Raw genomic sequence first — 1,153,433 nt, forward strand, 5'->3', positions numbered from 1 at the left:
GCCGCTGAAGTGTTGACACAGACATTCTGAAAAAGCATTGCACTTTTAATCCGAAGATGTGTTTCATGACCCCCTGACTGCAATAATTTCCACTCCGCTTTAATTACTGGACCCTGATTTTTCTTCAGAACCACACAGTGTTTCCGTGAACACTCCCAAGACGTTCTCTGCCCTACTCTGCCACGGCTCAGCTCCCACTCCCTGGTTCTCTGGAGAATTTCCACACCAGCTGCAGAATTACTCCCTCCTCTCTTTAAATTTCTCCTGTGACAAGATGCGTATCGCTTTGCATCAGGTTGCATCATATGATGTCAGAAAGCTGAAAGAAAACAAACTTTTCCCTAAGGCACAGGGCACTGACAACAACAAAAGGAGACTGTGGGAGGGAGCCACTGTGAGTTTCGATTACAGAACATCTACCTCTGGCTTTAAATAATCATTCTTTAGATCTACCTTCTGTGTTGTATTTTTTTCACGCACATTAAAAACACATCCTTTTTTCTTAGGTGTTTTGTGAGGCTTAAAATTCATTTTGTTTGTATCATAATGTTCAAGGTTCAACACCCTACTTGATTTTGTGTTCATCTTATTCCAAGGATGGCTGATTAAAATATCATCAACAATATAGGAGCACCTTGTCGAAAACTTCACCCCAGAATTAATATAATATTGATGACTGTCCTGATTTGCTAAAAACTCACTTAGTGTGCAAAACTTTCTTCGAATCTGATGTTTGAAATAAAAATTTATATGTAAAAAATGTATGTGTTGTTGTGCTTAAAATAGGCAACAATTTGACTTGGATTTTACTTATTTTTATCATGATTTCTTCAGCTGGTGCTGTTTGATAAAATTTCAGAAAAAAGCCTTTATCTCCTATGGATGCTTTTGCTCTAGTGAGATGCTGGTCCACAGGAAGCTGCACAGCCACCTCAGAATGGTCCTATCCCGTTTGACTAGAAGGTGCTGAATTGTTTTTCAGGGACCAGGACCGCAGGTCATGCAGCCGAAGTATGAGCAGAGGAGAGAACTTTGGCCTCCAGCTGCACCCAGAACCAAAGTCTCGCCCCACCCCCCAACCAAAGGACCAGGACAGAGCCAGGACTTGAACACAGGAACCCTTTTAGAAGCTAAGGGTTCGTTGTCCAGGAAGATTTGGTGCTGACACCCCTTTACCATAAATGACCAAGTTCCAAAGTCCTCCAGTGAAAACTTGCCCCCCAGCACTCCTGCATACTTATTCCCGCTAGCCCCTTAAAAACCCTTAACCTAGTCCACCAAGGAAGATGGATTTGAGGCACCTTTAGGTCTCCCATCTTCTCAGTGGGCGCCTTCTCGATCAATAAACCTTTCCATACTCCAAACTCTGACGTTTTGGCTTTTCAAAGCATCAAGTACATGGACTTTGGTTTGGTCACACACATAACCAAGATAAAATTTTTGAGGGTACCAGGCCCTGTGGGGAACTGGCTGAGATCCTTTCTCAGAGGATGAGGTTCAGCTATGCAGGCCTTTGGAGTGGTTATGGACCTGCCCCACTGCACATGTGGAGTCTGCGCAGGAAGGCTTTAATGTGCTAAACTTTTCTGACACCAGGAACGCACACGCGGATATGTGGGAAACTAACTCACATGCCATGATCTGTCCCTGTAACTCACAGTTCTAGGATAAGGGTAAATAAGATAAAATCAGTCCATGTCCTTCCCAGCCCATAATTATTCCGATGGGGAAACCAGACCATCATCAAACCTTTGCGACTATTGTCACCTGCGTGACTTTCACTCCCCTTCCATAGGCCAACCTACTTTGAGGGGCATCCCCGAGACAGAAGACCTGAAAAAGTAGGGTCAGGGATTCTATCTTACGCTCTGTTCTTCTAAGATAATCTAGACCTTTCAATTTTGTTTGAGGACATTTTCTCAACTACATTTCAGACGAAGGGCAACTGGTTCCAATGTTGGTGGGAAAATATGGAGGTCAAAGGAAAATAATAGTGTATAGCTAATGACTGTTGTTTTGCTTACTTTGGTTCTGAGCACGTCTGGGATTGTTGAATTCCCCACCTGGGAGTAATTCTATGTAGACTAATAGGGGTTTAGGACAAGGAGCCCTTCAAATGATTCAGTCTCACAGTTCTTGACTTCTTCAGTCTGTGGACTATTAGTAAATCCACTAAAGGTCATAGAACAAAACTTGACAGGAATCAGATTTTGTAATTTTATGTGCTCTGTGCCAGGGCAGCAGCCAGACTCTCTCCACCATCTGCCCACTTCGTCTTTTCTCTCTCCATTCCTATCTGCATGTGGAAACCTGATTCCTGCCCTGCTCAATGTTGTGGCTGCGCGTTGCATGGCATCTTCTTGCCCAGCCTTTTCTTATTCCATGCCTGATGCCTCTTGTTCTTCCCCTCTGTTCTCCAGCCACATGGATTGTCTTCACTTACTTGAGTACACCGTGCTCCTGCAGCCTCTGGCCTTTTGCAGCTGCCACTCCCTTTGCAGGAAGCACTCTTCACTTCCTCTTGGACCAGTAATTCCTGTGGCTCCTTCAAGCTCACCTCAAACATTATTTCCTTAAGGGACGTTTTTATTTTTCTTCGTTCCCTCTCAGATTAGGCAGATTCCCTTGTTTTATGTCAACTCAGAGCTATGTATTTCTTCAATTTCTTACAAAACAGTGTAAATATTCTTGAGGTACACTGATGTAATTTTATGTTTTGCATTTCATGGTGTATAGCTTTCTCCTTTCTCAGCCTGGGCAACCACCTGTCCTGGAGGGAAGAGGGTGATCAGCAATAATGTAACAAAACGGGTTATTTGAGTGCACAGAGACACACAAGGCCTGAAGGCTAAACTTTATGCAGAGAGAAAAAGGTTTCCCAAGTTTGGGGATCTCCCTTTTTGATATATGCAAAACTAGGCAAAGCAGATTTGACCATGGAGTTTTGTATAAGGAAGGTGGTAATGAAACAGAGAAAAAAAGGGGACAGCCTGTCTGTTCCCAGCAGAGAAAATAAAGCAAATCGAGATAAAGTTAGTTGAGTACATATCAGAGTACATGTCCATCCCCAACTTTGGGCCTGCTCTTCAAGATTGACAGGGCACAATGTTGGGGGGTGTGGATGGGAGTCCCATGCAAAAATCCAGAAAGATCCAGGGTAATCTGTCCAGAGTAGAGGGCTTTCGTCACGTCTCTTATAGAGGATTTTGGGAGAAGAGAGCCATATAACTGCCCTGCTCCAATACCTGAGGTGACAGTGACTGCACAGCACAAAGAGGTAGAGTGAGTTTAGTGTCTTAGTGGCCAGTGGCATGGAAGGCATCAAGATGTTCCCACAGATCTGTGGTGGGAATAGACAGTAGCTGAGAACATTCCAGAGCATTTCTGTGGTGAAGGCTGTCTGGACCTAGACCCCAACAGAAGTCATGGACAATTTCAGGAAGCACATAGGGCCAAAGGAGAGTGAGACCCAGAGAGAAGGGAATGGCTGGTGCTTTCCAGAAGAATTATTAAGTTAAAAGAGACTAGTTGTTGACCAGCCACACACTTCATCTAGGAACGGCAGGAAAGCATTAGAATGGGTCATTTGGGACAACTATAACCCAGGGTTCACACAATCTGGGAAGATTGTGTGAAGCCTGGAGCCTGCACATATTAGTGGTCAGCACATTCAGAGTCACTGGCTTTGCAGTCAGGTCTGTATTTGAGTCTTGCATCCACCACACACAAAGTTATTTGAACTCTGCAAGTCTCAGTTTTTCATTGACAAAATCTTATTTTGTTGCTGTGAAAATGCAGTGAGTTTAACCAAGTAGAGAAGTGAGAATAGTGCCCCCTGGGCAGAGAGCGCAGTGATGTTCACCATTGTTCTGTTAATATGTTTTATTAAGATTTCATTTTTTAGAGCAGTATTAGGTCCACAGCGAAACTGAGGTGAAGGTACAAGAGTTCCCATACTCCCTCTTATTTCACACACACACACACCAGCTTCCTCCATTATCAATCTCCCCCCAACCCCCAAAGTGAGACGTTTGTTACAATTCATGAACCACATTATCTCCCATTGTCTATACATGAGGATTTGCTCTTGCTGTTGTATATTCTGTGGGTTGGGACAAATGTGTAATGACGTGTATCCATCCTCATAGTATCACATAGAGTATTTTCACTGCCCTGAAATTCCCCTGTTAATATTTTCAGAAGGTAAGCTTCAACTGTTGAACATAAAAAGCAAATGGCTTCAGCTCTTCTCAATTCCACTTGTATGCTCTGTGTCCTTTTAAATGTTCATCTATCTATCATCTATCTATCTATCTATCTATCTATCTATCTATCTATCTGTCATCTATCTATCACCTATTTATCTCTGTCTAATTTATATGTGCACATGTGTGTATTTAGCTTCTATAGGATAAGATTATTCATTTGTTCTGCAACTTGTTTCTTTATGACATTATGGATGTCCTTCCGTGTCAGTGCATAGTATTTTAATTATGCAAATTTTATTTCCTTCACAACAAGGTGTGTGATTGAACAGGTAGCAAAGGAAATGTAATCCCAGGGCATTCATTCCCATTCATTCCTACCACTTGAAGAAGAATGATCCAAGGCCACACTTTTAGATTCTTTAAAAATTCATTGGAGTTTTCTTAGCTTCCTTGGTATAGTTGCCCCAGGCTCATTTGCATCATATTGTCCTCTGTCTTTTGTTGCGGGAGCTTTTAGAATTTTCTTTTTCTTTTTGGTGTTCTTAAATTTTATCAGGACCTACCTGGGTGTGGATGCATTTTTTTCTTCATCCTGTTCTGTCCTTGGTGGACCCTTATATAAGAAACTTCAGCTCTGGAGAAGATGATTCAATTATTTGTCTTATTGTTTCTTTCCACTAACATTTCTGTTGTCTATTTTTACAAATCTCTATTAGACAGTTTAACCCTCCTGGATATATCTGACAAAACTTTTAAGTTTCCATTTACTCATCTGCTTTTTCTTTTTTTTTTTTTCCCTTTGCTTTTAGATCTGGGAGATTTATTTGACTCTATCTGCTGATAGTCTGGTCTCCACAGTGACAGAGAGCCCTCATGTAGATAAGCAGATTGGTATTTCAATCAAATTTTTGTTTTGTCAATCCTATTTTAATTACCAGTACCTCTTCCATTTCTGGAAGTGCTGTTTTCTTCTCCTTCCCTTCCCCCCTGCTTCTTCTTCTAATTGCAGTCAATTCTAATTTTATGGGGGCAATTTCCTCTCTAATATCTCAGGATCAAATTGAATTATTATTATTATCATTATTATTATTATTCCTATTTTCTCCCAGGTGAGCTATTTCATTTGGTCATTATTATCATTATCTTACACGTTGGTATTTTCCTTCTGTCTGGGGTGGCCCTTGGTTTGGTTCATTTTTATGAATGAAGGCCTGGGTTGATTTACGTAGGCGGTGATTGTGGGTTTCCTCTGTAGTATGCACATCTGTTTCCTGGACAGGCCTCTTCCTTGAATGGCTAACTACAGGCCCCATATAAGTGGGTGAGGCATCAACAGCAGGAAGAATAAGCAGCGGACATCCTGAGGACCTCCTCCTTCCCCACGCCCCTCCTGGGCCAAGTGCCAAAACGGGGCAGTTGTTCCTTGAGAGTTGATAACACAGCAAAGTGATTTTCTAGCTTTTTTGGTTCATGGCTCCTTCATTGTTTAACTGATTTTTCATAGCACCCTTGAGCCAAAAGAACTTCCTAACAGTCCTCTTTATAAGTATTAGGTCTACGCAACTTATTAACTATTTATGTCCTAACAACTTAGTAGCCGTTTGAAAACTAAAACACACAAATTAAAAGAGAAAACAATGTTTTCCTTTCATGCTTAAGTAGCCCCCATTAATTAGTCGTGAGCAGTATGTACCCATTGGGAACTGCACAATGTCTCAGACCCTGAGATCAGATTAGATATCTCTTCCCACACTTTCTGTTCCACCTTGATTTTTCTAGTGGTACTTGCTTTTTATCATAGCAGCTGCTGGAAATCTTGCTTCTCTAAGATATAAATGATATCATGGAAAAGAATGTAATGCAATCTAAAGTTGAAGCTGTGAACTGCCTAACACAAACATTTCTCCTGGAGTTCGTTATCTTTCCAGAAGGGCTGTTTACTCCCCAAATGCAAACCACCACAGTGACCCTATGGGTGCACATGGCATCCTGGGGCCCGTTTGTTTCTACTTTGGATCAGCTTTAGTAATTTCCCTTCTGGTGGCCTTGCTGTCTTTTCTTCCTCATACTCAAATGGAGGTCTGGGGTTATTTCAGCCATGATCTGCTTCTTTTATGTCCCCCAAACCTCACATCTGTTCCAACCACTAGGCATTTTGCTTGCCAGTGCCAGACTTACCATAAATGAGCTGTGTTTTCTCAAACAAACCAACTAGTATCCTTAGGCCTCAGCTTCTTTAGCTGTGAAATGAGGATTGGACTGGGTCACTATATAGATCTCCATTGGTTGTAAGGCCTACGACTTCATGGTTCTCTGAACAGCTCAGTGGCCCATCCATGCAATCATGAGATAACAAACCATACTCACAATGTTTTAGGGTGGACATCCTTGACTCCTCTCTTCTGTCCTCCTCTAGCTTTTGGGATTTTTCTTTCTCCTGGTTCTTCTCTTATCTTTGGCCATACATGCTCAGGTTTCTTTCTTCTCTATTCTTTTTGGATATTGTGATCCCTCTAACTGCATTCCCAAAGTGCTTGCTTTCCCCCTGACCCTCTATACATTCATCAGAGACAACTTCATCCATACATATGACTTGCACTATTAAATTGTTACTATGATGGTCTCAAACCTCTTTCCAGAGCTTCAGACGCAGATATTCAACCCCCTATACGAGTAGACATCTTTGCTTCAATGCCCCATAAATGTTTCTAACTCCGTATGTTCAGAGCTGAATTCATTATCCCTTGTCCTTAATTGATCTCTCTTGCAATAGAATACTAATTGATTTCTTTTTCTTCAATGTAACTCTCTCCAATCTATCTTCCATACTGTCAACAGAATGATCCTACTAAAACCAAAATCTAATAATCTTTCTCTCATGATTAAAAATCTTTAGTTTTCCCATCACTCAAAACTCATTTACGAACTCTGTGCAGCTCTTCATAGCCCTGTCTTCACCTACTTCTCAAGTCTTTGTTCTTTACCACTTAAACATTGCAACCACACATTAAAGTTGACATTTTTCTTTCGGTGTGCAGTTCTATCAATTTTGACACATGTATATATTCCTGTGACCATTACCACAGTCAGGATACAAAACAGTTCCATCACCCCAAAAAACTTCCTCTGACTATCCCTTTCTAGTGACACCCTCCCCCACCCCCAGCCCCTGTCAATCAAATCTATTCTTCACCACTATGAGTTTGTCTCTTCAGAACATTCAAATGTAATTATACAGTGTATAACCTTTTGAGATTGGCTTCATTCACTCACCATACACCTTTAAGATTCACTCAAGTCATTGTGTGTATCAAGTTTATTCCATTTTATTGCTGAGATGTATTCCATTGTACCAGGGTTTGTTTATTCATTCACCTGTTGAGGGACATTACGGTTGGTTCCAGTTTAGGGCAATTACGAAAAGAACTGGTGTAAACATTCATATACAAGTTTTTGTGTGAACACATATTTTTATTTCTCTAGGGTAAACACACAGGAGTAGAATTGTTGAGTCATATGATAAGGTTATGTTTAACTTTATAAGAACATACAAAACTGTTTTCCAGAGTGGATGACTATATTTTCAAAAACCGGATTCATAGTTGATGCTGATATAGTCTTAGTCTGTACAGGCTACTATAACAAAATGCCATAGATTGGGTGGTTTATAAACAACACACATTTATTTCTCACATTTCTGGAGGCTGGGCTTTCCAAGAGCAGTGTGCTGGCAGATTTGGTGACTGGTGAGGCTCCACTTCCTTGTTCATAGACTGTCTTCTCACTGTCTCCTCACCTGGTGTAAAGGATGTGGGAGCTCTCTTGGGTACTAGTCCCATGCATGGGAGCTGCACCCTCATAACCTAATCACCTCCCAAGGGCTCATCTTTTAACACCATCACTTTGGGGGTTACATTTCAACGTACAAATTTTGTGTGGATGCAAACATTCATTCTAAATACACAACCAGTTTGTGTATAAACCATGACCTTGTATCATTATTTACATGTTCGTCTCCTTCATCAACTATAAATGGCTTGAAGACAGAAACTATGTGTGTTTATGTTTGTAATTTCTGTATCCCCATAAACCTAGCTGAGTGCAGCACATACTTGATTATAGCTGCATAAATAAAAGAGGCTGTAGTCGTCCATGGGGGTGATAAATGGGGTGCCAGCGGGCTTGTTTCCCCGTGGTGGTACATCCAGAATATTTGATAAAAACTACAAGGTAGTTTTTAACACACCCCTCCTCCATGTAGCAAAATTATTTTTAGTGATGGTCATGTAATAATCAGTAATAATGATTTTTTTCTTTGTTCCTTACTTATAAAACAAATAGTTAAAATAGTACATTTCTATTTAAAAATATTTTCCAACTTCGGTAAAATATTTTATGAACTAAAATTTGCACTTAACAAATAAAAATATTCCATCTTGCAGCCCCCTCTGCGTCACTGCTTTAGATTTTAAGCATAAATAAAAGCTCAGAATGCTCAATTTGAAAGACATTTTGAAATAACTCGAGTTGTGTTTCTTTGTCTTTATGTCACTGTACTATTATTTTTTACTTAGAATTTAAGTTTTTAAAAATATTTTTTCTAAAAATATAGTTAGCATACAATATTATATTAGTTTAGGTGAATACAATAGTTATCCAACATTTATATAACTAAAGAAGTGATCACCATGCTAAGTCCAGCAACCATCTGACACTGTACCATGCTATCACAATATTATTGACTATATTCCCTAAACTGTGCATTACATCCTCACGACTTATTTGTTTTATACCTGGAAATTGGACCACTTGTTGCCCTTAACCTTTCCCTCCTTTTTTCATTTTTCAGTTACAGTTGACATTCAATATTATTTTATATTAATTTCAGGTGTACAGCATATGGCTAGGCATTTATATAATTTAAGAAGTGATTCCCCTGACTACTCTAGTACCCACCAGTCATTATTTTTTCAACTAGGTTCTCAATCCATTGCTTTCGCTCTTCTCCTTCTGGTAACTTAATGATGCAAATGTTTTTACGCTTTATGTTGTTCCAGAGGTCTTTGAAACTATCCTCATTTTTTTGGATTCTTTTTTCTTTTTGCTGTTCTGATTGGGTGTTTTCTGCTACCTTAGTTTCCAAATCACTGAGTTGATCCTCTGCTTCATCTAGTCTGTTGGTTATTCCTCCTAGTGCATGCTTCATTTCAGTTATTGTATTCTTCACTTCTGATTGTTTTTTTTTTATGGTTTCTGTGTCATTTTTTATGCTTGCTATCTCTCTGTCAAAGTTCTCCCTGAGATCATTGAGCATCCTTATAACCACTGTTTTGAACTCTGTCTCTGGTAGGTTGCTTGCCTCCATTTCATTTAGTTCTTTTACTCGAGTTTTCTCCTGTTCTTTCATTTGACACGTATTTGTTTCCTCATTTTGGCTGCATCTCTGTGTTTGTTTCTGTGTATTAGGTAGGGTTCCTATGTCTCCCAGTCCTAGCCAGGTGACCTTATGTAGTAGGTGCCCTATGGGGCCTAGTGGCACGTCTCGCTGGTCAACTGAGCCAGGTGCTCTAGGAGTGTCCCTTGTGTGGGTTGTGAGTGCCCTCCTGTTTCTACTTGAGCCTTTGATTGCTGTTGGCATGTCAGTGGGTGGTATTGACCCTCAGGCTGACTGGCTGTGGGGTTTGGCCACATCCACACTTTATGGGCTGCAGTGTGGGGGTCTGACCCCATGAAGCAGGATGCACCCCAGTGGGCTCTGGTGCCTGTTGAAACAACCCTTTGTGTATGCTGCTTATGGGGCTAATTGTATGGTGGGTGCTCTGCTCTGGTCTGAAGCCACCCTCCAAGTATGTTGGTTCTGGGGCCTTTTGGGAGAGGTTTTGGTGCAGGCCCAGGTCAGCCACTGCCTGTGACCAGCTGGGATGTACCTGGTAGGAGCTACAAAGCAATCCACATTTGGTTGTGTTAAATCTGGAGGGAGGCACGTGGGAGAGGCCACACTGCAAACCAAGGATGGTGTGGGGACAGAGTCCCAGAGAGCAGTTTCCAGGCTCTCGGCCTCATGTGGAAAGGTGCCGGCTCGGGTAGTGGATGGCCATCAACTGTGACTAGTGGACCAACAGCTGTAACCAGTTAGCCAATTAGCCACTGATATAACTGCCGTGGCTATGCTAGGGGGTGCGTTGCTTGGCAGAGAAACGGATGGAGGATCACAGATTGTGTTGATCCTACTTCCTGTGTCTCACCCAGCTGCCAGTGAGATGGGGGTGCAGGAAGACCCCTTGTTGGGGTACTGGCGGATGTTTGCATTTGTGTCTCCAACCCAGCCGCCAGTGAGAATATAGTGGTGTGACTCCTCTATCTATGGCTCCGTTGGTGTTCCTTGTTGGCCTCACCATATCCTGCATTCTGGTGTGGGGAGCGGGAGCAGAGACCCTACATTACACATGGCTGCCACCAGTACTGGGTCTGGGGTAGCCCTGCAAAAAGCCAGGACACTACGAAGACTAATGCCACCTGCCAGCATCCATAAGGTTCAGCCGCTGATAAATCCTCCTGCGGTAAGCAAATTGGGTGAGGCAGGTTCTCAGTGAGTCGGCAGGGTGGAGCAGTGAAGCTCACCAGGCCAATCAGGTACAGATTTGGCCTGTGGGGGCGGGCTCAACACAAGAAAGATGGCGCCTGCCTGCCGGCTGCACAGGAGTAGGATGCTACACAGGGAAAAGGGTGACTGTTCTCCATGCCTATCCTGAAGCAACACACCTCAGTCTGCCACCCATATGCCTCTGACGACCCCCGCCCCTGCAGTCACCGTCCCTCCGCTGGAGCCTAAGGTGAGTGCCTGTGAGGGAGTGAGTCTGTGCGTGGGCCGTTTAAGAGGATACCTGGGTTTCCTGCAGCCTGTGTCTCACCTGGACTGTTGGAATCCCCACTGTTTTTCACAGCCAAATATTGTGGCGGCTTCGCTTCTCGGCACCAGTACTCCAGGCTGGGGAGGCCAGTGTAGGGCTGGGGTCCCTCGCGCCTCTGGGGGGAACCTCCATGGTAGAGATATTCCTCCTGATTCTCAGCCACCACACACAGGTGTGGGGCCTGTTCCGTGTCTCCACCCCTCCTACCAGACTCAGTATGACTTCTTTATATCCTTAGTCATAAAACTTCTGTTCAGTTAGACTTCAGATGGTTCTCCAGGTTGATTTTGCTATAATTTAGTTGTAATTTTGATATGTTCATGGGATGAGGCAAGCACAATCTTTATCTACTCTACCATCTTGGATCTCTAGAAACTAAGTTTTAATGCAAGAATGCATATTACCACAGGGGTTAGAGAAGCACCTAGAACAAGTTTGAACTGGTCTATGCTGTTAAGCTCCTCCCCTCCAAATGAAGGCAGGTAGCTGAGTTCTTCTGTGCAGGGGCCCGCTGTATAACCTGGAGTTTTCATGTGGAATACGATGTTTATGAAGTGACATAAACCACAAATGCATTAATTAAAGTTTGCATGTCTGTATTAGTTTTCTATGGCTGCAGTAACAAATTACCACAGACTGGGTGGCTTAAAACAACAGAATTTGATTCTGTCATAGTTCAGGAGTCCATAAGCCTGAAATCAAGGTATAGGCAGGATTGGTTCCATCTGAAGACTTTGAAGGACAATCTGGTCCAGGCCTCTCTGCCAGCTCTGGTGGTGGCTGGCAATCCTTGATGTTGCTTGGCTTGTAGGTGCATGGCTCCAATCTCTGCCTCCGTCTTCACTGGCCTTCTCCCCGGTGTGTGTCTGTTTCTCTTCTCTTTTTATAAGGGCACCAGTCGTATTGGATTAAGGGCTTACCATACTTCAATATGACCTCATCTTAACTTGATTACATCTGCAAAGACTCTCTTTCCAAATAAAGTCACATTTACAGGTACCAGGGGTTAGGACTTGAACATAAGTTTTTGATGGACACAATTCAACACATACAAAAAAGTCAACTGTGACTGCAATAATTGTTTAGAACTTAGACCAACAAATGCTTTTATGTGTGTGGAGGAGTATTATATCATTGTATTTACACTGATTAGCTTATGGTGACAATAAAAGCAATCAATTTTAGTTGATTTTGTTATTGTATTTAAATTCTTTAAATTTAAAGATGCACCCTCAGCTGGAACCCTCAGCCCAGCCTGTGGGAGCAGCTGACTCAAACATGTCAGTAGGTTTGTGATAGTGCTTGAAATTCCTGGTATTGTTCCTTTTGCCTTACGGCCATGCTTTCACACAGATGTAGAACACCATGAAGGGCATTAATAGCTTATTGTTACCCCAGTTCATTGAACCTCTGGAATACGCACCACTTTTCTTCCTGGACCATGTATTTTACTTGATGGTAGGCAACTTAAATATTGACATAAACACAGTATAAAGTAGGTTGTGAATGTTACATGTACTTGAAACATTAAAAGAAACCATAATTCCAGGCACCTGAACTTACTTTCCTGTGTCATTGTGTTAAACAAATGAAGAGTGGAACCAAACCAAGAAAACATGCAGCATTTCTAAGTATGACTTCATCACTTATTTGCTCTAACTCATAAATGGACATAGGAATCATACCATCTTCTTGTTATCTCCTTAAACAGTTTGTAAACAGTAAACAGTAAAATGGTTTGTGTAAACGGTATCTGTCATAAGGGGGGAAAGTGCCTGAGTTCTCAGAGGCATGTTGTTTCCCAAGTTCTTGGAGGTATCTCAGAGCAGGGTGGATGATCTTTTCCCGCAAAGAGCCAGGTAGTAAATATTTTAGGTTCTGTGAGTCAGGCTTCTCTGTCCTAACTGGTCAACTCTGCCATTGTAGCCTGAAAACATCCACAAACAACACACAAACAAATGAGTGTGGCTGTGTTCCAATGTGATTTTATGAAAACAGGCGTAGGCCAGATTTGGCTCATGGGCTGCAGTTTGCCAACCTTTGACTTAGAGGAAAAAATAATTGGGAGAACAGAGTATGCACTGATAGAACAGAGGGGACGGAGCTAAATTTTTCTCTATTAATTTTCTGTCTTGATGGAAAATTTGAGATTTTTATGCTTTCATAAAACAAAGAAAACTGTGACTTAGAGTTCACAATTTATGTCATTGATTTCAGCAGCTTTGGTACTTGAAGCATTTGCTATCAGTCTCCTGAGATATTGGGGCATTACATGGAGACGAGGGATGCAGGAGGAATTGGGAGGAGAGGAATGGGGAAAAGGACCCCTCTTTGCTCTCACCACACCTTATTTCTATGATAACCCACAGAGACCCTTAACTGATGGTTTTCGAGCTGCGGGGGTCCTGACTATTTGCAGGTCACTAAATCAATTTAATGTGGTTCATGATCTGCATTTAAAAAATACATCTGATTTGACTACATTAGCTTTGCATGAAAAATAACAAGGTGCATCATTTATAATATGCAGTATTTGTGGCTTTTTGTTGTACACTTGAACACATATATGTCTGTTAGGATGCCATACTTAACCATAAAGAACTATCAGTAGGAAAAGAAAGTTATTCCTGTGAAGTTAAAGTTTTGGAAAGAATATAGTCAAGTCACTAGTTTTTTGTTTTTTGTTTTCTGTTAAGTTGTATGTATATGTGGCAATTATGAAAAATAAGGAAGCAAACAAATCTAGAGGGATTTAGCATTTAGATTGTCTCCCAAGGGCTTCTTAAATTCTTTTAAAAAGTTCCAACTAGAATTTGGGAACAGGCACTAAGGGTGTTATTTATGTAGAAAGAAAAAAGGAAAGAAAAGAAAAGGAAGGTGCTAAACTCCGATTACTAATCCATATTTAAGAAATACTTTTATCTCTAAGCAAAATATTGGTGCGTGAGTATACAGTGTTTGGACAGATCATTTTTATGATTGCCTGCATGTGCCCAGCTTTTCTTTGAACAGACAGGCTCACAGTCCCAGTTCCTATCTGTTAAGACACTGCTTGCTGAGGATAGCAGATACTCTCTCCTACCTGTGAGCTGAGGTAAAAGTGAGAATGACTTCAGGAGATGTGAGAAACAGCAATTTCCCTTCCTCACCATCTTGGTATGGTTGATTTTGATCTCATTATTCCACTGTCTCCTCCTCACCCACTAATACAGATGGGCAACCCTGGGCACAGAGGACTTGAGGGGTGCAAGATGGAGTGTAGCAAGGCAGCCAGACAAGCTAAGCCGCCTCCCTAAGGCTTCCTTTCCACCACAGAGCATCTCCCCCTCCTAGCTCTTGGTGGAGCGTGCACCTTGCATAACCTATGCATTTGCCTCGTCTGACCTGAATGAGGGTCGGGACTCCATAACCATCAAACGACCTCCTGGTACTAAGTGGACTCCAGAGAAGCCAGCAGAGGGTTAATCTAAACAGCAGGCCAGCAGCCACAGGTAGTCAGTGCTAAAGGCAGGGATAAATAAGCATTGAGAAATACACTTCACAACCCCAAGAACTCAAACACAATTTGTAATGTTGAGGCTAGCGACGATTTGTAAAGAACGCACCACTGGATAGAAAAAAAATCTCCTGCTTTTGCAGTCCAATGAATTCTCCTTAGGAGGGTCTCTTGGGAGTTGGGGTGGGGTGGGGGTGGGGGAGGGGTTCATACTAAAAACAACAGAAAGCAGGAAACATTCGCGTCCAATGCTCGTCACCTACCTCCTGCCTTCACAGCTCAGCCCTGGCACTGACGTCTGCAACCTGGCCCGGAGCCTCAGCCCATGAGTGCCAGGCCAAAGCGCTACTCTTGGCTGCTGGGCTGGGGACTGCGTCCGGCTGGTGGCAAAACCTACCATTCCAAGTCTGTGTCCACTGCAACGGGTGATTCTCAGCCCTGGGGAAGAAATGTTTTGTCCCAAGCAAGGTGGCATTATATGGAAGTTTAAATGACATTCTCTTATAATATCATCAATTAGCTACAAATAGACCCCAGGGAGTAAAGTGGTATCTCCTCTGCTTTTCAGGACCCTGTGGGGAGAGGAGGGAGGGATCTAAATATTAACTGCAAATGCTATCAATGAAAAATATACAGGTCTATTTAGCACAATAAATTGAGGCTCAAAACATCCAGTGGTGTTTTTATTAATATATTTGATTATTACATATTAGTTACTATTTATTATATATTCATTATGAAATATCTATATATTTTATTAAAATATGTACATATGTAAAGATAGACTAATGTAATGAACACTCATGTCCTCACCACCCAGCTTTTGTGTATATTATTATTAGCATTTTGCCACATTTGCTTTGGATGATTGTTAAAGAAGTAATACATTAGATTCTAGAGACGCCCATCCTACTTCTTAACATCCCTTCTGAAATATTTTAAAGGATCCTTTTTGTAAAGCGGCAAGTTAAACAGCTGATGCTGTTGCCTGATGGTTTCTTTCTGAGCTTGAAATGCAGAAGTCGCACTGCAGGAGAACATGAGCTGCAGAATACACTGAATTTCAAACTAATGTCCTTTCTGCGTCAGTCTTAGTTTTGGTTTTGTGATGGAAAAGATATATTTGCTACTGTGAGGATACGTTCTTCCCTGATAACTCATTCTATCCCTGGATTGCCAGGAGGCCTGGAATAAAATACATTTCTATCTGGTCCAGTGGGACAACTCAAGCTCTGTCAGACCTCCAGCACCCACCTTACTAGAAAGATTGGTGTACCTCACTTGGTTATGGATATCTTTGCTGCATTTCTGTGAAAAGGTAACTTTCTAGTAATGGCCACTGAGCTATTTCTGATTGTATGGGAGAAGGAAGTCCCCCATTTTGATTGCAGAGGTTTACGCCCTGCTATTAGTAAAACTTCCATGGGCATGCCAGCCCTGTGCTCCCATTGCCATATTCACAGCAGAAGAAAAATGGAGACTGACGCTTCTCGAGAGACAGGGTGAGATTTCTCTTTGTAATCTGCAGTGAGAGATGAAATGCGTTCTGGACAGGTTATTCTTAAAAGCCATCAGGTGGAACCAGCATGCCAATGGCATAGTGTCAATTGACGTCGATCATTGTGAAACGAACTGCTGCAGCATTTGGGTTGTTCCTGTGCTGGTTGCACTGCGAAGTTGCAGGGGGTTTTGACCCAGGACCATGGAAACCCTGGCCTTCTGTGGAGAACCACGCGGCTCTGTGCTCTGAGGATGGCTGCTGTTCACACACCAAGTGCAAGTAGAACTGGGACCCTGCTCCCGTTTGCTCACTTGTTTTCCTGGCTGTCGATTTCAAAGAAATCTGGGTCAAATGAGGAAGCTCTCCGAGAATTTTCAGGAAAATATGGAGCTGAGCTTTGGCAGGAACCAGGTGCCTTCTCAAAGCAGACTAGTTGCCTGCAGTCTCAGTGAGTTTTCTCACTGAGGATGATTGCCAGAGCTCATCCTTCTTGCCCCCCTTCCTACCTCTCCCCACCCTCCCCGTGCAGTGAAAGTAAATTAGTAGAAATCATAAAAAGAATGCTTTGAAAACTTGCATCTGAGGTTGCGGATACGGGAGAGTCTAGTGGAAGTAATATGGGGATTTTGAATAGACAATGAAGTTCAAGCCTAAGGACTTTGCCTTTTGCAGTTATCTTATAAAAGAAGTCACTTGGAGGCTATTCAAATGTGTGAAGCTACAAAGGCTTTAGGGACACATTGGTTCTAGAAGGGTTAAAGAGCAAACCCTGCCCAGAGCCAGACACCTGCCATCCTCTTCCTGGAATGCTCCTGTCCCAGATAGCTGCATGCCTTGCCCTGCATTTTTATTTAGTTTCCTGTTTAAATGTCACCTTATCTATGGGGCCTTCCCTGACCACCCTAAGTAAAACCTCCTATAGCCTGCTTATTTTTAATCATAGCCCTTCCTACCACCTGCCACGTTGTATTACTAAGTGTGATTTAATTGTTTGTCTCCTGTTTACCCCTTCCAGAATGTCAGTTCCATGGGAACAGGTACTTGATATATTTTATCTACTGCTTTATTACCAGCTCTGGAATTGTGTCTAGCATAGATAGAACAAGCTCCCGTTAATTGTTTGCTGAATGAATGAAAGATTGAATAAATGACTAATTTAAAACTCTAAATTTCTAGATTTCAAAGTTTATTTTGGGGGGTAGGGTCAATGTTTGTTCTTGTTTCTGTATCTAAATAACTCACTTATATCTTTTTCAAAAGGATGTATATTGTCTCGAAAAATGTGTGGGGAATAAGATAAAAATAGTCAGTGAGGTCAGAGCCAACTGAAACATAAGTGTGGTTTCAATCTTGTAGGCAGAAAACACGTGTTCTAGAAAATACATTCTAATATATTGTAAGACAGAACACAGGCAGTGAAAGACATCTTTGGACAATGGATCTCCAACTATATTCCAGTGGAAAACCGTGTGTTCTACAGGCCGAACCAAGGGTTCTACCACTAAAATAAAACAAGGACCTTTTCCTTCCACTCCACACACAACGTTGAGAGAATGGATAGAATTTTCTCAGTTTAGAAAGTTTCCCAATAACTTTTTCTTAAATCTTTGGCACATTCTACTGGTTATCTGCCCAAAAGCACTTAAACTGATAAGAAAAAGAATGAACAACTACCAAACCCTTAGCAGAATACCTTGGAAACAGCTAATTGACATAGTTTGACAGCTGGATTTTCATGGAGAGCTATGTACATAGCTGTGAATTTGTATCACATGCTTTCAATATTGACGTAATTTTAAGCACTAAAAACAAAAATCCTAGATTTGGAAAATAGAGTTAAATATCAATATTTTATTATGTTTCATAACTTACTGATGTTTCACTCCCAAAATAATTTTAAGAACCCATGTTTAGACATAATGGCTCTACTGGATAGTCAAAAACATGAACTGAGGCATTTTTCCTAGATAATTTATGCCCAGAAATATATTATTGAAAATAAGGAGGGATCGGTTTTACTCAAGTTTTTATTTGTTTTTGTTTGTTTTTTTTTTGTGTGTGTGTAGATTAGCTTTCCATTGATCAAATTTCCCCAAATAATTGTTCAACACTTCAGTTGATGTTGGCTATTTTGTCACATCCTAAAATGTCAACCAGAACATTACCCTTTAAACACGAAAGTCCAGGTTTGCCCCAGTGACTTTGGTCCAACAACTTTTATATTTGTCTTTAAAAGGCTCAATTTGCTCCAAGAGATTTATAATGAACTGGTTGCAATATTCAGCAAATGGCAAATTTCAGGAGCATAAATAAATGGATGGAGAAATCGCAATGGTCCCCTATATAATAACATGGATTTGTGTAAATTTATACAGCCACTCCTCCTTCCTTCCCTGCTCTCATCCCTCCCTCCCACTGAGGTTCTGAGACACTGCCCTGAGTATTCATTCTGTGTGGTTTTCAGCATGTCGAACCAACACACAGAGAAAATCCAACGTGTGCTGAACTTCTTCTCAAAGGCAGGCTTGGGCCGCCTTCCTCAGTCCACTTTCTCAACCCTTCCCTTCATTTTCGCCTGTTGACATAGGCTTTCTGGGCTCCAGATCTCAATCTCTTTTCAGATGGTTGCCTAAGTTTCCCCTTTAGCCTAAACGTAACAGAGCTGCCTTGGCTAGGGTCGATGGCAGTGACACTGCGTCATTTGCTGCAGTTCCAGCTCTTTTGCTGCAGAAACCTCCACATTTCCCGAGCCCTGCAGTAAACATCACCTTTTCCCCAGTGGACCTGCTGGTGTGCTAAAAACACACCCACCCCTTCCTGCTCGTATTACAAACTTAGACTTGACCATGGGCCAAGTTCCTTTTCACACAGGAGCAATATCTCTGCCTCACACTTGGTTTTCCATGAGCAGCCAGGACTGAGGACGACTTCAACAATACCTAAGTCTTTTTATTCTCTGGGCCTCAGAGAGCCACATAACATTTATTTTGATTAAGTGAAATTTAATGTGCAGAAAGCAACTGGAAGGCCATTTCTCATGAGTCCCATTTTCAAAAATTTGTTGGTTCCCTATCCAACCACATGTCTCTCTTTTCAAGCAGATCGTTCGAGTTCTGAGTTAAATTTACTCAATCCCTCACTTGCTTTGGGGGTGCCAATATATCCTGTGAAGGTTCTACATCTGGAGCTCTTGCAGGTTTGTCCTGGGGCAGGCTTTATTATATAGATGGATTAGGCTGGTTCTTGGAAATGTTAGAAAAATCCAGTGCTACTAGGTGAGTTAGGCCATGAAACACGTTAAGAAATATGTTAGGAAATTCACATACCATAAAAGCAAATCAAAGAACTGGAAGCTCCTGAGTTAGATGTAAGTGTTCTGGGAATGGGGTCAAATTATCTTACAGATTTGTCCAACTTTATGTAGTTTAAGAGAAGGGCTCTTCTTGGCTTTATGAAGCAAAACTTGCCAACTGCATTATGCTGCTGGTGCTAACCTGCCCCCACACATACATCACTAGAGCCCAGGCCGGGATCATATTCTGGTGCTGCCAACCCGTTGTGCTTCGCTTGCTTTTGGGAGCACCTGCTGGCTTATGAGCTTATTCTCAGCAGCAATCCCATCCCTGCACCTCTGTTCTTCCCCTCTGCACCTGAGCGTTGTCAGAGGTCTTCCCTAGAAAATCACACAACTACGTCAAATGATGCCACTGCGACTGATGGTGTGCAAACAGCTGGGTGTTGGTGCTGCTGTGGGGGGCGATGAGGGGAGAGGTCCTCTTTCAGCTTCTGGAAAGCTGCCTTTCCTGTGCTTCTCAGGGGTCATTTTAAACTTTCAGTTTCCTCTAACTCCCCACCCTATCCCTTAGCCGCCTGCCCCCAACCCACACCGAGCAACTAACCGTGACTTTGACTTTTCGAAGAAAACAGAACAAATGCCTCAACTTGCAGATCACTCCCCCACCAACTTACTTCTATCTGTTCACGTATCTTTTTTAAGCTCGTATCCGTGGAGAAGTTATTTCTCTGTTATTAACTGAATATTTGCATGCTCCCAAATCCATATGCTGAAGCCTAATCCCCAGTGTGATGGTGTTAGGAGTTGGGGCCTGTGGGACATAATTAGAGTTCGATTAGGATGTGACGGCAGAGCCCTCACATGTAATGGAATTAGTGTCTTTAGGAAAGGGATGCGACACCAGAGCTCTCCACAATGTGAGCACACAGCAAGGAAGTGTCCATCTGCAAGCCAGAAAGAGGGCCCTCCCTAGAACCTAAGCATGCGGGCACCCTGATATCAGACTGCCAGCCTCCAGGAGTGTGAGAAATAAATACATGTTGGTTAAGCCGCCCAGTCTGTAGCATTTTGTTATAGCAGCCTAAGCTGACTAAGATGCTCTGTCACTCTTCAAGAAAGCACTAAATACTGCCTTTTTCTTCATCAACGAATCTGTCACCTTCCCCCTCTTGTGTCTCTTCCGTCTCTTTTGTTACTACCTTAAAAAGATAAGAGCAAACCTTCTATATACCTTCAACGTTAAATATTTTCGTCAGCCTCCATCTGTTTTCTCTACATTTCTCTGCACGTCTCTTCGGCTAGATATCTCACGTTCTCGAAGCCTGTTTTTCTATACTCAGTACCGCATTATCATTATCATGCTGATGCTTACCATTTCACACTCATTCAACAAATTTATCAGTATGTACCTTACATCAAAAACTAGGTTGGATCTTGGAGGATAAAAACCAAAAACCAAAAACTACAGCTGTAGTGTACCCATAATTTTCAGAAATTGTGTTGCTGATTTATGTAATTGCTTATTTATAAGCATCAAAATTCCAGAGCTTGTGCCTTCTCTGCTGTATGCCCAGTGAGTGGCTGGTATATAACAGGGTTGAAAAAATAGCTTTTGAATGAATAACCAAAATTTTCTCCAGGAGGTTATAGTGCAGGAGACAAAAGTAACAGATCTTAGCACAGCTGTGCATGTGATGTGGTCTAAAAAATGTCTTCAAGGTGTGCTGTGGCAGAAAGTGCTCCCATCTCTGGCTGGTGGGGAAGTTTTTTTTTTTTTTTTTTAAGCTGTGTCTTCAAGATGAAAAGAAATGGGTCAAGTGAAGGAGAAGAGAGGGAGTGGGGCCCTTCTAGGCAAACAGACAAGAAGAAAGCTCAATGGTGAGGGGCTGAGAATCAGATTGATGTGTTCAGGGAGACTCTTAGCAGGAGAGATTTTCAGAGGACAAGATGGAGCAGGTGTGGACTCGAGGGGGAGGCCTTTGCAAAGATGAGCTCAAGCTTTGTAGCTTCTGACTATGGAGAGCCATTGACAGAGGATGTTCTAGTTGGCGTTTATAAAGATTTTGTTGATTGCAATGCAGAGTTTATTAGGATGGGACAAGATTGCAGCAGGAAGACCTTTCTGGTGACTCAGGTAAGGAATAAGGAGGGCTGACTACTGGCAGTGATGATGGGATTGGATGGACGAGCACAGGTTCCCTGGGCCTTGAGGCGGGCGACATGAAATCCTCACGGAGTGGGGCAGGGGGAGACATCTGTGAAGTTCTCCTTGGTTTGGGAACAGGTTTAACTTTACAAACAATTGATTCTATGTTATTTATCCCTCTAATTTCCTCAAAAAAAACAGCTGCTGTGCTATTGAAGGGCAGATGACTTGTTTTTCTATGCAACGAGGAGCTTGTGTGAGGGCAGGGAGTGAGAGGTGGAGGAGCGAGGGGGCCTCCCCTTTGTCCAGGCTGCCTGTGTTCTGGTTTCCAGGCCCTCGGCTCACACTGGCTGTGGACTGTTTCTCAATTGGCTTCTATTGTCCTTCTCCATAGCTGGCTTGTCTCCCAGATTTTGGCAGTGGGTTGATAGGCAGTCTTGGTTTTCTCTGTTGTGTTTTATCCTTTTCTGTGTTTTCATAGGTATTCTAGTAAGAAATAGAAAGTGTCTGAGTCAGGCACTATTTGAAAGATATCATTTTAATCCTGAAGCACCTCTGTTTGAAATAACTGTTTTGGGGAGAAAAAGTAACTTGTCGGAAGACAAAAAGAGTAACAAAAGTGAACTACTTGGTGTTCAGAACTTTCCAGGCAGTGCGTGTGCTTGTGTATGTGTATGTGTGCATACATGTGTATACTAAGAGTGGCGAGGTGCAAAAACAATGTGGTGTTCTGGAAAAAGCATAGAATTGAGAAATATGCAATCTGAGTTTTGTCAGCTGTGTGACCTTAGTCATTCTTTAACCACTGCGGACTTCCTTTCATCACCTGGAAAATAAGATTAATAAACTATCAGTCCTGCATTTCTGTGAGGAAAAATGAGATTATTATATAGGAAGCATGTAGTTTGAGTTGAAAATGAAAGCAGTGCATACTTAAAATCCATTTATTCAATAAAAAAATATTTATGGTGCACGAACTATGTAGGTAAATCAATGTATGCCACACCCCATTTATACCACCCAACTCTCCCCAAACATCCCTGCCCTCATAAAGCTAATTTTCCAAGAGGGGAAGGCAGACAATGAACTATATACATAAGAAATATGTCACAATATAGTATGCTAGTATATGGTATATGGCTGTAAAGCCAAGACAAAAGTAAAGCCAAATGAGGGGGTAGGGAAGTTGCTAGGGGGTGGGGAGACTGCAGTTTTAAATATGGTGGTCAGAGTGAGCCTTATTGAGACAACCTAATGTGAGAGAGAGAGAGAGAGAGAGAGAGAGATTAGCCAAGTTTGCATTTAATGTTACAATTGTTCAGAGGTATATGGAAAGGAATTTCTATTTGGAATGTAATCTATAAATAAGGCTTGTTGGGTTTTGAACATAATTTAACTGTATTTTTTTCTGTAGCCGTACATTATAACTCTCCTAGAGGTAATGAAAAAATTAATTGAATAATGTAGTAGAGTTTTTATTATAAAGGGAGATTTATAAATCCTACAGTAAATGGCATTGATTCTATCTTAATTTTCAAGCTAGGATCCAACTATCTAATATTTATCGAATATATGTACCTGGATGAATTCTCTTTTTTAAGTTTCTCATCTGTTATCTCACCCATCTGGATGTATTTTTTCTATTCAAATTTCACTAATTTTCTCTTTGACTTATCCTCCCAATGGTTTTTTGTCTTTGTGATAAGTAATTCATGTGTTAGGAAATAATATTTATGAGTATATTGATTGCATTGCATGTCACCACAGCTCTGTAGTTAGAGTTATACAAAGCTGAGTTTCAAAACAAATAAATTAAGATATATATAAAGCTATGACTCAAGATCAGTATTTTTTATTGAAATTTTTATTCAGATAATTGTAGAGTCACATGCAATTATACAGAATAATATAGAGAGACCACGTGTGCCCTTTACCTACATTTCTCCAATGGTGACGTTTTGCAAAATGATGACATTTTGCAACATTATGTCAACCAGAATGTTGACATTGACACAATCCACCAATCCTGTTCAGATTCCCTCAGTTTTACTTGTACTCCTTTGTACAGCACACACGTATATTACTTTCCAAATATCTGTAGGCAATCTCATGACCAATACTAAACTATAAACTCTACATCATTGAATTTATGGTAGCTTTGGTTACATGTTTTCTCAAAGTTTTTTTTTCAAACAGCAAGATCCCTTCCTCACTTCACATATACACTCACACACACTTAAACACATACCACATATACACTCAGACATACAAACTCACACAGTTACAGACATTCACACATAGCACACATGCACTCACAAAACACCACACAAACACACACAATTACACACACCGCTCACACTCACACACACATGCACACACACACGACACACAGGTGCTCACATACACCACACATACACACACACACATACTAACACACATACACACAAGTTACCCAGCCCTAAGAAGCAAACTCATTAGGCCCAGGGTGCGGCGTGGTCATCTGCATTTCTGAGGTTCCTGGGTACTGCTGATGTTGCTGGTCTGGGGACCACACTCTGAGAGCCCCTGTAGATGGGAAACCATAGATTCATGTACTATTTCTTACCACCTACTCATCCCACTCCTTGAATAACTGAATTCCTCTCCTGAGTGTCACCAGGGACCTCATTATTGCCCACTTTCATGGCCTTCCGTTAGCCCTGTTGTCCTCTTCCATCTTGGCAGTGTCTGACCCAAATGACCCTTCTAGGAAGGCCCTCATCCACAGCCTCCTGTTATCCTGTACTCAGCTGCTATTATTCCTCCTCTTTTACTTCCACTGGCTCTCCTCTTCTTCCCAACTCTTAGATATAGTTGTTCTCCCGGGTTCCTTTCTTGAAGCCTCGTCTCTCAAACTCTTCTCACCGATTCATCACACCCATTTCTAAGATTTCAACCTTCCTTACTAGGCAAGTGATTCCCTAGTCTCTGGTATAATCCATCTGACTGCTGAACCCCAGTCCCTCACTCTTAGCTGCAAAGCATCCCTCTCCCCCTGAACACCTGCTCTTACCTTTGACATGAATCATTCAAAACATTTGAGTCCAATCTTGCTTTCCAATTAGCTCCCCTTGTTCCCTGTTTCTGACAGAAGCCCCGTTACCAGCACTGCCCAGTTTCATATCTGAGTCATCCTGGAAGCCTCTTCATTCTGATCCTCCCAACCCCTCTACAGAGCCTTTCTCCTCTTTTCTCTCTCTTTTCTTGTTTACTGTCACCAATATCACTCGCCTTGGGCCTCATTGATTCTCAGATGGATTGTGCCTCTCACTCCCAATCAGTTTTTTTCTAACTTCGGGTGTTTGTTTTTCCAATCCATTACTGCCAGGTCCAATTTCCTGAATGCAACTCAGATCTTGATGCTCTCTAGCCAAAACCTCGGCTTCAAGTCCAAACTTCTCACCCTCTCATTCGAGGTCTCTTACTCTGGATCTGGCAATATTTTACGTGCCTTGTGCTCTAGTCATGTCAATGTATGCAACCGCCTTTTCTCAGCTTGCTGCTTTTGCCATGCTCGTCCTTCCTCTCGTCCAAAATTACAATGATCATTTATTGTTAATTAATAAACACCTTTAGGAGCCTTTTTTATATGCCAGACACTCCCCTAAGCATATAACAAGTGCTAATTCATTTACTCTTCACAGACACCAATATAAATGCCAATATTATCCCCATGTTATGGAGAAGATAACTTTGCCGAGGTCACCCAGTTCCTAAGTGGCAGAGCTAAGGTTGGAACAAGAGCCTGTGCTGCTACCCACTACAGTAATGTAGGTTAGGTTTGGCGTCTACTCTGTTTAACACATTAAAAGCTCAATATACTTAAACGCATAAGACAATAAACCTTCCCCTGAGTTGCCATCCCTCACAGCTGTCTGGGATTATCGGAGCAGTGGTTAAATTGGGGGTGGTGGTGCTAGAACCAGAATGCCCGAGTTAAATTCCAATCCTGAAACTTGCCGGCTCGGTGTACATGTTTCATCACCTGTCAATCAGGGGTGATAACAGTGGCCACCTCGATGGGGGTGAGGGAGCTTCAGCGAGGTAATACTGGTCAGGCAGCAACACCAGTACTTGACATGCGTAGGCACTTCTAGTTATCATTGTATGGTATTCAGTAACATGAACAGACTCACTCTGCAAATTTTGTTTTGAAAAAGAACTTAACAAGATTTGCTTCTAATTTTACGAGAGTATTTGAAGTTATTAGTCCCACTGTGAACAAAATATGTTCATCCGGTATACTTGTAGTGTGTGCTAATATTACAAAACATTTTCTTCTTTACTCTTAATCTTGTAATAGGGGTCCATGGAATTGGATTGTTAATAGTCTTTACAAAAAAATATCATGAGCCTTCAGGAAATAATCTGGAGATTTCTGAGAGTCCCAGGTACAGAACTATAGTCAGATTATAAATGCTGCGATTCTTATTAACTCTATTTTTACACTGGAATGGCAAGGAGACATGACTTCACTTTGCCCTGGCAGACAATCTTAAAACAGTTTTACCAAATAAATATGTTATTTTAAACATGAGATGACTAATCATGACAGCTCTGACTCTGACTATACTCTTCTTCAAATGATACTGGAAGCTCAGCTCACTTGAGCAGCTATTCATTGTGTACCTACTATGTGCCAGGTATGCCATATACGAATAAGACTCGGCTTTATTGGGAGAAGCTTGATTCATAAACAGGTGATTGCTATGGAGTGTGGAAAACACACATGACCCTCCCCGCAGGAAGAGCTCACCCCACTGTCCCTTCACGTGCATTTCAACTTTGCACAGCCTCTCATGGAATCCCTCGTCAGTTTCTGCCTTCACTTGTCTGCCCACCTCTATCTGATCTTGTACCTTAGAGACCAAGAACCTGAGCTTTAGAGAGGTAGAGTCCCTGCTGAGGCACATAGCCCATCGGTGGCAGCCAGGATTCAAGCCCAGATTTCCCGACTCCCAGCTATCAGCACACCATCATGGTGGAAACCTCGGGATTGGAAATCACAGTTCTTAGCATGTAAGGAGCTCTGCACTGTGCTCCTCCTTTCAAGTGTTACCACATTGGGTAATTTCCCTGATTGTGATCAGCAGGATATGGAAGAAATTCATTTGTTTATTTCCCTTGGTGAACAAGAGTTGTTGAGGATTAGCCTCTCCAGGAGGCACTTTAAAAGTCAACAGGGCAATGCTTGGGGTGAGTCACAGTCAGCTCGCTGCTCTGTGCAGGGTGAGAAGCTGGGGAAGAGAGGGCAGAAAAAAAGAGGAGCATATGTATGGATCATAAGGGCAAGAATGTGTGGACGTTTGTGTACGAACAATGTGAAAAACCAGGAAACTGGGTGAGTTCTGACAGAGTTGTGGCCTTGGGAACTGTATTTTTATCTTTTACCTGTCACTATAGAGTGGGGTCCACGAGAAAGCATATTCCCACTGAAATGCCTGAGGATTGGGGACTGAAGTCTCTGTCGTCTATTCATATTCTTATTGCCTTTAGATCCACTTCATGTCTTCTGTGGTTATAAGGACACCATGCCATTTCCCCCGTTTATCTGTCCTTGGTGTCCAAGCAATTAAGAAATATAATTTCTTACTCAACATTTACTGATGTGGAAATTGGGGATCTCAGCCAGGGATCTCTGTTGCCATCAGCGCACGGGAAGTGTGCATAATGGAACACAAAGGCAGCATACCTAGGTTGGGAAATCAGCTTGCCTACAAATCCAGCTCAAGTTGGCAAGGAAGCCATCTCCTATAGATAGCAAAAAGAAAATCCCCTGACACTAGTTAACTGAAAACACATTTCATTGAGTTGGGGATTTGTTATGAAATACACAAACGTGCGTGGTTTCCAGGCCAAAGTTATTCAAACAACTAAGGTCTTGGCTAAGTTTGCAGTTCCTTCTAGATGTCTCTTAGTTTCACTGCAGGTTTATTAAAACTAAAACTCAAAAGGGACATGTGAGTTAGCCAGAAAACTGAGTAAATCAGGTCCTCTAGAAAGTTTCATTGTATAATAACATTGGGTACTTGTCCAAATCCCAGTGACCTTTGCTTCAAAAGAGATTATTGCATAAAAGTGGTGCAATGTTCAGGCCTGGTGCGAAGGTGTAATGGATAAGGAAAGTCTTTCCCGCCATTGTCCCTCATTTATTCTATTTTATTCCTTTTGAGATATGATTCAGATATCAAGTATCCACCCGTTTAAAGTATACAGGACAATTGATTTTAGCATGTCCACTAAATTGTGCAACCGTCACCACTACCCAATTCCAGAATATTTACATCAGCACCAAAAAGAAGCTCCATATCCATTTGTAACTCCCCATTTCTCTCTAACCCCAACCCCTGGAAACTCCTAATCTACTTTCTGTCTCTATTAATTTGGGCATTCTGGATGTTTCAAATAAATGGGATCATACACTATGTGGCCTTTGTTTCTGGCTTCTTTCACTTAGCATAATGTTTCCAAGTTCATCCATGTTGTAGCAGGTATCAATACTTCATTCCTTTTTTATGATTGAGTAATGTTCCATTGTACAATATATTACATTTTGTTCTGTCTGTTTTATAAGATTTCTTTTTAATACACCAATGCAGTACGCTATTTTTTTATTTTTATTTTTTTATGTACTAATCCTAACACAGTAACGTCTGAGACGTCGCCCATCAATGCTCCTGTGTTTCTTTGGCGATTGGTTTACTTCCTCAATAATGTTACATTACTATTTCTATCCTGCCTGGGTTCTATTTTGTTGGCTTGAAAGTGGCTTTGACAGCACCCTTATGGTAGGTGACTGCTGCTGGTCTGAAGTTGTGATTTTCAGGTTTTCCCTGAGATGCACTCTCTGGGCTGCGGAAACACAGGATTTTCTGAACTTACTGAGGAGAAATGCATTTGCTAGCTCCAATACTTGTGCAGCACATACTTTTCCCGGAGTTGAGAGCCAGCCATGATGTGTATGGAGGGGTATGGAAGAGAATCAGTCTTTTGTTTCTGATAGCCTTTCAAGACAGGGAGCAGACTCCCCAGAGAGAAGTTGGTGGTCCTGAAGATTTTGTTTTCTCCTTTCCATTCTCTGATCCTCATGAGTTCATTGTAATGAGCTGTTCTGAGGCTGAGTACCTGGTGGGGTCCAAGCATTTAATAACTGTGTAGGGGCGAGGGGCTCTCACCTTGACATGACGAGGGACTCAACAGGACTGACTCGATGCAACATCACAGCAGATGTGGGTGTTGGGCCGAGTGGGGGGAGAGGAGGGGTAGTGTTGGGTAAGAAGAGACAGTTGAGCTAAAGCCACTGCATGTGCTCCAGCTGACTCCATAGGTCACATCAGCCACCTGGGAGGATGCGTCATCGCAGACTGTAAGGCCAGGATCCTGCATGGGTTTAGAGGAATAAACGTCCTCCCACCTTCCGCTCCCAGAGCGATGCTGCATTTGGCTACGCTGCTCTCGTGGATGCAGCCCAGAGCAGGGATGATGAGAGAAGGGAGAAGGCTCTTTTAGTGCAGGCTTGTGTGTCGTTCAGCTTTTCATCCTTCATCCCCACTCGGCCCACCATGCAGCACATGGCCAGCAAGAGGTTGTGAGTCATTTTTGAAGTCAGCTACGAAGGTTTCTGGCTCTGAATGTAGTGTTCCCTCCTTTCCAGAGCTGTGTTTTTGTTTTTTCTGTATGAACAGAATTAGTAACTAAGCATGTCTCTGAGGATGCCTGAACAAAGAAATCCAGGAGATCTATTGTGGAATTATCTTATTTCAATTGGCTTAGAACAGAGAATGTAGAGTTGGGCCCATGGTTGTTACTTAGGTCTAAATATTTGTTGGATTGAGGTTTACAAGATTGGCTAAGTCCTAGTTTAGAACAACATTGGAAGGAAAAGTTGTCATTGTTAAGGGGACCATGGATTTGGACTGGGTGGAGACTGACCCTACTGAGTCAATTACGAAACTGCCAACTAGTGTTTGGCCTTGGATGGCCTTTCGAAGGCTCTCTCTGGTACATTTTAGGATGTGGACTTCTCCCTTAATTTTTGGATTTATTTGGTGATAATTGGCTCAGGAAATGTCAGCAGAGGTTGAGTCTGACCTGACTGAGTTTCCAGCTGACGCCAGATGGACACTGTGGGGGTTAGAGCTCATCCCAGATCTTCTTTTCAGGAGAGCAAAGGAGGGTTGAAAGTCCAACCAAGCTACTCTCCAATCCTTCAACAGATCCTAGATTGTAGGAGTGCAAGCTCCTGCCCACCAGTGGGGCCCAGCAAGTGGGCTTTGAGCCAAGGTTGGCTCACCTGCTCTGTGGGCTTTCACCTGGGCGCTGGGGAAGGATGCCACTGAGCACATCTAGAGCATCTGTTTAAGATCTGTCCTCACAAAGTGATAACCCCCCTCCCCCAATCTACTACCCTACTGATGAACTAGTACATTGTTTTGCACACCTGAAACTAATAATAATGATAAAAAAAGATCTGTCCTTAGGAGAGAACTTTCTCAAAATTTTTGATTAAAGACAGCATGGCTTGGACAAATGGACACACTAGAGAAACACTAAAATTCCTCGGACCGTCAGTGACAGCAGCACAGCTTGGACCCGTGTCTGTGTGAACCTCTGAACTGGATGCTTTCTGTCTACTCTCTCTCCTGTGGGGCAACTGGGACAGCAAACCTCCAGGCTCCTAGGCCCCAGCAGGTGCTGCCCAGGGGACAGCAGGCCACAAAGCCCAGGAGGACACTCATTCCATAAATGTTAATTGTGCTCTTTCTATGCGAAGACTTTGCTCACCATGTCTTTTTGCTATGGAAAGTGCTGCAGTTCCAGAGGACACAGGAAAGCACATTCCTAAAAAGGTTCTCATATCCTAGGAAGGGGTAGAGAGGAGAGACCCATCCTACCTGATTCCTCTACCCCTGCCCGTTCTGCCTGCGTTGTGATGCAAAGGAGTATACAAGGGGAGCATATAGGCTCAGCAGAGGTGGAGGTGCCCAGGTCCTCAGAGTAACGGAGACAAAGCGGTCTCCCATAATTCACTGCAGATCTTGGGTATAATTAAAATTTGAATTACAACCTTTCATGAAAACGCACTAGAAAACCGGATCCAAATACTTCATCTCATACCAGCGGGGCCTAATTTTACCTGACAGTTTTAAGCCTTTTGGAAAAATATCAAAAGGAAAAAAAAAAGGCAGGGTTATGTTTCTAACATGGGAAAAGCTCAAGTAACGAAGCTTCTCTCTTAAATGTACACATATCTTTATAAATGAGTGTATCCCACCTTCCTGGCTACCTGTAACTATGTGTTTTCAAAGAAGCATTCATTTAAACACACACACACACACACACACACACACACACACACACACACACAAATGACTTGTCCTGGTTCTTTCAAAGCAAGTATCTGTAGGGACGTTTATCACATAATTGTATCTCTGGTTGAAAACAATTATATTTTTGACTTGATAGATTTTTTTAACTGTTCAAAGCTGCTCTTTTATTCCCCAATGTAAAATTTTAGCTTCAAAGTAAATACCTAGCCAATCAACACCAAACAAGGGGGGGGGGGGAAATGAAAGAAAGAAAGGGAAAAAAAACACACACACAAAACCCCAACAACCTCACAAAGCCATAGATTGTAGGGACTTCTAATCAGGTTTCAGAAATTCCAGTCCAAACAGGCATTCCTAACATATTCCAGGCAGCTCTGACCTCCAGGCACTTAGCAACGCGCAGTCTTTTGAATTTGCTTAAAACTATTAAGAAGTAATTAAGTAGTTAAAGGGTCTTTTTCAGCCTGGCTGAGGTTTGGGAGGTGGGTTAAGTGAAAGAGAACAGCACAATCGCCCAGCCTTGCCTTCCTTTTAGCTGACCTTGCACGCTAATAAATTCATCCTGTATTTTTCTGCTCCTGCCAATTTATGGCCTACAGGAAACTAATCTTGTACAATAACTACCTTCCTGTACTTAGTTCCTAAATAGAGCCAAATGGATTTGGTGGCGGAAGAGCTTCTCCGCGGTTCATGTGAAACAATGCTGAGCCCGCAAGAGCGGCGAGCCCTGGGTGCTCACAGACCCCAGCGTGGCATTAAGTTCTTGTTTTGGCTGCCACACACTTAAGAACAGAAAATAAAGAGCAATCTTCTGTGCAATCCCTACGACAATGATCTCAACTTCAAGCTGGAGGGGAAGATGTGTATTTGAAACATGCTAGATAGACCGGGGCAAGCTTAGGGAGTGAGACGCACACAGGCAATCACCGCGGCACTGACGTCTTTGATAAGAAATACAAATCTGCTCAGAGATTTAAAAAAAAATAATCACAGCGGAGTGGAGTTTTTAGTGAGCTAATGAAAGAATTGTGTTCTCATTTCAAAGTCAAATGCCTTATTTAGGATAAGGGGAGGAGGACAGAGAGAGGAAGAGAAAGAGAGAGGGAGAGGGACAGAGAGAGGTGGGGAGGGCGGGAGGACGAGGGAGAGAGACTGAATTCAAATTTAGCAACATTAATTCAGTAGTTTACAACCAGGTTGAGAAAGGCATCGAATAAAACAAGGGAATATTGCCAAAAGGCAGGATAAGCTGTGTGATATCTTTTTAGAGCCACCAATAACTGGGGGGCGGGGAGGGAGGGTACTGAGTTTGTCCTTTAGTGAAACCAAAAGCACTTAGGCTTTGCTAAGCGCAGGGCTCCTCAGTGTCGCCCCTTCTCTACTTCTGTCCCCACCGGTCTGATGACTTCATGTTCACACCGATCGGTGCCGTGTGGACAGAGTCCACTTCCTGTGTTAATTTAGAGTGTTGTTCTAGAAGTGTAATGAAGCCACTAATGCAAAGGGAAGTGGAGCCTTCTGTAAAGGCCTGAAAATATCACCCTGACCAAGATGAAAGGAGGGCATAACTAATCGCAGCTGGCTCAGAGGACACTAATCTGTGGAGCTTTTAAACTCCAAGAGGTCAGACCCATTTAGACATACTGGATTGGGACCCCTGGGGCCACACCCCGGGTGGGTGTTTCCCAAAAGGTCCACAGGGACAGACTGGGTTAGCGCCAGGGGTTGAGAAGGACTGCTCTTGGCCATTAAATATCTCAGATGTAGTAAGACACCTATGGCCTCTGTTGATGATGTATTCTTTCTTGTGAGGATTAGGGATTATGAATAAAAAGTAACAAAAATGCTGTCTATGTTGGGTGATACCATCAATGGTTTTCAAAATCTCTATTACGTTAACTAGCCAGTATTATCATCATTGTTATTAATATCAATAGGAGTCTTGTATGATTCAAGCGGTGCTTTTGAACTGTGGTCCTTCTATGTGGGATTGGATCACAGGAACTGAAGGTTCCAGAGTGGGTTAGAATGAACCACATAAGGATTATTGGAAGTGGCTAATAAAGAGATCAAAGAAGTAACTTTGTTCCTAATTCATTTAATAGTCATTCCACCTCAGGGTCCTAAAAGTAACTAGGATCATAATATTTATGCCTTATGTTCTTACGCACTTTATAGCTTGGCTATTCCTTTTATGTCCCTTGTCTACTTGAAACATTTAAGTTGAAACATGAAGCAGGAAAGAAGTGAATGTGGAAGAACACTTTCCACATCCCAGAGGTGCCAGAATAGTTCCAGATTGTTATCAAAAAAGAGAAAAAAACATCAAGATTTGGCCCTCCTCCCTCAAGAGGGCTTGACACTACAAAGGAACAGGGAAAACCTGAGGAAAACAGGGCTCAAGAACAGAGATGTACTCAACTCTGACTCACAGCTAGTTGTGGAGGCTGCATATTTGAGATCCATCCCTTCTAATTTCAGCCTTTCATTTCCTGCCTTAAGACATGCGTTGAAACCATGTTTTTAATCGGCTTAAAGGGCATCTTGTGTAGGGAAGCTCCTTGCAGAGTTACTCCATGTTGGCTGCTGGGAATATTGGAGTTTTCTGCCTCCTTCTTTTTGCAGCACAGGGAAGATCCTCAGTGTATGTTGGGGTCAACTGGGTAAGAGAATAGATGAAAGAACACTGTGGGACTGTCCCCAGAACCAGAGCTCTCCCCAGGTTCTCCCTTGCCTCAGATCTTAGCCTTCCACTGCTGCCAGGTGCAGTAGCTCAGCCCTCACTCAGACAGACAACAGGGGGACATCATTGGTCACAGGGAGGGAGGGGCAACATGATAATTACACCCAAGTGAAAAAGAGATGACCTGGTTGGTTAGCAGCAAGGTTAACTCCAGGTTGGCCATGGAGCTCTGGTTGCTGCCATGTACCTCTCCTGTATCCATGGGCGTGTCCCCCATCTACCATCTTCAGTCATGGGGATGGCCCTAATGGGTACAATGACTATGTTTAGACCTGAACATTGGCGTTATTTATATATTTCAAAGAAAAGGCTCAACAAGAGCAAGGATGTCTATTGCCGAGTCCCCCAACCTGGGAACCCCTTATCCTGAGCATATTGGGTGCAAGTTCGAGTTGCAAGATATCACTTTACTTGCTTGGATGTGACAAATCTAAAGAGTCGACTGAAAGCATAGAAAGGACATTGGGGAGATTGGGAAATAGGAAGGAATGCTGTCTGCTTCCAGCACAAGTGGAAAGAACTGAGCAGAAGGCCACTGCCAGCCAGGAGTGGAGGTTGAACCTAAGAAATGCTGTTCCCTGACTCCAGGTTGCTTAAAAAGTAACTTGCATTGAAATGTGCTCACATGGCTTTTGCTTCAGAGTTCTACCTTGACAAGGACTGTATCAGTGAATGCAAGCCCTGGAAATAAGGGGTTTCAGGGGGACACAGGGCTCAGAGAGCAGGTCGTGAATGAGAAAGCCCACCGATTGTGTGGCCACAGGCAAACCACCAAGCACTGCTCTTCTTTGTCTCACGTTCCTCATCTATGAGAGAGAACAATTGTGCCCCTTTGTGGGATTACAGTGATGATTAAATAGCAGAGTGAGCTTAACCAGGTAATTTATTTATATATTAATTTCTTTATTGAAGTATAATCAGCATAATACCATTACACGAATATTAGTTTCGGGTGTACAACATAATGATTCGATATTTGTATATATTGCAAAATGGTTACCACCATAAGTCTAGTTAACATCCACCACCATATGCCAGGTTATTTGACCTTTCTGAGCCTCAGGTTTCACATCTCCCATGAGGGTACTAATTATACTCACTTCGAAGGGTGGTTGCGATGGTCACATGAGATAGTGTGAGGACAGGATTTAGCACAGAGTGTAAATGGTCACTCTGGTTATTTTTAGTGTTGCCATTAGCCCCGGTCCTCAGATTCTCTAATCTCTTCTCATTGGATGTTCATTTGACTGGATTCCAGGGGCAGACATTCCTTGACCTGCTCTGGTAGAGCCAGTCAGCCTTTCTGATCCTCTTGGATTGGCAGCCAATGGACATCATCTGTTGGTCTCACTGTCCTTTATTTAGGATGCTGGCAGAGTGCAGCAGTTTTCATCACCATGCACGGCAGCGGCATTCTGGAGCATGCCTGTGTCATTAGAGCTAACACTCCTGTGACCTGGGAACCACTCCAGGTCAGTGCTAGAGAGAGTGGAGACGAGAATACCCCAGGTGGGTGCAGAGGCTGTGAGGAGTCCCAAGGACATATTTTTATCAGAAATTGTTATCCTCCCTTCATGCTTAAAGGTACCACCCATAAGAAGTCTAAATGAGTGTTAAAACAAGCATAAACTATTGACAGAAAAATTGCAAGGCTAGTACAAATAATATTTTTTCTGAAATTTTTGAGAATAATTTGCCTACATGATATCCCATAATCCCTGGTATTTTGGTGTGTTTTCTAAACACAGTAATATCCTCCCACATAACCACGATAGAGTCAACAAAGTTAAAAAATTAACAGTGATACATTACTACCACCTAATCCTCACACCACACTCACATTTGCCCTTAAAATGGCCCTTAAAATAGAAGGATCCACTTCAGAACCACCTGTTGGATTTAGTTGCTGTATTTCTTTGTTCTCCACCATCCTAGAAAAGTTCCTCAGTCTTTCTTTGACTTTCATGACCTTGGCAGTGTGACAATTACAAGCTGGGTATTTTGGGGAATTTCTCTTCATTTGGGTCTGCCTGATGCTTCCTCATGACTAGAGTCAGGTCATGAGTCTGGCAGGAGGGACACAGGAGTGATTTGTCTCGTTACTAAGGATGTTCATTGACTGCTTGATGGGGGTGGTGTCTGCTGGCTCTTCACTCCTTTTCTCCATTGTAACTAATCCGTATTGGGTGGGAGGCTACCTTAATACTATGTAAATATCCTGCTCCTCCAACATTTAATTTATTCATTTCTGTATTTATCTCAAGCAGTATGGACGTGTTTCCATCTCATTCAGTGGATTATAATCTTATTATCATCACTTATCTTCATGCTCAAATGTTCTCAGATATGGGGGAGTCTGAGAATGGAGATCCTTCAAGCTGGCCTATGTGTCATCATTTTTTAAGCCCTTCTTCACCATCTGGCTTGATGATAGGCTTCACCTCATCTTGGCTCTTCTCTGCCCTGGACCATAACTCAGCCAGTTATCCGGGGAGCACTTGTTCCTCTCAGATGAAAATGGGATTTAGAAACCAAGATCTGGGGCCTAGATGTATTGATCTCAGTGGGATTTGACACCATGGCTACACCACATCCCCGTGGGTGCCCACCCATCCAGCTTGGGCTCCAGTGAGCCTCACCAGATGCCATCCTCATCCTCCATGCTCCTCTGTGGCTCCTTCCAACCAACGCAGACATCCACCTTGCTCAGACCCACATAGTAGTTGTAGGATAGCATTGTTTGGGAAGGGAAATGTATCAAAGAGAAGAGAAAGACCTGAGGAAATGTTGTAATACTTTTGAGAACAGTGTTAATAAAAATTCACTCTAAATACTCATCCTATTATGCCCTAAGGATTAGAAGGCATGAAGATTGGTATGGAAAAGGCATTTTCTCACCTAGATCTGCATGTTGATCAGCAGTGCCTCTGGTGTAACTGGAGATGAGTGGGGGGCACCTTGTGTATTTGCTTGACCCAGTTTTTGATAGAAGTACAATGGTAGTGACTTAGTCAGGAGCCTCCATTTAAATATCTACAGTTGGACGTGCTCTACTGTCCCAAGCTATTGGATGGATGAGACCCTCTGGCTTCTTTCTTACCCCTCCTGTTGACCCATTAGGTGATTCTGGAAGTCCACCTGGGCAGCTGATGGCAGCATGTCAGCTCTTACGCAGTGTGGTCAAGGGCCCAGGGAAAGGCTCTCAAGATTCTTCCCGTGGTCTTGAGAAACAACTTGTATCTAGAGGCTGTACGCACTGTGCCGGGTTTGTTTGGTCTGGCCCAGATTTTACATTTGCTAAACACTTCAATATGCAGTAACTTGTTTGGTAAGCTGCAGTTGGGATTAATGTTTACTCAGGAAATGCCAAAGAGCCAGCAAAAGGAATCCTGAGCTCAGTCCTATTAGCAAAGGTGAGTTGTGTAGACAAGGAGAGGAAGCAACCGTGGGAAAGGGGTGGCTCACCAGAGAGATTTGTTCTCTATCTTCTCAAGTCATACAGGTGTTGAACTCTTCCCACCTCATCTGTAGGTATTGACAATCTTTAAGGGCATTTTTAGGGAGAACTGCCTATAGATAAAGAATTTATTATGTGATAAAGTAGGCATTTTAAAATTAAGTGGAAAATGACAGTTTTCTTTAATAAACAATGCTAGGATATCAGGTAATATTTGTAAAAACAAAACAAAGCAACAAACAAACAAAAACTTAGATTCTTACTTTGAAGAAAATACTAAAAGAAATCCAGGTGGATTAGAGAGTCATAAATAAATAAATAAATAAATAAACTATAGTGTAGGTAGAAATATAGCTAACATTGGGAGGATGTTTTCTAAGTATAAATCAGTTGCAGAAACTACAAAGGGAATAGTCATAGTTTTGACTATGTAAAAATGAAATACAAAAAGTTTAAATGAACAAAAAAACAAAAGCAGGAACAAAATTAAAAGGCAAATACAGATAACGTAAATATTGACAACATTTTTGACAAGTGGTTAATGGCCTTAATTTATGTAGATCTCTTGCCAATCAGTATAAAAAGGATGATGACTCCAAAAGAGAAAATTTCCAAGGATAAGAACAACGGAAATACAATTGGAAATGGCCTAAAGGAACTTTGGTTAAGTATAGAACTAGAGAAGGATATTCCAAATTGATATGTCAGTGCTGATGTAAAGACAGTCTCGATTTGACATAGATTGTTGTGAAATATTCTGGTATTACTCACAAAGGAGAGTGAGAAAACATTGTAAGAAAAATTCTTATGTCTTACATAAGAGCTTTGCCAACCCCCTAGCAGGCAGAGTGTGGTAACACAGAACCCCACTAACTAATCTGAATTATATATGCTTTCATGATGACACACAGCTTATTTCATGATGACACACAGTTTATTATTGTATAAAGTGTGTCATACATTTTTCCAATTAGTTTTCCACTATGGGTATTGACTCCCTATCAAATAATTGATCTGATAAAAACAAAAAAAATAATAAAAGTGATACTAGCTAACCTCTGTATTAACATTGTATACAATCACCACAATAAGCCTGTGAGCTGGTGTTATTATTATTATCTTCATTTTATGGGTGAGGAAATGAAGAGTTAGTGCCTGCCCCACGTGCATGTGTCAGTTAGTGTCAAAGACAGAATTCAAACCCAAGTCCCAGAGTTTAGCTTAGTGGTCGAACATCACACCTTGATGTTGGATACTTGTCACCATCATTATCATTCCTGCTTTCTAATTCTTTAACTGGTGTTAGTTATGAGCATTTCTCGAAAGCATCACCTTGGAAGGAATAAACTGCCAACACACAATTTCTTTTGCTTTAAAAGGAAAGATGGTAATTGTGGAACGAAATACTATACTATAACTTAAGAAAAAAATTCAGAAGTTTCTAAAATGCTTCCCTGCTTCCCATTTATTTTCTTTTTTTCTGGTTTGATTATTAGGAGTGTAGATTCAAGACAGGCTTTTCTGAAAGCCAGACACTCTCCAGGCAGCTGATTTAGGCTTGAGTTTTCCTTTCCTGAAACTTATAACCAGAGCTACCAGCTCTGATGTATGGTTCCCAACCTAGATTTTACCAGATTTAAGCCCCATGCAGGCAAAAGCCGAATCTGCTTGCTTATAGCTGTGTACCCAGTGCCTCACCCAAGGCCTCACAAGAGTCATTGTGTAATAAGATTTGCTGAATTCCCATCATGCACATTAGGCTATGAGAATATGTGCATTTATCTTAGAGATAATACTTAAAATAAATGAGCAATTTCTACAAATTAGGTACCTTTCAAAGAAAAGTCATTGAGATGATTTGATAGTTTCTCCAACTTTCAGTTTTATTAAAACCTTTGCCTTCTAATTTCTAGAACCAGCTGGCCTCACAAGAATCAGCTTGGTAAGTTAAGTGCATTGAGGGGTCCCCATTGAACCAGAAGAAAGGCCGAGTTCCTAGTTCGGCACTGACTGTCCCCCATGATCTGGTCTGTGCAGCCTTGTTTCCAACTGGCCTTTCCCAGGCTCCTGTGCCCTGTATACCCCAATGCTACAATATTCTTCCAGTCCATCAACCACACAGGCTGTTAAACAGTCCTGGGCCCAGTTGATACTGCTCCTGTGCCCCAAATACCTGCCACCCCATGACCTTTGACACCTCCCCCAACTTTGGCTGTGGAAAGATATTTTTCTCTCAAGGTGCATATCAAATGTCTCGTCTCTACATCTTTCTGTGGTTCCACATCCTCAACTCCAGGTGAACTGATCTCTCCCTATAGGCCCTTGTATCTGTTCTCTAGGGCTGCTTAACGAAGTATCACAAACTGGGCGGCTCAGAGCAACAGAACTATATTCTCCCATCGTTCTGGAGGCCAGAAGTCCAGAAATAAGGTGTTGGGAGGGTTGGCTTCTTCTGGAGGACTCATAGGGAGAGTTTCGGTCCCATGCCTCTCCCCAGCTTCTGCTGACAATCCTTAATGTTCCTTGGCTTGTAGACTCATCACTCCAGTCTTTGCCTCCCATGCCATTCTCCCTGTGTCTCTGTTTTTTCTTCTTATAAGAACCCTGGTCATTGGATGGGACCCACCCTAATCCAATATAACCTCATCTTAAAGTTATATCTTCAAAGTCCCCTTTTCCAAATAAGGTCACATTTTGAGGTTCTGGGTAGACATGAATTTTGGGGGAACTCTATGCAACCCAGCACAAGACCCACTCAAACATGGGACTTCCATTATACCAGAACATCGTCCTACCCTGGTTCCAAATACCAACCATTGGAGACTTTAGGATTGATAGAACGGTAGTATAACTAATAGATCAAAATAGCTTTTCTAACTACCCTTTCTTGCAAGGGCTCTTTTTTATTATGGGATTATGTCCTTCCTGTTTCTTTTTCTCATTAAAAATTATTTTTTAAATGAAATGATGGTAGTAGTTGACAGGAAGTATTATATGGAATTATCTTCATTTTGAAAGTTGTCTTTAATGGCAACTCTAAATTTGTCTGTCATTTTTGTTTTCTTTTAAAAATTTTTTTATTAAATTTATTGGGGTGACATTGGTCATTCTATAATACATCATCTATCTAATGCATTGTGTGTTCACCATCCAGAGTCAGTTCTCCTTCCATCACTGTATATTTGGCCCCTTTCATCCTTTCTACTTCCCCTCCTCCCCCCTTACCCTCCGGTAACCACTAAACTGTTGTCTGTGTCTGTGAGTTTTTGTTGCTTGTTTGTCACTTTCAGTTTTATATACCACATATGAATGAAATCATATGGTTCTCAACTTTTTCTGTCTGACTTATTTTGCTTAGTATGATAATCAAGATCCATCCATGTTGTTGCAAATAGAAGTATTTCATCTTTTCTTATGGCTGAGTAATATTCCACCATGTATATATACCACATCTTCTTTATCCAGTCATCTATGGTAGGACACTTTGGTTGTTCCTATGACTTGACCACCATGAATAATGCTGGAATGAACATCAGGATACATATATCTTTACGAATAAATATTTTCCAATTTTTGGGGTAGATACCCAGAAGAGGGATTGCTGGGTCATATAGTAATTCTATTCTTAATTTTTTGAGGAACCTCCATACTGTTGTCCATAGTAGCTGTACAAATTTACATTCCCATCAGCAGCGTGTGAGGGTTCCTTTATCTCCATAGCCTCTCCAACACTTGTTATTATTTGTCTTTTTTTCTTTTACTGTCCACATCTACTCCTCACCCCATTTTAATTCACTGATCTATTAAGCCCATGTCTGAAGACCACAGATTTATGGTGATTATTTATTTGTACATCTGTTACCCTCTACCTGATGAAATTATTTATTTGTACATCTGTTACCCTCTCCTTGAAAGTAGAAATGGAATATTTTTTACTTTTATTTCTTCACCGGTAATCCTCTGTCTAGCCTGTCATACTCACTGAAGGAAGAAATAGGTGATGAGTGGGCACAGGAAGTGGTGATGCTCTTCAGGCTGTGGCTACATGGCTACATTTAAGAGAGAGGACACTTTTGAGCAAGACCAGATGATAAGGCCAGCAGAGTTCTGGTCATGAACAAGAAAGAGTGCAACGTGTTAATTATATCAAACTGCTCCATAGGGAGCAGCCTGTATCTGGTTAGCCATGACTGGCTTTCCGGTGGGAACATTCGTTTAGTAAAGGTACTCAGGTAACTCAAGTATAAGCACCTAAACATTCATTGCCTGTTTACTCCTCCTCCCAATTGGGTCATGACAGGGCCTTTAGCAAAAACAAACCCATGACTACTGTGTTGGTTATTTGTGCCCCAAATGATGTTTCCTAAACAAGTTGACAGGCTGTTTTAAAAAAATAGGTGCCTTTTCTCTGAAGAACTCATTGGTTGTACAATAACTTTCATATGGTCCTGGTAGCTTTTAGAATGAATGTTTTGCTTTCCTGACACTGAAGAGGAAGAAGGATAAGAGAATGTGTGAAGGGCTGAATTAACCTGCCTGAAAGGATGGGTGTACTTGGGAAGCTGAAGGTTCTAATTGTAAATAACAGAGGTCTGGGAGAGCACAGGTTTGGGGCTCAGGGGTGTCTACCTGGAGGAGAGGAAATCCCTTTATGTTGGTATACCTTTCCTGAGGAATCCTTTCAGAAGAGAAAGATTTTCCTGTTTTCAACTTCTTTAACTTTTGCAACTTACCTCTGTTTTCAGAGGCTCACTGCAAAATCTCAAGCTACCATCCCCATAACAAGCTGCCTCCTGCCCAGTTTTCACCCTGAAGGCATGCTACTGCATTCTCTAAAACTCGACCATTCTTCTTACAAAAAAAGCCGCTTACATTCAAAATAGATAAAGAGCAAAATATGGATAACCGAAAAGAAGGAAAAACAACCCATAACTCCCTGGTCCAGAGATAATAACAGTTAGAATTCTGGTGATTATTATTCCAGAAATCTTCTATACATTTTGCTTATGTTTACAAAAAGACAATCATACTTGGCATACTAGCTTGTAACCTGATTTTCTTCTCTCCACTTAACACTATTTGAGGAACATTTTTTCCTGTCATCAAGTAACTATGTCCAATACTATTTTGGTAACTCAGCAATATTGAATTGTAGAATATGTCCTCATTTATTTCAGTAATTCCCTATGATTATATAAGCTATTTGAATTAACTCTCTAAGAGCCCTCATTTAAATCCTTGGTAAATTCTTGACATTCATCTTTGGAATGTATACATATTTAATTTAAAATAAATTAATTTTTAATTAATTGAAAAATTATAGCTTAGACCTGCTTGGGTGTCCAGTCCTATAAAACACTGCAAGTTATGGGTATGTAGAAACCATGGAATGAACACACTTCCTATATCTGAATCAAATAACTTGGTTACATACTTGAATTGGATGAATTCTGGGGCACCTGCTCCTTCCAGTACCACAATATACTATGCAAACTATAGCTACAACCAATAGGCTCAAAAATTCTTGTGCTCATTTTGGAACAAATGAAGTTATTTGATAGCTAAAATGGACTTATTTGCTGACAGAAAAAGTTACATTTATTAGATTTCGCTCCATTTTCTGTGGAATTTGACTCATTAAATATGCCTTTAGTGAAAAGGTTAAACACTAAGTATGCTTCGGTGATCTATCTCCTGAGACAAGTGAGTGATGCTTCTGAGCTGTGGCCATCATTGTTTTAAAGCAGTGATGAGAAATTATATGAGCTAGTCATCGAAAGAAGATATGTTGATCTGCACCAGCATTCATCAGGGACAAATACCAGATCCACTTGCAATTTTTTCCTACTGTTGGCAAGGCATTACCAAAATAAAAATTGGGCTGGTGTGAGTGAGTTTGGAGATATATATATATATATATATATATATATATATATATATATATATATATATTTGTTTTAAAGCGATGTTCTAAAATTATAGCTGAAGTGTATGGGCTCTGGTCCCAGAGTACCGCATTCCCTTCCATGACAGCACTGCTAGAGAGAAAATGTATTTACACTAGTAAGATTTGCTTTTAGGATTTCTGAATTTGTAGCTTGCTAGAACCCATCCAGAAAGATGAACAGTTTTTAATCCAGTCTATTCCAGGAAGCAAATATATATCATTACGTGTGAAGCATATTGATATCACCCACTTAGATAGAGGCACATAAATATATATATGAAAGCTTTTGTTTACATTCTTTGATTTAGGGTTTAAGATAAGAGCGATTAAAAAAAATGTGCCAAGTTCTGCCCACTTCCCTCTGAGTCTCTCGAGACTCTTTCCTCTGTCAAATTAAATAATTTCATCTTTAGCACAAATGTTTTCATACGACTTAATTCTTTTTAAAATAAAAACTAAAGCGTCACATTGCAAATCTGAGACTCGAGACCCTGCAAAAATGCGGCATTTGGATTCTGACTGCGTGGCAGCATCAAGCATGGGCCATGGTCCTGAAGCTCATTCAACGATTAGATGGTTGACTCCATGGCCATCTGCTGACACAGTCAGTGACAATTGCTGTGCTTGTTCATTCTGGTTGTCACCAGTAAAAACGGACAGCCATTTTCTCTTGTGTGCATTTCGTACAAAGATTGGATAGTGCAATGGAGAGAGTAGGGACAGAATAAGAAAGATGTCAAGTAGGAATTGCGGAGGGGTAAGAAAACTAAACAATCTGGCCAGGTGAAACTGTGACATGGAAGGGAGGGCTTTGCAAGATAAAAGGCAACTTAACTTCCAGCAAACACATTCAACAACATTCTGAGCTTCCTCCAAATTGTAGTTTATACTTGGGGAAGGTTTTTCAGATCAAAACTAGACAAGACACGAGCCACTGGCAAAGGGAGTTTCACCACTTTCAATATCATCATAAACCAACTTTTTATTCCTGGTGTCTGGATTAGCAGAAGCCTCTTCAGATGTACGTTAGCCCCCACATTTTAAAAGAAAATGCAGAAGAGAAATTCTGTGCACGTAGGAAGCAACCATCTCATATGTCTTGTCTTAGGCATTTTAGAGAAGTCCAGTGAACTCTGGGTTACTGTGAAGGCCTCCATGGCAAACTACCACTTCTTACTTCCTGGTTTGGTTCCTCTTCCCGACCTCCCCCACAGAGCATACTTCTCCTCTAGCATCCACTTGGCTGTCCTCCCTGAAAACGACTTGCAAAGCCTCTAGCTGATCAAACTTCCCAGCCACGGATTCCTTCTGAGAGGTTCAGATGGAATGCATGGCCATATAAAGCCACTTGTTAATATTCATAAGTGCGAAGCCCTGCTCTAAGCTTTTTTCATGTAATTTCTTATGCGTTCCTCTCAAAAGCTGCTATATTCACCCTCCGCCCCTTTTTATAAATGAGGAAAGTCCTAGAGGGGTCAAAATTTACCCAGCTCTGATGTAGGAGCAGGCAAGATACAAAGCAAGGTGTTTAACTTCATACTTTTCAGTCTTAACCAAGCAGGCGGCTGTGAGTAGGTCTCCTGACTTACTGTGAGGCGGTCCCATAAACCCAGCCTGGCCTCCCCAGAGCACCCCTCACAGAACTCTAACTGGGCTGAGAGGAATGGACAGCTAATCATCTATGTGATACTTTTGACTCTTACACTATCTCCGATACTCTCGAGTGATGTAGGATCCAGGGGGCTTCTATTGTGAGCCAGGAAGGAATTCTGCGAGTGGGCCCGTACAGAAAGTTCTCAGAAGGCTTGTATGGCTAAGAGTTGTGATGCCTTAGATTAATCCGCTCTGTATCGACACTTTGTGATTGGTTCTCACCTGTTCTACATGTGATAGGTTTTTTCTTGTTGTCCATCACTGTTTTGGGAGAATCCATTGAGAAATCCCTCACTTGTTATTCGACTGCATGTTATTTTTAAATTCAAGAGGAGAAGGACAAAAACTGGAAATGAAGACATTCTTTGTTTAGAATTTAACTCTTCTCCCGAAATTGGAAATAAGTGTGTCATTTATGTTGAAATTTCGGCCTGGCTTAGCTCACAAAACACCATCTAACAAAATTCCTAGCTTGCAGAGTCACGCTGCCAGACTCAATTAGAGAGTTAATTCTGCCCTAACTGGAAACAGAGGTTTTGGTTCATTTCCTCTCCAAAATCTCTGGGGATGCCTTTGATACAATTCTAGTATGTCCAAGTTCAAGCCAGTTCAGTGTGAATCAATGGGCGCTTTCTAGCTCATCTTTTATGAATATAAACACACACACACACACACTCACACCCACACCCACTGACACACCCTACAGCCACACACATACACACATGCACTCAACACACATGAATGCACACCCTCACACACATGTGTGTGCACACAAGCGCACGTACACACACACGCACACACACACAGAGTCTGAGGGTCCCTTCTGGCATTTGGTCAGCATATTTTAAATGGTACATTCGTATTTTCTTCAATATTTGCAAGCCATATATGTTTACTTCTTTGCGTTTTTTCCTCACAATTTGTGTTTTTAGAGTGCTGCTTTCGTTCTCTTCCTCATTGCAAACGTTACATTTAGATGAACAGGAACTGACAAGAACAGAACACTGTGTCTTAAGTGAACTCACCACAGTCTGTATTACAACATTGCTATCATCAGATCACTTCCTGAGGCTGAAAGAATTCTTGCCAGTTCTGATATGCAATCGAATTATGGCTTTAATTCCTCCTGCTAAGAATAACGTGGGCAGTCTGATGTAGCACACATCGTTCATTATATATCTGTTCTGATGCATGTAGAAAAATATATTTGCATAAATATATAACATGGAACTCCAATACATACTATTCTTCTCCTTCATTAGCTTCAAGATAATATTTGCAGTTTTCTGCTTTTTGTTCAACCAGATGTATTAGGTAAAACTGCACAAAATATTATTTCATAGGTGACAGTGACCGAATATGATGACTTTTATATGTCTTACTAAAGTTAAGCTTACATGGTTAAAAATTTCAGATATAAGAGGAGTCTGATTTTTGACATTATTGTAAGATGTGACAGGTAGCTCAAAACAAAGCATAAAACTTTAAAATGTATTAATGAATGAATTAAAGTATGGTAATTTTCAAAAACAAGACTACATAAATACCTGAACTTTCTAAACAAAGACACTTATGTTTAACAACAAGCTGTTGCATAAGGCATAAGTAAGCATGTACTTCAGTAGCAAAATACAAAAGTACATGATATGATCTGAGCAGATATTCACATTTTGTGAAATGATAGTATATTTAATTTTATTTATTCTCAAGATATTAATAAAAATCATACTGTGGTCATACAAAGCAAAATACACTCCTGAATAGGAAAAGCACTTTGTAAATTATATATAGCTAGTATTACCATAGGAGAACCTGAAAGGTAGATTAAATTAAAAATAAAAATAAAAAAACACAGAAAGAGCAGATTCATAAAACTATAATTTAATGGAAAAACAGTAGTTTTGCCTTTCTTTTGTGAAGATGAACCATTTTGATTTTAAATGTAGCTCTATTACCAAATTTCATGTTAGTTTTTCTTATAACTGGGGATTTTTATAACATTTTTTAATGCTAGTGTTTGAATAGCCAGTTGCTAATAAGGTCAAGTCTGAGGAAACATTCAATGTTCAGAAGTGGTTCTTCTGAAATGGGTCAGTTAGCTAATGGACATACTATGGGGATTCCAAAGGGCAGAAGAAACCCAGGCCTCAGCCTTGTAGGACCGTGGTCAATAAACCTCAGATCCACGTTAGTCCGAATTTCATTTGGGAGGAGGAATGTAACATTGTTATTTAGCTGGGTACGTTCCTTTCTGACACTAATTCTGGACATTTAAATCCCATGTCTTTGGGTTCCAGGTGAGGGGTTAGTGGTCAAGAATGTTGACCTTGGTGTCCAACTTCTTGAGTTTGAGGTCCTCCTTAGTTGTATGACCTGGGGAGAGTTATTGAACTTGAGAGTCATGTTCCTCCTGTGTAAAGTTGGGGTAACAACAATCTCTTCTTCATAGAATTGATGCAGGAGTTAAGTTAGAAAATCATATAAAGCTTCCAGCACTGTGCCTGTCACATGTTGAATTCTTGGTCATTGTTTTCTGAATTACTTTATGTGTTGGGACTTTTAACCCTATATCTCAGGCCTTTGGCAATAAGGAAACACTTCATTTCCGACTTGGGAGCAAGAACCATGACTCCAACTTTATGACAGGAAATACAATCCAAACAATACCATTTTCCCCCTAGGCTTAAAATCCTTCTGAGAACTCCACCATTGCCTTTGCTTGAATCTCAGCTGGCTATTACAATAGCGGTTTCCAAAGGCTAGATTTGTAAGAGAGTCCTGTGCATTTCAGGACATGGAATATTTATGTTTTGCATGTCAGAATTATCTTGCCCAAATGATCTGAGTGGGAGCTCTAACTCTCCACTCTGTCACTTTTCCTACAGAGGAGAAATTTCTCCTTTTTCCTAAGAGGAGAAATTCCTAATGGGATCAAAGGAAGCATTTGGATGCCGGAACTCATTGGTTTCGCCATAGTGTCATAAATCTCAGAGTTGAAGGGAATGTTCAATATTATTATTCTAATCCCTTCAATTTGCAGGTGATGAAACTGAGACTGAGAAAGGAGAAGGCAGATGTGTGCAGTTATTTCCTTGTAACTTTGCAGAATTTAAATATTATAGTCTACTAAATCTTAAAGAAACAGGACATGGTAATAAGCTCTTCTTAACAGTTACTCATTGTAAGTCTTACCTCTTTGCCCTGTGAGCAGCGCACCTGACTATTGACCTGACGCGGCCAAACTGTGAATGTGGACATTCATTAGAAGAAAATTGTAGGGGATTTTCCTTCTTGTGCAATTGATAAAAAATAAAATCCCAGCACTTTTTAGAATTTCCATATGCATGTACTGCTTGCCATTTTGTGCATTTCCCCTTGGCGTTTGCCTGACCAGCTGGAGGGCCGGTTGGAGCTCCACTGTTCAGTTAGTTCCCTGTGCATATTTTCTTTCCCACTTTTGCCTTTTGAAGTGTCTGGCTTCCAGTCATCCAGAACACTGTCTGATTGTAGCATGATCTTTCTGTCAGGGGTATAAACAATTTCTCTCTGATCTACTGTCACAAAGCAGCGTAAACTCAGACTGGTCCCTGAGCCTCTGTAATTTGGATTTACTCGAGGTTAATGCCTTCATGGAGCTCAGATCTGGAAGGTATCCAAGAGCACAGACATACAACCCATGCAAAGAGCAGACAAAGATTTTTTTATTTTTTTTTTTTAATTCTCCTCTCATAAATAGTTTAAGGAAGTATTCACTTCATACTTCTTTTCTTTTTAAATTTACTCTGGGAATGTTTAAAAAGTGAAAAGCATAATTATTGTTCAACCTCTGAATTAGTTGATACCTGCACATCTAGACCTCCATTTACCTGTTTACAATGCACTTGTCGTCTTCCATTCTTCTTCATTTATTTTTTATATCATTATCTGTGTCAGAAGCATTTTTATTGTTTCCAACATTTAGCTTGGATAAAATTACCAAAATTAGGGGAGCAAGCTGATGTTCATCATATTCTGTAAATCTAAAATATTTACTATCTGTAAACAGATAGTAAATACAGATAGTAAATATTTCAGGCTTTGTGTCCCTATATTTTCTGTTGTAGTTGCCATTGTTGCACAAAAGCAGCCACTACAATAAGTAAACAATTGGCCTACCATTGGTTCCATAAAACTTTATTTGCAAAAACGTGTGGTGGACCATGAGCTGTGGTTCACCATCAAAGCTGGTGTAATAATTACTAAAATCTACCTTCTGTCATTGTTACCAAACAATTTAGGGTTTTTGTATGCCCTGGAGTGAGTGGGCTCTGTGCTGAAGGCTTTCTCTCCTGTTGTCTAGACTAGAGGTGGCAAAATTATCTTGACTGTAGATTTGTTCATGTACCTTTATCTATATCCAGAAATCGTCATGTATAATACTAGTAAAATAATCATCACAGAAATTTAAATCGCCAAGTTATAATTATCATGCAATAAGTGTGTGAGTTAACATATGCCGTGGGGGGCACTTTTAAATAACCTGTCTGGTAAATCTAGTTAATCAATTCCACTTAACTGAAATTTGTTTCTGTAAGATTCATTTGCCTTTCATGTAGTTGCATTCAGAGGTTACTTCTTTGAGAAGTGTATTGTTCATTCTGAGATGTTACTTTTTAAAAGAAAATATAGATTTTATTTTTTTAGAGCAGTTTTAGGTTAACAGAAAAATTGAGCAGAAAGTATAAAGTGTTTCCATATAATCCTGTCCGCATAAATGCATAGACTCACCCAATGTGATAGCTAATTTTATATGTCAACTTGACTGGGCCATGGGATGCTCAGATATTGGGTCAAACATTATTCTGGGTATTTCTATGTGGGTGGTTTTGGATGAGATTAACAAATAAAACAGTAGACTGAGTAAAGCAGATTGCCCTCCATATGTGGGTGAGCCTCATCCAATCAACTGAAGGCTTGAGTACAACACAGACTGACACTCCCCTGAGTAAGAGAGAATTCCTTTTGCCAGACTGCTTTTAAACTGGGACATTAATACTGGCTCTGCCTTAAAAGTCTACTGGCCTTGGGACTAGAACTTATACCATCTGCTCTCCTGGGTCTCTAACATGCTGATTGGAGATCTTGGGATGTGTCAGCTTCCATAATCATGTGAACCAATTCCTTAAAATAAATCTCTTTCTATATGTACATTCTACTGGTCTTGTTTCTTTGGAGAAGCTTAACTAATACATCTATCGTCAACATTCCCCACCAGAGTGATACATGTATTACATTTGATGAACTTTCATTGAGACATCATAATTACCCAAAGTCCATACTTTAATTCACATGAGGGTTTACTCTGGGTGTTGTTTGTACATTCTATGGGTTTGGACAAATGTATAATGATCTATAGCCATCATTATAGTATCAGAATAGTTTCACAGTCCTAAAAGTTCTCTGCTCCATCTATTCATCACTCTGTCTCCCTCCCCTCCACACCCTGACAACCAATGACCGTTTTTACTGTCTCTATAGTTTTGCCTTTCTCCAGAATGTCATAATTAGAATCCCATAGTATGTAGCTTTTTCAGATTGGATTCTTTTGCTTAGTAATATTCATTTAGGTCTCCTCCATGTCTTTTTGTACTTTAATAGTAAAATTATTTTTAAAGCTGAGTAATACTCCATTGTCTGGATGGACCACAGTATATTTATCCACTCACCTACTGAAGGGCATCTTGGTTACTTCCAAGTTTTGGCAGTTATGAATGAAGCTGCTATAAAAGTCTGTGTACAGGTTTTTGTGTAGACATGCTTTTAACTCATTTGGGTGAATAACGAGTAGTATAATTGCTGGATCATATGTTAAGAGAATGCTTAGTTTTGTAAAAAACTGAAAAGATGTCTTCCAAAGTGGCTGTGCTATTTTGCATTTCCACAAACAATGAGTGAAAGTTTCTATTGCTCCACCTCCTCACCAGCATTTGGTGCTATCAATATTCTGGATTTTGCCCATTCTGATAGGTGTGTAGTGATATCTTTTTGTTGTTTTAATTTGCAATTCCCTAATGACATATGAGGTTGAATATTTTTTCCTATGCTTATTCACCATCTCTATATCTGAGATGGTGAAGTGTCTATTGAGATCCTTTGTCCATTTTTGTTGTTGTTGTTTGTTGTTGTTGTTAAGTTGGGTTGTTCATTTTCTTATTGTTGAGTTTTAAGAGTTTTTTTGTATATTTTGGTTAACAGTCCTTTGTCAGATATGTCATTTACAAATCTTTTCTCACAATCTCCTGTGGCTTGTCTTCTCATTTTCTCAACGGTGTCTTTTCCAGAGGAGAAGTTTTTAATTTCAATGAAGTCCAGCTTATGCATTATTTTCTTCATGATCATGCTTTTAAAGTTCTATCTAAAAAGTCATCAGCAAATCCAAAATTATCTAGCTTTGCTCATCTGTTATCTTCTAGAAATTTTATAGTTTTATATTTTTCATTTAGTTCTATGACCTATTTTGAGTTAATTTTTTTGAAGGGTGTAAGGTCTGTGTTTAAATTCAGTTTTTTCCTGTGGATGTCCAGTTGTTCCAGTACCATTTGTTGAAAAGATTAGCCTTTTCTCATTGATTTGCCTTTGCTTTTTGTCAGAGATCACTTGGCTATATTTGTGTGAGTCTATTTCTGGGCTATCTATTCTGTTTCATTGATCTATTTTGTCTATTCTTTTGCCAATAACATACTGTTTTAATTACTATAGCTCTATAGTAAGTCTTGAAGTTAGATAGTATCAGTCTTCCAACTATTTTCTTCTTCAATATTTCGTTGGCTAGTCTGGGTTTGATAATCTTTTTAAATTTTATAAGATTTTATAAGATTTTGAGGCATGGATTCTTCACTCTTATCTCTTTTTTGTTACAAATCAAAATACATATGGATTTTAGTATATATCTCATATATATTAATATCAAGATACTATATATATGATATATATGTATTATAATATATTCCTTGAAAGTTCTTCCTTGTAGGCTCCAAGTCTTCCCTCTATTTTGAACCCCTTGGCATTCTTGTAGTACTTGATTTTGTTTTATTTTTCCTGTTGAGATAATCACGTGTATAATGATGGTTTTTGTTATATTAAAAATTTTCTATAAAGTTTTAATGCCCCGCTTATCATCTGTAGAAGCTACAGTTTGAAGATTAGAGACTCCTTTACATGGCTGAGAAAAGTGAATTTCCCAGTGTTACATGGTGTGGATTTTGGCATGTTCAGTAAAAAAAAACACACAAAAAAACCACAATAGTAAAAAGGAATTTCTAAGAACATTCCCTTACCTATGAGTACTCTTGTTTTATTTCCTGTTTGACCTGTCTAAAAGAAATTGATCCTCCTGGGAGTACCCCTTGGTTTCATGAGACCCTGAGGGAATTGTAGTTTATGGACAGAGCTAAAAGGAGTTGATAAGCATTGATATTATGGAAGAGGTAATTGACAGCTTTACTTTGTGACTAAAGATTGCTTGCTTTCACCTTCTCCTGCCTAATCTGTGAGGTTTTTTGGGGGGATCCAGAAATGTGATTGAGGAAATCAAGTAGACTAGAAAATGTCATTACTAGTGGTTTAACACATGCCTGTCTGGATATGAGTTTGATAGAGCGACTGGTATAATTGTTACTTGAAAGGAAATTGGAAATTGTCCATTTTGAGATTAATGTTCATTTTTAAAGCAGTGGTTTTCAGTCTTTTCTATCTTTCTTTCTTTTTTTTTTTACACTTTGGGAAGTTCTTAGCAGTTATAGATTGGGTTCCTAGAAAAATACAGTTACACAAAATTTTGCTTATAATTTTAAAGGGATTAACTCACAATGAGAACCCATGTTTTAAAATCCTACTTTAGAATTTACATTTTGAAGGGCATATATCACATATACTATATAAATTCTTCTAAGTCATATTTTATGGGTAAATACTTTGTTTACCATGACAGTTTTGTTTTAATGCCAGGAGTGAACAAACTGAGGCCCAGTGGCCTGATATGGCCGGCCACCTGTTTTTGTAAATATTGTACCACGGCCACAACCATTTGTTTATGTGTTGTCTATGACTGCTTTCATGCTACAAAAGCAAAGTGAATAGTTGGGAGAGAGACTGTATGGCCTGCAAAATTGAAAATATTTACTATCTGGACCTTTTAAGAAAATGTTGGCCAACTCTTTCTACTATAAAGAATGAGATTTGGGACAATGAAATTTATAGCTTTATATTTAACACATCAATAATTAACTATTTTTGAGACATTCTCCTAATCACATGGCCTTAACATTTATGTAGGAGGATGCTCAGTGGGACTTTTCCTGTTGTCCCAGAATTTGTTCCAAGTCTCCAAGCTGAAGACAAAGATTGCTCAGGGTGAATGCAAGGCCCTCCCAGGCCCAACCCGCCTCCCTCGCCTCATCCCTGATCCAACCTGCAGCTGCTGCACTCAACCTTGCCTGTTTGATTTGTCCCTATATCCCCTGCCCTTGAGCATAATGTCCAGTAAATAAATGGGTAAAACTCCAAAAGTCACCATTTTATATTAGTGGAGTATAATGTTTACTTACCTTCCTCACGCTACTGCTATGAGAATCCAGTAAGAGTATGCATCTTAACCCCTAGCCCTCCCTCTGAACCAATGTTCCTACTTCTAGTAAAAAAAGTAGAAACAATCAGTCCTGAACTTACTAGGGATAATGTAGGGTGGTTTGGGAGTTTCATTCATTCATTTCTTCAGCAAGCATTTATTGGGCAGCTTCCACATGTGAAGCTCTGTACATGATACCGAAATAGAAAGCCAAATCAGGCATTGATGAAGGTCATGCAGCTGGTGGCAGAGTCTGGACTCCAATGCCTGCCAGTGAGCTGTCATTCTAGGGCTCTGTCTTCTTTCTTCTGACCAGCATCAGAAAGGAGGCTGCCCTGTAGGCTGGGTTTGCTCCAGTCAGTGACTGAAAGGAAGTCCAATCTTACAAATGTCTTATGCATTAAGATTTGTTCATCTTTGTCAGAATCAATTCACAAGAGTGTAAATACATCCCAGTGAGTGGGCCAACTCTGCCATCTTGGTCAGTTTGCATCTTCTTGGTAGAAGAGGATCTGAAATGCAAAAACTGTTGGAGGTGAGAATGTGTTGTGATGAGCCAGCCCAGATGGTTTCTGGCTGCCTTGCACCCTTGAGAGCCACCCGACTGGAATGTATCTGCGGGAGGGTTCACCCTGCAGGAGCCATGGGTCTGCCCCTCAGGGAGCAATGCTGGTTGCCAACAGCTGGGGAACCCCATCTGCAGCTGGTGGGCATCTGCTGGGAAGAGTGGTCTGGAGGAGATGCCATTGAGAGCCTGTTCTTCCAACTGGCTTTGCAGGGGAAACAAAGCCACAGCTGAAGAGCTGTTTTGCTCTGATCTTCGCAGTGCTGAGCTAGTACTGGGCGTGGGTTGAGATGGCACGTTCTCTCACCCTTCACAGGAGGATGAACTGTAAGAGCCACATCTGCAACCCACAAAAGATGGCCGGTTTTGATTAATGCTCAAAGGCAGTGCGCATACCTGTTACTGGACATATGCTTATCATTACGGCCATCTGCTGGACTGGCATGTGGCCCGCGCTCAAACACTGGTGCCAAACACAGGCTGTGGAGGCATCAACTGAAGGTAGGCTGTGTATCAGTAGGGAAAATATGCTGTGCCTGGGGGGCTGATGTCTTCACAGAAACAAAGTAAGTGGGGACTGTTTCTTTCTGCAAAAGGTTACAAAGGTTCCCATATTGAGGGGTATTGAGACATCATAGGTCTTTTGTTTGTGTAAAAGTTAATATGTATTTTATTTGCTACTCATAACAACTGAGATATTTAAATATTTTTTATCAACCTATTAAATAGTGAATTTCTTTTCCTACATATGATATGAAATGCCTGACAATACTTGTCACTTGGCACCCCTCCAGCATCACATTTCTTGCGCTCTTACTACCTTCACTCAATCCTCAACCAACATCAAAGGGAAGATGTAGTCAGCCAGCATCACATTTCAAAAACCTTTAGACGTCCATGGGAAGAAGTTGACATTTCTAGACATGGGGAAATATACAGTAATTTCATAAAGTTTTAAGATAAGAAGGATCATTTATTAAGAATCACTCATTTGGAAATAAGAAAAGAAACAATTCAAAGCTATAATCGATCTCCATGCACCTCTTTTTATAAATGAAATGGAGAAATCATTGATTTAGTATAACATCCGTTCTTAACAGGGCAATATTGTTCCCAGCAAGCAAAATTTGATTCCTAATGGGCAAAAAACCCTTAGATATCACAATAGTTTGGGGGCCTTCAAATGACCACAGTACACAAAGATATAGTAAATGTGTGACATTAAAATTTAATAGGAAGAGGTTAGGAAAATAATGTCAAAAAGGCTCCTTAAGGGGACAATAGTGAAAACATTTTAGAAACACCAATGTAAAGAAATAGCACACATTGGTGTGCAGTCACTATGGAAAACAGTATGGAGGTTCCTTGAAAAATTAAAAATCGAACTAGCTTATAACCCAGCAATTCCATGCCTGGGTCTTTATCCAAAGAAATCCGAAATATTAATTCCAAAAGATCTATATACCCCTATGTTTACTGTAGTGCTATTCACAATAGACAAAATATAGAGTATTACGGTGCCATAAAAAAGAATAAAATCTTACCATTTGCCACAACATGGATGGACCTAGAGGGTATTATGCTAAGTGAAATAAATCGTACTGAGAAAGACAAATACCACATGATCTCACTTATATGTAGAATCTAAAGAACGGAATAAACAAACAAAACAAAAATAGACTTATAGATACAGAGAACAAACTGATGGTTTCTAGATGGGAGGGGTGTTGGGGGGATGAGTGAGAAAGGTGAAGGGATTATGAAGTACAAATTGGTAGTTACAAAATAGTCACAAGGATATGAAATGCAGTACAGGGAATATAGTCAATAATAATGTAAAAAATATGTATAGTGTCAGATGGGTACTAGACTTACTGGGGAGATCACTTCATAAATTATATAAATGCCTAACCATTATGTTATACACCTAAAACTAATACAAAATAATATTGAATGTCAACTATAATTAAAAAATATATAGTCAAGGATGTAAAGTAGAGCATAGGGAATATAGTCAATGATCTTTTAACAGCTATGTACAGTGTCAGATGGGTAGTAGACTTGTTGGGGTTATCCCTTTGTGAGGTATGTAAATGTCTAATTACTGTGTTATTTTGTACAACTGAAACTAATAGTAAAAAAATAGAAGAAGAAATAGCACACAGAGACTACTGAAGCATGCATGTGTGGCTAACGTAAAGTCTGTACAAATGTTGCAGCATTCCCTTTCTTTGGTCCAAGAATGGGTTGACCAGAAGACAGATATTTAGTAGTTTATATGACCATCCTGGGGGATCCTCACCCACTGGCACTGAACCTAGTAGAAAAGATAGACAAGAGTTTACCTCCAAGGAGATTGCATTCCAATGGGGAAAAGGAGAAAAAATATCAATTTTGAAAACAGAAGGACCTGCTTGAATAGGTGACTGGAAAATCTTTTCTGAAGAAGTGCCACTTATGTTGAAACCTGAGCAATGAGAAGAAGCCTGCCATGCGGGGTCTGCAGGCCTATCCAGAGGAGGCAATGAGCACAGAGGGAAATTAGAGGAGCCCAGGGCATGAGGGAAACTTCAAGGAAAGTTCAAATGTGACTCAGATTTGGGAGTTATGCTGGTTTGAACAATGTCCCCAGAAATTCATGTCCACCCAGAACCTGTGAATGTGGCCTTGTTTGGAAGTAGTCTTTGCTGAGCTAAAGATGTTAAGACACACACAGTGGATTAGCATGGCCCCTAATCTATTGCCTGGCGTCCTTATATGAAGAGAGGAATTTGGACACAAACACACAAAAGGGAAGATGACCATGTGAAGATAGAGGCAGAGATTGGAATGATGCTGACACAAGCCAAGAAATGCCAAGGATGGCTGGCAACCATTAGAAGCAGGAAGAAGCAAGGACAGATTCTTCCATACAGGTTTCAGAGAGAGTGTGGGCCTGCCCACACCTTGATTTTGGACTTCTTTCAGGGCTGTGAAAGAATACATTTCTGTTCTCTAAGCCACTTAGTTTGCGGTACTTTGTATGACAGTCCACTGGAAACTAGGATAATGGCTGAGCAGCAACAGCTCAGTCAGGGCCATGGGAAAGATCTTTAATTAGTGTGGTCATATGATCCTATTTCCATTTATAAAGATCTTCCCCTGTTGGGTAGTGAGGAGCTATGAGAACAGTAAGCGGAACCCAGGAGATGGTAGCAGGCTACTGCAATGTCCAGGTGACAGGAGTCGGGGCTCTATCCAGGTGGTGGCAGTGGGACATGTGCCATAGAGCTTGCACATAGGTCCAAGTACACTTGTTATCAGACACCACATTGTGGAGGGACAAGCTTGAAGCTAGGTTGCAGGAGGGAGGTTGTCAAAGTCATTCAGGGAGAGATGGCGGAGGGCAATTATAGTAGAAATGGAGAGAAGGGGATGGTGGTGATGGGCTTGGAGGGGTGAACAGAGGGAGTGCAATTCCTGGGTTTCTGGTTTTAGACACTGCGTAGATGGAGGTGCCATTTACTGAGATGGGAAAGATTTGGGTGAAACCAGGGTGGAGGAAGAAGATAAAGTGTTCTGCTCTGGAATTGTCAATTTACAGACATCTGTGGTAGTCTGAGTGGAGATGTTACCATTTCTATCCCATTTGCCTATCCATTGCACTTTTTTTTTTTTTTTTTTTCAAGGCTGGGGAACATTTTTCTCTCATTCTCAACCCTGGGAAGACAAACATTTAATGATATTCACAGTGACATAATGTTGGATTTAGAACATGTAGGTTTGGAAGAGGCAGAGCGTATCTACTCACAAGCTCCCCCTGGGGTAAGTCGGCCAGTCCCTCATTGAAATGGCCTAGCTGCAGCCATAGTGCTGATCTTGGGACCCGGGGACAGATAGTCCTGGGTACTCCTGGTGCCATGGAAGGGCAGCTTCCCCCCATCTCCACCAGGGCAGGGCCCCATCACTCCTAGTGGCCCTGTCTACGTACTCATGCTCAGGGACATTTCTGTGGACCACTGGACCACTTGAGGCTGCTCGGTTCCAGGTGGATAAGGGACATTATCCCACCAGCATCTGAATTCCTGAGCAGCTTTCCAAAAAGGATGTACTGGCTTATTCCTTTCCTCACTGTGCCTTTTTAGTGTAACACATTGTTTTTAATTCAATTTAATTTTTCAGTGTCTTACAGTTCTCTGTCCCAAGGAACTTTGGAAAAATTTACCTGAAGCTTGTTTGGGGAGATATTTATAGGGTCCCACTTGCTGTGCCCCAACACCTGCTTTCCCAAGATGTCAACCCAGCCACAGTACAAGCCCTTTCTTGGGGAACCTCCCTTGCTCCAGCAGGGTGGACCTTCAGAGGGTGCAAATAAACTGTGTTGCCTTCTATTTCAAAAGGCTTAACTCCAACTGATAACCTGCCTGAGCAACAAAGATCTGTTTGCCATCTCATGCTTGTACACCCCTGTGTCGCTGGACAGTCCAACACCTGGCCACTCTCCTTGCAAGTCAGGACTTCAGTAGAGCATCTAATCACCAGGAGGAACCTTCCAGAACCCTCTTGATGCCTACAAATATGTTTCAACTCTCTTGTCACAATCAATATTCCTCTACGTAGAAGCAAGAAGGAAAATTTATAGTTCCTAATGAATTGATTTTCTCCAGAAATTTATCACATAAAATTAAGTTGAACAAGACATGATGCATTTTGTAATTATTTGTAATGTCTTTGTGGAATCTTCCTTTTAAAAAATAGGAATGTTTTAGTGCTCAAGCACTCTGCAAGTTGCCAGGCACCAGTTCACGTTTTGGTGTGACATAGTGCAGAAGTTTGACAGGGCAATTGTCCTCCTGAGGCAATCATTTTCCATGTAGAACAAAATGTCGGGAAATGTCAGAGAATTAGGGGTCTTCTCATTTTCTGACCCAGAAGGGCTGATCCAGACTCATTTGTAGAGACTTGAGCTGCATCAGCTATTGTGTAGAGTAAATGGAGCATTCTGAAGTGTTTAGCCTGTTGGCAATTACATAATCGAAACCACTGGATCAAAACAAACAAATAAAAACAATGTTTTGGTGTTTGTGGGAACCTACTGCACAATTTGAATTCATGGCACTGACTGTATAATTAGTTATGAAGGCCCCTGACATAAAGATACCTGAGTGAGGTGGAGGGAGCATGAACAAAACTGCAAAATTCTTATTTTTGCATAACCTAACTTGGCCTCATTTCTCCCGAAGCGTAAGTCATCCATTTGTGCAAATGATGCCCCCAATTTACAAAATCTAAGAGTTTGTAGATGCAATGAAACTAACAAAAATGAAAAAATGAAACGATTGGTGGGGAAAGAGAGAAAAATCTAAATCAATTCAACAATATAAAGAGGTGAGGAAAAGCAGGTGGTTGTCAGTGTAAAACATAAAATAATGACATGGAAGTAAAACATGGGACTCCAGCTCTCTCCTCAACCATGGTCAGACTGTGCCTCCTTTTTTAATGTGACACGAGCCCTGGAAATATGAAAATGAAATATGGCAAATTGGTACCCTGGGTTTTTTGTGCTTTTGAACAGCACAGACTTTTTGCTTATGATGAAAATCAGTATATGAAAAGAAATCGATCTATCAATAGGTTCTTGTTTTTCTCCACCAGCAAGAAGCTCAGCTTATTTTGAAAAGCCGAAAGGAACACGGGCTGCTTCTTATAATTAACTTCCCCCAGGAAGCTTAGCCTTTGGAAGTCACACTTTCTTGAGGGACAATCAGAGCTACTTAGCTTGTCTGACCTTGTAATGGTGGTGAAAGCAAGACTGTGTTGATGAGATGCACTTCCTCTGTGCCTCGGAAGCTGCGCTGCTGCCCACTGTGGAGAGCGGGTCATGCAGGGCAATCCACAGGGGCTCATGTGGTTGAGAAGAACATAAACTTCTGCACAATAAGAGATCTCGGGGATGCAGGCCGACAGAGATCAGGGCACCTTCTTAAGCTCTCTTTCAAGGAGCTCTGTGATTGACACCTGGCTTAGCTAGAGAAATACACTATTTGACAATTACCAAGTGCCCTGAGAGTTTGGGAAGCAGAGGCCAGACAGGGTACTCTAACTCCCATGAAGTGGTTTATTAAGAAAAATAATGTAGCCTTAATCTGTCTTCTGTCTACAACTCCCTCTCCCCCTGTGCCCCATACCACCTTGGCCTCCTCATCTTAAAGGAAAGAAAAAAGAGAATTTATATCAAGCTCTAGGGTATTCTTGCTAGACCTACTAGATTCAATTGTTCATAGCTCTTGGATTTGTGTAAACAAACAACTGTGAAAGCCCTAAAACCTCGAGTAATTTGAAATACACAGTAAATGAGTGACAATATTTATCTTTTGGAAAAGACCTTTAAATAAAGACTCAGAGGAAAAACAAAAGAAAAATAATCATTTGGTGTGTTTCCCCAACATATTGGCTTTTTAATTGTCAGTGTATGCATTTTAGCTTCCACCAAGAAATCTGCATCCTGCTTATTACTAAAGATTGAACATCACCAGGAATGTCTGTTACTATGGCAAATGCTTTTATCGGGAGAGGAATGTAAATGAGAGGAACTCTCATGAAATGTACTGCTAAAACATGAACACAGGAAAAAATTCATCATTCTTGGGTTTCAGCATTTTAATGGATATGGTGACAATTAAATCAGCTATAAATATTTTAGCAATAAATTATTATGTAAACAACCCTATTTTAAGAGCTGTGGAAGATACAAAAGCAAACAATGAGATCTGCTTCCTGGTCTCAAGGACCTTCCATTCTAATTGGAGAACGCAGATGTAATCACATGATAAGTTAAAGATAAGCTCAAAATAACAGGCAGATGATTACCTTAATGTAATACATACATGATCAACTGAGAAATAAATTATTTAGACATTAGTTGCTATAGGAATCCAGATGAGGAAGATATAATAGCAATGTTTGATTAAGAAAGGCCTCATTAAAAAAGGGGTTTAAATATTGATTTCTTTTTTTTTTTAACATTGATTTTTAATGGTGGATGGTATTGGGACCAGTCAGGGAGAGAGTAAGGATTATGGAAAAGTTAAAACATATTTGAGGGTTTAGGGAATTGGCTAAAATAGGGAATCTATGAAGAGAAAAGTTGGAATTCCAGATTAAAAAGATAAGTCTACATTCCAGGGGTTTCCTTTGGAAATGCTAAGGGATTTAGATATTATTCTGTAGGAAAGGAGTAAATGCAAAAGATTATTTTTGTTGGTTTCCCACTTTTTTCTAAATAATGACAACAGTCTAACGATGACAGTCGGGTCAGCCTTGCCCAGCATGGTCTCAGACAGGGGGAATGGAGGTCGTCCTAATTCAGTAGTTCATTTGCTCACCATCCAGTCTTGCTCTAGTTCCCATTCCAAGGCTGGCAAACACATCCGTGAAGTGTATTATACTTTGTGTTTCCATACTACCTCTCACATAGCTCAACCTCTCCAGAGTTTAGGCTTTCTGCCAACAAGCCCCAATCTGCCCATAAATCAACTTTCAGTGTCTGCTGTGGTATCTTCCCAAAGCTCAGTGCCCACCTGCTTGAACCTGCTGGTTTCCAGGGCTACAGATGCAGCCAGCTCCTGCTTCACCATGCTGACTGTGATGGGTAGTTGTGGGCTTTTGTATGGATGGCACACTCCAACACCCTTGACCAACCTCCAGACAGTCTTCTGGTTACCACTCAACTCTTGAGACTCACATTTTCAAGTGTCTGTTTCTAGAAAAGTCAAATTTTGATCATGCTTTCATAGCTGGATGCTTAGACCTAATGAATATTCTGACTCCACCTGGAATCTTGGCTCAGCTCTTCCTCGCCTAATCCATCTCATAGCTAAGTAGTTAAGGGAAAGCAATATGATAAATAAAGCAATGCATTAAGAGTATTAAATATGCTATTCTGTAAAATAAGAAGAATAAAAAAATGGTAGCAAGGAGACTACCATTAAGAGGATTTAAATGTACCACGAAGTAAAAAGATCTGGGCTATGATAGTGGTACTGGAATTGAAAAAAAGGTGATGGTTTATCCCGTGAATACAGGATAAATGTATAATTTGGGAGTAAGAAATTTACTGATGGTCATTGGTGCAATTTCTCTCTAGTGGGTGGAGACAGAAGCCAGACTAAGCTAGCCAGCAAGTCTATAATTAGAAATAATGCTGGAAGTTTGCACCTAGATGTGGGTATGAATAGTAGTAATCACTGAGAAATTTGACAGTGAGTAAATGAAGAATTCTGCTCTGTGTGTGTAGGCAAAGAGAAACAAGCCCCTGCAGTTGTAAATACTGGAGAGACATAGGTAGAGAAAATAGTTACTTAGAAAGGGAGAAGCAGGTGGAGTATAGTTCTCATGCCTCTTGACCTGTTTTGTAAACAAACTGGAAGTCAAATCATTTATTTAGAAGGACTATGGAGGATTGGGAACTTGAAGAAAGGGAAAATGGCAGGGATAGTCAGTATAGATTATGTATTGGGGGAAAACACAGGCACAGAACCTTAAGAAAATCATAGTGACACATCAGTGAGGGACAATTCAAAGTAGAGAACACAGTGAGTTCAAGCAGCTTTATGAGAACACGGACGTGGGGCCCAACAGCTGGGTAGGAAGCAAACAGTGAAGATGACCCAAAGGTAGACCTTTTCCCAGTACACCTGGCTGAAGTTTAGAGGTGAAGGACGTCCGTATTAGTAAGAGCCCAAGCAGCCGACCTTTCAGTCCAATCTGGACAATGTTTGAAGTTCACGGTTATCAACAGGGGACTAGAGAGCGATAGGAGTTTGCCAAGAAGGCACAGAGGTACAGATCTGTTTGGGGGTAGAAGGGAAGGAACAAGAAGTAAGTGGAAGATGAGTTGGCTGAGAGGGAGGGTGCCCTGTTTCTTGGCTGGTGCGGAGTATTCAGCAGGGTCTGTGACATCATGAAGTGAGGAAGCAAGTAGGTGGAGGCACTTAGCAATCCCATTAAATCTCATTTTAAATATGGACCTTTTAGACAGAATTTCTCAACTTTGGCATTGTGACACTCTCTGCTGTCCTGTGTGTTACAGGATGATGCTTAGCGACATCCCTGGTCTCTGTACACGAGATGTAGTGGTGCGCCCTGTCAAGACAACAAAAATTTCTCCAGACGTTGCCCTCTGGGGGGAAGGTCTGTGTGCAAAATCTCCTCAGAATTGAGAAACTCTGGGATGAATGACATTAATTTCAGGAAACAAGAAAAAAGTAACCAGCAAAGAAGTTGTCTAAGTAAGAGAAAGGAGTTGACAAAATGCAAGTGAATTGCTGAATGGATAACAAAATGTGGTGTACGCATATGATGGAATATTATTCAGCTTTCAAAAAGGAGGTATTTCTGATACATGTTACAACATGAATGAACCTTACAGACATTAGGTGGAGTGAAATAAGCCAGACACACAGAACCAAATATCGAATAGTTCATTTATATGAGGTACCTAGAGTAGCAAATTCATGGAGACAGAAAGTACAATGGCAGTTACCATGGGCTGTGGGGAGGGGAGAATGGCAAGTTATTGTTTAATGGGAACAGAATTTCAGTTTCGGATGATGAAAAACGTCTGGAGGTGGATGGTGGTGATGGTTGCACGACGTCAATGTACTTAGTGCCACAGAACTGTGCATTAAAAATAGTTAAAATGGTAAATGTTATGTATATTTTACCTTAATAAAAAGTTATTTTCATGCATTGGTCATGCATGATGCTACACTTGTTTTGGTCTCTGATTTAATGGTTCCAGAAGGGCAATTAACAACCATAGTGGTGATTTGAACACAGTGGAACAGAGTGGTAAGCATGGGTTTGAGGAGTCAGTGCTTCTATATTAGTCAGCTTGGGCTGCCACAACAAAGTACCACAGGCTGGTATGATGGCTTAAACAACAGAAACTGATCTCAGAGTTTTGGAGGCTAAATGTCCAAGACCAATGGGCCAGCACAGTCAGTTTCCAGTGAGGCTACTTTTCTGGTCTCTTTGCAGATGGCCACCTTCTCACTGATCCTCACCCAGCCTTTGCATTGTGTACACACACTTCTGGTGTCGCTTTCTCTTCTTATCAGGATACCAGTGCTGTCAGATGAGGTCTCACACTTATGACGTCCTTTATCCTTGGTTACCTCCTTCGAGCCTATCTCCAAATACAGTCCCATGGAGTGTTAAGGCTTCAATGTATGACCTTAAGGGGGATGCAATTCAGTCCATATCTGCTTTCTACTCTTCTCCTGTGTTGACTGGGCAATGAATGGGCAGAGGCAAATTTGAGAGGACACTGGTGGTCGTAGCTTCAGTGTGTTCCTGAGTGAGGCACAGGTTTTGCTTTAGGTAAGGAGATGATGAAAAGAGATGATGTAGAGAGTGGACAGAGCAAGAAAAGCAGCAATTATTCAAGGGAACAGAAACAGCAGTCTTGACGGGAGTGATAATGAGAACTAAATGTCACTAGTAAAATGCATACATGGTTTATAACCTCAGGAATAAATGACAACCAAGGCATTTGTTTACATAGCAGAGAGCAGCGTAAAACCCATAAATATTTGCAGCACTCTAAATGTATCATTCCTCCAAGGAGAGTGAATTAACCCACTCTTTTTCAGCACTATTAAATATTAATAACAAAGTGATGGCCTTCTCTTTAAAAGCACTTGGGGAGATTTGTGCCTTGCAGGTGACAGACTTGAGTTAATCCCTGACCAGCGAGACCAAGAACATTTAAAATAACAATCTTTACGGGTCCAGTGTTTTGGGTTTCTTTCCCCCCATTTATTCTAAAGGCCTAATCTTCCTATGCTTATATTCTCATGCAGCTGTGTTGAAATAAGTGCCATTTAGCTGTTCAACATGATGAAACGCTAAATATGGTTTATGCCAGATTTAATTGCCACTACAAATGACATCAAGACTCTGTCCCTTGGCATAAAATTGTACTGCAGCTTGACTGATCTTGTCATTTTGGTCATTTCTGTGACTGATGCAAATCACTGCAAGATTCATTTGACTAACATTGATTGTAAAGAGAGCGCACGTGAACAGTTGGGCTGGACCAAAGTCTAGTTCAGATATTCAGTTGAGATATAGCCATAATCTAAATGCACATTTACAAACACAAATTAAAGAGTGAGGAAATGTTCAAGGTGGATCAATAAATGCTTGTTCCATGAATGAAGGAAGAAACAAAGGAACAAGAATTCCTGATCATATTTGTATTTCAAAAAGAGAACTGCAGACTGGGAAATTGATTGGAGGAGGCAGGAGTGAATTTAGGCAGACCAGGCAAAAAGCAGCTGCACTGCAACAAGACAGTAGATGATGATGGCTGGGTCCAGCGTGGGACAGTGATGCTGACTAAAGGAGTACGGCAGACTTGTGTTACAGTGCCCTGTGTCCCGCTGAGGTCACAACCCTGAATTTCCAGAGGTACCAATGCACCTGGGTGTGTGATATGCTCTGACAACATTCAATATTTTCAGCATAGGTTCAGAGAAGATGGACATTTTGATTCATTTCCTCCCTCTCATTTTCTAGGCAGATGAACGGAAACTGGGGCAAGGACTTTAGTCTGTTGTGAAGAGAGCGACTGAAGTTATGGACAAGCAAATATAAGCTGGAAAAATGGGAAAGTGAAGAGGAAGAGAGATGATGGTGAAGGGAGAAGAGGAAGAGTTGCTGGGCCAGAAGGATGAATGAGGTTGAAGGAAGTTGTGCTCAAAGAGTAAAATGTCTAATTTTAGGGGTAGAGCAATTTTAGGTGGTAAGAAGTAGAAATGGAAATCATTAGAGATGAGTAAAGAAACTGAGTAGTCAAAATATACTGATGGTTGTCTGCACAGACAGTGAAACCTATGGGCTGCTGCAAGATTTGGTGGTGAGGAAGACTGACCCAGTGAGTAAAACCTTCAGTAAAACCCTTCAGGAGGTCAAGAGAACTGCAGGAATCAAGCTTCATCATTTGGGAATGTTCCCATGACAACTATGTGCCAAGCAGCATTCCAAGAGCTTTAGGTGTACTCAAAACAAAGTAGGCTTTGTCCTACTTTCATGGAGCTTTCTTTGTTGTGGGGAAAGATGGACAATACTCAACACGCAAATAAAGGACAACGAGGGACAACCATTTGGTTAAACTATATGAAACTGCTGATATTTCTTAGAACTGTCAGTCAATGCATCTGCTTACAACTCGTTGGCCAGAACTTAATCATGACCACACTTGCAAAATGTAATGCAGCCACTGGCCCAGATAAAATTAGGGATTCCACTTCTATTAAAGACACACACACACACACACACACACACCCTGGCAGTTCTCGGAAACTTACCAAAAGATAAGTTGTGCATACTCTTTGCTATTTCTTCATAGTTCTTCCTCCATCCTGTGCCTGGAATGCACTTATGATTGCTGGAGCTCTAGCAACACTTTTGGAACATGAGGATAAGGAATATATCCTAGAGATTATAGAGAAGTGAGCTAGAAATAGAGTGAATCCCTAAAGTCTTTGGTGGCAAAGCCACTATATCAGTCCTGCACAAATAGAGAATTTTTAATTTATTAAGCCAATGTTATTTGCAGTGACACCTACTCCTAACTGATACATAATGAATTTGAATTATTTCTTTATATGTTTGCATTCTCACTAGACTGAGTTCCTCAAGGGCAGGGGTTATGTTTTTATTTAATTAAAAAAAATTTTGTTCTATTTTACTTTTATTTTCAATTATTATTGACATACAATATTATATTAGTTTCAGGTGTACAACATAGTAATTCAACATTTATATAAGTGTGCCTTATGAAATGATCACAATAGGTCTAGCAACCATCTGTCACCATACAAAGTTATTATAATATTATTGACTATATTTCTTATGCTGTACATTGCATCCCATGATTTATTTTATAACTGGAAGTTTGTACTTTTTAATCCCCTTCTCCTTTCTGGTCCATCCCCCCTCCCCCTCCCTTTTGGCAACTATCAGAAACAAACTCATAGATATAAAAGAATTATACTTTAAATCTTTGCACCCTCAAGCATTCAGTAGAAAGCACTGGGCATCACATACACTCAGTAATGTTTGTAGAGTAAACTGCTTTGTTGTTTTGAACACAATGATTCAATAATAGCTTATGTGAATAAAAGACAACATTTAAATATTATCAAAGTTAAAGACAAACAGACTCTCTGAAAGAATACCAATAAATGAATAGGAAAATAGATGAAATTATAATTCACAGACATTTTTCACATGAGACAATGTCAATATATATCAAAGTATGACAATAGATATTTGATTTTGGTGAGCAAAACTCACGTAAAGCACTTCACTCACTCTGACATTCAATGAATTGAAGCCAATAAATAGTAAACAAAGGAAATGGTCAATAGACACTTTTGGAGAAAAATGGAGGAAAAAAATGATAGTTGGCGATACGTGTAAGTTTCTCCAATAATTGACTTTGATGGGACTGAAACCTGAGTAAATCCACAGACGTAGCCTCAACGGGAGTCCATGATGTCTAAGTTCAAATGACGCCAGCAACCATCTTTTTTCAAAACTGAAAAAGTTAGAAATTCTAAATCTTCTTTCCATAAATTATGGTTTTGTGTTCTAATGGCCAGGAACAACATGAGCTCTGCACATAGTAGACTATAAAATTCTTATATATCAGAAATCAGGCACATGGCTTCTCAATGACTATATATGATTGTATATTGCAGTCTACACCCAGTTCAATTCAGCCTATAAATCATGAGCTTCATAATTAGATGATAGCAACCCAATTTTCACTCGATGTGAAGAGTTTCATAGTGCAATTAAAACTATCAAAATAATCAATTTCAAAATCTAAACAAACCATTAGGATGAAGGAGCCCTCGTAGATATCAGGGTCAATGTCTAAATCAATAATATTGTACCAGTCAGATATATAGCAAAGGATCAGTTTTGCTGCTGCAAATGAAATCACTAGCATTCAAATATAATTTAGTATCACAAAAGACATGTGGCAGGTATAATAGATCTAATTTCCTCCTCTGATCAAGGAAGAAACAGCTCAATTATTGTTTCATTCACCGGAAAACAACTTGCTAAAGAAAAAAAAATGTTTTCACTATGTAAAAGACAGGCAGGCAAAGGTAACAGTGGCAGTGTAACATTACAGAAATGGAAAGGGATGAAGGTGAGAGAATCTGAGATTCTAATTTGATCCATTCTTCTTCCTAGCTAGCTGAACTTGGATAAGCCATTTCACTTCTCCTGGGTTCAGCAACTTATATAAAATAGGGAATAATGGTTTTGGAGGAGGGAGAGTTCAATGAGCTGTGAAATGTTTTGGGAGGCAGTACAACTCACCTGGCCAATTTGGAATCATGGAGAGAGGGGAGAGGTGGCTTTAGGCAGAGCCCACAGCACAAGCAATATGAGAGGTGGAAATAGGCATCTGCTTTTAGAGAATAGGAAACGAACCAAACTGGCCTAGTAGCAGGTTGGACCAGTTCATCAGACCCCTCTTGTGCACCATCGTGAATTTCTCCCCTTTCTTCTTACTCCATCAGCAACCTTCTCTGCCCAATCTTCAGGCAGCTTTGTGAGGCTGCCAGCGTACAGCCCCCAACGTACCCCATGTCTACCAGTTTCCTAAGGCTACTGAGCAGCTCAAAACAACAGAAATTTATTGTTTCACAGTATTGGAGGATGGAAGTCCAAAATCAAATTCTCAGCAGGGTCATGGCTTTCTGAAGGCACTAGGGGAGGATGGAATCCTTTGCTGCCACAACCTAACTTCTGGCGTCTCCTGGCGATCCTCGGTGGTCCAGGCATGTAGAGCTATCAGGTGCCTCTACCTTCGCCTCATCTTCCCTCTGTGTGTTTCTCAGTGTCCTCTCCTCTGTTAATGAGGACGTTTGGACTTAGGTCCCATCCTACTCCAGTAGGACCTCATCTTAATTTACCTAAGTCTATCTGCGAAGACCCTATTTCCAAATAAGTTCAAATTCTCAGGTTCTGGATGACAAAATTTTGGGAGGACGTCATTCAACCCACAATACCATGTATTTCTCATCTGCCCAAGGTTTCTCTGTAACATCCCACGGATGCCCTCAGGAAGTGACGTAGTCAGTCACATGTGTCTAAACTACAAGTGACCTATGAGATGCTAAACATTTGAAGCCCCTAGTTTCTGCTTGTTCCTTTGGCCTTGGCAGAGCTGGCAGATTATAAAAACCATCAGAATGAAGCAGTGGGTAGAACCCAGCTTCCTTCAATGCCCTTCCTTCTTTCAGGAATTTACATCCTCAGGTTCTGGCTGACTTGGTTGCTCTTGAATGCCTTTACACATTGTGTGTATGTGTGTGTGTGTGTGTGTATGTGTGTGTGTGTGTGTGTGTGTGTGAGCGTGCACTTTATTCAATTGTTATAGTTGTTCTTGGAAGGGTGGCCTTCTACCAGCCCTTGTCATAGCTGGGGGCAGAAGTGTGCTGCCTTCCTTATCTTTGCAATCTGTCTGCTTGTCACCTGTTCACCTTTTAGTAAGAGAGAAAGAAGTACTTTATTGAATTTACATATACTCCAACTCCCTCAAATACCATAATCTCAGGACTGTTTTTAATCTACTAAATCTGGTAAAGTAGCACTGGTAATTTAAAATGGTTCTTTCATATATACCATTCTGACAACCAACTCTGTGAAGGCATTAATGTAGATATTATATCCCAATCTTGAATATAAATAATGATGCAGAGAGTTAAATGACTGAACTAGGGCCTATAGCTAGTAAATTGAACAAATCTACACATCCTTGCTTTCTAACTCCAAACACAGTGCTGTGGGAAGGGATTATCAGGTGACAAAATAAGGAGAAGACATTATAGACAGATCATAATACTGATTTTATGTGAAATAAATTTGTCACATTTTTATCCTGTATATTTCCATTTTGTTTAGAAAACATATAACTAATTAAATATTATTAGTCCATTTGGCTAACTTTCAGAAGGTGGGCTTCCACTGGGAAAAATGATTTATTCCTTTCCATAGTTAAATTGATTTTTGAGCGTTTTTTTGTCATTTATGGTCTAGGTAACCCGATCTATTCTAGGCTAATGGTTCCATCTTGAGCCTACATTTCATGTGATATTTGTGATGGTAACTCATGGTAAATTGCAAGTTAGTCATTTAACCTTTCTGCTTCAGTTATTCAATTTGCAAAATAGTGATAATTTAAGCCCTTATTAGGAAAGAAGAAAGAAAGAGAGGGAGGGAGGAAAGGAAATAAACTGAATATGCAACTTTATCAGAATATGAGGAAAGTGGCATGTTCAATATATTAAAACACTGTTTATGTATGCATAATGTTACTATGTGAAAACATTTATATGAACTAAGACTATGTTAAAAATGGTACGTACTTACTGTACAGCTGAATTTTAAAGATAGGAAAAAAGGTATTTGATATTTAATGACACTTTTTCTATTATGATCAGAAAAGAGTAGTGATATTCAAAAGCACATACTAGACGGCCCTTGCAGTTTATGAATAGTGTACATAAGTATCACCTCACTCAATACGCTCCATGGGAATAACACTGGAAAAGGAGGAAGGTGGAGAGGAAATGGAAGTTTCATTTTAGCAAACATCAATTTGTCTCTTTTGATGATTACCTTAACCATTCTCTTGTGAGTGTAGAAATGATCCTTCTCTGTAGCGTTTCCCCACATGCCACACTGACAATGTGTAGCTTGCCAGATGATTTTAGGTGCTTTTGGCTTATCGGTTATGTTTTCATTTATGTAGCTGCCTTCTATTGATGGTGCATGATAATGCCATAGGATATAGCAATGAGTATAGAGACTCAGTGTAAATCAACCTTAACTAAAACATAAAAAATATGAAGTAAATAATAGGCCAGGTACTGTATGGATATGGCAAAAATCACGGGGAGCTCCTCCAATGACCCAGTTGGGGAAGACATTGTTTTACCACATTCCTGAGTCATGATAAGGAGGAGTCGCCAAGTCATGGCAAATTGGTTTTAAAAAGAAAACTAAAGATATTTCAATCTGAAGTCTCTTACAGTCTGATGAGGGATTCCTTGTGTTTTTCTTAGTCGAACATTATCCATCAGTAATGTGGGATACCCTTCCACTGCTAGAGAATTTTCCATCCACTGTGTTAAGGGTGCCAGAATCTGGAAATTCAGGGAGACATCTAGAACTAGTTCTGATGTTTTAGAAGAGAGTATTTATCCGCAAGGGAAGAACTGCATGTATGTCATCCAATCATATTGTAAAGATTCTACCACTGACTTTTATTTTAAAGACTTATTTTAGAGCAGTTCAGGTTTACAGCAAAATTGAGGTGAAGGTATAAGGATTTTCCATATAACCCTGCCTTCACACACTCACAACCTCTCTCTTACAAACATCCCCCCACCAGAGTGGGACAGTTGTTACAATCAATGAACCTACACTGACACGTCATCACTCCATAGTTTAAATTATGGTTCACTCTTACTGTTCTACATTGCACATTTGGCTTTGGGCAAATGTACAATGACATGTATCTACCATTACAGTACCACACAGAATATTATCACTGCCCTAAAAATCTTCTGTGATCCCCTTATTCATCATCCGTCTCCCCCAAAAACCTTGGGCAACCTCTGATCTTTGTACTGTCTATATAGTTGTACACTTTCCAAAATGTCATATGATTGGAATCGTACAGTATGGAGCTTTCTCTGATTGGCCTTTTTCACTTAATAATAGGCATTTAAGTTCTTCCGTGTGCTGTCATGGCTTTTAGTGCTCATAATATTCCATTGTCTGGATGTACCCACTGACTTTTAACAGACTTTTAAAAAAATGATAATACATACAAAAATGAAATTCAGGGCAAGTGACACAATTTGAAGTGATTTAAACATTTTTTTTCTCAGAAAATCACATCTTTTGCCTATATCTCAGGCCAGCTTACTTTCAGCTCTTTGATTTGTGTGCTGTACTTTATATTCTGTGCCATCATGTTCCTTGTAATTTGACAGTAGACAGGCAATGAGAGAAAGATTAAAATGGTGGGGAATTTTAGACATGAGGTTTCATCTGGTCAGACTGGATAAGTGCTAGAGATTGGTGTTGGGGAGTTGTGTCGAGTTTGGTAATGTTGGGGGTGGTTAGTGGGGATAACACAAACAGGAAGGTGATGGATATGGTACAGTGAGCCAAACATGAAAGTAAGAACTCCAACATCTTATTTATTCAACCTCAGGCTCATAGAGAGACTCTAGTGTCCAATCTTTTTCCCGGATACAGGTTAGGTGGTCCAAACATACAGAATGAATAAAATCATTAAAGTACATGATCAGATAACTTGCATCCAAATCACAATCCATTTGGTTGTAACAGTCTTTTGAAAAATGGACTGGGATCTTGAGTTACATATTTACTTAGGTGTTTGTTAGTCACCTACTGTATAAAAAACACCATGGCCTTTCCTCTCTGTTTTTTTCTGTGATTTTTTTTGTGTGATGCCTTTGTTGATCAAATTTCCTTACCAGTAGATTACTCTTTCTGTTACTACCTTTCTGCCAAGCTCCCTGATAACCCAAATGAAAACTTGATAATATTTTATTTACATTTTTGGTTTTTTTTAAAAAGTATCTGTTTAATTTTGCTGAAGGTACATAATATTTTGTGGTATATTTCTTCTTTAAACTTTATTTTTGCTGTTTGTCTTGCTGCAGTGGAGAGCCTAATGTGTTGGCATTCTTTCAGATTTTTTCCTTAAGAGTGCTGTCTCCTCACTAATACCCAATGAGCCAGGTTCGCCCCCTGTTTTATCATTTTGTATATTGAATTATGGAGTATGCTAGTAACTGAAATATAAAATAAATTAAAAACATAAAATACATGAAAACAATGAAAAAGTTTGTGCTTTTGATAAACAAACTGGTTTTGGATAAACATGCAAATAGTAAGGAAGGAAAATTTTAAATTGTCATTTAATTTAATACCAAATTGTGAGGTGAGATTTGAGGGCTGTAGAGATTGAGAGAAAAAAATTAAGGATTTCTATGTTTTATTAGATAGGAATGTCTTATGCGGTAGAAACAAATGAAACTGGTACTTACATGAAAGCGTTTGATTTGGCAGGTGTTGTAAAGGATGGAAATAAGAATGTGACAGATTTTGAGCAGCAAATGTCTTTAAGAAGGACCAGGAAGTTTGGGCATGACAATACTTGTTTTAAAGTTCTTTGTTTGCAAATTGTTAGAGGAAACCTGTTAGAAAGAGATATAATCAAGTGGGGTCCCTGACTGCCAGAGTGAGGTGTTAGATTTGCCTAGTTACCAACAGACAGTGAAACTTTATTATTATATCAATATTTTCTCATAGGTAATGCCTATTTTATTGCAGAGAATTTGGAAAACACATGAAAGCGTGAGGAGTTAAATATAAGTCACTTGTAATCTTACCACCAGAAGGAAGCACTAGAATCATTTTAGTATTTATTTGTCCTGGCCTTTTTTGGGGGGGACTGTGGGGAGAGACTGTATATAGGTACATATTTTCTTAGTTGAAAATGGAATTCTTCTCCATAGATTGTTAATATCCTGCTTTTTAAAATTAATATTATCCTATAGTTATTTTAAAGTCATTATTCTTTGAAATATGTTAAATGCTACTCATATGTTCTCTAATACTAAACTATTCTTGTATTCTTGGAATAAGTTTTTCTTGATGATTATGTATTACTCATGGAATATGCTGCTGGATTAAATTTGCTAATTAAAGAAAACTCTCTATTCATAAAGAAAATTGTCCTGTGGTTCCTCCTTCCTTGTGAGTACAATTGAAAAGAAATGCATCAGGCTTATATAAGTGTTGCTGAATTAATTAAGAAGCTTTTCATATTTGCCATGCTCTGAGAAAATTTAAATACAACTTGGACAAACACTGCCTGTATTGGGACTTCTGGTTCCAGCAACGAGTTTGACAAAATTAACATAGAACACTCCTATTACAATAGCCAAGTTTGAGAGAGACAGTAGGTGAGGCTTGATCTCAATGTCAGTACAGGGATTTGAGATTAGAGGAAGCATCACTACAGTTGGGGTTTGAAATTGTTTTCCTCTTTTAGCGCTGGGCTTGGCAGTATCAATGCCCTTGTGAAAAGGGCAGCATGTGAATAACATCCTCTGGATTTCAGACTCAATTTATATATTCAAAGGAATGATAGAAACAATTATTTCTGTTATATCAACAGCAATAATATTAGGAGACAGAAAACACAATATCTTCAATATCCTGAAAAAAATAAATGCTGCTGGCTTACCGTGTTTCCCTGAAAATAAGACCAGGTTTTATATTAAATTTTGCTCCAAAAGACGCATTAGGGGTTATGTTCAGGGAATGTCATCCTGAAAAATCATGGTAGGGCTTATTTTCCAGTTAGGTCTTATTTTCGGGGAAGCACAATATATTTCTGATCCAGCAAAATATCTTAAAATAATAAAGACAAACTTTATTTAATTTTAGAAAACAAATGCTGAAAGACTTTGACTCCAGGGCACTAATTAAGGGAAATTTTCAAAGATATACTTTAAGCAGAAAGAAAGGGAATCCAGATGGAACAACTAAGATAAAATAAAGGATAAAGAGCAGAAAGTAGTAAAAGTACAGGTTAATCTAAACAAATATTGAGTATGTAAAACAATAATTATGGTTTCTTATGGGACTAAACATATAGAAATAAGTTGCATAATCAATAATAACATTCTCATTATGAAGCGTAATAGGCTTTAAGTATTTTAAAGTTTGTATATAATCTAAGATGGTAAATGTCTTGGTTAACTTTAGATTGAATAAATGAATGATGAATAATATAATTTTTAGGGTATCACTAAAAGAATAAAGGGAGTGCATAACTTTCAACAAATAGAGAAAAAAGTGTGAAAAATACTTATTTTTTAAAAGAAGAAGTGTACAAATTTGGGACAAATAGAAAACATAATATTAAATAATAAATACAAATAAAAACAACAACACAGCAGCAATTTCATTAACTATAAAGGGATTAAGTACCCCAGTCAAACCATGATGATTTCAGACAGAATGAAAAAAGTAAACCTAACATGTAACAGATAAGCAAGCATTCCAAAAGATTTAATGTTAAGGGGATATTTTGTGAAATTGGACCAAAGAAAATTATGTGACAATATTAATATAAGATAAAATAAAATTTAAAACAAAAAGCACTAATAGACATAGAGGTTACACTATAATGATAAGAGGTTTAATATACTAGCCTCCTCCACCCTTCCAAAAAAACCCCAGCAAGAATTTGTATGTGCTAAAATCTATAGGGCAAAAATTGACAGAAGAAATAGATAATCACAGTGGGTAACTTAACACATGTCTCTCTGTAACTGTGATAGAACAAATAAACATAAATAATTGCTATAGAAATGTTAGACAACACAGTGAAAAAATATACTCAGTAGTCATATATAGGACACGGCATCCCTTAGCTGTAGAATGCATATGAGACATTGACAAAAAGTTGATCATATTCCAGATGATTTAGCCAATTTCAATACATTTCAAAGGACAGAAATTGCACAAGGTATTTTCTCTGAATATAATGCAATTAAACTAGAAACCGGTAACCGAAAGATAACTAGAAAGTTCAAGCAAGTTTGGAAGTCATGAAATACATTACCAAAGAACCCATGAGTAAAAAAATATTGTAATGGATAATAGAAAATATAATACTCTGAACCTAATGAAAATACTACATAGCAAAACTTGTGGGATGGAAGTAAACAACAACTTAATGGTAAATGAAAGTATCACTTTAAGGGCATTAAGAAAGAAATGGTAAAAATTAATGAGCTAATGTTATCTCAAAAGTTATATGAAGACTACCAAATAATTCCAATGAAATAAGATAAAAAATAAATATAAGCGAAGAAATTAATGAAATATGAACATATAAGAGGGTGTATCAAAAAAGTTATACAACTGACAAAACACTGGTGAAATTAACCAAGAAAAATAAAATAAAGACACAGATACAACTCTCAGGAATGCAATGACGGAATATTACCATAGTTGCTGCTCACATTAGAAAGATAATAAAACAATGAGAGAATACTGTGAGAAATTTCATGAAAATAAATTTGAACATTTATTTTAAAAGGAAAAAAATCTTAAAAATATATTACTTTCAATTTCATATGTCACATATCAGTGAAATCATATGGTTTTCGACTTTTTCTGTGTGACTTATTTTGCCTAGCATAATAATCTCAAGATCCATCCATTTTGTTGCAAATGGCACTATTTCATCTTTTCTTATGGCAGAGTAGTATTCCATTGTGTATATATACCACATCTTCTTTATCCAATCATGTATCAAAGGACACTTTGGTTGTTTCCATGTCTTGGACACCATCAGATATAAAACTGAAAGCAAAAAAGGGACAAAACAAACAAATAAAGAAACAAAAACTCATAGACACAGACAGTACTTTAGTGGTTACCAGAGGGTAAGGTGGGAGGGGGGATGGTAGATGAGGGTAAAAGGGATCAAATACATGTTAATGGAAGGAGAACTGACTCTGGGTGGTAAAACACAATGTGATATACAGATGATGTAATACAGAATTGTACACTTGAAACCTATGCAATTTTACTTACCATTGTCACCCCAATAAATTTTAATTAAAACACACACACACACACACACACTCACACACACACACACATTTATTACTTACCTAAATTGACTAAAGAGGAAATAGAAAATTTGAATATTCCTACAACTGTTACAGAGGTTGAAACAGTAGTTAAAATATTTTCCCAAACAGAAAATTGTAGCCTAAATGGCTAAACCAGAATATTCTATCAAACATTCAAATAGCAAATATTTCTAATCTTACACAAATTTTTCCAGGTAGTAGAACATGAAGATATGCTGCTCCCTTATTTATTTTATGAGAGTAGCCAGGGAACAATCTAGGTTTTGTGGAGCCTCAAGCAAAACAATTTTGAGACTTTTTAAATGAGAAAGTAATATAAAATTATGAATATAAAATTATGTAATGGGCATTTGGTGGAGCTCTATGCAAGTAAGAATCCCTGAAGCTCAAACTTTATTAGTATCATAGTAAATCTACCTCTGAGGCTAATAAAGCTTGAGATTGATAGGAAGACCTGACAAGGATAATGTGATAAAGAAAATGACAAGCCAATCTAATTCATGAAAATAGAATATAAATAAAAAATTTAACCAATCATACCCAACGATATCTTAAGTGAGATAATATATCATGATAAAGTTGGGTTTATTTCCAGAGCGCAAAAATTGACAAAAATTAGTTAATATCATTTACGTTATATATTGATATAATTTACATTACAAGATTAGGGAAAGACATCTGATTATCTCAATAGATGTAGAAAAATATGTGATAAAATGTTACTATCCATTTGTATTACTATTCATTCATATATATTTTAAAAAACATCTTTTAGCCAACTGGAAATAAAATGGAACTTCTATTGCTTCATGAGAAGCATAAAAAAATAACCTTCAGCAAATAAATACAATGTTTAGTGAAATAACTGAAAAAACCTTTTAAGATTGAGACCTAGGCACGAATGCCTGCATTACTACTTCAATCAATAGCATATAGTAGGTTTTACCTAGTATAGTAAGGCCAGAAAAATAAAAGACATAATAATTGGAAAGGAAGAAATGAAAAGTGTCACATGATTATGTAAATAGAATATCGACAGTCTCTAGCAATAAATTATGAGAATTAATGAAAAGTTTAGTTCGTTGATGGACACTAAGTAGAATTGCATTTCTATGTATGGACAACAAATTAGAAAATGCAATAAAAACATGTCAGTTAAAAGAACATAAAATACAAAACACTTTTATACAAAATTTGTACAAGTATAATCTATGTAGAAAATAATGAAATTTTACCAAGAAACATCAAAGATAATGGAAGTATCTAACATTTGCCTTGTTAGAGCACTTATTAAAATATTATCTCATAACTGATCTATATATTTAGTAAAGTCACAATAAAAATTCTATCACTATTTTTTTCTTTATTTTGTGCAGCTTCAAGCTTCCACATGTAATGTGTGTTGAAGCACAAAAATTTACAATAGGAAAACATTCAAACAAAATAAGGTAAGACCTATTAAAAAGGTTTAATATTTAAGAGAGTATAGTATGAGATAGAAATATAGAACAATATAAGAGGACAGAGAGCTAACAAACAAACGTATGCCTAAATGAACTTTTGATATACGCACATGACATAAATTCTATTGCAAATAAATGCAGGAAAGGCTTGACTTTTCAACTAATAGTTTTGGTATAACTGAGCACCCATTTGGTAAAAAGGAAAAGAAAAAGGGATACAAAGGAAATATGAGTCCTACCCTACATCATCAAACTCAAGCTTCATTTCCAAGTCATTAAAGACCTATAGGGAAAAATTACAAAATGTTTAGCAGATAATATAGAAGCCTTTATGACCTCATAGTGAGAGAGGATTTCTTAAGCATGAAAAATACTAACTATGAAAGTATAAATAGATTTGACAATATTAAAATTATGAATTTCTGTTCGTCAAAGACTCGTAAGAAAATGAAAAGATAAGTGATACTCTAATGAAGGTATTTGTAACATAGATGATCAAGAAAAGACTAGTACCCAGGATATATAAATCACTAAGGAAAGAACAAATGAACAGGTGACACAATAGACAAATAAACAAAAATCTGAATAAGGACTTCACACACACACACACACACACTCACACACACACACACACAAATTGCCAGCAAATATATTAAAATAGATGTAATCTTATAATTAATCAGAAAGATGTAAATTAAAACCAAAATGAAATACCATTACTCACTGACCAAATAGGTGGAAAAAAAAAAACACAACAAAGAAAAGTCAGACAATATTGTTAGTGTGGATGTAGGGCAAAGTGACCTCATATGCAATGTTTTGGGGAATGTTAATTAAATCTACTTTGGAAACCAGATTGATATTATCTAGTACATTTGTAGATATCCATACTTTTTGACTCAATAGTTCCACTCCTAAATACATATCTAGAAAAACTATTGCCTTTGTGCATGAGGATAAACATTGAAAAAATGTACAAAGCAGCACTTTTTATAAAAGCAACACTTGGAAAGAATTACGATGTCCAACAGCTGTAAGTGGATATAGTAAAATTGTTTAAATATGTACAATAGAATTCAACATGGCAATGAAAATTAACAAAATCACATCTGTTTCCAAAAAGATGGATGAATTCTACAAATACAAAGTTAGGATAGGGAAGTTCAGAAAAGAATATGTTATGGACTAAATTGTTCCCCTCCGTGCCCCACCAAATTCATATGTTGAAGTCATAACCCCCAATGTCAGTGTATTCAGAGACGGGGCCTTTAGGAAGTAATTAAGGTTAAGTGAAGTCATAAGGGTGGGTCCTAATTCAATAAGATTGGTGTCCTTATAGGAAGAGCAAGACACACCCAGGATGTATGGTCATAGAACAAAACAAAACAAAACAAAAACCATGTAAGGATACACAGAAAGTGGCCATCTGCAACCTCAGGAGAAATCAAATCTGCAAATACCTTGATTTTAAACCTCCAGCCTCCAGAACTCTGAGAGAAGAAATTCTATTGTTTAAGCTGTCCAGTCTGTGGTATTTTGTTATGATAACCCTACTACACTAATACAGGATGCATACTTGAGATAAATGATTTCATTTAAGTTTCAAGAACAGACAACATGAAATTTTATTGCTTAAGAATATATAGGAAGGTGGTAAGACTATACAGAAAAGCAAGAAAATGATTTTCATGAAAAGTCTAGATAATGGTTTTCTGTAGGAGGAGGGAGCTGAATATGATGGGAGAAGATTCCAGAGAGTTCTTCTGAGGGCTGGCAATGATCACGTTCTTTACCTGGATGGTGATTGTACCGGTTTCTCTGTGTAATTCCTTATTCTGTACATATATTTTATGTACAGATAACTTTCCATAACAATGATATAAATGATAACTTTCACAATTGAAAGAAAAATACTGCGTATTGCTATATAGATAATTTAAGGTGGTGCTTCATTCTGTGGGAGGAGCCAGGAATGAGATGGGGAAGGCAGAATGGGGAATGCTCTTTTTCTCAACCTGATAAGCGGTGGAAATAAGGGTGTTTATTCCATCACTGTTAATTTATGATACAGATAGAGTTTATATTCACCTTGTATCTACTCAGTATTTTAGAAAAGCAATTGTTTTTACAAAAAGGAAAAAAAGAGGAATGGCATTTAACCACCTCAGAAATTCAATTACTATTCCACTTACAAAGGTGCCTAACAAGATTGCTAGAAAAAATACAGGATACCCAGTTAAAATTGGAATTTAAATAAACAATTAAAAAATAGTGTGATTTGTCCCAAATATTGCATGGAATATACTCATACTAAAATTTTTTTTACTGTTTATAGGGAATCAGATTTACCTAGCTGTCCTCTACTTTTATTTACAGAATCTGACAACCTTACTTAATATCAGTGCCTAAACAATTCCACGGCAATACTCCCTCCCACACTTTAAGTGCTGAGATTTATTTCCTTTTTTTCATATCATCAATTCTTCTCTCTTTTACTAGCAAAGAGCTGTTGCACAAATTTCTTCATTTCTTGGACATCTCCACCTAACAGTGTCTACGAACAAGCTCATTATCTTGTCTCTAAAACAAGATAATGGCTCACCCCTGAAGTTCCCTATTTATGTCAAGAGTGCTGTTTTAGGATTCTTTGTTGTAAGTGACAGAAACTCAATTCGACCAAATGTAATCAAATGACAGTTTATGGCCTCATGTGGTTGACCTGCTTAAGAGGCGGGAAGCAGTAAAGTTTCAGGGACGATGGAAACTTGAACTTGAAATACTTCCGCACTGCTTTTCGTCCCCGCTCTGTCTGGTGGGTAGCTTCATTCTTACTCAGCTCTCAAGGCTCCTAATGGATAACCTGGGCTTAATTCTGTTTCTGCCACTTTATAGTATGGATGTTGCACAAGTTTGTGAACCTTTCTGTGCCTCAATTTTTTCATCTCTAAACTCCCTTCTAAGTCTGGTTCCCTAGAAGCAGATCCTGGGGTGGGGAATTGGACACATTTGGTTTACTGAAGAAATCCTCTAAGGAGAAAAGGAGGGAGGGAATCAAAATAGGCCCATGGAAGAATGTGGACTCAGCTAGTGTCATATGTTCCCTCTGATTCCACAGGAGCTCTGCAGAATGAATTGCAGTACAAAATTGGTCTCAGTTTGAGGCAAGGAACTGGCCTTTAAACCCCTGTGTTACTTGGCTGCAGCCTGCCTCTTTGGGAGGCAGAGGCGGGTAGGAATAACTTCCCAGGAACAGTGTTTCCCATTTGGTCAAGGGCAGTTAAGGAGAAGGGAACATCCCAGAGGCATTAGCAGCCATGACACCCAGTAAGAAAGGGAGCCAAGGTAGAGCACCAAAATTTCCTAAGCTAGAGATGAGACTAGGACCTCCCTCATGGTGTCATGTGTGAATGAATGGATACATGTGAAGTGCTTCAATCATTACCTGGCATACAATAGGCACTCCATAAATGTTACATTATGATTATAATTACTTTTGTTACTAGTAGTATTATTTCTAGGAAAACAAAAAATAGGAAAAAAAATACAGATACCAATATTTTCCTGGGAATCTAGGGTTCAAAGTCGGAAGATATCATTAGTTCCACCTTCTTTCTCTATCATAATCATCTAATCCTAAGGCTGAATCTAAACTTTTCAATCTGTGCGACCCTGTGATATGTCCAGGCCCACACTACTGAAACTGTCCACAGATTTTCCTCTCAACAGCGCCATCACACACACACGCACACACACACACACACACACACACACACCCTCAGCCACGTGATGTTTTCTTCCTCTCTTTCTATTATTGTCTTTCACAGGTAGGGCTTGATGTCTGTTGTAAATATTTATTTTTACCCAAATAATGCATGCATGTTTAAACAAAAGCGAATAGCAGTCAAGTTGTATAACAAAATCCAGTAACTCTCTGCCCCACCCCTCAATCCCACTCCCCAGTGCTGACCACTTGAGCCCTTGTAGAGATTTCTCTGTTTATCTACCTTCTTCATATGTTTGGAATCATTCAGCATTTATTAATTTTAGGTATGATCCATTTTCTTTCCGATATGATGGATGAGCTCCCATAAACAATTCCTCTCCTCTATTTATCACATTCTCATAATGACATTATATCATAATGTCTGGGTAGCTCAGGAAGCTCTGTCTACATTTGTACATTTTCATTATTCTTTTGCAGAGCCAGGTAGTATACTATGATTACATTTCCTTTCTCATACAATCCTTTAAACTGGAGATACATGTTTTATGTTTTCTACATTTGCATTGAATTCTATCCCAAGGCCCTTGCATGTCTCAAAATGTCATTCATCTTCCCTTGCATTTAGTATTTTGAGTGATTCTAGAATTCTAAACTGAAGATTATTTTCTCACAGAATTTTAAATATCTTGCTCCATTTTCTGTAGTACTCAACACTGCTGTTGGGAAGTCGTGCGTCTTCTGATTTCTATTTCTTAGCATGTTATCTGTTTTGTTTAGTTTTGTGCTGAGACTTCAGCTGCATAATCAAATTATAAAGTGTTGCAGGTATGAGGGATCACTGAAGATGCCTTTCCCTCACTTCACTCACTGAAACTTGGACCTGTTGATAACTTACTCACACTAAGGTTTTTCTCTTCCATCCCCTTTCTATTCTGAAGTTCTCTGTTGTTGTTTTTCCCCCATGTTCTTCTTAGCATACATTATATTTCACCGTGAGTCACTCTTTAGCGAATGCCTCCAGCACACCAATTAGACTGTCCTCATTCAGAGCTCAAAGAACACACCCTATGCTTCTTCAGATCACCAGAACTCGACACAACTTTTGGGTTTTGCTCAAGAAATGTGGTCGGTAACCCACAGTCTTCCCAATTTTTTGCACAATTTCTCAAATTCCAGATATTCCACAAAGTCAACATCTATGACAATCTTTCAACTTTTGAAACACATTTTTCAACTCCAAATCACAGGTCGTTTTTGTTATTGTTGTAAGTCAGGCTTTAAAGTGTGGATCAAGGAGATAGTACTATCTGTTCCTATTCATTCATTGGCAGTCTCTCTTTTGCTTTCTGATCTAATGATAGTCCCAAGATACACAAATATATTTTGCAAGTGGGATTATGTGCAATACTGTATCAAATGTCTTAAAATTGTCATTCTAGACATATTACATCAACTCCATTGCTTTCATCTGTAAGTCTTGTAATTCCATCAGAAAAAGCAATCAAGTTGTCTATGGAATGATTTGTTCCGCACAAATACCTGGTGATTATAGCTCCTGGTTCCATTATCCTATGGATGCCTTCAGATTTTCACCTTTCCTTCATTCGTTATTTACTGGAGATTCAAGGTGCGCACAGATAATTCAAATTTACCGTGCATCACTGATCATTTTCTAATGCCATTAAATAGGAAGAAGTTAAAACAAAGGTATGTGTGAATTGAAGTCCAGTGATCCAACTGTAATTTTCTTTGAAACGGAAAATTCGGTTTGGACAGAGACCACTTTGCTCATCATTTTCTTAGTGAAGTTATTTTAGTGAAGTTATAGGTAACCACATGTATCTGCCTACATAAAACCAAAGCCTTATCAGTGTGGTTCTTCTCAATATATTTAATTTGTAGTGACAATTTTTAATACTTTCTCCATTTTGCACAATTTGGGAACACATCAAAATATTGTAATTCATACACTCATTAAGCCAGAATGTATCAATGTGCATGGAATAGGTGTGGCCCTCAGTCCAAACTGCAACACTGATCAAGCTGTAGGACAAAGAAGATGGTTCCAGGTGGCCAGCTCCGCTGCCTTCGCCCGGGGCAGAGCGCTCAGAGGCTGTGGGTATCCACTCTTTTCTTGACAGATGATTAGTTGTACTGGGCTTAGGGAAAGAAAATAAGAGGAAGAAGTGGAGGAAAGACGTGATGGAATTTGTTTCTGGCTTGAATGGAAAGTGGTAAGCAGGATATGCACACAGCATTTGCTGTCTTCATGTTAGGAACCTGGAATGCCTTTCATGTAAACTAGCTCTTTTCTGCCAGAGGGCACAAGAAATTGATGTGGACGTTTAGGAGTAGAGAGGGTTAAGCTGTACTAGTCAATGAGGTTTTGAAATATCAAGTTTAGAGGCTAAAGATCAAATTTCAGTCAGAGCAATTCTGGAAAACTATTGGCACAATTGCTTTCCAACATTGTATTTTGTTGAAAGATGAAGGAGAGTGAGGTGGCTATTTGTAGACCCTGCAGAGATTCCTAAGATACTGGGGGACTGGGGGATGTTAGTTCTATTCACTGGCAAAGGCAGCTTCATCTCATCAGACAATGGGATCTGAGAGAGGGAAGCCTGGGCAGCTTGCCTGCTGGGCTCAGGTCTTACAAAGAGAACAGGTTTCTTCAGTGTCTGAAGAGAGGGTAGAGCATATTCAGGACTTACTGTTCATTGCCAAGTAGAAATGAGTAAGGATGCTTAGTCACATTGTTTTTACATTTGGTGACTGTCTGTGGTTGCAAGGCAAACATTTGAGGGAATCACAAAGTAGGTTTATAACTGGAATTTACATGTATGCATTTGATCTCGTTTGTTTTTCTTCTTGTAGAATGATGGCATTCAATTTATGTCATCTACACACTAGTTGCCAAACACACATGCAACTCATGAAATGAAGACAGAGAAGAATTTCCAAAGCATTGGATTAAAGAGATACCATGAATAGATATTTTGTATGTGAATACCAGTGTGCTTGTATCACAAAACTCTACCGTCTCTTGGATTTTATTGGCACTGTAATGGAAACTGATGGGTTACATAAACACTTTAGATATTTATGAGAGAAATGCTCTGGACCAAATATGCTACATTTACTGTGGGGTCAATATTTCCAGCTGTATTCACTCCACCGCTTGTACTTTGCACATAATTTAAGCCATGTGCTTTTTAATATGTATAAAGTGTAACATACTTATTCTCAAAAACAAGTAAGACTTGCTCCTATTTACTACAATTCATCCAACTGCAAGTTAAAGGTTGTGAAACTGGATGTTCCAGACTCACCCTTTCCCATCCATAAAAGCAATAGCCCTGTGGAGATGGAAGCCATCTTCTGGGGGAGAAAGGCTGTGGGCTGAGTATAGGCACCTTCTGTGACTGTGGGAAGCTGGCAAGCGTAGGAGACAGTCCAAAGCTTGCAAAGGGGTCTGTCTTCTGCTCTTAAGACGAAAGCAATGGGTGTCATTGGCAACAGAACTCCCATCACTGGGAGTGGGCAGGCTGGTTTGTTTTGTTCTATGTCCATCCTCAGGGTAGCACAGATTGTAGTGGATTGTGAAACCCTTGGGGAAGGATGTGAAATGAAATGTTATCTTCTTTGCTATACTCTAGTTTGTGGAAACCATTCTCCATGTATTTCCTGAGCCCTGCTCCTCCATGAATTAACAGTCAAGTGAAAACAGTACAATTTTGATGTTAAACAGATGTGAGTTTGAATTCCAGCTTTGCCTCTGTGTGACTTTAGGCCTCTGTTAATCTGTGTGAATCCTCTGTTTCTTTCTGTGGATGATGGTTGTCCTGATAACTGCCTTGCTAGATCTTCAAGCGCTTCATCTGTGATGTATATGCAGCAGTTGGCCGAGGAGGATCATCTTTGAAATTGCAGTAATTTTTCCTCCCTTTATTATAACAGGTAAATAAATGAGGAAGCATGTTATAATGTTCTGGATCATTTTGCTTTCATTTAATCTTCAGCAGTAGTTGCAAATTATCCAGAAAAAAGAAGAAATGGAAATAGCTTTGAAAAACTGAATAATTTTGTATTTCTTGTAAAACCATCTAATCAAGAGTCTATCGATTAGCTCTGATGACAGGTGACTTCTGACTCCCGAATGACCGTATTCTGCCTATAAGAGGTCATTGTTTCCTCAAGAGTTCAATTCTTTGGCCAAGGTCAAGCATGAAAGACAAGAGATATTTCTTTAGTGAAAAGTGATGGGGAAACGTTTAAATAAATAAATACTTAAAAACAATAGAATTTATTCCAAATAAATACAGGTGACTAGAAATTCCAGAGCGTAGGAATACAGTTATTTAGTCATTAGTCAGGATCTAAAACCTTATCTGTTAAATTTTTCTTTTGTTTTATTGGTGCTAAGGATGAGAATAACTTATTATCTGATAGATATTTGTATTTTATCTATGACTCAATTTGTAGATCTTATTAGGAGGTGTTTACTAGTAATACTAGTAATACTGGGTAGTTTTAGTCTATAGAAATGTGTATGAAAGGAACAGAGAAGTGCTGATGCTTGCCTGAGTACATGTTTGCTTAAGGTTAGATATAGGGGGATCTCACAGCAATGAGTCCAGGAAGCACAGCCAGAGTACAGGGAAACAAGAGAGTGAGAAACAAGAAGTTTCTCTCCCCTTGCCTTCGCAGCTTCTCATCTCAGCACATCTGGGAGCATCTACGCTCTTAAGGCCACGTTCCCTTGCTTCCACGTGGCCTGACCAGAAACCAATCACCCTCATGTCCAGTTCATCGTAGGTTCTCATTCATAGTAGTTATATTCTACAAAGTCACCACAAACGCCGAATTAGTGAATACTAGCCCATTGCTTTTAGGGAACATGGAGGATTATGTTTCTGTGAGCCTCTAGTTGTGACATTTTTATCAACTAATCAATACGTAACCCTGTTTTATGTGTGATTCTGTTTAAAGACAGCATATTGACTACATACTGTTGCTTCATTAACATTGAACTCAAGGCCTTCAGTGCTATCACTCAGGCCTGCAGGAAGCTCATCTAACACATGTGTTTTCTCCATGAGGCACCTCACAGCCTGAGCTTAGGAACGCCAGACAGCACATCAGCATGATGCTTAGGGGCCAATTTAAACAGGGAACTCCCCAACAAAAGTGCACAAAATATGGCACTGAGTAGACTGAGACAAGGCACTTATTTACAGTATAAGGGATGAGATGAGAAGGCAGAGCCTGGCCTTGCTTGAACTTACTTGGGCACATGTGGGTCAGGTGACTCAAAAATGTGCTGCTCTGCACAAGTCCACGAACAACCGCAAAAAACCCTGTTAGTACTATTTTGGGGTTATACATGTATTTTCATGAGTAGGAAGCTTTGCAAATATGTACTCTGTGAATAACGAGGGTGGACTGTCTATGACTCTGTAGTTCTCCTGGCCTCAGCCTCTGTATTTTGACACCAAGACATGTGGGAGAGAGACTCTGATTTGCTCTTCTGGGATCAAGCTACACCCTGCTCCAATCAGCTCGCTGGCTGCAGAGCCCCGTGGAGGCCAGGGGACTTTGGGGTTTTGGATCTCTTTCTTCCAGGGCTGCTGCAGCCAGAGTTGGGCTTTAGCAGAGAGTGCTAAGGAGGAAGAGGAGGAGACTGGTACATCTGGTACTTAGGTTCCTAGCAGAGTCCTTCACGTCCTCTGCATTGCTGCAAAGAGTGACTTAGCACCCCAAATACTGAGTGTTAGAGGCCAGAAGTGCAAGGCTGCATTTTGCAATTGGACCTCTCATTTTCCTTGCCCCATAAGTTGTCATGGGAGCCCAGAGAAAGGAGGACTGACCCTACTTAGTGTTTGCTTCTGTAGCGCACATGCAGAATGGTTGTAAACACTTTGCTCAACCTGTTGAAGCCCTAAGCCCGATGTCTGAAAGACAATGGTGCTGTCACCTCTCAGGATTACTGTGGCAATCAACCGAGAGCCTTAGACTCGAGTATATACAAAAATATACAAAAATAAGACGTGTCAGTTTGGAGTCTTGGGTTTGTGGCCCCAGGACTGCCAGTGTTTGCCTATAACTGTGGCACCAATAAACAAAGGTGCTGAGGAAGCTTCCACCCTGAGACTCTCAGGACTATACATGGACAAGAGAATGTCTATGGCGATGCTCTCTGACCCTGTCCTCTTTCTCTGGGGTGTGACTGACACCCTCTGTAGGATATACCTCAAACCCAGAGGGTAGGGTGATGAATAGGTCACTTTTTAACTACAACTACAAGCCTTTAAGTGGAGGCAGACATCTGAGAAGTATCCCCATCTCTCACATATGTCTTTTTCTGCCCTATATAACTAAAGAGGCTTTGGAGTTTTCAAAATCTTTCTCCTCCTGGACTATGAAGGTAGGGGAACAGAATGGATGGCCTTTCTGGGCATCCTCCAAGCCCTTGATTCTGATTTAAACAGAGTCACTAAATAAACACAAAAAGACTGCTGAAGTCAAGCTCTGTGGCAGTCAACCCGCTCATGGAAAGGAGGATGGTCTGAGACAAGAGACCCTGAGAGGGACCCACCTGCTCACTGAGATTCTGGCTTGGCAGCAGAATTTACAATGGAATTTTGTCCCAGCACTAATAGCCAATCCCCAGAAGAAGTCATAAATGGGAGGAATACACGCTGAACTAGACACACAATTCAGAAGGACTCTGAAGTTTTGTTTTTTGAGTCAAATCCTGCTCTCACCAAAATCTCAGGTAGGAAGACAAAGAGAATCAAATAATTCAATTCTAATAGCTGTTCAAAATCTTGAAGGTGGTGGCACCAATAACTATTCCACTATTAGTGTTTGAGACAGCCCTCTAATTCATATGAGATGTATTGTCCAAAAATTGTGCTTCACAATTGCTTGTCCAAATGTTGAACAATAGACCAAAATGACACAAATGGCAAGAGGGCCCATTTTACCTATTATAATTTCTTTCTCCCAGGTCTAGGCAGCCCCACTGCCATATCACTGGGAGGTTCAGATTCCTTGTTTCCTCTTCCCCCAGCAGTATCCTTCTTTCCCTCTCTTGGGAGACCAGTCTGCACCTGTATTTTCCAGGTATTTCTGCTTCTCCCCCAGATTTTATGAATATTAGGAAGAAAGTGGTTTAGCCTCTAAGTTGTAAACCTTCCTTCCAAAATTATTATGTACCTAGAGCGAGAGGAAAAAAAAATTGTCTCTCAAGGTTCAAAACTCATCCTTGTGTTCCGATAATCCCATTGGGCATCTCTCCGGGCTGCCAGCTCACAGCACCTAGCACATTAGCATGAGTGAAGACAGTCAGCACAGCTGGGTATAGAAAGGTTCTGTGGCTTGATAAAGCACTGCCCTCCTTGTTCAGGAGGCCCAAAGAGCAAACAAGTTCCAGTCCTCTGGGGTGGATACAAAGATGGATGAGATTACCAACACCAATCACCTATTCTGAGAGGGGTTACATAGTTGGCTTTTGTTTGACTGAATGCTTATGACGGCCTATTCCTGATATGCCCAGTTAAGAAGCTAAAAAAGAGAGAGGGAAATAAATGCTGATGAGGTCCAGAGAAACAACAACAAACTGTCTTATCATTTGAGACAAGTCATTGCCCCCAAACATATTGTGACCCTCACTTCCACTGTCTCAGTCTTCCTCTCCTTTCAGAGTTCCCCCAAAATGACAATCCAGTGAGTAAGGGATTAACAGAGATTTAGCTAAGACCTGCATCCTTCTCATTGGTCTGATTCTATGGCATGCCAGTTAACTATTTTGAATATCACCCTGGTCTGCTGCACAATATTGCCTTAGAAAGAGGAGGTATTTGTTTCATATAACACATCATAGAAAGAGAATTATCTACAGCCAAATGAAGATAAAGTTAGAAACAAAGAGGATATTAGGGCACATCGTGGGGATAAGAGCGTAGCATTGCTTTAATTGAGATGCCATCTTATTTCCCTCCCAGCGTCCGACTTAGAAGACTGTCACCCTGATGGTGACAGCCAAATGGGAAATAGCACTGAGGTACCACAAGCAGTTGGCAAGAAGGATGGCACAGGGAGCAGGGGATGATTTATAAATGCTTCTTAGAGCAGACAGCCATCTTCCTATCAGTTTTATAGCTGATTCCTCCAGCTCTCCTCTCACAGACAGACCTGTGATATCTGCATTATTACAGCTTCCTGCATTCATCCCTCGCACTTTTATAATGTAGAAAATAGAGAGATTAATTGTATGGTGAAACTCTTCAACAATTTGCTGAAGCTCTGCATTCCTGACATTAATCTTTCCCCAAGTGCCCTATCATTAACTTGAAAAATCAACCGGGCAAAACCTTAGAGTAGGTTCATGCAAATGGAAACACATAAATAGTGTGCAGGATGGAGATGGGGAAGGCTGTTTGGCTGCCTGAGAATCTGTATCAAGATGATATATTAAGCTTTTTTCCAGAATGCTTCATCCATGGAGCATGTCATTTATCCATAACCCTGTAGTATTGAGTTAGAATAGTTTATTTTGGGCCTGGGCCTGGTAAGAGCATGGAAAACATTTCCATTTTCAAGTTGTTTTCAGATTATGCAAATGAAAATATCACTTCTCTTCCTGGTTTTGAAAAGAAAATGTCTTTTTCCTCTTCATTTATGGAATTCACAACCAGCTGTCTTTACCTAGATCATCTTCAATGTGAAAAGTAAAGAAGCAAAAGGCATTTATTTGGAGATTTTCCCATATAATAAATGTTTTTATATTGCCAAATTTGATTAGTCTTATCATACATAAAATTGGCTAGAGCCCTCAATTTATGTATTAATTTTGCAAGTTTTGAATCTGCTTTTTCTGAAAAGACTCTTCTACTCATGAATTTGTTCTTATATAAATAGAGCTCTCTATTTGTACTCCAAGAGTAATGACGATAAGACAGATGGAAAAATAGAGTTTCTACTGAGGAGAAAGTGGCCCTCGAATGAAGGTTGGTGGGTATGGATTTCACCCCAGAGGTAGCCCCTGGGGTGACCGGTGCAGGCTGTGTGGCTTTGCATAGGTCACTTCTCTGTTTGTTCTCTCTTTCTGCCGCAAACTGTGATTTAAGTCTTTCATTACAGAATTGGATATTAAAAGTTGGTAGTTTTAGAATGAAAAGTAAATATGCACCATTGGTTTACCAACTACTTTTGAACTTGATTGTTTATATCTGCACTGAGTTGAATCTCCTCAACATGGAGCAAACGCTCCCGCATTCACCTTCACCTGTCACCTGAAGTAGGCAAAGTGAAGAATACATAATTTAAATAAAACTAGGTTAAACGAACAGATATAACAAGAGATTCGTAAAAAAGGAAATTTAGGCATATGCTCAGACTGTTTTCTAGGTTTGCTTCAAAGTTAAATACATAAATCATACCCAATCTGTAATGTTTGTGGTTGAAATAAAAATGAAAGTGGAATTTAAGATTGAAAAGTAACTCATCATTGATTATATACCTTTTTCTTGGTAAATGGTAAGTGATTATATGATCAAGAAAGTTAAAACTGAGCAAAAGCCTGGATTTAAGTAAAAAGGCACGTAGGCTTATTTTCAATTATTCATTCAATTAATGTTTATCAAGAGTCTCTCGGGTATGCATCTCAGTATTGAATAAGGCAAACGGTCAAGAATCTTATAATTTAGACAGCCCAAGACAAATAGCTGGATAATAGTTAACGTAATCACATGTAAACAAGTAATATGCAAAGTCTCCTGGAGCCAACCCTCTTCTGTCTCCCTTGCTAGTGTCTATAGCTGAGAAGAACCAAAGAATAATTAGAGGCTTCATGATCAAGGATTGTTTGGACTTTGACCACTAACTAAATTAATACATTAGTTTTATAAGCTAGATATTCAACTTAAAGTCATTTGAGTTTATGTGCAAGGTAAATATGTTTGTATTTCCACACTTTTCTGTTTTTCTTTTTTTTTTTGTATCATATCAGGGAGTCAGATTGGACTAAAATATGGCGGAAATATCATTTACCTACACAGATCATTTTCTTAAGCTAAAAGTAATAATTCATACTTACATAACACTTACCAAATGCTAGGCACTGCTCTAAGATACACAAACACACACACATAATCCATTCATTCCTCTAAAGTAACCTTATGAAGAAACAATCATCATCTACATAAAACAGATAAAAGATGGCAGAATGTGTCACCTGAAAATATGCCACTTTGGCATAAGGACTATTTTGAGTTAAAGCCACTTGAAAAATAGTAGTTGCAAGGATACTCTGTTCCCCCCTTGTCTTCCTGAAAGCAGGAGATAAAACTCCCATGTGAAAGGTGCCCTCCCTGTACCAGGAGGAAAGAAACAGTCTGATCAACAGAGGTGGGAGTGGAGGCAGAGAGAAACCTGTACAAACAGACCTTGTGAAAATAATTCTTATCTTCCTTTGGCCTGCCCCTATTTTTTAGTTACTTTTCCACAATTTACTGTCTTTGTTCAACCCAGTATATGGGCACTTAGATTTTTGCCACTCCTTTGGATCTTCCTTTTTCTGTGGGGACTCCCATGTACATGGAAATATCTACATGTTTTTCAACTGTTAACCTGTCCTATGTCAATTTAAATCTCAGGTCCAGCTGGAGCCCCTACGAGGGTAGAGATAAAGTTTCACCTCCTCTACATAAATTTGTGCAGCTCAATGGCAGTATTAATAGAATTCTTTCTTTTTCAAGGGACTTAGGGAATGATGGAGATCAGTCACACATTTTTCAAATACCTACCGTATGGCAAACACGAGATAAAAGATGGTCAAGACCTGATTCTTACCCCATGACATGCCAGCAGATGAGTGCAGAGGGTGGTGGGGGCACTGTGATGGAGATCCCTAAGGATGGAGTGAGACATGCAGTTTCCCTAGTCTTTACAGAGTATCTGACACATTGAACTCCTGGGTTGTTCTTTTTTCTATAAGGTGGCCTGGACAAGTTGAAGTCACGTCTAAAGATTCTCAAAATTATAACCATGTACTTGAGGCAATATGGTGGTTGTAGCTCTAATCTTTTACCAAACAGAGCAGTGATCTAGGTTAATCTCCTGAGCAAGTAAGAAAGTGTGTTGCTAGGTTTGTTACCTAATATAAAGATCTTGGTCAGCACCAGGAGGCAGAGAATGGAGACAATGTCCATCAGTTAAAAGTAGACGAAACTAGAGGTCTCTGTACAAACAGAACTTGTTAAAATAACTCTTACTTCTTTTAGTCTCCCCCTATTTTTGCCCCATTCCATTCATGAGAAAATCCATCAACAACAGTGCCTGACATTGACGCAATATCCAGAGTAATAAGAATATAAAATGCAACAACAAAGGGAAATGAATACTTTTGAGAATCATATAATCTAATGATTTTAGTAGTACTTGAAATTATTCAGTAAACAGTTTTGAAAGAGGAAACATGCCAGGGCTTACAAAGGACTTCATGAGAGCAGCGTATTGGAGTAAGATCGTATGGATGGTGTTGCCCAGTAGCTTGTATGTGCATGCTTTTGTGTGTGTGTGTATGTGTGTGTGTGATTTAACAGTCTCAAATAGTGACATGTGATGTATACATCCCAACATAATTTACCTAAGACGCTTTACCTAATCCTGTAAGATCAGGCTCCCTTGCACATACACACTCATATCTAACTAAAATCATGCACATTCTATAGTTGTTTACTTATGCTAGCTCCACAGTGGATAAGGTTGAACTCCTGCCCTGAGCACACTATAAATTTTCACATGATAGCATTTTAATAGAGTTTCAAATATTTGTAGGTCACTAGCAATCTGTCCTAACTTTTAAAAGGTGAGTAAATCGAACACGTTATTCAAACCATGAATTCCTGAAGACTCACTGAGTTGGTTATTCCTGGCTATCATCTTGGAGCACGCTGTGCATCTTAATTTTTGCCTAAAGAATGTGCCTGAGGGAAATATTTGCCTATTTGCTCTATAAAAACTTTATCAGATGACTGGGCACTGGTTTCATAAAAGATACACAGTAATCATAAGAAAAGTCAAAGTTCCAATTAGAATATATAAATAACCTCTATGAAATGGGAGGCAAATCATGAGTTCCTCAGCCTTCCAGCCCGAAACAACATGTGTCACTTGATTTCTCTCAGCTTGCACGCTGTATTCTTTGTCTGCATTAGGGAGACGCACTGAAGGCCCCAAGGCAATGATCCTTCCTGCTCCAGGCGAAGTTTGAAAGAATGGCTGTGCCACACGAAGAGTATACAATGCCTGCAAGGAATTCCCTTTCCAGAATTCTGGAATCCTGGCATGCCAGGTGGCACAGGGATTTGAGAAGCTGTCAGCATAAAAAAAGGGTACCATTTCTCACCACCCCTAAAAATATTATTATAGTGTGTTTCATCATATTCTTTGATATGAATTCTGAGAAATTAAGGCACATTATTCACATGCAAGTACAAAAACCTTTCTGAAACAAGTGCTGGTGTGGATGTGTAGAAATTAGAACTCTCATCCATTGCTTGTGGAAATGTAAAATGGTGCAGCCATTTTGGAGAACACTTTGGCAGTGTCTCAAAATGTTAAACATAGAATTACTGTATGACCCAGAAATTCTGCCGCTAGGTATATATTCAAGAGAATTGAAAACTTATGTCTATGCAAAAACCTGTACACAAATGTTCTCATCAGCATTTTTCATAATAACCAAATTGGAAATAACCCAAATATTCATCAACAGATGGACAGATAAACAAAATGTGGTATATTTGCACAATGGAATATTTGATATTTTATAAAAATAATGAAGTTCTGATACATGCTACAACATGGATGGACCTTGAAAACATTATGCTAAGTGAAAGAAGCAATAATAACAGGCCACATATTGTGTGATTCCATTTATGTGAAATGTCCGGGTTAGGCAAATCCATAAGCTACAGAAAATAGATAAGTGGCAATTACACAGTGAAATGGTTTCACAACTCTCTGAATATATAAAAAACCACAGAAATGTACACTTTAAAATACTGAATTTTATCGTTTGTGAATTTTATTTCAATGAAGTTATTATATTAAAAAAATCTGCTGCTTCAGATAGTCTAAGCCTATAAATTGTAAATCCCTCTAAATTCCTGTAAATAATCAAAATTTAACTAGTTATTTTGAGATGTATTATAACTTGAAGATGAAATAAAACATTTTTTTTAAGATAAGCAAAGACAACAAAGCAATAACAAGTTATTCTTTCACATGTGTTGGAATTTCATGTTTTCAAATACCTGAAGGGAATCATCTATAAAATGAATCAGGATGATAATAGATATGTTTTTGCAATGCTGTCACAGATGGTCTTATTCAAACACATTCCAGGTAATGACAAATACAGAAACGTATACAGTTACATGCTATGAGATTCTGGATTGAAGATGAGACTAGACAGCAAGTTCTCTGAGGGAGCGTTTCTTATTTGTCTTTGCATTTTCCAGGGCATGGAGTATGTGATAGGTGAAGGAAGGATTAAATGAGTCATTGCTTTATAGTTGTCTATTTCTGAGGGGTTTCCCTCAACCAGCAATAAAATAAATATCCCTTTATCTCTGAGATAATGCAATTTTAAAGAATAACCCATTCTGGAATGTGGTATACACTTGAGAAATGTTTCACGAAAAAATGTAGGAAGTAATAAATATGTGAATGTATCAATGGAATCAGAGCAGAACCCCCCGCCGTACTTCGTTGTATCCAACGTAAGCGTTGGAATTCTGAAGCATTTTTAAGAAAGGAAATGAAATTCCTTAGACACGTTGGGTCACTTGCCATTTTTTAAAGTATTTTTTTTAGCAAAAATCAGCAGTCTTCCTTCATGTTATTGCATTGGCATAGCTTATAGTTACTAGATTCTGATAATTTGTTGATCTAAAGAACATGAAGGTCCTTAGTGAACTTTCTCTAAAATAATCAACAAACAATGAGTCGATTCACACTTGCCATTGCCTCCATCAACATCTGTTTATGAGGTCAGAGCTCACAACCCATGAGAGAAAAAAATGACAGGTCAAATCAATTGATTTTTAAACATTTTGAGAATTCCTTACTGATTTATTTACATGTATTTGCACCTTCTGAGATCAGATAAGAAGTACATCAGATTCTTCATGGAGAAATTGTTAAGTTAAAGAAAATGGTATGAAAATATTACAATATTTGCCAACATCACTGTGTTTTACATGTAGAAAAATATTATACAGTCTGTTCTCTTACTTCCAGAGTATAAACAGTTATTCTAGTTTTGTCTGATAATGTGGCACCTTCTTCCCATCCTTTGACAGCTCATCGAAACTAATAATAAAATAAGAATTCTTCATCGCCTTCATTCTCAATCACATCTCAAACTAGTCCTGTTCATACACACTCCTGTCTAGTCAAACTCTCTGAATTCTTGGCCCTCTAATTTTATCGCCTCTATTTCCTTTTCTGGCATTTTTTTCCTATCAAAATCTTACTCAGCATTCCTTAACTCCAAATTTGTGTATGCTGTAAAATGGTCTCTGTATGAAAGATTACATGTATATAATCCTACTCCTCACTCTTAACAATTATTATCTGTATCAGACATGTGGCACGCACATTTACAACTTTGTTTTGAAGTGAAATGTAGGCATATTCATGCCCAGAGCAAGCTCATAAATTCCTGGAATTCACGGACCACCCTGATTGATTTTTGCAAGGTACTTCACACAGGGCAGCCTTGCAACGAATGTCTGTTGACTGCGTGAGTGAAGGAGAAGAGATGAAAACTGAGGCAGTTACTCATCTAAGAGGTGTCTAAACGGTGACTGATTAAACAAACGCAGTAACACATAGTGTTCTCCCTTCTGACCTGTGCTGTTGTTTTGGAAGCCCAGATCCTTTAGTCACTAAGTAATCAGATGTATGGATATACTCCTTTGAGGTGTACTTGCAAAGGACTTTGATCATCACACACAGAGCAACAATGAGGGCAGATCTGGTGCCAGCCTGCTCTTGTTTTTTGCAAAGGGGCCTTCTTCATGTAACACCCTTTGGCCACAAAATGGCCATCCATTGATCAAAACAGTGTTTAAAATTTCGCTTCAGAATGCTTACAAGTAACCCAAGAATGACTAGATGGATTTTGGGATGACAATAAGTTTGATTCTGTAACTGAAATTGTAATTTTGGTCTCTCTTATGTAGCAGGGTGGTATAGCAACAGAGCTGCATGATTTCAATAAGTACCATAAGGACCTTCAACCAGGTATATTGTTTTCAAAAGTTTCCAACACAGACCACGCGGTACAAAGGGTCAAATGCAGTCCAAACAAATGCTTGACAATAACAGGTACAAAGGGCTGTGTCCTTGGTGAATGATTAATCATAAGCTATCATAAACAAAAGTGTTCTATACATTTGATAAACAGGTTCATAAAAGGGCACAGGAAATATAGAGGCAAGTCACATCTTTCAGAATTAAATGTCAGTCATAAGACAGCTGGGTGATACTTTGAGCATTTATGTATTTGAGGGGCTTTTGTTTAACACTTTGAGTCAGGCTAGGGTGCCTATGTCTGCACCCTTACATTGGTAACATATATTGCAGCCATAATTAAAATGTACCCTTAGCATTCTTACGGATTTCTTTCATTCCTTTCTCCATTCAGTAGATTATGTTATGCACACTGACTCCCAGAAGCCGATGTAAAGGGACACCACTTTTCTTCTCTTATATTTTCTCTTCTGCTGGGAACTGAGGGAGCAGTAGCCACGACAACCAGTAGGACAGAAAGGCTGATAAACCCACTTTGCCAAAATAAAAGCAAAACACCTTGTTGTATCTTCAGAGCAGCCTAAAAATAAAAATGGGACTATAAAAAAAAGAATAAGTTTTTTTTTTTTTTTTTTTCCTACAAATGCGCTGGAATGATATAGCCAACCGCATGTGACCATCCCAAGTGCCCTCCCTGGAAAATTACACAAACATTTTCCAGTTTTCTAATAATTTTGCGGTAGTTCAGGACAATTTTAAAGCTTAACTCTTAAGAATTTTATTGAGCACCACTTTGTAAGTCACATAAAAATACAACTTTCCTAGGTAAGAGTCAAACGTAGCATGGGCAGAGTTATTAGCACCTTTCTTGGTGTAAAAGAGGTGAACTAACTAAGCCCATTATGCAGGGAGAGAAATGATTGCAATAAAGGGCCAACCGTAAGTTAGGCAGGCCTCAATGATTTATGGAAATTATCATGAAAATGCAAAGGAAATGGACCCTAGTGATGACAGTGCTTTCAAGGGGTCACATGTCAATGGAAATGCTTTAGAAATGGTTTCTTAGCCTAGTCACTGGGGAAACGGAGCCTCCTCTCCCTCTTCTTCCACCACATTTCCCACTTCTTCAATACCAAGGTCCGTGCATCATGTTTCTATAGACAATAAAAGCAAACAACAACGAAAACAACAAAACATGAATTCCAGCACATTTTGGTCATGAAGGATAAGCTGTCTGGTTGAAGCATGGGAAAAAAAGGAAATAAACAAATGGGAAGGCACAAAATGTAGACCCACGAGTCCTCTAAAGTACATTCTTTCTCTTATTTGGATGATCTTTTTTTTCTTTATAAAATTCTAGAACCTGTATTCTCTTCATCCTCCTCCTCTCAAGAATACAAGGTCTGAAGGATCCATGAATGGAGTTTTCCACAGGAAGCACTTTTTCTCTACTTTTTATGGTGGTCCCTCCCATAGCAAAAATCCCCTGAGTGGATGTGTAGCCCCAGGCAGGATGGTCCTGTGAGTTTCCTCTTCTGCCCTAGCCTCCCAGTGCGCTCCCAGTATTTAAACTCCTCTTCTAGTCAAGACTCTTGCTTTCCTTCTGCCCTGCCCGTGCTGGATCCTGGAGGCCAAAGCTCATGGGTTTTGAATGAATACGTATTACAGTTTCTGTGATTTTGTTAGCATTTTATGCTGGAATTCTCCTTACAACATTTCTTTGAGAGGTCCTGCAATCACCTGGGACTCTTTCCCTCTGAGAGAAATCTCAACCCCCGCAAAGTGATACAACCATTAAAGGAGACAATGCATGTAACTCATGTAGTGCAGGGCTGGGGTACAGGGGGAGCTCATCTGGTGAATTATTCCTCCTTCAGAAAGCTCGGTTGATTCTTCTGTGTCTACTGTTCCCCACGTCACACAGTCTTATTTTTAGCTGTTTCTCACAAGATGTGATTGTTCTCCTATCAGGTTCCAGTTTATTTTTACCTGTCAGACAAATATTAAAAAGTATCATTTTGATGGATATGTTAATGTATATGTGCATCATTCATCAAATTGTAAATCTTAAACAGATACAAGTTTTAATTGTCAACTACACCTCGATAAAGCTAGGAAATATAATACAATATATTATATATTTATAATATTTATATGTACATATATCATATATATATCATATTGTTATACTATTTTGTAGTTTATTTTTTTAACCTGTGCTTCCCTTTCTAAAATGTTTTCAAACCATGCTTAAAATTACTTTAATTAATAATGGTGGTAAGAGTGAATATGTAATGACCACATGTAGACCACATACTGTATCAAACATATTTCATTCATGTCAATACTCTGAAGTAGGTATTCTTATCATCAGCACCTTACAGATAAAAACCACAATCAAACTACAGTGTATACAGTTCAAAAGCTACCCAAGCTCACTTGGGAAGAGATGGACAAAACCAAGATTCAAAGCCAAATATGACCAATTCCAGAGCCCACACTCTTCTCTGCATTCTGTTGTACCATTCTGGTTCTCCTTTTTATTTTGACTATGGCTAAAAGGTCCCTTTTGTTCCCTGTAAACATTGTGTAACTTCAACTCTTTGGAACTTTAGCTTAGTGATAGTATTTTCAGAGGTCCATGTTTCTCTCCTGTACTTATCTTTGTTCATATGTCTATCTTTCAAAATTATGTACATTAACCGCAAAGAATCTGAGCCTGTAGATTATGTATCTGACACCAGTCAACCTCGTGTTTTCAGGCATGTTCCCTTTCTTCATTTGAATCAGAATTGCCTTTCAAGATTCGTTTCATGGGATCTATTTATATTTCCTCAGAAACTATAACTATTGAACTGTATTGCTGATGCCATGGTTATATGTATGACTTTGGAAAGCTTTTGTCTCTGCCTCCTAGGATATCTATTTCTTCCTTTTTATCAACGAGTTTTTTTTGTTATTTTGTTTGTTTTCAATTTTTGACTTGCAGGTTATATGGTCTCTGTCCCAAATGGTCAAATCTGCTGTTGTAGTGTAAAAGTAGCCAGAAGCAATATGTAAAGAATGAGCAAGCTGTGTTCTAATAAAAGTTTATTCCTAAAAGCATTTGGCAAGCTGGATTTGCCTGTGGGCTATTGTTTGCCTCCCCCTGACTTAGATTATAAAATTTCCTTTGGAAAATCAAAGTTGTTATCCAATATAAAATTATTGTGAATTGATGATTAAGTTCAACATAGTAAAAACCAAACTTCTTTTTCCACTAAAATTAAGTCCATCCCCACATTTCCCTATTTTTGTCAGTGATGGGAATATTTTCTAACTCATACACATTTAAAAATGTGGAGTTGAATATTTGATTCCTCTTTTTTGCCAACTGCCATATATCTCACATCTGTGTATTTCCATTTTCATAGCTGTCATTATTTTATCACTTCACATCTGTATTTATATTCTTGGCTGAACTAACTCATTTGTCTACAGGTTTCCACTCAACTCATTCTTAGCATGGTTTTTGGTTTAATAATCACTAAAATGTTACTTTTATTGTTTACTCTCCAATCTTTAAAATCTACCAAATTCTGATCTCAATCTGTCTTTCTCCTTCTCTTACTCTCTGCATATGCCCACTAATGCTCTTTCCTTTCCTTTCCTTTCCTTTCCTTTCCTTTCCTTTCCTTTCCTTTCCTTTCCTTTCCTTTCCTTCCCTTCCCTTCCCTTCCCTTCCCTTCCCTTCCCTTCCCTTCCCTTCCCTTCCCTTCCCTTCCCTTCCCTTCCCTTCCCTTCCCTTCCCTTCCCTTCCCTTCCCTTCCCTTCCCTTCCCTTTCCTCCACTGTATTAATGTATTCTTGACATGGTGAGAAGCTGTGCATATTTAACGTGTACAACTTGATGAATCTGGGATAAGCATGCACCATGAAATTATCACCATGATCAAGGCCATAGACACATCCATCACCTCCCAAAGTTTCCTCCTGCCCCTATTATTATTATTATTATTATTATTATTATTATTAGCGTGTGTGTGTTAAGAATGCTTAATATAAGATCTACCTTCTTAGCGAATTTTAAGTATATAATACAGTATTACTAGCTATACATACTATAGTGCATCTCCAGAAATTATTTATCTTGCATAACCGAAACTATGTACCCTCTGACCTTCACTTCCCCATTTCTCCCTCCCTTTAGCCCCTGGCAATCACTATTATGCTCTCTATTCTATAAATTTGACTATCAGATTCCACATACTCATATAAGTGACCTCATATAGTATTAGTCTTTTGGTATCTGGTTTATTTCACTTTATACAATGTCCTCCAAGCCCATCCATGTTATTGCAAATGGCAGGATTCTTCTTTTAAAAAATATTCCATTGTGTGTGTGTGTGTGTGTGTGTGTGTGTGTGTGTGTGTGTGTGTGTGTATCCATTCAGCTTTAGGTATTGATAGATTTTTAGGTTGTTTCCATATCTTGTCTATTGTGAATAATGCTGTAATAAACATGGGAGTGCAGGTATCTCTTCAAGATTTTGATGTTACAACAAAATTGAAAGGCAATCTATGGAATTGGAGAAAATATTTACAAAACATGTATCTGATAAGGGATTAGGTTCCAAATTATAAAAGGACCTTCTATAATTCAGTAGCAAAAGAACAAATGCTGCTTTCCTCTGACAAGGACATCTGCCTTCTTATGTTCTACCTGTGTCCTTCTGCTCACACGATTTCCTCAGTGCAGAATACCATTCTAGCCACAAAACACCTACTTACTTTGCATCCATTTTCAAACGCAAAGCTCAGTTCTTACCTTCTCCATAAAGCTTTCTTTGTCTACTCTGTCCCATAATGATGTCCCCTGCCTGTGTACTCTTGCAGTACGAGTTGTCTTTAAGACTCATTTGTCACCTAATTCTATACTACTTGCATCGTTTTCTAATGTTTCAGAAGTGTTTGCCTTATTCCCTAATTAGAGCAACATTTGTCAAGGTCAACAGCATATCTTACAATGACAGGTCATGCTATGGTTTTATAGAAGTCAGTCAACATTTTTGGTGAATGAATGGATATGTGAATGAATGGATGAATACTGATGATCTTTCTTACCCACACATCGCCCTGTTCTAGCTCCTTATCAGCTATTGGATTACAATAGGATGTAGCTTGTAAAAAAAGTTAACTGAATTACTTTATGGGCAATCCCCAATTTTCAAATTAGCTATGTTTTAGATGTTCATTTGTAAGTTAAATGCTGAAATTCAAACTACTATTCCCATAGAAATGCTATTAGAAGTTATAATAGGATCCCAAATCACTCCATCCAAGGCTATTGTTCCAATAAGTGGTTTGAAATCCAAGCAGATGGATAGCCACACAAAAGAAAAAATGCCATGCAAGGCCCATAATTAAAACAAAAATAAAGTGTTTCTCTCTCTATGGGGTGGGGGGGATACTTGTGCTTAAGATAAAGCAAATTTTATTATAAGAAAATAAAATGATAGGCAATTTTGTGGATTTACTGAAGGGGATTTTTATGTATCTTTAAAGATATTAGATGTTGATTTTTAAAAAGTGTTTTTTTTCCTAAATATCCAATTTTCCTTCAAAATTAGTGGCTTTCATTTTCTTTTAGACATAGGATTATCATTGCTAGTGCTTTTATATGTATCAGCTTTAATTGAAATCCTTTTGTTCTGGATCAAAAATGGAAAGAAAACATTCATGAAGCATAGCCTGCTTAAATGAACCATCATCTATTTCTCACAGCCTGCAAATTAAGAATGACTTTTACATTTTTAATGTAAAATACTCTGAAAAAATTAAACAAAGAATGATATTACATACCATGTGAAAATTATATGGAATTTGAATTTCAGCATCCATAAATAAAGTTTTATTAGAACATAACCAGGACCACATGTTTATGTATTTTCTGCAGTTGCTTTTGGGCTGCAATGTCAGAGTTGAGTCAGACAGAGACTTATAAGGCCCTGAAAGTGAAAATATTTACTGTCTGGCTCTTTACTGAAAATGCTTGCTGACCCCTGCTATGCAGTAATAAAATTAGCAAACAAGAAGGAGCACTTATACAAACACATGGAGTGAAAAAAGCTAGACTTGAGAGTATACGCTATATAGTGCAGCAATGTTAATCCATGGTGAGCTAAATCAGGAGAATGGTGATTTCCACTTGGGGTGAGTAGGTGTCCTGTGTGAGGAAGGTTTCTGGATGCTGATGTTACCATAGGCAGAAAGAATAGGGCCTCGAGGAGAGAGGGGGAGAAAGGGAGGGAGGGAGTGAGGGGAGACAAAGGAGGGAGAAGATGAGATCATCCTTAAGAAAAAGTGCATTTCTCTAATGATTAGTGATGTTGAGCATTTTTTCATGTCTGTTTGCCATCTGTATGTCCTCTTTAGAAAAATGTCTCTTCGGGTCCTCTGCCCATTTTTTAATTGGGTAGTTTGTTTTTTTGGTGTTGAGTTGAATGAGTTTTTTATAAATTTCGGATATTTTAACACCTTATCAGATGTATCATTGACAAATATCTTCTCCCATTCAGTGGGATGCCTTCTTGTTTTATTGATGGTTTCCTTTGCTGTGAAAAACTTTTTAGTTTGATATAGTCCCACATGTTTATTTTTTCTCTTACATCCGCTGCTGGAGGGGATATATCAGTAAAAATATTACTAAGGGTAATGTCTGCAAATTTTCTTCAAGGGGTATAAATATCTAACAATTACATTGTTTTGTACACCTGAAACTAGTAATAATAATAATAATAGTAATAATAATAATAAAAAGAAAAAGTGCAGCTGCCAACCAGCCAGAACTAGATCTTGGTGGCTGAGAGCAGATTTAAGATGCTATCTTGCCACTCTAGGTGAACTTTAGCTAATTATAATGGATTATAATGTTATTAGCATTGCAGTTTAGGAAAATCTACACCCCCCACTCCTGTCACCATGACAGTTTCCATAGAACCAAATACGACGAATATCCCTCCGCCCAACAGGAAGGAGTGGTCAGTGAGGCCCCGGCTAGAAATGCCTATAACAGCCACCCCTAAGTCTTCATTTCGCGCCTTTATTTTAAGTATAATAAATGCCGGAGCCTTCTTTTCTTTGGGGCAGCGGCTGTTCTCTGAGCCAGCCCCCTCTCACCGTCTTGAGAGTGAACTGTTCTTTAATAAATGTACTGCTTCCACGGCTTACTTGGTGTGTCCTTGAATTCTTTCCCGTGGGGAACACCAAGAACACTTTTCGGCAACCCTGGCAATGATCTACTTCTTGACCAAGGTTCTGGATAATTGGTGTGTTCCCTCAAATTCAATGGATGGTTAAGATTTGTGCTCTTTTCTGCATTCTTGTCATACGTTAATCTTAAAAGTTGACTTTAAAAGAAAATGGAGGCTAAGAAGACTTTTTAAAAATGATGAAAAGGAGAAATAACAATAGAGGAGAGACAATGTATGCTGAGGAATAGATGTGCCTGGGCCTTGGTTGGAATGAAATGGCTGGAAGAGAGCTTGAGACCCTTTGCACACGCTATTAGGTTGGTGCAAAAGTTATTGCGGTTTTTGCAATTATTTTTAACCTTTTAAACCGCAATTACTTTTGCACCAACCTAATAGTTTAATTGTATGTATCACCAGTGCCGGGTAAATAATATCATCTTTGTTGTATAGAAAGGGAAACCGAAGCTGATAAAAATCCAGCATCCTGTCCCATGACTCCCAAGTTATTTGAAGGGAATGTATTGTAATCTAAAAGGAAACCGGCTTGTTCGTCCTCTGAAAGAGAGATAGACGGCTGGAAGAAATGACCAAGATACCCTCAGTGACTGCCAGGAATGGCCCAAATCTTAGAATGGCTGTATCACACCTTGGCGTGGGTAGGCTCGGGTCCTAGGGACATTTTAATAAGAGCTTTGGAAGACAGAGACCCTGTCTGCATCTGAATGTTTATATCACTATTTGGCATTCTTAACTCAAGAGGCTCTTGCTTATTTACAGTTTTTAATTTCTTCCACGTATGGTGCAGAATTTTTCCCGTCTCAAGGTAGATGGTTTATTCATATGTGATATCCATATGTAAACTATAAAACCATTTTAAGGGAGTATAATGTAAAGATTAGTTTTCAATAAAATAAAATATATTGTTAAAAATTATTGGCTTGCATATAACTTTGAAGTATTCTTGACTATAAAGAGAAAACAGGAAAACATGTTCTCTTTTGAAATGACATACAATTTCCAAGGTTCCTTTTCAGGATCACATCTATATGGGCCTGAATGAATGCGGATTCTGATTTAGCTTAGAGGAAAATTCAAATCGTTGAATTAGATTCAGTATAATAAAAACAAAATGAACAAATAAACGTCAAAGTACGTTATTTCAGTTTGTGGGTAAGCCTAAAGTTAATGTTTGTGTTTATTTGTTGTTCTTTACACATATGTGTTCTGTTTCTGTGTGAGACTTGGGATTCTGTTTGGTAGAACAGAATCTGTACATTAAGAAAGTAGGTTCAAAAGGACAGTTATAGAAGCATTTGGACATTCAAGCACTTCTATAAATTATGCATACACCTCACTGGTAATGAGTACCAGCCAGTTTCCAGCCTAAAGTAGACTGGCTCAGATACTGGCTTTAAGTTCCTTGACTTATTAAAAACCACCACCAGCAGCAACAACAACAAAAACCAAACCCCCTCACATTTCAAAAATTAGTCCTCTCCTCTTCCTTCTGCTTATTTCTCTTCTAAGCAATTGAATATGGTGTCCTGTCACCACATGTTAAGATTCAGAGATATCACAAGAGTTATAACTCCCAAATTTTTTTTTCCAAGTCAAGTTGTTGTCCCTTCAATCTTAGTTGTGGAAGATGCCATTCAGCTTCAAATTTTTGTCCTTTCAGTCTCAGTTGTGGAGGGCGCAGCTCAGCTCCAGGTCCAGTTGCCATTGCTAGTTGCAGGGGGCACAGCCCACCATCCCTTGCGGGAGTCGAACTGGCAACCTTGTGGTTGAGAGGACACACTCTAACCAACTGAGCTATTCGGGAGCTCAGCAGCAGCTCAGCTCCAGGTGCTGTTTTCAATCTTAGTTGCAGGGGACGCTGCCCACCATCCCTTGCAGGACTCGAGGAATCGAACTGGCAACCTTGTGGTTGAGAGCCCGTGCTCCAACCAACTGAGCCATCCAGGAGGCAGCTCAGCTCAAGATGCCATGTTCAATCTTAGTTGCAGGGGGTGGAGGCCACCATCCCTTGTGGGACTGGAGGAATTGAACTGGCAACCTTGTGGTTGAGAGCCCACTGGCCCATGTGGGAATTGAACCTCAGCCTTCGGAGTTAGGAGCATGGAGCTCTAACTGCCTGAGCCACCGGGCCAGCCCATAACTCCCAATTTTAATCTACTTACCTTTTTTCTATTGACAAACAACCCCCAAGTCCATTTGTTTGTTGTAATACCGTCATGATTCTTCATTCTCTTCTCTAAAAATGTGAAACTAGGAGGAACACCACTCAACTTACTTTGTTTAAATACAAAACTACAACTTTCCATCACTTTTCCTATGTGATTGATAAAACAAAATGTTATTTCTTTCTGGAAAAAATTTCTATAATGATATATTTATAGAAGAACACATTTCCAGTCACCTCTCAAGACAGACCTAAGCCCTAGGCTAGGAAATGGCATTAGGCTTACTGGGACCGGTTCATCTAGAGACAGAGAATATCTTGTCTGTGCTGCTTACAATGTGGACACTTGCCACCTCCTATGTTGGCCATTTGGGAAAGACTAGTAAAGGTGTTTATCTATTATTGTTGAAGGGAATCCATTTATTGAATGTAAAAGGAAATACCTTTTCTTTGATCCCAAGTGGGTCATTACAGCAATCCAAACTCTGGTGATGAGTGAATAGCAAATTACTGTTTCCAGACGTGATTATCCAGGAAGTGACCTCTGAAAGGAGCCAGAACCATCCAATATCAATAAATTGATGCCCGAAATGTCACACATTTTTATTTATGTTTCATGTATGAATGATAAAAGTACTATGCTAGTAAGAGACATCTGTAGATGTTGTACATTTGGACTCACACACCAACTTATTTTAGTTTTGAAAAATGACACTATGAACACAGGTACAGGTGTGGCTGTACCTACCATGTGAGGCACCTGACAGCTCAAATGTACTACAGGTGCGTAATGAGTGTCCTTTGGGTAGCGATCACAGCCGTTGTTTGCAGATCTTGGGTTGTCACAGTGGCTCTGACTCTTACATTTTGACAGCAAATTGACTCCCTCCGCCCCCCTTACCCCTTAGTTGATTTGGTTATAGAGTGAGGTGTAGCATATTAATGACTGATATTCCTGTCAGGAGATTCAATTGAATGCACTGTAATCCAAATTAGCTATTAAGATGTAGACATAGGAACATTAAAAAAGAGAAAGAAGTCACAGAGTGTTAAACTGACGGCTCATCTCAATCAGCACTCCCTCTTCTACAGTAACAGAATAGTTGATTTATGATCTACCCCCACCCCCAAGCATTATCTCCATCTCCAGTATGTTACCTGTCAAGTTGCTCTGTTCTTCATTGTGTATTTTTCTATATGCTTTCTTTGTAGCTTTACTCCATCCTTGAACAAAAATATGTTTTTATAAATAAGAGATAATTTATTCATATTGAAGATAAGCTTTATTTGTTCAGAAGATCTTGAAAGTCTTTGGGTGATCATTAGGATCCTTGCCAGGGTGCCCAATCGGGGACTATCAGGAAGGATGCTCAGACAAAGAATGGGGAAATGCAAGACCCTCTCCAAACCCTTGAAACACTGATACTCCAGATATGTGTGTACAAATGGTCTTTGTATATAGCTTTGATTTATTATTGAGCATGAAACAAAAAAGAATCGGAGAGAGGTGACCTTTCTTTGGCATCTTTCTAACGTTCCTTAAGACCCCTACCTTCTAATTATGGTATCCTGTTTTTTCTCCTCTCTTATATTGCTGCTCCTTTGACAGGTGGTAGGAGAGACATGAGAACAGAAATATGCCAAGCTTGTGGTTATGGACAAATGGTGATGTGTGGTACTTAATAAGCAGCATATTATCTCATGATATTATCAAAATAATTCCATGGTTTAGCTTGTTCCCATTTTAGAGGTAAGGAAACAGAAATATGGAAGTGCTACATAGTCATGCAAACTGTATCGTCCTTCTAGCCCCTTACCTCCTGTATTAGTCAGTGTTCTCCAAGAAACAGAACCAATAAGATGTTTTGATTCCTTGTTTGTTTGTTTATTATGAGTAATTAAGTCACATGGTTATGGAGGCTGGGAAGAGCCAGGGTGGGCAAGCTGGAGACCCAGAAGAGCCTATGGTCCAGTTTCAGTCTGATTCCAAAGGCTTGAGGAAATCCAGGAGAGATGATTGTTTAAGTTCCAGTCCAAAAGCCAGTGGGCTGGAGATCCAACAAGAGTCCATGTTTCAGCCTGAGTCCGAAGGCCAGAAAAGCCAATGTTCCAGCTCAATAGTCAGGCAAGAGTTCCTTCTTACCCAGCCCTTTTGTTCTGTGGGTCTTTAATTGCTTGAGGCCCACTGACATTAGGGGGACAATCCACTTTACTCAGTCTACTGATTCATATGATAATCTCATGCAGAAACATCCTCACAGATACACCCAAAATAATGTTTGGTCAAATGTCTGGGCATCCTGCGGTACCAGTCAAGTTGACACATAAAGTTAACTATCGTGCCTCCCAACCCACATTACTAGCTCCTTTAAAGATATTTTAATAGTAAGAAAGAAGGTTACATCTTCCTCTCATGCCTCTCTTGGAGAACATTAGATATACTAGAAAATGGATGATAACCACTGGCAGTCTAAGAGAGTGAACTCTGGGTAATACTGTCTGTGAGATTAATGAGATATGTGATATAAACAAGCAAGTTTACAATAGGCTTTTACAGTATTTTACACACTAAATAACTGCAAGTACATCAACTATAATTTGCTTTTCCAAATAAACTGGCACTCGTACATCTCCATGCAACCTGAATGCACAGATTTCTCCCTGAAGCCGCCTTAGGCATATTCTAAAATCTCAGTGAGCCAAGTGTTGTTGAAATTATTCTTCATATCGTTTTTCCCTTTCTGGAAGTAAACATGAGAGGGGAAGACAATTTACATGCTGTTTAAATGTCTGCCCAGTTTCATAAGATAACCCCTCAATATTCCAAAAGAAGGATGGGTCTAGTATTAGAAGGGTACATGCTTCAACTCTCCTACTGCTGGAGGTCATAGGCCTGTATTTAAGTACGATTTTCATGGAGAAACACACACGTACACACACACAGCACACACACATACACACATGCACACATATGCACACACATGCACACACACACATGCAGGCACATAGGACAACTAAAAATTGAGAAGAGAAAGGAAAGATACCAGTTAAAAAGCGATGTACCTCCGGGACTTCTGCTTTTCTTAGGCAATTTTCATGTCAGTGGGAAAATAGAAAATGTGAGTAAGAGCTTGTTTTTCAAACCTGAGGGAAGATTCTATCTTTACCCCCCAAACTCTAGTGTATTCTGTGAGAGCTGTCAATTAGGTAGGCTTTTTAAGTGAGGTGCCTAACTCACCTTTCCTTTAGATGGGGAATGGCTTACTGTCACATACATAATAGAATCTCTCCTCCTTCCCCTATATCTTGACTATTACAGAAATCTATAGCTTTGCTATTTTAAAGTTAGAACTGTTACCAAAACTCAAACCTTTCTCTTTAGGTAAAATAACTCCTTAGTCCCATTTTGACAATTTCCTTTCTCATCACTGTAGCTGATTAGAAGTATCCCATGGGATTGTACTAATTTAAATTAATTCTTTTGTACAGAGATGATATTGGCTAGGTTATTCCTTTCCATCGTTTCAATAGTTTCTAAATTTTACTTTTCTGTAAACCTCTATTGGCTACCAGACAGATTTAAGGCATTGATTTCTATCCATTCCCAAACTTCTAAAAACAGCCACCTCAGGCCTTCTCAAGAGGACCTGTGTCTCTCAAGATGCCTTCATTAATTTGCTTTAAACTAAAAGTAAAATGTAACAGAAGTGTACATTTTGTTTTATAATCTGGGATTACCAGCTGAGTATTTTTATGGGGGTCTGTTTCTACGTGTACCTTTGTTGCTTGTTCCCAAAGTGTTTGTCTTAGCTGGGAGGCTCCAAGGGTAGATCTTGACTATTCATTTTGAATAATGGATATCAGGGCTCCTTCAATAGTTCAGATAAATATTGTTGATTATAATAAAGTGGAATTCTGGAAGAAAACCTCAGTTTAACAGACCTCGGCCAGGCTTCAAAACAGTATTTTAATATCATATACAACTACAAAATCATTTGTAACGTGAGTTAATTATTATCATGATTTATTGACCTGATTCCTCTCAATGTCAGGCAATGGTTCCAATGACATCACAGTATACATATTGCTTTTTGCTTACCATGGTAATAGTTCTCCATGGGGTGCACTATTCCACCGGGGGGTCCAGGTGTATGAAACTGGGGTACTGTGCGGAAAGATAATTCTGGGCTCCATTCCTCCTCATTAAGATCTCAGCAGCCTGAGGATTTATCCACTAGGTCTGTGTAAGAAATCACTCTACTTGACAACGAATTTGTTTCCCTTCTTTTCCCAGCAACCCCATACAGATTCTATATATATTGTGAACTTGGTGGTACTCCAGGGGTGGAGGTGGGGTTGAGGGTGGGGGTTGGACAGAGGAAGATGCTATTTCATTGCTACCTATTGGAAAAAGGATCAACATTGTCACTAAGTAAAATGTATAACAACTACAGTGTAATACTGTAGCCCCATTAAGAGAATTACTTTGGGAAGTTACAAAATTCTCCCTGAGAATGTTGCTATCACTGAAACATATCTTGATTCACAGACATTTTTCCAGGATTTCCAAGGCAAATCCCTTTATTTATAATTACACTTCCTTTAACACTATTAACAATGTTATTTAGCTTCAGAACTGATCCCATTTACTTAACTAGCATTGAGATATTTGCTTGTTTCCCAAAATCAAACCCTCTCTCAAAGTTGGATGATTTCATTCACTCAGGGATATTCAAAAGAGTGCTTTGCCCTTTGAAGGGAATCTTTAAAAGATGAGTTCCAAGAGTGTTTAGAACAAAGGAAGGACAATTGAATTAAAAGCACTGTCTACCAGGTGATCCCATTGCCCCCGATGAACTAGCTTGAAAGTATGCGAGTTCCTATGCTAATATTTTTAAAAAGGCCCCCTGCTCTGTACAATCAAATACTTAGGTGTGTGAAGAGAAACACATTGGTGGCCAACACCTAGAGATGAGCCATCCACACATTCCCTATTCTAGTTTGGATTTTGAAGAGCTCAGTTGTGACTGAACACATGTGACTTTCTCCAACCTGCCCCAGTCATGGACCATTATAGAAAGATTCAGGTTCTGAATCTGAATGTCTGGATCCTCCCAACTGTCTGAAAAAAAGAAAAAAAAAATAGAACCCTTCCTACCAGGTCCAAAGGAAAATGTCCAGTAGCCCTCTGGGTAGCCTACCTCTGGCTCAAGCTTTCTTAGGGTATGAATGAAGTCAGTTTGGCTTCAATAGGAACAAGTGCAGTGAACCTTGAGAAATCGTATATCCTCTTCCTCTTTTGCTTTTCCTCTTGGCAGGTTTTCATGGGAATCTATGTTTATTTGTTGAGGGCAGACCTTTGCGTTCCATTCGTAGTTAATTGAAAAGGATAAGTAGGCGGAAGAGGTAGTCAAATGGGCAGGAAAGGCTTCATTGACAAATGTGGGTGTGTCTAAAACAAATTTTGATTTTTTTTTTGAGGACTTAATAACCTTTCAAAATAATTTTTAATCTCATCAGGTTTTTAAAATCTAATAATAATAATAAGATAATGACGATGGGGCTGGTAATCATGGCAGATAATGTTAGAGAATCATTTTAAAAGCAGGCTACTAATTCATGGTTTTTTATTTCTTTCCTTGCATTTTCTAACTTTTGCACAGTCAGGGAACAGAATCTTATTTTAAACACAGAGCAATTCTAAGGAGAAGGTGGGAGACCTATCAGTATTCCTCAACTGTAGAGTACAATTGAGACTCACAAAAATCTCTAGGATTTGCCCACGATCTCAAGGCTGATGGCATACAACTGACTATAGGACAGAACAGGGTCATTTCATTTCAAAGCACATGATCTCTGTTCTCTCAAAGTAGAGGTTATCTAGCATGCTATGTCAAGTGGAATTTTCTAAGTGATTCTGGTCTGCACACAGATGGACTATGTCAAGTCAATGACGTGTCTCTCTTTTAATACAAAACAATTTCCCTCACAGTTGTCCCCTTGTGCGTAGATGGTGGCAAATTATTGTTTGCCAACCCTTCTATCTCCTCCCTTTCTGTATTCCATTGAGATCATGGAAATGCAAAGTAAATAACCATGGAGTAAAATATCTCAGAGAGTATTTATTTAAGAGTATTGTTCCAGGATATGCGCAAAGATAAAGACTGTGTAATGAATGAGTGACTCCAGAGACCAAATACCAAGACGTTGTATTTTGTCCCCAGTGTGCTCTGGCCAGGGTGAGGTTACTACAGGCTCCCTCGGGACATGCCCTTAAAAAAGAGTCATCTTGCCAGGGTAAAAGCCAGTCTTTCAAATCCACAGGGTCAGGAAGAAGCTCAAGGAAGAGGAATACAGGAAAAACTGTGGGCCGTTGTCAGTTTTTCAAAATTGCGAGGTGGAAAGGAGGCAAACTCGAACTGGTTCAAGAGGGAGGGACAGGTCCACTGCAGCAGCCAACATGTGGGGTGTCAGACATCAGAGAAAGGCCATCTTGGAAGGGAAGGCCTGGGGCAGCCTGGGCACAGTTGTGGAACTGGAAATACTGACAACAGGGAGCTTTCTTTTTCCTTGGTTCTTCAAGGGCCAAAGAAGAAATAGCAGTTTTTGCTTTGGTGTCATGTAATCTCCGTATGAAAGGCAAGAAAACCATTGTTATTTGGTAATCCAGTATAATAGGTTTCAATGTCACCCCATTCCCTATAGATACAGCAAACAAACAAACAAACAAACAAAACACTGATTGCCTAATTTGGAATAAAACACAAAGGGAAAGCACACAAATGTCTGCATGTTTAATGATTATTGACTTTTTAAATTGGTTTTAAAATAAAAGCTTTCTGGATGAAATGCAGATTTGAGAGGATTACTAGAAAGTGCAGCTTGGGCACCCCACTTATTTTACATTAATTCCTTGCCTTTGTGCATTAAGCTCTACCATTCCTCTAATTTCCCATAAATGTATATCTGCAGTAAAAATTGCTTTACCATGGAAAATGCCATCGATGCAATCTAATGGTGTAATGAACAGATTTTCTTTTTCTTCTTCTTTTTTTTTTTTTTTTTATAAACAGACCTTTTATTCACCAATTGCATACGAAGTAGGCTGTAAGGGGCTCGTAAAGAAAAACACAATTGGACAAGACAGATGCTGTCTTCTTCAGGGAGTGGGGCTGATTGTTTTACATAATAAGAACATAAAGAATTGTGCTTTCTTGATATGGGAACACATTTTATTGCTTTCTCTGATTTAACGTATTTACCCAATGTAGTGGATTAGACTCTCCATTTCATTAAAATGAGATTACTGGCCCTGTTTCATTATCACTGTTCTGATTCTTCCAATGGGGGAAGGAGGGTGGGAATCTTCCACATAGCTTTTTGTTACTTAATTATTACAGTGGGTTGTGATTGTAAAATTTTTATGGAACTCTCATTGTAGAAAATCACAGAAAGCATGGTCTTTATGTATGGGGCATAGAGAAAGCAAAAGATTTTCTTTTTTTTTTTTTTTTTTTACTAGGTAGCCATAGTGGAAGAAACCCTTACAGCTCACATGTGATTCCAGAGATTTTCTATTAATCATATACTATATGATTGTTCATCACTGGTGTACACTGACTGTCAGGTCAGTTGGATTCCAAAGAAATATCTATTTCATAGATGCAAATACAGAGAAAGTCTGTGTCAGTAACGCTCCCAGGAAGAGAAAATATGCCAATGGAAAAGCCAAGAGGAGAATTTGAGATGCTCCTAACTTCTCATCGACAACTTAACCCAACACAGTTGAAAAATGGCATTGGGTCACAACCAAAGTGTTTGCTAATTGATATGAAATACAACCTTTTCAGTGTCTCCTCTCTTGTCATGGACCCAAGAAAACCCTTTGTTTGTCTCTCTCCCAAATGTTCTGTTCCCCTTGGACGCTTGCCTGCTTCCAACAGACGATCCCTCACCTGCAGCCGCTGGCCCTGCAGCTGCCAGCAAACGCAAGCCAGTTCAGGCCGCCCACAGATCCACAGGCCCTGCTGCCAGGGAACCAGAGGGCATGGCTCCCTTTGACACACCTTGTCCCGTTTTCTGTCTACACTGGGAACGGAAACACTTACCCAGCAGCCATTACTTGTGGGAGATGCTTACAAAAAGCACAGAATTGACCTCACAGGGCTGCTGAGGATGGAAAAAAAGGCATCATGTGTACAATGCTAGAACAGTCCCTTCTACCTGAAGAGGACACAGCTTATACCAGCTATGATTTCCGTTATTCCTAATAGAATATTGATACTAATACCATTATCTCCTTTAATGTCCCATCCATGGGTTCTCAAGCATAAAGTCCCCCGGGAAGCTGCAAAAACACTGAACCTGAAAGTGCTACCACACATTGTGGTTCAGCTGGGGTGGCCCCAACCTGGCTGTAAACCTCCCAGATGGTTGTGATAAGCTGCCATCATTGAAAACCCACTGCTCCAATCCCTGAGGTGGAAATGACTGTCCCCTAATTTACAGAGAATACAGAGGCCCAAAGAGATTTAGTCATTTGTTCAAAGTCCCACAGCTATGATTAGTGGGAGCATGATTATAACCCTAGGTTTTCTGAGCCCAAAGCCAATACCCTTCAGACAATAGCTCCCAACTCTGGCTGAGTATTAGAATCATCCAGGAAGATTTTATAAGGACCTCAACGTCAGATCCCACAGCAGGTATTCTTATTTTCAAAGTTCCCAGAAGAATCCAATGTGAAGACTGGATTTGAAAACAATTTCATTAACCTAAAAATGAACCACCTGCATCAAAATTTCCTGGGATGCATGTTAACAATATCTATTTCAGGAAAACTACAGCAAATCTACCAAATCACAATATCTGTGGTACGGGCCAAGGGTCTGGATTTAAAATATAGATAACGCTTTCCTGGTAATTTTTTGTTTTACGCACAGAATTTTGTGAACTAGTGTCTTCCATTATGCCCCAGTGTTTACATTTAAGTAGATTTCTCTCTGCCTCTCTCTCCTCTTCTTCTCACTGTTTCCCCTCTCACTTTTCTTTTCCCCACTGCATCTTCTTTCAATTCTTATTGTAATAATACTAACGATAATTTCTAAATTATATTTTATTTGACCTCTGTGACCTGCAAGTATTTTATTAGTCAACAGCAGTACACAGAAAAAGATTTGGCGCGCGCGCGCGCGCACACACACACACACACACACACACACTCACATACGCACACACACACATCGTTAGTAGTTTGTGTATGAAAAATAATGAATCCAGCTTCTTAGGATAAACTTATTTTTAGACTGACAACTTTTAGCAGAAAATTATACATGATTCTCGTCTAGTAGTGAAGTTATCTAAGAAGTACAGTCTTGCCTTTCATTGCTTAGCAAGCAGAGTTGTGTATATCTTTGAAATTTGTTTCATTTCTAATTTAGATTAATTTGGTTCTGTCGTTCCTTTTCTTGACAGTTAGGGTAAAGTGGTAAGGTATTCTTTTATAAACACTTCCTGAAACCACTGACACAGAGAACAGAGGAAGGGAGAACACAAAATGGGGACAAAAGGAAGAAAAGAAGACGAAACTGTGGAAGATAAAAGGACAAACTGAAGGTAACAAAGCAATTACTGAAAGGGATAGAGTAGAAGAGAGTCAGAAAGGAAGGGAGATGGAAGAAAATGGGAAGCTGGAGAAAGGTGTAGAAGAAAGAGAATAAGAAAAGGAGAGGGAGAACCACGCAGACTTTTTGTTTTTGAGAGTTTCACCAAGTCCTTTCTTATTGGACCCTCAAACAATCCTGTAAGGGAAACAGATCATGTGTCAACAAACTCATGTAGCCCATGAGAACTTTAAGGATCAAAGAAGTCAAGGACCTTTTCTATGGTTATCTTGCCAGGAGGTGGTGGTGAGAAACCCAAATCCTCTCTTTCTGATTGCTCTTTCAGTTTTGCTTTCTGTTCAACCAATTTTATGAAAAGCACACATGAACATTGTTTTCCTTCCAGGCAGTGGGTGCTGGAAGAAATAGATGGAGGGTGTGAAACAAGTAGAGAGCGAGGGCCCAGGTCTTTACCTTTAGCTTTGGCTTGCTGGTCTGCACCTGAATTGTCACGTCAGGGAAATCCTAACTCAGAGCACAAGTCAAATATGCTTTTAGATTTTTAGTTTTCTTTTTCTTGCTTAACTGGGGCCAAAGCTCAAGTTTCAATCCAATGTGAAGGCTTAGTTTCAAGGCGACTGGAATTTCCTTCCTGGTGGTTAGGAGAACCCAGAAGGCCAAAACCTGTGGGTGCCCTGACCTCTATGGCAATAACTAAATTTGCATAGTTGTGGGGCAATGCCATCGCTCCCCACAATGCCAGCTCACATGAGTCCACACTGAGCCGACTGACACAAAAGGACATTGGTGTGTTATACGTTATAACTTGCCAGCGTATCTGCCTTTTCTTTTTCATGCTTTAAGGAAGAGGTGTTTTAAATTTCCTGTCTCTTATATCTCCTCCACGGCTTAGAAATACACAGAGGGAGCCTGCTGCCTCCAGCTGATTTTCATGACATGCTCTCTATGGTTGTTTTTTCTCTCTACATTTAGAAATGTAGGAAGTAGTTCTTTTGTAATTGAACGTAAACACGTAATAACCACCTGCATCCAGAGCTCAGAGTAGGTGGAGGTCTGGGAGATAAGATAGATATTCATTTTTTTTGTTTAACTGTTGTTGATGATTTTTTTAAAAAATTAAAGTATAACTGACATACAGTTTATATTAGTTTTAGATATATGGCATAGTGATTCAGCATGTATATACCTTATAATATGATCACCACTATGTATCCAGTCACAATACAAAGTTGTTAATGATATTATTGACTATGTTCCCTGTGGTATACATTACATCCCCGTGACTTATTCATTTTATAACTGGAGGTTTATACCGCTATTCCCCTTTACTTTTTTCACCCATTCCTCCACCCTCCCTCCCACCCCCCCGGCAACCATTAGTTTGTTCTCTGTATCTGTAAGTCTGTTTCTAGTTTGTTTGTTTTTATTTTTTTAATTCCACATACAAGTGAAATAATATGGTATTTGTCTTTGTCTGTCTGACTTATTTCACTTAGTATAATATCCTCTAGATTTATCCATGTTGTCACAAATGGCAAGGTTTCATTTTTTTCTATTTATGAATAATATTCATAATAATAGTAATGTCATATATTATCTATGTATCTATATATCTCTATATACAGATATCTATATCTATATCTGTATCTATCTATATATAGATACAGATATATATATATATATATATATAGATAGATACAGATATATATATATATATATATATATATATATATATATATATATCACATCTTTTTTTATCCATTCTTCTGTCTATGGATACCTCAGTTGTTTCCATATCTTGGCACTGTAAAAATGTGGACATTAATTTTAACCAGATGGAGCAGAAGGAAAAGATTCCCACTAGAGAACCAGCATGGACTAAGGAATTGAATTAAATCAGTGGAAAAAGTATAAGGCTCATAGGAATTAGGGGAAAATAGGAAAAGTATACAAACAGTCTGGATAAATTTACCAAAATCTGATGCATTACTAGGTCTAGGCGCGTGAGATACACAGGGAAGAAGCATCTCTCATTGCCCCCTGCCCCGCCCCCCCCAGGTTGGGTAACTTAAAAAGCTTCTGTTTATTGTCACTGGATTATTTCATATGCCTGCACTTGTCCTGTGCTAAGGATGGCACATCAGTGGAAAAAACCGTCACAAGATTATCGTGTTTTCCTCCACTTATCACTAATGTATGTTTTATGAGCCAAAAGTTGTGTCATCTGAGCAACACAGGAGTAAAAACAGGGGCACAAAGATCCTGCTGTGTGTGCAAGTCTCAGAAATCTGTTTTCCTGAACAAACAAGTTAGTTAAAAGAACAAAGTCTGAAAGTGAATCATAAACTCTTGTTTTGTTAGAGCAGAAACTGTTTTTGAAAACATCTCTGTTGGATTTGAGGACACAGATGGGCAATGGAAGACCAGAAATTAACTATAAACTTCCAAGGAGAAGCTAGACCAGCTGACAAGTCTGTTCTCTTTTCTTTTCTTTTTCATTTTCAATAATTCAAAGACAAGAGAACACAAATTTTTCAACACATTGAAAACACTGTATACTGTTTAAGGCTTCAAGTAAACAGCTTTTGTTAACGCTCACATAAATGCATTTAATAAATGGAAAAACATCCTTAATATAAAAAGCTTTGTCAGAAGCCCAAAATGAATTTTGAATTTGGCTTCTCTGGAATTAATGTAAGTAATCTGGTGATGACTTATTTTTTTAAATAAATCCTAAGGCATTATGAATTATTTAAAGTTATGTAGCTGAAAGAAATCCTCTAAATTGTATTACTTTCACTACTGGAAGTTGTTATTACTCTTTTGAATGGGAAAGCAAACTACATTAAATTAAAAAGTCCAAATACTTGACTTTCAGATAATACATTCAAATACTTTTTTCTCAGAACATTAACATATCTATTGGGAAAGCTTTGGACATCTGAATGAAATGTAGATGGCTACTTAGAATGTAGACATACTTGCTTAGACTACTTAAACACTATTTAAAATTTATCTTTAACATTATGATATGGGGATTAAGCCTAAAGAGGCCAGGTTTCTATTTGCATACACACGGTGCTTCTGTGATATTTGTCTATTTGTAAAAATTGGCTGACTTTGAAAATGTCCAAGAGGACTTGATCAAGCAAAAATACAATCTGAACTTAAGCTTTAGGCAAATTATTTCAAAACAAAAACGAGGAGTTTTTCCTGAGTTGTAAAATAAGTATGTTTATAAAAGTTCTCCACTTTCGCATAATACATAAAAACCATAATAACTTTAATTTCGGGGGGGAATCCCCGAATCAAGCTCTGTGTCCAATTCCCTTTGCCTCCAGCAGAGAAACTGACCAATATTTGATTAAACCAAATGACTAGAAATATACAAAAGAATGAATTCTCTTCTTTGACTATCTGTCCTAACTTTATTTTTTTTTTCTGGCTTACAAAATATGTGATCTATGTTGCCTCCCATTCCCTTTCATGGCCATATCTAAAGGTTCAGGACATGAAAATATAATTTTAGTTCTGTACAGGCTGAGTTTTCAAACAAAGGTATTTGACTAGTTTCTTACTTTGTCGTGATCTATGAGTGTGAGCACAGGCCAGTCATTACTTTTGCTTCATACGACTGAGGACCCCAAATGTGCTAGAGAGCGGGTGGTCCCTAGTGAACATTTACTGAATGCCCGTGCCCTGCACCGGGCAGTGCCGCCTCTCAGGCACAGAGTGCCTTTGAACGTGCCGTTTAGGTGCGGCACGGACGTGATTTTGTTTACAGGGCAATGGTCCTCCTGGTTACAGCCTGACAGGAATCCAAGCTCTTTTCCCAGAAATAATGCTTTTCCAAAGAGTAGATAAATATCCCCTCCCATTATATGGAGAGTTAATAAGATAACCCGAGAACTGCAGGCACACACCCAAGGGCAGTGTTGAGTGTAAATGCTGGAAGCATGAACCTGTCACGAGGAAGACTGAGGGCATGCAGGGCACCAGATAGGTGGCGGGACAAAGCAGCCCATAGCCCTGGGTGCCAGCCAAGAGGGGGCTGCTGCAGAGCTGCAGAATCAGAAAGAGCAAGGAAGCACCTAAGTTATACAGAAGAGAGTGCAATAGAAAAACTGAGACAAGGATCTATCTGTAAGTGGTGGGAGATAGGTTAAAAAAATAAATAACCCTTATACATTCAGTTATCAGTGTACATGGTGAGCGTAATAACAAAGACTAGAGAAAGAGTAGTTAATAAAATAATGTCTGTTTCCTCAGAACACAGCCCAGAGGAACCAAAACACATGAGGCAAACAATTGCACCTCAATGTCGGTACGAGCTGAGAACTGGGCCAGAACAAAGGGAAGAGCTAACTGTCCTGGGACTGTGGGAAATCTCTGCTGAGGAAAATGATTTGAATTCTGTCATAGAGAATGAGATATAATTCTCTAGATGTAAACTTGAAAGTTAAGTATATTCTTGGCATAAATCAATGACAGGAAAATGCACACCTAAAGCATCATAAGAATTTCGGGGTGACTGGAGCAAAGGTGGTACGTGGGGAAAGAACGGGGGCTGGAATGGGAAGGGATAGGATATATGGGAGAGACGAGGTTCACAGAGAAGTTTGGGGCAAGACTATAAAGGACAAAATGAATTCCTGTGGCATTTAGATCGGCTTCCGTGGAGCATGGGAGGTGTGTGTGTTGTGTGTGTGTGTGTGTGTGTGTGTATACGTGCACACCCATGCATGTATGTGATTGTATCGATGCTTATTTCATTAACTGAGAATGAGAATAGAGATGGAGGAGCAGACTCTGAGGGAAAGATAATGATTTCAATCTTGGCCATCTTCCACTTGAAATGCTGTGAGACCTCCATGTAAAGATGCCCAGAATGCAGATCAAATTGCAAGTATAAGGAAATATTAAACAAAATGATACCTAGCTCCCTCCAGGTTGGCCCAGGCAACCTGCATCCATGTAAGAAGTGCAGCTGGAGGCAGAACTGATTCGCCTTCCCCTCAGAGAGAAGCACAGCGTGCCACTTCTCCCTTCAACACAGTCGCACCTATGTCGTTATTTCTCATTTTCCACATCACTCTCTCGCACCACAAAAAAGAGCTTGGACTATCTAAACAGACATAACCCAAGGTGAATAAAGGACTTGCCAGAGGATATTTCTGAGAGATTTCCATTAAAAATAATCTGTTTCACAAACACTGTATAAAATGAATATGCTGGCAGTTCTAAGCACATATTAATGTACATTTTGGCATCTCTGAGGTTGCTATGCTCCTGCTAAGCACCGAGGGCCCGGCAGTCTTTGCGCTCATTACGTGTAACCTTCGCTATTGCTCCTATGGCTTGATGGAGGACAGTGAGAAACCTTCAATATTTCAGCCAATGTAACACTTAAAGAATAAAAAGCTCATTTGACAATGATAAAGGGAACAATTCATCAAAAGCGCATAACAATCCTAAAGGTTTATGTTCATAATAGAGCCTGTAAGTACATAAAGCAAGAACTGATAGAGATGCAAGGAGAAATAGAGAAATCTAGTCAGAGACTTCAATATCTATCTCTCAATAATTGATAGAATAAAAATAGAAAGTTGATAGAACAGAAGATTTGAACACTATCAACCAAGTTGATCTAATTGACATTTATATCCCAGTACATACCGATACACAGAATTTTCCAATGCACACAGAGCATTTACCAAGATAGACTATATTTATGGCCGTACAATTTAAAAAGTGTATTTTCATACAAGGATATGTGCAAATGAAAAGATTCTGTGCCTGGAAGTTTGGGTTGGGAGCCATGAGTTTAGAAAGGCAATTGAAACATAAAGAAAGGATAAATCCATCAACTCAGGGAGGAAGAGATTAAAAGAGAGACAAGATCAGAATTTTAAGGACAAATGAAATTCCTGCAAAAGGAGCCTTCTAGATCCCTTCACTAGATACAAAGTTCTGATAGAAGAGAGTGAAGAGAAGACAATGGATAGAAATAGGGCAAGTAGGAAAACAGCCTTGTCTTTGTTGGACCATCCCTACATGCTAAGGGATGCATGGTCCAAACTGCAGTACATGCATGCAGAACAATTGCAATTACTAGGAATAACTATGTTACCTGTATGAGGTGTTACATTAATAACTAATAACAAGACAACACTACATAATTTTGCCCTTTAGTATAACACTTCAACTTTTAAGAAATGCACCTTTCTTCTCTCCAAAAGGAAGTTTTGCAAACAAAACTAACAAACCAAACCACCAAATGAAACTTTCAACGCAATGGAAACAAAGGATAAAGGAGCTAATTGCAAAGAGTCAACACCAAACTTGAAGCTTTGTGGCAGCCACAAGGCAGCAGAAAGCATAGCACTGTACAGCCCGTATCACCTGAAAAATGGAAGCACAGAGCAACTCCTGAGGAGAGATTCCTTTCCTCATCTCCTGCTCCCAGCCTAGAAGATTCAGAAGCTACATTGGACAATCCCATCACAACAATTTCACAACAAATACATTAATAGTACTCATCTACATATAACTAGAGGCAACTTTTAATACAAATCAGACATAATATTGAGGAATAATTTCATCTAGTCATTAATTGGGTCCAAAGATAGAGCTTAGAACACCTTGATTAGAATATCCCTTTGATTATTTCCTCAGTGCTATTTCACTGAAAGCAGGCTTGGATAGCAGCTGGGTGGCAGGAGATAACAATGGCAGTCGTTAGCATGGAACACAGACCATTTTAATTGCTGACTGGGACAAATACATGAACTTTGGCAGCCAGATAAGCAGGGGTAGAGTGAATTCTTCCCTTAAAAAATTAGGGAACACAACAGGAAGCCTACCCCACTATGCACAGATGTGAAATGTAGGGGCAGCTGACTGCAAAATTGTAATTTTTCTCAGAAAGCAGTTTGGGGTCTGTCCCAGATGTGAGCCTATGTTCTGTTGAGTTCTCTGCGACAGAGCAGTGATTCTCTTCATGTTGCCCTCCCACCTGTCCCTCAGGCTTTCTCTACCCCTGTTACCTGAAGTCCTTGTAAGGAATGCAGACTCCTGGACCTTATTCCAAACCTGTTGAATAGGAATATTAACAGTGGGAAAGCTAAAAGATTCATGGGTCTGTGGTTTAACATGCTCCCCAGTTATTTATAGACTCTCTGAAATTTGATAATTATTGTCCCAAATTGTTATAGCTTGAAAAACTCTTAGAGCTGGTGTTGTCATTTAGGTGGGGGAGGAAGTACCCCCTCTTCCTTCCATCCTTTGTTTCTATTTTTATTTCTTCCCTTTATTTCTTCCTTTCTCTCTTCTTTCCTCATATATTTATTGAGTAAACAACTATATTCAAGACCCTGCATAAAATGCTTAGGCCACAGAAATGAATGAAATATCATCCAATATGACTGACAGGAAGAATTAACTACAAAAGAAACCCCATGGAGTGAAATAACCTGATCTATGGGAGTTTTATTTTTTTTTATTTTATTTTTTTTAATTTATTGGGGTGACAATTGTTAGCAAAATTACATAGATTTCAGGTGTACAATTCTGTATTACATCATCTATAAATCCCATTGTGTGTTCACCACCCAGAGTCAGTTCTTCCATCACCATATATTTGATCCCCCTTACACTCATCTCCCACCCCCCACCCCCTTTACCCTCTGGTAACCACTAAACTATTGTCTGTGTCTATGAGTTTCTGTTTCTCATTTGTTTGTCTTGTTCTTTTGTTATTTTTGGTTTATATACCACGTATCAGTGAAATCACATGGTTCTCTGCTTTTTCTGTCTGACTTATTTCGCTCAGCGTTACACTCTCAAGATCCATCCATGTTGTCACAAATGTTCCTATATCATCTTTTCTTACCGCCGAATAGTATTCCATTGTGTATATATACCACAACTTCTTTATCCATTCATCTATCGAAGGACATTTTGGTTGTTTCCATGTCTTGGCCACCGTAAACAAAGCTGCAATGAACATTGGAGCACATGTGTCTTTATCTATAGATGTTTTCAGATTTTTTGGGTAGATACCCAGGAGAGGGATTGTTAGGTCATATGGCAATTCTATTCGTAATTTTTTGAGGAACCTCCACACTGCCTTCCATAACGGCTGCACCAGTCTGTATTCCCACCAACAGTGTATGAGGGTTCCTTTTTCTCCACAGCCTCTCCAACACTTGTTACTATTTGTCTTGTTGATGATAGCCATTCTGACTGGGGTGAGGTGATATCTCATTGTGGTTTTGATTTGCATTTCTCTGATGATTAATGATGTTGAGCATTTTTTCATATGTCTATTTGCCATTTGTATGTCCTCTTTGGAGAAATGTCTCTTCAAGTCCTCTGCCCATTTTTCAATTGGGTTGTTTGTTTTTTTGTTGTTGAGTTGCATGAGTTCCTTGTATATTCTGGATATTAGCCCCTTGTTGGAGGCACTATTTGCAAAAATCTTCTCTATGGGAGTTTTTTTGATGTTTAAAACTTAAATATTGGGCAATATCCACCACAAATATCTTTGTTTTGACATGAAGAATGTTTAGCTGATTTTGGGGGGAGAATAGATAGAAACTACAATCATTTATTTGTCTCATAACAATTTCTGGTTCATGATAATAAAACTCTGAGCTGTTTGTGCTTCAAATTCCAGCTTAAAGACCCTAATATAATATCAAAAAATTCAAAACGTAGGTGCCCCCCGCCTAGGCTATGTTATAGAACCAGTGTCTGGGAGAGGTGAACCTCACTGAATGAGTCCCTCTGAAACTTTGCCTGTTTGGTATAAAAAGATGAAGAGGGGATTACACATTAATTAAGCCCTAGGACACCTGGGCATCGTGAGAATTTAACTTTGAATTCTTATAACATGCAATGTATAAACTGCAGAGATTTAGCCAACAGCAAACATTTCTTGCATACCCGCTGTTTTCTAGGCATCATACAAACTTCTGGGAATTTAAAGATAAATAACATTTAGTCCCTTTGCTTATGGAGCTGAGGGCCTGGCACTGGAGAGAAGTAAGTGCATCCAGAACAGATACATGCATGGCTCCTCTGAAATCTGTCTTGATTATGATCAAATCTTATTTTTTATTGATTGATTAATTCTTGAGCTTATTTTTCCTTCTGTTCTCTGCCTCCACCTCTCACCCCATCCAGAGTAAGGGTGTAAGTGCAGAGGCCCCAGCTGTTTTTGGAGCCCAGGGCAGTTTCAGGCAGGAAGCAATTGTCTTGTGTGGAGCAGTCCCCACTAGTGTGCTAGTTTCCTGTTTTTAGCTGGGTGTGGAAATACCAAAAGGACAGCTTCACTTTCTGGCTGTATTCTGGTATTTCTCTTTGGGATTGCAAAAGAAGTATTGAGGTTTCAGAAGCAAAGCCTCAAATTGTTAACCAAACACTTTAAGGTTGACAGTCGTTATATCCGGACAAGACACATGTTGCAATAGGAACCCTGACCTGCTCAAGATGCTATCACTCCATATGAAAAAAATGCCCAATGATCAGGGCCAGAGAGGGAAGCACTCCTTCCTTGACAGGGTTAGTGCCTCTTCCTCTTCACTTATACGCTCTTCTGATGTACACCCCAAACTACCACGTCATTGTTGATGTGCCTGTCTGTCTTCATGGCAAATATGGCACCCTGTTTTCTTTATTTATTCTTTCATTCATCTATTTAATACATAGGGCTTTCCATGTGCTAGGCAAATGTGGTGTTCAGCTGGCATAGCATGGTATGGCCATCCAGTTGTAAAATAGCTCTTGCCTTAGTTTTTCAGGTGTCCATATATCCTGCTTAGCTACCTCGGAGGTTGCGTAGTCCCAGTGTGACAAAGAACCCTAAATATTTCATCACATAACATGGTGCACATCCCAAGGAATCCCTTCTTTACATCCACTGCTACATCCTTGACATACAAGGTGACCTGATGCACAAAGGTTTGCATGGTGCTGCCCTCAGCACTCAAGGTAGACGCTGCTTCTCAGTGGAGACGGGATTCGAGGCACAAAGGCTGACGTCAAAGAAAAGACAAATTAATTAGCTTGTCAAATCCTTCTTCTTAGATAGCACAAATGCAATAGATTCTTGCATAATGAAGTATCATTTCCCAGTAATGTGTAGCTTCCATTACCCTGCTTCTCTTCAGACACTAATTTCTGTTCCAAAGGTATTTGTGAATTGGCACAGATTTCACAATAGTTGTATAAGACAGGTCAAGGAACATTTTGCAACATTAAATATGTCAAATTACTCTAAAATCTATGTAGGTCTAGATGTTACAAGGTTGAAACATGACACCGTTTTCTTACATAGGAACTTAATGGATATCAAACAAAATTGTGAATTATTTTTAGTAAAAGTAGTTAAGAGTTTTATTAAACTTTCAAAAGCACATTTCAGCTTGTTTGAATATTTTGATGTAAAATTTTGTTATTCATTAATTTATGTTTTTATTTTGAAGGACTATCACGGGGAAGATTCTTGTGCAAATAATCCTGAGATGAATTTCTAAGGAGGCTGTTCTAACTAACCATAAGCAACATAATTTTACTGTTGGTTTCATTTAAAATTTTCCTGCATTGAAAAATTTGAAAGGACCAAAGAAGTACTTTGTGTATCTAGCTACTGACTTAAGTTAAAATTGCATTGTAAATAATAGTCATTTATAGGATAAAATTAAAATATTTTTGTATTTTCTTCAATAGCAATGACTCATCCCCTCCAACCTACACGTTCAAATGCGATATGTCGAACAGGTAGAACTCGTAGTTTATTTTCAAATCTATTAACTGTTTTAAGAATTTTATTTATAATTTCAGTTTCTGTTGTTCAGCAGTGTGATGTTTCTTCAAATTGAAATAACGAAAACTTCCTACAAAAATCTCAAAACTACAAGGATCCAAGGAAGTTTGCTTAATGTTATTACTGTCAGTAGAACACACATTATGTAAAAAAAAATATTTATTGTAGCACCGTGATTAGTACATTTTTTAAAATAAAGGCAAGAAAAATTATATGAAATAAGTATATAATTTACTAATTTTGTATGTAACTATTTTATTACTTATCCAAATATGTCCAGTCCATTAAAAGAACATCTAAAGCTATGCACATTTAATTTATTTTGTAATTATAAAGATATACTTGTCAAGGTAGAGGATAGATGGCATTTTATTTAGCAATTTGTTAGTGCTTTAGTCCATTTGGGCTGCTATCACAAAATACCACAGACTGAGTATCTTATAAACAGCAGAAATTTCTTGCTTATAGTTCTGGAGGCTATAAATCTGAGATCAGGGAGCCAGCATGGTTGGTGAGGGTCTCTTCATAGACTTTTCATTATATCCTTACATTGTCAGAAGGAGCAAGGCAGCTCTGTGGGGTCCCTTTTCTAAGGGCACTAATCCGATTTATGAGGGCTCTACCCTCCTGACCTAATCAACCCCCAAAGATCCCACTTCCTGTTACCATCACATTGGGTGTTAGGATGCCAATGTGAATTTTGGGAGAACACAAACACTCAGACCACAGTAATTTGATTTGTACCTTTTAAGTGTTGAGACATGGTATGCAGGCCTTGATTTTTACTCTGACACTGGTCTCTCTGATGTCAGGGGTGAGCCTGGATGAGGGAGAGCACAGCCTTCCACCAGAACTGATGGTGTCAGAATCTTTGGCTTGTTTTGGGGGAATTATTGGGGAGGGTATTTGAAGAATCCATTGTCTGTTGAACTTTTCAATAAAGGATTTAATTCTGTTGTTGCAGACTCCCACAATTTTTACTGTAGCTTCTTGTGTCAATGGTCAAGTAAGTTTACAGGTGTTTGAGTATACAGGTGAACCAGGATAGCATTAATCTAGACAATTATAATCCATGAAGGAATTGTGCTAAAGTACTGAACATCCCATTTTATTTCCCTATCTTCATAGAAAGAATCGAGGTTGTCAAAGCCAAAGTACACTGAGTAATTAAGCCCTAAAAACTTGACATTGGAATATAAAGTGTAAGGAGAAATAAATTTCCCCAACCTTCACAGAGGCACTCTAAGGATATCAGTAGTATCACAGAGCACAGTTCCTGGCACATAGTACATGTTCAATGATCAAACAAAGGAATCAATGAAACATACTCGTATATGTATATAACCTCATAGAATAACTAAATTCTAAAAAGAGCTTAAAATTAGCTTGATGTTAAAGGTGAAGTGAGAACCTATGTACATAGTGCAATCTGACATCTGTCAAAGTAACTGTGACAAGTGGTTTATTTGGACCAATGTCGAAATATCTAACATTTTCTTCCAAATAGTTCTTGCTTCTGGAAGGCCCCTGAACTCCTAAAGTAGGGGAGGAAGTAGATTAGGCATCAGAAGAAAAAAAAACCAGAAAAGATTTTTTCTTTTTTTTTTGTATCTTAGAGTATTTAGTTATTATGACTATGTAATGGTGACTTTTAAATATTGCCTTAATTCTATAAGTATACTTCCAGAGTTCAAAGGCAAAAAAGAGGGATCTCTATTTTCCTATTTGATCCTCGTCAGTCTAAAGCAGTGAAAAAATTGCCTAGATTTTCCAACGACTGAGGTGTTTCTGGGTTTGAGGAACGCCTCCTAAGATAGGTTTCGGATCACAGTGACTCCACTTAGCATACTGGCTTGGAAGTTGCATGTAATTTATAAATGAACTTTGCTAACTTACACACCAGCAGTGGTCTGGGAACAAGGAGAATTCAAATTTTGGTTTTTAAAAACATTGAAATGGGCATGCCTATTAAATGGGCACTCATTAAAATTAAGAGTAACTTGTTAAACTTTAAAAAGGCAAAGATCAATGGAGCATCCTGGGACTGTCAACATAATTGTAGCCCAGCATCTTTAAAATGAAAAGCAACACTGGTATTACTCGAATTCCCTGAATCATCATCTCTTCCAGTTTTACCATATGCACGTGGCATTTCACTGTCCTGAAATCTATTTTCCTTAAACTGGTTCCTTTGTCCAGTATTTTTATTGCCTCCTTAGAAAGATCTAAAACAATTTTGACAAGTCCCTCTAATTAAGAAAGGGATTCATAGTGTGGCATTTCCATATTATATGAAAAAAATGCCAGAGTAAGAAATTAAGAAATAAGATGAGTGGAAATCCAGGAAGTCTCGTGTAAGTACCAGTGACCAGATTCGGCTTGCTTTTGTGAGCTAACAGTAGTCTTGCGTCATTTCAAATGAGCCTCATTTACTATCGAATTTTTCCTAGTTCTTTGAAATAAAACTATTATATGGGATCTCAAGCCATAATGAATATTTACTAATAAGCTTATATCCCAAAAAGTAGATTTAAAATTTTAATCTGGACTGACTTTTAAATGTAATATAAGCCCAATACGAATCTCTATTAAGAAAGAAAAATCTGAAGCATTATATAGCTTTGGCATAGGCAGAAAAAGTGCTGATCCTACGCAATTATGAGCTCCCATCCCCCTCCCCTCGTTTGGAGAATTAACATATTATGTAAATTATTTTACAAATATGGTGCAGATGTCATTAATAAAACATGAAAGTGGGATCTGTGTCCCCAATTAGCATTTTCATTGTATTTCCAGTCCAGTCCTAGTTCACAGCTTTCTCTACCTTATGAAAAACTGTGTTGCCATCATAGAAAACTCTATTCAATAGTTACAGCATAAAAAGTGTCTGTGCTGAAGAGTTGGTTGGGAAGGTCTGATAGAAGATGAGGAAGGGGACAAGAGGAAGAAAGTCTGGGTAGAGTTAGCATCACCCCAACCTATCCTGGTACCTCAGCCTATCCTGGAAAAGCCAGGAATCCATTCCACTTGTTTCCCAGGTGATGACATTATGGGCTTGTTTATGGACGCTCACTAAGCAGAAGGTCGAATTTAGATACGGTAGAGTTTACTTTTTTCTAATAGGTTGAGATATTGTTTGGTGGCTGGATTCAGGTTGTCAGCACAGTGTGGTTTGACCTTCAGCCATTTGTTCTCAGGTGTTTGTTTTTGAACAGGAGATGCAAGTTTTCTATTTCAAGGGTGAGGTTTCTGGTAGGCCATGGTAGAACAAGCATTCGTTTTTTCTTATTGTGGATATTTAAAACCAAAGATGCTTACTTCAAAGCAACCCACATCTCTCTGTCAATATGCACATACTATTTCAGAGGAAAATAAGGTTTTCTTTTTTTTTTTTTAAACACCGGTAGTGTAGCAATTGTCGTGAATCTTAACAAGACATCACATAGAACGAGGTGAGGCTGCTAAACTGCATAGAAACCATTGGAGGAAAATTACTCTGGAAGTTATATCCCAAGCACATATTCTGAAATTAATTTCTCAGGTGAGTGAAAACAGGGCTGCTGATAATTAAAAGTTATGTGTTATCAGAGGGCCAAATAAGAGAAGAATTTATGTCTCTTAGCTCAGATCTACTCAGATGAAATTATGTAGACTATTCAGCAAGAAAGGGACCCTGCTGTTGCCTCAATTAACCAGTGGTAAACTGAGGAGAATGATAAAACCAGGCAGGGTCTCCTAACCCTGCCAGGCTGCCATGCTGACCACAGTCAAGGACTGCTACCTTTCCCTTTCTCTCTGAGCTGGGCGGGCTTAGCTACAGATCAAATGTGTAACTCCTTTCATGTTTCGGAATTCCCATTTTGTTCTCATTCACAAGTGACCCTTTGTGACGTTGTCAGCAGCTCATAGGTGAGGATGCACACATGAAAACCTGAACTATCCAACAGGTAAGATCCACGCAAAGAAAATACCTGATCCACAAATGCCAACGTCTTTGCTCACCACAGCTTCCAAAATGTTAGCAGGAGACAGTGACACTGAAGCATGTCACCCACGTACCCTCTCTGAGAGACTCAAGCTGCATTGAGTTTTCAAATATTTAACTTTAACCTGTTTAATATTTAGTAAGGCTAAAGGAATAAAGATGAATTATTGAAGAGATTAATGTTTTTAAATCCCCCCCCCCAAAAAAAGTCACAGCCATGCAGCTTTGTATCAAAAACTCATTTCACAGGCATTAATTTTTTAATAAAATACTGATTGTGCGATGAAGTACATACAGTGTTTCTAATAAGCTCCAATATTCAGTGGGAAGGGTGTTCTTATTTTCTTGTGCTAAATGCAATGTGAGCTGAATTCTTTCTTATGTGGGCTCCAGAAACTTGGGGGAAAAAAAAAATCAGGAGGAATAGACCCTTCAGTTTTCTTTGAATTTGTAACCTGAGTGAACAATTTGAAACCCCATGACACTGGAAACCTCCCTCAGGAAGGGGAGAACATGCCTTTTCAGACCATAACTCAGCAGACAAAGGGATCACCATTAGGAATTGTACTTTCTGGGGGCAAAAGGAGAGGGAAGGGAGCCAGGGTGGTGAACTCAAGCAGAATCAATAGGTGGGGCTTTGTTAATGGAGAGATCGAGCAGGAGCCAGCACAGATGGCGGGTGGGGGAGGGGCGGGCATCTAGGAGGGGCCAGAGAAAGGATGGTGGCTATTTTCTCCCCTCCACCTTTTTTTTTTTTTTTGCCATAGATGTAATTTGCAATATCATCTTGTATTTCTGTTTTACATCTGCAGTTGAGAAAAGATATGATCCCTCCATCAACTATTGTAACTCAGAGAAGCTCCTTAGTAGTGCTTCCCAGGGAGCAGATATTTTCAGTGGTCTATGGATGTAGTAATGCTAGAGAACTCTCCATTGCATATTGTTTTTAAGTGTAGATAGAGGCATAAAAAGAATGTAGATGAACAAACTGCAACTTGGGGAACAATGACAGGGTTGAGATTAAAAGACCTTGTCACCGGGAGAAATTTTCGAGGTCACAAAATCAAATTGGAAAAGAAGGAGAGAGAATCTGGGATTCAGAAAAAGGTTAAATTGTTTTAATTGGAAAGGAAGAAGAGAGTCTGTCCTCCCGGCAAGCGCTGTGAAATTTACTTTTTGCCTAGCGGCAGTTGGTGGGGGTTTAGGCCGGCCCCACTGCAAGGGTGCATTTGTAACTGCATATTTATAAGTCTTCCTGAAGCTCAGCAGCAAAGCAGGGTGACATGTGAGGGCTCTGTTCCGGAAGTGACTGACTCCTCTGCCCCTGGGCTAAGAAAGGCTCCAATTATCATGAACTAGGGACCCTCTGTGCTCTTGGGGGAGACCAAGTCCTGCGCTGCTCTAGACATCTTTCAGAAGCTCCAAGAGCCGTGCGTGCGTGTGTGTGTGTGTGTGTGTGTGTGTGTGTGTGTGTGTGATTACAAGTGTGTGTTATTACAAAGACAGTACTGGTGGTGAACATTGCTTTGGTGAGCAAGAGGAGAAAAAGACAGGCTAGCTCTAAAATAAATGGGAAGGGACTTTCTAGAGATTCTATTTCAACAAACTGGAGACATTCCTTTTGTGTTTATTCTTTTGAAGGAACAGAAATTAGCTCCCTAGGTGAAAGACAGTTGTGGTTGCACAAGGAAACACATAGTCCTGTATTTAACTTTCACTGGAGAAAATGCAAGACAGTGAAAACTCCTTTTCACAAACATCAATACCTTCTATTTATAGAGCTTGTGACAATGATTTGAAGTCAAAAGCAATAAGAGCCAATGCTTTAAAACTCTACACATGCAAAATAAAGTTACAAAGATCTTTTAAAAAATTATGTCAAAGGTCCAGAAATGTACATCTGAGTCTACATAAAGGTGGGTATTTAAAATGACCCCAGAAAACAGTTTTTATGGCAACTCTTGCAATCTGATCTGACCTAACTCACATGTTTGCTTAAGAAAGATTTCTAGAAATTTGTGGGATGATTTTTTTTTAGTAGGTTGTGTGTTTTATTTTTACTGAGGTACAACTCACATATTTTAGAGAAAGAAAAAAATCTCAGTTTATGGATTATAATTATGAGAAATTGTTCATTGCAAACGTTTGTGACTGAATAGTTTTAGAATCACACGAAGATTTTCAAAAGCACTATTTTACTTGAACATGATCGATCAAGGCTTTCAATCAAATAAACTTTTTCCATTTGTGGGGGTGGACGGTGGGAATATGAGGTAATTTCTCTTACAAAGCCCTTATTACGATACACACACATACATCCTTGGTTTTATAAAATAGTTTATTTAGAAAAATATTTGGGACGCCTTAAGGCGCCGATGGGGATGGTTTTATCTGCATATGAATTTGCTTCCTACACCTACAGAATCAAGAACTGATTCTTATCAGGCAGAGCTCTGAGCATCTTGTGACACAGAGACCACACCAAATGTTTCCTGTTCTTCAGGCTGTCCACCTAAATCCCGATAACTCTGAACAGATGGCCTCCTTTTCAAATTTGCTGAGATAAACATACCAGGTTATTTACTATTCTCTATTCTTCTGCATTGATTTTCATCTTTCTTACTTGCACCCTCTTCACAATTTTTTTTCCTTGTCCAGCTAGGAATACGTTTTTCTCCAACAGTGGTCAGCTCTGTCCCATTGCCCACATTGTCCCTGACTTTTCTTTCAAGGCCCCCTGCATGCAAAAGCATGCTGCCTCCTTTTCTTGACCACCTCTCAATCCTTGACTGCATGCAATTTGACTTCTAACCCCGCTGCTTGATAAAAACTGCTTGTGAAAATCACTGATATACCTAAAATCCTCCAGTGCAGGTTTTCCTTCCTCCCTCTGGGACCTCTGTCTTCCTTCTGGCCCCTCCCACACCACCGCTGTCCAACTTCCACCCCATCACTGTTCTGAAAATTCTCATGGACCCAGATCCAAAGGACGCTTCTGGAATCCTGGTGAGTGAGGGTTACCTAACCCATGTGAAACAATTCCCCCCAGGCTGAGACATCTTGTCCCTCTGCTTCCAGGAGCCCAGATAGGCCTTTCTCCATATCTATCTCTGAGATAATCATCTCTTGTTTAGCTTAGTTTGCTCATCCCATCTGAACAACAATTCTGAGTGCTCCCGAGGGTTCCCTCTTCATTCCTCTCCCTGCAGGTTCTCATCCAGCCCATCTATTTAGAATCACGGGTGGAGGCATTTCTTGTTGCGTACAAAAGACAGAGAAGAGCACAGTCTCCCAGGATCTGCAGGTAGCTCAGTGTGCGTGGAGCAAGAGTGAAAGGTGACGACTGTACAAGGAAGGAGATGGGGGCAGACAGGATTTTGTTGCCTTTTACAAACCTTTGTAAAGAGCTGGTACTTTAGCCTGGGTCACTGAAAGGCTTTTAATCAAAGGAGTAAAATAATCATATTTGCATTTTAGAAGGTGGACTCTGACAACTCTGTAGAACACTAACTGGATGGGTTTCAGTGACAAAGCAGGGAAGACTATTAAGAAGCAAACGGAAAACTTGCAGTAATGTAGGCAGCAGATAAGGCTTGTGTGAATTAGCATCATGGTGGCTGAGATGGATAGACAGAGAGATTATTGGCAGACAGGAGACTCACTCCTAATTTTAAACTCACTACTAGCTTAGCAACTAATGCTGGCAAAATTGGACCATCTTTACTGATAGCTTTGGTAGATAAATTCTAGGGTGGATTCTGAGTTGCCTGCCTTCGGTCCTGTGGCAGGGTTATACACAGCCTGCCTTACAGCTGAGGCAGGCTAGGGAGTAACATCAGCTATGATTCTACCACATGAAAAGCGCCCCTATAAGAAGAGTTCTTGTGTTATGAGACAAAGGGGAAAATAATGCAAAAGAGTCTAAAGCAAAGTAAGTCTGTGACACATTTTTTTTAATTAAAAGCACTTTCTCCTGTGTTTCTGGAAGGCTACATGAGGAAGTAAATATAAATAAAGGCATCTGTCAAAAAACATAAAATTATAACCTGCTCGGTGAGATTCTGACAACACAGTTTTTCCACAAAGTTTCTGATGCAGATATAAGTGTATCTACATCACACCACACAGTTCAGTGACACTGTGCACAGCTGTGTCTCGGAATTGGAAAAGTGAGATAGATGCCTTTGTGGTTCACAGTCCAACTTTTCTAGCGTCTCAGCGCTTCCTAGAAACAAAGGCTCCTTTTGCTCAGGCTCTCTTCCATTTCTAGAAGAGAGCGTTATCATCGTCGGTACTTATCAATCCTTTTATGTTTTGTGCTTTGCTTTACAAATTCCCAAGCTTATACATAAGGTAGCAGCAGAAAGAAGAAGTGGGAGGAAGAGAAGAAATCTTCAATAACAAAAGTTGTCAGAGAGTGCAAGCTTATATAATATAGTGGGAGGATTGGGAAGCTTCAGTTTGTACTTTCATTCTACCAATAACATTTGAGCGTCTCGTATTCCAGTGCTTTCTAGGGCTACAGATACAGAAACTAGTCAAAGATCATCTACTTTGAAATTCATATCTAGAGAGACAAATCGATGTGCTCTTAATTATAGTGCAATACATTAAGTGCTTTGAAAAAGACCAAGCGGAAAAAAAAAAAGTCTATGAAAAATACTTGTAAGTCCCAATTCAGGAGGGAAGCTTTATTATAAACATCATCTGTGTTGTGGAATAAAAATAATAGAAGTTATACAAAATAAAAATAATGGTAACAAAAGTATATGTTCCACGATGTATCAGTTATTTTAAAATTGAACTATCTCGTTTGGGTATGCATGTCTGAGAAAGCACAGCTTTGGTGCCTGTCATTGCTTCATTAACCTACTTCCCATATTTCCAACGTTGAAACAGATGTTGGGATTATGGAAATGCATCAGTCATGATTCCTACCTTTAGAGAACTCACAGCCCAGAGAGAGAGAGAGGGAGAGAGAGAGAGAGAGCGAGAGAAAGAGAGAGAGAGAGAGAGGAGAGAGAGAGAGACACCAACCAGGTAAAACATGGGATAAGTTACCTAAGTCAGAATACAATATGACATGTGTGATAACAAATGTGGAAATCCCTAGTCCATGAAGGGGCGAGCTCCTGCCTTTGCTTACACTCACAGAGATGATAGTTTATTGACCTGGAAAATCAGTCAGTGTTGACCAAACATGCTGCATCTCCTGAAGCAAGAAGAACGCAGTACTACCACTAGAAAACGCCAAGACTCACTTTTCGGGAGACTCAATGGGTGGGAAATCTTCAGGTATCAATGACTGCTTCCAAACACATTGAGAAAGTGCTTTTGTTCTGATATTTGTAATTTTAAAACAGATCTTCATTTTAACCATATTTATTAAGTAGAAATTTCCAGCAATTTGGGGGTGGGCTTTGGAAGCAGAATTCTTCCTTGCTCTTCTTCAGTTAGAGGGTTCCTGCTGGGGTTGCCATACTCACAAAGGTCTACATCCAAAAGTGAAACAAAACACTATTTTACAAATAGCTGGGCAAGCCCATGATTCTCCCTGATAGCTGGTGAATGCTAAATTTGACAATTTAGGTTAATGATTAAGCAACGTGAGGAGACCTAAGCAAGGCCTTTTGCTTCCTACTATTTCTTCCCCGAAACCAGACTTCATGCAGCCATCCACCACATAGGGTACCGTGCTAAGCTGTCCCTCAGAGGCCAAGCTCAGTTGTTTCACTGCAGGTCTTCTCATCCACAGATGCCAAGTGATCAGGCCGCCTACCAAATCGACTTCATGGCAAAGAGAGAGTAAGAAGTCTGACGATGGCTCTGTGCTGCTAGGAAGGGGAAGTGCTTACTAGTAGAGTCAAGCTTGAGTCTAACCCACCAGGTAGAGTTTTGTCCAATTGTGGCATGTGGCAGGGTGGCTCAGAAGTGTGTGTGCATGTGAGTGTGCATGTGTGTGATACATAGTGGTAGAGAGAAAGAGAGACCTCGGAGCCACAGTTCTCTCCTCCTTTCCGCAGACTGGAGGAAGAGCCCTGCCTCAGAGCAACTACAGTCGAGGAAGAAAGGGATGAAGAAAAGAAACATGGGAACCATATTTCTCTAAATACGTTATTCTGCCTTCAGGGAGCTTAGACTCTAGACAGGAGCAGCCTTTATTAAACAAAACTGATCATTAATAATACAAATTAGCCTCATAGAGGAGTTGGAGAGAGCAAGAACACTGAGCTGGTGTCATTAGGAAAGATATGGTACTGGAGGCAGGGCTTTAATTAAAATTTGAATGATGAATTCCATTTCAATAAACAGAGTGAGAATGCCATTTTGATGGGTGAGCCTAAAGCAATATTAAATGTTCAATTTCTTACCTGGTTATTCAATAAATCCTTTGATTTTGGTGTTACTAAGTTGTAGCAATGACCAGGTAGCCTGATAATTTCACATAAAACATTTCTTTCTGTTTTACAGAAAAAAAAATGTAGTTTTTACAGAAGTAACCAAAAAAAACCCCAGGATTTTATCAAATGCTACTCCTTCTCCACTTAATATCTATATTTTAGAATCCACGGTAATTGTATTAGCTGTTGCACAAATAATGAATAGTTTTCTTGTCTTCAACCACTTTAGTTTCTGAAAGTAAAGCTAGAATTAGAAATGTTAAAATAAAAATTCCCCAAATATTGGAGAAATCATGCTTGGATGGGGGGCATGTTTGTCATTTGAAGTTGTGTCTCCTTGCCCTATTTTCAGATAAGGCAGCTATTGACGCATTCGAGTTTGGGTGCATTGAGTCCTGTCATACAGTCATCCAAAGCATTACTACGGCCGCACCACATGGGGAAGAAGTATGGTCTGTTGTGCAGATTCCAGCCATGGTTTTGGGGATTGTCCTAACCTCAGATCAAAGTGTGTGAGATTGAGGAAATTGGCCTTCATCACTGTCCTCCAGTATTCTACATCTCGGTTGCTGTCAGCATTTTTACTTGACAGGCGAAAAGAAACCCCAGGCTTCTTGGAAATTCACCCAGCTAGTAACTGAGCATGATTTTTTAAAAAGTCCATCTCTTTTTATCTCCAAGATAAAAAGCACCTAGAAGCAGAATTGATCCCATTTAACACCCACTCCTCATAAGCTTCTTCTACTCCATGACCCAGATATTTTATTAAAGATACTTACATCTTTCGCAGAATCCAGTTACTGATTAACTGGTCTTCCATAAATCATTACACTTTTCTCAGCCTCAGTTTCTCCATCTGTATGCATCAGGAATGATAACACTTACCCCACATAGCATTATAATTATGTGCAGGTAATTTTACTATATAGATTGTTTAAATTCATATTTTAAAATGCATTTATTTATAAATCAAACCTTATTCATTGAGTGTCTAGCATGGGCCAGGAATAATGGTAGCTAAGGTGTAAGAATGAACACAACAGATTCTCTTACCCTCTTGTGGAGCTTACAGTTAAATAGAGGAGGCACAGACCATACATCTGAATAGATACAGAAACAAGCCTGGTGTGAGTAGGACACATTGAAGAAGATCAGCACTGGTGTCCAATTTGTCAGTATCAGCGCAGTCCCCTTTGAGAAATTTACCTTTAAACTGAGATCAAATGGTGGTTTGGATTAATCCATGCAAAGGGAGGGAGATGGCACATTCCAGAGAGATGGAAACAGCATGTGTTGAAACAAAGTGAGCAGCGCCTGTGGGTGTGGTGCATATTCTAAAGGGCCACGTGGAGAATATGGGTTGTGCTTTAAAAGTGAGGGGAGCCACTTAATGATCTTGTTATAGCATAACGTGTCTCTCCTTCTCTATTGTAAACTCCGTGAGTCTAGAAACCAAAACGAACATGTTGTTGCCTCTCTTACAGCATCAGATACCATGATTTGTTAACCAAATATTTTTTAACTAGCATGCCCTAAAGTTACAGAGATAGCAGAAGTACTTTCTGAGGTATTTTTCTCAAGCTTCACTGCAACGTGACTAGCCATGAAGCTGCATGAAGAAGAGAATGTTAACTTGGTTCTATCAAACCTTAAAATTAGAGGCAAATACTTCACCCAATATAGACCATGTGTATATTTGAGTAATGACGAATAACTCCGCATATTACATTTCCTTCCTTTTGAAGTGATTCAGATTTGTTTTTTCTTGTTCCCTTTGGGTTTTTCAGGATATTACAATGATGCTGGTGAATGTTTCACGTGGCTCTTGGCTGTCACTTCACAGAAGGAAAAACAAATAGAAAGACCTTAGGGTAATTGTCTCTATGTTCTGGACAGATATCAGTAGCCATTCCATAAACTCGTGCTCCTTGTGTAGCAGACACCAGATCCAGTAGTGGATGTTTCATTTCATTGCTTACAGTGTGAAGGACCAGCGGGGGTGTCCTTTCCGTAATAATAGTTCTGCTATCCTGCTATCCTTACTTCTGCTACTTTTATTTATGGCTTTTTACACCGCAGAATGAACACTTGATATCTCCTTCCAGAAAAGGTTCTGTAAAAATTGAGAAGCTCAAATTCTCATTATGCTTTATATGTGGTTTCTCAAAGTGTTTCTTGATAAATGCACCCTTTTGTAAATTCATCATTATAATAATTAGGTATACAAACAGATTTGATACAAAATTCTCTCAATTCTCTCAGTTGTATCTATTTCTCTATATGTTGGGTAAAAAATGCTGAGGAATTTGTTTTACTTTCATTCAAGCCATTACCTCAATGTGAAAAATGCCTTATTATGAGAATATTTTTTAGTGTTATCATTGGGGAAGGTGAGTTTTCTGAGGGGCAGTAGTGTGCTACAGGAGGAGAAAACTGAACTTTTTATAGTACTAGGAATTCAGTTGATGCCTGGAGCCTTTTGTATTAGGAAAATCATAGTGGAAAATATTCATTTGATAAATATGAATTGAACGGCAATGAAGACACAGAAGTGAACAAAACCCAATCACTTCCTAAAGGAGGTCGCCTCTGCTGGGTAGACGCTGGGATGAAGGCACTTTGGCTGTTCACACGTGTCAGGCTGTGCAGCTTTCAGTGACCAGAAGCAGGAAGAACTGTGGGCTTCCTCCCCAGTGATTGTTACCACCAGTGATATGACAGCGGGAAAGCAACTCACAGGCCAAATTCCACATGTCCAAACTTTTATTATCAAGTAGGCACTGAAGCAGTGATACAACCTTTTCTGTATGTTTGATGAGTCTCCAGTCTATGTTTTTTTTGTTTTGTTTTGTTTTTCCATGCAGTCCAATGAGTATTTTATGTGAAAGGACAAATACAATAACATTCTGATGACAGGATCACTTAACCTAGTGATCTTCAAAGATTTCTGTTCCTGTGCCCTCTAAAAATTTTGGAATAGCTATGTACTTCTTCACACATTTGAATTGAAAATGAGAATTTTACGACAAGTGTAACACTTGCAGGGATACACTATAATGTGTACTGTGGCATATTTGTACTAAACATCATTTTATAAAACCATGGAGTTGAAGACTTTTCCCATTACATTTATGTAAAATGTTTGTCAGGTAATCTAACAGAATGAGCCAATCCTTATGGTCAAACCAATTAACTAAGGCAGACTTATTTTCTGACAGAAAAAGTCTGACTTTGTTTTCTACTTCAACTAAACAGGCCCCTGTGACAACCATGTCAGTTCTGAGTTCCATCCTAAAGGGGGTTGGTAGGTAGGTACGTAGGCACTGGACTTTGCTGTAAACATAAATTTGTCACCTAAATGAAATAACATGTTCCTCCTTAGTATATCTTTCCTAAGCTTTCTTTGTTTATTGCCAAAGGACTCTGAATGTCATATTCTCGCTTTGTTCAATGTCTGGAGTCTCACCCCCGACCCCAGTCCAGTCAGCATGGGTGTGTATGACTCTCTTTGTTAAAGAGGGAGGTGAGATGGACAAATGTGAATAGGGGTTTATGGGGGTGGGTGTCATTTCAGGGTAAAGGGAAGAACATCTATATAAAGTAAGGGTCTGAATAATGATTCCATTATAATTATTTCTCCCCAAATACTACCTAAAAATCTCATACCACCAGTATACATGCCCTCCCAGATTGAAGACTGCTTGCCAGGATGTCTCTGTTGTAGATAATAGTAAGACACCTTCATAAATGACAAGATATGACAAATGTACTGGAGAGGGAAAAACGTCTAGAAAAATAATAAAAGATGAATTTGATTTTTGATGTGATTTTGATATGTAACTTTTGACGATGGTGTGAAGATGTTCTTAAGCTCATTGGAGTTGGACTCTGGTCCCACCTGGTCCTCCTTCCTACTTGCCTTCATGGACGACCCACTTACTCCTCTCTGAGACAATCCTTCACCTTTGGACTCAATCCCATTCACATTTTGGAAACTAAAAGACTTGGGAATCAATACAACTCAGTTATCAGTCACTGCCTGTGATTGTTCAGGGACTACTTCCTGGGAGCTACAAAGCACTCTGTGGTTGTTTGCTGCCTGTGCTAAAGCTGGAGGCACATGGGAGAGACCATACTATGAACCAAGGACATCTACCGCAAGTACCGGACCTGGGGTAGCTGTGCAGAAAGCCAGGACACCCCAACAACTGCTGCTACCTACCAGTTCCCTTAAGGTTCAGCCGCTGATGGAGCCTTGTATGGTTTGCAAGTTGGGTGAGTCAGGGTGTCATGGAGTCACTAAAGTGGGAAGAGTTGTGGTCACCAGGTTAATGTAAATTCTGCTTGAGTCCAGTGCTGAGCTTGGAGCTACTCAGCAAAAGTCTCAGAGCACACTGAGGCCAATCACTGCCCGCCAGAAGCCTACCAGACTCCCATAGTTCTCCAAGAAAGTGCAATGCCGGCGGGGCTGGCTGCTTGAGGAGAAAGTTGGAAGTTGGGTGGGGTGAGGTCCCAGTGAGTCAGCATTGTAGAGCAGTATGGCTCACCAGGCCAATCAGATTCAGATTTGGCCATTGGGGGCGGGCTCAACACAGGAAAGATGGCTCCCGCCTGCTGGCTGCATGGGAGAAGGGCCTCACACAGGGAAAATGCTGACAGTCTTCCAGTCCTCCCCACCTCCCCCGGAAGCTACACACCCCAGTCTGTCCCTGGTATGTCTCCCATGCCTTCGGATCATTGTCCCTCTTCTGGAGCCCAAGGTGAGTGTCTGCAAGCGGGTGAGTCTGTGCGCAAGTCGTTTAAGAGGTAGTCTGGGTTTCCCGCAACCTTCTGTCCCATCCGGATGATAGGAATCTCCACTGTTTTTCATAGCCAGATGTTGTGGGTGCTCCTCTTTCTGGCACTAGTACTCCAGGCTGGGGGTGGGGTTGGTCCCTTGCTCTCTGGGGGCAAGATCCAGGATATATCTCTCCTGATTCTCTACCACCACATGGAGGTTTGTGCCCTGTTCCACATCTCTGCCTCTCTTACCAGTCTTGGTGGCTTCTTTATATTTTTAGTCATAGGACTTCTCTTTGGCTAGATTTCAGATAGTTCTCCAAGTTGATTGTTCTATAATTTAGTTGTAATTTTAATGTGTTCATGCAAGGACACAGAAACAGTGTTTATCTACTGCAGTATCTCGAATCTCCTCCCAAGTCTTATCTTCTCAATGACACCTATCCTGATAACCCTGCTTAAAAATTATGCCTTGCTGTCATTACTTCTGGTATCTTTTATCTTGCTCTACATATTTCTCTGTTGTATTACTTAACACTTTATAACATGCTCTATCATTTCATTATCTATTATGTTTCGTATTTATTGTTTGCTTTCCTTTGGATAAAATGTCAACTCTATGAGGGCTGGGAGCTACATCTATTTTGTTCAGTAGTATTTATTTCAAGAACCTAGAATAGTGCCTGGCACATGGTAAAATAAACCAGTCATTAGCATTAGAATGAACACTGAAAGTAGGGAATAAAAGAAGAAAAAAATAGATGCTTAAATTCAAAACAGAGGACTGCTACATACAGTAGATGGAGAAAGAGGCACAGTGATAAACAATTGAGAAAAAACTATTCTCCAGCGGTGCCAGATAATGAAGGTCTTGGAAGGAGTTTCTGGAGCTCAGTAATACCAAGTTTAGGAGAGAAACTGAGGAATTAAGAACTGAGACTTGACAAGTGGCCCCTGGGAGGGAAGAAGGCACTGTCACTCTTAGAGTTTAAGTGAAGAGCCAAATTGGAGTTCCAGACACAGGCAGGATCCCTAAGACTAGCACACATTTTGGAAACTAAAAGACTTGGGAATCAATACAATTCGGTTATCAGTTTCTCAGAAAGTGAATTTGTCCTTCTCTACCTCATTTTCCCAATTTGCCAAATGGGAATGATTTTGGTTTCTTACAGTTTCCAGAGGATATCAAGTTTAAAAGAGAGTGACAGAGAACTCTGGGTGTTCCCGCAGGTATAGAGCGCTATAAACACAGGTTTTGTTATGGTGATTCAGCCAGTCTGTGGGAAGCACAGCTGGCCATACCTGCATTGCTGGCCTGGTTTCCTTTTGACCTATCAAAAAAGAGTGACTGTCAGCAAAACATTCTCCGTTGCCCTGCATTTGCTGATTTGCATCTTATAATGTTCACTGCCCCCTTTTACAATGAGACTGCCTAGTGATTAAAAAGATTAATATGGAAAAATGACTAATGTGGTCAAGGCCTGGCTTTTGTTCAAAATGTTCTTAAGTTTTTATTAAGTTAAGAATCTTGAAGGTGAAACTCAAAGTATTTTTCTTCCTATAAGGAAAAAGAGGTCAGATATTTCCCTAGCATTTTAATATTAATGCCTCAGAAACATTTTAAATGACATAAAATGCTACCCTATTGAAAAGAATTGTACATTTGTAAATACTGAAATACTGTAACTTTTGAATTTTTAATAAGTTTTGTTACCATCTGAGTGTCAATAGGCTTCTACTGAATTTCCACTCTTTACCCTGTAATTGGAGATTCTCTTCAGCATTAGAGTTTATATATTATTAGAGCGACATGGACTTTCCCCTCAATATTTGTCTCATGCATTAATTCAACAATTTGTTGCTATCAGAAAACCTACTTAGTGCAAGTTGTTTTTTCAATGCTCTGGGAACTTAAGGAAGTGCAAGTCATTGTTGCTGCCTTGGGGAATTTTAATGCAATTGCTGAAAGAACACAGAGGAGAAATTAGGGAACAGAGCTTAGGCTACCAGACAAATCAAAGAAAGCTTTGTGGATAAAAAGAGACAGTTATTGAGTAACATATCTGAAAGGTGTCAACCCAAACCTGTCATTTCAAATATGAAGAAACAGAAGCTAAGGGATTCACCCAAAATGAAGGTAATCAAAGTAGAGTAAATAACATGGATCAGTAGAAAAATTGTTAGTGTTTTTTTGTTGTTGTTTGTTTGTTTATTTGTTTGTTTGTTTTTTGATACTGGAAACTATATATTGAGAAGAATATTGAAAGGAACAAAAAAGGATAGGAAAGGTAATCATCAGTAAACTGCCTGAGTTAAGATACAAAAGACCAAATGGGTAGGTCAGGCACCATTTTGCTCTCTAGTCAAAGGGCTGGAAGAAGGTCTCACAGAGCAGAGGACTGTAGATCTTATGCCATAGCCATAGGCTGGTGCTCTCACTTTCAGCAAAGAGAGCAAGACAGAACCTACTCATCCTTCTCTTTCTTTCTCGTTGCCGGTCACTTCCTTGCCCTTGGAATTTTCCCTTCATACCCTTGTTATTCACACCCTGTTCTTGATAATTTCACTGCTGTCTCCTTAGTCTGGGTTCTCTTCACCTTTTCAGCTCCTAACTAGTCCCTTGGTTCTTCCTCTGGCTGAATGTAGTCACCCTCCTTGCACAAGTGTTGGCAAATGTTGATGTGGTTATTTAGTTTTATCTTTTGCTCTTTCTGGGGACTTTTCCTCTCTCTGATTTAAATTGTCTGACAAGTCCTCCTTTTTAATGTCCAGTGTTCTCACCTTTATCAAATTATTATTACCAAAGATGGTTTTAATTATGACATTCTCCAGCTCAAAAAACAAACCAACAAACTCAAAAGAGTTATAATGTCAGTGATAAATTTCAGCCTCCTTTGCTAGCCATTCAAGAACTCCTGCAATTTAGTCTCAAATTCTGTTACCATCTTATCTAATTGACTACATGATTTTTACTCAGTGTGGGGTGAATAAATGACTCCGCGGATTATCTTAGGTTACCTGCTATTTGTATTTTTCTCCAACCATTTTGCCTACCTGGATTACCTTTCCTGTTCTCATCTATTTCTGTCAAAATTTTACCATGCTTTCAACCATAACACAAGCTCCAACCTCCTCAATAGAATCGCACTGAATCCCTCCCTAACCTTCTTTTGAACCATTATCGATAACACTTGTACCTATATTGCTTTTAAGTCACTCCCTAGAATCTTCCTGTTTGGGAATCACTTCTGTGCTTCTGTAGGTAAGCTCCTGTGTATGAATAAGGCCAAAGCATGAAACCTTATATACAAAACGTAGGCCACAAATTAAGAAGCTTTTGAAAGTCTGACTGATGAAATAATGTGAAAATTATCCCTCCTATATTCCCTGGAATAGTTCCCAGTACATAGTTAAATGAGACTTCTGCTGGGACACGATCATCTAAGGGGGATTCGGGGGTTGTTCGATCTTGTTGTATTGCCATGCATTTAGTTGTATATTTATTGAGGAGTAGATTTCAATAATATTGCAATGGGTCATAATTTTTTCTGGACACTGACTTACAATGGAAGCTTTCTTTCTATTTATTTATTTATTTACTTTAAAAAATATATTTCAAAATAGAAACGAAGACTTTTAGCTGATTTTTTAAAGGTTTGTTTGTTTTTTAACTTTGTCAAACGTTCAAATGACATTGGAGAAAAGGCATTAAAAGAACTTATGGTAACCCAAGTTAGCACCCCCAAGTTTTAGGGCCACTATTTAAAAGCAGATTTTTGCAATTGGCTTTGCTCCTACCACTTGATAGTGAGTAACACTGAAGTTTATTTAGTCAAAAATATACTGAAAAGAAACTAAATGTTCAGTCACTGGAAATCATCTTTTCCATGAAGAAATAAAATGAAAGCTTAAGGGTAAATTTATTCCTCATCTCAGGAACTAGAAAGCCAGCTGCAAATATATACAGTAGTTTCAAGCTCTACTGAGCCGGAGTTGTCCCATTAAGTATGGATGACATTATGTTTTAAACAAATAAAAATTGTTTTGCACTCACCTTTAGAACCTCCTGAAGGAAATGTTTGATTCCCAGTGAGAATCATTTTGCAAAGCTCAGGTCTTGAATTACTAGAAAAGCTACAGTAATATTATGCCATCCAAAAATATAATCTTATTTTGTTGATACCTGATTTCCATTTTATTGTGTCCTGTTATTTAGTGGGAGGGTGGAGAGGAGGGAAGAACATGATTTTCTCTCCAGTTGCTGAAGAAGATTCAGTAAACAGGATGATGAGGGAAAGCTTCCTCTCCAGACCAAGGATTGTACCTATGCATTCTGACATTTTCTTCTATTCTGGGCTCATGGCAGATACCACTGATAAGTGAAAGCTTTTCCTCTCATCCCAAATGCAACTTAAGACTTTGTTAATGCCACTGCTGGGACTTCGCATAGCTACACTGACTATTGGAAAAACAAAACAAAACAAAACAAAACAAAACAAACAAGCAAACAGAAACGGAATTTGTTAAGACGTAGTACTCAGGTTAGCCACTAGCAATTGATGGAAGAGGTTGACCCAGTATCTCAGTTACATCTTATCAAAGTTAATAAATCTGTCTTCTGGGTTACTATGAGCATGGATGGGTTGGTCTGGTCTATTCTACTCTATTCTGGAGGTTCAAAGTATTTTGAAACCTTTTCAGAGCTCCCTTCTGGACTGCTGTGTGGTATGGATAGAGACTATGATGTCTACACTTTGTACAACCCCGTGTCTGTTTTCCCATGTGCTAATTGCCCAGTTTTCTTACTTTTGGGAGGAGCCCCATGGGAGGGAAGGTACTTTCTCTGTTATTTTCACCATTGTTCACATGAGAAGTCACACATTGGAAGCTCAGTCTATGGATGCTGGGTGAGGCTTAGTGTGGGGTCTGCTAAAATGGTTTCTTGGGGTCACACCTTGTCATTCACCTTCAAGGCTTCTCTACTTGGCTCAGAAATCTCTCTTGACAATCTCTAGGCTGCAAATATGATTTAATGAAGAAGGATACTGGATCTGGAATCAAAAGTCTTAGATTCAAATCCAGTGTTTTATTTATCTTACAAACAAATATCTACTGAGAGCTTATTATATTTTATATACTGAACCTTAACTTTTTAACTTCATTATCTCATTTAACTTCACAACACCCCTCAAGCAGATTTACTGATTATCTATATTTACTGTGACGAAAATGGAGGAAGAAAGGCTAGGCAGAATGTCACATGGAGACAATGTAGAAGCTATGATTTGAACCCAATTTTAGCTATTATTGGAGATAATGCTCTCAATCAAGATACTAAATTGTCCCTTGCCAAGTCTGTGACCTTGGACAAATTAAGCAATATCTCAGACCCACTATCTTCCCATCTGAATTTCAATTTTCCCATGTGGAAAGGTGAATGTAATAATAATCTCAGGGCATCATCATGTTGGTGAAAGGGATGTGAAAACTTGTTATAAGCATTCCTGGCCTATAAGAAGGTTGTTATTTTTATAAAGAAGAAGGAGAACACAGTTTAGAAGTGGGGAGTTCATGAGAAAGAATGAAGCAAAGACTTCTTTATGCCTATCCTGAGAGTGTCCTTACTTTCTGATCTATAAGTAGCAGGAAAAGCTTAAATTTCTCTTCACCCCTGGACTTTATGCATATGGAATGATCTGGTAGAGCAGCGATGACAGGAGCTCAGCTTCAAAATACATAAACTTGAGTCAATAATACAGTCAATAAAATTTTAATAATATTATGGTATAACAATAATGTTGTATAGTGTCAAATGGGTACTAGATTTATTGGGAAGAGCATTTCATAAGGTATATAAATAGCTAATCACTATGTTGCACACCTGAAACTAATATTATATGTCAACTGTAATTGAAAATAAATTTAAAAAAATTTTAAAAAGTAAAGAGACTCCACTTCCTCCCCAAAATAAATAAATAAAATATAATACATAAAATTGATATTAGAATAGAGACGTTTATACCACGTACAGATGAATGCATAAAACAGAAAGAAAGGAAGAAAGAGAGAAGGATGGAAGGAAGGTAAAAAGGAAGGAAGGAGGAAGAAGAAAAAGTCTACAGTTTCATTAAGTAATAGATTATAATCATAATGGTAATAGATGATGAGAATGTCAAGAAGAAAAAATTTTTTTTATGGAGATATGTTTTTTAAAATATTTTTTTACTGGGGAATATTGAGGAACAGTGTGTTTCTCCAGGGCCCATCAGCTCCAAGTCATTGTCTTTCAATCTAGTTGTGGAGGGCGCAGCTCAGCTCCAAGTCCAGTCGCCGTTTTCAATCTTTAGTAACAGGGGGTGCAGCCCACCATCCCATGTGGGACTTGAACCAGCAACCTTGTTGTTGAGAGCTCGCACTCTAACCAACTGAGCCATCCGGCTGCCCCAAGAAAATTTTATCAGTTCCTTATTGGTGATGATGATGGGGAGAAGCCTATTCACAGAGAATCTAGGCTTCAAAAATTCATCCCTTTTTCAAAGAAAGGTTTATAAAAATACTGATAACATGAACATGATAAAATTAATACTAAGGTGAACAGGGCAAAGAGAAGAAAATAAAGCAAAGTAAGGCTAGGACATGAAAATGCAAATCTTATGGCCTATACAGGTGAGAGGCAGGTAGCACACTTTATTCTGGGCCTCCTAGCAGCCAAGTGAAAGTGTGATAAAATTAAACAGACAACAAATAAATAGCCAGGCAGGTGGAACACATCTTCTAATATTTATATACAAGCAGCATTTCTCCTATGGCTCCTCAGAAATGGTATATATAAAATTATGGGGACCTATACATTAAATAGCTTTAATAATGACTGTTAGGAAGGTGGTTTTTAAAATGTCCATCAATGTCGTTCCATGAAAAATCACAGCAATGTGTCCCTCTGATTGTATGCCTTGATTCAAGTGGAGAAATAAAGCTGTAGATTTCCCAACATCTCAAGGAAGTGGGTGTAGGGGGTCATTGTCTGTTCCTCTTCACCTGGTGGATGAGAAGTTGGCAGAACCCTGACTGCCAAACTCAGAGCCAGAACACACAGGGCTTGGAGACTCTGACATAGCTCAGAGCCTGACCCACAGCTTCACAGATGATCTACTACTGAAGTTTGCAGGACTACACTTCACAGAGGCCACTTGGCGACGGGCATGGAGATTGACCTTGAGCTGATTTCAGGTATAAAAGGAAGTCACAGATAAACAAAGATAAATCTCCTGCAGTAGAGGCTGCCACTCCTTCCTATAATCTCCCGTAATCTCTTGGCTAGTTGGGTTTCCTGGCTTATTAACTATTCATTGAACTGTTCCATAAACATTTATTGAATCCACTTTGTCCCAGGAACCATGCTGAGCTTTTGGCTATAAGATTATTCCTAACTTACAGGGGCTTATACTGTCTCAAAGAAACTTGACATCATGTGTAATCGTCTCAGATCAGGAAGCACAGGAGGCCAGGAAACAGGGCTAAGGAAGGTCTCCCAGGGCAAAATGATTAAGTTGAGCCTCCAGTGAAGGCAATAACGATAGATGTTGGAGGAGAGTGTGTCAGGCAGGAGGCAAGGAGGAATATGTACTATTGTGGGAGTGAAAGAATTCTACTATGCCTGGAAGATGCAGGGGTGGGAAGCATAATGGATAGCATGAAGAAATTCAGGAATGGAAAAGACAAAAGAAAAATATAAGAAAGGAGACAGAAAGTGAGATAATTGATATGTTGGTGCTATTTTATAAAAATTAATGGGAATGGTTTAAAGTACCTTATTAAAAATTAAAAATGCTCGGATTTCATATATACAAAAAAGTAAATTCCAACCATACATCACAAAGTCTAAAAATGGATAAATGGAAAACACATACCTGGGAAAATGCAAAGAGGAAGGAAAGATGGCAGAAAGGGAGAAAGAAAGAGAGGAAGGAAGAAAAAGAAAATTAGTAGACATAAATATGATTCAGTCAAGGTATAATTCAAGGTACACATAAAAAAATAAAATATAAATTTGAAAAATTATAAGTATAACCTGGAAATAAAATATCACAGACATTCCAAATATCAGGAACTCTGGTGTCTTTCCTCTAGTCCTGCCAGGTGAAGCAGTGGTCAGTTCATAGCAACTGATTTGCTGTTCTGATTTTCTCTAGTTACGGCCGTCACAGCTTGGGATATTTCTGTGCCATACATGTCAATTTTCACACAGAGCAGATAGTTTAAGGAGGATATGAGTAAAGATGCTGTTAAAGAGTATAATGGAGTCAAAAGGCTTCCTATGCTTATTTCAGACACAGGAGCTAAAACTGTTTTGGGGACTCAACTGGAGAGCAATGCAAGTTGATTTGAGGGGTACCATACCCTTTCCTAAGGAATCTTTCGGGGAAATTTTGATCACTACAGATGTATTCAACTAACTGGTAGCCAATGAAACAACCTTGAAATCACATGGGTGAGGGATGGAAAGTTTGTATTTGAAAGGCAGCTGCTTGACTCAAGCTGAGATGATTCACAGAGGGAGAACACAGATGACGCTGTGGTGGGGGAACTATGACAGTGACTCAGTAGTAAAAGGTGAAAAAGTAGGCACGGAGTGGGTGGTATAGATCTGTCACCCACATTCCAGTTCATGGTGTTCCAGTTGGCACATTTGCACACACAACTCCAAAAGGATGACTCCTACCTTGTTGAGAGGGAGAAGAGCTAAGGATGGGCAACATATTGTGATGGTTTTCCCTACATGAAGAGGTTTTCTTATGGAATAGATAGTAAACAACCAGGTTGAGCAATTAAATTAAGGCAGATAAACTTCATTCCACTGGGTCATAAACCTGGAATGCAGTATGGTGATAGGAAGAAAAAACAGTGAAGATACCTGAACCCTTGGCTTTGTATCTAGAATCTGGTACTAGTATCTGTGTGACCCTGGTCTCAGTTTCTATATGTGTCCGTGGGGTATAATAGATGGACTGGCTTTCATTTTCTGCTATACTGTAGTTATAGATGCAGAGCAAGATGTCTGTTGTAGTCCTGTTGTAAGTAAGCTCAGGAATTATGTTACTGCTGTCAAGTGTTGGTTATATACCATGTATGGATTTCTGACCTGGAGATGGAAGGAGGAAAATGCCAGATGGGAGTGCATTGACAGAGGGTTCAGGAAGAAGACACACAAAGGTGCCCCCAGCCATGCACAGAAATGTGGGTCAACCCTTCCCACCCAAGAGAGGCAGCTCCAAAAGGATGCAGACAGCTGTCTCTTTTCATGCCCCACCTTGAAGCTCTTCCATGGCTTCCCAATTACCTTCAAATTAATGAGGTGAACAGGACAGATTTCACAGAATCAACGTGAGGACCAACTTAATGAACTAAGATGACCCCCGCCCTCTGTGATTTGCTGCGTGTCCAGGTGACTGAGGCCCAGCTACAGGTCTACAAGACACTAACAGGATTAACCCTCTTGGTCTCTTCTAATCCCACAGTTTCTTAACTTCTTCTCTGGACATGCAGTGCTAAGTCACTGGTTTTTGATGATCCCTCCTGTCTTAGGGACCCACCAGACTCTATTCCCTCCCACCTCAGATGATTTCACCATTTCCTGCACTCCCAATTTTTGTGAACTATATTCCCCTTTTAAGACAACAGAAGTGTCTCCAATTTGAGGAGAACGTCCTTGACCTGTCTCCCCTGAATTGAGTGGTCAGTGGTAATAACTGAGTTATATACAAACATGTGTGATTATGTGTTTGTCTCTCTCACTAGGCTGGAATCACCATGAGGTAGATACTGATTTTGTTCCCAGCTGAATTCCTAATACTAGTCTAGTCCTGTATATAATACGTGTTAAATAAATGAACATACACAATATATCTGTCACTGCACTTTGAAGACTTTCTAGCCTCCTGTTGTGAGTTGAATTATGTCCCCCAAAAAAGATATGTTGAAGTTCTCAGTCCCAGTACCAGCGGATTTTCACAGATGTAATCAAGTTAAGACGAAGTCATTAGGGTGGGCTCTAATCCAATATGACTGGTGTAGTTATAAGAAGAGGAAATTCCATGTGAAGACAGACCTACAGGGAGAAGGTCATGGGAAGATGGAGGCAGAGACTGGAGTGGTGTGTTTATAATCCAAGGACTGCTGAAGATGAACAGCTACCACCAGAAGCTGGAAGAAGCAAAGAAGGATTCTACCCAAAGTCTCAGAACACAGTCCTACTGATACCTGGATTTGGGACTTCTGGCCTCTAGAACTGAGAGACAATACATTTCATTGTTTTAAACCACCCCAGTGTGTGGTTCTTTGCTACAGTAGCCCTAGGGGAAGAAAAACAAACAAACAAACAAATGAACAAAAACTAATGCATCTGCCAATGTATATAAGGAAAACCTTTTGACGTGGAGTCTTATGAAAGATTTCTCTGAATGAAAGAGAAATTCATGTAAACAACGAATGCTGAAGTGACATTAATTTTCTTATAATGTTTGAAAATCCTTACAGAGATTTAATCTGTAAAGAATACCAAGACGTCAAGATGCAAATATTTCAAGTTTCTTTAACATGTTCCTGTTGGTGAGAAAAAAAGGACATTATCACAGCCTAAAAATTTCCAGGAAGTTTCCATTTCTAAATGTCATCCAGTTTTTGAGCATGCAAAGATGGAGGACATTTAAGTGTTAACGTATGTTCTGAAATCGGTCACTTATTAATAAGAATGCCCTTGAAAATTTTTTCTTTTTTTTTTTTTTTTGCCCTTGAAAATTTTAAACATCCCTGTGCTTCCATTTCATCGCATGTAAGTGGAAATAACCAATGCTATTTATAGTGTATTAGCATCAAATAAGATAAGATAAGGTAAGATAAGAAAAATTCTTAGAATAGTCCCAACATATATTAAACACACACTGTTATTTTATCATTACTTACATTACTAAATATTCTATTCCAGAATCTAGTTCGAAATAGTTTTCTCTCCTGTTTTGCTCTTTGATGTCTTCATCCCTTATCTGATGCTCTCACAAGAATCCCACCTGGATTTTTGAAGTGACCATTAACATTTGTGTTACTATTGGTACTCCTTTGCATTCTGTTTAATCAAGGACTTTCAACATCTATCTGCTTTCCCCAAAGGAAGGCAATTTATATAAATATATAATATTTCTAACTAGAAAAATTTGAAGAAAAAACTTTCCTGGCTCTTTCTGGACCAGGAAGAATAGTATTAAAGGAGGTACCTCAGGGACAGAGAGCCTGAGACAACTGTGACAATAAACAGAGACTCAGATGTCTCTGACCCCCAATGCCCCAAGGAAAGGAGCCGGGAGAGCACCAGCAAGTGGCTGCTCAGTACACATCCTACTGCAGCTGTTTTCTGGGATGCCACACAAGCCTTGGAAGAATCCACATCTCCCAGGTGGGACCCAGATCATCCCTCACAGCCTTATGGCTCCAGCTCTCTAAGGAATCTGGCAGCGCCAGCCCAGCCCAGGCTGTGGGCTTTCTGAGGTGCGTGCATGTTCTGGTCGGGGTTCTTCTGTTGGCGGGACAAGTTTCCCACAAGCTCAGACTCAGGCTGAAACAACAAAAGAGGAAAAAGCAAAGGAATTTTGAGCTTGACTGGGGCATAAAGCGCTTGGCAGTGTAAAACAATGATTTTTTTCAGTTCAGTTCCAGCCCACCACTTGTGCAGTTCCTTCTTGAGTATAATAACCCCCTGAATATTCATATGTAACCTTTCTAGTGCTGTGTTTAGTGCTTTAGCTTATTCACACTCTCACTGTGGGTGCTGATGACTCACGGTGCCTGTTCCGGGGAACTAATGTTCTTCTCCAAGTCCCCATCCATGCTTATCCTTCCATTCATTCTCCATGGAAAGTTTGTATTGGTATTTATTTAGGACTTTGAAAAGACATGTGCCCCTCAGTGGACTAGGTCATCTGAGCCTTCCATGCCCTCCATCCCCTGCCCTGCTTGTCAGGATTTGCTGACCTCATCTCCGAGGAGAAGAAAGGCACCACTGCTTCCCAGTGGACCAAGCCATTGTTACAGCTTCCTGCCTGTGCCTGTGCATTAACTATGGTAGGCAGGACGATGTCTTTTCCTTCTCCTAAAAAACCCATGTCCTAATTCCCAGAAACCATGCCTATGTGACATTACATGGCAAAAGGGACTTTGCAGGTGTGAATAGTTTAGGGTCTTCAGTTGGGGAGGTGATCCTGGATTCTCTGGGTGGACCCAATATGAGCAAAAGAGGGAGACAAGAGATTCAGTGTCTCAGTGATACCATGTGAAAAACATTGGACTAACCATTGCCGGCTTTGAAGAAGGAGCCACGAGCCAAGGAACACAGCAATCTCTAGAGGCCAGAAAAGGCAAGGAAATGACTTTTCCCAGAAAGAAGCAGCCCTGCAAACAGCGTGAATTTAGTCCAGTGAGAACCATTTTGGATTTCCAAGCTTTTTACAAGTATATAAGCTAATGCATTTTTGTTGTTTTAAACTGCTAAGTTTGTGGCAATTTACTACAGCAGCAACAGGAGACAAACACAACACTTTGTCATCTTTAAATGCTGCATTTCCAGTGGTGTTTTCTTTCCAGCTTGTAAAGTATATAGTGTGGTGATATAATTGATCATGCAAACCAGGACACTTTCTTGGGAGTGAAAGAAGGTGGCGTTAATAATTATATGGAAACAATGGGCATGGCTGAGAATATCCAGCTCAAACTGTGATGTCTGTTGCCCTATGAATACATGAGAGAAACATTCCCGTGTATCATTTGAGTCAACTTTGACTGTTTGGTTATTGTTTATGTGGAACATTGTGAGATGAAAGAAACAAGTAGATAATCAGAAAAGGTGGGTGGTAGCCTTTTCTTACTGCTCAGTCATCTCACTTCAATACAATGACTAGGGCTGTTTCTGCTTCAGTCTTTTTTCCTCAGCTACCATCTTCTGGATACCTTTGCTCAGATGTCCAAAGAGACCACATAAACCCTGGTAGAAAAGAAGGAAGAATGAAGCTGAGAATGTGCGTTGAAGACTTGCCCAGGGAGGAAATGATAACATTGAAGGGGGTAATGTTTTTCCACAGTTCCAGCTCTACACGATTTCATTCCTCGTCATCTTCTAGATCCATTACTCTAGAATTTCACTTTCCATCTTTCCTCCTCTCTTTTCTATCAGTAATTTAAACATATAAATAAAGCAACAATAGACCCCTTAGAATCAAAGAAGGGTAATGAACTTGGGATGCTGGTGCTGTCTCTGAACTCACCCCAGGCTATAGCACAGAAGTCGGAGAGTCGGTGGGATTCTGAATGTAGTAGCAGTGAGAATTCCCTGGGGACCCAGGAGCTGATTCAGCACCCATTGAATATGTGTACACAAAAAAAATATTACTAGGCATTTGACCAGTACCACTCAATAAGAGAAAGAACACAGACTGAATAACTTGTTGCAGGGAGAATAGAATTAACGGACAATACAGAAGGTAATTTAAAATAATATGTGTCAAGAATTGGAAAGAGTAAATGAGGTAAAGTTTTCCTACTTTACCTCATTTACTCTTTTCAGTAGCTCCATGATATTGGTAATTATCTCTATTTTACAGGTGGAGGAAATGAGAGCCAAGAAGAGTTAAACATCTTGTTGAAAATCACACAGCTAGTAAGAGCCAGAGCCTCAGTTCACACCAGGAAATCTAGGCCCAGAGCCCACAGACTTAAAGTCAGAAAGGTAAGGGATCATAGCGGAAACATGAGATGGGAGCAAGCCATCACCACATAAAACAAATGGAAATATTTTGTACAGAGAATATAATAATTGAAATAAAGAGTATAGAAGAAGGCGATATAACAGAATGGTTATAGTCAAAGTATGCAGAAGTGAGACAGAAAACTGAGAAAATTTCAAAGCACTTCTGATAGGGTAAAGAGATGGAAGCATTCAACAATGAAGTTAAGAGAAATGGAGCAAAGAAGTTGAAGTATCAAAACCCCTAATACAGGTGAATAAGTACTGTGTTTCCCCAAAAGTAAGTCCTCGCCAGACCATCAGCTCTAATGCGTCTTTTGGAGCAAAAATTAATATAAGACCTGGTATTTTATATTATATTATATTAATTATATTATATTATAACCTGGCCTTACATTATATTAAAATAAGATTGGGTCTTATATTAATTTTTGCTCCAAAAGATGCATTAGAGCTGGTAGTCCAGCGAGGTCTTATTTTCGGGGAAACACGGTAGGAGAAAAATAACAAACAGAGGAGATGAACTATTCTATTAACAATGACAGAGAACCTCCCAGTATTAAAGAAAGATGTATGACCTATGATTGAAAGGGCTCACAGCGTGTCAACCAGAACAGATAAGAGAAAATCCACACCTAGATAGGTTAGAGGGCATTTTAGAATGGAAAGAGAAAAAAAAAAGCACTGTAACATGTTCCAGAGAGAATAAACACATCGCCTTACAGAAGAAACAGTCAGGTTGGTATGAGACGAGCCAATGGCAAACTGAATGCAGGAAGACGAGTAAGTCACATTTCCAAGTGTTGGAGGAAGGAACCCTCATGTACAAATCTGTGTCTATATAAATACTATTTAACATGAGGATGAAATAAATGTATTCTCTGGCATAAAGGCCCACAGAAGTGTACCACACAAGTTTCCCTTTGAAAACATACTTGGAAGACATGCACCTACAAGGAGAGAAATAAACGTATGAGCTCACTGTATATAAGGGAGCAAGAGTTAGTGAAGGCATTAGAACATTTCCTTGTGTTCTCAGTAAGGAGCGACCAAAACTGAAACAACACCAGCAACAATAGTAACAACAACAGCAGAAAAGAGAAGGAATCTGAAACCCTGACTCTGGATGACAGCAACATTATTGGGAGGTGGGGAGTCCAATGGCAAGACAAGCAAAAGAACAGCTCAAAGATCATTGGGAAAAGACCATGCTCAGTAGGTAAATACTATCTTATTCTAAGGAGAGATAGAGAAAGTGATTGACTCACTAAATTAGTAGGACAATTTAAATTATAGGTCTTATTAAAGTAAAGAGAAATATAAGTAGATTAAAGATAGAACAAATTAATTTTTAAGCCACTAGAAGAAAAGAAATAATTAGAAATAACAAGGATAAAAGAAATAAAAATGAAGTTTAGTAAGTAAAACAAAATAGAAAGTATTAGCTGTATGACAGATATTCTCAGATTTGGTGGATGACAAAAAAAATCAAACAAAAAACAGAATCAGCAATTAGTTGTCATGAAGAGACACATTGAAAACAAATATATACTGCATTTTCTAAAATAAAGGGATAGAAGAAAGATATGCTATCAAATAGAAACCATAAGAAACTTGAGATGGTGGTTTTGTCACTAGACAAAACGAAATTTAAGCCAAAACAGTTGTGAAGGATACAAAGGAGACAGTTCTGATAATATGGCCATTTGACAAAATAGACAACAGTGATACTAGGTGTACACATAACCCAGAATGTACACATTGTCAAGGACACGTGATGCAGTCATGGGACTACATCCTGCCTTCGACTACAAAGAAAACCTCAGTTAATTCTAAACTTTCTCTGGACATGATTCTCTGTCCATAATCCAATAAAATTGTAACCCCATAACAAAATAATACTTTCAAAACCCCACATAGGAAGAAACAAACAAAAATATATTAAATAACTTTTGTTTAAAAAAAAGAAATAAAGAGTGAACCCAATTCAATACAGATGTTTGCCTCAGCTCACGAATCCCTTCCCCAAGTCACTGATTGTGTCCTTTCTAATTCTAGTTGTCTATTGTCATTTGTCTCTTACGTGGCCCTCCAAATGTATTTGAAAAAGCACATTCCTCCCCCTTCCTTGAAACATTTTTTCTTGTTTTCCAGGATGGCATTCTCCATTGGTTCTCCTTCTATCTCATTGGTTTCTCCTATTTATGTCCTATGCTAATCCCTCCCTTTGTTCCCACCATCATCTTACTTCTCAAATCTGGTTCTCATGCTCATTGTTTCCATCTCTGGAATTGATGACAATTCCAGGTACTCAGTTCAGTTACTCTGAGTTTCTTTAACTCCCCTCTTTCTTTCACATCCCATATTGATTCTACTCAGAAGTCTTGGGATCTAGTTTTAAAATACATCCATAATCTATTTTCTCCTCACTCTCACTGCTATCACTTGGTCCAAACACGGTCCATTTTCTTTCAACTAGTTATGAAATAGTAAATGGTCCCCCTCATTCCTGGTAGGGTAAGAAAACAGGTTCATTCATCCTGGAGAGCATTCTGTGGCATTTATTAAAGACAAGCATGCATACACTCTATGAATCAGAGAAGCTCACACAGGTCCACATGGGGATATGTTCAGTGTTGTTTGTGGTGGGAAGAGTTGGAAGAAACCTAGGTGTCCATCCCTAGGTGAACAGATAAGTATATTTGATGAAAACATATGGTTGCATTTTATGTGACAGTGAGAAGCAAAATTTAGCAACATGGAAAGATCTTGAAAACACATCATTGACTGAAAAAAACAAAACAGGATCTGTAGCAGAAAATCATTTGTGTGGTTTAAGTTCACATTTATACTGTCTTTCAAGGATACACTTGTATCCAAAGACATTTAATAAACACATTTGATTTGGTGCCTTGGTATGGACAAGATTGCGTCCATGATGACCAGTGACAAGGAAAATAATGACATAAAATAAAGCAAGAGGGCCCTTGGATAGACCAGTAATTAGTGTGTGCTGTGACTCATGCAACTCTCTTCACTGGCAAGAAAGAGAGGAAATTAAAGCAAACAGAAGTTTAAGCAATTATTTGAACCCAGTCTCTGCTTTTAACACATACTATCATATCCAGCACTAACTGAGCTTCCTTCAGTCATTCCACAGAAGATCAATTAAAAACTATAGGATCCAACTGTGAAAACTGCTCTTTTACGAGAAGCGCTGAGTTTTGCAAAAAGATTTGCTGATGGAAGAGGAGTAGACCAGGTTTGCTAAAATGTCCTCATACTGAGTAACTCACAAAAAAAAAAAAAAAAAGAGAGAGAGAAAGAAAGAAAGAAAATAAACCTGTTGCTCACCACACACACACACACACACACACACACACACACACACACACACGCACGCGCGCATGCATGCATGAACACATACATCCCAGAACTCTTTAAGGGCTAGAAAAAAACATGACTGAAGTGAAACCAGAGCTGGGTGAAGGCAATCATAGAAGCCAATGTAACACAGTTTGGGGACAAATGTCAATACTGGAAACCTAATTCTGGGGATTGATGTGGCCACTTAGGGGAATGAGAGATTGGGCTTTGAATATGCTTGCAAAGTCACATAGTTGAATTCACGTAGTGAATTCACATGGGTGAAGAAAACTTGACCACCTGAAGGGAAAAAGAACATCTCTAATTCTGTCCTTTTCCAAAAGGAAAAATAGTCTCCTCTGAGAATATGTGATTACAAGTTTAGTTCCGTGAGGATCTGGGTTTAACTGTAAACTACCCGATGCTCAAAGAACCCCCAGGCTAAGGCATCATGTGAAAATTTTCCAGGCAGGTGGCATCCAATATATTTTAAGCAAATCCCCTCTGGAGAAAATTACCCTCAATTCTGGTCCCTAGGAATTTCCACATATTACATTTGGCCAGATATTAGCTCACAATAAAAACAAATTACCACACCATAAGGAAATACGTCTTTATGAGGGAGAATAAGCAGAAGCCATAAATGGCTTATTTCAATTCTCAAAGACTTCACAAAGTATAAGGATCAGACTTAGAATATAAAATGGCCAAGAAAACAGAATGTGAGGGAAAAAGAAGAGTTAAAAACTGAGAATTTTTCAGAACTGCTTAAAATAAGTGAAACCAAATACACATACCAAAACAGAGCAGTGTGCTATCTTTAAAGGAATGGGAAGAATAAATTTTGGTCTAAATTTCTGTATATGACAAAATGATCTCTCTAGATCAAAAGTGAACTAATAACACTTTTTTGAAAAACAAAAACTGAAAAAATTTACAACCCCACATCCTTCCTAAAAGAATTTCTAAAGGCTCAACTTCAGAAAGAATGAAAATTATCCCAGAGGAAAGTGTGGGGAACAAGTTACCTGGGAGCATGTGTGAAAGTCTAAGTTACATTGGGATGGGATGATAAATGAAATGTCTGCTTTAATGGGGTAAAGTTAGTACTATAAGATCATATGAACAACAATAGCCCATAAGCAAGAAGAAGGATGATAAGAGAGCATCCTAAGGTCTCTGTCTTTCATGAGAAGAGTAGATACGTTGAATTAACTTTAGACTTATTATTTTAAGTGGAGATATACATATGTTAAATATATTTTATATATCAATCTGTAAAATAAAAGAAAAAGGAAAAAGAAAAAAATGATACATAAAACAGAAGGACAAATAGAAAGCACAATATGAGGTGGTGGAAATAAATCCAAATATTAATAATCACAAGGAATAAACTTTCTAGGTGAAAAACAGATTTCCAGATAGGATTTTAAAAATCAAGGTATACGTTCTTTGCAAGAAATACGCCTAAAGCATGAGAACATAGAAATGCTCAGGTAATTAATTGAAAAAATTGTGTGCCAGGCAAATAACCAAAAAAAATAAAATAAAATAAAATAAATCTGGCATAGTAATATGAGTATCAGGAAAAAAGGCTAAAAAGCAAAAAACATTATTACAGACGAAGAGGGTCATTAAATCTTGATTTAAGTTTAAATTGCCCAGAAGGGTATAAAAATTCCAAATATTTATGGATGTAATAAAATAGCTACAAAATATTTTTAAAAATTATAGAAGTACAGGGAGACATGGGCAGATGCACTAACAGGTTTAGATATATTCATATAACTTGGTTGAGGATTGATAGGTCAGGCGGAAAGTATTTTGTATAGATAAAAAGATTTAAACAACACAATTAACAAATTGAATTTAATGGGCATATAATAAAAACTCTGCTCAACAATTTGAGAATACCATTATTTTTATTACTGCAAGGAGCATTTACATAAATATCATGTACTGTGCCACAAAATAAGTCTGAATAAAATTTGAAAAATTAAAATAAAGTTGGCCACATTCTGTGTTCATAATGTAATCAAGTTGTAAATCAAACAAAGGAAAATGACTTTTGAAAACTGCATATATTGAGAAAAAATTTCAAACTTGTAATTCATATGACAAATATCAAAGAAAAATCCAAATGCAAATAAAGAATTCAACTAAACAATAAAATACCACATATCAAAATATGTGGGGGATAATTCAAGTAAGGCTTCAGGGAAATTCAGAACATGATATGAGAAAATAAAATTAATGAAATATTAATAAGTTAAGTTTCCTGTTTGAAAATTAGGAAAAACAAAGCAATAGAAGCCTAGAAATTGGAAAGAAAGAGATGATAAAGGTAAGAGCAGAAATAAAAATGAAATAGCAAACAAAGATAAAGTAGAGGGTCAAAAATATCCAAAATTTGTTCTCGGAAAAGATGGGAAAATAAACCTCTGACAATATTGATCAAGAGAATTGTGCGGGGGTGCACAATTACTGAATATTCAATGGCTTTAAAGAGGGAATGGCACAACAAAATTATTATTATTTCATGTTCCTCCTTTCAGCAAACAGTCCACCTATGCCTGTCATTCTCATCTCTTAGGAATCCCTACAAGGGCTGCCCTTTGAGAGTCATGATGACCTCTATGGATAAACCAAGGTGGGCCAGAATTGAGTCTACACTCTAAAGGGACAAAGAAGGAAGAGATAAAAACGAAGATACACACTATTTTGTAATTTAGATTTTTTTTTTTCCTTTCCACAAATCTTTGAGACTTCAGGCCAAATGACAGCTGAGAGAAATGAAAAAGAAAAAAAAAAGGGGCAAGTATGTTCAAATTTCTATATTTAAATTGTTCATAATTTGATTATTTTTGCTGGTTCTACTAATCTTCAGAAGAGTAGCCAAATGCAAATGTAGGCATTTTAAGGCATTACAAGTTATGCAGAAAAATCTGAGTAAAATTCCAAGAATATGTATGTATATGCAACATATACATTATAATTTAAAGGGCCTTTCCAAGAACATTTGCTTAATAAACAGGAACAAGAATGGAAATTTTTGCATTGCTAATTATTATACTACTTTCTCTCTTCAAATCTTACAAGATGCTAACAGATATGTTACAGGTATTCATTTGGAAGAGAAATGATCTTTAAGACCTATTTCATGAGAAGAATGAAAGATTAAAGAAAACCAAAGTATGTAGTTCAGAAAGGGTATTCCAGAATATTGTACATATTAATCATTGTTTGTGTAGTGATCGAAAGAAAACATATTTACTCAAAGATAACAAAGAGCTTCACAATCTTAGTCCAGGAAATGGGTTGGAATAAGTTCATGCATCATTTCAAAAATAGAATATGGAGAAGCATGATTCCGACCATGATTGCTTAAAGTACTCTTTCATTAAGGAAGAGGGTATTGTTATAATAGAAGCCCTTACCTCTAAAGTATTTGCACTACCAGATCACAAGAGTTCTCAAGCGATATCCTCGCACTAACTGGCCTCAGGTAGGTTCCGCAGAATGGAGAAGTCAGGCAAGAATTCAGGAATGTGAGTGAGATCACATTTCTTCCACCTCTGGATGATCTGTACCAATTTCAGTGCTCCTTCAGTTACTGTTCTGAATCCTTTTCGTTTTATTTTTTTCTCCAGGTAGAGGCAGATTTCAGCCAGTCCCACTGTAGCCAGTTCAGAAACTTAGAAACAATCACTAATGGTTCAGGATGAGTTATAAAAAAACAATCTATTGAAAAATGCTGGATGTTGCCCAGGAAAGTGAAAGAAAGTCTCTCCTTGATTAAAATATTTGTCCCAGATCTGTGCCTGTTTGTTGTTGCAATTCTTTCATGCTGGACACATAGATGTGCCCCATAATTCTGACTCCTTGGAATATGAGCCATAAAAAAACATCAAAACATAAACATAACGTTGCGGTTTGGCAACCATGTTCTCTGCCCCTAAAAGCCTGTATAGATAGATGGTGGAAAGCACTGGCTCCTCCACTGACTGTTGGGCAGTGATATGCCTAGCAACTGAATTCCTTATGTGAGCCCATACTGAGAACCAATTATCACTCCAGAGAGCCCTGGGATCCTGGCTGCAGCAGAACAGGAAACCCCTTGCATAAAGCTTGTAAAAAGTTCAACTGTGTGGAACAAAGGTATTGTAAACACAAGCAAATCATTACTTCAATCTTGTAAGTCTCATTTTTCCCTTTAAAGGTGGTAGACTATGCCAAGCTTTGTTAATACTGAGAACTGAAATTAAAAGAGATTAGCTAGGCAAGAAACCCATTTTCCACAGCCAAGCCAAAGAGCTACCATTTAGGGCCTAGCTGGAAGTGTCCTTAAACTTTGTGGTCAGTTTTGGAGACACCTTCATAATCATGCAGGTGTTTTATTGAGGGAATGAGGAAAGTGTGGCTCAAGCTTTACCTTAAATATCTAAGATGAGGATAAAATTAGTTCAAATTCTCTCAAAGATGGTATGTTTCTTATTGTTTGAAACTCTGAGATATGAATGGAACTATAAATTGAGTGGAGATGTGCATTCCTTGGTGCCATTAAAGTGGCTTAAATTGATATTAAATCAAAAAGTAGTTCACTTATTTATTATTTTGTTTATTTTTCTTATGTTTTGCTTTTTCTTCCCTCCCTCCCTTCTTCCCTCCCTTCTTCCCTCCCTCCCTCCCTCCCTCCCTCCCTCCCTCCCTCCCTCCCTCCCTCCCTCCCTCCCTCCCTCCTTCCTTCTTTCCCTCCCTCCTATATACCTTCCTTTCTTCCTTCCTCTCTTTCCTTCCCGTTTTCCTTTCCTACATCTTTTCCTCCTTGTTTCTCTCCTTCCTTCTTTCTTTCCTCCTTGTTTTCTTTTACCTCATGTTCCTAATGTTTTCACCTATCCCCACATTCTCCCATTTACTCCTGCTGCTGTCGCTATCAAACATTGGAGAGGTAGAAAGAGAACCAAACTTCTGTCACCTCAACATGCTTCCCAGTAAGGGTTAAAGTATATTCTGGTTTCCCCACTCCTCTGCCTCCCATCTTTGGAGTATGATGGGGGGTTTTGCATCATCTTCACAAGGGCAACTTGGGAGACAGAACTGGTGACTTTTATCAGGCAGCTGAGTTTCTGAGATTCCAAGCAACGAGACAGATGTCTTTGATTTTACACTTTTTTTATGTTATCAATTTTGATTTCTAAATAAAATGATGGAATTACTTATTGGCTTTATTATACATTGCATAATAATTCTTTTAGAAAATAGCACTATTATTACTAATAATATGATTCTGAAATAGCTTCGGGTTTTATGCTTTGTATGTTTTTTTAGTTCTTTTTGTCCTTGCATTCTATGTCCCTGAGAAACCACAGTGAAATTACTGTTTTATAAGTCACTTGAAATAACTCTTTGTGTAATTATGCCACCATCTTAATCTGCAGTTAGGTTCATTTATCCCATTTTCTTTTCATTTTTAGGTACTTATTTATAAAATTATGTAAATTATATAAAACATTTACATAGTTCCAAAATTACATCTACAAAATATAGTATACACAAAGAAGCTTAGCTCCACTACTCTTATTCCCTTTTCTCTCTTTTGAATTATAGATGGCCTTTTTTATAGATATTGGCTTAATTTCCCATTTTTACATATATATGTGTACACATATAGTTAATATATTCTGTTTTGGTTATTTGTTGGTTTATAAAATCTGTCAGAAAACTAAATGACTTGAAAAAAACAATAATCATTTTAGTATCTCTCTCAGAGTCTGTGGTTCAAAAATTCTGTGGATCAGCTGAAGGGCTCAGGTGGACAATTTGAGTAGAGGGTCTCCCAGGCTTATAGTCGGATATTACCTGAAGTTGGAGCAGAAAATGGAGTTGCTGGGGGCAGCTGGGCATTTCTTGTTGTAAGTCTCAGGACTTCTCCAAATAGTGTCACTAAATGGGAGAGTTTAGTCTTCCTCATAGCATGGCAGCTATCAAAGATTACTGGAGTGATGTAGAAAAACTTAGGAGTCTACTTGAAGTAATCCCCACTGGCCAATGGATACTACGAGCATTACTAATAATAACTGCATCAAAATGCATCAAATATGTTTAAATCTATTTGTTCATAGCTATTATTACTATTATTATTTAATCTCATTGTCCTTACTTGTTTGGAAGATACTAGAGAAACGACTACTTGGAAAACTGGCAAATAAAAGGAAAAACTCAAACATTTATCTTGTATTTCCTAAAAGAATACAGTAATCAGAGAGTTGATGAGGGAGAGTTTTATTTTATAAAATTTTCTGGCTTATGAATGAAAAAACAACAAAAAACAACTAATAGCAGAATTAGAACATCACCATTTTACTATCCACAGGAGGAGTTAAATGTTCTCATATTAGAGTTGGCCTTTACACCAACTCTATCAAATTCTCTCCGCATCTGAACAGTATATATTAAATAAAGTGTCTTTAAACAGAAACACACAAAAAACAAGTTTATGTATCTATTGGTTGATAAAAAATATTGTGACCAGAGGCTAGCAGGAGCCTAACCCTATATTTCCCCTAGGAGCAATGGTTCCGTATTTGCTACATTCATTGTTCTTGGTGACTTTATAAAACATAACTACCATTACCTACAAAAATTGACTCCTTGGAGGTACATGAGGTAAAAGAAAGCAAGGAGGAGAGAAGGAAGGAGAGAAGCAAGGAGTGCAAATGCGAACTCCAAGGAGTCCATCCTGACGATGCGGAGGAACAGAAAGCCATTTGGTGAAGCTTATTCTCAAAGCTCATGAGTGACACAAGCTGTGCAAAGGGAGAGTTGCAACTAATATTACACTGTTTTGTCTTCTGCCTAGTTCTGCCCACTCTGATTATGTCTCACGTATTGATTCATGCATTGGCTGTTTGGGCTGGAGACACCTTTCCCTGCACCGGAGAGGAATGGAAGCTCCAGGAGATCCTGACTTTTTACTAAATTCCCGCCTCTGCCTAAAGGTTGGCACATGACAGATGCCCCATAAATATATGTTGAATGAATGATCATCAAAAGCAAACAATGTCAGGAAGTACTGGAAAGAAGGCCCATTTCAACACCTACATTGGAAGAGAAAATGAAGTCCATCTTGCCCATCAACTTGCTGTTGAGCTGCCGTCAGTTAAATAATTTCAGCCTCAGATGGTCTGGGTGTAAAGCAAGTCATTTAAGCATTTAGTCCTATATACCTTAAAAGACAAGTGTGAAAAAATTTTAATTGATCTGGAAAGTTACCTCTGGAAACCTCTGTTCATTTATTGTAATGTCTGATGTGAGGAAGTCTGGAAAATTGGTGATGATTTTAGATCAATTCTCCTATGATTAATTTAAACCCACCTTTAGGTATTACTTGTATAAAAAAAAGAAAAATATCATCTTTTTTCTTATCACATAATAACCTCATGAAGAAACATGAGGAAAAATCAATTAACTATAATCTGTAAGATTTGTAGGTAGAAGAATGAATGCGAAGCAATGACTTTTGTAGAAGGAAGAACACTGTTTTGTCTATTCTGTTCTTTGTTATAGCCATGATTAGATACTCTTTTAAATTAAAGCATATATATTAAATCACTTCATAAGAGCCTATCACTAAAAGAGGAGCATTTATTACATTCAAACATAGGTAATAGTATTCTAATTTGTAATGTATCATACAGTATTTGCCTCCTATCCCCATACAGCATGAGTAAAGATAAGTGGAAGAACTGAGATTAAGTAACATAACAGATACTGTACTTTATCCATCACCCCACAGGACAAATCTAGTTCTTATAATGAAGCTTTCCCTTGTAAGATAATGTAGCTTCTTTTTTGAGAAGGTGAGTAAACATTGTTAATGCACTAATACTCCCTGGACAATACGTTAGCTTTATGCTAGCTTTTAATGTTTGTGGCTAAAATCAAGTTGATATTTCTTCACAAACACAGCACTTTATGTCATCAGCTTTATGAGGTAACTGATGTCAATCTGCAGCTGATTAATAGCCAGTGGTTAAAAATAGATTGTTCTTGAATAGTGTGCCATTATAATAACATCTACAACACACCCAGAAATGATAAACCGGGGCAGCCAGTGCCAGTGCCTGTCTGTGTTTGTGACGAGGCATTCTTTTGTCACTCTTCCTGATCTGTAAAGCTTTCTAGAAAACAATTTCTGTGAAATCTAGGTTGTCAGCATGAAAAGAAAGTTGTTAGAACACAGGGTTTTGTTGCTAAGCAATCCTTGGCAAATGTGATATGTGTACATTATGGCATTTGATGACACCTTCAGGAGAGGAGAGATTCCAACTGGATGGAAAAACACAATTTCCAAGAGATGGGTGAAAGACACAAGAGCTGAGCGTGGGGAGTCCGTCCTGCCTGCCTGAGAACCCCAAGCCTGAGGTCACTTCAATTGGGAAATAAAATTAAGTTCTACTTAATATTTAGCATAAGTACTTTCTGCCTGTGTCTCCTCTTACCTAACTTTTGTAAAGGAGAGCGTGATGTTTCCATGTATCACTATGTCAAAAGGGAAATTTAGTAATAGCCCTATGCGTAGGTGAACAACAGCTTATAGGGCTTCTTCAGGGCAATAGAGAAGAAAAAGAAAATTGTTTACCATTACTACATGTGCCATTGGGAAAGCATCTAGTAAAATGCCAGAGGTCTTGTGATTTGTAGCACCAAGTTCCACTCAATTAGACTGGAAGAGGTTCTGAGATCAGCTGGTCCAATATCCTATTTTCCATATAAGATCGAGATGCAAAGGGGTTAATGGATGGCCCACTCTCGGTCACAGGGATAACTGATGACCTGCTGGACCTGAGTCTACCCTCAGTACGTGGGAATGTCTCTGCAAATAAAACGCCAGGTAAAATACACATGCTGATCTTTGAAAATCACAGAACCTTAATTTATTATCCCTTTAATTCCAGTGAGAGTTACCCTTAATGGTTCAGCAAAGACATGTTCCAAATTAGAGAAACATGAATGAAAGATTTGATTACGGTATCGCCAGGTTGCTTAGTGGAGTTTCCACAAACACACACATGAGCTCTGTTTTCTCAGTTGGTTTGGCTGTGGATATGTCCCCCTTGATTTTAACTAAATAAATCATATTTATTTTCAATGAGAATTGACACCTTCATCCAGATTTTCTCAACACTTCAACATGACAGATGTACCCATGATAACCATGCAGCCCTTCCTGTATCTTTTGTGTATTAACATTATAGTCTTCATTCTATCTGCTTCCATATAACTGTTGCATATGGAAGATGGTCACCAGAGTGATCAGCAATAAGGAAACTTGACAAGCGTAATCTGAAATTTGTAACACTGGCGGGGAAAAACATTTTGGAACAGGATGTTATTCAGGAATGAGGACATTCTTTAGTGAAACAACATGGACTTGACAGTTAAAAATTGCTTGATTTAGGTGTATGTTCAACATCCATCTCATTTCGATGGAGACTACTTTACCAGATGTAGAAGAACAGCATAACTGAAAGCTTCTTATATTCCTTAATCCTCCACAATTGACACTCTTATAGTTTTGTTGTTAACAAATGGGAAAATTCCCAATGCAAGGATTTTTGAAGGCTGTGTCAGAGTTTAATCCAGGGGCCTTGAGACTTACAAACTTATTCTCTGGATGCATTTAGATATAACAGGGTGAGAAGTCTTGCTGTTACCCACTAGCTGCAAAACTGGATACGTCACAGTCTCTAATTTTCTGTAAAACCTCACCTGTAAATTGCGGAAAATAAAACGACCTACCTTTTAGTTGTTACAAGAATTAAATGACTTAATATGTGTAAAGTGCGTAGTACAATAAATATTTGTCATTATTTCTTTTTTCAAGATTTTTATTAAAAATATAGTTAGCATACAATATTATATTAGTTTCAGGTATACACACTAGTTATTCAACATGTATATACCTAAAGAAGTGATCACCCTAATAAGTCCAGCAACCATCTGACACCGTAACATGCTATCACAATATTATTGACTATATTCCTTATGCTGTACATCACATCCCTCTGACTTATTTGTTATATACCTGGAAATTTGGGCAACTTATTGCCCTTCTCCTTTCTCGCTTTTTAATTTTTTCAATTGAAGTTGACATTCAACATTACATTAATTTTAGATGTACAACATATGGTAAGACATTTATACAATTTAAGAAGTGATCCCCCTGTCTAGTTTAGTACCCACCTGGCACTAGTCATAGTTACTACCATGTTGTTGACTATATTCCCTATGCTTTACTTTACATCCCCATGATTATTTTGTAACTACCAATCTGTACTTCTTAATCCCTTCACCCTTTTCACCCTGCCTCCCACCCCATCCTATCTATCACCCCAACAAATCTATGACCCATCTGACACCATCTATAGTTATCACAATATTATTGACTATATTCCTTACGCTATATCCTACATCCCCCAAAATACTATGTAACAACCAATTTATACTTCTTAATCCCTTCCCCTTTTTCACCCACCACTCCAATCCCCCTCCCATCTGGAAATCACCAAAGTGTTCTCTGTATCTATGAGTCTGTTTCTGTTTTGTTTGTTTATTTTGTTCTTTATATTCCACATATAAGCAAAATCACATTTCATCTGTTTTTCACTGCCTGACATACTCCACTCAGCACAACACTCTCCAGGTCCATCCATGCCGCCACTGATGGCAAGAACCCATCCCCTTCCCTGGCCAAGCAATTTTCCACTGTATATACTCGTATGTACCACCTCTTCTTTATCCATTCTTCTATCCACACCCAGGCTGCCTCCACATCTTGGCCACTGTAACAATGATGCAATGAACATATGAATGCATACATTCCCTCAAAGTAGCATCTCGGGTTTCTTCGGATAAATACCAGGAAGTGGGATTACTGGGTTCTTCTTTGTCTCTTGTTATAACTTTTGTTTTAAATTCTATTTTTTCTGGTATAAATACTGCTACCCCAGCTTTTTTTGAAAATTTTTATTTACATTTTCATGAAATAACTTTTTTCATCCCTTTACTTTCAATCTGTGTGTGTCTTTCAATCTGAAGTGAGTCTCTTGTAGGTAGCATATGTAAAGGTTTTGTTTTCTTACCCATTTGGCCACCTTATGTTTTTGATTGGAGCATTTAATCCACTTACATTGAAATCAATTGTTGATAGATATGTAGTTATTATCATTTTATTATTCATATTTTTTATTTCTCTCTCTCTCTCACTCTCTCTTTCTTTCGATCTTAAAGAAGTCCCTCTAAATTCCTTGTAATACTGATTTGGTGGTGATGAACTCCTTTAGCTTTTTTTGTCTGGGAAGCTCTTTATCTGTCCCTTGATTTTAAATGATAGCCTTGCTGGGTAGAGTACTTTTGGTTGTAGATCCTTGTTTTTCATCAGTTTGAATATTTTGTGCCAGTCCCTTCTGGCTTGTAAATTTTCTGTTGAGAAATCAGCTGACAGTTTTATGGGCGCTCCCTTGTAGGTAACTAACTGCTTTTCTCTTGCTGCTTTTAGGATTCTATATTTTTGTTTTATCCTTTGCCATTTTAATTATAATGTGTCTTAGTGTGGGCCTGTTTGGGTTCATCTTTTTTGGGACTCTGCATTTCCTGGGCTTGTATGTCTATTTCCTTCACCAGGTTAGAAAAGTTTTCAGTCATTATTTCTTCAAGTAGATTCTCAATCCCTTGCTTTCCCTCTTCTCCTTCTGGTACTCCTATGATGCTCATGTTGTTATTCTTCGTGTTATCCCAGAGGTCTCTTAAACTACCCTCACTTTTTTGGATTGTGTTTTCTGTTCTGATTGAGTGTTTTCTGCCACCTTATCTTCCAAATTTCTGATTCAATCCTCTACTCATCCAGTCAGCTGGTGATTCCTGTTAGTGCATTCTTCATTTCAGTTATTATAGTCTTCACGTCTGACCCGTTCTTTTGTATGGTTTCTATGTTGTTTTTTATGCTTGCTATCTCTTTGTTAAAGTTCTCACTAAGTTCCCTGAGCATCCTTACAACCATTGTTTTGAACTCTGGTAAGTTACTTGCCTCCATTTTGTTTAGTTCTTTTTCTGGGGTTTTTTTCCTGTTCTTTCATTTGGGATGCATTTCTTTGTTTCCTCATTTTGGCTGCCTCTCTGTTTGTTTCTATGTATTAGGTAGGGCCTCTATGTCTCCCAGTCTTGGCCCGGTGACCTTATGTAGTAGGTGTGCAGTGGGGCCCAGTGTCACAATCTCTTTGGTCACCTGAGCCAGGTGCTCTAGGAGTGTCCCTTGTCTGTGTTGTGCATGCCCCCCATTATAGCTGAGCTTTGATTGCTGTTGGCACGTCAGTGAGTGGGATTGACCCTCAGGCTGATTGGCTATGGGTTTGTCCACATCCACAGCTTATGGGCTGCTGTGGAGGGGGGCTTACCCCACAGAGTGGAATTTGCCCCAGTGCTCTCTGGTGCCTGTTGAGACCCTTTTGTGGGGCTAATTGGGTGGTGCTCTGCTGTGACTCCAACCTCCAAGCATGTTGGTTTTGGGTCCTCTTGGGAAGGACTCCAATGCAGGCCCCAGTCACCCACTGCCTGTGACTGCCCAGAGAGTAACTGGTAGGAGCTACAAAGCCATCCACAGTTGGTTGTTGCCTGTGCTGTATCTAGAGGCACATGGGAGACTCCACACTGTGAACTGAGGATGCCTGCCACCAGTACCAGGTCTGGGGTAACTCTGCAAAAAGCCAGGACACTCCAAGGCCTGCTGCCACCTGCTGGCTCCCGTAGGTTCAGCTGCGGATAAAGCCTCCTGCGGTATGCAAGTTGGGTGAGACAGAGTCTCGGTGAGTCAGCAGGGTGGAGCAGTGAAGCTCACCAGGCCAATCAGATTCAGATTTGACCTGTGGGGGCGGGATTAACACAGGAAAGATGGCGCCTGCCTGCCGGCTGCGTGAGAGGAGCTCCTCACACAGGGAAAATTGGGACCGTCTGTCCAGTTCTCACCCTGAAGTTACACAACTCAGTCTCTCCCCATATATCTCTGACACTCCCAGAGTCAGCGTCCCTCCACTGGAGCCCAAGGTGAGTGCCTGGGTTTCCTGCCTCCTTCTGTCTCACCCAGATGGTCAGAATCCTCACTGTTTTTTGTAGCCAGAAGTTCTGGAGGCTCTTCTTCCCGGCACCAGTACTTTTGGCTGGGGAGGCTGGTGTGGGGCTGGGTTCCTTTGCTCCTCTGGGGGGAACCTCTGTGGCCGAGATATCCCTTGTAATTTTCATCCACCACATGGAGGTTTGTGGCTGGCTTGTTTTGCGTCTCCATCCTTCCTACCAGTCTTGATGTGGCTTCTTCTTTATATCCTTAGTTATAAAAATTCTGTTCAGCTAGACTTCAGATGGTTCTCCAAGTTGGTTGTTCTGTAATTTAGTTGTAATTCTGATGTGTTCACGGGATGAGGCAAGCACAGTGTTTATATCTACTCTGCTATTTTGGATCTCAGGTTGTCATTATTTCTTCATCTGTATAATTACGATAATAAAAAATAGCTACCTCATAGGGGTGTTGTGAGAATTAAATAAAATAAGTAAAGTACTGTAGGGACAGAGCCAGGAGTGCAGTTTCCAGGCTCTCGGACTCACGTGGAAAGGTGCTGGCTCGGGTAGTAAATGTCCATAAACTGTGATTGGATGGCCATCAGCTGTGGCTAGTTGGACATCAGCTGAAACCAGTGAGCCATTGGCCACTAATATAACTGCCATGGCTACACTAGCAGTGGATGGTGGCTGGCAAGTGTGGATTGCAGTTAGCAAGTGAGGTTGGTTGACAGAGAAGCAGATGGCAGGTTGCAGATCATGTGGCTCCCACTTCCTCTGTCTCCAGCCCAGCCGCCAGGGAGAATATAGTGGTATGACTCCCCTATCTATGGCTCCGTGGGTGTTCCTTTTTGGCCTCACCATATCCTGCGTTCTTATGCGGAGAGCGGGAGCTGAGACCCTGCATGACACCCTGCATGACAAGTACCTAGAATATGCTCAATAAGTATAGCTAAAATAGTATTGATAATGAACCTCCATTTTAGCGAATTAAGAAGATTATGGAGTCCATACCAGTATAAGTCCTCAATCATTCCACCCTATCACTAGGTTTCTGTTGATCTAGATGTCATGCAGGGCGGCCTGCGGAGCCTCTGGTCCTGCTCCCCACATGAGAACACAGGATATGGTGAGGCCAAAAAGGAACACCCACGGAGGCATAGATGGGGAGTCATACCACTATATTCTCACTGGCGGCATCTGCCTCTCTGCAATCCGCTCTTGCTAGCTCAGCTACCACCTTCTTGCTAGCCCCCATTTTCTGCTAGCGTAGCCACGGCAGTTATATTAGTGGCCAATGGCTCACTGGTTACAGCTGACAGCCAATTAGCCACAGCTGACGGCTATCTACTACCCTTGCCAGCACCTTTCCACGTGAGGCCGAGAGCCTGGAAACTGCTCTCTGGGACTCTGTCCCCACATAAATTACCTTTTTTGGGTAAGAAGTCTTACCCAGGAGATTTCTGGAAGAAGAGTGTGCCTAACTTGAAAATACATATTTAGCAGTATCCAACTTAGGGGGCTTCATTCTTAACTCCCTGAGATCTGTTTCCACATTACTCATACCTGACATAAATCTATGTGACCATGTAATACAAACTATACATTTCATATCAACAAAAAGGTGTGTAGTATCTTAAGAGCAATTTCTTTTTCCCATGGGCAAGTCAATAGAAATTATGATACAATATAATATCCAAGTAAAATAGTTTACCTTAGCAAAAGAAAACTGTAATGAAACCAATTAGTTTCATTACAATTCACATGTGATGTGCATTATCAAAATTTACAAAGATTATTTAGCTGTATTCAAAATCACCAAATGAAAGAAAACAGGTTCTGTCATCACAAAAATCATTGGTTTGGTGCTTTTACACACAAGAAAATGATTGCAAGTTTAAGGCCCAATTATCACTGCTAATTTAAAATTTCACAACCAGATTTTAAAGGAGTTGTTAGTATTTAGTAAATAATAATTATTATTTTTTTGTATTTTGTGCAAACACTTCAAAGAAGGAATTACTCTGTTTTAAAGTGCTATTGGTCTGGGGTTAAAAATCATTTAAATGTTTACTCATAAGGAGTGAGGAGGGGAGAAGAGAAAGTTAGAGAAAGGGAGATGTGTGCTAAGGAAAGATGTTCCCATTTATTCATAATTTAAAAAACAAACAAACTGGAGATTCTATTATGGGAGACTGTATACTGTTTCCCAGAGTTTTCTCAACAGTTTAATTAACGGGAAAATAAAGGGATGAGGTAATATAACTTAAAAGAAACTTAAAATATAAATCATTTTTTAAAATGGGAAAGCCTAATATGCACACTTGGTGAATAATTCACAAAGAAATATAAGGGAGTGATTACCATGAAAGTTAGGATATAGAGAGGGTTTTTGAGGGGGACAGGCTTCATGGAAGTGTTCTAACAAATGTCTATTCTGTACCTGAATGGTGGGTAGTTTACTAAGCTACACCTTTGTCCTGGGTGCTATTCTGAATATAGGCTTTATTTTACAATGAAAGGGATGTAAAAAATCTATAATACAAAAATAAAAGTTACTATGAAATATAACATACATTCATTCTTATATTTATTCAGCAAATATATAAAGAACACTTCAGATGTGCTAGGCACTGGCTCTACACTGAATATTGTCCCTGAGAGAATGCCAAAAAGAGCCAGAGGTGAAGAATTAGATTAAAGCCTCGGAAACTTCAGAAACTTGGGATCACAGCCAGTTAACTGGTTTTCTGAATCTTGATCAGTATTCCAACCAATTTGAAAATAGAGGTAAAACACTCAAAGATGTTTACCCCTGAAGGAAAGACCTAAAATTAAGCATTGCCATTTGCAGGCATAATGAAACCAGTTCTGAACACTCACCTGTAGGTCTGGAATGTGAGAGGCATGCTATTATAATCCTACGTCCTATAGATTTTTGACTAGTCAAATCTCAGCTTAAAATGCAGCAGAACACACACACACACACACACACACACACACACACACACACACACACACCTGCACACGCTCCAACAGTTCCACCAGAACATTTTCTAACAGCATTGGCAAAGAAGAAAACTTTATAGAAGATCCTTGAATATAATCTAGATGCCTTAAGCTTGTGTTATAAATTATGAAGCAAAGTGGATGGAAGTGCTTCTAAGACAAACAGCAAAAGTAAAATATCTATGTAGGTTCCAGCTTGTGTCCACAGTATAAAACAAAAGATTGTCTTTGAGGACAGATATTAAAGGACATGTCACCTTTGGCAAAGGATTTGGTTATTGGGAAGATATCTTTATTTAGCAACACTTGATCCCTTTGTTAGAAGCTATTTTATGTTGCATTTGTATGTGAGAAAGGAAAGTTTCTAAGCAACCATATTGTATGCTGACTATCTTAATCCCAGTAAAATCAGAGTGGTTTTTTTTCCTTGAAAAAGGTGATGTGTCTATTTCTTATAAACTGAATCCTTCGAGCATATGTTGCTTGGTTTTCAGAACTGTTTGGAAATTGATAATATTTTTTACATCAAAGTTTCCAGGTGAGAGAAAAGAGAAAGCAAAAGGGATAACAGACAGAGCCTAGATTGTTTTCCTCTGCCCACAAATAAGATACCTACAGCTTATTCCCATTTAATCCCTATCCTTGCTGACAAATAGAAAAATCAAATGAGTTTTCTTTTTCCGCCCAACAAACCCATTGATGGATATGACGATAAACTGATGAAGCATCTGTTGCCCAATGAGTTTAACTGGTTTGGACTTATGCAAACAGTGTTTCACCAGGAGAGTCGTCTGTCAAAAAGGGCGGTATGGCCAATTTCTGTCACTTCCCCTACATTTGTTAATGAACAAAGCAATTTTTCTAAGTCTTCCAATGAAGTTAGTTTTATCCAGTAGCTTGGGGAGTTAATTTAGATGATTGCCTTTTCATTTTCATATGCTCTCTTCCTGATAGATAGTATCTGCTTGTTTTTGATATAACAATGTTCAATTCATTATATTCTACTTACAAAGCAACACTATAAGACAATAATTATGGGACCAATAGTAAACAGTGGTTCTTTTCTTAGCTCCTTGGAGTTGGGTGTTAAATGCTGAGAAGCTATGTTTCTGTAGATACGCATGCAGACTGGCCAGACGAACTAGGTTCCCTTCCTGGATCTGCCACGCATTACCTGTACTTTTGGACATGTTAGTCTCTGTGTCCCTCTATTTCTTCTTTAAAAAATGGACCTAATAGCTTCTCTCTTATATTGTGCTACAAATGCTCAACAGATGTTACCTATTAGGTGAGATTCTGTGCTCAGCATCACAATTTCTCCACAAATCAATATTTATATCAAAGTAATAATGTGTGAAGGGTTTTATTTTCTAGAATTTCTCTCTCTCTCTCTCTGTTTCTCTCTGCAAGAGATGGCATATTTGAGCATGTTTGACCTCTATTTGGGAATCAATCTTTGATCTTATTGAAGTGTTCTTTGAACTATACATTTGAGAAAAATTTAGAAAGTGAAAAATCCTGGGCCTTACTTCTGACCTCGAGAGGATAGGATGTAGCTGACTCATTTGTGATTTCTGTGGTCAGCAGGCCTGCCAAATGGTTTTGTATTTAGTACGAACAGAAAATATCTCTCCTTGCACGTGCCCATGTTGGAGGAGACCGGTTTGGTTCTGAGCAAGACCATGAAGTGATGTGTCATTTTTTGTTTGTCAACATCCTTTATCCACTGCCCCTGTTTCACTGTCCTTCTCTCTCTGTGGAACCTTCTCCACCATAAACACAGTAACCAAGGAGAGACCATGATAGAATACTAAATAGAAAACAGCCAAAGGATTCAACCCTGGGTTCACTGCCAGGTCATCTGGAAGCAGAAAGGAAAAAAGAAGCCAGGAGAATAATGAAGCTGGAAAGTGTGCAACTTGGAACATGGACAGTCCTAAGTGGACAAGTGCCAGTGAATGCCTGAGCATGCACTGTGCATGCATGTGCCCCAGGAGGGACGAAGAGAGAGACCTCAGTTATCTGGTGTCCCCTGCAGAGCACAGCTGAAGGCGCTCCTGGGATGCTCTACTTTACCTCCATGTACGTTAGTTTTTGAACTTTGACAGCACAAGATATAGCCTCAGGGAGATTACAGAAATGCCCCTTGAATATCTAGTATGCACAGTGTGCACGTCGCTCACCTTCTGCTAGGATACAGCACGACTTGGGTAAAGGGGTGGGAGTGTGCAGGAAGCTGGCAGCCTCTGGACCAAAGAGAGTGGATGGAGAAGCTCCTCGGTGTCAGCACATGCCCGCCTTTCCTGTGCCTCTGTCAAGTCCTAGGAGATTCATGGCCTTTCCAACTTTTGACTGTGGCACCAAGGAAAAGCGCACAGTAATAAAATCAATGGCAAGTTTGTAAGAGCAGAATGAAGGTAGGAGAGGGTAAGGAAATGAGAGAAAGCACGTCTCTCTTGCTCCTCCATAGTTCCACAACCTCTGGTGCTCCGGGCACCCTGTCTTCTCCACCTGCACCCTCTGCTACAATCAGTCCATCCTTGGGTAATTGCACCCTTGAGAGAAGGCCTGGTTCCTTGGCTTCAGCGAATGCCTGTAGATTAAAGTGAAGGCCCCCTGCAGGGAAGAGAACCGTGGGGTTGGCGATCCCTAGTCACCATTTTCTCTCAGCTGCAGCATTGGGCTGGAATCCCATGTAGAGGCCAGCTCCTCTCCCTGACCTAGCCCCCCACTTCCCTCTCCATCTTCCCCTTGTCTTCCCCTCACTGAAACCTGCAGTTCATACAACAGAAGCTACTCCCCTGGGCCCTCAGGGCTCCCAAGTCTCCTGCTCCCTGAGGACCAATGTTCTCACACCCCAGCTCTGTAGCGCCCCTCAGGAATGCTGGCAGAGAGCTCACTGAAGCTGGTGTTGACATGTGCTGCTGGCCCTCTTTCTCCTGCTCTGGGCACCCACATCTGTTTCTCAAATACTGGTAGCAACCCAGTCAATGATGACAGAATTATTCTAGTTGGTCATGACCACTATGATTTTAGTGAAATAGAATAGAAACAAAAGTCAGCATTTGTCACATTTGATAAAGACAGATATTACTTAAAGAAACTTTTCATTCCAGTGGGTTGTGTATGTATGGGTGGATGCACACCCATAGATGAGGTTTTGCAATGTGTAAAATGCATTATCGTGGGTCATGGTCTGGGAAATCAGAGTTAGAGCAGAGCTCCATGAGGCCAGGATTGATGTGTAGTACCTGCCCACCCTACCTGGCACCAGTTCACACCTGATGTGAACAGATGGGGGGTTGAACTTCCAGATACTACAATTGAACTTGGCCCACAACTCTCTTCAAATCACTCTAAAAAGTCACTGACGTAGCAGATAGGTGGCCTATTTTCAATTTTCGCTTTATTTCATTTGATACTTGATGAATTCCTTATTCCTGATTGTACTTCCTTGATTTCTATGCTTTGTGTTTTCTCATTTCCTTCGGTCTCTTCTTCTGCCTGTCCCATAAAATGGCTGTCTACTGGGGCATGGCCCTTGGTGCTCTCCTTATCTCTTAACAATCATGACTGTGCTTAATATGTTCAAACTAATGTTCAAACTAAAGGTGTTTAAAATGCTACATTTGATTCTGTTATAGTCTTCTCTGATTTAGCATGGTCTTCTTCTCATGAAATTAATATAATAGGTAGACACGTTACATGTGGTTACAGTTTCCATAATTATGAAATTCATAATTTCAAAATGTATTTTATATGTATATATATAAACTAGAAAGAAAGAGAGACAGGCTTCTTGATATTCTCTTGTTAGAAATGAACGCTTGTAAAAAAATGCTTCGCACAGCACACACATGTGCCAGTGTGCTACTTGTAATGACGTATAACAAGAATGCGATTGCAACAATAATAGTTGGGCCCTTCAGTGTAGAGCCCCACCTCCAGTGAGGAAAAGCTTTCCAGAAAGTGATATTTTCTAGAATTGATGGTTGGCCGGCCTAAGGCTCTGACCTAATAACCTGACACTCTTTGCGGGGCAGTTTTTAATGCTTCAGCATGCATTGGTTGTCCATAATGGCCACACAGGACAATTAAAACATTTCCATGCTGCATGTTGTGCTTTCAAAATCATTTACACCATCCACAATTCTTTTCCAAGTCAGCCTTTTCCTGTAGGTTCCACTGTGTAATTTTCTATGCAGCTCTTTGTTCCTAATTCTATGGCTAAATTGGTCTTGAGCACCACATTCAGAAAAGGAAATGAAGCTTTTGAAACTTGCTACTGATTCAGAGAGCTTCTCTCATGGCGTTATCTATGGTCTCAGCAATTATATATTGTTTTCATCGAAGACATTTTTATGTGAATAAAATAATCTCAGTTTCTTAAATGAGACAATTGAACTTTATTTTACCTTGTTTCCCCTGGGCTGTGAGTTCCTTAAACTAAGAGAACAACTTTGTTCAAGTCCCTGATAAGAGCACAGCTTTTATTCTCTTTATTGACTGACATCTATGTTCGGAATATTGCACAGCTGCATTACATGGACAAGACAGGGTGGAGTTGAGCATTACCCTGTGGATGCCGGTCTGAATAACTTAGACCCACATGATAACTGTCAACACAGGAACTGAGTGTCCTGCTGTCTTGTTTATATCGTCTTTGGGTCTGTAGCTCTTTCTCACCAACCTATGTCCTGATAGGAGCAACGAGTTAGATACTCCACTGCCAATTCTTGCAATTCCATATGCACTAGCATTTTTCTTCTATGTTTAGGGCCTTGTAATTTGCAACTCTACTATCTCTGGGAGAACGTAAGGCCAAGTACTCAAAGTCACATGTAAAGACTGTTGCAATGGGGAAAGTCCTTACCTCCTGAGGTAGATTTCATTTTTTATTGTTCAAATATTCATTTTTCTTTCCTGGGGACATGATACTTCTTTGCCAATGGCTGTCAGGCTTGGCCATGAAACAGTAAATGTTTCTTCTGATAGGATAATTTGGAGAATTCCATAAGCCCAGCACCGACCTTGCTGAGTGGCATGTCACTTGTGTGAACAATGTAATGTGAAAGGAATGACATACATTGTCTTTGGGCAGAAGCCTCAAAAGTTAGCTCATGGTTCCCCTTATCTCTCTTTTCCTTCTACATCAAGACTGACAGCATCCCAGAGAATGGCTCCATCAGACTAGGTCCCAGATTGAAGATAACACTGAACAGAGCCAAAGTGGAGTCTAGCTAGACATAGAACATGAGCAAGAAATAAAACTGTGGTGTCATAACCCCTAAGAGGTGAGGGGTATTCGTTAATTAGCAGTGAAACTTAGACTGTCCTGACTGATACACTTTCTAATCTGTGGCTATTTCCTATAGAGTTACCATAACTTTGAATCTGGAGCTACTATGAATCATTCTTTTTTCCCCCCTCAAATCATAGGATTTGAGTTCTATTTATCCTCCTCAGTAAATATTGTGCTATACACATTTTTTTTTATGTGTGTTACTAAATTATACAATGACTCTTAAAAAAAGATCTCCAATGCAGGAATGTCAACCCTGGTGATGAAAGACACGTGACCAAAGAGAGTTCCTGGGATGACTTGGAGAAGGGTCTGTACCCACAGTGCAGAAAACATGTGATTGATAAGGGATTTGCCTGTCTTGGCTGGAGGTTGCTACAGCTGCTCTTACACTTGCTGGGTGAGCTCAGACTTCTTTTGCAGGATATGTGGAGCCTTTCAAACACAAAATTCATAAACATTTTGTCCCTCTGCATTCCATCACAAGTTTACATTCCATCTGCTATAATGGCCTGCACAAATTTACATCAAAGCTCAAGAGATAGGAAATGGTAAATGAAATCCACCAATACCATTGAACTGGTATCATATGACTTCCACACATCAGATTTAAGTGCCAGACTGTTAAAAAAAACAGACTGGGTGAATCTTGTTCACTTAAAAAACATGTCTAATTGAACTATTATATAAAATTTGTGGATATATAATGTTTATCTGTCTATATATATGTAGAGAAGTATACTGATTTTGACAGGTGCATTGGGCACAAAGAGCTCACAAAATTCATGGAAAAGAGGAAACTTTTTGTTGCTCTCTAAAATGTTAGAATATTTTAGAAACAAAGATTAAAGTTTTTGGATGACAATCTTCAGAGAGTTAGAGAAAAGTGTGCCTGCAGGGGTGGAGGCAGTAAAGTAATATATGATTTCATAATGATGTATAGCTATTTCCCTAGACTGTGCTGGCCTTGGAAAAAAGCAAGAGTGTGATTAATAATTATGATAATACTGGATATCTAACAAAGTCAATATATGTCTATATTTACCTTTTTCCCTTAAGGTCTTAGTTGCTACTATTATTCTGACTTTTTAGCGTTTTCTTTCTTTCTTTCTTTCTTTCTTTCTTTCTTTCTTTCTTTCTTTCTTTCTTTCTTTCTTTCTTTCTTTCTTTCTTTCTTTCTTTTGTTTTTTGCACTACTAGAATACAGACTCTAAAGTTAGATGAACTAGGTTCAATGTCTTGGGAAATTTACCTAATTTCTCTATCTTTGTTTTTGCGTCCATAAAATGAGAGTTTTGAAAAGTACCTATCTCAAAAGATTGCTTGGAATATTAAGTTAGATAATTCATATAAGTACGTAGAATAGAGATTGTCACTCTGATAGCTGTGAATATATATTATAATGTTCTCTGTGCTATTTTATTTAATTTTGTCATTATTTGATACAGTTTTTTAAAATAATTCTCTTCTCCATCTATCTTCTCCTTGCACTTACCTTTTTATAAATTTAGAAAAATAGGTATTGATTATTTTGATTATTCTTCTAACCAAGATGAAGTTACAGAGACTAGATTTCTATTCTACTCAAAACAATAGAAGAAACAGTCAAAAATATGAAACAAGGTTTTCTGGTATTGGGTATCATCTAGAGCAGGACAGCGGTTCTTAGAGAAAGGAAACAAACAGAATGCAGCTTGTAATTGCTACCACTTACTATCAGGAGAGTCTTCAGATTCAGTGTAAGAAAATGATTCCCCAGGAGAAACCTGACTATTTCGCTGAATTGAGGAGATGGAACTGAGAATTCAGAGGTGAAAGTGGATGGAGTAGCTCCTATAGGTACCTGGGAGAGAGAGAGAGAGAGAGAGAGAGAGAGAGAGAGAGAGAGAGAGAGAGAGAGAATGCATTCTGAAAATCTGTAGAGGGGTCCCCTGAAATCTTCAGCTGAGGGTCATTGCTCATAAGGAAACTACTCTCATCTGGGAAAAGCACTACCTGAAAGAATCAAGGAAACAGTCCCTGGAGTTTGCACAAGGAATAGCATGTGTTCCCACCATCCAGAGAAAAAAATACTTTTAATTCATGGGGTATCAGTAGGGTACTGAGTGAGATTTTGCCTGAGGAGTGGGCATGCATATCCCTGGAATAAAGTCTTCTTTGGTCCCACTGAAAGAAAGACCTGAAAAGTCCAAACTGTTCCCAAGTAACATAACTGTGTCCTAGAACAAAGACCAAGGATTTGTATAGGAATAGAAATATCCATCACGGACAAGATACACAATGTCTATCATTCAATAAAAAAATTTATCAGTTGTAAAGAAGCAGACAAATTGAAAGAGACCCAAAACAGATCTGAAAATGACACAAGCAATACAATTATTAATAAAGACACGAAAACATTTGTTATAACAGTATTCTACATGTCCAAGAAACTACAGGAAAAACGGAGCGTGTTTTTGAACATTGAACAAAAATTGAGGCAGAGACTCAGAAGATGTAAAAATGAGTCAAATCAAACTTCTAGTGATGAAAACCACAATATCTGAGTAGAAAAATTATACTAGATGAGATTAGTAACAGACTCGTCATTGCAGAGGAAAAGATTGGTGAATTTCAAAACACAGCGAAAGAAACTATCCAAAATGAAGCAGAGAAAAAAGACTGACAAAAAAATGAAGAGTGTCATTGATCTGTAGGTCAATTTTAAGCAGTCATATATATGTATAATTGGAGTCCCCAAAGGAGAGAACAGAGGAGGAACAGAAAAACTATTTGAAAAAAATAATGTGAAAAAGTTTCCCAAATTTGGTGAAAACTATAAAATCAGTTCTCCAAGTAATTCAACCAACACAAAAAAGCCTAAAGAAAACAACACAAAGGCATACCATAATGAAATTACATGAAGAGCTCTCTTAGCCAAATTTTCAAAGGTTTGGTATGACAGTGAATAAATATTTTAATTTTTTCCCCAAAGGCTACTTGTTCTTTTTTGTTTATTTAAGTCCATTGAGATGAACATATCCCAGGACTTGATCTGGAGGGTCATTCATTGTCCTCAGTGCTCTTTGGCCTGAACAGAAACTTTGACCGTAGACATGTCCCCTCGTACCTCAAGTCTTTTCCCACTAGCTTCCTTTGGGAGTTCTGGGATGACCTACAGCATCCCTCCATTTCTTTTGTCTTTCCTGCCTCTGCCTGGGGCACCTTCGATCTATTCTGTGTTTTTATATCTACTATAAACAGAATTCCTGATGGCCTGTTCTGATACTCCTGCAAATCCAAGGTGGGCAATTGGATTTGCTAACACTTCCTATCTACACCAATAGAAATTTAAATCACCTTTGTTATTTTCACTTTATTGCTTCAGGCTACTGATAGACTTTGAGAGATCAAAAGTCAACCTGTAGTCACCTTAGCTATAATCGATGTTAGGCCTTTTGAGAACATCATTTTTTTTTCTCCTTGGACATGACAGATTTTATTTCATAAGCACATTTTTATTTGCTTTTTCCTTCTCTTGGGAACATTCCCCTCTGCATTTCACAGGACTGTGATCTTTTCATTTACATCCCAGCTTAAATGGCCTCCTTGCCTCAAGTGGATTCCATTGTTATTCTCCATCACAGCACCCTATCTTTCCTTCACAAACCTTATCACACCTTGTAGTCAGGCCGATTTTGATGCAATGGTCTCTTTCTCTTTCTCTCTGATACATGAAAAGGGGTAGGAAGGACCAAAGAGTTAGGGGAGACACTATTATAGTCAGGAACCCAGAATGCTGCGTTTCAGTGCATGAATTCATACCACCAACCAGCTGATATTAACCCCGTCAGCCCTGGGAGGGAAAGCCAAGAGAACTGCCTTCCTTGCACCTTCCGAAGCATCAGATGGAAACCTCTCACTGATTACATAGATCACTGTCACACCATGACACCGTATTTTACCCTAGACACAACCCCGGTTAATATTGCATGAGGTGCTCATTAGCATGCACAGAGATAATAGCTGGGCAGAGGGCTGTGGTGCCACTTGTGCCCTTTGGAGGGTTTTATAAGTAAATAAAATTGCTTTAAAAACAAAAAGGCAGGGATGGGGCTTGCCATTCCAGGAATTATTCCCAGGACACACTGTATAACAGGATGAACGTGTTTGAGCATTAAATGGAAGAGCCATGAAATTCTTGAATTAAAAATGTATTTTGGCCTAAGAAAGGGGAAAATATTATTTTCATGGTGCTATAAAGGAATAAAGTTTTGGCATAGCTCATGAAAATAAGTGGTAAGCTAATAGAACACACAGACAAATATGTATTATCAGTAAACTCTAGAAAATACTGTCAGTGAAAGGAATTTTCATATACTCGTGATTTTAACATGCAATAAAGAATAAGTCTTTTACGAGGCACAGGTAATTTGGTAATGATAGAATGTGCTAGGTAGGTGGTTTATTTTGCATTAATTAGAAGTTAGGGATTATTAAAAAACACATTATTATAAACAAGGTATTACTGTAAAAATTGCTCACTCATATAATTCATTACTTAACTACATTTAAGCAACTATTTTCATTACATTTATGTGCTCCTGTACACAGATAGTAGATATGTTTATGGCTTTATGAATTTTATTAGAATGTTTTATTTATCAATCCTGTTTTACTATCTTCAACATAGACAAATACATTGAACTATCTTTTTTATATTTGTTATTAGGCCTCTCATCTGTTATAAGGAGTATTTAAGTATGTTTCTCTCTCTCTCTCTCTCTCTCTCTCTCTCTCTCTCTCTCTCTCTCTCTCTCTCTTTCTCTGGCTCTCTCTCTCCCTATACCCAGCAAATTTGCCCTCCTCTGTATTGAAATTATGTAAAACACTTAGAAACCACAAAAACACTTTATTTTGGGAGTGGACATGTGAAGGCAGGCCTTCTCTATACCGAGGAATTCTTTGAAATGGAAAGGAAAATCCCAAGAGTGAAATTTAACAGTAAATTTAATCAAGAATAAAGATCAATAGTGTAAATGTAACAAAGGACAGATCATTTATTGCTTATAATTTACAAAACTACAACAGATGAAGCATATTAATAAGACTCCTAATAAAATAATAACAGAGAAACCATGAAAGAGATTTTCAAATCCTTTGAAATCCCTAACTGGTTAATCCTTGAGAGTTTAGGGGTATTTTTCCAAGTTATATAGATGAGGAAATTGAAGGAGGCTATGGCTCAAGGCCATGAAACGAACAAATAAAAGGGTAAAACTTGTAACCAACAGCTCTGTACTCAGACCACAAAGAGAGACAGCATTTCCAGCTTACAAAAAAACAAAACAAAACAAATCCATTGCTGTTTGCTGAATGACGGGTACAGCTGACATACGTATTTGCAACTGACAGAACCTGCTTTTGCTCTCTCTACTTTCTTTTACACAAAGCACAGTGCTTGGCACAATAAGCATTCGTTAAAGAAACAAATGAAAAGAACAAACAGGTAAACAAATAGGTTTCTGAGAGAATATCCTTGTGTAAACTCGGTTACCAAATGTTTGACCACAATGTTCTCAAAGAGAATCTGATCACGTAGGCAAAATCAGAAAAACTAGGAAATTATTTATTTGACAAATTAACTCTGTGGCCCATTCAAATGATCATTTTTGATACTAAGCCAGAAACAGCTGGTGGTTATATTGGAAAGACAGCATGTCAGTGAACGTTGTGCTGGATCTGGGCATCTTAGGCTTCCTTACTCTATTTACCAAAAATCATTTTATTCTGTGTTTATGGACTGAGAATAATACTATTTAATAGCTAAGAATTCCGTTTTTGTTGTTGTTACTGTTATTTCTGTTGTTGTTTCTTCTTCTCAACTCCTTAAAATGACCCCGGCAACAGTGAGATCAGTACATTTCTTCACTTAGAACTATAGGTTTTGTAACTGAAGTTGTGACATGTGCAAATTTATGTACACAGCAATGGTTTAATCATTGAATGTCCTGTTTTCTTTCCCTGACCTTCCTTTCTATTGCTTAGCATAGCCAAGTATACCAAATACCAGCATTTCATGCAACATTATTTTATCAATTTAGTAATGAATTCACAAGAGACATTACCCACACCCCCAAATGTCTGTTTATAAATGTACACTGACCTGGTCATCTTCCTCTTGCTGTGTTCCCTTCTTCAGATAAGATTAGCTGCTAGACTCGAATTGAATACAGTCAGATGAAATGGGAGTATATGGATATGTGCCAGTTATGGGAGCTGGTACCACAATTAAGCTTCAGAGAGGTGAGATCAAGTAAATGCTTGAAGGGTACCCCTTCTCAACATCTCAGGGTGAAACACTTGGAAAGAGAAGATCTTTTTGTTGGTTGCAAGTTAAAAAATATATGTTGAGTTCAACAGAAAAGCCAGTAGTGGGCCATAGGAATTATGAAAAAACATCAGAATCTGCCAAAAATGAATTTCCTTTGGTATAGATCTCTTACTTCCTTTATCAAGTGTGAGAGTTACTTTGACTAATAAGATCAAGAAGACAGCCTTCAGGTCCAGGCTCGTTTGTCTTCAGGAAAGACAGACAAAGACAGATAAACTTCAGTCAAGATAATGCTTTTCTGGACTGAGAAGGCACACAGTTACTGACGGGCGTTTCATTTTAATTAAAAAAATTTCAGATGAGAGGACAAAAATTTTAGCCAATCAGCATAAATTGTTCTATTTATTCACAGTGGCATTAAATTGGAACATTCGTGACTTCCATTCTTGCTTTGCAATAGCACAATACATTTCTAACTATATTTATTATAAACATGTCAGTCTATTATCACTAAAATGTATTTTAATGCACTTTAAGTTTAAAAAGTGTATTCAAATTTACTGGTGAAAGAGGTTTGTGCAGGGGATGTGTGGTGTTGGAAAATCAAACAATGAGGTTGTACAATCCCTGAAGTCTTGAGAATCCCAGTGGGAATCATTCTCCTAAAATTTTCTCCAGTCCTTCTCCTCATCCATTGGCCCCTGACCTCAGATATATACCATCATCAGTGACTTCAGAACAGCTTAAAAACACTTTTCCAAACTTCCAACATCCCTCCCACATATTTCAGGATTTCTTGCTTGTGTTCCCTTGTGCTTATTTGGTGAACTGGACCCTTTTGAGCACAGCACAACATCAGTTCAGGGCCTAGTCAACATCAGTTCTCACTCCCGTGTGGTAAGATGGAAACTAAGCTTTTATTTCATGGAATCACGTTTCGGCAGATCTGGCTTTGAATGTTAACTCTCTCAGTTCTTTCTTGGACTTAGCCAATTTCCATTAATCACCAACAATCACTGAGAACATACAAGGCTGTTCTCTTCAGGTCCAGAGACAATGACTGCATATTAGTTTTTACCCTACAAAAAATGGGGTTGGAAAGTAATTTTTTACTTTTATTTTATTGGGGAATCTTGTGTTTCTCCAGGGCCCATCAGCTCCAAGTCATTGTCCCTCAATCTAGTCATGCAGGGCACAGCTCAGCTCCAAATCCAGTCTCTGTTTTCAACCTTTAGTTGCAGAGGGCGCAGCCCACCATCCCATGCAGGAATTGAACTGGCAACCTTGTTGTTGAGAACTCGCGCTCTAACCACCTGAGCCTTCTGGGAGCCCCTGGAAAGTAATCTTTTGTTATCTCACATCTGGGGCTGAAGTGCCATGCAGAGACCCATCAGAAAGCCTGTCACTCCTCCAGGCAAAGCGTTTGTCCAAGGCTTCTGTCTTTCTGATTCTCTGGAGCCCTGTGGCACTGTTTTTGTTCCTGAGCACTCACTTGCTGCCTACCCTCACCCCATCCTTGTCAGACCTGCTGCCAAGGGCTAAGCCCTATTTCTAACTGTGCTCCTCGTGTTGGACTCATGGACACAAGGTGGTGAATCTGATAAGGCCACCATCCGGCCACCTCCTTTTTTTTCTTTCTGTCTTCTCATAATCTGCGCCTGAAGTTGGATCCCAGTTTGAACCCCTCCCTTGTGTTCCTGTGTTAGAGATTTACAGCCCTCCCTGGGTCCATGGGGAGAGAAAGGCTCCCACTCCCACTCCCACTCATGATTCTTTAGGTCAGCTCTTCTTATTTCTGATCTTGCCCTTGTGGAAATTCTTAATGACCCTAATTACACGGGTTTTGGACAAAGTATATATATTTAAAAAAACAAACAACTATTCCCAGTGGGGGCGGTAGTAGGAATTAAACTTGGAAACATACGTGAATGGGTCTAGCACAGGCCTGGTAAGTGCCTGGTAATGGTTTTCTTTCTCTTCTGAGTACAAAATACTTAATCTCTAAAATACTTAAATGTTAGATATGACAACATTTGATTTGGTGTAGATACTGGATTATCAAAGATTATTTAAAAGAAAGAATGGTGGCTTGAGCCCAAATCATGACTTGAAAGTCCAACAGCCAAATACGAGTTCTCTGTTTTATAGAAACATGGAGGTAAGCATCAGCCACAGGGGCATTAGCTTAGCTTCACTTTAAGCACTGCAACATCTTCTGGGAACAGCCTTGATCTCTTAGACATTTTATTAACACTGTTTAAATTTTACGCACTATTAAAATTCTCCCCAAAATGGCTGGGAGGAAGGATAATAAGAGACATACTTGGACACTGTGAGTACATTGGATGGGTGTATATGGCAGATCCCATCTGCTGAGTATCCAGAGCTCAGACACAGGGGAAGGGATTTCTGTCTGTTTTGTTTAGTGCTATAATGCCAAAACCTATTATGGCAATTGGCATAATTAATAAAGACTTGTTGAATGAATGATATACATGTTATGAGGGGGCAAGCAAAACTTGGGGGACACTTTTACAAAGCAGGATTCAATATTGCCTGAGTCTGACTTTTAGGTAACAATGTATTAGTTACTAAAAAATATTCTCCTTGATCTTAAAAGATAAGCAAACGACAATTGATATATATTTTTTCTTTTTACAGTTTCTATTTTTATGTGCAAGTTTGGCATTTTGTAACACTATCTGAATGAAATCACTGTCACATATAAAGGACAAGGTCAGTTGAACTGAGAAAGCAGCACAACAATCATTATACAGAAGGGAATGGCAATATTCATATCCATAAAGTAAATTGTGACCCAATAACCAGAAAGGGAGGTAGAAATACAACTATATGGTGGCGAATGGAGAATTCCTATCTCCATTCTTTGCTGAAAACATGCATTCATCATTTTTTTCTCTCAACAATGAAAGCAATAAAACAAATAAGAAACCTAATCTTTATTTCAAATAAATGAAAAAAATGGGCTGGGATCTGCTCAGTTCCCTGAGAGAAATAATAAAAATGAGGTTTATTATGAGGCTTTTGGAAACCAATGATCAGAAGTTAGATATAGGAATGCGCTCTTTGACAACATATGGTTAATCAGTGCTGCTAAGTTTCAACTTGGTCTAAAAGGGTGTACTTTTGCTGCACAGACTTGAAGATGCTATACATTGACTAAGAATGTGTGGAATTTCAGCTATAGGTAACCTTGCCCTATCCCACTCCCATCTGTTTTTAATGTACCACTTTACAAACATCTCTGAGCCACCATTTTGATTCAGTTGGATCAGATGCTCTGAATGAGGGTGGACATTCCTTTGGGCCAGCCTTGTGCACTTACATAAGCACAGATTTTCGCTCAGATACCATTCACCTTCTTTAAAATGCCTGCATGTCCTCACAAAGCTGTGTATGCAAGTCTAGAAAGTATCAGCAGGTATAAAAAATTAACGAATAAAAATATATGACTTAAGATTGTCAGACTAATATCGTCATCTTTGACTTCCATCTGAAATCCATCTTTGTGTTTATAACTTCCTTTCCCACTTGCTTCCCCTCTACACTTACCCAACTAGGACATTATCTATCAATGGCTGTGGACAAATCTTGTTAATGAGCAGGTTCCTCATTATACATTATTTATTAAGATGACCATCTTGTTTACAAGGAAAAGCTCCCCCAAATCAATGTGTCATTTACATAAACCCCATACTACACTTTATGCTGTTCTACAGAACACTTTTGACTTAAAAACTTTATGTAGTCTCCCACAAAAAAGTACTATTGAACTCCATAAACGTTCATACACATATCAAAATCCACAGGATGGGTGTGTACTTGCCTTCCTAGATTTCTTCCCAGAGACTTGTCTCATTATGCTCCCCTCATCCTCATGGTATTTGCACACACAACAGCATCTCAGTACTTTGCATGTGTTACAATAGTTATGAAATAGAAGAAGCTGGACTAAAGTTCATCTGTAACTAGCTATATTTCAAAGTTATTATGTAGCCAAAGAAAATGGAAAGAAAATTATTTAAATCCACATTTCATATTAAATGTCAAAATAAACTTTGAATAAGAGCTTAAAAAATAACCAAGAATTTATGGAAAAACCACGAAAAATATTTTTTTAATTTCTCACAAATTTGAAAAATGTATGCCAGACAAGAAATGAAATTATGAAAGAAATGGTTAACAGACTCTTTACTATAAAAACGTTAATCATACAAAAGATAAAATGCAATAGAAATTAAAGAAAACAATATTTGAGAATAACTGTCATGTCCAGTTTGCATCAAATAAACCAGATAAAAGGTTAATATTTATAATAAATAAACTGTTCACAAATATAATAATGACAAAGACCACAATAAATGAAAAAGCTCAGGATATGAATGGAATATAAATAGTAAGAAGGAAATGTCTATCTCCCTAGCTATCAAAGAAATGCAAATTAAAGCAAAACCTGCAACCATTTTATCCCTGTTAATTTTTTTAAAGGCTAGCATTTAACACTATTGGGCCTGTTGGAATATTGTCATAAATAATAGGTGGGAGTATAAGCTGACACAGTTCTTTCTTGGTGAAAGTAATTGGATAATATTTCAATGCCCCAATTTTTCAGTCAATCTCTCATTCATTCAAGATATATTTGTTGAGCATCTACCATGAGCCAGTAATTCCGCCATATGTTGGGAATTCAATGACAGACACGATAGACATATTGTCTTCATAGTTCTTACAATTTGTCTAAGAAAACAGGTACTAAAAAAATAACATAATACATATTTTCAATAGTTGAGGTAATTCTGATAAAGCACAAGCACAGTGTGTAATTAAAGTGGATTATAGGTTGGGAGACCAGATGCCTTAAATCAGCAAATGAAAGGGGGCTGTAACCAGACGACGGGTAAAAAACCTGAACTGCCTCCATAAACCAGGACAAACAGTGACCTTTGTTACAGAAGATTTAACTTCTCTGGGATCTGGAAAAGTTTCCCTAGAAAGCAAAGTTTCAGTTGAAGACCTGCAATTTGAGTAGAGCCCAGCAGGTAAATAGGGAAGGAGAAAAGAACATTCCAGAAGGTGAGCAGTGAGAGGGAAGCACTAAGGTAGGAGGGAGGGAGCTGCACGTTCATGGGGGCTCCTCCATGGTGAGTGCAGGGGAGACTGCAGGGTCCAGGAAGATCTGAGTCGTGCAAGGCCAGTAGATGATGCTGAGAATTCGCTTCTTTATCCCAAGAACCATGAGAAACCATCTGGAAGGGATTAGCAGAGACAAGGCATGACTTCAATTTATAAAATATCCATCTGGCTGCAATAACCATAACGCTGGGGGCAAGGAAGTGGGGATGAAAGTGTATAGCAGGATTCCAGAATGGATGATGTTGAGATATTCTAGGTGAGAACAGATGATGATAAGTGGTCTCTAAATTGAAGTAGGTATAAGTACCCTTAGAGATACACAAAAATTTTCCATGTGGTTTGGAGCAAATAGGTAGCATTAAAAAAAATCAGTTTCAAGATCCTCAAATTCTTTATGCAATCCTTCCGAAAACTCATCAAGCTGAAAACAGGACTGCAGTTTTTAGAGAACAAAATCTAGCTTTCCTTTCTAACCTCCCCTTCAGCCAAGACCATTTATCAGAGAGGAGCTTGGCTGGAAACTCTTCAGGCAGCTGCGGGAATGAGTACCCCTGCCCTGGAAGGAGGCCTGGGAGGTACTCCTACAGCATCCACTTGATCTGATCTTCTACAGCAAGCACTTGATCTGCTCTCCTAGCCTCATCCGTTTACCCCACTGGGAACAGCTCTTCCAAGGTTCTGGTTGGGTTTTTCTTGGGAACCTTATCAAGAGTCAGACTACTGTTACAAAGTATAGATCACATTGCTATAGATGGTCATAGGCCTTCCACTGATACTAATTGCCTTCCTCCTTTACTACTCACTCTAGATTTTCTTTCATCTTGACCATCTTCTCTTTTGGTCCATGCAGCTTACCTGTGGACCCGACCATCATACCTAAGGAGATGCAGCCCGAGGTCACCACTCCTTCCTCAGGCTGTGGTTGCTGTATTTGACAGTTACCATCAAAACTGAGCAGGGACTTAAGAGATGCTCCAGTGGATCACCTGGGGACTAAATATATTTTTTACCTGCCACCATTTGTGGTAGGATCCATAGTTCCTCTTGATGACCACAGTCAATTACCTTTGTGTAGACTGTGGCTCTTTTCCTTGTCTGCTGGTCTCTTGGCACAAGGAGCTTGAAGTGACTGGGTAAGATGCATAGCTGAAAGTTTAATGGGACTCTTTCTGTGTATTATGATGGAAGTGATCCACCGCTAAACCCACAATATCTAGAGTTCCATGGACAAGAAAAACAAATTCTCTAAGCAAGCCACTGGGAACACGAGAAAATGGGGCTACTCCAATTTCCACACCTTGGTTCTTGGAAGCATGCATCCTACCTACTGGGGACCCAACATCTTACAGTGGTATTTGATTTGGGGTGTGTGATATGTAATGGAGAATGGTGTCCCATTATCAAATGGTATCACCTCCAAACTTACACCTCAGCTCTGCCTTCAAGAAGTTGCCCCATTGCCCTATCAGATCAACAGTCTTGTGGGTGGTATGGTACCTGAGAGGGCCACTGTGGCACATGTTCACTCTTCATCAACTTTACTGTAATATGGCTTCTTGGTCCAACACGATGTAGTCAAACGATTAAATTTCTACAAATCCTTGAAAAGTGGTATTGGTTGAGGTCCTACAAGGTAGAAAAGGCAACCCATAGCCAGAATATATGTCAATGTCAGGCAAGATAAATTGTTGTCCAATCCAGAGGAATCAACTTGCTACCAAGAGGCTCATTGGCCTCCTCAAGGGTTGGTGCCATACTGCGGGGGAGGGGACTCATCATTGGTCTCTGTTATTATCAGGTTGAATACTCTGCAACAACAGTAGTAAATTAGCCATAAAGAAGGGAAGACTTTGATGTTGGGCCAACATAGCCTCAATTCCTGACATGCTGGCACTCCACTCACGTGCTCATTGTGCCAGAGCTAGGGTAACCAAAGATAGCCACTAGCTTACATCACCTAGCCAAGTCTTTCTGTCTACATGGCTGTTCAGTATTTCTTCCACAGTGGATAGTCTCTGGTAGAAATTAATCCATATGGCTCTGGTGGGCATTAATGTGCAATATGAAGATTTGCTTACTTTGCTTACTTATAGATATATCTTCTTGCATTTTCCTGTACTGTTTTATACACAATATTTATTTCAATGTTTTTCTCCCACATCCCTGACCAAGTAGCCAAGCTATTTGCCACTGCCAATGAGTCGCTATAAATTCTTGCCTTGCCCACTTCTCTTTCTACACAGTCTGGATAACCAGGTGAAACACCTGAAACTCTGCCCATTGAGAGGATTTCCCCTCACCATTGACTTCCAGTGTCATCCCAATGGGATTGTAGTTCAATACCAGTTCTTTGTCAGCTAGGACCCATGTACTGAACTGATCTATTTTTCCTCCAAAACAAGTTATAGAACATTTACAAGTTCACAATATCTAGTTATTAAAGGAACTTTGTTGGCCAATTCCTTGTTAGCTTTGTGCATTTATTGGACTATGATAAAATTTTACTTCTTAAACATTCAATAATTCATGTGTTGAACATATTTTAGTCTTTATTATTCAACAGAGACTTCACATTCTGTTCAAGTATGGTGCCTTTTGATGAACTTATGGGAAGCAAGGTGAATTTGTTCAGATCTATCTAGATAGACTCCAAGACAAGATTTGAGAGATTGCTTGGAGTGGGTGCAGGATATGGTGAGGAGATCATGTAGACCATGAAACAGGTCTGACACCTGTGAAAGGAGAAAAGAAAGGAATAGGGACTGGGTACAAAGAGTCTAGGACCACAGTGCAGTTCTAAGAGAAGGTCGGCAAGGACAGTGGGGAGTATTGATCTAAAGTTCCCCAGTAGAGGAGTCTTGCATAATTAGTGTTTAGTCATTTGTGAAAAGCCTGTGGGAAGTGATGGTGGTGGCTGATCCAGAAAGGCAGCAGCTGGGAACATCAGTCATTTACGCTCCCTGCAGCAGGAGATCTGAGTATTGTATTTTCATGGCAACCACATCAACTCTGGTGTGGCTGGACCCATTTTCCATGGCCTGCTTGTGGATTGCCATTAGGAGAAATAGCTATGCTGAAGTCAGGCATCAAAATCAAACATGTCAAAGCTTCTCAGATTGCAGTGATACTTTCTTATTTTTACCAAAAAATTACATGTGAGGGAAGGGTCATAACATTTTATTTCAATGAACGTAAGATTTCAGGGAACATTTTTCCAGAATCATGTGATGCAGAACCAAGGACCATACTTTCCTGGTGATTATAGACAATATCAGCACAAAGCATTTATTGAATTTCTGGAATATTTCTAGCTTTTCATGAGTTATTCATGTAAACCCACATCTGCTCTGCGTGACTATAAGAACGTTGCTATGTCTCACACCAGATTCTCTTCCTGAGAGCTGATTAAAGCATTCTATGATTGGAGAAAGTCGTTGGCCTGTGTTTTGTTGACTTCACAAGGGTAAGGTTGTACTCTAATCACTGTGGTGTCTGTTAAAGATTCATTGTACGTAAACACTCAACGAATGTACCTTGGCATGTGAGTTGCTATTTTTAGCCTAAACTGTGTTTCTTTCTTTCTCTTTCTTCCTTTCTTTCTTTCTTTCTTTCTTTCTTTCTTTCTTTCTTTCTTTCTTTCTTTCTTTCTTTCTTTCTTTCTTTCTTTCTTTCTTTCTTTCTTTCTTTCTTTCTTTCTTCCTCTCTCTTTCTCTCTCTCTCTCTCTCTCTCCCTCCCTCCCTCCCTGCCTCCCTCCCTCCCTCCCTCCCTCCCTCCCTCCCTCCTTCCTTCCTTCCTTTCCAATAGAAACTTCACTCTGCTACTCTTATCTTAAGCACTGAAAAACTATTTTTGTGATTGATTATTAAGAAAAAGACAGGAATTTCTCATGGAATTACTGGGGGGAAAGTTGAAGCTTCATCTCTTGCTTGAGGGCATTTGCATTGTGCTTATCAAGTCTATTGCTTGGCTTACAATCTTCCAGTTGATGGTAATGGAAAGGCTTCCTATGTTTTAAGTGGAGACTAAGTGCTTCCTCTGAATAGATAATCAGAGTATAGATCAGAAAGAAGAATTATGCCCATAATAAAACACTAATATGCCTCAGGAACTATTTGCCATTGCCTTTTCAAATTGAAATTGCCTTTTTACATCAAATACCTAGTGACAAGGGTACATTTTTAAGCTTGAATTAAAAATAATAAAGAACTACAGAGTTTTATAAACATATTTAGAAAAGTCAGCATAAATCCAAAAATAAGCCGAAGAGAAAAATAAATAAATAAGCTAGCCCCATACTAAGGTTTCTTTATTTGAAGTTTTAGCTTGAAATAGTACATTTAGTGGATGCTGAAAAAATTAGAGTAGAAAGAAGGTACTGGTACTTTTCTAACTCTTCTTATGAATTGCAACTAAGGCTTGCAATATTGTGAAATTTTGTTGGCTGTTGTGAGATCCAAATAGGAAGGAGATGATCTTTAAATTATCTAGAAAGAAAGGTTGGTGTGCTAAAAGGATCAGTTCCCCTTATTCAAAACAGACTTAGAATACTCTTCCAGTTGTAGGTTCCTTGACTGTATCATATCTCACACTTCTTGAATTCCAAGAAGGCAGAAACTGTGGGTTACTTGCCCCCGACCCATGGCCAATTTGCCTTCCTAAAAAAGATTACAGTCTCTTTAAAGAGGCTGTGAATTCAGGTCAGGGTGAGTACAACTGCCATTCCTGGGGTGGCTTTTGCTTAACTCAAGCCAACCCTAGAGGCAGATTCTTCTTTTTAGAACTGAGTTTACACAACGGCATGTGGTCTAATTGTAGCCAATGATGTTAAGAACAGATTTGCTGGGGTATTTGTGGAATATTTCTTTGCTCTAAAAAAAAAAAAGAAAAAGAAAAAGAAAAAAAAGAAAGAAAAAAAGACCTCAGGGAAATAAAGGACAATTATAATCATGCTTGTGATGCTTGGATGCATGGCAACTACCTTATAACTATGAGAGATATTAGGCTGAGATGTCCATGTCCCAATTCCTGAAACCTGTGGATAGGTTACCTCTGTGGTAAAGAGACTTTGCAGATGTGATGAAATTAAGGACCTTAAAATGAGGAGATTGTTCTGGACTATCAAATTGAGCCCAGTATAATCACAAGGGGCCCAATCAAAGGGAGAGGGAGGCAGGAGTGGGAAGGAGATTTGAGGATGGAAGAGAGCAGAGTGATGTAATATAAGAGGGATTCAACCCCCCATTGCTGACATTGAAAATGGAGGAACCGGACCATGGGCCAAAGAATGTGGGTGCCTGAAAACAGATTCTCCCCTTGAGCCTCCCAAAAGAATGCAGCCCTTCCAAACCTTGATTTTAGCCCAGTGAGAGTGTGTCAGACTTCAGACTTACAGAACTGTTAGATAATAAATTTGTGTTCTTTTATGCCACAGAGTTTGGTAGTACTTTGCTATAGTAGCCATAGAAAACTAATATAGTGTTCAAAAAATACTTATTGAAAGTGAACCAAAGAACTTACAAATATATAATATATGATACATTAAATATACATAGAGAGAAAAGAATTTTAATGCTAGAAGTTCCAGTTATTAAGTTCCCGATCTTCATGCTTCAGGGTATGAGAATAAAGATAGGACTTGATTTAAGATTCAGAAAGGAGAAAATTTCCTTATTGTGAGACATTGCAACCAAGTTGAAGAAACATTATGCACAAACTTCTTTGAAGCGTCTCCTGGAATAGTGTTCAAAAAATAAAAAAATATTAGACAAGACATGGAAATTACTGCATTTCCATTGCTTTTATATATATTTTTTGAACTTGCATTTCTGCAGCACATTAAAAAGTGATTTAAAGCCCAGTTAGTGGCTTTTCTTTTGTAATATATTCCTTAGAAATCCTCATTCCCCTTTTCTGGTTCATGACTCCTCTGATTAGGTAAGGTTTTGCTTTCAAGAGCTCTGCATGAGAAATAATGGTTTTCGTTAATACAGTATTGTGCAAACTAGCAGACATTTCTGTCCTCCCAAGTTATGTGTCTGATGAGATAATTGAGGGACATTACATCTTTTTTGTTCCTAGATAATTTTTATAAATCTTATTCTGATACGTAGTCGTAGTAACTCAACACTGAAATCTGCATTACTATAAATGCTTCCTTAAACCCCTAAGAATAGTATATTACTAAAAATCTTTAATTTTTCCTTGTAGCCGTATAGATCTACTGCTCTATAACTAGATTTGAGAATATAGTACAATTCTTCCTGAAAAAAAACTTATTTTCCTTTTTTATCCTTTAGTTTCTAAAAATAGGCTGGAATTAAATGTCATGTACCTTTGGAATTCATTTTATAAATACACATGGTAACTAGGAAACTCACATTGTCATTATTTATAATCTAGGAATTCTTTCCATGGTAACTGTTATAAGGTCACAATTATGGAGCCACCATGGAGGCTAAGAGGCTATTTAAGAATTCACCAAAAAAAGTCTATTCACAGGAGGTGGTAACGTCTGATGTCCTGATCACCCAGATTTATGAGGTGCAGGCTTATGGATTTAAGTGAGTGGCCACACCTACAGTTCAGCTCTGTCTTCTCTGCCATAGATGTATTTTTGGCCAAGAAATGTTGCCAGCAGTGCCAACCCTTTCATTTTACAGTCCTTGGAGACTCTGTGTGCCATTTATAGTGTTTTCTCCTTCTTGTGACATCATGTGTAAGTTAATTATATTGGCACACAATAGGGCCGCCGGAGCCCAAGATTTAGGGGAGAAGTGGGAGGCAGCCTCCATCTGAGGCTCTGTCTACACAAGTTCAAGTACAGTTTTCACCATATCCCAGAACCTTGCATGGTATCTCCTGAGGGAACTTGGGAACAGGCTCCCAGAGACAAGTCTCTGTAGTCCAATCCCACAATAAGTAGAAATGAGCTCTTAAATAGTCACACAAATGACACTTGCTCTGAGATGCCTTCATAATAAGGAGGAACACAATCCTCCTATGAGTGAGCTGACAATCCTTACAGAGCTGACATCTACCCTAACCCTCCCAGACATGGAAAGCAAGTTGAATTAGAACTGTAAGGTGATGACAGACAGCAGTCAAAGAGGATCCAGGTGTCTAAAAAGGATCAAAGAGTTTTGCTTTCCTTACAACTAGAGTTGTTAAGAAGGACTTAATCCACCACCCCCTTTTTTTATATAACAGTAAGGAGAGATATTGGTGTAATCAAACACATAAAGAAAAATGATGTAAATTAAGAACAGACAGAATGAAATTCATTAAAATAAGGATCTCATAAATGCCAGAAAAACAAGTTAAAAAAGAAATATCTTAAGGTAAATCACATGGCTCATGAGATTTGTTCACATAGTTCCATAAAATTAGCAGTAACTACCTGATACAGCGTGGTCTCACTGAAGTTTGTTATTCAAGGGACTTGATATTTAAATATCAATATGAAGAAAGGAAATAAGTACCACCTTACTCATAATTAAATAATAACAAATAGAAATGAGTTTTTTTAACCTAGCAGATTGGCAAAGACTGAAAAGTCATATTTAACAGTATACAGAGGATGTGGGTCAACAGATGCTCTCATCTGCAATTGGTGGGAGTGAAATTTGGTAGAATCTCTTTGGAGAGCGTTTTGGTAATATCAAACAAAATAAAACGCATATTTATTTTGACCTACCAATTTTACTTTACCTTAGAGTTATACGTATTTTCATATCTACATGAAGGCCTGCACAAAATTTTCCTTGTAGCAGTGTTTCAAATACTAAAAGTGGAAACACTATAAATGTCCATCAATAGGACATTGATTAATTAAATTATGGTACATCTAGAAAGTAGAGCTATTTTTTTAAAATGAGATAGCTAAATCTGTACAAATATGGAAATTTATTCAAGATACATTGTTAATGTTTAAAAAAGTTACACAATAATACAAATAATATATTCCCATCAGTATCATAAAACAAAGGAAAAAATATACATAGGTGTTTATAGACCTAGAAAATTCTGAAAGATACGTAAGGAACTGGTAATGTTAGTTTATTTTAAAGATGATGAATATAGATTCTTGAGAAATATTTCTATTTTATTATAGTTCTACTTGACTCTGTGGTGGGGGGGAAGAGTGTACAATACGCATGAGTTTCTTTTAATTGTAAAATTAATTAATTAAAATTGCCCATTTATTAAAGAAGCATGCCAGGGTGTAGCTAAAATGAGTAGCACAATTAGGGGACAAATTTCATAAGGTATGTATCTTGACTCAATGTTATTACTTTTAAGAAGCAGCCTAAGAAAATTATTTGGGGTATCTGTATAGACAGAGCTAAATATGTGTCCACTGAAGATTTATTTATAACAGCAGAACAATTTTACAAATAAAACAAGACAATTATTTTAGGTCATGATAAAGTAACTGGGACCAGAATAGCCCCCCTGGCTTAAGTAAGTACAAAACTGCATGATATAGAAAAGGCAACCATTTTCAGTTATCAGAAAACAGGAAGTATAAGGCTATGTTCCTACAGAGAAGAGAAACACACAAGTGAGGCCCAGATCAGCTCAGTTGTCTGCCTAGAGGCCCTCTGTGGACCAAAGGCAGGGAAGCGGAGCCCAAGCAAAGCAGGCTTGGGGCTTGCAAGTAGCTGGCATTTGTGGGCGAGGCATGAGACAGAAGGAAGCTGTGCAGTGAAAGAGCTCCAGAAAAATGCCTTGGGTCCTCCCAAGTCTTTGGGCAAATAGAAGATGTACTTGTTGTGTAGGATGGGACTGCCTGGAGCCTGAGGAAGGAGAGGTCTGGGAAGCTGTGAGCTTCAGGAGATGCTGGCATCATAGCCTGCCTGAAGACAGAAGTGCCATCCAGCCAGAGAGAAGATGCCTCGCAGAATATCCAGGGCATTCAATCACAAGCCAAGAAAGAGCACTTCTTAGGAGAGGACTATGCAAGTCGTATCCTAACAAATTTTAAATAAACCTTGAAAGGATCAAGATGGCAGAAAATATGATTATGCTGGGCTAATTATGGTTATCTATACAATGTACTCCTATAAAGCTGTGAATATGATGTTGAAAAAGAATATTTAATAACGTAAAAAGATATTGTCTTAGTCAGTTTAGAACTCTATAACACAGTTCCATAGATTGGTATGTTTAAACAACAACAACAAAAAAACACATTTATTTCTCATGGTTCTAGAAGCTGGATGTTTTAGATCAGGGTGCCAGCACAGTTGGGTTCTTGGTAAAGACACTCTTCCTGGTTTTGTCCTCACAGGGTCTTTCCTTGGTATCTTATATCTCATCCTCTTTTTATAATGGCATTAATCTCCTCATTGGACCCCAAGCTCATGACCTCAGCTAAATCTAATAACCTCCTAAAGGCCCCATCTCCAAATACTATTACATGGGAAGTTAGAGTTTCAACATATTAATTTCGAGGACAAAGTCAGTCCATAGCAGATATTCACCATATTATATTAAATAAAGAATGTGTGTGTGTATGTGTGTGTGTGTGTGTATGTGCGTGTGTGTGTGTGTGTGAGAGAGAGAGAGAGAGAGAGAGAGAGAGAGAGAGAGAGAGAGAGAGAGATCTGAAAATATATAATTTAAAATGTTAAATGCTAATAATGTTTACGTCTGTATTTTCTATAAGATCATGTATAATAATTTTCCAAAAAGCACTTCTGTTCTGCTTTAGGGTCTTCACAATTGTTATTTCTTCTCCTTGGAATACCATGTCCTTTTTAGTCATTAGAAAATGCACATTTAAACCACAATAAGACCACCTCACAACTATTAGAGTAGCCAGTTTAAAAGTCTGTGAACAATTAATTGTGATGATGTTAATTCATTGAAACTCTCATACATTGCTGGCAGGAGCATAAAATGATTCAACCACTGTGGAAATAATTTGGTAGTTGAACATACACCTACCTTATAACCCAACAATTCCACTCCCAAAAGAAAGGAAACAAATGCTCACCATAAGATTTATAAAAAAATGTTTGTAGAAGCTTTATTCATAATAGCCCAAACCTGAAAGCAGGACAAAAATACCCATCAACAGGAGAATGGACAACAAATTGTAGTGTACTCATGTGATAGAACACTACTTAGCATTAAACAAAAATAAATTACTAAAATAAATAGACAACATAGATGAATCTCAAAACAAAACATTATGTTGAGGACAGGAAGCCAGACACAAAAACGTACATATTATATGTTTCCGTTGGAAGTTCTAGAACAGGCAAAACTAATCTGTGGTAAAATAAATCGGAATAGAGGCCTTTCTGGGGCTAGGATGGCTTTTGGGAAATGACTAGAAATTTTCTGGGATGGTGGAAATGGTCTGTGTCTTAATAGGAGTATGAGGTATATAGGGATATGCAAAACTCAGTGAGCAACACTTATGCTCTGAGTATTTCACTGTATCTAAATTATAACTAAATAAAAATATTAAAAGGCAAACTTAAGGAGCACCTTAAATATTCAATAATAAAAGTTTAGCTAATAAATTATGGTGCAGCCATGGAATGCTCTTCCCTTTAAAAACAATTGATAAACCTGTACATGCTGATATAGAAATATCATCAGCATATGTCATTAAATGAAAATAACAAATACAGATTGGTATCTAAAATATTACCCTATTTGTATAAAAAAAAAGAATATACACACTCAAACACACTCAGATGCATACATTTGAATACACATGGGAAATTTCCGGAGAAACACCAGAAACAGTTAACTGTGATCCGAGAACAGTTAACTGCTTCCGAGAAAGAGACTCTGGGCCATTGAGGACTGGGGTGCGAAAGGTGGAGGTGATAGTGAAACTTGTTATTATTTGGCTTTTTACTATTAGAATTGTTTACCATGAGCATGCATTTAACTGAAAGTATTCAACTAAATATGAATTGTCAACAGTGATGAAGCATGCCAGGGTTCAGCCAATTTCAGACTCTCTTTGAATCAGCAAACTTATTTCTAGAAATTTACCTTAAAGATAATAAGAACGTCCTTGAGAGAGCAATTTATAACAGCATAAAATTAGAGGCAATTTAATATCCAAAAGTAAGGGTTTGGTTGTATCAACCACCGCATATCCATACAAGTATTACCGTGTAACCTTTTAACTAATGTTGAAGAAAACATTCAACAATCCAAAAAATAACATTCACCACATAGGATTTCAGAGAAGATGTGCATACACGTTTGAGGTATGGAAGTTATGCCATGAAACGCTAATAATGACTATGTCTTTATTTTCTCTAAGAACTTGTCTGAATTTTCCAAAAAGCCTGTCTGTTTTTGCCTGAGAGAGTTCTTGGAAAGCTGTGTCCTGATGACAATTCACAGGACTGGCTTCTCCTCAAACTTCAAGTCCCAGCTTCCGTTACTCTGCCGCCAAGCCTATTCTGGAATGGTCCCCAGCCCTGCACTGCCCCAGCAGTATGCTTAGTCACAGCTCTGTTCTTTGCTCTCATACTGCTGTTTGTCTCCATTTCCAATTCTGCAATGATTTATTCACTGTCTGATTCCCTCCCACTCTCTTTAGATTGTGTGTAGGGACCATGTCTATTTTGGTCACTAGTGTGTACCCAGTACGTAGCTTCATGCCTGGCACACAATAAGCACACAGCATAGATTTGTTCAGAGAGTAAATGAAGAGACAAGAGAACAAAGCTATGTACAGAAGGGTCTGGGGTGGGGTGGTCACAATGTCATCTACACTGAAACCTACATACTCATATGTCAAAAAAATAAAAAGCAACTTCTGTATTTTATCTGTAGCAAATGTCTTTCTCACAAATGCTTCCCATTTTGGATAGAAAAGGGGATGAATGTAATCAAATTTGTTGCACTCTCAGTATGATCTAAAAACGTGACCAGCCTCTGTGGTCACCCAGAGCCCATAGAATCGTGCTTGGCAAATCTTTGGTGTTCAGTAGATGTTTGTTGAAGAACTGAAATTAGCCTGTTTTGAGCAATTGCTCAGTTTTTCAGATTTTCACCTCTTCCCTTGGTTGAATTCCCAGATGATGGTGGGGTGCTTATGCAACTTGCCTTTTTTGGTCCCTTGCTAGACCTACAGGCTCCTCAAGGATTGGAAGCACGTGCATGGAGCCCTAAACTGGAGATCTGGTGTGTAGCTCCCAGTTGCAGGTTTATTTCACCTCGTGGCAGGCTCCTCAGGCCAACACAACCTTCTCTACATTGCCCAGGAGTACATAGGAGTTTCTGGCCCCTTTCTTTCTTGGAAGTGCCAGGCCAGTCCCTGTCTCTAAGTATGAAGCCCCACAGAATCTGTGCATGGGTGCCTAGCAGCAGAATCTTCTTGATGAATCCTGTGGTGGGCCCACCCAATGGTCATTTCCCCAGTCCCTGAATGTATAATCGGATTGACTTATTTGGTATTTTGCAAAATTCCATATCAGGTCCTCATCCTGTAGGATAAAGACTATCTTAGTGGGAATGGTCTTTTGGAAGCTTCAGAAAGTGCATCTCTGGCCAACAATATTACCTCCTGGGGTGAGGATAGGACAAATGAATGATACCCTAAAGGATCCATTGTACCCCATTTAATTTACCATGTTGGTTCCCCCAAATCCTGCATGGGTCCTGGAGGATGTCAGTAGACTGTCAGTAGACAAACTCAACTACATATTATCCATAAGCTGCAGCTGTGATTTCATATGTAGTCACTTGCTCTGCAGATCAACGTGGCCTCAGCCAGCACATTAGTGCTTGATGTGCCAGCAGAGATTTCCACACAATATCACATCAGATGAGGGGTCCCACTTTAGGGAAGGGGGTGTGATAGTAAGACTGCACACCACATAATGCCCCACCCAGAAAATCCAGCCAGCCAAATGGAGGAGTGGAATGAACCGCGTAAGGTACCGTGGGGTACCAGTTTTGAGGAGGTGCTTCTTTGAGAATGAAGTGCCATCTTCCAGGATACACTGTATACATTTAATCAAAGACCTTTTGATGGTGCCCTGTCTCCTACAGGAAGACTATCTGGGGCTGAGAAGGAAACATTGGAAGTGGACTGGCCTCAATTGTCATCCTTCTGAATGGCCACCTGAGTGAGTTACAGTTCCTATTCCCCCAATCCTGGGTATAGCAGGTTAAGGTCCTGGTCCCAAGAGGAGAGTCCTGTTGGTCAGGGGACACAGCAGCAAGCATCCTAGTTCTATTAGACTGCAAACTATGGCTGCTGCTGGAACACCTTGGATTTTTTTTGTGTCCAAGGACCAGCACATCAGAAAAGAACTCACCATCTTAGCAGCAGGAGTTACACCTGACCATGGGTGGGAGGGTGGGGTAGGGAAAAATATGCATGGCACCCAACCAACAACTGAGTTGCTGCAATTGGGTTGCAAAACTCTTGCCTAGTTTTGATAGTCACTGGGGATGTGAAACTACCCTCTCTGAAGAAGGGAAGAATGACCAAGGATTCAGAACCTTCTGGCATAACGTTGTTGGTCATGCCCCCAAGCAAGCCACTGAGACCAGTACATGTGGTAGCTGAGGTGAGGAGAATCTAGAATGGATCGTGGACGAGGAGCATGAAAGTATCAGTGTGGCCTTGTTGTGGCAAGACCTATAGTTCTTCCAACTTTCTAATTTCTCCAAAGAAGAGAGATTCATCAGGTACGTGGCATGGCTCGTTAACAAATGTACGGGAAGAAGCAGATCCCAGGGGCACGGGAATGGACAGCCGTGGGCAGGAAGCTGTATCATCTAGAACGCCTTTCAAGGAAAATACTTGTTGACATGGCAACTGGCAGAGAGGCCCCAGCTGTCAGCTCAGAGCTGCCTCACCCAAGAGCCCACCTCTCCTAAGACAACTAACATCTACCAAGTGATCTTGGCAGGTGAATAACAACCCAGCTACTTCAGCTCAATATGGGAAGACTGACATGTCATGTACCTTTGAGTTCTTCATGAAGGTGGCTGAGGCTTTGCTGGAGTGCTTTGGAATTGAACATCTCACTCCTGCAAACTCCCATTCCTCCCCCTCTCTTCATAGTTGTTAATTCCTAATAAATTCCTTGTATCCTAAACTTCATCTCAGCATCTGCTTCCCCAAAATGCAACTTATCAATCCTAGTCAGGAATCAGGGTAAATAGCCTGCTTTCAACAGCTTTTGTCCTCTCTCCTGAAGATTGAGACTTTAGGGAGTTCAGGACACACATGTCTCATCACCTACTTTCCTTATCTGTTGACTCATTTCTTTCTTCAACCCCTGAGACGCTAGAAAAGATGGCTTCCCTCCTTCTACTTGTCCTACTGACACTTCCTCATGTTACATCTTCCTACTTACTGAGGTAGCAGCAGCCACTTTCTGCCTTCTCTGATGTTATTATGGTAGACGTATTGCCAGGAAAAAATATTTATAAAGAAGATCTCTTTACTAAGTATTTTGAAAATGTAATCCCTGCTATACAAAAGACGAGGAGGTAAAGGAAGAATGCCCCTACCAGGAGATAATTCCCAATGGTTTCTCATGTTTCTCTGTATCAGATGAGCAGAGCCACTGAGAGCTCAGTTCTTGACTCTGTCTGGAAGGATGTTTGTGTAGCAAGTAGCCTTGGAAGATAGAGGTAGTACCTCCTTCCAGAGCAAAGGGTATGTTTGCTAACAGCCATGGAAGACAAAGATAATGTCTCTCTCCAAAGCAATGTGAAGATTGGCTTATTGTCTGGTATAATGATTTGGGTTCCTCTCCTTTAAGGGCACCTGCTGTGTGTACCCAACTGTAGTGACCTTTCAGGACATGGGGGCAAAGGAAGCTGATGCAAATAGATGCATGCTCATGCAGCTTGCTGTGCTATGAATAATGAAGTCTTTTGCCTCTGACCCAGGAGTCTTGTATCTTTTGCCAGCATCCATGAAGCTGTGCCAATCTACCTCGATGGCTTATAAATAAGGTAGAATCTTAGGCCCTTCATGGTTCTTGACAGCTCTGACAGAGCCCAGAGGCTGGCATTTTTGGATATAGACACTGAGCCACGTGTTTCATCAAATGTGGACACACGATTCTTCTCAACTTTCTTTGATCTTGAGCATTACTTTATTATGGCTCAACTTGAGTTTGGGTGGTAATTTACAGCTTTTGACCTTGGATGCTGGTCTCTGTGCTCCTCTCTGAGCTCAGCGAGTCTTCTTGTTAGGGCAGACCCCTCCTATTCTAGGAACCACCTTGCTGGTGCGTGACTCTTGCAGGCAGCTCCACCTGAGGGCTTCCTCCAAATAGTAACAATTTAGCGGAGGATTACAACAGATGGGGGAGATGGCAGCCCTAAGTCAGCTCTTTCATCCAACAATAAATCAAATCAGTTTTTAGGACACTGCCAGGGTTGGTCAAAAGAAGTGTATCTCAAAGGGATCTAGTTTAGGAGCATTTCTCTGAGTCTCACAAATAGGACATGCTCCATAAGAATTTATTGAACTAATGAACAAACTAAAGCCAATTATTGGTCTTTAGATATGAAACAATTATAGTATTTCAGCAATTTTACAGAGAAAAACAACGGCAACCTGAAGGAACATTAAACTTTAGTCTAAAAGATAGAGTGCAAGTTGACAAATGATCAAGGAACTGCTTGGGTAACTATAAGGGGAAAAGGATACGGCTGATCTGTAGTCTCCAATAGAATACCGACAAGTTACAATAACACAAGTGTTGCATTTATCTCTTTGATCATGTTGAAAATGGTATCATTTTTCTTTACACTAATGTTAACTTTCAGTAACTAGTAATTTGACTTTAAAATAACATCCTTTAAATAATCAAAGTCAATCATAAAAAATTATATGGATGTGTCTCTGAATATTTTTGCAGTGAGAATGTTTTATTAAGTTGTGGTGTCCGGTTGGCTAGTGGAAAAATTGTGACTAGAAATCAGCTTCTAGAAAAATAACAAATACAATGAAAGAAGAATGTAAAGGGTTATTGTCTTTTTCTTGAAAAATGAGCTATAATAGTACATAAACTTCGTAATATAAAATTTATTAAATTATTGTTACAATTGTGACCTAATTATGTTTATGGATGTCTGTAAACCTATCCTGCTTAAATTTTGTCTGTTTACCTGTCTGGGAATAGATACAGGATATGCTATTTCAATGCCTCGGTTGCAGTGTATAGCATTTTAGAGAATAAAATCCTTACAGTGAGCCATATTCCATCTAGAAAGGAGAATAGATGCATTATGGTGGAGAAACAGAACTTACATGTGCAGTATAAATTCCAATGGTATAAAAACTATGGTGGGATCATGGACAAAGTCTTTTTCTTAAGGCTTAATTACCTTTGGATCAAATAATGGAAAGAAAGCCAAACTGAACTCACCATCTTCCTGTGCATGCCTGTGTGGATGCTGTGGTATGGTAGAGACTGCCCCACAGTCTGGAACCAGATCGGAAGACTTTTAGATGTTCACTTTTTAAAGCATTCCTCTATGAAGGCCAAGGTTATGAAGGGATACATCTAAAAACACCTAAACATAAAATACCAAACAGCAGAAAATGAAAGAAATTCAGTAAGTAAGATACTAGCCCCTCTACACACACACACACAAAGTCAAAAAAATTTCCTTTAGTATGCATCTCACAAATAAACCCCAATCTCTAATTAAATTTAGAGATTTAACTTATAATAGGTGAAACTACTTCAGAAATTAAATAGATGTAGTGTTGCCATTCACAGGCGCCTGACTGCTTTATTTAATCAACTTATCTCATGAAACTGAAGAACTCGTGGAATACAGAGGTAATAGATACCCTGGTGGTCAGCCAAGTAAGGAGACCTTCCCATGTGCCCTTGGGCATGAAGCCCAGCTCCCTCCGACACAGTCCAATCGGCCTTATTTCCTGTGCCACCTCTGTTTGCTGGGATGGATAAGTCAGACAGGGAGGATGTGTGCTCAAGGCCAAAACAAAAATAAGAATGACAGTGTTTCTTTTGTTGTCTCTTCTGGATTTTCACTGGTAACATCTCTCTCTCTCTCTCTCTGTCTCTCTCTCTTCCCCTCTCTCTCAATATATACACATGCACATATATTATACACACATGTATATGCATACATATATATGCAGTATATATTATATATAGCTATTGTGTTTCTGTGTTTTACAATTCCAAAATATCTTCACATCTGTTACTTATTTTATATTTATATCCAAATAGTTGATTTGGAAGATAAGACAGATATCAGTTTATTTGTTATTTACAACTCATCTAATAATTAAAGCAAAAACACCAAGAACATATTACACAACATGAAAAAACTTAGCAATAAGACTGAAAGTCATAAGACAGAATGAAAGAAAAATTAAAAATTGTATCACATAAACAAGATTGAGGATGTCAAAAGGATTGAGTATAATACTTAACAGCCAGGAATTTTAAGGCTTTTAAATTCTCACTGCCTAATAAAAAGAAACCATAGGAAATATTAATTTTGTTTTCCAGACAGTAAACTGAGACACAGGGTGATTTAGAGATATTTTAAGGTCACATGACCAGCTGGCATCTGACTCTCAGTTCAAACCTGGATTTCTAGATTACAATGTTTGTGTTCTTTTGACCAGACCCTGTAGTAAGACAGGCTTACTCAGTGCTGAACAGCGAGTTACAATTTCAGGTGATTCTACTCTGCTTAAAAGAGCCACTAGCTGAGTCTTTATAACTTTAGCACTGTCTTTCCGATACTTTAGAATCTCTTTCAGCTCAACAACAATTTTTATACAATTGAGTTGGCCAGCGTGTAATGGGTATTGATTGTGACAATGGCCCAAACAGTGATTGAGTTGGGAGAGCTACATTCTGGTTCATGGTTGATAAATAGACAGACTCTCACTCTGTCTACACTGAGGAAAAAGCAAATGTTTTAATGGGAAGCAATGCTTATGCTTTCTGGGTGTCATTAATGCCCAGATGGCTATGAAACATTCAGTAGTAGGAAGTCAGCAGACTGACCTAATAGATAGATGATTGCCTACCTGACACATTGCTAAACATGGCTTTACATAGGATAACCGTCCTACTAACTGTCCTACACTTGAGTACAGAACAAATCCAACTGGTGTATGTAAATTCATTATGCAGAAACTGGTATGGGTGATCGGAAGCTGTGGCGTGCACCAATCCAAGATGTTTGTTTGGACATGCCTGACATGCTTTGGTCTGGAAAACCAAAGCACAGAAAACTGAACTCACTTGCCCAAAGGCTGAACACCTTCAGACTGGGATGAATGCAACAACAGAAAGGCAGCTTCAGGCTCGTTCTCCTCTAATCCCAGTGCTCCACAAACCACACACTCTCAGCAGCTGGGGATGGTTTTCCATCAGGAGAGATTTATCATTGACAACACTCACATTCTGTTGTCAAAGTACTTCCCTAAGCTTAGAGCAGGCAAGCAACCCTCTTATTAGCAGTTCTAATTCAACTATCTTTCTATGTCTCTCCATATCTTTCAATTAACTCCAACCGAATTCCTCCCAGAGGATATGACTTAAACTGAAGCATGGCAGAGCCATTCTTTCCCTGAAAATACCTTTTCATTCTCAGCTCACTAGAAGTGAATTCTTATTTGGTTTGTTATTTTGTTCAACACAGATCAGGAGTCCTTGCATGCGTGAAACCAATTTCCACTGGACATGGAAACGGTCCTCTTTAAGAGACCAGTTACCAATAAGCGTTTCAGCAACCATCATTATCACCCTGGAAAAAAGTACAGTTTTGTTTTTAAAATCTCTGCTTTCATCTTTTAAGAATTACATTATTTTTATCATCTACAGAAATACTTTGACTCTTTTACACTGTGCATTTCTCTCCTTTATGTCATTTATAGCATTGAAAACTAAATTCTATTCCTCTTTTACCAAAAATTGTAATTTATTTTGTAGTATTTCAAAATACTTAAAAATGTTTATTTTAATTTATTAAAATTTATTTAAATGTGTTGATATAATTTTAAATAACAAGAGTTTCTACAATAATGTGGGGTTCATTTTATAAAGAAAATAAAAAAAAAACTTTATTGTTAAAATATTTATATGAATTTATCCAGTAATTCTTGTACCCAGTGATACCATGGTACATTATAGCAGGATACATGAAGAAGGCAGTAAAATGGGATCACACTCTGAAAATAAAATCTGAGAAAAAAAATGTAGAGGGAAATGATCCAAAATTTAACCTGAGTTGTGCTGAATGAATAGTGACTTGTTTTCTTTTCTCACTTCTCATTTCTCAGTAAAACGAAAACCTCATTAAAACTTATGCTTCATTTGTCACCAATGAAAGCATGTCAGTAGATGCTGGACAGTGTAAAACTAACTTAATATAATACATTGTTTGAAAACCCCTTCAATAATGTAGTTATAATTATTCATGCTATTTTGCATATGGGTTATGTGCTCAGATGTTTTAGGTGTACAAAGCAATGCACAGTTAGACATTTACACCCCTCACAAAGTGATAACCTTCCCAATCTACTACCCCTCTGACATCATATATAGCTGTTACAATTCCATTGACTGTATTCCCTACTCTGTGCTTTACATTTTGTGACTATATATATATATATATATATATATATATATGAAGTGATCTCCCTGCTAAGTTCAGTGCCCATCCGGCACCCTACATATTCTTTACAACGTTATTGATTATATTCCTCACACTGTATTTCATATCCTCATGACTATACTGTGACTACCAATTTGTACTTTCTAATCCCTTCACCTTCTCCCCATCCCCCTCCCATCTAACAACCACCATTTTTTCTCTATATCTCTGAGCCTATTTCTGTTTTGTTTGCTCATTTATTCTGTTCTTTAGATTCCACATGTAAATGAGATCATATGGTATTTGTCTTTCTCAGCTGACTTATTTTACTTTTTTAAAGAAATTATGCTTCATTTGTCACCAATAAGAGCATGTCAGTAGATGCTGGACAGTGTAAAACTGACATAATACATTTTTTGAAAGCCCTTTCAATAATGTAGTTATAATTATTCATGCTATTTTGCATATGGGTTATGAGCTCAAATATTTATGCTCTTTGGTCTCCATGGCCAACGTGCCTGTAAGTCAGACACACTAGCTCAGAAATCGCTGTCCACTGTCCCAAGTCACCATTGGCTAATGCTTGCACACTGGCAGTGAAAGGAGTGCCCTCTCAGAGTCTTGCAACCAGAAATTTCTTTGCTGTCCTGAACATTGTAAGGTATAAAAATGTTGAATCACTATATTGTACACTTGATACTAATATAACCAATACAAGGTTGTATACCAACTATACTTGAATTTGAAAAATATATATTGTTTAAAAAAAAAATCTCTCCCTGTTTTCATTTTATCTATGTGGCCATAGAAAACAAACCTAAACCTCTTCTAGTTCACAATGGCTCACATACCTGTAGATAATGCTAAACCATTTTTGAATCTCAAGGTCTCCAATTCCTTTCTCCCTGTGTATGGATGATTCTAAATTTCCCCACTGACTTTAGTCTCTAATCTGAATATGTATCAATAGAAACTTAAAATGCATGGAAACTCCCTTTTCTACTTCCATTGTAGGTAGGCAAAGACGTGCTATTTAATCTCCGCCAACCAGAAGTAGCTGCCTGGGATTTGACTTGGGAGCAGATGATGGGAGAAGCAAGAATGGCAGGTCAAGCTCTCTCGATATTTCTGTCTCCCTCTCTCCCTCTCCCCCTCCCTCTCCCTCTCCCTCTCCCTCTCCCTCTCCCTCTCCTCCTCCCTCTTCTCTTCTCTGTCGCTACAGAGCCAGTATTGAATTTCCAGCAAAGAAAAAGCACTGTTGCAACTGCTCTCCTGACCAATACTAGCAGGTGTAGTTTTAGGAATTGTTTCTGGAAGCTTTGGCCCCAAGCCTGGGTCTAAAACTATTCCAGTGATTCTATAAACTCCACTATAAACTCCTCTATAAACTCCATTGAAAGTATACTCTCAATAAATTCATTTATTTTACTGAAATCAGCAGAGATCAGTTTCTATTGTTTACAAATAATGACTCTATCCAGTAATTCTCTCTCTAAGAAAGCGCTTCCCAAATTTTCTCTATTCACGGCACCCTAAATGCCTTAGTACTTTTTTCATAGCATGCCTAGACCACAAGAAATATCTAACAGTACATATTTATTAAATACTTATTTATAACTAACATTTTTAAGCAGTTGGGTCCAAACATCTTAGTATTTTTACCCGAACAACTTAGTTGTCATTTGAAAAAAAAATGCATATGTTGAAAAAATATTTATTTCACTCTTAAATAATCACAATTGCTTGCTAAAGAATGTGTATGTCTGTTGGGCACTTACAATTCACTCAGATTAAATAAAACATCATCCTTTCCTGTTCACATTGATGTTCATGTAGAACTTACTTTTTATCATAGCAATAGCCAAAATTCCAGCTTTACCAAGATACGACGTCATCAAATGAAGTGTAACTTGATTTAATGTTGAAACTGAATTACTTTGAGCTGGTAGATCATGAGATGTCCAACACATGTGGAATGTGGCTATATTTTCCTCAAATGTGCAAAATATGTGTTTGCTGTGCTCCCTGAGGACACCTCAGTATACTGTTTGAGAATTTTATCTCTAGGGTAATACAACTTTTCATCAAAATGCACGATACAGGATAATACGCAAAGTAAGAGTCGTTCATGTATTCAACAAGTGTTTACTCAGTGCTGCTCTATGCCCAGTGCTCTATTAGCAGCCCAAGATGTTAAGATACATAGTTCCTGCATTCAAGGACCTTGGAGGCCATTGAGAAAACAAACATCTGCAGAATCTATAATACAGTTAAGTTTTTATTTTTATGGAAGCATGTGAGAACTGTATTGGGAACACAGAAAGAAGAGAACTAAACTCTACATGAGAATCAGAAAGGGATTTATCAAAAAGTCAACACAAGGTGAGACATGAAGGATGGGAAGAATATGTGCCTGTTGGAAAGATGGACTGAAGGCATTTCAGGCCAGAGGAAAGAAGCACAAAAGCCAGAAGTGGTAGAAAACTGGTCTGACGTGTTCTGGGATCACAGTTTGAGTTGAAAGGGAGAGAGGCATCAGCTGAGGCTCAATGCAACAGGTTTGAGACCATAATCTGTGATGACAGTGCAGTGAGAAACTGTGGACAGGACAATGCTATCTCATTCTCATGATTCAGTGATGAATAGAGGCGTTTTTGGCATTTGGGAATTACATCGGGAAATAAGGGGGAGATGGGAAGCTGATAGCAAAGCTAAGAGACTATAAAGGAGGTATAACGTTGATAAATCATCAAAATAGAGACACAAATTGGATGTAAGATTTTAATGGGGGAGGAGAGATAGATTCTAAACAAATCAGAGAGGTAAAATATATCAGGCAGTGATAAGAGCTAGGGAGAAAAATGAAGGAGGTAAATGATATCACGATGCCTGGTGGGAGTATAGAATGGGTGCAGGATGGGGTGCAGTTTTAAAATGATGGCTAGGTGTGGCCTCACCAACAATAAGCCATTTGAGCAACTATCTGAGGTGAACACAACATGTATGAATCTTGGGAAGAGCATCGCAGTAGTTCTTAACTGGGCATAATTATGCCTCCAAGGGGACATTTACCTGTGTCTGCAGACTTTTCTGGTTGTCACAACTCGGATGGGGGTGGCTGCAGATAACTAGTGTGTAGATTCCAGGGATACACTAAACATACTACAACACACAGAACACCACCACCAACCCACCCTCCACAGGGATCCTGCCACAACAAAGAATTATGCAGCCCAAATTGTCAATAGTGCTGAGATTGAGAAACCCTAGATGGAGGGAGAAACTAGAATCAAGCCCTGAGTCATTTCAATAGCTCAGAGAAGATGAATGTTTGAAATGAAAATGTGACAGTGGAGATAAAAAGCAGTGGTTGTATTCACAAAATGTTTAAGGGGTAGATCCATAGAATTCGGGATTGATTGGATATGAGCTATAGGAAGAAGGCTGGGTTCAGCATGGCACTCAGGTTTCTGAGAAAAGCGACCCAGCACGTGGGAATACTGCTCATCACAGCAGGGAGCATGCAGGGAATGGTCTAGGATGGGGCATTAATGAATTTTACCCTTCGGTAATTTCTTGACCTAGTAGGAGTTCAATATCTGTTGAATGACTGAAAATTGATTTTGAAGGTGTTTGAAAGTCCCAGGTAGAGATATTGAGTGGCTCTGCCCTAGGAATCTATCACATCACAACATTTTCTTTTCTTCGTGCTAGTGATTTAAGAAGGTTTTCTTGTCATACATTTGTTCCCTTGTTTATTGTTTCTCTTCCTTCTAGAATGTAAGTAGATGTGGGAATTTTGTCTACCTTCTCGGTTGCCATGTCCCCAAATCCTAGAACTGTGATTGTCATGCTTTTTAAGAGGGTGCTCAACGTGTAATAGTAGAATGAATGAATGAATGAATGAATGAATGAATGAATGAATGAACGCATATATACATATGTGCATATATAAAAGAAACACATGTATGAAACTTAGCAAAGTCCAAGGATGGAAATAGAAATGGTGGAGTAGATGTTGCCTATGCTTTTGACATTGTGATGATAATCTTGGGAAAAGAACAGCCAGACGGTGAGGAAGGCACTTTAGGAAGAACATATCCCAAAAGGAGAGCACACACTGTAATGACGCCACGAAACAATACAGTTCAATAAGGAATTGGGGCAGCCTGTCTAACCTGCCGAGGGGAGGCCACTGGTCACTTGAGAAAAGGTGCTCTATGCCTGTGACCCCTTGTGTGAGCAGCTCCCTATTTATGAGCGTAACCCTGACCAGACCCTCCCTGACTGCAGCCCAGTCTCCCCACTGCAGTCTGGGCCTCTTTCTCCTTCTTCCCTGCCCCCACCCAAGGCCCCATTGTATAGAATTTTTGCTTCCTCTGTCAAGGGTCTTGCCCCTTTGCCTAATGGATCCATTTATCACTTCTAGCGATAACTTCTCAGAGGTTCCTGACACCCTATTGCAGTTTCTCATATTCCAATAGCAACTGGCATGCAGTAGGCATGCAATAAGTAATTGTTAAACTAAATAATTTTGTGGTGTGGAGATAACTCAGATCATGATGGGTTATAGAACTGAAGGCGAGGGAAGGAATTAGAAAAAGCAAAAGTGAACCATTGTTCCTGGAAGCATGACTTTTTAAGAAAATAAGAAGTGTGAATATACTGATTCTCCCAAATGTATCATCATACTGTCCACATTCCTTTATCTTGTCCTCAGAGATAAGCGTCAATAAATCTTATAAAAATGTCTTGCCCAATCCCAGATATTTTTATAAGAGCAGCAATTAAGCCAATATTGTTTGGGTACTTCCCATGTGCCAGGCAATAAGCTCCATAACACGACATAATTTATTCCTTACCGCAGCCCTGACATGGCCATATCCTTGTATTTATGAAAAGAAGACACCGTTCTCACCGTCATATTTGTGTACTGTTGTATTCTCAGCACCCAGTAGAGGGTCTGGCCCTCAGAGATGCTTAGTAAGCATTTGTTGAAAGGAAAAATAAATAACTTTACAAATGAAGAAACTGTGACTCTAGAAAGATTAACTTGCTAAAGGTCTCACAGCTAGCCAGTAAAAGAGCAGGCATCTACACCCTAACTCTAAATGCTGCTAGGACAACCCCTTTGATTTCCTTACCCCCTTGGTTGCTAATGGTCTGACATGAGGCGTTCTAAACTTCCGGGGATTACTGCTTCCTGTGCAAGAGCTTACTACCCACCTTTTCATAACATATTTTAGGATTTCACCTATAATCGCGCCCCCACCCGCCAACTCCTGTTATTGCAGAAGATACATGCTCTCTCTGTAGATGACATTTGGGCAACTGAACAAGAACCAAAGGCTTTACTAGACCTGATGAGTCAGGTGTTGCCATCTTTAGGAGGAGAAACTAGATCCACTCCTTCCCCAGGAAGCCTCTTTGGTTCCTTCTAAAGAATTCTGGGATCAATAATTCAAGGAAGTCATCTTTGATCCATCGTTGGTTTTCACCTTCTCACAAATAAGGGATTGTTCCCTGGGACTATTGATTTCAGGATTCTTGGAAAAACAGCAAGTGTCTTCCTGTGTGTGTGTGTGGTAGTGGAGGAGGGGGGGCAATTGTCGTGAAGTGACTGTTATATGCATGTAGGGAAAGTTTCAAGTGTACTTGAAAATATAAACATTCACATCACCCTGTTATTCATGTGTGCCTTGCAAGCACTAACTCCGTATTAAAATTTCAGTGCTCAAACTGTTAAGATCAAAGATTCCTTGTTATTTAATCACAGTAAAGTGCCTGTCCACATAGTTAATGAAAGCGCATCATCCTATAAGGCTGTTAAAAATGATATAGACGAAGTATAGAAAATGCTCAGCAGGGAACAGTCTCATGCTGATCCCTTTAGGGATGATTGAGATGGACTAATAGTTCTCTTTCATGTCTAATTTATATGATTCTAATTATAGAGTCATTTTCATTCCTGTGGTTATTCTCATCTGCCAACATAAATGTGCTATGCTTGTGACCCAGCTGGCCCTTCCTCCTCTCGGTAACTCTCTCTTGGGTCTTTTCTCAAACTTTGATATCAGTCCTTTTAAGAGACATTTTATAAATTGCAGACTTTCTCAAAGCAGCAGTGTACATTTAATAGGGAAGGGAGAAATCCAAGACAGAACTCTTTTTCTGTGACGAGCATAAAAATGCTTCTTATGGGTAAACAGAGGGAAATGATAGACAGAACCTCAGGTTAAAGGAACATGTTGATCTCTCCACGGAATCTATGATCCTGTTCACCGGTTGTGACTGGATATGATGTATCACATTCACATTCAGCATTTATGCAAACACCTACTATAATTGCAGAGAGGATGGAGTATGTTCTGGATCTAAGACTTTGGAAGTTTTTGCCTCTACTAAAATTCAGCAGATTTCAAAATGGCTGAGAAGGAGCTCCAGGAAGTGCCATGCAAGCCACAAAATTCTCCAGCTTGTGCTTAGGTTGGGGCAAGCACAGGGGGGAATGCCTGAGCAAATTCAGGATGCTCTTAGGGCGGAAATGCTTAGCCCAGGATACATACCCCGAAAAGAACTTCTGAAGCCTGGATAGTTCACTCTTCTCTCTAATAAAACTGCGGAGGAGGGAACTGGGCAGACAAATGGAAGAGCTCAGAGAAGGTCACAGACCCCTGAGATGGCTTTAGCCCAGGTGCTGGCTCTGGAATGTGCTTCTCTATGTCCTGCAGGGCCATGTGTGCAGGAGGGGAAAAAGAACAAGCTGAATAAGGCAGTGGGCATTTCTTCAATTGGTTTCCCTGGTCTTTGTCCCATTTTTAATGCAGTAGAGTTATGAAATCCATTGCTCCAGTGACCACATGTATATTTTACCTGCATTATCAGTTTTTATCATTCCATAGGGCTATTTCCTTTTACTCTGCAAAGGCTACACCATGTTTCACTGTGTTCGATTTTCTCAAAAGATTTAAGTGGCAGTGGTGGTGATGGTGGGCTGGCAGACATAAATATTCAGCCTTGAAAATCCACACTAATCAAACAATTTCCCTATGTCATTTGCATATTTTGGTTAATAACAGATGAAATTAACTCACCAGGCAATCTTTACATACACTCTTTCTTCATTGGAGAATTCTAACATAGTGTCCTGTATGATATATATTTTGTTACATAAGGACACTACATCCAGATGGGTATCCTGACCTACTGAAAAGTGTACTCTGACCTATTGAAAAGGGAAATAAAGCAAAACACTCCACTAAATAATTTTAAGTGTGTTTAAAGTGTGACGTTGTTCCTTGGGTCCATTAAAGCAGTCTGTCTGAACAACAAAAGATGGAATCAACACAGGACAGGATTGGAATTATGCATGTCATTTATAATGAACCTCATTATACAAGGGGGCCTCATTCTATTATGAAAGCACTGCAGTTTACAATCTTATTGCTATTCAGCTTTGAACAATGACAAAGGAAAAAAAAAAAAACCTACCCTGTGTCAGAGCTAATCTTTTTTAATGCTCACAATTTTGTATTGTTTGTATATTTCCCTCAAAGAGAATTCTCCTGCCATGTTCGTTCCACTCAGCAGCATGCATCCTTCCTTGCCTATATTTGGCATCTCACTTTCGCATTTCTTAAGAACAGAGAAAGAATTCCATGCACCATTTTGCTTCTGAGAAGTCATGACACAATGGCCACCCCCACAGACTAATCTGGCATTATATTTATAAACAATAAGGTCCATTTACCATTCCATATAAGCCTCTGATTCTATCAGGTGTTTATGTGCCTTTCCTTGACAGAATTACAGCTCAGTGCACATTATTTGGCCCAATACTATGTTGTAGCTGTTTGCATGGCTCCTAGGTTTTATAAGACTATTCACCATCAAACCCTTTTTACACATTTTTATTACTCTACAATAAATACAGAGGGGAGATTCTGTTTGGTGCACGCATATTTTGAGGCATTTTGGGGCCATTATTTTTAAGCACCAACTCATAAATTCCAGAATATTGTTTTAAATTCCTGAGCATTTCATCCTGGTGTGGCTCTCATTTCTAACATAACACCCTGGAGCCTACATATGTCCACTCGGAACTGTTCACCTGGGGTATTTGTCAACATCTTTTATTTATCTGCACCGAGAAGAGTGTCATGTTAGGGCCTGTGAGGAGATTGAAAAGAAATAGAAAAAGTAACCTTGTTCTAGCAGAGGTATTTGTCTGTTGTATATTTAAGGAAGTGGAGGAACTACCTGTAAATAGAACACAAGGGCATTTAAAATGCCATGAACAATTAACTGAAAATGAATAAAGGGAAGTGTGAAACTAGATTTTTCCTTCTTTTTTCTCCTGCTCTTCCTTCTTTCCTCCCCTCTCCTTTCTATTCTTCCTTAGGTAGAGAGTCTGTGACACTCAAGTTTGGATTCTAGCTCCATTATTTGCTAGCTGACTTTAGGCAAAGTATTTAATATCACTAAGCCTCATTTTCCTCAGTTGTAGAATAAAGGTAATAATAATTCTTACTTCATATGTATGTTGTTAAAATTTCATTCACGTGAGATATGTGTCTAAAGCACAGTGTGAGGTTCATAATAACCACTCAGTAAATGTTAACTATTATTTACATTACAGCTTTTCTTTTAAACTTATATCCATGTCAATGAAATAAATGAGAGCATTAGATTGAAACTTGTGTTTTTTGGTAAGCAAGGCAAAAAGGAAAACAATTTGTTGTGGGGTTCTTATTATCTGAATCATTATTGCAACAGTGATCAGAGACAAATTAGAGCTCAATTTGGAGACTAGTCAGCAATAACTGACCTGCTGTATCCGCCTCAATCACCTCCCTGCTGAAACATTTATGAAAACACAGGAGGATATTAGGTCATCAAAAGGAATGAAGTACCAATATACGCTACAACATGGATGAACCTTGAAAACATTATGCTAAGTGAAAGAAACCAGTCACAAAAGACCACATATTGCATGGTCCCATTTATATGAAATGTCCAGAGCCGGCAAATCCATCGAGAGAAAGTGGATTAGTGGTTGCCAGAAGCTGAAGAGAGGGGGCCTCAGGAGTGAGTGCTAATGTGTATGGGATTTCTTTTTATAGTGATGAAAATTAGATAACTGTGATGGTTACTCAACTCTGTGACTAAGAACCACAAATTGTACACTTAAAAAGGGTGGATTTTATCGTATGTGAATTATATCTCAATAAACCTGTTATAGACAATGTATATTGAACAGAGCATGGGCCAAGTTCAGAATTTTGAGGCTCTTACTAGAGATCGTGTTGTGGTTTCATAAGTAATGAATTATTTAATGGGTTTTTTAATGGGATTTATTCAACAGAAATAAATCCACATAGCATCCAGCACACACACACACACACACACATGTATGTACACACAGGAGATGTGAGGTTGCAGTATTTCTGAAAATACAGAAAGTCCCTGCTAATCCAAATGTAATATGTCTCTGGATAGAAATATAAGCTAAATATGAGAGTTGAAGATGATTCCTGCCTTTCTTCTCCCGGAAACTACCCTTCACCCTTATTTGCTAGCAAAAAGTTTCCAGTAAAAGAAGATACCTAAATAAGGAAAATTAAGATAACGGCATGAATCATTTTGCTACTATAAAGTGTTTGAATAGTGTAAACTCCTGAAAAATTTTACCAAAAGAAGATTGATAAAGACAATGAAAAGGTTTAGAATGAGCCACCAGAATTTTCAGCACTATTTATTGGTTGGTGCAAAAGTAATTGAGGTTTTTGCAATTATTTTTAACCTTTCAAACCACAATTACTTTTGCACCAACCTAATAGTAGTTAGAAATTATTGAGTATTTTAGACACTAAACATTACATAGAACTTTATAAAGATTAATAGCGATAAGAATGCTTCATTGAAAATTAGAGTTGTAAGCCCTGTTATCACAAAGCTTTTATCTACTCAAATAAGATAGTAACTTCTTGAAAAAATGTAAAAAATCAAGGCAGTAAAATTTCAATCGTTATTGAGAATAGGGGATTCATATAAAACTGTTTTAATAATTTCATGTGAAATTTAATATATTTGAACTTATTAATGTTTTCTGGTGATCGTGGGGAGATGCAAGGAATGTCATCTATAAAAACTCAAACCTTATTCTTCATACATGGGAAAATATTTTAAAGAGAAAGATTTACAATAAAATTGTATGGAATTTTGTAAAGATGTTAGCAAGGTAAATCTATGGAGAAAATCTGACATTTCAGCCAAAATTTAGAAACAATTTTACACATTAAAATTTGGCAACATCAAAGCTATTATAGCTACATCTGGATATGCTATCAAAATATAAATTAAATCAGTCACTTTACCACTAGTCCAGGTCAATCTCACATTTACACTATGTGCCAAATAGACAAATAAAAGAACATTAAATAACATATCTAAAGAGGTAGGGATTCAAATAAGGAAAACTGGAAGAATATTTGGATGTCAACAGTAATACAGTAGTGCTAGAGTTGCAAAAACTGTTTGAAAATTATATTACAATTTGTCCATTCACTTTAATAGCAATTGAATGTGGAAACAGTTAAACATTAGAAAATAATTATTTTTGAAATTTGACTTTAATAAAAATTCTGAAAAAGTCGTTACTCTCTTTGGCTTAACAGTAGAGACCTGTTTTCCGTTATTAAGGCTGATCTATTCCTGCAAATCTCTTTGGGTTAAAAGTGATTTAATTAATAAAATTAAGTCAACAAATGGCTAGAGCATGCCAATAAATGATGTTTGTGCCTTTGATAACAGAAGTATTTAATATATATAAAACTCAGTCTATATGACTGAGACTAGAAAATACTTTGAGTATAATTGCTGTTTGTGTGAAAAAATACTGAGTGTTCGACAACAGTACCAGTGACATGGATGATCATAGAAATTCTCTGCTTCATCAGGCTACAAGTTACCTACTGACTATCAAGTCAGTAGTTTTCTTTGGAAGCCTGATGCAGTTGCCTATGTCAAATTCTAATGTAGACCAGGTCATCATTTACCTAGTGATAGTAGATTACAGAAACAATTCCTAAACTACCAAAAAATAATTTGGAAATCAGTATGATGATTTTAGTGAAATGTATGATAAACATTTCATGTGGTAAACACATTTTAAAAATATGTGTAGTTTAATTCAATTAGTTGATGGACAAAGGAGGATTTTTTAAAACTTTTGGTTCATATATTTATTCATATATATATATTAAAATTTTAACAACTGTTAGGATCATGTAATCATATATATATGTATGATGATATGTATTATGTTACATATATGATTATATATTATATGCATGTATGGTTATATATGTATGATATATGATTATATGATCCTAACAGTTGTTAAAATTTTTAATATCACAAAAAACCTACCATTTTCCACAAAGGGATATAAAACAACTTAAACAAATAAGAGCTAAAATTCAGAAAACTGAATAAAATACTTTTTTCTTCTCAAAATTAGCTTATGATATAGGTTTAGTACAATTCCAGTCAAAATCCCCATGGGAAATTTTTAGGAATGGAGGTTATTGGCAAAGTGATTCTGAAGTTTATCTGGAAGATCAACCATATGGAATTAAAGAGTTAAAATTTGAGAAGTTAGGGTAATGAGGGGCATTTTTGTCAGACATAAAGCTTTGGTAGAGAAATCACTTTGGTCCTGGTCAATGCATCAATGGGTTAAATAGATGAATTAGCAGCACACTGACATATTGCAAAAACAGTAAATAATAAAAACAACATCATGAAGTTATGAAAACTAGAAGAATTATATATTACATTTTTCTGAAACAATGTATTATCCTTTGAGAAAAACAAAAAAAACAAAAACAAATCAGAATCTATCATCACATATGGTGGAAAATGCAGGGGAAATGGTTCTCTGTTTTAAAGATGATGAAGAATTTTATCATCACAAAGTGATAGAAGAGAACATGATGCAAACAATCAATACAGTCAACTACATAAAGAGCTTCTCTATTTCATAAATCAGCATAAATATTATTAAAAGGCAAACAGCACCTAGGAAGAACTGCAACAAATAGGGCAAACAATAAATTATTGTCCTTCATGCATAAAAGCAGGGTATAAATCAATAATGGAGACAATACATTTGGGAGAAAAGATTGCAAAGAACATGAATGGGCAGTTTATTAAAGGAAATGCATATAACAAGTATAATATGCTAAATATATTACCTTTACTTTCAAATTAAACAACTGTATCTATCGTGTTAATGACATTTCCCCCCTGAGGATGCTTATAAAAATATGTTGTGTTTGCCATGTTTTCCCACAGTAAAGTTACTATTTTTCCCTTTGTAATTAATAAGTATTACATAGAGAAAGAATTTGAGATTATGTAAATACCTTGTTTCTCATCATGGTTTGGGTACTTCTTTTAGCATCCAGTGATGATTTTTGCTTGAAATAATATTTACTGTGGTGTTTGCCAAATGGGGATTTTCTATGTTCATCATCCTTTCTATATTTATTAATTATAATTCTACTGAAAGGTCAGATTTAGCCATTGGTGAAGAAACCTGGCAGACACCACCACCTATGGTGTCTACCAAATGGTGATTTTCTATTTCTATCTTTCCTGCTACAGTTGATAATTGGGATTCTACTGTGAAGACAGATTTCTCTGTCACTGGAGAAAGCAGGCAGAAGCCACATTAACCAAATGATCAAAGTTAACATCATCAGTGATGGGGTAAATTGACGTGTGTCCCTAGGTGTGATGAACCAAGAACCTAACATGTCATGTCAAGAACACAAAATGAGAAATATTAGAGCAAAATGGAGGGACATTATATAAAGTAAATGGCCAGTAATTCTCCCCAGTGTCACAGACTGATGGGCTATCCCAATTAAAAGAGATAAACAAAACAGGGCAACTGAATGCAAACAACATGTGATCTTGAATTATATCCTGTACCAGAAAGTGGATATTAATGAAACAAGTGATGAAATTTGAATGAAATGTGTAGGTTAGGTCACAGTATTGCACCCAGTGTTTCTTTAATTTTTTTCTAATTTTTATATCTGGACTGTGGATACCCAAGATGTTATGGAAGGAATTGGAGTGAAGGATACACAGAAATTCTTTGTTTAATATTTGCAACTTTTAAAGTCAGCAATTATTTCCAAATGAGAAAAAATATGTAAGGTGGAAAAGAATGCATACTGTGGTGTGGTGGGACTCTATAATTATATGGCCTTTTTGAAAATATTCTAGTATCTATTTCAAGACACTTAACAGTGTTTCATGATTCCTCTACTTCATACTTCTGGATAACTATCCAAAAGAAATCATCAGAGTTACAGGCAAAAAAAAAAAAAAATTATATATATATTCCTACCAGGATTTTAATTTTCATATAAGTGTAGCATATTTGTATAAAGGTGCCATAGAAGCAACAAAATTTGTATTTAAGTATTGTTTTATGACATGATATTTGGGAGTTTAGTGGGGGTTTTATACATAGGAAAATCCTACACCAGACCAAGAGCCTCAAAAGAAGATTCATCCAAAGATAAAAATGAGTTGAAAGTGTTCAGGTACAGTTCATTATTAAATAGGTCTACTGTTATGTTGATGTGTTCAGATGAGTCTTGTTACTTTAAAAAATCATACATGTGGAAGAGAGAAAAGACAGCTGCTCAGACCCCATGGTGGCTATTTGGGACTTTCAGAGCTTCTTGGGCTCCTGTAAATGTTCTAAAGATGAGAAACAGAAACTCATAGACACAGACAATAGTTTAGTGGTTACCAGAGGGTAAAGGGGGTGGGGGGGTGGGAGATGAGAGTAAGGGGGATCAAATATATGGTGATAGAAGAACTGACTCTGGGTGGTGAACACACAATGGGATTTATAGATGATGTAATACAGAATTGTACACCTGAAATCTATGTAATTTTACTAACAATTGTCAGCCCAATAAATTTAAAAACAAAACAAAACAAAAACAAACAAACAAAACAGCAACAACAACAAAAAGATTGATGTTTAAAACAAAAATAAAACAAAAACAAGACAAAAAAATCCCTCTGTACTCACAGCCTCTAAGCAAAGTAACTGCTCATCATGACTATGGTGTCCAAGATATTGCACCACCTCACAGCCGTTACACATGGAAAAGGTTTACGATACCAATGTAGGTTATGATATACACTGCACTTAAACATTCTGTGTGGACGTACAGACAGAAGGATAAATGGAAAGATAGAGGCTAGATCATCAAAGATAGGCAAATGAATATCTCGTAGCTAGAGGCAGCCACACCACACTACAGTGGGGGTTGGGGATCCAGGAAGGCTTGGGAGTGAAAACTAACTCCTATAGTCTTTTGAGCCCAATTCTTTGACTTTTTATCGAGGTCATGCTGACTGTGGGTCCTCTGCACACAGGTCTTTTCCAAGAAGTTCATTCAGGGAGGTGAACAAAGATCTGTCTACTTGTCTACCCCATTTCCGCATTACGTTGCCCCCTGTGAAGAGTTCTCATTTTTTTTAGGTAAAATTAGGACCCAACTGTCTGCTCTGTGTAGATCAAGATCTTCCCCAGGAAACAATTGGCTTACTCAAATAGCAAAACTGAGAGGAGTTTAATATAGTGACTATTCTCAAATTTGGAGTTTGAAACACATTGGTTTGGAGGACCTACCAAAGGATGAGAAGTCAGTGTGTGGCTAGCAACACAGAAAATCTTTATGGTTTCCTGGATTGACAGGCTAAGAGGAGAGTGTCCAATGTCTGAGAAAGTACCTCGATGAAGCACTTGCACTGGAGGGAGGCCCCAACTCTCAGAGACCGGCAGGTAGGACTCCTGGGAACAAAGACTCCCTCCTCACTCTCCACCCACTCTCTCATTTCCCACTTCTCATTGGCTGACCAAGTGGACCAGGAAGACCTCTGATGCCCTCCGTCTAGGGTAACCTATGGGTAGTGTGTGGTGGGGGAAGGCAGCGAGGTGGTGTCCAGCTCAAGGCTATACCTACTTCTGAACATTTTGATTTTTCCACTCTCAACTCCCAGGCAGAAAAGATAGACTCCCAGCTTTTCTTTCTTGATTACCTGGAGCTTTCTCTGGTGTGAACCTGTACTCTAATTACTCTAATCCACCCAACCTGGCATGTGACGTGTTAAAGGAGGTGGTGGAAGTTAGTAAACCCTTTCTCTGGGCAGAACAATTATGAAAATGTCCCTGAACCATGAAGTGTGAATCACTGACCCCTCTGAGCCTGAGATGAAGACAAACAAAATACTTGTCTTTCTCAGCAGTGTCTTATGGGGGAGAAAGTGCCATTTTGAATGCCAGGAGCTGAATCTTACTTTGGGTATCTCTGATATAAAATCTCCTCAAGGAAGCTCTGTATTTGGGACAGGACAGAGACTATTTTATAAATGAAAATGAAAGAAACCCAATACTTTCATATTCATATGTTTTCTAATTTATTCTTCTATTTCTCTAGCATAGGTGAAAAAATAACTAGAAATAAAAAATGACAAATTAATATTGGTTCTATCCAAGAGATGGTATTGTGAGAAATTCTTACTTTCTTCTTTCTCATGCATCTCATTTTTCCAGAATTTTCACAATGAATATTATTTGGTCTTATAATAAAGGGAAAAAAACCACTTTTTTTCTCCCCCGCCCCCCCTCCCCCGCCAAGTGACCAAGGTTATAGGTTGATAGAACATTGGAATTAAAGAGGTTATATTTGGGGAGAATGAAGTAAGTCTAAGTAAAAGACACGTTACCCATCATTTCTCTGGGTACTCAAATTCTTTTCTTTGATAAATTTTGATCTTTATAGGCACACATAATTATATTGTATAAGCTTTTGGCAGAATCACGTTTTCCAAATTCTGTTATAGCCTTACCTTTTACTCAATGTTACTGCTCTTTAACAATTTATAAGACTTTACATGCTTATGTTAAAAGATATCTTATAAAATAAAATTGCTCTTTTCTTTGTAACATCTGTCTTCCTTATGTGGCAGTTAAAGGGCAATTTCCTGGAAAATTTATTATTAAAACAGGGGAAAGAAAAAAAATCTCAGGATAAACTATGGAAATTACGGTGTGTAAGTCATGATTAAGAGATAATATGCTCTCTAACACTGGAATTCTGAAAAAGGCTTTTTTTTTTCTTTTTCTTTTTCTGTTTAAATTTTCTTGCTTTAATGTGAATAATTTGAGCTCACTTTTTGCCTCAGTTTCTAGGGTGTGAGATTAGTTTGAATATATGTTCAAAGACAGTTGGCACAAGCTAATATTTGGAAATATAAAAGCACTATATCCACTTTCTTTCAAAAACTGTCAGTTAAATTGATATTTTCTTCAAGACACCATAACAGGTGCCAAATTAAAAGGCAGTTTCTGCAACAAATGTCTCTGTAGCGTAGAGTTTTTATTTTATTAAACAGGAATTATAGCAACTGCCCAAGAATTTGCCACTCGGAGGAATGGTGTGACCTGGCTAGTAATTGTTAAATATTCTCCCTCCCATCTCTCTCTCTCTCTCTCTCTCTCTCTCTCTCTCTCTCTCTCTCTCTCTCTCTCTTGCTCACTCTCGCTCTCTCCCTCTCCTCCTCTTCTCCCCCCCATAAACACACAACACAATTTAATGTCAGCAAACTGCAAGGCACTATAAACTTCAAGGCACTATCCAGGATAAGAATTATATTTTAAAATTCTTATATATTACAATTTTTCATATATGCCTATTATTCATATTTGATAGAAACAAGAATGCATAAGTTGTAAGGTCTGAACAATAAAGTTAATTTTTTCTTATTCATACTAACATGCTACATATCTTGAGTACTAGCCACATACTTCTCTGCTTTTTAAAAATTATTATTATTATTATTATTATTATTATTATTATTAGGAAGGAAGCCCCGAAAAATGAATTCACTCTAGAGTCTGCAAAAATCAAATATTTAATAAAAGTAGACTATTTGTTCAAACCTATAGTGACACACTTACTTATGTGAAGGGGACAAGCTGGAAAGATGAGGTTGAGACACTGCCTAAGATACGCTATGGAATTCAGCCAGGGTCCTGAAGACATTCACTACTTCACTCAAAACACAGAATTTTAAAATATAAGACTGTAGATCATCAGAAGGCACATTTCCTAGGACTGAGGGGCAGGTAAGGGTGCTGAAACTTATCCCTATGGACCACTAGCAAAACCAGTCTGAATTTTCAAAATTAATTTTGCAAATGTAGATAAGGAATTGTAATAGATTAGATTGGGCCACACGTTTTATACTTTCCTGACATACTGGAATATAGGTGGCTCTTTCTTTAATGCATATATATAATGCATAAGTTGTAAGGTCTGAACAATATATATATATATATATATAATATATATATATATATATATATATATATATATATATAATCTTTATATAATATATATATATAATCTTTAAAATTCATCTCCTGAAAAAATACATGAGTTCTATGTAATAGGGTTTATTTTTCAATTCACTATGACCTATAGTAAAACTTCTTATGTAAAATATCTCTTTAAATTGTACCTTTTTAAAAATATTAGGCCATTCTCTGAAACGAGAATTTATGATTAGTTCAAAGTGAATAAGCTATAGTTCTTTTTTCCTGCGTGATCCTTTAAAAAGTAGGAGAAACGGAGTTCTGTATTTTTGTCTAAGTACAATGAAAAAGAAAAGAAAAGTTCTTTCACTATGTACAATCAAAAAATGCAAGTTATTTGTCCCATGGTGTCTGATCTGGAAAATCTGTTAGCCACGGGGCATTTTAGTGCTTTGAAGATTTCATTATAACAAGTAGAATAACACATAATATAAAGAATGCACATCCAATATGGAGAACATGCAGCATATAAACTTTTATTGAGTTAATTCCTTCATTAAATAGGAGAAGTTACTTTGAACTGCTGGGTTAACACCTGCGGAGTAATAAGCTTCACATGGATTATAATACTTCTATTTGATGTTTAATGTTTCTTGGAATCACTGTGCACATCTAAGGTTTTGACTTTTGAGGTTGGAGCTAGTGCATTTACAGCGAGCCCTAATTGGGAACTGTGAACCACCGAGCTCTTTTAAAGCAACAGTGTTTTAAACCCTGGCTCTCTATCTTTCTGAACAGTCAGGCTCACTCTCCTTCTCAACAAGGAAAATTGGGTTCATCATTTGCAAGCAAATGCCCTTTCACAGATAACTGCAGTGGCTGCAAGAGCTTTTCCTTGCAGGCAGCCACTCACTATTGGAGAGGGCCAACTGCTCTGCAGAATTAAGGGACAGATGCAGTGCCCTTGAATCGCAGTGTGACCCTTGCAGCGTTTCTGCGACAAGCACTTTTGGAATGTAATGTTTTTAAAGGAAGCCTCAGCGAAGGGCCGTAGGAGCCTGCTTTTGGTGTTGAGAATAACAACCAAAACATACGGCCTCTCCCTGTCTAGACAGAATGGTACTGTCCCAGACAGAAAGGTCTCCACAGGCCAGACAGTCCATGTAGCATGCAGTGCTGAGAGTGCCACGATGCCCTGGTGTGAGGGGGCAAAACACAAAAACAACCATCGTGTCCCAGGGATAACGAGCAGGACCAGCTCAGCAGACAGCCTGTGCTGTGTGAGTGTGTGAGTGTGAGTGTGTGTGTGTGTGTGTGTGTGTGTGCGCACGTGCATGTGTAGTTCACTGCATGAGGTACATGTTCTTGTACAAAAATTTAAACACAAGCCTGATGCAGTAACAATCCCTGTGGAGTTTTAAATGAGATAAGGTGCAAGAGTAAATAATTTTGAGACTAAGATTGCTTATAATGAAAAACAAACTGCCGTTTTAAGAATTTATGTTAAAATCAGTTTCCAAATGCAGCATTCAAAAACTTAGAATTCAAAGAATTATAAGCAACACCTAAGTTTCCTTGGATTTTGTATTCAAAAGAAACATGGTTCAAAATAAGTGTCATAGGGAGGCTGTATATTTTTAAATCTTGACCTGGAAAATTTCACACTTAAAAAATAATTCTCCTCATTTTGACAGCTGGTTCACAGCTACAAAAGACAGTGACCACCTGGCTGTCCTGTCGGGGTGCCCTGTCTCTCAACTAACTTCTACATCCATTTGTCATTCCAAGTAGCTGTTGGGTGTCAGTGGACCCAAGACAAAGCCTGTGTAGGTTTGGGGTACATTTAATTCTTAAGGGTCTTACTTTGCTCTTCCACAGCCCTTATTGAGTGTCACAGAGAAGAGCAATTTAGTCCCTTTTATGATATTTTTCTGCTCTAGGAAAACAGCAAAATGTACCTGGCTTTAAACAACTTGTACTATGTGCTAATTTGGACATGGAGTAAATAGTCACTGTGTATCTCAGGGTTTATTCTGATCGGTGCCTATTAAATGATGAAAATTGCATGCTCTGCTTATGGACTAGTGCGATTAATTGCTTTGTCTAGAAATGACAGAGATGTGAGAAACAGTGCCTAAGATAACGACATTGAATTCAGCCAGAGTCCCAAAGATGCTCACTGCTTTACTCAAGACATTATAGAATTTTAAATATAAGAACGTAGATATCTCTGCCACTGTTATTTCAAGGTGTAACTTTTAGACTTAATGGGTAGGTGAATTTTCTGAAAGATACTTCATAAGAAAATGTTCAGAACTTGTCCTTGTTTAAAGGAATTATTCTGTTAGCAGAAGAAGGTGTGACCAGGAGCACAGCAGTCATTGTGCCTGCTGCTGCTCTGCGCTTTGTGTCCACGGACAGGACATAGACTAGAGTGGGCTTTGGGTGGGACTGTTGTCTCCTCCCAACCACCAGTCCTCATGTCAGTACGTGCGTTCATCTTCAGGCAAGCATAGGTTATGCAATGCTAGACATGGAGTCACTGAAGTTTGAGAGTCAAGTGGGATCCTAGACGTCATTCCCCCAATAAGATGGCCTCTCGAGGTTCTGGAGGATGTGGTCAGTGAGAAGGTGAGCGCAGATGCCACGTCACATGCCTAGAAAGATGCCTCAGCTGTACCTTTGTCCTGAGGAAAATTATTCTTCTCCTGTCCTTCCATTAGTGTTCCTCAACTCCTGCCCCACATGGCATCTGTTTCCTGTGCATTATGGCTGGTAGCCTGCCAGTCAGGTTATATTTGTCCCTTTCCACCTATCCTTAGAGTCCAGCCAAGGATAAGCTGAGCATTTGCTTGCACACAGCCAAACACACTAAAGCTTCCCCAAGCTGCAGATGGCCACAAACTGCTAAGAGTCTATTTTTGTCTATTTTGTAGAGTCTGGACATGTGGGCCAGCACTTAATTTTATGCCTAATATATAATCTAAAACTGTTCTTGAAAAAATGCTTAGAGATTGGTTATCAGAATGGGGAAAATGTATAAACAAAATGATAACAGTGCAAGACCCCAGATAATAGCTGCCTTACACAAGTCACAAGGAGAAGCTATTGTACTGAAATTGGTCCTCCAAATACTGCTTGAAAGGTACAGAAAGGTTACAGCTGAAAAATTGGTTTCTTTGAATTTTGGTCTACAAAATTTTAAATTATATTTTTGATATTTACATATGTAAGACTATTTAAAATATTTTAATAGAAAAATGTCCACTGTAAAAATAATTTATCAATTCTCTATATTTAACAATCACAATAATAAGTGCATTTTCGTAAAAAGTGTACTATATCATTATATTTCAAAGTACAGAAGTCAACTGCAAGAAAAAAACTAAAAAGCAAATTCTTATATCTTTTAGTATTTTTTTTTTTCAAGGAATCACTAGTTTAAATGAGGCATCTAATTGAAAGATGTGGAAAAGTGTAAAAATTGGTTATTCTGGAAGGATGAGATTATGGGGAAATTATATTTTTTTATGTAAAAGGTTTTATATGTTACAAGTTTTAAATAATAAACGGTGTTAATTTTTAAATCATAAGAATGCTCATTTCAAGTAAACAAAGAGAGATTATGCATTTCTGGGCAGGAGAGAACGTTGCTCCTTTTCAAATTCCTTCTGAGATTCCACTTTTTCTGTAGCCCAAGTGTTTATTGTTCACTGGGTCCATCGTTTGGGCTCTCCATTTTATGCCCTCAGTCCTAGCACATGGCTATCACACTTGACTTACCATGTATATTCTTATCACCTCCACAAGGAATTATTAGCCCAGCTGCCCACATATCCCAATCCCCTCTGTGGAATCCCTAAGGCATGTCAAAAACACCTGAAACCCAACTTTCTGAATTCATCTGCTTCACCCAAACTTCTTTCTATCCTATATTCCCAGTCTTCACTCATTGAAGTCTCCATCCAACGGGGACTTCAACAAGAAGCCTAAGTCTTTCTTTGATTGTCCCGCTACAGCTGCCCTCTGTAATGTCATCAATTTCTGCCACTTTCAAACTACGAAATGCGTGTATAGTGCGCTCCCTCCTCACCATTGCCAAGAGCCTCGTAATTGGTTTTAGTAGACTTTATTCTCACCCTCATTCCTTACCAATTTATCTTCTTTCAAGGCTGCCGAGCTGATTTTTATTTTTAAACCAAATCTGAGCATGCCATTCCTCTGCGTCTGATCTTTCAGTGGCTCCACATGGCCCTGAGATGAATTCAAACTTCATAGCCCTGCCAGAAAATTCCATGATTTGCAACCTCATCTACTGAGATGCAACTAGCTCTCCTGAGCTGGCTGGCTACAAAAATATTTGCTATTTTTTAAATGAGCCCCATTTTTTTAAGCTTCCCCGACAATGAACATGCAGCCCTTGCTTCTCAAAATGCCTTGCTTTTATTGTCCACTGAACAAAACTTCCACCTTTTATTTCAAAACTTAGATCTATTGTCATCTCCATCAGACTGTACATAATTTCCTTCAGCCATTCTCTTCTGCTCTAGATTTTGAACTCTGTAGAGGCAGGCATGTTTTTCATTCATCACGGAATTCCCAGTGTTCTGCACAGTAGCTGGCATATAGTAGGTGCTCAATAAATATGTTGAGTGGATGAATGGATAGAGGCTGTCTCAATAGATATTTATGACTATATGTAAATAGATTTTGGTACCATTATGATGCCAATTATGATTCATCATTGTGAACTTCAGGATACGCCATAGTTTTTAATGTTTTATTTTACAGTTTCTTATTTGATACATCTCAGGCATGAAATTATAAATAATATGGAAATGTAAATGAATTTTAGATAGTGTTGTTAGATAGGAAAGCCTCCTACTGAAGGTGAAAAGCATAGATCTTGCAAGTAACATACGACTGGGCTCATATACCATGTTTTCCCTAAAATAAGACCTAGCCAGACAATCAGCTCTAATGTGCCTTTTGGAGCAAAAAATAATATAAGACCCAGTCTTATTTTAATATAATACAAGGCCAGTATAATACAATACAATACAATAAAATACAGTACAGTACAGTACAGTACAGTACAATACAATACAATACAATACCAGGTCTTATATTAATTTTTGCTCCAAAAGATGCATTAGAGCTGATTGTCCAGCTAGGTCTTATTTTCGGGGAAACAGGGTAGCAGCCCTGGCTTACTAGATGACTTTTAGGCAGATCATCCAGCCTCTTTGAGCCTCCATTTATTCATCTATAGAGCATGTCTGTAAAGTTTATGTATGAAATACCTACACTATATGGCCATCTCTTTGGGTGAGGGTGAGGAGTGCTTTAAAGAAACCGAGATCCAATTGTAGCCATTTTCAACTTAAGAATTTCTCATTCTCAACAAATAGTTCATTTTTTTTTTTCAATTCTCAGCTTCACTGAATGTATTTTATTAGGTGTTATTCTCCAAATAGCTTGGCATCTTTGTGTCTCTCTTACTTTTTGTCTAAATCTGGCCTAGTTTTAGGTTGTTATAATAAGTATTTTATTTTACTTCACTTAATATTAGTTATCTTTGATGCCTAGATACACAGTTTGAAACTAAATCAATATTTAGAAACAGTAATCAATTATATTGAACTAGTGTATATCTCTTAAAGATTCATTAAAACAGTCACCAACACATATGAAAAGTCTCAATCTAAGATTTTAACATTTCTTTTCCTTTGAGACTGATCTACTATATACTTAATTGCCAATAATTGCCCACCAGGTATAATATTATAAGATGTAAATATCAATAATTAGTAATTGTGTAAGGCAGTTTAATTTTTTTCTTTGGAGAGATTTATTTCTAACTGTTTCTCTAGTGTGTTGCAGTTGAAATATTAGATAATGGATTTGTATTGATTTTAGCAGAACATTGAAGATGTACAAAATACATTTCTATAACTTTGATGGTCATGAGTTTCAGAGTGTATTGATTGGATTGATGTAATACATTTGTTTGTTTAGAATATTAACGTCATAAGAAGAGAAAATGCATTCCAGCAGATTGATGTGACATAGGCCGTTCGAGGAGGAGGAGAAATATTTGAGTTTAATGCCAGGGATCAGGCTGATTTATGGTGTGGTTCAAAGGCCCACTCATCTCATATATACTGCTGCATGCTTCTGTTACAGAAGCACATCATGCAAATGCTGACTGGCTTTAGCCTTCCTCCCTTTTAAATGAGTGAGACCATAAAGTAGCAACTGCCTTTTAATATGTTTGGGGAAAGAGGGCTTAGGAAAACACAAGCTACACTCTCTGTCTTTCACAACAATTAGGCAAGTGATGGTTTTTCATCAGGGTCGCTTTGAGAGGAATGATTCTTCAAAGTGACGGTAGGAAAGGAGTCCCAGAGGCTGAGTTATGTATGGGATCTTTTTTCCTTCCTTAGAGAGATCTGAAAAGTTCATTCAAATGTAAATGGCATTCGTGACAAATGCTATGTTAATTTATCAGAGACCATTTGGGTTAGATAATTAGTCCTAGGGACGGTCTTTACATCTGAAATAACTGGACCACAGCAGAGTCAATCCAGTTACTGTAGCCATCTCAGAAAATAAATCAAATTGAATATATAATCAATCCAATCATTTCCCCGCCTGTGGATCTGGAAAGTTGGAAACACAAAACGGATGGTGCACAGCCCGTAGGACTGCATTCCCTAGCCTTGGTGGAAGTAGATTTTCCACTAATTGCTAGTGAGTAATTGCTACCTGTTTCCCTTTGTGCAATAGCGAAAAAGCAAGTGTTCTGAAGTCAGAAAAGCTGTAAATTTGAATCCTGCCTCTTCCGTTTAGTAAATAAATGATAGTGGACAAATTGGTTTATTTCTCATATTATCATCATCTATAAAGTGGGAATTAAAAGACCTAGCTCATAGGTTTGCTATAAGGAGCAGTATGCCAAGTGTATATGATTGCTGTTCAACATCTGATGGTTTCCACCTTCCTCTTCCCTAATTGGGGGCTCTTCTCAGCTTACTGTTGTTTTGTCAGAGAGAATAGTTGGTTTGGGGGGAAGGGAGGTGTGAAAGGTGAAATAATACACTTTTTAGAATAAAACATAAGAGAACATCTTTATGACCTTGACTAGGAAAACACATCTTAAATAGGAGTTCCAAAACACTAATCCTTGAAAAGTGATTAATTTTACCACATTAAAATTAATAAATTCTGTTCACAAAAGAGACCATTAAGAGACTGAAAAATGTCAGCTACAGAGTTGCAAAAGGTATTTGAAATTTCATATAAAAAACACTTGTATTTGGAAGATGTAAACAACACCGACAAATGATCAATAATACAGACACAAATAATCCAGGAGAAAAATTAATTTAAAAAAACTCCTAGAGTCACATCAGGAGAGAGAATATCCAAATGGCTGTTTAACATATGAAAAGGTGCGCCACTTCATGATTCAGGAGGGAACTGCAAACAGAAGCTGCAGTACAGTAGTACTCTTCCACACTCCCCAGAATGACCAAGTGTCAGTGAGAGTGTGGCACAACCAGCACATGGGTACATGGTTCGTGAGAGTGTAAAAGGCATAATCACTTAGGAAGACTCGTGAAACGCCTACAAAGGTAGAGTATGTGTATCAACTATGGCCCAGCAATTCCACTCCTAGAGATGTGCTCAAAGAAATGTACGTGTAAGTTTACCAAAAGTACATATAAGAATGTTTATAGCAACACTGTTCTCATTAACTCAAAAATGGAAACAATCCCAATGTAGCATATTGATAATATGGACATGATGTAGCAAAGAGAGTGAAAAATCATTGTTACATGCAAGAGCATAGATGAATTCTCATAAGCATAGGGTTGATCTAAATAAGTCACACACAAGAGTAAATACTGCACTGCCCTCCATTTATTAAAAAAATTCAAATTCTGTGGTGTTAGAATTTATCTTTGAAGGGAAGTAATGATTGGAGGGGGCATGAGAGAGGCTTCTGGACATACTGGTAATGTTTTCTTTCTTGATCTGGATTCTGCTTACATAGAGGTGTCTACTTGAGGAATTTGTCTGGCTGTACAGTTATGATTTGCACAATTTTATTAGTGTATACTGTAATTAAAAGGCGGGGGGGGCTGTAAATTTCTGGTGACAACTTCTTGAAGAAAAAAATTCCTGAACATGAACACAATGAATGTTCATTATCAAGAATTTAGACCATATAGGGCAGGATGTTAAAATCACCTACAAATCTGCTGCTCTATTTGTTTTGACATATTCTCTTCCAGTGTTTTTCCTTCTATTCACACATTGTGTGTGTATGCAAAACATAATATACAGCATATCAATTTTTCAACCTGCTTTCTTCACTTAATGGTATGTCCAGAGCACTCTCTCTTGCCATTAAATACTCTTCAGGACACTTCAAAAGCCTACTTCTCCAGACGTGGCCCACTGCTGCATTTAGCCCATGGCTTTGACCATATGTACTTTCATCTCAGCATTGCTTAAACTACACATCTGCTGGAGCCTGAAGGTAAAACCGGGTCATTAAAAAACAAATCAATTGAGACCTAACAGGATCTTACCAACAGTCTTTGGCAGTGGGTGGCCCTGAACCCAATATTACTTAATATTGTCATTGTTGACCTGGGTTAGGAAGCCCTTGCAACATCATCCCCCGCAAGGAGCAGCACTGATTGCGTGCAAATTACGTCCCACACCCACGTCTAGTCACTTGCTCCTAATGCAGCAGTTGGCAAGATTGTGCAACAGGAAGACGCCAGGGTTAGGGAGACTTGGCTCAGGGCTCCAAGGGAACCTGCTGGGCAACTACCAGCAGTGTGACTCTGGGCAAGTGACCTGAGAGTCAGGGCCCAGTTTTTCAGCAGGAAAATGAGGATAATAACTCCTACCTATAGCACAATGTATGTATTTACACCGAGTGGCATAGGTACATAATAAATTATAGAGACATTTAAGTAAGTAACGATCTCAGCACTTCCTTGCTTACAACCCTTAGAGTCAGCTCCTTAGCATGGCAGTGGAAGCTTCATGCTCCTGTGCAGCCTTTTCTCCCAGCGATCTGCAACATCAGGCCCTGTGTACCAACCACTCAGGGTGATTTGCAGCTTTCTGAATACAAAATGGTTTGCACAGTTTTTCCTATCTGGAACCTACTTTTCCTTAATTCCCCACCTGCCTGCCACCAATTCTCACTCGTATGATTACTGATTTATACTCACCTGTATGTTTTTATCCGGATTTGCTATCTCACCATAGAAATGGTCTCTGATGCCTCCCTCCCTCAGGCCTGGTTCGAGTCCCCTCCCGTGAGTTCCTATTCCCACCTCCCACACCCCTGGACTTAACCACATCACAGGAATTATCACAATGTATTGAAGTGGCCTATTTACCCTGAGACCCAGTGTAAAGTTTCATCCTTATATCCCCTGGCAAATAGCTACTGGCACATTAAATCTTTGTTAATTGAACAACTGTATGTTGCATCTTAATTTCAATGAGAACTAACTTCACAAGGTCCAGGACAGTGAAAGTCAGAACAATCAAGTTTTTCCTCCCCCGAAAACCAACATGAAAAACCAAATCACATCAGAGGGAGAACAGAGTTTTCTAACACCTAGAAAAGTCAGAAGACTCTGGTATCTAGTACCTCTGGCTGAGGGTTTTTCAGGCACCTATCCTACTGCAGAGACAGGATACTTTTCATTATTCCTTTTTCTGATATTTCATTGTTAGTGTAGAGAAATACAACTGATTTCTGTGTGTAGATTTTATATCCTGCAACTTTACTGATTAGTTCCAGCAATCTGTGGGTTGAATTTTTAGAATTTTCTCTATATAAGCTGATAAGGGGGTGGGGGTGGGAGATGAGGGTAACGGGGATCAAATATATGGTGATGGAAGGAGAACTGACTCTGGGTGGTGAACACATGATGGGATTTATAGATGATGTATTACAGAATTGTACACCTGAAATCTATGTAATTTTACTAACAATTGTCACCCCAATAAATTAAAAAAAAATCATATCATCTACAAATAACAACAGTTTTACTTCTTACTTTCCCATTTGGGTTCCTTTTCTTTCTTTGTCTTGCATAATTGTTCTGGCTAGGACTCCAAGTACTATGTTGAATAGGAGAGGTGAGTGGGCACTCCTATCCCTGATCTCAGAGGAAACGTTTTTCATCTTTTACTGTTGAGTATGATGTTAGCTGTAGGTTGTTGTACTGTGTTTCCCTGAAAATAAGACCTGACCGAAAAATAAGGCCTAGCATGATTTTTCAGGATGACATCCCCTGAACATAAGCTCTAATGTGTCTTATGGAGCAAAAATTAATATAAGACCCAGTCTTATTTTCAGGGAAAAACAGTATATGGCCTTTATTATGTATAGGTATGTTTCTTTTTCACCCAATTTGATGACAGCGTTTATCATGAAAGGATGGTGTATTTTGACAAATGCTTTTTATGCATCTATTGAGAGGATCGCGATTTTTGTATTCCATTCTATCGATGTGATGCATCTATTATTGAATTGTATATGTTGAACCACCCTTGTATCCCAGGGTTAAATCTCACTTGATAGTGGTGTATGAATTTGGTTTGCTAATATTTTGTTAAGAGTTTTTGCACTCATCAAGGATACTGGTCTCTAGTTTTCTTCTCTTGCAATGTCCTATCTATCTTTGGTATCAGGGTAATGCTGGCCTCAAAAAATGAGTTTGGAAGTGTTCCCTGCTCTTTAGTTTTTTAGAAGAACTTGAGGAGGATTGACATTAATTCTTCGTTATATGAGATGGTTTTGTTCATGGGGAAAAGAATGCTTTGAAGTATTTGAATAAAGCTCTGACTCCTTAAACAATAGATAAGCAATGCCTACTGTTGTGTCAGCTACTGTAATTTTGTCTATGTGTTCATAGCCCCATCCCTCCCCAGCCATTCTCCTAACAGTGGTTTTCTTTAGTCATACAAATATTTCCACTACATTAAAACTAAGTTTTGTAGGCCTGAGAGCTGGTCGTTTTTTTTTTCTTTAGGTTGATTTTCTATCTTTGCTATAATATGTGCTTATTTCATAGCTGGACTCTCTAAAATAAATCTTAACTTTAATATTCACGTTATTGAGATGCACCTTCCTGAGAAGCACCCATTATAGACTACAGCTTATCACTGATTTTATAATATGAATATATAATAATTATTATAATTACAATATATTATGTTTATAATATAAATTATATGATACGGTTATAATATACAATATGGTCCTCAATCTGAAGAACTTGCAATCTGATTAGGGCCTGAACACATGAATTAAAAAAAAATAGTGGTAATTTATCATAAGAATAGTCTCAAAGCAAAGAATTATTACAAGGCTTTGTCACAGTGTTAATTATTTTAGTAAAAATATAGAAATAGCCAAATAATTGAAAATTTAAATCATAATGGATTCTTTTGGTGCTGCTGGAATTATACTTTAAAAAATACCGAACAATGTTTCTAAAGCTAATTCACTTAGAGAAGAAAAATAAAGAGCAAAAATTCAAAATAGAAAGCCGTTATCTTCTATTGTTATTGGAGGAAAATGATATGGATATTGGAAAAGAAGGTGTGCTTAAGCCAACAAAGTTGCATTTTAAAAAGTTAATCACAGGTATATTCTACTTTTATTTACTGTTCAATAAAGATTTATATCTTTAATACTGGTGAGATTTATTTTTTTGGTAATTAAAATTTCTTGGGGTGACTATTATTAGTAAAGTTACATAGGTTTCAGGTGTACAATTCTGTAATATGTCAGCTATATATTACACTGTGTGTTCACCACCCAGAGTCAGTCCTCTTTCCATCACCAGCTATTGGATCCCTTTTACCCTCGAGATTTTTCCTAGCCTCTTATTTTTAGTTCTGAGTTCTCTGGCAATGTCAAAAATTTGGAACCCTCTCAGAGAAGGGCCAGCGTGTGGGTGGGAGAGAAGGTTGTAGTGTAGATGCCCATTTTCTACAGTTCTTGAAAATACGACTATATATTTGGTCTCTCTCTGTCCTGGTCTTAGGTTTGATCCTGTGTCAGTATATGAAGATTGCAGGCTCATGCATGATCTGTTTTTAAATCACTCCTAGGAAAAAAAGTGCTTTCTAGGTAACTGTCAGAGGGCACTAAGCAACATGGATTTTAGTTTTGCAAAGACCCTTGATAGTTCTAGGTCAACCTCTTTCTTTACGAATGGGGAAACTAAGGTGCAGAGAGTCTAGGGGACTTGCTCAGTACCTCATGGCAAAACTGTTTACCCTGAGTTTCATAGTCTACTTGCTTTATATTTGGCAGATAAACCTGCAAGGCTATTTGGGCTAAGGCTCTGCCATTGTCTGCATTCTTACTGAGCAGTGCTGGAAGACCCAGGAGAAAGCAAGAGCTGATGAGTGTAAAGGGGTGTAGCTAATTTACGGTGGCATCAAGCATGGTGAGCCTTCCAGAGCACATTCCTAGGCGAGGATTTAGGAAGCAATAGAGAAAACTTCATGGCAGTGTATGCTATCCTTAAAGCACCAGGTTTACTAGCTCTGATATACCTACGTTTTGATGACATATTTATTTTCTCAGAATTATCTGTATTAACTTGAAAGCCTTTAGGAGATAATATCATAGGGATGGAAATAATTTAAGAAACTAAAGTGACCTGATATTATCACGTTTTAATCATATCGGAGGAACATTCCCGAGAAATTCAGTTCAGAATTAAATTTGGGAAATAAAAATAGTACTCTAAACATTTTTGGTTGACCAGGGAATATAATGGAACTGTTAAGGCAATTATTCTAAAGAAAGGCTATTGCTGCTTTGCATTCAATACCTTACAGCTGATATTTCTCTTTAAGATTCTCTAGATCATGGTGCACATCATAAAGCAGGCAGAATAATACTCTCCCACTTTCTTGTATTCTTCTCTCACCATTAAGAAAATAAAACACACAGCCAATTCTTTGACCTTCAAAGACCAGGTGAGGATACTGGGTGAAACTGAATGTCATGTTACCCGTGGGGTATTTTCTTAAAGAAAACTTGGGAAGGGCCTCTGTCATGTGCTGGCCTGACCCAGCTGGTGGCAGCAAAGCCACCGGTGTTTTCCCTGGACTTCACCTGCAGGATACTGCCCAGGCACCTTTCACTAGATCCACTGTTGCATATTTCCCTTTCTTTCTCCAGAAAACCCATTTTTGAGGAGTTCAAATGACCGCTATTTCCCAAGGAACAAAGAGAGCAATGCAGGTATAATTTTACCTTTGTTACTTCATTAAAGGGTCACATGCTCACCTGTACATCAAGTAGAAGGGTCCCTAATGGATTTCGCTCAAACCAAATATATATGTTTTAAATCTGCTGGAGTCCTTCCCTTCACCTTTCTGCAGTTTTCATGTTTAAGGAGTGGAAAAATCAATAGAGCTGAGGGCGGCAGGACAAAATTATAACTCATCTACCCTCCTTTGCTATATGCAAGATGTAATATGACCTCTATATTTGCTCTGCAATTTCCTAACGTTAACCATCAATTCCTTGTTTATGTGCTTCCCCTCCCCTCTGACTGTGATCCATATTTTGGTAAGTTGTCTTGTTTTATATGTCAGTTGATTTAAGTGAATAATCAAAAAAGAAATTGATGCCTAATATTGTCACAAGATGAACTGAGGATTAATGTCTGGAGAGAATGGTCCATGGTGTGGCTGGGATATCTCCCGCCCTGTTGTTTGTATAAATATGTAAGTCCTTCACGCTGAGATGATGCTCAGGGTTGTTTGAATAAATTACTCTGAACCTGTTATCCTTTCTACAACCATAATGCGTGCAATTTTTTTTGTTTGTTTTTCTGCTCTGTGGTTGCAGCAGTGCCCTGTTTATAGAGATGTTTGCTGTTCCCGATGATAACCCACACTGGTCTTGTTTATGTTTTTACTCCATCTTTTTTCTGTGTTTTGGTCTGCTACAGACTAATATGTTTGTCCACTAGCTGTTTCACTGTAACATTATTTCAAGATGTTTAACTATATTCTGTCTTTCTTTTCTCCTCTCATATTGTTTCTAATTTCTCTACCAGAACTTTCCATGGTACCCAAGACTGTCCTGGTTTCCCACCTGTTGTCCTGTTATTATTAGCAATAGTTCCCCTTTTCACGCTGAAAAGTGAAGGCATTGATATAAAAGTTATTTCTTTACCCACACAGTCATTACTTCTTTCAGGTATTATATCTGCCTCTTGAGAATCTTTATTCCAGGGAAAGACTGATTTGGTTGGTATTTAATTTACAGCCACCTTCTCCTGTCATGTATGAAACACAGCATGGCCAGAGCCAGCACCTGACACCATGACAAGTAGGTCCTAATGGGATGAATCTCAATAACAGGCAGGATGGGGAAAACATTGAAAAGTCCACTAATATCCTCTGGTCATTGCTGTTTACTCAGAAATTGTGTATGATTCTGTACTTGTCAGCAACGATTACTCTACTCCTTATTTTCTTCCTTTCCCCAATGGATATTTACTACGTCAGATAGATTTCCTACTGTCGTGGTGTTTATTCCAGAGGATAGTAAAGTCACAAAACTAAAAGTTAAATAATTAACCAAAGAGTAAGATAATGTTGAGTGTTGTTAAAAACAAAAATTAAGAAGTGAAGCAATAGGAAGTGGAAGTTGTCTCTGAGAGTAACTTAAAATGGGAGATGCAGAAAGTGTCCTCAAAGGAGAAGGAATTAACAAAAGAACTAAATGGTAAGTTGATGCCAGTCATGGGAGGATGTATAGAAAACACATTCCAGCCTGAAGAAACCATGAAAGCAAATGTCCTACGGAAGAGGGAGCTTGGCGTCGTTGAGGAAGAGAAAGAAGACCAGTAAGGCTGGATGTCACAAGACAGAGGAAGAATGTAAGGGGTAAGGCCAGAGAGACACAGGGACTAGGTCATTAGGGGTAGGCCAATGCAAAGAGCCTGAATGGACATCTAGGTAGGTATGGTTCACATGGCATTGACAAACCTTGAAGTACATTAAATAATACTCTGGCTGTTATGTGCAGAACAGAGTGAGAAAGGCAATTAAAGAAGCAGAGAGGCCAATTGGATGGCTCCTATGCACTCCCAGGTGAAAAACGATACAGGCTTTGGCTGGGGTGGAAATAGTGGACATAGGAAGAGGGGAACTTATTTGGTATATTTAGGAGGTAGACTTATCATGACTGGCTGAAAAATGGGATAGAGGAGGTGAGGAAAGATGATAACTCAAGGATGCATTCTAAGAACTGTCTGGAGCAACTGCATAGGGAGTGGGCATCTAGCAGGGCACATAATGGTAGGGAGAAAAATTAAGAGTTTTGTGTTGTCATGTTCAGTTTTGAAGCCCATTAGATTTCCAAGTAGAGATGTCAAAGGGAAAGTTAGCCGTTTGATCCACAAGTCTGGTATGACGGCAGAAGTCAACCCCGAAGATATAAATGTGAGAGTCATTAGCATATAGATTATGTTCCACGTCATTGGACAGAATTGGATAATCTAGAAAGGAAGAATAGTGAAGGAATCTCATCCAGACTCAGCATTTAAAGTTTGAGCAAAGGAGACTGCGGCATAAGAAAAATATGAGAGTGGGTATCATGGAAGCTGAGGGAAGACATGTTTTAAGAGGTAAAGTATATTCATCCATGCTGAGAGGCCTGGAGAGCAGAGAAGGGAGATGAGACCTCTGGGTCTGGCAGCAGCAGCAGCAGTAGTTATCTGGGGAAGAGAGCTACTGGGGAGAGTTCAGAATATGGAAGAGAATGCAGGACAGATGAGGCCTAAGGAAGCAGAAACATTGGCTCCAGATTCTTTCAGGAAGATTTGTTGTCTAGGGGAGTGAAGAAATAGGGTTTTTATTAGATTAAAATTGGAAATCAAAAGAGATTTTTTGTTTTTCAATAAAAGAAGCCAGGACACATCTGCATGCAGAAAGGAGTGATCCAGTAGAGAGAAAGTGATGATGTAAAAGAGAGAGGTGACAAACGCATTAGGAGGACAGGGGACGGAGTAGAGCAGAAATGGATGGTTGGCCTTTGATGGGAAAAAGAGCAATTATCTACTGAAACCAGAGATGGGAGAGATAGGAGAACGCAGAGAGATAGGAAAACTCCACGCTGTTAGGCTAGGAGACGGTGGCAGTAAGATGAGGGATTTCCTCTCCATTTACATCTGTTTTCTTAATGAAGTATGAAGCAAGACTGACAGATGCGTGGTTTAGGACAATGTCGCACAGTGGAGATTCAGTAGGGACTATTTTGACCTGACTGTACCTTGTACATCGTAAGATGACTTTCTGCCTGTACTTCGAGACTGGTTGGAAAGGTGCCCTTTGTGCTGTGCTCACACCATGAATGTCCTTACCAGTCACTGAGCTTAGTGGTGCTTTGCTCAGATGTCTGTGCTTACTAAATAATGCTCTGCAGTCTTGGCCCATCTACATTTTTTCCAATATTTTCTCACATTTCTCTACTTCACCATGTCTTTCTTACTGTTCTCCATTCTTCTCTTGAGACTTACTTCTTCTTGACCCTTGTTCCCATCATTTTCCTAGCTGGAATATTCATATACTACATTTGCAAGGGAAATGGGCCAATTCTTTTTATCCCAGTTCACATCTTCCAGATGACACCTCCCTGATAACCAACCCGCTCTCCCTCCTTCAATCTGAAATGAGTGAGTTCTATCTCTGGAGCCCACAGAACTTTTATTCATTATTCATTCATCCATCCATCCATCCACTCATTCAGCAACATTTATGGATCATTTACAATGCACTGGAAGTATGTCAGTTAGGCTCCAGGAATACAGTGATGAACAAATTGACGTGGTCCTTGTCTGTATGCAGCTTACAATCTAGAAAAGGGCTATGGTGGAGAAGATACCCTCAGCAACTTTATCCCCTTCATCTCCTTATTTTTAGCTGATGACTGGCCATCCATTGCAAACTGCATTTTTTTTTTTTTTTCATATTTCCTTGCATCTAAGTGTGGCATGTGAATAACTTCTAGACAATAGATTGCAAATTGTAGTGTCATGTCCAATTCATGGGATATAGTCTTAAAGTGAGAGGCATGCCTCTATTTTTTTTCCTATTTCCTTATCCTGTTGCTTGGAATGTAATTTTGATTCCTGGAGCTTTGTTAAGCATCATGGACAATATGGTGAAGGCCAAATATTCAGTTTGATTAGAGGAAGATTCTAGAAAGACCCTGAGTTCCTGGCAACTTCAGAGTTCCATTTGGTTCTGTTCAACTGTGCACTTTTTAAATAAGATGGTATAGCCTTGTTGTTTTATTTCAAGTTTTCTGTCACACACAGTTGTGTCTAATTAAAATAAAGGCTGAGGTCCAAAAAATACAGGATGCTCTAAGAATGTGTAATATAATCCAGTCTGGTGACTCAGAGGAGTATTTCCAGGGTTGTAGACTTGGCGCTGAGATGAGAGGAAGATCTGGAGTTTAATACAGCCGTGGAAGGACAGTATTCAGGTGTATGTGGAGGGGAAAGTCTCGTGCAGATTCTAAAACAGGAGCGATCATGCAAAGATCCAAAAACTGTGGCTTTATCAGAGTAAAAGAGGAAATGAGTGGTTCAGCGTGAACCTGGAGAGGTCGGCAGAGGCCAGGTTACCCGGGACGTTGTAGGCTACGGTGAAAATTTTGGTCTTTATTCTAAAAAGAAACAGGAAGCTATTTAAGAGTTTTATGTGGGTATTTCAATGATCAGATGTGGGCTTTTAAAATCCCATGCCGATGGCTGTATAGAGAACTTCTCTGCGTGAGCAAGGGTGGGCATAGGAAGAACATCTAGGAGGTTAGTTAGCATGGTGCTATTTTTCCATAGAGGAGGAGGAAATGTCCAGAAATAGAGCACGCATTGAGTAGAACAGGGAGCATCAGGGAGAGGTGGGCTTTCTGACTTCACCTGGATTTCCCTTAGACGGGAATGACTTCTCCTATATTTTTTAGATTAACTACATAATTTGCCTCCTCTACTACATTACAAACTCTATTTTATGCATCTTTGTGTCTTCTCTCCCACCCAGCAGAGTGCCTGCTCACAGTAGGTTCTCAATACATATTTATTGATTTAGTTAACGGATGGATGAATAAACAATAGTTGTATAATTCTTCCCAAAGGAATCCAATGATGCTAGCAGAACTTGCTAGAAAGCTCCTTTGAGACTTGTTTATTTGCTGACTTTGTTGATATTTGTAGCTAAGGCAGCATAATCTAGAAGACTAGGTCTGATTTTGCAAATTCATTTGCCTATGAAAACAGCCCGTCGTATGGAGCTACCAGTATAAGCAATAGGAATGGTGCATTCTATGTTCTCCGGCAAATATAGTTTCTGAGGGAAAAAAAAAATACAACTTTAACCCACTTGCTCTTCTGCAATCATGTAGCAATAACTGTAGGAGGCTAGTGGCTTTTTCTCCTTTATAATAATGTAGGTTTGAGTTGCAAGTTTTGAATAACAAATGATTTCACTACATCTGGTTAATTATTGTGGGTGGTTTATCAATTGATTTAATGCTCTTTACAAGTATCAGGAAATGAACAGAGAAACAGAAAACCAACTTCATCACATATTCTGGGAATTGATAGTGACTAAAAGAATCAAATGTTCTGTGCTTAGCGATATCATTCCTGAGCTGTGCTCTCATTTCAGGATGAAACATTCCATGGCGGTTAGGAAGCCCAGGGTAAGACAGAGCCACATTCAGAAAAGCACACGGCTCCGATGTCAACGAGACCGTATGACAAATGGGAACAAGAATGCTCGCAGACCACCACACAGGGGCTGCTGAAAACAATGCTCTTTAAAAGAATTCAGTTTACTCCTGATTTTAAGAGCCCATTCAGCATTTTGAATGGTGGTGTTCTCACCACCACGTTCTTACTTAAAGGAGTGACAGAAGTCAGTGAACCTACTAATGGTCTACAGTAACCACAAAATGGGGCACAAGTTGTAGCACTTCAAGGAAAGAGTTTTAGATTAGGAGGAGTTTAAAGATACACCAGGTCTCCTGAGAGCTGTGGAGGGATGGTGTTTTTTCCAGCAGCAAGTCACCATATTCTCCGCTTACATAAAATTGTTGACTGCCCCCCATGAATCACTTTGTCTTAAAAACTTCCCTGTAATATGGTATAATTCACGATTTGAAAAAAACAAACAGAAAACTGCATGAATGTATGCATATTTTTCATCTCCCTCACATACTTTCTCTCTCTCTCTCTCTCTCTCTCTCTCTCTCTCTCTCACACACACACGCATACACACACACACTCCCTATAAATAAATTTTGGAAAGTCACAACTCTCTTGATTGTTAAGCTCCCAGTTATTAATCAACAAATTTAAATAACTCAATAATTATCAAATAATTAAGTCATCCAATAAAACTAAAAACAACTACTGAAAAAATAGATTTAGGTAAATTTGGAGGCTATATTATGGGGTTTTTGGCTGCATTATTGCTTAGTTCTCCATCTCATTTTATGACTATCAGAATTAGCCCTGCCATTTAAAAAAAAAAAAATAGTTACTATGCAGGTGGTTTCCCTCCTTTCTGTAAATAATTTTGTTTTAATTAGGAATGCATTCTACATTCACTGCAGAAAATTTAGAAAATACATAAGGATATAAAGAACAAAATGACCTGAAATCCTATTTTGAAGATTTTGTTTCATATTCTGGAGTTTTTCAAATGTCCAGATGTATATTATTTGAGATAATAACGAGCATTGATTGCACACAGTATACCAGGCATTGTGGGATATACTGTTCTGACATCAGCTGATTTATTCAGTCAATTCTGCATGGATTTTACATTTTCTGTTGTGACGTTTTAGCACTCTACTGTATTTCCTTCTCCATGTCATTAGACATTCTTGGTAAACATGGCTCTTTAATGTCTGAACATTTTATAGTATAGATGTACCATAGCAGTTTTACGTAACTCAAATAATTAGATGTTTCCAAATTTTTATTAGTGTAAGGAGTATAAATATTTTCACTTACTGCAATTGTATTACACATATTATTATAATGAAATTATAAATTACATCTTTGATATTAATCCTGATACGTGTTTCTGATTTCAGAGCTAAGATATGTTCCCAGAAGTGAAATGCTGGGCTGAAGACTTGGAACATTTTCTATGCATAGTATTTTTTAAAGGGGAATTTTCACAGTAAGAGATATTTTACTTTGATTAGCTGTACCTCGTTGAAATGCAACTCGAGGGCTGAAATCAGTTAATTAATCATACATCTCTCCAAACAGGCAACTTGAGTGATTGAAGCCCTTAGTTGAGTATTTGCCTCTAATCCTGTTCTGGTTTTATTCAGATTCCCCATGGCAAGTGGGAAATATCACAAACAGTTCTCCCCTTTCTGACTATCTTCAAGGACCGAGGTATATGAATGCTATGAGCCAAGTCTGCCTGTTTATCAGTTTGAATGGTGACAATGGAAGAAGGACGTTTGTCAGGAGATCCCGGCAGAGAGGGAGCCACCCTGCATGAGCCAAGGATGTGATGTCTGCAAGCCAATGTTGGGGTATCTAGTGCTAATAATGCTCTGCCTTCACTCCCTATGCAAGAGGACAGTTTTGTCAGGTCTGTTCTCATCAGAGCAAGTGAATGCCAACATCCTTTGTTCAGTACCCAGAGAGTATCTCTCTGACTCACCTGCCCTTTCAAATCCCAAGAGTGCCTTCCATGTAGAGAGAGCCAGTTTGGGGGCCACATGTAAAGGCCTGGCTTAGTAAATCTCTGAGGACATCATCTTCTTTCTCTTTCTCTCTTTCTTGAAAGTAAGGACTGCAGTGCTTAATACAGAAATGAACTTGGTATAGACGCAGCATAACTGAATAAGACTCCATTTGGGAAACCAAAAGGCAGGAAATTAGATAGATGTTCATAAGGAAAAATCATTGTGATCATTTTATCCCACTTCATGCTTAGAAAAATGTACCCGAGATAGTGGAGTAAAATTGAGACAGTATCACTGAAACATGAATTAAGCATATGAAATGACAATGAAGAAGAAAATGGTGGAGTGATTTATAAAACATGATAGGTTATAATTTACTCAGGAAAATTTACTCTGATTTGATAATTAAGTGATAGGAGAAATGTTGACAAGATTTTAGATTTGGTAAAAGATTTTGCATATTTGGTGAAATATTCAAGCAGAACATAACAAAACGCAACTCATTCTATGAGATTAAAAATGTAGATTTAATTTGAACAACTTTGTTGAAGTATGATTAACAACGAAAAATGCACATATTTAAAGTGTACAACTCGGTAAGATTTGGCACATGTATACACCCATAACTCATCCCCACATTTAAGGTGATGAACACATCCATTATCCCCAAAGCTTCCTCGTGCTCCTTTGTAACCCCCCCTCAACTCCTTCCCCAGGCAACTACTATTCAGCTTTCTGTCACTATTGATTAGTTTGCCAGAATGTTCTAGAAAAGACAAAACACAACCATTCATTCACTGATTTAAGAGTAAATAATACTACAAGCAGCATTTCTTTAAATGATAAGAAACAGCAATGCTATAGAAAAATTCATCGTCTTGGTTGAGGCAGGGAAGCTCATAGTTACGTGGATCATAGTTTTTTCATTTTCATCTTTCTGCCTCCATCTCTCCTATTTTGCTGGGCCAGGGTATAAGACTTGGTATTATGTTATGCTATGTTATGTTATGTTATTTTATGTATGTCATACCCAGTCTTATATTATAGTAAAATAAGAGCAGGTCTTATATTGTGTCTTGCTCCAAAAGACACAATAGAGCTGATTGTCTGGCTAGGTCTTATTTTCGGGGAAACACGGTGTGTAACAACGTAGTGAGATGTTCACGCACTCTCACTGCAGGCAATGCAGGTGCAAATTCCTCTCGCCACAGTAAATAATATTAGCAGCAATAGCAACTTCAAAGATGGAGCAATGTTTATGCCTAGAAAATCGTAAGATAATAAGACTAGGTGATTATTAAATACTATGTGTCTGGTACTATGCTATATACTTGATGTGCAATAGCTTTTTTTCCCACTCATTTCCCGAAATCTCTCTCTATAATTTTTTATTCACATTATGGTTATTTCCTTAATATTATGTTGTATGCATTTTCAGTATCATTAACACTGTAAGTAAACATCTAAGAAACTCTATTACAGAGACAATACTTATACCTAGAAATAAACAATTGATAGCATTGTTATAAAATCCCCAGTAACATTATTATGGCTCCAATTAAAGTAAAAGCAAAGAAACAATTTTGGGAAAATATGGCTCAGAGAATATGCGCTAAGGAAAGGAGATTGGGCCACACACGTAAGAATAACATGCAGGTGATAGCTCAGTTAAATGGCAAGAAGAAATCTGTTAATGGGCAGTGGGAAGAAATTAGAATACACCCGGGAGTGTGGGGTCAGGCCACTCTGGGCCTTGACCAATGAGCTGTGTGCTAATCTGCACATTTAGAACATCCTTTGGGTCCAAAGAGAGTGCAGGAGTGGTGGGCCACCTTTATAGTCTGCCACCTTCACAGTCTGCATGGTTCTTTGGGCCATAGGAACTCCACCAATTTGTAGCACTAACGCCATAAATAACACCCTGAAAGAGGGTTGTGAAGAACATGTTCAAGGTTCTGAGTAATTTAGACTAGATTTGATTTGGGGTCTCGGGTCACCTGTATCAGGAAGATCATTCAATCTTCCTATATTTCCATCATCTAACACTCCCAGGAGCTGAAAAATGTTATTGATTTGAATGATCTGTTCTATGTGGGAGGTTTAAGACTTACTACAAGCCCAAGCAGAGTCTTCTGAGAAGTTGATTTTGTAAGGAGAGAAACAAGAAATGATTTTTTATTCTGCCTTTGAGAACAGGCCTGGTGCCAGTGCCGCAAAAACATAACAGATAAAGAATCACATGGCCTTACTTAAGAAGATGGATGGATGGGAATGGATCAGGAGTAAGCAATGTGCTTACAAGGAAACGCAGGTCAGGCATGGATCTTGGTAAGAAGGGAACCAAAAACTCTCAGGTCTACTGTACACAAATACCAGCTCCAAGGAAGTAATACTCGCAGCAGTATCCGATGTTTAGATTACCTCTACCTTTTCCTTGCTAATTATTCAAAATGCTTATCTTAACCCCTGAGTCATGAACTCACCAACTCCGAGAGCAGACCTTCCCACATTTAAACATCTGAGCATGCCCTGAGGTTCTTGTTGCCTTTGCGCTTGTTTGTTTTTGTTTTGTTTATCTCCAGTTGGAATCTCTCTGCCCAGAGTTTCCACCCCCCTGTCTAAATTTTGTACCTTAGAGCTGTATAGAGTGTGTGCAGTCTCATTTCCTATCCTATTATTAGGCTGACCATTCTGAGTTTCTTTTCACTTGTCTCTGGTTTGTTTCCCTTCACTGTACGAGTCATTTCTCCCTTCCACCTCTTCCAGTTTCCATGGTAGTCTTCTGGATGTGATGTCCCGCACGCAGCACCCCAGCATGTGATTTGGACCCCAGGGATGTTCTAAATGTGCAGATTAGCACACAGCAGAGTGAGTGATTCCTCCTCACCCTCAGTTACTGTGCAGGTAGAGGCAGAGCAGCTCAGGGCCTGCACTCAGGTGCTGTTAGCCTAGATGGCACCTTGTGGCCAGGCCACATCCGCCATGTGCTAAGAGCCAAAGAGTAATCCCAGGCCTTCCTGCTCTGGACTTGGACTTCACACTCCTTGGGAAATGGCAGGCAGTTTTTTTTGTAGGGCTCAGTGCTGCCGTGTGTTCAGAACTTTTTGGGGGTTCTCACTCTGCCATCCATTGTATTCGCTGTCCCTTGTACTTTGGGGACTTGCAGATTTGATGAAATATTTTCCATCCTTGCATCAAAACATTGATAAAAATGCCAAACAGAACACAAACTGAAGACTGCACACTTTCCTCCATACCAACACTGATTCATTAATCAGTAACCTTTGATTTTGGTTATGTAATATGTACCGACTCTCTTCTCTTAGCTAAAGCTGCAGTCACCATGGAGTGACAGCCACCTTTTTTCATCTTTGTACCCCTAGTACTAAGCAGAGTGCCAGGCACATGGCAGCTGCTTACAAATAGATATTGGTTGGATAAGATGCTTGTCAACATGTTTTGTTTTAATATCTGATCTAGTCTGTAAGGATATTACAAGAGACCCTGTTATACCTGACTGAAGTCCATAAACACATTTCTATGAAATCTGCATGGACTAATCAGTCCTACCAAGGAAAGAAATGCTGTTTCATGGCTCATTCTTCTTGACTCTTACTGGATCTTAGTTAGCATGATTTTCTCTTTAAATGTTCTCTGACTCATTTTAATAACCTGTTCTGGATTCTTTCTAGGGATCTACTGTGAATTCATCAATCTATATTTTGCCTTGAGCGAAACTTCTTTTGTGTTGTGATTATTGAGTCCCATTTAGTCACTTATGTCTTCTGCAGTCATTCCTTCCTCTCTCTGTTTTTCAAAGCTCACAAAGATGTTTCAGCCACCACATTTGGGAGTTCTCTGGCTCCTGCAATTGTGTTTAAGATGCTCACAGACTGTCTGTTTGCTTTACTCACATTGGGTTTCCCATCTACTAACATTTACCTGAAACTGACCTCCCGTTTGTATCAGCGCATATTTATTTTCAAGATTACCCTCATGATGAAAGAGAGAGAGAGAGAGAGACAGAGAGACAGAGACAGAGAGACAGAGAGAGACAGAGAGAGAGAGAAATAGAGAGAGAAGGAAAAAGGAAGAAGGAAGGAAGGAAAGAAGAAAGGAAGGAAGGAAGGAAGGGAGGGAGGGAGAGAGGGAGGGAGGGAGGGAAGGAGGGAGGGAGGGAGGGAGGGAGGGAGGGAGGGAGGGAGGGAGGGAGGGAGGGAGGGAGGAAGAAAAGAAAGATGGATGGGAGGGAGGGAAGGAGAGAGGGAGGAAGCCCTTTTGTCCCAGCATTATCTTGTCCCTGAAAAATAGAGCTTTGGATTTGAGTTAGTTTGGCTCAAAGTGTGGGGGGCTTCAGAGAGTGAGGGAGCGGAGTCAAGTGTTATGAGCATTTGGGCACAGAAGAAAGGATATTATGTCGCTAGTGCTGAGCTCCTTTTCCAAGGGACAGGGAATAGGTTTCAATTTACAGAGGGAAACATTTAACAAAGCCTGTATTCTTCTTGTGGCATCGGCATTCTTTAAAACCCACATGTATTTCTTACCACAGCCACCCAAGCAATCTGGGATCCCACACAAACGTGCAGTGCCTTCTGGAGAGGAAGTTTTTATGAATATTTTAGAAACAACAACAACAAAAACAAGAACAAAAACAAAACCACCTGGCAAAGTCTGAATCTCAAAAATCTGAAAATTCTTATGCATTTTTTTGAGACTTTCGAAAACAATATGCACATTCTCCTTGGTAAGTCAATAAGAAAAGTCACTCTTAGGAACAATAATGTTCTGTTTTACTCAAGTTGGGGAACTGAAATGATGGAGAAAGTTTCTGCTCTTAATTTCTCTAACTAGATGAAATCTAAAAAAGCATGAGGCTGGAGTCATCACTGGGTAAACAGAAACAGGACTGTGGAACACACATGAATCTCCAACTAGCTGGGCACTCACACATTTTCCTTCATTCCCTGAAGAATTGCTAAAACCAGCAATTAGGAACAGTAAATACCAATACTTTGCCTTGAGGGGAATTGGGGGTTGAAGCTAAAATATCTAAGAGGGTTGAAATCTGTAATTAAATACAGTCTTGGTCTTAAATGTCCATAAGCCTCTCTTTGTCTTTGACTTTCTGCAGTGACTTCTCTCTGAATGGCTCTACCTCAGTTTACCAATTTAGCTTTCTTTCGTAATAATCTCCATAAACAACCACCTGAACAACTGGTCTTCATTCCTGTATTGTTTGTCCAGTCATCTTAATTGGAATAAATGAACATAGGACTTGAATTTAACCTATCTTTTCTTGTGCTTAAAACAAAGGGTATAATGTTATTGATATATGTTTGCACTTGTTTATTTTCAGTCCCAAGGACCTCACCAATGTGAAGTAAGTGGTTAAGCAAAATGGGGAAAAAAAAAAGTTATTCTTACCCTTTGCTGTATCCTAAGTCAATGGTGCGACAAAAATAAAAATGGAGTAATGATATTTTGGATAGTATGTTCTTTGCTGAAAAGCTAACTGTAGTTGTATTTTGGACAAAAGGAGCTTGCTAAAAATATTCTGTTGAAATATTTTCGTGGTATAGTTGATTCTCATTATTAGCAGTAGTCATGTTCCAAAAAGTCACTATGAATACGCAATTATCAGATACTGAACCTCACTCCTAGGGGAAATACAAGGTCGGGTTTCTGTGAGCCTCTGGTTACATTTTCACCAACTAATCAATTCAAGCCTTTGTTTTCTATGTGTTTCTGGTTAAAAAGACCTTATTTAATGTATGTTGTTGATTCATTAACATTGAACTCACGGCCAATGGCACTGTAACTCATTCCTGGCTGACGCTTATCTAATACATATTTTCTCCATAAGGCACATCACAACCTTCTTGTACTTGGGAACACTAGACGGCAGTTCAACACTGCACTTGGGGGCCATTTTAAACAGCAAAATCACCAACAAAAATCACAAACACGTGAAAAACATGGAACTAAATATCACAGAAAGGGCGCTGGGTTATAGAGAGCTGAGACAGGAAGGCAGAGTGTCACCTTGCTGGACCTCAGCTGGGAACATGCACATTGGATGACTCAAATTTTGGCCACTCTGTGCATGTCTGTGAATGACCTTGTGTATTGATTTTGGGGTTACAAATAAATTTTAATGAGTAGGTGAATTGTGTAAATACAGTCTGTGAATAATGAGTATTGACTGTACTTCTGAAAGAATCATTTAAAGTGTTTATATTCGGTACTAATATATAATTTTGCCAATACTGACACTGTCACTTCTGAATAATCCCAAACATTCTCCTCTTAGAAAATCCTTTTGAATTAAAAAAAAAAAAAAATTCCCCTGGTATTACTCTTCACACCCACCCTCCAATTTACTAAGGATTACATTTTTGGTTATTAGTTGTTAACATGTAAATTCAGTGATGGGAAAGGGGGTTGCAGTGGATGCAGTGCCCCCTCCCACATGCCCTCAGCCCAACCCAAATACAACTTGCAGACATGCTCCTGTCTTTCTTTGTCTTTTTGTCTGAGACATTGTCTATCCAAAAGAATATGACTGACCCACAGAGGGCAGACTAGAAGTGAGGCAGACAATACCTCAGGAGAATCCAATATGCCACCTTCTTACCCCTCAGGGAAACAATTCCGGGTCACCTTCCACATTGTCTCTAAGAGGGTCCTGGCAGGATTGTGCCCTGTCACCCACAACACTCACCTGAACTGTTGCCCGTCCCACCTTTCCTGTCTCAACACCCCACTCTCTGGTTTCCCTCTCACATTAACTACTTTTATTCAAATCATTGAATCAGGTTCCGCTTTTATGGTAACTCACACTAAGGTAGAAATACTTTTCTCTGAGAAACCTGATTGGACAATGTGCATTTCTGAAGAATTGTTTGAGCTTAGAAACACAACAGGGCCTACTGGAACAGAGTTGTATCAGACACCAGCCTGGGTTCTGCCACTGACTGTTTCCTTGGTGCCCATGTTAGTATCCTAGAGATGCTGTAACAGATTACTGCAAACTGAGTCACTTAAATCAACAGGAAGGTAGTCTTTCACCGTTCTGGAGGCCAGAAGTCTGAAATTCAGGTATCAGTAGAGCCATGTGCTTTCTGCAGGATCTAAAGGAAAACCTGTTCCAGGTCTTTCTCTTAGCAGCCTCCTGTATTGCCAACCGTCTTCGTTGTTCCTTGGCTTATAGATGCATCACATCAAACTTTGTCTCCACCATTATATATGTGAATGTACGTGTGCATGTGTCTATATCTTTTACCCTCTTCTTATAAGGACACCAATCATTGAATTAAGGCCTATTCTATGACCTCATCTTAACTGCATTGTATCTGCGAGGGCCCCGTTTCTAAATAAGGTTACATACAAAGGTTAGGATTTGAATATAATCATTTTGGGGACACAATTCAATCCTCAACAGTGCCAGACATCCCTCGTTTACAAAATTCAAGCATTTCATGAAGAAGATGATTTCTGCGGCCCCTTTTAGCACTATAGTTCTGTAATTTAGACTTCAGAGATGAGTGTTACTTTGTTTCTATGATTCTTTTTCTCTTTACTCTCTTATCTCACCATTATCATCACAGCATACATCCAACTATGATTCCTTTAAAAAGAAGTACACATATTAACGCCTGTTAAATTATAGAGAAAACAAAGCATATATCAAATTGATGTCTCTTAAAATAATTATATTCTCCACCCTAAGCATTTAACGTTCTATTTCAACCTAAGATACTCATTGAACATTTGTCAAATATTTTGAAATCACTGGGTAAAAGGAACAATTATTAATGTCATGAATTTCCTCAAAGACTGTTATGTTGCTCAAGCTGTGTTTCTCAGGTACAATCAGATAAAAAAAAAATTAATGTCAGAATTCTACCTGGCCAGGACTAGATGTGAGTTTGCAAAGTTCAGGGTGCTTTCCACACCGTTGAATCTCTCCTGCCAGGGCATTTGTACAAATAAGGCCAAGCGTATTTTATTTTTCTCTAAGTTATAATGTATTCTGTACAACTACGCTACTGTTGACTGGAAATGAAAACAACAGGTATAAATCATATCATTTACCCTGAGGAGCAAAGCTTTAGAAAGACTGCTTCTCCTTGAAGGTTGTTTTCCTTCTGATTGCTTATTTTGTAAGATTTTTACTTTTTTTAAATGTTCTGTTTATGCTACGGCAGCCAATGGAAATGAAAACCAATTACCCTTGGAAGGAGGTACACAAGTTGTTTACAGCACTGTGCAACAGAGCCCCAGGCACATCCGCTGAAAGGCGAGAAGAGGCCTGGCTGCCAAGGTGCTGATGGGAGCAGAGCTGGACCCACTGAGCCCAGCCCCAGCAAAGTCTGTTGGGCTTTAGCGACAGGAAGTCACATGTGGTGTCATTTTCAGCTGCTGAGAGAGACAGATGCACCCAGATCAATATCACTGTCCAGTATCAAAGACTTATTGTTATCTCACTGGGCATTTTAACCAAGGAGAACAACACAACTCTTATTCCATTGGAATGAGCAGGAGCCTCCAGGGTCTTTCCCCTTCTCCTGGTCACAGGGGGGAATAAAGTCTTCGCAGGTGATTGGGATTCTTATTTTTGGAAACCTCCTTCAGCTAAAAGATATTACAGTCATTTTGCTCTAATTATATTGCTTGTTGGTGTCGTAGAGTCTGTAAGTGAGCTAATGATGGTAATAACCCTTCTGACCTTTGATGACTTTAAAGGAGACAGAAATGTTTTTTGTCTGCAGAATAAGCTTGTCACCATCACACCTGTAGCATTTGTGTTCCATTTCAAAATGTTCATGAACTTTTTTCTCAAGATGGACAATTAAATATTACTATTCTCAATGTTGGGGAGAAGGGGAGTGAAAAATGAGAATTTTTTTCAGAAGTTACTCAAAGCAAAGTCAGGTAGAGAATTAAGGTGAGACAGAAAAAGAGAGATTGGTTTTGTTTTTCTTTTTCTATTAACGGGATCATTGGCCTAATTTTCCACTTCACACTGTGGGTAACCATGAAGTTAGATGCTTCTGACAGGTAGCTTTTCCATGGCTTTCGTATTTGTCTTCAGGTGCCATCTACCGTCAGACCATGTGGTATTTAGCAGGCGCATGCAACAGGTGTGGGGCGTTGTAAGAGACCTTCAGAGTCCCTCCAAGGTCATTTTCTACAGGTATTTCCATAGGTGGTGGAAAGAGGTTATATTACCACATGCCTGGAAAGTGCGAAAGTAGCAAACATTTTTATATGCATTTTAAGAGATGGAGATGAAATGACATCACTGAGGTCATTCCAGGGCAGAAACAGTGAAGAATATTTGTGAGGCCCAAGTCCTAGTTCGCTCTACTGCCCACACTGAACCAAAAGGCAGCGGTCATAACACAACTAGATTCAGGAAGAAGGACGCTAGCTGACCCCTGAAATAAGAAATAGACATACTTTTCTTATGCAACTGGAAACTTTTAGTCACTCACATTATAGCCCTTACTATGTATCTTTTCATTACCTACTTACACTGTTGACTTGTTTGGGTGAGAACCAATTCAGAAGGGTGAAACTATGCAGAAAACATTATGAGGGTGAGACTCCATATACTGTGATAATGGCTTTTAATGCCGTTCTCCCGGTATCATCACAGAACATAGCATGCTCATTATCATAATGTTTCCATTTTCTTATGAGAAGAATTTTTGGTGAAAGAAATAGCCCAACAGTTTATTTAATGGGTAATAAAAATACATTCTTAAGGACTGACTTGGAATAGTCCAAGGTTTCCAACCTGAACTGGAAAACGGGCTGCCATCCAGCACCTGTTAATAATGTCCCCAAAGCCGAAGGCTCCAGTGAACAGATAGGCTCGACATACATTTGGGTGCCCATTAAAATATTTTAAATTCCCCAAATCTGGTGTTTAATCATTTACATATTCTCATATCACATTGTCTGCCCAGTGATTTCTTCTTCAGAGAGCCTTTAAATGTTACTTAATTAGATAATGTGCTCTTGCTGTACCTTTAAGTCCAATTCACAATTGCATCTGGCATATGGTGCCAAAGGAATCTGTCCCAAGACACCACTGACATGCACAGAGCAGCGTGGAGGAGACCTTCCCATGTGGCCCCGTTCCCTGCAGTGAATTAACAGAAGCACAGAGAGCGCTGTCTAGAAAGAAAAGAAGTCAGATGCCACTAAACTCAGGAGAGACTTTACCAAAGGATCAAACATGGTTTTCATCCTGCATCATTAGAAATATGTTGTTTTATTTTGCTTGGAAAAAAACACACGCTGTTAATGGGTTCATTCACTTATTCATGAAACAAACATTAATTGAGTTGAACAAGGGCCAGAGACCATGCTGGAGGCTGAGGGCTCAAGGTGAGGAAGCACACCCCGCCTTCCACAGTCAGAGGCTCCGAGAAAGACAGCTGAGGAGTCCTCTGAATAGAAGCCATGTTATTTTGACAGAGCTGATGTAATTAGATGTACAGGTGATGGGTGCCATGGAGAGCTGCCCAGGTTGCCCTTGCAGGACAGGGCACTCCTTTTCCTGTGTGCTGGGAGTCCCTCAGCTGGAGGGAGCTGATTTGGCCAGATTTCAGCCCTTCCCTACGGCACTGTCTGTCTTATTTCATTCTGACTATAACAAAAATACAGTAGACTGGGGGTATACACAACAAACTTACTTCTCATACTTCTGAAAGTCTGAGATCAGGGTGCCAGCATGGGGAAGGGGAGGGTTCTCACGAGAACCCTCTTTTGGATTGGAGACTGCTGCATTCTCACTGTATTTTCACTGCTTACATGGCAGAAAGAAGATGGGGGAGGTCTCTGGTGTCCCATTTATAAGGGCACCAATCTTATTCATGAAGACTCCACCCTTATGACCTAATTATCTTCCCAAGGCCCCAGCTCCTAATACCGCCATACTGACGGATAGGATTTCAACATATGAATTTGGGAGGAACACAAATATTTGATCTATTGCATCTCTGTCCAGTGACTGGCCAATGCAGGCATACCGAAACTCTGCCCATTTGTCTTAATTCTCGGCAACTATCAAGGACCATCCCAGCTCCAAAACTCTCTGTAAGATCAGTGAAGTGTAGGTTGCAGCTGCGTTGCACTTCAGTTTCTCCTGCACGATCCTGCTTTCTGGCTCCCTCGTGGGTGCCATTCCCAACTACTCTCCCCAGTATGCTTTCTATATGCAAATATGTGTCTGCAAGTCAGCTTCCTGGGAACTTGACCTGTAAGAATTGGGGCCAAGGGCAGCCAGAGAAAGCCGGAGGACAACTAGCTATGACAGCTGTCACTCATGGTACACAGAGCACAGACAGCCTCTGGCATGCAGTAGGGCTGCAACTGCAAAAACTTCCACTGCAGGTAATCTGGGTTGGGGTTGTGGTGAAAGGGAATTCACAGGCAGGTGCATTACCTTAGGTGGTTTAGAAGTTCCAGGGAGTCGTAATTCTAAGGACTATGAAATCCAATGTTTCTTGCTGAGGGATATTGATTCGTTAGTGCGATGGTTCTCATCAAGGACGTATTTTGCACGCAGGGGGTATTTGACAATGTAAGGAGACTTTTTGCTTGTCACAGCTGAGGAGGCAGCGTTGCTACTGACTGACATTTGGTGAGTGGAGTCCAGGTATGTTGCTAAACACCTACAGTATACAGGAAAGTCCCTCAAAGCAAAGAATGATCAGGCCTCAAATGTCAATAAGTGCCAAAATGGAGAAACCCCGAATTAGAGAAAAACAATGAAGGGCTACGAGTGATTAATTCAAGGCAAGTGTGGAAGTCAGAGGGCCTCTGCTGTGGTCTGACTGTTTGTGTTCCCGCTACCCACCCCCATCAGATTCATCTATTGAAGCCCTAACTCCCAATGTGATAGTATTGGGGGATAATTAGGTTTAGATGAGACACTCAGAGTGGAGCAGTGTTGGGATTAATGCCTTTATAAGAAAGGAAGAGACACCAGAGCTCTCTTTCTGCCATGTGGGGACATAGGGAGAAGGTGACCATCTACAAACCAGGAAGCATGTTCTCACCAGGAACTGAATCTGCTAGCACCTTGATCTTGGACTTCCAGCCTCCAGCACTGTGAGAAATAAATGTTTGGTGTGTAAGCCACCCTGTCTATGATATTTTGTTATAGCAAATTGAGCTCACTAAAGCCTTTTTAGCAAAATAGAAAGAGATTACCCTCTCTTTCGCTGGCGGGTAGAAGCAGCTGAGAATTAAGAATCAGACAGCACTTTGTTCTTAGCAGGGTTGTGGGCCTCAGAGGAGACTGAATTTTCAACTGCAATACATTTGTAATACCATGCTCAGGACTCTGATTTCAAAACAGTGGGGCCCTGAAAATTAGGGCAATGAACTTGAAAATCTTGACTCTCAAGACACCTATCAACCCTCGGTGACTGCACAAATGGCTCATGCGTCCCTGATCCCTGGGAAAGGCTGGCACTCTCGTCCTGCTTGACGGTTGTTTGGTGCTCTCTGCCTTGCAGGCACACCCACCAAGTACACTCAGAATCTGCACTCACCTCTCCAAATCGTAGCATAGCCCAGCTAAGGAAGGGCAGCGTCTGCTAAGGTAGGAAACAGACTTTGTAGTGAGGGCACTACAGGATCTGGCCGACATTTTCAGCAGAAGCCAGGAGACGACATGTGGGGATAGATATTGAAGGTGCTAAGTCATGGTGGTGGCAGAACACTGAAGAGGAGAAAGAAAAATGTACTGATATGGAGGCGCCTAATACATACAAGATTTAACACCCTATCAAGGACATGGGGGAAAATGCTATGGTTTTGATGCTTGGATGTTTAGAAAAAGTGATGGGTGGCACTAAGTCAACTTAAAATGCTAGAAGTTCCGTGGTAGATGAAGGGAGTAGGGGAAAGTTTCAGAGAATTGGCTATATTGTTTGGGAGCCAAGTGTCAGAAGTAGGGGTGACCAGCTTACCACCGTCCCCAGTGGCTCCCTGGAAGTTGTGTATTCCGTACCCGTGAGCTCACTCCGTGAGTTTGGACATCCTTGACCTCAGAGGGGGTATTTCCATTTAAAAGAGTCTCATGCAATTTTAATCCATGACTGCTGCCCAGTCCCACCCAGAGGGTCCCCATGCCAAGATGCCAGGGGAAAGGAATCACTGTCCTGGTATGGGTAACAAGCCCTGGTTTCAGTTACAAACATAATAGATTTATACAGTAGGAGCACAGAGGAGAAAGGGGTTACTACAACCAGAACACTCTGTGGAGTCTTGGGGTGGGGTGGCCAAATAGATAAGGCCACATGTGTGCAAAATCATTGAGTCATCTAAAAAAAGCAGGTCTTTAATATATATATTTTAAATGCCTCCATACATACCTGGGGTGGGGATAGAGACTGATTACAGTAGTTCTCCCTTTTCCATGGTTTCACTTTCCACAGTTTCAGTTACCCATGGTCAACCCAGGTCTGAAAATATTAAATGGAAAATTCTAGAAATAAACAATTCATAAGTTTTAAATTACATGTTGTTCTGTGATGAAATCTCACACCATCTCGAAACATCCTGCCTGGGATGTGAATGGTCTCTCTGTCCTGTGTGTATCCATTCTGTATATACTACTTGACCCTGAGTCACTTAGTAGCTGTCTAGGCTATCAGATTGTCTGTTGAGGTATCAAAGTGCCGGTGTTCAAGTAACCCTTATTTTACTCAATAATGGCCCCAAAGTGCAAGCGTAGTGATACTGGTGACTCAGATACGCCAAAGAGAAGCCATAAAATGCTTCCTTTCAGTGAAAAGATATGTATATATAGAAAAAAAACATAGTTATATAGGGTTCAGTGTTATCCACGGTTTCCGGCATCCACTGGGGGATCTTAGAATGTATCCCCTATGGATGAGGGGGACTACTGAACATATAAAGTGAAAAATACTACAGGTAAGCAAACAGCTGAGAAGATATTCAAGTTCAAGTGTTGAATCAATAAAAATAAACAATAAAGGACTATTTTTTTTTCATTTCTCAAATAGCAAAATTTTAAAAATTCTAATATTCAGAGCAGAGTTAACAGTTCTGTAAAATAGACTTTTCATCCACTCATGGGAGTATGATTGGTTCAATCTTTTAGGGAGCAATTTAGTAACTATATCCTTTGAATCAATAATTATTTTTCTGGGAATGTACCTAAGGTAATACATCTAAATTTGAAGAAAAAAGTTTGACAAAGAAATATGTTTAATGGAGAGGTTTACAAGATAAAAAAAAATAGTAGCAAAACGATTAAAACCATATTCAGTAGAAAACTGAACTGGCTGTGTAATGATTATGGAAACTTTATAATAATATGGAAATATAGATAGAATAATATTGAAATAATATGGTAAGTGCTTTTAACGCAATACCAAATATAAAAAGTAATACAATATAAAAAATTAAAAGTATATAAAATATTTGCTTTGAAATGGAAAACTTATCAAAATAGATACTTTTTCTGTTATATTAGAAAGTCAGAACTCTTTTATATGCAGAATGGTTTAATATTTCCCTGCACACAATTGACCCAAATAAAACACTATTTCTGAAATATTTTTCTTAATAAAATATGAGTATAAATTAATAAGCACACTAACCCCTGCCATACATAAAATTTATATAGTTACATGCCCTGCTCAAAGGCCTCCAGCCTGAGGTGCTTTGGGGGCTGATATCCAGCCCAGAGTTGGGTACCTGGGTCTATTTCCTCCTGCCTAGTGGGGGGAATTTTCTAGAGGGCTTTGCAAAGGAATTCCATGGGTAAAGTGATTTGATCCATAGAGGACTTCAGCGTTACACAGATCGGCCTCTCCTGGATATGGGGCTTGAGTAACTTACCTTCTGTAAAATGGGGATGTGTAAATGAACTAGTATATGGCTAGCTTTTCCAGGTGGTTCTCTTTCTCTTCTTCTCCAGCTCTCCAGTGAAGATCCTGCTTTCCTGGACCAGTTCTTGGGCTTCGGTGAACAAGCCAGGGCGTACAAATACTGGAGGCAGGTGCTGGGAAGCTGGTGGTGTGGATCTTCACCAGTGCCATGACTCGTGAATGTGGGGGCAGGAAGATGAAAAGGGAGGAAACAGGATGCTGTGGGGTTAACACTATGTATCTGCTGGCTGCCTTGGAGAAAGAAGGAGAGTAACTAATGAACATAATTACCTTTAATGAGCACTGACTACCCTTGAGCACCTTTGGAGACACAGCTTGATGACACAATAATAGGACATTGACCTCATGGAGCCCTGATGATAGATGCCTGGCACCTAATAGGTGTTCCACATATGTGAGATTCCTGCTCCATTGCCTTTCCTCTGAGACGGAAAGGAAATAGGAAAACAAGAGTGGGCTATCAATGACAGCCAGTATGGATCGAAGCGGTTTTCACTTGCCCAATTCCCATTATCTGGGAGGTAATTTGAGGGGCAGGGTGAGGACGCCAAAGGAAGGTGGAAGTTGCAGTGGCAGCCCCAGGAACTGGGAAAAGGTGCTGACCGAGGTCAAGGGAAGTGATGACAAGTGAAATGGCAATGAGCTGAGTTCTGAGTACATTGGGTGATGCATTCCCCCTTTGTTGTGCGACCGGGAACACCGTGTTGGTTTGTGTCTGGGCAGTGCTTTTGTGACTGCTTCTCCATAACAGTACAGGAGGTTTCTTCTTAGTGAGATGACAAAGGGTGTCCTGAGCCAGCCTCTGATTTGCAGCAATGGAGTGGACAGCAGTCAGTGAGCAGGATCAAGTGCTCTTCACGCCCTTGATGTCAAGTGGCGGCAGAGAGAGCATAGGAAAATGAGAGCTTTTACCTCAGGGTTTGGAAAGGAACGGGAAGCTCCAGGAAGCCCTTTTATGGGATAGCAGGCGACGTGTTTCGGAAGGTTCTGTCCTGGGTTCAGGTGCCTAGAAGATACAGCCTGCTGAGGCAGCCGCAGCCAGTGATGCCGCTCGCTCGGATTCCCTGGGTGAGGTTACAGAATAAACAAGCAGCAGAAATAACGAATGAGAGTTCATCAGAAAGGCTGCAAAGCCAGGACTGGCAGAGGCAGCCCTACCTCCCCCATTCACTGCAGGGAGGCCATGGGGCTGTGCCTGAATCCCTGCTTTCAGCCGACTCCAACTGGGGAATTCTGAAACTGGTGACCCACATGCTTTGAATGGATTTTTCTATTTTTGCCACTGCCTCTGCTGCCACTGACAGATTCCAGCACTTTCTATTCTTTTTACATCTCTTGCTGCCTAGATGGAGACAAAAACATAATACATTGGGCCCGGGCTCTTCAAAATCAGGACGCCAGAGGAATTAGAACAAGAAAGAAACATATTTTTATGGTGTGTTATCTTTTCTCTGCCAGCCTATAGCACTTGGGTATGTCACTGGGGTGGAGGGGACAGGGGGCTTATTTACTATACATTAGCATTCTGGTGACTTATTGCTGTTTCGGTGATCTTTAAAAAGTAAGCCTGCCTCTTGCCCTGAAATATCAGCTGTAGAGATTTTCTATACAGGACAAATATACAAGAACACACACACACACACACACACACACACACACACACACACACTCACAGAAGTTTTTCATTCAAACAGCAATTTTTAATATGTACTACAATTAATTTAAAGAGAAATAGTAACCCTTTATAATGAAGCTTAGAACAGACACAGGGGCTGGAATACTGAGACATTATCTGGTTAATTTAACCAAAGCAAATAATGGTCGAGAAATTTTTCAGTAGGACCAGCACTTGTTTGGGTCAGAATACCCAAAACATTACATCAGGGCTCCTCTTCCTCCAGCTGACACAGGTCAACCCCTGGGTTGGAGCAACTGGGGCCAGAAGGAATCATGACAACTTTTTGGTGGTGGCCCAGGGGAGCTGCTCTGCATCGGAAGACATCTAGAAATTAAATGATTAAAGAGATAAAAACATAATCAGAAGTACTTAACTTAGCATTTATCCTGTTTTTCCTACCCTTAATATTACCTAGCATGATATCTGGCCAAAAATATGTGCTGAAAATATGCTTGTCCAGTGAGTGAATAAATAGCTAAACACATTTCTTTGTGTTTTCTTGTCTTTTCTTTCTTGTTCTTTAGGCCTGTTTGTCTGTTACAGATGCAAACATCTGCACAAGGTTTTCTTCTTTCACTTGATCTTTCTGTCACTTAGGGCATAGCCAGAAAGACCTACTATTGTTATAAATCTCTTCATCTGAGGTTCTCCTAACACTCAATGTTGATGTTATTTAATATGTTCAGAGTCTAAGTAAAAAGCTGACGGTAATACTACACAAGTGAGCAGGTCATGAAAAGGGCTCATTTGGAGGCTAAATCCTGAGAGATTTACTCCTCTTAGTTCTGGGAATGAAACCACATAGGGAAATGGGAGTTCACCCTGGGGTTTGGCACATGGGGTCTTTGAGGTTTGAACAGGGGAAGGAGGAGTCAGAGTGTTAAAGAGATTGTCCCAAAATAAATTTGGCCCTCGATTCCAGAGCTTTGGTTATCGGCTAATAAGTAGAGGTGCTGTGATAGTTTCCTAGGGTGGCAGTAACAAAGTAACACAAAGCGGGTGGCTTAAACAACAGAAACTGATTGCCTCCCCACTCTGGGGAGACCAGAAGTCTGAGATCATGGTGTCTCAGGTTATTCCTTCTGAGGCTGTCAGGGAGTGTCTGGTCCTCCTAGGCTCTGGTGGTTTGCTGGTCATCCTCAGCGTTCCTTGGTTTACACGTGCGTCTCTCTCATCTCTGCTTCCATTGTCACGTGGTGTTCTCCTGTGTATGCATCTAAACCCAAATTTCCCCTTTTCATAAGGACACCAGTCATATTGGATTAGAGCCCTCATCTTAATTTATTATGTTTGCAAAGACTATCTACAAATAAGATCACTTTGTGAGGTTTTGGGAGCTAAGACTTTCTTTCTTTCTTTCTTTCTTTCTTTCTTTCTTTCTTTCTTTCTTTCTTTCTTTCTTTCTTTCTTTCTTTCTTTCTTTCCTTCCTCCCTCCCTCCCTCCCTCCCTCCCTCCCTCCCTCCCTCCCTCCCTCCCTCCCTCCCTCCCTTCTTTCTTTCTTTCTTTCCTTATGGGGGACACAATCAATCCATAACAAGTACCAATGAAAACTCTGCTCTGCCAACTCATGCTCTGCCCTAGTGACATGTTCTATGTCACTTGTTTACTGTGAAGGAGCTTCTAAGTCCCCTAGATAGAGCTTACTGTCTAATCAGAAAGAGCTTAAAAACAGTATTAAAATTAAATATTTATCCTGATCTTTCATAACCCTACTTCCAGGAGGGACAGTTAGTGTCATGCTAATTAGTTTTACCAACATACAGTTCTTGGCAATAAAAGGCTTTGTACATAATCAGTGTGTATTGAAAACAACCCTGGCAAATACTAAATATTTGATAACTCAAAATAACTACGTTGTACTTGACCATAGAATGCACAATTCTGGATTCAGAGTGTGCTGATGGGATAAAGGATTCATACAGGAAATGTGTCTGTAGCTTTAAATCTTACCTGGAGCAAGCTGACCTCTGACCCTTTGCAGTTCAGCTGAGTTAAAGCCCCTGGTTCCCCTAAGCGGCTCCTCCCTAGTAGCTGCCTTAGAGCCTGCTACCTGTAGCCTGTCCACATGCAAGACAAAATGAGAAACGGAGCTAGCGCTCTTTCCACCAGACGGCAGGTGTGAATGTCATGTGTAGAAGTCTTATCACGATTTTCAGTTTCACTCAGGGATCTTGAGATTGAGACAGTGTGTTCTGCCAAAAGTTCAATTTCTTAGAAACAGTCTTTAAGAAAGTACTTTGTGCACTTTAAACTATGACACAAATGGAACTATTGTGCTATCGTTATTGTCATCATCATTTGATTACTTCTTCCAACACTGCGAGTGTGACCTTCTGTGTCTGTGTGTAGCCCTGTTCCCAGGCTTGGACCGACAGACAGCTGTGTAGGCAGCATTTTCACATGCGTCCCAACGACCCCCACTCCCTGAATGCATAGTCCCCTCCCCTGGCTGTGGCTAGACTTAGTCACATCTCCTAATGAACAGTACGTACAGCAGAAGTGCTGCATGCCATTTCTGAAGTCAGATTTAAAGGTATGACTCCTGTTGTCCTGCTCTCCTCTCCTCTCCTCTCCTCTCCTCTCCTCTCCTCTCCTCTCCTCTCCTCTCCTCTCCTCTCCTCTCCTCTCCTCTCCTCTCCTCCCCTCCCCTCCCCTCCCCTCCCCTCCCCTCCCCTCCCCTCCCCTCCCCTCCCCTCCCCTCCCCTCCCCTCCCCTCCCCTTCTTCTCTCTCTCCAAATGCTTGCTGTGATGAATCTAGAAAAGCCCACAGGACAAGAAATGAGGGCCGCCTCTGACCAATTGCCAGTGAGGAAGTGAGGCCCTCAAACCCACACCCTCACCAGTGAGCTTAAGACGACGTGAGTGACCTTAGAAGAGATCCTTCTCAGCAGTCTGAGATGACTGCAAACCTGGATGACATTTTGATTGTAGCCTGAGAGAGACCTTGAGCCAGAAGTCCCAGCTACGCCGTGCCCAGGTTCCTGATTCATGGGAATTGTGAATAATAAATACTTTAAGTTGTGCTAGGGACTGAATTATGCCTCCCCCCTATTCATATATTGAAACCCTAACCCCCAGTGTGACTATATTTGGAGATAGGGCCTTTAAGGAGGTAATTAAGGTTAAAAAGGAAGTCATAAGGGTGGGGCCCTGATCTGATATGACTGGTGTTCTTATCAGAAGCAAGAGACCCCAGGATACACACACAGAGAAAGACCATGTGACGACACAGTGAGAAGATGGCAATCTATAAGCCAAGGAGAAAGATCTCAGGAGAAAGCAAACCTTCTGACACCTTGACCTTAGACTTCTGTTTTGCAGAACTGTGAGATAATAAAATCCTGTTGTTTAAGCCACCCAGTCTGTGGTACTCTGTTATGGAAACCCCAGCAAACTAATACAAGCTGCTAAGTTTGGGGGTAATATGTTACAAAGGGACAGGTAAATAATACAATACTTAATAGACTTTGGACTCCTATTCCCTCTGGGCTGGGAACAAGATAGAACAAGACAAAACCTCTGGTTCTTAAGAATCTCAGAGTGTGCACAGGGAGACCAACAAGTAAGGTAAAGTGAAAGAGCTCAAAAACAACAACAAAACAACCATGTTATTGGAAAGATGGGCAAAGTGTAATTGGCGATTTGGGTCGGGGCACTTTACTCTGCCATGAAGTCGGGGGAAGGAACTTCACCTCTCTGAGGGAGGAGTGGTGGCTGAGGAGACACGTAAAGGATGAGTTCCACAAGCTGACCAGGAGGGGACAGTGTGTGAAGAAGGCAGTGCTTTGCGAAGGTATGGACACAAGACAGAACATCACATGTCTTCCCTGCTTGCTCTGCACTCTGTGACTCCCTCAGCAGTACACAGGCTTTGCCTCCTGTGGTCCTCGTAGTGACCCCCTGAAGTCGGTTCTGAAATTATCTTCATTTTGTAATTGAAAACATGGAGGCTGAACAAGGTTAAGTCAGTTGCCTACGGTCATATAGGTCATTGTATGGTTGCCAAGATTCACACCCTGGTCTGCAAGGTGAGAAGAATAAGAGATATTTGGAAGATACCAACTTCTAAGAGGTCAAAGAAAACAACATAGGAGACAAATTGAGAAAGCAGTATAAGCAATGAAAGATTAATATTGTTCCAGAATCCAAAGAGAGTTTTTCTAGGTTAAGACAGTGTTTGCTGCCAAAGATAGTAGAGCCATCAGGTAAATGGGCTTTTTGGAAAGTCTTTGGTGACAAGTTTCAATGGTTTAATAAGAACAAAAACAAGATTTCTGTCAAATGAGTGGGAGGTGGGAAAGTAGAGACCATAACTCTTCCTTCAAGAAATTTGATTGTAAAGTGAAGGGGAAAAGTAGGCAATGGCTGAATTATCTTGTGGTAAATTCTGGTGTGGGATCCTTCCTTACTTTATATCGTCTCCATCGGATGTAAGAAATTTCTGAAGTCAGTAGGGTGTTGAATATCCAGACATCTGCATACTGCTCTCTTTGAACATTTTCTTCCTCTATAATTGATTCAGAATATCTCTAGTAATTATGCCATCTGACTTTAACCAGCCTGTGCCTGAGAAAAGTGCTGAAGTTCAACATGAGGCAACAAGAGATCTAATTATAGTCTATTTGTCCATAGAGAACATACCTCAGAGCAAGTTCCCTGCAGCAAGGTCCTCCCAGCATCACCCATCCTGTAAGTATGGGGCAATCGAATTCTTGTGCCAAAGAGAGGGTTGAATTGGAAAAGATAGACTTCAGAATTTCTTGAGATTTTGATTTTTTAAAAATCCTGTGAAGACTCTCTGAGCCAGTCTTGGCCCAAAAAGTTACTAATTCCCATACCGTGGCGAGGACCTATGAAAACAATACACTTTCCTATGATTTTTCAAGCTAATACTATCTTTGCTTTTCATTTGTTTTACCTTGATATCCCAGAGGGTCATGTTTATAAGGGACAATGAACGCTGGAAAGTTGAAATGTGTCCGCACACAAATATATTTGATTGCACGGTGAGAGATTGAATCTATGAGTGGAGTGATCATGGAAGCAAGGTTTTAGAAGGGAGTAAGAAAGCTAAGAATTAGAGCAGGGGGGTGCTTAGGGCTGGATAGGAAGCAGGAGAACAGAGACATCGTGAGAGGAGGAACAATGGATGCAGAGATGTCTGCAGTGGGTGTGGGATGTAGTTGGGGTCCTGCTTCATCTCCATTCTGTAAAAAGACATGCAGATTTAGGTGATGCTGGATTCAGTTGGTCATTTCTAAATCCTACTGTGGGATTCCACAATGATCCGGGGCCCGATTCCATACGTTCTCCAATAGAACATGTCACGGTAGGACTGCATCAATAATCCAGCACAACCCTGGGTGGACGTGGTTGTCTGTGGAGACGTAGAGCCCACGATAATATCATATTGAAGTCGTTGTTGGAATTTTGTAACTGTCAGAACCGTCTAAAGAGACATGAAGTCTTCTAGTTATACACTGTGACAATGTAAAACTAGCAAATTGACCTAGAAAACCTAGGTTTCTGAAGAGAGCTTGTGTGTGCCATCTGATGGCGAGACCAGCAATGACCACAAGTGAGCTACGCCCAGACGGCCCGCACCAAGGTAGCCCCTACGCTTGCCCGATCTCATGAGGCTGCTTGCTATTTCTCTACCTAGTGCTTATTATGAAGCAACATTTGCCTGTTAATTCATATTTCATTTATTATCTGATGGATTGGCTGTTTATTTTGTTGGTCTCCATCCCCAAGAAGATGTAATCTATACGACATTAGGGCCATTGTCCCTCTCATTCACTGTCGTCTCTCCACTCCCAGAACTCTGCCTGAACTGTTAGGCACTGCGGTAAAAGGCATGAATGTACCCTCCATCTCTTCCCACCTTCCTATTTCCAACTATCTTTCCTGCTGTGCCTGTGGAAAGGCTGCAGGGATAACAACATAAGAGAGTCAAACCTCTAGTCACAATTATGTCCTTAATTTGCTTGATTATTTTAGGTAAATGCTATGGGTTAGAAATTTGTGTCCTAACCCCCAGTATCTGAGAATGTGACCTTATTTGGAAATGGCGTCATTGCAGATATAATTAGTTAAATGAGGTCATACTGGAGTAGGTGAGCCCCTAACTCAATGCGTCCTTATCAGAAGATGACCGTGTGACATGCAAACAGGCATGGAGACAAAGGTAGATATTGGGGTGAGACAGCTGCAAGCAAAGGAAGGTCTGTGGCTTCTAGACACTGGAAGAGGCAAAAGATTCTCCTCCAGTTTTTACTGACACCTTGAGTTTGAACTTCTAGTCTCCAGACACGTGAGAAAATAAATTTCTGATGTTCTCAGCCACCCCGTTTATGGGACTTTGTTACAGCAATCCTAGGACACACATACAACAAGTATTGCGTCTTCTCTAAACCTCACATTCCTCACCTCAAAAAATGAGAATAACTGTTACTTAAAGAAAACAATTAACGAAAATTAAAAGAAGACTTTTATTAAATTAATAAACATACATTGCACTTGTTTTTCATCATTAAAGTTCAGGCAGTTTGCCTTGAAAAACATCAATAGATTGATCCTTGCAACAATTTTGCCACTAACTTGCACCCAGTTTTCTCATCTTTAAAACTAGTGCTGGGGTAATGACTCTACTCCTCTTCATTCACCCTCACAAAAATGCAACAGTTCTTACACATTTAATTTATTTTTTATTGCTATCTCATCTACTTCCACCATGGATTTGAGGCAGCTTCCCATCAAAACATGGATACCAGTTTTATTCATTCCAAGCATGGTAACACGGGTAAGACAAGACAGTAAAATGCGTGATAATATATGGTTATGTGCTATACTACATGTTGAAAGGGTGATAAATTTTTGTGACTCATGTATGAAGATGTATCTTTCTAATACTGTGTGACTCGGGTTATTTCATTTATTTATTTCATCAATTTTGTTCTTTTGTTTTCCTAGCGATTTCTAGGAATGACAAACTGATCATGGTTTAATACAAACTGTGAATCTTGTAGTCCCCTGTGTGTGACTTATACGGTAATGAATGGCGGCGGTGGGATGCATTTTGAAGACACTCTCAGTTTTCTCTGTCTTTAGGCAGTATTCTGCTTGATTGATAGGTTGCAGGTCACACATCAATTTCTGTTTGGTAATGCAGGCTGCATGTATAGTTTTGTGTCTACGGGTGTACTCTCCAGCACTGCTCTGTTAAGCAAGACAGGGGAAGGCTGACAATTGAGACTTCTGGCTGGAAGAGGTAAGGACATTCCCCACTTTATTCCCTCTTTTCCTACTAACTCGTTCAAGGCCAAGGTCAAATCAATTGTCACTTACCATTTCACATAATCTTTTGCTTCACTTTTTAACTAATTAACCAAATGTGACTTTATATTAGCATAATGATTTATGGTTAATAAATTATTTTCATTTTAAAGTAATTATCGTGTGTGTGTGTGTGTGTGTGTGTGTGTGTGTGTGTGTCTGATCATTTCAGCAACAAGGAGACACCTGACTTGTCCCAGGCCACTCTTTAAGGAAGTAGAAAAGCTGATCCTGTTGTCTACTCTTTCCAGGACACCTGGACTTGCAGGCAGAGATTCTGAATTCTCCTTAGGACTTATCATAACATGCAATACAACAAACACTCCGTACACATGTGTCCTAATGATCAGGATTGGGAATGGTTTGGGGGCACGGATACAAAGCAGAAATCCCGTATATGCTCATTACCTTCAGAAGACAACCCTGATGAGTGTTCATTAAGTGGAAAATTCACTTCCGTGAACTACCTTTCCATCAGTAAGGTGTTTAGAAACATGTCAAATGCTTTCAGATTAAGAAGAACCCAGATGGAAACCTGAGGAAGCAGCATGTTTGTCTGTTATGGAGAAAGAATGTTGAATTATGGACTAAGGTGGCAAAAAGGGGGGACAATAGCTTTTCCCGGAGAACAGAAGAGCGAGGCAGTGTAGGCCACCACCTCCAGAGTTCTTCCCTTGGATGGAAGTTGCAAGACACGTGAGTTGATTCTTCCCCTCTTTTTCTCCCAAATCAACAGATTTTGTAGACTGTTATCAATTGACTTTACTAAATGTTATGCACAGATTAAAAATTAAAAAAGGCAGGGGAAGACTGTTATCTGCCTTCGTGTGGAATCCTGTTTGATTTCTGCTTTCTATCTTGAACTCCTTTACCTTCCAGTGTTAATGGGTCATCTCAAGTATACCTTTCTTTAGTCTCTTGAGGGAACTACCAGACATGTTTTCCCATTAGAGACTATGAGTGGGATTGATTAATCTTGCTACCATTGTCCTTGGATCTAGTGTGCTTGGGGTAAACATGGATGCCAGCCTGCCTTTGTAGCATCAGTTTTATTTTTACCACTTTGTGTGAAATATTGACTTAATGGGTCCATGCAGAAATAGGAAAGCAGGGCCAGGTGAGTGAAAAATTGAAACATGGGATAAGGAAAAGGCCAGAGGAGAACTACACTTAATAAGTATCTGATAGTATAGGAAATATTTTATGACTGACGTGAAACTTCAATTCCATCTGTCATTACAGGATGTCAAAATTGTTTTTTCTTCTGTGAATGTGTCTACATGTCATGTGGAGGAGACTATGTCTTTATGTCCTGAATGATTAGGAGAACTGAATATCAACTCTCATATTTACTTTTCATATGTACATCTAACTAGTTCATTTCAACTGGTAAGTACCAGGCACCCGGGACGTGAAGGTATGAACACCATGGAGTTTGTAACTGAAGTAATATTTTGCCTAGTGGGCACGGCTATAGGTATTTCTCACAGTAGTTCGTGTTAGAGCTACAAATAAATGGAAATATTCTGATGGATCTGGGTCATGTTAACTATGTAGAAAGCAAGATTTAAAGTATCTACGGAAAGAATATTAAAATTTTGTAACTAGATAAGTAGTTTGTGTTGGAGTATATGGCGAGACAGTCTATAAGAAAAAATGAATTAAAGAACCAGTGGTCTCTTACAATGATGAAGAATTGTGTAAAGTAGAACTGTAAGAAAGATTATGGAAGTAATTGAATTTCTCTTTTTAGTTTTCTTGACACTTCTGTGTTACGTGGTCATCGCACTCTTCCTCATTTATCTACCTCTGAGTAGACAGAGGGGTCTGGATACACCTAAATACCGTAGTGATAGAGATATATTAACAATTTATCCATAGCCAGCTAGTGAGCAAGTCATATTTCATAGCTCTAATGTAATCAGAGGCTACAAAATTTAATCAAGGGCTACAATATTTCATGTTTGTGAGGCCATTACTTTGAAATATTGTGGGGCACAAGAAAAGACCAGTACTTACAATGAATTTTAAACCAATACTATAAAATATTTAAAAGAACTTAGATGAATCTTGTACTATTTAGCTCACATGATTGGAAAACTTAATTTTAAACCTGAAAAGATTTTCCAATGGGCAGAGAAAGAGCAAAGTTATCAATTGTTTATTTTTCTCTGATTCCTCAATGAGGAGATGACTAACGGATGGCAAATGCATAGTGCCAAGTCAAAAGGGAGACCGATATTTCAGTTATAATTATTGCCTTAAAATAATTTTTTTTCTGGATCATTTTTAAAGCCAAAATATCAAAGAGTGATACTAAACTTAATGTAAAGTACTGAAGCATGATTAAACTGCCCAACAACCTATGTCATGTTTTTTTGCAGCAGAGTTTTCCAATTCAGGGCCTACAGAACTCATAGTTAGAAGGGAGAGTATATAAAAAGGTTCAATGATCAAGTAAATTATGGAAATATTACATATATGTCTTATTTGCCTTTTGAAAAGTCACTAGATATATTTGCAAGTTAAAGACTAGTGATTCCTACAGCAAAGAGACGTTAAAAATCATTGCAATTAGGCAACCATCATACAAAAAGCAAAGGTACCTATATGCATCTTTTTGTTCTGAAACTTGAGTGGGTAAGCAGATTATTCAACAGCACTGTAGAAGGAAACATTACCTGACACATTTTCAGAAGATGATACCTATGTTTTCATTTAATTTATAGGTATGGAAACAACTTCATCACCATCTGTCATATAGAAGACCTAAAATTGCTTTTAAAACAATCTCTTTGGCTTCTAATACAATCCAGAATTTCTAGGTATCATGTTCCACGGTGCGTGATTTGGTACTCTTCAAAATTGGATCAATTTTCCCTGTCGTGATATTACTTCAGATGAAAAGCAACGGCATTGAACCACAGGTTACAGTAATGCAGGACGATGGGCTTCCCTTTTCTCACTACCTTATCAGGGACTCCAGTGATCACAGGGAGAAAGTGGGTTAGGCCTGGTGCTTCAAGTGAGGCTGACAGCTCATCTAGATAACATTCTAAAAGGGAGTGAAGAAGGAAGGAAGTGTGGAAGAAGATACATAACACTCACAGTTTAGGTTCTTTGATTTCATGAATAGTAATAGTGTTGTAAGTTGAATTATATTCCCCCAAAAGATATGTTCACATCCTAACTGTTGGTACCTGTGAATGTGGCCTTATTTGGAAATAGGTCTTTGCAGATGCAGTCAAGATGAGGTCATTAGAGTAGGCCTTTATCCAATGACGGGTGTCGTTAAAGAAAAAGAAAATGCCACGTGAAGATAGACACACAGAAGGAGTACACCATGTGAGGAGATTGCAGTGAGGTGGCGGCAAGCCAGGAAACAACAGAGATTTCTGGCAAGAACCAGAAGTTAGGAAAGGAACAGTGCCCTGAAGATACCTTAATCTTGGACTTCTGGACTCCAGAACTTGTGAGAGAACAATAAATTTCTGTCTTTTTAAGCCACTCAGTTTGTCGGTACTTTGTTATGGCAACCCCAGGATGCGAACACAAATACATAGCGTTTTTTTCCCCCCCAACTATTTTAGGCACGGTGCTAAGCCATTTACATATTTTATTCCTTGCAACGGCTCTGGCAGGAGGTCTGTTATCTCCCACTGTACAGATAACAGAATGTTTTGATGTCTTGGAACAGCAGTATTAGCATCACCTGGGAAATTGCCAGGAATTCAAGCTCTCAGGCCCACCCCAACCTAGCAAATCAGAAACTCTGGGGGTGGGCCCAGCAATTCAAGTTTAACAAGATCTCTAGATAATACCGATGCATGATTAAGTGTGGACACCGCTGATCTCAATATCCCAATAGCAGTGAAACAGAGATTTGGATTCAAATGTCTCTAGCTCAAAAGCCCATGTTTCATTTGACAAACTGGGTACACATACACACTCACACACAACCGCTGTGGGGACAGAGTCCCAGAGAGCAGTTTCCAGGTGCTCGGCCTCACGTGGAAAGGTGCCGGCTCGGGTAGGAGATGGCCATCAGCTGTAACCAGTTAGCCATTGGCTGATATAACTACCATGGCTGAGCTAGCATACGCAGATTGCAGTTAGGAAGGGGTTGGTTGGTTGGCAAAGTGGATGGCAGGTTGTAGATCGTGTGGCTCCTGCTTCCTGTGTCTCTAACCCAGCCACCAGCAAGAATATAGTGGTATGACTCCCCTATCTACTGCTCCGTGGGTGTTCCTTTTTGGCCTCACTATAACCTGCGTTCTTGTGCGGGGAGCGGGGCTAGAGACCCTGCATGACAACCACTCACTCACACATAAACACAAATTCACACACAACCCCTCCCACACACAAACACAAATTCACATGTAAACACATCTGAACATGCAGTTTAAAAAAAGAAAAGACAAAGAAAGAAAGGAAACACTTGGAGACAGAGAAGAACGGGTAGTATTGGAGGACTGTTCCTTTTATCCCAAACAGCAGAAAGCCCGGGGGGCACTTCCATAGTTTCTATTATGTCTTGTAGGGTCAGGCTCTCTTATTGCTTCAAGTCTGTAATAATAGCTATTGTTTCTACTCTGATATATGTCAAGGGCAAAGGCTAAATGACAAAAGCCAAGCAGCCTCTTCATCCGGGAAGAATGAATTAATTCATTTAAAATAATTTGTTTGCCTTGCTGCTCTCTTTTCAAGGATCTTTGTTTTTTTAACATAACAGTTTCATTTTGCCGAATACAAGCTTTTGGTAGAATCTTTTCACCTGCTTCTATATGAAATAGTTAGCCATCCTGACTCCAACCTGTGAAGTTTAAAGCATTTGCAAAACAAGCAGTTTTCATTTTTTAACGCCTTGGCACTGAGGCCAAACAGGCATTTCAGTTGCTGACTTGGGAACTGAAGTGTAGGGCGAGCCCTGTTTGTGACTCAAGCTCTTTATTCTTCTGCCATGGGCATTAGCTAACAGTCTGCAGCTAATACACTAGACTGTGATATAACATCATATTGGTCATATGATAATTATACCAGAAAAGCCAATTCTCTTTCTTGTGAAAACAGCCTGAGTATAATGGCTCAGGGGTTTTCCTACCATCAGATGTGTGGGAGCTTCCAGAGACCCCGGATAACCCCAAGTTTATCTGATTTACAGGTCACCTCTGTTTAGATGTATCTGTAGTTCATAAGTAAGCATTTAAAAATCTTGGGCCAGCCTGGTGGCTCAGGTGGTTAGAGCTCCATGCTCCTAACTCCGAAGGCTGCCGGTTTGATTCCCACATGGGCCAGTGGCCTCTCAATCACAAGGTTGCCAGTTCAATTCCTCGAGTCCCACAAGGGATGGTGGGCAGCGCCCCCTGCAACTAAGATTGAACACGGCACCTTGAGCTGAGCTGCCGCTGAGCTCCCAGATGGCTCAGTTGGTTGGAGCGCATCCTCTCAACCACAAGGTTGCCGGTTCGACTCCCGCAAGGGATGGTGGGCTGTGCCCCCTGCAACTAGAAATGGCAACTGGACCTGGAGCTGAGCTGCGCCCTCCACAACTAAGACTGAAAGGACAACAACGTGACTTGAAAAAAAGTCCTGGAAGTGCACACTGTTCCCCAATAAAGTCCTGTTCCCCTTCCCCAATAAAATAAAAATAAAATTTAAAAAAATCTCATTGGCTGGATGCTTTCTAAGGTTTCTTCTGGTCCTTGATGCTTTACAATCCTGTCTGCCTAATCAGGGGACTTTGAAGAACTGAGAGTTCTGTTTTGCAAGCTTTTGGCTTTGCCACTATCTTCCCTAGCCAACCTCCGTCTAAGAATTTAGTGTTAGGAAGGATTTAGGTGGAAGTACTAGGAGAAAGACATGTTTTTGCAGAGCTTGTCTTTGACAATACATGCACCCAAAGCATAAAAATTCATTTGACTCTGAAATTGAATCAAAACTGTGCCTCTTTCCCTCCCACCTCAGGACTGTCTTCAGAAAGTTCAACATGCTTTCCAGTGGTAGGTCCCTGGAAGTGCAGAGAATAACTGTCTTTAAATAGCTGCTGACCTTCATATCATTAATTTCCTGCTCCGAAAACTGAAATGCCTTGTAATTATCCAGCTGTAGGAACACATAAGACAGTACTAAATTTTGCTTAAGTACAGCCTATTGCGAAAACGGAAGCCAAAATATATAATTAGGTTGGCATTACCATTCGATAGCTGTGTGATCTCGGAGTGGCACAATGGCTGGGACACTTGTGAAGGGCAGGCTGTCTGGGTAATGTAGCAGAAACACTTATCTAATAGCATGCCCTCCCGTGCCCCTGTCACAGTGCCAGAATATTAGTACTATTCCCAGTCTGCGAATACAGTAGGATTCCACTTTGCAGCCCCTGCCAAAAGAAACAGCCTTCCCTGTCTTAGGAGAGAATGTCTGCACACATAAATGAAAGTGAAAAGTAATTAGATTATGGTGTTTCAGGCTGAACTTGGTGCAAGAAAATAGTCCATCTTGCCCATTTACATGAATAAACATCCCACTATTCTTCCCAGACGATGTTCACAGGGCAAGGGTCATGGTTCTCCATAATGAATTCCAAGAGAACTGTTTAGACAAGGAAATAAAAATGGTTGCTCTGACCTATCACCTGCCTATAATCGTAATTAAAAGTCACTGGTGATTTTGTGACAAGTATATTGTTTCCATTTCCAGTCATGATTTTTAAAAATCTGCCAGGTGGCTATGTCAGGCCAATTTAGACATGCGGGCAAGAAGTAAATAAACATTTTCTGCTTAGAAGTTGCTTACAGCTTAAGACGTATTCTTAAGAAACAAAATGATGTTGTCAGTTTGTTAGAGGGCTGTCTAGTATTTAAACTCTTTTGACCTATAAAAGGGAGGGTATTAGCCATGGTAGCTTGGGGGAAAAATCCTAATTACTATTAATGAAATTTATTATAATATAGTGTCTCCCAGCAATGAATTTTAAACATCCCTAGTTGTTTTTTTTATCAACATGGCACAGAAGAAAACACCTGCCCCAGAGTGCTTACGGAGTTGCATTCTTATTAGCTGATATGGATAATCTATTTATTGTTGTACTTGTCATGTTGGTAAATGAGAGATAAATCCTTCCCTCAAATCAATTTTTCCACTGAAAGCTAAAAGCTAGGGTGTTTGTGTGGTATGTTTTTAAAATCATATATTAAAAGTAATTGAAAGGAATTAAACTCTAATTCCCTTTTTTCTTCTTTTCTCTGTTTTTTCCTATTTAGACTAATACAAATTACCCTCATTGTTTCTTGTTATCAGGGGGAACTCCATGCTAATACATTTCAGAAAAATCAAGTCTTTAGTGAAAAACATAATTCTCACTCTTTATTGGAGGCTTAATAAAATCTTCCTAGAATTTTACTGTCTTGAAAAGTGATGTCCAATAGAAATGTAAGCCACATGGGCAAGTTACAATTTTCTGGTAGCCACATTGTCAAAATTGAAAGCTATATGGGCAATTAGCTTTAATAATGTTTTATTTAAGCCAATAGATCTGAAATCTTATGTCAACATATAATTAGCATAAAATTGTAAATGACCTATTTTGCTCTCTTTTTGTATCCTTCACTTCACTGTACTGTTTGAAATTGTTTAATTTCCATATGCAATATAAATAGTGATAAATCATTTGTCTCTACATGTGGAAGATATAAATTGCTTTATACCTTGTGGGAACAGAGACCCAGAGAGCAGTTTCCAGGCTCTCGGCCTGACGTGGAAAGGTGCTGGCTCGGTTATTAGATGGCCATCAGCTATAATGAGACGACCATCCACTGTGGCTGGGTGGCCATCAGCTGTTACCGGTTAGCCATTAGCCACTAATATAACTGCCGTGGCTATGCTGCCAAGGGGGTTGGTTGGCAGAGAAGCGGATGTGGATGGTGGATCGTGTGGTTCCTGCTTCATGTGTCTCCAACCCAACTGCCAGTGAGAGTATAGTAGACTCCCCTATCTATGGCTCCTTAGTATTCCTTTTTTGGCCTCACCATGTCCTGCGTTCTTATGCGTGGAGCGGGAGCTGAGTCCCCGCATGACACACCTACTGAAAGTTTTGGCCAGATGTAGATATTTCTAAAGAGCTGAAACCATTTGACTAATGAAAGCCATCCATGCCTAAGGCATTTACTTAAGTCTTAGCCTTTAAAAAGTGTTTGTATTTTAGCAATGACAGATTATTCAAACTTTAAAAAGTAAGGCTTAAGAGCTGTAAGATGTTTATCCTATTCTAGGGAAACATAATTGCGAACAACATTTTATCTAAAGAAGTATAATTGCAAACAATTTTTTTTAATCATCCATTCCAGTTTCTCAAGTGAGAATTAGAGAAAAGCATTTCCTCAGAACCAGCTCTGTCCGTTGTGGAAGCTGCTAGCCACATCAGTCTGTCAAGTTCTCGAAATGGGGTAGTGAAGGGCTAGAAGCGCTCCCAGGGACACGGACCAATATTTGTTGTACTAAGATTCCCAATAGTTAATAGCTTCCTTGCGCTTGTCTGCGCCAGTGGGTCAACTCATGAGAACACAAGCTGAAAAAAAGATACTAGTTCAGATCATTAAAGCAAAGCTTCCGAGTTGGATCACACATCATCACCCACCACGTGCCACAGCCCCACACAGAGGTCCTGTCTCTAGATTCTGGTCTGTTATTCTTGAATCAGATACAGATGTCCAGTGTCCTGCAGTCCAAGGGTAGTGCCTACTCTCAAACTTCTAAGGCTGAGCCTACTATGCTCTTTCTTATTCTTATTCCAAATCAAGTATTTCATAGAAATGTATAAAACCTTTTTGTTTTAATTTTCATTGGGGAACAGAGTGTTTTTCCAGGACCCATCAGTCATTGTCCTTCAATCTAGTTGTGGAGGGCGCAGCTCACTGGCCCAGGTGGGAATCAAACCAGCAACCCTGTGGTTCAGAGCTTGCGCTCTAACCAACTGAGCCATCGGCTGCCCCCTGTATAGAATTTTCTTATGTCAGTTCTCATACGATTTAATTATGGAGATACTAGGGAAAATCAGGAATATCTTGGAATTTTTCAGGCATGTCAGACATTATCCGCAGTCCCTGGTTATACTTTGTAAGGAAGAGCATCCACGCAGTCCCTTCAATTTGAGGACATAGAGAACCACTACCGGTCACTTTATGGTTTATTTTCTAGAAGGGGACCAGTCAACATTTGACTCCAGGTCTTCTAACTCTTAGTCAAGAGCACTTTCTACTCCATACTCTCTGACTATGATCTAGTAGTAACTGTTAATGAACAAACTTGTATTGACTTTTAATTCTTTGTAGTAATTTTTAAAACTTTGTCATAATCATTCCTTTGTAGGCCTTTAAACATTCTCTTGTTTGATGTTAAACTCTATTTTTCCATTAGAAATGGCAGAACTACTCAGTTTTGCCAATATTTGGGTGGTTACTCCTACTTGCAAAGGTCTTTAGAGAAACAATAACTATGTGCTTTTAGCATTTAAGCAACTTTAACAAGTTGAAAATCATTATTATTTATTTCTACAGAAAACCCTGTGACCTACGGAGAATGTGAAAACACTGACTTTTATCTGGTTGTGCCCAGGTATCAGTGGCAGGGTTGGGACTCGATCATAATTCAAGGGAATACTGTTTACTGCATAATCCCTTCCCATTCTGGATGCAATATTGACCATTCAGTGTTTCATGTGTACTCTTAAATACTAATATATGTGTCCTGACTTTAGCTGGTTGCTCCAAACCTTGAAATTTCTGCCCTTTATTGAGGGAAGCCCTAATATGTCATATGGGCTTGATTGAAATAAACTTTTGTACCAAATACGGTATTCTAATTTTTCCTGGATGATTTGTAGGTTCTATCCTTGCTGCACGTTACTTCCAGGCTCTATGCTACATCAATTCTAAACAGTTTCAGTTTGTAGAACAGCCTGAACCACCACTACTTCTGGTCTTTGCATGTTCTCATTGCCTAAGCGACGCTCTCCAGACCGTTTGTCCATGCAGAATATTCTGATCATCCCTCCAGACAGAGCTCAACACAATTTCCTCATCTCCTCTTTTCTGAAAGCCTCACTTCTCCCCCAGGGACTATTATCCTGCATTTTTTTGTGCTACACTAGTATGGTAGATATTTATGTTATTTTTTCCTGTTATGTAATGTCCCTGAATTTTGTGTTTGTTTTCTTAGTCATTGTTACTAAAGAGAGATCTTTGTTTGAAAAGATCATAAGATACATACAACTGGAAGTGATAAATGGAGTGACACCTTAACATGTTTGGCACGAATCTAAAAGGACATGCTTTACCATTTCTTAGGTAAATTGAAGAGATTCACTTTTGTAACATACACTTTTATAGTTGAACATTTTCATGTAGTTTCTGGATACTTCTCTCTTTTTCATTCCCTTAGTTTCTTTCATGGTTCATTTTCACATTAGAAGTTTAATTTTTAAGGGCTCTGAAACAAATGCATGCTTGTACAACTGGAATGCTATAATTCAAAGCACATAAATTATTAATTTAACAGGAATTTATCTAATGATCTGTTGTGCACTTGGCACTGGGCCTTTACATCTAGTAGGGAATTAGAATCTCATTAATAATAATTCTAAAGTATTTTTTCAAATCAATGAAACTACAACAGCAATGAAAAAGTTAAAAGCATTAAGAAGAGTGACTGCACCTCAAATGTGTTATTAAACATCTTTGGGAGTTAGAATATGATATAGTATATTTGTCATTCATTTCCATTTAGTTATTTGGAAGTGACGCATTTTATATATCTACATATCTTTATCCTTATCTATTGATCTATTATCTATCTATCTAATTTGTTTTAATCAAAAGATGAGTTGTGATCTTTTGAAGTATTCAGGATTTTCACTGTTAAAAGTGGTAATTATCTGTGTATGTAAACTCAACTTCTTTGGAAAACATCCTATCTATTTTTTTTCTTATATAGTGTAGAGTTGATTCAAATGACAGTTAACACTTTAAAAACTTTGATAGTAGAATTAATAAATGCCAACAATTGATAGTTCTATTCAGCCTTTTTCTTCCCACATGTATTTTGATGTCCACTTGAGGTCTCATCTTTATTGCTCCTAAGGATACAGCATCATAACTGTCATAGAGATATTCAAGCTACAACAGCAGGAAAAAATCCCACCCACAGATGTTCAGGTAGATCAATACTCCAAAATTAATGCAACTCTAAGAAATATTAATAGGTAACAAATCTTTTCCTTTTCTACAAGTTTAAAGTAATTATTGATTAGGCTCAGTATCCTCCCAAGTTTAAACTTAGTTGAGAACGAATAGGTAAAGCATGTAGAAGAGTGGCCTTGTTAATTTTCTCATTTTTGCATATTTAGTGCTGATATGTGAGACAAATTTTAACAGGACATATTTGATCACAATCTTTGCTGATTTTTTTTATTTGGCGTTTCCATTTCTTGATTACTGATTTGGAAGAGGTTTCAATATGTTAAAGAGTCTTTAGCAAGCTGCTATCATTATCAAACTAATGTCTTAGAAATACTTACCTTTCAGCAAAGGGCAGATCTGGTATCAGGGAAACTGACATGAAACATGTTGAACTAAGAAAAAGGAGAAATGTCAGGGAATAGTGTAAGATAGTAATAAGAGAAATGAAGAGGAAGTAGAGTCAGTAAATTTATGGAGGTGAAATCAGAAATCGATAGATCTACTGGATACACAGAGGAAAAGAAAATAATGGTTGTCTTGATCAATGCTTTGCCCTGTCCTGCTATAAGGGAATTCCATGAAGGGCAGGCTTGGGAAAGGCCAGAAGAAGAGGAAAACATGATGAGATGGATATGATTCATGGTCAGAGACTATTAAACAATCAACCATTTAAGACAGATTAGTAATTCTTTTTAAAAATTCCTATTATATCACCAGCGAATTTGGTGAGGAAAAAAATTTTTGAGGCTGATAATAAAATTATGTCTCTAAAGAGTTTAGATTTTAAAGTCATGTACAAAAAGTAAAAGGAGGGACACATAATCAAAAACTGTTTTAAAAATGTGGCAACCAGCATTTACTATCAAGAAGGGAAAGCTAATGTCAGTGAGCTCACCCATTAAAATGCCATGGATAATAATGGTGACAATGAGATAATTAATATTGATTCATTTAATATTGATTCATCAATTAATATTCATGCATTTACTAGGTGCCAGGTACTGTTCTAAGTATGTGAAATGAATAATCTCTGTTCTTGAAGAGGCCTATCAGGTAGTGCTGTGATTATCCCAATTTTAACAGGATGAAATTGAGTGGATAGAGGCGAAATTATTGGCTAAAGGACTCTCAGCCAGAGGAACTTTGTAAGAATGCTCAGAACAAGTGCTATCGAGAACTGCACAATCCCACAGTTCTGGGTCAATGTTAATAGATGTCAGAAGGCAAAACTGCTCCTCAGCTACTTTTTTCCCAAAACCTTCTCTGTTAAGGAGAACAAACAAGGAATGATGGGAGGTGGAGTCCCAGACAGCTGAGGAGATGATAAGAGAGCTGGCTCCTTGACAGGGCTTCAGTCTCTAGGTCCAGATAAATTTTATCCCAAGATGTGCAGAACTTGTATGTGTGATTAGAAAACCAATTTCAGCTATCTTTGAAGAATCACAAAGAGTGAAAGAGTAAAGCCACAAGTGCCAGAAATGTCAAACAGACATACTTGATAACATTTCCATGTAAAATTGTAGAGTGGAATTACTAAACGATAGATTTATAAGCCCTTTAGAAAAAGAAGTGATGATTTCTAGGAGTCAGCATGGGTTCACTGCCAACAAGTCATACTTCATTTGCTTTCTGACGCTTTTACTAGACGGGCAGCTCATGGGATGACACGGACATGGTATATCTGGGTCTCATCAAAGCATGTGACAGAGCCTCTTCTAATGTGTTCATGGAAATACAACAGGATGACGTGCACTGACTGATAGTAAAATTGGATAAAATGTAAAAAGGGAATAACTGTACAAAAAAAAAGTAGTGATTAATGTACTGATATCAACCTGAAAGGAAGTTATTAGCTGTAAGCCAAAAGGTTCTGATATAATTAAATCCAGTCAAACACTTTTATCATTCACTTACTTGAAGGCCTAGAAAACATGCTTTTCATGTTAGTGTGTGATCTAATAATTGAGGGGTGGGGTGAGGAATCTACTACAGTGGATTAGTGCATCGAGATTCAAATAATCCAGGTTGCCAGTGTGAAGCTGAAAAGGAGATGTCAGAAACTTCCATAGAAATCTTTCAAAGCAAGGTAGGTACTCATTAGTTCAAATTTGGTAAGGATTTCTATTTTTACCATGGTGAAGTGAAACTGGCATTATTCTCCGTCCTCTAAGAAATAACTCCAAAATAAGAAGCAAAATAGAAAAAAATAAAACTCACTTTTGATGACACAAAGAAGGTGGAAAGGAGGAGGAGGAGGAGAAGAAGATGATGAAGAAGGAGAAAAAGGAGAAGAAGAAGAAGAAGAAACAAAATAGGAGGACAGTTTATCAAAAGCAATTGGATGTCAAATATGGTAAATATGGAGGGTGTACACTTGTGGTTTTAGATCCCAAAAGTCAATGAAGTCCACTTCTTTAAAGTAAATGACAACTCAGAAGGCCAGGTCCAACCTCATCTTCACAAGATAGAAATAAGTTGCTTGAGTTGGCCCTAGGAGTTACCTCAGAATGAGTCTGGTTCTGAGGAATAGTGTCTGAGAGAGGGACCACACAAACACAACTTGGTAAGTTAGATCTAATTAATAAATAGCAAACACATTAAAACTATAATGAGATTCTGTTTTTGGCAAACTCCAAATTGGCAAAGTTCACTACATTTTGTAACATACTGCGTCAGCAAGAGTGTCATGGAACAGTTGCTTTCATGCTTTACTGGGGGAAGTATAAAGGTGAATAGTATTTAAGGAGGGTAATTTATCAAAATTCAAAGTGTATATAATCTTTGACTCAACAATTCTATTTCTAAACATGTATTTTACTTATATATTTACATGTTGGCAAATGATGTGAAAAACATAATATGTAAAGTATTATTAGATTACTACCCAAACATAAAATAAATATTCATGCTCCATACTGATTTTTAAAAAATGATAATATAAACTAATGAGAAATAAAAACACAAATAAATCTCCAATGCAGAAAAATTAGAAATAAATTATGTAGATTCTTCACTCTCAAGGGGGGGGCATTGCTCCCCACTTTACAATGGAAAAACCTGGCTGACACTATACCTGAACCAGGTGATCAAGGTCAACATCAACAGTGATAAACCATGTTGATAGTATGTTCCAGGATATAATGTGATGAAAATGGCACTTTATCTCTGGGATAGTCCTCCTAAAAACCCATAACCCCAGTTTAATAATGAGAAAAACGTCAGACAAATTTCGTGCTGAGACATTCTACAAAATGCCTGATCTGCAGTCCTCAAAATTGTCAGAGTGGTCAAATAGAAGTGAAGTGTGGGAAACTGTCAGTCAAGAGAAGCCTAAGGAGATGTAGCATCTAAATGTAAATCCTGATGTGAGATCCTGGATATGATCGCAAAACAGAAAAAGTCATTAGATAAAACTAAGGAAATCTGAATAAACTATGGACTTAGTTAATAACAAAGAATCAATATTGGTTCATTAATTGTAACAAGTACACCATACTATCACAGATGTTAATAACAAGGGAAGTTGCATGTGCTGGTATATGGCAACTCTCTCTTCTTAATTTTTCTATATTTCTAAAACTGTTATAAATACAAATTTATTAAAATTAAGGGAATGGTAAAAATGGAAATCACAGCATACCAAAACCTGTGAGATGCAGCTAAAGCAATGTTTAGAATGACATTCATAGCTTTAACAGATTGCATAAGAAGGGGAGAAAGTTTCAAAATCAGTTATCTAAACTTCTACCTTAAGAAGATAGAAAGAAGATCAAATCAAAACCAAAATATTAGAATTAGGAAAAAAAGAAAAAATGGAAATCAACAAAATACAAAAATAACAAACCATAGAGAAGATCATCATTGAAACAAAAGCTGGCTTTTTACAAAAGTAAATATAATTGGCAAACTTCTAACGAGGTTTAAAAAGAGAAAGAGAGAAAGACAAAAACAGAGACAGACAACTTTTCATCTTTTTCATATTTCTTTGTCATATTTTGCTCACGGTCTCTCAATTTTAAAGAGATTTTTACATATTAGATATATCAGCTGTTTGAGTTGTTTGTTTAGAATATTTTCTCCCAGTTTTTAACTGCCTTTGCTTATGGTGAATTATTGACATAATTTTTTGTATATTTTATGTAGTCAAATTTATCAGTCTTTTAATGAATCTAAAATGTGAAAGTTAGAAATCTTTACACCAAGTTCAAAGAGAATTTCCATTTTTCATCGAGTGTGTGTATTTCTTTCATTATATTTAGTTCCCTAATCCATTTTGAGTATAATCTTAAGTATAGTGTGAGATATGAATCTAATTTTATTCTTTTCCCAATGGCTACTCATTTGTCCCAACTCTATTTATTAAGTCCATCTTTTGTCCAATAAATTGAGAAGGTATCTTTGTTATATACTAAATTTCCATATGTACTTGGGTCTAATTCTATACTTTATATTTTCCACTGATCTATTTGCCTATTCCCATGCCAGCACCATATTATTTTAATTATAGGAGATATATTGTATGCTTAAATATATGATAGAGCAACCCCCCCTTAATTTTTTTCAGTATTTCCATAGGTATATTTTCATATTAGTTTTTCCGTATAAATTTTATCAAGTTGTCTAACACTATAAAATACCTTGTTAGTATTTTCATTGATCTTACATTTATTTTATAAATCAACCTAGAGAGAGCATACATCTTTAAAATGTTAAGTCTTCCTAACAAAAAACAGAACTAACTTTCCATTTGGTCAAGTCGACTTTTTCAACTTCCATAAACCAATTTCAAATGTTCCTCATATAGGCTTTGCACTTTCCTTACTACATTTATTTCTAAGTATTAAATTTTTTATTGCTATTGTAAATGGAACTTTCTCTAACTGTTTATTGTTTGTATGTATGACGGCTATTGATGTTTGTGTGTTAATTTTATATCCTATTATATCACTGAATTCTGTTATTGTTTGAGTTAATTTTATCATTGATTCTCTGAGGTTTAACAAGTATACTATCATATCATTCGTAAAAAGAAAAAAAGTTTTACATTTTTTTTACCCATTCTCATATCTATAATTGATTTATTTTGCATGATTGCATTGGTTAATACCTCTCCTACAATTCTGAGCTGTAGTGAAAACAATGGGCATCCTTGCTTTGTTCCTAATCCTCGGGGAAATGCCTCTAAATATCTCCATAATTCTTAGAATCCCCCCCTTTAAATAACATGGTAGATTTAGGACTATATCTATATCTATCTATGTGTGTGTGCATGTGTATGGAATGCATGTTCTCATTTTATTTTTAATCCTTTTTTCTTGAGAATTTTCATCAAAAAGGGGTGTTGAATTTTGCTAAAGGCTTTTCTACCATCTATGGAGATTGAGAAGAAATATAAGTTTAAATTAAACTAATTTTTTTAACTGAAGACATCTCAGATCTTTTAATTAATAATCATTCAAAATCATCACGAAAATACAATAAACAGTATTTCTTAATTTAAGAAACAAAATCTTTTTTTCAAAAGTGATCTTTCCAAACTGTGTATCAATGAACATACTTTGGAAAACAACAACCGTGTTGATCCCATCCTATCTCCTTTATTTTATGTATGGGTAATGGTGGTCCTGCAAAGAGTAACACAAGCATTAATCAGTGTTAACAGTCAGAATGGAAGCCTGCACCTCAGCACCCTTATTCTCATGGTAGCCTACCTTTCAAAGCCATTTTCAGGAATTTTGTTACAAGATTTCAGCAGAGCTCTCACATAACAAGCCCAGCCAATTGGTATGGTTATCTTCAAAACCAGGCTATTTGGAGAAGGCAGCACATCATTATGGAGAAAACTGAGCATGGGGTAAGTGCTCACAGGAAAGAAAAACTTTCGGCGGTAAAGACTACTGACATCTTGACAAATTATTTTGCATGTGTTTTTTCTTTCTTTTCTTTTTTATTATTCCTTGTGAATTACCAAGGTTTCTACAAGTTAGAATATATGAGAAAATGGATTGTTTGGTTTGTTTCTTCTTTATTTTTCTTCTTTCTAGTGGTGAAAGAGGCAGGACATAGGATAAAACTCCATGGTCAAGACTGTAACTGTTTCTGAGTTGAATTCTAAGAATAGAATCACTGCAACTGGAATTGGAAAAGAGGAGAGACAGAAAGAAAAGGGGTGCACCTTTAGCAAGCAAGTGTTTCACATCACTCTCTTTGGCTGGGCTTTTAGCCCAATGAGTTGGCTTGTCTTTAGGGCCAACTCTGCATAGCCTTAAGTTCCAACAGGTGTGTTAAAGCTACACGCATCATGATTTGCTTTTTCCTGGAGGATGGATTACATTGTCCACCATCCAAATGGGCACAGACATTTTTACTGTCAAAACTGAAAACCCAGTTTTGCTTATCATCTGGTAATATCCCCCAGCTTTTATCAGTTGTCTCAGGAAATGTGACTAAAAAGTGCCAGATGAGATATGTAGTAATGAACAACCGCAAATGAAGGCAAAGCCACCACAGATGTGACATTTTTGCTCTTTGCCATGTGTTAATTGACCTTGTATTTTCATGCACACAGAAATAAATGAAATCCAAATTTGATCTTCATCTATTCCTCAGAGCTCCAGGATTTTAACAACGACTATAAACCAGCATGCACAGAGGGCATGATTTGCAGATGTATAAAGATAACCTATTTATCTCATTATGGCACAGACATTGTCATTTTATGTTGTGGGCTTGGTTACATTTTTTCTTGTAGCAGAATTAATCATTTTGTTAGGTGTCCGTTTCCGGTCTTCCCGGTTTGCTCTCATCACCAGTTCTCTGCAGGGACTCCTGCTTGTAGTCATGGAACGTTTTGCAAGTTGAGTCAAGATCCCAGTTTCCCCTGAAGTCTTGGACCTTGGGCTCCAATGCAGTCTCTGCAGTCCTGACATGATTTTCTTTCAAATCCCTTTGGGCTATGTTTGTATTCACTGTCTGCTGGCAGATTTATTCTGAACCTTGAGGCTTAAATGCATTTTCTCAGGAAAAGTCAGCCATAATGTTGCATTAATGAAACATATTCATTTAGGTTATGCAGCATTCTTTTCTTCCATTGATGTGCTTATTTAGATCCCATTAGTGGTGAATTATGTGGACGTATTGACATAAGACTAGATCTCTTGGGCTCTATGTGTAGAGTACATTTGTTAATTGGGAAGTACTTAAAAAATACATCCCACAAATCAGTAAAAATAATAATAATAATAATAAAATTACTTGGAAAGAAAGAAAAAAAAATCTTCTGCTGACTTGGGAAGGTTCTGGTTTGAGAGGATGCCAAGCTATAGTTTCTAAGTATTGTGGAATGTTTCTCCCAGTATGAGGTATCCAGAAAGAATTGCACCATTAGTTCGTCCCAGATCCTCATTTTTCCCTCAGTTCTTTCTTGCCATAGTCTCCTTGGGTAAAAACCATTCTCTTTGTAGCTATACTGCTTCTGATAGAAAAAGGGGGATCCCCTGCACCCACCATAGTACGTCCCTTTGTGGACACAAATGTACATTAGTTGTGAGCTTATCTCAATAGAGCTTCTGCTCAGAGGACTTTCTCTTATGACCTTTGTCTTACAGAGACTGTTCCCAGGATGCCGGCTAATTTAAGATGCCTTCTCTGGTGTTTCCTAAAATCTGTTAGTTCTCAGAAGATGGCCAATCCTCCAGACTCCCTTTGGACAACTTGTTTGCCTGTCCCGAGCTGTCTCATGGTGATTATGGTGAATTTGTGAGTGATAATTTTATAGCGCACCATACACATACTATGGAATCAGTTTTTTGACCAGAGCACATTCTGAGTCATCCTGTTCCTTGAATGGCACATTACGTCACATAGCAATTTACTTGCATTTCGTGGACTCTTTGGTTCAACTAACACAAATGAATAATTTTCATCACAAGGTGCAAAAGACTCAGGTCTGCTCTGAAAAAGTGCTCTGTTTCACCGAGGCTTCCTCAGGATTAGACAACCTGACCTGGTGTGACAACCTGCACAGATGGTGTTGGCAGCTGTGAGAACCAGGTGCAGATTTGGACTGGCTTCAGGAGGTTGACCGTATTGTCATGACGATGTACATACTCTCCAGAGAGCAGCACAGAAGAAAAAAGAGTGGGCAGGAATGCCAGCTGTCCCTCTGGTTGGCCTGGGTTGGCACACCCCTTATGTGACCTTCATGTCACCTGTATAGAAAGCCCGGCTCTCACATCATCTGTATAAAAGCCTGGCTCTGTCACTGTCTCTCCAAGCCATGAGATGTCACAGAAGCCACAGTGGGGAGATACAGAAAGTTACCTTTTCTTCCATTGTTAGGTGTCCATTTCCGGTCTTCCCAGTTTGCTCCTCATCACCAATATAAAATTAATATTATATAAGAGCCGGTCTTATATTACAGTAAAATAAGACTGGGTCTTATATTAATTTTTGTTCCAAAAGACGCATTAGAGCTGATTGTCTGACTAGGTCTTATTTTCGGGGAAACACAGTAAATACTCATCAGAAGCACAGGAAATAGTAAACAAAGGCTTTTCTCTCCCCTCAACTGCCCCCATTTCAATTGGAGATGTAAATATATTCAAATACTCTGCCTGATACACCCTAGGGTGGTGCTGGGAATTTGCTGCCCTAGGCAAGATGGGGAAAAATCCACCTACCCCTTCACAGCTTACAGACCCTCCCATAATAGACTCACTAAAACATTTCACTGCCCTAGGCTACCACCTGCTCTTCCTGTAAAATCCATCCCTGGCACAACTTAATTCTTCTCTGCCCAGTGGATCCTTATCGCAGGTAGACAATCTAAGGTCAGGGCAGGACAACAATTCAAATGCATTCTGATATAAAATTGAACCTTTACCGCCCACCCCAAACTAGACTGCCTTTCTGTTCTACTTGTGAAACCATGGATATTCAGTTCCCTACATTACTGTCATATTTTCTGTGAGATGACAAATGCTAGACAACTAATTAGGAAGAAGGAAAGAAGGATGCTTGAATGAGATCTTTCTCAGAAACAAATTTTAGCTCTTTCCCCTCCCTTCTAACCTCTTTCCTAATTTTCTTATTATTGTTTCTACCGCATATCCATTCCAATGTTACTAGGTCAATCAATCACTATATAATTTTTAAAAATCCTTTTGAGGGGCGGACGGGTGGCTCAGTTGGTTAGAGCACGACCTCTGGGCAATGGGGCTGTCGGTTCGATTCCCACATGGGCCAGCGAGCTGCACCCTCCGCAACTAGAATGAAGTCAATGAGCTGCAGCTCAGCTCCCAGGTGGCCAGATGGCTCAGTTTGTTGGAGCGTGGGCTCTCAAGTGCAAGGTTGCTGGTTTGACTCCTCTACTCCAGCAAAGGATGGTGGGCTGCGCCCCCTGCAACTAACAACGGCAACTGAACCTGGAGCTGAGCTGTGCCTTCTACAACTAAGATTAAAAGGACAACAACTTGACATGGAAAAGTCCCGGAAGTGCACACTGTTCCCCAATAAAATCTTAAAAAAAAAAAAAAAATCTTTTGAAAAAGGACAGAAATAAACAAATCAAAGTGATTCCACATAGAATAGTCTCTTGGTGTTAATGTACATGCTATGCATCTGTGTGATGCATATACTGTGTGGAATTCTGCCACTGACATTGGGGGAGCCAACTCTACAATGTAAATGGAGACTTTGCACCATTCTCATAGATATTATACAATTATAAATCAAACCCATAAACAGCTAAATAAGACTATTCTGTCTACCTACCTCGACATACATATAGAAATAATGATGTAAAAGGCTGGGTTTGAATTTGAGCTAGAACAAAGAGGACCAGGAATCAAGGACCAGGTCCCTTTGTCTCCCTTTCTACACTTGGCCTTGTGTGTGTCCAGCAGGGCACCCAGCTGACAAGTCCAGCTTCTATGCTCTACCCACAACCCCCCCCCACCCGGGGCCATGAGTACCCCTCAGGAAGATGGATGGGAATGTGCTCACAGGCCTCGGCCGTGAACTGAAGACTGTTTCCTCTGGATTTCCAGGCTCCTGGCCATGCAGCACATAGACTAGAAAAGAAAGCAAGTCCCCTTGGCCCATTCAGCATCTTGCTCCTTTAGAAGGCCAAGGCCAGTGGAGGAACAGAGGAGAAACTGTAAAGGCTGAGACCGACAACAGGCGCTCCCTTGTCCAGGCCTAAGAGTGACACTGAAATGGCTGGTTGTCTTGTGTTGATCTTGTAAGCTTGACTCTAAGAACAGCACTGGCCAGGAGTCTGCATTCTGACCACACATTTCATATTCATGATCTCATTTAATCCTTACAATTCCTGCAAGGTGGGTATTGTTCCAACAAGGAAGGTGACCTTGGAGGCTTAAGGTATCCTGTTCCTATAACTAGTAAATACAGAACAAGAAACTATACTCTGGCAGAGCCTGGGAGGGGCTTGCTTGCCTTCCTACTCTCTACCTCATCCCCTGTGTTAGTTAATGTGAGCAAATGTAAACAAAGATGGGAGGGACATAATTGGAAGCAGTTGATTCTGATAATGGGCTAGGAAGGAAGAAAAAGGATCTGAGAGTGAGGAACAAAAAAGACAAAGGAAGGAGAGGTGGGGGCTTGTAAATGAAGACAGAAGAATAAAAAGTTACCTGTGGGCATCCCCTTAGAACAGTAAAGCTGCCTGGCCAGAGTTAAGAAGATACCTAGGCTTCATGTGTACCTAAGTACAGCTCTGTCACACCACCAAGCTGTTCTTAAAGGGGCCCGTGCATTAATGTGAACATGATTCAGCTTGACCTTTCATCTATTCTCCGTTCCCAATCTCCTCTGGCCTGTGCTTTCAAGAGGTTTTGGAAGCTGAGGTCAGACACCTGTTTTACAAATTATGACTGCTAGAGAAAGTGGTCTTTATGACCCCTGCAATGAGCTGCTGTACACAGGAGGCCTCTAAGTCCTATCTGGAAACTTAACACCCACGAAGCTCCACTCCTTTCTGAAACGCCGATGCCTTGTATTCTGATATGTCTGTTTAGAATCATGTTCCAAACCCTGAAAGTCAGGGGTTGCAATGACAACATTTCCCAGTCCACAAGCCTCCTTCATCACGTAGGTTTGGGTAGCGTTGCTATAGTAACCTCTAGCCTGTTTTGTGATACGCTGATGGTCACAGAGCACATGACAATGGAGAAAAGATCAGGTTACAAGGCCAGCCGCCTCCATCAAACATCCTGTGTGATGAACACCTAATTTCCCAGCACAGAGTGGTTTCCTCCACTGGGGAAGGAGGAGAGACGCACAACGTCACAATACAACTCGGGTTTGCAAATATTGATTGCAAACATCATCCAACAATTGTGTTTGAATTGTACTTTTGTCTTCCTGAGGCATTGAGTCGGTTCCTATTCTTCACAACTATTATCCCAAACTGTAAGTGTCGAAAAGAAGAAATACGATCTGTGAAATTATTCTTTTGTGTTTAGATGGAGAAATAGACATAGTGACTGAAAAACACCACCTTCATTTTCCATCTGCCTTTTTGCACGGCAGTCTTTAGTGTGCGGTGGGAAGCAGCTAAACGCACCCATTGGTCAACTGCCAGCAGAAGGCTGAGAATTCCAGGGAGGTGGGGGCAGGGAAGTAAAGAGCACTGAGACGTGCTGAGTGACGCAGTGGCCTGCACAGAGCGGTTTAATGACCACAGCCAATATTTGGTAAAAAGAAAAAGTTAGGCAGTATTTCTTGTCAAATTAAACTGACTCAGAAAAATTAAGAACATTACACTTACAGTTGAATCATCTGGTTCAGAAACAGATCCATTCTTTGATTTTAAAAGACCACAAACACTCTGTACTGGAAACATAATATTTATGCCATTATTATTGACGTGTACAACACAAACAGGAAAGAATGCTGATTAAATTTAATGTGGAAATGATGACCTGTTTGTCTGTTGCTTACATCACTATTACATCAACAGCTTGTCATCGTGCAGGATGAACAATTTGGTATATTAAAAAAAAATCTAGGCTCATTGAGAAAGCAAAGTGATTGTTAATTAAGGGTTGAAGCAATAACAGAGATGCCTGCTTATGACTCATCCAGGTCAAAAGCAGATTATGAATCTTGAAACTCCGCACTGATAATACAGCACACATTGTTTCCTAAATGCTACGTGGATGGTTCCCTGTGCTTGCAGAGGGGCTAACTAGCTGTGAGCTCTAGGGCTGCTCGGCCCTCAGGGCCGCCTCTTGTGTATCAATAGAACGAGGGATTGGGCACTGGTGATTTTCAGTCTCCACTGCATTTAGAATCATCTCAGTAGCATTTTTCAAAACCATGATGTTGGAGTCCCACCTCAGACAAATTGAATTTAAATCTCTGGGAGTGAGACCCAGGCATATGTGTTGTTTTATAAGCGCTCCAGATATTTCCAATTGCACCCAGGATGTAGGACTACTATACTAGATACATTCTTAAAATCTCTCTTGCTCCTAAAATAATGTGTTTTAGGGCAGTGCTTCTCACGTTTGAGTGCATCAGAATCAAGTGGAGAGCTTGTTATACCATAGATGGCTCAGCCCGCACCTCTGAGTTTCTGATTCAGTAGGCTTGGGTGGAGCCTGGTCATTTGCCTTTCTAACAAGTTCCTCAGTCATGATGCTATTGCTTAGGGAGCAGACTTAGAGAGAGAATCTCTGCACTAGAGCACATTTACACAAAAATACCCATCTTAATGTAAAACACAAAACAATTTTACAATTTAATGATATGTGTGCTAGTTTGGTGTGATTTTGCAACCCAGTGACTTTGCATTACAGAATCCCCAAATCAAATGATTGCATTTCTGTCGTTGGTTAATGGTGACACAGCCCAGCTGGTAGGAGATTGTGAAGTTTCCTGAGGACAGACACACTTTTCTGGAGTTGTCTGGAGTGTAGTTCTTAAGTGTCATAGCCTTCGATTTCTGATCAAGTCTGGAACATGCCCAGGGAGTGACAACGCCTGGAGTAGTTTGAGCCATACTGAGGTGATTTGGATGCTCTGAGTATACCATGCTTAGCACTGTTTTGTTCTTATGACATTCGTCCAGAACTGGTATGTCTCTAATACATTCATGGCACTGGGATCGTTTTTTGTTCCCCAGTGCTAATCAGGTAGGAGGAACCAATCATTTGCAATCGTAGAATCTGTGGATCTTTCCCAGGATGCCCATGACCTGTCCATACACTGAGGCTTTGCATTATTATTGCTCAAGTCTTAACCCAAAACTGGCAGAGACATTTGGTTTTCCTGCCGTGATCTTTGCTCTTCCTCCACTTCACTCATTGGCCTACAGCTCTGGCTTTGAGGCTAGCATAGACATAATAAAGAAAGAGGGTGCAGCCTCATTTGTGCTGTTTGCCCTATCTTCCTAGTCCCCCCACTTCTTGGTACTTAGAAGCATCACACTTTCTGGCCCCTGTTGGGGAGGTAGCACCGTGTGATGGTAAATTGTGAGCTATGTGCCCTTGTCCTTAGCAGGTTGAGCATTCAATCGCTATTATGAAATACCCATAAGAACATACCTTTCCTTCTGCCACCTTCACAAGCTCTGTTTCTATTCTCTTGGCCTTAGTTGCCGAATGAGGACTGTGCTGATATCAGAGGAGAGTCCCAGGATGGTGGGCAATGGACATACAGAGTAAGAAATAAATCCTGCTGTTGTTAGGCCTCAGAGACTCCCAGGTTGTTTGTTACTTCAGCAGAACTGAGCATATCCTAACATAGACCCTGTGAGGTCATATTGCCTTTGTATAGACTCATGCCAACAATGAACTATTCCAGTTCTATGGAAGTCTAGTGCACTATTAATATCTCTGCTTTCATCTCTTCTTTTGGTATACATTACTGCCTTTTTGGAAGAGGACTTTGATATTGCTACTTTAAAAATATGAATACAACTAGAGATCTTTAAAAGTACTTGATGTCAACAAGAGAATATACAACTCCAGCTCTGGTTTTTTAGCTTTCACAGTTAATTTTTCTTCAAGACAGTGTCACATGATACCAGATGCAGAAGAGACCTTAACAAGACTGGTGGCCTTTGATTTCAATGGTCTGTAAGAATTCCAGTGAACTGTCACTTTCCAAATTGACCCGTGCCCCTGACTGTACATTTCATATTTTCCAGTATGTGCTGAAAAATCCTCTCATGGTGGTAAGTATTCACCTGGTATCCTCCCCTCTGCAGCTTCTTTCTATAAGCCTGCTTCACTTACTACAGCTGGTTCTCTGAAGAACTAGTTTGGAGGAAAAATTAAGTGTTTTTATTTTGATGCATCAATGATAAAATTGTACATTTAAAATGGGGTTCATCCAAATGTACTGATGTGTCATTTCCTATGTTCTAGAAACTCAATTAAGAGCTTCACATGAATCATTGAACCTTCACAACACACTGTGAGACAGAAGTAAGTATTGACTACCATTTTACAGATGAGGAAACTGAGCCTCAGAAAGAGCAGGCATGCTGTCCAAGGTTATATAACTGGTAAATAGCAGGGGTAAGTTTGGAATCCAAGTCCATTTGAACACAATCAGTGACCCTTCTAATTGATTGACTAATGTGGTGATGTAATACTTTATAGATGTGGGAAACAGAGAGAGCCTCACCTGGAGACATAACCACTAGGAGAATTTCTATAGTTAGCCAACCCTAACTACTAGTATCATTTCTTTCCAGGAAACTTAATTCAAAGATAATGGTGGAGAAGGATGTGACTGGGTAGGAAGAAGAAAAGTATATTAAAATGCTTTTATATTTAAAATGGTTTATTATAAACAATGGGGAGAGAAATATGCCAAATTGATTAACTGCTCTAAGAGGCAGACAGAGTTGATTCCTTTTCAACATACAAATATTGAACAAAACCTACATTATCTAATTCTATTTCTGAATTTGAAAGTGCACATATATGGCTAACATTCAAGCCACATTCTTATTTCTTTTCATTTCATAAAGAGTGTTGAGTTTTTCCCATAAATTTTCAAATAAATGAAGAATTTTTAATAAACTGTAAAATCCAATTTCTGCAAGAGGCTTTAAAAGTGCAAAGTATGGTGCTGGGTATGGGAATTTAATGTTGTTTCCAAAGGCTGGAATGAATGGAGACTCACCCCAAGCAGTTCTCAAACATAATAGCTCATATAACTATTCTTGTTAGTGACTACCAGTGGCATATTATTTTCTCTGAAGTCATTCTGTCTAATTCACTTTAGGTATCAGTAATAGGCACTTTCAAACTGTAGGCTGAATGGAAATGATCCACTCAGCCGTCCCATAGTGGGAGCAAGACAGAGCAGCCTGGATAAAGTACAATTATCTTAATACACTCCCCATCTAAGTCTAATTTGCAGGGGCATATGTCTATTTTCATTTTCTCTCGAGATAATCCCATAAGACAAAGCTTCTACACTGGAGAACATTCTACAATGGAGGATGAAGGGGCCAAGCTGTGCACTGAGGATTTACCTACAGAGTATCAAGCTCTATGCCTGGGCTCAGCTCGCCTATGCCCCACATCCCGTGAAGGAGAGGATGAAGCCCAACCACTCTTGATCTAGCTCCCTCTCAAAGTAGAAGACATCTAGCAAATCATCAGCTTCCATTTGACTAATTCATCAGAGAAACAAAATTAATACTTGTGAAATTTGGGAGGCAGCTTTGTTTCCCTCTAAAAGGATTTGCCCATCAAAACTTAATTTCTGCAGAGTCTAAATAAACACAGATTAACTGAAGACCTTCAATTTTTTTATTTTTTATTTTTTTGAGTTGGAGAAAGAAGAAATCAATTCCTTTGCACGGAACCAAAATGGAAAATAAAAATTTTTTAAGTTTCCATCTCTGAATAGTTGAGTTTCACGTAACAGTTTTGATTTATTTGGAGAAGGGAATCACTTTTGAAGCTTCTGCTATGTTTTGGAAGTGAAGGAAATAGCCAAAAGTGAGGGAACGACATTCATTTTTGTGAATGATAACAATTGGCATTCAATTCTCTAAAAAAGGTAAAAATAATCTCCTTACTGAGTCTAAAGTTGACTAATCAGGGGTGAGATAGAGACTACTCGTATACCATATTTTTCCCACTAATATATGTTATAATTTAGAATTATGTTTAGTGATGTGTAAGTGCAACCCAAATAAATACGAGCCAGGCAGCTTATGGGAGAAAACATCATGGCTGCACACATTTCTCGAGGCTGTTCTGCAGATGGCTGTACCTGCGCTGTGTCTGCCAAATGCTGTGTTCCTTTTGACTGACTGCTTAATGCAAGCAGATCCACAGAAACTAAGCATCCGTTACACCAGGTTCAGCAAGGCTTTGATGTTTATGGGATAATCATTTAGGTCAGTTCAGCTATCTGTATAGCCTAGAACCAACTTCCACCCAACACATTTTGCTCTATTATTTAAAGAGATAATAATTTCAAATGTATAGGGAGTTGCATTCTTTACCTTCTGGTAACAGAATATGCAGCGCAGATGTACCCCAATTTTAGCTACACACACGCTGACAAATTAGGGAATGACTTAAGTATATTACAATTTCTTTTTGCTTTTCAAATAGTTCAAATTCAGTACAGTATGTTATTTTTTTCTATTTCAATATAACCAAAGGATAAAACACTCATCTACCATTAACAACTTTTCATTATTGCCTTGCCTCTCACTAGAACTCATATGCAACTATTCCAGGGGTAATATCCAAATCTGGGTACAGGATAGAGTTTGAAACCATTTTAGGTAATTCTGATATTCCACCCACCTCAGCCATAGATAATATTCCATTGTGTAAGAATTAATGTTTTAAGTGAGTATTTGTTCAATACATTGGAAAAGAACCTAATAAACTAATGAATACAATACATGCCTCCCTTCCTCCTCCCCACCTTTTCCTTACCTCTTTTTTTTTTTTTAGTAATGAATGAAGCATGGCTGGCTACAAGGCAACACAGGAGGCTAATCTTACATGACAAAACACGCATTTTTGGTACTTCTATTGAGACAAACCATGGTGTTCTGCCATCGAGTGCATTTGTACCTTTTATTTTCCACCTGAAATTCCACCTTGGTTTCAGAACATTGGCTTCTATCAAATACAAGAGTTTGGTTTTTTTCTGTGTTTTTTTTTTCCTTCCCATTCTATTTTATTAGCCATTAGTGGAATAGCACACAGGATAGCTTATTTTTATCATCTTGATTGCCTCTGTCTAGTCACCTCAAGTGCCTTTCTCAATGATTGGTCTGAAGAACATCTAAAGACTCTGTTTATTTCTCTAATAGCTAAAATAAAGAAAAACTACCAAATGAAAAATTTCCTCACTAGGATGGCCTCTTGATTCTACATGACTCTAAATAACTTATTTGATCTATTATGTCCCCAAATGTATTAGATTCCTTCTTGAATTAGCCAAAAGTTTTTATATTCCACAGAGACAACCTATTCACCATACTACCAAGGAATTAATATCTATCAATATGCTCCCTTGCTATTCAAGAAGCATCCCAACTGTTACTATTGATTATGAACCTAAAAAATAAATAAATAAATAACAAAATAGGCATGGCCAGTTGGCTCAGTTGGTTAGAGCACAGGGCTATAACACCAAGGTTGCCAGTTCGATTCCCACATGAGCCAGTGAGCTGCGTCCTCCACAACTAGACTGAAAACAATGACTTAACTTGGAGCTGATGAGTGCTGGAAAAGCACACTGTTCCCCAATATTCCCCAATAAAGAAATAAATAATAACCATTTGACTTACTTAGAGACAAGCGTGGGGAGGATTTATTTTAAGGAATTAGCTCACAAAATTGTAGAGGAGCTTGTCCAGGATCCACAGGGTGGAGTGACAGTCTGGAGTCCCAGGGAAAGATTGCATATGTGGTTAGCTCTGATTCTAGCATCATCTCCTAACGTGACGCTCCAAATATCATCTCCTAATATGAGGCTCAGATCATAAGCATGCCTTGCATGACGCCCCAGATGCTGAGGGTTCTCTCTGAGGATGTACACACCATCAGTCCCAGCCATGCTGGGAAGGGCCACTTGAGAAGCTCCTACGACGCAGGCTTCCCTGTGTTGGGATCCAAAGGGTGATTTTCAGCGTACAGTTCTCAGCAAGAGCCTCCGCTGATCATGATTCATCTGGTGGGGTGATCTGAACATTTATTCCTACAGGGTCTGGGACATAGCAGTCCTACTTGTATAGGATGGTTGTAGTTTTTCATTAACTTGCACCGCAGGACGTGGGAGAATTAAGAAATATCCCAGACACACACTTCCCTGCCCTCACTGTGTAAAAGCAACCCAATTTTCCCTTAATAATCAAGATTGATTACCCTAGCCAGTAGAGTAACACACTCATTTGACTACTGGTTCACTGGTATGAGAAGCAAAAATGGCCAAGAGGAAGTCTGACCTTCCATTTAATGGAACCATTGTGGCCCCTGGTGGAGGCATTTCTCCCTTGGCAACTAAGATCTATAAATCATCAAAGTCCAAAATTGCAAGGACAAGAAGGAATAATTTTATCAGCAGGGTTTTAGTGAGGGGAAGGGGATTTGGGGATCAATCCCAACTTGATTCCCAGACCTGAATCCTGGCTAACAGAGAAACATCACCATATCTTGGTTGCGGATTCAGAGAGCCTATACCACATCCTGTAAGACATGAACCCAGCACCACACTATGTGGCTACTGACACACACATAACTAACTCTTCGATAAGCCATTTAATTGTTTTCTCAGGTCAACTGCTTCAAGGTGATGAGGTATATGATAAGACAAATGAATTCCATGAGCAAGAGGAAATTGCTCTACTTTGTGGCAATATGAGTTTCCTAATCAGAAGCCATGCCGCGAGGTGAACTAAGACTCTGCTGACCGGAATATGATGTAATCCTAAAGTATGACAGAGTAGGTAGACAGCTGGCCCTACCAGCTGAAAGCAGACAACTTCTAATGGTCCTTATCTACAGATCTAGGGAAAAAAGAAATGCATCTGTCATATCAATAACTACATACTGGGTGCCCAGGGTGAGGAATGGAGCTGCATTTGGAGGAGTAATATGGTTGAAGTCACCATTTGACAAAGTTTATGATATTCTGCTGTCATTTTCCAAGATATGCACAGGACAAAGAGGTGAATTGAATAAGGTTCTGGTAGGAATTGACACTCCTGCATCCTTCAAGCCCTTGATCATGGTACTAATCTTTGCAACTATGACAGAAATAGAATACTGCATTGTTTTCCTACTTTTATTTAATAGCGGAAGAGACCATAATCATCATATTAAAATTAGTCTTCCAAAGTTTAAATATAGCTACCTGAAAGATATGTCCATTTTTAGAAACATTTATTTTCTTTATAAAGTGTATCTTTCTTGACACTTTTTAGTTTTTTCAATATGCAGATTTATCTTTCTTCAAGTCTGCAAAACTTTTCTATTATTATCCCTTCAAGTATTTCCTTATCTCCATATTTCTCTTCATTTCCATTTGTAATTTATGCTGTAGTTTTTTAATCTATCTGCAATGATTTTAGCAAAAAAATCTGTGATGTGTTCTAGGTGAAATTTTCAATTCTAGTACCCAATTTACCAATTCTCTTTTCAGCAGGGTCAACCCTACTATTTATCTCCTCTACTGGAAATTTTGTATCAATGACTATATTTCATTTTCAAGACTTCCATTCAGTTATTTTTTTCATGTATCTGTTTTAATTAACAAATTCCTCTTCTTGTTTTAGTAATATTATTCCCTCCCATATCTCTTGTAGCATTTATATATTTATTTTAAATTTCTTTTTTAAAAGTTGATTCATTATTTCTCTTTTCTTTGGTGTGAACTCTCCCAGTTATTAAGTCTGATGACTGACTTTCATGACAATGGGCTTCCTTTTGCTCTTTGTAAATGTTGTTTGCGAGTTCCTTTCACAAAAAAGATGTTCATGTTCATGTTTGTTTCGCCTCAGCTTACCCCTCCCCACATTGTACACCCTGAATCATATCTCATTTTAGGAATTCTCAGCCAAATTGCAGATTTCCACCCCTATAGGCAAGGCTACCTCGTTTCCATTCTTCCACAGTTGTCTCTTATTTTTCCATGAGACATGAGTTTCTAACTGCAATATTTCATAGAGAAGCAGAGCTATTTCATCCCCAATTCACTCTCAGAGAGCTTATATCCCACCACTTGGCTTCACACAGAGAGCTTGATTCTGCTGTTTGAAAATGTTTATCATTGATTCTTGCGTGGCATTGAGGACCCAGTCCCCAGTGTTCATATCTAGGCCTTTCTCCCATAAATAACATGCCTTTAGGTCCTACTCACTTCTCTCCATTCCTGGATCCATGGGGATTTTGCTCTTGTTTGCAGACATAGGTATAATTGCAAATTTATGATGATTTATGATGATTTTTTACATTTGGAGAGGAACTGGGAAAATGACCCTAAAAATGTCATTTCCTCTTCAGTTTTCATTTATTTTGAATTAAGGAAACATTGTATCAACTAAAGTGAGTTAGTAGGTGACTGACTCTAGGAGGTAAATTAAAGTCAATTAATCAATTTATTTATATACAATATTTTTCAGCACCCATAATGTGCCAGACAGTTATTAGTCCTTGGGTAACAAAGGTTAAACAGACTGTAATCAATAAACACAACTCAAAGTGACTTAAGCAAAAAAGGAAATATTCCATTTATACCACTAAAGTCTTCTGGATCTAGGAACTCAATTAAATACCTCAAGTCTCATTTGCACATTGGCTTCATTCTTATATGTTTGATTTTCTTGGCATAGCAGGAAAAATGTCCTGGGAATTCCAGAATTACATGCCTTTATCTCTCAGAAAGAGAGTTACCCCTCTCCCACAGCAATCACTGTGTTCAAGGGTGTGCAATACTCAATTGCCCAGCTTAGAGGAAGTCCTGGGGGGGAATCAGCCCTCCTGTAAGAAGGTGTTTCCAAGTAATGACTCTTCATTATTTTGCTCCCTCCATCTCATATTCCTCTTTGTTCTACTGATCAAATACCCTTTCTCTGAAAATGCATTTCTACACCTCCTTTCAGATATATACCTTACCTAGTTTATTGTCTATGCTTATCTTCAAGAAGTATATTTGAACTTCTTTTCAAATATGTATTTTATTTTGTTTACATTTTCCCTATGTCTCAAAATATACATGCAAATGAATATTATCAGCCTTTGCTTACTTTTGAATATAATGAATTTTCTGCCCTATGATCCCTCAGTGCTTCCTATAAGGATAGTGGGGGAGAGGGGCACAGTGAGGTCTTAAGCTGTATTGAAGTGTAAAGAGAACTTGAAAACCTGATGAGTTCAGAACTGAGGAACTGAGATGTGAGAATCCCCTTTTTGTGGCTGGGGGGGTCAGTCCTTCTCAATTCTTCCTGCATGCAGTAAGTAAACACAAAAGCCATGATTCCAAATTTCTGAGCATGGGGTTTTATTTTAACAATAATGGGGCTGTATGATATATAAATCTAGTTAGTATATAAGGGGCAATTCTTGAAAGAGAATCTCTAAGCAGACTCGAGAAATAGCATCTGACCCTAAAACCTGGAGTTTCAATTACAAATCATTGCAGTGCAGGGTGGAAGTGCCATGACAGACACATTCAGTGCTAGGAAAATGAGAGGCCATAAGATGCCAGGAGCGGAGTCCAACTCCAGTTCTGCAATGTCAGGGGAGGCTTCTTAGAGGAGGAAGCACATGGCCCCTTGGGGTTTCCATATTTGTGACTGTTGTTATTATAGATACAAGTGAAAAGTAAGACACTTGTCTACAGCACAGCCCTGGCACCTCCCAAATCCTCTATTAATGGTTGTAGTTATATTAATTAATTTAAAGCACTGGTAATATTTTTGGTACTGGTGTGGGAGAATTTCTCACACTTTATCCCAAAGATGAGCCACAACTTTTCTTTAATATAGAATCTGATCTCATTTGTACTTGTTTGCTTCTCAACAGGCCCTTGTGGTTGGGAAGGGGAGGTTTGTTTAATTAGAGAGATGTGTGCAATTTTGGCTCGTGGTTAAACATGGCCTACAGTGGTGCGAACTCCAAAGTTAACAATTATCTCAACACAATATTTACCTTATTAGGGGGAGTTGCGCTGTTTGCCTGTTCCTTCAGTGAGATCTCCTACTGAGCCCCGCTCAAAACAGTCAAGACAAATGTTAGCTCTTCGGAGAACAGTGCTATGGAGCTGGGAAATGATGAGAATCAACATGGTCTCGTGTGACATTCAGATCTTTACAGTGATGCCACCTCACTGTGGCACTTTAGGTGCGTGTCAGATTGATCTCTTCCAGTATGTTGTGTCTACATCTACACATCTTTCTTCCAATGTGTGCCAGGCAACATGGTGAAGCCCTGATCATTTTCTTCTGCTAAAAACAAGTAAAATTTTCTGAAAACATTACCAAGAGGTGACTGTATTGACTATTTTTATTGATTATACTCTCCAAGTGTTTGCCCAAACTCCCTTTAACTTACTGCCATGTAAACAGTCCTAGGATGTGGGGCACATGGCAAATCATAACTGAGGTCCGTTTGAAGCTACCAGAGAGAGCAATTGACAAAACCATAGCCCCAGCTATGTCTTTATACTGACCCTATAAGCAGGTTTTTATACCTATTGTACAAAAGCAGCTAAGATCTCTGACTTTTCACCTACATTCTGAATTATTTTAAAATGGAGGCTGACTATCAAATTACTGTCCTCTTTTCTTAAGATGTTGAGATGCCTCATTTGACTATGGTATACTGATTACAGATCTGAAAGGTGAACATAAAATCTTACATAGATCTGCAACCTGTCAGCCTCTAAATTGACCTCTGGAAGGAAGAGCCTCTCCCTCTCTCAGTGAGGGCCCAGCTGTGGAGGATACAAGAAAATATGACAGTATCATACTTCTCTGAAAGAACTTAAAACCTGGATGAAAAGATTAATGGTCAAGAAGTAATTAAAGAATAATACAATTTAGTAGATAGTAAAGCACTTAGCAGACTATAAGTATGACCACATTTATGAGAAGAGGTGTTTAATGAGTGCTGAGAGTAATAGCTTTTTTGAAAGAAGGCGAAAATTGAGTTAGATTTGAAATATTTTTATTCCACATATATAATATATATGTAGCTTTGCCAAAACTTATTTATGCACAAAATGCAACAAATTTAACACACACAACACTGCTGTTTGAAGTGGTTTGTTACACACACACGCACACACACACCCACAGTACTATTTGCTCCAACAATACTAAACTATTTTAGTCCTCAAAGAAGTGGCATGATGCTTCATTGTTTTGTTGTACTAATCCTCTGCCTTGACAACACAGATAAATCACTGGGGAGATTTAATAATTAGCAGTGTCTGAAATACAGTAGTCCCCCTATCTGCGGGGGATACATTCAAGACCCCCCCATGGATGTCTGAAACTATAGTGAATACAGAACCCTATAAATTATGTTTCTTCCTATACATACAGACCTATGATAGAGTTTAATTTATAAAATAGGCACAGTAAAAAATTAATAATAATAACTAAAAATAAAGCAAGTGTAACAACAGACTGTAATCAAAGTTACGTAAATATGGTCTCTTTCTCTCTCTCTCAGAATATCTCATTGTACTGTACTCATCCTTCTTCTTGTAATGATGTGAGATGATGTGTGCCTACACGATGTGATGAAGTGAGATGGATACAGGCGAGGTGGATATGTGGACAAAGGGATAATTCACTTCTTATACAGGATGGAGCAGGATAGGGCAAGAGTTCATCATGCTACTCAGAATGGTATGCAATTTAAAACTTATGAATTGCTTATTTCTGGAATTTTCCATTTAATATTTTCAGATTGTGGTTGACTTCTGGTAACTGAAACTGCAGAAAGTGAAACTTGCGATAAGGGGAGACAACTGTAATCAAATCCCAGAATTTGCTGGTGGGGTCCAGGACCTGCATTTGGAGGGCTCCCTGGGTGATTCTAAGGGGCAGCCAGGGTTTAAACACATTGTTGTGGACAAACACACTATGTCTTCTCTCAAATTCCCTCTGTTAATTTTTTGTCTTTTAGGTGAACCCCTCTTGACCCTTCAAATCCCATCACAGGGTTAATCTTTACAATAAAATCTCTGCTCTCTCCACCTCCCAAGCTGATAATGAAAAGAGTCATCATTTTCCTTCCATTTTTTCTTGAACTGTTTTCAATCGGCTCTTACCCCACGACCCCACCAAAACCACACATGAAGCGTGCTGATGGCTTCCATGCTGTTGCTCACGCGTTCATCTTTTTAGCTTCCAGCAATGTTTGACACACTTGATGACTCCATCTGTGAAAAAAGACATTCTGGGTTTTCTCTACTTCCCAGGTGATTCCTTCTCAGTCTTTTGTTGCTGGTTCTTCCACATCACTCCAACTTCCTAACATTGGAGAGTTCCAGGACTCTGTTCGTGGTCCTCTTCTCTTTATATGAACTGGTGACTTCAACCAGGTTCATGCCTTTAAATACCCCCCACCTCCCAAGAACTTCCAGTCCAGACGTCTTCCCTAAACCTCAGCACTTGGATGGCTCAGAGGCATCTTGGATTGAGCACATCCAAAACCACAGAATCACTGCTGCCCAACACACACACACACACACACACACACACACACACACACACACACACACACATACACCTTTCCCTTCCTTTGGTCTTCCGCCTCTCAGAACACCATCCTTCTGGTTTTTCATCTTTGACTTTTTCTTTTTTTCACAGTCCACATCTAATTCATCATGAAATCAATGGCTCTCCCTTCAAAATATACCCAGAACCTGACCTCATCATCTCTGCCATGACTGCCCTGATCTAAGCCTCTATCATGCCACATTAAGGCTTTGGAAGTCGCCTCCCAACTTGGCTTTCAGTGTTCATTCTTTCCCTCCTACAGCACATTTTCAGCACACTGATCAGAACATTTATCATTCCTCTGCTCAGAACCACCCAATGATCTCCATTTCTCTCTGAAACCAAAGTGCCTGCAGTGGTCAACAAAGGCTTCCATGATCTGACCCCTGTATTTCTCCAAACCTCACCAGCTGCCTTGCTTTCTTCAAACCTAGCAATAGGCTCCATCCAAAGCTTTTGCACTCGCTTCTCTCTGCTCAGAACTTCTCCCAAATACTACAGTGAGGTTTTCCACACTATTTAAAGTTGCAATTCCTTGCCCCTTTAGACTGTCACTATCACTCCCCCTATTTTAGTTTTCGCCCTGGCATTTTCACCACCTGACAAATTGTACAAAAGTTCTCTGCACTTCTCAGTTCTATTTAATTCCCAAGTTTTGGGTGCTGAGTTTGAATAGCAGGAGATAATGCATTATCTGAATTTACTTGGTGCCTGAATTTCAGATAGCAAGTAACAAGAATTTGGATAAGAGATGTATCCCAATATTTACCTGTATATGTGCAGTTCCTGAGTTTGGATAGTCAGGGATACTTATTAAGTTTACTTATTTATTTTATTTCTCTCCCCAAATATGAATATAAACACAATGGATTTTGCCTGTTCACTGCAGTGTCCTCTAAAACAACACCTGGCACAAAGCAGACATTCAATAGATATTTGTTGACGGATGGAAGGAAGGAAGGAAGGAAGGAAGGAAGGAAGGAAGGAAGGAAGGAGAGAAAAAATAAAAGACATAAACTGAACATAGATTGAGGTGGGGGTTGGGGTGGAGAGTGAATATATTCACAATAGATTTACCTCTTCCAACCCTAAAATACTGGCATTCAATGTTTCTAGCCTTATTATTTCTAAAAACAAATGGCAATTCTGGTCCCAAGATCACAAGTCATCTCTGCACAATTCCATACATTTCCATGGATTTCCATATCAAGAACCGTACCTTCTGAAAGTAGACATTTTTCTTCTGCAGCCACCGTTGACGCAGTGGTGCCTATGTATGCCGTGGTCCTCTATACGATCTATCTGTCCAAGACATTGATTGTAAAGCTTTCAAAGGGAACAAAAAGCCCTTGCATGATCCTTCTTTCTCTGGGTGATGATAGAGGCTGGACCCCTGGCACCAAATACGCTTGGTTCTAAGGGCAGCAACAGGAGTGGAGTTTTTGCATCAGGCCATTTCTGTGATGTGTTTTGCAGCAGTTATGGGAAGCTTAGCATTACCCTCTTAAAGTAGCCTTCAAGACAATTTTTTGAACTACCTAATTTTCTTTAATACACTTCTTAAGATAGCCAGAAGGGGTTTTGATTTTTTCACAGGTTAGTACCAGATCTTGGAGAAGTTTTAGTTTCTGTGATACTTCCTATTGTCTCTGGTGGAAAAGGAGGGGAAATGAAGTTCCTGGTAGTTAAGGCTTTTAATTCTGCTTTGAAACTCTCAAGGTTGAAATGCTTGAATTCCTTTGTAAATTATTTAACTGCAAAACAGGTAATATAGGCCAAGGTTTCTCAACCTTGGCACTACTGACACTTGGGGCTGGACCATTCTCTGTCGTGGGGCTGTCCTGTGCACTGGAGGATATCTCAAATCATCTCTGGTTTCGACCCACGAAAGGCCAGTAGCATCCCTCCTCCATCTGTGACAACCAAAAAATGGCTTCAGATGTTGTGCAATGTCATCTCAGGGGCAAAATCACCCCCAGTTGAGAACCACTAATGTAGAGGCAGTTGAACGTATTCTACTGTGTATTTCCTTGTCATGTTAGAAATCCCTAGTACAGAGACCAAACCAAGTACTTTGTTCCTTGGATATGAAATTCAGAAAAAATAGTTTTAGTCCAATACATTCTTTTTGCTGTATTAAAAATAAAACAAAATACTTGCTATGAATCATAAATATCCTAAACTGTTTCATTGCTTAAATATGTATGACTCAGTCACCTCTTTGTAAGAAATGCCATACTTTAATATAAGACACAATTTCTTGAAATGACTCAGTAAGCTGTCTAAAGCTAAAAGAGTAGTGACACTTTTGGAAAAGTATATAACTGGGGCTAAGCGGTGATAGTTTATGTTTTTTTCCCCCAAATCAAACTTTGTTTTCTGTCAACCTATTCTCATTTAGACCACGAAGCTCTGTTATTTTCACATTTATGCTGTGCTTTGCATTATCAGTCACTCCCCATTTTACATTTTGCTAGAAGTTTTTTTAAAGCTATTTCTTGTAATAATAAAGTAGATGAGATATTTACGGCAGTCTCAATTTTGAAAATACTATAAAAACCTACTACAAATCTAACAGACCATAACTAGAATTTTGATTTGTGGAAATTCTGTCATGATCATGAAGAATTATTCATTTTCTAGCATAGCTGCTGAGACTGCTATGGCTACCAACAAATTTTAAAGGTTTTAAAAAAACAAACGAAACTATTGTTCATATTATGAATAATTGATTATCATTTATTTATTACAAATAGTTACCTTTAAGCAATTATCACAGTCAACAAGTGATTGCTTTGGGATTATTGCTTAATTATTATTAAATAACAAAGTACATATGGCATACAAAATTCATTGTTTATTATTATTTTTGCAAGCACAGATGGCTTAGTACAATCAGGAAGACAAATGGAGAGTAATCTTATTTAATGTAATTACCACATGATTATATCAAATGACTTTTTTTGTTTTGTTTTGCTAACATTATTATGTTATTTTAATTAAGAAGCTAAGGACAGTAATTTTTCCCACCTCACTAGAAAGAGAAGGAAAAGATATACTCATATTTTTAAAGCTTTATTATTAAAAATCTATATTTCATAAATATTAATCCCCTTGGTACATCTATATCTTGCTTTCATCTCAGCTGAAAAATATTGCATTTAAAAAATCTATGACTCAGTGATAGTTCAGTATATCATAGGACTCTGTATCAAAATAACAAAATATATATTGTGGATGTATGTGTAGTTTGGGAAGGAATGGTGATGATAAAGGAAGACGGTAACTGTGACAACTGCCGGGGCAGAAGATAAGTCAGATTTCTGCAGGTCTTTATGAGGCCAGTATGGCTATTCATAAAGACAACATATGACTCCACATCATTTTTGTGTATCTGGAGCTGATAATACAGATATATAGTTGTAGGATGTGCAGATGACTTTTTAATTGAGGGCTTGCCTTACCACCAATATCTCCCTTCGAGGCTCTGAATCCCACCTTGCGTTCCCCGTGATTGAGGCTGACATGTGCTTTGTCCAGATCCAATCAAAACCAAATGGGGGCAGAAAATAAACCCATGAGGGTGTGGGGGCCTGGGATTCTCAGGAGGATCAGGGTTTCCCAGAAGAGCTGATTCACAAGTTTCTTCCTGACACCTAGGGGACTAAAGGACTTAGCTAAAGTGTCAAAGCAGATCCATGCTATCTTTGGCAAAAAAGGGCAAATGGTCAACTGACTTCCTGTAGGTTGTAGGAGGATTCATTTTGTCAAAACTGAATAGCTGGCTAGAAGTCTGGATCTCGTGTCTGGTCAGAATTATTGCTTTTGGCCACAGATGGTTGCAAGATGGTGGCACATATGGTTATTTCCGACACTGGCACCATCAGTATTGTCATCTCCTAATATGAGGCTCAGATCACAAACAACATTGCATAACTCCTCAGGCAGATGCTGAGGGTTCTCCCTGAGGATGCAGACACCATTGATCCCAGCCACGCAAGGAGAAGCGCCTCAGGCCCAGGACCCAGCTGTGTTGGGATCCAAAGCCTGGTTTCTAGTGTACAGTGGTGACCTTGTCCAGATTTTGTGCAGTTTTTCTTTCCAGTGGACATATCACTTCCTTCTACTAAAGCAATTCCCAATTGTCAAAAACATGTATTTTCTGAAGGAACCTCTCCTTCCCACTCAGAGGCAAAGCACATATGTTACTTTCAGAAAATGGGAGGACTTGGGGCTGTGCGACTCTAGTAGCCTATCCCCAGTGTGTTGCCACTGTCCTCCCCTTTACCAGCACATCCCGCTCATGAGCTACTAGCCCTCCACTAGTCACCGTGTAAGAGGAAGGACGACACATTTACAAGGATCACCTCCCTCTCACCTGAGCTGAGACTAGCAAGGTCCAGCTTCTGGGACAAGTTGGAGCTCATTTCTTTTCATCATTTGTAGCTTTCTTTGTCCAAAGATTTATTTAAAGTCTTTCATAATTCTAGTTCAGGCCCTTATCAAAAACTATAGGCAAATCACTAGAATTTATTGGCTTTTGTTCTTTCCTCCACACTACCATGAGAATACATTTTCAAAAGTACATCTTGAAAGCCATCATGATCCTGCTCGCAGATCTTCAAGGGATCTTCATGCTACTCAACAGTGATTCCCAACAGTGATTCCCAACATTAGAGTCATCTGGGTTTTTTTTTTGTTTGTTTTTTTTTAACTACCTAAACCCAGGTCATATGCACATTCTCACATCCTTAAGGAGAGAATGGTTTTCATTCTGTCTAACATTAAGCCTTACCATTTATTAAGAAAGTCTCATTAAATAAATAAAATGGTTTTAAACCTATAAATTGTTAATCAAGAAATGATGAAGAACTAGGCAGAATAACCAAGGTTCTTTCCTGATTCAAGAAATAAATAGGAAAGGAGAGGAGAGGAAAGTGAAGCGAAGGGAAGGGGAGGGAGAAAGAAAGAAAGAAAGAGAGAGAGAGAGAGAGAGAGAGAGAGAGAGAGAGAGAGAGAGGGAGGGAGGAAGGGAGGAAGAAAGGAAGAAAGGAAGGAAGAGAAAGAAAGATTACCCATACGAAGGTCTGACAGTTAAGTTCGTGAACTTGTTGCAATGATGTTGCTAACATTTTTTTGATATCAGGATTATTCCCTATGTATTTGTACCAACTGGATGAACAGTTAACCAAGTTTACTATTTGGAAGTGCTGAAAAGGCTGCGTGAAACAGTTAGACGACCTGAACTTTTCGCCAACAATTCATGGCTCTTGCATCACAACAATGCACCAGCTCACATGGCACTGTCTGTGAGGGAGTTTTGAGCCAGTAAACAAATAGCTGTATTGGAACACCCTCCCTACTCACCTGACCCCCCAATGACTTCTTTCTTTACCTGAAGATAAAGGAAATATTGAAAGGAAGACATTTTGATGTCATTCAGGGCATCAAGGGTAATACGACGACAGCTCTGATGGCCATTTCAGAAAAAGAGTTCCAACATTGCTTTGCAGGGTGGACTAGGTACTGGTGTCGGTGCATAGCCTCTCAAGGGGAGTACTTCGAAGGTGACCGTAGTGATATTCAGCAACGAGGTATGTAGCACTTTTTCTAGGATGAGTTCGCGAACTTAATAGTCCCACTTCATATAACACTTATTTAGGCTGTTCTGCCAAGAATAATTATCATATTCTAAAGAAAATGATGAATTGTTAATTTCAATAATGCAAAAAGGCCTTCAAATACACTGTTTTTGATTGAGAAGAATAAATGATAAATCACATATACCAGACCTCACCAGGCTTTGACTACATGTGTGTATTCTACACACTTCAAAACATTTCCCAGTTATTTTTGCAAGGTTTTTGAGAACTTGTAATCCAGAAGCAGTCCCCTCTTCCTGGCTTCTTCTCTTGTCACCCTGTCACTGTGGTGGCTGATAACTCTCTGAGATTACTGATCTGCTGTGCACGGCTGCATGGTCAGGATATGTGTGGTCCCACAGGACCTCAAAAGGTGTATCCTACTGCTCCTGGTGACAGACGTTCATCCTTACTGCCATATAGATTGTAAGAATTCATTCACAACTCAGGTGCACCCAACCTAAGCTTGAAGTCTCTGCCACAGTTGTCTTGGAAACTGGCTCTCATGGATACTTCCTCAATGCCCCCTTCACCGAGCTGCCTTTGGAAGTCCAAAGGAGTGCCCACAGTATCAGCACTGACCTGGATTTAGAACTCACCCCTAGTCGGAGCCCACAAGGTCAGCACAAAGTACCCCATCGCAGGAACTACTCTAGGCTGCCTCTTGTGGTAGAGTCGCGGCTGAAATCGTAAGTCTCACAGAGAAGAATTTCCATCCTTTCTGATCTAACAGGCTCCCCCATCTCTTACTGAAAAATTATCCAACACCTAAAACCATTGAGCAAATCCCTTGACCCCTTTTCTTTTCTCTTGTCTTCTCTTTTCTTTTCCCTTCCCTTCCCTCCCCTCCCCTCCCCTCCCTTCCCTTCCCTTCCCTTCCCTTCCCTTCCCTTCCCGTCCTGTCCTGTCTTTTCTTTTCGTTCTCTTTTCCTTTCCTTTTCTCTCTCTCTCTCTCTCTCTCTCTCTCTCTCTCTCTCTCTCTCTCTCTCCCCCTCCGTCCCTCCCGCTCACCTTCCCTCCCTCCTTTTCTTTCTTCCTTCCTTTCTCTCTAAACAATTATAAAATATTGTTAGATTATATATTTTTCAAAGTGTAGTCAACACTATCCAATACAACTTTCTGTGAGAGTGGAACCCTCCTGTATTTGCACCATCTAATATGCTAACAACCAACCACATGTGAACATTGAGCACTTGAACTATGGCTAATGTGACTCAGGAACAATTTTTAATTTAATTTAATTTATTTAAAATTAAATAGCCTTAATAGCTAGTGGCTACTGTATAGACAGCATAAGTCTACACTAGTCAGTGGTCACTCTGTTATAGATAGGTTATTTGTCATGTTTAAAATTAGGATTATCAAATCAAACCCATCATCCAAACATACGCTGAAAGTGTTTTTCTAAACCATCGGACTATCTTAATAGTTTGCCTCAAATTCTGCATTGGGGAATGCAGAAATTCTATGAAATCCAAACTTCTTAGGAAAGCATCCAGTCTCCATAGGCTGGACCCAATCCCATCTCATCTGTGTCACTTCCCAAGATTCACTATGTAACACTATTGGTTATACTGGTTAGCATACAGCAACATGACCCTAAATTAAATTGTTTGTTGAATGAGTTGATCCTGAAATAATAAAAATACTGTAATCTTTCACCCATCCCTTTATTGATAGCAACATAATAATTAATTATTGCATTATTATTATTTTTTTTGCCAAGCACTATGTTAAGTGATTTCCTATGTTTTTTCTTATAATCCTCATAGTAACTCTACAAATTGTCTATGCATAGGCCACTCTTACTACTAAGGAAACCGATCTTCAGAGAAGTAGCTTTCCCCTAGTTTTCACTATCAACTGATGGGACCAGTAGAATGTAAGGTCTTTGAGAGTGAAGGGTCCTACCTCATTCACTCTGCCATCCTCGTTACCTGGACTAGTACGTGACACAGTGAGGACATTCTATCAATGTTTGTTGAATGAATACATGAACCAGGTTTTAAATCCAGGTCTATCTACCTCCCATGTACATATGTATTTTTGACCGCAACTATACTGCCCCACAATCAATCATTTCAAATAATTTGGAATTTAAGTCTCTCTAGGGCAGGGGTTGGCAATGTTTTTCTCTCAAGGGCCAGCTACTGAACATTTTAGGCTTTGCAATTTATAAGATCTCTGTTAGAACTACTCAGCTAGACCACTGTAGTGCAAAAGCGGGCAGAGACCTAATGGATAAATAAGTGAGTAGAGCTGCATTTCAACAAAACTGTACTTGCAAAAACAGACATAGCTGGATCTGACCCAGACCATAGCATGCTGACCACTGCTTACTAGCAAGTGGAAAAGTTCCATATGCTTTGCAAAGCCATATCCAATAATCGGGCCAGGCATCTTCAGCCTGAAACTTCTCTTTGTCATCCAAATGTCAGTCAGGTATTTTGTATTAGTTCTCTGTCACTTAGATTATTAGAAGAAGGATGTTTGATTCCCCTGCACAATTCCCTTGCAATCCCATTAGTGATAAATACCCTAGAGGCTGGGCTCAAATTCACACCCACTAATAAGGGTAATCCTGTCTAATAGGAGCTCTGATGCATTTCCCAGATGCCAGCACACAAATGGAATTTTTGCTTACTCCAGATCTCAGACACTTGTACTCAGTAGCTGGGTTGTTTTTGTCATAAGAGGAATAAGTGATATTTGGACTTTAGAAATACAGACTCCAAGGATGACTTTAGAGTTCATCGGACATGAATAAAAAACAAAACACAGGATGCAGGAAGCAATCAAGGAGCCTGTTTCTAAGTGTTTGATGTGAGATCATATCAGTTAAATCTTGCAGTAACGCTTCAGTGCAAGCATTTTATGTTTTCATCTTTTTTTCCCCCTGTTTTATTTTGCTCATGTTGTTGGAATTCACCTGAAATGATGGGAACTAAGTTCAGGTTTCAAAAATAAATTTGGTTGTTAACCTGCTTTTGTTTCAGCTTGATGAACTCTACTGGGATCCATCCACACCTCTAAGTATTTGTGCAGACTTTGTCTATATATGTGAATCATAAACTCCTAGGAATCACAGAATTCCAGCTAGAAGGACCCCAGGCATGAAGACCACTCTCCTGCCCGCTTGTTCCTCATCAAAAGCCATCATTTGTGACTGTTAGTTTGAATGCCCCTGGCCAGACAGGGGGTGAAAGTGTAGACCTGGCCTCTGATGAACAATGAAGGCAGAATGGTGGTGAGGAGCAGCTGGAATGAGGAGCTGTGGAGTCAGTGCTCGACAAATGGCAGACATAAAGTCAGATAAAGGACTGGAACATAGCCCCTGCCAATTGTTGCATTGAGGAAATGCCCTGGGTTTCAAATCTAAGTTTTGAGTATTGGTGTGAAAATTCCTGATTTGGAAAATATCAGTAACTTCTTGTTTTTCTCTCCATGAGGAAAAGGCCAAACTTCCTCTAAATGCCAGTTGCATCTGATCTGATGGTTAACTGCTACTGATCTCTGCTTTAGCTGTTTAAGACTGTTTTAAGTTTTAAAAATCTTCTCTCAAATATAAAGAAAATAACCTTGGGAGTGGTAATAAAATCATTATCAATAGATTTTGTGTTCCAGAAAATCATTAACCACAAAAGACCACCCTGTTCTCACTTGTTCTAAGATAAGACCCACCTTCACCTTTCCTCAGTGACCAGATAAGACTTCTCTCCAACCTTCACCCAACTCCCATTACCCAGGCACGACCCTTGTCTACTTGCCCTGTCCACCCGCCTCTGAAATCCCAGGACCCTTCTTTTCTTTGAGATATTACTGATCAATGGTCTCCCTGTTACAATAGACTGAATAACACAATTTCCTTAATTGTTTGGTACACTATGTCTTTCTCACCTGTGTGTGAGTATGTTTCCACATAAATGAAAAAGAAATACTGCAACTACTACTAGTAATAGCCTCTTTATATGGTGATAGTTGTGAGTTTTAAATGCACTTAGCATTTAAGTGCTTAGCAAGATACTTATACACAACAAGTGCTTAATAATTGTTAGCTATTTTTACCAGTAACAATACATTTGTATAGTAGTTTATGCTTTACAAAATAATGTCAAAATTGCTTTTATTTAATCATTGACAATTGCTCTCAAGACAGATAGTATTTGCTCCCATTTTATAGATTAGAAAACTGAGAAAGATCCTGCAGCTCACTCATATTAGCTACCTAAGGGGCAAAGCTGAAATTCAAACCTATAGTATTTTTAACCATAGTGTAGTTTAGAGTTAGAGCTAAGTTTTCAAGGCTAGCTTTGAGGAAAAAGTAGAATCTCATATTGATTTCCCATTTTCCCTCTTTCAAGGCATTTTAATACGTGCTGTCGCCTCAGGAGGGTGTGATGTGAGTAGGCCATTCCACCTCTGACAACACACTGATCTTAATGTTGCAAAACAACTAAATAGTGCCATCGTCTCTTCTAGGCCGCAGGAACAAGACCTGCAAACGTCCTCATAATTGATTTGCCTGCAGTGCATCTGTTCGGAACAGGAAGCCTGCCTGCCTCCTGCAAAAAACAGCCTGCTTTTAGTGTGCTGACTGCCATGGCTTGGGCCTTTGAAACGTGCCCGGAGTTTAGAAGATTTAGTGACAAGAATAATTAACTATCAAAATAGATTTGAAAACTTCCTTTTTATAAAATCAATTCATTTAAAGTACTTATTTATGAATATGTCTACACTAGTATCTTTTTTTTCACTACAATATCAGTTTTAGTCTATTGTTAATCTAATGAGCCCTAAAAAACATATTCAATGCAGCAGACATTTACTGATTGCTTTGCTCTCTGCCAGGCACGCTGCTTGTGCTGCATAGAACACCAGGATGCATTTGAACAACATAGTGTGAGAGACACAGGAAGTGTAATTGGATAAGTGAACGCATTCCTATTTTCTTCCTCCCTCACTCCCTCCCTCTCTTCTTCCTTCCTTTCTTCTTTCCTTCAACTATTTGTTTAGTATCAACTGTGAAACAAACACTGAGTATATATTGGTGAATCTATTAGACATAGTCTCTGTCTTATATAGCTTGCAATCTGGTGGAGGAGACAAATAATAAATAAGTAAACAAGATTGTAAAGTGCCCTTTTAGGCTATGATACACAAGGAGAATATTGAATGCCAGCAGAATGGTGCTGTTCTGCGTGGCAGATGCTAATTGCACAGGAGCTAAAAGTCATGTTGTGTCCCCTTCACCTTTGTCAGATGGCCTCAGATCATGCTTGTGCTGAAGCATGGCCCATCACAATGGCTTATTGGTGTGGTTTAGTTGGCACTTTCTCTTACACATTTTGTTGCTTCAAACAGAAGCACTACTATCTTTCTCACCCTTTTCAAAGGAAAGGTTTTTGTTTTGTTTTTTTTCCATCTGACCCTCCAAAGCATTCTATTCTGTGCAGATGTTGGTGGCAGGATGTTAGAGAGTTCCCTGGCAGAGGGACAAGTCTGTCTTTCTAACAAAAACAAACAAACAGCCAAATGTGTAGGACAGGCAGGCTTGGAAATAGCTTAAGAAATTAGGCTATCTGGCTTTTATTAGAAATCTAGCCTTCCTCTCAGGGTGGAGTTGTCATTACTGCATGTTGAAATACAGTTAGAAAGTGGGTTCTTCTCTTTTGGATGAACAGTTTTCTCTGGGACTCAAGGGTCCTCCGTGGCCGATCAGCCGTGTGAGACAGAAAAAGGCAGAATCTGAGAAACAAATCCTATGTTTTAGATCCTACAAGCGTTTTCTCTTTGTACATTTTTTTTTTTTTTCTCCGAGTGATAACCTCAGAAGCCACACAAGTACAGAAACTGATTTGGAAGAGATTTTGCAAACAATGTGAAAAAGTCTACCAGAAATCAATTACCCCCTTCCACTTGAATAAGAAACAGTCACAGACAGTCTGGCTATATTGAAATGACAGTAACGAATATGACCCTAAGTTGTGGGCAGAACGACCCAGGTCTTCAGTTATATGAATTGAGAGAGCCGTCTGTCTATCGCCTCTAATCATAAGAAACACAACAGCAATCTCTGGCATTTATCAACCACGGTATGTTTTTCAGTGTTTTCATGTAGACATTTCATAGTACACTTTGATGTGAATCTGCACATGTACTGTCAGTCACATATATCAACAATTTGAATTCAAATAGTGTGAAAGACAACCTGGGCTGAATCTTACTAGAAGACAGGTATCTTGCTTGCCCACTTTCTCTTCCCTCTTTTCCATTACTCTTCTGCATCTCCACCCCCCGCCCCCACCACCCACCCCTGCCTTTACCTTTTAAATTATGACAACATTGCCTTCCTTTAGGACACACACGTACCAAAGAGTAGGATGACCAGGGTCGGGGAGACAACACAGGGGAGCCACTGCTTTGGGAGCTGAGGCCAACAAGACCTCACTGGACTGCAAAAAAGCTGAAGTGATAACTTAAGAACAAAGAAGGCACAGTAAGGCTAAACCTTAGTTTTCCAAGATCAAAAGAGCTTATGTTGTTATAAAAGTAAAAACGTAACCATTGTTAAAAACAAACAAACACAAACAAAACAAAAAACGTAGACAATACTACAAATTTTGAAGAAGGAAAAATCATAAGTAAATCTCTTCGGGAAAACCACTGCTAATATTTGATATTGGTTTCCAGAATTTTGTCTATGTTTGCATGTTAGGATGTATACTTTTTAAAAGGTTGTTAATTTTTCTAAAATCTGCCTTTTATTTTTTTCCCATGCCAATAAATATAGATGTGTTTCATCATTCTTAATGGACATATATTGCACATACCTACAATAATTTATTTAATAATGCCCTTATTAATAATCAATAAGGTTTCTGACGTCACTTATTTAAAAGCAAGGTTGTGAACATTCTCCCACCTTTGTATACTTTTCTTCTTATCTCTTTGGATCAATTTCTGCCAGGGGAATTGCTGTGTCAAAAGTTGCTGACCTTCAAATTGTGATTCTTATGGCCAGATGGCCATCAAAGACGTTGACAAACTTAGAGTTCCACAAGAGGAGCATGCCCTATGCTCATCCCAGGCAGATGGAAGGAGAGAGTATTTAAAATGAAAGATGAGCAGGAGTGTTGATTGCCCAACGTCTCTGCTGACTCAGTGGCCTTCCTCTGTGCTCTCAGAAACATTTAAAGGACCAGCTTCATCCAGAGTTGTTACCCCCAAAATATGTCCTCTTTACTCTCTCTAACTTTCCACAGGTTTCATAATTATCAAGAAAAGACTACTGAGAAATAAAGAGGAGGTGGAGAGGCATAAATGATTTTCAAGTACTAACTGTGTGAGCCAGGAGAAGGGGACAGGGCCAGAGGGGTGATTGGGCTAAAACAGGAAGCTGTGAGGGAAGTCAGGACAGGGATTGTGGGGATGAGAAGCTGGACAATTCTGCCAAGCTGGTCAGGTGATACTTAGTCCCATTTTTGTGTCACAAATTACTCATTTCATCTCAAGCACTTTCTTAAACAATCACTATTTTATTCGGCTCACACTCTTTGCATCGACAAGAGTCTGGAAAGATCCACATTAAACTTAATGATTCTCTTCCAGAGAATGGGATTGGAGGGACAAGGATGAACTTTTTAAAATTTTGTATTTTAAAAAGTGCTATTGGGAGTATTTTAAATTTTATTTTGAATTTTATGATTCTTATATATGAAACTAAGTATTTGTTGATTGAATAGCTGGAATTTTAGAAGGTGGAATTGTTCTAGGTCTACCATAGGGAAACCTCGTGTTGTAAAGAATACAAACAAAAGGAATCTCTTGCTGAAAAAATCAGGGATAAAAATAAGTCACACAGGTAGGAGTGAACATGCTCTTCTCATTTTTCCTTCACATATTCCACACTAAACAAATATATAATAAGCCCAGATAGTCCAGGTATCATGCTAAGAACTAAGGACATAGGGGAACAGATAGACATAGTTCTTACATGGTCTACTGAGGAAGGTCAGCTATTGTTCAGTTCATTGCATATGCCCAAGTATTACAAAACGCAATGATTATAGCTAACATTTATCGAGCAATAACTGTGTGCCAGACACTGCTGCTTTAAGTGCTTTATGGGTGTCATTTTAAAATTATCACAACTACCCTAAGATTCGGGTATTGCCACACTGTACAGACAAAAGAACTTAGGCAGTGAAAGGTAAGTCATTTGCCTAAAGTCACATGATTCAGTAAATAAAATCTGAGGTGTTATCAATATTGTAAGATATACCACGATTTTATGTACTATTATAAAGAAGTGCTGCTTATTAACAATATAAAATGCATGGATCGAAAGACTGATTTCAAAGATATTAACATGTGAAATAATGTGCGTCTTTTGTTCAAGGAAATATGGGAGTTTGCAAGTGTTTAGAGCTGTAATTTGAACAGGGAGGTCTTCCCTCCCCCAACTTACACACTTCTGAAACTGCGCCGTTTGATTATTGACTACTACTCAACATTGAGCAAATGATGCTGGCTGCTGTAGGAGTGCCTCATAATATTACTGTACAGAAGCCCACACTGAAGGCTGAGGCTGGAAGTGATGGCAGAGTAAGTTAAGGAAATACTATTACAAGGATTCGTCATCAATCTCAAACCCAAATAGTGCCTAAAAATTAGCCAAGGAGAAAATTTAACAATGTTCTCCTTATAAACAGGAACATTGTGCTTTACAAGAAACAGAAACAACCTAGAGAGGTGAAAGCTGAGAAATGCGGTGGGGGATGTGTGAGTATGAGAATGGGGAGGTTGGGAAAGATGCCATGGGCGGATTCTGGGAGAAGACTGGAGAGGAAATTAGGGGTCAAACCTGCAAAACTCAGTGGAACAAGGTTAGGGTTATAGTCATACCCTGAGATAATGGGAAGGTGTTTAAAACCTTGAGATGGCATAACCAGATTTGTGTTTGAAGAGAAGAGTCATTTTCACTAATTAGTGAAGAAGAAATTTGGGGAGGGAGAGGGTAGGGACATCTGGAATGGTTAGAAGCAGAACAGTGAGGAAACTGTTGTGTTCTTAGAAGTGTGAAAATAAAGCCTCACCCAAGAAATGGTGTTGTGATTCCATCTTCAGGACTGGGAAGTATGCCTTGCCAAATGGTGGAGATAAGATAAAAAATGAGCAAAAGGGGGCTGCCAGGTGGCTCAGGTGGTTGGAGCTCAGTGCTCCTAACCGAGACCGTCGGTTCGATTCTCACATGGGCCAGTGAGCTGCACCCTCTACAGCTAAGATTGTAACAACAGCTCTCCCTGGATCTGGGCTGCCATGAGCAGCTGGAGGTTGAGGTTGGCATAAGCTGCCGTTGGCTGCTGTGTGCTGCCGTGGGCTGCTGTGTGCTGCTGTGGGCTATCATGAGTGGCTGGCAGCCGGCAAGAGCTTCTGTGAGCGGACAATCGACAACTGGCAACCGACTGCCTCAGCCAGGGGGAGCGCAAGGCTCATAATACCAGCATGGGCCAGAGAGTTGTGTCCTACACAACTAGACTGAAAAACGACTTGAACCAGAGTGGGGGAGGGGGGAGAGGCGGAAGAAAGGGGAAAAAAAAAAGAAAATTATCAAAAGAATGAAGACAAATATGGAGGACTTTAAAATCCAAGTTGAGGAGTGTACACATTGTTCATTCACTCCACAGCTACAAGAGTCATCCTAAAACCATGAAAGGAGCACCAAGAATACTGAAGACATCTCAGCTCAGGTCCCTCTGAGCCTCCATGCCATTGTCAGTAACTGCCCATCTCTAAACTTCTTCCCTTTTTGGTGAAGATACTGAGGCTGTGTTACTGTGGCATGAACCCTGCAGGTTGGCTTGCAGAACTGGATGGAAGCTAGTGCCATTCATGGAAAGAGGGAACACTAGCAAATGTACCAGGTTGGTCTGGTGAAGAAGGGAAGCATGCAAAAGAGACAGAGAAGGAACAACCAGAGAAATGAAAGAGATCCCTGAAGAGTGTCATGTCATGGAAGACACGGGAAGTGACTATTTCAAGAAGATGGGAGAAGGTCAACTGCTTCCTGGGCTTCTAAGAAGTCAAGTTAGAGGGCATTTGAATTCACCAGTTTTTGAAGAGTAGAGGATCCTGACAACTGCAGAACATATGTCTATCCAATATTTATTCTTTCCATCTTTTCTAACAGAACCTACTTTGATTTGGGTAGGCATTGTGTTTCCCTTACAGCAGTGATGGCCACATGGTGGGGCCTGGTAACAGAGTCTCCCTGGCTGCACAGTCTTTAAGATATTTTAAAGGCCACACTCAACTTTGCCTTTCTTCCTACCTAGAAGTCAGATGTATGGCTGACAATGGAATAACAATCTTACACTTATCAGATAGTCACGAAGATAAAAGTAACATGCTAAGAATGGTATCATGGCAAGCTAGTCAGCTGGGATCTTGAGGACACCGTGCAGTCACCACGTCAGCCCTTCGCTTCTTGTTACATAAAAATAAATCCCCTAACAAATAATTTAAGGCCAGTATTTACTCTGGTTTTCGCTATGATAAGCCCTACATCATTCTAAGTGATGCAGTCATCTTAGGGAGTACTGTTTTATTGTGATGGGATGAAGTCTAACTGGTAGATTAAAGAGTAAATTAAGAGAGATTACATGTTCAAGAGATGGATAATCTAAGAGAAGTAGCCTGGGGGATTGAGGGAACCAAGGGAGTGTTGTGAGGATTTTTATTTTTTGATGAGAAAGACTTGGGAATGTTTAAGTGAAATTGAAAAGGGCCTAGGAGTGAGGAAGAGGATGAATACAGAAGATAGAACTGGTAATCATATTCTGATTACTAAATAGGTGAGATAAAATGGGATCCAAAGCACAGGGGGAAAATGTGGCTTTAAATTCAGTAAAAATGGTTCTTCTGTGTAACAAGGGAGAAGGAGAAGAGTTGGTGTGATGCTTACAATGGTCTTTATGAATAAATAATAAATCATGAATATCTTTGATGGAAGAAATGGCATGAACAACCCCTGTAGCATTCTGCATACGGAGGAAAAGCTGGAGTTTTGGAGATTGACTGGGAGATCATGCAATTACTGCCGGTAGTAGGTGATAAGAGCCTGAACGAAGGTTTTCATGTTGCAACCAGAGAGGGAGACAGATAGAATTTCAAGGAAATTTCCAGTTTCTCCCTATCTTTTTCATTGCTCACTAAAAATCAACAAAAAGATAATAGTCATTGCTTCCTGCTTCCACTCTCACTTCTGAGCACCAACCCAACCCCCTATTTGCGGGGTTCCAAGTCATCCAAGTCTCACCTCACATGCTGCCTCGCTTCTCTGCTTCGGTCACTTGATGGTGAGCATGTCCACCTCAGAGACCACTTACCTTATCAGTAAGAATTTGTTTTACATTACCTTTCTTGTGTTCCTATCATTTTTTAAATCTTGAATTATAATGACATATGTTCCAGTTTCATCTCCTCCATGAGATTATAAAAAGATTACCTCCTATCATCTTTGTTTTTTCATTCTTGTGTCCCCCTCCCCTTATCACAGCACAATGTGGTACTACTAAGCTAACATTTGTTTAACCAATTAGACACATGCATTTCAAACGACACGTTGAGTGCCTGGTTTGGATGTGAGAAGAAGAAGGAAAGAGATTATAAAAAATGATTCTTAGGTTTTGAAACTGGGAGACCAGAAGACAGAGAGTCATCACTGACAAGAGGCGGATAATTGAGAATGATCATTTATTGGGGGAATGTAATGAATTTGTTTTGGCAGTTGAGTTTGGGAAGACTTTGAGGCTAAGCCAGCACCTGAATTTCTGACATTGCGTTAGATGACTACAGACCAGGAGACATACCTGAGACCCCGCCAGACAGCTTACCTGCAGGTCCAGGTGTGGTCAGGCTAATCTCTCATCCGCTCCCAGTCTTATCTCCCGGTAGTACCCTTCCAATAAGGATAATGGAGAAAAAAATACTCTATCTCACAGGCAGTAATGATGAGGAAATAAAAAGAGTGTTGTGAAAATACTTTTTAAAGCTTTATAGGACTTTTTGTGTGTCAGTTGTTATTATTATGAAATGTCCCCCAACATTATTTCCTGTGTGAGAAATAGAGCGAGCTCTGAAGCCAGATGCCATCTGCAGTGCTTACTTCATCGGGTTGTTGTTAGGGTTAAATAAATTAATATATGTAAATTCCTTACAACAGTATCTGGCACATGATAAATGCTCAAATAAGAATAAAACACTTCCTACCAAGCGCATTGTTATTGTTACATGAATCTGTGAATGGAATGAGTATAGAGTGGGGAATGCATTGTAGGAAGGCTTACTGATTAAATAAGATAAGAAACAAGATCTGACTGGGGAAATTTCCTCAAGTGGGTTATTTGGAAGCAGTAGATCTCACCCAAATGACATGTTTTCTTAAGAGCCAGTTTAATTAGAGTTCAAAATCACCCATTTCTCTCACATAGCTCAGGGAAATGTGGTCCTGTTGTCTCTTTCTGGAAGCTCAGGAAAACGTTTTTCTCAATATTCAAAGAAGGCAAATAAAACAGAACCTGAGGTGTGGCAGAAGTACTGCCTGCTAACTGTTCACATGGGAAAGGTCTTTACTTTGTAGTTTCTGATTCTATCCTCCAGAATCAATTTATTTTGCAATAGGAAGATTCCTAGGAAACCATGCAAGAGCTGTGAGCCAACTGGTTGTAGGCGGAAGACTGGAGAGGAGACGAAGCTGCAGGAAACTGAATGCCAGGTACTCAGGACCAGCCCCTTCCTCCTTAGTCAACCATCTCAAAGTGACATGTCATGTGTGCAAAGAGTCTCCTATGCACACTGAAAGTTTCCCCAGATTTTGAATCTTCAAAATAATAATTGAGGAGTTTTCATCATGCTGTCTCTTGCAGTGAAACAGTAAATGAAGATCAACTTACAGGCTGTCCTTGTGAGCTCTCACCTTCAAAGAAGGGAGTTGGCCCAGAGTTGGTGTTCTAAATGCAGCCTTCCAAAGGGAGGCCAACCAAGTTCCTGTGTGGCCAAATGAGTAAGCATTGGCTATAATGACTTGTTTTGTCTGTAGTGATCTGAAGAGACTCCAAGTTGATTGGCTTCAGAAAGATCTGCCCTTTCAAATTTGTTATTTCTCTCACAGCCATTCTGTTGTGAGTGAGAGATAAAATAAATAGTAACCTCCACTTGCTTTCATCCAAGGATCAATTGTTGAAAAAAAAAAAGGAAGAAAGAAAGAAAGGAAAGGAAAAGGAAAATACAAAGCAAAACAAATATCTCTAGGCAACCATTACTTTACAAAATAAAAATCCCTATTAACAAGGCGTATGTCCAGAACACTTTTGATTGTTGCAGTATATATGTTTGCTGTTTTGCTTTACAAATGAACATATACTTCTGGTATGAGATTCCTATGAATGTACTGTTAATTGCTTCAAATTCACCGGTTTTTCAAATACAATGCCCCAGCCAGCTGCCTCCCCTAATGTGATACGGTAATCCTCCTAATCTGTAGGGGATACATTCCAAGACTCCCCGCCATGAATGCCTGAAACCATGGATAGTACTAAAACCCTATGTATGGTGTTTTGGTTTTTTTCCTATACACATATATCTTTTCACTTAAAGGAAAGACTTTACAGCTTCTCTTTGTCATATCCGAATTGCCAGCATCACTTCTCTTACACTTTGGGCCCATTATTAAGTAAAATCAGGGCTACTTGAACACAAGCACTGCTATACCGAGATAGTCTATTGGATAACTAAGACAGCTACTAAGTGACTAACGGGTAAGAAACATATACAGCATGGAGACTCTGTGCAAATGGAGTGTTCATGTCCTGGGTGGGACAGAGTGGGACAGCTAGAGATTTCATCATGCTACACAAAAAGGCATGCAATTTAACACTTAGGAATTATTTATTTCTGGAGTTTTCCATTTAATATTTTCAAACCTCAATTGACCAAAGGTAACTTAAACCATGGAAAGTGAAATACCATAGGTAAGGGTAGGGGAACTCTTGTAGTTAATTTTACGTGTCATCTTAGCTGGGGTACAATGCCCAGATGTTTGGTCAAACATATTCTATATGTTTCTGTGAAGGTATTTTCTAAATGAGATTAGCATGTAAATCAGTAGACTGAGTAAAGCAGATTATTTTCCATAATGTTGGTGAACCTCATCTAATCAGTTGAACGTTTTAATAGAAAAAAGGCTGAACTCTCCAGAGGAGAAGGGAATGCTATCAGCAGACAGCTATTGGACTCTAATTGCAACATCAACAATTCTCTGGGCTCTAGCTTGCCATTCCGCTCTACAGATTTTTGGATATACAGAGGGTGCCAAAAAATGCATATATATTTTAAGAAAGGAAAAAACTGTATTAAATAGATGGAAACACATGCCATGTTCATGGATAGGAAGAATTAGTATAGTTAAAATGTCCATACTGCCTAAGGCAATATACAGATTCAATGCAATTCCTATCAAACTACCAAGAACAGTTTTCACAGAAATAAAACATATAATCCTAAAATTTATATGGAACCATAAAAGGCTCCAGATAGTTATGGCAATCTTGAGAAATAAGAACAAAGTGGGAGGTATCACATCAAATTATACTACAAGGCTATAGTAATCAAAACAGCATGGTACCAGCATAAAAACAGACACATAGATCAATGGAAAAGAATAGAGAGCCCAGAAATAAATCCATGCCTATATGGTCATTTAATCTATGACAATGGAAGCAAGAATTTATGTTGGGGTAAAGGTAGTCTATTCAATAAATGGTGCTGGGAAACCTGGAAAAATACATGCAAAAAAAATGAAGCTGGATCACCTCCTTACACCATATACAAGGGTAAATTCAAAATGGATTAAAGACTTAAATGTAAGATCTGAAACCATAAAACTCCTAGAAGAAAATTTAGGAAGAAAGTTTGTAGACATCACCGTTAGTAATATTTTTACTGATATATCCCCTTGGGCAAGGGAAGTAAGAGAAAAAATAAACATATGGGATTACATCAAACTAAAAAGTTTTTTTACAGCAAAGGAAACCATCAATAAGACAAAAAAGATATCCTACTGAATGGGAGAAGATATTTGTCAATGATATACCTAATAAGGGGTTAATATTCAAAATTTATTAAAAAACACATTCAACTCAACACCAAAAAAATAAACAACCCAATTAAAAAATGGGCAGAGGACCTGAAGAGACATTTTTCTAAAGAAGACATACAGACATATGGCAAACAGACATATGAAGAAATGTTCAACCTCACTAATCATTAGAGAAATGCAAATAAAAAGCACAATGAGATACCACCTCATCCCAGTCAAAATGGCTGTCATCAATAAATCAATAAATAACAAGTGCTCGCAAGGATGTGGAAAAAAGGGAACGCTTGTGCACTGTTGGTGGGATTGCAGATTGGTGCAGCCACTATGGAAATCAGTATGGAGGTATCCCAAAAAACTGGAAATGGAATTATCTTAGGACCCAGCAATTCCACTCCTAGGTATCTATCCAGAGAAATCCAAAACACTAATCTGAAAAAAATTCATGCACCCCTATGTTTATTTCAACACTATTCACAATAGCCAAGACGTGGAAACAACTGAAATGCCCATCAGTAGACGACTAGATTAAGAAATAGTGGTACATTTATACAATGGAGTATTACTCAGCCATAAAGAAGAATGAAATCTTACAATATGCAACGATATGGATGGACCTAGAGAACACAATGCTAAGTGAAATAAGTCAGACAGAGAAAGACAAATACCATATGATGTCACTTATATGTGGAATCTAAAGAATACAATAAATGAACAAACTAATCAGAAACAGTCTCAGAGATACAGAAGAAAAACTGAGGGTTGCTAGATGGGAGGGGGTGGGGATGAGGGAGAAGGTGAAGGAATTAGACAGCACAATCGGTAACCACGAGATTGCCTTGGGGATATGAAAGACAGTTTGGGGAATGTAATCATTAATGTTGTAAAGATTTCGTAGGGTATCCGATGGACACTTGTCTTATTAGGGAAACCACTTCAGGGATGGTGTAGATACTTGACCACTGCAGTGTACACCTGAAGCTGAAGCTGAACAATAATAAATGTCAACTATAATTATATATATGTGTGTGTGTGGAAAAAAAATAATAAAAATAAATAAATATATATATATATATATATATATATATATATATATATATATATGGTCACAGGAAGTGGAGTACAGCATAAGGAATAGAGACAGTGGAAATGTAAATGTCTATTACATTGTTTTGTATACTGAAACTAATAATAAATAGAAGAAAGAAAAAAATGTATTAAAATTGTAATACTCAATATATACCGAGAACGAAAGATGAATAGAAGTCATGTGTATACATTTTTGGCACTCCCGGCATGCCCTATTGAATGTTCTTTAAGGAAAGTAAGATGGGGTGAGTGCAAGTCGGAGCAGCCTGCAGTCACTGCGTCAAGTAGAAGGATGTTCCTCCAGGAGCCCCAAGCTTCCATTTTGAGAGAAATATGGAAAAGGTGAGGTCAGGGAGGATGTAACTCACACAAGTCACATTTCATATGACCGGTGGCAGGTGTAGGGGAGAAAAATGTTTTCCTCAATCTTCTTAGAGTCCCTGGAAGGGTCTGAAAATTAAAGTGATAAACACAGAACAGGAGAAACGCATACAAATTCATTTAAGGTTTCCTTGACGTGGGGACCTTCATAAGGAAGTGATGACACAAAGGAAAAGACCTAATTATTTTAATGCTAGGTTTGATGAAGAGCAGACAGTCATAGAGGACGATGATAGGTCGAGGAGTATGAGGGGAGCGTAGCCTGTGTGTTAGGCTTCTTCCTGGCATCTCTTTGTCTTCTGAGCTAAGGATGCTTTTTCCTCAGAAATAGGAAGGGTACTTCTCAGGTGAGGGTCTTATGACCTGCCTCGGAGAAGAGAGGCGGTCACAGTGACCTTCCTGTTTCTGCCATTTTCTCAAACTCCTTCAACTTAAAATATTCAATATGCCAATGTGCCATATTTTGGGGTAACGTGTCCTGAACCTCATGAAGGGCTTGGTGCTGACTTGGGCGTGGGGGAATCTGTTTCCTTTTTTCCATTGTCATTGATCAGCAACAGGACAGTGACAAATGAGAAGACAGAAACTAGAGGATGTGGGAGATAAGTGAGCAAAGAACAGAAGAGGGGAGAGGGAAAGAACATAGAAAGGAGTTCAGGGGAGGAAGAGAAGAGAGAACAGGGTGGTGGTGGTCCCAGAGACATTTTACAGTATAGATGATTCCTGTGCTTGCATTTGTACCATTGACACGCATCCATTTACCCCAATCACCTTCCTTCTTTAGACATTTATTACTTTAAAAATATTTTTTATTTAAATTTAAACCAGAGAATAATTTGGTCTCTATGAGCTGAAAGAAGGGAGGGGCACTTAAATGTGGTTCTGAAGCCTCCCTTGGAAAGTCAAGAGTACCTCAGAAATCTCTCCCCAGGGGACTTCAGGTCCTAAGACAAAAAAGCCTCCTTCAAAGCTGCTCAGCAAGGGAGGCCTCATTTACTCTAAACAGGCAGGTGTGGCCTGCTCCCCATTCCCAGGGTCTGGCAGCCCAAGACACAGAAATTCCAAGACCACAGCGCAAACAAAGTAATCCTCAACTCTGTGTTCGGATTGCCAGTGGTAGTAATCCTGAGAAAAGTTTTTTCCCTCCAGAGAGCCCTCAGTGTAGACTCAGAATATTCCCTTGATGAGAAACGTGTCAGGCTTAGAGTCTGTTCCATCATGAGATCAGTGGGAGTCTTTCTACTGTAAAGAGGACACGGAATAATGCACACTCGAGAAGAATGCTACTGTTCTGTAATCAGATCTGAACACTACGATAAGTATTCAAATACTTTGAAAAGAACTATGAATCCTTTGTAGAAGCCAGGGAAAAGTATAGAAAAAGTCATGCTTTTCTTCTTCTGGAAGGGGCTTCTTCCTGCTTCATTTCTTAGTCCTGCTTTTTTTTTTTTTTTTTTTGCCTTTCTCTCACCCTCTTTTCCTCCTTCCTAAGAAGGGGATTCTCTGGGCAAACTAGAAATGCAGCACTCCTTCAAGGTGTGAATGGTCACTAAGATATTATGCTTTTCACCTTCATTGTCTGCTATATTGAGTTCTACTCAAACAGGCTGGTGGGAGCTGGTTAGAGGAGTCTGGATTTTAAGTACCTGATCGAAGTCACACTTTGCGTTAAAGCAGAGGAGGGTAGGAAGAGCCAGCCCAGGGAACTATGTATACTTTGGATATTTATCAATATCCCTCCCTTCCTCTTATAAAACTCACAAAATTTGCCCTCAAGATACCTACCTTTAGTAAAAAGGGAAACGTCGCATTTCTGTCCATAACTTTCCCAATTGGTTTGTGGTCATTGAACCTCTGTTGCAAAGCTGAGCTGTGCATTGAAAATTCCAGGTGATCTACTTCATTCCACCCTGTGTACTAAACATTTGTTCCTTCTGTGATAGGCTGAAGACTCCTCTGGGATCCTTCTCAGAAGGTAGGTTTCTTGCTAGACTTCTGATTTTGTTACCGTAAGCAGAAAGAACAGGACCACGGGGAGAGAGGGGCCAGGAAGGGAAAAAGGAAATAGGAAAACAAAGAAGGGAGCAGATGAAATCATTCTTAAGAAAAAGTATAGCTACCAGACTAGCCAGAACTCAATTTTGGCGGCTGAGAGCAGACCCAGGAGGCCACCTTGCCCCTCAAGGTGAACTTTAGCTAATTGCAATGAATTATAATATCATTAGCATTACAGGGAGGAAAAATCTCCACGCCCTGTGTCGCCATGACAGTTCTGATAAGGGCCAAATAAGGGGAAAAAAAATCCCTTCTCCCCATGGGAAGGAGTGGTCATCAAAGACCCGCCTGGGACTGCCTATAACACCACCCCTAAGTCTTGAATATTTCATACCCTCATTTTGAAAATAATTAATTCCCAAGCCCCAACCCTGTTCACTGCAGTGGTATACTCCCAGCCTGCTCATTCCCACCTCTCTGGGAGTGCACTGTCCAATCTTCTTTCTTTCAATAACTTCATGGCTTTCTCAGCTTATTCAATAGGCCTTTGAATTGTCTCCTGTGGTGTAACCAAGAACTCGGCAACAATTTGGCTGTGTGAGTGTGAGTGTGTGTGTGTGTGTGTGTGTGTATCCAAGTTCACACAGCATCCACTGTATAAGTACCAGATGGAAATCTTCCATCGGAGGACTTCCATCTGACCGAGGACTAATTAAATTGCTCTCTTCCTTTTAATTGTTTAAAAATAATTTTTGTTTCTGCCATAGTGAAATAGAAGATTTCATTTTACACTGAAAAAAAAAAAAAGGAAAGTTCGTGTTCCAAACTAGCTCTATCGGGTTTGTAAAAGATACTGGAAAGGCCAGGAAACACACTCAAGTTAGGTTTGTCGACGCTTAAGGGCCCCATCCTCCTTCAGAACAAAGGAGCCCTCGATTTATATACCTCTATAGGCCAATTTTAGCAAGTTCAATCTTTCCATTAACCCCTGGCAGCCATAATGACTTCCTAATACCAGTTAATTAACAAATACTGGTGTGCTACCAAATAGAATCCTGGGAATGTCTTTGGTGTAGTCTCAGGTCTGCTAAAATGAAGTGTGAGCCACTCTTTGTTCTCCCATCACTTTTCTTATGGGCTCACAGCACTTGGAATCTCAAATGAGCGGCCTAATTAATCTCTATGACTCTCCTGTGGGATGGGAAGGGTCTGTCCATTATCTACACTTTGCAGATAGTAACAGTTTTAAAGGGCTTGGCTGAGGTCACTGGAGAATTAGCATCTGAACCAGAATAAAATTCCAAGTTCCTAAACCCATCTCCTCTTATCCCGTCCCCTAGACAACATCATTTCATCCTCTTGTTATAAATATAGCGGACCATTATTGCATTGTAGTAAACTATTGTTTGGTGTATGCAACCTAGCGACTATGGGAGCTTTTAAAAAGGCACAGCCTGAAAAGGTAGTAAACATGTTTATTTTTAGAAGACATCTTACAGAATAACTTCTAAACCCCAGGCATGAATTGGTCTCTATGAAAGCAAAGACATTTATTTACGCTAACCACCAAACATCTCCTCTGCGCACCCACCCACCTCACGTATTCCTGTGCCGGGTCCAGATAACATGTCGTCCTTTATGTGTTTCTTGCTAATGAAGTATGGGTGAAATGTTTTGAACTCACTGAGTGCTGTGATGATTGCAAATGAGATTACCTGTGTGTACGTTTTCTTGTGAGCCTTTGTTCAATCTCATTTTCAGTGTGGTTAATGGTTATGTTATGGCAAGAGACATCTTTCCCCACAGTAGGAAACATCTAAATAGCATTGCATGGCTGAAATACAGGTCTGTTTTTTACAGCTAGATATCTGACAGGAAAGGATATGAATCCAATTTGTATTCATTCAATTCAACAAGCATTCATTAAGCACCATCTAATGACAAGCCAGTGTCAGGGGCCATGAATGGGATCATAGGCAGGCAAATTTCCCAAAGTGACTTTGGGGTGACCTTTCCCATGTGCTGATTTGGAAAATCAGAAAGGTGGTGATGATCTCTTGATTCCCTCCAGCTCAAATGTTCAGGGACAGTGTGACCCCTTCAGACATGTTCATCTTATTTTTGAAGTTCAATTGACAGACTCCTAAGACAGAGACTCCCCACGCTCTCTGTTAACAAGTAAACAAGTTCTTAAGCAGATTATGGGAACTAACTAAGGAGTAATTAGATGAGTTCTGTAAAGTCACTAGAATGGAATCCCAGGGTGGACCCTTTGGGAAAGGGAGAGCTCTTTGATAATGCAAACACATTCTTTGGATTCCAGGTTCCAGCTGGGTTTGTGGGTTGCAGAGTGACTAGCTGGCTTTGGAGCCGTGGAGCTGACCATGGAGGGCATATCTGACATGATTAGCTGTTATCAGTCAGGACTATCCGGCCCACGTCACTGTAAACACTAACACAATTCTAGTATTTGTTGCATCTGCTTGGAGAATGAAAACAATTCCAATACAGAGATCATACTAGTCTATACCTCTAGGCTTATTATCAACCCGCCACATTGAAAAGCTTTACAATTATTATTAATGTATTTGAGTTGATTATCAAAGAAATAGGCATTCTTTACATTTAGAAAATTGCAACCAATAAGAGGCAGTCCATTTATTATGCATTTAAATTCTGAGACATAATAAATAGTTCTCCTGATAATTATCAAACCTGGATATTTATGGAAGAAACACCCTCTCCATAAATATAAAAAATTGCATACCCTTACAAGTGAATCAGGTCTCAAAATTGGGAAATCATTACAAACATTTATTGACTATTTAACGCTGACAAATGGTAAAAAGAAATGTCATTTGTTTCATTAGTACTGAGAAAGCACTCTCTTTCCCCCATCCCCAAAGTCTGCTGTTTTCTTTGATAAATTGGTCGATTATTCCAAACAATATTGTTGCACAAATAGACATCAACGTGAATGATGATGACATATCTCATCTGCAGAATTGCATTCAGGAGGTACGTGTATGACAGCTCACACGTAGTCCTCAGGCCTGTGTTTATGCAACAATAAAATAGGCTTTCTTCTTCAATGGATCACTTCATCACAGGTGGCTTACCTAACTGAAAGACATCCTCCTGTCAAAACTGGCAGACTTTCCCATGCATAACTAACCCCTATTCCCATGGGAACTGAAGGACATGCTTAATCAGTTAAACACAGTTAATTTCTTTAGTATGTCAAACTCAAGAACAAGCTCGAAGGTTTAAGTTTTACAGGAGACAGTACTTTTTATAACATTTAAAAGAAGAACAAGAAAAGATTTAAAAAGAGAAAGAAAAGGAAGTGCATTACGTTTTTGATACTCACAGAGATTGAAAATTCTGAGAACATCAAGGCTAACCCCTTATTTTCCAGGAGGAAAGTGAAGCCCGGGGTGATACTATTTGGCAAGTTTACAGAGTGAAATGACACCTAACAGATCTTTCATACTACGTGTTGGTGCTGGGGGAGGTTATTGTGGGAAGGTTGTCAGCCAGCTGGCATCAGATGACACTACCCAGATAAAATCACCATGGTCAAGGTCTTGCCCTTAGCTTGGAACTCCTTGAAAAGCAAATCTGTCAATATTTCCATGATTATTTGGATTCACAGGAACTGATGTAAACGCCAAAATATTAATTTATAAAGGGAAATACTGTGACTTTTTATGTCCTCTACATAGAGCACTCTCATCCTTGTATCACCCTTATGACAGGAGACGTCTTCATAATGCCTCAGACACTGAGTAAATCAGAAGACTGTTAGGTGAGCATAGAAAAGACTGAGGAAAAAAATGGTATCAAGGGCATGACATCTAGTCCTTCTGATTTTATCACTGCTTTAGTAATGAATTAACGATTGATCATGCCACTCCCTCTTTTCTCTGGATAATTCTGGAAAAATTCTGGTCTCTGGACTTCCTTCATCAATAATCCAGGCTGGTTTGTTTGTTTGCTTGTTTGTTTGTTGTTTCAGTTTCCAGGTAAGGTTCAGTAAAATAGATTTGGTTTTACTTGATTGGATTTTATTCACATTTTTATTTTTTCCCTGAACCAATCATCTTGGTTGGAGTTCTGGGTATTGTCTTCATAAGGGTTATTATGGGATATTGTCCCTTCTGCTTGTTTAGTCACTTCACAAAGAAGAGGGTCTTCCTCAAACTCCTGAAGCATCAGATTTGCCCCCAATGGATGCTACTGCTGTTATACTGTTGGGAGCAGATGACAGGATTGTCGCCCCTCTGTCTCCACAAGAGGAGATTGACCCAGGCAGGACCCATGGTTGCCAGGTAATGCCAACACCTTTCTCTGTTGTTGGCATGTGCTGTGACCTGCCCAAGTGGGAGACACTCTCCACCTCTGAACCCTTTTTGACTACCGATGCTTTCCTTTCATCTCCACAGGGTTGCTGGACAACAGGAGGCAGAATTAAAACTTGCTTGCATTTTTTTATTCAAACTCAGTGTTTTACTTCCTAGAGATACAATCAGTCATCAGACCTACTGTGTTTCCCCAAAAATAAGACTTAGCCGGACAATCAGCTCTAATGCGTCTTTTGGAGCAAAAATTAATATAAGACTGGGTTTTATTTTACTATAAGACCGGGTCGCATATAACATAAGACAGGGTCTTATATTAATTTTTGCTCCAAAAGATGCGTTAGAGCTGATTGTCTGGCTAAGTCTTATTTTAGGGGAAACGTGGTAGAAGTATAATCAGTCATCAGAATTCCACAGGTATGTGTTAAACATTTCAGTCATGTATTAGCAGATAATTTTTTGGTTTATCACCAAGTATAGCAAATTATATTCATCATGTCTGCCTTTGGTTATTTTTTCTTAGCAGGCACCCAATTCCTTGGGTGATCGGGGTTGAGGAACACCTGACTGCTTCTGCCTGGGAAGGCCAAATGAATCTAGTAGCATTGGGAATGGAAAGGAAGAGAGAGGGTGGCAGAGTATACGGGTAGAATCCCAATGACAACTAACTGTAGATAAGAGACAAGGGAGAAGACAATATCAACGTGATCATGGAAACAATTACCAAGAGAAGGGTTTTATGATGAAAGAAAGTTCTGGGAATTGAGACAATTGTTAAGTGTTTGTAGCTATTTCCTGAACTAGATTGCAGTTTCTCCATTAGCAGGGAAACTGTCTTTCAAGCCATAAAAGAGGAACGTCAGATGGGTAGCTGGCCATGATAGAAATTTACAAGGAGTGCCAAAACAACTCTGGGAGATAATGCGAGTGGAGAAATTTCAGTCCCCACAACTTCTCTTTGAAAGATTCCTATACATGATTAGAAATAAAATTTCAACAAAGCTCCTTGTGTTGGTGACCGACGCAATTCCTTCAAGAGGAATACTTGAGTCATAACATTTAATAATTAAATGCTCTCATAATTTCAGGGTTTTTGTTTTGTTAATTGGGCTTACAGGTGTGAGGACTTTAAGTGCTTGGGATAGTAAATGTGGCCCACACACTATCTCAGTGGTCCTTCGTTCTGTTTCTGCTCTTCCCTGTTCTGTATTCAGCTTCTCTTAATACATATTTAACAAATCTTTTTAGCCTGAGACACCAAGTTGTTAGCCTAACATGCTGCTCAGATATTTCCATATGGACTTCCCCTTCCTTTGTCTGTCCTACCAGGCATGTCAGTTCAATATCCATAATCAATATTGATGGACAATAAATATTGATAATCAAAAAATACATCAAATAAATATGCAGTAGAATATGGCACTCAAGAATTCAGGCCACCTGGCTTGGAATCTTGACCCTACCACTTGCTAGTGATATCAATTGTGTAATGTAGGGGAATTTCATTAACATTGTATGGACTCAGTTTTCTTATCTTTAGAAAGGGAATGTCCATATTTACCTCATGGGGATGTTTGAGGATTAAATGAGTTAACACACATAAAGCACTGCTATTAATTTCCACCACGTAATAATTGCTCAATAATGCTAGTTGTCAAATATGTTCATTAAATAACAGCTGGTTGTCTATCATCCTTCTTTCCTCTATCCTCGACATAGTGCACCTAGTATTTTAGAGTTCACATGATCACATTCCTCATTATAATAGTTTTCAGAAATAGGCAAGGGATTATGATCTTTTTAAAACAATATACCAGGTTGATGATTGGGAAGATTAAAATGACTTGGACAAAGTACATATGGGTTAGTCTTCTATAATTGAGGTAAGTCATATTATCCCCTCTATATTATTAAAATAACAGGTCATTAATGTATATGAATATCTAATTCATAGAACTTTAGAAAGTACAACAAATAAGGTAAAAAGTTCAAGGCTAAATGCTATATGTTGATATACAAATCCAGGTCAGTGAGATTAAAATACTTCTATTTTAAAAAAAAAAATCTTTATGCAAAGTAGAAAAAGGCACCCCTCCAAGACTTTTTATGATTTTATTAAAAGATGACACTACTGCCCTATACTGGAAATGCGGTAATGAATATCCCAATCTATAGTGTTTATGATGTGAACTTTTTGTCTCTCGTGGAATGTGGCTCGGTGGTGTACTATCCAGTACACACCACACTGTAGGCAGCAGCCCTGAGCCCATACCCATGTAAAAGCAGGAGCTGCCTAGGGGAGCTGCCCCTCCCGAAGACCACAGTCCCATATGAAAAATGGGCCTACCAATTTCTAGTTGTGGCTGTAGAATGGCAAAGCGTTTATTAAAGGTTATTCAGTGGGTTCTTCCTTCCACATATGATTTCTTGGTGATGTCTTATTAAAATTGTAAGTAAAATGCTTTGAAGTTGATCTTACCTTGAGTAATCTTGGGTCAGCTAGACTTATTTTCATGACTTTTTAAAACTCTATACAGACACTGAAAAGATTTCTGTATTGATCATGGTTTTTCCTTTCTTCTTTCCTTCCTTCTTTCATTCCTTCCTACCAGAATTTAGAGAATGTTAACTTTTGACTTTTTTACAATCAAGAGATCTACTAAATTTACACAGATCTTAAAACTTCTTTTATTTAAACTAATATCAATGGTGAGGCACTTTTAATGACATTAAAATTATTATGGAAATTTCAAACCTATAAGAAGTGCAGAGAGGATAAGATAACAATTTCATATACTGGTTGCCCAGATTTAAATATTAATTTGCAGACAGTCTTAACTTCATCTGTAATCCTACTTTGCACAACTTTTCCCTAATTTTTTTGAAGCAAATTTCATATATTGTATTTATTTCTTCATAAGTGTTTCAGTATGTATCTCTGAAAGATAAGGACTCTTTCTTACCTCAAAACTATTATCACACTAAAAAATTAACAGTATGGCATATTAGTATTAAATACCTAATTAGTGTTAAATTTTCTTGATTCTCCTTTATGGTTTGTTTGATTCAGAATTTCCATAAAGGTCCACTTATTTCAATTGGTTGACTTGTCTCTTAAATCTCTTTTAATAAATATATAACCTCTTCTTTTTTTGTTGTATTTTATTTGTTGAAGGAAGTGGGCTGTTTGTTGTCTACTTGTTGTGTAATTTCTTTGAATCATATATTTGCTGTAAATTGGTAGTTAGACCTAGAATTTTGATGAGATTTAGATCATATTTTTATTTTATTTTACTTTTTAAGCAAAAACTCCTTATAGGCAGTATTATATATTCCTATCAGAAAACACATTATATCTATCCATCTTTCTTTTTGTAAAGATAGATGCCATTAATAATCTGCCTATAATAGATTTAAAATAATTTAGGAGTTATAAAATGGTGATATCTTACCTCGATCATTCTTTTTTTATTTATTATCTATAATATGTCTATAAAAAATGTATTACCTTCATTTATTATTCAATTACCCTGAGGTAGAATATTTATAGAAAAGGCAATATAAGTGCTTGGTTATTTCTTATTTACTAGTTTTCAAAACAATAAGTTGTTTTCCTGACATCCTCTAAATATGAACAATGAGATTTAAGTACTTTATAAACACGTGAATTAACATTTTTTGATGTACTTTAATTTACTGCATTCATCAATCTTAAATTTATGTGCCAATTCACCCACTGTTGGCTAGTGAAAGCCTCTTGAAGGTGTTTTCTAAATTCTTTGGTATGAGTGCAGTAATCTTTGCTAGATTCTTGATTTCTGGTACTGAACTAGCCCTCTAGCCATAAACAACTAGAAAAACTGTACAAAATACATGTTTTTCTAATATAAAACCAAAGATAGCATGGGAATCTAATCCATGACAGGAAACACATTAATGAGGTGATCCCTGATAACTTGGCTTTCTGTCTGAATGATTCTTCGGGATCATGGCCCAGGAGGGGCGAGCCCAAGCAGAGCATGGGGCCTCACTGAGGTAGGGTGATAAAGATCAGAGTTCAGAGATGCTGAGATTTCTGGTTCAAAGGTAATTTCATATTTCGTAAGTAATGCACATTTGGAATTTGTGGGGCAGAATACTAGAGAGCAAGGAAATAGGCAAAGAAAGAGCTCCAGAATCTACTTTGAGTTTCCTTTGAGATAGTCTGAATGTTAGTCTGAACTAATAGTAAGGTAATGAACAACTATTAAGAGAAAATAGCTATCAGGGAACTGCAAATTGAAAAAGAGAACTACTGGATTCACATACAGCTAGAAGATATTTGAGATCTATTAGCCTGAATGGAAAGACCTTGTTGAAATAACCAGGGTTATTCAGTAGAGGCTTCAAAAAGGCCATATCTTAGGAGCAAGACTAAACTAGCCCTGGAAAAAGCTGCTCTAAATCTACTCTAACAAAGCATGAAAACACCCTAATGAATTATAAGGGTCAAGCTGGTACTCAAATAAATGAACAGCTTTCCAGAACAAAGCTCTTGAAAGGAAGGTAGATATCCGGACACTGAACAATATAGATGATGCTAATTTTATCCAGTTAAAATTATTAGATATGTGGAGAAACAGGCCCACAAACAGGAGAAAAGTCAGGGCTGTGCCTTCCTAATTATCAAACGTAAAGATTTCAGGTAAGTGATCTTTCTACTTGCCATTGAGTTGCATGATGCCTGTGACTACTCCTCTCCATCCTTGGCTTTTATAAGACCAGACATGCCAAGGTACCACTACTTCTACCATCCCTTCTTCTCACTCTCCTTTGCTTGCTTTTGGGTCAGCCTTATTTCTAAGTCTTCGTCTTCCTCGTGGATTTCATTTCGTTTGCTTCTTTCTGACTTACACCCCAAGTTCTCTTAGACATCCTCACTTATTCCCACATCTTCAACTAAAAATTTGTTTTTCAGAAATTTTGTTTTTATAATAATAAAAAACATAGTAATTATTATAATGTCTGTATGCATTAGATTTCACTAAACATTGTTATATACATGATTTCCTCTGATTTTCATGCAAACTCTGTGTGATAGAAAACTTAGGAACTCCTTAACAAAGAAGGATGTGAAAGCTCAGGGAGATTAAGGAACTTGCTCAAGGTCACCTGTCTGGGAAGTGGTTTGGCACAGTCTAGAACCTAGGATTTCCGTCTCTTCATATCATGCTCTTTTTAAATTTCCTAGAGTGTATCCTTCATAACCCACAAGGACTGAACACCTGGTGGATTAACACATAGTCAGTAGTTATCACACTCGATGCTAAGAAATTGGCTGAGGAGTTCATTAATTTTGAAAGAGAAAAGTCTCCTTTTTGGGCGAGGATGTGTAGACAGAGTTTCTTTGAGTAATGTCTTTAAATGGTCTGAGGCAAAGCCTGTCAGGTGATTCATACATCACATTGACATTCCAAAGAGTCGGATTGCACAATGTGCTTTTGACTTTCTCCCTCTGAGCAATTTGAACTATTTGTGCTCACATGTCCTATCATGGAATTATGTGCCAATGTGGATGTTCAACTTCATTATAGACCAGGATTCTTACTGTGTGGAAACAGGTAGGACAGTCCAGGTTAACTCCAGTATCAGACCTTGAGTTGCTTATATTTTGAATCCATTGGTATTTGCTTTCTTTATAGGGAGTCCATGACCTTACGTAACAAGCATTTGTCAATGGTGATGATAGCTTCCTTATATAGCTCATGCCCCATCATGGTAGTTACGAATGTTACACACGTTTTCTTCCCTTAACTCAGGAATCTCTAATATGCTCTTTGATGTAATCCCATAGTTTTTGTTCTGGTATCTGACCTAGAAAGTCAAATAGGTGGATACATTTAGACTTTTCTCAGTTTGCTAAGGCACACTCAAATATTTATCAAACTCAGTGGTCCTCAGGAAACAAGTATGCCTCCCCCTACCTTCTACACATAACACATACACATACACACACGCACACACACACTCAGCAACAAAAACACAAACACTCACGAACAAACAACACCCTGAGGAAACTAAGTTTTCATTAAAGCTCATTTCTTTTCTAGAGCTTCAAAACTATTTTCTCACTCACAATTTAAAAGTATTAAGGCAAAACTTATTTTAAAGTAACCAAATAACAATATTTTAAATTGCTGCCTCTGTTATATGCGTGAATCTAACACACATCTTTTATATTCTTCAGAGTAGCACATACGATTGTTCACCTAAATTCTGCATAACAAAATTAAATTTGTGTTGTTTTTAAAGGAGAAACAAATTTCATATTTATAGGTAGTAACATTTTAAAGGACTGTAAAATTTATGTATTAATGCCCTGTGCATATACTGTTTATTTCAGTGGGGATAAAATAGTATTTTGTAACTTTATGTTGTTCATTCTATATAAAAAATATATGCTTGTCACCAGAAAGGGAAAATAATGATGAAATGAGAAAGAACCAAAAAAAGAGTAAATTTGTAGTGTCATTTCCAAATTCCTTTTGCCAGTGTGCCTATATCACATAGATATATCATCACAATAAAAGTGTTAGTTTGTATTGTTCTGTGAGTTCTGGGTTATGTTTGTCTCACACTTCATCAAACCAGGGGTATATTCAATGTTACACAATTTTAAGTGTTCCTGTTTTCCTAATGTCCAACCACATACCACATCAATAGAATGTGCTTGGTGACAGGCTGTATTTCCTATGGTAAATAGCCTAAACAAGTAAAGTTCTATACGTTTGTTGCCACCTTGAAGCAATTAGGTTTAAAATGGAGGCTTAGAATTGGTGTAGCAATTGAAAGCAAGATAGGGCATTGTCGACTTATATTTCTAGGAAATACGCAGTGTTGATTTCACTAAAAAAAGTATTTACATCAGTGGTTTAATAAATAGATTACTGTGTGTTTGCCAGGATGCTCAGAATTTAAAGTTGAAACTGGTAATAAAATAGCACTGAGTCAGAAATTCTTTTTTTTTTTTTTTTTTTTTTTTAAGTGAGAATTCATTTAATACATTAAAGTGAACTGGAGAATTTATAGTGCAAAAGGAGTAATATATAAAAGAATTAACTTCAGGCAATATGGTCATTGAAGGTAGTAGCAATTTTAAGTTAATGAAGCTTTCTTAGTGTCTCTCAATTCTCAATACTACTTTTCTTCTAACTCATTTATGTTTGTTCAGACTTTATGATGTCAAGTGTTTTAGCTTCCAGGGAGTGCAGAGATGTGGTAACAACTACCTCTCAGGTCTAGCTTCAAGACATTTTTCTTTAATTCTTAAATTGAGATTCTCCAAGACCTATGGAAGCTCCAGCAAATGTGGAAACTTCCTTCTGCAACACGGTAAGGACTGAACTGCTTGGTAGTCCTGATTAGAGCTAAAGATCTGATCACTGTTCCGGTAATTCTGGTAAAACGGGTATTAAAATCCCCGTTTTATAAATGAGGTTCATCTAACTTGTCCAACATTAGAAAGCAGTAGGGATGAACTAAATCTTCAAAACCCATTCTCCTTCCATTTTAATAATCTACTTCTCTGGTTATTCTACATTTTTATAAAGGTGGTTTCTCATGTCCATTAGTAACAAGAATGTTGCTTCTAAGCCCCATGAATATTTAAATCTGATTTATATTAAGTCAGTTTCTTTAGCATATGCAAGATGTGTTAAAATGATGTTCCACTCAAAAGGGAGACAAAAAAGGGCTCAGAACTAGGAGTCAGACAATTGGGTGTAGCTGTCGGTCCATTGCTGCCTGACTGCGTTCTGTCTTTGTATAAGCCTCTTAAGGTTTTGGAACATAGTTCCTTCTTCTGTGTAATAAAGGCATTGGGTAACATAATCTCTATGATCTTCCATTTCTAAATATCTGTGATTCTATATTGTATCATTTAGCTAAAATGCATGTTCTCTTTCCATGTCTACTGCTTGTCTACTTCACAATCAACAACATAGAATAGAAACAGGCTTAGGTTAAGTAACATAGTAGTACCGTGTTCCCCGAAAATAAGACCTAGCCGGGACATCAGCTCTAATGCGTCTTTTGGAACAAAAATTAACATAAGACCTGGTCTTATTTTACTTTAAGACCTGGTCTTATATAATATAATGTAATATAATATAATATAATATAATATAATATAATATAATATAATATAAGGCCGGGTCATATTATTTTTTGCTCTAAAAGATGCATTAGAGCTGATGGTCCGGCTAGGTCTTATTTTCAGGGAAACAGGGTATGCTCTATCAGAATTGACCCCTGAAGGACATAAGAATTGACTTTTAAAAGGGAGCCTCAGAGAGAATGCCACTTATCCCCAGTAATCCATTCAGTGATGGCAGATAGCCCTGGGTCATATGGGTGTTACCACATTGCCTCTAAAACTCTGTCCAAAATAGATTACATAAGTTCTTCTGATTTTTCAAGAATTTATATAATGAAAATGTGGTTTTAGCTGTTTCACGCTAATAGATTATTTGGCTGAAAACTTCCCTCCATACTGAAAAATAATTGCATTCCAATCAAACAATTAGCTAAAATGTTTTCTTTTATACTGATTTGATATCAGCCTAAGGAGCAGTGATCCCTATTTTCACGATGCCGAATAAATATGTAGATTTTAAACTAAATATGATGAAAATGTTTAAGTATTTTACTGTTTACTAAAAGTATATATATAACTATAACCTACATGTTTTGATTCATTTATTTAAGTAGAAATGGGAAGACTTACTCAAATAGAAATGTTGTAATGTTCACATCTACAATGTAAGTTGTATTTACATTTCAGTCCCCCAGTTGCAGTATCAATCAGAATGGATGAGGCTAGACTATGCTACGGTAACAAACCCCAAATACCTCAGTTGACATAACACAAAGTTTTGTGTCTCACTCGTGTCCCCATCTGATGTGAGTCAGACAGCTGTCTCCCAAGTGTGCGTTAGGGACCCAGGATTCTGCCATCTAAAACAAACAAACAGAAATTTACACAGGTGTTTATAGTCAGCCTAGGAAGTGGCTTCTGCCCACATTCCATTGGCAGAAACTAGTCACACTATAAGAGAGGCTGGATAATGTAGTTTTTCTGTGCTCAGGAAGAAAAAAGTGAAATGGGATTTGGTGAAAACATAGTGTTATGCCTGCTACAATTCCTTATTCAAATTTAGCATGATACTCCTTGGCAGAAACTTTCAAGATGAAATGGACAAATGCATTTTTTCCCCCATGGGCCATAAAATCAAAGAAAAACAAAATAATTAAAATTGTCTAACAAGATGGCAAGAATGCTGTAAAACATACTTGTTCAATGACAGTGAACATTTCTCTTAGTGAAATCAAAGTAAACAGAACTGGCTCCTGAAATTCTAAAGAGGGCACTGACGTTGATTCTTCTGTGGATGTATTACTCTAAAAAAAGTCATCTTCTAGATTGAGGAAAACTTCAGAGGGCACATGACTTGTTTCTTCCAAATATATTTTCAAGGAAAAACTAATAGATGGAGGGTGAACTGATATATTATAAATACTTAATATATCAACCAATTGCAATTGTGGACCTTATTAGGATTTTGATTCAAACAAGCTGTAAAAAATGTGACATTTATGAGACAATTAGAAGTTGTATACTAAGTGGATATTCAATGATATTAAGTGATTATTATTAATTTCAGATGTGATAATGACATTATGATTATTTCTGTTTAATCATCTTTCAAAGCTTTTAGAGATACACACTGAAATATTTTAAAAAATGAAACTATGAGATGACTAGTTTTTCAAAAGAATAAGGGAGGCAAGTTCGTGGTATAGGAATGAAACTAGACTAACCTTGAATTGGTAATTTTTGAAACTGAGGTATGGGTGTAAGTACATGAAGACTTAAAGGTGATCAAAAGATACAAACTTCCAGTTTTAAAACAGATAATCACCGGGGAGGTAATATACAACATGATGACGATAGCTAACACCACTGTACGACATATATGAAAGTTGTTATGAGAGTAAAGCCTAAGAGTCACAAGAAAGAAAAACATTTTTTCTTTTTGCTTTTCCTTTCTCTGGTATCTATATGAGATGACGGATGCTAACTAAACTTAGTGCAGAAATAATTTCACAATCTACGTAGGTCAAACTATTACGTTGTACACCTTAAACATATACAGTAATGTCTGTCAATTATATCTCAAAACTGGAAAAACATTAATTGTAATCTGTCTACTTTGTTTATGTTTGCTATTTCCCATAATAAAAAATTTAAAACAAACTCCCCAAAATGTAACATTTCATTACCAGAGGATTATTTTTCTTTTACTCTCGATTTATTGCCTCTGTTTTTTATATCTATATTTCTTTTCCTGCTTACTTTGTTATCTTTAAAAAAAAGTGTTTCAATCTTTCACATCAACAATGGTTTTATAAAGCTCATCTTTAGTAATTTTGGTGGAGAACAAAGATGTTGTTTCAAAATGAGTACATGCAGCAGAACAACACAGAAATTGCACCCAACATTGAAGCCACCCAATGTAGAGAATCAGTGCTATCCTGAGAATCTTGGGGTGTGGAAGTGATGAGTTCACTGATTGCTAGGAGAGACTCAATAGAACTGGCAAATTAAAGAATCATTCCTTCTCTCCTAACTTCCTGAACATCTTTTTTTGAATTTTCATGGTTGCTTGAAAAAGATTAAGTTCCCTAATAACAAAGGGCCATTTTCTGGAAAGAGTCCCAAGCTATTTAGCTTAGCAAACTTGAGAGAATCTCTGTACCAAAAAAACAAACAAACAAAAACCTTTTTTATTCCTGGCCTGGCAAATTGTGCTAATTCAATTATGATGAGAAATATTTTTCTCAAGGTATTTTGGGTCTCGTTCTCAGTTCTGAAGCTCTTGGGTGTCAGCCGCTGCCTATTACTTGGAACATTCTCAGGACAGAATTCAGGGACCCCCTCCAGAGTAAGCTCTGTAGTCCCAATTAGCACCAACTATTGACTTCCTAAAGAAGTCAGTCATTGCTTTTTTTTCTTTTCTTTTCTTTTTTTTTTTTTTGTCTTCAGCACTCCTTATCAATGGAATAAGTTTTATTTTTGACACTCTGGGTGGAGGGAGAAGATTTATAAAGTTACAGTTCATAGTTTAAATCTGACCAAATGCTACCTGTTTTCCCTATCCAAGCTGAATTTCTCTCTCTCGAAAGTCTGATCCGGTTCCTGATCGGTAGCTCCTAATCATTGTATTGTATTTCAGGCCCTTTAAATTGAACCCAAAATTATACTTTGGAGACGAGGCAACTATTTTAAAGACATTTCAGTATTGAGAATATGCCTTTCAATATTCTGTGAACCTTTCCAATTGGATTGCTCTTGTTCCTGCAATAGGATTTTTTTGTCAGAAAAGAAAATTCTCCATGATCTGGTCATTCTGACTTTCTAGCCCAGACTTTTCTTGTTACACCCTTCCATTCAGTTAAATGACCTCCAATGTGCTGTACTTTATGTCTTTCAATGAGTTTAGAAGATCCCTTGTGAACTATTAAGGTATGGAGTTTCACTTGGAAAATAATGCCAGTATTAATTCAAGAAACTTGGAAGAAACCAATTAGCTTCCTCAAATCAACAATTCAGATTTTCAGGTGGTCCTCAAGGAATTGTTGATAATGAACACCTAGAAATATTGATTTAGAAAACTCCCAATATTACTTTGAACAAATCCCATTGGGTCCATAGACAGGGAAGTCAAACTAAATTTGGCAATTGCTCAAACAATAGGAATGGAGGTTGTTCTATAGGCTTGCTAGACTTTTCAGAGCCTTTAGCCAATCAGTCAGATAGTAAGTGTCCACTGAGTTTTCACTTTTTAAATAAATAAATGACACCAAAAGACATGGTGCTGGCACCACAGGACTATTGTTATATACCATATAAAAATCGCAAAATCATATTATGTTGTGCTGGGGTCCTTACGTGCTGACGAAGTATTAAACTTTGGAAGAGTTGAAAATAATGGGTGATGAGGAAAGTAGTGGAAGAAAAGACCCATCCATGATGGGCAGTAATGAGATAGATATTTTGATAATAAGAGCACTTTTTAAAACTTTGCAAATGAAACCTAGGTGACTGTGATTAAGTCCATTGTCATCATCTTTCTTTCTTTCTTTTTTCTGTATGGCAAAAGGATCCGTTTCTCCTGAAAGACCTCTTAATTAAAGAAGGACCTCTCCATCAGAGGCAGTGAGAAGGTGAAAGATTCCAGTCCTCTGTGTGGTCCCCTCACTCTGATCAGTTCCAGTTGGTCCCACATTCCCCACTCCATTCCATTTTCTTTTCCTGTCTATCTGCTCTGCTGACTTCAAGCTGTAGCATCAGACCTTTGGGAAATGGTCTCCCATTGAATATTTCACAGCACTCATAGTTGCCTGAGGTTAAATAAGTTTTTAAAAAAATCTATAGTGGTTTATTATATCATAGTGACTCTGCTTCTTTGATCAAACACTGACTCACTGAATCTCCAGCACTCTCTTCTAAAATCCTACATTCACTTTCCATTGTTTCATGACCTTGGATACCACTCAGAGACTAAGCATTGATGTCTTTGGTCAGTTAGTAAGAATTAATTGAGCAATTGTCATGTGACAGTCATTCTGCCAGTCACAGGTATACAATTGTTATATACATAAGCTTTTAAGGTTATTATATACTCTTAAAGATTTGAGACTTTAATGAAATGACTTTCTTTATTTTTTGTCTCCTTTGCTCTGAAGTTTATTTTGTCTGATGTTTAATGTAGTTAATCTAGCTTTATTTTTATTAGTTTTCGCATAACATATTTTCCATACTTTTGTTTGTGCCTATATTTAAGTGCGTTTCTTTGATGCAGCAGAGCTGGTTTTTTTTTTTTTGTTTTTTTTTGTCTAATTTGACAATCTCTTTAATTGGGGTATATAGAACATCTACATTTAGTGCCATTATTGACATGATCGGGTTTAAGCTAACAATCTTGCTACTTATTTTTTGTCTCATCTGTTTTTTATCTAATTTCCCTTTTTTTCCGCCTTCTTTTGAATTGAGTATTTTTCATAATTCCACTTCATCTCCTATGTTGGCTTATTGGATACAACATTTATATTCAATTTGTGGTTTTAGTGGTTTCTTTAGCATGTATAATATATGTCTTAACCTTATTACAGTAAAATGTCCCTGATATTATATCACTTTACACATACTACAAAAATCTCACAATAGTAAACTTCCATTTTCCCCATCATAACCTTTGTGCTACTGTTGGCATATATTATACTTATATAAATATTATAAACCACACAATCCATTGTTAATTTTTATTTAAATACTCATTTTTCTTTTACAAAGATTTTTAAAGTAATATAAAATGTCTTCTATGTTTGCCCATGTAATTATTTCCAGTGCTGTTTTTTCCTTATGTAGATCCACATGTCAATTTGGTACCATCTTCCTTTTGCCTGAGGACTTCCTTCAACATTTCTTGTACTATGGGTATGTTAGTGACAAATCAGCTTCAGTATAACTGAAAAAGTCTTTATTTCTACTTCATTTTGATAGACATTTTGCTAGTTATTGAAATCTACACTGATGTTTTTTTCTTTCAGTACTGTAATGATGTTGCCAAACTGTTTTGTCATTTGCATTTTCTTGATATTTACCACCATCCTTGTCTTTGTTCTCTGTGTAATCTCTCTCTCTCTTTTTTATCTGATTGCTATTACACTTTAAATTAAAAAAAAAAAAATCAGTCTTTGTACAATGTAAGTATGGTATGCCTTGGTACAGTTTCCATTGTTTCTTGTATTTTGGGTATATTGAGCTTCTTATATCTGCAGGTTTCTTATTTTCATCAAATTTGTAGAATTTTCAGTCATTGTACCTTTAAATTTTTCTTTCTCTCCTTTGGGGAGTTCAATTATACATATTTTAGACTGCTTGAAGTTTTCTAACAGCTCAAATACTCTTTATATGTATTTTAAAATATGATTTTCTGTGTTTTATTATGGATGTTTTCTATTTCTGGGTCTTAAAATTCACTAACCTTCCTTCTAAATGTCTACTCTGCCATTTATCCCATCTACTGTATTTTTCATTCCACACATTGTAGTTTTCATCTCTAAAATTTAGATTTGGTTCTTTTTTTATATTTTACATATATCTAAATAAATTTTGAATACATACATGTAATATAGGTATAATAATTGTCTTAATGTTTTTATGTGCTAATTTTTACATCTGTGTCATTTCTCAGTCAGTTTCAGTTAACTGATTTTTCTCATTTTTAGGGATTGTAGGAGGTCTGACAATTAAGTTAACAAATTTCTTGCAATGATATCGTTAACCTTTTTTGATATCAGAGGGATTATTCATTACGAATTTGTACCAAAAGGACAAACAGTTAATCAAATTTACTATTTCGAAATGCTGAAAGTCTGCGTGAAAAAGTTAGACAGAAACGACCTGAACTTTTTGCCAACAATTCATGGTTCTTGCATCACAACAATGCACCAGCTCACATAGCACTGTCTCTGAGGAGTTTTTAGCCAGTAAATAAATAACTGTATTGGAACACCCTCCCTACCACTCAACTGATCTGGCCCCCAATGACTTCTTTCTTTATCCAAAGATAAAGGAAATATTGAAAGAAAGATATTTTGATGACATTCAGGGCATCAAGGGTAATACAACAACAGCTCTGATGGCCATTCCAGGAAAACAGTTCCAAAATTGCTTTGAAGGGTGGGCTAGGCACTGGCGTCAGTGCATAGCTTCCCAAGGGGAGTACTTCTACTGTGACTGTAGTGATATTCAGTAATGAGGTATGTAGCACTTTTTCTAGGATGAGTTTGCAAACTGAATTGTCAGACCTCGTATTTTCCTGCCTGGTAATTTTTGATTGAATGCCAATTATTGTGAATTTTATCTTTTTGAATGCTATAAATTTGTGTATTTATATAAATATTTTACATCTTAGTTCTAGGGCAGTTAAATTATATAGAAAACCGTTTGATTCCCTCCTTTTTATGATTTGTTAGGCAGGATTGTAGTACTCTTTAGTTTAGCCTAATTATTTCTCTCTAATCAGTCAAAACCTTTCTATGTACCCTACCCAATGTTCTGAGATTCAGGAAATTTCAGGGGTAGCTGATGGGGACAGGCTCTGGTCAATAGTCAGTGCCAGATACTATTTTTTCTAAACCTTGGATACTTTTTTTCCTAGCTGTGGGTAGTTTTTTCACATGCATGTGCATATCATTAATTAGCTGAATCATTGAGGTGGGCTCTCTCAGATCTCTAGATTACTCTTTCTTTGCAGAACTCTCCTGTCACTCTGTCCTGTGAACTGTGGTCACTTAGGTCTCCTAGCTCCTTCTTCTTAACTCAGAGAGTCCACCTGGATCTGCCTCACTTCCATGTTTCTGACCTGTGGCTTGGAAACTCTTAAGGCATTATGCTAAGGCAGCTGTAGAGCTTATGTTAATTGTTTCCCATCTCTCACAGATAAGTATCCTTAATTGCTTGATATCTCATGTCTTCAAAATCACTGTTTTATATATATTGCCCTTTTTAAATTGTTTTAGGTAAATCTAGACTTTGCCACTCCATCTTGGACAGAAGCAGAAGTCCTGTCAGATATCTAATGTTGTATTAACAAATTTATAATTGTTTTTAGAAAGTACCCCTATATCCTAATATATTAGCATCCACTCCCATAATCCCCCAACTAAAGAAAACCCCCAAAATCTACTGAACCAATGACGAGATTGTGATCTACATGCTAAGTACAATAATGGATGCATATTTTGGTGGCACTTCACATGGTCTGGAAGTTGGTCATGAGGCCATGGTGTTGGAAAACTTCCTAGATAAGGTGACACTTGAGTTATTTCTAAAGAGTGAATAAGAGCAAAGATGGATGAGGCAGAGAGTAAGAGGCAGAAGGAAAGCTAAAGAGAACCTAATACTGCTCTCCAACAGCTTATTTTATAAAAGGCAAACAGACTTAACTGTAAGAAAGAACACAAGAAAATAAACATAGTTATGCATGGTCTGGCATCTTTGACAGAGAAAAAGAAGGGTAGGGGAAGGCAGTCAATTTTAATTTAAAGTGAATTAGTGTTATGTGGTGAATGATGAAAATGAACACTTATTTTATATAATATGAAGGAGAAGGAGAAGAAGAAGAAGACGAAAGAGACAGAGAAGAAGCAGGAGGACGACGAGGAGGAGGAGGAGGAAGAAAGATGAAGACAAGAAGGAAGTGGAAGTGAAAACTACAGCCGAATTAGAGCACACTAATGAAACTGTTGCTTAAATATGAGGATGGTTTTCCATATGAAACAACTTTCCTATAGACTCTTCTCCAAGTTGTGAAAAGACATTAAGTTTACCTCTCTTAGCCTTGCCTAGCTGTAGGCTTGTCCCCAAAATACCACCTGGGTTACTGTTAGGTAGTATTACCTATTTTACCCATCATGCTTCTGCTTCTCAAAGACTTTGCACATTTTCTCTTATTGTAGAGTTGACCCTCTGAAACAAAATGAGTCCCCATTTACTGCTAACATTCTACTCCTTCCTCACTTTAGTATAACCTTTGTAGCCATTACAGATTTTTCTCTTTCCTCCTGACAATGAATTAGTTTTGCTTTTCTGATGTTGGTTTATGTGATGGTTGCTTTGTGCTTACACCTTCTTGGAGGTGGGAACAGGAGGGAACAGAGTGGATGAGTTGCAGGAAAGAAGCCCCAGAGAATGTATGTCTGTCCCCTTTCCATGCTGTCCCTTTTTTTAATGCTCTGGGCCTCCTGGCATCTAAGGCTCAGAGGAAAATGAGGACACATGATGCTCAGCTTTGCTGACTTCAGAAAAAAAATCCCAGGGTATCACCGTGCAATAATAGGTCTTAGTATTCCTTAATATTTAATAAAGCCCACAGTGATAGATGCTGAACATAAGCTAGTGTAGTATGTTTTTGAAAAACTGAAACTCATAAAGACAGACCAGAGTAGGCAAATCATACAGATGGACAAAGGATAGAAGAAAATAGGAAAGAAGGGGAACAGAGACAGATGGCCAATTCCACAGATCTTTTTTTTCCTCCAAAGATTATTCTTCTGAGTAAGGACCCCAGGACATTCTGGAAGGGATTTTTTTTTCTTCGTTCCATTTGCTTGTTTGTATTTAATCAAGGTTTGCTGTAAACAGTAAAGCCAAGCTTCTCTTAATCACACTTGCCATTAGGGGGTTTAAATACAACACTCCTACTTAAAATTACAACTATACTTTGATGAAAAACCTTCCAAACCCACTTCATTTTACATGTTTCCCATTGGTTTTCTAAAATAGGACTGGAGAGTGCTAATAGAGTGTTTGGAACTTAGAGTTCTTTGTGGTTTTTTTAAGTCTCAAAAAAAAAAAAAAAATCAGTCCTACTTATGCCTTATCACCACTAATCAGGGCTTATGTGTGACTGGAAAATTAGAACCTTCACACGTGGCAGGCAGGAGACATAGAGGCATGGTCTTAGAAAGAAAACAACTAAACATTGATGTGATTACTAAGGACAGAATATTCCCCTGTACCCATGTGGTTCTGGAAGTCATCCAAGTTATTAATAGCTATGGTGACAGGACTGTACATTTTATTGTTTCCTCATCGACGAGAACGGAATGTTAGGCTGTGAGGATTGTGACATGGAAACTATGTGGGTTGGCTCTGGTGTGTTTTATTTTCTCCTTTTGAGGGCTTTCTGTCTTTTGTGCTTTTTAACCACTGCTTGTGGGTAAACATCTTTGTAGATGATGAACAAGAAATGACCTCATGGAAACAGTCTGGTGGTGACCCAAAACTGATTTAAAATAAATAAATACATTGATCACCCTCCAAGGTATACAGAGGCTATGAAGTGACTTGGTTCCTCTAGTGCTGGTTTCATCCACATAAGAGAATAAACCTGTACCTCTTAATCTGAATCATGGGGTTGAAATGCCTGTCTCATCCTAGGCTGGCCTCAGATTTTCATCTAGTCAAAAAGAAAGCATTATTGTTGCTACTGAGGTTGGGATTAACTTAGAAAGGGAAGCACCTATCTGAATGGTCCCAGACTCCCACTAAAACCTCTCATGCAAAAGCCAGCTCTGGGCACAGAAACACAGTTAGTACCCTGGGCAGTGTAAAATGAAGAGATGAATGAAAACCACAAAATGGGAACATTTGAAAAAACAAAACAAATCTGAGATGGCACAAAATAGATCACTTCATTAGTTGCTAATGCATTTTTTTTCAATCATTTATTCCAAGGGACTTTACCTTTTGCATTTAGCACACAAAATTTAAGTATTCCTTTGCAGACATTTTACAAGATTCTTTACACTAAGCTATCTAATCAGTCTTCATTTATTTCTGATTCTTCAAAGTTTTAAGTGGCATATGGCAAACTGGGAAGGCACCCATCCCCCTCCTCCATGTTTTAGAATTTATTTATTAGCATCTCCAAGCAACTTGTTCTCGTAATGGCTGGATTTTGATGCTTTTAAGCAGTATTACTGCTTTCTTTTGCTCAACAGTTCAGATTGTTTTATAGTCAAGACCTGGAGATCTGGATATTTGGGGTTTTTGTAAACCTTGGGACCACTGTAAGCTTACTGCAAATGCTCAAAAATATCAATCGACTGATTCCATCAAGGGGCTAAGCTATTCCCTTTGGAATTATTACTTAGGAATTCATTTGCTTGTTGTTTTATACTTTTTTCCAGTCAGAATAAGTGGGGTGAAATAATGATTATAGACAAAACAAACACACAATAAATAAACTTGAAAAAAGTTATACTGCTTGTCTAGTTTAATTTTAGTTTTAATGATAGTCTATGTATTTAAAGTGTGCAATGGGACAGCGCTTAAGGACTTTTCAATTGTTTTGATTTCAGGATCTTCCTAGATTTTATGGAGACTCAGACATTAATTCTTTAAATTTTCACTTTACAGTTCTTGCCACAATTTTAGATTTTAAAGTGTCCTTTGGCATTGTCACAAGTGTGGATCCATCCTGAAAGAAGTATGCTTTCGTATTTCCTCCTAAGTTCCTCATTTGGTCAAGTTAGAAGTTTTTTTCGATTAAATCATCTTTTAAACCTTACTTGAAGTTTTTAAGAGATACTGTTTTGACTTTGATAAGCTCTGGCACTCTGAATTCCTTGTGTTTCTTTGTCTTTCTCCTTGGGCTTGCCCGAGGCAAGGTCTAACATTGTCAAATCATTAGGGAGAGGGCTTTACTTCTAATTTCAAATCATTTTTATTTTCATCATTCAAAAAGAGACGCCATGTCTTGGGGATAAGTGTCATCACCTGCTTTGAAGACAATGGGCTCATATTTCTAGCACAGTTAATCCTTGAAGTCATTTTCCTGTTTTTTGTTTTTTAATTTAATTTAGGTACGTATTCTATAATGTGTTACCTTGAATGCATTTCATTCTTCTCTCTGATTGGAGACATGCCTTCTGCTTTGGCATCTACCATTAGTTTTATATTTTCTGGTTGGGACAAAATAATCTTTTGGTTATTCTATCTCATTTTTTCAAAAATGTCAATTTTTCTATTATGACAACAACCATTATATTCTAGAGCTATCATTTAGGAATTTACTACACGTCCTCTTACCTCCCTGTCCCCAACACACACACACACACACACACACACACACACACACACACACACGCATACTAACGACTAAACCAGGACTAGAACCTAGATTCCTTGATCCCGTCCAGTGCTGCTTATGAATGAACGCACATCAAATACTTACACTCTGCACCTTGTAGTTACTGGCCTATTAATTTTATGTTTCCTGAGGTAAAAATAGAATAACAAATAAGACACATATTTATTCTTTCTCTTTCTTTTCCTTAGGGCTCTCTGAAATCACTTAAGAAAAGCAAAAATTAACTATTATTTTGCCATTTAAAGAGCCACAGATAGTTAGGTAACAAAGCAGTAACTCTAGGTAAAATGATAAGTGATGCTTGCACAGTAAACTTTCAAATTAAGCCTTTCATTTAATACTCATTTTGTGTATGGTAGATATAAATATTACCCCACTTTATGGTTGAACATATCAAGGAACATGATACCGTGTTCTCCCCAAAATAAGACCTAGCCAGACCATCAACTCTAATGTGACTTTTGCAGCAAAAATTAATATAAGACTCAGTCTTATGTTAATGTAATATAAGACCAGGTCTATAATATAATATAATATAATATAATATAATATAATATAATATAATATAAAATAGTGGGTATAATATAATATAGCATAATATATAAGACCGGGTCTTATATCAATTTTTGCTCCAAAAGATGCATTAGAGCTGATGGTTCAGCTAGGTCTTATTTTCAGGGAAACACGGTAGATGAATTTTTCATGTTCAAACACCCATGGGAAGGCAATATATTCTGACACCAAATTCTATATCAACTCACTGGACTTTTTTTGTCTTTTCCCTTTCCTTATTTCTTTCCTCTTTTTTTTTTTTAAATGCATTTTTAATTTCACCATCTTTTCATAAACAAATATAATCTATTCATATTTACTGTATTTCATATGTCTGGAAACATTCTGGGAGGGATATCTTGGCTATGTGGTCCCCCCCAGAGGAGTCAGGGGTCCCAGACCCATACCAAGCTCCCCAGCCCAGGGTCCCAGTGCCAGCAAGAGAAGTCCCCATAAATTCTGGTTGTGAAAACCAGTAGAGATTGTGGCTGAGGCAGAGTGAGGCTAGAGTCCCAGGCTCTCCTCTTAAAGGGCCTGCACATGGACTTACTCACCAATGGACTCACTCTTAGCTCCAGCTCTGGGGCAGTGGTTCAAAAGATGCCAGAGACATACGGGGAGGAACTGAATTATCTGGCTTTAGGGTGAGGCTGGAGGGGTAGCTTTCTCTCAGCGTAGGAGCTGGCAGAAGCCATTGTTTCTTTGTTGAGACTTCCCTGTTCCTTGCATGCAGATGCACACAGACACCATACCTGAGTCTCTATCAAACTGGCTATCACTTTTCATCAGACCTGCTCTAGTAACTCCTAGAGACCCCACCCCACCCAGCTTTCAGGCACACCCAAGCCGTTTTCAGTGGTTTTTCCGTACAAACGGAAAAACTGTCTTAGCTCATGCTGTAGACTTTCCTAAAATCTCTCAAAGGTTCATAAATCCCAAACAAGCAGCATCTGGCTGCTGCACACTTGGTACTTCTGACTGAGCAGCCCTAAGCCTGGTATTAGCAATAGCCAGCCTCAGTTCACAGATTGGCCTCTCGAGGTACCTCTAAGCTCAGTGTTGGTGGAAGCAATCATGGAGTGCTTTGTGGCTCCTACCAGGTGGTCCCAGGCAGAGCACAGGCTGGGGCTAAATTTGGCCTGTGGTGAGTACTCTCCTAGGAGGCCCTAGGGCTAGCACACCTGGTGGCCAGCTTTGGACCAAGCCAGAGCATCACCTGGCTGCCTCTGAGGACAACACAACCAAAGGGCACACTAGGCAGGCACCAGAGCCAAGCTAAAGTGGACCCTGTTCTGTAGGGTCAGTCCCTACATAACAGCTCCTCCACTGTAGTCACAGCCAGTCCTCACAACCAATAAGGCTGAGGGTCAATCCCTCTTATTAATGTGCAAACAGCAACCAAGGCTCAACACAACAGGAGGGCACACACAAACCACACAAGGGACACACCTGGAGCACCTGGCTCTGATGACCAGGGAGACTGCACCACTGGGTACCATAGGACACCTACGACATAGGCCATTCTACTAAGATCAGGAGGCACAGTAGCCCTACCTAATACATAGAAGGCAGCCAAAATGTGGAGAAAGAGAAACATGTCCCAAATAAAAGAACAGAACAAAGCTCCAGAAAAAGAACTAAACAAAATAGAGATAAGCAATCGACCAGACTCAAAGTTCCAAACACTGATTATTAGGATGCTCAATGAATGATCTCAGGGAGAACTTCAACAAAGAATAAGAAACATAAACATGGAAATTAAAAAAACAAAAACAAAAACAAAAAAACAAAGCATAAAAACAACCAGCCAGGAATAAAGAATACAATAACTGAAATGAAAAATACATTAGAAGGAATCAAGAGTAGATTAGATGAATGTCGTGCAGGGTGTCATGCGGGGTCTCTGCTCCCGCTCCCCACATAAGAATGCAGGATATGGCTAGGCCAAAAAGGAACACCCACGGAGCCATAGGTAGGGGAGTCATACCACTATAGTCTCACTGGAGGCTGGATTCACACTACGTGTGACATGCTGTCCACTTTTCTGCCAACCGACCGACTCCACTTGCTAACTGTAATCTGCCGTGCTAACTGCAATCCATACTTGCTAGCTGAGCCACCATCTTCTTGCTAGCCCCCATTTTGCTACCGGTGCAGCCACAGCAGTTATATTAGTGGCCAATGGCTCACTGGTTACAGCTGACGGCCAACTAGCCACGGCTGATGGCCATGCAATCACAGTTGATGGCCATTTACTACCTGAGCCAGCACCTTTCTATGTGAGGCCGAGAGCCTGGAAACTGCTTTCTGGGGCTCTGTCCCCACAATGAAGTAGAGGATCAAATCAGCAATTTAGAAGATAAGGTAGCAGAAAACACCCAATCAAAACAGCAAAAAGAAAATTAATCCAAAAAAATGAGTAGAGTTTAAGGAGCCTTTGAGACAACATCAAAAGTACCAACATTTGGTCCAAAATGGCAAAGTAGATAAACACTGTGCTTGCATTCTTGCATGAACACATTACAATTACAACTAAATTATTGAACAATCAACCTGGAGAACGGGCCCCAAACCACCCTGTGGTGGTTGAGAATCAAGAAGGTTACATTGGCTGCATTAGTTACTCCTGAAGGAGCAAGGAAGCCCACACTAGGCTTCCCAACCTGGTGACAAGAAGAGGAGCCCCCACAACATCTGGCTGTGAAAAACAGTGGGGATTCTGACCATATGAGTGGGCTAGAAGGCTTCAGGAAAAACAGATGTCCTCTTAAACGGTCCACTCACAGACTCACTTGCTCGCAAGCACTCACCTTGGACTCCAGCAGACAGACGGTGACTTGGGAGGCCTCAGAGACACTGAGGACAGACTGAGGTGTGTGGCTTTGGGGGAAGGACTGGAAGGCAGCATTTTCCCTGTGTGAGAGGTCTATCTTCTGTGCAGCCAGCAGGCAGGCGCCATCTTTCCTATTTGAGCCCGCCCCTTCTGGCAAATTCTGAATCTGATTGGTCTGGTGAGCTGTGCTGCCCCAAACTGCTGACTCACTGGAACCCTGGCCCACTGAACTCACTCATTACTGGAGACACTTCTAACGTGAACAGCCAGCCCCACCCCCATTGTACTCTTTCTTGGAAAACTATTGGAGTCTGGCAGGCCCCAGGTGGGCAGCAACTGGCCTCAGTGTGCTCTGAGATTTTTGCTGAGTCACTCCAGGCTCAGCACGAGCACCAAACCAGAACTTACATTAACCAGGTTACCACAGTTCTTCCCACTCTAGTGACTCTCTGGTGTCCTGCGTCACCCAGCTCTCCTACTTCACAAGGTGTTATCAGTGGCTGAACCTTAAGGGAGCCGGCAGCAGGCCTTGGGGTGTCTTGGCTGTTTGCAGACCTACCCACATCCTGTGTCTAAGATCACTTAATTCATAGAGCTCAGTTGACATCACAAGAACTTTGTGAGTGTGCTATTAGGTATAACAGTGAGTTGTCAGTCTCATTTCCTATCTGTGGATGCCTTACCATGCTGACTATGGGAGGATTGTCACTATATGTTGGTCTCTGTTTTACACATTAAATTGCGTTTTATAAGGCAACAGTCTTTCCCTACATGGTACTGAACGCCAGCTGGTTTCATGACTAGGACTCTAGTAGAACATCTCGTCATTCTTCGAGGCCAAGCTGCTCTGGGTAACAAAAGCCAATAAATCCTGCTAGCATCCGTCCATCATCCTAATTACTTTTCTGTAAAATGAGGGTTTGGGTCAGAAGTATTTCAGTTGACACTATGATTGTTATAAGGCATTCTAAAATCTTATGGATAGTGTTGCTGAGAATAGCTTGACTGGAAAGAATGACAAATTCATAAGCAAAATAAGTGTCAATTCCAGGGAAGATAAATTTCCTCCTCCATGATAGAAGAGGTCCGTTTTACTTGACTTGCCACGGTGGCTGGTGCCTAGGGGTTTTGCATCATGCTGGGTATTCAGTGTTTGTCTCACCTTCTGGCAGATTGGGCATTCAGAAGTGCCAATAACCAGATAAGACTGGGTGAGGAGGAGTCCCTATATCGGGCCCATACAATTGACATCATTATTACCATGATCACTTTGCTCAGAAGTCCTTAGAGAGAGTTCTTGGTGTGACTAAGAAATGATTCTGACGGACATTAACAAACTTTTCTCAGTTTGTGTAACATCCTCCAAAGTGAGTTCTTCTGGCAAATATTCTCAAGTGATTTGATTCTGAAAGTTGAAGTCTCATAATTCTTTCACAAACCTCCTTGTTACCTCCTAATTTTGTTCTCAAAGTCCCAGACTATGTAGCCGAAACATTAGCACTTGTCCACGAATTCATGTAGACCCCTGCTTCTATCTCACCTTCTAGGAAAATGGACAAGATGTGTCTGTCCACTAGGATGATTTCAGTAATCTTTGTCCTCTTACATTCTTGTATGAAGACATAATTGAAACTAAATAAAGAAGCACAATAAAACATATGTTGAATGGTGATATATGATATGAAGAAAAATAATGCATGAAAGGTGAATGGAAAGTGTGGGAAATTGCAGTTATGATTAGGTTGGTCAGAAAAGGCTACCAGGGAAGGTAGAAGGAAGTAAGAATTGATAGAGGATGGTATAAGATCAACTGGAATGTCCTTACAGCAGCGGTTCTCAATCTTGGCTTCACCTAGCAATTATCTGGGGAGTTATACAAATTCTGATGTCTGGGTTCTACCTTCAGATATTCTGATTTGATTGGTCTGTGGTATAGTCTTGGCATTAGAATGTTTGAAAGATGGACAACTCCCTGAGGTGTTTATGCTATAGTCTTTAAGGCAGGAATAGTCTAATGAGAAAGGAAAGGAAGAATGCCACCTGCTAGTGGTGGGACACGGGGTGGGGATATTCAAGAGTTTGGTGTTTTGTGGGTATTCAGAGTAATTAATTTCTCCCATTAATCATTGTTCCAATTCTTTGGGTCTCACACTTTTGCAAACAATGCCTTAACCTTGAATCCTGTGAGCCTGCAAACTCTGGACTTATGATCAAATAATGATTTGTTACTACATGTACCTCATAGCTACAAGAGATAAGATATTCTTGAAGACACAGAAGCTCCCTGGTCTCCTGACCATACCATGAGCTGAGAATGAAAAGCCCCGAGCTTTTTGTTTCCTACCTTTGTGATCTCTATCACCGATGAAAACAACGAAACACACACTCCATAACCATTGTATCTCCCATTCCTGCCATGCTTGTCTATGACAGCAGTCAAGTAGCCCACCAAAGCCTTTCCTTTCCTTTCTTAGGTACTTTATTTCCCACAATTCTGGGGGATGATTAAAGTATCTGCCAGACACTACCCGTGCCCCATCCTTTAATGCCAGCAGAATTTTTGCCGCCTTTAAATCTAACCAGGTCAGATAACACATTTCAGATTCTCATTTCCCTGAGAGTCTGTCATCTGCAGCTACCGCTGGTACCAATTACTATACCGAAAAAGGTTCAGGAGAAGAAACAGTCACCTCTAGCTAGTTTCCCCCAGATTTTTCACAGGATGTTAAATGGCTTACAGAATCTTTGGGAGGGCTAAAGAGTAGTCTCTAGATTGATGCTGAATTTGAGAAAATCACGAAGATGCTTGCAGAATCAGAAAGTAGTTCCAGAGCGACCGTCACAGAATCTGCCAAGTTGGAAAGTTGTCCCCACAATTATCTACTAATACTTATCTCAGCATAGTTCTGATTGTGCCAATGACCATTTCTTTGGGCATAATTTCTTTCTCTTGTTGACATTATTGTCTTCTTTTTCTCCAATACTTTGTGACTCATGATTTTGCCTTCATCCTTTACCCTGAGGCAGTTAGATATTCTGCTGAATTTATTTGTGTTGCCACCTTAGGGAGGGGGTGAAATGTGCACCTGTGTTTTCCATTAGAGATTACTTTCACGGGAAGCTGGGAGAGCTGAATGGACTGCCAGGCGATGTTCCTTCTTGACTAGTCTGAGTGGTCCGAGGATCCCAGATACCTGGGGCGCTATCTTTCCCTCTAAACGAGCTCTTACATACACTGGTCCTATCAAATCTGCTTGGCTGAATTCATCTATTAGTAAGTAGTGTAGGTAGTTGTATTCTGTGGACCAGAGAGTATTCTAGAGTCTGAGGAATACTAAGGTCCCTTAAGTCCTCACAGTGTATAGGGAATGATAGAAATTATGATACCGGTTGATGGTGCTATAATGAAGGCATATGCAGGGGACTTTGAGCACTGGGAAAGGCAGAGTCAGTTAGAAGAATACAGTACATCCGAGTTTCTTCCCCATTTCTGGGGCTTTCTACATTTTAAATGGCAGTATGCTCTTCTCTTTATCCTACACCTGCCCAATTCATGTCTCAGTACAAATACTATTTTAGAAAATATTTCCATCACTCCTTTAAGTATATTCAGTTTTCCTTCAAATTTTTCTAATACCCTGCACCACCTTCATAGCAATTCACAACATCGCTTTTTAAAGTTCTATAAAATTGTATCCAAAAAGTTACTTTTGCAGTATTATTTTATTCAACAACGTTGACGAACAATAATAGCGACTCTGTTAGGTGGACTTTCTCTTTCTAATACAAGTCTCCGTTTGGCTAAATTCAGTTTAATAGAGCCCCCAAAATAGGTTCAATAAGGAAACCTCTCTTCAAAATGTGACAGAATTTATACACTTTTCAACCAATTGTTTTAGATCATGGACCTCTAGCCTCTTTGTTTGCTGAAATCTTAAAAGATCAAAACCTCAAATTGAATTTGGTTTTATTCCATTTTTCTTTAGAGCTTTGATCTCCCCCTTGGAATGTATCAATAGTTTCATTCTCTTTCATTTTCTTTAGACTTTGGAAACTAAGTGGTGACATCAGGAAAATGTCATCTGGGAAGCTCAGTCTTCCTTTGAAGCAGCACATGTTCCCTGGGGCTATAGGAAAAGGCAAGCTAGCAGACATGCCAGGATGTCTGTGGATGACTAATTCAAAGGAGAGAAAAGACACATTTGATGCATTCCTCTTATAAAACAACAATTGAAATGAATACATAGATTTATTCACCTTTAATATTTCCTTATGAGAAAACATCAAGATTTTCTTCTGGCATTGTAATGATAAGGTAAACTAAATAAAATCCAGATTATATCATGCTGATGTCAAAGCATACAAAAATGATATTTTAGGTATAGATTTTTTTTAAATCTGAAAAGTGATCTGATAAATTAGAACAGGTGATAGAGATGTATTATTATAGGCATCTAATAAGACTTACCCTTTGAAAAAGTCATCTTTAAAGTTTTACAAAGCATCCTGGATTTTAGAGAAACTTACTGAAACCATAATAATGGAACACCCCAGGGGTCTGCAGTACTTAGGTAAAGTGAAAAACTACAAAGGTAATTTTTCCAGTGTGTAACTCAGCATGCCACAACCCTTTGCTACACGGATTATCTTTGTAACTCACATGGGTAGAACATTGCAGCAGAATTTGATAAAGTCATTGTTTATGAATAAGATGTAAAGGCAGTCGTACGGAAGTGGAGAACATAGTTTTAATTTTTTGAAAGCCACGCTGTTTTGGAAAATGTATGAGCATTGTAGACCATTTACTATTGCACAATAAATACAAATGTAATTGCTTTCATCTTCATCACATGGATTTTTATGTGCAACTAAAAACAATTTGAAAAATGCAATGACATTAAACTAAACTTTTACTTGGCACACAGTTGGGGCTTTTATTCTAGCTAATTTAAGAATATTTTTGTAGAAAATTTCCTGATGAAAATGAAAATAAATCCTACTAACTTCTAACTACAGATCTATGTTTAAAAGTTAGAAAATAAATTAGTAGTGCAGAGTAATAGCCAGTGTGTGAAATGCGTCCCTTTCTAGAATGTTATTATATAATAAACTCGTGCTCTTTATTGTGGTATGAGTGGAGTTTGATGTCTGGCTAGACATTGACAGCAATAGAATTTTGACAGAAATATATCCATCCCTTTAGACTATGGAATTCATAATATACTTTTTGTCTAAGTTATGTAGTGTTCATATGTAAAGTTCATTTACATATCTATTTTAATTGGTTGTTGCTTTTACTGGGTAGATTTAGCAAATGTAATTTTTCTAAATTAGATATCACTATTTAAGAATAGTAATGATATATTTTTCCACTCTAAAAATACATCTTAAATCACTTTAACTCACAATAAACTTTTTGATAGTTTTTTGAGACCCCTCATGGAGCATTTTTTTTTTAAAAGCAATAAGATTGGGCAGTGTTTGAACATAGGGTAATAATTTATACCAATTATATTGCTAAACATAAGGTCTTAATCCTGATAATATATCATAATTCATACCTTATGATCTGATAACAATTAAAATACCATCATTAAATTTACTGCAAATATGCATAATTGTTGAAATCTTGCTTATGTGGAATAAAATTCAGTGCTTTATTATCCAGAATAGTACCTGTTTATTTTCTTGGTAATGTTGTATTTATTAGAGAACCATTCTGTGAATCCTTTTAATATACACTCAGACTCGGATTTTAGCTCATATTATTATCACTATTAAAACTGTTACTAACACCATGGCTATGAATGCTTTTGAATCTCTGCTGATTTTTCTATGCAAGTAGAACAGGTATAATCAGATGGTTCTAAAGTAGTGATTAACACATACCTGAAATCGCTCTCCACTGTGGAAAAACAAACAACTAAATATAAAAGTCAGTAACGACTAAGGAGTTTGTGTTTCAGAAAATCTTTAAGGGGGTTCGCCCCTATCTCTGCGTCAACAAATGTTAGATGAGTCTAAGCGATTACTAGACAGATCAAATGTTTACTATTTCATGATGGTCATGGTACCTTTAGTAGGTGATTGTCAGATTCAGTTTACAACTATACAAACCCTAATCTGTGACCATGTCAATAGGCTAGAAAGTGGTTTTCTTTGGATCCACGTGTGCTGGAGACTGCTTACTTCATGGAAGCTTTCCTTCTAATAGTCTTCTATCACAATTCCACACAACTATGTATCCCAAAAAGGTCATTTAATTTGAAGTTTTTAAAGACATATTTTGATATAGTAAGCAGACAATTTCTGTATATCAAGTTAAAATTTCATGGACATTAGAACTATAAAGATGAGGGTTTATGTTCTATCAGCCTACTTAAAGCTCTGAGTTTCAATTTCAGGATGATTAATTCACAGATGATAATAATTACCATGGAGTCATGTGTCAGTTAGAAATAATATGTGCAAAGCACCAGAACATCACTGCAAGTGCTCAGTGCACATTTGAAACAAGTTCTCACAAGGTACAATGTTGAACAGATCACACTGTTCATTCTGGTCTGAAGAAATCTACTGTGTGTGTTGTTGAGGGCAGGAAATCCCGTTCAAGCATTTAATTCACCCAAGGTCACTAAGTGCCTATAAGAAGCAAGGCATAGCCAAAGAAGCCATGCATATTAAGAAAAGTTGGCTTCTTCTGTTTCACGGCTGAGGTTAGGAAGTCAGACATTAGGGAGATAGGGGAGAAACAGGCAGGGTGTGGGGCTTGGTTGTTGTTCGGGAGGAGGCTGGGCGGAATGCCTTCTTGTAATTGTTGGATGGCATTAGTAATTTGCCAAGTATTAACCATGCAGTAATTATGTCTTTTCTTTTCTGTATTCTAATACTTTGATATCTGGGCCGTGCTAATCCTGGAGGAACTGTCTCTTCCGGGGCTAACCACGTCCTAGAGATAATAAAAACTCCAGCAAATCCAGAGCTCACACCCTAACCGCACCCTTTACTGGTCTCTCCCACTCCAGGTGCCCATCACCCTGCCCAGGGCCAGGTATCCATTAACCAGGTTCAGCCTCTGCACCCCAGGTCCTGTTGAAATTATTCAAATTCATCCATTCTATGCCTGCATACCCCGCCTCACCCAGTCCTTCCCGTGAAACCATGAAAAAACCCTTATTCCACTATTTCCCTCACTCCCTCTGCCTCCCGACCAACCCAGGTGTCTCTCCATGTGGCCTTCCCGTGGCATGGTGTGGGATTTGTGAGTACGACAAACTCTCTCTTCAATGGCGGCCATCTCCTGGTCTGTTGGCCTATTATGATTCCTAAATAATGAGCATATTATTCCTAAAACTGACAGATGCCTACATAATTATATCTAAATAACCATGAAAGCTTTATTTGAAAACAAGCCACTAGACCCCGAAGCTTGCAAAATGTTGTGAAAAGAACACATGAAGGGAGGCTGGATGAATTAGATCACTTAATTGCCCCTACTTCTCAGGACACAGAAGCATTCATGGAAGACAACAACAATAAATACATAAAACCACGGAAGCACATAGTTGTACCCTTTTATTGGCACAGTAACTTTTCAAAGGCTGGTATGAATAAAAAGTTCCGAGTAGCAAGACATGGTGGAGAGTCTGATGCCACAGCTCAGAACTCCCTGGCAGCCAACAGAAGAACATCAATAAACAAGGCAGTTGCATTACAGGAGGGTTGAGGGTATACAGCAGGTGAGCCATGCAGCGGCGCTCCGAGAGGACAGTTGTCTTATTATGTAGCATTACTGCTCAAGCCAGTAAACCTCAGCGTGCTTATCTGTACTGTGAAGACCTTGGAATGGATATGACCCTTTCATACTACCAGCCATGAATTGGAAGCCATACATGTGGAGTGATGCAAAATTTCCTGTAACCTATGGTGAAGTCGGCAGATGAGTTTTAACTAGAGCTCACAACCCCCATATCCAGAAACACAGGGCCTAGGAAGGAACTGCCTCCTAATCAATGAATGGAAGAAAGCGTGGGATTTGGTCCATATGTTTCAGGGCTTAACACGGGCGAAGCTAAAACAACAACATAGTCCTGTAATATTTAGGTACTTTCGGTTTAAAAGTGGTATGTAAAAGAAAAAAAAAATCTAGAAATGATTTTTTTAAAATCTGTATTTTGAAGAAAGGGAGCACCACCAACTGCATAAAGTTATAAAATACAGTAATAAACATGTAAATAATTTTCAGGTTTGTAATTCCAATAAAACACAAACGCCTACAAAGAAATAAAACATATGTCCTGCAGAGTGGATTATAGTAAAACGATCGGAGTACAATAAACATGTCGTCGGACACACAAAAACAAGTGTACAGTGTGCATGGATCCCTCCTCTCCTCCACGACTCTTCCCTCTCTCACTTCATCCACACTGTTCATGGCCTTTCTCTTACTACCAAGAGGTAGCATGGCCCTATAACCATGAAGCCTGACAATCAGAGTGTATCTCCACAGAACGGGTAAGAAAACACACACACACACACACACACACACACACACACACACACACGGAATCTGGTGTATTTAACTTCTCTGTCCTGTGCTTTTCTGTGTAAATGCGTGGAGAGCACCCAGCATGTAGCAGAGGCAGCCTTCTGTCGGGGCAGCCTGGAATCTGTAGGCAGTTTTATGCTGTGACTCTGCAATTCGGACCGCGTCAAATGGTTGTGTCCCAGAACTCAGAAGGCAGCCTGCTGCAGGAGGCCCCTTCAGGCTTCTTCAGAAGAGTCGGCTTTTTGCAAGGAGGTGGGGGAGGTGCTCTGGGCTCTGAGTGCTGCAGGATTTGCTGCCAGTCTTCTCTTTCCTCACAGAGCTTCCGCCTCCAGTCTAGGAGTTCCTGCAGGGCCACACTTTCATTCTCTGAGAGCTTCAGCTGATGGATTACCTGTGGGAGGGAAGAGGGAAACAAAAAGAGTAGCACCAAATACGTATTGTGAATGAGAAGTAGAATAGCAACAGCTGGATGCCAAGGGGCTGGAGTGGAGTCGAAAGAGATATCAAGAATTCCCTACACAACCTCCAGGCACTTGGCAAACGGCATCCGACCAGGCCAGCTGTGGGCTGCTGAATTAGGACGATGAGTGGAACAAAACATTTAGGATAGGTACACGGGTTAACACGTTATACACCTCCAGGTGATACAACAGAGAATCAAATGTCTATTTTCCCTTTGCCCTCTATTATTATACACATTCTTATGACATCGTGCACTTTTTCTCCATTGAATTTATTACAATCATAATTCTGTCTGATGTTTTCAGATTTCTCAAGTTTCACCCCATTCTAGGATCCACTCCTTCATCTATATACAGTTACTAGTCAATATCTTTGAAGGTAATATGACCCCACTCTGCCCACCATGCATCAGCCCAAGGATGGACCTCTACTCAACAGGACCCATTTATAGTCAATGCTAACAGAGGACCACACTAATATAGAAACTGTTTCCAAGAGATAGGTGTGGCAAGAGACAGCCACTGAAACATCAAACGGGCTCAGTGGAGAGAGAGGAGCTGTGCTTGAGGACACCTGCAACCTCACTGGTGTGTCGGTGCATGTGCTATGTGGTGGCATTCAATCAAAGCAGTGATCTAAACTGGCAGCTGTGTGCTCTCTCAGACCTTGAGACCGCAGAGATGGGAATTTTAGGGGCCTTTGCAGGAGAGCATCAAAATGTGCAAGTATCAGCTACTTCCTCTCGCTTCCTTAGGACATTGGAAGAGAGACACCTAGAGACTGAGCTTGTCCCCTGACGGCAGCTGGGCCACTTCAGGACAAGCAGGTGACACTGCGATGGGCTCCCCTTTTGCCAGTCCCCAGCAATCTATAACAACTGGACATTGCAGAAACCGACTTTTCTGTCAATTTAAAAGTGAGTATTTAGGTTTTGAAAAATGAGATTCTGGACATGGACAATAAATGAGAGTGGAAATATTGGGGGAGAAGTCAGAGGACATGAGAGGGCTCATCCCACCTTCCAAAGTACCTACTACTTTGTTTCAGGGCCAGTTTCGTCCTCTTCATCAAAACAGAGAAAAACAAAGCAGGACACATGTGGTTGGCTCTTATGTGAAAACAGGCCCTTGAAAGAAGCATGGGTAGTCAGCGTTCCAGGACAATTCTAAAACCAACACCTTCACCCAGACACCGGAGCCTACTGTTTACTTAGGGAAGAAGATTTGGAAGGCTAGAATCAAGGAAATGAGCAACACATCGAGACATGGGGTTATAACTCAGAAACCAGGAGGTCCAACCCATATCCAGAATGTATAAGTAGATTTCTAGAGCTGGTTTTTAGCAAAAGGAGTTTCCCAAAATTGAACTTACAGACAGAAAAAAAATAAAAAAAACCCAAAACAAACAAAAAAACCCTAAGTGTGGAAAATAGGACTGGGATTGCCCAATCCCTGAAGTAATATCCAGGCACCGATAGAGAGTGAGCTGCTCAAGCAGCACACTCCACTTACAAGGGTATTTTTTTGCTAGTGTCCAGGACTGCACCAGAATAACCTGGAAATGAGGCATTCTCCTGCTGGGAAGACTTTTGTGAGGCCAGATTGCTTCTACTGTCAGGGAAGTGAGCCAAGAAAACAGGGTGGAAGATGTGCGTAAAAATTATTTATTTCATAAACACTTTAGAGTGCTAAATATGTGCTAGGTATTTCTCTAAGCACCTTAGAATGTTAACTTACGCGATTCTGCTAAGAAACTCTATTAAATAGTGTTAGCATTTTGCAGATGAGGACACTGACGCACAGACAAGCTAAGTGATTTGCCCAAAGTCAAACAGAAAATGGTGGAATCAGGCAGGCTGACTCCAGAGTCTGTCTTCTTAACTATTACTCTACAGTGCTTATCATTTACTTACCAGTTGGTGTCCAGGATCTGATACGTGCTAAAGACCAGGGTCTCTGTACCATCTCCCATTTCCCTTCATTTTCTGAATGGAAATTGAGTGAAATCTGTATGTTTCTTCCACTAATGTATTTCAGTTCCTCTATTTTCTCCACTAGTGTATGCAGTGTTGATTATAGTGTCATTTACTCTATGAATAATGAATATCCGTATATATGTTCCTCGGCATACATCCAGCATGTAATAGCAACTTATGAAAATGCTGTTACTGGATTTATTTTTATGAGAATATTTAATTGATGGAAGGGTACCTCTACCATATCATTTGATTATTTTCCCCAAACTTCCTTGCGATACCATCTTTCCTAAGTAACACAACTTCATACTGATCTACTTAGAAACAAAACAAGGGACTTCTACTTCTGCATAGGCTATTGGCAAGTCACTGCTTCCATCACAAAAATGATAAAAAAGGGATAAATTACAAAAATCATTTTAAAACATCACAAACCTCTGGCAAAACTGAGAACTAGAGAAACTGAAATTCTGGATGGAGAGAATCTTTCTGAGTGAAAGGAAAGAAAAAACGTACGATATTTTGCAGGTACATGGGCCTAGTGACACAAATTGGAAACTTGAGGACCCTCAAAGGCATGGCCATTTTCCCCAAGAGAAATTTGTTAAGTTCTTCAATTGTAAGAATAAATGGTGCCTTGGGCCAAAAACTTATAAAAATTAGAATAAAATCTACAATGATAGAGATGCTGCAGAAGCAAAAAACATTAATAGGGGACATGATCGCCTCAAGCACCTAACTAGTCTCATCTTCAAGACGTGCAGGCTTGAAATCTGAGTAGGGCACGTGACTGGAAAGTGGGGCCAGGAGCTCTGAAATGCAGAGCGGGAGCTACTATAATGTTTCAGTGCTAAGGAACAAAGACCTGACAGGTTCTCAATCAAAGCTCAGGAGGGTGCAGCCGGAGGATTAGAGGAGAACCAGAGGTAGACTGGTTCTCCACACAGTTCAGCTTATGATTAGATTAAGGTGACCACCCCTTGCCTTTGCTTCCTAACAGAGGATGGTGGAAGCCTTTTAGATGGAAAACATCACTATAGCATCTGCAGTTTGTGTACACACAATGCTGTCTGTACAACCTGAAGTTATTAAACATGTGAAGATACAAGGAAATTTACTAAAGATCAAAAGATGAAACAGATTCACAGATGATCCAGATTGAGCGTTAGCAGATACTTTAAAATCTCTATGATTAAATGTGTAAGTAAGCCAGAAAAAGATGAGCAACTAGAAGAAATAGCAAGTATAGACATAAATATAAAGAGAACCAGAAGTGGAAAAGATATAAAGAATGTGGCAAAGCAATCTTCAAAGAGATGTTTCCAAAACTTGTGAACAGCATCAACGCACACATTTAAGAAGCTCAGCAAACCACACAAAGATAAGCACATATACTATCACCAACAATACAAAAAACATAAGGCAGACCGTATTAAAAATGCCAAAGGCCAAAGACAAAAAAAGAAGAAGAAAAAAAGCTTTAAAAATTCAGAGGAAAAAGACACATTACCATCAAAGGGATGGCAATGAGAGCAAAAGCTGACTTGTAAACAGCAACATTGGAAGTCAGAAGAAAGTAATTCAACCTAGAATTCTATACACATAAAATATCCCTCAAAAATGAAAGTTTAAAATAAAAGTGTTTTTGGACCAACAAAAGTGAGGAGATTTGCCATCAAAAGCCTTATGTGTACTTTTTTTTTAAGGTGAAAGAAAATGATCCCAGATGCAAACATGGAAATTTAAGAGAGAATTAAGGACACTGGAATTAAATGCAGGGGTAAATATAAGTCATATGTTTGCAATGTCTTATAGGTTTTAAATTTTATGTAAAACAAGAATGGACGCCAACAATAACTACAAAAGCCAGGAAGGGTTACATGGAGTTTAGAGGTTCTAAGGTTCTAGCAGTATTAAAAAATGGTAAAAAGTAATAAAATCTGTCAACATGCAATAGGTCAAGGATGCATGTTTTATTCTCCAGTGAAACTACAAGAATAGTGAGAGAATGTATAATTAGTAAGTTAACATAAAGGGAACATGAAATAATAAGTATTCAATTAATCTAAAAGAATGTAACATGGAGGCCAGCTCCTAACAAAGCAGAGTAAAGCCTAAAAACCAAGCTAACAGAATCCACATCTCCACCCAGCCGTTGGCGTTGCTCTTCCATAGACTGATGGCATGTGCTGGATGGTGTGAGCATGCAACTCTGTCCTCATACCAAGAATAAAACATATCTATTCTCTATTTCTTCTCAATATTAAACTCTTTTCAGCACCTTTTCATAATGACCAAAAATATATAATAGGTGTAACCCTCTGTGAAGACTTTCATAATAGGAACAGATGTACAGATTTAGTCACTCCATAGAAGCAGCACCAATCTGCTGAGACTGACTTTCAGTGGCTTCTGATCTGAATTAGGCTTGTGGGGAGATATTTTGACATAAAATATTCCGAATCCCCTAAGTTATGCTATAGTGAAAAAAAAAAAAAAAAAAAAAAAGGGTTCTCTACCCTTTCAAAGCTTCTCAATATTTATTAAAACTATCTGAATTCCCAAGTACATTATAAAAGGTGAAACTTATACACACAAACCATTAGAAAGCACTTTCTTAATGAGGATATTGATGTCTTGAATAATGTAGTGAGTAGAGAAGAATGTCATCTTTGAATCAACAACCAAGAGCTTTCTATGCTTCCTTGATAAGCAAAAATTTGACTGATGTTTGCAATAATCAACTAATGCTCAGAATAAACCCTTTCATTGAGAGATCCCATGGACCTTTATTTTCTATTATGAAGATTAATAGGTATTGAGTAAAATCTAATAGGTATATAAAGATAGTTGCCAGAATGGCATAAATGAGATGTTAAAATATTAACATTATTGATCGTTATTTAAAAAAAAGCAGCAAAGAATCTTCATAGGTTGTGTCTTAAAGGAAGGTAAAAATTCTGTGTAAGGACATATGATAGGTCACTACTCTCAATATAGTGCAGTTCAGGGGGCTTTTAAAAATTATGATCTGTGAGACAACAGAAGATCAGAAGATGAAGACAGTATGCCCTGACTAATGATGTTTAATCTGCCTTATTTAGGTTTATTAAATTTATTAGATTGTAAGGCAGAAGAATCATTATTTGTCACAGAAATTGGACAGTTTTAATATTTAGAATAGCAAACAAATGTAACTATAAATGCTATTTTAAAATGGTGGTTAAGTAATATATAAGCAACAAAAAGTATTTGCAATATTATTCAGCCCTATAAAAATATCTAAATCAATGTTTCTCCATTTTTTAAAATTTCAGGATCCATTTCTAATAACAAGAACACTCACAGCTTCCTTTATCATTATTGATATTTCCCAATAAATTACATTTTATCATTAAAAAGGCAATAATGATTTTCTAACAAGAATTTTCGTTTTGATATTGAAAGGGAGCCGTTTCTTTTCAGAAAGGTAAGAAATGACTGGGGATTAAGGACGCTGCTAGCAACGTGGCTGGGGAGTCAGCTGGCTTCACACCAGGTCTCATCTATCCAGATTTGTTTGTCGGATCAGGATGCCACATTGGTGTGTTTGAACTTAAATCCTGTTTTCCATTGCTTTAGAAGATACTTTTCTGCCCCAAGTCACCACATTGGGTAGCTAGTCACTTACTTATTTTCTTTTCTGGCCTGTTTTAGATAATAGTGTTTGTATGCCAAATCACAGCTTTTCAGAACCAGAAGGCAAGCGCTATAACTGGGAAAGCAAAGTGTCCCATACCTAGGAACCTTTGGGAGTCTACATTTCACTGCTCCTGTCCTCCATGGCTATGACAAATGCCCTGCTTTTAAAGGAATGTTTAGACATGCTAATCACACAAGTGTCTTGATGAGTCACACATAACCTAGAGACGGAGCGAGCCAAAACAGGGAGGTTTTAAAAACCTTTTTCTTTTCTTTTTTATCATTTACCTGGGAAAGGAAGTTCTATGGAGCAGGGTCTGTAGAGACTTCAAAGAGGTGGTAACTTTTGATCTAAATTTTGAAAAATGAGATGGTTAACCAGTTGGAAAAGGGGGAAAGAAAAGATAGGGAGGGTGTTTCCACAGGGCTTGAGGTAGATAAGTGCCAGTAATGACACTGAATTTTATTCTTTAACAGGGAATAATAAAACCACAGACGCTGAGGTTGGTTTGAGCAGAGATGCTATGGTTGACAAACCCGGACTCTTGGGTCAGTGTGCCTGGAGTGAAATCCTAAATTTGCCACCTAATGGTTGTGTAACCTTGAGCAAGTCTACCAGCTTCCTCATCTGTAAAGTGAGATCACAGCAATATTCTGCCTCAAAAGCATGGGTAAGGATTACGTGCGGAACACATGTGGGCTACTTAAAAGTGAGTGTCTGTACATGTGGGCTAATATGATTTTGTCGTCGTTAGCTCTTTGACTTGAGAAAATCCCTAAACATTCTGCATTATGATTATCCTGATGACTCAATCAGACAATGTTAAATGAAAGCACTTCTCACAATTTATGGTCCTATAGAAATATAACATAGTCTCTTCTTTATTAATAAGAAGCTGCCAAAATACTGAGCAACACACTGGATTTATAACATAATGATCATTTATATATTATATAAAACTAGCAGAAGTTATACAGGAAGAAAATGATGAAAGGTCTAGAGGTTTCTTTGAATTTCAGGAGTAAGATAAAAAGACTATACACATATTTAAACAACGGTTAAAGGTATCTTATATTGAGATTCGTATATGTAGTTTCAGGCTTGTCAAGCCGTAACTAATTCTACCCACATCAGTCAGCATTTGTTCTTTTTAAATTTTTTTTTGAATTTTTATTTTTATTATATTTTTAAAAAAGATAATGTAACTGTGTTTTGGATCCTTTGAATACCTACTTTTTAAGTTAGTGCTCAGTGAGATTTTATTTTCTGACTTTGTATTTTATTTACAAGATGATTGACACAAGTAAGATTATTTATATTGTTACAGGTTAATGAGAAAAGAGTAGATGGATTTAATATGCAAGCAAGGCATTATCCTCCAAGAAAAAGGTAATTGATTTGACAGCGTACAGTAGGTTGCCCAGCAGTTCAAACAGAAAAAAAGTGACAGAGACTTGTGTAAAACCAAAGGCGGGACACGGTAAAAATGTCCGGAAGTTCACAGAATCTGAGTCAGTACCATATTCGTATTTTCAACAGTAGTTTCATGTCAGCTAACCATAATCATACCTAATACACAATGTTGTAAATTTTTTTTTTTGCTTTAGTAGATTTTTGTTCTACTGAATTTGTAAATTCGCTTCAGTTTTACAGCTGTAATGAGAGCTAAGAGGATAAAGAGATTTTCTATAACAATGTATTTATACATTGAATTAACATAAAATAATTTAAGAAATGTTAAAAATCAAGGACAATTTTTCTTTTAAAAAGGGTCATACATATTATGAAAGTGAGAAAAATGCTGACTGATGTGGGTAGAATTAGTTACCGCTTGACAAGCCTAGGGTGTGCTTCGGAGTCCACAATGAGTGAATTAATCTCTGTCCCGCACAATGCATCCAAGTGCACTAATTAGAGGGTTAAAAGGAGTTACTGTTTGAATGCCTGGCTGTATGAGAGAAGGGACAAATGTTATCACAGCACAGGCATACCTCATTTTATTGCTCTTCCCTTTACTATGCTCTGCAGATGTTGCGTTTTTTTACAAATTGAATATTTGTGGCAACCCTGAGTCCAGCAAGTCTACCAGTGCCATCTTCCAACCAGCTCAAATGATGGGGAGCACTTTTTAGCAAGACACTATTTTTAAATTAAGACATGTATGTTGTTTTTTAAAGACATAATGCTATTGCACTCTTAATGGAGTACCACATATTGTAAACATAAATTTTGTATGCACTGAGAAAGCAAAAAAAATTGTGCGACTTGCTTTATTGTGGTATTTGCTTTATTGTGGTATTTGCTTTATTGTGGTGGTCTATTGAACCCACAATATCTCTGAGGTATGCCTGTATATTAGACCTGTGGTTTCAGTTGTTTTTTTGTTTGTTTGTTTGTTTGTTTTTTTGGAAACTTAGGTACAATTGGATACTTCGCCTCCATCAAGGCCAGAGAAAGGAAAAACAGAGAGTGCCTTTAAGTAATGCCAGACTGACCCTGGACAAATTCTCATACTTCAAACGAAGTTTACATCTCACAGGTTCAGATAAGGCCCTTTCAAACACTATAAAGCCCGGGGAACTTACTAAAAATGCTCTGCAGCTCTGAAATCACATAGGGTGTGGGTGGTCCCAGATCCATCAGTTACTCTGGATTCAGACATGCCTATATGGATTTTGATGGCTAGTGAGTGGGGTCACTGAAGTAAGTGGGACAGTCACTCCAGACTTAAGGGTGGCTAAAGAATGTGATGCCTTAAACAATGAAATAAGCTTATCCTATGCTATGGTTTGAATGTTTGTGTCCCCCAAAATTCACCTTGGAATCCTGACGCCCAGAGTGATGGCATTAGGGGGTGGGGCCTTTGGAAAGTGATTAGGTCTTGAGGGTGGAGCCTTCATGAATGGGATTCGGGCTTTTACAACAGAGATCTCACAGAGCCCCCTCCACACTTCTGTCCTGTGAGGACAGTGACAGGTCTGCAACCGGGAAGACAGCCCTCACCTGCCCATGCTGGATTCCTGATCTCGGAATTCCAGCCTCCAGAATGAAGACATGAATTTCTGTTGTTTATAAGCCACAGGGTCTGTGGTATTTTGTTATAGCAACCCAAAAGGGCTAAGACATCTTATGCCCAAAATTATTACTTTGGGATGGCATGGAAAAAAATGGTACAACTTTATAACAGGTATAAAACTCAGGTTTCTAGAAAAGGGCACAATCTGTCAGCTAAAAGTTTTTGAAAGCATTTTTTTTTTTTTTTAAATGGAGAAACTAATAATATATTGGAAATTATTCTGTGATATTTATTTTTAAATTTGACATTTGAAAGAGATCTGAAAGTCAGAGCTTGGGGGCCACTTGTGATTCAGTATGACAAAGCACTGAATCACAGTTTATTGGGAGCTGGGACAATGTGACCACTCAAAGAAGTTGACAATGGGACTCACTCCACAACTACTGGAGGCCAGGCAGTATTATTGACCCACCCTCATGCTGGATACACTTGAGAGGAGGTCAGTACTATTTAATTTACACGCCCTGTCAATTTAGAATGCCTAAAATGTGGCTTTGTGTCACCTATAGCTCCATATTCTCCTTTCTGCTTTTAAAGGAGAATTAGAGAAGGGAGAAGTTGAGCCACCTACCTTCAATAAATAGGTATGCCTCTTAACACCCATTTCAACCTCCCAGCACGTGTGAACAGATACAGAAATGATCCTAGGCCAGATTCCTTTCCCTATGACTAGGATACTCAGCCTCAAACAAAATCCTTTCCTTTTAGCAGAGTTTCAACAGGAAGATTCCTTCACTGAAGCAGTGATCCTGAGAAAATAGTGCTACTTAGGATACTGGTGATGACAACCTGACAGCTCAGTATGGGGGTTAAAAAAATGCCTTTATTCTGCTATTGAGAAAATCTTGCTGATTTGATATTTAGCAGTTCAAGATGTGAATTTAGTTTCCATTTATCAACCTTGATTTGTAAAGTATTTGTGTCTTTTAATGTCCAGGAGATATCAATTAAATATGAAGAGTTTGATAAAGGGATGTCAAGACTGAGTTCATCCAAGTTCTGTATCTGAAGCGAGACATTTATAATCAGTTCACTTACTCTCAGGGGTTAAGGTCCACTAAATCTCTCACTGTCTGGAGGGGAAACACATGATGTTTTAAAGGCTTAATGAGGTTTATTACTTATATATCTATATACTATGTTTCCCCGAAAATAAGACTTAGCCAGACAATCAGCTCTAATGCGTCTTTTGGAGCAAAAATTAATGTAAGACTCGGTCTTATATTATATTATATTATATTATATTATATTATATTATATTATACTCGGTCTTATATTATAGTAAAATAAGACCGGGTATTATATTATATATTATAGACCTGATCTTATATTATAGTAAAATAAGATCAAGTCTTCTATTAATTTTTGCTCCAAAAGACACATTAGAGCTGATTGTCCGGCTAGGTCTTATTTTTCGGGAAACACGGTATTAATTTTTAATAGTTGTCTATTGTGTCATTAATAGAGTTCTTCTATAAGATGAACTAATTAAAAATTAAATATACATTTTCTTTACTTCCTGTGGATATGCATTTCTATGAACAATATTAATAAATGAAAATTAATACTTTGCTGCTGAGTTTTTACCTTAAATCTTTCCCTTCTAGGATAAAAATAGGCTTTGTTAACTAATTCATATGTAAAATCATGTTACTGTTCATTTGTCACAGAATTGATTTTTCTATTGACTATTCACCCAAAGGTGAAAAGAGGCATTTACTGACATTTATGGAAATTAAAAGAAGGAAACATCCTGGCTGACTGAATAGTGAGTATTAGTGTTTCAAATGCAAATCCCATTTCCACTTGATGCTAACAAAGTGTTGGAGGAAAAACATTAAAAAAAATTGAAACTTGAAAAATCACAGTTTTGAAAAACCAAACTTGAAAAACCAAAGTTTATCTAAGTAGATCTTAAGGATGTGGCATAAATAAAATGTGATTCAAAAAAGTCTGATTAAGGGGCTGTATATTTCCATAATTCTAAAAAAAAAAATGTAAGAAAATGATCCGAAAGTAAGAACAGCATTTTTGGTTTAAGCAGGAAAGAGTTGATCCTTCCTAATTTAGAAATAGTCACTTTTACAGCAATTCAATTAAGTTCATTCTTGCTATTTTGTTTCCTTTGTTGCCTAAGGGTTAAATAAATGGGAAAACATCCCTTATAAGGCATGTTACAAGTTCAACTGGAAACAAGAGTAGCTGTATCCAGACAACTGGCAGTGAGGGAGGGGAGAGAGAATCTTAATTTTTCACCTTGTCTGTACACTTTGATTTCTTAAAAAAAAAAAAAAAAAAAAAAAAACCACTGTTCTTTACTTTTATAAGAAGTAATATTATATTGGAACACATTTAATATAATTTAAATGGACATTTATTTGCAATTTGCAGCTGATTTTTAGTTCATAGCTATGATTAAAAATGGACTCTGATGAATAAATGCATGTTTCTTTCTATTAATGGAAAGTTATAAAATAGAAATTTATGATTGTACAGCACATCATGCAATATAATTAATTTGTGACATTTCAGGATATGGATTTTGTATGAGCTCTGGTCTCGTACCTCAATTCATTTAAAAATCATGGCAGTATAAATGACTAATATATTATAACAAAAATTGATAATATATATTTAGAGTATGCTTATAGTAATGACATATTATAGTAATGGGGTGCAAATCCAGGGAGTATATGCAAAAACATAAATCTATTATATTGGAAACAGAGAAAGTAAGAGTATTACAGTTCCTCTAAAAATATTTTTTCTTGGGATTATATGGGAGACTCACTGCAAACACTAGGAGGTATTACTGAGGAAAATTAATCCACTAAATTTTTTCTCCAAAGAATAAATCTGTTCATATAATTTTCTTATTCAAAAATCTTCAATGCTGCTGCTGTGCCCTAGCCTAAAAAATCAAGTCCACACACCTTAGCATGTTACATAAAATCCTTTATTTTCTGGCCACACTAATTATTCCAGCTTCATCATCATCCATTCTCACATAGTCTATGTATGCAGCCCAATCAGATGCATCCAGAATACACTCTGTGATTCTATTTATGTTTTCTACAGTAGTCCCAGGTCAGATGCCCAAATACAGAATCCTCTGTATTTCCAAGGCCCATCTTTAAAAGTCATCTCCATGATGTTGTTTTCTATTCTTGAAGCATTTTCACATGTTATTATTCTAATAAATTCTTATAACCATGTGAAATAAGCAGGTTAAGTATTATTAGCCTAATTTCACAGATGCTGAAATTCATCTTCAAAACCCAGACTCACTTGGCTAGTAAGTGGTAAAGGCAGACACAAATTCAAATACATTGTGTTTAGGCAATCTTAGATACTAAGTACATTGCCCTCCAAGAACTTTTCCTTGTCTTCAAATCAATGAACACATGTGCTTTAAATGATTATGAAATGGAAGGTGCTGTGATGAGTTCTATAGGACTTAGAATCACACAATGTGACCTATCCCTGCAAGAAGCATCCATTCAAAATGAGCAAGACATAAACACATAGTTAAATGTAAAAATGCTTAACCAAGACATGAAAGCAAAAAATGACATGGCAGCACAGTATTAATTGACTAATAAATTATATAATTAAATACATAATTTTTGTTGTTAGAATACAGAGGAGACATGACTCATTTCGAAGCAACATGGCCAAGAAATTCATATGGGCTGTGGGATTTTTTTCTGGATCAAAAGGATGAACAGGATGCAAAAAGAAGAAAAGACATTTGGATTGAATGGTATAAGGAATGGTGTTCATAGTTTTGTTCATGTCTGCATTTACAATTACAAAAAACACAAGAGAAAAGTACCGAGCAATGTGGTGTTGGACATGAGAGTTGGCTTTGAACTAGCAGCAGAGCTGCGAATAAGGCTTTCCCTCACTTGTTTAATTAGCCAATACCTTAATTTACATTGTTGTGTAGGATGTAGTTTACCTGTTAAGTAAGTAACTTCTTAAGGTATTTTTTTCTGGAAACAACCACAATCTGTATGCTATGGTGTTAAATATAGTAAATAAATAAGAATGAAGAAAACCATTTTATGAAACTGGATGTTAAAAAAATGTTAACTCAATTGAAACAGATATTAAAAATCAGCTATAATTAAGAAAGGGGCATTTGGCAACTCCATTGGCCATGGAATTTACTTCATAGGGGAAAGCATCTCCTCTGTCATCAACCTTGATTCTCCCTGCAAAATTTAGTTACCAGTTGAGTCACCCACTTGAAAACTAGAGGTAAAAGAGGTAATTCTTTATAATCATTAAATACACCAAAAAGTTTCTAAAAATATTAAATATTTCTTGGGGTGCCCAACTTGTTATAGAGGACTAACTTTGTCCCTGAAGAAAATTAAGTCCATTTTGAGGACTAGTTTTACAGAAGAAGGAACGAGGAGGTTGGATTCCAAGCCTGCTACCTGCGTGCCACCAGACACAGAGCTCAGGCAGACATTAATCAATCACACAGAACAGACCATCCGAAACCTATTGAGCAAAGAGATTCCATTGTAATGGCCATTCCCATAATTAAACCTATTACAAAGTAGCCACAGGCTGTACCTTACAAAAGTTAACGGTAAATCTGCCTATGTTCTTTTTGTGCCCTTCAGAAGTTCCCCATACCAAGATATTTTCCTGGAAACCAGAAACATATATAAACCCTACCCCGATGGGTGGAGAGGGCCTCTCTTCCACTAGCAATTACAGACCACCACTCTGTCTGCAGGGTGGCTTTTTCATACGTATTCTCTGCTAAATAAACTTACTTTCATTTTAAACTCTATATCTGCTCACATTTGAATTCTTGCCTACATGAAGCCAAGTACCTTCTTGGACCAGGACTTGAGTGCCCACTCTGGCGGATTTGCTGTGCCAGCATCACATTGATTGAGACATTTCTGAGACCAGTTGTTAAGAGTTATAAGCTTTGGTTTTATACATATGTGTGACTTGGTGGGAGCACCACTCATCATTATTTTGCATTAAAATGTCTGATAAGCAATATTCCAATAATTCTATCATCACAAGATATGAACAGGCACAATTTTGCTATCTGAAAGAATAAAGATGGCTACATAATGGAGGTTAAATGAAGTGCTATAAAAAATAACACTGAGCAACAACATGTGAAACATTAAACCAAATAAATGATGAAGAATGTTAGTGGTCCCCAAGATGCTCTAACAGGCTGACCACAAATACCAGTGGCTTGATACAAAAGAAGTACATTACTCACATTAAGGCCAAAAGGGGTATTTCTGATCAGTGGATGATCTTCCATGTTGTCATCCATGTTGCAGCTTCTTGGATCTTGGAGTATTCTATATCTAGCTTTTGGATGGTAAAAGGCATTGAATATTCATAGGCAAAGGGAGATTTGTATGGATCAAGCTTGGCAGTGGATCACATCCATTCCATTGGCTAGATTTCAGTCACATGACTACTTCTAACCAAAAAAGAGGCTGGGAAATGTAGTCTAGCTGTATGCTTATAAATAATGGATTTGGTGGTCACAGTGTCTGCCTCTGTGACCCTGGGGTCAATTATAGTGTCTTGAAGACACAGTCATGGTGAAAAATTCAGGTATAAATGCTAGACAAAATAGGGAAAGGAAAACGTATTTCAGGAAGGATTAGGAAGGAAAAGAGAAGATTTTGCTGAAGTGGGCAACATATGAGAGGAAATCTTTTTTAAATCAAGACTTATTTCTAAAAAAAGATAATACAAATCACATGCAAGTGTATAAAATTAATTCAAATCCACTTGGTCTTCAAAAATCCAGGCTTTTTATATCATTGACTTCATGACACTTCTTTGCAATGTCACAGTTCATCTTTTTTAGAACCTATTTCTGACAGAATCAGAAATACAAAATGACAGTTTCAAATAATAACATAATCATAGAAATCAGAAAAAATCAGGTCTCAAGGTCTTCTAAAGTGAAAAAAAAAGAACACCCTTCATCCAAGTTTGCTTATTATGTTTCAGCACCATGGAACAAGGCGTGACACTAAACAAGCCAGGAAATCTGGGGCCCTGATTCCCAGGGGTCTCTCTTTCAATTCTCTGTTATCTTGAGCAGCAATAGAGCTATTTGTCTCATATTTTCTTCTCCTTACAGAAAAAGCAAATTTAGCCTTGACTTATATTCTAAGCAGACGAAAGTTTCTAAAATTGGTAAATGGGTTTGAAGAAAGACAACACAATAGAGTCCTAATTGATATTTTACATTTAGCCTTTTGCTGTAGTTTATATCTTAAAAGCATCCCTTTTCTTGAGTTAACTTTTTATAGTTAATGGTGATTCCAACTTCTTTTCCTTTAAACATCTAGTAATATGTAGAGTTACTCCACTCCAGCCACACTGGCCATCTTGCAATTCAGACATGCTTCTTAGGGCTTTTGCTCTTCTCCCCCCTGAAATGCTCTCCCCTGAAATCAACTAACTTCCTGAATTCCTCACTTTATGTTTGCTCAATGAGGCCTTCTTGACAGCCTGATTTAAAATTACAACTCAAAATAACCTTCTTCCACACCATTCCTGTCACTCCCAGTCCTGCTTACCCTGTTTTACTTTCGTAAACATAATTTTACAGTAGCCCCCCTCATCCTTGGGGGATACATTCCAAGACCTCTAGTAGATGCCTGAAACTGCAGATAGTACTGAACAAACACTTTACGGCTTCTCTTTGGCCTACCTGAATTGCCAGCATCAGTACTCTTGTACTTTGGGGCCATTATTAAGTCAAATCAGGGTGACTTGAACACAGCACTGTGATACCACAACAATTGATCTGATATGCAACAGGGCTATTCAGTGATCAATGGGGTGGGTAGAGTACACAGCACAGGTATGCTGCACAAAGGATGATGCACGTCCCAGGTGGGACAGGGTGGGACAGCACAGAATTTCATTACGTTACTCAGAAATAGTATGCAATTTCAGTCTTATGAATTGTTTATTTCTGGAATTTCATATTTAATATTTTCAGACTGCCGTTGACCCTGGGTAACTAAAACCACAAATAAGGAGGGACTACTGTATTACCTTTAAAAATATTATACATGTAAAAGGTGAAGGGACTAAGAAGTACAAATTGGTAGTTACAAAATTGTCATGGGATATAAAGTACAGCATAGGAAATGTAGGCGGTAATATTGTAATAACTATGTATAGTGTCAGGTGGGTGCTAGATTTGTCAGGTGGATCACTTCATAAATTATATAAATGCCTAACCTCTACACTGTACACCTGAAATTAATATAAACTAATACTGAATATCAACTCTAACTGAAAAAAAAATTATACATTTTACTTAAATACTGTTTACTGTTTGATTTTCCATGCTAGCATTTAACTTCCACGAGCACAAGGATGTTTGTTTTGTAGCCCAGGTATCTCAAGTGCCTGGATCTGTGCTGGCACAAGTAAATACTCGATTAGTATTAGTTAAATGACAGAATCAATGAACATCTGAAAATCCAATCCACTTTCTTAGAATTCAAAATACTATACATATTATATGCTTTATGTTGTCTTATGCACTATGCATTAAATCCAATTATATGTATATAACAGTTATATACATTAAAGCCATGTATATTATTCTTTATGGGCAATATAAGGGATCTTCCAGAATCAGTCATTTTTATTGTGACTCTCACATGTCATGCTAACTTTAAAACCGAGTCACCATATAAAACGTGACATTAATATCCTCCAGTCAGTGATCCTATTTACCAAGTGTATTGGTACAGTTTTAACATGGGAGTGAAATAAATATTTGATAATCTTAGGAAACAGTCTATCAATCTGGTTTTCTTAATTCTTCTGAAATTGCTACTGGGTGACAATTACCTAGAGCTGGAGATTTATTAAGTACTTTGTTTTTGGAACACAAAAATGATTGAGATGAATACAATGTGTTTTCTATATGCGCAAAAGTCCATCAGGGTCTAAACACACACACGATTATAATACAACAACATAAATTATATAAAAGAGATTTGCATTACAGAGTTATAGGAACCAGTGTATAGAGACAAGTAACTACTTTGCTTGGAAAGGGTGCTCAAGGAATGCCATCAAGAGGAAAGTAATACTAAAGAAGAGTTTGGAAGGCCAGAGACAAATATGGAGAACATCCATTTCTGACAGTGTACTCAGCCTTAGGAGGAAGTCATCAGTATGGTCTTACGTGGTATAAAGTGTGGAACAATTGTTACCAGTACAGAAAAAAGTAAAATTACATAGCAAATTTACACTATTCTGAAAAAACAAATTCCATGTAGCTTAAAGTCCTAAATGTAAAAAGCAAAAACAAACAAACAAAAAAACCCTAAACTTAAAAAAAAAAAATGTATGTAGAAAGATAACTTTATGGCAGCAGGGCAAGAGAGATTTTTCTTTTTTCTTTTTAATAAGAAAGATTTTCTTGAACAGGATAACCCATAAAGGTAAGGCTCAATCGATCTGACTATATTAGCATAATAAATTTGTGTGTGATAAATACATAAGCTGGGCCAAGATGAAGTAAGCACACTACAACCTATTTGTCTACTGTTTATAACTGAAACTTTGAATAAAACACGCAAACATCAATCTGAGAACTCAGAAAAGTAAACAAAAGCAAGTGAATTGTTGAGGGAATCAAAACTTGGACAATGAAAGCAGAATGAGGGCATGCTCAGATGAAAGGAAATGAAGAAAATTCTTACATCTGCTGTGAATAAAATGCTAAAGGAGGTTTTTCAGGGTGCAATGAATGATAGTGAAAGGGAACTTAAATTCCAGGAACAAAGGAGAGCCTCAGACATGTTAAGTTATGGGATAACAAACAGGATGATTTTCCTCCACGAAAGTTGTCTAAAACATGCATGACTGTTGAAATCAAAGTTATAACTTTGGGAGAATACATTCAATGTATGTAGATGTAATGTATGTGACAACTATAAAGCAAACATCGATAATGAAAGTTAAAAGGAACAATTACATTCCATAGGCATTTGGTGATTGCAGCACAATGGACCCAAGCACGTGTGGTTTGGAAGCACACACTGCACACGTAGCAGAAGACAGTGGTAAACCACTGCTGCATTTTACTTTCTTACTCTTTTTATTTTTCCCATTTTACCTTGAAAACCCTACGATAAGAAAGCCCAAAATGAAATCTGACATAGTCCCAAAGGATGAGACTCTCAGGTCCGATAGCACTCAGTTATTGGGGAAGAGGAGAGAACAAGTATGAACAGCATTGTTGCCAATGGTGCAACTAGACCAAAGCTGGAAGGATGTCCAATGGCTGAAATACGCAGAAGGCGAAAGGAAAGCATGATGCTGCATAACACGTACAATTGGAACGTGGAATGTAAGAAGTATGCACCAAGGTAAACTGGAGATTGTCAAGTAAGAAGTGGAACGTCTAAACTTTGTAGTGCTTGATGTTAGAGAACTAAAATGGGCTGTAATGGGACATTTCCAGTCAGGCAACGATAAAGTCTTCTACTCTGGAAATGACAAACTCAGAAGAAACAGAGTGCTTTAATACTGACTGAGGCAAGATGTAGCACAGGCAATTAGAGGCTATGATGCAAGGTCGGTCTGAATAATATCAGTCAGACTTCTAGGAAAATCTATTTACACAGCCATCATTCAAGTCTATGCTCCATCTACAAGAAGCTGAAGAAGGTGAAACTGAAAGCTTTTATGCAAGTGTTCAAGAAGAAATTGATCATATACCAAAACAAGACATACCGATAATTATAGGTGATTGAAATGCAAAAGTAGAAAATAAAGCAGAATCAAAGGTTGTCAGAAAATTTGGACTAGAGGTCAAGAATGAAGCAGGAGATAGGCTTGTGGATTTCTGTAAGCCAACAACTTGTCCATCACAAATGCATGCTTCAAACAACCAAACAAATGACTGTATACATGATGGTCAGGTAACCAGATGGCCAAACAGAAATCAAATACACTATGTAATTGGAAGCAGGAGATGGAGAAACTGTAATCCCTCCATCAAAACAAGACCAGGAGCAGACTGTGGTACTGACCACAAACTGTTAATATCAAACATCAGAGTAAAGATGACGAAGAGAACTAAAAGAATCATAGTGCCCAAAATTAATGCAAATAACATTCCTGATGGATTTAAAGTCCACATAAAAACAGACTTGCACTGTTAAATCTAAGTGACCAAGAACTAGAAGAACCATGGACTGAAACGACAAATATTATCAGGGAAGAATGCAAAGATAATGCCAGAAGGATAAAGGATAGAAAAATCAAGATACATGACAGAAGAAACACTAAAAATTGTCAAAGATTGGTGAGAGGCAAAAGTAAAAAGGTGATACTACCAGGGTTAGAGTCCTGAACACAGTTTTTCCATGACTATCATGTAGTGATAGAAAGAAGATTACAATAGTTGATGTTAAGAAGATAGGAAAGAACAACAAATAAAAAAGGAAAAACAGTGATCCCTACAAGAAGATTCAAGAAAGTAAAAGGGACTAGGGATTCTGAATGACCAACAAGAAAGCACATTGTGTGACCAGAAGAAAATAAAGGGAAGGTGGAAACAGAATCCCGAAAATCTATACAGAAGAGATAAAAGAATGACAGACACCTTTAAAGAAGAGTCCTCTGAGGAAGAACCTGAAATTCTGGAAAGTGAAGCGAAAGCTGCCCTGAAAGTGTGGGGAAGAAATAAATCACCAGGGGCAGATGGGATACCAAGAGAATTATTTCAAGCCACAGAGATGAAATCTGTCAAAATCCTAACAAGAATAATCTCAACAAACATGGAAACAAAACGATGGACTACAGACTGGATGCATTCAACATGCATCCAATGTTCAAGACAGGAGATGCCAAGGTGCAGTAAGTATGGGGCCGTTGTTCTAATTTCCCACGCAAGTCAAGTGGATGTTCAAGCTGGATTCTCATTGTGAATATTCATTGGCTACTGGAGCGCTCCAAAAAATCCCAGAAGGTTAGTCTGTGTTTCATAGACGACAGTGAAGCCTTTGACTGTATGGATCTTGAAAAGCTATGGGTTGCTCTGAAAGACATAGGCGAGCCTCAGTACTTGCCTGTCTTGCTGCATAACCTGTACTGTGGGTGGGAAGCCACTGTCAGGGCAGAATATGGAGAGACTAAATGGTTTCCCATTGGCAAAGGTGTCAAACAAGGATGCAATTTATCTCCCTATTTGTTTCATCGGTGCATAGAACACATCATATGAAAAACTGGGCTAGACTCAGAAGAGTGAAAATTGGAAGAAATATCAATAATTTAAGATATGCAGATGACACTCTCTTACAGGCAAAAAGTATAATAGCAATGATTTGCAATGACTTCTGAAGAAAGTGATAAAAGAAAGTGCCAAAACAGAGCTGTATTTTAACATCAAGAAGACAAACGCACGACTACAGGAGAAATACACAACTTTAATATCGGCAACGATAATGAAATTGTTAAAGATTTTGCTTACTTTGGTTGCGTCATCAATTCAAAGAGAGACTGCAGCCAAGAAATCACGAGAAGGCCGAGACTCAGAAGGGCAGCCATGGAAGAATTAGGAAAGATCACCAGGAGCAAAGATGTGTCATCAGAGACCAAGGCTAAGATCATTCACACCCTCCTAATGCCAGTAATATGTAAGGATGTGAAGGCTGGCTAGTGAAGAACATTGGTAGAAAAAAGAAATTGGTTCGTTTGAAATATGGTGTTGGAGGAGAGCTCTACAGATACCCTGGACCAATAGAAAGATGAACAAGTGGGTCCTAGAGCAAATTAAGCCTGACACATCGCTGGAGGCAAAAATGACCAACTCTAACAGTACAATAGTGTATGGAGGGTTTTGCACTAACTTCAGGATGGGATTCACCTTGGAGTGGCAGGCAGAGATGGGCTCAGGGCCTGGAATACATAGTTCTCTAAAAAGATGGTGCCAGAACAAATAGGTTAAACTGTTATGCTTTATTGAAGTTGGGTGTTTCACTAACCACTCTCTCTTGTTTTTTTTCTAAGTTTATAATATGCCATAACAAAATACTTTTGAAAATCAAATATGTGACGTACTTTATCAAACTCCCCAATAAATGTTGGGTCCTACTGATTCAATCTAAACTCCTACATATTTTAGGTAGCATCTATTCTTTTAGAGTCAGAACTGATGTTCAGAATATTGACCTTGAGTAAACAAGGAATACTATGAAAATAATACCAAGCATTTTTGAGCACTTATTATATTGCAGGCAGCATGTGTGCCATGTTACATATATTCTCTTTAATCAATCTGAAAAATAATTATTACGTTCTATAGCCACATGTTAAATAACAGATATGGGATTCATACCTAGGTCTTTAAAAAAATGAATTAATATTGAAATTCTTAAGTTAACTAGAATTTATAATTAACCACATTTTCTCAGTTACATTGTTACCCCTTCCCTTATGCAACAGTGTTGGCTGATTACAGCCTTTCCCATCTGGAACACGAGCATGCACAGATATCACAAGAACTTTTTCCTCTCTAGAAACATAGTCACAATTTTGATTTCTCATGCCTTCAATATTTCTTAAAATTGAATTCTCATTGATAAGAGTCAGTGTCTTCACTAGGAAAACACTGCATTTGAACACATTTAGGATATAACCATGCTGCAATTTTCTGAAGGAAAAAGTACAAAATACAGGATTTGTTTTTGTTTTTTATTTTCCAAGTTTCTAGACATCTATCCAGGATATGCCCCTTTTCTGCTGAAAATGCTGCCATTTAACTCATACCATCAAATTAATTTACTGCATTCATCTCTTGCACATAAAATGGAAGTCATGAGTGGTACACACTGACTCCTGGAAACTTCAGTTTTGTGAAAGAGAATTCTATGCTAAATCGTTTGTTTGCAGCTTATAAATGAAATACGCATATACTTCCTTTTGAAATGGTTATATACTTTCTATTTATGCTTTAGAATTATCTCTTAATGATTCAAGTAAATGTGTCTACATTTAGTTATTTTATCTAACACGCTTGCTTCTCCATGCTACAATATATTTCAAAAGCAGCACAGGTGACAAATAAAATGAATATAGAAAGAAGGCATTGGGTTTATTTAGTGCCCTGCAACTTTTCATTTTGTTGATATGTGACATGACAAAAAGGTTTCTTTGATTGTTCAGTAAAACAAACCACATAACAATTTGTTTCTTGATGTGGATCAATTGCATATTGATTATGTTATGCCTTTCATTGGCAGCTGTGTCAGGAGTGGGCTAGATATATATTAAGCTCTTGGGTGCCGGATTGCCACTATTTTATCGGAGACCATCAATGATTTCTTACACCGAATATCTTAATATGACAGACATTAATAAAAAAAATTATGCTATTTAAGAAAACAAAAGAATATTTAAAAGTTTGGTATGAAATGTGATAAACACATATAATGAAAATCAAAGATCATAAACCACACACTATTACTGTGGAGAATAGACAGTGGAGAGGAATACAAGGCATGGACTGAAAGTTGGTAAAGTTACAATGAGAATGTAAATAAAGTATGCTCAAAAGAAAACACCTTATTTTTCAATGTCAAGTGTGGACCCCTAAGCAGATGTGTAACTAGCAATTTTATGCCAAGGGCAAGCATGATGCATTTATTTTATCCAACCTTGTCTGGTACCCTCCTGCCTTCAGGATACCCCTCCTTCGCTGCTCATGCTTTGCTCTATTTATAATCCATGGGCTTCCTGTGTCAGGTTACCTGGCCTTCTGAGTCAGCAGAGGATTGCAACCACAGCAAAAAAACGCTAAGAAGTCATTCTAGGTTGGAAGATGTTCTCAGTATTTCATTCACTGCTGAGTCTTTTACCCCTGAATTACTTCTAAGGGACTGCATCATGCCAAATGGCACAAACTTAAAATATAGATATATTTTATATCTCTTAAAATGGCAAGTAGATGAATGGCATATTATTTTTGTAAATGCTGTAAAGTTTCAAAACCAATCTGAAGTGGCTTTTATAATCTATGGAATTCCAGATTTGAGTACTGGGATGTGCCACAAAGGCCCCCTCCAGGGCCAGTCTGTGGAATTCCATGATGTCACACATTCACTGCTGGATTTATTCATGCCAAGTGCATTGGAAAGTCATGAATATTTTATCTTGCTTCACAGCACGGACCTACCAAGCCTTCTATATAAGGAGCATAAATGAAGACAGCCACATTTGCAATACGGCTAATATCTCAGTTTTCACTATTTTCAAATGCTTTAAGTAAAATTATTTTTTCTACTTTTATGTAAACTGTATTTTGCAAATTACTAAAAATTATGCAATAGTATAAAAACTATATTTTGTGTATTCTGTACCTTGAGGAAAGAAACAACTACTATTTATTGAGGTGCTACCCCTATTAGAAAATGTTTTACACCTCTATCAAGAATAAACAGTTTGTATGATTTGTGTAAAAAAAAAAAACCCTGTGTTTGGATATAAAGTGAATTTTGTGGATAATAAAAAATCAGATAGTGTGTCAGTCAAAATTCTCATTTGCAAGCAATGGAAAATAACTCTGCACATCTTACTAGGTAAAAGCTTTACTGAAAGGCAAAAGAATGGCATGAAGTTAGGAGGAAAGATCTGGCACATGGGACAAACCAAGGGGGACGCAGTAACTGGCCAGTAGACAAACACTGACCAACACCTGCTGCCCCTGGAGGCAGCCACCATGGCCAGATGCGACCCCTCCCCCCACTATGGAGACATCTATTGTTCTGTTCTTTCCATTATGTCTCTCACTCCATGGTTAATAGATTGACTGAGCCCATCTCACATATATTTGTCTAGTTTTCAAAGGGGGGAGGAAGAGGAGTCGCTCCCCTTATATTTTCACTGTGGTAGGTGAGAAACTTAAATATGTGACCGGCAGCTAAAAAACCAAATCATAAATGTCCACTACGGCTACTTAGATTATTGTCTTGAACCAAAAATTCGTCAAATGTTATGTAAAAATTGAATGACTCCTTCATTCCTTCTAATGGGCTATGGTAAATTCATTCTCAAAACAGGACATATGATCTTGATATCCATTCAAGCTATGGACTCTGAATTTTCCGTGACCTTTGGTACATTACTAAATCTATTTCCTGTTTTATTTACCTACAATAATGTCCATACATTTTATCTTCCTTAAAGATATTTTATTAAAATCACTGATCATGCTAATTAAAATATTGATACCCTCAAAGAGGGATTATTCAATTTTTAGTCAACAATTAATTTTACTGCTACATGCCCAATCAGTCTAGGAGTGATTTTATAGAATTCCGATTTAATTGCATTAGTAGAAAATCTAAAATGTAATATGCCTGCATATGTCCACACTTCCTTTATAAATGTCACACAAGAGACATTTATGCTGAGACATCTAGCCCTTAAATACATAGTTTCATATAACTTGTATAGTTTCTCAACAGTGAGGAATGTGTCCTACCATGAGAATGCCCACATTTTTGCATGGAAGAAAATGAGCCTGGTTTTCCATTGCCTTGAAAAAAAAGAATACACTGTGAGATAATTGGAGGCAGGGATGTTTTCATTTGAAAACAAGTTCCCATAAAAAACTAGGAATGGAAACTTATTCTTGATGACCTTTCCCATTTCTCTTTGCTTCTTGTCCACGTCCATGAAAGATCAGAGAAGTTACAGAGATGTCTATTTTATGCACCTTCTTTCAAAGTTAACCCTTTTCTCTATGAACCACATTGTAGTGGAAATCCTGGAAAGGATGTCAGATGGCCTGTCATTGTGCTCTAATGTACAGGAGTCAACCGTATAATAAAAATCAAACCAATGCTCATTACAAGTAGGGTCCCCTGGGAATTATCTTAGCTAAAGCATCTATAATGCTTACAAGGTAAAGTAAATGCATCTCTAAGGAACAGAGGGGCGATTAGGACAATCTATTATTGCAACCAATCAGCATTTTCTTTCTATTTCAGTGCCTATATATCAATGTAAGTGATTTCAGCAGATTGCCTCCTGTAAGATTTATTTTTAAGATTAAAATTATTGATTTTCTTACTACCTCATCAGTGTTATTTAGAAAAATCTCAGCTGATAATCAGGCCATGCGAAATATTCAGATGAAAGCTGATCGTTAGCTGGATAGTTGATTTCATAAAAACATCTGGCTACTCGACTGAGATTTTTAAAGATTTTCATGTAGATATTTGACATAATAAAAGTTGTACTGCTCATACAAAATAAGAATCTTGTGGATACACTTTGAATGTATTGATAATAAAGTCTTTGATATACTGTTGTTTGCAGACCTCCTTGAACGCAGTCATATCTTTTTGAAGATAATTATTGAAAACAGTATTTTAAAATTCAACATAAAAAGAAAATTAAATTATGTGATATAGATCTTTTTTCTTCCTACAACACTAGTGCTTTTTACTCCTGAAGTGAATATTTTCTTTATTTTGGTGAACTTTTTAAGACCAAATTTGTTAAGCATATACACAAAATCACTGTAACACATCAAAACACAGTTTTGCGAACTGTCATTTCTTTTCATTTTATAGTGCTGTGATCATATGTTATTTTTTAAATGAATTTGGATTACATGGAATTTGGAGATAGTAAGTGAGATATAATGGCATGCCATAAAACCACAGGTGCTACAAGCATTTTATTTCCATGTGTTGTCACTTAAAGTCCTCATATTTTAGCTGAGATCAAATGTGGAACACATATTAACATCATCCAGTAAATTTAATATCATCTTCTTCCCCTGACAGTGATTTAAAATACCATAACATAAATTATGTCTACAATATTTCATTTAAAACCATTTAGCAATTTTTATTTGTTTGGGACATTATTATTATTTTTTAAATCAGTAAAAACCTGGATTCAGCTGTGATAGAAAACAATGCTGAGTTGGAGAAACTTAGGGCAGAGATAAGAATAACTGCCTTCTCTAATCCAGTACAAAATACGTTCTTGGTCATACCTTAATGAATATGTTGTCATAATATAATATGAGTTATTATTGTACATGTAAATATCTAGGGGTCATTACCTGAGTGGTATGACTTTCTCTATGTCTCTGAAACGATGAGGTCGCTGTCCCACTCACAGACAACCTGGAAAATCCATCTTCTTCAGGTAAACCTATTGAGGTCAACACAAAGTAGTTAAATTGTGTGTCTTTCCCCTGAACAAAGTAAGTTGTGTATTTACTGCAATAAACTAAAATTATTATATTTTTTGGATTGAAATGATCATCAGTAAACACAGATTGAATAACAAAAATTTTCCAAGAAAATATTGGCATACGAAGTATTGCTGCAGTTCCATTTAATAAAAGAGGAAATATACTGGCAAGAGAGATAAAATGGTAATGAAGAAATATGTCATAACAGCACAAAAGTGAGCAAAAATCAGCAAAGAAGTATTGGAAGGGAGAAGGAAAACTTTTCTAGAAACTGAAAATTATTTGATAAAGCATCGATGGGGACAGAGAAGTATGCATGAACAATGAAGAGGAAAAGGGTTCCTGGACTTGTTATTGAAGACAGAGTTTGTATTTCATTTGTAGGAAAGCAGGGATGCAAAGAAAGGATTAGAAGGCAGAGAAGACATAATCAAGTGTATGTGCCAGATGAATTCTATTGACTACAGTTTATTTTACATACAAAGTGGGGGGAAAAAGATTGGGTGGAATTCCATGAGGAAAAGGTCGGGGTAGCTGCCCAATCCCCAGACCAATTCATAACCAACTATACACAACGAATGATGGGTTTGAGGAAATTTATCACCAAATAATATAAAAGTCCCTATGAGGTACGAAAGGATTTTATTAATTATCCTTTATTAAAGAAGCAGGGTTTCTCAATCTCAGCACTGCTGACACTTTGGGCTATATAATTCTCTGCTGTGGGTGCTGTCCTTTGTATCATAGGATGTTTAGCAGCATCCCTGCTCTCTACCCTAGATGACTTTAGACATTGCTAAATACCCCTGGGAAATGTCCCCAGACATTGCCAAATACCCCTGGGAAGCCAAATCATCCCTGTCTGAGAACCACTGTGAGAGAGGGATCAGTAATCATCCCAAGTGACTTATTAATAAAAATGCATAGATTAAAAAAATAACTATCCGGTGGAATGAGTTCAACCCAGAGGACTTCAAATTCTAAAGTGATTGCCGCTATTATGTGAAATCATAATTAGCCAGCATGGTGTAATTGGTTAAACATATACATGATTCCTAAATTATAAATCATTAGAAAAATCACTGCAGATTTTTCCAATTACAACAGAGAGTTAGTTGCTCGGGGAAGTCCACAAAATCCTATCAATACATAACAAGGCCTCCACATTGATCTTGCTGTATGAACACAAATACTTTGTATGGAAAGGTTAGCTTCATCGAGACTGGGCAGACTAAGGCCAGCACCTAAAAACTGATATACCTATGGATGGGGTCATGTGCTGGGAGAATGGGTCCCCACCATAAGCAGCAGCAATGTCTTCAGTTGGCTAGGGGAATATTGTGTTAGAGACTATGGTAGCAGGTGTGGGAAAGGTTCCAAGCAGTTACTGTTAGAGTGATCAGGAATCTAAACAGATGGAAAGGAGCATGGAAATCTAAGATCAGGCACAAGTTAGAATTCCGGGCAATTAGATTAGCAGATAGTAATCAATAAAATGTGTGTCCAGATAGTAGGGTACAGCAAGGGGTTTGGGACTCATGTGAAGGAGTGTCAAAAATGTGTGTGTGTGTGTGTGTGTGTGTGTGTGTGGCACGTGGTTGACTGACAAGCAAGACAAATGTCAACTTCTAGAGAATCTGGTTCACTGCATGTCTTACTGAGACCACGAATCTGAGGAAGAGGGAAAAAATTGTGATCCATCTCTCAAAAGGAAATTGTAAATGAGAAGTTTTGCTCTCCGAATCAAAACAGAAAGTCTGTTTAGTAAAGATACACACTCAGAGCCAAATCAATAGCATAACATGTCTTATATATTATCAATTAAATAAAATGAAGAAACATTTATGGTTAGCCTCTGAATAAGGCACTGGGAAGTACAATGAAGGACAAAGCAAAGTTTCTACTCTTGAGCTCAAATTGACCAGGAATGACCCTTAACAGAACATACAACCAGATGAGTTAAGTGCTAAGTAGTAGTACAGAGAATATTGAACAGGACCTTGGAGAAAGCAGGGATTCATTCTAATTGAAGGGATTCAAGGAAACATGATGGTGGAGATGCCAAAGGATCTGGGCCTTCTAGGATGAGAAAAATATTGAAAAGTGAAGAGGGAAGAGAAGGGCCTGCGTGGCTGAGAGAATAAATGAGATAAGACAATGAAATGTGAGGAGGGTGCTCTGTGTCCAGGGGATTGGCCTATAAGACAGTATGGCCAGAGAAGGGAACCTGGAGGATGTGTTGGAAGGTAAAGCAGGCCAGATGTTAAAGGACTTTATATAACATTTCACAGAAATTTGACTATTTGTGGGCAATGGGTAGCACTGTAGATTTCTAAGATGGATGTGACACCACTTTACCTAAATGGTAAGTTAAAAGGTATTTCTTACCTGTTGACCAAAGAAATCATTGACCCCAGAATCTGTGGCAGGGTCAACAGAATAGGGACAGATGCCTTCAGTTTGGGGGAGGTGAATATGTGGGAATGGAGAGCCAGGTGATGACAGAAGAAGAGTGAGGTAGAAGAGAGGGGTGCCAGAGAAACTCTGCATGAATGGTCTCTTCCTAAAGAGGTGAGGAGAATATCTGGAAAGAAAAGTGTGGGGTGGAGGAAATCCTTGACAGTTGTAGAAAATAGGTGAGAGAAGCTCCTTACGGCTAATATACCAAGGGGGTATAACTAGATACAGTAATAGCTGGGAAGCACTGAACTGCAAAGGAGGTCAGAGGGCAGGATATTTTCTTTTGACAAACATAGTATTTTATTTTCCTGCCATATTGGAAGCAGTACTTTGTTAAGGCAAATGATCTAAAAATGATACCAAAGGCACAAACCGTGAAGGGAAAAAAAAAAAAGGATGAATGTTTTCATTCAAACATTAAAAATAAATATATGTTAAAATATCATAAAAATAAAATTCAAATCAAAAACAATATAGAATATTTAAATACACTGAACAGAAGGCTTTATTTTTCTTAAAACATTCTACAAATCAAAATAAAAGTCCTACCCTCATAGTTTAAAATATGGGTAAAGAACATGTACAGAAAATTAAAGAGAATATAAATGACCGTTAAATACTAAACATGCTCATTTTCATTAAGTATTCAAAGAAATACATAAGACTACAATAATTTACCTATCAAGATGGCAAATACTTCAAACCATTTTATTATAGACATTTCATACCCATCTAAAAGTAAAGAGAACAGGCAGTGAAACTCCACATACTCAGCATCAAGCTTTGAACTTTTCATTATTTCAATCTTGTTCCATCTACTCATTATCTTTTTCAAAAATTTCCAGAAATTTAAAAAATTTCCAGAAAATCAATTCACCTGCAAATTCTTGAGCATGTGTCCCTAACTGATAAGGATTTAAAGGACAAAAACAAAACAAAAACATTTCCTCATGCAGCTAAGGAGAACACTATTATGCAAAGGCTCCAGAAAAGCCCCAAAGTCCTGGGGATAGAAAATTCCACTGTATGTTCCCCCAGGGTTGAAGATTCCTGTGTTTTTTTTTTTTTTCTCGTTGGTTGGTTGGGGTGGGAGGAGTAGAATGGCATTTAAGGTTAACCTGGATCCACTCATTTATTGACTTCCATTGGGAGGTTGGTTTCCATCACAGAATGATTGTACGCCAGAGCTGGGATCTGAACCCCGGCTAACAGGAACAGTGCAATTCTAATAAGAAACTTCAGTTGGGAATACCATCTTCATGTTCTTTCACTTGAGCCTTTGCAGGCTTTGTACACCCAATAAGAATATTAGAGAACGTGTTGGTATAAGAGGCAAGAAAATCAGAGTGAAGGATGACTCTAAGAATTTGAGACTAATAATAGAAGGGAGAACAGTGCACTCACAACAGACAAGGAACTGCAGAGTCAGCATTTCATTCCAACCATTTTCAACCCTGACTTCTCAACCACCGTGGAGGAAATTTAATTAAAGTCCGAATTAGAAATTATTTAATATGACTGCCAAATATTTTTAACTAGAAGGAGGAGTGAGGCAGGACTTTCTAAATGCCTGAGGGGTTTGCTTTCTTTGCAGAGCTACCTTCTGTTGCTCAAAAATAGATAATTGCACAATATTCCAGATTGTCAAGTGAAAGCTTGCTTCCTCTGGCAGTTAGCCTTTGAGTCAGACAACCGTATGAGTTCCAAAGAATCTATACACTTCCCGTAAACAAAGCGATGCTATAAAATGTATACATGAATATATTTTGTAGGCTCCAACCAGAGGCTCCTTTGCCAATGGTCTGGCTCTATCCTGAGGCATAGCTGATGAAAGCCACTTTTTGATGTTCCCAGAATCAGTGTGGTTTGGCGCTCCAGTAGCGCTAAATTCAATATGGTGCTGAGACTATGCAAAGAATGCAGACTTCTTGGTCCTGCAAATGGTCTCACCCAGGCCTTCCCTCTGATAATCTTTACTGTGCAGTGAGGATAAACATAATGCAAATAAAAAGAGACAATCCACAGAATGATAAATGTAAAAATTCAAATACAATAACTGTATTCTTTAACTGCCATTTTTGCCAATGTGTAGCAATAAAATGTATATTCATTGACTAGCAAGAAAGAAAATCATACTGAGCATAAAATGTCCTAGTTGGAATTTCTTATATCTGTATTTCCCCACAAAATAAACATCTTTATATTCACAATATTTGGCTTCATATAGCTAAAACGTTCTAACACTAAAAACTGTTCTCTAATCCAATGATAAATAACCACAAGTCCAGGGAATAATTAGGTATACAAAAAAGAGCTAAGTCAGTGTTCACATCAGTAAAAGGATGGCAATTAAAGTAAGTGATAGCTATAATTACCCACACATAACTATATTTCAGCAAATGAACAAACAGATAATTATTTCTGGGAAGCAGAGGTAGCATGCAGATACTGGCATTCAAGAGAGAAATCGTTTCCTAGAAAATAACACTATTTCTGATTCAATTAGAACTTCAAGTTATTTTAAACATTTATTTCTATCTGGTGCTTTTATTTGGAAAGCACGTTGACGGCATGTTGTGAATTATGAATCAGTACTGATAACTGCCTTAAGAATTATAATGGTCAAGTATATACCATGTGTTGCACAGGTGTAATATTTGTTCTTTTTATCATACTGACTAGGGGAAATTTTCTCACTCTGCCCTCTGCATAGGACTTACTGGGTCATTGCAATATGCAACATTGTTTTAATCAGTAAATGCTTACTGAGTGCCTAAGTATCCAGGGCATTGTGCCAGATATTACAATAATCATAAGAAGGTTTTAGGAACCCAGAAGTTCACTGCGTTCACAAAGCAGATCAACACAAACCTGTCAAGTGGCTTTGAAAGATTAAAAACTCAATTGAAGTAATTTTCCTTTTGTACATGTAACTCTTGAGATTTTCAAGTGGTCTTCAATTAATGAAAACACAGAACTAGTTTTATTTTAAAATTTGGTTCCTATAAGCATTTAAGGGACAACATAAACATCTGTGTTGTAGGGTTTGAAAGTATACTATGTTGAAGCTTAGAAGCCTGATATTCCTGGAGAGGTAATTTTATAGTATTAACTTCAGGGAATGTATTTCACAAAAATTTCCATTTTGATCTAGAGGAGTTTTTGTTTGTTCTGTTAGTTTTTGGGTTTTTTTATTTATTTTTGGAGTAAGAATCACAGTTTCTTATATTGTTTGCTAGGAACACTTCCCAAGCCACAGCCTTTGCCTTCTGAATCAAAACACAGACAAATTAAATATTTTGGTGAAAGGAAGTTTCTATTTTCTTTCTTTATGGTAGGATATCCATCATCCAAGGTAAACTAGGGAGAATGCCATGAAGTGAAATTTTAGCAAAAGTGATGGGCATATGGCCATCTTTCTAAAATATTTGTGTATTCAGTTTTGATCATTCCAATATATTTTAAATTCTCGTTTTTGTTTAGTGGCTATCCTTAAATCTTCCACAATTGCAAGCAAAAATGGAATTAATCACCTTCTTATTAGATATACAACCTTTGTGAAATATTCTCCTCTCATATATTTGAAGCCTATTACTGTTACTCACATTCCATTTTAATTATTTTAGGAAGATTCAATTTGAATATAAGGGCATACAATGTTTTTGTTAAACTTACCTCCTCACAAAGGGTTCTCACGAGAGATTTCAGAAATTTTTGTTTTAAAAAGATTATATCTCAATATTTCTATCTAAACACAAAAATATGAACATTATACATTAACATGGAAAGTTTTACAAAATGCCTATTTTAATCAAGTTGGAGTAATACATCATAAACACTCAGTGCTATTTTAAGAGTGGAAAATTGGGAGATAATTTTAATATCCGACAAATAGGGATTGGTTATTTTAGTTCATAATAGTCCTATATGATGGAATGCTATGCAACCAATACCATTAATGGCTAGCTCTAATGCAGGTCTGTATTTGTTGACACAGAGATAAATTATATGATATTCCTAAGGGGGGGGAAAGCATATTATTAAAACTATGTGTGTAGTATAACCCAAACTTTATAAAAACATAACCAAACATATTATGTAGACATGCACATATATTTATATGAAAAAAATAAAATTTGACACAGTGGAATATTAGACATATTTATAGTACTTCTAGGTAATAGAATGGATGGTAGTTTTTATTCTTTATTCTATCCTGTATTTTCCAAATTGTCAAATAACGCATGCGTAATTTTTATAAACTGTATAAAATTATAAATGCCACGTGAAGAAATGATATAATTTTAAAGAAAGCTGCTAAAATCATTGAAGGGAAAATATTAAGATAGGCCAATACTTGGGGATCCTGAGAGACTATCTCATTATTTGCTAAACTTTTGTCTGTTCTTAGCAGTAATACATTTTTGGTAACTACAGTTTTTTTTTCTGGATGTCTTTATTGCTGGTCTGAAAATCCTTCTGTATCTTACTGGAGTCATTTCCCTCACCCCCCATGACACCACAAAGCCTCCTTCTTGTGAGCCAAATACTTCTAATCATTATACGAGTATGTATTCTCTGCTTAATATGTTGGGGTAAGATTCATAAATACTTGGGTCTCTCTCTCTCTCTCTCTCTCTCTCTCTCTCTCTCTCTCTGTCTCTCTCTGTCTCTCTGTCTCTCTCTCTCTCTCTCTCTCTGTCTCTCTCTGTCTCTCTCTGTCTCTCTCTGTGTGTGTGTGTGTGTGAGATTATAACAATCTTTTTTCCTGAGCCAACAGAGCATTCCCACATTACTCTGGAGAACTTAATGCTAAGCTGGAACAAACCTGCCCCATCCAACTACTTACCCACTGTCAGACTACTCCTCAACAAAGTGTGACTTGTGATTAAAATTGCCCTCACTAGTTTTTATCCTATGTCCATTCTTCCCCTCCTTCTTAGTAAATCAGCAATGAACATCTTTGGGTCAGCAATATGCTCAGCTGAAAACCTACATTCCCAACACTGACCACGAGGGCAGCAAGAGATAGGATGGTGAAGCCCAAATCTCTGAGAACCATGAAGTTCCACAACGCTGGGTATCGAACATCCGTTCTGAAATCTCTCTTCCTCTCTCTCTCTCTCTCCCTGAGTACTTTTAAATTGTGGAATTGTAACTACCAAGTCAAGGAATAGAACACTGTTAGCTACCCAGAAGCCGCCTGTCATTCTCTCTACAAATCACTACTGGCTTTTTCTCCTCCATATGAAATAAATCATTGTCCTGAGTTTACGGTAATCCCTTTGCAGAGTTCCTCCTCTTTGTCATTCAGTTCTTAATTCTACAGGGTGTGTAGTAGTATCGCATCTTGGTTTTAATCTGCATTTCTCTAATAACTAGTGAGGTTGGACTCTATTAAAAAATGTTTATTTAAGTGCTTATTTATGTATCCTGTCCTATTTTCCATTCAGTTATCTTTTTTGTTTGTTTGTTTTTAAGTAAACTGAATATGCAATTTTGTTGGTTAAAGATGTTGAAAATATTTTCTCCCTATGCATATATATTTTTTCCTGTATTGTTTGTACTCTTTTTTTTTGTGCTGTTTAAAAAATCCTTCCTAGTACAGTAGATAATTTTCTGAATTATTGTTTATATTTGGATAAGATGTATAAATTATAAACCTTAGAAAAATGATAATAATAATTACATGTTTGATTATAATGTCAAAAGCATATAATAAAATGATTGTACCTGAACAATAGCAAAAAAAAGAAATCGTTCCTTTTTTTCCCACCTCTGAGGTAAAAAAAGATATTCTCTTATATTTTCTTTTATAAATTTTATTATTTTGTGTTTGACATTTAGATCTATAGTCTACTAGGAATTGTTTTGTGTGTGTATCATGAGGTAGGGGTCAAGTTTCAGTTTTTTCCTGATGTGCATAGCAATTGATTATCCTTTCGCAAGTGCCCTACGATGCCAAGCTAGTCATAAATTAAGTGGCTATTTATGCAAGCTGGGAGAGTTCTTTTTTTTTCTCTTATCCTTCTTTAGTCCTGTTCTCTGGAAGAGTTTGTGTTACACTGGCATTATTTCATCTTCAGAATTTTGGGAGAATTTACCAGAAAAGCCATTTGGGTCTAGAGATTTTCTTGTAGAAAAGTACTCAATTACAAATTAAATTAACATTAAATTACTACTTAGCTTTCCTATTTCTTTTCTCCATTTTGATTAGTTGTCTTTTTTTTTTCAGAGGAACATATCTGTTCATCTAAATTTCCAAATTTATTTTGACATAAATCTGTTCATAATATATTCTTCCTGTTTTTTGCAAGATCTGTGGTAGGTCCCCTTTTTTCACCCCTAGCACTAGTTATTTGTGTCCACTTTCTTTATTTCTCTATTGCCCTTGTCAGAGAATTATCAGTTTATTAATGTGTCAAAGATATATTTTTTAAAGAATCAACTCTTGGCTTTGTTGGTTGTTTATATTTCAATAACTTATGTTCTATCTTTATCACATCTTTCCTTACATTTTCTTGATGTTTAATTTGTTGTTTTCCTAACTTGACATTTTTAACGCTGATTTTCAGCTTTTCTTCTTTTGCAATATATTTAAAGCTATAAATTTCCATTGACTAAGATATTAGTAGCATTCTGCAAGTTCTATTTTTATTGTCATTAGTTAAAAGTATTTTTTGTGTGTAATCAAGATGTAAGTTTTATTTTCCAAATAGATGAGAATTGCTGTTTTTAGATATCTTCATGATATGTCTTTTCTTTTTCTATCCCACTATATTTAAACCTTTAGTATCCTCATGTTTTATATGTTCTTTAGAAATCTTAGGCTTAAAAATATTGTATTAATCAATGTATCTTCAATGTGAACTTATACTAGATGAGGAATTTAAAATTTAATGGTATTCAATGAACTGGTTTCAAATATGCTTTTATGTCTACCATCTAAGACCTTTCTATTTGTCTTACATTTCAGGTATTTCTATTTTCCTCCCTTTTTGCCATCTTTGGGTTGACTGACTTTATTATTCTATTTTACTCCTTCTATTAGTTTGGGAATTATATACCCCACAACTATTCTTTCAGTGGTTACCTTTAAATTTACAATCTGCTCGTTTGATTTATTAGTGTATAAAATTAAATATTTTTTTTAACCCTCTCCTGACCTCACTAACTTTTAAAAATTGTCCTTTATTCCTGCTTGAATCTTGAGCATTTCGGGTCTGCTCGTGTTAAATTCTTTCAGTTTTTATTTTTTCTAAAAGAAAATCCTAATTCTTCTTCATTCTTACAGGAGTTTTATTATTATTGCTGTTGCTGTTTATAAAATTCTAGATGGGCAATTATTTTATCTGAGCACGTTAAATACATTATGTCATTGTCTTTGGACTTCAATTGCTGCTCCTTTGAAGGTAATTTGACTTTTACACTTCTGGCTGCTTTAAAGATTCATGCTTAGTCTTTATTTTACTATTTTACAAGTGTTTCACTATGATATGCTTAAGAGAGGCTTCTTTTTATTTATTCTATTTAGGTTTTGCTTTTTTTTTAAATTTTTTTATTTTTATTTTACCAAAGGAACATTTACTGACCGAAAGATTCACTCTTATTAACTGTACATGTCTATGAATTTATAGGAACACAAGCATTCCTGTTTGTCAATAGCACCACATGCCCCTTTGCAGTTGACTTGTTCTGAGTGTTTGTCTCCCCAAAATTCTTATGTTGAAATCCAAATCCTCAAGGTGATGAGATTAGGAGGTGTGACCTTTGGGAAGACATTAGGTCTTGAGAGTAGAGCCCTCATGAACGGGATTAGTGCCCTTATAAAACGGTTGCCATGGAGCTCCCTCACCCCTTCTGCCATGGGGAGACACTGTGAAAGTGGGCAGTTGGCAGCCTGCAACCTAGAAGAGGGCCCTCACCAGAACCCAACCACGCTGGCACCCTGATGTTGGACTTCTAGCCTCCAGGACTGTGAGCATACTTTTCTGCTGTTTATCAGCCACTCAGTCTGGGGCATTTTGTTACCTGAATGGACTAAGACAGTGGTCCATCCCCTGCCACTACATCCAGCCTCTGAAAACCACTTATTTGTTTTCTGTCCCGTAGATTTGCCTTTTCCAAAATGCCATATAAATGGAATCACACTTACAGTCTTTTGACACTAAGTTTTTTCACTTAGTGCAATGTGTTTGAGATTTATCTATTTTGTCATGTGTAATTGTAGTTCATTGTTTTTTATTACAGTTTTTCCATGTACTAGTCGGCCTGAAAAATGGCCTCCAATGGGTCTACTTCTAGGAATTCACACCTCACATAATCCCCTCCCATCGAATGGGCTGAATCTACAACTGCCAATAAACAGAATGTGGCAGAACTGCTCGATGTACCTTCCAAGAGCAGGCTGTGTAAAGGCTGTGGCTTCCATCATGGGTGTTACTTCTGACTCTCTTGTGATTGCTTGCTCTGGAGGAAGCCAGCTGCCCTGTTGTGAGGCCACCCTTATGGAGAAGCCCATGTGAGTGAGCCTGGAAGTGGATCTTCTGAGACCTGCCAGTAGCCATGTGAGAGATCTTGAAAACAGACCCTCTCGATCGAGTGTCAAGATGACTAGAGGTTTGACTGAGAGTTGATTGCTGCGTCACAAAGGACTTTGTAACAAAGGCACTCACTCAGTTCATCTACATCCAGATTCCTGACCCACAGAAACTACGCAATAATAGCTGTTTGTTGTATTTAGCCCCTAAGTTCGGGGGGATAATTTTTACACAAATAGGTAGCTAATACAAGCCCATCACCAATTGAAGGAAACTTTATTTCCAGTTTTAGGTGATTATGATAAAGGTACCACATGCATTTGCATGACAGTGTTTGTGTAGACACTATTTTCATTTCTCCTGGGTAAATACCCAGGAGTGAGTTTGGTGGGTTACACAGAAAACGTATTTGGAAGTTTGTAAGAAACTGCCAACTTAAATCTGTTTCTTGGTGCTTTCATCAGTGTTCAAAAATTCTTTAACATTTCTCACCAAATCTCTTCTCTTGCCCATGTACTCTTTCTTCTTTTCCTAGGATTCCAATAATCCTTTTCACTGACTATCTTTTATGCCTCTAGACCATTTTCTGGAATTTCTACTTTTCTTTTTTGTTTCTTTACAACTTACTCTTGATATTTTCTTGATATTATCTTTCACTTCCTCAGTTTTATATTTTCTAATGATTGTGTCTAATTAACTTTAAACTCATTCTCTGTTGTACTTCATTTGACGGCTGCAGTTTTTAATTTCAGAATATCCATTTGACATGGTTTTACAGTTTCCAATTTCTGCTGAGATTCTCATTCTTTTATCTCCTTGGGCATAGTAAACATACTTAAAGAATGTGCTTTTGAACTCTGATCTTTTGAGCAGCCAGGGATATATTACAATTGACTTCTATTTCTGCTTGTAATTTTTCAGCTTATTTTGTGTCCTCCGGTGCCTGGTTCTTTTTTGGCTATGTGTTGAGTTTCGTATTTGAATAATGGCTTATCAGAACATTTTGAAGCCTAAGACACTGTAATTGTCTGTTGGGATCTATCCATCCATCCATCCATCCATCCATCCATCCATCCATCCATCCATCATCTATCTATATCTTTTTTTTCCCCTCTCCCAGGTACCTATGAGCCTGTCAGTCCTAAAAGACCATGGTCCAACCTCAGGGATTGAGATGATTCACAGCTCAGCTGTGGTTCCTCATTCTAGTTCATCTGACCCTTAGGATGGACACTTCAAAGCTCCACCCCATGGCCTGAAGTCTGTCCCCACAATCCTTGGAGGCAGTCAGAAGCACAACCCTGCCTTCTTTGGACTCAGTGTGTACCCCAAACATCCCTCAGAGCATACATGGGGTTCCTTGCTTGGCCTCCACTGTATTTCATACCCACTTTTTCAGTCCCTTCCTAGTTGTTTCACTGTCTTAGTTTTCTAGTGTCTTTCATCAGATTAAACAAACAAAACAATTTTTTCCAGCTCTTTTGGATGTTCTCATAAAAAGGATGGTCCGAATCATCCCACCAGCCATTACTAGAAGCCATAAGCTTCTTTTACATGTGAGGGAAATAAATTATTTGTTTAAGCCATTATTACACAGTTTTTGGATACAGACAGTCAAGCCAACTTCTAAATGATACATTCACTGATACACTCAAATGAAATACTTAAAGCCAGTTTGGCATTTACCGTATCTTCAATATTATTTTCTTTCACACATTTCAGGTTTGAGAAAAAGACATATATATATATATTTTTTTTTTAAATAAATTAAAAATATTGTTAGGGCATCCATCTCCTCCTTCTGCTCAGTATAAGTCTCATTTTATACTGTTTCCCACAGGCCAAATACTCCATAAATATCTCTGAAAAGTCAACTAATCCTGAATACAATTTTATTCTTGAACTTAACCTATAAGAGGTTGACAATATACCCTACAGTGAAGTTTCATAATTTATATTCTATTTTCTAGTTTTTAAGCCTATTTCATTTTTATGTTTTTAAGTCCATCCTCCCTAGAAAGTTGATGCAACTTAAAATTTATCTATTTATTTCTGAGTTTAAAAGTGCTTACCATTCGAGACAGAATTTCCATTTTCAGTAGTGATAGCAGTAGAGAGTGAATTAGATAGCTGAATTCCATGGTTATTTGCATTTCTATCTTGAGTCTCTGATGCAATTTCTGATGTACCAGGATCATCTCGGCTAGTTAGGTTCATGTTTGTTTCAAAACCTAAAATACATTTTAGAAAATATTACCCTTTTCTGAAGAAATATTGAAAAAAAAATACAACTTATCAAATAAAACGTTAATTACATTTGAAATGATAAATTAGTAATAATATGTAATGAAAGTTATGGCCTAAAAAATATTAATCAAATTTTGCCACAACATTGTTAAACATAATGGGAACTACTAAGTGGAAAATGAATTTCATAATTTGTTAGTTTAAAACATATGTGTACAGAATTTTGATGTCATAGGTCAAATAACTTGTCATAGAGAAGGCTACTTCTTAAAAGAAGTGTGGCAATAAGTTCATGTTTCAGAAGTTTTCTGAATTATTAAATTAAGTAGAGCTGAGGCAATCTTACAGCTTTGGACCAAAATACGAAATATATTTTCAACATTATTATAAAATGTATTATTATTCATTTAGGAATACTAAACTTCAAAACCCTGTTTCCCCATTCTATGCACTATGTCCCAAATTGAGCACTCTGAGATATGCAAACACAGAAATCACTGTCCAAATTAGGCTGAACAGCCAACTAAGATTTTTAAAAACTATGTAGTAATAGTAAAGTAAAACATAACAAGTGCTAGGTCTCGGAACAATGTCTGAGATAGAATTTTTTCCATAATGACTGAATTATCCTTAGGCAGGATCTATGAGGGACAGAATATACAAATTAAGCACAACTGCCATGATGGAGTCAGGCTCGGCCTCCTCTACCCCTCTTCCTCCCTCTCTCCCTCCCCCTGAGTCAGGTTCCCTCTCTCAGACTGGCCAAGGGTACCTGGGATTGGCTCTTGCTTCTGCAGGGAACTCAAAAAAGCTCCAACCTACTGGGGGATTTTTGTTCAAAATCAAGTACACGTGCTGCTTCTGCTGTTGTCTGTTGGTACACAGTAGATTCTGGCTGTCTGTACCTAGGCCTTTCTGAAGTTGCAGGCTAACAAATTATTCAAAGGGGATAATAAGCATAATTTGCTTTATTATACTTTACAAGTCATAGAACAGTTTATCTCCCGTGATCCCAATAACCAGGAACTCGATAGGCAGAGAGGTTATCTCTGTTTTGTTGAAAAGGGAATTAAGCTCACCCAGTGTCATGCAGCTGGACAGAGGCGGAATACGACTTTATCTATGTATTCGGATTATTGCTCAGTTTTTGTTTTTCACTAAAAGACAAATTAGACTATATCATTTCTGTGCTTAAAAGTCTTAAATGAATTGCTGTTGCCTGAATTCGAAGGAAGGAAGGAAGGAAGGAAGGAAGGAAGGAAGGAAGGAAGGAAGGAAGGAAGGAAGGAAGGGTCTAGGGTAGGGGAGGAGGGAGGGAAAGAGGGAAAGAGGGAAAGAGGAAGGAAGCAGACCAGCTAGCCCTCTAGAGCTTGTCTCCCAAGGCTGGGCTTTACATCATCCTTTCAAACTCTTTCTCCTGGACATTCTCTCCCCTTGCCCTTGAGACTTACACTCAAATAGCACTACAGGTCTACGGGCCTTTTCCCAGATGCTCCATATTGACTCCTCGTTCAGTGCTTTGCCCTATGCATTCCCTCTGTCTGGAATGTGCTCTCCGCTCATCAACCCTGTCTCTTCCTACCCACCAGAAAGGATCTTGTTCAGATCAGCTGCAGTGCAGTGACTGCTCATTTACAAGTAAAGCCGGTGCAGCACAGAGAGGAGCCCGGGCTTCCCAGACAGGGAGGTGTGCTAGGGTTTAGAGCAGGAAATGCTGGATAGACAGAATGAAGCCCAAGTAGGCAGGGCTTTGAAACCAGGCAGAAGAGTTTATATTTAAATGATCCCGTGAACCACTGCAGCTCCTGACTTCTTGCACTTAAAAAAAACAAGCGAAGGAACAGGCTCTGTCAAGCCAGCGTGCATAAGAATATCAGGTCAGGTGATCTTAACCATCTTAACCATGATAACAAGCAATTATCAACCAGGCTAGAACTGACAGACTATCTATTCAATTTGGTCAACTCTATTTTCTCTTTTTACTTTTTTATTTGTAATCTTTGGAACATTAGTAAATCAGGTTTGGTTTTAAAGATATTTCACAACATAGACATTCACCTACTTTTATTTCTCTTCAATGCTATCTTTTAAATCCTTTAATCCAGTTGTTTATTGAATGCCTACTATGTGCGCAATACCAGGTGCTGGATACACAATAATAAATACCACAGATAGGCAGCTTGGATCTTACTGCCCACTTTGACAACAGACAGACAAGCAAATATACATCATAAAAAGAGGTGGCCACCCAGCTGGGTAGAAAAACTGCTGGGCATTGGGGCTGGGCAGTCAAAGTTTTCAGGCAATGCAGGTTCAAGGAAACATCTCTAGGAGGTCGCATTTAGGCTCAGAGAAAAAGGAGGGAAAGAAGTAGCTGTGTAGGAAGACCACATCTCTCCATGTGTGAAGACCCTGAGCAGGGAAGAGCTCACCTTCTCCACAGGCCAGATAGTAGAGTCCTAATGACATGGGCATGTGGGAGCAAAGGGCATGTGAGAAAGGGAGCTGGGCATGTCACCCAGGGCTGGGGAGACCACTGCGGCAGGATTTGAGGTTTTGTGTTCAGTACCAGGGGAGGGTACCACCAAACGGTGGGAAGCAGGGAGAACCTCCTTGGGTTAACGGCGACAGTCCTCTTATGTCTGGTGGTATAAGACTCAATCAATCCTCTGAGACACGGGGCAGGCTCTTGGTATGAATATTTGATGCCAGCTTCCCTCATAACTGAGTTCTAGCTCATAAACTATTGATATATCTAAATTATAGTAAAAACCTCCACTTTTGCTCTTAAAGTTTAAAAAAAATATTCACATTTCCAATCAGCAGGTTAAATTGTAGCCAAGAAATGTTTTAAAATTTGTTTCAGTAGTGCGATCCTTACATTAAGTACTAAAACGTTCTTTATATTTTTATATTAAAAGCATAAGTCTACCCAAGGACGACTCTGGATCGAAGTAAGGGAATTAGTCCTTCTCAAGGTAAGATGTAAGAATGACTGGCCACCCTAATGATTATTATTCACATTGCTTTTAAAATAATTGCCATCTCCGGAGTGTTTATCTAACATGTGCTAATCCTCTGCTAGATGTGACACTTGATTTAGCTCTTGTTTTCCTAACAATTCTGAAGAGTTGTCACTGTCATGCCTGTTTTCAAGATGAGGTCACTGAGGCTCAGGGAGGTTAATCTACGTGCAAACATTTCACAATTAGTTAGTGTCCCTGATGGACGCAGACTACGGCATGCAGGGTTCCACCACTCACCCACGCTCATTCCTGTACTTGGCCCCTTATGCAAAGTCTTTCTTCCTTATTTTATTTGCTTCTGTCAAAGGATCAGGCAACTTCTTTTCTGTGGCTTTATTTTATCACCCACACCTCAGTGATAATGAACTGGGAAGTGCAGGTTGGAAATAATGTACACTAGCCACTGAAGTAGAGTCATGAAATCAATACAGGTGACCCCACTGCGGGGTTACCCTTATTCATTAATATTAACTGGGGGGTGGGGGGTTCTTGGTTTACTTAATCCTGTGTCAGACTTTGCTTAGAAACACCCTTACTCCAAGTTAGATCCAAACACGTATCTGTGCCCTCACTTGTTAATTTCTTGACTCAGTCACAACGAGGGTCAAGTGCAGAAACTCAATAATTAGATTTTGTTGTAAAATGCCAGTTTAGCCCATGAAAGAATGGTTGCATTGTTCCTTGTCAAAAGTATGCCCATTGCTCTGTAGTAAAGCATTGAAGGAACTGCAACAACGACAAATCCAGAGGATGTTGGCATTACGTCAGAAGAAGCCTTAGTTATAAAAGTTCATTTACAAGATGCATGCTTCATGGAGACTTTTCAAAGGAATAATACAGAGCAAATAAAGTCATCAAGTTCATTCATGCCTCCAAGCAACGGCCATCGGGGTTTTGAGGATGAAGAAAAGTCGGTCACACCAAAAGGAAATATTTGAGTCTCAAGGAATCTAAGCAAACAAGTAGAGAAGTGAGAACTGTAAAATCTTGCATAACAATTTAAGGTATGTTTGAGTCCTTTTTATATCGCTGCATCTTGTGAACTCAGTGGTTTGTGTAGTTCAGTGGCATCCTTTGGTTGGGTGCATTGTAACACTAGTTGATCTGAATACCTGTGGTGCTTTCTTTTAGCCCACAAACAGGATTTTCTCTGTGACCCCTGCCTGGTGTGTTGCTTTTATAGGTCTGGGAGAAATGAATCACACTGGGCTCTGACTCAAAGATAAATACTCCATCTATACATTAGGATATGATTATTAAACACATGTATGCAATGCACGCACATTTAAGCTGAATTGTAATCTAGTGAGAGAGTTCTAGCAAATCTCTAAATGTGAATACAAGAAAAAAATCAGTTGGCCTATGTTAGTTTTTATGTAACTAAAATATCTTGCTGGGTGGGTATGATTGTTTGAAACTGGTTTTTAATCGGAGGTGATATTGCCACACCTCCACCCTCCTGTCCCCCAGGGACATTTGGCAATGTCAGGAGATGTTTTTGGGTGTCACACTGGGAGAGGGAGATGCTACTGGCATCTAGTGGGTAGATTACAGAGATGCTACAAAACACCCTACAATGTACAGAACAGCCCCCCCCCCCCCCCCGCAATGAAGAATTATGTGGCCCAGGATATCCATAGTGCTGAGGTTGAGAAAGCCATTTAATAAAACCTAAGTTAGAACACGCCATTTTCCCACTCAAGTCTCTCCACTGGTTTCTTATTTTCTTCCGATTAAGACCCAAAGGTTTCCTGAGACTGAGAGACCCTCCAGGGCCCGACTCCCTGCTTCCAACTACCCCTCTTGTCACACGCCACCCCTGCATCCCTCACTTAGCCTTTCATTCTCCCTGAGGAAGCATGGTGGCTCTGCTCAAACCTCCCCTGAGTAAAAGGGACTTCTAGACCACCTTCTAGAAAATAGCACCCCTCTCTCTGCTCCAGGTCAATTTCTGTTCTACTCCCTGCTTTAGATTTTGTACATAGTGCTCCTCACTGCATAACATATTACTTTTTAATTGTTTATCTGTTTTCTGTCTCCTCCCTCTGGAATGTTGGCACCATGAGCGCAAATGCAATGTTGGTGCCTAGAACAGTGCCTGCCCATAGTAAGTGCTCAATACATATTTGTTGAAAGAAAGAGGGGAAAAATGAAGTATTACAACAACATTGCTATAGAAATTGCATTTTCTAAAAGGAACTATATTTTTTTGTAACTAAAATAGTTGACAAGTTTACTAAATGAAAAATTCATTTGAATAACTACAGAGAAATCACATATCACAACGCCAATTTCTCCCCATTCACATGAGATTATTGGAAACATACGAAAGGATTTCCACTGTTAATAATATGTGTTGAGTTCTAATCTCTACTTATTTAAAATTACATGGTAAGGGAAATATCACAGTGTGTGAGGTGACGATTTTCTACTTATTCAAGGGGCCAGGGATGTTTGCTTTCCACCTAAGAGTGTTAACTTGTGGAAGAAAAGCCTGATGGATATTTGAAATCTACTCTTGACCCACAGTGTGGGGATTCATGTTTTCAGTACTGCCCTGCCAATTGTCATTGATAAATATTTCATTATTTTCCCACCAATATGCAAGGTCCATGCATAGTTAGTATTTCAGAATCTTACTTTACAAGTTATAATGTCAGGAAATTACAATCAATTTGATAAATGTTGGCTCTGGAGTCTTTGTGGCCGGAGGTGGACAGAGGCAGGTTGACTAGGATTCTAGTGAGTGGAGGTTCCAGACCCCACCCCCACTTCCAAGGGTCACTTCTAAAGCTTGAGATGGAGCCGGGCAATGAATGAACAGTTAACATTTGCATACTTCACAGTTTTTTCTGACAACATTTCCATAGTAATGCAGTTGTAATGATTCTTTTTATTATTCATTCATTTTTCTACTTTATTCTACTTACTCTTTCTTGCAACAAATATTTATTGAGCACCTACTATATGCAGGCACTGTTGTAGGCACCGAACAATAATTTGCTTTATTTTCTCATTTTTAATAAATGTTCACTTTACTTCCTAAATTTTTGCAATCTATATTCTTTTTCTTAAAGGAGTCCCTCCTCTTCCTGATTGTATAAGCTTCAGTATCTGGAAAAAGAGAACCTGTCCCAGGCATGGAGAGGTTTAGCTGTAATCTATCTGATGAAATCCTTAACTCTGGGTGTTCACACTCACTGGGAGAAGAATGGGTGTGAACTCACTGAATAAGACTACAGGGCAGCATAGCCTCTAGCTCTCATTGATGCCATTTTTGATGGTCAGTGTTGGTTTATGCAGGTCCTCAGGGCAACGTCCAAGTAGGAAAAGCCTAACTCCTCACTAGTTACAGGACTATTTTTCAAGTTTACTCTGATATGGAAGGTATGAATATGTTCATGAAAGGGGGTGTGTGTAGGAAATTGCAGGCAGGATTTTGTTGGGGGGAGAGAAGAGGCGAGACGAGGGCTAAAGAGAGGAACTCCTCTTGGAGAATGAATACAAAGACTCTGCACTGGAGGAGAGAAGCTTCTTAATGGGGAGAGAGGAGCTTCCCTGAATAACTCTGGGCCAGCTAGAGAAACATGGTGAGTACAATGAGCGACTGAGGGAAGCACTCACTCCCAGTCAACAGAAAGGAGAAATGTGGCCAAGGGCATAGTGCTTGGTCATTCTCTGGGAAACAGAAAGATGTCCCTGAGCTGTGGCCACTCTGGGGATGTGTGAGAGCTGAACATAAAAGGGAAGGGTGGTGAGCCAGGAGCCAACCACATTCTTTCTCCAAACTGGGAGAATTCTCCAAGGATTCAATAAGTATTTATTAAGTCCTACACAGTCCAGACTTTATGCTAAGATTTAGCTGAAAGCTTTAAGAAATGTATGTCTAAAACAAAAGATCCCTCAAATGCTTACATTCTAGAGGGGCGATAAGACACAATAAATAACAGGAATTTATGGTACAAACTGATGAGGGCAAGAAGAAAAAGCACAGATGACTATACATCGATCTGGGGTATTTAGGAATGAATAATCTGGAGTAATCACAGGATTCTCGTCCTGCTCAGCTGAGTTAATGTTTGTTGCTTTTTGCATATGTGTGTTAAAGCCTCTGACACATAAAATGCCAATATGTGTGGGAGAGACATCCAGAGTGCATTCTAATGGGTGCCTTTTCTCAGGCTTCTGGGTGGTGACTTGACTTAACAGCTGATTGCCTTCATGGTGCCTTCAGTGCAAATGTTAAGGCAGCAGAAGACAAGGGGATGAAACGAGAGCTGTGCAAAATGCCCCAGGAACCCATGGAGGGGCAGGGCTGCCATGGCCAGGTGAGTCTCTGGGGTGCTGGCAGGAGGAGAAACCAATGTGGAGAAGAGGAAGGAAAAGGAAGCCAAAAGCGTAAAGCAGGAGAATCTAGAGCTGAGTGTGCTCGAGGGAGAGGAGGCTGGCTCTGCCACAAGTCTGCCGTGGGAAGTGGGAGACATTTGGAACTTAAGTGGCATCACGCGAGTGGGCTCCAGCAAGTATTTTGAGTAAGGGCGTGACATGAAGAAGACTATTTTTAAAGTGTTATTAATCTAGCAAAAAGTGTACAGCTGGATTAGCTTCCAGGAGAGATTAAAAACAGAAAAGCAGTGAGAACTTAGACTCAGACAGTGGCAGAAGGAACGGGAAGGCAGGGAAGGGGCCAAGTTAAAGATCCCTTTGCGAAGAGGCAATGGGAGAAAGTCAGGACCAGCTAGGTGCCCGGAAATCAGGACGAGTTTGGGGCTGTACCTGCTGACTTTGAAGTGACAGCTACATACCCAAGGGTTAAACTCTGTGGCAATTATTTGAACAAGAGCATTTCTTAAGATGGAAAAGCAAACATCTAGGAAAGACTTACGAATCTCTCGGTAGGGAGGATTCTTCCAGGAAAAGCGACATTCCTATGAGTAAGGAGGCAGAAGGTGACGCACAAGTGATAGTGGATACAAACAGGCAGGTACAGGCTTGAAGGGGGGAGCACATGGGGCTAGGTGGGGGTGGCAGAAGGGCTGTGCAAAGCTGAGGGAGGCTGACAGTACCAAATGCCGTGGAAAGGTCAAGGAAAATGAGGAAGGAAGGAGCAATGTTATGTTTCTTTAAGACAAATGCTCAAAAACATCATTTCCCTCCCAGTTACCTTAACTTGAGATAATTTGAGAGTGTATTTCGGAAATGTGTAAGATGGGATCCAGGTTTCGGTAATGCAGGAGAAAAACAAACTATAGCTTTTTGACTGATTTAATACTGAGAGTGCTATGCAAGGCATAAAAAATGTGAAAATACATTTTAAACTCATTACTCATGCTGGCTATAATTCATTCTGCAACTCTATAGGAAAATTCCTCTTCAGAAAGGCTACTGCACGAAGGGAATGTGCTTGTTTTTTCCTATTTGGCATTGAAGGAAAAGTACAAACGCTGAGAGAGGTGGCTGGCATGGTCTTGCTACTTCTCAGGTTATCGTTTCTAAAATTTAGAAGTTACAGCTGGACTGTGCTAACAGATACACATAGGTGGTGTGTAATTAATATGCATCGGGACACTTAGACCCCAAACCGACATCTAGATTGTGTCAAACGAAACCTAGTTTGTGTCACAAGGAACAATGTCTTTTAAATCTCTGATTTTTCTAAAATCGTATGTTACTGCACTTGAGGAAGAACTGCAAACAAGGGATTAGAAATTACTTGGAGGTCCCCCGCATTTTGCTATCCCAAGCTTCTAGGAAGTGAATTAAACCTTTTTTCTTATACGTGAAAGCGCAACCCAAACATTTGGCATATTGCCTCAGAGAAAGACAAATGTCAAGTGTGCGGATTCACATAGGCACAGTGGGTGATCCGAAAGTCTAATAAGAAGAGGTTTCACATATGGAGTTGTATAATGAGATATAAGCTGTCAACAGAGGGGCATATTTTTAAGGGGAGATGAGTTTGCTTATGAAGGGTGCATACTGAGTTGGTGTTTGTTTGGTACAACACAAGTCAAACTGACCAAACCAGGTGAATCTGACTTTACAATCCCTTTGCTAATAGTTGCAGTAATGTATCAAGAGAGGGCTTCAGTGTCTAAGAGTAACGCCGAACTGGGAACAGAATACTGGGTTCCCATGTGTTTACTCCTGCGACACAGCAGTATCCCACAAGGCAGTTATATTTCTATGAGAACCGATTACTTAAGAAACAGGAAAAAATAAAACACTGTGGCAATTGGAAAGGAGGGATCTGAGGGAACATAATTGCCCTATGTGCTACTGACCTTAAAAGGCTAGAGCTGGCCCCCAGCATTCCTTCCGACTTTTTAATAACCCTTTATAAAATCACCACTCTTTAGTAGATCAAAATTCCTCTTGAACCTGTGTCGTAAGCATTCTTCTGTGGCAGAAGTACCACAGACACTTATCTTCTGGGTTCAGAGGTAGAATGGAAACACTTCCTTGACCCCCTACTCTTAGCTCCTGCTACCCACTCCCCTGCCAAGTCTACAAAATACCAACAGAAGCAGGAAATAGAGTGATACCTTCAACAACATATATGCTGAGCAGGGGAAGAATGTATTGATGGTAAAGTTAAAAAATGACAGTCAGTGTGAATAAGGTTTTCAGGACCCAAAAATGCATAGAAAATCAGGTGTCAATTTTCTTTTAAATGTAACTAAGTAGATCCTGTTGTTTTCATCTAGTCTGTCCCTGCCATCACGGGGAAGGGCGAGAAATCACATCAATTCCCTGCACTTGGTTAGCTTGCCCTTCCTATAATTAGCTGAATATGTAACACCTAAACAACAAGCTGGCCTGGCCAGGAGACCCATTCCTCATGTATAATTTCATAGGTCATGCAGTTATTTATATTGCTGTTATTTTTACATTTCCTAAATGCCAGGTAACGTAAATCCAGGCGTCCTAGAACGCAGCTCCTGCAAAGCAGCACGGTTGGTCTTGGCAGCGTAGGCTTTAGTTTAGTGAAATGGTTCCCCTTCATTTTCTCCAGAAAGCAAAAGTGCAGAAAATAATATTTCTGCTCTTTTACTGGGAACATTTAGTGTTTGTGACACCTACATGGTGTTACAGGGATGGGAAGTTAGCAAAGCCTATCATCTGAAAAAACCAACACAGGGTAGCCCCCATAACACTTCTACCAGTTCAGGCGTCCTTTCTCAGGTAAACAGCACATTCCTTCAGAACAAACGAGTATTTATATATTTATTTACTTTCATGAGAATTATATTGACTCTATTTTGTCTGGTACATAACCACCTTCATATATAGCTACTAATAGAGCCCTTCTTGGATTTTTTAACAGAGAAAGTGCTTTAAGAATAACTACCGCAGTCCTTAAGGAAAGTATAATCTACAGTTGCTCCATTTCAAGGATATCAGCCTGTGCTCCAGTCGTAACATACCGTTCCAGTGCCTTCTAGCCATCCCCTATCTCTGCCACATAAACCTCAGCACAACTAGAGATTTGGTTGAATCACTTATGTGCTACAAGACAGTAAAGCTCTAGTTGTTAGCATTAATTTCACTGATATATATGTGCAGCAGGTCAGAGAGAACTAGTAAAATCAACAAAAGTTAAAACCTACACATATAATCTGTGTTCAGAACTAATTACAAAATTTACCCACCTGAAATATTTAATAACCAAAGGGCACAAGCCAGGACCCATTGGAACAGGTGGGAGCCATAGACCTTTAATCTCTTGTCGTGTAAATATTCAACTGAGAAGAAGCTGGGAGCAGGACACCCAAGGTGGTGGGGTAGGCTTGTGACCCTTGAAGGGCTCAGGACAGCATTCATTTCCAACTGATACAAAGATATTTCAATGTTTTAACAACAGCACAATGGTAACCCTGCACATCTGGAGAAGAGCCCTTGCCCACATTGGTTGACTAGCAGCCAGTAGCTCTGAGGCCTTCCATAATAAATTAAAAATATGTATGAAGACTTAAATTCTTGTCAAAATTCTCCTCAGGCCACTTGGACTATTTCTTTGATAGCTCCTACGTGTCCTTTACTGTAGGCAGATGGGCTAGCGTTACTAATGCGTTGTGCCTTTAAATCACGTGACAGAATTACCCTAAGCCATTCAAGTGACATATCACAGAGTAGATGTCACTTACTCAGAAAGGATGAGCAACTGCAGCACTGTAGGCAATACTAAACCTGGGTCTCAAATGGTTTCTCATTTCACCCAGTATCACAGGAAGAAACCACCAACAGCGAGGCAAGTGATGGCGTTTCCCTTCTCATATGCCTCACAACTAATCATTTCTCATGAATCATTTTTAAAGTCTATATGTTTGCATGTGAATGAATATAGAAGACTCCTTTCTACATACCCTGGTGTAGTTATTCCAGAATGTAACTTGATTATGTCTTCATGCTCTTGTATTAATAACAGTGCAGGATGGAGCATACACTGGTCTGTAACATGAGGGAGGGGTCTTTCTGTCCTGGTACTTTCTCTCCTGCTGTTTTAGTCTCATCCCCTTCCATCCCTCCACATAAATCCGACATTTTAGACCAGTGTTTCAATGGACATATATATGGGTTGGGAAATCAATTTACTGGGTCACAACAGTCATTTAAAAAGGGAAGAGAGTAGAATGAATTGAATAAAAATGTAGCATTTAACAAGCATTAAGGGTAAGTAGTGTTTGGTGAAGCCCGAATAATAGCGTCAGTGTTTCTCTCTGCTGAGACACACTGGACTTCTCGTTTCCATGCTGTGAGCTGCTTATGAGCAAATCCCACATTTTGTTTTTAAAATCCATACAACTTAGTACAATACCAGGCATAAAATATATCCTCAATGCATTTTTAAAAAATAAATGAGTAAATAAATAAAGCTTGCCCTTCTTACTTAATGATTTATCCAAACCTCTTTGAAAACTTGAGGCAAATAGAAAACAGCAATACATTTTGCCTTACATTAACCTCTGAATTTTTAAGCCCTGCAAAAAAAAACCCAACACAACACACGTCTTGGGGCCATGTCATAGAATGTATTTATCATCTGAAAAGTGGCACATTTTTTTCTAAAAATCATTACATAGGGTTCCTAGGATGCATTCAGTCCCCACAGCAATGGAAATGCTCTCTGATGAGCAGCTGGACCACATCACGGGGCTTTCGAATGATCATTGGATTAAAGAGACATTTTTATGATTCCCTCATCACCATACAGAAAGCTCAGTGCCTCTGTCCTGTGACACTATTCCAGCCTCTGTAAATTACACATAATTTCAAGTCTGAATAGGTGAATGAAGGAGAACCCCCACATAGCTGCAACTACACCAGTGAAATTAATGCTAACAATTAGAACTTTACTGTCTTGTATGACATGTAAGTGATTCTACTAAATCTCTAGTTGTGCTGAGGTTTATGTGGTGGAGATAGGGGGTGAACAGCATGTTACGACTGGAGCACAAGCTAATGTCCCTGAAATGGAGCGACACAGATTATATTTTTCCTAAGGACTGCACTAGTTATTCTTAAAGCAATCTCTCTATTAAAAATCCAAGAAGGGCTCTATTATTAGCTATATATAAAGGTAGTTAAATCCAAGAGACAAAATAAAGTTAGTAAAATTCTCATGGAAATACATAAATACATACACACATACATACATATTTACATACATACACATATACTCTTTTGCTCTGTAGGATGTGCTGGGCATTGATTCATTACCTAAGAAAACGTGTGAACTGATAGAAGTATTATGGGAGCTACTTTACTGTAGTTATTTGTTCTCGTCTGTGTCCTCTCCATCCTTCTGTTAAAGCTGGCCTGGCCCCATCCAGTCGGTGATCTCGCCTGAGAACTGGAATTAAGCAAGTGTAACTCTTAACATATAGATGTTGACTTTAGGAAGTAATTTAATGGCTGCAGGCTTTGGTTTGCTTTTTGGCAACATGGAAATACCTGCATAGTGACAGTTTTTACCCATTGCTTTGCTTAAGTCTTCTCTCTCTCCCTTCTTCCTGAGTCATCCATCTCTCCATATCAAAGAAGAATAATAAAACCAAAATTCAAAACATGGGTATTTGCCTGGGAAATGCCCTGATGCACGCATTGTGTATATGTCAGTTCTCCCTTTCTTGAAAATGAACATTTCTTTTGGAAGAGTATGTTTGATTATGAGCCAGAGTTTTGAGCATGAGAAGCTCTTTTGTAGGTTTTTCAGGGACGTGGATAATACACAAATTCTCAGGTATCATGCTACCGTAATTGTTCTCTTGTAAATCTGTGTAATCTCGGATCTAGCTCATGCCTGCCATTGTTTGGGCCCTGCATATTTCAGGACCTCGTCATCTGTGTGGGGAGCAAAATGAATGAGATTGTTGTTTATTGTCTTATTACAATTAACATGTACTATTCAGTTACAACGGGCCAGTAATTGTAAAGGTACATTGCAGAGTTCAAGGAGAAACCAGAAACAGAAAGAAGTAAAAACCAGGGAGACTAGCACGCAGTGATGCTAGGTGACTGTTGTTCACTCATGGAATGGAGCACTCAGCAAAATGATAATGCATAGCGCTAGCTCTCAGGTGGCATGAAATTTTCTAGGCTAATCTGAGGATTAATCATAAAAATGATTCAAGGCAGCATAAAGGACCTAAATACTGGTAGGTAATTAAGAAATAGGTTTTTCTTTTCCAATACTCTTAAGAAGAGAGAGAACATGGCACCAATCCAGCCCATTTTTAGGAAAACATTCTGCACACCATGTCGCTTCTAAGCATTTCTTCACAAAAGGAAGAAAACCCCAGGATATTGTATTATGTGGTAATAATGAGATGCAGATAGTCAGGAAGGTCTTTATTAACTCGCTTAAGGAGAGCTGCTGAGTGGCTTAGAGGATAAAGCACTGGGTTTCTCTTTGGAGCCCCCAGTGGGAGTTTAATTCACAATCCAGTATAGAAACCCACAATACACAATAGCTGCTAGCTTTAACGGGTTGATAGCATGAAAAATATTTACTGGTTATGAAAGATAATCCATTTCTGAAAGGACTGTCTTTTCTTTCTCTCTTTTTTTTTTTTCTTTCAGAATTCCAGGTACAATAGATTCTTCTCCCGCTGACAATACATTATAGAACATCTCAGTTGTGATGGCCTCTTTGCAGCGTTTGGCTCATCTCAAAAATGATGAACGATTTATGCAAGATACATATCTCTGGTATGACTGGCATGCTAGAGGCTGTAGATTCACAGCTAATATGTTAAGGTAATTTCCCAAGATAATTCATACTATTTGAAGGGTAACTTTTTGATTAGGTTGATTTAAATATTTAATTGTCATAACTCTCTGCTTTGTTTTGCTCCTGGGTTTCAAAGAATAATGAAGCAGCATGGCCTAGTGGCAGTACCATGGTCACAGGAAAAATATTTGAGGGGCCCTGAGTATGTGCCTGACACTAGATTTTTATTCAGTCATGTTTCTAACTTTGCCGTCATCATATCTCTGTTTCTATAGTCACATAATCTAGAAAATAATGAACTTCTACCTTGTTTTTTTTCCTCATTTTTTGAAAGTTACTGTAGAGACAGACGATGAGAGCTTTTTTGAGTGTGTGTCTTTCTCCTGCCCCAGTTACTGCTGAAAATCACTGCTGACCATCCGTGCAGTTCTTAGCATAGCCCCTGGTACAAGGTGAGGGGCCACCACACCTTTTCCTTTCTGGCTGGTCCTGAGCAGTCCTCTGATGCCCTACCAATAAGACTGAAGCTCACATCCTACAGAGTTAAATGCTTTCCTTTTTAAAAAGGAAAGATGAGCACTTTACAAGTGAATGTAACTTTAGTGTGTATTTGTATGTCAATAATTAGAAACTCAGTTTTCAAGCAAAACCTTACAGAGGCCAGAAAACAATAGTTTTGAATGTGAGGCATTATCCTGGCCCAACCTGTGTGCTGTGGGTCCCTGGCATTAGAAAGGACACTTTGTGGGACGGGTGAGTAGCAAAGAGTTTTCCAGAGAAGTGAGGACAAGAGGAGGGATAGGTGGAGAGGTACAAAAGGCGCATCCTCTTAGCTTCAAAACTACCCATGAATGTCCCTCAGGAACATTTACAAGAGGGGGGAGACGTTTCATCCCATATCTTTTCCTGGTAATGAGTTTATGTTTAACTTCAGAAGGGAATTACTTTCTGAGACAGAGGCTTGGTATCCTTTGAAATATTAATTGTGTTTGGAGACCAAGAATGGCATAATAAAAAGAATCCAGGGTTTGGGAGAAAGGAGACATGTTTGATCCCTGATTCTGGGACCCTTAGTTTCTGTGATTATGGGAAAATCACTTAATCCCTCAAAGTCTCAGATTGCTCATTAGTAAAAGGGGATGCTAACATCTGCTTCACTCGCCTCACAGAGGCAAGGACTGGGGAAGAAAAGAGATGTCAACATGCTTGGCCAACAGGAAAGGGCCACTTACAAATATTAGCTGTTAATACTATGAATAGAATACCTTTAACAAATGTTCCATAGCGTTTCTGAGTATTTCCCATTATATGAGGTCACGTGCACATACCTAGAATTGCCATTATCATTTTGTTTCATTGTCCTCCCCTGATTCTTTCCACTCTTTGTAGGAGAGATCCTAAGCATTCATGCTGAATTCCCATGTGAGGAAGAGAAACAAATGGAGGTAATTCAGGGCCTTGTCATGGAGCTTCCATGTAGAAAGCTTAGCCTGCTGTAATTCCATGCAAGGCAAATAGGACCTTCTCTTCTCTCTCTTTTTCCCCTCAACATTCACAGCTGTATTCTAAAAGGACCATGTACCCTAAACTTGCATGTCTCACCACACTTTGACTCTTCTGGCTGCCACAAGTATTCTACTTCTGCACCCAGAGACCTACATCCACTTGTTACCATCATCCATTACTCTTTCTGTTCATGGATCAGCTCAGTGGAAGCTCTCCTTGACTCTCAGGCAGTAACTCACTCCTTTTCTTGGCCTCTAAGAATACCATGTGTGCACAACTGCTGGGGCTCATGGGCCTCCTGGAGCTCAGTTCTAGACCCACTAATGGTTTATAATGCCTAAACTAAAGCCTCTCTGGCTCCTCCACCAGAATTTCACTCATTGAAACTGGGTAGACACACCTGTCTTCTACACTGTCTGTGAAAGGGCCAGATTTCTTTCTTTATTTTTTGGATTCCCAGCAGCAAGCCTTGTATTTACATTAAGTAAGTGCTGATTGGATGACTATAGGGAATTAGCTCTACAAGTTAATGCAAGTCCAGTTTACAGGGCCCTGGTTGCACAATTTCCCTGTGTGAATTCTTGGGCATTTATAGAGAGAAGGTGCTATAAACTATGAGGAAAATATCACAAACATTCAAAGCACAAGCATTCAAAACCAAAAGCTCATTAAAAATGTCCAATTAGGGCCGGCCTGGTGGCTCAGGTAGGAACTCCATTCTCATAACTCCGAAGGCTGCTGGTTCAATTCCCACATGGGCCAGTGGGCTCTCAACCACAAGGTTGCCGGTTCAACTTTTCGAGTTCCGCAAGGGATGGTGGGCTGCGCCCCCTGCAACTAGCAACGGCAACTGAACCTGTAGCTGAAATGCGCCCTCCACAACTAAGATTGAAAGGACCACAACTTGATTTGGAAAAAAGTCCTGAAAATACATACTGTTCCCCAATAAAGTCCTGTTCCCCTTCCCCAATAAAATATTTTTTTTAAAAAGTCCAATTAATATAGAAGATAAACAGCTCTATGCTCTTAACATAGGTAAATTTGGCTACTAATTGATGTATTAAAATTGAATGCTTACTTCTAAGTGGAAATGAACTAAGTATTATTTCTATCAGACATTTGGGGAATTAGGACAGCTGCAAGTCCCAAACACAGATACTCTGTTATTGCAGAGGGACCAAGAACTTGGTGGAAATATCATTTTCTCACAGAGAGATATATTCTCTTTATGTGAAAGCTCAGGTTCATCGGCATAGCAAGGGAAGAAACTTTACACAGCCCATCTTTGCCCAATATCCACTTAGTGATACATGGAGAACTAGTTTCTCTGTGGGGATGGATGTTAAGATCATCTTCACAAAGGACTTACTGATTTGGAAAATGAGGGGAATTTAGTGTTGATTCAAAATGGTTCCAGAATGCAGAGGAATGCCTTACTTTCACAGGAGGGAGACTATGCAAGGCAGGAATGCAGACAGCAACACATCAGTAAACTATGTGCTTGCTCTGTCCACGCCCTTTGTAATTTTCATCAAGCCTCAGGCCACCACCCCCCCACAAATAAATCACCATGGAGAGAAAGCTTGCAGGGAGTGAGAAAGATTAACAGTTCTGCACAGGATACAGTGCTACAAGGACCTGTGTAAAGGTAAGAAGCCTATGGGATGTCAAGGTCTGCATCCCATTATGGAATGGCAAGATCTGCATAAAGGCAGACCAATTTCTTATTCTGCCATCTCACGTATCAACGATTAAATGAAGATAGTGTGGTAACTTCTGTTTCACACACAAGGAGCAGAGAATGGCAATTTACAAACACTATCTTTAAACAAGTCACAGGTTACTGCCAGTAATTCCATGATATTTCAGTGATTTTTAAGCATTCTTCTTATTACTAAACCATGTATAAGGAACTGACCTTAATTTGGCATAGAAACATCCAAACCTCAGAAAAATGTTGATTTAAGATGTAATTGTATGTCTTTTGGAGCATTGCTCTTTCATACGCAGCTAGTTCTGTTTGGATGTAATATTTAGACCTCCACACGTTTTTTTCTTAATAGAAGGGGTTGTCTGCACCAGCTGCCCAGGTCAGGGGCTGTCTCCAAATCAGTGTGGAACATCTTGCAAGCCAGTGTTGCTTTGGGGGAAAGCTAACCCTTGAGAATTATTTTGTTTGTATCATGAAAAATGATGCCGTGGCTTCCAGAAGCTTCTGCCATGAGCAGTGGTCTCACGTCGGTGAGGGCTGAAATGGATCGACTGGTCTGTGCTAATTAAAGTGACTTAATAATAAATCTTTGATTTTTTTTTTACTAAAGAACATCTGTAATAAAATATTTATAAGTATTTATTAATAAATTGATTTGACTTTGGGATGTACTTCAAAATAATCTAACGGTGTAGGAGGGAACTGGGCAGGAAAAGAGATGGAATAGGATTGGCCCTGGAGAAAGTTCATGAATCTATTCTCTCTACTTTGGTATATGTTTGAAATTTTCCACAGGGCTAACTTTAAAAAGAATTCCGTTTTAAACAAATGGCCCTACAGAATAAAAACATAATAACATAATATTGTAAAAATTCATTTATATAATACTCCCACTTAAAATCTCAAAACATTCTTATTCAAAATGTTTATTTGATAAAATAAAAGATTTGAAACTAACAGTTATTTCCATTTGGCTCAAGTGGTTCTTAAGTAAAAATGCCAAAGGGCTAAATCTATCAAATGTCTTTATATGTCAAACTGCTTTTTTAAGTTTGGTATTAGGTATTTAATAACCACCTACTATACGCAAATAAATATTGTACACTATTTTTGTTGACTTCATCTTTAACTACCTATTTATATCTTATAAATTAAGAATGCATAGTATCAGAAAGTAATGAAACAATTAAAAAACATTCTGCAAATCAGACTTTTCCTCAATTCATCCTGGCTGTTCTCCACTTTCTTTTCCAGATTTCTGAGGTGTACTGCATTTTTGTCAATGTCTTATCATCTTGATCACCATGAGTGGAGAATAAAATGCTCGTTTTATTTCATGCTATAGATAAACTCAACCAAACGCTGCAATGCCATTTAGAGCAATGGGGCACCCTAGTGGCCTAAAGAGCCAATGAATCTCCCTCTTGTCTTGAATTAGGTCTCACAATTTTTTGAAACTAGGCAACTAGAAATAATTAGCGTAATAATATTAGCCATATTATAGATGTAAAACATTTTGTGAATGAATGGAATAATTGTTATCTAGAAAAGCATAGACAATTAAACATTTAGTCATTCTTAATTTTAAGGGCCAAGTGGTCCCCATGTAGTGTTACCAAATTGTTTATATATTGTAAAGTACATGTTTGGCACTTTTGAGTTTATGGAGCAATTTTCTCCACCCAAATTGTATGATTCTTACTTCCTGCACCTCAGGTGAACAAATATGAATTTTAAAAACCTTATCTTCTGCTTTTGTTTTTTGTTTTAGTCCTAGGCACCATTGTACAGGTAGCTAAGAGACTAGCCAACTGGTGACAGAATTGCTGTGTTCAATTCATTCTCTGTCTTTCATGAGCAGAGTGACTTCGAGAAAGCTGATTAACCTCTCTGTGACTTAAGTTTTCTCATCTGTCAAATGGAGATAATAGTAACAGATTCCTTTAGTCTTGTGAGAATTAAATAGGTTATTAAAACAATGCCTGGAGCAAAGCATGACAGCTCCTTGCTGCTAATATTATTCCTCTCAGGCTGCAGGCACATCTAGCATTTGCACAGTCCCATTTTGTCTCTACGTGCATGCTGGACTCAGAATTTGTGTTGACTTTGTACGCCTCAAATCGAATACCCAAGAGTCTATAGAAAATGAACTGTTTTAAGGAATGTAATATTTATGAAATCTTATATCTAAGTCTATCAAGTACTGAGGGAGCAGAATTACACACCAAAGGATCTCATTTCCTATACACAACTCATAATACTTTATATTTTAACTAGAAATACCTATAGCAGGGTAATAATGAGCAGTTTAATCTCCTCAAGGTCACTTTCCCAAGACGTGAGGGGACAATTTTGAATCCTTCTTCCAAATTTGCAGAACAATTTCCCCATATAACAACCATATGAGAAATGAGCTGTAATTAATTTAGGTGCCTTGAGGGTGAATTAGCCACCCACTGGATTATTTGGTAAGAAAGCTATTTCAGATGAAAATAAGACTATCTTTAAACATAAAGTGGGTAAAGTAGAAGATTTAAAACATTAAAAGGAAGAAGTCCCAAGACTACAGTAAGTCATTAATAACAGTCATTCAACTCATTCAGAAGAAAATGGATGACTGACTTCAGGACCAAATTGTGTAAACCTTAGTAACGTACAAGCAGCTCCAGTAATTAGCTCCAGCACTAACACTTTTTTCTTCTACATCTTATCTTTAGCCCCCTTTACAGTCTAAAATAAATAAATAACCTGTAAACTTATTTCCCACATCACAGACCATCAAGAATCACACAGTTCTCAACTGTATAGTTGGAACTCCTCTCATCTGGTGTGTGAGGGTGACTCAGTCTCATATTGCTAAGTTTTCCATTATTATAGCTATTGTGCTGGGACAGGAGTTGCCAATTCATGTATTTATGAGAAAATCATTGGCTCAAACCAATCTTTTCAAATTAAAAAGTGTTTTGTAAAAGCCCACAGTAGAAAAATAGATGTTTCATAATTTTAGAGTTGAACTAACAGTATTGTACCTGAGGTTTTGATATGTGTTCTCAAATACTGGTTAGTGCCACCATACAGAAATATAATTAGCAAATGCATGCACCATGCCCGGAGGCCTCACAATAATTCTCACTATGCTCTGAGCCCTAGACTTAGGGGTTTCTAAATGATGAGGTCTGTCTAGAAATTCATTAACTACACTATCTTGAATAGAGCCAAGAAGAATTCACCCATTCCCATCCCTCGTAAAATGAGGTTTATGAGGTTTTGATAAAACTTTCAGTTCTAAAAACAAATGTTAATTTGTTCATTTAATGCTTTTCTCTTAGATTCCATTTTGTTCCTTGGAATGAAACATATGACTTGCGAAACCCAAATAGTCTCTTACTTACAAGGACAATTTTATTTATTAATGGCCTATAATTAAGAAGAAATTGTTAGCTAAACAATTAGCTTATGTGTCTGAAGAAAAAATAGGGATAGGTTATTCATTCATTTGCTAAGCATTCTTAACCTTGACTTACTTTTCAGTTATTCAGATTGCTTTCTTGATTTTCTAGAGTTTTTGAACTGAAAATAATTTTCCTAATCAAATGATGAAAGTTAACATATTTATGTATTTTCTTTAGGAGAAAAATCAGGTTAATGCATACATAAAATGTTATATCATAAGTCAAAGTTTTATTTCCAGTCCTATCACCCGACCCTAAGGAAGGTATTTAACCTCTTCACCTTGAAGTTTTCCATCTCTGTAAAGTGAGATATGAATAGTTGTCATCTACCTCAGGATAATAGCGTCATAACTAAAGGGACCTGTTATAATTTCCTTAAAGAGAAGATGGTTTATATTAATGCAATTCTTGCCCAAAATACAGAACACTGGGAAATATTTTAGATTTGTATAAAAGCCTTAAAATATTTTTTGGAAGATGACTACATTCTTTATAATTATTAAGAAAATCTGCCAAACCGGCATCTTTGGAGCACCAAGGCAACCACATCTGAATGAAGTAGTATGTGGTTGGCTTACAAGAGCTTGGCAAAAAATTCTTAATGAAGATTTTTTTGCTAGCTACATTCTGCCTTTATAGAGACACAAAATACATGTCTTTTTTTTTTTTTTTTTTTTAATACAGGAAAGCCTCTGGCTGCTGAGTTCACTTGAGTGGAGGGTCAACTGTAAACCATGCCTTAGGCTGAGGTGCTCAATGAGAAGACATAGATAGAACTGAGTTAAATGTACCTCTCCATGGTATATGAATGGAAGAAAGTCGTTCATTCAAAACAATATAAAGGTGAGAAGTATTATGCGTAAGGAAGTAACTGAATAGGTAATCATCCCAGAAGCCAGGAGTGGCAGTGAGATGAACAGCAAGACAGCAGGACAGACAGGAGTTAATGGTGAACTGTAAATCAAATGGGAATTGAGAACATAATGTTACAAAAATACTATTTCCATGTTCCAAGGAAATGTTATTACCGAAAAAAAGAATCAGTAGCTAAAATAGTTATCAACTCTAGTTGAGATAATAGTTATCTTGCTCTAATAGTTATCAACTCATAAGAATGCATTGAATCCAGGTTTAGTGCTATGTATTTTTATATCATGAACTTCCATCTGCAAAATGGAAACATTCAGTCTTACCACTTGGCCATATTAGTTGCATAAGATTTTCTTTGAATGACCACTACAATCACCTCAAACGTTATTTAAATTACATATATACGCATATGTGTATATGTGTATATATCCATCCATCCATCCATCCATCCATCCATCCATCCATCCATCCATTTCAATACCCAAATGGAGGACATGTTTTATTCTGCTTACCTTCAGGTTCCCTGATTTTTCTTCCCGCTGCAGACTTCCGAAGCATGCTCCTTCCAGAGTTAAAGAGGCTAGTGAGCTCGTCCAGAGGGCTGCTGAGAGGTCTGGAGTTCGGGGGGCTGTAGGGGACTGGAGAGGGGGAGTTGGAGTTGGCCTTCCTATGGTCAACTCTAGCTGCCGCCTTCCCTGGGGAATAAGGAATCTTGGAGAAAGAGCTGCATGGACCTGCAGTTGGAGCAGAGTTTGGCTTTTGCTGCACTTTGGGCAGATCAGTGTGTGTGGCTGCTTTTGCCACATTCACCACGCTGGTCTCAGGTGGGAACGTGAAGTGTGTGTTCGGCCGGTGGGCAGCTGCCACAGGCGCCGGACCAGGCGGTGGTGAGGAAGGAGGAGATGCTTTGTGGGAGTCATTAAACGCAGGCAGGCCGGGGGACACGGGCCTGTCACCGTCCCCTTTTTGACTTTTGGAATACTGTGGAGACACAGGACTCGAGCCTTCCGACGGCACAGGGTACTTGAGGTTGGTTTCCAGGACTGGCAGCTTTTTCACCTCCAGGGGCGTCAAAGGTGATTCGTCGGACGCGGGGGAACAGGTGATCGGGGTTGGGGGGAACACCAGGAGTGGGGGTCGGTGAGGGAGCAGGTTGGGGAAGGGGGCTGGAATGTCACACGCGTCTTTGCAGGGCCCGGACGTATAACAACTCACGTCGCTGTCCTCCAAGTTGATGGGGCTCCGACCCTCACACAGCAAAGGGGTGGATGCAGATGCCCAGGCGCCCACCCCCAGACCACCACTATCCTCCGGGGGAGCGAAGTACTTCATCTCCTCGTACACGGCCTCTGCCTGGTCTGGGCTGCCTGTGCGGCCCACCATCTCGATGTAGACCGGCTCCGGCTCCGGCTCCGAGTGCGTGGGGTGTGCAAGGACCCCGTGCACAGCCCCTGGGCTGCACTGCAGGCCCGCTGCTCTGCGCTGCGTGCCGGGCGCCCCCACGGCCCCTGGTCCAGCGCGGGAGATCTCCTCGGAAGAGCCACTGAGTTTGGTGTTGGGGCTTCGTTTTGGCTTCCGAGGAGGAATCTTTTTCATGGTGCTGTAGTCATCACTGTGCGGTCTGGGCCGGGTGAGAACTGAAGGGGGGACAAAGAAGTGATGGGAGGTGTTAGCGAGACCCCAGGGCCAAACCATAACGGGAACAGGGCTGGCTGCAGCTGCCCCTGCCTACGCTGCGCCTTCGCATTGTCACTGATACAGAGGCCCAGGCCTGCATCCCTCCACCCTCCGGCATCCCAGCTCAGCCTCCACCTCAAGATTGCCAATGAGAAAGAGAGTTTTGGTCTTGGAGCTGGAGGGCAACTTCTACCCATGGAAGAAGGCATTGGGTGAATAATAAGGTAGCCCTGGACTGCCAGCTCCCTGCAAACGGGAAGTGCCTGTCAATGCAGCACACTTCAGATCAGCTGCTCGGATCTAGGTACACTTGTATTCTTAGGGCCTGATACAGGTGTGAAATAAGTGTAGGTTGAACTGGTTCTTCAAGATTTTAGAGAAGAGAAAACAGGAAGGTAGGGAGAGCAAGCCGATTAGCTAGTTAGTAGTATATGGGTGTTTCCTGTAGGAAATGAGTAAGCTTGATTATTGAAATGGTATAAAATGAACAAAACACCTACATGCATAGAGAGATGATCATTTCTTTAAAAAATTGTTATTAAAATGATGCCAAGGGTTTTACGATTAATCAGTGTATTTGAATACATAACAGAAACACACATTTAACAGGGTAAAAGACTATAACATTTCACCAAGAACTTTTAAAGTGGAAACTTCTTAAGTTGAAAAATGGGGAGATATTTAGAAAAACAAATGAGCATGACATTATCAGTAAGAACTAATGTTGAAAAAGCCAGAAAACTATTTAGATATGACTTTAAAACATTTAATGAAGTTTAAGTTAAAAAAATTCCAAGACTTATTTTGCTAAGATATTTTTACTATAAAGTGTAAGTTTTTAAATTAAACATAATTTCTCTGAAAACTGAGATGTTAATTTTAGGAAATTGCATAAAGTTTTACTGACGTATCAAAACCTCAAAAATCTTGAACTATTTTACTAATTTGGTATTTTACTAATCTGTAGGAATTATCGATATAAGCACATCTAATTGAGTTGAGTTCCTGAGTTGTTTAAGGCAGCCAGATTTTTCTCTCACTATGACTGCACGTGACAGCAGTCTCTGCTCCCAGTTTTGGGGAGATAAAGTATAATGGTTAAAATTAAGGCTTTGGAGTCAGATCAGGATTCAAATCTCAGCACGACCGTCCATTCATGCATTCATTCAGTCATGCATTCAACCAGTACTTAATAAAACACATTAGTGAACACAGAAAATATGTTCCCTACCTTCCTCTTTCCTAGTGGGAGGTGTCAGACAATAAAAACAAAGGTAAATTAAACAAATGAGTAAATTCTATAGCATGTTAGGACATGATATATGCTATGAGGATGAGAAACAGCAGGCCATGACAAGGGGTCACAAAATTGTATGTGTGTGTGTGGGGGGGGGTGGGGGGGGCGGGCAGTGGTACAAATTGTAATTTTAAAAGAGGTCCTGGGAAAATTTCTCTAAGCTTCAGTATAGTCACACATAAAATATCAGTAATAATCTCAAAGGCATAAAATAGATATTGTATGCAAAGTGTTAGCTCAGATTCTGGCACATTATAAACATGAAACAAATGGAAGACATCCAAATGAGAATGGAAAAGAACAGAGTTAATTTTCTAACTCAATGGGCATCTTTGTAAGCCAGCATTATACAGGGTTCCACAAACAGCCAACTTTTAAAAGCAGAAAATATCAAAATGCACAATTCTCTAATTAATAAGCATTATTCTAAAGGCTTTCATTGTGCTAAATCATAGCAGCTCGTAAGCTTCTCCTAGAAAGTTAATGAACCAAACAAAATTTTAACATTAGTGTTATAGAGTTGTTCTGAAGATTTGAATAATCTAAAGGATTTGTGGCAGACTGTATTTTCCAAAACTGGCTTCAACAATATTTTCAGTCCCACATGCTCGTCTAGAACCTTGACACAGGGAGGACCTCTATGATTGCCCTTGGTGAATAAAATATGGGGAAGGAGACACTGCTTGTCTTCTGTGGCTGGATCATAGGCAGTACATCTTCTGCCTGGCTCTTGACCTCTTGGGGCACATGTTTTGGCAGCCCTGATCTCTATGTGAGAAGACTGTTTACCCTGAAGCACCCATGCTGTGGAGAACATGTGGAGAGGCCACATGAAGGTAAGAGCGATGCTGGAGGACCCCACTGCTTCAGCTCTCAGCTGTCTGGGTTTCCTTAGCCCAGCCTCAGAAATGTAATGAACCGTGTCTGGATGATTCCAGCCCCAGATGCTTACTACAGCTGTGAGAGAGCCTGTGAGACATCGGCTTAGCTGAGCCCAGTCAACTACTAGAACCTAAGAGAGCGATAAGGATATTTTAAGCCACTAAATTTTGGAGAGCTTTGTTACATAGCAGTAGACCATTAATACAGATATCGGTATCTGGATGTACCATAAAAACCATTAAAAAATAAAACTTTAAAAGACAGGCAGTAGCTTTGGGAAATTGGAGGAGTCTTGAAGAAAATGTTAGCAGAAGCGTGATCAAGAAAGCTCTTGGTGAGGCTTAAAGGAAAGTGAGGAAGATGCTGGAAGCTGGAGGAAACATGACCCTTCTTATGCTACTGTGGAAAGACTAGCAACACTGTCACCTGCAGCAATGTGGAAAAACAAAAAACAGAAAAACAAAAAAACACATATATGGAACTGATGACCTAGCTAAGGAGATTTTTCAGGCAGAATGTAAAGTCTACTTCCTGGATTCTTATAGCTGTCTATGGTAAAATGTGAGAGTAAAGAGATAAGCTGAAGAAATAACTATTAACTATAAAGGAGCCTGGATTTTCTGGGTTGGAAAATTAAACCGTTTCTCACTGCCAGGCTGTCTTGATGGCAAACAATTCTGAAGTTAAGAAGTAACTTTCAAACAGAGATGAAATCTGGGGCATTTTCAGGAAAATAGGATCTAAAGATGAAGTCAAGATCATGAGTATGAAAGCTTTTATTAAGATCTCAGAAAGATGTAAGGTGATGCTTCATAGATTTTTTTCAAAGAAGCAAAACCACAGGACTTCTAAGAATAATAAGAGGATTGCTGCACAGAAATCTTGCAGACAGCCCAAAGTAGAGATTATCTCAAAGAAATTTGTGGATGTGGCTTTTGAATAATGGAGTAGATTTCAACTGATTCACAGGAAACTCACAAAGCTTTTAAAGGAATTGAATCAGCTTGCACTGAAAGGAGCAGAGTCAATACAGAATGAAGAGGCTCTGGTGCTTCAACATTTTATGAGCAGGAAGCAAGCTGAGAGAATTAATAGCCTCAAACATGTCACCTCTTGTGGATTAGGAATTATAACGTAAAGGTGAGCCAAGAGTCCAGAGCATGGATCTAAGAGCCATGTGAAATCATTTCCAGGCACCAGGACTAAATCCTAATCAAGGCACAGGCAACATGTGCACCTCTGTTGGTCAGAACTGCTCTGTGCAAGTGCCTGCTGTGTGCCTCCCAACTACCTCCTTTCTGACCAGGAGCATCCTGCACCTGTCCCTCCAGTGTATGTTGGCTGTATGGAGAATAGGTAACTTGTCTTCAGATAGATAGGGACAATACTGGAGGAGCTGTCCACCTAAGGAGCTTACCTGAGCATCCAGAATACCTGGATCTGATTTAGATGATAAAATCTGGGTCTTGCACCTGACCTTGATGTGTTGATGGAATGAGGTTTTGGGGGAGTTTAGGGGAGGGATGAGTGTATCTTGTATATGGGAGGGATGTGCATTGTGTTGTCTAGAAGGTGGACTGAGGCAATTTGATTTTTCCAAGAATTGGCCACAATGGTGTTTCCAGTCATATTGAAAGCTGGAATCTATTTCTCCTTCCTTAACCTGGATGCATCTTTGGGACTGCCTGTGTGATAGATGGAATGTGGTAGAAGTGATGCTGAACGATATCAAAGGCTGGCTCATAAAAGGTAATGTAGCATCTGCCTGGTGCTCTCTTTCCTGGAGAATGTGCCTTTGATGCATTGATTCTCCATGGAAGAAGTACAACTACCCTGAAGCTGCCATGTTGCACAAATTATGTGGAGAGACCCCCAAGCAGTCCCAGTTCTCAGAAATCTGGGGCACCGGGTGTGTGAGTGACCAGCTTTCACATGATTCCAGTCACCACCTGAAACTTCATGAAGGAGCTTGAATAAGAATCACTCATATGAATCCAGCTGACACCCAGAACCTGAGAGATAGTAATAAAATGATTGTATTTTATTTAAATCAAGTTTGGGATGAGAGGTTAAGCAACAGTAGATGAAAGATATGATAGTCTCTTACAATTTGCTTTAGAAGCAGAGAAAAGTATTTTTGTGGTGTTTTTTTTTTTGTATTAAACTAGTATAAATAAAAGTAGCATACTTTGTTTGGAGGCATTTGAGTGATTGGCCTCTAGAATCTGACTGCCTTGAATAAGTGACATGGGACAGGTTACACCATTGATCACTGACTCAGTGTCCTCATCTCTAGAGGGGTCATGATAATATCTCATTCCGTTGAATAGTTCTAAGATTGAAGATACTTAGCATAATACCCGACACATAATAAACACTCAATACATGTTAACTATTCTCATCATTATCTTATTACTATACAACTAGAATTAATCGTGAATGATAGAACACGGTTCCTTTCAGTGTGGTCTGGGGTTCAGCAATATCAAATCAGCCAGGATGCTTTATTGAGAATGTAGACAGCACAGATCCTGCCGTATTCCTTAATCACTAAATTATAACCTTTGGGGGTAGGAACTGGAAAGCTTCATTCTTCATAAACTAAAATTAAAACATCAGAGCTACAGAATTAAAGTATAATTTGTTTTTGTGGCTATTTCTTTGTGCTTGTGTGTGGGTCCACACAAGTGCTTGCTAATAGTTCATTTGAAAATATGGATTTAAGGGTTATTGAAAATAAATTTACATTAAGAGTTTAGTCCTAAGATTTGTGGGTAAAAATCTGGCGATTACTTGACAATGTCAGTGAGATGGGGTCAGGTAGACATTTCATGGTCACAGATCATCTTTAGGACAAGTCTTGGTGTCCTAATGGTAACTTAAGGATTAAGCCCCACATTCTCAAGCTGTCTCACCATTTTATAGACTTGACTCTTACCTGAGCTACTATGCAATGATCTAGGGACTTGTGTTACTTCAAGTTCTGTTAGGAGATAAATATTTTCTTGTACAAAATACTTCCCCATTGACTTTGTTGCTAAGGCATGTCGGGTGACTTTGAAGTTATCATGTGCTCCAGGACATGAGTTATTTGGTCCCATTCTCATTGAGAACAAGATACCTACATAATCTATGAGAAAAAAGGAATGGAAGCTTGTTCAGGAAAAAAAAAAAAGTATATATGTGTACGTATCCATTGCACTCCAGTTCTTACGGTGTGATTTTGCCTAGTTTTAGAGCAAACTGAGTGCCTAGCACAGGACACAAAGGATTCCTAAATAAATGGCGGCTAGCTGGCTGGTGGCCTGCTGCATACATGAGTAAGTATAGTTATCAATTTACATCTAGCTACAAATTGGACAAAAAGGGATATATCTTCTACTGAGATATGATATATTGTAACTTGGTTATACAGCTTTTTGGGGAGAGGAGCCCATTACCTTTGTTCTCATCCCTTGTTTATCCATTGGACTGCACTCTACATGCGTAATGGCTGTTAAATGTCCTTCTAGACTATTCCTCACTTCCCAGCAAGGATTAGCCCCTCTTGCTCTGTGTTCCACACCATCCTGTTCTCAGCTATTACTCTGCTTATCTCATAATTTGTTTGCCCAATTATCTCCCCCACTGGACTCCAAGGCCCTCAGGGAGGAGCCAAGCTCACGGAATGCACTAAATTGATACGTATTGAATGCACAAATGTGTCATGCAATCATGTTCTCTTATTACGTCCAGTAACACATCCTCAGGAAAGTCTATATGGAAGACCTAATTTCTGTCAAATTTGAGGTAATAGAAAAAAATTATAAAGGGGCTTCTGCTTAATAATATGTTGTGAACACACAATGTGATATATAGATGATGTATTACAGAATTGTACACCTGAAACCAATGTAATTTTACTAACAATTGTCACCCAAATAAACCTTAATTAAAAAAAAAAAATGTTGTCAAACCAAGTCTGACAAGTTTCAAGGGTACATTTTGAACCTTGCCAAATTGTGCTCATTTTGACTTACTGATAGGAAGCTAATTCTGCTTTAATGAAAACACTACGGAGAAATATGTTTCTATGACACTTATTTCTTTGATAAGTATTTATTGAGTGCCTACTATATGCCAAGTGCTGTCTAGAATAAAGACATCAATAAGACAGAAAAAAGAAAGGAAACAACGTTATTTCCAAATTCAGCCACATGGCTGAACCCTCCTTGTATCTATACATACTATAAACTGTGTTGTGTTGAGAATGGAGTTGCACAGCAATTTAAAAAATGGATTCCTGAAGGTGGTATTTATGTGAAATGGGCTGCTGAAGTCTGAAGGGAGGGTGACTATGGACGTCACATCACAGAGAGTACAATGGTGGAGGCTACAGTTGCCCCACAAAAACCTGTCTTTTGCCATTTCGCGATCCAGTTATCACTGTCTTTGGGAGAAAGCCTGCAAGTTGGGTTTACAGAATCAACGCTGGGGAAGGGCACTGGAGCTGGGAGTTCCCTAGCAAAGAGAAAGTGAAGGCAGGCCCCTATTCTTCCTTTCCTCGTTACTGTTTGCAAAGAAAAACCCCAGATTTTTAAAAACAGTACTTTCAAATAGTTGGTTTGTTAATAGATCGTAAACAAGTGTTAACATTTACTTGCCCATAAAAGTGTTTCAAACTTTTCAGGCACAAAGGTACCATATTTTCCTGAAAATAAGACCTAGCTGGGCCATCAGCTTTAATGTGTCTTTTGGAGCAAAAATTAATATAAGACCCGGTATTATATTATATTATACCCGGTCTTATATAAGACCTGGTATATTATATTATATTATATTATATTATATTATATTATATTATATTATATTATATTATATTATATTAATTAATTATACCTGGTCTTATATTATATTAAAATAAGACCGGGTCTTATGTTAATCTTTGCTCCAAAATACGCTTTAGAGCTGATGGTCCGGCTAGGTCTTATTTTCGGGGAAACACAGTAGTAAAAAAAAAAGAATCCTCTATCCTACCTCTTTATTACCACATGTTTATTGCAAAAGAACCTATAGGAAAGGCATGTGTTAATAAGAACAGGACTGGCCACAAAGATTAAGATTTTAATGTGACCTAATAACTGATTTCTCTAAGATTCTTGGCCTTCATTCTCCAATCATATCTTTCCCTCTATAACCTTCTGAATTGATTAGCAACTTTATTTGTAAAAGAAAGTAACTTGAACTTATTCTTTAATAGGCCAAAAGGAATGGCTCAGATAATAAACTGACCTCAATTGTGGTTCTTGTTCTTCTGAAACCGGGTTCAGAGCATTGTAAATAGTGACCAAATTTTCTTCCTAAATTTTCCAGAAATAGATAATTTTGTGGCATCTAACTAGGTGCAAAAAAGTACAGCAGGTCCTCGACTAACGTCATTTCATACAACCTGCTTCGGTACAATGTTGAGGCGATGCCACAGGAACTTAACTCTTGTTTATGTCAATTAGCATGAGGTAAAATTGGTTTCATTCTACGTTCTTTTATTGAAAGTCACAGAATTTATGGACAACATTAAGTGAGGACTTACTGTATTGCCCCTGTGGTAAAAACATGAAGCTCTGAGAATCAGTGCTGTCTGATAGAACTTCCTGTGATGATTGGAGATTCCATACCTGTGGCTGTTGACTATTTAGAATGTGACTGATGACTGAGGCACTGAATTTTAAATTTTATTAATTTTAATCACTTTAAATTTAAATAGCCACATTACTAGTGGCTACTCCATTGGACATCTCCAGTTCCTGTCATATTGGCATACACGGGACCACGCCACTGCTTATGGTTGGTTTATCACAAAGAGTATAGCCATTTTGCGACTGTAGATTAGAAATCCAGAGCCCTGACAGCCTGAGTGACTAAGCCCCTCGGAGACTGGCCCCTAACTCCTAATGCTACAAAAACTAACCAGCACACCTGCCCGAGCCAATCAAAGAGGTTAATATTTTTAAAGATACATTTAAAGCACCTTCTGAAATGCAGGAATTCATCAGCAGCCGTAGGAGATATGGTGGTGATGGCCAAGTCATCCGGATTCGGAATCATGAATTGTAAGAATAAATAACGTAGATAATAAAAAAGGAACTGATTTACGGACTGGCCTCCAAAGTGTGAGTTCACTGGGCTGTTATCTGTGGGGGAGACACCTACATGGACCTTAATCGTATGTGAGCTGAATTTAATTTCCAAGGACTTAAATTTTATATAAAAATCTTGCAAATCTAGTGAATCACACCACGTATTTTAAACAGCAAGTCTTGAGAGCCTTGTGATTTCCCACAGTAGTAAGGAGTTTCAGAATTTTATAGCTGTGGTCTTTCTTGCTTTTTCTTCATTAATCTTTTTCCTGTTATTTTATTTTATATGTTTTTTTTAAATAACTTATTGATACTTTTCTTGCTGCGCATATAAGAGAGCTCAACTTTATCCCAATACTTTGTTTTTGTCTCCTTTCACAATGGTGTGACTTCTTGGCATCAGACTATTCCAAAATCTCAACTCCAGGGCAGCTGGTCTTCTAATATGCACAAAAATGGAAATTGTTGTTAGACTTCACAGGCTATTCTGAGGTCTACTTAGTCAAAAGTATAGAGCTTGTTTGCCTTGATCAAATTTGGATGGGGCTTTATCTTATACACACTGCAATTTTCAATTTTGTTTGGTATTGTTTTTGTCAATTTCTGATGCTATTCTGAGTCTTTACTTCACGTCCCCCCATCTCATTAGTCTTATCCTGTTAGACACTATCCCTCCTCTTCCAATATGCCCTAAACAATCTTTCTTCTTATTTCAATCATGCCTTCTTGAGTTCTGTACCAGAAATCCAGTATAGAGGTCTAAAAGTAATGATGGTGAAAATGTGATTTATTCTATTTTCTCAGGAAATGTCTTTAAGATTTGTTTAAACTATAAGGCTCGTCTAGTTGTGTACATTGGGAGAACATCTTGTTTCTTTGGAGGTTCTGTTCCAGTTTTATATCTATGTTCACATCTATATGCACCTGAAGACACCCTCTAGATGATTTTCTTAATATCTTTTTCCATCTTCAGTTGTTCTCCTTATTCCCATGATGCTAAAAAGAAATACTTGGACTCTTCTCCCCTAAGTTATAAATTTCACCTACGTCTCCATCTAAGTATTATTGTAACATGACTCATACATTACAACAGCAGCATTTTTTTAAACCAAAAATTCTCCTAAAAATCGATTCTTTCATAAAGAAACCAACAAAAAGCATCTTTGAAAATAATTAGGGCATACTCATTGTTCCAGGCTTCCAGCCTATGGACTTCTCACCTTCTCCTTGGTGTCAGCCATCTCCTCCCAAAAATGAGCTTATGGCTTCCCCATGTTGTTCTGGTTCATTTATTTCTTGAAGGAATTGTGATCCATCTTATGTTCAGATAATATTTTCTAGTGAAATCTACGCAGGCATTTTATTTAGAATTTGAACCACCCCCACTCTACACTGCCACCTCTTACCATACTTATTTTTCTCTGAAGCAACATCTTCTAAGATACTTAGTACATTTACTTGTTTATCATGTCTTCCTCTACTAGAATGTAAACTCCATGAGGAAAGGTAGTTTTATTTATTTCATTTATTGTGTACCCCCCTGGCCTAGAACAAAGCATAATTTTCAGTAGGTGATACATAAAAATCTGTGAAATTAGTAAATGTTCTGCAAAGAAGTACTTCCTCCAGTTTTCACAATTCTAAATGTTAATAATTAAGCAATAGTCTCATGAACCAATCTATGAGAGATCTGACTGAGAATAAACTGTGATTTTCCCCTTTTTTGCATAAATAATTCTAGACCACAGATGCAGAAACTTGTTGTCTAGTCCCAAAAGTTTCACTAACTGAATTTTGCCATGTCATGACTCTCATTTGTGTGAATCGTTTTACTTAATGCATAATAAAACAGGCTTAATTTTTAATTAGATTGTGATAATAAGGGAGACTGGTGATTTTTTTTTTAGCATTTTAGTTAGTGAAAATTTACATGGACTAGTGACCAACTTTCTGAATTGCTCTGGTCTGAGGCTCCTCAATGAATGTGGAAGTGGCGGTTAAGGAAATGATATATAAGTAGCTTTTTCCTAAGAGGCTTAGAGATTTGAATAAATATTATTTATATTTAATGATTGAAGAGCTGCTGGCAAGCCAACAATTGGATTTATTCCTATTAAAAATATATTAGGGCAGCAATACCACCACGGGGCACTCAAAAACCGGAAGTCAGTGCATCAATAACCCAACAAGCTGGTTTCCTCCTTCCCTGTGGCTAACCTTCAGTCGATGATTCCTTGGCTGCGGTCCACAGGCAGGCGCTCACAGCCTCATAGGAGGCGCTCAGCCGCGTGGTGGGGTCCCTCTTTGGCTTGGGCGGAGGCTGTTTCCGTGGTGATGGGAGGCCACTACTGTCATCCAGGCTGAACACGGAGTGCAGAGAAGGAGACCGGGTAGACGGGGAAGCCAGGGACTGGACCAGGCTGTCTATAGCCACAGGGCCTGGGGTGGAGCTACAGTGGAAATGCCTGGGTCCACCCTTGTCTTCAGCTCTTCAGGGGAACAAAACACAAACAGCACCCCACCAGAGAGGCCCAGATGCATTATTCAGATGGTAACAATGGACCTGCTCAAGCAGACATAATCACGGAGTTTTGGTAAACAGCCTTCCCTGCTGAGGCTGAAGGATGCGTGTGTGGCACTCTGGTAACCAGCATATCTAGAGAAAGCCACCCCATCCTTCCAGCCCCTGCTTTATGATAAATGAGCACATTGGAGATTCATCATTATTACTGAAAAAAATATCTCACACAAATGCAACATTTCTTAAGGAGTACCACATTTTCTATCAGGCATTTGCTGAATGAATTTTTCACACTCTGATTATTAAGCAAATAAAAAACCAGAATTTCAATCTGAATGATAATTTCTGGAGAATCCATCTTAATCGAGAGTTACTGATGCATTAAATGCTGGGAGTTCATCATCACTTCCCCTTGCAAAACAGTATGTACTTAAAACTATCAAAGATTTACATTTTCTCTCTCTCTTTTTATCTCTCCTTTCCCCTTTCCATTTACATTCCATCGGCAATTATTTAATTATGTGCAGAATTATTATTTTTCTTCTGTTACTCCGTCTGGTTGTCCAATGCCAAGTGAACTGCTGGTATTCAATAAGTAAACAGACAAATACTTCTTCACTTAATTTTATATCAGGCAAATGAACACAACATCAAATTGAGAAATTGGGGTGGCTGTTTAGCTCCAGCCGAGAAAATAACAAATATTATTCTTGAAATCATAAAATTAATAGTTATCTGGTTTAAAAAAAAAATCCTTCTGGTTTCACATGTCAGTGTAATCATGCACTAGCGAGATGCCAATGCATTTATTTTACAAGGAGTCTCTGAGCATTTGTTTTTATAATTATATCTTTGTGTGGCAGAGCACCAACAGGGCTGAGATCTACCGCAAGGCAAAGCCAGACACCCATGTAGAAAATGAACTAGCTGAAGATGAAAGCATGGCACTCAGTGGATAATTTGTTTTCCCTGTAATGTTTAATTACAGTTTTCCATATAAAGGGATTTTTTTCAGTATTTAATCACGGAGATATTTGAAGCTAATTAGCAAGAGACACATCACCATTGCCACTTTAATAAAAAATCATTTGACATAGGCAGTCAAGGCGAAGGGGTCATTTTCAGTGAGAAACAACTAGATATCACCAAGTTCCTATGAAAAAGCAAACATCTCCCTGACAGTAAATTAGGATTCAAGGTACCCAGGTCCCTCCCCTCTCAGGAAGGAGTACTGTGAATCACAGGTGTCCTCATCATTCACAGAGAGGCAAGAGTGATTCAGTGGAGAAGGACCAGGTTGCCCCCATGTTTCTATTTCAAGATCACCCAAAGTGAACTTTAAAATAAGAGGCTTTTCCCAAAGCTTTCCTTATTGGCAAAGAAAATGTGACAGTTTACGAAAGGGAAATATCTATACACCATTTCACTACTTTTATGTTTTCAGAGTGGCTTCTCCATTTTTTTGGTCAGATTTCCAGAAGTTTCTATGAGTCAGCCTTATACACATGACATTTGTAGAAAGATGTCAAGAACGCAGCTAAGACAAATATTAGATGCCTTAAGGTTGTGCTTGAGGTGGTGAATGACTCAAGCACTGTAGCAATAATTATTTCATATGACTAAACTAACACATATAGCATTTATTTCATGAAAAGAAAGCACAAGAAAAGCATCCTTTTAGATTGCTAGGAGGTTTCAAGTAAACCATGCACACATGCCTGCTGCCGTAACTACTGTCATATTTGATTGAACTTTGCATTAAGGGCTATGGGAACTTTCTGGATCAATTACACAGGTAATCAAAGTTGTATACTATCTGCCTTTACCTTTTGGTTCCTTCCTCTTGCTTGCTCCTGGCCTCCAACTTCTCTTTATGGTAAGTAGAATTCATTTCGTTCCGGAGCCGGTCATTTTCTCTGGCAATGTCTGAAGCATTCTGAATGACCAGGGCATCATAGGTCTTCAGCCCCATGTCCTCTGTTATCTGAAGAAAGCTGTTGATGGATGTGACCTCTTGCTGTCTGATACTTCTTTTCTGAAGCAAGTGCTGGCGTGCTAGAAATCCTCTTATAACTTCCATGTAAAAGAACACAATCATGGATCAGTGAGAGGAGCAAAAGCAAAAAACCCAGACACACACAAACAAAAGTCACAATACATTTGTCTGTGTAGCTACAAAATAAAATATGTAACTCAGAATAAGAATGTACTAACACATTCTAATCTTGTATTAAAAAGGATATCTAAATTGAGCAATGATAACACCAGAAGCACAGGTAATATAATAATAAGGCATCCACACTTCTTTTGGTAAGAGAGGCTGGACATTGACAGACTAAACTAAAGTCAGTGGGAGAGAACTAGAGCTAAACCCCAGAGAACTGGGGGTGTGGCTCCAACTGGACCATTCTGGGATGCACTGATTATCTTTCCTCATATCATGTTATAACAAAATATCTGAGGCTCCTGGAATTAGTCTTTGAAAACATCATGCACATATTGTTAATAGGATTGTGATTTAACTCCTAGAAGAACTAACACTGCATATAAAACTCTGAGAAGAGAGAGTGTAGAAACATAGGACATCCTTCCTGCTCTCTGAGGAAGCAGGGCTAGAAGAACGTGTAAGAATTGGTGTGGAAATAAGTGAGTGAACACACTTTGAAATTGCTAATATATCAGTACATATGTAAGACTTGAAAATAAAAATAATGACCCCCATTTAAAGGCACTTCCATGTGTTAGGCATTCTACTCCATCACTTAGTGCCCAAACTCTGTGATGATTTGTATACCATTATCTCCATTTTATACACAAAGAAAGATTAGCTTGGTGAAGCCTTATTATAGTCTATAAGTCTTACTATAAAAATATTTTGATGATCTCTTTCAGGTTAAGGATTTTTGCCTTTAGTGGTATCATTGCGAAATTTAGGTATCCCTTTTTTAATATGAGATTAGAATGTTTTAGGAAATTCCTATTCTGAGTTAAATGTATCTTCCTCCAAGTAAACACAACCAGTGAATGGTAGACACAGATTCAAGTCTCTGTGCTTATCAGGCCAATGTCATTCCCTTAGCCTTCAAACACATAGATGCGCTCTGTAGCTCTGCAGACAACAGACCACCAGGGGGGATGTCATAGGGTAGCATGTTTGCGATCAGTGTGAAGAAGAACTTACTTTTTTAAAAAAATAAATTTATTAGGGTGACATTGGTTGATAAAATTATATCGGTTTTAAGTGTACAATTCTGTACTACATCATCTGTATATTGTGTTGTGTGTTCACCACCCAAAGTCAAATCTCCTTACGTCACCATATATTTGACTCCCTTTACTCTCTTCTACCTCCCCTGCACCCACCCTTACCCTCTGGTAACCACTAAAGAAAGAACGTTCTAACAATGAGTAAATGGATCAGGCTGTCTCGTGAGAAAGGGATTTTGCTTCTAGTCCCCGAGCATGTTCAAAAGAGCAAAATGGCCCTGCTCATGGATGCTGTGGACAAGTGCAGGTAGAGAAACCCCATTTGGGCCTTTTGACTCGAGGATGCTGTACATTCTGATTCTCAGTTTCTAAGATTTGAAGGAATTGTTCAGATTATAAGAAGATCTATGGAAAACCAATGTGTGTAGCAAAGACACTTTATTCTTGTCTGTAGGGGAGGAAAAAAGCCTGTAAAACATTGAGTCCCTTAAAATAGTCCATGGCTATGGAAAAACAAATGTGTGGGTTATCTATGATATTCACTTTACGTGATCAGAAGGTAGAAAGCTGAACACAACTTTCCACAATTATGTCTTTAGAAGAAAGCCGTACGCAGGCATCTAAAATGCTTAAGGCTTTTTTTTTTTTTTTTCAGATGGCAATACTAAATGTTTAGTTACTTTGGAATGCAGTGGTATTGAGTTCCCTGTAAAACAGTCATGCTGAACTAATCTAAAGGGAAAAATTTAAACAGTAAAAAGTACAACCAGACTTCCAGGAAGATAAAATGTGGAATAAAATGCAGAAGCATTCACCATGTGACGGGCACACTGGGAGAGACAGACGCAGAATTCAAATTGGTCTGTTCATTTGCTCATTTTTGTTATGTTAAAAAAAAACTGAATCATTGACTTTTAGAAGGATGAAGGTGAGGGTATATTCAAGATTTTTAATTTCTTGGAATAAAGGGAAGATTATGTGGACATGCCAGACTTCCTGTGACCACCGATGACAGCAGGGCTCTTCTCTGAGTTCACATTCACCCAGAAACCTATTGTCCTGTATCCAGGGGACTCCATTTTCTTACATTTCATACTAGCAGCCTTTTCAAATTCTTCAAAACCAGTTGCTAAAAATTCTTATCTTTGATAAAGGATAACTAATAAAAACAAATTTGCCACAAATATATATTGATACTTGTTCTCTTTCTGCCAATTTGAAAAGACTGCTTTTATAACACAGCATTCAAATTTTAAGTTTCATCCAGGACAAAATGAACATACATAGTCAGAGAGAAATTTCTATTAGGAATACTCTGAGAGAAAAATGATAAAATTTAAGGCTAAAAGTGACAGCTTTCTTCCCTCCACATTTACAAAGAAAAATGAGAACTCTTGAAAAACTGGAAATGACTCCAGATTATATAAATTCTGAGTAAATTTCATACTAGCAAAAAGTATTGAAGGAACCGTTCCAAGAGATAAAAAAAAAAATCAATAATGCTTTGCATTTAAGAGCCTATCATTTAAAAAATGCTTTTACATCCATTATTTCATTTATGTAATAGGAAATTATGGTTTTTATCTTAATGCCATTTTTTAGATCATTCTGAATTTTTAACTTTAGAGATGAAGAGATCACTAGAGTTCTGCTCATTTCTTCTGTTTCAGGTTAGGAGGGCACAGCAACTTAATCTTTATAACTAAATAGAAGAGAGACCTCCAGTGAGCACCCCTGATGGAAGACAGGGTACACCTTCTTCTAATTATATTTAAGGAACATTTCCAGGAGAATTTGATGCCCCATTCTATGTATATATAATATGATGTTCAATGAGATTCTCGGTTGGCTCCATAGCTAGGTGGTTAGAACACTAGTCTTGTAAATGAGACTCTTCCCATCCAGTTTCAGCTAAGGCTGCAAACGGAGATTCTGAGTCAGGAGGCCTGGGGTGGATCCTGAGACTCTGCATTCCTGACATCTCCCAGGTGGTACTGAGGCTGCAGATGCTATGATCACACGGTGGTGTGTCAGGGCTGATCATACAGAGGGATTGCAAAGGCATAGTCCCAAACAGACCTGTGACCCCAGCCTCTCTCTACACTGTGCAGGATAAAGTTAAGTGGGTCAGATTATCATTACCCACAGAGAAGCAAGAATTGCTGAGAATTGAAGGTGGGTCTTCTCTTTCACCTAAGGCTCCCCGTCACCATCCCCAACTTCCAGGCTGGTGAAGGTGGCTTCAGGAGACTACCCAAACTGGGTGGACATGGTGGGCTGTGAGGTCTGAGAAGGCTGATGCTGTCCCAGAGGTTGCTACCAGGTACTAAATGCAGGGCGGCTCTGCTGGGAGAAGCTGCACCTGTCAGGGTCCCAGAGGGCGTTTCTCGGGCACCAGGCATGGTTTTCAAGACAGAGATGCCTGCTTAGACTCATTTAAAGAGACTTCTTCTTAGAGAGCACCTAAGCCTGGTCAGGGAGTGTCCACGGGTGCCAAGGGGCTGAAGGCGGATTATAAGTAACCATCAAAAGAGAGGTCTTTCCAGTTCTCAGGTGGGTAGTACAGATGAGCCCTGAAATGCACCTACATGTTTGAAGATCACTGAACACCTGTTTGCTCCGCCAGAGCACCCACGGGTGCTGGTCAGACAGGAGCTGCCCTGTCCTCTCACTTTTCCCTCCCCAGAGTGTCTGCACACACCTGAGTGGGCAGGGATGAGGACCATACCCAGTGGCCACCTGTGGGGCCTGGGACTGCCAAGAGGGATATTCATACTTGGAATGAGATTCTGAATTTTGAGCATTACTTGGGCTGGGCTAGCTAAATTCTGAATGAGAGTGTATGAGGGACAAGAGTGTAGCAGAACTTCTTATCATCAGAAAACGGTGGGACATTGGAGATTTCATGAGGGGCGTGCCTGGACGAGTCCCACAGAGGCTGAAATGGACAGAGGTTTGAACAGAATAAAACCAATTTCTGCATCCTATGAGGTGCTTTGCTTGTTTTGAACAGTTTCAAATATATCAGAGAGCTAATCTCATGACAAGTTCTACCAAAAAGTAGCATACAAATGAATTTCTCCCTTACTTTTCTTTTAAAAAGTATATATTTATGATATACATAATTAAATTATTAAGCACATTAAACATTAAAAATCTATTATGTGTTACAGATGAGGCATAGTTACGATTTTTATGTTCACATTATGTACCCATTTTGGATGGTTACTTGGGTTTTGACCAGAGAAACTATTTGAAGTAGAATCTCTCTCAAAGTGAAAATAAAAGAAAATGCTATCTGCTATCCAAATAGTATTATCACTCCCAAAGGAAAATAAAGTCAAGGATTTTCCCATGGCATACACAGAATTCCATAAAATGTGGTTTGGCTAATTGGCTGTTCTGGTCCTCCAAACTCGAGCATACCAGTGGTGCTGACTGAACTGGCCTAGGAACCTGGCTCTGTAGAGGGACCTAAGTGCCACATGGTTTTTTCCCCCCATAGTAGGTTCAAAGGTACACTCTTTTTGTCAGGGTCAACAACTATGAATATTTGTGAGGTAGAGGATGTATAAATCATAGGATAGGAACAACCCCATTCCAAATTGTGACTTAGGTAAGAATTTCAGATAGAATGACTACCAAATAAAGCATGAGCAGTGTCTGCATACACTGACTTAGAGACAGGTGAAGAGCAAACTAAGCCATAGTGCTTCCTGAACTCCTGAAAACCCTTTCCCCAAAGGTGGTGTGTGTCATGGAATGGATGGAGTGGTCCACTGTAATGTAGATCCCACTGACATTTAAACTTGGAGTGCATTCAATGATTTTGCATTTCACAACTCAAAAAAGTTAAGAAACGTTAGTGAGTTACCTTTTTGGCAGGTGATGACCTTTCTCTGCAGCTGTAGGCACAAATCGTTGAGCTGGGTGACATGCCAGTATTTTAGAAACACTTTTTGGGTTCCCATCTAAAATGCAAACATCAGGGAAATATTTAATGGCATGAAGATGCCAAAAAGGATGATGGGGAAACCATCAGGAGAGAGAATTTTCCAGAAGACAATTAGAGGAAACAAAGCTAACGAAATTTATTCCAGTATATCTTCCTTCCTATTTTTAACACTATTATATTTAATCACAATCCCAAAGGTTTTGTGCTAATAAACAAGTATGTTTGTTGTGTGTATACATTGTCACCAATGTCTGCAAATGTCCACGCACTACAGTTGTGGTCACACCATGCAGTGCAAAACACTGACTGACCCTTTATCAGAAGAGAAAACCATCCCCATAAATGAAACTCGCACACTCCAGAGCCAGACCCCTACCTTTCTTCTGTGATCCTTTTCTGTAGGGTGGTTGGGTCCACAAAAAGGAGAACAAACAAAAAAACCAACACAAAACACTTTGTGGGGGGTGCAAATGTCTAACAATTACGTTGCTTTGTACCCCTGAAACAAACAAACAAAATAATGCAGACACACAAAATTGTTTCATTTCAATTATTTTTTCTACTGTACTGTAGGTTATTGAATGTCTACAACTGCAATTATAGAACTGCAGCACCAAAGTAAAAAGTCTCAACAAAGCCATGTATGAGCAATAATCTTCTAGATGCTTGCATAAACAGTTGTATACAATGGACATTCTTCTCTAGAATTTTTAAAAAGAAATTTCAGCATGTCACCAAGTTAGTTTCTATGAAAAGTGCTGGTGGTATGCAAGCTAGTCCAAACCTGCTGCTATTGATGAAGACAGCTGCCAAAGAAAATTCTTAAAAACACATAACAATAAGCCACATCCATGCATTTAAAAAATAATTTTCTTGTGTATTGTGCTTATTTTCTAAGAGTTCACAGAACTGTGGTAGGTGTCAGGAATGCCCTTCACAATGTAAGTGCTCACAGTCTCTTAGGGGAAGCAGACATAAATAACTGCAGAAAAGCCTGGTAAATACACGACGTGCTTTGGAAGCTTGGAGGTGATATTCTGTTAGGTAAAGAAGAAACACTGCTTAGGCAAACTTTGTGATATGTTCATAATCACATTCTCAGCACTGGAGACAAACACCGTTAAAATAAGAGCAAGATGAACATGTGTGCTCCCAAGCATGAGCTGGGGACATTAAAATGATAACACCGAACAGCTTATGTCATACATCAAAATGACACCCGAAGCTTGCATGTATCTACAGACCATTAGGTACTGGAAAGGTTTATAGGTCAGACTTGTCTTTAGAGTGCTTGGCCAGAAGCAGTTTATGAACCTTTTTATATGGAAACTGAGTTTACTCCAAACATATTTGTCACTTCCCACCTTTCCATCTAACTCTTCCGTTAGCCACGATCTGTTGTCCAAATGAAACTCCCAGTTTTGCAAGAGATTGGGACCTGAATCTTGCACTATGACAGTCAGGCTAGTTAGTTAGATCAATGGTGAAAGCTCTCAACTACTGTCCTGTTTCAGAGGCCTCTGGTTGACTAGATGGTTTTCATTTAGTTTTCTTTTACTTGGCTGAAATTTGAGACAGTTGTCTGGGTGGGTGGCTAGAGAGAGTTGTTACTTTTTTCCCCATTGTATTGCCATTCTCCCTAGTTATTTTCCATAATTCACAGTCTTTTTTTTTTTTTTTTTTCCTTCCCGACTGTTGACTTATTTTGGCAGTCAACAGGAAGAACAGTTGGTACTGTCTGTGAGCACTGCGGAACAAATCTGTGAGACAGGCACCGGGAAGGAGGGAGCATGTCATCTTTCTGTTCATCACCGACTGTGGTATGTTACTCATTGTGGGAAACTAAATCATAAAGGCAAAATTCATGCAAACCTGGATTCCAAAATGAAACTGTAAAAGAGTGATAGCCAACAATACTCCACAATAGGTGGAATCAATAATGATCATTAGGGGAAGCAACGTATGGAAGTAGCACAACATGGGAAAAGACTGATGGGATGGAAATAAGAGAACTGGATCCTAGTTCTACCCACTTACATAAATGGAGACCCTGGGCAGGAAGAGAGTTGGATGGATGACTAAGTTTTCTTATAGTGAAATTTCTAAGAGACATTAAAAAAAACCACAGTAGATTTATCATGAGAATTGTGCTAGATTGTAGAGATACAATGGCGGTCCCTCTCCTCGAGGAGCTCATAGTTTACTGGGAAAAATCAGCAGTGAGCAAATTCAGCAAGAATACATGCTGAGTGCAATATCAGCGTTATCTCCAAGGAACATCAGAGAGGGAGATGTGATCAAGACTAAGCTACTTAGTCTTGAATGATAAGCAGGAATTTTCCAAAGTGTCTAGGGATTCTAAGAAAAGTTGAGTTTAGGACAGAAAAACTAGCGTGTGAAAGGCAAGGAGCAAAGAGAAGAAACCATCTCGGGATACAGCTGTGTGAAGAGTAATGAGGGAAGAGGCTGCACATGTAACTGGTGGCCACATAGTGAAGAGCATTCCAGAAAAACACATGGACATTTAACTATAAGCAATATAGTTAAACTGGCAGACTTAAAGAGGATCAGATCTAAATTTTATAAAAATAATTTTTGAAATTATATTTGAAATCTATAAAGTTCCTTTTAAAAACTGTCTGGAGAATGGACTATTGACCTTGGCTTTGGGAGGTAGTTGGTTGGTGAGGAGAGACAATATAATGTAATCAACAATTTGTGTTTGAAAGATTCTACCACAGTTGCTTGTTGGTTGGCCAGCACTTCTTAATCCTTTACAACTGAAATCAAACCCCACCTCTATTATTAGAGTTTTGATACCCATTTCTCCGCTTACTGTCAAGCTTTGATGACTTTCATTTGTGTTCCCGGAGCACCCTATGAATGATTCTTTATTTCTCTTATTATATTGCATTCATATTTGTCATTATACATATGTATTTATATCTCTTAAAGAATATGAAGATATATCCTTGATCTTACAAATGGCAGAGATGTGGGAGGGTAGATTCAGGTTAGAAACAGAATATGAGGAACTGTGAAGACATGGTATGAGTCATGAGATGGATGATAATGTCTTCAAGGCGGAAAATAAGGTATGATGGACAATGAAAACATAAGCCAGACCATGAAGTCATTCAGCAAGCTGGAAGTAAGTCAGGGAAGTAGGTAAGTGGTGGAAATAAAAGAAAAAAGAAAAGTGGAGTGAAAATGGTCCAGACATGGTATAGACATAAGATATAAGGTTTAGGAGCAATGATTCAGCTGACCCCTCTCCTCTACTGAAAAAAAGAAAGTGAGAAAAAGTGAAAACTTATAAGAGAGTATTTCCAGGAAATAGCCCATTTTTAGTTCATATATGGAGGCTAACTTAGAAGGGGAGTAAATACGGAAGATGAAGTGGATTTTTCTCATGATATATTAGAGATTCCATAGGACCTGAGAGTGGGTAGTTAAGAAGTTGTATGAGTGTTTCTCACAGCAGACGTACATGTAAGGCCAGACTTGGAGACAGAAAAATGAAGTTCATTGGGATAATGACAAGGAAAGAGCAGGGTGGGCACATGAGGCACAGGGCATGTGACAGGGAAGGTGGAATGCTAGACAAGTAGACACATGTAATGGTGGCAGTCAGAAGGATAGGCCAGTCCCCAAAGCTCCTAGTGAGTTTTTGGTGTAGTTATGTCCATGAAAATTCTCCCTGCAGAGGTAAAACCAAGGGCTCTGAAAATGAGCAGGGCTTCTGGGTTTCTGATTCAGTGGGAGGAGGAGAGAATAAAAATCTGAATCTACATTGCAAGTATCCTGCTAAGACATAGCTAAAGACTTTGTGGAAATGACTGAGTATTGTGCTGCCACCACATTCAGATAATTTAAAAAGTTCTTCATTCAGCTATTTGGTATACTTTACAGTTATCCAAAGGACTGGTTCATTATTTATTAGTCATTCATTCATTCATTCATTCATTCATTCATATTTTTTTTACCATATAACTTATTTGTGGATTGACAATATTTGGAGATGCTCACTGAAAATATTAACATTTGTTTGACTTTGTTGGTCTTTTAGTGATGTTATGTTTGTAGTTAACGTTTCTCTCCTGAAATAATAAAATTAGCCCTTTAGTAGTATTTTGGATTTCTTCCTTAGAAACTATTTTTAATGAATTTTAGTCCTTAAGTCCTCTGTTATCACCAATGCTAAGGGTTAGTAGGGTATAAATCTAGGAATCTTTATCAGGAAAACCCAGGCAAGAGCACATGAATTCTAAATCTGCAGGAATTTATATTGTCTATTAATGATGCGGACTAGGAGAAAAATGTTGGCTATTTTAATTTTTCTGTGGAATGTAGTCATATAAAATTACACTGTATCAGTGCCTTAGAGTTCTATATCAAATCCAACAAAATAGAATTCATCCGAAGGAAATCAAATGTTCAGATCACCTACATTCTTGATTTTGGTTGCATTTTCTTATAAAATGATATTTGTCACAACCAGAGAAAAGGAGAGATTGAAATGTTCTCCCACTGAGCCCTCTCCCTGTGTACTCCCTAGATGCAGAGGGTTCTGATCTGAGATTGAAATATTAATGTCATTCTGACTCCTGTAAAAGTAAACCATCTGTGAATTACAGTCATCGGTATTTTTATTAGAAAACCATTATTTTTTTGAAATAACACATTAAAAAAAATTAAACAAAATTGTCATTGATGACTTCAAAAGCTTTAATTACTGCTACGGTTTTCAGGGACGTTTTTAGAGGCGCAGGCTGCAGGAGCACAGACAACTGCTGGAACAGCAGTTGCAATGGAGTGTAGGTGGCCTGGAGGCTGTACTAGAGAGAGATATTGAGGGAACCTGTGAAGATCTTCTTCGCCTCCTCCTCCTTCACTTTCTCCTCCTCCTCCTCCTCTACCTCTTCCTTCTTCTCATCATTGATTCCTGCTTCCAATCATAGAGGTAGAAAGGGGAGGGTGGCCAAGCTTCAGCACAGAGGTGGTGGAGGGGTAGAGGGGCCTATGCTCTGTTTCTATGGCAACCTCAGGATCCCACAGGAGGTGCACATTACTGGCTTTGCCTCTTTAGGGACATCCCCATGCGACCACCTCTCACTCCAGAGTAATCTTTCTAAACATCGATCTCATTACTTTTGTGCTTAAAATGATTTCACTGCAGGTCATAATTTTCAGGATAATGTTCAAACTTTTAATATTGATTAGATTTTCTATAGCATGGTTCTTTTTCAAAGCATTCTTGTTTATTCTCAAACTATAGCATATTGCTTGCTGTTCCAAAATGGGAAGTTGTTTTTCTCCTCCGGCTTACCAGATCCTATTTCTTTTTTCTTCAATTCTTTTCTCTAAATCATTGACTGGATAAGCTCCTATTCATCCTTTAAAACACCGATGACTTGGTGAACTCTCAGTCTAGCATGTGCCATATAATAATGAATTCATTATTATAGTATATCTATGTCAGTGATGTATCTTGTATATATCTCTATAATACCACTGAATTCCTAGTTTTGTCATTATTTGTATACCTGTCTGAATATTCAACTTGATGTGAAATATTCATGGGCTAGGATAATGTTGGAAAAATATAAAGGTCATAAGTTACATATGTTAAGGTGAAAGAGATGAATGTCAATAGAATAATAAAACGGAGAAAGAATTTCAAAGAAAGTGATTTTAATGGACATTAGCTACATACAATATGAACTCAGATATTTTTAAAAAATCATTTACTATAATGAAATCCTAAAAATTAAATCTGGTTGTGCTATTTAAATTGATTCATTTTATACAAATTACATCTAATGTGGTTCAAGAAATAGTGATGTTAAATTTCTACTTTTGGTGCCAACCCACTTTTGGTATAAGATTATTGCAAACCCAAATCTAAAATGCACCTCGTCCTCTAATACTTTACCGGCTTTTCAATTCACTTGCCTACTACCTCCAATTTATCAATCTTCCATAAACCTTCAATGATTCTATACTTCCTGTAAGTGAAAATGCCTACTTCTGGGTTTAGCATTAAAAGCCCTCCATCATATGACGTTTATTCATCTCTGAAGAGCTAACACTCTTTACTCCTCTAAAAGACATGCTAGTTACTATTATTTTAACTTCCTACATGTTCCTGAGAGCAGAAAACCACTGTGGAACTTCTGCAGTTACTATCAAGGGCCTACAGCATCCTAACGCACAGAGTTCTTACTGAATGATGCTACTGTTGTTCTCAGTGTTATCTTAGATTCTTTTATACCTACACCTCTAATTATTGCAATGTTTTTATTAATAATTACTACAGATTTTATTTTAATGAGAAACAGTTTATTGTGAATGCTTATATTTTGCTGCAAAATGCTTTATTTTCATTATTAGTGAAACAAAGTTGATCTTTAAAAATTTTAATCTCTCTTGCTCTAAAAAATATTAGCATTATTCTAATAAACACTTCCCATTTAAAAACGAGATATATAAGATCATATCTCATTAAAAGTAGTCATCTTCTCTGGGTGGTGAACACACAATGCAATATAGATAGATGATGCATTATAGAAATGTATACTTGAAAACTACATAATTTCACTAACCAATGTCATCCCAATAAATTTAATAAAGATAAAAAAAATAGTCATTTTCTTTCATTATAATAGCATTCCAAAAAAAGCCCTGGTATTTATAAAGTGCCTTATCGTGTAAATCTGTTCCCAGTTTTTCAAACAGCTTTATTGATGATGATATGAACAATACACTCTTTCTTTTATGTAATTTGATGTCTCTGTCACTCTGCCATCAGACTTGTTTTCCTTTTTGCTGATCTGAGAATGTCACTGTTCCCATCTCAAATACTATCATTTCTACTATTACCATGCAAAGCACTTTCTGTACCTATTAGGTAATTTCTTCCAAATAGAACCAGGACCCCAAGCCCTAACTTTTCCACATGCATGCTATGAACAGTCCCTCATTCGTTCCTGGTTCTATATCATTTTCACGTAGCTCTCAAGTGCACTGTATCTTGTATCTTTCCTGATTTTCCTTGTCTCACATTTAATCATCCATTGAACCTATCATGTGTCTGTCCTATCCATTGATTCCTCATCCATCCATCCATTCATCCATCCCTCCACCCACTCACCCACTCACAGACCCATCCATCTATCCACCTATCCACCCATAAATCAAACATTTGTCAAGGGCCTTCCTGATACCAGGCACTGTGCCAGGCTCTAAGACTACAGGGATGAACAGAATACCATCTATCCTTTCAAGAAGTTCATTTTAAAAAAGCATTTAAGTAACATTCATTTTTTTCAAGGCTGAATTCGTATATTTCCCCCGTTTGCTTCTTTAATTCATTAAGTTTCTCAGGATGACCATTATTTTGTTTGTGCATAATTTATTATTAATACTTCAATATTTTGTGTTTTCATGGTAGCTTTGAAAAACGACTAAATAGAAGTACTCTAATGTTCAGCTTGGCTCTGAATGTACTTTTAAACATCCTCAAAGGATACATTTATACTAAAATACAAGTTCTCTTTGTTATAAATAGAATATTCTTGAAGTTTAACTTCAACATAGAAAAGATAATTATAGCCATACACATCTAATAGAGTACTGTATCTTCTGGTATTTGAAGAAGGTGGTTTGGCTTGAATTACATATAATTACAGGTTAAGAAAAATTAATTACTCTCACCTAGAACAGTATGACCTGTACAACAAGCAGTGATGAATAAAAATGACTATTTTGAGCTTACTAGTGAATTGCTCACTATGTGATGCTATATATTATTTCATTATGGAAATCATATCAATAAGCTCAAGAGCGTTTAAAAAAACAATTCTCTCCCAAAGTGACACATTGTGAAAAGCAAATCCAAGCCAAACCCAAATAAAACTGATTAGCTTCAAATTCAAAGAAGAAAGTGCACTGGAGAAGTTAATATATTCCTTTAAGAAGCACTTGTAGTCTTTCTTCTTAACAAAATGGCCTCAATAATGTCAATAATAATTACTTGCCCCATCCATGGAATGTATATGTTATAAATGATTCACGGCAGCATAAACACAATCACAGCCCATCGTACTCACTGGGGCGGGATAGACACATATGCTGGGAGCCCTTCCACCACCAGCACCTGCTGACCTTCTGCCCTCGATGTATTTTGATGTTTTCTTTATTTCCTAAAATATGAATACTTACAGCATTTCATTCTGGGCATCTATGTTGTTCCCCCTTAAGAGTATTTTTAGATATTAAAAAATACATAGCTTTCCTAATTTTCCAAATATTTGCCCTGTGGTGTGTTCATATTTGCTTTGAGACTCATCTGCATTTATTTTCGCGAACTATCTTCTGCTTTCAACTTCTAAAGGGCCAGGTCTTTTCCATCATTTAGTGTTCTGCACATATTTTGTGTAGCGAATGCATACCTGTTAATAAGAGCTTGAGCATGTTCCTGACCTAGATTCATATTTTGGTTTTAAAGGAGCTTTCACTCTTCAAATCAACAGTTTAATAGGCCTATTTATTGAAGGCCCGTGTGACAACCTCACTTGTCCCTTCTCTGCCTCACTGACCCTCTTTGTGCTATGGACCATCATGCTATCGTGTGTGGGTTACTACATTAGTTTGTTAACTCGTTTCCCAGCTCTAGTGTCTCCAACAATATATCTTTTTCACGTTTAAAGCATACATCAGATCATGTTACCACCCTCTTTAAAGCTATTGATGGCTTCACATTGAACTTAAAATAGAACGTTGTGCTTTGACTCACATAAGTCCCATCATTCACAGAGGCTCTGGCCCCTGTTTGCCTCTAATCATTTATTCTTAACGTGATGATTCTGGCCACAGAAGGCGAAACTGGTTCTGGATGGGCAATAAACAACAAACAAACAAACAAACCTACCTTAGCTATTGCAAGGTTTGTGGCATACAATAGGTGCTTAATAAGGGCTTGTTGAAGAACCACCATTTTTTTAGTAGTTGTTAAGAGACACATATTGATGAGGAGGATTAACTAGTGAAGGACCACAAACCATTTTAATAACTAAGATTCTCCCCATCCAGTACTAGTTCCTTAGTAATTCTCTCATTAATTGTTCTCCTTAGTGGGGCAATACAAAAAAATAAAGGTGAAGAAATACTGTTATACAGCATAGGACCTCTTCTCAGTTCTCAGTGTTCCTGCCATCCTGCTCTCACCAGTTCTCTCAGGCTGCCTTTCCCTCAGGGTCTTGGCACACACTATTCCTGCCTCTAGACCCTGCTTCCCTGTCCTGTTATGGGACTGGGTCCTTTGTATCCTTCCCATCGCAGCCTACATGTGTCCTTCTTGGAGATACCCTTCATGACCATTGCCCTATATAAACTACAGCCCCTTTGACTCACTGTCACTGTGTCCTTGCTGGTTCCCCCCCCCCAGCACGTATACTAACCTGTAATTATTTATCAGTTTACTGTTCATGGTCCTACCCCGACCCCACTAGACGATAAGCTCTGTGAAAGAGAGACATGTCATTCTTTCTTCATATTGCACCACAATTGCCTTGTGCAACTTCAGGGACATAAATGGCACTCAATAAATGCTTGTTGATTCAATCATTCAAACTGAAGTTAGAGAAAATAAGACTGATTTCTAAAAGCTGAAAGTTGGATTAGTAATAGGCATAGCCACTTTTTACTTAGCAATTGTTAAGTGCCAGATATTATACTCAGCCTTTTGCTGAGTATATGAGTATATGAAGTTTCAAGGAAAAATATAAAATTACTTGAAAGGGAGAAACTATCACACATGTTAGCAAGGCTTGATTGTGGATACCTGCATTTCCAAAGACAAAATGTGGTAATAAGTAGGAGGTTCGTTTATTCATTCATGTAACAAATATTGGCTGAGTGTCTACTCTGTGCCAGGCCCTGTAGAGACATAACAGTGAAACATACACACACACAAACACACACACACACACACACACACACACACACACACCACGTGTGAAAACGTAAGAAAAATAGAGGTGTATATTTGTCTTCATAAAGTTCAGAGTGATCAGCCACTTGGTCCTACATACTGACCAAGAATCAAACATCTGTAATATTATTTTTAAAAACTGAGTGAGTCAATACACCCAAAACATTTGGAGTGGTTGTCTCTAGATAGATCGTGGGTGATCTGCATTTTCTTCTTTATTTTTCTCTATTTTCCAAGTTTCTTATAAAAAATGAAAGCTACTTTCATAACAAAAATGTGTTCACACATATGTGTATGTGTATGAATGTGCATATTTATAGTCATCCCCAGTTATAATGCACATAGTACCAAGAGATACTCCTGGATCCCTAATGTCTACTATTCGCAACATTACTAATTCCAGAGGAAGAGAGGAATATGAGAGAAAGAATAATTTCATAGGCTCTTTTCTCACTTGTACTTATAGTTGATTTATGAAGTGCTCCTTCAGTAATAAAACAAAGGTTATAAACCATTAAGTTACTGTACTAATAAGAGCCAAGGGTCCTGATACAATTGTCTTATCTTAGAAGATGTGAAAAAAGTGAAGAGTGCTTAAAACTTTAACAATTTCTTGCTCTTACTTTTATTATCTTTTCTCCACTGTACTATTTTAGATTAATGAAATAATAAATCTTTCATCCAACTGATTTTATTTAATGGTATAGGAAAATGTTAATCTTGCAATTCTCAGCGCTGTAAGAATGAATCCTTCAAAGACCATATATTTTATAGACACAATGAAATCTAGGCTATTCTTTGAAAAATATATTAGAAGATGATAAAGAAATGATTGTAATTTTTCGTTAGTGAATGAACACAAATAGAAAAAATAGATTTCTCTAAAATTTGGGATTTGTCTTTATGAGCACTCTGTTATTTATTTTTTCAGTCTCAGTGTCTCTCTCTGTCTCTCCACACACACACACACACACACACACACACACACACACACACGCACACAGACACACATAAGTAAGCATCATATCACAAGGGTAGTTGAGATGAAGTTCTAATTTCATTTCTTACTTCCTGTGTATATAATCTTGAATAAGTTACTGAAAAGTCTCCCTATGTCTGACTCCTCATCCTTAAAATGTTAGAGGAGATGTAAAATCTCTCTCAGGCTATAATATAAATTTCTCCTTCCTCAATTTCCAGTAGAAGATCTCACGAGCACCTGCTTCAAAGGAACAATGCAAGACATTCTTCTTTGCCTGTCCACAAAGCTTCCCCCACCCCAAAATTCAAGAAATCTGTTTGAAATGACAATGGAACGGATGGCTGTGAACGAGTCCCTACATGGGGCCAGCCTGTTCCCCAATCCTGACGTTTCCTGAGCTCTGTGAGTGTCTGTGTTCTGAAGCGGCACCCCTGGCATTGCATGAACTGACTCTGACAGATTTGTTTCTCCGTTCGTCATCCCTCCAGATGGCTTTAAATGAATATAGCATTCAAATAACTACACAGAAGAAAGCATCCTCTAACCAGTTGATTCATATAAAATGTGTGAAAATCAGATTATACCATTTATTTTTCCACTTAGAATTAGTTTCAAAAGTTTTCACTTTACATAAATGACATAACATGGCAAAGCAAGCATGTTCCACATGGCCCGAAATGCCTGCCAGTCACTTCTCTGTGGCTTGGGGAAATCAGGGTGGAAAGTGTTTGATGAAATGTACATAGTTCTGGAGGGATTACTTTCAAAGTTACCTTAAAGTAGGACTGAACTGAAAATATAAATTTAGATAAATAAAATATTTAGAATAATTAAAAAGAAACCAAATAGGAGATTAATAACCAGGGGCTTAATTTAACTTGTTTTCAAACTATGACTTAATTCGAACTATTTGGATTTTTTCCACAAATAAAGTAATCCACAGATTCGTTGTTTTGTAAAGAAAAATATATCTGGTGAGACAAAAAACAGTACTGGAAGTTAGTCATGTAGAGTCTACTCAGGTCATTTCAAGAACTTTCCATCCCTCTTTAAACAACTTACTGAAATTCTGCTTTGAAATCAGGACAAAGCTCTGACCCTATTTTTTAAATATGCCATTTCATCGGACATGTGAACAAGAAACCGCCACCGAGGAGGACTCATTTTCAGCCACCACTACACACTGATTTTTTTTCCACTTTTTTTTCAAAATAAAGCCAACTTATGTAAAAGCAGCGATGTCGAGTGTGTTAAGGGAATAATAACATGAGTGAGTTTGCGAAAACTTGTGGTTACCAGTTCAAACCATGTAAAAGAAGGCTGAATGTTCCTTCAAGAAGTAAGGGCTAGTGGTGTAAAATGTATAATTAGTATGGTTAATTATTATTTGAAAGCAAAAAATGCTTTAAAGCAAAACACAGTCAGTGTGAGTTATGTTTTCTTTTTCACAAATGCTTAAAGTAATTAATTTGACCCTATATATTCTTGAATTGTATTTACGTAGTGGTTACAAATTTTAAAAATAATTTTTAATTACAGAAGTAATGCATGCACACATGTACCTTGTAAACATAGATATAAGCTAACATTCCATTTAACTGTTATCTCAAAGTAATTGTTAGCTTTTTGTTGTGAATTGTTCTAGATTTCTTATATGTCTATTTATTCATATAAAATATATGGTACGGTTTAGTAAGTCCTTATTGACCAAGGCTCATTTATTGGCCCAGCATGTGTGCATGAAGTATCTACTGTGCGTCTTTCTCTGTCCCCTATGCTGGAGGTATAGTAGTAAATGGACAGACACAAATCCTTTCTGATGCAGCTTACATGCTAGTGGAAGAGAAACAATCAACGACTTTGTAGAAGATTTGCAATCTAAGGAATAAAAATAAAGCTGAGAAGAGGGAGTGTATGTATGCTGCAGCGAGGTGAGGGAAGCTGTGTGGTTAGTGAGCAAAGCATGGCAGACTAGCACGCCGGATGGGTTAACCAAAACAGTTGAATAAGGCTGTTCTCAAATTGTCTTTGCTCAAGTAGTGAATTGGAAGCAAGTATTATCCTGACTCACACGCCACCCAGCACCACCCATGAATTGTCTCCCAGCCCTGAAACTTCCCCTGGACAGCCTGGGTAGCCTCACGTCTCAGCTCTCGGGACTAGAACTGATAGTAAACACTGTATAAAGTCAAACACTTCTTTACTTGATTCCAGTTCTTCTTATTTTCTTTCTACCCCTTTCGTCTTTCTCTTTCTCCTTTTCTTTCCAAGATGCAGTTAGAAGCTAGAGTCTAAAAGTGCTGTGCTATTGAAGGGTCCTCTGGCTGACAGTTTGGGTATGAAAGATTCTGATCAGAATCCGGGAAGCAGTCCGCTTGTTTTTCCTTCATCTACTGGGTGAATTATAAACATAAAAAAAGACACTAACTACAAGAAGCAATCTACTCCGAGTAATAAAGGAATATATAAATGCCTTTGATCAAAGCTCAAACTGTGATGTATAGCCTATGCCTTTCAAGTTGTTATCTGAATAAGAGGACGTTAGATGGTTACATTAAAAGATATAGATCGAGTTAAATGCAGTGGAAAGAACAGAGCATAGCAAGACCTAGATGCTGGTCTCAGCAAAGTGGCCTTTCCACTGAAACTAAATATTAACTACACCTAATATTTTGATCATTATGCTGATCTCTAAAACTCTATTTCCTCATATTTAAAATGAGGTCATTAACTGTTCACCCTGACTACTTCCCTTTTTCTGCATAGTTGTTGTTAGGCTTAAATCAAATAAAGCAAAAAACTGAATAGTTGAAACATTCTTTAGAAGAATCATTATTTATGAAATATTAAAAATCCCACTGCCTCACATACTGACTCCAAACCCCTAACTATGTAAGGAATAAATAAAACATATGGATCGATAAACAAATGCAACAGCGCTGCAGGTCAGATGTCTCTATCCTCATCTGAAACAGAAGGAAATGCTGGTGTTCACCACCATTTATGCAATTGTTACAATGTACCAAAGTGTGAAAACTATGGATTTAGAATCCTGCACTGGTGACTCAGAGGCTGTACTGAACAGGGTCTGATTAATATCAAGGAGACATGAAGAAATCTCATAAGATCTTCAAGACCCATGAGAGCAATGATGAAAAGATCATAGGTTTAGTTAAGAGAATTGAATTTCTAGCTAATACTCTATACAGCTTCACACAGTAAAAGATAACTCCAATCAATTCTATATTCTAGTGTTACTTCTAAAAATAGGGAAAAGTATAACTATTAATTCATGCTAACCATTCAGAGACAAAGGATGAACAATGACTATTTAATAGAAACGTACATTGTAACTCTTAGCAATTTGGGAATCATGCTACAGATACAATAATCATCCATTAGGACCTCATTGCTGCTTCAGACAGCGCCAATTTAATCCTCGTCCTGATTAATCACCAGGAAGAGAGGGATAGTAACTCTTCCTGCAACTATCAACACATTTCGAACAAATGCTTTGTTTTTGAAACTCAGAAGTCTGACTTTCCAGGTCAAGCATAAATGATTATATAAATATACATATATATATATATGTATATTTCTATAATTTATATTTATGTAACATATATAATATAAATATATAATATTAGATATAATATATGAATTTTGCTCTCTAGCATAAAGGTGAAATATGAATAAGCTTTACTTCTGTGAAGTGAATGATTTGTTTTATATGATAAAGTACACAAGGTATTACATTTTAGAGAAGCTGAAGAAAGCAGTCTTTTCTAATTATTCAATAAAGCAGTCTTTTGCTATTCAACATAAGCAAACATGCTCAGAGAATGAATAAATTTCTTTTTCTTCCCCCCCCACCCCATATTTTTAGGCTCTTTTTTTAAGGAGTGAGGGGAAATGGAGTAGTGCAATGAAATGGGGGCTCTTTCCTATTTTTTATTTTGATGCACAATTTCAAATCCCAAAGTGTGTTTCAATTTAATGCCATCCTCAGTCACAATTTCAAGTATCCTAACATCCACAGACATGTGGAAGGAATGATGGCTGCCAGCGTGTACCAGTTTGTCCTCCAGTCTTCTTGCACAGTTGACCTCATACACTACACAGGTGTGTCAAAACCGATGGCTAGTCAGGTGTGTGGTTACCGCCAGTCACTTAGTGGAATAATTATTCCTGACTCCCTCATTTTATCTACCACTCAAGTTTTTTTCTCAATATTAATTTTTATAAATTATTCTTATATGTGAATATTCTTAAAAAAATACAAGAAAATCTTAGTGTTTACTTCTTCATGAATCACTACTATCCAAAGACTTACTTAAAAATTCCCGCAATGATTCAGTTGAAATGACTCGTTACCTACAAACTTGAAAAACAATTCTATATGTGTCCCCCACATCTTATGTCATTGACTTCAGAGTGATTAGCTGACATCATTCTGTGTTAGTAATTCTTTCTTCCTCCTTCTTTTTTTATCCAATCTTTTGGCACATCCGTGCATTCATGACTACTACAGATTGTGTAAGCTTCCTCCTTCAGACTGCTATTTAAAGTTCAACTCCGTTATTAGTCAAAAAAAAAAAAAAAAAAAAAAAGGAAAGGGGTGAAAGATTGGGTGGCACAGACAAATCATTATTCATTAGTGATAAAATTCTAGGTTCTGAGTTCCTTGTCATAGAGGAATCGCTGTGCTAATGTCAGCCAGTATTCTCTACCTGTTTGCCTAGCCTTGGCCATGTTCAGAAACATTCTGAACCTTCTGTTCATGTCATTTTTGAAGTAAATACCTTGTTTTTGGTCTCATCAATTATTATATATTTTCACGTACAGATGTTCTCCCTACCATTTTTTCAAAATGAGGTTTATATCTGCTTCCCACCAGTTGTTATGTTTTGCCAAAGCTATTTGCCACCAAGCCCTTTGCCACCCAAGCACTTTCAGTTGTTTCATAGGTAGCAACTTCCAATAATTCCTGGCCTTCATTCTGTTTCCCATTATTGCTCCAATATTACCTTCTCAATAGTTTTTAAGTTTCAAACCTCCTCTCCCGATCACTAGTCACAAATGGCACACTGACATTGCTTAAGGTATTAAACAAAGTCTAAAGCTGTGCCCTGCTGTTTTTGTGACGCACTTCCTGTGTTATTCTGTGTCAGTTACTTTCTCCTTTTGGAATTCCAGCTATTCCTTCAGGGGTCCCTGGGCTCTGCCAACCAAAGAGATCACAGGACATAATTAAGTGTTTCCAATTATGAAGATTTTGCCATTAAAGGACATTGAAAGGACAGTGACATTTTCAGTGTGTGGTAGGTGACAAGCAGCGCAAGGAGAAGCAGAAAAAAGGAGCCTACGCAGGACTTGACGAGCCTGGGAAGTATGGATCTAAAGCACGCTTGTGAGATACCAGCGAGGAGCCAATGAAATCAATGCTCAGTCCTCACTGCTGGGTTGTTCCGGCGTCTGCAACCTTTCAGATCATGCAAAAGGCTTTACCGACAACGTCTGAATCTGCGTGCACATGGGCCAGAGAGTGGGGCTTCACGAAGGAACTTCTTGTCAGCACAGGAAAAGGAGCTCCTTGGCGTCCCTCAGCATTTGCTGCGTGTTGCTAAAACCGGGGAGTCAGACTGATGTGTTTCCAGGGAATACACTTAGTGTCTCGCCTTGCCAAACACATCAAAGCAATTTGTTTTTGCCAGTGAGACTCTGGTGGCTCCCCACAATGAGTCAGCTCACTTATTTAAAATCCTAAACTGGTATGTTAGTAGCTTGTAGGTCACTAACCTGCCAGCCTTGTAATTTACACTGCTGCAGAACAAGTCGACATTTCTCCTCAGCCGACAATTTCTTCTTCTCGCCAGGGAGTGTATCCGCCAGTGGCTTATACCTGTAAAGAGCAGCAGGGACATGAAAACGATGACTGAATTCGTCAAGCAAATGACTATATTCAACAGAGTTGTCTTTGTTACACTGTTTCTTAAATTTTCCCCTGTTCTTAATTTATTCCATGAGTCCCCCAATACTCCATCCATTGTGCATTTAACAGGCAACTGAAATAACACCTCTTTTACATGAAGAATGATTTTTTAAAATGTGTCAAACATATTTTTCAGTCCTTTAATGCACGTTTATCATGGAGTGATTCTAAAGAAACTCTGAAAAGGAAGAACATTTACATATTAGCTTTTATTTAAATATTTAGAATGCTCTTAAAAAACACACCTTTTTAAAAAAAAAATTCCAGCATTTTTTATTCCCATTTGAGAGTGAAGCTAGACGTAGTTAGAATCTATAATAAAGGAATATCAAAACATTCAGAATTCTTATTTAAGTGAGAGGTAGAGTAGTTTCCTCCCCATGTATTAGATAATTGAGGATTTTAAATCTTCTAGAAGCACATTTTATTTCGTTTTGGAAAAATTCCTTCAAATTATTATATTTGATTCCCTAGACAAAATGCATGGCAATATAGTTTTCTATGGATTTTTTTAAAGAAATGTCTTTCAAAATTACATCAGCCATTTAAAAAACTGTATGTAAAATTTCCCTTTGCACTTAAGGTATTGAACCTAACATATACGTAAAACCGCATTAGGAGGAGGTGGAGGAGGAGGGGGAGGGGGAGGAGGAGGGGGAGGGGGAGGAGGAGGAGGAGGGGGAGGAGGAGGAGGAGGAGGAGGAGAAAGCAGAGGGTCGGGGAGAAAGAAGAAGCAAGCACAATCTGTGCAATCGCATCATGTTCGTTATGGTTACGATTCTCATGTTGGGTTGCTCTGGGAACTCAACGCCAAAAGTTAAATCACCTGAGATTTGTGTTATTTTCTGTGGAATATCTTAGCATTTCATTGAAAGTTTGCTGCAGCAAATTCAGCACCTTCTAAAATTAAGTGTTTTGTTTCCTTAGGGCAACTAAGGAAGGAATTAGGTTGCCTAAACATCTTTATTTACCACCCTTCCTCCGAGCAAGCACTGAGAGCATTGGACAACTCCCACTGGCAGCCACGCCATATTTACACACACTTCTTTATTTCTGCAAGTGCTGTGGAGAGATCAGGTGCACGGCACACAGGGCCATGCCGCAGTAACTATGGGTGTGCCATCTAACACAGACGGAGAAAATATACCTATTTGGCTTTGTCAGTAGCAGACATTTATCTCCTTTCTTATATCCTTAGCATTGCCGCTGAAAACTCAGTACCGATGCTCCTCGACTTACGATGAGGTTATGATCCAATAAACTCATCATAAATTGAAAATATCTTAAGTCGAAAATTCATTTAATACACCTAACCTACAGAACATCATAGCTTAACCTAAACTACCTTAAACATGCTCAGAACTGACATTAGCCTACAGTTGGGCAAAATCATCTAACACAATGAATACACTATAGGGTATTGGATGTTTATCGCCATGATGGCTTGGCTGACTGGGGGGCTGTGGCTCGTTGCCGCTGCCCAGAATCACAAGAGAAGTATCAGACATATCTATAGCCTGGGACAAAATTAAAATTCAGATCCTGAAGTTCAGGTTCTACTGAATGAGTCTTGCTTTGGCACCATTGTAAAGTTGAAAAAGCTGAACCATCGTAAGTCAGGGACCATCTGCATAGTGTTTGTCCTGGATTGAAAATTGTCATAATCTTCCTAACCATGAGTCAGCCAAAAAATATATATATCAATATCAGTAACAACCCTTCCTTCTCATGTATAGATTTTTGCTCATGTGTCAAACTCAGGGTACAAGAGAGTGTAAAATTAGCAAGTAACAGAGACTGAACATGCAATTGTAGCGCCAGAGGCAAGGATATAAAAATCCCGCTCATTTTTTTGATCACACAGAATGGACTGAAATGATCTGTGGATGACAGAAGTGTTCAGTTTTTTTTTCTTTTTCTTTTTTAATAAGAGGCAAGAATGTGATTTCCGACCCAGCAGGTACTCAAGTGAGTATGTATATTTTTACTGGCCATACTATGGTTGCTGCAAAAGAGAAAGATGCATTTCAAGGGTAGAAGAGAACAGAGCAAATGGGTCTAACGTAGTATGTGAGTGTAGAGGGTTAGGAACTGGGAGGAAATGTGCAGAAGGCAGTGGGGTGGATGCTTAAAAGCTTATGGGCATCCCCAGAAGATGCTGGTGCATGACATCGGTGCATCAGTGAGCAAACTCGGGTTTTGTTTTATGATGTTTGAGGGACTCAAAGGTGACACATGATATAATTGTATAATGTCTTAGAACAGGAATGAAACTGGATTGGGGATCCAAACACAGCTTTGGTTTCCAACTGTGCAGCAAATTTGCTATGAGGCCCGTGGCAAGCCACACAGCAAATAATTCGCCCTCTCAGTACTGCATGCATGTGTCTTAGGATGTGACACAAATCCTACATGGCATTACAAACACTAGTTTAATTCTGATCTGTCCGCAAAGTGTGAGCTTCCCTAGGGCACGGGGTCATCTTTGTACCTTCCATGGTGTCTGCTAGATTGTTTTTGTATGGAGCCAAGTATATATAATACAAACAAATCATGGGAGGCCAAGAAAAGGGGTGGGGAATTGGGGGAGGGGAAGTTACATTTCTTGCGCTCTGAGGAGTACAAGGAGCTTTTCTATGTCCCTTCGCATACTTCTCATAGCTGTAGGAGGTCTGTATGATAGTCTTTTGATAGTGAGAAAGTTGATAGTCACAGAAATTAAGTCACTTGTTCAAATTCGCAAAGATGGTGTATGGGTTGAATTGTGCCCTCCCCAAAAGATAAGTGAATGTGACCTTATTTGGAATTTGAATCTTTGCAGATGTAATTAAGCTAAAATGAGGTCATTAAGGGTGGGCCCTTATTCAATATGACTGGTGTACTTGTCAGAAGAGGAAAATGACATGTGATGACAGAGGCAGAGATTGGAGTTGCGCAGCTGCAGGGCAAGGGTACCAAGGATTTCAGGCCACTAGCAGAAGCTAGAAGAGACGAGAAAGGATTCCACCTGCATTCTCAGAGGGGCATGGCCCTGCTGACACATTGATTTTAGACTTTCAGCCTCTAGAACTATGAGAGATAAGTTTCTGTTTTTTAAGCCACCTAGTTTGTGGTACTTTGTTAGGGCAGTCTTAGGACACCTATCAGATGGTAAGAGTGGCTAAGCTGTAATTTGAACCCAGGGAAATCTGACTCGAGAGGTAATCTCTCCATTCCTACAGTCTAGGCAGAAACTAACAAGCCCCCGGCACATGATGGTTGTAGAATAGAAAAGGAAGATACCGAGTATGAAAGACCAAAAAGGTAAAACCCAACAGTAACCATCAAGACATAGGACATGCAGAGTTAAGAATCTGTGGCTCTCTGACCTTTGGGTGACTGGGCCTCTTCTATAACAGTAAACTAGAACTCATAATGAAATACAGACTCATTCAAGCACTCAGGAAAATCAATGCATTTCTACCATTTAGCCAGAGTTACACAATGAAATGAAATCACTCAAATTATCTTTTTATTCTCCTATAATTGTCTCATTCTGGATCTTTGTTAATTATCAGTGAGAATTGAATTGACATAATTCAAGTATCTGAATACAATATTAACAAGTCAGAACAAAATTCTTACACTTCTTGCCTTTTTCTCATTTTATATTGTTCTTTTGACACCTAAAATGGTGTAATTCTGACATGTCAACTGAAAAGACAAAAACGTCACCTTAGACAGGCTAAGGTATTCTATTTGAGTGTAATTAAAAACATCTTGTCCTTTGGAATGTGAGTGTCATCTATAGGTGGTGTCCCTGGTCTAGTGCTGTGCCGAAACATGCCTGATCTGACAGAAACTTCAATCCGAGGCCAAATGGTAATAACCAGCAAGGAGCACTAGCTGGGCCCTGAGCACAGGTGTGGTCAGAGATGGCTCTTCTCAGCTCTCACCCCCCTGCCACAGCCTCTTTTGCCCAAACAAGGTCACCTCAATCCACTCAAGATCCGTGTATTCTGGCTGACACCTGCCCTGCGTCTGAGATAAACCAACTGACTAAGAAATAACTCTTCCAGCTAATCTACTCTTGTCTCCTCCTGGCTTGGGATGAGGGTAACGATTGGGATCTAGTTCTATGTCCAGAAATGAGGTTCCATGCCTCATTCAATGGGGCTCCATCAACCAACCAATACTGACTGAGCACAAAATATGCAAATGCAGCAGGGAACAGAACAGATGAAAATCCTTATAGCCTCTGATGGAGACAGACAATAGAAACGTAAATGATAAAGGATGTCAGATACAATGAGAGAGGTGGAGAAAAATAAAGCAAGAAAGGTTTCACTGTGAGCAAATGTGTGAGGGTGAGGAAGGAAGCAGTGGCACTTTCTGGGAACAGCCACATTGAAGGAACAACAGGTCCAGAAGCCCTGTGTGGGATAGCGCCTGCGTGTTCAAGGCATATCAAGGAGGCTGGTGTGGCTGGAGCACAGCAGGTGAGGGGAAAGGTAGAGGAGAAGGATTCACAAAGGTAACCACAGCGGGAAGGATGCAGGTCATGCAGGGGACTAAGGACTTTGGCTTTGACTCTGAGAGTCCTGGGGAGCGAGGGTTTGAGCAGACGAGTCCTCTCACTTGACATTAAAAGAATCACTGACGCTGCTAGGCTGAGCATGGGCAGTGGTGGAGCAAGCAGGGAGCCAAGGAGCCTGTGTGGAGGCTCTCCCCACAGCCCAGGATGGAAGCAATGGGAGTGGTAGGAAAGGGCTGAACTCTGTCCATATTTGGCGGCAGACCTAACAGGATTTCCAGATTGACGTGGTGTGAGGGGAGAGAGGGCGACTCCGAGGTTTTTGACCTAAGAGACTGGAGAATGAAGTTGACATTTACTATGATGGAACAGAGTGGGTAGAGTAGTTATTTTCCTGGACAAAGGCTGCATAAACAGAAGGAAAGAAATAGTGCAACCGAAGAGAACCAAAAGGAGGAATTTGGGTGGAAATCTGCAAGGAGGTATGGACTAATGTCAGCCAACATGTCCAAACCAAATCTAATCTCTCCTTGGTTGGCACTTACTCAGCTGGGTCGTTTCTTCTCTGTCATGACCTTCTACCTGACTAGATAGAACAGCACTGACTGACCATTTAGGAAACTGGGTCTACTTCCATTATGGTGCTGAATATTCGGTGCTCTCTTGGGGTTGAAACCTAAAGCCATGTTCCAAGCTCTGTTTGCCTCATTTCTCTTGTGAATGCGTCTTTGATGACTTTCAACTTCCCTTTCTTGCCAGTCTTCATCCTAAGTTTCCAATATATAAGTACGGGGTTTCACGACCAGTTCTATCACAGTTACTGATAAATTGTTTAACATGCCCACTATTCATCAAGTACTTTCTCTACATCAAGGATTCAAGTATGAAAATTCTCCCTAATACACTCTCAGTATGTGGAGTATAGTGACATTAAAATAATAAGACATCATGAAGCCTTACAAAATTATAAGTGAAAGAATTCCAACATAGGTCATATTCATTTTGGGGTCTCTGGATTCCAAGAGGGATAGACTGAAGTTGAAGAAGCGGAGAAAAGCTACCAACAGTTCAGAACTGTAAAGCAGAACCTTAGGAATGTGACGAATTAATATTTCTCTTTTCAAAAGTAATTGTTCTTTCTAGTTTTAAGAAGAACTCGGACATCCTACCCCTCGTGGACCTAGAGCTTAAAAAACAAAAACGAAAACAAACCCAAAAAAACAAAACAACACACAACATATACAGCTACCATGGAAGTCAGGTTAAATATGGTAGTGACTCTTAACTGACTGCTTTAAGAAATCTGCCATGAAATAGTTGAAGCGTTTCCTTAGCAAAATACAAGGTCTGTATATCAAACTAATGCTTTAAAAAACCCAACTCAGATGCAGTTTCTCTATAATTGTTTCTGATTGCTGAGTATTGACTTTATCTCTTCGTTCTCAAAGAAAATTCTGTTGTGAAAATTTCAGTCCTGATACCCCTTAAAATGTAATTGTATCCAACTAATATTTACTGAGCACCTTTTATGAGCTAGATACGCTGCCAAGAAATGTGTAAGTTTCTAAGATGTGTAAAGTGATGTTCTAATTTCACTGCATATGCTCAAATATAAAGCATGAGTTTTTTCTGTTGTTTTTTTTTGTGTTTTTTTTTTTTGCCAAAACTGTATGTCAGAAAGGTTTTCTTATTTCAAGACCTTGTGAAACTTTCTTATCAGGGACATACTTTAATTACTTAGTTGGGAAGAACAAAACAATGTTTGGGGAGAGTGATTTACCTTCTCATCCCCCAGGATGTACTGGATAATCTACGGAAATAGGAAAACGATGTAGGAGCTCTCTATTGACAGAGAAAGACAGCTCACTAAGGGCAGAGCAAGGTGGAGTAAGACAGGAAGGCAAGACTGGGGCTGTGCAATTTAAGAGGGGCTGAGGGAAGGCAGAGGTTGGAATGTGGTCAGCAGCACTAAATGTCACAGAGAGGTTAAAACGTGTCGGCACGGAAAAGCAGATGGGTGTTGTGACTGGGGAACGAAGGGCAATGCCAGGAACCTGGAAGAAACCAGATAACTATGGCATCAAGACATTAGCAGCCGGTGGCGACACACAAGGCTGGGCTCTCGCAGTTCATGACATAAATAAAAGTAACGGTCAATAGCGTGAGGGTGAAATAGAATACATCAAAGCTTTTTGGTGCTTTGTTTTTCAGTGGCGCAAAAGAACAAAGCTTATCGACAATATCTGTAGAAATATACAAAATCTACATTCTATTGACGCTTAATTTTGTATGTTTCCATTTTACTCCAAATAACTTTGTTCATTAATTTTCAGCTCTGATGGGACAGGGATGCAGCTTCTTCTTTAACCCTTTCCTTGGTCTTTTTCCATAGGGCACTGAATGGTTTCTCTACCTGGCATGGACGCCACTAATGGAGCTGTTTGGCAATGCTTGAATAGGGATGCATTTCATTGGTTCTACGAACTTGCCTGGCTTGTTCTTTTCGCTCCTCATATTCATACTCTCACAGTAAACACAGTGCAGGTGCAGAAGGGTGATTTTCTAGCTATTTGGGGCTAATTTCCAGCATTTAGAATGCTGAGTGGTGGGTTGAGTGGAACAGCTGCCTAGCAACGGGACTGACATATATCATGAAAATAGTGAGAAGTATGAAGGAAAAGGAGCACAAGTGGGCTTGAGAGAGAAATAAAATCTATTTCAACATAGAAGGGAGGGTACGATACGAAGGAAAAAATGGGACACAAAGAGAGAGGACTTGCAGAAGTGCTTTGCAGTGACAGGAACACTTTTTCTTTTAAAGAAAAGGATGTGAACGCAGAGATAAAGTTGTTAAAATGGTCTAGTTCACACAAAAATCTTTCATGTTCCTTAAGTGTGCACATTCTTTCTCTTCTTCCCGTGACTCTTAAGGTTTAAAAATCCCACCTGGCATTTCAGGTTTTGTCCAGGTTTTCGACCCTTGTACTGTCTGTTCTGAGTGGGTTGGCTCTGCTATCGCATACCTTCCCCATGTCCACACTGCAGAATGAAACCGGCACTGCTCGGCGTACCACCTGGAGCTTTCTCCATGTATATCTGCCCATCTTTCTGTTGCGTCTTCTACCAGTGCCCCACAGGTCCTGTGCATCAAGCCAATCAAACCATCCAAACTTCTCACATCTCTCTGCACTCGCTGTGCCCTTTGCCGGGGGCACATCAGCACCATATACTTCCCAGTGCGTTCACCTCTCTCCACTCTTCAGAACCCATCCTGTATTGGCAGGATGCACAGGAAGGAGACTTAAGCTGGGCTTTGCAATGACCTTTGGGCCTGATGGATTGTTCAGGCCTGGACTTTGGTCTTGAGTGGATTTTCACTTCTATTGGACTGACATTCAGTTTATCAGCACTCATTTAGGATCTACATATGACTCTATTAAAGGAAAAAATAGTCTTTACATTATTACTATGGCAATTCCAGGCCTACTTCTTATGCCACTGGTTAAGACTGATTTCTCTTTTAAAATTATGGTGAACAGGCTGCTGTTATCCTTAGAAACATGGATATGCCATTCAAAGACAGTGTATTTCACGTTCCCATGTTTTTCCTGGTTCAAAAGCCCCGGAGTGCAATCCTTGGGAAGAGTAGGGAGAACAGTACAGAAGAGCTGCCCCACTGATATCACCCCCAGCTCCACACCAGTTCTGTTGGGGGCTGTGTGACTGGCATGGTTAAGCATGTTCCCAACTTCTACATGCAATTCTCTCGAGCTGAAAATGGAACAGGGAGGACAAAAGAGAAGGAAGGAGACAGGCAGGGAGGAAAGGATGAAGGGAGGGAGGGAGATTTATAAAGTGCCTATAAATTCTAGGTGTGATGATAGGTTACTCCGTGTCATTACTGAATTCTCACAACAACCCCAGAAAAGAAGTTACGTGATAACTTCAAAGAGTTAGTTTACAGCCGAGCTAGGATCTTAATCCAGGCTGTAGGATTTTGAGTCTAATACTGCTGCCACTGAATTAATATGGCAGATGGGATAAAAACAGACACTTTTGCCTTTTGTTTTTGAGCTTAAAAGGATAAAGGTAACAATCATACAGAATAATAATTAAATGAGGAATATTAATAAGGTAGGAAATGGAAAAAGCAAAACTCCATGCTGTCCCCTTAAATTCCAAGTCTTCTAACTCAAGGCTTTATTTTCTCTCTCTCTCTCTCTCTCTCTCTCTCTCTCTCTCTCTCTCTCTCTCTCTCTCTTATTACGGTGGTGGTTGTTCTTGTTACTATTATTTCAATAACATCATTATGTTATTATTTTAATGCCATCACAGCCATCAACCCTTTAGCCTCTAAAACAAAGCATCCAAAATTGAGACTCACTGTCTGACTTCTACACCACAGTGAAAGAGAGTCAGGGGAAGAAACTTGCTCACAGGGAGGAGTAACGGGAATTCCTGAGCAATTCCTAGACCAGCGGAGAGGCCTTGATAGAACCCCTTACCCTTCATCCGAAAACCCCAGGATGATCTCGCAGCTCTCACTTTGCGTGAGTTCTAACTAGCCTACATGTGTGAATGGCCAGCAGAGTGAAAGTGGTGAATGTGAATGACCACAACAGAAATTTGTCCACTTCCACCATAGCTACCTCCATGAAAGCATCTCCTTCCAAATCTCATGGTAAAGCAGATCGCCTGGAGGTTTTAATGCTATGACATTCACTCGCTCGTTCGTTCGTTCATTAGTTCATTCATTCATTCATTCATTCATTCATATGCTTCATGTAATTAAGCCAAGAGGCTCTCCTCCCAGGGAACATGAGAGGTGAATAACAAGAAAGAAAGCTAAATTATATCTTAGCTCCTGGGATTAGCCAGTATCACTATGCAGATAAAAAATGAATTCAGAGCATCTGCTAAGAATTTACATGATAATGCTCTCAAGTTCTTTTACTTAAAACCATCCCCACCATTTCATTTTAATTGTGCCATGTAACAACATTCTATGTATTCAATAAATGGATGAAAGTGAAACACTAAATTAGAAATGCCCCAGTGTGAAACATATACTGGGTTTCATTTCCTGAGCAGCCTTTGCAGCATGAAACATTTATTTTAGCCAGGTTTGTACTTGCTTTTAATACAGCCCAAGGATATTTTTCTACACAGAAACCCCATCCGTGCATGCATAACACTCCAGAGCCATCTACCCCAGGGGACATTAAAAACTGTGCCCTCTTGGGGGACTGAATATGTGATGGAGCTAATAATGGTTGCAGGCAAAGGAACCAATCCTGATGCTTTCTGATCTCATTACACATACCCAGGAGAACGCTGAGCACAATCAGTGCGTACATTCAAACTGATGTACTTTCGTCCACGCTTTGCAGAATTTACTGGTTGAGCCATAACCTGTATTTATCAGGTACAAGAACAGCTTGTTTAGTTACACTGAAAAGAACAGATACTCGTTTGTTGTTGAAGTCTACATAAAAGATCCCTTTAAGCTATATGGCTTTAAGTAAAATTATCCCATTCCTAAAGCAATTTGCTCCTTAACCGAATATTCACCAAGGTCAGTCTGACCTCCTGTCTTTGAGTATGGACTGGAAACCAGGTCAATTTATTTGTTGGAGATATTTGCTATTCCTATGTTTTCTCTCTCTGCTAAACAGGGAAGGCAACTCTTCTCCTTGGAAATGGCTAAAAAGTTTTGTGGAGATTAGTGGCTAATGCCAGTTATTTTATTAATATGACAAGTTTATACCTATTTCAGACACTGAATTGAGTTAGTTAGTAACATATGAATCTGTTGTTCAGAACATCACTATCATTAGTCGGTTAGCAAATTGTGTGGAAGAATAAAGTATGGTCTCTAAAGGATCAGTCTGGCACTGAAACCAGATCAGACTGTTTCAACAGTAATGAAACCTTTTTTTGTACATTTACTTTTTTACTATAATTAAAATTTATTGGGGTGACAATGGTCAACAAAACTACATAGGTTTCAACTGCACATTTCTATAATACATCATCTATATATTGCATTATGTGCTCACCACCCAGAGTCAGTTCTCCTTCCATGACCGTATATTTAACCCCTTTTACCCTCTTCTACTTTGGAAAGTGTGTGGCAATGGCTGAATCAAGACTTAGGGTTTGATATCTGAACCTAATTATGTTTTTTTAAATTTTGAAACTTAGGATTTGATATATGAACCTAACTATGTTTCTTAATTTTTAAAATTATGTATTATTTTTTTTAAACTGCTTTATTGAGGTATGGTTGACAAACAAAAAGATGTACATATTTAATATATTCAATTAGATGAGTCTGGAAATAAGTACACATCTGTAAAACCATCACTGCAATCAATGCTATAAACATATCCATCACCTCTAAAAGGTACTGCTTGCCCTCTTTATTTTTATTTATTCTTTTTTTTAACACATCTATCCTCTTAGCAAAAATTTAAGATGACAATCCAGTATTGTTAACCCTAGGCACTATGCTGTACAGTAGATCTCTAGGATTTATTCATCCTGTAGAACTGAAACTTTGCACCCTTTGACTAATACCCTCCCAGTTTCTCCCACCTCTCAGCCCCTGGTAAGCGCTTTTCAATTCTCTGCTTCTATGAATTTGACTATTTTAGATTCCATATCTAGTGAGATCATATGACATTTGTCTTTCTGTTTCTGGCTTATTTCACTTAGCACAATGTCCTCCAGATCCATTTATGTTGTTGCAAATGGCAGGATTTCCTTCATTTTTAATGCTGAATATATTATATGTTATATATTTGCTATATGTAACACATGGCAAATATTAATTTTTAAAACACAGTCAGCCAATAGTTGTAGCTAAAATGGACATTCATATGGTGAGTCATACACATTAGCAGTAGCTAATTCTAACATCACTTGACTGAGTTATGTCATCTTGAGCCAAGAAATGCAACATTCACATTTTTTTAAGAACATATCAAAATGATCAATTTAATATAAAGAATGGAATTTCTATTTCTCTTCAATGAGGCACTTTAAGTACAGATGTGTTACTTTTGAACACTATAACAGAAATGCTTTGATAATAGGGAGGGACAATTAGGATCCAGTACATTTATATTTTGAGTGAAAATAACATGGGCACTCAAGTCATGTTAAATAGTGATTATGTATTTTCACTATTTGAAAATATTGGCTGGATAGGTCCAAATGATATTTGTGATATCTTGGAAATTTAAGTATGTTATCACTCACTGCTAGGTACAAGTATCGCTAATGAAAGTTTTCACTCAAAGAAAGACATGATTAAAATTAGCATGAACTAGAACTCTAAAGGAATCAATAATATGCAAAACGTTCTATCTTTTACTGTCCATTGACATACCATATACCTTTCACATAACACACACTTAAATGTTCCAGTTCCCAGCATTTCTATCTCTTACATTACTTTGATAATTATCCATTAAGATTAACACGTGTACAACACTTTTTTGGTACAGGAAACAGTGGTAAAAAAGAAATCGTCTTGCATTTGGGTGCCTTCTCAATAATGCTGGACATTTTCCAATGAACCCTTGGGTATTACCTAATTCTGCAGAGGTGTGATCTTTGATTGCTTTTGACTAAGGTATGTTGCAGCTCTGTAGAGATAGAACTTAAGCTGTAGAAAAGCGATAATGCAAATTAATTCCTCTCCAGAGCAACATAAATGACATTAATCTTGGCAGTACGAAATGTTTTTTTTTGTCAGAGAATATAAATCTCTGTAAATCAAATTTTCACTTGAACTGCTTTAATATCTTCTTAGTTTCCTTTTTACACAAAGAGCTGAATACAATCTTTTATACGTATTCAACATATATTTGTATGACCATGTTTTTACCTTTTTGAAAATTATACTTAACCATAACAGGGTGTGGTAATTGAGAATTAGCAAAGATGGCTTAACATTCTAGTAATAATCTAGTAAAAAATTAGATTCACTCCTTCATTCCAATATATTCTCCAACCTATGCAGTCTAGTTTCTATTTTTGTGCACACCACTTTATAGAAACATCATATGTTATGATAGTAAATAACAATTTACATGTCAAATCCAATAACTATATTTTGTGGCTTTTTCCTCCTACTGCACATTTCTGATGTATATAACTTGATCTTTTCTGCAGCATATGAAACCTTTGACTTCTCCCTCCTTGAAACAGTCATCTCCCTCATTGCCCTCCCATTCTTTATGTTATCCTTTCACTGCTCTCACAACTTCTCCTTTATAGACATAATTTCCTCCATCCTTCTACTAAATGTATGTACTTTTCATTCAGCATTTGCTTCTTGGCTTTCCCAGAATGTCTTCCCTGAGCAATCTCAAACAGAGACAAGGCTATAACTATCATTTATAAACTAATGATTTTCAAAGTTTTTATATGTAAAACACAATAACCACTTTCCTGAACTTCACACAAATACATTGAACTGCCTCCTGGACAGCACAGTTTGGATCTCCCAAGCACACCTCAAGACCAACACGTTTCATTCCTCCCCACCCTCCACATACTTTCCCATTTGGTCCTACTCCATATGACCTACCATCTAGCCACCTCCCTGCAAACCTTGGAGTCTGTTCATCATCGTGTTTTGATCATTTTACATCCTAACATCTCTAAAGTTTATGTCCTTTTCTTCATCTCAGTTAATTTTTCTCCATAAAGCCTCAACAACAACATCTTTCTTAAATATTGTAATCAATAGTCTTCTAAATACACTTTCAGGATACATCCTTCAGGAACTCCCATCTTCAGCATATACCGTGTTTCTCCGAAAATAAGACCTAGCCAATCAGCTCTAATGCGTCTTTTGGAGCAAAAAATAATATAAGAATTATAAAATATAATTATATATATATTATAGTAAAATAAGACTTGGTATTATATTATATTATATTATATTATATTATATTATATTATATTATATTATATTATATTATATTATATTACACTCGGTCTTATATTACAGTAAAATAAGACTGGGTCTTATAATAATTTTTGCTCCAAAAGACGCATTAGAGCTGATTGTCCAGCTAAGTCTTATTTTCAGGGAAATGTGGTAGTACTAGATTTTCAAGGACTGCAGGATCCTTCATGATACAGTCCTTATTTGTCTCTTCCTAGTTAAATACCTCCCAGTCATTAAGATCATGCACTCTTGCCATTTTGAAATTTACTGAACTCATCATTCTTCCTTACTGTTGTGTGGACATACTTTGATTTCTTTTTTGGCTAACTCTAAGGGGTCTTAAGGCTTCAGCTTAACGCCATCTACTCCAGGAAATCTTATGAACCCCTTCCCAGAAAATCTACACTGCCTGGCCTAGATACTGCCTGAATAGCCTTATATCTCCTCATTCCACAGTCATTTTCTATTTTCCCTAGATTCTGAGGCAGAGAATATTCTATGTATTCCATATTTTCATCCCTAAGTTACCTTACAGTATCTGGTGGGTTGAAAACATTCAATGAGCTCTTGTTGAGTGAGTCGATAAAGGAAGGAAGGGAAAACAGGAGAAATGAGAGGACATAAAGGAAAACAAATTTTTAAATAATTATTTAAATACTATTTTATATATTAATATAATTCAATCAATAATATTGATATATAAGTATATTTATAAAGCAAAGGTCATTAAATAATCTTTAATATTATTTTAATAACTCAGGGATATTGTTTTGCTGACCAACTCCTAATACAAACATATAAAAACTAGTGATTGTACCATCACATAACATATTAGCCATTGAATAAAAGCACATCAGTTTCATAGTCATTCATTTTTTATTTTTATTTCTAATTTATATTAAAGGGTATGGGCCATTGTTGTCTCACTGGCACCAGTCACCATCTGTGAGGTCAACCTCATTGTCAGGTTTCTCATTGATCCTTTCTATAGCAGCGAAGAGGTGTTGGTTGTGTTAGAACCATCAGTCCCGAGTAAAGGGAGCAGACGCGGTCATTAGGAGGAATTGGCAGCACTGTCTTTTCTTCTCCAGGCCACGGTGCTCTGCCAATTGTTACCTAATAGCACTCTTTTCCTTTTATTCATCAATTCTTTTTAAGTACCTCCCCATTTTTCTTCAGATGTGCCTTCTACACTTTCAGACTGGGTGACATTAAAAGAAGGCTGTGGCTGATTTATTTAAAACCATTTACAAAGCATCTAAAAACAGGACTGCTGAGTGGATCAGCTTCAGTGAAAATGACACAATGGATCATCTCTCAACCTGTGTTTATATGTAATGCATAATATATATATGGTGCTATAGAAAGATGTATCCTGCATCTAACCATAGATCTATATTATGAACAGAGATAGTTTAATCCCCAAACACTCCTTGTCTTTTACAGACTGCTGCAAATATTTGGGGTGACGCTGGTACCCTTGCAAACCCTCTCCTGCTGTCATAACTGCTACCCACCAAGTGTGATATCTGTACACTCTGGAGGTTTACGAGAGACCTGCCCTTATAAAATATTTAAGCAGCGTCTTGCTCACTCACACTATTCTTGGAAATGTTTCTGGCCGCATTAAGTGGTGACTCTCCTTATAGTAGTCCTTGGAGGCCATGGAGTTCTTGACCCTTCATCTTTTCTCTTCTTGCCTCTCTTCTGATTATCTTTAAAAACTTCTTGACTATCCTTCATGCCTCAATCTACTGGATTTTTCTTTTATTCATTACCCTCCGTGATTCATTCCCTAACTTAGAGATACAATAGATACTTTATATCCTCATTTTTGATTCCATATACTGCAGAAACTCTTTTGATTACAGTTTCCACAGATTTCATATTCTCTTGGCTCTTCTGACACTGCACTCGTTGGTTTTCATCTACAACTCAGGTCTTAAATACTAGTCATAACCTAGTGACATTCCAATATACATCTTCTGCCAGACTTTTCTCATATTCAATAGCTTATCAGCTTTGTTACCTTAGCAAGGTAGATACCTGGACCCACCACAATCGAAATTGAACTCATTCTCTTCCTTTGACACCTGCTTCTCCCCCACTATTATTTCTCAGTTAAAGGTACCTAACAGTGACCTGAGTCACCATACTGAAACCCAAGTTAGACCTCCAAAGTCAGCTCCAACTTTCATCTGCCTGAAGTCCTGTGTTTATATCGACTGATGCAAATTTCACATTCAAAATATCTCTTTGTCCACATCTGTCCTTTCAGCCCATTCAAATTCCCACTGTTTTGACTTTAGCTATGATCAAGTCACTTAAAACCAAACTCCACTTAAGTGCTAGAAGTAGTTCTGACCTACAGGGGATTCTGACCTCTGAGAGGATATTTGGCAATGTCTGGAGACAACTGGTTATTGTGATGGGAGAGGTGGACTGCTCCTGGAATCTAGTGGGTAGAACACAGGTACGCTGCTAAGTACACTACAATGCATCACTACAATGTTCAGCCCATCACGACATAGAATTATCTGGCCCAAAATTTCAAGTGTCAAGATTGAGAAACTCTGTGCTAGAGAGATCTAGCGCAGGGGTCAGCAATCCTTTCTGTAAAGAGCCAGATAGCAAACATTTCAGGCTTTTAGGCCACACAGTCTGTGTCAAAACTATTGAACTCAGCCTTTGTACCATGAAAGTGGCCATGGGCAAAATGCAAACAAATGAGTGTGCTATGTGCCAATGAAATGTTATTTAATAAGCTGGCTGCTGACTAGATTTGGCCCACGGTTCATAGTTTGCTGACCCCTGATCTAGCTTAAAGGAAAATAAAACCACATTATTTCACTGTCCTAAATGTTTAATTCCTATTAGTTACAGGATACATTTCAAGTTTTGTACCTGAAAATACCTGCTCCCATTTTCTTTGCTTGTTTTTACGTTACTGCAGTGAGAATGTCTTTCTCTGCACACCTTTGCACGCTTCTCACCTCCTTCCCTTTATGCACATTAGCTGTAACTAACCTCACCCTTAGTCACATTCTAAGTCTGGGAATTCCTCCATCATTTCCTTCAACGAGTTTATTTCTCATCATCACTCAAGACTCCTCTAGGGATTCTTTACAAGCAGTTCCATCTGGTAGATAACATGCTTTACTTCTAGGACACCCCACAGGACTATCTTATGTATTTATTCTCCCACTTAACTGGGAGATACTTCAGACTTGGGCAAGACATATTCATCTTTGTATCCTTAACATTTTGAATGGCCTCAGGTAGTTTGTAGGAACTCAATACTAATCCCAATGAGTAACTTTTATAGAGATGTCTTTGAGCTATTAAGTTTTTAGGTTTTTAGAGAATATGGGTAAGATTTAATGCAAGAAATGATGTTTAGAGGAGGAAAAATACAGGCGTAATATATTTTACTCTGTTAGCAAACACACACACACACACACCCTGACCACTGAAATGGAATGGTGATAGTACATAGTAAAGTCCAAAGTTATTTGCTTAAATCTTAATGTTTAAGCCCTATTCCTGACCTGATAAATGTCTGATAAGTGGCTACAGCAATATTTGCAGATAATGATTGTTATAAAGATTTCTGAGATAACATATGAGAAATGTAAGTGAAAGTTATTTTTTAAAAAGCATATCCTCCTATTCTTATTACTTATTCAATTTTGAAATACTTTAAGATTTTTTTAAAAAAGTCTCAGAGTTTCCCTGGGTTAAAATACTGGTAGACCATCAATAAGAGAATGGGAGATCTCTTGCTAACTCTTAAAATTCTACTGTGGCCAAAGCAGGTGTCACTTTTTTCTTGAACCAAAGCAGTGTGTGTGTGTGTGTGTGTGTGTGTGTGTGTGTGTGTGTACGTGCATGCAGGGTTGAGGGCAGAAAGTTCAAAAGTCTGTCTAGAACCATGTGCATAAATGTGCATTTCTTACCATTATGATCATAGAAGTTTCCAACCCTTAATTCCCTAAGAAGAAAAATGAAAGTCATTGGCTTCATGGACAACTTCTAACGTGCTTAATTTTAGCTTAATTAAAATCCCATGCACATTCAAACAAATATAGTATTTGCCTCCACTTCCTATTCCAATCTCTTGTCTAGCATCATTTTATAAAATACCCGCTGCTCTATGTTAACTTTTATATAGAAATACGAATCTGTTTAGGAAAAACTGGTATACATAATCTGAATAATCAACAGAAAAGTGTACCATTATCTAAGCTATCGAAAATTATCTTAAAAAATATAAGCTTTCAAAAAATACCATAATTTTAGGAAGTTCTCTGTTGGGACTATAAATTGTAGGTGCTCACAGAAACAATTTAATAGAAAAACTGCCCATTTAGTAGGAAACCAATATAAAAATTAAGTTCTCAGATTTCTGCTTCCAGTCAAGATGGAGGAATAGCTAATGGTTTCACCCTTTATCCGTAAACAATTTAAATAAAACTGGAGAAAATATGTGATGCAGTGGATACCAGACAATGAAGATCAGTAATCCCTGAAAGACAGGAAATAAATGAGTTAAAACCTACGACTGCCAAGGCTACTTCCTGGGGGAAGGTTCTAGGCTATGGACGAAAGAGGGGGGTCGTGAGTGAGGACTGAGGATTTCCCTGCGTTGAGAAGACGGCATGGGTTGATGAGGGCTGCCAAGGCAGTTTGAGTTCACAGAGCACAGAATCAGAGAGGGGACAGTTGCACGGAGAGAAGATTGTAGGGATCTTCAGAATTTCCTCCTCAAGTCTTCAGCAGAATACTGATCAACACATGCATATAAATAAACTACCTAAGTCCCAGAAGAGAACCACCCAGATGGATGGGAGGGAACCATCCCAGGGCAAAGACAGGAAGGAAGTAGGGCTGTTCCCATCACCCAGAGTGCAAAGCTACATAATTCAAGGGGCGCTGGATAGAGAACTCAATCATTTTGCATGAAATAAGTAGACTTAGATTACATAGTGGTCTGGTTTTACCTAACAAAGCTTAAAAGCAAAACCTCAAAACAACAAACTGTTTCCAAATGACTTGTTTCCTAGACCAAATTCAAGAATATTTATAGAAATGTACAAATATATACCACCTGAGAAAGTAGAATTCATAATATCTAGTATCCATTCAAAAATTACCAGACATACAAAGAAGAACAATATCTAAAATAAAGAGAAAAATAAATCAACATTGACTTAGAAATGGCAGATGAGATTAGTAGACGGATAGATACTAAAAGAAAGAGAAAAATATGTTAAAGACATGAAGGGTGTTTAAAAGATCCAAACTGAACTTCTAGAGATGAAAACTATAGTAACTGAAGCAAAAAATATATTGGATTGCATTAAATGTTGATTAGATATCACAGAAGAAAAGGTTAGTGAATCTAAAGCAAAGCAATAGAAACGATCCAAAATGGAACAGAAAAAAAGACTGAAAAAGATGAACATCAGTGACTTGCACCAAAAAATGATGAGCACCAGTTATATGCAGGACTGCTGCAAGTATCTAATGTACACATAATTGTAGTTTCTGAATGAGAGGAGATAGAGGGAAGATAGAAAATAAACTTTATGATATTATAGACAAACATTTTTTAAATTTGATGAAAGCTATAAATTCATAGATCCGTGAAACTCTTAGATCCAAGAAGCATGATGATCCCGTAGCATAAGAACCATGAAGAAAATGACACAAAGGTTCATCATACTCAAATTACTCAAAAACAGTGAAAAAGAGAAAATGCTAAAAGCACACAGAAGCAAAAATCGTGTATAGGAGAACAAAGCTAGGAATGACAGCCAATTTCTTCTTGGAAAAAGAGCAAGACAAAGGAGTAATACACTTAAAATACTAAAAGAGGGGTGGCTGGTTAGCTCAGTTGGTTAGAGCGTGGTGCTAATAACACCAAGGTTGTTGGGTCCATCCCCACGTGGGCCACTGTGAGCTGCGCCCTCCTTAAAGAAAAAAAAGAAAGAAAGAAAGAAAGAAAGAAAGAAAGAAAGAAAGAAAGAAAGAAAGAAAAAGAAAGAAAAAGGAAAAAAATACTAAAAGAAAAATATGTCAACCTAAAATACCTTACCTCATGAGAATATCTTTAAAATATTTTTTTAATAAAATAAAAATAAAAGTGAGAATGTATAATACAACACTAAGAGTGAATCTTAATGTCAACTATGGACTTTTTGGGTGATGATGATGTGTCAATGTGGGTTAATCAGTGGCGACAAATGTGCCACGGTAGTGGGGGATGTTGGTAATGGGGGAGGCTGTGCATGTGTGGGGACAGGGGAGATATGGGAACTCTCTGTACCTTTCAGTCAATTTTGTTGTGAACTTAAAAGTGCTCTAAAAAATAATCCATAAAAATTCATTAAACATAAAAACAAATGAAGGTGAAATAAGTATAAGATCCATATACACACAGCTTGGAGGTATGTCATAGCTTCATGGAAAGCTTTATTGTGTCACTTTTCAGAGCTCCTCCTACTTCCTGGTCCCTCTAGACATTTCTCATTTCCTGGGTCTTTCCTTTTCTGTCCTCCAGCCTGAAGTCTGGGGCTCATTACCTGTCTCCACTGTGGGCCTCCGTGACTGCACCTGGGGCAAGCTGCAGACTGACATTAAAATGAAAAGATCAGTAGGGTTTACCCCCCTTTCTAGACACTACTGTTCTAGGGGAGGAAAGGTTTCCTCCCTCAGAATATTAGGTGGCTCCCGGCATTCTGCTACAGGACTGATTGGGATGAGACAGGAGAAAATGGACATAATGAAAAACAGAGTATTTCCACATGCTTTGAGATTCATGAGTTTCATGTCCTGTTCCTTGAGCCTGAAGTTGAGGACTTCTCCTAGAGCTGTTTTTGTTGGCACCAATACCCACTTTTGCGTTTAGGGCTGCCTGGATTCCAGGACAGGAAACATTGGGTGAAAAAATGGTAAATTCACCATCATCAGTGCTACGGTGCTGTTTAAACAAATAAAGGGAATTTTGCATTGAATGCTTCCATTAGAAAAAAAGAAAGCTTTCTTAACTCTAATCTGAACTTCCACCCTAAGACTGGAAAAAGAAGAAATAAAGAATCCTAAATCAAGCAGAACAAAAGAAATGATAAAGATAAGAGTGGATATCAATTAAATTGATTTGAACAATCTGTTAGTCCAGACTCATTTTATAATAGCAAAACTTAAAATATTTAGACATAAACTGAACAAGAAATGTTCAAATCTATGAAAAAATATTTATTTATTTATCTAGCTAGCAATTAAATTTATTGAGATAACATTGGTTAATAAAATTATAGGTTTCAAGTGTACATTTCTATAATCATCTCTATATTGCATTGTGTGTTCACCACCCAGAATCAGTTCTCCTTCCATCACCATATATTTGACCACCTTTTCCTTTTCTACCACCTCTTACCCTCTGGTAACTGCTAAACTGTTGTCTGTGTCTATGTGTTTTTGTTTCTGCATTCATTTATCTTGTTCATTTGTTGCTTTCAGCTTTATAATATACACAGTGGACTATTACTCAGCCATAAGAAAAGATGAAATACTGCCATTGAGACAACATGGATGGATCTTGAGATTATCATGCTGAACAAAATAAGTCAGATACAAAAAGTCAAGAACCATAAGAGGAAAATTTTTTAAGTTCCTGAAATGTAAATATGTACATTTGAGCAAATTGATATATACTATGTTCTTGGGCAGAAAAAAATTAACATTGTAAATGTCAATCTCCGTAAGTTAAAACAAAAACAAAAACAATACAGGTAATCAAAATCAAAAGCTGGTTCTTTCTCTGAATAAATAAACATAATTAATAAAAGTCTAGTAAGACTGGTAAGAAAAAAAAAATACAGAAGACACAATTACCAGTATCAGGAGCAAAAAAGAGGATATAATCACTGACCCTACAGATATTAAAAGAATAATAATGGAATACTACAAACAACTCTACATAGATAAATTTGTCAACTTAGATAAAATAGACCAATACCTTAAAACCCACAAATTACTAAACTACAACCAAGATGACATAGGCAACAAGAATACCTCTAAACCATTAAAGAAATTGAATTCATACTTAAAATCCCTCCAAATAAGAAATCTCCATACCCAAATGGTGTCACTAGAAAATTCTACAAATATTTAAAGAAGAATTAATAGAAACTGTACACAATCTTTTCTACAATATGGAAGTCAGCACACAGTTTTGGTGAAAATGTTTGCAAATCAAATAACTAATACACATGTCTTCAGAATCTATAAAGAACTCTAAAAAGCAATCAACCCAATGAAAAGTTAGGCAAGATATTTGAATATAAAATTCAACAACAAAGACATATGAATAGCAAATGAGCTCATGGAAAGATGCTCAATATCATTAGGCATTAGAGAAATGCAAAATAAAATCACAACGAAGTATTAGCACATAGCCATTAAAATGTTGAAAATGAAAAAGGCTGATTAAACTAAGTGTTGGAGATAAAGCAACTGGAACTCTCATATCCTGTTGGAGGGAATACAAATTGGTATGATCATTTTGGAAAACAGTTTCGCAGTTTTTTAAAAAGTTAAAAATACCTTAGTCATATGTCTCAGCCATTCCTCTCTACATTTATACTTCTCCACCCCCCAAATGAAAACATATCCACATAAAGACTTGTACAGTGTTCATAGTGGTTCTCTACTTGTAATTACCAAACACTGGGAGCAACCCAAATACCTGTCAACAGGTGAGTAAACATATAAAAGGAATAATAATACTCAATGAACTATTGATACACAACTGCATGGGTGATGTCAAAATTACTATGCTGAGTGAAAGAAGCCAGACCGAAAAGTCTACCTTATGATTCCATTTATAAGGTATTATAGAAAATGAAACTGACTTATAGTAAATAAAAGCATATCAATGCTTGTTTGGGGATAAGGAAGTAGGGATGGGAAAGAAGGGGAAACTATAAAAGGGCATGAGGAATCTTTTTGGGATGATGGATACGGTCACCATCTTGATTTGTGGAATGGTTTTTAGGATGTACATTTATGTTAAAAACTTGTCATTTTTTTAAAACCAAAAAACAGGTGCAGTTTATTGCATGCCAATTATATTTTATTAAAACTGTTAAAAGACTTTAGAAATAAATTTACATTCACAAAAGGAATTCAGAGACTCTTAACAAAAAATCTGTCCTGCATGCCTATAATAGAAACCCAAATTCTCACTCCTTCTGATGTTTAGTTTGCATGTTAAGTAAACACCAGAGCAGTATCTTCTCTTGGTGGAAAAAAGCTGGGGAGATGGAGTCACATGAAGTGAGTTTCAGATTTTGATGGGAATTACATATAGCTCACATAACTGCTAGAAAATAAGAGTATATAATGCATGTTTTGACACGTTTTGACATAGTATCCCATCAACAGCAAAAAACTATTAAGTATTAGTCATTCGTATTTGCCATGTTACATTTTTGATGTTACAATTATGAATATATTTAATGGGTAAAAATTATTCTCAATAGGATATACTGAAGGGTAGGGAAAAAAACATCTATTATTTGGTGATTATGTTTGTAGCCTTTCCAGTGAAATTTGATCATAATACATAGTTTACTTAGTATCCTAATGGTCAATTCACGTCCTAAATTGCCACATTTCTATATATGCCTACAGTTATATATTGGTTAAAAGTATATAAAAACATGGAGCTGTATCTGAAAACATATATTTCTATATTTTTCCTAGGAATAAATAGATACCCTTTATCTCTGAATAACAGGCAGATTAAAACATACACTAAATAAAATAATTTCATTTTTTTCTCAGTATTTTTGAGTACAGATCACCAAATTCAGACTCCGTAGTATGATATAAAGACGTTCCATTATTTCACCCGATACTCTTAACATTTGGCAATCCTTAATGTAAAAAAACAACAACAAAAAACAAAAAAACAAAATGGAAACTTATGAAAATAATAAATTTGAATACCCTAGTCTAAAAGAATTGGAAAAGCACTCAATTAACTAGTGTACCTAAGAATTCCTTGTACATAGTAGATAACCCATAAATTTTTGTGGAAGAATGAGAAGAAAGAAGGTGAGAGTAAAGGAAAGAGGGAAAGAAAAGGGAAGAGAAGAGAGAGGAGAATGCTTAAAATTGTGATTCCGGAAATGTCATGGATACTTAAGAGGTAATCATTTTTGTCAATCCTCAACATTTGTTGTTTACCTAAAATTTAAATTTAACTGAATATCTTGTATCTTATCTGGCAACCTTACCTACTGTCCCAAACTCCATCTAGCCACCCAAAATTGAAAAAACAAAACAAAACAAAAAAAACAGAAAAAACCTTAGTGAGTCTACTGAACTGCCATGTTTGACAGGCACTGATTTAAAGAATTTGGTCTGAAGAATACGTGTGTGTGTGTGTGTGTGTGTGTGTGTGTGTGTGTGTGTATGTGTGTGTTTACTGACACAGATTTTATGAACATTAGCAGAGGCATAAGGAGAAGAGCATTCCCTGGAAAACACTCAGTGATAATTTCAATTTTTATCAATTATTTCAAGAACAACAACATAATTATTGGGCAGAAACCTAACACAGGCCCTGTGTTAGGTCCTGGGAGCACAGTCTAAAATAAGAGACTGGCATATACCACTAAGGTTGCATCTAGATATGATTGTGAGAAGATATTATGGTACAGTGAGAAGGCAAACTCTTTATCCCAATAAAGATCTTTTCTATTCCAATAATAAAGAGCTGGAATGGGAAAAGACACGTTTAATATTGTATTTCTAAGGTACATTAAAGCATGCCATGCTTTACTTGGAGTAGTGATCAAAACATAACTAAGAATCAGAAGTCAGCATATAAAAGTATCTAATTAAACAGTACTGAACTGTTAAATTCAAGTATGGGGAGATGATTATGGCATTATTGTTGGTCTTGACAATGGGGTGTACCGGGCATAGAAAATGGATTATCCTGTATCTGCTCCAAATACACCTTTCACTGGGACAGAGCCAGATTTTGTAAAAGACCACATAATGACTCCTTGTAAAACATCGCTTCCTGAAAATTCTATAAAAGTCAACCTTACAATGATGTGTAGGTCATCTCCAATGGAAAATGTATAGCTGTAACTTTCTTGTTTTACTGTCTTGTGAAATAATCATTGCTTGATTAAATCTAATGTATAAATAATTACTTCCATTTCTTAGCTTCACAGAGACCTCAAGGAGGTTCCTTCAGAAAAAGGGAGGACATGACTTTGATGAATGTCGTATTTGGAAGGGGACTCTGAGTTTTAGTGTTATGATGATCAGAGCTAGAAAAATGTCACATTGCCCCTAATTCTAACCATCTGTCAGTTGTTGAGATTGCTGAAATCACTTCTTTTAAAGTATTTTCTTCTTGAGTCCCTCACTATGTGCATTGATAATTTTCAGGTCATTCTGTATGATTCATCTTTCTGCAAATTTCTTTGTTTTGAATGTATTAAAAGTTCCTTCCTAATATAAGTTATTCCATTTTTGACAGCTGTGGAGAAAGTAGCTGAGATCTGGTACAGAAATATGTTTTTTGTGTTTTTTTTTTGGTCACAAATGGAGAGAAATTTGTGAGAATATTAATTTAAAGTTTAAAAACTATGTTTTAAAACTATGTATTTTTTTAAAAAAAACTATGGATTTACTAATAATAAATTACTTTCATTCCAAAATTGAATTCTGCTAAAAATAGACAGCTTTACTTTATATAATCTAAACATTTACTTATTAAATTGTTACAAAAGTAAGTTTTCAAGTTTAAGTAATACGGTCTTACAATTATGTAGTTGTGGTAGAGGATTCAAGTGAGTATATTGTAAAATACTGTAAAGTGTGTCAGCTCTAACTGTAAATTACCCTTAGTTAAAAAACAGCTTCTCTCCTAAACACAGATCATCAATACAGTGTCTATTGTGATTTGGTGTTTTTATTGCTAAAAATATTCCTACTGCATAAATCGTCCTCGGCCTTTGCCATATCACAGAAGGTGCTTTTAGTTAAAGCATTTCAAAGAACAAAGAAAGAAATATCAAATGATGCCATTTTAATCAATGAAGGAGTACAAATCTATGCATCGTTGTATAGTTATGACACGGCTAGAAATTTCAGAGAATGACTCACAGTGCTTTTTGGGAAGTGAGAATATTTTAAACTGTGACAAAAAGGCAAGACTAGGATCATTATCTTACACTAAAGTCTAGATGGCTACCTTAAAATATTTAGGCACAATAAAACCAAAAATTGCATGCTGGTTAGATAATGAAAACAACTATTTTGGCCCACCAATGCATGTCATATAGGATATCAATGAATGCTATTATCTTGGACACAAAATTTATAGCTCAACCATAAAACTATACAGAAAACTAAACCATTATTCATTCATGTCTAGGTCATTCAACAAATATTTGTTGGCCACCTATTATGTGCATACAGAAGTTCTTCCTTAACAGGCCTTAGAGTCCACTGGAAATGGCTAAAGAGATTAAAGAATCCTAGTAGAAATGAGATGAGTTGCACAAGAAGATACGTGCAGGGTAAAGATAGTTGGCGGTGACCAATGGCCTAGCTTGCCAGGGACAGTACCAGTTTATGCCTGATTTCCTGTCAAAATTATTCCTAATGCCCCATTTCACTATAAAACATGCCCTGGTTTGGTCAATATATTATACGGTCACCCTTGTCTTCAGTAACATAAAGTATTATATTATAGAGTAATTCTGCCTATAATATACTTCTCTAGAGACGAGGGGTACAGTCTTAAGTTTAGTGTGTATGAAGTTAGTGCTTAAATAACCTCATGTCACCTATTTACTCATTGGATTCTCAAGTGAAGATGATGAGACTTGACACTGAGGTAACAACAGCACATGAGGCCTGAATTAGCCACATCCATCAAGAGGACTACTATGGACAAAATATGTGTGTCCCCACCCCAAAATTCATATGTTAAAAGTCCTAATCCCCAATGTGACTTCATATGGAAAGAGCCCTTAAGAAGGTAATTAAGGTTAAAGAAGGTGATTACGGTTAAATGAGGTCCTAAGGGTGGAGCCCTAATTCAAAAGGACTAGTGTCCCTTTAAGAGTGACCAGAGAATGCTCTGTGTCTGTGTCTCTCATCCTCACTCTTGCTCTTACTCTCTCACTCACTTTGCAGGCACGCACCCAGGAAAGGTTATGGCAACACACAGTGAGAAGGTGGAGAGCAACGCAAGGGGTGAGTTCTTACCAGACATCAACCCTAATGGCATCTGGATCTTGGACTTCCAGTCTCCAGAACTGTGAGAAAATAAATGTCTGTCGTTTAAGCCCCCAGGCTCTGGCATTTTGTTATGGCAGCCCAAAGAGACTAATATAATTAATTCCTGCTCAGACTGTTACACCGAAGGGTCCAGCTCAACCAAGATTTCTGGGACCTCTACCTAAGACTGAACCAAGTAAGAAAATGAAAAGATGATTCAGGGGTAATAATTTCACATATGCATATGCAAATCTGTGCATTTAACTCAACAAGACAAGATAATCAGATTTGGGATTTGAATTCCTTTGGAACGGAATATCTCTGGACTTTAATTTATAAGACGTTTTAATCTTTGAACTTTCATTTCTCACTGGGAACTTAAAAAATGTAAGAAGATTTAGAGTCAAATTTGGGAAATATCTAAGCTACTGTGATTTTGTTATTTGAATTGTTCTTTTATTTTAACGTTTTTGTTTATTCTGATTGCAGAATACCTGATGGACTCTATTAGCCAATGTACGCGGACAGGGTTTGGGATGGGAAATAAAATGTATTCACCACCTTGAATACAGAGCGGCCTTGGGATCAGTTAAAGCAATTCATTGTTGGCCCACTTCAGAATCTTTGGTGCAACATCTGTGTTGCTTATCAGTGGTCAGAGGGACACACAGAGAAGCAGTGGGGTGCTCATAAGGATGAGAGAAAGAATGTTCTGAAACCAGAGTTACCCCTCAGGGGTATAACCACACCCCTAGTTATGTACAGGCTTACTGGAAGACTCCAGGGGTTCCAGAACACAAAACACTGCAGAGGCACCGTGGGCTTCGGTGCAGACATGGCCAAGTCCAAGAACCTCACCACATATAACCAGTCCCGAGGACGGCAGAGAAATGGCATCAAGAAGCCCCGATCACAAAGATATGACTCTCTTAAGGGAGTGGACCCCAAGTTCCTGAGGAACATGCAGTTTGCCAAGAAGCACAGCAAGAAGGGCCTGAAGAAGAGGCAGGTCAGCTTCGCCAGGGCCATGAGTGCAGGGGCTCAGGCTATCCAGGCCCTCCTAAAGCCCAAGGAGGTCAAGTCCAAGATCTCACAGGGTGGCAGCCACATGATCAATCGGCTTGCCTACGTCACTCACCCCAAGCTTGAGAAACGTGCTCTTGCCACACACACCGCCAAGGAGCTCAGGCTCTGGAGGCCAAAGGCCAAGGCCAAGGCCCAAACCAAGGATCCATCTGTGGCTGCCACTGCAGCTCTGCCTCCAGCTCAGGCTCAGGCTCTGGCTCCCAAAGGTGCCCAGGCCCCCATGAAGGCCCCAGAGCATAGGCCTCTGTCTGCCGACACGAGGCTGGAAGAACTGGTGTGACCCCTGGGCTGCTGTCTGCACTCAGCTGGGGACCTCCTGTGCTATTTATACAAATAAACCTGAGCAGGCTCTATCAAATGAACAAACAAACAAACAAACAAGCAAACAAACAAAAACACTACAGAGGGTTAGCCAAGGAAACTTCCTCTTCTTTTCTTATGTTTCCTTAGAGATGGAGGTAGGGTGACCCTCTGCTCCACTCTAATCCTTTACACTTCACAAGGGAAGGTGAAGTGACAGACTAATCTCATTGGTAATTTTGGTGAGAATGAAACCTAGAGCATTCTCACCTGCTTGTGAACAAACTGCTTGCAAAGAAATTTTTCCTCAGGTTCTCCAAGCTCCAAGCCTTACCTGAACAGCCTCCTTCATTGGAGATCAACCTGAGTCCAGGTTGTCTGTAACCGGGAGGTAAATCTACCTAATTCTGGGGTTCTGCTAGCAGGCACTTCTGTCTCTTTCACCAAGCAATGTCCTTCCTATGTGCAGGACAGGTTTTATTTTGATCTCTCCTTTGCCTTACTTTTTTGTTTTCTCACTTTGGTAAAAGATTGGATAAGGAATAAGATGATATTGATTAGGTCCCCTCAAATATCCCAGTGATGACCTGCAGTTAAATTATTAAGACCATTCAGATATAATGAATGAAAACTATCACCTACTAATACTCACATTAAATAACACTGTTGTTTTATAAACAGAATTAAATGACTTATAAGTAATGAAACAAGCAACTTAAAGGTAATTATTTAAAACTAGTTTGGTCCTGAAAGCAAGGTCATTTTGTGATCGCTTTGCCTGATTTAACTTATCATTAAAAATATTAAGCTACATTACTGGAGGAAAGTAGGGAAGCACAGATATATCAAATATTAAATAATAAGATTTGGGATTCTGGGACTGAATTTTTTAATTTAATCTCAAAATTGTATTAAAATTACAAAGCATTTTGAATTCACACTGAAAATAGCTTCTTGTCCATCTTTCTGTAATAGCAATAACCACCCTGATTTCATTTGTTTTATACTGAATGCTAACTCAAGTGGGGTTATATAGTCTTTTTAAGCCAGTTAGACTGGTCGGTTTTTGGTATTATTGCCAAGGTGGTTAGAAAGTTATTAAAGCCTTTTTGCTTGCAGTTTTACATTATTTTAAATAAAAATATGCAGTTCTCCATTTTCAAGAATCACTCTTCTAACTCTTGTTTGAGCTAAATTTTCAGACGTTATGACTGATCCATCCACATTCTATATCACCCAGATGCACTGTCGCCACTGCCTAAGTTGGCAAGACAGCTGGTGCGTATGAGAATAACCTGTAATCCAGGAAAGTCAACAAAATTATTTGGATTGTTATTTTAGGAAACAGAACAAAGATAATCCAGAGTGAAGGACCCAGCACTGAATTTTAGAAATCTCCGTGGAATTCTTTTCCCCATGAATGTCAGTGCTCTCCTGGCATTCCTGTCCTATGGCCCGTGGGTGCTCACGACAACCAGGCACAAAGAGATGGAAGATCATAGTAGGAAAAGTAAAAAGCGCAACTACTTTGGAATGGGGCCAATATCAACACAACTATTGCACTGTAGAGGGGTTAAAACACTCTCAGGGATGAGGCATGAGACTTTGAACCAGTACCTAACTCCTCGGGAATCTCAGTTTCCCAACTATAACCCAGGAATGACGCTAATGATACTATGCATGGGAGTGTTACCAGGATTTAATGAGATTATGCTTGTGAAGAGTTCAGTTCAGTGCCCAGTGCCTGGTCAGTGCTGATACATATTATTTAAAGCAAATTTAAATAAAAGTCCTGGTACTTATTAACTACATAATGATGAATATCTGTATAATGAGAAAGTTACGTGGAAAGGTTATTATGAGGGACAGAATAATGAGTACAAAGAGTAGCTTTAGGGTTTGACATCACAGTGGTACCCAATGGTGCTGCCCGTGATGCTACTGCTGCTTCCCAAGTCATAATGACCATTTAATTCAGTGAAATGCTTGTATAAAGTAAGAGTGAATGAATAATGAAGAAATGAATGATGAATGGATGAATGGATGCTGTTATGGGCGATCATATAGCTGATTAGAGTAAAAATTAGGATCTAAACAAGATTATGAAGTATAAAAGCAAACATCAAAATCAACTTTCATCATCTGTCCTTTTTACTATAAAGTTTGTTTTCCTGATTCTATCAGAAAGGGGGTGAATGGGACCAGATAAACAATTAGCTGCCCTTGGATTAAAACCACCCACCTTCTGTTTTTGTCAATAAAGTTTATCGGAACACTGGCTCACCCATTTATTTATATACTGTCTACGGCTGCTTTCTGCCACAAGGTAGAGTTGTAGCTGCATCAGAGACCGTACGGCCTATAAGACTACAATAGTTACTGCCTGGCCCTTTACAGTAAAAGTTTGCAGGTCCCCAGAATAGATGATGGTGGGGGGAAATTTATGATTCATAAGCCACTGATCAGGGCAACAAATTCCCTTTAAAGATATACTTAATTACGTTGAAGTTGAAATGACCTCTGGAATCTATTACTTATACCTCCCGCTCCTATTTTATATCCCATTGGAAAGTAACAAGTTCTTTTTCCTCCTAAAAGTCATTAAAATCTTAGACAATCAACCAATCCTGCATAAGGTTTTCAGCAGAAAGAATACAGTTACATTTGGCAAAATTACACTGAAGCAAATTTATTCTTTGCCAATTAAAGCTCTTAGAATATTTAATAGCTCCTGAATTTATTAATTCACATTTCTATTAAAGCTGTATTGACGGTAACTGGCATCCCTTCCATGTTAACAAGGAAAACTTTTAGAAGATTCCAACCCATATCTGTAACTGATGATTCTGCTTCATTGGGCAGCTACTGCCCATTAGTTTAATCCAATAAACTGAAGTGTGTCTTCTTTCGTCCCTCTCCCCACACCCAATTTAATCATAGCTGCGTTCTTTCACAGCTTGACCTTTCAGCAACAACTGTGTCATTGACACAAGCTAAATGATTCAGACTATTTCTAACAGGGATCTCGTCCAGTAACAATCTGAAAACACAGATCATGCTCCCTCACCATGCCAAGCATAATAGCAATCCTTGTGGTGCTTTTACTGGACAAGTCCTTCTGTCTTTTCCAAATAAGGTCACCTAATTAAAGGGTCAACCTTTCCCTGGAGTGATGTTGTCCTACTTTCCCCTTCCAACCATAAATAAGCCTGTAGATGAATGATGGGCATGACACTTAGAAGTTTGCCACCCAAGATTCAGAGTTAGATTCCAAATGATTTCCCTCTTAAATATGGAAGAGGATGAAAATTCAGAAGGTTAACACCCCGAGAAGAGTGGAAACACACATCACTAAAATCTGGCACAGGTCACCATTGAAAAGCTAGATTGATTATAATGTCACAATCATACGGGATACTACACAAAGTTTTGGAAAAGGATGGTATGGTGCCACACAAGATACAAGGTTTGGTACCATACCTTTCCTTTAGGGACTTCTCAAAACCATTTCTTCAGCATTCACTCATATGATTCTTTCTCACAATTCTGTAATTTGGAAAACATATATGATGCTATTATACCATTCAACACATCAAACTCACATACATTTACTGGGAGTCATGAAAATAATAGCAATTCATAAGTGTGGGAATGGAAAATTTTTTATTGTTCCTAATTACTTGCATGTTCTTCCTCTAAGAGGATATGGTAGCTTGTCTCAGTTGCTTCCTTCCCTTTGAATAGATCTGGGCTGGTCTGCAACTGTTTTGACCAATAGAGTACATGGGCCAGTGAGGCTGTGCTAGTTCGAGGCCCAGCCTTTAAGAGGACTGCAAGTTTCCTTTCTGTCTTCTCGGAACTGTAAGCTGCCATTTAAGAAGTCCAGGCTATTCTGCTGGAGAGAGAGGCCATATGGGGGAAGAGTGAGGCACCAGACACATAAGTGAAGAAGCCATCTTGTACATCCAGCCCAGCTGAGCCTTCTGCTAACATCAGCCTCTTCTGCTATATGGCTGCAACTGTTACAAAGACCCTATGCAAGAATTGCCCAACTAAGTTGGAGTTAACCCACAGAACTAGGAGAAACAACAAATTGCTGTTATATGCACTAAGTTTTGGGGTGGTCTGACTCACAACAACAGATAAGTGACCCAGAAATGTACGCGTTCCCACTCTGTTACATACGCATATTTTGCAGCACTTGATTGGGACACTACTCCACCCTATTGATATTGGCCTTGGCCAAGTAACTGCGTTTAACCAATGGGACATAACAGAGCGCCATGCGCTACAACTCAGCAGGAGTTGTAACAGCCATTCAGCTATTTCTCTTTTCCCTCTTTCATAGAAAGGTCACGTCCTAGCTGTGCGCTGTCTTTTCACCCTGAAGCCCACCATGAAACAGAGACACAGAACAGAGCTGATTTGAGCTTATGCGTGCCAGCTCGAAACCACAGTCAAATGTAATGTAAGAGAGAAATAACCCTTGGCTGTTGCAAGCCACTGACTTGGGATTTTTTGTCCTACAGAATACACTGGTGAGAGTTGTCTTTGCAATGCCATCAGAAAAATCGCACAAACTTGGGCATCAGGCCAACTTTAGAGAAAGTTATTTAGAAGGAAGGGTAGATCAGATCTTTCCCATTCAGTTTCACAGAGATTGGACCCAGAAGTATTATGGGTGACTGACATTCTGCTAGAGGCCAGACATTCAAAATGAGGATATCACTCATCCAAAGAGGCTATGGTCTGGTGCAGGGATCGCTATTTTTCTGTAAAGGCCCAGAGAGAAAATATTTCAGGCATTGTATACCAAGACGAAAGGATATTATGTAGCTATGCATATAACCATTTAAAATGTGGCAAATTAAAAATTAAAACAAAACAAAACAAAACAAAAAACATTTCTAGCTCTCAAGTTATATGTAAGTAGATGGCAGGCCAGAGTTGGCCTGTGGACGGTAGTCTGCTAACCTCTCGTCTAGTGGTTGAGACTGGAACATAAATAGATGTTTCCAGTGTGATCTAATGTGCATGATATGTGTGTTACGCAAGGCCCTTTTTGAAGCTTAGAGAATACACACAATTTAATCTGGGATTTTAGAAAAGATTTTCCAAAGGAGAGGATGCCTGAGTGAGTCTTGAATATCAAGTAAATGTCATGGAGTAACTGGAGAAAAAGGTAGAAAGGATGATATGATTGCATGAACAAAGCCACAGAGTTTTTTGAAACCACATGACATGTGCAGGTAAATTATATTTCCTTCTATTAGCACAAAAGTATCAAATAATATGAAGAAAGTACCCAAAACTTCACAATGTAACGTGTCCAGCTCTGCTATCTATTGACACCATACAAACAGATACCTACAAACTCAGGTATCTTAGCCAGCTCGGGCTGCCATAACAAAACACCGTAGCGTGGATGGCTTAAACAACAGAAATTCATTTCCTCACAGTTTTGGAGAGTGGGAAGTCCAAGATCACGGTGCTGGCAATTTAGTGTCTACTGAGGACTCTGCCCAGCTTGCAAACAGCCGCCATTTCACTGCGTCGTCACATAGGGGAGAGAGGGAATGGATTCTATGGTGTCTCTTCTTATAAGGACACTAATCCTGTTGGATCAGGACCCTGCTTTTATTACCTCATTTAACATTAATTACCTCCTTATAGGCCCCGTTTCCTAATATAATCAATTGGGGGTTAGGGCTTCAACATATGAATGGGGGTGGGGCATAATTCAGTCCACAGAAATAGGTACTCCTATTATGTATATGATTTTTACATAATAATTTAGTTCTGCAGTTCTTTTCTTCTTCTTCATATATCCAAACTTGTGAAGTCTCTTGCTATGAGAGACAACCTTACATCTTTATCATCCCACTTGGAAGCTACTGACACTAGTAAGAAAAAAATTCGACAAGCATACTTCTACACTTAATCAAAATAGGATCCTCTCAACTAACACAATTCTCTAGCTTCAATTAGGAAGATTCAGAATGATGAACAGCTATTAAAGCCAGGGTACCAGGGAGCAAATTTGCAATATTATCACGTCCACCTACAGATTCCACGGCAATGTCCATTATCCACATTTATCATCATGTTGGATTTCAGAAACAATAAGGGCTAATGCTGTTCAAATAAGTAAGAGCTTGCTTCAAAACTGGATATCTTTTTCCTACTTGTCCAGTTTTTGTTTTTTTTTTGAAACTGCATTCCTTTTTGTACACTAAACCAAGTCATTTGTTTTGACAGGATTTACTTCTCTAACAGTTAAGACAAGGTGCTATGGATAGAAAATAAACATTCTAGATACGAACAATACATTCTGTTATCTGATATTTTGGCAACCAAAAATTTCTATTAAATTGCACCTCTAGGCTTTGTTTATATAATGATGCTTGATTTCCTGGGGGCATTTCAAAGTTCTGATGAGCTTACTGAATAAATATGAAATTGTTATTTCTTGATGTAACAGCACGTAGATTATGTTTTATTCAAGTTCTATAGAAACTGATGATGTCTCTATGGAGTTTTTGTGATAATATTTCAGACTGGTATCCATCATTTAAGAGAGATGGTGACAAATTTCCATTGAAATAAATTAATAATTCCATTTCTACTGATATGTCATTGTAAATAAGAATGATAAATAGAAATCACATTTCCTTTAAATAAGGGGTTGGTAAAATGCAAAGATTTACCAAAATATATCACTTCCCATCCCCACTACTCTTTTAAACTAATAAAATATGGCTCTGATCTCTGTTATGCAAAAACATTAAATTGAATAACCATTAATATCCAATGCCAGGTTCATTCTGAAAACACTTATTGAACACCTACAATGCACCGGAATTATGACTGAATAAGAGATGGTCCATGCCTAGAAGTCATAGCATAGCAAAAGACACGTACACATGAAAAATTGTACTTAATTTTAAAATACACTAATTGCATATACTATTTTAATAGGGGTAAGTCCTGGTAGAGTAGATATGTCAAACTACACTAGGTAAAATTAAAAGGTAATAAGAATTTTCTAATCATCATGATATATAATATTACACACATACATACTCTCTCTCTCTCTCTCTCTCTCTCTCTCTCTCTCTCTCTCTCTCTCTCTCTCACCTTTTCTGGGGAATAGGGCAATTAAAATAACAGCTTGTTGGAGGAGTGGTAAGGAAAATTCATTCAGCTACCAAAGATTATAGTTGGGAAACATTAAGGGAGCCTTTAATGAAAAGCCTCTGTGATTCCATGATTCTAGGACACTCTAAGAAAATGAAGTAGAAGAAAACGCTTTAAATACACTTTAAAAAACTATTCATAGAGTGAGATTAATCCTATTTCACATCCTATATAAGAATCCACTAACAGTGCTTCTCAAATTCCAAATGCATACAGATCAATTGGGAATCTCAACAAATTTGCATATTTCAATTCAGTAATTCAGTAAAAAAAGAACTATTTTGCTTTCTCAACAAATTCACTTTGATTATTAAGACATTCACATACTCTCCACCCTTGGGAGCAAAACAAAACAAAACAAAGACATTGTACCCAAGTGAATAGGTATTTTAATCCAGTCATTCTCAAAGGGTCGTCCACATACCAGCAATGTCAACATCACCTGGGAACTCACTAGAGATGCTAATTCATTGACCACACCTAGACCTACTGAGTTGGAAACTGTGGGCATGCTGCCCTGGAATTTGTATTTTAACAAGCCTATAGTGATTCTGATGGCCAATAATGTTAGGGAACCACTGTTCTCAGCAAAGCCTGCTTGGGAAGGGAGTTACCACTGATGATCACTCTACAATTTATTAAAGTCTTGGACCCTGAGACCAGCAGATAATGTCACCTTACCCCTCACCACAAGACAAACCAGGGGGTCCTTGGATGTCACTCCCTATTGATTGTCATTCAGTAGGTCTGCGATGAATTTGGGAATCTATTATTTTAAACTTGTATAGGGGCACATTTTAAACTCATTAATCCAAAGACTATTTGACTTAAATGAGTGTGAGGGGGGATTTTTAATGCCCCAACTATTATGTATGGGTAATATGTTGCAAATCTTCCCTATAAATAGGAAACAGTTGTGTTTATTAGTTCATTCATAAGCATCTTTTAAGTTTTAAAACAAATATTTTTCTATTTGAAATACATATTCTGCAGGTTAAACTTATTCATTCCTCAAATAATTTATTATGACATGTGGCTGATTTTTATCTTCTCTTTTCTAAAGATGTTCTACCAGTTTTTAAAAACTGGATGGCTCAAGAAAACTCCTGTGATTTTTATTTGCTTCTTTGTGCCTTTGTGAAATTTACCAGGATGCACAATGAAGAAATGCTACTTCTTTCTTCTGGAAAAAGAAGTGTTACAAAAAATTGAACACAGAATTTTAGTCAGAAATATTATGCCCTTTGTTCCAAACTGAATATTTACAACTTATTGATTTAAGTTTTTAAGTTTGGTTTGTTTTAGTTTAGCAGCTACTTCACACTGGTGGCTCAAATTGAACTTCTGATCAACAAAAATCTTTTTAAAAAAATCTCTTAAATGAATGGTTTCTCAAATAGATTTTCCATGCTATAGTTGAACAGTTAGTTTTAAACCATAAATGCTAGTTTTTATTCTTGTAATGTCGCTAGTATGACTTTATATCAAAATTATTTTAAAATTTCTTCTTTTTTGTGTAGAATTAATAGATATTTCCTAGTTTTCTTGTGTCCACCCTTTTTTATTTTTTGATTCCCTAAAAACAGACATTCTCATTATTTTCACCATTGCCTGTGTTCCAATAAAACTTTATTTACAAAAATAGGCGGTAGGCTGGTTTGGCCATCAGTGGTTTATCAATCTCTAACCTAAAAAAAATTTGTTTATAGTCATAAAGGAGAACATAGTCATACACACACACACACACACACACACACACACACACACACTCACACGAGGTCTGACAATTAAGTTCCCAAACTTGTTGCAATGATGTTACTAACCTTTTTTGGTATCAGAGGGATTATTCATTATGAATTTGTACCAACTGGACAAACAGTTAACCAAGTTCAATATTTGGAAGTGCTGAAAAGGCTGTGTGAAAAAGTGAGATGACCTGAACTTTTTTCCAACAATTCATGACTCTTGCATCACCACAATACACCAGCTCACACAGCACTATCTGTGAGGGAGTTTTTTTGCCAGTAAACAAATAACTGTATTAGAACACCCTCCCTACTCACCTGATCTGGCCCCCAATGGCTTCTTTCTTTACTCAAAGATAAAGGAAATATTGAAAGGAAGGCATTTTGATAACATTCAAGACATCAAGGGTAACATGACGACAGCTCTGATGGCCATTCCAGAAAGAGTTCCAGAATTGCTCTGAAGGGTGGACTAGGTGCTAGCATTGGTGCCTAGCTTCCCAAGGGGAGTACTTTTAAGGTGACCGTAGTGATATTCAGCAATGAGGGATGTAGCACTTTTTGTAGTATGACTTTGCGAAGGTAATTGTTCAACTGTGTATGTGTTCTTCCTTTAAATAATAACTTTTATGCAAACATTATATGCAACAATTTTATAAATCTTTAAATCCAAGGAAATCTACAAATTTAAGAGACTATGAAAATGATTTCCAAGGTATCAAAGTTTAGTAACTTTTTACATTAGCTTTGTCAATGCATTTCATTGTTTCCCAGAGTATTTTGTTTGTGCAAGATAGAATGTAAACAGTAAAAGCAAAGCAATGCCAGAAAAAAATCAGAAGACCTTTGCTACAATATCATCAGTATACTACACTGAACAATGGACACAGTATTTCAAGAACAGAATTTACCTTAACAGAAAATCTGAGAAGGAAAGGCGAGCTGGGTATCCGTATCTGATGATCTTCACCATCTCCAGGACCCCAATATATTGTAGCTGGGCAGACACATAAAAATTATCAAAAGTATCTGGCAGCTTTGAGTTATTGGGCTTGATGCAATGAATAAAGTGTGGAGAGCACTTCTGAAGTTTTCCAATAATATCCGTTAGAGATTTCTAAGGAGAGAAGTAAAACCAAACTGATTCTCCAAAAAAGACACCAACTGAAATAGAAAGCAGTTTTTAAATAAAAGTCTTTATCTTCCATCCATGACTTATTAAATTTATCGTGCCTTCACTCACTCTGTGTGTGTGTGTGTGTGTGTGTGTGTGTGTGTGTGTGTGTGTGTGATTTTTCTGAAAGTACTCAGGGGTCAAAAATGGGGAAAATTCTATGTAAATCCTCTACAGTTGATATAATCAAAATTTAAGTTTTGAAATCTGAAAACAACACTAACCCTGAGTTGTGATGCAATGGTTACCGGACCTCCTCGTTCTAGTCTTTGAAGAAATGTAGAAGTTCCTTTCTTTTTTAATAACTATAATGAAAACAAAAAGAAAAAAAGGGTAAGCAAATTTAGTTTACTAAGTTCCATTTAGAAGGAAAAAAAACACCCTTCCCATCCATGTAAATTCACTGACAGGCAGATATGGATTTAAAACAGACTATAAAAATCAATAACAAATGATTTCTGGAACAGAACCATAAGTTGGGGTAATGGGGTAACTACATGTAAAATAACAACCATTATTGCCAAGCTTTGCAGTCCATGGCTGTCACCATCCTTCACCCACTTTAATTTGAGAATAAACATAGATCAAGAGTTGTTTGGTGGTACAGTAAACCCACTCTGTTATTATTACTGGTTGTATTATTAATTGTCCACATTTATCATGGAACATTTCTGGAATAATCATAATAGATAAATCTCTATCCCTTATTCTGAGGCAAAAGGATACTATTGTATATTACAAAGATTTGATGTTATAACAGTCATTGGTTTGTTCTCTGAAGATTGACTACAATTAGTTTCTTACCCATTTGTTTTCCGTCCCTTCCTTTCCTTCTGTTTTTTTTTAAACACTAAAAGGTGTTAGTCAATTACCTGTCTGTGAAAAATGACAATAGACTGTTTTCTTCAAGAATTAATTATATACAACTCTTAGAAGAAAAAAAAAATCCCATGTAACAAAGATTAAATAATAACGTAGACAGAAGAAGTCAGTAGAAATGAAGTAAGTGGGTGAAGAACTAAAGGGAAGAAGGCAATTAATTAATTCTACCAGGGGTTAAAAGGAATCTCAGCCACTAATGAATTATTACATTTCACAAAACCACACAGACTTAGACATATATGCATATAAAAATGTATATAAAATATACATGTATATCCAAAATCATACATATATATTAAAATAAAAAAGATCTTGATAGAAGAAAAAATTCTGATAAAACACATTCTTGTCAATTTGATGCTATTGCTACCATGACAATAGCTCATTTCCTTCCATTAAGATGAACTGTCAAACTGAAATGATTAATTGTAACTGACAAGGGACTGTAAAATGAAGCAACTGGTCCAGGATCAACCTTTTCCTACAAACACAAAGCCAAGTGGGATGCTCAGTTGAAGAGCAGGTAGAATCCTACCCTGCCAGTCACAGGGATGGGTGTGCAGGGATGAGGGCCGTTTGAAGAGAAGTGAGAAATGGAACACTTAAGGAAAAATCATAATAAATAAATCTCCATCCCTTGAAATTGAACACTCAATTTCCCTTTCTGGGTGGAAGAACTACGGTGAATTATCTCCCCTTTGCAGTCCTTTAGGGAAAAGACTAATGGCATCTATGCCTAGTAATGTTTAATAATTAAGGTTAAAAATTACAGTTTAGAGGTGTGTGGTGATTTCTTGCTCTTGATTTCCAGGGTGATTGAGAAAGGAAGGGCCAGAAGGTTCAGGGAAACCCACAGGGATAGCGCTCTTCCTTACAAAGCGTAATGCTTAGTCTTTTTTATGTAAAATATGCCATTTTGTATTCAGTGAGATTGAATTCCTGTGATCGTCCAGTGCTGGAACAGCTATATCAAAGGACCCCCAAGTCTAAGGCCTACCGGCTATACTCACATGTGCGCGTGTGAGTGCATGCATGCGTGCACACACGTGCATTTCTAATAAGGTTACACACTTTACTGCCACTCTTCTAAAATGGAGCTGATTTTAATTATAATTTTATTTTAATTGGTAAGCTAAAATGCATTTCTGCAAGCTACAACTGAGTATCTAAAAATGATTGTCCTGGATACCGTCCCAATCGTATTTCTCATCTTTTAGGGTTTTGGTAGAAGCAAGCAAAACACACTGGGCTACAGTCAGGCACTGCATTTTAAAACTTAAAACATCATAGTTTGTAAGAACTGAATTCTTTACAGAATTTTGAGTTCTATTTCACAAATAGTTAGACCTGTGAGGTTGTAAGCTCAACCATACTCGTGTGGCACAAATACCCATTAAAAAATAGTGTAATAAAAAAATAAGTTAAAACTCTACGAAGTCCACAGTGACAACATTCCAGCACCTGAAAAATACACTATGTCTGGAAGAAACTACAATTTATTGTTTAGAGACCTAAAACCTCTGAAGTGATCAATGTCAACAGAATGAGGGAGCTAAGTTAGTTACTTGTAAGCCGACTATCTCTGAAGTTGCCTCCCATTCATCACAAAGACGGTCACAGAGATGAAACATAAATCGGAAGTTGCACAGACAACCAGGGCAATTACTAATACTGTATTCGCTACTGAATTTTCACTGTCCAGTACTTGACCGTCTCCTCTCTCATGGTTATAATTCAAGTAGGCATCCTTCTCTTTCCATTTTTAGAACTTAAAGTATCAATTTATTTCCATTAGTACTCAGAATTGTGTTTTTTAAAACGAAACAAATGTCCCAAGCACACTTAAAAACAACCCAACAATAATCCCCCAAATTCCTACCTTACTAAGTTCTAGGTAATTCCGGTTTTCTTTGATAATTGAAGACGCTGTCATTCTCTTACTGAGCAGGGCAGATTTATGTCCTCTGAATTTAAAAGAAGGATAGGAAGGTAGAAGGGATCCTGTTGGTGACAGTTTCGACTGGAACAAATGATTGATCACGACATTTTCACTAGCTAAGTATAAACAAACAAACAAATAAATAAATAATATCGTCAGTGGCATTAAGATCATTATTTGTATTAAACTCACTCCTCATCCAAGTGCTTTACCCACTAAAACTTTCTGAGTGGAAGAGGTGACTGAGGAGTCTATCTTTCCCTTTGCCCTATTTTATTCCCCCCACTATCCATCATTCCGTCTGATGAATTTTGACCTTGCCCTTGGCCAGGAGTCATGGTCCTCCACCTGAGCACTTGGTCCTTCTCTCTCTCATTGAATGTTACTACTCTTCTAGCTATCAGGACAGAATCTTACCTGCTCAGACCTAAGGGACTTCAGTGGTGCACTTGCCCGAGTCATGAAGACATGCGTTCTGTCAGCAATTCCCCATTCCAGGAAAATAACTCCCCAGGAACACATTTTCCCAGGATCTAACCTGTCTTAGCTGTATGTAAATACCTATGGGAGACACTATCTCATCTGGTTGTATCAGCTGTTAGGTGAGAGAAGTGCCTCTTTTTCTGACCCTATTAAGTTGCAAAGGTAAAAGCTGATACATTTTAGATATTAGATTACACAAAGTCTAATAATTCTGGGCCCATATTCCTTTCTTAACACTTCAGAAAGAAATTGGAGCAATAATGAATGGATTTTTGGTTATAAATTTAAATAGCATGGTGAAAACTATATATGGTGTTTAAGGATCTAGAAGGCAAATTTTCTTATGTTACCTATATCTTTACATAGACAGTTTTTAAGCCTTAATATATTTTTCTATAAAATGACCATGGCCATACTTATTTTGAGGATTACTACAAGATTAAAATGGGACATAAGTACATAAATCCTTTAGGGTCATGCTTAGCCCATCAGATAGTTAGCAATATTTAATAGCAAAGCAGTTTAGTTTCTACCTTTTCCACACCTAGATTAGTTTGCTTGCCCAGGCTAACATAATTATTAGCAATGCATTCAATGCAAAGTCACTACATTGATAAATAAACAGGGAGCTGTTTATTTAACACCACAGGGCTCCTTTTTGCCTTCTTGCATTACACAATTATATAATTCAAGAGGGCGAAAAGGAGCCCTGTGGTGTTGGACGGAGATTAGAGGCATAAGCATAAATTTGTGACTCTTAATATGTATTATAGCTAAGCATCTCTATATTATCTATATCTATATATTAAATTTTATTGTTTTGAAAGGCCCAAAAAACCATGACATCCCAGTAAAAATGAGCTCATCAAGCCCCTGGGGCTTAGTGTTTAATAATATTATTCTCCTCTAAAATAAATCAAGGCTTCTTGGATATGAGGCTGATTCTAGATCTGAGGCAAGGTAGATAATCCCTAGAACATCTTGGAAGGCCAAAATGGAAGGAAGTGCTAAAAAAAATCATAAGGACCTGCTAAAAGGACCCAAGAGCTGGCTTGAAGGGGTTCTTACTGATCATGTCTTGTGAAATTTCAGCATCAAAATAATGATAGTAATGGATTATGATTCATTGAATAAAATGAGGGGGTCAAATGTATGGTAACAGAAGAACTCGACTTTTGGTGGTGAGTACACAATAGAGTATACAGATACCAAATTATGCAGTACCTCTGAAATTTATATAGAGTTATCAACTAATAGTGCATCAATAAATTTTTAGAAAGGGCAGGGAGAAAAGCAAACAGAATCAATGAGTCCATGTTGATAATTAATTAATTAATTAGAAAGAGGAGATCTTAGTAGAATGTTACGGTTGATGGAAAAATGGGGTTAGAAAAATCACAATTTTGAAACCATTAGAAAAATAATTAATTTAGTAAGAATCATTCATTGATGCAAAACCAATGGGTGAAATTTTGATGAGGAAGAGAATATTTACATTGCCTCCAAGTACTTTCTTACAAATTACTTATCAAAGAAACAACAGCGACTTTCGATTAGGAAAACCTGAAGCGATCAAGGTTAAATGATAAAGTTTTATAGGGACTCTGGATTAGACATTATTATCATATGGATGTTAAATATTCTAGTAATTTATTGATGTTTGTAAGATAATGTCCTCGATCACAGGGTATCTACCAAAGAGTTTAGGCATAAAGATGCATGTAACTTATTCTCAAATGGTACAGAAACTATATGTACACACCCATATACAGGGAAGGGGAGGGAGGGAGAAAAAGAGGAAAGTAGGAAGGGAAAGGGTGAGGAATGGAGGGAGGGAAGGAAGGAAAGAAGGAAGGAAAGAAGGAAAGAAAGAAGGACGGGAGGGAGGGAGGAGAGAGCAAGAGAAGAAGGATGTGAGTGAGAGAAAAAAAAGAAAAATGAATCTGGGATAAGAGCATATAGGATGTCTTTGTGCTAATTTTGTAAATTTATTTAAGTTTAAAATTATTTCAAAATAAAGTTAAACAATAAATCTATATAATACCGTGGCCATTTAAATAAAATTGTATTTATAGCAAGTCTACGTATAGATGGAACCACAGATTAATAACATATTGCCACATGTTATTCCTATAATCGGGGGAAAAAAGTCTTTTGTAATCTATGAACACTAGACATAAATATGGCCCCAAACATGCAACTGACAGGTTTCTCTCTTTCTCTGAATCTTATGGTCAGGCTGCATGAAGATACAGAAGTACTAGTGTCATCCTGACACAGGAAGATGCCATCACTCATTGGGACATTAACATTAGAGCCCTGACCACAGCTGAGCAAATGTGAGGTGAGAACAGATTCTTTGGGACATGAAAAGAGAAATTCTGCCATCCTTTTGCCTCTCAGAACCTGATAAAGAAGCCCTAGTGAAGAGACCAGTTTAGCCTTTCTTTCCTATTATAAAGGGTCACTTACTGCCCACCATTTTCTTCATGTCACTCTATACTGTACACATTGAAGTGGAAAGCATCCCTCGCTGGGGTCTATATATATGACATCAGGTGTCTTTCTGTCAGTAATACAGGTTTAGCTAAGTCAGGTGCCCAGGGTTTACAAGCAGGTATGCAGAGACACTCAGAGACAAAAAGACTCGATAATTAACAGCATTATTGACAGTAAATCACAAATTTTCCTATTCTTATAAGCAGACTTAATAGTCTAGATGTTGACATTTTTTTCCTCTTTCTGAATCAAGTAGACTTTATTTCTAATCTCAGGCACAAATGAGAGCACTTACTGCATGTCTGCAAGAGCTGTATCTCCAAGCCACCTGCCTGATGTCTCACAGACACAGCTATACTTGTATGTATCCTACAACAGACAATACCACATTCCTTAACTGGGGGCTTTTTGATGATACGAGGATTGAATTAGACACTGGGTTCAAAGTACTTAGCAAGGTACCTGGAAATAAAAATTATTATTATCTATAAATTACATTTTTAATAAGGATTTACATCATCAAAACATTGCACAGATTGGTAAAATACTATCACAGCCATGCATTTTTTGTTTATATGTTAAATGGGTGAGTTCCATGGGCCAAATCTGACCCACTGTCTATTTTTGTAAATCAAGTTTTATTGGAACACAGCCATGCCCATTTGTATTGTGCAGGGCTGCTTTCTCCTTGTAACAGCAGAGTTGAATAGTTGCAACAGAGATCTTACAGCTCACAAAGCCTAAAGTATTTATTCTCTGGCCCTTTACAGAACATGTTTGTTGTGTACTGCATAAACATATAAAGGCACATTAAATTCTGTTCTCTTGCTCAATGTGCCTATAGCCTAAGGTGTTTAGAATAAAACAAGACTCACTTGTTTTTCCTCTTGGAATTTGTTAGCAAGTGTACACAAAAGAATGACTTAAAATCTAGAGACTCTCTTAAAATACTCATAAGCAGAATTGCAATATCATTAGCTATCATATCCTCATTCTAAATATATATTCTATCACCATAAAATACAAAAATAAAGAAAAAAAGGCACTGTACCCATTTGGAAAATATGCTCTATATTAGGTTTTCATAAACTATATGGCTTAAATGGAAGTACGTTATAAAGTTCAAATAATTGAAAACTAGAAATAAGATATTTCTAATGATAATCAAGAAGATCAATTATTTCAGTTTTTCCTTCTGTGCAATAATATTCCAAGTCCATACTGTTATCATTAGTTTCAGTCATTAAGACAACAAACAAAAATCCTAAGTTCTGAGAGGCAAGCAGAATTAATTTCCTGGGAAAAACAATATATTGCAACCATGCTGCTTGGTTTAGGGAAAAATGTTCCTCAAACCAGAATGGATATGGATGTCTTATTTCCAGCTCAAAGACACCCAATATTCTCTGAAAGGCTTTCGTATGCTTCTTTCCTCGGGAAAGATAAATGACTCTACTTCATTTAGAGCAACATCAAGCACAGAAGATGATATGTTTTAATTCATTGAAAAGGTTGTTAGGAGAATGTGAGTCACTGCAGAACTGCTATTAAAATAATTACTAGAGGATATATATATATATATATATATATATATATATATATATATATATTTATGCCATATATAAATGTAGTATATAGTTTTACATACAGTATAGAATTATGGATAGATGCATACAAAGGACTAAAGTTCACTAAGTACATGGAACCTATACATTTATGTTGCTATGTATATATATACATGTATATGGTCTACTGTGTGAGCATTATTTCTTTATATGAAATACACAAGAATAAAATACCACCCTTAGGTGTGCTCCAGAGTCACCTTAAGTAATGAAAGTCACCCTGCTATGGCCAAAATAACTCTGGAAGTCATATTCATCTTCATTAGTCTTCACAGAAGAGCTTTTTTATATTCATAACACTAGAGTTAAAGGTGCTTTATATTTCTATCTGCTAAAAGCTTAGTTAAATTATGGTTTCTACTAGACTCCAAATTAAATTGTAACCAATGTATAGTGTGGAAAGATCCATTCTTTATTTTTCTGGGCATTAGAATGTAAAAGGTATTTCAATTACCCTTTAGCTGGTGGCATATTTTATAGGACAACGTTCAGAGAAATAATGTGTGGCATTTTAACCACCATCGGGGAAAACTTACTTTTCATTACGAATAGAAGATTCTGTGAAAGGGAGTCTTTATTTTTTTCAATTGCTCCAACAATTTCATACATTACCTATAATAAAAGAAAATAGCGTAATTACTAATGATGAAACACGATCACGAAAACAATTTCCTTTAAAGAATAATTTGACTCAGGGGAAGTTTTAAATTATTCATAAAAGAAGTGTCTTCAGGTCTTAGAGCTCACATTACATGCAAGTTCAAAGCGCTCACCCGTGTGTCCTCGTTCTGTACATTAAATAAGGGACACCTCTCCTGTTCTCATTTGTGAAGCCCTCCTCTGATCGTGAGATTAGTGACTCACGTTCACATACTCCTTTGTATTCTTAAGGACTCTAACCTGCTCAGAAAATTCACTAAACCAAGTAGAAAGACTCCGTGGCATTTGGGGGAAGGAAGTGTGATTTCAATTTCATCACTTCAATGGTCTCTATTGAAACAGGTTCTTTTGGATGATCAAAACCATTAAGCTGAAGTCTTTATAATAAAGAAAACATGTGAAATAAGTCTTTGAATAATTGTGGATTATTCAAAGGACCATTTTCTTCAGCATACTTTACTTATGTATACACTTAAATGCCTTCATGGTCTGCTTTTACTGGTATTCCAGCCCGGCCTGGGATCTTGGAAGAGAGACACGGTTTTACTGCCTCTCCCACTCTCAGCTAAATGTGAATTCCAGTGTGGTCCTGAGAAGTTCCATCCGCTATAAGGCTTATGGATTTCAACAGCTGCTCCTGCTTCTTGTGGAAACATGTTTGGGCAGGGCACCATGGTCAGGGGTAATAGGCTGTCGGTTGCCCTGGGTGGGGCAGGACTGAACCCAGGGAGGCAGCTGACCAATGCCTAACACCTCTTCACCATACATTCCCCATGAAGAAGTATGGGCGGTCAGAACAATAAAGGCAATAATCACTCCTTTGCAAATTTTAACTAGACAGCCCAGAGAGGACTGTCTCATTGGCAGCAAGAGGGGACTAAACAGGGAAAGAATCTATGAGAAAGAGGCTAAGTGGCTAGTGAGAGGAACCTAGAAAAGGGCCAGATAATCCCTAATAAGCCTGGATTCCTAAACATCGTTTGAATTCTAGTACCTGACCAAGTCATCTTACAATAAAGTCTTACTGAATTTTTATGCTTTACTGTCACAAAAGCCTAAATGGCATAGAAATCCCAAGACATCCTACAGATTTTCAGATGTTTCTAATGTGAATTTGGATCAGAAGACTGGTTGAGCTGATGCAATGCCAAGAAACTAAATAACTTTCACATGCTCTTAAAACATAACCAAATTATTCAGTTTTCTCTTGCACCACAACATGGCTTACCCATATTAAAATGTGAGCTATGTATTAAGTCACCTATTGTACACTGTTGAATATGAGCAATTTAATATAATCTAGCATAGTGGTTCTCAAGCCGGGCTGATGGTGACCCCAGGGGATACCTGCCAGTGTCTGGAGACATTTATGTTTATCACAAGTGAGGAGGTGGGTGGGTAGAGATGCTACTAAACATCCCACAGTGCACTGCACAGCTCCACAGTGAAGAATTATCTGCCCCAAATGACCATAGTGTTGGTGTCGAGAACCCTTAATCTAGAGGTTTGTCTTCTCTACATCTTTCTACACTAGAGACAGCAGTAGCCAGTAAAACCACGAAAGAGAAATCAGAACACGTTCTTCTAAGCCGCTTTGAATCTATGTGGACTCTGGCATATCATTTAATGTCCCAGAGCTGATCTTGTAGCGAAGAGTTCTCCATATGGCTCCAGTCTATAATTCTAATGCATTCTTTTCATGGGAATCTGCTTATTTTGAACACACACACGCACACACATACACACACACACACACACACACACACACACACACACACACACTCTGCACCTTGAACTACCTGATTTTCTCTAAACACATTCCTTGTCTGCCTTTGCTGCTGTTATCACCCTGTTTTGTGATGGCCACTCCTAACTCCTGCAGTCAAATTGCTATTGAGGGCAGTGGCCATGGTATGTTCAGCTTTGTCTCCCTACAGCATCTAGCCAAATGACTTGCCCAATAGACATATTCAATAAATACCAGGGGTGTCAAAAAAATGTATACAAGTGGACACTTTGGTCAGCATTGCTCAAGCAGTAGTTGGCCGTAATCAGAAGTGTCTGGATGCTGATGGTAACCACTTTGAGCATCTCTTGTAATTGCAGAAGTCAAACGTCACTTGTATTCATCTTTTGTTATTGGTATATATTGAGTATTACAATTTTAATAGTTTTTTTCCTTGCTTAAAATGTGTATACATTTTTTTTGGCACCCTCTGTATTTGGTGAAATGAACAAAAAGGTTTTGTTGTCTTGTGACCAAATATAGCTGAACATTGTGCTGGTCTTTTTAATTTAAGATTATGCTGATGAGTCTTTCGTTATACAAATCATGTGCTTTGGAAAGTTCTCATAAATGGCATCCTGGTTGTACTTGGATATTTAAAGAAAAATCTGAAAGTCTACCACTAAAACTAAAGTTCAGAACTTCCCATTTGGAGATTCCAACTGGCCAAGTTACCTAGAAAAAGATATTTAACACATACATACAAGTGCAAACATTCAATGAGGGCAGTTTGATGCTGGTGGGAAGCAGAGTTTAGCAAAAAAATTTACTTTGTATAAAATTACTGAATCATGAAGCAGGTGGCCTTAATTACTTTTGTGATAATAAGCAAACTACTTTAGCTCTTTGAGTCTTCCTTCATGTGTTAAATAATGTTCTGCAGGGGCCCTCCAAGCTTAAGAGCTTCTGACCCTATTGATAAGATATGGACGACATTAGTATTGACAGGGTTTGAGTTGAAAGCTCAACACAAGTATTAGACACTCAAATAGTTTAGTTATTTTATCATAATTGATATAATAATGCAAATGACTGAGGATGTGTTACATAAAATTGGCATTAGTGGAATATCAACACATATTCCAAATAATGTCTTCTTTTCCCTGGTCCCAAATCTGGAATCAAGTGGTTCCTCAAGGGGCATTTATATACTTTAATGAAAAATTGAAATTATAAATCACCATCTGGACCCTAGAAGTGCAAAATAATATATTGTTATTGGGTTAGTCAATGTTTCCAGGAGTTTTCAGTGGACAAAGCTTAGAAATACATGCACATCACCCACACATATGTGCTGTGGTTTGTTTTGTTTTTTCATTTTAAAGATAAAATACAATCTGATTCCAAATTTTGTCTTTCTGTCATGATAATTTCTTGAATTTAATGAAGTTTCACATTGGCCTTGTTAAAGGTAATTTAAAAATATAAATAAATAATATTTACTCATGCCCATTTATGCTCATATATAACTTGCTCCCATCACCTTTAAATATTATTAATTAAAGTTTTAATTTTGAGACAATTTCAGATTCACATGCAGTTGTAAGAAATAATACAGAGAGATCCTGTGGACCCTTTACCCAGTCCCCTCCAGTGATAACATCCTACAAAACCATCAAAACCAGGATAACGACATTAATGCAGTGAAGATTCAGTCACCTCATGGGTCAGGCACATCACCACATGGGTCCCCCATGTTGCCAACTTATGGGCACATTCACCTCCCCAAAATCAGTTGAACATATTGGTATGAGCCTATATCTGGGTTCTTTAATCTCTTCCATCCATCTACATGTCTCTCCTTTCACCTCTGTCTTGATTACTGAAGCTTTATAATAAGACTTTAAATTAAGTACACTAACTCCTCCCACATTATCTTCCTTATAAAAATTATTTTAACTATTCTAATTTCTCCCCCTTTCCACATATGTTTTAGAATGATATTGTCTACATCTAACCATAATTTCACTGTAATTTTGATAGGAATTACGTTAAACCTGTGCAGCAATTTGGGGAGAACTATTACTATATGGATTATTAGTACATTGTCTATTGTGTTGTCTTCTAATCCATAAACATGACATGGATCTACTTTTACTTAGATCTTTGTTTTTTTCATCAGCATTTTGTGGTTTTCAGCATACAGATCCTCTGTTTTGTTAGATTTATACCTTTGCATTTTTATGAGCTATCATAAATGTTATTGTCTTTTTAATTTAGTGTCCATTGCTAGTATATAGAAATACAAGTGATTACTTTATATCTAACGCATGCTGTATCTTGTGACCCTGATCAGCTCGTTTATTAGATGAGTTTTGTCTTTTCTCTGTTTCTGGTAGATTTCTTGAGATTTTACACATAGACAATCATGTCATCTACAAATACAGATTTATTTCTTCTTTTCCAGTATGTCTGCCTTTTATTTCATTTATTGCTGTATAGCACTATGCCTTCCAGCACTGTGTTTAATACGAACAGTAGTGAGAGCAGACATCCTTGCCTTGCTTCTGATCTTATGAGTGAAACATTGTCTTCTAACATGGAATATAATGTTGACTGTTGGATTTTTATAGATGCTCTTTATCAAACTGAGGCTGTCCCCTCTATTCCTATTTTTTTGAGTGTTTTTATCATGAACGGATGTTGAATTTTATCAAATGCCTTTTCTGCATCAATTGATATGTTTATGTGATTTTTTTTCTTCTTTAGCCTGTTAATGTGGTGGATTACCTTGATTGATTTTCAAACATTGAACCAGCTTTGCATCCCCAGGAAAGAAAATGAATTATTCATCGTGAATAATTCTTTTTACATATAATTGAATTATGTTTGCTAATATTTAAAAGTATTTTTGCATCTGTATTCATGAGGGATACTGATCTGCAGTTTTCTTTGTGTGCATATACGGTGTTTGTCTGGTTTTGATGTCAGGGTAACACTAGCTTCATAAAATGAGGAAGTATTCTCATTTCTAATTTGTAGAAAAGATTATGTAAAGTTAGTGTTAATTTTACTCTAAATATTTGGTAGAATTCTCCAGGGAAACCATCGGGGACTGAAGTTTTCCTTTTGGTGAGAGTTAAATCACAAATTCATTTTTTTCATAGTTATAGGGCTCTTCAAATTATCTAGTTCATATTGGGTAAACTGAGGTAGTTTGTATTTTTTGAGGAATTGTTCCATTTAATCTGAACTGTTAAATTTTTATATAATAGTTAGTTGCAGAATTCCCTTCTGATCTCTTTGATATCTGCAGGGTTTGTAGTCTATAGTGATATTTCCTGTTTTATTCCTGATATTAGTAATTTGTGTCTTTTTTTTCTTTGTCATTCTTATTAGAGGTTTGCCATTTTTATGGTTATTTTAAAAGAACCAGCTCTTTGATTTTATTGATTTTTCTCTATTTTTTCAATTCTATTGATTTTTGCTCTTCGTTATTGCCTTCTGTTTGTTGATTTGGTTTTATTTTGCTCTCCTTTTTCTAGGTTCTTGAGGTGGGAGCTTAGATTATTTGAAACACTCCTATTTTTTAATGTATGGATTTAGTGTTATAAATTTTCCTCTCAGGAGTGTTTTAGCTGTGTCTCACAGATTTGATATGTTGTATTTTAATTTTCATTACGTTCACCATATTTTTTTGAATTCCCTTGAGGCTTCTTTTTTCATCCATGGATTATACAGAAGGGTATTGTTTAGTTTCCAATTATTTGGAGACTTTGTGTTATGTTTCTGTTGTTGATTTCTAGTTCAATTCCATTGTGGTAATCAAGTCACTCTGTATAATTTCAATCCTTCTAATTTTGTTTAGTTTTGATTTATGGTCCAGTAGCTGGCCTTTTTTGATATATATTCTCTGGGTACCTGAAAAGAATATTCTGTTTTTGTTGGTTTAAGTGTTCTATAGATCCTGTTGGTTGACAGTGTTGCTGAGTTCTTCCACATCCCTGCTGATTCCCTACATAGATTTTTCTATCACTTGTCCATAAGAGGGTGTTGAAGTTTCTAAATGAACCTTTTGTTTTTGCTGGCTCCCTGATACCACTCAACAGGGAAGGGGAGACAGACCTCATTACTGCCAGGTGGGGGAAGTCTAGGTTCCCCATTCAACCTCCTCTGATATAAAAGAGGGAACTCTCATTACTGCTGGGCAGGGGTAGGAGTTCTGGGTCTCTGCTGGGCCTCCAGTCACACTTTCCTGGCTGCAGGGTGAGCAGGTGGGAGCGACTGATGTGCATCTTTACTGCTTCCTAAGTGGCCTCCTCTGACTGGGTGTGGAGAAAGGGGGGCTGTGCCCAGGTTACCTCTGAGTGAGTCACGATCCCCCACCAGGCCTCCTCTGAGAGGTCCCCTTCCCCGCAGCCCTACTCTAGAAGTTTTTTACCCTACTGACTTGAGAAGGACTCAATGAGTCATGTATGTCATCTATTTTGAGGCTGCTAAATGGGTTGCCTATCCAACACATAGACTCTCATCCTATACCTGAGTATTAATCAGCCAAAATGCATTCATTACTTTATGAAGGAATTGTTTCCAAATAAAGCAAGTCTCCCTGAAAGGTCACCACATCACATTCATCAGCCAGCTACACCTCAGCATCTGGACCTCACTGAGGCTAGTGGGCTCTAGGAGGCAGAGGGGACAATCACTACACAGAATAGAAACCATGGTAGATGCAGAACTTAGTGGGACAAAGTCATTGAGTTCCTGGGCTATTCAAAGGGAAGTGAGCCCGAAAGCCTAGATAAATGGACAGAGGAATTTCTATGAAAGGAAAATCACCAAGGAGGAACTCGATCCATCCTAGATGTCACCTATAGTTTTGTGAGTCTGCAATGTCACAAGAATAGATAAAGGTTTGTCCTCTCAGCTGTGCCACTCTGGAGGGACATAACGGGTGCCGCTGGAACAGCGGGAAGCAGGTTTTAGGCAGAGGCCTTTCTAGGTCACTCGGGACAGCTGCTCTACTCTCAGCCCTACCCTTCCTTTTCTGGCTGTTTTGTTATTTGGGGGATGAAAGAAAAACATGAAAGTCACAAAAGATAGAGGCCAGGTTAAATGCTTTCCTTTTTCCCTCTATCTTTACATAACTGAAACTCAGACTTTATTTTTTTTTCTCTTTTAAGGTTTGGAAGATAGGATTCATGCTATAAGTGACAGTGTCCCTCATGCATGTAATACAAAAATTTATATTCATACAGCCCAATACAAATCTTTAAGGAAATTGTCACTTATTCAAAGATTTCCTTTGGCATGATTCTGTTCAATAAAATGACTCCAAAGGAAATTCAGCATTTTGCTTATGTTTCAGCAGTTAGCAATGCTCATCTAAATGCTTCAGTGTGGATGCCAATGAGGAGTGCAATATAAACTAGGGAGCACAGCAGTACGCCGCTTTTTGGGAAGTACTTGCTGTAACACTCCAGTGCTGAAATAAATATAATTGAAAGAGAAATTATGTTAGCTCTATATGAAAAGCGGAGTATAAAACTTTCACCATGACTGTGAATCACAATTCAGCAAGATACCTTGCTTCCTGGGTCCACAAAGAGAAGTGTTAGGAGATGCCAAGCCACATGCATTTTCTTTCTACAAGCAGACTGTCAGGCTCACGCTTGGCTAATCACCAAGGAAACTGAAATCCGAAGGTGAGAGAGCTCCACGGAAACAACTCTCTCCACCATCACTGATTTTAATTCCCTGAATTGAAAGCAAGAGCAGCTGGCTTATTTGACCTCGATAAAGAAGGTGCTGCGGTGTGCCAGAGCTGGGACTCAGTGTGTTCTTTCTGTCTGCAGTCTCAGCCCCTCCGGGTACCCGGCACATAGCAAGAGGGTGGTGTGAGGTGGTGGGATGTGTGCTAAACGGATCACCAACTCTGTGTCTAATAATACCTTCAGTGTTTCTGAAAATGTGCCTCACAGGTTACCTATAGGAGAACATTTTCTGGTGCTTAATAAACACGCACATACTTTATACCTCACCCAGACCTCTTTAATCATCATTTATAGGACTGGAGCCAAGGAACCTGCATTTTTAATATATTCCCCAGTGGATTCTGGTAAACACTCAAGTTTCAGAATCACGGCTCCAGGTACTAGTGATTTACGATGCTCTGTGAATTTTGTCCTCCTATGTGATGCTGGCAGGGAATAAGGGAGCCCAGGGACAGAGTTTGCAGAGGATAAACGCTTTCTGGGCATTTTAGGTACAAAACAACTATTAGAGCAGATATTGACATACTTTTAAATTGCTGATAAGTTTAAGATGAGACTACATTATGATTATACTCAGGCTAAACTTTTCTTTGGAGAGTTAGCATTTTGCAAAGAGCTATAGAAAATTTTCAAATACTTTTATCTAAGACCATAGCAATAGAACCCATTATTTTTCAAACAACCCACATTGCCATATACAGTGCTGGAAGTTTGAGGAAAATAAAATGAATAAAAGTATGTTAGAGTAGAAGAGGCAATGGACCAAGAGTTATGAAGAAGAGTACTTATTCAAGTTTCCACCTATCAGCAAAAAAAAAAACACCAAACACCTGTGGTACACAGCTGCGATCGTTAACTGTGGGGGCAGGAGTAGTCAGTTTCTCTGAACTCAGTTTCTTATTTATCCAATTTAATGTGGAACTGGGACCAGTTCTCACTGAAGTTTAATGGCTTTATTAGCATAGTGTATCAATAAAACGTATGTTTTAGGGGATGAGAACTGGCTATATGTGGACATAGTAAATGGGCATGAGTGGATACCATCTATGTAGATTTTCAAATTGCCTTTGAGGTGGCTAATAGCAAAAGTTAATAAATATAATCTTCACTGAATCCAGTATAAAAGACTATGTTTGGAAAAAATCAAGGAAAACAGCTAGGAACGATCTTCTAAAAATATTTTATAAAATATAATGCATATGCCTTTATAAAATTTGTAAAATACTAAAATAATGAAATAAAATTTATCTCTAATTCCTTTTCCCAGAGATAGCCTATTTCCTTTCCTTTCCTCCCTTTCTTCCTCCCTCCCTCCCTCCCTCCCTCCCTGCCATCTATCTATCTATCTATCTATCTATCTATCTATCTATCTATCTATCTATCTATCTGTCTACCTATCTTTCTATCTAATCTATTTTTGTCTAAGCATGCACTTTCAAAAGAACTGGAGTCGGTTGCACACTACTTAGTAATGCCTTTCCCTTTTCCACCATTTGCTCTCCAATGAATCCCTGCCCTTGTCTGCTCCACAGTCTCTAACCTAGCCCTCCAGTTAGGGCTGCGGCTGCAGTGCTGGCAGAAGTCTGGCGGGTTGCATGAGGATGGAAGCTTGGTAATTCCTTTCCACCCCAGCAAATGCTGAATCTCCTCCCTGACTCCATAGCCTACTCTTCATGGCCTCAGTTTTTCCGGGGCAGGCTGCCCTGGTTCGGGCTCCTACCACCTGTCCTTAGCTCCTGGTCCAACAGTACCATGTCCTCCCTTCCTCTTTCCAGCCCTAGAGGAGGTGGCTGCTTCCACTGGGGACACATCTCTGGGTCATCTCACTGTCCCCTGTCTGTCTCCTCAACTTGTTCTGTATAACCTATTCCCTGTAATATTCTTGAAAATTTGGCACTGTTTCTTTTTCAGGCTAGTTCCTGACCAACTTCCACCCTTCCCAGTTTCTTCTTTTGTCTACTCCTGCCTTGGTGCTGACAGCTGAGATGCTTCTACCTGCTCTGCAGCTCGCAAATGAACAGGGATAGATGCTGTGTTCATCACTGTTCGAAACACCTGAAGAAAGATAACAAAGCTCTGGAAGGTATAAAGGAAAGCAAAGAGAATGACACAGGGACTATAAGGGCTGATGGATGAAGACAGACAAAGTGATAAGAACTATTCATTCTAGAAAGACTGAGTGTGAAAGGAGATACCATCTAAGCCTATGAAATGAATCATGTGGAGAGAGCAGAATGGATCTCAGCACACTTGCAGGGATGCACAGCCTTACAGGTTAGAGAAAGGAGAAATGGAAACAATAGAGCATTGCATTCCAGGCTAGAAGCATAAATATTACAACTCTTCAATTCTTCATTCAGGCCAGAATCAGGAAACAGAAAAAGTGCCTGAGTGGCAAAACCACGGTGTTATTGTCTTAGGAGAGCTTTTGTGGCCTCCCTTACATTCACTATTTAGACTTCATATTCCTTAATTTTTCTTCCCTCTTACTCTTACCTAGCTAAGAGATTATCCATTAAGATTTCCAGGTCAAGCACCACATTAGAATGAGACAGTTCTCTACAGCACGTACACTCTACATTGTAGAGCAACATGCTAAGGACAAACCAAACAGCCAATGCTATTATCACATAATTAATGTATTTCTGATATGCAAATCTGTATTTTCATGTGGTTGAAGTGCTAAAAGTTAAAGTTTCTCTAACAAAACCACTTTCAATGACGATATAGGCATTTCAGAATATCCTGGCTTATAGCACAGGTAACTTACATGTGTTTCTGGCAATACTGATATTTGATTTATGCATGTCTCTCTCTCTCTCTCTCTCTCTCTCTCTCTCTCTCTCTTTATCATGTATCTCCTTCTATCTATCCATCATCCATCCATCCATCATCCATCCATCCATCCATCCATCCATCCATCCATCCATCCATCCATCCATCCATCTACTGCATTTGGGTTCTCTAAGTCTCCATCTCTGGGTCTACTGATCCATTGCTGTCATATCAATTTGAGTACATACACAATAGTGACTGCTTTATAGAGCACGTGAGTTTGGCTATAATTGCTTTTACATAATTTCTTCCCTCATCCCCTAAGCCAAGAGGTAGGAAGCTTCACAGGAAACTTTCTTCACTTTGACATTGTCCTACTAGTTGGGGGGACATTGCAAACTGGGGTTTGACCCCACTAAGAAGCACGAGAGCAGGAATGGGCAGGACAATGGAGAAAAGAAACAGCCCCTGCTGCAGGGGGATGGGCTGTTCTGTGTCAGCTCTTAAAAGTGGAGGCACAGAATATATTTTGTTTTTGATGAACTACAAAGGATATAGTTATGCTTCCTCATTTGGTTCATAAGCCAAATCTATGTTACATCCTGCCCAAGAGGACATGTGGGGGTTGGGAATATGGAGGCCAGGAAAGAGAGCCTGTGTGGAATGAATACCAGAAACCAGGGCCTTGGGGAAGCAGCCAGCCAAGAAAATCAGCATTGCCTAGGTCATGGGAAGGGCGTCAAAGGTTCCCAGGAGAGGAGTGTCTCAGGGACACGTGAAAGCACTCAGGTGAGAGTTAGCCCTGAACATTGAAAGGCACAGTGTTCATGAAACCATACTGTGACAATACCAGTCAGCACAAGAAAAGAAAAAAAACAGGACACCCAAGGCCCCTGTACAGCGCCTCCTCTGTGGTTGACACATGAGGGGACTTAATTTCAGTTACGTGTGTCATTCTGATTATTATAAAGTCCTAGAAGTTCTTGATTACTGAATTGAGACTGTGAGTTCCTATGAAAGCAAATAAAGAACTTTCTATTACTGGAAAAATATCACTGGAGCTGCCTGAGTTTTTATCTGGTTACAAGAAAAGGACTGTCCCTGCTGAATATATTTTAGAAAGTAGTGTGAGCCAGAAGTAAAATTGAATCCTGATCACATCCGCCAAGTTGTGCATGTTCAACTACCAGGTACATGAAGAACAAGAGTGTTAAAATGATCTGGAAAATCTGATTTTTTAAGGAGAGAGCAAAATTTATTCTTCTACCAAGGAGAGGTAAGCTAAAAGGTAAACATCTTTAAAAGAATGGTTTATGAACAATTGATAAAGCAGTCATTAGTGTCACTAGTTTAGGTCTATTATTAACAAGTTGAATGAGAATAATCACATTTAATTTTGAACGGTGTTATCAGAGAAGCACTAAGATAAAGGAAATAGTTGTAGTTAGTATGCCTTTAAGTAAAAATATCCATTCAGTCCTTTATTGATGATTACTACTTATTGCCTCATTTAGTGTTAGGAGACTATCTACTAAACTAACCTGAGGGAGTAAAGAGGGCGATGTGAACTAGAGTACTGGGATAAGAAGGGAACTTTTTAGATTCGAGAGATAACTAGGGGAGAGAGTAGCTTGTGTTTGGTAATTAATTGGGTTTCTGATTTTACCAATGTTTGTAAACTGGGGCCAATAGGGAAAATCAGTTTTACTTATTTATTTACTTTTTGAAGTGAGGTAAGAGGGGTTCGGGAGGTGGCTAAGGAGTTTAGTTTAGTTTAGCTTCTGGATCTGTTAACTTTAAGATGCCACCCAAGTAGAAATATTAAAAACTAGATATACAGGTATGAAACCCACAGGAGAAATAGTTCGATAGCAGAATTGGGAGTCATCCTATAGACAACACTGGATCAGGACTGTAGGTAAACTCCTAGGAAAAGACATCAAACATGACTCTGTGAAACATCAATATTTATGAAATCAAAATTCACTTATCAGTCAAATTTATAATTCCTCTTTCCACAATGTTATTTACAGGATGCAAAATATAATCCCTAGAAACGAAGTGCTCCGGATTAACAGATGATAAAAATGCAAACTTCTGAGATACACTCTAGAATATGGGTATATCGCATCAGAACATATGTAAAGACTGAAGTTTAGCCAAAGAAATAAAAGATCATTTTCAGCGAATACAAATGGGTCTGATAATTTTTCACACTTAGTTCCATCTTTCTATCTGAGGTTTGTTGAAAAGAGTCTTGATTTCATGTGCAGTTGTAAACCGATCTCTCTATAGCATCAATATTTATAAGTAGAGGCTTCTATTTTTTACTTTTCCATTAAGTGATCTTATCTAATAGTTTTGCTTGTTTTCATTCTGATTCACTTTAAGTTGATAAATACTAATAAAAAAGATATTAGGAACACGTAGCATTATTGTTAAAAGTCTTTATCTAGATATCTGGAATATAAATATGGACATTGCATTGAAATTGACACATCTGAAATTTACAAATAGGCCTCATTCGTTCTTTTTAAAGAAAAACAAAACAATCAACTAACAAGAAGATATCAATATTCTAGGAAATCTAAAGTTCCTCGTTTATACATTTCTGTCAGCCCGTGAAGAGAACAGATTAAATCTATGAAAAAAGAGTAAGGTTCCCTAAATGAGAGCCTGCATTTTCTCTTCCTAACCAAACCCTGGATAAGGACACATTTATCAAATCTCCTACAAAAATGGATGCCAAAGGTGAAATTGATTTAAGCAACAAATTAGTGAAGTTAATTTTTACTTTTCTAAAGGTCTGCCCAAGAGGTGAACAAATAGAGATGTAAATTAAGCTTTCTGTGTGGGTCCAAATATCCTTGTCAAATAACCTTTAACAGTATCAGTTTGGCTTCGACCAGACAGATTTCGTTGTTATGTCTGGCGATTCTGCCTGGAGAAAAGAAAGAGAAATAAATGGAAGCCTCCTTATTGATTAGTCCCGCTCCTTTTTCTTTTGATTTAAAGGTTCACTTTCAGAGTCCTCTTGGGCACACTGTGTCTCCCATAAATCTCGGGTGGTGAAGGCCAGTTGACGAGCTACAGAAGGTATCCCTGAAACAGGTAGAATTGGGAAATGAAACATGTTTTGCATACATGTTTTGTAAATATATCTAAGGACCAAGAGGCTGGCTTTCACCGGTATGTCACCTAGAATGTACTACAGTACCAATGGGATAAAGATCTCTATTTTTCAGAGATCTGGGTAACAGCATAAATCTAAACCAATACATTCCAAACTTAATTTATTTAACAATCGGGGTAGATCTTTTCCAAGGAGAAGGAAAAAAATAAAATCTGGTATGTTATAGACTGGCCACAAATCAGTAACATCATTCTTTCCCCACATCACTTCTATCAGCAACATTTTAGTAATACAGTTCCCATAAAGGCCTGCGGAAAGACATGAACAACACAGGGATTACAACTGCGTCACAGAGATGTGGTTTAGGGAGATGGAAAAGGAATCCTGATGAACACAATCAAAATTTCCCCACGGAAAGACAGATCTACAAGCATATTATATAAGGGGGCTATTCTGTCATAAAATTACATCTCAGATAATGTATATAAATTGCAGACAATGCTTTGTCTTCAGGCAAATAATATTGAAAGGATCTTTTAAAATCTGCAGAAAAATTGCACGCACCTGTATGCACGATTAAATATTAGTCATAAAGCTAAATGGTAAAGAACATAATTTTTTACAAGAATCTCTTTAATCAGGGTAGAAGTTCTTATCATTAAAACACACTGTATATTCAGCGAAAAACAGAATGTCACATTAACATAAGTTAAAACATTGACCTAAATGTTTTCTCTTTGAATATAGTTTCTATAGACAGAGAAGTATCTCAAGTTTTTGTGCTTATCTTCTGCTAAAGTCTTTCAAGTGGGAAAAAAGTCAATAGGAAAAGCAAGGAAATATCATAATATAACTGGCGGTTACATCTTCCCTATCATCTGGTGAAGTGACATTAATAACATTGTGAAAAACAAAAATAAATATTCTAACACGATTTATAAAACATTGCTTTATGCAATGTGAGCATATTTATACTATACAAGAATTAACAAATATACAGTTTTTAACTAATCAAGGACGTTTGACTACTAGTATAATGTGAGCAAGTCAACTGGGTCCCTAGTATTCTCCCTGTGAGCATACTGACAGTTGATTAGATCTCCAAAATTTTTTCTGGTCTTCAACATCTGTGATTGATGAGTTCGAAATGTTGCTCAGTACGGTAGCATCCCTGCATTGAAACCTATTGTTAGCGAGATATGACTCACCTATTTGATTCAACTTCTCAAAATAATCGGACTTGTATTTATTGTTTGCTCACTTAATGTTTAGAACAAGTTTATGAGGTTCATAGTTATATTCTCCTTAATTAAAAACTTCATGTATATGTCAACTGAGAGCCAGTGTCCTCCTCAAAGTCCTAGTACTAGAACCCCCCCCCGTCCCCCCGTCCCCGCCCCCGTATCTGAGTGCACCTTCTCTTTCTACTACATAAAAAGGATTCGATGGCTATAGGCAATAAACACTTTAAAAACTTCACCACATACCATGGTGGAAAGAGAAAAGCATATGGGACTTGAGGAAAAGGAGACATGATATTTTGTCCTACTCGGCTGTAGTGGGTTGCACAGTCTACCCCCAAAATTCATGTCCATCCAGAACCACAGAACATGACCTTATTTAGAAATAAGATCTTTTCAGAAATAATTAAGATGAGGTCAAATTGGAACAGTGGACCTTAAATCCTATGATTGGTATCCTTAAAGAAGAAGAGAGCACATATAGAGAGAAGAGCATGTGAAGATGGAGGCAGAGATTGGGGTGCTCTGTGTAAGCCAAGGAATGCCAATGGCTGGCAGCCACCAGAAGCTTGAAGAGTGGCTGGGAACAGATTCCTCTCAGAGCCTGCAGAAGGAACCAACCCAGCTGACAACTGATCTTGGAATCTGGCCTCCAGAACTGTGAGGGACTAAATTTCTGCTGTTGTAGGACACCCAGTGTTTGGGACTTTGTTATGGTACCCTCAGAGGACTCATATGTAGCTGTACAACCTTTGGTGAATCACCGAACTTCACCAAGGCTTACTTAACTAAAAAACTGATATAGTAACATTTATATACAAGGTTATGGTGCAAATGTCTCAGAAGCAATTTGTAAACTAAAAAAAAATGCTATGAACGCATCAGACATTACTGATCAGAGAAGGCAGAGATCAATGAAATTTGGATTAGGCCAAGAAGTTGATCCTTGGAAAGGTGGATAAAATTTGGAAAGAAAGAGGGCATTCCAGGTAAGAAAAAAGCACGTGAGAAAAATAGCGATGGAGAAATATAGGGATCACTTTCAAATGAATCAAGTGTGGTAAAGAAATTCTCTAATGTGATGAGTTAAAACTACTCACTTCTCTTCTAATCTGTAAATGCTGAACCAGTGAATGCTTGTATTAGTTTCCTGGGGCTGCTTAACAAGTGACCACAAACTGAGTGCTTCAAAGCAAGGCAAATTCATTATCTCACAGTTGTGGAGGCCAGCCTCTGAAATCTGGCATCCCTACTATTCTGGAGGCTACAGGGATATTCCATCCTCGTTTCTTCAATCTTCTGATAACTCCAGATATTCTTGGCCTGTGGCTGCATCACTCCAGTATCTGCCTCCATGGCCACATGGCCTCCTTTTCTCTCTTAAATCTCTCTGTCTTACTCTTATAAGGATGCGTGTCATTGGACTTATAGCTAACCCAAATAACCCAGGATGATCTCCTCATCTCAGGACCTTTAATTACATATGCAAAGACCCTTTTCCAAATGAGATTCCATTCACAGGTTTTAGGGATGAGCATGTGAACATATCTTTTTTGGGGGAGGGGCACCATTCAACCCACTGTAATACTATGTATTTAGGGAGCGAAAGAGGATGAAACACAGATGCATCATCAACTTAGGTAAGAACAATATCTTCAACTTGATTTATGTAAACCATCACGGCCAATCATAGAATGGGACATTTATCTATAAACAGCTTTCCGACAAAGACCTTATAAGCAGACAGCAAAGAGGGTCAGATATGTGTTATACATTTCACAACTTTTAATTCTGACCTATATTTTCATTAATTTAATTTTTATTACTTCAGTTTGCCTTACTATCTCCTAATCTATTCCCCTTTCTCACGTTAACATTTAGGAACTTCAAAATTCTATTCCCGATTAGAGTTAGTTCAGAATCACCTTCATGGAAATTAAACTTTCCTAAGAGTGCATTGCATGTCTTTTACCAAATAATAATTCTTCTTTTCTTTGAGCTTTTTAATTTTAAAAGTCAATAAAATTAGACACACTTCTGAATTCAATGCTTATCCATCATTTATATATCACCAGTATGTTTAAGAGCAATTCCTAAAACAGGTAATCCCTTATGTAATTTAAAACTTGCTAAAACAAATAACAACAAAACACAACTCACAGCCTTCTTTAATGCAAATTCATGTTCATTAATGAGACCCTGTTAATATTTCATGCACAGTCTCTTCCCATTTACTTGAAAATATTTCTGTAATGGAGATTAGAAAATACACCATGCTCCTATGAGTAATGAAAAATTCAGATGTGTTTAGGGAAGATCTTCAGCTATAATGCAAATAATGTTGCTTAAACATTTCTAAAAGGGCCTCTGAGCCTCTGCTCCAAACAAGATTTAGAAGCATGGGAGGGTCCTATAGTCAGAGCAGGATGGGCGGGTCCATCCTGGTGGGCTGGATGTCAATATCATCACCAGTAGTAATGATTACCCCTCCTATGAGATGTAGTGAGTTTTCACTTACAAAACCAGATAAACCAGTCTCAGAGGAGCAAGTGGTGATAAGAGAGACTCTAGCTCATCCACCTGGCCAAAGAACAAGCTACAAACCAGCCCAAGAACCCCGGAGCCAACATACTCTTTTTTGGGATCAACTTTATCCTCAAAGAGCTATTCAGAAATACTCAACCTACTTACTGTCCAAAATAGACCCCACTGGCTTATTTTAAACCAATTAGCTCATTGCTACACCTCTTGATTTATAAAACGCAGAATGTGCTGCTTTTCTTGAAAATTCAATAGCTCAAAATTTAAGTACATGTACCTACATCTGATTATTAGAATGGCATATGGCTTGACACAGTGTCACAAATTACATATAATCTATACTGTAACATGTGAATGAGTCCTTAGGGAGTCCTTGGGCTAAGACTCATTAGTACATCTCAGTGAAATGAGTGATTTTTATAAAACCACACAACTGACTCCAATTATGGAAAATTCTGCTTAAAATATAAAGGTGCTTTTACAGGAAAATTCATGATTCCACGGGGTTTTGGGCTTGTGGCAACTAATCAAACAGCTTTCTCTGCTTTGCTTTATTGCTATTAGAACTCAGTTAAATACATTTATTCATTCAAACCATTCATTGTTTATTTTCCCAAATTTGCTTAAAACAATTGAAATTGAAATTTCAGTAAGTGCTTAACGGCTGAATAATTTTTGAAATCAAACATAAAATAAATTATTATTCCAAAGCTTGATCCCATTCAATTTTACACAACTAGCATTTACTGAATGAACATCTAATACCTGTCCAAGATACAATAAAAACAGACTTACAAGATGTGTCAGGTATATAGTGACATAAAATAGCTCGTATGAAACCTATAGAAAAATCATTTTTCAAAATCATTAGTTATACTTTATTGTAATTTCTCAACTAAACCCTATGAATTCAATAAAGAAAATATAGATTTAAAAAATCTGAATACAAGACTAAAATACTGTTATTATTACCAAGAATTTGTAAAGGCTAAATGGAAGAATTAGGAAAGATCACCAAGAGGAAAGATGTGTCATAAGATCATCCACACTCTCATATTCCCAATTACTATGTACAAATGAGAAATTTAGACAGTGAAGAAGGCTGTTAGGGGGGAAAAAAAAAGATTGATTTGAAAAATGGTGTTGGAGGAGAGCTCTACACGTACCCTGCACCACCAGAAAGAGGAACAAGTGAGTCCCAGAGCAAATTAAGCCTGAAACATTGCTGGAGGCAAAAATGACAAAACTGAAACTGTCCTACTTCAGCCACATCACGAGAAGGCAGGAGTCTTTCAAAAAGACAATACTGATGAGAAAGATAGAAGACAACAGGAAAAGAGGAAGAGCAAACATGAGATGGATCGATTCCATCAAAGAAACTATGAGCGTGAGTCCACAGGAGCTGAGCAGGGCCGCTGAGAACAGGACATGGTGGATGTCACTCACTCACAGGGTCAACAGGATTCGGAGTAGACTCAGTGGCATGTGACACACGCACAAATCTCTCAAATATAAAAGAATTAACTCTGGGAGAGTTATTGACTGTTACATAAAAAATCTTCCACTGACTTCCTCTCCACATCCATGAAATACTCGAGCCATCATATGACATCATTCTACTATAACTTCTCACAAAGCTATAACTGTTTCATACAGATGCATTTCCTCTTGACCCCTCCTTCTCTTTCTCTAGGCTTCTTTGATTTTTCTCTTTCCTACAAACTTCTTTTCTCCATTTTCTCCATGTTCTTTTTGGGTGAAATGATCAAGATACACATTTCCAAAAATATGACTGTGTTTCTAAAAACAACCAACCTCCTTCATCCCCGTGTCAACTATTGTCACCGTCCAATTGCCAATTCCATTAAAACCTCAAATTCGAAACGTCTAACACCAAATACTTTTCCTTTCCAACTGCCTCATGATCCAGAATTCCCTCTCTTAATTGGCATAACGTGACCATCCAGAGGGGTGGAAACCTCAGTCTCATTTCAGTCTATGTCTCCTCCCTTGCTCAGCACCTCCAGCTAGTCTCGGTCCCCAGTCCCTCTTCCTTATAAACGCCTCCCCTGCATGTCACTGCTATTGCTCAAATGCAGTCCTTGCTTGAGGATTCCGCTAGCTGTGTTTCCTTTTTTCCCATCCATCCTGTAACATGTTTTTCCCCCCACCCTGTCTGAGACACTTCATCCCCCACCCTGTCTGAAAACATCTGGTGGGTTAAGTGCCAAACAGCGGGAAATACCTGAGGGCTACAAATTCAATGCAGAGGACATTAGCTATAGACGGGAGCAGGACTGAAGGTAAGTGGGACATGGCTTTAAGTATTACAGGACGGATACACTTTGACTTTGTGAAGAAAACAAGAAGGATATTTCAAGCTTGAACATGAGGGAGGTTAAGGGGGGTGATGCAGGAAAACAATGAGTGGATTAGAAAAAATAACCTGAACAGAAGTTTTGTACAGGGGAAGTGTAACAGATGAATAAAGCCAAATAACAAACAAACAAACAAACAAATAAAGAAGATAGGCATCGGCTTAAAGAAGCCTAATGGGAGTTAGTAAGCTTAAGGAGTGTGATATTTTTCAGACAGGTAAGAATGCTTCCTTGAAGGTTTTAAAGAAGCACGCTTTACAAAGCTGGTTAGGGAATCTAGAGAGATCTGAGAGCAGCTTCCTTTCTTAGGCCGGCATACTTTACGGAAAATAATTTAATACCAAAACCTGTACTATGGGTAGGTACACTCAGATGTTCGATGCGTGTTTGGATTACAAAAATGTCCCAAAGTTCACAGCAGGGCTCTTTGTATTAAACACAGGTCTCTTTTGCTCATACTATGTTATAATTCTCAAAACATTATGAGAAGGATCGTCCTGCATGCTTCCTCACCCACATTCTAAAGATGCTAAGTCCTTATGAGGTTCAAGAAAATAGCTTAGAAAAGCAAAATTGTATGGGCTGTTCACCCAACTTTCATTTATCAAAGTAATAAACTCTAAAATACCCAAAACTTTACCCTTACAACCATTGGTCCATAACTACATATAATAAACTACACCGCTAACTGTTAACTTACCCTTCCTGCGTAGTGCATAATAGTGAATGCTGTGCCTTGATCTTTGAGTGCGACATTTCCATTCCCATCTTTCATGGGGGAATACACTGCATTTGTATTTGAGGATTCTAGGAGACTTTGTAGCTTTTTGGGAAGATTTGGTTCCACTGACCAAATCATTTCACTTTCTTCATCCAATAAAGAGAGAAATCCAGATGGCTTCTGAAAGTTAAGAGGAAAGAATTATTTCCTTTCATTACTCAATTTATTGTTTTTGTTATTGTTCATGCATGCTCATTTAGATTTTCATTATTTCATATAAAGCACTCAGAAAATGAATGTCTTTACTTTTAATACACATCTATTTTTACTCACTGTTGTATGCTCACCACTTAGCCAAAACTCTGATGTAATGTAGTCCCTCAAAAGTATTTACTGATTAGAGAAATGAATAAATGCAAGAGTGCATTTTAATGTCAGTAAAATACTGGTGTTATTAAAATGTATAGTCTCATCTCAATAAGAAAATAAAATTTCCATCTACAGGAAAATTGTCCTTTTTCTTGACCTATGTGACCCAATCAAAAACTTCATACTTACAGTGGAACAAGGAACTTATCAAAAAACAAAACCTACAATGATGTTAAGTCTTAAAAATTGTGACAAAATTCCAGTCAGCAGGAAGTAGACATAACTCTATGATAGTCCAATATTTAAACTTGGGAAAAAAAGAGTTTCAAGTTATAACTTTGTAAAGCTCAAATTAATATAAGCAAGGAAAATAAAGTCATATAGGAGGCAACAATTTAAAATTAACACCATGCGAAGGAAAATGCTGCTTAAAGAACTCCCCAGCCTCTGAGCCTGTGCTCCCCTGACAGATAACACCGCGCGGCTCATGTGGTTTACACATCAGCTGAACACCGCGTTACTGAGTGCTGTGCTGCTTATCTTTTCTTTTCTAGGCAAGAATTTCTGTTGACCTGTTTTCAAATAAAATACCTTATATTATTGATTACATTTTTCTGTCATATATCTTAATTTTTTACACCGAATCAGCATGTTTCTTGAAGGGCAAATACCATCAAAATAATTCTCAGAAAATGAAGAGATCTATGTGACCCATTATAGCAATTTCAGCTTGTATTTTGATCCTACCACGAAAAACCTTTCATGATGTCATTTACTTGGACAGTAGAAAGTCATTTCTTTGTGTCATAAATAGTTTCGTAGTTTTAAGTTTTTCAGAGTCTCCCACTCATAGTAAAGAAAATTCCAAGACTGTATACAGTTCTCTGAGAGCTGCAAAAGTTGAGATCATCTGGGCACCACCCCACAGGGAACAAAGGTGGAAAGGACCAGCCATGGGAAGGACCTCCGCCTGGTGGAGGCACACACATCAGAGGGTACCCTTTTGGAGACATCTGGCAACTAGGAGGGCCATCTCTAGAATGAGGAACCGATAGCCTCCTGGGAAGAAAAGGGAAGAACCAATGAGGTGAAAAACGGCACTATGAAAGAATTGGAAATGTCTGCTAAAAGCAAGTTCATCCACCTCAGCACATTACCTAGAACACCTGCAAAGACACTTCTTACCTATACAAAAAATATTTTTCAGTAAGGAAATTTGAAGAAGAAAGTTCATTACAGGAAATGTTAGCCCAGCAGGCAGTTCTGTATAATACATCACAAGAATCTCCATGTGACCAAGACCTCATAAAGAGTCCCTAGGAAGAGCCCAGAGGTGTGGGGGGGGGGGGGGGGGAAGGAAAAGAAAAAAGGTCTATAAAAAGTGGATGGGGAAAAGCCCTAAAAGAAAACAGTCAATGTAAGAGGTTTGCTGAGGGCTGGTCCTGTCTGGGACGTTTTAAAACCCAGAAATTCTTTACTTCAATCTACAGAAACCTATAAAGTAAATAAAATGTTGATATTATAACACCAGAAGCCATTCCTCCATCTGTCGATTTGAGCTTGGTGTCATGGCATTTCTCCCTAAGCTCTTACACTTACGTACATTCACATGCAAACATACACAAGCACATACACATACACCTTGGAAGGATAAGTGGAATGTTTAAAGGTTGTATGAAAGTGTGTCTATATTTCAGGGGCAGTGACAGGCCTCCTCTCTGGAGGTGAGAGTTTTGTGTGTTTGATAAAGCCATTAATGGTCGGTAAATCATAGGCCCCTATTTGGATAAGGGAAGGGACTGATTCAAACAGAGCTAAACCACCCTGCCCCAAAAGCAAGATGATATTTTGCAAGGATGGGGTCATTTGTTACCAACAAGATATTTAGTTAAAGCATTATTATTTGTACTGTCTACAAAAACTGTAAAGTTCATACTGTGTTTCCCCGAAGATACGACCTAGCCGGACCATCAGCTCTAATGCATCTTTTGGAGCAAAAATTAATACAAGACCCAGTCTTATTCTAATATAATATAAGACTGGGTATAATATAATATAATAATATAATATATTATAATACAATTCAATACCAGGTCTTATATTAATTTTTGCTCCAAAAAAATGCATTAGAGCTGATGGTCCAGCTAGGTCTTATTTTCAGGGAAACACGGTAGATGTTGTATTTCCTGGATGTTTGGTATAAAGCCATGAAAAAATGGTGATAATTAACTTACAGACTGGGAAAACTTGCTGACATTTCTGAAGAAAACAGAAATGGAGAAGTCATTAAAAGGGATTAATGACCTTCAAGTCCTTCAGAAATGAAGGCTTAGAAGAAATTGAATTATTCTACTGTGTGTGAAAGGTTATCATATGCAGTTTCACCATAACAACAAAAAATAGTGATACTGAGAGTGTGACAAAGTATACTAGACATTTGGAGAATCTGGAAAGAATCTGTATTGACACTCTCCATTCAGGGACATAAGTCAAATATATGTTCGTTGAAATATAAAAATGGCCTATGCCAAAATCACAAATGTTTATTAGTAGTGGAGGCTTACGAGTTGCTAAAAAGGCAATAATAAGCTTGTTTTGTATTGTAGGATATATGCTTGCCTGGTATATAGACCTACATATTTCACCCTATACTTGGTATGCCTTTTCAGTCCATTTCTATGGGTATCCAAGAGAAGTAGCAGCCATTTCCAACTCATACGGAAAGGGTCCTGCTATTGAAGTGATCTTTCCAAAGATGAAATCTCAAGGATAATAGCCAAATATATGGAAATAACTTCATCCTGCTGACCACTGTTTACCAGTCAAGAATAGAGCAACAAGCGAGAATGAGGACGGTGGTGCCTGAAGCTTTCCATATACAGTTAAGTATGTATTGCTGCCAGTTTGAAGGCAGTTTTAAAAATCTCAAATAAATAAATTATTTACTACATGTGTCATGATGAGGAAGGGCTTTCTGGAGGAAGGAGGCTTCTTCTGTAATTAATAAAAAGAATGTTGCCAAGTTGGTAGCAAGAATGAGAGCATTTGACAATATTAGGAAAATGCATAAAATAATTTATGAGTCTATATTTATAGAAATAAAGAGTAGAAAATTAAACACAATGCTCTCCAATAGATGAATATTATCAGTTTTAAACAATGCTCAAGGGTTTTACAGATATTATGGGTAAATCTACATAATGTCTTCCTATATTAGTAGATAGGGATTGCTGTTGATATGAAAAAATTTTGTTTATATGATAGAGATAGCGATGTAAAGATTCTTCCATTATACAAAGATAAGTATAAACACCTGCAGAGACTCTAAGATTACATGTATGCATAAGTATTTTTTCTGCCAATTCTTCCATACTTAAATTTAGAAACTTTGAAGACAAATTAAAAAAAAAGATTCTGTTGAATTTCTTTTAGGATCTTGTTAGTCTTAGATATTATGTTATTAAAATACTAATTTTATACATTGGGCATTTGTAACTCTTTTTTTTTTTTTTTTTGTACACTGGGCATTTGGGCATTTGTAACTCCAAAAGAAGAGTTTTAGCAACATACTCAATGCTGAATATTTTTATAATAAAATGATTTAAAATGTCTTGTCCTTTCAATGAATTGGTAATCCTTCAAATGTCCCTTCAGAAAAAGGTAATTTGTGTTCCTCAACTGACTTTGAAAGATTATAAATATACTGCAGTCTTATATAGAAAAATATCTCAAATATAAGGCTCCTTGAAAGAAAATTATTTGTCTCTAGTATATTTAAAGGCATGCATTCTGTAAAGTAACTAATTATATGAATACCTGGAAAAAAAAATCCAAAACTCCAGTCTGGTTACCAGGAGAATAAGCTGTTTCCATGGTAACTCCCTCTTGTACACATTCTGTTTGCTCCTGTAGAAAAAGCACTTCATTGATATACTGGTGCATCTTCTCATTGGTCATGTTGACACAAAGCTATTGTGGGAGGAAAAGAAAACAATTTATAAGACAATATGACCATGTATATCCACTCTTTCTACAACACATTTTCAGATTGGTGAAATATTGCCTCAAGAACGTTCCACACCAATTAATCTATCGAGATAAAGTATTACAGTATTGCCTGAGAACCCAAAGTAAAGTGTTTCACATGATATTGTTGACTTCATATGGTCTGGTTATTTAACATAAAGTATGCAGGAAAAAACAGGTATAATTACAACATTAACTTACAAATTTTGGGTCTAAAATACATTTGAGAATTTAAAAATTATTTCCCAAAGGAAATACTTGGTCTCTAGTCAACAAGTGAAGATAAAAGCTGGGTCAACCATGAGAGCCCAGAGAAAGGAGAAGCATTTCTTGCCTCCTGCTTTCCTTGTATATCCATGATGGGCAAGAGAACTGGGCTACTTTCAGAAAGAATAACTAGTCTAAGCATTCTATTGCAGAAAACTATTTGCTTTCTCTGAATTTTTTTTTATATTCCTCCAACTGTCAATTTTTCTCTTCCCACAAGACATTCCCATCAAATATGTCATTTCTTAACCTCAAACTTTTAATTTCTTAATCTTAAAAAATTATCTTAAAATATTAAAAAAAAAAAAAAAAATAACCCAAATCTAATAAAGTCTTACTTCCCTTCTAGGCTACACTCTGACTTTTTTGCTTTCTTTTATAACAAATAAATCTCAAAAGAATTCTTATTATCTCCTCCCCATTATTGAAACAACCCTAATAAAATTTTGCCCCCATGGTGCTACCAAAATTGCATTTGTGGAAGTCACCAGTGATGTGTGCATTTCTACATCCAAAGCGCAATTCTCAGTGTTCATTTCTCTAGACCACCCAGAGATATTTGACCGTCAATCGCTCTGCTTCCCCAAAGCACTGCCTCACCGGGCTCCAGGGACATCACACTCCCTTGGCCTCCTACCTCTCTCCTTCTCTATCTCCTCCTCTGACTCCATCCTGGAGTGGTCCAGGGCTCAGTCCTTGGGACTCGTGTCTTCTCTGCCTGCACCCACTTCCTTCATGCACTCAATCAGTCTCACAGATCATTATCTCTCCCATCTTCACCCTAACCATTGTATTATACTAGGTAAAATTTTAAAATCACTTAGAAATATTTAGAATTCAATAACTCACTGAAAATAATTAAAGACGAATAATTTATATAAATCAAAATAACTGATAAAAAGTTTTTAAAAGGAAATCAGATATCATTTGCAAAAGGAAAAATATCTGAGATTATATTTGATGTGAAATGTGCTATATCTTTGAAGAAAATACCAAAGCTGTTGTAAATCACACAAGACTGGCATGGATACTGGAGAAAAGAAAGGCCACCCTGGGTCCCTCTTTGATATGTACCCATATTCTTCTCCAAGTCGGGTGTCTTCTTATCACCTGCTAAGTAGGAGCTCCTCCAAGACATTCCTTTCCCTCTACTGGGAGCTCATGGCTTCTCTCTAGGACATATAAGAGCATCCCTCCCGCTGCAGCTTACAATCAGTGAGTCACATCACCTTCTCAAATGAACAACGCCAGGAAGGCTTTAATTTCCCATATGGTATCTGTGCCCGCCATAAGGGAGAGGCTAGTAATGAATTCATGAATTAAAAAAGAGCTGTTTTTCTCACAGGTCCAGCTCTTTGGGAGGATGAGAGTTTATGGGACCCTAGGGACACGAAGTCTCAGCAGGAAATTTTTTTCAGGGAAGATGCAAACGTATCAGAGTGCGGGAAAACTGTCAGAAAAGAGAAGCAGTTTTTCCTGAGACTGGGATGCTTTGCTTTAAGTTCCCTTCTTGCTAGGGCTAGAATTCTGTGAGTAGGTATAAAAAGTTCCATGGTCCTCAGAAAACACGGTGACTGGAGAATGGCAGGATGGCAGGCACAGGGCTGCCTTGGCAGGAGTCAGAGAGCTGAAAATTGGAGGCTCTGATGACCTAATGCAGTCAAGTTATTTCAATGACGAATGTACATCAGTATTTCATTATTAATATGGTAGCTGGAGACTAATTGATATACTTGAGCTATACCAAATGAAATAGTTAAATAATATTAATAACTGTATCGAAAATAAGACCTAGATAGCATATACTGACACCCCCAAAATAACAAAAGTAATTCTTGTCTCCAGGTGAGAAAATGATGGAAAAACTTTCCAATATTTTTTCTTGCACCTCTGCTTCATAGGAAAAAGTGGTTTCTGTAAATTAAGTGATAAATGAATGTCTGTAGATTGAATAACCTCCCCTATTGTACTCTATTACAAAATAAGATCTAAGTTAAAGTAAAATAAAACATACCACATTTCTACTGTCTTGGAGGTCATTTTAAAACCTAAAAAAATTTGAGGGAATTTGCTTAAACTTGGAATCACTCTGTGCATCATATTCTTCCTTCTATCCCTTCATCTATGATACCTGGAATTACTTGAATTTCCTCCCCTCTATCTGATTTGGCCAGTAGTTAACTACCACTTTTCCTCTCTGCCCTCTGACAACTGGATTTCATGAGATATACACAAACATGAAAGTTCTCTAGATTTACAGTTAAATGTTTCTTAAACTCTTACTTACACTGATCAGTTCTCCAAATATAAAAATATTAAAACTATAGTTATTTCAGTTGCGAACATGCCATACAAAACAATTAACTTTACTTGCTTGGTTATTAAGGCAAAAACAATTGAAAATGAATCCAGACCAATACATTCTGCACATTGTAGCTGGTAAAGGGAGGGATGGAATTCATTATTTAAATGTCATATGAAAAAATATTTACTTCCTTGTAACTGATACCGTCTAGCAAATTCGTCCTATTATATTGTTCCATCAGAATTAAGTGCTATCATTAGATCAATAACTGTGTTTATGTCCAGGAATGATTCCGAAAAGACAAATTATTTTCTATAAAACTGTGTAGCATCTGTCCACAGTAGCATCCCCATTGTGAAAGGAAAACATTTAACTGTCAGTCTCATTTTAATCCAAAATGAAAAAAAAATAAAAATGAAAGTTCAGAAAATTGTTGCTGGAGGAAAAAGAATGGAAATTTTAAAAATGAGTTCACTTTGCTTAAAAAAATAATATTTTGATGTGTGCCCCCAATCCAATAATGTGTTAAACTCCTTTAATGCTAAAGCAATTTTGTTACTAAAGATTGGTAAAGACTTAAAATGTGGGTAAAATATTTACAGTAAATGTACAGAAAAAGAATGACTCCATTACAGGCTGGAACCATTGGGAAAATATTATCTTTGATTATATGATATATACTACTGTAATATTTTAAAGTTTGATATTTAAAAACACATGAATCATGTAAGAAAACAAAAAGAGGTCCTATAATTCAGCAGTTTGATTTAAAAGTGGTTATGGAAAGTGTGCCCACATATATTTTAGGAAATAGGTTGCTCCAGAAGTAAATGTTGAAGCCCTGAAAATTAAGGTGAGGTCTGTTACTGCATAAAACAATAAAAAGAAATCCAATAAAGGATTCCAAAATAAGGACATCAGTGGCTGATTGTCCAGTTGTACAAGAAATAGCCAAAGTATATGACATGACACTTATCTTTCCCCTCATTTTGAGATTCTCTAATTGAAATGACTTAGCTAGATGTGGATGTCTCAAGCATGCTTAATATAATTCTCTTATCATTTTGCATTCAGAATAGACTGCAGGCCTGTAGCTACAAAAATTACTTTGGATGACAATCTAACTAAATCCTCTTGTTCTTGACTGTCTTATAGGCAACTGACCATCTTCGAATGTATACCTGGCTGTAGTGTTATGACTGACTTGAGCATTAGTATAATTAAAAAAAAAAAAGACATTTTAACTGGTTTTTGTTTACTAATTTTTTATGGAACTCAATTTCGGCTTTATGGAATTGATCCATTGTTTTAGTCAAAATGGTGACAGCAAGTGTGGAATGTGGATGCATCCACAGTAAATTAGAAAGAGTAAGAAGGGGTCAGAGTACCAGTCTTCTTTTCCTTCCTACCTCTCCCGCTGCCTGGGGAAGATCTAAAGAATCTGTCCACTTTTGGCTACCAGAAAAGGGCTTGGCCTGTGCTTTTGGATAGAGCATCTCAAGTTGTTACTTTCCTTGTCAAAATGATTCCTAAAACACGCAGCTTCTCTATTGAGCTTCTAACATTTTTAAGCTGCATCATTGGATGGTGCTTTGTGACATGGGGTGTTCCTTACAATATATCTAAACCTTTAATCGTACATCATGCTCTTCATATTCTGGAGAGGGAAACAAAGTAATTTATTAAGATCCCATAGGGAAAATTCCAGGGTGCTGTGTAAAACTGAGTAGACTGTGGAGTGATTTTTGACTTGTAGCTTTAATTACAGTGGTGCTTTCTGAGAGGAAAAATGTGTTTGTATTTCTAACAGAGGAGGGCAACACTGGCTGGTGGGTAACGGAAATCACTGGGAGCGTATGCAGCCCAAAAGAGAGTATGTTTCAAAGTAATGTGTACATCAATTTTTTTCCCCGAAACATTTTACCTTTCCCTATTCTAGATTGTTGAAAGCATTCACTGTTTGCACCAAAGTTAAAATATAAAAGAAGTGCCATAACATGAACTTTAAAACTGCCAGTAAATGTACCTAGGGAACTAATACAAACATATCATCCTATGTCAGCTATTAAGCTGAAAACTGGAAAAATGCATTCCATCAACCAAATGGTGGCCAAAATCATGGCAAGAACCTGCTTATTCTTGATTTTGTTTTCAACGAACTGTGTTATGTGTACATATGTGGGTGTGTGTCAAACACAATCAGAGAAAGATACAGTGAAAGATTCTTACAGGCAAATTAGTTTATGTATCTAGAAGCATAAATCTGCATCAATAATTGAGAATATCATTGACTTCAATGAAAAACAATCATTATTTTTGCTTCTCAACTCCATCCATCAGAATTGTGTTTGGGTTTCATTAAATTTCCAGGTATTACTCAGAGTTGACCTGACTGTGGGTGAAAGGTGAGTATTCATTGACGACAATGAACAATTATTCAGTATTGCTTAATTAGCATGTACCATTCTCTGATTAAAATACATGCTTTGTACATAAAGTGCTGTTGCTAACTGCTTTAGTAATAAAAATTACACACCCTTTGAAAACACTTTTTAGTAACAGAACATTATTGCTTATCCAGATGGCCTATCATTTGTATTAATGACAAACTTAATTTCTTGAGTAAATTTTCACCAACTGTTCTCCCTTTATTACTCAGTGAAATATATGGGAAGCAAAAATATACATAATAGGGCATGACATATACATCACAGAATTAAAGCAGGAGATTAATTAAAGTTGACTCCAGTTAAAGGCAGAGCCCCAGGCATTAGACAGTGATTTGCAATCCTACTGCACATTAGAATTAAGGGGCTTTTTTAAAAAGGCTGATCTCTGGGCCTGACCCCAAACCAATTAAATCAGAGTGGGGCACAGACATTGATATATTTTGAAAGATATCCAGGTGATTCTAATATAACAACATGGCTGAACGCACTGAGATAGATATGGAACAGAGCATGCACTATCCATTAACTGATTTGCATATATATATATATATATATATATATATATGCACACACTTATAAATATTTATATATAAGTATATATGTATATTTATACACACACATATGTGATATATCATATATATGGCAGAGCAGAATGATGTGGTATTTCAGATATTCGGTATTTCTCGAATATATTCAACAAAACACTAATTGTACAAGATGTCAATTTCTATTGTCTAAAAAGCAATAAAACTGAGCCTAGTGGAGAAACACTGAGCTCAGCTAATTAGCTTCTCTGCAGGACTTCTCAGGGCCTTTACTGTGCCAAGTGTACTGTGAATCTCCAACTTACATTTTCAAAGAACTCCTTGGGGCTTACGAGACTGCTATGTGTTCTTTCCCCAACAAATTAATTATTGTCAATCTTGGCTCATTATCTATAAAATGGCGGGTGTGGAGTTTGGTGAGACGGTGTCTCTTCAATTTGTTTCAGCTTTAAGATTCTATCATTTATTTTGCCAACTTTGAATCTCCTGTTACTGTAGAGTTTTTCTTCTCTCCAACTTTGTTTGGGAAAGGACTGTTATTTAAAATAGTATATGATGGAAAATTTTAAACATATTCAGCAGTGAAGTGAATAATAAACCTCCATCTGCCATCAACCAACTTCAACAATTATCAACAATTACCAACTCATGGCCAATTCTGCTTTATCTATTTCCCTACTACCCTCAAAACTAGACTGATTTGAAGCAATTCTCAGACATTGTGTCTTTAGTTGGCAAATATTTTGGTATAATTATCTAAGATACAAGAACTGAAAAACACACATCCTTAGTACTTTTATCACACATAATTTCTATCAACAATAATTTCTTATTTTCACCAAAATCCGGATTTCACATTACATTAATTAATTCATAATTTTTTATACTTAAACAAATTAGGATCCAAATAATGTCCAAAAATTTAATTGATGTATGTATCTATTACATCTCTTTGAATCTTTTACCCTCCCTCTTTTACATTTTCACCCTTGCAGTTGAAGAAATCAGGTCATTTGTTCCATACAGTTTCCCACATTCTGGATTTTGCAGAGTGCATCCTCATGGTTTATTTCAGTATGTTCCTCTGTCCTCAGTTGTTGTTAATTAGTAGTTAGTTCAAGAAACTTCATTATATTCAGGCTTTTTTCCTTTCCTTCCTCCCTGCCTCTCTTTCTTCTTTCCCCTCCCTCCCTCCCTGCCTCCCTATCTTCCTTCCTACCTTCCTTCTTCTCTTTTCTGTTTTTCTTAGCAAGAACAGTTGATATGCATCTTGTATATGTTGTCACTCTTTTGCTAATGTTATCAACGATTGAAACTCATTGCCTAGAGTCATTACTTATTAGGAGCTGCAAAATTGAGTTGCTCTGATTCTGTCATCCATTCTTCATTTGTTTGTAGTGGGACTACATCAAGTTATATTTATAGATTAACTTAGAGAGAATCAGCATCTTTATAATATTAAGTCTTTCTGTCTAAAAATGCAGTATGTCTTTCCATTTGTTTTAAATGTAATTATGTGACTTTCAGGAATATTTTACGGATTAACTAACTTTGGCTATTTACTTATTTTTCACAATGTTGTCTTCTTTTCCGTTCCGTCTTTTGAAAAGGTATTTTAAAAAAATATAAAAGTCACTGGTTTTATATGCTGATTTTACAACTTGATACTTTCTATTAACAAGAAAGTATCTCCTTAATAGAGATAAGAGGATAACTTTTTTAATCAAGTTATCTCATTTATAGTAATGTTTACATTCATTCTTTCCAGTTTTCTAAATATATCATCATCTCTTAAAGTGGAAATATTACTATTTTTCTCTCTTCTCCACTTTTTGCCACAAATTGCTTTCTTTTTTCTAATAGTACCGGCACTGAAATGTGTAAGAAGTTACCCTTGTGTTGTTTATCATCTTTCTACTTATCAAGCATTATCAACTTGGAATTCACTGACTGTAAGTGAAGAGGCTATCCTTTAAACAATTTAGGAGATATTTTTGCAGTGCTAGAGATCAACTTCACACACACAAAAAAAAGAGTTTATGAAGTTCAGGTATTACATGACAGACAGTGAGCTGGTAATAGTGTAATTATTTAATTAATCAGGGTAGTAGATTTAGAGCCTTTTGATATATACTTCAGGACTCAAATTACTTAGCATGCCCCTCCCCATTGAACTACTGCTGACATATATAACATTTATGTATGTATATATATATATATATATATATATATATATATATATATATATATAATATTTTTACTATAAATATATTTATTATACTATATGAAATAGCTCTAAATAGAAAAGACTCATTAAAAGTCAAAGAAAATGGGATTAGCATTTCCTATGAGCTGAAACAAATTCTTGTCTAAAGAATCACAAGCATCCATTTAATCTTTCAGAGGTACTTGAGGGCACTGAGGTCAGAGATGCTAGGGTTTTGGAGTGCTTCTTGCTATCTCCTCTAATTTGTCCCTTTTCTGAACATTTGTCAAGCTTCTTATGGAGGCACGATTGTTAAGAAATACATACAGTTAGTCCTCAGCAAAGAGAACCACTAGGAAATACACTATGAAGATTTTTTTCTTATGAGTTTATTCTTAAAATTTCAATTAAAAGCACATTTGTTAAGCTTCCATTATAAACAAAATGCTGCACCAAACAACATTTCAACTCTGCAGGAGTTGACATTATAATGAATAGCTGATAGATGGGTCAAAAAGCTCAAAACGGAATGACATAAATACTTATAAAAGCACTAATATTTTTCTGGGTTTGATTCTGAATACTACCTTGACTTGTTAAACATTTCTTTGAAAGTTTCCAATGAAATAAAAAATGAGAACGTTCACATTCTACTCACAACTCAAGAATTTAGAATGTATCATCCAAACCAATGGCCTTTAGAAAATCCCCATGCAAATTTAGGAATTTGCTAAATCGATCCACTGTAAAATGAGTTTCATCCCAAAGAAAATAATTTTATTCTCCAAATGGCTCCTAGTTAGTGTTGTGTACAACACCCAAGCAAACCTACTAAGAAAAAGGTATAAATTTAAAACATATATTTCTCTTTTTATAACTTGTCTAAAAATTGGTCTTGAGATTTTACCCATAAATGCCTAAAACTAGCTTTGGATTTTTAATAGAGACTCATTTTTAGGGTTTGAAAAAATGTCATTCCTTGTTATATAAAAAGCTCAGATTGTAAATATATTCCAAAATAAATCATTAAAATATTTAGCAGAAAGAATAATAAGGGATATACATAATTGCAGTAAAATTAAAAAAGGTTTTAATAAGAAAATAATGTAAATGTTTGCACGTATCCATTGTCAGCACAGACAAGACAGATAATTGCGTGGGGGGTGAAGCAGGGGACTGACCGCATGGCCCCTAGTAGAGGCCCTGACACCGTTCCACCTGAGATTCCTTCACGTTACTTACCAGGTGAGGGAGAAACCAGGGAGTCTCATTGCAGACATGAAAGCATGCACGCTTTTGAAGGTAAAAATGGAAGGAATCAATACGGCTGCCAGATACCATTCAAACACTTGGCTCTGAGAAACACATCACAAGAGGCAGTCTGCAGACCTGTGTATATTGTTGTACGTCCTATTGGTCATTTTTTAACTGAGTTCTTCCTTATGTTCATCACTATTTTTTTAATAATAAGCAATAAATAAGTAAAACCATGAAGACCTCCTTTTTCCATGAATCCATGGATACAAAGTATGAAAAGAGAAAAAAATATCTATGGCCTCCTTGGTCTTATTTCATACTAGACTTTTTGTAAAGTTTTGTAAAAAGCATGATTCATGGTGATTCACCCTGTATTAGGTGAGTCAGCATGATTTAGGATGTACTCACAGGATGCTGCATCACCTTTTTTTAGGAAAAACAAATGGCTGGATTTTAAAAATTTAAGTGTTCCATTTACAACAGTAACAGTGGCTATGCACCATTTCTCAAACTGGTTCAGTAAGCAAGCAAACAACACCAGAATCTCTATAATAATAATCTTGTTTGATATTACAACTCTGTAAATCTATAATGATCCTGAGTTTACAGATAAGGAAACCAAAACTAATTATAAACTCTTCATCTTTGCCAAGATAGCTCTACTAGTAAAAGTCACAGAACTGGGTTTCAGACTAATTCTATTTAATTCCTTATCCAGTGTCCTTAATCACCACATCATCTACTTTACAATATAGCTCAACAAGTTATGTAATTATTAACAATTCTCCCTAAACAGTGCAGAGTTGTAATTCTTCATGCAATACAGTGCAGCTTGGTTTTCTGTTTCCACCTGTACCTTTTTTACAGGTTTATTTTACCTTCTCTGTGTGGTCAAGCAAACTCTATTTCCACTCTATTCTTTAACACTTAATTTTTAGAGATATCTAATTTGATGAAACTATTTATCCAATACTATCAAGATACGTAAAGAATTTAGTGCTTTTCCAAGTGCCCTAAATTGTAAATGGATTAAAAATAACCAACGCCTCTTTAATCTATTTTCATGAGTTCTCCATAGTCATATGTATGCATGTCACGTAAAGATGAATCTACAAATAACAGCATTTAACATAAAAGAGTATCTTCATTCCGATTTTTGGCGAAGGTTTCTAAAGATCTTTGCCCTGACTGCAAATACAGATGCCTTCTGTCTATCTGTCTGACCTACTTGAAATAGTAAAAGTACAACTCAGCTCTTTATCTAGTATTGTCTTTCAAGACAAGTGCCTCTTTAAAAAAAAAAAAAATGGCTACGGCACTTGTTTACAATGCCACAAAAAATGATAAAGATGTCAACAAAGCAGGGACATTAATTTTAAAACAGGATTGTAAAGTACTTATTTCTGCATTTGTAAGTGTTAGGTCTCTGAACGATAGAGACCTTGACTTAACATTAGGTCTCAGAATGTCAGGTTTCAGAGACCTCGACTTACAGACAGAGCTATGTCCGCAAGAAAACAACAAAATGTCTGCTGGCCTGCACCTGCAGACAGAGCCAAACTTGCGATTAACAGAAAACGCCACAAAACAGCTACAGGCTTGCAGGCAGTCAATATTTTCTGTTCAAACAATGCTACCCTGTGAGCACAGCCCTTATAATAGAAAACGCCACAAAACAGCTACAGGCTTGCAGGCAGTCAATATTTTCTGTTCAAACAATGCTACCCTGTGAGCACAGCCCTTATAAAACCCTCCTCACCCTTCCTTCCGGGCTGCAAGTCTCCTTTAGATAAGCAGCCTGGACTGTAGCAGTCTTTGCTCAGTCCGATATACTTTTCTTTCTTACAATAAAAACTTTCTTAACTTGCCTGACCATGCATGTTCCTCTACCGACCGACCTATCAATAAGTAATTATGCAAATAGTCTCCGTTGAATTAAAAAGAGTGAACTTATTTTATAAAGTTTATAAAATTAAAAAAAAAATCCCACTTACTTGTTCAAATTCATTCTTTTGAAATTCTTCAAAACCACAGATGTCCAGTATTCCAATATCTAATGTCTGGGTGCTGAAATGAAACAATGAAATAGTGACTAGGATACTTAAACCTCTTACATGACTCCTGCCCACGCTAACCTCAGGTCAGAGAAATCCAGCCAGCTAGCATCTCTCTACCAATATGAAGTACAAGCATGCAAATAATTATCTTAGAGTCTGGTGAAAACTCTGAAAATTAGGGGGGAAAGGTATTCTTTCAATGCCCTGCTTCAAACACAGATACATTGACAAAAATACATTGATTTTAAGTTTAAAATGTCACCACGCATGGGTGGTTTAATATTTGCTTCTCTGAAACAGTCCTGTCTTTTCTCCTTTGACTAGACTTGCTTTCTCTGAAGGAATGTGTGCCCACCTGGGAAGTGGCTCTCACAGCTAATATTGAATCTTCTTAGGCTGCACAAGCAGGAAGCAAGCAATGTATTCAACACACATAAGTAGAATACAAGGTAAATCACAATTAAGCCACGTGCATGTTCTTTGATGGCTCAAATGTGCCACTTCATAATTATATTATGATTTTCCTAAAAGAATTCTTATAAATAAAGAAGCACGAAGAACATGAAACTTGGTTGCAAAGTTTAATGAATTCAATGTAAGTACCCTGTGAATTTCTTTTTCTAATTTATTTGTTTGTTTGTTTGTTTGTTTGTTTTTATGTAAACAACCCTCAGAGTTTGCTACAGTCTTGGATGGTCAAATCACAGATGTCAGAACCCTTGTGGTGAGTGAGGAAAGGAGGAAGAAAACCTGTCAGCAGTGCTGACAACCCGGGTTCTGTGAGGAATGTGGAGGCCGCACAAGGGAGTGTGCATGACGCTGCTTCTTGTAAAGAAAGCTTCCAGATGATTCTAGAATGCTGGTCACCTAGAGGGCACACACCCCACCCCTTCCATATTGCTGGTCTAGGACTTTAGTAGGATGATTGCTTTCCTCATTTTCTGATAGTGGGTGTGATATTCCATCACCATTGTGATGCTTATTGTTTTAATCCCACTACTCTTGTTGATGGACCTGTTTTGTTGTTGTTTCCTCTCCACCTGATTTGTCCAAACTACACTGGCGACTGACTCTTTTTGTATCTATATTTTGTTTTCACAATCATTACATAATCATAATACTTTAGGGTCTGTCATACGTCACTTAAATGACCTCCCTCCCCTTGAATAAAAGGTAGAGTGTTGATTCTATGATATCCTGCCTGTGAGATTATTTGTTGTACATGGTACACACATGAGATTCATAAGCAGGAGGGAGAACGTTTTAAAAGCTCTTAATATGAACTTCACATGGCCAAGGATATGAAGCAGTGAGGGAAAGGAAGAATCATTCTAGGTCATTGCTTTAGTTTTTTAAAAGAAAATGTATAATTAGCTTTGTACCTCACCCTGCGTGCCCAAATAAACTCCACATGGATTAGAAAGCTGACTATTAGAATAAGAAGTTGTAAAATGTAGAAGAAAACAAATGCGATTACTTATTTTTTTGCTTTCAGTTTTGCAGGATATTATAAATAAAATTAAATTCTGTTAGAGGTAAGTATTATTTTAAAGTGTATTGTCTCATTCATTTTCATAGATATTTTTTCAATCCACTGACCTTTGTGTTCAGTCATACATCATCTCCCATCCACCCATCCTTCTTTCCATCCTGCTATCTTTATAAGCACAAAGAGATGTCAGCAATGGTGTTCACTGAGTGGTAACAATGATTTGAGAGAATTAGGATACTTTGTTGCTGTGTGTGTGTGTGTGTGTGTGTGTGTGTGTGTGTGTGTTTTCCATGTCATGAGCTGCATTGTTTCTGTTGTAGGAGCTTAGTGATAAAACTTGTCAGGTTTTGAAGTTGTTTTGCCTTGGGTATGAAACTTAATTCAAAACGTTTTAGTTGGATAACTTTGGGCAAGTTACTTAAATCGTCTGAGCTGCAGTTTCATCATCTATGAAACTAAGATAACAAGCACTATGGGATCACCTAGATTGTTGTTAAGATTAGAGGTGATGTACACAAACCACTAAGATAATAGCTAGTATTACAGTATATCTCCAATCACTGGAAGATGCTTTAAATACTAGTTTTTTAAACTTGCTGTAAAAATTAAGAGAATGGCTTATAGAAGAAATATAAATGACTAATAGGCATGTTAAAAATGTCAATCTCATTGAAACTGCAAAAGAAATAAAATTTTAAAAATTAGGATGAGAAAGTTAGTCCCACACACTTTTCTTAGGAGTTTAAGTTGGTAGAGCCTTTAAAAACAATTTAGTTATATGGCATAAAGCTTTGAAATGTTCATTTGAACTAGGACTTCCACATATCGAACCTTTACTAAGACAATTATCAGGAATGCAATTAAAGACTTATGAACAGGGTTTTCGATGTTCTCTTAATTACAGTACCAAAACCAAAAAGGAATAATAAATACCCCACACTAAAGACGCATTTAATTAAATGGCATGCATCCTATGATGAACTCATTTTGGGAAACTGTCAAGTCAACAGACAGCAATATATAAGTTCCGTATAAAGAATAACCCCAACTGTATATAGAAGACCTAGAAAGAAGTACAGCCAGCCTGAGAAGAAGAACTAAAGATGGTTTGTTTACTTCTTTTTATTGTTTTGAATTTTCTAAGGTTTCTCTAGTGAAACAATATTATTTTAATTACCAGTAAATACAGTTGTGTGTATAAAGACACTATGAAACCACGGCAAATGTTCTTGAACAACAAGCTAAAAACTACAGCTGGAAGAAAATGTATACCTTTTGAATATTTACAGTAACTTATAGCATAATTTCAACCATGTTAAAAAGGAAAAAAAACCAAAAGTAAATCCATGGCACAGTGAACAGTGTCTTGAACAGGAGACTGAGAGGTACTTTCTTAATTTTTTAAATGTCTTATACTGGGTATTATAATACTCTTTATCATTAACCTTTATTTAAAAGACATATGATTAAATACTTGTTGGGTATTTTCTGAGTTGGTGGAGGAAGGAACAACAATACCCTTAAGGGCAGAGAGAAAAAAAGCACAGTTCAGCAGAGATGGTTGAGAAAGGTGGTTGTTTAGGGATAGAAAGTGCAACAGGGACCCCAGGAGACGGAAGAGCAAGAGCAAGGGCACTTCCTAAAGGCCATGTGCTAGTCATGCTTCCTGCCAACTTCTCTCAGGACCTCATATCTGATTCCTCTGCCTGATGGCTAGCTGGCATTGGTGACAACAGCCCTATAATTACGGCACATGAGGTTGACAGGAGTTAGGAAAAAGGGCAAAATGTACCAGTGACACGATGACACTATATATGTCCTTCCCCTTCTCGTAAGGATGGTGACTTTGTGGTGATGAGCAGAGAAAGGATGCTGAGGCGACCCAGGGATGTGGGTGCGCAAAGTATAAAAGATTCTTGTTCAGATTTTGGAAAGTAAATTATTAATTAATAATTTAGAGCAACATAAATTTGGTTTTAAGAATACTCTTTGGAAATAATCTTTCACATTTCATAGATACTGGATTCCGAATTATATTTAGTTACACAGTTAAAATGCTATTTTAAAAAAGGATGGTAAGGAAGGAAAAACCATTGTCAGGAGAAAAATTAAATGCAGGTTTAATGCATTTTAAAGATTACTTTTGCAACTACTGACAGACACAGTGTGTGGTGTTTTTTTTCAAAAATCTATTTCATCATTTATGATTGAATGAAATATGTGTCTGTTTTTGCAGTAGCAACCTTGGCAGGAGGGTTACAAGACTCTGCAGCCAGCAAAGGGCGCATACTATGTAGTAGTCAGCACTACTGTCATTTTTCTTATTGATCTCTTGACTTGTATTGCACAGGCATTTACTTCAACTCCAACTTCTAGCCAGGAGGAGCAGACAGAGGTCATCTGATCACCCAGGATTCACTCCTGTAGGCAAAATTAACATATTATTGAGGTGGTCTGTTTTTAGTTTGAATTCTGCCTTAGTATTCTCCTGAGGGCTTTCCTGATGGGTGTCGAACTTATGTGAACATATTACTAAAATAAAACACCTTTTATGTCAGACAAAATATTAAGTACCAACGCATCTGTCTGGTTTTGGTTTTGTTTTCCATGTGTGAATATGGGAAGAGGAAAGGTCCAAATTAAAAGCATGTCCACCTTAGAACATGGATGAACTAATTTTATTTGGACAGAGAGGTCCAAAGTCAGGTTTTGTCCTCAATCATCCCTAGGCAAGGAGATTAACTAGAGAGTTAGCTAAGTCTGTAGTCAGGTTAGGGAATAGCTGAATCCTGCTTGGCACAAAACCCTTAGATTGAGCCGGAGTAAAATCCACCCCCAGTTGATCATTGACCAGTAGGCCCTCAGACAGGGTAAAAACAAAATACAAAAGCATTCCAGACTTGAGTAAGCTGGCTGTCCAGACACAGTGCTCTGGGGATCAGATGGACTCGCACAGAGGTTAGTGGTACAAAGTCCCTGGGGGTTTGGGGCTATGCTATGGCATTCACCAACTCTGCTACCAATATGCGGGAGAATTTACTTAAAATAAGTTTTGTTTTTAATTGGCAAGGTGCACTCATTGCAGAGGTTAACTCTGCCTATTCCATAGCTTATCTGAATCCCCCAGGGTTTTCTCTAGTCCCTGAGAGGAACTTAGGATGGAGAGATGTGACTCCAGGATTGCATACTTTGGGGAGATCCTCCCTTTTATTCTTTGACCGAAGAAAGTACGTGCTGTTAATCATTTTCTGAAAACATGTCAGAAATTAAAGAAAGAGTTTGCAGTTACTGACAAGTAGAGCTGGAAGCTGGGTGATGGTGGGGGTGGGGGTTAACCAAGCAGCCATCTGCCTCCTTCCATCCTTTGTGGTATTGTACATACCAACATCGTTCCTAAATGTAGTCCTTTTTTACACTTCTCTCCTACTGGAAATATAGGTTAAAAAGTAAACAAAGAAAGAAAGAGAGAGAGAGAGAGAGAGAGAGAGAGAGAGAGAGAGAGAGAGAGAGAGAGAAAACACTGGAGATCCCTAGAAAATTACAGTTAATTAGCCTGGATATACAAGAAAATCCTGAGATGGGGATGAAAACTAGAGCTACCCTTCACTAAGGACTGCTATGAGCATTTAAAATGCCATCCCTCATTTAGCCTTCACAACTACTCTATGAGATAAGTACAGTAATCATCCCCATTGCACAGAGGAGAATAGTGAGACAGAGGACAGTGAACTCCTAAGTTGTCCAAGGGTACACATTAGCTTTAGAAGGATCCAAGATTTGAACCCAGGTTCTCTAACACTAGACTCTGTGTCTGTAAGCCGTATGTGTATGTAAGACATAAAGTTACTTCCAATTGCTACTTCTATAAAGAAGTCTAATTCTGACCTACAACAGGGAAACCAGGAAGGGAACTCTCCCCAAGAGTAAGAAGAGTACAAAGAATAAAAGATCACTTAAATCCTGATCAGTGAAAGCTACAACTCACAGATGAAAAAGCATTAATACTTAGTACTTTTAATAAGCATATGTCCTTATTCATTACAAGTTGCATTTATAACAGTGATATAGATGTATGCTTTGTTACCAAAAGCATCTTTAGAAACAGGGATTAACCTATCATACAATTTACTTTTTTAAAATCATAAATAATATTTAGTTTATAGGAACTCTTACATTGCTAGTCTAAAGCAATCCTCATCTCAGAATAGCAGACTATTTAAGTAAATTAGGACATCACTGCTCTACAAGGTATTCTGTAGTTATTAAAAATGATGTTTATGAAGAATAGATAGAAATATGAATAAACACTTATCACAATGAAAAGAGCCAGATACCAAACTGCATGCATTGGAGATGGAGTAACTGAAACCTTCATCCACTTCTGGTGGTAGCTTAAATTAGAAATTTAGAACATGGTTTGAATTCATCCAGTAAAGCTAAAGCACATGCCTACTGAATGACCCAGAAATCCCACTCCTGGGCATGGATCCAGAAGAATGAGTGATGTGTCCACTAAAAGACATGCACAAGAATATTCATGGCTGCTTTATTTATATAGTCAAAACCTGGAGACAACCCAAGTGTCCATCAACAGTAGAATAAATAACTAGTGGTATGTCCATACATGTTTTTACAAAGGGATGCTATGAAGGGATAGAATAAGAATGAACTACTGCTGCACTCGACATTGTAGATGCCTCTCACATACATAACATTGAGTAAAAGAAGCCAGCCATAAAAATAGGGCATAAGGGAAGCTTTCCAGCGTGCTGGATAGATTCTACATCTCAGTCTGTGTGGAGGTTACGTGGTCATGTTACACATGTACAATACATCAAATGGTACACAGAATATGTGCACTTCTGTGCTATGTTATACCTCGATACAGCAGGGAAAAAAGGTATATGTTTACTAGGCTCATGGCTATGCATAGGGATGGAGAGACTATTAGTTGAATATTTGTTAAATGAGAAACACTCAAACGCGTGCTTACTTTGGTACTGCCGAGTCTAACATGATGTTCGAATCATGACCCTTCTTATGGTTAACCTTGGCTACCATCAGGAGCTCAAGCCCCATTCATCAACATTAAGACATCAGTAGGGAAGACAATTACAAAGAGGATGTTAGAGTGGCCCAGAGGTCAAGGGAGAGATGGAACTACATTCTTGAAGCAGTTGAATATAATTACAGCAGTATTTATACCATTACTGTTTTCATTTAAATCTATCCTCCTCGTATGCCTGCCCACTCTTTTGGCCACTAACTACTGCTCTTTGAAAGCAGAGTTACGTTTCTTGGGAATGCCTTCAGACCAGTAACTTTAGCCCCTCCACCAAAAACAAAGTTCTTATGTTGAACCAGTTACCTGGATAACTTAGTCAGAGAGACTAGGGGAGGCTCCCTGTTGTTGATATCTGCCAGTATAAGGAGTCATGGATTTCCTTCAGAGCACGCATCAACCAAAGAAAGCACACCATCACTGAAAGCTTTTCGGAAAAGCAAAACAAAACAACAACGACAACATGAAAGCAACACAGTTGTGGGTTACTGGTGGTCTATCCTTGCTGCCACAAAGTCAGCGGCCAACCATATCATTCTATATACCATATGATAACAAGTCGTGTTATATTTCTATGCCTCTAAATTAGAATCCTACATCATTGCATTGGGACTACCTTTTATAAATCAGCAACTGTCAAAATAAAAGCCTATACAATAATGCAGAAATTCTGTAGCTTGTCTTTTCAATGAAACATTTAGTTCAGTCTCATGTCAAGAAGATACCTCTCCTTTTGTTTGGGTCTGTGTCAGTTGGTAAGTGACTGCAAGACACAGCATAGCAGCAGGATTCAGGACTTGGGCCAGGTTGCCCCGGTGTGTATGGGAGATCCATGCCATAAAAGAACCCACACACATCACATAGAAGATAGGACCGAAAGGAGAGTGAACTCCGAAAGTGTTATCTGTGGTTCATGTTTTGTTTTATGACAACAAGCCTGAGGTTTACAGGAGAGATGGTGAGTCGGGTATTTGGCCAAAGCCAGTCAGGGAATTCTCAAGATAAAATGCAGGGAAACTCAAAAGGTGTGAAAATGTGTTAGGTGGTTCTCGTTTGGATGGCACAGTGAAGACAACATCCCAATAAGATGGACAATCCAGGTAGGTGGGTGGGAGTAGTTTTCAGAATGCCATCAAAGCATTCCAGCTGCAATTTTCTGTGATCTTCAAAGAAGAGGTATGATTACTAACCAAAGAAAGGGAGTTTCCCTGTGTGTGAATGACCTGTGTGAATGGGTGGACAAGTGCTAGGAGACACACACTACTCTGCAAAGCCGGCCACGGCAACTGCCTGTGGATGGTGATTGCATCACAGGGGAGAGTCTAGATTCTCAGGGGAGTCCAGCCCCTCTCTAGGCTTTGATTTGTTAGGGTAGAGCCACTGAAAGCGGTGAGCTAACGTAGGTCATGGTTATAAAGATTTACAGGTATGATTTGATCTGCAGCCTTTAAAATTCACCAAATAATAGTGGTTCTACCAGTTCTACTAAGACTGAAGGATCCATTAAAGTTGACACATTTTAGCATAAGTTGGGTCAGGGAGGACCATGTCAGAGTTTACCCATTAAGGTATAAAGTCATGAGGCTAGATTTGCAGAGGGAGCATTTCTGTGAGAAAGGGTGGTGAAGCCATGGTGGAGCTGCTGGCTAAGCCTTAAAACGGGTCCTTCCACTAGGTGGATACGTAAGAGAATGCCTAGAACCACTAGGTCTTCCTGGTGGTGAAAACATGTCTGGGCTGATTCATCCTATTTTGCCTTTTCTTGATGTTAGATCAGTTCCATAAGAATGGTATTGGCAGTTAGGTCAACTGTTGGCAATGACAGATGATGAAGATCTCAAAATAACTTCTTTGCAAAATGAAGGACAAGCCTATGGGTAGTTCTTCACTATTTCAATCTGTCAGTTAGAAAGTACAGTGAAGCCTCATCACTATATTTCATTACTTAAAGGTTTGGGAGTTTACTGCCAAGGTGATAATGGAGCAGAGTGTTTGAGAAGGGGGAATCATCTCAGCATTTCTCAAATCCCCTGCAAAATGGAGAACTGTCTTTCTAACAATTGCCTCAAATGTACGTACTCACAATTTATGGTTCGAAGTAGGAGCGACGAAAATTAAAGTAATTAGATAGTGACTTGTAGCAAATAGATGCTGCTGAATAACAAACCTCCCCAAAACTCAGTGACTAAAAGCAATAAGTATTTATGATGGTTCACAAGTCCTTTTGTCAGCTTGGGTGGCCCGGCTGGGGGTTGGCAGGTGTAGGATGAACTCAGCCAAATGTGTTGGGGTTGGCTGGCGATTTGGCTGGCTAACAGAGTGTCTCTCATCTCCCTCAGGCTAGCCTGGGCTTACACACATGGCAATGACAGGGATCTGAGAAAACAGATTTGTGCAAGGGCTCGGAATTGGCACATCATCATTTGTACTGTATTCTGTTGGCTATGGCAAGTCACAAGGGCAGCGCAAAGGGAGAAAAACGAGATGTAACCTCTTGATAAGAGAAGTGTCCAAGTTATACTGTACAGGGCCTGGGGACAGAGAAGGATAAACAACTGGGAACATTTTTGCAATCTGCCAACACCTCTTCTCCTGAGAGTGGTATTTAACTAAATCATTTATTAGTTCGTTCACCTTTTCAATGACTATACACTGAACAAGCAGTTTTCCAAAGCACGCTGCAGGATGCTAGAGGCCCAGATACAAAGGAACAGAGAACAGACTTGCCCTGAGGGTCACATCCATGTATATACATTTTAAATTTTAAATAATAATTTCATTGGAAATAAAGAAATCATCTATATTTCAAAAGGTTAATTAAAAAATTAGTTTTAAAACTATAACTTTTTATTACTCTTCTGACACTCTTAAATATGGGAGGCGTATTTGGAAAACCACAGGTAGTAAGTCTGACATACTGGGGTTCATATGTCAAGTCCATCACTTTGTGGCTGTGTGACTTGGGCCACATACTTAACATCTCTGAAGTCCAACTTCTTCATTTGAAAAAGTGAGACAATAATACTTACCTCATGGGTAATGTCAACATTAACTGTGAGCATCCTCAGCACAAAGCCTAACTCACTTCTAGGCAATATCCAATAAATGATAACCACAATAATTGCACCTTCACCACTTACCACATCTGCATACATAAAGAAGCCAGGCTTGGAAAGTGTATTTTTAATAAGACAGCATGTGAAGAGAGAAAAGTTAAAAAGCATGGAGCTGACAAAACTAAAAAAAAAAATGTCCTCTAGTTGAAAAGCACATCCTCCTCAATTAGAAAATTATATTAGAAAAAGGCAAACAGTATTTAAATTGTAATACTGACATTTCCTTCCTGGTTGTTTTCTTCAGGGAGGAGAGGCAGGGTCACTAAGAGGCAGAATGGGACATTCTGCTCTCATTTCTGGATGGCACTGCAACATTATTTATTCTGGCAGAACTGCCACTATGCTCAAATGACGGGCACAGAGGAGCATAATAAATACAGATTTGGTTAACTCTATTGAGCAGGACAGGTTATCAGGGGGTTGAAAAGAGGCCAAATGCATTTCCCTAGTTAGAAATGAAACAAGAAAGCAGCATGGCTAGCAATGCAATGAATTTTATGCTTTGTATAAAATATACAAGGTTTAGCCTCTGCACTCTTGGCTCAAAAAAAAGAACTAGAAAAGTAGAATACTAGGTTTTTATTAGTCTTATAAATCACTGAATTTCTTACACATTTCGTTGAATTTATTTGGTTCTCAAATAGTATTTGAAAATCACATAACACTCATCAGCAAAAAGGAAAAACAACTACCGCTTGATACTAAAAATGGCATATTCTCATAGATCTGACAAATCTCTTTTTTCTTCCATCTCCTCAAAACATGTACTTAAGGGAAAAGCATTTATGGTCCCATAAGCTGCTCTACTTTTGAAACAATTTATCACATTATCATGATCAATATTTAAATTTAAGCATTATTGTGTCCAGAGTATACGGTAATTTTTATAATAAAGGTGGTAATTGTTAACCATTATTTTGTATTTATTATGTGGTAATTTAAGATCATTTTGAGTATTATCATACACATGCTGCTTTGCTAAATCTCTAATATTATTACTTATTCCTCTGAATCCTTCTATTTGAAAACAAAAAAGAAATCTCAAAAAATAACGGAAAACAAGTGTACAGTTAAAGAGAAAAAGTTCTTAGCTCTTTAGGAAATCATTACACATATGGGTATTTTGGTAAGGATCTGAAGCAGAAGGAGAATTATTTAGAAAGCTGGTTTTGTCTCAGATATTTTGCTAAATTGTGTAGTTTTTGTTGTCATGGCAATAAGCACCACGATTTAAATAAGTCTATGCAGATATAGAAGTCACTCATACTATATTCATAAGAATCAAAGAAATCTCATTATTTAATGAAAAAAACAAAATAAAACAAAACTCCCCTGTTTGGATGAAGCAGAGAAAAACATGGTGTGTCAAATTATTTTTCTGACAAACTGCTTGTTATTTTATTTTTAAAACAACATAAAGACAAAATATTTTGAACTAAACAACAAAGAAAGCGCTACACAGAAAACGTCTGGAATGCACTGAGAAGCACACACTCAGGGTCAACAAAATCATTGTAAAATATGAAACAAACATTTCATTCAGGAAATGAGGAAAAAGCACAAAAGGGAAAAATTCAAAGAAAATCAAAATAGGGAATAAAAATGCAGAAATTAATAAAATAACAGACATGAGAAATGACAACAAAACAAAAAATAATTTTTGAAAATAAATAATTCTTATAGGCAAAGTTCAAGCAAGACTTATCAATGATATTGGGGAAAAAGCATAAACAAATTAGGAATGCAAAAGCTGTCAAAAGACAGCTAGCTAAAGAGAGACTGAAGGATTGTAAAACAAAGCTACAATTCAGTTGATGAATGAATTTAAAATCTTAAAGTGGACAATTTTCTAGAAAATACAAATGACTCAGAAAATAATCTGATTGATTTATATACTTTAAAACAACCAGTATTCAAAAGTCAATTCTCCCTCTACCTTCCCAAAAGATTTTAAGGAGACTTTCACCAGACATTCGAGGAACCTATCAGCTTCATTTAGCATAAACCATTTTAGAGAGGAGGAAAACAAAGAAACCTATTGAATTTATTCTTTAATATAAACTTGACATCAAAGAATTGTATAAGAAAAAATAGAACTCATTTAACTAATGAAAATAAGTGCAAACTTCCTTAATAAAGGCTAGAAAATTGAATCTACTGCATCTTGACCAATAGGGTCAACACTATCTATATGTGGAGATTATTCAACATCAAAAAATATACGTCAATACAATTTACCATCTGAGCAAAGAAAAGAATCATTACAGTAATCTTAATAGAGAAAGGAAAAACATTAGATAAAACTTTGTATCCATTCATGATTGAAAACACTTAACAAAGATTACCTACTGGAACTCTAAGTAAACAGATTATTTAATGGTAAGCATTTAGAAGTATTACATTCATTTGGAAATAAGACAAGAATATTCATTATCACCACAAATTTTCAACATCATACTGACAGTGCTAGCCAATGCAATAAAATAAGAAGAACAAATAAGAGACATAAGAGAAAATGAAGAGAAAAAGATAATTATGATCATAAAATAGTAAGATGTTACACAGGAAAATAATTAGGACTAATAAGAAAAGTCAGCAGGGTTTCTAGATATAAGATCAACATATGAAACTCAAGATTTAGTATCCCAATAAACAAATTAAAATATAATAGAAAAATAGCACTCATCATAGCAACAAAAAATACAGAGTACACAGAAAAAAAAAATATATAGGAAATTGGCAGAAAAAAATACAAACATTATTTAAGGAATAAAAGAACACATGAATAAATAGAAATATAGATATTTGTGGGGAAAAAATCAACAGCCTGAAATGGCCAATTCTCCCTATATTAATCTATAAATGTATTTCTAGTCAAAATCCCCAAAGAATTATTTTATGGACTGAGTGAAAGTGATTATAAAATTCATATGCAAAAATGAAGATCCAGGGACAACAAAAACAAATAAGAAAAATAGGAACTTATGAAAATTTACTTATTAAGACAATATATTATTAATACAGTTTTAGCCACATAGATTAAAAATCAGAAGGGGGTAAAATAGCATTTCTAACACAGGAGGTAGGGATAATTGAATATCTGACTAAAATACAAAATTATATCAACTATATAATTATAGAAACAAAAATTCCTGCTGTACTGAAATCTAAAAGTTTTCAGAAAACAAAATAAAGATAACCTTGAAGTAAGAAAATAATGTCTATGATAAGGCCCTAAAGTCAGACCACTACATATAACTGCACAATTCTCACTGTACGTCTATGGGCATGTATGTCACCATGGGGCAGTGCACCACCTGCATTGCTATGTTGAACTTCACTCATAACCAGGAAAATACAAATTAATGTTCTTCCCGATTTTGCCACTAAAAATATACCCCAGAGAAAATGCTAAACATATATCTGAGGAGACATGTATGATGGTGAAAAACTGTTTATAACTAAGGGAAAAAAAAGGAAAAGAGTTAAATGTCCATCACGAAGAAAATAGTTCAGGATATTGTGATTTCTCCATCTAAGGGAATTAGTGCAGCAGTTAAAAAGAATGAATTAGTTCTTTAGGTAATAATATAGTTACATTTCAAAAACCATGTGGAATTAAAAGGGAAACATAGCATGAAATGTACTGTATGATAGTGTATTTTTAAATTCTTAATGTCTCACAATGTTATACAGTTATGAAAAAACAATATCTAGAGAAATAAAAAAAAACAAATTGTGCAAAATTTACACAGAATTGGTGAAATTTTTGTCTCAGGGTAGGAAGGACAGGAATGAACCTATGTTGATAAACAAAAGGAATTTCAGCATTTAGCTGCAAGTCTATTTCTTTTATGTTAATAAACGTCTGAAGCAAAAGTGACAAATGTTAATAGTGTGAATTCTAGATAGTAGGTAAGTGACTTGCCTATATCCCTTTGTACTCTTTCTGATTATTAAATCTCCCCCCCCCCAGTAAAGTTAATGAAGATATAAGTTAAATGGAAAAAAAGAAAACAAATGGATAAGTCTATTTTCATTTTCTCACAAAAGCAGAGCAGGCGATTTAGTATGTCTACGAGGTATTTGGGCATTATTAATATAAATTCATTTATTAACAGTTAAGTATATTACATGTAATTAATAAGGTAATATACAAAATATCTTTTTACCAACTCTTAATTATGAACTGATTGCCTAGATTTTTAAACTGGTATCTAAAAATTATCAGAAATATTTTTTATTTGTAAGTTCTACCAAAGAACTTAAATCTTCATAATCATTTCAATAAAGTGCTGAGGAAGTTGAAATTAATAACTAGGGTAAATATTTAATTTTTAACCTTATTTGTTTAGAAATTAAATCCCTGTTTCAGGACCAAGTTTCACTTTGTTCCACTTTTGTGTCTGTTAAACGAGGACAGATAATATCTGTGACCTTTTTTGAACTTTTAAAAGCAATTTATTATATATACAGAGGGTGCCAAAAATATATATATATACACATTTTAAGAAAGAAAAAAAACTGTATTAAAATGTTAAGACTTAATACGTACCGATAACAAAAGATGAATACAAGTCATGTTTGACTTCTGCAATTACAAGAGGTGTTCAAAGTGGTTACCATCAGCGTAATTTTAATACAGCTTTTTCCTTTCTTAAAATGTGTATACATTTTTTTTGGCACCCTCTGTATATACATATAATATAAAAAGAGAGAGAGAAAAATGTGATTTTACTTAGGATTCTCAAGTGATGTTAAATATATCATATACAGTAGTTGGATATTTTCTTGGGGAAATGAATCTCCAATTTTATTATCAAAATAAATGAAAAAAATTAATTTCTGGACATTTTATTCTTACTCCACTTTCATATCCCCTAATTTACCATTTAGATTAAGTTTCTTAACTTATTTTAACTTTGAAAAACCTAAGGGGCATTGCAAACTCACACTGTGATTCCTTGAGTATTATAGGGGGGTTGTGTGGTTTGACAATAATATTTAAATTAATTGTAATATCTCTCTGCTTTACAATGGTCACTGAGCCCTGCCCCGCCCACACAGCTGAGAAACACTCCATATTATCTAGTCATTGAAGTGCATAGTCCCAAACAGCAGAAAATTCTTAAATCTAGAGTTAGGCAATAATTATGAGTCCCATTCTGTACTGGGTAGGGTAAAGGGATGCAAACATTCTGAAAAATCACGATGCTTCTTTTCAACAAAATCTTTCCTAACCATCTGACTTAGGAAGGAATGGAAGAATACTGCCCACTTTAAGCCTTCCTGTTGGAGGAAATGATGGCAAACCCTCATGAAAAGGGAAAGTGAACTGTCTCTAAGGAGGCATGGCAGGGGTAATTAAATTTTCTGAGATTATCAAATCCCAGTAATGGACAATTCTCATCACCTGGGATGCTGCCAATGGCTGTCATACTTGGAGGAGATTAATCTTCAAACTTTTAACTCACAGAGTTAACTTACCCAAATTAACCTTGTTTCCTTGTAAAAGATAAAACAAATTAGACTTTTGGAAGGACCATTTATAACTATGTATGGCTACATTTCAGTCCTTTTAAAAAGTTACAGGTTGCATCTGACATTTAAAAAAAATGTCTTGGCTTAAATAATTGAACACACACACACACACACACACACACACACACACACACACCCCTAAGTTGAATTTTAGGGTTATGCATCCTGCAAAACAACAGGACATGGTGCAGAAGAAATGACAAATCCCCCTGCACAGAAAGCAAAAAACAACCTATATATGGAATTTGAAAGTTGTCATAAGATTAGGTAATGTATTTATACTCGTAGGTGATCTATGCAAATAGGGTAACTATAAATGGTATTCAGGAAGATATTTTTAATGGCTTGCCTGCAGTGCATAGAAAGATGCTCCCTGCTTAGCACCATCTTCAGGCTCCCTTGCGCACTCTAAACTAAGTTACTGACTTTCTGTTGCGAATGCAGGAGATCCTTGAGGAATACTTGCTTATAGCTGAAAATCAAATCTACCAAAAATAATGTTACAAAATAAATTAACACACTGACCGTCATATTAGTATTTTAAAAATTATGTTACTCATCTATTAAGAGGTATCTCAGTGTATGTTTTTAAAAAATCATAGATTTTGTCTAAAAATTTAAAACATATTTTTTTAACTAAAAAAAGGTCAACAACAAAATCATCACTAAAAAATATTTTGACTTAAAAATCCTCAACTACCAGGAGGCTATGAACAACCTCGAAGATATTAATTCAGAATTTATTAATTTCTTTAATCAAAAAAATTAAGAAATTAGTACAGCCCAGGTATAGCAATGGCTTGTTATTCGGCGGGTGGGTGCTATTAATCCCCAGAAATCATATGAAAAACTGTGTGTGTATATTTGTGTGTGTGTGTGTGTGTGTGTGTTTATGCCATTCATTGGATTCCCAAATTGGACTTTGACCTAAAAAAGATTAAGATACTCTATAAGAAATCATAAGAACCTGGCTATCATTTCAACATAAATAGCAAAAAACTTCTTTTCTATTTAAAATCATTAGAAATTCAGCAAACGTGCATATACACCACTAAATATTCAAAACTAACTGTACACAAACTGAATTCAGTAGAACAAAACTAAGGAGAATTCCCAAATGAAATCTTAAGCCTTATATCTATTTAACTCAGTTAATGCACCTTTCTTTCATTTCAGAGCATCAAGGTAAAGATCAGCCCTCTCTGCCATTAAGAGTCTTCAGACAAACACAAGATTATTCAAAATGCTGACATGTGGTTTAATTTTTAAAGTGGCCTGCAGAATTCTTCAAGGCTATAATTATTTTTCCTTATATGAAATATTTGTTTCCTCTAATTAAGAAAGAATAGCAAATCTCACCTAATGAAGGAGTGAAATTTTTCTGAAGATGATTATTACATTGCTTGTTAGGATCCTATGAATACAGATTCTCTATATTCATTTAGATCCTAATGTTATTTTAAAAGTTGTCAGATGCTGGAGTGAAACAGTCTCACTTGATACAGTGGTAGGACCTTAAGTTTATGGCCTACTGGACATGTTCTTTTTTTCTCATTTCATAGTATGAATCATTAGTTGTGAGATACTGGGAAGCTGAATGCCACTGTTACCATCTCCATTCTTTTCATTAACCTCAACCAGACTGTTGGAGAACACATGGGCCATTTTGTAAATGTGCTGATGGAAACCTTTTTGGACATCTAGGATATTCATTATTGACTGACAAAACCGTTTTCCTTATGATCAACATATACAAATTTAGAAGCAGGATGAGTTGCAAAAATACCCTACTGATGATTTCAGGAATTAAATCACTGAATTGATATGTGGGGGAAAAAACAAAAAACAAAAACAAAGCAAAAAACAAAAAAAAAAACAAAAAACTTTAGAGAGGAGATCAAAGATGGTGGAATAGGTAAACACTGTGTGTGCTTTCTTCCGTGAACACATTAAAATTGAAACTAAATTATAGCACAATCATCCTGGAGAACCACCTGAAGTCTGGCTGACCAGAAGCTTTATAACGCAGGATATAAAGAAAAACCCACGTCGAGACTGATAGGAGGGGTGGAGACATTAAACAGGCTGGCGACAAACCTCTGTGAGGCTGTTGAGAACCAGGAGGAATATCTTGGCCACAAAGTTTCCCCCTGGAGGAGCAGTGAGAGACCCCAACCCCACACCGGCCTCCCCAGACCAGAGTACTGGTGCTGGAAAGAGCAGCCCCCAAAACACCTGGTTACGAAAAACAGTGGGTATTCTGACCAGGTGAAACCAAAGGTAGTAGGAAACCCTTGGCATTTGCTTAAATAGCCCCCAAACAGACTCACTCACTTGTAGGCACTCACCTTGGGGTCCAGAGGAGGGACAATGTCTCGGGGGACATTGGAGGAGGCATAAGGGGGGTCAGACTGAAGTGTGTGGCTTTGAAGCAAGGGCTGGAGGACAGTCATCATTTTTCCTGTGTGGATTCCTCCTCCCATGGAACCAGCAGGTGGGTGCCATCTTTCCTATGTTGAGCCCACTCCCAAAGGCAAAATCTGAATCTGATTGGTCTGGTGAGCCCTGCTGCTCTACCTTGCTGACTCACTGGGACCCTGCCCTACCCAACTCTCCAAATGCTGGAGGCACTTTCTCACGTGAGAAGCCAACCCTGTCCATCTTTCACTCTTTCTTGAAAAACTATAGGCATCCACAGGACCCAGGTGGGCGAGGACTGGCCTCAGTGTGCTCTGAGACTTTTGCTAGTACCTCAGCACTGGCACCAAACCAGAGTCTACATCAACCTGGTGACCACAAATCTTCCCACTCTAATGACTCCCTGAGACTGTCTCACCAAATTTGTGTACCGCACAAGGCTTTCTCAGAGGTTGAACTTTAAGGGAGCTGGCAGGTGGCAACAGGCCTCCTCAGTTTGCAGTGTGGACTCTCCCACATGCCTCCAGGGTTAGCACAGGCAGGGGACAACTTTGGATCACTTTGTAGCTCCTACCAGGTAGCTCCCGACCAGACACAGGCATAGGTGACCTGGGCCTGCATCGAAGCCCCTCCCAAGAGGCTCCAGAACCAACATACTTGAAGGTTGGCTTCAGACCACAGCAGAGCACCAGTCCATTAACCCCACGAGTGGCACACTCAAAGGGTTGTCTCAACATGCACCAGAGCCCGCTGGGGCAAATCCACTCAGGGGGTAAGCCCCCTGCACAACAGCCTGTAAGCTATGGATGTGGCCAAACCCCACAGCCAATCACCGAAGGGTCAATCCTACTCCTTGACATACTAATAGCGAAAAAGGCTCAATTATAACAGGAGGGCACACACAACTAACACATGGGACATACCTGCAGCACCTGGCTCAGGTGACCAGGGAGACTTGCCACTGGGCCCCACAGGACACCTATTACATAAGGCCAACCAGCCAAGACTGGGAGACATAGCAGATCTACCTAATACATAGACACACATAAAAAAAGGCAGCCAAAGTGATGGAACAAAGAAATATTCCCAAATGAAAGAACAGGAGAAACTCCAGAAACAGAACTAAACAAAATGGAGGAAAGCAACTTACTAGAGGCAGAGTTCAAAACAGTGGTTATAAGGATTCTCAGGGAACTTAGTGAGAACTTCAACAAAGATACTACAAGCATAAAAAAGGACACAGAAACCATAAAAAGGAACTAGTCAGGAGTGAAGAATATAATAACTGAAATGAAAAATGTACTAGAAGGAATCACCAGCAGACTAGATGAGGTAGATAATTTAAATCAACGATTTGGAAGATAAGGTAGCAGAAAACACCCAATCAGAACAGCAAAAAGAAAAAAAGAATCCAAAAAAATGAGGGTAGTTTAAGAGACCTCAGGAACAATATCAAGTGTAACAATAGTCGTATCATAGGGGTACCAGAAGGAGAAGAGAGAAAGAGATTGAGAACCTATTTGAAGAAACAATGACTGAAAACTTTCCTAATCTGGTGAAGAAAATAGACATACATGTCCAGGAAGTGCAGCGAGTCCCAAAGAAGATGAAGCCAAACAGGCCCACACCAAGACACGTTAAAATTAAAATGGCAAAAGTTAAAGATAAAGAGAGAATCCTAACAGCAGCAAGAAAAAGGCAACTAGTAACTTATAAGGGAATTCCCATAAAATTGTCAGCTGATTTCTCAACAGAAACTTTGCAGGCCAGAAGGGATTGGCACAATATATTCAATGTGATGTAAAGCAAGGACCTACAATGAAGATTATTCTACCCAGCAAAGCTATCATTTAGAATCCAAGGAGAGATAGATTCCCAGACATGAAAAAGCTAAAGGAGTTCATCACCACCAAACCAATATTACAGACTACTAGAGGGACATCATTAAGATGAAAAAAAAAAAAAAGATCAAAATTATGAATAATAAAATGGCAATAGGCTACATATCTGTCAACAATTACTTTCAATGTAAATGGATTAAATGCTTCAATCAGAAGACATAGGAGGGCTGAATGGATAAGAAAACAAAACTCTTACATATGCTGTCCACAAGAGAATTACTTCAGATTGAAAGACACATACAGATGTAAAGGGATGGAAAAAGATATTTCATGGAAATGAAAATGAAAAAAGAAAAGAAAAACTAGAGTAGCAATGCTTATACTAGACAAAATAAACTTTAAAACAAAGACTATAACAAGAGACAAAGAAGGACCCTATAATCCCACTTCTGGGTATTTATCCCACGTCTGGGAAGAAACCCAAAGGCTACTTTGAGGGGACATGTTCATCCATATGTTCATTGCAGCATTGTTTACAGTGGACAAGATGTGGAGACAGCCTGAGTATCCATCAATAGAGGAATGGATAAAGAGGAGGTGGTACATATATACAATGGAATATTGCTCAGCCAGGAAAGAGAATGGGTTCTTGCCATCTGCAGTGACAAATGGATGGACCTGAAGGGTATTGTGCTGAGTGAAGTACGTCAGACAGAGAAAGACAGATTCAATGTCTGTCTAAAAAGAGTGATTTTGCTTATATGTGGAATCTAAAGAACAAAATAAACAAACAAAACAGAAACAAAATCATAGATACAGAGAACATACTGATGGCAGCTAGATGGGAGGGAGTTAGGGGGCAGGGTAAAAAAGGTGAAGGGATTAGGAAGTACAAACTGGTAGTTAGAAAACAGTCATGGGGCCATAAAGTAAAGTACAGGGAATATAGTCAATAATAAGTTAATAACTATATACAGTGCCAGGTGAGTACTAGTCAGGGGTATCACTTCTTAAATGATATAAATATCTAACCATTATGCTGCATACCTGAAATTAATATAAAATAATATTGAATGTCAACTGTAATTGAAAAATTTAAAAAGGGGTGAAAGGTGAAAGGGAATAAGAAGTCCACATTTCCATGTGTAAAACAAATAAGTCATGGGAATGTAATGTACAGCATAGGGAATATAGTCAATAATACTGTGATAGCGTGGTATGGTGTCAGATGGTTGCTGGACTTATCATGGTGATCACTTAGGTATATAAATATTGAATAACTATGGTGTACACCTGAAACTAATATGATGTTATATGTTAGCTATATTTTAATAAAAATCTTTTAAAAATACTTTTAAAGAACATAACTTCAATCTCTCTTTAAAACAACCCACCTTTCTCACTGGTATAGGTTTAATACTTCCTTCCTTCTGTTATATAAGCCCATCTTACAGTTTTATTGGGTGGGAGAGGAAAGATTTAATAGTTTGAGAAATTTCACAAGTGGTAGTTTTTTTCCCCAACGGCCTTCTTTTCTCTCTCCATAATCAATCTCAATTATGGATCAAAGGACAAAGACTCTAGACAGTTCCAGGATGATGACACCTTGCCTCTCAATAAAAGATGGGTTTCATATTAAAGCTTTCATTCCAATTTGACCTAATTCTCCCACCTTTTCTCTGATGCTCCATCTCTACAGAGCACCAGTTCCACGTTCATCTATTGTGTCCTCCACCTGGCAGGCAGTGCCTTAGTTCAGGCACCACTTACTCACCTGTGCATGATTAGGAACCAGTGTCCTGACATGCAACTTTTTCTTCAAGGAATCTCTACTGATTGGGAAATATCACGGTTTCTAACCCATGTAGACCTTATTTTCACAATAACCAAAGACCACAAACTCTGCTCTGGACTCTAGTCAGACATATTGCAAATGTGTCATAGGTGTGTCATAAGGGACAGAGGGAAAGAGTGTGTACATTGATCTATGTAAACCCATTATTATTGCTTACCACAAAGCAAAACTGGGCAAACACAGAAAACGTCACTCACATCCCAGTAGCATATGTCAACAGCAGCATCCTATTTCTAAAGAACAACATATTTCTTCTCCTTGCTAATCTCCAAAACAAACAAGATAACGAAATCAAAATTAAATGGAAGAAACTAGACTATATCCAGGGCTCCCAACAACTTTCCTTTCTCCACAGATAAACCATCATAAATTAGGAAGCCTTCTTTCTAGCCACAACCACTGTGATTTTACTATAGCACCAATTCCCATTGTGTAAGACACTGGGCTAACAACTTGACAACATTCTGTATGTCATTTCATTATCCTCAGCTAACTCTGGAAACCAACCGAAGCTCTTGCAACTAGGTACTAAATGAACAGGTGAGGGTTCATGAGAACTCAGGACAAAAAATGAGTTTAAATAAATTGCAGGTTTTGGTATCTGAGGATATTTAGAGAACTCTCCTAAAGTCTCTATAGCTCACTGAAACTAAATGTAATTAATCATCTATGTTTAGCTCAACTGAAATATAAGATTGTAATATAGTATACTTAAGAAACTGAAGGCTCAGTGACAGATCAAAAATCTCAATATGTACGCTTGAAACTCAATTTATTTACTGTATTATATTTGCAGGCCAAATTGTGCTGTCCAAAAATGTGGACTTCAGAACATGTAGACATAGATGATGGATGAATGAATGAATGAATGAATGACCAAATAAAGTAAGTAAGTAATTTTCAATACCCCTCTACTGGGTTATCGCTTAAACTTCATCTATTAACTTTCAATAACTTTCAATCTACTTATTTGTAGGATGTTTCTAATGGTTAAAAGGAAAATAGTCCACAGTTTATATCTCTCAAGTGTTCCCATAAATACAAACCATTGTATTCAGAACTCATAAGACGAACATAAATCGATTAAACTATAGATTTCAGTGTCTGAAGATACATAGAGAACTCTTCTAAAGTTTCTCCTACCCCTCTGCCTGCCCAAGACTATTAACTTGAGGGTGTGTCTGCAGTAGTGGTTTGCACCAAAACTCTGATGAAGACGTCAATTTAGGGGGAAAAAAATAAGGTACTACTCATTTGACTTTAGTAAGATTCTCCAACCATTTATCTCATTTCAGAATCACAGGGATGGCATCCTTTATAAAAAGCTAAATATACTTTAGTGCATATCTTTGGTTTAGGAATTATAAAAAGTGAGTAAATTAAAACATCCAGAACTTTTCAAGGCACTGTCCCCTTCCCAATTCCAGCTCAATCCAGAGAAATCCTACCCAAGAGGCACACCTGGGAAGGTGTGGGGTCTCAACCCATGTGTGGTGCGAGCGTATGTCTACTGGACTGACCAAAACATGGGCGAAGGTGGGAGAAAGTAGTGCTGGAATGAACACACTTCCATTTCTTGAGGACTGTATGAGGAGAGGTACAGCAGTGGGAATCTATGAGGAAGTCAAGAGAAAGAGTGAGGAATAACTAACGTCCCCGCCAGAAAAGCCTCAGGATATCAGGAAACCAAGACATCTCTCACTTCCTTCTTCCCATCCCCCATTTCTCATGAGAGCCGAAGGCACAGCCGGCAAACTGGAGTGCAGATGCCTACCTCGCTCCCTTCCTGGGAGGGAAGCAGCTGCCACCACAGGCCTTACCTGCGGGAGAGAGGGGAGAACTCTCACCTTTAGACACTATTAATTTCTGTTCAAATACTGGATATTTGGGGACTTAAAGGATTCATAGAAATGTGATTTATTTAAGAGTGAGCAGAAAAGTCTTGGGATTTAACTGTTTTTTCTCTCAGGGTCTGAAAAATATCCTCACTGAGTTCATTTTAAAGAAAGGTGAGGCATAAGAAGAACATGTGTTTTCATTACACCACAGATCACATGTTTAATATAGTGGCTACCCCGAAATAGGTAACAGTACAATACAGGTTTGAAAATTTTGCGAAAAATTCTGCTCATAATGTTGCTATAACAATAAAACAAATACTCTTCTTGTGGCCAACATAATTTTATCCATAATGCTGCCTTTTCAGACCAAGGATTAATTTAATGTGTTTCCCTGCGTTTTTCAAAAGGCTTATAGTTTTATTAAGAAAAATAATAACCGATACTTAAGAGCAAGCCTTTCCACTTTGAATGTTTCATTGAAAACACCCAACCAATATCACCAAATGAAAAATAATTTCTATAATAATGAGGCAAAATAAACCATAGGAGAATAGAAATATTAAGGATAATTATTCAGAATATTCTCCATGCCATGAAGTTTATTTTAACATGGCAGTTAGACTCTGGAAGGAACCTACTTAGAGCTATAGCAAGGTGCTTTAACAGAAATAAAGGAGTTGTTACATTATATCTGCTCTCTCAGGACAGACCAGTGATTGAGCTCACTGGGGAAGCAGGAAAATTGTAAAGCTGCAGGACACCATTTCCTGATCCAGTAAACGAATATAACGAGGCAAAGAGATCCCTGCAGTCATCTTAACTATTCCCAAGAATAAGGAGACCACAACACTGGTCTATCTGCGATGAATAAAGCATCTGAGGGAGGAATTCTCCTTGGAGAGAAAGGCTGTATCCCTGGGAAGGGTCTGGAAACACACTTTGGATTCACTGAGGTAAAACTGGCCAGTGAAAATGGAATAGAATGTCAGTATCTCCACTGTCCTTAGGAATTGCCTACGTTCTACATACGAAGTTGTAGGAATCTATATATGGATCTCCACGTGGTTTAAACACAGAATTTATTTATGCCTACACTGGGCATTGCATGTCAGTCGACAAATTCGGTGGCATTGGGGCCAAATAATACTAGAAAAGTGAAATCAAACTTAACCACTTTATTAGTTTTCTTTAGAAATTCTTTGACATTATTTAAAATCCTATTTTCATTATTAAATAAAGTTTTAAACAAATAGAAGGCATTATTTTATGGTTATTTTTATTATTGCTATTATGATCATTATTCCTTCTTACCTGCTTAGACCAAATCATTTTCAACTAAACCTAATAAATACATTTTTAGTGTGTTTCTATTTTGAAACACCCTGACCACTAAGTGTGGCCCATGAAGAAACGCTGCCCAGCCCAGCTGATTGCCAGCCTGCGGAAGCTGGTGCCAGCAGTCTGCATAGAAACCAGGACTGCGGCAGGCAATAGGCTGTGAGGTGTCCTCATATTAATTTTACTGACTTGATTTTGGCCCGGCAAACATGGCAAACACTTTTGCTCATATTGATTAACTAATTGTCAGCTTCTCCTGCATTATACCCCAGGATTTTCATTTGGAAGGAACCCTATTTGGGATCTAGGTCGAGAAAGTGGAGTCTTTTAAAATATATATATATTATTAAAACTGTACCTAGTTTGCTGTAATCCAGGGAATTCATCCAGCATTCCAAGACCAAATATTGCATCTGCTTCAATTTCATTTGTTTTCCCTTTATTATCTGTCAGAGTATATTAAATATATATACAAATATCTATATATGTATATATGTATATATAATATATATATATATATATATATATATATATATATATACACACACACATATATATGTAGTATTGCAAAATTTACAAAAACATATAGTGTGAAAAAATATTTCCCTTCAACATCAAGGGTGCTTGACAACTTAATCATATCTGATATAATCTTTTTTGACATGATTACAAAATTTCAAAAAAAATAAATAAATTGGAGATTCATAAACAATAAAAGCCTATTCTAAATTTATCCAAATTTTGAGACCGTTCCGTGACTTTGGAAATGGGTCTGTAAATCTGCAAATCCTTAAGCTTTCCACAAAGTTCAATGAGTTAGAAATACTGCAAACATAACCTTTCTTTGCATTATTTCAGGATTTAAATTTAGGTTTGGGTGACTCATGGGAGAAATAGGGAAAAAAAAAAAAGGGGGGGAGTTATGACTCAAGTGAGAATATTGTCTCTTAGAAGCTAAACTTAAAATAATTCATCTCTAATTTCCCACTCATCCCAGTCCTCATTCACACGCTTAGTAAAAAAAATTTAAAAGATAAAACTAACTTCATTAATTTACCTATTGACACAGTGGCAATATTGCCACTGAAAGGAAAATATGTGTTTTCTGAAGTTTGTGTTTATAGTTTTTTCTATGTGTGCATGCGTGTGTGTGTATGTGTTGTCAAAAATCTAGACTATCTGTAAGTGCCTCCAATTATATAAATTTAAGGTTCTTTAAGATTTAAATGTCAAATGGGAATGTTCTAAAAGTTTCTGCATGCAGCTGGACTTATATATTAATTTTTTCAATGTCAACTTCAGCAGAGCTGCCAATAATTTTATACAAAACTCATTTGTTAGACATAGCACATTAGCATCATTCTGTGAATAATCTTCCTATTTAAAGGAAAATCACAAATTAACTGATAATAAGCAATAACAAAATAAAAATGCTCACCATACCAAATACTAAGGTATGTCTGTGAAAATATAGATAATACTATATCTACCCTCAAATCCCAGACTGTATATTGAATAATACTGATCAATACACAATGGGATTTTATATATGTACTTTTTAATGAGAATTTTAGCATCTCTTTATCCTTGAAATCTTCTGAGATGTCTATATTTATTTAACAAATGTCCCATTAATACATGTTAGTTATAATATTTTCCAAGAAACCTCTAAAGGCAGCAATTTTCAGGAATTTGGTAAAGAAGCCTATATGGACAACTAAGAAATTCTCAAAAGGTTTCATCCAAAGATAAGCATACGTGTAATGACTTCTGGATGCAATTTTGCTTTCAATGACCTGCTCAAGGTCCTTATTTGTGACAAGAATATTAAGAAAGTTGTCCATTGACAAGATGCCATGGAGATCTATAACTTTTAGATGATCAAACAGCCCTGAAAATCTTCTACTTAAAGATGATTAAAGCTATGAATGAAATGATTACCACAGAGACCTTCATCAAGTAATCCACAAAATAAGTGAAGAAAACAGGAAGAATTGCCAATATGAAATGCATCGTTGAATTGGTTCTGAGAGAGACATGGGCTCTTCAACAAACTTAAGTGCTCCACACATTCTTGGGCTGTCTTCTTCCTCAATTTATAAATATTTTATACTTCTTGGTGCTCAAATGGTCATATATGCCTTCAGTCCAGATAGAATGCATTTGCATCTCTATGCATGAGACATTATTTGATTAATTCATCAATGCCTCTCTGTGTGTGTGTGTGTGTGTGTGTGTGTGTGTGTGTGTGTGTGTGTGTGGCTTAAATCTCTAAAAAGTAGTCAAGTAAAATCACCTTGCTAAAATGAGATGTTTTAATAATAGTTTAACTTGTGGGTCACACTGGATTGTGAAGCATCTTTACGAAGTGAGACTTTTAAAGTTAGCTGTGACAAAAATAACACTAGCGACCTGCATCTATCAGTCTTACCTGCTGGGCTCATCTTGACTATGGAGGCAACAATTCACGGTATTCACCAAAAAGCTAAAGAAACGACTGTACAAGGACTTGGCCAGGAGATCCCGGTAAAATTCAGCCATCTCTATAGTATGACGTCGTGTGATCATATCTCCTGAAACAGAAAGGAGAGGAAGCATAAGAACAAAGGTTTGTCTCATTTAGAAGCAAACAAAACTGTGCACATACTATTTATCCCGCACACATCCATATACGTACGTCAAAGATGCTAAAAAAATATATCGTAATTCTAATAAATGAGGTCTCTGTCAGTTATTACATAATTTTTTTCCCCTAAAATGAGTGTCATATATATTGCAATCTTGTTTGTTACAAATGTAGACCAGAGCTTTTGACCTCTTGCAGACTGTGTAATTTTCTGTCAGTTAGGGAACCAAGTCTTTGAAAAGCCCCTCTTAACAAGTTTCCTGCTAACAGCTCACTGGTTTGGATACTGAATCATCCACAAGGCATTTTCAAACCTGGCCATCTGGAAAATTATTCATATTTTAAATATTTTCAAAGAAATGGTCCAACTAACTACAATGTGTGTCTGGAATTTGGGAACAAGATTGGGCCTTAAGGCAGAAATCTCTATGTCATTCTCAAAGGGACCGTAATTGAAATCTTGAGTTGATAAGATTTGTAGAAGAGAATAGACTAGAGAAGAAAGTAAGAACAAACTAAGTGAGGATGATTTGGAATTGAGCCTACAACAGCATTTAGGCAAGAGAGTTGAGAGGGAATGCGATGTAGTATTCATCCCCTGTGGCCTTGCAACCTGGCTAACCACTGCGGCTCAGGCAGGGCGGGAGTTAAGTATAGGATAGGACCATGTAAACTGAGGTGTGAGTAAGTTGTTAATCATGGAGTTACAGAGAAAGGGGGAGAACTGCTTCTGAGGCTGGTTGAGATTAAAAAATAAAACAAAACAAAACAACCTACAGCAGGTAATCAAGAGTCAGGGAGCTGCCAGTTCAAGGCCATTGAGGTGGAACAACACAAGGTGGCAGGGAAAGCAGTGTGTCATTTATGATATTATAGAATTGAGGTCTCTACAGTCAACATGATTAAGAGGTTCTGCTGGGTCGCCAACACGGTGGGTGTGTAAGGAAATGAGGGTACTGTAAGCAGAGGGAAATGTATATGTTAAATTATAGATATTAATGGAGGGTTCAGTTTTTCTTTAAAAATTCATGAGAAAAAATAATGCATCTGAGTAACTTCAAGAAACACAGTATAGTGGAAGCAAGGGCATGAGAGGGAGAATGGCTAAGGATGAAGCATAAAAGTTAGGTACGGTCCAAATAATAAAAGTCCTGTGCCACCCTAAAGTGACAAGCTTTGCTCAGAAGGCATTGGAGAATCTTTGAAAGACTGTTATCCATGGGTGAAAACCACAGTTGCATTTCCAAAAGACTACTCCTGAAGCAGCACGGAAGGAAGGTAAATGAGATAAATCCAGATAAAAGGTTAACAATGATGTTCTTGCTATAATCTGGGGAAGGAATGATAAATTAAGGCAATGCCATGGAACTGAAGAGATGGCAGTGAGAATGAAAGCTATCTATGGAGTAGAGCTGGCATGTGTCTAATCTACTCAATGGAGAAGGAGGAACAAAAGGTGTCAAGACTGACTTTTGGGCAACTGAATGAATAATGGGGAGATTCATAAAGTTCAAGAAGATGCAAGATTAACTCTGGATCTGAGGCAGAAATTATGTCACATACATAAATACCTTCAAGTAGGTCCAGTAGGAACAGAGGTAAGAATCGTGGTGATTTAGAGAAAAAAAAAAATCAGGTGCATGGTGAGTCCTCAAAATTATAATAAAGAGGAAGGTTGGTAAGGCAGTGATTTATAGTGAATAATTCAGAGCACGTGGGAAAAACACTCTCCTTGCCCATTAAATAGAGATGCATATAGCATAGAGATTCATCTTGGGACTCAGAGGGAGATTCTAATTCCAAACATGCCATTTACTAGTGAGTTGCATTCAAAGTTATGTATTTAACCTCTTCAAATCTCAGTTTTATTATCTGTTAATATAGAAATAGTTATGCCCACCTCATTGCGATTTGTAAAAACTGAAAAAATTCCCCAATTTATAGTGCTTGGCACCATTTTTGTCGTAAGTGTCCGATAAATGGAAGCTATTATTATGACTGATGAGATAGAAGGAAATGAATGCTCTTCATTGAAGGGGGCAGCATGGCAACACATACACAAATGGATCCAACGTTTTAATTTGATAAATCCTCTTGGGTTGATGACTTTATTTGTCTAATGACTGATGAGCTAGATGACAGATGAGCTAGACAAGATGACCAGTTAATCAAAATGGTCTCTCAGGAGCATAGTTTACAATAGAGAGTCAGATCAAGTGACCAAAGGGGTTCATAATGCTTCTCTCATTTGGCATTCACTTCAGAGAAATCGTTTCACTAAGTGGGGAAAAGGTAAGTTTGTATTTACTTTCTGTATTTCGAAGAAGACCACAACTGCACAAAGGTGAAAGCAAGAGTATAGGAAAACGTACCTTTAACATATTGAATATCAGTTGTTAAAGCAGACACCAGTTCCTCTGCTGAGACTTGTAACATCCCAGCCACTAAAATTAAAGCAGCATTGAAAACATGAAGTTAGTATTCATATATATTTTGACAGAGAACACTGTATTTTATGGTTATAACTTTTAAGCTTTCTATAGACCCGTTAGAAAATGTGTATATTAAAGAAAACTAAACTACCACCTTCGTTGTCAAATTCAACTAAAGAAACAGTATATAATAATCCAAACATTAATGAGTTGTTGGGGCCCCTATGTTAAATCACAGCAGGTGTTTTCCCTCCTTGCCCTCACAGATGGCCCTGAATGTTTCCTCCCAATTCCTGGTTAAATTACTTTGATATGAGGTGAAGATATGCTGTTCACCGGCAATCTCTGTTTTTAAGGTATTTTGAAAAAAATGTGGGAGTGACTAACCAGGCAACTTCAAAGGAGAAAGATTTTTGGCAAGATCTTTGCCGGGAAGTAATTATATTAGGTTTAAAGTGTTTAGCTAATAACATGCCCCCCTAATATACTGGGTGGCGGGGTGGGCGTGGAGAATACTTAGAACAATGTAAATAAACCCAAGTATGTGCTGATGAATCACCCTGTTAACGTGCTGGGATACAGGAGAACATAAGTGTACATTTTGTTATTCATTTCCATAACTATTTATATAAAAGAACAAAGTGGTTACGTTTGTTTTTTGTTTTTTTTTCTTTCCCACCGGTAACACTGAATTCTACTCTAGAAGACAGGTTTGATGCCACCTGGCTTTTCTGTCCTGTGTCTCCATCTACTGCCCGGTCTGCAAAACTGCACACCAGTAAGATTAGTGTTAGCTCCTGTGTTCCACTGACCTTGTTCCAGAAGCTGGAGGTCAGAAACAAATGCAGAGTCAGCCTCGGTCAGAGCAGTGAACCGAATGTCTCCAATGTGTAATATTGCTGCTAGAATCACAAACAGATTCTCCACCTCCTACGCGTTTTACAAAGAGAGAAAGTGAATAAGATCGTCCAGAAGAAAGATTCAAAAACAAATCGTTTAAAAACCTAAAAAAGTAGGTTTAAAAAATGATGTGCAACTTACTAATGCTATTGTGAGTTTTCAATCGCAAATGTTTGATTAAAAAAAAAAAAAAAAAAAACCACAAAACTCCCAATCCCTCAAAATTAAAATCTCATAATTCAATGCCCATTTCCTCTAAATCAGTGTTTCTGTTCCTTACACAAAAGAGCGTAAGGAAGTGTTCTGATATAAATTAACCGCTTCCACGTAAGTATCATAATGAAAAATGAATCTTTGGTAATGTTCTGACTGGCTGGCTGTCACTGGTAAGGTCAGACTTCACAGGGCTGACACAGAACTGTAAACAGAGGATAATCGTATTTCATGGCTGCTGTAGCTGCTACACCAGAGAACATATGTGATGGTGTCCATCTTCTACTTATCTCTCTTATGAGATGAACTGATACTACCATTATAGACTTTTTTTCACTTCTGCTGGAAAAATAAGGGAAGCATGATGAAAACCGTGATATTATGCCTAGATAAAAAAAAAAGCAAATTGTTTTGTTAGGTTATTTTAAGGAAAACTGGAAAAAAAAAAAAGGATGCTGGCAAGAGCTATCATTGAGCAGAAGGTAGCAGGAAGTAAGAGAATGTTTGCTGAAAGAGAATATCTGATGATATGGGACGCCACATAAAGAAAAAATTACCGTAAGTTTGGTTTTGGACAGTCATTTTTTGTGGCAAGAATCAAAAGTCAAGAAAAAACTGTAAATTAAAATATACTTTTCTAGAACAAATATTTAATGTGATGGTATCAACAGTAAAATTGGTTAAGTTCCATATAAAGCAAGTATCATAACCTTTCAAATTTTCATTTTCCTAATCAGTAATTTGGAAAACAAAATCTCCTGTTTGTGGAAGTTTTACTAAGAACAAATCTTATTTGCCTTATAAAAAGATAGTTGGAATAATATAATCTATGGGACATCCATGAATTTCTTCCAGAACTTCCAGTTTTCATCATAGATTTATTAATAATTTCGTCATCTTTAAAACGAGGGCATTGACAAGGACGATCTCTAAGTAATTTTCAGGTCTAAGACTCTATGACTGTGGCATTACTTAAAAATCACAGATTAGTGTTTCAAATTTTATTCATTTATGCTTGTTTGAATCACTTTTTACTTCTCACATTACCTGACAATGTTTCCCTCCCTTTAATAAATGCAAGAACTCCTCATTAAATTATCTACTCCCCTATGAGATAGGCACTTCTGAAGACACAGACAGGAAGACTTCGTCCTGTCCTCAAGGATTCTACAGGGTAGGGGGAGAGGCAGAGCTGTGAAAACTAGCCATAACACGAATCATAGTGTGGTGAAGACTATGACAGAGGTAAAACAAAACTGCCCTGTGAGCAGGGTTAGGGGCTGCTCTCCTGTGTCTCCTGCTGTGAACAACGATTCCTGCCCCCTTGTCGGCCGGCTGGTGTGCTGGTTACCGAGGGCAAAGGTGGAGGCATCTGTATGAGCGGACCTCCCAGGACAACAGTCACTTACCAAGTCTTGATTCAAGGCCCTCACCAGCCTAGAGTTGTCCTCCTTCCAATCTTGTTGGACACGGTCTATTCCTCCTAAGCTGTCACCACCCCAGTCACCCCACAGGATCAAGAGGAAGTGATTACCTTCATGTCTTTTGTTAAAATGCACTTACTTCTTTTACCAAAAAGGTGGTTTGACTCTCTGTTTGACTCTAATTTAGGTGGAAGGTATATTTTATGGGCCCTACCTTTGAGGGTCAATCATGGATTTTTAAAGCCCCTTTGCCAAGCAATTGGTACTTTGGTAGAATGCTTCCTTACCTACCACAATATCCCAGTTTCCTATAAGAAGCAGACATTTCAGGCATGGAAGAATGGGGGGAAAAGTAACAACAACAAAAAATGATGGTAGCAAGTGCAAAGATAGGGAAATGCAAGCGGGTACGAGTCAGTAAAAGACAGAAATATAGAGATTGGATAATCAGAGAGAAAAAATAAAAAAAGAATGACATGATTGCATGTTCCTTGAATTCTGATCACTAGATGGATGAGGGTGAAGTGAAGAAAACTGCCCACAACTAATTCATTTAGGGTGAGTCCCCAACTCTTCACCCCTTCCTTTTTGCTACCTTCCAATCCCTTCCCACCCACTGGCTGCCCCGTTAGCCCAACCTATGCCGGCAAGAGAAAAAAACGAAGACCAAAATCAATCAACCTAGAGCTTTAAGAAGAAGAAAAGGAATGCATTTAAATCTATGACTAAATCTGGGTTCCTAGACTACTGGCATGCCAAAGTTACCCACACAATCTTATATTAATTGCTAATAAGGAATTGGTCATAATTCAAAATGACACCATATTGAATAAGGGGAAAAAGAGATAATGTATAAGGGAAAGAGACCTGTGGGGATTCTGAGAAGTCTCAAGGCTTAGATCATTTCATATCTCTTATTCAGCTAGACCTGTGCTCTACAATTCAGTAACCACTAACCACACAAGATGGTTTCAATTTAATTAAAACAAAGAAAAATGAAAAATCCCTTTCTTCAGTTTCACTAGCCTCATTTCAAGTGCCCAGTAGCCACTGGTCCGGTGAGCAGATCCAGTACCTTTCCAAGATCACAGAAATTTCTACTGCACAGCAGTGGCTGAAACATTTCAAATTATATTTTCAGCTTCATAATGTTTGCAAGTCATTGGTAATTCTTTCAGAATAAAAAACAAGCTTTAGATTGTCCAGGAAGATATTTTAATAAAGTGATTTGATTATTCCAAGTGATTCTTAGCAGTAAACAGTTCTTGCCAGTTTTCTCTTGAGTCGGTGAGCATCAAGTTTTTTGATCCATTTGGCCCACAGGGTTCATTTGGGAAAAGGTCTCCTCGTCCACCTTCTTGAACCTAGCAGCCCCTCCTCTTGTCGCTCTCTGTCTGTCTTCACAGTACCTATAACATGCATGAACACACAGCATGCTGTGTGTTCATGCTTATCTCCCCCCACTAGAACGTAAACTCGAGGGGGTAGAGATTGGGGCTTATTTTTTGCTGAATCACAAGTGTTTGCAACAATATCTGGAATATGACAGGAACTCAGTAAAAGTTTTTGAATGAATAACTTTGACAAACTAGAAGGTTGCTTTCTCAGTGAAATATTTATATGACTCACCAAGTGACTGAAGCCAACTACATTCAGGGCTTGTTTCAAAACAGCAAATCTCTCCCTGTTCAGAGAATGCTCGGCTATTGATACATCATCTCGTAGGGTCTGGTTCAAATACCTGTTAGGATGAAAAGCAGATAGCATTATGGCCTGGCTTATAGTCAAACTCCAGTGGTTAAAAGTCACTTCAGCCACAGTTAGTCTCCAGAATAATGGAAATCACCTGGACATTGTGTACCCATGTGTTTATAAGGCTTTGGTACATAATAACACATGATGTTTCAGGAAGGGAAAAAAAGGTTCTTGTTGTACCAGAACATATTTACACTGTTTTACTTGGTTCTCACCTTAGCTGCACCCTTCCTACTGAAAGGAGAAGGTCAGTGTTTTATGTATTTCATACAGAAATTTGGTGGTTCCTATCATATGTTCTGTAATTCATATTTGTATTAAAGATTTTTAATTTAAAGCAATGTATCATTTCTTCTTATCAATATATTTTAATGACGAGGTAGATGATTAATTCATTGATTTATTCTTTTCATTCAACAAATACACAAGAATCACCTACCAAATACCTTGTTTCCTCCAAAATAAGACCTAGCCAACAATCAGCTCTAATGTGTCTTTTGGAGCAAAAATTAATATAAGAGCCGGTCTTATATTATATTATATTACATTATATTATCACATTACATTACATTCGGTCTTACAGAAAAATAAGACCAGGTCTTATTTAATTTTTGCTCTAAAAAATGCATTACAGCTAATTGCCCGGCTAGGTCTTAATTTCCGGGAAACACAGTACAGAATACTAGCAGCTGAGGATATAAAGATAAAGGGCTCATCCCCAGAAGCTCAACAGCAACAACAGAAACAATGTATCCAGGGCAGAATCAAGAGAAGATGGGGGTACAGTACACTATGAAAGTAGAACAATAAAGACAAATGTGAAGTGTCTGTAAGTCTGTTGGAAGGGGACTGAACCCAGAAATGGATGATGAGGAAAGGCTGTAGGGGAGGAAGAAAGTCTAGTTCCAGAAGCTGACACTTGAATAAGAATTTGTCAGGCAAATTCTTAAAGGTGTCCCTGGAATAATTAGCAATACATGCAAAGGCACACATGACTGAGCGTGCATGGTGTACGTGGGGAGCTCAGGGAGCTCAGCAAAAATTGGAGCCTAAGGTGAGAGGAGCAGAAATTGATGAGGAGGGAGAAGTAGTCAGGGTTCTTGTATATTTTGCAAAATAGTCTCAACTATACCAAATCAACTCATGGTCTTGAAACAAAGAAATGGAACCATCAAATTGTTGTTTCGGAAAGAACATCATGGTAGCCCAGCGAAAGATTCCCTAGAAAGAGATGTGGCAATTCAGGGTGCTAGGTGATCCAGTGAGAGGCCAGCAGCAGTAAAGAAAAGGAAAAGAAACAGAGAGGCAAAACTGGCAGCATGAGGGAACGGACTGGATACAGGGAAGAGAGAAGCATTAATGCTTCTCAAGTTTCTGTCTCGGGAAAAGCATGGATAGTGGGCTCATTCAACCAGAGAGGAAGAGGAAGATCTGTGACAGAGAGAATCTTATATAAGTCCTTTCGACTTTGAACATCTTGTTAGAGTTCAAGTGGAGTTCAAAGAAAAGACTGTTTATAAGAACCTGAAATTCAGAAAAGATTAGAAAAGAAGACCTGGAAGTCATCAACATGAAAAAAAAAACACACCCAAAAACAAAACAACAAGAACAAAACAACAATAACAACAAAAAACACATGTGAGTGAATGAACTCCCCCAAAAAAGAGATGTTACAGTTTTAGGGGTGAAAACGAACTGACTGTTCAGGAAGGGGATAGGGAAATTAAAAGAAATCAGTCATCGAAACAAAGGGATAACATATTTTCAAGATTGATGATATTGACAGAAAAGAGACCATAGAAACAAGGAAACCGATGGTGTTATGGGGAGGACACAGATTGCAGTCGGTGGTGTGGAAGTGGGGTCTGTGAGGACTTCTTATTTTCTCAATCTTGGCTGTGAAGGATAGAAGTAAAACAGTCTAATCTGTGGGTTGGGGAGTGGGAGAGACTTCAGAATATGTATATGCTGAGACAAAAACACTAAAGACTGGATTAAAAAATAATAATAATAAAAGAAAGGGAGTTGTCACAGAGGTCAGGAGTTGAAGAGAAGGAAGTTGCTGAGAAAGAAAGAGGGGTTTGAATTGGGAGTACAGAGGGTGTGTCTCCCACCTAGGAAGGAACAGTGCTTTCTGTTACATGCCAGGGAAGGTGATAAAATAAGGATCGAAAGGTGGTAGAGCTTGTCAGGGGAGTAGAGGAACCACTTCATTACTTAGGTTTTTCTAGTGGATAGACTGGGTTTAGATGACCAGGTGAAGTTGGCTGTCTTAAGAGTCTAAGATATTCACTATGGAGAATGGAAATGGCTGCCAGGCAGGGAGACATGGGAAGTTTAGCTCATGCTGTGGAGGACCCGGATGAAGACCAGCTCATGTGGTGGTTTCAGTGTTTCCAGAGGTCCTCCACTGCCTGATGTAGGATGGGTGAGTTGGGGTTTGGGGCAGTGGAACCACTCAAAAATATTAGCAAGAGATTGGGTTATGATGGTCAGAGAGTCATTTTGCCTAAAACTTACAAAATTGTAATGACTAAAATGTCTTAAATGATAAGAATGGTAATCACGCTCAATTCTTGTTCTCACAGTAGTTTTTACTTTAGTTAAATTCCGGGTAGAATAAGCAGTGCAAAATTAATCCTGGTTGTTGCAGACAGGGTTGTTATGCAATAGTCCAGCAGAAACCCAATCAGAATAGAGAATTTTAGAGAGCAGTTTGCCTAATGGTGGTTAATGGTGTTTTAAAATTGGTTGTATCTTCCTCTATAGCAAGACCATTTGTTGGCATGAAAATGATCAAAAATATAGAACTCAGTGTCTTCCACACAAATTTTAAATTTCTCCCACTATCCAATAGTGTCTGGGATGATTTCACTAGAAATATAGTTTTAGTTATCAGCAAAACTGTCTTTAAATGAGGTTAGCGTAAAAAAAAAAACATTAAAAGTTTATTTGTTAGAGATTAAAAGTACTCATTTCCCTTTGGCATCATTTAATAACAAAAACTCACACGAAGACAGAGAGATACTAGAAAAATATGCCAAGTAGGGCCGGCCCGGTGGCTCAGGCGGTTAGAGCTCCATGCTCCTAACTCCAAAGGCTGCCGGTTCGATTCCCACATGGGCCAGTGGGCTCTCAACCACAAGGTTGCCAGTTCAATTCCTGAACTCCCGCAAGGGATGGTGGGCTGTGCCCCCTGCAACTAGCAATGGCAACTGGACCTGGAGCTGAGCTGCGCCCTCCACAACTAAGACTGAAAGGACAACAACTTGACTTGGGGAAAAAAAAATATGCCAAGTAAAATATTACAACTAAGACTCTGAAGACTTAGAATTGAGTCCTATTTACCCCTTTCTGATAACATTTTAAACCTTTATTTTATTTGTAAAATGGAGAGAAAAGAGTTTAAAAATAAAATTTAAAAATTCTCCATTTTTTGTCCATGGTGATTTTATGAGAATGAAATAAGACATTGTGTATGGTATGCTTTCTACACTCAGTACTGGTAGAATATGAGTATTTCTTGGAAAGAATATATCTTGTATATGTGGGGAGCTTTTAGTCAATGTGCTCTGTCATTAATGAAACTCTTAATCAAACAATTAACTAAGCCAAATGAAGGAATATTTTCAAAAATTATAACAAATGCTATTAACAACTGAGAATATTTTATTCTATAAAATATGCTTTTCTGTTCTTCTCAGACAAATGAAATTAATAATTAGATACAATGGAAAGATCAGAGTTCTCACTTCTTGACTATTTTTTCCTGATGTGAATCGCTTGAAAGTGACAATCACATGTGGGACATTACCATGGCATTTCCAGATGTTTTTAACACTTAAAAATAAGCGAGAATGATTGTGGTTATGGGTCATAGACTTCCTTGTAGACTAGCTATAACTCCACTGATGTTTCCCCACTAATTGTTTCCCCACTAATCTCAACATAGCAGTTGAAAAACAACCTAGATGAACCTGCGCAATTGCTTCATCTGACAGAGTTTCCAAATTTGTCACCTATTAATTAGTGGTCCCACAATTCCCAGTATTCAAATCTTAGAACTCAGTATTCAATGTATTTTAAATTAACTCATTTTATAATTCAAAATCATATACTTCCAACTCAATCTGTTTTTTGTTTTGTTTTGTTTTGTGTGTGTTTTTCTTTTTTAATCACCTCACTGTAACTCATAACTTGGAACAGTAATGTTTGGCAACAAATAGATATCTCAATGCAGAGTCACCAACATCAGAGACTACCATTTGTTGAATCATTATAATTTTGTTTTGAAAAGATTGGCAGGTCAAGGGAATGCTCTAGGTGTTGTTTCTATCTTGGAGTACAAGACTGTAATACGTAGGCTGTTTGATATTAAGTTATAAATGGATTAATACTGTTTGACTAATTCTACTCAAAGTGAAAGGCAATGGAAACTAATGCGTGTCAAATCCTCAACTGGATGTTTCAGAAGCATTTCTTCAGTAAATCTCCACATTGATCATGAAAAGAAGAGCTGTCATTGTGCCCACTTAAGGCGTAAGAAAGCTGAAGCGCGTATAATGCAACCAGGCCAGTAACTGGCCAGTGGATACACACTCTGTCCTGGTCCCTCCCTGCTTCTCAAGCTCAATTATAAGTTCCCTGCAGGGGAGATGGGAAGGAAAGGGAGATTGAATAGCCTCACCAGGCCTCGTCCTAGAGTTAATTTTTTGCTTGAAAATGTGGGAAGAGAAAATTAAGCAGTGAAATTATTATTAAACATGGATATATTTTACATAGAATGCACGATCTCATGAAGTCTTAAGATTTCATAGGATACTTCACTATTAATTTACTCTTTTCTGACTCAACCCTATACTTGCACTACTGGTGTGAACTGGAGTAGCTCACAGCTCAGAGGAAGCCTCTGACAAATGCTGCAGAGCCCATGCTGCCTGTCAGGGTCTGGGGCTCTGTCACTGTGCTAGACCTCTAGCAAAATGCCTGACCTCCATGGTTGAAGCATCTTTGAAATTTGAAATTAGAATGGAATTCAATGATGGCTTGTTCAAGTCACACTCCAGTGACTTGATGACCTCATTTATTAGTTCTACTTTTTGTTTTTTTGTTTTGTTTATTATTATTATTATTATTATTATTATTATTATTATTATTATTATTTTGGTAGCTTCCTTGAAGTTTCACACTTTTTTTTTTTTTAAAAAACCTGATGCTAGTTTCTTTTGACCAACTAAGTTTATAAATCTCATTTTATAGATCAGCATGAAAAAGAGGACAGCTGGACCAAATATAAAAATATCTTTGTTTTCACTTACAGGAAAAAATAGCAAACTAGATGAATAAGTGTTACAATTGGGCAGTGTAAAATTCTACTTGGACTTTGGATAAGAAAAGGTTTTCATTACAGGTTGAATTTATTTAAAATAAGTCAATAACAACAACTGTTGACTATGTGCTATTTCTAACCAGCTATTCCCGTGTCCCAATTTGTTGACTGTCTGACAGTAAGTAGCATTCCATACATCTTCTGAGGTAGGTCAAATTTATAGTCAAAATCATGTGTGTGATATGTGTGTATGAGAGGTGTGTGTGCATAAGTGAGTGGTGTGTGTGTGTGTGTGTGTGTGTGTGTGGATACTTATGCTTTGTGACAAAGAAAACCAGATACTGGACTAAGTGTCTCAGGCCACCTGAAAATATATGGACAAAGTTAAGCCAATGCACTACATCACAGGAGGCTTTTCCTTTGTTAACAAGAGTCCACACTGGAAAACTCTTTCAGAATGCCATGCGTAGAGGGACAAATTAAAAATGCTAACCCCCAGTCTATGGCAGCATTCTGACATGAGGATTGGGAATTCAAGGTAGCAGTGGTATGATCAGAATATCAAATCCAAACAATGGCCGTGTGCAAAAACTCCACCTTGGAATTTCAAGGCCCCGAGCTCCCCTTTGGTGCAGGAACCTCCTGACTCACAGTGGTGTGGGCACATTAACACCGCAAACTTGCAACTAGCAGAGGAATAAGTCCTGGAGATCTGATGCACAGCACAGTGATTTTAGTCAACAGTACTGCACTAGCAACTTCAAAGTTGCTAAGGTGACTAGACCTGAATTGTTCTCATCACAAAAAAGAAATAATTATGTGACAGGATATAGTGGTTGTTAAGGTACCGCTACATATTGCAATATATAAATGTATCAAACCAACACATTGTATACCTTAAACTTTCACAATGTTATATGTCAATTATATCTAAACAAATAGATAGATACATAAATAACCAAAGGAACAAACAAACAGCAACAACAAAAACCCAGCTGCCCTGCCCATGTTCACCAGGGGTCACCGTTCAGCAGACAGGAAAGAACTGTTGTGTGCCTGTGTGTGCGCCCAAACACATGGGGATGAAGACTCACATATAAAGAAAAGATATTATTACTATGTAATTAAAAGCAAGTGTGTGGCCCTTTCACCAAATCAGAGGCTCTTGATTACAAACAGGATATTTTGCTCAGCATGAATACAAAAGAACAATGTCTTCTCTATTGTGGGCAAAGCTGCCTTCTCCTTGGAGATGTTTAATATGTAAACAGAAACCAGGTAAGGCAAAATCAATAAGGTTGGCATCAATAAAGAAAGCACTGTTTACTGGTTTACCAGTGAAGATGGTCAGCTGTTGCTTCGTGCCCACCCACTCTACCTTGCTCCTAAAAAGGAAATTATTTTCTTCATTGTTTTGAAGCTATCTGGAAAACATTAATAAATTATAAATCCCCCCAACAGAATATGAGTAAGATTTTTACTAACATAGGTCCAGACACATAAATCTCCACCAATGAAAATATTAATATGTTAGCCACAACCTGTTTTGTTTGGAAAGAGCAAACTCTGTCAGTGGTCTTCGGGAAAAGAACAGAATCATTTAATAAATTCAGGAAAAGAACAGAATCCATTTAATAAATTACGCATTCAGAGAGACTCTGGGTCTTGTGACATTCCCAGAATAGTTTGTCCATATTTTTCTAATCAGTCAGAATATTTCTTCAGAACATCTGGTGGAACAAATTAAACTCTTACCATCTTTCAAATAGTGAATGTTTATGGTTAACTAACTTGTTTCTTGAAAGTGTCTAATTCAGAGAGCTGGGGTAGAGGAGAGCAGTGGCCGGCTGTGTTCTGCACTAAGGGCCCAGGACTAGCGTTTGAGGGGCCAAAGCCCAGTCTAAGCCTCGAGCCTTGTACCCAGCTTGGGCCCCTTCTGCCACAGGAAAGAGCACCTTTTCCTTCTCACAGACACACAGCGAACCAGCAATATTTAAGTGAGTGAATTAGTGAAATGGAGAAGTCTTTGCTCACAATGTGTGGCTTAGTCTGGCTTTCATGAACCAGTTTAACAAAACAAGGCCTGGGCGGCTGTATCTGTGAGGGGGGCAATGGAGGAGGAGCTTTCTGTAATTCACCCCAAACAATTCCCAGGCCTGCTCCAGCTCTGTGTGCGGGGAGGGGGCAGCATGTATGTATATATAAATATGCTTCTGCCAAGCTCGAACCGGTGCTAAAATCCTCCTCAGGGGAAACTGTTACAAAAAAGCATTGTGTAAGGTCTTGTGTAAGTCATGTCTGTAACAGTATTATGAAGGATAAACTTAAACGGAACCCTGTGTCCTAAACATTGACTGAGGTAGGCACCTGCAATGAAAACTCCAATAATATCTAAATATTACAAAAGATGCCATTCAGACACGTGACCATTTATGGAGCTACTACTGATAAATGCATTGTTTCCCGGGTTCTGCTGGGACCTGTTCATGAACTTGCATCAAACAATTATGCAGTGCTAATTCTGTGAGACATACCATGATTGTAACCCACAAATACATCAAGCAAATTCTTTCAGTTTGGTAGATCTAAAAGGTAATTTTAATATCCTCTCAAATGAATTATTTCTCTTATCTACCCTATTTCTCTCTCCTTTCAGTTTCACTATTAAGATATTCACAATGTCCCAACCTACTTCTCCTCCTATTGCGTGGAAATTGCCAACCAGGATTGATTCTTCATTCACAGTGAATTTAAGAGATGTGCCTTTTTCTCCATATTCCCCACCTCCAGCACCTACAGATCAGTTTATCTCACCTTACATCGTGGGGCTACATCATTCACCACTTCCATCCTTTCACATAACCCAAATACTGCAGGTATCCAACCCTGTCTTCAGGTATCCAATCCTGCTTACCTCCAACCTATTTTCTGCATTACAGTCAAAGTTCTCTTTTTAGAATGCAAATTTAGTGAATTCACTTCCCAAGTGAAAACGCTTCCCACTGCTCGTAAAATCCAAACACCCCAGAATGGCTTGCCGGGACCTATATCATCACATCATGGGAGTCTACACATTTCTCCAGTTTCTGGTCTTGACAAAACCACTGCTCTCATACCCTCTGAGCTCTTGCCACATGGAAGTCCCTCCGTCTCTCATCACCTCTGTGCCCTGACTCCTTATTCCCTCCACTGGCAACATCATCCACATCCAAGCCCCACTGAACTTCCTGGGTCAGTCCCATTGTTCTTCGCAGGCCACTTCCTCTGGGAAGTCTTAGGCTGAATGTCCTTCCTATGAGCGCTCCCAATCTCTGCATTTCCTCCACACTAGCATAATACGTATAATAAATCATCTTCTATTGATTCTTTTTCTCTAAAAAATCCTAAATAATACACTTTCCTTCTCCACTTATTCACGCATTTAAATATTTAATAGTTCTTATTTAACATATAAAAATTAAATGGCACCAATTTGATTCTTTGTGAATACAAATAATGTCTTAAAGTTCTTGGTTGAGTCTCAGAAAATCTAAGTTAGTATTGGATGAGTATAGGTTTCATATACACCTGGAAGTTTCCATATCTATCTTGAAGTTTCTATATACATCTGGTTGGGTCCCAATATACCTGGTAGGTTCCCAGTACACCTGGGAGAGGTCATATGCAGCTGGACGATAAATAAATAGTGAATGCAAGCTCTCTTCTTTTACTTTGGTTAAAAGTTGGCTAAATTAAGTAAAAAATTAATGCCATAAAATTCAGTCATTCTTTTGCTAAAATAAAATAAAAACAAACAAAATCCCACAAGTACTATAAGAAGAATTTATTTGGGAAGCTGTCTAGTGAAGATAAAGTTTAGTATAAGAAACAAATATACAAATAGGTGATCAGAAGTGAAAAATCTGCCTTAAATACTCCAAGGAGTGGCAAGAGGAAAGTATGACAAAATGAAAGGGAAGGGGAAGTGAAGAAATTGAAAAAAAAAAAAAAATTAAAAGCAGAAATACAATTCACTTAATTAGTTTGATGGCCTTTCCTGGTAAGATAAATAGAAAAACAAAACAGCAAACTGAACCTTCACCAAAACAATTGCTGCCCACATATGTGCACAGACACACATCCCACATACAAAAGTTCAAGGCCTTGGCACCATTACAGTACCCAAAAGTGATGCTAAAATGTTTCAACATGTTAATAAGAAACATCAGCAACTACCTTTTTAAAAACTGGGATTTTTATAAAGAACTTAAAATGAGTAAAATAAAAATATACTATATCTATAATTTTTAAAAGATTAAAAAAAATAAAACTCAGGAAAATCTCCTCAACCATAATACGTACCTTATTAAAATGCAGAATGTACCTAGTAAGTAATCTTGCTCAAGACTAAGTATGCAACTAGACTAGGTCAGAAATGGGGTATTAGAACTGGTTATTTCAGGATATTTTCATAAACAAAATACCCTAATTTTTCTTTTTGCTAAATATCGATTCTCATTTAAAAGTTGAATAAAAGTGATTACATTAGCACACATAAAAATACTCCTTTACTCATAATTAACCCTAATAAAAGAAAGAAAACAAGGGATACAAAGTGTGGGTTCTACTCCAGGACCTAATATCCTATTACATCTCTTTTTGCTTCTATTTTTGTATATTTTCTGGTAAAGTGTATCTGTTGGACCTGTCATTGTGATTATACATATGCTACATTATTTTCAATGAAATTACGCATCACGTAAAAATATAATTCTCATATAATATTACAACATAGAATTTTTAAAAACAGAGCTAAGGTAATCTAAAAGAAAATGATTGGAAGGATGTCATTAGCACTCAGAGCAAGCTTTGTCCTTATTCTCCGGTTAGTTCTAAACTTCTCTGAAGTACTCCAATATTTCTACCTGTATCCTAAATTTAAACTACTTATTAATAACAAACAAAACACTATTCATGAAGAAATAAATGGAGGTCAAATAATAGGTTAATACTCTAAATAAGTGGTTACTGACCATGTTGTACTGTATTTTTAGGTCAAAATCCTTCTACATAAAAGAACATTTGCAGAAAAGACCCAAGCACGTTGCCGAAATATAATTATATCATTACATTGAAAAATTAACTGTGGCGACTGGCCAAATAATTCTCCAGGTAATCCACCAAAAGAAAACAGTTTATTCAGGAAAAGAGAAAAAAAGAAAAAAGAAAGGGAACCACCAAGGAGCGCAAACACACTTCTTGGAAAAAGGAACCAAGTGCCCAACATGGCTTCTCCCTTTATTCACATCCCTCCCCCCAGAAGTTACCATATTATTCAACAGGAAGTCAAAACTAGAGAGTTAACAAAGGGCTGAGCTCCACCCATAGTCCTCCCAGCAATATGGTTGAAAATTTTAAGATGCCAGTTCACTTTCATCAACTGAAAATCAAGCATTCTGAAAACATTAAACATCAGAATTGTGTACTTTAGCTCCAGACGTGATACATTTTGAGACATTAATATAAGATATCTAAATAAGTTACACAAGAATATAGAAAAGCAATCAGTCACATAGAAAGGCACCGAATCAATAAAAAAATGTTAAGACTAGTTTTTCCAAAGATGAATTCTGGAATCTCCAAGACCAGTAGGCATGACTATTCTGGGCTTAATATGTTTGTCAACACAGAAGAATAATTAAAATATTGCTATAGCTTTTCCCTCATACACTAACTATTATCCCAATATTGTTATTTGTAGAAGTAACTTTACAGTTTTCTAAATCAATTACACTTATTACAGATGTTAATAAAGTTATAAGGAGAAATATAATGAAGTTCAGATGCAGCTTCACTGTCAAATTTACATTAATTTTCAAGTGTACAAACTTTATATTTCCTTAGAAATAAAGTATATTTTTGGTACTGTGGATCCTTTGAACATTATGCAAATCCCTCTAGAAGCTTCTTTCAGCTAAATCTGCTGTTTCTAATAACTTCAGTATTTAAAGAATCAAACACTTCATGGTTAACTCTGAAATCTCAACTTTTATGAAAATACAAGCTTCTAAAATTAGGAAGGTTAGAATTAGTAGATATTTACTTCTGATTTTATAGAAAATCTGAAAGTTGGAGGGAAGAATTATACAAATGAACTAAAGTAAAGTAAAATCTATAGTCATCGTTAATAAAAAAAAAGAAAGAAAGAAAAGAAAAGAAAGAAAGAAAAGAAAGAAGGAAAAGAAAGTGCCCATGCCCTATTTCCCTTTTCCTTTCTAACCTAAACAGATGCTATTCTTAAGAAAGTTTTATTTAAGAATAAAGTGGGCTGGTCTGTCTTTCTTTTCTTTCCTTTTTAAATCTCCTCTCCCCAATAATGTGTCTACCACAAGTACTACCGAAAGCACGAACTTTATATGTGGTAATGGGAGAAAGAAGAAATCCAGGGAAGGTAGAGTACAAAGAAGAAAAACATCTAGTATTAAATTGCATCATGTGTTGTGCTTTGTTTTTACTACTCTGGCTTAGAACCTTTATCAGCTGATTTGCTAACACCAACTACTCTGAATGCCCCTCTCACTTCCCACTAATCTCCAGTTTCAGATAGGAAATCTCTTCCTGCTGAAATTGAAAATCTCCACTACATGGAAGAAATCACACATTTTAGCTAAAGAGACAACAAAATCCATTTTAAAATGATAATACAAGACACTTAAAATGTTGATGATATTACATTTAAACAACCCTACTACATCTATATAATGATCTAGATCAGGAAATTGCCGTAGGGTTTAATGACATGTTACTAAGTTATTTTGCATTTCAACAACCACTCTATATTATGATGTGATCCTGGTAAATAATATTCTTGTAGTTTAAGCAGAAATTTAAAGGCAACATTTTATCAACCATGATTTAATTTGCTTAGTGTAGGGTGCTAAAAATACAGTGTTTATGTTTGGACAACGAGTACTCATAAAAATGTTTTCATACTTTTCCTCTCTTGGGCTAGAATAGTCATTTTTTTCACTGGATGGACATTCTTATCGTCACAGCAAATGAGACAGCTTCATTCACTCATCAACTTATTCACTCTATCTCTAAATGTTTAATTTAATACCAATTATGCTTCCTTGCTGGGGCCATAGGCCTGAATAAAGCAGGTTTCCCACCCTATTATTACTCACTCACTAATAGGTGAAATTTTAAATAAAAATTTAGACTATGAAAATTGCCCTAATAGAGGTAACTGTGCTACAGTAGGTCTATGTTGCTTTGGTGAATAAAGGAAGCTTTATAAAGAGACACACTTGAACAAATTGTACGCTGGTGAGAGAGAGTGTTCCATGTTTCTGTTATTATAAATTGCTAATTTAAGATAAAAAAAAGTTTCAGTCAAGTAAATAAAAATACTGAGTGTCTACATGTGCCAAGAATTGTGATTCTTGGGGATTCAGAGATGAACGAGACACAGTATTTGTCCAGAGATGACACAATATACAAGTCAGCAGGGGAGACTGAAGTGTCAAGACATGATAGCAAGATATACATATAATACATTATCTTATGTATTACCTAGAATGCTTATATAATAGCAGTGATTATTTAATTATTAAATCTAAGAGTTGTGTAAACCACTATTTAAAAAGGTGAAGATTTTGGTTTTTTTTAATGCTGAAACACTGGTGCATGTTTCAATCAACAATTGGCTCGATCAGAAACTCTAAATGTGCACTTCAATTAGTAATGCAGTAAAATGTTAACAATTCTGTAAATGCACTTACTCTTATCAGCACATTGTCTAAAAGGCTTTATAATCTTGGGGATTCTTCAAACATTATAAAAATCCCTTGTCTCAGGGAAGTGAACTTACAAGCAATGCAGATACTTAGAGGAAGTGTGATTGTAATAATCATTATATTATGCAAGACAAAGAAAAAATCGTGAAATAATTGAGTTACTATTTGAAACAATAAATGATTTTAAAAAATCAGTCTCTAATCAAAGAAGAGGTAGAAACGCGCTATCCACGAAATACAGACCTGTTGACCGCTCTGGTATTCTTTGGGAGGGTGGAATTGAGTATACTATACACTCAAAACATATCATATTTGGGCCAATTTGTCTACAAAATAGATTATTGTATGTATGCGTAATTAAATTGACTTTTAGATAGTTAAGAAAATTCAAAGTTAATTAATTTGCTTTGAGACAAGGAGGAGAATATTTTTGTAGTACCCAAAGCAGTAAAACACATGTTAATTTTAAATTAATTTGAACTTTCATTGTTTCAGTGAGCATTGCGTATCAATCCAAAAAGAAAAAGCAGTCAATGTTTGGGGAGCATTCTTTAAGAATGCAAAAGGGCAAATGAATATGGATGTCCATTTTTCTGGATCCTTCATGCAAGTTTGTAGCACACTCTTTCCATGGTGGTTTTCTCACTTCTGGTAGGATCCTCTTTCCCTTCAGGATACTTTCTGAAGAGGGAGGAGGCAGGGACGCAAGTGGAGGGTAGAGTTTCACTGTCAGCACAACCCCAGGTCCCTCCTCCTGCACCTACTCCCAGTGAACTCTCCTTTCTGGTTTCTTCTTGCTTGAAATGGATCCACTCCTTCAGATTTCATCAAGCACCAAGAGCGGGCTTTGTCCAGAGCCTGTTCTCCCCGGGAAGCTGTGTGTACTGAGCGTCTCCAGCCCATGGTTCCCCTGAGGATCCAGGGCAATTCATCTCAGAAACACGACAGAGAGGTGGCACACGTTTAGAAGAACATACAAAAGTAATTTTTCTCATGAAAAATAAGTAGAAGTGGCCTACTGTGCAGCATAAGCCCACATACCTGAGTTTTATTTCATTTTTAAGGGATTCACTATGATATACTCAATGTGATATCAGAATCTTGTTACTTTAATTCCTCAGTTATTTGTAAGTCTCCTCTGCTGTTTTTAGTGTTTAGGGTCTCTTTTTAATTTTTTTTTTTTTTTTTTTTTTTACAAAGGTTATCAGCAAGCAGCAGTTTTATGACAAGGGTTTATAGGTACAACATGTGGATTATTTTACCAAACTAATGCATTTGATGTAAGAGACAACTGAGAAATAAAATCAGTCATCATTGTGTGATGTTCTGTTTACCATGCAACATTTAAACAGGTGCGATATTGCAGCATGCCTGGGACAGTGTGTTCTGTACCTGGTTATCACACAAACACTCACTCTCACACACACATTATATTATACATGGCCCAATAAATCATCAACAATAGCATGACATCACTGCATGTAATGCCACCCAGTGCCTTCTGTTGATCTCTCCAGTACCTCATTTCAGATAAAAGTGTTAGATTACTCAATCTAAAAGCTAAAGCTCTGAATTAGTTATCTCTAACAATAATTCCAAAATAAGTACAGAAGTGTTTAGAAGTTGTCAAAATACCTAGCTGTAAGCAAATTTAGGAGCATCCATTTCCTGGGTGGATGGAAAGATGCTTACAATCACACACAGGCATGCAGAGCTGCATACACACACCTCAGTATGATCTATTCTACACATACAGGGAGCCCATATACCTTACTCTAAAGTCACTATTCACTCTGTAGTGATAGTGAAGAAAAAGAGTCTCTTCATTTCTTCAAACAGGAAATGTATCATTAGCAAAGATCCCCTTGCTTATTACACACCTGGGATGATGTGGACCATGAAAACCTGCTCTCAAAGGACAAGCTGACATCTCACTAAGCAGGAAACAGTCCCTGGACCACCAGAGGGGATTGAAACCTGAACCTCATGGTTAATGGGCACTTTGCCTTGTTCTAGAAACCAAGAGGAAGGTCCACATGGGGAGGGGAATATGTTACAGGCCCTCGAAGTTACATAAAGCCATACACTCAACAGGCCAGTGCCTCAGTGGGAGGGGTATCATAACATCTGCCCACAGATACAGACAGGCAACAAGGAAACTTTTCTGGATGGATTTTGGGTGGGCAAATGTCTCCCCTCAGAGAAAGCATAACCACAGCCAGCCCTCTTTGGTTTGAGGAATTTAAACTTAGACTACACATGTACTTAGGACATTTTAACTAAACAATTAACAAACGTGGCCCCAGTCTTGTAACACTCCTGGAGCAATTGATCAGAGCAAAAGGACAACATCTCTAAAAGGGTGACCCTCAATCCTGGCCACACAGGATTGTTCCAACCTGGTCTCCACACCAAGTCACACCCTGAACGACAGACACTGGGAGAAATAATCCTCCCTGTCAGCAGACATAATAAACAGCAATAGAAGCTCGAGAACTTCCAATAATATTGGTTATAAATTGACTATAGAGGCTGTAACAAGCATGTTTAAAACAACTAAAGGAACTGGTAACATGAGAAAAGAAACAATATTTAAGAAAATCAGATGTGAAAAAAGAAAAAAGAATTCGTACAAAGAAAAGCCATTGGAATTAAAATGCACTGTATAAGTTGAACATCACATTAATCACTGCTCAAAAATAGATTAATCAACTACAAAAATGCACTGCAGAAATTACCGAGAATGAAGCCCGGAGAGATGCAGGGATGGAAAATATAAAAGAGGAATTATGGGAGGAAAAATAGAATGAGAGAGAACAGCATGCGTCTAAAAGGAGTTCCAGGAGAAGAGACAAGAAAAACAAAAAATAGAAAAAGGGAACATTCACAGGGATAAAGGCCAATATTTTTTCAAACTTGGTAAAATAAATGCATCTGATGATTTGCAAATCAAAGTTTCAAACAGAATAAATAAAATAAAATTTATGTCTAGAATCATTGCAGCGAAACTAGAAATCTATACACACATACAAATGTAACAATGTTTATTTTTTCATCCATTTCATTGCACACCTCTTATTTGTCAATGATGGTGCCAGGGCATAAAGGTGATTAAGACATGGTCTCAAGTCTTAGGATACTTGCTTTTTGGTGAAAGATAGCAATGTAAACAAACAATATATAACACACGATAAATTCCACAGTAAAGATATGCACAAAATGTACTGGATTTCAAAAGATGGAGGGACTACTTGTGACTACAGAGGAAAGAGAAAGGAGTCACGAAAAACTTCAAAGGACAGAGGTACTCAAGATGAATTTTAGAATGAAAATGTTTTCTACTATGTTTTCCCGAAAATAAGACCTAACAGGAAAATAAGCCCTAGCATGACTTTTCAGGATGACATCCCCTAACATAAGCCTTAATGTGTCTTTTGGAGCAAAAATTAATATAAGACCCGGTCTTATTTTCGGGGAAACATGGTTGGAGGAGAATCCATGCAAAAGAGCATGAAGGCATTCCTTCATTTACTCATTCATTCCCTGAACACAGTTTGATCACATTCAAGAGGTGTGCTGCTCCTAGAAAACTGAAAACTTGTTGGGAACTGGTAGGAAATTAGGTTGGACAGGAAAGACAGAGAGATGGATAAATATGGCTGGTATATATGTGATCCTTTTATTTTTGCATATGTTTGTTTTGAACTCAAAACTTTACTGAAATACATTATTAGAAAAAATACTTTACCATTCATTTATTGGATTTTTTAGGTGGACAGTCTTATTATTTATAAATAATGGTCATTTTGTCTTACCCTTCTTGATAATGTTTATTCCTTTTTATAGTCTTCTGTTATCATAATGATTACAACTGTCGAATAAAGGCTAAAAAGGAGCCTGGATCTATTTCACAATTAAATCTGATGTCTACATAGGATTTAAGATAAACAGTTTTTTTTCTTGTGAAAGACTCCTTTTACTTCTAATTTCAAAAAAAGATTTGGGAGTTGACTGTTTTGTCTTTTGGCACCTTTTGAAATGGTCAATCGATTTTTCTCTTTTTACTTATTTATGTGATGTATACTAATATTTAAATTTCCTAATATTGATCATTAAGTATCTTTTAATGGACTGCTAGATTCTATTTGCTAATGTTTTATTTATGCCTCTATATCTATAAGTCAGATAATTGTCTATTCTTTATTTTATTGGTATATCTTTTGATGTGTTAAGAGCACAGATATGATAAATTTTTAATTTTTGAAAAAATTTACAGTCAAAAAAGTTTAGTTTTAAAAGATGAACATGCAGACAGCCAAGATATCAATGTCCAACAACCTGAAAATAGCAACACATTTACTTCAGATCTTTATTTTTTTACAAGTAAATGTCACAGATAAAATTAACACCTCCATCTCCACATTCTTTTCCTTCCTTATCAGATGAAAGTATTATGATCAATTTTGCATCTATCCTTTCAGTCTACTTTTTAATTTGAATTACATATAAGTACCTATCAAGTACATAATGTTATTATGTTCACTTAAAATTACATAAATATTATTTCTGTATGCATCATTCAGCAAGTTGCTTTCTTAACTTTAGCTTTATAAAAGCTATTCTTAATAGCTATAGTTTAGGCTCATTAAATTGTTTTAAAATACTCTACCACCACTCCAGTCTGATTAATGTATTCCTTTTCCTAAATATGGTCATTTATTTTCTTTTCCATTTATTTGCACATTTGGAGAATATGTCAGTGAAGACCATGTACACTTTTTTTTTTTTTTTAAATGCACGTGTGTGGGTTTTTCTAAGCCAGGTTCTCAGCCTTAGGACTGTTGACATTTGCGGCCAGATAATCCTTTGCTGTGGGGCCATCCTGTGGATGCAGGGCGCTTGATAGCACCCTCTGCCTCTGCTCATTAGATGTCAGCAGCACCGCCATCCCCAAGTTGTGACGACCAAACATGTGTCCAGACATTGTGAACAGTCCCTTGTGGAGTAACATCAACTTATGATATGTTATGCATATGTCCATCTTTACCAAATATGGCCCAATTGTTCTTCAAGTTGGTTGTACTAATTTAAACTCTCATCAGGAGTATGTAAGAGTGCCTAGCTCTTCCTATTATCTGATTTTGTTAGTGTTGTAAATGTTTTCATTGTGAAATGGTATCTAATTATTTTTTCAATTTGCATCTCCTTGGTTACTTGTGAGAATATGCATCTTTTCATATGAATATTGGAACTCTGAGGTTTCTCTTCTGTAAATTCTGCCTTCTGAAAAAGGCACAAAGGATTTTCTTCATGCTTTAATTGCTTCAGTGATTTAAACAATTTTCTGTTCTTTGAAGATTTGAAAGTATATGCTTAGGAATTTCCCGGCCATGGCTCCTTTTGTGGATGGAAACAGTCTAGGTTCCCTCTATGGCTATTCATCTAATTTGATTTCTCATTTCTTTTAGAGTCAATTTCAGATTTGTGCAAAAGAATCTGATTTATTTAGTGTCACTAAATAAATAAATCTGATTTATTTAGTGTCACTAAATAAATATGTGTATGTGGTTATACTCTTTCTCCATGTTGTCAATGATCAATATTTAGTTTCTAGTGATTTTTATTTGTTTGCCTTTATTTCCGTATTAAGTTATAATTTTATTACATTATGAACAGAGGATATACCCTGCACAATTTCTGAATTTGCTAATTTATAAAACTTTATGGCCCAAGATATGCTCAATTTTTAAAGAAGTGTATCATAAGTGTCGGAAATATGGGATCAATACGAAAAGCTATAATTTGCTTACCTAATATACCTTTATTCATTATTTTACTTTAGGCAATTTAAATTCAAAAGTAAACACACATTTAGGCCCATTTCTTTTCTATGAATTTTTATTTTACAGTACTACTACGTATTTGTGTGGTCCCTCACATAAATTTTAAATCTACGCAATTTGTCCACATACACTCCTTTTACCTAACAACCTTCTCCATTTTCCTTTCAGATATTCATATGTTTAGCTTTTTGTATGCATCATAAGTCATTCTTCTATGTTAACATCTACTCAACACGACTTATCCAAATGCAAAAATTCCCATATTTCTAGATGAGTGACACATTGCTGCTCAGATATAAAACATATGGAACTATGTATATTAATAACCATACTGTTACATATAATGTGTATTATATGTAGTAATATACATTTTACGTAACATTTATATGGAAAATGATGATCTATAGTACACTATATCTGATACAATTCTATACTGATAGAACATTATTAGTAACTATATTAATGCATGTATTGACATATGATAAGATGTTTGACACTTGCATAATAAGCCTCCCTGCCCTTCATCCTCAGAGCCTTCCTCATTTCTAAGCTGGTTCCATGCTCTCATTTCATTTTCCTGAAGACCTCAGGAATTCATCTGTGTTTCCTCTTTTTCAGGCTTCCCCATCCTTCCATCCTTGGCATTCCTCTCCTCTGAGACTGGAGAAAGAAAAAGCCGGGAAGGGAAACACGCAGATGCCTCTTTGGAAGAGTCGCTGCTGAACACTGAACCGAGTGGAAATGGGCCAGAAAACTGCAGTAGGGATTTCTACAATGAGAGACTTGGGAAGACAGAAAGTTCTAGACATCTCATAGAGTTCAGACAGAGCCCTTCCTGAACAATTTTGGGCCACTTGACTGAAAATGTGTCTGGCAGAAATCAATGTGGTGGCGTGAGAGATGTCTTAGCTACGAGCGTGCATTCACTCTCCTTGCCTGACTGCCGTCTTCGTTTCAAATATTCTAGAACTTGTGTGTCTGCATTTTGTTGATTTCCTTATCGGTGGAGATGGCAGGAAAGCCCACCTCTGTGTTGTGAAAACTCAGTTGCTGGTTTAAATTTCTGTGATGTGCTCAACACTTCTAGTCATGGGGGCAGGGAAATGTTATGTCCATGCCTTAGGTACGTTCCCGCACAGCAGAATATTTCTACTGCCTGACTTTACCTTGTCACAAAGGAACACTGGCAAAGTTTCCAAAAGCTCGTAAAATAGAAATACATTTCCAGGTCAGAAGGTCTTGTTTGAGAATCAATTGCATAAGCTGAAATTTTATTTGAGTTCCTCAGGGAACCTCTGGAAAGATGGCACCTGCAGAACCACAGCACCTGAGTGACCTGAGACTGTGGTTCTCATTGGAGCACATTGGGATCCCATGGCGGCGAGTCCCAAGGCTCGGGTCCCGCCCTAGACCACTAACACCAGTATCTCCGGGAAGTCGCTGGCTCCGATAGGTTTAACACTCCCCAAGGGATGCTGGAAATCACTAATTTAGAAAGATGATTCTTGCTGTTGTGTGGAGGAAGGCATAGGGAGAAGAGACACGAAAGTGCAAATATAATTCATTATTTAGTACCTCCTCACTTAGGACAATCATTGGTATTTGGGCACGACACACTCATTTTCTCTAAGAGTCCTTTTGTTGTGTTACATCTCCACCTGGGACATTCTCTTTGTTTTGTGAACACTTACTCCTCTGATCACTAGGGCATCATGCGTCTGAGATGTGCTTCTTGGCTGAGGTTCACAGATGGCTGTCATTTGTCATATCACACTCTAAGGGCTACTTATGGGCCTTTTTTCCACTAAGACTCTGGAAATTCAGCCACAGGTTATTTTACATCTTGGTATTGTTGGCCTCTGGCACAATGCCTGTAAACTAAACAGAACTATAATGTGAAATAAGTTATATCTATAGTGTGCTTTATGCTTATAGTATCATTTAGCACCTGCAGTTCAAAAGGCACACTGATTAACTGAGCTGAACACAATTTATTAGCATTTGTCACTGTGAAGGATGCATTCTTCAGGTAAGGAAAGAGTGTATCTGGAATGAGCCCACCATTGGGGAGCATTCATTTGTGGCACTGTTCTTATTTCTCTCCAGAACTCACATTAGAAAACACCACTCCTGTTTCTTTTCCGTATGGCTATCAGTTTCTGGATACTTGTTCCATGCATGCCTTCCTGTCCCTACGGACCTTTAGACTCAGCCAGTGCCTCTGCCTCTCTCCATTCCCTGTGACTTCACCCTTTACAGTCACACCGTGTCCATCTCTCTGCTCACAGCCCCTGATTCACTCTTCTCCCACAGCCTGGGCACAAAGCAGCCTCAAGTGCCCCTGGAACCTCGCAGTCAGATGTCCAGGACATTTCTCACGTAATGTGATGGCTACATGCAGATTGCTTAGATTTTGAACACTTTGAGCCACTTCAGAGCAGTAACCATCTCTTATTTTTGCATCCTCAGAAAAGGTATTGTGCCTCGGATAGTAGATAATACCTATTCTTGAATCAGTGAGAGAAAGACAAGTGAAGACTTGTGTCTCCTTGGACTGGCTGCCCACAGCCTCTTTGACAGCTGGTGTCCCAGACTCCTCCCTTCTCTGCTCAGTATGCTGTCCGAACCCCTCAGCCCATTCCATTTTGCAAGAGCTGTGTGAGCACATGATGCCTCAGCTGAGGCCTGAGTGATAAGAAGGAGGACTGGGGGATGAGCCATTTGAGCAGGTGGCTCAGAGTGGTGGGCGTCAGAGCAAGGTGGCTGCAGCAGCAGCCCCATGACAGTGACACAGAATGGACCAGAAGCCCACGAACAAAGCCAAGAGATTGAAGTCTGTTCTGTTCTCAAGGGAAGACGCTGGGGGTTTCAAGGAGAGTGGATAGTGACAGGAACTGACTTCAACTTTAAAAAGAGCATCTTTACTGAAAAGCAGGGTATGGATCTTCGTGGGAGGCAGTCGGTAGTAAGAAGCCCAAAGGAAGCCTGGAGGAATTTCAGGTAAGAGATGATAGTAGCCAAACCCAGGACTGGAGCAGGGACACGTGGAGAGGTAGCCAGGTCTATTGTATATGCGTATGTAGGAGGCATAGCCAACAGGACTTGCCAATGGATTGGTATGGGAGGGAAGGAGAGTTAAGAATATTTCAGGGTTTGGTATAAGTCGAGATGCTATTTGCTGAGGCACGGAAGACTTGGTGGCAGAACTAGGTTTTGGGGGGAGAGAATCAAATGATCACCACAAAATGATTAGAAACTGACAATTACAATTCTACTGCCATTTTTATTATTCTCATATATGTCATCTTATATTTACCCTATCTCTGATCCCACCAACAACCATTCAAGATCATTAATATTACCTTTATCTATAAATAACAGACAGGGTTCAGAGCGAGATGCAGAACAATCCAGGATCACACAGCTAGCGAACGGCTTAACCCTGGTTCATCTCTCCCTTACACTCTCCCCTTTACTCCATTGCTATTTCTTAAAACAAATGCACTGTAAGAATTTCATTGTTTTAAAGGTGAGCCAAATGTCTTAAAAGACACCACAGAAAAGCTGGTACTAACAAGCGTGCTACCATTTCGGGATCAAGGACACCTCATTCATCGTTGGTCGAACATCCTTAAACTCTGGGATGCCCGTAGCTGACCCTCAGTTAAATGTGTAAAACAATGCTGTTTACTTAATTCTGAATAACACAATGACAGGAGCACACAGGAACCAATGAACACAAACCCCTTTCCTGGAAAGCCACGTATGGACCTTTCGTAGGCTCCGAATACCTTTCTTAAACACCTTTCTTAAACACCAAGGCTCAAAACACCATTCTTAAACACCAAGAAATAAACAAAGAGATGTCACATTCAGAACAATAAAATGCAGAAATCATGTATGGGCTGGTATGAAATAACATTACAAAGTTAAGCTGAGTCCCTCAGAGTGTGACAAACCAATGAAAATGGCCTTCAGCTGCTGAACAAAACCCACTAGCTTTCATGCAGCAGAAGGAGCACAATCACAAGAGTGTGAGCGGCCAGGCCATGTCGCTGAAGAGAACCCACCTACAAGCACCGATACAGCTCTCACTGACTTCTTCTGTGAGACAAGGAAATGACTGACCTCTGCGATACAGAGCTTCAAGGTCATGGAAAAATGCAGCATTTACAAATCAATAAGTGAAGAAAGTTTGGGAATATCACACTACTCAATCTGATTCTAAGTGATTTCCGTAAGCTACAACTGACTTGAATAATGAAAATTTCTTCCTATTGAAGTTCAAGCATCATCGACCCTTCAGACCACAGGGGGTGAGAGTGAATCTTTGAAGCACTTTATTAGTAATGATCACACAGCACTTTGTATTTGCTCAGAGGAACGTATTGCAGGGGAATGGGTAGAGGCACAATTAATAACTTTTCTCATGACTCAGAAACAAGTGGACTGGGTTCTGCTGTGGTTTGGCAGCTCTGTTTAGATTTGTGTAACTGGGAAGAGCCACTCGAGGGAGGAGACAACTCCACTAGCTTACAGCATCTTAGATTCTATTTACATGTCTATGAAATCTCATAATACTTTATGCATCTTATCTGTAGTGTCCAGCTGGGCAGACTGATGGAGCCAAGCATCCTATCCAAATGGATTTTTAAAGTATATAAACGTAGAGATTGGGTATATTTTAATATACATTTTTGACTCTATGGCCTTAAGCTGATGGTGGAAGACAGCAGAAACCCTTAGCTTCCCCTAAAATTCTGTATGGAAGTTTCATACAGCTGAAAAAGTTCAGTAACAAAAGAGATGTCAGTGTTAAAACAGACAAAACTAACAAAGTCTGAAGATAAACATCCTCAGGAATAGTGCTGGAAAGCCCCAGGTTAAGGCAAATAACCCAAACAAGAAAAATAATGACCTTGCTTTAAAAATCTTGTTCTTTAAATCTTGAGCTAAAGCAATATTTTGGCAGATAAGAATAAGACATGCTCGATGATTTCGGTTAAACCGATTTCATATATTCCACAGTCAACACATATTTATTAAGAACCTAACCTGAGAGGAACTATTGTGGCCACTTTCAGTTCATCAATGATTCAGACAAATACCCAGTGCCCTCATGAAGCATCCATTCCCATGGAGAAGGAAAGACAAGGCACATGGAGCTTCTGCTCCCATAGGGGGCAATCAAGGCACAGAAGGCATCATATGGGAGTAAATTATAGAGTGTGTTAAGGTGCTGAGTGCTATGGACAAAAGCAAGCAGAGCTGCTAAGAGGGCTTGGGAGAGCAGGGCTCGGGGTTCAGGTCACAGTTCTCTCAGGCGCTCAATGAGATGGGGAGACGTGAGAGAAGTCTTGAAAAGGTAAGGAAGTTCACCAATGTGGAATCAAGAGGAAGAGTACACTGGAAAGAGGGACCAGCTAGAGCAAAACTAGGCTGGGAATGTGCCTGGTGTCCTCAACGCACAATATGAAGGCCACAGTGGCCAGGCAGGGAACCACAGGGAGACCGGAAGAAAGGTCAGCACTGAGAAGGACCAGTTCAGACAGAGCCCTGGGGGCCATTGGTGGGTTGCTGCCCTCAGGAAAATAAGGAAATATGGCAGGGGAAGCAGAAGAGTGCTCCAAAGAATCGTTCTGACTACTGACTGTTGCCCTGTGGATTGGTTCCTTATGGTAACATGGAGGACGTGTGAAGATGAACACCATCGTCCTAGCAAGGCATATGAGAGAGTCACCCGAGTGAGAAGGAGAACCAGCTTTATGGATCGCCTATGGTGGTGAAAAGAAAGGCATCAATGACAATCTAGGGAATTTTTGTCTGGGCGACTAGAAGTCTGGAGTTGCCGGCAGCGTATGGAGCAGGTTTGGGTGGGGTGGGCTTGTCAAGAGTTCCAAAAGTTCAGACTGGGACATGTTCAGTTAGAGATTTCTGTTTGATGTTCAAGTGCTTATGGGGCCATAAATCTATCTTCATATGAAGATTTGTTTTACGTATTAGCTCCACACTCAAATGTTTTAATAAGCTAATGCCTCTGGAGGCACCCAAGGTCTTAAACTGATGGTTGAAGATGGGAGAATTCTTCGCATCCTCTGAGGTTTGTGAGGAGGCTTCATGGAGCTGAGAGTTCAATAATAAAAGAGATGCCAGGGTCAGAACAGACAAAGCTAACAAAATGAAATGCCACAGCTTATGCATCAATGCCCGGACCTAGGTTCTGAAATCAGTCTACGAATGCTGGCTGGGGAAGGTCTGGCTTAGAAAGAATTCACGACAAACATAAAGGCCCCGCACGTTCTTAATGATAAGGTTCACAGGAAGTGCTGGCACGGCAGAATCCCTCAAACAAGCCAAAAACAAAGGAGCCGGAAATGCTCGTCCCGAATTCTGAGAAATCTGAATCTGCTAGAAAGAGCAAGAATTCAGAAGGCAGAGGGTGAAGGAATGTTTGCAGGCAAAAGGCTTGTGGGCAGAATGCAGGCATATTTGGGGAAGTTAAAGCAGGGAGGCTGAGGGCACAGGTGAGGTGGGTCTACTCAGAGTGGCCAGAGGTCAAGTTTCTCTCTCCTCCTCCATCCTCACTGCCTAGGCAGTGTTGTGCTGGGAATGAGACCCCATGACCTTCAGCAATCTGCCTACTCCAGAGCCCTCCCTGGCTCAAGCCCCTGCATTAGCTGCAATAGACCCCCTGCCTTTAAAATAATTCTCCTACAGTCAGAGACTGTGAGCAACAGTAACCATTTACACACACTGTCTTCACTGTATTGCCAGTTCCTGTGACTCTTTACCCTTCCTGTGTCTGAATTTCCCGTCATGCTATAGTGAACCAGCATCCTCCCAGCAGGATACCCAATACCAGGACACAAGATAAACAACTGTAAGCTATGCCCTCAGGGACGTTAGCCTCTCCTTATGTGTTAGGGACCCTTTCTTGGGTGTGGCAGTCCTTTTGTGGCTCCTTTTCGAACATTTCCACCAAATCTTTCACCTGTTATTTGGAAATCAGAATTTGAAAGGGGTACTGTGATGTGTTTCAGAAAGGTCTGGACAAAGCCATGCCCCTGCACTCCTAGAATGGTGACTGTGGGTGATTCACTCAACCCGGCCTTGTGTCAGGTGGGGTTGTGGATGAAGTGGGATGGTATATGTCAAGTTCTTAGCTCCCTTCACAAACTCAGTACTGAAAAAATGCTGCTTATGATTTTAATTATACTGCCCACATGTGTTCAGATTTTGGCTGTGGATTTATGAGAATAAACAGAATTAGTTTCAAAGTGCTCATTCTTATAACTGCGTGAAATGTAATTTCAGAGTTGTGTGCACACACATAGACACATGCATTTTATCAGGATTCTACATAAATATGCACACAATGTTATCAGTTTCAAAACCCACCCTGAAATATACACAATGCATGTCTGATCCGAACCTAATAGAATCCACTTGAAGAGACAGATGATCAGTGACAAATCATGCATTCCAGAATCTTATCGAGGTCATCATCTCTTGTGATTAAGTAAGTGCAGGTTTCTAGACTTAAAGAAAAATCTGTATTTTTTATTTTTCCACTCTAGCTGGTACAGAAAGACAAAGTATTTGCATTGATTTTCTTTTTTTCTTTTTTGCCCCGTGGAAAATGTGAAACTGGAAGTTTTCCAGAAGTGTTCAAGTTCTGCCTTAGGTTGTACTCTGTTTTGTATCTCAGTAATGTGACACTCAGTTCTTGTGCTGCTAGGGGAAGAGCAGAGAGGCTAAGCCATGGGGCTGCTGAGAGACCAGTCTGAGACTTGTCAACACCAGCTGCAGCCCATGTCCTGGGCCACCGTTCTTTCCATATCTACTCTCAGTCTCCCTCATTTCTTCAAAAAGGCTATGATAACTTTCATCAAAAGGTCCAAGTAAATTTTAAAAAATTGAAATAATCAACTCCTCACAGTAACATGAGAACCCAAGTCCAGACTCTATACCCAACAGAAGTGCAGCCCTGGGCAGCGCTGCACTGAGGCGGAAGCAGAAACAGGGAGAAAGGCTGCTCAAGATCCAGTTCTTCTATGTGAAGTATAATCTTTTGCACTAACAATTATTATGTCAGTTCTTCTCACATGGCTTCAGTGGGAAAGAGCCTTCTACAATAATAATCAGCTACATGAGCTGGTCTTTCTGCAGCATTTACTAGGGCTGGTGCTTCTCTAAGGGCTCACGTCGCAGCCCACAGGGTCTTCACGATGGTGCTCTGAGGTTGGCTCTGCTTCACGAATGAGCAAAGGGAAGCAGAGAGTACATGCGATTTTCCCAAGTTATCCAGCCAGCAAGAGGAGGGTCCCTAACTTGTGTGCTTTCAGCTTGAAAACAGCTCTTAGCAGTTTACACATATTTATTATTGAATTTTTATGAAATTCAAGTGACAGTCACCCCATACTGAGGACACAAACCCCTAAATGTCAGCAAATGCAGGATTTGGCTTTATAGGCTACATAGGCGCCCTTTTGCTAATAGTGATCTGTGTATACCGATTTTGGCAATGTGATTATATCAACAGGACAAAGAACAACGTCTTGTCTTCCCTGTGCCACGTCTATCCTATACTTCTGTGAAATTCGAAGATTTGGGGGACCACTGGGGAGAGCACATATGGAAAGCACTGATAAGGGGTATTTTTTTGTGTTCTGTCCAAGAAAAATGACGAATGGCCACTGAGTCAGTAAGGGGACAAAGCCAAGCTGGAGCAGATATGGGCCAGGCCAGTGGGTGACTGCTCACCCAGGCTCCGAGGATGCCTCATGTGGCAGGCCTGTCACAGAGAGATGGACACTCCACTGTTGACCCAGAGGAGGGCTTGGTGAACCCAGTAATGTGGGGTTGCCATGTGCAAGGGGTGGAAGAGGCCGGCAAGTGGAGCTTGGAGAGAAGGAAATGTCACTGACAGCCTTGGCTGGACATACATGGGTGGGCATGACTGGTAGAGGGTCCCATCTGAGTGTGGTGGGCTGTCTGCTATAGCCACAGGAGACAAATTCTCTCTCTCTCTCTCTCTCTCTCTCTCTCTCTCTCTCTCTCTCTCTCTCTCACACACACACACACACACACACACACACACACACAGAACTGTGACCAAGTCCCTCTAAAATGCCTGGGGAATCAACAAACACTTGAGAAGACTGTGGCCTTTCTCAACAAGCTTCATTAGTCTGCGAGAACCACACCTCCATTTACAAATGATATCACCACCACTGGTGAAGAGAAGAAATTGCTTTCTAAGTCCATGCCTGTTTAGTGTCTCAATACACTTCTTTAGAATTTAAAATAAAATAAATTTTATTTATAAGGGGGAGACAGAGATGATAGAAACAGAGAGAAAGAGAAATTAAGAGGGAAGAAGGACGAGAGTGTTTTGAAAGTAGATGGATCCTGCAATCAGACACAGAAGCAGATGTGGAGATTATTTTCAGTGAGGGTCTGGGGTGGGATGTCTTCATTTTGATGAGAAACATAATTACTGCCGTGTTTTCAGACCTATACAAACTAGATTACCCAAGCCACACCCCTTATCTTAAACTTTTGAGGAAAACATGTTTGGTTTTTCAGAATTTTTTTGGATTTTTGAAAGGTAATGTAGTATTTATATTCCCAGTGGGGCTGGGGAAGTATCCCCTAATCAAACATTTTGGTTCTGGGAAAAACCATATGGACATTATCAATACCTGAAATATATAAAGATAATTTAAAATTCCATGTCAATTCAGGTTTAGATTTTGCCTCCAATGAGTTCAGGTTGTGTTAGTTTTTGTTTAATTTAATTAATTAATTAATTAATTAATACCAACACATGAGTCATAAGTTTGGTTTTCAGAGATTTTTGGATTTGGGGATTATAAAGAATCAATTGAGAATCTATACTAAAGTGCTTTTAATTTATAATGATTCACTCATGATAACACTAAGAATGTGTTATCACATCTAATTTACTGACTGGGAAAGCAAGATACAGAGTATTTAACTCTCTCCTGACACACGAGTAACTTTCTATTTTCATAACTGAAAAATAAACATACTGCTTGACCATCTAGTTTCAAGCGAGTTTATTTGCTTCATTCAGCAAACAACCAAGTTTCAACTTGACTGATACCCAACTCCACTCCTAAATGCTAAGACAACCAGAGAGAATTTCAAAGAACAGGTTAACAATCCCTTCCTCTAAATTCCTTGAGGCCTACTAGGCTTTATTGCATTGCATCATCAAGGAGACTTTATTTGATAAGACAGAAAAGCGATGCTAATTAAAGACTTCTGAAGTAGGGGGTTTCATCCTTACATGGGAATTTACCAAATGTTAATCCGCCCTAAGTCTAATGGGAGGGATGGAAGAGGGACATAGACAAGAAGCTGCACAGAGAGGATGGGGAAGGGAGATGATATCAACATGTTCAGCACTTGGCGTTTCATTTAAAGAACAAAGATGTGAGAATATTTGAGGATCATGGTATTTGCTTTTTGCCCTGATAAGTGGGAAAATGGACACAATCAAACTGGAATTCCAAGGACCAGAAACAAACTCTAAAAAGAGTGTAATTGTCTGGGTATGCTGAGAAAAGGTGTATTTTCATCTGTTTTCCCCAAATCGTGACTGTGCAGACAGTATCCTTAAAGTTTATATGCCAGAACAGAGTATAAATTTCTAAATTATATGCCTGGCCATCACACCTCCCAAATGGACAATAGCTTTCAGTAGCGGAGGCTAAGTACTTGGACTCTGGAGACAGACCACTAGGTTTTGAATCATTGTGCCCCCATTCCCATCCTGCATGGCCTTGGGTAAGTTATTGATCCTCTAGGTCTCAGTGTCATCATCCATAAAACAGGGACCATATGAGTATCTATCTCAGAGTTATTAAAAGACTTAAATGAGATAATCTAAGTAATTATTAAATATAAAGCCTAGCATTCATTAAATGTCAGTAAAACACTCAATGCAGCCTTAGAGGTAGTTTCTTGTTGATTTTTATGTGCATGTGCCTATGTGTGTGCATATTTATTTATGTGTGTGACTGCACCGTCAAAATTTTAATGATGCTACTATTGTCAAAAAATTTGAAGAAGAAAGAAGATTTAAGAAGTTGATTTTAGCAAATAATTTTCTTGCTGAAGTAGAGGCAGTAAAATTTATCTGTGATGCAAATTTATTTACTATATAGAATCATTTCAAAACTACTCATACAAATAACTGAGAATTAAACAGATTAGAGTTCAAATATAACCTGTTCGCAATGCTGGTTAGTTAACCAAATACCCAAAGCTCTCAGTTACCCCATCTGCAACATGGGAAGATCAAGTACAACCTTCCATAATTATCATGAGTTGATAAAGAGAAAAATCTGCAGGAAGTGCTCAGTGAATAACAGCTATTATTAGTTTCAGAAGTATCACCATAGCAACCATAAAACCAACAACAAAAACAATAGATGTCACCATATAATACATCTCAACCCCTTAAAGGTAAGGTAGAAATCTGAATTTTTTAGGTATATTTAGATAGTAAAATCTTCATACAAAAGCTACTTACTAAAATTATAGACTGGGTAGATCACAGTGTCATTTTAACCTTCATCCCCTCAAAATATTTTTTTGGGAAACATATATAAAACAGAAATTATATGAAAATATGTTACAGGCTTTCTTTGCAGGCCTCCTGAAATACACTTATTTTATTAATGGTCTTTTATATGGGTAACTATTGGACCCAGCTAGTTGGAAAATCAACTTAGTAAGCTGAAGCAGTCACTCAGCAGGGGCAGGGCAGTGTCCGCTCTCCAGGTTTCCTGACAGTTGTGTTCTGACACCAGGGCTGACACTCCCTTCAGGCAGCTGGGGAGCAGCCTGGTGTTTGGAGCCGACTGGAGGAAACAGGCTTCATGAAGCTGACTGTTTATTTGTGTGCAGCTCCCAATGTCTCCTTCTTTGATTCAACAGTTCCTACCCTCTACTCATGGGTCAAATATCTCACCCTCTCCCCTTGAGTCAGGGACCAGGGATGGGCCTGAGGCCTAAGCAGGGTTGCCAAGATGGCCTCTTTGAAAGAGAAAAGTTTTGCTTCTTCTCTAGTGTTCCTAACTTGTGGAATGTTAGGGCTGTGTGTGTCACATCCTTCTCCTCATTAAAATACACATGCAAAGTAAAACAGATGTGTATGTGTGTGTGTGCGCGCGTGCATGGCGGGGGGTCGGGGGGGAAGCAGCACTTGAGTTCCTGGATCTAGTTATCCCCTGGCAAACACTACTTCTGTCTCCTCCAATTATGAGACCCTATCAATCCTCTCCCTCTTTTCTTTTTATTTTTTTTTATTTTCTTTTTTCTCTTCTTTTCTTTTCTTTTTCTCTTAATGTGCTAGAGTTGGGTACCTGACACTGACAATCAGAGTTCTGATAAACAGAACATTTGAAGCCACATGTACCTGAGTTTGAAGTCTGGCTTTCTCATTTACTAAATTTACCAGCTAAATATCATTGAATAAGTTATACATCTGTGCTTCAGATTTATTATAAGTGCAATTCAGGATACCCATAACTTAGACTAACTAAATAGGCAGAGCATGGTGCCTGTTTCTTATTTTCTTTTGTTTCTTATTTCTCTTCTCTCCTCTTCTGGGTACACATCATTCAAGAATGGAAGGAAGTACTAGGAAAGCCACTGACCCTGCCGCCTCCCTGCTGACTTTCACAAGTAACATTTACGTGCCCATTTATAGAGATTAACCAGTCCTTCCTATATTTTCAATACTATAACCTTCAACTAGGACAAGGCAAGCTCTTGTAGTTTCAAAATTTTTATTATGTTACTGGACAAAGAAATGACCCAGAATTTCTTTTTATGGTAGAGATAACAAATCTAGAATGTCCTTAGTTTTGCTTAACCAGTTTTAAATAAACACACACACACACACACACACACACACACACACACGTTAATTTTCTGCTTTTCCTTCCATTTTCTTTAAAAATTCTCCTGACACAAGGATGCAAATGCAGTGGTTGCTGTTTTATAGGCAACACTGCTGCAGAATTAATACAGGGTTAAGAGTCAGCAGGACCTGGATTCATACCTGGTTCCCGGCTGACTCTCCATCCACAATCCAGGTCTATTGATGCAGATGTGGTCCTGCAACCTCTGCATAGTTACAGGTGAGGATTGAACGACACAAGGGACATAAGTATTCAGACAGGATTGAGCATATGGTAAGTGCTCCATGAGTTATAAGTTGTATGTATTACAATTGTGATTATCATTTTTAATAATAAGAGAGTCCGTTAGAAATAGATTATAATACCTTTTGTCTCTCACCTTTGTCTTGGGAGAACCTTCAAGCTTTGCTTGCCTAAAATGTGCGGCCAAGTAAGTCTTGTATTGTATCACAAAATCATGAAGAATCATCCTTGAATAATATCTAAGTTTACCCTTACCTTATTATTATTTTAATTATGTGAGACTTTCTCAGGTGAATAATAAAGCCTTAGCAAAAAAAAAAAAAAAAAAATGAACTTTCACTGAGAGTTCATTGCTGCCGTGTACTGTGACAGGTGTACTCCCGGGCAGCAATCACAAGTTCAAATACTTAGTGAGTCAGAGTTTCCTTTCACTAACACATAAGGTTAGAAACAGGTCACAGCTCTGAGTCAAACGATTGCTAGCTTTCAGTTTATAATTCAAAACCTGACCTTTGCTGAACATGTTATTATGCAGCACCAAAATCATTTCCATCATTAATCAATATGAAGGAAATTAGGAATAACTTCTTTGGATAACTGTTGGAGCCCAACAGTTCTGGGGCTAAACCCATAAAAGCTGTTTAAAGGAAGTTGAAGATAAGCAATTAATGACTCTTTCTAACTTTCATTAAAGCTCAAGTGCCACAAACATAAACTATTTTTATTCCCCAGATATAGTGAGTATTTTGTACCAAAAAAAAAATTGAAATAGAACTTGAAAAACAAACAGCCAGGAAAAGAAAAAGTCAATCACAGGAAGAACCACGAATAAAAAAAGAAACCTTTAGAGATGAGCTTTTTTTGTTGTTGTTCCTGTCTGACTTTGTGCAGAGTGCACCATCTAGTGGGAATTCTCAAGAAGGGCAACCTTATTGCCACCGCTCAAAATGTTGAGAGACTAGAGACTGTATTTCTTATTGCTGTTTTAACAATCTGTACAGGAAGATTCTTATGTAAGATGTTATAAATATCGCTTTCATGCAGTTGCACTATAGGAGCTAATGTCTGTATCTGTATCGTTTATGTCCTATGGTTGAGCTGGAGTGCTACTGGCGTGTTCCAGACATTGTCTCAATTTTACAAACAGGAAAGTATTTTAAGGTACATTTAGCACTGAAATAAGCCTCCATAAATTTTCATGTGATACTTTAAAAACTTTTAGTTCCAAAAACAGAGTCAAAGTTACAAAGCACTATTGCAGCTTTAATTACAAAAGCATTAGTTACAACAATGTTTTCTTCTCTTTGGAGTTCTAATCACATAAGAACATGTGATAAATATTGAGTGTTTTCAGTTCAGTCACTGTTATAAATATATACAAACATAATACATGTTTATGTAATGTTTCATGTAGGTAATGAGTTGTTTATAATAAAGACAAAAGATGTATTTGAAGGAAGCAAGCTTAAAATTTTTCATATTGTTTAAGGCTCAACATACATCATCAAAATTTCATGACAAGCTGTACTGTGGAATGAGTATTGAATGAGCAAAGGGAAATTCAGATGGTAATGTAGTAGCTGATTTGTTCTATTCAATTGATATGGCAACATATTTTTAAAAGAAAATCAGATAAGTATATGTGATAATAATTGCATAATTAATGGTGTTCATATATATACACACACATATGTAGGTATTTAGGCATACGTATGTATGTGTGTGTGTGTATGTAGATATATACAAATATATCTACATACACACACACATACATACATACGTATGCCTAAATATATATGTATATATTTATGTATATACACATATTAAATATATATGTATATGTATAAATATATATGTGCATACATATATATGTATATGTGTGTATATATATACATATGTGTGTGTGTGTATATATATATATTGGTACTCATAGGTAAAGGATAGCTGTATATATATATACAGCTATCCTTTACCTATGAGCACCAATTCTAGTAAGACTCAGAAAAATCATCAATTTGTGAAAGGCTGGAAAACTAGCAAGTTCAGATTTATATTACCGATTATAAACATGCAATTTCTAAAATTATGTTTATACATTAATATACATAATATTCAGTGATTAATATGCATAATCACTGAACAAAAGATTAGACCTCTCAAACGCCTCAAACCTTAGCAGCACTGCAAAGTAAGATCCACCAATATTGTAACTGTAAGAAGACTCACATAACACAAATCACAAAAATATTATGATATATATTATAAATTGTAAAACAGCTTGTTTTATTATTAAAGAATATTTTGTCTATGGAATTTTCATTGTAAAAATGTTCCAATTGATACTTTTATGAATCTGGAGTGGCGGAGTATATTTTTATTGAGGAATGTTGTTTTGTGCCCATTAGACATTTATAACACATTTTAATAAAATAACTTCTTTGTTCCAAGGAATTGAATTATTCATTATTTTGCTGAGTTCTTTCCTGTTAGAGTTTCTCACAAAGCAACCCCTGACTGTTTGACTTTCTAAATAGCTTAAGTGATTCCAAACTCTCTTTTGCAAAGAGAAATGAATGTTAGAACTGGAGCTCAGTAAAGAAATGCTTGTTTTCTCCCACACTCACACACTTCAAAAGACTGGTACAAACCACAGACCAAGAATTTAAATTGTTTCTTTGAATGGTAGATTGCCTTTTTTCTTCAATGGCTCTATGTCCATATTGCCAAGTGCACACGTGCGCACGCGCACAAACGTACAGACACACCCTGTAAACCAACGATCTGTTGTAAGTGTTGAGTTTTGCTTGTAAGAAAGATTAGGGGCCCAGAAATGCAAGTCTTTTCTTTCTCACAGCTGATCGCTAAACACCTAACAAATGGGTCCCAATCTGATGCTTTTCCTCCTAGGGATAGGTCCTATTAGAGATGTTCAAGGTAGAAATGTAAAACGTTTATTCCAGGTAATGTATTTTTCTTCTTCAATGTTGCCATTGTATAATATATTCACTTTGGTATAAGCCTCTTTGTGATCTGGGTTTGATTTCTTCTTTTATCAAATGAGGGGATTAAATAAAAACATTTCTAATGCCCTGGGAGCTCAGAATTTCTTTCTTTCCTTCTTTCCTTCTTTCCTTCTTTCCTTCTTTCTTTCTTTCCTTCCTTCCTTCCTCCCTCCCTCCCTCTCTCTCCCTCCCTCCCTCTTTCTCCCTCCCTCCCTTCTTCCCTCCCTCCCTCTCTCTCTTTCTCTCTCTCTCTCTCTCTCTTTTTGTCACTAAAGTCTGGGATACCATGCTTCAATATTAGTGTTTTCTTTTTCTTCTGAATTTCTGTTGTTTTGGGAGATTCTATACCCCAAAATAGTCTTTCACTTTAAATAAAACACAGTTTTGATAAGACCTTCTTAACTTCTTGACTACGTCTCTTCTATTTAAAACACAAACTATATATACATTGCTTGATGTAATATTTTTTAAAAAATTGAACGAGAAGGGTTAATAATGTAATGGTAAATTAGGAGACAACTAATTCATTTCCTACCGCTGGCCCTATGCCCCACCATCATTCAACCTTACAGCAACAGCCACAACAGAGGTTGTCCAATCACGATCGCTTCACCAACCAGTTCTAGTTCAGGCGCATTTAAACCCCAACGCCCTGAAAAACCCCACGTCACTCCAGCTTGCACTTGAGGCCTCCACTTCTTTGTCTAATCAGCCTCTCCACCTTCAACAACTCTCAAAACCATCACAATTGGTCCTCAGGCCACGCTCCTCCTCCCCAAGCATGCTTTAGTTTTTCTTACAGAAGTTCTCATAAAATTATGAAAACTCACACCATTCTTCTTAAGCCCAGTAACAAATGTTCAATAAACTATAAATCAGGTGATAACAGAGATCTTAACCTCTTTCAGAGTCTAGCTCCTCTGTGCCCCACCACAGATTCATTAGTGAGTTTGGATCAGCACCCCTGGTCCAGTTCCCTCTTGCTCGCTTCTCCCACCCATTTCTCTTCTGAATGATGTTTCCTCTCCTGATTGTTTTGTTCTCATCCTGATTCAAATCTGGGCCAATCCCTCTGGGGAGACATCCTGGATCAAGCAGTGGCGGAAATGTACATATTGCAAAGCCATTCCTCAGCTCCCTATCTTTATGACCCCTCACCTCCATCACCATCCTATGACCAATGTACCCTCATTTTAACAAATGCTTTCTGACTGCAGTGCAGAAAATCGGCCCCCCAGTTTATATGCGTGGTTTGTCTTAAGCTATTATGTAACCTCATTTGCTAGGAATGAATAATCAGTGCCCAAGTAATATTTCCCATTATTTCAAAAGACTACCAAAGATTAGGAATGCATAACTAATGTTATATCCAAAATACCCAAAAGGGATATAAAGGTTACAGATGTGCAAATCTGTTTTTCTGATCTGAGAACTAGGAAAGTAGAAACATAAGTTAATACACATTCACAAAACTTTACCTCAACATCCAATAAATAGTTATAACCCCGTTATACAGATGGTTCTAACCTAATAGGATCTAATTATTTTATTTTAGTCACATTTCTTCTCTGAAAAGCAAGAAAAATTTAAGACTGCTCAAATACAATCACAATTTGAAGGCAGAACTACTAGGTAGAAAATGCATAGTCACTTACCGGTGTGCACATAAATTATTAAGGTGAAGGCCATATCTTTCTTCAGCAGATAACCCATCCATCAACAAGTAGAAAATGAGAAAATTGCTCTGGCCAAGAGGTTGTGAAACAAGTCTGGATTTCTCTAGCATATATGTATAAATTCTGGCTGGTTAAGAAAAGAAAAGTGATTCTGTTAAATGGCATTATTAGTTTCATTTCCATAAATTTACACATATTAATTAATTGCAAGGATACTATTGTAGTTTCTTTTCCAACACAGACCTTTTCTAAACAAAATTAATAGTCTTCATTTTTCAGAGCAATTTTTTTTTCGGGTCCAGAACAATTAAGCAGAAAGTACTGAGCGTTCCAATAGACCCTCTCTCCCCTCCCAACACACAATTTCCCCTATTATTAACATCTTGCATTAGTGTGCTATAATTGTTAACATGGATAAACCAATACCAACACATTATTATTAACTAAAGTTTATAATTCACATTGGTGGTCACTCTTTGTGTATACAGTTCTATGGGTTTTCAGAAATTCACGTATACACCACTATAGTACCATACAGAATAGTTTCACTACCCTAAACATCTCCTGTGCCCCACCTATTCATTCCTCACTCTCACTCTCCCCTAATTTCTGGCAACTACTGATCTTTTTACTATCTCCATAGTTATACCTTTTCCAAAATGTCACATAATTGGAATCATACAGTATATATTCTTTTCAGATTGACTTCTTCCACTTGACAATATTTGGTGTTGTCAGTGTTTCAGATTTTAGCAAGTGTGCAGTGGTATTTCATTGTTTTATTTAGAATTTCCTAGATGACATATAATATGGAACATCTTTTCATATGCTTATTTTCCATTTGTATATCTTTGGTGAGGTGTCTGTTCAGATATTTTGTGCATATTTTAACTTGGGTTGTATGTTTTCTTACTGTTGAGTATTAAGAGTTCCTTGTATATTTTAGATAACAGTCTTTTATTAGATATGTCTTCTGCAAATATTTTCTCCCAGCCTGGTTCATTGTTTTATTCTCTTAAGAATGTCTCTCACACAAAAAAAGAAGTTTTGAATTTTAAAGAAGTCCAGCTTATTGACGATTTCTTCCATGGATTGTACTTTTAGTGTTGTATCTCAAAAGTCATAGACAAAACCAAGGTCACCAAGTAAATCTCCTTTATTATCTTTTAAAAGTTTTATAGTTTTGTTTTTACATTTAGATTTATGATATATTCTGAGATTTTTTTTGTGTGATATGTTGGTGTCTACATTTTTTTTTTTTTTTTTTTTTTTGCATGTGGATGTCCTGTTGTTCCATCGTAATTTGTTGAAAAGACTATCCTTTCTCCTTTGAATTATTTTGCCCCATTGTGAAAGATCTGTTGACTATATTTATGTGGGTCTAATTCTGTACTCTCTACTCTGTTCCACTGGTCTACCTGTCTATTCTTTCAACCAGACAACACTGTCTTGATTACAGTAGCTTTACAGTAAATCTTTAAGTTGGGTAGTTCCAGTCCTCCAACTTGATTCTTCTTTCTCAATGTTGTATTGGCTACTCTGGTTCATTTAACTCTCCACATAAACTTTATGCCAATATCCACAAAGTAATTTTCTGGGATTTTATTGGGATTGTGTTGGATGTATAGATCAAGTTGGGAAGAACTGACATCTTAACAATATTGAGCCTTCCTGTCTATGGATATGGAATATCTTTCCATTTCTTTCAGATCTTCTTTAATTTCTTTCATCAGAGTTTTGTAGTTTTCCTCTTAAAGATCTTATATATATGTTGTGAGATTTATAACTAAGTATTTAATTGTTTTGTGTGTGTGCACTAATAGAAATGGTGCTGTGTTTTTACTTCCAATTGTTCATTGCTGGTATTTAGGAAGGTAATTGACTTTTGTATATTAACTTTATATCCTGCAACCTTGCTATAATAACTTAGACGTTCCAGGAGTATTTTTGTGTGTGTTTGCTTGTTTCAATTCTTTTGGATTTTCTACGGAGACAATCATATCAACAAAGAAAGCTTGATTCCTTCGTTTCCAATTTATATACCTTTTATTTCTTTTTCTGTTCTTATTGTATTAGCTAGGATTTCCCTTACAATGTTGAAAAGAACTGGTGAGAGGGGACAGTCTTTCCTTATTCCTGACCCTACATAAAACTTTTATGTACAAATACAATCTGAAACAAGACATGCTCTTGCTTAACAAAGGCACCAATATAAGTTTCAGAATTTTTTTGATTAACAATTTGAAAATACCAGTCATATTACTATGGTATATACCAATAGACATCGATTATAAAGTGCTCTGCTAAAGACACTAGTATTACTATCAACAGATCAGAAGGTTGCACTACTAAGGCCCATGAATGAATATAGACAATACTCTCTCATTGTTGAAAAAAAAATGCAGGAAAGGCAAATATTACTTGAATTTATGCAGATACAATTAAATATACAGAATGTATGTTACTGAGTCTCCCCAATCCAAAAATAAGACCTAGCTGGACCATCAGCTCTAATGTGTCTTTTGGAGCAAAAATTAATATAAGACCCGGTCTTATATTATGTCATATTCTATAAGACCTAGTCTTATGTTAAAATAAGACCAGGTCTTTTAGTTATATTATATTATATTATATTATATTATATTATACCCTGTCTTATATTAATTTTTGCTTTAAAAGACGCATTAGAGCTGATGGTACAGCTAGGTCTTATTTTTGGAGAACCATGGTAGGAAAGTTTCAAGGCCTATAGTGAAATTCTAAAAGGAGCTAAATCAGTTTATTGTATAGTGATAGATAATGAAACAGGTACTTCAACAATAAAGCTTACATTCCAGTTGGGGAGGAAGACTGATGATGTGTCTATAAGGTAATCCATGCCCAGTGTGAGTAGTGTTCAGCCATCTTGCTAGTTTATTGTGGCCTCACATGTACAGTAGGACTTATATCTAATGTTCATTATTTTGGTCCTGCCTTTAAACATTACAAAAGCAAACAAACCAAAAAATAACCTGCATCATAAATGTATGTGGTTGAAATGTATTTCATAGTAGCTAAACAATGACAAAAGTATGCAATACGAGACTCACAACCCTGATTTTGTTTCAGAGATAGGACTGGCAATTCAGTAGCTAATGTTAATCAGAATTTATGGCTATATGCTTGGTATGCAGAAAATCTTATTGGTTTTAGAGCATTCTTTTTAATGAAACAGGCTTATTATGATAATTATGTATTTAAATATTTAATATAACTGTGAATTACTATAGTTTCCCACTTTAAAGTAAGAATTTGTGGTCGATAATTTTTTTAGATCAAAAGGTAGTAGCTCTTAGGAAGGCAAATGGATTTGATTATTCCTTACATTTGAACTATAAACAGCACCTCATCCAATGTGTCTGCCAATAATTATTCTAGAGTCCAAACTCTAAAAGCAATAATGTGAGGTCTCTCAACCTTGGTTTTATACAGCAAGTCTACTTAAACAAATGGAACCACTATTACAGTGTTTTGTCTGCTATAAATATTGTGAGTGGTGTATTTAGCCAGACAGAATGATTATCCGTATTTTTTTAAAACTCTCAAAATTAATAAACCTTATTAACAAGAGTAGTCTTATTAGATATCTTTTAGAAAAGCTGTCATAAGTGCATAAAGAAAGACACTTTCAAAATACCCCTTCAATTAGTGGCATGAAAACCCAAAGGTGATGCTAAAAGCAGGATGAGGTGGTATAGTTTCTTTTCCATTTTGCCATGAGTATTTAGTCAGGTGGTAATTTTAAGTTGAGGTCTTATTATTAAATTTTCTTTCTTTTTTTCCTTCCTAAGCAAATGATTTGCTGAAAACATTTTCCATTTAACATTAATAACATTAACCATGAAATAATTAACTAATCAAGAAAATATTTTTAAAAAATCTATACACATAGGAAATAAACTGCCATAGTTTTTCCCTTCCGTTATTGTCTAGCCATCAACTACAGAAATATCAGGTGAGACTGGAGGGTTGAGTGGTGACCTCCTGATCATTAGGCTCCTATACTCAGAGGAAGGGGTGGCCTTATACCCAGTTCTTCCAGACAACATTCAGGCTTAATTTAAAGCAGCATTCAAAACTAATCAAATTCCACATCAAACAGTGACTTCAGTACCTTTCATCTAAATTCAAAAACAGTATAATTAGTCATCATCCTAGTTAGTGCATCTCCAGCAGTGAATAAAATTGCAGTAGATTAGCAGGATTCTGATCATCAGAATTTAAAAGATAGACAGACAGACAGACAGATAGATGATAGATACTCTTGAAGACACTGTAAGATGGAAGAAAACACAAAACAACCAAATATTCAAATTTCCATTTGAGATCTTTTATGTCAGACATATTTTTGACTCGCTATATATATTAGGTTGGTGCAAAAGTAATTGCAGTTCAAAAGGTTAATAAAAATTGCGAAAACCACAATTACTTTTGCACCAACCTAATAAATATTCTTGACTGGTGATCCTCTCTTTTCAGAAATCTACATGAGAATGTTTTTCAAAAAATTTTAGTACTGTAAAATATTAAATAAATAGTCATGGGGATATGAAATACAGTGTGGGGGATATAATTAACAATGTTGTAAAGATCACGTAAGGTGCCAGATGGGCACTGGATTTATCAAGGGGATCCCTTCATAGACTGTGTAGATGCCTGACCACTGCGCTGTACACCTGAAGCTGAAGTAGAAGGATGTCAACTATTGCATGTCAACTATAATTAAATATATATATATATATATATACATATATATATTTAACATATATATGTGTATATATATATATATATATACATATATACATACACACATATACATATATATACACACACACACACACACACATTCACGGCAGTTAGGAGTGTAGCATAAGGAAGATTAGTCAATGGTATTGTAACAGCTACATACAATGTCAAAGGGGCAGTAGCTTGGGGAAGGGGGTTATCACTTTGTGAGGGATGTAAATGTCTAACTATTATGTTGCTTTGTATACCTGAAACTAATAAAAAAATTAGTACTATAAAATATATATGCTTGCAAATTATATATAACATGATACGCAGGAAAATATTTAATGGAGCTATATCAATTTTTGTTCAATATGAACTAACGTGGAACAAATAAGACTCGCTCTCCTTTAAGAAAAACAAATGCCTGCCTTTATGGCTCTTTCAACATCCAGAAATTTGCAGCACCCACTCTCACCCTGCCCCACTCATCTACTTATAAATCATGATCTCTTCCCAGAAAGCCTAATCATACTTCAATTAGCAATCACCAAAAGCATACTACTGATTAATTAATATAGCCAAATAGTCTCTTTCACACTTATGCAGTTCTTTTTACTCCATTATTAATGATCGTAAATGCTAGGCAGGGTATAAGTGACGGATATCTCAACTAAGAGTCAAAAGTATGTGGTCTAGTCCTGAATCTGACTTTGACAATCTCCATGTCCCTTTTTCACTTCATTTTCCCGTCAGTAAAATGAGGATTAAAAGACACAAAGGTCTGAGGCTTCCTGTGTTCTCCAAGAGGAAGGGATCACCATTTAAATTACCTGCTGTATACCAGGCATTGTCTAGGTGCTTTTCAAACATTGCCTCATTTAAATTCTGTGGCAAGCCTTTCTACATTTAAACCCAACTGGCTTATCTCCAAAGCCCAGACGGTTTGCACTTAAAAGAAGCTGTTCTTCAAAGACGATAAGATCAATTAAACTTCTCTGAAACTTTTAAAAGAAAGTCCAATTTTGAGTATAATACTAAGGATAAACAATGATGATAAAAATGAAGAAGACTGCCTTCTGGTTTGTTTTTAAAATCAAAATTTGAAAAAAGACAAGGTTAAGACCCTTCTGTATTTTCCATCTCATTTGTGTTAATTGTAAGATGTAAGTTTCCCAAGTAGATAACATAGTCTTGGCCTATTTACTGGGAAACGTTTCCGATTGTTAGTAAATTTCACTTTCCACTTAAATATATGTGAATGTCTTCAGGGCACAGGAAAGATAAGAAGCCAACTATTCCTGGCTTTTCACATGTGACCTCGGGGCTTCCTCCTCAGCATATTTCTGCTTTGCCAATCCCAATGTAATAGCGTGGGTATAAGAAAGTAGAAAATAGTTCTATCCTTACCATACCATACACAAACTCTGATTATGAAGAGAACTTGGCTCTGGTTTTACAAAAGATAAGCCAGAGTTAAATATCGACACCTTTCCTTATCTATTTCACACTCTCAATAATATGTGTTCTTTCTTGGCATGAATGAATTTGTGATGGCTTTATACAGTTTCCTACCTGAACGGAATAGTGACTGCTTTACTTTATTGTTACTTTACAAGTCATTCCTTAGATTCATCAATCCCACAAATACTTACTGCGTGCCTCCTATAAGCCAGGGCCGACAAGACCTCTGTCATCAGTGGACTTATATCCTAATAGGAGACACAGACGACAAACAGCCTGACAATGAAAAGGGCACATTCAGATTTTGATAAGTGCTCTGGAAGAAATAAGGCAGGAAACACGATCTAGAGTCAAAGGAAATGAGATTGAGGACCACATTGGAAAGGGGTTGGGGGAATAAAGAGGGGTTTCTCTGAAGAGGTGACTTGAAATAAAACTAGTATAGTGAGAGTGACCACTGAAAAGAGACTAGTGCAGTAAGTGTGATGTGGCCATGCCAGGAGAAGAGCCAAGAGAGCTCTAGGGAGCAAAGAGGAAACATCAAGCCTTGGCATCACAACACTAAAGAACTTAAATAGTCCAGTGTGGCTGGAGTGTGGAGTAGGTGGGGCGCAGGGGGATATGAGAGGGAGTTGGAGACCTGGGGCCGAGGGGCCTCACAGGCTGTGGTCAGAACGTCACTGAGAGAACCGGGAGCCAGGCATGGGTTTAAGCCCGAGTGCCAGGCTAGAGTTGATATTTTGAAGAGACCAGTGAGACACTACATGGATTGAAGCAACGACATAAAAGAAAAGTAATTCTGAAAACCACAAAGTAGGCTGGATCTGTCTCCTTTGGCGGGAAGAGTGTTAACAAACTAGGCTAAATTCAGAAAACGTAGAAACACAAAACTTCATCGAGAGCCCTCTAGTGGAGTAAAAACCAGAGTGGTAGTGTTTTCATGCACACTGAAATGAATGACACCACAACTGCTGGGTCACCCAAGGGCTCCAGTATGGAGACCAATGACCAGCAGGATGGCGGCACCAGGATGGGAGGGATTTCCAGGAATACTGGGGGGTGACAAAAATGGGACGAGGCAAGAATGAGCCGGCACATTCAACTTCTCTTAACAGTGATTCACCCGAATTCACAGACTGGTGAGCCCTGGGGGAGCCCAAATGCATTATAACATGCAAATAATATTTGTTTATGCTAGGTTATAAATGATCAATCAACAGGACAGGCAGAGTAGGTTGTAAGTATTGGGAAAATGGAAAGAAGTAACTTTGGTCTCCAAAGACTTCAGGGAAGCAGCTCCCAAAGTTTTTGAAGTTTTAGCTAATAGTCCTCATAGTAGAAAGTCGGATGCTTTTCAAATATCCCACTTATTTTGTTATTATCAAGTATACAATTCCACAATAAAACATATCAACAAGTCTCAGCATTCATGATGTTCTAAAAACTTTCCATAACTTCCATTATAGAGACAATCTTCAAGGTTCAAGAAAAACGCCATTTCTTCAAACGGTGAGGAAAGGAGAAGCAAAGCTTTGAAATGAAAGTGAAAGAAAAAGGTGAGTGACTTAAAGAGAGATGTTAACAAACTCAATATTCATGAGAACCTTAAGTGATTGGGACAATAATTATCCCCATTGCACAGAATAGGAAAACGAGGTATAGAAGAGACCTGCCCAAGGCCATGGAGCTGGAAAAGAGCCAGACTAACCCAGGAAGTGTGGCGTACAACCACGCACGCCACAGGTGCCCAGGGACTAAGAATCCTGCCAACATCTGTCTTTGGACCTACCCGCTGATGTCAATGGATGAGGCATTCTGCACATTCTGGATGCAGTGAAAGCATAACCTTATCTACTCCCAGTTCTACCAGTCCTTCACATGTAAGCTTTACAGAAAAGTGCAAGAGAAAGAAAATATATTGCAGGAAGAGACCATCCCCTACCCCAAGGTGACCATATAAGACTGTGTTTCCTGGGAGGCAGAGCACTCCTAAAAGTCCTTCAATCCGTGCTTAGTGAATAAATCACAGTCTCTTCGACAATAAATATCCCAGAAAGGGAGATGTTATTGCCTGACAAATTACCTGGTTAGTAGTTAGATTTACCTTCGATAAATAGATTGTTTCAGTATTGAGCCTCTTGTTGCCAAATGAGGTTTGGGACTATCAACTATAATTATACTATAACCATACCATACCATACTATACTATACTGTACTATACTAGAACTATCTATACTCACAGCTAACTTAGCTAATGAAGAGGCATGATCACATCAGCTTCATGGGCTCTTTGAAATCTAACAAAGACCTGTAAATGGCCAGAGCTTTCAATCCGCTGTTCCTTTAGAACTCTTACTCTAAATTAAACTTACTTCTACACGCTCAGTCGGCACTACATTCATTTATTCACTCAGTATTTATTGAACATTGACTATTCCAGACATTGCGGTAGACCCTGTCGATATAGCAATGAACACACATTTACATTCTGGTGGGAAGACAGACAGACAGACAGAAAAATCTTAGCTCCTTGACTATCCTGAAAGCCTTTAAGAGCGGGACCCAACCCAATTTATTTTTGAGCTAACACCTAACACAATAGTATAAGCGGAAGTGTCCCATAAAACAGAATCATTTTGTCAAAAGATGACATCATACTGCAGTAGGGTAGGTCCTAATCTGACATGACCGGTATCTTTATAAGAAGAGGAGAAGAGACACAGGGAAAGGCCTTGTGACAAGGGAGGTAGAGACCAGGGTGATGCATCTGCAAATCAAAGAACACCAAGGATTGGCAGCGACCATTGGAAGCTGGAAGAGGCAAAGAAGGATTCTTCCTTAGAGATCTAAGACAGCATGCCCCTCCGACATCTTGATTCTGGACTTCTGGCTTCCAGAACTCTGAGACAATAAATTTCTGCTGTTTTAAATCACCAAGTTTGTGGTACTTTGTTACAGCAGATTTAGACACTAATATACTGTATCATATTCTTATATCAACTCTATTCTATACTGACAGACAACAGGAAACAATAAATGCTAGTGGAAACTAAACATCAGAACATCTGATGAGCAGTTAACAGAGTCCTTCATATTTGGACCTAGAGAATGTGGAGTAGTAGCTTGTGTCTTTTGAATAATCTTGTCCAGGTGCCCTACCTCAGGTGGGACTATTTTTAGTACTCTAGGTGTCAGCTCTTTCGTCGAACTTGCAAACATCCTACATCAGGGTGAGAAAGCACTTTATAACCATGAGGAAGTAAGGTGGAAAGTTCTTCTGATAAAGTGAAGATACGTCTTCTCTGAAACATTTACCAACTCTTTATAGTACGCATAATAAATCTTTCTACTCAAGACCCTTTCCATGTGGTCGTGAATATTTGCGACACCTGTCATATTTCTCTGGAGTCTCTTCCTTCTCTCATCGTAAACATTTTTAGTTTCTTCAGTGCTCACTCCAAAGACATGGCATTTCAATTTTCACACCCTTGATAAACATTCCCTGAACACATTCCTTATTTTTTCCTCTCAAATACAGGGAACAAAGAACTGAACTCCCAGTCTGACCTCTTCAGACTTCTCCTACCACTTATGTTCTAGGCATTATGCTTCTACTAATGTAGTCTCAACTAGCGCTGGCTTTATCTGTTTAGTTATTTGTTCATTTATTAGTAGTTGTTCTATAGTTAAATTTTGAAAAACCATAAACACCACCACAAAATCATTTTTCTGGAATTTTAAAAGAACACAGCAAGAAACTACCAAATAAACGTAGGCAACAAGAACTGAATTAACAGTGTTGAATAGGAGAACAGAAGGAATAGAACAACAATACAGGAAGAGGAGAAACGTGGACAGTGCCTACGTAATGGAAGTTTGGACTGCTGCTTTCCTAAGAGGAGAGTAAACTCAGTTCTGCACAACGCTCAAAGTATACTAAATTTGTGCTCATCACTTCTTAACGATTCTGAGGGCACTTCAGAATCATGAAGTGCCTCAGGTTCATCCTAATGAATATTTATTATCTCTGTGTCACAGTGTGCTGCCTGCAGAAGCCGCGTGAGAGGTATTTGTGGATTTGATTATGCTGAAGCTGTGTGGGACTGCGTGCTAATAGAGATTGCTGATTAACAGAAGTCTCGCTACATCAGTGCTCACTGCAGCGTTTTCTAGTTATTTTTCAGATGTGTATATAATTATTTTCTAAATTAACATTCCTATAGAAGTGGACATGTTAAATTCTGGCCGGAAAAAAAGTCAACAAAATTAGTAATGGATAAGACCTTCAAAAGCCAGTTATTGTGTCTTCACTTTGGTGAAGGGACTATCAAATGGAAGCATAAAGAAAGTCAATAGAGTGATAGCGCAGATGAGCGACTTCTCCACTGTGCCAGTGGTGCATGAACACGAGTGGCTGGCTTTACTTGGGTGAGGCCAGAATAGTACCTCTCAAACTTCAGTGTTCATAAGAATCACCTGAGAAACTTGTTAAACACACAGTCCCAATCAGCAGACCTGCCGTGGGGTCTAAGAGTCTATATTTCCAACAAGCTCCAAATTATGTCCATAGTACTTATCTTTGGGACACACACTGGAGTGACAAAGGGCTGGAACATGAAGCTTTGGAACTTCCTACTCCTCCCCCACACTGGTCACTGAAAGTTCAGGGGGAAATTATGGACAGATTAAAGAGCTGAGGCTGGGCCCTTCACTTGGAGGGACAGTCTCACTGGAGCGTCATAAAACCAAGATGTGAAGATATTTGTGCCTCAAGACATTTCTCTTCTGAGGTCTTCCTAAAATGATAGACCTTCAAATAGAGTTCCTAGCCATGGATTTCAAAAACAAAACAAAACAAACAACAAAACTTTTCTATTGCAAAATTTAAGTCTAACTTCAACATTTAAAATGATTTTTTTCTTACATCTTTATGCATAATTTCTTACTGAATTTCACTTAGTAAAAATTTTGATTTTGATATACAGTTTTTTTGTTTTTAAATTATGGTCAAAACTAACTTTCATTTCCTGAAGGGAAGACAGCATAACTTGAAAACACCAAATAAAATTGGTATCTCAAAAATCATTAAAATGATCAAATGTTCACGTGTTGACAGCTCTTACGAAAGTTTTTTAAATAGTTTATTCCACCAAATAGGTTAGGCATTCCACCTATAATTATATGTATATTGTTAATTTGTATAGAAAATCTATTTTGATTAGAAAGATGTAAAATCCTAGGTGAATTCTAAATTAGTTGAATTTTAAATAAGGGTTTTTTATAAAGTACACCTTAAATATTTAAACCAAATAAGAAACAGTTCTGTTTGGGTTTAGTTGGGTGATTATTTTGATGTTTTGATTTGTTTTAATTCAAGTGTTTTACAAGTATAAATTCAGTTTTATTTGAAATAGATTTCAATGTGTGTTGTATGAACAAATTATATACTCAAGTTAAAATTTATTTTAATTGAGTATTTGTGTTTCTTTCTATGTTCAGCAAATATGATTAATCCCAGCTATTTTTGATTTGGTTACATATCATATAGTTTTAATCCTATTGAAAAGTTCACCTTGCATTTCAGAATGTTTTAATTTACAGTAATTTTAGAACTCATAACCTGACATCTCAGATACAGTCTCTCTCTCTCTCTCTCTCTCTCACACACACACACAGAGGCACACACAACATTCACTGTTGTTGCCACGCTTGGTGTTTCTCTGCCCTCTGCTGGTAGCAAATGAGATTTCCCTTTGTTAATTTTAAACTTACCTCCTGTTAAGTGTTTTTTCCTGTCGCAGAATTGTAGTTCAAAATACTTTATGAAGCAACTGGACAGATCATTAAGAGTTGTCTTAGCATGTCCAAAGGCTTCTAAGATGGACATGGCCTGTAGTAAAAGAGAAACAGTTGCTGAACTACTCATTTTTTTTTTTTTTTTTTACATAAAATTGGAGAATAATAGCAAAGATAGAAGGAATATACCATTATCTAAGAGGTTCTCCATTGTTCATATAATACCATGTTGGATTTTTGAGGACATCCTCCTTAACTGCAAACTACACTAGTCCCCCCATTATCTGTGGTTTTGCTTTCTGTGGTTTCATTTACCTGTGGTCAACTGTGGTTCAAAAATATTAAATGAAAAATTACAGAAATAAGTAATTCCTGTTTTAAATTACACACCATTCTGAATAACACGAAATCTGCAATGACCCACTCCATTCCACGCAAGAAATGAATCATCCCCTTGTGCAGTGTATCCACACTGTAGCTGATTAGTCACTTAGTAAGGGTCTCAGTTATCAGATCAACTGCGGAGGTATCGCAGTGCTTGTGTTCAAATAACCCTTATTTTACTTAATAATGCCACATTCACATAACATTTATTACAATATATTGTTATAATTGTTTATTGTTATTAGTTATTGTTGTTAATCTTTTACTGTGCCTAGTTATAAATTAAATTTATCATAGTTATGTATGTATAGAAAATGTACATATAACGAAAATGTATGTATAGAAAATCATAAAGTACGTATGTGTGCTTTTGTGGCTTTGGAAAGAAGAAATTAGAGTTAATACAAGTTATAGTTAGAACTTCTTAGAAAAAATAAATTCACTTCAACATTGGATTATAACTTGAACTCTTAGTTTACACACTCTTTTCAACATTGAACCCCTAAATAACCATCCTTCTACCCTGTTATTGCTCCATGCCAACCATTCTCGCCCACAGAAACAGGAATAAGAACTCTAGACGAAGCTGTGTTACCCAGTGTGTCTTATTCTCAAGAGCCCTCCTTCAGAAGTGGGGAGTTTGGGGCTTCGCCATTAATAAAGCTCCTCAGATCAACCTGGCGTCTGAAATTCTTTCTTGACATGTTTCCTTAAACGCTGACTATAGAACAAACACCATTTTGTCTCACAATTGATTGTGCCTGTGATAATGATGATGGCCAAGCAACTCTATGAGAAAAGTATGAAAATCTGGAGAGGTAAAGGTATTTTTCCATCTTTCAAGATAGAGATAATGTGAAATATAGTTCCAGCATCAGTCACAAGAGGGAGCTCAACAATACCTTATGGATTCTGAGTGGTGGTTTTTCTGGCAATTATATTTTTTGAAAATTTTATTGTAAATTAAAAAAAGAAAACTTTGCTCCTAATTTTTAATTTTCTAAGTCATTCAATTCACCTGTAAGTAATTTATATTTTGAAGGGTTATAAAGCAACACTTGGATGTTAATCAAAAGTGCTAAGAGTTGTGATAATAGTGAAACATTAGGTTGGTGCAAAAGTAATTGCGCTTTAAGGTTAAAAATAACTGCAAAAACTGCAATTACTTTTGTATTAACCTAATATATTAAAATATCTATTTTTGAAGTTTGAACATTTGGAGAGAAACATATGCTTAATCTTTACAGAAACTCTATAATTTGTCTCTTTATAATAACCTAATTTTAAAGATCATAATGAATTCAGAGTAGTAATGGAAGAAGTGTTACCTGAAAAATATTTTTAAATAGCATTTATGAGGATCCTAGTTTTGTTTCTTCTCCAATAATTTAATATTAAATCAATATTTAGTAAAATTAATAGTGTGATTATACCACATTTTAAACATAATATTACAATTTAAAATTGTTTAAAATGCATTAAAAGGATTAGAATGATTTTTTTTTAAAGTATTTTGGCTTGTAGTTGTTTAGGTGTTATATCTGATAATGAACAAATTTTTTTATTATTATAGAAAAAGAACATAAAAGATAATTAATGGCATATGCTCAAATAGGAAGTATAAGTAATGGTTCAATGTATGTTCTTTGGAGTGAGAAGTAGCTGCCTCACATTCCAGTTCTTCTAAGGAAAAGTATATGACATTGAATAATTTCCTAAGTTCCCTGAACCCCATTTCCTTTATTATAACACAGGTCATCAGTGGTTATCAGTATCAGGTATATAAAGCCCTCAGATTGGTGCCTGGCACATACTAAGCATTCAACATATAACAGAGATTAATTTTGTTTATGTTAATAATAATAGGAAACATTGATATTGTGCTTACTATGTGCCAGACACTACTCTAAGGCTTTATACACACATAAATTATACAGAGGGCACCAAAAAAATGTACACACATTTTAAGAAAGGAAAACTGCATTAAAATTGTAATACTCAATATACACCAATAACAAAAGATGAATACAAGTCACATTTTACTTCTGCAGTTACAAGAGGTGCTCAAAGTGGTTACCATCAGCGTCTAGACACTTCTGATTGTGGCAAACTACTGCTTGAGCAATGATGACCAAAGTGTCCACTAGTATACATTTTTTTTGGCACCTGGTATATGTATACATGTAAAGCTATAATATGTGTATATATGCATATGTGTATGTGGTGTGAGTGTGTGTACATATATTTCTTTTAAGCCTCACAACTAGTGTCTCCATTTTACAGAAAAGGAAATTGAGAGATTAAGTAAGTCTCCCCAGGTTCAGAGCTTGTAAATAGTGGAGCTGGAATTAGAACCCAAGCAATCTCTGCTGAATTTGTGTGTTTAACCACTGCATCATTGGGCTATTAGTGCTAGAATAACAATAAAGACATATAAGGGATAAAAGTAATATAAAACTAAAACCGTTAAATAAAATATAAATACTAACATGGCATTCTCTCACTATGCATTTCTGGTCCATAAATCAAAAGTCAAACACTAAACTAAAATAACCAGTGGTGTTCAATCTTCAATTAGCCCCTTGGCCAATAGGTGGCACTAAAACAAATATGTTAAAAGAAATACTAAGAAAATGCAAAACTGATACTAATTCCACCATTCAATTTGATTTTGAAACAAAATAATGAGAATGTTGTAGTGCAAGAAAACTCTAAATGTAGGCAAAGGGAAGTAAGGATATATTTCCTCAATCCTTAGTGATTCAAATTTTATTGGCGTGATTTTTTTTTTTCTATTTATACGGGTTTGTTTGTTTTTCCATAGAAGTTTAGCGGTTATGCCACTAAAAGTTATATACTGTTATCATGATAGTGGTTAACCTATTGTATTTTCTAAAAGTAAAAACCTGTCCTCCTCAATGAAAAATAATGGCTTAATCAAGTTGACCCCATCACTCTGCGCTGTGAAAACAGTTGCTCAATACATGTTTAAATAATTTGAATGGATATGAATATTTCTTAAAGTTGAAAATCAACTGGGCAAGAATTAGTGAAAAGTCTCTGGCAGCTTTTTTCCCCCCAAAACATGACATTTATGTTCCAATAAACCTATTGCTACGGAAGATCCTCTGCTTTCACAGTTTGAAATACAAATACAGGAATTAGAAACTACAGCCTTATTAACTGATCTCATCTGCTTTGAAATTGTACAGGGGCACACAAGCAATATCTACGGAGATGGGATTCAAACCCATCTGTTCACTGGGGAAAACACACTCTGAAGCCGTAGCAGAGGAAGGATGTAGACCTACGTGCAGTCTTTACAGATGGGGCAATTGAAGTATAAGACTAAAATTCAGAAATATCACAGCTTAAATATACATGTATCACCTACATAAAATGATCAGAATCATCTCTGGAGCTCCATACTGGGCTCTCCCTCACCTTCCAGGTACCAACTAAATCTCTTTCTCTTCCCCTCTGCAACCTCTTCATAGAGAGTACTGTTTATCATGACAGCGTGAAACTTATGAACAGCCAACTGCCTCCCAAACTCCTTTACTTTATTCTTTTGCTCTCCACACTCCAGATTATAATCTTTCATTTATAAATCTTTAATTATGCCACCGATGAAAACCACAAAGAAAATGCTCGCTATTCCACAGCCTCTGCCAGACTCTCTGCTGAAGGATCATCCCAATATGGCTTCCCTTTTGTGTCCCTACCATTCTTCCACTATTTATTCTTTGGTAACTGCGGATTAAAATAACCTCCAATGACTTTTTTTTTTTCTCAAACTATACTAAGATCCAGGGCAAAACTATTTGGTTTAGACTCAATCAGTATTACCCAAAGGAAGATACCATGTGTATGTTTGTCGCTCACATGGCCCCATGTGGCAGTATTAGGTACTGTGTCTGTCAGGGTGGTACCTTAAAGAAATGCCTCCCCCTCTGATCTGGCTGAATCAGCCCTCTAAGTCAGCCAACTTGCTTGTTTTCTTCCAGGGCCACCTAATGAAGGTTTCTTTCATCTCATCTTGTACTGAACTTCAAGCTTTCTACTAGATAGCTCCATATATCAAGTATGCTCTTGTCTACTCATCTCTTTAATCAGATTTTTCTTTCATGCAGCTCCTCTTTTAAATGTACATAATTTCACTAAGCCCTTGAAGGGTTGTAGTGAAATGTTATAAAGATTTACAGTCAGTTCATAAATTTATCTAATGCTTGTGTGTAATTCCCACACACTGGACGCTGTGCAAAAACTGTGGCTGGGTAATTTTCAAGAATGTCTTGGACACTGAATGATACTCATGCAGGTAATTTAAAGGGAAACCAAACACAAAAAAAGAATTGACATGAAGTTTAAGCTATACTCAAATCTGTGCGATATTATTTCATGAGACTAGAAATCACTTATTTATGACATCCCTAATTTGCCATGTGAAATAAGTAAAACAAAAAAAAGTGAATTAGAAATAGTTTTACCTGAAATTTGCTTGATATTATATTGATTTCCAGATGCTATAATAATTTTGAAAGAGTTAAATCTATCTAAGAAATACAACTTAGAATGTATTCACTTGAAATAAAATGCAAAACCAATTTACATAAAGTAATGTAGAACGCATTTAGAAATTACAAAGCCTGCTCTTTCACAGAGGCTCACTTAATAAATGATTGTTTTAATCCCTAATTTACAGTGGAGACTATTGTTCTTTGTCATTACAATTAAGCCAATAGGTCCTGTTATTCTATTAGTTAAGCTGAGTCTATTTTATAACTGTGTTGTTTTATAAATTCTCTATTCCTTAACTGTCACTAGTCAGTATATTACAATATCTGAACAAAGAAGATATTTTATGTTATTCTTTCCAAGTCAATCTAAAACGCTATATTATTTTGAGCTTTGCTGTAGAATTACACAGGTGCTCAATATATAGTTTGAACGTAATAAATGGTAATGAATTAAAGTCATTAATGGCCACACATGATACCATGGCTACATTGCAGAATTTATTATATAGTCCTCATAAAGAGAAAATCTCTAGAATCAGGCATATGCTTGAGAACCCATAAAAGTACATTAATTTTTTAAGGACTTATTCGAAAATAGAAAATACAAGGAAATAACGTTAACCTAACAATTAAATATAAATTCCTCTCATTTCTAAATGAGGACTCCGATACTAAAATTTCTAGAATATTCCTATGTAAACACCACCATGGCAGAAACAATTCTGACCTGCAGCCATGAGGTAAAAAGGGCAGGTGACACAAAAGAAAACAGTATAATAACACAATAGTCATCGTGCAATACGTTGCAGGATTTTTAACATTTGAACCTCTAGAATCTAGAGGTTCTAAACTTTTTTCAACGGTTTTTACCAAGGGCCATTGCGGTAAAATACACAAACAGCAAGGCCACTCACTCGAGGTGAAGTATGTATTGCCCCACCTGGTTTATTTAAGTAAATTAAATATATTTTTGGAATTTGCTGTGGGCCAATTAAAAACGGATTGCGGGCCGCAGTTGGCCCGCAGCCGCAGTTTGGACACCCCTGCTCTAGATGGTATTGTTTTAGGCAATAATCTAAGATAACAGCAACTGTCTTCATTCCAATGTAATCAGACACTTTTACATATAAAATTGCTGAATGAAATGCAGGTGTCTTTCTGCAAAGATGAAAGACCTGTACAGGGGAGATTCTGGAGGAGCAAGCTGTGTAAAGTTGAGACTACATCCCTGTATTTGCAATACTTCCCTTTGAAATACATGCCGAGAGAGAGTGTACTGGTACAACATGGCTATGGTGTGCCTCATGTATTTTTTTTTGGTCAAGGAAATTATACAGCATATAGGGACATCATTTCTTGCATGTTATACAAAGCAAGTTGACTTATATTTAACAAAACTTATATTCTTATGTGTGTGAGGAATTTAAAATAATTTTTCATATATATAATGTTTTTTTTGGCCTGAAGAGAGACGATAATTAAAATCTTTGAACAAATATATCTTCCCTAATCTTGACCAAAAAAATATATAATAATTTTAAAAAAAAAAGAAAAAAATTTCCACTAACTAAAGGCAAACAAGACTCAAAACAAAACAAAAAAATGACAGTGTTGTTCCATAAATCACACACACGCGCACACACACACACACACACACACACACACACACACCCCAAAATGTACAGGGTTGATTACAAACAAATGGTTTATCCACATTAAATTTATTTGATACATTAGAGTAAATTAATATCGGTAACTTTGCATAATTATTTTCTAGAAGTGCCAAAATACTTATAGACATTGTATTTATATATTCATTTATTCATCATACAGAAATTGAGCGCCTATCATATGGCAGTCTCTAAGACAGTGTCTCTGAATTCAAGGGACACACACATTGAAGCCACTTAAGATATGTGTTGAATAATGGAATAAATCATGACATCACGGCCCAGTTTGTGAGGGATACGTGTTCAAAGGAGGCGTCAGCAAGAATAAGAGGAAGGTAATTCTATAAGGCCCATGAGTTAAATGACACCATCCTAAAGAATGTTGGGCCATGCTGATTTACTGGACTTGATCTCCAGGGAACAGAACCATGCAAGGATTTTGAGCAAGGGGGTTATGATATAGGCCACGAATAGTCAAAATCAAGTCTCCTCTCCTTCCATCTAATAGTGTCAGCTAAGCACTTGGCTGCCTAGTTACAGTTCTAACTGCACAGCTAGGTCTAACTACACAGTTACAGAACTAACAAAATGAGCCATCTCCCTGCACTCCTGCTTCCTGTTCCCTTCCTCTGAGCTGGAATGCAGATGCCTCACCACGTAGGCAGGGATCAGTGTCCTGGAGAATGACAGAGCAATGAGACAGAAAGAGTCTGGGCTCTGACTGACACTGGGGAACAGAGCTGCCCTGTCAACTCAGACTGCCGATGTGTACTTGCTTCAGAAGATAAGAATGGGTGATGCAAGGAAACACATTAGGTGACTCTTCAAGAAAATCTGGTGAAAGGAGATGATAGTCTTACTGACAGTGACGATCCTGGGCCAAAAGAAAACTGATTGGCTAAAGAGCTAGGATTGATAGGACATTATGATTGTTTGGGAGGCAGAGAAAAGAGGCTGGAGTCAAAGTGAATTCCAGGTTTCTGGATGTGGAAATGAAAAAAATGACTGTACCATTTACTGTTATGGGAGGAGAGTGCTTGGAAGAAGAAGATCAGGCATTAAAATCTGGACAAGTCTTTGAGGCACACTGTGGGGTGTGCAGGGAGGCTGTAGGACAGATGGGTTTGCATCTTACAGATAGGCGGGACAAGCTTAGGATGGGAAGTGACAGTACGAGAATGGGGCTGAATCGTAGGGCACAGTGTAGAAACCTCAGGTCCCCTAAAATAACAGGGCACATAGGAAAGTCATTTGTTGCAAACTTAGAACAATCATCATGAACTTCCATGAGTCTGGGGTGATTTTCCTATAGAAATGCTAAAGTGTGGAGAGTTAGCTCTGTAGGTAAAGGCTCCAGAGCAGCACACTTCTGAGTTCTGATCACTGTCTTTGGTTATTGATCATTTTTCTGTCCGTCCCCTACCACTAGGGGTTCCTTCTTGCACGTGTTCAATTGCAGGGGTCCACTAGCAACCCCTCCAATATGCTGTGGCCTGGAAAAACCCTGTTAACAAAACCTGCTAAAATGATGTAAAAAAGAGTAGAATCAGTCTGTGGATAAGAACCTGTGAGTGTCTCTTTGAGTAAAATTTCATAAAATTTCTGAGCTTTATTGTGTGAAATTTGTGACCTTTGTCTTACCTCCTAAGAGGTCTTTTCCTTCCTCCTTAAATCCTGGTAGCATTTTAGGTAGATAAAGGAGACTTCAAATAAAAGCATTACTGAGTATAATTTAAAATCACTTCAGGGGTTGAAGATTTATTTCCTGCCATCAATGTCCTTAAGTTTTACTGTTGTCAATTTTTTACATACATTGAAACTTTACTATCAGCTCTCAGTAATTCCCCACAGAAGTTGCTTACCAGGCCAGCCCCCCAGAATGTACCTACACGCCAAAGTGGCACTTTCTGTGTGAATAACAACAATCTCTAACTATAGTACATATTTTCAATTCAACTATTCCAAGCTAACATGAAAATAGAGTATGTTAAAAATATTTTTAAATGTATGCAACAAAATAAAAGTTTACTTGAACAATATTAATTTATACCAACCTTCAATCTTTTTTTCTTTTTTTCTACAAATTGTGACCAAATCATGATTAAACTTATGGTCTATTATGATGTCATCCTTTATCTGTAAATGACATTTTTCTTGGCTCAACATATTTTCCAAGCTCAATAAGAAACTTACATGTTTAAATTTGGAATCAAATACAGGCTTGTTGGTGCCAGATCTACACGTTAGGTGTCTCATTATTTGTTTGCTGGCTTCAGACTTTCCAGATCCTCTTTCGCCACTAAAATAAAGCACAGACAGAAAGCACAAGTTCACTGTTTTTGTGAATATAGTAAAACATTAACTAACCATAGATAATTTTTAGGCACAAAGATGGTGGGAGGGAAAAACATAACTTCCATTGAGTTTGTGGTATGTATGGTTTAACTTTTCAATTTGATTCATCGTTCAAAATATTTAGCAAATGTAAACTATGTCATGTACCCTAGGGTGTTCCAAATGCTGGGACTCTAAATGAATATGACAGAACTTCTTACAAGGCAGAACCATGTAACGTAGGTGAATTATAGCAGAAAGGTGGTAGACTGAAAATAAAGACACTACAGACTTGTCCTCAGCTTTGTAAAGAAACGTAAATGAGGTGGACCTAGGGTGATGGCCTCTGCACCAGAGGCGCATGTGTCCTACAGCAACATGGCCTGGACTTGTTAAATCTTTCTGGACCTTTCATGAAAGACACTATATCTTCCTTGGAAAAGTAACTAGATCTGTCTGAGTCTTCCTTCTCTTTTGAATGACCATAAAGTGCCCAGCTACTAAACTAAAACTAAGTAGATAAGGTGGTTAGATGTGACGAGGTGAGTTGAGTGCGGTCATATCCTAAACTGACCCGTTTCCTGTTGAGATTGCTATCCATTCTGACAATCCATGTTTCCCATTTTCCGTCAATCTAGGAATAAGCACTAACTAAATGACAGTTTAATGACAATACTTTAGCTATTTCCCAAGCGTACTTCATAACTTAGCTAATTTCTATAAGCAATAACTATTATTATATTCCTGAAACAAGATGATATAGGGTTACTATAAAATTCCAATACAATAATTGCTACACCAAAGGAGTCTGATACAAAATAAAATTTTCCTGCATCCAAATAGAATACTCATAAAATCAGTCTTTTATCTATTAGCCAAACAATTTTTTAAAATATACCAAGTATACAGCTATTTACCAGTGCTTTCCCTTAAACATTGGTTCTAACAAACTTAATTAAAGAGTGCTTGAAAGAAAAGAAGCTAAAATTTAGTTATTTTATTCAAATCTCAACTTGTAAATGAATGCTTCTGTCCCCCTCATTTGTGCATAAACATTTAACCACTTTTAGAACAATCCCCCTGGCACTCTCAGCAGAGCAGGTGACAGTGACCTGTACAAGACAAGTAGCTCCTTTTCTTGATTCAAAGACCTTTTCTTTTAACCTAATTTTCCAGCAGAAACAATCTATATCTTTCATGATGGAAATTTAATTACTGCAATTATACTTGTTGTTACAAAGATTCTATTACCCAGGAAAATAATTAGATGTTTCATAAATCTTTATTTAAATAGAGCGTTTGTTTGCATTCACTCAGAGATGAATCTTGAAAATATCATTTTCCTTTTTAAAATACTGCTCATTATTTCAAATGAAAGTTACTGAAGGCCTACTACGTGCCAGAGTCTATAGTAGATTTCAGGGGTAAAGAGGTGAAAAATACTGCCCTGTGTCATCTACTGGGGATACTCCCAAGTAAACACTAAGTACATAAATAATGCACGATTAGAAAGCAGCAGTGCTCAACAAGCAATGCACCCACCGGTGAAGAAGCAGGTACATACCCTGGAGGGAACCAGGGAAGACTTCTGGACGAGGTGGAAGCTGAGCTGATTCTTGGAAAAGGGGTGGCACAGAAGGTAACATTTATCTAGCATTAAGCATTCAACAAAAATTTCCTGAGCTTCTATTAAGCAACCTGAAATGGGTGGCGAATCCAGAGTAGTGAAGGAGGTAGCAACAGTCTCTGCAGAGCTGGAGACACAGAGGCATGTGAGGGTATGGGGCTGACCTGGTGGTTATGTGAGTCTCTCTCTCTTCTCCCCACAATTGTGCTCACATGGTTACCAGATCAGGGGTAGGGAAAGGGATAGCCAAAATCACACACATTTTAACTGTCTCATAAAATCTCAAAATGGCCACATTTCATTTACACTTTGAGTAAAATAGAATGAAATAAAAGAAAAGTAGGTTATGACAGGCTTCATTCCTCTACTTCAGCTTAAGAAACATTTTTTTCACCTGAAAATCCAAGTTTATGATTAAACTAGATACTGACCAAGGATTTTAGGTGGTGCCAATCATGGGTTCATAAGAATTCTTACGCTTATTTGAAGAGTTTTGTCTCCTAAATCTGTACCCAACAGAAACTGACCACATACTGCTTATTCACTTCGGAAGTCACTTGTATGTTCAGCACATAACATTAATTTAGATATGGTCAGCATATAGTTAGGATAATGAATATTTGCCACACATGTTCAAACAAGTAATTTAGAGCTGATGGTCCAGATTGGTCTTATTTTCGAGGAAACACGATACCTTATAGGACATCTATCCCAGGAATATTTAAGTTTGATCCCCAAATCTGCAAAATTATCCTTTGCAAATGCTAGTTATAGGACACAATAAAAACTGAATAAATGAACTTTAAAGAATGTATTTAGTTGATTTCTAAATGTCAACTATAATTAAATATATATGTATATATATGGCCACGGGATGTGGAGCACAGCATAGGGAATAGAGTCAATGGAATTGTAACAGCTATATGCAATGTCAGAGGGGTAGTAGATTGGGGGAGGGGGTTATCCCTTTGTGAGGGGTGTAAATGTCTATTATGTTGCTTTATACACCTGAAACTAATAAAATATAATAAAAAACAACTTAAATATATTAGTATAAAGGCAGAAAGTCTTTATCTTAGGTAAGACAATCGAGGAGGTAGAGAAGCTACATAAAAAGTGCTAATCTTGAAAGAAGACAGAGAATGACTCTAAGAATCAGTTCTTGTGATCGCAGATTTGTTCTTCAATTCTGGATGCCAGGTCTAGGTGATACGCTCTTGAAACTTAATGGAAAAATCTTTTTTTTTCCCAGAGTAAGTGGTTAATACATGGCATTACTGGCCTTAAAAAATGTCCCAAAGAGATACTAGTACTGCAGAATATTAACAATTCCTAATGGGAAAAACAAGTCCATGAGCAAATACACTGTAGAAGTCTTTGAGTTACAGGTATCTTTACTGAAGAAAATTGCTAGACATTGTGAACTCTGTAATAGGCATATTTCCAAAGGATATGAATCCAGTAGCCCCTCAGAGCTTCGCTAAGGACCAATATCTTTCCCAAAATTAAGTAGATTCAATAAGCATTAAAAATAATAATACTAACAAAAAATAAATCAAATAAAATAAATAAAAATTGAAAAAAAAAAAAAGAATTGAGGTAAATCCATGGAGTTATGGCCATAATTTTAGGAGAGATTGGGGTGAGCAATTGAAAGCCCCCTTGGGATAGCAGCAGGAGGCCAGCCATGCACTGGTATTTGGCTATGAGAATGGTTAAGCTTCAATTAGGCTCAGAAGCCAGACTCAGGCTCACATCCCAGATACACCAACTACTGGACCATCTACTAATTAATCACTATTTACTAATTTACACTGTTGGGCTCACATCCTAAATTCACTATTTACTAATTATGAGAACCTGGACTAATCAGTGAACTCTTTTTAAACTCAGTCCTCTGAGATATAAAATGGTGATCATAATAACAAGAATAATACCTATCTCATTAGGTTGCTAAGGCAATAAATAAGATAATAGATGGAAAGCATCTAGTGAAGGGTCTGGCCCTTAGTAAATTCTCAATAAATATTTGTTGTTATTATTGTCAACACTACTAAACACTCCCCACAATGTCATAATTTTTAATAAGTGTTACCCATTTTGTCAAAGTAAGGCCAGAAAACCCAACAGAAAACCCAAAGCAGTAAAAGTAGAGTTGCTTGCTTGAGGAAGGGATGGGCTACCCTCCAGTGCCTCTCTTATCCTGAGGACACTTCAGAACAAGTGTGAAAACAACTATTTGCACACTATTTTAGACACATTGAAGTTTGCAACAATCTGACCGTCCATGAAATTTTTGATCACATTAATAATGTAAAAGTATACAAATAATGCGTATTTAAATACTTAAAAGTCTCTCTTGGTTCTATCCAGGATTCCACCTTTACACTCTTTCATTTCACTTTGACTTGAGTTGTGCAGTGGTTTATTTAAAGGTTCAGTTTTCAACCAACACTACACATAATAAGCAAAGCCATGAGTATTTATAGAAGTCCCCTCTTTTAGAGATTGCTCCTAATGTAAAACACAATTCTCAATGCAGATCTTATTTTAATACTTAAATATTTCTTTAATCTTCTATGAATACATAATCACATTTCACCTTGACTTCTTGTGGTATTTTTTTTTTTTTTTGGTGTGAATAATCTTTGCTCCATTCAATATAAATCATCGTCCTGAGCATCTTGATATTTATGAGCTAATGGTACCATTACATCTCAATAAAAAAATACTTTGGGTGTATAGTTTTGATGAAATATAAGCAAAGGTAAATACTTAGAAGTAGGGGGGGAAAACCCACATTTGCCAGGTAATAATTTGTATTTTGTTTTTTGGGCAATACCACATTTTGGAGAACTGTGGTATAGATAGGTTCATTAACATTGGGTGGCTTTCTTTCCTCATGTGTTCTAAGGTTTGAAAGCAAAAGCATTCTGGTTCTAAGTCATAAACCCTCAAAATGAACTGAGTTTCAGGTTAACTTTGTAGATATTGATTCAGCTGTACTTGGGATTATTTTAAACAACAGAGCTATTTCTCCTTTGTAATGAGTCAAATGTAGTTATTGCAAAGATATACTAAACTGCAAACTGCTGAGCAAGCAAATCAATGTAAACCATAAGAAATTGGGACAATTTTATTGCCAAGCCCCTCATGTAAAACTGAGAATCAGGGATAGGTGAGGGGTGGGTTTACCTGAGAATGAAGCATTGGGGACGCTGCTCCTGGAAAAGCTGGTGGAAGGCCCTCTCTGCACAGGAGAATATGTGAGGTGGCAGAGAGGAACATGGCTGCCCCATGATGCTCAGGTAAAGCTGGGAGACCTGAAAAATAGTGCAGCATAAAGACAGAAAGCTCTGTGAAAAGAGTTCAGGATACTTTACTTCATGACTCAGTTGACTTATTTCCAAAACACAAAGTGATTTTATCTCTAATTTTGAATCTCATTTGTAACTACAAAACATTTGTAAAAGTATGCACTTCTCAGCACATTTTAAGTGTTCATAATGATAAAATGGACGCTCATATTTGATCCTTCATTACTAGGTCACAGACTTTAAATAAATCTGCAGGCTTTAAATAAATCTGCTGTCTTTAGGAAGGACAACTCACAAAAATCTAGTTTAATCGATAGACATGAAGTAAGCTGAAGTTGTGGTAATTTACATCAAATACAGTTTCTCTTGGCAACATTTAATTTCAGTAACAAATAGAAAGGGCTTTTAATTTGAAGAGAAGGCAGTTGTAGCTGGAACACATATGAATTTATCAATTTCTCAGAAAAATAAAAAATTAATTAACTTAATTTCAGTGACAGTGATTTATGATGATTGCCATGGTGATTCAGTGCCAGTATTTTTAGTCCCTTTCAGTTTCTAGTGAATCCTGTTACATTTGAATAAAAATGAAATGACAGCAAGACTTCTGAGCCATGAAGAAATATCAGACAGACAATTTTTATTTCCCAAAATAATTGGCTTGCATCCTCAAAGATGTCAAGGTTGGAAAGTTCAAGAGAAGACTAAAGAATTGCTTGAGATTGAAGATTAAAGGGATTGGTGGTTCAGTGCACTCTACAGTGGTGGCCTGGATCGTTGGCTATCTGGGCGTTACTAGGATAATGGGAAAGACGTGAATGGGGCTTCTTGATTAGACGATAGCAGTACATCAGTAGTGATTTCATATTTCTGATGGGTGTATGGAGGTTACTTAAGAGAATGTTTTTGTTTGTAAGAAAATACAGAGTACATGTCTTCAAGGTTGATGGGACAATATACCAGCAAATTATTTGAAAATGGAATCCAACAGCAAGCGGAAACTAAAACTAAACAAAGCCCTAACCTGATGCCACATGTGATGCCACTTTACATATTGGGAGAGTTTCATCTCATTAAAAATCACAGGATAAAAATCACAGGATAAAAAGAAACACAATGCTCAGTTTTGCATTGTGTGTACTCAAAAATATAATCTTGAAAAATTATCCCCAGGTAGCTTATCCCGAATGGTGTCAACATTCTGAATATTGAAATTTCAAGGTGATACATCCTTGGTTTGTGAACTCCATAGTAAAAGTAATAATGAGAAACACTCGAGAAAGGTCTAATACTGATATGTGAGAGGCCAATGAATATTCACTGCTGAAGCATTTATTCTCAGGACATTCACTTGTTCACTGGTTTTCTGATTACTACTTTGCAGTATATTAGACCTGGTTCTTTAGTTGCCACCATATTTCCTGTCATTGTCTTCCCTCCCTCTCCCCTCCTCCTTCTTCTCCATCTCCTCTTCCATTTTCTATTACTTTTCTAGCTTATTTTCTATTACTTTTCTAGCTTATCCTTAAGTGTGGTGTGAACCCTAGAAATCTCACAAAATGAAGTTATCTATGAGAATTATTCCTAATCTTGCATGCAGTACAGAATCTCAACATTACTTCAATTTAACCTCCAAAAACTTCAGATAGTCACCTGACCCTGATATTTCCTCATGAATTTCTTTCCTTTTCTTTGTTATCAATACCTTTACTCACCCAGATTGACAAATTCAAAACTGGCATCAGTTGACCTTTTCTTCTTATTCATCCCTAAAACGAAACTGCTTTTTGGATACTACTTATGGTCTTTGCACTGACTGACTCAGCGCCATCTCTTTTTTCCCATTACTAGAGTCCCCATATTAGACCCTGATAAACTTACTCCTGGATTATTTCGGTATCTACTAACTAGTCTTGCATAAGTATCTCTTTTCCTCAAACTGGTGGTAAAAAATAGACTTAACACACTAATTGTATCAAACTTCTTTTTTTCCAATGACTCTTTATTTTCTGAAAAATAAAACCCAAACTCTCTAACTTAGCTTTATAATCTAGGCCTAAACTCGATTTTTAGTTATTCAGCTTTTGAACTTCAGAATTTATCAAACCGGTCTATGCATTCCTCTAAGTGGTCTTATATTTTGTCATCTCCATAATGTGGCTCTGAACAATCCTCCAAAACATACTCCTTTCCCCTTATCGGAATGTTACTCATTCTTTAAGATTTGCCCCAATCACATTTCTTTCCCATGTAATGCCTTTCTTAACCTAAGATTTCCCTCCCTTCTAACCTTCTGACGTGTCTATTAATAGTGTACCTTCCCAATACAGGTGTTTTACAGTCTTCATCTTCAAGTGGAGTCTGAGATTATCTTTTTTATCACTATTTGCATTTTGTCTCTAGAATGTCTATGCAGTTCTTAAGAACAAGGAGACAGTTAAACAGCATCCCTAAATATCTAACACAATATATTATATTTAATAGACTAAATATTTGTTGGTTTGATAAAGCATTCTTGTTCCTGATTGTAACGTTCCTTTTTTTGTAAGACCGATTCAGAAAAATCTGGCTATTTTTCTGTCTCCTCCTTCTTTCCTACCTCTTTTGTGTTTAAAATGAGCAACAATATTTGGCTTCAGCATAAACAGGCAGCACAATAATGAATCTTTCCCTGTTGGTTATACTTCATTTAGAACTGTCTGCCTACTGGCCCTCTAAGTGCCACTTCTCCCAGTGATTGGTAGCGTCAGATCAACATTGCTTACAGCAGCAAGCCATCTAATGGACAGGGCTGCTTGCTGCCATGTGCTTATATTAGTCTCAAAATGAAGTTCGTCACAAAAGGTCTTCTACATCCATGATTGATGACCTGCTAGATACGAAATGAATATTATGCAAAGGCTGAATATTGCACAGCTAATGGTAATGGTAACAAAATAAAAGACACAAATGGTGCATGTGGATTTATTTTTTTCAACATGAAACACAGAAGTTATTCTCCTGGATGGTATAATCTTTATAGATGCGATCATACTCAATGTTTTATTTTCTTCTTTTATTAAACTAATCAACATGGGAAGAAACAAAAGTATTTTAAAATTTTTATCATTTAAAACAATAAACTTAGCCATAATTATAATCAGTAGACACACAAAGAGAAATGAAACTTTTTCTTCTGTGTCCATAGAACAATGAGCTAATTTTAACCTAGTTCAGTACACAAGTAACTGATTTAAAATTATGAGGTAGTAATATTGCTACAAAGGATGTCCACTAATTCAACCTAAACATTAAATCCTTGTATCTACCTAGTATCTATAATTTCATGAGTCATTACTTATAGACCAGGGGAGTACAAACTATTTAATTCTACATAATGTATGTGAATTCCAAAACACCAGACACTGTAAAATTTCATTGTTACCTGGTAAAAGTATATAATTTTACTTTGAGCTTTATATCAGTCCATATTTTACCTAAATATATTTATTTTCCTCTTACATTCTATGCCAGAGTCAGCTGGAAATGATAAATGATGAGTATAAAGTACAATACCTATAACTTACATATTGCATTCACTGCTTTAAGTTTTAACAAAGCATTCTGGCAAAAATCTCAACGCATTACATCTCATTCCTACATTAATAACAAAACACAAGTCTTAAAGTTTCTCTTCTCTAGTAGCATGTATTTCTGAAAGAAAATGTAAATACAACATAATACTTGAAATCATAAAACTGCCATATTGTTGACACCCTAAAAAGAAACAAACCATAAAATAATAGGTTTGTTACATTACAAGATATAATATATGACAATCAATGCCATATTATAATAATTTATTATGTTAAAATTTCCCTAACACTTATAATTTGACCTCTAGTTCCATAGAAGCATTTAAATAATATTTATATGTGTATGTATTTTTATTCAATTATTTAAATTCCCTTTTGTTTCATCATAGGAATCTTGTTAACTCTACTATCAAATGTGACACGCTAATATAAGCCAGGGACAATACATCAATAGTTAACTTTAAATAGCATGTATATGTTTCTCTCTCTCTCTCTCTCTCTCTCTCTCTCTCTCTCTCTCTCTGTCTGTGAAAGATGCATACAGAATTGAAAAATAATGGACATGGAATTCCAACCAATCTTAGGCATTTGAAGGCAAACGATCTTCTGACACCAATGTAATAACAGATATAGCCCATTTTATCATATGGCTATAATAAAGTAGCTGGTCTCAGACTAATGATCTCGCCATGAACAACTATAAAAGCTGGATAAAATACAAATTAAACACCTAATTGGAGACCTCTGAATATCACCAAAGCAACTAGCATATAAGAGGTCAAGATGTTGGAGAATATCAAAATGCATTGAGCCAAACAGAATCTTCTCCACAACTTTTTCTCATTCTGCATTGCCATTTTGCGGAGTAAAGCTCAGAGGCCTCAGAGAATGTAAACGTAAGTTTCTAAAAAGCTAAGCAGACATAGCAGCTGCATACTGCTAGGGAAACACAATTTCAAGATTCAGATCTCAGTAACAAAGTAAAGCCAAGTCGACATCATCCAACGTCTCAGTTGAGACTAACGGGGCGTGCCTTCCTTAAGCATAAGGGCAAACACAAAGTACAGGAACTTTACCAGAGTCTACATTATCTGCCTATAATTTACCCACCAGGAGAAAATAAACAAAACTTCTTGGGAAGATAACACCACCCCAAGCTCTGTAAATTTTATACTAAAGGTTCAGTATTCAACCAACATTTTCCAGGAATGTCAGTAAACACAGCCATGTAATGAAAAATGAATTGACAAAGACAAACACTAGAAATATACCCAGATGTTATTAGATATTATTTAGATTAGATTAGAACTATTAGAATTATTACCTAGTATTAGTTACTAGATTAATAATAAGTTATTATTAGAGTTATCAAACACATATTTTAAAATAAATTATTAACATGTCCAAGAAAATAGGTAGCAAGACAAAGAATTTCACCAGAGAACTGGAATCTTTGAATATAAAATGAAAATTTTAATATTGAAAAAAATGATGTCAACAATTGAATATATGGTTTTATCTGCAAATTCAAAACAACCGGCAAGAGAATTAGTAACCTAGTTAGTCAATATATCCAGACTATAGATCAAAGAGAAGCAAATGTAGCAAATAAAAAAAGAATAAGGTTATATTTTTATAGAATTCATACAGCAAAGAAAAAATACCAATAGAAAGAGATGATATCTTAAATTCAATAATGAAATTGTGAAATATCTAAGATGTAGAATTTAGACTGTTTAAAGCAAAATAAAACACCTCAAATACTTATTTAAAAAGGGCAGAAATCGATGACATTTTTGACTATACAATTTAAACAACTATCAAATAGACTCAAAGAAGGTAGAGCAAAGGAAACAACAAAGATAAAAAGTAGTAATCAACTGTATAGAGAATAAACAATAAAAAAATTAGTCAAGAGTTTTTTTCTTTGAAAAGATTAATACCATTCATAAAGCCCTAATAAATTGATTTTAAAAGGTCAGACAAGGCATAAATTACCAACAAATGGAATGGAAAGAAATCACTCAAAATTCTATGAACATTAACAAAATTGTATTATGAATAATTCTATGTCCAAAACTTTGAAGATTAAATATAATGAAGAGAATTATTATGCAACTACTCAATTCAGAACTTTCTGAGAAATTTAACCTTTCCTATTGTTATGGTTTTTCTTCTTAATTAGTCATTTGATGCAAATAATTATGCCTGGTTTGTGTTAGTCTACAATATTAAATGATATTTTAAATTTTATACTCACCATGGTGGAATAAATTGGAAGCTCTTTGAATGGGTTAACAAGCAAGAGGATGTCCCCAATAAAAGTCTGTTAAAACAAAAGTATATAAATAGTTCTTGAACTGTATAAACAGCAGCTTTAAAATAAAAAAATCACTGTGCAAAAGAGAGTATAAGTAAAAATCACTTTAACATTCTGTAAGTTGTTTTAAAAGTTTGCAAATAAAGAAATAGAAAAGTCAAATTCAAATAAAATGAAATAAATAAAATAAAATGAAAACGCTTGTTCCACTGAACACATAACCGGGGAAATGACTGAATTCTAAGAATTTCTTAAGTGGGTTTTGTGAAAGACATTAAATAAAAAACATAAAATTAATACATGGCAAAATATACTGAAGGAAGTAAATGGGTAATGAGTTCTATGTTGCTACACAGTAATAATAAAAAGTGTAACTTAAAAAGTAATAAAGCACAGAATGCATCTAAACATATTTTTAATTAAAAAGGGAAAAGTAAATAAGGCACAAAAAAACAGATTGAGCAAATAAATATCAAATAATAAAATGATAGCTTTAAACCCGGATACATCAGTAATTGCATCAAATATCAAGCTACAAAATATTCTAATTAAAAGACGGAGATTATGAACTAGATTAAAATACTACGTGCTAGACAGCTACAGGTGTAAATGACTAACTATTACATTGTTTTGTACACCTGAAACTAAAAAAACAACAAAAAAACTATGTGCTATTTTAAAGAGAAACAATTTAAATATAAAGGCAAAATCTGAAAGTTAGAAGATCAAGCAAGATATACATGCAAATAATAATAAAGCCAAAAAAAAAAAGGTGGTTTAGCAATACTCCATTCATAGAAAATACACTAAGGCAAGAAGCAGTACCAGAGATAAAAAAATGATCATTTTACAATAATAAAATGATAAATCAATCAAGAAGATACAGCAATTCTAAATTTTTATGAGAATAAAATCTAGCATAAAATAGACAAAGCAAAAACAGCTGTAAGGAGAAAAACATGGATTAACAGCAATAGTGGGGAATTTTAAGTTTATTTTTCCCTAGTTAGTTATGGAATAAGCAGACAAAATTTTGAGATAACTAATTACTGAGTTGATTCATTGACATACAGAGAACACTGTTACTAACAACAGCGATATATGTACATTCTTTTAAAATGAACATAGGCCAGTTTCATTACATTTAAAGGGTCTGAGTCACAGAGTATATTCTCTGATCATGGTAGAATTAAAAATTAATAATGGATACCCACAAAATCACAAAATGTTGAGAACTTATACATCTGCAAATAGCTATGAGAATCACAATGGAAATGAGAAAATATTTTGATTACAACATATTATAACTTGTGATTTGCAACTAAAGGTATACTTGGTATAAAAATCATCACCTAAAATGCATTATGTTAGAAAAAAAGAAAAGGGGATAGTTAATGATCCATTTCAAGCAGCTCATAAATTATACAGAATTAATCAATATAGGAGCAGAAATTAATGTAATATAAACAAAAGCCAAAAGACGATCTTTTGAAAAATTGTACACAGTAGAAAGTACCATAACAAGACTGACTTTCCAGAGAAAATGCACAGATTACCAACATCAATAATATGACTATATCATTATATATCCTATAGATGTGAAAACAGATGAAAATACCAGGAATCACATTTTAGTAACTAAGTTTGTATATTTAAATAGGTGGGCGACAATGCACCATCTTTCCAAAATGAACACAATAAAAAAGAGAAAATATAACTAGTTTTTTCTGTATAAAGGAAATTTATTCTTTGTCTAGAAACCTTTCCACAAAGAAAACTTAAACTGCACTGATGAATTCTCTCCAACATGATGTACAAAATAAACAAATGTTACATAAATTATTCCAGAAAATAACAGGAGGTAACACTATTCATTTCACTTTAAGAGAACTGCATAAACTTAATATTAAAAACTTAACCAGTATATTTAAAGAAAGGAAAATTCCAGGCTGTTCTCTCAATAAAATACATGCAAAAATTCTGAGCAAAATATTGACAAATTAAATTAGAGTAGTACATTCAACAGAATATATTTCAACCAAGTAGGCTTTATTCTAGTAGTCCAAGGTTGACTTCATACTAAAAGATCAACTCTTGTAATTTATAATACTACCATGTTTCCCCGGGTCTTATGTAAGACCTGGTCTTATATTAATTTTTGCTCCAAAAGACGCATTAGCGCTGATTGTCCAGCTAGGGCTTATTTTCGGGGAAGCAGGGTAACAAGTAAAATAAAGTCATATGATCATCTCAATACATGTCAAAAAAATTTAAAACATTTAATTTCCTCTTTTGATCAAAAATAACTGAAAACTCTTAATATAATGGAACTTAATCTAATAAAAAGTAACTACATCCACAGTATATTTACAGCAAACAACTTGCTTAATGATAAAACATTGAAAGCTTCTCCCTGGGATCAAAAAGGAGACAAGGGTGCCACTTATTGTCACTTCCAGTCATCTTTTTATTGACAGTCCTAACCCATAAAATAATGCAAGAAAAGAAAGAAGCTATCAAAATTTAAAAGAGATAAATAAAAGCCATTATTTACAGACAGTATGATACTATATGCAGAAAATCTAAATGAATCTCTATATAAATTTTAATATGAGTTTGGAAAGTTTGATAGATAAAAGGTGAACATAAAAAAATCAAAATTGTATCTATATAGTAGCCATAAACAATTGGAAAATGAAATATGCTTGTTATTTTCAGTAACAACATTTATTATAGCACAAAATTTGAAAAATACATAGAAATAGATCTTATACAAATGGGCAAGACTTCTACACAAAAATTTTTAAAATATTCCAGAAAAATTAAAGATGATCAAACACTCCATAAAATGGAAAATCAAATATTGTAAAAAATCTCAATTATTCCCAAATAATCTATATGTTCAATGCAATGCCAATAAAAATCCACCTGAAATTGATAAATTGACTTTAAAGTACATATGGATATCCAAGAATCGTGAGTAGACATTTTGAAAACAAAATCAGAGGACTTTCTATATATCAAGATGTATATGGGTATAATGATTCAAATATTTTGGTATTGGTTTATAGACAGATTAAACAGATCCATACAACAGAAGATTCTAGAGACAGACCCTTTCCACATGTCACCTGATTTATGACAAAAGTGCCATTGCAACACAGGGGCAAATCCACTTAGGAAAAACATTAATCTTGACCTTCCTCTTTAACCATTGTGAAATCTCTTCCACAATGATAATACACCTCAAATGTTAAAGTTAAAACAACCAAACTTCAAGAAGAAAATATAGAAAAACATTTTCATTTTCATGAACACGGCCAAATTTTTTAAGCAGGATACAAAAAGTACTAACCTTAAAGAACTTTATAAAAATTACATACTTTTCTTCATCTGAAGACACTATTAGAATACCAAAATGCAAGTCACAAACTGGGAGAAAATGCTTACAATATGTATATTTAAGAAAGACTATCATAAATATATAAAAACCCTAAACATCAAGAAGAAAAAGCAAAACAACCCTATTTTTAAAAAATGGGAATATAATTGAACAGGCACTTCACAAAACAAGATAATGAAATGAGCAACAAACTCATACTGGTTAACGTCATTAGTTATCAGAGAAATTTAAGTTAAAACCATAAAGAGATACCACGGCACAACTGCCAGGATGACTAGAATTTCAAAAAAACATTAATAAAACAAATAATACTGACTATGCTAAGTGTTGGTGAGGGTGTGGAAACCTAAAAGCCTGTAGTGGGAGTGTAACCACTTTGAAACACTACTTGGCTGTATTTACAAAAGTTGAATATACCTACTTACAATGCTGGCATTCCAGTTTTACGTAAACGCCCAATGGAAATACTTCTATATGTTATACCACAAAAATACTTACGTATGTGTGCCCACAAAAAGATATGACAGTTTATAACAGTATTATTTATAATAAACTAAAAGTGAAAAAACTCAACTATAGAGTCAATAAATAAATTAGGATATATTTACATAGTAACTTATTGTACAGAAATAAAAATGGATACGTGCTGCGATAAGCAACAGTATAGATGAAGGTCAGAAACATAACAATGAATGAAAGATGACAGTCACAAAAGAGAATATACTGGATGATTATTCCTTTTATATAAAGTAAAAAAAAATCAGACAAACCTATTCGATAGTCCTACATGCTGAAGCTTTCATAATAATTAGGATGAATTGGGGAAGGGATTTCTTAGATTTGACTTCTTTATAAAGCTGCTGGTTACATAGATGCTTTTGCCAAATAAAAAGCCATGAATTTTTGAATTAATGAGTTAGGCATTATTCTTGCTATATGTTGTAATTCAATACAACATTTACTTCAAAGGATTGGCCAGTATTTTATAGCCAAGTAGTGGAGAAAAGGAATAAAAGTGAAATAACTGAACCGAAGGGAGACCTCATTAGTTCAGTATGTGAAAATTATTCTTAAATTCCAGAGAAGAAAAAATGAAGCTAGAAAGTAGATTGAGGGAGAATTGGGAAACCTGCTAATTAAGAAAGATGAAAATTTTAAAAATAAAATAAAAATGTAATACCTCTAAATTGCATTTTCCTGAAATATAATTTTTATATTGGTTTAATTATTGAAGGCAATTGAGACTGCATTTGAAAATATGTTTTGTGATAAGCAAAAAATAATTTATAAAAATGTGATTTGAATATTAATGATAGTCATAAAGGATGACTTTATATAGGTTTAAGCCACATTTTTAAGAGGCCATTTTGATGAAATTGAACATTTTAAATATACCGTAGAGAAATATTTTTTTTTAATTGTAGAAACCTAAACATTTGCTGTACATCATTTTTCTAATACATTACATTTTCTTAACAGCTTACACATGTCAAGTGTTCAAAAGTGTCTCTTAGATTGAATGGAAAGACATGCAACTATATGGCAGGTACTGCATAATATAGCATAACAAACTGCAGATAAGGCTTTAGATAAGTAGGCTGGGATTGCATAAGCTTGGAAAAATGTGTCTATCTACATAATTTCAAATATGCTGGAAGCGAGAGAGACTTCAATATCTGACACCATGTCAACTTTTGCCTCTTGAGCGATGCTCTTAAAAAGAAAACCTACTATATCCAACTGGGTCACCTTGAGGGGAATATTAAGTTATTAAGTGGCTGAGATGAGCCAGGCTCCATACTTGGCTAATCAGATGTTATAGGATTTACTTTTATTTTGTGGGGGTATTTTTCTTTATGAATCTCCAAGTTCTATTAGTATGTTTCTAAAGAGAATATTAAGTACATACTTATTGGCCATCCATGAAGAGATTTTGTTGCATGTTCTATTCTCTCTGTTACTGTTGACAATAATTATTCAGAAAAATGCAGTGCATTTACTCTGTGCATTTCCTAGCAAATATCTCATCAACTGCAATTCATTTTCTGCTTGATGGTTTGAGAACTTCCTTTTGCTACAGACTGTATGGAAACTTCCCAACCTAATATATAAATAGAATGTTATACACTTACTTAAAAGAGCAATTTACAGTTCATTTTGAAAGATCATTTTATATAATAAATCAAATTATAGAAAAAAGAAGGTGAAAATCCTTGTTAAACAATTAGTTCAACTGAAATCTTTTATCTTGGCTCTGATTGGTCCAGGTGGCAGCAGTGGAAATCATACTCCATATATATTTTGAAGGTAAGGCTGAGGCTACTTACAGTAAAATCAGTGTGATATGGAAGAAAAGCAAGCATCAATACTTTTACCAGGCACTTTGGCCTAAAAACTGAAGAAAGGGGATGCCATTAACTGGAATGGGAGAGGCTATGGGAGGCATGTGTTGGGAGCGTGGGTGTCCAGAACAGATGATAAATTTGAATATTTTAATCTTGAGACATATATTGCAACTAGTGTTTTTATATTTGTGGGAAAGGAACACTTTCTTTTATTTCCAATTCATCATAGACTGACATTTTGCAAAATATAATAAGGATTATTAATTCCTGGGAAAATAAAATTGTAAAAGACAAAGACTTACAAAATGCAAAACGTGATTCTTACTAAATTCAACAGATGTAAATGAAACTATCAAATTGCTGCAAGTTTCTAAATGCTTACTCTCATTGCAGACTGGTCATAAAAAGTTCACTTACCCAATCGTCAACAGGATACACTTTGACTATTGCTAATTATTATTCAATCATTAATGTTTGAAATGCTTGTGTATCCATGAGAGGTGAATTCAAATACCATAACTTAGAAAAGTCATCATAAAATTGATCCTAGATGATCTAGCTCTTCAATATTTCAGGTATAAAAAGGAAACCATGATTCACACAGCGGGGAATTTATATTTTATGTGAACTTTAGCAAAGCAGGGAATATTCTGATTATCCAGATAGACAGCAAAGAATATCTATGAAGATAGTCCATTGTGTGGCAGAGTTAGATAAACGGATAAAAAGTATTTGTTATTTAAGATTAGAAAGTGTTAGGCCAGGCCTCTTGGTGAGCAAAACCACCTTGGCTCCTATTCTCACTGAGCTCAGAGTGTATCCAGTACAGGATTCACGTGCTAATCAAACCATGACTAAGGTATATAATCTTAAGTGTTGATTGAAGCTCTACACAAAGATCCTCCGCAGTGAAGTCATCTGGAAAGTCTGGGAAGGTTTACATAAAGAAAGACTGAACAACCTTTGAGTGGGAGTTTATAAAGCTAAGTGTTCATGGAGGTAGAAAGAGAACTTTATGGAAGGAAAAGTAAGTCAAGTCCCTGATGCAGGAAGGAGAAGGATCAGTGCCTAAGAGTCACAAACAAAAGTGTGCAGGGGCCAGATCCTGATGAGTCTCATAGAAGATTCTAGACTCTGGAATAAGGATTGTGGTCATCCTCCCACGAAAAATGATAAGCTATAGGAAAGTTTAAGGACTGGGAGTTTTGACATTACATTTGTTCTATACAAAAGTTACCCTAGTTCTTTGTGAGGTCAGATTGAAAGGGAGTGAAGTTTCCTCTAGAAAGTTAAGAGGCTGCTAGAGAAGGGATGACAATGGCTTTGAAGAGGACGGTGGCCACTGAGATGGGGAGAAGTAGATTAAATGGATATTTGGGAGACAAAGCCACTTGAAAAGCTTGAAGGAAATAAAGACGTTCAAAACAATTCAAGCAGTAATCTTCTGATAATATAATTGCAAACTTAAAAAGAAGAAGAATCAACACAATGATGGGTAAGGCAGGAAAATGGACTACAAACAACACACAAATAATGGGGCAGTAACAGACCAAAGTAATTGGGTTTCACCACTTTCCGCCAGTGATTCAACTCCATTAATTTTGACAGAAGCATTTAATTTTAAGTGTATTTACAGTGGCAGGCAATTTATCCAAGCATTAAGGTGCTGCACTGAATTTTCATAGGCCAATCAGCACCTGACAATTCATTACTTGTAAGGAAATCTCAGACTTCACATTTACATAAAAATTACTTAATTTCTCAGTAGACTAGGAAAAAATGGGTGTTGCCAAAAAGGGATAGAAGGCATGTGTATGATTAGATTTCTCTATAGACCTTCTGATTGAACTGCTCTAAGTTGAATATAACAAAATCAAGGAGAGAGAGAAAGAGAAAGAGAGAGAGAGAGAGAGAGAGAGAGAGAGAGAGAGAGAGAGAGAGAGAACAGATTGAGATTTGAAATCACAGTGTCTAAATTGTTACTAGTATTGGAAGAAATAACACATATAAACCAGGATAGAACCACAGCAAATCAATTCTCCACACTGTTTGTCCTCTGAGTCATAATATACTTGTATCCTATTATCAAAGATCCCTGTATAAATTTATTCAATACATTTACAAATACACTTTACAAAGACATTCCCTGATAATGTAGAGGAACAATAGTTTATCTTTTCATGCAAATACCAAGGCAGTCCTCTATGCATAATCAACTTTGCCTCCGTAGATTTCCTTACCAGATCTAGCAGACTAAATTAAAGCAGAGGAAACACACAGTTTTAAAAGTGACATGCAGCTTCTACTGGCTCTAGCGAGACCTTCCACAGCAAGCAGTACAAGCAAGTTGTCTACTCTCAGGATATTTACTTTCACTTAACACCTCTAAAAGTTGGAACTTGGCTGAACTTGCCTTATAACTGAACCAAAAGAATCAACCTGAACTCTAAGAAATCCACCTTAAGCTATCAGCATGACCAGAAGCAACAATAAACCCATTATCTGTAATCTCTGCAGCACTGAAGGGTGAAAATATGCAGCAAGACAAATGCAGTGCGAGAGGCAATTTCAAGGGCACTTACGTATATCTGATTGTTCCCGAAGCGCTTCTGAATTTCATAAAGCAGGCTGCCATCGTTGAGCTCACTGAGTGTTGCTAGGTCATCACTTGGAGCAGGAGGCATTAGTTTGACCTGGGGAGAAGAAAAATAAGTAAGATCAATTCTAATTGCTTTGCAATCATCTTTCTTCACAGTTGGGTGTTCCATTTCAATTACATATCAAAAGTTAAAGACCACATTCGTTTGAAATTGTTATTAAAAGATGAAATGGTTCACTTGCAAGGAACAAAAAACTGAACAACCACAGAGAAATATATTCAGATGAGAATTTCTGTTCTCTGTCCACGAGTGTGTACACACACTTACACACACACATCCCAGATGTTTCTTTACGTCCTTCAAAGTCATTAAGTCTGTCAAAATCATTTCAGCATGTTGATTCTTCCTAGTCTCTACTTACAATGTAGGCAGCTCTGAACTGTGCTGAGTCCTTTCTAAGACAAGCAGCTGAAAAAAGCTCATGTATTTGCAGTGTTTCCATAGCTAAAGCAAAATTTCTCTCATATTACTGTTGGCATGGAAGCAATGTCCCTGGAATTTAGTTTCTGCATACACTTAGGAGGAGGCCAGATTTTAAAAGTAAACTCTAGAATTCTGGCTTGTGATTTTCATTCTGCTCTACATTATTCTTAAGATTAAAGTAGCTATGAGATTAAGATAATTCTGTCCAAAAATGCTTTCCTATTCAATTTAATATGGAGTGATTGATTTTAAAAGCTAGGGAATAGTAAAAATAAAGAAGAGATGTATTTGGATTATTTAATTAAATGAAAACCTATCCTTTACAAGTTAGAAATGGGAAATGTTTACTTTTATATACACAAGCTATGCTCTGAAAAGTAGACATTTGATATAATATGACAGCTTTGGTTTTCTTATGTGAAACACGGTGGAGCAAAAGAACAAGAATATTCTTATTAACGCTCCTGTGGGTTCATTGTTGCCCATAGTGGATTTTTAATAACAGTAAGTTTACTTGTATTATTAGCATTTGTGTTTGTATTCTATTAATATATTTGTATTTGCATTTTATATTTGTATTATATATTGAACTACTGGATATACAATTGCTAAATAATTTAAACTTAAATATTACTACTGTTTATCAGCTAAATGTTTATAGAGTAAAAAATATTATATATATATTTTAAACTAAATTTAGGACTTTTTCTTATATGAGTAACTATTTCCCAAAATGCAATCTTTCTCATGAGTATATAAATTCAGGTCATTGTTTTCCCAGACTGTTTCTGATCCTAATGCATTAATAATAGAAACTTAAATTCTTTACTGGGAATTTCAAACAGTCAGAAGAGTGGTTTTTTAATGTCTTCCAGTTGGAAGGATGTCATGGCAATGGGCTCTCGGGCATTTGAGATACAATCATTTGTATAAGTGGGAAACACAATATTCCAATAGCAGCATGTTTATTCATTACAAATTAATTTGTAAAATATTCCAGACCTCAGAAATGTCAGGAATAACTTTCCCCTCCCCATAGCATGCACACACTCAGCCAGGACCTCGAGTTCATTTTCTCTGTTTCTGTAGCATTAAAAATAAGTTTCAAAAATTCCTTTCAGAATTAACCTACAAAGAGCATATAAAATAGTCTTATTAAAACCAGCTATTTAACTTTGGGTTAGAGGCATAGCTTTAAGGATTTGATACTGTCAGAAATATTTCCCTAAATCGTTCAAGAACAGCATCCAAAAACTAGTACTTGTTGCTGAGTAGAAGTCATAAAACTCCAGCTCTTCTAATATTTTCTGGTCTGTCAAAATCAATTTGGGGATTATGTGACATTGTTTTTTTAACACTGTACACTTAGTTACACTTTGAAGAATCATAGGCCCACACGCTGCCGAGACTGATAGTGCCCAGGAGCATGAAAATAAAGCAGTGCTGACCACCTCTGCCTAACCCCTAGGCAAAGTACCTAGTAGGTACTTTTTGACCCACATAGTGTCTCATTCTGCTTTTTTTGCCAGTCATGCTAATTATGGTAAAAATCTTACACACTGATGTGACATACCCCTCTTTGAAAACTTGAAAATTCAAGCTCATTTAAGTCTAAGACATCGATTACTTATATTCACCTCGGTGAATGGTGTTTAAATAAATCCCAGTGGTATTATCTGTGAGATCTTGAACATTTTTCTTAACATCATGAAGTGACTTTCTATTCTTTTATAAAATATGATAAATTGTAGTATGTTCCTCAGAGTCGGTCGTGAGAACTGAACTTATGTGGAGGGCCTGGCATGGTGCCTGCTCTGCAGATAAGTGAGAAATAAGGGGATGCATTGTTACGCAGCTAGTAAAACATCTAGGAAGGGCCATGGACACTAATGGCTGCCATGGGAGATGGGAGGAGGCAGGCAGTGGAGAGGGCTCTGAGTCTGTCTCTGCTGCTCTCAGCAAAGACAGTCAGCTTTCATCTGCTTCAGGAATTGGAGTTCTTGTTCATTTTCTTGGGGGGGAAAGATCTGCTGCGAAACAATCATTTGTAAAAGTTTCGATTCATTGATGTATTCCAACATCCTTAATTAATAGATGTAGAACTTAAGGCCCAGAGAAGCCAAATGATTTCCCTAGGGTCACACAGATGATAAGTCAGAAGTAGGAGCTGGGATTATAACTATTAGATAACAGTGGAGGAATTCCACCAGGCAATGAATACATCTGATAAAACATATTTGATAATTTGCCTTTTATTCCCTTTGCTTACCTACTCTTTGCCAAGCATTATGCTGGGGGTTTAGCACAAAGAGGGAAAGGGAATGAGGTCTTTTACTTCAGAATGCTTAAAGTCTACTATGGAAGAAGTAAGGACATAAATAAGAAATTACAAGTATGAAAAGTGCTATGAAGGAAAAATACAGGATGCTCTGAAAAATAAAAATTGCACTTTTGATTAGATGGTCTCAGAAGTCCTCTCTGAGGAAGTCCTATTATAGTTGCAATTGGAAATAACCTAAAAAGGCCATCCTTTGGGGTGTGGGAGCAGATAGGTCCAGGGAGAGGGAAGACGACGGCAAAGTCCCCAAGGTCAGAAAGAGACTGCTGCGGCGAGGCACTCGATGTTGGCTCCTGAGGCTGGAGGGTGGGAGGACAAAGTCAAGGGGAGGCTATGCTTAATTCCAAGGACTATGGAACGTCACTGAAGGATTGAAGCGAGGGTCTGACATTGTGAAGCAGTTTCACATTGTTAATGTAATACTCCTGCAGCTTGTGGAGTGAAAGGTGGGACTGTTGAGACCAGTTAGCAAGCTCCAAGTAATGGTCCAGCAAAGGGTCTGAGAAGATGGACTGGATGTAGATTTATTTAAGAGGAGGAGCAGCTACCACGCTCAAATGTGTGGTACTCAATTGCATTTGATGTATTACTTAGGATTAATTTAGACTAGATCAATGGTTTATTTATATTGATTGACAACTTGACTATATTTCAGAATCACAGACTGCAATGTTTGCCCTTAGATATAAAAGGAATTTAGAAAATAAGTGGAAACGGGTAAGTATGTATTTTCTAGAAATGACAAGACTACTAGCAAAAATCTTTATATAGAGAGAGACATAAAAGGGAACTTTCATCAATTTAGGGGTGGATGTAAATATCCTTTCTTTCAAAAGTCTGCAAGCATTTTCCAAAGCATAAAGATTTATACATACAGATATGCATCCTAGAAAACTAATATGCATGTATTTATGTGTGTGTGTATATATATATACAAAATTAATACACACATATACATATTCATACATATACATGCGATAAGCCAATAATATGATTGCAATAACTTTGAATAATGTAAGGATAAGACAAAAGTCTCCCACAAGTTAGCACACATATCTAAGTCCTGAAGAAATCATAAAAAGAAGAAAAATCAAGAGCAAGGGTTTTTCCTTCAGAAGTAATGATTTACATTAAGATAATAAAATTCCTCTTATAACCACAACTCTAACGAGCTCAATGCAAATTTCTTCATGCGTATTTAGAAAAGGTATGAATAGCACTAACAGAAGTTCCACATTTGTTCTGACAAGCCTGAAAGAGCTATTGCAGACATCTCCTTGGTATCCTTGAGGATTTTCAGATACAGTGGCACAGCTGTTGCATGGGTTAGAGAAAATACTAGGCTGACAGTAAAAATGTGAAGACTCCCTTGTCTGTTTGTAGTAATAAAGTATGACAAATACAGTATTAGAGTAGATCAAGGGAAGAATTCCTTGAATTTATCATATCAAAATTCCAAAGTGATTAGGAAGGAAGCTTTGATAATCAATCTTAAGCAAGGTTATCAAAGGGACACATTCTTTATAAAGATTTCAAAAGCATTGTGACAGCTGATAACAAGTAGAAAGAAAAATATGTCTGTGAATAGTTTTCTGTTATAACTGTAAACTCAATAGTATGTTCTACCAATGTGTACCAAACAATTATAACAGTCAAAAAAGAGATGCGATCAATATGTAAAAAAAAAAAAAAAAAAAAAAAATTAACATTCTCTTTAGAATTGACAATTATGGTTCCTCTGAAGACATGTAAATATCCATTATACATCTCTCCATATATATTTCCAAAAATATAGATCTAAAACACAAAATTCAGATAGAAAGTCAGGGAGAACATAGTAGAAACATTTCTAGAAATATTTCAAGATCCAAAGAAAATTTAAGTTTTGAAAATATTCTGAATTCACTGATTCCTTGTCTCCACCATTCAATACTGCTTTGAATGCTGTCAACTTTGCTGTTTTGTTTGGTTGGTTGTGACTTTTATCTCCAGGAGGTTAGTGGTATGTATCCAAGATCTACATGTTCAAAGGGCAAGGGATGATTGACAAATGGGCTAAGGGAAACAAGATCTTGGGGAAGGCAGATTAGGTGGAAAGGATGGAGTGTGCATAATAAAGAGATAAGAGGAAATGAGAAAACAACAAGGTGCCTACCCATAGCCATGGCAGGGAAAGGGGTGGTAACCTGACAAAATATACTGAACTTCCCAAAGCTGAAGCCCATCACCAAGCACGTTAACTGTTTTTTTCCTAGCTTTTGTTATTCTGTTATATGTCTCTAAGTGAAATTTATCAGTTCCTTTCACTTACTATGCCTTTGTTTGGCTGAGGAGTTTTGTGTATGTGAATGTTGGTATACCATGTTTCCCCGAAAATAAGACCTAGCCGGACAATCAGCTCTAATGCATCTTTTGGAGCAAAAATTAAGTTTAAGTTGCTTAAGTTTCTTTAGTTTGAGTTTGGTCAGTTTAAACTCAATTTGAAACATGAGTGTTAGTTAAGTGTTGAAAGTACAATAAATTGCTCACAGTGGTATTTTGAGGATAAAGATGATAGAGGTAAAAAACATTTTTAAGCTTCAAAATGTTAACCAATATAAATGTTAGGCCATATTTAGGACAGGAACAGGAACCTTCTTATTTTAAAAGCCATCTTGTCTTGCTTTGTATCCTGTACCCACTGGCTTGTGTTTGCCTTAGGCCTGGAGAAGCCTCCTGGAATGTAGAAACCATCTTATGCTGTCTTGCTTTGTACTTTGTTTCCTAGGGGCTTGTGATGAGTGGGCCTGGGCAGCGTGGGCAGTCCGGAGGGAGGCCTGGGGGCAAGGGTGTGGAGACTGAGGGCTTGGTCATGCCTGGAAACCTTTTGTTGCTAGAGACAATGCAACAAAAACTCTCTGAAGCATTGAAGGGGGGACAACCTGGTTTACCCCCTCCTATAAACTCCATACCCTTTTTTTTTTAAATTTACTTTTTAAATTTATTGGGGTGACAATTGTTAGTAAAATTACATAGATTTCAGGTGTACAATTCTGTATTACATCATCTATAAATCCCATTGTGTGTTCACCACCCAGAGTCAGTTTTCCTTCCATCACCATATATTTCATCCCCCTTACCCTCATCTCCCACCCCCCATCCCCCTTACCCTCTGTTAACCACTAAACTATTGTCTGTGTCTATGAGTTTCTGTTTCTCATTTGTTTTGCTTGGAGAGGTTATGGTCTTTTCTAGCCTGACCTTCCACAGCTCAAACACGCCAAATAAATTCTAATAGACCAATTTTGGTCTCCCGTGACTCATTCCTCCGGCTGTGCCTAACAATAAAGTATTACTTTGTATTATTATATTCTAAAATTATAAAATAATCCATATTTACACTGAAACAATGAAACCCGGTCAATGTGCTGCCTGGATTTACATGAATTAAGAACAGATGAAGTAGTGATTAGAGGACTCAACTACTCTGGCAAAACCTAATATACAGTCTGCATAAATAATAACAATAAAATAATGAATACAGTCTGCATAAATAATAACAATAAAATAATGACTACATCTTATTGAGTTTTTATTCTGTTTTTGGTAAAAAGCTGTTAACTTAATCTTTTGTCATTTTCATAGCAACCATATGAGGTCAGTACTATGTACCCATTTCACAGATGAAGCTTAGTGAGGTTAAAAAACTTCCTGTCATAGTGTTCCAGTGGCCGACCTGAACCAGAGCAAATCTGTATGACTTTATCATGCTTTCTCTTTACTCCCAGGCTAACACACCTTCATGGAATAAAAATTTGACCTGAATTTCAAGTTGGAACTAAATTTAAATAAATATATTCTGAAAGGAAAGAAGAGAGAAAGGAAGGAAGAGAGGGAAGAAGAAGGTAGGAAACTAGAAAGAAAATGGAAGAAGAAGGCAGGGCAGGGGAGCGGAGGAATGGGAAGGGAAAATAGAACAAAAAGGGAAAGGAAGGAAGAATGTCTTACCCATTTCCAAGCAACTTAAGACAAATTCTACATTCTCATAGACATTATAATAGCAATTGTTAATTTTGATGATTATCAGAACCAAAACAGTTTAAATCAATATTCCTTTATTTTATTGAATATTCATTTATAGTTACCATTTGTTAAGACCTACATTTTATAAAAATCCAAAAGGAAAAATGCTGTGTTTTCTGTTTCAATTTGAAAAAAAAAATTCTAATTTATATATTCCTCTTTAAAACGTTAATGAGAAATTCATTGTTCTGACAAGCCCTTTCTAAAGCTCTCCTGGAATGTGAATGTATAATCCAGTAAGGATTCTTCCTTTGTTTTTCCTTTGGAGAGAACTGCCAGGGAAGCTCATGGCCAGGAATGTATGACAGTGTGATGGATAACAGCGGGAGATACGGGAAAATATTACATAGATAATATATGAACATAAGACCAGAATAAGCCATTCCTTTTTTAATACCAAATAAAAAGAATGTGAATACAACTGCTTTTAATGTCTAGTATACAATAATAAAGAGATTACATTAAAAAAAGAACGATCATTCTATTTTTAATTGTAAAGGATTTTAAGTATAAAAGGATCATACTTGACATTATGTTGTGGATGTGCTCTCATTTTGTTTAAGATTTTATTTTTTTTAGAGCAGTTTTAGATTCATAGCAAAACTGAGAGGAAGGTATAGTGATTTCCCATATACCCCTGGCCCTACACACACAGCCCACCCCATTATCAACATCCCCACCAGAGTGGAACTTTAGCTACAGTTGATGAACCCAAATTGACACATCGTTGTCACCCACACTCCATCATTTACATTAGGGTTCACTGTTGGTGTTGGACAGTCTACGGTTTTACCAAATGTATAACAACATGTATCCACCATTACAGTATCATATACATTAGCTTCAAGGCCCTAAATATTTTCTGTGCTCCACCTATTTATCCCTTCCCCACCCAAATTCTGGCTACCAATGATATTTTTTATTGTCTTCGTAGTTTTGCCTTTTCCGGAATGTCAAATAGTGGAATCATAGTATAGGTAGCCTTTCCAGATTGGCTTCTTCCACTTAGTAATAATGCATCTAAGTTTACAGAAAGTTCATAGGATTATTAAGAAAGTTAAGAAAAACTTTGCCTTAAATTTACCTAACATTCAATTTGCCTACAGCTATGGACGGTATTGTGTCCCCCACAATTCATATGTTGGGACTCCAACTAACAATGTAACTGTTCTTGAAGATAGGACTTTCAGGAAGTAATAAAAATTAAATTAAATCATAGGGTGGTATCCTGATCCCATAGGGTTGGTGTCCATATAAGAAATACCAGAGAGTTGGTTCTCTCTCTCTTTATCTCCACCATATGAGGACGCGGTGAGAAAGCAGCCACCTGCGAGCCAGGAAGAGGGCCTGAATTAATTCAGAAACTGAATTAGCCAGCACCTTGACCTTGGACTTCCAGTCTCTATAACTATGAGAAATAAATTTCTGTTGCTTGAGCCACCTAACTTGTGGTATTTTGTTATGGTAGCCTGAGCAGACAAATATATTTCTTAACATTTAAAAGTATTTCAAATGTTTTTCTATCTGCTTTAATTATTTTAAAATAAAAATCAATGAAATAAAGTTTTTTTGAAGAGTCTTTAGAAAAATCTAGTTAAAATGTCTTTAAAATATTCAAAATTAGATACACTAAAACAAGACATTACAAGTGTTAGTCTAATTTATAAAATTACTCTGCCATGTATAAAATACAGCACATATAAAAATCATTTATTTCTATGGAAGTGATCACATAAAATACATTAAATTCTGTAACTCCAAAGTGATCTCCTACAACTTGGGCACTGAGACATGCACATACACACACAAACACATACACAATACACAATCACAGTTACTTTTAAGGATAAATGACTCACTGATTGGTTTGTCTTTCTTCTTGTTGTGGAAAATATTGGGATATTTGAAAGAAATAAAAAACAGAGTCTACATAATAATTAAAATGATGTCTAAAGATAGAACTGGAAATATTTGGGAATTAACATATTGGCTGTGCTTACATTCCTGATATATAAGACCATAAAATTCAAATCCTTTTAAAACATAATAATAGTTATGTATGTTAATGGTCAGTAAAACACCATAATATTTTATCAATAGAAATTTTAAACAAAATACTAATCTATGCTTTCATTAAATTTTCTTTGACAGGAAATTAGTAGGTATTTGTTCTTGGACATAACAGGACACAATACTAGCAGATATTCAGTAAGGGTGTAATTACCTGCTCAGGTTGGGTAGGGCCATTCACAGTGGCATTTTCAGGAGTGCTGTCCTGAGCTTGTCTCTTGCATAGACCTTTTGTTGCATCTTTGAACATAATGTCTTTTTCCAACAAACTGTCTTGTTTGGCAATTGGCAACACCAGGGGACTCCTACAGGAAATAATCAATACTACAATTAGTTTTCTTCTTACATGGTCATATCAATCATAAATTATCACAACAGGACATCTCGACTACGGAAAGTTGTTTTATTCAGATAAAAAAGTTTCTCGATAGTGCATGAAGAACAAAAGGAAAACCTGTAAACCTTTCTTAGCTCTGAATTTCATTCAATTTCACATATAAAAGAAAAAATATTCAACTTGAGAATAATATGTTTCCAAATGTATATATGACTGTAATAGACAAATCAATAAGCAATTTAAAAGCTAAGGGTGAAATGCATGACTGAACTAAGCAGATATTTAAATGTGAAAATTAATCACAAACAAGTGAAGGCAAAATTATACAGCTAATTAAAATACTGTACATATAGGATTTAAAATATGTTATAGCATTATGGGCAATATTTAGAGTTTGTAATTAAATAAAAATAGGGTAATAACAGAGAAATGACAGGCGTAAGATTGCAATATAACAAGAGAGTAAGTTTCATTATTTTCACCCAGCTCTATCAAGGCAAAAATAAATAAACAAGAGCTACTTTATGTTTTTGTTTTCCAATAGACTTCATTGCCAAAAGAAGGCCATTATTTTGTAATGCTCATAAAAAATAAGCACAATGTAAATGTTCAATTGTTATCATAACATTTTATACTAAGATTTTAAAATATATTTTCTGAACTATTACCATGCAAGCAGAAATACTTACATATTTAATCAAGTGCATTGTGTATAATTATTTCATGTAGTCTACAATAGTAGTTGTGATTCTAATTGAAACTCAATGCACTCTTTTAGCTTTTTTAAAACTCAAATTTCTCAGTTATATTTACATATAGTAACCTTCACCCTTTGAAGTTCAAGAGTTTTGACACATATGTATGCATACTTAGTGGTGTAACCAACAAAACCAGCAATATATAGAGATTTGATCATTCCCAACTGTCTCTTTGAACCCATCCTCTGGAGTTAATTATCTCCCCTAACCTCCCAATCATTGCAACCACTAATGAGTATTTCTTTCACTACAGTTTTGCCTTTTCTAAAATGCCCTGTGAAAGGGATCAGAGAGTATGTAGCCTTTTGTGTCTGGCTTCATTTACTTAACATAATGTTTTCAAGACTCATTCATGCTGCTGCATACAACAGTTTTGTTTTTTACTGCGGAGTAGTATTCTACTGTAGAATGTAGTACTACACTTTGGCTCTCCATTCACCAAAGATCTGGGTTGTGTTCAGTTTTTGTCAATTCTGAATGGAGCTTCTGTACACAGTCACATACAGGTATTTGTGCAGACATATGCTTTCATTTATCTTGGTTAAACATCTAGAAGAAACACCAAACTGTTTTCAAAGTAGCTGTACCATTTGGTTCTTCCCCCAGCAATGCATTGGAGTTCTACTTGTTTCACATCCTTGCCAATACTGGTTGGGTTTTTTTGTTTTGTTTTTGTTGTTTTTATCCATTCTAGTAAATGGTAGTGGCTTCTCACTGTGGTTTTAATTTGCATTTCAAATGTACTTATTTAATACAAGCATCTCTTCTTTGGTAGAGTTCAAATCTTTTGACTATCTTTTACTGAGTTATTGTTTGTAAGACTACTGAGTTTACATATTATGGATTAAAGTCCTTTATCATACATACACTTGGCAAGTATTTTCTCTCTGTCTGTGTCTTCTCTTCATTTTTTTAACACTCTTTCAAAAAACATTTTTTTTTCCCTTTACAGGTTGTGCTTCTTATGTCTTACCTAAGAATTCTTCTCCAAACCAAGGTCAACAGGTTTTCTCCTAGATTTTCTTTCAGAAATGTTACACTTTTATGGTTTATATTTAGTTCTATTATCTATTATGAGTGGCTTTTTGTATATGGTGCTATATATAAGCCGAGGTTCATTATTTTTTCATATGGCTGTCCAAATGTTCCAGCATCCTTTCTGAAAAGAACATATTTCCCCAAACAATACCTGAACACCTTTGTTAAAAATCAATTGACTATATATGAATGGGTCTATTTTAGGACACTCCATCATGTTCCATTTATATAATAGTCTATTCTTACACTAATACTATACTGTCTTGATTAATTGTCCCTTTACTGTAAGGCCTGAAATCAGGTAATGTGGGTCATCCAATTTTGTTTTCTTTTTCAAAACTGTTTTGACTATTTGAGATTATTAGCATTTTCACATAAATTTTTGAATCTATTTGTCAATTTTTACAACATGTCTGTTGGGATTTTGATTAATATTTCATTCAATTGATAAATCAACTTGGGAAGGATTTATATATTCACAATGTTGAATTGTGTATATAATTGGGTATAAGCACAGTCTATTTCTCCATTTATTTTGATCTTCACTAATTTATTAGTATTTTGTAGTTTTGGGCATTAAAATCTTACAAATTATTTGTTAGAATTATTCTGACGTATCCCATGTTTTTATGCCATTATACATGTATTTTTAAATTTCAATTTCCAGTTGTGGATTCTTAGTATATATAAATACAAACAATTTTGTATCTAACCTTGACAAGGGAGGAAGAGAGTAATTTGAAGGGCTTTTCTCAGTAACCACAGTGTCTCACTGTTTTGCAGCCCATCTTTATGGCCTGTCTGCCAACGCTAACATAGGAAAGTGGGAACAGTAAAGACAGACTAGTAAATGAGTGCATTTGGGCCAGGCCCGAAGGAATAGGAAGGATAGCTAAAGAACATGTTTACAGAAATGTATGATCAGTTTTACTCCTTTTGAACTCTGGATGATGATGTTTTACAGTATTTTAGTCAATGAAGATATTTTCAAGTAGGTATGGAGGGAGGGACATATATTTAAAACAGGCAGCAAGGTATAATATAGCTGTAACAAACATGCATTTTTGAGTCAGAAAAACTATGAAGTTTGATACCTGGCTCTGCCACCTGTGGGAAGTTATACAAGCATTTTGTAAAACCAATTAGTAAATAAGGCCTGTCTGAGGGATTACTAACATAATGCACATAAAGGAATTAGCACACGGACTATGGTAATAAGCAGGCAATAAAATTTGCTGTTATTTGTCCAGAACTGTGAAGTATCTGGGGTTTTACTCTGCTTACAAGCTCTAACAGGTGAGTTTCTTACTGTTTCATGAATGGGTACAGAAGACGAGATTCTGGATCAGAGACAGAGAACTTGTTACTCGCGGAAACACAGTCTCCAAGGCTTCATGTTTGCACCAGTTCTCCTGGACCCTCTGTCCCATGAGGAGTAGGAGGAGGCACCTAAATGGATGCCTACACATGCAGTGTGTGTGTCATAGGAGAGGAATTTGACAAGAGCCGGGTACCACTTGATGAAGCATCAAACATTCTAACAAGCAGCAGACAAGCCAGGACCCTTCTTTTAGGAGTGTGTGCTGCGGTCTCCTTGAGCTATGTATGCCTTGTCTCCTTGTAGCCATTGTATGCCTTGCAGTCTGACAAACTGAGCAAGAAAGTAGAAGTACTCAAGGCCCGTGGCAGGTGTCCCTCCCAAGAGTATAGTTATTAATTTAAAAAATTCACTATAAATATGGAATGCTTATAATGCTCATAAAAAGGTCATGTCCAGCTCTGCTTGAATACCATCAAGTGATAAGATATCCGTAACTCTCAATGAAACCTTATTTCTTCCATGAGTAACTTTGGAACAATGTCTGTCTGTTCTAACTTGTATTTATTATTCCCAGAGCTCCCAAGAGTGTATGCTATGCTTCTTTGACACGAGAGCCCTTCAGATATTTGAAGACAGTTGTGGTTTCCCTATATTTTCTACAATTTCAGTGAACGACTTGCAAACCATTTTAATAATTACATGGTATTTAATGAGTAATAGTCTGTTCTAAGTACTCTACACATATTAATTCTACATTTGACAACAACATTAGAAGGTATGCATTATTTTTCTGCTTACTCTATAGATGAATAAACTGAGGGCCAGAGAAGATCAGAAATTGACCTAGACACATAGCAGGCAGTAGAAGAGGTAGGATTTGAGCTCCAGAGCTTGTGTTTTTAACCACCATGTCATACTGTCTACATCTAAATTCCACCCTCACATCAATCAAAATGTTTCCTTACGTATCTCCCTTGATATCCACTCATCTCCTTTTTCTGGAGACTGAAAAAAATATTAAAGAGAGGTTTTCCATATACCAAATCTTCTGAGTAAAAAGCTAACAATAAAGCAGTGGTCAGGTAGAAACTAGGAAGATTGTTTATAAAATACATAAGTCACCAATTATAAAACATTTATGAAAAGAAGAAATAATGAGCTTACTAAAATAGTTGAAATACTCCTTTCGTATTTCAAATCTTATCACAGTGTTAACAGCAGGCTCCTTGAGAGCTACAGTTAGAAAGAAGATTGGTCCAGGAATACACAGACTTCATTCTAAATCAGTTTTTACCTAAAGTTGACTGCTGCCTGACCTCGTAAAGCCTTCAAAATGTCTGGGCCACAGTTTCACCTTTATCAAATGCAGGAATTAGACTAGGTAATATCTAAGTGTGTATAAAGCCCTATGATACTAATGCATAATCTCTTGATATAATTTTTACCTGCATCTTTAAAAAAATTATTTACACACTCAATAATATCATAGGTTGTATAATTTAGGATCTTTTAGGTTGTTGCAAAAGTAATGGCGGTTGAAAGGTTAAAAAAAAAATTGCAAAAACCACCATTACTTTTGCACCAACCTAATATTATTAACAATAATTGCAAGTAGCTGGTTATAAATACTCTTATTCATATAAGAAAAATGACTCTAAATAATTTAGTGGCAACATATTAATTAGTCATGCACATATTTTCAACAAGAAAAACGCAAAACATGTACCTAGGCTGATGGCATGTGATAATGTTTTAAACATCTATGGAACAATTTTTCTTTAGGTCTCTATGTATTTCATTTCTTAAATGAAATGCATTTTATCCATAATCATTGTGATTAACAACAGCACTCACACCAGTTATTTTTATAGATTTAAATGTTCACTGATTATCGATTTGTGGAATATAAACATGTATTAAAATGCTCTTTTTCTAGAAAAAGGAATATTTTAAGTAATCATTGGTATATATTTTAATAGTTATTAAATATTTATTAATCATGGTAAAATATTTATAAGGTGTATTTCTAAAAAATAAGATGCAATTGCATTTATAGAGCAAGAACTCAAGTTGATAATGAAGAAACATAAAGGATAAGAAGAAATATGCCAATTAATAGTAGTTTCATCAAAAAGGTAGACTAATGATGAAAACGGATTTACAGTTCCCTTCATTTCAACTAAATTATTGTCTTCTCCCCAGCCCTAGACCCCTCCTATCTCCCTTTTCCTTGAGCAATTATTTTAGAGAACTTTTCAGTTGTAAATTCTTTCTCTGCCTCTTTGAGATAAAACTCTTCTACAACCCAGCAATGTCTTTCTCAAGGACTTGTGAACCATCAGCTGAAATGTAATCATAGAAAAGATACAGCCATTGTCTCCCAGTCTCTATGAGGCTAGGAGCCTAACTTTCATAGATGCCAATTAGCAAAAAAGATGGCCTAATCCCATTAACCAAAGTTCCAGATGACATCCCCCAACACTTTTCCACTAACTCACTTCAGCACTGAAAAGCTCTTTCCTTGGTGTATGGAGTTGAGTTCAATATCATTCCTCTCTTGCAACACTCTTGAATAATGTCTTTCTTGTGTTTTTAACTTCTCTGGTGCAATGTTTCTTTGAGACTAATGAGTGCTTTTTGTTTTGTTTTGTTTTGTTTTGTAATATTATTTTGATTACAAAAAAGGAATTATTAGAAAAATAAATTTATCAGTGAGAAACAGAAAACACAGGATTGAAATAGCATATTTTTTTTAAAAAAAAGAAGGCTTATGACAGACTCCATAAACATAAAGAAAAGGAAATCGCTATCATGCAGGAGAGATAGTTCAACCTGACTGTGGAAAAAAACTACATGGGACTATACTAGCAACCAATTTCTGAACTCTACTGGATTTATTCAAGATTTACTTATTCCTACAAACATAAAAAGCATTTCATGCAGAGCAAATGTGCCTGTAGGAACTGAGATTTTATTCTGAAAATGGAAAGAGGAACATAATAAAATAAAACTAACAAAGGCGACAATTATTGCCCATTACATGTAAAGCAATTTTAGAAAACCATAGAGAACAAATAAAATTGACTATATTGAGATATATTAGGCCAATAAAGAAAAAAATCTAATAGAAACAAATGTGATGAAATGGCATATGTGACTCAGTTATTTCAGTGGTTAAAGTAATGGACTGAATAGATATTCTCAAATTTAATCCTTGGAACATAGCTACATAAATTATTTATTATAGGGAATTTGGGATTTTCTGCATCTATAAAATAAGATAATGATCCAAAGACTAACATTGAATGAAATTGTTCCTGGAGAGTTTTAAATTAATTGTTTTCTGTGGTTCCCCTCAAAATGACTTTAGTTTTTACAAGAAAAAAAATTTTACAATTCATAAAACCATTTTGGTAAAATATAGCTTGTACACAAAGTGTAAAATACAAATAAAAAATTAAACGTGTGACTTGTGGTTGGGTTAAAAATTATATTGTTTTTATGACATCTCATATTCATCTTAGTAGTTCTCGAAAGATATCTGCAAATAATTTATTTTTAATATCTAAAATAAGAGGAATCCAGCAACTCCATACATATATGAAGGGAGTTTCTGAAGATGCTAAGTGTTCATTTGCTAGCAGTGACTCTCTAGCAAATATTTATTTTGCTGAATAGGTATTTAGCATTTGCCATTTATATGAAACATTATCATTCACTGAGTATGATACTTTAAGCCAATCAGTAAAGTCTGAGGTAACTAAAATGGCTTTATGTAGATGAAGCTTCCATAATAAGATTTCACTTCAAATATCATTCCTGCTCAAAAGGGGAAGTCTCTAAGACACCGTTTACTTTTTTAAGGATAAGTGTCAGTATTTGAAATGGACTTACAGATTATTTCTTTTACATACAAAGCTAGTACAAATGAAGAATGTTTCTGATCACTGAAAATGTTTATTAAACAGTAATAAAGATCAACATACAAAAACAAGGATTCTGGTACAAGTGCTTCGTATGTTTATACCTCAATGCTTATTTTCATGAATTCCTCTGGACAACATACTAATAAAATCCAGACTGCTCACTGCCAGCCACAGCTGCCCCGACATCTACGACAATGGCACAAGCGCTTGCAAATGAAATAAAGACTCTGAAGAATCTAGAACTGGGGGTCTGGTCTAACTTCATCTCAGGTAATGCTATTTTACTGCAGAATGGTTGCTGCAACTGTGCTGATTTTGAAAATGCTTGAGTCATTCAGGGTCAGCATTACATTTTCAAGAACAACTGCCTTACAGGTGTAACCAGAGATATATGTAGTGTTCAACCAGCAGGAGTAAGGAAATTAATGGCTTTAGCACAATTATATCTAAGGGTCTTAGAGTAAAGTGCACTTTTCAGTGTTTATCCAAGTGTCCTGGTCCAAATCACAAGGAGGCATTTCCACAATGACTGTCCCCATGTACAGTGCTGAAGCATAGGTCAAAAGCTACTTCTCTCATATGTAGTACTTTTTTAGATCTGCATGCCAAGATTGTGCACACCATGAGGCTATGAAGATGCTCAGACCATCTTCCTGAGCTTATTCCTGCCTCAGGCTGGAGAGCATGAACAAAGAATCCAAAAACTTGGGTTCTAATGGCAGGTGTCACTGACTAGCTATACCCTTTAGTCTGTCACACCACTGAGCTTCTGTCTGTGTGAGCAAAATGTGGATGATGATGGTATCCATCCTAAGTCATGGAGTTTAAATGAGAATCAATGGAAATGATTATTGAAATTACTTCAGTATGCAAACCATACTGATTTTCAATTGAGCAAGAAAGGCCACAGGAGAAATCACTGTGTAGCCATACGCAGGCTTGCTTTTGAACGAATTCAACAAGTTAGGCCTGTTTCATAAAATAGGACACCTTCAAGGGCTTCCACAAAACCTACCTAAGCCTATTGAGAACATCAGGTGTTAATGAGGTCAAGAAGGACATATTGCATAATTCATTATGTTCCACTCAAAAATCCCCACAGGCTATTTCTCCTCCTCGATGGCTACTTGGCGAAAGCCACCCTGAGATGCCCCCGACCCCTCCCACCCCTTGCCCGTGTCCTCAGCCCTGCTCAGTTCTGCCTCCTCTTAGACTTCCTGGCCCCATGCAGAGCAGCTTCTTTTTTCCATCCTGAGTTCCAGAGGACTCAGAAGCACTAGAGACCCAGCCTCAAGCAACCTAATCAAAGAGTTCACCCAACCAAAGCTGGTCTTCTCTGAAATTGGATTTTCTTTCCAACTGCCTAGAATATAAGATTTTCTCCATATGGTCATAATCAGTTTTAAAGTACTCAAGCTGAAGGCTTAATTCTGTTGTCTCAGCTTGTAGCTAGAAGGCTTTTATTCTTTAGATGATTTTGCAGATGAATAAAGAACATCTGTTTTGTTTTTTGTTTTTTTGTCTTTTTGTCATTTCTCAAGCACTTATGTAGTATTACAATGAGCCAGTTATTGCTCTAAGCACTTAATACATAGTAACTCAGTTATTCATCAAGAACAACCCCATGAGACAGGCCTCATCAATCACCATCATCATCATCATCATCATCATCATCATCATTGTCGTCATGACCACCCTGTGGCATGTACTGCAGTGCAATTCTAAGGCTGACCACCTACAGTCAGCACCAACCCCACAGGTTAGAGGCATCGTCTTCTGCACAAGGCTGCTCCCCCTTCAGATGCCACCATAGGTTTGGGAGTCTCTAAGCCACCCACACTTCTGTCCAACTAGCTACAAATTCAGGGCTCCCATAACCCCTCTCAAGTTAGATCATTCACTAGAACAACTCACAGAATTGAGGAAAACCCTGTATTTGCTACTATTGCACTTTTATTATAGAGGATATAAATCAGGACCAGCCAAACAAATAGATACACAGGGTGAGGTCTGGGAGAGTCCTGAATGCAGTGTTGTTTTGAGGATGAAATGAAGTTAATCATGTAAACTTTGTAAAAGTCCTGACCTTGTAACTGCCCCCAAAAAAGAATTCATTGTTGTTATTATAAGTATCTTATGACTAATAAATGGAAACCCACAATTGTTTAGTAAACTACTCTACTCAACTTAGGCATTATGCAGAACCTTTGGGGGTTCTAACTCAAGGACTCCCTGAAATAGAATATTAGAAACAAAAATTGGCACATATCAAAACTTTCCAGTGATTAAAAACCCTAGGAGAGCACCTCCATGTTCAAACAGCAAATGGCATATTGAGCAGCAGCTGGTTCATTAGCAGCAGTAACAGTAAATGAGGCGCTCAGATAATATCAAAGGATGGAAAAGACAGCACAGTGGAGGCATCCCGTCAGCAGGCAAGAGTGCAGTAGAGAATAGCAGTCAAGTAGGAGGAGAGTTGTTGCCAACTCAAAGCAGAGAGAGGAAGCCTAAAAGCTTTACAGATAGAGAATGTTATAATTGGAAGGACCTTTGGAGTTCAATCTAAGCTGCTCATTTTGAGACATGAACTTGAAAGTCAGATGACTAACAAAGACCATAATAAAGTTCATTGCATAGAAGATATCTTAGAAAACATGAAATATGGGATAACCCAATAATGTATGTATTTCCTGTTGATTAAGTACCGAAACAAAGACAGGCATTTACTACTAACAAGGCATAGTAGAAGTGACATTCTTATCCTGACTACATCACGATTTATCACAGAAAATGTTTAAAAATTGACAGTGAAAAGGACATTTGACTTGTATGATGCAATATTAGAAAGAGTAAACCACATAATTTTTTCTTAAAATTTTAGCAAAACTCAGGAAAATGTAAATAATAATAATAAAAAGACAAGTCTACTTTGTTATGCAAAGCGATAGGAAGTTGGGGTTAAAGCTGATGAAGAAAGATGGCCAAACATAATTCAGATGAGGTAATACATGGTAAGTCTTCAGAATGAGGGCTAGAGATAAAAGGTGGTGAAGGAAGGATTTATTGAAGAAAAACGATAGATTATACACAAAAGAGCAGAAGGCTTCTTAAGTTCTTCCTATTTTTATACTTCTCATACCAACGAATATGCACTGTTCTTTTTGAGCAAATTAATGAAATTAAAGGAGCAGTGAGAGTCAGCAGAATGCTTGCTCTTGACTGGAGCAGAGAAAGATTGACCAGTATTTCCATCTCTACTTGTTTTTTCCCTGCTTCCTAGATTTTTGTTTTGTTCTGTTTTAATTTCTTCTTCACCTCTCTAAAGATAAGAGACTTGTGGAAACAGGTAAAGACCAGGCTTCATATTTAAAATTCAGGTATTAAACAATTCAAGAATACACTTGACTTAAATGAGTGAAACTTGGGTTTTCACAGAAAGATAGCATTTATTCACATAGAGCAAAAGGCAGGGAATAGAGCAAAAGGAAGAGTTTGCAGAAAAGTGCAGTAATGTTCAGAAGAGGAGACAGACAGAAGACACAAACCCTCTCCAAACACCCTGCCTAAGCCACAGACCCTCAACTAACTGGTTTGTGAAGAAATGCTGCTTTGTAAGTGACGTAGGAGAGATTTTTAAAAGAAATTCATTTATATTTCCTGTTAATCATGTAAATTCTCTGACTCACTTCATCTATGTTCTCTATCAAATGAATGGCATGTTGAAAAAAATGTTCCAACACTTTTCAGTAAATTTGTTGCCCAAATAAATCACTATTGTGATATCAAAATACACTAAAATCAACAAGTATTATTTTTTCTCAACAATACACACATTTATTAGTTTTAGAGAATGTTTTGACCTTTATGATGTTTGTGAGTCTGTTTATGGACAAATCTTAAATGTCCATATTTTTCCTTCTCATACTAAAGCAAGGCCCAAAAGAATAGATTATAGAAAGCAAACTTTTCTGCATGAAAACATAATACCTAATTGTTATTTCATCATATCTATTTGCTCCTCGTTCCATTTATTTATAACATTATAAAGACAATGAGAAAAAGGTGTGGTGAATTTGATCACAACCTACGACATCCAATTCCACATATAGAAGGCTATATTCTTGAAAATAAAAACAAGTTTATATGAGTAATAAGATTCAGAAGTTGTATATAAAAAATAGACGATGAAAACCAGATAAAATGTGTCAAAATAATGAGTTGTAAAAGAAAATTTACAAATGTACTTAGCTGTTTTCCTTAAACTAATCAAGTCTACTTGTTATTTTTTTCAGAGCTAAAGAGAAAATTTAAAATTACGATTAAGCTGTTCTTTGCGTTAATTTTCAATTCTATCTCTGAAGACAAATAACAGTAGGCTACAAGAAACAGTAGGTCAATATTCAATATAAAACTTATTTCAAAATTTCAAAGCTATGCTCTGAGTCAATAAGAGAAAAATGTAATTTAAACAATAATATTTAACTGTGTAGAACAAATAAGCCATTGATTAATCTGTTTAAAACCTGTTGTCCAATCAATAATATAAAAAAAGACCCAATTTTTTGGCAAATTAGCTGTTTTTGTTTCATTTTTACATAAAGCAGAAAACAAAACTATAGACACAGAGATAAGCTAAAATTTATTCAAAATAACTTATGAAATAATTTGGGTTTAACTCAAACTTTAATTCTGTTTATATTTTAACATCTATTTACTTGGAAGTTCATAGCATAATTTTAAAAGTAAAGTAGAACATATTGGGTACTGATTTTGATATTAACACTTGGAAAGTAAAATTCTTCCATAGCAAATATTTGTATTACTCCTCTCATTCCAGTGATACCAGTAATATAATAATGTAGAGAGTAAGGTCAACATATTCTAACCACTCATTTTAGGTAACTTGAAATGTGTCTTATCAATTCCTGATTTGACTCCGACTTTTGTTTCTATGACTTTCTTCCTTTTTTTCCTACATAAATGTGATACCATTTTTTTTTTTTTCACCTGTGAAAATAGGACACGGATAATGTGGTGTAGATGAGAATGATATGGGGTATGATTGCTGGGCTATAAATCTTGATCTGTCATTTCCCAGCTCTGTGATCTTAGGAAAATAAAAGAACCTTAATAGGGCTTTGAAGAAGGAATACGATAACCGACAAAGATTCTTAACATAGTGTCTGACATAAAAATCCAGCTCCTTTACAACACAGTTGAAAAATCCAATCCAATAATGAATATATCTTAGTGTCAAGTAGAGGTCAGTGCACTATGCATGCCTTTAGCCTCTGAATAATCTAGATTAAACGTGTTTTTAAATGCCTGTGATGGGACAGGCTCTGAAATAAGATTTTTCCCCTTTGATCTCACTTACTCATCGCAACAGTCTTTTGACACATCTATTGGCAGCACCTTTTCAACTTCCCAGGAAGAACAAATGAGTCATGCTAATTCTGGGCCTCCCTCTGTACCTGGGAAGTGGAAGGAATTGTCTAATGGATGAATCTGGGAAGAATGTCTCCCTCTCTCCTTTCTCTTAGAGCGAGCGTTCCTGCAGAGAGCACGACTTTCCCTCTTTCTAGGCATCATCACCTTCTCTGGGAAGCCTCTCACTTGGGAGACCAGATCTGGCGTGTAGGTGCCCAGTAGGTAAAGCTGCCTGAGTATGGGATATACTTATAAACCCTTACAGCTGCCACATTCAGTTATGTCCTCCAGGAGTATCCTCTATCACTGATCAAGTGTAATTTGGGCTCCATCTTTTCTCTTTGATTATTTCTCAGCTTGTCTAGAACCCAGATAGTGCTATTGATTCAGTACACCCTCAAGTATTCCAATATGAGACATAAACTCCATTGCCAGAAAATAAACATGTTCATAGAAAGGAGATACCTTCCTCAAAGTCTCACTGCTTATAAACAGCAGATTTTTATTTTCAACTGGAAATATATTTTATCTTTTTTCTCTCTGTTTTGATTTTTTTTTAACATTTTATTTTTTTAATTAAATTTATTGGGGTGACAATGGTTAGTACAATTACATAGATTTCAATTGTATAATTCACATACCACAAAACTCACACTTCCAAAGTGTACAATTCAGTACTCTTTAGCATGTTTACAAATTTGTATAACTATCACATCTACCTCTAGAACATTTCCATTATCCCCCAAAGACCCATATTCATCAAGAGTCACTTCCCATTACCCTCTCTACCCAATCCTGGAACACACTAATAGATTTTCTGTTTCTACAGATTTGCAAATTCTGTAGATTTTATTTTAATGTATCATATGTTGACTTTTGTATCTTGCTTCATTCACTTAGCATGTTTTCAAGGTTTATCCTCCTTGTAGTGTGTGTTAGTATTTAGGATATTTTAGACAACAAGAAATCATTAGTTTTATAGCTTAAAGAGAAAAAAATGAATATTTGTATTTTCTACTTCAGGAAATTTAGCCATTACGATAGTCATTGGAAACCTTACATATCAGTTTAGCTGAAAACATGGAGTGTGTTTAAAATATTATCCTTGATTTCATGGTGACAAATCTAATAATTGAAATAGTAATGTTTTTTAAAAAATCAAAGGGTTTTCATAAAAGTATACTAAACTAATTGTCAACAAGTATTTTGTGATAAATATATTCATACGTAGCTTCAATTTTCTAACTTTTAGTTGAGAGCCAAACTTCACATTAACTGTAAAATGACTGCCTGGTGATTAGAGAGCAAGACAAATGAGAGTAATTAACTTATCAATGAACCAGGTCTATGACTTTATCAGTCTAGAAACAAGGCACTTACAGCTTACTGGAAAGTGCTGGAAGATCATGAACGATCTCTTCATATTGCTCCTCTTGTGCTAAGGTAGGCACAGTTAAAGGCTCTTTCATTTTTTCTTCCCAGACAATTTCAGCTTTCAGCAGCATTTCCTCAATAAACTCAGAGGCAGCGATATCTACACGAAACAATAAGAAAATCAGAAAAAGTGGGTGGTGAAATCACAGAATATTATTTACTTTAAATAGTTCTCATATGCTGAAATGCTAAAATTTATGAACATACGTGGCAAAACAAAAAGATTAGAAGTTTATGATAGAAATAAAATTGCAGCTCTGCCATTTAAAGACTAATGTGTTTTACATCAGTGACATATTTAATTGCAAATGAAATGAAAAAAATATAAAAATAATTTTCACTGAGTGGTGATGTGTAAAATATAAAATCATTGAGAAGCTAAGCTTGATAGAACTTAATGTCATTTTATTCTCAGTAAAACTCCTCCTTCACCTTGGTGAATATGAAACAAAACGCTGAAAATATTTATACCTTCTGAATGACTGGGCTATTATAAAACATCTATAGTGGGCATTCCAAAACATTCTACTAAACAGGTAGATGGACAAATAGATACCCAGGATGTTGTTCAAACAGTGGGTCTAGCCTCTCTTCATGATCTGCTTTTTTAAAAACCTGAAGTATAAATAATTATATTTTCTTATAAATTAATGTTAACAGTGGCATCTGGACATATTTGAGTAGCACTAGAGAGGTGCGTTAATCAAATTTATACTTATTAACAATTGAAATTGAAAATCGATAAATCCTGAAGAAAAACTCATATTAATAACAATTCTGAACCTAATGAAAGCAACATCTCCTTTCCAACCCTCATAACTAACCTGCATGTCCCCCTATGTCTATACACTTGAGTTATGCAGCCTTATGGGCTAGATGCCGTAATTCAGCTACCACAAGAAGATATGCCAGGATTTTGTCATCATTTGCTTTAGGTTAAATCACAACCGTGTAATGAGTTGGGAACAGCTCAGCTTCCTCGCCTCAGGAGATTATTTCTGTCCCACCTAACAGCAACACCCCAAACTGTTTTTATCCCCCAGATAAATTTTTATGTGTCCATTCCAAATTCATGATACCCCAGATAGCAAGAATAAAATATAGTACTGTGATGACTTTCATTTGCTCAGTGATACTATGGTGTCTAGTTTACTGTTCTCTGCACTATTGTTTTATCTAGTTCATTTTTCTTGCTGTTGGATTAGATGTTGGGATATCCTGCATTTACTTGAAATATCCCACATTATAGCTTTTTGTCCCTTGTGTGTGAGAAGTATTTTCATTCGATTAACCAATTCTTATTGAGAATCTACTATGGTCCCATGACTGTGTCTCTTGTGACCGACATGGCACAAAAAGAGATTACATTGATGGAAGAACTGGCATGAGCAATATGGGAGAAATTATCTCACAGAGTCACCATACGCTAGGCCTGAGGTGACCAAGGCTAAGTCTAGATCAGAAGTTTAGTCATTTCCTGGTGCTCTAGAACTGTCAATTGCCTTGGATGTTCATTTTGGCACAGCTGACAGTAGACCTGAAAACTGAATGTGTGACAGATGAAGTCTATGCAGTCAAGGGTCAATCATATATTCCCTTCTCTGGGAAAGAAGCCAGGGATATGAATTTGAACAATGTGATCAGTTAGACCAAAGTAGAATTAACAGAGGATGTGATGTATATTTCACAATAAATATATTTCTGAAAAACAAAACAAAACAGAAAAAGCTACAAATTTCTATTTACTCCTTTAATATTTGGACATATTATTGCAGTTAATATTGAGTACTACACTACACTATCATTAATATTAGCCTGATTCTAAAGTTTGAGACTAATAAGCTATCTTATAGTTCTGTTTGTTAGATCTGCAGTTTATTTTAGCAGAAAAATGAATAAATATTAAACAATACTTAATTCCAATAAAATAAGAAATAGAGCCAATCTTTCATCCTCTCTTAAATTGGTGGTTTTACAGGTAATCACAGTCCTGTAAGTACATCAGATAAAAAATCTCAGGCATAAAGTGCTTTTAGGTGAGTGGAAGTATAACAAGAAGAATAATTAGATACATACGTAAGTTATTCAAATCAAACACTACCTTGCAATGTTTATATTATTTTGTTACTTATGCTAGACTTTTCTCTTTGCTATTTAGAATTCTTTTATTTTTAATACATAAAAATAACTCAGTAGTAACATAGTTGTCAAATTTTTTAAAAACTAAAATAGGAAGGTGGAATCCTTTTTTATAATAAGTATATGAATATATAAAGAACATTAGTAAAAAAACTAGAATTTTTAAAAATATACATTAAAAATAGTAACATTAAGACAATATTTTCAAACTTTTAAATTAGCTTTAAAATATTTGTCTCTATTTCTTGCAATATAAATACCTGCGCAGAAAACAACACAATTGTTGTTTTTAAAATACCCTAATGAATAACTATGCATTTGGTGTGAAGAGAAACTAGTTAAAAGCAGCAAAAACATATTTTAAAGTAAGTGTCACTGCAGGAATCACTACCCTGGAAGTTTAAAGCCTGAAAAGCAAATTGTAATGAAGTACACGGTACCCTATACACTTAACTGCTGTTTCATAGACTCCTGTAATGGAGTAGTACATATGAGTTTGTGAGTCACACTTGAACTGGGGTGGTTTTCACAGAGCTTCTCAGGAGAGGCTGACTTCCATTTTCCAGCTATGCTAGTGATAGATGAAAACCATACACGTGATGGGAAGGAAACAGTGACTGCTCAGGGGTCCCAGGACGTTCATAACCTACCTGAGGCCTTCTCTTCATTGCAGTTCAGAAGGTTTGGATTTGCCTGATGCATCAAAAGAAGTTTCACCAGGTTTGTCTGAAACATTAGAGATAATTGAAATAGGAAATGTCATGCTGGATACTGACGATTCATGAGTAAATAATACACAGTTGAGTCCTCACAGGGCACTTAAGTTTGGAGAAAGGAGACTGCACTAGCATAACCTACTATTACACTAAGTGTTTCTCTTCTCTTTTTGTTTTTTTTATTAGTTTCAGGTGTACAGAACAATGTAATAGTTAGACATTTATACCCCTCACAAAGTGATTACCCCCCTCCCCCAATCTACTACCCCTCTGACATCGCATACAGCCATTACATTTCCACTCTCTATTCCTTAATGCTGTACTCCACATCCCGTGACTATATATACACATATATATTAAATTATAGTTGACATTCATTATTATTCAGCTTTAGGTTTTTCTTCAACTCTCTGTTTCCAGTTCCTTTTTTTACAATGGCAGATATTTCAAACTATTTCAGCAATTATTGCATGCAAACCAAAAATTATTTAATCAAATGAGAGATAAACCACTAAGAATTTGAAAATCTGCATTTAACACCTTTCACATTTATAGCAGGGCACCTTCTGGGCAGAATTCTATGTCATCAGGTGTTTTGTTCTGTTTTAATTCAGCAATTCATAAAAATGTCACTTATTGGTACTGTACACCCATTATAGCACCGTGGACAATATGAACCTAAAGTCACAACGGAGAGTTAGAAAAACTTAATTTCAAGTTATAAGAATTAAGCCACTTGATGAGAGATTAATATATTTTTAAAGTTCTATTATAAAATACAGCATATATAAAGAGTACATATAATGTATGTGTATCATTGAAAGAGCAATAGTGAAATAAATGCCAGTGCACCCAACTTTTAAATATGTCATAGTATCTTCATGAGTTCCTTTCCCTATTTCCCTGAGTTCATCACTATCGTGAATTTTGGGCTAACCATTACTATACTTCCTTTACATGCTTAGCCCTTACATATGGAAGTATCCTTAAACAATATATTGCTTGGTTTCACCTGTTTGTGATGTTTATAGAAATGGAATTGTTGTATTTATTCTTCTGTGATTGATCACAGATAACTGACCCACGGAAAAGAAAACTACTATAATCACCAAAACTATCAGAGGTTAAGATGACAGGTATTGTGTGTGTGTGTGTGTGTGTGTGTGTGTGTGTGTGTGTGTGTGTAAAAGAAAACACTATTGGCTGGTAGAAAATGTATTTAAGTTGAAATTTAAATACACACAAGTTACTGGATATATACTACTCATTCTATGGGTCATTGTATTTCAGTTTGGATAAATTTAGCAAAATTAATTTCTTCGTGGTCATTTAAATTAGCTCTTTAAAAAGTTAAGAAAAAATAGCAATGAGTGTTTGGAGATAGTCGAATTCCTAGTTCAGAAGCTAAAAATGATTGTTTCACTTAATTTAAGAAAGAGAAATTATGTTAAAGGTCCTCAGGGATTTCAGAATTTGTATGTTTTACGCTCATTGGTACATCCTCTCTCTACATTATGAGTAAATGCCTCTAACTCAGAACTACCTGAAGGATGTCAGATTTGAAATATAAAAATGTCAAATAAATCATTAACATTAAGTCTATTTGTGATCCAACTTTGCCTTCTTATTGAACAAACTGTTTTGCTTTCATCCCTCAAAATTACATGCATTCTAATCCCACCAGTAGTCTGTACAATTCTCCTGTGTTTCCTTCTGAAAACACTCCTTCTTTACTTCCACACAGCAGCCTCATTCTCCTATGTGCATTCCACCTCTGACTCTTCTGACAAACCTTTCCATACTACTATGTATGGTGTGGCCCATGATATTTGGTCTTTCCTGCCCATTGCCCAAGATTGCTTTGAGTAATACATCATAAATCTCTATTTCCAGACCTGCCGCCCAACACCTTGCATGTGCCCAAGCACCTCCTGCATATCTCCGTCGGAATTTCTCCCATTGGTCAACCAGTTTCAAGCTGTATGCTCACTTGTCTACTCTTCACACATGTATTCACAATAAGCCACTGAGGAAGCCAAGCACCTGTGAAACGAGGACACTTGCTGACTCTCTCACTAATAAATAGCAACTGAGGACTCTGTATCAGGCCCTGTGCTGATAAAAAACAGACGTTGGACCTGCACTCAGTTCTCACAGACTAGAGGGTGACACAAATGATGGAAGAGGCAATTCTGACATGTTGTCATAAGCGATGTGATACAGGAGATATAGGGTGCTACAAAGGGTACATGAGGGGAGCCATTTCACCAGAATTCAGGAAATTAGAAAAGACAGCCAGTGAAGCAACATCTCAGCATAGTCCTTCAAGGTAAGCAATATTTAACCACATAACCCTTTCAGGAAGAGCAATGGACATGAACGGGATGTACATGATGGCATATTCCAGAAACTGCAAATTCAGTATGGCTATGTCCTCTAACCTGGTAGGGGGAGGAAGAAGAACTAAAGTTGGAGAGTTAAGCAGAAGGCCAGACACCTGGAGGCTCATAAAGTGTCCTGGAGTGGGCATTGCATATCAACAGCAATGGAAAAGATGTTGTGTTGAAATAGTTTGGTTATTTCTGCATCTAGAAAGCTTAGTGGCCACATTGTTGAGAATGGAGTAGGGGAGGGGCAGGGAGCTCTGTTGGGAGGTTGGCAGGTTAATTCTTCTGTAAAGATGCTGAAGCAATGGACAAGAGAAGGAGCAATGAGGATGCACAGATTAACTGCTTATGATTATAGCTCAAATAGCTCAAAACCATTTACTAGGTCGGAGTTTGTGGGCTCAGTGATTTATTAGATGTGGGAGAGGATGGAGAGGTAGGAAAAGGATAAAGCCCAGTTTGGGGATGACTGAATGATGAAACAGAGAAGGGGCAGCGGATTGGGGATGGGAAAGAGTAGATGATAATTCCCTTTGTACGCAAGTGGAGCTTGAAAGCAGGTTAATAGAGATTACACACTGGGAAGTGGCCTTAAGGGGCCTGGAACGTGGTGGCAGAGAAACAAGAGAAGGCTTTGGGAGCCACGAGCAAGCAGAGTATTTGAAGCAGTAGAGTGGAAATTCCCTCAAGACATGTAAACATTGAGAAGATAGGGAACCTGGGATAAAGCACTGAGCTTATCAATACCTTATGTTCAGAGAGGCAGGAGGAAAACCAGAGAGTTTTTTATTTTTTTCCAAAGCAAAGAAGAAACAGCTGAAGAAAAAATATATCTCAATTCTAATGTGCTTGGGTAAAAATGTATTTGAGAATAAAAACGACTCCTTTGAACATCAAGATAAGCAGGTTGTGGAATACAAAACACATTTGAAGGGAAGGATACGTAGAGTTGAGCGTTTCTACAATTACTTTATCTTTTGTTGCAGTATATCCTACTATAAACACTAAAAGTATGTATAAGGGTAGAATCAAATTTTATTTTACTGTGTACAACTCATGAAAGAATTGTTACTCACACAACTTATTTAGTTCCCAGTTTTAGACAAGAACAGCATCTCTTTTATAAAGGGAAGTTTTAAAATACATATGCCCTGCCAGTATAAATGTCAACAATAAATAATGTTATAAATTATAAACTACCTTCTCCATAAAGGAATTTATATTTGTAAGATATTTATATGAAAGTAAAAGTGCTATCAATGTTTAAAAAAATGCCATTAGTCTTTCTAAAATGTTAGCATTTCTGGAGGTTTTTTTTTTTCTGAACTGAGATACATTTATTTACAGTAAATGTCTTTAGAACATTATAAATCTCCCATGCATATAAATTGAGAATCAAATAAAACCTATTTCTAAAATATCATTTCCAAAATGACTATTAAATGATATTTTATCGGTGAACAATTTTCAAAATAATTCTAGATAGCATATGGTCTATTCTTGACAAAATAATCAAGATACAATTTACTCAAAATCTTCTATTAACACAAATCTCTTAGCTATTTTTTTAGTTTGAATCAAGGAAGAATAGTTTGGTTCTGATGTCTCACATATTCTAACAGAAAATCCTCATTCTATCTCTCAGTATTAGTACTTTGCTTCTATCCTTGTCAAGGGCAGTGCTAACCTCTGTCCTTAAATTTAAATAAAAAATGAATGAATGAATGAACAAATGAATGAATACATACATGCATAAAAATTTACTTCTAGTTCTTGGTTGACTAATTTGTCCATTAAATTCCTTCAGTTCCTCTGCTGGCACAGCAGGCAACACAAATACAATCTCTGCTGTTTTGGAGCTTACATTCTGGTGGAGATCCCATTCCAGAAGATGTAATGGAGAAAAACGGAAAAGATACATATAATCCTCAGGCCCTATCCTCAGTACTAAAATGTATAAGAATTTAGAAAATACTGAATTAATGACTAGTCATTTTCTAGAAAGGCAGAGGATAATAGTGAGATTATTTTAAAATCTGCCTCATTTGCACACTACAAAAGGCCATTTCTGGAAACCATTATGTTGGACATCTGTTTGTACAAATCTAGCAACTGGATCAATCGACTAGGACACATGTTCACTGACGCTTCGATGATGCATTAGCCTTTGTTATTCTCAACAATATTCTGAGCTACGTAAAAACTCGCCTGCAAACAGATGCGTTGGAAGTTCTTATTAATTGAACACCCTGGGGCTAGGCTTTATGGAAGAAGAATTATCAAGGCTTATTAGGTTAACACAGCCAGCAAGGAGTAGCTGGTACTCAGAGCCAGTGAGGAGGCCATAGAAGTCCTCAAAACAAACCTGGCATAATCACTCAGTTGGGCCGAATAAAATATAGGTGTGCTTGTGTGGGGGGAGTGTCTTGGGAAAAGACAAAAAGAAAAAAAGAAAAAGAAAAAGAATAGGGAATTTAAGAAGAAAGAGAGAAATAATGGTTTTTAAAAGTTGGGGTCAAATATTTTTGCAGTTGGGTTTGAAAAAAACAGAGCAATTGAAAAGTTTCTTAATTCACTTAATATTAATAAATGATGAGTGTTGGGAATGTAGCCGGCACATTGGAGATGTAGTAACGAAAACATCAATCTTAATTACTCTGCATCTTGCAAAGCAAACGCACCTTTCGAACCATATATCCCATGTAAGTTCATGACTATGTTTCTCTAGGCTGAAAATGCCGATTTGGAAAACCAAAAGTTGGGAAGTTTTTCGAATGTGATAGGTAAATGATGTGAGAGTACTGATATCCACAAATATATTCTCTCTTCCTTATTAATAATCAGTGGTTCTTCTTATGACTTGTGTGTGACAGGAAGCTTTATAAAGGAAGTAGCAATTGCACTGGGTTTATCTTATATCACTGAAGTGTGGCAGGGATCACATCTGGCATATATGTTAATCATTAAATGATTTTTTTAAATTGTTAAACGTAACTGTGTAAACTAATGTTTTAAAAAATGTACTTTCATCATTAAAACCAAGTACAAATCTTTTTATTATACAGCTAACCCATTTTATTAGTTTAATATATTCCTTAATCTTTTGTCATGGTTATACAAAATGTGTCTCTCTCCAAGATACATTTTATTTGACTGTGATTTTGCCTTTGAACACTTAGCATATAATAAGGATCTCTTACAGGACCTTTAAAAATGCATTTTCTTAGCTTAAAGTTTCCATTTCTGCAGAGTAGGGTTTCTTATGAACTCTTGAAAGGACTATGCCTTGTTTTCATGGAGGATTCTTGACCTCTGAAATTGTAGGTATACTTTTGTGTCTCTGAATTCTTTGAAAAGGATTGGTAGTTTCATCTGATTGCCTGAGGGATATAATTTCTTATAGTCACTACTTCTTTCTGCCTTAACCAGTATAGCTTCCAGGATATGAATGGAAATATCTAGCTGATCTTTCAAAATGTGAGTCAAGAAAAATTGGGTCACATTTAGGCATACTCAACAAGCAGAACCAAATACAGCAATAGATACTTTATAATAAAATATTCATAGACATTCACATTTATTTCTACTCTGCCTCGTAGGTGGGTTTCATGTGAAAATAATCATAACTTAATTTCTTCTCATCACACAATCTCAAGCTTTATAAGGCTTTCAGAAAAAAGTATTTTTCAAAACAGAAACAGTTATTTTCAAACACATCCACTCAGATTGGTTTCTTCTTGGTCCTCTCTGATCATTACAATAATAAACCCTGGAAAGAACAAGCAACCCAAAAAGAACTCTGAAACATGAAAGGATGGAGGTAAACTGGCTCAGGACCCCAAGACGGGAGGAATCGCAGAGCAGCAGGGTGACCTATATCCTCACACCCAAAAGAAGAAGACATCTCCAAACAGGGTGTTTCCCATGGCGAACCTAGCAGTGCTCTCTTTCCACTGAGCCTGAGACCCCTCCTTCCCAAGAGAGGAGAGGCTGTGAGGGGGCGCTTGCAAGAGGAAGCATGCCCCAACAGGCCTCAGCCCTGAAAGTCTTTTTGAACCCAGGAAGACTCCCCCCTACCCCACCAAGAGACATGGAACAGCCTACTTTAGGAAAAAATCATTCTGCCTCTTCAGGGGGCACTAGCAGGAACGAGCAGGAGCACCCCCACCCCCTGCCGGCCACCAGAAAAACTAAGTATGCCAAAATAGTACCTCAGAGATTCTGAATATTAAACTGTCATTGGAAACACCTCCCACTCAAGTAGACCAGGACCTATGTGCTAAACCTAAAGATGGTGACTGCTGGCTAACATAGAAGATTTATATAAAACCAAGATTCTATTAATAGCACAAATGTCCAAGATACAATTAGAGATCACTCATCATACCAAGATCAGGAAATTACAACTTGAATGAGAACAGAATGATTAACTGACACCAAGAACAAGATGAATCCTGCTGGAGTATTTTGATGATAATTTTAAAGTGGTCATCATAAAAATGCTTTAATAAGCAATGATAAATTCTCTTGAAACAAATGAAAAAACAAAAAAATCTCATCAATGACATAGAAGTTTTAAGAAAAAGAACCAAATGGACATCATAGAACTAAAAAATACAAGTATACAAATTTATAACAAATGTTTCATTTGACCTTCAACCAAATAAAATATAAACCACATACTGGGTTTTGATAAAAAAAAATGTTAAATTTCTAATAACAAAAATAGTGATATATTAAATAACCTTTTCAAAATCGAGTCCTAGTCCCCCAGAATTTATTATATCATAAAAGTGGTTAAAGGGGGCCAATTTGTTGCTTTTGAAAATGATATTGATCCAAAATTTAAAATCCCAATCAAGAAAAGTGAAAAGTTGGGTAAAATGAAAGCCTTGATTCATTCAAGTTGGGGTAGTGTTCTGCTATGCTACATTTTATCAAACTATCACTCACTTCCAGAGTTAGCTCCTTCTAGAAGCAATCCCTGAGTATAATGGGCACTTTTTGATAATCCACTAATTACCATTTCCTCAGCAAAGGGCAACCATTTGTGTTCTAGGAAAGAGTATTTGTTTATATGTTTGCTTCTCTGTTTTTAACAAATGAGAAAACTTCTCACTCAGTATCCAGGCTGTTGCTGTGCTAGAAATGGAGTCTAGAAGAATGGATGCCCCACCACTCCCGTGGTCTAGTGGGACCTGGGGACCCTGGACCACTGAGGCCAATGACTTCACTACCTGCAGCCTCATCCTCTTAACCCACTCATTTATTTACACACACACGCACTTGCCAAAAGCACAGTTTGGAGTTTGTTAATAGTCTGTTGAAAGTATTTACTGAATGACTAAACCTTTTCCTACAGAAAATACTGTCAAAGGGAAACCATGTTTTTATTAGTTTGAAGACCTTCCCCAAGCAAGGCATTTTCTTCTAAAATGCTTGAAATGAAAATACTTTCAATTTTTTCAACAATTGCACTATTCAAATTTTAGGACAGATATTTTGTGTGCTGGTTGGTATCTAAGGGATTTAACTTACTATAAATTCAATGAGTGTGATTGTTACCTCAAACTAACATTTGGAAACCAACAAGTTTAGCCTAAATCTCCATATATATACATGTATGTATGTATGTATATGTAAAACTGAGTTATTTTTCATATTATTACTACTAAGTCCTTCTCTACCACAAAAATGTATACATATTTTTATAAATTGATTTTAATATTAATGAATTATTATTAACTACGCTGTCACATTCATCCATGTAAATCATTTAAAAGTTAGAGTTTGCTTCTTCTTTATGACATAATGGTACTTACTGAGAAATTAATTGGTGCAAAAGTAACTCAGGATGTACGAGCTATAGCCAAAACTCAATTCAAAGAAAGAAGTCTGCTACTCATTCTTCATTGATTAAAATGAAATATAATTTATAGAGAAAAATATATAAAATGTAATTTCACTTTACATTTACTAACCATAGAAAACAAAATTATTACAGACTCATGAAATAGTGAGCTCATAAGGACTATATAATATGAAGAAAATTTCATTAAGTACATATTATAAAGAATGTTTATAAGTTTTCATTATTTCTCCAATGATTTTGACTACAATGTGTAGTGTCCTGAAGGATGCATGCTATTATGTGTCCTTCTAAAAGTAAATGTTTTATTTCAATCATTAAAAAATGTTTAGTAAGATGACGTCATTAAAAGTCATATTACAGTTATCAGGGCAATCACTTTGTAAAGTATATAAATATCTAATCACTATGTTGTACACCTGAAACTAACATAATATTGTATCTCAACTGTAATTGAAAATAAACTTAAAAAAGCAAAAAAAGGTCAAATTACAGAATGATTACTATATGATCTGAAATAAAAACAAAATTAAACATGAAATGATGCACTGATTATAAAATGATTTTTAAAAAATAATTCAGGAAATCATTTTACCTGGCCATACTTTGCTGCCAAGTGGAGCGGGGTCCAGTACTGATTATCTACTATATTGAGGTCCCCACCATGTTCCAGGAGAAGTGATACAACCTCCTTGTAGCCACTTGCACATGCCATATGTAACTGCAACAAAGAGATATTTTGTTATTCATCTTTAAAAAGTAGGAATAGCAATACAATTTCATTAGTGGTTTAAAGAGAGCTACTTAATCAGTATTGAATCTAAATACAGAGTCCTTTAAGAAAAGGAACATACACATAATTTTATTTATTTGGTACAAGTGAATGTCATCATTTTTTAAAAAAGGCTTATGGATGAATTATTTATTGTTTTCCTTCTGACTGCATTTTTTTATGTAATTCCTATTTCCCTCTCCAGTGTCCCTTTCTACTATAATACAAACACTTTTAAATACAAAATATAATAATTCAATACTTGACCACTTCTTACACAAAAGTCAAACATGTATTGACTAGTTGTAAAATTCCAGCATTATATGTGGTGTTATACGAGAAGGATTCAAAGATATAAATAACAAAAAATCTGATCATTGTGATGTTTACATACATATAAAAGGGACAGGAAAAGCAGAAAGGATGAGATAATTTGGACAGGCTTTAAAATGATTATGTAGCTATCATTTGAACATTCTCCCAGTTTAGTTTCTTAATGCACCTGAAGTTTACAAATGAGGCTTCAGGAACTACAATGATGAGATTAGGTTGGAGAATCTTTCAAATTTTTCGGATGGGGGAATTCCTGTTTCTAAGGCAACAACCTTTATGTGAGTAAGTAAATTATCAGCAAACTCAATTTAAATTAGGTTATTAACTAACTACATGATTTATTTTGTAATCATAATAATTAAGAAGAGGAATCTTCAAGGAAAGGAAAAAAACAAATTTAAAAATAGTAAAAACAACAGCTTCTAGTTTCATAGCATGGAATTTTGTATCTTCTTTTCCATTTTTGTTACAAAAATGAAATTACAGTAAAGTCAAAAAGGCTTATTAAATATATATAGCTATACATATCTATATTTATATCTATCTCCTTTTCTATCTCTCTCTCTCTATATATATATATATACATCTGTTGATAAAATTCAGCAAAAACATTTGCTTTTCTACCTTTGAACTTAATATTCCTCAACCTATAGTGATAATTATATGTTTATTTCTTATACTTTCATTAGAATAAATTCATCTAATTTAAGGCATAAACATTAAGAGATTAAGTTTCACATCTACCCATGTTTTGTTACATACAGAATTCATCTCATTAATATTCTAGATAAAAGTCCCAAGAATAATATATCCACAGGTATTTAAGAGACACACAATTTTATACACTTGTTTTCCTAGAGAACTAATCTTTCACCCACTTCTAAATTTATTGTACATTATTTGAATCAATTATTTGAGTCAATGTTTGGCAGGTTACGCTATAGATATACTAACATCTGCATCTCAAAAGATTTTCACTTTTAATTTAAAACTGCATTAAGAATATGTCCATTAGTTGGTTAGCAATTGATAAAAATGTCAGATTCATAGGATCAACCCTTTTATGAATAGATTTGCTTTCCATGCAGGGAAAATCAGGTTCCACCATTTAAAATTTAGCCCAACTCTCAGCCAGTCATCTCACACACGGCTCATAAGGAAAAGACAAGAAGGAAGACAGTCATGGCTTGCTCAGTAGAAAAGCTATCCAAAGCAGGAGCTACTAGAGACATCACTGAAGACGGACAAATTTAACCATAGGAAACGTCAAACCAAAAGCAAAACAACCTAACTTTGAGTGCATCCACTTCATCACAAGAGATAACATAATTTTTTAAACTCATCATAATAAAATATCAGCAGCCTAAAGCCTTTTTACCTTGATTCTCTGGCAATCAATTTCTGAATCCATAAGCAAGTCACCAGACTCCATAGGGTATAGTTTCTCATCATAAAGTAAGACTCAGAGTTAAAAAATATATAAATGAAAAAATGTCTTTTTTTTAAAAATGGAATTTATACTCCTACCTTGTCCTGACTACGGCTGGAAGATATCGGTTGCCAAAATGTGAAAGTGTTTATCACTATGGTGTCTCAGAATACTCCTCCCCTGCTATTTAATGGGGTCTTATGAGGAACAGAGGGGGTTGCTGTTTCTGTGGAGAACTGGCAGCAGCCATGTGGAAGCACAGTTCTCATGGAAAATTATTCCAAGTTGGAAATCACCTATTTAGGTACAATGCAGGACAAGACCTTAGAATGGTTTCACAACCCCAAGACATAAAAGTGATAAATTAGTTCTTCTATTCTGTACAACCTGTGATACAGTTATTATCCTGTTTTTACAGCTGGAGAAGTTGTGGATTCATCATTTAGGTAACTAGTCCAGGGAAGCATGGCCACTGTGGTCTGAAACCACTTTCTTCTGCACTCTCCAGAACTGACATTTTGAAATAGCAAAGGAGAGTGGACATCCAAGTTGGCCAGGCTACAAGGATGACACTGCAATATTAATGCTCCTAACAAACCTTGCATTCACCCCATAATTTCTTTGTTTTAATACACAATTTTTCTTCTTCCTGTAACCCACCTTCTCCCCAACATACTAATCTTGTATTAAAATGTTTGTCTCTAGAAGATGCACACGCACTATTTACACACTTGCTTTGGTTTTCCCTTGACACACCACCCATGTAGGCACAGCCATGTTTGCTAATCTTGGCTTATCGCCTTTTTTGCAGACTTTGCAAAACCATCATCAGGTCCTGATATTTTTCAGGTAACAAGAGTCTTGGACTCCAGTCAGACGTCTGAAGTCCACCCAGCCAGGATGCTCTCTAACTCTGCCTCCCCCTCACACAGGTAGTGCGACAGCCCTGGGTGCAGACAGAGAACAGGGTCGTGAGTACATCTTATTTCTTATCTCCTACAAGGATCCTCTTTTTACTGCATCACGTCAAAGCTCATAACATTGTATCTATTTCATACCACCTTATCTCACACTTTGCAGGTGGTTTATTTCATTTAATGACAGCTTTAATTGCTAGAAAATATAATATAAACTACTGATCTTTTTTCTAAAGTTAGAGGTTTTAAAACAATTTTCCCAAATAAATAATAGTTCTCATATTGCAAAATAGTACTCCCACAATAGTTCTAAAAACAAAAGTAAGTATCAGTGATTATGTTTTAAATGATGGTTCTCAGTGGCATCGATTGCTCTGGACAGGGTTTAACCCACACAGAACAATCATTCAGGAATGATGCCATGATGGCCCTGCCTCGTGTTAGCAGTGACATGTTCTAGGTCCCTATCAAGGATCTGTTCAGATAAAATCCAGAGATGTTTTTCTAATTATAAACTAGTTTGTATTTATTTTTTCTACAGAGTTTTAGAAATATATAAAACATAAAAAGAAAATAAAAAATTTACTGATATTGTATTTTCCTGATAATTGCTTTTGACATTCTGGTGATTTATTTCTATGTAGCAATACATATGCATGCCACTTCTCTGTTTCCATGTAACAATACAATGCATGCCACTTCTTTATTTCCATGTAACAATACATATGCATGCCACTTCTCTGTTTCCATGTAACAATACAATGTATGCCACTTCTTTATTTCCATGTAACAATACATATGCATGCCACTTCTTTTACAAAATTAGGATCATTATGTACTTACTCATTGAAAGTTAATTTTACCTAAATATATTGAATATTTCCCATGCTATAATATGCTTTGATCACATAATGGCTAACTTTATTGAGCACTCATGATGTACTAACTAGACAAAACGTTTAGCAATTTAGATGCATCTTGTTAGACCTGCTTGTCATGCAATGTAGGAGCTATTATTATTACAATTTAAAGGAGGAGAAAATCATGACTCAGAAAGTTTAAGAAACCAGCAAAATTCACATCTAGGAAGTGATAGGCACCAACAAATTAAAATTAAAATGTATGTACTGAACAATGAGCAAAATTAAGAGACAGATAATAAACCAGGAATAACAATTGCAACGGGTATCTCAAAGTGTTAGTATCTTTAAAATATACAAAGTTCACAGATATCAATAAAAACGATGACCATCTCTTAATAAATATTAAACAAGTAAACTGAGAGTCAATTTACAAAAGAAAAAATACAACTAGCCTATAAATATATGAAAAGAGACCCACTGTTGGGAATTAAATAATTGCAAATTATTTGCAATCACTTTAGACATAAATAATTGTGCGTACCAGAAAAACTAAGGATCTATGAAAATGAGTACTCCCACATAATACTGGAACCTAGTGTGACAATATGCATAAATAACTTGAAAGAAAAGTTCATGATTTTACAATCAGAATTCCATTTGTAGGAATGTATCATGTGAAATATCAGAGAGTTATGTGTAATGATTATCAACAACAAGCTTTCTATAATATCAAAATAGGGCAAATACTCAGGAATTGCTCAGGTCAGTTACAACGCTTCTGTGTGACTACAACGTGTTCCTGGAAAACGAAGGTTTAGAAGAACATCACAGTAGTGAAGAGCTGACAGACCTCAGCGTTCATCTCTTCTTGCCCATCTGTCTCCTCCACTTTTCCCCCTCTTCAGTTTCAGAAACCCCAAAGAGGAAAAGGGGCACGACAGACACAGTTGATCATGTCCACCCTCCCTGTTAGGGACTTCTTAATCTGAGGAAGCACTACTCCAGGAGCACGATCAAGATTTAACTGAAATCCGGGTACTTCACACTGGGGCCTACTCACGGTGCCCCGCAGGATCTATAGGTAGATTTCAGGGGTTTTGCAACCTTGGGTGGGAAAATGCTTACTTTTTTTCTTTTTTTCTAACTCCTAACAAATTCTTCAATGACAAACAAGGCAGCACAGCCATGATATCATTATCAGAAGAAATTATGACTTGTCCTATCACAGTACTGCAATAGCAGATCTCTCAAAGTATAACCGAGGTTCAGCTCTACTGTAAAATCATGGTAACTGCTAGATCTGTTATTTAATGCATTAATTAATAAAGAAGCACAAGCATTACATACCACACATTTAATTTCAATATTATGATTACTATATTTCAACATAATTGGCTCTCTTTGTAATTCTATGCACCATTTTTTTTATTACTTAAAAATATTATATTGACAAGGGATTCGTGGGCTACATCATGTGGTTAAAGGAGAGCATGGCATAGAATGATCAGCCAGCTTTGATTTTATGCCATTCGGGAGTATTCATTATTATATGGGTTCAGACACTGTGATGTCTAAATTTGAGGCTACATTTTGTCACATAAAGTAACCATAAAAGCTGTATTTCCTAAATATGACCATAAACCTGATGGCACTAGCTAAGTCTTCATCCAGAAGTAAGAGATGAAACAGAACTACTGAACTAACCAAAAAAAACAAAAACAAAATTTCTTGATATTTACATCTCATGAATAATTCTTTTCCAAAAACCCATGTCGCAAGGCCAGATGTGATACATAAAATTCTGTGATAAAACAGTAAAGAACCATCATTTTGTGATACATATGCTAATTATTACAGTAGTATTTTCCAAGAGCATTTATACACTCAAACTCAGGAACTCAATTTCATGTTCTGTAATGTGGCTTTTTTTTTCCTTTTTTTTTTTTTTTTTTTGCACTGTATCCTTGTCTAAGGTCTGTTTTCTTTTAAGAAGAATATTAGTATATAAACTAAGAGATCTTTTTAAAAGAGCTATAAAATATTTGGTTATTTTACTGCATATTCTGAAAAAGAAGAAAGAGACAAGATAAAAAACATTTTACTGGAAGTTTATTTCCATTGAGCCTTTTGTTGATAATTTCACTTCTTTTGCACAGCAATTTAACAGCGTGGGAAATTATGCCTAATTTTGTACTACCACCGACATTCCAACTCAGGATACAGAAATCGTTCTAAGGACAAAATTGTCTTCTTATGTTATCACCAACAATAGACAGAAATGCACAATACACATGTGCTTTACAGAAAGACAACTCCAGAGATGGCAGTCATTAACATAATAGACTAAACAATTTAGACCAAAGAATCAAACTAAACAACCACTTGCTAAATGCTCTGATCTCCAAGGGGCATCTTGCTAGTTTTCCATTCATTGTTACTTTCCTTGTAAAAAGCTCACAGATGAGCACCAGGAGATTTAGTTATAACTGAACAATTATTAGCAACGTTTATGCCTTCTGTTCAATAACAAATGTCACAAGGAATGTCAAAATTGAAGATGGCTGAAAATAACAGCAATCTATTGCTCCATGTTTATTATTTCAATAGCTTTTCTATGGAAGTATGGTAGGTCCTTTTATTCAACAGTGATTGAAGCATGTACATTAGTTTTATTTAAGAGCGATTTTTAAATATATATATATTTAAAGTTGTATATATATAAATATGTATTTATATACAGTTAAAGTTATATATATATGTGTGTGTGTATGTATGTGTATATATATATATATATATATATATATATATATATATATATATATACACAGTTGTAATGTCTTCTGCCAAACAAAGAAACAAAGTTTCTTTTGGGTTTCTAGTGTGTGTTAGACATTAGTACAGTACATGTGTTAAATGAACTACTAATTAAGTAGCCCACTCCAAGCTGAATTTTGACCCCTCACTCCACTGAAACTAACCTAGATAAGAAGACCAATGACCTCCACGTTACCAAGTCTGATAGCAAATTTGCCATCTCCATTTACTTGACGTCTCAGTAGTATTTAATAGCCTATCATTTCCTCCTCCTCGACACACTTCATTCACTTAACTCCCAGGACACCTCTTTCTCTTGGTTTTCTTCTTACCTTGGGAATTGCACCTCATTTCTGGATCTTCTGCTTCTTCCTAAGCTTCAAGGCACAGTCCCAAATCCTTCTTCCTTCTGTATCAAATTCTTGATTTCATCCAGGGTCAAGGATTTTCAATATCATGCATATGCTAATGTTCCCAAAATTATTCCTTCAGTCTAGACATCTCCTGAATGTCAGATTTCAATATTTGACCACAAACTCAACATCTCCATGAAGATGGCTAAGAGGCACTTCTAACTCTACATTTCCAAAACCATCCTCATCGTTCCTGCTCTAAGCTCAGTCTTCAGCCTTCTCTATCTCATTTGATGTTAACTCCATCACTCCAGTTGTTCAAGCTAAAAATACTTGGAGTCATTTTGAAGTCTTTTCTTTCTCTCACACCACCTTTCCATCAGGAAATTCCAATGGATCTTCCTTTAATGTAGACTGAGATTAGCAACTTCTCACCACCTCCACTTATATCACCTTCGTCTTCTATCACTCTCACTTGCCTAGAATACTGGAAACGCCTCCTAATTGAACTCTCAGCTACACCGTTCCCTTTACAGTCCATCCTTAGCACAGCAATTAGAGGGAGTGATCTTTTCAGAACCAAAATACAGTCGGGTTCCACCTCTCTTCAGAACCTTCCACTGTGTTCCTATCTCGCTCAGAGTAGCTGCCACTATCCTCACACAGGCCCACAAGACCCTGCATGATCTGATCCTGGTTATCACTCTGCTCTCCTTTACGTTGCTCAGCCAAACTGGCCTCCTTGCTATTTCTCAATCACACCACACCAGGCTCTGCCTCAGGGCCACTGCACTCACCACTGTTCAGCCTGGAACGTTCATTATCTACTGTGTTCAACCTCACACCATATTTTTTCCATGGTAGAAGCTGAGTCACTGGTTCCAACCCCCTCTGTGCATCCCATGCTTCCGAGCATCATACTCTTCTGCTGCCCTAGTGTACCTTCATTTTTGACCGCTGAGCCTTAATATTACCACCATAATTAATTTTAACCCCAGCATGTGCAGTCCAGGTAAATTTTATGAGTCAACAAGAACAAATGTTATTTTGATGTTTGAACATTATGCTTATATAAACACTAATCCAAATTTAATTGCTCTGCTTTTAACTCACTGCAGCCATGACGGATAGCAATAAAAAAAGTAATGAAAGGCATTCCCTTGAATTTAGAAATACATTCAACAAACTAACCCATAGATTGTTTTGCTTAAAATTACAATAAAAACATTCTCCTATAAGTTCATCTCAAAAAACACATTGACAAAGGAATGCATAAAAAATCTTCTAAATTTGTAGGAAAAACATACATAAGAAGGAAGACTGGATTTGCATTTTCCTCTGCACATTTATGTGTTTCCTAAAATTTCTACAATGAATATACATTACTTTTATGATCAGAAAATAAGATATTATTTATAAGTTAATTATGCCTAGTTCTATATTTTAAAAATAAACTTAAATTCTCCATTTAGCAATATTTCTGAGTCAAGTATATTAGCTTACCAGTGTTACTCCTTCATCATTTTTCTCGTTAACATTTCCTCCACATGATAAGAAGTGTTTGATGTCTGTTAACATATTCATTGGTCTCTGAAGCTTCATGTGGCGCAATGAGGTCAGATCCACTCCTAGGAGGAAAAGAGACTTTCAAACAGAACATAGAGATGCTTCTCAGCTGCTGGGGTAAACAGTTTTATCTTATATTCTTTCAATATGTTATTCTTTGAAGCCCCACTTCCAGTTTCAATTCTCACTCAGAGCACTATAATTGTTTCTCTTGGAGGTATTCTATTTCCAGCTAGAGCATAGTCTTGAATAATTTTCCTCTTATTATATCCCAGAGATGTGACAGAATGCCTTATACATGTCAGGTTCTCAATGGATATCTGCTTTAGTATTAATCAACACGCAATGTCCAAAGTATTTTAAAGTACTTGAATTGAATTGTAACAAGATACAGTTTTTACTCTTTATGATTTTCTGGCCAAAATAGTTGCTCCTGAAAACAATGTAGTATGCTAGAATAGAAAAAAACGACTTTTGTGCAAAAACTGGAAGAATCTCAATAAACTCTGTAGTTTAGTTAATCATACAATGCCAATGATAATTTCTTCGATTGGATAACTGCACCCTGGCTGTGTAAACTGTCAACATTACGGGAAGGGTATACGGAAACTCTGTACTTTCTTTCCAATGTTCCTGTATATCTGAAATGTTTTCAAAATAAATTATTTTAAAAGGATACCCCAACTGACCATTTCTTGACTTTTCATGTTAAGAAAGAAAAACTAACATTGAGTGAAGAACTGATAACGTTTCTCCGAAAATAAGACCCAGCTGGACAATCAGCTCTAATGCGTCTTTCGGAGCAAAAATTAATATAAGACCGAGTCTTATTTTACTATAAGACCAGGTATAATATACTATAATACTTGGTATAATATAATACCAGGTCTTATATTAATTTTTGCTCCAAAAGACGCATTAGAGCTGTTTGTCCGGCTGGGTCTTATTTTCAGGGAAACAGGGTAGTCAGACTTAGTGCAGGTGGGTGATTATTCATCAAAGATTATGCTCATTTCCTGTTTACACCTCTATTCAGCACTTGGTTTAACCCCAGGTTTCATGATAGTACAATCTCCCTGGCAGCTTGTATCCCTTCATTTATGCATCCTCTATTCCTAGCATTGGTTCCTGACATCACAGGTTTTTATTAGGTTGGTGCAAAAGGAACTGTGGTTTTTGCAATTATGTTTAACCTTTTAAACCACAATTACAATTGCACCAACCTAAACAAGGGGAAATAATTCACCTTATTCCAAGTAAAAGTAATAATGATGATAATGACGATGATGATGATGATATCTCCCTCCCTGCAAGTCTGCTATGAACAGCCACTCGTCTCAGACGTTCCTATCGCTTACCTAATTGAGCCCTTACTGCAAACTTGGACAGAGAGCATGGGACAAACACTGGCGTGACCCTCCTGGCCGTGCCCGGGCTGTGGCTGACTTCCCCAGGTGACCTTGGGAAAAACTATCTAACCTATCCGGCCTTCTGTATTCTCAATCACTCAGACAATACATATCCCAAAGGAGTAAAGATATACATAATATTTATAAGCTCGGTTTACATGGTAGAGATCATATTATCACGTGGCATACTGTTGTCATTTCACCTGAGAGCACAACACATGTGCCTCCCTGCATAGCTTGTTCTCTGAGCCTGGATAGGTCCTCAGGAGTCAGCCTGCCTTGGTTTTAGTGCTGTGTCTTGTACTTACTATTTGTGTCAAATGGGGCAGATAACTTATTCTCTGCCTCATGGGGCTGAGAGTCTTTATTTCCCTAGTTGTTATAAAAATGAGTTATAACAAACAAGTATTTAGCTTACAGTAAGCATTCAGTAAAAGTGAGCTATCATTATTTGTCAGCCTTCTGATATATGGTGCACATGGCATTCATTTAAGAGTGTCTTTCTCTGCAATATGAAGGCAAAGAGGAAACAAACAAAATAAAGCAAAATGTTGGGGTAGCCGGTTAGCTCAGTTGGTTAGAGCGTGGTGCTAATAACACCAAGGTTGCCAGTTGGATCCCCACATGGGCCACTGTGAGCTGCACCCTCCTTAAAACAAACAAACAAACAAACAAACAAACAAACAAGCAAACAAAAAACGACCAAGAAAACAAAAACAAAAAACACCATCATTGTGAATAAGTGTTAAGAACTAAGAGTATCTGCCTAAAAAGGCAAAATAAAGCAAAATGAAATATTTAAATAATGTGACTTGTTTCAGATACTCTGTTCAAAGCAATCTGTTTTTGTAGAAACATGAAAGAGGAATGCCATTAACCATATCTCAGCTTCTGAATCATACGTTATTTCAGAAGAATTAATACATTTCCCTAATAGGCACATTTGAGGTTTGCTAAGAGCCAACTAAAACTGCCACTCTATTCTTAATTTTAGTATTATGGGATTTGACATGTGAGTTAATTTTGGAAAATATTTCTCAGATGTCAGTGTTCAATTTTGCACATTAAAATAGAAAAATCTGATGGCTACATTACCCTACTCTAAGCTTACATTATCTTGTGAACTTTTACAATGTTGTCATGTTTACTGAAGTGGTATGTATCTTTTAGATAATTATTTAAACATGTAATTAAAATTGAGTGATAAGAATGGAAGTCAAAGATGAAAGACACAACTTAAAACAAAGCTTAGATATCACTCATTTCAGACTCATTTACAGTACAACATATGGGAAAACAATCTATTTCTGGTCACTGTTACAAAGATATCAGAGGGGAATATTATGACATTATATTCTATTATTTTAAAACATAATTTTGAATCAAATATGACAGCATATAAATGGGATTTTTAGATTTTTCTTATATGTCCAGGAAAAAAAAAAGTACAAGTTTATTTTTAGTAATATAATAGAATGGAAAGTTCCTTTTTTCTTGGTCAAACACATTTCTTAAGCTGCACCTGGAAAAAAACCAACCAAAACACCTATAGCTATAGCTCATAATAAGATTATTTCATAATGGATCATGGCCCAATTATCTGTTTTTTTTAAAGAAATTGAATTTTATTTTCATACTGTGTCCTGAAAAAAATAATAGAAATCCTACTTAGATTTATTATTCTTATAGGAACTTGGTAAATTTTTTTATTTAGGAAATAAGAAACAGTAAAATTTACCTGAAATTCACAGGTTATCACATGTGATACTAATTACTGTTGCCTGATCATATCTGATAATATCAATAGATGTCTGTGCAAAACTGAAAGTACATTAACACCTCCAGTCACTGTTAACCCTACCTGAACTTTCCTTAACTGTCCCTCTTAAGATGAGATTGTTTTTGTAATACTTCAACATTTCCTTTACTCCATTATCCATTCTGCATTGGGGGTACTCTGTGCTGCTGTTCTAGATAATTTTATCATTACTCTGACTATAAAATGACCCATCCTGTGATTTCAGCACAAGATTCTCTAATAAGTTCCTAGAAGTGCATCTAACCCCAATTTTTGTCTCATAGTAAGCTTTCTAAAAGATCTAAGACTTTATGGAAGCAAAAGAATTGAGCAGGCAAATAAAGGAAGTTTAGAATTGAGCAGGCAAATAAAGTCCTAGGAAAGAGAAATAAACATGTTCAAGCCAAAAGGGGGCTGAAACCCTCTCCCCTATCTCTTCCCCCAACCCTGACCACAGGCATAACGTGGGATCGTCCCAGGCAAATTGGTATGCACTGTCACCCTAATACTGGGTGATTCTGAAGAGGTTGATGCAGACACAGCGTTTTGAATGAACTTTATTAAGCAGAAGAAATATACAAGGCCATGCGTGGACTGATTAATCCGGGAGTCCTCTGGCGAATAAATAGGAAGGCTAAGACTGGAGGCAACAAGACCAGTTTTCGAAGCTGTTCTAAAATAGAAAGACCAGGGTTTGAACAAAGGCAGTAATAGCATAACTGGTGAAGGATTTACACATATCAGAGAAATGTCAAGGAAGGAGAGCCTGTAAGATTTGGTGACAAGGTGGTGTGAGGAATTTAGAAGAAAAGTGATGTTAGATACTTGGGTTCCCAGCAGTTACAGTAAAATGGAATATAGATAGACTATGAAAGGACAGCAGTAAGTTCCATATTGGACATGTTATTTCAAATTGCCTGATATCCAATTCAAAATACTTAATAAAACTGCATACATAAGGCTGACGGTCTTGAAAGATATCTAAGCTGCAGGAATATTCTTGGGTGCAGGCAGGTGGTTAACAATACAAGACACAGTGGCTGATACACCAGAATAGTTTAAAGTGATAAAAGAAGACAGTTAAAGACAAAGCCCCAGGAACCACCAACATTTTGGGGACTGAATGCACAAGTGGCACATCCAAAGGAAACTAAGTCGAAGCTCGAAGAGAAGGGAGGAAAACTATGGAAAGATCATTGCAGATGAGTGAGTTTTCATAACAGAGCATGATCAAAGTGATCAAACTGTCACAGAGAGATGAGGTCATGGAGGAGAACAGAAAAGTGACGAACCGATAGAGAACCAAGGAGGGCAAGGGCACTCACCGCAAGGACCTTTCCAGCAGATCGGTCCTTGGAAAGCCAAACTTCAGTGGGCTGAGAAGAGGAGAGTAGGAACTCAGGAGAATAAATGTGAGTTACTTGTTCTAAAAGGATGAATTTGAAATGAAGGAGAAAGGGCAGTGGATGATGATGTATGTTGAGCAAAGTTTTTGTTTTATTTATTTTTCAGGGACTTGGAAAAAATACAAATATACATATTTTTATTTCCCCATGGTGAGCACGTATCCTGGGCCATCTTGAGCTCTCCCTGCATCGCCTTCTTTCCTGACTGGCTCATTTTATAATCAATTGCTTTCCCTGAATGCCAGCTGGTTAGCCCTGCACTAGAGCTATAATATGCATCAAATGCTCAATCAGCCCTCCGTGGTTGTCTCATTTTCCAGCCTGGAAAGCTCAGGCGGTGAGCCGAGGTTAATTGCTGTGCCTGGGTGTACAGTGTATGTCGGCGTTGACAGTACAATTAGAACTTGTGACCAGCGATTTTCCATGTAATCAACTTGCCCACAACCTCGCCTGAGCCTCCTGCCACATGCATCCTGATGTGACAGCATGATAAGTACCCTGATTTGAAACTGTATGATGCAGTGTGAAAATTCAAGGATTGCAACTACCTAGTTACAAGAATGCAGCACTGAAACACAGAGCATCAAATAAAAAGAAAATTCTCATCTTGGAATATTAGAAATCACTGAGGACATTGGCCCACACTGTCACAGTAGATAACTCTAAAAGTATACCAACCAGGGGGCCAGAGAATAAATCAAATTAGATAGTATTTACTGGAACTGCGGCAGCTGATACAGATAAGTAGGAGGGACACTGGCAGAAAAGGAAGCAGATTGTGAATGAGGGGATGGAGGGCCAGATGCATGGCAAGGCCAGGGCAATAGCAGTGACAAATGGAAAAGAGAATTAAAAATGTAAGAGATACTACATTGAATTTGTTCCAGCAAATATGTATTTTACAGACTGATTGTGACAACCATCACTGTGACAGAATTTCTACTAACCGTTCAGAATCAGTATCTTCCTGTCATCTCTTTTTTTTTTTTATTAATCATTTTTTAAGCAACCCCTCAAAGGAATACACTTATTTTTACTTAGATAGGATAGATAATACTGCGTCTGCAAATACTAAGATGTCTTATCAAACAAAATCCTTTAAAGAGTTGGAAAGGTTTATAAGTCACATTAATTCTTTTGTAAATAAAGATACTTAGTTTTAGTTTCCCAAGGGAAATATTTATTACAGTGGCTGTTAGAAATTCAGAAAGTAAGAAGAACAGGAAGCCACCACATAGCTGGCACAGCTAAACAAAAGACAGTCGAGTTCTTCACGCCAATTCGGCATCGTGTGACTACAAGTCAAGTTTTGCCGATGTCCTGCCACTGTTGGAATAATAAACTTCCAACAGTGGAATTTGCATAACTAAGTTCATTCCTTTACAAGTCATGAACCTGTCTCACAGCTGACAAGGCGTGAAGAGAGCACATGATTCCTCACCTCGTAGTGGGTACAAGGAGTGAGGGAGATATAGAAGAAATGACCACACAGCCTGCACCCCAGGCTGCTTCTGTCACCCTTGCAAGCCGTGACTCCGTGAACTTCAATAGCACAGCTCAGCTCACATTTTCTCTAATGAAAATAACGATACTTACCTTGCTTTCAAGTTAATGAGACTTTTTTTTTATTTTTATTTTTGGAATTCATGGCTGCTAAGAGTAATTACTATTATTCTCAGCTCTCCTCAGAATAAACCTTTTGATACAAGTAATCTGGAGGAACCAAAGACCACAGGGAACAAAGAGGCAGAAGTGTGGGATTTTCTTAGGGGCAAGAAGGGTAGCGTCACAAGTGAGGTGTGGCTCTTAAAATTCTCCAACGTTTTCTCTGACAAAAGATCATACTCAAAGGGATTGGAATTTCATTATTGTTGTTTAATACCTAAACAGCCGAAAGAAAGCAAAAGCAAAAGGAGAGCATACTCCTTTAGTTTAATACCATATCGGGCTCAAGGTTTCAAACACCTCCCACTTCGCCAACGCTACACTTACTCATGAAATTATACGCTGCGTCTGTGCAATTAAACATTCTTTGTCACTGAATACATTTGGGGTCTCAGCCTCATCCTTTTAGGCTATCACCATGACCGTGGGGCTTTCTTCTGACATTTCTGTTTCCAAGTGTTACCAGGAGTGGATGCTGGGATGCCTGTACAAACTGCCCCTGACTTAAGCCCTCACTTACCCGCATGCAATTCTTAAGAGGACCACCAGCTCCTAAGAGAATACACTTAGGATGACCTCGCTCTCATTAACTCAAAATTCAATTGTGCTGGTTCACTTCCCTTCCTCTCCCAGTGGAGAAGAGATTATAATTACAAGTCCAGTCCCACTAATTATAGACTTCAGATGCTTGTTGAAAAGTTCCTTCATTGTTGGCCTCTAGATTTTTGCTGGTTTACAAAACTACACTGACTAAATCAACAGTACATGGCAATAGGAGAGTGAAATGCAGTATAGAAAAATAGACTAGATTTTACAAAATCTAGTGAAACTACATCAATATGAAATCACGTAAGCACACTGTCATTCGGGGTCTCTGCTCCTGCTCCCTGCACCAGAACACAGGATATGGTGAGGCCAAAAAGGAACACAAATGGAGCCATAGATAGGGGAGTCATACCACTATAGTCTCGCTGGTGGCTGGGTTGGAGACACAGGAAGCAGGAGTCACACGATCCGCCATCCGCTTCTCTGCCAACCAACCAACCTTTTGCTAACTGCAATCCGTGCTTGCTAGCGTAGCCATGGCAGTTATATTCGTGGTTAATGGCTAACTGGTTACAGCTGATGGCCAACTAGTCACAGCTGATAGCCATCTATTACACAAGCCAGCACCTTTCCACCTGAGGTTGAGAGCCTGGAAACTGCTCTCTTGGCTCTGTCCCCACACACACCTAAAAAAAAAATACACTTAAAATTCTACCAAGCGATCTCTTCATCTATCTTTCCACAGTTTTTCAAAGCTCAGCCTACCATTTTCATCCAGATAGGTCAATAGGATAGAGCTTGATTCCGTCCCTTCTACAGCATAATCCAGTGGGATATTTCCATTAACATCCTGGAGAAGGACGTTAGCTCCAGCCTGTAAGTGAAAAAGAACAAAAGTAACATTATGTATACTCTTCACATAGAAAGAAGCTCACAACTTGCATTTCTACCTTAGTCAGAAATCAGATCCAGAAAAGTTTGCATGAGATACAGCCCTGCAGAATCATGCAGAAAATTGGAAATGTTTTTTTAAGACAAATATACAAAATACTTTGTGAGAAGCTCTGAGAATCTGAAATTGTTCAACTGACCTGAGTCCCAACTATTTCTCCCCAACCCTCTTGCTAAACCCAAATACACAACCCATGGCTGCTAAGCCACCTAGGCCTCTGCGCTGCCTGCCCCTATAACCTGCCTCGTTTCTAACACAACAGAAGTGCCCCATGGCTTCAGATAGTTTACATGGAGAACTCTTGTATGAACTCTGATTTTCCCCCAACTATCCTATAAAATCTTTAAGCCTTTTGCTCGCCACAGAAACTCATCTGAGAGCTCTCTTCCCACGATGATGTTTGAATAAAGCTTTGGGTTAATGGTTGGTTTTTCTCTATCCAAAAACTGTTTGCTAAGAAAAAGCATAATCTGCATACAATAATGGAGGAAGTATATTAACTACGGCTATTGCACATCTTTTAGCTTCAAAGGGCCCTGAATCAACCACCTCTGAGCACACTTGCTCCACCCTTTGCCCATCTCAGCTTAAATACAATGATATATGTGCTTTTGCTCTTAAAAAAGAAGGTCACATAAATTGTCACCATTGCTCTATATTCTTTAATAAGCTCCATAAAATTTATCAGGCATGGTTTACGTCTTTCCTACAAGGGCATGACGTGAACATGTTCCCATTGCCCAAGAGTTTCCACATACCTCCCAATAACACGTCATTAAACTCAGGACAAATGAAAGTTTCCTCCTCCTCTTTTTAACAAATAGGAGTCTGTATTGCAATGTGAATATAGTTAACATATTTCATGTAATATCCAAATTCATAACTTTACATAAAAAGGTATGTCACATTCATAATTTTATATACTAAAATATGGGCTTTTGCCCATATTTGTATGTTTGTGTGTTTGTGTGTACACATACACACACACACACACACAGAGACAGAGACAGAGACAGAGACAGAGACAGAAAGAGAAACAGAGAGACAGAGCACTTTTCTATATCTTAGCAAGCCTGCACAGGTTTTCCAAAGGACTTCTCTAAATATATTGTGAAAACAAGCCATAATGTAGGTCAAAATGGTAGAATAGTCCATATCTTAATATCTGCCCTCCAGATAAGCTGTGTTGCTTACCTCACCATCTAGAGTTACCACATTATATTTTTCTATAACATACAAAGATACTACTTTATTTGAACAGAGTAAGTTATATATTTCAGATTTTCACTTATCTAAGGAAATTAAATAATTTTAAGGTCTTAAAGACTTCAAGTTATCTTAGTGCATACATTTAATTCCATTTTAGCTATTCAAAGTTTGAAAAGAAATTACTTGAGGCAATATTCTTAAGTAGACTTTGCTAATAATTCTCTTCCTGTAGTCTCCAAATACAAGAATAAGATTTTGCATACTTACCCAAGTATCAATTATTAAAAGATTCAATTAAGACACAGAACTACAGGGTGTCATTACCGATTTCTGTACTAATAGGAATGAGACAATCAAGTTGTTCTTTTTTTCCCCCAATGCATTCGTTTCTGATAGAATCTTATCAATGCCAAACATCGGGTATCAGACCACAGTGAATAGAATTAAGAGTCATGTAGTATCAATCACAACAAAAATGAACTGGAGAGGTACTTGGTGTCGACAGAGACGGTACACTTGGATATAATATTTTCTATTCTTTTAGAAGTAATGGGGCTCTTTCAAAGAAAGTCTGAAACTGAAACATGGTGCTGAATATTTTAGCTGGGCTCATTCATTGAAATATCACCCCATTAATCACTCACTGGTCTGTGCTGCTAAATTACCAGGTATTGTTCCCTATATAGAAGTCAGACTTTCCTGGGGGTTGGTAACTTCCCTAATCACAGACCATGTCTTAGTCCTCATTTGTTTTGTTTTGTTTTGTTTTTTCATTAGCTTCAGGTGTACAAAGCAATATACTAGTTAGACATTTATACCCCCCACAAAGTGATGCCCCCTCCCACCCCAACCTTCTTCCTCTTTATATTCCCATCACTTAACTACAGGGCCTGGCACAGACTAGGTTCTAAAAAGATTAAAATAAATTGAAAAATAAGGAGCCAAACACTGAACTTAAACTAATTATTACAAACTGAGGCCAAAAATTAAAATAATTATTTTCAACAAAGTGTTTGTGACCTTTATTTTCAGGGTTGCACAGATAAAATTACAAAATCACTATATGCATACTTACGTTATCTGCCTTCACTCTTTCCAGATGAATGACATTTGTCAAAGGCTCTTTTTCTTTCTTTCCTCCCTCCCTCCCTCCCTCCCTCTTTCCCTTCCTCCCTCTCTCCCCTCCTCCCTCCCTCTCTTTCTCCCTCCTTTCCTCCCTTGTTTTCTCTTTTTTGCCACTGGACATGGGCTAGAGGGCTCCACCTGTGGTGACCTGGGTGCTCCACCCCCATCACACCGACTGCCTCATCATGGTAGACGGTCCCTGATGGGCTGAACCATGTGCAATAATAACATAGATTTGAAAGGATCCCTAGAGAAGCTGTATTTCTTGAATTAGAATTCTGAAATTGTACATCTATTAGAAAAAAACACCATTGATAAGATTCATGGCTGATTATTATTCTCAGTCTGACTAACTCAGGAGTTAATGTGCAATTATACTTGTTAATGGATCCCACTGGAAATAAGGTGCTGATGACTTGCAAAGCAGGGCTTTTCCTCAGCATGTCAGATGACCCCTCGTAATATTATCAGGACAGTCTAATTTCTAGCATACAGAAAGGGAAATGGCCCAAGGGGGAGGGAATTAGTAGCATTTATAAGGTTTTGGGTTAGTACTTATTTTTTTAAAAAACACTTTCAACCACTCAGAAGTATAAAATGCACTTTCTATATTTTGTGAAATGAGAGCTAATCAATAACACAATTCAATAAAAATACCACTCTTGACATTGCTCATTTTTAATATGAAAATTTGAAACAATATGTGATCTAAAACACTATTTTTCTCTTCCAAGTCATGGGATTCTTAAACATCTTTTTAAAAACAACTGTTCTTTTAACATTTCAAATTTCATCCCACTGATGTAAGCATCCACTATATGACTTTTTAGCTATCAGTATAAAAGTCAGAGAAAGGGATTCCTGAACCGGTGCACATATTAATTACATTGCTTCCTTGGATACATGGCTCCGAATGAGGACGCCAACAATAAGTATTAACTTTAATTTTCTCATATGTCAGTGTCTGCATCTGACTGCGTGCATCATTATTCTTTTGCAAGAGATGAGAAGTAGGATGAATTGAGGATTTTAGACTAGATGTTCAAATACAGGACAGGAAATATCCAAGCCTGCCCTTATCTTATGATAAAGGCACAACAGCTTCAGCAATCACTAAACATTTTCTAAATCTGAAATAATATTTTAAAATTACTGAATGTTGTCCTTTATGAAAACATGGATTAGGAATTGGGTGTGTAAATAGGATATTAAGAGTGAAAGTAGATGGGAGACCTCTATTCTTTGTCATGATTCAAGAGAACTCATTTATATTTGGTGCCTGGAAACAATAGGCCCTAAGGAGGGGTGGTGGTGGTGGTGGTGGTGTGTGTGTAATATCTTCCTAGTTTTATATTCCTACACCTAATTACCAGATGTCAAAATTTTTATACTGACAGTAATGATTTTCCTTTGTCTAAATGAAAGAAGAAATTCCAAATTAAGAAAAACTTGCATTAGTAAGAATAGCTCAATAAAAAAATACCTGTACAATGTAGACTCTGAGGCAAGTTCTTCAGCTTGGTTTCAAGAAAATCAATTATCTAGTGATTGGTTTTCATCAGGGAAATGAAAGTAATCAATGTTATATATGCAAAATCAACAGAAACTTCTCAAATGCTTTTTGTAATTGAGGACTGTTTAGTTCCTATTGGAATCCCTAATTGCATTTCCTAATTATTCAAACTGGGAGGCTACCCAACCTCCAATTTGTCCTAAACTATGTTCCTGGAGTATTGAAAATGGAACTCAAATATATCATTCCCCCAAATAGGAATTTCATTTACTGCCTATCATGTAACATATGAAAAAATAAAGTAAATATTGTTTTACTTTATGTAACAATTTAGTATCAATGAATATCCTTATCAGTTGTTTCATTTAGCAATTATTCTCTAAACACATTAATACTGAAATTTTAATGACAGGTACCTCATTGCATTTTAATAAACAAACACCACTTTTATATGCCAATATATTTTGGTATTTTTTGTTTTGTTTTGATATAATTTCAGGTTTTCTCAAAGTTGTAAGAGTAATACAAAAATCTCTTGTATACCTGTTATGGGCTGACTTGCATCCTCCAAAAAGAAATGTTGAAGTCCGAACCCATAATATATATGAATGCAATCTTATTTGGAAACAGGATCGTTGCAGATGTCATTAGCTAAATTAAGATGACATCATGTTGGAGTAAACAATGAGACTGGTGTCTTGGGTTTAAAATATTATTTTTTCTCTTCCAAGATATGATATTCTTAAATATTTTTTAAACATTCCTTTTACATTTCAAATTTCACTCCACTGATGTAAGTGTCCACTGTATAATTTTTCAGACACAGAGGGAAGATGGGCAGGTGAAGGTGAAGGCAGAGATTGGAGTGATGCTGCCACAAACCAAGAAATGCCTGGGCCACGAGAAGCTGGAAGAGATAAGGACGGATCCTCTCCTAGAGGTTTCAGAGGGAGCATGGCCCTGCTGATGCCTTGACTTTGGACTTGACCTCCAGAATTGTGAGACAACAAATTTCTGTTGTTTTAAGCCAGCCAGTTTATTGTACTTTGTTATGGCAACCCTGGGAAACTAATAGTCTACCCTTTACCCAAATTCACCAATTATTTATACTTTTCCCTAATGTGTTCTCTCTCTCTCTCTCTCTCTCTCTCTCTCTCTCTCTCATTTCTTCTGAATCACTCAGAAGTGAGTAGCATGCACCCTGTCCCTTTACCCCTAAATATTTTATTACATATTTCATAAGATCATGTATTTCATATTCTCTTGCACAAAATCATCAAAATCAGAAAACTTTCACATTGATAAATGTTATTATTTAAACCACAGTCCCTATCCAAATGTCATTAATTTCTTCCAATTATATCTTGATAGTGCTAGTTTCCCCTGACTCAGGATACAATCCAAGATCACCCAGTGTATTTGGTTGCCCTTTCTCTTTAGTCTCCCACAATCTGGAACACTTCCTCTTCTTTTTTTTTTTTTTTTAAGATCTTCTCTGATATGTCCTTACAATAAGATTTTGGGCAAGAAAACCACAGAGGGGATGGCATGCTGCTCCCATTATGCCGTAACAGGAGGTACATGCTGTCCCTTGGTCCCATAACTTTGATCACCGAATTAAGGTGATTTTTTTTTTTTTTTCATTTTAAAGTTGCAGCTAAGAATCCATGAGTTCACGCTGCTATCAATAAACAAATAAATACCTGAATATAGGGGAGAAGGAAAAGTGTTCTGTAAATTATAATAGCAACTAATAAATGCAGAAAAATGATAAAGTTAGAATTTACCATTCATGATAGTAACAACACTTTCAGATAAGGGTCATCAGGAGTGCTAAGACTAAAGCAAAATTCTGATTAGGGATAGAATATGTACACATTCCTTACATACAGTGCCACAAAAATATTCAATTTAAATATAAAATGCTGGTATCTAACATGTTAGGAAAAATAGAAAAATTCTGCGAGTGGACTTGTAGATGGTTTCTTTTGAATTGTAGATGGTTTCTCTTCTTTCTGTAGAAAATTCTGAATTCACGTGCTAGTAGGAAAAGTGAAGTTTATCCCAAACTCACTTATCTAAAAGTCCACATTCCACAAAACTTTACCACTTCACATTACCTTACTCTGTTCTAATTTTCTCACCGTGATGATTATGATCCAATATCTTAAATACATATATATTTACTTTTTGACAGTATCCCACACTAGATTTCATGCTCCATGAGAGAAACTATTTAGATATTGCTATATATCTAGGCTCTATTACACTTTCTAGTGTACTATATGTGCTCAGGAAATAATTGCTAAGTAAATAAATGAATTAATTAATAATAATATTAAATTATATACATTTATATATATTTTATCACTGACAATTTTATGTTAGGACTGTTTGGTTTTATTGTTTTCTTAAAAATCTTTAATTGTGAACATTAAAATTTGAATGTCGTGTAATTTTCAAAGGTCACATATTCTTGTTTTGATATTTTCAACCATTTTAAAATGTAAAATTTTAGCTTAAAGTCATACAAAAATATGCAGTGGGCTGAATTTAGTCCATAGGACAGAGATTGCCGACCCCTCTAATCGAATAAAATATACAATCTCTAATACAGATGAGTACAAGCTCTCAAAGTCTTGTTTGAAATTTGAGCTCCATTATTTTTTTTTCAGCTTTATTGAGATATATTAGGTTGGTGCAAAAGTAATTGCAGATTACAAGGTTAAAAATAATTGCAAAAACCAAAATTACTTTTGCACCAACCTAATAATTGACATATATCATTGTGTCAGTTTAAGGTGTACAATGTGATGATTTGACACACACATATATTGCATGATTAGAACTTCTTTTAAAATTAGCAGTTTCAATTATAGGGAAAATTATATATTTCTTATCATGTTTGCGGCTATTTATATTTCTTTTCTATATTATCTTTTCAAGTGCTTTGACTATTTTAACATTGGGGTTTTGTTTTTGTTGATATTAAAAATTACTTGTAGTGTTTTGGCACAAACTCTTTGGAGAAAAGACAAAAAATTCTACAAATCAATCTACTTGAAATGCTAGGTGTTCCAGCTGATGAATCATAAATACAACTTAACTTGAATTTCACTATGTTTTCCTCAAATGTAATCATCAAATATATTGTATAATTTTTTTTAAATTTAGATTTGATTGAAAAACCATAGTGGAAACATTTTATGCCATATCCATATCTTACAAAGTTTTGGGGGTACATTAGAATATTAATGTCTCTTCAAAGTCCTACACTAAAGAAACTAGTTGAAAAAATTGTCCCCAAATTTTTCAAATTCATTTAACCAAAAATACCCTATTTTGGAAATGTAATAGCATTTACTACTGAACTATTCATGTAGCCTCATATTAAACAATAAAAGTTGCTATCCTACAAGAAATACACATTAAAAAGAAAGGAAAAAGATTTAGACAAGAATAAGAAATCTAAATGGGCCTCTTATATAGAAGTCCATAAAATTTTAATTCTGTATTTTCCACTATTTTGCATTCATTAAGTTTTGTAAAACTATTAGAAAATGGAAAATTGGATATAGAACTCAGAGAGCTGCAAAATAGAGATGCAATAGGATGAGGGATAGTTTGAGTTGGAGGAGGTAGGAAGGAGAGGAGAAGGAGAAGGGAACTTCGTTTAGCATAATAAAAAGAAACAAGTCTTGAGGTCAGAAAAGCCTGGCTCTGAGCGCCAAGTTATTGTTCACTGGTTTTGTTAGCAAGGGCAAACCCCCTAATTCTCCCCATTAGTTTTCAAAGTGGAGCCAACTATTAGTACATAATGTATATTACAGTTACCTTCAGTGTAAGTCTACTTAGTACCCAGCCCGGGACCTGATATACAGGATGTACTCATTAACTTGTAGCTATATTAACATAAGCAATTGGAAGAGAAGGAATGTGACATACAATAAGTTATTTGCAAAGACAACCATTAGCTATCATATATCAAATCACCCATCCTTTTCCGTCAGCACAATCTTTCGCTAAGTGTAAGAATTCAAATCCTAAAAAGAATGGGACAGATTAAAATAGTAGGGAAGAAAGAAGGGAAATTCAGCCTGGAGGTCTTTGAAACATTGGAAACTTAGATTGGCTTTGCTTTCCTTCTCCCCTCAGTGTTACCATGCAATATATTTGACAAAGCCAACCATGCGGAAAGCAAGTAATTTTAGTAAAAGGCAAGAAACACTTTTAAAATGTAATTCCCAGACTACACAGGCACAAAAGTGTTAAAATTTCTGAGTGCAGTATTTACAGGAGACCAGAAGCAAACAGAATGCCCTCTGTTATTTGTTATTGGGGGAAAAATTACAACATGCCCTGAGATCTACAAGGGAACCCTCTATCAATCTGTTTCTTAAAAACAACCCAGATGTAATAAAACACATTTATGAAAGATTAAGTGGAAACTTTCAGGTACCTCTGAAACAGATCTACAAAAAAATGTGCCCAATTCATTTATTTCCAGGTAATTTACTAGTTTTTTGAAAGTCTATCTACCAGCCAGAGACTCGGAAAAGCACTGCAGAGCTTTCTCTATTGCTCACAACCAACTATGTGAGAATAAAAAGAAAAGGTTCTCACAATTCTGTCCTTGTGTTCAAGGACAAACTCCAAAGACCTGCTAAACCTTCAAACAAATCAGAACAAAGATAGCAAACTGTTTTTATAAAAAGATAAGCAAACCCATAAGAGTTCCCCCAAAATGAAAACCCAAATCACTAAAGAAGTAGGACAGTAGATAATGCCCCAAAAGGCACCTGAATGCAGTCAGGTATAACAAACGCACCTGTTCTTGTGAAGTACTTCCTATCTCTACCCTGCATCCATTGACATTCTTTACTACTGTTGAATTGGGCAATTGGCAGGAACTTATAAGGATCATTCAGAAAGCAACCCCTCTCATTCTGAAATATGCATGTCATCAAAAGGAACTGGTGAAGAAACTCTTAAATCTTGCTACCCCCAGCTATTGAATTGTGACCTCTCTCCCCAAACTGAACTAAGACATCACAGTTGAAAGCCCTGTAGCAGCTGGGGAGAGAGGCTGCCAGGTAGGGTGTGCACCAGCAGAAACCTGAAACACTTAATTACCCTTGATAATTACCAGTGAATGGAGCTGAGAAGGAAGGAACCAAAGTCTTGGCACCAGCCGTCCTTGTTGTACTTGAAGTCTGATGAACCAGAGGGCTGATGAGTTTCTGCAGGCCCACAATCATGAAAACATAGAGAACTGGAGGAGAAGATTCATGGGTCTCTGGTCTCAAGCAGAGACTTTCCCACAGGTTTCCATTGTTTAAGCAGAGAGAGAGAAAACTAGAAGCAAGTAACTGTCCTTCAGAGTCTAGTTTTTGGGCAGATAACGTAGGAAGCTATACAGTTGGGGAATCCACTTATTCATTAAGAAACTACGTATCAAGCCCTCATTATGATTAATGTGTACTTTGAGACTTTAATGATTGCAAATGTTTATGGTAATAAAAGTTTTCAACCTGTGTTACAATTTAAAGGTTTAGAACACTTGAAATTGTGTTGCACTGCATGTTTATAGCTCCATCTGTAAACGTCCTGAGGTCAGTAATTGTTACTTCAGACGGAGCATATAAATATTTATGTGTCACACTACTGCCATGCTAAATGACAGACCATGACGAGAAAACAAAATACATAAGGAAAGCAATCCTAGAATTCCAAGTAGCCAGAGTGTGAATAGCATTTACAGTCATACTAAAGAAATCTCTACATATTACTATGACGGAAGCTAGATGCGATGATAAGAATGGGCACAGTGTACGTATCTCATGGGGTGTGGGAATGTGTGAACAGAGGGCTGAATATCCATCTTCCAGACTAAAGATGGAAAATCAAGGGGTAGCAATATAAACATAGATATTTAGGATGAAACAGATATAAAAACCAAAAGAATCATCTAAAAGAGTTCAAAGTGGTTGTATCTGGGAAGAAAAATTCAAAGGGAAGGGTTGAAGGGAAGGAAGTGGTTAATTTTACAAGGCTTAAAATAAGCCTCATAAAACTATTTAACTTTTTAAAATACGGGTACGCATGACAGATAAAAATGTAAAGTGAAAAGAAATAACGGCACACATAAAAATATTTGTCATATTGATTGTCATAATCATGAAATGATATAATTATAGTAACATAGAAATAGAAAAAAGGAGAGAAATGTATGTAAAATCTCTAAAATAAATAATTAATTAATGATATATACATGATGCAACTTCATACCATCAAAAAATCCATATTATGGAAGAAAATTTTAAGGCCTGGAGAAATGCAGAAAAATGTGCATAAATAGATAGGCTACCAAGAGGTAAATATGGTATCAGATAAGTACAGTATTACTAGTACCGTGTTTCCCCAAAAATAAGACCTAACCCGAAAATAAGCCATAGCATGACTTTTCAGGATGACATTCCCCTGAACATAAGCCCTAATGCGTCTTTTGGAACAAAAACTCATATATGACCCAGTCTTATTTTCGGGGAAACATGGTGTGTGTGGGGAAAAAAGGAGAGGGAAGGGAGATTAAGAAATAAACTGAAATCAAAACATATTCAGGATTATCTTTATGTGATGGAATTAGTAGTGATTTTAAATTTTCTTCTTTATATTTGTGGTGTCTCAATTTTCTACATTAAATGTGTGATATTCATATTGAGAAAATATTTTTCAAAATGCACAGTGAATAAAACTATAAAACTAGATGAAAACACATGATGATTGTCTTGAGTTCATCACGGCAAGTTTCAAATCTACTAAATTCAAAAGTGAGGAGTAAAACTTTACATAAGTTAACGATTACCTGGTGAGCTAGATAAAAGATTAAAAACTACAGTTTCGGAAGAAAACCTATTGAGTGTTTCTGAGAAAAAGCTCAGAAAAGAAATGACTCTAGCTTGTAAAGAGTCCCAGATTGTTAGGGTAAATTTAACATCCTTCCAAGATATTGTGCAATTCACTTTTATTATACATCCTATTAAGCCACTCATTTACCCTAGTATGATGGTTTTATGTGAACCACACTAGGTACTTAATAAATATTTACTGACGAAAGACCTTGCATAAAAGAGCCAGTGCCCTCCTACTGCATTATCATTCATTGCATTATTCTCGAATACCAATCTGTTCACTCTGCTTCTTAAAAAAGCCTATGTTGCTAATCTGAACACTCCATATCCACTCTGAGAAAATACAGCCTTTTCCAGATCTATTTACCAACAAACTGAAAATATGGGCAGCTGATATTTTCTCTGCCTTAATACCCTGTGCTAATGGCCTTCATGTGCAATTTATCTCTAGTGTCTTATGGCACCAGCAACTGTACTTCTTTTTCTTTCTTTAATCTAGAATATTCTACTACAGTTTTAATGTCCCACACTGTAATATATATATATATATATATATATATATATATATATATATATATATATATATATATGTATGTGTGTGTGTGTATATATATATATATATATGAGGGGGGAACCACAAAAAAATTAATATACCCTCACATTTGATCTAGGGATGCAGTTTGCAATGTTCTTAGCGTTTGCTTTCCCATGTGTAACTAACTAGCTGTCCCTGTTAATTACAGCTCTCCCACCGCCACAAGGAAATTCTCAAAGCATTTTTACCCCTTGACTTTCATAGCAATACAAGCTTCTGGCTTTCCTTCTAAATATGGCTTCTCTTTTCCAGTCTTCTTTGCAGCCTCCCGTTTGTCTAACAATCATTTAATTGGTTTACTTTGGACATTCTTTCAAATGTTCTTTCTTTTTTCGGACTTCATATTTTTATGTATTGATCTGATGTACTCAAGAGCTTCTGTTACCCTTATATATGCAAATAAAGCTTTCCTCTCTCTCCTGAGTTCCGGGACCAGCTGCCTCCTAGACTTCTCCAGGTGGATGTCTTCTGTGGATCATGAACTTGATGTGTTTAAAAAGGAGTGCATGGTTCTGCACTGGTGTTAGCTTCCTCAGTAAATTGCACCATCCCTTCCAACTTCCCCAAAACAGAAAGCTTGGAGTCATTTTTAGATTCCCTCCCCTTTTTTAACTCCTGCATTAACATCAACATTACTATTGATTTCACCTTCAACATATAGCATCAATATGTGCTTTATTCCCATCACTGTGACCCTAAACCCACAATCACCAGGGTTTTACGTAATGTTTTCCCAAGGGCAGTGACTCTCGTTAGGTGCCCCTTCAATCCTTCCATTTTACTCCACCACTGCCCAGTCCTCTTAGGTGAGGTCAGCATTCCCTTCTCTGAGCTTCCAGAATACCATTTACTTACCCATCACAGCCCTCACTGAAATCTAAGATTTGGTATACGGCATTGTGTAAAATTTTACATAATATAATCAATGATTATACACTAAGAAATGAATTCGTGTTTATGCTCGTTTTTTACTTTCTCTACTACACAAGAGTATCCATGTTTAAGAACAGAGACCCTGGTTGCTCATGTTTCTCTCGTTGCTCATGTATTCTCAGGCACAAGCATAGCACCTGGCACAGAGCAAACCTGATAACGCTGGTAACAATGAGAGGACATGGATGTCTCATCATTTCACAAAGTGGTAAGCATTTCACAAAGTAGACGTGTATCAGATGACTATGTTGTATACTTAAAATATATACAATTTTACTTTTCAATTATACCTCAATAAAGATGGGAAAATTAAAACAAAACAAAACACTAAGAAGCTTTTATGTTCAATGGCCACTAACAGGGCTTAGGAGCCAGAGTAGCTTCCTTCAAATTCTTACTCTGATTAACCCAAAAAATATAACCTGAGGTAAAACCCTTGATATTTGCCCAATTTCCTTATTTGATCAACTTGCCTTTAGATCAAGTGAGATAAATTAACTAGGAAAAACAATGGAATGTGCCCACTGACTTCATCACAAAGATATACGACCAACGTGTCCCTGGCAAGCGCCATGCTAAGGGGCTCGAGTGGGCAGGAAGCAGACTGCGTGGATGGATGGAAGAGTGACCAGGAAGGGACAAACTAGGCTCAGCAAGAACATAGTGTTCTTCTGAGAAGCTTGGCCACACGAACGAGAAAGACAATAGGTTGACAACTGGAAAAAAATAAATTTGATTTATTTTTCTTATTTTTTTTAAATTAATGGAAGATACCAGAACATAACTATACATTTAAAAGAAAAAGCTAATAGAACAATTATGAAAATAAGAGATGATGAAGGAGAAACCCTTGGAGAGGTAGTAGTTAGTGGAATCTAAGAGAAGATGGGGGAAGATTTAGCTTATAAAGGAGAATAATAAACATCTCTTTAAGAATGAAAGAAAGACTGAATAAATAGAAAAAAGAACAACCAATAGTTAGCTAGTAGGAAGTACACGGCAGAAAGCCTAAAGTTTTCAATTTTCTCAGTGAGGTTGAAGTCACTATCAACTGTTGAGAAAGAGAGTAAATATTATATGATAGTCATGAACATGGAAAGCTAATGAGGCTCTTAGCTCACTTCTGCCATAGTTCTTATTGAATATTGAATCAGATTTACTTTGAACCATTTGGATTTATAGCTCATTTTCTAGGGAGGACTATAACCTCCCAAAGTAGCAGAGTACCATATGTCTTAATATTTTACAAATCAAAGTGATGGAGAGGGTTTTTTATAACTAAAAACCATAATATTTTAGAGTAGTATTTAACCCAGGAACCAGGAATAGTCTACGCAACCAATGAGTTTTAGAATGACTTAATTTTGATCTATCAATGACTTAAGCTACCTAACACAAAGCAAGCAATATGTTTTTGAAATATCATTTGCTTTTTCAGTTATGACAGGATTGTTGGGTTCCAGTAGTTGCCTGTAGCGCCCATTAAAATGATCTAGTTCTACACTGCCCATAAAACACAGTCCATGACACACTTCATCCAACAGGCGATGGAATTACTAACATCACATGTTCAAACACAAAAGACCAATGATTGAGAAAACATTAACTGCAATTTCCAACAATCATTCCATTGTTACTGAAGTGAAACAATGATAAAGACATTACAAAGCCTCACTAAGTAAATGACTATCCATTTACTAACATTTCCTCCTGCACTTGATTTCAAGGAGTTAAAATGTTTTTAAAGGTCTCCCCATAATATGTAACAGTAATAATTCAGCAATACATATTGCCTATCAGCCTTTTTAAAAACCAAAGCTAATTAAAATGACATTTTATTTTTCACTTGCCATTACTCATTTCTTGAAATTATGTACAATAGATATCCTTTACAGTAAAATTTATTAATTGGTTCCAGGACATGTGAGTATGAAATCATATCTCCCCAAAAAAAATTTTTCAATAGGAGAAAGAAAAAGTCTGAGATGATTAGTCAGGAACACAGGTAATCATTTTACCCAAACACTGGAGTACCATCTAGTGTTTTACTCAATTAAATTATTTTTCTTTCAAAATAATTAATGCCAAAATAAAAGTAATTTTTTATGGTACAAATTCAATGATCTGTTAAAAGTGCAGATTCGTCACAATTTTAAAACTGTTAACAGAACAGAGTAACTTAGCAACTGTGGCTACATTACAAAATTAAATGTGAAAATTCAGATCTAGCATGCTGAAGATAAATGATAATCTTTAATCCAAGGTCACATCAGAAAAGAAGTGAGAACTGAGCTAGGTTATTTAGAGACAATCCCCTATGAAATCACATGGTGCAAAACAGTAAAAAAAAGAAAGTCTCTTGTTACTCTCCCAGCAGTCTAGTGATGGAGCACCTACTGAACATATTTTACAAGTATTTGTTTAAGGCACAGATGCACTGATACAGCATGCTACATATATATATATATATATATATATATATATATATATGTGTGTGTGTGTGTATATATATACATATATATATATATACACACACACACACACACAACACATATATACATATATATATGAACATATTAAAATAAATATGTCAAGGTTTTCAAGAGAATAAAGCCTGACATGCTTTGAGTTCATCACTTTTCAGCCTTTATGATTTATTCTTAAATAACAGAAAAGCTTCTTAAAATCTGGAATATACACATTGCAGGATAATTATTTTTTAAAAACCAGAAAATAATTTGAATTATAGAGCATTGATAACATGGCACAAAATAGAAAATATTTTTAAAACTGGATAACATATTAGAATGTAAAATAAAAAATTTATATATGTGAGATGCTCAAATAATCAATAAAATAACGTAAGTGAAAGAAAAGTCTCAGTTAATAAACTTTGTATAATTATAATGTATATTATATCATACATAATTATATGAAATATATTAAATATAAATATATATAGTGCATTAAAGTATTATTTTACTGAGAGCTAAAACACATACATTTGGGATTCTAGAATATAATATCTTTGATATTAGATTTCTTTATATAAAAAATAAGAATTACATAATAAGTGTATTGCTTACATCATAGAAATGTTCTACATTCCCAGTAAGATATTTCTCAAACTTCTAAGAAACTACAAAACCCTATTCAACTATATGATGGAAACTGCAAGATAATAACAAGCCTTTGTCTAAATTTTGAAAATATATTGTAGAAATCCATCATTTTCTGACTCACTCCAATTCCTAAAACATACTGGGTTTAGATGATTTATATTTCATACTTAAAATTCTAAAAAGTGCCAATTGTTTTGCTTAGTAATAAATACAGAGTCAACCCTCATTCACAAATTCCACAGTTGTCAATTTGCCTACTTGCTAAAATTTATTCCTAATGCCAAAATCAGTATTTGTGGTATTGGTGGCCATCCATGTATGTGTGAAAAGTGAAAAATTTTAATCACCCAATGTGCAGGTTTGCAGTTGAGGTTCCTCAGGGTGACACTCTGACTTCTTGTTTCAGCTTTCACAGTGTAAATAATGTCCTTATTGCAGCCTTTTAGCACCACATTTGTTCATATCTCTGAGCCTTCTGTTGGTGATTTCATTGTTTAAAATGGTTCCCAAGCATAGTGCTAAAGTGCTTTCTAGTGTCGGTAAGCGTAAGAAGGCTGTGATGAGCTTTAATAGAAAATACGTGTGTTGGATAAACTATATTTGAGCATGTGTTATAGTACTATTGGCCATGAGTTTGATGTTCATGAGTCGACAATATATTAAATAAGGTGTCATTAAACAGAAACACATATAAAATAAGGTTTGTACCATTCTTTTGAAGAATATGTTGTGACCAGAGTCCTGCAGGAACCTAACACAGTATTTCCCCTAGGAGTAATAATTCAGGATTCACTAACTCAGTGTGCTGGTGACTTTATACAACAAAACTACTACAAATAATGAGATCAATTGTGTACATAATATTTCTTAATTTTCCTCCCAAATTCTAAATAACCACGTTAGAAAGCTGTGCTTAAAAGGGAAATGTGTGATATTAAAATACAAGAGTGATCTAATTAGTAGTCCACTTTGGGGACTTTTAACTCTATCATAAAGAATATTGCAGCAGATAAGAGTGGTCAGGGGTGCAGTTCTCAAGTTGGCCTCTACGGGATCAAATACTGTCTCTGTCTCTACTATCTGGCTTTCAGCATGTAGATTAGCCTCTCTGTGCGTAAGTCAACTCACCTATTAAAAAGCAGAAAATCTAGCACATACAAAATAGAATTTTGTGAGGACAACCTATATTAATAATTACAAAGCATGTACAAAAGTACCCAACACATAGGGAAGGCTATATAAAAGTTAATTATTAGTATCTGATGGTAGTATAGATCATTTGGAAGAGTACTGACAAAACTCACAGTAGCTATACCTACTCCAAAATATAAAATGTCTGTAATTCAAGTAAAATATCAAGATACTAATGCTATTTAGTATATGACGACAACACACACATACCTCTACTTAACAAAAATTCACAATCATTATCTCAAAAATCAATGCAAATTTTTATAGATAATGATTTCCTGAAGAATGTGATTCAAATATATTTTTCATTCATTTTTAAACCCAACCCCATGTATCTTCATTCAAACATTCTTTTCCATTTCATCAAACCCAAATTGCAATCCAATGTTCTCGGGCCAAAAAAGTACAAGTCATCCCTGACTCTTATTCTTTCTTTCAAGCCCTAAATCCAACCCCACACCAAATACTGACAACCTGATGTTCAAAACATCCAGATGGCAGCCACTTCTCGTGCTATGTCTAGCCTGGATAGTGGCAACAACTTCCTATGAGTGTTCCCTGTACTTCCCTTCCTTTTATCTATTTTCAACAGAGCATCCAAAGTGCTCTTTTTAAATGTAAGTCAGATCATGTCACTTCCCAACTCAAAACCCTCCAAAGGCTCCCTTAATCACCTGGGGTATGTAAAAGTACATGCTAACTAACATCCTTGCAACAGCCTCGATTAGCTCCATTGCCTGTCTGAGTTCATGTCCTGCTCTGACCTCATCTGCTCCACTTGAGCTGCACTGGTCTCCTTGCTGTTCTTCAAGCACAAGAGGTTGCCACACAGCTGTGCACTTGACGTTCCCTCTGCCTGGCAGAAGTGCACCCACATTTCCATGGGGCTTGTGGCTCAAATCAACTTCTCCAATAGGCAATCCTTTAGTACTCTCTATTCCTTTCTTCTTATTTCCTCCAACAATTTTTTTTTAGTTGACATACTGTATATTTCATTCACTTATATATTTGTTTTCTGTTTTTCCCCAGGAGAATGTAAGCTACAACAGGCAGGGATTTTGGCTTCGTTTGTTTCCTGCTGACCCCGCTTAATACAGAACAGAAGGCATTCAAATATTTACTGAATGTGTGAATATGCACAGTCTCTCTTACTCACCAATAGGCTTTGGAAAATGAAAAGTATATTGGACATGAAGCACTAAATACACAATGGCATGTAAGTAAGATAAATCTCAATTTTGAGGCTGTTAGCAGGAACATATTTCTATATTAATTATAATTTTTATGGCAATGTATTTCATCAACATTTATTTGAAAGTAAATTATTTCTGTGGATAGATGGTGGGCTGCCTATAACATGGTGGCAATGAGCCTACTCAGACATGCTAATCCATTAACGAAATTGCTTGATGGTACACTTACATCGCTTGCTTTTGTTTGCTTTCACCATTACTCTATGATGTAAAATGCCTTTTTTTGTTCACTGTGTAGCATACAACATTGTAGTCAGTCTATAAATATTTGCTGAATGAATGAATACACTATAACTTACTTGAGGGAAGAAATTATATTAAAAATAGTTGGTGATCAATAACTATTAGTTAAATGAATGAAGATAGTTAACGAGTATATGAAGTTCACTGAATAATAGTAAGTAGGAGATGTATAATTTTCCATATGAGGTCAGGCTATTCTATGGTGTGAGAAATGGCACTGCAGAACCATAAAAATATGAATAGTTTGACAATTATAGATTTAACTCTATGTTTATACGTGAAATAAAACCAGTTTCTATTTGTCAATTCTGTCTGGTAAAGAAAAGCAACATCATCGACACTGAGACCATTTGTGTGCTGAAGTAAGCACTTCTAAATATAAGTATAAAATGAGTAGGATGAGGAATTCTAGAACATGTAAACAAAAAAATCAATGTGGCTATAAGACACTTTTTAATAGAAATTAGTTAATAATACCAATATTAAATTCAGGCTGACTTCCAAAAGTAGGCCTGCCATTCTTTCACTCATTTTTTAATTTATGTATTCAACAAGTATATATTGAGTGTGTATAAAGTACTGGCACTATTTTTTAACAAAAGAATTAACATATGTATAAGGATCAATATTATGGTCTAAGCTATAATTGAAAGCAACTCCAATTATTTTTATACTAAAATTTTTCATTTTCATATAAATAAATGTAGACAGTTCTTTAGTAGATATAAGCTTGAGAACAGAGATTCAATACAAGCCATTATCTTCTTATTACTGTATGCCTAGTTGGCTAAAAATTAGGAGAATTAATTGAAAAATAAACAACAACAATTATCAAACCATTATAGTTAGGACTGATTTGCAAAGCATCAAGGCATATAATATCCAAGAAAAAGGCAAGAGGAGTAGAGCCTGGCATAATATCTATACAATTTGTTTTATAAACTATGCAATCCACAATCCTAGTCTCTAATTATCTTACAATTGCAGGCAAAAAAGTAATGACATTTCACACATTTTTTTCTCAAGTGAAGTATTACATGTTGTGAAATATTATTAGATAATTATGTAGACGTTTACATGCCATCAAATCTTCAAATGGTACTAAACTAAATTGCTTTACTTACTAACACAAGGAGCAGGACAATATCAGGGTTGTCACATGCACAGGCAATGTGCATTGGTGTCCAAAAATCTTCATCCTGGTGGTTGACATTGACCCCTCTGTCAATCAGGATCTCTGCAATGAAGGCATTATCATACCGCGCACACTGAAAGAAAGAAAAAAAGGAAATATAATATTATAACAAACTATGATAAGGTTTATTCCAAGTTTCCATGGATAGAAAACTTCAATGTCAAGTTTGGAAATTTAAAGGTGGAGCTAATCTGGGAAAGAATGCATGCACGTTTCCTAAGTATTAACCCACAAGGAAGCATATATAAAACTTACGGGGAAATTGAGTCCATGGACAGTGGAAAGAAAATTAAGAAAAAAGGGGCAGATATTAATAAAAAGGGGAAAAAAATTCACTATTTGGGTCCTCCTCATCTATAGACAGTATTATTAGAAAATCTTGGCTTATTTATCAGAATTCTCTTTGTAAAACACAGACTTGATCATATGGCCCTTTTGCTGTAAAACATGCAGTTTGTCATTGCCAAAAGAATAAAATTTCACCATTTTATTTAATCCAAGATAGACAAGACCCTTCACAGCCTTTCTAACTTCATCAATCAACATTCTCATAGGTAGCCTTCACTCTATTTCCATAAGACAACTAGGCACTATCTTGTAAGACAATCTTCCAGCAAAAGTTTTAATGATTCCAAATACTGTATTTTATAGATGTTTCATAATATGCTAAATCAAAACCTTCAGGAACTTACTTTGTTCTTATTTTTCATTTACTATTTATAGCTAGAACTTATATTAATATTATTAGGTTGGTGCAAAAGCAATTGCAGTTTAAAAGGTTAAAAATAATTGCAAAAACCACAATTACTTTTGCACCCACCTAATATTTGTATAAGTCAGGGCTGGCTTCATGGTGCATGGTCTATACAGTTGTGTTTAGATGCATCCTCACTTGGTTTAATGCTCTGCTGTCATCCTCTTGAATTTTTAACAACTTTTGTAGAATCCCACATGTTCATTTTGCACTGGGCCCTGAAAATTATTCAGCTCTTGTATAAGTCTTTTTCGTATTTGTATCATATGCTACATTAATGTCAAATACATATTAATAAAATTAGTAAAAAAAAAAAAAAAAAGACCCATTAGTATGTTAAATGCCTATCAGTAAAACATCTGGGTTGTAGGATACACGCTTTTTATAATATTGGGGTACGTAGAACAGACTTCCCTCTCAAAAAGAAGTACAAATCAATGCTACCACCAGAACTACTGTCATACCAACATATCCACCTATTCACTGGATTAAAAGCAATTCATTGGAGGATTTCCACTTTTGAGCAACAGCAATTGTATTTACTTTCCTACCTAAATCAACTAAATAAACACAAAGGATGACCTCTGAGAGCTGGGAAGGAAACACAGCAGCCCTAATGTTTCTGTTGCTCCATCCTACTGCCTTGAGGGAGTTCCTAAGCTACAGCACAGAGAAGAGAACCCCAACCACCCAAGGCCACTCATGAGGAAGTCCAGTGAGACCAAGTTGGCTGGAATGCACAGAACAGAGGAGCAGAGGGGGCAAAACGCCCCAAAGGGAGAACATCAAAGATCTGCAGATACTCCCTCAAGTATTCAGCTGAGTCATGATCAGTTCTAGGAAGCGACCCAAGGTCAGAGAAAGAACTTCCTGAAAAGGAAGAGGACTCAGAGCTCATAAATTACCAGAAATAGTGCCTGTTTCCACCAGCCAGGCTGGAATGAAACCTCATAATTGAGGGGACAATGGTAGTGTACCAGATGTATTTTCCCTCTATGATGGGAAAATATTGGCCCTAAACATTGCTCTGTTTCCTCCTAAAACAAATATTAAATTCAAGTTCAGAAAGGAACAAACCATTTATAAATAAATTAAGTGACCCAAAACAGAGCCCAAGATTATTTACAGAAATACAAAACTATTCAGTCCCCAACAAGACAAATTTTGCTCTGTCTAGTATCCGAGAAAAAACTACCAGATATATAAAAAGGTAGGAAAGTAGGACCCACAATGAGGAGAAAAGTGATCAAAGGAAACCAACTCAGAAGTGATATAACTATTAGAAGTAGCCAATCTGAGTGCTAAAACTGTTATTTTAACTATATTCCATCTGTTTGGAAAGGACAGGGAACTATTGAACACTGTAAGTAGAAATAGGAAAGATAATTAAACAAGCTCAAATTTAACTTCTAGAGATGAGAAAAACAAAGGATGGGATGAAAAATATACTACTGGATAGGATTAACGATGGACTAGATACTGCAGAAGACAAGATTATTTAACTTAAAGACAGTAATATCAATTATACAAAATGAAACACAGAGAGAAAAATGACTTAAATAAATGAACAGAGCATCAGTGAGCTGTGGGAAAAACTCAAACAAACTAACATCAAATAGATGAATAGCATGGAAACGGGGACTACGTGAATATGTTTATGTTTTTATTACAATTTAATTACCTTTAAAATTAGTAATTAGAAGACAATCCAATTTGAAAAATTAGGTAAAAGATTTGAACTCACCAAAAAAACATGAGATAAATGAATTGTGGTTCAGAATCATAATACGTAGTCACTGAAGAATATTCATCTCTTTCTCCATTACCAGATAGTCTCAAGAACATGCAATAAGTTACAATGCACAATCGTGGTGTAAGTTCCATGTGGAGAAAGATATGAGCAAGCATCGGTATTGGGATGCACCGAAGCCCTTGGGGCAAAGTCAACAAATAAAGTATGAGGGATTCGTTGCAGTTTTTAACTAAGCTCTTTGCCTATCTGATGCTTCACATCATGTGTAACAGTGACAAAGGGTCACTACTATCAGCCCTTATGGTATGAACTGTGACCTGATCCACAGTACCTGCAAGTTTGGATACAATGACTGAGAAGGTGAGGACTAGACCATGAAAGCTGAATAAACTTTTAGAATTTGGGGCCTGGATCCACTTCTTTTTAGGAAATTCATAAGGAAGTAATTTCTACTGTACTCTCGTATCTTTTTGCTAGCTCACTGCATAATCAACAAGGATATGACCTCCTCCTTCTGTGCCTGTCAAGATATCCTCAACCTGCACCTCAGGAATCCACATTTGTAATTCAAAGATACCCACGGTTTGGTTTTTCACTGTCTTTTACCAAAAATAGAGTTAATTAGATACAGTGTTAGAAGTGCTATCACCCGTCTCAAGTAATGTTATTTTTAGACTCACATTTCAGAGGATTATGAATAATAATTTGACAGCAATAAATACCTTCTAATAACACTTGTCTGAAAACATTATGATGGCTGAACATTCCTGTTACATATTCTTACAATATTATTGTTAGATAGTAAACCTAAGTCTCCCTAAAAAAGAATTTTCTTCAAGTTAGCATATTTTCCTCCCAATTCAGGTTGTTCTCCATCACTTCAACCAATGTCTGGTGGCACTTTATAGCACCAGAAAAAGGGCTGAACTGCCACTTTATCACCCTCAACAGAACTCTGAGACCACCGTAATCTCCACCTACAGCATGGAGCCAAGTGTCACCGCTCCTCTAGTCACTATCCTCTACCTCTCAAAGTGCCAATCGGGGCTAGTGACATAATTTGTGGGACCCAGTACAAAATGAAAGTGTGGGGTCTCTTTTTCAAAAATTATTAAGAATTTCAAGGGTGTCGGGATGGCTCAGTTGGTTAGAGCGTGAGCTCTCAACAACAAAGGTGCCGGTTCAATTCCCGCATGGGATGGTGGGCTGCGCCCCCTGCAACTAAAGACTGAAAACGGCGACTGGGCTTGGAGCTGAGCTGTGCCCTCCACAAGTAGATTGAAGGACAATGACTTCAAGCTGATGGGCCCTGGAGAAACACACTGTTCCCCAATAGTCCCCAATAAAATTTTAAAAAAAAATGAATTTCAAAATGATCACATCAGAGCATGAAACGAAGCATGGGCCCTTCTAAGCACAAAGCCCTGTATGACTGCATGGACCACATGCCCAGGAAGCCAGCTCTGAATGGCCAAGCCTCTTAATCAACCTGTCTCCCAGATTTCCTCAAGTGTATACATTACTCTTTCTCTCATTGACATCATCCCTTTGCTCCCATTTTGTGCCTCTATTTGCCTCCCTGCTTCTTGTTGTACCATCTTGTATGGATACCTCCAATTTCACATCCCCCAAGAAATTCCCCACAAACAGCCTTACAGAGGGTATGATTAATTTTATGGCCAATTTACCCTTGCAGCTTTTTCCCTTTCTCTTCTGGAAAAGTAAAGGAGGTTGGAGTTACATGGCCGATGCCCAGAGGATCTGGTGTGGGTGGGCAGGGCAAAGTGTGGACAGCTTCCACGTAGTGATCATTTTTGTCAACACCTAGAAGGTTTTTGTAAAATATTTATTTAGACATTTTCTCTAGTGTCCTACTTTTCTGCCTCTCTTCAAAATATACTATTTACTCCTCAATTAAAAAAAAAAAAAATAAGCTGTTGAGCCACCTCTCCTGTAGTAAGGTGCTGGTTAGAGCTACTTCTTACAGCTCCTGAGACTTCAGAGAAATGTAGAGGGAAGCCCAAGTGCATCAGGTTTTCTTGTAAGAGTAGGAAAGTGACCTAAAACATTTAGAATTTAAGCTTCTAATAAAAAAAAGTCCTAACTATTTTTGTGTTAACTTCTTTTATTATATGAAACACAATTGCTTATTATTTAAAATTTTAAAGTATTGTATAAAAAAAAGAGTAAAAATCAATAGACCTTGTCAACTTCCCCCAAATTGAGCCACTGTTAAAAATGTGTCTAGTCTTCAAGACTTTCCCTGCTGACGAAAAAGTATGTATGTATGTACGTACGTATCTCTCTCTCTCACATATGTACACACACACACACACATATATACATATATGTGTGTGTGTGTGTATATAGACATATATATATATATATATATATATCCCTTCCCCATCAATCTATTTGATTGAACTATACATATACTATTCTCTAGCTGCTTTTGATATTTATCAATATGTCTTAGACATATTTGCATATCTGTCATAGCTGAATATTTTTTAAACTTTTTATTACAATATAGTTGGCATACAATATTAGTTTCAATTATACAATGTAGTGATTGGACACTCGTATATACCTTACAGTGTGATCATAATCAGTCTAGTAACCACCTGTCATCATGTAGTTATTATGATATTATTGTCATATTCCCTATGTTGTACACTACATCCCCATTGTTTATTGATTTTATAACTGGAAGCTTGTACTTCTTATTCACCCATCCGCCCACACCCTCCTCTCTGGTAACTATCAGTTTGTTCTCTGTACCTATGGGTCTGTTTCTGTTTTGTTTATTCATTTGTTTTGTTTTTAGGTTCCACGTATAAGAAAAATTATACGTTGTCTTTCTCTGACTTATTTCACCTAGCAGAATACCCTCTAGGGCCATTCATGTTGTCGCAAATGTAAGATTTCATTCTTTTTTCTAGCTGAGTAACATTCCATTGTGTGTGTGTGTGTACACACACACACACACACACACACACACACACACACACACATCCTTTTATCCATTCATCTATTGATGGACACCTAGGTTGTTTCCATATCTGGGCTATTGTAAATAATGCTGCAATGAATATAGGGGTGCATATATCTTTTCAAATGAATGTTTTTGCTTTCTTCAGATAAATACACTCAAGAGGAATTGCTGAGTCATATGGCAGTTCTATTGTTTGAGAAATCGCCATACTGTTTTCCACAGTGGCTATATCAATTTACAACCTAACCGACAGTGTACCATGCGTTCTTTTTTTCCACATTCTCACCAACACTTATTATTTGTTGCTTTTTGATGATAGACATTCTGATGTGTGATGTGATATCTCACTGTGGTTTCAATTTGCCATTTCCTTGATGATTAGTGACACTGAGCACCTTTTCATATGTCTATTGGTCATCTGTGTGTCTCCTTTGGAGAAAAGTTTATTCAGACCCTCTGCACATTTTTAATTGGATTGTTTGCATTTTTGATGTTGAGTTGTATGAATCCCTTATATACCGGGGATGCCAAAAAAAAAGGTACACAAATAGACCCTTTGATCAATGTTGCTCAAGCATACGTTCGCCATAATCAGAAGTGTCTAGACTGTGATGGTAGCCATTTTGAGCACCTCTTATAATTGCAGAAGTCAAACGTGACTTGTATTCACTTATTTTGTTATTGGTATATATTGAGTATTATAATTTTAATAGTTTTTTTCCTTTCTTAAAATGTGTATACATTTTTTGGCAACCTCTGTATTTTTTATATTAACCCCTCATCGGATATATCAGTTGCAAATAACTTTTCCCAGTAACTAGGTTGTCTTTTCATTCTCTCAGTGGTTTCCTTTACTGTGTGGAAACTGCTTAGTTTAATATAGTCCCATTTATTTATTTTTGCTTTTGTTGCCCTTACCCATGTAGCTCAATATTTTTAATAGCTGCATGGAATTCCACTGCTTAAATCACTGTCTTTATGTTAAAACTAGAATTCACCAGGTAAAAGAAAGAATATTTCTTATTTCTAGTGTATTTCACTTAAGCTTCACTATGGTCTGCTGCTGTCAAAGGACCAAATTAAAAGAATTTGCATTTCACTCTCCATTCAACAGGGTTTTATTAGCAACAGAAGCTCCTCCTCCTCAATAGCTCATTTATTAAAGGCCATGAAATAAAACCCTGGGTAGCAGTTTAGCAAAGCTTATGTGATTCTGTTTTCAACTCCATAAATATCATACTTTTTTAAAAGAGTGAGGGGATAGGAGGGATAGTAGAAGAGGGTAAAGGGGGACAAATACATGATGATAGAAAGAGAACTGACTCTGGGTAGTGAGAAAACAATGTGATATATAGATGATGTAATACAGAATTATACACTTGAAACCTATGTAATTTTACTAACCATTGTCACCCCAATAAATTTTAATTTAAAAAAAAGTTTAATCTGAGTTTCCATCTGTATTATCCTCATGAGACTAAACTCTTGGGTACTGATACTTTTACTTGTTGTCAGTATTTCCTCTTTGTCTCTAACAGTACCTGACACCTGCCTTAGGTTTGATACATGAATTACTTAATGAAGCGTAGGTAAACAGACAAATTTAGAGGTATCTGTTGAAAATTTATTTTAAAAAAAGATAAAACTAAACATTTTAGCTGCCAAAAAATACTAAAACTTTTTTAAAAAGCCTATGTTTCTCAAGTATCTATCTGTAATAAAGTGGGAATTGTTCATCTCCAACATAAAATATTATTGTGACACTTCTTAAGAGAACTGTCCTACAGAAATCTACACTTAAGAGTCAGGCACTCAATGAATAATAATTGAGTTAAATAAATGAAACTCTGGGAAATCATAACAATATCTACAGCTGATTCTGGATGCCCCACAGACACAAATGCCGCCTTTTTCTCAAACGCACTGATCTAAGACTATATAATTAGAGCTTCGGTGCTGATAAAGCACAGGCTTCCTAATGTGGAAGGCCTAAAAGGTAGGGCGAACTGCATAGCCACCTACTCACATGTGACATTGTCGATAACTAAATTGCCTTTTTCAGTATCTAAGTCATTTTGAAACCCTGTAATTTTGTCTCTCTGGCAACCTGCAATTTTTCATTTGTTTTTATTTACTCAGTAACTCCAGGAAAAGGAGACCCAGCACTGAGCTCATAATCTCCAGAACTCACTACCTTTTTCTTATATCTATTTCAGTTCCCATCTTTCTCTTCATCTTTACCTCGCAACCTACGGCTAACAGTATAAAAACAAAATATATCTGCGTTGGATCGAGAGTTAGTGAAGTGTTTCTCATCTACCTTATCACTTTAATCTTCTCATTTTGATTCTTAATGAATGTAGATAAGTTTTATTGACATTTATATGAGCGGGGCCACAAGCGGAGCATAATAATAAAGTTCACTGAAGCAATAAAGACAACTTATAAATGTAAGAGAGACTGATTACCTAATACTCTGTAATTGATACAATACCCTCTTGCTTATTTGTTGAATACTATTCATTTTCAAAAGCATCTTCTTTAGGGCAGAGACTCTAACTCCATTTGCTGAAGATTATTTACAAACTGTAATGAAAATAATTAAAAAACACTAATTTATTACGATCCACACGTGTTAATTTGAAACACATCATGTTGCTGATCGTTTGTCAAGTGTACATTTTGCTACTGAGTTTTGAGCTCATAAGCGATTCTCCTTTTCCTTGGTGTAACCACACTTGCACTGGTCGTTACAATTCTTACCAGATGGAGCAAGGACCCTCCTGAGGAAACGGGAGTGTGGGGATCTGCTCCCTCCTTCAGGAGTCGCAGTGCTGAAAGAATGAAAGAGAAAAGAGTTAGAGCACATCTCTCTTCCACACCCTGAACTAAATGTAGCATTTCACTAATATCTAAAATGCAAACAACCACGAAAGCCAAAGAAGACACCTTAATTGCCATTTGACCTTATTTCTTATATTTACAATTGGCAGCATTTCTCTTCACACTGAAACTTATCCCATGATTTGTCAATGTAATCACCTATTACAGCCGTGCAAATTATTCAAAACGGGGAACAAATTTTTACAGTTTATTGTTTCAAAGTGCCTAGTTTATATATCCTTTATAGAACAAAAAATAAATTTAAAGAAATTAGTTCACTAGGTTCATATAGGTATTAGTTTCCTTAATTTTTAGTTTTTTAAACTCATTAGGACCCATTGGCTTACAACAATAAAAGTTGACATTTGGAGCATTAAACTTCTATTCATGTCATTACCCCTTGGCAGTGCTTACACCAATTCTCAAAAAGCACTATGGGAAAAAGCCTTTTACATCTAAATTACTAACATCAAATAGATGAAAACATACTCCAATTTTCAGAATAAATACACAGTTGGAAGGTGACCTATGTTTCCATTTGAACAGCAAAGGTTAATTAGTACCGTGTTTCCCTGAAAAAAAGACTTAGCCAGACCATCAGCTCTAATGCATCTTTTGGGGCAAAAATTAATATAAGACCTGGTCTTATTTTACTGTAAGACTAGGTATAATGTAATGTCATGTAATGTCATGTAATGTCATGTAATAAAATATAATATGAGACCGGATCTTACATTAATTTTTGCTCCAAAAGATACATTAGAGCTGATTGTCCACCTAGGTCTTATTTTCGGGGAAACACGGTAGGTACACGGAATGCCACAGGCATTAGGAGATTAATAGTATTACATTCTCTGCCTCTTACAGTGGCTGTGAGACTAGCCTTATACAGAGGCTCATCAATTCCCCGAAGAGCTATAATGGTTTCCATGGCTAATAGCAGTATAATTTTAATGAAAAGCCGTTAATGCATTTTCCACAAAAATATGACTAAAGCAACAGTCATTCTTTTATTCCATTATGACACAGAACCGCACAAAATGGCTTAGATTCAAACTCATACTTCTCTGAGCATATTGTCTTTCCTTTATATTTTTCTGTCATTGGAATAGTACCTGAATGTACCGTTTCTCAGTGGCACACTAAATCTTTCATGTGTCCCAATATCTAGTCTGTTACCATCTTCCCGAACTCTAATTGCATATCACAGAAGGTGTCATGGGTCTTGGCAGACACCATTCGTCCTGCACAGTTTCCTCTCAGGGAAGGCCATCTCTTCGACAATGTGTGCAATAGGTGTGAAGAGGGAGGCAGATCAGCCCCTCCGACGTGGGGGTAATGTGGTGAGAGGAAAGACAGCCCACACCCAGACCCGTGTGCTCTCCATACTGCCTGTCCTAAAACCAGAGTGCCCTTTGTCCAAATCTCTCCCCCCAGGGAAGCCAAACACATTCCCATTCTACCTGACCAATGGCAATACTTGGTTGGACTCTGTGATCTTACAACTGTTCACTCCAGCTCTCCCCCAGAAAGCAGTTTCTAAATAGAAGCATGTCCACATATACTCATTTACTAAATGACTTTCCTTTGAAAATATTGTTCCTTCAATTAAGAATTTCTTTTCATAACCTGAATTCTCCTAATGTTGGTAATTTGTGTTACAAAAATTTCTCTTGTAGGATCAACTATAACCTGACATCACGTGGTACATCCACTTGCTGACTTGGGTCTCTTCCTTCTCTGCCATTAGGAGAAAAATTCAGGAAGATAAGGTCCTTGGAAGTTAAGGCCTTGGAAGAAATATCAATAATTTAAGAGATACTGATGACACCATCTTACGGGCAAAAAGCAGCAATGATTTGAAACAGCTTCTAATGAAAATGAAAGCAGAAAGCAGGACTGCATCTGAACATCAAGAAGACAAAAGTCAGAAGCAATATGAAACTTTAAGGTAGACATTGAAGACACTGAAATTGTTAAAGATTTTGTCCAACTTGCTTCAGTCATGAGTTCAAATGGACACTGCAGCCAAGAAATCAAGAGAAGGCTGAGATTTAGAAGGGCAGCAATGGAAGAATTAGGAAAGATCACCAAGAACAAAGATGTGTCATTAGAGACCAAGGTTAAGATAATCCACATCTTCATAGTCCCAATTATTATGTACAGATGTGAAAGTTGGACAGTAAAGAAGGCTAATAGATGTCTTTTTCCTTTAAAATGCTAGAGAGTTCTATGGATACCCTGGACCACCAGAAAGATGAACAAGTGGGTCCTCGAGCAAAAATAAGCCTGAAACATCACTGGAGGCAAAAATGACAAAATTGAAGCTGTCCTCCTGAGGGCACATCATAAGAAGGCAGGGTTCTTTGGAAAACTGAATAATGCTGGGAAAATAGAAGACAGCAGGAAAAGAGGAAGACCAAATATGAGATGGATTGAGTCCATAAAAGAAACCATGGACGTGAGTCTCCAGGAGCTGAGCTGGGCTGGTGAGGACAGGACGTGGTGGACATCATTCATTTATATCATCCCAGGAGTTGGATCCAACTCAATGGCTTTTAACACACAGTAAGATCCTTGCCTTTCTTTTCACTGTTTCTCAAAAAACACCCTGTTGCATGGTATGTACATGCTCTTTCTCGCTCTATTTCTCCACATCTCTCTATACATATAATAAATGAATACACTTCTTGTTCCCTCACATGCTTTTTACCTTTAATTTTAAGAAATCTATTCAAGACAACAGAAAGTTCATTAAATATGTGTATCAATGGTTTCCTTTGAAGATATATAGCACTCTTATCCTAACATGTATTTGTTTAGCAAATGAAACTATTCATCTTGAATTAACTAATATCAACACTTTATAGTCTTTATAGCAAAGCATTTGTACAAGTGTGATCTCACTACAAATATAGCGTGAGGCAGATTATATTGTATTAGTTAAAACATTCGTAAAACGCCATCATATTTTTACATACAATCAACTACGCACATGTGTGGTGAATTACACATAATAGGAATCAGTCATACACTGGTCTTGAGGTTAGACAGATTTAATTAAATAGAAGGCCTGTCCCCACTGGAAAAGCTGATAAACTTCTCCATGCCTCGGGTTTCTGTCAGTAAACGAATGAACAATCGTTGGACTCACGTCATAGGGGTATTACAAGAATTAAATGAGGCAAAATATGTAGCATGCTTATCATGTCTCCTAGCACTTGGTAAAGATCACTAAATGATTTCCATTAGTATAATTGTTGTGTCATAAAACCTCATAATAATGTGTCATAAAATCCATATTCAAGGTTTATTCTAAATTTTCTCAACCCTCTGATTATTAAATGTTGAATTTAAGTATAGAATATAAGCAATGCATATTTAGCAATATTCACTTGAAGGATGAGTGAGCAATTTACCATGCAGGAAAAGGGAGTGAAAGGACAACGTATAGGGCAACAGAAGAGTGATGAGCAGCGCGCAGTGAACAGTCCCTTAGGAGGGGAAATTGGGGAATGGCTTGGAGCAATGCACTGCGGAGAATGATGTTCACCACACTGCAGGATTTGGAAGTCATTTTGTTGCCAACCAGGAGGACCACAACATTTTAAGCGAAGGAGGAAAAGATTCATTAGATAAGTGCTATGTGGACTGAATGTTTGCATCCCACAAAAATTCATATGTTGAAGCCTAATCCCCAGTGTGATGATATTAGGAAGAGGAGCCTTTGGGAGATAATTAGGAGGCAATGAGGGAGGTCATGAAGATGGAGGCCATTAGTGCCCTTAAAAGGAGATGGAGCGTCCAGAGCTTCCTCTCTGGGCCCTGTGAGGACAGAATGAGAGGACATCCACCTGTAAACCAGGAAGCTGGTCATCACCAGGAGCCAAATCTGCTGGAGCCTCGCTCTTGGAATTCCAAACCCCCAGAACTATGAGATATAAATGTTTGTTTTAGATCCCCAGTCTACGGTGGATTTGTTCCAGTGGTCTGAGGTAAGACAATAACAGAAGTCACCACAGAGGCGATGGGGTATCTTGCTCCTACTTTCCATTTAAATTCTGCATGGAGGTTCAGGATCACCCACGGGGCGGTGGCTGCAGTGAGGGTGCATGGCGTTGTGCTGAGATTAAGAAGGGACTCTGTTCTGTTGATGGTTTCTTTTGCTGTGCAGAAGCTTTTTCATTTGATATAGCCCCATTCATTTATTTTAGCTTTTACTTCCCTTGTCTTTGAGGTCAAATTCACAAAATCCTCTGTGAACCCAACATCCGTAAGTTTAGTACCTATGCTTTCTTAGTGGTAAACACACAATGTGATATATAGTTGATGTATTACAGAATTGTACACTTGAAACCTATGTAAGTTTACTAACCATTGTCACCTCAGTAAAATTAATTTTTTTAAAAAGGAATGGATTAATCAGCCTGGGACTTAATGGAATCAGAGGCATATTGCAGAGGGGACTAAGGCAGCACCGACAGCCAACATAAGGCTGAGCCACCAAGTCCACAGAAACCAGTTTACAAGATGTAAAACATGAATGGGTAATCTCCACGGGAGCAGGATGGGCCACAGACGTGTACTGGGAATGCTCAAGGACAAATCGAGATGTCAAGATGGATGGATGGGTAGATGAGCACATGGATGGACGGATGGATGGAGTGATGGACAGATGGATGGATAGGTAAGTGTTTATGAATTCATTACACATTTTACTGATATAAAGGTGGTGTAGCCCACAATTTACAAATAATAATTGAATATACAATACTCATTATTATAAATTCCATATAGCCAATTATTGTCACAGAATGCTTTTGATGACTTTTACTGAACCCTTGTATCCACACACAATCTATGGTTAAGATTAATAAATGTGACCTTGATGTATTGGTTGATATTTTCATTGACATTAATACTTAAGAACCAGGGGTCGGGAAACTATGGGAAGCAGGCCAAGTCTAGCCCTAGCCTGTTTCTGTACAGCCTTTGAACTAAGAACGAATTTTACATTTTTAAAGGGTATGTAAGGAAAAATAAATAAATAAATAAATAAAAAGACAAAACAGAATCCAAGAAGAATGTGCAACACAGACTTTTTGTGGCCCCTAAAGTTTAAAATATTTACTATCCGGCTCTTTATAGAAAAAGTTCCCTGACTCCTGAGTAAGATTAAAGTGAAACAATGAAGTATGTCAGAACATTACTCATTTATCAATGACCTGAGTGACATCTTTGCTGAATCAGATAATAGTTTTTGATAATGTAATCATATTTCATCACATTTGTGCTGTTCACACCAGAGTGGCAATGACACATTTTTAAATATAGACTGCATCATTAATATTTACTCCATCCTTTCATCAATTCTAAACAATCAGTAAGACAATAAATCCAGTTCTGATTTGTAGCAGTTACAATTTCTGTGGTATAATTCTCCCACCATGCTTGATTTCAAGCTACCAATGTGATGTCACTGAACCCATAGTCAGGAACAGACATGACATACCTCACAATTATGTAACATTTCCACCATACACACACAATAGATGTAAATAACTTCAAGAACACAAATGAGAGAAAAGGGTAGTAAACTAATTAGGAATTGATGAGCTTTCAGTATTTGTTACTTTTGTTTATAATAACATCCACTTAGTTGTAAGTTTATATGCTTTAGTTTGTAGTATAGGATTCATTTTAACAATTTCACAATCAACTCACTAATTCCTGAAATTTGGACAATTGGCTCCCAGGGGCTGTAGGGTCAGCTCCAGGATATCACAGGGTGTGGCCTCCAGATGGATGAGGAACATTGTCCAAGAATGTCCAGGGATAATAAAGACACTACACCCAAGAACGTCCTTACCACAGTGACAGAGATGAATAAGCCCCAGCCCTCCCTTCATTTGACTAGACGTTAGCCTACAGAGAAAAGGGATGGGGACAATTTGAGCATTTTTTTTTTCCTTAGAAAGAACTATTTTCTGAAATGGCTGTTCACATAATCATATAGAACTGAATCAGAACTATTGACTGGCTATTGACTGGTTTGCCCCTGGATGCTACAGGAGGTGACCCAACATTAAGATAAAATCAACTATTAATAACAAAAACAAACCATGCTCTTCACATACCGTGTTTCCCCGAAAACGACACCTAGTCGGACAATCAGCTCTAATGCGTCTTTTGGAGCAAAAATTAATATAAGACTCGGTATTATATTATATTATATTATATTATATTATATTATATTATATTATATTATATTATATAGAACTGATCTTATATTGTATTATATTAGACCTGGTCTTAAATTATAGTACAATAAGACCGGGTTCTATATTAGTTTTTGCTCAAAAAGATGCATTAGAGCTGATTGTCTGGCTAGGTCTTATTTTCATGGAAACACAGTATATAAATTGCAGAGTGAGCTAAATTCTATGCCTCTGCTAAGGGTTAAAAACCAGATATGGTAAGGAACCTAGTTATAAAGATATTATGGAGAAAACACAATTTGCATAATTCATTTATAACAAAGAATTTTGAAAAAGAAGGGGGCATGTTTTTATAAAACTAACACACACTGAGAACTTTATGTACTTAGGGTCTGACACAGCTCTCAGTACTTTAAATATAATAATTACTTTATCTCAACTCTACAATGTAGATACTATAATGGTCACTGTTTTACTGATAAGGACACAGGCTCTGATCGATTATGTAATGTCTTAAGCCACACAGTAGGTCGGTGCATCTAGAACTGAAGTGTGCACAGTATGACTCCAAGGACTATGTTCTTCACCAACAAAAGCAGTAGGACATTTGACCTCTCACGTCACAAGACAGTTGAAGGTCACCCCTCAACTATAAAACAACAGGAATCAAAATCCATTTGAATGTCCTCAGAATTACTAGCTTTGTGGGAAATTGCCCAAATTTAGGTTAAAACACTTTGTCCGAAAAGATATGGGTTCCTAGCAACCTTATAACAACATGCTTCAAATCACCGCCAGTCAAGTGAAAGGGCACCACTACTCGGAGTCTTTCTGTTACAATAAAATCTGCAAGGAAACAGCCGAAGGAAAAACTGCCATCTGGGGACCAAACAGAATAATGAAGCCTAGGTTTCCTTTTATAGTGTTACTGCTTGGAACTGATTCAGCATGTACTGTATATTTGTGGCTTCATCATCAAGCTGCCACAGAGCTCCATCGGATGATTTGATATTTAAAAAGAAACATTCAGTCTCTAAATTTCAGCTATTGGGGTAAAAACGACTAAAATACATCACAAAATTGTGCTAAGTAGCTTTACTGGAACAGGCAGTTGTCCCCACTGAATGTCCCCCACCATCACCAACAATAACCAAACCCAATGATCCACCTGGTCATCAGCATTTATTTTAAGTCTCTCGATATCACCATGGTCTACCTGTGTTGATGGCAGATAGCACATTACTGACAGCAACTTGATGATAATAAATGCTTTGGCATCATAGGAACCAGTGTGACCATTTGATTGTGTAGCAATCTCCTATAATTCCCATGATGATAGTGGGTCTGTAGTCATAAAGATTTTACATTTAACATCAAGAGAGAAAAGAATAAAAGAAAACATAGTCATGGGTTCTAAATTTTGTCCTAGTTACAAGCCGTGCAAAAGGCATTTTCTAGAGAGAGGAAAAAGGGAATAATATACACAAAAATGTTAGCAATTGGTAAACCTGGTTGAAAGGTATATGGGAGTTCTTTGTATTGTTTTCCCAACTTTTCTGTAAGTTTGATTTTATTTCTAAATAAAAAGTTACAATGAATAACCGGTCTTTTAAAAGTGTAGACTTCACATTGATGTTTCTATTATTGTTTCAGAAGAAAATGGCACTGGCTTGATTCCCCCCCCCCCCCCCCCCCCCAGCTCAGGATGTGTTCTGGCCTGAAGCCTTACCATCTGCAAAGACTGGACCCTCTCCTCTCAGATTACCCCACTAAACCAAGGTTCGGGTCTGCTGAATTTGGCTACATATGTATTTATTGAGAATAAATTGTGTGTTCTCAGGGATACTGTGGTATACGCAGCAGTAGGGGCCAAATTCTCAATGGCAAATACTGGGATAAGATCTACCATGAATTGATAACTTGGCCCCTACTAGTTCTGTTGTTCCAAGAGAGGCGTTCATTGGTAATTTTCTGAGTTTGTAAAATCCTAGCACTTTTTCTCATAATATCTTCAGCGGGTATTTGCATCAGAATCTCCTGGAGTGTTTTTTAAAAAATGCATAGTTTTAGGTCACATCTCGAAACTACTGAATCGGAGTAACTGAAAGCAGTATTGAGGTATGATTTCAAAAAGGACAGAAATAGCCCCTAAAGGTGGAAAAGTTGGTTCTTGGGGGAGAAAAATTTTAGCTTTATTTGGTTTGTTGCCCTACATGGGGCCACAGTACATAAGGAGATATACAGAATGCGGTATTCCAATTTCATGGTGGAGATTGTCTGGGAAGGGGTGGACAATAGAAAGATAGATTGAGAAGTATAAAACTAGGAAAATCTATTTTTAAAAAATCCTTAAATCATTCATAAACTTTTTAAATTAAAGTTTATTGACTTAAAATTTGTGTGCTATGTAGGGCAGGAAATCTATATGTTACCAGCATTCCTGTGGTGTTGGTAAAGTAATTTCTATATCCCTGCTCTCTGCTTTCCTTCTTTATTCACATGGTGATGAGGTAGGATATTCCATTGAAAGCATTTCTTAGAGGACTATCAATTGTTCTTGTAACCCATTTCCTCCTCTTCCCCTTCAAGGACCTCACTGATATGTAGCTGGAAAGATATTCAAAAAAGGCTATAATCAAACTCACCTGTTCTATACAATTTCTAACATATATTATTGTGGTATATATGCCTGTTGGGTATAAGAAATGGCCTCTGTATCTAAACAAATTCTAAATCATTAACTCTGCAAATATTCCAGAACAGACCCAAAGTGACAGTTTCATGACAGCATAAATTTAACTGCATCATACTTCCTCAGACCTTCATGCAGGAATAGTATCTCCAGAATGCATACAGTATAAATATATGCTTCACTTTTTATTTTCTCTCTATATAATGCACTGTCAATTTATGTTATGTAACTTTAAAAGGCTCTTTTTTGTATGTCACTGCATTGCACTAACATCTTTGCAGGAAATCAGATAAGTGTATATGTGTAGGCTTCATTCTGGACTCCTATTCTTTCAGCTACTTGTTCAGTTTTTGATAAATCATAATTGCACATTTTTTGCAATTTTATTGTGTTTTATTTCATATTAAAGGATTATATTGAAAAATTTGCTATATTACTGTTAAAATAATGAGTACTAACATTTCAAAATCTTGGTTACTAAGTAATAACTATTCTTTGGTAAATCAACCGATTACAACTAATATCAGTGAACAAAAACACCTACCCAAGAGAGAAACGAGATGGTAAACTCTTTTCAAAAATGAGATGGTAACTGCCTTCATTTCCCAGGATTTTCCTTATGAAGAATGCCATAATGCATCCTATCAAAACTCCTTTTTTTTTGGCAGAAAAAGGAAAAGCTGACCCTAAAATTCACATGGAATTACAGGAGAGCATGAATGGCCATAACAATCTTGGAAAAGAAAGAAAAAGAAAAAAAGAAATAAAATTGGATGACTCACACTTTCTGATTTCAGAACTTACTGCAAAGCTATAGTAATCAAAACAGTGTGGCACTGACATAGGCTAGATATATGGACCAATGAAATGGAAATAAAGAGTGTTAAATCCATAAAATAGAATGTTATTCAACCATAAAAAAGAACGGAGTACATGCTACAACATGAACAAACATCAAAAAACATGCTACCATGTTTCCCAGAAAATAAGACCTAACCAGAAAACAAGCCCTAGCATGATTTTTCAGGATGACATCCCCTGAACATAAGCCCTAATGAATCTTTTGGAGCAAAAATTAACATAAGACCCAGCTTTATTTTTGGGGAAACACTGTTAAGTGAAAGAAGTCAGACACAATAAGCTACATATTATATGACTTTACTTATATGAAATATCAAGAATAGCAAAATTTATGGAGATGGCAAACAGATTAGTGGTTGTCAGAGGCTGGTGTCGGGTGGGGAAAATGAAGTGACTGCTTAATGTGTACGGGATTTCTATTTGGGGTGATGAAAATGTCTTGGAACTAGATGGTAGGGGTGAGTGCACAAAACGGTGAATATGCTATATGCCACTGACTAGTGTACTTTAAGATAATTAAAATGGCAAGTTTTATTTTAGATGTAATTTATAAAAATAAAAAGCCATCATTCCCTTAACTGTGCTGTTCTTAAACTTTATAACCTTCTTAAACCACATGTACTTTATTATAATTATTTTTTATAAAACTATATTTACACAAAATCTAATGTCAAATAATTTTATTTGTATAAATCCTACTTGTGTTTTTCAATAATTCAAAGGTAGGAAGGGAACAACTTTGGGGAATAATTAAGCCTTACTACCTGTGTAATATTCATTTAGAATTTTTTTTTCTCCAATGTGTCAAAACTATGTACGTTTAGCCCCTAGAATGACAAGTGAGACTAGTTTTGAATTCATAGTTTCTGGTCACACAGAATGACTCAATATAGCTGTCCAAGTCCTGTCAGTATTATGGACACCAGTTCTTACAGTTTTCAACTCAGCCTCAAATAAACCACATGCTCTTAGTTGTACCTCACCCTGCTATTTCCACATTCCTATTTCAACCACTACCTTTCTTTTTGAGTCTCATTAATCAGCATATTTTTCTCTTTTATACTCAGACATACACCCCATTAAGCATTTATAACTGTTATCCCCAGAGAAGCTCATGTAGAAAAATTTGGGCCTTGTGACATATTAAGGAAGAGAGATAAATGCTACCTTTCAGGAAATTATCAATTTCAGTTTCAATACTTGCCAGAGGTATCTGCATTCAACAAAATCAAGTGAGCGCACCCCATCCCAACTACTCATGACCACAGAAGTTGCCAGAAAAATGTATCCACGTTAGGTCTTCACATGAAAAAACTGCCCTACAAATGCAAAATCAACAGTTTAAAATTCTTGCACATTGAATGCTTTATTTTAATTAAGCAATTTTCAGTTTATTTCTTAAACATTTTTTAAAATCCAATATTATGTGCTCCGACTTTCACTGATAAATACCAAATACCTCCTTTAGTCTCAGAAATGCTGAGGACATTTCTGTTTGTAAAATTATAATCTTATTGTAATTGAAGGTTTTGATTAGTTTAGAAAAAGTCAAGGAAATATAAGGCGTGCATGATGGATATAATTCTTTAAAGAGTAGCTACTAAAGAGAAATCTTATCCTAGTGCCCAAGCTTGATTTAGCTTAAATCTATATTGAGCATTTATATTTGATTCATGATGTTCTTTGTTTAAAATTTCATTATTGAATGTGAAGAGACAGTAAAAAAGAGTCAGAGGAAATGGTAAAATGAGTCAGGCTTGAAGGATATTTCAAAATGTTGTTATTGGAAATGGTACCTTTCAATCAACTTAGAAATACTAAAAATAAATTTGTATTTGTCCTGAAAGGGGTGCTTCCTGTGTTGTCATCTAGTCAACCTCTAAAACAAGATCTTGTCCATGTGGAGTGTGCTTTCCTAAAAGTTCAGAAATGTGACAATGGTAATAACCTCAGTGCTTTTTGTATCCTATTTCTGTCCATCAAATATGGGACCAACTATTAGTGTGGACTGCAAAAGTCATGTCTCTATTTTTCTATACTACTCAGCCCAGACCATGCTGTTTTTCTGGTTATACTTGTTATTTAAAAATAATATAACCTAACGCAAAGAATTGGTAGACCACATACAAAACAAATTTGCTGTGAGGAATAAATGAAGTAGAGTCAAAACACTTTCCCGAGCTTCACGCTTATTTAGATTACCCAAGGGTCTATTCTGTTCAACAGTTACCTGAAAATACACAGAAAACAGAACTACGCCAATATGTTGCACACCTAGATATTGTAAATATTGTAAGTTAACTCTAATTTGGACATGTGAAAAAACAAATTGAAAAGTCTATTTAAATAATAATTTGTTACTATCTTGTCATGTTAAACTAATCAGAACCTACAATTACAATAAGAATTAGAATTCTACAAACAGAAGAGAATGGTGAGTCAGGACATATAAAAATACTCAGTTACTTAATAGTGCAGTAGTGATTGGGGCTTTATGATACTTAGCAATGTGAAGAACTGCTAATACAGCTGAACTGAAACGCTCCTGCGCCCTTCAACTTTCAAACCTTTTCAGAATATGTCCTTTAGAGCTTTGATGCTATCTACTAAATGTTGTTTTCTTTTTAAAAAGGAAAGGATTTCAAGAAAAAGTTTAAATCTTTTCAGGAACGTTGTAGATTACAAATATAGTTAATAACACAGAGGTGGAATGAGTTGACATTTGGTCACACTGATGTTGTGTTACTCAAAATAGCACTGGAGGCAAAGTGTTATATAAATCTCAGATTTGCTGCCAACTTGAAGAGAGAAACTTAAATAAAGTAATTAAATTACATTTATCCTATTTTAGGAGGATTTTGACCTTACGGAATCAGTTAAACACTTAACTATATTTAAATATACTTTTTTACATTAAACTTATTAATCCAGTCGTCACTCAATAAGTCCATGGCATGAAATAAAACTCCCTGTGGTTTCCAATGCTCTTCCTGCCCCATAGTATGCCCATCACTTGGGTGGTGATGCAGCAGCACGGTGGGTACCACACCACCCAGAGGAACTCACCAAAACCCACAGGTGGATGGAATGTGTCCTTTGAAAAAGAACTGTTAAGAAAATCTGATACAACTCGTTGCCTCTTTCCTACTTCCAATCATCCAAAAAACTACACATTGATTGTTCTGTTTCCAAATTAACCCATTGTCCAACCTCATTTGTTAAATAATCCTATCTCATGTTCTTAGATTATAAATTCTCTACCATATATTTATTTCTAACAAACACCATTTTATAATAGTTACTTAAACAACGTGCAGAATTTCTGATTGACCCATATATTGCTCCTCATTGCTTCAAAGTTTTGTCTGCTGTATTTGAACCTGAGCTCCTCAGGTTATGAGAAGTTTCATTTTTGTACTACAGTAGAACTTTCATTTTTAAATCATCAAAAAATGTTTTAGATTATCATCTATATACCCAAAGTTATTAAAAAAGGGATTAATAATAAAATTTCTCTAGGGATTCTATATGTGTAATAAAAAAAAACATTTAAGCCCCAAACTAAGAAAAATATAATATTTTTTATTTGTATCAGATCAAAAAGACTTAGCAACTTTGAAGCGTTTAATACATTGGAAGCTACAGTCTAGAGTACAGCTGACAGTGAAGATAGGCAGCTAGCCATAGATTAAAGAAAGGATTAAAAAGTGAGTTAAAAGGAAACAGGCAAGTGACATCCCTACAGGATTAAGGAACTGAGATGACAATAGCGAAGCAATGAGATGTAATGATAGAGGAAATGTAAAATGGTATAACAGTGGAGCCAAGTGATAGAACTACCAGATTATCACAGAGAAGATGAAGAAATAGATGTTCCATCAGCAAGGTCACCCAGAAATTACAATAGACAAAAACGGAAGAAAGCTTTAGGTTAAAGCCTCTCACATACAAAAGCCCAAATGCACATGGTATTTTACCTCATGATTTTGTGAGTGGGAGCATGTGAGTGTGAGAGAGGGAGAGATCCAGTATTTTGGGCAAATATGACTATCTAAATTTCCCTGATTATAGTCGCTCCTAATTATCAGAGGAATTAGTTCAGGAAGTTCAATTTAAAAATTGATGTTATGTACAACAAAGTTTACAGAACATATCTGGAAAAATTTACGTAGAACACAGGTGATTGTGTTCTATTATACAGATAAAAATTGGTTCAATATATTTCACATATTAAAATAATCCTTGGCATACATATATAATACTCTAATCTTATCTAACTTGCCTATTCTTTCATTGTTTTTTCTTCTTCCTCCCACAGGAGTTTTTGTTTAATCTTCTAACGTAATGAAACAAAGAGTATCTTTGAGTTGCTAGTTTTCAAGATAGGGTCTTTAAAGATGTAATTAAGTTAAAATGAGGTCATTAGGGTGGGTCCTGATCCAATTGGATTGGTGCCCTTCTAGGAAGAGATTAGGACAAAACACACGTGAGCCAAGGGCTGACCATGAGGGAACACAGCAAGGTGACCATCTGCAAGCCAAGGAGAGAGGCCCCAGAAGAAACTGAACCTACTGGCATCTTGATCTTGAATTTCTAGCCCTCAGAACTCTGTTATTTGAGCCACCCAGCCTGTGGCAGTGGCTTTAAGCAAACTAACGCAACTGGTCACACCACCATTGTGTTCTGGAGGCTCTCCCAGCCTCCTCTGGGTCCTTCCCCTTTTCTCCTTACAAGAATTTCCCCCCAAATCTCTTGCATATCTAATCTTATTTTGCTGTCTGCTTTGCAGTGAAACCAAATTAACACAGGCTCCTTGAAATGAGAAATCAACCAAAATAAACGCATTACGGACTGGAAAACGTCCTCCCAAAATTCACGTTACAGTCCTAAGCTCCAGTGTAACACTCTTAGGAGGCGATTAAGGTTAAAGGAGGTCATAAGGGTGGGGCCCTAATCCAATAGGCCTAGTATTCTTATAGGAAGAGACACCAGAGAGCTCTGCTATGGAGGGCAGGAGAGACGGCAACTGTCTACAAGCCAGGAAGAGGCCTCAGAAACAGATTTTGCTGGCACCTTGATGTGGAATTTCTGGCTCCCGCAACCATGAGAAAATTAATTTCTGTTGTTTAAGCCACTCAGTCTGTAGCCCTCTGCTATGGCAGCCCCAGAAGAGTAATACAATACCTTTCCTGCTTCAGACAATCCCACAAGGTGAAACACAGGAAAAAAAAATATCCCCACAAGTTGTACCTCATTGTCATCCAGTTCACATACCCTTTCTGTGTTTCTGAAGAAGGCAATCCATCTTAACTTTTCCCAAGTTTCAAACACATAAAGCATGTTGCTCTCTATTGTTTTTCCAACTTGAAAAGGAAATTCAGGGGATGAACACAGAGACCCTAATTTCTCAGGTTTAACTCCAAGCCTTGTCTTTCTAAAATTCAAATTAGACATAAAATTGTGTTCACGATCTTCATTTTATCAGAACAAGGTAATCTTGTTTTCTTACAGAATTATTTTCAATTGACAAGGAAATAGAGGCAATTGTCAAATTTATGTTACCCCAGGGTATTCAAAATTAGCTTCTAGAACCACTCAGCTGGAGTAAACTGGAATTATAGCTTCTGTATCATGCACCAATTCTGCATGAAGCGGCTCATTTATCAGACACAGATTTCTTGCTTGCAGATGCTTCCCAGGAGAGTTTGGTCACAGGTTGTAACGTATGGGTATTTCCTTTTTTTTTTTTTTTTTTTTCCATATTTGCAGAAATTGCTAAATCAATCAGTAGTGCTCTGTGTTTCTTGTGCTCAGGGGCTACAACAGTGTAAGGAGGAAGAAAGGGAAAAGGGTTTCTACTATGAGCCTATCACAAACAAGCAACTCTGCCTGGGACAGAAAGTAATTGAAGACATAATCCTGTCCTGAGTTGTGTCGAGAAGATAAGACGTTTATATTAAGAATTATATTAGAAGGCAGTTATTAATAATTCTAGATCCATGGATAAAATGCCTATGGGAGTACAGAGAAGTATTATTCTTTCAGCTTAGGAAATCAGGGAAGATTCCTGAAGGAGGAACTATTAATTCAGGCCTTGAAAAATGAATAGGATATAGACATTTTGAGATGGAGATAAGGATAAGAAAGAGAATGAGGAAACACACACACAGGGGCAGGAAGCCAACCTTTATATTCAAGGCATGGCAACATTTCTGTTAGACCAGATTCATCATGTTCCCCATAGGGATTACTGGGGCATTTGAGACAGGACAATTATTTTTGTTTGTCACTGTCCTATAGATTGTGCAGTGTTTAGCATCTCTGTCTTCTGAACAGAGAATTGCAATGGAACCAACGAGTAAGTGTGACAAATCTGCCCAGCTGAGAACCACTAGGATCTAACTAAAACTCCAGCATGCATCAGATTCACATGGAGGGGTTGCTGAAGCACAGATTCCTGGGCCCACTCCCAGAGTCTCTGATTTAGCAGGTCTGGGGTGAGGCCCAGGAATCTGCATTTCTAACCGGCTCCCAGATGAGGGAAATACTGCTCTCCTGGGACCACTATCTATGGTGCACAAAATAGAGAAACAGAAAGTACTCTTGGAATGATAAAATTATGGAGGCCAACACTTGTTACTATTTGTCTTGTTGATGATAGCCATTCTGACTGGGGTGAGGTGATATCTCATTGTGGTTTTTATTTGCATTTCTCTGATGATTAGTGATGTTAGTGATTAGTGAGCATTTTTTCATACACTGTTGGTGGGAATCCAGACTGGTGCAGCCGTTATGGAAGGCAGTATGGAGGTTCCTCAAAAAATTACGAATAGAATTACCATATGACCCAGCAATCCCTCTCCTGGGTATCTACCCCAAAAATCTGAAAAGATTTATCCATAAAGACACGTGTGCTCCAATGTTCATTGCAGCTTTATTTACGGTGGCCAAGACATGGAAACAACCAAAATGTCCGTCGATAGTATATATATAATGGAATACTATTTGGCGGTAAGAAATTATATAGGATCACTTGTGACAACATGGATGGATCTTGAGAGTATAATGCTAAGCGAAATAAGTCAGATAGAAAAAGCAGAGAACCATGTGATTTCACTGATACGTGGTATATAAACCAAAAACAACAAAAGAACAAGACAAACAAATGAGAAACAAAAACTCATAGACACAGACAATAGTTTAGTGGTTACCAGAGGGTAAGGGGGGTGGGGGGTGGGGGGTGGGAGATGAGGGTAAAGGGGATCAAATATATGGTGATGGAAGAACTGACTCTGGGTGGTGAACACACAATGGGATTTATAGACGATGTAATACAGAATTGTACACCTGAAATCTATGTAATTTTACTAACAATTGTCACCCCAATAAATTTTAAAAAAATTATGGAGGCCCATGAATAGCAATTAGGTAATAGGAAAAAAGAGTCTCTGAAGATAAATGCGTAACTACATTCCAACTATTCCATTCAAAACTTAAAGAGAGAGAAACATAAAGCAGCTGAATGGCTTTAGAAATCTCTTATGACACTCATGCAGGTGGGTCAGGGAAAGCCTCTCTAATCACGTGACATTTGAGCAGAAAAAGGTAAATGAGTGATTGCTGCAGAATCCAGAGCAAAATGTGCAAAAGGCTGTGAAGCAGGAGAAGGTGAAGCATTTCTGAGAAAAGGTAAGAAAATGAAGTGGCTCAGGAAGAGTGTGTGAGGGGAAAAATGGGAGATGAGATCACAAAATTGGCTGCAGTAGGGCAGGACGGGGGCAGATGTCACAGGGTCTTATTGTTCCTGACAAGGGCTTCAGATGTCATCCCAAGTGAGCCTAGAAGCCACTGGAAATTCGTAAGCAAAGAAGGGCACTCAAAATGATTGAAGTGTTAGAAGGCTGCTGGAAAATAGAATGTAGGGGATAAGGTTAGAAGTAGGGTGATCCTGTAGGAGACTACTGCAATAATACAGGCAAGAGATGGTGATGATTAGAGCAGAGCTTCACAGCAGTGGAGACAGGTGGTCAGGTTGTGAATGCAGTCAGAAGGAGAGCCGACAGAATGTGCTCCTGGATCAAACGAAGGAGTGGCAGAGAAAGACAGGAGGCAAGGAAGACTCCAAGATGTGTGGCATGAACAACTGTTAGAATGAAGTTACTCACTGAGTTGGAAAGATAGAAAAGGAGCCGGTCTTGTCGGAGAAAACCAAGTATAAGTATGAGAGTGAGCAGGTTTGTACGTGATGCCACGAGGATACGCTGTAGGGAAGTCTGACATTCAGGGAAGAGGTCCTGATGGGAAATAAAGATGGGGTTTGCACTATACACATGGTATGGGAAAGCTTTCAAGAGAGTTAGGGAAGATAGAAGAGAGCTCTACAGTCTCAGGATACTATGGTATCCTGACTTTCAAAGTTTTTCAAAGTTTGAAAAGCTGAGAAGTATCCTGCCAAGAAGCCAGAAGGGACCGGTGCGGTAGATATGGAACCAAGGAGAGAGAATGGGTCCAGAAGCTAGGTGAAGAGTCAATTGAGAAAGGAGACATGATCAAGAATGTAAACCAAAAGCAACAAAAGAACAAGACAAACAAATGAGAAACAGAAACTCATAGACACAGACAATGGTTTGGTGGTTGCCAGAGGGTAAGGGGGGTGGGGGGTGGGAGATGAGGGTAAGGGGGATCAAATATATGGTGATGGAAGGAGAACTGACTCTGGGTGATGAACACACAATGGGATTTATAAATGATGTAGTACAGAGTTGTGCACCTGAAATCTATGTAATTTTGCTGACAATTGTCACCCCAATAAATTTAATAAAAAAAAAAAAAAAAAAAAAAGAATGTTACATGCTGCTTCCAGTTGACTGTGATGAGGACAAAGAAAAATCCCAAGAATTTGGCAACAAACAGATCCTTCATAAAAGCAGGTAGTAGGTTTGGTAGAATCAGTGGGCGAAAGCCTGGTAAGAGTGTTTTCAGAGGCAAAGAAGGAGAGAAATAGGACACAGTGTATATACGCAACTTCTTCTAAGGTGTTTTTGTTTTGTTTTTTAATGAAATGAATGGGAGGTGGTTTGATTTAGTTTGGTTAGTTTTTACTTTGGGAAACATTACAGCATTTTTCTTCCATGGAAATGATCCATGTGCTGTGGATAGTAAAGGGGCCCACTGGAAGAATGATGATCTTGAGAAGCCCAGAGGGAGTGGGTCTAGTGGATGAATTTGAACTGTTGCCACTGTTTTGCTTTACAAAGCAGTATTTGTAAATTTCCAATTCCTAGAATTTTTCTGTGTATTGAAAAACCTCAGGAAAAAACTCTGATAATATATTCTGTTCAGTCCATTCTTACACACACTAAATGACTTCTCTGATCTTATAAATGGCAAATCCACATTTTCCCTGTAAAGCATTTTACTTTGGCGTGTATTACACTCATACTGTCAAAGACAAATATGAGCTACAGATTGTTTTGCTGCTGCCTTGGTGCATTAAGCAGCAGTCTGGGTCTCTGACAGATTGTGCCTTTTTCCTATGAAAATTATGAGTTATTTTTTTTCTTTTTTTCATAGACTGTTCTGAGCACAATACATCAGAAAACTCTTGGCTTATACCAGCAGCAGCAACACTGTCTAAAATTTGATGGATCAGAACCCTTAGCTGCAGCATTAATTCACTGAACTAAGATGTTCTTTTTTTTTTTTTCAGTTTCAGTTTAATCCAAACGTGAGAGTGTGCAGAGTAGAAATTACAGATTTCCTGTTTTGCCATTAATTCTTATTAGACATTGACCTTAGTCAGAACAGAGCAAGTCTAAGAAGTAACATCAGAGGGAGCAGAAAATTGACATAGGGGAGTGCGACTATACAATCATGAGACAATATTTAATTGGACGTATCAAAACCCACTACCTGCCTTCCTCTTCCCTGAAAAAAAAAAAAAAAAAAAAAGAAAAAAGAAAGAAAGAAAAGAAAACCACTGGGGTTAACAAAAGAAAAAAAAATGGACTTTTTAATCCAATATTTCCCTTACATGCATTTTCTTACATTCATGTAAGAAATGTGATGAAATAAAGTAATGACACCTAAAAGATTAGTTTCTACATATATGCTCTTGCTGCCATGTTGCTATTTTTTTGAATATCAGAAAATGCCTTAAATCCTTGTCCAGGGAAGGAAGTGTCAGGGGTGGGGGGCAGTGTCCGCATCAGGAAGTTCACAACTGTATAAAGTGCTCACCTACAATGGAACACACTTCAGTAAGACCAATATCCCCTCTCTCTTATATTCCAACTCCTAAGCTCTCTGCGTAGCGCTCAAGATCTCTGCAGATCTATGCCAACCTACCCAATCCCAATCATATCCAAGTTCTGGAAGATCTTCCAGAACTTCCGTTTCATGACTCAGAAAAGACAAGAGGTGTCATTTCCTTTGTCCCCTTCACCTCCCACTCCACTTCAACCACACTGTCTTGGCACCATCTATCTTCTCCTAAGATATAAAATACTGACTGCCTTTGTTTGCTGTTGTCATTTCTTCTTCTGCCAGGTGGCAGAAACCGAGCTCTATTTCTCAGGGTGTCCCCAATACTTAGCCCAATGCTGGGCATGCAAGAAAGATGAGCCCTTAATTTTGAATGAATGAATGAATGAATGAATGAAATGTGATAGTTGATATGCTCATGTCATCACTCACTAAGTGCTATTCTAATCTATTTGTAAAATCTGAGAGAAGTGGAGTTACATATGCTGCAGATGAGGAGGCTGACGTAAATGAATACTGGTTTCAACAATAAGGAAAATAACCTGACTTTTCATGTACAATGTCTTGCAACATCATCAGAAAAAATAATTTGCTCTTCAGCTAATCATTAATACCAAACACTTTTCATGACCCTCCAAGTAGTTTAAGAGTACAATGTGACTGAGTGCTCACAATTGCCCACTACTTAGTTTGACAACTCTATTTAGCCTTCTCTCTTCCCCACAGGCCCCTGGACTCTGGTTTTCCTCATATTTAAGTAAGTACTAAGGTACTGAACATCTTCCCTTAACGGCTCATTTTGAAAATAATCTAGTCACAGAGAGAAAGATGTCCTGTTGACCCACCCAAGCACTCTGTCTGCTTGTCCCACCTCCTGGCCCTCCTCCCATGAAGTTCCTGCTATCCCTGCTTACCCCTCCCTATAAAAGAAAAATGTTTCTCTTCTTGTTTGAGTTTGAGATGCTTGCAGGTCCTTAGGTCCAAGTGTTCCCCTATTGCAATAGTCTTTTCAAAGAAAGTTTCCTTATTTAAATCCAGATTTACTTTTGTCAACAGGCTCTGGAACTAAATTGCCGGGTTTTTAATTCCTGTCTACTACAAATAGCTGTGTAAACTGTGGACAACTTGCTTAATGACTCTAAGCCTATTTTTAGACCTCTTCTGAGATCGTAGGGCTATAATGAAGATTAAAGAAGTTAATGCATATAAACCACTTACACTCAGTAAATCTCTTATTACAACCTTGTGAATTTTAAGTTAATTTTAAGTGTTGACATGACTAGGCGATAGTACCCAATGGTCTGGTCAAACACCAGTGTATATGTTGCTGTGAAGGTTTTTTATTTGTTTGTTTGTTTGTTTGTTTGTTTAGATGAATTAACTTTTCAACCAGTTGACTTTTAGTAAAGCAGATTACCAAACGCACTGTAAATGGGTCTCAGCCACAGTTGAAGACCTTCAGAGCAAAGACTGAAGTTTCCAGAAGAAGAAATTCTGCCCCAAGACTGCAACACAGAAGTCCTGCTTGAGTTTCCTTCCTGTAGATTTTGGACTCAAGATTGTAAGATCAACTCTTACCTGAATCTCCAAGCTGCCCCCCAGATTTCAGACTTGCCAGCCACCATAATCATGTGAGCCAATTTCTGATTCATTCATTCTCCCTCTTTCTCTCTGTCTCTCATTATAGACACACACACACACACACACACACACACACACACACACACACGCACACGCACACGTAGGAGGAATACAGATAGAAACACTAGGAAGGTCACTAGGGCAGGAAAAGAAAACATACTTTCTTACTGTGTCTTTGCTCCAGCTTTTCTTTTTGCCCAAAATACCTTCTTTCTTTTCTGTATATTTCTAGCACTTAGCATAGTGCCTAGAAGATGACAGAGATTAATAAATGTTTGCTAAACAAATAAAAGAATGACGAACAAGTAATGATACTTTTCCTGCATAGCACACACTCTAGTGGAAGATACCAATGTGTAAACAAATGATTATTTTACCCTCAAGGAATTAGCAATGGCAACACAGTGGAAGAAGGGATTAATTTAGCCTGAAAATGTCAGAGAAGGTTCTCTCAGGGAGAAGAAAGGTTCATTTGGAAGAAAAAGGCAGAGAATATTCTAGGCATAGGGGAAAGCATGAGCAAAGACCCAGGGGACACAGCACTAAGTGTGTTTCCCATCTTTGGAATTCTAGACCACTGATGACCAGAATACAGATGCATTTCTATCAGTTCACTCGCTCTCCCATAACCCACCAGGGAGCAGTGGAACGTAGCCGGCCTAAGGTGGTGAGGGAAGTGTAACCCCAGAGTTAGTGAGGAAAATGATCATCCCCTCACCCCAACTCCTAGTCACCACAGACGGAAAGTGGCTTGGGCATCAGTAAAGATGAAATTGATTTTCCTAAAACCATTTTTAAAAAGGTTCTGGAAAAGAAGTCCTACACTCAAGATTTTGGACTAGATACTTTCCCAGTGTCTTCTAACACACTGATTCAATCCTCGTCACTCATTAAAACCACTGTTCAAAGAATACATGTCTTATCTCAGGAAGCCTGAATATGACATCCCCAGGGCCACAGATGGGGTCAAGGGAGGACATGACTGAGAGGGGCTGTAGGGAAGGGAGCTGTGGTCTGGGGTGTGGGGTGGGGGAGTGGAGGGAAGAAGGGGCCAGGACAAGGTGAGAGGGGGACAAGGAAGCAGCAGGGCCTTGTGCACGTCATACTCCGTTGACCTACAAAACGCTAAAAGCAGACAGGAATTTGCTTGAAGACAGAAGTGAGGCTGATGGAGATGGAGTCCTGGCCCAGGGCCCCTCTGCACCACCACACGCCACCACTTTGGGCTGGAGTGCCGTTTGCATCCTGGATTGTGACAATGGAGCAATCAGAGGTGCCAATGTCCTCGGAAACAATTAGATACCAGACGGCAATCCGAGTGTCAAAAGTTCTACCAACAAGAATGAGGAAATCAGATGGGGGGAAGTGACACTTGGTATCTGTGATTGTTTTCCATTGCTCACAGCCTGACCCCTGCTAGGGCCAACCTCGTCCCCATGCTGCTGTCCGAATAATGTCCTTTCTATGACAGTTACAGTCAGGATAGAGCAACTGGCTGTAGCATTTCAGAGTCACAGAATGTTAGATGTAGAAGTAGAGTTAAAGTTCTCCTACACATTTACACACAGGAACACAATGCTAGCTCAGACTCACCCTAAGAGTTAGTGTGCCATGAAAATTGAGACAACAGAATGCAGCAGTTAACACCTTGAACTCTAAACTCAGACACACATGGGTTTGAATCCTTACAGCCCTCTGTTCTTATTTAATTTCTTTACACACTAGTATCCTAATCTGTAAAATTGAAGCAGTGTTTGTATGTATGTACTTGTATTAACTGTAACAAAGTCCCACAAACTGGAAGGCTTAAAACAACAGAATCTATTCTTTCATAGTTTTGGAGGCCAGAAGCCTGAATCCAAGGTGTCAGCAGGGCTATACTCCCTCTGGAGACTCTGGGAGAAGCCATTCCATGCCACCCTCCTAGCTTCATGCGGCTGCCAGCAACCTCTGGAGTTCCTTGGCGGGCAGCTGCGTCACTCCAATCTCTGGCCTCATAGTCACATGGCCTTCTTCCTTCTGTGTGTTCTTGTGTCCAAATTCCCTCCTTTTTATAAGGGCACCCACCAGTCATTGGATTAAGACCCACTCTAATCTAACATGACATCATCTTCGCTTCATCTACAAAGATTTCATTTCCAAAATAATAGGTTTTGGTGGAAGGAAATTTGGGGTAACACTATTTAACCTAGTATAGTACCTTATAGAATTATTTTGGAGATTAAATAAAACAATGCATATAAAGTGTTTAGAGAGATGACAGGCACACATTATGTTACATATATATGTGCATATATATATGTATATATATATGACTATACATATATATGTAACACATATATGTGTATGTATATACAGTAATCCTTCCCTATGTATAGCGGATACGTTCCAGTGGATGCTTGAAATCATGGATAGTACTAAATCCTATACATACCATGATTTTTCCTATACACATATACCTATGATAAAGTTTAATTTATAAATTAGGCACATGTAGGGTAGATGTTGAGGAAAATTTGCCTTCATTGGTTGATGTGAGCTTTTGTCTATTAGCTTTTATCTGTTCCTGTATGTGAGGTGATTTCTGTGCTGTCATCAGGGGTTGAGTAAATTCCCCCTTTGGCCTCATTCTCCCGAGCAGGGGAGATATGAGATGAGATTTTCTGTTTGGTCTCATCCTCTCGAGTAGGGGAAATAAGACCTGATGTTTGTCATTCTTTCTATGTTGTGAGGTGATGGTGAGCTTAGGGTTAAATAAATTCTTGATCAGGGGTTGAGAGAATTCCCTCTTTGTTCTGTATGTTTCACCCATATCAGCAGATGAGGTAAAGAAGTAGCTAAGTTATATCACGTTGCCAGGCTTTGGAAGACCTTGGGCTAATGGTCCCAAGCAAGAACAGTAGGTATTGCTTATCCGGATGAATTGGCCCTTTGGCCAGATGGGCAACATTCATATCAGTAACTGCCGGACCCTCCTGGAACTGGCCATTCCTTGAGAGGGGAGGCAGGAACATACAACTTGGCTCTGGGGTGCATCTAAAGAGATATATAAGATAGACCTCAGGTGGACTGATATTGATTGATTGCTGTTTCAAAAAATTGCTATTCAGAAGATTTGCTGTCTCAGGACTGATTTTCAAGATTGGATTGTTTCAGAGGAAGAAATTGGAACTTGCCTCAGTGGACAGTAGAGACTTCTTTTGTTGGTGAATTGTCATCATTCTAGTATTTTTGGGAACTTGTACATAACTTGCGGTTGCAGTATCAGAAGACATCTTAACTTCTAACAACAACAACAACATTCTTCAGATTGTTAACACCTTGAAAACTTATATACGGCCTGCAGCTTATAGCATCAGAAGATGCCTTAACTTCTAACAACAACAAAGACAACAACAGCAGCATTCTTGGGACTAGCAAGCAGCAGTGTGGGAGACGCCTGAGTTTCTCTCAGCTACAGACTTGGCAAGGTTTTGATTTATGACTCTTCCAGTACTGTTCTCCCCCAGTTTGGTGAGCTTTTGACATCTACTGCAATAATTACTATCCTATAGAGCTTATTACTGCTTTTGGATACTCCTTATTTATGTTATTTGTGCATTTAGCCAAGTCATTTTCGATCAATAGTAAACATGTTGGGATCTCTTAAACTTATAAGTATGTGTACTCCTTTGACATGACATTCGTATCAAGTATACAGTTTAGTCCTAACCACCTTTATTTTCTGTCATTAGCATATTCTATTAATTGCCTTTGTCTTTTGCTATTGCATATTGCTAAATAAATTGATTAGATACTGCTAAATAAATAATCAATTAGCCGCACTCTAGCGTATGTGCCTCCCCTCTTTTCTTTTCCCTGCTCGTCATTACAGCACAGTAAGAGATTGACAACAATAACTAATAAAGTAGAACAATTATAACAATATGCTGTAATAAGTTATACAATTGGGGTCACTCATTTCAGGGGATCTCTTGTTGAAGTCTTTGTATAGGCAGAAAACTTTCTGGCACAACATTTTGTTGTGAACAGGAATACATTTTCTGTTCATAACTTCCAGCCACAAATCTAATATTCTTTCCATCTTAACTAAGCATTTATCATGTGTTGTAGTTGTAACTTTTGCAGTTTGAGGTGCAACAGCAAAACTAGCACAATTTTCTTTTTCCTTCTTCACAAAATCACAGATCGAAGATTCATTCTTACTACTACAGATCTTAGCAACCTCAGCATATTTTCTTTTTTTCTTTCTTTCTGTATTAAGTCCAGTACCTTCATGTTTTCAGCTAACGGAAGCATTTTGAAGCTTCCTTTCGGCACATCCAAATTGCCAGCATCATTACTCTTACAGTTTGGGGCCATTATTAAGTAAAAGAAGGGCTACTTGAACAGAAGCACTGCAATGCTCCACAATCGATTGGATAACAGAGAGGGCTAAGTGACCAACAGGCAGGGAGTCTCTACAGTGTGGAGAAGATGGGCGAAGGGACGAATCATATCCCAGGTGGGACGGTGCAAGATTTCATCACACTCCTCAGCATGGCATGCAATTTAAAACTTATAAATCATTTGTTTTTGAAATTTTCCATTTAATATTTTCAGAGCATGGCTGACCAGTCACTGAAACCACAGTAACACCACAGTAAGTAAAGCCCACAGTAAGGAAAGTAAAATTGCAGAAAAGGGGAGAACACTGTATACACCTATATCACACACATTGCCTTAGCAGAAAAGAACAAATTTTTTAAATGCTCTGAAATTTTTATATGAATAATGTGAATTTTTCCCTTTCAATTGTTTCCAAAGGTACTATCCAATTTCTATACCTCATTATCTCATGTTCATATTAATGCCCTGAGCTTGTGTCTAGCCTCAGTCTTTTTCCCCTCTATAATTTCATTATAATGTATGATATGAGTGCCCCAAACATTCCAAAAGCTGTTTTTATTCATATAGAGTAAAACCTACTGTGATTATCTTTGAGTCACATGCCAGACACCGTTTTGAGTTAGCCACTCTTTATTGCTTCAATACCACCTCTTAATTCCCTTTCAAATCATAACAGTAGCTAACATTTATTATGCACGTAGTAATACATGACAGATACCATTTGAAGCTCCTTGCATGTATTATCTAACTAATCCTCACAGCCACTTAGGAGAGAGGTTTGCCTCTCTGCTTCTTAACCTTGTTTGAAGGATAAGAAGGTGAGACGCAGAAAGTGCCCTGGCCAGGGACACACAGCTCATGAGTATTAATGTAGGGATGGAACTCATCACTCGAACTGAGAATTATTACAGAACCATTGATGCTAGCTCCCAGCAATGCTTCTATTGCGATGCTCTCACATCAGAAACCTGATTTGATCTGCCTCTGTTCCTGCACTCAAGCTGTTTTTCACAACCAAAAAGTACCTTTCTCTTCTCCAAACTCTAAAGTTTTTCCACAGAGCAGTTTCAGATTCATCTCATCCCCACCTCACCCCAACGAATGCCCACTGCATTTCCTTTTAAATGGATCAATTTCTAGTTTGTTTGTTTTCTCAAGGACAGTGTCTTTCCATTGAGATTATAAATGCTTTTGAAGCACAATTTTTTTCTGCATTTATTCAATTATTCTTATAGTACCTGGCAAAATTGTGACTACACAGCGGGCCGTTAACGTAATTAATACTTCTCAGGAATATAAATTTGGTATTGGTGAACTATTAAGCCACTCATTAAATTCAAACAGAAACCCTCAGAATTTAAATGCACTAAATTTCCAACTCTTTATGATTCGAAGACTGGTTTTGAAATGGGAACCTTTAATTACCTAGCAGCTGTTACCTATTAATTGAAAGCATCATGGTCCAGTGAACACAGTTCTGTGAAATTCAAAACTGCCTGGGGTTCCTGGACGAGCATGTACACAAGCTATGTACATCTAGCCTTTCAGATCCCTAATGCAGACGTTGCCTGTAGCTGAAAAGCTTCCCTTTTCTCTAAAAAATCTAGAAATGGCCCTTTTGTTCCTGTGTCTGCCCCATTAAACATCTTATCTGGGCTCTCTATCTTACCATAGCCTCTCCCTCACTGCCAAGTTAAACAACAGGACTAACTTACTGCTTAGCTTTGAGGATTTCTGTTGCCATGTTATTGAGACTTTAACAAGATAGGGTGGTTCTGATAAACCTGTTACTTCTCGCACTCTGCTCAGGCTTGGTACTGCTCTAGAACGTGGAAGATGCAGACAACAGTACACTGCTGTCATTTCACTGGCTACGGTCCTTTCCCCTATTTCTTCCTTAAATACAAGATAATGCTTTATATGTGCTTTACAACCCAAGTATCTAATACACAAGACATTTATATTTGTTGAATTCAACTCTTTCAGAGAGGGTCTAGTCATGCCATGTCAAGTATAACACTCCTAGTTTTGTGTTCTAGAAATATTTATCCTTGTAGAGAACTAAACAGACATCACACATGTTCATTTATTATGAACATTTATTATATTAATAATAAATGCATGCAGGGACCCAGTGTTGGGTACCTACTTGGTCGATATGGCTACTGTTCTAAGGGTGGCAGAGCCTTGGTTTCAATCTCTGTGAGGGTCGGTCTAAATCCACTTATTTATTGTCACATTTGCTAAGTGCCAATCTGTGCATCTGGTTATGGGGAAGTTAGGGAAAGAGAATGTGCCTTCAGGAAAAATCTATACCTACCATTAGGGAAATGGTGCCAGAGCAGATGGGTCATCTTCATAAAGACAGCAATAATTAAAGGATAGCAGTGAAACATTATAATTGCCTCCATTTTCATTTACATTGTGGATACTAAAATATAAGTAAATAATTTATTAACAATTTATGTATTTATGCAGTAACCAACTACTTAAAAATTTTAACTTCTGTGCCAAGTTAATCAATGCAAGGAAAGACCTGGGCTAAGTATTCACAAGCTCTAAGTTAACAGGCAGACTCATTTCATGCTTCACATATAAAACACTTAGGAAATATATGAAATTTATTCTTTGACTAAGGCTACACATTTATGGGTGGGGGGGGGGGGCTGGCATGGGAGAGAAAACTTGGTCCTAATAACTTATTTATGAAATTCTAAGTGAGGAGATGTTCAGCCGAACAATAGATCATTCAATATACACTGAGTATCCACTGCATTCTAGGTGTATTCTTAGAGGGCTCTGGTGAATATACGAACAGTTGACCCTCCTGTAAAATATTTCAGGGAGGTACAACCATTAACACTTAACAAATGTGCACTTAAATCAACATGACATCAAGATTTCTGGGCCATAAGACCAGGAGAGTGATAGTGACATTAACTGAAATAGAGAAGAGAAGAGAAAAATTTGGTTTGGGAGGAGATGAAGATAGATACTCAGTTTCAAACATGATAAGTTAGAAATGTAAGACCATTACAAAGGTGGAGTCTCGAGCTCAGAAGAAAAGTCTGGATATAATTTGGGAATCACTTGAGTGAATGGAGGTGGATGCAGAGGGAAAAGGCGAGGCATTCCAGAGAGGATGGGGAAAAAGAGAAGAGAGTTAGGGTATGAGCACTGACTTTAGACCTCAGCCGTCCAAGGAAACCAGGCCCAGGGGCCTGAGAGGTAGGAGAAGGAAACAGAGTCTCATATTGTTGTAATTTATATTTTCTTTTTTCCCCCTAAGATATTACTTCAAATTTTAGATTAAAATGGAGATATAAATGAAGTTTGATATCACTTGTCTATAACTATACTTTCAAATTCTTTGCATGGCTGAAACAGTAAATATTTGGCATAGAAATTAACATAAAATTATCTTAAATTCTAAAAAAAAATAACAGCGGGGCTGATCAGGGAAAGAGGAGGGAAAACAACAGAGCATAAAGAAAATTGGTCCCCACCTTTGGCTATTCTCTTGACCGTGGGAAGAGAGCCCAACTAGACAAGAGGAAGAAAGAAATCCAAATGGCAGTGGAGGCAAATAATTTGAGGAGTTGATTGCCACCAGCATTTAGCTTGAGAAGTGGCATGTCAAAAAAAAACACATTTTAATTTAAAAAATTGAGGAGGCGGGAGAAAACTTTTGGAGGTGATGGGTAAGTTGTGGCCTCGATTCTAGTGATCATTTCACAGGTATATGCTTATCTCTAAAGTCATCAAGTTGCATACATTAAATATGTACAGCTGTTTGTATGTCAGTCATATATCAATCAAGTGGTTTTAAAAAAATCAGTTTGAGAGACAATACGGTGTTATGGACAAAAACATGGTTTCCAAACTCAGGTGGACCAGAGAGCGTGCCTATAATTACTTCTTCTAAGGCTCAATATTTTCACCCTTATAATGGGGAGAAAATCCTATCTATTGCATATGATTATCAGGAGAGTTAAGTGACTAAAGTCAAGTAAGGTACAGACAGTGCTGAATATGCCTGAAAAGTACTAGATAATAAAAGCATAATGAAGTCACTCCATCGCCATTTATATTAATTTAATAAAATCATACTGTGAGTTAATTAGTAAAAGCTGATATTTGGGAGTAGCAATTCTAACAGAGGAAATTGCATTCCCATTTATGTTTTTTTTATTATGTTTTTTTATTTTAAATCAATGTAGGGATATTCTCCGCCTACATTCTAATTTAGATTTGCTCCGACAACTACTGCCTAGTGAACTTGGACAAATCCCTTCAATCTTTCACTCAGCACCTCTGGGAGGTGTTCTTATAGCAATTATTGTATATAGAATATGCTGTTACTTTTCTTAGATACAGAATCACGATCCCTATTTGAAAGCTTTGGGATCACGTATGTTACTAAATTTATTATTTTTCAGATTGAAAAGGTTAAAAAATACAAATAGTTCAGAAAGAGTTTGCCACTAAAAGAATTACAAAAAAGAAAAAAAACCCCAACAACTTGGTTTTCAGAGATTTTGACTTTGAAATGTGGTTAATGGATATTGTGGGTCTATACTCTTTATATGCCTATTTTAGATTAATTCAACAATGGGTTTCAGAGCTAATCAAGATAAATAAATTTATATTTGCTTCCTTGAAGCCTTCCATATTTATATCTATAGCTGGAAAGTTCTCTCACATTAGAACTTTGGAATGTAGAATCTAAAAACAAAAACAGAAAAATTCATACATAAGAATACACAAAAGATGAAATGTATGATAGTTTTGTAAAAACAACTGAAATTTGGACTGAGTAGTCTTAATACAATTTTATACTACAAGCCAACCAATTTAAAGAGATAAATCAAATGACTCTTATATCCTTAGAGTTTTGAAGGAACTGACTTTACCACTGTATCTATTTATGCATGAGATAACAATGAATTTTGCAACACACTCTCATCTTCAAAGGAAACAATTTCATTTAAAAAAAAGTTTCATTAACAATTCCAATGAACAATGTGCAAGGAAATCACTTGTTTTTCAGATAGGTAATTCTTAAAAACAGAATTTTGTTTTTTGTGTTTCCTCTTTACTAGGAGACTTGGAACTTTTAACTATGTTCATTGTAAAGAGCTTTTTTCCTTGAATATTTCAGCTAGTTAAAAGAAAGCCCCTAATATTTCAAAGAAATAGTATCCCCTACTTTCCCACCAAACAACAACTATACAGATCATTAATTATGAATATAAAATGGACTCTAATAATTCCAATAGCTATGTCAGTCACAGAGTGACAGTTATGCCAGAGCATCATGAGAAAGGGGAAGCCCTAACCAGATAACTCAAGACGCAGGGTGGAGTGTGACCATCTGGACGGCTTTATTGAACTGCAGATGGATGCACCATACCCAGACACAAATTCAGAGCTCTCTGATGGCTCATCATTCAGGCCTCAACTGACAAGCTGACAGCCACATCTGCACTTGTCCCAAACAGAGCGCTTGAAGCCTCGCCCGCTGACTGTCTCACAAGCCTGACCTGATACCCAAAGCTACGCACCCCAGCACCGTAGGGACTCTCACTGAACACTGACTCTCTCTCTCTCTCTCTCATCCTTCTTTCCTAAGCCTCTGTTTGCCTTGCTTAACCCTAATGCTTGCAAACCTGTGTGACCCTCTTGTGTGAAACCGCTCTACCTTGACTATTGGCCGGAGCCTTGGCTGATGCCCATGGGAAACCCAGTAGGACTAAATCCATGTCTTTACTCTAATAGTCTGACATTGTGAAAAGACACAAATGTGTGTGAGACTGCTACTTTGATAGTCACGTCTTGCTCCTGACAACCAACAAACAAAAACATGAGAAACCACGTCAGAAAATGTTTTTCTTTATGTCATATACCTTCTTTGTCATCGTGATGTATAATTGCATCCTGTATCATGTCAGCAAGGTGAAAACGAACTTTCTGATTCTTCCCATGCTTCAGTTTTTTCAGGAATCCTTCCTGCTTCTGAAAAGCCTTCTCTCTTTCATAGTAGGCTTTAATTTGTTCACAGCGCATGCGTTTCACCAGCCGCTGCCTTTGGCCAAGGGGAAGGGTCTCCAGCAAGCACTGGTCAATTTCCATTTCATGGGATCGAAAAACATTACATAGCTGAAAGCAACCTGAAAGAAACACAATGGGAAAGTCACAAGACCCATTATTACAATGAATATAAGCATAGCAGCACTACAGGACATGCTTGATTTTCTATTACCCATCACACAAGTCAGAAACTCATTACTTTCTCTTTGTGCTTGACATACAAATACAAAGTCCTATTTACAGATGAAAAGCAAAGAGAGTTGGTATTTTACTCAAGAATGCATGGTAATAAAAATAAATAATAGAATTAAATAGAGATGTGTGGTTTTGCTTAACATCTAACAATCCATGTTTTCCTATTCTTTAAATCTATACCAAAGTCCTAAAAATATTACTACTGCCTTTACATCCTTCATCTAATTAAACAATACTGACTAAATTTTGCATGGTAAATGTTGGCAGAAAGCCATTCCAAGTCTTTCAGCACACCCTAATAAAATTGGTTTTGCATATCCTGATGACTCTGCTTATCTAATATAAAAGAATATATGTAAGCTATCAATTGTTTATATAAAACAAAGGTATACTATCAATTATTTTATATGGCACAGTGATCATTTTCCACAAATGTACTGCTAAACACTTTTCCTAGTGATTGGTAACATTCATTTCTAAGCGACCTAACAATGGTTAAGTATAAAGATTGAGCGACGGAATGGATCTTTTTCTCTTGGCAATTCAACATCATAGATAGAATTGTTGCTGCTGTGGTCTTCATCTTATTGATATAATGATTAACAAACTGAGTTCTCAGTCCTAAAACTGAAAATACTCACTTTCTTTCAAGATGCTACTTCCTATAAACATCACCAAAAACACTTGTAATGGAATTATACTAACTCACATATTTACCACTTGGTTAAAATTTTACTATTGGCAGAAAATTAATGTTACAGCACTTAAAAATTCCAGAATCTGACAAATAAGATATTCAGATAAGTGTTTATATGTTCTTCTCTTAAGATATTTATGATGCAAGTCTCAAACAAGTAAAATAACTACGCACGCATGAAGATATGGTTCATCATATGCCGTATCTGAAAAGATCATGCAGTAAGGATACTGCCACTTCACCTTTGGAAAAATGCCCTATTCCTTTGAAAAGACAGCAAGTTGTGACAATGATATTTCCATTTCTGTTTTACTTGATGCTTTGCAAAGCGTTATTCTCATAACCACCAGGCATGACCATTCCTATTTTGCAAGTAAAGAAAACTAAGTTGAGAGAGGCTGTGACATGTCCAAGACCAAAGAGATGAATTTGTGACAGACATAAGTGTTCCATGAAGGCTCAAGAAAAACACAAACTAAGAGACAGTGATTCACTGCAGCCACATATTTAATACATTTAAGGGGGTAGGAGAGAAGCAGTGTTGGGAAATTTTGTTTTAGTTGTTAATTAGCATTTGACAATATTTTAGCATCATATGTTTTCATAAAACTCTTCATAAGTATCTGAAAGAGTGAAGTTAGAAGTATCAAATAACCACCCATAAAATGTTCCCTTTCTAATAACCTAAACACAAAGAGACACCAGTGGTTCTGAAATAATGATGGATTTCCCCACAGTATCTTTGTTTGGTAAAAGCCATGATCACTGTCAGAGTGTGAGAGCTCATTAACAATGGACAGGAAATATCTTCTGCTTTCAAATCTGTTTAGAAAACTGCACCCAGTTTGATGCATTGACTAATTCTCAGGACCCTTTGACTTCCATGACTTTCCTGGTTTGTCAGTAGGTGCCCGGGGAATCTTCAGAACCACTGAAAAACCTAAAAAAGTAAAACCAATAACACCACAGAGTGTCATGTGCTGCTTAGCATGCAGTTGAATGTGGAGGATAATCTAAGAAACACAATAAAGGTCTTAAATAACGGTTAAGGAGTGTGTGGTGAAAGCTCACAATTCATTGACCAACCCTCTCAGGTTGTCAAAAAGGAGCACTGAGAGTTGTTTGTAAGTTAATTCATTTATGATTTGGAAAATCAGAAGCTAAGGATGTTAATTTTCAATTCCATATATGTATAAAAGATTGATTTTAATGTTTTCTTGTTAAATAATTCCCCATGCTGTGATTTTAAATGGGCTAAACACTGATTTTATTTCATATTCTGAAAATACATCGGGCACTACACTTTTTTTTCCTCAAATTATGGATGGATCAGCTATACTTGTATATGTGCTGCTATCAATCTATAAGACAGTCGCTAAAAATAGTTACAGGAAACATAGTGTTGAGGAAGTCTGCTCAAAATTTATTGAACTTCATCATGTGACACTAAAAAGAACAGTAATCAATACCTCAGGTGATTATCTGGACAGCCCAGTGAGGCAGGGGGTTAAGGCTGCAGGAGGAAGTACAGGAATCTGAGCTGGGCAAGGCTGGTTTGTATCTCGGGGATGGAGGTGCCAGCAGGTACTTGTTTTTACTTGTACGCAATTTTCAAAGAAGGAAAAATTTTTCAAGAACTCATGAATGATTTATACAATTGACTAGGTCTTAGGCCACAATGCAAAGCAAATTTCAACAAATGGTAAGGAATTGAAATTATACAGGCTTTTTCTTAACACAATTGATATCAACTACAAAAGCGCAATCACACTTTCAAATATGTTAAGAAACTTAAAAAATTGATTCTAAATAAAGCATAGATTAGGGGGAAAAATTAATAGAAATAATAAATTTTTAGAACAAACCACTGATAAAATAAAGTCTACATCAAAATTTCGTTGATGAAACTGAAACAGTTCATAGAAATAAATGTATAACTTTCAATGTATATATTAGAAAAACTATGGTATCACAACCAATGAGGAAAGCATCTCATTCATAGGCAAAAAAGAAAATAAAGGAAGTCCAAAAGGAAAGAAAGAATAAAATAATAAAATGAGAGTACTAATTAATAGAAATGAGGAAATAACAAAGATGAAGAAAGACATGAGAAATGGACAATATCTAGAAAAACATAACATTAAAAGAGACTGAAGAAATAAAAGACTTGAATACATTTCTAATCATTACATTAAACTATTAATCTAATCATGAAAGAAAAAAACAAAAAGCTAAACAAACAAATAAAAACATGATTGAGATGACTTTACAGGCCTTTAGGGAATGGATAACCTGCACTTTCCCCCAATTATAGAGAATAGAAAAAGATGAAAATTATCTCAACTTATTTTTGGAGACTAACGTAAATTTGATAGTAAAACCAAATGAGGACGTCACAAAAAAGTGAGTTACAGATAAATCTATACATACAAACAGCCTACATGAATATTAGCAAAATGCACCCAGGAGTACGCAGTTTGTCCATGAAATGCAAGGATGGCTTACTTTAGAACATCTATGAATGTATGCCACTACTTTAGATTCTGTTTCAAATTTAATAAAGAAAGGCTTCTATTCTACCTCAAAAATGAAGGTTTTAGTCAGCATAAGCAAGAAAAAGAAAGAAAGTAGAGCCATACAATATGGGTAGGAGAGGGAAAAAAATCAGTTAACATTGTAAACACTGGTATCTACAAAGAAAAACAAAATATGACTCAGCTATTAGAACAGTTAGTCCAGAATTTTGCTCAATACAAGTCAATATACACAATATACAGAAGAAAGCTATATTTTCTTTTTTTTTTTAATTTTCTTTTATTAAATTTATTGGGGTGACAATTGTTAGTAAAATTATATAGATTTCAGGTGTACAATTCTGTATTACATCATCTATAAATCCCATTGTGTGTTCATCACCCAGAGTCAGTTCTCCTTCCATCACCATATATTCGATCTCCCTTACCCTCATCTCCCACCCCCCACCCCCCTTACTATATATAAAGCTATATTTTCAAACCTAACAATAGATGCAGAGCCTCACTAATGCATAGAAAAAACTGAAGATATCATTTCATACTCTGACAGAGATAATAAGTGTTGTAACACTGAAAAAATTAGTTAAATTTAAGATGTATCTCTCTCACAGCCAACATACGGACTCTAGAAACCTTTTGAAATACATTGCAGATGAAGATAAACAAATACAAAATAATCTAGCATGCAATGAAAAAGAGTCGGAATAACAAAAACCAACTTGTATATAAGCCTCTCCTTTATTTTTGGAAGAAAGTAGTCTATCTCACCAATATCTCTTCAATATTTTCTATTTTTGGTACGGGTGGAAGAACAGACACTTAGATCTGTGGAACAGAATAGAGAACCTAGTAACAGTTCCACACACAAACAAAGCAGCCGACTGGTTTGTGACAAAAGCAAGTCAATTAGAATAGACTGCTCAGTATATGATGCTGGAGCAGCTGGACATCCATAATCAAAAATAAATAAATAAATAGAAATGAACCCTAACCTAAACCTCACACCTTACACAAAAATGAACCCAAAATGAATCATAGATTTAAATGTAAAGCATAAAACGTAACACTTTTAGAACGCAGGAGAAAAATCTTTGAGATGTAGTGTTCTTAGGCTTGGCACCAAAACACAGTTCACAAAAGAAAAAAAAAAAAGATAAAATAGATTTTTGTCAAAACTAAAATCTCTGCCCTGTAAAAGTCCCCATTAAAAGAACAAAAATAAAACCTACAGACTGGGGAGAAGTTCTTGCAAACCACATAACTGACAAAAGAATCACATGTAGACTATATGAGGAACTCAAAACTCAACAGTAAAAACGCAAACAATCCAATTAGAAAAATGTGAAAAAGACATGAAGAGACCTTTCACTGACATATACTGATGACAAACAAGCACATGGGAAGGTGTTCAACATCACCAGCCATTAGAGAAATGCAAATTAAAAGCACGATGACGTATCATTACGTAAGTTTGAAGAGCTCAAATAAAACTAAAATTTGTGACAATATCAAATACTGGTGAGGATGAGGAAAAACTGGATCTCTCAACGTTGCTAGTGGGAATGTAAAGTAGCACAGTCATTCAGGAAAAGAGGGTGACAGTTTCTTAAAATAACTGCATTATGTAGTAATCTTTCTACATAATTATGTGGCTCATCAAGACCAGTCAGGTTGGTTTCCCATGCTGAGGCCAAGGCGAATCGCAAACTTCAGATGAAAGCCTAAGAGTTCCCTCCAAAAGTGGGTGTATCAGAGTGATCTATCTTGGAACGTTGTTAACCTACTATCTGGTGCTGAAACAACTGTCACAATGGAGCACCAACAAGAAAACACGACAAGAAAATTAGGATAAAGTGATGGTTTTGCTTGACCAATATTTCTTAAATTGGATATTTTGTCCTTCAAGAGTACACAGACCTCAAAAGGCTGGGAACGGACTAGACCTCTTGCCCTCCGTCCTCGCGGCCTGCACCTCCCCCACTCTTCACCGTTCGTTACCGGGGAAACCGGCCGAGTTCACCCCCTTACCGCTTACCGGAAGCTGGTTTCATGGCAGCCATGAAGAAAGCAGTTTGGGCGCCATTGGTAGGGGCAGTGGACCAGGGCACCGGCTCCACGCGTTTTTTGGTTTTCAATTCAAAAACAGCCGAACTACTTAGTCACCATCAAGTGGAAATAAAACAAGAGTTTCCAAGAGAAGGATGGGTGGAACAAGACCCTAAGGAAATCCTGCAGTCTGTCTATGAGTGCATAGAGAAAACGTGTGAGAAACTTGGACAGCTCAATATTGATATTTCCAACATAAAAGCTATTGGTGTCAGTAACCAGAGAGAAACCACTGTAGTCTGGGACAAGTTAACTGGAGAGCCTCTCTACAATGCTGTGGTATGGCTTGATCTAAGAACCCAGTCTACCGTTGAGAGTCTTAGTAAAAAAATTCCAGGAAATAATAACTTTGTCAAGTCCAAGACAGGCCTACCACTTAGCACTTACTTCAGTGCGGTGAAACTTCACTGGCTTCTTGAAAATGTGAAAAAAATTCAAAAGGCTGTTAAAGAAGATACAGCCCTTTTTGGGACCATCGATTCATGGCTTATTTGGAGTTTGACAGGAGGGGCCAATGGAGGTGTCCACTGTACAGATGTAACCAATGCAAGCAGGACGATGCTTTTCAATATTCATTCTTTGGAATGGGATAAAGACCTCTGTGACTTTTTTGATATTCCGATGAAAATTCTTCCAAATATCCGGAGTTGTTCTGAGATCTATGGCCTAATGAAATCTGGGACCTTGGAAGGTGTGCCAATATCTGGATGTTTGGGAGACCAGTCTGCTGCATTGGTGGGACAAATGTGCTTCCAGGATGGACAAGCCAAAAACACGTACGGAACAGGATGCTTCTTACTTTGTAATACAGGCCATAAATGTGTATTTTCTGATCATGGCCTTCTGACCACAGTGGCTTACAAACTTGGCAGAGACAAACCAGTATATTATGCATTGGAAGGTTCTGTAGCTATAGCTGGTGCTATTAGTCGCTGGCTAAGAGACAATCTTGGAATTATAAAGACCTCAGAGGAAATTGAAAAACTTGCTAAAGAAGTAGGTACTTCTTATGGCTGCTACTTCATCCCAGCCTTTTCAGGGCTATATGCACCTTACTGGGACCCCAGTGCAAGAGGGATAATCTGTGGTCTCACTCAGTTCACCAATAAATGCCATATTGCTTTTGCTGCATTAGAAGCTGTTTGTTTCCAAACCCGAGAGATATGGGATGCCATGAACCGTGACTGTGGAATTCCACTCAGTCACCTGCAGGTAGACGGAGGAATGACCAACAACAAAATTCTTATGCAGCTACAAGCAGACATTCTGTATGTCCCAGTAGTGAAGCCGGCGATGCCGGAAACTACTGCCTTGGGAGCCGCCATGGCAGCAGGGGCTGCAGAAGGAGTCGGTGTTTGGAGTCTCGAACCTGAGGATTTGGCAGCTGTCACGATGGAGCGGTTTGAACCCCAGATCAATGCTGAAGAAAGTGAAATTCGTTATGCTACCTGGAAGAAAGCTGTGATGAAGTCAATGGGTTGGGTGACAACTCAGTCTTTGGAAAGTGGTGACCCTAGTATCTTCGGCAGTCTACCCTTCGGCATTTTTATAGTGAGTAGCATAGTAATGCTAATCGGAGCAAGGTACATGTCAGGTATCCCATAAATAATACCAACGCATGGAATCCAACAATGCGAGCTCTTTACCTAATGAGAGAATCCAGCGATTCTGTCTCTTAATGTGATGACAGTATTCATAGACTGATTTTATTTATAAACCATTTGCTGCATGACCCTTGAAGTAGACCTGCAGCATGAAATAAAGAAAATGCAGCAGAATAGGGGAAATAAATGCTGGGAATGAAGCACATTCTGATGAAAGATCAACCCATTTCTATTCGGGTCATAAGTAGAAATAAAAATCTTATTGCCTATTTTCCAAAAGAAAAACTGAATCACACAATGAAATAAAAATGTTACAATTTTCCCTATGAAGGAAATAAAAACATCTTATCATTTATAAACAAGAAGAATGTATATTTATTTGAATCTATAAGGATGAATTGTATTTTAATTCTATCAACATATACTTGCAATTTAGGGGATGCTATCAAAGACCTAAAATTTCTGTATATTAGGTAGATACTCCTGATACCCTGCCCAGAACCCCTTTATTGCCTAGTGTACCCATCCCCAGCTGCTTGGAGTATTATCAGCTTATAAGGACACAAAGCTGCTCCCTTCTCTGGAGAATTCCCTGCCCCATTCAGTCTCCCAAGGAGCGGAAGGTTCTACCAACATCCATGAGCTATAGTTAATGAATGACCTATATAGAGACATAAAACATGCCCCGTTGACTCAAGGAGAGAAAACTCTATGATATGATTTATACCCCAGAGCAAAGTGACTTAGGATGAGTTTAGACTTTACCCAAGACCACATTGTCTTTCTGTTCTTTTCCATTAGATGTCTTGCTTCCCTTCCTCCATGACTCCGTCCCTCATGTTTTCCCTGATGAACGTTCCCTCAAGACATCATCATGTGCGCCTGAATCCCCCTCTCAGACTTTGCTTCTAAGGGACACAATTTATGCCTTATAAGATTATACGTATTTACTTTAAGTTTCTATTAATTATCATGGTTTACAACAAAGGAAATCATTTTTTTCATAGATGTAAACTCTATACAGATCAAACATGCCTCATGATGTAGGTTTTCCAAACCAGAAATAATAACAACACAAAAAATAATAAGATACACATGCAAAAGAATGAAGTTAGAGCCTTATCTTAAATCAAACACAAAAATTAACTGAAAATGGCTTAAAGACCTAAACATAATACCTAAAACTATAAAACCCATAAAAGAAAGCATAGAAGCTTTATAACATTGGATTTGACAATGATTTCTTAGATAAGACACCAAAAGCACAGGCTACAAAAAAGCAAAAATAGACAAATTTGACTACCTTAAAAACTTTTGTGCATCAAAGAACACAGTCAACAAAGTAAAAAGGCAACCTATGGAATGATGGAAAATATTTGTAAATTATACATTTGATAAGTGGTTAATATCCAAAATATAAAGAACTCTTACAATTCAACAGTAAAAATATCAAATAACCATACTTAAAGTTGGGGAAAAGATTTGAATAGACATTTCTCCAAAGGTGATATACAAATGCCCAACAAGTACATAAAAAGATGCTCTGAATCACTAACCATCAGCAAAATGCACATCAAAACCACAATAAGCCAACACCTACCTCACACCCATTAGAATGGCTATCACAAAAAAAAAAAAAAGAAGAAAAAAAAAAGAAAAAGAAACCCTCAGAAAATAAGTTTTGAGAATCCTTTTGCTTTGTTGGGATTGTAAAAAGGTGCAACCACTATGGTAACCATATGGATGCTCTTCAAAAAATTAAAAACAGAACTACCATAGGACCCAAGAACTCCACTTCTAAGTATCTATCTGAAAGAACTGAAAGCAAGATCTCAAAGAGATATTTGCCCACTTATGTTCATTGTAGCATAGTTCACAGTGGCCAAGAGGTGGAGGCAACCTAAGTGTCACCAATGGATGATTGGATAAACAAAATGTGGTACATACACACAATGGAATATTATTCAGCTTTAAAAAGGAAGGAAATCCTATCACATGCTATGACATGCATGAATGCTGAGGACATGCTGAATGACATAAGACAAGTGCTGTATATGCTACTTATATGAAGTGTCTAAAGTAGTAAAATCTATAGAAACAACTTAGAATGGTGGTCACCAGGGACTGGAGAGAGGGAGAAATGAGGAGTTGTTGTTTAATGCGTATAGAGTATCCTATTTTAAAGATGAAAAAGTTCTGGATATCTGTGTCAATACAATGTCAATATGCTTAACACTACTGAACTATACATTAAATAATGGTTAAGCTAGTTAATGGTATGTGTTTTGCCACATTAAAAAAGTGGGTGAGGGGAGAGAATAAGACACAAGGGGCTGCATCACAGGGGTTCTAAAAACATACCTTCATAATTTAAGCATTTAATGAAAAATGTAGTTACAAAGATATTGCCTTTCCCACTTTATAAGTATGTTTGCTATGAACTCTGAGAGACTAGAAGTTAGCCCTTTGGGAAGGAAATTAGCACAGTTACCTCTCTCTCTCTCTCTCTCTCTCTCTCTCTCTCTCTCTCTCTCTCTCTCTCTCATCTACACATGAAACAACTCTCCTGGCAGAAGTTTTATTCTCAGAACCAATTGTTATAATGTGCTTCCAGAGTTATTTTTACTGCTTATACAATGACAATGAAACAAAGGCAGAGTGAGGATTTTCAAAGACAAGAGTATAATCAATTTCAACATACTCCCCCAGAGCTTTAAAAAGACCTTCTTAAGCGTTAAAGTCTTTAAAACTTGCTAGATTTTAACATCCTTGTAATAAAGCTACAAGTCCATGTCCCTATTTATAGAGCAAAAAAGAGTACAACATGAAAGATGGAGAAGTAAACTTAAATAATTTAAATTTTTCTTAAGAAAATCAATAATATTTTTCATCTCACTACTTTACTGTCTTTATATTTAACTTGTGTATTAAGTGACCATTTCTTGGGTTTCTATCCAACTGTTAGGGCACACTTCTCTAATGAATGCGAAAAATGTTATACTTTTCACGAAATAAGTCAGACAGAAAAAGCAGAGAATCATATGATTTCACTGATATGTGGTATATAAACCAAAAACAACAAAAGAACAAGACAAACAAATGAGAAACAAAAACTCATAGACACAGACAATAGTTTAGTGGTTACCAGAGGGTAAGGGAGGTGGGGGGTGGGAGATGAGGGTAAGGGGGATCAAGTACATGGTGATAGAAGGAGAACTGACTCTGGGTGGTGAACACACAATGGGATTTATAGATGATGTAATACAGAATTGTACACCTGAAATCTATGTAATTTTACTAACAATTGTCACCCCAATAAATTTAAAAAAAAGAAAAAAATGTTATACTTTTTAAATTAAAATGGAAATAAAACAAATACACGTGACACAAAACTACTGCATACCTTAAAGTAGATTTATTTTTACATATCAATCTATACTTTTCTACATTTAATATTTCCCTTACAATATTTTTCCAGTAACAAGTGATTTGATTATGCTACATAGCTTTTCAGTGGATATAGATTTACAATCTTAATTCTTCCCAGGATTTGTTTTAGGGTAACAATATCTTTCCCTGAATTGATGTTCTTGGTTCATTATCCAAGTGGACACACATGTCTAATCAAATCTACGGTGGATGGAGGGTACCATGATATGGGTGCTCTGTCCTGCATCACAGATGGTTCCAAAATCATGCCCATGACTAATGCCCAACACAACGATTTACCTTCATATATGTAGAGCACTGAATAACCAGGTTCCTCTTCAAAGACAACCCAGCTACATTCAGAATCTGCGGAGCCTGGTGATTTGGAGCCCCTCCTGTGGATAATAGCTAGCTGTCATTGTATCAGATACATACTCAATGAGAATTACCCTAGGGAAGTCCAGCCCCTTTAAGATCAGAACTGCCTACTAATGGCTATTCTCAGATGCTTGGGATGGCATGCCACATTGCTGAAATCAACCCTGTCTTTTTCTGATTGACCCTGCTCTCCTAAATGCTATGCTCCCACTACTGGGTAACTCCAAGATTAAGAACCGCAATTGCTGCCCTGGCCCTTCCAAGAGAGGGCAATACTGTGCAATTAAAACAGTCTCAACATACACAAATCCATCAATGTGATACATTACATAAACAAAATAAAAGACAAAAATCATATGATTATATCAATAGAGGCAGAAAAAGCATTTGACAACATATAACATCCATTTATGATTAAAACACTTAATAAAATGGGTATAGAAGGAAAATACCTTAACATAATAAAGGTCATATATGACAAACCCTCAGCTAATATCATAATTAACAGTGAAAAACTGAAGCCCTTTGCTCTGTGTTCAGGAACAAGACAAGGCTGTCCCCTATCGCCACTGCTATTCACCATAGTGTTGGAAGTTCTAGTCAGAGCAATCAGGCAAGAGAAAGAAATAAAAGGCATCTGAATTGGAAATGAAGAAGCTAAATTGTCACTTTTTGCAGATGACATGATGCTATATATAGAAAACTCTAAAGACTCCACCAAAAAGCTATTAGAAACAATAAATGAATACAGTGAAGTTGCTATCTACAAAATCAATGTACAAAAGTCCATTGCATTCCTATATACTAACAATGAAATCTCAGAAAAAGAAATTTGAAAAAAAATCATTTTGCAATTGCAACAAAAGGAATAAAATACCTAGGAATAAACTTAACCAAGGATGTGAGGATCTATACAATGAAAACTGTAAGACAGTTTTAAAAGAAACTGAAGAAGACACAAAGAAATGGAAAGACATTCCATGTTCATGGATTGGAAGAATCAACATAGTTCAAATGGCCATATTGCCCTAAGGAATATACAGATTTAATGCAATCCCCATCGAAACTCCAAAGGCTTATGTTAAAGAAATAGAACCAAAAAATTATCAGATTTGTTGGAAACCACAAAAGACCTCTAACAGCCAAAGCAATCCTAAGAAAAAAGAATAATGCTGTAGGTATCACACTTCCTGACTTTAGCATGTACTACAGGGCAACAATAATCAAAATAGTATGGGATTGGCAGAAAAATAGACACACAGACAAATGGAATAGAATTGAGAACCAGAAATAAACCCACATAAATATGGACAGACAAATTTCAACAAAGAAGCCAAAAACATACAATGGAGAAAAGACAGCGTCTTCAATGAATGATGCTGAGAATAGGAAATCCATGTGCAAAAGAATGAAACTAGACTTCTATCTGTCACCGTGTACCAAAATTAATTCAAAATGGATCAAAGACGTAAACATAAGACCTGAAGCAATAAACTGCATAGAAGAAAACATAGGTATTAAGCTTATGGACCTTGGGTTCAAAGAGCATTTTATGAATTTGACTCTAAAGGCAAGGGAAGTAAAAGCTAAAATAAATTAATGGGAATATATCAAACTAAAAAGCTTCTGCACAGCAAAATAAACCATTGACAAAATAAAGAGGCAACCAACCAAATGGGAGAAGATTTTTGCAAATAATGCCTCTGATAAGGGCCTAATATTCAAAATAGACAAGGAACTCATACAACTCAACAACAAAAAGACAAACAATCCAATTAAAAAATGGGCAGAGGACCTGAATAGACAGATGAGAAGATGCTCAACATCACTAATCATTAGAGAAATGCAAATGAAAACCACAATGAGATATCATTTCACACTGGATAGAATGGCTATCATCAACAAGACACATAATAACAAGTGTTGGAGATGCTGTGGAAAAAAAGGAACCCTCATAACACTGTTGGTGGCAATATAGATTGGTGCAGCTATTATGGAAGGCAGTGTGGAGGTTCCTCAAAAAATTAAGAATAGAAATACGTTATGACCCAGCAATCCCTCTCCTATCTACCCCAAAAAAAATCTGAAAATATTTATCCATAAATATATATGTGCTCCGATGTTAATTGCAGTTTTATTTACAATGACCAAGATATGGAAACAACGAAAGTGTCCTTCAATAGAGGAATGGATAAAGAAGTTGTGGTATAGATACACAACGGAATATGATTCTGCCATAAGAAAAGATGAAATAGGACCATTTGTGACAGAATGGATGCATCGTGAGATTATTATGCTAAGAGAAATAAGTCACAAAAAGTCGAGAACCATATGACTTCACTCATATATGGTATATAAAACTGAAAGCAACAAAGGAACAAAATAAACAAATAAAGAAACAATAGTTTAGTGGTTACCAGGTGGTAAGAGGGGAGGGGGGATGATAGAAGAGGGAAGAGGAGATCCAATATATGGTGATGGAAAGAGAACTGACTGTGGGTGGTGAACACTCAAGGTGATATATAGATGATGTATTACACAATTGTACACCTGAAAACTATGTAACCTTACTAACCATTGTCACCCCAATAAACTAGAAAAGAAAAAAAACAAAAAACAAAGACCACAATTCACAGGTAAATACCCCTATGTGTAATATAAAGACTCTCCTTATCTCAAGTCTTAATTATTGCATTAAGCACCCTTGGCTTTAGTCTCTCACCACTCAACTCTGCTAGACAGACTTTTCAGAAATACATTTGTCTTAATAGCAACCCAGAATAATGGGATAGCAAATAAAACTAGTCAAAATCTACAAGCCCATCATTAATGGGCTCCACCTTGCCCATTGAAGATTACTAATTAGTGCCCCAAACAAACCAGCCTTTTCCATACCTTCCATCTTTATTCCTGTCTTCCTGCTACTCCATTACCTGGAATCTGAATGTATCATTAACCACCTGCAGTGGCCCATTATTTCTTCTATGACAATCCTCCTTCTGGGCATCACCTCTCCTCTCACTTCATGTAGTCCGAGTGGGGGTATTAAAAGGTTGCCCAATTCAATTGGTCACAGGATTGGCAATGTGACCTAGGTTGAACCCATCATAATGGCCCATATACTGAGGATCAATGACTGGTCCTAGTGTGGGGATATGAACTTAGTAGGGACAATTCAGGATCCTTCCATGAAATTCGATAGATGGACCCTGGGAGATTAAAAAAAAAAAAAGACCCTATCTTACTGTTTTAATATTCATCCACTAAAATGCAGGTGTGTGCTATCAAACCTTGTTATCTTATGAGATGGAGGAAAAAGACACATTGAGAGGCAGAAACAGAGAGGAAAAGTGAAAGAGAGAGAGAGAGAGAGAACAGAGACAGAGAAAACAATATCAGTTAAATGCCCATATCCCAATTCCAGCAGTACCTGAAGCCAACTGAATTTAGACTTTCTGGGTCTAAGGGCCATTTTCCAGACATGAGCCAATAAATTCCCTTTGGACTTAAACCATTATGAGTTGATTTTCCATCAAAGGCTACCAAGTGATTCGTATAACATATAAGTCTATGATGATCTTGTTTTTCTTCCTGCTAAAAGATACATCCCTTTAGCACATCGTTTTCTTCTGTCATGAATATATAGCTTATTTCCACAAGCAGAAGAAAGGTTTCAACTTTTACATTATACTAAATATTTATTACATATTATTTATTTTAAAATAGTACATTTTCAAATTTCAAAAACACTTGATGGTATTTGTTCCATATGTGTTGTGCTTAACATGAAGGACAAAAATTCCTGCAAGTCAGCCAATCCTCTGTAAACAAAATATTCACTGAATGGAAGAAAATGGAGTCAAAAGTGGAGAAAGAGAGATGTCTGCAAAGTTTCAAACTGCAGTAACTGGAGCAAAAGAGACACCAATGGAAGGAAGAAAGAAGGAAGGAAGGAAGGGAGGGAGGGAGGGAGGGAGGGAGGGAGGGAGGGAGGGAGGGAGGGAGGGAGGAAGGAAGGAAGGAAGGAAGGAAGGAAGGAAGGAAGGAAGGAAGGAAGGCAGGCAAAGACATAGCACTGATTATGGAAGGGGCAGACACCAGGGCTGCCAGAAAAACAAAAACACATTTTAAGACATGTTATCTTCAAATATGTAGACATTTTTTTGGCACCCTCTGTAGATGTGTGTAAATCTATTGTTGATATCTATCAATCAATTGATATACAGGAGCATATGGGTTTATGTTAATTGATAGAACATCAAGTAGGAACTATCCAAATAGAAATGGGAATATTTTACAGATATCAGCGGTTTATAATTTCTTTATACCAATTGTAAGTTAATGGAGATATGCAACAAGACTTTTACCCTAATTAACTACTACGTATCTTAAAACTCTATAGTAGAAAATGAGGAAAAACTGATTTGTGATTTTGAAAGGGGTGTATTTGATTATTTTTAAATAATACCAAATTACCAATGTTGTCTCATTTTGATAGAGTAAATAAACCCATCACAAAACACTTTAACAATGTGACCCATCATATCATAATGCTAATATATTAATGCTATCCAGTGACATTACTTAATTATTTGGTAAAGGAAGGCATGGGGAACTTGCCCTAATGTATACACTTTATTACCGTAACTTTTAATATTGCACAACACTTTAGTACAACACTTTCATGGCTGTTTTTGAATCACAAATGAAGAAAAATATCTTTCTAAATATAAAATTGGGATTATATGGTTTACCTGTGTGCCTCTGAAATCTTTGCACACGTTTTCAGAATTAATTGGATAACACAGAAAGACAAGCCTTCCAAACGCTATGGTACACTTGGATGATAAAACCCAAATAAACTGAAAAAATCATATGCCAACAGAAAACAAAATAAAATAAGCAGAAAAAGGCCCCTGTTTTTCTAATTTCTTCTATCATTTCATGAAACCACCATTTTCTCCACTTGTAGACTTTGGATCGCAAACGGGATTCATGAAAAATTTGGAGCCCTGGTAGACAGGTTAGATACAGTCAGCTTGAGTCTGGGCAGAGCTGCAGCATGGCTGGGGGGTAAGTACTTGATTTTAACTTAAGGAGGGTATCCTGCCTAACTCCTGAATCCTCACCTCCCTGTGCCCTGTGGATGGGCTTCTCACACTCTGTTCAGTCTAATCTAGGAAACCTAGAGACACTGATGCTCCTTTCTCCCTGACTCCAGCTTCACGTAATTGGCATACGTTACGGTGGAGCATGCAAGGACATGTGGAGGATGAAGGATGTTATGGGAAATGTTGGGCTCTACTGCCATTTTTGGCCATATCTGTTTCTTTCAGATACTCCCAGATTCCTGATCTATCATCCTCCCTGTAATCCCATACGTTGGTCTGTCTTGCCTTTTGTAACTCAGTGTGTTTGCTCTGCAGAGACACAGCTGGTTCAGAAACCCTGCTGGAGGTCTTTTCCCCATAATTCTTCTAGGTAGATGAGCCAATGCTCTGTATCTTGTGGGAGGGAGAAGGGGGTTTATAGGGAAGGTGGTGTAAGGAGATCTGATGTGGGGATAGATGAAATTGAGATTGCTGAATATCAAGAAACATATTGCAACTTTTTAAAGATATAAGGAAACAATGTACATACTAAACCATAGAACGTTTAGAGCCCATTTTCAGCATAGAAAATTACTGTGGATACTGGAGAAATAAAAAGGAAAAACTGTTAAAACATGGCTATGCTAAGAATATTAATGACAGTCATTTATGTGACTATTAATGACTCATTGCATCAAATATTATTGTTTCATTAATATGCATCCAATGTTATTAATATAACATTAGTTTTAACACCAATCCAGGCTTGGTGATCAGTCTTTCTTTTCCTGAGAACCTGCAGACCCAGCCGGGATCCGGCACAAGTAAGCCCTCACCAGAAGGGAGGGAATGTATGAAAGACGAGCAATGGCCACCACATCTGCTCCTGTTCCCCACTTCTGGTGTCTCGGCCATTCATTGTCTGGGGGAACAGCGATAAGGCACAAAACTAGTTATAACTATACCCCAAACAATACTTAGGAACTTCAAAATTTTCAGAAAACTGGTAAAATAAATGCCACTAGTATTATTCTTTTATAATCTTGAACTAAAATTGCTACTACTAATTCCATTAAAATATATAAATCAAAAATCCTAAAAGTTGGCCGGCCCGGTGGCTCAGGCAGTTCAGTTAGAGCTCCATGCTCCTAACTCCGAAGGCTGCTGGTTCAATTCCCACATGGGCCAGTGGGCTCTCAACCACAAGGTTGCCAGTTCAACTCCTTGAGTCCCGCAAGGGATGGTGGGCTCTGCCCCCTGCAACTAAGATTGAACAGGGCACCTTGAGCTGAGCTGGCTCCCAGATGGCTCAGTTGGTTGGAGCACATGGGCTCTCAACCACAAGGTTGCCAGTTCAATTCCTCGAGTCCCGCAAGGGATGGTGGGCAGCGCCCCCTGCAACTAAAATTGAACACGGCACCTTGAGCTGAGCTGCGGCTGAGCTCCCGGATGGCTCAGTTGGTTGGAGTGCATCCTCTCAACCACAAGGTTGCCAGTTTGATTCCCGCAAGGGATGGTGGGCTGTGCCCCCTGCAACTAGCAACTGGCAACTGGACCTGGAGCTGAGCTGCGCCCTCCACAACTAAGACTGAAAGGACAACAACTTGAAGCTGAACGGCACCCTCCACAACTAAGACTGAGCGGACAACAACTTGACTTGAAAAAAAAAAAAAGGCCTGGAAATACACACTGTTCCCCAATAAAGTCCTGTTCCCCTTCCCCAATAAAATCTTAAAAAAAAAAAAAAAAAAATCCTAAAAGTATATTTACAGGACTGGGCTCCACACTAGAATTTTACACAAGCATGTTCTAGCATATCTGGCATTGTCATGTGTGTGAGTTTCACATGCGGATTTCTCTTTCTAGGAAATAATGGATGCTACTGAAAACCAATTATTAAGACAATTTTTAAAATTTCATTTATACTCGAATCAATACAAGAAGATAGAATTAAATCAAGGTAAAAAAAAAAAAAAAGAAAAGAAAGATGTTAAATGTGATGTACTTTAGAGACTACTGTCCATAAATAGAAGCTTGAGTTTCATTAAGAATTCCTTTTTAAATTAATATCCAAAATATATAAAGAATGTATACAACAAAACATTCAAAAAACAAGTAATCCAATTAAATGATGGGCAGAAGACCTGAACAGACATTTCTCCAAAGAAGACATGCAGATGGCTAACAGACACATGAAAAGATGCTCAACTTCACTCGTCATCAGGGAAATGCAGGTAAAAGCCACAATGATATCACCACACACCTGTCAGAATGGCTGTCATCAAAAACGTAACAAACAACAAGTGTTACTGAAGATGTGGTGAAAAGGAAACCCTTTGTGCACTGTTGGTGGAATTACAATTTGGTGCAGCCATTATGGAAAACAGTATGGAGGTCCCATAAAAAATTAAAAATTGAACTATCATACGATTCAGCAACCCTAGTTCTGGGCAATTATCCTAAAAAAATGAAAATATGAATTCAAAAAGATATGTGCACTTTTATGATCATTACAGCATTATTTACAAGAGCCATAATATGGAAGCAACCTAGTTGTCCATCAATAGATGAATGGATAAAAAAGAGGTGGTGTATATACACAACAGAAAATTACTCAGCCATAAAAAAAGAATGGAATCTTAATATTTGCAACAACATGGATGGACCTAGAGCATATTATGTTAAGTGAAAGAAGTCAGAGAAAGACAAATATTGTATCATTTCACTTATATGTGGACTCTAAAAAAAAACAAAAACTAAACGATGAACAAACAGAGAACAATCTAATAGTTGCCAGAGGGTTGGGTGGTAGGGGGGCCGGCAAAAAAAGTGAAGGGGATTATGAGGTACAGACTTATAGTTATAACATAAATAAGTAACGGAGGATGTAATGTATAGCATAGGGCATACAGTGAATATTGCAATAACTTTGTACAGTGACAGATGGTTACTAGACTTCTCATGGTGATCACTTTGTAAGGTACATAAATGTCAAATCACTATGCTGACCTGATACTAATATAATATTGTACGTCAACTATACTTTATTTACAAAGAGCTTTGTATTTCAGAAAATAAAATAACTCCTTTTTTATAAAGTCATTTGAATTGTAAACAGACTGTGGGTCTTCCATTAAAAATCACCATCTCTACTAATTATTTAAAGAGAAAAGCCTTCTCATTGTGCTAATATAGTAAAACAATTATAAATTTTATTTTGGGTACATAGTTTACAATCATTTAGATAGATAGATAAGATAGCTAGAGAGATAGATAGATAGATGATAGATAGATAGATAGATAGATAGATAGATAGATAGATAGATAGATAAATGTAGATAGATGGAAGGATGATGAATGGATGGATGGACAGCTGGATGGACAGACAGATGGACATAATAAATGCTCCAATCATTTGAGACGAGGTATGTGGAAAAGAGTGAGCAGAGAAAGCACAGGAACCCTGGAGATGAGAAACAGGAGAAAGTCCAATGTGTGCACTGTGGGAACCTCCCTGAGATATCACTGCTGGACCACACAGACATGGAAGCCAGAAGCCTGTTCTGTTAGCCAAATGAGCTCAGGAACTGCTCTCAACTAGAGCTGAGGACACAAAAATCAAGGCTGGACCCTGGTTAGTGGACCCGGAATATACAGGGCTTACAGAAAGTGTGGAGTCCAGCCATAATTATCTGTACTAAAAGTGTCTAATTGAGATTCTCTAAAAATAGGACCATTTGTTATTTCCTATTCCTGAGGATCAATAACTAAAACACAGTGGCTTGTGTGCTTTAGTATTACATCATATTTCTATGATTTCTGCTCATCAGTCAAATTCGCCATGACACATCAGGAAGTTAAGTGTCTCAAAATGCAAAACCCACTGTCTATGAATATTTATAGAGGCTTTACTTGTAGTCAAAGACTGGAAAAAAATCAAAATGCTCACAAAGTAGCAAATAGATAAACACACTGTGGTATGTCCATACAAGAGGATACTACTCAACAACAAAAGGGAACAAACCTGATGCGTGCATCAACATGGACGAATGAATCTCAGATGGATTACACTGCAGGACAGAAGGCAGTCTTTTCAAATCACTAAGCACACACTTACTATACATCTAGCAATTGCACTCCAGGCATTTATGTCAGAGAAATAAAAATGTTATGTCCACACAAAAATCAGCAGAGAATTGTTCATAGCAGATTTATTTGTAATAGACAAAAAGTAGAAACAACAAAATGTCTCTCAACAGGTGAACAGTTCAACAAACCATGGTACATCCATACTATGGAACACTACTCATAATAAAAAGGAAGAAACTACTGACAGACACAACTTGGATGGATCTCAAGAGCATTATGCTGTGCACAAGAAGCCAATCTCAAAAGATCACATTCTGTATGAGTCAATTTACATGACACCCTGGAAAAAGCAAAACTACAGGGACAGAAATCAAATCTGTGATTGCCTAGAGCTGGTAGTTAGGAGAGGAAAATGACTACAAATGGGCACAAGGAAACTTGTAGAGTGAGAAAAATGCTTCAAATCTTGATTGTAAGACAGTTACATGATGGTATGCATTTGTCAAAATATATTAAACTATACACCTAAAAGAAGTTCTGTATGTAAATTGTACCTCAGTAAACTTGACTTAACAAAACAAAACAAAACAAAACAAAAACAATAGTTAAGTTTAGAACCAAACTTTGAAATTGCTGCAAGACAGAGTGTTAAAATAGATGCTTTAAAAGACTGGGGCATATTCAGATACCTGCTGCTAAAATGAGTATTTTTAATGAAAGCAAAATACTTTTTGGTATCATATGTAAAAAATAAAATAAAACAAATCACTTTAAAATGATGGGAAACCTTTTGTGAACAAATGCCTGCCTTTAGCATTTGTTGTAAATCATAGGAGTAAGAAAAAAGGGAATACCCAGTGTGGCCAGGTGTTTAGTTAAAGTTAAGAAGAGCAGGGTAATTCCATTCCAGCCCTAAATTTTCAATCTGTATCACATGTTACAGATTTCTAGGTTTTTACATATCATCACTCAGCCGCAGATTTCAGGGTTCAGGCAACAAATATTCCATTGTCACGCCTATATTCTCAGTACCAAGGACAGCACCTGTGCATGCTCTGTCCAGCAGTGACTCAGTAAGTTTTCATTACAGAGGTGGATGTGTGTAAGATAGATAAAAAGAGGAAGTGAAGGGGAATTATTAATGGACTGATTAACTTTCACAGACACCAATGAAGTGAACAGGGATGATATTATCAGCTACATTTTTCAAATGAAGAAATCAAGTACCAAGCCCTAGAGAAGTTAGGTGATAATATCAAAGATGAAAAACAAAACAAAACAAAAATCTAGAAAGTAGCTGAGACACTCCAGCATTGGCTCGAGTGGTCCCATAAATAACAGCTGAAGCACCCAAAATGTTTGCGGAGGATGTGTGCTGCCTCCATCACCCACACTGGCTACATGTGTAAGCAGAGTTCACACCAGCAGAGAACACCACACCACACATTGCTGGGCATATCTTAAAGTGATTTTGCTGGTACATCACAGGTGATGTTCTTTACAGATCACTGGTGATATGAAAGTAAAGATTAAGACTTGTCTAGGATCTCATGAAAGTAGAAAAGGTGAACCAACATGTGGCCCTACACTAATCTACTCACAAGTGCCCTGAGGAAAGGGTGCAAACTCACTCCTCCAAAGCCAACCTAATACATAAAGATGTTTAGAGTAAAGAATAATGAACTAGGAATTTAGGAAACTATTCAACATCTGAATGTTATTTTTTTTCCTCTCAAGGATACTCCACAGACTTGACTTTTATGTACTTAAAATACGAGGCACCAAGAGGCATATCCTCCATCAATCTCATATTTATTGTCAGCCTACTTGAATTAGTGACTTCCCCTTTTTCTACTAAGAGCCTGAATATAAAACAGTCCATTGATTTCCACAAAACCATTCATTAAGTTGTATCTGTCTCTCCTGTCACTCCTCATTTATAGATAATAAATAATTTAAGCATCTTTCATCTTTCCATATTCAGAAGATCCTGAAGCTCTGCTCTTCAACCATTGCCTATGAGCCAAAGACTTTTGCAAGCTGAACTAAACAAAATTGAGGACAGTACTTAGAATGCACAACTGATTCATGCAATGTCATAGTTTCCCTTTTCATTCTATCATCTTGTTTTAAAGTGTAGAGCAGAGCTTCGAATTAGCTTTATTTAACCACAACTGTCTATGGAGATGACATATCTACTGAAATGTCCACAATGACCTCTGAATAGTTTTCTGAAGATATCATTTAAAATGCAGCACTAATCATTTAATGGACTCTGCAGTTGTATGCTTTCTCCTTAGAAAAGAAAACATAATTCACCTGTGCTTTGGAGACGGGTTTTCAAAGGATAGCACAAAGGGTCATTCTCATAAAACAGGATATTATAGATTACCATTCTAGCATGAATTTATTTATGACAATTGGTAAAAAAACAAAGTTTCTTGTATGTCAAGTCTATGTTAAATACGCATTGTCAATATTAATAACACTGTTGTCATTTTAGTTTCTCAAACAATTGGAAATGTCAGAGATTAAAAAAAAAAAAAAAAAACAGTCCCAATACATAGCCTTTAATGATGGTGAGTGTGAAGGTATATATGAGTTTCAGTTTTCAAAGACAAGGGACTAGATACAGTGAATTAAGAACCATGCAAATATCCTATCTTAAAAAAAAAAATCACAAAAACTTCTTTCAGAACCACATCTCTGTCCACCAAATGATCTTTATCTCCTTTTCCTCTTAGAAGCCAAAGCTTGTACATGTTCTGTACTCACATTCCCCACCATTGATGGCTCCAGTTTGAATTCCACTCCCACCTCTCCAGTGACACAGCTGGGGGTCCACATCAGTAAAGGCCTCCTTGTTTGGTGTCCCAGTGAATCCTCCACAAACTCGTACCTTAATCTTGTCGCATCATGTCATGCTATTTAGCAGACGCTGCCTCTTAACACTGAGATGCTTGTGTGCTTGACTAAAGACCTGTTCATTCCTTTGTGAACAGCTCTTCCTCTGTTTTCCAGAAGTTTATGATCAGAGTAATCTATTTTTTTTTTTGGCTGGCTATTTTCTCATGTACCAAGGCTTCAATAAAACCATGACCCCATGTCTACCTTACACAGCTATCTCTCACCTGAGGTCCAGACCTGTATATACAACTACAGTGGGCAGTTCTCCCTGGACATCATGGAGCTCGAGATGTCCAAGCCTGCCCTTTGCCCTCTGGTTCATATCCAAAGCTTAATGGTAACACCATACACATAGTTGCTCAAGCAAAAATCTTAGTGCCGGTCTTGAATAGTCCCTTTCTTTCATCCCCCGTAACTCCCAAATTGGTTCTAAAGCCTAAGGTTCCTAGTACTCAAGTCTCCTTCACATCTGTCTCCTCTTATACATTCTCAGGTCACTCACCAATAGGAACTCCCTTCTACCCAGGTGTGGACTGACACAAGAGCCACCCAGCTGACCTCCCACACTCCACCACTGCTCCCCTCCACTCGTTATCCATACTGACCTCACTAATGCACGGCCTTGCTGTCTAGTCTGACAGTCAAAAGTTTTGGTGGATTCCAATCACCCTCAGGACAAGTCTAAACGTGGTGACATGACATATATGTCCTTCAACTTGGACAGTCAGGTCTAGGAAGAAAGAGCTTGGATTCAGTTTGGACATTCCAAGTTTGAAGTGCTGATAGGATATAGTTGTCTGTTTGGCTTTGACAATGTGTACCTAGAGGTCCTGACAAAAGCATGGCCAGAGATATTTTTTTCTGGAATCTACCTGCAAAGTTGTTTGAGATGAAATAATTAACCTAAACAGGATGTGTATAAAGAAAACGGGTTAAGCGAAGCACAGAATTTTTCCCTAATTGGACAACAAATTCTGTTAATTCTACCTTATAAATGTCTCCCACATCAGACCACACTTCATCATCCCTATGGCCACTTTTCTGTTAAGCTGTCACCTGCCCATGGACTTGACTGCCTCCTTTTCAATCTCTCCTTTCATCCGTCTTCTGCATTGCGACCAGAAGCACAGCTCTGAAACACAAATCTGATCCTAACCTTCACTCTTTAAAATCACTCAATGAACTCCCTCATATGATGTACAACATAAAAACTCCTCGTCCCCTTGCCCAAATATTGTACACTGTCCTCCTTTCTCCACCACACAGAGCTTTTTGTTTGCTCTTTGAATGTACCATGCACTCCTGACACTGTTTCGTGCAAGTCTTTTGCTTTTCCCAAGTCCCTCATCTGCTGGTCATGAGCAAATGCCTCCTCATCCTTAAATGCCATCTCTCTCACTCTGAGAAGGTGGGTCCAACTCCTCACATACTGTCCCCATGGCAGAACCAGGTACCTGCCTCTGCCTTCTCTTATAACAGAAGTGTACATATATTACATACAGAAATATATTGAAAGTGTTTATTCAGTTTTGAATCTCCCTTGGATTGTGAAGTTCTTGCAGAAAAGAAATCTGTACATATAAACTGAGTGCATAGCATAATGTCTAGTGGGAGGGAATGATCAAAACATTTCAAAATAATGGATATAAAATAGACTAAGGCAGGAACCTGGAAGAGCAGAATAAGTCAAAGAGTTACAAGGGCTCATTTTCAGGAAAGCAAAATGGGAGGGAGACTTAAGAAGTTAGAGATAAGTTACTGAGTCAAACTATGCAAACATTTTGAGATAAATGGGGAACAAAAAAGAGAGTTTGACATTTCAATACATTAATAATGTGGGAGCTAAAATGTAGTAATTAGATAAAAAAGCACTTGAGGTGCATATGTAAATAATTTTAAAGATGTTTGGAAGTGAAAGGAGCTATAGAATATATGTTTGAGTAGTGAAGGACATTGAAATAACAGTATTTACTATGAGTTGAAAAGTATTAATAAAATGTTAAACAAAACAAGTTAACTTTTGGGAGCCTGGATTCTCTGAATTAACAATGGGAAACATGTCCGTCCTTGCCTCAGGGCCTCTGCCCTTCTATCCCCTCTGCTCAGTACACTCTTCCCACAGATCTTCTCATCCTGGTTTCCTCACTTTAATAACTCAGAGGTCACTTCTTGAGAGAAGTCATCCCTTACCAACCTATTTAAAATTGCCCCTCTCCCGATCCTGCTCCCAGGTCACTTATTAGATCTTTAAATGGTTTTATTTCCTTCACATGAGTTGTTGCTAACAAAAATATTTATCTACATGTTTGTTTACTTGTTTATTCTCTGTCTCACTACTGGCATTTCACGATGGAAAGGATGTTAGCTGGCTTGATTATCATTGTATCTTTAGCCCTTAGACCAGTGCTCAGAAAAGAATCAGTAATATTTCTTGAACTAATTAATAAATACATGAATTAATGATTAATACAGAAAGAAAATGAAGTCAACTTAATCCATCCAGCTCAGTTAAGTTACGAGTGCATGTTTATGTCTCTAAAGTGACACAAATTGTAAACTACTCATTGAGAACATAAAAAGCCCCCTTCTCTCATTCACCAAACCTACAGAAAGAGAGTATCACATTTAAATAACAGATGTCAGGTAAGGACATAGGTGTGGAACCCTCCAGACAAAATCACAAGCCTTTAATAATGCAATGTCAGCACTGTAGCAATACACAAGGATATATCATTGGATGGACCATCAGAACACAAGTAGCCATGACATTCCTAAGAGTCTATAAAAGTGAAAGATGTAAACAATACAGTCAAATGTTGAATAACAGACATATACTACAATGTTTTATGAGTTGATACACATTATTCAACTTTGTTTCTTCATAACTGTTAACACAGGAAGAATATAGATATAAAATTAGATAGATAGATGATAGATAGAGACAGAAATAAAGATACTCGTAAACAGAAAGAGAGATCATTAGCACATTTATTATGTCTATCTTTTTCTTAATTGTGTTAGGTTTATGAGTCGTAGGTTTATCACTAGCACATGAGCATTACTTATTTTCTCTTTTATTCTAATAATAGTCAATAAAATAGTGTTGATAAAATATTCTTATAATTCTTGTAAATATATAAAATATTCATATAATTATCAACATAATATTATAAGTATCAGTTTGGAACAGTTTTGCTATGTATTGAAACTAATTTATTTAGCAGAATTATTGGTACTATTGATCTACAGATCTTATGTTATTAAATTTAAATATATTATTATATTGTTTATATTTAAATACATTAATATATTATTTATTATAATATGTACATTAAATATAATAATATATTATTAAATTAAATGGTTGGGTAAATTTTTTAAGACATGATTGGGAATTTTATTTTCATTTAAGATTAGTTAAATAACTTTAGTTTTGAATGAAGACATAAATATTTGAGGATACCTAATAAAAGTATAAGAAAATAATTAGAAGCTATTTCCCTTATTATATATTAAAGTCACTATAAAGCCATAATAACCTAAACATAATGGCCATGAACTAGACAAACCAATCAGTGTAATGTAACAGAAACCTGAACTAGATCAAAAAACATTTTGGAATTTAAAATGTGACAAAAATGTAATTTTGATCCAGTGGATATGATATATGTAGAAATAAAAAGTAATAAAAAAAGTACCCTTTCTGCATCACACATACATCTTAATTTTTCAAGATTAGAATTCAAAATATAAAAATAAAAGTTTAGAATAAGATGTTGAGGACAATCATTTAGTTTTAGGAATAACAGACAACCTAAAGCAATAATAAAACCAAAATCCATAAAGGAAAAAAGAGACCTATATCATTTCTGTACAATTATGAGAAAATTAGACGCCCAAAATACCCAAAGCAAAGACAAAAGAAAAAATAGGAAAGTTATCTTCAGCACCTATCCAGAGAAATGTTAGTATTTCCTAACATAAAAGAGTACATAAAATTAATTTTAAAATTATAAACGATTCAGTATGAAAATGAGGACAGATATAAAGAAATAGGGCTAATAAAAAATGAGGAAAACACCTTAATTACCAGTAAAATAAAATTAGAGCCTTATAAGAAACTATATTTCAACCATAGAGTTGACAGCATTTGAATAGAACACCATCCCAGGCTGGCAAGGATGCAGGGATGTTCATTCTGGGCTGGTGGTGGGAATCTGAAGTGCTAGAGTCTACTGGAAAGAAATCTGGCAGTTCCTACAAGCCTTAAAAACTACACAAGCCATTTGATTTAGCAATACTGCTTTTGTGAATCAATACTCTAGTAATGTAAGCCAAAATACTGAAATATAGTGTTTTAATGCCTATAAAAAAGGGAAGAGTTTACAAATACAACAACTGGCTTAATAAAGCTACAGAATATCACTTAACTTATCAAAACAAGAATAATTTTGTATGTCTTCATTGACCAGAAAAGATGCCCAGGTTATTACGGGAGAGAGGAACATCTGAGTTAAAGGTGTGTATTTGGGAAAATGCAGACCTTGTTTAAAGTCATAGGAATGGATGAGTTCAACCAGGGATTTTGCAAAGTATCGTGGCCAACCTCTAAGAAGGAGAGAAAGCCAGCAATGAGGCAGAGGAAAAGTTGCCAGTAAAATAGGAGAAAAATCACAGTATTTTACAAGAAGAGATAGTAGTCAAATGAGAAATTAACGTGAGGAAGGACTAGTGTTCCTTAGATTTGGGCACATAAAGATGGTTTAACTGAAGTGGATTCAGTGGAGTGCTAAACGGAGCAATCTGAAGAGTGAAAAAGGAGAGGTGGGCCAGAGATAATGTGTACGTACTCATATAAGAAATTTTCCAAGGTGAGATTATGAAAACAAGGAAATGGGGTGGCGGTCAGAAAGAAATATGAAGTCAAGGGGGATTGCTTGATTACATGAAGATGGCTATATTAGGCCATGTGTTTATGCTGATGGAAATGGAGCAGTAGAGAACAGACTGATGATGTGGGATAAAAAATGGATAACTGAAGGAGTGAGGCAACGGAGGATAGAGTCCAGAGCACACTGGCTTTAGAAACATGGAGGGACAATTAATTACAGAACAGAAGTAGGCAGAGGAATTCATATGTCGGCAACGTTGTAGATTTAATGATGGGAAGACACAGGAGTTATATGTAATGGTTTCTATTTTTCTAGGGTGGGAGATCTAAGGGGTCTCTCAGCAAGAACAACCATGCCTACTGGGCAAACACAGTAAGAATGAGAAAGAGTGTTGCCTGTATGAAACTAGCATGCTTTTGCTCTGACATCTTCCTTCAATGATCATCCAACTACCTTGGTGTAAGGAAGACAAGTTGGAAAGTTAGGTTCAACCTAGATTAGGCATTTGTCGCTTGAGTTCAACAGAGGGCGACGAGGATGAGGGAATGGAATGGCTTCAGTGATGGACTAGGGATCTGGTTTAGGCAAAGAGTGGCCTAAGAGAGAGTGAAGCAATCGTAGGACCAACATGTTGGTGTTTCTATGAGCTTGTAGACTTGACAAGTGAACAGCATGTATGTACAATGTGGGAAAGACTGGCGAAAGCATTTGAATGGGGGTAACATTTGTGAGAATGAGTGATGAGAAAAAAAATAAGGTGACCTTGGTATTGTAAATCTTGTTTAACATGCAAAATGTTTACCTTTCTGGTATAATTCATCCTTAGTTGCTGTGAATGAATTAGCAGTTCTGGAATGTATTCATTTTAAATAACTTTAACCTTCCTCTTACCGTAAACCATGCTGCTCCAACCCTAAATACTTCACCATGAATTAAACTAGGGATGATATAGCCCAGGCACAGTTGTGGCAACACTTTGATTCCTGAGGCACAAGAGAGACTATAACAGGGCAGCCTTCAAGCTTCTGCTCCAGTTCGTTAAGAGTAAACCAGAAATATAGCTCCAAGTTTTCACAAGGCACTAAAACTCTGAGCCCATTACTCCCTCAAGTTTCATTTCTCATTTCTGCTTGCACCTCAGCCAAGGCATCTGGCCAAGTTCACATGTCACTCTCACCAGGAATGACTCAGAGATAGAATCGTACTGCAGATCCATCTTAGATACTTCTTGGCCACGAAGATACAAGAAACGTCAGCACTTTTTGTAGCGGTGTTCCTAAACTTTCCTGTGACATCTTGCTTCCATGATAAATTTTTATACTGCAATTTTTAACATGTCTATATATGATATACAGAACATACAGAATTACGCTAGTTCCCAGAGAGTCACAAAGGAATCTGGGTCGTGATAGAAAGCCAAGCCATTTCTTTCTTTGAATATTCTCTTACATTCTCTGAAAATTTTGTTTTTCTAATTGTAAAAGTAAAACATGCCCATTGTAAACACTTTTGAAAATATAGGGCAGTTTACGAAAGTAATTAATAATTCTGTCATTACAATTAATTATATAAATAACTATATTAAACATTTGTCATAATATATGAATAGTTATACTTTATATTTATATATCATTAATCATAATTATAATTATAATTAATACAATTAATACAGTTATGTTATATATAATTATATTAACTGATATTCCATAAGCCAGAGTTAACTAATGCGGGCATTTGAGTTTAGATCTTTCAGTATATGCATATTTTAACAGTAAATAACGAGTGCTTCCCTATATGAGTAAAAGTTCCTTGTAAGCATTCTTCATGGGTCTCCCAACATTCTGGCATAGGCTCCCTTACTAGGATTCAGTTGTTGCACTTTTTCAGAAGCTTTTGCTCCTGCCCTGGAATCTGACTACTTCCTGCATTGTTACCCAGCTTGGAAGTGGAAGTGGTGCAGTAATAAACCAGAGTCATAATGAAAAGACAGGCATGTGGAAAAAAGAAAGCACGCTGAGTAAGAAATGGATGCGAAGAATGGGAACCAACTGACCTCATTAATAGAACAAGCAGTATAAGGGAACCCACTACGGGAACATCATATGCAGCAGGAACAATGATTAAACTGTGGGTTACAATCCTTATCAATAAACATTTCTGATTCTGTAAACACCCTCATTTTGCCTTCCAAATTCTTTTCAACTTTCAATATCCAGCTCAAGACTGCAATGTCCCTTGACTAGTAACACACAATGAAATACAATTTCTGAACTCCTTTAGCACATTGTAGCATTCTGCCAGAGAAGTTAACATTTGACAATATTCATGCTTTTTCCCCATTTTAGAGATATTGGCAAACACGGCGTTTAGAACATAGTCAGATCTTTAGCATGCAGATGGTAATTACTTTCATAAATTCATCAGGAACATTTTTTCCAGGTATTTGGAACATTTCACTATTCATTAATTTTAGATTTTATCTGGATTGCAAGAATTATCTCAAATGCTTCCATTGAACAGACATCATCATTTCCTTTAATTTTCTGAAATTCTAAACTCAAATAGCTGAAAGAAAACAAAAGTAATACAAGGCAGGAAAGGGCAGTCTCATGATATATTTAGCAACCAACTGTGCCCTGAACCTCCCAAGTTCATGTCACTCTGTCCCTTTGAGCTTTTAACCATGTTCCATGGCTGCCTTCCATCAGATATGTCCCCTCTGCCTGATGAGTGAGTACCCGGTTCCTTATAGAAATGGTGCAGAGGGTTTCAGGAATTTCCTCTGCAGAGGCACAGAAAGGAGACATAATGACATTCTGCTAGTGCAGTGAAACATGAGGGGCAATATAAAAACCAGTCGAGAGTGCTGTGCTATATATATCTCACCAAGATAATAACCCCAAGACTTCAGGGATTAAGACAAAAGGCTATTCTCATAATTCCTAAATATGCTGCACATACCCAATTTTTATTAATTAAAGAGCTAGTTTTCAAACTTACAAATCAATCTATGCGTTCCTTTTGAGTTGAAATTGTTCTGCAAACCAAAAACATGCCTCTTTTGGGTATGCTGAAAAGCAAGGCATTTTTATTTTCATTCATCAGTTTTAATTCCTACATACACCCCCCACAAAAGACAAGAGGAAGGTAAATATTTTCTCCTTCTCAATTATCATTATTTTTCAGTTTCCTTTAGTGCAAAACTCACGATCCTTTCAAAACATGTGTTTTTTAACGATGTGACTTAAATGTAACATTGTAATGTCCTTTGCCAACAAAACTGTCATCCTAAAAGGAAACCATGACCTACAAATGGCATCTGTAACTTTAAGATGATGACACAAATGTACAGAAGTTTTCAGAAGGGCTACTGGACAAAAATGTGTATCTAACAAGCCATCTGTGCTATAAATGTGTCTCCCTCCTTCATTATTACCATCCGGAGAAGGTTCAGATGCAGCTTTTATCTAGCTCAGAAAATTCTGTTAAAATTCAGGCATTGGAGTAACCCTTGATGGACCCACCCAAAAAGCCAGTGACAAACTATTTTTTTCACCTTACTGTGCAGAGCATTTGGTACAGATGTCACTGGAGTCCCTGAGCACTGCAAGGTGAATGATGCAAGGACAAAAGTTTACAGTCAAGGATAATCCTAAAAATAAAGCTTATAAGTTGAGCATTGGATGTAGGCATATGCAGTCAAACTTGAGAATAAAATAATCACTGAATGGCCTCAGTCATATATTAATGTATTAAGTTTTATGCAAACACATTATTAATATATGCTGATATCTAGAAATATTCTTATAAAATTCCTTTTTATGGATTGCTTTTGAAACATTTCTGTGTGCATGTATCTTTTTCTTAAAAAGCAAAAGTTTTAAAGATTTCTCTACTATGAGCATTTGGCTGACCCTGGAATTATTGCAGAACCTGAAATTAAGAGGAAACACATTTAGCATGTGAAACATCTTTCAAAGTCACCATTCTATGTCACTCACCCGGACGTGGCATACCAGAAGACCTGTCTTAATTTTGACATCTGCATAAAACAATATTTCAAGACAACCATATGAGCAAAATATCAGGTTTACTTACAGCACTTGATAAAATGATAGTGAGACATCTTCCCATCTCAGACAGAAATCTTGCTACAGGTTCCAGCATTTCTCTTCTACAACTGCCGTCCCCAGGAAATGCATTATTTAGAGCCCTGACTCAGGTAACAATTTACCTCAGGATGCATTATTGAACCCAGGCTCTGTTTCATGATCATGCAAAAAGCTTCAAACTCATTCTCATTCAGCAGCTGGAGTTGAGATAAAGCCTCTCAGTAGGTCTGGAGCCACCACTGCTGCACGTGCTATTGTAGTGCCCTTGATTGACAGGGCTCCTAGTGCCACAATCCCGGGAATAGTCAGTTCTAATTGGTGCTCACATGCAGCCACATTCTGCCGGCACGGAGGTGTGCTGCAGTGCGGCTCTCCCAGTCCTGCCCGTTAATGGCTCTTCAATAGCTTTCAAATGGCAGCAAACTAGCTGATGAGTGGGCTGGAGAGAAGCAACTAACGAAGGATCCTAAATCTTATTTGTGCACATTGTCCATGAGCCAAATGTGACCAGATTCTTAGCTGGTGGCAGAGCTGATTATTTTTAGTTGCCACCAGTTGCTGTGTGTGAATAGGAAATTGATAGCAGGATCTCAAAATAACCACCTCTTAGAATCAGGGGTCTTTTGATCTTCCTCTAGTAATGAAGAAATTGCATTATATTTCACAACACATCTTTTTGGTTTTCTATGCAGAATGTAAAACTTAGAATTATCCACAAAAAGCTTTCGGTTTGCATAGCTTTACAGATTTAGGATTCTGCTACCTCTGCAGATTGCAATGAATTTCACTGTACAACTGGGTGAAGTAAGTCTGGCTGAATTGCAATCAGAAAGAAAGAAACATATGTCTTCAAGGGTTATTGCAATAAAAATAAATATACTCATAATGCAATAACTACGTTAGCCAAAGCAAAAGATCACATTTAAGTCACAAATGCCAATTATTTTTTTTTTCAAAAATTGATACTTTTTTCATGATCTTCTTTGAAAATGACCTGACATAGTATAGAATTTGTATTTCAGATTTTGAGGGTATTACAAAGGCAGATATGAACAGTATGTTAAACACGCATGACTTTTCTCTCTTGGGTCAGCCCTCTCTCCAAGTCTCCAAGTGTACTTGCTTTTCCTAATAAATTTCTGGCTGTCCTACGATACAAAACAACAACAACAAAAAAAAAAAAAAACAAAAAAAAACACGCACATCGTCCTATAGCAGAAGTCTAGGTTTTAGATTGGCACACCAAGCAAAACTCAAAGAGTAGTGCCCTTATTAAACACAAAGATTATAAATTTCAAATCTACACAACAAAGGATCATGACTTGAATTTTCACTAAGGAATTATGCTAAACATTTTCGTAGTAAAATGGCGAAAAAGAAGGCCAAGGTTTGAATCAGAATGGCTTGTGTTCAAATCCACATTCTACCAGTTAAAACAGTAGAAACATATGCATCAACTTGGACAAGTTATTTAACCTCCTAGTGACTCAGTTTCCTCATCTACACATGGGAAGTACAATTCCTAACCCTTATTCTGAAGGTTAGAAAAATGCATATAAAAATTCTAGTTTATAATGCTGATGTTCAATAAAAAGTTACTATTAACAAGGAAAAAACATTTAGCTATACATCAAAGGGCTGCAATGGACACTTTAGCTTAGTTTCCCAAGAATTAGAACGAGGATTTTTACCTTTCACCACTAATGTATATTCCTCATGTATTCATTCATTCCACAGTTATTTACTGAGAGTCACTGATAGGCAAGTCACCATTTTAAGTGCTTTTCGGCAATAAAAAGATGTAGAAAACATAGCCTACATATACAGGAATATATAGCCTATCATTCAGAATTTTCTTGTGTATTTTGAAATATTCCCTAATAAACTGTAAGATGCAATTATTAACGTCTGTTATTAAACAGTGAGCAAGGCTGTCTCCAATGAACTCAATACAAGTCTTCCTACGAGCATACAGTAATTATGAGTTTATGTGAATGCTGCCTACAGTCTCTTTGGGGAAGGTACTATCCATCTAGGTAGCCCTCATCTTAATACAAAGGCATGTTGTCTACATAACCTTCCTTAAGTATGTGAATGTCTTCGTTTTCTGCAAATTACATGCGGCCATATGATTATCTCAAAAAATATCTTAAGACAACTGATTTCTATGACACCATTTACTCTTTGAAACGAAAAAGGAAAATGTAAGAGACTCAGAGAAGCATGGTGTACGCTTGACAAAGAAACCATGTCCTTAAAAATATGGCTGATTGGAGCCCTAAAAATTGCTTGTTAAATAATTTACTTAACTATTGCTCTTGTAGGAACTGACCAAAATTCCCTGTGAACAGTAACATCTGTCCCCATATCCTAGTAGCTCATTACCAAATGTGTTTATTACTCATTTATTCATTTATTCCATAAATATTTGGCAAGTCATTGTTTTTGCTATTCAGTATACACTGGGAAGGATAACTTCATGTCTGCTCTCAAGCGCTTATAATTTGGGAAATACAGACAATTAATCAAGCCAGCACCCTGAAATGTGCTGGGGGTTACAACATGGGAAATGTAGCCCCTCTAAAACAACTGCTAGGCACTAAAGGAAGCTATCCACGCAATTCATTATTAGCTTTATTAAAGTACTTAGAATCTGCATCATATGTATGAATCGTATATACACATACTTCCCCCAGATTAAGAGATTCTCTCTCATTTTTTTGTCTCCAGAAACCACATGTTTTCATGCTGAAAACACTGTTAGAACTACATTTAATCACATATATATCTTTATAGTTTTGTTGTCAAACAAAAATTAGTTTAAAATGCAGGCATTAATATAGGTGGAAAATAATTTTGGCTCTATTAACTTAAATCCATTTGTAAAGTATAATAATGGTAATTTAAAATTGATTAAAATTTCTTCATCTCTGCCCATCCTTAAGAAACTAAACTCAGTAGTAGGACATACCACTAAAGGTTCTTTGGGTTCCTTCTGGGGAACCCAAATCTGGGGTTCTTTGAAGCTGAAATGTTAAATATAATATCAGAGATGGTGATGATGGTAGCAATGAAAAACCTGACTAGATTATATTGTTAGCGATTTACATATTTTGCAGAATATGATGAGTAAGTACAAAATGAAATCATGTTTTTAAAAAGAAGAGGTTGTTCCTCATTGCTACAAAACTTAAACACTAATAAAGTACAAGTATTTTATTATCTTTCAGAATTATTACAATAAAAAATGTTCTCAATGAATGTCACATACAATATTTCAAAAGAAATTTGAAATAATAAATTCCTTTTTCTCTTTTATACACGAAACAGCTGTTCACTACTCATAATGATTTCTGATACAAACATGCAATTTCTTTTCTTTCAAATGTTAGCATCATTGTATACCAGATTTCCACAAATAAGGCTAAATTATTTCCCAGCCAAAAAAAAATGAAACTGAAATGAGTCTAGTAACAGACAAGCATTTAAGAATTACACACTTGCTTATTATTAAATAACTTTTAAAATGGGCTATGTGTGATACACAGCTTCAAAATAGTTTTTTCTAATGAAAGCTCCCAGGTAGGATACTACTCCATTTAGACCCCTATTTGGAGGGATCTATTATGCCAGTCTTTTCATAAATAATAACTAAATCTAATAATTCTGCATTTTTTTTCACTTTAGTAAATGATATAATTAAAACTCAAGTTTACAAAACCCACTAGCTTAGGTAGTGTGTGTATACAAAATAGGTTACTACAAAAATTCCAAATGAAGCTATAAATCACATGCACAAATTGTAATGCAAAGTCAAGCTCTGTGACACAAGCATCTTTGCCTCTGCTCTGGGAATAGATTGGGGCTTATAAACACTAGACTTTCATCAAGAAAGTCACACAGAGGTTTAGGGACTTTGATCCACAGGTAACCTCCACAAAGTGGCTGGAAATTAAATTCATGGTATCTCTTCTCACAAATATTGACTGCTTCTGGGTGGATGGAGTCAAGATCCTCTCTTCTGGGAACAATACTCTGGTTTAAACATTTGGGGCCCTAGAAGGCTTAAAGGGTCCTTTTCTGATGGCTGCAAGGAAGGGAAAGTTCTAAATTGTGAAGAAGAAAAAAGCAACATAAACTCAGTTCTTGCTAGAAAATCAGTCTCACTGGTCATCCCCCAGGAGCCCTCCAGACAAGGATCAAGCTGGCCTTGCCTGACCGATCAGATCCCTGCCTTTCTGGTCAGATCCCCTCCACAGTCTGCCACCTGTTAGGGCTGATCGGGATTTGAGCCAATCTAGTAAACCACTCCCTATTGGATTCCACACTCCTCACCTTCAGGCAGCCTCACAAGTCTCCTAACAGAACAAATGGACATTTAATTTAGATGTAGAAAATTGTGGGGTGAACAGAGGAGGGAATTATAATATAGATTTCCATTGCTAAAAAAAAAAAAAAAAGTAGGGTTTATTGTGGACCACCCTCTCTGTGGCAGCTGAGCTGTGAGGATGCTAACCCAGCTGAGAATTTCTTTAGTGCCTAAATATAAATATGAGTATGTAATATAAGGGCTGAAAATTACTCATCAGCATTTACACTAATATTTTCACAGAACAGCAAAGTAAAAAGAGAACACAATTTTAAAATTGCTCCAAAAAAGACTGAAAATTCCCCCTTTATATAATGCAGTATAGAGTAATATAACAACACACATATGGTGCATTGATATGGATATATATCTACACACACACACACACACACACACACACACACACTACATGGAATGCTCTGATTGTCATCTGATTATCTACACTCCCTTTGTGATTTGTTTTCTCCCTAATCAAAATGAAATGCTTTGAATTCTAATGAGTATCAATTAAATTAAGTATCTAGGAAAGGAAATTTGTACAACATTTGCAAATTTATTCAGTTGCATGTTAACACCACTTTGAAGTATCTCCAGCATACGTGTTACAAGTCTCTAGGATGACTTGCCCATTTGCAGATATTGTTTTACCTCACTATAATTTGACCTTGAATAAGACTTTGCATACCTTTACTGTAACTAAGAAATGGACAATATTAGTGTGTTTGTATGACGATACGTAGGCTTGTGTGCATGTGTGTGCTATGACGCATGTATGTAAATCATGAATTAAGTATTCTCTGACTTGTTCTTCAATGCATTTGAGGGAGTTAACAGCTTGATGTAACTAGTGGAATAATCAAATAAATGAACTGTCACCGATGATGAAGAGTACTACAGAGACCAATGATGGCCTAACTACTAAGAGAAAGTTGAGAAATGAGGCTCTAATTTTGAGGGCAGATCTATATAGTACAGTCACCTAGAATATCTGAAGTAGTTTGATGATCTAAAAGATAATATCAGTTTTCCTAAAAAGGATGATAGAAATTTTGAGGCAACTAAATTTGGAGCCTCTTCTTCAGACTTTCCCAACTGACACAGTTTTTTAAAAAGTACATGTCTCTGTTGAATCATGTCCTTATCTACAACTTAACCACCCGTTTTATCTACATACACACTAGTTATTTATTCAATTTCTATGCATCTTTTGAAATTAACTTGGAGCCAGTTAAACCTACAAACTCTTCTCACTGTAGAGACAGTGTATAGCTCTGGGGAGATTTGGAGAATTATCATCCCAGACTCGTTTGTTTACATTTCAGTGATAAAGCAAGTGACTTTCCACTCCTCTCCTCCCTGAAGATTTGTTTAATTTTCTCCCTCTCCCTCTCCCTCCCCCTCCCCTCCCCCTCCCCCTCCCTCCCTCTCCCCCTCCCCTCCCCTCTTCCTCCCTCCCCCTCCCCACCCCCTCCCCTCCCCCTCCCCCTCCCTCTCCCTCTCTGATGGGAAGATATGCCAAAAGAATATAAAAGCTTACTTTTCTAATTCTGTGGTTCCACTCCTGTGCTACAACCTACTGCACATACAGGGTAAGATCAGGCTTTCAATGCATTGTTCTGTGGGGACTGGGCTCAGCAAACCAGTGTTAGGGTGCTCTGTGAACAGAAAGCAGTCTGTTGTCTGATCCATGATCCATGACTTCATGTTGCCTGTCAAAAGCTTCCTTTCCTCTTCCCTTCCCTCCCCACTTCCCCTCTTTTCTCCTTATCTCTATCTCTACAGCATCTCTATCTCTTTCTCTCGCCTTAACACTCATATGGGTGATTGGAGGATCTTAGAGTGAAGCAATAAACACAAGTAAAATCTACCTATACTGGGGAGACTAATGAAACTGTAGAAGGATGGCACACCCTTTCCATCACCAAGGCTGTTCCAATGGGTGACCCTTCTTTACTTTTACATCAGTGAACATGCTTGGATAGCAGTCCTGTCTCTGCCACTCCCTGAAGGTCAGACTACCTGTTTGAGGTTGAAATGTCAGATGAAAATGGAGGCAATAATACCTATTGCACAGAATTCTTATTCACAGACTAGGAACTCAACAAGTGTATGTCCAACCAGTATTTTCAAAACATTTTGTATTATTGACCAAATGTTATCTTTATATAAGTGAAAATATTTATTATCTGATTTGTCCTGAATATATCACCACCTTTCGGTACAGCCTTGCAGGTATCAATGACTTATAAAACCCATTCACAGTAAATATTTACCCCATGTTTACTATGGGCCAGGCACTAAAAATGTAACTCCACAGAATTCTATCAACCCTGGAAATATATGCTGTGTATTGTGCACACAACAGTTGTGAATCAGACTAGACGCTGCCTTATGGAGTTTACAAATAGTATTACAGACCATAGACATACGGTCTATATAGACCATATAGAAATAGGATTATGGAAAGACTATGCATGGGATCATAAATGAATGGTATTATGAGGCAGACAACCAACGCTTGAGGGTTTGGAGCATGTCCTGAAGAAACAGTACCTAAGCCGACACCTGCTAATAAGTAGAAAGAAATTAGGTAAAGGAAGTGAGCAGAGGGGATGTGCAGATGTTCATGAGATGCTCAGACAACAGCAACAACAACAAAAGTTTGATATGCCTAAAGGAGAAGTACACGGAATGGCTGGGTGAAAGGTGAGTCAAGAGAAGTCATCAGAGGCTATTTTGGAAGCGAGGGGGCAGATGGTTCCATTCCCTCTCATGAATCATAAAGAGACAAGGGAAATTTGAATCCCAGAGAGGGAGGTGATTTGCAACTTATGAATATCACTCTGATTGCAGGCAGTGATTGGAGCAGGAAACAATAAGAATGATATTGTCGTTTGGAAGCTGTGGGGGAATTCAAGGCAACTTGGATTGCTCCAGCAGCCACAGCAAAGGCAGCGATAAGTAGTGAGAGCAGAGAGCCCATCCTTCAACGCAAATATAAGTTCCTCCAATACCTCCGTGAAACCCTGCTCCCTGTATTTCTGTTCCCTTCATTGTAAACTTCTTTCTTCAGAGATCTTACCCAGCCCTTTCCCCAGTGTCCTCACAAGGGTAGACGTGATCTAGTGTGCTATTTCTTTCATTTATCTCATATCACCAAACCTAGACGTATCTCTTCTCTAGAAACCCAAATTCCAGAAGTCTTGAACATAGAATTAGCATCAGAAGAATGAATTTGGGATGCAAAACAAAAAAGTCACTTGAACTAATCGTCCCTAGTGTTTTTCAGCACTCCTTCCTCTGTTCTTCAGTGTGGCTTCAATCTCTCAGAATTGTCCTAAAACGCAGTTAGTCAAAAAAATAAATATGTAGTGTCATTCCCTTTAACACTTGCAGACAAACTATTCAGATTAGTTGAAAAACGTTTTAATTATAAATAAACTTCTAAGTGAACAGTTCTGGGAAGTGACTTCAACTTTTTCTTTAGGCTTGATTTTACAAAGCAAACAATTAAAAAGTGCTTATTATGTGCCACACATAATTCTAAACACTTTATAGGTATCAATTCATTTAATCCTGGGAACAGACCTAAGCAGTAGGCACTATTGTGGTTTTTTTTTAAAACAGATGAAAAAACTGAGGCACAAAGACTTAGCAAGATGTCCCAGATCACACAGCCATGAAAGCATATGACTCACGGAAATATTCTGGCCACAGCTCCCACCAAACCCTTAATCACAGGCTTACCACCTCCTGCTCAGTGCTCATGCCATTTTTTAAAATTTGTGATCCTTGAACATGCCAGGGACCCACAACCCTTTGCACATATTTCCGTCTGTCTGGCACATTTTTTTTCATGCTGGTTTCATTCCCCAACCTATTCTATCTGATTAACTCCACCTTATACATTAAGTACCTAGGGAAGAATAGGAGAGAATGAAGATGCACATAGAAAAGACGGATAGGGGAAAACATGTGCAGAAATTAAGAAGGTGGGTAAAATGAGGTAGGTGAACAATCACTCAAGGATCACAGGTGGGTGAGTCACCTGTCTTTCTGTGTCCCCCACCCCTTTGTTCTCTGCTCAATTGAGCTGCACTGATTTATTGCTGTGATGCCACCTGATTCTGCATCCTATTAGGGTTTATTTATGTCCTATGTGGGCTTCCTCTCAAAATTCTAATATGATGTTAATGCAATGATGTTTTATGTTTACACCTTAGAATATCCACCATCCAGAGGTTGGAATACGCTGGGTTAGGCAACCATAAATGTAAAGAGAAGGGAATGTTAAAAGATTTACAGATAAGAAGTAGGACCTTACAGAGATAAGAGGGATATGTTTTTATACATGGGATTTAAGGGGTAGAGAGGAAAGGAATTTTATATTCTCATGAAATAAATAGCTAAGCTATAACAACTGTAATAGACTTTTATTTTTCAATTTAACATATAGCTGCTAGCAATCCCATGTAAGTTATTAATATTATAGGATCATTTTCAGAGCACAAAGGATGTTAATACACATAGCTAGTCCCCAATAGGGAGTTGTTAATTAAGTGGTTTTAGGCTGGTTATAGTGTGATTGGGTATGCAGAAATATCACCAAAATAAAAGTCTCACATGAACCTGAGGGGGGGAATATTTTGAGAGTGTCAAATATATGACTTCATTTACATTAAGCTCAAGAGCAAGTTTAACGTATGATGATAGGAGTTTTAAAAAGTGAACTATTGGTGCAAAAAGGGGCACGAGGGAACTTTCTAGAATGACGGAAATGTTTCATATTTTGATCTGGGTGGTGGTTACACAAATATAAATACATAGAGATATAAGGATTATAAAGATTTATTGAGCTGTAAGATTTGTGCATTGTGCTGTATGCAAATTATATCTAACTTTTTTAAGTGTTGCAAAAAGTGACATAGTTCTTAAGATAGCAGCAAGAGGTATAGTACAGCAAAAGAAAGATTACCAAGGCATATAGAACTCAGGTAGTTCATCCTATATTCACTCATTCAACAACCACTGACTGACAGGCTACATATTTATGTCAACGTATACATACGAATATGAAACACTGTGCCTGTAGAGTGACTTCCTGGCATGGTAATATTCAATGATAATGCAATATGGTCAATGCAAAGGTAAACTATGAACAGGGCACCACGAAAGCATGTAAGAGGTGCATGTTATTCAGAGGAGAAACGTGCCAATGAAGAGGTGAGAAAAGACTTCTAGCAAAGGTATGGTGCATTAAGGCTGCTATGAGCCAGTTAGTATTCTGGCATATTTGCATTACAGGTAAGAAGTGGCTAGAGTTGAAACTGTAGAGATGGACAGGCCAAATCACAAAGCACACTGCATATGGTATGAGAAATGTCACCATCTCGGTCAGATTTATTTAATCTGGCATCCCTTCAAGTCCCACAGACACTCAGGAGAGGGTCCATAGCTCTTCCAAGGGGCCCCTGATCCAAAATATTAAGACCTTTCTTAAAGCTAATGAAGAATGGTTAGCAGATTTTAAACATATGAATTAAATCATGGGACTTTGTGAAGGACAGATTTAAGGAAGATAACATGGGCAGCAGGGAAGTTAACTAAAGCTCTTCGAATCTTAGAATAGTCTAAGCCAGAGATCATGAGGGCTTGAAATTGAGTCCGGATAGAGGGGACAGAGCAGACTGGATAAATTCTCAGGAAGTGATGCTTTGAGATTATCAGGATGGAAAGTGAAATGCAGCACAAGAGGAAAAACAGACAAAAACAAACCTAGCCACCAGGTTTCTAAGTGCGTGTGTGTTTGGTGAGGTCATCAGTAGGATCAGAGTGGGAGGAAGGAAGCAGCACAGTGGAGGTCAGAGGAGTGGTTTGGGGAAAAGGCAATAAGTTAATTCTTTGGGGATGGAAAGTCTGGGTAATGTCCACCATAGAATAAAAAAGTACATGTAAGAAGTGTTCAAAACATCTTGCCTTTGGCTCCCCGTGAAAGCATCATTCATTCATTCATTAAGCAAATATCTGTGGTGCTTCGGCCATGCAGAAAGCCTGTGCTGGTGCTGCCGAGAACAATGGACGGAGTAGACGTGGATTCTAGTCTCCATCGATTTCGTTTTTTTAGTTAGCCCTTAACTATTGTTATGGGGTCTGTCCTATAAAGCATATGTTCACCAACTCAAAAGCTGTCTGAACCCCATCCTTTTGAGTTTTTCCTGAGGCTTCATTACATAAGTATGATTGATGAAATCATTGGCCACTAGCTATTGATCCAAACTCCAGCCCCTCTCCCCTCCCTGAGATCAGGGGGTGGGACTGAAAGTTCCAACCCTCCAATCACAGGTTGGCTCCTCTGGCTACCAGCCCCCATTCTTAGGTGCTTTCCAAAAGTCGCCTCCTAACACAACAAAAGACAGCATTTATGGCTTTGATCACTTCAGAAGTTCCAAGGGTTTTAGGAGCTCTGTGCCAGAAATGGGATGGGGACAAAGACTGAATATATATTTCTTATAAATCACAGTATTACAGCTATGAAAGATACGGGTGTAGGTAAGATCACCATGAAGAATGTGTCAATCAGAGAAAAAAATGCCCTAGAGCAGGGGTGTCCAAACTTTTTTCAATGTTTTTGACCAAGGGCCATATGCAGTAAAATACACAAACAGCCAGGCCACTCACTTGAGGTAAAGTACGTATTGCCTCACCTGGTTTATTTAAGTAAACTGAATATATTTTTGGGATTTGCTGCGGGCTAATTAACAATGGATTGCGGACCGCAGTTGGCCCACGGGCCGCAGTTTTGACACCCCTGGTCCTACAGCCAAATCCTAGGAATGGAAATAGCACATATACACAAACAGGAATAATATATACCAACGAAGATGGAAAGAGGAAGAACTGTTTTCCCCACGCTCAATTAGTTTGGTCTACTTATGTTAAATCATACATACTCCTTTGGTGCACTGCAAGTTTTACATTTCTTAATTTTCCTCCACTAAACTACGAACTTAGCTTTAATATTTTTGACTCCTTACTGGTTAGTACCTGGTTGTTTAATTAGTACATTAATAAAATAATGTGTATGGTACACAATTAAGATAAAACAGTAGTGGTGGTTTTGTAAGTTCACTTAAGCAATATTTTATCTTTCCTGTGACATTGCCTGTGTTTCCATAGCTAATTAAGATATATGGAGATAACAGACTAGGTCCTAATAGCTCTTCTCTTTCTGTATTTTTCTCTTGCATTGATTTACTGATGCATTCTGATAACATTCTCAAAACAGTAAATAATTCCTAAAATAATATGACATTTGATCCGCTTAGAGGAACAAATAAGGAATTCAGATCCACACAAACAATTTCATACTTCCCTGAAACCACATGCTGCTTGAAGACAGAGAGAAGAATCTCCAGCTTAATTCATTGAAATACTGGTTTACACAAGAACAAGGGAAAAAGGAGAGCTGCCGACCATTGGATTCCCAAGTCATCATCACATAATTCATCGCCAAATGGCTGCTATTGATCTAAAAGTGAAAATGGAATAGATGCTATCCAAACATTTTCTCAACTATCAAAAACATATACTGTAACAATGAAGAAATTAGAATTCCCAGCACACAGGGGTTGCAGTTAGTTCAAAGCATTTCATTTTGTTCTGAATGCCTGCTAACAGGGTTACTTGGGCATAAAACATAGAGAAGGTGAACAGGTCTTCTTAATGTCTACTACATACTCAATTTTCATTTTAGCACATTATTCTTCAAAGATTCAATTTAATAAATAGCTATTGAAAGATAATTATGTGAAAAATGTTTTCCCTAAAAACTAACTTGAATAAGACAAACAAAAGTGCACGGGCCACATCCTCAAGTAACCTGACAGTGTTCTGCGCGAAGGAGAGCTGACAATCTTAGCTAAATTTGGCACAACTGGTTATGCCAAATCAAAGTGCTTTATGCAGTGCTATAGGGATACTAAAGAGTGATTCATTTTAATTAAGGATAAAAGGGACTGCATTTGAGCTGACCAAGGAAGACAGATAGGAAGTCTAGATTGCAGAATAGTATAAGAAAGAAAGAAGTGCATGCTTTATTTTTATAATAAAATGTCCAATATGGAAATATATACCAGGGTGCCAAGAAATGTATACACATGACTTGTATTCATCTTTTATTATGGGTATATATTGAGTATTACGATTTTAATATAGTTTTTACCTTTCTTAAAATGTGTATACATTTTTTTTTGGCATCTCTGTAGATACAAGTTTTTTTGGTAACTAAACCCAGAACAATCTGAATGCCTCTAGCAACTACTAATCGAGTTTCTGACTCTGGATGTGCCAACTCTGGACATCTCATAAATGGAATCATACCACATGTGGCCTTTTGTGTCTGGCTTCTTTCACTTAGCATAGTATTTTCAAGATTCATACACTTTGTAGCATGGCTCAATACTTCCCTTTTATGGTGGAATGATACTCCATTGTATGGAGATACCACATTTTGTTTGTCTATTTCAATTGATGTATTTTGGGGTTGTTTCCACTTTTTAATTATTTTAAATAATACTGCTATGAATATATATGTACAAATTTTTGTGGACGTGCATTTTAAATTCTCTTGGGTATATTTCTAGGAATGGATTTTCTGGGTTATATGATAAGTCTATTTTTAAAATTTTGCAGCGCCACCAAACTGTTTTCCAAAGTGGGTACAATATTTTTCAGTATCATCAGCATCATATTAGAGTTCCAATTTCTTCACATCCCCAACAATACTTGATATTCACTGACTGTCTATTTTAGCCACCCTAGTAGATGTGAAGTATATCTCATTGTAGTTTTTATTTCCATTTATTTAATTATTAACAATGTTGAGCATCTTTTCCTGTGCTTATTAGCCATTTGTATATCTTCTTTGGAAAAATGTCTACTCATGTTTTTGGCCCATTTTTTAAATTGAGTTGTTTCTGCTTTTTCTATTCTTGAGTTGTAAGACTACTTTATAATACTATTATGAAAAGTCCCCTCATCAGATATGTAATTTTCAAATATTTTCTCCCAGTCTGTCTGTTGTATTTTCATTGTCTTAATGATATCCCTTCTACCACAGAGATATTAATTTTGATATAACTTAATTTATCATTTTTTTCAATTGTGATTTTGGTGTCATGCCTTCTTATATGTAACTGCCTTTGGTGTCATTGCCAATCCAAGGACATGGAGATTTATTCCTATGTTTCCTCCTAAGAATTTTACAGTTTTAGCTCTTAGTTTTAGGTCTAGGATCCATTTTGAGTTAATTTTTCTATATAGTACGAAGTATGGGTCCAACTTCATTCTTTTCCATGTGGATATTCAGATGTCTAAGCACCACTTGCTAGAAAGCCTAATGATTCCCCATTGGATGGTATTGACACACTTGTCTAAACTGACTGATGATAAATGTAAGGATTTATTTCTGGGTTCTTTATCCTATTCTACTGATTTATATATCTAGCCATATGCCAGCACTACAATGTCTTGATTACTGTAGCTTTGTAAGAATTTTGAAATTGGGAAGCATTATTCCTATAATTTGGTTGCTCTTCTTCAAGATTGTTTTGGCTAGTGTGGGTTCCTTGCATTTACATATCAATTTTAAGCTCAGATTGCCAATTTATGCAAAAAGTCCAACTGTAATTTTATTAGGGGATGCATTTAATCTGTAGACCAATTTAGGGAGCACTGCCATCTTTCCAAAATTGTCTTTTCATCCATAAACACAAAATGCATTTCCAATATTTGGACTTCCTGAGTTTCTTGCAACAATGGTTTGTAGTTTGTACAAATCTTGCATTTCTTTTCTCAAATTTACTCCTAAATATTTTATTATTTTTGATGCTATTTATAAATGGAATTATTATCTTAAATTCATTTTTGGATTGTTTATTGCTACTTTATAGAAATCTAGTTGATTTTTGTTTCCTGATCTTGTATCTTATAAACTTGCAGAACTCATTTATTAGTTATACTTGTGGGGGAAGTTACTTAGGATTTTCTATATGCAAGATCATATTATCCAAGAATAAGTCATTTTACTTCTTCCTTTGCAATCTCATTCCTTTTTATTTCATTTTCTTACCTAATTGCTCTGGCTAGAACCTCTACTATCCTTATTGAATTGAATTCATGGGGACAGACATCACTGTCTTGTTCCTGATCACAGGGGGAAAGCTTTCAGTCTTTCACTGTTATGTATGATTTTAGCTGTGGGTTTTTCACAGATGCACTTTATGAGGTTGGGGAAGTTTCCTTCTATTCCCAGTTTATTGAGTGTTTCTAATATGAAAAGTTGTTGATTTCATCAAATGTTTTTTCTGAGTGTACTGAAATTATCATGTGGTCTTTGTCCTCTGTTCCATTAATATGATGTTACGTTGATTGATTTTCATATTTTAAACCAACCTTGCATTCCTGGGAAAAATCCTATTTTGTTGTGGTGTATAATCCTTTTTTATATATGTTTCTGGATTTGGCTTCCTAGTACCATATTGACTCCTTTTCTTTTTATATTCATTCATAAGAGATTTTGTATATCATTTTCTTATAATGTTTTTGTCTGGTTTTGGTATCAAGGTGATGCTGGCTGCATATACTGATTTGGGAAGTCTTTGTTCCTCTTCTGTCATGATACTATGTTTTGAGAGTTACACATTAAAAACTAACTTACATGAGCAGAATCAGCTGGCATGTTAACTAACTGGATGCCAAGAATTAAAGACAGGGAAGGAGTAAAGATAAATTTTAGGATATCTCAACCATATCCAGAAATGAGGGCACATTTGGATTCAATCATACATTTACATATCTTCAATGTTTTTACAGAACATAAAATTATGTATATTTTCCTAGACATACAAATGTCTATACTATATTTAGAAAGAGGTAAAACAAGTATTTTCATCAAACTTAATTAAACTTTAGCCATCTTCAGACAATGTACTTAAATTGCTTTCTTGACCTTTAAGTGCATTCTTCATCACTTCCACTTCTCCAAGCCATAAATGTTATTATATAACTTCAGTCAAGTTTACTTGTCCCTTTCATTTCAGCTCCACTACCTGAGGACTACCATGTTTCCCCGAAAATAAGATCTAACCGGAAAATAAGCCTTAGCATAATTTTTCAGGATGACATCCCCTAAACATAAGCCCTAATGCATCTTTTGTAGCAAAAATTAATATAAGACCTGGTCTTATTTTCAGGGAACCATGGTATACCACCTTCAAACATGCAGTGCTATTTCTTCTTTCAGATTGTGTCTTGAAATACTCTCCTGTCCTCATCCTGGCTATTTCTCTACTAGTTGCATCCTAGTTTAATTTCGAGACCTATTTCAAATAAGAACTAAACTTTCTTGGTTTCTTTTCTCATTCAAGAGGAGAAGCAGAGTCTATTAACAGAGAAGCAAGAACATGAAACAGGTATCATGTCTGATGACCCACATTACATTTCCCACAGTCTGAAAGGAGGAGGTGAGATTATAACTAAAAAATGAGTTGTCATGGTTCAGCCCCTACCCTTGTTCTCCTCACCCAATCAAGCTCATTGCCTCATACCTGATAGATGGGGCTCCTTTCTCTGAGCTACCCTGTATGTGGTATACAGACAATCTTAGCATCTATCACTTGATATCCCATTTATTCATTTGCTTGAGTACCTTCTGTGAATTCCATGTGGGAAAGGACCATGTCTTACTTGATATTTTAACCCAGTCACAGTACTTGGCACATGTTAAACGCTAAATCACTAAATAGTGAACTAGTATTCTTAAAAGGTATTATTCCATCAAGATTGTGCAGACAGTAACTAGATCTATCTCATTAGTGTCTACCACCAAATATGTCATTTTGTGAAGAATCTTATATTTTCTCATAATGATCAGCTTCAGTGAAACCTTGATTCAAGCATATTAATACTCTTTTTTTCTGGCACAAACACCTACCCTTGCTTTCTTTTTTCTTCTTGAACTTCCTTTCTTTCCTCATTGAACAGGCAATATGTAAGGCATGAGCCTGGAAGATGAATATGTCACAGTCTGTGTCTGCGGGGAACTTCAGTAGACTCAACTAATTGGACTATTAAAACATTATGCTATTCATATCTTAACCATAAGCTAAAGCTGGCAATTGATTAAAATCTCTACAGAGATGCACACACATACGTGTACGTATAAAAAGCAAAGCATATACTTTGGCAGCACAGGTCACCTGTCTTCCATCTAGGTCTCCTTAACATATAACTAGGACATGAAAATTCAGCAGACAGAGATAATTTCTGTTTCATGCCTCTTGCCTATTTTGTTTAATAAGTGCAATGCCCTAAAACCAGCAGTTTGTACAGTTGTGGGTTTCGATTCTAGGTGAGATACATGTGGCCCAGATGCTTGCCTTCTGCGAGCCTCCATTTGTTTGTTTGTTACACAGGATAGAAGGCTTTGCTGGACTTGGGAAGTTTTATAGAGGGCAGAAGTTCAAGTGGAAGACTTGAGTCTCTAAATCACAAATCTATCTTTTCAACTCAGACAAGCACCAACATTATTTATTGTGGTTTTATGTTCTTTAAATGGCCTTTAAAAAAAAGCTGTCCTCATATAGGAATCTCTCAAGATTGTAGTATTCAAATTTTACAAGGTTCTTTGTGAGGCAGATGGTAAAACATAAAAGTTGTCCTGATTTTAAATTGAACTGAATCCAATACTGGCTACATGTCATTATTCTACTGGGTTCCCCCCAAAACAAGACCTAGCTGGACAATCAGCTCTAACGCATCTTTTGGAGCAAAAATTAATATAAGACCTTGTATTATATATTAATTATATTATATTATATTATATTATATTATATTATATTAATTATATTTTATATCATATTATATTATAAACCTGGTCTTACAGTAAAATAAGATTGGGTCTTATCTTAATTTTTGCTCCAAAAGACGCATTATTGCTGATTGTCCATCTAGGTCTTATTTTCGGGGAAACACGGTAGTAGTTTCAAATTAATTCCTTTCTCATTTGTTTCAGTGAGACTTCCAACTTAGAATTTTTTAAATGATTAATTTGATTCACTGAATAGGTGCTTTCTAAGGTCCCTTTTTGTCTCTTTACTATGATTTAATGTAAATGAAAACAATAGATGAGGTCCACCACCCAGGTGTTTGAAACTAGAAGGCTATTAAGATGTCAGCATATCAGTGTCTCTTTATATTTTATGCTGACTTTCTCTTCCTTATAGATATCTACATTATATAGATTTTTAGATCATTGAAATGATACTTCTTTCAAATTTAGACAGAAGACATGGCATTATTTTCAAAATGATATATGTGATACCTAATGGACATCTTTAATTTTTAAAGTTGATGTCAGAATGCATCATTCTACACATTAGGGCTGTGGTGCCACCGAGGGCTTTTCTATCATTTTATTTTAAAAAAGAAGAGTCAGTTTTTTATTAAAGCATCTAGAAATGACTTCCAGCCGCCCTTTGTTTATCTGGAGGGGGAAAAAAAATAATACTCTAACACATTCAAGGTGAAAAAAAAGGCAATTTTTTTTTTTTAAACCATTTTCCAATTCTGTCTACTCAGTCCTCTCAGCTTCTCCCCTCCCTTCTGCCTCAAGGTCACCTGTTCTCTTTGAGGTAGTGCTCATCCATTTGCTTATCAAAGCTTCTGCCAAATCCAACAATAGGAAAGCCCAGAGTGAAGCAAATATAAAAAGGAGGATTTACTATGAACTACAGTGTGAATGCAGCTGAAACGTAAATGCTACCACCATTTCAGCAAAGAGCATTTCAGCAGCATCTTCCCACTCATGTTTGCAATCTTCCTCCAGGCATCACTGCTCTGCACACTCTTTCATAAACCACTGCTGGGGCCTTATCTGTCTGTTCCACCAGATGAACCACCATGCAGGGGGATTACAAAAAGAATAGAAAAGTACTCCTCCCCACAAAACAATCAAAGTCCCAAACATTATGAGGAACAGTCCAAGAAAGCAAAAATTTTAACAGCATCATCATTAAAAAGGAATCCAAAGAGAGGAAAGGGCTGAAGCAGGGAAATGTTAGTAAATGTAGTACATTAACATAAATGCCTCCTTCTAATACCACCCAAGAGCTATTTAGCAAGCGCGTTACATTCTTACTACACAGGTGCCAGTCCATGTGTTAAGAACTTCCTGTGCATTCATTCCTTCAATCCTTACCAAACCCCAATGAAACACATAATATTATTACCTCCGTTTTACAGATGAAAAAACAACATTTACGTTATATCTTCAAGGTCAAACAGAGAGGAAGCCTGAATACCTGTTTCAGACACAGCAATCTGCCCCAGAGCTTCACATGAACTTAATTCTGCTTATACTAAGTCATTTCCTACTTCTATGTATTTTATGAATTACAGTAATGACCTTATTTGTGAGAACATAAGTGAATACTTTCAAGCACAACATTTTTTTCTCCCCAGTATTCCTTCATGTGTCCATCATTTATCATTTCAGATTACTATTAGTGGTATTCATTCTAGCCCATCTGTTTTGTTTAATGAGAGTGCAAGTTCACGAGACTTCTATTCACGTGAGTATCTTACAATATCCATCAGCGTTCCTACTATTTTTTTTTTCTACAGATAGTAGGGGCCATCATTAAAAAAAGAGGAAGCATTTGTACCAGATTCAGTTCAGATTTCACACCATTTTCCTTTTTTTTTAAGACAAGGAGGGAGAAGTGAAATTTCCATCCTAGCAAACACAGAAGAAACTTGACTTCTGTTATATTCATTGTGTGAAAGTCCTTCTCTGATCTCCCTCTAGTGTTTGCAGTTTAGTACAGCATTGACTCAGCAGCTTAATGACTTCAAAATTGCTCCTTTATATAGGCATTCAGCTGATTCCCCTGAGCAACTATTGTTGGCCCAGCACCACGCGAGATGTGCCAGTGAAGCAAACACAAGTGGCCCCTGCCCTTGTGGGGCCAGCAGTCAGTCTCACACCACAGCAGACATTAAGGACCCAGTCACCCAGTGGCCCCACAGCATTCCTGGCCATCTTTCCTTGCTCTGAGCCCCCTGTCTTTGCACCCACTTTTAGCACTTTCTCCCCAGTGACGAGCCTGCCTCCTCTGCTATTTACGTTACAGAATCAGAAAAACGGCCAGGCCTTGTGGGTACAAATCACATGGAGAAGGACATGCAAGGAAGGGGGGAGAGAGTTCTGAGTGGTGCCACAGTCCACTGCTGAGGGCAATTCCAGGAAGCAAAGCAAAGAAGAAACAAGCAAATACGAGCCTGAGAGGCAGAGTTAGTTCAGTGGCCAAGACCTGCAAGATCAAAGACAGCGCTCATGGGCCGGCTCACGGTAAAGTCGGTGCTGCCTGGCAGGTGAGAAGTACCGAACCTGCTTTTCGGGGAAATCAGGAAAACAGAAGGCATTAAGGACAAGGGTTTGTGAGGAGTGCGATAGGAGTCTAAATCGGATCCCTCTCAATGTCCTCCAAGAAGATAAAGAAGATAAATGCACTGAGTATATTTCTCACATTGATTTTGGGGGGCAAGGGTATAATTATTTAAAAGGCGGCTAGAGTATGCAAATGAGCTCAAAGTTCATTCAGGTTATGCACAGATTTGTGTGAACGCGTATATGGATAAATTTTATGGAAAATACTATGTAAGTCAGTGTGGGGACAGAGCCCCCGAGAGCAGTTTCCAGGCTCTCGGCCTCACGTGGAAAGGTGCTGGCTCGGGTAGTAGTAGATGGCCGTCAGCTGTGCCTAGTCCATCAGCTCTAACCCTTGAGCCATTGGCCACTAATATAACTGCCACGGGGGCGCTGGGGAGTCGAGTGGAGGAGAGTCGAGGGAACTCAGAGAGTCGGTTGGTTGGCAGAAAAGCGGACAGCAAGTTGCACGTTGTGTGAATCCAGCCTCCAGTGAGACCATAGTGGTATGACTTCCCTACCTGTGGCTCCGTGGGTGTTCCTTTTTGGCCTCACCATGTCCTGCGTTCTTGTGTGGGGAGCGGGAGCTGAGACCCCGCAGGCCGCCTCGCATGACAGTCAGGAATAAGATAACACGAAAGAAACAAAAAGTGTGATTTCATTGCTGGGGAGGAGGGCTTGGCCAGGTTTGGATGAGAAGTGGGTTTAAGATGAGAGATGTTCATGATGAGTAGGTGTTAGCTAAGGCTAGACTTCCTAAGCAGTGTGTGGGGCATGGGGCAGGGCGGATAACGGCAAATTATCATTAAATGAGTGGGGTGGGCGGGGGGGCGGGGCTGAAGGGGAGGAACCCATGTGGTGCAGTGTGACAGGAAGTGGGAGTAGGGTAGGTTACAGGCCAATCATGCAGGAACTGCAAATACTTGATAATAAGCATATAATGTACTTCAGTAAATACAAGGTCATATTTAAACACTAACTTTGGCTGCCTTACATGACTAAAACGCTCATGTGAATCTTCCAAACCAGTGATGGAAACTAACATCAGAGTTTCCAGAAATCTGCAAACTGGAAGTGATAATTATCAGTTGTTAGAATTACAAAGTGCTTTGGGAAAAAGATTCTGACTAGCTGAGAAAATCAAGGAAAGCTTAATGATGTTTACACTGCCTATTTCAGAAATGGGCTGGTTTTGGGGCATTCTGACATTGAGCTGAGGAAGACCTCTTTAAGATTAGACAACTGAGGGGGAAAGAAAATGGTGAAACACACATGGAAACAGCCAAGATTTAAAGTTTGGTAGGAGCATGGAAGCGATGAAAGACGGAAGAGGGTAGCAAGGTGTGTGAGACCATTGCATCACTGACCAGCACGGGAGAACAGATGAACTTGTCGAGTTCAGTCCCAAAACATTCCATGAGGGGCAGTGAGAATGTGGGGGTTCCTTTCTGTCCACACCAACACTACCTGTCTAGGAGTCTGGGAACCAATCCTCCATCAGAGAGATACTAGAATGCACGTTGTAGGGCATTAAAACATTGTGGGGTATTAGAATATTAGAAAGGATTTGTTTTCTTCACCTAGAGTAAGTCAGCTGTGGATTATTCCTGTTAGATAAACAAAGCAAACAGTCTTAGGTATGTTACTAAGACAGGATCTTTAGAAACACAGATAATTGTGTTCTGGGTATTCATGGTTCTCTTTATCTCCAAAGTGTAATTCAGTGAGTCAGTGTGTCAATGAGTCAGTCCTTTAAGAAATGAGATGAACATGTAACAATGACAAAGGATACAAGGGCTTTGCTTATAACCAGAACCCTATTACGACTACCAATTTTGGTTTCTTTCCCACAGAACAGTCCACTGACAACTGCTGGAGGAGAAATCTTTATAAATGGATTGCATGTCTCAAAAGTACACTGTTCTAATGGGGCATTGCAAATTCATTCATTCATCTAGATATCAACCAATCCATCTCTAAATGTTACCATCATTTCTTCAACCTTAGTACTGCATTCTACCTTCAAATGTTACAGTTCATATTTTAATCCTTCCCTGAACTCCCAGAAAGGGAGTCTGAGAGCTAGCTCCTTGTTACAAGCATCTTTTCCACCAAAATATCTCTAGTACCCTTTAGAAGGTCAAACACAATATAGGTCGGCACTCAATGCATTCATTGAATGTATGTGTTCTATCACTCAAGGATCACCAGTGATTAAGGAAAAGACTTGGAAAAGAGGAATCCATTAAGGCTTGGCTTAAAGAGAAGAAAATAGCATAAATGCATATGTCAAATTTAGTCAGAGGGTAGATTAACTGCTTTGGTTCCTTTAATCTGCTACAATCATAGCCACTGAACTGCTGAATATAGATAGCCAGTGCTGTGAAAAATATGCCATTCAAATGAACTTAAAGTGAGAAAAAATTAAGAGATTAACCTGAAGAAGTTAATAGTATCATTTAAAAGCAAAGAATGATGATAAATACTTTCAATTTAAGTGTAAAGACATTGACCAATTCAAACATCAATAGAAGATACTATCAACAAGTCAAATATTTTAATCAAAGATTCAGCATCTAAAATCAGGGGAAAAAAATTACACCCCTAAAGTTGTATATTAAATAAAAGAATAAGATTTTAGATTAAGCCATGGATTTTTGTCACCCTTGGCTCAGTTTAGAAATAAAATATAACTAATCCTAGAGTCAATTATCATTCAGAACATGTGCACTGTCTCTACTAGGAAAAGCAGTTAATTTAGTGCTTCACAGATTGATTATAACATTTTAGAATGATGTAAATATGTCTAGTATTTTCTGTAATTCGCAAAACTGGCCATTTGCCCTACTCCTTCATCTCCAATACCGTCATGACACACACCAAATCTAATTGCGTCAGCTAGTTTTTAAGCATGTTTTCTATGATAATGCACAATATCCTCTTAGAATACATCCTCTAAAATAGAAATAAATCCTTTGTAAATTATTTCAGACTCTGAGTCTAAATTCTCCTTTATGGATGCTTTCTGTAAGCCCTTTATTTTTTTCACTTTCAAACCACGTTCAAGTTAGTCAGGGCTTTCCTTGATGTTTGAAATACATAAGAAAATGAAGACTGGAAATTCTTCCAGTTTCTTTCTCTTGTAGGGTTCCCTCAATTGGGGGTATGTTTTTTATTTTCCCACAACTGTGGTATATTCTTTTCATGTTTGCCTACAAATTCTACAGAAAGTTTTCAGTCAACAACAGAGGGCTGCACAAGCAGTGGATTATTGGTGGTGATTTAAAAATAGGGCTTTTCTGAAAATATTGAACTATTTCCTGGAAAAGAAAATATTCCTCAGTATTCTTCAGAATATTATAGGACCAAACTATCCATTTAAAATGTGCCCTTCATTTAATATTGTAAAGTCGAGACAGACTGATTTCTCAAAAGCTAGACTCTACCATGTTTCCCCAAAAGTAAGGCCTAGCCAGACCATCAGTTGTAATGCATCTTTTGGAGCAAAAATTAATATAAGACCTGGTCTTATTTTGATATAAGACCCGGTCTTATTTTGATATAAGACCGGGTCTTATTATAATTAATATAATAATATATATAAGACCGGGTCTTGTGTAATATAATAATAATATAAGACTGGGTCTTGTATAATATAACACCAGGTATTAATTTTTGCTCCAAAAGATGCATTAGAGCTGATTGTCCAGCTAGGTCTTATTTTCAGGGAAACAGGGTATATGGAAGAGCTCAGAATCATCTCAAAACTTGAAAAAAAAAATCATTATATTACCATTATTAATAAATAAATAAGACTAGTCCCCAAACTGAGTTTTAGGTGACCATATGATGTACATACAGTTCTCTAAATAGGGAGACATTATTTTTTATTCCCCATTGTCTCTTACATATGTGACAAAAAGTGGTTTCCCTTTTCATTTAAAAAAAAAAGTCTATTTCAATGGAACCTATTGAAAGTTCAAATATTAGGTTGGTGCAAAAGTAATTGCAGTTTAAAAGGTTAAAAATAATTGCAAAAACTGCAATTACTTTTGCACCAACCTAATAATTTATTTTTATGATGCTGTGTGGCTACAATAAATAGCAGAAAATTCTCTAACTTGGGTTTTCAGAAGCTTTCTAATTTTCCACTTTTTTTCAACACAGTTCAAAGTCCATCAAACACTAGTTTCAAAAGCTTATAATTCCATTTCAGTGCTCTATGGAATACACATTTCCAAATGAACCAGGTATGCTGAATGGAAACACAGTCACAATTACCTCTGACCTTCCTCTCAGGAAGCAGTCTTTTTTTTTTTTTTTTTGGAGAGGTTTTTATATGGGTCAAAACACCCTACACACTGAGTTCAAAGTTGTCTAAGAATCACTCAAATAAAAAAGACCTCATATTTCATTTTTTTTCTCTCTCTCCATATTTCTTTCTGTAACGCAGGGGAAAAATCCTCATGGTGAAAAATGTGTCACAGCATCCCAGTCGGCAAAAACCGACCTATTTTATTATTAAGACCTGCTGGAAAATATAAAGTTGAGAAAGCTGATTTACTTATAAAAACCACACTAAAATGACTAAATGGACAGCATTTAAGGCCAGACTGATTTCACTGTCAGAGATGTCATGGGCTACCTGTCATGAATACCCCACAGCAATGGGAAAATAAAAGAAAAAAAACGGTGCTGCCTTTGTAACAGTGGTTGCTAAGTTTCAAAGCGTTTTCACTTCAAAGTACTAGAATTTGTAACAAAGTCAGAGGTCCAGTCACCACAGTAAGACTAAGGTACCATTTTTCTCTCCACCTTTCACTTTTAGTGTCTCAATTTAGCTAGATCCCCTCCGAGCAAACTATTTTTAAATGCTTAAATGCAGTAAATTTTATAGTAGCAAAATTCTCCAAAGGTGATTGATGGAACACAAAGTCCTTTGAGTATAAAAGAGTCAACAGTAGTAGTGTTAATACTACAGTGTTAACAAAAGAACGTTACTGGTTGCTTACTAGGTGCTGGATGCTGCTCTATGTACCTTACATGCATTATGCTCACGACTCTATGAAGTAGATAAAGATGTTATAATCACTCAGAGTTCCTAAAGGAGGCTAAAGCTTAGAGAAGTTCGGCAAATTGACCAATGTGAAAGATTGGTTAACTATCAGAGCAAAAATAGAGACACAGTTCTGTCTGATACCATCACAAACTCCTGAGCAACTTTTGTTTATCAATCCCTCACCCCACACTCTCAGGCAATATTGCCAACATTTTTGCCTTAGAATCAGAGTTCTAGAAAATGGAGTGTTAAAAAGTCAAGGATTAGGATAAGAAGGAGTAATTAAAGAAGTACTGACTGTTCACTTGAATAATTTTGTTTGTAAAAATAGGCCCTTGGAGAGTGTGTCTACACAGAGAAGATTATGCAAATGGATGGCCAAATCACTACACATAAAACTGAGAAAATTTCCCCAAATTTTGAATAAAATCAGCTATAATCACAAATGGCTTTTTTTTGTTGTTGCCTTTTTATTATGTGCGACTATACGAAAAGTCAAATAAAGAAACAAATTTCTTGTCTCTCCCACTACAAAATTGGGAAAGCATGAATAGTCTTGTGAGACAATTAGAAAATTTTACTAACTGGTGTAAGAAGCACTCTTGAGCCAAAAGGAACCATACACACATTGGCCCCTCCGGAATTGACAGAAATCTCAAGGAAGGCATTTGATTTCTTACTTCACTGAGTGGGGTTTCAGTTAATTATTCACTCACCTATTCCGAACATTTAATGAGTACTAACCATGTGTTAGATGCTCTCTCTGTCTTAGGCAAAGTGGACTGTGAATTAGAACTGACACTTGAGTTACAAATTTATAGCCTAAATGAGCACAACCCTTATTGTTTTTCCAAGGTATTTGTGACAAGGAAATACTTACATGAGGAGCAAAAAAAACCACACATAATTTTGTTCAATATTCCAGTTCATATACACTAATTTTGTTCTCAAGGCAGTATACAAATCAGGCCAGCAATACTGTTTTAGATCCCAGCGAGTAAAAATAGTGTAAATGGAGATCATAATTGTCTCTTCAAATCACATAAGAAATCAACACCAATCCTGTCTCTCCATTGAAACCATTTTTTTTTCTATACAATAGTAGGTCCGGCAAAATAAAAGATGCTTTCAACTCATATAGGAACTATTTAAAAAAATAAACAAAATGTTAAAAGCCCCATAGTATCACGTTAATAACAGTCTTTAAAAAATATTTTTCAACCATGGAAAGACAATTCAATTTTGGTTGTTATATAAACTTGGAATTTAATTTAATAATTATAGAAACAGAATCTTTCCAGAGCAATTGATACAAATGAGAATTTTATTAGCCCTGTGTTACAGATGAGACAACTAATATTAGAGTAAAACAAAGTTATTTGTACGCTTATCATCAGTCAGTAGAAATAAGAAAACAATTAGATTCACAGGAGAATCTAAACATGCTCTAAAATCTCTGTAAATTTGGGCAGAAGCCTAGGTTTACACACATACACACACACACACACTCAGTCACTCCAGTGTTTATTTTGTACAACGCCACAAAATACTAATACTAGAGTATCAGCTCCTTGAAGTCAGAGGTCTGTGTCTGATTTATTCTTGTCCTATCCGTACACATTATCTGGCACATTGTAGGTGCTCAATAAATATTTGCAGAATAAATGAAAGTAACACCGATCTTGATCCCTACCCACCTTTCTCATTTATCTCACACAGCTAGCGCTAACTCCAAAATGTTAATGACTGGCCTCACAGGTACTAAAAGCAGCATTGAATAAATATATGGTACTCTCAGAGGTAGAGCAGCTGTGTCTAGGGTTAGGAAATCATGGACTACTCAAACGAAGACTCCATAGTAAAGAATATAAAGGGCTCGTAAAAAAGGAAGAGTTCATGTTTTTCACTGTGTGCCACTTTATAAACAGTTCTGTAGTCATGAGGATATAAATAATAATTGGTTTTCCATTTTAAAACCATCCCCTAGATGTGGAAGACTTACCAATGGTTATGAAATGTAATTTTATCCACCTTGACCACGACCACATGAAACTGCTGTTTTTGTAGGTTAAAGTAATCGCATATCAGCAATTCCATATGCTTCAAACTGATCAAAATCAAAGTGTGGCCAGCTGATAAAGACTGGAAAGTAGAGGAGAAAATGACAGTGCAGGGAAGTGTGGGAGAGCTAACAACTGTTTTTTATAAAATGAAGAGTTAAAAAACACTGTCTATAGTCACCAGAACAATATATATAGGTTTAGAAATGTTTCTGAAGTTACAGAGGTGACCAAACAGGAGAGAAACTAAAAATAACAATATATGTATATTCAATTAAGGGGGCGAAGGGAGGTGTAGGAAGGCATAAATGAAGGTGCAGAATAAATTTAATTCATATCCATGATAGCAGGATAACAACGTCTGAATAAAATAAATGCAATATATTGTTAGGAATGTGGGGGTAACTCCCTAAAAACCTAGAAACAAAATAAATATGGTTGCCTCTGGGGTGTAAAATTAGGTGAACATTCTATGGGACAAGAGATGACAAGTTTCTAATATGAGCCTTTAATTATCACTTGGTTTATTTTAACAATGGTATGTACCTGTTTGATATAAATATATTTTTAAGGGAGTAACAAAAATGCCTAACTCATGAGTTTGTTTTAAGTATGTAATGAAATAATAAATATAAAGGACTAACACATAGGTTTGGCACAAAGGAAGCATTAATAAATGGTAGCTATTACTTTTTTAAAAATCGTTGTCAAGGTTGAAAAATTCAGCCAATCTAGATACAATGATCCAACAACAACAAAAACATATACTATGCTTTGTGAAAACAGAAAAATGTGTGTAGTTTTAAGTTGTATTATATACATGACAGAGGCATTTAAAATGTATATTTAGTGCTCTGGAATGAGAAAAGTAACTATTTTCCACTACAAGCTTCAACTTTGGGTTGTACACAAGAATTTGCTAAAGCATGTATAATTGAGAAAATCACCTTCTTTCCTTCTTCGTCTTTTAGAACTTTGCCAACCAACATTTTTTTCTTAAAATGTATGAGTCCCTCAGGAAGAGGTTAGATTTATTTATCTTTTGTCAGTTTTTATTAGAGCTAAGATGTTTAAGAGTATGATGCATTAAGCTGAGCTGAATCTAACAATTGAAAGGTCAAAATAAAACAAAACAAAGAAACAAAGTTTGGTAGTAAAATACACGTTCTAAAGTTAAAATAAGGGAATTCCAATCTCTTGTGGAAAACACAGGGTTAATTCTGCACGGATTTTCTCTCCTCTCATAAAAGGAAGAGTGAACTAGAGCTGACCCACTTACCACAGTGTGGAGGAGGCTCCGACTGAAGGAAAACACAACCTTTGAAATCTCTCTGGGTTGACTTTAAGTCTGGGAATGCAGATCCCATCCACATTCAGAAGTCAGAGACGTCCCTCTCCCCTCCCCCACCTCCCCCAGGAAGCTGATGAGTCTGATTCCTGTAAGTCAAAGCCTGACTTTTTTTTTTTTTTAAAGTCCTTCTAGAAAACAAAGAAACTCAAGTTGACCTAAAGGCAGCCCAAAATTCAGCCTGGCAGCAGATGGCCACGTTCTTTTGTAACTATAGCACAGCTCTTTAATTAACAAGAAGGGAAGTCTTAATTCTACTCAAGATAAGGAAATAAATTAAAGGCTTGAATTTGTAAGGAACTCCGACTTGTGCACTACTTTTTATCTCTAAAAACACTCCAAGTAGCGGCGTGATGAACATCAAAATCAATACAATAAATAAAGTTAAAGGTTTACCAGTAAGACTTGTCACACAGAAAGACTTGGAGGGTAGTTGAAGGAGGGAAGAGGAGGTGTGACAATCAGCAGCTTTATTTATTGGAGGGATCAGAGGCTGCTTAGGGCTAAATCCTTGTTTTGTGTCAAAACTCTCCACAGCAGGTGGAAAGGGGCTTTGACAGCATAGTGATTAGAGAGCCCAAAAGCTGGAGGAGTGTCTGCGAGGGAGCAGCCAGTGGGGTTACTGGAGACTGGATTAGCCTTCCACTAAAAGAATGTCACTCACCAACTTAACTGCAGTGGTTGTTTTAATCTCTTGAGAATGCAACCTTCCATAATATTCATAACTGTTTTTGAGAAAACTGGAAAAAAAACAACAACAACAAAAAAAACCTCAAGAGCAAAGCTCTGAATCAGGCCCCTCATAATACATATTAGATCCAGACATCATTTTTTCTAGTCATGTGGAGATGGGGAAATTTGACCTGATTCTATTAATTCATTCAATTTTGTAAAACGAATTAAACAAGCTCAATTCTCCTATGAAAAATCTGGAGCAAAACTAATAAAGGCAATGTGAACTCTGATTTTCCATCTGACAGTCCAGGCCTTTGTGACTGGTTACTGAAAAATAAGTATTTCCACGTAAAACAATTAGAGCTCATTAAAACGAGAAGTAAAATGTGCAGGAAGAAAAAATTCTCAAGAGAACTCAAGATTTTGACATTTTTATTTCATAATTATTCGGGAAGTAGAATTACCCATGAAATATATAGGGTGAGTATGTTTAAAAGAGTTCAAAGTCTGGAACAGAATAAATTATTTTTTGATACATACGATCCAAAAGTCACTGTGGCTTACCTTCCAGCAAAAGCAAGTTATAACAGATCATAAAGAAGCAAGAAGATATTTCTCTCCCTCAGCTTCTGTGAGTATATCATCCCAGAAAGTTTGATTTAGAAGGGTGCTCACTAACTACAGGTTCCACCCCCTTCCCAGCACCAGGATCCCACCCATCCGATGCCTGATGGGTACCCACCCTTGTCAGATGTCAGGCAAGCAATGGCACAGCACCTATCATTCTCAGCAACAAAGGACTGGTGCAGCCTGTAAGAACTAATCCAGCTGCAGGCACAGCACCAAAGTACTCAACGAGGTGTCTGTGCATTGAGTTCCAGAGCTGTGTGAAAGTGTTCAGTTCCAAGTGACCCACTGGGAGACAGCTAATGGGGAATTCCAGTACAGGGACATTGGAGCCAATCCTCCAGTGTAGAGATCCCAACACATTTGTTAAAAGATGGCAGGCTGCTGATCACCTGGCCAGGGAGGAGTGTGGCTGGCAAGAGTAGAGAAACCAGCTGGGATTCTAGAAATGGCTTAATTAGTCAGAGGATAAGAGAAATACACATGCGTGAAGGTGGAAAGCGAATGTCAATGCCCTCCAGCCAAGATCCCCAGGAAAACTCCTAAAGTTGAGTAAGTTTGGGTGTCACTCATTGCAGTGGGGAGAATGCACACCCTGTGGAATTGTGGGCATCTCAGTTAACACGTTGCGTACAGCGGGGTTTAAATCCCTCGTGAAGATTCTCGTGATCTGTACGCAACGTGTTAAGAGGGACTTACAGGATATGGGCCTGCCTAAGGTAATTTTGGAGTGGGTTCCAGGAAGCTAGGCTTCTCTCTGGATCAGATGACGTCAGAACACTGGGTTAATTCTATGTTTGGGCATCAGTAAATCTATCTTTTAGGAGGGAAGATTAGAGCAAGTCTAAAGCTGTAATTTAGTCAAGAAGTAGCATTAGTCATATTGACCAACATGGATGGGGGATGTTTGGTAATTTCTGTGGCTTCAATAATGTTCATGTTTTGGTCTATATTCATACAGGGTAATAGAGGAATTTTTTTTTTTTTTTTTTTTTTTTTGTCTTGATCCACAGTGGACAGAGTGTCTGATGTTGGTGTTTGGCAAAACTGTTTATGTCCAGCTGAAGAACACCACAAGCTAGCTGTGCATGCAAGGCAGCTCCTAGATGGTGGGGCCTACTTTACTCTCCTCAGAAGATAAGTGGGGGGAGGTACTTCTAATGGGCAGGAGGCCTGAGTTGCTGTCCAGTATTTGGCAGCCATGTGGGAGCCTAGCAGACATCTCTGTGCAGTAAAATTCTGAGCATGACTTCATTACAGGTATTTGAGGAGCAGTGGTGAACCCCAACCTTGGTCTGGTGGGTTTATGGGATTCACAGGTAGGGTGTGAGGAAGGTAGGGGATGGGGCTGGATTATCAAACCCCTCACTAGTTAATCCAGCCCACACTCGTCCAATGTTCTAGGTGACAGCTACCCAGTGTCATAGGTCAAAACTTGCCACTATGTCAACCACAGAATGTATTCCTCCCTGTCAGTAATGGTGTCTTGGATGTGTCCACATCAAGGAAACTCTGCATTCTCCTCAGCAGCTCATGTGTGTCTCTATAGCTCTGTCCCTGGGTCATTTATTCCCAAGACCCTTTACCAGGAGTCTCCGATCTGTCTGGTCCTAACTCCAGCATTCCCTCTGCACCTGTTAGACAGCTTAAATCACACTAGCATTGAATTTTGTGTTTTGCTCTTAAGCTCCCTGATAATAGTCCCTTGAGTATTTTAGTTTAATCTGTATGTTGTGTTGATACTAAATAACCGCTAAAAAATGTTCCCCAATCACAAGGTGTTTTTAGTCCGTGTCTTAAGAATTATATGCACCCCTAATTAACAACTCTTCATTTACTCATAGATTTCAATAGAAAAAAGATTGCCCTCGTAGACAACATTGAAACGATAGCATGTGTGAAAATCCTTACATTACAAGGTAAAAGACATTCTATTCCATCCATGTTCACTAGAACTAACAGAAGTTTCATCAAACTAGTTCAGTTTAAGCATAACTCTATGGAGAGACGGGATATTTCATTTTGAAGGAACAATAATTATTTCTTCTGGAAAAAGAGTACAAGGGCTTACAAATTCAAATACATAAATAATTATATAAAAATCTTCTATTTCAATAGCAGCACACTTTGTTTCTTTATTCAAAAACAGCGTTTTGCCATCAAATTCAATTGAAAATGACCACATTCTAGTAACAAAGCCTTGAAGATAGAATGCATCCTATTTAGCAAAGGGTAGCAGAATATGCCACCCCAATATATGACTGTAAGAGTGTAGATCATGCCATCCGCCAAAACATGCCACTTGGCTATGTTGATTGCATTGAGCTGTAGGCAGATAAAGAACGAGGCTTTCTCTGAACTCCCCTCTCTACCGAAAGACAGATCCTCCAAAGGATCTCAACTGTCATAAATCACCCCCACCCACCAACGGTGGGAGTTTCATTAATCAAGGGAGACTGACTCTTGTCACAGGAAAGACTAAAAGTGGACACCACACCCAGGAAAACTCTGTCACAAACCATATTTATTTTGGATTTGTATTTCCTCTGTTAAAACCCCGTCAGGGTCAGCTCCTTGTTCTGCTAGAGCTGGCAATGTTGCCCATGTACGTGGACTAGAAATGTTGAGTAACATCAAATGGATCATCAGGGACACACTCTGGACCCCAGTTTAGTCATCTTCAAGGCATGTTTTCCTGTTCTTCTACGGGACTATTCATCTTTCCTAAAAATCTCTTACTCATCCCTGAGAGGCCTATATCCTGCCTCCCGTTCCCCTATTAAGATGCTATTAATCCTGAATTCTAAGTCACCTCTTAGGGTTACTGGTCTTTCCCTGATGTATACATGAGTTATACATGTTAATAAACTTCTGTTTTTCTCTTGTTAATCTGTCTTTACGATGGGGTCTCAGCTAAGAACTTTGGGGGAGGGGGCAGAAAGGAAAAATTATTTTTCTTCCCTTACAGTAGCTAACTACACACACACACACACACACACAAAATGTGCTCCCTTAAAGATTTGTTAACCTTTGTCTCAAAAATTAGGTAAACATCTTTTATTTCTTATTTTTTAATTTTTTCACTCAAATCCTTCTATTCATAGAATGCAAATATTGGCAGGTTCATTGCTTTCCCTTAGAGCTAGAAAAGTTCTCGTGAGTATACCAGTAAAAAGAAAGAAGACAGTGAAAGCTCTCTCTTTTCTTCTCTACACTCAGCCATGTTACACTCAAAGTCAGGACCTTTTCCAAATTTGCTAGAAAAAGACAGAATCAAGAGCCATATAAAAGCCTATTGAACTTCTTTTTATTTGAAACTTCAAAGTAGGTCACTTACACACTGAAAAGGACAAAGAAGAAGAAAGAGAAAGCAGTTAACATACAAACGAAGGCTCAACAACAGTAAAACCCAAACCCAAATACTTTTTTGTTTTCTCTAAAGCACATTGTCCGGTTCTGTCAGGAAAAATGAGTCATGAAATTGGTTTTGTCACATTTTCTTCCAATCATTATGAAAGGCCATTGACTGTAAGCTAAAAATGAAAAAGGGAAAAAAAATAGCCTAGCTACTGTGTTTACCCGAAAATAAGACCTAGCCGGGCCATCAGCTCTAATGTGTCTTTTGGAATGAAAATTAATACAAGACCCGGTCTTATATTATAATGTTACCTTATCATATAAGACCGAGTCTTATAGTAAAATAATACCGGGTCTTACATTAATTTTTGCTCCAAAAGACGCATTGGAGCTGATGGCCCGGCTAGGTCTTATTTTCGGGGAAACACGGTAGCACTCAAAATGTAAGGATAGAGACATTAACCCTTTATAAACCTGAATGCCAGATTTCTTTTTTCTTTTAAAAAGCAAGTGAATCAATATTTTCTGCTGTACTCAATTTTCAACTCTATTTTCAAATACTAAATGTTCTACCTTTTTGTTTAGGAAAACTTACTGTTCTTATCAACTAACTACATTTCCTGGTAGATTGAAGTTCTTATTCATCTTAAAAATTAATTTTTTTTGGCTATAGCAACCAAGCCCATGCTTTGAGGTACCTCATTATCCCCTCAAAGCAATGCTTCTCAGACTGTAGTGTACAGAAATCACTATGGGAATCTTGTTCAAATGTAGATTCAATTTAGATCTGATTAAGGACCTGAGACAACTTTTTCAACAAGCCCCAGATTATGTCAACACTGCTGGCCCACAGACTACAAAGGAGTAGAGAACTAAGTTAAAAATTCAGCAACCCATGACCCACATCCAGGGATTCTATCTAAGTACTTACACAGAAGGGAATGACCACCTTCATTTTTAATAAATTCAACAAATGACCATAATGCACTGCAGCAGTTTCCTAGGTCTGCCATAACAATGTACCACAACTGGGTGGCTTACAAGAACAGAAACTCTTTCTCAAGATTCTGGAGGCTAGAAATCCAAAAGCAAGGTGTTGGCAGGGTTATGCCGCCTCTGAATGTTCTAGGGGAGAATGCTTCCTTGCCTCTTCTAGCTTTTGGTTGGTCATCCTTGGTATCCCTTGGGTTGTAGACACATCACTCCAATCTCCACCTCCATTTCCACAGGGTCTTATTGTTTTTGTGTCTCCTCTGTCTCTGTGTTACCACAAAGCATTTTCCTCTCTGTGTGTCTCTATGCCCAAATGTCCCTCTTCTTATAAGGACACCAGACATTGGAATAGGGTTTACCCTACTCCAGAATGACCTCATCTCAACCAATTACATCTGTAAAAACCCTATTTCCAAATAAGGTCCAGGGATACCAGGGGTTATGACTCAACATATCTTCTTGGAGACAAAATGCATGCCCACCAAAATTTGGGATCCACTAAAACTTTGCTTCTCAATACTGATTACTCATTAGAATCAACTGGAGAAATTTCAAAATTACACAAGTGCTGGGCTCCAACCAATTAAATCTGAGTCTCTAGGGGTAAAACTAGGCATTACCATTCTTTAAAAACTTTTCAAGTAATTCTAGTGCAGAGCAAGGATTGAGCACCACTGTGCAAGACTCAGATTTTACAGTCTTTTATGAAAATGTGGAATATTTTTAACTGGAATGTTTACATTGTTTTTCTTAGTGTGTATTGGAAAAAACATAGCCCATTTTTAGTCTAAATATAGTCTAACAATTTAGTAACATAGTCTATGCTAAAAAATGCTGTTTGGAGAACAGAGGCTTTTTGATAGTGGCCTTCAAGAACTCAAAAGTTTCTCATCAATACACTTGTAGGTATGTGATAATGTGTTTAAATGGGCATAATATGGATTATAAAATATTTACTCGTATATATAATTATAGACATTTAGAAATAAAGGTAAAGGAGTAAGAAAGAAAGTGTATAGCAGAGAATTAAACTGAAGAAGTTTGAGCTTGGTAAGTTTAAGTAAGTTCATGATATCTTAACACTATTTTACAGTCTTGTCCTTCATGTTATATTTCTAATTTTGGTTGAAAGAGACTATAATATACGACTATATTTGGACTACTCTCTCCAAACTGCCCCCAATTTTCCAGAGCTGTGATTCCAGAAAACACTTGGCAATGACTTCCCCATTTTTAAAACAGAAAGATACAATTTCTGGGTAAAACATGAAAACAAGAAGAGGAAAGAAAAGAAAGAATCAGATATTCAATAGAGTCAGACCTGGAGCCCTAGAAAATACTTTGAAAAACTGAAATGACTAATATTGGGTGTTATTTTCTTGTTTGGGTTGAAGACAATTGTATACTGGTATTTGCTTTGTTGTTACAGTGATTAATGGCTAAACTAGTAATAATTTCATGAAATAATAAATTTCACTGTGTTTATTACAAGACGGTATAAAGAAGCTAAAGTAATACTGATGTATTATAATCCAGAGGAAAATAAAGTGCATTAATGAAAATACTAGAAGCTAATAAATTGAGAGATAAAGCCTAATAAAATGTGAAAAGTAAAATACTAATATGGAAGTATACCAAAACATATTAACCAGGTTAATCATAATAAACAAATCACACAACCTCTTCCATAGGAAAAGGTAAGGATAAAGAAGTCAACGTGTGGTTTTGTAGAACTACATAATAATTCATGATCCAAACTAGGACCCTTGAGAGCAAAAGAAGTTACTGTTAATAATATATCATGCAAGGACAACAGCTACAATCAGGGACTGTCCCCAAACCCAAGATACATGGTAACCATAGTTTTAACCCACTCTACCAATATTTTTGGCTTCACTTTACCATAGCCGCTGCCTTAGCCTTTGAAATACCTTTACAAAATGTTTTTTCCATGATCGAACATGAAAGGGTACACATTTAGTCAATATCTATTCCAAAATGTTGTACACACAATCCATACACAGTAAATCATTTCATGAGAAACAATGGGCAAATTACGCTTGTGATGAAATCAACCCCAAATCTCAGTTGGCTGAAAACAACCAAAGTTTCTTTGTCTTTCATGTTACATGCCCATCAGAGGTGGGCAGGGGGTCTCACCTCACACCACAGAGAATGACATACCCTGGAAAAGACACTTAACACTTTCTCTCTCATCTTATTTGCCCAAACTCATCACATGGTGCCATGCAACCACGAAAGGCCTAGAACGTGCAATCTTACCTTATGTCTGGCTGGAAAAGGTGAAGTAGAACTATTTGCAAATATAATTCCTAGCTACCATAAAATATCTTTGTAACTCAGTATCGTTTTGAAACTTGTTCTGTTGTAAACACCTCTCTATTTTTTTTTTTCGGGGGGGGGGGCAGGGTGCATGTTGTTTTGAAATGGAGGCAGTCTACTCTCTTCGGTCTATTTTTCTCTCTGATTTCTGTCTTGCTTTATATTGTTTTTATAACTTCAAATAAATATAAGCCTGCTACAGAAATGTTGCAAAACAAACTATTTCACATATGCCTGTTCTGTGCCAACTCTTCTACTTAACACTTAGAAAGCAATGAGGCATATCTGCACAATCTCTGTGATCAGTACGGCCCGGAAAATAGCCACATTTATCAAAGTACAAATTAGGAAAACTTCTCTTTCCCAAACAGGCAAAGTGGTGGTTTTAACACACAGGTAGCATTCCTTTGAAGACACAGGTATCTGAGCATACTGCATTTAATACTCTGGGAAGCAGAGTACACACATGGTCGGATGACACTACCACATAATCTTAACGTGTGTATCATATATAAGCTCTGCAAAAGCATTTTAAAGGTTGTAATTCCTAAGTGATGGTATTGCACGCCATTTTTAAAAATATATTTCCTTCTTTAAATATTTGTTTTCCAATACTCTGCAGTACACTTGCATTTATTTACATTGCTATATAAGAAAAAAAAAATGTATGCTGCAGGTCCTGGCTGTACATTCAGATGTGTTTGTCCTCTGAGAAGGCTGATTTAAGGCCCAGATGCTAATCTCTGCTTACAGGTGTATGATGGCTTTAAATTGCTTTTAGAATATATTTGATTGTAGTTATAAAAACCTGGTGTTTCAGAAATAGAGTTAGGTGCTATAGAGGTCACTCCCACTTTCAACAGAACTTCAATGTGAAAATTTGGTTATATATGCATGGAGTTACATGGTGGACAAAAATTACATATGAACCATTATTCTCAGTGGTACGAAAATATTAGCAAATACCTCACTTTATGCTCCCTCACTTTATGCCTCCCAATAAGAAAAATTTAAATTCAAATCCTATTCCTAATCTACGGTATAGAATAAATTACCTAAATATGTTAAACTTGCTGTTCAATTCAAAATGTATAAAATTTTGTAACACATGTAACCCTTCCAGCATAACACTGTGTGCTATTTAAGGAAGGTGAACTATCATATTGCCCTAATAACTAAGAGCCTTAAACAGGGCCTTACTTCATTAGCTATATAATGGCTCTTGCTTAAAAAAGAGGAGGTATTCTATTGAAAAAGAACATTTACAATTTTATATTTATTTCTAGGGAGGGAGTTGAGAATCCAAATCTCTACTTGCTGTGTTTCTTTGGCCTCAGCCTGCCAAATGGAGCTATAATTGCACCCAGCTTAACTTCCTTTAATAATTTTTAATGTAAAATGCTACAAAGACAAAAATATTTTCTAAAAACAAAATATTTTTTAAATAACTAAGGAACTTTTTTTTTCTTCACGAATTTGTGTGTCGTCCTTGTGCAGGGGCCATGCTAATTTCTATCGTTCCAATTTTAGTATATGTGCTGTTGAAGCAAGCACTGGACATTTCATTTTTGAAAAAGGTTATTTCTTCACTTTCAGCATAAAATGATCATTTTTAAACTTCTTCTTGTTAATTTTAATTTAGTTCAAATCTATGTATTGTTCTTTATTCATTTACTATAAGTTAGTATATTTTCTGATAACCTCTTCTTACTATATCTGGGATATGTGTGTGTGTGTTTCATGTATTAGCACATATACAAATATATAACATTGCATTTCTGAAGTGTAATATTATTTAAAATAGTTAGTGCTAACTGAGTGCTTACTTTGTGCCAGAATCAATTATAAAAACATTTCTGTTAACTTATCAAACCCTCCAACAATTCATCCATCTCAGTTTATAGGTTGAGTCTCGGGGAATTTAAAACAATTTGCTGAGGAATAAGTATTATAAATAGAAACTGAATTATTGCTCCATCCTTCAATTTATAATAATTTTGAGAAAACAATTTAGATTTTTATCAAAATATAAATCTAACTTCAAATATATCTGATTAATGATAACCCTTAGAATATCTTTCTAGTGGTTCACTATTCATCTCAGTTCAAATATGAACTGCAACAGCAAATTAATGTCTTGCTCATAACTAAACAACAAATTTGATATAGGGCTAAGGAAGGGAAAACCGTCAAATCTCAGACTACATCTTAAATATATTGATAAATTATGCCTCCACTGGACAAACTCTAAGACCAGAATTAAATTGATTATTACTATTTAAAAACATAACTTTAAAAATATTAAAGTAAGTCATGATTAATGATAATTGTTATAGCTGTTAAGTCACAGAATTCTGTCTAAAGTTGCTCTAATAAGCATATACCTGACTTGAAATACTATTTGATCAGAAGTCACAGACAATGTAAATAACTTTATCCAATTACATATATTAAAATTGATTAAAAATAATTTTAATAGAAAATAAATCTCAGAAATTCACTCCTTGCTTTGAATCCTTAATTATTAAACTTCCGATAATGTCTTCTCACTAGGATTTTAAGGCATTGTTAAATTACATCAAACAACAGTACAATAAATGATGTGAAAAAGCAAGTTATCAAAAAGTGAGATTCCATTTTTATATAAAGTAATATATGTACATCTTATATGTAAAATATCTGTTTTTTAAAGAGTGTCTGGGTTAGTACCAAAAAGCGAGCAGTTACTGTTTTCTGCCTGGTGATACTGACAGTGGTTTTGATTCCTTCATTTTTCTTATCTTTGTTTTCCAAATTTTCTACATTGTGCCAGAATCAGCTTTGTAATTTGGAAAAATTACAGAGCAATACAAAATCCAGAAGTGAGTAAATTATTATCATTCATCATTTCCAACACTTTGTCAAAGGATCCATTTTCATTTCATTAAATTGTCTTCCACATTAATCTACTCGTATATACCATGTTTCCCTGAAAATAAGACCAGGTCTTATATTAAGTTTAGCTCCAAAAGACGCATGAGGGCTTATGTTCAGGGGATGTCCTCCTAAAAAAATCATGCTAGGGCTTATTTTCCAGTTAGGTCTTATTTTCGGGGAAAGACAGTAAATGCAATAATACATGCCACAATTTCATTTAAAATAATTGTAAAATTAGTCTCAGTGAAAAAATAACAAAAATAAAATATACCACCTTTCTAACTATTCAAAAATAATGATACATCACTGGATTATAATATTTCAAGCCCATTATGTTTACCTGTGGTGTTCATACTGAAACATAAGGTTCAAATCTGCAATGTACCAACATTTAAGATTTTAGCCACCCCAAAGAATACTATGATCATGTATCAGGAACACTTTTCGAAGTAAACTCTCTTCTAGAGTGCTTTGCATCTAAAATGACGAATTCTCCGTGAATAATGCCATCAAGCCTGTCAACTTGATGTATGGGCTCTTTTCCCATCCCCAGGATGATTTACAGATGCTCCAAAAAATAGCTCTCATATTACCTATTGAGTACCTTCTTTGATCCAAAATATGAAGAAAATAAGTGTGTACAAAAGAAAAATCCTACTTGTATTTCTGAAAAAAAGCAGAAATGCAAACAAGATAATCACTATTGCTCCTTTCATTTTGTTTAAAACATAATAGCAAAAACACACACCATACAATTATACAAATCTTCAAATATTATTTATCTTTGAATGTTTTCCTTAATATTTCAATATTTACTCATAAAGTTGAACTTCCAACATTTTCTGAATCTAAAATATCAACGTCAAAGCTGAATATTTATGGTAATATTGCAATTTAGCTTTTTTTTCCTAATGGTCTTCCATGTATGAGCCCTTTGGGGTGGATGACTCTATAATCCTAGAGATCAGCAAATAGGTAATATTTTCATCATTCTTCACCTGCCAAAACCATTCATAAACTTTAGGAAATGACTGCATGCACACTTATGTAGCTTAATGAAAGCCTGCCTGTCTACCTTTCATACGAAGGGGTCTTCATCTCCACCCTAAGCCCCACCACCACACACACTCATTTCCTTCTTTTGGCCAATCCCTATTCATCCCTCAATATTCAACTCTGTCTTCACATGACATGGAAGCCATCTCCAAAACAGTGTATAAAGAATGCTTGGCAATTGTCCCTGCTGTTTGTCCCCTCAGCACTGTTTCCTAATATTTACGCTATGAATTAAAATGTTCTGCTTAAATGTCCTCCTGGTACCCCTGGCTGGGTTTGGGTGTGCTAGGTGCTAAATAGGTGTGTGTCACCTGCCTCTCCTGGTTGAAACATCCTTCTTCTCCTTAAAAACATCCTCAAGTTTAGGAAGTTTGTCTATTTCAGTTTGTACTTCCTGTCTGTGTGTGAGTGTATGCATTGTGTAGAATAGGCTCAACACGTAATTTGTGGGACTTCACAGGACAGAAACAAACTGATAATGCAAGGTCAAGATTAAAGAATAAATGACTCAGTGGTGTTTTATCACTGAGTGCAATATAGAAGGTTTTCACCACCTTCCATCATTTCTTTGAATCTGAAATAGACACAAATCATCAACGAATATCCCCAAAATCAAACCATCATGATGAAAAGTACTGGGGAATCTGAACTAATTTACATAAAAATTATTCTAAAATTAGGAAAAAATGTAAGTGTTCACCTAGCCCTAAAATGTCTGTAATGGTACACAGAAAATACATTATTGAATGTATCTAAATAATTTAGTCTCTCAAATCGAAATAATGAATATGCATTAGTTCAATAAACCCATTGTGAATGCCAGAAAAATCTAAACAACTTCACTCGATTCTAACAGTGTTGACATACTTCACTTACTTAATAATATTGCCTAGGGCTACCCTGTGAGAGAGAGCAGAAAGAGAGTAAACTCTGCTGGTAACATGATAATAAAAATACAGGTATCATATACAAAAAATAGTCAAGAAGAAGGGTGGAGCTTTAAAAGTAGAAAAAAGTCACCTCATTTACTGGAAAACACCTTTGAACAAGAATTAGATAGTAATAGAACTTGAACGTTTTCTTCAACTAGGTTGCATATTATGTGTGTATGTCACCTGTATACGACTTAGGATTCTAATAGTCCAAAAGAATTTAAACCAAAATCTCTAATGATATTCACATTACTGTGATGTGATCCTACGTTCAGAAATTTGTATTCGTTAATACATGCTTCATCCTTTTTGCCATGTGGTTTTAGTGAATCATAAATAATCTTGTATATTCTTGTATCTCTTTTCACTCATCTAAAATAGATACTTTAAAAATGATTACATTTATTTTATTAATTACATGCAACCACATGGATTCATATATTCATCCAACATAGACTTAATTTAATTAAAATACTACTCCCATCTTCTGCCATACCAGAAGAAAAAAAAATTGAAATTGTATTTTAGAAAAAAAGATGTGTTAAACTCTCATAAAACAATTTACATACATTTATTTTCGTGAATATTCTTAGACTGTCTATACAGTCTAAATGTTAAATATATTTATATATTATTTTCTGGATTGTTCAACTATACAAATCAAGTGCCGCTCTAGGAGATATTTTTAACTGACTTTCCTTTATTGGATGTCCTCCAGTCCCTCAGTAAAACATCCTGATTGATGTTGGTGACAACCTGGGTACACACTGCCACTGGTCTGGTACCCATCTGGCCCGGACAACTCTATGCCCAGCTGTAGAAATGTGAGCTTACAAAAAGTGCATTACCTTTAGTCCCACATATGGATATGCCATTTGTACTTGTTATGGTTACATAATTTAACTCAATTAACAGATGAATGAGTACAAAAGAACAGTTATTACTATGAACCAAGCTTAATACTTTGTAAACACAAAGTTGCTCAAAAGAATATTGTTCAGTGGGTTGGAGGATAAACAACTTCAAATGCTCAAAGGGAGATTCATTAAAACCTAAGACGACTGCACTCAAATTGTTGCATGTTTCTTTTAGTTCTAGTTCCACCTGAAGAGTTTTAAACCTATAAATCACAGGGCATGTAACATGGGTGTGATTCAGGCAAGAAAGAGAACTGGACTGCCATCCTGTGGACTTGTACTCAGAAACGCCCTATATCAACATGTGTGCATTTACATTTAAGTATCTCAGTATGTGCAAATCATAGTATTAATTAGAACTCCTTTACTGATTTTATTTTTAAATTTTCCAATGTGAGTGAATTGCTCCAAGTAGAGAAAAGCTATTCCAAGTAAGAAATGGCATATGCAGCAGCGTTTGTTAGATGGGTAGGAATTAGCAGGTGATACGCAAAGACTGATGTGTACCTAGGGTGTGTGGTGGTAAACAGAAGAGAGGCTAGTGGGAGAGGCCTGAAGGGGAACAGTAGGTCTTAGGTGGTAACTTACAAAATCTAACTTTTAAATTAAAGTTTTTCCTTATTTGGTAATAAGTTTATAAATTGTTTCTTATAAAAATCTAAGTTTTAGACTTTCCTTTTTCACTTGTAAGTTTCTAAATTGATCTCAATATCTGCATACTTTTTTTTTTTTGCTGTAGTATACACTAAGTTACTTATTCTTTCTCAGTGGAAATATCAATAGAAAATAACATTACACCACCTATTTATTAGAGTTTTCTGTACCATTCTTTAAAAATACTCATTGCTTTTATTTCAAATAGATATACTTATGTAGAATATTTTCTAGGATGTTTTTTCTTAGCCTTTCCCCATATCTACTACCCTCTCTTTCATAATTATCCATAACTACTTTATATTGTTAGGCTAAAACATCAAGACTATATAATATGAAGTATATATCGCTATTGATTACATTTTTGTGTGTTTATTCAGTTCCTCAGTTGATAGTGAATATTGACAGGTAATTTCCTCTAAATACCCAGTGTAGAAAATTGTATGCAGCTCTATTTAGGTAGCAAAAATCTGGATAAAAACAAAACAAAACACTTGCTTATTAATTAGTACATAATTAGGTATTTCAAAATAAATATCTAAGGCAAATTATTAATGTACATTCACTTCAAATACTTCTATGCCCTTTTTTATTTTAGGAACATTGTCTACCTTGTGGAAGTTCTCCTGGCATTATGGACACTCTTGCATTGAGCCAGAATTTGGAGAACTCCAGTGTAATAAGTATGCCCTTGGTCACTCTATCCACTTCTCACCAAGTGCCAGAGGGCTGGTGGCTATGGGGACCTATGTGCTCAAAAAGCTATTCTCTTTTGCATATTGTTATTGTTGCTATGCCACTATTATTAATATAATTCATAACATTGTGTGTTAGTATGTATTTGCAAGCTGGCCTTAAAAAAAGTCAAGCCACTTACAGTTTCAATAGGATAATACTTTCTCAAGTATTTTTCATTTATCTCAAAAAAATTAACAACCGGGAACTATGTTGAGGACTAGAGACTAGAAAGAAATATAAAATGTTAACCATTCCCCTGTAGGGACTACAATCTAGTAAAGAATGACATAAATGTAAAGAAATACATATGAGCTTGGGTTATAAGAAGGTATTTCAGGAAACTAACTTAAAAAATTATCACAGAAATTCATCAATTTACAATTGTATGTTTATCTGCATGGGCACGTTATTTGACTCCTTTTTATCATCTACATTTTTAAGGGTCGAATATTGACTTATTGTAGTTTACTGATATGATTTTCTACTCAGGAAAATGTAAAATTAGTCAATTGCATATAGATTCCTGTATCTGTAAGTTATCATGAATCTCAAACCACTTTGACGGTAAACCATGACAACTCCAAGTTACCTCAGTTATCGATAGCAGTCATTGTAAACATTGGTTTGAAATATTTGTTAGGAGTCATCAGATATGCCCATTAACTAAAATGCTCAAACAATGGCTATGCCTCTAAATTCTTGTATAGTAGTCTCTTCTTTTGGAGATACGTCCCAAAACTTGCTTATAGCATTTATAGGAATTCAATTAGCAGCATTAATCCTACATCTCTGGCTTCCCATCCAGGCTCCAACTGACTGTGCTTTGGGATTATGCTTATAGATACAAAATTTCTAATTTTAGTTATGGAGCTTAGTCTCAAAGGCAACGGTGATTGGTGGAAAGACTCCAAGAGATCTAGGCAAAGATACAAGCTACATCCACATCAATGAAGATACACAATTTTAACTGCAAATAAAGAAATTCCTGGGGTATGGGCTACTAGTGTTCCCAGGTTCCACAATGCCCAGCAGCCTAGGAGGATCCTAGTGGGTCTCCCTTCTCTTACGTCTCTAACGGGTGGTGTTATATCCACCTATGCTTTTCCTAGACCCCCAACTCTCACTACTAATTATTCTGGGCATCATTACTCTGTACTCCCTGCTTCCTAAACACAAGTCATTGGGGAAGAATCGCCCTAAGCACGTTCCTGAATGTTCCCTAATATCCCAGAAAATCAACCCTCAGTTTCCTAGGTGTTGCAATTTTTGACACATGGGAGCACAGGGCTTTCTGAGATCCATTCCAGCGCTCAATAATATTTGACCCAAGCCTTTTACATTGATGACTTCCTTGGACATGATTCACTTTACTCATTAGTACCTTTCCTCAGATATGATCCAAATACTAACCTCTAGTCCTGGGGAAAGGTCCTACCCTTTCCCCTCTCCCCCAGCTCCACGGAGCATTACAGGGTAAGAGAATTTGTTATGAAGCACCTCTTTAACTCCATGAGGTAAACAGAAGGTACAGGAGCGGGTGGGTGTGTTTGTCAGCACCCATCAGGAGACAGAGCCACACCAACTGGGGTCTCGAGGGAATAAGATACAAGAATTGATAATTACATGTCCAAGGACCAAAAAGATAAAAAGGAAATTCTAAGGTATCAAACAAAGGTGGCAACTGTAAGATGTAGCTGTGACTTCTAGAGTTTCAGTAGAAGCTTGGTAGAGAGTACTGGAGCTGAAACTGAGGTCTCTAGAGGAGAAAACACTGCCCTGCTGATGTTAGCATTGTGAGAAGAGCATACAAAAAAAAAAAAAAACTGGAGTATAATATGCCAGGAAAGAACTGCCAGGGCTACCATTTCTATTTCAAAATCAACCCTGCAATTTTTAAAAGTATCAGTATTTGCATTCTAGGACATTGAACTACATGAAATATCTTTGTTTTCAAAAATACAAAACCACTATATTCACTACTTAGTTTTGTTGTGAGGTACACACAAACCCATGCCCGTAGAGATGCAAGGTTACAAACCTACAAATGGGGTACCGTCTCTGTTCTTCCATGTCCTGCACATTTGAAATGTTTTAAATTATATTTTACTCTCAATATACAACTAATAACCTTAAATTGTAATTCTTTACAACACTCCTTATTAGACGTTCACTATTTTAGAAACTCCTCAAATCATGAGGTGAACATCTGCAATCCTTTCCAGATTTGGCACCACTTGTTTTTTTGTTTGTTAGTTTTGTTTTGTTTTTTTCTACTCTCAGCAGTTCACCAACCTTGACAATTTTGCCTTTTCTTCCTCCCGGGGCTAATCCTCAATTCTGAGCCATCCTCTGAGCCCCTTGCTTTCATCTTCACTGGATCCTCTTATGTTTAACTGGTGAGCCAACTCCTACACTTCTACAGTTCACTGGGATTCAGTCATCAAAGAAGTATTTTCTTATAGCCTGAAGAAAAGAAAATAGTGGGAAATGCTGCACAAACTACTTGCCTTTTTAAATCTTGTTTCCCCTTTTATCTCCATAATATTAAACCTAAAATAATCAGATCTGTACTTACTCATATTTACTTATACCAAAACCCCAAATGATGTTAACTTGTCAGTTTACATTAGACCTCTCCGAATGTGTCTGATAAATGCTCTGTCCTTAAAGCTAACTTGAAGCAAGGGCCTAATAGACCCAAGGGGTGTTTTAATTCAAAATAATAGCTATCTCAAAGGAAAGCCCCAATTTCAGTATAGAAGCACGGAAGAGCATAACTGGAAAACAGAATAATAGCTATCTATTATATAACAGCAAAGAGGCAAACTCTTAGCCACAAACATGCCATTTATAATCATAAACAGAGTTGCGCATTCTCAGTTTGTTTCTTAAATTTCCGTTAAGTCCTGAATTAAATAAACCTTCCTTGTATTATCTCAGATATACACATGGACTTCGTACAACCTACAGAGTATTTCAGACTCTTCTGCCCAAGGGTAGACAAACAGGTAAGAAAAAAACATCTGAAGTGTTAACTTCCCCGACCCATTGGGCTTCATTGGGAGTTATAGCAAACACTCATTGGAGAATTAATACCAATTCTTCACAAACATTTCCAAAAAATGGAAGTAGAGGAAATGGTTTCCAACTCATCATAAGAGGTCAGTATTACCCAAACCAGGTATATATCACAAGAAAACTACAGACACAGATTTTATGAATATAGATGTAAAAAAACCTCAATAAAATATATGCAAATTAGATCCAGAAACATAGAAAAAGGATTCTACACCATGACCAAGTAGGATTTATCCTGGGAAGGCAAAGTCAGTTTAACACATGAAAAACAATGCAACACACCACATTAATAGAAAAGGACAAAAAACACATGATCATTTCAATAGGCAAAGAAAAACATTTGACAAAATCCAGCAACATTCCTTGTTAAAAACACTGAACAAACTAAGAAGAGAAGAAAACTTTCTCAAGTTGACCATGGGAAGAACTGGAGCTAACATCATACTCAACAATGAAAACCTGCAAGTTTTCTCTGGAAGATCAGAAGATGACAAGGATGCCTGCTCTCACCTCTTCTATTCATCATTGTAATGCAGGTTCTAACCAGGACAATTAGACGATAAAAAGAAATAAAAGATATCCAGATTGAAAAGGAAGAGGTAGAACTATTTCTATTAACAAAAGACATGATCTTGTATATAGAAAATCCTAAGGAATATACACAAAAAATCTACTAGAACTAATAATTGAGTTTGACCAGTCTGTAGGATATAAGATTAACTTTTTTAAAAAGTCAATAATATATCTATTATTAACAATTAACAAATCAAAATAAAATTAAGACAAGTCTATTTACAATAAAAATAAAATGTTTAGAAATAAGTTTAACAAAAGTTCAATATTTGTACACTGAAATCTACAAACATTGTTGAAAGAAATTAAAGATTAAAATAAATGGAAAGAACTTCCATGTTCACAGATCGAAAGGCTTAACATGTTAAGATGACAATATTACCCCAGAATGATGCACAGATTGAATACAAACCCTATCAAAATTCCAGCTGAATTTTGTGAAGATAATGGCAAGCTGATTATAAAATTTATATGAAATGGCAAGGGACCAAAACTAATCAAAACAACCTTGAAAGGAAGAACAATGTTGGAGAGTCCACATTTGCCAGTTTTAAGACTTAGTAAACAACTAGTCATCGAGACAGTGATACTAGCATTAAGAACAGACAGATGAATGGAATAGAACTGAGAGTCCAGAAATAAATCATTGCATTTATGTGCTACTGAATTTTGACAATGGTGCAAATAGGGAAAGAATACTTTATCAACAAGTGATGTTGAGCCAACTGGGTAGCCACATGCAAAAGAATCAAGTTGGACCTCTTCCTTACACTAGACACAAAAATTATCTCAAGATGTAGATCATAGACTTAAATGTAAGAGATAAAACTAAAAAACTAAAAAACTCTTAGGAGAAAACATAGGAATTAATCTTTGTGGCCTTGGATTAGGCATGTTATTAGACTGTAACAAAATATAAAAACTTTTGTTGTGCAGTGGATACCATCAATAAAGTGAAAAGACAAACCACACAATGAGAACAAATATTTGAAAACATGTATTATAAGGGACTGGTATCCAGAATATATAAAGAACCTTAACAATTCAACACTAAAAAGACAACCCAAGTGAATAATGGGTAAAGGATTTGAACAGACATTTCTCCGAAGAAGATATACCAATGGCCAACAAGCACGTAAAAAAGGAAATGCAAATTACATCCCTACAATGGAATACTACTTGGTGTTAAAGGGAAGTTCTGATACATGCCACGATGCTGCAAGGATGAATCTTGAAAACATTGTAACATTGTACTAAGTGAACAAAGCTGCTCACAATAGGTCAGACATTTATATTTCTATTTATATGCAATGATTAGTATAGACAAGAAATCTATAAAGACATAAAAGTGTGTTAGTGGTTGCCTAGAGTTGGGGAGTAGGTGGGTTAGACTGGGGATTGACTACTAATGGTTATGGGGATTTGGGGAGGGAGGGGAGGTGATGAAAATCTAAAATTCATTGTGGTGATGGTTAAATAACTGTGAATATCCTATAAATTGCTGAATTGTATACTTTAAAGGAGTGAATTTTATGGTTTGTGAACTAGATCTTAATAAAGATGTTTAAGCAAAAGTTGACTTAGCTATGTTCTTGCATGTTTTAATATGCTCTATTAACATAAGTTCAGAAATATTACTTCATTCACCAAGTTCTCTTCCATTCATTACATAAAGTTTGTACATGCCATGAGTATCCTCCTGTGTGGTTCTCTTGGTAATTTTCAGGTAATCACAAAATTTCTTTACATAGTTTTCCATGCCCAGATTTTTTTTCATGCTTTCAAATATCTATTTGCCATTTTTTGCTGCAGTTTCACCTGCAGTTTTTGCTGTATCTCAGTGGAGGTAACACATCTGTCTTGTAACCTGGGCTGATAAAGCTGTTCTCCTTTATCAACTCCCATGATCAGCCAAGAAATATTTTTCCCAGGGGTCCTGCTGCCAAGCTCTGAAATTGGTCTCTACATTTCCCTTTCCTTTCATATTCACTTGTCAAGTTTCATCAATTCTTTTGATTTTTCTCTTAACTGTCCCTCCCTATATCTATTTCTATCATCCTGATTCTTTGCCTTATCATCTCAAGGCTAGAGTATTTAATATCCTTCTTACCTCTTCTCCTGTCTATAATTTCTCTTCAATCCAACTCATATTAAAAATAAATTCCTAAAATCTCTTTCTCTGTGGAATTTTTTGGCTCAAAAATACTCAATATTTCTTCACTGTCTATAAAGTTCAATTTCTGACATTTAAAAACTTCCATATACTGACTTCATTGCCACCTTTTTCCATGTTTATTTCATTTTTTAATATTTATTATTTTATTTTTAAATTACAGTTGACATACAATATTATGTTAGTTTCAAGTGTACAACATAGTGATTAGACATTTATATAACTTACAACGTGATCACCCTGGTAATCTAGTACTCACCTGGCACTATATACATAGTTATTACAATATTGACTATATTCCCTATGCTTTATTTTACATTCCCATGACTATTTCGTAACTACCAATTTGTGCTTCTTAATCCCTTCCCATTTTTCACTCATCCCCCCAAACTAACTCCCATCTGGCAACCATCAAAATGTCCTCTGTATCTATGAGTTTGTTTCTGTTTGTTTATTTGTTTTTCTAAGATTCCACATATAAGTGTGATCATATGGTATTGGTCTTTCTCTGTCTGACTTATTTCACTTAGCATAACACCCTCTTGGTCCATCCATGTTGGTGCAGTATAGCAAGATTTCATTCTTTTTTACGGCTGAATAATATTCCATTTTATTTGCAACATTATTTACAATAAGTAAGATATGAAAGCAACTTAAGTGTCCATGTTATTTTCTCATATTCCACATTCACTAGACTTCTACCCTCGTCAAATTGCTCTAATTACCATCCTGAAACACACCCTCAGGTCTCCAACCCTCATATTTGTACATAACATTTTGCTAACACTGAAATTCCTCCATCCTTGTCTTCACCTACCTATTTTATCTCACGTAAAATGTCCACTCAGTTAAATATGTCCTTCTCATCTGAGGAGAGCCTAAGATTTAGAAAAATGCTTGAATCCCAGGTCTACCATTTATGTTAAATTTCAGGCAAAAAACAAAATCACCCTACATTTTAATTTTCCTCATCTCTAAAATGGGAATTATATCACCTACTTTAAGAAATGTTTAAAGAACTAAGTAACATCATATAGGTGAAGAACCCCACATAGTACCCCAAATATACTTAGTTCTCAATAAGTGGCAGTTATTTTGTTGCAATTGTTCTTGTTCAGAATCAGAATGATTTTCTCTTCTTAAATTATCTGTGTCAATGACCTTTTGAAAAATAATTACGGATAAATATGTGGTCCTGTAATTGAAATCAGGATCCCAACATGGTATCTGCATCCCCCATGTTCACTGCAACACTATTCACAAAAGCCAATATGTGGAAACAACCTAAATGTTCACCAACAGACAAATGGATAAGGAAAATATGATGGAGTATTATTCAGCCTCAAAAAAAGAAGGAAATGCTGCCATTTGCAACAACATAAATGGATGGACTTGGAGGATATTGTGCTAAATGAAGTAAGACACAGAACGTCGAACACTGTATGATCTCACTTACATGTGGAATCTAACTCAGTCATAGAAGCTGAGATTAGAATTATGGTTGCCAGGGGCTACAAGAAGAGTGAATTGGGGAGGTGAAGGTCAAAGGGCAGAAGGTTTCAGTTATGAAAGGTAAGTTCTGGTGATCTACTATACTGCATAGTGCCTATTGCTAACAATACTGTACAATTAACATCTGCTAAGAGGATAGGTCTTATGTTAAGCATTCTTACCACACAGAAAAAGTAATAACAATAAGTCATAACAAAGAGAGCAGGAGGAAACTTTGGGAGGACATAGATATGTTTATGGCCTTGATTTCGGTGATGGTTTAATAGGTATATAGTTATCCCCAAACTTATTGAATTGTATACATGAAATATCTACCACATTTTACATGTGAATCATCCCTCAATAAAATGGTAAAAAAAATCTGTGGTCTTGCTAAAGTAAGCAGCCCACACAACTTGTAAACATCACACAGATTCAACAACGCCATAACTGGTTTATATTAATGAAATGTGCCCTGATCATGCAATTAGATGTCACAGCAATGCCACGTGGTTCTAAATATTTCCAAGCACATTCTGTCAATGTTTCTACTTATTACAAACCAGTAACAAAAACAAACAAACAAAAAAATCATGGACCAGCAGTGGTCCATGTAAATATGCCAAAATAGTATCACAATTATCTACAGGTATAAAGTTGTTTTTAAGTGCAAGTACCCTAAGCAGTTTGCATAATGAATTTCCTTATTATCAGTAATAATTGTCACAGCTTTAAAATCTGCATCAAGTGATGTGACTGTGTGAATTGTGGCAGTGATTTTAAAATGAATAATCCCTTTTTCTACTCTTCCTAGCTTTTCTTGTATGTTCTCTGACACTTGGGTACCTTCTGTGGGAAAACTTACTTGGGCAAGTAAAATTAGAAGGTCTAGTTGATTGCAGAGTTCAGATTCAGGAATGCCATAAACACACTGATGGAGTGAGGTTGTATTTAGAAATATTTTCTTGTCTTCTGAGATTCTGTCTTGAAAAGGCTTTCTCCTTTCATACCAGAAAATACACAGTTATTCTAAAAGTGACTTTGTACCAGAGAATTTGTTTGATTTACTTGCTTGAGTGGCTTGTTTTATTTAACATGTTGAATATACATTTTATGCTAACTATGGGTGTTCACAGCTCTAAATAGGTTTACACATAAGAAACGGACAATAATACTTACATAGGAGTTACATGTGTGACTCAGTACAAAGTGCAATTTGATCTACAGCATTCTATTAATGCGCTAGTGCCTCCACATGTCAGTGTATCATCACAGTGTCAGGTTATGAAACAAAAGGGAACACACTGGATAATACCTAACCTCAGCTTTCATTAAAATATTTGTATCTTTTCACAAGAAAAATCAATGGATCTACATGTAACTATTGAAAAGTCATAAAAAATACTCAAGCAGCCCTGCTTTACTTTAGAGTTCCATTTTATCGCCCAAGAAGAAATGCATCGTCAGCAAGGGTTTTGCCAGGATCTGGCAAACATTGCCCTTGGAAGTCTATGCCAAGAGAAGAAAAGAGAGCAAATATTGGTTTCTGTTATGTAAACAAGTCATGCTCTTCTGTTCTACAAGTCAAACTAATGGTAAAACAGACAGCTCTTAGTATGGAAGGGTCCTCTGAGATTAGACATGTTTTAATTTCAAATTGATTCTGCCTGATAAATACATTTTCTTAATATAAACTGCATTTAATATTAGATAAAGGCATTGCAGTAATTACCACATCACAGATAGACCCCTTTCTGTTCCATAGTGTTTTCAGCAACCTCAGGAAGCAGACAATGCCCAGTGTATGTATTATAAGTAAGAAAAGAAAGGAAGCAAATCGCATCAATTTTATCAAATTCCTTGAAATAAACCATTTATCATAAAGGGTGACACTGACCAAGTTCAAGACATACTTTGTATACACAGTAACACTGTGTAATAACTGCATGCTAAAAATGAGTTTTGAACACAAATAATATGTCATGTGAATAAATTATTTTTATAGAGCCTGACCATAGGCTTAAGTATTAAAATATTAAAACTTGTTTAATTTGAACTGATTTGTAAGACTTATACTATTCAATGCAAAATGCAATTTACAGATGTTATCTAAAAATAAAAACATATACATGACAACTTTCATTTATGTTTCCCTAAAAAGTCAGTTGTATAAACATGTTAATCTAAAATGAGGAAATAAAAGCAATTTAACATCAAGGGTACATTACTTAAAATACACATCTCAAACAAAATTCTGCTTTAAATATCCAAATTTAAGTGAATGGAAACAAAATCGGTGTTACCTGAAATAAGTGTAAAGCATACATAAAAAGCACAAAATTTCCATAATTCATTTAATTTTCAAATACCGTTTTACTAGACTATCCAAAGTAAATACTTATTATATTCATCGTGTCTATGTAATTAAAAATGCAGTTTCCTACCAGAAATGTTATCCTGACAAATTTGGCTTGAGCATATTCCTGTGTACAACTGAATCAATTTCACACTTACTCACCTCCCTGTCTCTGGGAGGTGGTCCATTCATTGGTTTGATATCGCCATAGCAACTCTGCAACATGGTAACATGCCAGCCGAGCTTGGCTGTTCGAGTCCCAGTATGTGATGAACTGCCTCATGTAAATAGAAACACTGTTCCTTTATAGATGGATCTTTTTCCACTCATGCTTAGCCTGATATTTTTATTCCAATTAATGATAAATTAATAAAAGCAAATCTAAGGTTAATTCTTACTGCTAGAGAGTAAACTCTGGTACATATCTAAAACACCTAAAAGCTCAAAAGAACATGTACAACATGTCTTACCATTGTTAAGTATGTTAGAGGGACTGTGGTTTACCTGAACAATGTTTACGTAACTAATTTTCAGGTTGAGTATCTAGTCACAATACTATACTTTCAAATAAAAGGCAATTCTCTAAAATCAAAGCTTTTAAAATGACAAAGTAGCGCAAACTAGGTGGTCTAAACCAACAGAAAACTATTCTCTCAAGGTTCTGGAGGCTAGAAGTCCAGAACCAAGGGGTCATCAGGCCCATGCTCTAGGGGCCCATCTGCCCCATGCCTTTCTAGCCTCTAGTAGCTGCCGCCAACCCCTGGTGTTCCTTGGTTTGCATTATCCCAATCCTTGCCCCTGGCTTCTCGTGGCTGTTTTTCTTCTGTGTCTGTCTACGTGGTGTGATCAAACAATATGATGAATGTTTAAATTTAAAAAAAAATATTACAGTAAAAGGCACATTGCCATTAATCCCCCTCAAAGTATTCCCCCTCACTTTGAACATACTTATCCCATCGTTCTTGTCACTTTCTGAAGCAGTCCGGGAAGTCCTCTTTCGTAAGTGTCTTTAGTTGTGCTGTCATGGCTGCCTCGATGTCCTGAGTCATTTTAATTTTGGGGAAGAGCCAGAAGTCCCATGGTGCCAGATCTGGTGAATAAGGCGATGAGAACACACCATAGTGCTTTTATTTGACAGAAATTGCCATATATCAGAAGCGATGCGTTACATGGAGCATTGTCACAATGGAGGATGCTTTACGGCACACTTTAAGACACACCTCGTCTCAACCATAGCTCACACCGGACTGACTGCACCCAACAAGTTGACACTTGTCACACACTGTTACTAAGGTTCGATGAGCTGCTTTCCGTATTAATGATCCCATCTTTCCATTGGATGGCACTGGGCAGCAGCATTCATGTATTTTGTGATCACAACAGAAAGGCTCCGTGTCACACATCACTTCTGGTACAGCAATTTCTGTCAAATACAAGCATTATGGTGTGTCCTCATCCACCTTATTCACTGGATCTGTCACCGTGCAACTTCTGGCTCTTCCCCAAAGTCAAAATGATTCAGGACATTGAGGCAGCCACGACAGCACCACTAAAGACACTCACAAAACAGGACTTCCAGAACTGCTTCAGAAAGTGACAAGAACAATGGGATAAGCATGTTTGAAGACAGGGGGAGTATTTTGAGGAGGATTAATGGCAATGTGTCTTTTACTGTAATAAATTTAAACATTCACCATATTTTTTTATCATACCTGTTGTATGTCTCTTATGAGGATATTGCTCATGTTGAATTAGGGCTGCTCTAAGAACCATCTTAACTAATTATATCTGCAAAGATCCTATTTCCAAACAAGGTCACACTCAGAGGCACTGGGGGTTAGGACTTTGGGTGACACAATTCAACCCACAACTGTGCTGCTGAGGGAATGTATATACAAAGTGAGGAAAAAGCAAATGTCTCATCAGTCCACTGTTTCATTCATCTTTGAGGACAGGCAGCCACATGTACTACTGTGCTCACCAATATATGAACAAGTGAGAAAAGTTGTGGTCTCCTCCTACAAGGCAGGAGATGTGACACTTGCATTAGAGTCTGCACTGTTCTCTAAGAGATCGTTTTACTCAAGGGCATCACCCTGGGTCTCTGTAGCAGCTCCCCGCCCAGCGGAAACTATAAGGAGGCAGCAGGAGCAAGAGACAGCTCTGCCAGCCATACTAGGAAAATTCTCTGAGGGCACCTGCATTTATAACCCAGCTGGGGTGGGTGGAGTGGCTTTAGCTGCACAACAATGAATGCATCCCTCCCCTCTTCACTTCCCTCAGACACAGATTTTATCTGCCAACCCCTTATGGAGCCCTCCTCTGTGTGTCTCTCTATCCACAGCTGCAAGTCTTCTGCAAGAAGACCCTATTGAGGGTCCCTCCCATGCGGGATATTCAGTCAGCAGTCAGCAGCTTTGCCCTTTGATTCAAAGTGGAGCTACGGAAGCATGACAAAGTATGACTCTGCTCAAACTAAGCCCCCTACCAAATGTGAAAGGGCAGAAGAGCAAAGAGACTTTTCCTAGGGCAAAATTCAGTGGGAGAAGGGGAGCCAGCAGGGAAGCCAAGGCCGATTGGACTTCAAAGTAAAACAGGAAAACTTGGCACAGTGAACCCCCTGAATAGAAAAGGAGCGAAATCACAGGGGTCCAAACCCCCAGCGTCATTATATTGGCTAGGAGAATAATTCAAGCTCTCTTGGTGGAAAACTGAAATCATATTTTTGTTTTCCATTTTACTGCAAAGCTCCTAATATCTGGAACCCGTCTTTAAGAAAACGGAAAAGGATGTTAAAGATGACTTAATTGTTCTCAGGGGATGTTTGATATTGGTTGCTTGTGCATCTGTCATCTACCTATCTATCGACCTATTTTTATATGCACATATAATTTTATATATGCTTTTATCACTATATAAGAATAAATTTAAGAGAAAAAAATGCATTGTAGTACTTAAGGTTTTCTGGGGGTTTTTTGCTAACCTCTTTGCCTTTGTAAAAGATAGTGCTGTGTAAAAATGTCAACTCTTTCTTTTGAATAATTTATTTGCCTATTTTCACCCATTCTATTTACGTAATTGAAAACTTTTAATCTCTTCTAAGGCTTTAGTGTAAATACACCACTTCCCACTTGGAGGACAGAAACCAATGGCAATTGTCTCTACCTTCCAGTAAACCACAATGGTGTTATGCAAACTGTGGTTTATGAAACCAATTTAGTGGGTAGCAGCCAGCACTGTTTCTAGACTGCAGACAGTCTGTTTCATACAGTAAGACAAGGATTGCTTTGTGAAACTTTTGTTGTAAGTTATACTTAGGTTTCAGTACGTGTGTGTGTGTGGCGTATAAATGGTGCACTGTTAAATGTATTAATGTACATCATCATTTTTAGAAATTTAATTCTTTAATTAAAAATAATTAAATTTAAAATTTAAATTTTAACGCCCCTCAGGGACCTTTCCCACTCTGCTCGTACACTGGCAGACATCACAGGTACCTGTGTACCTGTGACTCTACCTTACTTCTTACAGAGTTTTAGCTCACAATGAATCCTTGATAAACACTTGTTGAATGACTGGAAAAAGTGATGAATAATTGGTTGAAGGAATATACATAGGTCCAAACATTTAACAATCTTCTTTTGAGACTAGCCAACCAATTAACAACTACTTATTAAAACAACTACTTATTAAAACAACAAACAAACATCGAAAAAATACATGGGATGTTCGATGCTAACAAATAAAATAAAATACATAAATTAGATTTCTGTATAGTTTGAGAAGTTTGTATTTGTTAGATAATACCCAGATCTCATCAACATTTATGAGAAACTGTCACCAAAAGATGGGTGGAGGTACCTCATTTTCAAATAAAAGATGATAAATGTAGATTGAAAAAGCTGGTGGACGCTGGAAAATATTAAAACTCCTCCCCAAAGTAGGCAATGACAAGAACGTGACTAGTACTCAAATGAGATGGCAAAACAATTTAGAAGAGGGAGCCAACATTGTAAAGGGAGCAACTCAAGGCAAAAGAACAACTGGACTCTGAGAGAGGGGCTTTCAGAAAAGTTTGGAAGATGACCCCTAACCTCACAAAGAAAAAGACTAAGGGAAAGAAGCCAAAAAAAAAAAAAAAAAAAGGCGGAGTAACACAACAGGGCAGTACCACAGATGTCATACCAGAAAATTTTCATGAAGGAAAAGTACTGCCATAGTGTACAACTTCTGTAATTTCTCGGCAAGTCAAGACAGCATTAAATTGGATCCATGAAAAGAGTATAACATAAAGCGAATGTTTTCCACCAAATGCAGAGATTTCCCCCAAGGAGCTTCATGTGGCACATCAAAGAAAACGAACGTTACAGCAACTCTGAGAGAGTGCAATGTCTTTGGAGCATATCAGGGATGGTGCACCTCGATTTAGTACCAGCACCTTCAGCATAGGGACAGTTTCAACCACTTATTTATCTGGGCACTAGTCGTCAGCAGCAAATGACACGAGAGACTGAGGGAAGAGCAAATGTGCAATGGCACAATCCGTCGGATAGCCAAGAAGACTGTGATGCACACATGTGAGGTATTTCTTGCGGATTTATTAAATAATGGGGGGAGGTGCAGTCTTAAAGTGGAACCACGATATTTACAACTGGAGGTGGAAGCAAACCCACAGAAATACTGTTTGTTATCAACACCGTACCTGCATGTACGCAATGTGAGAATAACAGCCTGTGATAATTCAGAATACCAGCAGATAAAAGACAAAAGTTCTGCGTAAAGATGTTCCCAGTATAGTATGAGAGAATGAAACAGTAAGTATGAAATTGTAGTAAACTATGATTAAATGTTATATAGAGAGATAAAGACAGAGGAAGCGTTATTTCTAGGGATTCTAATCCAGACTGGTAGGCTCACCGAAGCTTCCTAGGGAGAAGAAGCAAGAACTGGGCCTTGAAGGGGGAATGAAAACTACCCCGGCAGATGGAAGGGAGGCAGATATGACTGGAGGGAGAAGCTGGGTCAGGAGAGCACATCACAGCATACAGCCGTACCGCATATTATGTATTGGAGGATAGGAATTTGACAATATGTTTGAGAATATTTAGCTATAGGGACAAAATATGCAAACAGGCTGGATGAAGTCCTAAAGAGGGTTCAGTGTAAACTGTAGGTAAGCTGGTAGTTTGCGAGATAAAGGCAACATGCCAGGGATATGTTAATTATAGGTAATGTGTAAAGAAGAAACTTGTGTGACACAGACAGAACTGAGAGAAGTGTTGGTGAGCTGTAAAACATGCCAAAGGTAGAGGGAATAAATAAAAATAAAATGTTTTAACAAACAAGAGTATTTTGTTTACTAAACAAGTGTATACAATGTCAGACAATTAAGTTTGCGAACTCATCCCAGAAAAAGAGCTACATACCTTATTGCTGAATATCACTACAGTCACCTTTGAAATACTCCCCTTGGGAAGCTATGCACCAACACCAGTGCCTAGTCCACCCTTCAAAGCACTTTTGGAACTCTTTTTCTGGAATGGCCATCAGAGCTGTGATCGTATTACCTTGATGCCCTGAATGGCATCAAAATGTCTTCCTTTCAATATTTCCTTTATCTTTGGGTAAAAAAGGAAGTCATTGGGGGCCAGATCAAGTGAGTGGGGATGGTGTTCCAATAGTTATTTGTTTACTGGTTAAAAACTCCCTCACAGTCAGTGCCTTGTAAGCTGGTGCATTGTCGTGATGCAAGAGCCATGAATTATTGGTGAAAAGTTGTGTAACTTTTCCACGCAGCCTTTTCAGCACTTCCAAATAGTAAACTTGATTAACTGTTTGTCCAGTTGGTACAAATCCATAATGAATAATCCCTCTGATATCAAAAAAGGTTAGCAACGGCATTGCAACAAGTTCATGAACTTAACTGTCACACCTATAGCTAGTAATAATGGCAGAACTAAACTGTTATCTTGTCACTTCAGGGCTGACAACTCTGTCAACCAAGTTTAACTACCCACTGGGATAAATTAAGCTAGTGAACAGAGTGATTTAGACATTTTAATTTGATGTGTGAGCTTTTTTGTTCTGCAAGCTCTGGGACACCCTACCTGGTAGCGCATTTGGAAGCTATCCTTGCAACAGGATTATTCCCCAAACAATAGTAACCATGAAGAAAACACAGGACTTTTAGTGTGCTTAGAATATTAGATGTTAGTTGTAGAGTGATGAGAGAGAAGTTTAGAAAAAGGGACAGGGATCTAGTCAAAGAAGGTGTTTCCTACTAAGCTTAAGGGTGAAGAATTTACCCTCTAGGCAATGCAGAATCATGGGGAGATTTTACAGAGCAAAAATAAGAGGATGTGTGAAATAATTCTACAATAATTATAGGGAATGAACTGGAGGAGGACCAGAGTAGAGGTTGAAAGGACAGTTAAGATGGTACTGCACAATTCCAGTAGAAAAACAAGACTAAATTAGAGGCTTAACTGTAGGACTGATGACAAGAAAACGTGATTAAGAGATGGCAAGTAGGCAAGACTAGGTGATGCGAGAATGAAGAATGAGGCATCAGAGCTATAGCCAAGCAGGGCAGGCTTTCAGATGTGGAATAAAGCAGGAGTTCAAATCTCAGACCTAGGCAGCTAGCCAAAGGAAGACGCCCACTAGACAGTTAGGTATATGTGTCTGAAACTTACAAGAAAGATGTGGGCTGAAGATGTAGATAAGGGAGTTACCAGGTACAGTTACAAGATGAAGCCAAAAGAACAGATGAAATTACTCAAGGGGAATGTGCAGTTGAAAACAGATGAAGAGGGAACAGATGGATTCTTTACAACCCCAATACTTAAGAAAAGTATAGAGAAAATTAACATGTGAAGGTAAGCATGCAGTAAGTAGCTACTCGATCATAGGTGACAATGTTATTTTGGTTACAAAGCCAAGGAAGAAGTTTCCATTAAAAGGCACAGGTACAATGCCGAGGGCCACAAAGCATGGACTCTTTGACACTGGTATTTATAAAATGCATAAAATATTAGGCACATTTTGAATTGTGTCTGTGGTTATAGTACTTCTCTTTAAGATGCATTCTCAAAGATCAAGTTAACATTTCCGGCAAAGAAGAAAAGAGAAAAATCATGGCATGCTTTTCTCCCAAATACAATATTTCATTTTCAAAGCATTAGCAGGCACTCAATAAATATTTCTTAATTGAAAAACCAAATTTAGAAGAGAGGAATAGCTCGGGTAAGTATAATAGAATAAAGACAAATGATAACTATTACTTTCCTCTTTCAATTTAGTTTATTTCTATTACAGATCCACAGACATTATAGCTTAAATAATCTCTAAGTACTATAAATGATTCAATATTATCTGCCTTAGTTTAAAGTCAATACGAATGGCAGATTTAACATCACCAGCTTGCTTTCTATTTTAAATTTTGTTTGTACTCTAGCAGGTGAGAAGAAAATTATTTTTATATTTTCTCAAAAGAACAAAAGACTCCATTTTCAGGTCCAAGGTATTAAGTCTAAATAAAGTGTCAACATCAGTTGGAGGATAATTTTCTGACATTGCTTGAGCATATATGCTCTGTGTAATACCCACAAGTGATATTTGAGTTAAAAGCTCAAGGGTCCAGTGGGGCTGGACTACCAGGAAACTGGAAAACCTTTTGTGCTTCCAAAGACCATGTGCACAGCTGCCAAAGGAGTGACACCACTGGAAGCAGCACCCCTAGCAGCTCTGTCAAACAGCAGATGGAGAGGAATGGTGTCGCCAGTGGCTAAACTGTCCCCCAAGCCTGCTGTCTCTCCTCATTGCTCATATGTCCTACTCTTTGCCCATCAGCAATGGAGGTCGTGGGTGCACAAAGACAGTGAGATGGTCTGCCAGCCAGCTGGCTCCATCAGCATCATGGACATGAAATAGAGCTGGATTCAGTTCCAACTGCACAGGGGACCATCAGAGACAGAAATCCAAAGTACCTTGCCCAGGGAGGGGCCAGAGAGTCTGCAGCAAAGTTCACTGCAGGAAACTTGGGCATAGGGTTATTCCTTCTGCTTTGCATTATTACCAAAATTAGCTTCTATTGTAAGTCAAATTTGTTAAGATTTTTTCTCATATTAAGACTTTATCATTTTTTAGAGCAGTTTGACATCCATAGTAAAATTGAAGGGAGGATACAAATTTCCCATATATCCCTGCACCCACAATGCACAGCTTCCGCCATTATTAACTTCCCCCACAAGCGTGGTACCTTTGCAATAATTGATGAATTTGAATTGGCACATCATAATCACCCAAAGTCCATAGTTTACATTAGGGTTCACTCTTGGTGTTGTACATTCTATGGGTTTGGACAAATGTGTAATGACACGTATCCTCCATTATAGTATCTTAGGGTATCACTGCCCTAAAAACCCTCTACAACCTGCCTATTCATCCCTTCCTAGCTCCAACTCTTAGCAACCCCTGATCTTTTTACTATCTCTATAATTTTGCCTTTTCCAGAATGTCACATAGTTGGAATCATACAGTAAGTTATGTGGCCTTTGCAAATTGGCTTCTTTCCCTTAGAAATGTGCATTTAAGATTCTTCCATATCTTTTCATGAGTTGATAGCTCATTTCTCCTTAGAGCTGGATAATAGTCCATTGTCTGGGTGTACCACTTTTGATTTATCCATTCACCTGCTGAAGGACATCTCGGTTGATTCCAAGTTTGGGAAATTATGAATAAAGCTGCTATACACATCCATGAGCAGGTTTTTGTGTAGCTAGAAGTTTTTAACTCCTCTAGGTAAAGAGCAAGGAACACGATTACTGGATTGTATGGTAAGAGTATGTTTAGTTTTATAACAAACCACCCAAGTGTCTTCCAAAGTAGTTGCACCACATTACTTTACCACCAGCAATGAATAAGAGTTCCTGTTACTCCACATCCTAACATCTTTTTAAAACTTTAACCACTTTCTAATGTCTTCCAGTGTAGTGGGAGTTGGGTTGTAGTTTTAATGACATTTTGTATATTATTTCCATCATTTCAGTGGCTGTTTTCAGTCTCAGATATCTACCAGCCTCAGTCTTCTTTCCCCTCCCACCACCCCATCAATATAATTTTCTTTCTATCTGCTAAGGACTGACTTCCCCTCATGCATTTGATTTAAAATCTAATGTGCTCCATCATATGCTCCATTCTATCATTCATTTACTTACACATCAAATATTTACTAACTCTCTCCCCTATATATTTTATATTGCTTTCCCACTGTTACTATAATACATTATTACAAACGTGATATAAAACAACACAAATTAATTATTTTATATTTCTGGAGTTCAGAAGTCCAACATGGGTTTTACTGGGGAAAAACCCAAGTGTCAGAAGTATTGTGTTAGAGGATCTAGAGGAAAATCTGTTCCCTTGCCTTTCTCAGCTTCTAGAGGCTGCTGGCATTTCTTGATTTCTGGCACCTTCTTCCATCTTCAAAGCTGGCAATGTAGTATCTTCTAATCTCTCTCGCACTCTGACACCCATGCCTTCTTCTTATAAGGACCTTTAGATTACTTTGGGACCATCAAAAAACCAAGATAATCTTCCATCTTAAGATTCTTAATGTAATCATATCTGCAAAATCCCTTTTGCCATGTAAGGTAATATATATTCACAGGTTCTGGGGATTAGAACATGAACATCTCTGAGGGATTATTCTGCTTGACACATATGGGAATATAGAAATCAGTAAGACATTCCTCAATTTCGTGTTCTCAAGAATACTGCAGTCCAGTTGGAAGGTGTTGCTGTCAGATATATACCTAGAGACTATCGAGGTTGGACAATTAAGTTCACAAACTCATCCTAGAAAAAGTGCTACATACCTCATTGCTGAATATCACTACGGTCACCTTCAACGTACTGCCCTTGAGAAACTATGCACTGATGCCAGCACCTAGTCCACCCTTTGAAGCAATTTTGGAACTCTTTCTAGCATGGCCATCAGAGCTGTCATCATATTACCCTTGATATCCTGAATGTCATCAAAATGTCCTCCTTTCAGTATTTCTTTTATCTTCAGGTAAAGAAAGAAGTCATTGGGGGCCAGATCAGGTGAGTAGGGAGGGTGTTCCAATAGAGTTATCTGGCTAAAAACTCCCTCCCTCACAGACAGTGCCGTGTGAGCTGGTGCACTGTCATGATGCAAGAGGCATGAATTGTTGGCGAAAAGTTCAGGTCGTCTAACTTTTTCACGGAGACTTTTCAGCACTTCCAAATAATAAACTTGATTAACTGTCTGTCCAGTTGGTACAAATTCATAATGAATAATCACTCTGATATAAAAAAGATTAGCAACAGCGTTGCAACAAGTTCACGAACTTAATTGTCAGACCTCGTATGTATGCATTATTTCCCTGCCAGAATTATGAAAGTGAACCACATAATTCTGGAAGCCCATAATTCTGAAAGTGAAGCACATAATTCTGGATCTTTCTGGATAATGGGGTAACTGATTCTCAATGGATGAACAATAATCAATTGCATATGGAATAGGGATAAGAGATGAGCTCAGGACTGAGTAGTTTGTGTAGGGAAACTAGAAAATGTCCACTTCGATGAAGTGTGAGGAGGAGAAAAGTCAGAGAGAAGGCTGGGCAGTAGTTAAATATTGTCTCTCCTCATTGCAGAGGAAAGAAGTTGAGACTTAATTGTTAAGAAATGGAGAGTTGTTTAAGCAGGAGGATGATTTGTCTCTAAAGAACGTAACTATGACAGCTAAGTGGCAGATGAATTTGAAACCAGAGTCAGGAAAACTAATTGGGGAGCTGCTGCTGTGTTTAGGAACAAGATAAAGATTTGACATCGAAGCTAAGAGTGGCAATAATGTGAAAAAACACGTTAGCATGTTTTGCTACAAGGTGCTAGCACTAAGCAATAGTATACAAGAGGAAATATTGACTTGAGGTAGGAGTGATGAATGGAGTATGAATAACTTGTGGAATGCTGCATAAATTAAGTCAGTCTGAAGTCCAATACGATGTGGACAGTGCTGAATGAAAGACACTGATCACTGACTTAAAAGTTTTTCATAAAACTTCCCCGACTCACTGCCTTCTGTTCAGAAGAGCTAACCACGTGGGCCCCATTGGACCCTCAGCTGTCACTCCCATAGTTTCATTCGTACAATGTACAATCCATTGGCACTCCAAGTCCTTTTCCTGGATAAAAGTTAAGACTCTAGCATCATTAGAAACTTCCAGACTCATTTGTTTGAGGTTAAATTCAAATTGTCTTAGTCTCTCCATGCTTCCCACCTAGGCTGTTGCTGCATTTTCTCTATGTCCAGACAACACTTGTTTAAAAGATTCAAATAATGGACAACATAACCAATAATGTGATCCACATATTTATCATAATTTAGTGCCTTTTCAGTACCAAAATGCTTCACATGTCTGCCTCTCTGATCAGTGAGTAAGCTGTAACAACTCTTTATTGAGTGCCTATAGTGCAGAGAATTACACGTACATTGGGAACTGAGAATTAAAAAGAAGCTCAATAAATAAATGTTTATAAGTAAATTAATAATATTCAAGAATTAATTTATAAGATTTTCAGAGGCTGAAAAATCCACTTAATTTGTAAGTAATGAAATCACTGCCCTCAGTTAAATTATTAAACTCTGGCTACTACTGTGTGTAAAGAGGTGTTATGGAAATATGCCCCGGAAATGGATCTGGGTTTTGTTTTATTGTGCTGTGTTTTGTTTTGTTGTCTTATCTGAAACGTAGAGAAAAGGAGGTCTGCCCTATCGGGTTATTGTGAGAATTAAATGAGATAATATTAAGAGAACTGTCTGACCCCTAGCAGACTCTCAATATGTGCCAGTTTTTCTTTGTCTTGTGCAAATAGCGAACTCATCGGATTCAGACAGAAAATGCAAATGCCTGCAAAGGTCAGAGAGATGAATGATTAATAAAAGGACCAGCTGGAGGGTCAAAGGAGAATAGAGACTGTGACTGTGTGAGCTAGAGAACGCTGGGCCTTCAGCAGGGACCAGTTGGCCAGCGGTCATGCACATGGGGCAGCAGAGGCTGGGGCCCACCTGCTCTGCCAGTTTGTCTAAGGAAGTCAGATAGCCAAGACGGAAACAACCGAAATTCCCATCGGTAGACGACTGGATTAAGAAACTGTGTTACATTTATACAATGGAGTATTACTTGACTATAAAGAAGAATGAAATCTTCTGCAATGACATGGATGGACGTTAGGAACATTATACTAAGTGAAATAAGTCAGATGAAGAAAGACAAATACCATATTACCTCACTTATATGTAGAATCTAAAGAACAGAACAAATGAGCAAACAAAACAGAAATAGACTCAGAGATATAGGGCAAAAACGGATTGTTGCTAGATGGGAGGGGTTTATAACATGCTCCTGAGAAGGGGGAGAAGGTAAAGGGATTAGAAAGTACAATATTGTCACAGGAATATGAAAGACAGTTTGGGGAATATAACCAACAATGTTGTAAAGATTTTGTAGGGGGTCAGATGGGTACTTGTCTTATTAGGGAGACCACTTCATGGACTATGCCTGACCACTGCACTGTACACATTCAGTATTATTCAGCTTCAGCTTTAGGTGTACAGTGCAGTGGTCAGGCATAGTCCATGAAGTGGTCTCCCTAATAAGACAAGTACCCATCTGACCCCCTACAAAATCTATATGCAAAAGTAATTGCAGTATAAAAGGTTAAAAATTGCAAAAACCGCAATTACCTTTGCACCAACCTAGTATGTATGCATATTTATATTTATACATACATACATATATATATGGGATGTGGTGTACAGCATAGGGAAGCTAGTCAATGGAGTTGTAACAGCTAAATACGATGTCAGAGGCGTAGTAAATTGGTGAAGGGGGTTATCACGTGGTGAGGGGTGTAAATGTCTAGTACATTGTTTTGTACACCTGAAACTAATAAAAAAAATCACAGAGCTCATGTGGGTATCATAGAACTGAAATAGAAGTTTATTAAACCTTGTTCAGGGAAGAACAAAGATGTCTGCTAAACTTGCCATAAGCTGCCAGTTTGCAATTTGTGCTCTAGAATTTATTCGCTCAATGTTAATTATAGTAAACTTCACTTAAAATAAGACAAATTATGAAAAATATCTAAGTCCTCCTTTAAAGTAGAGATGTGTTTGGGAAGGAAATTGTTAAGAAGATGGAAGAAGCATACCTATATTTACTTTTATCTATTAAACAAGTGTATTTTCAGCATTCATTATGTGCCACGTACTATGAATAGCACTGGAGAGCCAACCATGAACCAAATGAACAAATTCTCTCCTCAGGATAATATTTTTTATGAAGAGAAACAGAAAATAAACAAAGAAATGTACTATGCTTCATGTTATAGAAACAAAGTGTTTCTCAAAGGTACGACTGGTAGATATGTATACATATGTATGTACACACACACACACACACACACATACACACCTACACTCATTCACACCTTTGATATATATGATAATTATATATCAACAATAAATTTCTAAAACCTATGAGAAAATTTGTAACATGCTCCTGAGAGACAAGAGTAAATTTAAACTAATGGGAATGCATGCCATGTTCTGAGAGATTCAATATTTTAAATCCTGTATGTCATTAAAATAGCATTTTAAAAAGCATAACATTATAGGCTTACTTATATACTATACATTACATAAAATACTATTATATTAAAAATCATACTATATAAAATATAATTCATCATGAGTTATAGGTCAAAATAGAAATAAAGAAACTTTTCAAGCAGAGGTCTTTTATACCAAGAGAAATGGTTTTTTGTATGTTCAATGTTTTTGAGGTAAGTAGATGAGCTAAAATTTATAATTAGAATATGCAGTGTTTACTTTCTTGTTAATAGCTATAGAATTCCTGGTTGATATGATCCCAGAAAAATATAGAATTTATAACAATGTAAGTTAGGCAATATTACTTGCTTAAAAGAGCTCTGATTGCACCAGCAAGCCTGGAAATCTACGTGAGGTGAATGTAAAATCTGACCAAACAAAAACCAGTTGACAGCAAATAAATTGGAACCAATAAGTAATCATCATACCTTAACATTTAATCTTTATAAGGAAAAAGACAGATATTCTGGGGCATTCCTAGTCAACAAAAATGACCATTTACAACACTGATTTCTATTATAGGGTGTACTTGGCAATGGGATGTATTGTCATGTTACAGTTATTCTGATTGATTACTCGCTTTACCATATTTTCCTAAACAAAATGAATCATTCTTGATAAAGTGTATTATGTGATCGTGCATTAGTGTGTGCATACACACACACATACACACACACACACACACACACACACACCACATTCACACATTTCCAATATAAACTGGAAATCACAGGGATACACTTGTGGAGATAACAGGGATACAATTCAGTCCTTTAAAAGCATCTAATGAAAAACAATGTAGTTTTTCTAAATTGTAGTTATATTTTTAAATGAGATTGTGATAGGGAATGAAAATAAAGCAAATCATTGCATAAATTAAAGTATAAACAAATTCTCATTGGGAAGAAAGGCATATATGACACTTTATAGACATATACTGACTACAGATGTTAAATACCATCCTTCCGCACTTTAGTCTCTCATACAGGTTCTGTTTGTTTAATATTTCAGGTGGCATGCATGAAACCATATTAGGAATGGTAGGAACAGGACTATGTAAATATTAGATAACTTCTCTTTCTGCAAAACTGTTAATTTTTTCTGTATAGAACAAAATCTTTTTCAGATAATTTCCTTTCCTTTCTTTTTGACCTTATAAAACTATTTTAACACACCAAGGCTAGCCAAGAAGAAGAGAGTACAGTAGGTTGGTAAATCTCCAAGTTCTATATGAAATTACTCATAGTGTCATCAGAGCTTCCTCCCAAAAATGGAGACTAGGACTGTGGTAGCTGTGCACAAGGAGGAACGCATGCACTGGGATTCCTTGCTCATTTTATCTTACTAATCCATACCAGTGACACTAGTTACAATAACTAATGAATTTCCAAGACATTCCAGTTTGCTAATTTTGAACCTGAATGGCTGAGATGGGCAGGTGAAGTGAGAGTATTTATTAAGAGCCCCATCATCAGCATCACCGCCTTCCTTTTCGGTCCCATCATGCCATCACCAGCATCACAATCCCCACCATCAACATCATCACCGTCATCGTCATATGCCACAGCATTATACAGCAGGGTACACTTGCAAACTGCTTTTTATCATTTGAATACATCATTTTCCCTCAAAGTTTGCAAAGCAGACCACAAGTTTTGCAAAGGACTATCTCACATATTTCATATATAAAGAAAACTTGGGCTCAGATAACAGAGGACATTTAGGGACCTGCCCAACACCTTCTATTTGAAGGTGATGGACAATTCAGCTCTTTAACCTAGACCGCTCGATGACTCAGCACTATCTCCTCAAAACCTTGCTGCCTCTTGGAAAATTTAAATGAAGTGGCATCTGAACTAGAAGGGACAGTGACAAACTCAAAATAATGATCCAAATTAAAAAAGGAGGACAGGAACTGCCCTCATGATTCAGTCTCCACACTGAAGGTTCCTCTTATTTCAATTCTACCTAGAAGTCAAAGTACTGCTCATCCAGCCTTAAGTGACCTTTCTCACCTCCATAGCAACGGTGAGACAACCCACGCTGAAGGATATCGTGAAGCCCTCCTTCAGGCATCCCATTTGCCAATTTTAATTCAGATGACTGACACTGTATGTCCTACGTCTTTACAACTGCTATAGTACATTGTGTTGCTCCTGGAAATAAAGATCTAGTAAATGACTAACTGGATATACAAACAGTTTTGCTCACTGGGTGTGAAAAGTTGGAAAAATGGTGTGCAGCAGCCATCTTCCACAGGCTCTCGAAAGACAATGGTATGCATCTTTGCCAACTTTGTGTTTAGAAAGAGCACATCAGTAGCATGAAACTAGCCATGGTGGGCATATTCATACTTTGGAAACTAGGAAATGCTACTATCAAGAGCCCCTCTGCCCCAGAAAGAGTCAACAATTAAACATTACGGACACGACTGCTTGTAGACACAGGTGAACTGACAATGCGTTCAGTATTCCGCAGTCCTAGATTTTGTTCAGAGCCCTGATATGAGCTTACTAAGTGATTCTGAGCCAGTCTGATTTTTGTTCTCTGTCTTTACTTTGGAGGAGGAATAACATTTATCACTTACCAACCTCATGTGAGTCTCTCTTTTGAGTGATTTGAAAATCAGTTCTGAAATGTATACTACAAATAGAAAACTCTATTGTTTTTATTATACCGAGAAACAAAAATGAGGTGAGAAGGGAAACACAATGTTCACACCTCCATTGGGGGCACTGTGTTGTAATGGGTGGGAGAGAGATTATGACATGTAAAATTAAGTTCTTTGGGCCTCAGTTATCAGGCAAATGCTCTTTCAGAGAGCATTTTCTTCGCTAAACTTCAGAAAACAAATAAAGAAAATAAACATTTAGCACTGGTCATATACGCCAGCCAGGCTTTATAATAAGCTATTTTGGAGACTGTGCGTGTGTGTGTGTGTGTGTGTGTGTGTGTGTGTGTGTGAGAGAGAGAGAGAGAGAGAGAGAGAGAGAGAGAGAGAGAGAGAGAGATCTCTGAGATAAATCTATTCTCCAGAGATATTACACTGTCATATTACACAATGGGTACTATTGTACATTTTACAATCATAATAAACATAGATTATTGTAATTAAACTTTAAAGCTCTTTCAACTTTAAAGCGCTTTCAATGTCTTCTCGATATAGTTTCAACAGCTAAAACTACCTGCCCTAGAAAAGCCTATTTTCAGAAGAGCCTCCCAAGACAGCAGTTTCAGTTTTCTTAGAACAAGAAACCAGAATAAAAGATGGATAGCTGCCTGCTGGAAACCATGTGCTCAGGCTGCAGCCCTAAGGGCTACTGGCCAGAAGCAGCCACAGCCGCCTCTAGAACTCTCTGTCGTCCAAATGCCACTACTCCAGGTCACTTCTTGGCTGCCTCTGACCTCACTTTTCTCTGTACCCCCATTTACACACACAGAGAACACACACAGACCTGGGTGGCTTGAACCTATGAGGGTCTACGCTCATGCAGAAAAATGAGAGCACAACTCAGCTAGAAAGCTGTTGTTTCATCATGGCCAAGGGTCACAATCCCAGTAGCATGGCAACCTTTACCACCGGTATCTGCAAGATTATGATGTGGCAGACAAGCTCCACCCATTTTCACATTTGGTCCTCAGGGAAGCTATAAGGTGGATATCTCCATTTCACAAAAGCTAAGAAAATTGTTGCAGCACACAGAAAGTGAAAACACAGGAACCCAAACCCAGTTCTGACTCATCCTGTCCAAGTCTCGGTCACTGCCATGCCCTACCCCAAAGCATAAACCAAGGGCCACTTCTCCACTGATCCTTTTATCTAAAGTATGATTCAACAATTCCATTTATTCTCATGTAATGTCTAAGGTTTTACATAACTGGGAAACCTCTGGAGACTTGTCCCGTCAAAGGAAGATCAATTGAGGGCAAGAACTGATCTCCACATTCTTCTTGTAATAAATTAGATCACAAATTGGAATGTTAATTTAAATATAGTAATACAAACAAGTGTTTAAAAACCATTAAAAATCTAACAATGTATAGTAGTGGATGTAAAAATATACAACTAAGGAATGTATAATATCCTTTTGACAAAGCGTACGATAAGAGTATTAACTGAAAGTAATTAATCTGCCTGGTACATTTACTTTGGTCAAATAAGAAACTGAATCTAGGATTTTATTTTCCTAAAATAAGGTCTTATTTTATTAAAAGTTTACTAACCTTAAAATATGCTGAAATTACTGGGTACTACTGTTCACTTTACAATCACAATAAACACAGATTATTGTAATTAAACTTTAAACACTCAAAAATTTACCTTTCTCCAAACCTTCCTTAGAAATCATTCTTTATTTTATTCACTCAATAATGAATTTCCTTATCCTTCACAAATATTCCTTTGATACCTTCCATAAGGAGAGGTTTGTGATACTTTATATTGAAAATGCTTTGTAGACACGCAGACCCCAGCCCTGGCTCTAGCCCTGCGATGGGAGCTGCTCCCTGGGGGCTGTACTTGCTAACATTCTCCAGTGGCCCTCACCCCTGAAGTTAGAGAAGAGCCCTGCCCACCTACGCCCTTCTTGCCCCGTTTTGTGGTCTCCTCCGTCTATCTGGTCCTTAGCCCTAGTCGCCAGCTAATCTGACAAAAGAGAAGGACGGTGGTGATACTGGCGTCCATGCTGGGGAGTGGCCCCCAGAGCAGCCCTCCAGTCCGTCCCTTCCTGGGGCCCGCACTCATGTTCCAGGCCAGTTCCACCTCAGCCATGGACACACAACACATGGAGATGGTACGGCAATGCTCCAAGGTCATCACCTCTTTTTACAACCAGTTGGCCATCGACACGGCAGTGGAGAAGCCTTCAGTCCACCTTACTCCAACCATGATGCTCTACACAGGCCGCTTGCAGGACAGCAGCCACCTTCTGAAAAGTGCCTGGTATTTACAGCAAGAGTTGCCAGTGAGAACGCTCACCACACCAAGGGCTTCCGCAGCCTTCCTTTCATCATTGGCTGCAACCCCACCATACTGCATGGACACGAGCTATACATCTGTGCCTTCCAGAAGTTGACAGACTTTCCTCCAATCAAGGACCAGGTGGATGAGACCCAATACTGCCAGCTGGTGCGTCAGGGGCTGGACAACCACAAGGACGGGGTGAGCCTCTTAGCTGAGGGCCTGCCTACGTGAGAGCCGGAAGCACAAAGAGGATGAGAACCTCATCTGCCCCTTCTTGGACAAGACTGACTTCGAGGCTTGGAATCTGCATGTTGGCCACACATCATCTGGCACCGCGTGAGGACAAGCCTGACTTCTCGGCATCATCTGCCGATAAGCTTGTCTCTCACCAAAGAAGATGATTATTGAAAAGTGGGTGGACTTTATTGAAAAGTGGGTGGACTGTGCCAGATGCCTGCACGGGTACGGCTATCCCGCCCGCCCACGTCCATATCAATGGACACATGGCTGCCCGATTCCCCTTCATCCCTATGTCACTGGACTACATCCTGCCCAAGCTGCTTAAGAAAGCCATGAGAGCCATGATGGAGCATCACCTAGACACTCCCTGCAATGTCCCAGATGTGATTATCACCATTGTTGACAATGATATCGATCTTGTCATCAGGATTTACGACCAAGGCAGGGGAATCGCTCACAAAGCCCTGGACTGGGTTATAGACCACCACTTCACGACAGCCGAGTCCAGCACCCAGGAACCCCAGACCAACCCCCTACGCGGCCACCTGAACATGCATAGTCATGGCCAGTCAGGACCCATGCCAGGCTGTGGCTGCTCATATCACGGGCCTACACAGAGTAACTGGCTGGTTCTGTTTGGCTATAGTCCCTACAGTGCATTGGCACAGACATCTACCTGTGGCTCCGTCACATGGAAGGCCAGGAGGAAAGCTTTCGCATCTGACCCCACAGCCCTTGACTTGCTCGCCTGCCCATCCTGGGCCACCCACCCTGCCAGGGTGCCGCCCTGCTCCACACACTGCTGCATCTTCCGTCTTAGGACTCCAAACAGATGGACTTCCATGGAGTTGGTGCCAGCCCTTATCAGGGCTGCTTCCCTGCCTCCAGGCCTCAGAGGGGAGGACGTGGGGACTCTCGAGGCCTCCAGCACCAGCTCCATCATTCTCATTCCTGGAGAACCCCATTTTGACCTGCTGTTTGTTATTCAAGTTCACATTTTGAATGCCCCTCTCCCCCCCCCAAAAAAAAAAGAAAATGCTTTGTATTAAAACAAGTAAGCACAATATTTTAGGATGAAATCAAACATCTGTGGATACAAACAGTATTTTATCTGCACACATCCATCTTCAGGTTGATGATAATATACTCATAAAGAAAACACCATATCTGTTACATTACAATAAAATCTTAATGTGAGAATTAATAGCTTGTTTAAAAATTAATAATGGCATAAAATGCAGCCGAGCGTCATCATAATTTTCCCTGATTCACTCCTTTACTGCAGTTATAGAAAACTGTTTCTCAAGAATATTGTTAAAAATTATAGGAATAATTCATTTTCTCTTTACTGTTATTACAGAAAATGTGATACCTTGTCCAAATATCAGTAGTAACATTTATATAAATTCCTATGTGTTTAATATTTTCTGGGAATTTGTAGATAATACTTCAAAATGAAGACTTACCCTAAGGATAAATTTGTATAATTAACCCATTTCAAGAAATACATGGCATTTGAAACACTGAAGGCAGTCACAGAACCAAAAACTCCAATAACTCTTTTGTTAAGAAATAAATATTAATTGTTGAAGTTAGAGTACCTAAAGGTTTACTATAGTGTTATCTCTATTTTGAAGTATGTTGGAAATTATTTTCAAGATAAAATGTTCAAAAGAAGGATGAAAGAAAATGTTGAATCCATAAACTTTAAAGCATAAAAGTATGGAATAAAAGAGCCTAGTTGTTAAATCAATTGTCTATTGAATATTACAGTGCATCAAAGATGTATTCCTTACAGAATATAGTGTATATCCCTATACCCGTTTTAATATTTATACAAATATCTATATAAAGATGTACAATAAGTAAATACACATAGATAGGTCTTTAAAGTCACTTGTAGGAAATGTGTAAATTTTTACTTGTTTCCCACTTTTGACTTGAGTAGTACTGTAGCAAATAGCCAATGGTAAGGGGTCACCTAAGGACATTGAGGACTTATGAGTGACCAGCATTCACTAATGCCAACTCTCCTTTGAAAATCGTGTGATCTTCTTAGCAAGGAAAGCCTCAGGACATCAAATGAAAACAACATCCACTGTGTCTTGATAGCTATCTCACCTAAAGTTTTCCTTAATTTTCAAATTTCCAGTTATCATGTGTATTTTGAGTAATACAATTAATCTTTACCATTTTTAACATGTGGGAAATTAAAATTTTACTATGACTTTGTGACTAAGACAGAACCTACACTTTCTTGGCTAACTGACTTTGAGACTACATTCTTAGGATTGTTCTGCTCCTGGGGAAAAAAGAAAACTTTACACTTCTGATCCAATTAAGCCATTTCATTTTAGTTTCTAGGAGTGACTCTTACAGAAATAGACACTTTACAGCGTTTCTGTTATGATGAATATGGAAACAGGTGAAGAAACAGAAATAGTGTATTTCTAAATAAAGAGGTAATATTGCAACAAAATATTACTAAATCTCTTTTCTGTGAGTGGCAAAAAAGATCTCCAATTTCCTAGCCTTTAAGAGAACAGAGCCTTGAATCACACAAGTTCTAAATAATTTCCTTCTTGCGGAGAGGAACTATTAATTATACCATATACTACAGTTTTCAATGAGCTCCTTGGTCATGCCAGGCTCATTTCTTTTGCATGACATCTGCAAGTGTAATCTTTAGCAAAATAAAGGCTTTCTCCAAGTGGACAAAAGAAAAATTTTCCAATATCCTCATTTTACACAGGAGCTACTGTTATTTAATTGTTCTACAAAATACTGGCTCTGTCACAAAATACAATCCATAAAAATAACACATTCAAAAGTCATAGTATAGACACCTTGGCATTTCTACCATTATGCTGACAGCTGCATGTCTATACATACAGTATGAATATATCAAATATTTTCCCACCTTTTTCTGTCAGTGCAGTCTAATCTATGTAGAATCTAATTCAAGAGTTGTATCAGAAAATGGATGAAGCTAGCCATATAATTACAGAAAACGAGCTCATCATTATCCCTAAATTTTTGCATCTTTTTCTTAGGAACGTTCTGTTGATGTGCACTTCCCCTGTTACAGATCTATTCATTTGAATTTTAGTGATAAACACTGGTTGCATAACCTTGGCACGTTACTATCATCTTCCAATGACACAAATGATCTAATACTCTTTTTCTAGCTCTGCACCCACTTGAAAATTATGCAAGTGTAGGGCCAAACAAAAAGCAAGAACATGTGTATATTTCCTCCCACTAGATTACCAGTGACAAAAGACAAAATAAAATATTGATCTACTCTTTTGAGTAAGCTTTCTGAGTTTTGCAACCATTTGCTTCTTAGCTGTGCACAGAGCAAAACCAAAAATTGATTATCACTCACTTCTAGATCTGAGCTTCATGGATCTTCAATGGCTGACTAGTTAATTACACATGGTAACAGAATCCCAGATTAGAACTTTCTTCATAATCATGCCATTAATAAACCCATTTTTCAGTGTGAGAAACATCCGCACATAACCATCATTATATTCCTTCTTAACCACAGCATTTCATTCACTAGTTGACAGATCATAAGTTATTTGACCCACAGGGAGGCAGATCGTCAATTCAATCCCTGTCCTGGTTTCCTGGACAAACCATGAAGTTTAATATATGTTTTAGATCATTCATCATTCATGTGCTCAAAGGATAAAATACTAGCGCTCTAAGAACTGAAAACTGAAAGGGGAGCGGTCCATGCAGACTGCTATTTGACCAATACCAGTGAAATGTAGACCTGTTCTGCTTTGCAGTGTGTGTTGGTGAGGACTTCTGAGAGTCATTATTAAGCATCATTTGTTTGTGCGTCATGTAAATTACTGATGCTAGAAGGATATTTTCTTAGAAAAATAGAGTCTTTGGCAAACACTGATCAAATCCATTTCTCTTAACTCAAGTACTGACCGTGCAACTCTGGAAAGCAATTTCTCTGATAAATGACAACTCGGCACAGTATAGTTTTTAATCTGGTAGTGCAGCACGAGAGCTGCAGCTGGTGCATGTGGGCTGGGGAAAACACCGGGCGAAGGCGGAATGGCATGGCTTGTAGGCAGGAGCAATGAGGCAGAACTTGGTAATGTGCCTTTTTCAGTTGAGAGAATTAAAAAAAAAAAAAAGAAAACTTAAAACTTATGTCCATCCTTTTTGGAATTTAGATAAAATATTCTTTAAGACACCAGAGACCCGATGTAAGTTGGGGACTGGTGCCTGAGATACAAAATCCAACTTTGTTCTGCAATGTAAGACTTTATTCATTCCACAAATAGATTTTGAGTGTTCTAGCCACTGTGCTAGCCACTGAGGACTAAGAGATAAATAAAAGTTGGCACCTACTCGTATCCTGTAAGACCTTACACTACAGCTGGACAGAGGCAAAGATACCAATTGGCATCATCTTCACAGGACCTCTTCAATTCTTAGAACCAGAATGATAGGTTTCCTGGAAAATATCACCCTTACTCTCCTGAAACTCCTGACATTTGCTTCCATTCATAGCTAAGCTTCCACGAGGAATAGTCACGGTTTGTTTTCTCCATTTCATCACCTCCACATTGATTCTTCTACTCACTGCATTATGGCTTTGACTATCCCCACCCCACATCCTCACGTATCACCAGTTAAATTCTCATCCAAAGTCACCAATAACCAATTAATTGCCAAAATAAGGTTCCTGCTCACTTCTCACCAAGAATGATCTGCCAGTTTTAATGCTGATTTTTCTCCCCACAGCACTATACTTCCCTGGATCTCTTCCTAAATTTTCTATTACTTCTCCTCTCCCTTACAGTTTTTCCATTCTCCCACCCTTTAAATAGTGTTATTTCTTCTAATCCAATCTTGGCTTTTTTCTCTGTGACACTTTTTATATTAATCTTCAAAAATTAAATTATCTCACTTATATAATGGCATTTTGAGTTACTGGAAAGAGAAAGGGCATTAGTTTTCACATCAGAAATCCCAGGCTTTCGTTCCAGGAATGGCAATAATGGTATTTGTGAAAATGGGTTTGGGGATGAATTTATTTACGATCCTCAAGCCCTCTCAGTTTCCTTATGAGTAAAGTGAAAGTCTTAGGCTTTAAATATTTCTTATGTCCTTAGGTTTTTATAATTATTCATTAAGACTTTTAATTATTGATAAATATAACAGAAAAAGTGAAAAATCAGAAATAAGAAAAGTCACAAAATCTAGTTTATATTATAAGTTTTAGATTCCCTTAACTCCTCCACCAAAATTACTGCCAAGTAGTTAAATGAACTGATTTGCATTCCAGATTTTCATTATTAATGAAATATTGGATAATACATTAACTTTCTCCATATATGGATGAGAAACTTTAAACTATAGAGAGGTTGTCTAACTTTCCCAAAGTTGCACAGCTTGTTACTGTTATTGTTGAGATTCAAGCCCTACCATGCCTCCAAAATTCATGGGATGCATCTTTAAGAAACCAAAGAATCCAATGCCTTTTATACTCTAAGCTCTTTGCTGTCTCTTGGAACATTATTTTCAAGACGCGTCTCCTTCTCAACTTCAATAGTTTAATAAACTCCTCCTGCTGGGGAAGTCCAGTGTGGTAGCTGCAAAACTCTATCTCTGAGTTGTAAGCAGTTAGTTGTAATCTTTTGATTACTGATCCCGAAGAGGTTATATTAAGACTGAAATCGTTTCTGTCTTCTCCGAGTGACCTAACTGAGGCAAAGCTAAAGTAGATCACTAGGGAGTAATAACTATTCTCACTTGACCTATACCATATATTCTGATGCTGTTGTTTCTTGTAAGTTGCTGAATCTAGCAACGTTCCTATACTCAAAACAGTACACACACACACACACACACACACACACACACACTTAACATGTTAAGTTCCACGAAGGTGAAGTTTTCTTGTATCAGCTGAACATCTCGAAAAATATTCCTATTCGAAATGTTCTGGAGAGAGGGTATGAAGGCAACTCAAACCATTACTCCTGCATTAAGTAAATCCCTGGAGTGTGCTTAGTATTCGGTTAGGAGCAAATGGACATGTGGGGAAAAAAAATAAGGCATGATTTTATGATTTTAGCCCTCAAAACTGAAACTCCGTTGAAGTAATACAACTCTTAAATACAAGCTTAACAAATGGTCACCTAGAATAGAGACTATATATCCCAGCATCTTTTGTTATACATGAAGCCATAGACTAAATTCTATCCATTGAAATGTAGGAGAAAATGATGAATACAGGCAGTCCCCTGAAAAGCAAGTGGCCTTCTCTTCTCCTTTCCTTATCTTAGTAGCTAGAATGAGAGATTTATCACTGGAGCTGGAGCTATAAACTCAGACCATGGAAATCCACCAGATAAGCATCCTGGTCCATGATGACCATGGGGCCACCATGCCGGCCCAAGTTGTGCATGTCACTAGATTAGAGAGAAAAATAAATATCGATATCATTTAGGCCACTGTCATTTTGGATGTTTTGCCACTTTAGCTAAGCCTGTATTTAAGTAATACAATGGGAGAGAATTAAGATCTGTCGATGCTTGGAGGGTTCTTTTTCCACTCCTCCCATTTCCTCTTTGCTGACTTTCAAGTGTTGTTACTGACACCTATAGAGATTTGTTGGCTGCAGTTCACCAGTCAATGAGAAGCAGAGACTTCTTCCAGCAGTCTCACCCAGAACCGGAGCCAGTAGAGATTCCACTTCGCCACCTTCACCCTTCCTGAGTGGAACTGGAAAAATAACCGTGATTCTTACACAAAGGGTTAAATACCTTGCTTACAGAGGTCATTCGAGAAATACACCAGGTGTCAGCTACTCTGACAGCAGTGTGAACCATTTTTCTCGTGGTTGCCATTACAGTCATCACCAGACACCAAACTGCTCTAAGAACAATCAAGGGAATGTGGGATGTTCTGAGCACTGGGCTTCTTCTGGGGCTGATGAATATTATATTAACAATGTAGATCTCTTTCTCCAGAAATAGGATAGTCAAGATGAAACCATCCACTTTCAGTAACAACAAGTAGAAATGGTGGCCCAAGGGAGATACATGGTTTTTGATTATGACCTAAAAGATAATACTAACATAGCATTCTTGTTGGAAGTCTCTCTCCCGAATTTCCCATTAGTATAGCTGAAACATAACTGTCAGCATAGACACAAACACAGTGTTTAGAAGACATGGAAACAACCAAAGTGTCCTTTGATAGATGATTGGAGATATATATAGATATATAGATATAGATATAGATATAGATATAGATATAGATATAGATATAGATATAGATATAGATATAGCTATACAATGGAATACGAATCTACCATAAGAAAAGATGAAATACTGCCATTTGCAACAACATAGATGGATCTTTCAATTATAATGCTAAGCAAAATAAGCTAAGCTAAGCAAAATAAGCCAAACAGAAAAAGTTAAGAACCATATGACTTCACTCATATGTGGGATATAAAACTGAAAGCAACAAAGGAAAAAGAGAAACAAATAAACAAAAAAAAATCTCATAGACACAGACAACAGTTTAGTGGTTACCAGAGGGTAAGGGGGGATAGAAGAGGGTAAAGGGGGTCAAATATATGGTGATGGAAGGAGAACTGACTCTGGATGGTGAGCACACAATGTGATATATAGATGATGTATTACAGAATTGTACACACTTGAAAACTATGTAATTTCACTAACCATTGTCACCTCAATAAATTTAATTAAAAAAGAAACATAAAGCCAGAATTGAAATGCAAAATGAAAGAACCTCTTATAATCAGACCAAGCAACATTTCAATTATTGTACAATGATTATAGTAATTAGTTTGAGTTCTAACACTTTCAGAAATATCCAGCCTACCTGAACAAACATAAATAAAATATGCTTTCACAACTATCCAAAAATAAGGGAGTGGAGCAAAGCCATGTGAAATGTTCACTAAAGAAAAAAGTCCTGCACTAAAATCAGAAAATCATTTCCAGGGTGTTATGTATACTCAATTGAATATATACAGTTGAAATCACTACCCAAAAAAAATCTGCATTTTTTAAAATTCAAGGCAATTTTTCCTTCAAGGAAATATGGATTCATTTCTATGGACAATTCCCTCTAACTTTTCTGGCCTAAAATTCCTCAGTCAGGCTGATATCTCAGTGTAGTAGTTTTACCAAGTCTAGAACCAGCCTTTTCTTCTCACTCTTTTCTGACCCTGTCAGCTCATCCACATCCATGTTAATCAATAGGATGCTGACTCCTATGTTATTCCCATGCCAGGCTTTTTCTGTCAGCTTTATGAAGCATAGATATGTCCCACACTGAGCTGCTCTTCATCAGTGTTTCCCATTCTAATAAGCAGTACCTCCACCCACTAGTTGCTCAGACCAGAAATCTGGTCGTTTTCCTTGTCCTTCCAACCCTGTTTCAAATCTGTCCCCAAGTCCGGGCTGTTTTACCTCTAAAATAGATCTCAGCAATGCACCCACTTTTCTGTACTTCCACTGCACTGGGGAACAGAGGTCTCACTTTCGTGTGGACCAGGAAGAGCACCCCTACTACTGCAAATTCTACTTGCTTCTCTGTCTCCTTCTGATGCTGTCCACACGACCACCATAGGGATCTTTCAATCAGTCATATTATTCTCTTATTCAAAACCCTTCAAATGACCGGTCATTTCTTTCAGAACAAAGACACCAATCCCTTAATACAGCCTCAAAGTCCTGCATACTCTGACCTCTGACTGTCCTGACTTCAGTGTAACCCATCCTGTCTCTCACTCAGAATTTCAGTCTCACTGGCTTTCTTTTACGTCCTTGAATCCACCTCACTAGGCCAATTCCAGTTCTGTACAAATACTATTCCTTCTTCTGGCAAGGCAGATTTTTGTATGGCCAAATATTTTCTAAGCTTAAAACAGTGAAAGAGATCACTTAAAAAAAAAGATCAATAACTTTCAAGGTAATCTGAAAATACTTCCAGTTCAAAAAGACATCACAAACCAAAGTAAAAAAATCCAGAAAATATTAACAATATTCACAGAAAAAGAGTTAATAGCAACATATCAATGAATTAAAAAATTAAGACCCAAATGATAAATGGGTAAAGATAATTTTCCAAAAAGGAAGTACAATGATTAACAGTTATTAAAAATAGCAAGTCTTGCTAATAATTATTATAGAAGCACAGTATAACAAATACGTTATACAATTTTATAATAATTTGAAGATAAACACAAAAAGTTAAGTTTTTACCATGAGCTTGGCACTTAGCTAACATTAAGAATATGGCAGCAAATGGATGTATTATCTGCCTCCACAGAACCAAAAAGACCACAAAATGGAGACTTATTAACCACATGATCATATATAATTAATGGGCTCATGACATAATAAAACTAAAAATCTCTTTCTGGAAATAAGGGTCCCATTATTAAATCAGGTAACACAGCTGGACCTCTGATCTATCTAAATCCCATTTTTCTAAAAGACACAATGCTTGAAGTAAAGAACTGGTCCTACAATCCTATCACACCATTAAATTAAATAATCATTGTCCTGTTCTCTGCAGCTTTTACAAGTATCCATCTTCCCTTTTAGTCTCTTTCTTTTTTCAGAACATCTCCTATTTTTTTTTTTTTTTTGGTGGCCCTTTCTCCTCCTACTAACTCCCTAAATATGGTTATCGTTAAAGTGTGGGCTCTCATCCTCCCATCTCTCCTCTCTCTTGGATACACCTGTCCACAGAACTTGGAAGTGACTTGGAAGCAGCAGGGACAGAATTTGACACAGTTCCTGGGGGGTTTGAGCAGCAGGCGATGTAGAGCGACATAAGCACGGAGCCCACTTTGGGGGCAAAAGGAATTGGGAACTGGGACCCACACAATCATATTATGGGGATGGCAGAAAACTGTTGGGAGAAATCTGGGGTTTCCGAAAATCCCGGTGAGAGAGAAAGCAAAGGCATGCTCTTCAACAATTCCCTGCTCTGTCACTGTGCTGTAATGGAGGGGACCTACCGGAACACAGGCTGCACCACCAGTGGGTTACGAGCATGCACACGTAGTGAAAATCACCCTAAGACTAGTCCTGCTGAACCAAGGATCATCGTAAGAGGTATGTGGTATTCCCACTGAGTTATAAATAGATCCCTGGTGGTTAGTCAAATCAGCATTAATTACATTAACATTATTCAAGATGGGGCTGTACTGTGTTTCCCCAAAAATAAGACCTACCTGGAAAATAAGCCCCAGTTAAGATCATCAGCCAGACAGACGCATTTCGTACGTTATGACGATGTTCCAGAAGAAGAGGACATGACTGTATTTGAATAAATGTAGATTGTTGTACATAAAAAAATAAGACATTCTCCGAAAACACACCTTAATGCATCTTTTGGAGCAAAAATTAATATAAGACCCGGTCTTATTTTCGGGGAAACATGGTATATTCTTTTTATTTTCCAGAATCAATTGTAATTTACTCTGCCAACTCAGTAATGCACTCCACAATTAAGTACCAGGTTGAAGGAAAACATGCCTTGAAGATGACTAAACTGGGGTCCAGAGTCTGTACCTGATGATCCATTTGATTTCACCCAACATTTCTAGTCCACGTGCATGGGCAACATTGCCAGCTCTAGCAGAGCAAGGAGCTGACCCTGATGGGGTTTTAACAGAGGAAACACAAATCCAAAATAAATATAGAGGTTCTTTTTCTTCCCCCCTGGAGTACCTTTAAGCTTCCAAAAGAAGGCACTTTAAGTTATAAAAACAAGTTTAATGCAGAAATACGTAAGATTTCCAGACTGACAGTTCAACAAATGAAGAAGTAAAGTATTTAATGAAGAACATATTCTCTTCCAGGATAACATAGGTGCTGGAGTGGTAAGAGTGCATGAAACTCCCTGCTCTAAATACCTTAGTAACCGTAACGATCTCAGTGAAAACATGAGAATTAAAGACCAGAACAAAATATATAAGAAAACACTTATAACAATAAAGTAAATGTAATTCAATACATAATTATATGACAGTTAAACTGTAGGCATCATTGGTGGCTGGGGTTTGAAAGTGGAGAGATTATTTCAAATTGGGGTCATTTAATAAGAAAGGCTTTCTGGAGGAAATAGTATTGAAGTTATGTTTTGAGGGATTTAGAAAGGTAGAGAAAAAAATATAAGGAGATATTTAAAAAATATGGTGGCCTCCTTGGTGACAAAGAAATAATAATTTGTGTGAAGCAAATCCAACTCTTTATTTTTTAATTAAGGAAATAGAGACTAGTTCAGTGCATTCCTTGCACAGCTAGTTAGTACACACCTAGAATTAAAGCCTGCCTTCTAGATCAAGGCTTTATCCACTCTACCATGGTACACCAAAAAAAGCGTTGGCCCAGCCAGTGTCTAAAATGCAATTCTCTAAATATGCTTTGCTAATTTTCTGTTTGATCTCAGAGTCTTGGTCTTGAGACATTGCTACTGAACCATCTCTTCTCACGTGGCACTCAGGTAGACTGGTTTAATCCCTTGACTTGTCTTCTTTCCTCTTTACCTTCCCTTTTCTTTCTTCGGTTAAAGTATTATCTTTTTTTTTTTCATCCCACATTTTCTTAGAAGAAACACAAAAGATGAATGAAAGAAGAAAGAAAGGAGTGAGGGAGGGAAGAAGTGGGAAAAGGAAATGAAATAATGTCAAAAAGAAAGATGACACAATGGGATTTATAGATGATGTAATACAGAATTGTACACCTGAAATCTATGTAATTTTACTAACAATTGTCACCCCAATAAATTTAATAAAAAAAAAAAAGAAAGATGAGAGTGAAAGAGCAAGAGAGAGAAAGGAAGGAAGGAGGGAGGGAGGGAGGGAGGGAGGGAGGGAAGGAAGGAAGGAAGGAAGGAAAAGGAAAGACTCTGTACTGCCTCCTACACATATTTTCTTCCTTGCCGAAGTCCCATCCTCAGTCCCTACTCCTCCCAGCCATGGAGTATAATTTGGAGAAGTAATACTTCCTAGTTAATACAAGAATTTGCACTTTAAATCTTGCTGTATTTATTCACGCAAGATAAATCCACATCTCCTCACTATGTTAGTTTCTTGTCTTATTCTTGGCACTGGACTTACTGTTTCTTGCCCCAAATTCTATCCTCAGATCTTGATAAACAGCCTCAAGTTGTGCCATCTGGCCCAAATGTTAACTGTTTGTAGGGTCTTTCTCTTTATGGAATTTTACCCTTCACCATAATTATTCACAATGTTTTCACTTAAAATAAAATACCATATTAAAAAAAAAAGCTGTTAGATATGGTAAATATATATGCTAAATGGTTCCATGAAGCACTAGTTCTACTTAACTGCTTTAAAGCTTCACATCTGTAAATGCTTATCACTTTTTTTTTCCCTATTCCTCTTGTTGACTCCAATCTTAGTTCCTCATGACTCAACAGACACTTGGGTATCTCATGGTTACCAGTTCCCCACGTGTCAAACTTAATGAAATCAGGTCCTAGGGAGTGCACTGTCACTACAGTGAAGTGTTTACTCCAGAGACACATAGACTACGAAGGAAGCATAAAACAAGGAGCATATTTTGGAAGTCCATGAATAAGTAGAAAAACTAACACCCTCGGTTTCAAAAAATCCTTTCATTGGCACACCTGTCAACACAGACATGCTAGAAAGGCCGATTGGAAAAAAAAAATGTAGTCAGGAAGGCAAAACAGGATTATGACTGAACTGAGGTTCCCATGTTAGTTAATTCTTACAAATGAAATGAATAAGTTGTGATACTACCCTCTCATGTTCAAAGAATCCTTTTATTGGTATATACTATTACCATGGAGATATTAGAATGGCCCCCTGCACAGATTGATAACTTATATACAATAATTCACATGGCCAAACCATTTTGAGCACCTACAAGAATCTGTACTAAATGATTTCTTTAACGAGTGTGTATAGAAAAGGAAAATTATAAGCCCTGTATTCTTTGTTTCAGCCTTTACTCAAAACTATAACTGAAACCAGAGGCTACAAGCTTTAACTGACAGTTTAATAAGGAAGCATGAAAAGAACTGAGAGAGTGATATAAGAAATTTGATGAAACAAAGCATGCATTTGTCTATTACATACTATTAAAAATAAGGAAAGGGTATTGAAATTTACTTACTAGTTACAATCAAACTCAAGTTCACTCTACACTTAATCTGTAACTTGTCATTGTAAATTTGAATTTCTAGATGTGGAGACAAAGCCAGGAGAGCAGTTTCCAGGCTCTCGGCCTCACGTGGGAAGGTGCTGGCTCGGTTATTAGACGGCCATCAGCTGTAATCAGAAGGCCATTCACTGTGGCTGGTTGGCCATCAGTTAGTTGTTACTGGTTAGCCGTTTGCCACTAATATAACTACCATGACTATGCTAGCAAGCGTGGACTGTGGCTAGCAAGTGGATCACATTGCGGATCGCGTTGATCCTACTTCCTTTGTCTCTCCCGGCTGCGAGCGAGACTGGGGTGCAGGAAGACCCCTCGTTGGGGTACTGGCAGATGTTTGCTTTTGTGTCTCAACCAGCCACCATCGAGAATATAGTGGTATGACGCCCATATCTATGGCTCCGTTGGTGTTCCTTTTTGGCCTCGCCATATCCTGCGTTCTTGTGCGGGGAGCGGGAGCTGAGTCTCTGCATGACACTAGAGAAACTCAGTTTGTTATGAGGAACTGTTTTTTATAAACATTGAGAAATATGTTTAAATAATTTAAAAGTTCCAAGGATTGTATTTATGATTGCTTGTTCTAAAAAGCTACATTTATTAGAAATTTGTGTTTGAAAGCTGGGCTTGTTCACTTAAAGTGATGAACCATTTTGTCATAGTAGATTGATTTTATCCACCACCCTCATCATAATTAACTCACCATCTGTGAACTCAGTATTTTGTAACTCCATCCAAATTTAATAACTTGACCTTAATTGTCAGTAAAACAACAAGATGGCACCTTGTAATGACTTTTTCCAAGATTAGACTATTGTAAAACAAAGATTCAAACCCAGGCAGTTTGACAGTAAGTTTGGGCTTTTAACCCCGAAACTATACTGCTTCAGGATAGGATAAAATGATATAGTAGAGAGAAATATTAACAGTCAAATCAGCAGCCTGATGACTAGGAAAGAAAGGCAGAAATAACATAAAATATTCACAGCAATATCCAATGGACTAGTTACTGAAACACTTTGGCCTAAATTCAAATTTAGTGGATTGAGGAGTAAATGGAAAATGAGATATTGGAAACTGTATGTAGATTGTATTTTTAAGACTATTAAGATCCTTCTTTTCAATTATATAACTCAAATTAAAATGATTTCACTTAGAAGATTTATTAATATAGCAATATTAGTTCAGCAAGGATATAGTTTGCTGAAACTATATTTTTTGAAAGGCTCCATTTCAATGCAATTAAAGCATTAACTTATCAGCATTTGGTGGGGAAACGTCTCCCCAAAAATTGTTGCCATGAACACAGTACATTTTAAGGGTCACTTAAATGTTGTTGAGATCACTCTTTTTCAAATCCAATATGAACAGAATGATCCACCTTCACCTATCTCAAACTTATCTATTCTTAAGACACATGTGCTTTAATTCTAAGCCAGTATGTTTTGAAATTTACTTATATACATATTTGTATTTAACCTAATTAAAGTACTACCAAAAAGTTAATGAATTAATGAGTTTTATAGTGGATTTCTAAGGCAATAGCACATATAGTCTAAAATTTTCATCAGAAGTGGCATCTGTAACAAAGCTTCTAGTGTCCAAATCCCCCAAATTGCAACATATACACTTACAAGAAAAAGAATAAAGTATCTGTCCAGTTACTGGTAAGGGGAGGAACAGCTGCCAGAATCATTAGAGGGTGGTAATCCATGTGTGTCTTTTTTGAGGGAAACAATCTGTAATTAATTCTGCATTCACCAGCTGGTGTCAGTACTGCTGCCCTCCCTACCCCCCAAAAGAAATAAATCAGATGTAGGAAGATGAAGAGCAGCGTCTGCTGCCAAACTTCAAAAAAAAAAAAAAAAATTGGCATAATTTGCTCAAGCAATACACACAGAAAATGTGTTAAATGAGTAAAAATTAATTAATTCTACATTATTTAAATTATGTGTAATGCACTCATTGAAGGAATCATAAATGTATAGGTTTTATTTCAGGGCTCTTGTTAAAGTCCCTTTAATTAGATAATATGGCATACTAAGCAACCACAGGGTGATTCACTGAGTAGGAGTTTCCCACAAAGTATCTGGCCACTCAGTGTAATGAAAAGCAAGATAATGGAGTTGGTGCTAATACCTAGATCAGTGTTTTTCAGCTGGGAGTGACTTTTGCTTCCTATACCTTTTGGCAATGTCTGGAGACATTTTTAGTTGTCAAGATGTGGGGGAGGGGGCATGCTTGTAGCATCTAGGGTGGAGGTCAGGGGTGCTGTTAAACTTCCTATGATGCACAGGACAGACCCCAGAATGAAGAATGATCTGGACCAAAATGTGTATAGTGCTGAGGTTGAGAAACCCTGATCTAGACATCTAGATGTTAATGAATTTACCACTTCATATTTCCTTACTGCTGCTTCCAAAGAATCAGAACACGTAAGTTGGATCAGGATACTCCTAAAAGTTACACAGCTGGCCACCTGACGACCTGGCCAGTACTGGAGGCCAGAGCTCATTTATCTTTTGATGAAAACTGCATGCCATAAAAGGCTACGATGAAACAGGTACAACATGCTATTGGAATGAAATTATAAAATGTGGCAATTTCCCCCCATGGTCCCAGAACCAAAAACAGAGCACAACCTTCACAAGATTTGATATTCAGTATTTCATTAATTTACTTATTTTCATAAACAAAAAAATGCCTAACATCTGATGATTACTTCAAAGTTGTCAGATCTAAGTAATTTAACTACCACTTTGATCGATTCCTAACATCTACCAGGGGTGCCAAAAAATGTCTACAAGTGGATATTTTGGTCAACGTTGCTCAAGCAGTAGTTGGCCGTAATCAGAAGTGTCTGGACGCTGATGGTAACCACTTTGAGCACCTATTGTAATTGCAGAAGTCAAACGTGACTTGTGTTCATCTTTTGTTATCGGTATGTATTGAGTATTACAGTTTTAGTAGTTTTTTCCTTTCTTAAAATGTGTATACATTTTTTTGGCACCCTCTGTATATTAAGTAGGATTATTTTTGAGGCAATAATGCTCCACTATGGAACATATTCATGAGATAAGGGAATGAAGTGGGATAGTGTGGTTTGCACCACCTGCACTCATTCACATTTTATCTAATGGCATCCTAAGGTGATTTTGATTGTTATTCTTTATGGGACCTAAAGGTAATGTCTGTGCCTGTTATATGTGTACCCTTGCTCCTCACACTGGACCCTTCCTCTGTTATTTCACTTCTGGATATGGACTAGTCATATCATAGTAGTTTGACTTTTTTTAAAGGGGTTTAAAATATAAACTACAGGGCAATTTTTTAACTTGAAATCAGAAATAATATCAAACAGGCAAGTCAATTATTAAAGGTTTCACATTTTCAAAAATAATTTCATGTAAACAAAATTCCAACAAAAACCTTTACATCCAAATTCCACTTACATCATTTCTCCTATATTCTCCTATCATCTCAATTTTTATTTCATCAGTTTGCTCATCTCTGTCATTTATCCCGTCATCACAGCACAATTCTTGAGTCAGGTGTCATAATCTGAGTGCAACAGTCATTTTTCATAGCAGAGGTCGCGTCTGTGTCAGATCTTGAATGACAGGATGAACACGGGCAAGGGGGATGATGTCTCAGAAGAAAACATAACGTTGGCATTTATAATGCACAAGTGAGAAAGCACTCACACGTACCTGAAATGGACATGAACACAGGTCATGTCTGTAGGCAAAGTTCCTGGAACTGGGGACAGAAGACATGAGCACTTAGTTGAGATGTTGTGAAGAATGCATGCATGTGATGGAGGGATAAACCAGATGACTTTTAAAGTCCGTTCCCAAGCTGAGATTCTTTAATGCTTGAGGAATGTAGGTTGGGGCCAGGCTGTGAAAAGATTTGACTACTAGGGTAAAGCGCTTGAATGAGATTGGTAGGTAATAGGAAGATATTGCAAGTTTGGGGCCTAGAGAATAATAACCAAATTGGTACGAAGGAGATGAGTCAAGTAGTGACGTGCAGGATGGATGATGAATAGAAGACGGTAAACTCAGGGATATCACAGGCATCCCAGAAGTAAAACCGGATGCTACGGAGTAGCAGTGAAAATGGAAGGCAGAAAAGGGACACAGTGATTCTGTGAGGAGAGAGGAGGTAAGATTCACAGTCTGCATGGATATGATGGAGGACAGAGAACTCCAATTCTATTGGCTCCGTTAATGGAATTAGAGAATTAAGGAGAAAATGCATGTCAAATTAGAAAACTCAGTTTCCTATTAGATAAGTGAAACTTGAGATTTGTGTTCACTGGACAAATTCTTCACATTCTTCAACTCAAACTCTATCTCTGCTGTGAAGACTGCCTTGAATTTCATCAACTAGACATGAAGACTTTGGCGTCATTACTATTACACCTGATACACCTTTCCATCCTAATATTCATCTTACTAAGTCTCTATTATGTCTCATAGTCTATATTTAACCTAATCCTCTCTCTAGATAACTCTTACATAGAAAGGACGGGGCCATTCTTTGACACTCTTTGTTAAACTGACACTCTTATGGGTTAAACTGTGTCCCCTCCCCCACAAAAACAATACATGTTGAATAATGCCCAGTACCTCAGAATTTGACCTTATTTGGAAACAGGGTAATTGCAGACATAATTTGTTAAGATGAGGTCATTAGGGTGGGCCCTAATCCAATATGACTAATGTCCTTATAAGGAAATTTGGACCCACAGACTGCCAAGCACAGAAGGAGAATGCCATGTAAAGATGAAAACAGACCTATAAGCCAAGGAACCCAATGTCGCAGCCTAACAACCAGAAGTTGGGGAGAGGTGTGCAACAGATTCTCCCTCACCACCCCCATAAGGAACCAACTTTGCAGACACCTTGATCTTGAACTTCTAGCTCCAGAACTGTGAGATAATAAATTTCTGTTGTTGAAACCACCCAGTCTGTGGTACTTTGTCACATCAGCCTTAGCAAAGTAATACACTCATAAAAAATTACATACTGGTATGTTTTTACAACTTATGGGATTCAAGAACTGGACTCTCCTGAAATACAATTTTAAATCCATGAAGAAAAGAAGTTACATAGTAAATGTAATTTTTATATATTCATTTGTTCATTCATTCAGTAAACAAATAGGGATACACTTGCCAGAGGTTGCTTGCCAGCACATTACTTTGACCACATAATTCATAGATGTCATTGTTTTCTGAATGGGGAAGAATTTGAACATCTCCCAAATTCTGGCCCAATTCTGTGCCACATCAGAGCACATCAAAAATACTTCTCTTTCTAGTATATATCTTCAGTAGCTGTAGAAAATAATCTCTGTACTTAGATTTGTTTTCTTCTTCCCTTCACGACTTCGATTTTGCTTTTATATTTGGAAAATAAGTAATAACTATTTATTTAGCATTCTTTGTGTACAACTCTGGACATACTCTATTGAGAAGAAAGGTTGGGGAAATTGCAAAGAAACATTTCCACAAATCTAAAAAAACAACATAATAACTTTGTTGTTTGATTAATAATAATGAAGTTGTGTTTAATGTAAATCTAACAAAGTAGTAAATATACAAAATAATGGATATGTTTTCTGGAATGTGGAATGCTCAGAGTTCTTGTCTTTATTTTTTCCACATTCACAATCAATTGACTACCTACAGAAAGGAAAAATCATGGTATTTATAAAACAGATCATTAAATATAATTACACTTAAAAGCAAAACTACTTCAGGTCCCAACTACCATGCTCAGAGGCAGATTATCAGACATAAAGAAGACAGTTATTAGTTTGAATAGTGCTATTTACCAGACAGCTGCGCTAGGTGACAAGAGTAAGCAGCATGCAGACACTTAATACATCTATATTACAGTCAATTATGTTTGAGATAGAAGGCAGCAAAAAGCAAGACGCTCCTCCTCTAATAGATGCCTGTGTCAGAAATAAACTTTATAGAAATTAAATTCATGGATATTAAATTCATGGAGTCACTTTAAAAGCTTCAGTTGTTTACCCTGTTTGCTACCCAACATTAAATTTTTAAAAATCATTAACGCAGGACAAAATCTTATCATATAGCCTTTCTTTAATTATCTGTTCCTGTCCTTGAGGCATTCAAGGCTCACAACACTTCCAGGAAATGGCCCCACATATCTTAGTGACACTAACCTGCCGTTTTCCTGAATTTCTCCAGCACTCACTGCCTGTTGCTCTCATGCTGGGACAGACAATCATACATTGGCTTGCACCTGCCTTACCATTTTGCTATGCTTGTTTCTCTTCTCTCCATTTAGATGGTAAATTCCAGAAAGTCAGAGAACATGTCTTGTGCTGTTTCTATCTTATATCTAGCACAACAGAGCCACAGGCACTTTGGGAAAAAAGGAAAAAGGGAAAACAGAAAATGGAGGAAAGGATGGAAGAAGAGCAAAGGGAGGGAAGGAGAGAGAGAGAGAAAGAAGGAAGAAGAAGGATGAGGGATGAAGAAGGGAGAGAACATATGCAAGATGGGAATTACCCATTGCATAGAGTAATTTGAGTCCATTGGCCCAAGTCCTAATAAATGCCAGTCCTCTGCCGACTGGAAGGAGCGCGTCGGAGCATCTGCTGCTAGTTATCACCAGGAGAGAGAACGCTTATAGCCCCTTTAATATTTTTACTTCTGATAATACACACTTTTATTCTGTTGAAATCCCATTTGTTTTCTATGCTTTGAAACTGAATGTCCTTATCATTCATTTAAAGTTTATTGACTTAAATACATCTCAGACTGAAGAGAATTTCTATGTATATTATGATTTAATAGAATTGTAAAAATATAACAGATTGTCAATATTTTTACTAATTTTCTCCTTGACAAATACCAATTTTGTTCAATGTGACCTATTTTATTAATTCCAGGTATCAAGATGATTAATTCACCCAAATCATTTTTTACGTTATAAAAAAATATAAGAATCTCAAATTCACAATGCAGTTATAAAAATTATTTCTGAAATCCAAATAACACATATAGCCTAATCATATTTTTGCTCACACATACAAATTGGATTTTTTCAAATAAAATGACCTATGATTTCATTATGACTATAATTGCATATTTTACATATTTGTATGTTGTGTGTGTGTGTGTGTGTGTGTGTGTGTAGAGTGCATATTGTAACTTTGCAAATAACTTTCACATGTATGATTTCATTTGATTCTCACTAAAACTGAAGCAGACCAGACAGATTTTATGATACGCTCCTTAGGACTCTAAGTTATGACACTATTACAATGATATTAAATGACTCTCCCCAGGTCATATAAAGGTACGGAGAGAGGGAAGAAAGAAGAGGGAGGAGGGAAGAGCAGTGGAAAGCCAAAGAAAATTAATATGTTAAAAGTTTTATCCTCACTTGCTCATTTCCTCAGTAACAATATACTCAAAATTCTAATAAGCTGTTGCTTTTAAACTAATGGTCCCAGAATTATAGTCTTAAAATAGACTTCCGTGATTATTAAAACAGATTTGTATTAAAATGTACAAGTACTTAACTTTTCAAAACTTGTATTTTCAGTTAGTTTATATAATGCCAGTAACTTTAGTGCCTTCTTTTAAGGGGAAGAGGAAACAGGAGAGCCATTACCTGGTACATTTACTTTGAATCCCACAAATAGTCTTCCTGTTGATACTTTTACATAATGTCCATTTATGAGATAGCCTTTGTAAATTCTTAAGAAAACATCTGGACATTTGAAATTTTTGGGTAAAAGTTAGATTTTTTTTTTTCCTGATATACTGTGTATGTGATATTTTGCATATTGCTTCTTTTGGCCAAGTAAATCTTATTGTTATTATTCTTTACATTGTTCAAATTTGTGCACGATATCCATTTAAGTGTAAATTTGCTATATAAGCAAATTTACCCAAGCAAGAAAACTTTTACCCAAGCAAGAAAACAACTAAGTGCAATTAAATCCATAACAAGGAAAGGAGGGAGATAAACAGATTTCTATCCTACAAAAAAAGTCATCATCCTACTTTATTTTTATAAAGCAGGTTGCATTCCAAAGAGAGCTGGCTTCCTTACATTATCATTGGTGTGTTATAAATTGTTATTGGACACTGACCTAGAGCCATCTGCTATGCAAGATTAAACTATTCTGTGCTCACCTGTGTGAAATCTGGTCTTCTTGCCTCTGGTAAGATGATCATAATGCAGATTTAAGAAACGTGTTATGCTACTGATCTCTTGAGAATGTGAAAGCTCTAAGCAATGAGATTTCTTTTTTCTATTTTTTTCAACACTTTTAAAGCAGCATCTAGTCCAAGATGCCTAAGGTTGGTGTGTTTTGTTTTGTTTTGTTTTGTTTTTTTAAGTGTTTCAATTTCAGGATACATCACTAAATTTATGTCCATCCTTTGGGCTGATATTTTTAATTCTATTAAATTGCCTTAGAAAATTAAAATAATCGTTGCATTTGTAAAGCATCTTGAATTTGACATGCTGTTTTCTCAATAATAACCCTCTCCACTGGAAACCCTGCTTCTATAAACCAAAATTGTTCTGGGCTATGTAAATTAAAACTCTAAAGAAGGCCACATAAAGGGTTATTCACTGTAGCATGTGATTTTTGCACAACTTTTGGTTTTTTACGTATATATCCTTAGGAGTTACTTTGTCCTTTGTTTTGATGTGATCCCTTTTTCAAGTAGTAATTATTCTTACAGAAAACAGGTGCAATTGTCTAAGTCACATTACATATGTTGAATGGAAGCTATAATTTAGGACTAAAAAATACCTCTCTGTTCAAGAAGTAGAGAAATGCTTTGAGCAGGATATTTAAGGTTACCCAGGATTTCCCTGTTTTGGGCTGTGACTTTTTCCTACCTATCTTGAAAGAGATATACTAAGAAGACTCTAAAACACGATTGTCTAAACTCAGGAGGATATCTAGACATCTCAGGGAGATGCTCTTCCCATTTTCATTTGAAACTTATTTGACGGTAAGCTCCCTATGGCTTAAGATTGTCTTTTCCTTCCTTTGGAATTATTAGAGCCCATATTATATTAAATTATGGGGCAGATGAAATATGCCTGAACATAATCTTGTACCAACCCTCTCATTGGTCCAAGGTTGACTACATAGATAACAAAATAGGTATAATTGTTTTTCAATAGCAAAGGTATAACACTTTCTCTACCCTTTTCCAGGGTAAACCTTTCCCTGGATAAACTTTTCACACTGCTTTTTCTGAGCTTTAACCATTCTAGTTTAATTCCTCTGTATCTATTCCAGTTTGTCAAATCCTTAATTATACATGACTCCCCAAGATGAACACACTATTCTAAATAGTACTGAACTCATCTACTTAGAATATTAGACATTAGGTTTCAATTTCAATAGCACATCTGCATTTATTATGGTGACATTGGGCTTATTATGTTAAGCATTAGTCAAACTAACACCCACATCTTTATTCCAAATGTGCTATTATCAAGACATGTCTTGGACATTCTGAACCTGTGACATTGATATTTTGAATCTACCAATAAGACTTACAATTCTCCCTAATAAATTCTCCCTTGTTATTCTTGGCCCAAAATGTCAACCTATCAAGATCTCTAAAATGTTGATCTAAATCATCTGAAGTATTCGTGTTCATGACCTAGCCCTTCCCTCCCAGGTATATACCATGCATACATATATACACATATACATCTAGAAAGCATGCCAGGACTCACAGAGTAGAATTATTCATAATATACCAAATTGAAAACTAAAAACCCAAAGCTCAGTAACAATAGAATAGATAAATGCATTCTGGTATACTCACAAGAAGAAATATATCCAGCAATGAAATTGAATAGGCAACAATTATCAATGATTCCATTCACAAAAGTTCACAATCAGACCAAACAAAACTATAGTGTTCCGGGATGCATATACGATAAGCTTACACAGGAAAGCAAAAGGAAAAAATACTATAAAAGTAAGGACAGTGGGTAGTGGAGTTGCTTACAATAGTTTATTTCTTGACACATGTTTACCTTATTATAGTTTAAATGTTCTTTTACATTATATTTATTTTTTTCTATGAATTTCATAAACAAATTAATATTAATTTAAAAGAATTCATTAGAATGACTGCCCTTCTATAACTCACAAACATTCCAGGTCAGAGGTAGTGACAGGAGGGATGTTTAAAGTGATGTCTGACCATGGTGTTAGCCCTTGTCTTCTCATTCAATTTCTGCTGTATCTTGAGATAGCTTTATTCATAGACTAGTTTCTGTCATGGTAGCACCAGGGCCACAGTAGGGCAATATGGAAAGACAGAGAGAGATAGAGAGAGAGGGAGAGAGGGAGTAAACCTCAATAATGGAAGAAAAGTCCTGAGCCATAATCAGTTGGATCACATTCTTAACACTGAAAAATCACCAGAGCAAAAAGGATACTATCATATTGATCAACCTAAGCCAACCACGTAATTAAACTGAAGTTTGATTTTTGTCTCTTTCACCCAAACCACATGCTACTTCGCAAGGAGAAAACAGTGAAATAGATGGTGATTTATACACACTCAGATGCATACATACATATATATACATAAGTATACACATTCTTACATACAGACATTGTTACAGAGGGATCTACACCAAGGTGTAAAGAGTACATTTTGATAAAGTGTGAGAATACAAATTTTTTTTGTTGTTGGTTTATATGTACTTTGCAATGTTCCTATAACAATCACATACCCTGTCTGTAGTTTCTGCATGAGCGTGACTTCTACTCATGAAGGGCTCTTGTACATGTACCTTACTGATCTTGACGCTTATCTTGAATTCCATTTCAGTCTCTTGTTCCTTAATGATATGATCCTGATCAATCATCAAGATCAATTCTGCTGCCTCTTCTAGGTGGATATAACTCAGACACTCAGCCTACCTGAGTAGTTAGCACCATTTTTAGATGTATCTAGAGAATCACGAGAAGATGGACAAATTGAAACAATTCTAGGACTTGGATTCAGAAATGGAGAATCTATTACTTGTAGTATTATTTTATTTGAAATAAGTTGTTTTATTGTATGTTTTAATAAATAAATGCTAAGTTTTCAAGTATATATTTTTAAAAATATTCCTTCCTATAATTAATCATCAGATCTTTCTGCTTGTTCTTTCAAATATATCTCATTAAAGTTGTTCTTTGATTATCTAAGGCTGACACTAGTTGATTAAATATTTTGCCTTAACGGCAAAAGGGCTCAGATCAGCCTCTGTCACTTTATCCAGGTTCTCCTGTCCACAGATATGAGTCACACTTAATGAGGGCCATGATATATTCTGTCAAATCCAAGATAATTTGCAGAATGCCTTATTAAAATCAAACTGGATTCCAGTACTTAGAGTGACATTAGCAAGATGGCAGAATAAGAAACCCTAGTCTTTATTCTCCCACAGAGACATTGACTTAACAAAAACATATAGACCAAGATGCCTTTGTGTAAATGCTAGGAACCAACTAAGTAGTTGCAGTAACCCAGGCAAGCACAAAACTTAGAATAGCTGCATTCAAATAGGCAAGAAAAACCTTTGAATTCTACACATGATCACTCTGCCCCCAAGGAGGTCCAGCTGTGCATGACTGGGAGAAAATTTCCAATTCACACCTTCGCCCCCAAGAGGAAAACAAACAGACAAACAAAAAAACACAGAGAAACGTGCATGTAGTATGCCAGCTTTTGGGGGCTGTACAAGGGATTGGTTTCTGTCTAGCCTGACATGGAATGCTGACAGAATCAGCATACTCTTTATGTCTGTGGGCCACTGAGAGCAAAGAACTTGGTGACTTGCGGCAGCAACAGAGAACCTGCAGCACCACAAACAGACACCAGAGGGAGCAAGAGATTATAAACTCATGAAAAAGAAAAAAGCAAACCTCTCTAATTGGGAAACTCTACACTCACACCCAAAGATGCATCCCCAGAAAGGTATGAGAGGCTCCCAGCATCTCTAGCTGAGCTGATTGGTGAAGATCTTCCCCTATACAAAGCCAGTCCATAAAGACTGGGAAAGGTGGTTGTTTTTCCAAATGTCCCAGTATCTACTAAAAAATTTGCAAGGCATACAAAGAAACACAGAAACATAGCACAATTAAAGGAACAAAATAAATCTCCAGAAACTGATCTTAAAGAAATGGAGATCTGTAAAATACCTAACAAAGAACTCAAAATAGCCACATTAAAGAAGCAAAATGAGCTTAATAACAACAAAAAGAGAGAACTGAATAAAATCAGAAGAATGGTGAATTAACAAAATGGGAACATCAGCATAAAGCTATAAACTAAAAATCAGAACTAAACAGAAATTCTGGAGCTAAAGAATATAATAACTGAATTGACACTTACTGGAGAGATTCAACAACAAACTTGAACAAACAGAAGAAAGAATCAGCAAACTCAAAAACAGGTCATTTAAAATTATTGAGTCAAAGGAGCAAAAAGAAAAAAAAGAATGAAGACAGCTTAAGGAATACATGGAACACTATTAAAAGTATCAATGTACTCATTATGGGACTCACAGAAGGAAGGAAAGGAAGGAGGGAGGGAGAGAGGAAGGAAGAGAGAAAGAAAGGGACAGCGAGCTTATTTGAAGAAATAATCGTTAAAAATTTCCCATATCTAAGGAAGGAAATGGGCATCCAAATTCAGGAAGTTCAATGGATTCAAACTAGAATGAATCCGAAAGACCCACACTAAGACATACTGTAATTAAACTGTCAAAAGTCAAAAACAGAGAATCTTGAAAGCAGCAAGAAAAAGTTGACTTGTCACATACAAGAGAGCTTCCATCATGTTATCAGCAGATTTTTCAGCAAAAATCTTATAAGCCTAAACGGAACAAGAAGATACATATTCAAAGTACTGAAAGAAAAACACTGCCAACCAAGAATATTATGTCCAATAAAACTGTCCTTCAAGTATGTGTATGAAGGTGAAATAGACTTTTCCAGACAAACAAAGGCTGAGGGAATTCATTACCACTAGAACTGCCTTACAAGAAATGCTAAAAGGAGTATTTCAAAATGAAATGAAAAATGCTGCCAGAATAAAGAAGCCATATGAAAATATAAAGTTCTCTTGTAAAGGTAAATATATACTCAAACACAGAATCCTAAAATACTGTAATGGTGGTGGGTAAATAATTTTTAATTCCGGTATGGAATTTAAAAGACCAAAGCATAAAAATAACAATAAGATTATGTTAATGGATACATAATATAAAAAATGTAATTTGTGACATCAAGAACATAAAGCAGGAGTAGGGAAGATGTAAAATAGTAGAGATTTCATACGTAATTGAATTTATTAGCTCAAAATGGATTGTTATAACTATAGGATGTTTTATGTAATTCTCATGGAAACCACAAAGAAAATACCTATAGAAGATGTGCAAAAGAAAATAAGAAAATTATCTAAGTATGTCACTACAAAAGATTAATAAAACAGAAAGTAAGGCAGCAACAAAGGAAAAGAAGGACAAAATAATTATAAGATATACAGGAAACAACAAAATGTCCATACTAAGTAATTCTCTATCAGTAATTACTTTACATGTAAATAAATTAAACTCCAAAATACATAAAGTGGCTGAATGAATAAAAATAAAAACAAGATACAACTGTATGTAGTCTACAAGAGACTCACTTTAGATGTAAGGACACACATAGGTTAAAAATGAAAAGACAGGAAAAGATATGCCAGCCAAATAGTAACCAAAAGAGAGCATATTAATACACATATTAAATAGATTTTAGGCTAAATATTGTCAAAAGAGATAAAGAAGGACAGTATATAATAATAAAAGGATCAATTCACTTGCAATATATAACAATTATAAATATATATACACTCACATGTGAACATCCAAATATATGAAGCAAACATTGATATAATTTAAGAGAAAAATAGACAATAACACAAAAGTAGCAGTTTTCAATATTTCATGAGATGGTTAATTGTGTGTGTCAATTTGAGTGGACCATGGGATTCCCAGATTAAACATTCCTTCCAGGTGTGTCTATGAAGGTGTTTTTGGATAAGATTAGATTTGAATTGGTGTACTCAGTAAAATAAACTGCTCTTCCTATATGTGGCTACGCATTATTCAATCCATTAAGGTCCTGAATAGAACAAAAGGAAAAAGGAGAAATGTGTCCCCTTTTTTCTTGCCTCACTGCTTGAGCTGGGACATTTCATTTCATCTTCATCTTCTTTTGGACTGGGATATGCACCACCAGCTCTCCTGGTTCTCAGACCTTTAGTTTCAGACAAAATTACACCACCTGGCTTTCCTGGAACTTCTCACATAAACATGTGAGCCAATTCCTGATTTTTAAAAATCTCCTTTTCAATCCTGTTGGTTCTGTTTCTCTCAACAACCCTAACTAACACACTCCACTTTCCTTAATGGAGAGACTAACTAGACAGAAGATCAACAAGAAATCAGAGGACTTAAACAACAATGTAGACCAATTAATCACAGTCATATACAGAACACTCCATGGAACAATAGCAGAACACACATTTTTCTCAAGTGTACATGGAACATTCTCCAGTGTAGATAAGGTATTAGGACATGCTAAGCTAGGAAACAAGTCTTACAAATTTAAGAATACTGAAATCATACCAAATATATTTTCTGACCAGAAAGGTTGAAATTAGAAATCAACAGCAGAAAAATAACTGGAAAATTCACAAATATGTGGAAATTAACCAACATATTCCTATAGAACCAATGAGTCAAAGAAGACATCACAAAGAAAATTAGGAAACATACAAATCAAACTGAAAGCAAAACATACCAAAACTTATGGGATGCAATAAAGTAATACCCAGAGGGAAGTCTATAGCAGTAAACACCTACAATCAAAAAGAAAGATTTCAAGTCAACAATCTAACTTTACACATCAAGGAACCGGGGGTGGGGGGAGCCAAAAATTAGTAGAAGAAACAGAATAATAAATAGAGCAAAAATAAATGAAATAGAGAATAGAAAAAAAAGAATCAACAAAACCAAGAGTTGGTTTGAAAAGATCAACAAAATTGACATATCTTTAGCTAGACTAGAGAAAAAAAATGTCAAATAAATAAATCAGAAATAAAAAGGAGATATTACAATTATGCCACAGATTAAAAAAACATTATGAGACAGCTATGAACAATTACATACTAACAAATTGGATAACCTACAAGAAATGGATAAATTCCTAAAATATGCAACACAGTGATACTGAATCATAAAGAAATAAAAACTCTTAGCAGACTTATACCTAATAAGGAGATTACATTGGTAATCAAAAGCCTTCCAACAAAGAAAAGCCCAGGACCAGGTGGTTTCACTGTTGAATTCCAGCAAACATTTTAAGAATTCCAATCCTTCTCAAATCCTTCCAAAGAGCTGAAGAAGAGGAAACACTTTCAATAACATTTTATGATCACAGTATTACCCTAATACCATGCCAAAAATTCTCCAAGAAAACTATAGACCAATGTCCATGATAAATACTAGTATAAAAATCCTCAGCAAAATACTAGCAAAGTGAATTCAACAGCATATTAAAAGCATTATATAAACCAAAAGCAACAAAAGAACAAGACAAACAAATGAGAAACAGAAACTCATAGACACAGACAATGGTTTGGTGGTTGCCAGAGGGTAAGGGGGGTGGGGGGTGGGGGGTGGGGGGTGGGAGATGAGGGTAAGGGGGATCGAATATATGGTGATGGAAGGAGAACTGACTCTGGGTGGTGAACACACAATGGGATTTATAGATGATGTAATACAGAATTGTACACCTGAAATCTATGTAATTTTACTAACAATTGTCACCCCAATAAATTTTAATAAAATAAAATTTAAAAAAACAAAAACAAAAACAAAACATTATATACCATGACTAAATGGGATTTACTCCTGGGATGCAAGGATATTTCAATATATGAAAATCAATTATTTTTATACACCACATTAACGGAACAAAGACTAAGACTCACATGATTATCTCAATTAACACAGAAAAAGCATATGACAAAATTCAAAAAGTTTTTATGATAAAAATACTTGAGAAACTAGGAATAAAAGGAAATTATGTCAACATAATAAAGGCCATATTCAATGCCACGGCTAATATCATACTCAATGGTGAAAAACTGAAAGCTTTTTCTCTAAGATCAGGAACAAAGCAAGAACATCGATTCTACCACTTTTATTCAACATAGTACTAGAAGTCCTAGCCAGAGCAATGAAGCAAGAAAAAGAAATCAGAGAAATCCAAATTCTAAAGGAAGAAATAAAATTATTTCTGTTCACAGGTGGCATGCTCTTATATATAGCAAACCCTAAATATTACACACACAAGAAAACAAACAAAAAACTGTTAGAACTAATACATTCAGCAAAGTTACAGGATACATAATCAATAAACAGAAATTAGTTGTTTCTATACACTATGAATTAACAATCTTAAAAAAGGTAATTAAGAATCTATAATAGAATCCAAAAGAAGAAAATACTTAGGAATAAACTTAACCAAGGAAGCAAAATACCTGTACACTGAAAACTACAAAATATTGATGGAAAAAATTTAAAAAGACACAAGTAAATGGATACATATCATGTGCTGATAGATTGGGAGACTTAATATTATAAAATACCCATATTTCCCAAAGTGATCTACAGATTCAATTCAATCTCTATCAAAATCGCAATGTTGTTATTTTTTGTTTTGTTTTGTTTTGTTTTCAGAAAGACCATTCTAAAACTTGTATGGACCCTAAATAGCCAAAATAATCCTGAGAAAGGACAAAGCTGGAAGTAGGTCTCATACTTCCTGATTTCAAAACACATTACAAATCTACAATAATCAAAAGAGTATAGTACTGACATAAACATGGATATACAGGCCAATGGAAAAAAATAAAGAGCCCAGAAATAAACCTTCATGTATACGGTCAAATGATCTTCAACGAGGATGTCACCTTAAACTTATATAATGTTATATGTCAAATACATCTCAATAAAGCTGGAAAAAAATTAAAATAGAATTATCATATGATTCAGCAATCCTACTTCTAAATATATATAAAAAAGTATTGAAAACAAGATCTCAAAGAGATATTTCCACACCCATATTCATTGCAGCATTATTCACAATTACAAAAGGCAGGAGTAACCTATATGTCCATTGATGAATGAACGGATAAACAAAATGTTTACATATAATGGAATGTTATTCTGCCTTTAAAAATAAAATCAAATCCTGGAGTATGCTACAAAATGAATTAACCTTGAGGACACTATGCTAAGTGAAATAAGCCAGTCACAAAAAGTCAAAAAGGCCATGATTTAATTTGCATGAGGTATCTAAATAGTCAAACTCACAGACAGAAAGTCGGAGGTAATTACCAGAGGCTGTGGGCAGGGGAGGGTAAGGGAAATGGGAAGTTGTTGAACAGGTAGAGTTTCAGTTTTGCAACATGAAAATGTTCTAGTGATCTGTTGCACAATTAACACCACTGTACCGTATATTTAGAAATGATTAAGATGGTAAATTTTATCTTAGGTAGTTTTTACAAAAAAAATCAAACTAAACTCTACCACAAATTCTTAGAATATAGGAACCTTAAAAATTAATTAGCCTAGATCCCTAATTTTACTGATGAGATGTAGCATTTATTTTAATTTGCTTTATTAGACTATGTAGTCCAGTTAGTTTGAACTTTTGTTCATTATTCTGCTCCTCACATTCTTCTATATAATGTATTATTTTTTATGGGAATCTATATACCAATGTATAGCTTCTAGGATGCTTAATGAAACTCGGGACAGTTGGCTTACCCCAGTTCTTTAGCATTTCTGTGATTCTCCATCATGTCCCAAGATTACCAATAGCGCTCACAAAATCACATTTGAAGTTATTTCAGTATCCTGGAGTGGGATTAATGTGAGTCTAACCTAAATTCACTTAAAAGAGCTAAATGAATTTTTGTTTTGATTTCCTCACCTATATTGATCTTTAATCCAAGATTCTAATTTGTTTGGCTTTTTTAAGCTTCTTCTCTTTGGCGAAAAGGGTGGAGACCAAAATTATGATGACTAGATCCACAAATCATCTTTTCTTTTTAGGTATATCATCAGTCCCAAGTAGAAGTTGACCACTGCCTTGCTCTTCTTACTCTAAATGTGACAAAAATAATCTTGTTTATTGTCCTTAGCACTTTTTCATAGCTGCACTCATGATAAGATTTAATCCTGACATTCTTCTTATGGGTTCACATCACTCTCTTTTACTTTGTTGGACACTTGCCCAACACTTTACCTTGTACACATGTCCTAGCTAAATACTGTCTCACAGGTGACCCTGGGGTGTGACACGACATTTCTGTGTGACTTCTTTCACTTCTCCCTAATGACATGTGACTGCAAAGCCATTATTTTGCTTTTAAATCTGCCATTCCATTTATGCCACATCTGATTTTACAATTTCTGTCCACTGGGCTATAATTATCTTTCCTCGTAACATGTCAAAATCCATTCTCCTATGACCTACTATGCACCAGACATAATACAAACCAAGACAGTAGGAACATTTTTTTTTCTAATATTTTCATCACATATATATCACCAAATTCCTATTTATTAATTAGAATCAAGTCCACTATAGCGTTTCTTCTCACTGTTTTATGTTGCAATAATAAGCTTCTAGAGAGCAGCTCAAACTTTTTTAAGTAACCCAGGCACTTGCAGAATAAAACTTTCAGCAGAAGTCTTAATACACTGACATCTTCTCTAAGGCAGGATAACAACAGCTAAAGTTTGCAGAGATTCTACTCAGCAATAAGCCCTGAGCTAAACACCTACAGACAATCTTATCTCATTTAATTCCATATTTCACCTATAAGGCAGGTAGTGTGCTCAGCTCATTTCACAAATGAGTCCTACAAAGGTTTTTTCATATATTCATGGTCCCAGAGAAGAAACAGAGCTGGAATTTCAACCAATTGCATGTCCACCTAAAGCTCATTCCCTCATTGACCACTTATAACTTCCATTTCCCCCCGAAAATAAGACCTAACCAGAAAATAAGCCCTAGCATGATTTTTCAGCATGATATCACCTGAACATAAGCCCTAATGCTTCTTTTGGAGCAAAAATTAATATAAGTCCCGGTTTTATTTTCAGGGAAACAAGGTACATTGCAATTTCCCACTCCAATGCATCTCTTATCCATCTTTATAAGGAAAATTCAGTTTATCATCCTTATTTGAATTCTTACATATCTGTAGCTTTAGCAAATCCCTTCCTGAGAAATAACATGTCTTAATTTCATTCCAGAAAACTATTGTTTCTTTTCACACACTAAAAAATGAAAATACCAAGCTAAAACCTATACACTGTATCTTCTCGGTATTCTGTTCTAAATTTCTTTATTTCTTATGTCAAAGTTCTTTTGTCTTGCTTTTGCATTTAGTTTTTAATCACTGAAATAACTGTAAAGTTAATGACTCGCTGTTCCAAATCATAAAGATAAAAGGCATATTAATAGACTTTTTGAAAGAAGATTTGGGATTTCATGAAGCGATTTCTACCCAGGGACTCCCAGCCACATATTACTGAGCTGCTTATAACCAAGAATCTAAATTAGAAAGAAAATGAGTAAGCCTGAATAAGACTTTATCATTCTTCAAGGAATTATTTAATATTTCAAATGTGTTCATTAAAGGCATACAGTGCCACATGCTAGAGGCTTTAACCTCCCAAGTTTATTTTTAAAAGACCAACTAATTCCAGTAATAAAAATGAAAAAGAATGCAGTCAATATTTTATTAAAAAATAGCATACTCAAATGCCTTTTTTTATGTATAATTCAATTCAGATTATGAGAACTTGGGCATCAAACTCACTCTTATCCATACCTTCAATCGTATTGTTTTTAACCCAAAAGGCCCACAGTGATTTTTATGAGGGTTTACCTGATTTATTTTACTTACATTACTTAATACTATTTGGTTGGTGCAAAAGTTATTGCGGTTTTTGCTATTATTTTTAACCTTTTAAACCGCGATAACTTTTGCACCAATGTAATAGCAGTGTCTATCATGGTAATTATTTGTGGATAAATGAGAAGCATCAAAAACTTAAGAAATAAATACAAGACATCAACCATTCGAATGAAGTATGGGTTATGCCTTAATTTTTTTTCTCCTTAAAATTCAGTAAATGTACAACTTACGTCTAGTTTTTGTTTTTTGGTATCACTACTATTTATCAAAGTCAATTTCTACATAAATTACACTAAACATGACCTTCATGTTCCACTGTTTCTCAGTATCAGGCTCAGCAAATATTTTCTGTAAAGGAAAAGATAGTAAATATTTTAAGTTACCAGGGCCATAGGGTCTATGTGGGATACACATTCTTGGTTTTGTTTTTGGTTTTGTTTTGTTTTTAGTATCCTTTAAAATGTGAACAGCATATTTAGCTTACAGGCTGTACACAAATAGGCCGCAGGTTGTATTTGGCCCTTGGGCTATAGTTTGTTGCCCCAGGCTACAATGGTTTTCTATATGGCACTTGTTAAAGAAACACACTTTTTTTGTTTCTCCTAAAAAGAGTGAACCTGGATTTTTGCTTAGTGATAAGAGCACAGGATTAATAATCAGACCTCTATGCTAGTCCTAATCTACCCCAATTTAGTCAGTGTAACTCTGACTAAATTACTCCATCTCTATGGGTTTTCTTTCCTTATCTGTAAAATGAGCAAAGGAGTTTCATGGGATGAAGAAGAACACAGAGTCAGAGGGAGCAATCGGGTAGGATCAGGAGAGATGGGAGAGAGAAGAGATTCAACAAAAAGTATGGACCGTGAAAGGAAAGATTCATTTGATACTGTGAACCCTGAAAAAGAAGAGACCGACCAAGGGCTCCTGGTGGCTAACTGGGCTCAAATATCAAAACAGAGCCTAGCAGCCATTTCTAAACAGGGGTCTCTCACGTAAACCACACTTCAAGAAGAAGGCTGCACTGAGCTGCCTCCCTCCTGCACTGAACTGCCTGCCTGCACTGTGTTCCCGACAGCTGAGCCAGCCCTTCTAAAGGAATTCCTGGAATTGTATGGCAACCAATATAACTAAGGCTTTCCCCATCCCATAGAAGCCATGCAGCTACATCCCCATCAGAATCTTCACCAACAAATCAGAGCAGCTCCATTATGACCTACCAGAACAGTGATTTTCGGACCAACCAAACTGCGAAGGTTTGGAGTCCTTATTTATGTGAGGATGGACCAATCAGGGACCAGGGGCAGGGACTTCTTCTATATAAGTTAGTTCCACTCTGGCTGAGGGAGCACACTTTCCCTTTCCACCAAAGACTGAAGACTGAATTTCCCTGGCTGGTACTGAAACACTAAAGCTAAAACATCGAAGACATCTCGCTGGACCAGAGTGAAGAAGAGCTGACAAAAGAGACCAGGGCAGAGTGGATCTGACACACATAGAGCAGAGCAGAGCTGTCTAGCCAGAGAGCAGCCTCACCCAAGGGTCACCTCACCTGAGGGCCACCTCACAGCCAAGGTGTTCCATAGCTGTGATGCTTCATAATTGAGCTGTACTACGGAGCTGCTCCACAGCCATGCTGTTCCCATAGCCTGGCTGTATCACAATCAACCTGTTTGCACTGAATAAAGTTTCCTTCTTCACCTCACCCCAAATTGGTACCAACAACCATCAGTTGACAATGTGAACCCTAAGAAGGAATTTAGCTCTTGAGAGGGACTCCCATGGTCAACTGAGGGCCCAAATTTTATGTATAATAAGAGTCTAGTGGCCATTTGCTAACAGAGGAGACCCTCAGACTGAACTCCAGTTTCCCTCACTGCATCTGACTTGTTTACACATTCTGAGTGACCCACTGCAGGAAAGCCCTGGTTTCATCTTTCTACCAGCAGAATGAGACCTACCCTGTCCAATTAGAACTGTGCAAATTGCATCTTTGTTTGCTTCTATACTGACCAATCAGAACTGCACAATCTGGCATCCTCATTCCCATAAAATTGGGAACTTGGGCGGGAACTTTCGCTATAAAAGATGGCCTCCCCTTTGTCCTGATGGAACACAATTTAGGTTGCTACTTGAAACTGTCTCCCGAGCTGCAGCTCCTTTTGCTCAAGTAAATGCTTTATGTTCTTTTTACAGTCTAAAATTAATTTGGGTTTACAAGAGTGAGATGAAGTCTCTAGGTGGGCAGAGTGTAGGGAACTGTGGGATTAGAATCTCCAAAGGGCATTTTCAGGCCTCTAAGGCAGCTTGCCTTTTGCCTGTGCAATGCTTATATCCATTCATATAACACTTACCCAATATAGAGGCTTACACGAAGATGAATAAGGAAGCAGTAATTACAGCACCGGGAAAAGTTGGACATTCAAACAGAGCAGGGAACACTAAGGATTAAGCACAAGATGCCCAGACAGAAAGGAGAGGTCCAAAGAGGGACATCTATGGGGCAAGAGTGTTTGGAGAAAGAGGGTCTGCCTTTGACTCCAGCTGAGCAAAGTGAGAAGAAGCACATGCCCAGCTCACAGGAGCATGAATAACATCTCCAGATTAAGAAATGCTAAGTTCCATTGGAGAACTGCAAGCAAGTTGGTGTTGTCCAAGGCAGAAGATGTAGGTCAGAAGAGCCGAGAGGAGGCTAGAGGGTGGGGTCAAGGACAACTGAGGGCATGCAGAGAAGCATGCACTGCATGCCATGGGTAACAGGAAATCACTGAAGTCTTTTCCACAAGAAGTCCATTGGCCAAATTTGCATTTAAGATAAATTACTCTGGCAACTAGAAGACGATATGAGGGGAAGACTAGAGCAGGAAGACGAATTAGGAACTGATCCCTTACCCCTGGCAGGGGGTGATGAAGAGTTGACCAAGGGCAGTCATAAAAAGATCAGAATAGAGGAGACTAATCTCAGCAACACTTATAAGATAAATTGTAGACTTGATGACTGACAGGAAATGGAAAGTGGAGGAGGCAGAGGAAGAGCAAATAAATGAAAAGACTGTGGATGGTGCTTCCTCCACGGGGGCAGGAAAGAAACAGGGGTAACAGAGGTAGAGTAGAAGAAAGTAACAGAGATTATGAACTACAGTTTGGACAAATGAAACCAGACTTGGTATGGAACACACAGGTAAGGTGTCCCACAGGCAGATACAGGTCAAAAAGTACAGAAATAACAACAACAACAAAAAGTCATGACTAGAGATGACAGTCTGGAGCTCAGCCAGAGGCATGTAGAGACTGGAAGAGAAACCCCGTGCAATAGGGAAGTTAGGAGAAGCAGAGGCCAAAGGGAAGCGTATGGAAGAACCAATCTGAGGAGGTGGACAAGAGAAGCGAAGTCAGAGAAGATATAAAGGACCCAGTAGCAGCTAAAAGGTGGGACGTCTGCTGTCAAACGCTGCTCAGTGAGAGGACAGAAGAGTGGGAGAACAAGTTCAGTAGCATCATCTGAACAGAAAGAAGCTGGAATGCAGAGCCTGAGGAATGAATGCTAATGAAGGTGAGTGAATATAGACACCCTAGTCCCAGCTTCTTCCATATCCAAAGAAATAAACGCATTGCAGAAATTATAAAGACTAGGTCATTTAAAATCATTCCTTTAACACAGTTGTATACAAAGTATTGTAATTGTATGTTGGATATACAATAAATCAGTTGATACAATTCTGGCACTTTAAAGTTTACAAATCTATTCAAAACCAGCCTCATTTTGTTTATGTATGTTTTTCATTACAGTTAAATAAAGGTGAATCTAAACTACCGTAGAACAAAAGACCTGGTTTATTGTCAAGTGTTCTGGAATCAAACATGAGGATAAAAAAAGTAAGACAATCTTTGCAGATTCCTATATAAGATAGGGAAGAGAGGTGATTCTAGCAAGGTGGAAGAGACTAAATGTGAATTCTTGAATGATAACTGTGGTCCTCAAATGCAGTACTTATGAAAATCACTCAGGGCTGGTGGAGGGAGTGTCCTTTGTTTCACCCCAGATTCTGATTCTGCAGGTCTGGGGTGAGCTGAGGAAGTCTACTTTCTGGGCACCTCTGGGAGATCTAGAGTTGGCAGGCTGGGGAGCACACTGCCCTATCCTTAGAGATATGCAACCTTTTCTAAGTCAAGTTATTGTGTACTTGAATAACTGCTCATTCTCAGGAAAGGTCACAACAGAACTGTTAAAATTTTTTCCATCCTTTCATCATTTAAAAATTATTGGCACATTCCCTTGAAAAAAAGTACAAGCTTAAAAGAGGCCAGTTGAGGAGAAATGCTTGATTTCAATTAACTCATTAGCTCAATATATTCTAAAAGCATCCAGTGAGTCCTTACTCAGGGCCAAATCCCAGGCAGGTGATGGGGATGTGAAGGTGAAAACAGACTTGGGATGGTAACATGCAGTGTGATTATCACTCACCTATAGGGGAGCTCCAGAAGGGCACCTAATTTTGCCTGGGGGTATTGATACGAGGGAGAAGGAACAGATTTTGGTGATCAGAAATAGGGAGTGTGGAATGACCATGTCTACCCTGCATCATTCCATAGGCAGTTGTGAACATCAAGGGAGATCTCAGGTGGAAAAGCAACTTACAAAATGGTCAGGTGTTGTTACTATGAGCTTCTCAGATTCTAAGGGTAAAAGACACTTTACTTCCTAGTATAACTGCTTCCTCACTTCAATGCACTTCAAGCAAAAATCATCTTTTCTTACGCCTGAACTTTTTCTTAAACCTACATAGGTAACTTGTATGCATTTTTAATGTTTCCTGTTCTCCTGATATGCTCACTCTTTGCTCTCTGGAACTCTTACAGAACAATGTATCATTCTTAGTACAGAGAAGAATAGAACAAAGGAGTGGCTGGAAGAAGGGTTGGCAGAAGGAGACCCTCAATGGAAAGGGGTGAGGAGAAGATCATTGGTGTAATAACTTATCATCTACGAAAGGTTTCACCTGTATGCCTTCCTCTCAGGAGGAAATAACCAAAGCCCCTATCTTCCCACACACTTTCTTGGTAGAAAGAGCAAAGACCTTGCTAAGATCTAGCTCTGTGATCTTGAAACAATGACCTAAGTCCTCTGAGCCTCATTTTCTTCATTTGTTGTACAGGGAGCTTGAGCAGGTCATTCTACAAGCTCCTCTCTGTGCTGGTGTTTTCTCGTTCTATGAACGTGTGCTGTCATTGGCCCAGATTTGCCCTGGTGATAAGATCCCAAAAGGGCAGATACATTGACTGAACATTTGAAATGCTCAGCTAACCAACTACAGGCTCAAATTTAAAGAAGTATCATTTTCAAATATCCCAGTTCCAATACAATATCTTTTCTCACTTATATAAATGTTTTACTATATTTAAGGATTGACAAGTTACCTACATATATATAGGTGCACATATTATGTGCACCTATATGTATTATGGTTTTACTCAACAGATTTTATTTTCTGATTTCTTATGGAGTAGGAAATGTTTCTATTTTTTTCAAGAACATCCACGTTCTTCGGTGGGCTGATATTTAGTGAGCCTTTATCTTCACGAGTACTGACCTATCCACAGATCACATTAACGCCTGCCACAATAGCTACTGAAGCTTGCATCTTCAGGCATTCTCAAATCAGAGAAAAAATCTTTAAAGTATTAATTGCACAATGAAATCATTCAGCTATTTTAGTGTGTACTGAACAAATCAGTTCACTCCCCCAGTTCTCACAGGACACAGATAAAGTCAACCATAGCACCATGCCTTCTAGATGGAATTTCATTGATTAAACTTAGTTTTCCTTTAGTAAATATCACACTCTGGATGATTTTTACAACAACTAATACATCCCTGGGTTATATTAGTACTGTTTCTTAAGCAAAGCCATATATTCTGGTCTCCAAAAAGTCCATCAAATATAAATATCATATGCTCACACAGCTTGATCACATGTGATAAGGGGCCATAGCTGTAAAGCTAAGTATATGTCACATATGTTTGCATAATCCTAATAAGCTAAACAACTTCATACAAATAGACACGTTTTGGAGGACCCTTAACCCAAGGATGACAAATTACCTTCAAAGCCTTTAGCAATATCAAGAGTAAAATTTAATTTACTTTGACAGCTATGCAGTGATCCCATAATGAGGGAGCTGAGGGTCCCGGTGGTTGCCCCCTCCTCAGTCCTGTGGCTTTAATTTCAGGATCTCATGGATGACTTAGGGTCCCTTGTTTTTTCTCTTGATTCTAAGTGAAAATCACCAGGAGATGCATGAATAAGACTACAGGGGCTCCATAAGTACCCCCACTGGGGCAAATATACGTGTGAGACATTTTAACCTTCACCTGAACAGATTCCAGACATTTTATGAGATCCTCAAAGAAAGCCAGGACTCAAAGAGGATGAGCGCTTCCGGGGCTTTTGCACTTGGGAGGATAAAGACCGCCTTTCCCTCCTGTCTTTTCTGCTCACTGACTCCTCTGGCCAATTCAGAGCAGCTAAGTTTTACTTGGCCCTGCTTAGCAAAACACAGTCCCTACTCCTCCAATGGTTAAATGATTCTTCCAAGTGGCAAATGATTAACACACACTTTAAATGTATTTGGCTCACTCCCCCAAAACAGAGATCTGATCCACGAGCCAGTAGCTACAGCTTTTCAGTAAATGACAGAAATGCAAAGAGAACTTGATGAAAATCACCTCCATTACCTTTCAGGGGCGTCCAAGGTACCAATTAAACCCAGTACTTCCACCGACCTAATTGGTTTTACCCAGCCAGGGAAGACGGGGCGGGAACTGGGCAGGGGACGTGTGTGTGTGTGTGTGTGTGTGTGTGTGTGTGTGTGCCGCGAATGAAGAGCCCCCGGTGCCATGCCTCCCACTTTGCCCACCACAGAGTCTCCGGTCCCTCAAGACAATGGAGCTGATATTGTCCGGCGGGAGTCTCAATCACAGGTCGTGGAAGATCAGTGGAAGACGCAACAGCTTGGGAGCCCTCCTTCACACCTACATCTTTGTTCTCTGAAGTGTCGCTCTTTCACGCTCCCTCCATCCCCCCCGCCAAAAAAAAAGGGGGGGGGGACGAGGAAGAACTCCCTGCCTCTCCCACAGTGGTCGTATAGGTGATCGCTCGGCTTCGCCCATCTCCCGTAGCAACGAGAGGCTCCCAGTTCCTCTAAACTGCCACTTTCGCCTCCTCTCCTGGGCTAGGTCCAGAGTTCAGACCGCTTCTGTTCTCAGCTCGCGTCCATCTATCTCCCCGCGTCCATATACCTCCCCGCGTCCCTCCTCTCCACGCGACCTCTCTACTCTGGGACTCAAGGTAGGTACCCGGAGACGCAGGTGCGAGCATCGCACCCTCCCGGAGTCGCAAGCGCTACGGGATAGAGAGCATTGAGCTCCGCCGACCTCTACACCTGGGGGCAAGGCTGCTTGGTCAACTGCCCCGCGCTGGAGACCACGCACGGCTTCCCAATCGGTTCCTACCTGCTGGGGAAGGGTCTGTGGGAGCCGAGTGCCGCAGGCCTAGCGTTCACGGGAATCGATTCCTGGTGCGTCCCGTGAGGGGCTGCGGGTGCGTCCGGGCGCTGTACGGCGGGTCCACTGCGCCCGGAGCTCTGCGCGCTGGGAGCGGGCGCAGTGAGCGCCGCCCGAACCGCGGGAGACTGGTGACTGCCGCTCGCCACCCGGTGGGCTGTGCTCACTCGTCGGTCGGAGCGCAGCGTCTACCGACACACTCGCCCCTCCCCGCGCGCCCTACCGGCCACGGGGGTGAACTCCTCCAGCTCCCAGGGGCGCCGTTCCACCCGCTGCCTGCCGTAGTTCTGCGTCTCACTTGCCTGCCTCCGCCAGGATACGAAGCTCGCCTCCCTTCACCCCCGCCCGGGTGGCCCCTCCAGGTCCCCTGCCTCCCTCCTTCCCACACTCGCACGCGTTGTCTGAGACCGCGCCTCTCTCTCCAATTCCAGCTCCTTCGATCCTCCCCTTAGGGTTCTCCCTCCTCTAGCTTTGCTGCGAATCTAAGAATAGGGCTCACTCTTCAAACTTTTCCGTTCCGACTTCTGCAAGAAGCGAGGGAGCAGGAGGGGAAGAGGGTGGCCTGGAGGTGGGCCATCCGCCCAATGGCCGGGCAGCTGTGACCTGGAGCGGGCATCCCCCTTGGGCAGCCCGACCAGAACAAAGGCCATCGCAGGGACTATGGCAGATGAGTGACCCTTTTTAAAGATACAGAGGCCATAACAGTTCTTCCCAGTCTAGGATTTGAAAGCCTCTGAGATTCTTCTAAAATCTGCTCTAATATATGAACTTCAACGTGGAACAAGATGAACGTGGGCAAGGACCAGCCTTTCTCTAGGGAACTGCTCTCTGTTGCAATTTTCATGACAAAATAGAAGGCTTCCACCCCCACCACTTCCAAATTTTGTTCTTGGCTGGCTCTGTAAACATGTTTCCCTGTCCACATTTTGCCATGAGGGCTACATGATATACAGATAATTCTGGGGTTAATATGATATACATGCACACAGATATACACACACACAAACATAATATAATAGTATGTAACAGAGGGCCTTGTACATAACACATACTCAATAACTGTTTATTCAAATTAGTTTATAACCATATTAATTATTGGGTAGCTGAATAAATCATGATATGTGCACATACGAAAAATAGAGAATCTAGAGTTCTCTTCATGGACTGTAAATTTCATACTTCAGTGTCATTATACCACTGTATGTTCAGGAATGGATTAAATAATGATTCTGAGATACTGTTTTAATTTTCATTTATAGCTCATATGTTTTCTGTGATTTAGAATATATTTTGTGAATTTTAAGATAGGGTCAATTAAATGAATTAATTTACCTTATAATTACAATGAGGCTATATGAAAATGTTTTCCATACATAATCTGACAAGACTGGGGTCCCACGTCAGATTTACTTCTTATAAAAATAATTTACAAAGTCATCGAATTTATCAAAGCAATTCAACAATAGTACTAAGAATAATGTAGACAAGTAAGAATGACTGTGAATTAAAAATAGTACAAATAGCTCAGCATCTAATTATTTTCTTGGCATTTTATACATTGGCGCCAAGACATAGAAACGGGCTATGAGGACTATTACCCATTTGTATGGTTACTGTGTTGCATAATATGTGAAACCATTTTGTTTCTCTCTATATTAAAAGGTATGTACAGAAGAACTTTGCACAGATTTACCTTTCCAAAAGTTAGCTCTGGTAACCAGCACTTAAAAACTCTACAAACGTCAAACCAAAGGTGCCTATTAAAATACTGGATAATAATGTGGATTCATTCAGCAGCAGAATTCGGGCTTTGTATTGCTAAAGTGCTTATATGTCTCAAATATAGGGGATGTATTTAATATGTGTTTCTATCTAGCATATATCAAAGTTTCTACATTAGCAGTTTATAGTTATTAGAAGAAACTGAAAGGAAATTATATAAAGAAAAAGCCCATAAATCATTTAAAAAAGCATCATGTTTGTAGTCTAGCTATTCCCATCACATTCTGCTCATGTAGCCATCACAGTGGCTTCAAATACACAAGTGATTCTGATAAGGCTTTAAAAACGATTATACTATCCAAGCATGTAGGCAATATATTATTAAGAATGTCAATATTGGTTCACTTCCCAGAGGTAATTTTTCTCTTTAAAGTGAACTATAAATGCTGGCTAGCCATTGGCGAGCATTCTGTTTACATGGAGGCATCAGATTCTGAAATAGTAATTCTTTTGCTAGCACGGAAGCATGCATTATCCCGCTTTCACAGCCCCATGAGCTACATAGTAATAAAAGAAGATTGTCTTACTAAGAACCCCAAAGAATGCAGTTACTTTTACATCCTGAATTAAAGTTTTTGTCAATTTTCAGAACATAAATTATTAGCTTCGCCTTATGGAAAAGTTTGTGAAGTGAATCCTTTGTATGTTATTACACTTACAGTCTAGCGTACCTCTTACTGTGTTTCTCCAAAAATAAGACCAAGCCGGACCATCAGCTCTAATGCATCTTTTGGAGCAAAACTTAATATAAGACCCCATCTGATTTTAATATAAGACCGGGTATAATATGACATAATATAATATAACATAATATAGGGTCTTATATTAATTTTTGCTCCAAAAGACACATTAGAGCTGATGTTCCGGCTAGGTCTTATTTTTGGAGAAACACAGTATATACCTTTCTCAAATAAACTAGTAATTTAAACATAAAGTAATTTGCTAATTATTAACAGTTATTTGTGAAACAGAGACATTCGTTTCCCATAAAACAACACATCTAAAGTTATCTACCTAAAAGTATTGGTATGTGCCAGAAAACAGAGAATTTCGTATGTATTATTGGGAAGCACAGCATCATATTTAAAATCAATGCACAGTTATAACTCTTGCTTCACAAGTTGTATAAAAATCTAGTTTCTCTATTTGCTATGGACTCAATGTTTGTATCCTCCCCACCCCCACCTACCCACCCCCAAATTCATATGTGGAAACCCTCACTCCCAATGTGACGTTATTAGGAGGAGATCCCTTTGGAAGGTGATTAAGTCATGAGGGTGGCGCCCTCATAAATGGCATTAGTGCCTTGTGAGGATACAACGAGCAGACAGCCCGTGCGATTCAGAAGAGGGCTTTTCTCAGAAGGACACTGCAGGCACCCTGATTCAGACTTGCAGACTGCAGAACCGTGAGAAATAAATTTGTGTTTTTGATACGTCACCCAGCCTACGGCAATTTGTCATGGAAACTAACTGAGTATTGTATCAGTTGTTGAGATAGGGTGTTGAGATCTTCAACTATATTTGTGAGTTTTTATATTTCTCTTTGCAGTTCCGTCAGTTTTTACTTCACGTGTTTAGAATTTCTGTTTTCAGTGCACAGTGTTTAGAATTATGTACTGCTAATGAATTGACCACTTTATCATTTTGAAATGATCTTCTTTATCCCTAATAATATTCTTTAAAACTAAATCTACTTTTTCTGACACTGAAATGGCAGGTCACTCTAGCTTTCTTTTGAATCATGTTAGCATGGTATCTCATTCTATCTTTTTACTTTTAAAATAGCTGTGTCTTTTTATGTAAAGCGTGATTCTATTGGAGAAGGCCATCAGGAGGACGTGACCAACTGTTGATCTGTCAGCTGGCAATCCCTGGGACTATCAGGTTCACCATCCCCTCCCCTGTCTGTGGAAAGTACGTTCAGCCCGCCATTTCCACACAAAGAGCCTTTCCAAGGACACAGCCTTGAGAGAGCAATGGCTTTTTGAGGCCATCAGGACTGGATAAGTGACTGCACCCCATTTAATCCTTTCTAAAACTTTTAAGATTCTGGTGGGAAGGTACAGAGATCTACTCATCTTGTTATGCCCAGGACAAGCCTTGCATGTAAGTTCCCTTGCTTATTAGAACCTCCATCTATCCATCTGGAAAGGTCTGCTTCTTTCTGTGGTCTCTTCTTACCCTCCATAAACCCCCCTTGGGAGCCATTTTGAATTTTACTCTGGAACACCTGAGGTTGTGAGCCAACATTAACATTTATTAGTTACCATGGAGACACTAATGTCATCTGCATATGCAGAACTTATTGACAAAAAGATGAAGTTTAGAAAATTTCAGACATTAAGTAGTGGTTATTGAGACCACATTTGTGGTGAAAACTATTTAAAAATCTATGTATTATGCATGAAGTATTTACAATTTTATTAACATAACAATGATCTAGAAATATTTTTCGTTTTTAAATATTCTTACTTGGGAAAACATAATTGTTTTTCTTTTGATTTAAATATATTTAATTTTTCATTTTTAATTACCCATTATTTCTGTCCATTCACTCCTTTTATTTTCTAGCAGTCAGTATGAAGCAATGATCAGTGGTCCTGAAAACTCCTGAGGTAACAAAGAGAACAAAACATTTCTGCTAAATTCTCTTAGAAGAATGTTTAGCACTGCTACAAGGAATAGAGTACAGTTTACATTAAAACTATTTCAGTTCCATCAAAGGGTCTAAGATTGAGCTCCTTTTATCAAACACAAAGCAGATTGCTTTCCTAGTGTGAGTATCGAGTTTTTAGAACTGGGACACCACTGGTGTGTTCATCACATGAGTTCCACAGCCCAGATACGTCTCAGAAAACCACATCTGTTCCTTCTCCTCCTAGGGTCCTTGTTCTGTCCTACATACTTATTTCCTGGGTCTTATTACCTTATACTTAGTCCCTTCCAGGCTTTAAGGTCACATGGACTCTGATTCCAGTTTAATTACTCCCTCAGTTGCCCCTCATTTTTCCATATAAATGGACTTTTAACATGTGGACCTAAAATGGAAAGTATTTTCCAAACCAAGATTCCAACCCTTGTCTTCATTTGTAGTAAAGCTCCTTCCCAGAGCAATACCCTCACATTGAAACTGATCCTGTCTCCAATTTTATGAAGTCCGCTTAACCTACAATCCTATGGTTCATTCCTGTTGTGATACTGGTGTTTTACTTGTTAGTATATTGCTAATCTCCATGAGACAGCTGGTTCTTCTCCGTTTCTCATTAGTGTTATCTACATAATTTTAAAGATGTGATTAAATGACTGGGATAAGTGAGCATGTAACCTTATTATAATTTGAACTATTCTGGATGATTGATATATGTATATTGACTTTATTATTGCAATAAACACATTCAACTAGCTGAATCTGACAGGTTTAGTGATTTATGTAATTACTATTGTGCTTTATGCTAATCGAGACAAGAAAGATAAGACATCATTTAAACTGTTGTAATTAAAATTAAATTCTAGTGACCAAAACAGGTTCAGTTTCTCTCTTGTAGTTTTTTTAATCTTACATTTCTAAATGAGCCCAATAAGACATATTGTTTATGATAGATACCTTCCTATATTTAAAATGTCCTCTAGAGTTTTAAAGGGAAAAGTTTTAGATTTTATCCTTCAATTTCTACCTACCTCTTTCATTATTTAAGAATCTTAGATGATCTTAGAAGCTCATCCACAAGAGTTTATCCAGCCTCCTTCTAGGTCCCCCAAACACATACCAGACAGACACTTAAACAACTCTTCTTGCCCCTCTGGTCATGTCAAGTATCCTAGAAACTGTCAAAGCTGAGATGGAGGCACAGCATGAGGGGAAATGACAGCATCCTTGCTACAGGACACCAGTGGAAAGCAAAGGCACCAGGTAGAGGAGAGGCCATCCTAAGAAATGGTTCTTAAGTTAAACATCTCAGGGGGCTTGGAGCAGTAGGGTTTGAGGGTTATTTTAAGAAAGCATCAGAAGAAGGAAAAGGAAAGGAAAGCAGCAGGACTGTCTAGAAGTCTGCTCACACTTTGGATTTTGTTTTTTCTCCTTTTTATGGAAACTTGAAAACACTAAGCAGGTTCAGGGTCAGTCTGGTCCCTAGTACGATACTGTCTTAGGTAAGAATAGCATCCACATCCTATTTTTTAAAATTTTTACTTTCATATTAGCTGAAATTTCTTAACAACAAATTATTTTCTTCAGAAAGTAAAAAGAAAATATTTACAAACAATGTTTGAAAGCTCTGAAGCTGACATATGACAGGGAATTCATTTTTAATCAGTGTAAATGATGATAAAATTTCTTTTCCATTTGTTAGTAAGTCATAAAATACACTTAAAGAAAGGTAAAAAATGAAAGATACCACTGAAGGATGGAAGGAAGCTAAACAAAGAGTAGAGATTCCCAAAGCCAGTTTTTCTGATTCTATAATTTTTGTTGTTGTCGTTTCTTCTTAGTCAAGAGGCGAGGGCAGATAGAAGTTCCTCCTGAAAGCATTTCACATATACATGACTCTTGGAAAACCGTCTCCTGCCTGAGGTCTGATGCACCAGAGGCCAGCTTGATTCTCAACCAAGGGCTGGCCTCTCTTAACTGTGCTTAAATCTTAAACGTGAGTGCCAGTTTGCAACTGAGACCTCATTTGTTTCAATGTTGAAATCTTTGTAATCAATCATTTTGCTTTGTTTCAAATCAATTGTGTAAATGCCATCACCTCTGGGCATTTTAGAAATTTCTTTGTACTAGAATACATTTGCTAGAGAAAATGAGGCATCATTTAAAATAAATCTCTAGAGACCAAAGTGGTTTGTTTTAGCCATTCGATTTTCATGTGCTTGTTCCAGATTCTTGATTTATGAGAAAAATCACTAAGAATAAAAGCAAAAATATCATTGGTCTCTGAATATACAATGTTCAAAACTTGAATTTTCAACATTTCATTTTTTTAACCATACCAAGTACAATTGTGATATGTAATTAATACCTAACTCAACATACTCAGTTTGATTCCATCATAAAAGCAATCGTAAAATCTATGTAATGTGTGTTTACAATGTATACATGTGTAGTGTGTGTGTATATATATGTGTGTGTCTGTATGTATGTATAGTATGTATGTGTGTATAGTATGTATGTGTGTGTATAGTATGTATGTATAATGTATATTTATCTTAAACATAACTTCTCTATGAAAAGTATTCTGAAATATTTATTTATATTTCTTCTCTTTTTTCCAAAAGGACATATAATACCTTACATGGAGAAATATTATAAAGTAGGAAGAAATGAATGAGTTTACAACAAAGGCAAAAACCAAACAAAAGCAAAACCATATGATGAGAAAAGAGAAGTGCACGGCACAGTGTATTGTAAAGTCTTACAGAATGGCATCTATAATAAATAATTGATTAATAATATATTGAGTATCAATGGTCACTAAAATTGGACCTCACAGTTGTTTCTGCCTAAGTGGTAAAAGTGAATGTAAATATAATCCTTTTTAACATTTGCATTTGTCACAAGATACATGTGTACTACTTGCTGTGGAGAAGCTACTTTCCTTTCTTGTTATTTTGGTCTGGGAAAAGTACCTTCCCCAGGGCATTTCATTTAGAGATGCACATAACCAGTTTGACTAACAGGCAGTGTTTCAAGAATGAGTGTAGCTAATTTTACTGTTAGGATACACAGGTTTAGAAAATGTCAAGCATTTTAAGATAGAAGTAACAAAAATAACAATTAAAATTTCTGTATTAATAGATACCACTTTTACATATGATAGGTCTTTTAATCTTACCAGTCTTTGAAAAGAATTATTATCATCGCTTCAATTTTATGCATGAGGCCATGGAGCTCCAAGTTTTTGCAATTGGTTTGATTGGATAAGAGAAAGATGTAGGACTCAAATCCAGATTCTGTGGCTCCAAATTGTATAATCTTTTCATCTCTCCTGAATTTAACACATAAAGTTAGACTTTTATTCTAAATTTATCATTTATATTTTTAGTTTACATTTAAAAGTTTTTCTTCTGAATTTTTTCGGAGCTAGGTATATCTCAATGTATTGAGAAGAATTTCGTTAGGACACAAGCTTTCTCTAAGAAATTCTCTTGAGTATGAAAAGTAAATTGAGTGTCCTATCTACTAAGGTAATTTAAAAGACTGTTTCTCAATCTTTCACATGCATGAGATCACCTGGGGATCTGCTTAAAATACAGATTCTGATTCAGTAGAAGTAGGGCAGGGCCTGACTTGAACATCATCGCATTTTCCTCATGCCACATTGATCTCTGGGGCTCCCCAACTCTGTGCTTTCCCATTTACAGATTGTAGTATAAAGTATCTCCTTTGAGAATGTTACAGAAACCTTGTATAAGCTTTAAATTGCTATTATTGATCTGATTTTACCAATAAAACTGAATCTTTCAAGGAGGTCAACGGGTGCTCAAATCCATTCAGTTGGCTAGAGAGGCAATTATCAAGTCACACCAAGGTCTGGTTTTCTGATTCCAAAGCTCCTTCCACCAGGGCACCACCATCCCAGGGAAAGTGTTGTGACGTTTTCTGTTATACTGGGATGCTGTGTATCAGCAAATTCAGGAGTAAGTGCAACACTGTGCTGTCATTACGCAGCCCGCTGGGAAGAGGTTCAGAGACTCTGTTACAGAAGTTCCATTTTATCCCTTTACAAGACAAACTCACAAAAGTACCACTTGGCAGGTGCTGCTTTCTGGATTGTGCTGTCCCCTAGGGTCTCAAAAGTGGGTTAAAATGGGGCTGCATCCACCCAACTCACCGTTTATTGCCTGAGCAGCTGCTCACTCAATTGCCCACATTTCTCTCTCTGTCACTCTTCATTTCGCCTTTATTCAACTTCCTCTCTTCCCTCACTGCCATTTAATGACAATCTCAGTCCTAGCTTATCTCTAACTGTGATTTAGCCTCCTTTTTCCTCTATTAAAGCTATATGAGAGGAGAATTTACTGTATGATTAGCAAAGTGGTCAAAAGTACATCCTTAGGTTCTTGAGTGCTTATTTTTTCTTGTGGGAAAAATGCAATATGTAAGGTTTTCATTTTTTAATGTTTTGTTCTTTAATCTCCTATTTTAAGTTTTACTACCTATGTGATTTTCTTAGAAGATTGCCTTCATCATGGTCAGAAGAATATGTTACATTTGGCTGATCGACACTCAGCCAAGTCTGGTACCTCAGGGTCCCATCCTCACACTGCACGGCCCATAAATGTTGAATGATGGTAATGATTCTTACAGTACCATTTCATGGTAAGCTTAAAAGGTGTAACTGGCAACTGCCTGTAAGAGAAACACTATAAATTTCCGTGAAAATACCGCAGTGATATACAATGATAGCAAGGTGATACCTCAATCCAGAGCAGGGAAGCTCTTCTTACTAGAAGCCCACACTGTGAATCTGGGGAGAGCGTTGTGATGGCCACAAATAACATAAAGAAACTGCGCTTACCAACGAGGCTTAGAAAATTTAGAAGGGATACCACCTACTGTAAAACTGTTCTTTTCCTCCTTATGATTATTTAAGTAGTTAGCATAACAGGCATTGAAGATATAAAAAATAGCACAATTCTCTGTCCAAAATAACCTTAACAGAGTAATTTTATTAAAAGCAAGTCAACTATATACATTTTATATGTGCGTATGTGTGACTGCATACACACACCTACATACACACATACACACACACTCATATATGCAACACAGCAACTACATATGTGGTTAAACATATATGTGTTTTAAAATATGGATGTTATTATTATTCAGATATGTTGAGACCACTAGATCAGGAAATGACTCATTAAAAAGATGAATTATTATACTCACAGATCCTGAGGAGGCGGCCTGCTGTGCCTGGCTTGGCCCCACGGGGAGCACCCGGGTCCATCAGGAGGCAGAGGGAAGGAGGAGGAAACACAGGCAAGAGCCTTTACTGTGGTTTCTATACGAAGGAATGGACTCGGCAAGGTAAGCAGATTTAGGATTGGCTAGTCTGAATAATTTCAGTGCACTCTCGGGTGTAGGGGTATCCTTGGTTGTCTGGTAACTAGCCCTAGAGTGATTAGGGCCCAGTAATAACAAGGAAGTGTGAGAGCCCCATTGAGGAGATGGTGGGGTTATGGGGGTCTGGACTGGTTGATTTGTATATGAAAGGCACACTTGTAGATTGCTAAGGAGTCCTTTACTATCTATCTCTGGAAAGTGACTAAACCTGGGAGGGGCAGTTCCTTCAGGGTGATCAGGGCCCCCAAATTCCAAAGCATCAAAATACAGAAAAGAAAGGCATGGTCAATATAATATATAATAGATTAAAACATTTCTGTAAAAGGTTTACCTTTTATTGTATGTACTCACAATAAAAAGTATTAAAATTATGCTTATAAAGCATTTTCAGTTTCCCACTTAATTGATACAAAATCCTGCAATGAAAATAGAGAAGTGTAATCCTAATTTTATAGGAAAAAGAAAATATAATCTGCTTTTCCTTTAAAATGTAATCTATCCATTGCAAAAATACATTCCAAGTGGGTTAAGCATTTAACTATTAAAGTGAAATCATATCAGAACTAGGATGAATTGTAGGTGAACTTTTTATAATGTTGAGTTTTAGGGTTTCTTAAGATAACTACTGTTTTAGTTATCTATAATATTTATGTTTAACAAATTGCTCCAACTTTTAGCAGCTTAAAATAGCAAAAAGGTATTATCTCTGTTTCTATGAATCAGGAACTGAGAGCGGCTTAGCTTGGTGGTTCTGACTCATCTTATCTCAGGAAACTGTAATCAAGGTATGAACAAGGAATCAGTACTCTCTAGGCTCAATTTGGGGAGGTCCAAATACACTCACATAGCTCTCTCCACAGAGCTGTCTCCTGGTTTCCCTTCAGAGAGAGATGAGAGAGAGAGAGAGAGAGAGAGAGAGAGAGAGAGAGAGAGAGAGAGAGAGCTGATGAGCCAAGTCACAGTCCTTTGGTTATGTAATCTTGGAAATGATAGTCCATCATTTTTGCCATGTTCTGCTCCACAGAAGGACATCAACGGTTCAGCCTACTCTCAGTGAGGAGGGCTTACACAAGGGCCCCAGAGCAGGGGACACTGGACCACCTTAGAGACCACAGATCATATCACAAAGCCAGAAAGAACAAGGACAGGACAACTCTGTACACTGCCACTTCAGTCTGCAGGTTTAAAAACTGTAGGACACATAACAGACAAAAAAAAAACAAAAAAAAAAACAACAACACACACACAAAAAAACAGAATAGTTGAAAAAGAGGTTGTTAGTGACCTAAATATGAGCTTTTCAAAATTAATAAGAAAATAATTAAATTCAAAAGAAGAGCTCCCAGGAGACCCAAGAGCAGTTCACGAAAGAAATTCATGCTTCCACCAAGCATATGGGAAAAATATTCAAGCATAGTAGCAATTAAAGAAATACTTTCAAATATCAGATTGGTAAACATTAAAAAAGAATTAGAACATCCAGAGAAAACAAGAGTCTTCACATACACTACTAATGGTGGTACAAATTGGTAGATATTTTCTAGAAAGCAAGTTGCCAATAAGTATGACAAGCTTTAAAAAATGTTCCCACACTTTAAATAGAAATCCTCATTCTAGGCATCGAGAATAAGAAGATATAAAATGTAGGTGCAGATTTAGCCATAACGATATATATCTTAGAGTTACTTCTACCGGCAAGAAAGTGGAAACATTTTAAATATTCAACATTAGAGGAATTATGTAAATGGGAATGACCCCCTCACCTAAATATGAAGTGAAAATGGAAGGAATTCTAAACAAGCCTCTAGATAAGATGTGGAAATAGAAGGATTATCTTCTAAGTCAGAAAATGTTCAAAGAAAGCTCCACAGCTCAGCTCAGGGACAGACACATCCTAAAGTTGAACTGTTTTTTGAAAGTAAAAGGCAGAAACTCAGTTTTGTTCTTTGAAAAAAAAGGGGGGCAGAAAAGTGGGTGAACATGCAGAAATGGAGGAGAAGGAGACAGGAACAGAGATAAAGACTGAGAAATAAAATATGAAACTGGAGCCTTTAAAAAAATTTCTTCAACCAAGAAAAGTATTAAGAGCAGTGATGTATTTTTTTTTTTAAAAAAAATGTTAGTAATTACTCGTAGGTTGTTTGCATTGCAGCAACATGAACTTCTCCATCTCCCTGAATCCTCGATAGTCACATACACAAATGCCTTCTGTGGTATTTTTATTAAGGAAAATACCTGAAATTCGTTTGTGGATCAATGTAGACAAGGACGTCTGATCTGAGACAGTCAGACGCTGAGCATACAGTCAGGAGTGACAGTGAGAAAATAACACCCCTAGTAATTTACAGAAATCCTGGTGAGGGCATTGAACTTTCTACTATCTATTATATGGGGATTTTGAGCCAATCTTATCTTCAGCTTAGGAAGTAGAGTGACCCCAGCTGCCATTTCGATTGCCCAAATCATAGCACTCTATTCATCCCTTATAAATAAAGCTTTAGAAGAATGTGTAATGGCAGAGAAGGGTGTCTAAGCTTTATTGTTTAGTGAATATGGCATAGCTAGTGGTGCAGTTTAATCCTATACACACTTTTTTATACATGGAAAAGAAGACACAAAATATATATAAATGTTAATAGTGGTGATCTGTGAGCGACAACGTTCAAGTGATTTTTCTCTTCTTTGTTCATCGAGATTTTATACAATAAAAAGCGGTGCTTTCTCTCTGAGGCAATCAGATGTCTAAACTCTTGAAAAGGCTGTGTGTTGGTGTGTCTTAGGTCAGCTCCCAAGAAGCTGAGCCTGAAACAGGGGTCCTTGTTTAAGTGATTTGTAGCTCTTCACAGGCAGGAGTAAACGAAGCAGTCTAGGGCAGGCAGAAAAACTAAGCAAGAAGGTTTAAGTATCTCAGGCATGCAACAATATTCTCATGTTCCCCTTAAAACTAATCCTTACGTGGCTGTGAAACTCCAAAGTTAGCGAATTTGATTTACAAAATAAATTCATGTTTGGTTTAAGTTGTTTCAGATTTTTTTTTTCTGTGAATGGTAATTTACAGACCTACTGGGACATTTGTATTGTAGGGTAGGGATCTTTTAAGACTTTGCTCTGTTCAATGATTTCTATTTTCCCACACTGTGAAGAAAGTGCCTTGGCTAATCTGATATTAGGTTTACTAAAGTAGACTGAGGTTTCCCCCATAAGAATGAAAATAGCATGAGACAAGTCTGCGTCTGTTGGGTGATATGTGAGTATCTCCAACCTGCTCCTCATGGCCCATCTGTTCAAAGCTGTTTTATGTCATCCTCTACTCTTACCCATCAAAGTGCAGGGCAGGCAACTGTTTTTCCACTTGTTTGGGCCAAACACCTAAGAGTAAACGTGGAGACTTCTTTTTGTACGTGTAATCCATGAACAAATTCTGTTGGTTTCCCTTCAAATCGCGAACAGAATCTATTCACTTTTCATTACTTCCAGTGCTAGTACCTAATCCAAACCATCATTATCTATGACTTGGAGTGTTCAGCCTCATAAATGGAATCTCTGATACTTTTACCCTTATTATGGTCCATTTTCACCTAGTAGCTAGAACGATCCTTTGAAAATCTAAGTTAGGTTTTGTTTCTCCTTTGCTCAAACCCCTTCAATACTTTTCATCCATTTTAAATTCTGGCTTGTAGAAACAGACACTCTTCCCCAGACCTCAATGAGCTTTAAGGACTGCTCCCTCTAATTCTTTCAGGTAGCCCTTTCCCCAGCATGGTAACCCCCTCACACCCATGTAATTACCAGTACTCTTCAGAATATTCAGTGGGGACATTCTGCATGTCTCCAGCATATGGAGATATGCTCTTTTCTTCTCCAAGGTTCTCCCACGTAAACTCTAACCCCTGTGTTAACCCTGACTCTCAGCAGTCTTGTCAGTCTTCTCAAGCCAGGCAGTATGCCAGGCTCTGCCTAGTTTATCCTGCCTGCACTGCATCGCTTAGCAGGCTCACCTCTTCCCACCTCTCAGGGGTCACTCTCCTTTACTGTCTGATGCCCAACTTTTTGAAAACCATTGTTTCATATATTTCATCCAGTTTTTCAGTTGTTTCATGTGTGAGGGTAGACCCAGTTCCCTGTTAATTTTTCTTAACTGTAACCAGAATTTGACCCTCTGCAATTAATATTGGCCAATTCTCAGCCTAGGATAATCTTCAGTGTGTTTTCCACACGCTCTGTTAATGTCTACGTTAATACAACTTTTTTTTTCTTCATTGCAGGACTTTGTAAGTTAATATCTTAGCCCTAAATAGTTTATTTTTTCTTTGTCTTTAGGGCATAAAAAAGTCCTTTATTAGCCCAGGCTAAATTTCAAAATTTTTATTTCTCTCCTTCCAGTATAAATGGAAAAGAGAGAATGCAAAGATAGTCAGAGAATACTATAATTCTTCAGCAAACATTGTTTTTAAGTAATATTTAACTATGGTATAGTAAATCATCGCTTAAGATTTAATGGATCATGGACTTTAATCTGGTTTGTCATTTTATAATCATGTTGCCTGGATCAGACTATTAAACTTCTCGCCTGGGTCTCATTTTCCTCGTTTGTGAATTTGCAAAATTATAACAGCACAACTGTTTGGGGGATATTATGAAGATCAAATGAAATAGTGGACCCAGGAGTACTTTGAAAAGTAAAATGTGAAATTTTATTATATATAGGGCCACTCATATACTTTTACTTTGAGAGAATTTAAAAAGTTCCCTCTCTGGAGAAGTGTCATAATATTATACCCAAAATGCTACAAGGTCTCCATTTGGGAGGTACCATCACACCGAAGCACAAAACTTGGCAAACAGAACTTCCCAACCCCTTCCCTAAGTGCTAAGCACCTTGCTCACAGCACAGCCTGTACAACGTGAAGGGGGTCCAGGTGGCTGGATGTTGAAGATGCCTGTGAGAACTTCTATCATCCTATACTGTGTCTTTCCAAGACTAATACCTGTTTCTTTTCTAAGAATTTCTGCCTCTCTGTGGTCTAACTCCATGAAAGTCTCTGTGTCCTCTGTCTTCTACTTCTTTTCCTCCACTGGTTATTTTCTGTCTGCCTGTAAATGCAGTCAAATATGCCCCATGAAATTGTCTTCTAAGCACTGACCAACACTACTGAGTTATCACTCTCTGCTGTTTTTACTCTTTATGCTTTAACTCTGTGTATCTCCCACCTTGTTTTCTGTTCACTTCTAAAGCCACTGAAATATGGTGCTTGTTTCTACAACTTCATTAAAACCACACTTTCCAATGTCACCGATAATCTCTATCAAATCCAATGGAATTTATTCTTTGTGTTAGCTCACTTTTTCTAAAGTCAGGCCAGTATATTCAACTACTGATAGTCATTTCTACTTAGATCCTGTCGCTCTGAAAAAGCAGATTTCCCCAAACAGAAATCAAATCATCAACTCTCTCCCTTCCTCTCACATCCACCCCTGAGTGGTTCCCTATCCCCATGCAGGCACCATCACCATGCCAAAATTCACAGCCATTGTCCATATTCAATTAGTCAAAAAATCCAGTTGGTTCTGTATCTTATCTTAAATATTTCTCTAATCTGTATATTCTGATTCACCCCTCCCTACTATTAATTCAGAGTTTCTTCCCTCTTTGTTTAGATTATTGCCATAGGTTTTTATTGGCCTTTCTGTCACCAGCCCTGCCCATATTCATTTATTCTTTCATTCAGCAGATATTTATTGACTGCCCAGTATGTACCAAACTTCATTCTCAATGATAGCCAAACAAACACAGACCCTTCTCTCATGGAAGTTTCATTTTAGTGAGGTGCGGGGTGTCCCAACACAAGCAAACACTGCAAAGAAACTAACAACTAATAAAATATCAGTGACTGGTTAGTTTTTTTCAGAGTTTTTGATTGTATGGAAAGGGAAAGTCTCTCTAAAGATGATATTTAAGATAAGATCTAAATAGCACGAAGGGATCAGCTGTGAAGAAAAGTTAAGGGAGGTAGGGTCAAGGTCCTTTAACATTGTATCTGTTATTTTCCTAAAATAAAACTTTGTCATCCCATATCCACCAACATAGACCTCTTCATTGTTTGGCTTCTGGTAGAGTTCTGGCCGAGCTTCTTATCTGAGTATATGAAGTCCTATAGATGTGGCTCTTGTAGGCCTCTCTGGGCTCATTAGCCTCTGTCTTAGTCTATTTGCTAGAACAAAATGCCACAGAGTGAGTAGCTTATAAATAACAGAAATTTATTTCTCAGTTTTGGAGATTGGAAGTCTAATATCCTGGTTGGATGAGGCCTTCTCTCAGGTCACAGAATCTGTGTCCTCACATGTCTCTCTGGAATCTCTTTTATAGAGGCATTAATTTCATTCATGAGGCCTCTGCCCTATGACATAATTACCTCCCAAAGGCCCCACCTCCTAATACCAAATACCATCATACCAATCATTAGGTTTCCAACATACGAATTTTGGACGGACATAAACATTCGGACAGAAGCAGTCTCTAATGACTATTTATTTCAGAGATAAGCAGGTGCTTGCTATTCCTGAAATTCATCTTTAATTTTTTCCTCCATGTCTCACACATTCTCTCTCTCTCCCCAGAAAGTCATTGCCCACTTACCAAATGTACAAACATTTAGTGAATGACTCAGTGAAGTTGGGAATTACTGTACTTGTGTATTGCTAATTGTCCTACTCTGCCCACAGCATATTTTGAATCAGGTCTTTCATTACCTAGACTATACCGGTGATAGGATCTGTGCACAGTCTTAGTGGAGAGTCAGTCCGGCTTCTAACTTTGAGAGTTCCTGTGAATACTACAATAAATACGTCTCACAGGAAGACAAACCCAAGTGTAAAACTCAAGTTGAAATTCATGCAGGAGAATATTTGAATTTATATTAATGGACAAAATAAAACTGAACGTAGCAATTCTTTCCTTTTGCTCTTGTACTTAAATTCCCATGAATGCTTAATATTTCTTCCATACACCTATGTATACACACAATTACAGCATATAGATGCAGAGATATGTTTACAATGATACTGATCAGTTCAATTTCACATACAAGATTATCTTGGTCTTTATTATACTTAAACCTGGTCTTATCTTCTTGTTTAAATAAAATAATAAGAACCATATATCCACTACAAATGTACTATTTAAGTTTTTGTCCTTGAACATAAAAGAGGTAGGATGATTGCTATGGACTGAATTGTGTCCGCCCCCAACCCCCAATTTATATATTCAAGCCCTAACCCCCAGTGTGACTGTATTTGGAGATGGGGCTTTCAGGGAGGTAATTAAGGTTAAATGATGTCATAAGGGTGGCAATCTAATCTGACAGGACTGGTGTCCTTATAAGAAGAGAAAGAGACACCAGAACTCTCTGTCCCTCTACCATGTAAGAACACAGCCAGAGGGCAGCTGTCTGCAAAACAGGAAGAGTGTCCTCACCTGAAACCAAAATTTCCAGCACCTTGATCTTGGGCTTGCAGCCTCCAGCACTGTGTAAAAATAAATTTCTATTTTTTAAGCCACCCACTGTATATGTTTTGTGATGGCAGCCTAAGCAGACTAACACAACAATACAAATCTACTGTGCAAAGTAAGCTATAATTTAATGGTACCCTTGTTATATAATCATCCTGAGCACAGGCGGCATTTTAAATTTTCCTCAGTAATCCCCTCAGTGGACATTTGAGAACTGTGTGGGGTGAAAGGGTTAAGTAATGTTTAACCAGTATGTATACTTAGTTCTTTTTATCTTCCTGAGACTTATTAGCACTCTAAGTATCAATTCACCAAGGATGAATAATACCTTGGATGACATCAGCTTCCGCCAACATGCAGAGGTTACTATGGTAATGGAGAAAGTTTTTCAGAGCACAAAACAAGTACCATGCTTGATATATTAGTCAGCCAGGGAAAGCGGTCACATATAAGCTACAGCATTCATTCAATGAATAGTCATTTATGCAGCACGCATGTTAGCAATTCCGCTGTGTTTTTCTGAACTTTTCAAAACTTTGGCAGTTGTATTGAGAATCTTGGCAGATTTACAAAAGTGTTAACACTCATTTCAGATCCTAGGGTTGTTGTTTTTTTAATTCGTTATTTGTTGGAACCCATATTTTCAACAGGTTCACAGGGTTTCTAATCCAAATGCCAAAGTGAGTTCTCCACTAGGGCTCAACTCCACTATTTACTGTAAAATCAGCGGTGTGTGTTTTTTCTCTTCTAGTCATTTATAAATTATTTTTTTTGCTTTAATTATATTTTGCCTTTTCTAGTATAATGTTTTATTACACTGCCAGTGTCTCTGCATATTTCCTTAAGATTTTAAACTTACACAACTAAAATTGTCTGGTCTTATTAATTATTCTTCAATTCCTCTTAATTGTTCTTCTCAAAAAAGACTATAAACAAAAAAATGAAAAATTATTAAAAATGCAGTGACTACACTGATGTCATATGGTCAGATGTAAATTTTATTTCAATGTGTAGAAAAGGTTCAATTTCTTCCCCATGAGCAGATTACTTGTAAAAAGAAATAGAACCAAAACTAAAGTAGGTTCTCCAAGAAAGAGGCATGCCAAACTACAAATATTTCCTTTCTTAATAATGTTATAATACTGATAGTGTAGACCAAAACCATATGATGTGTATGCATAGAACTCCCAAATTCCAGTCCTGGTAGGAATTTCTAGCTGTAGAAGGTTTCTACCAAGTTGACACCAAGTTTTGTAGGGTCCAGGCCATCTACTGGGTCTTCAGTAAAAGGACCAGAGAGTTGATAATGCCAGCAATCCTGACAATAATACCTGGTAGCAGCAATCCTGACAATAATACCCGGTAACACCTGACAGTGGCATCAGATAGGCAGGTCTGCAGAGCAGAGCTGGATGTGCTGGTAGTCACTCCATTGATACTCTATTTCTCTGCTTTGGACTTAGCGATTATTCAAAACTTGAGGGAATGCAGTTTTCTCCCCCACGTCCATACACACCCTAGCTAATGGTTTAGTGAGGAAACTGAACCAGAAATGAATATTCCTGAGCAGTCTTAAAAGTATCCCTATTGATACGGATATTGCTGGATTAGAGAGGGGACCATGCAGTAACTTTTTTTTTTTTTTTTAGAAATTTATTTACAGACGTTGGGTTCAAAGAGAATTTTGTTAATCTGACCTCAAAGGCAAGGGAAGTAAAAGCTAAAATAAGTGAATGGGACTATATCAAACTACAAAGCTTCTGTACAGCAAAAGAAACCATCAACAAAACAAACAGGCAACAAACCAGATTGGAGGATATATTTGCAAACAACAACTCTGATAAGGGGCTAATATCCAAAATATATAAGGAACTCATACAACTCAACAACAAAATGACAAACAATCCAATTAAAAAATGGGCAGAGGACCTGAATAGACATTTCTCCAAAGAGGACATACAGATGACCAATAGACACGTGAAAAGATGTTCAGCACTATTCATCAGAGAAATGCAAATCAAAACCACAATGAGATATCACCTCACCCCAGTCAGAATGGCTATCATCAACAGGACAAATAATAACAAGTGTTGGAGAGGCTGTGGAGAAAAAGGAACCCTCATACCCTGTAGCATTAGATTAGTGCAGCCGCTGTGGAAGGCAGTGTGGAGGTTCTTCAAAAAATTAAGAGGATTACCATATGACCCAACAATCAATCCCTCTCCTGGGTATATACCCCCAAAAATCTGAAAACATTTATCCATAAAGATATATGTGCTCCAATGTTCACTGCAGCTTTATTTACAGTGGCCAAGACATGGAAACATGGAAACAACCAGTGTCCTGTTATATATATATATATATATATATATATATATATATATATATATATATATATATATATATATATATATAACATCTTCTTTATCCAATCACACACACACACACACACACACACACACACACACACACACACATACACTGGAATACTACTGTGTCATATGAAAAGACGAAATAGCGCCATTTGCAACAACATGGATGGATCTTGAAGATGAAAACAAATGTATGGAAGTAATATTTTAAAGACATCATCAATTATTTATATTAAAGACCTGTCTTACCTTGTTGGTAGAAGAACACTTAACGATATTCAAGTTAGAATGGAAATAAGGTCTTGATCAAGGCCAAATCACGAAGTCCAGTTTCAGTTCAAGAACTGACAAAAACAAAAACTCAAACTTGACAATGGTTACTTTCACTTAGTATTATAATAATCAAACATAGTACAAGGTGAAAACATAATACAAAGGATCCCCAGGAAGATCTACTGTACATGGTATCGTGTGTGAGCGTTATGTGATTCCCTCCTTTTCACAAATTGGTACCCGATGCAAGGTAGCATCTGGAGTCCACAGGGAGCCCCCAAATCCTGGATAACCTGGGAACTGCAGGCATGGCTGCCTTTTCAACGCTTTAGCTGCAGTTATGGAGAGAGATGGCAGATACCTAGCAGCACTTTGTCAGCTTCCTGCTTGCCATATTTGTACAACCTGGCTACTTCTGTATTTCATTTCTTACTGTGTCTTTAGGCCTGCTCTTCTTGTTAGAGAAAAAGGTCCATCTATGGCCTGTCATAGGCATGATACTCTGAGAAATACTTCAAGCAACAATTAATTTAAAAAGTAAGAAATAAGTTAAGCTACCAGTCATGAAGCTGTCAGGATATGTCATAGGGGCAGACACTATACAGAATGAATTATGGAGTGAAGGAAAAATACTACATGAGATTTTCAATTTTCAGAAGAAAAGTAAGGTATTACAAGAATCCAATAAATATCATGATGCCCCTGAGATACTTGGAGCTGAGAAATATTCTGGGTCAACATGTGTAAAAACAGTGTTGTTAGTGCACTGTTTTTGAGATCGGTGTTTGTAAATGCATGCCTTCAGCTGCAGTGTGCTGGGTATGGGCACGTTCTATGACCCCACAGCGCTGCTATTTAAAATCAATGTCCTCTGTGCCTCAGTTTGCTCATCTGTAAAATTGGCCTAATAATAGCAACTGCCTTGTAAGTTTGTGAAGAGAACAAATGAGTTCATAGTTATGAAGCCCTCAGAACATGCCTGGTGTGAGTTAAGTATATAAACTAGTATCATTACTGTAGGATTCCTGGACTCTACAAAATGATCATTAAGCTCTATAAATTCAGGTTGAATTCCACTGCTATCTACTTCTTCACTACTGAAAATGTTCTCATTTTCACTGGAATAGTCTCTCTTTTGGAAATAACACATTGGGTAAAAAAGATCATTTCATGTCCTCACTGGGAGTCTTGGCTGCCATAGTCGCTACCAGTAGAAGAGGTAATATCAGTGAAAATATTGCTCACCTCATGTGCTCCTTGATCATCTAGTCAGCTCTCAAGGTCAATGGCAACCTCCTAAAGAATCAAATAATAATAATAATAATAATAATAATAATAATAATAATAATCATAGCAGCAACTGTGGAAGTAACAACATTACTATGTGCTGATTCTGTTCTAATTCTACCAATAAATGGGCCCTCATTTAATCCTCTCACTTGCAGTCACTATTGCTAATTCTCATTTTATATAGAATCTGACAAAGAAAGATGCAACTTGCCCAAAGTCACACAGCTCCAAACTGGGGTAGCCAAACGTCAAGTCAATGTTTTTAAATAATACCCCAAACTGACTCTCAGTAATTACTTGAAATTGAGAGACACAGCAGGAATTTTATAAATTGTAGAGCCGCTGATGAAAAGAAAATCTCAAGATACAATGCTTCTATAAACCCATTGCTTAGCCTCCAAAACAAGATATAATTTGAAAGTACCACAATTTTACTGTCATGCTTTCATACTTGTTTTATAAAAAGAAACAAAAGAACTATTACAGAAGTTTAGAATAGACTTTGTGCTTAAAGTAAGAACATTACAATTGTGCTCCTTCATTATTACTCTTAAAATACAAGGGGTGCCAAAAATAATGTATACACATGACTTGTATTCGTCTTTTATTATCAGTACATATTGAGTATTACAATTGTAATACATTTTTTTCCCTTTCTTAAAATATGTATACCATTTTTTGGCACCCTCTCTATATTTTAAAAAGTATTATTACTTCTGCAGTCTAAGAGAAACTGTTAGTTTGTGAGTCATAAACAATTATCTCCTATGACTTAATTTATAATTCCACTCAAAGATAAATATGAGGGTTTTGCCTTAGAGTGACTACTTTTATTGTGGCAAAAATGGAACAAAGTTTACACTGTCTAAACACTTCAAAACCAGTTTTCTTTTTCTTGTTATTGAAATTACTTTTCCACTGAAAAGATTAAAATATTCCAGTTATACATCTGAGTACCTGAATATATTTTAAATAACACTGACTGCATCATGATTATTCATTTCTTCTTTTATTAAACAAATATGTACTGAGCACATAAGCACTCATAAGTGGTACACAAGGTACTTTCATGGGTGAAACTTCTCAATGGGGGAGAGAAATAATAAATAAAGAAAGAAGAACATTAAAATTTTGGTAGGACTGAGAAAGAAAGAAGGCAGTTTTGTTGGAGATTATCAACACATACCTGATTTGGGTAGGTTAATTAGGGAAGTCCATGTCAATTTGTGAATTAGATTGTGAAAAAAATAACTACATTTCTCAATGAGAAAGATAAGTTTCATTCATGCGGTCTAATTTTAATTTACAAAATATTTTCAAACATTAATAATTTCCATTTTGTCTCCAAAAACAGGATACAAACACATTTTAAAATAATCCCTCTTTTTTTCTTTCTTTTTCTATTCATTAAAATAGATCTAAAAGAAGCCCCACCCACCCACTCAGGTCCCAAAGTAAAATTGACTTATTTTTTTTTTTTTTGACATGTGTTGTGCACAGTACTCACAAGAACAGCTTTGATTCAGCATTAAGTACTTTTCTGGTTTCTTTTATTTCAATAAACTTTAATTAAAAAGAAATAAAGATGGTAGATGGAGATTAAAAAAAAAAATTTTTTTAATCCAGAATGCTAACTTGACATTGATTTTACAGTTTTATCTGATGAAAATCTCCCTCCTAACTCAGGCTCATAGTTTTAACCTTACCCATCAATCATTTGGGTCCCTGAATAATACCTATGAATATTCTGGAGACATGCCCAGCTAATAATAAGAAAGCATGGTACTTCTTTCTTTCCTGTTCCAAAACATATGTATCTACTTTCTTTCTTATAAACATGAGTCCAGATATCTCCTATTTACTTGGTATACTTCAGTTACAATCTGTTTACTTGGTATATCATTTCAGTTGACAATTACATGTGTGCGCTGAGGAATAATTTTGAAAATTAAATATTTGATCACTGCAAGAGACTTAGAAGATTTAAAGATTTTATGCTTTGGATAAAAAGCAACTCCAGGCTGCTTTCCAGACATTTTTATACAGTGAGTTACATACCCAGGCTCCTTTCTAAACTGGGCTTATTTAGTCCCACATATATGAAAATGTTTATTTTTTTCCTTCTATTATTATAAAAGCAATAAATGAATAATGTGGAACATTTGAGAAAGAAGTAAAAGTATAATTTATCTGTATCTCTAACCCCCATAAATAATTATTATAAATATTTTGGTATATATTTTATGTTTCTTTTATAAAATTGGAGACATACTGTTATTACTAAATATAATTTCTTTTTTTCACTTTAAAATATGTCATAATACTCTTCCTATATCTTTAAATGTTCTCCACGAAATTTTAATGGCTTGGTAAATATTTTTAGAACAAAATATATTTTTATTTTATCTCACGTATGTATTAAATTTTATATTTAACCATTGTTCCATTATTGGACATTTTTGCTGTTTCCAAATTTTGTAAGTAGAACTGGGATTGACATCTTTGTTATATAAAGCTCATTATGCATCTCTAATCACCTCCTTAGGATAAATTACAACTGTAGTTATTCAATTAAAAGACAAAATTTATCATGCATTTATACGTATAGCCAGATTAAAAAAAAAAAAAAGTAAAGGTTGTCCCAAATCACATCTCCACTGGCACTGGTTGAGAAGCTTACCCTCATTCCTTTTACGGAGTCTGGTTTTACTTTGCTGAAATCTGAAGGACATGTTATATTTGTAGAAGGGAAGACACATATATTTGGCTATATATTATAAAAGAAATTTAAGATGTGGGTAAGGCAGTGCTCAGATAAAATTCATTGACCTACCCAGTTATATCACTGAACAAGAATGAATGAAATTAAATTAAGGCATTTCCTGGGAATTTAGTAAAAACATGTCAAAATAAAACAAAGGAGAAGATAAGAAAAGAATTAATGATATAAAAACAAAAAGCAGTAAGTTGGAGATTTCAAATTAAAAAAGAGATAAAACAGAAAAGGAAAGTTTCAAGTAGATTATTTGACAATAGTGACGGGTGGTCTCTTACCTGTTCTCGCCAAACCACCACCACATTCAGTGGAGTCTTATCTCCACCGGCAGAAAGAATCCTGGAGCCACATTTCCCAGGTATCTCTTTCCCTAAAGGACTTCAGATTTTCGAGCCCACCAGTAAGAGGGTCTCACTACAGATTTAAAAGGCCAAGGCAAAATAAGAGAGGCCATTATTTCCTCCCAGTAGTTGCTGGCAACACAAGGGCTGAGTGAGGATTGAAGAAACTTCGGTAACGTAAAAGAGAAAGCACAGCCACATGAGAATATCTTGCAAAGTAAATAGAACCCAACATACATGAGAAGAATTCCAGCCCCCACAAAAAGAGATTTATTCCAGTAACGCAGTCATAGTTAAAGATTAGGTAAAATATTACTATAAATCACAACAAAAATACTATCTAGTCATCGCAGTGGATGCAGAAATGACATTTGAAAAATTCCAACACCATGCATGATTAAAGAAAAGGATTTGTATAAAATGGGAACAGTAAATACGTCCTTTCTGGATGAGAAGAACACATGTGAAATCAAACCCTTCATCCTTCTTAAAGGAGAAATCATAAGAGCCGTTCTGTTTAGGCCCCATGGAGGTGGGAAGGCCCCTACCAGCACTGTCACTTCAGTCTTCTCAAGAGTACTAGTCCATGCAGATAGACAAGAAGAGAAAACAATTATAAAATTAGAAAGAAGGTGGCAACGTTATTATTTGCGGGTAGTATAACTACCTAAATCCAACTGAATCAAATGAAAAAAAAAACAAAAAAAACTCTTAAATAAAAATGCAATAATATAATAAAAACTACTAAATGCAAGTCACAAAGTAGTTGGTTCCATTAATACAGCCAAACAAAAACAGTTTTCTGTTTTTATGTTTAATTGAAAGAAAAATATCAGTTATAATAATACCTCCCGAAAGGGATGTTAAAACGCATTAATAAATTTAAATATGCAGCACATGTTGGGGAGATAAAGTAAAAGACAAAAATGAGCAAATATATACCACTCAAGTGAGAGAAAATGTCCATTTTCTTAAAATGAAAAGAGGATTTAAAATTGACAGTAAAAAAGTACAAGAGGTACTATCAATTAATTCATTAAAACATGTTAAAATGATAATTAATATATGAAAAGATGCTCACCTTTACTAACGGTAAGAAAAACAAAAATAAAAGTAACAATCAGATATGACTTTCACTATCAACAAAAGTTTAAACTGAAATAAACCCCATACTGACAAAGTGGAGAAATTCCAGGAACTCACAGCCACCACTATTGATGGCATTGTTACTGTGAGTATAAATATCACTAAGCATTTCAGAGAAAGGTATGAAAAAATAATCTACCAAATTTTAAAATTATATACATTATAATTCATAACTATAAACTTTGACCCAATCCTCACCTTAAAATTTCAAACATACATGATAAACAAGGCATTGACCAAATGTTTGGAATTCATAAACAATTTAAAAATGGCTTCCTTGGTTAATTAAATAAACAACCTTTCCTACCATGCAGGCAGGTCTATTTCTGCCTTTGGAAAAATTATTGATAAGAACAGTGTTGGACTCCTAGTTGTTCTTCATTAAATTTGGGACTACCGTGTGCAAAACCCAACAGATTGGGTATTAAACCTTAGAAAGCAAACAACCAATCCTCACAGGGACATCTTGCTCCTCCAGTGCGGTTCTCTCTTCCCACCACCCCTTAGAAGTGCACCTCTGCACCCATCCTGGCCTCCAGCTAGTGCACCCCAGTGTAATGGAGATGATGGCTTTTCTCTCATCTGAATTGACCCTTGCATCCTCAGAATCCTATTCCCTTTGGAGTCTTCAGAGTCCTCAGTCCATCAGCTATCCCTTTCTGGCCTGCTCTTCAACATCTGTCTTTCTACACACCTTTTCTTAAAATCAATGTTTAACAGTACTAATGTCTCTCCTTTCAAAAAGTGAGAGAGAGAGAGCGAGAGCAAGAGCGAGAGCGAGAGCGAGAGCGAAGGAAGGAAGGAAGGAAGGAAGGAAGGAAGGAAGGAAGGAAGGAAGGAAGGAAGGAAGGAAGGAAAAATGCAAAATGTTCTCTTTTATCCTTTTGCTTCCTAAACTACACTGCAGGTAACCTGCCAAGATTTGTGTCTTTTTAAATGCAAATGTTATTCTGTCCTATCTGACACACTTCCTTCAGGATAAAACTCTTAACTCTTTAGCCATAACATATAAGGCCCTTAGTTAGCTGTTCCTTGCTTATCATTCAACCTTAACTCTTACCAGCCCCATCCTTATTTTACCCTTAAGTTCCACAAACAACTTGTAATACCTCCAATTTGTTATTCTCAGACCTCCAGAATTGTGCCCATTCCATTCTTTGCTATGAAAGACCCCTCCTTCTTTAGCTTTATCTAATTCCTCTTTATCCCAAAAAATGGGACCCATGTGTCACTCACTGAAGACAATACACAATCATCGAAGTGTGTGTTGACTCTGTAAATAATCATTATTATTTAATTATAATTAGATGTGAATTATATATGAATTCACATGTATGTAAATTATATGGCACAAACTATAATAATATCATAGAGCTCATTTCTCCGAACATTTTAGTGAGCTTATTACAACATAAATGCATGATTTTTCCAACTTCCCTAAATTTGCTAAAGTTATTTCTGTGCCTTGGAATTCTCTCTTCCTTGTCACTATTCAAAACCCCTTTTCCCTGCAAGGAACCTCAGAAGTTCCACCTCCTCTTAAATGCTCCACCTCATCTCTCTAGCCATCCATGACCACAATTCTTTTTGGTTCCATAGGAATGTGGTTCTTTATATTATTTCATTATTTTATATGATTTTCATATGTAACTGCAACCTCCTTTGGCTTGTAAGTTCCTTAAGAGCAGGGTGAATATTGCTTTGCCTTTTGTATGCCTCCACAGTCTGGTAGAATTCTTTCCACAGAGTTGGCACTTAAAGAATGTTATTTAAATTAAATGTTGGGTATTTCAACCTCAGAATAACTAAGTTAATAGAAGATTCTTGATTACAACAGTGCTTTCCAGTGCAATGTTTCAGGAACTGTGCTAAGCTTTTTACATGTGTTAACCCTTTTAAATCTCATAGCAACCTCATATTTAAGTGTAGTTAATATCACCATTTTATAGACCCTCACATGAAGACTAAGGAGATAAAGTAACTTAGCAAAGTGTACACAACTGATAAACAATATGAACTTAACCACCAGGCTACATAGTTATGGTAGTTATATATTGTCAATGGATTTTCCCCTGATACACTAATATGTTGAGAGAGAGAGAGAGAGAGAGAGAGAGAGAGAGAGAGAGAGAGAGAGAACTATGTTTTCTTTTGGGTAATTCAGTTCAGTTTATTTTACCCAAATACTAAAAGAGATTTTTAAGAATCATGGTTAATTTGAGTGAATTCTCATGTACATATGTGTGTGAATATATATATATATATATATATATATATAATTTATATATGAAATATAAATATGTATTATATAAAATATTTAAAATTTTCATATATATGTAATCCATAGTGCATAGTTAACTCTGAAATAAACCAAATTTATTTCAAGAATCCAAAATATGTAATGCTCCTTCCATGTGTAATTACACCTACTGAGTAGTTGCAACTCTCCTAGAAATGCTTATTTCCCTTTACTGACGTGGTTTTGATTCTAGGGGGAATTAGGCAGTTACCTATGCTCTCTCTTATAGTTGATTCATCACTTAGCCTCTCCCTAACTGACAAAGGACCCATCTTCTATTCTGATGAATCTTTACCAAGACCCTCTCATTCTGTTTCCTTTCAGCCAATTATAGGATTTACAGACAATAAAGGGCCCCCTGCATTCTAGGACACCCATTTAGTTTGGCGTTGTCATGGCAGTGTTCTTTTCTTGGTTACAGAGAAGTGGTTGTGATTTTGTATAATTCTCCCACGTTGACAGGGTTTCTTAGCGCTGCCCTTGCAGGATCTGAAGATGCTGTAGGTAAGTCAGTGATGGAATCCTTGGAAGCTGTGGCCGGGCTCTTTCTGCCTACTGGCCTCACCCCACCTGCACAGTGGAACTCTTTACTCTTTCTGATATGATGTGCAGCTGAGTCCAATGTTGTGGAGGGGGGGCTGTGTAGCAAAGGGGAAAGCAGGTTATCAGAACCTCCCAAGGAGATACTGCAGCTTCAATGATACATCCTAGGCCCTGAATAAAGCATGAACACACAGCTCCTTAGCTCTGTAGCCGCTTTATTGGGATGTTGAAAAATAGCCCCTATTCATTGCTAATATGATTATATACCATTGTCCACTCTGGGAGCTGATGAGAGAACCGAGATGGTGGCCAGTTTGCTGTGCACCAGAGTGGTGTGGTAGATGGATCACTGCAATGACCCGATTCTCCATTGCAGTGTCCTGCTACTCTCATGCTTGGCTAGGCCAAGTGACTTGCTTTGGCTAACGGTGTTTAGCAAAGTGATGCAAGCAAGAGTTTGAAAAGCTCAGTGTGCAGGGTCTTGCTCGCTTGTGCTGTCACCACCATGAGCCTGTGTCCAGGCTAGCCCATTGGAGAACAAGGCACACGTGCAGTAGAAGGCAGTCGATTCAGCTGAGGCCATCCTGGCTCAGCCACAGGCCTCTGACTCCAGACATGAGCAACGAAAGCTGAGACCAGAAGAAACACTCAATTGAGACCAGCCTAAATCACCAACCTGCTGACTTATGAGCTAAATACATGCTAACGATTTTAAGTTATTGCATTTCAGAGTCATTTATTACTCAGCGCTGTTATGGCATAGACCACTGATATAATTGGGAATGCCCTTAGTACAACAATGTCCTTTTATCAATTTAGCTCAAGTTCAGCATAGAGTAATTTCTTCATAAATTATTTTGCATTGAAATTGTGTATTTCCTTGTACATCTCATTAGATGGGAAATTCGTTAGAGACATAGACTCTATCTAGTTTGCTGTTGCAGGCTCAGTACCTGGCACATGCCAGCTGTTTAACATACTTTTGATAAAGAAATGAATTTAGGAACGAATGAGAGAAGATATTTTTTTGCAGCCTGGCAATAGGAAGAGAACTGTCTGTGCCCAAGCTGGAAGAATAACACATCATTCTCCTTCAGGTGTAGGTAAATTAACATGGAGTTGCCTGCCTCACTCCTGGCCTTTTAAACAGAGGGTCCCTTTCTTACTGTGCTGCAGAGATCCTAGAGTGACTTGAAAGAGAGTGCGAGAAGTTGCCCTTGCCTCAAGTCCCAAGGCTACTCTTCTTAACAGTAAGCCCCGATTGCCTCATCCCATGGCTTTCTATTTTAACTTTCTATATCTGTTTCTGCTTCTCTGTGTTTTTATATCTGTGTCTGTCCATATACACCTACACAAATAATACACAGCAGTGATATGAATTACATGTGTTCATTACTCACTTTGAACTACTACGGTATTAACCTTTTTCCAGTCTTATTTCATCTGCCTCCCCACATTGACAACAAATACCAGACACCATGCCACTTAATCTCTGATACCTTTCCATCTTCCAAACGTTCCACGTAGATTGCTTTTTATAAATCTGTATCAGAATGATGGTTAGAATTAAAGAACAGGGTGAAAGATGTTAATAATGTTACATGCTTTTTCCATAGAAAAAATATGCATACAGTGGATTTTTTTTTCACGTCCACTGTCCTCAAATATAATTGAAGCACTACAGAATCAGCTTGTTTTAAATCTTAGTTTATTTCATTATGAGCAAAGCAGTTAATCAGGTTTTATGCTTGGCCCTAACTGACTTAATCAACTCTATTTAAAAAAAGATTTATAAGGTGAACCTGTTAACCTAAAGCCAAGACCATAAAATAAAGGCAAAATATACTCAATAAACTTTTATTTCTAAAGATCAAAGTGTGTAAGTGCCCCAGGGCCTGTACAGAGTCAAAAGTCTGGACTCAGTTCCCAGGTGTCCTCCTCAATAAGAGGGTATTAACCTCATGGCTTCATCTCCATGGAAATGTCCGTGTTCATTTGCCAGGGCTGCCATAACAAAGTACTGTAGATTGGGCACCTTAAACAACAGAAATTTATTTTCTCACAATTCTGGACGGTAGAAGTCAGAGATCAAGCCTCTCTCCTTGCCTTGCAGATGGTGGTCTTCTCCCTATGTCTTTACATGGTCTTCCTTCTGTGCATGTCTGTGTCCTGATTTCCTCTTCTTGCAAGGACATGAGTTGTGTTGGATTAAGGCCCACCCATATAACCTACTTTTACCTTTTTAAAGATCCTATCTCGAAATTCAGTCATATTCTCAGGTACTGAGGGTTAAGTTTCAACATATGAATTGGCTGGGGGACACAATTTAGCCTGTAACAATATCCTAGCTGAATGAGTTGTTGTGAGGGTTAAAGGAGATAATATTACAAAAGTTACTGGTAAATCATAAAGCACTATACAGTATGTGTTTATCATTTCATCATAATGCATCTTTTAACCCACCAGAATTTAATTACATAAATCAAGTATATTCAATACTGAATATACTCAATTCCTCTTAAAGAGAAATCAAAATTAACACATTAAATGAAAGGCATATAAACTAGCCAGATTTGCAATAGGTGCAAAATCGAGTAATCTAGTCCAAGGAGTGGGGGCCTCTCCATACGGTGAACAGAGTGGCATCTGAACAGTGTTTTGAAGGAAAGTAGGGATTTTATATGGTGGAGTGAAGAAGTGAGAACATGATATTGCTGAAGACTTATTGTCTTCCTGGTACAGAATGAAGTCTGGCTAGACACTACACTCTGCTAAGAAGTGGTAGAAAACAGTTAAATAGGTAAGTCAGGGCCAGATTTAAGAAGGCTTTAAAAGCCTGTCAGATGAGTTTTGGCACAGTGCAAAACTTATGTCTAAGCCATCGATATAAGTATTTCTATGTCAATTGTTAGTAAAATTACATAGATTTCAGGTGTACAATTCTGTATTACATCATCTATAAATCACATTGTGTGTTCACCACCCAGAGTCAGTTCTCCTTACATCACCATATATTTGATCCCCCTTATCCTCATCTCCCACCCCCACCCCCCTTAACCTCTGGTAACCAGTAAACTATCTTTTCTTACCGTCGAATAGTATTCCATTGTGTATATATACCACAACTTCTTTATCCATTCATCTATCGAAGGACATTTTGGTTGTTTCCATGTCTTGGCCATCGTAAACAAAGCTGCAATGAACATTGGAGCACACGTGTCTTTATGTCAATTTGTTCATTCTTGATTTAACTATTTAATAAACTTAATAACTATTATTAAATAACTATTATTAACCATTAAAATAGTTATTAAATAAATATTTAATAATAGTTATTAAATAACTATTTAATAAACTTAATAATAAAAATTGACAACTCTAAATAAAAAACAAAATAAAAATGTACAGTATTATAGTTATAGCTGGGCATGATTTTATTCTCTTTATTTTCTACTCACAATAATATTGGGTCATTGTAGTTATATATGTCTGTGTGCCAAATTACCACTGAATCTCAGCTGCTTAAAACAACATTTATTATCCCACATGGTTTCTGAGGATCATGTACCATCAGTAGATTAACCAGGTGGCTCTGGTTTAGGATCTCTCCTGAGGTTGCAGTCAGCTGAGGCTGCAGACATCGCAAGTCTCCACTAGTGCTAGAGGATGTGCTCCTAAACTCACATGGCTGTGAGGAGGGCTTGGTTCCTCACTAGCTGTGGCCAGAGATGTCGATTTCTTGCCACAGAAGTCTCACCGTGGGCTGCCAGAGTGTACTTACAACATGGCAGCTGGCTTCCACCAGACTGAGTGACGTGAGAGTGGAGGAGGAGAAGGAGGAGAAGGAGGTGAAGGAGAAGGAGGAGGAGGAGGAGGAAGAGGAAGAGAAGAAGAAATAGAGAGGAGGCTGTTCTGCAAACCGACTGGGGGCCATCTTGGTAGCTGTCTCCCACAGCCAACAGTAAGAACATGCTGTTGATCTAAAAAATACTAGCTTTTGTCACTATTACACAGAAATTTATCCTTTTATTATCAAGGTGAAATGAGTTTCACCCGTTTTCATTATACAAATAATGTTATAAATCATTTCGGAGTTTTGTTTGTTGTTCAAATACCTTCTTTTGTAGAATTAATTCGAAGTCAAACACTTGCCGTGTCTTGCAGTTTGTCAACCAAAATTTGTTGCTTCTGTAATCTGAAATTTCAGGGGTATAGAATAAATAAATATGAGGAGTAGATTCACATAGGTGTAGGGATTAAAAGTATACATGGGGAAGAACTCGCTTTTAGCAGTCAGATGAAGATTGGTAAAATACTCGATAATTTTTTACTTTAACAGAATAAGATATAAAGCGTTATTTAAAGACCATTTAGAACACCAATTAGGATATCTGAAAAAAATTTAGCATAGAATAACACTTCTTGCAATGCAACTGATGTTTACTATTTCTAGTACTGATGACAGGAGCAATTAAGCTGTGTAATAAGTGTTTTGGTTCTACTGGTATGTGGGAGGCATCCTGAAATGTTAGCTTAAGAGGACAGATGGAGAATTCATGATTCCATGAAATGAAGTGAAAAACAAAGAATCTGGAGCAATTGTCACTTTTAATCTCATGGATGTGAGATCTGAATTGGATATCAGGCACAAGCAAGACTATCCAATATAAATAAACTAAATAGTTTTCATGAGAAAAATTCTAAATTGCTATTCTCAAAATATATACAATGAGGAAAGAATAAATTTGAAGTTTCTTGATTTGTAAAAGTTAAGAAGTAAATATGACTATAAACCATCAGTTCTCTGTCACTAGTGTTCCTGAAATAGATAAACTGTTGGAAGCTCTGGAACAAACAATTTGTAAGCTCTTGTAAATAATCTACCAGCCTAGGTGATTCATGAGTCTTATCTTCCTTAGAAACGTGTAAATCTTCATACTTAGGGGAAAAGCATCAGATTCATTTCGATAGTGGCAATATACATAGAGAAAACTGTGTGAGCGTATGCTTGTGTGCGCATATGCATGCAATAAAAGGATCAACTAAGGTAATTTTGGGGTTGCATATGGATACAGAATGTAATATAATCATGAAGCCAAACTTTATCTAAATCAATAAAACGAGTCAAGTATTTGTTATGTCAAAAAGCTAAACTCTGCATTATTAAAGAAACAAAGCAGAAAGATGCATTTATTGCCAGGCTTTCAACTTGCAAGCCAGGAAATTTAAGGCTACAGGAACAGTGAGTTTCAAGTTGCTCACAAACAAAGAAACTTTTATGAGATAAATACAGAAGTTATTTGGCTTTTTTCAGGTGATTGCCTAGAGGTTCTCTGGCTTATTTGGATCAGGGTAGCTGAGTCAAGCGAACCAGGAAGTCCAGAGATGCCGTGAAGAGATTTGGTGTTTGGCAATTGCCTGGTTTCCTCAACTGATTTGGGAGAAAAGCTATAAAATCCTAGAAGGTTAGGTTAAGTTCATACGCTGATGTTGATCTAAGTGACTCCTTGTAAGTGACTCCTGGTTGTACATTTGATTCAGGAAATAGACACCTTTTCCCCATGTTAATGACAGAAATGGGGATCAGGTGAGGACGTGCTTATCACAGAATCAGTGAAAGTCAGGGCACCTTACTGCAGGTCAACACTTCCATTTCTAGCTGAGGAAGCTAACGCTTATATGCAGAGGTGGTTTCCTGGATATGAGACCTACCCAGTTGCACAGAGCCACAAACTTACAGACCCAGGTCTTGGTTTAATGGCCTGCTGTTATTGCCATTAAATTCTTAATCAGTTTTAAATAAGAGGGCCTTCACTTCATTTTGAAATGAAGCCATTTGCGGTGCCTGGGTTAATGTTCTTTCCATGGTTGATATAACATAGCATTAAGAGTGTCACTGGCTCCATCTAATGCCTACATGTCTCGGTTATGTTTCTGAAGTTCTCTGTGCTTCTGTCTACTCACCTCTAAAATGGGGATGGTAACAGCACCCACTTGATAGGATTCCCCTAAACTGATATGGGCAGAATGCGCATTCACTATGCTTGGTATGGTTATAACATATATGTGTTAGCTGCCCATTTTTATTTTGTTGCTATTATTGTGGAACTGTTAAGGAAAAAAAAAAAAATCCAGTCCAGGCTGCCAAAAACCCTTACTCAACACTTGATTCAAGTTGCCTGTGGAAAAATGACAAAACTAATCAATCAAATATCAATCAAAGATTCAAGGTCACTTTTTACACTTTCAATGAAATGACTGGTATAACCAGTTGATTAAATACCTTAGATAAATCACACAAACATATTAATATTGAAGACTCTCTGAACTTAATATTAGCCATATCAATGGAATACAGATAAGTGTTTTTTCTGCTCAAAGCAAGTACTAACCTGTAATAATATATTCATTATCCAATTATGGGCTATCCTGAACATAAGAAAAAATAAACCCTGGGTTGTTTGGAGGAAGGGTGAGGTAGCCAGTAGGTGGTGACAGGGGAACAGAACAATTATAATTGATAAAAGGCATATTGTGATGTGAAGACACAATTGCCCTCTGTATCCTTCAGTGGTGATATTTTTGTTCAGTGAATCCATAGACCCACTCTCCCATTAAATATCCCCTTGTGAGTAACCTTGGTAGCACCCTTTCCTTTGGCTCTCGATTCCAAGGAAATGATATTCCATGGAGATAACCATGTTTTTGTGAAATAGTGAAAGAGTAAGTTCAAAGTCCTTATAGATTTCACTGTAAATAAAAATTCCATGTCCATGTGAATACATGAGAAGACATTCTTTTTTGTTTATGTTTGAAAGGTAAAGCACCTTTAGTGTTCACTTTCTAAATACATTAATTGTCAAGATGCAGCTCAGTAAAAATTAAAATATAGTAATTAGACACACTATGAATCAATGTGGAAGGAATTGTGAGTCCAATTATTACACAAGATTTTTTAAAAATAACTAATTTGAATCATAATATTAGTCAATTTGCACAACCTTAATATGATTCTTCCCTGGCAGAATGTAACAAAACAGACAACCAACCTAATGAAATGTTGCATGTAATGAAACTCAAAGAGGGTCATGAGTCCCCTGGGTGACAGGTGTTATTAAAATTTGAAAGGACATTATTGTTACAGTTGAGCAGGGGATTTCGAATGTTGGCATTGCAGGCCATTAAGGCCATCTGTCTTGCACAATGCGCCTAGTGATATTAAAGAAAACAGAACTAAGCTGCTATATATTTGAAATAAGGCAGAATACTTAAACCACTTATCTTGTAACACATGCATTCTCAATCTGATGCCCTTTCTGAATTTCAACTCTGATTCTGATATACACAGAATCAACCCACTTCCTCCTTCCTGTTTACATCTGTCCAATATTTTCAAATAGTAGTCTTATATCTAGAAATAGGAATGCAAATCACTTATGCTCTGAGTCTGAATCTATCATTTGCATGCAATTAAATGAGTGACGTAATATTGTGCTCTTGAAAAAACATCCCTCGAAAAATACCTTCACTGTTTTGTCCACCACACTTAAAGGATGAGGCTGGAATATTCATGGAGATTCCTTTCTTTTAACAATATTTTCTAAGCAATTTTTTTTTCTTTTTCATATATTCATGGTCTTGAATCCCTCCAATTTTATCACCTTTTTATGACATTGAGGTACACTGAATGATGTAAAGTTCATTTCTATTTAGAATTCTCCAGCTTCATTGGTGTGGCAGACGGAAGGATTATATATACCTCAGGGCATGGTGATTCTTTGGATACAGCTGAAGTCACACGGAATTTGCCTATTCTCCAATTGCAAACTCCTATCTACTCTGCAATCTGACAGGTCTTTTCCAGCACTACTGCTCATAGCTTTCTAAGCATTTCCCTCTCTGCTGATCAACTGTGATCAGTATTGTTGGTCCCTAGATCTATTAACTAGAATTATTCAGGCTAAACATTACCTTGTTATTTCCTGTGTGTGTTTTTAACTTCACTGGTTCTATTTTAAACATTAGGTTATTTTCCTTGGTGTTGCTTACAATACTTTCTAAATTGGGATTAGTTCAGAAAAAACAAAGCAGTTGCTGTTTGTTCTTACTTTCCCAGCCAAAAATAAAGACGCATAATATTCAGTGTAGTGTTAACCCCTGTAGGCCTTCAAGTAGTAACTTGTCTTGAAATCAGTACATCATAAGTCAGTTGAATTTATTTGTGCTCGGCTCTTCTACACTAAATAATTTTAAACTAACTTTAGTTCTTTAGTTTACCTTACTTACATAAAATGTACCACACAGGCTGAGGCAACTTAAAAAGAATTTTGTTTTACCTTGAAGGGTACTTTGCACCATGTTTTTGTGAAATAGTGAAAGAGTGTGTTCTAAGTTCTTACAGATTCCGCCGTAAGTTAACAAAAAGTTTAGGAGAAAAATTCTGTGCCAAAAAGGCATCAGCTTGATGGGCCTTTGTGTTCATTTTCAATGTTTTGCCAAAAAAACAGGTGCTGAGAAGGTGTGTAATTAAGCAAAATACTCAATGGTCTTTCTAAAAGAGACCTAGCATAATTAGTGTACAAGGGATTTCTGTTCTGAGCTACTCCATACTGAATGTGACAGGCTGCAATTGTCCAAAGGAGGTGGTCCAGCTGCAGAAGCATCTGAGAATAGGGCTTTACTAGGAAGAACTGAAGTTAAGGGGAACACTGAACTGGAAGTGAAAGCTGAGAGAACCATAATTGCCTTGATCACGTTAATGTGTCATGCTGTAGAAAAGAGATTATGCTTAATCCTATTATTTCAGGGTTGCAAAAAATTGGGGCGATCTAATAACTAAAGATAATGAAACTTGGAAGGGACTTCCTTGGAAAGTCTTGCGATTTCTTCCATGAAAAATCAAGCAGAGGCTGTGTGGATGCTACAGAGCTCCTTTTTGCACTGGGTCAGTTAGGTGTGTGTCTGGGGTTGGGCAAGTTATTTCTGGGATGATTCTCTAGTGTTTTCTTTAGAAAATTTTAAGTGGACATGGAATTCATCAACATAGGAACACCAACAGTGCTAGGAAATTGATAATCCACAGAAGGACAAGAAATTGGAATGCCCTCTTTTGAATTTTCCCATGAATCGTTGCATGGTGTGCTCTTGACATCTATACTTCAGTGTGGAGACCCCAGAAGTTGTTTCTGAGGGATTACCAAATATATACTTCTTATTGGAAATGACAATATTACAGGGTGTTATAGCCCAGGCAGAAGTTTAATCTCTGCCCAACTTCATTTCCCTTAAACCAGCCGATGGTTTTAGGTGAGTTGGGGAATGAACCTAAGACTAGCTGACCAGGATTCACTGCACCTGTGCAATGAATAAACCACTGTGAGATGTACGCTTATGACGTATCTGCAAATCTGAGGAAAACTGGGGAGTCAGAAGTAACTACCTTCTAAAGCAAAGACGCCAATGCAGTGGTCCCCCCTTCTCCATGGTTTCGCTCTCTGTGGTTTCAGTTTCTGAGTTGCCTAGGGTCAGCTGTGGTCTAAAAATATTAAACGGAAAAATTCCAGAAATTAACAACTTCTAAGTTTTAAATTGGGTGTTGTAGGGAGTAGTATGATGAAATCTTGAGCTGTCCTGGTCTGTCCCATCCAGGACATGAATCATCTCTTTATCCACACTTTATATGGTCCCCTCCCTTTAGTCACTCAGTAGCCTTCTCAGTTACCAGCTCCACTGGCTGAGTATCGCAGTACTTGTGTTCAAGGAACCCTTATTTTACTTAACAATGGCCCCAAAGCGCAAGAGTAGCGATGCAGGCAATTTGAACACATCAAAGAGAAGTTATAAAGTGTTTCCATTTTTTTTTTAGATTAAAATATGTTAATGTTTATTGTTATTTTTCAGCAAACTTTTAGGTGTATCCCATAGATCCTATTTATTCTTCATAAAGTTTTTTTTTTCCCCTCAGAGAACAAGACACACAAATGAGAAACAAAAACTCATAGACACAGACAATAGTTTAGTGGTTACCAGAGGGTAAGGGGGGAAGGAGGTGGTAGATGAAGGTAAAGGGGATCAAATATATGGTGATGAAGAGCTTCTTTTAAGTTCGCAACTTCATAAGGCACTTCATCACTTCACATTATCAAGTGTAGAAGGGTGAGTACAGCACAATAAGGTATTTTGAAAGAAAAATATTTGCATAACTTTTATTATGGTATATGTAATGCAGGGACTCAGCTCCTGCTCCCTGCACAAGAGCGCAGGACATGGTGAGGCCAAAAAGAAACAACAGAGCCATAAATAGGGGAGTCATACCACTATATTCTCGATGGCGGCTGGTCAAGACACAGAAGCAAACATCTGCCAGTACCTCAATGAGGGGTCCTCCTGCACCCCAGTCTCGCTGGGGGCCAGGCAAGACATAGGAAGTAGGATCAATACGATCTGCAATCCACAATCTGCTTGCTAACTGCTAGCTGCAATTCGTACCTGCTGACTGCAATCCGTGCTTGCTAGCGTAGCCACGGCAGTTATATTAATGGCTAACTGGTTACAGCTCATAGCCGACTAGTAACAGCTGATGGCCATCTGATCACAGCCAATGGCCATCTACTACCTGAGCCAGCACCTTTCCATGTGAGGTCAAGAGCCTGGAAACTGCTCTCTGGGACTCTGTCCGTATATACATTATTGTAATTGTTCTATTTTATTATTAGTTATTGTTCTTAATATCTTACTGTGACTAATTTGTAAATTCAACTTTATCATAGGTATGCATGGATAGGAAAAAACAGTTTGTATAGGGTTTGGTACACTCTGCAGTTTTAGGCATCCACTGGGGGACTTGGAACATATCCTTCCAGGATAACTGGGTGGGGGCTACTGTATGGATCATGATCTTATATACTATTCATCTAATCATAGCAAAGTGATTTGGTTATAAGGAAAAGGGCTTAAAAACCGCTTCTGATAACAGCCACTGTTAACTCCTCCTCTGCTGATGTAGTTCCCTCTGTAGCAGCACCTGGTGACATTTTCTGAGTTGCCAGAACACAAAGAGACCCCTGTAATTAATTAGCTACCCAGCTGACATGGCTTGTAGCTCAACTCATCATGAAGACACAAGCAGTGATCTGCAAACATGCCTTTTGGCAAAGATTTGAAGGGAAAATCGCAGAGAATTTGTTCTATATCTAGACTGATTCAGTTACTGATAGGAACCATTTGCATTTGTAGCCTGAAAGCAGCCATAGATAATACGCAAGCAAATGAGCATGGCAGTGCACCATTCAAACTTTAGTTATGGACACTGGAATTTGAATTTCATATAAATTTCATGTACATTAAAATATTCCTCTTCTTTGGATAGTTTCCAACCATTTAAAAATATATAAACCACTAGTAGTTATGGACCCTGCAAAAAAAACAAACACAAAAACACACACACAAAAAAACACACCCCAAAACACCAAAAAAAACACATTGAGATTTGGCTTGTAGGCTGTAGTTTGCCAGCCCCTGATCTAGCATGTTAAAACAAAAACAAAAAGAAACTACTGCCTTATTTTAAAATTGGTTTTTGAGCTAATATTGCCATTCTCAATATCCAGAGATAATTATAGTGATTATGATATCTATTGTGTGTGCTGCTGGAAGGGTGATTTTTCTCAAAGTTTTCTCATACAGCTTGTTGAAGAGTGCCATGATTGGTCTTTGTAGTTTCTGTTCAATAGGCAGGTCTATAAGTATAACATAAGCCTCTCTCTTCAGTCTCCATGTCTGTTACACAACTGCCCTGGCTCCTGGAGACTGCTGTGTTGAGTACAAGCACCTGTGCTGTGCAATTAAGAAAAGAATAGTTTCATTTGAGAGAATGGAAATTTCAAATTTGCATAGTCCAAACTCTAACCCATATGACAATAAAGAAGCCTCAGTGATAATTTTTGATCCCACAAAAAATCTAAGACTAGCTTATCAATCTTCTTTAAATAGAATCAGAGAATTGCTAAAGGCAATGTGATAATGGCACAATTCAGTGTAGATGTTGTGTTTTTCCTCCCCCTGACATTGGCATAATCCATGAAGGGCAGTGGGGGCTTTCACTTATTCATAACTACTTAGAATTAGGTAATGGAATGCGACAAGGTTATCTAAATATAAATTCAATGTGGTGCTTAATCTCATTCGGTTATAGTAATAGAAATTTCAGCCAGCAGCTGGTTTATGCTGAAAGACACCTTTTCGTGGGGCTGTGGCGTGTATATCCATCTACGATTCAAATACCAAAGAGACAGAAATTTAATAACTAACTACATCTACCATATCACAGTTTCTTTATAAAATAAAATGCTCTAGGTAAAAAAAATAAATAAATAAAAAATGCAGAAACTTGGGGAAAATACAGGGCAACTAGTATTTCCAAGCAATATACAGAAACTTGTGATATACTTGAAAGTCAAATAGAACCAGAAGTTCATCTGCTGACAAATCAGTGTAGTCCATTGAAGTTTCAGGACAGGGATGAGAACTGAATTCATTCACACACAATTTATTCAGTGGCAATTTAGACCTAAGCCAATATAAATCCATCTCAAAAGATTTTACTCACTCTTCCCTCCCAATGGCAGAAGTTCAAGTTGAACAACATCCCATTTCCAATCACAAAGCAGCCTGGTTGGAATAAATTCTTATTAGTTTTTCCAGGATGCTTACATTTTTCAGCTTTTCAAAATTCTTACAAGTATCTGTTGGCACTGTTATTTACTAACTCACTTCCTCTTACATTCTTAAATTCCATGTATCTGTCCTACTTTAAATTAAAACAAAATGGAAATATGTGAAGCTTACTGATAAATCAAATGTGGACAATTCTTTGTTTTGAGAAGCTACACAACGAGGGGATAGATGAATAAGACAAAAATGGGAGTATAATTCTAGGAGCAGGCTTTGTCTTCCAACAGAGGTGTTGAGAGCTGCTTATACAGCTAGTCAGTGTATACAATACTTAAATTATAAGCCTTAATCTTATTTTTGTAAGATAAATATCAGAGTCATTCACTTTTGACTGAGTCTAGTTTGCAGTTTGAGTAACGGCAAAAATTATAAACATACATTTCAGTATTAGCCATTTACTTGCTTCATTTGTGCATCAAGTGCTATGATTAGTCTACATCGGGACCAAATTTCACATCTTGTGTTGCAGTAATGTTGGTCGAAGAAACATGATTAAAAGAATGTGTGAGTTCAATAAGGAAACTGGTTAAAATTTATATACATATAATCAGTAGTTTTTCTTTGTAACAACAATAAGTAAAAAAAAAAAAAAAAAGGTTAAGTTAAAATAGAACAAAAATAAAATAGAAACAATATTAACATTAAAATGTTTGACCAATGAGGAGGTCCAAGATGGTGGGGTAAACACTATGCCTACTTCCTTCTATGAACACATTAAAATTACAACTAAATTACACAACAATCATTTTGGAGAACCATCTGAAGTCTAGTTGAACAGAAGTTCTATAACTAAGTATATAAAGAAGAAGCCATGTCAAGACTGGTAGCAGGGTTGGAGACATGAAACAAGCTGGCCCCAAACCTCTGTGTCATGGTTGAGAATCAGACGGGATATCTTGGCCACAGAGGTTCCCCCAGAGGAGCGAGGGACTCCAGCACCACATTGGCCTCCCCAGCCCAGAGGAGTGGTGCTGGCAAGAGGAGCTCCCACGATATCTGGCTGTGAAAAACAGTGGGGATACTGACCATCCAAGTGGGATGGAAGGTGGCAGGAAACCCAGACATCCTCTTAAACAGCCTGTGCACCGATTCTCTCCCTTTTAGGTACACTCAGCTTGGGCTCCAGTGGAGAGATAGTAACTCAGGGTTTTTTGGAGACATACAGTGGGGCAGACTGAGTTGCATTGCTTAAGGTTGAGAACTGAAGGTCAGTTACCATTTCCCTGAAAGGAGATCTTCCTCCCCAGTAGCTGGAAGGCAGGTACCATCTTTTCTGTGTTGAGCCCACCCCCACCTGGCCAAATGTGAATCTGATTGAGTGAGCTCTGAATCGAGTGAGCTCTGCTGCTCTGCCCTGCTGACTCCCTGGGTCCCTGCCCTACCCACCTCCTGGAGAGAGCAGCCAGCCCCACTTGTCTTGCACTCTACTTAAAAAAACTATCAGAGTCTGCAGGACCCAGGTGGGCAGCAGCTGGCCTCAGTGTGCTCTGAGACTTCTGCTGAGTAGCTTCAGGCTCTGGCGTCAAACCAGAATTTACATTAATATGGTGACCAGAACTCTTCCCACACTAGTGACTCCCTAAGACCCAGCCTCACCCAACTTGTGTACTGCACAAGGCTTTATCAGTGGCTAAACCTTAAGGGAGCTGGCAGGTGGCAGCAGGCCTCGGGGTGTCCTGGCATTTTGTGGAGCTACCCCAGGCCCTGTTGGCAGACATCCTTGGTTCACAGTGTGGCCTCTCCCACATGCCTCTGGGGTTAGCACAGGCAGTGAACAAACATGGATCGCTTTGTAGCTCTTACCAGGTAGTCTCTGGCTGGCCACAGGCAGTGGTGACCTGGGCCTGCACTGGAACCACTTGCAAGAGGCCCCAGAACCAACATACTTGGAGGTTGGCTTCAGATCACAGCAAAGCACTGCCCAATTAGCCTCACAAGCGACACACCCAAAGGGTGGTCTCAACAGGTGTCAGAGCCCACTGGGCAAATCCCACTCATTTTGGTAAACCCCCTGCATAGCAGCCCATAAGTTGTGGATATGGCCAAACCCCACAGTCAATCAGCCTGAGGGTCAATCCCATCCATTGATGTGCCAATAGCAATCAAGGCTCAACTATAACAGGTAGGCACACACAAGGAACACAAGGGACACTCCTGGAACACCTTGCTCAAGTGACCAGGGAGACAGTGCCAGGGCCCCACAGGGCACCTACCACATAAAGCCAACCAGCCAAGACTGGGGGAACATAGCAGATCTACCTAATACATAGAAACAGAGAGGCAGCCAAAATGAGGAAGTAAAGAAATATGTCCCAAATTAAAAAAAAACAAGAGAAAATTCCAGAAAAAGAACTAAATGAAATGGTGATGAGCAATCTACCAGATACAGAGTTCAAAACAATGGTTATAAGAATGCTGAAGGAACTTAGTGAACTTCAACAAAGAAATAGCAAGCATAAAAGAGGACATAGAAACCATATAAAACCACTCAGAAGTGAAGAATGCAATAACTGAAATGAAAAATGCACTAGAAGGAATCACCAGCAGACTAGATGAAGCAGAGAATTGAATCAGTCATTTGGAAGATAAAGTAGCGGAAAACACCCAATTGGAACAGCAGAAAAAAAGAAAAAAAAGAATCCCACCCCCCCAAATAATGAGGATAGTTTAAGTGACCTCAGGGACAATATCAAGCATAACAATAGTTGTATCATAGGGATACCAGAAGGAGAAGTGAGAAAGAAAGGAATTGAAAACCAACTTGAGGAAATAACGACTGAAAACTTTCCTAACATGGTGCAGGAAAGAGACATACAAGTTCAAGAAACACAGAGTCCCAAACAAGATGAACACAAACAGGCCCACATCAAGACAAATTATAATTAAAACGACAAAGTTTAGAGACAAAGAGAGACTCCTGAAAGCAGCAAGAAAAAAGTAACTAGTAAATTATAAGGGAGCTCTCACAAGGCTATCAGCTGATTTCTCAAAAGAAACTTTGCAGGCCAGAAGGGATTGGCACAAAATATTCAACATGATGAAAAGCAAGGACCTACTACCAAGATTACTCTACCCAGAAAACCATCATTTAGAATTGAAGGACATATAAAGAGTTCCCCAGACAAGAAAAAGCTAAAGAAGTTCATCATCATTAAACCAGTATTACAATGTTAGAGGGGCTTCTTTTTTATGAATAAGATGGGGGAAAAAAAGATAAAAATTATGAATAATAAAATGACAATAACTGCATATCTATCAACAATTACTTTCAATGTAAATGGATTAAATGCTCCACTCAAAAGAAATGCCGTAGGAGGGCTGAATGGATAAGAAATAAGACACTTGTATATGCTGCCTACAAGAGACTCACTTTAGATTGAAAGACACACACAGAGAGAAAGTAAAGGGATGGAAAAATATATTTCATGAAAATGGAAATGAAATAAAAAACAAAAAACCCTGGGGTGGCAATACAAGACAAAATAGACTTTTAAAAAAAGCTATAAGAAGAGACAAAGAAGGACCTGGTAATTCCACTTCAGGGTATTTATCTGAAAAAAAAAAAAACAAACAGATGCTACTTTGAGGGGTCGTGTGCATCCATTTATTCACTGCTTCATTGTTTAGAATGCCAATGTGTGGAGGCAAACTGGATGTGCACTGATGGAAGAATGGATAAAAAGGAGGTGTCGTATATGCAATGCTCGGGCATGGGAGGGAATGGGTTCTTTCCATCTGCGGAGGCATGGGTGGACCTGGAGGGTGTTGTGCTGAGTGGAGTGTCAGACAGATGCAATGTGATTTCACTTAAATGTGGAATCTAAAGAACAAAATTAACAAACAAAATAGAAACAAATGCATAGATACAGAGAATATGTTAATGGTTGCCACATGGGAGGGAGTTTGGGAGTATGGGTGAAAAAAGAGGAAGAGATTAAGAAGTACAAATTTTTTGTTACAAAGTAGTCATGAGGATGTAGAGTAGAGCATAAGGAATGTAGTCAACAACATTGTAATAACTACCGTGTTTCCCCAAAAATAAGACCTAGCTGGACCATCAGCTCTAATGCATCTTTTGGAGCAAAAATTAATGTAAGGCCCCGTATTATATCACATTATATTATATTATATTATATTATATTATATTATATTATATTATATTATATTAATTATATTATATTATATTATATTATATTATATTATATTATATTATATTATATTATATTATATTATTGACCCAGTCTTATAGTAAAATAAGACCAGATCTTATATTAATTTTTGCTCCGAAAGACACATTAGAGCTGATGGTCGAGCTAGGTTTTATTTTCAGGGAAACATGGTATGCATGGTGCAGATGGCTATTAAATTTGTTGGGGTGAGAGATGGGAGGGGTTTGGAGGGCAGGATGAAATGGATGAAGAGATTAAGGAGTTCAAACTAATAGTTACAACATAGTCAGGGGAATGTAAAGTAAAACACATGGAATATAGTCAATAACATGGTAATAACTATGTATAGGTTCAGGTGAGTACTAGACTAGTCAGGGGCATTGTTTCTTAAATATATAAATGTCTAATCACTATGCTGTACACCTGAAATTAATATAAAATAATATTAGATGTCAACTGTAACTGAAAAATTTAAAAGGAGGGGAAAGGTGGAAGGCAATAAGTGGTCCAAATTTTCAGGTATAAAACAAGTCATGGGGATATAATGTACAGCATGGGGAATATACTGAATAATACTGTGATAACATGGTACGGTGTCAAATGGTTCCTGGACTTATCACGATGATCACTTCTTTAGGTATATAAATGTTGAATAACTATGGTGTACACCTGAAACTAACATAATATTCCATGTTAGCTATATTTTAATAAAAATATTAAAAAAATAAAAATTTTTTAAATGTAAAAATATATTTGACCGATATTGTGTGACATTATACATTTTACTAGAATGAGAATTTATTAGAGGCATAAAAGAAGAATATTAAAAATAAGAGACATCATCTTATTCCCTACTAAAACCTATATATTTCCCACAATGCCAATAAAAATTCCAGTGTTTTTTTTTTCTAAAAATATATATGATTCTGAAGTTCTTCTAAAACAATACACATAAGAGGAAAATAAATTAATGAAACATATGTCTTGTAAGATATCAAAAGATATTATAAAGTTGCAATAATTAAAACCTGGACTAGATCAAACACTGGATTATTGGAACAGAGAAGATATTCAGGAATAGTTTTGAGTATGTTTAAGGATTTAATATATGATAAAAGTGTCATTTCAAGTCAATAGGGAAAAGATAGACTAAACAGAGTTATAAAAACTAGGCCATTTGGGAGAACAACACTTATATCATCTTTATATCAAAATAATTATAAAATTATTTTTAAATATATAAGTTGATATTTATATACCATTTGGTAGGGAAAGATTATTTAAGCACCACTCAAGGCTGATAGATTTTTTAAAAATTAACTCCTTTATCTATGTCTCTCATTGCAAAGAAAACCATTAAGAAACAAATAAAAATATTTACATCATATACAAGGGACAATGAATTATTACTTTAATAAATTTAAAACTCTTTCAAATCAATGAAAAGCTAGAAAATAAGCAATTATCGTCTATAGAAAATTACCTGAAAAAAGCTAAAAATAGCCAAAAAATATATAAAATAATAAAAGAAGTCCAAAACTGAGATTCTATGTCACATTTAAAAAATATGAATATTTTTAAATATAAAAGTACCTAACTGTGTTTGAGCACACTGGAACTTTTATACACAGCCAGACAATTAGTATTGTATTAATGGAGGTGAATATACACCAAAGACATTTGAATAATATAATCCCTTTGCCTCAACATTTTACGTCTAGAAGCATATGCTAATGAAATTATAAAAACAGTTCACAAAGTTCTGGATGTTAATGATATACTGAAACATTATAAAGGTGAAAATTTAGAACTAATATTAATATCCAATAGCTTTCCATTTTTAAATGTTAATTTGTATGGTAGAATAGTTTGCATAATTAAATAATACCTTAACATATTTCCAAGTGAATATTCTTTAACAATATACAGATATGTGTGGAAAAACTAGGTTCAAAAGCAGTTTACATGGGATCTCCCACGAGCAGACAAAGAGATGAATATTCACGTGAAAGTGATTCCAGGATGTGTTTCCAGGAAAACACAGTGATGGAAATAGGGAATTGGGGCCAGGAAGGGAAGGTTAATCAAGGGGGCAGTACCGAGCAGTCACAGAGGGTCATTTTAGGGCAGTCCTGTAGGGAGCTCTAGTCACTGTGTACTAGGCATTGCGTCGTTCCAATCAGATGCAAGGGGGCTGGACTGTCTCTACCTCCCGCCCACTCCATCCTTAGTTACAAGCTTCTTCCCAGGGCACTTGTAGACCCAGGCACCCATGACCTCCCTACATACCCACAAAGAAACATCCAGTAGGCTGAAGGCAGCCCGTTGCCAGAAAGAGAATGTGACTGTTACCGGAAAGAAAAGCAAACTGGAAGCCAATGAGCAAAAAATGGCAAAGGGATCTGAGGATATATGGGCAGAGTCTGCAAAGCATTTTATATATATATATATATATATATATATATATATATATATATATATATATACACACACACACACATATATATGTATATATATACTTCACATCATATGTATGTTCAGTATATATTTATTTTGCAGGTGATATATATGAAATGTCATATACATATATATATATACACACGCACACATACACACATATATAATGTGCTATATGTGAAACACCAATTGTTCCATAAATTTATGAGGTGTCTATTCTGTGTGAGGGACAGTTCTATGTGCTCTGAATAAATATATTTAAATGTGACATATAGGTATATAACTCTTTTCTCTGTGTTATGAGATGGTTATTTACTAGCTTTACTTTTCTATGTATTTTACAGTAAAACTGGTATATTTTAGGGATATATATTACATATATGAAGCTATTATAAAGATACACACACACACACACACACACACACACACACACACGAAAATATTCAGTTTGAACCAGCAACTTATTTCATTTCTAGGACTTTATCCTAGGGAAATTATCAGATTTTTCTTACAAGACTGTTTGTTGAAGCATTACTCACTGAGAGAAATATTGGAAATAACTTAAGTAACTGATGCTTTGAATGAGCCTCTTCAATTTGAACACCTCTTTAAGAAAAACCTAAGTAGTATTTTGTTGTTCCTGAAATTAACCATTAAACTCATTAAGGTATATGGCTATTTCATGCTTCATTAGATTAAGCCAACTGAGGCCCTTTGGTTTCTACAAGTGGAGAAATACCAGGGAGTTCTTTGAAGGGCAAGCAAATTAGAATGGAAAGCCCTGTGTTTTTATTTCTTCTGCTACTTAACACTGCTTACCATGTCTCCGTCTTCCTCCTTCCTACCCTTCCGGTGCTGAACAAGTCAAGCCTAATGCCATTATGTGAGCTACAGCATGGTAGCCATTTGTTCCAACAGTGCAGCATGGGCAGCCACCATGGCCCAGAGAGGGAATTCAGAACTGGAGTATGATGCTAGGACTCAAATGGGAGGGAGTGGTGTGTCACAGAGTGTCAGAGCGCCACCAGTGGGACGAAGATGTCTCCCCTGAGAGAGAGAGCCTTGCCTGGAGGTTGAAACTCAAGGAGAGGAGGGATTTGTGTAAGGAATAGGGTAGCAGTGGACACAGGAAAATTGGCAATATATATGGAGAGGGATTTAAAAAGTAAATAACTTAAGGATAATTAGAACTCATTTTTTTGTTTTGTTTTGTTTTGTTTTTTTCAGAGAAGAGAGTCACAAAATTAGAAAATGAGAAGACTAGAATAAACCTCTCGTGTTGATGGATTGGAGTTGGATGTATCAGTGTGAACTCATGGTTTCAATGCATGCATCTAGATATAGAAATAAATACAAATGTAAGTGTGTGTGTGTTCCCCTAGCTCTGTCTACAGAGAGAGACTGAGTAGTGATCCTGCAATAAAATAGGCAGAGTTAGTACCCATTTTCTACCTTAAAGAACCAAGGCTCTTTGGAGAAATGGTTGGCTTTAGGGATGGAACAAAAAGAATTACATGATGAACCTGCAAAATCGTGTTTTGCTGGAAGCAACAGAACTGCTCCAAGTTGGTGGAAATGTTGAAAGGACCCAGAAGCCAGTTTGAAGGGATGGCAGTGGTCGGCTCAGGACAAGTGGAGCAGCAAAATCAGTAATAAGAGTAATAGATTACAACACATTGAATAAAAAATTATAACTGAGTTCATAACAAGTTACGTGTAATAACTTGAAAGTACGATAAACAGATTATTTCCATATTTTCAAAGTACTGCTTATAAAGGAGAAAAGAATAGCTTAACTGTGGATACCATCTTAATCCATGATCAAAGTGAATATCAGTGTGTACAATTCAACATTGTGTGTCATTTGAAGGATGGAATGAGAAGAACACGGTGTCCTTTCTGCAACACTCCAGCCAAAGACCCAAAACCTGAATCAAATTATGAGTATCATGCAAATCCAGACAGACGACTAGCTCTCCAAATAACTGTTCTGTAATCTTCAATAGCCATGATCATGAAATTCAAGGGAAGACTAAGGAACTTTTCCAGACTTAAGGAGACTGAAAAGATGTGACAACTGCAATGCTTGCTTCTGATCCTTTGCTATAACAGACGTTGTTGGTACAATTGACAAAACCTGTATGATGTCTGAGGAGTTTAAGACAGTAAAGTATCAATATTAATTTCCTGATTTTGATGTTGTCTTTTGCTGTGTATTTTCCTTGTTGGAACACTACAATATTTAGGGTTGATGGGGCAATGCATTGGTTCTGGAAAAAAGAAAGTTTTTGTACAATAATTCCAACTTTTCTATAAAGTTGTGATTGCTTCAAAGGAAAAAAGAAATACGTCTTTATACCTTGTGTAAGTTCTTTAATGTCTCTTAACTTTGGTTCCTTTTGTACAGGGTGAAGAAACAAATAGTATAATGCACATGAAAACACTTTGCAAACTACAAAGCATTATTAAACATAAGTTATTGCTATACATAATAACGAATAATAATAACAACAATAATAATCTACTTCATTAACAAAATCATTCACTCATTATTCCTTCTTTCATCTATTCAACAAATAATTAGTAAACACATAATTGGTGTGAAGCATTGTGCTGGGTGTGGAAATGCCATTTCAAACAAAACATACAGGAGCATGAAGTACAGTGATGGAGAGAGAATAAGTAAGGCATTTCTCCCAGCAGTTTACAATAAGGACTACAGCCAGATAAACTACAGATGATGATGAGAGGACTGAGGTGGGGCACATAAATCAAAATGTAATGTCAGGAAAAGGTTTATAAAATCATGATGCTTAGACCAGGGGTGTCCAAACTTTTTTTCAACAGTTTTCCCCAAGGGACATTGTGGTAAAATACACAAACATCCGGGCCACTCACTTGAGGTGAAGTACATATTGCCTCACCTGGTTTATTTAAGTAAACTAAATATATTTTTGGAATTTGCTGCGGGCCAATTAACAGTGGATTGCAGGCTGCAGTTTGGACACCCCTGGCTTAGACTGATTTTTGTAGGATGAGATATTTCTGTAGGAAGGAAGAGAGACTATTTTAGGAATGTATCATTCCTCAGAGTCATAAAGCACGATGTATTTGGGGACCAACAAATAGTACAGCGTGGGCGTGGAATGAGTCCTGCCTGTGGGAGGGGAGGTGGAGGAGCATTTACATGACATAAGTGTATAAGAATTTCGCATGAAAGGCACCAGGTTCTAAACTAAAACTTAGGTGACTTGATAAAAAGAATTGGTAGGAACTGATTTTGTTGTTGTTGTTGTTTTAGAATAGTGAAAGTCTTGCATAAAGAGCACTTTGTCTTTTTTTTTTTAATAGTTGCCTTATTTCCTAGCTTTCACAAATATCCCCAGCTAGGGTTCTCGAGTTGCAATTTCTTTGGCTTGAGTCTCTTTGACTGATGATTAAAACTTACCCTTAAGCCCTAGGTTCCAGAGGTTCTTTCTGGTGGGGTCTCTTTCTTCCTCCAGGCACCTTCTCTGGAGTTGTATCTCTTTTCAGCTAACTCCAAGCAAGCTCCCATCTGCAGGGTTCACATTTGGTCCCTCTGAAACTCAAACATTTTCTCTCACTGTGAAAGTGTTAACTGGTGCCTACACAGCCCCTTTGCTTTTTGAGTGTGAGCCAAATATCAGTTGCTCTGATTCTCACTTCTCGGGCATGTGCCAACCCTCTAAAACATACTCTTAGAGCCCCCTCTCATTTAACCTTATGTTAGGTGAGGGAAGCCCCCCTACTCTCTCACACATGTAGCAAGAGAAATGCCATAGGACTCCAACAACTTTCTCACTTTCTAGTATCTTCCGTTTCATCTCATTTTTATCTACAAGGTGGAGGATGGGCTGGCTGGCAGAAAAACTGACAATCTCCAAGCATTCCTGTAGCACATGTATATTCTTGGCAACTGCTGTTCTTGTATTATGCTTGGAGTTTAGAGCCTCTGCCAAAACCCAGCAACATCCTGTTACAAGTACACTGACCTGCGCTAGAAATATCAACTTGGGGGCTGGTGATTCGAAAGAAAATGCTTGATTCTGAGAAATCACTATGACATATCTGTGAGCGCTAAAGGGTTGGCATTTGTCCAGGAGTCCTAGAAAGACTAAGTTCTTTTTCTTACTCTGTCTACATCTCTGGTGAGCAGCTATCAGGGAATCATCAGTTGTTATTGAGGTTAAGGTGAAATCTAACCAAGTTAGATACACATTTAGCATGGGTAAGCCAAGAGAGATACAGAGATAGCATTGCACACACATAGTCACACACGCTTTGTACCTTGTTTCCCTGAAAATAAGACCTAACTGGAAAATAAGCCCTAGCATGATTTTTCAGGATGACATCCCCTGAACAAAAGCCCTAATGCGTCTTTTGGAGCAAAAATTAATATAAGACCTGGTCTTATTTTTGGGGAAACACGGTAAATGTGTCCGTCTGGCTGACGATCTTAACCGAGGCTTATTTTCCGGGAAACACGGTATGTATACCAGGCTCTATATGATCTTATTTACTTAGCTTCATCTAAAAACTAAAGGCTTTCTGATCCATTTCACTTGACATGCAAATACTAAAGAAAAGCTGTGTTTGTCAGCAGAACAACATCACTGCCTGCATATAAAGCACAAAAAAGCCAGGGACCCTGTCTGCAGCGGTCACCAGCTTCCCAGTGCCTGGCTCCTGTAACACAAATGGATGTTATGTTGGTGAAACTCACATGTTGACGCAGCAAACAGTGAGCTCGGTGGCGTCAAGGAGGATTCTGTTATTTGCTTTCCATAACATGGGGAATGAAAACAAGGGGATTTTTTCCCTAATTTTTACTTTGGTTTTACTTTGAAATAGGCTTATACTTTTAGAAAAACTGGAGAACAACATAAAGAACTCCCACATAATCTTTAGTCAGATCCACCATATTTTTAACAATTACTACAATCTGTATATATGAGGTCAGGCAATTAAGCTCGTGAACTCATCCTAGAAAAAGTGCTACATGCCTCATTGCTGAATATCATCACTACGGCACCTTAAAAGTACTGCCCTTGGGAAGCTATGCACAAATGCCAGTGCCTAGTCCACCCTTCAAAGCAATTTTGGAACTCTTTTTCTGGAATGGCCATCAGAGTTCTTGTTGTGTTCTCCTTGATGTCATCAAAATGTCTTCCTTTCAATATTTCCTTTATCTTCAAGTAAAGAAAGAAGTCATTGGGGGCCAGATCAGGTGAGTAGGGAAGGTGTTCCAATACAGTTATTTGTTTACTGGCTAAAAACTCCCTCACGGACAGTGCCGTGTGAGCTGGTGCATTGTCGTGATGCAAGAGCCATGAATTGTTGGCGAAAAGTTCAGGTCATTTTCATCTAACTTTCTCACGTAGCCTTTTCAGCACTTCCAAATAGTAAACTTGGTTAACTGTTTGTCCAGTTGGTACAAATTCATAAGGAATAATCCCTGATATCAAAAAAGGTTAGCAACATCGTTGCAACAAATTTGCGAACTTGTCAGACCTCATATGTAATATCTTTGTGTGTATATTATTTATATAGTTATCACCCAGACCAAGACATAGATCATTTCCAGCACCCAGAAGACTCCTTTGTGCTCCTTCTTAGTTAATATCTGGACCCTGAGGGCAATCACTGTTCTCATTTCTATCATGATGTGTTGGTTTCGCCTCATCTTGTTCCATACTATAAAATGGAATTATATAGTATATTCTCTTCTATGTCTACTTTTTCTTTAATCCTTACTTCTGTGACATTCATCTGTGTTACATGTAGGAATTATTATTTCCTTTTCCTTTTCATTGCTCTGTAGTATTCCATTATGTAAGCAGAATTTATATAAAAATGGGAAAAAAACTCCCATAAGATTTGTATGGAACCACAAAAGACCCCAATTAGTCAAAGCAATCCTAAGAAACAAGAATAATGCTGGAGGTATCACACTACCTGACTTCAGCTTATACTACAGGGCAACAATAATCAAAACAGCATAGTACTGACAGAAAAACAGGCACACAGACCAATGAATTAGAATTAAAAACCCAGAAATAAACCTACATAAACATGGACACATAATTTTTGACAACAGAGCCAAAAACATACAATGGAGAAAAGAAGGACTTCTTCAATAAATGGTCCTGGGAGAATTGGAAAGCCACATGCAAAAGAATGAAACTATTGTCACCAAAATTAACTCAAAATGGATCAAAGACCTAAACATAAGACCCGAAACAATAAGTTGCATAGAAGAAAACATAGGTCCTAAACTTATGGACCTTGGGTTCAAAGAGGATTTTATGAATTTGACCACAAAGGCAAGGGAAGTAAAAGCTAAAATAAATGAATTGGATTATATCACACTAAAAAGCTTCTGCACAGCAAAAGAAACCATCAACAAAACAAAGAGGCAACCAACCGAATGGAAGAAGATTTTTGCAAACAATGCCTCTGATAAGGGGATAATATCCAAAATATATAATTAACTCATACAACTCAACAACAAAAGACAAACAACCCAATTTAGAAATGGGCAGAGGACCTGAATAGACATTTCTCCAAAGAGGACATACAGATGGCCAACTAAAACATGAAAAGATGCTCACCATCTCTAATCATCAGAGGAAAGCAAATGAAAACCACAATGAGATATCACTTCACACCAGATAGAATAGCTATCATCAACAAGACAAATAATAATAAGTGTTGGTGAGGATGTGGAGAAAAAGGAAGCCTCACACACTGCTGGTGGGAATGCAGACTGGTGCAGCTGCTGTGAAACGCAGTGTGGAGGTTCCTCCAAAAATTAAGAATAGAATTACCATATGACCCAGTAATCCCTCTCCTGGGTATATATCCAAAAAATTTGAAGACATATACCCATAAAGATATATGTGCTCTGATGTTCACTGCAGCTTTATTTACAGTGGCCAAGACATGGAAACAACCAAAGTGCCCTTTGATAGATAATTGGATAAAGAAGATGTGGTATACATACTCAATGGAATACTACTATGCCATGAGTAAAGATGAAATAGTACCATTTGCGACACAATGGACGGATCTTGAGATTATTATGCTAAGAGAAATAAGTAACACCGAAAAAGTCGAGAACCATATGACTTCACTGATATGTGAAGTATAAAACTGAAAGCAACAAAGGAACAAGAAATACAAATAAAGAAACAAAAACTCATAGACACAGACAATAGTTTAGTGGTTCCCAGAGGGTAAGGGATTGGGGGGTGGTAGATGAGGGTGAAGGGTTTCAAATATATGGTGATGGAAGAAGAACTGACTCTGAGTGGTGAACACACGTGTGATATATAGATGATGTATTACAGTTTCGTACAGTTGAAACCTATGTAATTTTACTAACCATTGTCACCCCAATAAATTTTAGTAAAAAAAGAATGTAATCTGACAATTTAAGGTAAAAAAAAAATTCCATTTTTTATCCATTCTTCTGTTAATGCACACTTGGGTTGTTTCCAGATTAGAACTGTTATAATTAAAGATGCTGTGAACATTTGCATATCATGTTTCGATAGATATGTAAACTAATTTCTCTCACTAAAGCCACATATACAGTCAGAGTTTATCTTTGGGATGGGCATGAATAGCAATTGAATTGTGACCATAGAACTGCAAATTATCGTTGTCTAAAGATGTGGGGTAAGGAAAGGTTGTTAAAATTACTTGTATGTCCAACCCAGAGTAAAACAGAAAACAGCTGTTTTTCTGGTCTGATAACTTTAATGTTGCTTTTCGAAATTAAGACTTCTAATCCACTATATTTATAAAAGCACATTGTTTCCATATATGCAACCTAATGATTTTATATGTTAATTTTTCAACCAATCATCCTATTAAATTTTCTTATCGTTTTTCATTTAATATATTCAGCTCATTTTCTGGGATTTTCCCTTGTCATTTGAAAATAATATTGTGTGCTCCTGATTTAAAATTTTATCCCACTTTTTTTCATTCTCTTGAACAAATTACTTTAGCTAGTTGCCCCCAAACAATAAAGAAAAATAGTGGTATTAAGTGTTCTTGATTATTTTTCTGACATTAATAAAAATGTTTCTTATCTTTTAACATTAATCATTATGCTGGATTTAAGATATACACTTATAAACTCTTTATTAATAGTTTTTTTTTTATCAGGAATGATGTAGAATTTTATCAATTAGATTTTCAGCCTGTATCAAGATGTTTTTCTCCCTTGGTATATTAATATGTTATAATGTATTAATTTGTTTGTAAAGGGAAGCTATTTTCTTAAAGTTTTTCTTGGGTAATTTTTTTATGGATTTTAAATATTTTCTCTGGTCAATTATAGACATTTCATTTTTCCTAGTTAATCAAAGAGCTAGATAAGCAAGAGAAAAGAGCTCACAAAGTAGAGTTTTGGCCAACATTTTCAGCATAGGGAAAATGCATAGCAGATATCTCTCAAATGATTCTATGATGTATTTAAATAACAGAAAAATGGAAATGATTTTAATCTTTTAAAAAAATTTACCGTGCCCCAAATGGGTATGGTTAATTTCACAAAAATTTGCTGAGATTATAATATGTTCCAAACACTTTTCTAGGCACTGAGGATACAATGGTGAATGACAAGGCAGACAAAACCTTTCCTACGGAATCTTATATTATCTTGGAAGAGTGTCTGAGACTATGCGTGTTGACCTAAAGTTCTGGGGTATCCCCAATGTTTCATTTACTGTGTGCACAGTGCCTTGTACCAGAGAAGCAACTCTATTTAGAGGCTCTATCCCACCTCTTGAATGACTTTCTTCACTCTTTAATAATACTACTACTAATAATAATACTAATAATAACAATGATAACACATTGTGCAGACCAACCAAATAACAAAACTACCCTGGACCCTTTTTTCATTATGCTGTTTTTGCATGATTTATCACCCTCGTGGTAAATCATTATTATGCGAGCATTACGACTGCTTTCATAATGGAAGCAGACAATTCTGATATACATCAAGCCTTTGTATAGTGCATGTATACTGGTAACAATGATTATTTTCATGCACTGAAAAGACTTTCACGCCCAAATGAACTATACCGCTCATTTATTTTTAGCGTTTCTCAAATCAATAAACTTCTATTGAATTATTACTTGGCATTTCTTAAAGTATTCTGCAGCAAGGATTTCTCCATACTTATAAACTATGTTTTGAATCAGTTTTCTAACAGGGGTGGTGAATACCAGGTAACACCTGATTCTCCACTTCCATGCTCAGCAGGTTTGCGTCGGTAGGCACAGGTGGGTGACACCAAGAATGCCACACTCACCTTGGCTCTCCTGAGAGATCAATAAGGCAAGAAAAAAGATTCAATAAGACTGTTGTGACTGTTATCAATAAACACATCGACTGTAAATTGTTTAGAACGCATTGTACTAAAAATTGTTAAATTCCCATGTTTAAGAACTTTAACAGGCCAGACATGTGAAACATTAATTAGAAAGTGATGTTTAAAATGATAAAAATAAAAACAGAAGCACTTTAAAGATTAGCATGTTCCTACTACCAGATAAGATATTTCTGATTTCCTGTTCATTTCAATTTAAACAAAGATTTTCGAGTGTATATAAAACATCCACGCATCAAAGTCTAGCTACTGCAATATAATCAGCTCCTATTTACACAGAGACTGATAAGGCTTTTGCTAGATTGGCTCTACTTGCTGTGTAATGTGAACTATATTTTAATTCAGCAATCTTTATAAGCTGCAGAAAGAAACAGGGATTTTTATCATAATCTGTCTGGCTATAGCTAGTAGTATTTTGTAACCCTGGATCCAGAATTTAGCATCCATTGTATCACCTTAAAATTTAAAAAAATAAAATAAAATAAAAAGATAAGAAGTGAAAAGAAATGTAAATTTGATTTATTGTGTGAAGGAAAATTATTCTTGTATTTTTATAATGTATTCAAATTATGCATGGAGAAGAAACTAATTTTAGCTAAATTCTTAAAGGAAAGGCACAGGCATATATTTTTAAAATAGTAAAAATCCTAAAATATACAATTTCCCTCTTTAATTAAGAATCAGTTAGACTTATTTGAGTGTTAACACCAAAAGATGCTCTTTGTCAGTATTTGAAGTCTTTTAATTTGTATATGGTTTTTACTGTTTTGTTCTGCTTATAGTTTTCTCTGAATTAAAAGAAAAAATATTCTATAAATAAGAATGAAATCTTACCACTTGCGACAATATGGATGGACCTAGAGGGTGTTATGCTAAGTAAAATAAGTTAGATTGAGAAAGACAAATACCATATAAACTCACATCTATGTGGAATCTAAAGAACAAAATAAATGAACAAACAAAACAGAAACAGACTTATAGTTACAGGGAACAAACTGATGGATGCCAGAGGGGAAAGGGTTTGGGGAGCTGGGTGAAAAAGGTACAGGGATTAAGAAATACACATTGGTAGTTACAAAACAGTTACCGGATGTCATGTATAATGTAGCGAATATAGTCAAATGTTGCAACAACTATGTAAAGTGCCAGGTGGGTACCAGACTAATAGGGGATCATTGCATGGATTATATAAATGTCTAACCACTGTGCTCTACATCTGAAACTAATACGAAATAATATCGATTGTCAACTGTAACTGAACAGAAAATAAAAAAAAATATTCTATAGAGACACAGTGGTCATTTCCGGCTATGTTATTTATTAAGGCTGAACAGGAATCAATTTCTCATAATAAGGCAAAGGCGTTGATTCTCAGAAAGACCGTGATAGCAGAGCTCGGCCAGCACAGCAGTGTTTCTTAATGTGTGTGCCAAGAGATGTGAAGTTCCTTGGGGAGAAAAGGTTCAGAGATCAACTCCACTGGGAAATTTAGAGCTGAAAAGCGAATCAGATGCACTTCGCCAAGTGTATGAGAGGGTGAGGTGGTGTAGCAGAGGGAGCTAGTCACATGCAAGTTCTGCCCCTCCCAGGCCATTGCACCTCTGTCCTAGACCCGGCCAGGACTGACCATGTAGCTGCAGGAAGAACATGCCTTTCTTTCTTAACTTGATATTATGGTTTCATTTAAAATTTGATTTTACATTAGACAAGAAGGCTCAGTTTCCTCTGATGCTTTCTGGTCATTAGCATTGTGAAAAATAATATAAACAGCCATTTCAAAATGGAGTCGGCTGTCATCCTGGAGGAATTGTCTTGGTTGTCTTACTCCTCAAACCTTTGGAATATTTGAACTGGGCAAAATAACCTTTGGACTGGGACAGACCAACATTGTATTCCAAAGCGTTTGTAAAGCTAACAGGAAAGCAGACATTCTCACTACCAGACTGGAAATTAAACACATTGTTTAGAATTAGTACCAAGTGTATAGCTAGAGAATAACTTAGCTTATTTGTACCTTCTATTCATGCAATTATTCCCCTTCCCTTTCTCATAAACCCCTATGCCTTCACCCTCCAATCTGAATTATTTGGTTTCTGCCTGAGTCAGTGCTTCCAGAATAGCTGTTCTTTTGGATCTCAAATAAATGTTTGTTCCCTCTCACATTAAATGCCTTTTATTTTTAGGTTAACAGAATTTTCATGTGGTTCAAATCTGACTTGCTTACATCTACTTTCTTTATGTGGTCAAGATAAGTTATTGGGGAAAGGAGGGTGGTAGATGAGGGTAAAGGGGATCAAATATATGGTGATGGAAAGAGAACTGACTCTGGGTGGTGAACACACAACGGGATTTATAGATGATGTAATACAGAATTGTATACCTGAAATCTATGTAACTTTACTAACAATTGTCACCCCAATAAACTTCAATTAAAAAAAAAAGATAAGTTATTGAAATAGTACATTGTTTTGGTACTTTCTGTAATTTTCTCTGTCTCCTCATTTTGAGCAAGTAGCCAGCATTTGTAATTTTTTTATAAATCCCTCCTCCCAGGATTTTGGCTAGGATGAAAGCAAAAGCAGTCTGTTGCTTCTTTCTAATTTACTGTAAAAATCTAAGCCCATTGGAGAGATTGTCCTGACTTTTATGGATGGTCCTGGACAGGAGAAAAGCCTTCAGAGGCAGAAAATGCGGTGATGGGGAGTCCCAGAACATCTAGAAAAGGAGCAAGATCTATAGGTCCTAAGAGCAAGGTCACCTGGCCAGGGGCTCTGCTGCCTCCATGCCTCCTTGAGTGGCATACGGGAGCCCCTGCAGGTGACAACACTCAGATAGAATCACATCTGTGTACCTAAGAAGGTGGGAGTGTAGGTCCCCAGCATCCTCTAGGATGCTCACTGGGCTCACAGGGGCCAGAGAACTGTGTGGGTTGGCATGATTCAGGCAGACTGATGAGTAGAAAGGCTCCCCCATTGCCCTGATGCTCAGTAAGACAATGGAAATACACACTGCTTCAGGACTGGAAAATAAATAAAGTTGGAGTTTCTATTTTCTGCTAGGAGTCCAAAGTTTTCATATATATTACACCTTGCTGATATGATTTTATAGATTGAGGTTCATGCTATAAATGGGTTGAATTTTGTTGATTTCAATATTCTACCTATACATACTATTTTACTCCTAGCTTCCACTCTTTTTAAGCTACAGAATTATTTTCTTGAATAGAGTTTATATATTCAGTGTTTCTGTCACTGTCTCAGACAACAGAAAACAGGAGGGACAAGGAACACAGGTGATTTTCATCATGATCTTGATTAATTTGAATGCACACCAAAAAAGTCAAATAAAGAAATTGATTTATTTTAAACTATTAAAATGATAATTGTCATTATGTTACGAAATGACATCTACTCTTTCTAAGAGGTAACCACTCTTAACAATGGTGTGTATTTTTTAAATTTATTTTTTGCATGGGAACACACATATATACTTACTTATGAGTTCACACTACATTCAGTTAATGCTTGTTGGCTGTATTTCATGACAGCACACCAGACTCAATTGTTTTATTTTATTAGCTGCTCATTACTTATTATTCTGTAAAATAGTTGTTCTTAAATTTATAGTCCTATACCCTTATTAATGGGCATATAGTTGTTTCTTTTCTTTGTGTTTTACTTTTAAAAACATCCTTGAAGATATTTTGTGTGTACCTGAATGAGTAGATAAATCCAGAGGTGGAATTTCTGGCTCAAAAGATGCATGCACTTTTTATTTTGATTACTTTTGAAAAATCACCCTCCATAAAGTTAGTTCAGTTGATAGTCCCCCCACCATCCTCACGCACACAAAATGTAAAAGTACACAGGTGGTGTGAATTTGGTCCAAATAACAATGGGAAGGACAACCTGTGGTTACAGATGCATTTGGGGGGAAATATTTGGCCTGTACCTTTCCCAAGGCAAGGTGCTGATTTACATTTATGGACATGTAGTTTGGAAAATTTTGAAAATTGAGAACTTTTTGTATTTGTTTCGTGCTTAGACATGCATTTAAAAATAATCTGAAAGTATTATTCAGCATTTTTTTTTTCAGTATTTTATATAGTGGGAATGTTGTTTATCTTTTCTGATTATTCATATGGTCAAACTGAAAGCCATGTCTTTTTACTTTTCTATACACAAGTTGTAAATTTTTATACAGTCAAATTTGTCAATCGTCCATTTGGTGGCAACAGTTACAACTGGTGTTATTTCTATTGGCCAATGTGATATTTCATAAGACTAGAATTAGAAGTAATGGGATCCCCGTCTTTATGACTTTGGGATTTTTGTCATTCCTGAGTTTACCTAAAATTAAAAAATGAATATTTTTTACCTCAGAAAACATCTATACACCCAAATGTGTGTGTCCGTCTGTGTGTGTGTGTGTGTGCATATGTATAGTTTTCTAGTTAGAGGGAAACATAAGAAATTTAAAAATAACTTTATTTACATGGAATCAATATATGCTTGACTATAATTTCTTCTTGGCTCCAATGCATGTCAATTTATATCTCCAAATTCTTTTAAAATTATAAACAAATGTCTACCAATTAGACAAATTTCATCCTAAACATTTTGATGATTGAAAACTCGACTCCTCATCTATTTAAATTCGTATTGAAAGATCGCTGAAATAGTATAACTCTTCATCTTAGCAGATGTACACAGATGTAGTATCAACACATCCTAAATGTAAGACGAAACTGATCTAATTTTTTCTGTAACTGATAAACATGATGCTAATGTCACAAGTTTAAAAGGTGGGAAATATGTAAAAATAATTGAGTTACTGCTCATCACAGTGCCAAGCAATGCAATTATATGATATTTTTAAAGTGAGATCTGCCATTGGTCTTTTTAACTGACGAAATTAGTGGTAAACAGCATTTTAAATCAACCCATCATTATAGTACTGAAACTTTAAAAAATACCATAAAACCAGAAGTTAGGTTTTCACATTGCTAAATCAATTAACAAGTCTATCGAGGAACGAAGCCATAGAAAAAATATGGTGATGTCACAAAAATCAAACAAGAATGTGATGGACCGAAGTTTTCATCATCTGGAAAGATGAGTAATATGACACCATAGAAACACAAGGCCTCTAAACTAAAGATAAATCATTTTCTATAATTATAACCTCTTCACTCAAAATACTTTATCACTGACAATCTGCAATGAAATTCTCTACCCTTTGGCAGATATCTCGGACTTGAATTTACTTTAGAAATACAATCTGTGAAATGAAAGGTGTCCAAAAATTGAACGGCCCTGAAAAGTTAGAGATGATGTCCCCACATAAAAATTCCTCAATTTTCGCATGACAAATCTGACAATTACTATTAAGCCAGGAATTTTTACTAACAGATTCATTAATAAAAATGCTGCTTTTAAATAAACGGTATACAATTTTATGTAACTTGAATTTAACAGAAGAAAAAAGAAATGAAACTAGAGAAAGTTCTGAACTTGAGATAAATGCTTCTTTAACAGAGAAGATATAGGTTTATAATACATTTTATCAAGATAAGCAAAAAAGTATTACAAAAATATTTAGGAATTTGGAGTCTTTCTCTTGGTTTTTTAAAACTATGTTTCAATATCAGACAGTGTTGATTTTTTTGATAGAAACTAACATATTTATATTTCTTTGAGTAATTAACATACTTATATTTCTTTCTATGACCCTGCATGAATCTATACTTCCTTTTGTAACTTTATTGTTCCATTCTGTTTTATAATATTTTTATTCAAAAACCACAGTTCTCACAGGTAATCAGTTTTATTCCCATTAACAATTAAACAATTGTTATGGTCACCAACATTCTTTTTCCATAGCTTCTCTTATTCTGAGTTATATTATTATATTTATCTTTATCCATCAATCCATTGATCCATCTATCATCTATCTATTATCTATCTATCCTGTCTGTCTGTCTGTCTGTCTATCTACCTACCTGCATACCTAGCACCTATTATCTAGAGAGGTATTTTTTTTAATTGTTAGTTGGTATATCTGCCTTTGTTTGTTTCTCCCAAACTATTTCTAATGACTATAAATACTATATCTTTCACGCTTGGTTACTTTTTCTTCCTAGCATCATCTTCCTTTACTGTTTTATTAGATCTTATAAATTCTAAAATATAGTTTCAGAAATTTCACATATTCTTTTTTCAGTATAACTTTCTCTTGGAGTTCTCTGTTCTGTTGCTTTCTAAATTCTCTATGTCCACTATCTGTCTGTTTTTGTTTTATGTACCTTCATTATTACTCTAAGAGGGATTATAATATTGCCTGGATCAAATTATTGCTTCTACGTGGGGGGACTATCACTTATTTTCAGAGTGCATTCTAAAGTAAAGATGAGTAAGAATAAACTTTCTGAGTCCTCATAATATGAAATATTTTATTCTAAAATATTATTTCACTGAAGTCTTGCTGCAACAAAATTCTAAGCTAAAAGTTTTTATTATGTATAATTGTGAAGGCATTAATCTTCTGACTTGAAGTTCGTATTGTTACTAATGAGAAAAAGCTCATGCTTTTCTGATTCTCATCCCTCTGTGGTAAATTTTATTCTGGAAATTTAGAAATTTCTCTTTCAACTTGGAGGTCTCAACCACAGCCTCAGGTTTTTACAGAGTGAGGATAAGGGTCAAAGTCGGAGGTGATTTCCTAATTTGAAACATTGTATATACAGGCAACACAGTTTGTGGGCCACACTATAACACTTTGTTTATATATTTTTTTCTTATTTAACATCATTTTAGTGGAGGCTTGGCAAGAAAAGGAGATGACAATCTGTTGTTAAATTTCCCCATTTAGGAAACATCTTTCTGTTCCTACTTCATTTTTTATTTTTCGGTCAACATTTGAAGGCTTTTTTTCTTTAATCCATACTTTCAGTTGAACGGGTGATTTTCTACAGTCTTTCTATGAATCAACAGTAGTGAATTACAGTGGGTAGATTCAATTTTATTATAACTCTGAGATCTGAAGTCAGAGACTTCAGAAATTGTGTCCTTTAAATTAAGGCATCTGTTCTCTGCTTTGGTGATTGATTAACAGATGGATTAGAGTAGACCTTGAACTGCAGTGAAGACCCAGAAAGAACTAAATTCAACAAACGTACAGAGGGATAGTGGATGGGGGGAGGGGGGTTCACACAGTGTGAGGGATAAAAATGATAAATGTCTAAGTTTTGCTTTGTCTTGTGCACCTGAAACTAATTAATAAAAAAAAAAAAAAAAGAAGAAAAAAAAAAAAAAAAAAAAAAAAACAAATGTCTTGTTTTTCCTTCTTGTGAACAGCTCTTGGGTTAACCACAATATTAGATTCTGCTTTATCATTCACAGTGTCTTCCTTCTCACTTGAATCATCTGGTAAAATAATTCTAGATATTGTCTTTTGTGAACGTGCATAATTTTGCCTCGTCTTCATTTGTCTTAGCATTCTGCACATCAGGTTTTATATCTCTTACTCCCAGTTGCAAAGCAATTTTCTGTTATTAAGATTCAACACACACTTGTTTTGTGCAAGACCCCTCTTCATCAACAAAAAGCTACCCTCTGAATAGGTTTTTGTCTTGCTCAGGAATTACCAGCAAATTTTCCATTATATTTCCTGTGAGAAAATGTTTATGTTACTAAGTTTCTTATGGACCATTTTGAACTGATTGCTCATCAATGAACTGCACAAAGACCTCTTGTAAACGGCTCCTATTTCAGAATTATTTTGTAGCCTGTGAAAGCTGATTCCCTCATCATTTAAGAAGTAATGAGGTTCAGGTGTACAGTGCAGTGGTCAGGCATCTACACCATCCATGAAGTGGTCTCCCTAATAAGACAAGTGTCCATCTGATACCCTACAAAATCTTTACAACATTATTGATTAGATTCCCCAAAGCTGAAGCTTAATAATACTGAATGTCAACTATAATTTAGTGTGTGTGTGTGTGTGTGTGTGTGTGTGTGTGTGTGGTCACAGGACGTGGAGTACAGCATAGGGAATAGAGTCAATGGAATTGTAACAGCTGTATATGATGTCAGAGGGGTAGTAGCTTAGGGGAGGGGACTTATCACTTTGTGAGGGGTGTAAATGTCTAACTAGCACATAGTTTTGTACACATGGAACTAATAAAAAAAAGAGGTAATGAGGAACCTTGCCCACTTTCTGACTCATTTTCATCTGATGGCTAAACTCAAATGCTGATCAGTGAACAATATTGGAAGGACATTGTTCTCAACATTGTGATTCTTTTTTTCAAGAAAATACTTTACATGGCTTAAGTTTATTTGGACATAATTGTTATGTACTAAATTTTCATTTTGACTAACTTTATTTACTTTATCATCATAGTCACATAAACTCCTTTATCTTTTGTAATAGTTTTACAAATGTATAATTCACATACATAAAATGTAAAATTCTGTGGATTTTAGTATATTCAGAATTGTGCAAAAATCACCACAATCTTAGTATAGAACACTGTCATTGCCTACCCCTCAAATTTCTATATCCTCAGCAATCACTGTCCATTCCCTTCTCTCCAGTCTCTGGAAATAACAAATCTGTTTTCTGTCTCTATGGATTTACCTATTCTGAATATTTCATATAAATGGAATCATGTAACATGTAAACATATTTGTCTGTTTCCTTTCAATTTGCATAATTATTTTCAAGTTTCATCTATGTTGTAGCATATCAATGCTTTTTACAGGTGAAAAATATTCCTTTGTATATATATACCACATTTTGCAAATGTTTTCCTTTCCATGGATGATTTTCTTTTCACCTTCATGATTTGTCCTAAGAAGTGTCCTAAGAAGCTTCTAGTCCTACTTAATTAATTAAAAGAATATATATCAGGAATGGATGTGAATTATACTACCTGCTCTTTTGTTGTCATGAGAGATTTATTTTATGATACTTATGATGGCCTAATGTTGAAGTGAATTTGCGTTTGAAAGATGAACCTAATTGATTATGGCTTAATTTTACAGATATATGGATTTTGTTTGCTTGCTTTTTTGTTTGTTTGCCTCCTTATTCTGTCAGGATCCAAGGGTAAAATATTACCTTTATGGTAATTAAGTTTATGTGTTTCTAATGTTTTCAGATATAAATATTGAATGCACCACTTGGGGCATGAATAAGGTTATATATTGTCTCTTCTGGGCTACCTATGGCCCATGGATATGTTTCGTTTGGCCCACACAACAGTATGAACATTGGGACAGCTCCCATAAAAAGTGGGAGATTCAGTCTTATTTAAACACCCTCCGTGTGTGACCCTGAGCCCCTATTCCCACCCAGCACAATCAGCGGCCCAGGTTTCTCATTTCCCTTTGGGACAGGGTACATGGGCTTCAGATGGCTACCACCATCTGCACTGTTGATCACCATTCAGTCATTAATGTCGTTTCCCTATTGCCTGTGTAGATCTGAGACTATAATCTCAGGAGCAAAAGTCAGAACATTTATATCTTCGTTGTAAATTTACCCTTCCATTTTGTCTGCTCTTATATATTTTGTAGTACTTGTTTATATTAGGTTGGTGCAAAGGTAATCGCGGTTTAAAACGTTAAAAATAATTGTAAAAACCACAATTACTTTTGTACCAACCTAATAGCTCTTCTTTGCTCTGTCTGTGTGTGTGTGTGTCTGTGTGTGTGTGTTGATTTCTATGCTCGACTTTGGACAAGGACTAATATTTGACACATCTTCAAATGAAAAGTGAGTTTTGGGCCCTGATTTTTTCTATCTAATCATGGTTGAATCTTCTCAAATCTACTGCTGCAAAGCAGATCAGGGTGCAAATGCCCCAGTCCACTTCCCAGGTTCAACACACAATAATAGGCTCTGATTTTCTATTTCAGAGTCCCCCTGCTTCACCACTCACACAGACGCACCAGTGCCCCAGCCTCCACCCACCAGTTCTGGTGCAGGGAGCAAACTGGAACACACAGAAACGGAGATGTACCGCTGTCCTTGCTACCAGGCTTCTCCCTCTCTGCCTCCTGTGGATCTTGTTTCCTGTGGGTTCTACATGCCTCAGAATACACTATAGTATTGCCACTTGGCCCTATTTTCTGTACAGTTATTTTTAAAGGTTTATAGTGTCTCTAACTCCTTTGCTCTTTCTGAGAAGAATTTAATGATTTCCTCATCAGGTCTCCGAATCACAGGTAAGATGTTGGAAATGATACAAAATGTCATCTTACCTATTTTCAGACGTTGTGTGTTTCCTGAAGAGAAGTCAAGATCTTGCATTAGCTCAATAGGTTTTTCTCGGCCCTCTACTATTGACCTTATCATTAGAATTACTTCTGCCCATATTCTGTCATTGAGTTGACAGTCAGCGTCAGTTCTCAATGGTGATAAAAGATTTTTACTTTTTCATAGATATTTATTGGTAAATTGATAGTGGTTACCAGGCAAAAGAGGAGATGATGAGGGCAGCAATGAGGGTGGCAATGATGTTCGTCATATGAATTTAACACTTACTCTGCTGCAAGAGCTGTCCTAAATGCCAACATACATAGAATATCCCGTGAAACTCAAGGCTTTGTTCCCTTGCATATTCATGCATTTGGCTTTTTATGCCCATGATGCTATTATTTTGATTTTGTTTACAGAGCTTTGCTTACTCTGAAACCTCGTTGAGTTGGGATCTGGTTATTTTGTGCTATTTGGAAACTAAAATAAAAACACTACATTTTACTGAGCATTAAATTGTGTAAAGCATTATTCACTACATGCACATTAAGGATTTTATTTAATCCACATAACTTCTCTGAGGAACCTACCCTTTTCATTTGATCCAAATAATACCCAAAACATATGTAGTTGCCTTGTTTAATGCAGTAAACACAGCAAGAATTTTTATTTCCTTCAAACCATTTAAATTCCGTGTATGAGTGTGAGTGTGTGTGTGTGTGTGTGTGTGTGTGTGTGTGTTTTCAATGGAAGATAGATTAGGTACTAGATCATATAACCATTTTAAGTACAATAATAGAACTCTGCAAGACACAGAGCATAGGATAAAGGGGTTTTTCTCTATCGTAAGTGGTCAAGGAGCTTCCCTGAGAGGGGTGTCTATCTCAAGCATTGAAGTTTGGTAATTCCACTTTAAAGATAAAGAAACTGATTCAGAGGAGATAAAGAACTTGGTAAAAACCACAGAGATATAAAGGGATAGATCTTATGCTTATTTTACATTTATTTGAGAGTCATCTTTTATTTTAGCAATTTGGATATCCATTTTAGTACTTTCCATTATTTGAATAAGTCTCTAATCTATTTCACAATACCAAACCTCCAAAACCACTCCCAGAATATTTTAAGAGTCATTTTGACTACCTTTCATTTGCATGCAAGTGAAAACATGTAGCTCAGCTAACAACGATCTATTCTAATTTTTTCAGTTCACTGACTATTTTAATTATCCTTTAAAAACATAGCACCTTATATTTAATAACCTTCATTGGGTTGGATGTAACAGGGAATGTGTGTGTGTGTATGTGTGTGTATTAGTCATACATATAGTGTGTACATTTAATAAGTTCTTATACTACACAGAACACTATGGAGTCTTGTCAACCAGGCATATTCAAATGACATATGTATGCCACTCTCCTCAAAAGCAGGTGATTCATTTCTGCAAATATCACTCACCAATAGTTTTAATAGTCTATATGAAATTACTTTTACACAAATACAAGCTACAGCAAAATGTTTTTCACTCAGATACATTCTGTAAAGAACTATTGGCTATGTTTTTAAAAAGTGTATGTTCATTTCCAATGATTGATTATAATAAACTGACACATTAGGTTTATTGTGTTTGGATTTAAATTATATGAAAAACACATATAAGGAATTTCATTAATTTAAATGAAACCATTATTCTATATAAACTAATTTGAACAGAATTGCCTTTTCCAAAAGCAAAGTATTCAATTGTAAAATACCTATTTAATGCATGATATATTTCATTCTTAATATCCAATTTTTTTAAAAAAAAGAAGGAAACAACTGTAATCTCATATCTTATCCTGGTATGTGGTCAATTTGATAATAAATTAAAGTAATGGGAACATTTTGATTTAATTTGTGTTGCTCAATTTCACTTTCATTGTTCTGATTACCCAATAAAAACTTCACCGTAGATATATGCTCATTCGTAGGTTTTGCTTTAAAAAAAAGTTTTGTGAAGAGATATCAAGCTTCACTAGGGACAGTTCTTTTTGGTCACCCAGACAGGGAGCATCCTTAGGAAGGTGCTAACCAGGTATAATCACCCAATTCCAGCTCTGGTGCTCATTTTGCAGGCTTAGGAATTTGTTAGTGCACCCAGAAGTTTTCACATTCCAGCATACAGACATCACTGAAACTCAAATTTATATAAAAATATGTCTACCAAGTGGATGGAATACATGGGTTCCCCAAAACATCAGTCTTATCTCATACATGGAATGTCATGGAAACCAAATTGTAGAAAGAGTGGTTAGTTGATGTCCAAGGTCTTTGGTCATCATGCTACGATAATGGACTGCATCATCTACCTTTGTATTACACCTGTGTCGCCAACCAGATATTTATGTTCATAGGTCATATCCTTTTGCATTCACAATAAAAAGTTTGAATACTTGAATACCTTAATACTTTTAAATACCTTAATAGTGTTTAAGGTAATTTGCATAGGCACTCTTGAGGTATTATTTATTTTTGTATTTAATTCTCTGTATTTTTATCACCAATCCTTGTATAGCTTATAAATATGATGATATACCTCATTATTCTGTATGGAAATTTTCAAGTTAAATGAAAAATGGCAACTCTGATATAGTTTTCATGTTTTCACATAATATATCCATGGAAAATTGGTTTAATCAGCTTACTATTGATTTATATGACGCAAGAGTTTAGAATATAAACTATGTTCTGAATATATAATATTTTGTTAAATATTTTTATCTAAACTGTTTTTTATGTTAAGCACAAAAGATTATTTATTTTTCATGAACTTTCACATAATTTTCAGAGTAGACAAGAAGCATTAGAAATATAATAAATAAATACATCCTAATGAATGGGAGAAGATATTTGCCAATGATATATCTGATAAGGAGTTAATATACAAAGGTTATAAAAAAACTCTTACAACTCAATACCAAAAAACAAACAAACAATCCAATTTAAAAATGAGAAGAGGACATGAATAGATATTTCTCCAGAGGATATACAGATGGCCAATAGACATATGCAAAGATGCTCAATGTCACTAATCATCAGAAAAATGCAAATAAAAACTACAATGAGCTACCACCTCACTCCTGTCAGAATGGCCATCATCAATAAATCAAAAAACAACAAGTGTTGGAGAGGATGTAGAGAAAAGGGAACCCTCGTGCACTGTTGGTGGGATTGCAAATTGGTGTAACTACTATGGAAAACTCTATGGAGTTCCTGCAAAAAATAAAAAATAGAATTACCTATGACCCAGCAATTCCACTCCTGGGTATTCATCTAAAGAAATCCAAAACACTAATTCAAAAAAAACATATGCACCCCTATGTTTACTGTAGCACTATTCACAACAGCCAAGATATGGAAAAAACTGAAATACCGATCAACAGACAACTGGACAAAGAAATTGTGGTACATTTATACAATGGAGTATTACTCTGCCATAAAAAATCTTACCGTTTGCAACAACATGGGTGACCTAGAGGATATTATGCTAAGTGAAATAAGTCGGTCTGAGAAAGACAAATACCACATGATCTTACTTATATGTGGAATCCAAAGAAAGAAGGAGCAAACAAAACAGAAATAGACTCATAGATACAGAGAGCAAACTGATGGTTGCTATATGGGAGGGGGTTGGGAGATGGGTGAAAAGGTGAAGGGATTAGGAAGTACAAATTGGTAGTTACACAACAGTCACAAAGATGTGAAATACAGTATGGGGAATATAATCAATAATGTTGTAAAGACTATGTAGGGTGTCAGATGGGCACTGGACTTACCAGGGCGTCACTTCATAAATGATTTAATTGCCTACCCACTGCACTGTACACCTGAAACTAATATAAAATAATATTAAATGTGAAATATATGTATAGTCACGGGATATAAAGTACAGCATAGGGAATATAGTCAATGGTGTTGTAATAGCTATGTATAGTGTCAGATGGGTAGTAGACTGGGGGGGTTATCACTTTGTGAGGGGTATAAATATCTAATCATTATGTTTTTTTGTACACCTGAAACTAATAATAAAAAATAATAACAATAACAAGGAAAAGTCTAAATGCCCTATGATGTTACCCTTAAAACAATAAATGTTGCATGAATTCCTTAGATTTTTTTACTACTTCCTGAATATATATTCCCAGAAACCTTTGTTAGAATGTTGAAAAATGAAATTCAATGTCTAAAAAAAAGAAATATAATAAATACTTAGTGACATTTGGGGACATCAATACATCTTAAATTGAATCTGTCAATCAAAGCAAAGAAGAGGATTCAGGCATCCACATAAAAAAATATTTATTGGGCTTTGTTTTGTCTCAGCTATTAGAAATACAGAGATAAATGAACATTGTTCCTGTTAACAAGGGACCTACAGTCTAGTGGGTAGGGAGATATGGAAAGAAAACATTTATTTTATAGTAAAACATTAACTTAAGTAGAGGTATATAGAAATTGCTGTACAGTTATAAATATGAAACTTTCGGGTCAGCTTGGGGACACCTAGAAAGGCTCTACAGAGAAAGCAACATCTGAACAGAGATTGGAGGGATAAAAAGGAACTTTTCAAACTTGAAGAGGACCCCAAGCCAAAGGGAGCATCATTCACCAAGACAAAGTGTGAGAGAATATGGAAGATTCTGGAATCTACATGCAGTACAGTAAGGCTGGATGAGAAGTACAATGACAGAATGTGGCCAGAGGTCAGACTGTACTAGAAGGCAAGAAGCTCGTTCATAAAGAGCTTTGAAAACACTAGGAAATATTTTAGAATCTCATAAGAGGAGGTGCTATGCTTTACTTCAACTTTTAATTTTGAGACAGCTGTAGGTTCACATTTAGTTGTAAGGAATAACACAGAGAGATCCAATGTATCGTTTACCCAGTTTCTCCCAATGTTACACCTGGCAAAGCCAGTTTTATATTAGGAAACTTACTCTGTTGGTACTGTGGAGATGGGCTGATGAGGGAAACATAGAATGTGTTAAGGAACTACCTGGGAAGCTCATCCATGAACCAGGTCAGAGAATATGAGGGCACAGTCTGAGGTCACACCAGTGCAGGTGGAAAGGGGAGAAGGAATTTGTAAGGCACTTACAATGAAAAGTCACAATTGGGTGATTGGGTGATTGACTGGATGCTAAGACTACAGAAAGAAAGCAACGTAGAAGACTTCTAAGTTTGTATCCTGGAAGACGTGTGAATGATTTACCAAAATAAAGTGGGAGCAGGTCAGTATGAAATACCAGTAGGTGAAGTAAAATGATTGACAATTATGATTAAATATATCAAATAAAATGATCAGTGTCCTCAAAAAAAGCCCTTGGGGAAGGAGTGCCCACTCTCCTGGCCAAGCTTCTTGGGAGAAGAGGCTTCATTGACTTTGGCCAATTTCTTCACTCACTTACCTTCAGTCCACTGTAATCTGGCTTTTTGTTAAGTGGTGAATATAGTGTTTAAAAGTTATTAAAAAGAATAGATTTATGAGCCAGGAATGTGAGAATTCTTTCCTAAGCATCATATTTTCTTTCTGTGTGGTTCCCAAAAGAGATACATGTAAAGAAAAATGGAAAATCAAAGTCTTTAACATTAATTAATCTAGTGTCTAAAACTTGGTTCTAGCATAAATGAAGTCGGTGATGTGATTTAGTTTTAAGGCCAAAACAGAGCCACTCCTTTCTGCTAAGACAAATGTAAAGTGCATAACCAGCCCATCACCAAGGCAAGAAGGAGTGGAGAACCCCCAGCTATGGGGGTTTTCTTGTATAAAAAGGAGGAGGAGGAGGAGGAGGAGGAGGAGGAGGAGGAGGAGAAGAAGAAGAAAGAAGAGAAATGAGAAGGAGGAAGATGGCTAGGTCACCATTGGGGCTCCAGTCCTAGCCCTGACCTTGACTGATTCTACAATAACAGCAATGAAAGAAGAGCAGTAACCAAACTGCTGACAGGGGCATGACCTTCTTCCTACACGGACCTCTTTGAAATATATACAAATCTTTTTGAAAGTTTCTTGACAGTTTTCTAACACAGGAAAGTCTTAAAAACCTGGGAGCCATCCCTTTGAAATGCAATCATTAAGAAAGATGCCACATTATCTTCCAGTTTCTGTGAGGTGGGTTGGGAGCCTCCCTTCCAATCAATGACAGTTAGCAAACAGGGATGATCTAATCACATTGACCAACCTGTCCCTTAAGGTCCTCCAGCACTTTTCCACTAGCTCACCCCTTTACTTAGAAACCCTCCCACCTTTTGTTTCAGCAGACTTGAGTTCAGCTTCTCTACCTTATTGCAGTAGTCTTGAATAAAATCTTTCTTGCCTATTTAACACTTTGGGTAGCAAGGTTCTAAACACTAAGTGTTTTTCAGCTTTGGCTGTTCACCAGATACCTAGAAAATTTGAAATAATCCTGATGCACTGGTTCATTGCCAGAGATCCTGGTTGTAGTCGATCTGGTCTGGTGTGCAGTCATTGTATTAGGGCTGCTGAAGTTTGGTTTCCCAGATATAAAGGAGAAACCCTGCCTTTCTCATGATGATGTTGAACCAAGGGAGGGCCCTGGGGGCCTGAAGACAAGTGCAGCAGCAAAGGATTTGTCCCAGCGACTAGACATCATTGGATTCTTTCTGACTTGTGCCTAGTGATAGTGAATCAGAACACAATGGTTCTTCTAGAGAAGGGTCACCAGTCTTACAATGGGAAGATGGGATAGGTCAATTTTGCAGAGCTACTGATTGGTAGTGAGGGGGCCGGGGAGAGCGAGGTTCACCCGAGGGAGCCAAACAAACAACAGGAACAGCTCTCCAGAACAGGGAATCCCTTTGGCTCTTAATCAGCAGCAGTGTGATGTCATCTGGGACTGAGAGCTTCCAATCCAGGGGGAAATGGAAGAACAATGGGCTTCCCCATCCTTGATCTGCCTCAGGGTGTGCGACTCTGTGACACCACAGCCTTCTAGCCTGATCCGGAGGTAGCTCTTGACCAGCTTGTAGCACCATAATATATGACAGGCACTAACTCTGTACCCTGAAGTTGCTTCGTGAGCCCCCAAAATGAGTTCACAAGTGTCCACAGCCCTGACAGCACTGATGCAGATGTCAAAATGTAACAGGGGTCCTCGGAGAAAGATGAAATCCTTGAGGTAGTTTCTATGGTGCTATGGCTGTGGGCCAGGGAGCCTCAGTCCACAACAGGGGACACCTAACTGGAACACTTCCCTTTATTCATATTAGTAGTTACCGTTTGTTGGACATTTCCTGGTTAACAAACAGTGTTCTAAGAATTGTGCATATGTTATTCAAGTTAGCCACTCAAGTACACTGTGTGATAGGTGCTGTCTCCTTTGCAGAAGAAAACAAGGCACAAAGATGTTCCATAGCTTCCCAAGGTCACACAAGTGCCCAAGACAGTATCTCAAGAGGCTGTTGTTTTGAGCACCATAATCTCATGCCTTGTAAGTACAGTTTTGCCTCTCCCTGCAAAAGTTTAACCATCTCTACAGAGAGTGCTTATTACATTATCAAATTGCTATTAATGGGAAGGTTCTCCACACTACATAACTGGAAACTGACTGCAACCCTTAATTTGGTGTTTTAGTCACTGTACCTGGGACTTAGGAAGCAAACATCAGAGGCTTCTTGGGCTTATTTTTCCGTAACAGCTGCAGCTCCGTATGTTAAGTGAATTTTGGTTGGATTGCTCTCATGAGAACACCAAGTGCTAAAAACAGTGTAATTGGAAGCTAGAGTTAATCACTAAGATTTGAAAATGTTTAGAAAAATATGCTGGAAAAAATATGTTCTTTAAAAAAAAAAAGGCATTGTTTTGTTTTTGGTAGGTCTTAACTTATAGAATTCCTGATCAGCACCAAAAAATAATTTCTGGGTAATAATCTAACTTTGATTTATAAATAAAAATGTTATATGTGGTATTTTAAGAGTTATAATACTCTGTATTAATGTAATCTTCTCACCTATAAGTCATAGTAAGGCAAGTGAAAAATTCAAATTCTCACAGGCCATCTAATATTGTTTTTCATGATAAAATTATAAATTGGAAGAACCTCAGTTTTATATATTCCACCTTCCTTCTTCCAGTCAGACTAATGATGATAGAATTGAAAAATGAGCCCCCTTTTATTTTATAAATGAAAAAGTCAAGACCAAGGGGCACGGTTGTCTCAAGGTCACATCACTTGTCAGTGGCAGAGACAGAATTAGAATAAGGATGATGCAAAGGTTTCAACGCTTAGTCCCAACTTGATAAATTAGCAATGAATTAGCTGCCCCGGGAGCTGTTTGATGAAGGACTCTGATCCCAGCCCTCACTGAGGCTAGTGCAGTGATTGATTGGTAATGTCTGCATGTGCTGGGGGGTGAAGGAGGGATGACTGACCATGTTCACTAACGCTTGATAAGATGAGGGGCTTGTGGCCTTTTAACATGACCCAAGGATATTCCACACCTCCATCACAGGTATGCTGCCAAACATAATCAAAATGTAAATTCTGTTTGCTTACACTACTTACAGAACAATATCAGCTAGATGTCCCTGAGTAAATCCTGTGAGACAATATAGAGCTGGTACAACTGGCTGTGAGCTAAGGGCGCAGGAAGCAGTGCCAAGCAGACTGCCAAGAAAGATCTCCTGTTTCATGGGACATTTCTGATTTTGGCCATGAATGTATAAGAGAGCAATGTGAGGGCACTAATCAGTTCTACCTAAATGACCAGCAAGTGCTAAGACATAAATAAGAGGCCAGTCTATTTGTAGGTGCTTTGACAGGTACTGTAAGGACTTATATAATATATATGTGCACATTGTCACTTCTAGGCACTAGTTTAGTTTTGTTCAAGACTGCTAATCCCTTCAGATATTCCACCAAAACTTGTAGTATTTGAAAGAGGGCCCAAAATACACCTTTGAAAAACTCTGATCCCTCCTACTGCTGAGTATAAGTGGTTTCCACTGGCCTGTAGCACTTCCCCCAAACCATTCGCCTCATACCTAGTAGTACCTGTTGTTTTATATCTTTCCTGGGCCACTGGCTTAAAGTTTAGTGGCCTCTTCAGGAAATGCCATCATTACTAGCCAGTAACAAACTCCTTTGCTAAACTTTGTAACCAAAAAGAAGGATTAAATTAGTGCTACTCTTTTCAGGTAAAGAGGAATTTTTAACTGACATTCTCCACTAGGGCATGTGCGTTGTCTTTGTTTTCGAGTTGTGGAGCTATTCAATGCACGCGCTTGCCGTCACTGGCAAGTCAGTGTGTCTAATGCAGTGGGGAATGTCACCTTCGCCAAGAGAGTGCAAAGATGAATTATGCTTCTAGTGACAAAAGCTAGTGTAGACGGTCAACATATTATTTACAATTCTGTTAACAATGATTTTCAAAGAAACAAATAACCATTTTTAGCTGGATTTCCAGTATCATAAATGTTTTATTTTAACGCCAATTTTCTCATACCATTTAATAAGCAATTGCTAAAAAGCACTGATTAAAATTTTATATTTTTAATATAATTAAATTGTCCTGCAATGGGAAGCACTTTGTGAAATTATGAAAACATTTCTTATCACTACTGAATTACCTGAGTTTTATGTGGAAATGAAAATGTTAACATTTACATGGCATTGTTTAAAATATTTTACTTGCTAATAAAGAATTATCATGAAACAAATCATACTATTGGATTTCAGTCATACTCTTGAATCTTAAATAGCTCTAGGATGAAAAATTTCTCTTACTATCTCAAGTGAAAAATTCTATTCTCCACTTTAAGTCTAACAAAAATCCAAAAAAAAAAAAATAATAATCTAACAACAATCGGTCTCTAACGTTACCTAACACACACTAGAAAGGGAAGGAGATAAATTAGTAGTTACTAGTCTCTTGTAGGAAGATGAACAAAGTAAAACAGAAAAATAGCATGCGATTATTAAAGACTTCCTGCTGAGGTACTTAGAGGGATGTAAATGAGTTTAAAATAACTGGAAGAATAGATTCATTTCATAACTGAACTGCACAAAATTGCAGCACTAAATATGAGGATGAGTGATTCTAAAATAAAATGACTCAAGTATTTTCATATAATTCCACAAATAGCTGCTCAATAATAGTCCACTGAATTCAGCATAAAATAGAAACATCCAGCAACTAGAAAAATAAACTTGTCTGTGCAGAAAAGTAAATATTTTATAGCAAAAATACATCACAGAAGTAAATAAATTTGACACTTATGGGCAACACATAATTTTTATGTAACCCGTGGTTCTAAAGAGATATTGGAATTTTCAGAAAATTATATGGCATTGGGATATTTCAATACATCATTTAATATAAATGCCAATGCATTTTATAGCTCACCTTCATTTTGCTAACTTTAACACGTTTCTTCTGAAACACGATTTTTTTCTTTAGTTTAACAAATCTTGTTTCCAAGCTGAAGTCACAAACTCTGCTAAACAGGTCACAGCTCAATGCTACCATTATCTCAGTCTCAGCTGGGGAGGATTTTGCTGCCCACCCCTCAAAGAAAACTAGAAACATATGGTGACTGGTGAGGGGGCTAGTGGGAGTGCTAGTAGCTACTGTTTCACATCCTACAAAGCACAAGACAGCCCAACGACAAAGAATTATTCCATCCAAAATGTAAATACTGCCACAGTGGAGAACACCTGATATAACTGCATTACAGATCTGAATGGAACTATGTAAGATCTTTCAAATTCTTAAAATATACAGTAGTTCTCTAGGTCAGTTAATAGACTCCAGCTTACTTAACATACCCTGTAAATACACTGCTCAGATGGGACAGTAAAGATTTCAAGGAAGAAAATTTTAGAGGAGGATGTGATAGTTGGGGAAATAAAATTGTATGCATTTTACATCCCATTTTCTGACTCGTATTATATAGCCAGATAGCTCGTATTATCGCTTTATCACTGTAGTTCACAGGAAGTAAAATTGTCCTCTCATTAAAGCAATTACTGTGGAAACAATTCAGCTAAGCACTAGGAAAGGGCACTTTTGTTTTTAGCCTTAGCAGTTCCACCCAGGAGATATCATGCCCCAGGGTCCCAGTGAGTTTCAGAGGAAATCTGTGTTTTATAATGCCTGTGTTTCATAAATGATTCCTGAATCAGCTTTTCTCTTCCCAACCAAACACAGTACTGTATTCAAGTTCAAAGAGTAGGACAAATGTATATAATCCATATGGATGTTCTAGAAGGAGGAACTTCTCAGCTACCTGTAGCTGGAGCATACTAGGATAGAGCCCTCAGTGCATCAAACTTTTAACTGGAAATTGAGGCCAAACTCTTCCCTAGCCAACTTCAGAGTGTATGAATATAATGTATTTACAAATTTTGGTTTTCAAATTGATACTTTTGTTCCTTAATGCATGTCTTGTGAATATGTAGACTAGGTATTAAAATTAAAACAGGGTGGGACTTAACTCATTGACAATTAATCCTAAGCCGCCAATCCCCATAAAAGCATAAACAAACAAACCAATAAAAAAGAAACAAACTGGGAAAACAGAGATATCACATTTTATTTATTTAAAGAAAGTTGGATTGATTGTAGACCTAGCACCCACACTCACAAGCATGGAATCCCTGGTCAAAATATCCATTTGTTACACGTAATGTGTGTCTATAATAAGTACTTACAAAAATAAAAACAAAAAAACCTCAACACTGATCTTTCTCACTTAATAAATTGAATAATTAACAACCATTTTTTAACAATTACTAAAATAGGTGTTCATTTCTGGGATAAATGAAAACCACAGTGAATTTAATATTTGATTTGTACTAATAGCTTCACCTCCCTCTCTTTCCAAATCTTTTAGAAAATAAGCGTCTTAAAGATGAAGAGCTGCACTCAGAGAACTTGGTGTCAAACACTGAGTGACTTTTGGAAAATGTCGCCCTTCTCAGCTAGAACTTCTAGATAATGGTCATTGAGAGAGTTCTAGAAAAACAGGATATGCTTTTTAATACAAGATATAACACAGTCCAAACAAGGGCAGTAATTGAAGCTGGAGTCTCCACATTGGGAGTCTCAGGATAAAAAGAGTTGGTGTTGAGAAAACATGATTGCAGAAGAAGCAAGATTGAAGATCTGAGTTCTTGAGTCAGTTTGTAGATGTGGATAAGTTGATTCTGAAATTTATACAAAAAGACAAAGAAACTAGAATAGCCAAACAATTTTTAAAAAGGAAAAGAAAACACACATTACTCAATTTGAACTCTTACTATAGAAAGTTTCTCTACAAAAGCAGACAATTTGGGGGATGATTGTTGTAATTACACAAATCTCCACGTGTGTTAATACTCAAAGAACTGTACACACAAAAAGTCAATTTTATTTTATATAAATTAAAAAGAAAAAAAAGAAAACACTTGTTAACCAACTGGTTAACTGGGTAGTTTGCCACTCACTGCACTAGCCAATGGTTAAAAGCAGTATAGCTGAGCAGAATTTCCCAACGTGTAAGATATGAAAGACAGAATGCACCCCTGTTAATTGAGGTGACTCTTATATACTGCATTCAATGTCACCTCATCACAAACTGACAAAAAACTTTTCACATTTTACTTCTCTTTAAAATATGAGATAATGTTGAGGAATTATTCTAACATGTGTTAGAATCCTAATCTCCCTTTCTATAAAAGAGAGAGTAGAATTTAGGTTTAGAGCCTTGGTTGATGGCAGCATCCATCTAAAATAGAGTGAAAGTACTTTATGTGATGCCTTCAGCTTGTCACATGTGCAGTTAGGGACCTCAGGCAGGCCTGAAACCTGGGTCTACCACAAGATTATGCACCTGGGAACTGACCTTGGCTTCAGTCCATTAATTTAAATTTGCTCTGAGAGCCATACCTCTGTAGTAAAGACCTGAGAATAAACTAGGTGTTTCTTGCACCAGTTATTTGTATCTGACATGCAGGGATATACATAATTTGTGGTCTCCAGAACAGTCAGGGTTGTTGTTCGTACAAAATGGCATTCAAAAAAAAAAAAAAATCTTCAGAATAGAAAACATAAGCTTCTAGTATGTGACAAAATTCTCATAAGCACTGGAAAATTGTGTGAGACCTGGCAAACCCACATATCTCCATTGGGAATATTCTGAGTTGTCTTTTGTATAATATTCTATAAAATTTCCAATCATTGGCCAAACAAAATTTTAGTTCTTTAATTGTGTTTATTTCTTTCCTTCAATCATACCACTGTCACGCTGGTAACACAACAAACAATGACGGTTTTCCTTTTGATCTGGAGATATAATCTTTCTTTTTAAAATGATTTAAGTCAATAGTCAATTTTGACATCTCTAAGTTGGAGTTAATAATAATTTTACCTTATAAGACCATTGAGAGAATTAAATATGACCATTCACGTAAAAATCCTTAGCCAAGTTTCTGTCATCTAATAAGTGTTAGCTAGAAGAGTTAATCCCAAAATTTATTCCACAGTGTAGAATAGATTTGATCTCTTGTCAAGTAACCACTCCCTATCTGCTAACTATTTGGTAACAATTCATATTTGACAACCATCAATGAAGCTGTGGATCATATTTTATTTATTGAGATTTTGGAGTTTTTGAGTATTCTTCCAAATAATCAATCTATTTGAAAAAATGGCTCATATACTTTGAGGAGAGAGAATACTTATTACTAGCCTCCAAATAAAATGTAATGTAATGAAATGACTTTTGAAATTAATCTAATACTGGAGCTTCTATGAAAACAAGACTTTTAGTTCAATTAGACATGTAAAGAGCCCCAAAGCACCAGAATATAGTAGGGTACTACTGGCAAACCCCACATTCCTTGTATAGCCCAGTGAAATCAATATTCTGCCTAATGTTCTACAACATTCTGATTCTTCATTCTATCTTACCACTCAATTGGCCTCCAGAAAAAGATGTATCCTCTGTTGGATCAATTTAAGTGAAACAACCTGGAACTTCTGTTCAAATTAAAGAATGAGAATATTTTTGCCTTTTCCAAATAATGTAAGTGAAAATTAAGGGGACAAATCTACAGACACACTAACAGGAGGAGAAATGGGTATGGGCCATCACAGAATAAGTGATTCGATCCAGTATTGGAAGACAGAGAGTAGACAGGAAGTCTGATGGATGAATCAGGCTGGAAAATGGTCTCAGAGGACATAGGCAACAGTAATCCTGCTGGATGGAACTCAGGAGAAGTGTTAAGTGTGAGAAGAGGCAGACTAGAATATAATCAAGAGACTTTCTCTAAAAACTGTTGAACACACAGAACACATGTGTTCAGGCAACACTTAATGCATAAACAAGACAAAACAGATAACTATTGAGTTATTATCCGAAGACATTTTTGGTGGGAAAATAAAGAAAATGGAGCTGGTTTCAGAATTCCAGCATCAAGGTGACCTATTTTTTCATATTTGAGGGCCCTGGCTCTTTTTCAACCATCACAAAGTGAAGTCTATCAGTTAATAAGCCCACCAACAAATACAAGTTTCTATTTAGCTTTTCTGTCACCTTTTTTTAAATGTGAACAATCGAGGAATCAAAGTTATTTTAAGAACCTCTGAAATATGGAGAAAAAATATCCGAGGTCAAAAACCAAAATGGCCCAGAAAGAAACTCAAGCAACAGAAAATAACAAGAGGAAAGAAAACTTTAATTGAAAGGTACATACAAATTCAAGAAATGAAAAAGGAAAAAGTGAGAGAAAAAGATAAGTGACATAGACTATCAATACAAGAGCTACAAATTATAATTTATACTAATTTCCATAAAAGAGGGGAGTAAGTTACCAAAGAGTGACACATAATAATTTCTAAAATTCCAGGGCAGAAGAATTCAATAGGAAGACACCATGGGGAATTTAAAAGGACTTTGCCATAACGTCAGGGCTCATCACTACCTATGTTATTCCTTTTCTTCTGGGACATACCACTGAGACATGTATCACCACAGCCACCCACTACTGAGCCAATGCTGTGATGGGACAAGAAATAAACCATTGTTATGTTAAGCTGAGATTGAAGGGCTTTTTTTCAGCAGTTAAGACACTCTGACTAAAATAGAAATTGGTACCTAGACTTGAGGTGCTGTTGTTTGTTGCAGTACAAATCCAAAAGGTGTGGCACAGGCGTTGTAATAGGATGGTGGTCAGGAAACAGTTTTGCAACGTGGATTGCAGGAAATTTATGCTATGAAATGAAAAAAAAAAAAAAATTTGGTAAAAGTATAGCCTGAGACAGCGTGGATCTGCAGAAAAGTTTGGAAAGCAGAACAGAAAAGTATATGGAGGTTGCAGTGGACTGCATTTAACCACATATTACAAGAAAGAAATGAGCTCAAGAGAGGAGTGGAGAATAACATGCATGTGGAAATTGGGATAAGCAAATTCCATAAAATTGGATCCTTGAAAAGTTAGAGAAATCTGGCTTTTAGAACAAAATATCAGGAAGAAAAAAAGGAAATAATGCAAAGGACAATTTACAGTAGAATGGGTAAATAAACTGTGGTATTCCAAACAATAGAATATTAAAGAGCAATGAACAGGACTAACTACTATGTACTACTAGTGAGGCATGGACATGAGGCAGAGTGAGGGGGTACTAAGAATGTTCTAGATAAGTGCTTGCCAAAATAAATAAAATGTAAGCTATGTGTGATTTAAAATGTGTAGTGGCCACATTTTGAAAAAGTAAAAAGAAACAGACAAAACTATTTTACACATTTTATTTACCCAACAGAAAATGAGTATAAAAATTATTGAGATATTTTACATTTTTTGTACTAACTCTTTGCAATCAGTTATTTTTACACTTACAGCCCTCCTCAATTCAAATGCTGATTTTCAACAGAAATTCTTGAACTATACTTTGACTTTGTAAATTTGACAAATAGATTTGTAGATTGACATACTCAAGCTGTTTCCAATGTACTCAAAAGTTGTCCAGTAACTGAAGCAATTACTCATTTTCGTAATTAGGTGCATTATAAATTCTCAATGACAACATGTGGCTAGTGGTTTCTGTATTGGACATGGTGCTTCTACAACTTGATTTAGGTGGTGGTTACATGGGTGTGTTCACTTTGTAAAAATCTACCCTATACATTGATAATGTGTGCCTTTTTCTGTACACGTATGTTATTATTCAAGTTAAAAAAGAATTTATTGCTTTGGGAATAAGCCTGAGAGTGAGGAAACATTGGATCAGGAGATTATTTCTTGTTATTTTTAGTGCTTCTGCACTGTTTGCTTTCCTAAACATATGTGTAACTTGTTTAACCTTATCTTAGTTAATTTTAGAAAAATCTTTTCAAGTTTTTGCTGCATGCCTGGTAATGAGATGAATTCAATCCGTTAACTGAAGTTTAGGCTGAGAGCCATACCTCTGCCCTTGAACTAATTCACTCAACGAAGGGGCTGGGATGGAAAAACCTTAACGATTTCATGAGGATATATACTTTAGTCTATTTGGTTAACAGACTGCTGAGAAAAGAATGGCTGCTATTATTTTCTGGTTTAGTGTTTTTCTTCAGAATAAGGGTATTTAATCCCCACAACAACCCTATGAAGTAGTAGTAACTAGCATAATCTCAATTGTCCACATGAAGAAATTGAGGCATAGAAAGGTAATGTCATTGTCACACATCTGGGAAGCAACAGTGCAGGACTTGAACCCAAACACTGAACACAGGGGATACTTAGTTACTCGATTAAGCATTTGCTGAATTCTCTTGTGGAATTGTGGTAGTGTACAGCATATAGCCTAAAATATTCACAGATACACTCGTTCTCTGTAAATATTTTAGTATAGTGGATGCAGAAGTCAAGTTAATCAAAATAAAATCATTCTGATTCCTTGCTGTGCTCTGCGTTTCACTTTTGAAACAATACCAGAGGCCTCGTGACAATTCGAACAGCTCACTCTTTTGTCACAGCCCCGCCATAAGCCCTCCTGAGCATGTTCCCTGTCCCTGTCCAGCTCTTTGCCACCATGATGGTACAGAGCTGGTGTAGCCACCCTGCCCTGAGCTTGGCACGTGCAAGATGTGCTCACACCAGTCAATGCCCTGAGCTGCCACTCCGACAGGCTTGATGGGCTTCAGGGCAGACGCCCCAGGATGCGCTGCTTTGAAATGTGCATTATTTCAAGCTAAAGACAAGGCCCAACAGACAAAGGAAAAGCTTTTTATCTCCCCCCTAAACTGCCTAAAAGAATTTAGATAGGAAGCCTGTACCGGGAAGAGAACTTTTACCAACGATAACTTGTTCTATCAGAAAGACTTATCAAACATCTGCTCTTCTCATCTTCCTATGATTTGTCTTCCTTCTCTTTGAGACCCCAGATCCCTACCCCTTCTCCTTAGTTCGGGATGACAGATAATCCCCAAATACTTGACTAACAGGGAACCGCTCACGTTTTTAAGGGGCTCCTATACATAACAAAATTAAATTTGTTGGTTTTTTTCCTGTTGACCTGTATTATGTTAATTTATTAGGCCAGTCAAAGAAACTAGAGGGTAAGAAAGGAGACTTTTTCCTTCCTAAGAGCCCCTCACATGTGTCCTCACTTGGTTTGCACACCTGCCTATGCCACATCTTTGCTGGCTTTACTCCTGCTTGGAATCCCCTTCACACTATTTCAGATTTCCTCAGTCTTGTTTTCTGCCTGAGAATGTAGCTGACTATTTTGCTATTGAACAAAATTTGCACTAACTCTGTTTATATTTTTAGAATAGAAATATAGATCATGCAATATTCTTCTTCCCAACAGGAAATACCCTCCGCACCCCCATGCTTTCATAGGATGTAGCAAAACTAGGATTTCCAATGCATCCATTGTCCTGCATTTTCCCAATAGTTACCTGATCCCTCCAAGTGATGATGACAAGTAATAAAACTTGGCACTCAGAGAGTCTTTCTCAATTATGGGAATCTGCATTATTTAAATAAGTTTTAAGTATATGCTTGCAGTTTAGAGCAAAGAGAGATTTCAGGTGTGTGGATGACAAGTAAGTAGACGGTATAAGATGGATTTATGACAGCTCATAACCCTGCATTGCCTTTCTCATGGGACATGCGTAAACACGAAGTCTTAGGCACACAGCATTTGCTACTATGATTACTGTCTTGTTAAGGCTTCCAAAAAGTAAAATTCAAAGATTAACGATAGACTTCCTCCAGATTTATGTCCTAAAATTAACAACCCTCTCTGGTCACATTTATGCTGTTTATACATTTTTCCATGAATATTCTTGCTGTAATCCATGAATCACGACAAGAGGGAAAGCAAAGTCTACACTGAAAGTGTTTCTCCTAGTAATTCCGATTGACTGTGAAATAGCATTGTTAAACTCCTGCCTTGTAAACGGGACAGCTAACTGTTAATTGCTCCAATGATGAATTGGTAGCTGCTGCTGACTCCACAAACATAAATTGGCTTCTTTCAAATGCCTCTTTAAAACCTTCTTAGATTATTGGGACACTCAAGGATTGAGTGAATAAACACTTTTTTTTTTTTTTTAGAAAATAAAACTTTAAAACTTTTAATGCCATAAAGACAGCCTGCCATATCCCTCCAAAGAATAATTTACTTAGTAAGAGCACAATTATAATCAGTGATTTCACATCTGATTCTATATTCTATTTATATCATAACTATCTCCACTTCTTAAATTTGGGATATTTTTTAAAAACATCCTCCATATTAAAAAAATATTCAAACTTGAGATGTGCATACAAATTGAATAAATTTCATTATTTAGATAAATTATATTTTGAACTTCCTCTTGGGAAACAATTGTGCAATATGTGTTCATCTCCAAAACATTACGCTACATCTCCTTTGTATCTCATTTGTTTAGGTCTCAAGTTGTCAGCTAGTTGATATTGTTTTCTAATCTGTACCAATCTATTAAAGGGAGGGCTACAGCACTTGGTGTGAGTAATAGTATATCTGAACTGTGGTCTTCCGGGCCCCATAGTCTGCCGTCAGCGATTGTGGGGGCATCTGAGAATGAGAAAGACAGCACATTGTGCATTAGGGGTATACTGAACAGCCCCCAGTGCCATGGGTTTCAACCTTGGCTACAGAGGAGAATTCCTGGGCTGCTTTTTAAAAAAAGTATTAATGCATTAATGCCTGGGTCCCACTCTCAAAGTCTGTCATTAAATTGGCTTGCAATGTGGCTTGGGTTTCAGGAATGTTAAAATCCCTATAGGTGATTCAAATGTGCAGCAAATGGAGAGAAGCCCTGTTTATCACATCACCCCTCAGAGATCCGAGTCCAGTCCCACACTGGAACCCCTTCATTTGATTTTCACAGTATCCTTGAGAAGTGTAGTAGTCCACCCTTATCCCTAGAAGATACTTTCTGACCCCCAGTGGATGCCTGAAACGGGATAGTACAAAACCATATATATATATATATATACACACACACACACATACACACACACTCTATATTTTTTCTATACATACATATCTATGGTAAAATTTAATTTATAAATTAGGCACAGTAAAAGATTAATAACAATACTAATAATAAATTTGGAAAAGTATAACAATAAATTAAGGGTTACTTGAACACACGCACCCTGATACACTACAGACGGGCGATCTGATAACCGAGGCAGCTACTAAGTGACTAATGGGCAAGTATTGTGGAGACGCTGGACAAAGGGATGATGCATGTCCCTGCCGGGAAGGAGCTGGGAAGTGAGAAATTTCATCATGCTATTCAGAAGGCATGCAATTTAAAACTTATGAATTATTTATTTCTGGGGTTTTCCATTTAGTATTTCAGACTGCGGTTGACAGCAGTTGACCATGGGTAACTGAAACTGTGGAAAGTGCAACCGCGGATGAGGGGGGACTACTGTAGGAAGGACAAATGATGCTATCTTTTTAACGGAGTGGGAAACTTGGCCATAGAGACTTTGGGTTATGCAGTTGGTAGACAGAGAGCAGAGGAAGGGGTCAAAGGTTAGGAGTCAAGGTGATAATGTCCCACTGGGTCACACTTGTTCCAGTATGTGAGGTATGACAAAGAGGAAGGCGTTGTCTGACCAGACTTAATTAGAGGTCAACCATTTATTATGTATGAAGGGCGAGCTTCATTTTTCACTTTAAGAGCCATTTTGTGATTTATATTTTTATTTTCCCTCACATTTGTCATCAGTACCACCAAATCCATTAAAGTTAGGGACAGTGAAAAAGACACTCAGTGAAAATCCTTATTGTATTATTCTATACCACACTTCTGCCTGAGCTAAACACATTAACATTCCAGCAAAAAAACATTAGCAGGAATTAATTCAGAGCAAATATATGGACACTTTACGAGGACTGGTATTATTCTTAATTTTTTGTTATCGTTGAAATGCCTTCTAAGCTATATTTTATAGTTATGAAAACAATTACCTAATAATGTACTTCACAGGATGCCATTGTTGCCTCCATTTAGAGGTAAAAATAGTAGTACCAGTCTATTAGTGATTCTAAAATCACAGTCTTTTCATTTAAATGTGCTGACTCTCTGGTATGTAGGTGATGTTTCTGACCCACTGTTGGGAGGGCGTGTACTGGGAGTCTACTCCACAGTGTGGATAGATTTGCAGATCACTGCATGTAAATTTCTATTACTTCCTTTGTCCTTAGTTTGCATTCCTTATAATTCGATGTTTAAATTGTCACTCTTAATTTTTTATTGTAAATCTACAAAAATTAATGGATGATTTGGGGCAAACACTTTGGCCCATGTGAGCATATTTCACCACACCTATAAAATTTGGAAAATAATACGCATCCTAAAGATTGTTGCAAGGATTAAGTGAGATCATAAATGTGAAAGTACCTATGTAGCAATGGGTGCTCAATAAACGTTATTTGAAAGCACTAAGTTAGGGCCAGTTCAATTCAGTATGACTGAATGAATTAGAATGATCAACATTTATGTTTGCCACACGTAGTTCACCGTCTTATAAATGCAATTTATACATTTACTTAAGATTTTTGTCCTATCTTACTAACTACGTCTATCCCTAGTAGTTTATGCAATTATGCTATATATATATATATATATATATATAGTGGGGCTTTCCACTGTTAATTCCAGTGGCACTTTAGGTAGACACATTGTTTACATACTTCATTATATTATAGTATCACACTGGGAAGAATTTTTAAAGTATTCCATGCTATATCCAAGCCCTAATTCTTCAGTTTTCATTTCAGTTTTTAAAAAAGAAAACCTTTGTTATGGTGGGAATTAACAACTGGTACTTGGGATGACATCAATCAAAAGTTTACTCCAGAACAGCTGTAGTTTCTATAATCTACTACCCAGCTGTCCCAGATGGTATTTTTAGCATTACACTCTCTGAATAAAGGAGGTAGGAGTCAAAATATAGTAAAGATAATTATCATTATGGAAATTCTAGGAAGGGAATTGGGTGTCCTCTCTTCTCTTTTTTTTTTTTTTTTTTTTTTAATTATTGTTTTCTGCAAATAAGTAAACCCTAATACAAGTGACAAGTGTACCTTTATGGTAGGGTCAATAAGTAATCACCAACACACACTTCTGCAAATTGAAATCATGAATATGCCCTCAATAGTCTCATCTCTATTAGAATCCTATAACAACAGCCTAAAATTAGGACTATGATCATTTCTGGTAAAAGATTAAAAAAAAACCACACGATTACAAAATTACTGTCTCTTGAAAGTATTTATTGAATGCATACTAAGTTTCTAAAATTCTTATGAATTGTACAAAAAAGATCCTTTGTTTAAAGAAAAATAAAAGCAAAAACCTTTACTGTCTAGTTGGTAATGTAAACTACTTGTAATGATGAAGCAATTAAGAGAAAAATAAAATGCTCAATTGTGGGGAAAATAGGAGTTGAGTGGGGGAAGGCAATTGGGGCATAGATTCAACAGTGAAAAATCTGAAATGCTGCTCTGAAAATTCCAGGTTAGCCAAGCCTCTGCTCCAGTCTGTGCCCCAGAGCCTGTTCCGATTAGGCTTTTTGAAAACTCTTACTAATTCTCTAGTTTGTTGATAAGTCCCAAATTTACATCTATAGTTTAGACTTCCTCATACTCCAGAAATTATACGTCCACCCATCTATTGGACCCTCTATTTGGAATTATATTAGCATCAAAACTGTACGTTCAAAAGCAAATTCCTACCAATGTAAAGTATATTCCCACCAATGTAATCTCATCTCAAAAATCTTCCCAATCTCAGACAATGGCAACTATGCCCTACACACTTTCATTCTTGAGTCATCTCTTCTCACACCCTACATTCCTACTAGCAGTGAATCATATTATTTCCCCTCCCTCGTTCCTCCCCCCCCCCCCCCCCAATGCCCCAGTGGCCAACTCCCTGGTCAAGGCTGTCATTTTCACCTGGGTTTAATTATCACTCTAACTTTTTAACTTTCTCCCTGCTTTGGCCACTTCTTGATAATATATTCTCAATACAACCATCAGTGCAAACCTATTAAAACATTAGCCATATCTTGTTACTCCTCTGTGCTCAACTCTACAAGAGATTCTCATCTCAGAGTGCAAACCAAGTTTCTCTCCATCCCTTACAAGGCCCTACACTAACGGGCTTCCCATTGCCTGTCTGACCTCACCTTCTGGTACTCTCCCCCTCTTTCTCCTGACTCCAGGTGCCCAGTTCCCCAAACACTCCAGGCACCCTCCCCGCAGCACCTTTCCACTCCCTTTCTGCTCTTCCTCCTCTTGGCCACATGGCCCACTCCCTCACTTCATTCACTTTTAACTTAAACGTCACTGTCTGAGTCTTCTGTGGCCATGCTATTTAAAATGTCAATACCTACTCCTTTGCTCCACTGCAACATTTCATCTGTCCCCTCCCTCTTTTATATTTTCTCTTAAGCCTGTATCACTATTACATATACTACTGCATATTCTTTATTTATCCAGCTTGCTTTTTGTCTATCCCTCCTACTGGAATATAAGCTCCCTGAGCAGAAATTTTTGTCTTGTTTCTTACTACATCTCCCAACACTAAAACAGGGCTGACACATAACAAGCTACCAATTCAAATTTGTTTCAGAATCCCACACATGGCTTTAAGGATGAGTCTTCAAGTGTTGCCGTCTAGGTAGTAAGGTATAGGATCGTGGCTTTATACATGTAAAGACAGCAAATCAAGGGAGTGCATTCAGTTAAATTAATGAACAAGTAAACAAAGTTGACTCTTCTTTGAATCCACTCATTTGATCAGCTAACTCAATAGCCTGAAGACGTAGACTGCATGTCCTTTTTCATGTCTGAGTCATGATCTGCTATGTTTCAAAAATATCTGGAGTTTTCATGAGTGAACATTTTAGATACCTCTTATAGGTGGAAAATAGAATGGGGGGTTCCAGGACCCGAGGAGGGAAAGTGAGGAGTTGCTGTTCAATGGTCTTAAAGTTTTAGTTATACAAGATGAGTTAAGTTCTGGAAATCTGCTATATAACATTAGGCTGACAGTTAATACTGTATTGTAGATTTAAAAATTTTGTTGATAGTGGATCTCATGTCATTTGTCCTTCCCACAGCAAAAACAAAAAAGTACCTGGACCAAAGTATTACACGAATTGTCTCCTGTGACCTCAGAATCATCTTCTTATCAATAAGAGTTGCAAAACAATTATTTGATTAGTCAAAGAAGCAAAAACACCACATTTCCTCAGGTGGAGACTGGACATGTGAATATACAGGTGACAGTTGTCCTGGCTAACATCGCATCCCTATAAAATACAAAAGCACAACAGAGTTCCTTACTGCCCAGAGGCCAAAGCTGTAACCACTTCTCAAATGGCTGAAGAAAGTACTCAGAGACCTTCCTCTGAGGGTCTTACTGCTTGTTGCTCAAGAGATGTGCTCAATACTAATAATGCAGTTAATTGCCCACACTAGGGGTCATCATGACCTCCTGGATATTTCCTAAATATTTCCTTCTATATGACCCTTCTTCTGGTTTCACCTGTAGCAGAATTACAAAATCTAACACAAACATGTAGGGGAGTCAAATGGTACCACAGGAATCACTCCCTACTTGCTCATCACTCACAAGTGAAGAGCTACATTAAAATTGAACAAATGCCTACCAAGTTCATTCTGTGGAGATGGAAGTTAGCACCCCCGTCCCCAAAAAGTATTCCTTGAAAAGAAGGTCCATGTCACTTCCATTTTGAATACTATGAGTCAAATGTACATCTCACATGCATTAAAAAACAATTGTTGAAATGAGACATGTAAAGTTTTAGACTAAACTATTGCATTCCAACTTTCTATTTAATGTTTTAAATAAAAGCTGATATGCTCCCAAGGTAATTCACTAGAACAAAGCAAGCGAGCAGACCTCACCAGTGTATCTGTCAGCTTTACTTACAATTTTTCATCCAAGAGCTATATTGTTAGTTACTCTGTCAATATTATATTGATGAAGAGGAAAGCTAAATTCATCTTCCCTTCTTTCTTTCTGTTCAGGCTTCAACTCAGTGATTCTTCAATTACCTAGACCCAATGACAGGCATTTTTTACTACCTTATTTCCTGTACATTGAATTTCAAAATATGTCAGTTCTTTCCAACAATTTGTCTTCTTTGACATTAGGTAGTTTTGAACATTTGTGTATATCACTTTGGACATAAGTGCCTTACTCAGCTGAGAGAACTCTTAGAGTCACCAGCCAGAGGTTAAATGCATCTGTGGCTTTCTTTTGACTTTAAATATAATGGCTCTCAGGGGATTACCTAAGAAAGGTGCACTTGACAAAGATTTTGAGTTCTATTTTCAATCTAACAAATTGCCAAGGCACAATGATGGTCTCTCTCCTATAGAATTCCAAATTCTTTGAAACATAGCAGAATAAAACTCGGACTCTTTAAAAAAGAATTATATCCCCAAAGGGCAAGAGGAGGAACTGTGATTGTAGGGTACTACATTATTTTCTGGCAGAGCCATACCAACATCTCTGGAGAAAGGATTGCACGATCTCGCTCAGCAGACATTTGCAAAGCACATCTGTCACTTTCAGGAAAAACAGAACCTGAATGCTGCATTCTCTGGGTCTCCTCTTATTCTGTTGTCTTTTAACAATGAAAGCACCCAGCTTCTGCGCCACAGTGTTAAAGGTCACCCATGATTTTCACTCCAGCTTTTTCTTCTCTGGCTGAGATAACCTGCATTGACTACTGGATTTATATCAAACCAAAAGGATTAAAAATTATGATTAACATTATGACCTCAAGAGACTAAAATAACAATATTAAACACTAATAATATTCAAAGCTTTCTATTAAAATTATTTGTTTAATGATTTAGATCTTATTATTTCTTTATAATTTTCTTACCAGTTTTTGTATTTTTCCCCAAAAATATTTGTTATAACCTCTCTATGTGCTTGTCCTGTTCTTGCCCTTTCAAACACTTCTTCCATTTTTTACAATGCCTAACTGTGTTAAAGAATACCAGCCAAAACTTATCTTTTCACAACATTTTTAAAGAAACAGATTCCAATTTGCTGAGATTTGAGAATGTTGCAAGATTTTACAATTTACCATTTTTCTCTTTACTTACCATAGTACTAAAAGTCTACCCTTAGATATTTATTTTGAGTGTTAAATGCCATCCTCACCAGAAGAGCGCTATGTAAAGTGTACACTTTTAGGCATCTAACAACACCATAGAGCTGAGAGAGAAAGTATGATAGAGATTGTCGCTTATTTAATGGATATTGCTCTCTAGATATTTTAATATCTATTCTTATTTAATGTTTGGAACAACCCATTTTACAGATGAGTAAAACTGAGGTTTAGAAAATTTAAGCAACTTGTCCTAAATAATCATCTAATGACTATCATATTTTAAATCTGGTCAGTAGGGTACAAGGAAAAGTGCTAAAAGCAATTTCAACCTCTTCAGATTCAGTGCTCACATCAAAATAATTGGTTTTATCCAATTAAATTAAGATTATAGGCACAAAAGCAGTTTGCACAAAAGGCGAAATGCATTACCAAAATGACTGACTTTTCTCTATTCAAAGTAATTTGTTGCTTTGGGAGGAAATATAACATGGGAATGTTCTTTGCAGTCATAGATACTTGAGTTAAATTGCAAATTTTTCACTTCCTAGCTGTGTCTATGGGAAAATTACATAATCTTGATGATAAAATGGGATTTTCTCAGAATAAAATAAATGACTTGAAAATGAAGAATAAAATGAGTAATACTTTTATTAGAATACCTGGAATTTACTGAATAAACAAATGTAATAATAATAATAAATAATAATAATAAACAGTAATGATAGAAAACCTAACAAGAAGAAGAAAAAACACACTGCTTCCTAGATTTTCAAAGCCAATAGTCATGGTACAGTTTGCAGACCATAAAACAGAAATCCTCATGTAACACAAAGACATTTATTTTCACTATTGCTTTCATCTTTGTTTATGTTCTGTGTTTTCACAAACACCTTTTGCATTATGAAGTTTGAATGGACTTCAAATCTAATCTAGTCTTTGTTTTGAAAAAGATTTACACCTCAGCCATCTTAGTCAAACAGCTGTAGGTCAAGCAGCTGGTTTTCACCTGCTGCTTCAGACAACCAACAGCTGAATACAAGTTGCAGATAGAAACAAAACCCTGCCAACTGGTGACAAGACTTGCTGACATAACGCAGTATTTTGATTACATGTGCTCCCTTATGCTTGGGAACACTCTGGGTTGGGTTTGGAACCATTACATCTTTAGTTTCTCTTATATGAGTATTTTACTGGAGATCAGAAGGAGATAAACTGGTTACAATAAAAAGGATGGGAAGTCAGTGTGATGAAAGCTGGTTCTAGGAACTGAAAAGAGCTCGACTATGGTGTTAGAGAAACTGTTGGTGGCTAAACACAAATTCTGCTCTTTGGATCACTATTAACTGTAGAACAGGAAAGAAAAGAACTTGAGACCAGAAATATATGTATTTGAAATGGATATGGCCGGTATGGGGACAGAGCCAGGAGTGCAGTTTCCAGGCTCTCAGCCTCACTTGGAAAGATGCTGGCTCAGGTAGTAAATGGCCATCAACTGTGATTGGATGGCCATCAGCTGTGGCTAGTTGGCCGTCAGCTGTAACCAGTGAGCCACTGGCCACTAATATAAGTGCTGTGGCTATGCTAGCAGCAAATGGGGGGCTAGCAAGAAGATGGTGGCTGAGCTAGCAAGAGCAGATTGCAGCTAGCAAGTGAGGTTGGTTGGCAGAGAGAAGTGGATGGTAGGTTGCAGATTGTGTTGCTCCTGCTTCCTGTGTCTCCAACTCAGCTGCCAGTGAGAATATAGTGGTGTGACTCCCCTATCTATGGCTCCGTGGGGGTTCCTCTTTGGCCTCATCATATTCTATGTTCTTATGTGGGGAGCTGGACCAGAGACCCCGCATAACAGCAGGGAAGGCAATGACTCAAGGCAACGTGATAAAGCAAGCCAAGGGTGACTTAACAGGTTGCCTTCCCAATTATTGGAGCTCTATACTTGATTCTTAAAACCCTCCATCTTTCCACCTCTTTCCTCCCAAACCCTCTTGTTCTAGCCACCTTCCACATTTTAATTTTTTCTCTCTAACAAATTCTTCATATTTCTGCCAACTTTTTCTTAAAACATATATGTGATTGTCTTTCTTCTCCTTAATAGAAAAAAATGATTCCCCACTTTTCCTGCAAGGCTGGATTTCACTCCTCACTTGCCAGCCTTACCCCATTGTCATTCCCTTCTGGCCACATACACACAGACACGTGGGCCACTGGTGAGACTCTTAGCTCCTGTGGTCTTAAATATTCTCTTTCATATGGATGAGCAGTTGTGCCAGCACCATTTGTTAAATAAGCCACCCTTTTTCCACTGAACTAACATACCACCAATGTTTTATCTCATGTAAACTGAACTGTATTTCTGGATTCTGTATGGTTAAAATTATTTGGCTTACTATTTGTTTAATCTATATATCTATCACTATGCCAACACCATTTTGAGTTGATTCCACTGGCTTTATAGTATTTGCTAACATCTGCTAAACGGGTTTTAAGAAGAGTTTTCTTGACTATCTAGAGATTTGCATTTTCATGTAAATTTTAAGATCATTTCATCCTATTCCAAATTGGATAAATTCTATTGGAATTTTAATTGTAAATTTCATTAAATTTGCATATTAATACTTGGAATATACAGGTGATATAAATAATGTCCTTTATCATGATTAGCTTTTTGAAAATGTCAGATGCATTTTAATTTCTTTATTAAAAGCCTTACTAACTATTGTACAGAGAACACATAACAAATCAAAGTATCTATTTTGGACATCCCAAAGCTATTTTGCCTTTTTATAGCTTTTTTTTGGGAGCAAGAAAAGAAAGATAAAGGATAAAAGGAAATATTGGTGGGGAACTTCTGGGTAACTGAGGTACTGGCACTCACTTAAATCTGAATCAATTTGCACGTCCTCCAAAACACTATATAGGTCAACAAGAAGAACCAATAAAACCACACAAATATGACTTCAGCAAAACTACATAATGGAAAGCACAACAAATTTAACAAAAATGAAATGACAGAGTTGAGACGATTTATATCAATCATATTAATATTTTAAATTTGGTTCACAAAGTAAGAGCCATCTACAGGCCACACACAGAGACACACCTAAAACAAAGTGATTCAGGAAGGATTAAACTAGAGGATATGCAAAACACATAAGGCCAATAGAAACAATGAGAATGTCTGGGGGTGATCCTGATAACAGACAGTAGAATTTGAATCAAAAATGTTAAATGAAACAAATTAAATATCACTTAATAATTTTAAATATTTGATATTAAGATATAGGAGGTATGAATTGTGATGCACTAAATAACACATCAACTCCTTTATAAGACAGAAACTATGGGAGATTCAAGATAGCTGGAAATACACTCTTGGTACAAGATATAACCAGTAGACAGAAAATAAGTAAGAATAGTGGAGACCCCAAATGCAATTCTAGACAGGTCTCCTCTTAACCAGATACTTTTTCTACTTATTGAAAAAAAAACAACCCAATAAGCAGAAAGTTAAATTCAACAGTAATGGGAACATGTCAAAGGGTACAAGAGCCAACTGGAAGAGCTCCCAGTAACCAAAGTTGGAACAATTTGACCAATAAAATAAATAGTGGAGGAGAGGTCCAAGATGGTAGATTAGGTAAACACTATGCCTACTGCATCCCAGGATCACACCAAAATTACAAATAAATTATAGAACAATCAACCTCAAGAATCATCTGAAGACTAGCTGAACAGAATCCCTATAAGTGAAAATATAAAGAGGAGGCCGCATCGAGACTGGTAAGAGCGGGGAAGATGAGAAGTGGGCTGACTCCAAGTTCATGGGTGGTGGTTGAACACCAGGAGAAAACACCTTGGTGGCAGAGGACCCTTCTGAAGATGGAGGGGTTCCATATTGGTAATCATAAAATAGTCACAGGGATGTGAAATACAATTTGGGGAATATAATCAATAATGTTGTAAAGAGTATATAGGGTGTCAGATGGGTACTGGACTTATTGGGGGATCACTTTATAGATGATATAAATGCCTAACCACTGTGCTGTACACCTGAAACTAGTATAAAATAATATTCAATGTCAACTATAAATATATATATATATATATATATATATATATATATATATATATATATATGTCATGGGATGTAAAGTACAGCATAGGGAATATAGTCAGTGGTATTATAATGCTATGTACAATGTTAGATGGATAGTAAACTTCGTGGGGTTATCACTTTGTGAAGGGTGTTAATGTCTAATCATTATGTTGTTTTGTATACCTGCAACTAATGAAAAATAATTAAATTTCAAAAAAGGAAACAAAATTAAGGACAGGGAGAAAAAAGTAGTGGATTATACCCAAAGTATAAAGTAAACATCCGTGAGTCCATATGGTGTAAATAAATAATTGAATAGATTAATAAACATGGGAGAAGAAACAAATCTCCCATGCAGAAGAATTTCCAATACTTTATGTAGACACTCCATCCTTAAAGGGTTAAGCATAACTTCCCACTCCTTAGATGTGGTGTAAACACTGGTTAGCTCCTTCTAAAGGAAGAGGGTATAAAACACAAATTTTATAGTGGAGAAATGTGACAAACTCTTCCTTAGCCAGGTGATCAAGGCCAGCATCAATAGTCATAAATCACGTTGATGATATATACACTCAATATCATGTGATAAAAATGGTACTTTATCTCTATGGTCTTCCTCCCAGTAACCTGTAACCCTGGTCTTATCATGAAAGATACATCAAACAAATTCCAATAGAGAAGCATCGTACCCAATACCTGAGTAACGTTCTTCAAAACAATCCAGGTCATCACATACAAGGAAAGTCTGAGAAGCTGTCACATCCAAGAGGAGCCTCAGGAGACTTCACAACCAGATGTAATGTGATATCCTGAATGGGATCCTAGAACAGGAAAAGGACATTAGGTAAAAACTATCAAAATCTAAATAAACTATGCAATATAGTTCATTATAATGCATCAATACTGGTTCATTAATTGTGACATGATGCAGCATATATAAGAACTCTACTATCTTCTCTCTCTCTCTCTCTCTCTCTCTCTCTCTCTCTCTCTCTCTCTCTCTCTTTTTCTATAGACCTACAACCATTTTTAAAAAAACTTCCACTGAAAAGGAAAACAAAACACAGTGGGGGTTTAGTTTTCAATGTGGTATTTCCCAGTTTCTACTAAGGTGTTTTTCAGGATTTGTTGCCCTGTATGCCCAGGTTCTTTTAGTTTGGAGGGATTTTTTGGTCTACGATAGATGAGGCAGGAGGTATGTTTTGAAACAGGTCTTCCCCAGCAAAGTATGTCACTGCTCACTTACTTCATGTGAGATCATGTCCTAAAACATATATATATATATATATATATATATATATATATATATATATATATATATATTTATTGTTGATGTGTACAGATTTATATATATATATATATATATATATATATATATATATATATATATATATATATATATATTTATTGTTGATGTGTACAGATTTATGACTACTGATGGCCAAGGAGTAATTTGGCAATTTAAAGAAAGTGGGAGGGAGGACAATTTTTACTGGAATTTCATACTTAATCATATAATCCGTGGCTTATTGTACAGCAAAGCATTAAGTGCCATCCATCTGAGAATACTTGGATTGACAAAATGAAGTGACATGTTTTCATGATGCTTCTGCCTCATCGCTTTCCTTTCTTTTACAGACGTGCTTGTTGACCGAAGGGAAATGCACTGAATGTCCCCGTGTCCTGGTGTTCCTCACATTTCTCCACCCCCTGCAATCAACCTGATGTTTTTGCAGCATTCAAACTGCTCTCAGCAAGGGCAACAAAGATCTAATTGCTGAATTGTGTTGGAAATTTATGTTCTTATCTTAGTCAATCTTGTTACAACATGGTAGCACTTGTGTCTGAACAACAGGATGGATGTGGCAACTTCATGTGGAGCGAGGTTACTTCCACTTGATCTTATTACAAAACCAATGAACAAGCCATGCAGAGGATAAAGAACATGACCAAGGATTTAGGATGACACAGTGGTCCTTCGTCTCCTCAAGGCCTCTAAGGAGTCTGCAGAGAGTTCTGGGGTCAGGGCAGCCTGCATGGCCAGAGAAGCTCAGAGCTGCAGACTTAGGGCTTTTTTTCGGTTACAGGCCAGAAGAAGGCATACCATGATTACACCCAGAAGCTATTCTCACTGTGCAAGTTACTGCCTCTCTCAGTTGTTTATTTCAAGCCAGTGGGCCTGCAGCACCTGACCAAGGCCCATTATTTATATGCACTCTACGTCCTAAATATCTTCTCTGCCCATCTACTCGTTTCCTTCCTCTCCATGACTGCTCAAGTTCAGGCCCTCTTAATCAGTGTTCTCTCTCACCCTGACAAACCAACTTCTGCAGTGCTGCCAATGTACTTTTACAAGGAAAACTAATAATATCACTACCTGTTCAAAAATAAAATTGTTTATGTAATCTCCATTGCCTCCAAGATAAATGTTAAACTTCTTAACATTTCATAGGAGGAATGATCTATACAAATATCTTTGTCTTTTCTGGGCAGATTTAAACACTCCTATTACTTGATGCCACCCCTCTCCTTACCCCAACACTTAATCCCGTTTAGAAAATTTCACCACTTTGTACTATAAATATCTTTGCACATAGGAATATAAGAGTATCAAACTTCAGCTGTTCAAGTGAATGTTAGAAGATCTACAGGTTTAACCTTAAAATTATTGAATGAATTCTTGGTTGAATTAATTAAAATTATTTTGAAAACTTTTAGAAACTGTAGATATCATTTAGTAAGAACAACCTCAGCAACAAGAGTTACCGAGTGCCAACTAAGTGTTAGATGCTGCACAGCTCACTGGGCTAAGAGAGAAAATGGAAACTCCTGACCATCAGGAGTTCGCAACAGTCTCACCTACACATAAATAACTAATTTCAAATCAAAGTAATGAATTAAATAAGCTCAATCATAAAAATATCTAACATTTACTGTCACTTAGGATGAGCTAAGCTGAAATTCATTTTACATATTTTATTTTATTTTATCCTCACAATTACTTAAGGTATATATTATTAGCTCCATTTTACAGATGTGGTAGGAAGCTCAGGGAGCCTAGGTAAATTTCCCAAGTTGTGCAGCTAGGAAATGGAGGATCTGGAATTCAACCCCAGATGTCATTGACTTCAAAGCCTGCCCTTTGAGTAGAAGAATATGCAGCGTACTTTTGAAATTGACACTATAGTTATACTTCACAAATACTGCTAAAGGGACACATGGCGAGGAAGGGAACACCTAATTCTTCAGTGGATATATAATATGTGTACTAAGTTTGATTATTTTTGTTGTGAGTCATAAGACTGTGTGGGATTTTCTGTGCCCATCACAGGAATATTCCTGCCCTTGTCCATATTCTCCCTGTATAACAGGGGCTGGAAGCCTAAAAACTACATTTCCTGGTTTATTGGCAGCATATGAACTTATGTTCTACCACTGAGGGTACTGACTGGAGAATTGGAATCATGGAAGTTGCAGCACCTTTACTGTTCTGTTAGTAGCAGGCTGTTCTGTGAGCTTCAACAGCCAATGGGAGCTGCAGCTTCCAAGGATATTCCTGAAAATGACCAGAGTCAGTCCCGTAGGTAGCTGAGATCATCAGTCATGTGTTCCTTCAGTAGCTGCCGTTCTTGACGTCCTGAAGCTAGTGGCCACTGTCCTCTCTATTCCCTCTCTCAGGCATTTTATGTTTCCATAACCCCAATTCCCTGTATTAAGTCCTTTCAACTTGAAACAGTAATTTCTGTTTTCCTGACAAAATCCTGCTTGCTACTCAGACCCTGTATTAGTGTTCTGGGACTGGGTGACCTAAAGAGCAGGTATTCATCGTTTCCCAGTCTTGGAGACCAGAAGTTGGAGACAGAGGTATCTGTGGACAGTCTCGATTCGTTCTGAGGGCTGTGAGGGAGAACCGGTTCCCTCCCTCTCCCTGGGGTTGTCGGTGGCCACCTTCTTCCTGCGTGTCTTCTAGTGGCGTTCTCCCTGTGTGTGTACCTGCCTCCCGATTCCCCCTTTTTGTAAGGACACCAAGCTGACTGGACTAAGGCCCACCCTAATGACCTCATTTTAACTTGACTACCTCAGTCAAAGAAACACATAGGGCTTCAACATATGAATTTGGGGGGAAAACAATTTAATCCATAAAATATCCAAAATAATAGTAACTTATAGAAGATAGAAACTGATTTCCTCGACTAATCCAGGGATGGTATGTTGACAGTTGGTTTAATACTCAAAAACATCCTCAGGTTGGTAAATTCTTATTTCTCAGGTGGGCATGATTTTTTCTAAATTTACCTCATGGATGAAAACTATTGCTCTAGCACACAAGCCATAGTGATTGTATTCCAGCTAACAGGCAGCGGTAATGAGTAAAGAAGAAAGTGAAGAAGAGCATAAGCAAGCTTTCTGTTAAGGAAGTTTCCCCAACACTGCCCTCAACATTTTTGCTGACATTCTTTTACCCAGAACTAAGTCAAATGGTCACATCCATCTCTTATGTGAGATGTAATATTATTCTGAGAAGCAATTAACCCACTGAAAACTTCTGTTACTATGAAAGAAAGGGAGGATGGATATTGGAGGTCAACTGGCAAAATATTTCGCGATGAAAATATTGCAGAATTACAGGCTGTAGTTCCTACCTTTTCTGATTGGATGAAATAGTGAAAAGACTTAGAGATGTTGCTTAAACAGGTCAACGGGAAAACTGGCATCTGTGTATTCCATCAAGACCCCATCGTTATTTCTGAAAGCAAGATTTCTTCTTTATCAAACATCTTTGGAAGCAGTGTGCGTGTTGAAAAGTGGCAAAGGGAAATTCAGAAGCAGACTTACTTAGAAAATGAAAGAACATGTTTTTTTCACAAAGAGTTCTGGGAGAGCCAGACTTCAAAAGGACCAAACATAAAACACCACAAATATTTTTAACAATTGCAAATTCCCAAACATAGTTGATATTAATCTGCTCATGGCGGAAGGCAGCAATTTTTCAAGCAGTTATATTAAATAGGTTTATGATGTATCTTCAAACACTAGCATATAAAACATTGGGGATAAAATATTTTGCTAGAAGTCTAGATTTATGCAAAATAGCCAAGATTTTATTATTTTGGGTAGCAGAACCCGTAAGGGTGATAGCTATTTTTGGTTTATGCCAAGGTACACAGTATTTTTGTCTGACAGCTGTGGCACTTGAAGTTCTCAGACATCTCAGAAGCAAAGCAAAGTGTCATTTCTGCTTGTACAATGTCAACCAGAAATGAAAGTTCCTTCCTGTATTTCTATTTCCATCTTGCCTTTTCTCACCTTGGCAGCATTGACAAGATATCAAAATTTATCTTTGCTTTAGAGATGTTAGGGCTCAGTTCTCCCTTCATTGGCCTTTAGATAAAAATATTAGGATATTAATATTATATGCTCTCCTATTCTTGATTTCCAAAATTGCCAGCACTCCCATGTTACCCACTGTTCTGCCATCACCGGTTACCTCCACATTGCAGCCATTTCCTGATGTTTCTCGGAAGGAACTACATGGAACAGAGGCAACAGGGAGGGGAAGGAGTGTGGGCAGTTCGAGGGGCTAACAAGAAACAGAATTGGTAAAACATGAGGCCAGACTCAATGGCAATTAAATGACAGCTTTCTCATTTTCAAAAGACAATTTATAGATTATATGAGCAAATGAGGTTACAGTTTTGCAGTTCCTGAGAAGAAAAGCTTGCTATTATTAGCCACTGAAGATTCGAATGGAGAAGCAGGCATTGCCAGTGTACCCCCTCTAGTGGTATTCACTACGGGGAAATCACAGCATTTTACATTCCAACTTAAAGACCAGGATGGTACTGAAGCCAAATTTTCTCATGCCTTCCACTGTTCCCTGCTATAAATTAGGCCACCTAGAAAAATACATTCATCTTTTTTAAGACATGAGAGTATTAGCCAGTGAAACATGAGTGTAATGCTCAATAGAGGATTTCTTCAAATATTTAAAGGTGAAATAATTTGCAATCTTTATAGCTCGCAACAAGCTTCAATAAATCATCGCTTTCCTTGTAGTGAGCCCCCTCCGTCTTCTCAGAAGGAGGTGTCTTTGATATAATTTTCTCATGATGGAAGTTAGATTTCCGGTCAGTAACATTTTACTCTCCCTAGTGTCTATATCAAGTGGCTTGTTTGTTTAGGTGTTACGAAAGGCTCACACTTTTTAAATGAGCAACAGAATATTGGGAATGCCCAGCAATTTAGAGACTGTTTCTTAATCCTAATTTTTTTTCTTACCAACTTACTCCAAGCAAATGGTTGATTTATCCCTAAAGACAATCTCTTTAATGAAAAAGAACCCTTGACGATCACTCCAATTAATTGGTAGTGGCTACCCAAAGCCCTGTGTTAAGACATAGCATACGATTAGGCTGAAGGCAATTTAGCCAAAGCAATTTGGCTTACTGTTATGGGACTGAAAGTACGATGTTCAACAGGAAAGCCTAATTGAAAATGAATATTCTTCCAAGGATGTTTGTCTTTTAAGTCTAGTGCTTAAAATATCGAAGTCCTATTAAGAATTTGGGGAGAGGGATTTCTACTTTATTCCTTCCTAATTTAACTTTATAAAATGTGTATTATTTTATTATTGCTTTGCTCTCTTTGCAATAGTAAAAATATGGAAAACCCCAGATGCTCACTCACTGAGAATTGTGGAGTCTTTATAGTGATTATCTCTGGGTAGTTAACATTCTGATGTGTTCTTTGCGGAGGGGAGGGAGGACAAGGTGGGGAAGGAATCACTTTATTTTTTTAACTTCAATCTATTAAAAACAGAGCTAAATCTATTAGAGAAATTATGAAGAAGAAATTGAAGGGATAAATAATGATCTGAAAATTGGATGAAAATATTTAAAGACAGAAAGAGTTGCAAAACTCCAATGATGCACCAAAGGTAGCACTAATCAAAGAATATATATATGTATGTGTTAATTATCTGTAACATTATTATTTTGACTAAATTGTCCTGGGATCCAGTTTACACTTGGCTAAACAATATTGATCAAATCACCTCTGGACTCATAGGGATAGACTCAAGGCTCAGGGCTCAGATAGGAAAACAATTAGATTGATCAGGGATGTCAGCAGTTACTGGATGGGGCAACTAAGTTAAAATATTAGACCAGAGGTGAGAGGGTCAATATGCTGACCTGCTAGAAAATAAATCATATTTCTATAAACAAAGAGAACGTGTTTGAAGAGCACCTCTTGTCGGCATCATGCTGCAGTAAAAATAACCAAGAAATCATGAAGAATCCCCCCCAAGCCTTATTTAGCCTTTAGTAGGGAAATAAAATTTAAAACAAAATCTTCATCCAACCCAGAAATCCTCTCCACAAAGTCAGAAGAGATAGGAAACAGTTTTATTACTGAATAAGCATTAAACCAAAATGGGATGCACATCACAGGTAATCTGCTAAGAAATTGCAAAGACAGAAGCAATTTCATTGTCTTATGTATCCAAACAGACGCAATCAATCCATTACATACATGTTCTCGGGATAAACGGTAACTAGTCCTGAGTAACAGGACTTGACAGCACCATTTGTCACACACAGTTCATCCTAAATCTACTTGGTAATTGGAATGACCATGCGTGTTAGCAAATTGGCTTGATACAAAGAAAAAAGAAACTCCAGTCTTTATAGACAGGCAATGGTGTCACCATCTTTCTTGAGGTTACATCTCATAGAGATGGCTCCCAGGTCCTTGAGAAAGACTTTCCAGGGTTGTGAAACTGGGAAGTTTAGCTTTTAAAAAGATGTATGTATATTTCGAAGAGACAGAGAAAGAACCTACAAGTTTTCTAAAGAAAATGCTCCAAGCAAAAGGAGCGATGTCTCTTCCCGAATTTTTAACAATTTTTAACAAGTGGAATCAAACCTCCTACTTTTACTTTGAGTTGCCCTCGTGGCTTCTTATGCTCGTTCTCCTAGCAGCACCCCTGCCTCTGCTGTCCTGCCTGCATCTTCCTTTCTATCATAGCTGGTCAGCTCTGGATGACGGTCTCCTCCAGCCGGGAGCCTGCTTTCAGCGTTACCCCATTCACCACAGTATTTCCTACAATGGGAAGACCCTGCTCAGGATCCCAGTCTCCAGAGGCCAATGGCAAGCCCGTTGAATAGCACCCTCTGTACCTGCACTGGAGGACTGCTGATTAGCATAAACACTGATTCAAATAATATTTCATTGGAGAAACGAGTGGTTTCACACTACATAGTTGCTCAAATAGTTTTAGTCTCAACTCTTACAAGGCCATGTATAAAATCTTGGTGTGTGAGCAGTTTAACCTTCCAAAATGGTGCCAAAGCTCTAAAGCTCTAATTGATACTGTCACCAACAACTTCAAAAATTTGGGTATATCCTAACTTCAGAATATTGTTGAATTTAAACCTGAGGAAATCTATGATGCAAACTATTTATTGAAGTGCCTAAAAGGACAGAGAACTGACTGCTAGAATACAATATTTTCTCTCTTTGTAGCATACGTCCTGGTACCTAGTTGGCTGGGGTGCAGGGGTGCCTACCTGCACTTTTTAGAAACTACTGATGCCCACCAAAAAGGATATGACAATTGACAATGACCAAAGTAACTTATGTCAGTTTCCCACAGGTATGTATATATCTGTCTCAGAAAAAGTTTAATTCATTAAGTAATGAGACAACCGATTGGATATGACAAAATAAGACACTGAAGATAATAAAACCAAAATCTGAGAAAATGAATAAAAATGAAAATGAATAAAGCTTAAATGTCTCCAGAAGAATTATGTTAATAATAAATTTATAAAGAGAAATAAAATGATTCCATAAATTTTGAATCTACGGACAACCTACACTGAAAATTTAAAAAGATAATTTGATAAGGTGCTTTTCTTTTGAAGCTACTTGTTAAAAAAAAAAAAAAAGATTAAATGAGTTGAAAATAGTTGAGCCTACACACTAAACAAAATTCTCAATTATAGTTAACTGTGGCTTCTCTGACCCTTATTTATGCTCATTTTTAAAGGAAAAATTTACATATGATAGCATTTATAATTTTAGGTAGGTAGGTTGGTGAATTTCAGCAATCATGTAAACATTATGTTAGCTGAGTTTGAACTGCAAACTTGATCTCTTCAGAGCTTCAGGTCTCAGTTCATGTATCTTATCCTTAGCTCATGTGCTTTGACTCTGTTCGTTGTATACATGTTTCGGGGTTCAGTCAGAGGTGTTGTTGGACAGATTTTGGACATCCATTCTTATACCCTTTCCTTTCAGTATTCCCCACTCTCCTCCGCAGTCATGTTTGACTAGCTCTTTCCTGATTTCCTAGAGCAGAAAGAGTGGGTTTTTCTACCTGTGCCCCACAGCTCCCAAACAAAGTTCCTTATCTAGTGCTAGCTCCCTTTCCTAAGCAAGAGTGCACTCCACGCAGAGGTCTGTCTCCTCTCCTCCCTCCACAGCCTCCAGGTAGCTTTTGTACAGGGCCAGCTTTATAGTGTTTTTCTGTTTTGTTTTGTTTTTGTTTTTTTGTTTTTGTTGTTGTTGTTGTGTTTTGCTTCTGGGACTTTGTGTGGTAAAGACTTAGTTCTTTTTAGTAGAAATTAAACGGAGGCTTCCATCATTATCAGAAATCTCCAAAGAAGATGGCACATACACAGAAGAGGGGGAAAAAGCCATGTGCTTATCTAATACTCTAAGCTTCTTAATTAAAACGTGTACACACTTATATTACTTTACCAATTAGCCTTTTCCTATGATGTTTGAATCCAAGAACAGAAATGGAAGAAACAACGGTCATTATTAAATTTGTATGAGCATGGTATTAGAAAATAGATCACACATTTTTAAATAGAAGTCCTAATCTCTCGCAAAGATTTATCTCTAAGGAAAGAAAACAATGTCACCTTTACATTCAACTTTTGTTATCTGAATTGTGACTTATCTGGCGCCATTTTTATTACTAGCTTATTGACAAGAAGTGCTATAGAACTTCTGGGTTGACGCAGTGGGAACTGTGTCTACAGGAAACAACATAGAATATTTCAATTCTTTGTGAGCATTTCAATTCTATTTACTTGAGATGTGAAAAATATGTCACTTCTCTCTACAGGACCTTAGACAATGCTAATGAAAGAGCCTCCATCTTTTTAACAAACTGGTGTAATGTATAGAAAGAAATTGGTATAGGGAAAGAAAGTGGAAATTATACAGCTTTCCAGATTTTCTTAAGTTAGAGTTTATAAGGGGCTTCATCCCTTGAATAATTAATTTCCTTAATCATGAAACATCAACTGATACCTTTTATGAGCTAAACACTGTGCTAAGCAATGGGGATAGAAGAGGGAGTAAGACAGAGACAGCCTCTGCCCTGATAGCACCAGCCTAGTAACAGAGGCACACAGGAGATGTAATTACCACACCCACCATGGGCTGGAACAAAGCTACATGTTTTATACATTTATCTCTGATTCTCACATCACCTCTGTACAGATTACTATCCTGGTTTTACACATCAAGAAACAGACTCACGGGAGTTGAGGACTTGTTCAAGAATGTATATCTAAAATGCACACAACTGGAATTCAAACAGTTCCATTGGACTCCACGTGCCATGCTCCTGTCAGACCTCTATCCTGCTTTACAAGGTAAAGTAGTGAGATACACCAAATATGTAAAAATAAAGTTCTGCATCATTTCCAAAGAAGGTTTAAGCAGTTCCACAGGGAGAGAGATGCAAAATCTTCATGGCAAAGAAAGTGAATTCCTAGGCAAACAGACATACTGGTATTCAATTTCTAATTGATCCAAGTGAAATACAAGTGATTCCACACCAAACTGCCATTTTAGATACGTATATCTACTGCTCCACAATTATTCATTCATAGCTTGTAAGTTCAAAGAAAAGTGTGTGGGTGAAGATTTACAGAAGGTTTTTCTAAAGACTAAAGTGGGTCTGGCCCTCGAAATACTAAATAGACCCTGAATTACCACATTGTTTTGCTCTGGTGCATCAATTTAAAAGAAAAGTGATGATTTGGAACTCCAAGATAAATATGAATGACACAATCATTAAAATGATAATATATCGAGATATTAGTAGCACAATCACTAAAATTCTAGTATTTTATAGTATATTATTAATACAATTCACAATACAGATAAATTCATTTACACCTAGTGATGCATGGCTAGTCCAGTTCAAACAAAAGTAAGTGAAATTCAATGAGGCTGCCTCTAGCTCAGGGTCTATTAAACTTAATTCATTATTAAAGTCAAAAGCTCATTAGAAATCAAAGGAAAGAGGGATGTAAATGTATTCTCTACCATGCATTGAATTAGTTTGGTTCAGGAAACACTGAAGGTTATGATCATTTAAGCTTGATTGCAGCTTCACATCAAGAACTTCAATAGGAGTTGTAAATATTCCACTTAAAGGAGGTGTTTTGCCATAGGGGAGACAATGAAGCTGTGAGCTGTTGAGCATCTCCCAGATTCCCGTGTAGCTCACAGACAGGAGAGTGAGGGTGTTTGGGTATGGGGCAGGTGGCGCAGGTGGGACTGGTGGAGGAAGGGCTATCCTCATTGTGGATAGTGCAAAAAAACAGTCTATTAAGTCATTTTTAAAACCAATCTTCTTGTTGCCTTTATTAAACTGTTTGAAAATAGAACCACTAATTCCTTTAACAAAGAAGGCTCTGGGACTCTAAATTTTTATCTTGATTCGATGGGAGAAGATGGTAGAAAAAGCAATGGAATCCAAAACCGCTCCCTCACTTGTGCTGTAGGAGGAAGGGTGGAGAGTGAGAGTGAAGGAGAGAGAGAGAAGACCCACTGCCAGCAACAGAAATCAGGTAGTGCATGGGGCAGATTGTTTTTAAACAGTAAAACAGAGATCTGAGAACAGACTCTGTGAGGAAGAGGCCAAGGAGGGTGAGAGCCTTTAGCTACGAATCTGGCACACTGTGCAGTCAGCACACTCATCTCCCACCTTACAAAGAAAATACCGTCTCTCAGGCTGTAACGCTCCTTTTCCTCTTTCTACTGGCCTACTGCCTCCTCTATCTTTAGATTATTCTAACCTGCCTCTGGATCCCACAACCTTTCACCCTCTCCAGTACTGACCATTACATCCCTCTTCTCTATCTTCAGACCAGTCCTTCTCCGATCCAGGATTTCAGCCTGTGTGCATGCCTGGGGTGCCCCCTCCATATACAGCTCTTGCTTCCCTTTCATCACCAAATTGCTTAAAAATGATTGTTTGTCATCAAACTTCTTGAAACAATATGCCTTCCCTCTGTTTTTCCCAACTCTCACCCCTGACTGAACCACTGCAAAGTGGCTTCTAACTCCACACTCATAAATGTCTCCTTCACACTCACTTCTTTCCTCAGCCATAAGGCATTTGGTGGAAGCTCTCGCATCTCCTCCTGGGACCTCTCTCCACTCCTGTTGGCAGCATATTGTAGATGAAAAAAAGGGGTTCTATGGACAATAACCTCACAGGGTGATCTGATCATAAATTCCTAATTGGGCAGGTCATGGTGGGTAGTCATGCCCCAGGCTTATCTTTGCCTTAAGCAAGCCCTGTGCACTGTTTTTGTGCATCTAGGTTAACACGCCTTTGAAATGCTGCTTTTCAGACCCCTTTTTCTAATTTATGACCCCTCCTTCTAAAATGGACCACCCAACCACATAAATATGGACAAACAATTTTTAACAAAGAAGCAAAAAACATACAATGGAGAAAAGATAGCCTCTTCAATAAATGGTGCTGGGAGAATTGGATAGCCACGTGCAAAAGAATGAAACTGGACTGCTATCTGTCACCATGTACCAAATTAATTCAAAATGGATCAAAGACTTAAGCATAAGACCTGAAACAATAAACTGCATAGAAGAAAACATAGGCACTAAACTTATGGACCTTGGGTTCAAAGAGCATTTTATGAATTTGACTCCAACGGCAAGGGAAGTAAAAGCTAAAATAAATGAATGGGACTATATGAAACTTAAAAGCTTCTGCACAGCAAAAGAAACCATCAACAAAATAAAGAGGCAACCAACTTTATGGGAGAAGAGTTTTGCAAACCCGATAAGGGGTTAATATCCAAAAGATACAAGGAACTCATGCAACTCAACACCAAAAAAACAAACAACCCAATTGAAAAATGGGCAGAGGACCTGAAGAGACATTTCTCCAAAGAGGACATACAAATGGCAAATAGATATATGAAAAAATGCTCAACATCACTAATCATCAGAGAAATGCAAATAAAAACCACAATGAGATACCACCTCACCCCAGTTAGAATGGCCATCATTAACAAAACAAATAGTAAAAATTTGTTGGAGAGGCTGTGGAGAAAAAGGAACCCTCATACACTGTTGGTGGGAATGCAGACTGGTGCAGCCATTATTGAAGGCAGTGTGGAGGTTCCTCAAACAATTGCAAATAGAATTACCATATGACCCAGCAATCCATCTCTTGGGTATCTATCCACAAAATCTGAAAACATTTATCCATAAAGAACAGTGTGCTCCAATGTTCATTTCAGCTTTATTTACGGTGCCCAAGACATGGTAACAACCAAAATGTCCTTCGACAGATGAATGCATAAAGAAGTTGTGAGATATATACACAATGAAATACTATTCAGCGGTAAGAAAAGATGAAATAGGACCATTTGTGACAACATGGATGGATCTTGAGATTATAATGCTAAGTGAAATAAGTCAGACAGAAAAAACAGAGAACCATATGATTTCACTGATATGTGGTATATAAACCAAAAACAACAAAAGAACAAGACATAAATGAGAAACAAAAACTCATAGACACAGACAATAGTCTAGTGGTTACCAGAGGGTAAGTGGGGAGAGGGGTGGTAAATGAGGGTAAAGGGGATCAAATATTTGGTGAGGGAAGGAGAACTCACTCTGGGTGGTGAACACACAATGTGATTTATAGATGACATAATACAGAATTGTACACCTGAAATCTATGTAACTTTACTAACAATAAACTTTAATTAAAAAAATTTTAAAAATAAAAAAGATTTAAAAGAAAAAAAATAATAGTCCTGCATCACAGTTGTTGCAAACGTTAAATTAGATTTAAGAGAAAAAGAAATCACAGACAAGAAGAAAATCTTTTGAAAAACATATATCTGATAAAGACTTGCGTCAAAAATATACAAAGAACTCTTACAATTCAACAGTAAGAAAGTGAACACACCAATTAAAAAGTGGGTAGACGATCTGAACAGACACCTCACCAAAGACGACACACAGATGTCAAACACGCATGTGAAGATGCTCAACATCATGAGTTGAGGGAATTGCAGATTAAAACAACAAGAGATAACTCTACCCGCCTATTAAATGGCTAAAATCTGAAACACAACACCAGATACTGACAAGGACTTGGAGCAACAGGAACTCTCATTCATTGCTGGTGGGAATGCAAATGATGCAGCCACTTGGGAAGACAGTTTTGCAGTTTCTAGAAAGCTAAGCATGATCTTACAATACGGGCCCGCAATCATGCTCCTTGATATTTACTTAAATGTGTTGAAAACATATGTCCACACAAAAGTCCACACACAAATGTTCATAGCAGCTTTGTTCATAATTGCCAAAATTGGGAAGCAACTCAGCTGTCCTTCCGTAGGTAAATACACAAACTGTGTATCATCCACATAATTAAATATTATACAGCAGTAAAAACAAACAAGCCATCAAACTATGAAAGGTCATGGAGGAACCTTAAGTCATACTGAGAGTGAAAGAAACCAGTCTGAAAAGGTCGCATACTGTGTGATCCCAACTATACGACATTCTGGAAAAGGCAAAACTATGCAGACAATAAAAAGATCAGGGTTTGTCATGGGTGTGGGATGGGGAGGGATGAATAGGTGGAGCACAAAGGATTTTTAGGGCAGTGAAAGTATTGTGTATGAGATTTTAATGGTGGGTACATGATATTATGCATTTATCAAAACCCATAGACTATGCAACACCAAGAACAAACCTTACTGAAAACTCTGGACTTCAGTCAATAATCATGTATCAAGATCAGTTTATTAATTATAGCAAATTTACCAAACTAATACAATATATTAATAATGAGGAAGCTGGGGTTGCGACGATTGGGTTATGAGAATACTGAACTTTCTGTTCAATTTTTCTATAAACCTAAAACTGCTCTAAATATAGTCTATTAATATTTTTAAGTTAAAAATTAGATAATACATGAAAAATCAGTTCAGTGCAGTGATATGTATATAGTTCAAAAATTAAACAGCAATAGATGATATGCTCTATGCATAGGTATCAGAATATGTCACTAACCATTTGCTGGTAAAAAGCCAGAGATGGGAAGAGATTTCTACAAAGCCTGGGCAAAATGAGGACGGAGCCTGTTCTCCAGCATGCCCTTCTCCAGGCTCTCCCTGCCATCATTTCTTCTCTTTGCCCCCAAATTTTGGGGACTATAAACTTGTCAAAGAAACCAGGTTTGTAAGCCATTTACAACTCAACAGGAATCAACTTCCATCACATAGGACAGAGAAGAAATTGTAATATTTCAAATTTTCGTTAGAAGTTAAATACGGTTTGAAGAAACACTGAACAGGTCCACGTGCTTATTTTATCATTTTTATTATTTTTCAATCCGGTTAAATTGCGTTTAAGATTAATGTGGGCCGTTCATTTTTGTTGTTCTAGTGCTTCCCTCTAGTGGTTATACATGTATACAACATCTCAACAAGGCAAAGGCAGAGCATTGCTGTGCTGCCCAGGCTGAACATTTTGGGGGTTTGTTTCCAAATTAATGTACATGCACAGTTAAATAGTTTAATGACTAGAGAAACATATGAACTTAAAAGTGATCTCTTGGGAACTTCGCAAACACTACCTCTCAAAATGATCATCTATCTCTGATTTGATGTGATGAGAAGGGCACTTCATCTGTTTGCTGTTCTTCCCCAAAAGGCATAACAACTACATTCTAACGACGAGAAAAATATCAGGCAAACACAAACCTACAAAACATTTGCTCAATACTTCTCAAAACTTCCAGGACCGTGAAAACCAGAGAAGTCTGAGAAACTGTCACAGACCAGAGGAGGCAAAGGAGACGGGGCAACTAAGTGAATGAGGTTCCCTGAACCAGATCGTGGAAAGAAAAAGGACGGTAATGGAAAAACCTATAAAATCCTAGTAAGTATGAAGCTCAGTTAGTAGTAATGTACCAGTGCTAGTTTCCTGGTTGTAACAGTGTAATATAATATATGATGTTTACAACAGGGGATCCTGGGTGAAGGGTATACATAACTCTCTGTGTTACCTTTCTAAACTATTATAAATCTAAATCATTCTAAAATAAAAAGGATGATTCAAATATATCCTCAAAGAAAGTATTTTTTTTCCCTTCTCTTTCTTCCTATAAGTTCCACCTCTTCCTTCTTGGGAATATAATTTCAGGTTCTTCATGTTTTTAATTTACTCTGCAACTTTACGCACAACTCTTCAAATTTATTAAACACAATCATTGAATTTTACACTATAAATGGGTAAATTTTATAGTATATAATTTTCACCATAATAAAGTTGTTTAAAAAGAAAAAAGAACAAAATCTGTAAATTCTACCCATCGATTCTAATTTTACCCTCTAGCATGTTATAGCTCTTCTAAAAAATTGAAAATGTTCCTCCCTCCCTTCCCTCCTTCTTTTCTTCTCCCTCCTCTTCCTCTCTATCTTTTCTGACTTCTTTTGGAGGAGGGGAGTCTTTCTTATATATTTATTCCTCTCGTATAGAAATTCCTTTACTTTACATTTCAGAAGTTACTTTACATTTCATTACTGGGCAGTTTTTATATTTTTCGCTATCAGGAAATTCAGGGTCTCTGTCAGGCGGGGTCTCTGGTCCCGCTCCCCACACAAGAACGCAAGATATAGTGAGGCCAGAAAGGAACACCAACAAAGCCATAGATAGGGGACTCCTACCACTGTATTCTCGCTGGCAGCTGGCTGAGGCACAAAAGCAAACATCCGCCAGTACCCCAACAAGGAGTCTTCCTGCGCCCCAGTCTCGCTGGCGGCCGGGCGAGACACAGGAACTATGAGCCACAGGATACGCAGTCTGCCCTCCACTTCTCTGCCAACCAACCAACAACAATCCTTGCCAGCGTAGCCACGGCAGTTATACTAGTGGCTAATGGCTAACTGGTTACAGCTGATGGCCAACTAGTCACAGCATTGGCTGTGACCCAAGCAGCATCTTTCCACATGAGATCCAGAGCCTGGAAACTACTCTCCCGGCTCAGTCCCCACGGTCTTTTTCACCACATATGGGAAGGCAGGCAATCAACCTTTCCTAAGACAGATGTGGACTAGCAACAGCTATAATAGAACTCCAATTAGTCATGAGTTTCATAAATGAAAATTACTGAAGCTTCCCAAACTCTTACAAGTGGCTGGACTTCACTGTAAGGGCAAAACTTAAGAAATCAATAACTTAGTAAGTCGATAGCTTGATTCATCTCGTAGTTTGCTATTCAGCTGTTTTCTCTTTATTTTTCTCCCTCACTGTCCGATTTAATTGCTCTGCTTTCCCCAGGTTACATGCATACCTTGTTAATCTACCTAGCTAATGAGCAGAACACTAACTTGCCAGAAACTGAGTCAGCCTTCCAGACACTGGCAACCAGGCTGCAATTCTTGACTTTGATTCTCTGTCAGATGATATATAAATCACCCATAAGCCCGAGTTCGAGATAACCGTTGCAGAATTAGACCCCAGGAGATGCTCTCCCAGGTGAATCACATGACTAACTCCCCCTTTCCTTTGTTCTGCTTCTTCTTGTGTACCTATAAAACATTCTAACCATTCTAGGAATGGGAAGATGGCCTTTGGACAGGAGTTTGCCATCCTCCTGGAAAGCCAGCATTCTAAAGAATCCTGCTTTTCTTGCCACCAACCTGGTCTCTCGATTTCTGACTTTTTAAAGTGGCAGGCAGCCAGATCTCAGCACGGTAACTTCATCCTGTAATTCATCCACTCAGATAATGCAGGTTAAAAGGGATTTACACTAAGTGCTAGATTTCCTTTCTTGGAATGTGGTAAGATTTATCTCTGAATGTACAGACCATATTCTCATTTCCTACAGGAGCCATGGACTTCAAAGCAGGCTGACTTCTCTGGAGGGGTTTACTCTGAGGCTGGGTGACAAACTTCCAAGTTGGTAGAGGAGATTTCCCAGCAGTCTGGATGCTGTTTAGAAATGTCTTGTTCATTTAAACTGTGATTTTTGGACTCTAATCTGGCAGCCCTGTCTACTCTGAGGTTTACACTTAAGAAAGAAATTAATCAGTTGGTTCTAACTTCCAAGGGAGTCAAATTGTCATGTATTATGCAATAGACTTATCTGAAATGAAAATAAAAATGTGGCTGTGTTTTGGTTCCCACGTGACTCTACCCACACAGTCCTGTTCATGTTGAGTGTGGTGGCTATTCCCGTGGGTGACCAGGGGCCCTGATCGTATGCTCCCTCCCTGATGAGGCCTCTTAGGAGAATCAATTCTTTCCCGGCATTTAGATGAAGGCTGGGTAGAGAGGTGATCCTGAGGGCTGTGGGCAGAGCACATCTTTCTACCCTACTTGTCCCCAGCCCACACCTGCATGCTGCTCTCATATGGACATCCCTTGGCCGGGGAAAGAATCTTCCTGATGGGCATTTTCTTTCTCATTAAACTCCCCCTTATTCTGTTTTCTTGCCACTGCCCCCTGATCTCCTGAATCCTGGTTCCCTTTCACTCCTATGAGGTTAAACTTAGGGTGAGCTTCTGTTCCCACCCTGAAATTCTTGCCCCACCTGTCTCCCATCTTGGAAACACTTAGCCTCCAGGATAGGATGTCCTCAGAGTGGTTGCTTTCTTTTTCATTTGCACGGCTGGGGAGAGGGAGGAGGCCTTCTGGGAACTGAAGAAGGGCCAGAGTGGTGTTCCCAATCCTAGGGGGGCTGTTTTCTGTTTCTTTTCCCCCCAAAAAAATTACCTTAAAACTAAACAACCAAACCAGGTATTCCTCAATTTCCTGCCAATTTAGCTTTCAGATCTTTTTTGCTAATAAAACCAAACCGTGTACATCTCTTCCCTTCTATTGAATTCCAGTCCAAACCCTTCTTCTTCTGTGTGTATGAGGCTAAGGGTATGTGTGTCTTTTAAGCAATAGCATTCATAATGTGCCAGACACAATACTAGGTGTTTTCACATATTCATTTATTTCTCATAGTAACTCCATGAGTTTACCAGCACTACTACCTTCATACCCCAAATTATAAAACTAGTAAAAAAAACTGAACTGGGACTTGAATTCCAGGGGCATGGCCTTAGAGACGCTCTCTTAACTACCATCCGCTACTCTCCTCTCTCATAGTATCTTCAAGTAGGACCACTTCAAATTTGAGGATGGAAACAACAGGGGATTAATCTAAAAATAGGGCCTTCTGCAGTGTGGGAACCTCTGCTACTGCAGAGGTGGCATGTCCAAAGGCCAGCTCTGTCTTCGAATATTCCTTTGTAATTGTAGTGTGTGTGTGTGTGTGTGTGTGTGTGTGTGTGTGTGTGTGTGTTTGGCTATAGTGAATACCAAGGAGAAGGGTGATTATTACTCACATTTAAGACCATGTTGTATCAAAGGTACTGTCCTGATTTTGATTCTAGTACTGCAAGATGCTAACATTGGGGAATAAAAGTGAAGAGGGTAAGAGATTTCCTTGTACTGTTTCCTTGTTCTTTTTCTATATTTTCACAAGCCTGAAATTACTTCAAAAGACTCAGTCAGCTTGGATAATGGTGATGGTGAAGATGAGGAAATCAAAGAAAACCTCAAATGGAGCTTAAAATAAAGTTGCGTTCACTTCTTGATGGTTTGGGCTTAGCAGGGATGTCCCGTGTTTGGAGTTGCTCACTGTCCCGTGTCAGCCCTTCACATCTATGTCTGGCCCACAGAAGAAGAGGAACCCGAAAGGAGAAGCTGCTGATATAAGCACGGCTAGAGGTTTGAACCCCTCTTTAATTTGTAAAAGTTAATCAAATGTATTCTAATTTACAAGATTAATTTATAAAGGTGAACATACCCACATTCATCAGGAGTAAACTATATCTTCTAATTCCCAGGATCCCAGTACAGGGCCAGGCGGATAACAAGTGGACAAAGAGAGTCAGCAGAGTCTGCAGCAAAGCAGAGAGTGTTTGCCTGGCGACTGTTGGTAGAAAAACTTAGCTCAGTCAACTGTTGCCTCCAGTAGCCCAGTTCGGTTTGATTTTAAATAAATGGTTCATCACTCAGGAACCTTTTTGGCAGTACTAACTAAAGTTGAACATATGTGTAGTCTATGTCACAATAATTCCAATTCTATTAGGTGTAAATCCCGCAGAAATATGTACATAGGTTCCTCAAAATATTTTCTGAAAATATTCACAGACACATAAGTCCCAATAGCCCCAAACTGGAAAGACACCAAAAGCTCTTCTAGGGTAAAATGGACAAACACATTCATAGAATAAAATTCTATTCAGCGGTGAACAAGAATGAATTACTGCTGCGTATAACAGTGTGGAAGGATTTCACAGACAAAATGGTGAGCACATACAGGCAGATAGTATGTACAAAAGATTACATCCCATGAGGTACCATTTGTACAAAGTTCTAAAAGGCAAAACTCTTCCTTGATGATAGAAGTCAGGTGGTGATTACCTTTAAAGACAGGGAGGAGCATAAAAGATTTTGGGGTGCTGGCAGTGTCTCATATTTAGATTTGGGAGGTGGCTACAGGAGAAGGTCGGTTTTGTAAACATACATTACCAAGCTGTACCCTTAAGGTTTTGTATTTGATTGCATGTATATTATACATCACTCTTCTATGTTTTAAAATAAAACATCTCTAGTTTTGAAAGTTTATATGCCCTGTTTCCTGTAATGAGTCTAGATTTTTTTGAGTTGTAAAGCAACATGGGAGCCAAACCAAACAGAGCAGCTGGCTGCGTTGGTGTGCTGTTCACCAGTTTAGAACCTCTCTCCTAGGGCAGGGAAGTGTTTAGAGTAATATTTTTTTAATTCATAATTCAAATTACAAATAGATTTGTTGTATTCTTCTATCAATAAATTTCTGCAACCATAACAAACCACACTGGGAAGACCTTCTCTTGCATAATGGGTTAGAGAAGAGAGTTGATTTCTTCAGGTGCCAGTTAGGGCTGCACATTATTTCATTCTGGATATTGTGCTAATTTTTTTAGTTCCCACACAAGGGAACAATTTAATACCCTCAAGTAGTTATTCATCACAACTCTTGATTTCAGATTTAAAACATAAGAGTATCTGGACTGGACCCACCCACTTAAACTTTATAAATGTTTTGTTGTAGGTAACCCCAATATAACACCAGTTTTTACTAAAATAAATGGGGGAAAGGTAGAGAAAAAGAAACTCAGGCAGCTACTGCTGCAGTGGAGATCCCCATACACAACACTGTATTTACCTAATCTTAAGTCTATTTCCTAATATCTAAGTAAACTTTGACTTAACTAAAGTCTCTAATTTTCCTCGGAATTTCACATGTGAGGATGATAGAATTCACATTTTAACACTGGTTTAAAATGAAAGTAAAATAAGATTTAAGAAAATTTTACGTAGATCAGGAGATCCAAGATGGCGGAGTAGATAAATGCTGTGCTTGTCTTATCCTGTGCACACATCAAAATTACAATGAAATTATACAACATTCAACCTGGAGAACCATCTGAAGTCTAGCTGAACAGAAGTTTTATAACTAAGGATATAAAGCAGAAGCCACATCGAGACTGGTAGGAGGGGCAGAGATGCAAAACGGGCCAGTCCCATACCCACGATTGGCAGCTAAAAATCAAGAGAGATATCTCGGCTACAGATGTTCCCCACAAAGGGGCAAGGAACTCAAGCCCCCCACATGAGGCTCTCCAGCCCGGAGTACTAGTGCCAGGAGCCCCGACAACATCTGGCTGTGAAAAACAGTGGGGATTCCGACTGTCTGGGAGGTATGGAAGGCTGCCAGAAACCCAGACACCCTCTTAGAGGGCCTGTGCAGGCACTCACCTTCAGCTCCAGTGGAGGGATGGTGACTCTGGGGGCGTCTGAGATATATGGGGAGAGACTGAGTTGTATAACTTTGGGGCCAGGACTGGAGGGACAGTCCCATTTTCCCTGTGTGAGGGGCTCCTCTCATACAGCCGCAGGCAGGTGCCATCTTTCCTGTGTTGAGCCCGCCCCCACAAGCCAAATCTGAATCTGATTGGATTGGTGAGCTCCACTGCTCCACCTTGCTGATTCACTGGGAACCTGCCTCACTCCTTCCCAAAGGAGGCTTTATCAGCAGCTAAACTTTACAGGAGCCAGCAGGTGGCAGCAGGCCTTGGAGTGTCCTGGCTGTTTATGGAGCTACCACAGGCCTGGTACTGATGCCAGCCATCCTTGGTTCACAGAGTGGCCTCTTCCACGCACCTGTAAGTATAGCATAGGCAGTAACCAACCACGGATCACTCTGTAGCTCCTGCCAGGTACTCTCTGGGCTGTCACAGGCAATGGCTGAATTAGGCCTGGACTGGAAACTTTCCCAAAGAGGCCTCAGAACCAATGTACTTCTAGGTTGGCTTCAGACCACAGCAGAGCACCACCCAATTAGCTCCACAAGTGGCACAACAAAAGGTGGCCTCAACAATCACCAGAGCCCTCTTGAGTGAATTTCACTCCGTGGGGTAAGCTCCCCCCACAGCAGTCCAAAAGCTGTGGATGTGGCCAAACCCAACATACAGGAAGCCTGAAGGTCAATACCACTCACTGACATGACAACAGCAATCAAGGCTCAACAGGAGGGCACACACAAGCCATACAAGGGACACTCCTGGAGCACCCGGCTCATGTGACCAGGGGTCTGTGCCACTGGGCCCCACAGGACACCTACTACATAAGGACACCCAGCAAGACTGGGAGACATAGCAGGCTCACCTAATACATAGAAACAAACACAGAGAGGCAGTGAAAATGAGAAAACAAAGAAATACATCCCACATGAAAGAACAGGAGAAAACTGCAGAAAAAGAACTAAGTGAAATGGAGGCAAGCAACTTACCAGATACAGAGTTCAAAACAGTGGTTATAAGGATGCTCAAGGAACTCAGTGAGAACTTCAACAAAGAGACAGTGAGCATAAAAACGGACACAGAAACCATAAAAAAAGAACCAGTCACAAGTGAAGAATCCAATAACTGACATGAAAAATGCACTAGAAGGAAGGATCGAATCAACGATTTGGGGATAAGGTAGCTGAAAACACCCAACCAGAATAGCTGAAAGAAAAAAGAATCAAAAAAAAAAAAAAAAAAGAAGATAGTTTAAGAGATCTCTGGGACAATATTAACATCATAGGGGTACCAGATGAAGAGAGAAAGCAAGGGATTGAGAATCTATTTGAAGAAATAATGACTAAAAACTTTCCTAACCTGGTGAAGGAAATAGACATACAAACCCAGGAAGTGCAGAGTCCCAAACAAGATGAACCCAAACAGGCCCACACCAAGACACATTATAATTAAAAAGGCAAAGGTTAAAGACAAAGAGATTCTTAAAACAAGCAAAAGAGAAGCGGTTAGTTACCTACATGCAAGCTCCCATAAGGCCGTCAGTTGATTTCTCAACAGAAACTTTGCAGGCCGGAGGGGACTGGCACAAAATATTCAAAATGATGAAAAACAAGGACTTACAACCAACAGTACTTTACGCATCAAGGCTATCATTTAAAGTTGAAGGACAGATAAAGAGATTCCCAGACAAGAAAAAGCTAAAGGAGTTCATCACCACCAAACCAGTATTACAAGGAATGTTAGAAGGACTTAAGACAAAAAAAGAAAAAAATATATAAAAAATATGAATAATACAATAACAATAACTACATATTTATCAACAATTGCTTTCAATGTAAGTGGATTAAATGTTCCAGTCAAAAACATAGGGTGGCTGAATGAATAAGAAAACAAAACCCTTACATATGCTGCCTACAGAGACTCATACACACAGACTGAAAGTAAAGGGATAGAAAAGGTTATTTCATGAAACTGGAAACGAAAAAAAGAAAAAAAAAAGAAAAAAAAAGCTGGGGTAGCAATACTTATACTAGACAAAATAGACTTTAAAACAAAGGCTATAACAAGAGACAGAGAAGGACCCAGTAATCCCACTTCCTGGTATTTATCCAAAGGAACCCAAAATGCTACTTCAAAGGGACGTGTGCATCCATATGTTCATTGCAAGATTTTTTACAATGGCCAAGATGTGGAGGCAGTCTGAGAGTATGTCAATAAAAGAATGGATAAAAATGAGGTGGTATATTTATGTAGTGGAATATTGCTCCACCAGAGAAGGGAATGGGTTCTCGTCATCTGCGGTGGCATGGATGGACCTGGAGAGTGTTGGGCTGGGAGGAGTATATCAGGCAGAGAAATGCAGATGCAATGTGATTTTACTTATATGTGGAATCTAAAGAACAAAAAAAACCCCAAACAAAACAGAAACAGACTCATAAATACAAATAATGTTTTGATGGTTGCCAGATGGGAGGGGAGTTGGGGGTGAGTGAAAAAGAGGAAGAGATTAAGAAGTACAAATTGGTTGTTACAAAGTATTTAATGGGGATGTAGGGTGTAACATAAGGATTATAGTCAATAATATTGTAATAACTACGTATGGTGTCAGGTGGCTACTAGATTTATTGGGTGATAAGTGGGAGGGGGTTGGGGAAGGGTGAAAAAGATGGAGGGATTAAGAAGTACAAATTTGCAGTTACAAAATAGTCATTGGGATGTAATGTAAAGTATAGGGAATATAGTCAATGATATGGCAATAACTATGTATAGTGCCAGGTGGGTACTAGACTAGTCAGGGGGACCACTTCTTAAGTAATAAAATGTCTAACCATATGCTGTACACCTAAACTTCATATTAAATTATATTGAATGTCAACTGTAATTGAAAAATTAGAAAGTAAGGGGGAAGGTGGAAGGCAATAAATGGTCTAAATTTCCAAGTATAAAGCAAGTAAGTCATGGGGATGTAACATACGGCATAGGGAATATAGTCAATAATACTGTGATATCATGGTATGGTGTCAGATGGTTACCGGACTTAATCATGGTGATCACTTCTTTAGGTATATACATGTTGAATAACTATTGTGTATACCTGAAAGTAATATAATATTGTATGCTAACTATATTTTTAATAAAAACCTTTTTAAAAATTGGTAAATTAAAGGAAAAAATAAAGCAAAAAAAGAATATTTTATGTGGCTGAATTCTACATCTGCTGACAAAATATGTTAAGTCACTTAAAAAAGAATAATGGTACAAGCTGCAGATTATAATAAGCTTAGGGTGCAAGCCTATTATAAATATAGTATCTTTCTTAACCTTATTCTCTAAGAAATATTTAATTTATATCTTTAAATATAGTATAGATGTGTACAAACCCTTTTTGAAATATGTAAAATATTCACGATCTCAAATACTTTATTGTCATACCCTAACACACATTACTTTATCATGCTTTACAGTTATGCACCTAATTTTTAACATGACATTTAGTAGTTAGGAGGAGACAAACAAAAAGATGAGTGATGTTAGACAAACTCCATCAAAAAATGAGGCAAATGGGTCTAAAAATTTTTATTTGGCCATCCAAGTTAGCAGCAATACTAAAAAAGTTACTCACCTCCTTCTAATATTGAAACTCCTACTCTACCTATCATTTCTTTTAATTATAATATTTAAAACAAATTGCAAAATGTTTTATTTTAACGAAAAACCCAAAATTCTAGATATCAGTTTTAAACAAAGTTTAATTTTAGATACAAAAATACAAATCATCCCTTTTGTTTTGAAAAATATATCTAAAAATATTTTTATATAGACTGGAGAAAATAAATGCTAACCAAAGGTCTATTCTTCCAGTTACTGTTTAAAATAACGAAGCCAACTGTTTAATGAAGTAAAAACTCTTTAAACTGATGACATTAAAAACACAAGCAAAAAAAGGGATAGCGATGTAATAAAAGATAAGAATTATAGCATTCTTGAATATGACTCTTTATAAAATGAAAGTTAGGATGATGTCTTCTGGCATATGGCATTCTTTATAACAGCACATGTCATATAACATACTTCAGGATGCCAAGAACTTTAATTAAACCTCAAATTCTTTAAAGCTAATAACATGCGTATTTTTTAAAGGCTGGGATACGTGAACTACAATAGCAGCAGTTTAAAACAGAAGGATAGAAAATGGAAATTAATAAATGGAAATTATACCACGTTATTATTATAAATGTATTCACTAACTTTTATTAGAGACTTTATTTTTACATAAGAACAATTATAGTTTTTTTCAATTAATGCTTATATGAATGAATTGGATTTAGCCTATGCTGTTTCTGAAGTAACTGAAATTAGCTACAGAAAATACACATATGTATAAACACATAAGAGACTTATTTCCCTCCTGTGAAAAATGTCTGGAAGTGTTCCATCAGGTAATATACAATATTAGAGATAAAATTTGCAAACTTGAAATAAACCAAAAAGACTTAAATAATATCTATATCCTATTTTGAGTTCAATTCTTTAATATGATGTTTAAATTGAAGCTTTTAATTACTTATTCATGTAGCAAATGCAAGATTTCTATAATTTGTTCTTTTTACTTTCTACCATGTTAACTGAAAAAGGAGAGGGGCGTATTTAACATAAAAATAGAGGACGGATCCTAAGTTTTCCCAAATATCTTACAGATGTGGGCACTTGTTTCATAGTAAATAATGGAATACCGTTTTTGAAGAAATGACTACTGTCCCTTTGAATCCTATGCTTCCTCCAAGACAAGAAGCTCTGACTAAGTTGTTCAACATGGCATTACAGTGAAAAGTCTTTCTAACTCTTTCCTTAAATGGGCTCTATTTCTTGTAATTCACATGACACCCTTTGGCTGTGGTTGTCTGTTAAATTTCCTGTTTGGTCTAGTTTCAGAAAACCAAAACAAATAGCTCACAGAAAAGGCTATGGTTAACTTTTTTTTTTCTTCTTTTGGCATTTCCAGCTAAGTGTTTTCTCCTTAGAGGTACATAGGAAGGGAGGAAAATAGCCACAAACAAGGTGTAAGTAGGTCACAGAAGTTTCAATGCACCAAAAAATGTGCCATCACCATCCCGTGATATTTTAGCATCTTCGCGTGGTATTGCAAGTTGGAGTTCATCTCCTTCTTCCAGCTTTGCAATGCCTGGAAAAGAATGGTTTATAAGAACTTTAAGTAGTTGTACAATAGGAAAGAAAAAAAAAAAAAAGGAATATTAAAACTATTTTGTTTTGGGAAAAAATGTAGGCATTCACAGTTCAAATTACACCAGTGGAGTTCTAAATGAGTTATTTACTAGTCTACTAGCTTAGGAGAAGAAGGAGGAGACTTAAAAGAAATAAGCACAGGGAGTTACAACAGATATAAATGTATTTATCACCTACTGTTTATAAAATGGAGAATCTAAACTGGAACCAAATGTTTAAGAAAAACTGTTAAGTAAATCCCTCGGTGGAATCTTATATAGTTAAAAATGGTTTTGCTTCATTTTATTGACAAGAGAAACTTTTCATAATAATGTTAAATAAAAATACACGCACACACATATATACACTTTCAAATGTACATATAAAGTATATAAACTATTAAAAGTAAAAAACAAAACTCCATTTATTAACAAAGTACATGTGTTAACATAGTTTTTCACTAGAGTCCAGACTAGGGATTTGGAGTCATTTGGATTACTTTTTATAGCCTTCTGTATTTTATGTTTCCTTACAATTTGTCTTTATAATCAAAAGCAGCACAGTAATTAGCTTCTCGAAACTAACCAATAAATCTGCATGTGCCTAATTTACAATAATGTATTCTATTCTATGATTCAGGAATACAAAACAAAATTCAGGAACTATACTCAGTATATCAGGTTAATTAATTCCTGACTCCATTTTAAAAGAAAAATAAAGGAAAAGAGGAGAAGTGAGGAAAGTAGAAAAAAAAAAAAAAAAACCTAACAAAATAGTACTTGAATTGTCAGTACTTTCAGTGACAGTTGACCCTTGAACAATACAGGTTTGAACTGTGCAGATTCACTTAAGTGAGGATTTTTTCAATAAATATACTCCCAGTCCGCATTGCAGGTTTAGCACCTGCAGATTCAACCAACCTCTGCACACCTAACGGAGTCGCTCAGGAGTCAACTGTATCAATTTAAAAAGTAGTTACATTGTTTCATTAACATACAGTAAAAATGTATTTACATAAACACATCTTGTTAACATCTATTCTATCATCACACCCAAAGCACCCGGATTTCCTCCAGCAACAGTCAGTTGGTGTTTATTTATTGAACACTTTTGATATACCAGACACCTTTCTAGGCATGCACAGAGCAGTGATCCGACTGACAAAAGATTTTGTCCCCAAGGATCTTGTTTTTTTTTGTAACAGACCAAGACAGACAACGAACAAAAGAAGAATTACTTTCTAGGACTGGAAAAGCATTTGATGATTACATTAAATAGTAAAAAAAAAAAAAAAAAGGAATTTATTTGTTGAATAGATTAGTCATTACCATAGACACTAAAGATAATCTAATATTTTGACAAAGGCTATAGATCACAGGAATTAAGTCATATTAACTCTCAAAGTAGTTGGTGTGGACCAACTACTTTTAAAAATAGGCTCTATTTAAAATTCCAACACTGAGTTATTTGTTATTTCAATTCTTCCAGATTACAGCAACAAGTTCTTCTTATACAAAAAACATATTCAATTTGTTAATAAAATAATAAGATTCAACTTTGTGTATAAAAGAGATTCTTTAGTATTATTTGGGCTCCTGAAATGGGCTATTTTAATTTTTTTGAGGTTATCATGGAAGCTCTTTATGCATTTATACTAATGTGTAGTTTTTAATGGTTTTAAATAAATCCGCCCCAGAACAGATTAAAATTGCAAATCTGAAATTTCCTACAGAATTGTTCTCATTTATAATACTAAAGTATCAGCATTGAGAAATATCTTTAAAGTCAAGTTATTTATTCTTAAAAAGTAAGGCATCTAGGAAATCTGGCCCAGAAAGTAAACAGGAGAGGAGAAGAAGATTAGAAAATTTGAAAAAGAGTTCTTTGTAAAGCTATAAGTGCTAATGAATATAAATAAATAAGAATTGGAGGAGCCTTTCCATTTTTAAGTATTTTGTAACACCAAAATACTAGTCACCACTGGGTGCAAGGAAGCATTGTTTTATGAAAATTAGGGAATTCCAATTTAACAAACTTCCTCATCAGCCTATTGAGGCTATTTATGTCTGCAGATCCATAATGACAGTCATCTCTATTATTATGAGCTATTTTCCTTCCTTTTTAACTCATTCAGTAATCCCCAATCCTGTGTTTCATTCACACCGGAACAGAAGACATCCCTCAAGGTTCTAAATGGATTTGTCCAAATCGCCAGAGAAGAATAAATGTGTTAAGAAAAATACTCTTTTTTCCTAATATTAGCCTTGATTAATTTGAAATTACCCCTCAAAATAAAGGCTGTGTTGGCAATGCAGCTAAAACAGAACTGCAGTGAAAAAAGCTTACTCTTTCCCTTTTCTCTCCGTATTTTCATTGCCCCTGAGTTGAAATGCAGGTTTGCTCCTACATGTGCACATTGCAAAGGCATCTGTCCGTATACACCAGATGTCACCTCTATGAAAGTGAGAGAGAAGCCATCGTGCGACTTGAACTGACCCCCAAACCAGCTAAGAGCATTTCTTCCATAGCATGTAAAGAAGCGTTTTGGTAGCTCACCCTCTGGAGTCAAACTGTTTGGCTTCAATCAAGTTCTGGCACTTAGTAGCTATGCAACCCAAGACAATATGCTTTACCTCTTTATGTCTCAGATTCCATCTCCATTAAACAGGAGGATTAAATGAACGAGCACAGGTAAAGTGCAGAAAAAGGTGCCTGGCACATGATAATTATTCTGTTATTCTTCTGTTATTATTGTTGTTATTACAGGTTGAAGAAAATACAGCTTAGAATTGTTTTCAGCGTTGACTGCTACGAAGTTACTGCCCTTCCTAAATGTATGTACAGATGGTAAACCTATTAGTAATGACTTTCTCTGTCTCAATTAAAGCAGACTAGCTTATCATTCAAGACAATAAAAACCACACAACAAGCTCAGGTATGTCTTTCTTTCTATTTATATAGAACTATTATTTACCAGCTGAATAACAGGAATTATTGGGCAGTGTTTCAGGCATATTTTGAATACATCGGAACAAAGTCACCAGACTCAATTCATCCCCAAAGACATGGACTTTTTTCCTCTGTATTAGGTGTCCCATGGCAAAGGTGTTATCGGTGTACAGAACCTAAGAAACAAACCAAAGAATTTTGTCAGAAGTGAGCACAGATGGGAGTACCGGGCAGTGACAGCAGAATGAGAGTGGAACTTACCTGACTATATATAAAGAAGTAACCGGTTTCTTTGACCAATATCTTATTTTCTTTTTCTTCTAGGGCTCTTCCTCTTTTAAAGCTGAGAAGCCATGGAACAAACGTGTAGGCTCCTACAGGGAAGAGAACAATTTATAAGACAGGAAACTGAGAAAAGCAATTTTTCACCTTTACTTGGTTGCTAAACTAAGTCTAAAGCTTAGAAGAGAATTTCATCTTTAAAAAAAAAAAAAAAAAAAAAAAAAAGAGGAAAAGAAGACAAATCACAATACTCCACTGCTTTCTCCACTGTCATTTACATATTAACCCAGGCAACTATCAGATACAGGAACTTGAGAGCAAGCACTTCAGATGAAATGTCTGGTTTTTCTTTCATTCTTCTGTAATTCCGCAATTTTCCTAATAAAGTCTAGTCTAGATGGCAGATTTTGAGGCAAAAAAAATGTACAAAATGTCTCTGAGTAACACACAGTAGAGATTTTTCAGTTTTTCTTTGGTTGCCAGCAAAGAAACGATGAGTATGTGGAGAGTTTAGCCAAGGGTTTCAGGAGAAAGCAAGCCCCCTCCCAGCACAGCAATAGGACAGGGTTTCAGGAGAGCAAGGACAGCTACGAAGACATAATCTTTACTGGGAAATGGTCAAGGAACTTGGTGATAACAGTCTGTAATAGTCAAGTTGAAGTGGTTTCTGTTCAGTACACTAATTCTCCATTATCCCTCAAACTTCATTTGGGGAGTGACAGAGAAGCCACGGTGCTCACAAGTGGATTGAAGGGGCAGAGAGAAGACAGCAGCTACAGGGATGAGTTGGCAAGAGGGGACCAAACCGCTGAGCCAGAACACAGTGCTTTTGGATGGACACCAACACCGATTAAGAGAATATAAACACTCCTTTCCTGTGAATTCACAGTGAAAGTTTACAGGACTTCTCACCACTAAGGAAACATTGGAGTACACAGCAAACCCCAAAGCTAGACTGGGAAATGTGGAGAAGTATTAATAAAAGGATATAAAATAAATGAATAGAACATTAGAGAAATGGTGATAGAAGATAGAATAGGAAGAGGAAACTGTGATAGTCTAAAATGGTATAAAAAGGTTTCTATGTAATTGGTAGTGCTGGACAATGTGTGTCCCCAAGCTTCACCTCGGTTATAACAAAAAGGAAAACAAAATCAATAATAATATTCAGAGTCCACAAAACAATATGCTAGAAGCTCAAAAAATAAAACAGCTTACCCCGTAGAATTGAGATGAAAGCAAATTTTCCCCTGAGGATTTTCTTAAGAGGCACCTTAGGATACATTGTTGATAATGCTTTCACATTTATACATAAACACAATTGCTATGTGTATGTACCTACTTCAGTAGTGCCCTCAGGGCAAACCCATCATATCTGAACTTTTCCCAATTAGGATTCTCAAGGGAAGAATATAAAACAAGAACCACATATTTTTCTGAATATTTTTGAGGAGTTAAGAACCCAAAGGGATCAAACAAAGTAAATTACACTGTGAATTCAGGTTAAAATGAAACAATTCCTTATGGCAACCCTCCAAGTTCACAATTACTATAGACAGAGGAGAACTGTGAGGGAGAAAGGAGAGAGGAAGGCAGGAAGGAAGGGACATCACAGCTCTTTGAAAGTGCCTTTGTTCCTGACCCCTCCAAGCATTCCCAGGAACCACCTCTATCACGTCTCCCTCAGGGAGTGAACTCTCCCAATGTGGGGCCGGCCCGGCCTGATTACCCCAATTTGCCATTTCCAAAGAAGGTCTCTGAGAAACACTTTCCTCAAATGAAAACCCTTTGGTGGCATACTGGATGATGAGAGCCCATGAATAAAAGATCTCCTCAATTATGAGTAACACAGGCAAACTCATCATGACCTGTCAGAATAGAAAGAAAAACAAGTAGGTTTTAGGTTTATATTCTTATTTTCTCTTGATATTGTAACATAAGATACATCATATCTTATGTTAACCAAAAATATAAGTTTAGGCTATAATAAAGAATAAAAAGCAATGGTTTAAGCAAAGGATGGATTGCAATCCAGACCTCAGATTCATGTAGCAACCTCCAAAGGGAACAAAGAAAGGCAGGGTTTATAAAGGGCAAAACCATAAGAGCTATTCTCCTAACAGTCCTCCATGTAGATGAAGGATGTTGGCTAGGTCAGGTGGGATCAGTTAGGCCCATGAAGTAAGTGGAGGATGCTGTTTGTTAAAGTGGATTGGTTCCTTTTGAGGTGAAGAATGAAGATGGTTTGGTTGCCATAGTGAGGGGGAAGTCCAGTCCATACTTGTCCATGTAGTAACTATGGATCCAGGATGTTTGTTGTTCAGCCTTGAGCTGAGTTTAACACAGGTTGGTAACTTAATATTTCTAAGAACTGAGACAGGACAGGTGCATAGGCCCCACCTCCTCAATGGCCCCCACTCCATTTTAAGTGATTCTCTTAGCAATGCTTATTCCATTTTATTTTCTCCATTATCACTTGTTGGAAATATTCTTATTAAAGAGAGTACATGTTACTTGTTTTATGTTCTGTCTTTTATGTATTTCTCCCCCACTGCACACACATGCACACACACTCACACACACACACACACACACACACACACACACACACACACACGGATTATACTTTATAAGGCCAAGGCTGTGGCTCTGCTACAGTCATAGCTGTAAAACCAATGCTGAGACTAAAGCCTAGCACATGTTATGCGCTCAATATAATACGTGCTGCTGAATAAATTGTTAAATCCTTTAAGAAAACAAGCTTAACAATAAATTAAAAGCTAAAGCAATGATAAACTTAAGCATAAATATTATAACATGTTTCTACATTTTAAAACTTAACATATATTTTTAGCATGCTAGTTAGACTCCTGATAAGTGCTCACAAGAAAACATGCAGTGAGTACCTATTCTGTACAATGCTTTTCTACACTAGCATGCCCCTCTCCTTATAGGAGATACTTAAGAACTTGGAAGTAAAGTCCAAGAGTATTAATGCTTATTTTTGTTAATCAACAGCTAAACTACAGATGTACCTTGGTATATAAAGCTTGAATTCCCCTCTCCACTCAGCTTTAAATACTTGTCGTATTTAAATGTTTTCGAAAACTTAACAAAATTATTATGTACATTAATAGGTGTAATAAAATAAAATTAATGTCAGTATTAATGTGAAAATAATTTACATGTATATCTGAAAATATAACTGCTTTTAAAAGAATAGGTATGACAAAGTTTTATGTGAAATTTTGAAACTTCATTAAAAGATGTATTTCATTAATATTTATTTTTTATTCTATTTCATGAACATGAAGTTTCCTCCCAAATATTTATACTTCCAATGTTACCTCCCTCGCTAACTGAAAATAAATGCTACAGAGAGCAGGTATCCCATATCAAATGTCATACCTATCACATTTGGTTACTTTTCTTAATTTTCTAGTTTATTATCTTAGAGATGCTGGAAATATTTTTAAGGGAGAAGATAATGGTAATATTTTTTTAAAGGTAGATTAAGTAAACCTATTCAAGAAATAATGATTTTTTGGGGGCTATAAAACAAATATAATTTGGCATTGAAATTCACAGAAATCATATACTTCATATGATTTACTTCATAGATAAGGTGGGGCTAGATAAATGAATAGAAAACAGAAGCCAGGCAGGCAGGGCCATGTAAGCTGAGCTATCTGAAGGGCAGCGGGAGATCCCTAAATGGCTGCGAGTAGTGGAGAAAAATTATTATACCTGTTTTAGAAATACCACTATGTGGCTTCCAGGTAAGAAAAGATGCAAAACCGGAGGCAAGAAAACCAGCCAGGTGAGAAATGCTGGTGGTTTATGTACTAGAATGGTGAGATGGGAATGAAGAGAAATAGATTAATCCAAATTATATTTATGAGAAATGATTGATAGTGTTTTGAGATTAATGTACTGAGTTAGAGAATGGAACTATGTCAGAGGTCTAAAGAACATCAATCTTAAAGAGATACATTTAAGAGTAATTTGCAAAAGTGTTTGAAAAGTTGTGGCCAAAAGGCAGGAATATGGTTAGAGAAACAAAGAGAAGCATGTGTTTCAAGAAAACGGGAGTCATCAAATGTCAAATTCTATTGAGCAATTAAGAGTAGACCTCATCATTGCCTCTATGAAATAATTATGTTGGAAAGTAGAAGTAAACAAGAAACTTCCACTATCAACATGATTGTGGAAATGTGAGGTCAGACAATTAAGTTCGCGAACTCATCCTAGAAAAAGTACTACATACCTCACTGCTCAATATCACTACAGTCACCTTTGAAGAACTCCCCTTGGGAAGCTATGCACCAATGCCAGCACCTAGTCCACCCTTCAAAGCAATTTTGGAACTCTTTCTCAGGAATGGCCATCAGAGCTGTCATTGTATTAACGTTGATGTCCTGAATGCCATCAAAATGTCTTCCTTTCAATTTTTCCTTTGTCTTTGAGTAAAGAAAGAAGTTATTGGGGGCCTGGTCAGGTGAGTAGGGAGGATGTTCCAATACAGTTATTTATTTACTGGCGAAAAAAATCCCTCATAGCCCTGTGAGCTGATGCATTGTCGTAATGCAAGAGCCATGAATTGTTGGTGAAAATTTCAGGTCGCCTATCTTTTCCACGCAGCCTTTTCAGCACTTCCAAATAGTAAACTTGGCTAACTGTTTGTCCAATTGGTACAAATTCATAACGAATAATCCCTCTGACATCAAAAAAGATTAGCAACATTGTTGTAACAAGTTCACGAACTTAATTGTCAGACCTCATAGATAAAAATTAAGAAATATAGTATTATTATAAAAAAAAGTATGGTGGACAGGAAGGATAGACAGAATAGAGAGGAATCATTAATTTTGTCATACACAATCAATAGATATTGTCTAAAGATATAATTGTAGATGTCAGAGTTATGTTATGGAAAATGGCAGAGTAGAACTCTCAAAAAGTAAATCCCTTCACTGAAGCAGCAATTAAACTGGCAAAATAATTAACATTTTTAGAAGTATAAAATCTGTATTTATGTAAAAAAAATATTACAGTACCAAGGGAGTGCTTAATAGAAAAAAAATGGCTATTAAATTTCAATAAGAAAGTATTGTAGTATTTTTGCTTACTCGCTTACCATTTTCTATCCTCCAGGCATAGAAACAGTGGCCTGAGTTCAGGAAGTGCAATACTCACCCTACTCTCAAAATATTGTGGCTATGCACTGTGACCAATCTAGAGGCTCCTTTCAGATGGAAGCAGCTCCCCAGGCTGTAGTCAATCAAAAGCTTTAAAGACATACACTACTTGTAGCCACCTGGAACAAGGGACAGCTGCTGAGGCAGGCAGCAGGCTGACGAAAAAAGCCTCAGAAGGAGGAGACTAAAGAGGAAGACACTTGAAGGAATAAGGGCTTTGAAGCACTACCACATACACCAAGGAATCTGTAATACAACGTGCATGGCCAGAGCCAGAGGCATGCTCAGAAATACCTGAAAAAATCCTAATCTAACACCTGTACTTGATTTTCGGTTCCTGCACAAGTGAGAGGGGAAATCTAAGGCAGAGTTGCTGGCAGCTTGGCTAAATGTTGAAGGAGTGTTCCCAGCTCACAGCCAATCTGCTAAGAAAAGGGGAGTTTTTCTTTGTTTCATTCCTGGTATTTAAGTGAATCTCTGTCAGGATTACTATGACTGGAGACTTTTTAAAAAATCTCTGTTGGACTGACTGCAGAGAGAGAGAGAGAGAGAGAGAGAGAGAGAGAGAGAGAGAAGAAAAAGACTTTAGTGACCACATAGAATAAGGAATACAGTCTGCAAAATATTTTTGAAAAATTCAATAAACAGACAACTGCAGCCCACAACAATCAACAGCAAACCCTCGGAGAAAATATAATTTACAGACTTACCACACTGTAATATTCAAATTGTTCAATTTTCAAAGAAAAATACAAAGCCTACAAACAGATAATTATAGATCACTCAAAGGAAAAAGAAAAAATTAGCAGAGACCATTCCTGAGGAAGCCTAGACATTGGACTTAATAGACAAAGACTGCATCTTTTAAATATGTTTAAAGAGCTAAAGGAAACCATGGAAAAAGAAAACAAAAATATATGCTTACTGTATATACATACATATTCGTTAAAAATAAGGAAAAATATTTTTTTAAAAACAGGAGAATTTTGGTTGAACAAATAGACACTATCAGTAAAGAGATAAAAAATATTTTAAAAAAGAGAACCAAACAGAACTTGTGGAACTGAAAAGTAAAATAATTGAAATTAAATATATATATATCTATCTATCTATCTATCTATCTATCTATCTATCTATATATATATATATATATATATATATATACTGGAAAGGGTACACAGCAGTTGAGCAGACAGAAGATAGAATCAGCAAAATTGAAGATAGGGCAATTGAAATTATATAGTCTGAGTAGCAGGAAGGAAAAGGAATGAAAGAAAGTAAACAGAGGGTAAAGGACATGTAGGACACCATCAATCAGACTAATATATGCGTTATGGAAGTTCCAGAAGGAGAAGAAAAAGGGGCAAAAAGAATATTTGAAGAAACAATGGCCAAACTCTTCCCAACTTTGAAGAAAGCATAAATTTATACATCCAAGTTGCTGAATGAATTCCAAGACGGATAAACTCAAAGAGATATCCACACCAAGATACATTATAATTAATCAGGGGAAAGACAAAGACAAGAGAGAATCTGAAAAGCAGCAAGAGAGAAGCAATTCCTCAAGTACAGGGGATGCTCCATAATATTAACAGCTGATTTCTCATTTGAAACCATGTAGGCAAAAGTCAGTTGGATGACACATTTGAAATTCTGAATGAGAGATCATGTCAGCAAGATGGCAAAGTAGGAACCCTTACACATCATCCCTCCACAGAAACACTGATTTAACAATAATATTGGTGCTAAAATACCTTGAAAAGAAATTCGGATTTGAGCTAACAACTAGAAGCATTCTAGAGGAGCACAAACTAAGAAGCAGTCATATTTATATGAGTAAGAAGAGCAATTTCAGTTGTCTCACATCAGTCCCTCCCCCAAACAGACTGAGCTCAGCACCAAGAAGGTTGCCTCAGCCCATGATTCTGTCATGGAGGGATGGTGAGATTAGAGTGTGCACTGGGCCTCATGGCCTCTCATAGTACCTTCTGTGGAGCTGGTTTCTATCTTGCCTCATACTGAGCACTGAACAACCAAAAGAGCTTGGTGCCCTGATACAGTTAAAAACAAAGTCAAGGAGAGAGCATCTTCTTATTGCCAACATTTTTTTTTTTTTTTCATGATTGAGGGGAAGCAAAGAATTGATGCTTTTCCTCCAGGAGGAACGAAAGGAAGCAAAGGGGGTCTTGTCCCCAGCCTTAGAATGGCTAACAACAAGCACTGCTGAGCAATGAACATGTCTGTGAAAATCAGTCCATGGAGACTGGGAGAGGTAGATGCTTCTTCAAATGCAAAGACAACAAAGCAAATCTACAAGGAACATGAAGAATCAAGAAAGCATAACACAATCAAAGAAAGAAAACAAATCTCTAATAATCAACCTGAAACAAATGGCTGAAATGAGTTGTGAATCACTTTCACTTTAGTATAAAAGTTAAAAGACAAAATATTAAAAGAACTACAACTATAATAATTTGTTAATAGATACACAATATAAAAATATGTCAATTGTCACATCAATAACAAAATGTGGGGGAGGGAGAAGTAAAAGTGTAGAGTGGCTGAATAGATTTAAAAAATAATCCAACCATGTGCTGCCTACAAGAGACTCACTTTAAGGACACACACACAGGCTGAAAGTGAAGGGTTCAAAAACAATATTCTATGCAAATGAAGAAGTGGTTATTTTAATATCAGACAAAATGGACTTAAAGCCAAAAACTGCCACAAGAGACAAAGAGGGCAATTATATGATGACAAATGAATTGATTTATCAAGAGGATATAAAATAAAAATATGTATGCATTTAACATTGGAGACCCTAAATATATAAAGAAAATATTAACAGCTCTTAAGGGAGAAGTAGACAACCATGCAATAACAGTAGGAGAATTCAATACCCCATTAATGGATAGATCATCCAAAAGAAAACTAATAAAGAAATAGCATACTTGAACAACAATATAGACCAAATTAATTGAGATACATGCAGAATGTTCCATTCTACCGAACCAGAATATACATTCTTCCTAAGTGCACAAAGAAAATTCTCGAGGATTTTAACCATTATATGTGAAATAAAAATGTTAGGGCACAAAATAAATCTTAACAAATTTAATAAGACCGAAATCATCAAGTATCCTTTCCAACCACAAGAAACTAGAAATCAATAACAGGAGGAAAATTGGAAAATTCACAAATGTGTGGACGTTAAAACAATACACTCCTGAACAATCAAGGGATCAAAAAAGAAATATAAAGGTAAATCAAAAAAATATCTTGAAACAAATAAAAATGAAAACACAACATATCAAAATGTATGGGGCGCAGTACAGCAGTAGTGCTAAACTGCCCATGCACACTTACATGTACATGCTGCTCAAGGCTTGCTGGCATCACAAAGCCAACCCGAGTCCCCGAGGGCAAGGCACCCAGATAAGCACCCTGGATTGGTGGAGAGCACCAGGAAGATCATAACACTGGGCAATTCACACTCACAATGGAAGAACAGCTGTATCTTTTTGTGTGATGTACAGAATTTTTGTTTTTGGCCAAATGAGTAAAACAAATCTTTTCCAAGTTATATTTTTTCAGTTTTATCTTTAGTCCTTAGGGTCTTCTGACTTAATTTTAATTCTTAGGCAACAGTTTGCTGCCTATTAAAAGTTGCAAACATATGACTTTAGAAAATGCAGAGCAATAAATAATAATAGAATTTCGCAGTTTAATATTTGTGTTACATTTAAAAGAATTAAAGTCACATAGAAAAATACAGATGGAAAATACCACTCCTGGGAATTATTACAAAGGTCAATCCCAATTCATTATCTGGGCTTGTTCTTTCCCCATTCTTGGCTCCAGCTTAAGCTCCTGACACTTCTGAACTCTCTTTTGTGGTTCACAGCCTAAATATTCCCTTGCCCCCTGCTTGCTTTATTTTTCTCCACAGCATTTAATTTTATCAGTTTACATTTTACTTGTTTATTTCTTTTTCTGTTCTTCCCTTATCAGAAGGTAAATTCCATGCAAGTGAGGAAACACACATTTTAGTCATTGCTAAGCCCCAATGCCCACACAGTAACTGTAACATTGGATATTTTTAACCATTATATGTAAAATAAAAGGCAATAATTTCACACTGAACTTTCTAAAATAAAACGTTTTATTTGTACATAGTATATATTTATTAATAAATTAATTGATATAAGGTGTTCATGACATGTTCAGTTTTATCTTCATCCTATTATGATTTCTACAACTTAATATAATAGGAGAATTAGTATTTGCAAAAATGATCTTGAGGTATTATGAAGGCCAAAATGATTTATAAATAATAAAAAACTGAACTTGCTTTAGTATTGATTTTGTTTTATCATATGCTCATTATTTAAAATTTCTATGTATTAGTGTCTCCAAGGTAATTCTGTTCTAAAATATTACATAAGCCTCTAAATTTATTCCCTAATCATTTTTGAATATTTTTAAGTTTATTATTTTACATCTGACTATAAAAAGTTTTCAGGTAGGGAGTTGATTTGAAATGAAGTTTGAATACAGTTTGGACTTGAAACTTACAAGCAATTGGACTAGACTGAATTCTAAGTGAAAAAATTACTGGACTATTTTATTACCTTTTCGTATAGTAGGCGTGTCACTATCTGCAATCAGTTGCAAGCAGTCTTGAGTGACTGAAAAGCAAAAATGTATCATTTTAGTTACTGCAGTAGAAATAGTCAGGGAACTAAGGATGACTGAGAACACAAAGCTACAAACCCAATCTCCAGTAACACCAAATCTATTATATTTCCTCTGTAGCTTGTATATTGTTCTTAAAATTATTTTATGAAATTTACCAACAGAATTTTAATATAACATACTTGAAATATAATTTTTACTTAAAATTCACGTTGTAGAAAAACTCTACAGGTTGCTGAAGTAGAGTAAGTATATATGTTATCTTTATATTTTAACCTAACTTGCTTTAAAATGTTATGTATAGAAAGCAAGTTAAGTCATTATTATTCATTTTTCAAGTCTGTCAAATACAAGAGCCAATCAAACTATCAGATTATACTAAAATGATTTTTTGATTCAAAAAATCTAACAGTAATAATGATTCACTAGTACTATAAGTACTACCATTAACATTACTAAAAACAAAAGTATAATTGCTAACATTTATCGAGCAGATATAAATTCAGGCAACCTTACAAAGATCTTAAAAATTACATACTGAAAACTAAGTCTTGGAAAATGTAAACAACTTGCTCAGAACCTGAGGTGGAAGGTGACAGGGCCAAAATATAAACCACATCTGTTTCACTCTGGAGCTAATCAGGCTTTTGGTAAAATATTTGAACCAAAAAGAGAAAGAGAGAACGTCTTTTAAAAATAAAATGGAAGATTTCCATGAGACTGCACAATCAGTGAAGTTGCTGGGAAACCTCCATTCATATCACATATTGTATGCACAGTAGAATATTCCAGAGAATATTCAAGGGAATAAATAACTATTCTGTTAAAGACAAATGCCTTCAGGTAAAAGCAAAATAAGTACAGTGCCTGTAAGAAAAGAAAGCAAAGCAGTAAACATCTATGAAAATATGAAACATAAACCTAAGCATGCCTATTTTAAATTAAGAAAATATTAGCTTAGATTTTTTTATTATGTAGCAAGTGTTTTCTTCAGAATTGAAGTAATACTTTAAAAACATGCTTCTCAATGTATACATTTTAAGAGCTTCAGACAGTTTAGAATTTCTGCCTCAGCTGATTAACTGAAAATTTTCTAATTTTTAAAACATGGAATAACAGATGTAATGACTGTATTCTGAGGTTGTGCAAATACATAGGCCTAAAAAGAATACTGTTAAAAAGAGTTATCACATAAGAAAATCTGTTAAGAAATGTCCCTTGGCATTTAAAGGTGGAAATATAATGTTAACAACTGCAATTCCTTTATAACTATGAAAGTTTTCCAACACATTTTTATATTAATCTGATCAATTCAATAGGAGCAGAACATTTGGGTCTACTCTGTGTTTCTTTAATTGATTTGTGAAACAAGGGTAGCCATAGGGAAAATGTGACTCATTAATGCAGTTACTATGGTAGACTTTCTACTATGAAAATATGTAAAAACATTGTAACAGGCAGGACAGTTGTGAATAAGGATGGCTTTAAAGAAAGAAGTAGCAAAATATCCAAAGCAGCTAAAATCTGAAGGGCACAATACTATATGGCACAGCCATCGTCTATTTTAAACATGTTCTTATTTTTCTAACAAATACTTCTTAAGAAATTACTACTTACAAGGCACGTTGATAAGTTCTGTGAGGGAAGCAAGGGTCAATCAGAGTAGGTAAAGCTCTAATCTTTCCTTCACACAAAACAGAAGGGGATGTTGACAAAAGTCAAAGCCAAACTTCCAAATTTTCCGTCTTTCTTTCATGATATGTGTGCATGTATATTATAAAGATTAAATGATAATGCATATGAAGCATTCAGTACTATGCACGGTATATAATAATTGCAAAATCACTCTTGGCTGTTATTAATAATAGTAGTGCTGGCATTATTGTTCCTAATAGTATTGAACCAAACAAACTGGAAACATAATGAAGGACAGACTCGATGAGCGCACCGAGACCCAATGAAGCTGATAGAGACCAAAGAAATACTAGACTGCATTGCTTCCTATTTCAATTAACCCTTTCCCTGACTGTTTTCCCAAAACTCCTATGGGAGACTTACATGTTCTAATTAGACAAAATTAGTTTTACCAAATGACTGATGCCTCGACACTACCAAGCCATTATGAAAATATCTGAATTTTAATCTCAGCAGCCTAATTAAAACTTGGCCACAAGCTACACATTGAAAAACAATGGTCCATTCCATCATGTAGTAGCAGAAATCTAACTTTTAGAAGAAAATGCATTATGGAGAGAAAAGTTTATTTCAAGAAATACTCTTCAGAAAAGAAAATGGAATATCAAAATGGCAGTTCAATAACAATATTTGAATTAGACTCGCTGAAGCTAGTCATATTCATTATTTTTCCTTATTCCAGAGAAAGTCACTAGGCTTTTCAAGGAGTTTTGTTGAAAATAAAAACATGGCTTTCTCCATTAAATGTTCCTCACGTCCCATCAGCCTATCAGTGCTATTTGCCTCTTGATTTTTCAACTCTCCCTGTAAGAAATTTGATTCCTATTAACCACTTACCTCCATTTTAGCCTTTTAGGATTCTCTACAGATCTGATCTTAGAATATAGATTATTACTCACAAAAAGTGGGCCAAAAAAGAGCAATATTATTTTTTGGTATCTCCCAATAGCATAGATATCCAACCACAAGTTTTTTGTTTTTGTTTTTTTAAAAATGGTGATAGAGCAGTTTGTTACCACAAGAGTTTTGAGAATGCATAGTCTAATGTAAGAAACATTGCATTGATAACAATTATATTATTAATTGATTGTGTGTGGTTTTCATAAGTTTCTCACACATCTTTCCCTCTACTACAATTGAAGGGAATTTGAGGAAGACTTTGAAGAGTTTGAGGACAGTTTATCTTTTAACAAAGCAAGGCAATAGCATACTTTTGTATCTGATGGGGAGACTCTCACACACACACACACACACACGATATGTGAAATATATATATATGTGTGTGTGTGTGTGTGTATATATATATGTGTATATATATATATATATATATATATATATACACATATATATATAGTGATGTGTGAAACATGGATAACTAATCTTGAGTACACTTTGAAAGCATAGAAAAATTTACTCATAATATCAAACTTTGTGTAAAGTACTTCTCAAAACAAAATATTATGTCGAGGGCAAAAATAGTTTACAAAACAGAATCCCTAAAACAAAAACTTTTAGGAAAAACAACAACTTGCTATTGTTCAATATTTGACATAATAAAATATAACCAACTTCACAATTAGAATAGCATTTAAATATTTTCTATAAGAAAAACATTTGGGTTTGAAAACTACCTTCGTAAGTATAATATTCAAATACCATTTAATCAGGAAAGGGATTTGAAAGCTTATGGGACTGCTAATATCTGTTGTATTGTTTTCTGTATTGGAACGAAACCCTTTCAAACTGGAATCTGGTTGATTATACATTATTTCAACAAAGCTAATTCTAATATAAATGACCATAAATAATGAAATTATTGCAGATTATGTATGCATGGTTCCCATGAAAAAACAGAGCTTTTCGTATTACTTTTGCCATATCCATATGAACTATACCTACTATTTCTTTGTAGTTCTCATTCACCCAGCTAGAAAAGTTTAATTAGGGGAAATCCTTTCAAGATCTAAATATTTACCTAAAGTTGGACATGAGTCAATGAAGAAATTAAAGAAAGCATTGTTTTGGGATAAACATTTCTTCTGGAATGGGAATACAAGAATCTAGGTGTGGAAACTGGATTATAAAGTTTTATTTGATCAATGATAAGCAGTTTGCTTAGGTGGTTACTTATGAAACCAGTAGGAGTTGAGAGTTTTAAAAGAATTTCTAGAGAACTAGATTGAGAAGTACATACTTGACTTACTAGAAAACAGAAAAAAAAAATTAGGAATTCTTAATCTTGAGATAGGTCTGTCTGATACAGATTGATCATACATGTGTCTATGTATAGAACGAGTTGCCATAAAAGGAGAATGAAAGCAAAGTTTCAGCTGTTGATTGGTAATAAATATAATATAAGGATGATCTGGTCTCTAATGCAATTATATAAATGGAGCATCCAAAATAAATTGTGGAAAAAATAAAGGTAAAAGTTTGTGACTAATGACCATAGGTGTTTGAAGGAGATTTAAAAACTCATTTTTTTCAAGTTTTCAATTCTGGGGAATTCAGAAAGATAGTATCACTATAATGGTCCTGAGGAAATAAGAGAGGGGTGGTAGTTTTCTGAGGGCTGGAATGGAGTTGATAAAATGAAACAGAAATAACTATAGCTGATAGAAGTAAAGAAAAATATTTGAACTGAAGACTTTCTACGTGTGCATATGTATACAGAAAGACTTTTAAGCATTAATTAGACATTGTAATGTATTATACCACTCATAATATGTCCTATGCCTAAAACAATGTAGGATATGTAGCCCTTTGCATAGCCTCATAATCACTAAGAGTTAAAAAGGAAACCAAAAACAACCAAAAAATCACCATCTTCATCTAATGTTGTTTCATTTTACAAGTGATCAAATATTTTAATTTTAAATTACTATCTTTATAGTTGAATTGTCATCTCCACAAGGTATGTTTTTTTCTTCTGCCATGACTTTTTTGCATTATTTTAGAATATTTCTCTTTTTTAATTATGTATACTCAGAAGTCACTGGACATCAGTAACTTAACAGTGAAGAATATTAACTTCATGACACAACATGCAAACATGTCTGAAGTCAAGGAGGGTAAAACCAAAAATAGAAATACACTTGAATATCTGGAGAAAGGTAACAATAAGTTACACAATTGGCTGTTACATCTTGAATTTCCCTTTGGACATTTCTCTCTGGATGCTATAGTGACACCTCAACTTCTACATGCCCAAATCTATTTCTTTATTTTCCTCACACACTTACCTCTTACTCCTCTATTTTCTCTATTAGTGGACATATAACTGTCTCCTGAGTTGCCCAAGATAGAAAGTGTATAAACATGCCTGATTCCTTCCTTCATCCTCAATCTTAAAATTCAAATAATAAGTTCTAATGTTTGAATTTTTAACTTTCGTTAAATTTATATTCTATCTCACATTCATCTCATTCAGCAATTTTACCAAGCACTACATTTATGTCATGTGTTGTGCTAGGAATAGATCAAAAAATGAAAAAAGAATAAAAGAAAAGCAATCCCTACTCGCCTGGAGCACACAATATAGTGGAAAGAACAGGCATGAATCAATATCATAAAAACAGAATTAAAGTTGCATTTATATGTGATAGTGTGCCCAGATATATGATTAATCAGGAAGGCTTCAATGAATGGTGGTGGCACTTTTAAGTCGGAAGAAAGGGATAGGAACATCCAAACAAATTAATAGTCATGAGTATATGCAAAGGCTGACAATGGAGGGACACAGCAAGTATGGCTGAAGGCACAGGAAGGGAGAAAGGGAGAGAGAGAAAAGGAGAGGGAGGGGGGAAGAGAGAGAGAAAGAGAGAGAATGAATGATAAAAAAATGAGAAGATGGGGCCTAACTGGTGGCTCAGGCGGTTGGAGCTCCGTGCTCCTAATGCCAAAGGCTGCCGGTTTGATTCCCACATGGGCCAGTGGGCTCTCAACCACAGGGTTGCCGGTCAATTCCTGCAAGGGATGGTGGGCTGTGCCCCCTGCAACTAACAACAGCAACTGGACCTGAAGCTGAGCTGCGCCCTCTGCAACTAAGATTGAAAGGACAACAACTTGACTTGAAAAAAGACCTGGAAATACACACTGTTTCCCAATACAGTCCTGTTCCCCTTCCCCAATAAAATCTTAAAAAAAAAAGAGAGAAGATGAGGAGCATGGTAGCCTATGTTCAGATCTTTATCGTCATTGTTCTTGACAATTACATTAGCGGACAAGTTGGGCCTCTTCTCTTTTCTAGAATTCCTAGTCAATCATTTGCATTTTCTCCAGATTTATCTTTTTAAACCCAAAATTTATTTTGTCCTTCTAATGTTTGTAATTCCTTCAGCGGGTTTCCCTTGCATACAAAAATCAGGTCAACTTCACCGCCTCATGAACTCTACACTCCCACACAGCTGCACTTAAACACACTTTCTCAGAACAGGAGGTCATCTTCTTAATTCCATGATTGTGTATCTGCCATTCCCTGTGGTTAAATATTCTTTACTTTCCATCTTGTGAAAGCACAATCATCCTTCAGGGTTCAGATCAAATATCAACTCTTTCCCTGATCCTTCTTTGATCAGGGAAACATTTGATCCCCCTACACATTATACATACTGTATTTTGACAAGTACAATGCACTCCCATGTATAATGCACACCCAAGTTTTTGGCCCAAACTTTCAGGGAAAAAAATCTTTCGTTTAAATTTTTTTAATTCAAATTTTTATTTTTTTATATTTAGGTACTTGTTTTTTGTATTATAAAGGAATCTTAGCATTTAATTAATTAATTAATTTGTTTATTTATTATTGCACTTTTAACTCATAACCATAAATAAAAGAATTAAAATCATTTATATAAATACAGAATTAGTACTAACCATGCATAATGCATATCCTTATTTTTCCCTCACAATTTGGGCAAAAAAGTGCACATCATACATGGCAAAATATGGTATGTATATCGACATACATTTCATTATACATTCTAATGGTTTGTTTAACTGTCTCTCCCCCTAGACTGGGAGTCACTTGATATTAAGAACAATCATTTACAAATTTGTAGTATCTGGTTTACAACAGACTCAAAATTTAGAAATCTGTGGAACAATTTAGGAAAGAAAGTAGACTTCATAACATTCAACCTTTCCAAATAATTCTGTAAAAACCCATCGTTACATTCAACTTTATAATATACGTTAAATTAGATTAAATTAATGCTTTAGGGAAAATAGTTTCCATAAACTAAAAAAAAAAAAGTTTCCATGAAAAAAAAAATTAAAAAAACAACCTGTTTCTGGACCCTCTAACAATAAACCTTTGGACCCAAAGTTATATGAAAAAAAAATTTCCATAAGAAATAATTCTCAACAAGTTTTTTGAATTTTCATCCATAGAACTGTAGCATGCTATAATATTTTTTAAAGTAAATGGTTGTGTATTATTCTCTAAAATTTCTTACTATTTCCCAGCAGCAGATAGGGGGAAAAAAAAAAAAAAAAGATGAGTTGCTGTGTGACTTCACGACTAGAGTTAGAAGCTATCATGAAACAGTTATTTTCAATTTCCCCTATCTCAAACAGTCTAGCCATAGGAGGAGAGAGGAAAGCCTGAACTTGTAACAACACTTCAATTAATCAGCACTTGCAAAAATCTAAAAATTTAGAAGAGTAAGTGGATAATGTCAAGGTGTTGGTATGTGTTATGCTTCTTGCACCTGCTAACATAAGGCTTCTTCTTGTTTATTTGTTTTTTTCTATTTCCTGTTAAATTACTCTTCCTATATCCTGGGATACATTCTCCTCTTACCCAAATCTACTCAATCTTCAAAACCCAGGTCAGCTCTTCTCCACCATATTCTAGAGAACCTTTTAGTCTGTGACCTCCACTACTAACATTCTATGATTCCATAAGTAGCTGTCTCTCTCATTGGTAATAACATTAGTAATAGTCTAGGCCACTATAGGACCAAATACATTTTCTCAAATCTGGTGTCTTACTTTAACAATAAATACAGACAGCTTGTATAATAAAAAAGAAACACAAAAAAACCTCAGAATTTCTAGTCAATAGACAATGAATTCACTAGTTCTTAAACCAATTAGCTGTTTAATCATGAGACTGACACGTAATTTTGAAACACTTTTTCTTACTTAATGAAAATAACAATATCTTTTTCAGAGCCAGAATCAACTGGAGTCCTAATTTACATGGGTTTCTTAAAGACTAAAGAGCTTGTTTATTTTATTATTGTCTTAAAATGTATACGAATCTTGTTTAATTTCTCCAACTGAATATTTATTTAGCTTGTTGAGAGGAGAAATTGACCATGTCTGGGCTTCAACTCTTTCATCTAAAATAAAGACAATAATGCCACTTAATCAGGGTATTGAGAGGGTGAATGATATCAGATCGACATGGCATAACCGAGAGCTTGCACAGGGAACATACTAATCACTGAGGTTCTCTCTTCTCTTTTCTGTATATTCTGGAGTGCCTACCTCAGAGCTTTGTATAGTGGCTGTTTACTCTATTTTGAGGAAAATCTGTTACTTTTCTCTTTGGAAATGGATATACCCTTTCAAAGAAAATCCATAACAAAAGTACAGCTGCCCAATGCAGTTCTTTTAAATATAACAAACATAACTAAACATTAAAACTCATATTATTCATTCCTACAAAATTATTTATGAGAACATATCACTCAACATTATGAATTTATGTATAAAATACCCATGTCTACAAATTTTTTCAAAAAAAATTGAAAGTATAAAGAATTATTGAGCTTTCAAGGAGAAAATAGAAAGACGTGCTCTGGACTCCCTATTTGGAACAAAAAACACATCCCTTTCTCACCTACCCTCACCCTTCACATGATTGATTCTCTTAAACCTGTCCTAAAATTTTCACGTATTCAATGTATTTGCCATTTTCTAATATGATAATTTACTCATTAATTATATTTATTGATTATTTTCTGTGTCTTTTCACCTTCCTGTAATGTAATTTCAGATAGGCAGAACACTTTTGTTTTGTTTTCTGATCAACACCAACAATGAGAAACATTCTGGGAACCTAGAAGCCTTGCAGAATACGTGGAAGAGATGCAGTATCACTCTTGGCTACACTAACTGACTTGTTTTCTGGCTCTTCTATTTCCCAAAACTTTAAACTTGACAAGAACAGGGTTCAAAGATTTGGTTGTCAGGTCACAATTTTCATTTTAAATACTTTTTTGGAAATTGAACAGAAGCCAACTCTTGCAACACTGAAAAAAAAAAAAAAGCGTCTCTCATTATTAAGCGGGGTGGGGGTGGGGGGTGGAATAACAGTCAGGGAAGATTCTGGTCAAAGATCACCATGACAGCAGCCAGCTGTTTCTGTTCTAGGAAGGAACACGCCCTTACTGGGTAAGAGGCTCCAGTTAGCCTAATTTTGGTACAAACTGGATGGTTGAGTCCTACATTTTATGCTTTCAAAACTCATTTTCAGCCTTGTAAGTTACAGCTGAGCTAGACATGTCAAGCAAACAAAGACTGGACATTAGAGACCCCTCAGGTATCCCATCTTTCCATGCATAGGAGATGGATTATGAATTTCAAAAAAAAAAAAAAAGACTCAAAAATAGTATTGATATTTTTACTTTTAACAATGAAAAGTGTTTACTCCAGAGAAATACTTAAGTTCCAATATTAGGTGTTAATTTATGTGTACTATATTCAAAACTCATTTAAAAACTCTTAAATACAATGTGGTGTCCTGGGTGGTTCCTGGAACATGAAAAGGACATTAGTGGAAAAACTGGTGAAATTCAAATAAAGTCTGGAGCTTAGTTATTAGTTAAGTCCTTGTGTTGGTTTCTTAGTTGTGACAAAGGTATCATGGTAACGTAAGATATTAACATTATGGGAAACTGGAGGAGGGGTATATAGCAACTCTCTGCACTGCATTTGCAACTTTTCTGTAACTCTAAAAATAATTCTAAACTAAAAAATGGAGAAAAATAAAGTAGATTCGTCAAAACCTTACAATAAATATTGAGAATATAAAATATGGACTATTTTCTCCAACTCTTGTTTTTATATTTCTTTGAATTGTGCATGTTTTTACCATTATTTTACTATTACAATTGAGACAAGTATAAAAAAAATCAAAAAATAATTTTTGTCTTTCTATAATCTAAAACACATGACTTCTAATAAGTTTAAATTCTGTACTGAATAACAAGGTAAAAATACAAAGTTCACCTGATTTTATTAATAAATTGTTTCAATTCAGTAGGAACCCATTTAAAATAATTCATTTTCTTCCTGGACTCTAAAGATGCTTATCTTTAGGTTTTTAAGATGCATATAGTTAGGTGAGGGTTAAAAACATGGGTCATCATGATCCCTTTGCTGAAGAAATTTTAATGGGTAATATTTTCAAAGCCATTATCACTTTAGTTATTCTTTTTTTACACTTGGGAATATTTCCAAATACACTTTAAAAGTGAATATTTGGCTAATATGACCATTTGGCAATTCTTTGATCCTGGATTTCCCCACATTTCTGTTTGTTATACTATAATCAGAAATTATCTTATGAAATACGTAAAATTTAATAAGGCTTTCATTTGAAACAAAACATAATTAAGAAAAACAAAACTGGAGCCAAAGTAGCAAATTTTAAGATTAAGTAAAAGCATCATTTACCCTTGGGAGGAGGGGAAGGAGCAGCCAGGAGGCATGTGGGCTGATGGTGGTCCCTGCATCTACTGCTGTCAGTTTATGAATATTCACCAAGCTGAATATTAAGATATGAGCCCTTTATCATATGTAAATAATACTTCAAAAAAAAAGAAAACATTAAATAAACCCAGAAATCCATGAAATTGCAGTTAAATAGGTTCCTGAACATGGGAGCTTTTCTATGACTTTTTAGCCCAAATAGTGCCTGTACCTGGTGAATCAAAAGGATCTGAGGCAAGGTATTTCCAGACACTCCCTAGGACTCTGGTCTTATGATTAGGCTTATTCTTTGGTTAACTAGTTGTGGGGGGTTTTTTTGTTTGTTTTTTTGTTTTTTGCTTGTTTGTTTAATCTTTATGAAATGTATTGGGGTGACATTGGTTAGTAAAATCACACAGGTTTCAAGTGTATGTTTCTATAATACATCATCTATCTATCGCATTGTGTGTTCACCATCCAGAGTGAGTTCTCCTTCCATCACCATATATTTGACCCCCTTTACTCTCTTCTACTCCCCCTTCCCTCTTACCTTCTGGTAACCACTAAAGTGTTGTCTGTGTCTATGACTTTTTGCTTGTTTGTTTGTTGCTTTTAATTTTATATGCCACATATGAGTGAAGTCATGTGGTTCTTGACTTTTTCTGTCTGACTTATTTTGTTTAGCATGACAATCTCAAGATCCATAAATGTCAAGTTAAAATACTGTATAAGATGGCCTGTAAGTGAGACCTGACAAGTGAAGAAACATGGGAAAATCCCCCACACACAAGATGATGCCAAATCATTCTCAAATCATTTTATCTTACTTCATATTGAGCCCAAAACCAATCAACAAATATTCATAGAATACTGTGTACAAGTGTTATGATGAAGATACAGAAGAAGAAAAAGGAACCAGACCACAGAAGTCTCTATTCTTTAGCTGTACAGACAGTTGTACAAATGAAAACAGCCTTCTTAGGTGATATGTAGTAAGTACCAAATACTGATGCAATACTAGGCTTGCTGTATGCTGGGGAGGTAGGGCTTTCTAGCCTAACAGACTGCAATTTACTTACAAACTGAATATACATGCGATAAAATTGAAGTGGCTGGTAAATTTGAGTAAGATTTATAGAAAAATAAGAATAGGTAACATTCTGGTGTGTTATTTAGCAATATTTAGCTATGAATCTTTTTTGACAGATATGAAATGATGGCACATTGTCATTGAGGAGTGTATGTAGAAAACAGAGTATTCCAGAAAAAATCTGAAATATTATTATAATTCTGTTAAGTATAAATCCATAGTATGTTTATGTGACTTATAAAGAAGCATGCGATCAAATGCTGTATGATTTATTGAAAACTGTACATTTTTAAACAGTTTAACAAGCTTTTTGAAAATGTATAACTCTAAAATAGCAACACTTTTTAAATTTAATTAGTGAAGCCTACATTAGAAAAACTATGTCTTATTGGGAAATTTAAAATTCAATATTAAACATTCTTGAGATATTAAACATTCTTGAATATATATATTAAACACTGAAAATTCATTTTCCTTTTCAGCGTTACAGTTTTAAATTCCAACAAAAATGTTAATGGTTCTAAAATGTATATAGACAATTAGTAAATAACATGAATGAACACTTCAAAAGTAAAAGTGACAACCTACGTTTTTTGAGTCTTACTGAAAATGAATCAGAATAACTAGAATAGAAACAAAAGCCAAAGAAAGCTGCATAGATTCAAACTGTATAGAATTTTCTCAGTTCCAGAAAAATGACTCTACCAAACAACAACAAAATCATAGTTACCTTCTTGAGTAAATATTTTAGAGTAGTACTAAACAAGTAAATTTTCCCTGCAGAAAAGGATAGTACCTATAATAAATAATATTCAAGCAAATTTCATTGACAAGGAATAGCATATATTACTGGTCACTAAGGCTCGCATCTTCAAACTTTCCATCTCAGATCTATAAATGTTATGAGTATACATAAAAAGAGATATATAGACATTAGACATATGTACTATACACTATATATACATGATATATATATATACTATATATAGATACTATATAGTATATCTATATACATATGTACTATATATACTATATACTTTATAAATATACTATACTAAAAGTTTATAAAAACTTGAGGCAAACCATGATAATAACAGTGGTTACATCTGGACTGTGGAAAGTGGGTAAATTTTTACTTACTAGGTTAGAATTTTCTGTTATTCTCCAAGTTGATAAAAATCTGAAATTATTTGGGGACATTTTTTCATCAGTATAAAATTTCTGGATGCTATAAAAACATAGATATGTAAAATTTTGCACATAGGAAGAATTTGAAAATATTAATAGAGATAATTTGGAGAAGTGGGACTCAAGGAGTTATTGATTTCTTATTCAATCCTTTACTTCTTAAATCTGCTGTATCCTATATCCTCTATACAATAGGAAAGTTAAGGTTTATTTTTAAAACTAAAATTTAGAGGCAGGGGAATACTAGCAGAGAAGGTTGAAGAAGACTGAGGTATCCTAAACCCACTAGACATTGAAGCTCATTACATTATAAAATCACTTAAAATATTTGATTTAAAACAGAATAATAAATCAATGGAAAAAAGTCTCAAAATAGGTTCAACTATACCTGAGGAACTTAATAAACTTTCCAATGCAAACAAGTTAAAAAAAAATCATCTAATAAAATTTTTGGAGATATTTAGCAGCAGTTTAGGAAGAAAAAAAATCAAAGAAAGGGGAAGTTAAAGCTGGTATGACATGACTTACCAAAGTAAACGCCAGAAGGATTAATGAGTTGAATACCAAACTAAAACACTAAATTATCAAAAACTCAAAATAGCAGAGAATAAAATGCCTATTTCAGAGGTTATGAACAAACATATTTTTAGTTTTGATGTATGAGAGAAAATCAAAGTAAAAGTTTATCACATTAAAATACACAGATGCAAAAATGTCTGTACAAGTTTTAAAAAGCAGCAAAATATTGTGAAAATATTTACATCAAAATTTTGATATATAATTAATATGCCTAATATAGAGTTTATTCAAAATTATAAAAAATAGGAGAAACAAATGAGAGAACTTACAAATAAATTAGCAAAAGATAAAATTAGAAGTTATCAAAATATGTGGAAAGAAGTTAATTCTTATTTGTAAGAAGAAAATAAATTTGAGATACTGTTTTACAACTACTGAACTAGCCAAAATAAGTTTTAAAAGATAAAATGTTGTAAGTCTGTGGAAAACTTACATTTTAATTGCATACATTTATAACTCAGTTTGAAAGCAATATGGCAATAGGTAGCCAGGGTGATAAGGATGTTTATCCTCTTTATCGCAGACATTCCATCTAAGGAATTTACATTGAATATATAATTCCTCAGAAACAGAAGAGATCTGCACAATAATTTTGGCATATTCCATTACTGCAAAGAGAAATTGGAAATGATTATGTTAAATAATTATATGAATAAGCTAATATAGATATGTGAGACTTACTTAGAAATAGGGAAAATGTTTATTGTGCAACAATAAGTGAACACAAAAATATACATGTTGCATTTTTTCAATTATGTAAAAAATATAGATGCTAAAATGAAAAATATAAAAATAATTGATGTGTTAAATTATAGTAAAAATATGAGTAAAAAATGTTTAAAACCAACTGTTTCTGATAACTGATGCAAAGATATGATAACCAGATAAAAATATGGTTTTACAAAATAAAATATATTTTGTATGAATAAGGCATTTAGTGAAAATAAGTTCAGTCAGAGCAGCTAATGTGCGTGTGCGTGGGGCACGAGGAGGGGGGTAGAGGGTCTAATAGAAGAATACCTGAATACCCATCTTTATGTTTCCCATGCACTTCTCTTCAGAAGTACAAATATATATATACAAATGATTACACCTGTTCTGTTTACCTCATAGTCACTGTGAAGGTTAAAGAAAATAGTAGGTGTGACAATACTTATCCTAATACATTCCTGCCTGGCATATTCTAGGTGCTCAAAAAAATGTTCTTCAATATAAAAGGGGAGTCATGCCAAGGTTCTGTTCAATTGTGATCGTTAATGCAATGCGAATGCTCTTCTTCATCTTCGAAATGAAAGACCTGGAATTGAGCATTTTGGGAGGCCTCACCAAATCTGAGGTTTCAGGAATCTATAAAAATCTGTGGAACAAGTGAAACGTGAAGAGAGGCAGAAACTACTAAAGCAACATTTCAAGACGATTATGAGTATGTGGATCTCCTAGAAAAGCATACATTGAAGAAAAGCTTTAAAATCAGTGTGTATGTGTGAATAAAATAAACGTTTTAAATCAAGAAACAAAACAAAGCACAAACACACACCTGCCTGAGCTATAATCTTTCCTTGGTTTCACAGCATACGATGCACCCTCAGGAAATGTTTGTCTTTGGCTGACCTTCTGTGACCTTGGTCGACAAAATCTAATTCTCCTCTAACATGCAGTGGTTTTTTCTGGAGAGCTGGACAATGCTTCTGGCATAGGCATGAACTATGTATTTCAGGAAAAAGATGTGTCCCATTTTCCTCCTCTAGAATTAAAGTATAGCACAGACAAATACGTCTACCCCCACAATCTGCTCATTGGAGGACAAAACGTGCTGTGCAGCCTATTAAATCTGTCAGTGCTCGGGCTTTGCAGGAAAGCCACCTCTGGTTTAGATGGGAAATTCTGCAGTCTCCAGGTTATGTTCACCTCTTACTCCCCCAAACCGATGCTATCCTGCACACCTGTGAACGCTGGGATCCCTGACTCCTAAATGCTTCTGTGTCCAAAACGTACCTGTTTCTTCTGGACCCTGAGTGGCACGCTTATTCCTCCTGCTTTGACTGGAGTTGCTGTTTCCTAAAGCTGGTGCTGCAAAGATGCCCTAAGAAGAGGAAAAAGAATTCCAAGTTATGGCAAAGACATCTGAGGTGGGGGAGGCAGCCTTGTGGGGAAACTGTGCTGGGGCTGCAGCTGCTGCCAACTTACTTTCAGTGCAGCGGTGGCAGCTGTAGCCTCCTGCGCAGCTGCCCTGGGGGCTGCTGCTCCCGCCTGGGGGAGACCTGGCAGCCGCTCAGCTGGGTGCTCCTGCAGTTCCGCCCGGAGGTTCCCCAGCTCTGCTTGCAGGGTAGCCACCCTGCAGAAAGACACCACCGTGAGGCAGCAGGACATCAGGGCCAGCAGCAAGGTTACGGCCAGCAGCGTTCCATCTCTGGAGAATCGGACAGAGGGACTTTCCTTCTGGGGGAGGATGGAGACACACTCCTTCAGTTTCATTTCTTCTCTTCCCTTAAGACAAGAAGAAAGGCGTGACTGCTCCCCTTCTGTGGAGTCATCCATTTCACTCCTTGTGCTTTGAAGGTTTGGGTCTTTAGAATAAGTGACCACAGGGAATGGATCATTTCCTGTTATCTGTGTTTGCTGATGTCCTACATTGATTACATGGCCCCGCTAGGCTCTTGCCCTCAGGAGAATTCTCCTGAATTTTCTTCTCCCTGTCCTGCTGCATCGCTGCCCCTATTGTATGATAGGTCTTCCTGGCATTTGCCCTTCTAGTCGATTGCTCAATCAGTCTTCCTCATTTCACTTTCAGTTTTTGTAAGAATTTTAATGGCATCTCAAAATACTCATTCACAAACGAGCCCCTCAAAACTACTGATTTGACAGAACTTTGGGTTTGGATCAACACACTTGAGGGAACTTAGCTACGCAGGTGCTTAAGGAGCTCCCCCTTTTGCACCATGAGCGAACTGGGTCTACTTGGGGCCATGTGGCTTTGCAGGGAAGGGGAAAAGGAACATTAAAGTTCCTGCTTGTGTAATAAAAATAATTAATGTGAAGGTCAGATAAGCTAAGTGCTTTAGCATTGAACTATACTCAGCTGGAGAGTGATTTATTAACAGCCCTCAAGTAGGAAACAAAACGAAGCGTCCTCAAGGGAGGCACGGAAGTCCACTGGGGAGTATTCTCTTTATTATCTTCGCAATGTAATAAAAAGAATGTGACTAAATTTTGCAAGCCTATTTAGATTAAATTATGAGGGGGGTTCATTACACGTGGGGGGGATACATTTTGAAGGGAAAGCTTTTTCCTTCTGGGACTCACAGCTTGGGAGTCAGTTCCCCACAGGATAACTCGTCCTGAGGGGCGTCCCACCTCTGCTCTTTCCACTTTTGGAGCTTTAAGTCCTCACTCAGTCTGACAGTGTTTTGAGGAGAATGGGCCGTGTTTCCAGCTCCAAATACCTCAGTCCCACCATGAACTGCTCTTTCCCTAAAGCACCTCTGTATGAGTCCATAGGTTGCCTCTGCCCCAGTCTAACATGTACACGAAACAACTTGACTCAACCCAGGGTCACTTTAGTTTCAAAATTCTATTGTTGGATTGGGTATTGCTGCAGGGACACAAATCATGCCTTGTCTTGAATATCAGCTCCTGGACATTCTTGGTTTCTGGCTGCTCTGCCCCTAGCACCTACGTATCATGTAAGGAGTTCACACTTCAAGAACTGTTACTGAGCTCTTGCCGAGGCCTGGCTGGGCACAACTCCCCTAGGTGCTAAGACTGTGGAGCTCTCCCTCACCCCACATTTCTATGCTCCCTTCAAAAGGAAAGTGACAGAAATAATGTAAGTAAAGATACTGGCTCCAGAGCCAGGGTACAAATCCTGGCTCTCCCCTTACTTTCCTTTGGCAACATATGTAACCTCTCTGTGATTCAGTTTCTTCATCTGTTAAATGGGATGATAACTGTCCCTGAGACTTGTAATGAGGCTAACAGGAATGTAGAATGGAAGATGCTTCCATTTTTTATTCATTTTTAGTCACCGCGTTTGTTCATTACCTTACATACATATCACTCATTATATGAATGAAATGTTTCACTCATTCATTATGTGAAATATTTTCATTATTACAAGCAGTGCCACAATAGACATCTTTGTATATGTCTCCTTGTAACATTTGCAAGGTGTTTCTCAAGCAAACACCTGCTGAAAAGTAGGCCCGTCTTCACCTTTACCAGGTGTCAACATAGTTACCCTCCCACGAGTTCCCGTTTCCTCATTATCCCACTAAGCTTGACTCCATTTTATTCATTTTCACCTGTTGGGATTGTTATTTGTTTCCATTATGTTTGTAAGTTCCAAGACCTTTTTAAATGACTTTTAAAAACCTTTTAAAAAGTTAAAAATGTTTTAATGATTACCTAGGTCCCCCAAACTAGTTGTTCTCTAATCTCTGAGGTCTTGTTCTATAAATGAGTATGCAAACTCTTTTGCATCAGACATCACGTAATGCAAGTCATTTGTCACAGTCTTTGTTTCCATGTCAATCAGGGTGACACATACTAGATAATGTTCCTTTTTTTTTTTAAATAAAAAAGCATTAGTTTGGGATTGTAATTAAACCCTTTCGACTGAAAGTATTTGAATCTCGCTCAGATTATATGTGTGCATTAATATTACCTAAAATCATGCAGAAATAAAAGAATTCAAGGCAGTGACAGAAACTAGCTACTCTCAGGGTGCAGCAGGCCACGGCGTCTTTCTGTGAGTCAACATGCTTCCACTTCTGATGGGCCACTCGTCACCATAATCTACTGTAAAAGTTCTGAAGAGAGAGGGCATAATTTGACTGCTTCAGGGAACTGCCTCTGCCTTCAGTGCCCTATTGGGCAGAGACCTTCATGCCTGATGGGCTCAAGAGACAGCCACTGACCAGGCTATATGTAGCCATTTTAAAACAAATACTCCATCTTGAATCACGCAGTGAGCAACCCTGAGCATAAAAAGAGCTAGTGTTTCCTCCACAAAAGGCAGCAGAGAGGCCTCCCCCTGACCCAGGCATGGAGAAGCAGTCGTTGCCATTTGCATGTCCTCCACAGTGATCACACAATTAAATTTCTCTGAAGACAGGTAGATAACTGAATGGAATTCATGTGCTCTTGAATGTCTTACCTAGAGGAAAAAAAGGAAGTTATCCCTCCATAAATCAAGGATCTGTTTCCTGCAGAGGAAATGATTTCACAATAATTCAACTGAACTTCTGTTAAATGAATAGCATGTCCATATTCATTGAATAACACACTAAATCACAAGTTTATTCAGGGAGGAAAAGCTATGATACCTGAGCCACAAAGAGGTCTCTATTAGTATTTAGCTACTTTTTACCCACTTGTTTTTCTCAGCTGGAATGTAAAACATTCTGTAATATAACTATACCAAATTTAATAAACAAATGGAGATACCATGTTACTTGTCCCACCCACTCAGGAGTGGGCATTTAGGAACATGTGAAGATACATTTGAAAAGAATTTAAGTTCTAAGTTTATCCAAGAGGCTAAACCACAGTATGAAACAAACAACTGTTCTTTGACTGCTTGCTTCTTATATTGACAACCTCAAAAATATTCAACATGCTTAATTATAAACTTCTGGCTAATAGTATTATGAAGAATTAGAAGGTTTGGAAAATCTCTGCTATATCCCTTTCTTTGATGAAACGTTTCACAAGGATTTGGACCACTCAAGCATGGAGACAATAATTCTTATATATATATCTATATATATCTATATATATCTATATATGCATGTACCTAAAAACAGATCAACAGATCTAGGGAAAGATGGCTTCCTAAAGTGGTCGCAATACGAAAAATAGTTTGATACAAGTAATTATTACATTTCAGAAAAAATTATATTGTTTTGTGGTAGAAATAGATATGTAGTCAGAGGTTATTATAATGAAACTTCATTTGGAAGGCTAAATGCTAATCACCCTGTGTAATTTAACTGTGAAGCAACAATATGTTTTTAAAATTAGACAACTCTGATCATTTCTTATACAAAAAAGTGTCATGACTAGTAATGCTGATTTCTTTTTCTTAATAGTTATATGAAAAAGAGGAGTATGTATGCATTTCCTGGAGCTTAAGTGTTTTTCACTGTTGAAAAAAAAAATCCACCTTGGTAAGAACTCAGTGTTCATTTGTGACTATGTCCTCAATTTGTTGTGTAACTGCTCTCAGATTTAAGGCTCTTGAATAATGTTTATTGAAGTGTGTTTTTAATAAATGTCTGTTTGACAACAGTATGTGGCTACCAGAGGGGAAGGGGGGATGAAGGGAGGTTGAAGAAAGTAAAGGAGGTTATTAAATACATGGTGACAGAAGGAGACTACACTTTGGATGATGAGCACACAATGCAATAAACAGATGATGTGTGATATAAATTGTGTACTTGAAACTTATAAAATCTTATTAACCCCAATAAATTTAATAAATAAAAAAATTAAATAAAGAAATTTCTGTTTAGTCAGTATCATTTTCAATAAAGGTATAATTTAGTCATGCATTACCTTTATATTTACATAATATTTTCATTAATATTAAGATGGACATACCATATGTCAGTCAATGAGATCATCTACTTATTTCATATACATGAATGGGTTTTTCTACTTTACATATATAGACACACAGAATACACATTGACACACAGGAACCCTCAAATAATACCTGGTCAGATTTGACCACCTTAAAAACCTTGGAAGAAATGATAAAGTAATTCTACCCATGCAGGAAATATTAATTATGAAATTCTCTCTGCCTTTAAAAATTAATAAAGCAGAGTTTTCAAACATTTTGAATGATTAATTTGAAATTGTGCTTATTGAATGTGAGAAGTAAAACGATAGGGGTTAGGAGTGCGGGCTCTGAAGTCAGACAAATCTGTATGCCCAACTTTGTTTCAGCATCTTAACAGATTCTTTCCTGCTGCAAATCTAGAAACAAATTTTGTTTAGATATCCACCTTTGTGGGATGCTGACCGATTGCACGCTTTAGTCTTACTCACTGCAGTGTAGTCCTGGTGACTCCATCCACATTGCCACCGAGAGCTAAGCGCGGATGAATGAGAGAGATTTTCAACAATCAGATATAAAAGGGTAGTCTCTTGAGAGGCTCATCCTCTTTAAAGAGAAATACAAGAAAAAGACACTCTTCTTGCTCTCTCACATATCTGTATATGACAACCTAGAACTTTGCTGGCTGACCAACTGCTGTGATGCTCAGGCTGCCAGGCTGAGGGTAGGAGAGCAGGATCATAGAAGAAATCTGGGTCTTTAACGCCATTGTTCTGCTGACTTAATCTATTCTTCGTGTTCCCTATTTCGGTACTTCGTGTATTGAGTAATACTTTTTCCTTACTCTTTAAGCCATTTTGACACAAGATTAGATGTTAATGCTGTCGATGTATGAAACGTCCAAACCTGTAGAGAAGTTTAATGAGTTTATTTGAACCAAACTGATGACAATCGCCTGGAAGCAAAATCTCAACGGATTAAGAAAATGCTTCAGAAAATGGCAGTTTCACCGCTTATTTTATACATTACAATCAAACAAGAAGATGTAAGGAGGGTTACATGAAATCCATTGGTGATAGATTAAGGGGGTGGGAGAAAGCAAAGCAGGGATATCTCTGGGACTGAATAAAAAGTAAAATGGAGAGACACATATTTCTTTTACATTGGTGGGTACAGGATAGTTAACAATTAACATTTTATAGCACATACAGATGATTTTGGGAAATAAGATAACAGTGAGGGTTTCTGTTTTCTGGTGCTGTGGGTTGTGCCCTGAGTGGTCTGGAAAAAGGGATTACTCTGATTTTCCATGGGTATGTTATCTTAGATGCCAAAAGACAATAGACGGGCTCACTTAAGATAAAGACTGACCTTTGTCAAGGAAGCTACAGATCAAGGATGTGACTACCAGCCATGACCTGCTTTTAGTTAGGAATTTTTATGTTCAGACCATCCTATGTGGTTAATTTCAGTCTCTGAGTTTGTAGGGCCTGCCATGCAGGCCACCCCTGAGCTTTTTAGGTTTAGTATGTGGCCCCTTCTTCGTCTACAATGCACACAAAGACATACTGATGAATTCTGCTAGTTTGAGGATATTTATATTCCTACAACTAAAGAACTTTTTACAGAACAATTTTGAATGTTTTCAGATTTTTTTTCAAATGTCGACATTTTAAAAACTACAGTGTAAAGAGAAAAGGTCAGCATCCATTGCTAGAAAGGCTAATTCATTCATTAAAAAGACTTTTATTTTCAGTTTTGCTATAAAGTTATTTTTTGGTAATTTCAGTTATTTCGTAGTATTAGGACACTTAAGAAAACAGCATCTTTATAAGTGCTTTTTGTAGAGATGTATTTAGTGGATCTGTCTTTTCTATGTGGTCCCAGAATAAATTCAGTCACCTTTTTCAAAAAAAAGAAAATATGAAATCAGAATTGTGGGTCTCCATGTAAGGAGGGAATCACTTCAAATAAAAGAAAAACTAAAGGAAGCCCAGGGTATTCTGAGAAAAAAACGCAACATGAATGCATTTTTTTTTCTCCTTCCTACCTTCCTTTCAGATAACTTCCTATACATTATCTATCTTTCCTGAGCCAGACTGCAGGGAGCCTAGAGCCTAGAGGCTGGATGTTAATAAGACATTGGGTTCAAATCGTCCCTAGAGAAAGAAAAATAAAGTGAGGCTTTTTCCTCCAAAGTAAGAATTTGTAGTATGCTATCTGGGACTGGAGTCTCAGTGGATCCTGTAATGAACGGGTGAGCAGAAATCTGTGGGCTCCAGGGTAATTACCATGAGCCCCACATGAGAGTGCCAAGTTTCCTTGACCTCCGAGTGCACAAAGGAACTAGATGAGTCCAGTTGTCGTCCAGTCCCCAAGGCTGGGCAAATATAAAGAGATGAGAGGAAAGCAGCAGACTACAAGTTTCCTTGTGAGTACAAAGCCAGTTTATCAGGTTAGAGATGACTTGATTTGTCACCAGTTGGACAAGAATGCACCAGCTCTGGCGGTAAAAACAACTAATGAGATTTTTAGAAGAGGTCAGCAGTTACAGAAAGAAAGAGAACACAAAAATCCCCCTGTACATACACAAAACAGAGGTGACAGAGACAACTCGAATTTTAAAAATTAATGAAAGATTCAATTGCAGGAATTTTTTTTTTTGGAACTAAAAAGGATTCCCATAATTCCCCAATTAAACAATTCAATAGATAAAATGAAGGAAAGGGTGGTCACTTTTGAGCTCTGAATTATTGGCCTACAGGATAAAGTGGAAGTAAAACCTTAAAAACAAAGTATAGGCCTAACATGCAAAAAATAGGAGACATAAGTGGGGGAGGGATAGATTAAAGAGACCATGATTTAAAAACTTGTAGAAAAAACAAACAAACCTTTTTTTTTTAATTTATGAAAGATCTGAAACTGCAGTTTGAAAGTGCTCACCATGAGCTTCCCCAAGTAGAAACTCAGAAAAATAGACCCAAGAAAGTTCCAGTGAAATTCCTGAACATAGCAAAATTTGTGGGATGTGTGGAAAATAAAGCATATCAAAACTTGTGAGATGCATTTAAAGCTATTTTTAAAACGAGTAATATAGCAGCTTCAATTCTGTATTTCAGAAAAGAGTGGAAAAGAATGACCTAAGCATACAGTTCACAAAGTGCTAAAAAATTAAAGAAGTAAAAGCAAATTAAGACGATAAATGAAATATAAAAAGAAGAGAAGAAATTAATAGATAGCAAGCAGCCATATAATAAAGAGGATGAGGAAATTTGGTTATTTGAAACAACAAATAAATGAACAATCTTTAGGAAGACAAAGAAAAAAAGAATGTATAAATTTACACTAACAATGAAAAATGGGACATTTCTAGAGCTATTACAGACGCTAAAATAATAGTAAGGGTATTATGAACTATTTTTTGCAGTAATAAGGAGAAATAGAAGTTTACATACTTTGTGTGTGTGTGTGTGTGTGTGTGTGTGTGTGTGTGTGTGTGTGTGTACAACAAAAATGAAACAATAAAGCAGGGAAAGCAATTGCTAGATGAAGGACACTCACAATTTACTTCTTCAGTAATGTTCTAGGTGCTGGAGGTACAAAAGGAAAAAATGAAAAATTGAAAACTGTTAATGGAGCTTACGTTCTGTTATGTAAGATCATTCATTTCAAACAATTTCAAAATTTATTTGATAAATTTATGCAAAATAGCTTCTTATCTCATTTTCAATTTCTTGTGTAGCTGTAGCTATCTTTTTAATTGCCTACTTGTGACTTCTCCCTTTATTTCATGAAAGGATAGCTAAAACTTATTTTGTTATTGTTGTTTAAATAATCGCAGGTAATTTTATTTTATGATTTGCTTCATTCTATTTTTCTTAAGTTGTTTTGTTCTGTAACTTCTTCCGTTAAATTTTAAGCATTCATTTCTTATTTGATATAAATATAGGCTATTAAATGATCATAGGAATATAAGCATTTCTTAGTGAAATTCAAGCATATTTGATATGTAATGTTTTTATTATTAATATTTTCAAAAAATTCTGATAACTAGGTTTGGATTTCTACTTTGACTCAAGAGTCATTTTAAGAGGTGTATGTTAATTTCCAGGCATTTTTTTTCCCATTTTTCGTACTAATTTCTAGTTTATTGTATAGCATTAACATTTTCACTATTTCTATTTATAAAATTTAATTAAAGCTTTTGTGGATTAATAATATTATCATTGTGTGAATATAACATAAATGCTTGAAAATAAGGTACAATTTTACTAAATCTTCAATATCCTTATTTTTTGTTTATGTGGTCTGTCACAGACTAATAGAGATGGACTAATGTCTCATACATCTAATGTCTTTCTCTGTGTATTTCCAGTTGTTTCTCCTGTGGTTTTAACTTTATGATCTCAGTGCTATATTATTTAACATTATATTATTTAGTTCAAAAATATTCAAAAAAGATAAGAATATAATGACTCGTGTCTATTAAAACATCTTTTTTTTTCCCAAACGTACAAGGAATACTACAAAATTTAATCAATGTTAACAACTCAAAAAGGTAGAGGTTTTTACAGGCCGCTGTGAGGGACAGTTTGTGAAGATTGTGAGAACAAACCCTCTGGTGGAAGCCCATTTGCAATGTGACTTTGTAGCTCTTCCAAGCAAAAGGTTTCTCTATGTTCTTGCCCCTTGAATCTGAGCTGATTTTGTGAGTTGTTCTGAGCAGTAAAACATGGCAGACGTGACCCAGTTTCAGCTTTCACGCTCTTGGACTGCTTCCCTGAGACCACTATATAAGAAAGTCAGTTTAGCCTACTGGGGATGAGAAGACACACGGAGAAGCACCAAAATGTCCCAGCATCTACTACCAAACATGTGAGTAAGGCCATCTTGAACCTTCCAGCCCAGCATGGCTGCCAGATGCATGCAGTCACATGAGTGTGCTGAGAGGGAACTGCAGAACCACTCAGATAACCCACAGAATTACAAAAATAATAAATCATCACTGTTACACTCGTAAGACATGAAATTAAGGTGGTTTGTTACTTAGCAACAGATAACTGAAATATCACATTCACTAATTATACAATTTAATAAAAAAAGGAATCATTACAAAAGTTGACCAGAATTGTTTATTTGAAAATGTAAAAATAGATTCACAGGTAAAGTTATAATCAAAGAGGTATGCCAAACTGAAATTAGAAACTACCTAGAAACCAATGAGAAGGAAACAATTTATACTAAAACAGCAAAGGCTACTCATCAATAAAATTATAGCATTGAAGACAAAACTATAATCAAAATACAAGGATATTCAAAAGAACCAAATGCTGATGTCTATTAATTTTGTATTGCTAGTTAGGATGTGAGCAAAGGCTACACTTTCAAAAATGTAAAATAATAAAGTTGTTTTTGAAACCAATTTGACAATACCTAGTAACATGGAAAACACATACATAGCTCAACTCAACAATTTTATTGCTAAGAATCTATCCACTGGGAGAAAAGAACACATATACATAGTCTCACATAAGATTAAATTCCATTATGTTTAGTCGTCTGTTTGGAATCAGTAACGTCTTGGGTTTTCCTGCTACTCAAACTATAAAGCTAAAGACTCTCTTGTTCTCAGATCGTTTTATTACCAAGTCTAATCACCCAAGAGAAATATAATTCTATATAAAAATTTATAAAAGCTGTATTAGATAATTGCGGGCAGTCATAAAACATGTCTCGTATGTCAGTAAGAATTCATCAATTGTACTTATTGTTAATTACTTCTGAATTTGTTGCATTCAAAATGAATTTGCTGATTTTTTTGTTTATTCTTCTTAAATATAAGCCTCGTTGTTCTACTGCCAGTATGAAAAAAGGAGAAGGTGATTTCCAGGATTTTAACCAAAAGCATAATCTCTCATTTCACAGCTACAGCTGTTCACATATTTTAAAGTAAATAATGAGCTTCTAATAGTTTCAAAAATTAAACAGAATTCAGACCGATGTTAGTATTTCCACACTCAGGAAAAGCACTCATAATGCAGTGCAAAATTCACGTGAAATTTTCATTATCGTTTATCAATCAGCAGTACTTATAATAATTAACCAAGCACAACAAGTCAAATCAAATAAATAAAGTATAAACCACACTCTGCTAATGACTATTAAAATCCTTACCATTTCAGAATAGTACTCATCTTAAATCATTAACTGTAGACAATATTTTTCTTTTTTACTTTTTAAAAAATTGGGTTAAAGTACACATCACATAAAATTTTCTACCTTACTCTTTTCTTTTTTAAAGTCACTCTTTAATTTCTCTTTAATATAGTTGACCTTTGACTTGGTAATTCTCATCCCATTCCAGACAAGAAAACCTATTTCATTTTGGGAAACCTCTGCATGTCATGGATTTTGCAGCACAAAGAGGATGTATATATCACCTCAGGCTTCAGAAGGCAGCAGAGTGTGTGGAACAAGCCCGGCTAGCACTCAGAAAATCTGGGTTCTAGTTATAGTTTGTTGACTAGGTTTGGTCACTTCACCCTCAAGTCTCATCTTAGTCATTTGGAGAAAAATAGTAACTCTTCTTTAGGGTCTCTTCTATTCTAATCAGTGCAGAGAAAGGCATTTGATTCCCAGGGCTATCCTTTGCCTGCAATGCTTTCTGTGGCCCTATATATATATTTTTTAATTGTGGTAAAAAACACAAAGCATAAAATTTACAATCTTAACCATTTTAAAGTGCACAATTCAGTAGTATTAAGCACATTCACACTGTCATACAACCATTACCACCATCCACCTCCAGAACTTTTTCATCTTAAAAACTGAACATCTATACACATTGAACTAACAACTCCACTACCCCTCCCCTAACCCCTGGTAACCATCATACTACTTTCTGCCTCTACGATTTTTGACTACTCTAGAATCTCATATAAGTGGAATCATTCAGTATTTATCATTTTGTGGCTTATTTTAATTAGCACGATGTCCTCAAGATTCATCCATGTATAGCATATGTCAGAATTTCCTTCCTTTTCAAGGCCGAATAATATTCCATTGCACATATGTATTAGGTTGGTGCAAACGTAATTGCAGTTTAAAAGGTTAAAAATAATTGCAAAAATCGCAATTACTTTTGCACCAATCTAACATGTCTGTGATGAATGTAGGTGGCCCTCATCCAATCCGTTGAGGGACTGAATAAAACAAAGGGGCTGACGGTCCCTCAAGCAGAAGGAAACTCCTCCTACCTGAATGCTGAGCCTGAACTTAGGTCTTTTTCTTCCTTCAGACTTAAACAGAAACAGTGGCTCTTCTGGGGTATTGAGCCTACTAACTTCCAGACCAGAACTTACACCATCAACTTTCCCTGTTCTCAGACCTTCAGACTTCTATTGCAACGTATATATATTCATACATACACACACACAGATCGTTGGTTCCTTTTCTCTGGAGAATCCTAATACAAGACTGCATGTTTGCATATCCATTCACCCATCAGTGATGGATGATGATCACCTTGGGTTGCTTCCATGTTTCAGCGATTGTGAATAATTGCTGCAATGAATACGAAAGTGCACACATCTCTTTGAGACCCTGCTTTCAATTGTTTTGAATATATCCACAGAAATGGAATTGCTAAAACATATGATAATTTTAAATTTTTTGAGGAATCTCGATACAATTTTCTATAGCAGCTGCACAATTTTTACATTCCCACCAACAGTGACCAAAGGTTCCAATTTTGCACCATCACTGCCAACACTTGTTATTTTCTAGTTTTTTCATAGTAGCCATCCTAACGGATATGAAGTAATATGTAATTGTAGTTTTGATTGCTATTTCCCTGATTAGTGATGAACCATGGACATTTTTTAAAGCTTTAAAAAATTACTTAAAAAATAACATACATGCTAACTTATTTACAGTATGAAATAAAACTATAGACAGTTCTTATTCATTGATTGGCAAATTTTCTCAATTCTGCCTGTAAAAAACCTCAGTCTTCCTTCCATGTATCTCTTTTACCCTCACACTACCACCATACAACACTTCTGACACTAGATGTGTGTGCATATTCCCCCATCAGCAATTCTCTGCAAAACCAGCTGGAGGTCCTATCACTTCAATTCTGACACTATCTACCTGGAGCTAGTGTTAGATTCTGCAGGTTAATGGCTCAGTCCCACAAGACTGTCTCCACCTCACTTCATATGTCAATCACAAGTCCAGGTTGTCACCTGTGCTTCTGATGGATTGTCTATATATCAGTGGTCCCCACAACCCCCTCCTTGGGTTTGATTAATTTGCTAGAGCAGCTCACACGTCTCAGGAAGAGAGTTTACTTACTGTTTACCAGTTTGTTATAGAAGAATATGACTAAGGGTACACATAAACATTCAGATGAAAGAGATGTGTAGGGCACAGTAGGTGGGAAGAGGTGTGGAGCTACCGCACCCTCTTCAGGAAAACCACTCTCGCAGCATCCATGTGCACTAACCAGTTCAGAAGCTCTTCAAACCTCCTATTTTAAGGATTTTTATAAGGGTTCATTAGACATGATCAATCATTACCTCCATTTCCAGCCCCTCTCCCAGCTCTGGAGAATTGCTGGTAGAACTGAAAATTCCAAGCTTCTAATTGTTGTTTTGTCCTTGCAGTGACCATCACCTGATTAGAACAAAAAACACTGCTACCACCTAGGATATTCAAAGGAATTTAGGAACTCTGTGTCAGGAACCAAGGTCAAAGAAAAATAAAAGTATACACACACACACACACACACACACACACACACACAGTGTCAAACATGTATACAAATTTTAAGAAAGGAAAAAATTATTAAAATTGCAATATTCAATATATACCAATAACAAAAGATGAATACAAGTCACGTTTGACTTCTGCAATTACAAGAAGTGTTCAAAGTGGTTACCATCAGCATCCAGACACTTCTGATTATGGCGAACTACTGCTTGAGCAATGCTGACCAAGTGTCCACTTGTATACATTTTTTTGGCACCCCCATTATATATATTTTTTCTTCTAAACTATTTTTTAATAACATGCATGTTAACTTATTAACAATGTGAAATAAAACTATAGATAGACAAACAATTCTTATTGATCAACAAATATTATCAAATATGCTGATTCATTTGCAAAAACATGGTGAAGCAAAATCAGAAGTAGGAGGTTGCTGAGTTTATCAGGGGACTTAGTTGGATTAATTTTATAGTTACTGTTATCAACCCACGTTAGCAAAATAAATCTACATACTTTACTGTGACACATCTGTTTTAACACCCACACTCTCAGCGTCACCGTCTCGTTGGTCATTTGAGGACTGACTGCCAACGTTAGGTGATGTATACTGAAATATTAAGTGTTGTCATACCTGCAACTTACTTTGAAATAGTTCAACATAAAAGATACATGACAGATATAACTAACTGACAGAGAAGTGAAGCAAACATGGAAAAAAAATAAGCAAATTCTGAATATAAATGGCGAGTGAATGGTTATCTATTTTATTATTTCAACATCTGTGTAGGCATGAAAACTCTGTGACGCCCCCCCCCCCAAAAAAAAAAGGAATAAAAGATCAATCATCTTTTTGTTCTGTGGAAAGCAAATGTTGGAGGTGGCACCTCAGTCTTTTGTCCATGTACATAACAATCCTTTTTCCAAAAAGTAAAATGATGACACCGAGTTGGTGTAAAAAAACAGCTTTTTGATTTAGCCATTATTTCTTGCTCTAACACTGCATTTACAATTGAGTTTTTGGTGTGAAAGTAACATATATAGAAGCAAAATAAATGAGAAAACTAACACAAAGGCAAGAGGAGGAAAACATTAGTATATCATATAAAGGTTCTTAAATTTTACATGAAGAAGTGTATTATTTGAAAACAAACTGTAAATTTAAAAAGAATGCTGAGAGAACTTAAAGAAAGCCTCAAGATGAATATTTTTAAAGATAAATTTGACCCAAATTGATAGTTCATCAATTCATAGGCTTTTAGAAGAAAGTAACATACTGATTTCATTTGTATGGAAATGCAAATGATTTAGAATAGTCAAAAAATCTTGAAAAAGAATAAATGCTGAGGATTTGCACTAAATTATTTCAATTCCATCAAAGTGGTACTGAAATAAAGACAGAGAAGTCAATGGAACAGAATCAAAAGGCCAACATAAATAGCCTCTCTCCCCCTCTCCCTCCCCCCTTACCCTCTCCCTCTCCCTCCTCCTCCCCCTCTATAGTAACAAGAGTCAATACTGTAAAACTGCCCTGATCTTCTGCCTTTGGCCAATGAGTGGTTATAATTACACTATTCTAAGTGTGAATATCATCCTCTCTTTCTTACTCCTTTATCTTTATCATAAATATGTTCATTTTTGCCACCTTTAAGTATCCAGCTAAGGAAAAAAAGAAATGTAAGAATTAACTTTGTCACCACGTTTATTGTTAACCTAGAGGAGTTGACATTATTAAGCAAATAAAGGTGTGGTAATCTAATAGCAATGAAGGTTGTTGATGATGTCCAAAATTCATGAATAAATTTTAAGTAACAGAGAAATAGTAAATTACAATGCGTGTTGGGAACATGGTGATAAGTTAAGACTGTTAAAAGAGTTTCAGAAAATGGTGTCTTGCTTCTTGTTCCATGAGGAGTAAACAGTACAGAGCCGCGAGTCTCTGCCCCCTTTAATTCCTGTGGACTCTGCACCGTAATAAAAAGAGCCGTTCTTTGGTTCTTTGCTGTGACACCAGTTTGCTAATCTTTTTCACCATGATACTATACACCAAATTTTATAACCCACGTGTATTTACATAAGCAATTAATAACAACCTCAGGAGCTCTCTAACTGAGGATTAGCTAATTCCTTCATTCAAATTTTGAACAAGGTCACAAACCTTGTTCCAAACTGTCAAGTGCCAGCTACTCTGCAAAGAGTTGAATCAAACATCTCATTCTCTTTCTCATCTAGGGACATCTCTCATTCTCCTATCCTTTAAATGTCCAAATTCCTCGATTCTAGGTTCTACAGTGCAGAATCGGGCCCATAAAACTACTATTGCTCTTCCCTGTGGGCACAGAGCCTTCAGGTTGTACCACCATTTGCACTCACACATTCGGGAACCTACTTAGAACCACAGGTGCTGAGGCTCTGAAATCGGCATCAGGATGCTGCTGCTACTCATGGCCATTGCCCATGTCAGCACAGGTCTGATGTGCTCTTTCTTTCCCATGTCACCAGCCTCCACCGTAAATCTGATTGACAAAGTCTGGGTCATGGACAGAATCTGCATCTTAGCTGTGAGAGGAGCATCCCCCGTGGGGAGACCATCTCTGGCTCATCTTTGCCAAAGCCAAGGGCAGGTGCTGCTGGGCAGCTGGAAAGAATGAAAAATGTTCATTACTTTGCTTTTATGGGCACTTCAAACTCATTATGAACTTGAACTCCTGGTATTTCTCCCCAAAACTTCTTGTGTTCTCTTAATTATCCAGGTATTAAAGGCAAAGATATAGTATCCATGCTACATGATCCTGCATTCCTCCCCATCAGTTACACCCTAAGTATACCATGAATCCATCTACTTCTCTCCAGATCCACTAGTATTACTTGAATCCAAGACTTTTTACTTAGAATATTCCTCAATGGCCTCACCCATTACAGCTTTGTTGAGATATAATTTACATACAGCTCTATTCACCCATTTAAAGGTACAGTTCAATGATTTTCACTATTTCCACACAGTTGTTATACAGATTGATCACATTTTAGAACATTTTCATCACCCTAAACAGAAACCCTGTATCCATTAGCAGTCACTCCTCATTTTCCCCCAATGCTCCTAAACTTAGGCAATGAAAAATCCACTTTCTGTCTACAGTTGCCTATTTTGGGACATTGCAAATGAATGGGATCATACAGTCTTTTGTGACTGGCTTCTTTCACTTTGCATAATGTTTTCAAGGTTCATCCATGTTGTAGCATCTGTCAGTATTTCATTTCTTTTAATTGCTGAATAACATACTGTGTGGAGGTATCACATTTTATGTATTCCGTCACCACTTAATGGACATTTGGATTGTTTCTACGTTTTTTGCTATTATGAATAATGTTGCTATGAATAATCATGTGCAGGTTTTTGTATGAATATATATTTTCAATGTTCTTGGATATATACCTACCATGTTTCCTGAAAATAAGACCTTGCTGAACAGTCAGCTCTAATGCATCTTTTGGAGCAAAAATTATTATAAACCCTGTATTATATTATATTATTATTATTATATTATATTAAAGACCTGGTCTTATATTATAGTAAAATAAGACTAGATCTTATATTAATTTTTGCTCCAAAAGACACATTAGAGCTGATTGCCCAGCTAGGTTTTATTTTTGGGGAAAGAGTAGAAATCCTGGGTCATATGCTATCTCCATTTTTAACATTTTAAGAACTGCTAAACTGTTTTACCAAAGTAGTTACTGCATTTTGCATTCCCACCAACGTGAGTGCTCAAATTTCTCCACATCCTCACTGACACTTTCTGTTGTCCATCTTTTTTATTATGTCCATCCCAGTGGCTGTGTAGTAGCTCATTGCAGTTTTGATTTGCATTTCTCTTATTACTGATGACATTGAGTATCATTTCATGTGCTTATTGGCCACCTGTCTATCTTCTTTGGAGAATGTCTATTTGAATCCTTTGCCCACTTTTAAAGTGGGTTGTCTTATATTGTTGTAAATGTTCTTTGTATATTCTAGAAACATGTAAATCCCTTATATGTGATTTACAAATATTTTCTACCATTCTGTAGGTTGTCTTTTCACTTTCTTGATAATGTTCTTTGAGGTACAATTAAAAAAAAATTACAAGCCCAATTTACCATTTTTTATCACTTGTGCTTTTGGTGTTATACCTAAGAAACCATTGCCTAATCCAAGATAAAAAAGATTGCAGCTGTTTTCTTCTAGGTCTTTGCTCTATTTTGAGTTTTGTACAAATTCATTCATTTGTATGTGGATATCCATTTGACATAGAACCATTTGTTGAAAAGACCATCCTTTCAATAATGAGTTGTTTTGGCACTTTTGTCAACAATCGACTATAAATATACATGTAATACATAATATACAAGGTCTGACAATTAAGTTCGGGAACTTATTGCAAGGATGCTACTAATCTTTCTTTGATATCAGAGGGATTATTCATTATGAATTTGTACCAACTGGACAGTTAACCAAGTTTACTATTTGGAAGTGCTGAAAAGCCTGTGTCAGAAAAAGTTAGATGACCTGAACTTTTCACCAATAATTCATGGCTCTTGCATCACGACAAAGCACCAGCTCACATGGCACTGTCTGTAAGGGAGTTTTTACCCAGTAAACAAATAACTGTATTGGAACACCCTCCCTACTCACCTGATCTGACCCCCAATGACTTCTCTCTTTACCTGAAGATAAAGAAAATATTGAAAGGAAGACCTTTTGATGACATTAAGAACAGCAAGGGTAATATGATGACAGCTCTGATGGCCATTCCAGAAAAATAGTTCCAAAATTGCTTTGAAGGGTGGACTAGGTGCTGGCGTCGGTGACCGTAGTGATATTCAGCAACGAGGTATATAGCACTTTTTCTAGGATGAGTTTGGGAATCTTATTGTCCTACCTCGTATGTAATATATAAACTAAGCTTAAGCTGAGCAAAGAGACAAAGGTAAAATACTCTTAAAAAGAGATAAACAATAGCACTAAGGGTGGTTATGGAACAGAGAACAGATGAGCTTAATAAGCCTTGCAGTAACCAGTAGAACTGGTGGAGGATAAGACAATGAACAGAACGTCAGGGCTCTTCAGTAGAAGGCCAAAGAACACCACCTTGGCATGGGACATCTACTGTGGATGATAGTGATTCAGTCCCAGCTTTGCCTTCTTCCATTATATTTTTCCCTGTGTACATGTGGTTCCCTTTTTAAAAATTTATCATTATCCTTATTTTTAAACCAGTCAGATGTCACAGGCACTTAATATGACTTATTGGCCTTTTTCATGGCCTCTATTCCCAGGACACATATTTTGAGGTAAAAGTGAGTTCAAGAATCCTCTGTAGAGATCAGCTCAGCTTAAGCTAGAACCCACAAGTGGCATATATCCTGTGCAATTACTGCCCCCCTCATACACAACAGCGATTTAATCACATGGGTACCTTCCGATCTGTATACTTTAATCATTGGTTTGGTCTGTAACTTCCCTTTCAGGTTTGTTGCCATTTTAGGTCTCAACCTTTAAGAAAAATACTACAGCAATTGCCTTTGTGCATCTTTTTCCTTTGAAGGAAGGAAAAGTTTGGACTTTATATTCGGTGAGCCTCTTCTACACAGAAAATGTATTTTGCACCATGAGGTGCCTAGCGCTGTGCTAGGTGCTGTGTAAGAAAAGAACCATGTGATACTCTGCCAGATCTTCGTTTATTGCAGTAGCAAGACACACAAAAGGGAAATAGGGAAGTATGTAATAAAGAACTGAATATAATCAAGTAGGAAAATACCAAATACAGTGAGGGTAGTGGGTGTTTTGAAAGGGGAGAAACTTGCTAAGAGCTACCATAAATTTGGGTTATGGCTCGGAGCCTATTGAGTGAGAGGACATTTGATCTGAAGATTAAAGCACTGGGCATAAGGAAACGTGTAGAAGAGGAATGAGTTTTATTCATGGAAGAGAAACAGTAGATACCTTTTACAACATGATTAAGTTTAATTAGTGAAGGACCCTGTGGACCAAGAAGTCTGACTTTGATCTAATGAGAAACGCAGTCATTAAACTCCCTTTGGTAGGAAAAGGCATGAAGATTTTCTGGCAAGTTAGGAAACGAGACCAAGAAGAGGGATCAGGGGAGTTAGAAACCAGATAACAGACTATTCAGTTATCAAGAATAAATGACAAAAAGGAGTCAGAACAATAGGACACATAACAAGCATTCAATAAAAATGTTAACCATTATAATTTCAGAGATGGGCATGTAGAAAGGTTGGGAAAATACACAAGTACACAAGTAGAAAGGTTGGGAAAATAAATTATACTGGAAAAAAAACCAGCAAGATCAGTTTCAAAAGCATCAGTTTCACTTCATGAAGAAGATGACTTCCAGATTTATTGAGCCTAGGTTATCTATAAAAGGCTAAGGAAAGAGAATAAGTCTTAATTAACTTAGATTTCCCTGCAGGGGAATCATTTAACTACTCCAAAAAAATTAGTTCACTGCATAATATTCCTAATTTTTCAACTCATAGTCAATTCCTCGGGTGGGAGTGTTCCTGAAAAACGTTGTCATGCAGGGTGCTCAGCTTCCACTCCCCATGTAAGAACGCAGGACATGGTGAGGCCAAAAAGGAACACCCATGGAGCCATAGATAGGGGAGTCATACCACTATATTCTCCCTAGCGGCTGGGTTGGAGATACAGGAAGTAGGATCCACATGATCCGCAATCCATCATCTGCTTCTCTGCCTGCCAATCTCACTTGCTAACTGCAATCCACATTAGCCAGCCACCATCATCTGCTAGCGTAACCACGGCAGTTATATTAGTGGCCAATGGCTCACTGGTTACAGCTGATGGCCATCCGATCACAGTTGATGGCCATTTACTACCTGAGCCAGCACCTTTCCATGTGAGGCCAAGAGCCTGGAAACTACACTCCTGGCTCTGTCCCCACACTGGTCTACTTTTAATTCTATTTCAATGTCTTAAATCTAGTCTGATATAAATACAAACATTCACATTTTTTGAATAAATAAGGCAATGTGTAGTTGTCCTAGATTTAGAACTGGAGAGATTCAAATCCTGGCTCCATTCCGGTAATCTTGGGCATGTTACTGAACCACTCTGAACCTGTTTACTTAAGAAATGGGACTGCACATTAATCAAAATTTTGTTGTACGGGTTCAATGACATCAACATATTCTACACTTGGGCCTTATACTTGTAGGTATTCAAATACAGTATTTTTTTTCCCTCCCTTGCCCTTAATAAGGCAGGAGTTACATTCTCTAATCAGATCCAACTGTTCTTGACCTTCAGGACTTAACAGACTGTAAAACAACAGTTGGCGAGTGAAATAGAAATGTAAAAAAAAATATCTTTTGAAAATAAGAACTAGTGCTCTAGAAACTTCACCTTGGGATTTAGGTTGGTCTCTCAGGGAAATACATGAGAGATCCTACTTCCCACCAGATCTACCCGTGGAAAGATGGTCACAGATAAGTGAATTCTTCATTTCCAGAGGGCTATTTATGGTTTTCACACACTCCTATCATCCCACTGGTTCTGACACTATTCAAACATGCAAGATTCTTGCAAGGAAGGAAGCTATAGACCCCTAAAAGTAGAATGAATATAAGGTCATTTTTTAACAGCTTCCCAAACCAGAGAATTTCATGAAAGAAGGCATTTTATGAAATCTGAAGGCAACGTAACTATGAAGTTAAAATTTATTTCTTCCTAGATTAATTTAAGCAAATGCTTTGGGGCCTATTTATTCACCAGTCGTTCACAGATAGAAAATATTTAGTATTACACTGAATTAAACGTATGTGGGAGGATAATAGGAGGAAAGGGAACACAAACTTAACTTCTTTTTATCCAAGCCATTACAATAAAAATCATTAATTTCAGTACAAATTCGGGAATTTTATTTACCCATTAAGGAAAATTTAATGCTCTACCATATAACTTAGTTTAATAGAAAAGAATTTTAAAAAGACTGAATACAAACTATCTTAAGACATTAATCAAACTTTTAATGTTTCAATTTATTACATGTCAGTACAGAAAAATAGTATATTTTAAAATAAATTTATTGTAAAAAACAAATGTAAATGTTTGCTTGTCATGGTTAGCACATAATGTACTATAACATTCAAATCTGAATTTTAAAATTCTATTAGTTTCAAATGAAATATGGTAACAAAAATATGATTTACATTGTGAAATTGGATTAACTAATTTTATCCTGAATGTATCTGAATAGGTTGAAAACTTGAATTTTCAGAGTATGCTGTACTGACAGAAATTGTTATAGATTATGTTAAACAACACATACCTATTACATAGGTATATATGGTACTTTTTGTCAAAAAAGTGTCTCTTATACGTAGTCTTATTTTTAAAACTATATTTTTAAGATACAAAATATAAATGGAGGTATCTTTGTGCCATTTGGCAAAAAAACATGTTGACTACTAATAGGATGAATGAATTTATTTCGCCACACAAATGAATGTATTATTTCTGATTAGCTAAGATTATGTGCATATGTGGTCATATAAATAAACAGAAGTGCTTTTCATTTTCTACTTTATTATTTAAAAAATAGTTGTCTGTGCTCTGTCATTTCCAGCTTTACCTGAGTAATTGGAAAATACATAAATTTAAGAGGACAATTCAAAAGCATTATGACTAATTATTTTTTCCTCCATAATTGTCGTCAAACATAAATGGAAAAACAGAGGGGAGAGGTCAGTGAAGGATTTCAATACATCTCAATCATGACCTAATTTAAAAAGTGACTCTGTGACATCCTTTTTAAAAGTATACCTTATTTACTCCTAAACTTCCTAGATTAAGGAACTCAATAATAAAAACTATGAGCTTGCAAGACACTTCACGTAAAACTGCGTATGATAATCACTCTTTAAATCCACCAAACCTATTCCCACCTCAAACCAAATCTTACAAACTTAAGAAATGAATATGAAAGCATCAGGTGGTATGAATTCTCAGTAAGATTATAACCTAATTAATCTAGTGACACATTATCAAAGCTGGGACTTTGATAATTATCAAATGTCTACATTTCATCATGAAAAAATAAATTTAAGCTGTTCTGTAACAAAACTCACAATTTTAATAAAAATATTGATTTTATAGTCAAAGTCTTCACAAAAATATAGGGTTGGTGCAATACCAGATGCTCCAGTCAATGTTAGAAATGCCTTGTTTAAATGATGTTTTACACTGTTATGTGTCCTTTTCACCAATCCTATCAGTTATTTCCTAGATCTGTATTTAAGAAATACATCACATTTCCCTTTCTAGCTCTATTATATTAGTATTCTTTTATCTTCTACACATTATTTCTTCCCATATTTTACAATATCGTTTTTGCCATTGCCCCAATAATCCTTTAAAATAATGAATTTTATCTAAATGAATTGTACCTTGCCATATTTAAAATCATTCAAGTATTTCCAAATTTACAGTAGCTTAATAACTTAAAATTCATTCCGAAACTCCCATAGCTGCTCTTGCATAAAGGAGCCAGAAATTAATACACAAGACAGACACACTTCTATTCCCACTAAGTTATGAGTCCAAAATGAAGAAGTGACTCATGAAGAATTCACATGAACATCAAATACGTTGGCCGACACATTTTGGAAAAAAAAAAATGATGCCGTGGGCTTCATAGTCCCGATATGAGTTTTCTATTCCCTTCCTAGCTAAAGAAATAATATCAAATACAGAAACTAGGAAAGATGTACTACAACTCTAGAAACTGCCTCTTCCCTTTGCTGCAGAAAGAAAGGCTCCTTACCCTAAAGAAGAGAATAAAGGTAGGGATGGGATGCAAGTACTTTACAACTTTGGAAGTCCTGGCTTTAAAAAAAAAAAAAAAAAAAAAGTAATTGTTCATAAACCTGGAGTGTATATTAAAAAAAGCATAAAACACTGATGAAGAAAAAGTTTTTATACTTCACCAGCGTAATACAACTAAATTTGATAAATTTCTCCATAGCACAGTAGACTAAATGATTACATGAAAACTTAAAAAGGTACTTTGTAAACTTTAAAGAATGATACAAGTCTAGGGTGTACAATGTCAGATATGTCTAAATACAATATATTTTGTTGATTAACTTTTTTCTTTTTAATACATTACTATTTAGGATAGTCATTCTACATAGCAATGATTGACAAGATGAAAAGTAGCCTTTAATTGTGGTGAAATTATACATACAAAATACACCTTCCATGATATGCATTACCAAAATTTTTTTAAAAGCAACTTTACAATAATTTATAGAAAAACATTATCCTTTAATCATACTTGTTATAATTTATTGTTTTCTAGATACTGACACAAGTGAATGAGAAATGTTATTTGGCAAAAGTATTTCTAGCCCTATCTCCATGGAGTTTTCAATTAAGGTCAAAATTATTGACCATTATTTCTCTGCTCTAGCTGCTTGCTCTAAGCCAATAAATATAGTTAAAATATTCAAAATATCATGTTAAAGCTGACATAACAATGTACAGAGCTCAATTACATTTAATTTTGGAGGACTGCTTGAAACTTAACACAATTATGCCTCACAGCTTGTGTGTATGTGTGTGTGTATATATATGTGTATATATATACATACATATATATATACATATATATATATATATATATATATATATATATATGTATATGTATATGTATATATTTCTTTTTCAAAGTAAATCCTGCAACTTTTAAGGGGATCATTTTTTTTTAAAGTAAGATTTTTCTTACTTTTCTGTATGTCTAAATACTACTTCCCACTGATAGCCATTTAATTGTCAAATGTGGTAATAACAACTGTGATAAAAAGCATTAGAGTGCCTTCATCCCCACATTCCTATATGTAGAAAATAAGACTTCTTAAAACTGTCCTTTTATGCAGTTCTATTTTGTAACTGAAATATTAAACCAAAGAACATAGTTTTTTTCCTTTTGTTTTTATAATTTTTGTTTTCAGAAAGTTCAATAAATTATATCTTGGCTTTAGTGGATTAGATATACTTAAGATACTGGGGCTTAAAAATCAAATGTGGGAATTTCTGTAAAACAGTATGTACAATTATGTAATGATAAGGCTTCCTAATTTAATTTTCACATAAGTTATAATCTTCATTATGACTGCCATTAGTGGTTCACCTGTAGACTTACGAAACTGATAGAAGCTAAAATTCTCTTTGCCACACAAATTACAAATGTTAAAAAGTTCAAATATGCACATCAAAGCTGCAGTAAAATTCTAAATTTCTATTTTTACATGCCATGATCCAGACTGTACCTAACAAAACACGGTACATTTATATTGGAAAGTGGGGTCCCATTTATTTGTAAGAAAAAGCTGGATCTCAGCATTCACCAGAGCAAAATTCAATGGCAACCTGCACACAGGCCTCAATTTCATTTCTTGCCAAAAACAAAATAGTTTACATAAAAATAGATATAACCCAGGTTACCATATACATTGGTATATGACCAGTGCTATTTACAATAAAAACATTGCATTGCATAATTCAAGGAATAAATACCATGCACTTCATTTTAAGGTGAAAAATGCAGTTATAGAACTAAGTTCGCTTACCATGATTGTCCCAATATTTACTAAAGGAGCAATATCCAAAGGTTTCCCATTTACATCTCGCCTTCTACACCCTGCCATTAATCTAAGTATCATGTAAAGTATACCATTTTAGCAACAGGAAACTTTTGAATATATTATACTGACATATTAAACTAAAGATATGGATATATAACCACATTAAAAGGTTTGATGAAAATGTATGAAATAATCCCAAGAATTATAGTTTTTCAAATGTAAAAAACTATTTGGATCATCTTAAAAGAGCACTGAAGTCCTTTCAAAGTTTAATGTCACTCTTCAGACACGTACAGACATAACACACTTGTAGAAAGGAACATTCTTTATCATTCTGCACAAATTAAAATGCAGTGCATCAATCAAAAAGAAAATTATATAATTGTTACATTAGATGAAGTTTTTGCCATTTCTTCAGGAGAATGACTTTTTATTACTTCTTTGATGAACTGTTCAAGCGCAGTGAAGTAACCCTGGCATTGCCATGTATCATTATGAGTTCCATCAGGAAAAATGGCTAATCTCTTAGTCCGAGATGGGGAAAGTTCATAAAGTTGTTTCATCATTACTGGTGGAATTAATTGATCAGACAGTCCAGAGATGAAAAGAGAAGGCATTCTGCACTGAGAAATTTTTCTGTAGGACAAAAATTTATTTTTGTAGCACCATAAAGGAAGATAACGCATTGGAAAGAATGAAAATAAAGTGCTGGCCATATGTGGTATGCTTAAAAATGTGTTCTCCACCATAATGGCTGAAATCCTATGTGAATTTTCAGAAGCCAAATGAATAGCCACTGCTCCTCCCAAGGAACGGCCAAAAAGAAAAATTTTTGTTTTGTCAAGGTCAGGTCTAGTCATCACATAGTCTAGCACAGCTTCAGAATCTAAATAGAGTCCTTCTTCACTGGCTTCTCCTTCGCTTTTTCCATATCCTCGATAATCAACAAGCAGAAGATTAACTTTGAGGTTCACCAACATAAGCAATGCATTTGGTAACCTGTGACCTATGTTGCCTGCATTCCCATGAAAATAAATTATAGTCGGGGAATAGGGTGAATTGTCTCCAGTGTATCTTATCAAAATAAGATTTAGACGCACTCCATCTTTGGTTCTGATGAAAATGTTTTCATGTGGAATACCAGTGGGCATGGGAACATAAAGACGTGAAGAAGATGGCTGTTCTGGAAAATAAAGCAATACATCCTGGAATTTATACAGAATACCTGCTATTGATATGAATATTAACAAAAGTAAGATAATGCCTCCATATAGATGAAAAGTCACTATTAAAGGTAAAAGAGAAATACGGCAGAGAGCCCAAGACCACGAGGCCAAGGCTATTAGCCATCTTTCAACAAAGTTCCACAGCATCCAGGACTTTTCCATTGTAGTTCTCTGTAAGTGTCCTGAAGGGAAAGAAAGAGACATAATCAGTAATTCAACATACATCTCTGATTTTAAAGTTAGATCGATGATGTAATAAATCATGGTACTAGGGTGAATCCTTGAAAGCCTATTATATCCATCCATCCACAATACTGGTTGTTCTATTTCCCCTTGTCCCGTCTGTTGTCAACAGTCTCCTTTTTCCCTCCAGTGTTATATTTATGAAACACAAAGTCATCAAATTATATTAATTTTTTTTAAAGTGCTTATTTACTGCCTGGTATTTTCATTCATGTACACTCTTTGATTTGGTAGAAAAGTTAAGTTGATGCCATGTTCCCAATTTTTTGTATGAGAGAACAGAGCGGCTCAGGAGTATAAGTGGACTGGCTGTTTTCACTTTCTTAGGATAAACAGAAGAATTGTTGGATCATATGGTAGTTCTGTTTTTAATTTTTTGAGGAACCTCCACACTGTTTTTCATAGTTGCTGTACCAATTTACATTCCCACCAACTGTGCACAAGGGTTCCGTCTCCACATCCTTGCCAACTTATTATTTCTTGTCTTTTTGATATCAGCCATTCTACCACGTGTGAGGTGATATCTCATGGTTTTGATTTGCATTTCCTTGATGATTAGAGATGTTGAGCATCTTTTCATGTATGTGTGGACCATCCATATGTCTTCTTTGGAAAAATGTCTATTCAGAACTTCTGCCCATTTTTTTTTAACTGGATTGTTTGTTTTCTTGTTTTTTTAACTATTAAGCTGTGTGAGTTCTTTACATATTTTGGATATTAAACACTTAACAGATATCTGACTTGCAAATATCTTCTATTCAAAGGTTGCCTTTTCATGTTGTTGATGGTTTCCTTTGCTGTGCAGAGGCTTTTTAATTTGATACAGTCCCACTTGTTTATTTTTGCTTTTGGTGTCAGATCCAAAAAGTTATCACCAAGACAGATATCAAGGAGCTTACTACCTATGTTTTCTTCTAGTTTTGTCATTTTTGGTCTACATTAAAATCTTTAATCCATTCTGAGTTAATTTTTGTGTATGGTAAGATACTAGTCAAGTTTTCCCAACATGATTTATTGAAGAGACTGTACTTTCCCATTATATTCTTAGCTTCTTCGTTAATTGACTGTATATGTGTGGGTTTATTTCTGAGCTCTTTATTTTGCTCCAGTGATTTATGTGTTTGTTTTTATGCCAATGCAATAATGTTTTGATTACAACAGCTTTTTAATATAGGGAGTATGAGGCATCCCACTTTGTTTTCTTTTTCCAGATTGCTTTGGCTATTGTGGGTCTTTTGTGGTTCTATAGAATTTTAGGATTATTTGTTCCATTTCTGTGAAAAATTCCATAGGAATTTTGATGGGGATTGCAGTGAATCCACAGAGTGCTTTGGGTAGTATGGACATTTTAACAATATTAATTCTTCCAATCCATGGGCATGAAATAGCTTTCCATTTATTTGTGTCTTCTTCAATTTCTTTCATTAATGTCTTACAGTTTTTGGTGTACTCGTCTTTCATCTCCATGGTTAAACTTATTCCTATTTTATTCTTTTTGATGAAATTGTACATGGGATAGCTTCCTTAATTTCTCTTTCTGATAGTCTATTATTAGTATATATAGAAACACACCAGATTTTTCCAGATTTTTTAATATTGAGTTTGTATCCTACAACTTCACTGAGCTAGGTAGGTTGAGGGAAATTCTGATTAAACAGGTAGTTAACAGATTATAATCTATCAAGACCAATCTGATATAATATTGTCAATTTTCTTTTTCACATTAAAAATTATAATTAAATAATCTAGGATAAGAAAGAATAACACATTTTCTTTTCTAGCTGGAGATTTTCATAGCTAAACTTAAAAAAAATAATTTAAGTTAACCACTAGTTTCTAATATTGTATTATTTTAAAGAAAAAGTTCCTTAATTTGTCTTTCGCATGAAATTTTTTAAAAAGAATTTGATTGCTAATATCAGGAAATATGCAGAATCATTTACACAGTCCTTATTGCAATTTTACACCAGTGAGTTAACATCAATCGCTTTGACTGGGCCATAAACACTTGGGGTATAAGTGTGAAATAAAGAAACAGATATTCTATTTGAGAACCAGAGACTAATGAGGAAAATTACATACTGGAGACAAATTTTGAAAAACACTGCTGAAAAATATAACCGATAAGACAGAAAAAAGTTATCAAAAGTCAATTTTTTATCACACAAAAAAGCTATGCATGTTGTCTTCAAAAGGCAAGAGGTGAGAGACATTACAATTTTTATTATATAGTAGTCACCTACTTACTTGTATATATTTATCAAGTTTTAAAAGATGTTAAATTATTTTACTAACAAAACTATTGCAAAGAAGTTACTCTTAAATTTAATAAATAATTATTAATGACCAATTTTTAAAATTGTACTGTACGACATAAGCTAATAAAAGGGGCATTTTAGTTTATCATATTAGGTTTAAACACTGAAAAAACATAAAATCAAGTTAAATTAGATTGGCTATACAGGTAAGTTAGATAATTTAATAGATTTGATTTTTCACTCTTATTTCACTAAACATATTTACTATTTTATTAAACATACATTTTCAAATTTGAATTCATGTTCAAATGACTGAACATAAACCAACAGCATAGCGTTTTTCTGAAGTTTCTCCGAAATCAACACTGCCACCCAGTTGTAACAAGTTTTATTACAATGAGCACTGTTAAGTTAGAGAAAAGCAGGTATGTGAGGTAAAACAAAAATCCAAGCTTAAAAACTACAGCAGAAGCAATACCTGAACACTAGGTATCAGACCTGGTTAAAAACCAGATTGAAAGAACAGTACTATAGCAGCCAAGTAAGTCAATTACACTGAAAACTGAATAATTATTCCAGGTCAGTAATAAAGGCCTTTCACAATCTATGATGGCTATTTATCAACAGCTTAAATTACACAGGTCTACTCTGTATTCCTTCGTTGTGGTGGATAGGTCTCAACAACACATCTGGTCACTTAAATGTTTCATCTAATGTTTACTTAATTTAATTTTTATTTTTTAAAGTATAAGCAATATCTGAATGATTTTCATTTGTACCCAAAAGCTGTACTGGGGAAACATGAAAACACATTGGCATTAACTTTATACATCAAAATAAAAATTTTTGTGTGTAATGATTAGGATTAACAAGGTTTAGGATATAAAATACAAATATACTAGAGCACTGTACTGCTTGGAAAATAAGACACTATTTAAGATATTTCTTTAGTGAAAAATTTTACTGTTTTTTTCACAGTCAGGCAAATCATTGGTGAGAGGTAGCAAATAGAAACATAAAAATTCCACCAGCCTTAAAGTCTACTCTACCATACTCGTGTATCTGCGGAATCATCTTGGGTTTATCACTTATTTGCAGTATGAATTTTTTTCCCAGTAGAATGAGAACTTAAAAATGCCTACATATAAGTGTGGTCAGCATTAGTAAATGAAATTCTGAAAAACATTTATAAATGCTATAGATACATTAACTTCATTTGCTTCTGTGACTAGTATTTCTAACTGTACTACTACACTCTTTACCGTGTCCTGCTCAAATTAACATCAACATCAGAATTTACCACACACACCTAGAATAAAAGAAAAAAATTCAGAAATCTCTTAAGGGCATGGCAAAGCACTTCTATAACCTAGATAATCAGGAGTGAATTGACTCAGTTTTCAAATCATACAAAGTTCTTGTAAAAAAAAATACTACTGCCTACACAGATAAAATATAAAGCTCCTAGTACATGGACAAGGCATATTTTAAAATTCAAACCACACACACATATATAGATTAAATACATATAAAATTTTCAAACTATGAAAACTTATTATGATTTTAAGGAGGGCGACACTCACAGTGGCCCATGCGGGGATCAAACGAGCAACCTTGGTGTAATTAGCACCACGCTCTAACCAACTTGAGTTAACCGGCCACCCCCGAAAAATTATTTTTTTAAGTAGCCTCTTTAATTTCTAGTATCAAGATATAATATTGAATTTAAATCTATAAGGCCAGGAACTGTGTTTCTCTTTTCCACTACTGTATCCCCTAGTGGGTAGTATACCACTTTACACACACACACACACACACACACACACAACACACACATACATTTTACACACACACTCAAGACTAAAATGTTTTTTTAAATGAGAAATCCAGTAATATTCTGATAATATTCTGAGTTATTAGACTTCTAAGAAAACATAACTGTATTCTGAGCACTGGGCATATTTGTTTAAGAGTAAAATAATAAAAATTGAATACTTAAGTCTATTATTGGTTAGGAAAAATAGGGATGAAACTTGCAGTTTTCCATAAAGCATTCCTGAAAAGTCATCTTAACTAAATGACTTTGTGATAAATAAACATAATCTTACAATGGACTGTTAAACTGTGAAAGTCAGAATAAAAGTCAATTCATTTTGGGGAACATCACATGGAAGGCAATTTTAAGCATAGGTTAATAAAAATTGCTCTGGAGAGAGGGAGGGAGAGAAAGGGAGGGAGGGAGGGAGAGAAAGGGAGGGAGGGAGGGAGAGAGAGAGACTTCTCTTTAATACATTATGGCACATTGGTGGTCTAGAAAGAGACCTCAATTCACTGACTGCCTTATTTTTACATAACCCAATTTGCCAATAATTTCTGCTTCCTGATCTATATTGTATCTCTCCATGCTCTTAAAGGAACTGGAACAAGCAAATAGTACAGGAAGAATTTTTTATTTACAAAATTTGCTGAAGTTATCAGCAAAACACAATTACTGGAGCCATTCGCTGAGACATAAAAACAACTGCACATAGATTCAGATGTTGTAATAGTCAATGCAAATGAGCACTGCCTCTAACAGAGTCCACTGCAGATTCTACAGCTAGCAGTATGCAAGTTGTCCATTTATGAGTATTTGTCAATAAATTAGTCTGAGTGAAAAGTTAATAAATGGTGAGTTTAATATACTCAAGGTTGAATCGAGGTTTATACTTAGAAGAGTAGCTTAGAGGAAAAGAACATTAGACTTATACAACACAGAATCTTAGTCAACCAATATCCAATCCTCTCTCATGCTTCTTCTACTTTATCATTATGGGTTTAACCTTATACCTACATCTTAAATAAATACCTTATTACCATCACTCAGTTCTGCCTTCGCCATATTACCACACCAGCTCTCACATGTCAAATGTCTCTGTCTATCTGCTGCTTTAACCACGCCCAGCAACTCCTTAACTACCAGGTTTCCCCGAAAATAAGACCTAGCCGGACAATCAGTCTAATGCATCTTTTGGAGCAAAAAGTAATATAAGACCTGGTCTTATTTTACTGTAAGACCAGGTCTTATAGTCTTATTTTACTCTAAGACCTGGTCTTACAGTAAAATAAGACCTGGTCTTATATAAGACCGGGTATAGTATAATATAATAATAATATAATATAATATAATATAATATAATATAATATAATATAATATAATATAATATAATATAATATAATATAATATAATATAATATAATATAATATAATATAATCACCGGGTCTTATATTAATTTTTGCTCCAAAAGACGCCTAAGAGCTGACTGTCCGGCTAGTTCTCACTTTCAGGGAAAACACGGTACTTACTATCTGAGAAGCTGATGCATGAGCTCTCATAATGATCACTGATAAAAAGCAAACCTCAATTGCTAATAAATCCAATGGCTTTTTCTTAATTAACACTGCAACATCATACCCTTAAGTGGCACGAAATGTTGATTCTTCCTCAGTTTCTAGTATACTCAAAATCTTGTGTTTCTCCCTCTGACCTACCCTCAAATTTAGGCATTTTCCAAGGTCCTGTCTACTTACCTTCGTTCCCTCAGTGATTTCATTCTTTCAGATGGTACACGGCTCCAACTATCACAGTTGTATATAAATTATTCCCATTCTCTATGTCTACTCCATCTACAACCTCAATGTATCTGTTCCTTGAGTACCTGATGATGCTTCATCGACGTCTCAAACTTATCCAAAACTAAACACATCCTCTTCCTCACCTAATGTTTTACATGCTTTATGTTAATTATGAACAAAAAAACATGATGTGTAAACAAACATATTTTTTAAAAACATAGGTTTGATTCTGGGTCTCAGTATATAACATAAACTAAAACTAAAAACAGGCACATTACTTTTAACACGCACAGGTCTTGTATATGAATGAAAAAAGTCAACCTGAAAAATAATTTTTGTTTTTTTATTTACGTAACGTGGTTAGAAATGTCATATTGACATTAGTGGCACTTGTCAAGAAATCTAGTGAAACCATGATTTAGTTTTACTGTAACGTATTGATAAAGTAGGTATGATTGTTTTCCTTTTAAAAGAATGGTTTTGAAGTATAAGCAACATCTTGATGTTATATATGTAAGTCCTTGATCATATGAATGCAACTGACAGATCTAGTGATATCATCTTAAACATTTTATGGTCCTCACTAATTTGTTTTGTTTACTATTGAGCAGAGGGTGTATACCAAGCCCTGTGTCATGTGTTTTACATGAATTAGCTCCTTTAATTTTCACTATGATTCTATGAGCTAAGTACTATTATTTCCACTTTTACAGATGAGGAAGCTATAAAAAACACTGTATTTAGGATCAGAGGAGCTGTATTTGGGTCTTGATCCTACATTGTCTGTGTGTTGGTTAGAACAGCATTAACTGAATAGATTCACTGAGCTATTAATATATGTTCATTGACAAAAGGGTTCCTGATAAAGTTACGTTTGGAAAATGATATGTACTGTATTTCATAATGTAGGGAAACAAAAAACATTAGCCACAGAGCTTAATGTGTCCACCCAGTCTCAAGTATTCTCTGTATGTACTCTATGTTATTTTAGTATTTTCATAGCTCTTATCACTGACTGCAGCTTAGCGTGCTCCATGTGCTCCTTGTCTTTAAATATTAGCCCATTATAATTATACAACAGCCAATTTGAGACTAAAAATAAAAATATAGCTATAAAAATTTAAAGCTGTGAAGCTGTCGGAACCATCCTGTTGGCTAGTGTTAGCTGAGCGGTAAGTCAACTGAGTGATGGGCACACTCATCTCAATCACCTCATATACATAGGTACTTGGAGGATTGCAAAAGGTTCCATTTCTAAGGACGGATATTTAAATAACTATTCTATAAGCTGATGATTTAAAAAAATCTAAAAACACAGATCAGTACTCAAATTATGCCCAGCTACAATGATAAGAGTCTTCAGAACATAACCACAAGTCCTCAGGCAGTTCTCAAACCCAGTCTGGACCACTGAAGTGGCCCCACGGTTGGCTTCACAGCCTCATCAGATTCCAATGCATCCCACCATACTATTTAAAGATTAAAGACAATGCCACAAATATCTGTCAATCATAGTGATTAGGAACTACAGACTACTTAAACATTCAGATGTACACTCCTTGTTCTTAAGTAGCTCATGATCTACTCAGGAAACAGACATGGACATATACTCATGTAACTGTACATATCTAACAGAATTTATATAATTATAGATGACAAAGGAAATCAAATAAAGGATCACAACTGTCTGAATATAGCAAAAGAAAAATAAAACCTTAACTATGTGTCCTTTACAGGGTAAGTTTGTAATCTCTGGATTTCATCATGCTTCATTACTCACAGAAACCAGGTGGAGATTTATACAAACTTTTTAAAAACAGGACAACGTACAACTCCAGGGTTAAGATTTCTCTTCCTTTCCATCAAACAGCTGTCTACGACACTTATTTTTATTCATTTAGCACAATTATTCATGGCAACTGGAAGTATGCAAGCGTAATCTAAATAAATACTCGACAAGGACAGTATAGAGGAAAGTAGAGCAGTTGAACTGGATGAACTTTAAGGTCCCTATTAAACCCAAGGTCTATCTATGCCAGTGGTTCTCAAAAGACAGGTGCAGACTCCCTGGGGTCCCTAAGACCTTCTCCAGAGGTCTTTGAGATCAATATTATAATTATATTAAGGTGCTACTTGCCTTTTCACTCTTTGACATTTGCACTAATGGTGTAAAACCAGTGGTGGGTAAAACTGCTGGTGCCTTAGCAACAATGGTAGTGGCGCCAAAATGGAGAAGTCACTGTATTCTTTATCACCATGAACTCCAGGAAGGGGGGTGGTGGTGGTGGTGGTGGTGGTGGAAACCAGTTGTACTTAAGAATGGCATTGAAGAAGCAGTTAACATTATTATATTTCAATTTGAGTACACATCTTTTAAACCTTTTGTGTGACAAATGTTCGACAAAATGGAGAGGACACGTTACATAAAGCACTAGGTGTTGTGTAATGAAATAAACATGTTCGAGTTGTGAGCTGAGCTAGCTGTCTTTTTCAGGTAGCACCATTTTTTATTTAAAGAGACTATTGATGAACTGGTTATTCAAATTTAGGTGTTTGGCAGACATTTACTGAAAAATCAATGAAGTTCCCAACAGCTTCCCAGGACTCACAGACTTTTCTGATAGCATCATCATGGCGGCAAATGAGATTTTTAGTAACGTATTAAACCTATCAACATTTGGAAGAATCTGCTCAACATGGCAAACTAGTATTTTCCAAATGACCAATAAATGATGTCACAACATCAAGCAGGGATAAAAAATTCATTATAAGATAAAACAATGGATTTTAATGTTACTAGACAAAAAGTTCTTTGATATGGGTTTCAGGTACCACCATGTAACTGACCTTCAAGAAACTATCACCTTTTAAATATTGGAATAGTATTAAAGAATATCCACAATTATCTGAAAAAACTATAAAAATACTCCTCCCTTTACAACGACACATTTGTGTGAGCCTGATTTTCTTCATATATTTCACCTAAAACACCTACAAGAATGAATGCAGAAACATGAAAATCTACCAGTCTTCTATTAAGCAGATATTAAAGATATTTACAAAAATGTAAAACAATGTCATACTCCTTACTAATTTTTTCCCCAGTTGTTTTGCATATTGTTAATATGTAAAGAATTTCACTGTTATTTGGAAATGACAAAGTTACGTATTTTATGAATTCCCAGCTTCAATTTCTAACAATAAATATCTCTCTATATAAAAACTCATTGAAGTCCTCAATAATTTTTAAAAATGTAAAGGGGCTCTGAGAACAAAATGTTTGATAACCACTGTTCTATATTGCCTAATTAGAGTATAACTTTATTGTCTTTTTTTCCTGAGACTTGTCTCCTTCAAATTTACGATGATGTACTACATTAAATCTTCTGTGCATTATAATACGTATGTATATATAGGTTACTGAAGCTTGCTAGATGCTGGAAGAGAAATACCTTTAATAAAAACACCTAACGTAACACAGATGACAAATTTCACAGAGGACCTTTGAGCCTGGATTAGGCTCTGAGTGAGGCTTTCATCCAGCGAGTGCTGCTTCCTACTCAGATCACTGGCCAAGCCCACATTTCAATGTGGTGTGATCCATTTCGAATGGGTATCTTTGCGTATCACTTTTTTACTTTGGATCTGTATTTCTACTTTTGTTGAAGGAAGAGATTACCTAAATAATCCCCAAGGTCTCACAAATTCTATTTTACAGGCGATAGAAAAATGAAAGGTAAGAGTTAGAAAACAGGCATTCGATCATAAATAATACTGTCTTTACTAACTACTACAGTAGAAGGTTGGTGGCCTTGGTTGTGTGACTCTTAACAGTAATTGAAAAGTTAGTGAGAGATGTAAGCAAGCACACAAGATTAAGAACAGGTCTTTAGAAATCTCTGATGTGCACCCATGTAGCAACTTTATGTTTCAGTTGAGGTCTGTAAAATATTTAATGCATCATACATTTTCAGTCTCCTTCCCAGACCACTATCATCAAAGTAACATATTTTTAAAGGGCAGAAAATAACTTCAGTTAAATAATCTTTATGTACAACAACAAATATAGTATGTTTTAGGAGTGTGTAATTAAAGAAAGGAGAGAGAGAAAAGCCAAGAAATATACAAGGAACTGTCATGTATTTCCATGAACTTGGCAGTGTTTTTTCTTTGCTTTACCAGAACTCAGGTTATTCTCTCCAATAAAAACTAAATGATGGCAAACAGTACATTAAAGATTAATTCCAAGTCTAGAGTAACAACTCACCTCCTCCTTGCCAAAGAATTTTATAGCTCTCCCTCTGATGTTGGTAATCTATTCAGATCACTTTACCCAGCAATATTTTATCCAAAAATTATAAATAAATGTTTTTTCAATCAGACAAAATTATATTTTAATGAAGGTCAGAACTGTCTCACCAAAAGTAAATGCTAGTTATTCTAATTATTTTTTAATTGCAAAAGTTCACATTGTATTGCAATTTATATTAATTTACTGATTCTGTCAATTGTTTTGGGGAAATTCATATTTAATCCACATATAGGTAAAATCTTTGTGGTCTCCGAAAACTACAAAAGGTTTTACCTATATGTGAACTAAATATGAATTCCCCAAAAACAATTTAACTAAAGGTTAACCAATTATAAATAAAATAAAAATATCCTAAGTCATAAGTGAACTATTATTTTTAAAGGGCCTTAAGTCCATCTCAAATTGATAATTTTAGGAACAGCTTGCTTAAAAATAGAAAGTGCTCATATACTGAAAAACGTACCTACCAGTGACAGAACAATGTGTAGGTTCAAGTGAAGACTATAAAAAGCGGAAAGCAAATTCATGTGTCATTGCTAACATCTATATCACGGGAAGAATGAGTATTCCATGGCGCTCACTAAGGACTCTGGGAAAATCCACAGCTTCCAAACACAACCAAGTAATACAGAACTCAGATTCAGCCTTCCTGCATGAATATATCTCCTTTTCTGCTAAGCACTGGGAAGTTAAGAAACCATGCCAGCTGCACAGCTGAAATGGAAACACAAATAGCTGCTATCAATGTGCTGGAGACACCACAGAATGAATTATCTATTTCCCAAATGGTTACCCACATGTCATTAATAATGAAAAAGTGTGTATTAATAGTCCTATGGGACAAATGAACAATAACTGCCTATGGAGATGTTGAACAGTAATTGAATAGTTCAGGGCATTTTAAACTGGCATTTAAATCAGCTTGAGCATGTATGTCAAACATACTAGGCAGCAATGTAGTAGCGTTTTTGTGCTTTTCCCTTCACTTGAAGCATAGAATACTTGGCTGATATAGTCAACTGACAGAAAAAAGATGAGATCATTATCACTATGGAAGCCAATCACAATTTATTCTGAGATTATAAGTATCTATATGAAAGAAAATGGTAAAAAAAAAAAAAATCTAAAAGGCTAACAATGCAAAATGGATGTTAGAATTAAGAATAATGAAATTCAGAACTTTCCAACTTAAAAGGAATAATTTTCTAAATACTTTACTATAAACTAGATAGAGAAAACTTAGAGTTGATTTTCTTATAAAATCAATATTACAGAAAAAGTAAGACTCTCAGACCAGGTCATAAATGCATGAAATTCCAGTTCATGTTCTGGAAATAACTACACCTTTGCAATTCCAATAGAATGTACTGCTGAAGGAGTGAACACCTATATAAAACAGTAACATAAAATGTAATAATGTATTAGAAGTCTATCATTTGAAGGGAAAAAATCTTAATTAGCAGAATTAGAACCTTCTTTAGTGTATTCTAAAAAGAGTATATAAGGGCTTCAGACATTCCTGAAGTGACTAAACAAGAATATGGTTTTAGAATCTCTGAGTAACAGAGTTCTAAATTAATGAAAAGCAAAGAAATAGAAATAGATTCCTTTGAGATAAGTGATAAGGGAGATCATAGAAAAATGTTAGGTTGAACAGTTTCCAGTACCCAGCACTAGGTCAAAGTCACACTGTTAACCCAGGGCAACTTGGTTAGTAAATCCTCAGAAGGCAAGGGGCCTCATGTGTGCCTGAGAAGGCAGGTGGTGTATCAAGATCTGTATGCACAGCTATTCATAAACTGGCTTGTGTCCATCATTCCAAATTACCGTATTTTGCCATGTATAATGTGCTCCTGTGTACACTGTGCACCCACGTTTTTGGCCCAAACTTTCAGGGGAAAAGAAATCTTTCGTTTTAATTTTTTGATTGAAGTTTTTATTTGTTTACATTTAGGTACCTGTTTTTTGTTATTATAAAGGAATTTTAGCATTTATTTTTTAACATATTATGGTACAAGAAATTTATGTAACAAATAATTACAAAACACACGAACAGATAAAAGGTACAAGAAATTTTATGTATGGCAAACAATATTTACACATCATTCAAGGCCAAGAACTTTTCCTTATTGCAAGTTTGTCTTAAATTCAACAAAACTGATTATCGTATTCCTGGGTATTATTTTGCATATGGATATGGTTATTGATTTCTAGAGTTACACTTTGAACTCATAAACATAAATAAATTAAAAACATTTATATAGATATGGAATTAGTACCACCCATGCGTAATGCGCATCCTTATTTTTCACTCACAAATCTGGGCAAAAAAGTGTGCATTATACTCAGCAAAACACGGTAACTATCAATGGGAGGCAGTGTGGTGCAGTGGAGTGTTTTGGGCTTGGTTTGTTAATAGCTAGGTGGCTTATGCCAACTTATTTAGCCTTTTTAAACATATGCCTCCTCTTATGTACAAAGGGGAATGAAACACATAATTGAAAAAATGCTGACATCAAAGTACTACATACTGTCATAAATGCAGCTACTTCTCTGGGACAAAATTTAAGGTATTTATTACCTATCAGAACAGAATAAGTGAAAGTAAGTATAACTAGAAGTTCTGTTAGACTTGGATTAAATAATGGATAAAAATGAATGGAGAATACCTGAGAATTTGCACACAGGAAATAATGAGGGTAATGCCTTATTTTTCTATCAAAATGCCTTTCCTGGACCTCCACTCCCTACTGCCTATCATCCCATATTCTGTAGTTTGTACAAATTAATGAGGTGCCACTTACTAGTATAGTTCAACTTATCTGCTTTACATAGACTCTAAGTTCCTTGATAACAGTGATTTCATCTTATTCAATTCTGTATTTTTAGTAGGTAGCAGTTGCTGGCACAGTCTCTATAACAATTACTGAACTGAGCAGTCTATGTCTTAGGATAATTATGATATAACACTTGATGGACAACCACAAATTCTAATTTAGTCGAATGAAATTTAACCTTTTAGTAAAAGGTATGTCATTAATCTATGCATGTACACTAGTATTAATCCATTATGAAAGAAATGGATCAATGAAAAGCAAACATCAAAACTTAAAGCCCACATCCTTTTGCGTATTTCTATTCAGTTACAATTACATGGCAAACATATGTAAAGGTGGTTGAATAAAAGACTTTTTCTTCGTTATGAGACCTTGCGAAATAACATTAGTAACGCACTTTTGAATGCACGATAAATGTTGTCAAAACAAATGTTGACAAAAACCTACAGCAAAATTGACTTCAATTGTATGGGGGTGCTCTCGTGCTGTTTCTTAAAACACTCAGAACTTCCTGCCATGAAATTCGAAGGTCTAAATGTTTGTGACGTGAATGGGATCTGGGTTACTACTCTATCCCTCAGACCTAGGAGCGGAGATTTTTGTTTCTCTGTGTGGGAGAGCGAGGGTGGCGTGGCTGGTTTCTAAATAATGGTCTATGCATGCCATGACATAGGATTCTAAGTTACGTTCTAGGTACCAGTTCTCGCAGGGCACCACAGGGCCTTTGGTACTCGGCGCGCCTCAGTTTCCACAATGGGCTTTCGTTTGGGTTTCGCCCCCCCAGCTCGCGAGGGTGCGAATTGGCTCCTTCCGGGGCCGACGAGGCGGGGAACCAGTCCGGCACGGCCCTGCACGCGCAACCCCGCACTCCTGGGAAGGTGGTTCGGAAACAGGGCGCCCGTGAGGCCCCCGCTGGCCTTACCCCGCGACCCCCCGGGAGGGAGCGGACCTGGCGGCTCCGCACCGCACTTACTTAGACCAGCTCGCAAGGTGCGCAGTCGGCCGTGAACACGCAACCCGGCGCCGCGCAGCAGCGTCCCGCCTTGCCGCTTCCGTCGCTCCTCATCGTCCTCCAGCCGAGGGGCCGCCGCGGTTGCCACAGTCTAACCCGGAGATCCTGCGGCGCCTCTCTCGATTCCTCCACTTCCGGCCCACACGCGGTGTCGCCGGCAAATACCCCCGCCAGCTCCCACATCACCTGCTCTCTTCCTTTCTCCCAGTAGTGGGAACCGGGCTCCCCCTCCCGGGCATGCGCAGAAACCGCGTACAAGGGAGTCCCCGAGACGGTGGCCGAGATGGGCAAGATACATCGGCACTTGGCCGCAGGCATTCCGGTTCTGGGTTCGGCTTGACTGGCTGAATGGGGGTGTGCCATCTTACGGCCTCTCCGCCCTCGGGGCTCTAGGAGGCCGAAGCTTGGGGGTGAGAGGTCTGAGTCCACCAGATCTCTCTGCCGGATGCAATTCTTACAGAAGAAAGTGTGTCTGCCTTATAGAGTTGTTAGGGGTATGGGAGTGAGTTCTGTACTTTAAAGCGCTTGCATAACTATTTTTCTCTTTTTGCCTTTCCCCAACCCAGCCTGCTCCTACCTGTCAGAATGGACCATCACAGGTGGATGTAGGTTTTCTGAGGCTTGGACCTTGGAAGACTTATAGAGTCCTTTTAAAGAAAAAGGATGCAAAATTATTTTATTTTTTCAAATTTTACAATAGCACAAGACCATGGGAAAATTGCTAGGGCTACTCTCAGGGCCTTGGAAGTGGCCACACAAATGGGCCCCTGAAGCTGGAGCTTAATTAGCTTCACTGCCAACCCCCCTGGGCACTAAATTGTACTGGACAGTTTATTTACAGAAACCTGCCCCCCCTCACTTGGTCATTCCCTATTCTGTGTACTGTTATATATATACAGAGTTGATTTCTGCTACCAGATGGAGAGCTCCAGGTCAACCCCAGGCTCTTGATAAAAGCTTCCTGTTAATTACCTAATAAGTGCCAGGCACTACGGTAGACTACTTACATAAATAAACTGATAATCATAACACCGCTAGGAAATACTTAATGAAAACCCTTTGATTCTCTGAACCAAGGATTAAATAGGCTAAAATAACAAAACATTGGTAGACATCAACAGCTCCTAAAACGTAAGGACTAGATTTTTTTTCATCTCGCCATCCTGTATACCTGGGGCAATTACTACATCATAGCAGGTGCTCAATAAAGGTTTGCCTAATAACTTTAGTTTGACTCCTTGAACAGATACTAGAAGAATCCATGGTTGATTTTTGGGCATTGAACTGTTTATGTATATATTATGAATTATATATTATGTATTACTATGAATTATGTATTGCATCTGTATTAAGAGATAAGAACTCACATCTAAGTTGTACCATCATGAAAAATAAGTAGGAAAGGACAAACTTAGTCAATATTGCAAAGTCAATTTTTCCATTTAAATAACAGCAGACATTTGGGGAGGGAAGATGCCTTCTTCAACCCACGCTTTCATAACCAACCAGCAAGATTAGTATTGGTATCACCGTTTACATACAGGGAACAGAACCGAGAGGCTGTCACTTGCTAATGAGCAGGCCAAGCAGAGAGAGGGCTCAGGCTCATGGGCTAAGTAAGGAGGCAATGCACAGAGTGTTCCTGGATCTCGGGCAGCGACGAAATCCACTCTCGTGGGTCAACCTTTTACAAAAAGCACCTGCTGCTTTGGGATGCTGTTGTGAATTGTTTGTAGTTACAGTGCCAGGAGAGAAGCTTCAGGTCCTACACACCCTAGCAAGGTTCTCAGTATCTCTCCGGAGAGTCGCCACGTCTGCACACTTCATCCCTATGATGTCACGGCTTCACAAGCCTGCAGATGCGGTGCGCCTGCGCACGTCCTTTTCATAGCGTCATGGCCTCAGTGCCCCTCCCGCCCCCCCACACCTTGTGGCAACTGCGTCTGCGCTTGGAGCAGCTGGCAGAATCCGCCCTTTGGACTCCGGCTTCAGTTTTGGTGGCGGTGCCTGAGGCTTCGCGTCAGGTAGGAGATTTGTGGTGCAGGAGGGGCCTGGAGTCCACGGAGCGAGCCAGAGGTGAAGCCTGGGCAGGCGGAAAGTGCGCAAGGGTGGCCAAAGCAGGAGGGGACCATCTCGCGTATTTCAGTCCTGCAAATGCTTATGGTCGGCCTTAAAACTTCATTTATATATATATAAAACTTCTTATATATATTATTTCTAAACAAAAAGCCCTTCAGGTCTTCCGCCCCCTTGATCCTCAGTGAGGGGTACGGACCACTTTGGCCACCGCGCTGCGTCGGAAACCAGGTCTTTGGTTCAGGCTCTTGAACCAGACCCCCACTCCTGGGACGTGGGGCAAGGGAACTAGAATTTCTCCCGCGTTTGTCTCTCAAGAACCGTGTTGTTGGTTGCTTTAATTGCATATGTTTTGATTCCGAATGCCACCCCCCAACCAAATGGGGACCCACCGGCTCAGAGAAGTAACAGGGTTTGCCCAGTGCCAGGGATTCCTCTGGGATCCGTTGAAGATTTTTTTGGGGGGGAGGGGGGGTGGCAGAGGAGAGGTGTGGACCATTCCATTGATTTTGCAGGTACGAGTGTGTAACGGGTGGAACTGGAAGAAGAGACTTGGAAGGAATTACCTCATTTCTCTTCTTACACTTTGTCTTTCATTAATTGCTTGGTTCCCACTGGCTTGTGGCTTTTTTTTTTTTTTTTAACCATTAATGTCTTTCAGCTGAAATTTTCCCCAGATGTCACAAAGTGTGGTTGAAAGTAGGCTACTGTAAACCCTTTGTCTGATAGGAAACACATCATCTTGTCCAGGGTTGCACGAAGTAAACTTCAGTTGTACCAGTCACTTTCTCACCAATAAAATAACGTTGAATCGTCTCCCGTATTCACAATCTTGCTGGTGTGTTTTGTTGTGTCACTTAAGGACACTGCTGAAGATATTGACAGCAGCTGAATGGATGATGAGCCATTATTGTGTACTAATAACTTGTATTCATTCTCTTGAAAGCTTTGCTTATGGTTATCAAAAAGTGAAGTGTCCCTCTCCCTTCGTATCTGCTTAGTACTTTGTAATATATTTTAAATGTTGCTTGGATCAACAGCATTATAGTACTAAAATTGAGTAAAGATTTACTAACTGCCAGGTACTGTGTTAAGCACCTTATGTAAATTATCTGTTGTCATTCTCATGTTAATTGCTATAGTTATTAACCCCATTTGACATTTAAGGAAACTGAATCTTAGAGAAATTAAGTTGTTGCCCCATATTGCACAGCAATAGTGACAGAGTCCACAGTTGAACTCAGATTTATTGGACTCCCGAGCCTGAGCCCTAACTACAAACCTCCTTGTTTTATTTTTTCACAAATTGAAAATATCAGCTAAAAAACCCCTAGAATCCAGAAAATCAAATTACAGAGCATGTAAAAAGCAGTGGAAATCCTAATATTTGCCTTTGATACAATTTTAATAATTTTCAAATGTTTAAGTCATTTTCGATTAATTTTGGAATCCTTGTTATTTATCTAGCAGCCTTAGGTTGTATGCATATCCACACCCATCACTACAGTTCAACATTAGTACAAAACGATTTGAGTTTTTGCCTGGGACTTAAGGGAAACTTTGAGACCATATAGACTCTATAGATAGGTTGGAAACTGTATACCAAAATTTGAACATTTAAAGAAGTATCTCTTCACATCATTTTACATACATTATATATAAATTATAAATATAGCATTATATGCTATAATGTACTTGCTTGAGGGAACATGTTTTGGGAGGTAGGACAGTGAACATACTTAACCAGGTGGTGCAGTCAGTTATGCAAATGAGCCACAGTGAGGGGAAGCAGTGACTGTATTCACAGATAAAAATCTCAGGAATATAGTTTCGTGGGGCTTATCTCTTGGTCTAACTGGCTCAAGAGGAGGTGGATTTTCTTTGTCAAGAATTAGACTGAAAAGTGTGGCCTTTTTCCCTGTAGACCACCAAATGGCTGTTGTGAACCTTTCCCAGTGCAGTCACAGCTGCTGAATGTTTTTAACCAAATTAAATACCACCAGCAGTGTGTGTGTGTGTGTGTGTGTGTGTGTGTGTGTTTCTGTGTCTCTGTCTCCTGGCCTTTCCTAGTATGCTTTCCCAGGAACTTAACTCTAGACATTTAGCATTTCATTCAACAAATAAACCTGTGTCTCCCCAGGTATTGGTGGCACAATTTCAGAGACTGACAGTTTAGTGAATGTGGTATAGTAATTACCCATTCCATTTCTTGTACTAGATATTAGATAATGTTGCCTTGTCCTGATCGTGTGTGTGATTATTTTTGTTTGCTGGGGTGGGGAATTTTTGGTCTCTGCATTACTGTAGATTCCCCCGCTCCCCAGCCCCCTGGGAAACTGCTCTGGGCTCTCTGGGCTACGTGGGATGTACCAGGAGGTGTCTGAAACCACAGTATAAAAACAGTTTATATTCTTGGAGCACACATTTTTACTTGAAGTCTCCTTTTGAAAAGTTAGCTTATTTTAATGTTACATAGTTTAAAGCATATTAAAATAGTTCCGATACCTTATAGATTGTAATAGAGCTTGCATGAATATTTAAAACTGCAAAGAAATTTCACACTTGTGGTGACTGCTTTAGGAAATATTCTAGACCCTCGCCCAGCAAGGTAGCCTTTGTCTCCTCTCTTTTGTCAACTGATGGTCCTTGGTGTCCATTGAGCACCAACAGAAATCCCCTATTTGGGGTGCTGTGAAGAAGAAAACTTCAGTGCAAACAGGTCAATTGTGATACAGCATGACTATAGAACAGCATGGCTGTGGAACAGCTCCATGGTGTTGCAGCTCAGTTATGAAGTAGTATGGCCCTTCTCTGCTTAGACTGCTCTGCTCTGGCCCAGTGAGACAGCTTTGGTGATTCATCTTGGGTGTGTTAGCTCTTGCCCAGGCATGCAGTCTTCAGTCTTTGGGGAAAAGGGAAAGTGCACTCCCAGAAGAGAGCTGGCTTGATAGGCAGAAATCCCTACCCCTGATCCCTGATTCATCTATCCTCCTGCAAAATACTCCAAATCTTCACAGTCTGATTGGTCCAAAAGGCACTGCCCTGACTGTCAGACTGGAGCTGCTCTGATTGGTTGGTGAAGATGCTAATGGGGATTTAGCTCCATAGCTCCTATCGGATGGGGAAAGGCTCAGTCCTGTTGGTTGAAATGCAATTCCAGGAATTCCTTTATTGAGAAGGACTGGCTGAGATGTCAGGAACACGGTGTATGCAGGTAGTTTAGTGTAGGAGGCAGGCAGTTCAGTGCAGGAGGCAGGCAGTTCAGTGCAGGCATAGTTAAGTGCAGTTTGTGCGAGAGACCCCTGTGCAGAAATAGCTGCTAGGCTGTTTTTTAAATTTGAGCCCAGTTAGCCACCAGGAGCCCTTCTTAGCAGGTATCTTTCTCAGAGTCCACACTAGAAGGAACTTAAGTGAAAAGCTTTGTGTCATGACATTTTGCTGTTTTTATTTTTGTTAAAGCAGTTAGCATTTTATAATCAGTTGTCATTGTATCCCTTTTTCTTTACAGAATGTATGCATTCGTAAGGCAGAAGAAACATACTGTATTTGCTCATAGCACAGTGCCTGGTTCATGTGTAGTCAGTGAATGGAGGTCATGGTGGGGGTAACTGGCATGGGGATTTCAACAACAAAAGCATACCAATGAATTTAAATTTATAAAACTGTAAGTAACTGTGATAAAATACAGGTAAAAGAGACAGGTCAAGTGAGGATTTTGTGAGGTAGATATTTTGAGTTGGATTTTGAATTCCAGAGTGATTTGGCATAGATAGCTAGTAGTGAAGAAGTGAAAGTAAAACATAGATGTAGGCTTTGTTTGTCTAAAAGAAGAAGGTACCTTTTTTCTTTCTTTCTTTCTTTTTTTTTTTTGGTTAAGGATCTTAGTTTTGTAGGGGTTCAAACTTCCTATAAAGCCAAATGTATGTCAGTTCAGTGAGCTTTGTTCAACACATCTGTTTTAAGAAGTTTGTTTCTGATGCTAAGTATGACAGAAAAAGAGGAGAAATATAAGGCTAGGTCTCACCTCAGAAGCCCAGAAATGCAGTGAATTGAGCCTTATTTGTTAGGTTTTTTTGTTGTTATCATTATTAGCCATCATCTTTTGCATTCTGTGCTAAATAAATGGAATAAATAATTTCAATAGAGGTTGCAATGTAGGGAGAAAGAATTGAATTATTAATTTTACTATTGTAAACACAGAGAATGGGACTAGTGATACTTTTGATAATAAATACTAAATAGAATGGAGGTAAACTAATTATCATTAAATGTAGAGATTGAAAAGAGACATTATTCATAGCATTTATAGCATCGATCTATTTTCATTTAGCAAACATTGTGAACTAGGCATTTTCTGTAATGTCTTTACATTATTTAGTTGAATTTTATCTTTTACTTAAAGTTACTCTCTTTTGTTTTATTAGTTAAACCAGAGGATTCAGCATCGCTTCTATGGCTGCCTCACAAAATTCGCAAACTGTTGCATCTCACGTTCCTTTTGCAGATTTATGTTCAACTTTAGAACGAATACAGAGAAGTAAAGGACGTGCAGACAAAATCAGACACTTCAGGGAATTTTTAGATTCTTGGAGAAGATTTCACAGTGCCCTCCATAAGAATCAAAAAGATGTCACAGACTCTTTTTATCCAGCAATGAGACTTATTCTTCCTCAGCTAGAAAGAGAGAGAATGGCCTATGGAATCAAAGAAACTATGCTTGCCAAGCTTTATATTGAATTGCTCAATTTACCTCGAGAAGGAAAAGATGCTCTTAAACTTTTAAATTATAGAACACCTACTGGAACTCGTGGAGATGCTGGAGACTTTGCAATGATTGCATACTTTGTATTGAAACCAAGATGTTTGCAGAAAGGAAGTTTAACCATACAGCAAGTAAATGACATTTTAGACTCGATTGCCAGCAATAATTCTGCCAAAAGAAAGGACTCAGTAAAGAAGAGTCTTCTTCAGCTTATAACTCAGAGTTCAGCACTTGAACAAAAGTGGCTTATACGCATGATTGTAAAGGACTTAAAGCTTGGTGTTAGTCACCAAATAATATTTTCAGTTTTTCATAATGATGCTACTGAGTTGCATAATGTCACCACAGACCTGGAAAAAGTCTGCAGGCAACTGCATGATCCTTCAGTAGGACTCACTGATATTTCTATCACTTTATTCTCTCCCTTTAAACCAATGCTTGCTGCAATAGCAGATATTGAACGAATTGAGAAGGACATGAAAAATCAGAGTTTCTACATCGAAACCAAGCTAGATGGCGAGCGTATGCAAATGCACAAAGATGGGGACGTGTATGAATACTTCTCCCGAAATGGATATAAATATACAGAACAGTTTGGTGCCTTTCCACAAGAAGGTTCTCTTACACCATTCATTCATAAGGCATTCAAAACAGATATACAAATCTGTATCCTTGATGGTGAGATGATGGCCTATAATCCTAATACACAAACTTTTATGCAGAAGGGGAACAAGTTTGATGTTAAAAGAATGGTAGAAGATTCTGATCTGCAAACTTGTTATTGTGTTTTTGATGTGTTGATGATCAATAATAAAAAACTAGGACGTGAGACCCTGAGAACAAGGTATGAAATTCTTAGTAGTATTTTTACACCAATACCAGGTAGAATAGAAATAGTGCAAAAAACGCAAGCTCATACGAAGAACGAAGTAATTGATGCTCTGAATGAAGCAATAGATAACAGAGAAGAGGGAATCATGGTTAAACATCCTCTGTCCATTTATAAGCCAGACAAAAGAGGTGAAGGATGGTTAAAAATTAAACCAGAGTATGTAAATGGACTGATGGATGAATTGGACATCATAATTGTCGGGGGCTATTGGGGTAAAGGTTCTCGGGGTGGAATGATGTCTCATTTTTTGTGTGCTGTAGCAGAGAAACCCCCTTCTAGTGAAAAACCTTCAGTGTTTCATACTCTCTGTCGTGTTGGCTCGGGTTACACCATGAAAGAACTGTATGATCTGGGTTTAAAACTGGCCAAACATTGGAAGCCTTTTCATAAAAAAGCTCCACCAAGTAGCATTTTATGTGGAACAGAAAAGCCAGAAGTGTACATTGAACCTTGTAATTCTGTCATTGTTCAGATTAAAGCATCAGAGATTGTCTCCAGTGAAATGTATAGAACTGGCTGCACTTTGCGTTTTCCACGAATTGAAAAGATAAGAGAAGACAAAGAGTGGCATGAATGCATGACTCTCGATGATTTAGAACAACTTCGAGGGAAAGCATCTGGAAAGCTTGCCTCTAAGCACCTTTATGTAGGTGGTGATGATGGACCACAAGAAAAGAAGCGGAAAGCTGCCCCAAAGATTAAGAAAGTTATTGGAATTATTGAGCACTTAAAAGCACCTAACCTTTCTAACATAAACAAAGTTTCCAATACATTTGAAGATGTGGAGTTTTGTGTTATGAATGGAATAGACAGCCATCCAAAGCTTGATCTGGAGAACAAAATTGCAGAACTTGGTGGTTATATAGTACAAAATCCCGGCCCAGACACATACTGTGTTATTGCAGGGTCTGAGAACATCAGAGTGAAAAACATAATTTCATCAAATAAACATGATGTTGTTAAGCCTGAGTGGCTGTTAGAGTGTTTTAAGACCAAAAGCTGTGTGCCATGGCAGCCTCGCTTTATGATTCACATGTGCCCATCAACAAAACAACATTTTGCTCGTGAATATGATTGTTATGGCGATAGTTATTTTGTTGATACAGATTTGAACCAACTGAAGGAAGTGTTTTCAGGAATTAAAAATGCTGATGAACAGACTCCTGAAGAAATGACTCCTGTGATTGCTGATTTAGAACATCGCTATTCCTGGGACAACTCTCCTCTCAGTATGTTTCGACACCACACCATTTATTTGGACTTGTATACTGTTATTAATGACTTGAGTACCAAAATTGAGGGAACACGATTAGCTATCACAGCCTTAGAGCTTCGATTTCATGGAGCAAAAGTGGTTTCTTGTTTAGCTGAGGGAGTGTCTCATGTAATCATTGGGGAGGATCATAGTCGTGTTGGAGATTTTAAAGCTTTTCGAAGAACTCTTAAGAGGAAGTTTAAAATTCTGCAAGAAGGTTGGGTAACTGATTCAATAGACAAATGTGTGTTACAGGAGGAATGTCAATATTTGCTTTAAAGCTAGCTTTTCCAGTGAGGAAAGCCTCTGATGTGGCTAACTTCTTGCAATAATAGTAATGATAAAATACTAAACTACTAAACTACATTTTATGTTTCTCTCTTAAAATCTGCTTAAACAGTATTGGTAGATATAGGAAAACAATAATTTTAACTTTTGAGATACAAAAGACAATGGCCCAAAGCCAAGAAAGAAGACATTCTTTTAGCAGTGTAGTATTTGATGATTTTTGTAATTAAGATGAAATAAACAGTTTAAAGAGAAGGTGTTATATGATATCCCTATAGAAATCTAGAATTTCAACTCAGATATTAATAAAATACATGTATAAGCTTTTAGAGTCATAGTATTGACCCAAACAGGATTTTCTAAAATCAAATCAAAATTTTAATAAGTTTTTTATCTAATAAAAGCATTGTAAGAAAAAAGAATTGTTACAATTTGACTTGTAAAAACATGTCTTTTAAATGGAAGACAAATTATTTTCAATATGAAATGTAAACAAGTTTATTTTTTTAAGGTTAAGGTCAAGCTCATGAATAAGACCTTGTTAATGATGTCATTAGCTAAATTAGGGGAAGTGGAATGAGACTTAATGGTCTAAATACTTAAAATTAGATCAGTTTGATTAAAAAAAAACAAAACAAAAAACGTTGAGATTTTAAAAGTACTTGGCCCAAATTTAACTTTTTTCTAAAGAGAGTGTTTTTATGTGAATTTGTACTCTAGTATAAGTGATGTCCACATAGTAATTTTTCTAGATATAATCCATTGAATAGTTGTCCAATGGCATGTGTGTTATAACTTTCATTATAGAGAAGTAAATTGCTTTGACTTTTAATATGACTTATTTATCCTAAGGTTATTTAAAGTCAGTGTGTATACTATATATTGTGTCTGGATTTATATACTGAATTTTGGAATGCAGTCTATACATTTTGAAAAATGTGCTTTCATGACACCATTGAAATACTTGGAATTTGGTGCTTTGGAAATTGTGTCTAGGTTAGTTGTAAGTAATCAGAAATGTTATCCAAACACTGGGACAAATTAATGTAATTTTGTTATTTTTCTTAATTTAAATAAAATATTTAATAATACTTTTGAAATAATTTCATATGATATTTTTTAAAAATAATAATAGTTATTTCAATCAGATGTCATGGTATCGATATAATTTTTGATCAATTCAAATCAGGTTCCTACTTAAGGTCATTTGTATATTTTTATGTCTTTTGAGAAAAAGTGCAAAATACATTTAAATGTAGTGGCGAAAAACAGTGCATAATTTTACCACCAAAGATAATAACATTTACTATTTTAGGTTATCAATGGTAAAGAAAATGTAAAGTACAAAACACACTTACATTGCAGTGTAACAAATAAGTATAAAACAAACTAAAATGCTTTATTTGATTAGCTTTTCTCACTTAATGAATTGTGAGACTATATACAGGTCACTAAAATATACCTACATCATTCTTAATTGCTGCACAATACTCCATTGAATGTACTGTAGTGTATCCAGCTAGCCCATTGTTTGACTTTTAGGTTGTTTCATCATGCCATCTCCCCCTACCTTCTCTTTCCCTACTGAGCATTTGTAATAAATCTTTTACATAGTCTGTGTACACTATTCCTATTCATTTCTTATACATTCCTAGAAATGGAATTATTCAAAGTTACGTATTTTCCAGTGACTTAATATGCATTGCAAAATCATGGCAAAAATGCCTCTAGATTTTTCTCATTTCTAAATGTTGGAGAGGTCAGTTTCTTTGTAGTGGACCAATTCTCTGTTTTTATTCATTCCATAGATATTCTCATCCTGTCCCATGGCTTTAAATATGCCGATAATTCCCACTATTTTTTAACCCTGATTTCTTTGATGAATTCCAGTTCATCTCCATATGAAGTCTAAAGGGCTTTTTAAATTTAAGTGTCTAACCATAACCATTCTTTTAAAAACTCATATTATTAAAAACATTAATATTGATTTTTATAGAATTTTAAATGCAAAAGAGAGAATTGTATAATAAGCCTGCATGTGCACATGAGCCAGTCTCAACAATTGTCAACGATAAGTCTTTTTGCATAATGACTGACATCTGGATTATTTTGAAGTAATCTTACCTCACATAATTTCATCTACAAATATTCCCTATAGAACTCTTGATGTCTCAAACAAACTTATGGTCCAGTGTTCCCCTCCTCATTAAATGGTGCATTCTGTTCACCCAGCTGCGATAGCCACAAACCGTAGAGTCCTTGATTCCATCTGTTCTCATACTTCTAGTACATAGCAAATCTTGTTGGATACAGCTTCTAAACACATTCAGAATATGACCTCTCACCACTCTTACCAATAACCATGGTTTCCATCCCTACTACTCATGGGACTAGAGCCTCTTAACAGGTCTTCCTCTTTGTTCTCATACGTCATTACGGTCTGTTCTCCACAACAAAAGCTTTACTTTTAAAGCTGCAAGTCATGTTACTCTCCTACTCAAAATCACATCCACATCATAACTTCCAAAGTCTTTAACATGGACCGTCGGACATGATCCCACATCATCTGTTAGCTCTCTGACTTCATTTCTGACCAGTGACCTCTCTCCCCCTTGCTCACCTTACTATAGTCAAACTAGTCTGCTTATTTTTCCTTTGAGCCTTGTTTAGGCTTTTCCTCATACTTTCCTTCACCCCTACCCCCACTTTATTTTCTACCATTCGAATATAAACTCTGAAGACATTTCTTATGTTTTGTTCACTGTTGTAATATATGAAATAATCCTTTAAAGAGGACTTGAAAACCTATTCTGCTTTTACTCTCTGAGGCCATGATTTCTTACAAGAAAGCAGGACGAGATATTAACTGTTCAAGAACTCCACTGGCCTTTTCTGCATCCCTATGACTTACAGCTGTCCTGAAAGAGTTCATTCATTTCTTTAGGATGATGGTATCTTCTTGGAAAGTCAGGTGTCTAGCCTAGCTGCTTTATACGCATGTGGTTTGCCTGAAATTGAGATAACAAGGTTGTTTTGGACCTTTGAAATCTTCACTTTTGGGAGATTGGTTGAGTTTAGCTTTAAAACAGCTAATACGGAATTCTTTCAGCACTAGAGCTATTATGTAAACAACTGCTACCATTCACCTTCAAACAATGTATAATACCCGTAAATGCTTACTCTCTTTGATAATCCTTTGGGTAAAAAACTGAATAAGGCAGTCTGTACTCAAAGAACTCACAGTATACTAGAAGCAAGATAATTGGAATAGGAAAGATTTGTTAGTTAAGGGAATAATGGATTGCCCCAAAAGACACATGGTGCAGAAAAAAAAGAGTAAAAGCTTTAGAATCAAGTCATCCTGGCTCTCAATTCCAGTTCTAACTGATTATCGGTATTATTCTGAGCAAATCACAACCTCTTGGAACTTTAGTTTCTAAACTTTCGAATGGAAACAACATCTATGTCACTCAGGATGTTTGAGGACAGAATGACAGCACCCAGCATACAGGAAGAGCTCTCTAGCTTTTATCTGCTGCTTTTTCTAGGCCTCTCCCATGGGGTTAATAAGTGAGTGGATTCTGGAAAGATAATGTAGAATTTCCTCAGTCATAGTAGTATGGAGGGTGTTTCCTGGCAGAGGGGAGATTATAAATGAAGACATGAAAGCACAAACGTGGGGGGGCATACAATAATTCAGATTTAGTTGTGTGTGTGAGAGAGAGGTAAATAGGTTAGGATAGACTTTAAAAGATCTTAAATGCCACACTGCAGAATATGCGTTTTATCTGGTGCTCAAGAAATGTGCATTGAAGAATTCTAAGCAAGATATTTTAGGCTCCTGTCTAAGGCTAATTTCTGGATTCCTCCTGTCTTAAATCAAGGTAATACAATACAACAAAAATACTATTGACAGTGTGGCTTAAATGACATTTATTACAGTTCTGGAGGCTGGAAGTCCAAGATCAGGGTGCCAGCAAGGTTGGGTTCTGGTCAGGGCCCTCTTCCTGGTTTTCAGAGGGCTGCTTTCTTGCTATATCTTCATGTGGTGGAGAGAGATTGAGCTCTGGTCTCTTCCTCTTACAGGAGCACTACTCACTTCATGGAGGCCCCACCCTCATTACCTCACCTAAACCATATTACCTCTGAAAGACCTCACCTCCAAATATCATCACATTGAGGATTAAAGCTTCATCATATGTAGTCCGGGGGTCACAAACATTCAGTCCATAACACCCCCTGCCCCTGGCTTTTCTAAGTTGAATCATCCATAAATACAAGTGTCCTGTAAGCTGTAGGCTCTGTTTCAGTTTTTGGGGTAAACAGCAATAAACAAAATGGCAAAAATCCCTGCCTTCGTTCATTTTACATTTTACTGGTTAAGAGGGAAAGGAGAATAATCAATGATTCCTTTTCTCTCTGTTTTCCTGATTTTCCCTCCTTAGATGCTGTCTCTCTCAACACTTAAACAAGCCTATGTTCTCTTGCTAATTTTATTTTTCACACCGCATTTTTAAAGAATTGTCTAAAGTGCTAGTTTCATTTCCTGGCTTTTTGCTCTTAAAATTGCATATATAATTTTCTTAAGAAAATAAAGTCTGATTGCTATATCCCATAAATGTTAAGAGCTTGTTAGAGATTCTGTTAAGGGAACACACACACGTAGCTTCCATCAAAAAAAGATAATCATTTTCTGAAGAGATGTGCTTGGAACATTGAAGGGTGACGGGAACATCCCCTAGTAAGCCAGGTTAACCAAATAAATGCTGGGGATTCCTGAGTGACATGTCATAGAGAGATTGCCTTTAAAGAAACAGATAATCACATTGATACTGGAAACATTTTGGAGCATAGAGAACACATGGAAGTCTTTCTAAATAATTTCTTAGGATTTCATAACCTCAATACAGACATCTAACAAAAATAGCACAGAATATGGAGCAACCAGGACTTACATACATTATTAGTGAGAGAGTAAAATGGTGCCATTTTGAAAAACTGGTAATTTTTAAATAAAGTTATATACCCACACTGTTACTCAGCAAATCCACCTCCACATATCTATATACGGGAAGGGACAGCTATGTTTACAAAATGCCTTGAGAAAGTTCAAAACTTTATTTATAATAGCCAAACTGGAAACAACTCATGTGTCTTTCAACAAGAGAATGAGTAAGTAGATTATGGTATATTCTTATAGTGGGACTCTACTCATCATCAACAACAAAAAAGACTAACAACTGATGCACACAATTACATGTATGGATGCCCATTACTGAGTGAAAGAAGCCACGTGCCCAGGAGTACGTATTGTATGATACCATTTATATGAAATTCAGGAACAGACAAAAGTAATCTATGGTAATAGAAATCAGAACACTGGGGAGGGGTGTTGATTGGAAAGGAGCAAAGGGAGCATTCTGAAATAATGAAAATACGTATTTTGATTGATGTGTTCGATATATATATATATATATATATATATATATATATATATATATATCTCAAAACCCTTGAATTTGTGATTTGCACATTTTATGCTGTGTAAATTATGTCTAGATAAAGTTACTTATATAAAAAATTAAAATAACCATTGATTGCAGAATTTCCCATAGAAAAATATCTCAATAACATTTTTTTTAAATATTGCAAGGAGAAGAGCAATAAAGTATTTCTAAGTAGCGTCCAATTTTCATGAGTGTGAGGATGATCCAATGTTTAAAAATATACGAGATCATGCAACCATTTTAATGGATTAAAGGCAGCAATAAAAATTGGTATATGAAATTCAACAGCATTCTTCCTTAAAGAAATAAAATTAAATAAAAGGAGGCTTCTTAAATGTGATAATGCTTCAAAAAAGCCAATAGCTTTCAGAATTTGGGGATGATGATGGCAATGGGAGTATAGTTTATTAATCTCTACAAGTTCCCAGACAGAACAACTAGGTAGTAACCCAAAACTCACAGGACATTTACAACAGGACCAGATAACAAGGAATCCCTTTGAATCCAAACATGCAAGAGGTGAGGATAAACAGATGAATTATAAGACTTGCATGATATTAGCATTTGTGTGAAGAGAGCAGAGGGATTGTATGGGCATCTTTGGGACCTGATGAAACCAAAAATTGCATAAATAGTCAGCAAGTATTTATTGGAAAGCACAGTGGGCCAGAGAGAACAGCCACTGAAATTGGAAGGGTTTGGTCCAATCCAAAGCAGATGAGGGAAAGGAGCCCTGGCTAAAGGTTAAGGGCCTGGCATAGTCTGAACCCTGTGAATTCTCAAAACTGAGCCACCATCTCTCCTTTTCAGGACTGGAGATAAACTGGGAGTGAAATAAAAATTGAGCAACAGAGGGACAAGAGAGATAAAGGAAATAAAATGTCCAGATAAAGATGGGGAGGGAAACAGCCAAATTTTAGAAAAGCAAACCACTATATTTTGGAAAAGTACCAGAAGGGAGAGTTCTATGAAATTAGAAAAGTTACCATTAACCACATTTCACCCCCCTAAATGATCAGGGAAGTGAATCTTACCTAAAATTGAGTAATCAAAAAATATCTAAATGTACAAAGATATGATGTAAATAAAACAATAATTGGAGGAATAGCATTTTCACAGAGAATGAAAGCATGCAAGAAAGAAATGGTCATAAAACAGATCAAAATTGTAAAGTTCTATTTAAAAAGCTAGAAGATGTGGAGAAAAATGATAAAAGATATGAAAGAACAACATACACGTATATCAGAATTATAAAAATTCAGAAATAAGGTAACAGAACTCAGGAATTAGGTATGAAACAAAAAAAGCAAAACCCTTTACATAGGACTGAAAACCTAAATTCATAGGAGTCATTGATATATTTAACTACGTAAAATATTACACTTTTCTCAGCAAAAGCACCATAATCAATGGAAAAGGGCTGCTCAACACAATTGCCATCCTCACTTTTCCTTATCTCTTTATCATGTTTGTCTTGGGTTTTTCTATTTTATACTCTTATTCCTTTTTAATTTTTAAAAAAGATCCTTCTGGGTTTTAAATGTTCTATATTCAGTCTGCTTTTTCATACTATACTCTCTTGCTTTAGTGATTCATCCACTCTTACAGTTTCATGTATAGAAATATCACATTTTTAAAAAATATTTTATTTTTTAAAGATTTCTATTAAAGATTTTGATAACATACAATATTATAATAGTATTGGGCATACACAATAGTTATTCAATATTTACATATTTAAAGAAGTAATCACCATGATAAGTCCAGCAACCATCTGACACCGTACCACACTATCAAAATACTATTGATTATATTCCCTATGCTGTACATTACATCCCCATGACTTAATTTGTGTTATACCTAGAAATTTGGACCACTTATTGCCCTGCACCTTTCCCCCCTTTTGAATTTTTCAGTTACAGTGGACATTTGATATTATTTTATATTAATTTTAGGTATACAGCATAGTGGTTAGACATTTATATAATTTAAGAAGTGATCCCCCTGACTAGTCTAGTACCCACCTGGCACTATACATAGTTATTACCATATCATTGACTATATTCCCTATGTTATACTTTATGTCCCCTGACTATTTTGTAACTGCCAATTTGTGCTTTTTTAATCCCTTCAACTTGTTCACCCTGCTCCCAACCCCTTCCCATCTATCATCCCAACAAATCTAGAACCCATCTGATACGATACGTAATTATTACAATGTTATTGACTATATCCCTTACGCTATACCCTACATCCCCGTAACTACTTTGTAACAATCAATTTGTACAATCTGTGTCTGTGAGTTTTATCCTGTTTTGTTTAATTTTGTTCTTAGATTCCACATATAAGGAAAATCACATTGCATCTGTCTTTCTTTGTCTGATATACTCCATACAACACCCTCCAGGTTCACCAACGCTGCTGCAGAAGGCAAAAACCCATTCCCTTCCATGGCCGGGCAATATTCCATTGTGTATATGTACCACCTCCTTTTTATTTATTCTTCCATCAATGCACACCCAGGCTCCCTCCACATCTTGGCCATTGTAAACAATGTTGCAATGAACATATGGATTCACAGGTCCCCTCATAGTAGTGTTTTGGGTTTCTTCAGATAAATACCCTGAAGTGGGATCATTGAGTCCTTCATTGTCTCTTCTTATAGTCTTTGTTTTAAAGTTTATTTTGTCTGGTATGAGTATTGCCATTCCAGCTTTTTTAAAAAAAATTTTATTCCCATTTTTATGAAACATCTTCCATCCCTTTACTTTTCAGTCTGTGCATGTCTTTCAATCTGAAGTGAGTCTCTTGCAGGCAGCATATGTAAGGGTTTTGTTTTCTTATCCATTCGGCCCTCCTATGTCTTTTGATTGGATCATTTAATCCATTCAGATTGAAAGTAATTATTAATAGATATGTAGCTATTGCCATTTTATTATTCATAATTTTCATTTTGTTTTACCATCTTAAAGAATTCCCTTTAAGGAATATTACATTCCTTGTAATATTGGTTTGAAAGTGATGAATGCCTTTGGCTCTATCTTTATCTGTCCTTTGATTTTAAAAGATAACCTTACTGGGTAGAGTACTCTTGGCTGTAGATCGTTGCTCTTCATTACATTGAATATTTTGTGGCAATCCCTTCTGGTCTGCAATGTTTCTGTTGAGAAATCAGCTGACAGTCTTATGGGAGCTCCCTTGTAGGTAACTAACTGCTTTTCTCTTGCTGCTTTTAGGATTCTCTCTTTGTCTTTACCTTTGCCATTTTAATTGTAATTTGTCTAGGTGTGGGCCTGTTTGGGTTCATCCTGTTTTGGACTCTCTGCACTTCCTGGGCTTGTATGTCTATTTCCTTGCCAGGTTAGGAAAGTTTTCAATCATTATTTCTTCAAATAGGTTCTCAATCCCTTGCCTTCTTTCTTCTTCTGGTACCCCTATGATGTGAATGTTGTGATGCTTGATGTTGTCACAGAGGTCTCGTAAACTGCCCTCATTTCTTTGGATTCTTTTTTTCTTTTTGCTGTTCGAATTGGGTGTTGTCTGCTATGTTGTCTTCCTAATCGCTAATTTGATCCTCTGCTTCGTCTAGTCTGCTGGTGATTCCTTCTAGTGTGTTTTTCATTTCAGTTATTGTATTCTTCACTTCTGATTGATTCTTTTTTATGATTTCTATGTCCTTTTTATGCTTGCAATCTCTTTGTTGAAGTTCTCACTAAGTTCCTTGAGCATTATTATAACCATTGTTTTGAACTCTGTCTCTGGTAGTTTGCTTGCCTCCATTTAGTTTAGTTCCTTTTCTGGAGTTTTCTCCTGTTCTTTCATTTCGGACACATTTCTTTGTTTTCTCATTGTGGCTGCCTGTCTGTGTTTGTTTCTATTTGTTAGGTAGATCTGTTATGTCTCCCTGTCTGGCCGGGTGGACTTATGTAGTAGGTGTCCTGTGGGGCCCAGAGGCACAGTCTCCATGGTCAGCTGAGCCAGGTACCCCAGGAGTGTCCTTTTTGTGTGTTGTGAGTGCTCTCTTGTTATAGCTGAACCTTGATTGATATTGGCACATTAGTGGGTGGGATTAAAAATCAGGCTGGCTATGGGATTTGGTCACATCCACAGCTTATGGGCTATTGTGTTTGAAGCTTACCCTACTGAGTGGGATTCACCCCAGAGGGCTCTCATGCCTCTTGAGGCTGCCTTTTTTGGGGCTAATTGGGTGGTGCTCTGCTCTGGTCTAAAGCCAACCTTCAAGTATGTTGGTTCTGGGACCTCTTGGGAGGGGCTCCAGTGCAGGTCCAGGTCAGCCACTGCCTGTGATTGGCCAGGGACTATGTAGAAGGAGCCACAAAGCAATCCGTGGTTGTTCACTGCCTGGGGTAAACCTGGAGGCACGTGGGAGAAGCCATACTTCAATCTGAGGATGGCTGCCAGCAGTACCAGGCCTGGGGTAACGTTGCAACAACCCAGGATGCCGAGAAGCCTGCTGCCACCTGCTGGCTCCCTTAAGGTTCAGCCACTGATAAATCCTTGTGCGGTACTCGAGTTGGGTGAGGAAGGGTGTCAGGGATTCACTGGAGTGAGAAGAATAGTGGCCCCCAGATTAACGTAGACTCTGGTTTGGTGTCAGTGCTGACCCTGGAGTGAGTAAGCAAAAGTCTCAGAGCATACCGAGGCTAGTCGCTGCCCATCTGGGGCCTGTGGACTTTGATAGTTTTCCAAGAAAGAATGCAATGCAGGATGGTCTGGGATGAAGAAAGTGCCTCTGGCAGTGCGCTAGTTGAGTGGAGTGAGATCCCAGCTGAGTCAGCAGGGTGGAGCAGCAGATCTCACCAGGCCAGTCAGATTCAGATTTGGCCCTTGGGGGCGGGCTCAACACAAGAAAGATGGCTCCCACCTGCTGCCTGCCTGGGAGAAGTAGCCCTCAGTGGAAAATGCTAACTGTCCTCCAGTTCTCTCCTTGCAGCCACACACCTCAGTCTGCCCACTGTATGTCTCTGACACGCCCAGAGTCACCGTCCCTCCGCTGGAGCCCAAGGTGAGTGCCTGCAAGCGACTGAGTCTGTGCGCGGGCTGTGTAAGAGGATGCATGGTTTTCCCACAGCCTTCTGTCCCACCCACATGGTCAGAATCCCCAGTGTTTTCCAAAGCCAGATATTGTGGGGGCTCCTCTTCCTGGCATGCATACTCCAAGCTGGGGAGCCTGGTGTGGGGGGCTAGGGTCCCTCACAGCCCCAGGGGAACCTTTGTGGCCAAGATAGCCCTCCTGATTCTCAACCAGCACCGGGAGGTTTGTGGTTCATTTCGTGTCTCTGTCCCTCCTACTAGTCTCGATGTGGCTACTTCTTTACATTTTTAGTATAGGACCGCTGTTTGGCTAGACTTTAGATGGTTCTCCAGGTTGATCGTTATATAATTTAGTAGTAGTATCATGGAATGATGTAGATACAGTGTTTATCTACTCCGCCATCTTGGCTCCCTTCCTCCAATTTTCCCTTTATTTGTTGGTAATAGAGCACTATTCATAACCCTAATGTATTTATTTGTGAAGTAGTACTTGCCAATTATAACTCCAAATGTTCTCTTTTTCTAACCACATAGAGAAAATAAACATTTAAAAAAAAATCCATTTGATTTTTTTTGAAGTACAATTTACAACAATAATTGTGAAATTGAAGTATTTTTATATATCCTTCATGCTGAAATAGTTAATTTTAGCATATTTTAATAAACCACACATTCCCAAATGGGATATTGTATGCTATCTTAAAATTTCTGTCAACAAATAATGGTTTACTTTAATAATTTATTTAAAGAAAGTTCAAATACATTTACTTATTAAAAAACAAAAATTGGACTTATGAATATTGTTCCAGTTATAATTGCTGCTTAGCAAGTCAACCCAAACTTTAATGGTATAAAACAACCATTTTAATTATGCTTAGGTGTTCAGACTGAACAAAACAGGAATGTCTTGTCTTGCTTCCACTATATCTGGAGACTCAGCTGAAATTGTTTCTCTTTCTCTCTCCTTGATGGCTTTGAAAAAGTGGCCATGGATTGCACAGCCTCAAACAACTGAATGCCTATGGCAATCATGAGAGTGGGGAAGTGGTGGTTTCCTGGTTTATCCTTCAGATGAGAAAGTGGCAATAGAAAACTAATACAGATTTTTGGTGCCAGAAGTAGCTGCAGCTTAATAAACCTAAAAGCGTCTTTGAGAATGGGTAGTGGTAGAGTTTAAAAGAAATTTGTGGAGCACAGTAGAGAAAGCTGAAATTACAAAGCAGACTGTTAGTAGAAATTAGATTTCAAGAATGCTGCCAATGAGGGCTCAAAAGAAAGTGAAAAAGGTATGGTTGGAAACTGGAGGAAAGGGTATCATGTTATGTAGTGGCAGAAGCTTAGTAAAATTGTATCCTGCAATTATGTAAAAAAGTGAATTTGTAGGTGATAAACTTGGTCGTATGGCTAAGGAGATTTCCAAGCAAAGTGTTGCTAATGCCACCTGGTTTCTTGCTGCTTATAGTAAAATGCAAAAGAACTTAAACAAAATCTGTTTTCGTCTGTTAAACAAAAAGTTACCACAAGTTGATGATTTTGAAAATTCTCAACCTCTCCAGATAGCAAAGCTTCTGAAATTAAGAAATTGCTTCAAAAGTGTGACATGTAGACATAGCTGAATTTGTGATTGTGCAAATTTTGCTCTAAGCTTAGAAATACATAAAAACCAAAGTGTTCAACTCCACAAGAGAGCCTCTCAAACTACTAATATAAGGCCTGTAGAAAGGTGAGGTATGTTGTTCGTCCCTGAGCCATCTCAGCAGGAGGCCAAAGTAGAAAAGGTCTTATCTTGCATAGATCTGTTGTTGTGTGACTTTTGTCTAGTGGAAAGAACCTTAAGGAAACCCATAAGATTCTTGAGAAAATTATTTCAGCAGAAACATTGCTAGCTTGGATTAAAAGGAACAGAGGGCGTATACAATGAAAAGAGACTGGGAAAAACCATCTAAATTCTATAGGCAGTTAGCAGTCTCAGAAGATTACTGAGCTGCAAACTTGCCTTCTTTCATGGAAAAAAAAAGATGATTCACTCAGAGGGCAGAACCATAAATCTGAGGGTGGAACCAAGAGCCACAGAGAAGTACTTCCAAGCTTTGAAAACTAGTCCAGGAGCTCCTAACATTCACTCGGCTGGATTTCAGAACTGTTATGGACAAAAACTCCTTTCTACCTTTCATTTCCCTCTCTTTTGAAGGGGAATGTCTACAGCTGTTATCTCACTTCTCCCACCATTGCATATGAGGTGCATGGGGTGCAGATAATTTGTGTCTTCAGTTTGCAGGTCCATAGATAGAGCTCTAGACTCAATAGATTATATACCAGGAACCACATCTGTACCTGAACCTGATATCCATGATGAGTTTTGTACTTTGCTGATACTATAATAGGATGAAACTCTTGGGAAACTTGGGAGGGGAAAATATATTTTGCATATGGAAGGGAGGAGGTGTCTCATTGAGGGTTGGAAGATGGACCATGGTGGGAAGATTATAAGGTGTTCCCCACGATCCCTGCCTTCTAGTACTCACATCCTTGCAGAACCCCCTCCATTTCAATGTGGGCAGGACCTATGATTTGATTCTTATGAATAGAATATGGCAAAGGTGATAGATGGCACATCTGTGATTACATTACATTGTATAAGTCTCCATCTTACTAGCCGAGGTGCCCCAGTCATTCTCTCTCTCTCTCTCTCTCTCTCTCTCTCTCTCTCTCTCTCTGTCTCTGTCTCTGTCTGTCTCTCTCTCTTTCTCCTTTCCCTCTCCCTCTTCCTCCCTTTCCCTCCACTCCCCACCTTTGCTGACCTTTATACAAGTAAGCTGTCGTGGATCCCATAGATGCAAGAAAACAAATGCTGCTAACCACAGAGCAGGGAAGCAGATGCTTGCCCAATCGAGCCTCCAGGTGAAAACACCAGCAAATGATAACTAATACACATCTCCTCATACTCTTTTCTTTCTGAAGCCCTTCAATGATTAAATAAGGTAATGTATGTCAAAGTGCTGAGCAGTGTTTAGCTCATACAAAGCACTACAGAACTACTTCTTCATTTGCTCTGTAAGGCCTACTGGAAAAAATACAGTTGATTAAAATACATTTATAACCTGGCCTCAAACTAATTTTTTAATCTTATCTCTCTGCTTAGCCAGTTCCAGCTAAACTGACTTACTACACTTCATCCTTTCTACTTCCGTGAATATCCTGCTTCGTCTCTCTGAGATGCCCTCTCTGAGTACCTGTTACAACAATCCTTAAATTTAAAACCCCATTCATCTTTAAAGTCACAGCTCATCTGTCATTTTATTACATGATCTGCCCTCGCTCCCTAGTCATGATGAATCTCCTCTCTACCACCCAGGGATTTAGAAATTCTGTGTTCTTTATATTGTGCCTCATAATCATTTATCTGATATGTTTTGGGTTAGCTCTTTGAAGATATGAATAGTGCTATGTGAACCTTTTAAGCTTTGTGTATCTTGTGTTTACTGAGTAACTCATAAATATATTTAGAGTACAGCTACACAGTGTTGCCTCTCTCCTTTCTTTTTTTTTTTTTTTTTTTGAGCCTTTGTTCTTTCCCTATCAGCATTGCTTTCTAGAGATTTTACACTGACACAGATGAAATTAACTGTCCACTGTGGAAACATTCTGCTGGGAAAAAACATACTTACATGTATAGCTTAGTGGTTAAGCCCCAGGAACCAAAGTGCCTGAGCTTGAATCTAGACTTCTCTACTTGTGGAAGTTATGCAAATTTTCTTTGCCTCTGTTTCCTCCTGTATAAAATAATAGTGGTACCTTTTTTATAGGGTTGCTTTGAGGACTAACTGTGTGTGTGTATGTGCATGTGTGGGTTTGTACTAGAACAGTGCTTAGGACACTATCATATCAGTTGTTAATTTTGTACATAACATGAGAAGGAATAATACTAGCTGCTGAGGTTCTGCGATATATAGTAATGACTGAAACTGAATTGGAGAATCGAAGGGCATTTGTAAGGGAAAACCTTGCGATAAGGACGATCAATCAGTTTTTTGCCCTTTCTTCTAGATAGTCATTCACAACTGGGGATGTTTTTTGCCTCCCAGGAGTTTGGCAATGTCCAGAGACTTTTTGATTGTGAAGATTGAAGTGGTGTGATTTGCATCTAGTGGGTGGAGGTCATGTGTGCTGTTAAATCGCCTACAATGAACAGAAAAGACCCCCCAAGTAATTATCCAGACCAAAATGGCAACAGTGCTGAGAATGAGAAAAATTATTCCAGAACCATCTGAAATGTAATGGGAGACAACATTATATTACTTGGGACTAAATTCTTTAGATGCTGCATAATCACAACTCTATTACAAGTCAGTTTTTCATTCATAAAACGAATGCTAATTCCTGCTTACTTCCTTTAAAGGGGTTAGTGTGTGGGTTAATTAGTGTTTGTGAAGTCCTTTGAAGATGTAAAGTCCTATGTAAATGCTATGTATTATTAATTACCTTCTGGAAGGCTTACGCTGTGACCGTATTTGTTCACTAACATGGGAAAGCCTCAAAGACCTGAGTGATACTGAGTTATTTTTTGATAAGTTGGAACTTTTATAATGAGAAAGATAGATATCAGGGACCTAAGCCAATTTGGATAGCTTGGATATGACTGTATATAAATTGGCTCATTAAGATCAAGAAAACTATAGGTTTTGCTTTGGGATGAGTTTGCTAAGTTGGAGTAAATTTCTTTTAATTTGCGACACTATATGTAGCAAGGGAGGTGGTAGAATCCATGACACAACTTTAACGATTATGGAGAAGCAAAAATCGTTCATAGGAAAAGAATGTATTAGTTATATTTATAAACGATTCAGTTTGGCCCATGAGTCATTGTGTAATTTGGACTGTGTCTGATAACATGAGATAATAAAATGACTTGCAAAAATCTGAAGAAAGCAAGATACTGGGTCAGTACAGTATGTTTTTTCTTTTTTTTTTCTCTAGGTATGAAGTGTAAAACATGTCCCAAAAAGATAATTTATTCCTTGACAGTATCAATGTCTTTAAATTTTGATATATCTCCTGATCTTACCTAATGTGACATTTTCCTGTTAGGGCAGAGAGTCTAACTTGTAGATTTATATGTCAGTTATCTTTAACTCAGCATCGACCTTGAGAAATATTTGTTGATGACATACTGAGCTAATTCTGGGTCGGCTATCCCTGTGGAGGCATAAGTCTGAGCTGTGGGATTTGGCTTTGCCCAATTCTGATGGAACACATATGTAAACTTCAATGTGTTATAAAGGTAACACTTCATGTCAATTGGGAGAAACATGGATTATTTAATAGTTTCGAGATGACTGTGTAATCATCTAGAAAACAAACAATCAATTTGGAGTCTTCTTTCGTTGCTTAAACCAAATATATTTCAGATAAACCAGATATAGAAAAGTAAGAATACAAAGCTACACACATACTACAAATTTAGAAGAAGGGTGTTTTAAGTATTAAAAACAAAAACAAAACCAAAAATAGAGGCCAGAGAAAAAAATATTGCTAAATTTAATTTATAAAATTTATAAAAATACTCTGCAGTAAACAACATAAATAACTCAAAGAAAGTGACGCAGTAGGAAAATTATTTTTAATAAAATAGAAAAAAATCACTTTTTTCTCTATTATATGAAAAGCTTTTGTAAGAAAGGCTATAAACTAGATAATAAATAACAAGTACAACTGTATATAAAAATGTTCAAAGACATAAATGATATGTCAAAGAAAATAAATGGCTATTAAAGTTATATAAAGATTCTCCTCATCCATAACAAAGACAAACTAATTGTGTTTTTCTTTTTGCTATCAAATTTTCAAACCAAAACTTTGATGATATTTTGTATCGATAAAAAATAGAGAAAATAGATATATTGTCATGCTTTCTTGATGCAAATATTTATATTTATGTCAGGTATATATTGATTCTCTATGGAGACAAATGACAATACCTATTACAATTTTAAATGAATTTATATTCTGCCTAAGTTATTTAATTTCCAGGGATTTATCTTATAGATGTTGTTACACATATACAAAAAGATATATTTTCAAGGATAAATGTCTTTAAATTTTGATATATCTCTTGATCTTACGCTATGCTGTCAAAATTACACTATGGTGAAGGAGAAGAAATAAATGTTAACAGAAGTTTGCTTGAATGACAGCATATCAGACCATAACAACATTAAATTATTAGAAAATAAGGCATTTCCATGTTAAAAAATAAAAGGGAGCTGCAGGACACTGTGTAGAGAGTCCTTTACCATTAGTATTTTTTTTAAAGAGATATATGCATACACTGAAATGCTTCTACATGCTATCACATCTCTTGAAGACTGTGCAAAAATTGTCAGAGCGTTTCCTCTGGAGAAGACAATTGAGGGTCTGAGGAGACGGGTAAGAAAGAGATTTTTTTCTTTACACTTATGTATACCTTCTAAATTTTGTGCTATGTTTATGTATTACCTATTGAAAACAAGGCAGGACCAACCAATGGAATACTTGTTCACACTAATAACTATAATCACCATAGTCCTTAGTGTTTTCTAATATTTATGCCATGACAGCATCCAGAGATGAAGGAAATACAATTGCCTTGCCTAGTGACTGTGCAGTGAGCATCTTCCTGGAAGAAAAAAATTAAACAGTATTTTTGTATTCAAAAACTATGTCATATTTAGTTATTCAGTACATAGTAATCAAGTATTTTAAAGTAAAAATGTTGTTGTTTATTGAAAAATATGCAAATGAACAATGCCATTTTAATCACATAGAAGTTTTGTTGGAGTTAATTTAAGGATGCTGTTCTCTTGAAATAGCCCAGATTAAGAAGCCTTGACTATTTTCTTGACACATTTTTATAATGATTAAATTTACTTGGTTTGGCATGAGGGCCAAGCTAAGTTCAAACTATGTTTTGTGTTTGTTTGTTTGTTTGTTTTCAAAAATACATGTTAATTCTGAGAAACTCATCTCATCATAACAGAGACCCACAGCTTTCTTTCTTTGTTATTATTGTACTGACAGTGAATACACTTGGATATTGTTCCTTTTATTGTAAATATAGATAAAAAAATAAGATCTGGTTTGTTCAAAAGGGATACTCTAGATAAATGATAAGATGGAAAATTAGACAGCACTGTAATTGCCAAGTAGATGTAGATCTACTTTCCACTCAGCAGTGTTGTCTTTCTCTGACCAGCATTAGCACAGGAAATACTTGGAGAAGATGTTTCCCCCTTGATAATGTATCTCAAAATGTCTATTCTCCAGAGTATCCAGGTTTTCTTTTAATATGAATTTAGTTGAAGGAGTTTCCCCTTTTGTATAGGAAATCCCAATGTAAAATCAGTTTAAACTTTTCTCAGAGAAACTTGGTGATGTATTTTTTTTTATTATTATAACATTGTTCCTTAGACTAAGTTCATTAGAACACAGTCAACAAAATACTTTTTCAGACAATCTGTTAATAGCCAGGCACAAATACCTGCCTTGGTAATAGCAGCTGCCAGACTCATGATTCACTCAACAGGACAATAAATTTCAACTGTATTTGATTTTGTTAATTAATGTAAATTAGATCACTGTAGGAGCAGTTGCTAATTATCAGTTACCATCAAATACCTGATGGGAGAGGTGAAGATGATATGCATAATTTTAATCATACTCATTTATTTGAATGTAGTGAGAATGAGGGAATTACATTGTTCATGATGTAATTTTTGGCTAGCATCACTCTTTAAAATGATGTTCTATATATATAGATGACATGTGCAAGGATGCTCATCACAATATTATTTGCAATAGGAAAAGTAGAGAGCAATCTAAATGGTTCAGTAAAATAGAGTGCTTCCTATAATGATATGATTGAGAGCCACTAAATTATAAAGGAAGAAGATTTAATGACACATAATGTATGCAAAATGATATATACAGCATGATTTAAAAATCATTTTTCAATGCACAGAAAAATATAATTGTAGATCACATATCAAAATATGAATACCAATTATATGTAAGTGAAGTAATTATGAGTGCCTTCTTTTCTTTGTGCTTTTCGAAGTTTTTCAGTACTTGTGTACTGAGGGGAAAATTCCAGTAAAATGAAATTAGTATGAACTTAAAAATGTGCACTGAACACTAAAATTAGAAATCTTATTTTTCTCTCTAGTGGAACTCATATGTACATTTTTTTTTGTCTTGGCTAATATAATTTTTTAGATATGTATTCCTTTCTAATGATTGATTTATTTCACAAATTTTTACTAATGGGAAACAAGAGTTAAGGTTTTTTGTTGTTGTAAGTTGTTAGATATAATCTAGTTGTAATTCCCTCATGGTCTTACTGACACCAGAAAAAGACCGGAGTATCCTAGACCTGAACTCTAGTCCTTCTGGCTATGAAGTCCAATTGCAAGTGACGGCTAGACCCAGAATACTGAATAGAATACTATAAGAATGAGCCTTACATACACATTTTTTCTCCCTACTTTCTTTAAGCAAAGAACTGATTTTTGTAGTACAATATGTCAGAATAAAGTAAAATAATATGTAAAAATTCCCCCGGTGTCCTTCATGTAAGTGACAGGAACTATAAATTAGGAAGCTAGCAATGTATATCAAGTGCATTATAACTGAATTGTATGATTCTGGTTTTATTCAATCCTCCCTCAGGAACCTTTAAGATGAGCTTAATGACTCAGTGCAGTTTAGCATCCTCGGGTAAACTAAAAATATTTAGCTCACAGACTCTGCCTATTAAGGACAACAAGTAAAAATCAGAAGCGAGAGCGTTAGAAGAAATAATGGCTTGGGATTGAGAGGCCATAAGACATCATTTCCAGGGTGTGAAAGATACTCCTCTGTTCCTCAATAACCCCCATCCCCTATTCACCACTGCCTCCTCTACAACATTCAAATTATGCCTCAGTTCTTCAAAATCAACTTTTTTTTTTAGCCTTATCTCAAATACAGTGATGTTCTGAGGTACAAAGGGTTAGGGATTCATCATATGAATTTTGGGGGAGAAAAATTTAGCCCATCACAGGTACTTTCCAAATTTGGGAATAAAACAATGTATATATAAGAACTCCCTTAAGTAGGCATCCATTTTACAGCCTAAAAAGGATGGATGATACTGTCAGCAGCCGTATTGTGTGCAAACCTTGGTTGGAGCGTCCAGTCCCTGCTTTCCATGAGCATTTGCTTTTCCCGTGTGGCTCCTGCAACCTCTGGCTGGCATTGACTGCTCAGCCGCATATTTTCTCCTTTTGTTCTACGTGGGGGCTTTTCTCCCCCAACCCTTTCCTCTTTCATTTGGTATGTTATTCTCATCTGGTATCTCACTCCTTGCCTGCATCCATGAATCTGAAGATGTTCTCCTAATCCCAGCCCTTTTATTTTTGAATCCCGAGTTACAGATCTGTTTTTTTTTTTTTCACTTGTTTGAAAAGTCAATGTGTATTTAAATGGCTAGAAATTTTATTACATTTTTACGATAACAAAACGTTTTTCCCTTTCTATTCTAGGTCTTAATGCCAACCCAAATATTCATTATCACCCCTTTTTAGAATGGACTCGAGGTGGTAGATGAGATTTTTTATGTTCTAACTTTTGGAAATTATAATTTCCAAAAAATTGTGAGATAGAATGAAATTATTGCTTTATAGGAATTATGAGAAAGTTAAAGGATTTAAAATAGTCATTGATAATTTGCACTGAAGAATGTTTTGCGTAAGCTTTAAAATTATGTTATATAAGCAAATTATATGGGCTGGAATGAGCTGTGAGATTTCCCTAAACATATAAAGGATTTTTTTTTTTTAAGTGTCCGCACACCAGTCAAGTCCTATAGTAAAAAATGTCAGCACAATTGCATGTCATTTCCATCAGAACCTAAGACTAACATGCAGGTATGTTTATCTCACATGCCAATTAAAGGATCTTCAAAGAGGGAGAATGTCTATAATTAAAGTGGTAAATCTTTAAATAAGCAGTACTTAAATTATGCAGAAGCTCTTGAAGAACTTGCTGGAAATAAAGATGAGGCAGAGAGGATATAAATAAGTAATTATATATGTAATAATATATGCATGTACACATATATACATTTTTGTTTGGCTTGATATACTTTTGAGACATTCAATATTAAAAACAACAACTACAAGTATATTACATGAGATGACAGATTAAATATCTTAGCATCATGGAGTTCTAAGGAGCCTTAGCAATCAGGTAAGTTCTCACTCTCAATTTAGTAATAAGAAAACTGAGACCTAGAAAGATTGTATGCATTTCTCAATACGAATAAATATATTTGCAAACCTAAATGTGTTCTGTCTTGCGTACAATAGTCAAGTGAAGCAAAGAGAGACACAAATTCAATTTTAATATATGACTCATTTTACAGAGAAAAAAATCAATATAAATATGCCAGTCCTTTCTACCCCTGCCAACAAATACACAGATGTGTACTGATTCCATGACATTGATTTGCTCTTTGGTATTAGCTAACTGTGGGAGGTTCAAGATGGCTGCACGCTCCGTGACACTCCTCCTGTTCAGAGGAAGGGTCTGTTTCTACTTCCCAGGAAGCTTGGCTGGCCTATAATGGCTTTCACTAATAGAGTACGGTGGAAGTGATGCCCTGCCTGTGTTTTAAGTGGGCGGCAGCTCTCACCTGGTTTGAAGCCTGAAACCTGTAAGATGTCCAGTTGCCTTGCCGATAAGGCCATCTAGAGAGGCTCTGAAACCACGGAATGGGAAAGGAACCCTGACGGGCTCAGCCTTCCGGCCACTGCTCTAGACATGTCAACAAAGACACCGGGGACCCTTGTGATCAGACTACCTGCCAACTGAATATCATTGGGACCTCAGGCAACGCCTGCCTCAATTTTAGGCCCACAAAATTGTGAGATAGAATGAAATTACTGTTGTTTGAAGCCACTAAGTTTTGGGGAAGTTTGTTATACAGCAGTGGATAGCTAGAATATTATACTTTGGATTAATTTAGGAAAAGACGTAATATGAATTTCGGGAAATGACTGATTTTACAAAAAAAAAAAAAATTGTAGTAACTCATCTAAGTGTATTAAGATAAGTCAAACTACAATTAAGAAATATTCATACTGTTAAGATTCAACTGGAGGCCATCAGATACCTATTAACACACACAGGCACAGGCTATTCTTGTCCGGAAAGTGCTGAACATAATTGTACCCTACATCCTTGCTGCTGAAATTGTGGTCCATCATCCAGCACCATGAGCCTCACCTGGAAGCTTGTTAGAAATGCAGGATCTCTGGCCCCACCCCAGATCCCCTGCATAAGAAGTTGCATTTTAACAAGATCCCTGGGTGTTTTATATGCACTATAAACTCTGAGAAGCACTAGTCTAAGTAGTTTTATTATTAGAAGGAATGAGATTGTATATAAATAATTGCGGGAGGAACATTCATAATTTTACTGCAGAGTGCTCCTTCTTCTAGAATGTTTGAACTGTGGTTAAATCTAAAGAGAAAATTGTTCACATTCATTGTCCTCTTCCTTGTTCGGTACAAATAATGGTTTCTACTTTTGGATAACTTTGTTTTCCTCCAGTATCGGGTTGTGGTTATACACAGAATTTCTTTAAACCACAAATATTCAAGAATAGGAAAGTATACTTTCAAATAGGAGCATATATCATATATGTATTTAAATTATAGCTTCATTAGATAAGTAAAATATATAAACTCTTTTGTCAGTTCCTTGAAAATAAATATTTTACAAGTTAGGCTAGTGGGCTAGTGGGAAAATAGATCCAACAGAAATATTATTACAAATGGTATAATTAAACCATTTCTAGTTTTTGGTGGTGGAAAAGGGTGCCACAAAGTTGGAAGGCATCTAGAGAAGAGTAACTAAATTTATTAATATAATGAGTGACTTCCTCTGAAAACTGGTAGCCCCAGACGGAAGGCCTCCTGGTCAGGTCTCAGAGTCATTCTTTTGCCAGCTTTTCACTGTTGCCACCTACTGGTCAAGAACAAATTTTTTTTCTTGGTCTTCCTGGTTTTTTTTTTTGTTGTTGTTGTTGTTGGTTTTAAAGATTTTTTATTGGGGAAGGGGAACAGGATTTTATTGGGGAACAGTGTGTACTTCCAGGACTTTTCTCCAAGTCAAGTTGTTGTCCTTTCAATCTTGGTTGTGGAGGGTGCAGCTCAGCTCCAGGTCCAGTTGCCGTTTTCTAGTTGCAAGGGCACAGCCCACCATCCCTTGCGGGAGTCAAACCAGCAACCTTGTGGTTGAGAGGATGTGCTCCAACCAACTGAGCCATCTGGTAGCTCAGTGGCAGCTCAGGTTAAGGTGCCGTGTTCAATTTTATTTGCAGGGGGTGCTGCCCACCATCCCTTGCTGGAGTCGAGGAATCAAACTGTCAACCTTGTGTTTGAGAGTCCGTGCTCCAACCACCTGAGCCATCTGGGAGGCAGATCAGCTCAAGGTGCCGTGTTCAACCTTAGTTGTAGGTGGCAGAGCCCACCATCCCTTGCGGGACTCGAGGAATTGAACTGGTAACCTTGTGATTGAGAGCCCACTGGCCCATGTGGGAATCGAACCGGTAGGGAATCGAACCGGTAGCCATCGGAGTTAGGAGCATGGAGCTCTAACCGCCTGAGCCACCAGGCCAGCAGTCTTCCTGTTTTAATATCCATTGATTTGTAGGCTTGTCTTGCAATAATTTAGCAAGTATAAATTATGGGCCTGGTATGTGATTGACACTTGTGATGCAACAATAAGACATTTATTGTGCTTCAAAGAGTTCCTAGATTTGTTGAATAGAAAGACAGAACCAGGCCAGGCCAACAAGTAGAGGGACCCAGGATGAAAAGGAACACATGGGAGAGGCATCTCATCCAGCCTTGGAGACCAAGGAAGAATTTTCAGGAAGTACAAAGAAATGGTTCAAATTTGGGATCCTGCAGTCAGAATGCCTGGGATGGAAGTCCCACTTGTTACTTTGGGGAAAATGCTTGGCCTGTCTCTGACTCAACTTCCTCACACATAGAATAGGAGTATTAGGAATACACACTTTAAAGGGCTTTGGGGAGGAAGAAGAAAGAAAATACAAGTAAAGGACTTAGTAGAAATGTGTCTGGTCAGTAGGCCAGAAAATTATCCGTTAGCCATATTCAATAGTATTGTTCCCGGACTCCTGGCGTAAAATGTCGGCACTATAAAAGTATATCCACCAGTTTTTTAGCGTTGCCGCACCACGAGGGAATGTGTGAGCACATTTGGTTTGCCCAAGATAAACATGTTCACTGGGGTTGAAGGGCCGGTTCATCTGGCCAGCATGCCCTGCTTTACCACAGTCAGACCAGCTGGCTCCTCTTCTAGATCAGGTTCTACTGGAGACCAAGTTTGTGTTTTGTTTTGTTTTCATTCACCATATTTTTCTTTCCTTTGTGCACAGACTAAATATTTGTTTCCTTTCTTCTTGAAGTGGAAGTTCTAAACTCACTCTGATTTCACATCATGTTATCGGGATTCTGGATCACTCATTGCCTGAATGCTGCCCTGAATAATTGACGTTAAAAATATGTATAGCTGCACATTTCCTGTTAAAGAGTTCAGAAACAGCTTTATCATTCTTTATTCCAGTTCCTAACTCATGCATTCTCTAAATTGCTCCCAATCTCTTTAGTATTTTATATTCTCTTATCATACTGTAGTTCACTAACTTCTCTGTGCAGCTATAGAACACAGTTTATCTAGTACATGTTAGATTATTTAAAACATTTATCTTTATTGCTTAGGTCCCACCTTGTATTTTATTGGGTTGTTGTATATTCCTGGGTGAACTGCTGGTCATAAGGAGCAATTGTTCTTTGTTTTCTTGATTTTTTCCGATTACCAAAAGGTAATTAGAGTATGAATGAATATTCCTGTTGACCAAATGTTGTTTCTTTAATTTGGAGATGAGTTTATTGCAACTTGGAGAGTTTCTGCTTACTCAGTTTCAGACGTAGGGGGGTGAGGTCAGAATCAACAGGTGGAGAATTATTAGAAGCTCTGCCTCCAATTAGTTTTCTCTGTGGAGATCACCTGTCCATCATTTAATACTGCCATGGGGTTTGAAGTCTAATCGTGAGGGTACTAGAATTTCTTCATCTTCTCACCTAGGTAGCAACATATATTTTTGTGGAGATCTACATTTTCTCTTGTGTGAATGCTTGATGCACTCTGGGAAAAGAGCAGACACATGAGAGATAACAGCTATACCCCAAAGTGAAATCTCTTGAATTAAATAGAACATAAAAGCCCAGGGTCACATATGGTGTCCTGGTAGGCAGTAAACTCACCCTGAGGGAGGAAGGAGGGTGTTGTATGGACCCTGGGATATAAGTTGTTTTTCATCTATGGGGGGATGCTTCTGGCTGGCCCACTGGGAGGTCACCCAGCCTCAGGTCACTTCAAACTCTTTATGAGAAGGGACTGTACAGAAGAGAATAATAAAGGTCACCTTGAGTGACACCAATAGCAGGTCTGTAAAGCTTTCCTTACTCCATGAGAACAGCATGCACTCTCTGTTACATTCCGGGTCCTGTGGGACAGAGCTGGCTTACTCTCCTCCTACTTTCCCAGCAGCCACCCTGGTGACTAGCACAGAGTTCAATAGATATTTAGAGACTGACTGACTGACAGGAGGAATGACCACCAAATAATAAGGACGCTGAAAGGTGGAGCGAGATCACAGACTAATAGTATAGTCAAGCTGAAAGGTCGGAGAGCACCACAGGACCAGTAGCAACCTTCAGTTATACAGCATGGTGTTATTAGCTGTAGTCACCATGCTGTATGTTTCATCCCCATGACTTAATGATTTTATAACTGGAAGTTTGTACTTTTTGACTCCCTTTATCCATTTCACCCTCCACCCCTCCCAACCCTCACCTTTGGCAACCACCATTCATTTCTCTGTGTCTATGAGCTTGGCTTTTGTTTTATAGTTTGTTTTGTTTCCTTAGCTTCCACATATAAGTGAGATCATATGGTATTTCTCTTTCTCTGTCTGATTTATTTCACTTAGCATAATGCCCTCAAGGTTTATCCATATATCACAAATGGCAAGATTTTATTTTTTTTGTGGCTGAATAATATTCCATTGTGTGTGTGTGTGTGTGTGTGTGTGTGTGTGTGTGCATACCACATTTTTTCATCCATTCATCTATCAATAGAACTAATACTTATTAAGCACCAAAGGTATACCAGGCATGATGTGACTGCTGAGGATTAGTGAGCAAGACAATGAGAATGCTTGCCTTCATTGTTACAGACTTAAAGGAGAACACAAAAAAATAAGCAAGAAAGTATGAATATGCTTGCATTGGGGAAGCACAAGTCTTGAAAAAAGGCTTCTTAGAGAAAGTGGTGCCTAAATTGGGGAATGGTGATTAATGTAGCTGGGACTTGGGGGTAGAGAAAGAGGGCCCCAGGCAAAGAGAAGAGCATCAACAGATACTGTTGAGGATTTTACTTTCATCCTAAGGGCAATGAAAAGTCGATGAGGGATTTTAAAAGGAGAGTGATACATTCAGTCTGGCTTGCTAGAAAATTCTATCTGATTCTATTGCCGAGAATACATTGGAAAATAGGAAGGATGTTATGTGTTTGAAGGCTGTGTGTTGTTCAGCTTTCAGGAATTAAAATGGGCATGGCCCAGGAGCTTGACGCCTTGGTGTACATCACCTACCTATCTTTCAGTTAGTGTCTGTTTTCCCTGTGCATCCACATTCAGTTTGCTTGCAATTGTATTCCAATAGTTGAACATTTTTGCTGTTTTTAATTCTTCATAAGCCTTTAACGAAAACAATCATATCTAATATCATATCTAATATAAAGCGTCACAATTGTGCAAAGTCTTACGTGTTCTTATTTGATAGTCACAACAATCGTTTGAAACAGATGATTTGTATGAACAATAAGATTGAGAAGCACTGTTCTACATCTTTCAAAATCCTTACCAGGGATTGACCAATCTGTGACCCTGCTACATCACAATCGCCTGATGTGTTTGTTAAATAAAATGCAGATTCTCAAGCTCCTCAAAAAACATACTGAATGAGAAACTCTGGACAAAGAACCTAGACTCTGTAGCATTAGAAGTTCTCCATGTCTTTCCGATGCACAGATTTTAACCCATGACATAGGGAAAAGGACAACTCCAATGCCTGCTTTAGTCTCTATATTATTATTTGTGTATCAAGAAAATTGTCCTCCCCAAATATTTCAAGCAAAAATGTCATATGATTAAGTCACATTTTATTTCTGAATATACTTAAGGTGTCATTCAAATATTATGTTAAGGATATTTTTCACCTATTTAAGAAAATTCTAAAATTTCTCCAGGAAACTATATCACCTAGGTCTTTTGGTGTAATAAATATGTGTCTTTAGACTGTTTAGTTGGCCTTCAGAACTTGTAGCTGTTCATACATAAATCAGAAAAAGCTCTGATGCCCATTCAAAGGCACAGTGTGCCTAACTTTTAAAGGTAGTCATGGAATCTTATAATGTGCAGGTATTAAATTCAAATGGTGGAAACGAAGGTTTAAAAATTTTCCATTTCTATTAAATCATCACAGCTGAGATTTTTTCACATCAACAAGTGAAAGTAAGTGAAAAATGCACAAAAGCAAATGAAATGTGCTTTCGTTTGTTATTAAGCTGAATATTTCAATATGAGACCATTATTCTGTTGCTTTTTATATAATATGAGACAAGATGCTATAATTCCCTGCACTGGGAGGTTTGCATGTGGGGCTGGGCGATAATGTTCTGTGAGGACCACATTTCCCTTTCAGGGCTCACAAGGCAATTCACTTCCCATTTGCATCAGGGAGAATTACATGCCCATTAGAATCAGGCCACAACAGTAATAAAAGAGGTATTTTCTTTGGTATCTGAAGTGTCTGTGTGAATAGTCTAAGTTTAAATCCTAGATTGTGGGTAGACTAGTTATTCATATAGAAAATTAAAGCAATTCTATTATAGGGAGTTATTTTTATGGTGATGATGTTAGCTTTTATTAGCATGTTCACCCCAATAATCAAACTATGTAGTCTGGATATCTGTTTGGAATGCTTCATACACAGTTTTGAGAATCTAATATTTCATGATTATTCTATACACAACTGGAAGTCAGCTGCTTGTCTTGCTGAATTTCAGAAGGTTTTCTGACATTCACATAACCAAGCCTTTCTACCTTCTAAGTAATAAATCTAATTCCATTTTGGGATATGTGTCCTGATTTCAGATAAGAACAAGATCGCCCATGGAGAGGAAAAACAGTGGTTTTTAGGAGTCATTTGTAGCTTACTGGAAATGAAATCTCTAAGGTTAAGTTTTCCTCAATGGCAAGTCTGCAGAGTATAGCAGGAATGGGTAGTGGAACCACCGTTCATGTTCTCCATTCATAATTTACTATTGTAGCTGGGAGGCAACTACCTACCTAGGGTCTACAATTCCCAGCCCCTCAGCATGAAAGTGTGACCATATCACAAGTTCTCCAATACAATGTGAGTGCAAGTGACGGGCAGCATTGCAAAACCAAGACTTTTTAGAAGCAGACACTCCACCTTCACTTCTTACCTACTGCTTTCTAGAGGAGCCACAGGTGAAAGGAACCCAGATCCTGAATGAACACAAAGAAAACAGATCTTGAACCTTTTATTTTTTGGGTTTTTTGTTGTTGTTGTTGTTGTTGTTTTTGATTGAGAAACTTCTGTGCAGAGCCATTATCCTTTGGGGACTATTTATTATTAGTTTAGTCTCTCTTTATTAAAATGGAAAGAATAAATTGGAGAGAAATGAAAGCACTGCAGGTAAGTGACTCTACTTGGAAGGAAAAGGTGAAAGTGAGGATAACAAAGATGGGTGCCCAATAATCCACACATTTATCTGAGGTTTGTTTTTACTTTCAGTAAGTGCTATAGTGTTTTGTTCCAATGTTATATCAAACAAACAAACAAACAAAAAAACTTTTCTTGCTAGAAGCTTTGCTTCCAAAAGGGATCAATTTCTTTTTAGGTGGGAAATGAGGTAACATTATGAAGGTATCATTGCTGAGGACTTGGAGCCTCCATACAGGGAGGAGTGACTTCTTGATGATATTAGAGAATGACACAGTAAAAGAAGAGCACAAAGCTTGTGAAACATCTTGAGAGACAATAATAACATCTCCATAATACCCCTAAGTTAGGGCTAATTTAGAAAACCATCAGTTGTTCTGCTTATTCTTGTGGTTTGGAAAAGTGACACTATTAATACCTATGTAATCAATTCAAAACAAGGTTTCTGTTACAGTAACAAGTAGAAACTTTGTATATTTAATCAAAACTTTAAGAGCAAGAGGACCTTGGAATAAGACAATGTGTTGTCAGCTGTGCTAGAATGGAGACATTTGGAATCTCATAATGTTCTTTATTAATTTGAATGTAAAGTGCCATTTTATGGATTGAATCTCTTGAGGCGGGAAAGATAAATGTATGAAGTTATGGTTCTGCTTGGATTTGTAGCCATGATGGCAAAAGACATAAGACCACTATGACCCTTATGTGGGCCCTTGTGTCTTGGGGATGGGGAGCTACTGGATATAGAAAGGAAGGAAAATGAGAACCTTCTTTATTATCAGAAGCCTGTTTCAATGAATTCATTGAAAGCAGGTTACTCAGAAATTATAAACCTGGAAATTAGTTATGATATTGTAGTTGTGAAGAACATTGCTTGTTAGCATGAACAAGTTAGAAAAAGAAATTAAGTCATTTGGTGTTTTAGTAGATATTTTTTAAAAATATGTACTAAAAAAGAAAGTAAGCTCAAGGATACAGTGTCCGACAGAAAAAACAAATCAATCAAATTTATTAGAAATCACCCTATTTGGTATTTATAGACATGTTGTGACAAATTCAAATTTGGCTAATAATATTAGATCTATTATTAGTTGGCTAATATTATATCTGTTCCTCAGTGAAGTTAAAACATTAATGGATAAAAAAGAGAAGAACTGGATCCTATCCTCGTGTATTTCAGCTATGTGGCCATGAGGATGGATGTCATGGAGGGGCTGTTGGTGCCAGACATACCTAGATGACTTTGAATAAGATATTAAACTCTCTGAGCCCATTTTCTCATTTGTAATACTGTCTCTGTGCGTTGTTGTCAGATTTAAAATTAAAATGTATGCAAATCCACATACATATATATCTCACACAAGTGTCTGTTGTATTGAAGGTAATCCAATAATAGAAAGAAGTTTGGCCACATTTATTTGTCAGTTATCCCTCCTGAATGCTCCGGATAAGTGCCCACTGAGAAGAGCAGCCCCTGGGTGTCCTGATGTTCCTTGACTCTCAGTTCATGCTTCTTCATGCTGACACAAGTCACCTGAGAATAAACATGGTCTTCGACCAGAGTGGCCAAATACAAGGAAGGCTTTTATATGGTAGAATTTGGGAGTCAGGTTCTCACTTTGTAGTCTAGAAATGGACCCCAAAGTGCCATAAACACACGGGTGCACTGTGGATTCACAGCAGACCACAAACATGAAGTTAGGAGCAAATCGGGGCCACTTCTTGAAGGATAAGAAGCACAAACCATTACTTGATGACTCAGACAAAATCGGAACCATGAGTGGGACAGACCTATTTCTCATAAACGTGTGTCCTCTATATTTCAATTACCACCTTCATATATGGACACAGGTGTACCCTGCTAAGCCTCGTGTGGGAGTTCTGAGGCTTCCTGATGGCATAAAGAAAGGTCTTTCGGTATGTGTGCCTGTCCTTGCATACCTGTATCTGGAAAGCAAAGAATGAGGAAATACACACAACCATTTTAAGTTACGTCATTCTTCCAGCTTCCCAAGTCCAGAATTGTGGGTTCTCATCCTCTTACATACCTGACCACAGGGTTCTTCAGAATATATATAAAAGAGCTTTTCTATAAAGATTATATGCAAGATTATGGAGGCTAAGAAGTCTTAAATTCTGAAGTCAGCAAGCTAGAGACCCAGGACAGCAGATGATGTAAGTCCCAATCCAAGTCCAAGTCCAAAGGCAGTTGAATACCAATTATCCAACTTAAAAAAACTCAGGTAGAGCAAAGTTTCCACTTACCCAGGCTTTTTGTTCTATTCAGATCTCAAATGGATCGAAAGAGGCCCACCCGCAGTAGGGAGAGTGATCCACTTTACTCAGTGCACTAAATCAAATGTAAATCTCACCCAGAAACACCCTCACAGACACACCCAGAATCACATGTGACCAAATGTCTGGGCATCCTGTGGTCCAGCCCTGTTGACACATAAAATTAACCATCATGATGTCCCACATTGACTACTTGGACTTTAGTATTGGAAAGTTCCTTACACGTGATATGGTCCTGGATTCTTTAAACTTAAGGGGTCCAAGAAAGAGATTCAGGAGTCTGGCGATTGTGTGTGTGTGTGTGTGTGTGTGTGTGTGTGTATGTGTGTGTGTGTGTATGTGTGTGTGTGTGTATGTGTGTGTGTGTATGTGTGTGTGTATGTGTGTGTGTGTATGTGTGTGTGTGTGTGTGTATGTGTGTGTGTGTATGTGTGTGTGTATGTGTGTGTGTGTGTGTATGTGTGTGTGTATGTGTGTGTGTATGTGTGTGTGTGTATGTGTGTGTGTGTGTGTGTGTGTGTGTGTGTGTGTGTGATGGAGATGAGAACTTTTCTGAGACCTTTGTAGCTTTCATATGACTTTCGCGCATACTTGTGTTCTTGATACCATACATGTTGACCATGAGGTAAAACACCCACAGGATGTAGACTAGGGTCCTGAATGGGGCAGAGGTGTATTCAGATGACAGGACCTCTTCAGCAGGAAAGCTAGGAATAGTGCTGTCACATTTTCTTACCTGATGCTCCTGGCCTTAACCTGTGCTCCTTCTAGACAGAGGATCCAGTATTTAAAGAGTTTCTTGTTATTAAGGGATATGTGCTAATTCACCAATATAACTAACTTTTAGAAATGCATCGACATCTACTACTTGGGGTTTTTCACCTTCAGGGGACAGGTACTTTACTGTCTCTAACTTCTCATAATGTGAGCGATCTCACATGTTCTAAGTTTCTATTTGAGCTTAAGCACTTTTAAGTCATGAGGAGTTATATTTTCTAAGCTTACTTATGAAATCCTCCCATGCCCATGTTATTTTCTGGGCTTCCATATGAATTTATCTCTCACTTTGGCTCAAAGCTTAGCCATCGCATATAACAAAAATATGGCTCTCATATGGAACTCTAGACTCTGTGAAACAAAGTCTGCTAACTAGTGGGAACTAATAGAAGGATTTTGAAAATATACTTTGTCTTTTCCTTAACATTCTGAATAGATATTGTTAATTGTTTTATCTCAGTGTCTTCTACTTATTTAATTATTTTCTTCATTTTATACTGTAGTATATGTAAATAACAAGAGGAACATTGTTTTATGATATCAATAATTTAAATTCCTTTGTATTTAAAATACAACCATTTAAATGCCACATTTATATAACAGTCTACTTTTCATTGCAATAACCCTGAAGTGTGCATTTCATAACCAAGAGAACCTTTATTGTTATTATCATAGATACGAGGACGTTCATAAGCACATTGACATTGTCTTTTGCAGACCACACAGCCTTTCAGAGAGTTTTAAGATCACATTTAGTTATTCACAGAGCCACCTAGTGAGAATTGCTCTGATGAATATTCGTTGAATGCATACTGTGAGTAATATATTTTACGTTCTTTGTTTTGTGCAAAAGGGAAGTTATATCAAACATGGCAAGGTTCATCACCACCTCATGCGACAGGAACAATTCCTGAGGATTCCAGCAGGTGGCAGCATATAATATCGCATAAGCACAGAATAGCCTCTAAGAAAATCTAAGCTCCAACGCTGGTTCTCTCTCTTTTTAATGTGACTGAATTTCCCCCTTCTCCCCTTTATATAAAAGTAACATGTATGTATATGTAAACAATGAAAATAACTTTTCAATACGGAGATAGCACAGCATAGTAAGGTCAATAGTAATAAAAATACTGAAATTTATTGAGGGCTAAAGCTATGCCTCTCACTGTTGAAAGCAGTCAATATGTATCTTTCTTTTTAAAAAAATATAATTTCCATTACTTTAAAAAAAGTTTTATTGGGGAATATTAGGGAGCAGTGTTTCTCCTGGGTCCATCAGCTCCAAGTCGTTGTCCTTTAATCTAGTTGTGGAGGGCGCAGCTCAGCTCTAAATCCAGTTGCCGTTTTCAATCTTAGTTGCAGGGGGTGCAGCCCACCATCCCATGCGGGCATTGAACTGGCAATCTGGTTGTTCAGAGCTTGCACTCTAACCAACTGAGCCATCCAGCCACCCCAATATGTATCATTTTTTTAATACAACAGCTTTTCTGTCAGTATTATTGTGCCCATTTTACAAGCAACACATCTGAGTCAGGGACTTTGCCAACTTTTCACGGCTACTAAGTGGAGAAGGTAAGATTTAAACCAGGTAGTCTGGCTGCAATGACCAGTCTTTTATCCACCGTATCATGTTGTGCAATTGTTGG

At 37.4% G+C, this 1,153,433-nt stretch overlaps 4 protein-coding genes, 1 long non-coding RNA gene, 3 other non-coding genes and 3 pseudogenes across 11 annotated transcripts; 5 read left to right on the plus strand and 6 right to left on the minus strand.

The window, feature by feature from the left end:
• Positions 1-369,364: 369,364 nt before the first annotated feature.
• Positions 369,365-917,509, minus strand: MYO16 (myosin XVI). 3 transcript variants are annotated; one of them, XM_074329516.2, is made up of 36 exons: positions 917,375-917,489; positions 850,257-850,427; positions 772,217-772,480; positions 740,127-740,197; positions 731,791-731,934; positions 712,385-712,493; positions 704,733-704,857; positions 696,344-696,469; positions 687,427-687,502; positions 684,584-684,737; positions 670,548-670,698; positions 661,423-661,533; positions 653,033-653,098; positions 647,076-647,203; positions 642,113-642,218; positions 633,322-633,439; positions 621,298-621,445; positions 584,363-584,474; positions 581,009-581,126; positions 580,137-580,208; positions 577,570-577,711; positions 550,572-550,644; positions 539,338-539,490; positions 535,132-535,332; positions 514,740-514,815; positions 509,537-509,712; positions 507,000-507,080; positions 506,513-506,718; positions 468,286-468,388; positions 451,430-451,526; positions 446,175-446,421; positions 444,045-444,316; positions 432,368-433,492; positions 409,883-410,041; positions 396,676-396,767; positions 369,365-370,743 (listed from the first exon to the last, which is right to left on the minus strand). In XM_074329516.2, exons 2-36 carry the CDS (start codon positions 850,330-850,332, stop codon positions 370,516-370,518), a joined length of 5,706 nt encoding a protein of 1,901 aa, XP_074185617.2. In that variant the 5' UTR covers positions 850,333-850,427; positions 917,375-917,489; the 3' UTR covers positions 369,365-370,515. The 3 variants fall into 3 exon arrangements, with proteins under 3 accessions (XP_074185617.2, XP_019586622.3, XP_019586621.3); XM_019731063.3 differs by lacking the exon at positions 850,257-850,427 and having other exon boundaries at positions 917,375-917,509; XM_019731062.3 differs by lacking the exons at positions 850,257-850,427; positions 917,375-917,489 and adding an exon at positions 804,420-804,825.
• Positions 495,708-496,751, plus strand: LOC109447071 (large ribosomal subunit protein eL29 pseudogene; annotated as a pseudogene).
• LOC141571437 (U6atac minor spliceosomal RNA) lies at positions 691,464-691,587 on the minus strand. Its single transcript, XR_016019514.1, has one exon. It is a non-coding gene; the product is annotated as a U6atac minor spliceosomal RNA (small nuclear RNA).
• On the plus strand, positions 777,876-779,537 carry LOC109447070 (glycerol kinase pseudogene; annotated as a pseudogene).
• LOC141571389 (U6 spliceosomal RNA) lies at positions 842,204-842,305 on the minus strand. The gene has a single exon (XR_012496137.2). It is a non-coding gene; the product is annotated as a U6 spliceosomal RNA (small nuclear RNA).
• Positions 876,014-877,267, plus strand: LOC109447055 (branched-chain alpha-ketoacid dehydrogenase kinase pseudogene; annotated as a pseudogene).
• LOC141571024 (uncharacterized) lies at positions 916,517-967,451 on the plus strand. The gene is made up of 4 exons (XR_012495491.2): positions 916,517-916,615; positions 916,785-917,210; positions 927,100-927,238; positions 966,410-967,451. It is a non-coding gene; the product is annotated as an uncharacterized LOC141571024 (long non-coding RNA).
• A 73,135-nt stretch (positions 967,452-1,040,586) lies between these two features.
• TNFSF13B (TNF superfamily member 13b) lies at positions 1,040,587-1,071,182 on the minus strand. Its single transcript, XM_019731025.3, has 6 exons — positions 1,070,643-1,071,182; positions 1,070,451-1,070,538; positions 1,055,137-1,055,193; positions 1,045,287-1,045,399; positions 1,045,051-1,045,201; positions 1,040,587-1,042,035 (listed from the first exon to the last, which is right to left on the minus strand). Exons 1-6 carry the CDS (start codon positions 1,070,991-1,070,993, stop codon positions 1,041,923-1,041,925), a joined length of 873 nt encoding a protein of 290 aa, XP_019586584.2. The 5' UTR covers positions 1,070,994-1,071,182; the 3' UTR covers positions 1,040,587-1,041,922.
• Positions 1,071,183-1,093,912: 22,730 nt separating this feature from the next.
• Positions 1,093,913-1,111,204, minus strand: ABHD13 (abhydrolase domain containing 13). Its single transcript, XM_019731085.3, has 2 exons — positions 1,110,921-1,111,204; positions 1,093,913-1,096,864 (listed from the first exon to the last, which is right to left on the minus strand). The coding sequence occupies exon 2, from the start codon at positions 1,096,842-1,096,844 to the stop codon at positions 1,095,831-1,095,833; it is 1,014 nt and encodes a 337-aa protein (XP_019586644.1). The 5' UTR covers positions 1,096,845-1,096,864; positions 1,110,921-1,111,204; the 3' UTR covers positions 1,093,913-1,095,830.
• A 1,634-nt stretch (positions 1,111,205-1,112,838) lies between these two features.
• Positions 1,112,839-1,121,335, plus strand: LIG4 (DNA ligase 4). 2 transcript variants are annotated; one of them, XM_019731061.3, is made up of 2 exons: positions 1,112,839-1,112,983; positions 1,117,460-1,121,335. In XM_019731061.3, exon 2 carries the CDS (start codon positions 1,117,488-1,117,490, stop codon positions 1,120,221-1,120,223), a length of 2,736 nt encoding a protein of 911 aa, XP_019586620.2. In that variant the 5' UTR covers positions 1,112,839-1,112,983; positions 1,117,460-1,117,487; the 3' UTR covers positions 1,120,224-1,121,335. The 2 variants fall into 2 exon arrangements, with proteins under 2 accessions (XP_019586620.2, XP_074185616.1); XM_074329515.2 differs by having other exon boundaries at positions 1,112,926-1,113,035.
• A 19,313-nt stretch (positions 1,121,336-1,140,648) lies between these two features.
• On the minus strand, positions 1,140,649-1,140,786 carry LOC141571429 (small nucleolar RNA SNORA53). The gene has a single exon (XR_012496172.1). It is a non-coding gene; the product is annotated as a small nucleolar RNA SNORA53 (small nucleolar RNA).
• Positions 1,140,787-1,153,433: the final 12,647 nt, after the last annotated feature.

This window comes from Rhinolophus sinicus, chromosome 16 (assembly GCF_057876585.1).
Source record: "Rhinolophus sinicus isolate RSI-liver-muscle chromosome 16, RSI-T2T, whole genome shotgun sequence".
NCBI lineage: Eukaryota > Metazoa > Chordata > Mammalia > Chiroptera > Rhinolophidae > Rhinolophus > Rhinolophus sinicus.

Bases quoted from the DNA above. Each gene is read 5' to 3' on its own strand.
- MYO16 (XM_074329516.2), bottom strand. From the start codon at position 850,332: ATGAAAGCAAGGGGCTCAGAGGATGGCTCAGAATTGAGGATTAGCCCC. The intron at 577,712-580,136 runs GTACGTTTTCCT...TTTCTGTTTCAG, and splicing joins TGATATTCAATATGTTAAAG to GAGATATGATCACACGACGT. The intron at 468,389-506,512 runs GTAAATTCTGTT...TGCTCTTTACAG, and splicing joins TTCTCAGATTTTCTGTTAAG to GTATAAGCCACTGGCGGATA.
- TNFSF13B (XM_019731025.3), bottom strand. From the start codon at position 1,070,993: ATGGATGACTCCACAGAAGGGGAGCAGTCACGCCTTTCTTCTTGTCTT. The intron at 1,045,400-1,055,136 runs GTAATAAAATAG...TCTTCCCTGTAG, and splicing joins CACGCCTACTATACGAAAAG to GAGCCTACACGTTTGTTCCA. The intron at 1,045,202-1,045,286 runs GTAAGTTCCACT...TTTGTTTCTTAG, and splicing joins ACTTCTTTATATATAGTCAG to GTTCTGTACACCGATAACAC.
- ABHD13 (XM_019731085.3), bottom strand. From the start codon at position 1,096,844: ATGGAAAAGTCCTGGATGCTGTGGAACTTTGTTGAAAGATGGCTAATA.
- LIG4 (XM_019731061.3), top strand. From the start codon at position 1,117,488: ATGGCTGCCTCACAAAATTCGCAAACTGTTGCATCTCACGTTCCTTTT.